We start from the raw sequence: 1,153,433 nt of genomic DNA on the forward strand, positions 1-1,153,433 counted from the left end.
ACATTACAGATACAGTCGAGGTCCCTTTTGTGCTTCTTTCCCATCCCTTCTGTCTTCCCAGAGCTTACCACTCTCTGGAAGTTATAGTGTGCATCTTCCTCATCTGTGTTTTTATATTTTTACTATGTTTGTATCAGTAAACATTAAACAGAATTGTTACGTGTGTTTTCAAACATTACACCAATGGTAAAGCAATGTAAAATTGCTGCCACTTGCCTTTATCATTCTACACTGTTTTTGAGATGCAGCCATGTTGATTCGTGTGCTCATTCATTTTACAGCTGGCCCTCTTTCTGTTCTTTAAAACCTGCCGAAATTGTTGAAGACAGAAAGCAGATACATCTGGCAGCTTCTCAGTGACAGATGTGAAATAATTTGGTCTCAATTGTCTTCTCAGTTTTCCCTTTCTCTTCCTTAGTCTCCCTCCCTCTTTTCCTCTCCTGCTCTATTAAGGATTTTGAATAAAAAAAGAAACAGCAAAAGAAGGAACACTCTGCAATGAGGGCCTGAATTTAGCACCCTATCTTCCAGAAAAGAATAGACGTTTTTCAGGAGCAGCTAACATTTGTCAGATATGGGCTAAGTGCAAAAACCCTGTACTAAGCACTTTACATTTATTTGTTAATCCTCAGTGAGACCCTTGGAGATTTTTCTTGCCCGAGGTCACAGAGCTCTAGATGAAGATTTTAATCTAGGCACTCAGATGCTAGAGCTGATATGCTTAACCGTTCAAAAAGAGAAGCCGTATTGAGCCCTAGGAGGGACAGTGTTAGGTGAGCTGTTAACAGAAAGAATCCCCAGGGCTAGTGCTTTTAACAACTTTTGGTATGGATTTCACTTCTGAATGAAGTATCATAATGGATGTTAATAATAAATAATAACAAAGTACTTAAAAATTCACAGGGTTGAGTGTTACCTCAGTTCAGTTTTCTCACCTGAACTTCAGCCACCCATTGATTTCAAACTCCCTCCAGGATATTTCTGCTTGGCTATTCCTCTACCATCCCTAACTCTCTAAGAACCAAACTTAGTTATTTCTTTTCTTCTTGACCATGTTCTATTGCTGCAGATTCTGGCACCTCAGTCTGGCTTCAATGGTCCTCTATACTCTGGTTCTTCACTACCTGCTGTTTACTGAATTGTGTCCTCACAAAATTCATATGTTGAAGCCCTCCCCCTCAATGTGATGGTATTTGGAGATGGGGGCCTTTGGGAGGTAATTAGGTTTAGATGAGTTCATGAGAGGGGGGTCCCCATGATGGGATTAGTGCCCTTATAAGAAAAGACCAGAGAGCTTGCTCACTCTCTCTCTGCCTTGTGAGGACACAGTGAGAAGGCAGCCTTCTGCAAGCCAGGAAGAGAGCCCTCACCAGGAACCATATCTGCCCACACCTTGATCTTAGACTTCCCAGCCTCCAGAACCGTGAGAAACAAATTTCCATTGGTTAAGATTCCCAGTCAATGGTATTTTGTTATAGCAGCCTGAACTAAGATACCACCTATATAGCGTTTTAATCTTACTAACTTTCCGTCCCTTTTCTGCAATTATCCTTCCTCTTCCCTGTTTTTTCACTTATGTTATTTTCCCTCTCCCCAAATAATAACATCCTTTTAAGGGAAAAATTAAAGTCTCTTTCCCCTATCTTTTCATTACTAGTTCCCCCTTTCTTTAGACTCCTACAACACTTAACCTGTACTGTACGATACAGTACTTAGTTATATAATGTTATTTATTTTTTAACATCGTGTCTGCAATGAATTGCTTAATGCTTCAAGGGTGGGCCATGTCTTGTATTCTATTCCACATGTCAGTGTTTCCCAACTAATTTTTTTTTTAACCTCCTGAGACCATCTCACGGTAATATACATCCTCTCTTAAACCCTTACATTTAAAAAAAGTCATTTTGGTCATTTCTACAAAAATAAAATGAAGAATTAATTTTAAGTAAAAACATATTTTAGGTCAGCATATTATCAATGACTGTATTATAAATCTTGTTTTAAAGTTCATTTAAATATAATCTTGAATGCTATTCATAACATATAAAAACACATTTTGACTTTTCTTCCTTTAGTAAGTGACTCACTCTGTTAACTTTAAATTAACTATATGAGAAAAAAACCATAAATTGTTAAAAAATAAATTTTATGGAAGACATTTCATATTGAGTTTTAGTCCTGGATATTTTAAAGTGCAGAATGAAGTTTAGCTATGTTTACAGCACCAAAGATAGACAAAAACTGCTTTAATGATCAGATATTTAAAATTCTTGCATTTATGCTTAAAAATTAGTTGATTTGCTTTAATAATTTTTGTTTAGTTTCCAAACAGTAAGAAAAAAAATGGACTATAGGCTGCTGTTTTCAAGCACTTTTCCTCAAATACCACCATGTACAAGTTCTAACCAATGGCTGAATAGACAAATTGGTTATAATTTTTACTATATTTTCTCTTTCTAACATTGTATTTTGACAGTTTAAGGTGCTGCATGAGAATTTTGATCAGAATACAATTTAAAGATCTAGTGGAAGATTGTCATGAGGGAAATCGGAAGACTTATTATCAGGTTATAACCTTTATTGACTTCTGAAATTTCAGTGTCAATGTTCCCTTAGTTTGCTGCCTTTGAACAACAAGTCCATTCCATGTGGAAGGAAGAGAGGAAGCAGAACACTATGTGACAAAGAATAGGAACAGTTTAAGATTGTGTCATGGTCAAAACCAAGCCTGAATGCTGTTCACTAAGTCAGGTAAGTGGGTCAAATGACTGAGCCATAAAGACATTCACCTGGTCTTCACCAGATCGAAGCTGTTCACCTAAAGCTCACTTAGAGGCTCTCTTTACTGCATTAATGGGAAGTACTAGATACTCATTGTATGTATTTATTTGTTTTTTAGTGGAAAGAGATGCCATTTTTTGCCTTTCATGCTGTGAATCTCTGTTTATTTCCCCCAATATTTTATTATGAAAAATTTCAAAAGAGAAAAGCTGAAAGAATTACCTAGTGAACAGCCACATGTCCACCACCTAGATTCTACAGTCGTGAACATTTTGCTATACTCACTTTATCATCGATCCGTCGTTTTCTCCATCCATCAACCCATCTTATGTGTAGCGCATTTCAAAGTAAGGGGCAGATGTAGTATACTTCTCCCCTAAACATTTCAGCATGCAAATGGTTAACCTAGAGCTCAATATTTATTTGTGGCTCTTTTTTTTTTTTTAAAGCAGAATTTATATTTAGTGAAATGCTAATCTGAATTGTACCATTTGATGAGTTTTGACAGATACATATACCTCTTAACCTAAATCCCCTATCAAGATATAGAACATTTCCATCACCCCAGAAAACTCCCTCTGGGGTTTTGGAACCACGATTTGTACATTGTCACCTCACAGAATCTGAGGATGTAATTAGAGACTCAGCAAGTTGATTGGTGATAAATGATCACAGAAGCAGTTTAGTTTTTGTTTGCTTTGACAGAATTATAATCGGAGTAGAGGCCAGGGAGCCAGTTGTTTCAATTCTTGGATGCTACTTATGTTGTAGTCATGCCAGTTGAATATAAGGAACACTCAGGAACTGGAAAGAATAACTAATTGTAGCTAGCTTCCACTCAGGTACTGTGTATGATCATCAAAATATATTTTAAAAAGTTGAAACTAAGTGCATTCACATAACTGCATTTTAATACAAATTTGCAAATACATTAGTGCAAGGCCTGGTTATTTTCTTTAAACTTTGCAAAGGTTTAAATACTAATTTCATTCATTCATTATATTTCATCTTTTCTAAAAACTTTGCAACAATCTACCTTCTCGCTTTTAGGACAAAATGAATAAAACTCATCTTTTTTTAAAAAAATTAAATTACTGGCCTACTATAAGCATTTCTGGCCATGAATGTGGACTATAAAGTTGTTTTTAAATTACTGGAGGCAATTTCTAGGAATTCTCTGCAGAACAGATTGGCCTTGAAGTCAGGCAGACCTAGGTCCGAACCTTGACTCCACTACTGACTGACTGCATGACCTTCAGCAAATTGCTTAATCACTTTAGTCCTTGATTTCCCTGTTCATAAAATGGGGACAGGTGCTTCCTTGGTGGCGCAGTGTTTCGGGGTCTGCCTGTCGATGCAGGGGGCGCAGGTTCGTGCCCCGGTCCGGGAGGATCCCGCGTGCCGCGGAGCTGCTGGGCCCGTGGGCCGTGGCCTCTGGGCCTATGCGTCCGGAGCCTGTGCCCCGCGGCGGGAGGGGCCACGACGGTGAGAGGCCCGCGTACCAAAAAAAAAAAAAAAAAAAAATGGGGACAATACATATATTGACCAAATAAAGCTGTTGAGACGAGGAAATGAAAAACGGCAGTTTTCAGTGCTTAGCACGTATTATGTACTCAAAAAATGTTAATGTTGTGATTATTTTAGTAAAGACAGGCTCACTATAAGCTTTGTTATTTGGAATATTCCTGATTATATTTATAAACTTTGGGGAACATAGTGATTGTGTTTAAGAGATTACATATCCTTTATCTAGTCTTTGGTCCCATGAAAGAACAATATCGACAGCTTTCAGTTTTTAATTACTATTTATTAAGAATCAGATGTAAAAAGCAACCATTTCCCAGCAATAGCTAAAATAATAACGATTCACAACACCAAAATTTGGTGAGGATGTGAAGCAACCAGAATGCTCACATACTGTGGGTAGAGATGTAAAATGGTGCGAGCACTTGAGAAAACTGTTTGGGGGTTGCTTGGAGAGTTCCACGTACATCTCCCTTGGTGATTCTCAAAATGACAATAATGCTAAGGTTGAGAAACCCTGATCTACTTCATTACACAGCCATATGACGGCTAGGTATTTACCCAAGAGTAAAGAAAACATATGCTCACCAAAATGTCTTGTACTGGAATGCTTACAGCAGGTTTATTCCTAATAGCCGCAAACCGGAAACAGAACTCAGATGTCCATCAGTAGGAGAATAGATAATTAAACTGTGGTCTATCCATATAATGGCATACTACTTATCAATAAAAAGGAACAAACTACAGATACGGAAGACAACATGGATGAATATTGTCAGGGTTCAGAACACACTACCACCAAATATGGTGTCTTGGCATACTGAATATTTTAAGCTAAAGGAATTTAAGAAATGGTAGGTGCAGGAAAGACTCTCTGACCTTGCTCTGAAGCAGGTCATAAGAACCTTGTGTGAGAGGTGCCCTCCCTGTGCCTGGAGGAAAGAAACATCCTTATCTCCAAAGATGGGAGGACTCCAACAGGAATTTAAATGAACGTACCTTGCTAAATTTCCCCCAGTTTGCCCCTCTTAGCTCATACTCATTTGTCACATTTTCCCATGACTTTCCACTTCTCATCAAACCTATGTAAAAACACTCAGGTCCTAGTATAAAAACCTAGTATAGGACTTCCCTGGTTGTGCAGTGGTTAAGAATCTGCTTGCCAAGGCAGGGGACATGGGTTTGAGCCCTGGTCCGGGAAGATCCCACATGCCATGGAGCAACAAAGCCCGTGTGTGACAACTACTGAGCCTGTACTCTAGAGCCCACGAGGCACAACTACTGAGCCTGCATGCCACAACTACTGAAGCCTGTACGCCTAGAGCCCGTGCTCTGCAACAAGAGAAGCCACTGCAATGAGAAGCCTGCGCACCGCAACGGAGAGTAGCCGCCGCTCACCGCAACTAGAGAAAGCCCAAGCACAGCAACGAAGACCCAATGCAGCCAAAATAAAAAAAAAATAAAAAAAAAAAATCCTAATGTAAAAACAGTTTCTTCAGATCTTCATTTCCTTGTGAAGGCTTCCATGTCACAAAAAGCATTAATAAATTTATATGCCTTTCTTTCGTCAAGTATATCTTTTGTTACAGAGCCCCAGCCAAGAACCTAGAAGGGTAGAAGAGATTCTTTTTCTCCCCTACAATATAAAAAAAAAATTACAGTGAATGGAAAGGGACTGGAAACTAAAAATTATAAACTGTAATGATAGAATTTATATGACATTCTAGAACAGACAAAACTAAACTATAGTGTTAGAAAGCAGATTAATGGTTGCTTCTTGGGGGTGGGAGATTGGGATGGGGCTCGAGGGAAATTTCTGGAATATTTAATAGGCCTTTGGCAAAAATGGTTGAGTAGTACACTTAAGATCTGAACATTTGACTGTATATATTATACCTCGAAAAAATTGAAAAAGGCAAACAACCCGTGAGTTTGGAAGATCTTGGAAGATCTTTTTCTTACAAACAGCTTTCCATTGGTCACCCCTCAAACTCTCCAACAATTATATTTTCAGTGTTTCATTTTAGCTAGTAGATGTGTAATTGTATTTCATTTTGGGTTTTGTTTACATTTGCCCCAAAACATGAGGTCAAGCATCTTTTCATATGTTTATTGGCCTTTTGGATACCATCTTTTTGAAGTTTTTTTCTGGTCTTTGCCCATTTTTCCACTGGGACATCTTTTCTCACTTATTTGTAGGAGTTATATACTCTGGATACAAGTCCTTTGTCACATATTCGTATGGTAAATATCTTCTCTCACTCTATAGGTTGCCTCTTCACTCTCAGTGCTGTCTTATGATGAATAAACATTCTTAATTTTTTTTTCTTTTGCGGTGCGCGGGCCTCTCACTGTTGCGGCCTCTCCCGTCGCGGAGCACAGGCTCCGGACGCGCAGGCTCAGCGGCCATGGCTCACGGGCCCAGCCGCTCCGCGGCACAAGGGATCCTCCCGGACCGGGGCACGAACCCGTGTGTCCCCTATCGGCAGGCGGACTCTCAATCACTGCGCCACCAGGGAAGCCCAACATTCTTAATTTTAATGTAGTTCAATTTATATATATTTTTTCTTTATGATTAGTGCTTTTTCCATCCTGTTATAAACTTTTTGCCTATGTAAAGGTTACGAAGATGTCCTCTTATATTTTCTGCTAAAAGAGTTATTGTTTGATCCTTAAAATGTAGATTGGCAATCCAAATGAAATCTATTTTTATTATGTGAGGTAAGAGTCCAAATAAAGTTTTTTCCATATAGATATCCAAATGTCCTAGCACCATTTTTTTGAAAAGACTTTCTTCTCCACTGATGCATGTCCTGGAAGACTTGTAAAAAATGTATATATATATATATATACACACACACACACACATATATACATCGACATATATATACACATACATATATGTGTGTATATATACATATATATGTGTGTATATATATATTACATAAATGGATCAAACTCTACACACAGTTCTATATTCTATTTTCACACAATACTGTTGGCATATATGGCCTATTAATGGCTGCATAGTATTTCATTATATGGATGTACCATAAAGAATTTAATTTCCTTATAGCAGACATTTAGAGTAACCAGGTTTTGTTATTGATGTAATTAAGGTGCTGTAATAAACATTTTGTCCAAAGTGAGTGCCAGTTCTTTGTTTTCTAAAGATAAATTGCTGGGAGTGGGAATAGCTGGGCTAAGGTGCAAGGCCATTTTGTAAGGTAGTACCAATTTTTACTCTTCGTCACAGTATGTAAACCTGTTTCTCCACATTCTCACCAGCTATTATCGATCTTTTAAAATCTTTGCTAAGTTGAGTGAAAAGAAAACATTTCTAATTATTTTTTAAAAAGTTAAACAGCTTTGTACTATATCCTTATTGGCTATATTACTGTTTTTGGATGGCCTGTTCAAATCTCCCATTTTTCTTCTGAGGTTATCTTTTCTTATTGGTTTATAAATATATGTGTTATGATAACAGAGTGTTATTTCGTAGTTTCCCTAGCTTGGTTTTTCTCATGTTCTTCTGAGCACCAGTTTGAAGTCAAGCAGTACTAGGAGTTCAATTCTACCCAACGGCAAAAGAAAACCTCTGCCCAGGGCCCAGGTGGGCGGGGCCAGCGTGTCCCGGACAGGTTGGCCCCGCCCCATCCCACGCATCCACTCTCGAGGGGGCAGGGCCAAAGGACGCTCCCTCTGTGCGCGCAGTTGCCATAGCAGCCTTGGGGCGGGAGGCTGGAGTTTCCCAGCTTCTGCACCTGAGGAGAAACGAAACCGAGAGAGCCGAGATCTCGGCGCTGCGAGAGTCGCTGGCGTGCGTAACGTTGACGTGTGACGCCAGCCGGGCCTTGAGGCGCATGCGCGAGCGTGTGTCAGAGTTCTCGGGCCGTCGTCTGCCGACTTTCGGCGGCGGCGCAGCCTGGAGGAGTGCTTCTGCTCCGTGTGTCCTGCAGCACTAGAGTAAGGAGGGCAGGTCCCTGCCTCCTTCCCGGCCTCCCGGCGCGCCACCTCCCTTCACTGTGTCGGGGACACAGAAGGCCTGAAGGAGCGACGCTCCCGGAAATCATCCCCACGAGCGGAAGTGGAGAATGCCCTCCTCGGGTGAGGAGAGGGAGTGAAGCGCAGCCTCTGTAGAGTCTGGGGGCTGAGGTGGGCGTGAGCGAAGGTAATCCAGGCCCTGGTTCCGAGCCCGGGTCCTCCTTCGACTTTCCAGTGGGTTAGGCAGGGGCTGGAACTGAAGTTCCTCCGGGTCAGGGACCGGGCCGTTCGAATGGAGCTTGGGACTCACTTCCACCAGAGGAAACTAGGTCTTGGGTGCTCCTCGCCCAAAGTAAAGCGCTGGATACACACTAGGCATTATTTTCACCGTTGCTAGGAGGAGGAGGAGTTGGCGGAAACACTTCCAAAACTCTTTCGTTTAAGTGTTGGTTGGAGGAGTAACAATTGTATATGAGATATTGCGGGTTTTGTGTTAGGCCGGCGAATTTTGCGGGTATTCTCTTCGTGGCTTTGAGCAGGGGGTCTACATGACTCCCTACTCGACTCTGCAAAACAAGAATGGTAATACTGACCCTCGTAGCAGAATTACAGTGCCACAAAGCTCTTTGGAGTGCTTAATGAGAGGGACAGAGGAACACATACTGGAAACTTTTACCTTATATCCTGTAAACCACAAGCATTTTTGTTGTTAAGCATTGCGGTGCTAGAGTGACGTTGAAGTGCCTTGTTAAGACATTCAGAACCTAATCGGAGGAGTGCCTTTTGTGCTAATCTGATATCCCTTCAATTATTCGATAAATACTTATTGAGTGCTTACTGTGTACTGAGTGCTTACTGTTCTAACTTCTTGGAATAACTGAGTAAAGAAAACAAAGATCCCTGCCATGTGGAGCTTAGGTTGTAGTTTTGGGAAGACAGTTAACAGTAAACATAAATAAGTAAATTATGTGTTAGAAGGAAAAGAGTGCCATGGAAAAAAGAAAAAAAAATACAGCAAGGTTCTTACCTTTACTTTACCATTGGTAATGCAAGATGCAATTTTAAATTAGGATGTCAGGGTAGGCTTCACAGAGGAAGTGACACTTGAGTAAATTCTTGAAGGAGGTAGGGGAAGTAACTATGCAGATATCTGAGGGAAGAGCATTCCAGGCGGAGGGACTAACTCGTGCATAGACAGACTTTCCCCTTGCAGTGTGTCTGAGGTCTTACCTGAACAGCAAGAGAGCCTGTGTGGCTGGAACACAATTAGTAAGAGGGGTAGTATTAGAAAATGAGGTTAGAGATGGAGTGGGGGTGGAGGACAGACATCTTCAAGGGCCTTGTAAGTTACTGTGAAGACTTTGGCCCTTACTTTGAGATGGGGAGCCAGTGCAGCCCAGTTTTGAGCAGAGCAGGGATACAATCTAACTTAGGTCTTACAAAGTTACTGTGGTGGGTATGTTTCAGAATAGAATGTAGGAGGCAAGGGTAGAAGCAAAGAGACCAGTGAGAAGGCTATGGGAGTAATCCAGGAGAGAGTTGACAGTGTCTACAATCAGGAGGCTGATAGCTGGAGGTGGGTGAGAAGCATTTGGATTCTGGGAATTTGATAGTAGGAAACAATGTTTGGATAATTTGTGGATTATTGACCTGAACATTATTCAATATAATATACAATTTATATATAAATATATAATATATAATTTTGGTCTGTGTTCCACAGGTATAGTTGGGAAGAACAATGGAGTGTTTGAATCACTTTAGTTGTTTTCCTGTGAGAATAATTACCTATTAGCTTAAGTAAGATTTCAGAGCTTACCTACAACCATTAATTAATATGTGAAGTTCATGACTAAAATCAGACTTTTTCCAAAATAGAATATAGTTGAAATCTAAAAGTTGTAGTTTCCAGTTAGCAAAGTGTGAATTAGGACAGAATAACTTGTTGTAGTAAACTCTCATTTACTTTTATTTAGGATTTTAGTGAATGCCGCCTTTTTGCCATCTTTCAGAAGTTTGTCTAATATAGCTTCTAACAGTGAAAAAAAAATCTAAGGTAAGAAAAATATATTAATGGGTAACTGTGATTATCCGCAATTTTTGTGCAGTGTGTAAATATATGGTGGCAAACATGGCTAAGAAGATACTTGTTACTTTAAGAAGTTTACAAGCTAGTAGAGTAGACAGACTTATAAATAATTTTTTTAACATCTTTATTGGGGTATAATTGCTTTACAATGGTGTGTTAGTTTCTGCTATACTTATAAATAATTTAAATAAAATGTAGGGCTTCCCTGGTGGCGCAGTGGTTGGGAGTCCGCCTGCCGATGCAGAGGACACGGGTTCGTGCCCCGATCCGGGGAGATCCCACGTGCCGTGGAGCGGCTGGGCCCGTGAGCCATGGCCGCTGGGCCTGCGCATCTGGAGCCTGTGCTCCGCAACGGGAGAGGCCACAACAGTGAGAGGCCCACATACAGCTTAAAAAAATATATATAGAAGGATGAAAAAGTGTGTTAAGAGAAGAGTACAAATGCTAATAGAATACAGTCTTCTGGCTGTTATTTTGTTTATTGTATTGCCCGCTCACCTTTATCTCCCATTTTAATCTTCAGACTGGTGTAGAATGTATTGAATATGCTAAGTAAATGCAGTAGTCATGAACTGAAGCACCTATTGATTAACATTGTGCCAGCAAGTACTGTGTAATACTCATTGCTGTATCTGCTGGAATTTAGAACTTTTCCGACACTATGCCATTAAGCTTTGCTTCTTTCTCTTGTACCCCTATCCCTTTCCATTGGACAGATGTTTTTGGTTTCTTAGGCAGTGTTAGAACACAGAATGTAGGGTTACTATTTGTAATTTGTATATTCGTTAAGGATATTTCTTCAGTTTAAAATTATTCTATCAAAGTGTATTAAGTTTTTGTGCAAAAAATTAATATTTTGTAATACAAGCATGGAGCTGTCTGACCAACCATATAAAGCAGGAATCTAGTTTAGAGACCTGCCAGGGTGAACTATAGGTCAGTTTCAACATTGATCAGGAGGCTAACCTGTCAGGTACACCACAGTTGACAAGCAATATGGTGATGAGTGTTTGCTGGTAGCCTGTAAAGGCGATTTGGTACCACCAAAGTGTGTGATTTAGCAAGAGAGTGAGATCTGGACAGAGGATATATTTGGCAATTTTTGTAGGTGAGTAAGTGGGTGGTGTCAGAGAGGTCTGGTAACAGGACCAGTGCTGGGTTCAGGTGCGGGAACCTCTCCTGGAAGGAAGTGAGATTTGGAGGGAGCTAAAAAAAGCTAAAAGTCACTTGTTAGAGTTTGATCAATGGTCACGTTCAGGGATGAATCTTAGTCTAAGTAAGTGTTTGGGGCCCTGTGGGCAGTGTCTCAGTGATGGGTAGAGGAGAACTTTGGAGAGGAGCTCGGTGCGTTACTTTGGTAATAAGAGCTGCCAGTCACTGATGAATATTCTTTGGTATATGCTTTTTATATGCTAGCATGTTTTATCCTCATCTAAAAAAATGATACCTCAATTTTTTAAATAAGAAACTGAGATGTAGAGTTATTTGCCCACAGCCTCTTACTAAGCTGTAAATGGCAGTGCTGGGATTTGAGCCCAGGTCTATCGGATAGCAAAGCCTTTATTCTTTATTCCAGATTGCCTCATCATGTAATGAACTGTGCTGACATTAGTCTTCCCATTTTTTGTGGGTTGTCATGATTGTGATCCAGTTTGCTGTGGATGAGTTTTCACCCACTAATAAATTTGATTCATTTAATTGTGTGTTTTCTTTTTCTAGATTTTAATTTAATTTGAAAATGAGTAAGTACAGAAAGCTACCACTGGGTTCAAGTCCTGGGACATTCAGCCCAGATGTTCTTGCTGATATTTTTGAACTCTTTGCCAAGAACTTTTCTTATGGCAAGCCACTTAACGATGAGTGGCAGTTACCAGATTCCAGTGAGATTTTCACCTGTGACCACACGGAATTCAATGTGTTTCTTGATTTGAAGAGCTCCCTAAATGAAGTGAAAAACCTACTGAGTGATAAGAAATTGGATGAGTGGCATGAGCACACGGCTTTCACTAATAAAGCTGGGAAAATAATTTCTCATGTGAGAAAATCTGTGAATGCTGAACTTTGTACTCAAGCATGGTGTAAGTTTCATGAAATTTTGTGTAGCTTTCCACTTATTCCACAGGAAGCTTTTCAGAAGGGAAAACTGAATTCTCTACACCTTTGTGAAGCTCCTGGAGCTTTTATAGCTAGTCTCAATCACTACTTAAAATCCCATCGATTCCCCTGTGATTGGAGTTGGGTGGCTAATACTTTGAATCCATACCATGAAGCAAATGACAATCTTATGATGATTATGGATGACCGACTTATTGCAAATACCTTACGTTGCTGGTACTTTGGTCCAGATAACACCGGCGATATCATGACCTTGAAATATCTGACTGGACTTCAGAATTTCATAAGCAGCATGGATACCATTCACTTGATCACTGCAGATGGAAGTTTTGATTGCCAAGGAAACCCAGGTGAACAAGAAGCTTTAGTCTCTTCTTTGCATTACTGTGAAGCTGTCACTGCTCTGATGACTCTTGGAAGTGGTGGCTCTTTTGTTCTGAAGATGTTTACTTTGTTTGAACATTGTTCCATAAACCTGATGTACCTGCTAAACTGTTCTTTTGACAAAGTCCATGTTTTCAAACCTGCTACCAGCAAGGCAGGAAACTCAGAAGTCTATGTGGTATGTCTCTACTATAAGGGAAGAGAGGCAATCTATCCTCTTTTATCTAAGATGGTGCTGAATTTTGGGCCTGAAATGACCAGGAAAGCTCTCTTTCCCCATCACATGATTCCCGAATCTTTTCTTAAAAGACATGAAGAATGTTGTGTGTTCTTTCATAAATACCAGCTAGAGACTATTTCCGAGAACATTCGTCTGTTTGAGTGCATGGGAGAAGGGGAAAAAGCAAAGCTGAATAGTTTAAGGGACTATGCTGTTCAGTATTTCATGCAAAAGTTTCAATTGAAGCCTCTTTCCAGAAATAATTGGCTAGTGAAAAAATCTAATATTGGTTGTAGTACAAATACAAAATGGTTTGGGCAGAGGAACAGATATTTTAAAACCTACAATGAAAGGAAAATGCTGGAAACCCTTTCATGGAAAGATAAGGTGGCCAAAGGGTACTTTAATAGTTGGGCTGAAGAACATGCTGCATATCATCCTGGGCAAAGTGCTCTTTTAGAAGGGACAGCTTCCAATCTTGAGTGTCACTTATGGCAGATTTTACAGGGAAAGAAACTGCCAAGGGTAAACTGTTCTCCTTTCTGTGATGGTGAAATTTTAAAGGCTCTTAATGAAGCAATTGAAAAGTCATTGGGAGGAGCCTTGAATTTGGATTCCAAGTTTAGGCCAAAACAGCAGTATTGTTGTTCTTGTCACATTTTTTCTGAAGAATTGGTATTTTCTGAGGTGTTTAGCCTTACAAAATGCCTTCAGGCTGAGCAGGATGTAGAACCCAGCAACCAAGTAAAGTGCCTGCTTGTGGGTTTTCCAGCTCTCCAACATGTCAAAATACATATACCATTGGAAGTTCAGCTCTTGGAATCAGCTGAACTCATGACTTTTAGCTGTTCATTGCTTCATGATGGAGACCCAGCTTACCAGCAGTTATTTTTGGACTGCCTTCTACATTCATTGCAGCAGCTTCATACAGGAGATATTATGATTTTGCCTGTACTTTCTTGTTTTACAAGATTTATGGCTGGTTTGATCTTTGTACTCCACAGCTGTTTTAGATTCATCACGTTTTCTTGTCCCACCTCTTCCGAGCCCCTGAAGACTTGTGCAGTTCTGCTTTGTGTTGGTTATCAAGACCTTCCAAACCCAGTTTTCCAGTATCTACAGAATGTGAATGAATTGTTGAGCGCTTTGGTTAACTCTGATGCACCCCAGCAGGTTTTACAGTTTGTGCCAATGGAGGTGCTCCTTAAGGGCACACTACTTGATTTTTTGTGGGATTTGAATGCTACCATTGCTAAAAGGCATTTGCATTTGATTATTCAAGGAGAGAGAGAAGAAATCATCAGCAGCCTTCAGTTATGAAGTTGAACTTGTCCTTTCTGAGATTTAACTTCATGGCATCTTTCAGTTTCCACTGGTATTGCATCCCTTTGTATTGATTTAAAACCTTTTATTTTGAGGAAAGGACAACTTTTGCATCATTTAAAGTTTCATTTTTTCTGGAAAGCCATCAGCTAGTTCTAACCTCTAGGGTATATACACTCACAGACATAGAGTTTTCTATGTGGTAGAATATATGCAGTGATGATATTCAACCTCAAACATGAGAAGTGTGTATGAGCTTGGGGTGGACACACCCATGCTTGCATATGCAGTTTATGCAGTTGGTCTTATTTATCTGCTTAAGATTTGCACCTGTGTGCCTTCATTCAGATTAGATTTTTTTTTCCAACTAATTTTCTTTCAGTGGCTAATACTGTTACTGAATTGATAGAGGTCTTTGATGAAAGGAGGTGAGCCACTACTCAGCAACAGTAATTTCCTTTAATATTGACCATGTCAGTTATGGATATGTGGAATTCATCATGCCAGACATCTTGATACATGCCATTCATTGCCTTTAGGCCATTGATCCAGTTTACTTCTGTGGTTTAAATGAAGCTACTGTGCTGTTTTATAAATATTTTACTTAACCACAACCATCCAACTAGAAAGGATATCAAGACAGCTTCGAACCAAAGATCATGTTTAAAAAAATGAAAAATTATTGTGTCTAAAACACTCCTATATGAGTAAAAAGTTTCACTTAGCAATGGTATGTAATTTTTAACTTCTGGGAAATAATCTGTGAACAGAAAGATTTTTTTAATTTGCAAAGTAATGTTTATGGTCTCATAATGTGGACATGTGAATGTGATGAATGTAGTGAGTACTGAAGAGAAATTTTAACACTTTCAGAATGATGGTATAACATTAAAATTTTTTTAATTTTCATTAATTCTTTTTTTCAGTATGAAAGTAGCACTTTACCAGAAGATTAACCATGAGATCGTTACTTTATCAATTATGTTTGATTTCTTTTGAATTATATGTATTTGTCAGTATAAATGGGCTATTCTGGCCAACTGAATTAAGCAGATCTTTGTTACTTTGAAATTCTGCACAGTGAAGAATATGTGTATTGTCACATGTGCATTTTAGACATTTTTGTTAGTTATATGAAAAGTAAACATATTCTTTGATGTATTTGGTTGACAAATATTAACCTGAATTTTTTCATGTTCTTTGCTATTTTGAGTTCCATTATAGATTTATGAATAAAGTCATTAGCAGAGAGATTTTGTGTTCAGTTTTTTAAAGAGAATCATGGGGAAGTTAAAAATATAACTTGGAAACACATTTTTTTAAAGGAAGGTTTGAATGGGAGTTAATGTTCCTTCATTTCCTCTGATTTGTATTCATTAAAATTTAGTCCTTAATATTGCAATATTTATGGAAGCTCTGCTTCAGGAAAGAAATTGAATACTTAAGGGAGGGAGGAAGAGGGTAGATGTACTTCTTGTCAGGGAGGGTGTGGAGTACTAGAGGTAGATTTCTGAAAGAAATGTGATTTTCTTCTTGTGACTTTATGGAAGCTTTTATAGTTGTATAATGGTAGAAGTCTGATAGAAAAATTGGTTACCAAGAGAGAATCAAAAACCACTCTGGGGAAACCATTTTGCGCTTAAATAGTCTTTATGCCTTGGTTGATTTGGTCCAGTACAATGACTCAGTTTGTTTTTACTTGTTTTAACTATTTGATTAGAATGAAGTTGAAAGCCTAGGTCCAGGTTCTGGTACTAACACTTTCTTTTAAGCCCCTCAAATAAGTATTGAATGCTTAGTTGTTTTTAACATTAACCTGTGTTGGAATACGTAACATACCTGGTGTATGTTAGAGTGTATTTTGGTTTTTAATCCAGTGTTTGGGATCAGTTGCTGTTCATCTGGTTTATTGGATTCAGATTTGCTCTAGAGGTGAGATACAACTGGAGGAAAGTTCATATTGAACCGGATGTAGCTGACGGGTACCAATGATTTATAAGAATTTCTCTTTAAGAAAAAGGGAAGGAAAAATGCTGTCTGAAAAATGAATAAAAAAATAGAGGAGGACCATAAGATGAGAGATGATTTGTATAGTTTATCAAGTTAGTTACTGTTCTTAAAAAAATTCTTTTTAGTAGATTTTGAGATTTTTAACTTAATTGTGATGCTGTTTATTTATTTATTTATTTATGGCTGCGTTGGGTCTTCGTTCCTTCGTGTGGGCTTTCTCTAGTTGTGGCGGCGGGGGGAGCTACTCTTTGTTGCGTTGTGCGGGCTTCTCATTGCGGTGGCTTCTCTTGTTGCGGAGCACAGGCTCTAGGTGCGTGGGCTTCAGTAGTTATGGCATGCAGGCTCAGTAGTTGAGGCTCACGGGCTCTAGAGCGCCGGCTCAGAAGTTGTGGCATGCGGCCTTAGTTGCTCCGCGGCATGTGTGATCTTCCCAGACCAGGGATCAAACCCGTGTCCCCTGCATTGGCAGGCGGATTCTTAACCACTGCACCACCGGGGAAGTCCCAATTGTGATGCTTTATGAAAGGAATTTTTAACAGCCAGAAAATTTAAACATCACAAATGTGTTTCCTAACAAACTTAGAGAAAGAGGTCTTGCACATTTACTTTCTTCAGTATTGATTTTTGTTCTCCCTAAGAGAAAAGTCAGTTTTGTATTTTAGTGAGGGCTTTTATATATTACCCTAATGTCACATAAATATTTAAATGTGTTAAAAGTATCTTTTCTGAATAAATTTAAAATCCAAATTTGTGGACTTTCTCTATCTTTAATTATTTTGTTTAAAAAGATTTGCATTAAAAATTTTTTTCTACTCCAAAGATCTTGGAGTGTAATGAAAGAAGCAAGATATTAGGATAGTTGGAAAAAGCATGTTTATTATGCTTTTGTTATTTTACTTATCTTTGATGAGAATACTGGGTCTTTTAAATATTTAAACCTTATCTTTTATTTCCAGATGAGATCATTAATTGAATAGTTTTAACGTTAGTTACGGTACTGTTATATGTGGTATGGGTATATGAAATCAGTTAATACCTCACATTTTTAGAAATGAAAATATTGATTATAAACCCAATCAAAATCTTATTTTCCATGTTTAAATATTTAATACTTTTCATTGATTTTTTAAAAAGGGCAACATATTTCGTTTAGTGTATTTTTGCGTTTGAAGGTGAAAGTACGAAAAAGGAGATTTTTAGTTTTGTTTCAGTTTTTAAAATTGTCTCAAGCAGTAAATGATTATTACTTTTTATAAAACCAGTACCTCCTTACAAAGATTTTAACCAAAGCATGAGAGGTTTTCTGTTAATTTTTATGTTCTAAAAAAATAAAAACATTTACTAATTACACTGGTACAATTACGTCTTAAATTTCCTTTGTAATCTGTTTAATACAATTTGAACAAAACTTAGACTTAATATAGATATTATCCTTTATTAAAATGATGAAAAATTATTATACTTAGATGGTACAGATAGCCAAGGCCTGGCTGAAAATTTGTTTACAATATAGTTATTATTGAAAAGAGAGACTCAATTATTTGATAATAGGCCTCCCCACCTTTTTTTTTTTTTTAAGTTAGATTAAAACTTATTTCTGGATGATCTTAGTAGAACTAACTATAAAACAAAAATTTCAATATTTCCTAATAAATTTCTATTTGGATGGTAAATGTTTTTCCGGTTGGCCTAATGGCCAAGTAGCAAAAAACTAAAAACTTGATACTACATATAGTCACTTATAATATGTTGGTATGTTTTAGGGCATGTAATTAAAACAATAATCCTCAATGAATTTGTAATAAGTTATTTATTATTTTGTGCTTCCAATCAATGCATTCTTTAGTTTATATAAAATAGTTTATATAAAATTTTTGAATAAGAAGGGATTCCCCTGCCCTCCCCCCCCATTCTGTTATTTGTTTTTTCTTAGTTTTGGTCAATACAGAAAATGAAGGTAATTTATCTTTGGATAAGTACAAGTTTATACTGGAATGTTTTGGGAAGAGGTGAAGCTGCTTTATAGCCACAGATATGGAAGATGCCAACTGTTCTTTACTAGTGAAAATATTTAGAAATTATCTGTCACTGAGCATAGGTTTGCATTTAATTTCACTCAATTGAAAATTTTATTTAAAAGTGTAATCTGCTTATGTTCATATATAGGTTGCATACTCATTTACAAATTGTACCCATAATAGTGTTTTTCTAATTTTCTCAAGATCTTGACCGTTGTGTTTTTACAGAGTGTCTTAATAGATTAACTAGGTGTAATCATTCTATATTCATTTATACCAAGTGCAGGAGCATCAGTTTAGCCTGTTACCAGGGATTTAATAATATTTAATATTGCAGCCACATTGTTGATTTGTGGCTTAAATTTGTTATGATATAGTTAAGGAACACATTTGTAGAGATTGTTCTTTTTCTCTATGTACACTATGCTAAAAAGATACTTTTATTTTGAAAAGTCTACATATCTTTGTGGATAAACCTATTTTGTTTACATGTATATCTACATCTTTTTTCTCTTTAAGGGTTTAGGATTTAAGATTGTGTGCATCAACACCAAATTAATTTACTGGGCAAGACAGATGTGCTTTTATTGTCTAGACTTTTGGGAGTTCTATTCTGTTTCCAGTGAACTCCAGGACTGAAAATTTAGTTTTTATACTAGACTAGCTGAGAAAATTCAAAACAAGCACAGATATCCTAATGAATTTCTTTTTTTTTTTTGTTAGCGTAAACATCATTCCTGCAACTATCCTGTAACTCAAGTAATGTTAATCTCGTCCTGGAGCTGTTTTTATTTCACTTACTGCTTGGGTCATTCAATTTGAAAATTTTTGATTGATTGATTTTTCTGCTCTCTGGAACATTTTATTTGCAGTATTATATATATATATATTTTATTGAGGTATAGTTGATGTACAATATTATATAAGTTTCAGGTGTACAACATAGTTGAGAATTTTTAAAGATTATATTCCATTTGAACATTACTTACATTGTTCTTTCTTTTTTTTCTCCATTCTCTCATTTTCTTGCCAGAATTATAAACTCAAGGGCAAGGCACTATGACATATACTTATTTTGTATCTAATATTGTCAATATAGGCGTCTATAGAATACTATTTGATTTTGTGTTTTTATTATAGAAAACTTTCAAACATATACAACATTAAAATTAGATAACAGCCCCCCCCATACCCTCACCCAGTTACCATAACTATCCACATTTTTCTGAACTAATTTTATCCTCCACTTTTTTTTTTGGAATATTTTGAAGCAAATTCATGAAATATCTCTAACAGATATCACACCTAACAAAATATCATCCAATACTTAGTCTGTGTTTAATTTTTCCAGATTGTCTCAAAAATGGCTTTTTACAGTTGACTCAAATAAGGATCCAAATAAGGCTCACACATTGCATTTACTTAATATGTCTCCAAAGTCTCTCCATCTATTGAGTCCCTCTCCCAACATTTTCTTTTCCATGCTAATTTAACTGTCCTGTAGTTTTCCACATTCTGGGTTTGGCTGATTATTTTATCTTTTAACTTGTATATATGCCACACATTGTCTATAAAATGGTAGTTAGATCTAGAGAATTGATTGCTTTTGGCAAGGATACTTCATAAGTGGTGTTGTGTACTTCCTTTTCTATCATGCCACAAAGCACAAAATGGCTGGTTTCCCCCTCTCAGTGACATTAGGGTTAGTCAGAGATTCAGATATCAATTTTATTTTTACACTACTAAGTTTTCTATCAATCTTCCACTTAATAGCATTAGCTTCTATTGAATATTGATTTTTAGCTCTATTAGGGGTTGCAAATTAGTGGTTTTCTGACCACATTTCTTCTGTACTAATTGGACTTTATAATATGTTCTTGAGGTCATCAACTATTTGTTTCTTCCTGAAGCAGTTTGTTCAGAAAAAGCTGGAGAAATGCTTAAGTTTTAAAAAATTTAATTTTTTTATTGAGGTATAGTTGATTTGCAATATTGTATTAGTTTCAGGTATACAACATAGTGATTCAAAATTTTTATAGTTTATATACTCCATTTATAGTTATTATAAAATATTGGCTATATTCCCTGTGCTGTACAATATATCCTTGTAGCTTATTTATTTTATACGTAGTAGTCTGTATCTCTTAATCCCCTACCCCTATTTCCCCCTCCCCTCTTTCCTTTCCCCACTGGTAACCACTAGTTTATTCTCTATATCTGTCACTCAGTTTCTTTTTTATTATATTCACTAGTTTAATTTTAGAGTCTACATATAAATGATAACATTCGGTATTTGTCTTTCTCTGCCTGACTTATTTCACTAAGCATAATATTCTCTAGGTTCATCCATGTTGCTGCAAATGGCAAAATTTCAGTCTTTTTTATGGCTGAGTAGTATTGCGTTGTATATGTATACCACATCTTCTTTACCCACTCATATTGATGGGCACTTAGGTTGCTTCCATATTCTTGGCTATTGTAAATAATGCTGCTATGGACTTTGGGGTGCATGCATATTTTTAAATTAGTGTTTTTGTTTTCTTTAGATAAATACCTAGGAGTGGAATTGATGGATCACATGATAGTTCTATATTTAGTTTTTGAGAACCCTCCATACTGTTTTTCATAGTGGCTACACCAATTTACATTCCTACCAACAACGTACAATGGTTCCCTTTTCTCCACGTCCTTGCCAATATTTGTTACATGTGGTCGTTTTGATGATAGCCATTCTGACAGATGTGAGGTACCTGAGATCTCGTTGTGGTTTTGATTTGCGTTTCTCTGATGATTAGCCATGTTTGGCATCTTTCCATGTGCCTGTTGGCCATCTGTATGTCTTTGGAAAAATGCCTGTTCAGATCTTCTGCCCATTTTAAAATTAGGTTGGTTGGGTTTGTTTTGGTATCGAGTTACATATTTCAGATATTAATCCCTTATTGGTCATATCATTTGCAAATACCTTCTCCCATTCAGTAGGTTGTTTTTTATTTTGTTGATGGTTACCTTTGCTGTGTAAAAGCTTTTAAGTTTAATTAGGTCCCATTTGTTTGCTTCTGTTTCCTTTGCAGTAGGAGACAGATCAAAAAATATATATTGCTACAGTTTATATCAAAGAGTGTTCTGCCTATATTTTCTTCTAGGAGTTTTATGGTTTCTGGTCTTATAAATGCTTAATTTTAAAAAACACTTTATCAGTTTTCAGATAAGTAAGTTGGTGTCTTAGCAACCTCCAGGGGTGACAAAAATTTTTTTTGCAGTTGTTTTTTTAAACTATCTCTAGGACCTCATGGGTGGTTATATATTTGATGTATCTTTTTTTTTTTTTTTTTTGCGGTATGCGGGCCTCTCACTGTTGTGGCCCCTCCCGTTGCGGAGCACAGGCTCTGGACGCGCAGGCTCAGTGGCCATGGCTCACAGGCCCAGCTGCTCCGCGGCATGTAGGATCCTCCCGGACCAGGGCACGAACCCGTGTCTCCTGCATTGGCAGGCGGACTCTCAACCACTGCGCCACCAGGGAAACCCTATTTGATGTATCTTAATCAATTACCATTATTGTTCTCACTTGATGCTTGAATTATCCTATTTGACATGGGTGTGTGGGAGAGAGACTCCTTCAAGTTGATACTATGTCATTTTTTACATAATTCAAACAGTCTTTGATACTTTCTGGCACAGCATGTGCCAGTTTCATCTTTTATATTTTCTGCCTAGACCTGATGTCATCCTGACCTTAGTGGGAATGTCTGCAGTGCTGTGGTTCTCAAGATTTTTGGTGTCAAGACCCCTTTATGCTCTTAAAAATTATTGAGTAATCCAAAGAACTTTAGTTTATGGGAGTTTATCTGTTGATATTTTCCATATCAGAAATTAAAACTGAGAAAAATTTTGTTTGTTAATTCAAAAATAATGATAAAACCATTATATGTCAATATAAATATTTTTATGAAAAATAACTTAAAAAACAAAAGTTAGAAGCATGGCATTGTTTACATTTTTGCAAATCTTTTTTTTTTGTCTTTATAATAGAAGATGGCTAGAATCTCATATCTGTTCTTACATTCAGTCTGTTGTGACACAGTTTTGATTGAAGTACTTAAAATCTGGCCTCACATGACTATGTGATTGAGAAATGGAGGAGTATTTAACAACCTCTTTATGTAATTATGGATATTCTTTGATGCTACTCTAGAATGTGACAGGTAATAGTTTCTTAAAAGTCGGTTGCAATGAAGAATCTTAAACTATATTAATAACATTTTATACTCTGTTACACTAACATCCACTGGTCTGTCTTGCACTTTGAGAGGGTCACTTACCCACATGTGGTTTTGTAACACCGTGAATTTGTCATTTGGAAAATATCAGTTCATTGAATTTTGTACATCTTGCAAATGTTGACACATTTGATTATATGGTATCAAAAATAAATCACATTTTTAAACATCCCCACTAATCTCATCAGAGAAATCTAAGTACTGAGAAGCTGTCACGCTCACAGTGGTGGACAAAATTTTTCTAAAATTCTGATTTTCACTTGAGTGCTTGAATTTTATCATGGCAGCAAATATTGTCAGTTGTTTTCCTTGAAGTGACAGCTCACTTTATCAATTTTTGAGAAAATATCTGTCAAAAATACTCAAGTCTGAATAACTATAGTTTGTCTGCTGGTGGTTCTTTAAAGTGAAAATGGTGTTCCATGAAAAATGCACCACTTCGGTTTACAACTCAGTCCACAAATGCTTCCTGGAGACAGCCATCCTACTTGGATATGCAGCAGAAGTGCTTCATGTGTAGTTCTCATTTCTTCACCTAGAATATTAAAGACATACTCAAGGATTGAGACAATAAAATTCCTCGTGTTTACTACTTCATCAAAGGTATTCATAGGTAAAAATGGCTTCCCCTCCCCCCACTATGATATGTGTGATGAAGAATGACTACTAGTATAGTTTGTTGCCACTACCATGATTTGTGCTAAGACACCAGCAATTTTGCCCACTGCTTTTGCATAACATTCACTAGTAACATAGTGAAAAGGGGAAATAATGTCTTGGTTGGGTCCACATACCACACTTTGAGAGCTGGAGCTCAGGTGTTTCCCCATTATATCAGCTGCTGAGCTTTTAAAAGTTTATTTCATTATTTTTATTTATATTAATGAGGTGTTCCTATTTTTGAGGCTTTTAAAAACATAAATGAGTGTTCAATTTTCCATTTTTTTAAATCTGTGAAGATAAGCATATTTTTCTCTTTAGCTCTGTTAATATGATTAGTTGTATTAGTGGATTTCCCAATATTGAACTCCTCTTAACATTTCTGAAATAAGCACTGCTTGATCTTGATGGATTATTGGATTCTGTTTGCTAATAGTAGTTACAATATTTGCATTAATATTTATAAGTGAAATTGGTCTGTAGTTTTATTGAGCAGTATTTATCTGGTTTTGGAATCAATTTTATATTTGCTTTATAAAAATAATTTGGATGTTTTCTTTTTTTCCCCTGTGCACTGAAGGAGTGTAAATTGCATTTGCATCATCTGATCTTTAAGCTTTGGTAGACTGCTTTGTGAAACAAGCTGAGCCTGGTGTATTTTTGGCAGGGGAACTCATTTATGATTTCCTTTATTTCTTTTTACAAAATTCATTTGTTTAGAGCTTTTGTTTCTATTCGTGTCAGTTTTGGTATATTTACTTAGAGTGTTACTTACTTCATCTAAATTTTATTAAAATTTTTTTTTCCATAAAATTGTACAGGGTAGTCTCATGATTTAAAAAAATTTCCTGTTTTGGGTTAGTTTCTTTTGTGTGTTTGTACTTTCTTTTCAAAATCAGGTTAACTATTTCTACTTTGTTGATTAATTTTCAAAGAACCAGCTTTTTTGGTTTACTTTCTGTTTTTTCTGTTTCTAACTCATCAATTTCTGCTTTATTTTTTAAAATTGGCATATAACATTGTATTAGTTTCAGGTGTACAACATAATGGTTCAGTATATGTATATATTGCAAAACGATCACCACAATAAGACTGGTTAGCATTCATCCACATACATAAGTTACAAATTTTCTGTTTCTTACGATGAGAACTTTGAAGATCTACTCTCCTAGCAACTTTCAAGTATACAGTAGAGTATTTTTAATTACAGACAGTTGACTCTTGACCAACAGGGGTTTGAACTGTGCAGGTTCACTTACATGTGGATTTCTTTCACTAAATGTGTATTATATACATACACTATACTGTCCGTAGTTGGTTGAATCCATGGATGTGGAAGTGTGTATAAGGAAGGCTGAATATAAAGTTATACTTGAATATTTGACTGCATCGAGCATTGGTGCCCCTAATCCCTGACTTGTTCAAGGGTCAACTGTATATGTATTAACCTCCACCTCTGCCAACCACCAACCTATTCTCTGTATCAATGATCTCACTTTTTAATTTTTTATATTCTACATGTAAGTAAGATCATACGGTATCTGTCTTTCTCTGACTTACTTCAATTAGCACAATGCTCTCAAGGTCCATCCATGTTGTCACAAATGGTAGGATTTCCTTCCTTTTTTATGGGTGAATAATATCGCATAATGCATACTGCATTTTCTTTTTCTTTCAAATTGAAATATATTTAATGTATAATATGTTAGTTTCAGTTGTATTACATAATGACTTTACATTTGCATACACTATGAAATGATCACCACAATAAGTCTAGTCTTGTAACTGTCCATATGCAAAGTTCTCACAATATTATTGACCATATTCCTTATGCTGTATATTACATCCTCATGACTTATTTATTATATAACTGGAGGTTTATACTTTTTTTTTTTTGCGGTACGTGGGCCTCTCACTGCTGTGGCCTCTCCCGGCGCGGAGCACAGGCTTCGGACGCGCAGGCTCAGTGGCCATGGCTCACGGGCCCAGCCGCTCCGTGGCACATGGGATCCTCCTGGACTGGGGCACGAACCCGCGTCCCCTGCATTGGCAGGCAGACTCCCAATCACTGCGCCACCAGGGAAGCCCGAGGTTTATACTTTTTAATCCCCTATACCTATTTCACCCTCACTTCTATTTCTGGCAGCCACCTGTTTGTTCTCTTTATCTATGAGTCTGTTTTCATTTTGTTTTGTTTGTTTTGTTATTTTAGATTTCACATAGAACTGAGATCATGAGGTATTTGTTTTTCTCTGACTTACTTACTTTACTTAGCTTATTTAATACCCTCTAGATCCATCCGTGTTGTCTCAAATGGCAAGGTTTTTTTATGGCTTAGTAATATTCCATTGTATATATATACCACATATTCTTTATCCATTCATCTGTTGATGGACACTTAGCTTGCTTCCATATCTTGGCTATTCTAAATAATGCTGCAATGAACACTGGAGTGAATACATATATCTTTTTGAAATAGTGTTTCTGTTTTCTTCGGGTATATACCCTGAAGGGAAATTGCTGGATCATATGGCAGTTCTATTTTTAATTTTTTGAGGAAACTCCATAGTGTTTTCCATAGTGGCTGCACCAATTTACAATCTCACCAACAGTGCACAAGGGTTCCCTTATCTCCACATCCTTTCCAACACTTGTTTTTTGTTGTCTTTTTGATAACAGCCATTCTGATAGGTGGGAGGTGATATGTCCCTGTGGTTTTGTGATCATCTATTGAGATGATCATATGATTTTTTATCCATTTTGTGAGTGTGGTGTATCGCATTGATTGATTTGCAGATGTTGAACCATCTTTGCATCCCTGGAATAAATCCTACTTGATCATGGTGTATGATCACTTTTAATGTATTACTGAATTTGGTTTATTGAGGTTTTTGCATCTATGATTATCAGGGATATTGGCCTATAATTTTCTTTTCTTGTGGCATCCTTGTCTGGTTTGGTATCAGGGTAATGTTGGCCTCATAAAATGAGTTTGGAAGTGTTTCTGTTCTGTTGTTTTGGAAGAGTTTGAGGACTGGTATTATTTCTTCTTTAAATGTTTGGTAAAAATCACTAGTGAAGCCATTTGCTCCTGGACTTTTGTTTATTAGAATGTTTTTGATTACTCATTCAATCTCCTCACTAGTAATCTGTCTGTTCAGATTTTCTATTTTTGTGATTCGGTCTTGGTAGTGTTTTTAGGAATTTACCTATTTCTTCTACATTGTTAAATTTGTTGGTGTACAATTGTTTATAGTAGTCTCTTATAATCCTTTGTATTTCTGTGATATCAATTATAACGTCTCCTCTTTTATTTCTGATTTTATTTATTTGAGTCCTCTCTTTTTTTATCTTGATGAGTCTAGCTAAAGGTTTATCAATTTTATCTTTTCAAAAACCAGCTCTTGATTTCATTAATCTTTTCTATTGTGTTTTTAGTCTCTATTTCATTTATTTCCACTCTGATCTTTGTTATTCCCTTCCTTCTACTAACTTTGGGCTTCATTTCTTCCTCTTTTTCTAGATGCTTGAGGTATAAAGTTAGATTATTTTTTTGAGATTTTCTTATTTCTTGAGGTAGGCATTTATTACTATGAACTTCCCTCTTAGAACTGCTTTTGTGGCATCCCATGTTTTTGTATGTTGCATTTCCATTTTTATTTGCCTTAAGGTATATTTTGATTCCTCGTTTAATTTCTTTTTTAACTCACTGGTTGTTCAGTAGCATGTTGTTTAATCTCTCCATATTTGTGAATTTTCTAGTTTTCTTCTTATAATTGATTTCTAGTTGCATACCATTGTGGTTGGAGAAGTTGCTTAATATGATTTCTGTCTTCTTAAATTTATTAATACTTGTTTTGTGGCTAACATATAATCTATCCTGGAGAATGTTCCATGTGCACTCGAGAAGAATGTGTATTCTGTTGTTTTTGCATGGAATGTTCAGATACATTTGACAAGTCCTTCTAGTATAACGTGTTATTAAAGGTCAGTGTTTCCTTTTGATTTTCTGTCTGAATGATCTATCCATTAATGAAAATGGAGTATTAGAGTCCCCTATTATTCTTGTATTGCTATCTATTTCTCCCTTTATGTCTGTTAATATTTGCTTTATATATTTAGGTGCTCTTTTGTTGAGCATGTAAATATCTTTCATTCTTTTCTGAGGGACAGCTTAGTCTGGTAAAGGTTTCTTGGTTGGCAGATTTGTTTTTTTTTTTTCTTTTGGAAGTTTGAATATATAATCACATCACATTCTCTCTTGGACTGCAAGTTTTCTGCTGAGATATTCAGTGATAGTCTTGTGGGAGTTCTCTTGTAAGTGCCAAGCTTCCTTCTCTTGCTACGTACAAGATTTGCTCTTTTTTTATTTTTATTTTTTGCAGTTTTGTTATAATGTGTTTTGGAGAAGATCTCTTTGGGTTGAATTTGTTTGGGGACCTCTGAGCTTCATGATCTTGATGTCTAAATCTCTCCCCAGATATGGGAAATTTTTATTCATTATTTCTTTAAATAAGCTTTTTGCCCCTATCTCCCTCTCTTTTCAATCTGGGACTTCCATAATGCATAGATAATGATGATGATGGTGATTTTGGTGCCCCTTAAGTCCCTTAGGGTTTCTTCATTCCCTTTCATTATTTTTTCTTTCTACCCTTCTGACTGGATCATTTAAAATAATCTGTCTTCAAGCTCACTGATTATTTTTTTCTTCCACTTGATCGAGTCTGCTGTTGAAGTTCTTTATTGAATTCTTCAGTGCAGTTGTTGAATTCTTCACCTCCAAAGTTTCTGTTTGCTTTTTATTTATATTTTCTATCTCTGTGTTGAAATTCTCATCTTGCTCTTATATTATTTTCCCAATTTCATTAAGATGTGTATCCATAGTCTCTTGTAGCAGTCTGACCATCTTTAGAACAATTATTTTGAATTCTTTTTTGGGTAATCTGTGGATCTCTATTTCTTTGGGGTCAATTACTGGAAGTTTACTGTGTTTCTTTGGTGGTGTCATGTTTCCCTGATTCTCCATAATCCCTGTAGCCTTGTGTACGCATTTGCACATTTGAGGGATCAGTCACCTCTTCCAAACTTTATGGACTGACTTTGGTAAGGAAAGACCTTCACCTTTGGGTGGTGGCATGCTGGAGCATTTTGTGATTCTAAGTCTAGTGGTGTGGGGCACCAAGTGTGAGGGTGTGTTGTGGTTCTGGGTCCAGGAGTACATGGTGTCTTGTTAGCTCAGGCGGCTGGGTTCCACGACATTGACAATTGCATGATCCTTGGAAAGAGCTACAGGGGTCTACAGTGGCTGCAAGGGCTCCTGGTCCTCAGTGGTGCCTCTAGGTCTAGTGGCTAGGGACCAGGGCATGTGGTAGTGGTGGTTGGAGTCAGGGTATACACATACTTGGTTGTGGGGGCAGCTGCAGGTACCTGCATGGTGGCAGGGGCTGGCTGCAGACACCCGTGCAGTGGCAAAGGCCAGAGCCAGCAGCAGGGGCCAGGACCAACTGCTGTGGCTGCACGAACAGCTGTGGAGACCCTGGCTGTTGGTATGTACTCGTTTGACTAAAGGGGCAAGCCTTAGGTGAGTGCAAGGCAGTGGAGGCTAGTGATAGGAGCTGGGGCAGGCAGCTTGCAGGCACACACTTGCAGGGGCTTGCGTCAGGCCCATGTAGCAGTACAGGCCAGTGACAGGAATCAGGGCCATCTCTGGGTCCACAAGTTGCTGAGGGGGCCTTGGCTGTCTCTGTGTACTCTTGTGGCTGCAGTAACTGGCCATGGGTGTATGCACAGCAATGGGTGCATGCACAGCAATGGGGATCCGTTTTGGGGACCTAGGCTGCAGAGACTTACTAGTAGCCAGTGTGGATCCTGGGCTTTGGTGGGAGGGACTTGTGCAGATGGTGTCTTTGAACATGAAAACCTGTGAGGTGAAAATCTCAGCAGCAAAATCTTCAGGGGCCTGCAGTGAGTATGCTTGCTGTTGGTTTCCTCAGCAGCAAAAGCTGTTAGGGTACTCTGCGAGCAGTCTGCTGGGATCTGCAATGAGATCTTCAGTGATAAAAGCTGGAAAGGCGGTCTACAGTGTCCGCAAGGGCCATTGTGGTCCTCAGCAGTGAAGACTTCTGTGGTCCTCTGCAGAGCCGGCTACTGGGAACCACATTTGCTCATGCTTCAGGACTGATACTGGTAGCTCCTGCCCTTCTCTGTTCCTAGCCATCTCTAGGTATCTCAGCCTTGCTGGTCTCTGGGCAGGGTGAAAGTGAATTGGGTTCTTTGTGCAGTGCTCTGAAAGGCTGGGGAAGCTGGTTGCTCACCCCACTTTCCTTTCACTGATGAGGGAAACTTCAGGCTGAGGAGTTTCCTCTTAGCACTGAGCAGTGCCAGCCTGGGGGGTGGGATGATACAGACAAAATGAAACTATTCTTCCTACCTTTTTTTTGTGGTTATTTTCAGTTTTTTGTCTCCATTGTGTTGCTGAAGCTTCTTAAGTGGACTCCTGAGCTCTCCCAGAGCTAATTTCATTCATGGATAGGTGTCTAATTGTTATTCATTGTGTGTGTGTGTGTGGGTCTCCTACTCCACCATCTTGATGATGTCACCCTTGTCCAGTCCTTTAAAAATGTCACACTATTGTCTTTTAGGTGCATGGTTTCTAACAAGATGGCTGTTACAATTGTTACATTATTTCTCTTTAGTAATGCGTCTTTTTTTCCCCTTTGCCTTCAAGATTTTCTCTTTGTTCTGTGTTTTCAGAGGTTGAATTTGATATGTCTCCATCTTGCTTGGGTATTTATCTTGGTTGGTGGTTTAGATCTGTGGTTTGATATATGCCATTAATTTTGGAAATTCTTAGCCATTATCCCTTCAACTATTTATTTTATCGCAGTCTCTTTTTTTCCTTCTGGAATTCTAATTGAACATCTATTAGATCATTTGTTGTTGTCTTACAGTTCCTGGATGCTGTATTCTGTTTTTATTTTTAAATATTTTTTTCCTTGTTGTTCAGTTTGTATGTTTAGCAAGTTCACTGATTCTTCCCTTAGCTTTGTTAAGTCTACTAATGAGCTTCTCAATAACAGTCTTGATCTCTATTACTGTGTTTTTTTTTTTCTAGCCTCTCTTTTTTTTCCTTATAGTTTCTCTCTCTCTGCTGAAATTCCTCATTTGACAATGAGTGTTGTCTAATTTTTCCACTGGAGCCTTTGACATATTTTTCATAGTTATTTTAAATTCCCTGTCTGATAGCACCAATTTCTGTGTCATGTATGAGTCTGGTTCTGTTGATTGTTTTGTCTCTTGGCATTGTGGGTTCTTTCTCTTGCTTTTTTTGCACACCACATTACTGGTAATTTTTTTTTTTTAATAGGGGAGATAGAGAAGAAGGATCTGGGCAGGGCTCCATGCCTTTCCTGAAGCAGCTGCTCTTCCACTCCCCTAAGCCTGTACCATGAGGAGTGCTTTCTCAGGACTCTTGCCATCATTTTTTGTGAGTATCCATTGGAGTCTGCAGAGAGAGAGGCCGGTGAGTGGTGTGAAGTCCCCTTTATCTGCAGCCTTTAGAGCTCCATACTCTGTCACTAGCCTTCGCCAATTTCTTAACAATTCTAGGTGAATTCTTCTTACCAGTGTTCAAGTGCCCCAAGTAAACAAGTGCTTGCATTTCATGTCTCCCTGTAGGCATTTGTCTCTCATATTTGGGGCTAGTTGGCATTTCTTCAACTTCAGCTCTGTGATGGATCCAGGAAAAGTCATTAACTAACTAGTTCAACTTTTTTTTTCTATTATAAGGTCTTTTCCAGCTCTCAATAGCCAAGCAGAAACCCAAAACCCAAAACCCAAAACCCGATCCTTCTTTTTACCCCCTAATATCTCTACTGGTAGGATGACTCTTTGTCCTGATTTACACCAGTCTAATTATTAATAGCATCCCCCTTACATTCAAGAGTTTCTTCATTTGGAAGATAAATTGTATGATCAGCCTGTCCTTGAAAATATTACATAATGAGGTTTCACTAGGAACATATGTTAAGTTTGGATGGATTTATTTTGGATAAAAATCAAATATTGAAGGTCATTTTGGTAATATTCAAAAGGACATGAGGAGAAAAGGTGTAAATGAAAGACATCAACCAAATCCAATGTGTAGACTTTGTTTGGATCTTGTTTCAATCCAAAACAATTTTTTTTCAACAATCAGAGTCATTTGAACATGGGCTTAGGTATGAGAAGATATTAAAAAATTATTGTTATTTGGTTAAGTATTACAATGATATTATAGTTATGTTTTTTAAAAATCTTATTTGTTATAGATAAATTCTGATGTATTTGGAGGTGAAATGGTATGATAGTGGGAATTTATTTTAAAATGCTCAAAAACAAAAATAAAGGTGAAGGGTGAGAGAAATGTGATAGATAAAAACGAGAATGACAAAATATTGATAATTACTGAAGCTAGGTGATAGGTAGTTATTTTATTATCTCATCTTTATTGTATTTTTTGTCAGTTTCCATAATAAAAACTTTTAAAAAGAGAGATAAGAATATAATCAGGAATCTATTTCTTTAAAAAAAAAAGGTAATTATCCTAAAATTTAAAGTGGTAAAGGTGAACTTTTCTTGTGGCAGATCAGAGGTCAGGCAGCCCTGCCTAAAATTTCATTTGAAAACTTCCTGTGCTTCAGTGATTATTTAGCAAACCAGATAATCTGTGATATGACAGGTACAGGGAGAAGAAAAAGAAGTGAAATGCCATGGTTTCAATGTAGTTCAGTCCTGCAGACCCACACTGGACCAGGAGGAGGGAATGAACCTTGCAGATGTCTTATTAATCCTGGTTCAATTCAGTGTCTATTTCGTGCAACCTTACCTTAAGGATACGCTCTGCTATTCTTCCCTTTATCCAGGTTCTCACTGTCCCTCCATTCTCTCCTGTTTTCGTAATTTGGAGAGACAAATGCCTTGGGAAGTGGGTAGCAAGGTTATAAACTCTGAGGGACCAAGGACTGTTCACTGTTTTGAACAGTGAATGGTATACCTAGTACCATTACTGGCACATGAAAGACATTAAATAAATATTGGATGAAGAAATGAATGAATAAATTCACATTTGCTGCTTGCCACATGGAAGGGACCTACTAAATATTGTATTTGTTCAATTGACTTGTGAGTGACAGAACTGAAAAGAGAATTTTAGAGTTTTATGTGCATTTAGTGCTGGACCTCTTCAAGTGTTCGAAAGATGTCCAGATGAACAGAATTAGCCAGCGTGATGTCTGTGAATAGGCAGGGGAAATCAAATGAAGTGCAGCTTCATTGAAAATAAAAAGAACATTATGCAGTTGCATATAGGCCACCTTTCTTTCAAATGTATTTATGGGAATGATTAGGAGAGGACAGTGATTCTCTCCTCCCCTCTAAAAGTCCTTAGCTATAGTTCTGCCAAGAAATCAGGAGATTGTAATATCCTGTCCACAAAAAGTTGGTATGACAGGTACCCTTAAATAAACAGGTGTGATTAATCATGGTGCTGTTTGTTTTGATGAGCATGCAAGAGTGACAAGTTAATAATGAATCTCCAGCTCATACAGGGGAGGTGGCTATAAGGAGATGCTGTGGTTTAATTTACATCTTTGGAAGGCACTGAAGATCTAATAATCTCCCTGTCTCATCTATCAAACTAATACCCCTGATGTAGAAAAGCAAAACATTTTTAATTATTAATCTGAGAAGTAATAAAATCTTGTCTCAGATCACAAATAAATTGAGTTTCTGATGGTCTTAATAGACCCCTAGTATGTGTGATTTATTCAGATTCCAAAGCCACTGAAGACCCCTGGGAACCTTGGCTGCAAAACCATGCAAGCTGGGAACACCATGGGAATTGCCAATCCAATCAGAAGGTCTAGACCGAGGGCAGTGACTGATTTTACCTTAGATCTACCCAATAATTTATTTCACTTTCTATGTCGACTACAAATAGATTATGGAATACAAGTGTATGTGAATTTGAGATTCAGTTCTAAACAATTGCTTTTAGTTTTTGCTTTGGCTTAGTTCTGCTTATGTTAATACTTGTTCTTAAAAGATCAAAAGCTGTTTTGAAGTTTTTACTAAGTGTAGGATTTTAACCTGGCTCGAGAAACTGGGATACAGAAAGGGGAAAAAATCCTTCATGGCACGATGAGCCACTTGTGAAATCTAAACTGTGTTCAGTCTTCCAGCTCTTTGTTTCTTAAGGAGCTAAGCTATGGGGTGTATTGAATTTATTAATTTGAAAAACTGTCTCCTTATTGATACTAATAGAGAAGATATCATCTTCCTTGTTTAAAGAATGGACCATAATGGTCTCAGAGAAAGAGGAAGGTAGAATTATATGCATTTGCTGTATGTACAAGTGTATTCATTGCTCTAATTTGCTATGAAATAATTTTTATAATGAAATCAGATTATAAAGTATGATTTCTGTTCGTCTTTTTACTAATGCTGCTTATAATTTCAGCTGAATCATTGCGATGTTTAATGTACTATTATAGGAAGTAGAACATAAAAATATCCAATTCCCCCTCATCCTTCTACCTTCCTTCAGCCCTGTGGCTCACAGCTGTAAATTAAGGTTGCATTTTGTCATGTCTTCCAAGGGCACACTGACTGGCATAGAATGAGATTCACGCTTCAACTAGCATATCCATTCGACTTAGCAATTAGGAAAACACATAATATCACCCCAGATATACTTTGGCTGCTTCTGCCTGCCTCTCTTTGAGGAAGGCTATATTCTCCTGGTCAGGAGTTCAGGTTGGGCCAGGTGGGAGAAGCCTTAGAGGAAAATCTCTTCCTCCTTCGTGTTCGCCTAGCAAACATCCATTGACTCCCTTAGGTCATGGGGATGTAAGGACAAACAAGGACAGAGGCAAAGAGCACTGTATCAGTTGCCTACTGCTACTGTAACAAATTACCACAAACTTAGTGATTTAAACCACACAATTTATTATCTTCCTGCTCTGAAGTTCAGAAATCTAAAATCAAGGTATTGGCAGGTCTGTGTCCTTCTGGAGGCTCTAGGGGGAAGTCTGTTTCCTTGCCTTTTCCAGCTTCTAGAGGCTGCCTGCATTCCTTGGTTCATGGCTCCTACCTCAAATCACTTCAACTCCTGCTTCTGCTGTCGCATCTCCTACTATTCAACATATCTCCTGCTCCCTCTTATAAGGATTCTTGTGATAACATTGAGCCCAGGATAGTCCAGCATAATCTCCTCACCTTAAAACCCTTAATTTAATCACATCTGCAAAGTAGTATTTTCCACATAAGGGGTTCCAGGAATTAGGATGTGAACGTCTTTGGAGGCAGCATTATTCAGCAAGAATTTGGCATTGGACAGCTCTGCTACTCTCTTAGTTTGACTATGAAGTAAGTTTCTTCACCTCTCTGAATCTCAAGCTTCTTATCTGAGAAATGGAGTAAGTAATACCCATCTTATAGGCTTGTGTGAAGATCAAATGCCTGAAAATAATTAGCATTGTGTCTGACACATATTACTAGTTCAAGGAATGGGAAGTTAATGGATTATTGTTTTTACTATTCAGTGACGAAAGGGCACAGTCTCACCTCTTTGAGGACTTGTAAGTCTAGTGGAGAAGATAAACACGTAAACAAATCATTATAAGTCAGTGTGAGGCAGTGTTACATGGGCTATATTCGTCTCAGGCTACAAGGTCCTCCATGCATGATTTCAGTCGTTCGTTTGTAGATGATTACCTAACATGAGTTTTGAGGTGAAGAAAGGCAAAACATAAAAGGTCTGAAGCTATGACTGACGTGGAATGTCAGGTCTTGGAAGGTTGTGTATTTTTATTTTGATGATCTCATGTTTTTTCCTAAGAAAAAACTATTTCCTGCTCTTGAGATATTATGTTAACTTTCTTGGACTTAGGGTATATGCTGTTTAACAAGTTAGGGCCTTGGACGGCTCAGACTACATCATATGGTAAAAGGAGAGACCGTAGTGTAGGTCTGTAAAGGAAAGTTGAAAGTCTTCTTGCTCCTTTCTCCTCCTCTTGCTACTGACTTTCACACCTACTGTCCCCCATGGGGAAAGAGTGCTGATCTGTTGGGAAATGTCCCAGGATTGTAGCTGGGCCATGTTTGCTGGTGACTACAGTCCCTGTATGTGAAAACGTCTGCATTCTGAGTGGGTACCATTGTTGTGTCTCTCCCATCGTTGTGGCTTGAGTGCTGAGGACCAGGGTTCACTCTTTTCCTTCTGTGTATCAACTGGCCTGAGCACGTGTGCTCTCCCTATTCTGTCTGTCTTGTTTGCTAATTCTGCCCTCATTTTACCTCACCCTTCAGCAGCAGATGATGCAGACTCTTCCTTTGGCTTCTAGAATACCACTTTCTTGTTCTACCTCATGTCCACTCCTTTTCTGTCATCCCGGTTGGGTCTTTCTCATTTCCCTGACTTAATATTCAAATTTACCAAAGCTCAGTCCCAAGACCTCTTATCTTTTCTGTCTCTATTTATCCCATTTGTATGGATTTAAATACCATCTATATATTTATGGTGCTGGCATTAGTTTTCCCTTGCTGCTGTAACAAATTACCACAAACTTAGTGGCTTAAAACAACACTGATTTATTATTTTACAGCTTTTTAGGTTAGAAGTTTGACACAGTCTCACTGGGCTACAATAGCCTGTCAGCAGGGCTGTATTCCTTTCTGGAATCTCTAGGGAGAATTCGTTTCTTCATCTTTTCCAGCTTCTAGAGGCCTCCTACGTTCCTTAGCTTGTCTTATTCCTTAGCAACGTCATATCTCCCTGAACTTTCTTCCTTCATCGTCTCTCTCTCTCACCACAGCTGAGAAGAATTCTCTGATTTTAAGATCCCATCTGATGAGATTGGGCTCACTCATATAATCCAGGATAATCTCCCCACCTCAAGGTCCATACCCTTAATCACATCTGCAAAGTTTTTTGCCATGTAAGGTAATATATTCACAGGTTCTGAAGACGAGGTCATGGACATCCTTGGGAGGACATTGTTCTGCCTTCCACAATGCCCAAATATATGTCTCCAGCCTAGACCATTCTCCTTAACTCTAGGACCATATATTCAATCACCTACTTGACATCTCTGTTTGGATGTTTAATAGACATCTCAAACCTAATTTGTCCAAAACTGAGCCCCTGGGCAACATACATAGGCATATACTATATGTACATACATACATACATATACACACATATATGTATATATATAATTTGAGGTTAAACTTGAGATTGGTATGGAATCTCAGCCCTCGACATCCAACGTCTAGAGTTCATGCAATCCAAAAGCTCCCTGCTAGAGTGAACTTGTATTCCAAGCCCCATTTTATAAGACCCAGAAAGGTTTTGACCATGTCTGGAGGAAAAGACTCATCTCTTGACCTTCAGTTTGATGCATGGAATACATCTTATCCCAAAGGTAGAACTGATAATTTGAGACCTCATAATGTATTCTTGTCTGTGGCTCAGCTTTTTGTGACATTAAAAGATTATTTAGGACCAAGTGCAAAACCTATCCTTTGTAATCCTGTCTGTGAACCGTCACTGGTATGACAGGAGGGGTCAATACAGACATAAGGACTTCCTTCCCTCACTGATAGGGGAGCTGGCCTCTGGCCCCCACAGCTGTTCCCTGCTGGAACGGTCATAGTTCCTAGGTGCTCTTTGACATTCTGAGCAGCTGCAATAGCAAGCAATTTAGTGCAAAATAATTCATCAATTAATCTCTTTGTTATTGGACATTTCAGATGCTTGTGCCTTAGTTCATACTATAAATGAGGTGGGATGTGGCATGACTCTTGATTGTCACAAATCTCCCAACGTATGGTTGTCCTGCCTGTCCCACCAGTGACCCGTGGGGACTTCCAGAGCCCAGAGAAGAATAGGGACAGTGTTAGGAGATGGTGAGACAGGTAGCCTGTGGGTTATACACAACTCCCTCAACATTAGCAGTGACTCCACCCTTTGTCTCCCACCCCAGGAAGCATATTAGGATGCCACTGAGTGAGAGGGCTAACTTTGGGGCCTCTTTAACTGTGACTAAAAGTACGTTATTTGAAAATTTTAATACTTGAAACATTGGTGACAAACTAGTTTCAGGATATCATGGTTCAGAGCTACTGCTCTCTTGGAATACTTTTAATAAATAAAAGAAATGTAAAGCAGTGTCTACACACTTCAGCAGAATTGTCCAGAGGCCTGACTTTTGCCAAAGCTGAAAAATCCCTTGGAAATCTTCAGCTTCACACTTAATTACCACCTCCTTTGGCTGTTTCTCTTTTACTGCTTTTCTCTCCTCCCCCTGTGATTTTCCCTTCTTGTTGCCAAACACACGTTCTCTTCCAGACACCATCTGTTTTCAGAATATATTTGTATTTTCTTTTTCCTTCCCAAAGTAGCCCTACTTTGGGGCCTATGTTTTCCCCTCAATGGACTGCTTCCACTATGTTACCCCATGCCTTGGTGGGAAGGAAAGCTGTGGCTTGCCGAGTTGAAATATAACCAGGAACCCAACAGAGACATTCTTCTGGACTTGGAAATATGCACCCACCCTCTTAAGGACCTCAAAGTACAGGGATTGGTTTGTGGTATGTCTTTTTTTTTTTTTTTTTTTTTTGCGGTATGCGGGCCTCTCATTGTTGTGGCCTCTCCCGCTGCGGAGCACAGGCTCCGGACGCGCAGGCTCAGCGGCCATGGCTCACGGGCCCAGCTGCTCTGCGGCATGTGGGATCTTCCCCGACCGGGGCACGAACCCGCGTCCCCTGCATCGGCAGGTGGACTCTCAACCACTGCGCCACCAGGGAAGCCCTGTGGTATGTCTTTAAGATAGCTTTCCTTTGTTATAAAACTTCAAAGAATTCCAAAGTATCAAAAGGAGAAAGTGAAAGTAATTCTTTCCAATGTCTGCCATTCACATTCCTCAGAGGGCCATGAACTCCTCAGCCACACTCAGTGACCCTGTGACTGCTCTCAACAGTGCGGCCCATGTCCTTCTAGTCTCTTTTGCTATGTGTGTATCAAAATGTGTAATATGAATACATAGACATGTAAAACAAGTTGGATTATGCTGTACATATTGTCTGCAACTTGCTTGCTGTTATTTTACATAAATAGCATGGGCATCTTCTCATGTCAGTACACATACATTTTCTCATTACATTTAACAACTAGTATTCCACTGTATGAATGTACCATGATTTATTTACCCAACCCATTACTGATATAATTTCTAATATCTTATTATTATTACTAGTGCCTAACACATTTATCTTTACGCTTGTGCAGCTATATTCTCTAGGATAGTTGGAATTGCTGCATCAAAGGGTATGTGCATTTTGAATGTTGATAAAGATAAAAGATATCTTTAAAAGGGTTATGTGGGGCTTCCCTGGTGGTGCAGTGGTTGAGAGTCCGCCTGCCGATGCAGGGGACACGGGTTCGTGCCCCGGTCCGGGAAGATCCCACATGCTGCGGAACGGCTGGGCCCGTGAGCCATGGCCGCTGAGCCTGCGCGTCCTGAGCCTGTGCTCCGCAGCAGGAGAGGCCACAACAGTGAGAGGCCCGCGTACCAAAACAAAAGCAAAAACAAAAACAAAAGGGTTATGCATTTTAAACATGGGTAGATACCATCCTAAACTTTATATGTAATCACTAACAGAAGCACAGCATTTTCTTCCTTCAGTTATCAGAGGTTATGAGATAAATGATATTAATTTGTAGCGTGTAAAGCATCTTACGAAGTATTTTTATTCAACTTATTTAACACTCACAGATATTCTATAGGGAGATAATGTTATCTCCAATTTACAGGTGAAGAAACAGAGGCTCATCAAAATTAAGTGATTTGCCTAAGACAGTACACTTGGGTGGCAGATCCGAGCCCGAGTCCATCTTTTATCTCCAAGCCTGAAATTCTTTGTCCTACAGCACTGCTGGCTTCTCATGGAGGAGCGCCAAACCTTCTGCTGTGGTGGATTGACTGAGCATAGGTGCAGGGGAGAGGGAGCGTGGAGGGAATATTGGTCAGCTAACCCCTGAGGCGTACCCGTGGACATACAGACTTTTCTCTCTCTGCCATCACTTCCTTGGTGATGTTATTTGGTCACAGCTTTTAAATACCTCACTGTATGTCAGCGAGTCCTAAACTTTATATTTCCAATCTAGAACTCTCTCCTTAACATATCCTATATGGAACTCTTGATCTTTCCTCCTAAACTTGCTCTACCTATAGCCATCTCAATTGGCTACTACCTCATCCTTTTAGTTCTTCAGGCCCAAATTCTTTTTTTTTTTAATTGAAGTATAGTTAATTTACAATGTTGTGTTAGTTTCTGGAGCACAGCAAAGTGATTCAATTATATATATTCTATTTCATATTCTTTTCCATTATAGTTTATTACAAGATACTGAATATAGTTCCCTATGCTATACAGTAGGACCTTGTTACTTATCTGTTTAATATATAGTAGTTTGTATCCTTTAATCCTAAACTCCTAATTTATCTCTCCCCCCGCTTTCCCCTTTGGCAACCATAAATTTGTTTTTTATGTCTGTGAGTTTGTTTCTGTTTTGTAAATAAGTTCATTTATATCATATTTTAGATCCCACATATAAGTGATATCATATGATATTTGTCTTTCTCTGTCTGACCTAACTTCATTTAATATGGTAACCTCTGGGTTCATCCGGTTTGCTACAAACGTTCAGGCCCAAATTCTTGATTCCTTTCATTCTCTCATACCCCTCATTCTCAGAGAATAGAACCAAGGCCAGACTGCCAGTTCCTACCAGGTTTGTAATTAAAATCCAGGCATGCCTTGCTTTAAAACACACCTAGATTATACTGCTTTATTCTAATCCCATTAGCCTGAAGTGTAGTTCTGATTTGACTCTTGGGATTTGTACTCTAGTTTAGGAGTCCATGGACTGAGTGAATGTTTAGACATGAGATCATGTTCTTAATAAATTATTTCTCCTGGTTTCTAAGACTAAAAAAGTTGAAAATCTGCGTTAAACTTATTGAAAACATAATTAATCTTAGCTCAGGAGATCACTGGGCCCAGATTTTTAAAAACAAACAAGTCCTTCCTAGGTTAGTTCTTCCACATTTCATGCATACATGTTGGGGGAAGAAAAATGGGGATGAGAGGAGTCCCAGAAAGGAACCTCTTGCTCTGCTGCTTATTCTCTCCCTCGCAAAAGTACAGGATCAGAATGAAGGTCTTCCAGTGGAAAGGCAGCTGATTTGGGGGGTTTAAGCAGGAGCTGAGGCAAAGCTGTGGATCTTTCTCCATGCACAAAGGAATGCAAACTCTTAAGTAAACCATGGTGAAAAACTTAAATTACTGATCAGAAGGGGGATTTAGCTTGTCAGGAGATTTGATTTTAATTTTAGTGTACACTTTCGGTATTTGTGTTTCTGTGTATACGTTTTTGTATAAGAAGAAGTCATACTTAGAAAACAAAAGCTGAGCAGTATATGTGCTATTTTAGTTAGAATTTAGTTGTCAACTGGGACCTCCCTGACCTTAGGAAATTTTGGTAAACTTAATTCAAATCCTCAATTTTCCAGCCTGATTAGAGTTTGCTTGGGACAGAGGGGGTTCCTGGAATGCGAGCTTTCCAATGCTAACGTTGGAAAAATCCTACACAAATCACAACAGGTTGGTTACTCTGAGCTTGACTGAGTCCAGAGCCCTTGCTTAATTTTTTCTGCCTCCTTGTTGTGACTCCTCTATTCAGACTTTCTCAATTCTACCCCGGGAGGACCTGCATCCAAATCTCAGTTGCTTCGTGGATTTCCACAAAAGATGCACTTGGCACTATGCATTTAAAGAAGTAAGCACCTTTCCTGAAGACTTAAAGGGTCAAATATTACACGGAGTGGCCTTTAACCATGTCTTTGGCATTTTAGCATCCGTCTCTTTCTTTCTGTTGCCTTCAACAAAGCAGCAAATTTGTTCTCTTGTCTTATCCAGAGTATTTCTGCCTCTCAAGGTCCTTGGTGGCAGGGGTCCCACATTTTATTCCATAGGGTACACCAAGAAATTTTTTCAAGAAATGTGGGTCTCATCTAAGAGGAAGTCTTTACCCAACTACTTAGAGAATAAAATCGTGTCCATTACATTACATAATGAAGAATATTTTATACAAACATGGGCAAAAAGTTTTGACCTGATTTGGGATTATAAAGCTGCCTTCCTTTTTTCCTCTTTGCTAAGATCTTGTAAGATGCAACTCTACCCCCAATTATACAATGCCATTTTTTTTCTTCTCTCCTGGAGCTTACCAGTAAGGACTAAACTGAGGATAGAGCTTAACTGTCTTCTTGTTTTAGGGACATCATGGAATTTTCCTCAGAGGTATGTGGCTTTATGCATTAACAAATGCGTAAAGGATACTGGCTATGCGAGGGGGAATTGAGTGTGCATCTTAAAAATCAAGTGATGCATCTTTCCTAATGGAAGGCATTAAAGATTCAATTCTGTTCTCCATAGTGGCTGTACCAATTCACATTCCCACCAGCAGTGCAAGAGTGTTCCCTTTTCTCCACACCGGAAGCAGCCGCATAGCACAGGGAGATCAGCTCGGTGCTTTGTGACCGCCTGGAGGGGTGAGATAGGGAGGGTGGGAGGGAGGGAGACTCAAGAGGGAAGAGATATGGGAACATATGTATATGTATAACTGATTCACTTTGTTATAAAGCAGAAACTAACACCCCAACGTAAAGCAATTATACTCCAATAAAGATGTAAAAAAAAAAAAAAAGATTCAATTCTGGCTTGGACCAGAGGCAGTAATAATGAGGAAGTTGTCAAAACCATTCATCAGGAAGGGTCTAGAGGGAAGTGAGGTCAGATGGATGAGATTCTGGGTGGTCTAGAGCCTCTGAGTGAGGACTGTTTTGCTCTTCTTGGAAATGACACACCTGAGCAGGGATGGGAACCTGTTTGGAGTGGAGGTCAGAAGTCTCGCCTGGTTTCTAGTTCCTCTTATTCATTATGTCTGGACTGTGGGAAAGTCACGGAGTGTTATTAATAGGGAAATTAACCAAGAGAAGTGGGAGACATGGGGAAGGGCACACATGGGAGATATAAAAGGTGGGTCAAGAGAGTATAAAATGTCTAGAAACTTCTAGAAGTCTCTGTCCAGGTCCCTATTTGAAAAGTTGTGCTTTGGTGACCAGAGAATAATAATAATAATAATAATAATAATAATAATAATAGTAGTAGTAGTAGTAGTAGTTGCATACTTACTATATGTTAGACATGGTGTTTAATGCACACACAGAAAGGTGTTCAACCAGGGAAATGCAAATTGACACTGCAGTGTGATAGTGCTACAAATCCACTAGAATATGTAAAATGAAAATGTCAGAAAATACCAAATGTCGTTGAGGATGTGGAGCGACTGAACTCTCATACGCTGCGAGCAGGGATTTAAATTGGAACAACCACTTTGGAAAACTGATTGGCACATCTGCTAAAACTGATACTCTCTGACCCAGAAATTCCACTTGACCCACAATTGTATACATAGTTGCACCAAAAGACGTACAAGAATTTTTATAGCGGCACTACTTACAATAGCCCCCAAATGGAAACAACTGAAATCTCCATCAAGAGTAGAATGGATAAATGAATCAGAATATTTGCAAAATGGGCTAGTATACAACAGTGGGAATGAATGAACTCTAACTATGTGTAGCACTATGTATGAATCTCATTTGCGCCTCACAGTAACTCTGTGAGGTAGTTATTATTATTACTTCCATTTTACAGGTAAGAAAACTGAAGCACAGGGAGGGTAAGTTATTGCCTAAGACCACACAACTAGGAAGAGGAGTAGCTGGGATTCAAACCCTGGCAGTTGAATTCCAACCCTTAACTACATGTACCACTACCCCTAACCTCTGGCTGTACAAGCGGCAGGTACTTTGTGTGTGTGCTGCTTTAGTGTAACACACCCAGAGGCACAGGAGCTGGTACAGGTGGGCCCTGCAAAAGGCATCTACCAGCTAACTTTAATTACCATGTGCCAGGCCGTGTACAAGTGCTTCACCTAGAGTATAATGTTTAATCCTCACAGAAGCCTTCATAGTGGGTACTCTTATTGTGCCCATTTTTACAAATGGGGAAACAGATATGGAGAGGTAAACCAGTTGACTAAGGTCATATCACTGGTATGTGATGGAGCCAGGATCCCAAGCCAAGTCTGTGTGCTACAGAGTCTGTGCCCTTCACTATCCCACCACGTGCCTTTCTTCAGCAACAACCAGGAAAGCAAAGCTGCAGGGCCTACATCCTAACAGGAACCGCTGCTCCTGGTTACAGAGCTTGAGTTCTTTGAGCTATATCAACTGACAACAACAATGAGAATTTGAGACCAAACCCTGAGGTTTCATGAGGCCATTTGACTTTGTTAAGCAAAGTATCTGCCATAGGTTATTTTCACCTACCTTCAAGGGAAAAAGAAGCCTGCATTTCCATGGCTTTGACCACATCTTCCTGGAAACAGAAAAGATAGATAGAAATCTCTGCAGCTTTTGAAGTTATGCCAAAGTGCTCCCAGGCAGGCACTGAGCATGGCCCCCTTTTAGCATCCAGAGCTGAGAGGACTTGTACTGGGGAGAAAGGAAGGGTTACTTAGCAGATGGGTGCGTGTGGAATTCCTTGGTGAATTCTGAAACAGGCATGGGCCTGCACCCCAGGGTTCTCTAATGAGAGGAGGCCTGAACATTGGCAACCTCTAGCCAAGAAACAGATGCCAGGCCTTCCTGCATTGCCAAGAGCAGAAGACATCGGGGACTCAGGTTCTTTTGCTTGAATGTGTTGATGGAAGAGTGAGAGGATAGGAGACTTGGGGTATTTTTTATATTTCTTCCTGAGTGTAGAGTTTCATCATCACCAGCTGGAATCATTACAGTAGCTTCTTACCTGGTCTCCCTAACTCTAGCCTTTCTCCTCCCTGATTGACCTTTCTCACAGCCCGCAGGTAGTAAGTCCATACCTGAAACTCTGGCTGCCACTTCCCCAAGTACACCGTGCAGTTGAATGTTGCCATGTCTTTGCAAATGCTGAATCCTCCCACTTAACATGGCATGAGCCTACTTAACTTTTTTTTTTTTTGGCCGTGCTGCGCGCCATGTGGGATCTTAGTTCTCCAGCCAGGGATCAAACCCACATCCCCTGCATGGAAAGTGCTGCGTCTTAACCACTGGACCACCAGGGAAGTCCGAGCCTACTTATCTCTGAAGCACCAGTTCAAAGCTCAGTCTTTGATGTGGCCCTCCGTGACAACCTTCCTAGATAAAAGGAAGTCACTGTTAACTCCTTAGCCACTCCCAAAATGATTTTTTTTTTGCATTTTAATACATAACATCCCTGCTCTAACCATGTACTGTAATCATTTGCCATCCTGTCTCTAGTGTAGACTGTGGGCGTCTTATGGGCAGGAGCTGTGGTGTATTCCTCCCCGTATCGCTAGCACCTCACAGTACACAGCTTGTCTAAGTGCTGAGTAAACGTTTGTTGGATGAAATCCGAAAGCACAGAGCTTTGAGGTATATGATCATAGTGTTTACAGCCCTGACACAGTCACTGGAAAAAAAAATGCTCTTCTCAGGTCAGCTTTCCCCTCTGCTGTCACATTGCTATCTCGCCCATATGTGCCCCTTCTTAATTTCAACATTAGTGCCAGAAACTCTAGCTTTTAAGGGTAGGCAATGAGTTGCTTTCCTTCATGTCAATTTTCTCATTCAGGTGGGTGGTGGGGAGGTGACAGAGTTAGCAGGGATGAGGTCTAATATAATGGAGTATTTGTGAGTGGGGAACAAGAACTTAGTTCCCTGTGCCCCCAGCTCCCATGATGGGTTAGCATACATCAAAAGCTTTAATAAGGAACTTCCCTGGTGGTGCAGTGGTTGGGAATCTGCCTGCCAATGCAGGGGACATGGGTTCGAGCCCTGGGCCGGGAGGATCCCACATGCCGTGTTGCAGCTAAGCCCGTGAGCCACAACTACCGAGCCTGCGCTCTAGAGCCCATGAGCCACAACTACTGAGCCCACGTGCCACAACTACTGAGACCTGTGCACTTAGAGCCCCTGCTCCATAAGAGAAGCCACTGCGATGAGAAGCCCGCACAACACAAAGAAGAGTAGCCCCTGCTCGCCACAACTAGAGAAAGCCTGTGTGCAGCAAGGAAGATCCAATGCAGCCATAAATTAATTAATTAATTAATTTGAAAAGAAAAGCTTTAATAAGTAAACTTTTAAAAAAACAGATTGTATTTTTTAGAACAGTTAACTAAAGTGTATCACTTACTCAGATTTTCTTAGTTTTTATGTAATGTCACTTTCTGTTCCAGCATGCTACCCAGGATAGCACATTACTTTTAGTAATCCTGTTTATGTGGGCTTCTCTCTGTTGTGACAGTTTCTCAGACTTTGTTTTGGATGACCTTGACAATTTTGAGAAGCACTGGTCATGTGTATCGTAGTGTATCCCTCTATTGGAATTTGAGGTTTTTTCTCATGTTAGACTGGTGTTATGGGTTTTGGGGAGGAAGATCACAGAGGTAAAATGTCATTTTCATCATGTCGTATCAATAGTATAAGCAAACTTTAAAAAATGTGAGCATATAATTACCCTTCCCTGTCCCCAAACTTGTATTCCCTTCTGTATTTCCTATCTCGATTAATGGCATCATCACACACACAGTCATGAAGACTAGAAACTGCATCTACTCTTTCTTCTCCATCCTCCATCCGACTAGCCATCAGTTACTAAGGTGCTTCTGCCCCAGTAGCTCTGTGCTTTCCCCCTTCTCTCATTCACACTGTCTCTGGTTTATTCTGCGCTGTTTTTTCCACAAACTATAACCGTTGTTCTCTAACTAGTCTCCCTGATTCCATTTCCTTTCCTCTCCACTTCATTATTCCTATTACTGTCAGTTAACTGTTGGTTTACGTCAGCTCCATCTTCAGAAATCTCAGAATGGTTCCTCACACACAGTAATGTTTAAATTTCTAGATGTGGAATTCAAGGCTATTCTGGTGCTAGCACCAAATGACCTTGTTTGCCATAGTAAATATTAGTTCCCTTACTCTATATTTATTGGTTTGGGGGAATTAATTTATCTCAAAAATAAATGGGTGTTTTCTTAAAGTAATTTTTCTCCCAGAAGAGTAAATGAAATGATGTGTGCATGTGTGTGTGTGTGGGTGTGTATGTGTGCTCACGTGCACATGAGTGATGTGTACACCTCACTGGGGATGTGTACCTCTCCTGGTCATGGTTTATCTGGGAAAAAGAGCTACCCATGGCTTAAAGTCTGGTATGAATAGGACCAGTCCACTTGCTGCATTGTTTCTATCAAGTTAGAAAAGATGAGAGGGGAAAAGAAGGTGAGGAGAAAATAAAATACACTTTCCCAGAAGTGTGTGTAGGTGTTTAACAAAGCATGCACTCATTTTCCTTTTTTTAGTGGCTTAAAACAGCAGCATCTCTTCCCTCACAGTTTCTGTGGGGCAGGAATCCCAGCTCCCCTGGCTCAGGGTTTCTCACAGGCTGCAATCAAGGTCTTAGCTTCTTCACTCATTTTTTTGCACTTCAATCACAAACACTTTCTAAAATGCACTGGCTAAAACCTCAAGTACTTCAAACTTTAATGCAGAGAGCTTTTGTCATACTCTGGGAATAGCATTTAAATGTAAATTGAATTCCTTCTTGCCTAGGAGAGCCAGTTGTCCATGTCACAAGATGTGAAATGAGTCTGTTGTGCTTGATTGTATAATATGGCTGTCCTAAATTTTAATGAGCAAAAGAAATTGGCTTTCAAATTCCATCTGCGTATTATTCATATAAGTCCACAGTCTTCATTATTAAAGTTTAAAGTGCACGAGCAATTTGTGAAAAGTCTCTTGGGCAGCCTGGTGAGGAATGCATAAGGCATTCTAGACCAGGGACCATTTTCGTGCCCAACACTAGACAAAGAGAAGGGCTAACAGAGGTGCGGAAACAAGAGTGGGGAGAGCAGGAACCACGGGTCCGAGAGTGCTCACGAGCAAGACTTTGGATAAGTCATTGGCTTAATAAATCAGGAAGACCAATGCTCTCTTTGCATAGTTATGCATATTGAACTGTTAACAGCTCATTGAAGCTGTGTTATGGGGAAAAGGCAGAGACTGTGCAGATATCGTCACCACTGATTTGGAAATTTTTTATTTCCTGAGCTCCTAAATAATGAAATTGTTTTACTGAGAGTGGAACAAGAACTGTTATTTTGGGATGGGAAACATCCACAGCTCATCTGATAAGAGCCGCAACTGGTGTTTTTGCACTCTTTGGGAATCCCATTTATCCATGGTATAGAGTGCTTCAATCTCACGTTACTTTGATAACTCTGTTGCCAGCTGCAGAGGTAAAGCCTGTTTATTAAGGGTTTAGGTGGTAAAGTGCAGACACTGGCAGACCAAGACAGTTGGTGAGGAACAGGAAGAACACATGGACAGAACACATCATATAATTCCACTCTATCCACGTGGACTTCGACTTTATGTCCTCATCTTCATTTTGGCTCTCAAGAAACACACACACACACACACACACACACACACACACACACACACACACACACACACACACACACACACACACACACACACACACACACACACACACACACACCACTATCCACCCATGTATATATCAGCCATGTTCCTCTGCTAGGTTCCCAATTTTGCCCTCATTAGTAGAATAGCTAAGAATATTTTGAAGTATTCCTTTTTGGTGTATTATCCATGCCACGACTACCTTTATTAGTGCAAGTGGGCAATATTTGATTGTATAAATAGCCATGTTGCTACTACTCTATTTTAATTTTTATTTCTCCTTTTTTTTTTCTGTTTCTGTCGGGAGGATTATTTTCTTAAATTCTAGCATAATTTTAGATTTTACCTTGTTGTTCATTCCCCACCAAAAGTTGTTGCCCTCAGTTTTCAAAGTCATAACCATCTCTAGAGGGTCAGAAGCTAGGACCAAATCATATTGGGGTCATCCTTGGCTGCCATTAACCCCTCTGATATGTCCATCTGCTTTTCTAATGAGGCCTGGGGCTGAGGACTCTCTGAAGCCTCAGAGTTGGTCTAATGAGACGACAAGGACAATGGGGTACTTTCAAATTGGACTTGCTTGTTTCCTCCTAACATTCAGGCTGGACAGCTAATGAAAGACCACTGGCTCAGTGTCTGCTTCCTACTGGCCCCCTTCCCATGTCATTATCATGGAGGTTGTACCCTTTTATGTTTAGTCTAGCTGGAAAATGAACAACTGAGAATTTTCCTCTCTTATCCCTAGTATCTGACACAGTTGATACAGTCTTGAATATATAGGTGTTTGAGAAATTTGTGCTTAAATGAATGAATGGATGAGTTCTTATATATTCCTCTCCATTTCTATAACAGGATATAATTATCAGAGCAAAATTATTATATGGACTCAAATCAGGCCTTCCTTTCTTCTCTTCTAGGTCATCTGGGCATTTTGCAGAACCTTCCTCATTTTGCCAGAAAAGAGAGTATGAGATTTTTTGCAACCCTTTCCCTCTAAAATCAAAGTTATAGCCCATCTCCATTTTCTCCTCTATGTAGTTCTGGCTCTGTTGCTTTCAGTTCTTTTGTTCCAAGTATCTAAGACTAAGTTTTATCTCAGAATTTGTCATCTTCACTGTGGTGAAGCCCTGATGAGCTGTTTATGGGGATGTTGTGGCCCCCATGTGGAAGCCTCACCCCTCCTTTTCCTCTGCTCTCTAGGGCTCTTGCTCGTTCACAGCAGCATCACCAGTGCCTGGCATGGAGTACATACTCATGAATAGCTGTGAATATGTTAAATGAATAGATGATGGGGTTGTGAGCTTTCAGTGGCCCCCCAGTGACTGGCATGATCTGTTCTAGAGTGAAGATTCGATACAATATTTGATGAATCCATCAGAGGCATATTAGTAAGTGAATCAGAATTTTACTGGTCCTTCAATGGCCACTTTAAGTTCAACCTCTCCTGAAGCTTTCCTCACAACTGCAGCCAACGACGGTCTTGCCCTTCTTAACCACCCTTGTATTTGTTGAATGTAATAATGTAGGTTATTACAGTGCTATTTTGTGATGTCTTACACATTAATATTTGCATGTCTATGTGCCTTCTCTCCCAGTGCTTTTATAGTATCATTTTCTAGAGAGAATAGATAGTTCAGGGTTTTTTTGCTCTAGCATGGTTGATGTAAATTGGTGTATTTATTATTGATAGTTGCATATATATCTTCGTCTGCTACCTCACAAACAGACATATTCCCTCTTTGTGGTACTGCTACACCTTTGGGCCCTACAAACACAGGGATTCTATTTTGTGAGATTTTCATCAAAAAAAAGGAGAACAAACATAGTGCCTCTGTAATTGTATACTGCATTATCAAGTATTTTCCTAATAGGAGATGATTTTTACTTTGCCGGGATATTGACAAGAACCAAGTCCTCTGCCGACAATTAATTGTGCAGGCCTGATGACTGGAAGAATTTTTCACGCACTAGCTCTGGCTCCACCTCTTTTAAACTGTAGGTCTTCTCTACCACATACTTTCGGTTCCAGAGCCGCATGACACTTTTGTATCATGAATCAATCCCAGATCCTGGGTGTTCACATCTACTATTCTTTAAATTGTGTCTCAAGGCCAACAGACACAGCAAGTGTCTGGTGTCACCTCTTGACAAGTGTTTCTCTCTGGGGCTCCTCTTGACTGTGAATCACTGGCAGTATATTCCCATTGGCCGTTCTTGGATTTGCATTTTTAGGAAGTCCAAGACAGAACAAAATCTGATTTTAAACTCTCTTCCAACCCAGACATTGACTCTGTTGACTAAGGACATGAGGTCATCCTTAGGGCCTGAGATAAGATATATTTTACCCCTACAAGCAAAACAGTGGGTAATTAAACATGGTGTGGACAGTTTTTGTTCCTAGGCCCTGTAATAGCATTGTAATTAGTCTTTAATTGTTGAGCTGAGTTTGGTGTCCTAGCAGGAGAAGTTCAGTTCTACAAATTGAATAAATATAAATCACTGATATCAGAGGGGCAGTCATGGAAGATGGAGTGCCACAAAGAACCAGGTGGGGAAACTGGGAGTTGTGTCATCTTGGTTAAGACCTTAGACTCAAGTCAGACAGACCTAAGTCCTGCCACTTACTGCCTGTGTGATTTGGGGCAAGTCACTTATGCTTTGTGAGCTTCTGTTCCTCACTTGTGAAACGAAGAGAATAACCCCATGGAGTCGTGAGGATTCATGTGTAAAGCACTCTGCGCAGAAGCACACAGTAAGCACTTCAGAAATGTTGGGTACCATTTATTTACTTCTAATGTTTCTCTCTCTTCTAGGTCTATCTATCTAGATAGATAGATATCTCATATATTTGGTTGTTTAAACCTTTTCCCAGAATCCAGCTTCTTTAGCCATTTTTCAGAAACAACTCTTTTGACAGCAGGGGCCAGGGCTTAGTCATTTTCTGCCCATCGTGCCTAAAAGTGCTGTATCACTCAGTCTTGAAAACCATGCTCCGATGGCTGTGGCGGTGTCAGCTGAGCTCACCGTGCTCAGCCCTTCTGCTGCCTCTCATCCAGCTGGTGCCCAGCAGAGGGCCACCACACTAGAGGCTCCTCATTTGAAGATGCCTGGCTGCCCTTGTTGTCATTCAGATCTTACCACGGAGGTCACCTCTTCAGAGAGGCCTCTGGCTCATCACCTCAGTCATTCTCCATCAGCACATCCTATTTTACTATTTCAAGCACTTTTCCCATCTGATACTTGTTTGTTTATTTTTAATCCAACTTCTCATGCTAGAATATAGGTTTTGTGAGAGCAGAAATATCCTCTCTCTCCTTACAGTGTGCATTTTCAACAGGGGCGATAATATCCCTAGGGGGCAAAAAGTAGTTCTTGAGGGGGCAAAAAATCTCACTCTTTTTATACAGATTTATATACGATACACCAACAGATATACAGTATATACATGGTATTAAAATTTGGGAGGCAGAATTAGGACCAAAAATGTCTAAGAAGTCTCCTTAGAGGAGCAATACTGAAATAAAAGGTTGAGAACGTTGCTTCACAGTATAGAACAATGCTGAGCACAGAGTAGGCTCATAAATAACATTTTTTTGAGTGACTGCTTTACGCCCTTAAATAGCTGCAGAAACAGGTTCAGAGAGGTGAAGTAGCTAGCCTCAGGACATGAAGGTGATAGATGGTAGAATTGAGTCTCCAACCTAGGTTTCCTGGGTCTCGTGCTTTTTATTCTAAATGCTCAATATATGCTTTTTTGAGTTAACTTGAACATACTAGACATTCCCACAAGAGGAAGCAAAGCAAACATATTTCCTAAGTGACCCAACAGGTGATCTCAGAAAGTCATTCTGTGCAGAAAGGTCCCAATAACCTTCTTCTCTGGGGGCATTAATGATACTTGGCTCATCTTTGAAGTGGGAGTTGGTTCCATCTCCGACTCTTGGTAAAATAAGAATGCAAAGGTGAGCAATATTTTTAGTGTCTTAGTAATTGTTTCAGTGCATCCCTGGGCAGAAAGAAATAACAAACAACTCCGTTTACTAAGTAAGCAGGTCCAAATACCTTAATAAGCACTTCTGTTCTAACAATTTAGTGCCTGTTGAACAGTGCACACCTTTTCAAGCCTTGGAATCTTATCAGATACCATGAGTCTCATTTCCTGTTCCACACTGACTTTCACGTGGTGCTTGATTTCATCACAGCAATTACTAAAACGCCAACTCTGAAAAGATTTGGTCATTGGAAGCAGTATAATAATCTAATATTAAAACTGAACCACCTCAAGCTAGTAGTTTCTGACAGACATTGCTGTGATTCCCGTGACGATATAAAATAACCTGAGACGCCCCTCTGAGTTCACTGTGGCACCCTGAAGTGCCTCAGCATATAGTTTGGGAACTGTGGCAGTAGACCAAGGCAAGATATGATGCTGGCTTGAAATGGAGTGGTGGCAGGGCAGTTGGGAAGAAGTGGGAAGATTTGCAGAGATGAAGAAGTGAAAAATTAGAGGCAAAGAGAGCTGATCCAAAAATGGTAAACGAACAGGATGTGGAGGAAAGGTCTGAAAAATGAAGTCTGGCGCCTGGATACTTGAAGAACTCCCATGTAGTAGAAGGCTTCTGGGGACTCTGCCCAGCCCACCTTCACTTTCTTGAGAACTGACAACCACCCTCCATACCGGAGTGGCCCTAGCAGCCATGTTCATCCACTGTGACTCATCTCTCTGGCAGAAGTGAATGGGCGCAGGGGATATGTTTTTGTCCATGAGTCAGCCTAAACCAATCAGATTTTCTCTCCCAAGAATTTGAAATGAAAACCTAGTGTTCTTGTTTCTTATGGCTGCTGCAACAAATCACCACCAACTGTGTGGCTTCCAATGATAGAAATTTATTCTCTCACAGTCTGGAGGCCAGACGTCTGAAATCAAGGCATAGGCAGGGCCGCACTTGCTTTGGAGGCTCTGGGGGAGAATCCTTCCTTGCCTCTTCCAGTTTCTGGTGGTTGTTGGCAGTCCTTGGCTTCCTTGGCCATATCTCTTCAAGCATTGCCTTTGTGGTCTCATTGCTGTTTGCCCTTTATGTGTCTGTGTCTTCTCCTGTTCTGTCTCTTACAAGGTCAGTGGATTTAGGGTCCACCTGGGTAATTCATGATATCTTAAGACTCTTAATTACAGCTGCAAACACCCTTTTTCTAAATAAGGTAATATTTACAGGATCTGGGTTTTGGGATACAGACACATCGTTTTTGGAGCCACCATTTAACCCACCACACTTAGAGACTTAGAGATGCATGTGAACTGAGAGGATGGATACGTGGGGCACTGGGATGACTATTTTGTAAGATTTGGGTGGAAAAGTAGAGAAAGATAGGTCTACGGTAAAGGAGAAAAATGACATAGATGTAGAGAGAGAAGCAGAAACAAAGGGATGTTTGGGCCCAGAGAAAGATATGTAGACAGAGGAACCAGCCCTGCTTTGGCTTAACTTTCCACTCCTTGGTTCCTGTTGCCCAGGAAGTCCAGCCGCCCTCAGGTTCTATGACTTAGTTGAATTCTTCAACAGATTCTCCTATTTGCTTACGCTAGTCAGAGTAGATTTCTCTAATTTGCAGCCAGGAGCCTTGACAAAGGCCAAACAGCAGAAGGGAGGGGAAGTGAGTCTCAATTTTGGCAGACCTTCAGTCTTCTTAAGGCAGTGATTTATGCCACCCCACCCAACGTCAACAGGAAATTCTGATGGTGGCTACTCACAAGATGAGGCTGATTAGATTTTTTTAAATGTAAATCAGGAGAAGGTTTATTTACCTCACTGTCTCAGAGTGTGAAGAAGTAAAATTGTTTTCTTACAATAATTCCACTCTACACACTACTCACAGCACTTGAAAGAACCGTGTGTTCCTTTTTTTTTTTTTTAACATCTTTATTGGGGTATAATTGCTTTACAATGGTGTGTTAGTTTCTGCTTTACAACGAAGTGAATCAGTCATACATAAACATATGCTCCCATATGTCTTCCCTCTTGTGTCTCCCTCCCTCCCACCCTCCCCATCCCACCCCGTGTGTTCCATTTTGAGCAATGATGAAGGAGGACATTGGCCCAATGGCATTTGTCCTATGAAGCATGACTAGGATGTAAAGGGACTAGAAATCATACCACATGAGAAACTGCTTATGGCACTTAGGCAGGTTAGTCTGAAAAATGGAGAATTTAGAAGGCCATGGTGGGTGGTTTTTAAACTGGAAGGATTGTCATGTAAAAGAGAAACTATTATTGGGAGTCACATTCTGGGTTAATTCAGGAAGAGATTTCCAAAAAATTTTAACTCTTCAAAAATGGATTGGCATGATGCTTGATCTTAGGTTTGAGAAGGTGTGAGAAGTAAACATCCTAAAAAAGACTCTGAGCCCGTTGAGAGTAGGGACTGCATTTTATTTTCTGGGTGTACTCAGTACCTAACATAATGTTTAGTGCTTAGTGAGTTCTCAGTCAAAGCTTGATAAATGGGAGAATGAAGAGCAGGAGTTTCAACAGAGACTGAGTGTCTTAGTTCATTTGAGCCACTATAACAAAAACACCAGAGACTGGTGGCTTAAACAACAGACATTCATTTTTCACAGTTCTGGAGGCTGGGAAGTCCAAGATCAAGGTGCTGGCAGGTTCAGTGTCTGGTGAGAGCCCACTTCCTTTTTCATAAGGAAAGACACTTCACTGTGTGAAGACACTGGAGGAAGGGGTGAGGGAACTTGCTGAGGTCTCTTTTTACAAAGGCATTAATCCCATTCATGAAGGCTTCACCTTCATGACCTAATCACCTCTCAAAGGCCCACCTCCTAATACCATCACACTGGGGATTAGTGTATTTTGAATTTTGAGTAATGACACAAACATTCTGTCTCTAGCACTGGATGACTATTGAGAGGTGATGTCAAAAAGAAGACAGACTGAAGGATGGTGACAATATTAGCAAGAATGATAACTTTCATTTGTTAGGCCCTTGGTTTATGTTATTATCTTATCTAATCTTCAGCAATTCTGTGGGGTGGTTGCCCCTATTTTATAGATGTGGGAGCTGCATGAAACACAGAGAGGTTAAGTAGCAATCTCCACACAAGGAATAAGTTCAGAACTGGAGTCATCTCATACTAGTAAGAAAAATTACTGCTCATGTATTGAGCAACTACTATGTTCTAAGAGTTTTATACACATTGAGCTCTAAGGCTTTTTACAATGGTGAGTCGATGATTTCTGGGTATCTGCCTCTCAGCTTCTTTCCCAGGGCCCTCCTCTGCATGGGTCCCATGGACCAGGATTGCTGAGGTGGGCTTGGTGTCTTGGGGCCTTCAGGGTTACTGGCATACTTCATTCTGAAGTCTGAAGAAGTCTCTGTCTTCACAGTCTTATCTGCTCATTGACCCAATTATCTGCTCACACCTTGGAAAGGACAAGGCCCTGACCTCACCTCTCACACCCGATCCAAATGTGAGTTTCCTTGGGGGTCAGGTAGCTTAGGAATGGAGAAGTCTTCATGCTTCCTGTTAGCCTTTTTGGTTGAAGGGACATGTAAGTTAACAAAAATGATTCCTAAATTTGATCTACTTTTTAATATTATAATTAGCGTTTAGTTGGATATCCATTTCTGGATAGTTTTTGTTTGTTTGTTTTTCCCTGTGTTTGCCTGCATGCCCGTCTCTCTGGCACTGAGAACAAAGTAGGCTTCCATCATTGTGCACCAGCTGCAAATGGGCCCTGAGGGAGTAGCGGCCATGGTCACTGGCTTCAGGTCTCAGCAGCCCTGGCAAGGCCTCTGGGGACTGGGGCTTAGATGCTAGTCTTAGGTCTGAGGCTGAGATGCTGTGTGACTAGATAATCTATTTTCCTATGATAGTGTGCACTTTAATCCTTAACTTTATACATCTTCTGCTGTTCTGTACTCTTCAAGTGTAACACATGTCGCTGCCTATATTTATAGCCTGTCTCATATTTGTATGTAACTGTGGGCCGCAGTCATAAAGCAGCTTAATTTGTTTCTTCTAGTCTCTTTAAAATGTCTCTGTGGGGCAAATAGCTTTCCAGCCTCTGGGTTAACTCAGTCAGGTGCCAAGACTTTTGTGGACCCTCTTGGGTGTCAAAACACAGTCTCAATATGTTCTGTTCAAGGTGATAATCAAAACTTTTACCTTAAAATTATGGCTCCCTCCTTTTTTAGTTTGGGCCCTGCTGCAAGCAGGAAACCTGCAGTTGGGAAATGAAAGCATCATCGCTTTCTGCTTTCTTTCCTATTGTCTGCTAATTGGGTTTATTGCCAGCTGCTATACCTGTGCCCCCAGTTGGGTAACTAACTGTTTTCTGGCTCCTCTGGGATTAGATTAGGAGGAGGGAAGAGAGGAAAAGGCATTAAGGAAGTTGTTACTTGTCTGATACTGCTGTGATTAGAATACTTCCTCTTGTGGGGCACTTTCAAGAGTCAGAAAACTTACCCTCATCGCTGGGCATCTGTACCCTGCAGTTCTCTTAGTGGGGGTCAAATGCATCTCTGTTTTAGCTGGATCTTTGCTTTTCCTTGGCCCCTAGGAACCTGACAGTACCATTAGCTTCCCTGCGCTGAGGTGTCTTTGTCTCTCTTAGAAAGGATGCAGAATAACCCTAACATTTCTCAAGAGAGATCTGTAGCACCATAGAAAGCACTCATGCATTTTTTACCCTTGATAAACCCTGAGGTAAGGTGATGGGTTGTTCCCAACCAAGCAATTCTTCCTTTGCTCTGCTGTCTGCCTGCTAGTCCGCTCATGTCTTGCTCTTTAGAACAATTAGGTGGGATTCAGACACAAGCCCACTGTGTGCCCTAGTATCTTAAACTTACTGAGTGGTGCCCTCAAACTCCTATTTTTTTGGACTAGAGTTTAGGAAGTGGGGCTCACAGCTCAGGTCTCTTTGAAGAAATCCTCCTTAATCACCTACTCTTGCCTCTTTTATACACTCCATGTGTGAAAGGCTTAAGAGTTGTCTATCCTGTTTTCTTTGTAAGTTCTTGTTCTAGTTCCTCTATTTGAAATTTGCTACCTACCATGCCTCCACTGAAAAGTCTATTTTAACATCTGTAATAAGATAGCACTTGTTTAGTCAACTAGCATTAAGCTCTCACTAGACCAGTGCTGTCCAATAGAAAAATAATGCAAGCCACATACGTAATTTATGTTTTAGAAAACATATGTTTTCTAGCAGATTAAAAAAAGGAACAGTGAGATTAATTTTAATAATAATCTTATTTAATCCAATATATCCAAAATGTTGTCATTTCAACATGAAATCAGTGTTGAAAATTATTGAGATATTTTACATTCTCTTTTTGCGCAGTCTTTGAAATCCAGAGTTTATGCTTGCCCCACATTCCGATTCAGGCCAACCACATATCAAGTGGTCAGTGGTCACAGGTGTCTAGTGGCTACTGTAATAGACAGCATGGCAGTAGACTGTAAGCTCCACAGGCAAGACTGGTGTTGTCCTTGCCTTGTCATTGCTACTGTATACACCTACTACATACACCACAGTGCTTGGTATATAGTAGGTGTTCAAATTTGTGAAATTGAACTAAAATATATTAAATGAAGAAATTGTCAAGGAAATTGTTCAGCAGCTTCCCACAGCACTTAAAGTCTAAATCATTCAAGTCTGCACACATTTAGTTTGCCCACGTAGTTTGTAAGTCATTTATCCCGCAAGCATTTAAGCTCTATGAAGGCAGAGGTGTCTTTGTCTTGTCTTCACCATCTATCCCAGTTCCTAGTATTGTAAAATGAAGATTCATGTAGTCAACAGATACTTATTTAGTGTCCATGCTGGGCTAGTTATTTTAGGTGCTGGGATACCTTCTTGAACAATGTAGACACAGTCTTTGCCTTCATGGAGCTCACAGACAATAAAATGTAACAAGGACTGAGAAGGAAATAACTCGGGTTATGTGATAGGGTGTAACTAAGGGGCAGAAGAGCAAGGGAGTAGGGAGAAGTAGCCAGTCCTTCAAAGAGCTAGGGGAAGGGCCATCTGACTGTGTCTTACCACAGTCCTACAGGCTCTCTCCTTTTCAGCCATATTGGCCATTCATTTTCTCTAACACCCCATATTCATTTATTTTAACTTTCTGTTTCCTTTGCCTGTGTTGCTGTCTTCCTTGCTCTTGTATAGGTGTTGTCTTCTCATGTCTCAGCTCAAATACCATCTCCTCAGTGTGAACTTCCCTGACCATCCTTTCTAAAGGGCTCATCACCTTAGACACTCTCCATGTCCCAAATTTTGTTTATTGCCATATTCTGAAATGATCTTGTCTGTTCATCTGCTGTCTCCCACGCCATAAGGAGAGCTCTAAGAAATTAGCGACTCTGTCTTGACAGTTTCTATCTTCCAGTGGCTAGAAAAGTGTCTCTGTGGTAAATGTACGACCCATAATTAGTGATCAATAGATAATTTATTGAATGAATGAATAAAGGGTCAAGAGTTAAAGTCTTTGGGAGCTGTCTCAAGGCATTTGAATGAGGCCACAGTCTCAATGGAATCTGGGAAGAACGGCACTATTTTTTATCTTAAGTCTCTGAGAAGGAAGATGGGGGTAAATGCATACAGCAGTTATTCTTTTGGACTTTCTTGGGCATCCGGTAACCTGGTTTCTGGTTCTGGCTCCTTTAAGACTCTACAGTTATGGAGCATCCTGGGTAAATGGACATAAATTTTTGCGTGTAACTTAATGGTTCACAGACCTCCTGAAGAGGTAAAAGGACCCTTAAGTTAAAAATTCCTGTAGAAATGAGGACCCTCACAGCAACACCGGCAGAAAAATGTTAAATAAGATAATGCATGATGTATTTAAAGAACTAGGACAGGTGCCTGGTGAAGGGTGCCTTTGGGGAGAGAGGGTGTCCGAAGAATTTCTAGAAACCAAATGCTTTCCAAGTATCGCTGCCTGGCGGTTGCTATGGACGCTTGCCTTCTCCAATCATCGAGCGGCTTGCTAAGCTGTGCGGCGCTCCGTGGTTGCTGTGGCAACGGATGGCAACAGCTGTGCGACCAGGCTGCACCCGAGGAGAGCCCGCTGCTTGGAGCCGGTTGGGGAAGCCCTTGCTGCTGCGTCTGTGAGTTGGACGCGGGGTCTTGGTGGGGAACGGGGCGCGGAATGGACAGGGGCTGGGGGTTGAACGGGGTCGGGGGGTCCTCGCAGTGATTGTGGGGGTCACAATATGAGGGGCCTGGGGCCTGGCTGGGGCGTCCCCTCGTGTTCCAGCCGTTTGTCCCAGGGGTTCACCAAGTTTTCCAGATCCCATCCCTCCCCAGCCTCCTCTGGCCCTTTCTCCTCACCCCCATTAAAATAGCGGAACCTCAAATTTCTGTTCTTGGGATCCCCCAGCCAGACTACCTGTTTGGGTAGGGGCAGGCATCACCCTGGACAGAGACTTAGGAGTTCACCTTCCTTCTAACTTCTAATTAGCCGTGAGGCCTTGGGCAAGTCACTTTCTGTATTTCCTTACCAGAAAAATGGGGTGCCATGCTCCCCTCCTCTGCCTCCTCCCCTTTTTTCAGGATGACTGAGGATCAAATGCATGGCTAGTATACCCTCAGATGTGCTTTACCTGTGTGGTCTTGTTTCATAGCCACACCTGTGAAGTGACTGTGATGATTAACTGCCCTTTAGAGTTCAGCAGTCTAGGTTCAGAAAGTGTTCCATGATCAGGGCTGTTGATATGACTCTTAACCACCACCTATGCTGACCACCTGGTGTCCTGTCCTCTACGTGTGCTCACCTGTTTAACTTAGGTTTCTTGCTCCCTGCCTGTATTGGGTCTTGGCCTTTTCACTTCAGAATACTTCAACCAGTATGTATTTTATCAAGATGATTCTTTCCCCCTCTCCTTTTCTTTACTCCTTAAAGTAATTGAGATCCTACTTCATGTTTAGTAGTGACCTAGGTGTTTACAGGAAAAAAATGTTAAGACAGGATCTGTGCCCTTGATGAACTTATATAGTGGAGTCATGTTTTACTGTATTAGGTTTGGAGTCAGTCCTAACGTCAAAGTTGAACGCAGTCAAAAATATCCCTGGAAGATTCTTTAAATCACCTCTGAGCAACCTAATTCAGAAATTGAATCATTGAAAAGCTTTAATTCTGGGAACATTTAAACACATTTCACACAGTTCTAATTTATAGACCTTTCCTTTTTGTCACCATAAATTAGTGGAAGGATAAATTAATCTCTTCCATTGTGTCATTGTCATCTAAATTTTGCTGTGGCCCTCATTTCATTCTTGAGTTTCTTCCTTGAGAATGTTGACGAGGCTATCACCATTTACGTGGCTACCTGGACATCACTCTTTGCTTGGGGGGCTGTTAAAGCCTTGGAATTACTCATGCATCCTTCTCAGTCTCCCCAGTCTGCACTGGACTGACTTTTAAGCATTCTTGAAATTGACACACTAGCATTATCAGGACTACCATCTCACCTCATTCTACAGCCCACTGACTGGAACAGCAAAGACAATCACCCAACTATTTTAAAGGTTATATTTTTGTTTTTTTGATTTAGCTAAATATGAATAAACTGAAGTTCCATCATCCACATTGATGTAACTCTCTTGAGGTCTTATTGTAGAGATTGTACTTGTCCTGCATAGGCATCAACACTTGATACTATCAGCCTTTTAAAACTTTGTCTTTCTTACGGGAAAATAATGTTTACCACTTTGTTGTAATTTACATTTGCCAGCTTAGTAGTGAGATCAAGCAATTTATGATTATTGACTGTTGATAATTGATCTTCTGTGGGTTGCCTCTCTTTGCCCAGTTTAAATTTGACTGTCCTTTTTATATTGATTTGTAGGGGTATTGTACATACTGTGGGTATTGATACTTTGAGATGCTGATAATATATTGAGGTATAATTTAAATTAATATTTTCTCCCAGTATGTTCTTAGCTATTTTTAAAAAGTCAGGTTTATGAGGTGTAACTTACATACTGTAAAATTCACCTCTTTTATTTTTTTCTTCCAGTTTTATTGAGAGATAATGGACATACAGCACTATATAAGTTTAAGGTGTACAGCATAATGATTTGACTTATATACATAATTAAATGATTATCACAGTAAGTTTAGTCATCATCCATCATCTCATGTAGATACAAAATTGAAGAAATATAAAAATTTGTTTTACTTGGGATGAGAACTCAGGGTTTATTTTCTTAACAACTTTTTTTTATTAGTTATCTATTTTATACATAGTAGTATATATATGTCAATCCCAATCTCCCAATTCAACCGCTCCACCCCAGCTTTCCCCCCTTGGTGTCCATATGTTTGAACAATTTTCATATATAACATACAGCAGTGTTAATTATATTTGTCATGTTGTACATTACATCCCTGGAACTTACTTATCTTACAACTGGAAGTTTGTACCTTTTGACTACCTTCATCCAGTTCCCCCTCCCCCCACTCCTCACCTCTGGTAACCACAAATCTGATCTCTTTTTCTATGAGTTTGTTTGTTTGTTTGTTTTTGAAGTATAATTGACCTACAAACTAAACAAAGCTAGTTTAAACTAAAAAGCTTTCGCACAGTGAAGGAAACTATCAACAAAACAAAAAGGCCGCCTACAGAATGGGAGAAGATATTTGCAAATGATATGTCTGATATGGAATTAATATCAAAATATACAAAGAACTCATACAACTCAACATCAAACAAACAACCCAATTAAAAATGGGCAGAGGACCTTTTTTTTTAAATTTTTATTAGGTATAGTTGATTTACAGTGTTGTGCTAGCTTCAGGTGTACAGCAAAATGTATCTGCCATATATATACATATATCCACTCTTTTCTAGACTCTCCTCCCATATAGGCCACCACAGAGCACTGAGTAGAGTTCCATGTACTACACAGCAGGTCCCCATTAGCCATCTCTTTTATATATTGTAGTATGTACATGTCAGTCCCAATCTTTCAGTTTATCCCTTACCGCCCAGTAACCATAAGTTTATTTTCTACATCTGTAACTCTATTTCTGTTTTGTAGATACATTCCTTTGTAGCCTTTTTTTAGATTCCACATATAAGTGATACCAAAAAATGGGCAGAGGATCTGAATAGATACTTTTCCAAAATTCATCCCTTTTAGATGTACAGTTCCATGAGTTTTGAAAAATATATAGTCATGTATCCATATAAATGTATGGAATGATTCCATTAGCTGAAAAAGTTTTCTTGTTGCTGGTTGTAGTCAATCAATCCCTTTCCCCACCTCCAGCCCCTGGCAACCAATGATCTAACTCGTTTTGTGTGTTTTCCAGAATATCATATACATGGAATCATAAAATACACAGCACTTTTGTCTGGCTTGTTTTATTTAACATATTGCTTTTGAGATTTATCCATGTTGTTATATGTAACAGTAGTTCATTCCTTATTATTGCTGAGTACTCTTCAACTGAATGGATGTACCACCAGTTGATGGGCATTTGGATTGCTTCCAGTACTTGGTGATTATAAATAAATAAAGCTTCAATAAACATTCACAGACAGGTCTTTGTATCAACATATGTTATTATAATTTTTGGATAAATACCTGGGAGTGGGATTGCTAGGTTCTATGGTATGTTTACTTTTATAAGAAACTGCCACACTGTTTTCTACAGTAACTGTAGCCTTTTGCATTTCCACCAGCCTAGTATGAGAGTTTAATCTGCTCCACATCCTTGCCAGCAGGTGAGAGTTTTGTTAATTTTAGTTATTTTTGTAGATGTGTAATGGTTTCTCATTCTGTTTCAAATTTGCATTTCCCTGATGACTAATGATGTTGAACAACATGAGCTTATGGATTATTCTATCTCTTTGGTGGTGAAGTTTCTGTTCATATCTTTTGCCCATGTCTTATTCAGTTGTCTTCTTATTGAGTTGCCTTTTGGAGTCAAAAGTTTTAAATTTTGATGAAGTCCAGTTTATTATTTTTTTCTCTTATGGATTATGCTATCTAGAATTCTTTGCCTAACCCAAGGTAAAGAATTTACCGCAGATTTTCTTCTATGTTTTCTTCTTGGAATTTTATAGATTTAGTTTCACATTTTATTTCACATTTTGTGTATGAGCAAACTTAGAATTATTCGGGGGAAGGCATATCAATACCTCTGGCTTGTGTGTGAGAATGATTCATGTAATCACAAAGTAGAGGGGAAGTTATTATTTCTTATTAATTAGTGGTATAGTTTCACAAGCTTCAAAATAGCTTTGAGAATGTTTTTCCACGTTAACATCAAAAATATTTAGAAGATGAAAACTCATCAGAAGCCCACATAGCCTGTGAGTATTGAAACCATGTTTTAACTGGTACACTTAGGGATCCGTGTAGAGTAGAGATGCTTGACCCTGGGTTTATATTTATGTTTAGATTTTAGATTTTATGCTTATGTTCATCTTTTGAGGGACAGTGTTCATAGCTTTTAACTGATTCCCAATGGGACTTGGACCTCAAAGGTTAAAGATCACTGGTTTAGGACAGCACATTTCAGAATGCAGGGCACTGTGATACGCTCCATCACAGTTGCTGTTGTTAAAAGTGAAGAAACAGCCGTTTCCTGAGGGCAGTTTCTTTCTCTCACATAATTTCTCACAAGATCTATTTCCTCATTAACACTGCAGAGGCACTTAGCATTTGGCTGTTCTTCATATAAAACACCTTGCAAGGGGGAACTAGGCTTGCAATAAGGCAAAAATCATGGATTTGTGTTGGGCAGAGCATAAGTGAGGAATTGGCATATCACAAAATGCCTCTACTGCAATTTAATTTTAAAAGCTGTGCAGTCAGGCTTTTTACATCTTTGAGGATTTAAATTGCTTTAGTAACGTTATGATCTCACTGCATCTGTCTTGTTTTATTTCTTTAAACTACTATTGTAAGTCCAAGTTAAAAAACTTTGCCTAATTCTGTGTTCTGTACTATGTTGTTGATGCTTGTTTTTATTTTAAACAATCCACCCATGTTTGCGGCAATGGCTTTGAAAAATCCTTAATTAGAATAAATTTCAAGGTTAAGCTATTTTTATTCATGCCTCAGAACAATTACCAATACTTGTGGCTTTTAAAATAATAACAGTGTGGTAAGCATATTTCAAAACCAAGAAGGCAGAAATTTGTGTTTATGAAAGCCAAAAAATTAGTCTTGCAATACTTTGGAATGTCCCTGGTAATTAATTATAGGTGATGTCTATTATATGAAACCTCAAAGATTTTAGCAGGAGGTAGAAAACAGGAGCCTTAGGTATTTCATTTCTGATATACCCTGTCACTCTCAGAGGGAATTAAAGTTTAATAAAAAAGGAATAACAGAGAAATGTAATCTAAGAATACTAATTAATAACTTTAGCTCCACCAGAATGAGATTCTGTAATAAATGGTAGGCTGTCAGTTGCTAAATCATGAAATATTGCAGACAGGAAAAAGGCGACATACCCTTTCACAACATGGCTTGTTATGTTAAAACTGTTAGTGGTAGGGAAGTTTTGTACTTGTTAATCTTTTTTTTTTTGCATCGCTGTTTGTAATTACAATTACACAGATGGTTCCTAAAAAGATAGTGTGTTCTTAGCAATTAAAATCATGGCAAGCAGCTTTTCCTCTTCCCCAACATACAATTAAACTGAATAGAATCACACACTCTGTGGGTTCCTCAGAGAAAAGGTTCTGTGCAGATTCAAGTAGATTAGCATTCTCTTCCCCAGCCCTGACAGCTTGACCCCTGCAAACTGAGAACATTAAAGCTGGCAGAGAACTTCCAAACTTGGGTTTTAGGAAGTAGTTACCCCTCTCTGCCTTCTTCCCAAGTCCTATTCTTGCCATATGGGGATTAATAGAACACGTTTTTAAATGGGATCTTTGGAACAACCTCTAACAACCATTGGATGTGTTGTTTCCAATATGGTTTTCTAAATTCTGGGAGCTCAGCTAGCCCATGAAATTCCTCAAGGGCACAGGATAATTTGTCCTTTTTTTCTTTGCCAGACAACTAATGTTGACGTTTGCTTGTGGAAAAAAAAATTCTCTCATTTCAGAGTTTTTAATCTAAAGAATGTAGAATTTACTTTGGGTTCTAGGGAAACCAAATTCTACCTTATTTAAGATCCCTTTTACAACAAATTAACTTGAGAAGATTTTTCAGCAAGGAGTCAGCACCCCATGATATATTTCACTAGTTGATATATGGCTTTGTGGCCAGTGTCCCTTCCTTGACCCAGACCTCAGCAGTGTTAATGGGTCTCCTCTAGAGCAGTGGGGTTGGAGCCCGTGGTGGTCTGCTCACAGATGAAACCTTGGAAATACGTGTTTTGTTTGCAAGAGCATAAATACACCCAAGTATACTTTGAATGATTTTTAGGTACAGGCTTTTGTGCCCACAAGTAAGCAGTTATTTGCTGGTATAATTAACCATCTGCACCTTATTATGAGGGTGCAGCTGGCTAATTATGCCCAGCGCCTGTAGGGCAGGTTAAACTTCTCATCTGCATAAGAAGTGGATTTGCAGTAAAGGACACTGACCTTTATAAATGAGTCCCTAAATTTAACCAGTTCAGTTTGAGGTCACCACTCATGGATTTTTGTTTTGTTTTGTTTCGCTTAGAAGAGAAACTTATGTATGGGTAATGATGTTTCTATTTGTAAAGTAATGAATACAGAGCCATAGGACAGACATATTATTATGAGTCAGGGACAAATGATATCCCTGCTGAGTTCAAATTATTTTGGTTTCTCATTTTGGAAAAGTCGTACATCAGTGTGGATTTAGTATTCATGAACTTGTATGAATGACAACTTGGACCATCATTGAGACTTCAAATGGGGTAATTTGTGTATGAACCATTTCAAAATCATTTTCAGCAATAGTTCATTATTCTTGTGACTTATTGGATGGATTGTTTGAGACAATAGCAGAATACTGGAGAGCACAATCTAACATATCAGTGTTGGTTAAATTCACAGTCAATGCCAATTAACCATGTGTGAAGTAGGTCTGCTCTGGTGAATCTTCCCACATGTGTTTGTCCCAAATTGTCTTTAATCTACTCTTACTCTTGAAAGATACTTTTGCTGGTTATAGAATTAAAAGATGGCGTTTTTTTCTTTCAGAATTAATAGATGGCAGTTTTTTCTTCCAACACATTTGAATGCATCATTCTACCATTTTCTGTCTTCCATTATATTGAGAAATTAGCTCTCAATCGAACCATGGCTCCTTTGAAGATAATGTCTTTTTTATTGGCCTTTTTAATGATTTATCTGTTTATTTTTGGTTTTCTTTACCATCTCTAAGATGAGTCTAGGTATGGATTTTTCCCCCATCTGTCAAGCTTGGGATTTGTTGGACTTCTTGAATCTATATATTGTTCTTTTTCAACATTTCAGTAAAATTCTCAGCTGTCGTTTTTTAGATATTGCCTCTGGCTCACCTCTTTTCTCTCAGGGCTCCAGTGACATCAGATCTCTCTCCTCTCTCTCTTAAGTCACTTGTATACCCAAGAAATTTCTAAATTTTGTTACTGTATCTTTCATTGCTAGATGTTCTATTTGGATCTTTCGAAATCTTCTATACAACTTCCCCCTTACAACATTCTGTTCTTAAAAATTTCCGGGGGAGGAGCTTCAAGATGGTGGAAGAGTAAGACGTGTAGGTCACCTTCCTCCCCACAAATACATCAGAAATACATCTACATGTGGAACAACTCCTACAGAACACCTACTGAACGCTGGCAGAAGACCTCAGACCTCCCTAAAGGCAAGAAACTCCCCCACGTACCTGGGTAGGGCAAAAGAAAAAAGAAAAATCAGAGACAAAAGAATAGGGACGGGACCTGCACCAGTGGGAGGGAGCTGTGAAGGAGGAAAGGTTTCCACACACTAGGAAGCCCCTACGTGGGCGGAGACTGCCGGTGGCGGAGGGGGGAAGCTTCGGAGCCACGGAGGAGAGCGCATCCACAGGGGTGCGGAATGCAAATCGGAGAGATTCCTGCACAGAGGATCCGTGCCAACCAGCACTTACCAGTCCAAGAGGCTTGTCTGCTCACCCGCCGGGGCGGGTGGGGGCTGGGAGCTGAGGCTCCGGCTTCTTCACAGGTCAGACCCCAGGGAGAGGACTGGGGTTGGCTGCGTGAACACAGCCTGAAGGGGACCAGTGTGCCACAGCTAGCGGGGAGGGAGTCCGGGAAAAGGTCTGGAACTGCCGAAGAGGCAAGAGACCTTTTCTTCCCTCTTTGTTTCCTGGTACGCAAGGAGAGGGGATTAAGAGCGCCACTTAAAGGAGCTCCAGAGATGGGCGCGAGCCGCGGCTATCAGCGCGGACCCCAGAGACGGGCATGAGACGCTACGGCTGCTGCTGCAACCAAAAAGAAGCCTGTGTGCAAGCACACATCACTGTCCACACCTCCCCTCCCGGGAGCCTGTGCAGCCCGCCACTGCCAGGGTCCTGTGATCCAGGGACAACTTCCCCGGCAGAACGCACGGCGCGCCTCAGGCTGGTGCAATGTCATTCTGGGCTCTGCTGCCGCAGGCTCGCCCCACACTCCGTACCCCTCCCTCCCCCAGCCTGAGTGAGCCAGAGCCCCCGAATCAGCAGCTTCTTTAACCCCGTCCTGTCTGAGCGAAAAACAGACGCCCTCCAGCGACCTACACGCAGAGGCGGGGCCAAATCCAAAGCTGAGCCCCTGGGAGCTGTGAGAACAAAGAAGAGAAAGAGAAATCTCTCCCAGCAGCCTCAGAAGCAGCAGATTAAAGCTACACAATCAACTTGATGTACCCTGCATCTGTGGAATACATGAATAGACAAAGAATCATCCCAAATTGAGGAGGTGGACTTTGAGAGCAAGATTTATGATTTTTTCCCCTTTTTCTCTTTTTGTGAGCGTGTATGCGTATGCTTCTGGGTGTGATTTTGTCTGTATAGGTTTGCTTTTACCATTTGTCCTAGGGTTCTGTCCGTTTTTTTTTGTTTTGTTTTTCTTTTTTAGTATAGTTTTCAGTGCTTGTTATCATTGGTGAATTTGTTTTTTGGTTTGGTTGTTCTTTCTTTTTTTTAATTACTTAAAAAATTTTTTAATAATTATTTTTTGTTTTTTATTTTAATAACTTTTTATTTTATTTTATCTTTTTCTTTCTTTCTTTCTTTACTCCCTTTTATTTTGAGCTGTGTGGATGACAGGCTCTTGGTGCTCCAGCCAGGCGTCAGGGCTGTGCCTCTGAGATAGGAGAGCCAAGTTCAGGACATTGGTCCACCAGAGACCTCCCAGCTCCACGTAATATCAAATGGCAAAAATCTCCCAGAGATCTCCATCTCAAAGCCAAGACCCAGCTCCACTCAACGACTAGCAAGCTACAGTGCTGGACACCCTATGCCAAACAACTGGCAAGACAGGAACACAGCCCCATCCATTAGCAGAGAGGCTGCCTAAAATCATAATAAGGCCACAGACACCCCAAAACACACCACCAGACGCCGTCCTGCCCACCAGAAAGACAAGATCCAGCCTTATCGACCAGAACACAGGCACTAGTTCCCTCCACCAGGAAGCCTACACAACCCATTGAACTAACCTTAGCCACTGGGGGCAGAAACCAAAAACAACGGGAACCACACACCTGCAGCCTGCAAAAAGGAGACCCCAAACACAGTAAGTTAAGCAAAATGAGAAGACAGAGAAACACACTGCAGATGAAGGAGCAAGGTAAAAACCCACCAGACCAAACAAATGAAGAGGAAATAGGCAGTCTACCTGAAAAAGAATTCAGAGTAATGATAGTAAAGATGATCCAAAATCTTGGAAATAGAATGGAGAAAATACAAGGAACGTTTAAAAAGGACCTAGAAGAACTAAAGAGCAAACAAACAATGACGGACAACACAATAAATGAAATTAAAAATTCTCTAGAAGGAATCAATAGCAGAATAACTGAGACAGAAGAACGGATAAGTGACCTGGAAGATAAAATAGTGGAAATAACTACCACAGAGAAGAATAAAGAACAAAGAATGAAAAGACTTGAGGACAGTCTCACAGACCTCTGGGACGATATTAAATGCACCAACATTCGAATTATAGGGGTCCCAGAAGAAGAAGAGAAAAAGAAAGGGACTGAGAAAATATTTATAGAGATTATAGTTGAAAGCTTCCCTAATATGGGAAAGGAAATAGTTAATCAAGTCCAGGAAGCACAGAGTGTTCCATACAGGATAAATCCAAGGAGAAACACACCGAGACACATGTTAATCAAACTATCAAAAGTTAAATACAATGAAAAAATATTAAAAGCAGCAAGGGAAAAACAACAAATAACATACAAGGAATCCCCATGAAGTTAACAGCTGATCTTTCAGCAGAAACTCTGCAAGCCAGAAGGGAGTGGCAGGATATATTTAAAGTGATGAAAGGGAAAAACCTACAACCAAGATAACTATCCAGCAAGGATCTCATTCAAATTTGATGGAGAAATTAAAAGCTTTACAGGCAAGCAAAAGCTAAGAGAATTCACAACCGAACCAGCTTTACAACAAATGCTAAAGAACTTCTCTAGGCATGCAACACAAGAGAAGGAAAAGACCTACAGTGACAAACTCAAAACAATTAAGAAAATGGTATTAGGAACATACATATCGATAATTACCTTAAATGTAAATGGATTAAATGCTCCAACCAAAAGACATAGACTTGCTTGAATGGATACATAAACAAGAGCCGTATATATGCTGCCTACAAAACACCAACTTCAGACCTAGGGACACATACAGACTGAAAGTGAGGGTATGGGAAAAGATATTCCATGCAAATGGAAATCAAAAGAAAGCTGGAGTAGCAATTCTCCTATCAGACAAAATAGACTTTAAAACAAAGACTATTACAAGAGACAAAGACACTACATAATGATCAACGGATCAATCCAAGAAGAAGATATAACAATTGTACATATTTATGCACCCAACATAGGAGCACCTCAATACATAAGGCAGATACTAACAGCCATAAAACGGGAAATCGACAGTAACACAATCATAGTAGGGGACTTTAACACCCCACTTTCACCAATGGACAGATCATCCAAAATGAAAATAAATAAGGAAACACAAGCTTTAAATGATACATTAAACAAGATGGGCTTAATTGATGTTTATAGGACATTCCATCCCAAAACAACAGAATACACTTTCTTCTCAAGTGCTCATGGAACATTCTCCAGGATAGATCATATCTTGGGTCACAAATCAAGCCTTGGTAAATTTAAGAAAATTAAAATCATGTCAAATATCTTTTCTGACCACAACACCATGAGACTAGATATCAATTACAGGAGAAAATCTGTAGAAAATACAAACACATGGGGGCTAAACAATACACTACTTAATAACCAAGAGATCACTGAAGAAATCAAAGAGGAAATCAAAAAATACCTGGAAAGAAATAACAGTGAAAACATGACAACCCAAAACTTATGGGCTGCAGCAAAAGCTGTTCTAAGAGAGCAGTTTATAGCAATACAATCGTACCTTAAGAAACAAGAAACATCTCAAATAAACAACCTAACCTTATACCTAAAGCAATTAGAGAGAGAAGAAAAAAATAACCCCAAAGTTAGAAGAAGGAAAGAAATCATAAAAATCAGATCAGAAATAACTGAAAAAGAAACGAAGGAAACAATAGCAAAATTCAATAAAACTAAAAGCTGGTTCTTTGAGAAGATAAGCAAAATTAATAAACCATTAGCTGGACTCATCAGGAAAAAAAGGGAGAATACTCAAATCAATAGAATTAGAAACGAAAAAGGGGAGGTAGCAACTGACACTGCAGAAATTCAAAGGATCATGAGAGATTACTACAAGCAGCTCTATGCCAATAAAATGGACAACATGGAAGAAATGGACAAATTCTTAGAAATACAGAGACTTCCAAGACCGAACCAGGAAGAAACAGACAATATGAACAGACCAATCAGAAGCACTGAAATTGACACTGTGATTAAAAATCTTCCAGCAAACAAAAGCCCAGGACCAGATGGCTTCATAGGCGAATTCTATTAGACATTTAGAGAAGAGCTAACACCTATCCTTCTAAAACTCTTCCAAAATATAGCAGAGTGAGGAACACTCCCAAACTCATTGTACGAGGCCACCATCACCCTGATACCAAAACCAGACAAGGATGTCACAAAAAAAAAAACTATAGGCCAATATCACTGATGAACATAGATGCAAAAATCCTCAACAGAATATTAGCAAACAGAATCCAACAGCACATGAAAAGGATCATACACCATGATCAAGGGGGGTTTATCTCAGGAATGCAAGGATTCTTCAGTATACGCAAATCAATCAATGTGACACACCGTATTAACAAGTTGAAGTAGAAAAACCATATGATCATCTCAATAGATGCAGAGAAAGCTTTCAACAAAATTCAACACCCATTTATGATAAAAACCCTGCAAAAAGTAGGCATAGAGGGAACTATCCTCAACCTAATAAAGACCATATATGACAAACCCACAGCCAACATCGTCTTCAATGGTGAAAAACTGAAACCATTTCCACTAAGATCAGGAACAAGACAAGGTTGCCCACTCTCACCACTATTATTCAACATAGTTTTGGAAATTTTAGCCACAGCAATCAGAGAAGAACAAGAAATAAAAGGAATCCAAATCAGAAAAGAAGAAGTAAAGCTGTCACTGTTTGCAGATGACATGATACTATACATAGAGAATCCTAAAGATGCTACCAGAAAACTACTAGAGCTAATCAATGAATTTGGTAAAGAAGCAGGGTACAAAATTAATGCACAGAAATGTCTTGCATTCCTATACAGTAATGATGAAAAATCTGAAAGTGAAATTAAGAAAACACTCCCATTTACCATTACAACAAAAAGAATAAAATATCTAGGAATAAACCTACCTAAGGAGACAAAAGACCTGTATGCAGAAAACTATAAGACACTGATGAAAGAAAGATGATACAAATAGATGGAGAGATATACCATGTTCTTGGATTGGAAGAATCAACATTGTGAAAATGACTCTACTACCCAAAGCAATCTACAGATTCAATGCAATCCCTGTCAAACTACCACTGGCATTTTTCACAGAACTACAACAAAAAGTTTCACAATTTGTATGGAAACACAAAAGACCCCAAATAGCCAAAGCAATCTTGAGAAAGAAAAATGGAGCTGGGGGATTCAGGCTTCTGGACTTCAGACTATACTACAATGCTACAGTAATCAAGACAGTATGGTACTGGCACAAAAACAGAAATATAGATCAATGGAACAGGATAGAGAGCCCAGAGATAAACCCACTCACATATGGTCACCTTATCTTTGATAAAGGAGACAAGAATATACAATGTAGAAAAGACAGTCTCTTCAATAAGTGGTGCTGGGAAAACTGGACAGCTACATGTAAAGGAATGAAATTAGAACACTCCCTAAAACCATACACAAAAATAAATGCAAAATGGATTAAAGACCTAAATGTAAGGCCAGACACTATAAAACTCTTAGAGGAAAACATAGGAAGAACACTCTATGATATAAATCACAGCAAGATCCTTTTTGACCCACCTCCTAGAGAAATGGAAATAAAAACAAAAATAAACAAATGGGACCTAATGAAACTTAAAAGCTTTTGCACAGCAAAGGAAACCATAAACAAAATGAAAAGACAACCCTCAGAATGGGAGAAAGTATTTGCAAATGAAGCAACTGACAAAGGATTAATCTCCAGAATTTACAAGCAGCTCATGCAGCTCAATATGAAAAAAACAACCCAATCCAAAAATGGGCAGAAGACCTAAATAGACATTTCTCCAAAGAAGATATACAGATTGCCAACAAACACGTGAAAGGATGCGCAACATCATTAATCATTAGAGAAATGCAAATCAAAACTACAATGTGATATCATCTCCCACCGGTCAGAATGGCCATCATCAAAAAATCTATAAACAATAAATTCTGGAGAGGGTGTGGAGAAAAGGAAACCCTCATACACTGTTGGTGGAAATGTAAATTGATACAGCCTCTATGGAGAACAGTACGGAGGCTCCTTGAAAAGCTAAAAACAGAACTACCATACGACCCAGCAATCCCACTACTGAGCATATACCCTGAGAAAACCATAATTCAAAAAGAGTCATGTACCACAATATTCATTGCAGCTCTGTTTACAATAGCCAGGAATTGGAAGCAAGCAATGTGTCCATTGACAGATGAATAGATAAAGAAGATGTGGCACATATATAGAATGGAATATTACTCAGCCATAAAAAGAAACAAAATTGAGTTATTTGTAGTGAGGTGGATGGACCTAGAGTCTGTCATACAGAGTGAAGTTGGATCTAGAGTCTGTTATACAGAGTGAAGTAAGTCAGAAAGAGAAAAACAAATGCCATATGCTAGCACATGTATATGGAATCTAAAAGAAAAAAAAATGGTCATGAAGAACCTAGGGGCAAGACAGGAATAAAGACGAAGACCTCCTAGAGAATGGACTTGAGGATACGGGGAGAGGGAAGGGTAAGCTGGGACAAAGTGAGAGAGTGGCACAGACATATATACACTACCAAATGTAAAATAGCTAGCTAGTGGGAAGCAGTCGCATAGCACAGGGAGATCAGCTCGGTGCTTTGTGACCAGCTAGAAGGATGGGATAGGGAGGATGGGAGGGAGGGAGACACAAGAGGGAAGATATATGGGGATATATGTATATGTATAACTGATTCACTTTGTTATAAAGCAGAAACTAACACACCATTCTAAAGCAGTTATACGCCAATAAAAATGTAAAAAAAATATTTCCGAATCCAAAGAAAACTCGAAATAATAGTACCTAAATATCCTTTACTTAGAGTCATCAGTTGTTAACATTCTGCCGCATTTGCTTTTGATTCATTTTTTTTCTCCTCTGTCTCTTTTTTTAAAACTACTTGGGAGCAAGTTTATAACTTCCGGAAGAGAGAGATCATGACACTGCTCCTTTAAATACATTAGCAGGTATTTCCTAAGAAGAAGAACATTCTTTCACATAATCACAGTATTGTTTTCACAGTCCATAAACATAAAATTGTTACAGTATTATCTAATATATTCCATATTCATATTTCCCCCAGTTTTCAATAATGCACCTTGTTGTTTGTTTTTTTTTTAAGTTAAATTCAGGATCCAGTCAAGGATCATATGCTTCATTGAATTTTTAAGCTTTGTAGTCTCCTTTAGTGTAGAACACTTCCCTTGACATTTTGCGGGGGTTTTGTTGATTTTTGCTTTTCAGGACATTAACGTTTTTGAAGTGTCTGTTTTTACAGAATTGCTGTATCATTTTTTTAAAATTTATTTTTATTTATTTATTTTTGGCTGTGTTGGGCCTTTGTTGCTGCGTGCGGGCTTTTCTCTAGTTGTGGCGGGCGGGGGCTGCTCTTCGTTGTGGTGCGCGGGCGTCTCATTGCAGTGGCTTCTCTTGTTGCAGAGCATGGGCTCTAGGCACGCGGGCTTCAATAGTTGTGGCACATGGGCTCAGTAGTTGTGGCTCGCAGGCTCTAGAGCACAGGCTCAGTAGTTGTGGCGCACGGGCTTAGTTGCTTCGCAGCATGTGGGATCTTCCTGGACCAGAGCTTGAACCCGTGTCCCCTGCATTGGCAGGCAGATTCTTAACCACTGCACCACCTGGGAAAGCCGCTGTATCATTTTTCGTTATAGATTCCTGTGTCCTGAAGAGATCTTCAAGCTTATCTGTTAGTACTTCAAACCCAGTAAGCATAGTTGTTTTATAGTCTGTATCCATTAAGTCCCCTCTATGAAATCTTTGATGATCTTTCTCCTGTCTGTAGTTTCTGTTAATTTTGCTCATGGTGTCTTGTTTTCTTGTGTGTTTGCTTGTTTTTGTTCCTCATTATCCTTGAAATATTATTTGTAGGGATTTTTATTTTTTGAGGTCTGGTGGGGTGGTGCCTTACTCCATAGTAGATTTATATTTGCTTCTGCCAGACACCTCAGGATTTGTTAGTCTGGGACTAAAGTAAACGTAGCTCATGGCTTGAAGTTCTGTAGATGGTTTAAGTGGTAGGGAACTGGGCTGCAAATCTGAGTCAGAAGTGACCCCACCTTTTGGGGTATTTTTTCCCCCTTCTTTTTCTTTTTATTCTCTTTCTCTGATTAGCACCATGACAAATTTTACTTTGGCTTTCTGGGGATGGTGATGGAGTGGCCAGTTTTAACTGTGGACCCCAGCCTAAAGTGAAAAAGATCTCTCATTATACTTCCCATCTTGAGTGGACTCTAATCATTAACTTCTCTCTCTTTGCCCAGCAAGGCCAGCTAAACCAAAGCCCAGATTTTTCTGTACTAGCAAATGCTGTAGGGCAAAAGTGGCTATGGGTTCTAATGCTTTGCTGACTTCTCTGGTGTTTGATTTCCTTTAGATTTTGGTCTGGTAATTCTGACTATATTGAAAGCTCTTTAATACTTTTAAGGAGATAAAAAAATTTTTTTTTCACCTGGAATTTTTAGTTGTATTCACATGACTTGTTGGTTAATGTAACTGTTACCTGCTGTTAGTGGAAATGGAGGTCCTCTTTAATTTTAGGAGAAAAGTTTTTGTTGTCCTTATTAGAGATATGGGCTGGATACAGATGTTTTTCATACTTTTAATGGGAATTGATCTGGCCAAGCCCTGTGAAAGCACCACAGTCAGAATTTCCTAGTCAACCTTTAGCAGTGTGATAACTGAAAGAAGAAAAATGGCCCTGTTACATGCTAGACAGCTCAAGTACAGTGTTTTAGTTTGTAATCAATCTCTGTCATTGGTTTTTCGTTACTGAATTCTGTTATGACAGCCATCCAGTATGAATTAAAAGAATTCCATTTGACATTTGACATTTTAATAAAAGGTAGACATGCAGCATTTAACAAAAGCTGCCAGTGAGGGTGTATGAGACAGTGATCAGTGTTGAAAGCACTCACTTTAGCAGGGTCAGGCAGGGTTGGTGTTCACTTTCTTCTGGGGTTTGCCACATGCCTAATGGCTGGTGGAGATTGATGAAAGCAGGTCCCTTTCTTCACTCATGTCAGTTGGAACTATGCAAGGGTCACTGCGTGAATCCAGATTTGATCTTATGTGAATGGCTGGCTTTATTAAAGAGATTCTGTGAAAGGAACTCTGATTCCCAGTCATTATTTTTGTCAGAAGGATTTGGTTAACAAATAAGATCACTTTTAAATAATGTTTGCTAATAACTCTAAGTTGGTAGTAGTTGGAAAAAAATGATGCAAAATGTGTCAGTTTTCTGTAAAGGATTTTCTCTGTAACCCTCTATAGACTTTCATCTTTAAAGTCTGAAAATGAAGTATTTTCAGTCTTCTCTTCTGGACTCATACTTTCTGGATGACTGGAATATTTGTATCCATGTGAGCTTCTGCAGAGACCTTGCTATGTGCTGATCATATTCAAATGTGGGCTTGGTAAGAGCAGAAGAGTTTGTATATGGAATTACCTGTCCTGGGTTACCTAATCCAAACATGCAGTGATTTTTCATGATTTCCAGGTTTATAGTACATCTGATGGTGCAAATGAATTAGTGTTTACATTATATGTAAATACAAAATGTATAAACTTATTCTCTCCTAATAGAAATGAGGCATTTTTAACTTGCTTTGGAAATAATAACTTATGCCTTTGCATAGTAGTTGTTTGCAAATCTTCCTCCTAAACGCTAGGAATAATTTTCAGGTAAATGTATGGTTCCTAAAAATATAGCAGTTATCATTAGAGAGTGTTAGATTTCAAGTGACAGAATCTTACTTCCAACTTCAGTACTGCTTAAACAAAATAAGAAATTTATTAGATCATGTAGTTGGGACACTAAGACACTAGAATGGCTCATAGGGTCAAAAGATGAGCTGCAGATACCAGGAACTCAAGGTTTAGAACTGCTGTCAGTATGATTATGATTCACTTATATTCATCTTTCTTGCCTCCTGTCATCCATCCATCCTGCTCACATTTCTGCTTTTACCTCCATGGCTTTGTTCTTCAGAAAGCCTTCTCCATGTGGTGGGAAAGATGCCTGCTAATATCTTTAAATTCATTTTCAACCTAGAAGGTCCAAAGAAAGAACTTCTCTTTCCCAGTGTTCAGCTATCATTCAAGGGAAGAATTCCAATTGGCATTATCAGGGTCACATGTTCATACCCAAGAACAGTCAGAGTATAGGAGAACAGGATACTATGATTGGCCAGGTCTGCTTACCCCTTCTGGACAGGACAGTGGGTTCTTATAGGAAGACAGAGAATGGGATGGGGGGAATTATACTGGAGATCCCAAAGAAATCCTTTACAAAAGTAGATTGTTAAAAAGCGTTAAATACTGTTAAAGAGTATTCCTTATTGAGTACGCATTCTTGAATACAAGTAAGATAAAAAGATTTGAGAAAATAATCCACTATAAGGGGATCCACAAACTCTTTATACTCATATGAGAAGATATTTTCTCATGTTAGAAAATTCCATAGAAATGTTGACTATTATGTGAACTATATTTGGCCAGTGGAAATGAAAATTGAAAAAGACTGTAAATAGTTAAATCCAAATAATTCCTCTGTATAAATGAATTATATAATTTAAAAAAAAGTCACACACACACGCACACAAAAGGAAAATTCCATAGATTAGAGGAACTGATACAGCACACTAGAGGAGAGGACAATTGAATTAGGGATTGTTGTGTTAGAAAAGAAATTAATACACCCAAGATTTTCCTTTGCTTACATTTCTTCCACAAAGAAGTCACTAAGAAATGATAGACTGTAGCTTTTTTAAAAATTATTTTTTAGTTTTGCTAAGCCAGCAAGAGTGAGCCATTTCATCTGTTGTTATTAAAATAAGCCCTCATTGATTTAATGGTTAGATCCAAAATAAGGGATTTTAGTTATCAATAAGTGGTAATTTCAGTATCAGTTCTTCATTGCAGCAAATTCATAAATATGCATTTGTTTATGAATATTCTGCAATGAAAATAATATGAATTGACTAGCATTAATACGGATATAAAAATAGATTACCTTGAGTGATGTATGTGCATGTGAGTTGAAGCAAATTCTCCAAATGAACATTCATCATGTGTAATATCTGTAGAAACCAAAAACATTCTCACTGTGCTTTTGCAAGCCTACTGGTTTTTAGACTCTGGTGGTAACAGAATCAATGGCATATAAATTAGAAGTTATTATATTTTAGTAAGGCAAACATGGATTTAAAATAGCTCATCTGCTATATTTAAATTAGTATATCTGACAAAATGAACAAAACAAAACTGCTTTTACAAGTTATGGTCTGGAAACGTAACTCTCAAGTTGTTTATGCTATAGTAATACATTACAAATAATAGGTGGACTGCAATTATTTATAAGGAATTCACTTTGTCAGGAGACTGTGGCCACAGCATACAGCTCAGATGACACTTGTGTCAAAGAATATTAATTGGCTCAGATAACTCAAAAGTTCCTGGCTGGATCTGAGGATTCAAGTGATGTCATCAGAACTCAGTCTCTCGGCACTGCTTTTATTTGTGTGGCTTCGTTCTCAGCTTCCCCCCTCATTGGGTGCTAGAGGGCTGCCAGCAGGATTAAGCTCATATCTCACTTCTCAGCAACCTCAGTGGAAAGAAAGCATGCCTCTTTTTCAGCAGTTGCAGTAAAGTCAGAATTAAGCCTCATTGACTGATTGGTTTGACTGGGGTCATTTGCCCTGTCCTGAACCAGTCACTACGGCCAGGGAGGTATGATATTGGGGTAGGCCACTCCCGGATTGGAGTAAGGAGTGGGGTGTTTTCGTAAGCAAAAATGATATTGATCCCAGAAGAAGGGTGAATGGATGCAGGGTATTAAAAATCAATAAATATTTGCCAAATGATTCTTTTTTAAAATGAAGATATCCTTGAGAAAGAAAACAGAATAAATGATTCAGTGATTCAGATGCCCATTAATCATTCAACAAGTATTTATTGTCTCCATGCCTGTCACTATATTAGGCATATATGCTAGTGGTGAGCACAATGGTCGAGGTCTCAGAACACATGGAAGTTGCTCTCTGGTGGAGAAGGCAGACGTAAAAATCTAGTTACACAAACAATTTACTTATTATGTGAAAAGTGCAATTGCTATGGGAACATATAACAAGGAGCCTTCAGGGAGGTCAGGAAAGGCTTTCTAGAGGCAGTGTTGTTTCAACTGAGACCTGTAGGATGAGTCTAAGCAAGGGAAAGGGGGTGGGATGGAAGGAGAGAGTTTCAGAGATTTTTACCTCTAAGTAACCCTGTAGTTTGATCAGAGGAACTGGGGAAACCTGAGAACCTAGACAAAATGGGGACAGAGTGTACCAGTAGGGCTAACGGACTTGGAAGGAGAGGCTGAGTGTTCCAGAGACAAGAGCTATGCATTTCACTATGTCATCTGCGGGTGTCTGTGATAAGTGAGTCTCATAATCCAGATCCATACATGGGTCAAGACTTCCTGAAAGAAGATCTGGCTAAAGCTCAGAGAGTCTCAATTTTAATACACCTTTTCAAAAAGTTTTGCTTTTCTGGGTTCTTCAAGTGAGAAGAGGCTGGAAAATATGCCCTTGGCTGCTTGACAGACAAAAATGTTTACTATTGGCCATTAAAGTTCTGCAAGTAGCTATTCAGTGTTAACACACTAAGTGTCCATCTAAGCTAACAGTGATTGTATCTCAACCTTTTACCTGAAATGAAATGATATTGAGACATCAGCTCTGTATATCTTAGATTAGTGGCATGAATGGGTTATCCAGGTAATTACAGACATCTGAGCATCTAAGTAGACTTCTACCAGTCCTGGACACTCTTTGTATTTTGCTTAATTCTTGCATTTTATCTTCAAAGTTTCAAAAAAGTTGGACTTTTGGAAAATTCTTTCGGCCTGGGTTAGGATTTCTCCCCTTATACCGTCTACACTCAGTAAATGAGGATATCTGCTCCTAAGAATGGTAGACTAGGTAATACAGGTCTACCCTCTTGCTGAGGGCAAGTAGAAAAACTGGACAGATTATAAACAAAGGCCTGCTTCAAGGCACTAGAAGGCTAACAAATAGTGAAGAGGTATCATCCAATAAAGATGTTAAAAAAAAAAAAAAAAAAGCTATCAGACCAGATCCTGGGGGAACAGCAACCCAGGGAAGTGAGCCCCAAACTTGGCGCCCCTGAGAGCACATGCAAATTCCAAGGAAGAAGCTGAGAGACTAAGAGGCTGGGCAATCTTTGTGGGCTAATGCAATGAGGATTGGTGCCCAGGGTCTGCAAGGATACAGGGAGCCTGGTGAATCCTTTCCCTTTGGGTTTGGACCTTAAAGGGCTGCCTCAAAGGAGTAGGGATGAACTAGAAGTCAGCCCATGAAGCCAGATGAAATGAAAAAATAAGCCTGGGCCAAGACATTTGTAAAAGCCTGTAACTGAACAAAGGGCTTGCATCTCGAAGGACTTTCATCAATCAATAAGAAGAAGACCACCCAATAGAAAAAAGTCAAGAGAACTGAACAGTTCACAAGTATGAACTGTTACAAAAGGGACATCCAAATGGCCAGTAAACATGTGAAAAGGTACTTAATCTCATTAGTAATCAAGGAAATGCAAATTAATACCACAGTGAGCTATCATGACACACCCACCAGATAGCTGAAATTTAGGTTGCCAATAGCAAGTGGTAGCAAGGTCAGGGGGCACCCAGATCTCTCATACACTGCTGGTGGGAGTATAAATAGGCACAACAACTTTGGAAAACTGTTTAGCATTATCTACCATAGTTTAAGATATGCATACCCTATGATCCAGCAATTCCAATCCTAGATATATATGCTGCTGGTCCTTGTGCACAGACGTATACAAGGGTGTTCATAGCTGCATTATTCATGATAGCCTTGTGAACCCATTATTCATTTGGGCTGGGAACAACCCAAATGTTAACCAGTAGTAGAATGGATTAATAAATAATAGCACATTCAAACAGTGAACTATTATACTTAAATGAAAATGAACAGACTATAGCTAAACGCGACAAAACAGATACATAAATAGATCAAAAGAATCCAGACACAAAATATTACATGCTGTGTGATTCCATTGTTCTAAATGTTAAAAGCCAGGCAAAACTATAGTGTTTAGGGGTACATGCTTAGGTTATAAATGAAAATCAAGGGAGTGATTTCTACAAAAGTGAGGACAGTGCTTACCTTTAGTGGGGAGGGAGGGCTTAGTGATTAAGAGGGGGTTTGAGGGGGTGCTGGCAGTGTTCTGTTTCTTTAGTTGGGTGATCATTACACAGATGTTCACTTTGTAATAATTAATTCAGCTGTACATTTTGGAGACATTTTTCTACATGCATATAATATTTCACAATAAAATCTTTTAAAAGACCATATCACTTTATCTTTTATCCATCTCAGTGAAACTAAAAGCAGAATTTATGACATACTCAATCAGATTGCAGCAGTGCTTTTCACTTAGAGATGTGACAAAGCCTGAATGTGGGCAGACAGGCAAAGTCAAAGTCAAAATCGAGTTTGATTTCTGGGTGTTTATTACTAACTTTCATTTTCTTTCCTTACGATTTTACTTATAATTAACTAATAATACAGTGGCTTAGCGTATAGTAGACACTCTATTATTTAAGTATTTTTAAAATTTTATTTTTGGCTGCATTGGGTGTTTGTTGCTGCACACAGACTTTCTCTAGTTACAGCGAGTGGGTGCTACTCTTTGTTGCAGTGCGCGGGCTTCTCATTGCGGTGGCTTCTCTTGTTGCGGAGCAGGGGCTGTAGATGTGAGGGCTTCGGTAGTTGCAGCACACAGTCTCAGTAGTTGCGGTGCATGGGCTCAGTAGTTGTGGTGCATGGGCTCAGTAGTTGTGATGCGTGGGCTCTAGAGATTTGGGGAGAGTGTTGCCTTTGGAGAGGGCATGGAAGCTCTGTTCCTCTTCCCCATACCTTACCCTGTGCATCTCTTCCATTTGGTTGTTGCTGAGTTATATCCTTTTATAGTAAACTGGTGACCTAGTGAGTAAAATGTTTCTCTGAGTTCTGGGAGCCGCTGTAGCAAATTAATTGAAACTGAGGCCGGGGTCTTGGGATACTCTGATTTATAGCCAGTGGGTCAGAGCACAGGTAACAAGCTGGGCTTGTGACTGGTGTTTGAAGTTTGGGGGCAGTCTTAACCAGTGGAACACTTAGCCTGTGGAATTTGATGCCATCTCCGTGTAGATAAATTACTTGCTGTTTTGGGGAACACCCCTCCTGCCCCTGCCACAAACATGCACACACAAACACGCATGCATGTTGGAATTGGTGACCAGAACAAAATACAAAATACATATTTATTTTTCTTTTCTTCAACCTGGGTCAAATAAGAGGATTCTTTCTGAAATTTCTCTCTTTTATCTACCTCAGATATATGTCACACATTCTGCAGACAGATGTTTTCAGGAAGTAGTTCAGGGAGAAAAGAGCAGAGGCCAATGTGAAACCTATGAAACCTGAAGTCATCCAATTTAAAAGAGATCAAACAAATAGAAAACCAAGGAGCATAACAGCTTTAGAAACAGTAGAAAACCAGAAGAAGCGCAAGATTAAAATATGAAAATTAATCCTTTTACTCCAAGTGCCTAGAGAACCTGTCACTGACAACAAAAGTCATGTTGCATTTACTTGAGCATTTTCTGTAATTTTTTTTCTTTGATATTTTCCTGCTAAAATGGTTCTTTGGGATAAAGAAATATTTATCAACATCCCAGAGTATAATTGCCCTTGCCCTCACTTTAGCAGTAGCAGAACTTGAAGACATGTGAACAGTTTCATATGCTCTTATTTATTTCCAGCAAGCAAGATTTAATTGAATGGAATTTCCATCTTTTCAGTTTTTTTAAACCAAACTTTTTGCTAATAACACTAAGAACAATTATATGCCAGGTACTGTGCAAAGTGAAGTACTTTACAAATATTATCTCATTTAATCCTCATAATAAACATATGAGGTGGATGTGATAGATAGCTTCCAATGATCCTCACTTCCTGGTATTTACGTCCCTGTGTGGCCTCTCCCACACTGAATAGGGCTGATCTGTGTGACTAATAGATCTTGCATAAATGATGGTGTGTGACTTCTGGGGCACAAACTACATTGCAGCTTCTCCCATGGTCTCTCAGACTGCTTGCTCTGAAAGTAGCCAGTCATCACGCCATGAGGACACTCAAGCATCCCTGTTGAGAGGCCCATGAGGGGAGGAACTGAAGCCTCCCACCAACAACCAGGAACAGCTTGCTAGCTGTGTGAGTGAGCTATCTTGGAAGTGGATTTTCTAGCCCTAGTCAAGCCTTCAGATGACAGTAGCCTTTGCTACCATCTCTGACTGCAGCCTCATCAGAGACCCCAAGCAAGGTTCTCTTTCCTGAGTTATGTGGGAATACATTTTCCTCTGAAAGAAGGTACTCTGTCATACATACTGAACACTTATTTAACTAGATTCTTAGGTAGAAACACTAGAAGGAGCTGGAGGTTGACATTTAAATGAAGGAAAAAGAGGAAAATAGTTCCTCTGTGAAATGTTTTAGCCTAGTGAAAATTCTCTTTTATTGAGTGCAATTTAATATTAAATTCAATTCAACGAATGTTAACTGAGCCCCTTCTATGTGCCAATCACGCATGGTCTGTACAGCAAAGAAGCTTACATTCTGGAGGTAGATGCAGGCTGGTAAGCAAATAATTACTGTACAGTGTATTGCATTCAATAATAGAGGCATGTGCAAAGGACAAAGTGATTGTCACTCTTTGAATGCATTAGGGAAAGCCTTACTTCTGGGGACCCTTGAGATGAGTTTTGTAGGATGAATAGAAGTTTGCAAGGCAGACAAGGATAGGGATGTGAGAAGAAAGTATGAGTCTATAAAGGTATAGAGGTGTGAAATAGCCTGGCACATTTGGGGATTGTGAAAGTCATTTAATTAATTACAAACATTTATTAAATATGCATATGTATGAGGCCCTGTGCCGGATATGGGAAATACAGTGATAAGAAACACAAAATTCCTGTGCTCAAGGAACTTACAGTCTCAAGGCAGAAGGAGATGAATAAATAACCATGATGGGGTGAGCATGAGGACCTGTGAGTTCATAAAGAAGGGGCAGCCTTGGGTAGTCAGGGAAGCCTTTCTGAAAGAGGTCACATCTGAGTCTGGAAAGACAAATGGGAGTTAGTTGGGGAGAGAAGGGGAGGAGGGGAGAAGAAAGGCATTCCAGGTGTTATGTACAAGTCTGGAGGTGTGTGAGCCCCTGAGACTTTGTGAATTGCGAGTTGAGCATAAAGTGCAAGAAGGGCAGGTTCCTGAGATGGATGTCGTGCTGAGAAGCTTACAGAGTATTCTGGACTAAAGGATTTTAGGTAGGGAAATGACATGACCAGATTTTCCCTTTAGAATAGTCACTGTGGCTGCTGGGTAGAGAATGGCCAGGCTATGGGGGTGGGGTGGGGTGGGAGTGGGGACACAATTCTGGAGTCAGGGAGGTCAGTTAAGAAGCTGTTGCAGGGCTTCCCTGGTGGCGCAGTGGTTGAGAGTCCGCCTGCCAATGCAGGGCACGTGGGTTCGTGCCCCGGTCTGGGAAGATCCCACATGCCGCGGAGCGGCTGGGCCCGTGAGCCATGGCTGCTGAGCCTGCGCGTCCGGAGCCTGTGCTCCGCAATGGAAGAGGCCACAACAGTGAGAGGCCCGCGTACCGCAAAAAAAAAAAAAAAAAAAAGCTGTTGCAGTCACCCAGGCAAGACATGAGAGTGACATTAACAAAGGAAGGCAGCAGGGATGAAAAGGAGTAGATGCATTTGTGAGATGTCAGGAGGTAGATCCTCAAGGTGGAGGCAGAATAATGTCACCATCAAGAGTGTGGACTCTGGAACCAGAGTGACTGGTTCTCCTCCCACTTCTACCCTTTACTAGTGTGGAAACTGGAGCAGGTTACTTACCTTCTCTGTGCCTCTGTTTCCTTATCCGTGATATGGGGAGAATAATACTACCCACATCTAGGGTTGTTGTGGCGACTAAATGAATACTTATAATGTATAAGTACGGCACATAGTAAGTGTTCCATAAACATTTAGTTATTATATGATTGATAGGAGGAGAGAGAAGTCATAGGTGACTCTGGGCATGGGCAATTGTGTGAATCATGATTCCATTCACAGAGGGATACAGAAGAGAGCAGGCCTGGGGGGCATGCTGGGCTTGAGGTGCTTGTGGACACCCAAATGGAGACATCTTGTAGGCGTTGGAGTCTATGGAGTGGAGCTCAGAAGGGATCTGGGTGGGATAAATCCTCTAGAACTGCAGGGAGGGCATGAGCAGGGGCATGAGAAATAGAGAGAAGGACTGAAATAGTTGTTGAGATGACAGCTGACAAGGGAAAGAGATCGGGAGGTAGAGGCCCCAGTGGAGGCTGGAGACCCCGAATTTGCAGTCACATGATCTGGACCATTGTGTGGTTTTCTCCAGCAATCCTAACAGCCTGTTAGTATGAGAGAAGAGTTGAACAGCTAGACTGACCCAGTGTTGGGCTTTTACTGGCTGTGATGGCAAGACTTGGAATCAGGACATTGACGATATTACTAAGAAACTGGAGGATAGGATCAACTGTGAGGTCTAGGCTGGAGGGGGAAGAGTGAAGATGACATGAGAGGGTAGAGAGAGCCATAGAGAGGCTAGGAGATGAAAGAGCATAGGATGCTGGAACCAGGTATATTGGGAGTATCAGAATGAGAGAGAGTGATTCTATGGAGAGAGGGTGCCCTCTCCACCCCCCACCATGGTGTTTGTTATTATTTTTAGATTTAAAAAGTAGTACATGTTTTTTGTAAAAAGTTCGAACACTTTAGACAAATCCATTTAGGAAGTGGAAGTCCCTTATTCTAATAGTTTCTTATAATTTTTGGTGTTCATTATTTTAAATGTATTGTTAACAGTTTAGTATATACTCTTCCGTATTTTTCTGTGCATTATTTCTTAGTATTGTTTCAGAAATGGAATCATATTATACGTATTGTTCTGAAACTTGCTTTTCTTCTAATATACCTTGGCTATAATAATTTCTTGTACATTTAATCTTTGACAATGGGTTATTTATTTATTCATTGTCCACAGTGATTTTAATTACTGTTCAAAAATTTTCCCTGTTATGACTTTTGGGTAGATTGAGAGGCTTTTCTTTCTTCTTTTTTCCTAAGAATTTTTTTTTAACATACAGAAATCTGTACATAATTAGTATATACTACTTGATACATATGTAGATAAGTATACACCCATGAAACCATTACCACAATCTATGCCGTTAGACCTATCCATCACCTCCAAAAGTTTCCTCTGGCCCTCTTGTTCTTTATTATTATTATTATTAGTGTGTGTGTGTGTGTGTGTGTGTGTGTGTGTGTGTGTGAGAGAGAGAGAGAGAGAGAGAGAGAGAGAGACAAGAACACTTAACTCTTGCCCTCTTAGTACTTGAAACTTTGTACCCATTGACTAATATTTCCCCCTAGCCCCTGACAACCACCATTCCAGAGAGTGGGATATTTAAACTCAAGATTTTATTCGGATATAGAGCAGTATCTGGTGATGATAAGGTCTGGAAGGGCATTCATGGAAATGCAGATTGAAGTATAACGGAGGTGAGTGTTTTGAATGGGTTTCCAGCTCTATGGATGTTGCAGTCATCCAGAATGATGGCAGGAGTTGGGAAGAAAGGGAGGACAGTGACCCGGTTGGCAGAATCCTCAGTGTGTGAGTATGAGAATGTGAGTAGACAGAAGAGATGAAGGAAGGGAAGTGAGTATAGTGGGGCATGATTTGAGCCACAGTGGAGCAGCATGGGTCAGTCTGCAAAGCAGATGGGAACCAGGCAGGGAAAGTGTGAACTTACAAGGAGTGGGGATCAGGGAGAATAAAAGATGCAATTTATATATTTTAAAGATTTTATTTGGTAAGAATTGAAAGACTGAAGGCAGGTAGCCCTGCTGGGAGACTATTGTGGTCCTGGAAAAAATAGCAGAGCTTGGGGATGTGGATAAGAGAGATGTTTGCAGGGCCGACAGGACCTAGTGACTGATAGCACTGGCGTGAGGGGGCAGGAGAGTTGAGGGTGATTCTCCAACTACTGGTTTGAGAAAATGACAGTGAAAACTAAGATGATAAGAAACAGAGGATGAGGAAAAACAAGGACTTATGTGTACGTGTATGTGTGCAGGGTGGAAAGAAATATAATGACTATTTAATTAAAACATAATTCCATGAGTTTGTGAAGTTAATTTTAAAAAATAAAAATTTATTCTAGATTGAAACTGAAGATTTGGAGATATGCCTAGATGAGATAGTAAATGCCCTAGTAAAAGTATTGTTGTCCAGACCTTTTTAGTTAAAAAGTTCTTTGGTTCATGGGTTCTTTTACCGTACTTTGACTGGAGGGAGGTCTTTAAAAGCAGGATGTTAAGTTAACCCATGAATTACATGACTCAAGGCATTCCAGGGACATTAATGCATGGATTTAGTCCTGTGTTAGATATTGGAGCAGTGGGCTAGGTGATTATCATTTTTCATGACACTCCTGAATATTGACTCTGTCTAATTTACTAGACAATGGTTCATTAGAAATTCACAAGCATCCATTATACACAAGGCACTATACATTACAGTCTCTACCTCAAGGAGCTTGTATTAATATTGGAATAAGCACGTACATAATTGCAAAGTAGAATGTTTTAGATGTTACAAGAGAGGGAAGAAGTAAGGTACTGGAAGGTCAAAGAGGCTGAACAATCACTACTGCTGGTAGGATTAGAAATTGCTTCGATAAGGAAATGACATTTGAATCAGGAAGTAATCTGTGCAGAGGTAAAGAGAGGACATTGCAGACAGAAGGTGCAGTGTGAACAGTTTTAGGGAAACATACCTTAACCATTGTAGATACAGAGCTGTAAAAGCATGATCCAAGTATACTATAGGCTGGAGTTGTAATATAGTGCTATTTATCAGGAACAAAAAAGGAAAGTGGTCAAGATTTTTAAAGTAATTACATCAGTTACAGAAATAAATGAGTTTTAATAAAAAATACCTGGGTAATCAGATTTTAATGCAATAACTACTCTGTATTCTGGTATGATAAAAGGACATGCTATTTCTATTTTGTTGAGATAGAGTGGCCAATTTAAGTTACAGCATAGCTTATGAATACATCTTTTCATACTTGGGGTAAATTCTCCAGCATCAAAGGATATGTACAGTTTAAAAAAATTGCCTAATGAAGTTACTGATTTACATTCTACCTGTAGTGTATGAGAGTGCCCATCTTCACAACATCTTCATAAATAATGAGGTTTTTTTAAACATCTTTATTGGAGTATAATTACATTACAATGTTGTGTTAGTTTCTGCTGTATAACGAAGTGAATCTGCTATATGTATACATATATCCCTATATCCCCTCCCTCTTGCGCCTCCCTCCCACCCTCCCTATTCCACACCTCTGGGTGGTCACAAAGCACCGAGCTGATCTCCCTGTGCTATGCGACTGCTTCCCACTAGCTATCTATTTTACATTTGGTAGTGTATATATGTCAGTGCTACTCTCTTACTTCGTGCCAGCTTACCCTTCCCCCTCCCCGGGTCCTCAATCCATTCTCTATGTCTGCGTCTTTATTCTTGTCCTGCCCCTAGGTTCATCAGGACCATTTTTTTTTTTTTTTTAGATTCCATATATATGTGTTAGCATATGGTATTTGTTTTTCTCTTTCTGACTTACTTCACTCTGTATAACAGACTCTAGGTCCAACTTCACTCTGTATGACAGACTCTAGGTCCATCCACCTCACTACAAATAACTCAATTTTGTTTCTTTTTATGGCTGAGTAATATTCCATTGTATATATGTGCCACATCTTCTTTATTCATTCATCTGTCGATGGACACTTAGGTTGCTTCCATGTCCTGGCTGTTGTAAATAGTGCTGCAGTGAACATTGTGGTACATGTCTCTTTTTGAATTATGGTTTTCTCAGGGTACATGCCCAGTAGTGGGATAGCTGGATCATATGCTAGTTCTATTTTTAGTTTTTTAAGGAACCTCCATACTGTTCTCCATAGTCGCTGTATCAGTTTACATACCCACCAACAGTGCAGGAGGGTTCCCTTTTCTCCACACCCTCTCCAGCATTTATTGTTTGTAGATTTTCTGATGATGGCCATTCTGACTGGTGTGAGGTGATACCTCGTTGTGGTTTTGATTTGAGTTTCTCTAATGATTAGTGATGTTGAGCATCCTTTCATTTGTTTGTTGGCAATCTGTATATCTTCTTTGGAGAAATGTCTGTTTAGGTCTTCTGCCCATTTTTGGATTGGATTGTTTGTTTTTTTGATATTGAGCTGCATGAGCATAAATAATGAGTTTTGTCAGTCTTTTTCTTGCAAAACTAAACAAAATATAATTATAATTATACATTCACAGGAAGTTGCAAAGAAAGTACAGAGAGGTTTCATATACCTTTGACCTCCTGTTTCCCTCAGTGGTTACACCTTATATAACCATAGTATAATATCAAAACCAGAAAATCATCATTGGTACAATGTATGTGTATAGTTATATGTCAACCTATTGCATATGTAAATTTGTGTAACTTCCACCACGATCAAGATACAGAAAATTCATTTATTAGCTTCAGTGATAGCACTAGAAATTGAACTCATAGCTTATGAGAAGTGAAAAACTTGCTGTTAGCAGGTTACCTCTTATTTATCCCAACTTTGTAAACCTCAAGATTTTACCCATTTTATTTCTTCTTTATGTGTATTCTATCACCTCAAACATCTCCTTTATAGTCATTTTTCCCCACCCCCTGCCAACCACTGGCAACCCCTGATTCGTTCTTTATCTCTGTAATTTTGCCATTTGAGAATATTATATAAATGGAATCACACAGTATGTGAGCTGTTAAGAATGTCTTTTATCACTTCTTTTTTTCCCTGAGATCCGTAGAATTTGTTGTATATATTGATTGTTTCTTTTTATTGCTGGTAATATTCCATGGTATGGATGTACCACAGTTAGTTTCACCATTCACCTACCGAGGGACACTTTGGTTTTTTAAGTTGCTAAGAATAATCATGCACAGGTTTTTGTGTGGCCATACGTGTTCTCTGGGATAAGTGCCCCAGAATATGATTGTTGGGTTTACTCATAGGTTTACTTTTCCAAGAAACTGTCAAACTATTTTCCAGCAATAAGAGAACCAGTTTCTCTGCATCCTTACCAGCATTTGATATTTTCACTATTTTTAAAAAAAATTCCTGGAACATTATATTATATATCCATATAATGCTCATTAAAAATATCTCAATGTAAACCTTATCTTTAAATAAACAGCAAAGTTTTACAAAATCATTATAACAACTCATTATCATTAGTTTCAAGAACTGCTTGCTGGACTTTTTTGTTAAGTTAGAGGTCTGATTATACTACCAGAAAAATTTGAAGTTACTAATACTATTTTGATCCATATGCTTAAGAGAATAGGAATTCTATCATTCTATGATGAACCTTTTGTAGCTTTACTAAGGTATAATTGGTAAAAAAAAAAAAAAAAAAAAAAAAACCCACCAAAAAAACCCCTGCACGTATTTTATGTATATAATTTGATGAGTTTGGATATATGCATAGACCTGTGATACCATAACAGTCAAGGCAATAAGCATATCCAACACTTCCAAAAGTTTCCTTGTGTCCCACACTTAACATGAGATCTACCCTCTTAACACATTTTTAAGGGCACAATATCATATTGTTACCTATAGGTTGTTACCTATAGGCACTATGTTGTACAGCAGATCACTAGAATTTATTCATCTTACATATCTGTTTACTTTAGCTGTTTTGATAAGTAAGTGGTATTATTTACATGGTATTAATTTGCAGTCCCCTGGTGGCTAGAGATGTTGAACATCTTTTCATATACTTTTTTTTTTTTTTTTTTGCGGTACGCTGGCCTCTCACTGCTGTGGCCACTCCCGCTGCGGAGCACAGGCTCTGGACGTGCAGGCTCAGCGGCCATGGCTCACGGGCCCAGCCGCTCCGTGGCATGCGGGATCCTCCCGGACCGGGGCACAAACCTGTGTCCCCTGCATTGGCAGGCGGACTCTTAACCACTGCACCACCAGGGAAGCCCTCATATGCTTTTTAAAAAAAATTTATTTTATTTATTTATTTTTGGCTGCGTTGGGTCTTTGTTGCTGCATGTGGGCTTTCTCTAGCTGCGGCGAGTGGGGGCTACTCTTTGTTGTGGTGTGCGAGCCTCTCCCTGCGGTGGCTTCTCTTGTTGCGGAGCATGGGCTCTAGGCGTGTGGGCTTCAGTAATTGTGGTGCTTGGGTTCAGCAGTTGTGGCTCGCGGGCTTAGTTGCTCCATGGCAAGTGGGGTCTTCCTGGACCAGGGCTCAAACCTGTGTCCCCTGCATTGTCAGGTGGATTCCCAACCACTGGGCCACCAGGGAAGCCCCTCATATGCTTTTTGCTATTGATATATCGTTAGTGAAATGTCTCCATGTCCTTTACCCATTTTCTAATTGGATTGTGTGTTAGGCAGAATAATGTCACTTTTCTGCCGAATATGTCCATGTCCCAATCCCCCAACCCTGTGAATATGTTAATTACATGGGAGAGGAGAGTTAAGGTTGCAGATGGAATTAACATTGCTAGGCAGGTGACTGTGAGAAAGGGAGATTATCCTGGATTATCCAGCTGGCTCTAATGTAATAACAAGTTTCCTTAAAGGTGTAAGTGGGAGGCAGGAGAGGAGGTCAGAGTGATGTTGTGTGAGAAAGATTCAACCTGCCATAATTGGCTTTGAAGATGGAGGAAGGAGCCCATACGGCAAGGAAATGGATTCTCCTAGAGCTTCAGAAAGGAACACGGCCCTGCAGAACCTTGATTTTAGGCCAATGAGACCTCTGTTACACTTCTAACTTTCAGAATTTTAAGATAATAAATTTGTGTTGTTTCAAGCCACAAATTTGTGGTAATTTGTTGTAGCAGCAAGAACAAACTAATACAGGTTTGTTTTTTTTTCACTGTTTGGTTTTGAGCGGTTTTTTAAAAAAAATGTACTCTAGATATGAGTCCTTTGTCAGACATGAAGTTTACAAATATTTTCTTCCAGTTGGTTTCTTTCATCCACTTAGAAGATTCTTTCCAAGTACAAAAGTTTTTTTATTTTGATGAAGTCCTCTTTATTGACTTTTTCTTTTCTGCATTATGATTTTGGTGTCATGTCTAAGAACCCTTCACCGAACCCTAGTCTAGAAAATTTTCTTCCTTTTTTTCCTAAAAACTCTGTAGTTTTATATTTTACATTTAAATATATGCCCCACTTTGAATTAACTTTTGTGTAAGATGCGAGATTTGGATTGAGGCTTACTTTTTGCCTATAGAGCTCCAATGGCCCCAGCACCATTTGTTTAAAGGCTCTTGCTCTTACATTGAATTGCTTTTGCACCTTTGTCAAAAATCAATTTGGAATATTTGTGTAGGTCTATTTCTGAGTTCTCTGTTCTCTTCTATTGATCTATATCTATCCCTCTGCCAATACAACATAGTCTTGATTACTATAGCTTATGTAATAAGCCTTGAAATCAGTTAGAATAATTCTTTTCATTTTCTTCTTCTTTGTAAGTTTGTTTTAGTTATTCTAGGGCCTGTACCCTTCCATATAAATTTTTAAATAAATTTATCTTTGTTTAAATAAAAACTTTGCTGGTATTTGATAGGAATTAGTTTAAACTTGTGTATTAATTTGAGGAGAATTGACATCTTTGCTATGTTGAGTCTTCCAATCCGTGAACATAGATCTCCTTTTAATTAGATATTCTTTGATTTTTTTAATCAGTACTTTGTCGTTTTTAGCATATAAGTCCTGTATATGTTTTGATCAATTTACACCTACTTCTTTTTTGAAGGAGTGGCAGTTATAAATGGTATCGTATCTTAAATTTTGGTTTCCACATCTTCATTGTTAGTATATAGAAATATGAATGATATTTGTATGTTTATCTTATATCCTGTGACCTTGCTGTACTCACTTGTTAGTTCTAGGAGGTTTGTTGTAGATTCTTAGGGAATATCTGTGTAGACACTTATCCCATCTGCGTATAAGGACAATTTTATTTCTTGTTTTCTGCTCTGTATGCTTTTTCTTTCTTTTTTTCTTCTTATAACACTGACTAGAACTTGCAGTACTGTGTCTGATAGCCATGTTGAGAATGGACCTTCTTGCCTTGTTCCCAGTCTTTAGGGGGAAAGCATTCAGTCTTTTACCATTTAGTATGATGTCACCTGTAAGTTTTTTGTATACTTTCTTTATTGTGTTCCTCTATATTCCTTAGTTTTCTGGGAATTTTTATCATGAATGATATTGAATTTTGTCAGATGCTTTTTCTGCATAAATTGACATGATCATATGATGTTTCTTCTTTAGCCTGCTAATATTATGGATTACATTGATTGATATTTGAGTATTGAACTTGCCTTACATTCCTGGACTTAACCTATTTGGTCATGGTATATAATTTTTTTTACATATTGCTAAATAACTTGTTAAGATTCTGATAAAATTTCGTTAAAATTTTTAAATTTATATTCATGAAGGATATTGGTTTTTAGGGTTTTGGGGTTTTTTTTTGTACTTTCTTCATCTGGTTTTGTCTTAGGCTTCATAAAACGAATTGTCAAGTGTTCCCCTCTTTTCCATTTTCTGGAAAAGATTGGTAGTATTGGTGTTAATTCTTCTTTGCATGTTTGCTGTCATTCTCCAGTGAAACCATCTAGACCTAGGTATTTCTTTTTTTTGTGTGTGGTATGCGGGCCTCTCACTGCTGTGGCCTCTCCCGTTGCAGAGCACAGGCTCTGGACGCGCATGCTCAGCGGCCATGGCTCATGGGCCCAGCCGCTCCGCGGCATGTGGGATCTTCCCAGACCGGGGCACGAACCCGTGTCCCCTGCATCGACAGGCGGACTCTCAACCACTGCGCCACCAGGGAAGCCCAATATTTCTTTTTTTGAGTTATAAAATTATGAATTCAATTTCTTTAATAGTTAGAGTTATTCAAATTATCTATTCATATTAAATTGTTGTAGTATGTGTTCTTTGAGGAATTGAAGCAGTACATCTAAGTTGTCAAATTTATGAATGTGGAGTTGTTTATAGTGTTCCCTTATTATCCTTTTGATATCTGTATGGTTTGTCCTCTCCTGTTAAATTCCTAGTATTGGTGATTTGTGTCTTCTTTCTTTGCTAGAGGTTTGTCAATATTATTGATTTCTCCAGAGAATCAGATCTTTGTTGAATTAATTTTCTCTATTGCTTTTCTGTTTTTAATTTTATTGATTTCTGCTCCTATCTTTATTATTTCCTTCTGTCTGTTTGCTTTCATTTTATTTGGTGTTCTTTTTTCTGAACTTAGGAGCTTAGATGACACATTTGACTTTTACTGCTTTCTAATCTATTTAGTGTTATAAATTTCAACACTGTTTTAGCTACCTTTTCAATATTTTGAAATGCTGTGTTTTCATTTTCATTCAATTCAGTGTGCTTGTGGATTTCCCTCTTTGACTTATGTATTTATTTACAAGTGTGTTGTTTAGTTTCCAAGTGTTTGGAGAATTTTGTGTTATCTTTCTGTTGTGTGTTTCTGATTTCACAGTGGTCAACCAGCGCCCTCTGTATGATTCCAATTCTTTTAACTTTGTTGAATTTTATTTCTTGGCCTAGGAAATGGTCTATCTTAGTATATGTTCCTTGGACACATGAAAAGCGCATGCATTCTGCTGTTGGGTGGACTGTTCCATAAATATTGATTAAATCATGTTGGTTGTGTTAAGTTCGTCTATATCTTGTTAATTTTCTGTTTAGTGCTTATATCAATTGTTGAGAAAGAGATGTTGAAGTCTCCAGCTACAGTTGTGGATTTGTATAGTTCTTTTCATTTTTTGCATTATATAGTTTGAAGCTTGGTTCAAATCACATATTTTAAAAGTTGTTTGGTGCACTTATAATTATGATTGCTATGTCCTTTTGGTAGATTCAGCCTTTTACATTATATAGTGTCCCTCTTTGTTCCTGATCTTTTTTTTTTTTTTTTTTTGAAGTCAACTTTATCTAATATTACTGTAGCCCTTCTGGCTTTCTTTTGACCAACTTTTGCATGGTATACCTCTTCCATCCTTTTGCTTATAATCTACCTATATCATTATCATTGAAGTGATTCTCTTAATTCATAACTATCCTTCCTCTCTCTCTCTCTCGCTTGTGTGTTCATGTTTGCACACACACGCTCTTTATTACTTGAGTGAAGTAGGTCATTTTCCTATAACATTTTCCACATTCTAGATTTGGCTTAATTTTATTCTTACAGAATACACATGTTCCTGCATTTCTTGATCTCCTGCAACCTAGCTGGTAGGTCTAGAGACTTAATTAGATTTAGGTTTAGATTGTTGTTCATAGTTCTGCACAGGTGGTGCTGTGTACTGCATCACGTCAGGAGGCACATAATATGTCTGGTTTTCACTCTTTTAGTGTTAAGACTGATTTAGAGGGCTCTGGTGTTGTTAGCCTGATTGAGCCATTATAAAGTTCTTCAGCAACATCCTTTCTAATGGTTTTAACATTGATGAACCTTCGTTTCATTAGGGGCTGCAAATGGTGATTATTTTTCAGTCATTTCTTCTGCATTTATTAGCTGGAGTTCTTCTATGAAGAATGATTTTCCATCATCAACTATTTGGTTAACTTGCAATGCAATTTGTACAAAAATGGTACAGAATAAATGGTTGATTCTTCCCAGTTATTATTTCCAAAATAATTAGTCTGGTGCCTTAGCAACTTCCAAAGGTGACCAACGATTTTTTTTTTTAGTATCTTTTGAACTCCGAGTTTTAAAGACTAATCCATTGCAGACTTTTGTTTTTGTTTTTGTTTTCCCCAAATTGTCCTGTCTTTGGTGAATGGAAAGTCCTTCAAGTGGCTCTGGGCTCCTTAGATACAACCCTAGTAGCCTTTGATAATGTACTTATTTTACAGTATAATAGAATGTTCCAAGTTCATCTTATACATTTCATGCCCCAGACCTTGAATTACCCATTTCTCTAAGGAGTTATGGTTTCTTTTAGTGGGAAATGGTGTTTAAAGACCACATTATGTCCCTGGACTGTCATTGCTTACTTAGCTTTCTTTGCTTCTGGGGTCTTTCAGTAGGGAGGTTATTTAAAAGGAGAGAATAATCAAGAGCTAAAACTCAGATTTTCCATTTAAATTTAAGATTATAGGGTTTCTTAATATAAGAACTTTTTTTGTTTTATATTTTTAAAATGCTGAAATGCTTGGTTCCTAGCAATATTGATGTAGCTGCTTGTTTTTAAAATATTATTATTGATATTATGACCAACAATAAGACTACTATACAATGAAGATATATAGTCAAAAACCATGTTTTAAAGTTGGTTGGAATAATTGTTTGGTGTTACAACACCAATTTGATATACAGCAAGGTTTATTTGTTTCACTTTTCAACTTTTAATAATTGATTTTTCAAAATGTTTTAAAATGTATATTTTAACAACTTTATTGAGATATAATTCACATTCAGTTCAGGATACAATTCACCCATTTAAAGTGTACATACAATCCACAGTTTTTAGTATATTCACGAACACGTGCAATCGTCACCACAGGCAACTTTAAACATTTTCATCATCTCAGAAAGCAATCCCATACCTTTTAGTTAACACCCTTCTATTCCTTCATTTCTCCCAGCCCTTTGCAACGACTAATCTATTACTTTCTCTCTAGAGATTTTCCTGTTCTTGTCACTTCATGTGAACAGACTCATACAATATGTAGTTTTTTGTGACTGGCTTATGTTACTTAACAAAATGTTTTTGAGGTTTTTCCCTGTTTCTGTGATCCAAGAGGATGCTTCAGTCTCATCCTGGGTTCTGGGATTTTCACAAAGGTGTCTTGTCTATGGAGGATTGCTAGCTGGTCTTTTTGTGAGGGGGATTGAAGTTGGCAACCACCTATTCCATGATGGTGACATCACACTGCCTATATTATTTTACACTGTAATACTTATGTGTATTGAATATTGTATACTGTGATTGTATATGATTTATTGTTTTTCTTTATTTAGTATGTCTTCTTTGCTTTTTCTAAAATTACTTTTAGTATTTAGGAAGGTTTATCTTTATATTCAGTAGTTTCTTTGTATGTAAACCGTTTATAGTGGCCTGTATTGTTATCTATTACTGTATAACAAATTACCCCCAGATTAATAGCTTAAAACACTGAATATTTGTTTTCTCAGTTTCTGTAGGTCAGGCTTAGCTGGGTGCTTCCTACTCAGGGTCTCTCATGCATCTCCCGTCAAGCTGTTGTCCAGACTGCAGTCATCTTAAGGCTCAACTGGGTCTGGCAACTCTGCTTTCATTCACATGGTTGTTGGCAGGCTTCAGAAGATCCACTGCCAAGCTCACTCATGTCATTGCTGTCAAGGCTTGGTTCCTCACCACATGGGCCTCTCTATAGGTTTCCTGAGTGTCCTTACAATGTGGTAACTGGTGATTCGAGAGAGCCAGGCAGTGCCCAAGATGGAACTAATTTTCTTTATAACTGATCTCAGATGTGACATCCATCACTTGTGCTGTATTATATTTGTTAGAATACCTAAGCACAGCCCACACTCAAGGGGAGAGGATCATATAAATATATGAATGCTTGGAAACAGGTATCATTGACTGCCATCATAGGGGCTTTCTACCATAATTCCCTTAATTCTCCTTTATTCTATCTCGTTAAATGGTTTGATTCCTACCTAGTACTTACACAGTTGTTAATCTTTTCTACTTTTCGGCTGTCTTTCTTTTTTCTTTTCATTTAAAATTGCATCCTTTCTACTTTGTCAGAAAATATAACGTTTAAATTCTATTCTTCTCCTTATGTCTTCAACATTATTTTAATACCTGTACAACTAAATATATGAAATGCTCATCATCAGTCCTTTTGCTGAAATTCCCCAGTCAGCTTTTGGTTGGATGAAGCCCATCCTCTAGTATATTCTTCAGGAAGGGAACATGTTTATAATATTCCCTGGGCTTTTGCATGTTCAGAACTCCTTTTCTGTAGCCTCAGTGACTGAAGGAGAGCTTGGTTCCTTGTAAAATCCTTGGCTCCTGCTTTGTAAAGTCTTTGAAAAATGCTGCTCCTCTGTTTTCCCACTTCATGGCTTGCTTTTACAAAGTCCAATGACATCTAATTCTCTTGCCCTTGTACGTTATTTTGACTTTTTGCCTGGATGCTAATTTTTACAATTCTTTGAAGCCTAGTAGTTCTTCTAAGATATGACTCATAGTTGATCATTTTGGGTCAGTTTTCCTGGGTACCTACTAGTCCCTTTTCATTGGTTTTTTTTCTGGAATTTTTCTTGGATTATGGCTTTAAATATTAATTTCCCTCCAGTACTTTTTCTTCTTCATGGGCTCCAATTATAGCATGTTAGAACTTCTTTCACTGTCTTCTATTTCAATCATTTCTTTCTCTGATCTTTTCTCTTATTTTAAGATTTCATATTCATTTCTTTGGGTGTTTTACTGTTTTATTTCAGTGTACCTTATTACATATTCATCGTATCTATTTTCCTTTATGTACTGCTTTCCCCTCCATTTTGGTCTGGTAGTGCCTTATTGTCTTTTGAGCTTTTAACAATTTTAAGGTTTTTTATTTGACATTGAATCAAGCTTTTTTTTTTTTTTTTTTCCCCTGCGCAGGGTTGAACAACCTAGCCTGCTATTATTAAAAGTAGAAATCCCTACTTAGTCATAAATGGACTTCCAAAGTTGCAAGTGTCCTGCTAGAAGTATAAGGAAATATATGCAAAGGGGAGATGTCCTATTTCTTTGCTTTGGAGGTATTGGGTGGCTGTTGAATGCCTTGTTTATTACTATAAACTTCAAAAAAATTTTCACAAACTTCTTTTTCCACGTATCATCTCATACTGCCTTTTTCAATTCTCTGCCTAGGTGTGAAGGTTTTTGAAGCCTTATATTTATTGTGTTTGAAGGGTGCCATGAGAGAGAATTGTCAAATAAGCAGATAAAGTAGCAAACTATGAAGTATAGTTATTGAGCAGTTTTTGTTTATTTATCTGGAGAAGATAAAAGTACCAAAATATAGTAACTGCTTATGTTTTCATGTCTTCCCTGAGCTTAGTCCAGAATCACTTGCTTTTTCTAAAAGTGATCCTAGACTTCGGGATAAGGCTAAATCTAGACAGATTCATGGAATAGACTCTTACAGTTAAGGCATTTGTTCCAAGCATTGGATGTATTTTTGAAAATCGGTATTTTCTAAACCTTCGTATATTGGAAAAAGCTTCAAAAAATGTGACCTGTATTCAGGAGTTAACTGTATTTGTTCTAAAACTATTTCTTTTTCACTCTTAGGTATACAAAGGAAATAACTAAAAATGACAAGTAGAAGTCTTGAGGAGTCCATGGGGGCTGTTCATATGGGGTTAGTCAGAACGCTTAAAGGATTCCAAAGCAAGATTTTGCCACCCCTGAGTTCGAAGGTGGTTACAGAAGAAGAAGTAAATCGAATGGTAATGTATAAGAGAATTTCAGAGTAAAATACTTAATGCAGTCTTTCTCCTCAGAAGAATGACAGTTGCTACTTGACATTCTCAGAATATCAAACAGAATTACTGGCTGATAATATCAGTTTAGTTAACATGGGTAGATTGCTGCAGAGCATAGTTACCTTTTAAAGCTTGGGAAATTTTTGAAATTATATACATCAAAGTAGAGGCTTAAATTAAATTGCTTAAGTTAATCAGTTGAACTAAGACTATGCAAGCAAATTATTAAGATTTTCTAAATATTAGCTAGAACCTTAAGAAACTGTCATTTATGTAGTTCAAAAACAGTCAAATATCAGAATTTCATAGGTTTAACATATATAATCAATTACCTGTTGATTGGCAAGAGTTATTTTTGTTTGTGTATTTGTAGAACATAATGTATTAAACTGATGACTGTATAATATCTAGGAGAAATGCATAACTTTTTCTGTCCTTTATGATAGAAAACAATTACATTTTTAATGAATTATAATGATTTGGTGAGAATTGAATTATAAACTACATGCTATGGAAATATCAGTAACAATTTAAAGTGTTAAACATTGTGTTCACTGCATTTTAAAAACTAGTCTCAGGTTATGTTCCAATTAGAAAAATAAAATCTATCATCATTTTCTTTTGTGATTGTTCTTGTTTCAGCTTTAAAGTAACTCCTTACTTTTTGCTTGTAAGAGTTTATTTTTATTTAAATCACAACACAGCTGATACCTCATAACATTTTAACATTCTAATCTGTGTTCCAATCAAAAGGAATCTTAAAAGCTATATTAGAAATATGCCTTCATTTAAATGGATTCAATCACAAAAATTAAATGTGTAGGGAATTTGAAGAGCATTGATTTTAACCCAAGGCGAAATGAGTCAGCTAAATTATATGCCCCTGAATGTTTTAAGAAGTCTTGGCACATACTTAAGCATTAGGTTGCTGCCAGTGATCATAATCTCTTTGCATATAAAGTAGCCCTAGAACAAAGTGAACATTCCAGAACAACGATTAATAGTGATTGGTCTTGGGTAAGCCCTTGCTGGTTTATTTAAATGATTTTATTTAAATGATAGGTTACATTTTTTTCTCAAAACAGTAGAAAGTGTTAAAGAATTTTGTGTTCTTGTTTGGGTATGTGGATGTGACTGGCTGCTGGATCTGATGATTGACTTAGAGCTCTTTTAAAACAAGGTCTAAATGTGCTCTTACGATTTCTAAAAAGTTCAAACTCGTTCCTAAGCAGCACAGTCATACTTCCCAGATCCTTTACTTTATAAGATTTCTCTTTAACCTGATATAACATGATAAACACCCAAAAGCTTTACTTGCATGTTGTAACTTCATTTGAGAAATAGAAATATTTCAAGGAGGATTAGCCTCCTTAGCTCTGAAGCCCTTAAGTGATTTTAGAAACCTAGAGTTTTATGCTCTTCTGAGCATATATAAGCTCTTTGGTCATGTTCCCGTGCAATTTCTTGACCTTCCTCTCCCCTACCCCAGGTTCTTTTGTGTGATTCCTTCAAAATCATAAGGAAACAGCAACCACATATCCTTTCAAATTATTGTGCAAAGAGCTCAGAAGTGCACGGGTACTTCGCTTGTATTATTCAGTTATTTTAAACGTTTTATAGGGGAACTTAGTGGCATTCCAGAATTATTCTGAAAGCTGCAAACACAAATTATTCATTACTGGCACTTATGAAAGCACTTTTTCAGTATTACCATTTATGAATCTTTGGCTCCTGTTGCTTTAAATTCTAGCTGACTCCCTCAGAGTTCCTGAAGGAAATGTCCCTCACCACAGAGCAGAGACTTGCCAATACACGTGTGACGTGCCGACCACAGATCACTGAACTTTTAGATATGAGGGAAACAACATATCAAAAGGTAGCTGCTTTCTGTCATACTTGCATATAAAGTAGGTCCTGGAATAATGTGAATATTCTAGAACAATAAGAACTAAGCAGTACTTATTGTTCCTGGGCTAACTAATCCCTTATTAGATTTGTTTTATGTGTTCTTTTTCTACCTCTGTTGATCTTGATATCTATAATTTGATACAAAAAGAATTACACAATACAATAACTTAAAAAATATTTATTTATTATTTTTATTTATTTATTTTTGGCTGTGCTGGGTCTTAGTTGTGGCATGCGGACTCTTAGTTGTGGCATGCATGTGGGATCTAGTTCCCCAACCAGGGATCAAACCTGGGCCCCCTGCATTGGGAGCATGGAGTCTTACCCACTGGACCACCAGGGAAGTCCTCAACTAACTTTTGACTAGTCACATTTCTTCCTTAGCTACTTCTGGACACCATTGTTTACAGATTAGGAGTAATCCCAAGAATTATATTAACCAAGCCCAATTAGGTTATCCTCCTAGTGTAAGAAATCCCTCCTTACCTGAGCTGTCATAACTAGAAAGGAAGAAGGAGGAACTGTTTATTAAAATAGGCATTTTTGTCTATTCTGGCTGATTTCCAATAACAAATGTATCCTTTTAGTCTCTAAAGAATAGCTATTTTAACATGTTTCTGTATTCTCATGTAAACCATACATTCCAGGCTTTAGGAGTATATGTTTATAAAGTAGTTCTTATTTCCTACATTTTAATTAATTTCTTGAATTATGTGCTTCACTTTTTGCACAAATTATGGTATGAGCCTCCATCAGTTAAACTGCTGGAGATTAGCCTCCTCTCAAAGGGTTCCCAGCTATTCCTGAGGGTTTTTCAGAGTGATTTCCCACAAGACAAGTGAGTCCCTCAGGCTCTTTTGCTCTCCTTGGCATGCCATTGCCATCCCATAAAATTTGCTCTTCTTCTGAGCACTTCTAGCTTTAGCTATTCATTGTTTCCTCTCTTTCCCATAACACCCTCTAACTTTGAGAGCAGGGAACACAGCTTTCTCCAAAGCTAATTCATCCTAATTAAGGGCTAAATGCTCCTTTCCCAGAGCATAACTAAGACCAGACTATGTGTATTGTTCTGTGTGTACTGCTTGTGTGTGTGTTTTAATGTATTTTGATTCCTGCTATGAAGGATGAAGAAATTAGTGTACCACATCTCATCTTCTTGCCTCTGTCCTCTGTCAACTCAGTCGGTTATTTTTTCCTTTGTTTTCCGGAGTTTCATTTGTTTTTTGGTAGATAGTCGTACTCTTCTCATTTCCTCAAGAAGAGATTATGGAAACTATATTTCCTTGATTTTATAAATTTGATAATATTTGCCTATTGCCTTTATAGGTGAACTGCAGATTTGTTAGATGTAAAATTCTTGGGTCACACATTATCCCCATAAGAGATTTGCAGGCCTTTTCTTCACTACCTTCTGGCTTTAAATGAGGATATGCGGAAGTATGCAGCCTAATATTTTAGCTTGTTTGCCCAAAGATTGTTTATTCTTATTTGATGTCCAGTGATTTTATTAGGATGTGACTAAATTTTTCCTAAGACACTACATACCATTATTTTATTTTTAGAAAGTTTTTCTTGAATTATCAAGTATTTGTCCAGGCCATTTTTGTTTTTATGTTTTTTAGAAATATCAATTGTGAACATGCTGGATCTTCTTTGTCTGCCCTTCTACACCTTGCATTTCCTCCCTAATCCATCTTAAACTTTCTGTTCATTCCCATTTCATTGTAATTACATTCATCAACTTAACCTCTGTATCCCTTACTTTGAGTTGTGTGTGTGTGTGTGTTTCTCTAAAAATTCATTCTTAAGCTTGACCAGTTCAACACACCTGGGTTGTCTCACAGCATTTTACAGTTAGTTTCTTTTTTTGTACTTTTTAATTCACTTGTGTCTCAGATATCACTCTTCTTTGGCTTTCTTCCTACTTCACTGGTTGCTTTTTTCTTGTTTGTTGGATCTTTCTCCTCTTCCTGTTGGCTAAATATTGGAGTTCCCCAGTACTTGGTCCTTAAACTTCTTTCTCTTCTGAACTCATTCCTTAGGTGACTCCTTCCAGGAACAAGGCTTTAAATTTCACCTTTTAAGTGATTGCTTTCATAATTATATCTCCTGCTATGGCCTAGCCCCTGAACTCTGGATCATATATTCAGCTCAATGTGTGATTGGCAGCTCAAACTTAAAATCCTTAAGAGCTAATTTTTGCATTACATTCTTTCCCTAAAGGCATGATCTTTCCTCTTTTGTCTTTCCTCCCTCCACCGTGTAATACCCCCATTTATCTATTTTCTCAGGCCAAAAACCTTGGTGTTATCTCTGATGCCTCTGTTTTTCTCATGTCTTATATGAAATCCAAAACAAGGGCTAATAATCACAAATATGTCTTTAATCCAACCACTTCTCACCACCTCCACCACTGCCATCCCAGTTCAACCCACCATCATCTAGACTCCTGAAATAGCCTCCCTGTTTCCAACTCATCGCCCCGTTATCAATTCTCCACAAAGAAGTAAGAGTGATTTTTATTTTATTATTTATTTATTTATTTAAAATATTTATTTATTTATTTATTTATGGCTGTGTTGAGTCTCCGTTGCACGTGGGCTTTCTCTAGTTGCAGTGAGCGGGGGCTACTCTTCATTGTGTTGCACAGGCTCCTCACTGTGGTGGCTTCTCTTGTTGCAGAGCATGGGCTCTAGGTGCGTGGGCTTCAGTAGTTGTGGCTCGCGGGGTCAGTAGTTGTGGCACACGGGCTTAGTTGCTCCGTGGCATGTAGGATCTTCCCGGACCAGGGCTTGAACCCATGTCCCCTGCATTGGCAGGCAGATTCTTAACCACTGCGCCACCAGGGAAGTCCCAAGAGTGGTTTTTAAAAATGTGAATCAGAACATGTTACTTCCGTGTTGAAAACCACCTAGTAGCTTCCTGTTACCCTCATAGTTATAAGGTCCTGCATTATCTGATCCTGAGCCCTTCATAGTCTTTTCCTTCCTCTCTCCCCCAGCTCATTCTCCTCTAGCTGCTCTCCCCTCTTGCTGCTCTCCAAACACTCAAGGATAATTCTCACCCTAGGGCCTTTGCATTTGTTATTCCTTCTAACTGGAATGCTGTTCTCTCAGATCTTTGCGTGACTTGCTTCAGATCATTTCCTCAGAGAGGCCATCCCCCATTCACTCTGTCTCCTTGTCCTACTTTGGTTTTCTTCATAGCCTTATCACTGCCTGACCTCATATTATGCATTTCTTTTTTTAAAAAAATATTTTTTTATTTATGTGGCTGTGCTGAGTCTTAGTTGAGGCCCGTGGGATTTTCGTTGCCGTGTGTGGGATCTTTAGTTACGGCATACGGGATCTAGTTCCCTGACTAGCGATTGAACCTGGACCTCCTGCATTGGGATTGTGGAGTCTTAGCCCCTGGACCACCAGGGAAGTCCCTATTTCTTTATTTTTTATCCATTTCCTTAAGCATTTCAACTTCATGAGGCAGGGGCTTTATTGGCTTTGTTCACTACTCTATGCTCAACATATGGAAAATATTAGAAACTCAATTAGCATTTATTGAATGAACACATGAATTTTTCATCTCTTTGTCATTGTGATTATTATTATCACTCATCTTTGAAATAAAGAAGGGAATTCTTCCTGGACTTGCTGTTTGCAGGTAGTTAATGTTGAGGCGGAGCTCGGTAGGGTCACAGACCAGCAGGAATTCTCCATGAGTCTAAGGGCAGCTCTTTATGGAAGCAGATCATATGTATGTGTTTATTTGGAAGGGAAATGAGAGGAAGGGAGGAGGAGTAACTGAGTTGTGTTAGCCTTTTCTTCTCCCCAGAGTTCTAACTTAGGGATTCTTATGATTCTTTTACCCTGTCTAAATGATGGACTCTTCCTATAAATATGCATTTTGTGTATTTTCCACGCAATTGTCAGTAGTTCAGTGTAGATCTTCTTTAATTTCTGTCGATAATGGTTTGTAGTTTTTCCAGGTAAAGTTCTTGCACATCTTTCATTGGATTTATTCCTATGTATTTTATGTTTTAGGATGTGATTTTAAATGATATTGTTTATAAATTTCATTTCCTAAATGTTCATTGCTAGTACAAAGAAATATAATTGATTTTTTATGTTGACCTTGTACTCAGTGACCTTGATAAATCACTTGTTAATTCTAATTTATCTATAGGTTATTTTGAATTTTCTAAATAAACAAGTTTTTGTTCTGGGGAAAATGTCAGTTTTGTTTCTTCTTGATCAAAACTTCTAGTGTTAAAATAGCCTTGTATTTCTGAGATAGACTCAACTTGGTCATGTATTATCTTTTTTATATATTGTAGGTTTCAGTTTGCTAATGATTTGCTTTTTTTGTTTTGATCTATGGTTCATGACCTATAATTTTCCTGTCTCCTACTGTCTTTCTGAAATATATGAAAGTTATGCTAACAACATCATCATTAAATGGAAGACATTTAATTTTTTGTTTTTCTTTTTCATTGTAGTTTACTATAGGACATTATAGTTCCCTGTGCTATACAGTAGGACCTTGTTGTTTATCTATTTCATATATAGTAGTTTGTATCTGCTAATCCCAAACTCCTAATTTCTCCCTTTCCCACCCTCTTTCCCCTTTGGTAACCATAAGTTTGTTTTCTATGTCTGTGAGTCTGTTTCTGTTTCATAAATAAGTTCATTTCTGTCATATTTTAGATTCCACATGTAAGTGATATCATATGGTATTTGTCCTTCTCACTTACTTTACTTAGTATGATAACCTTTAGGTCCATTCATGTTGCTACAAATGGCATTATTTCATTCTTTTTTATGGCTGAGTAGTATTACATTGTGTATATATACCATGTCTCCTTTAGCCATTCATCTGTCAATGGACATTTAGGTTGTTTCCATATCTTGGCTATTGTAAATAGAGCTGCTATGAATATTGGGTTGCATGTATCTTTTTGAATTAAAGTTTTATCCAGATATATGCCTAGGAGTGGGATTGCAGGATCATATGGTAACTCTGTTTTTAGTTTTTTTTAAAGAACCTCCATACTGTTCTCCACAGTGGCTGCACCAATTTACATTACCACCAACAGTGTAGAAGATTCCTTTTTCTCCACACCGTCTCCACCATTTGTTATTTATAGACTTTTAATGATGGCCATTCTGACCACTGTGAGGTGGTAACTCATTGTGGTTTTGGTTTGCATAATTAGTGGTGTTGAGCACTTTTTCATGTGCCTATTGGTTATCTGTATTTCTTCTTTGGAGAAATGTCTATTTAGATCTTCTGCCCATTCTTTGATTGTTTCTTTTCTTGTTATTGAGTTGTATGAGCTATTTGTATATTTTGGAAATTAAGCCCTTGTCTGTTGCATCATTTGCAGATAATTTCTCCCAGTCTGTAGGTCGTCTTTTCATTTTGTTTATTGTTTCCTTTACTGTGCAAAAGCTTATAAGTTTGATTAGCTCCTATTTGTTTATTTTTGCTTTTATTTCTGTTGCCTTGGGAGACTGACTTATGAAAATATTGGTATTTATGTCAGAGAATGTTTATTTTACCAATTTATGTCAGAGAATGTTTTTCCTATGGTCTCTTCTAGGAGTTTTATGGTGTCATATCTTATGCTTAAGTCTTTAAACCATTTTGAGTTTATTTTTGTGTATGGTGTAAGGGTGTGTTCTAATTTCATTGATTTACATGTGGCTGTCCAGCTTTCCCAGCACTGCTTGCTGAAGAGACTGTCTTTTCTCCATTGTGTATTCTTGCCTCCTTTGTCAAAGATGAATTGACCATAAGCGTGTGGGTTTATTTCTGAGCTCTGTTCTGTTCCATTGATCCATATGTCTGTCTTTGTACCAAAACCTTGCTGTTTTGATTACTGTAGCTTTGTAGTATTGTCTGAAGTCTGGTAGGGTTATGCCTCTAGCTTTGTTCTTTTTCCTCAGGATTGCTTTGGCAATTCTGAGTCTTTTATGGTTCCATATAAATTTTAGGATTAATTGATCTAGTTCTGTGAAAAATGTCATAGGTAATTTGATAGGGATCACATTAAATCTGTAGATTGCTTTGGGTAGTATGGGCATTTTAACAGTTTAATTCTTCCAATCCAAGAGCATGAGCTATCTTTCCATTTCTTTGAATCATCTTCAGTTTCTTTTATAAATGTTTTATAGTTCTCAGCATATGCCTTTCATCTGCTTCATCAGGTTTATTTGTATTTTGTATGTGATTTAAAAAACATTATTTATTTATTTATTTTTGGCTGCATTGAGTCTTCATTGCTGCATGTGGGCTTTCTCTAGTTGCGGCGAGCGGGGGCTACTCTTCGTTGTGGTGCACTGGCTTTTCATTGTGGTGGCTTCTCTTGTTATGGAGCATGGGCTCTAGGCACATGGGCTTCAGTAGTTGTGGCTGGTGGGCTCTAGAGCGCAGGCTCAGTAGTTGTGGTGCACGGGCTTAGTTGCTCCATGGCATGTGGGATCTTCCTGGACCAGGGATCGAACCTGTGTCCCCTGCATTGGCAGGCAGTTTCTTATCTACTGTGCCACCAGGGAAGCCCATATGTGATTTTTAAAGTGAATTGTTTCTTACTTTCCCTTTCCAGTACACTACACTAACAATGAATTGTTAGTGTAAAGAAATGCAGCAGATTTCTGTATGTTAATCTTGTATCCTGCTACCTTGCTGAATTTACCTATCAGTTCTCGTAGTTTTTGTGTGGAGTCTTTAGAGTTTTCTATATATAGTATCATGTCATCTGCATATAATGACAGTTTTACCTCTTCCAATGTGGACAAATTTTATTTCTTTTTCTTATCTGATTGCTATGGCTAGGCCTTCCAATATTATGTTGAATAGAATTGGTGACAGTGAGCATCCTTGTCTTGTTCCAGATTTTAGTGGGAAGGCTTTCGGCTTTTCACTGTTGAGTATTATGTTGGCTGTGGGTTTATCATAAATAGCTTTTATTATGTTGAGATATGTTCCCTCTATATCCACTTTGATAAGAGTTTTTTTTTTATCATGAATGGATGTTGAATTTTATCAAATGTTTTTTCTGCATCTATTGAGATGATCATGTGGTTTTTGTCTTTTCTTTTGTTGATGTGGTATATCACATTGATTGATTTGCTTATCCTTGTGACCCTGGGATGAATCCAACTTGATCGTGGTGTGTGATCTTTTTTTATGTGTTGTTAGATTTGGCTTGTAATTGACTTGTAATTTTCTTTTTTGGTATTGTCTTTGTCTGGTTTTGGTATCAGGGCAATGGTGGCTTCATGGGATGACTTTGGGAGTGTTCTTTCCTCTTCAGTCTTTTGGAAGAGTTTGATATAAGAGTTTTGGTGTAAGTTCTTTGTATGTTTGGTAGAATTCCCTAGTGAAGCCATCTGGTCCTGGACTTTTGTTTGCAGGGAGTTTTTAAATTACAGGTTCTATTTCATCTCTAGTGATCGATCTGTTCAAATTATCTATTCCTTCTTGATTCAGTTTTGGTGGGCTGTATGTTTCTAGAAACTTATCCATTTATTCTAGATTGTCCAATTTGTTGGCATATAATTGTTCATAGTATTCTCTTATGGTTTTTTGTGTTTCTGTGGTATTGGTTGTTATTTCTCCTCTTTCATTTCTTATTTTGTTTATGTGAGTCTTCTCTTCTTGGTGAACCTGAACAGAGGTTTGTTGATTTTGTTTATCCTTTAAATAAAACAGCTGTTGGTTTTATTGGTTTTTTTCTACTTTCTAAAAATCTCTATTTTATTTATTTCCTTTCTGATCTTTATTATTCCCTTCTTTCTGCTAACTTTAGGTTTTGTTTGTTCTTTTTCTGATTCTTTTAGGTGGTAGGTTAGGTTGTTTATTTGAGATTTTTCTTGTTTTTTACAGGAAGGCCTGTATTGCTATGAACTTCCCTCTTAGGACTGCTTTTGCTGTGTGCTCTCTGTTCTGCCTGTTGCAAACTGACTGCTGCACTCTCCTCCGAGCCTCTGAAGCTTCCTTTCTGTCCCAGCTGATCACCACGCCAGTGAAGGGGCTTCCCAGGATGAGGGAACCTTTCCTCTTTCACAGCTCCCTCCCAGGGGCGCAGGTCCTGTCCTGATTCATTTATTTTTTTTCTTTCATCCTACCTGGTTATGTGGTAATCTTTCTTTCTATTTTGGTTTAATGAGATCTTCTGCCAGCACTGAGCAGGTATCCTGTGAGAATTATTCCACATGTAGATGTACTTTTGATGTATTTGTGAGAGGAGGTAAGCTCCTCATCCTTCTATTCTGTCATCTTGATTTGGCAACCCCTAATTTTTTGTTTTTCTTTCCTTTGGGAGATTTCCTATAATGTTTGAGTTGTATTTTCTTTAAATGGCAGTGCCACACTTTTTAAAAAATTAATTAATTAATTAATTTTTGGCTGTGTTGGGTCTTCGTTGCTGCGCGTGGGCTTTCTCTAGTTGTGGCGAGTGGGGGCTACTCTTCATTGTGGTGCATGGGCTCCTCACTGTGGTGGCTTCTCCTTTTGCAGAGCATGGGCTCTAGGGCACATGGGCTTCAGTAGTTGTGGCACACGGGCTTCAGTAGTTGTGGCTCATGGGCTCTAGAGTGCAGGCTCAGTAGTTGTGGCACACGGGCTTAGTTGCTCCGCGGCATGTGGGATCTTCCTGGACCAGGGCTCGAACCCGTGTCCTCTGCACTGGCAGGTGGATTCTTAACCACTGTGCCACCAGGGAAGCCCCAAGTTGTATTTTCTTTAAATGTTTGCCAGAATTTGCTTGTAGAGCTATTTGGGCCAGAGTTTTATCCATGAAAAGTTTTTACTTTACAGATTCAATTTCTCTAATAGTTAGGGAACACTTCATATTTTCGATTTCTTTTTGTGCTAGTTTTTACAAATTGTATCTTTTAGGAATTTATAATTTTAATCTAAATTTTCGCATTTGTTATCGTTTTACTTAGTTTGGGTTCTGTAGTAATGTTCCTATTTTTTATAATTGGCTCTTTTATAATTGGCTGTGTCTTCTTTTCTTGATCAGACTCAGGTATTTTATTATTTTTATTAGTCTTTAAAGACTCAACTTTTGGCTTTGTTGATTCTGTGGGACAGTTACTTTGTATTTCATTAATTTCTGCTGTTTTTGTTGTGTCGTTTTTGGTTTTTTGTTTGGGTTTTAATGTGTTTTTTATGTTTGCTATTGTTGTTCTAAATTATTGAGGTGGATACTTACATCTTCAATTTCCAAACTCTCTGCTGGGGTGCTCCCAGGATACAACCGTGAACTCAACACAGCATCGTGGGGTATTCTGAATTTTTAAGGGAAACATGGCAGTACTCAAAACCTGTTGGATACTACATAAGCTATTAGCTTGAGATAATTCAGTTTTAACATTAGATAATACTGTTTTTTTAATCCCTCAGTGCCTCCAAACAGGTTTTTGTTGTTAAACAGCTTTTCTTCTTATTCTCATAGGGGAGTTGGTTCAAATTACCTTATTCACCATTACTGGAAATGGAAGTTTTGAGTTGTTGTTCTAACTAGCCTATTTTTTAAATTGAGGACCAAAACCTACTTTCTTTTGTATTAAAGAAGTTGATGACAATAACCTTACTGATTATAATAGTGTTTATAGTACTTTCCTCTCTTTGAATGTTTCCTTTGTTCTTGGTGTTAATATTCATAGGTATATGTAGTAATTTCTTATCTTCCCCAGTTGTTTCTGCCATTGTGTGACTATATGATTTTATTCTTTCAACTGCAGTTTCCAGGAATTGACCTGGATCAGGCCTTATTCCAGCCCTTTCCATCAGAAATTGTATTTCAGAACTACACTCCCTGTGAAGTCTATGAAGTTCCACTGGTTTTGAGGAACAATGACATAGTGAGTATGTTTGCTGGGATGACTGTACCTTTCATGGATCTATAAGAAGGGATTAGATAAAATGGGATCCTGTAGGGTCTTAGATAAGCTCCTGAACTTGATAGGCCTAGGAAGGCAGATAAAAACATGCCCTTTGACTATAAGCTTAATGAAGACAAGACTGTGTTGGCTGGTTTGTTGCTAAATGCTCAGTCCCAGGGCAGTGCCCAACAACTGGTAAACTCCCAGTGTGTGCACTGACATTTTGTTGAATAAGAGATTGGCTAGATCAGTGTCATGAAGTTCTCATGAGTGGCCATTTGGGCTAGATTTTCATTTAATACAAGATGATTACTGTTCATGTTTACATACTCCACGTTAGAGCCACTGTTTCCCCAATTGAAGGTATCAACTCTACTCATGAATTGCAGTTGTTGAGCCAATGCATTTAGATTCTGCAAATTGTATTAAAAAAAGCAAAACAAAAAAGAAGATCCCCTTTTCTCTCTTCCATCTCCTCCCTTCTACCTCAGATAGCCTTCAGATTTTGTTTACAGATAGTTTTGGATGGCTTCTCCCACTGTCTGTACCTTGTTTCTTTGTGCTTGCAACTGAGGATTTCTTCTCCATCCTTATGCCTTTTCTTTCAGAGATATATTAGGGTATATTTCAAGAAAGAGTATTAAATGACTGAAGAGTTCCTTGACACGTAACAATAATGAAAGGAAGAATAATGCAGAAGGTCAGTATGAAGCACAGTTAAGTGTGAAAAGTAATCAGGTAGGAAGGAAGGCATTAGAGAGATGCTAAGCATCAGGTGTTAAGGACAAGTAGAAATACTTATGGGAGTCTTAGAATGTTGAGACAAAAATTCTAGCTATAATAAAGTAGGGAAAATAAGTGAAGACTATGCAAGAATTCAAGGCAAATGGGAAGACTTGCAGTTATATTCAGTACAGTAGCTCATTAAAGGAATCAGTGATGCCTTTCAGAGATCAATGGGGTGATTTAGTGACAGCAAAGTCAGACTTTGGAGAAAATGGAACATTTAGTTCTTCGCTGAAGGCGTGTTAGCAAGAGAAGCTCATGGGTTGGAAGCTAAAAGGTAGGCAGAGAGAAGAAAAACCCCGAGGTGTTCAGGGTTATGTTCCTAGACCTCAGGAAGAGGTGAGTTACATAGACATTAGAACTCTCTCTTTTCATGCAGGGCTTCCAACCAATTTAGTTTCTCACTTCGAGTTCTTGTTTTCCCTTTCTCCATTACTTTTTGACTCTTGTTCAAGTTCTTTTAGGCTATTAAAGGCAGAGAGGAGCTAGTCCAAAGGGTACTTTGGGTACTCCTCCCCAGCCATAAGCAAGAAATGCTTGTCACTGAGTGTATATGTGCACGTCAAGGATAAGAGGCATGTGTGAGTCTTGTCTGCCAAAGGGCATTCAGTTCTCATGTATAAAACCCACACTTCTTGGTAAGATGCTGCTAGAGTATTGGATCCCATGAAAGGACGGTCCTCATCTAAGGAAAGTTCAGCTATCAGCAAGCAGACAGATTCTGTAGGCTAGGCGGGCTTGTTCTTGGTGAGTTACTCCCAGGACCTTCATACGAGGTGGCTGATGTAAGCCTGCTTCTCTACTTCTTGGTTCATGGATATGCAAGGAACCACTGAGATACATTTGGGGCACTGAGAAATGCTTTCTGTGTCATTTACCTTTTATTTGCTTCCTGACTGCCATGGAGTGCAAAAGACAGAGCCTGTTTGGTCTTTGTTTCTCTACCTCTCTCAAACACACAAGTTGAAAGTAAGCCATGAACACTCGACAAGCCACAACACAATTCACTTGGGGTATAATTATAAACACCCAGACTCCAGAGTCAGACTAATCTGGGTTCAGATTCTAGGTGAACTGTCTCCCAGCTGTAGACTTTGGGCAAGTCGCTTCACTTCTCCAAGCTATGGGGATAAGAATAGCACCCATTTCAATAGGTTGTTTGGAATATTAAATGAGATAATGGATGTAAAGTACTCAGCTCAGTGTCTGTCCTATAATAAGCACTAAAGCAATGTTACTATTCTTCTTCTTATTAGTGTTGCTGTTGTTTTCCTTTCTAGTTTTTAATCCACAGTTAGGCTCTTACTAAAGTATTCCCAGCAAGCTTATATGGCATCATTCATGAACACCACTGCACATTTCTCTTACCAGCAAAGCCAATTCTATTCCTACCAGATTTGTACACATCTCTTTCTTACCTCCCCACTCTCTAGTCTTGAGATCTGTCTGAATTCTCTCTGCATTTCTTCTTCCCTTCTGCATCTGGGTTTCAGCTTTGAGAGGTTGTGGGAGTTCCTGTTTCCTCATATTTCACCTGAGACTCCTAGGACATACTTAACTATAGTTAACTTTCTTCTGCCCCCTTTGAGTTTTTAAAAAAACAGTCCTCTCCCATTCCTGTGTCTCTAGAACCTCCACTCCTGACCAACCCCCTTCTCACATTTACATTTCTTTTACTGCTTGGGGCTATCTGAGATAGAAATATGTACTCTGGATGAGGCAAGCAGAGCAGAGGAATAAGACTGTAAAAGGATGGGACTGTTTGAAGCTGCTCTGAGACTGGCCTTGGGGATTGTACTGCCCTCTGTGTTCTTACTTCACAGTGGTGTTTAGGTAGGACAGTCCTATAGGGAGGGAAGGTGGAGTTAGGCCGGGACTTGATCCGGAACACCATTGCTTGGTAAAGCTGTAGCACTTATGGCAAGTGTCTGTTTCCTCATCTGTAGAATGAATTGTAATGAAGCTCAAAGGTTATTGTGAGGATCAAGTGGCATCTCGTGTACAGTGGATGATCCATAGCGGGAGTGCAGTAAGTGTGATTTCTTCTCCCAGAGCAGTTCTCAAATGTTGGGAAGTCCAGTGCAGCTCCACCGTGTGGGTGGGGTTTTAGATGATTAAGCAGTTAGTCTTCGAAAATAGTCACATTTAAATAATAAAATAAAGATTTGCAATAACAAATTGAGTAATAATAATAATGTTAATAAAAATTAAAGCTAAAGTACATTGAGTGCTTACTTTGTGTGAGGTCCTGGGGTAAAGGTAAGTACTGTCATCTCCTTTTACACTCGAGGAAACGGAAGTTCAGACCTAACCAAAGTCACATGGCTAGTAAGTAGTAGATGGAGATTTCACATTTAACTGCAAGGCCTGTCCTTTTTCTTCTGCTTTCACATGTACAGTGCCCATTATTGTGTTTTTCTTGCAGGTTCCAAGGATGGTGAAAGTTGTTGAGGAAAGTTCACCTTACTTTAAAGTAATCAGCCCCAAAGATACTGGCCACAAAGTAGCACCAGGAGTGCCGTCCGTTTTCCGAATCCTCTTTAGTCCAGAGGAGAACAAGGTAACAGCAGCGCTGGCAACAAACTGGTTGAATGCGCGTCACTAGCAGTTTGCAATTCTGAGCATTCGAGGAGGTGGTGTTGGTGGTGGTATTGTTGGTGGTGGTTTTAGTGGTATTGGTTGTGGTGGTGGTGTGGTGGTGGTGGTAGCTGTGTCGTCGACAGTGTTGTTGGTGTCGTTGATGGTATCGGTGGTGGTGGTGTTGATGGTGGTATTGCTGGTGGTGGTGGTGAGGAGAGGAATGGTGAGGGTGGATGAGAGGAGGGGATGGTGCACCACTGGGAATACGGAGAGAATTGTCAAACAGTGATGAGGGCTTATATGAGCTGCAAGTAGCCAGAGTGTAAAGAAGGGTAATCCTGGATGCTCCCATGGAACCTACTTCAGCATATTTATGTTGGATTGTACAGCTATTTATGTTGGACTGTACACCAAAAAGGAAAAGATGTGGCCCAGGTGCAATGAGCTGAGACAAAGGGTAGAGATTATGCCTTCTTGGAAGTTTGGGATTCTTGTTAGTTGCATCCCTCCTCCCCACACTCTAACTAGTTTAGGAAAGAGTCCTAAGATCCAATATTGATCACAGTATCAGCCTCATTAATGGCAAAGAATATGGCCAGGACCTGAGGCCATATTCTGCTCCTCAATGACCGGTAGATAACCAGTCCTCCGTGAAGGGGTGACCTCACCAGTAGCTCTTCCTGAGCACGAGTGGAGAGGCTAGAGCCAAAAGCAGAGACCTGCCCTGTCTGCTTATCCTTGTCTGCACACAGACCGGCTAGAAAGAGCCTGAGTTCAAAAAGAGGCCGTTTCCCTCCAGCATCACCACAGCTGTCAGGAATCTAGCCTATTCTCAGGCTCTCCTCAGTTGTATAAATTCCAGTTACTTCTGGAAGGAAAATCTAGCTTGGGCGACTGAGGGAGGAGGCTTCTGAACCCCAGCCCTTCTCCAAGACTGCAGAATTGTGGGTTGAGTTTTCCTCTGTAAGGGCCAAAGTGGGGACTTGTGTGGAGGAGGAAAGGGCTTTTACCAGCATGACTGAAAGAGCGAGGACAAAAAACAAGGCTAAAATAGGCATAACAAAATGTCAGGTTATATATAATGTTAAATAGTGTGTTTGCTTATCTGTATTGTGCCGTTATGGTTGGAATCAAAAGAGCATAATGGAGACACAGAGAACTAGCTTTGAATCCCTGCTTCTCCATCACTAATACTTATTAGCTGTTGTAAATGTCATTACCAGTATTCCTGGTGCTGGTGCTACTGTTTCTGCTTTTCTGGAGAGCAGGGATAGAGAATTTAATGTGGTCTGCCAAGCATACATCACTGGAGCAAGTGGTTAGAAATTTCATTACTATTATACTGCTGTTATTTTTCCACTCTGTAGTATTACTGTTTGTTTCTTGGGCTGTGTTTATGAACTTATCATTTTGTTTGGGGTATTGAAATAAACAGAAAGATAAATAGTTCCAGAAGTAGTGCTTTTTGTTATACGTTATTGAAGTCCTTATTTTTTTCTCCAGGCTCTATATCTGAATGCTCTCTGTGAAGAGAACAGTACTTGGATTTAGTTTGGGTGTCAAATTTTCCTACACTGTCAATTAATTATAAAAGCTGAATATAATAAGCTTTTGTGCAGCCTGAAATACTAAGCTTGCTGGATTTGAGGAGTTGGCTTTCCTTAATTTTTTTCTGTGCTGGAGAAAAAAATGTCTTCTGTTGAATAAGTATTATTCTACCTGTAGGTAGTCTGGCTGAGAAAGGGATACACAGAAGTTTCTGAAGAGGTGGAATGTTCTATGTCATGATAGATGTGTGGGTTACATGGATGAATTCATTCATCAAAATTGTATATTTAATATTTGTGCACTCCAAAATATCTAAACTTTACCTTAAAAACTTTTAAAGTATAAAAGCAATAGAAAGGTGAATGGATGGAGGTACAGATGAAACCAGAATGACAGAATGTTAATAACTGTTGAATCTGGGTGATGGATACATGGGATTTGTTATACTATTCTGTTTTATTTGTGTATATTTAAAATTTTACCTCATCAAATGTTAAAAGCAAAGGGGGAGAGATTTTATTACTGCTTATCTATACAGCAAATAAATAACTGAAATATATTTTAGGTGAGTTTGTATTTACTTTAAGTATGAAATGCCAGCATTCCCATTGAGGCTTATTACTTGGCTATATTTCGTGGAAGCTTATCTTACTCCTAGTTTTTTTTTTTTTAATAAATTCATTTTATGAATTTGTTTTTGGCTGTGTTGGGTCTTCGGCTTTCTCTAGTTGCGGTGAGCGGGGGCTACTCTTCGTTGCTTATCATTGCGGTAGCTTCTCTTGTTGCAGAGCACGGGTTCTAGGCACACGGGCTTCAGTAGCTGTGGCACGCGGACTCAGTAGTTGTGGCTTGCGGGCTCTAGAGCGCAGGCTCAGTAGTTGTGGCGCACGGGCTTAGTTGCTCCGCGGCATGTGGGATCTTCCTGGACCAGGGCTCGAACCTGTGTCCCCTGCACTGGCAGGCAGATTCTTAACCACTGCGCCACCAGGAAAGCCCACTCCTAGTTTTTTTATTCCCTCTTAGCATTCCATTTCACGAACATTGCCTATGCCCTATGGGGAAAGCCTTAATTAAAAAAAATAAGTTAAATGTTGTTTTACTGTTTCTTCTTCTAAGTATTTGAAAGTTATCAATGGTTACATGCATGTATGAGGAGAGAGAGAGTGAGTATAATGGCTACCTATGAGAAACTTATCTAATTTTGGACACATTAGGATTTTATGTTGGATTGGGCTCTAAGCTATGAAATAATTGACATAATACGTTTTTCTAAGGACGTAGTGATTTCTCCTTCTGCTGACTGTCTAAGACTGATGGTGGGTTTTTGGGGAAGCTCCTGCTGCTAGTTTTGGTTCCCTTTATCTGCAAAGATCCTGCCACCCTTGCACCATCAGCAGGGCTCCATTCCAGTAGTTTTTCCAGTTGTCTGGGCATCTACATTCACTCTTACTGTTGGAAAACCAACAGGGCCATGCACAGAATGACCAGCTAGGGTTAGTTGTGCTGTTGTGCTGTTAGTTGTGCTGCTCCAGAATGTAGCAGAGGAGTACTAGAGCCAGATTTATTTCAGGAAGAATAAAAGTCAGTCTTTTCACTGTGTCACTTTTTCTCCAGTTGGCCAAATTGATAGCCAATGTGCATATGTATTTTTCCTCCTTATCCCCTGCTGATCTGAACACACTCCATTCTCATTTACCCTCCTCACACCTGGAGGGTGAGATATGTAAATTGCAGCATGCCACAGTTTAATAAGCCAGTCCCCTTTCAATTGGATTTTCAGCACCCATGTATATTAGCATGTCGAAGATGATAATGCAATTTATATTTTTTCCTGTCATCTATTAATCTAGCTTCCTGGAGATTTAACTTGTTTAGAATGCCAAATACCCAGATAACAGGTGCAGGAAATTCACTTTGGCTTTCCTTATCTCTTCTTTTCACATGGACTTGGAAAAAAAAAAAAGATTGGATATGTTATTTATCTAATAATCCTAGTGTACATGTCATGGATGGTAGAAATATAGTAATCAATGTTATCATAACACTATAAAATTCTGGAGACAGGCATTTTTCTTGACCTCTTAAATCTGTATCTTTACTATTAAAAGGAGTATAAAAATATTAGGCTTATGTAGGAAAGCAAAACTGGGTACTTTCTTGGACTTAAGAAAGCATCGCTTTGTAATAGTGTTGGCATATGGAAATGGCAGCAGTGGTCTGAAGAAAATATGAAGTGATGTAATCTTATTGCTCAGTTATGTGTTGAGAAAATATCTAGTTTGTTGTCAAAATAGTTTTCTTGATTTGTTACTATGAAATTTAAAGAACATGGCCCAAGAAAAGTAGAAAAACGTTGACATAATTTGTTACCCAGGTGTGTAACATTAATGAACTATAGTGCCAGCACTTTGAATTAAAGTATAGATGTCATAAGATTTTCTACAATCAGTGATTCTTGTTGACAGAAATAATGATAGGGATTTAGTTTTCTTCCTGCCTAGCATTCACCCTCCCTAGTTCTGTCTGGGTTTCCCCTGTAATCCAGGTGCCTAGTACGGGGCCTAACATATAGGAAGTGCGCAATAAATATTTGCCAAGTAAGATAAGGAAGTTAATCTCAAGAAAATATAAGGTAGTTTCTTCAACTTGAGGATGGCCTGAAGATGATAAAAGCAAAGGCATATAAAAAGGGGGCTCAAATATCTTTTTGTGCCATGAATGTATTAGATGTTAACTTTTTTTCCCGTCATTTCAACCAGGAGAAAGATATCTAAGAAGGCTTATTTAAAGGTGTTTCTTCCCATTTTGTTTCATATCTTCAGTGAGCCACATCACTACTTTCTAGCTTTCTGGATTTGACAAATATCATTTTATAATACGGCTAATGAGGATCTCAGGCATTCTCTTTATGAAGAACTCTTGATAATGTAGTATCCAAATAAAGATATTAAGATGAATATTATTTCACTCGCTCTGCACCAGGCCCAGTTCTGTCAGCCAGGATCCAGTGGAGAATAGAAGAAGCTTGGCCTTCATGGAGCTTATGTTCCACAATGAATAAGCAAACAGGTCATTTAATGTCAGATATTGACATGATAGAGAACAGAGAGTGATAGAGAATGGGGACTGTTTCCTTTCAGTAGGAAGATCAGGGGAGACTTCTCTGATGAGGTAGCATTTGGGCAGAGAGCTAAACGGGGAGGATATTTGTGTGGGAGCAGGAACAGCACTTACAAAGGCCCTGTGACAGAAATATGTCTGGCAACAGGTCAGGGAAGTGCAAGGCCAGTGTGGCTGGAGCAGAGGAAGCTGCTGGGAAAATGGTAGGAGACAAGGTTTGTAGAGGGTAAGACCATGAAGCGTCTTAGAAATCATGCAAAGTAGAATAGGAAGCCACCATAAGTTATTTAAAATATTTCTATTATGGAAGCTTTCACTCATATGTAAAAATATAGAGAATGATATAGTGAACTGTCATCCCCCAGATTTTCAAGCTATCAGTGCATGACCAATCTTGCTTCATCATCCTGTCGCCTGCCTCAGAGGATTTTGCAGCAAGTCCCATACATCATTTCATTGTAAATACTTCATTGTTTGTCTCTAAATGATAAGGTCCTTTCTAAAAGTTAACGTAACCACAATACCATTATCACACCTAAAAAATGACAGGAACTCCTTAATATCATCAGATATCTGTCAGTACTCACATCTCCCCAGTTGAGTAATATGAAAACATATATGTATATGTAGAGGTGTGTGTATATATGTATATAAATATCACATAAATCAATGATATATGTGCATTTTAAGTTGCTTAAATCAATCATATGTATATGTGTAAGTTGGTTTGCTTAAATTGGGATCCATACAAGGTACTGAGTGCAACTCCACCAGATTCCATAGAATGATCCTCCATCCCCTCTGTTTCCTATAGACTGGTAATTAGGTCTAGAGCCTTGTTTAGATTCATGTTTGATTTGGAGGGGCCAGAATTCTTAGGTAACATGGTATTTCCTATTACATCACATCGAGAGGCACAAAATGTGTGTTGTTACACTTTATTTTTGTAATGAGTTAATAAGGATCCTGAGGTACAGTTCATACAGGAAAGATAGGAAAAATGCTTGTTTCTTTCCCTTTATCTGCCCTGGTGAGTTTTGATTAGGAATGACGTATCTGGGTTACATTTTTAAGATCACTCTGGTTGCTGTGTGGAGAATAGACTGAAGAGGGTGTGAGGCATAATGGCTAGTTGTCTACTCTTAACATCCATTTTCTCTTTCCTCATTGGTAAGAGAATCACATGTTTTGATTGGATTCGTTGCTGCCAGAAACAAAATGTTGCATTTCCCCAGCCTCCTTTGCAGCTGCATGTTGTCTAAATGTTGGCCTGTGAGATGTGAGCAGGACTTCCAAACGCATGTACTTGACGGAAGCTGACACAGTGGAAAGTGCTCTATTCTGCCTTCTCCTGCCTGCAGCTTGGCTGTGAGAATAGCTGGCATCCCAGGAATCACTCTGCCCCATCCGGCGACATTGAGGATGGACCCTGTGCTAGACTGGTAGAGCAGGAATTTAGGAATTTGTGTCTCTCATGACACTGTGGAGTCACCATACCAACCTGGCCCAACTACCTCTGGACTTTCTAGGAGAGAAATAAACTTCTAGCTGCCTAGTTTAAGTTGCTCTTATTTTCTTCTGTTCCCTGTTATATGTAGCAGAACTGAACCCTGATGAATATAGAGACAAGAGCCTATTGTAATAGTTTGCGAGAAAAAGATGAGGATGATTTGGATGAGGGTGGTAACAGTGAGGTGATGAGAAGTAGGTGGACAAAGGATATATATTTTTATGGTAGAGCTGTCAGGGTTTGCTGATGAATTAGATAAAGGGTGTGAAGAAACAGGAGTCTAGTTTCTCATAGTATTTTGGCCAGCAGCTGACCGAATGGTGCCACCATTTGCTGAGATATGGAAAGTGGAAGAAAAACAGGTTAACGAGGCTGGGTAGGAGTGAGGTAGGGACTCAGGAGCTCTGTTTTTTTATATGTTAAGTTTGAACTTCCCTTTAGACATCCAAGTGGAAATATCAAGGAAGCAGTTGGACACAATTGTCTGCAATAAAGGGGAAATGTTGGGTCTACAGACAAATATTTAAAAGTCATAGTGTAATGATGCTACTTACCACCAAGGGTGGAGGAGATGATGCTGGGAGTGAGTGGAGATAAAGAAGAGGGTGGAAAGAGGAGGAGATGCCAACAGAGGATGACACTAAGAAGGGGTAGTCGTGAAGTAGGAGGAAGGCCAGGAGACTGCAGTGCTCTGGAGTCCAGGTGGATAAAGTATTTTTAAAAAAGAAGGAGAGATCAACTGTGTCCAAAGCTATAGGATAAAACAAGGATGTGGACTTAGCCATTAGATTTGGCAAAGTCATTAGTGACCTTGGTGAGAACAGTTTCTGTGGAATGTTGGGTAGAGAAGTCTGATGGGGTGGGTAGAAGAGAAAAGAGAAAGTGAGGAGGTGGTAATATTGAGTATGAATAACACCTTTGAGGAGTTTTGCTGTAAAGGGTAATTGGAAAAATGGGGCAGTAGCTGGAGGTGGATGTTGAGATTGAGGGTAGTTTATTTAATATTTAAGTTGAGGCTATTTAAGCATTGTTGTAAGCTGATGTTTAAGTTACTTAAGCATTGTTATAAGCTGTGAATGTTCAGTAAAGAGGGAAATTGATGCTTCAGGAAAATCCTAAGGTAAGTGAGAAGGATTGAAATCTAGTACGCAAGGAAAGGGTTTGGTCTTAGATAAGAACAGGAATGAAGGCAGAGTATATGGGTATAGATACAGGTAGATTGGTAGATTTAAGGTAACTTAGAAAGCAAAAAAGCTAAACAGGAAATTAATTACCTTAAGTGGATGATTTGTACATGAATCATGAAGTAACCACATTATCATTGTATACTAATGATAAAAATGCTCAAAGTAAATTTGGAAGTCCTCGGGTCACTTTACAAGCCAAAGATCAGAGGTCATTCCTTTTTAACAGGTGGAGAAGTATAGATGCCCCTAGGAAGCTGAGACCCCAGGTAAATCATATGAAGAGTCAGAGTGGTAGAGGATAAGGCCCGAGAGACCTGATCAGTCTTGTTTTTAAACTGATGAGGACTTGAGAACTAATTCTTCCCTTTAGAGAGGTGAATTTCAGATTGAGTACTTTTAACTGGTTAGGGAATTTATAACGTTTTTCAGGGACAGTGAGTATTAAATGTGCTGAGTCCTAATCAAATCTGGTTTTACTCTGTGTTAGCCATTCCACCATCAAGTTTAGGAGTGGAGAAAAGGGAGAAAGAGGATTGTGACGGCTTAACCGCACTGGCTGTGCTTGCACTTGAATGCCTGGGGAGTCGTTTGCTGCAGTAGAAGACATCATTTTCCTTTGCCTGAGTTGTTAAAGGACAGAATTATTGCCACGTTTGCTTTCTATCATGGAGCTAATATAAAATCAAGATTCATTCTTTTCACTTCTCAGAGTCAAATCTGCCACTTGCATATTCCACTGCCTTTTTTTTTTTTTTTTTTAAGTTTGGAGGATAGGCAGGTTGGAAGGAAGGCTAATGCACAGAAAAAAGAATGGATAGGCAGTTTCATCTGGAGGCCATTGTTATATAGAATAACATTTTGGGATATGAAGTAATTCATTGCTAAGTCTCATAGTAGACGGGAGAGAGTTTGGAATAAATATTTTGGCTCTGAATGGTGACCTGATTGCTCTGAATTTAAGTACAGAGGAAGGAAGGAAGTACATCAACTGAAGTAATTGCTTAGCTTGCAGACTGACAAAGCCCCCCAAGTCATAACATCTGAATTAATTTTAAGCCAGTAGAGCAATATATAATTGTATATTATATAGTCTAATATAGTCATATTAAATACAGAGCTTAAGAGATTGGAATACATTTTTAAGGAGTTTAAAGAATTTCTTCGTATTCTTTTATATGACTTGATTATGAAAAAATATATAATTCTGATCAAACTTCAAATCTTCCTCATTTGGAAATTTGAATATTTCAGTTAGCCTCCTAAAGTATTTTCAGCTGTCTTCAATTCCTTATAGAACAAGGCAGAGAATATGTAAACATAGAATAGATTACTTGGAGATCCCCTCTCATCGTGGATTCAGCAGCATCTTTTGTTCTTTCTCTCAAAGCCTCAGTTAATATTAAGTTTCCACATGTGCCAGCAGCTTTCCAGTTTCTAATTCCCAACAAAACCTTTGCTTGCTGGGTTTGATCTCCTAAGAAAAAATGAAAACAGTACTTATCTCTTTAGGATTCTGATGTAATCAGACTAGACTGTTTTGTTGTTGAATGCTGTGGAGTTTTCTAGGATCAAGTATGCTTCGTGTAATTTGTACTTTCTTATACCTGAATGGCATAATTTTTGAGCCTGGCATTACCATGCAGAAACCAGAATCACTTCAAGAGCTAAGAGTCCAACAACTCAATTTAAATAAATTTCATGAATACTGTCCATTAATTGTTATTACTTGCTCCTACCTTAGGACTTTCATGTTTGCACCTCTCCTTGCCAGGAACGCTCCATTCCTATATCTTGCCTGACTGGATGCTTTGGCTATTCAGGTCTCTATTCGAAGGCCACCTCCTCAGGGAGGCCTCCTTGGTTGTTCTAACCTAAAGCAGCCGCTTCCCATATTATCACTTTACCATGTTTTATTTTCTTCAAAGTCCTTGTTGTTTTTTGAGATTATCTTGTTCCATTATTATCATCATTACCAGGATTATCATTATTATCCTAACAACAAGTACACAAATTGAGTTTTCCTACGTGCCTTACACAAAACATTGTATTTTATGCAACACTTTAGTAATGACAGCTAACATTTATTGAGTACTTAACTACTCGCCAAGCTCTAGGCTAAGCATTTATTGCACTAGGCCAGGTCAGTTTCATCTCTTGCCTGGACTACTGCAGTGGCTGCCTAACTGGCCACCCTTTTTTCATCTTAGCCTCCTTACAGTTCGTTGCCTACATAGCAGCTAGTAATTCTTCTAAAACATAAATCAGGTACATCATGATCCACTTTCAGCATCATTAATGTTTTTGGCCATCCTCAGGTCCTAACAATGGCTTACAAGCTCCTGTGTGATCTGGCTTCCCACAACCTCTTTGCTGCATCTCTAACGTCTCCTTACCTTATTCCCCTATGACCACAGTCTCTGAATCATGCTTCGCCCAGATTACCACCCACCCCCATGACGTCATTTCTCCTTTCACTTAGATTTCTGCTGGAATGTCACCTCCTCATAGAGGCCTTTTCCCACTCATTCTTTTTTTTTTATCTTGCGGTACGCGGGCCTCTCACTGCTGTGGCCTCTCCCGTTGCGGAGCACAGGCTCCGGACGCACAGGCTCAGCGGCCATGGCTCACGGGCCCAGCCGCTCCGCGGCATGTGGGATCTTCCCGGACTGGGGAATGAACCCGTGTCCCCTGCATTGGCAGGCGGACTCTCAACCACTGCCCCACCAGGGAAGCCCCCCCACTCACTCTTTATTCCCTTATGCTTTATTTCTCTTCACTCAGCATTATAGTACTCATTTGCCTGTCTTCAGCAAATATTTTTTGAATGTTTACTAAGTACCACGCCCTGTTCTAGGAGCTGGATATGTGAAGTCAGTACGATGGGCAGAATCCCTGTTGACATGGAGATATGGGGGGAGGCATACAATAGACTCAATAAATAGGTAACATATATAATATATTAGATGGCTTTGGGAAAACTAAAGCAAACGAAAGGCTAGGGAGTGATGGGACAGGAGAGGGAGAGTTAAGTTTACAATAGGACAATCAGGGGAGGCCTCAGGGAGAAAATGGACATTGTGCAAAGTCCTGAAGGAAGTGAGGGAGTAAGCAATGTGAATAATTACAGGAAAGCATGTTCTGGATGGAACGAACATCGAGTTTGAAGGCTCTGAAGGGAGAGCATCTCTAGAATACTCAAGAGACAGCAAGGAAACCTGTAGCTGGAGCACAGACGCAAGTGGGGGAGGGGGGGTGTGGCCAGAGAAATGACAGGGGTGCCAGACCCTAGCACTCAGAGCCCCCCAGCTCTCTGCTTGGGAGATTTTGAATGGAGGAGCCTCCTGAGCTGACTTATATTTTAACTGGATCCCTCTGGCCCTTGTGTGGAAATAGACTTTAGGGAGCAAGGGTTGAAATAGAGTCCAGTTAGCCCAGGAAAGATTGGAGTGGCTAGGGTCAGGGTGGCAGGGTGGAAGTAGTGAGACATGTTTGTGGTCTGGATATATTTTGGAGGTCAGTCCTACGAGATTTACTAAGAAATTGAGAAACAGAGTGATCAAGGATGCCTCATGCCAGGATATTAAATCCAGGCCAGTGGAAGGATGGAGATTCATGTACCAAGATGGAGAGGCAGTGAGGGGACAGATTTAGGGTGGAAGGAAGGTCATGAGCAGGACCTCAGTTGGCATTGTGGAGCTTTTGTGGGCATGAGAAAAAGGCTGCCCCTCTAGGCCATTTCAGTTGGAGCCAGCAGAGTGGACTGGATTTCAGGCCCCGTTCCTTCCCTGGGTAGGGTATCTTTATGCACAGTTGCAGGCAGTGGCGTTAGTCAGCAGCTTCGCTTTGGGCCATGGTAAGTTTGTATCCAGTGAGATGTTGATCTGGCTGCTGGGTATGAGTTTGGAGTTCAGGGAGGCAGAGAGACTGCAGGTGTAAAGCTCTGTCGTGGGAACATTCCTGGCTATTTTCTCTTTATATTTATTTAATATATTTGTGTATGTATTACATTGTACATTAGATATGCTTTATTTACCTGCTCACTGTCTCTTCCGTCACTATGTAAGCTTGAAGTGATCCACGTCTGCGTTTACTACTCAGTTGCATACCCAGACCCAGCTCAGTGCCTGGCACCTGGACACTTAATAAACATGGTTGTATGAATAAACGAATTGGGGATACCACTGGTTTCTACTTGTCCTGTGGGTTTCGTGAAATTGAGTGCATGGCCAGGTCTAAATGTCAGTCAGTATGTCAGACATTCCCATTCCTGCTCTGTGCCTAAAGTCCAAAGAGAGGTTTTAAACCTCCACCACTGAAAACCATTTACTGCATGATTACCAAAAGGAAACTTAAGTTCCAAGAGGCCTTTATACTTATAAAGATTGCCTTGCAGCCAAAACACACACTAAAATGATGGGGAAACTTAAAATGAAGGAAAATGAACCTGGTTTAGATAGCAAATTCCTTTCACAGTGACTTCTGAGCCTGTTCTTTTTTATTTTATTTTATTTTATTTATTTTTGGCTGCATTGGGTCTTCGTTGCTGCATGCAGGCTTTCCCTACTTGTGGGGAGCGGGGGCTACTCTTTGTGGCGGTGCGCGGGCTTCTCATTGTCGTGGCTTCTCTTGTTGCGGAGCATGGGCTTTAGGCGCGTGGGCTTCAGTAGTTGTGGCATGTGGGCTCAGTAGTTGTGGCTCACGGGCTCAGTAGTTGTGGCGCACGGGCTTAGTTGCTCCGTGGCATGTGGGATCTTCCTGGGCCAGGGCTTGAACCTGTGTCCCCTGCATTGGCAGGCGGATTCTTAACCACTGAGCCACCAGGGAAGCCCCCTGAGCCTATTCTTGAGGAGACTGTTAATGCTTTCCTTTCACATTTAGGTTTGCTTGTTGGTGATGGTTTACTTTTAACTTTTTCTTCGTTGCATTGAGGATGAGATTTCCATTTTCCTATCTTATGAGAGGAGATAAAGGGTGACTTAATTCAGCATTTCTGTTGCATTTAGACTCAAGATTGGGGACGATGGATGCCTAGGGCCTCAGCATTTTTATTTGGAATGGTCAGTAATGGCTTTGCCCAAGAGGTGAGGTTTACAATGGGCTTTGAATAGGTTAGCGATTGTTGTATAACGACAGACCACTCCCAAATTCAGTTATGGATATTATGGCTCACCAGACTGTGGTTTAGCTAATCTTGGCTGGGCCCACCCATGAGTTGGGTAGGCAACTCTGCTTAACTTGGCTGGGCTCTCTCACATATCTGGGGCAGTAGGCTGGTCTAGCATGGGACATCTGGGCTCCCATCCTGCCGTAGGCTAGACCAGGCTTGTTTACATGGCAGAGTTTCAAGAGCAAGAATGGAAATGCCCAAAGCTTCTTGAGGCCTTAGCTTGGAACTGGCATAGCATAACGTCTGCCACATTCCAGTGGTCAAAGCACAGGGTAAAGAAATAGACTCCACTCATGATGGAGAAGCTGCACAGTCATATTTCAAAGAGTGTGGTCATAGAGAGACCATTATTCGGAGCTATCAGTCTAACACATGGCTTGAAGGATAAGTAGGTAGGGTTTAGAAGGAGGACGTGAAGTTACTGGTGTGAACCTCCTCTGATCTAAAGAAGAATGAGCCTCAACTGTCCCACATCCCACCTCCCTAATATCCAGGAAACACAAGAAGCATAAGCTTCTCTATTGGCTTGTAGGTTTTAATACTTGAACTGTTCTTTTTCTTAGAAAAGAATATCTCATTGAAGGTGCATCCATAATTGTCTTGAGAAGGTTTCATAGAATATATATATATATTAAGTTGTTTTGCAAGATGCTTGGCATACAGCCATATTTCTTGCAGTTATCTTGGTCATGTTGGTGTTTCCACAAGTAATGATTGTACCCTTCTCTTGTAGGACTATGCCCATATGTTGACCTGTGTCACTGAAAGAGAAAAGTTTATTGTGCCCATCAAAGCTAGAGGTGCACGAGCCATCCTAGATTTTCCTGACAAGCTGAATTTTTCTGCTTGCCCTGTTAAATACAGCACTCAGAAGATTCTGCTGGTGCGAAACATTGGCAACAAAGATGCTGTGTTTCACCTCAAAACTCATAGGTACGCATTCCTTCAGCTTTTGTTTTTGATTGATTATAACTAAGTCTAGTCAGCACATGTAGTCTCCTAGAATAGCAGTCAAGATGCAACTGCTTATTACAGTCTTCACTTGCAAGGATGGGAGACCTCAATGATGTGGGGCAGACTACTTCTTCATCCCACGAGGAACCCAAAATTCAAGGTTACCTGTTTGGGTACGGGTGGTTTTCTGAAATGCTGGATAAGAGCCTTTCTATTTAGCATAGCGAATGGCTCATGGGAATATATTAATAAACATATTTGTTGTGACTGAGACTTTTATAACTGGCTGTATTAGTTTTCTACTCCTATTGTAATAAATTACCGCAAACTTCATGGCTTGAAACAACACGAATCTATTACCTGACCTTTCAGTAGATCAGAATCGTCACTGGGCTAAACTCCCAGTGTGGGCAGGGCTGTGTTCTTTTCTGGAGGCTTGATGGGAGGATCCATTTCTTTGCCTTGTCCAGCTTTACAGGCCACCCACAATTTTCTTATCTGAAAAACGGGGCAAAGTAGCCACCTTATGGGGTTGTTGTGAGGAATAGATGAATTAATAAACATAAACTGCTGGTATATAGCAAGTACTGTATAGTGAGTGTTTCTTCTTTTATTGTTTCTTTAAATGACCTACTGCCAGTGTGGTGGGCAGAATAATGGCTCCTCAAATATGTGCATGTCCTAATCCCCAGAACCTGGAAATGTGTAGTGTCACGTGACAGAGGGGACTAGGGCTGTAGATGTCATTAAGGTTGCTAATCAGCTGACCTTAAAAATGGGCAGATTATCCTGGATGATCTGGGTGGGCCAGGTGTAATCACAAACATCTTTAAAAATAGAAGGAGGCAGAAGAAGAGTTTGAAGTGATGAGATATGAGAAGAACTCAGCCTGCTTTGAAGATGAGAAAGCTGAGCAATAGAGAGGTTGTATAACTTGCTCAAGAGCACATAGCTAGTAAGTGAAGCTGTTTGATTTTAATCTGATAATTTATGGTGTAGCTATAGTGCAGTAGACATTATGGGACAATGTAAATATTATGGGACAATCCTTGCCCTCAATGATCTCTCTTATAAGATGGGGAAGAATGGTTGTTATGGTTGTTACGTGAAGATGCTGGCTGATTAGCAGGGCCATAACAAGAATGGCCAGGTTGGGAACACGGGAGACAGAAGGTCAAGTTCTTTTTCTATGACTTTTTAAAAATAAGGCAGGTATTGAGCTGGGTCATTTTCATAAGGGCTTTACCTGTGGAATCCTTCGCTAGTTTAAGGACAATCTCTAGTTTAAGGACACATCTCTCCAGTAAGGATTAGCATTTACTTCTGCCTGGTTCCCAAAGATTAGACTACATGGACTCTACTACATATATTAGACTACATGCCTCTCTGGTAATTTCTCGGCTTACGGGTTCCTGGACTGATCATGCATATCTAAACCCTAAACTGGTAGAATACACATGTCCAAAGTATGAATTCCCTAGAGAATCCTTGTTTCCCTCATTCAAGACCACGATAGACATCTTTCCTTGTGCTAATGGGAGAATGTTTTGGTAACCTTTGAAGTTTCCCAGGTTTATATGGGGATTTTGTTACCATTCCCCTGACTTAACCATCCCAAGACCTTGTATCCTGCTGCTATTAGCAGGGCTGTTAAAACCCAGGCTTCAAGGGCTCAGTGGCTTACTGCTCTGGTTCTTATTTCCTCTTGTTTTTGAATCCTGTGGATTTGCCTCTTTTTTTTTTGCATGCTCAGCTACACATTTATGTAAGTTATATTTTATCCAGACTTTCTAGGTATTTTCTGGTGGAAGAGTTTTCGGGTTACTTGGTCTGCCATATTGTAGGTAGCAGGGATGCCATAATGTGGGTTGAGGCACATCCCTCAGGAGGGAAAATGTGTTTATTCTTACATGTGTCCCAGGAGCATCACTAGCTCTAAACCATTTCATGTAGATTCAAGTTTCTGTTTGGTATCATTTTTTCCTGGCTGAAAAACTACTTTAATATTTCCTGTAGCACAGATCTAGTGGATATTATCTCAGTTTTTGTCTACTTGAAAAAAAGTATTTTGCCTTCATTTTTTGAAAGATTTTTTCTCTACAGTATAGAATTGTGAAATGGCAGTTTTATATACATTTTTTTTTAGTACTTTAAAGATGTCACTTCATTGTCTTTTGGCTTACATTTTTCTAATGAGAATTCTGCTGTAATTCCTAGCTTTGTTCTTCTGTAGGTAATTATGTCTTTTTCTTGGGCTGCCTCAAGATTTTGTCTTTATATTTGGTTTTTAGCAGTTTGAATGTGATGTGTCTAGATGTGGATTTTGTTTTTGGTTGTTTTTTGGTTTAAGGATCTTATTTTGCTTTTATTTGGTTTTCGTTTCAATTCTGCATGAAGTTCTCTGAGCTTCTTGGATCTGTCATTATTTTTGGAAAACATCAGCCATTATTTCTTCAAATATTTCTTTTCTCCATCCTCTCTCACCATTTCTTCTGCTTGTAGGAATGTTCTGTCTGCCACAGGTGAAATACTCTGCACATGTCTTGTCTTCTTTAGGGGCAGGGGATTGTCCATTTTTGTTTGCCCTGCAATCTCAGCTCTCTAATGGGTTTGAGAAAAATCGTGATTTTGTTGTTTATCTGTTTTTTTTTGGTTGTTGTTGTTGTTGTTAGGGTAAAAGAAACACTCTTTTCAGCTCTCTACATCCTGGGTGGAAGCAGGACTCTGACCCACTTTAGATAAATCAACCGTTAGAGGCAAAGGAAAAATTCTTTTGAAAATCAGTGTCTCCTGACATTGTCAAAGTGCTTATAAAGGCTTCTTTTGTCATTTCGTGGTGAGACTCATATTTTGATTGAAGGGAAGAAAGCAAGTTGTTCAACTGGCTCACCATGACTTAGAAAGAACCAATCTCTTTTGGTTAAAAAAAAAAAAAAAGAACTTTAATAACCACCATCCATAATACACATTAAAAACTTCCTGTGACATTGGTATTGTTCCAATGAAAAAGAGAGTCCACCTAAGGTGGAAAAACAAGCACAGGCAGCACATCTTCCTGAACTGTTTGGCTGAATCTTAAAAACTACACATAATTGGCAATACATTCATGTAAAGTGAAACAAAATCACAGATTTAATAGTGTGAAATTGCGGGAAAAGATCTAAAACTTTTATATCCATGTAACTGTGAATGTGAATCATCTTTTCCTAATGTAGAAACACTTCTAAGGTAAAATGGTGAGCTAACTCAAGGACTAGCCAGCAATCATAATGACATTAGAAACTCTAGTCCAACATTCCCATTTTACAGATGAAAGAAGTAAGGTCTGAGAAGGTAAATGACTTAGCCAAGTTCCCCCAGTAAGTTAGTAGCAAAACTTGGATTAAAACAAACATGGGCCAGTTCTGGCCTTGTTTACCTCAAGATCCATTCCTTGCCCTTCCCAGGCTTTGCTCAGTATCTATGTTGGGCTGTGTTAGCCCCTCTAGCCTCCACGACCTGCTGGATTCCACCTGGGTTTGACCAGTGGGGGGCACTAGAAGGAGGTTGGAGAGTAGGAAGAAGTCAGAGTATTTCTCTTCCTCCCTGTCTAACTTCAGTAGAGTCCCCAGCAAGCAGCTGTATCTCCTCTGTGGTTCTAGCTCCTGTCAGACAGACCTGCTATGGTTCCAACTTCTGCCAGGTCCCCAGGATCTGCTAATACTTCCTCCTCTCCTTTGGTTTCCAGCCCAGTGGTGGAAATGGCTTACTGCTATTACCAATCCCTGAGCTATCTCACCATCTTAAGTTGGGCTTTTCATAGCTTTCATCTTCTGTGTAACCAAGTCTTTCAATTAAATTTCCTGTTTATTTTTGTTTTCCTGTTTAGACTCTGCACAAAATGGTACTTTTATGCACAAAATGGTTCTTTCAACAAAATGCATGTATTCCAACCATGATGTCAATTCTGTGAGCTACGTCAAATCCTTCCAATAAATCCCTTTTCTGTCTAAGTTGGCCAGAATTGGTTTCTATTGTTTGCAACTGAAAACCCTAACGACTACAATGAGAAAGAATGCAGTTGAATTTGCGGTCACATTTTATTGAATCAGAATGTCTGGGGGGATTCCCTGATGACTATCCATTCTGAAAAGTGCACAGGTGATTGTGTTGCCCAGACAGGGCTGAGGACCACTCTTTCATTGACAACATGATTGTCAATAGACAGAGTGGAGCAGTATATGTAGTTTGAGAATTTGGAGTCAAAAACATAGGGTCTATACTCTTGGTCTTGCTGCTTTTATAGGCATTATACAGTTAGAAATAATATCTCACAGGAAATTGTTTAAAAAACAAATCATATTCTTTTCATTGAAATAATGATTTAATTAATGGTGAAGTTTATAAGTGGTCAGGTTCATATAAATTATAAAAAATAAAACTTTATGTGTCTGTTGCTCCCATCAGAATATGATCTCAAATGCAAGGATTGTATCTCTTTTCATTTGTATGTCCCCAGCATCTAGCAAAGTGTCTAGAATAAATAAGTGCTTAATAAATGTTTATAGGTTGCCTAACCAACAATATATCACAACAGCAGAGCTACAACTATAAACCTCTACAATAATTTAAAATAAAAAATCATGCTCCAAGTACTATAAAAGAGGCATAGTGTTTTTTTACACTAATAAAAGGAGCCTCAATGTGCTATAAAGTATACAGAGAACATAAACAATTACTCTTCACCTTTATTACAGATTTGACCTAAAACTCGAGTAGGTACCAGAATAACTTTGACTATTAAAGTAGGATTAATTTTGGAAGGTGAAATAGAAAGAATTAAGGAGCACTTTCAAAATCTAAAATCTCAGTTTAGGAATCAGTTAATAAGAAAGATTATCTGAAGGAAAAATACTAATTTTATATTCAATGTTTAATATAATAGAACCAGTATTTAGTCTTCTGCTAAAATATTGAATCATTTGAATGGAATAGTTTTAGTTCTTAAGAGCAGTTCATAGTGGATTGAACAAAAACTCAAAATCTTTCTTGTGGCTCATGATTTTACACAAACCCGAGTTCCCTCCCTAATCAAGTATTCGGTATTAATGAGGATGTGATATCGAAACCAGACATTCTGGTAGACAGAGGCAGCTTTATACCCTGGAGGAACAGCACCTTTTACCTCTCTGTAAGATCATTTTCTGGTACTTGGTATTCTCTAGCCTTTTCAGCCTGTCTGCCTCTAGTAAAATGAATACAAAATCAAATTATAGACAATGTTTAAGCACCAGAACTTAACACACTCTATCCAATTAATGTCTGACTTATAGAGAAAGCTTAGGCGGCTCTAAGTAGCATATGGCTATCCCAGGTGATTTTCTAACCACTGAAGAAGTTTAGTGTAATATAAACCCAACAATTAGCACAAAAGGGAAGAATCTGTTACCACTGTATGGAATTAGGATTTCTGGAGGTCCTAAGAAGAGTCCCTTTGTCCATAGAAAATCAGCTTACGTTCTGTAATGTAATACTATCCAATTCATTTCAAAACTGTTATTTTGCTACTAAGAAATGTTTGGGGAAAAAAATGAAAGCACAGTGTAGGGAGAAAAATATTAGAAACTGGGGAAGCGGAGGTAGAAGAGAATGTTACAATGTTGTTCCCAAAGCCAGGAAACTGAGGCCAGTTCTCAATTCTTCAGATTCTTCCTGAGGCCATAAGGAAGGAAAGAACTTTAAAGACGCTGAGACTCACCTTCATCTCCCATCAAGCAGAGATTCTTGTGATACCAAAAGTCTGCTCCTTTTCTGTTCCGCCACGTTGTTATAAAGATTAAATAAAGATTAGAGATATTTTTAATTTCCCTTTAAAAGTTGATTATAATTCAATTTAACAACCTCTTTTGAGAGGCTCCTATGAGTAAAGAGCTATGCATGGGGTAGTGAGAGACACAAAGATGAATCTAACCAGGTGGCTTCCACATTTAGGGATGGTTTGGGGAGAGAGAAAAAAACTTGAAGGCAGGCTTCCATCCCTGCTCTACCACTACCTAGTTGGGTAGCTTTGGGCCAGTTGCCTGCCCTTTTAGAGCATCTGCTTTCTCGTATCTAAAATGCAAATAACAAGACCTACTTTCTCAAGATTTTGTGAGGATTAAAAGAATTGACATATGTAAAATGCCTACTGTAGTACCCAGCATAGAGTATGTGCTAATGAAATTTTGTTTGCTTTCTCTTTCCTTTCATCTCAAGAGTCTCTAGCTATTGGGAGAGACAGGCATGAAAACTTATTATTGTACAAGGTGAGCTAATGTAAGAAGTAAAAATAAAATTATGGCCTCTGAGAGGAAGGAGACATTATTAATAAGAGAGAGAATCAGGAAAGATTCTATTTAAAAGGTAACTTTGAGTCTAGGCTATGATGGGTGACTTTGGAAGGAGTATGACATGGAAACGGTGAATGTTCCTATCTGACCCAAGCAGTTCTGGAACTATGTAGGGGGCACTGTCTGGTTGGAAGGAAGAGTAGGTGCAGTGCTGGGGAAGGTTATGGGTGTAGAGACTAAAGCCCTCCCATTCCGTCCCACCCCAGTCTGACATAGAATGTGACAGGTGTATAATGTATTTGGACAGATGTATCTGTTTAATGAGAAGGCCAAAACTAGTTGGGAGTAGATTGTGTGGGACCTCAAATGTCGAGGACTTTGAACTTTATTACATAAGTTATGGGGGCCACTGAAGGTGTTTGAACAAGAGATTGATGTGTTATATCCTGTGTGTGATTTTTTACAATGTCTCTAGAGCAGTGTGAAGGATTGAGAGGAGGATGATAAAAACCTGAATACCCAAGATCATCCTCCGGCTGCCAACGAGGGAGATAACAACAGCAATAACAAAAATAATAATAAACATTTGTTTAGCATTTCCTACATGCCAGACATTATTCTACGCTTTTACCTGTATCAACTCCTTTAATTCTCACTACAACCCTGTGAAATGGGTGCTGTCTTTATCCTCATTTTACAGTTGAGGAAACTGAATGTTCAGTGACTTACCCAAGCTCATGGCTGATCTGGGTTTTGAACTTATTCAGTTGGCTCCAGGCTAGTAACTACTACCTCTTGGTGCCCCTACAACAGTGCCTGGAGTTCATTGGAGGTTCGGTGCTGAAGGTATGGGAAAAGGACAGACAAAGGAATGGGAAAGTAGTGAAAGGAGAGGGCAATCCAAATAGAGGGCACCAGAGAAAATAAACAAGTGCCTGTGGTAGGAAGCACTCGAGGTCCTGCAGTGATAATCTCAGGTACCACCAAGTGCTACCCATGCTGTAAGCTCCGTACCCTCATAGAAGAAAGGTTAGGTTTTCTGAAATTAAGTTCATTATCTAAGGGAAGGTTTAAGGACTGAAGACTAAAAACAGTTGCGATAGAAGTAAATAATCAGAAACAGCTTAGCCTGCCAGATACATTGTCCAACACATTATTTTGAAAAACTGGCAATTTAAAGAAGTGAAATGGACCATGAAAATAATTAAAAGGGCTGGGTTTCCTGTTTAGAAGGAAGAGCTCTGTAAGTTATTTAAGGTACTTCATGATCAGATCCAGCTTCTCTCTTACTCTTCCTTTCCAGGACAATTAAAGTCAACTGTTTCCTGTTCGCAGATCCACCCTACCTCCCCATAAGGTCTGCATGCCCAAATTCTATTTTCAAGACACAGATGTCCCCAGTTTGCCTTTCCAAATGCTCTCCACCCTTCTCCAGCTTACTCTCACCCAGGAGGCTAACCTATATGGCAGAGGTCGTTAGGCTCCCCATGCCGTTGGCTTCTGGTTGGGTTCAGCCAGTGGGAGTCCCAGCAGGCAATCAGGCAAAGGATGTGAGGTCAAGGCACTTTTCCCCCTAGTGTCCTATGTGTGAGGTCTCCTGGGCTGACTGTCTCTCTTAACTAAAGCCCTTTGAGCCTCATAAGGCAGCCTTCTCTTAGGACTCTGGTGGGTTTCAAAACCACTCCTTCTCCTTGGCTCTTTGGGCCTAGAGGTGGTAACAGTTCTACTGTTAACAACCCTGGGCAATTGCATCATCTCTTGTAGTTTCCCTACACCCCTTCCCCCCTTTTAAAAAGACCCCTTGTTAGACTGCCCTCACCTTATCCTTGTGTGATTGTGTGATCACTTTACTTTTGAGACTCTGGTATGTTTTTCCGTCATAAAACCCTCTCTTCGCTGAACTCTCGCAAAACTTGATTTTTATCCCTTTGAAGGTACTGTTCTTTTGCAAATTACAGTATTTACGTACATGTTATAAGTCTGTCCTTTACCGGAATCACTCAGTGAATGTTAAAAGAAAGGCTAAATGGCAAGGATACAAACAAGAATATTATGCATCATTTAAGTTTTTCTTACATTTGTTGTTCTATTACTGTTATTTTAACATTAATACTAAAGTTCTTTCACATTAACGGGAAGGTATCCTTATGAATCACTGAATTGTGGTGTCGGGTCTGTGTTGTCTGCAGAACTGGAACTCATGTCTCCTCTCCCCTTTCCCCTCACACTAGTCGGGAATGTGTTCTTTTTTTTTTTTATTGGAGTATAATTGCTTTACAGTGTTGCATTAGTTTCTGCTGTACAAGGAAGTGAATCAGCTATATGTGTACATATAGGAATGTGTTCTGATGATGTGTCTCCACGTGTGTTGCAGGCCCTTCTCTGTAGAGCCATCTATTGGAACCCTTAATGTAGGAGAGTCCATGCAACTGGAAGTGGATTTTGAGCCACAAACCGTGGGCAATCACAGCGAAAAACTTATTGTGTGTTACGACACAGGTATGTGTTATTCTTTGTTAAAAGTTCTACATTTTAAGAAAGGTCAGATGGAAAACATGATGAGGCAAAACAGGAAATGGTTATTTTGGCTGCGTTAGAGTAAGCTAAGACCCACAAGGTAAAGAACTAAAGACTGAACGCCTCCAGCAGAAATGATGCTGAGCCACGTATAAATCCCACCTACCAGTTTCTCCTGTGCTTGAAAGCCTGAGAAATATAGGGCTCAGAAGGAACGGAAGAAACCCATACCCAGAAGTTACACTGGTAGGTTGAGGTTATTTATATGTAGATGGAAACTTGAAGGTAACGTAATAACACATGGGTTTTCCAGTTACTGCTGCATTAGTCTAACATTTAAAAAATACAGACCCGAGTTCAGAATGTTCTCGTGTGTGTCCTCTAACTGGATGTAAGATCCGGTTACTTTAATCCTTAGAATATACAAATGTCTTACTTAAATCTAGGACTTTGTCTATTGCTGCTAGCATTTTCTTGAAGGCCCCACCCAGGATAGTAATGAAAATTCACTTATTGTTTTTGCAAATATTTAATCTATGGTCATGTAGACTGCATGTACATTACGCGAGTCTCTGAAGTTGGTTTTCAAATTAATATTTATTACTACTATTTATTATTTCATGATTTTTCTCATTTCCTTCTCACTTCTTTTTTACCCATTTGTGTTGATTGATCCAGATTGTCTGCATCAGAAGGTCACTGTAGGGAGAAAACAGAAGTGCACAGTCAGGGAAAAAGCAACAAATGATACCTAGGTCATAGTTCAGAGTTGCTGACTTTGTGGATGCTTATCTGAGCAGGATCAATCAAGCCCTTGAATAAGGACGTGTGGTTAAGTGGTCCTGGCTCCACACTGCCCAGCATAACAACAATTCATAATCAGTGGCACAATCTATATTTATCTTTTAGTGTTGTCCACAATTCACTGGCTGCTAGTAAGAAAAACCTAACCTGGACTAGCTTAAGCAAAAGGGGGAAGTTTTGGCCCATGTAACCCAACAGTGGAAGATTAAAAGCACAGTACATAACCCACCAGGGATGTCAGTTTTTCAAAGTAGTGCCATTTTACACTCCCACCAGCCAAGCTTGGGAGTTCCAGTTGCTTCACACCCTCGCCTACCCATAGTGTTGTATTGTTCATTTTAGGTATACTGGATGTATAAAGTGATGTCTTCTGGTGGTTTTAATTTTTATTTCTCTAATGATTAATGATGTTCAACACCTTTTCATGTGCTTGCTGGCTTTTCACGTATCTTTGAAATTTAAGTGTTGAAGTCTTTTGCTCATTTTTGAGTTGTTTTTCCTTTTATCATTAATTTGTAAGAGTACTTTACAACTTGTTATTCTGAATACTAGTCATTTGTCAAGTATATGTGTTGTTAATTTTCTCTACCAGTCTGTAGATTGCCTTTTCATTTCCTTAATGGTATTTCTTGATGAGCTGACATTTTAAATTTTTATGAAATCTGTATTATCATTTTTTTAAATGTAATAACTTTTAAAAATTTATTTATTTTCGGCTGTGTTGGGTCTTCGTTGCTGCATGTGGGCTTTCTCTAGTTGCGGCGAGCGGGGGCAGGCTTCTCATTGCAGTGGCTTCTCTTGTTGTGGAGCACGGGCTCTAGGCACGTGAACTTCAGTAGTTGTGGCGTGCGGGCTCAGTAGTTGTGGCGCACAGGCTTAGTTGCCCCACGGCACGTGGGATCTTCCCGGACCAGGGCTCAAACCCGTGTCCACTGCATTGGCAGGTGGATTCTTAACCACTGCGTCACCAGGGAAGCCCTTTTTTCTTTCAAGATTAATGCTTTTGCCTTCTTGCTAAGAAATCTTTGCCTTTTCCAAGATCATGAATATGTTCTCCTGTGTTTACTTTTAGAAGGGCAGTAGTTTTAGCTGCTAGTTTAAGTTAATGATTTGTCTTTGATTTCAGTTTTGCATATGTGTCAGGTGCGGACCATGTTTCTTTTTTTTTTTCTCCATGTGGGTTACTGGCTCGTCTCCATTCTATTATCTTATTCTGGTATTCCAACTACTTTATTATTCTATTACTTACTCTACTATTAGTCTGTTATTTATTACTTTTAACCTCTATTTTATGTTTTCCATTTTTTTTGTAGACTTCTCTGGATACTTTCTTCCTATCTACTGTCCCATTCAATAACTCCCTCTTCAGTGAAGACCCACCTGCTGAGTTTTAATTTTTCAATTATTATAATTATTTTAATTTCTGAAAGTTTTATTTGGTTCTTGTCAAATCTGATTGCTGTCTACTCTTTTATTTTTCATGTTTCCCTTTTATTTCTTAAATATATTAAACATATTTATATTGTGTATGTGGTAATTCAAACATATTAAGTCTGCTCATCTATGTATTTATTTTGCTGTTTGTTGTTTCTTATGGTTTTTCAATCATGGTATCTGTAGAGGAGGAAAAATGTCTTTTTCCTCTACCCATTTAGGTTTTTAAGATGGGGCCCCTGTAACAAAAGACAGATTAACAAGAGAAGAACATAAAAATTTATTTAATGTAAGTTTTACATGATATGGGAGGCTTCATAAGGAAATGAAGATCTGAAGAAGTAGTAAAATCTGAATTCCTTTATGCTGGTTTGATGAAGGATGGAGAGTTGTGGGAAAACGTGACAGGACAATAAAATGACATGAGCTAAGAGTAGCAAACTGGGGGACACAGTAAGGCCTGTTTATTCAGGCTCCTCTTGATGTCCCTCTATATTTGAAGATATGCATGCTTCTTTCTACCTGGTCTTGGAGGGCACCTCTCACATGGGGGATCTGTGACCTGCTTCAGGAGAAGTTAAGAAAATCCCTCTTGTACCTGCCATTTCTTATGTTCCTTCAGCTTGAAATATTTAATATGCCAAGGTGCCATATTTTGTGGTAGTGTGTTCTGAACCCCATCATTATCTTATGCCTCTTTGTGTTTTGTAGTTTCTGGATTTAGCATCGTTACTTTGGGCAGGCCCTGGACTTTATGTCCTGTCCTAGGCACCCAATGCAATAGTTAAAACAGAAGTTCAAGGGTTAACAAAGTCCACTAGGGCAAAAGACAACCTTGGCACTAGATTATTTCCTGGTATTCTTCACTTTGCTTTAATGTCCTTATTTTCCTATCAGGTTAGTGATCAGTTTTAAAGTAGTTTGAAAAATGTTTTATTGAGTATTTTAGTTATTTCAATCTCCAGTTTAATGTGCTACTTAAAGCTGCTTTTAATGTATGTCTTTTTTCACATTATTCAGCAATACTTATGCAGTAGTTCATCCTTTCCCACTAGTTTTCAATCCTTTGTGTATATCATAAACACAGTTTATCCCTGCATGTAGTTAGGTTTCATTTAATTTCTCTCAGCAGCAGTTTTCTGGGTATAAGTCTTGAACATTTTGATTAGATTTATTCCTATATATTCATTCATGTTTGAGGATCCTGTAAGTGATTCTTCTATGACTTTTTAAATTGAGGTATGATTTAGATATAAGATGCACAGATCTTAAATGTACAGTTTGATTCATTTTGACAAATGTAAATGCCTGTGTAACACATTCAAGATATAAAACATCTATCACCTCACAAAGTTCCCTCATGCCCCTTTCCAGTCAATCCCTCCATCTGCCATCCCAGAGATTCTGATTCCTATCATCTTATATTAGTTTTGCTTGTTCTTGGACTTCAGATAAATGTACTCATACAGTATATACGCTTTTGAGTCTGGTTTCTTTCATTCAACATAATGTTTTTGAAATTTATTCATATTGTTGTGTGTATTGGCAATTCCCTTTTTACTCCTGAGCAGTATTCCACTGTTTGGTTATACATAGTTTATCCATTCTTCTGTTAATGTAACTGAATTGTTTGAAGTTTGGGGCTATTATGAATAAAGCTTTAATAACCATTATTGTACAAGTCGTGTGTGTGTGTGTACATATGCGTTTATTTCTCTTGGGTAAATATTTGGGAGTAGAATTGCGGGATCATAGAGTAGTTATATGCTTAACTTTATAAGAAACTTCCAAAAAGTTTTCTAAAGTGGTTGAAGCATTTTACATTCCCGCCAGCAATGTTTAAGGGTTCCATTTACTCCACATCCTCACCAGCTCTTGGTCATGTGTTTTTTTAAAAATTGAATTGACTTACAATATTAATATTAGTTTCGGGTGTACAACATAGTGATTTGATATTTTTATGTATTGCAAAATGATCACCACGGTAAGTCAGGTGACCATCTGTCACCATACAAAGTTATTACAATATTATTGACTATATTCACTATGTTGTACATTAATCCCTGTGACATTTGGCTTTTTTATTTTTATTTTTTAAAATAATTTTTATTGGAATATAGTTGTTTTACAATGTTGTGTTAGTTCCTGATATGTATAGTGAATCAGCTATACGTATACATATGGTATATGTATACATATGCTCTATGTATACATATATCCCCTCTTTTTTGGATTTCCTTCCCATTTAGGTCACCACAGAGCACTGAGTAGAGTTCCCTGTGCTATACAGTAGGTTCTCATTAGTTATCTTTTTTATACATAGTAGTGTGTATATGTCAATCCCATTCTCCCAATTCACCCCCCCCCACATATCCATACGTCCGTTCTCACGTCTGTGTCTCTATTTCTGTTTTGCAAATAAGTTCATCCGTATCGTTTTTCTGGATTCCATATATAAGCGATATTATACGATATTTGTTTTTCTCTTTCTGACTTACTTCACTCTGTATGACAGACTTTAGGTCCATCCATATCTCTACAAATGACCCAGTTTCGTTCCTTTTTATGGCTGAGTAATAGTCCATTGTATATATATATACCACATCTTTATCCATTCATCTGTCGATGGACATTTAGTTTGCTTCCATGTCCTGGCTATTATAAATAGTGCCGCAATGAACATAGGGTGCATGTGTCTTTTTGAATTACGTTTTTTTCGGGGTATACGCCCAGTAGTGGGATTGCTGGGTCATATGGTAGTTTTATTTTTAGTTTTTTAAGGAACCTCCATACTGTTCTCCATAGTGGCTGTATCAATTTGCATTCCCACCAGCTGTGCAGGAGGGTTCCCTTTTCTCCACACCCTCTCCAGCATTTATTGTTTGTAGATATTTTGCTGATGGCCATTCTGACTTATTGTAGTTTTGATTTGCATTTCTCTAATAATTAGTGATGTCGAGCATCTTTTCATGTGTTTGTTGGCCATCTGTATATCTTCTTTGGAGAAATGTCTAGTTCTTCCACCCATTTTTTGATTGGGTTGTTTGTTTTTTTGATACTGAGCTGCATGAGCTGTGACATTGACTTTATAGCTGGAGGTTTGTACCTTTTAATCCTCTGTCCCTATTTTGCCCATCTGTCCCCTCCCCTCTGGCAACCACCAGTTTGTTCTCTGTATCTTTGAGTCTATTTCTGTTTTGTTGTGTTTGTTCATTTGTTTTGTTTTAATTTGAGTCATTCTAGTGGAAGTGAAGTGGTATCTCTTCTGGTTTAAGTTTGCATTTCCCTAATGACTTGTAATGTTGAGTAACTTTTCATGTGCTTCTATTTTTATCTTCTACTTTCAGGTGTGTATTCAAGGTTTTTGCCCAATCTTTATTGGGTTATTTATCATTTTGTTATTGGCCTGTAGTTTTTGTATATTCTCCATACAAGTCTTTCAGAAATTATTATTGTTAATATTTTCTCACAATCAGTGAATTATCTTTCTAATTTCTTAACAGGGTCTTTTCATTAGCAAAGTAATTTAATTTTGATGAAATACAGTTTATCATTTTTTTCTTTTATAACTAGTGTGTTTTTTTCTAATTTCATTTTTTAAGTTTTTGTGAATGTATCAAAATATTGAATTTTGTATGTTGATCATTTATCTACAGAGCTTGATAAATTTACTTATTAGCTCATGATTTATCTGTAGATATTAGATTTTGTTTATATACAATCAGTCATCTGCAAATAATCATAGTTTTCTTCTTTTTAAATTTTTAGCCTTTTGTTTCCTATTATTTCTTGCATAGGCTAGGCCTTCAGTACAGTGATCAATGGAAATGATGATAGTGAATGAACATCCTTTTCTTTTTTCTTTTTTTTTTTTTTTTGCGGTACGCCGGCCTCTTACCGCTGCGGCCTCTCCCGCCGCGGAGCACAGGCCCCGGACACGCAGGCCCAGCGGCCACGGCCCACGGGCCCAGCCGCTCCGCAGCACGCGGGATCCCCCCCAGACCGGGGCATGAACCTGCGTCCCCCACATCGGCAGGCGGACCCTCAACCACTGCACCACCAGGGGAGCCCCAAACATCCTTTTCTTGTTCTCAGTCTCAGAGGGGAAGTGCTCAGTGTTTCATGAATTAGTATGATGACTTTAGTGGATACTCTTTATCAGATTAAGTGAATTCCCTTCTATCTCTAGGTTTCTAAGACTTTCAATCTTGAATGTGTTTTGAATTTTATCAATTACTTCTGCTTTTGTTGAGATGATTATGTATTATTTCACTTTTATTCTTCTAATGCACAGATTGAATTTCAAATACTAAATCCCTGCTATATTCTGGGGTAAATGTAAGTTTTAACCATTATCATTTAAATAAATCCCTGGATTAGATTTGCTAATATTTTCTTTGAAAGTTTGGCATCCAAATTCATGAGAAAGATTGGCCTGCCTGTAATTTTGTTTTCATGAAATGCCTTTGTCTTTGGTCTGAAAAAACAAATTGGTCTCATAAAACAAGTTGAGAATTATTCTCTTTTAAAACTCTCTCTGGAAAAATTTTTTTAAGATTCATGTTATTTCTTCCTTAAATGATTGAAAAATTCATTGTTCAAGCCATTCGGGTCTAGAGCCTTTTAAAAATGGATTCAGTTTCTTTAGTAGATATAGATCTACTGAGATGTTTCTATTTTTTCTTATGTAATTTTTGGTAAACTTTTTCAAAGAATTTTCCCATTTAATCTAAAATTTTAAATTTGCTGGCATAAAATTGTTCATAATAACTATAATCTGTATAATGTCTTTAGGACCTATAGTGATATCTCCTCTTTCATTATTGATATTGGTAATTTGTATCTTTTTATTTCTTGATCTGTATTGTTAGGGCTTTATTCAGAGAACCAACTTTTGATGATTTTCTCTATTGTTCATTTCTTTTCAATATCATTGATTTCTACTCTTTATTATTTCATTCCTTCTACTTTCTGTAGGTTTAATTTGTTGTACTTTTTCTAAACCTTAGGAGAGATGCTTAGAGCACTGATTTTTAACCTTTCATCTTATCTAATATATGCATTTAAGTCAATAAATTTTCCTCCAAACCTGACTATATCTTCAGCCCATATGTTTTTATATGTTTCATTTACATTAACACATAATTGACAGTATTTTAGAATTTCCATTTTTACTTCTTCTTTGATCCATGGGCTACTTAGCAGTGTGTTGCTTAGTATTTAAACATTTGGAAATTTTTCTAGTTTTCTTTTTGTTATTGATTTCCAGCTGAGTTCCACTAGTGACAGAAAACAAATTCTGTATGATTTCTATCTTTGAAAATAGTTGAGACTTAACATTATAGCCCAGAATGTGTTCCATTTTGGTAAATGAGCCCTGTGTACTTGAAAAGAGTACAAGTTCCTCAGATATCAATTAGGTCAAGTTTGTTAATAATCATATTGTTCAGTCTGTATCTCTAGTAATGTTTTTCTTCTTATTTTATTAGTTATTGGAAGATGTCATTAAAATCCACAACTATGATTGTGAATTTTCTATTTCTCTTTTTTTGGTGATATCAGTTTTCATTTTGTATGTTTTGAGGCTATGATGCTTGGTGTATATACATTTAGGTTTGTTATAACTTACTGTTGAATTAACTATTTTATCATTATGAAATGTTTCTCAATCATTTATAAGATTTCTGACATCAAAGACTGCTTGATCTGATATTTGTTTAGTACAGCAGCTTTCCTTTGATTAGTGTGTACGTAGTATATTCTATTCATCCTCTTTATTTCAACTTTTCGGTGTCCTCATATTTAAAGTGTGACACTTGGGAGTATCACCAGGTTGTTTTTTAATCCAGTCTGAGAATCTTTGTCTTTTAATAGTACTCTTCAGTCCTTTTATGTTGAATGCAATTTCTGATATATTTGAGTTTGAATCTTCTGTTTGACTGTGAAGTAACTGTTACCTTTATGGAAAAATTATTAGCTGAATTTCAACAAAGACCTTTGTGTTATTAGTGTTACTAGTGGATGAAAGTGAAAAAAATATGACTGTTAATAAACTCAGTCAGTGATATATTTCTTCCATCTGGATCTCCATGTCTTTGTGAGGTATCATTTTTTGTTTATGTCAGCCCCTAAAATGAAGTATTGGAAAAATTTGTGGCCTTAGAATTACCTTTTTCGGATGACTGTCTCACAACATTTTAAACCGGGAGTTTAAAAAAGTTTAAAAAAGAATTACCTTTTTCAGATGACTGTATCACAACATTTTAAACCGGGAGTTTAAAAAAGTTTTTAAACTTTTTTAAAAAGTTTAAAAAAGTTAGTCACTGTTTTAGCTCTCACTAAAATAATTAATTGTTGGTAAATTGGTAAATATATCAAATAAATTATCTTTAAAATATTATCATCATCCTTTTTTAATATTTTTGGTTGTATTTTTAATACAATTGACATGTGACTATTCTAGTATATGGGTATAATTTATAAACAAACAAGTTTATATATGTTGGGGGTATAATGTCAAAATATTTTACTTGGTTGAGTTTTGAGACCAACAGGCTTAGATTGCCCATGGATCAATAGAATCAAAACTTGAAAGGAGACTTCAATGATAATCTAGTCCTTAGATTTGTTTGCATGTGTAAAACTGAAGCCCTAAGAAATTAAGTGGTTTGCCCATGACTCATATAACTAGTCAGAAGCACAGTTAGAACCCACGCTCAGGGACTTCCCTGGTGGCGCAGTGGTTAAGAATCCGCCTGCCAATGCAGGGGATACGGGTTTGATCCCTGGTCCTGGAAGATCCCACATGCCGTGGAGCAGCTAAGCCCATGCGCCACAACTACTGAGCCTGCGCACCTAGAGCCCGTGCTGTGCAACAAGAGAAGCCACTGCAATGAGAAGCCCCCACACCACAACGAAGAGTAGCCCCTGCTTGCCACAACTAGAGAAAACCCATGTACAGCAACAAAGACCCAACGTAGCCAAAAAAGTAAATTAAAAGAAAAAAAAAAAGAACCCACACTCAGACTCTCAACTCACGTGTAGTGCTTTTTCCTCTATAGTGGATCATCTCCCTAATCTCTTGTATTACTACATGTGCATTTTTACTCCCTTAATCTGTTGACTTTGAAATGCAGCCACGTTCTCCCAGTGGCCCTCAATCTGGATTTTACTTTTATGGAAATATTTGGATTGACATCCATACTTACATTTATAGTCCTGTGCTAAAGGAAATGAGTATTTGTGTATTAAAATTTAATCATGCATGGAAAAGTTGATTTCCATACCCTGAGGTGCTGGTGTCAAATTTGATTTATGAATAAAGTCATTTTCTAAAGATTGCAGGTAGAGGTAAACTGTCTTGTAGCATTTTTCCTTACATGAAATAAACTACTGATAAGGATATGCTTTCATCTTTATTGTGCCTTATCAATGACCAGGACCTATAACCTTTTATTAGTGAAAAACATTAATGACTACCTAAACCCAGTTAATCACAGAGCTTTTCCAAGCAGCCTTGACCATTGTTTTCTCATTTCACTAAATAAGCATCTTACTGAAATTTCTGCAGCTGTTTGAAGTATGAATTGATTTGAGGAGGGAAATTTAGCATCGGTTTTTCTTCATACTTCTTCAATGTTCCAGAAGGAGGAACATTGATACTCCTCAACAGGAAGTACTCAATCACATTTCTAACAATTGTGTTTATGCCCTTCCATTGCTGGTCCTCCACTGGATATATTCTTGATTAAATGCAGCTGGGAGATTTTGCTTTCTTGACAACCAGAGTTTGAACCAGTGCTCTAGTAATTAAGGAGGTCAAGTGTAAATTTCACCAATATCTAATACTTTACTCATTAGCATTTTCCTAAACCAGAACTCTCCCCTCCTTTCCTCCTGTGTATGCCCTTCTGTAGTAAAATCAAGCTTATTCAAGCAATCGATTTTACCCCAGGAATGATTTAGTTACCTTTTTATTATAGTCTAAAACTTCCAGAGAAAAAGCTGAAGTAACTTGGTACCTTTTACAAACTAATCTGTCCAGAAGAGATTAAGGATATAATTTCTCAAGGCTACGTTGATTAACAGTGAAACAAAACAAAAACCAAACTAAAACAAAATCAGAACGAGTAAATTAGTTCTATCATTTCATTAAAACTGAGAGGTGAAAATATTGACTATTAGGAGACAAATAAATGGTTAGTTGCTTAAGTTTTACACTTTTTAACCGGGTATTGAGAAACTTTATATAATCTAAGAATTCAAGCAAATATTAGTATTTAGAATAGGCTTTAAAAAAAGACATTCTTACTGAAATTTCGGTTACTTGAATGAGCACTAGAAGTAGGAGCATAGCAATGTTTTTTCTTTAATACCAGGTGAAGTTGCTGTCACTTAGAGGTGACATTAACTACTGGTATAATTAGGAAATAGAGCTAATGTACTTATTCAGTATTTTTTTTAAAGTATTAGGTCTCTTACTGAAGGGGAGATATTTCAATTCATGGATCAGAAGTTGGCAAATAGGCTCTTTTCCCCAAAGGTGTGATGATGTATTGTTATTAAATATACAAGCAATCATAATATTAGTACTTCACAGAGCAGCTTTATGGTAATTATATATTTTACTCTAATAAACCGTGAAGAAATTCTTTTTTTCCTCCTAAAGGCTGATAAACAAGTACCAAAATATAATATAGTAATTGAGCATGATATGATATCTTGCAGTTGAAACTGTTAAATAATATGTATCTGAATATACCCATGCAAATTTAGCTGTATGAGCTTTTTGTCAATTGTGCGATTATTATAATGAATTACAAACATGTGCCATTATAATTACAAAATCTAGCAAAACATAGTTGTCGTAAAAGACCCAAATGTTTTTTAAAATGGCTTTAGAGCCAATGCAAATATTCCTTGACCTAGTTTTCTTTTCTTTGTCTCTTATTCAACAGTTTAGGTTAGGGAATGGCAGAAGATATACTGATGGTCAGAGATTGTTTAGGGAAGTGGAATGTTTTCGAAAATTACATAACAAGGGAAGACTCTCAAGTTATTAGGTGTTAGTACTTAAAGGGACATTAGAGCCCATCTCTGTAACTCTCTTCATTTTAGAGATGAGTAAACTGAGGCCCAGAGGCTTAAATGACTATACACCGAAGTACAGGTCTTTGGCCCCCTCTGAGGCCAGCATGCTTTCTATAATCCTAAACTCCTTTCTGTGCAGATTAAGAATACCGATTTTGGCATTGCCACTGGTGTGCTGGCTAAGCCCAGTCAAGTTGCTTAATTTGTTTCCTGAACCCTTTAGAGAAGGAGCACTTCCAAAGAAGTTTGATTCAGCAATTCACTTGAGTGGTGAGTTTGACCCTGCTGTGACCAGGAGAGGAGAAACACTCTTTCCATCAACTTGCCAGTTCCCTAGAGAATCTATGGCTCTACTCATATATTTTATTTACTGTGTCCTCTGTTGTCTGAAAATAACTGAAACCACAGTATGAAATGTATTGTGTATATAGCTAGCTTCACATTTTCTGGGTAAAATTAGTTTTGTTCATATTGGTTTTTGCTTGACTGATAGTAGCAAAACTTGCAAGAAGTAATGAGACCTTCCACAAAATGTGTCTTTATTAAAACATAATAAATGACTGTGGCTAACCTCATCTACAGGGACTGCAGAATTCAACCTCAGAAACTGAAAAGGAACTATAGTGGTAACTGGCACTTCAAGGGCACAGAAAATACTAATGATGAGGCACAGCAAATCCATCCATTCTCGCAGGCATAATACCCTTTCCATCCTATCAGTCGTCTAAGTAGCGGCGGAGAGGGACCCTATTTAAGATTGTCTTCATGACAGTGGGTGAGAAAAGCAAGTTCTTCAACAGCTATGGGGGAAGACAAGAGTTATTGCTTCCTTCACTTTGTGACCTGATGACTTTTGGAAGATAGTAGTGAAAAAATCAATATTAAATGGTTCTTGAAAAGAAGACAGTGGCTCTTGTTATATTTCTGGGAAGGAACGTTTTGCAGTGTGCAACTCAAATTGATGACATTAGTCTCTCTGACCCCTAGATTTTTATGAAATAAGTTAAGCCCTTGAATCCTTTTCCTTGATTAGTTTTTTTTTTTTTTTTTTTGCAGTATGCGGGCCTCACTGTCGCGGCCTCTCCCGCTGCGGAGCACAAGCTCCGGATGCGCAGGCTCAGCGGCCATGGCTCACGGGCCCAGCTGCTCCGCGGCACGTAGGATCCTCCCGGAACGGGGCACGAACCCACGTCCCCTGCATCGGCAGGCGGACTCTCAACCACTGCGCCACCAGGGAAGCCCCTTGATTAGTTTTTTAAACAATGAAATATTTCAAATATGTGCAAAAGCACAGAAATAAGGTAATCAACAACCATTGTATTTTTTTTTTTTTCCGGTACGCGGGCCTCTCACTGTTGTGGCCTCTCCCGTTGCGGAGCACAGGCTCCAGACGCGCAGGCTCAACGGCCATGGCTCACGGGCCCAGCCACTCCGCGGCATGTGGGATCCTCCCAGACCGGGGCACGAACCCGCGTCCCCTGCATCAGCAGGCGGACTCTCAACCACTGCGCCACCAGGGAAGCCCAACCATTGTATTTTAACACATCTCAACATTTTGCTATATATGTTTCTTTCAGATGTTTTATTTTATGGATAACTAAATTGATTATAGATTTGGAGTCGCTTTGTTATTCTTTCCTGATTTAACTCCCATGTATTAATCCTCAGGGGAGCTGTATTGGGTGCATTTTAATGCCATTCCTACATATTTACTTATCCATAAACAATACATACCATTGTCTTGAATAGTTTTAAACTTCACATAAATGGTATTATACTGTATATACCATTTCCCATCTTGACTTTTTCATTCAACATTATGTTTTAAGGATTTTAACACGTGGATATATAGCTGTGATTCATTTTAACTAATGCGACACGCTCCAGCATGTGAAAATACTGTAATTTATCTATTCTCCCATTAAATATTAGGATGTTCCTAGTTTTTTGCAATTACACACCATGCTGCAGTGAGTGTCTTTGTGTATGTCCTGTGTAGCTGTGTGAGATTGTTCTTAGGGATAAATAGCTAGAAGTGAAATTGCTGAGTTATAAGGCAAATGTATCTTGAGCTTTACTGGATACTAAATTGATTGGTCAAGTGGTTGTACCAATCTGTATTTCCATCAGTAGTATATGAAAATTCTTGTTTTTCTATGTGCTTGCCAATATACTGCCAAAACAGCATTGTCAAACGCTTTGATATTGGTTAATCTGATGGTTATGAAATGGTATTTTATTCTATTTTTATTTATTTCATTTCTCTCATTACTAGTGCTATCTAGCACCTTTACATGTTTTCTGGATGCCCTATAGTCCTTTTAACATTAAAGTTTTGGATGAGTAATGTAATCATGTGGTCAAAAATTAAAGCAGTATTTTAAAGGTATATATTGAAAGGTGCTATTTCCATCCTACCTCATTCACCTGACCCTTCTTTCATTTTATTGCTTTCTTGTATACTTTTCCAGTGCTTTTATACAAATAGATGCAAACGTGAATGTATATTCTTACTTTCCCACCTTACACAAAAATAAAATACTATGTAAATTGTTCTAAACCTTGCTTTTTACACTTAATCATATATATTGGGGATCTTTCCATATTACTGGGTACTTTTTTATACCTGCACAGTATTCTGCTTCTAGGTGTAGCACAGATTATGTAACCAGCCTTCTCTTGATGAGTGCTCTGGCCTTTTCCACTCTCTTGTTATTAAGAACAATGCTGTAATGAATACCCTTCATCTTGTTCTGACTTATCTATAGGATAAATTCCTAGAAGTGGGCCATAGGATAGTTTTATAATTTTGATAGATATTTTGATCCGTGCCACCAAATTCACTCCATGGACTGGGGAGTCCATGGAGTGAATTGCATTCCCACAGGGTGTATAAGAATGCCTTCTCCCCACAGTCTTGACTATAAATTATGATCTAAAACTTTTGTTTTACAGTCTGATGGGGAGAAATGGTATGTAAATACATCTTTAGTTGTATTTCTTTTATCATGAGTTGATGCTCAAATTGAGCATCTTTTAGTACATATAGGGGGCCTTTATGTTTCTTTTTTTGCAACTCTATCCCATTCTTCTATTGGATTGTCTTACTGATTTCTAAGAGCTATTTATGTAATGGGTGATTTAGTCTCCATGTCTAAGATATGAATTAAGTATTTTACCTAGTTTTCTTTTGTTTTTGCTTATGACTTTTTGTGCCATGCAGAATTTCTGTTTTCATTTTTATGTAATCAAATTTCTTAATTTTTTAGGAGGGATCTGGATTTTGAGCCACAGTTAGAAAACTTTCCCCCGAAAGCAATGAAGAAGTTTTTCTGTGTACTCTTCTACTTTTGCAGTTTCATATTGAACATTTAAATATTTTATTCACTTGGCTTTATCTGATGTTAGATGTGAGGTATGTTTTTCCGTATGGTTACCAAGTTGTTCCAATAGCACTTTTTTAAAAAACAAAGTTTGTCAATACACCAGTGATTCAAGATGCTGCCTTTATAATATAATGAATTCCAATGTGTATTTGGGTTTTTTTTGACTTTATTCTATTCCATTGATCTGTCTCTTTATGCTGTCTTAATTACTTATACTATGTTTTAATTCTATCAGTTCCTATTTTATTGAGTTTTTAAATAAAAAAATATATTTTGAATTTTGTCAAATTCCTTTTCAGCATCAATGGAGAAGATCATATATTTTTTCTTCTTAGATATATTCTATATCAGTAGGGTTTCTAATAGTGAGCCATCTTCACATTCCTGAAATAATGTCCACTTGATTGTGAAGTCTCATTCTTTTAATGTGCTCATGAATTATGATTGCTAATTTTTTATTTAGGATTTTACATTAATATCTGTAAGTGTAATCGGCCTGTATCTTGGCCTATTTATTTTATCTTTGTCAGGTTTTGATAACAATGTTATACTGAAAATACAATATTGGAAATTAAAAAATAATCATGTTAGTTTACCAGTAGAGTAGACAGAGCAGAAGACAGGATTAGTGAACCTGAAGACAGGTCAACAGGAAATACCCAAACTGAAGCACAGAGAAAAACAAAGAAGAATGGGGATGAGATGCGGTAGGGAGAAACAAAACAGAAAAAGCCATGTGGGACACAGTCAAAAGGTCAGCATACATGTAATTCGAGTCCTAGAAATAGGGTAAAGAATGGGGTACAAAGATATTTAAGAGATAATGGCTGAGAGTTTTCCAAAAATGATGAATGACATTAATCCATGGTTTAATGGATTAACAAATCCATTAATTAACAAATCCATTTAATTAAACAAAGCTCAGCAAACCCTTAGTGATACAAATACTGCTGAAAACCAAAGCAAAGGGAATATCATAAAAGTAGCTAGAGAAAGAAAAACACATTACCTTAAAAGGAACACTAATAATACTGATGGCAAACTTTTCAGCTGAAATTATGGAAGCCAGATTATAGTAAAATGGCATTATGCAAGTGCTGAAAAGAAAAAAAGCTAATTAAGAATCCTTTACCCCGTTGAAAATATCCTTTAAAAGTGAAGACAAAACAAAGACATTTGTAGACCAAAAAATGCTGAAGAACTATAGAATTCTTGGTTGGCATTGATTTCCCCTTCATCATTTTGAAGAAGCCATCCTGTTGTTTTTTTAGTTTCCATTATTTCAGTTGAAAAATTGGCTGTAATCCTAACCATGGGTCCTCTGAGATAATCTTTTTCCCTCTCGCTGCTTTTAGTATTTTCTCTTTGTCTTTGATTTTCTTTAGTTTCATTGCAATATGTTTATGTATGAATTTCTTTTCATTTATCCCAGTTGATGTTCATTGCACTTTTTGAATTGTAAACTGATGTCATTAATCAATCCTAGAAAACTCTTAACCATCATCTCTTGAAATATTGTCTTTGCTTCATTATCTCTTTCCTTTTCTTCTGAGCTTTCAGTTAAACACTTCTACACCTTCTCACTTAATCTGCCTCATCTTTTACCCATTCATTTTGCATTTCCATTTATTTTTAATTCTTCATATTGACTTTTGTATTTTCTGAACCGTTTCACTATTTTTTCAGAAAATTGATAACATTATCTTATTGAGTATATTCTTAGAGTTTTTAAAAATTTAAGTTGTTTTATTTCTATTAGAGCCTAGAGTGTAGCTCTTTTTCAGATTTTCTAGATCTTTTTAAAATTTCCTATTCCTTGGATAGAGCTTCAAGTGCATCCTTTGTTTCTTTCGACTACTAAGCATAGTTGGTTCTAGTATCTGATTCTTTGTGGGTCTGCTTCTATTTTTCTTGTATATGCAGGTTCTAGCATATGGAGTTTTGTTTCTTTGCATGCCTGGTTATGTTTGGCTTTTTTAAAAAAATGTTGAACAATTTGAAACTTTGGATGGAGGTACCTTACTCCAAAGAGAAGTGGGTTCCTTCTTCCAGGTTTCTGAAGGCAAAACTAGTCCATGACCACCAAATTCAAGGTGCAAAGTTCTCTGAAAGACTTAGGTAATGCCAGCATAATATTTAACTCTGAACTAGGGCTAGTCTACTTCCCATTTACCCTCATTTTGAGGGCACAGTCCTTTGAGGATCAGCTTGTTGTGGGGACATCCCTTTTTTTGCCTTAACCTCCCCCTTTGGTTGGTAGGCTTAGGGCTTTGATTTCTATCTCTCTTGACCCCACACGAATGATAGCTTCTTTGATGAATGATCAAAGAACGATATAACACACACACGTGTGTGTGTGTATAAAATCAATTAATACATGAAAAAATGTTTAACATCATCTATAATTAAGAGTATGCAAATTAAAGCAGCAAGTTTTCACTCATCAGACTGTTAAATTTAACTCATCAGAAAGCTTAAAAGTTGACAAGAGTGCATACCTTTATTTGGGAAGGAAGTACATGAAAATATTAACAATTCTTAACTCTAAAAAGCAGGCCTGGGATTGAGTGAAGGAGAGGAAGATGTTTTCTTTTCATGGTATATGCTCTTATAGTACTTAAAGTTTTTACTTCATGTACATATTTTTTAATAAAAATTTAAAATGCCTAGATACTTACTTTTTAAAAAAATATATTTATTTATTTATTGGCTGCATTGGGTTTTCATTGCTGGGCACGGGCTTTCTCTAGTTGCGGAAAGCGGGGCTTATTCTTCATTGCTGCGAGCAGGCTTCTCATTGCGGTGGCTTCTCTTGTTGCGGAGCACAGGCTCTAGGCATGCGGGCTTCAGTAGTTGTGGCACGTGGGCTCAGTAGTTGTGGCTCGCAGGCTCTAGAGCTCAGGCTCAGTAGTTGTGGTGCACAGGCTTAGTTGCTCCGTGGCATGAGGGATCTTCACAGACCAGGGCTTGAACCCGTGTCCTCTGCATTGGCAGGTGGATTCTTAACCACTGCACCACCAGGAAGTCCCCTAGATACTTACTTTTTATTTAAACTTTGGGGAAGATGTTGCTGTGTTCAAAGTGATTGGGCCTAGAAAACATTTGTACTGTATAAAGGATTATCAATTTACTAAGTGGTGCTCAGTTCATATAGTCATGAATATAGCAGAAATATTTGCTAAAAAATAAAGTCCAAGTGATTAGGCTTTCTGGTTCTGATTAAAATGGTAACAGCACAGATCAACAGAACATTGATGATATTTAAGTATTTCCTTTTTCTACTTTGACGTCAGACTGAGGCACCTGCTGTGACATTGCAGAGATCAGATAGAATATAGTTTGTAGCTTTGTGTCTTCTTGGAAGTCCCAGGGGCCTCATTTATATACCTAGAATCAAGGCAATTGGTGCATCCTGAATGAAGTCAAGGCCTTAAATTACTATGCTGAACAAAGGTGTTCTTAACATTTAAAAATTTAAACATAACTTTTGTCTTTCTGTGTTTTTCTTTCTTTGTAACCACTATCCAGAGATAGTGTTGTTTTGTTTTAATTGCTGTTGTTTAGGAATGTGGGTTCCCTTTTTTTTTCCTTTGAGTTTAAACTGTCATTTATTATTATTATTTTTAACATCTTTTTTGGAGTATAATTGCTTTACAATGTTGTGTTAGTTTCTGCTGTATAACAAAGTGAATCAGCTATATCTATGCATATATCCCTATATCCCCTCCCTTTAGCATCTCCCATCCGCCCTCCCTAGGGATGTGGTTCATTTTAAATATTTGATTTTCTATTAATGAAGTTATTAATGCTTCCTTCCTGATCCCCTTTGTTTGGACTTAGATCCTCTCATGCTGAGCAGCTCTTCCCAGATGTACTGGGTGCAGTTAATTTAAGAAATCCAGCTCATGCTTGCAATAAAGATGAGGCTAATGGTTATAATTCTACAACTCAGGTGCCCCCATGGTCAGGTTGTCGGATTTTAAACTACTACAAAGAAGAAAAAGACTGGTAGCACTCACCACAACAATTCATATTTTATGTATTTTTTACAATAACCAAGCAAGATAGTTTTTCTCTATAACTGTACCAAACATAACATTTCAGGTTTCTGATCATGTCTGATCTCTGACTGATGTTGGGGGGGGTGGGGGTAGTATGAAATGTCTAATGCTTGTGCTATATTCCCTAATGTCACCTTGGGGGAAAAATAGCCTAGTAGCATAGTTCTAGAATAAATCTCAAAGTGTATTTATACTTTGTTAATTTCTAGGTGAGAAAGTGTTTATATCTCTGTATGGAGCTGCTATAGACATGAACATAAGGCTGGACAAGAATTCCTTGATCCTTGAGAAAACTTACCTATCTCTGGCCAATCACCGAACTCTAACTATTCACAACCGCAGTAACATCATTGCCCATTTCCAGTGGAAGATATTTGCTACACAGGAAGAGGAAGACCGAGAAAAGTATAGGTTTGTAAGAAAAATCACTATCTATACGCTATTTGTATAATTTGGGGGAACATGAAAGTTAGTTATGAAAATTCTGTGACCTTTGTGGTTTCTAACTCACTCAGTGTCAAATTTATTATAACTTGGGTCCAGTGTACAATGCTCCCTTTTTCATTTAAAGAACTGGAGCTGAGCTATGTGGAACACAACATCGTCCATCCTCAGTTAATCTTACCCCAGTTTTAATTTATCAGTAGCTAAACTCCTGGATTTTAAAGACCAAATACATCATTCTTCACTATTCTCTCAAAACTAATCTATATGTCTTTATTTCTTTCCATAACCCTAACTAGATCGATCAGTTTTCATAGGGATTCTAAAAATAATCTCTTTTGGATTGGGATCAATGTGGCCTTTTTATTTTTTTTCTTCAGTGAAAAGGTACTTTCAGAAAATATGAAGAGTGGGGAAAATGAGGGCTTAGATATAATGGCTTTTATATTTTCAGTTTTAGTAGCATTCTCAATCCCTGCTAACCATATAATTTAATAGTGATTTCTTGTTGCTATCTTTAATCTGCTGCTTTTTCAAATGATACTTCAGGCAGTGGAGAAAATTAATAAAATGGAAAACCAAACTGTTTTAATTAATCTCATCACTGTTAAATTTTGAATATTTCTTTTTACTGAATCTGTCCTTGATTACTGTAATTCCATTTGCAATTTTATCTTCTTCCATCCTCCCTGAATTAGCTCTTTTGCTGCTTTCATTGGAATTTATTTCAGCCTTTTTAATTTGCCTCTCCATTTTCATTAAAGATTAGCCCTGGGAAGCTTCAAAGCTTTGTTTAAAACCAAGTTAGTATGTGATAAAAATAAAAGTCTTAGGTCTAGGGAAACCAGGCAGAAATCCCCCAGTGTGCTGTCCGTAATTGAATCAGAAGGAGCTGTGACAGTGATAGGACACAGTGGACCAGAAGCTTTATCATTCAGACAATGAGCTTTAATCACCAGATTGCCCCTGTGCCATCTTTAAAAAGTGAGAAAAGAAAAGCCTTTCCTGCCTAAAAACTTCATTTTGCCTCATGGTATAGATACCAGTAGTTTAAAAAGGTAAGAGGAGACTACTTATCCACGGTTTCATCTGTCCTGATTCTTCAGCTGACACGTATGTACCAACAATCAGAATGATCCAGGCGTGTTTAAAGATAAGATAGGAGAGCAGGTACAAATAAAGAAACAGCAATAAAAGTAGTGTTTCAACATCCTACTTGTGCTGTGGGCATAATCTTTTGGGGAGGATGAGTATATACTATCAGAGGGAAAGCCAGCTTTAATTTCAAGTATGTCTTTGTGTTTGACCAAATGTATAGCACGTGATTGATGCCACGCCTATGTCCAAAAAATATTTACAGAAGTTAATTTCAACAGTGAAACTCAGGAAAAATTCAAACTAGTTGCTATCAGAAATGCTTAAGGTATAGAGAATATAATTTCAAACACACGTGGATGGACTTTCGCCCCCCCCCCCACTTCACCTCCTCCAACACTCATGGCTCTATCTCTAATATTATCCTTGAGTCTTATTCTTCCTTTTCTCTTGCATTGTCTTTCTTTCACTGTCTCTTTTGCTCTTTCTATTAGTTCCCCTAGCAGTTTTTTTGTAGCAAGGGAACAATATTGAAGAGCACTTTCATAACCATAATTGGAAGCCCAATTTTATCATTTTGGATCATGCCCCTCCCTTAAACAATGAAGTTGAAGAGTGACTTCAGATGGCTAAATAAGAATACCTTGCTGTGTGTGGGTGACACACGGCGACATAACTCATGTTCCTGCAAACTGGATTGGTTGATCTAAGTGAAGAGTCTATTGAATATTCTGTTCCATGCCCTCTCCCTACCCCTCTCTTAGGGCCAGATGCCTAATCTCTTATTTGACCAGGTGTGTCTTCTCTCCCATGCCTCTCTTGTTTCTTGATACATTCCCAAGCATGCCACAAGTTTCATATTATTAGCCATGGATTCTTGTCCTGGAGGCAACTAGCCATGAAACGCCCATCCTCTCAGAAAGCAAAGCAAAGAAAGAGGTTTGCTCTTTACTGAACATTTGGTTCCTGTCTTTGGATAGCTGCCCCTTTGGTGGGTGGCTGTGCTCTTGCTGTGGGTGTAGGCCCTCTCCTCCTCCCTCTCACAAACCCTTAGGTTGTCTCTTAGGCTCACATCAGTGGCAGATAAAGCAGAATGTTCTTGGATAGCTTTCTTGTGGGCAGAGGTTTGCTCATCCCTGGGAAGCAGCAGTGAGCTCTTTAGCTAATGGTATAAACTCTCTCTTGAGCTCCCCAGCAAGGCCAGTGCAGGAATCCCTGGAATAATCTTTTTAATGTTTGACTCTCCTGCTCCTAATGGTGAGCAACCTCTTCCTTTTCTCCTCTTCCCTCAGCAGCCTCTGTAGTTAATGTGCAGAGCGAAAGGTCCACATTTGTCCTGAACTTGGAACAGAGATGATCTAAATGGGCTCATGTATACTTTGAGAGATTAAAGTTTCCCTTTGCAGCACCCAAATGACCTAAGATTTTAAAACGTCAGTGTATATTTTTAAGTGAGACTCAAGAGCCTGCCCACTGCTTTCCAGTTATAACATGGCTTAAAACTCGTCCCAAGGCATTCAGCTACAGGGGCTGAAAGTTGCTCCATGGTGGTTTCAAGAATTCTAATTGCTTTAGTATTATGGATGTCCTCAAGACCCTATTCCAGCCATCATGGTTTCTTTTTTTTTTTTTCCTTTTCTTTTATTTTTATTTTTTTCCCTTCACTTTTTTTTTTTAACATCTTTATTGGAGTATAATTGCTTTACAATGGTATGTTAGTTTCAGCTTCACAACAAAATGAATCAGTTATATATATACATATATTCCCATATCTCTTCCCGCTTGCGTCTCCCTCCCTCCCACCCCTCCAGGCGGTCACAAAGCACCGAGCTGATCTCCCTGTGCTATGCGGCTGCTTCCCACTAGCTATCTACCTTACGTTTGGTAGTGTATATATGTCCATGCCTCTTCATGGTTTCTTGTTCTCCAGCATCTTGATGATGTTCCTGAGCAAAGACTTGGACGTCTCTTCTCCCAGTGGGGGAATTTCAGCCCTACTGAGTCCTATTCCTTTCTGGCAGTTTATACTTTCCATTCTAGGAAGGATGACTTCCTCTCTGCCTACCAAAACACGTTGGTACAAACTTTAGGGCACATGTCCAGATTTGGGGGCCTCGGGCTAATCTCAAGCTCCAGACTCTGACAATGAAGATGTTATTTCCCCTAGGAAGAAGTTCTGGGCTTAAAATTTTTTTCCATTTTTTTTAAACCTTAGGAATCAGATATAAGAACCTTTAAAAATCATCTTTTAGGTCTCTCCTGATACTTTTCTGAGAGTTGCAGAAATTAATCTCTTCAAAAACTGGTGCTGAATTCTTTCCTCCTTACTTCTTCTGTCTTGGCCTGAGGGATTATAAAACATCCTACAAGATTCTTTCATCCTCATTTTCATCACAGTTTATTATATTCAGAGACTTGGCATGGGCGTTTGAGGATTTCTGCTCCCTATTTCTCCATCAAGGTTATGACCATTGTCTCAATAGCAACTGCTCTAATTCTAGATCTGCTCTGTGGAAGAACTGTAGAATCCTCAGTGGAGCCCCCCCACAAAGTGATCAGCATAGATGTGTTCCAAAACATTCCAGTGTTGGAAATGACATGTTTCTCTAAATAAATCAGTTTTATTTGAGCTTTGAGCCTGCCACCCAGGCTCCAACTTAATCTCAGTTGTGGTTGGGGAGCCCTTCCCTTTCCTAATCATAAAAGAATCTGAAGACTTGAGTGGTACCTGATAAACAGGAAGAGGACCTCTAGTCCTCATTTTATAACAGGCATCAGAGTTGTTGTGTGTCCAGGGTCACACAGTCCATCTGAAGGTGGATGGCTCCATCCTTTCCTTGCCAGGTGTGGACATGGGAGTATTTCTGCCAACCATGATGGCCAAGGTTCTTAGTTTTTAATCTCCTCAGCATCCAGTTACCACCTCTTAGGGGTGTTGTAAAGGAGCAGGGTGCAGGTCTCTAGGAACTCAAGATAAGGGGCAATACTAGTTCAATGCTACTGTACTTGAGACACAAGGGTTCCCCATTGAGTATAGTCCATTAGCTGGAATGTAGCTGCTGCCTGAAGGTGATGGGTATTCGGGCTAGCAGACGATTTGCAAAATGGGTTAAATCCATGGTTTTACTGAAAGAGAAGGTTGTGTGATATTACACTCTCTGATGAGAGGTCTCTTCGTCTGTAAAACAGAACCATCTCTGAATTCAAGAGACCATGAGTATCAGCACAACAAGATAGCAAAACAATAGACTGAGGTATATAGAAGTCCTTGTTGGAGTCAGCCCAGCTTAAGGTGGTATTGCACGTTCCCTTCTTAGACTCTCAGCCTTGGCTCTAATTCTGCATAGAGGGCAAAGAGGATGACATCTGGTGTCCACCCCCCATGCATTATACAGCTGTCACTGATACAGGAGTCCCAACAGCGTGGGAGAAGAGCATCATTTGGGAATTTTTGTTTTGTCTTCTTTTGTTTTCTGGTGTAAGGGCTGAGTTAATCATACTCCTCAATTCATAGAGCATTATCATCCTTGGTCCACATAAAGCATTTTATCCCCACACCCCATTTCCATTAACCCCCCTAAGTAAATGTAATGTATATGACTCCCATTATTTATTTAACCAATACTTCAATCCGTTACATCGAATTTACCCACTTTTTTTAGTATTATTGCTAGAACTTTGATGAACCTCTTTGTTGCTCTTTATTTACATCCATGATTGTTTTTTTTGAGAACTTATTCCTAAGGAATAGATATCAATAAATTCCACTTGCAGGGATACATGGTTTCCTTTCTTTCTGTGGACTGAGCTGTCTTTAATTTGCCCTGCCCTGCCCAGCAATATAAAAGGACAGCTGCTCTGGCTACCTTGTACACTGCTTCCCATCTAGCAATAAAAAGGGAGCACAGAATGCTTTCTTCCTTGGGACCAGAACATACTGAACCTATTTCTTTGACTTCTTTATGCTATGTGACCAAAGGATCCTGAACACAAAAGTTATTTAAAAAAGAGTTATTTGACATTGCTGAGCATGTGGTTTGTGTGAAGTCATTTAGAAAATAGGGCTGGGACTGGAATTCAGTGACCCTAGCCTCTCAGTCAGTACTCACATTACTAAATAATTTATCTCTCACCACTGGTAATACCAGTAAAATGCTGGGAAAATAGTCATGTATCCTGGGAGGAGATGAAATTCAGTCTTCAAAGTTCAGGTGAAGTAACAGACACCAGGAGTAAAGTGAGCATAGCCTGAGTAACGAGTAGAATGTCGGGAAGGCTGCTTTTCTGACTTATCACAAGGGATATGAAGATCTAGAAAGAGAGAGAAAAAAAGGACGTGTCTCCAGGTGTAGTCTGAGCATTTTATAAGCTTGACAGCTTGGTAATTGCCTGCGGTTGATACAAGGAGAAAACTGGCATTTATTGAGCAACTGTTTTGTCCCAGGAACTATACCAGGTCCTTGATCACATTTAATTCTCAACATATCTTTATGATGGAGGAGCTCCTGTTCTTTCCATTTTATTGATGAAGGCACTGAGGCTTAGAGGATTTAAGTAACTCCTGAAGTCACAGAGTGAGTAAATAGATAGTAGAGTCAGTAACAAAACCTAGGCGTTGGGACTTCCCTGGTGGTGCAGTGGTTGAGAATCCACCTGCCAATGCAGCCCTGGTCCAGGAAGATCCCACGTGCCGCGGAGCAGCTAAGCCCGTGTGCCACAACTACTGAGCCTGCGCTCTAGAGCCCACGAGCCACAACTCCTGAGCCCGCATGCCACAACTACTGAAGCCCGTGCGCCTAGAACCCGTGCTCCAGAACAAGAGATGCCACCACAATGAGAAACCCATGCACTGCTACAAAGAGTAGCCCCCACTCGCTGCAACTAGAGAAAGCCTGTGCCCAGCAACGAAGACCCAATACAGCCAAAAATTAATTAATTAATTAAAAAAACAAAAACAAAAAAAGCTCTAGGCCTTGCTGGCTCCAGCTTCTGTTCTCTAGGTAATAACAGCTAGGAAGGAATTCAAGCTAAGCAAGTGTAGAAGAAATAAAATTGCACTTAAAGTGTGAGAGGCAGGGTATATGTTAAATATTGAAAAAGCAGCCTGGAAAACACAATTACCTAAAAGAAAATATTTGTCCAAATATACTAAGGGCTCAGGAGTAAGCAAATGGGCATTGAGTAGGACAGGAAGCCTGGGAGTGCTTCTTGAAGGAAGCAAGCTGAGGTTCTTGAGAGGTTAAAATACAAGGTCACTCAGCTGGTATATTGTAGATTCAGGGCAAGGAAGGACCACCCCAAGGTCATGGGTGAAACTATTCCCAAGAGGATGGGCTGGTGGGGAGCCCTTTACAATGTTGTTCATGGGAGTATCAAAATGAATCTCACGTTTCTTGCTTTTTTTTAGGGTCTGTGATGATCTTACCAAAGAGGAAAAGAATGAGATCGACGGGTTTCTTGAGGAGTGCATTACTGATCCTTCACTACAACAGTGTCTTTCCTTTCTGTCCCACACCTTTGAGAATCAGAGAAAGCTGGTTCAGGCAGATAGCATGCTCTTCTCGAATAACATTTTCAGTGTTGAGCCTCTGGTAAGCACATAAATACAGTCTGACCTTACAGTAAATGTAGTGGGGATGCAGGGCTTAATTTGATGGGATTACTCTCTCTGAGATTGATAGGGTGAGTTCCAAGAGCATAAAGAGTCCATCTGAGGAGCCTCATTGTCGTTATGAGACAGTGAATGAAGATTAATAGTAAGAACACTCAGAGGTTACATTTATAGGTCACACTTTATATGTACCAGTCACTGTTAAACACTTCATATATATTACATACTTTATCTTGTTTGTATATATATTATCAGTTTTAATCAGTCCCCCATTCTACAGATGAGGAAATTAAGACTTAGAGAAATTTGATAACTTACTCGAGCCCAAACGATTAGTGTCAGTAGTTAGAAATTTATCCCTGATTAGCCTCACTGTAGAGCAGGGTTTCTCAACCTCTGCACTATTGACATTTGGGGCTGGATAATTCTTTGTCCTGTACATTGTAGCATATTTAATAGCAGCCCTGACTTTTACCCATCGGATGCTAGTTGTGACAACCCAAACTCTGTCCAGATGTCAGATGTCCTCTGGTGGGCAAAATCACTCGGGTTGAAAACTGCTTTGTCCTTAATTCGCTCAATAAATAGTTATTGAGTGCATGTTCTGTACCAGGCACTGCGTATGTACCAGGCATCAATGAACAAAACAGACATAGTCCTTGACCTCAATGTCTATCTAGTGAGACCTGAGCCAGAGTTAGAACAGGATCTGTCTGATTCCACAGATGAAACTTTTTTTTTTAGGTGTACAACATAGTGGTTTGATATTTTTATAGATTATACTCCATTTAAAGTTATTACAAAATAATGACTGTTATCCCCTGTGCTATACAATATATCCTTGTTGCTTATCTTTTTTATACATAGTAGTTTGTATCTCTTAATTTCATAACCCTATCTTGCCCCTCCCCCTTCTCTCTTCCCATTGGTATACACTAGTTTGTTTTCTATATCTATGGGTCTGTTTCTGTTTTGCTGTATACATTTGTTTGTTTTGTCTTTTAGATAATAACATATAGTATTTGTCTTTCTCCATCTGACCTATTTCACTAAGCATAATGCTCTCTAGGTTCATACACTTGTTGCACATGGCAGAATTTCATTCTTTTTTATGGCAAAGTAATATTTCATTTTGTGTGTGTGTGTGTGTGTGTGTGTGTGTGTATCACATCTTCTTTATCTGTTCATCTATTCATGGACATTTGGGTTGCTTCCATATCTTGGCTATTGTAAATAATGCTGCTATGAACATTGAGGTGCAAGTATCTTTTCGAATTAGTGTTTTCCTTTTTTTCGGATTATGTACCCAGGAGTGGAATTGCTGGATCATACAGTAGTTCTATTTTTAGGGTTCTGAGGAACCTCCATACTGTTTTCCATAGTGGCAGCTTCAATTTATATTTCCACCAACAATGTACAAGGGTTTCCTTTTCTCCACATCCTCTCTAACATTTGTAACATGTAGGCTTTGTGATGATAGCCATTCTGACAGGTGTGAGGTGATATCTCATTGTTTTTTTATTTTTTGCTTTGCATTTCTCTAATAATTAGTGATGATGAGCATCTTTTCATGTGCCTGTTAGCCATCTGTATGTGTTCTTTGGAAAAATGTCTGTTCAGATCTTCTGCCCATTTTTTTTTTTTTTGCAATACGCGGGCCTCTCACTGTTGTGGCCTCTGCCATTGCAGAGCACAGTCTCCGGGCACGCAGGCCCAGCCGCCATGGCTCACGGGCCTAGCCACTCCACGGCATGTGGGATCTTCCCAGACCGGGGCACAAACCTGTGTCCGCTGCCTCAGCAGGCGGACTCTCAACCACTGCACCACCAGGGAAGCCCTTTCTGCCCATTTTTAATCAGATTTTTTTTTTGATATTGAGTTCTGTGAGTTGTTTTTGTATTTTGGATATTAACTCCTTATCTGTCATGCCATTTGCAAATGTTTTCTTCATTCAGTAGGTTGTCTTTTCATTTTGTTAATGGTTTCCTTTGCTATGCAAAAGCTTTTAAGTTTCATTAGGTCCCATTTGTTTATTTTTTGCTTTTATTTCTTTTGCCTTAGGAGACAGATTAAAAAAAAATATTGCTATGATTTATGTCAAAGAGTGTTCTCCCTATGTTCTCTTCTAGGAGTTTTATGGTTTCCGGTCTTACCTTTAGGTCTCTAATTCATTTTGAGTTTACATGGTGTAAGGAAGTCTTTTAGTTTCACTCTTTTACGTGTAGCTGTCCAGTTTTCCCAGCACCACTTATTGAAGAGACTGTCTTTCCCCCATTGTATATTTTTGCCTCCTTTGTCATAGATTAATTGACCGTATGTGTGTGGGTTTATTTCTGGGCTGTGTATTCTGTTCAATTGATCTATGTGTCTGCTTTTGTACCAGTATCACACTCTTTTGATTACTGTAGCTTTGTAGTATAGTCTGAGGTCAGGGAGCCTGATACCTCCAGCTTTGTTCTTTTTTCTCAAGATTGCTTTGGCTTTTAGGGGGTCTTTTGTGGTCCCATACAAATTTTAGGTTTACTCGTTCTAGTTCTTTGAAAAATGTCATGGGTATTTCGATAGGGATTATATTAAATCTGTAGATTGTTTTGGGTAGTATGGACATTTTAACAGTATTAATTCTTCCAATCCATGAATGCGGGATATCTTTCCAGTTATTTGTTTCATTTTCTATTTCATTCATCAGTGTCTTATAGTTTTCAGAGCACAGGTCTTTCAACTCATTGGTTAAGTTTTCCTAGGTATTTTATTCTTTTTAATGCAATTGTAAATGGGATTGTTTTCTTGCTTTCTCTTTCTAATAGTTCATTATTAGTGTGTAGAAAATCTACAGGTTTCTGCATATTAGTCTTATATTCTGCAACATTACTGAGTTCATTTATTAGCTCTAGTAGTTTTTTGTTGGAGACTTTATGGTTCTCTCTATATAGTATCATGTCATCTGCAAATACTGACAGTTTCAATTTTCCCTTCCAATTTAGATGCTTTTGTTTCCTCTTCTTGTATGATTGCTGTGGCTAGGACTTCCAATAGTATGTTAAATAGAATTGTCAAGAGTCTTGTCTTGTTCCTGATTTTAGAGAAATAGCTTTTAGCTTTTCACCACTGAGTATTATATTAGCTGTATATTTATTGTAAATGGCCTTTATTATGTTGGCGTATGTTCCCTTTATACCAACTTGGTTGAGAGTTTTATCATGAATGGGTATTGAATTTTGTTGAATGCTTTTTCTGCATCTATTGAGAGATGATCATATGATTTTTACCATTTGTTTTGTTAATGTGGCATATCACAGCAATTGATTTGTGTATATTGAACCATCCCTGCATCCCTGGAATAAATCCCACTTGATCATTATGTATGATCCTTTTTATATATTGTTGAATTTGGCTTGCTAATATTTTGTTGAGGATTTTTGCATCTGTATCCATCAGAGATACTGGCCTGTAATCTTCTCTTTTTTTGGTAGTACCTTTGTTTGGTTTTGGTATCAGGGAAATGGACTCATAGAATGAGTTTGAGAGTGTTCCCTCCTGTTCAATTTTTTGCAATAGTTTGAGAAGGATAAGTATTAACTCTTCTTTATGTGTTTGGTAGAATTCCCCTGTGAAGCTGGGCAGTCCGGGACTTTTTTCTCTTAGACGTTTTTTGATTACTAATTCAATTTCAATACTAGTAATTGGTACATTCAGATTATCTATTTTTTCCTGATTCAGTCTTGGAAGATCGTGTGTTTCTGGGAATTTATCCATTTCTTCTAGGTTGTCCAATTTGTTGGCATATGACCATTCATAATATTCTCTTATGATTGTTTGTATTTCTGCGATATCAGTTGTAATTTCTCCTCTTTCATTTCTTATTTTGTTTATTTGGGTTCTGTCTCTTTTTCTCTTAGTGAGCCTGGCTAAAGGCTTATCAGTTTTATTTATCTTGGTTTCACTGATCTTTTCTATTGGGTTTTTTTCTTTTTTTGGTCTCTATTTTATTTACTTCCTCTCTTATATTTATTATTTCCTTCCTTCTGCTGATTTTGGGCTTCGTTGTTTTTCTAATTCCTTTAGATAGCAGGTTATGTTGTTTACTTGAAATTTTTCTTGTTTCTTGAGGTAGGACTGTATCGCTGTAAATGTCCCTTTTAGAACTGCTTTTGCTGTGTCCCATAGATTTTGGAAAGTTGTGCTTTTATTGTCATTCATTTTGGTGTATTTTTGCTTTCCTTTTTGATTTCTTCTTTGATCCATTGATTTTTAATAGCATTTTGTTTAGTCTCCATGTGTTTGTGTTTTACCCGTTTTTCTTCCTGTGATTGATTTCTAATTTCATACTGTTGCAGTTGGACAGGATGCTTGATATAATTTCTGTCTCTTAAATTTGTTGAGACTTGTTTTGTGGCCTAGCATGTGATTTATTCTGGACAATGTTCCATGTGCACTTGAAAAGAATGTGTATTCTGCTGTTTTTGAGTGGAATGTCCTGTAGGTATCTATTAAGTCCAGCTGGTCTGATGTGTCAGTTAAGGTCACAGTTTCTTTATTGATTTTCTGTCTGGATGATTTGTTCATTGATATAAGTGAGGTGTTAAAGTCCCCTACTATTATCATATTATTGTAAATTCTTCCCTTTATGTCTGTTAATATTTGCTTTATATATTTATGTGCTTCTTTCACAGACCAAACTCCTGACCCCTCTGCCCCACTGCCTCAAAATGAAAGAAACCAGCATCTGCTGTGTTTACTATCTGCTAGGCACTGTACATTACCTTAAACTTAGCAAGCATAGAGTGCTGTGAGGGTAAAGACAGCAATAGGAGTTGAGAAAACCCACAGCTAGTTAGAGCTGCCATTCAAACCTGTTGGAGAGAAGACATGGGCAGAAGGACACATTAGAATAAAAAGTCACTTGTGAGGCGTGCCATTGACCTGTACGTACCAGTTTTCCTTATGTCTGTACTTCCAAATTATTACAGTATATAACATAGAAAAGGGAGTCCATGGCTAAATAAGTTTGAGAAACACTGGGTTCAATATTGCTTGACAGGTTTATTTGCTGTTAGACTTATAAAAGTCTTTCATATGATAATGAGCATTATAAATCTCTTAAGAGGGAGCCTTCCCCTTGGAGATATCCTTTGGAACTAATATTTAGTGGGACTTGCTGTGTGAATCACAGGTAAAGACAGACAATCAGGACACTAGTTCAGAGGCTGAGGTGATTATCATAGGCTAAGAAGTTAGAGTAGGCTTTTTGAGAGCAGAGCCTTGAACTGGGTCTTGCAGGATGGAACTTTTGGCAAACAAAATTGGGGGTGTGCATGGCATGGTTCATTCAAGGTTCCATTAGTGGATCAATTTGCTTGAAGTAAAGGGTTCATGTAGGGAAACAAGGTTGGAGATGTGGGTTGAGGCTGAATCTTCTCTCCTGTCAGAAGACTATCCAGGGCTCAATTGATCAAAGGGATCTTCATATATAATGAGTTAGCCCAGAAAGAGGTTAAATCAAGGTGAGCATATAGTCTTGGAAGGACAGGACATGCACCGATAAAAGTAGGTCATGCCCAAAGATGCTGAAAAGATCAGGAAGGCATGACAAGTCCAAGCAAGTAAGTTGCTGAGTGAGGCAGAGGCAGGGAGGAGCAGTCAGTCATGGCAATCTTAGACATGGCTGGTAAGGTCCAGAGTGTAGGCAGTCCAAGATTCTTTCTAGCTGGTACGGAGAATCCAGACTGATGACTGCTGTCCTTTTCTCATAGCATTCTGGGAGTGGGTGACTCTGGGATGGCAAACATTGGTGGTGAGAAGGAGGTGGGAGGCCTGCAGGTAAGGCTTGTATATTTCAAATTCAGAAGTAGGAAGACTGGGCTTACCTCAGATTTTCTTCTCCTCATGCACGAAACCCAGAGCTTCTTGCTGCAGATATATGTGTTAAAATGTGGCACTTAATATGATTCCTTTTGAATTCTAGATAGGAACTGAATTGGGCATTCTTATCACAAGGCATTTTTTCACTATTAGGAAGAAAAACATTTTATAGAATAATGATACACAGAAATGATACCTTTTTAAATAAATGAGACTAATTTCATTTATATTATGTGAAAAAAATACCCAGGAAGGGGATAATATTTGCTTAGTACCTAAGTGATGTTTATGGCATCTGTAATAATTTTGTCTTTTCTGTACAGTATTCAGGTTTTCTTCTCATGATAGTATTCATTAGCTGATTCTTGATCATTTTTGCAAAATGAAAAATGAAGGCATGAATTTTTCCTAGTGTTATCCGTAGTGTTTTTCTGGTCAGAATAACAGAACTCAGTGTCAGTTATACTGATATATTTATTGATCTTTAATTTCCTTTTTTCCTACTTAAAGATCCTGATAGTTTTATAGAAATACAGTTCTTGTGAGTGTAACATAATCTTACCTTGTAAATTAGTTTTGAAGGTATTTGATGGGAAAATTCTGTAATTTCATTAGCTTCTTGACTCTAATGTGAACTATGGGTATTTTCCACTATTGAGATTTTGGTTTTATGATACAGGTAAATAAATTCTGTAGTATTTTTGGATGATAGAGTTGGGAAAGGGTTTATAGAAGAGATGAGATCTGAACTGAATGTTGGAGGAAGGGTAAGACTTAATTAAATAGAAAAGAAGAAGAAGGATGTTTCCAACTGGAGAAATTTTGAAAACAAAGAAAAGGGAAACTTCTAATAATAGGTTCATAGCATATTAAACAACAATGAAATGATGGATTTTTCTGGAGCAGGTGGTCATGGAGAATATAAGAAGTGAGATTGAGAAGGAGAGTTGGCATATCTGGGCTGCCCTGGCAACCCGTTACACTATAGCCGACTGTCTCCCACATTATGTTTTCTGTAAATACTGGATCTGAGGGGTGGTAGTGTGTGTTCCTTGCCAAGGGGAATTTTGTGCTCAAATAAGTTTGGGAAATACTGGTTCAAGAGAAGGTGACTCTCAAAGGGAAAAGTGCAAACAGTATTTCCCCAGGATGAGAGACCCCTTTTCCCACACAGTATCCACCGGAGTCAGTGTTGTGTGGATCCTAGTTTGGTCACTGGTGCTGAGGGTATCTGAGACTCACTGTAAGGTTTGGATCAGGAACAGGATGTGTTCGGGGTGTCTTAGAAAGATTATCATAGCATCAGCTTGTGGATCAAATTGGAAGAGGATGGCTAGAGGGTGGGATGGGTAGTGCAGGTCAGGCAGGGGAAATTCACTAGTGCAGCGAGGGTCAGGGAAACTGAACATCTCTGCAGGCAAGTGGAGGGTAACGTGTGAGGGTGACACTGACCTGGAACAGCCTGGTGATGGTCGGAAAGCAAAGGAAATGGCAGATGTGAGAGACGCTCAAAGGAAAGACACTAGAGTGCTTTTTGACTGACTGGCCGTTGATGGTGAGACATGGTGAGGAATCATATGTCTTCTCAGATCTGAACTAGCATGACTGGGAGAATTATGATGTCTTTGATAGGAACTAGCAAGTCAGGAGTCCTGGGTTTAACTCCTAGCTTTGCCAATGGCGAGTGTGACCTTAAACAAGCAGTTTGGTCTCCTTTGGCATCAGTTGCCTTTTACACAAAATAAGGATATTCGGGCATGTTGATCCTTTTTAGCTGGTAGGTTATGATTCTCCAGTTTGAGAACAGACTCCGAGATTGTCAACATCAAGGAGTGCCTTATCTTTATCTGTATCCCAGGCCTAGCACAGTACCAATTAATGCGTGGCTGAAGGAAGGAAGGAACGAACGAACAAATGGAAATCAATTAATGATGATGATTTTGTTTCTGAACATGTTGAATTTGAGATGACACTAGATGTCCAAATAATTTTGGGATTGCAGTACTTGTGGGATGGGAATCAGGACTGGAGGTGAGTATCCTTTAGAGGTCTTCATGGAAGGCGTGAAAAGCGGATGGAAATTTTAAGAGCAGAGCAAAGAAGGAAACTTGCCGTGGGCCCAGGACAGCCCCCAGGTGCTCATTTTTAGAGGCCCTGCAAAGAGAGGAGAGGCTGTGAATTCACAGAGAAGGATGGCCAAGAGGAGAACCAGACAGCTGAGAACTCGCCAGCCTATCCTACATGTCTTTCTACCCTATTATACCTTGTTCATCACCATTTTCTACTGAAGGATCTTCTGAATCTTGCTCACATAGAAGATCAGTTACACCAAATAGCCACTATTTAATTTCTGACAGTTGAGCTATGCATCATCGATTAGTTTTTTTATTAGGATGTGATTCCTTTTGATTAGCTTCTTGATATGAGCTGAGTTCATAGTAGAAGCAGAGATGATTAAAACCTAGCAGTGCCACCTACTGATCTAACAGTCAATCTCTAATTGACGTCCTGTTCAAACAATAAAAATAAAATTGAAGGTTGATGCAGGGGTTTAGAGACTACCTTGCTTTCTGATGGGCCCTTCAGCCTCTGTGTCCACCAGGAAGGGTATTGTCTTCAACTGAGGTAAACTTAAAAAGTAAACAAAAACAAAAAAAACCCCATGTTACCTTAGGGTCTGAAAGGAAGTAAGAAATGATATGCTTATATTCTCAGACCTATGTCTATATATCTGGTTCTTTAAATGCGTCAGCCAAAACAAAGTTTAGTTTAGCCCTTATTGTGTTCTCTGTGTATTGAGTGTTTTATGGGAACGCTGTTCCTATTTTAGAGGCTCTTTCAATTTAAAGCAAGTAGATTCAAGATTAAGAGATCACTGTCCTTAAATTGTCAAAAAGTGGTGATGGGTTTGAATTTAAATCACATTTTATTTATGTGATCATGTGAGAAGTAGTTTGACTCAATGCTGTAGGAATGTCTGATCCAAAACTCTAGAACTTCAAGTTCTTACTCTGTTCTACCACCACTTGGCCACTGGTTAATTCCACTGTCTTCTCATCATGCTCATTGCCTACCATTGCCATGGAGTCTGTTGGAAGAACCTTGAGGAGTTATGCTGGGGCATCTTTGGTACTGATGTGGTCACAGAGTGCAGAAGTGGGAGTTTGTCTTTTGAGAGACCCCAGACATGTTCATTGAAGATGAAGTGGGTGGGCAAAGACCCAGCGAGAAGGCATTCCTGGGCAGATACAAGAAAATGGGCTGGAAGGAATTTTTTTTACTTGGTAGTTTATTGATATTTTAATAGTAACCATAATTGTTGTTCTAGTCATTAAAGCATGTGCTGTATTACTACCATTTTTATCAAGTTCCTCATGTCCATTCTTTTGATAATGTCTTGAAATATTAATGTAATTAACCTAAAATTTCCCATTTATTCCTGACCTAGGGAAGGTAGTACGTTCTACAGAATACTGATCATTTCTCAAGCCACTTGCATCCATATAGTTTTCTTCCCCCTTTGGAAAAGAATTGTGAAATTTAGTCTATTAGCCATGTTTTGTGCCTTCCAGAAAAACAAGTGGAATTGACTACCTTCAGAAATACAATATTCTATTTTACTAGATGGACTTTGGCTGTACAGAATTTTGACAGTCTCATTCTGTTATTTCCTCTGCTTAGGTCTCTTGGGTGCCCTGAGTGAGAGAGAGTCAGAGATAAAAAACACAATCGTGAGAATTGAGAGGCAGAAGAATATTACAGGGCAAAAAGAGAGAATTAAGCTTTCGGTTTCCATGGGCATCTAGGAGTCCTCTGAGAAATCACAGCACAGTTGTGCTAGCCTTGTTTCTGAACTCTGGTACTGCTGGCTCAGGTCACACTTTTAAGATGCAGCAATTTTCTGAATGTTGAACACTTGATATTTTCTCAGAAATAAGGGTCTGAGAATTTAAAGATCTTTGGCCAAACTGGCCCTAAATGATTGGCTGACTGACATCAGTGAGCAGGGAAGACATTTCTGCTCCTTTATCCAGAATCCCTAGGGAAGCTTCAGCTTAATGTAACTAAGGCTTAAAAAGGGAGAGAAACTTGATAATTTCTTTATTACCATGTAAGTAACAGTAAACTATGCTTTGTCATCACCTAAGCCTGCGGAAAACATGTGGTTCAGCAATTCAGACTTCGAAAGCACAGCTCAAATTAATTTATTTTTCCCAAATCGGCATAGCATGTGAGCTCAGCAGAACCAGGTTGGGTGGGAGCCCAGATGGCTACCAAAGAGGAAAGATCTAGCTTTTTACTGCAACCCCCTTCCACTTCTTGTACCATTAGTCGTGAGTCACATTGCAAACATGTGGGCGCTGACTCCTTGGAAAAGGACACTGGAAAGGAGAAAGGAGGACAGGGATCTGCTGAGAGCAGACTGTCCTTGACAAGTCACGGCTCTTCTGTCTGTGTGGTTTTCCCATTCTTCACCCTCTCTTTATTATTGTTTGTCCTCTCAGATCTTTGTGCTCAGATTAGAGAACCATTGGAGGTGGAGGGAGGCCTAGGGAAGTCTTAGAAACAGCAAGGTTCCTTATGGCTTATTAAATAAATTAAGACCCTTCGTTGTTGGAAGAAACGCATGTCTGCTGTCTTCCAGAGAAAGGCATGAGCATCATTCATGCACAACTACCTCAGCTCTGCAAAACTCCACTGGAATTTTCACCATACATGGGTTGGAGTATCTCACCCCAGATAGAACACACCTTTTGTGAAACTTTCTCTGACAGATGGCCAAATCTTAAACCCCTCTCTTAGAAACTTTTCTGGTCATTATGTTAAGAATCAAAACTTTACTAAATTCACAGTTTCTAGTCCTAGGAGATATACTGGACGAGAAAAATCTCCTTGCATGTCATGTGCCAATTCAATCTTTTCTCTCCATGATAATTAGGATAGTTTACCTTCAGTTTTTTAGCTTCTGTTTTTTCCCTGTGTCTCTTTGAGACACTTCTCTTTGCCCCAAGTGACAATAGAGAGCCTCCCATTGATCGGAAAGGTGCTACAAGAGAATTGTGGGTAGTGACACAGATTATAGCTTCTAATCAGTGCTTTTATTTTTTTCTCTTATTGATTGATAGAAATTTGACTTTAAGAGGATGTTTTTATTTCCCAAGAGAAATTCTTTAAATTTTTCTTAAATATGATAAGATAGCTGAAGATATTTGATTATATAGTCAAGAATGTTTCCATTTTGGTGGAACATGATAGAACTCATTACACATTATAGCTGCTCTTGAAGTCATTATTCACTGAGCTTGTTCTGAGCTGGCTGTACCCTACCCCACCAGGATAGCTTGATAAAGATCCTCCAGTGTTGACTGTATCATCCACAAGAACTTCCTGTGAGTCACCTTCCAAGTTACCTGAATGTTTGAGTATGAAGAGTGTCCTACTATGTTCACTAGACAGGAACACCAGGTCATGCTGGCTTCAATGAAGCCTGATTGTCGGTTATAGTGTTTTTAAATTTCTCCTGGCATTTTTTAAAAACAATATGAGAAAGGTGAGACCTGACATTTTGTTATAATTGCAGTAGGGTTCAGGAAGTTAAAGAAAAAAGTATTATAGAATCCCAGCTCTGCCACTTACTATTGATGTGGCCTTGGGTGAGATACTTAACTTCCCCTTGCCTTGGTTTTCTCATCTTTAAAATGGGGATAGTACTACTTCACAAGGTTGTAAAGATTGAACTAGATAATGTATATCAGCATTTTAACACAGTGCTGGGAACATGAGCTCTCAGTTAATGGCTGCAAATATTATAGTTTGGAGTTATATACAGTTCAGTCTTGTATTGTGTCTAATCTCTTGTCAGATTAGAAAGTATGATCGGAAAGTATAACATTTGAGTGGGCAGACGTTTAGATTACTCTTCTAAGTGTAAGTTGGGAATTAAAATGCAGCTATTTTATATGATAAATTTAGGCCTTGAGTCATGTTGTAAACTACTTTCCAGATAAACCAAGTAAATTAAATGTGTACATAACCCTCTGTTCTTGCACTTTGGGTTTTGATTTTGCAAAATTTTCGGAAATAATTCTTCATTGGAAGGAAGGAAGGAGATGGGTAATAGGTTGGGGGGGGGGAAGAAAGGTGATTTTTAAAATATTTTATTTTTATTTAAAGATTTTCAATAGAGAATTTTTAAAGAGCCTCTTTAATCATTGCCCATATAATTTTAAAGGAGATCATTTTAATAGACACCTTTCTCATGATAGTATTAATGACCTGTCATGAACCAGTGGTGACATGTTCATAGACAGCTTTCAGAAAGTCTCAGAACTGTACCTGTCGAGTCACTTGGTTATTCGTGTTCCAGAAATTCCATTTCCAGAAATATTTAATATTGGGGCAAAAACTGCAAACATGGGAATTAACTTTAGACCTGAAAATTTAAAGTTGATTCCTTCTAGCAGGTCACTTGATTAATAAGTGAAAGGCAGTCATGGGTCTGAGGGAAAAACGAAACATTAAGACCAAGAAGGAAGGTAATTACAGTAAAAGTGAAGGCCATTTGGACAATTATTTTCAACAAACAAGATAATGGTCATTTACAGATTATATTCTCCAGACTCATCTCTCATCTGGAGCAGGAAAATGGACAGTGATGGGAAAGGAGTCATATATGGAAGGAAAGCAGAACAGCAGGGGGTTCTGTACGATGAGGCTGGTTTCACAGGACCGGGAGGAAAGGATATTGATGTCAGAGCCAGTAGGGAACATTCTGAATGTTTTGGCTTTCAGAAAGAAACTTTAGAACTGAGCAATAAAGAAAGAAAAATTATTTTCAGAGACATAGATGACATGGAAGTTAACTTCAGAAGTGTGGGAAAAGTAATATGAAATGTATCAAAGATATATAAGTAGCAGTGGGGTCATGTTAGGCTGGTTGCCTGTTACTGGAGTTTGCTCTCTCTGATTTGGTAGCAAATGCTATAGTGAGTTTTTGCTGTAAAGAAATTGAAGTTCTTTAACTTTTATTTTAATCCCAACTGAAAAATAAAAGTGTCCTTCTGCATGTTCCTAGCTCACTTCAAATGACCTAATATTGAAAACATCCCTCTGTGGGAGGAAACTGAATGACCACACTTCTGTTTTTGTAGATACACTCAGCCCTCTTAATGCACATTACCTGATACAAGCCCAGGAGAGGTTTTAGCATAGGATTTGTCCTTGAATTGTCTCCAGGGGCTCAGTAAAAGCCGTAAATTACTACGTCGTAAGCACAACAAAACAGCTGCAGCCCAGGATAAGAAAGCACGGCACCCACGGTCCCATTCTCCCAGTCTGAAGAACCCCGTGGAGGAAGGGCTTCTCAGCCTCCAGGGGACTCCGTATCAGACAGTCCGCTCCTGGATCCACTGCTCCCTCCTCTTGGAGGTTCTGGTTGCTTCTCTGTAGCATGTCTGTCCCACCATTTTCCAACCCACCAGTCTGATAATCAGACTTCTTTGATGATGGGATGTGCAAGAGTGCTTCTGGGATAGAACTTAAGTTTGTGGCCTTCTTGTATGCACATGGACCCTGAATTTTCTTGTGTTTGAAAGTGGTCTGGCCCAGCTCAAACCATAAGGCCCTTGAATTTTCACACATGTACCGAGCTTATCTGATTCCCAGCATATCCTTTTTGGGGCATTTCTTACCACTCTGGTGAGACTTTTCTAGCAGAGGATTTGTAGGGATCCAAGATGGCCCCAGTGGTCAGTTTGGATAGGAACAGGTTAGCTGTGTCCATTCTACACTTCTAAACAAAGCAGAGCCTAAACCCAGCAGGGGAATACATTTGTCTCATGGGTTAGGAGTAAGGCCAGGTCTTTAGACATTCTGAGATGGACTACCCACTGATACACCAGTGAATGGATGAGCCACTTTTTCTGCCTGGCCTCTCTGCTCATTCTGGCCACGAGTGTTCATAGCACTCCATATCACTAAAAACCCCCACAAATCAAAATGGGCCAGGTAGCCGCTGTTTATCAGAATAAAACAGATACCCATTTCAAGGTTTGGAAAAGCGCCACGGTGAAATGTGCAGATAAGCAAAAGTGCTTAGGACTTCCCTATGCCCTGAATGATCTCAGAAGTCCATGTCAGCTCTAAAATTGTATGACTTTTGTGGTTCCAGTTGAGGAGAAAATGGCAGAAGTAGACTGCAAAGATGAATAGGCATTTACCAATAACTACACAGTGTGCAAACTGAGTGATACGAATGATTCAATAAATACGTTGAACACTTACTATGAGCCACTTCTGGTTTAGGTGCTGGAGATAGAGCAGCACCCACCCTCATGGAGCCTTCATGCTAGTGGGCTGATGTGGAAGTGAGAGCTCCTGGGACCCACATGACACCCACAGCCCTCACTGCTACTTCTTTTATTTATTTATTTATTTATTTATTTATTTATTTATTTATTTGGCCGTGCCAAGTCTTAGCTGCGGCACACAGGATCTTTGTTGCCACGTGCGGGATCTTCATTGCAGCATGTGGGATCTAGTGTCCTGACCAGGGATCGAACCCAGGCCCCCTGCATTGGGAGTGCAGAGTCTTAACCACTGGGCCACCAGGGAAGTCCCCCTCACTGCTGCTTCTTGGAGACTCTGTGCCCTTCATGCTTCTGAAGCAGGGCGACGTTGCCTGAGAAGCACACTCACCAGGCTGTTACCTTCGTAAGCAAACCCAAATTGGCTCTAGTTTTCTGTTTTCCCCATCTTGTTTGACGTCTGCATTTTAAACCACTTTGCTCTCTGCTTGATTCCTTACTCCAGCACTATGTTCATTTCCAGCCAAACTGGAAATAGAACATGCATGTGGGACTGTCTGAAACTGGATCCTAATTATTTATCAAGTTGCCTTTCCTTAGTTTTCTATTCAGTTGGTAGGACCATTTATACATTTTTAGATGTGCTTATCACTGATGTTCTTGGCCTTATTTACAGAAACCATAGGAAAAAACCACATTTTCCCCCTAATTTTTCTGATACTTTCATCTTAGTCTTTCCAAGTGGCATAAGAATGACATCAGTCATAGCAAACAGTTATTTGCTGAGCTCTTACTGTGTACTGAATGTGGGTCAGAAAGCATTTGACCTGCATGATCCCTCGTCAGACCGTAGGAAACTCTTTGGGGCAGGTGCTATAGCATCTCCTTTTACAGCCCTGAAAAGTTACATGGTTAGTACAAAAATATTTTTCAAAAGATATCTCAAGGGGATTCTGATATGTGGTATGTTGCATTACAATTTCAAAACTTGGTTTTCTTATTGTGACTTTTGAGTAGTTTGAGTTAAAACGAGAAATAATATCACACTGGATCAGAACCAGAGTTTGATTTGGCCGTTGTTCTGCCTCGGGCCATTGCTGTTTTCACAGAATAAGAGTATTTCCTTATGCTGTCACTCAAAAGTTAGGAATGGTTTTTCCATCAGGTGAGTTAGATACTTCTTTCCCTGTGGCCTTTCTGGACCTTATATAGATAAGGCGCAGCACTTATCACGTATATTTCAAGATATTTGTGTACATTTTTATCATCTCTCTGAGGTGTGAGCTCCATGCAATCTTAGACCATACCTTTCTTCTTCTCTGAAGCCCAATGCTGGACACACAGTGGCATAAAATGAATGTTAATTGAATCCACAAATTTTAAAAATGCCCTAAACACCCTAGTTTCCTTTAGTAACTAATTATATATTCATAAACTCACTGAAATGATCTTTGAAGCTTGTTTCCAGCTTGTACCACCTTTTAACAAATAGTAGAAATTTCCTATCTGTTGGGTAAAATTGTGCTTTCTTTTATTTGTTGTCAAAATATTTCCTTCAAATTTCCTGGAGTTACAACAACAGCATTTAAAAGCAGTGCATTCCCTCCATCATATTGTTTTTTAATGATTCTTTCACGTTTTTAGGAAGGTGATGTCTGGCCCAATTCATCAGCTGAAATCACTGTGTACTTTAACCCTCGGGAAGCCAAACTCTACCAGCAGACTGTTTACTGTGACATTTCAGGTAAAGACTTCTTCCGTGTGGTAAACTCAGGTTACCAAGTACCTAGAGCATGAAGTGATAAAGTGTGTGTGTGTGTGTGTGTGTGTGTGTGTGTGTGTGTGAGAGAGAGAGAGAGAGAGAGAGAGAGAGAATGTTCGGGCTATGTGCAGTGTATGATATCAATAGGGGAATGATGGAGTCAAGCTAGGCATGTCACACTTCTTTCTAGTACAGATCAAACTTTGAAGTACATTACAATTGTGGTGTGGTGGGTGGGGATGGGAAACCATGGGTCTGGGTTACCCTTTGATTTTTAGAGCAGTAAGAATATTACTTGACACCAATTCTCACAGTGTTATATCACAATGTTATATTTTGTTCTTTTTATAGTATTTGGCTACTTAATATTTTCCTTTTTAAGTTTTTATCATAATAATGCATGCCAAGTGAGATGGGAAGGCAGCCTGGCAGTGGCCAGAGCCACAAGGAGGGTGTACTAGTAGGGTGACAACCTGATGGCTTCAGGAGGTTGGATACATATAGAGGAGTTAAGCAAAAAAGTAAATATATTGAGGATAACAAGAGCCAGTATTTTTCACTCTCGAAGGGAGGAGATACAAATATGGGAAGGAGGAAGCCTAAGATGAGCCCTTTGGTATTGGAATGGAATTGGAGTTATCACTGTGAACTCAGGGTTGCTGATATGCATGGATATAGAAATAAATATAAATATATGTATATGTGTATGTACATACATATGCTTAATTCCTAGCTATGTTCATTGAGATGTCATGGAAGCTTTGAGACCCTAATAGCAATGAGCACAGCTAGCACCCGAAGGCTGGTTTTTAAATCCCACCCTCCACTCAGAAGGAACCTTGAAGAATTGATTGATTCTAGAACTGAGGCAGAGAAAGAGCAAGATGAGCCTGGAACATCCTTTTGTGCTGGAAAATAAGGAAATGTGTAAAGAAAGACAGATATGTCAAAATGACACAGAAGCCGGCAAAGAGACTCTCCCTGACCAAATTTGGAACAAGTCGAGAATCAAAATAAATAATGACACTAATAGATTATAATCAATTGAATAAACAGGAATCTATGAATCTACTCAATAAAATTTGCCATTTGGCAATCATAGTAATAACCAATTCTGGTGAAAATCACCAATGGCTTAAAAACTAATAGGTGAAAGGGAGGTGTGGAACAGGCTTTAACATAGTCTCAAAATATTCTCCCTCAAAATACTTACTAATCATAAAGAGGAGAAAATTAACTTTACACTAAACAGACCTGGTAGATGTCATTTTAGTTACTACCAGCAAATAGAGCAAATCAATATTGTGTATCACCCGCTAGAATGCAAAGAAAACACAGCATGTCTTCAATGATATTAGGACCAAAATACCTAACTTGAGTCTAATAACAAGGAAGCATCAGACTAACCCAAATTGAAGGACAAAACGAGATGACCGGCTTGTAATCTTCAAAAAATATCAAAAAATTTAAGAAGAAAAGACTGAACAACTGCTCCAGATTGAAGGAGACCTGGGAGACATGATATCTGGATGCAACATGTGAGCATGGATTGGATCCTTTGCTACAAAGGGGATTATTGGGCAAAGGATGTATAGAAGTTCTTTGCACTACTCTGGAGGCTTTTCTGTATTTTAAAAATGTTTCAGAATTTTTAGAAAAGCTGATGCCAGTAAATAAGTAAAACATGCATATAGTAATATGAAGCTAAATAACAGTCTGTTTCTCCAGTACTGCTTCCAAGAAGTGCCTTTACGTGTTTCTTGTGGTGGTAATGTCCCTTGCTGATTCTATGCTTGTATGGCTATTTGTTGATTTATCCATTTTATATACTACTTTTGAGTCCTCATTATGAAAGATGAAGATTTAGTTCACCTCTGTCTCCTCTACCGCTTCCTGGGCTTATTGGTTTATAATTTACATGCAATGAAATTCACCCTTTTTTGGTGTACAGTTCTGTGAACTTTGTCAAACCTAAACAGGGATGTAACCACCACCAAAAGCAAGTGTAGAATATCTCCATCACCCCATAACATTTCCTCATGCCCCTTTACAGGCAATTCTATCCCCCACCTTAGCCCCTGGCAACCCAATTATTTTTATTATATTTATTTTATTTTATGAGTTTTATTTATAGCCTTAAATAACTTTTATTTATATACTTAAAACTATATTTTTGGATCCATCAGCTCTACAGTATCTCTGGATGTATAAAGATATTGGAACCCCTAACCTGCCCACTGCAGTTAACCCTATTTCTCCCTCTTCTGTGAGTTATTCTGCTTTGTGTTGTCATGGTTGATAACCACATTCAAGTCTTCTATTTTGTCTACATAAATTTTATACACTGAAGGGTCAAATTGTATTCTGAGATTACATTTTATATTCTGTTGGTTGACTGTTCTGACCCTTAGACACTCAAAGAATGTCCTTAAGGTCTGTATCTTGTAGATTCTCTTTCTTTACTGTCCACCACTTAACTATACCTTGTTTTAGCTTACTTCATAATTGACTTGACTCTTTTGTACAGCTTTTGGTATTTTTCCCCCCTGTGGTTTCTAATTCTTCATTTCTTTATTCCTATCTAATTTCAGAATTCATGTTCTTCTTCTCCTTGAAGACATTTCCTCAGAGCCCACCAGCTTTTTATTCTAATTTAGATCAGTTACCTCCTGCACAGTTTTTATCCAGGAATTTTTCTTTGATTTCCATGTGTGTTCCATTATATCTTTTGACTCTCACTTTGCTCAAGTAACTTCCTCAGAAAAAGTGTATCTAGGTGGGAAACTTTGACCCTTGCCTGCAGGAAAATGTCTTATTCTGCCTCCATACCAACTTGAGAGTTTAGCTGACTGTAGAATTCTAGGTTCAAAATAATTTCTCCTCAGAACTTCGAAGCCATAGTGCCAACTTTATTGTAAAAATCCAGAAGTTTGAAGGCCACCCAATTCTCCTTCCTTTATAGGTGGCCTTGTATTTCTCTCTCATCTTTTCTAGGGTTTTTGTTTTCGTTTTTTTCCTTTTTTTGTACTTGGGGTCTGAAATGTCATGAAGCTGTGTCCAAGAGTGAGTTTTCCTAGTTCGTTTTCTTCAGCTTTCTATGGGCCATTTGAGTCTGGTTACTCATGTGTCCCTTCCAGCTCTGGGAAATTTTTTTTTTACATACTTCCCTCCTTTTTCTTTCTTTTTTTTTTCTTTTCATTTTATTCTTCCGGAAATCTTAACATTCCAAAGTTAGACCTACAGGATTGATTGTCTGTTGTCAAACAACAAGATTTTAATCCTCAAACATGAATAATAAATAATATTAAATGCCATTTAAAGCAATTAAATAAGGATGCCCAGAGAATTACTGACATTTATTAGTCAGAAAAATCCAGGGTAGCAGGTATGCATTCATAGGGTTACTTCCAATGTCTTCTGGTCTGTGGTTATCTGTTTGTATATAAGAATAAGAAAATGAGTTTAATTTTCAGGGTAGCTAGTGCTACTTACTTCTGCTGTTTAATGTGTAGGTCTCCCAGGAATATAACCGTGGTGATTTTAAACTTGGGGGGAGAGTAATAAGAGTACACAATCATTAGTATCCCCAAGTGCAAAAATTCCACTATTCTGCAATATCTTGTTTTCAGTCCATATCTATGGACTGTTTTCAGTCCATATCTGTGCAGTTACTTTTCTCTTTGTGTAAAGGAGTCAGGCAGTCTACAGGGGGCTGCTTAACCCAAGACTCTGCCACCCTCCACCCACCCCAGGTATGTATCCCTTCCTGATGATATTTCCTGCACCTTCCCTGGATGTAACCATCACCTTGACTTTTATGATAGTCATTTTCTTGTTTTCATATATAATTTTACCACCTATGTATTCATCCCTAAGCAAAATAGTGTAGTTTTACCTGTTTTAAAAATTTATATGTTGAAATCATACTCTATGTCTTAAGCTGTTAGCACTAGGAAGATAAAGCCATTCAATAAATACTCATTAAATGAATGAGAAAATAAATGAAAAAAATTAAGGAATGAGTGAATGAATCCTAGTTTGATCTGCTCTCTCCCTTGCCCATGGATGCTAGATTCTCAAGCTGGCCCTAGAATGAATGAAGAATGGACTAGGAGTTTCTGGATTGACAGGTCTGTTTTCACACTTCAGACCAGCATCATCTAGCCCGGACTTCTTTTTTTTTTTTTTTTAAATAAATTTATTTATTTTATTTATATTTATTTTTGGCTATGTTGGGTCTTCGTTGCTGTGTGTGGGCTTTCTGTAGTTGAGGTGAGCGGGGGCTACTCTTCGTTGCTGTGCGCAGGCTTCTCATTGTGGTGGCTTCTCTTGTTGCAGAGCACGGGCTCTAGGTGCACGGGCTTCAGTAGTTGTGGTACATGGGCTCAGTAGTTGTGGCTCGCAGGCTCTAGAGCGCAGGCTCAGTAGTTGTGGTGCATGGGCTTAGTTGCTCCATGGCATGTGGGATTTTCCTGGACCAGGGCTCAAACCTGTGTCCCCTGCACTGGCAGGCAGATTCTTAACCACTGCGCCACCAGGGAAGCCCCTTCCCTGGACTTCTTAATGGATCTGGAGGAAATGTTGGTATATCAGTGTTCAGACATAGGCTGGAAATGGTCCAGTGGCCCCCACATCACAGGAGCTGGGACCTCCCTCCCAACAATGGCTTCCCTGGGATGTTGTGCTTGGCCATATTCCAGGGGGCTGGCTGCTCTCCAGGAGGTTCCCAAACATTACATAACTAATTGCATTTATCTATTGTTTCCTTTGCAATTCTGAATTCTGCCACAGAATTCACATCCTGGGTAAACTGAACGGTGTAATTTTCCATCTCCATGACATTCTTCTTTATTTTGTTAGTGGTTTATTAAAAGATAGGATTGCCAGGGAAGGGTTTTGTTTACATAGTAATTCCATATTGTCTTCCCTGTAAATTCTGTGCAATTCTGTGTCTTTTCAAGGGCTGGTGCTGATTCCTTACTATTATCTTCAAAGGTTGGTAAAACCTCCTGGTTTTAGGCCACTAAGAAATACTTCGTAGGCAAATAGAAAAGCTCCTTCCCTCGTTTTGTTTTGCTTTGCTTTTGTTTTCCTATATGCTTTGAGCATATAAAAGCAAATACATATAGATATGCTTTTCCTCATACCATTTTACATAAATGACAGCATACTTTACACAGTAGTTCTAACACTGCTTTTTAAATATTTCTTAGAGATTATTCCATAACGCTAAATAAAAAGGGGCCATTCTTTTTCATGGTTGTATAGGAATTCTTTGTATTTACATACCACAGTTTGACTTCTCACCTTTTGTCACTGAGAAATAGAACACAGATTCAGAAATGTACATAACGTGTGCTGTGGTAGGCAGAGTAATGGCCTCCCCAAGATGTCCATGTCCCCAGCATCTGTGGATATGTTACTGTGTATATGTTACATTGCATGGCAAAGGGGAATTAGGGCAGAAAATGGAATTTAGGTTACTAATGAGCTTACCTTAAGATAAGGACAATGTCCTGGGTGGCTCAATAATAATCACAAGGGTCCTTAAATGTTCAAGAGGGAGGCAGAAGGATCAGTCTCAGTGTCGGAATGATGCCTTATGAGAAAGACTCCACCAGCCATTTCTGGCTTTGAAGCTAGAGGGCCAAAGAATTCAAGCAGCCTCTAGGAAAGGAAAAGGCAAGAAAATGGATTTTCTCCTAGACCATCCAGAAAGGAACGCAGCCCTGCCAACACCTTGATTTTAGCCCAGTGAGACCCATTTTGGATTTGGACCTCTAGAACTTTTAAGATAGTAAGTTTGTATGTTAAGCCACTACGTTTGTGGTAATTTGTTCTAGCAGCAATGGGGAACTAATACACACACATGTACAGTATAACAAATAATTATAGGCAGGCATTATGTAATTGCCACCAAGATCAATAATAGAATAATTCCAGCCTCAATAAGCCCCCCTGTGTATTCCTTCCCAATCACACTCCCTTCACCCCAACCTCTCCCTGAGATAATCACCATTCTATCCTTCATGATCATTATTTCCTTGCTTTCATTTATAGCTTATACTCCCATGTGTGTATAACTAAACATTACAATTTAGTACTGCCTGCCTTTGGAATGTACATAATTGGAATCAATCTGCGTGTCTCATCCACGTTGTTGCTTGTAGCTCTAGTTGCATTTCATTTTCATTGTTGTATAGTGTTCCATTGTGTGAATGTATGTTCAGAGACAGGAAGTAGCAGGGAAGGCCAGTGTCATTGGTTTTGGGGAGGCCGCTCGGGATGCATGAAATTTAACCCACATCTCCTACAACCTTTTCTTCTTTTGAAAGCTTTTATATCTAGGCACCATGAGTACAGAGATGCACAGAAAGGCATAGAATTGCCCTCAGAAAGGCATAGAATTGAGTGGGGAGAAACTGACACATAAATCAACAGTTACGTAATGCCATACAGTGAATGAATGATAATAGTTGAAAAGAATACAGGACACACAGCTTAGTCTTGAAATATATGTTAGTCAAGTGAAAAAAAGGAGGGGCTGGGCACAAGAAGCAGGGAAACACTTGTGAAAACACATAGAGAAATACTATGTAAAAATATACCATGAGCATGAAATGACAAATAACTGCAAGTTCCTGGGGTGTGAAACAGAGAGAGACAGAGAAACTTGGGAGGGGACAGGCGGGGGCAGGAAATGAAGCTGGAGGCTGGTGTAGTAGGTGGGAACCAGTTCTTGGAGGGCTGCCCTTGTCTGCCCGACTAAGAACCTCAGCCTTCACCCAGAGTGAGTAAGGAATCACTGAAGGGCTCTAAGCAGGGGAGTGATCTGCTCAGACATGAATATGGCAAATACAACATCATTAAAATCTTTTCAGTTAATCTGAAACTGAATTTGTTTCTTCATTTAAAATTTTCATATTTCCTTAGAAGTAGTTAAACCTGTATGTTAGATATTTATAAAGACTTGCTGATAGTTTGATCTAGGTCTCAAAACTGATCTTTCATGTATCTTGACTTAACAATGGAATGTGTAAACACCTGATTTAATCATGAAGATTGCCTTTAAAAAAAATGAAACTCAAAGGGAAACTACACATATTTGGTTTGGATCACCATATGGGAACTTCAAAGGAAGTAACACTTTCTGATTTCAATTGTGAAATATATTGCTAGATAACCTCGTTAATGGGTGCTTCAGAGTCAAATGCAGAAAAGCAGCATGTTGGAAATGACTCCAGACATACCCGCTTCCTTTAAAGACCCAATTAATATGAACCTTATTGTCCATTTTCATTCTGTGCATCATAAGAGAAACATCTGAGTTTTTAGCACAATTTGAGGCTTTTGAGTTTAATCCTAATTAAACTAAAGAATGGAGATTTAGGAAAGGAAAAGCTAAATCACCCCAATCATTAAAAACATTTTTGGATTTTCAGAGTAATAAGTGAGTAATACTCTACATATTTATAAGCTGTCTTTCTCAAAACTCATCAGATTGCAACCTGATAATAATATAAAGTATCTTAGTCCTATGAATGAGAAATTATTTTCTGGATCAACTACTTTAGATTATATTTACTTTAAATTGCATTTTCAGTTATCAAATATTTCAAACATAAAGAAAAATACAGGGAATAATATACCAGTGTCTTTTATACATACCCAAATTTAGGAAAACTTGAACAAATAGAAACGCCCATGTTTTTGGTCAGGAAAATCAATATTATAAATAGGTCAATTCTCCCTGTAAATGCAATGTAATCCCAGTGGTAATATCAGTAAGGTTGTTTTTTTTAATTGGGTGGATTCTAAAATTCTTATGGAAGAAATAAATGAAAGTAGGGTTGCCTAGAAAATTCAACAAGAATACTGTGGGAGGACTAGCTCCACCATATATTAAAACATTAAAACCTATAGTAAATACAGTTGTATGTATGGTTTATGAACATGAAGAGAAAGTAGCCATCAAATCAATATTTATTTTTCTTTTCAACCATCAGCAGCAGCAGCAGCAGCAGCATGTCCTAATCCCCTAAATCCTACCCCCCCCCAAATCCTTATTTCCCATAATATATATTATTTCCCATTTCCTATAATATAATATAAATTTGGATCCCATACCTATACATGGGACTTGGATTTCTCATAGGGGCCTTTTCCCCCTATTCAGATTGCAAGGTAGAGGACAAGCTTCTTCACTGCTCCCTTAGACCAATAGGTAGAATTTTTCTAGTTTCCTTTTTAGAAAGAGGCATCCTTTCCAAGGTCCTAATATATCCTATGTGAGCAAAATAAAAACCCTAATTTGCTTAAGTCACTTTGTTCTGTTTATCTTTTGATGCATAACAAACCATCCTAAATTTAGTGGCTTCAAACAACGAGCAATCACTTATTTTGCACAGATCTGTGATTCAGGATTCAGCAAGGACAGCTCTCTTTGCTCCACATGAAGACAGCTGGACACGCTTGAAGGTCGAAGCTGATTTCATTTTTTAGCTCATCCATCTATATATCTGGCATTTGATCCTGGCTGTTGGCAGGGACCTCAGCAGGTTCTGTTTGCTGGAACCTATCAGTGGCCTCTCCATGTGGCTGCTTGCTTCCTCATAGCGTGAACAATGGACTGAATTGTTGAGATGAGAAATCTACTGCAGTCTTAATTTTAATTTCTTTAGGTTATCTGTCTTTCTGTCAGATTGATATTAAGAATTACTTTATGCTTTGATGTTCTACAGTTTCACTGAGATGGATTTGCCTTTATCCTACTTGATATGCTTTTTTAATTTAAGAACCTTTAATCGATTCTGGAAAATTCTCAGCAATTATCTCTTCAGTGTTATTTTCATCTCATCTCAATTTTTTCCTTCTGTAAATTCTTTTAGATATATGTCTTTCCCATGGAATTGCAGAGTCTTTTAACTTCTCCTAATATATTTTTGATTTCTTCATCTCTGTATGATACATTCTGGGTTTTTTTTTTTTCCAAGATCTTTCTTCTAGTTGACTAATTCTTCAGCTATTTCTACTCTGGTATATTTATTCAGTTTTTATTTCATCAACTTGATTTTTCAGTTTTAGAAATTCTGTTTGGTTTTAATACTTTCATTTTTGTCTCCTTCAAATGGTTTCTCTTTCTTCATTTACCTCTTTAAAGATTTTGAGAATGCTATGTTAGAGTTTATTTAAGACTATTCTATTATCTCAAGCTCTTGGGGTACTAATTTGCATGTTTTCGGTAACCACTGATTTTCCTCATGTTGATTCTTCAGATGGCTTGAAATGTTTGTGTTGTTAGCTCATCTTTAGGATGTGCTATGGAATGAATGTTTGTGGCCCTGCCCCCTTGCCCCAAAATTCATATTTTGAAACATAATACTCAATGTGATGGTATTTGGAGGTGGGAACTTTGGAGGTGATTAGGTAGAGGGCAGAGCGTTCATGAATGTGGTTAGTGCCCTTTATAAAAGAGACCCCGGAAAGCTCCATTGCCCATTCTTCCATGTGAGTGAGAAGACAGCATCTGTGAAGCAGGAAGAGGGCTCTCACCAGACATTGGATCTGCCAGCACCTTGATCTTGGACTTCCCGGCCTCCAGAACTGTGAGAAATAAATGTTTGTTGTTTAAGCCACCCAGTCTGTGGTATTTTATTACAGCAACCCAAACAGACTAAGACAGTATGGGTACTGGATTCATGGAGGTGTTCCTTCAGAACAATTTTTTATTTCTTCAAGACTTTACAACTTTTATTTTCACAGCTTCTGATTCTTTCACCTATAATATAATATAAATTTGGATCCCATACCTATACATGGGACTTGGATTTCTCATAGGGGCCTTTTCCCCCTATTCAGATTGCAAGGTAGAGGACAAGCTTCATCACTGCTCCCTTAGACCAATAGGTAGAATTTTTCTAGTTTCCTTTTTGGAAAGAGGCATCCTTTCCAAGGTCCTAAATTTATGCAGGGATCGAAGTTCAGTTCCTCATTCCCAGATAGGAACAAAGCCATATGCCCTATTTCTATGAGGGTGTTTAAACTGAAGCCATTAGACCATAAGGCTGTATGTACTTTAAAAATCTCTGAGTTCCCTTTTTATTTCTAGCCCCTGGTGTTTTCCTTTCTTTCTTTTGGGCTTGGATAAGTATTAAAACTATATGTTTGTCATACTTTTAATAATTTTTTTGTATTTGAAGTGGAAGGATGTGTTGAGTCAGCTTACCCTGCCCTGTTGTCGGAAGTTAATATAGTTAACAATGTTCATATCTTTCTTGAGGTAATATCCTTAGAGAATCTGCATAGAGTCACTCTGGCTGCTCATTAAAAATGTAGGTTCTTGGGTTTCACCTATGTTTTTTGAATTAAAATCTGTGGAGATAGTGCTAAAGAATATTTTGACAAGGACTGAAAATTAAGTGTGTAACAAGGTTGCAGGATACAAGATTTATATAGAGAGAAATCAGTTATGTTTCTAGACAATGAACAATGGAAATTGAATTTTTAAAAAGCAATATTACTTATAATACAATAACATTAAGAAATGTGAACTACTTAAAGATAAATTTGACAAAAGTTGTGGAAGACCTGTACACTGAAAACTATAAAACATTGCTGAGAGGGCTTCCCTGGTGGCACAGTGGTTGAGAGTCTGCCTGCCGATGCAGGGGACACGGGTTCGTGCCCCAGTCCGGGAAGATCCCATGTGCCGCGGAGCGGCTGGGCCCGTGAGCCATGGCCGCTGGGCCTGCGCGTCCGGAGCCTGTGCTCCGCAACGGGAGAGGCCACAACAGTGAGAGGCCCGTGTACTGAAAAAAAAAAAGAAAAAAAAAACCACATTGCTGAGAGAAATTAAAAACCTAAATAAATGGAGAACTGTACCTTGTTAATAGGTGGGTAAATTAAATATTAAGATGTCATTTCCCCCCAAAATTCATCTTTAGATTCAATACAATTCCAATAAAAATCCAAACAGCTTTTTCTTGGTAGAAATTGACAAGCTCATTCTAAAATTCATATGGAAATGCAAAGAGTTTAGAATAATCCAAACAACTTTGGAATAGAAGAACAAAATTGGAAGACTACTATGACCTGATTTCAAGACAACTTCTAAGCTACGGTAGTCAAGATAATCCAGCATAATATCCCCAACTAAAAATTCTTAACTTAATCACGTCTTTTGTCATATAATATTCACCTTTTTTGCCATATGAAATAATACTTATAGGTTACAGGAATTAGGATGTGGATATCTTTGGGGGCCATTATTCAGCCTACCACAGATCCTATGTGGGCGCCCAGTTGTTTTAGCTCTTTATACTGTGTGGTCCACCTTTCTGTACTGATTTTCAACACCTGCTCTGTCATAAGTCAAATCTGCATATGTGTGCATTTATTCTGAGTTCTGTATTCTGTTTCCTTAGTCATTTTGCACTTTCTGCCCCAAGACCACACTATCATAATTACAATAGATTTACAACAGACTTTAATATATGAAAGGGCAAGTCCCCTCAGTTTATTTTTCTTTAGTAACGTCTTGGTTGTTACTGGCCCTTTGATTTTACACTTAAATTTTATAATGAACCATCAAATTCCTCCAAATTTTACCTGCTGGCATTTTGTTTAGTAGAGCATTAAAATTATATAGATCAGTTTGAGGAAAATTGACAATTTTATAATATTGAGTCTCCCATTTCAAGAACATAACCTAGTTCTCCATTTATTTAGATCTTTCCTAATATCTTTCAGTAAAGTTTTACAGTTTGTTCCTTGAAAGTCTTAAGTATATTTTGTTAGATTTACTTATAGGTACTTTATATTTTTGTTGCTATTGTAAAATTAATATCTTGAAAATTAATTTTTTGACTTGCTGTGTATAGAAATGCAGTTGACTTTTGTATTTGATTTGGTAACCATCATTCTTTATCTTATTAATTTTAAAAAGTATTTATAGGTTCTTTAGGATTTTTCAGGTAGGTAGTCATAAAATCTGTGAATTATGACCATTTGTTCTTCCTATTTATACATCCTCCCCCCCTTTTTCTTGTCTTACTGCACAGGAATGGAGCTCAAGTATCATATTGAACATCTAATATATATATCTTAGATGGCAAGTTTTTGAAAGCCCATGGTTACATTTTCTGGTATTTAATGCAATATGATCTATTGCATTCACAGATTTTAGGGCTGTGAAAGGGGTTCTATAGTACATCTCCCTGCTTCTCATGTGTGAAACCAGGACACTGTAATCATAGATGAGAAGCTTCCCTATTTTAAAAACATTTTAATATTTTGCTTTTCTAATAAGGAATCTGACCTTAGAGCTTACTAGTTCTTTCAAGCTTGTCCATCTTGCTGCCTTTTGCCAAAATCCCTGCTTCAAAAATTTTGTGGAAACATAGCATTTGTAATGTAACACTAAAATTTAGACTAACTCTTACAAACACAAGCCTGGGTATTACTTTACTCCTATTCTGTCCTGGGTTAGGGAAATGGCTAGCTACAAATAAGAAAGTCTCCTTTGAAGTAATTAATAATTCCCAAAGAAACATTGGCTCACTGCTTTTGTACAACACATCTCCTTTTCTCTCTTTTTTTTTTTTTATTAAGGAAGGCAGTCAAGATAACAGATTGGGAAAGCTTTAAGCCTGACAGTTATAAATAGTCTTGCAGTTTATTCCACAATGTATTTGCAGTTCTCTTCCTTTGCCGTTCTGAAAGTTGGATCTCTGTCAGAATACTTTTCTCTTGACCAAGGAGTACAAATCATTGCCTTCAAAACAGGTTTGAAGATTAAAACTCTAAAATAATGGAGTAGGTTGATAAGGTTTGGGCTCTCTGAGAATTTTACTGATGCTCTAGAGTGTTGTCAAACCAACACTGATCTTTAGAGGAACTTCTTTCCCAGGGATCACATGGATTGGGAGAACCCTTTGAATAAATGAGCTGTTTCCAGATATTGCTAAGATTGCTCTTGTTTCTTGTAATCAAAGCAATACTTGCCTAATGACCACTGTGTTGCCAAGCACTAGAAGGGACCCAGAGACAAGTATTCTTGTCTTTAAAAGGACAGTCATGGAGAGGAAGCATTAAAGATACAGACGCTGAATAGCAATAGAAGACAGTGGAACATAAAATGTCACAAGGCATTATTATGATGATAATAAATTAATATTATTAATAACAACCAATAATATCACTTGGTTGTTCAAAATGTATTTGCTCTAATACTGAAAATTACATCTAACAGAGCATCAAAATAATTTTGAATGTTCAAAATGTTACACACAGAGCAAATACACAATTTTTCCCTAAATAACTTGAAATTTTAGTGGTGCAAATTTAAGGAAAACCTATTAAATTATCAAATATTTTCGAGTATTGATTTTTGAGGGAGAACATGGAAAGACAGAAACCATTAAAACTGTTGATGTTTTTGTGTAAATTAGTACAACCATTCTAGAAGACAATATGGCCATAGCTATCAAACTGTCAAATGTATATCCTTTTGTTCTGGCATTCTACTTCCTATAGTGGTGGGCTGGGTAATTTAACTCCCTTTCTCTCTCTCTCTCTCTCTCTCTCTCTCTCTCTCATACACACACACACACACACACACACACACACACACACACACAGAGCAACTAAAAGAATAAAAGAACGAGACAAAATATATTTTTTAAACTCGTTAGAAAGCAAAAGAGAGCTTCCAGGACAGTGAAGGATTTGGGGGCCAAGATCCAGGAGAAGAAAGAAACCAAAACAGTCAGATTTGGGGGGCTTCTTTATCCTTAGTGACACTGACTTTTTGGGAGATACTGCAGAGACTGAAAAATTAAGCAGAGTTAAGGAAGAAAACATAGAAGTTCATGGGATGCCCAAGGAGAAAGGGCCCTAGAAATCCCCCATGCTTGAGGGTGGGACCCAGTAAAGTGGGGACTAGAAATAAGACTAGAAGTAAGTCCTTATAAGAACTAGAGCTCAGCTTTGGATCATTTTTCAAGCATAGATTTGATTAAGACTGTTCTCCACTGGGGTTCCAAGAGTATTTAATCCCTAATGTTCTAAGGTATCTCTTATATATGAGGAATTAACTTCTCTTCTATATGTAGGATAGTACTAGCTACACACCCTTCTTGGGAGAATTGAGAAAATAGTCACTCCAGTGATTTGCTGCAGGGCTTAATTCCGTCACAGAATCTTCAATGGTTAGATTAGGTTATCTGGGATCACTAATATCCCCTAGTCACCAGCCAGAACCTGGAAGAAGATAACATCTTAGTGTTTCAAATTAAATCTACAGTTTTTTATATACACTGATCAGCACTCAATCAGAAATAACCAAGTATATGAGGAGGTAGCACAGTCTGATAGAACACCAAGATAAACAATAGGAGCAAACCCATAGAGAGCCAGGTGATAGAATTTCCAGACACAGATTTTTTAAAATGTTCTTACTAAAGATAATATTGAGCAGAGACCTGGAAACTACAAAAAAATCCAATAGGAAGTCTAGCATGGAAAAGTTATGATGACAAATTAAGAACTCAGTAGATGAATTTAATAGCCTGTTAGGTATGCCTAGAGGTAGAATTTGTAAACTGGAAATAAGATAAATCAAAGAAAATAGCTACACTAAAGCATATAGGGACAAAATGCAGGAAAGAACATAAGAACTGAGTGGAATGTGGTAAAAAGCTCATATACATGTGCGTGTGTGTATATATATACACTATATATATATATATATAAAGAAATGGGAAAATTGAGCATAAGCAATATTTGAAGAGATAATGACTAAAAAAATTTCCAAATTTGATGAAATACATTCATCCACAGATTCAAAAAGTTCAATAAACCCTAAGAAGGATAAATGCAAACCACACTTGGGAACATTATAGTAAAACTGCTGAAAAACAAAGACAAAAGGAAAATCTTCATGCAGTCAGAGGAAAAGATGTATTATCTCAAATGAGCAATAAGACTATAAACTAAGCTCTCAACAGAAATGGTGGAAGACAAGAAACAATAGAATGGTATCTTCAAAGTGCTTAAAGAAAACATAGGAAAATTGATCATAAATGTACTAAAGGATATTAATTACATTGTAATTTGTTGTAATGAAAATTTGGAAGCCACTTAAATATCCAATAAGAAGGACTGGTTAAAAATATTTACTACATCTTTAGGTGATGATACGTAAAAATGTTCCAGATGTATTGTTAAGTGAAAAAAAGCAGGCTAAATGTAATTTATAGCAGATGCTCTCATTTACATTAACAATTCTTAAATATGATTAAATGTGGAAGGATTGGCACCAAAATGCTAACAGTAGTTATCTTTGGGTGGTGGAATTATGATAAAATTTCTACTTTCCTTTTAATATTTTTATAATGATCACATATTATCAGATGCAGATACATACCCCATTTTAAAAGGGAGACAAAAGCAGTCAGTACTTTAAAGGCTTGTGCTCTGTATTGACCCTGGGTGCGTTGTGGCTGTGTAGTAAAGGATACTGTTTAGTGGATTCCATTTCCTCTGTATGAAAGAAGCTGCAAAGTGAGGGTCAGGTAAGACTCCTAGACTCAGATCCCTTAATGCCCTGGCTTTTCCTAAATCTAGGGAAGATCAGTGTGAACAAGGTCTCTTGGAGCCCCGTGGCAGCGCTCATCTTATGTCATTCTTCTCTGATTTAGAGAAATTATTTTCCTTTATAAAAAACTTAAGGATACAGTTAAGATTGGGTTAAATTTTTTTAATTGTTTTTTTTCTGCTAAAATGTCAGCCTAGATTGCAATATAAGCTTTTCCCTAAAGTTAAGAAACTAACCAGTATTCTTGTTTCTTAAAGATAAGCTAAATCTTCAGCATTGGTTAAATTACACTCCCTCAGTCCATTGTAGGGAGTTGTTGCAATAATCTTGACTGCTTACATTAATAAGAGGTTGTGGGTAATCTGGGGTAATAAAGCATCACTGAGGGTAATAAAGTCTGAATTGTTTTTACAGGCCGAGAGATCCGTCTGCCCCTGCGAATCAAAGGGGAAGGAATGGGACCAAAGATCCACTTCAACTTTGAGTTGCTGGATATTGGAAAAGTTTTTGTTGGATCTGTACATTGTTATGAGGTAAGCACTAGAATTGTGCATTGAGACGCAAAAGTACTTGGCTTTTTTTGTTTTATGTGTGTGTTTTTATTGATAGAAAATTTGTGACATCACGTTTTTTTCCATTACTCATACCTATTCAGACCCCAAACAATCGAACTCCTCCTCCTCCCTCCCAGCCTTGTTGAGGGAAGCGACTTTTTCCATCCTTTTCAGCCTCTCTAGCTTTATAAAAAGCATCAAAGTCATAAGTTAATTGGTTTTATCATCATCATTTTGTAAATTGCAAAGGGGGACACTATAAATACGTCTCCCCATCTATTTAATGCTTGATCTCTGACAACATAAATCCTACAGATCAGAGGATAGAGAACCTTTTACATTTTCCAGAATGTCCTAATGAGGGTAGCTGTTTTCACACTTCAGAAGTTTCTCTAATTTAAAATTTTAATTAATTTTCTCTGATTTAAAAACCAATCGTCCTGATTTCTGGAAGAGATCTCCCTGCTTTGTCTTTCCAGTTAAATAGAAAATGAATTTTTACATGATGTACCCATGGGTTCGTGAGGATCAAAGTTACTTCAGTGTCACTTCATCACTAAATTCATATCCAGGACACTTGTTTACACTATATCAAACTATAACCATTGAAAGTTTATTGTAGAAAGATTCCTAAATTGTAAGTGTTTATATTTCTATAGAGGTAACAATAAAAGCATTTATTTAATGAGTGACAAATAGGTGTCAAGTTCCATGCCTTATTATGTGTGCATGCCTACGTATGTGTGTGTGATTTCTAACTCTTACAGAACTATGAGTGGTGGGTTTTACTGTACCTGTTTCTACACATGAGAAGTATGAGGCACATAGTGGTTAATTCAGTCAACATCCTCACCCTTCATGTATGTTGAGCACATATGCATTAGTTCACTTGGTCCTCACAAAAACCCTATGAAGAAGGCACAACGACTATCCCCATTTTATAGCTGAGGAAGCTGGGGCTTAGAGGAGTTTTACTAGTTAAGGTAACCCTACATACTGTAACAAATAAATACAATAGTATTTTGTTCCTAACATAAAGTCTCAGACAAGCTTGGTCATCAGCAGATGGCTCTCCTACCGCAGAGGATCAAGAACTCAGCCTCATTCTATCTCATGGTGCTCCAACCCCTAACATCTGAGTTGCAAGATTGTAGTCTCACATGTATCACACTGGCAGTAGGAGAAAGGCATGGAGGGATGCACATGAGAGGTTTTGTTTTGTTTTTTTTTGCGGTACACGGGCCTCTCACTGCTGCGGCCTCTCCCGCTGTGGAGCACAGGCTCCGGACGCACAGGCCCAGCGGCCATAGCCCACAGGCCCAGCCGCCCCGCGGCATGCGGGATCCCCCCAGACTGGGGCAGGAACCTGCATCCCCCGCATTGGCAGGTGGACTCCCAACCACTGCGCCACCAGGGAAGCCCCACATGAGAGGTTTTTATAGGAGGTAGTAATGGAGGTCGCACGTATCACTTTTGTTCATATCCTGTTAGGGTCTGTAACTGCAAGGCTGGCTGGGAAATGTAGTCTAGCTATAGGCACAGGAAGAAGAGGATATGGGTTCAGTGAATGGCCAACCTGACTCTGCCACATTTGTTAAGTAACTTGGCAAGGTCACACAGCCTGTAAATGTTAGTGAGCCCCAGGGTAGTAGGGCCCTACATTGTGTGGGAAGAGAAAGCCCTTTGCTGGCTTTTCAATCCCTTGGGCTCTCATTATGGGCAAATCTGGTCTACAACCAATTCAGCTCAGCCTAAGCATGGGAGGTAAGTGCCCAATTGATGTTGAGAGCTTCCTGGAGTGTCATTTGTCCTCACATTCATTAGACTTAACTATGGGCCAAATGGGATGATTTGAAAGGTAAATAGAGATGTTAATGTCATGGAATATACATAAGATGAGATGGAATATACGGAAGAGCATAACTTAAATGAAGTAATCACTCACATGACTAACATAAAGTGAAAAGTGGCACAGCTACTATGTTGCATTGTCCTGTATTGCATTCTGAAAAAAATGGTCACTTAGGGAGGGAAAAGAAGGTATAAGAGTTCTTATTAAACTAAATTGTTCTTATTAAGTTGATGCTCTGCCTGTACTTTATCCAGTGCAAATTTCCCTCACACCTTATAGACTGTGTCTTATGGATGCCACATTGGAAAAGAACCTTTAGTTCTGGTGCAGAATTGTTATCGAGCCCAAGCTCGCTCTGCTGGCTATGCAACAAGGCAATAAATTGGGAGACAAGGTGTTGAGGCAAGGAATAGTGACTTTATTCAGAAAGCCGATAGACCGAGAAGATGGCAGACTAGTGTCTGCAAAAAACATCTTATTGGGGTCTGGATGCCAGTTTCTTTTATAGGGCAGAAAAGGGGAGGAGGTGAGGAAGTAAAGTAAAAAGGCCATTAGTTTTGCAAAATATCTCTGGTTGGGCTTGGCCAGCATCAGGGAGGGGATCTGTTAATTTCCTCTTTTCTGCAGCCATTCACAGGTGGGAAGGGTCAGATTGTCTCCCTGTGAGCTGAACAAAGGCACTTTAGTTTAACATTCAGGCAGAGGGGCAGGGTGCCCTGAGGCAAGCCATTATGTATGATTATAATAACAAAAGCAATGAAAAGCAAAGGTTAAATAAAAGAAACAGATCTAACATGGAGTCAGATTTTGCTCTTCCCTGTTACAAAATGGATAGGGTTTCTCTGAATGTAATAATAATTTCTTACAAATTTTAACAGAAGTGTCCTTGAGACCATCACTTCCCACCCTCCCATAATTGAACAGTAAAGCAAACCACAGCCAGCTAAGTAAGTGTTAAATGAGGTGCTGCATCAGACTGGACAGTTTTGAGAGCTGTGCAGTGGCAGAGAAGGACATAGTAAGGTGCTTCTTAGGGGAATATTTTGCACTCTCTGCGTATTTAATGCTGATGCCTCATTGCATCTCTCTTTCAATTTATTACATTACCTACTTGAAACAAATTTGAGTAACTAGCTATTGCTGTTAGTCATTGCTGAGCTTAGCAGATACATGAAGACTAACCCCCAAGAGTATGCTATTCCCCAGTGTAATTTGAAGGAAAACAAATGAGAAGTGAAGTTCTACTATAAATTTTCCCCACTCCAAGGAGTTGAACTGCAAGGGTAAGGGCATTACTAGTAATCACAAGGTGTCAGAACTGTATTGTCAAACAATTTGCTGGATTCCGTATACATAAGTAGTTGCTGGTTTGTCGGGAGAAGAATGAAATGCATATTCTCGAAAATAGAGGAACTGGCAACTTATAGAAGATCTGGGTAAAACAAGAAAAAAGGCAATCCATGCACCAGCTCAGAGAGAAGTACATCTGTCCTTCAGTTACCATTAACACCTTTGAGTTGCCTTCAAGTTATCACTAGTGCATATCAGTTGCTTCTTAAGCACAGGTAAATCTTAAACCCATTCTGCTTAGCACTGGGGACATAAATAGCAATCACTGTCTTTTATGAGCACTCTTTGTCATGCACTATTCTAAAAGTTATGCAATTTAATAAATGTCATTTTCACAGCATCTGAGAAGTTAGTAATACTTACATTTTTTTAAACATCTTTATTGCAATATAATTGCTTTACAATGGTGTGTCATAACAAAGTGAATCAGCTGTACATATATCCCCATATCTCCTTCCTCTTGTGTCTCCCTCCCACTCTCCCTATCCCACCCCTCTAGATGGTCACAAAGCACCGAGCTGATCTCCTTGTGCTATGCGGCTGTTCCCACTAGCTATCTGTTTTACATTTGGTAGTGTATATATGTTCATGCCACTCTCTCACTTCGTCCCAGCTTACGCTTCCCCCTCCCCATGTCCTCAAGTCCATTCTCTACAGCTGTGTCTTTATTCCTGTCCTGCCCCTAGGTTCTTCAGAACATTTTTTTTTTGATTCCATATATATGTGTTAGCATACAGTATTTGTTTTTCTCTTTCTGTCTTACTTCTGAACATTCTATTTTTAGTTTTTTAAGGAACCTCCATACTGTTCTCCGTAGTGGCCGTATCAATTTACATTCTCACCAACAGTGCAAGAGGGTTCCCTTACTCCACACCCTCTCCAGCCTTTATTGTTTGTAGGTTTCTTGATGATGGCCTTTCTGACTGGTGTGAGGTGATACCTTATTGTAGTTTTGATTTGCATTTCTCTGATGATTAGTGATGTTGAGCGTCCTTTCATGTGTTTGTTGACAATCTGTATATCTTCTTTGGAGAAATGTCTGTTTAGGTCTTCTGCCCATCTTTGGATTGGGTTGTTTGTTTTTTCGATATTGAGCTTCATGAGCTGCTTGTAAATTTTGGAGATTAATACTTTGTCAGTTGCAAATATTATCTCCCATTCTGAGGGTTGTCTTTTCGTCTTGTTTATGGTTTCCTTTGCTGTGCAAAAGCTTTTAACTTTCATTAGGTCCCATTTGTTTATTTTTATTTCCATTTCTCTAAGAGGTGGGTCAAAAAGGATCTTCCTGTGATTTATGTCATAGAGTGTTCTTCCTATGTTTTCCTCTAAGAGTTTTATAGTATCTCGCCTTACATTTAGGTCTTTCATCCATTTTGAGCTTATTTTTGTGTATGGTGTTAGGGAGTGTTCTAATTTCATTCTTTTACATGTAGCTGTCCAGTTTTCCAGCACCACTTATTAAAGAGGATGTCTTTTCTCCATCGTATATTCTTGCCTCCTTTATCAAAGATAAGGTGACCATATGTGTGTGGGTTTATCTCTGGGCTATATATCCTGTTCCATTGATCTATATTTCTGTTTTTGTGCCAGTACCATACTGTCTTGATTACTGTAGCTTTGTAGTATAGTCTGAAGTCAGGGAACCTGATTCCTCCAGCTGCATTTTTCTTTCTAAAGATTGCTTTGGCTATTCGGGGTCTTTTGTGTTTCCATACAAATTGTGAAATTTTTTGTTCTAGTTCTGTGAAAAATGCCAGTGGTAGTTTGATAGGGATTGCACTGAATCTGTAGATGGCTTTGGGTAGTAGAGTCATTTTCACAATGTTGATTCTTCCAATCCAAGAACATGGTGTATCTCTCCATCTGTTTGTATCATCTTTAATTTCTTTCATCAGTGTCTTATAGTTTTCTGCATACAGGTGTTTTGTCTCCTTAGGTAGGTTTATTCCTAGGTATTTTATTCTTTTTGTTGCAGTGGTAAATGGGAGTGTTTCCATAGTTTCTCTTTCAGATTTTTCATCATTGGTGTATAGGAATGCAAGAGATTTCTGTGCATTAGTTTTGTATCCTGCTACTTTACCAATTTCATTGATTAGCTCTAGTAGTTTTCTAGTAGTGTCTTTAGGAATCTCTATGTATAGTATCATGTCATCTGCAAACATTAACAGCTTTACTTCTTCTTTTCCGATTTGGATTGCTTTTATTTCTTTTTCTTCCATGATTGCTGTGGCTAAAACTTCCAAAACTATGTTGAATAATAGTGGTGAGAGTGGGCAACCTTGTCTTATTCCTGATCTTAGTGGAAATGGTTTCAGTTTTTCACCATTGAGAACAGTGTTGCCTGTGGGTTTGTCATATATGGCCTTTATTATGTTGAGGTAAGTTCCCTCTATGCCTACTTTGTGGAGGGTTTTTATCATAAATCGGTGTTGAATTTTGTCAAAACCTTTCTCAGCATCTGTTAAGATTATCGATCATACGGTTTTTATCCTTCAGTTTGTTAATATGGTGTATCACATTGATTGATTTGCATATACTGAAGAATCCTTGCATGCTGGGATAAACCTCACTAGATCATGGTGTATGATCCTTTTAATGTGCTGCTTGATTCCGTTTGCTAGTATTTTGTTGAGGATTCTTGCATGTGTGTTCATCAGTGATACTGGCCTGTAGTTTTCTTTCTTTGTGACATCTTTATCTGGTTTTGTTATCAGGGTGATGGTGGCCTCGTAGAAGGAGTTTGGGGTGTTCTTCCCCCTGCTGTATTTTGGAAGAAGTTGAGATGGATAGGTGTTAACTCTTCTATAAATGTTTGCTAGAATTCGCCTGTGAAGCCATCTGGTCCTGGGCTTTTGTTTGTTGGAAGATTTTTAATCACAGTCTCAATTTCAATGCTTGTGATTGGTCTGTTCATATTTTCTGTATCTTCCTGGTTCCGTCTCAGAAGTTTGTGCTTATCTAAGAATTTGTCCATTTCTTCCAGGTGGTCCATTTTATTGGCATATAGTTGCTTGTAGTAATCTCTCATGATCCTTTGTATTTATGCAGTGTCAGTTGTTGCTTCTCCTTTTTCATTTCTAATTCTGATGATTTGAGTCTTCTCCCTTTTTTTCTTGATGAGTCTGGCTAATGGTTTATCAATTTTGTTTATCTTCTCAAAGAACCAGCTTTTTGTTTTATTGATCTTAGCTATTGTTTCCTTCATTTCTTTTTCATTTATTTCTGATCTGATCTTTATGATTTCTTTCCTTCTGCTAACTTTGGAGTTTTTTGTTCTTCTTTCTCTAATTGCTTTAGGTGTAAGGTTAGGTTGTTTATTTGAGATGTTGCTTGTTTCTTGAGGTAGGATTGTAATGCTATAAACTTCCCTCTTAGAACTCCTTTTGCTGCATCCCATAGGTCTTGGGTCGTCGTGTTTTCATGGTCATTTCTACCTAGGTATTTTTTGATTTCCTCTTTGATTTCTTCAGTGGTCTCTTGGTTATTTAGTAGTGTATTTTATAGCCTCCATGTGTTTGTATTTTTTTACAGATTTTTTCCTGTAATTGGTATCTAGTCTCATAGCATTGTGGTCGGAAATAATACTTGATATGATTTCAATTTTCTTAGATTTACCAAGGCTTGATTTGTGACCCAAGATATGATCTATCCTGGAGAATGTTTCATGAGCATTTGAGAAGAAAGTGTATTCTGTTGTTTTGGGATGGAATGTCCTATAAATATCAATTAAGTCCGTCTTGTTTAATGTATCATTTAAAGCTTGTGTTTCCTTATTTATTTTCAATTTGGATGATCTGTCCATTGGTGAAAGTGGGGTGTTAAAGTCCCCTACTATGATTGTGTTACTGTTGATTTCCCCTTTTATGGTTGTTAGCATTTGCCTTATGTATTGAGGTGCTCCTATGTTGGGTGCATAAATACTTACAATTGTTATATCTTCTTGGATTGATCCCTTGAACATTCTGTAGTGTCCTTCTTTGTCTCTTGTAATAGCCTTTATTTTAAAGTCTATTTTGTCTGATATGAGAATTGCTACTCCAGCTTTCTTTTGATTTCCATTAGCGTGGAATATCTTTTTCCATCCCCTCACTTTCAGTCTGTATGTGTCCCTAGATCTGAAGTGGGTCTCTTGTAGACAGCATATATATGGGTCTTGTTTTTGTATCCATTCACAGTCTATGTCTTTTGGTTGGAGCATTTAATCCTTTTACATTTAAGGTAGTTATCAATATGTATGTTCCTAATACCATTTTCTTAATTGTTTTGGGTTTGTTATTGTAGGTGTTTTCCTTCTCTTGTGTTTCCTGCCTAGAGAAGTTCCTTTAGCATTTGTTGTAGAACTGTTTTGGTGGTGCTGAATTCTCTTAGCTTTTGCTTGTCTGTAAAGGTTTTAATTTCTCCGTCAAATCTGCATGAGATCCTTGCTGGGTAGAGTAATCTTGGTTGTAGGTTTTTCCCTTTCATCACTTTAAATATGTCCTGCCACTCTCTTCTGGCTTGCAGAGTTTCTGCTGACAAATCACCTGTTAACCTTATGGGGATTCCCTTCTGTGTTATTTGTTGTTTTTCCCTTGCTGCTTTTAATATTTTTTCTTTGTATTTAATTTTTGATAGTTCAATTAATGTGTTTTGGTGTGTGTCTCCTTGGATTTATCCTGTATGGAACTCTCTGTGCTTCCTGTTCTTGATTGACTAGTTCCTTTCCCATATTAAGGAGGTTTTTAATTATAATCTCTTCAAATGTTTTCTCAGTCCCTTTCTTTTTCTCTTCCTCTTCTGGAACCCCTATAATTTGAATGTTGGTGCATTTAATATTGTCCCAGAGGTCTCTGAGACTGTCCTAAATTCTTTTCATTCTTTGTGCTTTATTCTGCTCTGTGGTAGTTATTTCAACTATTTTATCTTCCAGGTCACTTATCCGTTCTTCTGCCTCAGTTATTCTGCTATTGATTCCTTCTAGAGAATTTTTAATTTCATTTATTGTGTAGTTCATCATTGTTTGTTTGCTCTTTAGTTCTTCTAAGTCCTTGTTAAACATTTCTTGTATTTCCTACATTCTATTTCCAAGATTTTGGATCATCTTTACTATCATTACTCTGAATTCTTTTTCAGGTAGACTGCCTATTTCCTCTTCATTTGTTTGGTCTGGTGGGTTTTTACCTTGCTCCTTCATCTGCAGTGTGTTTCTCTGTCTTCTCATTTTGCTTAACTTACTGCGTTTGGGGTGTCCTTTTTGAGGCTGCAGGTTTGTAGTTCCCATTGTTTTTGGTGTCTGCCCCCAGTGGCTAAGGTTGGTTCAGTGGGTTGTGTAGGCTTCCTGGCGCAGGGGACTGGTGCCTGCATTCTGGTGGATGAGGCTGGATCTTGTCTTTCTGGTGGGCAGGACGGCGTCTGGTGGTGTGTTTTTGGGTGTCTGTGACCTTATTATGATTTTAGGCAGCCTCTCTGCTAATGGGTGGGGTTGTGTTCCTGCCTTGCTAGTTGTTTGACATAGGTTGTCGAGCACTGTAGCTTGCTGGTCGTTGAGTGGAGCTGGGTCTTAGCATTGAGATGGAGATCTCTGTAAAAGCTTTTGCTGTTTGATATTATGTGGAGCCAGGAGGTCTCTGGTGGACCAGTGTCCTGAACTCGGCTCTCTCATCTTAGAGGCACAGGCCTGACACCCAGCCGGAGCACCAAGACCCTGTCAGCTACACGGCGAACAAGATGCACTGTGGTGCTTGGCCCCAGGCGGCAACTACGACTGCTGCCCGGGTTCCCTGGTTTCTCAGTAGTACTTACATTTTACAGATGGGAAAATGGGCACAGAGAAGCCAAGCAGGTTCTGCAAGGTCACACAGCTAGTCAAGTCAGTGGAATAGCTGGGACTTGAACCCAGGCATTTGGCTTCTGAGACCCTGGTCATAATCACTTTTCTACGTGGTCTTTTTAAGAGGAATAAAGGATGAAGCATAACTCCTATGACCAGGGAACATAGGATGAGGGAGATGGGAAATAAATGTAAAAAGATGAACAACATATCAAGTAACACTTAGTTATGTACCTCTTTTGGTACGTCATCCATCTTCTCTTGGCAGGAGTGGTTGTCTTCCTTTGCAAGAGCCCCTGACTGTATCCTGCTTATGCTCTTGATTCCTTCTTCTCTGCTCCTGAGGAGGCACCCTGATCTAGTGGACCCCCTACATCCACCCAGACCCTATTACCTTGGTTACCCAGTCCCCTTTTCTTATTACAAAAACAAACATGTAGGCTGGGCCTTAAGTGTGCATTATCTCATTTAATAGTATAAATAGACTAGGTCTCACCTACCATACCTTCCTGCAGCTTTGCCACCCTCATTTTCTCTTTTTTACTACTAATCTTCTCAAAACAGGAATCTAGAATAGTCAGCCACTATTTCCTCTGCACCTACTCACTCCCTAAACATTTGTACTCCGGATTCTACAGTCACACTCTATTGAAATTACTTTCTTCTTCAAGGGCAGGGATGGCCTCTAATTAAAAATTTAAAATCTATAGAATTTTCTCAAAGCTTATTCTCCTTAACCTCTATCCCCATTCAACCCCTTTTGAAAGTTCTCTCTTGGATTTCTCGGTTCCTGCCATGCCCCCCATACTTTTCTGAATCTTTCTTCATCATCTCCTCTTTTTTTCCTCCAGTGCCTTGATGTAGGTTGAAGGTACTTTCTAAGTAGAGAGAATGACTGTTCACCCATTCAGGTATAAGCATTGGCAAGGAATAGAGATTGTATTTTAGAAGCCGAGGAATAGGACTGTGTGGCTCTAGTACAAGTTCATGGACAGACTTGTGGAAAGTGACAGTGGGAGTGGTAGACGGAGCCAGCTGTGGAGGCCTCTGAATGCCAGGCATGAGCTTTGTACACACACCTCGTGTGCAATCAAATATGGGCAATGACTTGGTTCCAGAACATTAGTATATAGGAATAAAACTTTTCTGTATGGGACTTCCCTGGCAGTCCAGTGGTTAAGACTCCATGCTTCCACTATTGAGGGGACACGGGTTCCATCCCTGGTCGGGGAATTAAGATGCCTCACACAGCACTGCGCAGCCAAAAAATAAAAACAAAAACCCGAAACCAGACAAATGAACAAAAAACTTTTCTGTAGTAAATCAGTGGCTTACATAAGCATCCCAAAACAGTTATCCATCCATTACAGTTTGAGATGAAAATATCACAATAGGATGAAATCTGATGGTACAACAAAGAGAATCCTTGCAATCCGGAATCCACAATAATAGCTTATTCTACATTCTTCAAGCTACGTTATAAACATAGGCTTAGATATTTCTTGATCCTCTATTGTAGCTTGCTTTTTATTTTTCAGCATGTCACTTAATCCCAGCCTTCTCATGTGTATAAGAGAAAGACCTACCTTCCCTTGGTTACTTCAGAGATAGAATCAAAAACAAAGGTCTTTTAAGGGTCTTCTTCAATAGATGTGATTATGATCAATCTTTATAGCATGAATATAATGCATATGACTAACTCTATTTTAAAGAGGAGATTAAAAAACACAAAATTACTTTCTGGCTTGGGATTCCTGTCTTCAAACATTCAAGACAGAAGACTGATTATTTTTCCCCTGGAGTTTTTCTGTGGTTCTACTTCCTGCAGCTGTTTCTGTGTTGGTGCTTATATGAAAATAAATCAGAGGCCCGTTGCCTACCTTTTCATTCTTGTCTTTTTGATATAGGCAGTACTATCCAACAAAGGCAGCATTGATGCCCTCTTCAACATGATCCCTCCAACTTCGGCTGTGGGGACCTGCTTTGTTTTCAGTCCCAAGGAAGGCATCATCGAACCAAGTGGAGTCCAGGCTGTCCAGATATCCTTCAGTTCTCCCATCCTGGGACACTTTGAAGAAGAGTTCCTGGTCAATGTCAATGGATCACCAGAGCCTGTGAAATTGACCATTATGTAAGTTACTTCTACAGGTAATGTGGAAACTGAAGTTTTTACCTAATGCTTTCTTAAACTTCAAAACTAGAGCACTTTACACATTAATGGAGAATTACTAGGTTGCCAAAATATTTATTCTTTTGTTAACAATATTGATACCTGCCTGAAAGTAGCAACAATTTGATTCCCTACTGTTTACTTTTTAAAATCCAGGCACAGAAGTAAAATGTAAAAATAAAATCCTTTCATAAACTTACTTTAAAAAACCAAAACTAGATCATGTCTTGAATGTCCATAACTGTCTTTGTTGATATGACCACATCAACATACTGGGGTGTTTTAAATTTCCACCAGTGTTTCTCTAGTGAACATGTTTAACTTATTACTGTAGTATGGATGCAGATGGTATTTTGGAATCTAGTTTTTCTGTAAGCTCTAACCTTATAAAATAAGAACTTAAACACTATATTAGTTTCTACTTACTCTCTGTTTTAGTATGTTTAGGGAAAGTAGGTTGTTAACACCTGGATAAAATTGAAAAGTTTTTTCAACCGATGTTGCTGGAACAACTGGATATCCACATGCAAAAGGATAAAAGTTGGACCCCCCCAAACCTCAGACCATATACAAAATTAACATAATATGGGCCAAAGACCCAAATGTAACAACTAAAACTGTACAACTGTTTAAATAAAACATAAGTGCAAATATGCATGACCTGGGATTAGGCAAAGGTTTTTTAAAGATGACACCTAAGTATAAGCAATCAAAGAAAAAATAAATAAATTAGACTTCATCAAAATTTAAAAATTTTGTGCCTTAAGGGATACTATTAAGAATGAAAAAACAAACCACAATATGGGAGAAAGTATTTGTAAATCATATATCTGAAAAGGGACTTATATCTAAGACATATAGAGAACATTTACACTCAGTAATAAAAAGGCAACCAATCAAAAATTGAACAAACCATCTGAGCAGACATTTCTCTAAAGAAGATATACAAATGATTAATAACATGAAAAGACTCTCAACATCATTAATCATCAGGGAGGTGCAAATCAAAACCATAATGAGATACAACTTCCACTTCACACCCACGTGGGTGGCTATAATTTAAAAAATGGAAAATAAGTGATGGGGAGAACGTAGAGAAATCAGAACCTTCATACACTGATGATGGGAATGTAAAATGTACAGCCACTTTGGAAAACAGTCTGACAGGTTTTCTCAAGTAAACGTTGAGTTACCATATGACCCAGCAATTCCACTCCCAGATACATACCCAAGAAAAGTGAAAATATAAATCCATACAAAAACTTGTACACGAATGTTTATTACAGCATTATTCATAGTAGCCAAAAAATGCAAGTGTCTACCAACTGATGAATGGATAAACAAAATGTGGTCTTTCCACACAATGGAATGTTATTAAGACCATAAAAAGGAATGAAAAAAGAAAGAAAGGATGTACATGCTACAACATGGTACAATGAATGAACCTTGAAAATGCAATGACAAGTGAAAGAAGCCAGTCACAAAAGACCATATATTGTATGATTCCATTTATGTGAAACGTCCAGAGAGAGTAAATCTGTATATGGATAGGAAGTAGATTAGTGGTTGCTTAGGGCCAGGGGTGGAGGTGGGAGATAGAGAGTGATAGTTAAAGGGTATGGGGTTTCTTTTTGAGGTGACGGGAATGTTCTAAAGTTAACCCAGGTGGTGGTTGCACATATATGTGAATACTATACAAAAGCCATTGACTTATACACTTTAAATGGGTGAATTGTATAGCATGTGAATTATATTTCAATGAGGCTGTTATTTTTTTTAATTTCCAGGAGCCTGTAATTCATTCATTTCATGGGTGAATTTTTTAAACCTCTGATCTCTTCTCCTGAAGATCCCAAACTAGTAATGCATGTCACTAGCAATGTCTGAATAGGTTAGGGTCTACTTGGTTTTTCCACTGTGAATAATAGGGATTAGGAATCTCCTAGGAACTTACAAGTAAACTTGGACTAGTTAATACTCCAGGTGCTCTGTGGAGGTTAAGTCTCTTGTTTTATCCTCTGCACCTTACCATTCACACCACTCCCATGCCACTTTCTTATTTTGGATGTTCATTCCTTGTTTCTTTCAAAGGAAAGGAAAGTCTGACTGTGGAGAGAATGCTTATGTTCATCCTAAAACTAATCACAAATTGCTAAGAGAAATATTCTTGTCTAAATTGCATTTGTCCAAAGTGTTCTAGCGCTTCAAACCACAAACAGTAATTTTGAAAACTTGGCAAATATCTAGTGTCACAAATAAATGTCTAATGATAAAGGGTGAAATACATGTATAATTTATTATTTATTTCCAGCTCCACACAGTAATACTGATTTTACTTACGACTTTGCCAGGAACTCTTTCTTGAGCCTTATGGTCCAAGAAATCTCTATAAAGTTAATATTGTGGATTCTGTAATTATGTTTCTTATTCTTTTATTGTTGGGTAATCTTCTTTCCTTAGTACCACATAATTTTGGCCAGTATGCCTTGAAAGATCAGAACAGTTGCTGTTTCTATTGATTTCTCCAGCTGCATGACACCGTATTTTAAGTGGTTGGATAAACAGCACTGTAAAGTTAATGTGATTTTTAAAATTACCCATGAACAGTTTTGTTCCCTCCTATTTTTACATATGTGACTTTATACAGTTTAACTGTAGTATATTTCGCATTCAACCCGTTTCACATAACATCATAATTCAGTCACTCTCTTAGTCTTTAAAATTCTAATTTTAACAGACCATTGCTTTGATGGAGGGCACCCACCGTCTTGGCAGAGACTATCCTAATGTTCAGGATCCCTGTTTGAATGAATATGACAGTATCTAAGCCCGGTTGGTATTCAGCTGCAGTTCCCCTAGTTACATGTGCCTTTGAACAAATGTGATTTAACTCTAGTTTTTTTTCTACTTCTACACTGATTAAATGACTGCTTTGTGCAGTGTTGTGATCTTTCTTATTTCTGTAGGCTTTTGTGCATATCAGACACTTTTGATCTATTTGTTACTTTGGCCCGGCCCAAACTTCTTTTACAAGCCAAGTATCTAATCTGTAGGCTCCTTTGACTTATCTCAGCTGGATCCTAATTCCTTGCTAGGTACCAGCTGCTCCTTTTGAAACCACTTTGGATCATTAGCATGAAATAGAATAGATGGTCCTGGGAAAGGCTTTTAGAATTGAAACTTGCTGCATTGATTCTTTGTTGTCATCTCTCCTCCCAGGCTTTCAACAGCCTCTCACCACATTATCATCAGATCTCTAGCAGCCCGAAGTATCACTAGCGCACCAAGTGCGTTCAGCATGGTGTGACACACCTACATCACCAACATCAGGGTCTGGGTGAATTAGGAGACTCATGCTTAGTGAGGTTTCTGGTATTTGTGTGTCTATAACTTTTAAAAGCTTGGCACATAGATGGGGAATTATTTCAGTTCTTACCTTTGGTCTAGAGATTTTAGGGACATGGACCACGAAGAAAGACAAGAATAAACTAATATCTGATATATTGGTTTTCTATTGCTGCTTAATAAATTACCACAAACATAGTAGCTTAAAACAATACAGATTTATTATTTTACAGTTCTATAGATCTAAAGTCCAACACAGGTCTTACTGCGCTAAAATCAAGGTGTTGGCCAGGGCTGTCTTTCTTTCTGGAAGCTCTAGGGGAGAATTCATCTCCTAACCTTGTTCAGCTTCTTGAAGCTGCCCACGGTCTTTGGCTCATGGTCTGCCTCCTCTATGTTCAAAGCCAGCAAAGGCTGGTTGAGTCCTTCTCACATTGCCTCACTCCTACCTCCTCTTCTGTCCCTGTGTTCTAATTTTAAAGACCTTTGTGATTACATTGAGCCCACCTGGATAATTCAGGCTAATCCCCTTATCTTAAGATCAGTTAATTAGCAAACTTAATTCCTTCTGCCACCTTAATTACCCTTTGCCATGTAACCTAATATATTCACAGATTGCGGGGATTAGCACATAGACATCTTTGGGGACCATTATGCTATCTACCACAACTGAAGTCAGTTAGAAGCTGTAGAATCTCCCCATTGTTTATTTTAAGCTAGAGTGTCACTCCAAGATCATGAGCCTTGTATGAGAGGGAAACAAAACAACAGTTAAAGAGTCTTTAAAGGCCACCTGTTCCAGTCTTCTCTTTTGTACGTTAGGAAAAGAAACTGAGGCCTACAGAGGTAAAGTGATTGGCCAAGATCACAGCTAGTTGGTGGTAGGAACTGGATTAAAACAGTTTTATAAAAGTGTGGGCCAAGGAATACTGGTATCATTGATAGTCTTTGATGTCTATCATATGATTAGACCTATAATTTTTTCTTGCCTGAGTTAATAAATTTTCATGATATGTGTCTCATCCACATTAACATTTTGTGCCATTAGTTCAGTGATGTGTCTGCTCTGCCTCATCATTGATAGCAGTATGGTGGTAAGTTAACCGTAGCGTCGTTTGCTAAAACCCAAAGGTTTGAGAGTGGAAAAGGAATTTTCAGAACCATTGGGATAGACCATTATCTCACAGTTTCCTTAAGTCCTAGATGATGCTGTAATTGAGTTAATGCTAAATTATGGTTTTCAGTACTTACCTCTACCCACTTCTTGATTGTTACCTTGAATTCACTGGCTTCTCTTTCCACTCCCTGAACTTGTATTCCTACTTTCAGAGGCTGTGTCATTGGACCTACCTTCCATTTTAATGTTCCTGCTCTGCATTTTGGTGATGTTTCCTTTGGTGAGTACTTTTCCATTTTAAATTAGAAATTGAGAAGAATTACTTTTCCCTCCACATGGAAGGAGGAAAGTTTACAAAGAACGTCTCTTACCATTTTGTGTGGGTAATAGCTAAGAGGGTCTAGAATTGTTCTTCCTCTGCAGAATTTTGGTGCTGTTTCCTAGTTTATAGGTGAATGTTATAGCCGTGTCTCCTGGATACTAGTAGTTGTCAGGCCATGGCTGTCCCCCCTCTTCCTGCAGTGGAACAACAGAAAGCTTTATACTTTATTCCACTGTCTTAACATTCTGAACATTCTATTTATATGCAGATTCTGGTTTGCCACTTTGGCTACACAGCAACCTTTCCACAGAGATGCTCTCAGTATACCTGTGAGCTCGGTGGTGGTTTAATTCAGGTGTTTTATCACTGCAAATTGATGACTCTTCTATATGTTTGTATAGTCTTTTTACTCAGTTGCTTCCCTGAGTCATTTTCTCCCATCTAAACTTCCCCAATAATAAAAATGATAATAACAACAGTGGCAGCAAAATTACCCATTAAATGATTCTTTCTTGTAGTCCAATTACTGCTAAGTAATTACATGCGGTACTACATTTAAACATTTTAGCAATCCTAGGAGAAGGCACTCTTTAAGGTCCCCATTTTAGAGCTGGACGAACTGAGCATTGGAACAGTTAAATAACTCCCAAAGGTCACACAGCAGTGGCAGAATTAGTATTTCAATTGAGATCTGTCTAAATCATATACTGGCAACTTGGGTGTTGAGAGTTGCCCCCAGAGAGGCAAAAATTGGCTCTTGGGTGTTGAAAAAACTTAGATATAACAATGGTTTGTGTTCCTTCAAAGTTCCACCCTGCCCAACAGAATCTTATTCCTCAGTATTTAATTTCTCTTGTTAGGTAGAAATTGTCTAATTTAAATCATATTTAATTAACTGATTTGACTTGATATAAAATTCATTTATCACAGCGGTTCTTTTTAGGAGGTGATGACTTTAAAAAATTGAGAAACCCTAGTCTAAATCTTTATTCCATAATTCTTTCCATTTTGTTCTATTGTTTCCCATTTTAACTTTCAGTTCTCTTGCTTCATTTCAAGTAGGCCTGTCTAACTTGGGGAAAAATAGTTCTTTAGAAAAAGCTGATTCATAATGCCTTTATCAGTTGCTTTAACATTTGGGTGTTATGAAAGTTTCTAAAACTCAGAATATATTTATTTATACAATGCTCCCACCCTGATCTACATTATATTGGGTAAGGCACATACCACAGGAAAATCTATATAAATGAAGTTGAATGTCTGTTCATATAGAATGTGAAAATGGCTGGAGAGATGTTACAGATTTGTAGGGCATATTTGAATGATAGACTCTTTTGAAGGAAAATGAAAGTGACCTACAACTTAAGGGTAACTGTGACTGATGCACAATAAGAGGGGAGTTTGTGTACCCAAAGACCTATGCAGTGTACTCCAAGCACTTCAAACTGAGTCCATGGAGAGCTCTGAGCAACTGGTGCCCACAGCAGCATACCCTTCCACAGGCATTTAAACACAAAGTCCAGTCCAAGTACATTTGGAAGATGTGCCCTATGTCGTATGCCCTGGAGGGAAAAAACAAGTCAAAGTAAGCACCTCAAATCAGTTACTCCAAGAAATCTCCACTGACTTATTGTCTAGAATGTGCCCTATTGCTGAGCTCTGACATGTTAATGTAAATACTGTGCCAATGATAAGCCAATTATCGAACCCCGTGAATATCTGAAATGCTTTTATCTAAAATCCAAACATTTTAAAACATCAAAGCCCCTAATAGTACATTTCCATGGAATATGGCAAATGTATATCCCCAAGATGCCACTGATTTACTCAAAATGCTGTATTTGATATTGGCAAGCTCTTGGTCACACAATGGGTAAAACCATGTATGCATGCTCCAAGGCTAGTTAGGTTTTTCCAGTAACAGTCTTCCATTTGGTCCTCTCTTATCCCTAAGGATACAGGAAGGGCCATCACTGGGTAATTTATTCATAGTTTTCTTTCGCTATAGAGATAATAATCAACAGCTGTTCCTCATAGTTGGTAAAACTAGAAGTTTTGGTAACTAGCTTAGGTGAAAATTAGAAATAGTTTATTTTCCTTTTGTATAATATCTTACTGAACTATTTGATGATACAGCAGCTAGACTCTTATGACATAAGAGGCTAGAAGACACTACAGAGCCATGACCCAAGATTTCCCAAGTCTGAGATATGAGAACTTACCCTCCTGAGTCCACCTTCAAAACCCAAGTTGCCTTTTCTTTTAGTTTGGTTGTGGATTCCTTAATCTTCCCTGCATTATGACAGGAAATGTTAAAAACATACCCTTTTTCTTGCCAATAGGAAATCTAAGGTTTTCAAAACACCTCGTTCAGTAAATTCAAGCTACTTTGCTGCGCTTCTGGATTCTTCACTATAATGGCCAAAGTTAGGGGCAGTTTTGTAATAATCTTTCAAAATTGTCTTATGGTATATTTTCAAATTCCAGAGTTGGAACTAAAGTCCTCATGACTCCAACACAAAGTATCACTTATTTCTCCAGGTAGATTGGCCTCCTATCACAAAGAAACATGGTTCTTAGGAGAGTTATTTATTTGAAACTATACTCTAAGAAGTGTATATAGTTAGTTCCAGATTCAAAAGAGAAATCAACTGTTACAGGAGTCAGCCAGAAACTGGAGGACTTTTTTAGTTATTTCAGGATGATAGATATATTGTGTGGAGTTAAACGAGGTCTTCAGAGACTGTTGTAGAGCTGGGGAGTAGGTTAAGCTAACTAAAGTTGGTAGTATTGTCCCCATATTGGCAAGAAGGCCCATTCCTGAAGAGGCATCTGTTACAGGCTAGTGTTGGAGACATGGCATTTACTTGCTTAGAGATGAAGATCTAGATCTGGCATCAGGGTCTGTGGGGATCAATGATGTTAGGATATTATAAATACCATAAAGTAGGTGAGAGGTAATAGTACTGTTGGTTGGCATCTAAAATATTTAAAGTATGGCTGTGAATGGCTGTTGGATGACCTGTCTAATAATTAATTAGTGTGACTGAAGCTACAGTATCATGAGAGAGTTAAATTACAGAATTTGGGTGGTGATTGTCCCTGAAGGAACACTGAGGCTTTGATAACTCCTCAGATTGGTCAAAGAATAAAACGGACCAAGTCATAACTGGTATTATGCCAGGTGATAGACCAAAATGGGCCGGATAAGTATCTGCAAAGTCACTATTTTTCAGGAGGCACAAGAATTTGCTGAATGAGAATAAGGAATTTGGAAGGCTCCAGGCTTTCAGTGAACTTGACCATTGGATAATTTGGACAGAGAAGTTAGAGTTTGAGGTTAGAGTTGTTGGGATAAATAAATATAAGCATCAAAAAATATACATGATAGTTGTCTCTTCCATGGCCAGGTATGAACTAGCAGTATTTTACTCAAGGGGAAGTATTTAAATTGACTTTAGGAGAGTGTAAAGTGGAGAGTCAGGGCCAAAGCTTAATTGTCATGATCATAGAAAGTTCATAGAAGGGTTGGCAGAAGATATTATAGTAGGCATGGGCAAAGCCTAGACCCGAATAAGTTATCATTAACAGTAAGGGAGACACAATAGGGGATATCAGAGTTGTTATGACTTTATGAAAGTAAATAGAGAATAATATGGCAGAATGATAAAGAAGGAAAGTATACAAGGAAAAGTATGAGAATCAGTAATGCCCGGTATGTAGCAAAATCTTGTTCCATCACACTTGAGCAGAGTCTTTCTATTTCATGTAGAGTCTGCTTGTTCTGAGGAGCTTGGAATAGCAATCTGTTGCTGAAGGTCATCAATTTCTGGCAGTTTTTTTTTTTTTTTAGCAAACTTCCATTTAAGATCTCCAGTAAGAGTCATTTTCTACGTCTTCAGCAAGTAATTCAGTTTCTTTGGGTGTCTTTTTACCCAAAAGCTCACCTCTTTTTTTTTTTTTTTTTTTTGCCATACGTGGGCCTCTTACTGTTGTGGCCTCTCCCGTTGCGGAGCACAGGCTCCGGACGCGCAGGCTTAGCGGCTGTGGCTCACGGGCCCAGCCGCTCCGCGGCATGTGGGATCCTCCCAGACCGGGGCACGAACCCATGTCCCCTGCATTGGCAGGTGGACTCTCAACCACTGTGCCACCAGGGAAGCCCAGGCTCACCTCTTAATTAACTGCAGGGTCAGTTGTTAGAAGGCTCTAAAGAAGACTATTGATATATATTTTTTGATTTTTGAGGTTGAAAGAGGGAGAGTTTCTGAGGGTGAGTTTTTGGGGAAGATTTCTTGAACTTATAGATGAGCTGGTTCTTGATAATGTTTAGTTATGTCTGTATTAAGCAAGCTTGATTCAGATTGATAAAAGACTTGTAATCCCTAATTATTATTTCCTAGGGTGAATAGTCTGAGTTGTAGAGGGAGCTAACCTGGTCTGATAAGACATTAGAACCAAAGGTAAAACTCTTCACCAAAGAACTCCAAGAGCCTCAGAGAACTTGGCCAGTTTAAGATCAAAAATACTATTTTTGTGTTCTACATTTCCCAAGGATTGTAATTGTGAATTTTTTTATCACATGGTTGACGCACCGTAAGATTCTTTATAACTCTTCTATGTAAGGCTGGTATTCCCTAGGTGGGAAAGTTATAGAGTACAATGTCTTAGTCACATTTATGGCAGCGGCCTTTCTGTATAGGAAGGCTCAAATCCGTATCAAGAATTTACAATTACAACAACATATTTTAACTGTATAATTTCGGCACAGCCCATCTGTATTTGAAAGGTTCTTTGGAGTATGATTTAGACCCACAACTCACTGCACAGTTTTCCTGGAATATGATAGCAGAATGTAAGGCGGAAGCCAGCCACATCCCCAGTTACAGAGGAGAAATTTTGCTATCAACTCTTATTCAGAAATTATCTCATCTCTTTTATGATGGGACCTGTGGTATAAGATTTTTGTCAAAGACCAGCTCATTCTTTGGGGCACGTCATAGTTGGTGTGCCAGAGACCATTGACACGAACAGAGGATCCCAATTTTAGGTAATGTTTGTTTTCTAAGTCTGAATTTTTTATGTTCAGAATAGATTGTGAAAATTGTGCTTATTGATCTCCCATATTGTGAATTATTTCTGTAGACAGCTACAAAAGTACCATCTGTTTTGCACAATGCTCTGCTAACACATTTCCCTTTGCTTTGTGGAGATTTTTATTTTACTAGAAAAATTAGGAATCCATTGTCTAAAAGAGCCTGTGAATCCCCAAAAGTCTTATCAATTGTAATTTAATTTTTGGTCTTGAGTATTGCTGAATCAGTTTAATTGTAATTTAATTTTTGGTCTTGAGTGTTGCTGTATCAGTTTAACACTCATCTTAGCTGGGGTCCATTCTTCGTAGAGAGATAATGTTCCAAATAATGTACCACCTTTTGTCAGAAATGGAATTTTTCCTTTGCAGCCTTGTGATCTTTTGCCCCTAGTTTCCTTAAGTTTACTTTCTTTTTAGGGGCTTTCCAGGTCAGGTGACAATACACATATTGAATGAGAATCAATGAGACTATCATCTTTTAAATCATTATTTAAGTACCAGGAGAGGTAGGAAGGCGTCTCTTTGTATCTTTGAGGCATTCTGGCCAAGCATGTTGTTAATTATTCCAAGAAAAGGCACATACGTGTTTTTTGTTTTTTGTTTTTTTTTTATGTACTAGGTGCTAAAGAAGGGAGTATAGAGGTCTACGCTGTAAATTACTTGCATTCAGTTGGACTACAGATAGGGTAGTAATTCAGATTTGGTGCAACCAGAAACCTAGGAATAACATTTGTGTTAATGAGCCTTCAGGCTTTAATAAAATAATATCCCTTTTCTTCAGGCTCCTGGATAAGCAATATGGGATATTACAAGTAGTTGTACAAGGAACTATTCTAGTTAGGAGGTTGTAGTTGGCTTTATTCTCAGAAAAACTTCTAGCTTCAGGGAAGTAGTCTGGGCAATGGTTTGGAAAGACCTGTCTGAATCTTTATAGGATCCACTTCCATAATACACTCTATGTTTGAACAATATTTATCCCATAAATGGTCAGGTAAAACAAGAGTCATTGTTGGGAAAGTTCAGAAAAGTCAAATGTAGCGATCACGTGATTGTGAAACTGACTTTCTAGAAATACCTCTGGAATTTCCAAGAATAATCTTTCAAGTGCCCTTAATCAGACAGTTCTTTTTCCATAAAAGATCTCTTCCAAGTAGATTGGCAGGTGCAGAATCACAAAGGAGACATGAATGTGTTTCTTCCAACAGTCCTAATGTGTAGACAAAAGCTCAGACATGGGGTGAAGTAGATCAGTTCAAAATATCCCCAGCAGTACTGCAATAATTACTCCAGGAGACCAATTGTGTTTTATCACAGTAGTGTTCAACATAGAAAGAGAAGTGTTTACATCCAGTAGAAAAACGCGTATTTATTCTCTTATGGGTGTAGATCATTCTTGTTCTGAAAATGGTAGCAGATACATTGGCCACCTAGGGAATCCAAAATCAGAGTTCAGTTTATTGTTTACCAGGCAAGTAGGATCCACATCTCTAGGAAAGGAACATGAGTCTCCCTGAACTGAATGTAGGAGGGCTAGAAATAACATTAAAAAGCAGCTTTGTCTAAGGGAGGCAAAAGCCGATGTATTAGTCTCTGGCTGGCTCAAAAGTAGATCGTAAAGTCTCTCTCAGGAGAGGCTATTATTCTATTTTGTGTCATCGACTCTGAGAACATGAGCCTCAGACAAGTCTAGGATGAATTATATAATGTCTTGGCAGGCTCTGGGTCACACGCGGGCAAAACTACAGAGGCTTCTCCTTTCACACACTGGCAAATAAAAAGAGCAAATATAACTCTGTTCTTTGGGAAAAAATCTGTATTTCTATATGAAAATTAATTGTACAATGTGCTTCTAGAATATTACTTAGCAAACTGATTATAGAGACTGCCTCTAGAGAGGGGTCTGGATGTTGATGGAGGGGTTTGTTTCATGTCTATTGTTGTTACATAGTAAATGCATAGTAAGTATTCACTGAGTGAATGAATGAGTGAAATACATTTATTGATTGTGCAACTGAAAACAATACTGGGGAGAGTTGGAATTAAGCAAGTAGTGTTGAAGTGCATAGACAATTCATTTAAGAGGTTTGGCAGTGCAAGGGGAGGTTGAAGTTAAAGGGAAGGTCTTGTGGGGCTTTTATTTCTCACCTTACATTTTGTTTTCCAGGGTTTCCTCATACCTTGATATGTTCCCTCAATAATACCTCCTTGGTCCCCATGACCTTCAAACTGCGTGTGCCTGGGGATGGTGTTGGCCATAAAAGCATTTCAATTTGTGAGCAGTATTCAGACAACAAAAAATCATGTTGGAACAAGGATGAAATACCTGTAATGAGACCAAAGGAATTCACTGTCACCCCCAACTGTGGCACCATTCGCTCCCAAGGATTTGCTGCTATCAGGGTAAAGTGCACAGCCTTCCAGCACATGTGGCCAAGCAGCTGAACTGTCAAATAGTTATTGGGACCACATCTAGAGTTTGCTTTATATGCCCGGTGTCAATGGGAGGGAGTGCCTCTAATTCACATAGAAAAGTGAGTCTATTTCTATAAGGAAATAAAACTACTGCAAAAGAAACCAGACCAAATATATTGGGCAAAAGCGCTGACACTGCTCCAGTGGGTTTCCATCGATCTAAATGCATTGCCTTTACCATAACAGTGGATTCTAGCAATTTCTGCTGAAACCACTGCTCTAAACAGATAGTATGCCTATCAGTACTAACATAAAAATATTTAATAACTCGTTGATAATTAGGTCCTGCGTTAGACTCACATCATTTATACCACTAAGTATCCAGATTTATGCCACAGATGATATCCAGTTTATTCATATTTTTAATCTGAATCTGAGCTTCATGGCGAATGTGGATGTGATATTCCTAACAGTGCTTTATATTAAGGTCCACAGTGTGATGCTTTGCTTATGGCCTCACAGTGCCACCAGCAGAATTATTTCACAGCTAACTGAGAAAGATTTTAGCTGTCTTCCCTCACTTACTTTTGCTTCTCCAAACAGTTAGGTCTAGCAATACTGAAGGCTGCTAAATTTAAATGATTTGATCTTTTCTGGAAAAGGAAAAAAATAAGACTTCATAGCTAAGGTTATAGTTTTCTCTTTAGTCATTACCTTTGAATATTTAATTCAGCTATGGTTTTATCCCCCAGATTTGCTTTTAATGCTTCATAATATCTCACCATGAATCTACTCATCCTAAATCTATTCTGGGAGTTTTCAGCTCTTCTAAGGGCTTCTCCACGGATCCAGTGAGGTTTGATCTCACACATCGTTGTAATTTCCCAGTGTTGCTCTCTCAGTCTGTTTGGGCTGCTACTACAAAATACCAGAGACTGGGTAGCTTGTAAACATCAGAAATTTATTCTTTACAATCTGGAAGCTGGAAGTCCAAGGTCAGGGTGCCAGCATGGTAGGGTTCTGGTGAAGGCCCTTTTTCAGGTGGCAGACTGCCGACATCTCCTTGTATCCTCACATGATGAAGGGACAAGGGAGCTCTCCGGGGCCTATTTTATAAAGGCGCTCATCCTGCTCATGAGGGCCCCACCCTCATGACCTCATCACCTCCCAAGGGCCTCACCTCCTAATACCATCACATTGTGAGTTAAGATTTCAGCATGTGAATTTGGGGCCAGAGGTGGGGACGCAATCATTCAGATCAGAGCAGTTGCTAACTGTGACTTGCCCAGGAAGAAGTGCAGCTGCAATGAGTTAATTTATTTTTTACTTAGTAATGCTTAGCTTACATATTACCTACCATTCCCCCCCTTTTTGGGGGCTTCTCCCAGATTAGTACAGGAAGATTTTAGAAGACAGAGCATCTATCTAGGAGCCTTCTGCCAGAACCACTTGTTCTAACCATAGCTCAGAGACATAAACAAGGGTTAGAGTCACTCCAGGAATCTGTGCACTGGGGCAGCTGCTTGTCTCCAAATCTGACAAGTTTTCCTTCCAAATCAATGACCCCCCTCTTTACTTTATTTTTCCTTTGTATTTTGAAAAGCTTTCTCCAAGCCTCAGTTTTCCCTCCTGATCTGCACTTTAACCACGTCTGTGTGGACTTAAAAATTTGCATCCAACAATTCCCTTTCCAACCAAAACAATTTTAATTAGTACCTGATGCATAATTTATAGATAGAAAAGCTGTAACCTACGCCAGAAGCTGTTTTCTACACTTACAAGTATCTCTTCCAGTACAAATCATTTTAAGACAATTAAAAATTGCAACAATGCTTCAAAAGCCTAAATGTCAAGTTTCACAACAGTAAATAAAAACATAGGGTAAAATATACTGGCCAGATACTGTCCTTGGATTAACCTTTCTTTGGAGCTTCTTATTTTCTTCTCTAATAATGAATATGGGAGGTGGGGAGGAACAACAAGATTTTGGTTAAAAAAAAAAAAAAGGCTATCTAGTTGATTTCTTATGCCATTTCTATAACTGACATTTATTTTGCCATAAGAGAAATCTAGCTGTAGTGTTTTATTGGTGTGTTGAATTTTCATAATTTATATAGCCCAGAGTTGTAGAGATCAATTTAAATTGCAGTAATTAAAGTTTGTTTGATGTTGCATATCCTTCAGGGCCCTGTTTCCCCTCGTGCAGGTGTACGACTCCTTTGATACAACCCCCTTGGAAATCAGCAAACCTATTGTACCAAAAGCCATTCGGTGGTTTCTAACCTGGCCTTTGAAAAAAACTCAGCATGCAGTAACCCCAAAACATAGCTTGTTTAACTAAAAATGTAAAATGCCACACATCCCCTAATAAAGTAGTTAGAAACTACATTCATCAATGTGATCCTCCCTTGGCCCCTTTTTCCCCTGTGCGGAGGGTGGGCTGGCCTTTGAGAAGAGCAGTTTTTCACCTTGTTCTTTCCAGGTGACCTTATGCTCCAACACTCTGCAGAAATATGAGCTGGCCCTGGTGGTGGACGTGGAGGGCATCGGGGAAGAAGTGCTGGCGCTCTTAATTACAGCGAGGTATTGCACTCACCTGCTTTCTCTTCCCCAGTCTTCCCTGAGCCGCCAGTAATGGGCTCTTTCTCTAGAAGGCAGCACGCCTACAAGCAGTTCACACTGCGTTTGTTCTGCTTTCCTGGGAGAGGAAGCTAAATCTGATATTTGAGTGACAAAGCTTTAGAACAGCAAATGCACCTTTGGTGGAAATAAGAGGAGGGATGCGTGTGTTTTGCAGTGTTAAGAATAATAGTGCTCTTTAATGGGTCTGACTTGCTGTGTGTATAACTGACAAGGTTTTAGCAGGAAGAGGTGAACAGTTGTTGTTTCTTATTGTTATCTTTAAAGATAGTACCCCAGAGTTCTGCAGCTGAAAGGGTGAGGCTCGCAGCCCTGCAGTGGAAGATCCTGCTCCTGGACTCTGTCATTATGACTTTAAGGGAGGCTGCAGGCGGCCCCCAAAATGAGGCCCCCGCTAACATCATAAACTCCTCAGAACCATCACCAACTTGTCTCTCCGTTTTAGTAGAGGCAGCAGTGGGCTCTGGAGTCAGGTTAAGATCCTGGCTCTGCCATTTGTGGACTGGGTCTCCTCAACTAAGTTACAGCCTTTCCGAGAGTGGTATGTCACTTACTGATGATGACAGTGATCCTAAATAAAATCATTGGCCACACTCTTGCCAAAGCAAACAGATACCCAGATTTGGAACTTGAGAATGTGTATGAAAATACCATCTGAAGGAAATAGAGAAAGGTACTTACTAAAACTCTGACAGTATTCCAATCCCTAGAATTTAGCACTTCCATGAATCTTAGGAAGATGCGCCTTAAAGAGTGTGCAGCCGAGCTGGTTGGTGGGGCCATCATAACTGGCACCATTTCCTGTGTCTTGGGTTTGAGTGAAGTCACAGGGCAGCCCTAAAATAAGGTCAAATTCTTCTTAGTATTCCCTCCAGAGACCTAATTGTTTGTTTAAAAACAGTGAAAACTCTTTCATCTGGTCCTCTCTATCCCGAAGTTTTACTTTTTGTCTAGTCTTGTGTGTATTTTCTATGTGGGTTTATTCTGATACTTTCCAGCCCCTCTTCCCTGCAGCTCTCAGTAGAAAATCCTGAATTTTTAAGAAAAAGGGGAGGGGTGGTTCTAGGAGGCTACGGGTTTCCTACCATGTATTCTCTGTGACCCAGTCAAATACTATCAGTCCTCTCAGCCACAGTGTTTCAAGTAGTAAAGGATAAGCTTTACCAAAATCATTGGGTCAACTGACAACTTCCACTCTAGCTAAAAATGAACACTCATCTTGTGCTAAACCCAAACTTTGAGGTCAACAAGACTCTCTTTCATGTCACTGCTTTTGGTGCAGTCTGTAAGAACTGCTCAGAGACTCTCAACAGAAGAGCTGCTTTTAGAATGTGCTCCCTAAGGTAATTCTCCCAGAGAGCCAGCAGTATGGCTGGCGACACCCACTACCACAGGCTCATCATCTCTTCCCGAGCCATCATGCGGCTCCGTGCCATACCCTTCATTCACACCGTCTTCTGTGTTTCCCTAAGAAGAGTTAATGATGCTAACATCAATCTCTAAAATTACCTTCATTTTACCTATGAGCAGAATAGGACTCTGGGAGGGAGAGCAGCTTGCTCAAGGCTGTACTTGGTAAGGTCAGTACTTGAACCTGGCTCTGACAGATTCAAACGCTAGCACCCCTCAGCATTGCACTATATTGTGATAGTGCAGTAGGGCAGGGCAGACTTCAAGACTTAACAGACACAACATAAAACCCAAGTCACCTAGTAATAGGCGAGCTGCACACACAGGCCTTCCACTCCTCCCTCCCTCTCCCCCATCACACCCCCTCCACACTGAGCACCACTGTCACAGTGCCAGTTTTGGGTCGAGCAGCTGCCTGAGCCTACTGATCCAAGGCAGCTGTTCTGCGTAGGAATTAGAATTATTACCATTAGTTAGATGGTGTGAGCTGTTGCTAGTCTTCAGGGGACTCTGACTGGTCCAAAGTGTCACAGCTAGTCAGGACCTCATGCTGGTGGCATTGGCCCTGTTTGTCATGGAAACAGATCCACAACCCTAAGGAATTTGCGCTGTGGGGTCTCTTTGCCAAAGGAAGGCCAAATATGAAAAACAATGGAAACGTTAGTCATTACCCACAGAAGACAGTGTTTAAGGAGTCCTCCTTCTAGCCCTTTTTTGATTAAAAAGTGGTGATTGGGGGCTTAGGGAGAGGGATGACAGGAGAGAAGATTTGAAAATGATTAATGTAGTTATTAGAGGAAAACTACTGTGTGACAGTGACAAATGTGTTTAACTTGGGACTCTGTGTCCTCCATATGTAAACAAGCTCTCCCTCCATCCTTTTGAATTCTTTAATGGACTCCTTCCTTCGAGCAGGTGTATTGTACCTCCTCTCCACGTGGTTAATACGGAGGTGAACTTTGGGCGCTGCTTCCTGAAGTATCCATATGAGAAAACGATCCAGCTTGTCAATCATAACGACCTCCCAGCGTGCTATCAGGTCCTGCCTCAGGTGAGTTACTCTACCCCCCTTTTTTTTTTTTTTTTTTGGGCCGTACGCGGGCCTCTCACTGTTGGTGGCTTCTCCCTTTGCGGAGCCCAGGCTCAGCGGCCATGGCTCACGGGCCCAGCCGCTCCGCGGCATGTGGGATCTTCCCGGACCGGGGCACGAACCCGTGTCCCCTGTATCGGTAGGCGGACTCTCAACCACTGTGCCACCAGGGAAGCCCCTCTATCCTTTTTCAGTGTTGATTTTTCTTCAGTTGGATTCCTTCAGTGAGAAAGAGAAGACCTTTGAAAGAGCCATATTCCTGAGCACATGACTGTGTGTAATTCTAATTTTTAACTGTGGGATAACCTGGAGATGGGGTTATAAAGCTATAGCTGGATTGCCACCTGTATGAGTGAGCAGCTGCAGGTGGAAACAGTTGTTAATTTCCCAGGGAAATTGCCTTCTATAAAGAGGAGAAAGGGTCAATTAGGGCAACATGCAGAAGTTGCACCTGCAAATTATTGCCTGTGCATTAACCATGCATGGGAAATGAGGCAGAGCTAGAAGTTTTCATTTATGTCTATGGCTGTGACTTGAACAGAATCACTAAGATATGGTAATGCAATATTTATAAATGAACTTGTTTGACTGGAAGGCTAGAGATAATATAGGAAGGAGAAAGGAGGAAGTTTCTTAATGTTTTATGAAATGGATCTGCCCACGTGCCATTACACCTAGCTAGGTGGGAGACTAAGCCATTAAACACAGATGGAAAAAAGATTCAAAAAGATCTGTATAGACTAGCGTAATGAAAGGTGACTAATGAGGGGCACTTTACCAAGGATGAATTTGGGTTTAAAATTCATTTCTGTAAGTAGTACTCTAATAAAAATACATGCAAAAAATCAAATGGGGGTTTCATTTGGCTGTAAGTTCAAAATAAGTTAAAAGACCAGTGAGTTGACTCCGCGGAGCAATGGATAGTGCCATTGGCCTTCCAAAAGACCGGTGTTGAGGCCACAGAACCAAGGCAGGTTTGGGCTGCATCGGAGAAACACAGTGTTCCACAGCTAAAGGAAGGAGAGAGCCACACATCAAAGCAGGGCTGGAATGTTGTCTTCAGATCTTGACAGGGTATTTTTTAATGGCAACTTAAAAAAAAAAAAAGAATTCTGTTTGGAGTAACGAGAATGTCAGTCTCTGTCATCTGGAAATCCAAGTCATATGAGGAGCAAGCACGAAGTCTAATCTGGAACAGAGAAGTAGCTGGGATGAAATAGTTCCCACTAGTCAAAGGTCTAAGTCAAAGGTCTACTGTGTAAAAAAGGGAATTCGAGTCATTCTGTGGGTGTCTCTCAGACAAAACCAGAAGCCAAGAATGGGGGTGACAGGAGACAACTTTTCTAACTTTCAAGTGTTCAACAGCCGAACAGGCTCGCCCTGCAGAATGCACGGTCACCTCAAGAGCTCAGAGCAGAGCCTGAGTCACCCAGGGTGATAGGGAAGCTGTTTGTGCACAGCTGGGCTGGGAAAAGGGTGAGGCACTTGCCTCAAGCACAAAATTTAGGGGAGAGCCAAAACACTCAGTAATCAAGATAATCTATGATAATGTTTTCATGCTACACTTGAAGAAATCAAAACTAATACAAAAAATCCATGATAAGTAAGATATCAAAATATTAGATAAAGGTGGAATCAGTATTACTGATTTTCCTTTGGCCTCGGGGTCCAGGAAGGCCGGGCGGAGCACTGCTGCTGAGGGAGGCTGAGTTAGATTAGGCGAAGCTGGACCAGACCAGGTGCGGAAAGACCATGGGGTGTCCCGGACTAGTGAAACCGGCACGCTCTGTCCTTCCCTCCAGGAGCCGACGCTCTGAGAAGTGTTTCCCAGTTACTCTAACTTATTTGACCGTGGGAGTTTTAAAGTTTTATTTGTTGTTGTTGTTGCATAAATGCTTAGTAATATGCTGCAGAACAGAGTTCTTAGGAACGTATGTTCGTAAACAGTGGACGACATTCCTTCATTCATTCACCTAACTGTTTCCCCATTTAAAAAACATGTACTGGGACTTCCCTGGTGGTCCGGTGGTTAAGACTCTGTGCTCCCAATGCAGGGGGCCTGGGTTAGATCCCTGGTCAGGAACTAGATCCTGCATGCCACAACTAAAAAGATCCTGCATGCCACAACTAAGACCCGGCACAGCCAAATAAATAAATATTAAAAAACAAACCAAAAACAAACAAACGTGTATTGAGCATGTATTTTGGGCCAGAAAGTGGGCACATAATGAGGAGAGACCCAGGTCATGCCCTAAGAAGTTTACAGTCCTTGGAGAAGATGGACGCGTTGATAGTGCGTGGTGAGGGAAGGGACTGCAGGATGCTCCCTGAGGACAGAGCAAGCGCCCAGACTCTGGGGCACTGGGCATCCCTGGGGGTATAAGGATGAGTGTGCAGGCAGGTCAGAGGGTGTGGGCACTCCAGGAAGAGCAACCACAAGTGCAAAGGGTTGGAGGTGGAAACAGTGTCATGTGTTCAGGAAATGCCAGTGGCCTCTACCAATGAAGCGCAAAGGGGTGAAGTGGATGGGGAATAAAGCATGAAGGTGCGGAAGGCCAGTTTAAGAAATTTGGCCATGGGAAGCTGTTGCCCTGAACTAACTCACATTGTGGATGATTTCTGCACTTTGCTGGGTTGCACACTTTGCATTTGGGGCCTTATGCACATCTCACTTAGCCAAAGTTCCTTCTGGCTGAATTGGGGTGCTCATCTCCATTCACCTGCTTTAATGATGATTCAATTCTAAAAGCCCTCCACAGACTCAGGACAACGCTTGTTTGAAAATGATCTAACGTGCTGTTGATTTCATACTGAGCCTGGGGCTTGCTTTTCCTTCTGGCTTCTCTGTCCCACCAGGTATATCAGGATGCACCAGCTGTGTTGCTGTCTAGTCCCACCCCCTGCGGGATCATCTCCCCCAACAGCACCGTTCACATACCTCTGGCCCTGGAGACCCAAGTCCTTGGGGAGTACAGGTCCACAGTGTACATCTCGACCGTCGGGAGCCAGGACCCCCCTCTGGTGAGAGCCAATTTTCAGAATTGTAGTTATAATTGCCATACTTCTTGCCGGACATTCCAGCCTTCGTATGTAAGGCACTCAACATATTTGCATATCCTCTAGTTGTTGGTAGTTCTAGAGTTTTTCATTTTCACTCTGCAGTGGTAAAATACCAGGGCTGTTACTTCGGGAATCTGTTTGTGGTTACATCTAAAAGTGGTGCTTTATAGCAATTGATTTTTCTCACACACAGAGACACACTTGACCCCTCTCCAGACCTATTAAATCAGAATCTCTGAGGGAAGAGGACAAGCACATCTGTATGTTTAACACGCTCCTGAGTTGTTCCTAGTACAAAGCTGGGTATCCCTAGCTTGCTACATGTGGACTCTGAGATTGGTTTTACTCACTGCTCACCAGATCTTTTCCTGTAGGTTATTGGATATATATACAACTATATGCTATAACGTATTCTATAATTGGACTTATATCCCAAATTAGCCTACTGAAAGTCTTAGTCTTTCTCCAAGCCTGGGAAGAGAGAGACATGGAAATCTCTCTGCTGCTTGAGCTGAATCGATGGATGAATCTTGAATCTTGAAGGAAGTTGCCCAACAGACTGTGAATTCCTAGACATCGGGTTTACTTGGAAGCTGGGTGATGTCAACATACATTTGTTTGAAGTGATTCTGATTGCTCAGAGAGTAGAATAAACCCAGATTTTGCTTTTATGTCTTCCATATAAGATGCCATAGGTAAGCCACCTGACTTATAAAGCAACATCACTAAGGCAGGCCAACTGAAATGTGCCACCTTCCAGGTACCCTTCTAGCCTACAGTGTGCCTGCATTGCACAGATGCAGCACATGAGACGGTAGCTTGCTGAGCAGGAAGCACTTTATGAAAGAGAAAGACCCCCTTCCTTGGGCAGACACAGTGCCTGGCCAAGGGCACAGGGCAAGGGGAGGAGAGCAAGGTGGGTTTCAGTCCCCAGCCTGCACAACTTTGCTCAGTGGATGGCCCTATTGTGTTGCTAATACAACAGCAGAACTGAGACTCAGTCCAGCCACATCCAACTCTGAAGTGCTGGTCCTTAACCTCTAAGTGTTCTTGAGGCTGTAGTGCTGGGTGGCATATCAAGGACCATTATTCTGGTTTCCCCTCGGGTGCACGGCTCTGGACTGACCCAGGGAAGTGGATCATTCTTTTAAGGGAGGAATTCCAGGTCTGATCAGCATGGCCATCCCTGTGACCTTTGACTGCAGAGTACCAGGGAGAAGGGATGTCAGTTCTAATAAGCACCCTTTTATGTCCCTGCTTTTTATAAAGGGATGCTTAAAAGCTTCTGTTTTAATTTGATTTTAAAGGCCAGCCATTTTCAGCCATTCCTGTGTTCTTTCTCTTACATGGAACGCAGGTATGTCACTTAAGGAGCATTGGAGAAGGCCCAGTTATCTACGTACATCCCACTCAGGTTGATTTTGGCAATATCTACGTCCTGAAGGACTCCCTCAGGATTCTCAACCTGTCTAACCAGTCCTTAATCCCCGCATTATTCAAGGCATGCATGGTGAGTAGATGGTGGAACTGTCACTGAAAACACAGCTCTGCCTATATGTTAATAGGCAGTGGCCTTATTTTGGCAACATGCCTTTGAAAATGATCACCAGAAGCAGAGATTTAAATGGTTCAACTGCATTAAACTATGTTATTCTCATCCCCACTTCCTCTTTATTATAATCTTTTTGTTGATTTAGAAACACAATATACATGTAGTTTGGTAAACAAGCCAATGTGTTGACTATAATCCCAGTTCAGGGAGATGCTTCAGACACCTCCTTACTGAACTGTTCCTGAGCTCAGCCCCGCACTTCCAGAAAACGCTTTTTAAATGTCTCTATAACTGGAAATGCTTCCTTGTATTTAATTTGAAGCCATTTGGCTACAGACTTGTTAGTATGCTTATTCTATTTTTATTCTCTCTTCCTTCTGGCAATATTTTAATGTAGTTTTTAAGGATGTAGGAAATACAACAAGATGGTAGTTTCCAAAAGTAGAAATTAAAGAACACAGCAAAACAAAGATAGATAGAAAAATAGATATAAATTGGTTCTAGAAATGAGTCTGTCTTATTTCTGTGTATTTTATAATGACATTTAGATCCACTAGTCTTCTATAAGCTAATTTTTTAAACAGAGATACCAATTTTTTGCAGAATTTAGGAATTTCTAATTCAGTAATTGAAACTATTCTTGATTTTAAAAGAAGTTTTCTAAATTTAAATATAAAATTTAAAATAGTTTAGCCTTTCTCCTATTTCCAAATTAATTGACATTTGAATGAGTACTGACATTTGGTTTCAGCATTTGTCAGATATTTCTTTTTTTTAATTTTATTTATTTATTTATTCGTTTGTTTTTGGCTGTGTTGGGTCTTCGTTTCTGTGCGAGGGCTTTCTCTAGTTGTGGCCAGCGGGGGCCACTCTTCATCATGGTGCGCGGGCCTCTCACTGTCACGGCCTCTCTTGTTGCGGAGCACAAGCTCCAGACACGCAGGCTCAGTAGTTGTGGCTCACGGGCCTAGTTGCTCCGCGGCACGTGGGATCCTCCCAGACCAGGGCTCGAACCCGTGTCCCCTGCATTGGCAGGCAGATTCTCAACCACTGTGCCACTGTGTCAGATATTTCGGAAAAATCAATTATTGTTAATTTTATAAAATATCAGCGGGAATAGGATCATAGTTTTCTATCGACTTGTAATGGCTCCTCAGAGTCATTGGTCCCAACTAGGAGCCATTTATCATTATCATTATTATTATATTATCATTTGTCATTACTCCTTGTAAAGATAGTGATTTCCGGTACAGTCACTGCTCTTTTGAACATGCGATTCAGACACAAGCCCACTCTTGATCTAGTGCCTTGTTGATCTTGTATAATGAATAATGTTGAAAGAAAAATCCTACAGAAAAGGACACCTTCTCTAGTCTTTATCCAGTGAGTCGCCGTTGGTGTGTTTGGTGGAAGCATGGGGTATTGCCTAGGAAATGTGGCTTCCGGTCCAGTTTTGTATGTGCAGAGTTCACAGTGGGTAGGAGGAGTCATCCAACCTGTCTGAGATGATGAGAGGGGGAATGAGAGGGTCCCAGTGGATTACAGAGGAAGGAGATGGGCAGAAACCACAAGAATGCTTACATACAAATACAGCAAGGATTCCCTTCCTCACTGCCTCCCCTTTCATTTTCAGATATCTCCAGATTTCACAATTTGTGGTAACTTTTGGTACATTTTAAGAAACAAAAGCACATCAAGGATCTGTTGTGTTTTACTAATATAGTATATATGTTGAATGACCCATATGGTTGTTAAAATGGGACTTTTTCTTTTCCATAAAGGTTTTCATGATTCCATCTTTTGATTGTTTAGTATCATCTTAAAACAGCAAGCTCCAGTTCCAAGGCGACAAAAGTGTGATGTTCTTCCCTCAGGCTCCTCGTGGAAAACTGGCGTTTATTGAGTTGATTACCTTTATAGCATAAAAGTAGTTTCAACTGTATTTCTCATAGGTGAAAATTAAACTCCTTTCATATTTCGGCTGGGATTTTTGATGGATTTCCTAGTAAATACTATGTGTGTTAATATAGAAATTGAATTACACTAACTTAGAAATTAACTACAGTGGAGAAAGAAATTGAAATACCGTTTATTAAATTTCAACTTGATATACCATACTGAATCTACAAATTCATCCTTACAGGAATCACTAAACATTAGGAGAGTTTCAGTTAATAGTTGTTTGTTCCCTAACCCCAGCGCTCAGTGCCCCCGTAAGTCGTGGTCAGATAATTATTGCATTTAATTTCTTGCTCACTCAGAAATAAGTAGGGCCAAGGGCACAGTCTTCATTTCTTATGTTATCACTACAAATCCATGTCTGGAAGTTCTTCTCTTTTCTGCTGGGTGCCCTAAAAGGAGGGGTCATTCTCTCCCCTCTTTTGACTGCCAGTCAAAAAGTCCACCCTCCCCAGATGCGGCACCCACTGCCAGCCGTCTGTCATGCTTTGCTTTGGAATGTTTGAAGTATCAGCCTCCCCTTGAGGTTTTGAATGGGCCAACTTACTTGGATTAAGGTGAAGGACTCCAAACAATAGAGTAAGTCACCTCTGGTTTGCGTGGGGTAAAAAATATCAGAATGTGAGAGCAGACCATAGAAAGACCCTTTTGGCAAGAGTGTGTGGGCTCTGCTTGTGCACACGGCGCTCCTGTCGGGATGACAGCAGAAATGAGGGCGAGGATGTGGTCCCTGGCCACTGGGACCTCAGCCCTGGGCTGGAAGATAGATGCCTTCTTTGCATGGGTGCCCCTTGCTAGGTGGAGCAAGTGCATTGCTCAGCACTTGTTTGGAAGCATTTGGAATTCTTTTTCATTTACTCTTGGCTCTAATTCAACCTCAGGTGTACCGTTAACTCGAGAACTTGTGTACAGGTGTCAGTGACACCTTGGGATTCAGCTGGCACTAAAACATTTTCACAGCGTCCTTTGCCTCTGTGATCTGCAAGAGAGCCCCTTGCAGTTAGGTCTTTATAGAGTTTCCAGGATCCAGGAAGCAGTAATTCTGATGTCTCATTCAAGCAGTTCTTTTTAAACATTTTTTTGGTCATTTGCCATAGAAATACACAGTGATGTGGCATCAAGGGAACCATCAGGCTTTCACATCTCCTTCTGATCCTAAGCCATCGGGTTATTTTCTTGTGTAAGTAGGGATCCCCCTTTTTATATTTACTTATTTATATGCCTGTCTCCTTCAAGTGACAAGGGTCTCTGCTTTGAATTTCTGGCACATGTTTGTGTTAAATCAAGCTTATGTACTGTATTGTTCAAATATTTTACTGCCTTAATTATTTGTATGATATAATAGTTTCTGATATAATTTTATCAAAATCTCCCACTTTTCCATTTCTCCTTGTAATTATGTCAACTTTCACTCCATATATTTAAAAGCTATGTTGGTAGGTGCATATAAATTCATGACTTATATATCACAATATATTATTCCTTTTTTCATAGTAAGTTGTCCATTTTAGCCCCTATTTATGCTTTTTGACTTAAATTCTATTTTGCCTGATAGAGATAATGCTACATCAGCTTTCTTTTAGCTAGCATTTGCATGATATATCTTTTTCATTCCCTAATTTTCAGGATTTTTTGGTATGTATTGGTTTGTTTTGTGTGCTGATTTGTTTAGACTCTCTTAAAACACCACATGACTGAATTTTTTAAACGCTAATGATAGACTCTGTCTTTTAATTGGTGAGTACATTAGTTTTCTATTGCTGCTGTAACAAATTTGTTATCTTACAGTTCTGAAGGTAGTCTAAAATGTGTCTATAAGGCTGTGTGCCTTTTTGAGACTCTGGAGGAGAAACTACTTCCTTGCCTTTGCCATCTTTGGAGGCCACCTGCATACCTTGGCTCATGGCTCCTTCCTGCACCTTCAAAGCCAGCAGCAGCATAACATCTTTGCTCTCTGACCTCTGTTTGCATTCTTACTTCTTCTCTGACTGTGACCCTCTTGCCTCCTTCTTATAAGGAACTTTGTGGTTACATTGGGACCACACCAATAATCCAAGATGATCCCTTCATCTCAAGATCCTCAATCATATCTGAAAGTCCCTTTTGACATGTAAAACAACATATTCACAGATATCAGGGATTAGGATATGGACATCCTTGGAGGGCTACTATTCAATCAACCATACCAAGACTAACCTTTTAAAATTTATTGTGATTATTGAAATATATGGACTTACTTCTACCATGTCTTTCCTATATACTATACTGTTTTCTACTTTAGTTTTCTCCTTTTCTGCTTTGTACTGGATTGATAAATTTTCTCCAAGCCCCCCTCCAACCACTGCTATCTTATGTACATTTTTCCCATACTCGTTTGGAGGCTATAGATTTTATTTATTTATTTTATTTGTTATTAACCCTAACAAATAAATGTTATCTTTTTCTAACAATAATGAAAGAAATCAGTATCTTGGTCCTCCTCAAGATAAGACAAGGACCCTATCACACATTTATTATCTCTTAACCTTTCTTCACACCTGTCATTTGTAATTATTGTGTAGAATTTTGGATCTTCTCTTCTTTCCACAAAGTTGCTGAATTTTGTCATTCAGTAACTACTCACTAGTTATCAAAATATTTCGTGAATTTCTCTTTATTCTTCTTTTATTTCTTGTATCTCTCTGCTTCCTTCTTGGTTTGTATTTCTTCTTGGTGAATTATATCCCTTTAAGTTCTATGCTAGAGGTTTCATAGTTTATGTATATTTGACTATATCTTGATTTCACCTTCAGTCTTGCATGCTAGTTTAGCTGAGTATAAGAATCTATTTGACAAGGGTTTTTTTCCTTTGTACATTGATCTCTGGCATCAATTGTTGCTGATAAAATTTTGCTGTTAGCCTGATTATTATTCCTTTATTGGTAATTTGTCTTTCTCACTAGTTGCTTTTAAGACTGTGTTTTCATTTTTTATTTTCTTAAATTTCTCTTTACTGTATCTGAAGATTTGACCCTTAAATACTGGAAAGTTTTTTGCCATCATCTCTTCAAATGTTTCTTCTCTACCGGTCCTTCTATTTTCTACTCTGAGGAAAACAATACACATATATGCACATGCACACACACACACACACACACACACACACGCACGCAAATGTTTCTGTGCAATTCTACAAGCTTAATTTTATTTCCATCCATATCTTTCATCTCTTCATCCATCTCTTCATCTCTCTGTGGTGCCTCCTCAGTGGTATGTTCCAGTTTCCAAATTCTCTTTTTGCTTTTGGCAAATCAAGTTTATCTTATCTACTTACTTTTTTAAATACATTTATTTATTTATTTATTTATTTATGCTGCGTTGAGTCTTCGTTGCTGCACGCGGGCTTTCTCTAGTTGTGGCGAGCAGGGGCTACTCTTCATTGCGGTGTGCGGGCTTCTCATTGTGGTGGCTTCTCTTGTTGCAGAGCACGGACTCTAGGATGTGCGGGCTTCAGTAGCTGCAGCACGTGGGCTCAGTAGTTGTGGTTCGCGGGCTCTAGAGCGCAGTCTCAGTAGTTGTGGTGCATGGACTTAGTTGCGCTGCGGCATGTGGGATCTTCCCAGACCAGGTCTTGAACCCATGTCCCCTGCATTGGCAGCTGGATTCTTAACCACTGCACCACCTGGGAATCCTTACTTTTTAAATTTAATTTCGGTGACTGTACTTTTCAATTCCAAGATTTATAATTGGTTATTCATATCTGCAATTCTCAATTCATATCTTCATGTTTTTGTTTCATAATCCTTGTTTTATATATATTATCGTATCCTGAACCTCTACAAGGGTCTCGGCACATTTTCTAATCAATTTCATTTAGCTCTATTGATGCTCAAGAATGAATTCATTAACCTGTTGTTTGAGGTTGCATTTGGAATTTTAAATGATAAATTAATCAGGTGTGGGATATTTTTTCTCTCATTCTCAGTGCCTCTTATCTCCCTGTCTAGCATTTTTTCCATTTGTCTTCACCCTGAGCAAATCACTAGTCCAGAATCAAGTGTTGAGCCTTTTTTCCATGGGGATGTAGATTCAGTCATCACACTGGGCAGTGGCTTGGCCTGGAGCCTATCTACATGACAGTCTCTATTTCACCACCATAATGTCCACCACCACTGGCACAAGCCTGTGTGTAGACTGTAGCCTCAGGAACATCACAGCTTTGTTTAGCCTTCTTTCAAATACAAGGAATCTCTCTTAGCTTGGGACCTTGACCCTTATCCTTTACTTCCTGGAAGCTCTTTTTGGTTTCCGTTTTTCTCCCTTGAGCTTCCTTTACTAGAAGGTTATTGTTTCTCTTCCACTTCTGGCCCATATGATGTTTACCTTGTTTTTGAGTACAACTTTGCCTGGAAACCAGCATCAAATCAAAAAGACAACCTACTGAATGGGAGAAAATATTTGCAAATGGTAGGATTGATAAGAGATTAATATCCAACATATATAAACAGCTCATACAACTCAACATCAAAAAAAAGCACAATTAAAAAATGGGCAGAAGAACTGAATAGACGTTTTTCCAAAGAGGAAATGCAGATGGCCAACAGGCACATGAAAAGATGCTCAACATCGCTAATCATCAGGAAAATGCAAATCAAAACCACAATGAGTTACCACCTCACACCTGTCAGAATTGCTATCATCAAAAAGTCCCAAATAACAAATGCTGGCAAGGATGTGGAGAAAAGGAGACCCTTGTACACTGTTGGTGAGACTGTAAACTGGTGCAGCCACTGTGGAAAACAATATGGAAGTTTTTTTAAAAAACTAAAAATAGAACTACCATGTGACCCAGCAATTCCACTCCTGGGTATATCTCTGAAAAAAACATAAACACTAATTCAAAAAAATACACACACCCTGGTGTTCACAGCAGCATTATTTCCAGTTGCCAAGATATGGAAACAACTATGCCTGGCTTTTCATTTTTCAAAACATTATCTCTTTTTTCTGTGTGTTAGAGTAAAAGACATGTTTTAAAGCTTAAGCTCATTGATCTATTGTCAGTCCTCTTAACTGCTTTTTATAGTGCTTTATATATTATCAGTGAGCACTGACAAAAGGATGATGAAATGTATCTTCAGCTGGCATGAGAGAGCAGAGTTCTTACGTCTTAGCCTTAATTGTGAAAAATCTATAAAATAAATTCACAGTAATAAGGAGATAAGAAGAGAATAACATTCTAGTTTATCATGGTGGGCATCTTTTCTTTCACCACATAAAAGTCATAGCCATTCCAGAATGGACTGTGCTTTTCCTAAGCCATACCAAGTGACTCATTCAGTGACAAGAGGATACCAGTGGCAGTGATATCAAGAGACTTCCAGAAGCAAAGGTTTGTACTTGGCAGAGAGCTGTAAGCCTCTCACCCCCACCCTCACTTGAGACCTCTTTTACTTTGGCATAGCTAAATGTGAAACTCAAAAGACAGATTCCAATAGGTCATATTGATTATAAACCACCCTGAGAGAAGGAAAGCTACTGATTGAATGTTAGGTAACATGATGGGTCAGCACCTTCCCTGAATTTAGAGCGACAGCTCTACTGATTGAATATGATTAGTTCCAGTATAAGCTAGAGCCAAAATGAAAGGAGATTTGATTTCCTTGTCACTAAAGAGCTAGCCAGAAAATAAAAGAAAAATGTCTTGGTCTCCTGCATGCTTTGTAAACCTTTCCATCTTCATTCTGCCTATTCCAGCTCTTACTTAGCTTTAGCAAATTGTTTATGTTAATTAATTATTATTCAGGCATACAGTTAATACTTGTCACCACAGAGGGAGATTAAGGCAAAACTTCCTTCATATGGATCAAATGTGCTTTTTTTTTCAAGTTCTAATTTCCCTCCTCCATAAAAATCTATAACTTCTTCCCTATTACCATCATCATCATCAACCCAACTGCAATGGGCTAAATGTTTGTGCCCTGCCCTCCAAATTCATATATTGAAATCCTAACCCCCCAAGTGATGGTATTAGGAGATGAGACCTTTGGGAGGTAATTAAGTCATGAAGGTAGAGTCCTCATGAATGAGATTAGTGCCCTCATAAAAGAGACCCCAGAGAGCTTTCTCACCCTCTTCATCACGTGAGGATACAATGAGAAAAATGGTTGTCTGCAACCCAGAAGCGAGCCTGCTCATGCCAGAACCTGATCATGTTGGCACTCTGATCTCAGACTGCCATCCACCAGAACTGCGAGAAATGAATTTCTGTTGTTAATAAACCACCCAGTATAGTATTCTGTTATAGCAACCCACATTGACTAAGACACCAACTCATGTCACTTTTAAGGGATGCCTATTATTGTCATTATCAACTAAAGAATTTATTCTGCCTGTTTGTGCACTGACAGTAGACAGTCATCTTCAATAATAAGCTAGTACAAAATGAAATAAACACTTTTATATAATGAGAAAAGACAAGAAGAGATGCATGGTGTAAAAGTTTATTAATGGTATGAAATCCCCAACACACATACGTCAATATTATATGATGTTGATCAGGGAGCAGATCATATTCTTCCGTAGTCACATTTCATCTTCCCTGTCTCAAGTAAAAGGAAAGAGACTGGAGAGGCATATATAACATAGTAGAGCTCTCCATAGGGTGACACTTGGGGTATTTTTTTAAATGTCAGTTGCGATGAAGTTGTATGCAGCATTGTTTCATGCTTTGGAAGAAAAAAAATCCTCCTCTGAGATGTTAGGACATTAAACTGGGGTGTGTCTGGGAGGGGAGGACAACATTATCTGAGGGTGGGCATGGTCATGTGTCATGCACAGTTATCTTACATATGGTAGTCACTCAACAAAGAGTGGTTAAGTGTGTCAGTGCTGAAGTAGTATTCTGTACTATCGGCAGTGTAGGTACTGTATTCAAACAGATCCGGAATCAAGCCTTAACTGTGCGTGCACTGATTCTGGGCACGTTATTTAATCTTTCAGAGCCTTTGGTTCCTTCTCTTTAAATGGAACTAGTAATGGCATCTAGAAGATTAAACATGATAATCTATGTAGAAAGTGCCTGGTAAAAAATTAGCGCTCAGCATTCAATAGATGGTAGCTTTGATTATTAGTGTTGACAGACAAGAAGATCTAGGTGAAATGGCTTATGGAAAGACTTAAATTTTTATGACACTGTATCTTAAGATCTTTTATATTTTTCTTAGGTAAGAAAGAAAAAGAAATAAGGCACACTCAGAGAGGCCCCAAGGTTTCAAATTTAACTGATCCACGTAGTACAGTGCTCTGTCAAATGGGAACTCTAATGCTGCCTTTTTCCTTACTCTTCACTTGTTTCTATAATTTTTGACAGTGAAGCCATCTTATAAAATATAAAACATTTTTATTGATGAATCCATATGTGTTCTTCCACATCAAAGAAAAAAAGGTTTATTAGCAAATAACTTACTTTAGAAATTTCAGGTTCATTAGCTTTCTAATTCTTTAGCTCCTTGGGGCTTATTTATTCATGTATTTGTACAGATGCTTCCTGGCACTGTGAAAATCATGCCTATGTGCTCAGAGCAGTCCTATTTCCTTTTATTTAACTATCATCATGACTTGTGTTTGATATGACACTTTTCACTGTCTCTTTAAAAATTTTTTTATCTTAAAAATTTTTTTTAATTTTGTAAATTTTTTAATTAAAAAATTTTAATCTGTCTTGAGAAGGCAGTGACTTTCAGAAAGAACATTATTGTCCTTGTTCAAAGATACCTCCTTGTAGCCTTAAAAGATTGTTGAAAAAGAATAGATACATGTATGTGTATAACTGAATCACTTTGCTGTACACCTGAAACTAACCCAACATTGTTAATCAACTATGCTCCAATATAAAATAAAAATTAAAAAAAAATTGTTGGTACATATTACTTAAGAGCTGTGTAAATTACAGATACCTGCCTCCCTCATACAATCAAAGTCTGCTGGCCTTAAAATTCTCAGACTTAATGGGGAAATTAAGAGGTAGGGCAATTGCTTGACCAACCGGAACTCTCAGCATACCAAGCTCAGACCAAGCCCTTTCAATTCAATATATCATTCTGAACTACTTCCCTCTAAGAACAGAGAGAAAAGCTGGGCAAGATACGAAAAATCATGAGTTTCAGGGAATGATGGAGCAAACAAAGCCAATGACAACCCAAAAGAAAAAGGAAATTGAGAAATATATGTCCAGCGTTTGTGACTGCTTTTCCCATATAGTACCAGAAGAGGCTGAAAAACTGAAAGGAGCTTTCAGAAAACTCACTGGTCTAAGAAGGTAAACATTGGAATCAGGACAGGCTAGAGAGAGAAAAATTGGAGAAGAATGGACTTGGTAAGACTCCCAAACTTTTGGTTACTACTAGGAAAAGCTACATTCTGGGAACAAAAGTAAGCTAGTACGGACCATCATTTTAATCTCTGCCTATATAAAGGAGTTCCAGGATTGCTAGTTTTCCCCAACATCTTTCCTAGAAGCAAATATATAGTCTCACCAGAGGAAGACAACATTGTTCTAAGCCTCAAAGTATCTCTACAGTTTTCATACACAACGTCAAACAGTTAATTTAAAAATTACCAGGCATACGGGAGACAAATTAATATAAAACTACAATATGCTTAATATACTGAAGGAAATAAAAGGCAAGATTTAAAATTTTGGTAGAGATCTAGAAAGTATAAAAGAGAAAAAATGGGAATTGAAGACCTAAAAAATACAATTGACATTAGGAACTCAATAGATGGGTTTAACTGCGTATTACATACAGATGAAAACTGTGGAAGTGAACCGTCAGATGAAACTACCCAAAATGAAAATGTAGAAGAGTTGGTAAAACAAATGCACAGAGAGAGGGAGAGGAAGGAAGCTTTCATTATCTTCCATAGAAGCAAATGGATAAGGCTCAAACTGAAAAATTAAGAAGTAGCAGTAGATTACTTACAGATGTGAAGGTAAACACCAAAAGAAAATGCTAAAAATTAAAGGGGTTGCCCTCATTAATGTGCAACAATGAGAATGAGAATGAGAAGGGTGGGAGAGTGGGTTCAAGAGACAAGTGTTTTTCACAGTATACCTTCTTAAAAATATTTTTAAATTAATTTTTATTGGAGCATAGTTGCTTTATGATGTTGTGTTAGTTTCTGCTGTACAGCAAAGTGAATCAGTTATACATATGCATATATCCACTCTTTCTGAGATTCCCTTCCCGTTTAGGTCACCACAGATCATGGAGTAGAGTTCCCTGTGCTACACAGTAGGTTCTCATTAGTTATCTGTTTTTAACGTGGTAGTGTATATATGTCAATCCCAGTCTCCCAATTCATCCCACCCCCTCTTATCCCCCTTGGTAACCATAAGTTTATTCTCTACATCTGTGACTCTATTTCTGTTTTGCCAATAAGTTCCTCTGTATCATTTTTCTAGATTCCACATATAAGCAATATTATATGATATTTGTTTTTCTCTCTCTGACTTACTTCACTGTGTATGACAATCTCTATCCATCCATGTCTCTGCAAATGGCACTATTTTGTTCCTTTTTATGACTGAGTAATATTCCATTGTATATATGTATCACATCTTCTTTATCCATTCCTCTGTTGATGGACATTTATGTTGCTTCCATGTCCTGGCTATTGTAAAGAGTGCTGCAATGAACATCAGGGTGCATGCATCCTTTCGAATTATGGTTCCCTCTGGATATATGCCTAAGAGTGGGATTGTTGGGTCATATGGTAGCTCTGTGTTAGTTTTTAAAAGAACCTCCATACCGTTCTGCATAGTGGCTGTACCAATTTACATTCCCATCAACAGTGTAGGAGGGTTCCCTTTTCTCCACACCCTCTCCAGCATTTACTGTTTGTAGATTTTTTGATGATGGCCATTCTGACCAGTGTGAGGTGATACCTCATTGTAGTTTTGATTTGCATTTCTCTAATGATTAGTGATGTTGAGCATTCTTTTGTGTGTTTGTTGGCAACCAGTATATCTTCTTTGGAGAAATGTCTTTGTTTTGTTTTGTTTTGTTTTGTTTATGGCTTCCTTTGCTGCACAAAACTTTGAAGTTTCATAAGATCCCATTTGTTTATTTTTGTTTTTATTTTCATTACTCTAGGAGGTGAGTCAAAAAAGATCTTGCTGTGATTTATGTCAAAGGGTGTTCTGCCTATGTTCTCCTCTAATGGTTTTATAGTGTCTGGCCTTACATTTAGGTCTTTGATCTGTTTTGAGTTTATTTTTGTGTATGGTGTTAGGGAGTGTTCTAATTTCATTCTTTTACATGTAGCTATCCAGTTTTCCCAGCACCACTTATAGAAGAGGCTGTCTTTTCTCCATTGTATATTCTTGCCTCCTTTGTCATAGATTAGGTAACCATAGGTGTGTGGGTTTATCTCTGGGCTTTCTATCCTTTTCCATTGATCTATATTTCTGTTTTTCTGCCAGTACCATACTGTCTTGATTACTGTAGCTTTGTAGTATAGTCTGAAGTCTGGTAGCCTGATTCCTCCAGCTCAGTTTTTCTTTCTCAAGATTGATTTGGCTATTCAGGGTCTTTTGTGTTTCCATACAAACTGTAAAATTTTTTGTTCTAATTCTGTGGAAAATGCCATTGCATTGAGTCTGTAGATTGCTTTCGGTAGTATAGTTATTTTCACAATATTGATTCTTCTGATCCAAGAACATGGTATATCTCTCCATCTGTTTGTGTTGTCTTTGATTTCTTTCATCAGTATCTTATAGTTTTCTGAGTACAGGTCTTTTCCCTCCTTAGGTAGGTTTATTCCTAGGTATTTTATTCTTTTTGTTGCAATGGTAGATGGGATTGTTTCCTTAATTTCTCTTTCTGATCTTTCGTTGTTAGTGTATAGGAATGCAAGAGATTTCTGTGTATTAATTTTGTATCCTGCAACTTTACCAAATTCTCACAATATAACTTTTCTAGAACCATTTAACTTTGGAAATTGTGTATGTGTATACATTTAATACAAATAAAATTTAAAAATTTACGTCATGCTTCAGGACAGAGTGTGTAAGTATGCTACCATTTATGCAAGAAAAGTATATATGTAATAATATAAATACATATATGTCTAATTTTACTTATAAAGTTTCTCTGAAAAGCCAGTCAGAAAACAGCAAACAGTGGCTGCCTCGGGGGATGGTAACTAGTGATCATGCACAGGCATGAGAGAGAGAGAGAGACACTCATTATCCTTGAATCCATTTGAATTTAACACTGTGACGTGTATTATTTATTTTTAAAGAAAGAGCTTCTAAGAAAGAAAGAAACTGGGAATGAATCTGAAGCAAGAGAGCAGAGTTAAAATTAAATGCTCTCTAAAGAGAAGAGTGATCGTATCCTTTTAGAATGAGTTATTTATTCAAGAAGTATACGTGTGTCTTCTTGTTACACAAATAACGTTTCCTTAACTTCTGTTTATTCTATAAGGATAGAGAAAAAAATCACTGTATGCCACCCTGAAGATAACCATTATAAAATCTTTGGTGTACATCTTCCAAAACTTTACTGTGTTTGTGTGTCTGACTGTGTATTCCTACCCCCCACCGTCAAATAATACTATTTCATTACCAGCTATTTTCATTCAGCAATGTAGTATAGTCAATTTTGATATGAATTATTAAGGAGTATTCCTGTTCAGATCATGTTCAGTGACTGACTTTATTGCATCATTTGGCTCCACGACAGTTGTTTAACTAACTAATCCCCTGCTGATAGGTGTTTTCCAGGTTTTCACCACTGTAAACAATGCTCACATCTTAATTGCTGCTCCCATCTTTAACTGTTTCCTTAGACTAAATACCTAGAAATGCAATTGCTGGGTCAAATGGCATGAACATAACTAAGAGTATTGATACATCTTTTGATATGGTGTCTCAGAAAGTTTGTACCAGTTTGTATCCTACCCACCCTACCCCCGTCAGTGTTAAAGAATGTCACCCTCTCCGAGACCCTTGCTAACATTTTGTTTGTTTTACTGAACTGGCAGATGAAAAAAAGTGTTGTGTCATTAGTTAAGTCTGTGTTTCTTTGGCTTACTGGTGATGCTGAACATTTTTCATATATTTATTGACCAATAAATAAGTATTTTTAAGCATCTTCCTCATGCCTGGGATGAACTCTGCTAGCTGAAGGGAGAGACATAAAAATGATCTTTCTTCATAAAATCATAAGAATGATCTCTTTCTTCAAAGAGTTTACAGTTTCAAAAAAAAGAAATGGATACAAAAATAACACAGTATTACAGTGTGCTGCTATGTTATATATAAGCACAGAGGAGGAAGTGGCTAATTCTTCCATAAAATTAAAAATGTTCAGAGGTAGGCACATTTGAGTGGAGACTTGAGGCATAAGGAGGAGAAGGACAGGGAAATGGGGTGTACATTTCCAGAGAACAGCATAGTCAAATGCAGTGATGATGTACAGCACACTCGGGAAGATCTGGTGTGGCTGAAACTGAGGGTGTGTGTTGGAAATTGACAGCGCCTGGGAAGTAAGCCTGGAAAAGTGCATTGGGGCTAACAAAGGATTTGGAACAAATCCTCCAGGCCATAGGTTCTTATCTGGTGCACCAGTCTTGATTGCAGGCTGCCTCTGTTTCAAACAGAAAAGATGAGAAACACCCACCATGTTTGGGGGTCCATGAACCCTGGAAATTATATGTAAAGTTTGGGATATGTGGGGGGTGTGTGTGTGTACTTTTTCTATGGAGGGGTTCCATAGCTTTCTCAAAGGGGAAAAAAATTCAGCACCACTGGTCCAGACACTGGAGAGCCATCCAGAATTTCCAGCAAGAGAGGCATAGGATCAGGCCTGTGAAAGAGATTCCTGTCAACTAGATTGGGGAGGGTGCAAGCAGGAAGGAGAACTGGACGTGAGGTTTTGAATGATAACGTTAATAATAACCACCAATTATTGAGTATTTATTTTGTGGTAGACAAAGTACTAGGTGCTTGGCACCCATTTTATTTCATCTTCAAGTAATACATTTAACAGATGAGAAAACTGAAACCTAGATTTTAAAAATTAATACAGAGCCACCTGGCTACAAATGGGCAGAGTCCACAGTTGACCGACAGGTCTCCATGTGACTTTAAAGCCCCCTCTTTTAATGATGACCCTCTCTGCTTCTCTTATAAAGCTCCGGCATCATTTCTTTTGTACTTCATCTCCTAACGTTCAGTTAATTATTTTAAGCAGCAAAGTGACTCACTTCAGGGCAGAGAACCATATGACTACAGATATCATTTAGAGGACAAAAAAGAGAAAGGCCTCAGTGACTGTTCATTGTTCTTGTTCCACAAAGAATTGGTCATCTGCTGAGATAATAGTATAAATCCAGAGAAATCCCTGACTCTGCACCTTGGTTCCTGTTGTCATTTGTGTCCTCTCATTCCATGGAAGGAAATTCCTGCAGATTTCAACTGGCAAGGGAGTCATTTTAGAGAAAAGGGCACAGTGCTGTTTTCTTCAAGCTTCATAGTCATTAGCACTGCAGGATAGGAGGTCTGCCTGAGTGTATTTGCTCTCGTTTACTGTTGAAACGACATGTGCAAACACTTTTGTCTTTTATGGCAAATATTAAGTACATGATAGGGTAATTTATAAAAGCTCTGACTGTTTTACCTTGGGACCTGATCACTGCCTAAGTGTGCTAATGCCCTATTGTCAAATAAAAAGCAAATGTTAGCCTTAGGTATGTGTACCCTCATATCTAAGGAGGAGGGTTTAACACTTATCACCAGCGGGCATGGAATTCTGAATTGCAAAAGATCACAATTTTTCCATCCTTTGCACAGTCATATGCACATACACATACCAACCTCCTGTATGTGTTGTTCATGGGCTACTGGAATGACTCAGGCATTCTAGCCCCAATTCATAGAAGAAACAGAGGCAGCTGTTGCTGAGATTTTGGTAGAAGGCTTAGGAAAGCTAATTTTTTTCATCTTTGGAACCCTGTATTAGTTTTCTATTGCTACATAAACAATTACTCCAAACTTAGTGGCTTAATACACTACAAATGTATTACCTCAGTTTCCGTGGGTCAGAAGTCCAGACATGACTTGGCTGGATCCTGCCTTTAGGATCTCAGAAGGCTGAGATCGAGATGCTGACTGAGCTGCATTCCCTTCTGGAGGCTTGACTAGGGAAAGATCCACTTCTAGGCCCCCTCAGGTTTGGCAAAGTTTGTTTTCTCTCAGTTGAATAACTGAGGCCCCATTTTCTTGCTAGCTGTCAGCCAGGGACTGCTGTCAGCTGTCAAGCCCCCCACAGTTCCCCACCATGTACCCCTTCCATAGACCCTCACATGCTTAGAATCTCCTCATTAGGAAGAGCCCGATCCTTTCTAAGGGCTCTGTGTTCCGGCGTAAGTCAGGAGCACTGGGGTAATCTCTCCGTCTGCAAAATCCCCTCACAGCAGTGCCTAGACTAGTGTTTGATTTAATAACTAGGAGAAGATAACCGGACACCAGGAGATGGAGTAGGAGTAGCCATCTTAGACTTCTGCGTACTGTAAACCCTTATGAGATGCTTCTCTTCTGGCAAGAGTATTGTATGTTAATGCTTTCTTAGCATCCATCCTTACTGTCTCAGTTTTGTAATATATTTCAGGGACAAATACTATTGAGCCCATAATTGTGTCATGTGGGACATTTCAGCTCTTGGTAAAATGATGACAATAGCTGTCATTTATGGAGACTTAACTGTGTGCCAGACACTATTCTGAGTTTTATATGCATCACCTCATTTAACCATCAACTCTATGCAGAAGGTGCAGTCAGTCTCATGAGCTGCAGGTGGGAAAGCTGAGGCTGGACACGGTTAAGTGACATGCCCAATGTCCAACAGCTGCAATGTGGCAGATCTGGGACTCAAACCACAATGTCTCTTTTCCTTTAGAGCCTTCCTTCCTAACCTATCAGTCGTTGTCTTCCTGTATTGTTATTTTGAAAGGGTTACCAAATGTTCTCCATAGCTATGATTATCATTCATCCATCCCTCCTTTAGTCAAATTTGCCATCTAATAACATAAAATGTCACATAGGCCAAGTCCTCCCTAAAAACAAAGGATACCCCTAAAAGCCAAATACCAAAGAGACATAAGGTGAGAGTGGTTTAGAGCCTAACTTTTGGTAAGGATAGTCCAGTACCTTAGCAGCTGGCATTTTATTTTATTTTTTTATTATTATTTTTTAATATATATATTTATTTGGCTTCACCGGGTCTTAGTTGCAGCACATGGGATCTTCGTTGCCACGTGCGGGATCTTTTTTTTTTTTTTTTTTTTAGTTGCAGCATGCGAGATCTTTAGTTGCCGCATGTGGGATCTTGTAGTTGTGGCATGTGGGATCTTTAGTTGCAGCATATGAACTCTTAGTTGCGGCATGTGGGATCTAGTTCCATGACCAGGGATCGAACCCGGGCCCCCTGCATTGGGAGTGCAGAGTCTTAGCCACTGGACCACCAGGGAAGTCCCAGCAGCTGGCATTTTAATGTGCCTTGTTCTTGGATTCTAGGATGTACTTTGCTGCCTGGTTTTATGCCAAACATTGATTAATAAGCTTCATCAAAAAGAAAACTGACCACTTCAGCCCTGGAGAGCAACTTCAGGTCTTCTTTCCGGAACAGCCAACCCGTGTCAGCAGGAATCAGAATAGAAATGGTACCCATCCGTTGAAAACTAATGTCCCCAGACTTGAAATAGCACTTAGGCTGGTGACACCCTCTCTTTATTGTAGACAGAGGGTTGACCTGTGCTACTGGCTAGACGAGGAAAATAAATGGTTAGAACAGGAAAGCTGACATTGCCAATACCCTCTTTTGAAAGGCATTTGTTTTTTTGATAAAAGAAGGACAAAAATGGCATTGACTTATGTTTTGATTGTAAGCTGAACCTCATAAATGAGTAAAACTGTGTAGAGTGTTCAAAGGCCATATATTTGGGAAGAAGGGCCAACAGAATGAGATGATCCTGCCTAGAACGTTTTTATTATATCTTCTAGCTGCCCCTCCATTTGTCCTAACAGCAGATAGATATGAACTCCAGGCCTGCAATTCCCATAGAAGTTGAAATACCAAATTATACTCCTACTTCTGTGTTCTGATAGAGTGAACTCTTCACCTTCCAAAAGCTGAGTTGGGGGAAGACTTAAGGATGTGACAGTATATGGAACCAACAAGGTAGCTAGAGCAGAGAGTAGCTAGCAGTTCACCACGCCTGTCCTCCTTTACTCTTGGGCCAGAGCAGATGACATTTCCCAGCCTCCTTTGGAGTTAGGTGTGGCTGCGTGACTGAGCTCTGGCCAGTGGAAGTGAGCGGAAGTGATGTGTGCCACTTCCAGGCTTGTGCATAAAACCTTGGCATATGACCCTCCATTCTCTTATTGGCCAGGCAGATGTCAATGTCCACACTGGCTTAGAAGCCATGAATTAATAAACATGTCAGTATCTGTTTAGCTGGGGCCCTTGAATGCCTGAATGGAACAGAAGCCCATCCTCACTCCTGCCACCAACTGGAATGCATGTGAGCCAGAAATAAGCTTCTGTATTATTAAGCCATTGAGTATCAGGAATCTTTCCATTATAGCAGCTGGCATTACTTTATCTAAAATAATAGCCTAAAATGATTACTGTATGTCTTTCAAAGTCAATCAGGACATTAAAATTTAAATTCTAAAAGACTTCTAGAAATGCAAAAGATTACATCAAATGTTGTGATTTTATTGTTCTATAGGAAATGAAACAAATATCTAACATAGCAATTATATTTCAGCATTTTTTTTTCTTTCACTGGCTATATAAACCAGTCTCTGTATTCTCCTTGGAACCAGCTTTATTATCTACTGATTTTTTTCATTAAAGAGAGAAATCTGACAAAATAAAATAAAAGCCTAGAATAAAAACAACTGAAAGTAAGACAGATAGTTCTAAGTAAAGAGAAGGGCTAGTTACTCAAGCATGGGAAATCTATTTCCATGTATTACTTTGATTATGTAGGTCAGACTGAAAATGATATGTCAGAGATTCCTGTTTACTGTAATAAAAACTCCAATGAAATGATGCTATAATGACTCACTTAAAAATATCTATAGGAAGTTGCATTTGCATTTATAGCTCTTTAGAACTCACTTTTGTGTTATTTTCTGTGGTTAATATGTTAGAGGATATTAGTATTTTCACTTTGGGACTGTGTCTTAGTTCAGGCTGCTATAACAAAGTACCACTAGGCTGGATCAGACTGAAGACTGATAACTTCTCACTGTATCCTCACATGACAGAGAGCAGAGCAGAGGAAGTGAGTCTTTCATGACTCTTAACAAGGATACTAATCCTGGTCATGAGGGCTCCACCTCAAGACCTCATCTAACTCTCATTACCTCCCAAAGGCCTCACCTCCTGGTACCATCACATTGAGGATAGGGTTTCAACATTAATTCGGGAGGAACACAAACATTCAGTTCATAACATTCCATCCTGGCCCCTCCACATTGATGTCCTTCTCACATGCAAAATACATGCATTCCATCCCAACAGTCCCAGCAGTCTTAACTTATTCCAGTATCAACTCTAGAGTCTCATCTAAGTATCAATTAGATCAGGTATGAGTGAGACTCAAGGTACGTTTATCCTGAGGTAAAATTCCTCTCTAGCTGTGAACCTGTGAAACCAAACAAGTTATGTGCTTTGGGAGCTGTTTAGATGAAATGGATATATTTTACATATGCGAAGGGCATGAATTTGGGGGGCCTGGGGCAGAATGTCAGGAACTGAATGTTTGTATTCCTCCAAAATTCATATGCTGAAACCCTACCCTCCAATGTGATAGTGTTAGGAGGTGGGGCCTTTGGGAGGTAATTAGGATTAGATGAGGTCACAAGGGTAGAGTCCTCATGATGGGGTTAGTGCCCTACTAAGGGTCAGAAGATAGCTTGCTTCCTCTGCTCTGCTCTCTTCCATGTGAGGATACAAGGAAAAGGCAACAGTCTTCAGTCTGAAAGAGGGCTCTCAGCAGAACTCAACCATGCTGGCACTCTGATCTCAGACTTAGAGCCTCCGGAATTGTGAGAAACAAATTTCTGTAGTTTATAAGCCACCCAGTCAGTCTACGGTACTTTGTTGTAGCAGTCCCAGCTGACTAAGACAGATATTGGTGCTGAGAGTGGGTACTGCTGTAACAGCTGCCTACAAATGTGACAGTGGCTTTGGAACTGGGAAATGGGTCGAGGCTATGAGTTTTGTTTTTTGTTTCTAATTTTTTTTATTAAAGTATAGTTGATTACAGTATCATGTAAGTTTCAGGTATACAGCACAGCGATTCAGTTTTATATATATATATATATATATATATATATATATATATAAATATTTATTCTTTGTCAGGTTCTTTTCCCTTGTACATTATTACATAATGTTGAGTATAGTTCCCTGTGCTATACAGTAGGTCCTTGTTAGTTATTTTTAAAAAATTTTTATTGGAATATGGTTGATTTACAATGTTGTGTTAGTTTCTGCTATACAGCAAAGTGAATCAGTTACACACATAAGAGTTTTGAAGTGCATGCCAGAGAACCTTACATTGCTGTGACTGGGCTATCACAGACTGTTTTTGAAAAGTGGGTAAATTAAGATGCAAAGAAGTTATTTCTTTGACCCTCAACATGAGCAAAATACAGTGACATTCAATCTTGTAGTTTCTCTTGCCAGTAATAATTGATCTATAGTCCCCAAAATTGAATTTATGGGGATTATTATCTTTTTGTTACTAATATTTTAAGATAAAACTACATACAAATACAGGTTAATGTTCTGGAAAGACAGACTTTGCTTACTGTCTTCTTAATATTTTAGTACTCCACTAGGGCTAATTTACTGTGAGTAGAAAAGTTAGAGAGAAATTTTGGAAAAACAATTTGAGTCATACAAGCATCAACATTTCTTTTGGCAAGTGTCCTCTGAATAGAGAAAATTCTCATACAAATATCTTATCTCAGCCCTAGTTTAACTAGTGTGGTATTTAATGTTTGTTTTCTTTTATATCTGTGTCTCTAGAGATGGCCCATATTAAAAGGTTATGAATAATAACAGGCATCTGGACTTAAGAGTTAAACCTATAATTTCCATTAATACCAAAATTAAAATAAAATTTCCACATCATCATTCATCTACATCCTCTTTATAAACAACTTATAATCTTGAGAACTGTTCTTCTGTGCTTTGCTTAATTTATTTGAATTTTAAAATGCAATGTATTTATTAGTTCCCATTCAGACTTTCAAACCAGGAGGAAATATAATTAGCACTGTGGTCTGTGGAACAGAATTTTCCTCAGTTGTTAATTGGGAAATTGGCATTTGAGTTTAAATCTTAGATTCTCCTTATTTAAGTGCCTGTGAGCCTGTCCCCAAGAGAGTGACCGTGCAGGGCCCACTGAACAAATCCAGTCTCTGAATCTGCTTTGGGGCCAGACCTGGATTTTGGTGACATTCCAAAGCACTGCCATCCTGTGAGATACTACCTGGCTGAAATTTCTAACTCTTGCCTGCAAATTGCAACATACATTCTTCTTATTTACAACCATCATCAAGCAGAGCAACTCTATTCCAAACCCAATCTGTGCTTGTCAGGAAGTTTCTGATCCGCAGCTTTACATTGTACCTGAGCCCTCATAGACCTACATGTGTTTGTACATTTGCTAGGAGAAATACACCATAGGAACTAAATAGAGGCCGGATAATTCCGGACTGGAGTGCCCTCTCAAATCCAGCCCATAGAGTATATTTTACATTTGTTTTTAAGTCGTTGTTTTCTTCTCTGTGCTTTTCTTCAGAGGGCTTATTCTGAGCTTCCCTGCTCAGAAGAGTACGGGGAGCCAAGAAAGATTCACAAGGGAGTGATGAGACTCCTCCTCAGTGAAGTGGAGAGTTTGGCTTTGCCTCTCCATTATTATCCTGGAAGTTTCGAAATGATCTCTATACCAGTTCTTTTTTCAGCCTTTTCCCAGTGCATTGTTAGTCATCACTAAATATTTTCTATGAATATCTATCCATATAAATATTTCTGAGTAATTTCTTCCTCAAAACAGGACTGTTAGAAATGATTTAAATGATACAGCAATCAAAATAGGGATATGGTGCTTTGTGTTCATTTTGAGATAATTGTTTATATATAAAATTAGAGTAGAATAAATTTGAATTTTATCAAGCAATAGTATAATACAGTTAGGGGGACTTCCCTGGTGGCGCAGTGGTTAAGAATCCGTCTGCCAATGCAGGGGACACAGGTTCAAGCCCTGGTCCGGGAAGATCCCACATGCTGTGGAGCAACTAAGCCCGTGCGCCACAGCTACTGAGCCTGTGCTCTGGAGCCCGTGAGCCACAACTAGTGAGCCCACATGCTGCAACTACTGAAGCCTGGGCTCCTACAGCCCACGCTCTGCAACAAGAGAAGCCACTGCAATGGGAAGCCCGCATACCGCAACAAAGAGTAGCCCCCGCTCACCGCCAACTAGAGAAAGCCCGCACGCTGCAACGAAGACCCAATGCAGCCAATTAATTAACTAACTAACTAATATATATATATATATATATATATATATGTAGTTAGGGATCACACTACCTGAAAATTATGCTCAATTTCACATTTAGACAGAAAAGAAAATGTGTCTGGAAATTTGTCGTACAGTCAAAGAATTTCAATATCTTCTGCTCTGGAAATGCACCTTGTTCTTTAGATTTCCCTGAGGCACTTTCACCCCAACCTCCTTCTGACTTGCATTTTTGTTGTTTACACGGTGGTCTCTCTGAATGTCATTACTGTCAGCTTCTTGGGGGCAGGAATGGTGCTTTGGACATTTTTGTGTCTCCCACAACACCTGGACCTTAGAACCACTGAACGTGTATTTGCTATATGTATTGAAAAATCCTAAGAACAATTTGCTTATAAAATTTACAGTTGACTAGGAAGGATAGGAAAAGTAGCTAATAAGTCGAATGTCATAATCAGAATTTTTAAAAATCTCAAAAGGCTGAAAAATGTATAAAAAGAAAAGTAAATAATAAAACCTGAATTCAAAAACACACAAAAAACACTGAAATTAATAACATAATAAATGTGTTTAACAGTGAATTACACACAGCTGAAGAAAGAATAATGAACTGGAAGATAGCTCAGAGGAAGTCATCCAAAATGAAGCACAGGCAGAGAAAGAATGGAAAATGCAGATGAAGGCTGAGACAGAGAGGACACACTAGGAAAGTCATACCCATGTGTAATGGAGTAATACAAGGAAAGGAGAAGGAATGAGGCAGAAACAATATCTAAAAACATAATGGCTGAGAATTTTTCAGAAATAAACATATCAAACCACAGATTCTGGAAGTGTAGCAAATTCCAAGCAGGATATACAAATAAACCCATAACTAGAGACATTGTAGTGAACCTGAACTATAATCAATCAAATACAAGGATAAAAATCTTAGAAGCAGCCTGGGAAAGTAGATTACCACCAAAGAAACAGAATTATATTTTTAAATTAAATAAGATGCTTATAGCATGAGTCATTTTTTATTATTTGACACTTTAACCAAATTTTCAACTTACTTTGGAGCCATATGGGGTTTTCTTCTAAAGCTGGGTGTAGAATTTGAAGGGCTGTTGAACAAAAGAGGGAGATTTGATTTATTCTATTTAGCTCCAAGGGAGTGGACCAAATGCCAGTGTTTGGAAGATCAAAAACAAACAAACATATCTCTAATATAAGGAAGACATATCAAATAGTTTGAGTTATTAAAACCAGGGATAAGTTACCTTAGATGATAAGTAAGATCTCTAACATCAAAGGATTTGATTAAAAGGCAGATATATGAATTCATTTAACAAATATTTATTAAGCATCTCCTATGTACCAGGCATAGTTATAGATCCTAGGGATGTATCAGTGAACAACAATAACAAAAAAGACAAAAATCCCTTCTTTGGAGAGCTTATATGGTAGTGCAAAGAGACAGAAGCATGATAAATCAATCATGCACAATGTTAGAAGATGGTGAATGCTCAGGGGAAAACATAGAGCAGGGTAAAGGGGATCAGGAATACTGGGGGGAAGGCTTGCAACTTAAAATGTGATGGTCAGAGTAGGCTTCATTGAGAGGTATTGTTTCGTCAAAGACCTTAGGGAGGAAAGAGAGTGAGCTATGAGGATCTAAGCAGTTAAAGGGAACAGGTTGGTGGGAGTCACTTCCAACTCTATAATTTAGTCCTATCACACATTTCAAAATAAGTTTGGAATTTTAACAAATGAAATTCTATTGATTATGATGAAATAATAGGAACGAAGATGACTTCCTATATTGTGTTTATTAATGAAAGCTGTTCATCCCTACTATAACATCATGGAAACTCTGCATTGGAAAAACATTTCTTTTAAAACTTCCAAATTCCAGGAAGGATGTTGTACCTTCTGTTGGTATCTCAGAATTTGGAGATTAGAGCAGATAATTAGTATAAGCTTGTTAGAGAACTGGGCTGTCGTCTTAAGAAAGAGATGTAAAGAATCTTCACAGCGCATTCAAAAGTAGAATTGTAGGTTTGCTCTTCAGAATCATATTGCTTTTTGAAGAAAAAAAAAGAAAAGCCAACAAACACCCAGCTGCTTTGATTCAAAAAAATAATGTTTGTCTCTGATGTTGAGTTCTGCAGTGCCAGGCATTTGAAATACAGAGGGCTTTGACATGTGCAGAATGAAAAGCCAAGAATATCTTCACTGTTAACTTGCAGTCTTGTGTTACAGGCACACAAAAAGTCCCTCTGGACGGTTGAACCCAAGGAAGGCACAGTTCCCCCAGAAAGTGATGTTGAACTGACACTGACTGCCAACCTGAACGACATACTGACATTCAAAGACACAGTCATTTTGGACTTTGAAAATAGCAACACATACCGGATACCTGTCCAGGCTTCAGGAATTGGCTCCACCATTGTTTCAGATAAGCCCTTTGCACCAGAACTCAATTTGGGAGCACATTTTAGGTAAGGAAATATCATGGACCAAGTTTTATGCATATCACTTATATTCTATAAGCTGAGCATCACTCCTACTTTGGAAAATTATTTTTAAGTAAACAGAGCTAGCCTCGTCAGCCCCCTCCCTTCCCTATCTTCACTTTTCCCCCTCCAGATGGGTTCATCAGCCACAAGAAGACATTTCCTAGTCATAGTTTGGTTACATTCTCCAAGCTGTGTCCCTCTACACTAGAGAAGAGATGGTTCACAGGAAGTATATTCTTCTCTGAAACTTACAGTGGCTTCTCTGTGACAAATTCAGAATCTTGAACATGATTTCTCTTCTTTGATTCCAATATATTGTTAATTCCTCTCCATGAATGTAGAAAATACAAATGGACCTTAGTGATAACCTAAGTAGAGTATAACTAGGAAGGTAAAAATATATTGCAGGGACTTCCCTGCTGGTTCAGCGGTTAAGATTCCGTGCTCCCAATGCAGGGGGCCGCGGTTCGATCCCTGGTCAGGAAACTAGATCCCGCATGCATGCCGCAACTAAGAGCCCATGTGCCACAACTAAAGATCCCGTATGTGGCAATGAAGATCCCACGTGCTGCAACTAAAGACCCGGCGCAGCCAAATAAATAAATATTTTTTAAAAATTTTATATTTATATATATATATATATATATATATCTCAAATGTATCTTACCAGGTATTGCAAAGCCAGTAATTTTTTTTTTTCGTATATGTTCTCTGCTTGCCTCCCCACCGTAGCACCAGCAACTGAGGTGGTTGTAGTTGGCTCCACCTGATCACTCAGGAAAAGCTAGAGAGTCTAAATATTTAAATAACAGGTGGTACAGTGTAGACATCTCTGAGCAGAACGATCTAAATGTGACTCTAAAAATGTATGGGGTTAGAATACTAACCATGGAGGACATGTGTGAGGGTTTGTTTATGGTTCCTCAGAAGAGTCATGCATTGTCACTAGTTGACGCTCAGGAGCCAGCTGAATTGGTGCCTGTTTGTTTCAGTGCTGTGAACAGATCTCAAGGGGATGCTCCTGCCTTTTGGCCTAAGGCCCTGAAACCAAGATGGACACAGTGTGTTTAGAGATGTACCTGACAAAATACTGTTAGGAACCCTCCCCCCAAACCCATCCATACCTCCTTTCCTCTGCTTCATCTACAAAATATGGCACTTAATTGAAAATACCATAAACCAATAGGAGTTAAGTAATAGGCAAGTGAGATCGTTAATTGCATATGTTTTCAGAGAGGCATCCAATTACAGTTTTTGTGTCAACTAGATACGAAAAATGCTCCTCTCTTCCTATCCATTGACCATATGATAGGGCATTTTGTCATTGCATACTATTCCTGTTTCCAAATTTATTTGTTAAGTGCATTCAAATATAATTATAAAAAACAATATACTGCAAACCAGACTTAATTACATGTTCTCCTTAATCTACAAATAGTGTCAAATGGCCCCAAAGGATATTCTGACACTTGCCTAGAATTGGAGGGATAGCTGATAGTTTTCAACAAATATAGAAGAAACCTGTATCTTTTAGCTGCCAATTTCTGCTCTGCCTAAACGCTGTTGTTCTTCTTTTTGACATAAAATCTTGATGCCAGGAATCTCCAGAAGAATCATCAAAAGCAGGGGTGGGAAAACTGCAGCCCATTGCCTGTTTCTATAAACAAACTGTTATTGGAAGACAGCCACGCCCATTCATGTACATATATTGTCTACAGCTTCTTTCACACTACAGTGGAGAGTTGAGTAGTTGTGATGGACTACGTGTCCCAAAAGGTCTAAAATATTTATTATTCAGTCCTTTACAGGAAAAGTTTGCCAATTTTGGGGGCACAGGGATCTAAAGAAATACCCGTATGCCACCTCTTCTGATGGCATATTTTTGGACAACTCCTTTAAATTTTCAGAGCTTCTGTTTCTTCATCAATAAAATTAATCAATATGCTTAGTATTACTGGGGTGCTATGATGACTGAAGGATACACTGTGAATAAGTGACAGAGACCCTGCCTAGTTTATAAAATAGTATATGTTATTTATTATTTTCCCCAAAACCTACATTTAGCCCTGAAGTCAAACTACAAAGTGAAGACTCCAATGAGCATGCCCCATTGGACATATATTTAGCTAATAATGGTTATACCTGACAACTGGCAAACACTCCTTATTATTTAGCAAGCTTCAACTTGCTTATTAGACATGGTGTCTTTCCAAAGGAGGGACAGATGGGATGAAAACTCAAAGCCCCCAAAAATAAAAAATAAATCTTAAAAGTCCTGAGATGAGTTTTTTCCCTGAAGAGAATATTTTAAAGTAAGCTTATAAATCAGTTTAAAAAAAAAAAAAAACTCAAACAAAAACACATTTGAACCACCTCCAAGATCTTAGAAATTTCAGTGTCTAGCAAAGAGACAGACAATAAAGAGGTCTTTAGTAAATATTTGCAGAATAGATGAATGAATGCATGCATGCATGCATGCGTAGTAGCATCTTTAAAGCACATTAGTCTGAGATAAATGACCGATCCAGGTGGTGTTCTGATGCATTATAGTCCCCTTGACCTTTGGTAAGGTTTAGAGGATATGTGTTGTTTCTCTTTAAAGTTCCCCTCAAATGGAGTCCATCACAAGACATTTAACTAGTTACTAGAAATTTACTCAACACAATTTGAAATATACTTCTCCTTCAGTAGCTGTTTTGCTTTCACTTCTCAGTACCATTTCTCGTAAATTGAAGTGATTTTCACATGAACTGTATCTGTGTGTTATGTGGCAGCTTAACCTGCTGAGAAAGACTGGGGATGGGTGGGCCACTTCCCCACGGCCCCTTTCCTGGTGATGACAACTCAGGGACCAAACTCAAGTCACTGACTCAAGTCTAATGACCCAACGAGTAGATGTTACCTTGTCCTAGTAGTTCCTAGCAGTATCACCATTTAGCCTTCCTACATTAAAAAAAAAAAAAAAAATGTCTATTTTGTTGCTCACTTTTTAAATACTTCCGGAGGAGTAAATCCCAAGGCTGTAGAGCTGAACGGAACAACTCAAAGCTGAATCCTCTCAATCCTTGCCTCCTCTTTTCCAGCCTGGACACCTGTTATTACCGCTTCAAGTTGACCAACAAGGGACGTCGGGTCCAACAGTTGTTCTGGATGAATGAAGATTTCTGTCCTCAAGAAAAGCTGGGTAAGAAGAGACTGGCTAAGAAGAGGAGTGCTAAGAGCCACTGCCAATCCCAGTGCTCCCGGGCACCCAGGGATCCTCAAAGCCCCGTGTTTCAACTCCACCCCATCAGGATGGAGCTGTACCCAGGCCAGACGATTGACGCGATACTTGAAGGCTATTCTGCCACTCCCAGGGTAAGAGGACACACATTTAGAAGCTATTATTCTCCTAAATAAATCTTTGCTCTATTTCTTAGGAGAGTCCCTTGACATTTATCTGAAGAAAGGCTGTGGTTTCTCAAGGATTGCATACAGCACTGAGTTACCATGGCAGCACCCACTGCATTCAGGGTTCAGCTCTGCTGAGTTTTCTGTTTGTTTCTACAGCTACCATGAACCCAGTCTTAAAATACTGTTTAAAGCAGGTTCTCATCCCCAGAGTCAACAGAGCCAGTAAGTCTCTGGTAGAGGGACATCCACTGTCCAGCCAAAGCTAAGCCTCTGATTAATACTTAGCAGTATTCACTTAATATTTATTTTTAAGAAAATGTTTTTCTTAAAATTTCTCGGCTGCCTCTCCTATCCAGGTATTGGGATATCCTTAGTTCCTTCCCTCTCAGCTTGACTCAACAGCATCACATTTATAATCATCATCTTTTTATGTATCAATGAAAGAGCTGCATTTATCTTCAGCAACTCTGATGTTCTGCTCTTATTCACATTATCACCATTCTGCTTAAGACATTTAGTCAGATCCAACCATGTGTCTGTTTATTCCTATTCCCTCATGGAGGCTGGAAACCATTAACAACCTAAAAGAAAGACTTCTGAAATCACTTACAAGCCTCTTCACAAAGTCAGACTTTGTGAATGAGGAATGATGGTTACCTGAGCTCCTGCTGGTGTCACCAAATTAGGATGTGATGCTGAACTTTCTCCTCATGAAAATAGGAAACAGCAAGAAATTGCCTCCCAGCAGACTGAGACGGGAAAGCTGGTTCCCTGCTTAGTTCCTCGAGGGTCACGGATGGCACTTTGCTTCACTTACGTTGTTTCTTCACAGAACATTTTCAGGAAAAACACATCCTTAGTTTAAAAAAGAAGGTTATTTCCCATTATGGAGTGTATAATATGTTTTTTCTCTCTGTTACTGAGGGGTTCAGCCAACTTTCACTGAGTATGTACCACATGACACACACCGTGCTAGGCACCAAGGATGCAAAGATGAATAGAATGCAGACCCTCATCTCAAGACACTGACAGTCTGTTGCAGGCATGTTTACAGTGTTGTTCTCAACAGTTGACTGTATTTTAAAGGCATTAAATCTGAGCTGCTGGGGTTCTAAATTCAGTTGCAGCTTTACTAAAATCTCCCCTGTATTCCAAGTTCTGCTACATAATTGAGAAGACTTGAATTCATTAACATCTGACACCTGAGCAATCTTCAATAAAGGCTATTCATGTTATAAATTCACTTTGAGTCCTTTCTACTCTATAAAAATCTAAGGCTCTTAGGTCCAAAGAAGTGTTAATTACCGTACACGATTTTTAAATATTCAAATGTGAAAGGCGAAATTTTTCCAGCCAGCTTCCAACTACCTTGATAAGAAATTGTGTGTAACTACCATTGAATATTTTTGTTCAACTGTAGTTGAGTTACAATGTCGTGTTAGTTTCAGGTGTACAGCACAGTGATAGCCCATGAAGGATTTTTATCTGCATCTTCCATCACTGTCTTGTGTATCCAGTCCCTAACAGCCCTGATAAATCTTCCATAAGTACACTGGATGAGCTGAATGTAAATTGATTGTGTCCTCAGGGACAGTCAGCAGTAGACACAGGACCCATCCTGGACACATCTAACCAATCAGACTTTGTGTGACAGAGACCCATCCCTGACATGCACTGCTCAGAAAAATGTGTTCCTCCCTGGTGTCCCCAGGCAGATAGTTGAGAATCATTTTGCTGATTGTTGAGAATTAGGTCTTCCAAGCTATAGAGGTTCCACAAACGCTGGTATATCTTGTCTGCAGATAGTCAAAGAAAAGCTGGTGTGCCACACCATCATCGGGACACAAAAGGGGAAGAGCCTGGTGATGACGGTGAACATCATCTGTGAGTTCGTGGCACCGTTCATCCAGCTCTCCACCAAGCAGCTCGTATACCGACTGGAGAAGGTCAGTGGGGCTGTGCTGGGGAGGGCCGGGTGCTCCAGCTAGGGGTGCGCATGTTCACGCTTTCATTTCGGAAGCTAAATTAATGGGAATCCTGTTACACCCACACCCAGCCAATGTTTTTTAAGCTTCAGAGGCCAATACACATTCAACTAAAAATTCTGAATCTAAACCTACATTCTTTTGAAAAGTGAATTGCCATAGAAATTCTACTTCCATCATCCCTGATGTATAAGACCAAAGTGAAGGGGTATTCCAGTGCACTGAAAATGCATTTCAGTCCATCATTTTACTCTAACTAGGTAAAATAAACATCACAGTATAGAAATGGTTGGAGAAGAATTATTGATAATTACAGTAACCAGTAAGAATAGCTGCCACTATTGATTGGTACGTGCTGGGCATTGAGCCATGTTCATTACATACATTTTCCCATTTGTCCCTCACAGCAATCTCTGCAGGAGCTTCTCTTTCCCATGATACACAGGAGGAAACTGAGACACAAGTTAAGCTATTTTGTAGATCACCTAACACTGCTTGGGAATAAACAACTTAAACTATTTGATTCACATTCTTTGATGTATATGCCCATAACTGTCTATAACTTTAAGTGCCGTTAAGGGTGAGTGGTAAGTGGGGGAGGCCCAGAACAGGGGAGAGATGGGGATGACTGCTGCTCAGGGCAGTGGGCTGGGTGGTGAAGAGGAGGGGAAATATCACAGCAGGACTTGACCTACTCCTAGGCAGGTTTCCAGCAGAGAATTATTTACTGTTCAGGACAGGTATGTGTGGAACATTTCCTCTAGGTCAAGGGCTGTGTGGGTGCTAAAAATCTGACATAGTCACAACTAAGAGACTGGTTGAGATTACAAACTGTCAACAAACTATTAAAATTTAATTGTTTAAATTATAATTCTAAACAGCGCTATGAAGAAGAGGTATAAGTTGCAGTGAGAGTATGTATCAGGAGACGTGACCTTATTTGTACATGAGGTCATAGATGGCTTCCTTGAGCAAATGCCTCAAGTTGGGACTGGGAGGACAAATAGAAGTCGGTCTGGTGACAAGTGGGGGAGAGAGAGGTAGGGAACAGCATATGCCAAGGGCCTGAGTCACGAGAGAGCTTGGTCAGCATAAAACCTGAAGGGCCACCTCAGACAGAGATTATGCCAAGAATGACAATGAAGTCCATCTAGAGAAGTGGGCAGGGGCCAGGTGTGTGTGGCATGACTGGGACACATGTTGTGAACTTCGGGTTTTGTTTTGGGTGACCATTGGAGGGCTTCAGGGAAGGGAGTGACATGGTCAGATGTATTCATTGAAACAGTCACGCTGGCTGCGGAGTGGAGTATTTATCAACACCTACCATGTGCCAGGCACTGTGTCGGGTCGTAGAGATACAACAGTGAGAATATTCCCTCCGTGATGAACTTCACAACCAACTGGGAAGACCAAGCATTAAGGAAGATCCCGTGGTGTGATCTGTGCTGTCACACGAAAGGACTGGGTGTGGCAGTGCCTAACCGGTCATGGGAGAACAAACCAGGGTTCCTTCTGTTAACGGAGGCTAGCAAGAGAATGTTCAAGACCATTTGTTCTGGTGCATTCTATATATATTGTTCATATTAAATAAATATCTGTCGAACACCCACCATGGATAAGGTGCTCTGCCAGAAGATGAATAAGGGAACTTATAGGCTAGTACAGGAGGTGAGATGTACAAGTTCAATTCAAATCAACAAATAATTTTTGAGCACCTGCAGTGTATTAGGCAGTAAAGACACAGCAAAAACCCTAACCTAACAAACTGGTGGGGAATGTAGACACTGAAGAAGTAGGATAAAGGTTTCAGTTACAGGATGCTAAACTAACTGTGACAATCTCCATGAGACATATAAAAAGAAAATACTACCAGAATTCCTTCTACAGTTGTTAAGCTTTCATTGCTGTTTTAAATTCTTCCTTTTTCAAGTAATCAGGAAAGATATTTACTGGCAACAGCTGTGCCAAAGTTGGTTGCATCATATTCTCTCTAAATGTAGCCATTCAGAGAACATTCAGTGAAGATTTATTGAATAGCTATTCTGTGCAAGACATTACAGTATATGATAAATATGCAGCTTAGTTTCCTATTAGATTTTTTTTCCAAAGTACATAAACACTCATAAAAATGTGTGGGTAGTGTTCCTTTTCCTCTGTTTATATCCTTTTTTTTTTTTTTAAAAAAAAGCATATTCTTGTTTAAATGTCTACTGTTTGAATTTATCACTAGAATAAAATAGCAAATATTTTGAATATGACAGTGACTTGTTGAATTTAAAAAATGAATTCAGTCATTACGCCCTATTTGTTTTTGTCCTTCTCTCCTTCCTCCCAAATATCACAAGTTTGAAATCTGTCCTACTACTGTATTCTTCATTGTTCATTTCCTGCTCACATTTCACTCCATATCAGGGACAATGAAGAAATGCGACTTCATTACCCAGGGTGTGCAGGAGACCTGTCTTGGTACACCCAATTATCCATTCTGTCTCCTTGTTTTTGGCTCAGGGCAGTGTATCTGATTTAGTACCTTAGACTTTAATGATACAAAGCCTGCCTATGGGAAGAATTTTTCTATAACCATTTCCTCAGATTTGATCTGCTCTATAACTATTGTACCGTTCAGAAGCCACGGTACTATTGTACCGTTCAGAAGAGATAAAACCACATCTCTGTGGAATTGAAAAGGTCAATTGAAACTAGCAGTCAGTTTGCTTCATGAAGTCCAGAAGCAAATCCTGTCTCCTGATATTTGGCGAGACAAGCCAGAGAGAAAGGGTCATTTTAAAATAGAACGGGTTCTCTGTCCATCGGCTCTTTCTCATCACTAACCTCTAAATGGCCTCTTGCCAAAACCAACCGAGTGTGGCTTCTTCACTTCAAAGCTACCTGCAGTGACACAGCAGCCTGGGGGGAAGGTCGAAAGTGCTGCTTCATCCCTCTCCAAACGGTAGTATGAAATCTGCAAGTGCAAGGTGAACCCAGTACCTATATTACCATGTTAGAGGGAAGGGAACAGTGGCAGCTTCTCGTGTTAAGTGCCAGACCGAACCTCCGAAAGAACTTTGGGAGTGCACAAGGGGCTAATGAGGTACAACCGAGGCAGGTGGCTCAAGCCAACTTTATGGACTGAATGTCTGTGTCCCCCCAAAATTCATACACCAAAGCCCTAATTCCGTATATGATCATGTTGTAAGTGGGGGCTTTGGGAAGGGATAGGGTCGTGGAGGTGGAGCCCTCATGAATGGGATTAGTGCCCTTATAAGAAAAGACAAGAGAGGTGATCTTTCTCTCAGGCATGTGAGGACACAGTGAGAAGACAGCTATCTACAAACCAAGAAGTGGGCTCTCACCAGACACTGGATGTGCTGGCACCTTGATCTTGGACTCCCCAGCCTCCAGAACTATGAGACGTCAATGGCTGTTGTTTAAACCACTCAGTCTGTGATATTTGTTATAGCAGCCTGAACTGACTAAGACACCATGGACACTGGTCACTCAAGCTCACTCAGAGCCAGTGGCTCCAGGAACCACAGTGGAAGAAAGACTATGCTGGACAAAGAAGCAGAGGCAGAGCAAAGCATGGAATCAGGAGGACTTAACTGAAATTGGAACAGGGAGAAAAGCAAATCAAAACAAATAGGTCTGGGAAAAATAGGCTAGAGTTGTTGGAAGGGCCAGGGAATGGGAGGGAGATTCTTTTTGGAGGCCAGAGACTGAGGTTTCCAGTCACTTCCTAGTGATATTAAAGGACCCCCTTTCCAAGGCACACAATGAACAATGTGGATCCCAATGTCAGAGTGAGAAAAATCCAGTCTGACCGGAAACTTCCAGCTTAAGATCCATTTATGATGTTTTCTACAGCTGAAAAATGAAATTTGATCTAACAGAGTGAACCATGCTTCTAAATCAACTCTCCCAGTGTTATCAAGAAAATTTTCAGGAAATAGTTATGAGCGTTTGTCAATATAGCAAGATAAATATATTTGCAAATTGGGTATTTTAAGCATGAAAAGAATATTGTGTAAGGAAAAAATGTTTTATTCACTGTAATGATACATGGGTTCTTCCATAACATATCATTCATTTATTAAACTTTGTTTTATGATGCTGTGGAAACTTCTGTAGTAACAGTTCTACCCAGAGGCATGGCTTATATAGGTTTTTTTAAACCAGGCAACAAGAAAGTAAGAAAATCTAATCTGTTTTCTGGCTTAAGTAGGATCTCTTCTAGTGAAATGGCTACATAGATACATAGAAAATATCTATACATATATCTACATCTATATTAATCCCTCGTAGAGATTTAGATAAATCATTTGGAATGTATGGTAGACTACTGAGAAGTGAACCTATATAATATATAGATATAAATTATCTATATCTTGATAGATAGATGACAGATATAATATAAATCCATACATCTATAGATATAAATAGAGAGAATGCTAATTCTGCTGTTAACAATGAATATCAGACATTTGTTGCTAAAGGCTTACTGTGTTTACCATAAGCTGGTTTGTTTCCTCTTTTCTCTTTTTTGCAGAAACCTAACACTATCCTGGAACCTGATTACCAGCCCTTGGTCATGAAGAACATTTCCAACCTGCCTGTGAACGTGTTGCTCTCAACAAGTGGACCCTTCTTTATCTGCAAGGCTGATAAATCCCCACTGCCCTCAATTCCTGAGGTAACTGGACAGAGGGTGTCCTAACTCCTAGGGGGGTGCTGTGTGTGTGATAAAAGAAGAGAATAGTACTGGTACACTGCCTAATTTCAGTCGAGAAAAATATAAAGAATCCAGGAAACAGGAAAAATCTAAAATGAGTCATAATATCAATAAATTCTGATATCAATTGGTAGGAAAACCATTATTTACAATGTGAGAGCTTCTTGCTCATTATTATGACCCTTTCCTTCCTGCCCATTATAACGAAGCCCAACTTTAGAAAACAGTGACTTCCCACTAATGAGAGGAAAGATCTTTTAATCCCCCTCAAGTCTGACTAGAACTCAAATTTGACCAAAACTCAAAGCCCCAACCCTAAACCAGCCAGCCCATCTCCAGATAGTGAGAAATGTGAACCAGGCTGAAGCAGGAGGCGGTGAGCTCCCCTGGCCACCAGTCTGGGGCAGGATGCAGTGTTCTCTGAAGATTCCCACAAGATCATCCCTGTGATCCTTGGCTGGGCATGAGCACACCAGTGGGGATGGCTGGGCCCTGGGGCAGGTGGCACTGCAGAGCCGTAGGGAAGGAGGATTGAAGGAGAGACCAGCCCCACACCCCATGGTGTTCGGCCTCCCGGTCCAGGGAGATAGCTAATGGAGAAGTGATATAGAGGAGGAAGTGAGGGCAGGCAGCAATCGCAGGATCTCAGAAGAGGGAGCCTGGGACTTAAGGACATCTGCTATGAGCCACACTTGGGGAGACGGATCTTTGTGGAAGATGGGGGATAGAGCCACTGGGTGAGAGCGTGTTGCAGACAGTACTGCACTGCCACCCTCCCCTGCCCTTCCTTCCTCACTGATTCTTTAGTGGGTCTCATTCAAACATGATTTGGGGGAAAAAAATAGCTAAGATCTTTGAACAGAGAAATAAAAGGAGGAGATGATCATAAGCAAGAGGCAGCTGAAAACCTCCTGCAAGGGAACCTATGCCAGGAAGAAAACCCACAGTACAAACAGGGAGTTCTCTACAGTCTCACAGAAATTACAGGTGATACGACCTGTCTTTAAAAAGAGCTCAGGGACAAGATACAAGTGTTCAAAGAGGAGATGAAGAGTGAACTCAAGAGCAGAGGAAAACAAATGGATGAGAAAATGAAAATTCAGATATGAGCAGCTTTCTCTGTCTGGGTGGGAGGTTAGACCCACTCTTGTCCCTCCTGAAATCTTAATAAAAGTAGAAATGTTCAACAGGAAAGACACCCAGAGCAATAAAATAAAAGGGGAAGAGGAGGGTATAACCAAATAATGAGAGATTTAAACAAATTCTAGAAGATAGAATGAGGAAGGGAGTGGGTGGACAAAAAGGCATAAAGACCTGAAGCATAGAAAATTCACCAGTGAGGCTGCAAAGAAGTGGGAGTCATTCAGCCCAAGTAGCCTGGGCTTAGAGGCAGCGAGTGGAGCAGAGGGCTGAAAACAGAGGGATTCTGTCTGTGCACCAGCCTGCTGTCCCTGCTGACCCCACTTAAAAGACTTGGGCAGCTGACTCTTATCCCAAGACATAAAGATAAATGCTCTTCCCCAGAGAAACTCATCAAGACGTTCGGGGAAATTTAATGTTTCCTGTGTCAGTGTCGATACCCCAGAATAATCCCTGGTGTCTGAGTTGTGTGCGTCACCTGATTTTCCCCTCTCTGCCCAAAAAAACTGTTCCATAGACCTGCTGTGCTACAGGAATTGAGAAACTGTGGCCTCGGGATTGTCGGGATGCCACGGTGGGTCAGGAACTGCTGTTTCTTGTAATAACTCTTGTAGTACATTTTGACCTTTTATATTACTTGCACATATAACTTTAATAAAAAGCATACATATAATTTTAAAAATAAAGAACTTCTACAAATCAACAGGAAAAATACCAACAACCCAATAGAAAAATAGGCAAAGGAAATGAACAGAGAGTTCACAAAAAGAAAAAGAAAATAGCTTTTAAATATATGAGAATATGCCCAACTTTACTCATGTTGGAAGAAATGCAAATTAAAATTGCTATGAAACACATTATTTTTCCTATAAGATTGGCAAAGAGCAAAAATTGGATAATGCTTTGTGTTAGGGAGGGCATGTGGAAACAGGCATCCCCTAAGGTATTGAGGAAGTGTACATTGGAAGATAGTATGGCAGTAGCCGTCAACATTTTTTTTTTTTTAGTCATCAGTGTTATACACATCAGTGTATACATGTCAATCCCAATCGCCCAGTTCATCATACCACCAACCCCAGCCCCCCACAGCTTTCCCCCCTTGGTGTCTATACGTTTGTTCTCTACATCTTTGTCTCAACTTCTGCCCTGCAAACTGGATCATCTGTACCATTTTTCTAGGTTCCACATATGCGTTAATATACGATATTTGTTCTTCTCTCTCTGACTTACTTCACTCTGTATGACAGTCTCTAGATCCATCCACATCTCAACAAATGACCCAATTTCATTCCTTTTTATGGCTGAGTAATATTCCATTGTATATATGTACCACATCTTCTTTATCCATTCATCTGTCAATAGACATTTAGGTTGCTTCCATGACCTGGCTCTTGTAAATACTGCTGCAATGAACATTGGGGTGGATGTGTCTTTTTGAATTATGGTTTTCTCTGGGTATATGCCTAGTAATGGGATTGCTGGATCATATGGTAATTCTATTTTTAGTTTTTGAAGGAACCTCCATACTGTTCTCCATAGTGGCTGTATCAATTTACATTCCCACCAACAGTGCAGGAGGGTTCCCTTTTCTCCATACCCTCTCCAGCATTTGTTGTTTGTAGATTTTCTGATCATGCCCATTCTAACTGGTGTGAGGTGACATTGTAGTTTTGATTTGCGTTTCTCTAATAATTAGTGATGCTGAGCAGCTTTTCATGTGCCTCTTGACCATCTGTATGTCTTCTTTGCAGAAATGTCTATTTAGGTCTTCAGCCCATTTTTGGATTGGGTTGTTTGTTTTTTTAATATTGAGCTGCATAAACTGTTTATATATTATGGAGATTAATCCTTTGTCCGTTGATTCATTTCCAAATATTTTCTCCCATCCTGAGGGTTGTCTTTTCGTCTTGTTTATGGTTTCCTTTGCTGTGCAAAAGCATTTAAGTTTCATGAGGTCCCATTTTTTTATTTTTGTTTTTATTTCCATTACTCTAGGAGGTGGATCAAAGAAGATCTTGCTGTGGTTAATGTCAAAGAGTGTTCTTCCTGTGTTTTTCTCTAAGAGTTTGATAGTGTCTGATCTTACATTTAGGGCTCTAACCCATTTTGAGTTTATTTTTGTGTATGGTGTTAGGGAGTGTTCTAATTTCAGTCTTTTACATGTAGCTGTCCAGTTTTCCCAGCACCACTTACTGAAGAGACTGTCTTTTCTCCATTGTATATCCTTGCCTCCTTTGTCATAGATTAGTTAACCATAGGTTCATGGGTTTATCTCTGGGCTTTCTATCTTGTTCCATTGATCTATATTCCTGTTTTTGTGCCAGTACCATATTGTCTTGATTACTGTAGCTTTGTAGTATAGTCTGAAGTCAGGGAGTCTGATTCCTTTTGAGTTTTTATCCCTCAAGACCGCTTTGGCTATTCGGGGTCTTTTGTGTCTCCATACAAATTTTAAGATTTTTTGTTCTAGTTCTGTAAAAAATGCCATTTTTAATTTCATAGGGATTGCATTGAATCTGTAGATTGCTTTGGGTAATAGAGTCATTTTCACAATATTGATTCTTCCAATCCAAGAACATAGTATATCTCTCCATCTGTAGGTATCATCTTTAATTTCTTTCATCAGTGTCTTATAGTTTTCTGCATACAGGTCTTTTCCCTCCTTAGGTAGGTTTATTCCTAGGTATTTTACTCTTTTTGTTGCAGTGGTAAATGGGAGTGTTTCCTTAATTGCTCTTTCAGATTTTTCATCATTAGTGTATAGGAATGCAAGAGATTTCTGTGCTTTAATTTTGTATCCTGCAACTTTACCAAATTCATTGATTGCTCTGGTGGTTTTCTGGTGGCATCTTTAGGATTCTCTACGTATAGTATCATGTCATCTGCAGACAGTGACAGTTTTACTTCTTCTTTTACAATTTGTATTCCTTTTATTTCTTTTTCTCCTCTGATTGCCGTGGCTAGGACTTCCAAAACTATGTTGAATAATAGTGGCGAGAGTGGACAACCTTGTCTTCTTCCTCATCTTAGAGGAAATGCTCTCAGTTTTTCACGTTTGAGGATGATGTTTGCTGTGGGTTGCTCGGATTTGGCCTTTATTATGTTGAGGTAGCTTCCCTCTATGCCCACTTTCTGGAGAGTTTTTATCATAAATGGGGGTTGAATTTTGTCAAAAGCTTTTTCTGCATCTATTGAGATGATCATATGGTTTTTATTCTTCAATTTGTTAATATGGTGTATCACGTTGATTGATTTGCGTATATTGAAGAATCCTCGCATCCCTGGGATAAATCCCACTTGATCATGGTGTATGATCCTTTTAATGTGTTGTTGGATTCTGTTTGCTAGTATTTTGTTGAGGATTTTTACATCTATATTCATCAGTGATATTGGTCTGTAATTTTCTTTTTTTGTAGTGTCTTTGTGTGGTTTTGGTATCAGGGTGATGGTGGCCTCATAGAATGAGTTTGGGAGTGTTCCTTCCTCTGCAATTTTTGGAAGAGTTTGAGAAGGATGGGTGTTAGCTCTTCTGTAAATGTTTGATAGAATTCACCTGTGAAGCCATCTGGTCCTGGACTTTTGTTTGTTGGAAGATTTTAAATCGCAGTTTCAATTTCATTTCTTGTGATTGGTCTGTTCATATTTTCTATTTCTTCCTGGTTCAGTCTTGGAAGGTTATACCTTTCTAAGAATTTGTCCATTTCTTCCAGATTGTCCATTTTATTGGTGTAGAGTTGTTTGTAGTAGTCTCCGAGGATGCTTTGTATTTCTGCAGTGTGTGTTGTAACTTCTTTTTCATTTCTAATTTTATTGATTTGAGTCCTCTCCCTCTTTTTCTTGATGAGTCTGGCTAATGGTTTATCAATTTTGTTTATCTTCTCAAAGAACCAGCTTTTAGTTTTATTGATCTTTGCTATTGTTTTCTTCATTTCTATTTCATTTATTTCTGCTCTGATTTTTATGATTTCTTTCCTTCTGCTAACTTTGGGTTTTGTTTCTTCTTCTTGCTCTAGTTCCTTTAGGTGTAAGGTTAGGTTGTTTATTTGAGATTTTTCTTGTTTCTTGAGGTAAGCTTGTATAACTATAAACTTCCCTCTTAGAACTGCTTTTGCTGCATCCCATAGGTTTTGGATTGTCGTGTTTTCATTGTCATTTATCTCTCTATATTTTTTAATTTCCTCTTTGATTTCTTCAGGGATCTCTTGGTTATTTAGTAGCGTATTGTTTAGCTTCCATGTGTTTGTGTTTTTTACGGGTTTTTTCCCTGTAATTGATTTCTAATCTCATACCATTGTTGTCAGAAAAGATGCTTGATATGATTTCAATTTTCCTAAATTTACTGAGGCTTGATTTGTGACCCAAGATGTGATCTATCCTGGAGAATGTTCCGTGCACACTTGAGAAGAAAGTGTAATCTGCTGTTTTTGGATTGAATGTCCTATAAATATCAATTAAATCTATCTGGTCTATTGTGTCATTTAAAGCTTCTGTTTCCTTATTTATTTTCATATTGGGTGATCTGTCCATTGGTGTAAGTGAGGTGTTAAAGTCCCCCACTATTATTGTGTTACCGTCGATTTCCTCTTTTATAGCTGTTAGCAGTTGCCTTATGTATTGAGGTGCTCCTATGTTGAGTGCATATATATTTATAATTGTTATATCTTCTTCTTGGATTGATCCCTTGATCATTATGTACTGTCCTTCCTTGTAACATTCTTTATTTTAAAGTCTATTTTATCTGATATGAGTATTGCTACTCCAGGTTTCTTTTGATTTCCATTTGCATGCAATATCCTTTTCCATCGCCTCACTTTCAGTCTGTATGTGTCCCTAGGTCTGAAGTTGGTCTCTTGTAGACAGCACATATATGGGTCTTGTTTTTGTATCCATTCAGGGAGCCTATGTCTTTTTGTTGGAGCATTTAATCCATTCACGTTTAAGGTAATTATCGATGTGTATGTTCCTGTGACCATTTTCTCAATTGTTTTGGGTTTGTTTTTGTAGGTCTTTTTTTCTCTTGTGTTTCCCACTTAGAAAAGTTCCTTTAGCATTTGTTGTAGAGCTGTTTTGGTGGTGCTGAATTCTCTTAACTTTTGCTTGTCTGTAAAGCTTTTCATTTCTCCATTGATTCTGAATGAGATCCTTACGAGGAAGAGTAATCTTGGTTGTAGGTTCTTCCCTTTCATCACTTTAAGTATATCATGCCACTCTCTTCTGGTTTGTAGAGTTTCTGCTGAGAAATCAGCTGTTAACCTTACGGGAGTTCCCTTGTATGTTATTTGTCATTTTCCCTTGCTGCTTTCAATAATTTTTCTTTGTCTTTAATTTTTGCCAGTTTGATTACTATGTGTCTCAGCGTGTTTCTCCTTGGGTTTATCCTGTATGGGACTCGCTGCGATTCCTGGACTTAGGTGGCTATTTCCTTTCCCATGTTAGGGAAGTTTTCGACTATAATCTCTTCACATATTTTCTCTGGTCCTTTCTCTCTCTCTTGTCCTTCTGGGACCCCTATAATGCGAATGTTGTTGCGTTTAACGTTGTCCCAGAGGTCTCTTAGTCTGTCTTCATTTCTTTTCATTCTTTTTTCTTTATTCTGTTCTGCAGCAGTGAATTCCACCATTGTGTCTTCCAGGTCACTTATCCGTTCTTCCGCCTCAGTTATTCTGCTATTGATTCCTTCTAGTGTATTTTTCATTTCAGTTATTGTATTGTTCATCTCTTTTTTTTCTTTAATTCTTCTAGGTCTTTGTTAAACATTTCTTTCATCTTCTTGATCTTTGCCTCCATTCTCTTTCCGAGGTCCTGGATCATCTTCCCTATCGTTATTCTGAATTCTTTTTCTGGAAGGTTAACCATCTCCACTTCATTTAGTTGTTTTTCTGGGGTTTTATCTTGTTCCTTCATCTGGTACATAGCCCTCTGCCTTTTCATCTTGTCTGTCTTTTTGTGAATGTGGTTTTCCTTCCACAGGCTGCAGGATTGTAGTTCTTCTTGCTTCTGCTGTCTGCCCTCTGGTGGATGAGGGTATCTAAGAGGCTTTTGCAAGTTTCCTGATGCCATCAACATTTTAAATGCCCCTACCCTTTGACCTAGTCATTCGACTCCTAGGAATTTATCCTATAGACACAGACACAATATACAAGGATATTCATTGCAACATTGATTATAAGAACAAAAGACTGGGAGCTAATATCTATCAATAGGAGATTGATTAAATAAATGATGGCAGAATTCAATGATGGAGTAAAATGCAGTTGTTAAAAAGAATGAGGCAACTCCATATGCACTGATTAATTATCCTCCAGTGGAAAAAGTACAGAACAGGAGTGCCTGTGTGTAAACAATAACACATATATGAACGTGGGTTTATAGTCACGCATTATCTTTATATTCATACAAGGACAGGTAAGATACTTGTGTAGCCTTGGTTACCTCAGGGGAGGGGAACAGTTGGCTTGAGGGGAGGGGAGATGGGCACAAGGGTAACATGCTTTTCATTGTCCTATCTATTCAAAAATAAAAATGAAATATTTTTTAAAAAAATAAGGCCACACCTTGTCCTAGGACAAAATGATATAGAATATTCAACAGGGAGACATACCTTAGTGAAGTTACCAGCCTTACTGATGTCCAAAGAATTCTATGCCTTCTAAGCAGTAAAGAAGAGACCCACCAAGGGAGGATTTTAGACTAACCTTGGACTTCTCCACACTTTTTGATCAATTCTCTTGATCATAAAGGGATTGTAGTAATAATTCGCATTTATATACCATACACTATGTGCTAGGCACTGCTCTGAACGCATCACAAATATATTAACTCATTTCATCCTCTTAAAAAAAGTTAGGTACTATTATTGCCCCTGTTTTACAGATGGAGAAACTGGGGGCTAGGAAGGCCAAGCAAGTTTGCCCAAGTTCACAGAGCTAGTAACTGGCAGAGGGAGGATTTGAACCCAAGCAGTCTGGCTTCAGAGTCCACGATCTTACAATTAATATCTCTTGTATAAGAAATTTTCTTCAGTTTTTTTTTTTATTTCAAACATGATTTTTTAAAATAAATTAGTCTAATTCCATTTTTGTAAAATTTTATTTATCTATCTGTCATGCTTGGACTAATGTTTTACCAAATGTGAACTCTGAGAAATAATATCTTGTGAAGTTTTGAATGAATTTCTAACTTCTTCTTTGTGCTTTTGTATATAATATAAAATGTTGTGGACATGTATCATTTCCACAAAACAGCAAAGTCATTCCTCTGGGGGAAGAAGTGTTTAAGTCAATCTCCAAGATATTTAAACACCAAGCATTGCGATGCCTAGTGCTGCTGCAGATACCATGGTCTACAAGAATGACTTCTAAATTGTGGCAAGCTACCTGGGCCAAGTGGCCAGCGAGCCTTTCAGAGGGGATTAGCCAACCGAGGAGTCATTACCCTCTGACTCTTGAATCCGGTGATTCGCTTTATCAGCTGAAACCATCTGATCGTGTCACTGAAGTGCACAGTTAAATACCTGAACCTTCAAACTCAGTGGAGAGGAAAGTGCTCTGTAAACAGATTTGTTACTGTGCGCATTCTTCCTTACTGCCTCAGGGCACTTTCTGCAAAACCAGGAGGTGGCTTTCATGCCTATTAAATGTGGGGATTAAGCGATTCCTAAAAAAGCCAACTCAGAGCCAGGCTTTCTATGGGAAGGCCACTTTCTGTGGCCTTGGCATCAAGGAGCACATGGGGATTTGAATCAAAGAGAGAAAAGAACAAACACAATCTACCGAACAAACTCTGTACGGCTCTGGAGTGTCATTTTAAGTTGAATAGAAAGCAGTGGAAAGTGGATACCACTATGCTGAAGAGTTAGAATTGGAGACGTTAGAAAAGAAATTAAATTACCTAATCCATCCCTTTCTGGGTCACCCTCTACAGAGCCCCTCCACCATGGGGTCCTTTAGAAAGCCTTTTTAAAATTTTCTTAAGCAAAGAACTTTTCCCACTTATCTAGGAAGAACGTTTTACAATCTAATTTATTTTCAGTTAAGAATATTTCATAATAATTATTCATTGCAGATTTTCCTTTTACAACTCCTCAATCCTTACAACCTCACAACGCTTATCAACAACTCTTTTTTCAAATCATTTTTCTTCAAATTTTTCTTGCTTTCATTTTCAACTATTAAAAAATATATGTGTGTGTAAGTGCATAGAGATAGATAGATATGGGTAGATATAGATATCGATAGCGATATACTAGCTGTTTAACTATGTAAAGTGTGGTTACATAGTTATGGATAAAGTGTATATATACGTATTTCCTACTAATCTGTGTGTCTGTATGTATATGTGTGTGCATATATATATATATATGTATATAACTTTGGTTGTCCTATTTCATGTATCAGGTTGGAAATGCACAGTATGGAGGTTGGTAATTCCCCATTATCTTGTTTGTAGCCTATTAAACTGGAGATGGGTGAAGAAAAAGACCTGCTAGTCAAATTCAACCCTTTCTATAAAAACGATTTGAATACCTGGGTGGCAGAAGAAGTTCTAGAAATCAAGTATGTGGAGCATCCCCAAGTGGACAGCCTGCACCTGCGTGGAGAAGTGAATTACCCCAACCTCACCTTTGAGACCATGGAGCTGGATTTTGGCTGTATCCTGAACGATACTGAGGTGATCCGCTACATCACAGTCACCAACTGCAGCCCCCTGGTTGTGAAGTTTCGCTGGTTCTTCCTGGTGGATGATGAGGAAAATCAGATAAGGTACCAACTTGCGTGGCAATCCTGCAGAGCTCTCCCCTGCTCTTCATTTTTTTCTCCTTCGGGCTTTGCACTTTGTTTCCTGTATTCTGAGTACTGGTCTCTCATGAATACTTTCACTTCCAACAACTAATCATTGACAGAAGGAACAAAGAGCCATGGTCCATCCTAGGTTTCCAAACAGGAAAAGCAGATAAAACATCTTTGAAAGCCCCAATTGCCACCAAATTCACAAAGTGATATCCCTAAGCCTGCTCTAATTTTGAATCTAGTGGTTGGATCATTAGAAATTTATCACTAAAAATAGTCTTCATAGAGTTTCCTTAATAAGCATTTGAAACCCAAAGTACGAATTGAGCAGGGTGATACATGAGATGTGTGCTGCCCTGAGCTCTACCTTCTGCATATTTCAGTGGGTTCCATTATGGCCCATATATGTACGTATGTATATAGATATATACTTATGTACAAAATAGTGGGAGGTGGTGAGCGCCGGAAGGGAAAAGCTGTCTTTACAATATTTGGGTTTAGAAGAGTCTTTCCTGTTCAATTAGAAGCTAAAGCCAACTTAATTTGGAAAACACTCCCTTAAAGAACTAGGAACAGCCTATTTCAGTCAAGCCTCAATAAGTTTCATGTGGGTCAAAAGCCATGTTGTTGGCCAGGATGGATGGGCTTGTGCATATTTCCTTATTGGATGTTTGGACAGCTCGGTTTTCAACACCTGAATTTTGAATGGCCATTCTTAACTAGGAAAGTCTCATGTTATTTCTAGGCTGGTCGATGCTTCCTGTACACTATCCTCATCTTGTGTATGATAGCCATCCTTTCTTTCCTGTGCCTGTTTCCATGGTAACTATGGCTTGCTCTGGATGTCTTCCATAAACATCTGATGATGACCCGGTGTAGCACCGAAGCCAGTTCTGGGCCTGAGTGATGGAGCCTGCTCATTAGGTGCCAATGACTGTTGAGGTGTGGGATGAAATTCTGTAGATGGTGAACATTTAAAATAATTATGGAAAAATCAGCCAACCTGACCTAATGAGTTTCGAACACCAGATTGTGTGAAGCTATTCTGATGGAACACAGCTAAATGAGATTTTTCTATCTGGGAGCAAGGGACATGCTTTATTTTTTTTTTTTATTTTCGAGAGGCCATTTCCATAATTAAAATGATGACATTTTGAAAATGTTCTTGGCCAGTACTGGAGATGATACACTTAATTTTTCATTGGCTTAAGCACTCATTTAACCATATGTTTCCTTTCTTCTTTATCTTCTAATATCTTGATACTGAGCCTCTGCTTATATTTCATTTGTTCATTCATTCATGCATTCAGAGAGTCACTCAGAAACCATTTGATAAGTGGCTCTTATGCACCAGATAATGGGTGAGGTATCAGGGATACAGAAGTGAGTAAGACATGATCACTGGACTGAGGCTATTGGGGAAACGGATGTGTAAACCATGACACATGATAGTGCCAGCCTCTGAGGGATGCCGGGGGAATGAATGCTTGCAGGAGTCAGAGAAGGCTGCACTGAGAGGCACGGTTAAATGCTCCAGATGGAGAAGCAGGGAAACATTCTCAGTAACAGGAATAGCATGTATATAAGTTCGGATTCATGGATTCTGTTGCAAGTGACAAGAAACCTGACCCTAAGTAAAAATGAAAAGCAGGGACTTCCCTGGTGGTGCAGTGGTTAAGAATCTGCCTGCCAATGCAGGGGACACAGGTTTGAGCCCTGGTCCGGGAAGATCCCACATGCCGCAGAGCAACTAAGACCGTGAGCCACAACTACTGAGCCTGCACTCTAGGGCCCACGACCAACAACTACTGAGCCCGCGTGCCTAGAGCCCGTGCTCCACAACAAGAGAAGCCACCGCAATGAGAAGCCCACACACCGTAACGAAGAGTAGCCCCCGCTCACCACAACTAGAGAAAGCCTGCACACAGCAATGACGACCCAATGCAGCCAAAAAACAAATAAATAAAATTTTTTAAAAATTTTTTTCTAAAAAAAAAAAATGAAAAGCAAAGTTCATTCACTGGTTCCCACAACTCAGAAGTTCAAGTTCATTCTGGCTTCTGGCCTGGCTTAAAGCAAGGACTCAAACAGTGTTGCTGGAGCCAGGGTCCCTGTCTCAGCTCTGCTCTCCGTCATGAGTTAGCCGCGTTCTCAGATCAGCTTTTCTCCCATGGTCACCAAGTGCTGCCAGCACTCCTGGGGCCATGTCTGTGCAGATTCTGAGCCACTGAAAAGGAACATGAGCCTTGGTCCCAGAACTTCCAGGAGATGCACTCTGATGGGACCATCTTAATCACCTTTCCTGTCCCCTCCCCTCACCGGTCACCATCAGGGGAGGGCGAAGCTCTTGATTAGCATTGGCCTGGCCGTGTGCCCCATGCCAAGCGCTGCAGTGATGACCTCAGAACCACATGGACTGAAGGGGTGGGAGTGGGGCAGATCTCCAGGCAAAAAACTGCAATACAGGAGAAGGAATGCGGGAGAGGCAGGTGGCACGCCCCTATCAGTGTCCACAGGGGACCCGTCAGTGCAGCCACAGTGCAGACTTCATCAGTGGGGGGCAGTCTGGGGAGGCGAGTCTGGGCAGGTAGGTTGGCAGCAGTGTGTGAGAGGCCTGGTATTCCATGATAAGGCACTTAGACTCTTTCTTGGAGGCAGTGGTGAGATTTGTAATCAGGAGAGTGACAGAGTCAGGTTTTTTCAGAAAGATAACCCTTAGCAGCATTCAGCACAGTTGTCCAACCCCTCCTTCCTGAAACACATTCCTTTCATGGCTTGAATAGCACCATACTCTCCTGCTTTTCCTCTTGTCCCCTCGACTGACTACTTCTCAGCGCTCGGCCAGCAGCAACTCTGCTGCAGTTGTAGGACGCAGGGCTCCCTCCTAGGCCGTCTGCTCTTCCTGGAGTTGCATTTACCGACAGCTTCACTTAGCCCTGGTTGCAGAGGCTTCTGAATGCGTTTCTCCACTGAGACCCCTCGGAGTTCCAAGTGCATCACCCTCTTGACGTCTCCTCCTGGATGTCTCGCAGGTGGCTCGTGTCCAGCATACCCCACTCCAGTCTCAGGCTCTCCCCTGCCCCCTCCCTGCCTCTCCTACAGGGCCCTTGTCCCAGTAAATGACATCACTGTCCTGGGAGGCATCCAGATTCCCTCCTCTCCCTTACCCCATGCATCAAATCCATCACCAAGTTCTACCTATTACACCTAAAAACCTTTCATTCCCATCTCCACGGTGGTTACCCTAGTTGAAGCCCCGATTGCTCCTGCCTGGACAGTTGTGACAGCCCCTGACTGGGCTCTCTGCCTCCACTCCTGTGCCACAGTCCATCACCCCCTCAGCAGACAAGCGATGAGCATGTCACTGCCCTGCTTTTCAGCTTTGAAGGACGCCCATGCTTCTTGGGATAAAGTACAAAATATTCACTGTGTTCTTCAAGGCTCAGCTGCCCCTATGCTGCCCCTGAATTCCTCTCCAACTTCTTCTCACTTTGCTCTCCCCTTACCACACTGACTTCTTTCTGTTTACCCACCATGCCGGCCTCTTTCCCTGCCCAGTGGTGGTTTGCTGTCTAACTGCCCTCTCTCTACTGGACGCTCTCGCCTCTCCTCACCTAGTTAGCCCTGCTGCCTCACTAAGTCTTCAGCTTAAACCTCCTTCCCCGGGAAGCCTTCTCCGAGACCCTGCCCTACCCAAGGTCCCCTGTTACAGGCACCAGTAGCCTATCTCCTTGGTGACTCATCACATTTGCAGCTATGGCTAATGGTCAACTTCCTAGCTGGTGCTTAATCCCCATGAGACTAGGGAGCACATCTGTTCTGTTGCCTCTGGATCCCAGAGCCCAGCACAGTCCATAGCACAGTCCTCAAAAGGTATTTTCTAGTTAATCAACTGCTCTCCCTGCCCCTGGTGTTTGTAATGAGAGGAGAGTCATTTCATAACTGGTTTAACATTCTTTTCTGTTGGCTTCCTGGCACCTGCCAAATGGAAAGGTTCAAGGCATAAATATCACCTTGAAGAGAAAAAACAATGCCACTTGCTGTCTAGACATGCTCTGTCTGTGCAGCCCGTCAGAAAAACATGAACCACTCATTGGCTAAAGGTCACTTTTATCAGATATACCAACACAAACCTTTCTTTTCCAATCAGAATTCTTCTAAGCCTCACAACCAGTAAAAGAAACAAAAGCATAAAAGAAGTTTTCTTCTTCTTTTATTAGGCAGGATATGAGGAGGCCTAGACTCTCAACATTCCTGCCTGTCACAACACGTATACATCACACGTGTGTGTGTGCGTGCACATGTGGGAGCGTGTGTGTGCACGTGCATGTGTACGTGCATGTCTGTGCATTTGGGAATGAGTGTGCGTGTTTGTGTGTGTGTGTGTGTGTGATTTTGTAGGGAATTCTGACTCAGACATTCAAAGCATCTCTCTTGTTTGAGCATATTTTTGGTTCCAAGTTGGCCCTCATGTCACACATAAGAACAAAGAGAGAAGTAAAGTGGGCAAAGGTGTTAGGTAAGCACTCCCTAAGCCAGTCATTGCCTTAGAAACCCACTCATCCATGCGAGTCCACGTGCATGACAGAGTTCTAGACTGAGTTTGATAGATAACAGTCCACGCGCTCACAGTACGCAAGTAATGAGGAAGCTGGGAGGACATATCAGGCCTGGGCATGGCTGCCGGCACAACAGCACTGCAGAAACATGCCCTTTCTTCGGCCTAACTGCTTAGCCGGATAAGAGCACGATGCTTTGTGGCATCTCTGTGAAAGGGGAGCACAGGGAAGCCGACACTGAAACCAGGCTTTGCTTTTAAGAGACCAGAGAGAGAACCAAGCAGATGCTGGCTCAGCTGGCGTCTATGCCCAGACTCAGAGCTGCAAGCTGAGGCAGTGTTAGAACTTGGAGCATGTGGGCCGCATGATCCCCAAGGACAGCTTTGCCTTTTTGCTTCCGAATCAGATTATAAATAAACCAAATTCAAGAGACTAAGGGAGCCCAGCCTGACAGCAAAGGAACGTGTGTTGTTCTCACACTGATTTTTTTGTGATGAGCATCAGTTGTCCAATATTGTGATTGGAAGAGGAGGGTGGAAGGGCTGGAAGTGGGGTGGAGGGTCCTTATCGCCTGGATGCTTCTGTCTGTCTCTTCATCACCCCTCAACTTCTCTTGCTTTGAAAGTGGAACTTCTTAAAGACATGGTATCAGTGGTAGTTGAGGTCCTGGACTGTGGAATCAGACATGGCTGGTTAGAATCCCAGCTCTGTCCTAAACACATGACCCCGTGCCCTGGCTTACTTACCTGTAAAATGGGGATAATGCAGAAACCGAAAAGACTTGCTGTGAGCACTAAATATTTATAAAGTGCATGTGTCTTTGAGATAACACATGAAAGAAAAATCTGAACTTGGTGGCTGTTTTCAGGTCTCAAAGGGTCCCTTCTTCTCCATTCCTTCCCACCAAGTGCTGCTAAGTGAAGCACTCCCCAGGATCCTAAAGTGTTGGAACCATAGGGTCCTTAGACACCAACATGATGGACTCAGCCCCTTTTCCTTCTGAAGGTTAGAAAATTCCTTTCCTGTACCAGACCACAATCATCAAGGCTGAAGCCAGGCCCTCAAAGGCCACACTCCATGTGTGGTCAGGAGGGCCAGGCCCAGAGTGCCCTCTGCCTTCCCCACCACTCCTCCCTGTAGCCAGGTAAGCCCAGACCCATGATCAAGGACCTGCCCCTGCTTTGCCCAAGGGCCCAATCAAGGAAACAAAAATGTTTAGGGGGAAAATAAAACATGGTTCTTTATTTTTCTTTCAAAAAAAAATAATAATTTTATCAAATCCCATGGGTCAGGCACTGGGCATCCTTGCACCCTAGCCTTCCAGGGCTGCTCAGTGTGCTAAGAGCCTGGCCTCTAAGGCAGCCTTCTACTCAGCCACCTGCCCCATGTGACCTTGATGGATGCCTGAGGGTCCCTGAGCCTCGGCTTCCTTGTCTGAAATGAGGGTGATTATAACAGCATCTCCCACATAATGGTTGTGGTGAGGATTGTCTCAGCCCCTACTGCAGAGCTCTTGGATCTGTGTGTCACATAATAAGTGCTCAGTAAGTGTCAGGTGTTACGGCCATTCCTTTATTGAGGAAATTGAGTGGATTGGCACCCCTGTAATGCTAATACAGGACCTATTTGAGAAGCAGAATCCTGGAGGTGGCTTGGAAACATCTCCTGGAATCAGTCAGAAGCCATTTCAGGACACAGAGAGGCCTCACGGGGTCTGAGGGCCGCAGGTGTCTCTTGCTAGCTTGAGCTTCTGTCCCTTCAATAAATATCCCTCTGTCTTCCCCACAGGCCCTGCACCTCTCAGAATCCTTCAAGCTTCTGCAGTTGTATTTTTTTTTTCCACCTCCCAGAGAAGTTTGGATAAGAGACAAAAGTGAGCGTGGAGCCTGGGGTCTAGAGGGAAAGCAGTTCTGATGAGGGAGCAAAAAGGGTCAAAAGAGGGAACAGAAGTGGCCACAGCTGTCCTCAGGCAAAGTGCCAAGTCAAGTTCTTATGCCCCTCCCATCCCCTTTCTTCCCTAACTCTCCCCCTGCTTGTACTTGAGCCAGAATGACAGTTTAACAGCCCAAAGAATGAACCCAGTGCAAACAGGAGCTAGCCCCCTCGCCTGTATTAGTTTCCTATTGCTGCTGTAACAAATCACCATAAGCTGATGCTGGCAGGAAGTAGACAGCACGCCTAAAGGATTAGTCTAGATGAGATGAAGAAAGGTAGCAGAGGCCTGAAGGGACAAGGGATGAGAGTCTTAACCAGAACCTCTGTGGCCTCCCTTACCAACTCAAGGTGTTATGTGACCTGCTTTTCTGAGTCATGTATGGCTGAGGGTTGAGGGGAAGTAGACCTTAAGAATATTCACTGAGCAGTAGTGCAGAAGTACTGGGGGTTAGAACTTCAACATAGTATTTCAAAGGGGACCGATTCAGCGCATAACAGTCTTTAATTTAAAAAAATTAAATCAGTAAATACGTGAATAAACATTTTAAGAGTAAAAAGGTCATGGTATCAGAAGCCCATGAGTCAGGGAAATGGTAGCAATATGACTGGAAAATTCTGCAGGGCCAGGTCAGGTCCAGTGCTGTAGGCCATGCTGAGGAGTTTGATTTTTTTCAAAATGTAGTGAAAAGCCATGGAAGGGTTTAAAGTAAGTGATTAAGAGAGAGTGACATGGGCTACCATGGACCAGAGTCAACAGAAACGGTAGTCCTTAGACTAACAGAACTGCGAGAGGTCATTATCAACAGAAGAGCAGGTCATTATCAAAGGGGGAGCAGGCTCATTAAAGGCACTTCTACTGGGTATACTTAAGGAAGAAGGAAAATTATCTCAGACATATATCTGAGATGCAAGAAGGATTTCTGAACTAAGAAAATGGTATTATTATGGGTAAAATTAAAATACCATTAACTACATAAAATAATAATGTAAAATATTAATATAGGACTGAAATACTATATAGTATGGAAGGGGAGAAATGAAAGATTTTAGGTCTTTGAGTTGTTCCAGAAGAGGGAAAAGGTAAGCTTTAAACATAAATTTAAGTAAAGAAAAGAAGTAGAAGTACTTTATTACTAGAAGAAGAAAAAAAGTGAAAGGGAAAAATATAGTCAATCCAAAATAAATAAAAAATTAGGGGAAGGAGTGACATGGAAAATAAACACAAAAATAAATAAACAAAAATTACAAAATAAGATGATAAAATAAATCCAAATGTATCGGTAATTGAAATCACTATAAATAAAACTAAGAAAATGATTGTGCTTCTGGATTTTACTCACAATTATTTTAAAAAGAGATACCTGAAAAATAAGGATACAGTAATATAAAAGGATGGGGAAAGATAGAACAGGCATATAATGGAGGAAGTTCTGAGGAAACTATGAAACATCAGTTAAAATAGACTTCATTTTTAAAAATTTTTTATCGGAGTATAGTTGATTTACAATGTTGTGTTATTTTCTGCTGTACAGCAAAGTGAATCAGTTATACATATACATACATATATATATATATTTATTTATACACTTTTTTTAGATTCTTTTCCCATATAGGTTATTACAGAGTACTGAGTAGAGATCCCTGTGCTATACAGCAGGTCCTTATTAGTTCTCTGTTTTCTATATAGTAGTGCGTGTATGTCAATCCCAGTCTCCCAGCTTATCCCTCTCCCACCTTTCCCCCCAGTAACCAAAAATGGACTTTAAAACAAAAAAGCATTACCAGAGATCAAGAAGGTTACTAGGTCAGTTCACCAGAAAGATATAATAATCCTAAACTTCATACATCTCAAAACATAACTTCAAAATACATAAAGCAAATCAAATCCCCTATCTTTAATAACACTCTCTCGAGCAGACAGAAAATCAGCAAGACTATATAGCTTACATTGCCGCATGTAGTAGCCACCAAACCTCATGTAGCTATTTAATTTTTTTTTTAACTTTTTAAATTAAAAATGTAGCTCCTTAGTCACACTAGCCATATTTTAAGTGCCCAGTAACCACGTGTGGCTTGTGGCTGTTGTATTGAACAGCACAGATATAGGCCATGTCAGTCACTGTAGAAAGTTCTGTTGGACAGCTCTCCTACAGACAATTCGAACACAATTAACAGGCTCCATATAATATATGTAGAACACCCCATTAAGAAAATACTCTTCCAGCCCTATGGAACACTTATGAAAAATTACCATATACTAGGGCTTAAAGCAAATCTGTTATGTTAGAAATCAATAACAAATATATATTTAAAAACAAACAAGAAGAACATAGACATTTTAAAATACACTTCTGAATAACCTATGGGTGAAAAAAATCACAATGAAAATTAGGAAATACTTAAGATTGAATGATGATGAAAAAAATCAGTGGTAGTGAAGCTGAAGTGGACTTCTAAAAATTTTTATTGGATTATAGTTGATTTACAATGTTGTGTTAATTTCAGGTATACAGCAAAGTGATTCCGTTATACATATACATATTTTCATTCTTTTTCAGATTCTTTTCTCATATAGGCTATCACAAAATATTGAGTAGAGTTTCCTGTGCTATACAGCAGGTCCTCGTTGGTTATCTATCTTATGTATACTAGTTTGTGTATGTTAATCCCAAGCTCCTGGTTTATCCCTCCCCCCCACCACCCCATGCTTCCCCTTTGGTAGCCGTAAGTTTGGTTTCAATATCTGTAAGTCTATTTCTGTTTTGTAAATGAGTTCATTTGTATCATTTTTTAAAATTAGATTCCACATATGAGTGATATCATATGATATGTCTTTCTCTGTCTGACTTCACTTAGTATGATAATCTCTGGGTCCATCCATGTTGTTGCAAATGGCATTATTTTGTTCTTTTTTATGGCTGAGTAGTATTCCATTGTATATATGTACCACATCTTCTTTATCCATTCCTCTGTTGATGGATATTTAGGTTGCTTCCATGTCTTGGCTGTTGTAAGTAGTGCTGCAATGAACATTGGGGTGCATGTATCTTTTCGAAATATGGTTTTCTCCAGATATATGCCTAGGAGTGGGACTGCTGTATCATATAGTAGTTCTATTTTTATTTATTTATTTTTAGTTATGAATTTATTTGGTAATTTTATAATCGTCTATTGGCATATACTTTTTTTTTAAAATAAATTTATTTATTTTTGGCTGTGCTGGGTCTTCGTTGCTACACACAGGCTTTCTAGTTGCGGCGAGCGTCGGCTACTCTTTGTTGCGGTGTGCGGGCTTCTCATTGCGGTGGCTTCTCTTGTTGTGGAGCGCAGGCTTTAGGTGTGCAGGCTTCAGTAGTTGTGGCATGTGGGCTCAGCATTTGTGGCTCACGGGCTCTAGAGCACAGGCTCAGTAGTTGTGGTGCACGGGGCTTAGTTGCTCCGTGGCATGTGGAATCTTCCTGGACCAGGGGTTGAACCCGTGCCCCCTGCATTGGCAGGCGGATTCTTAACCACTGTACACCAGGGAAGTTCAGTAGTTCTATTTTTAGTTTTTTAAGGAACCTCCATACTGTTCTCCATAGTGGTTGTACCAATTTACATTCCCACCAACAGTGTAGGAGGGTTCCCTTTCCTCCACACCGTCTCCAGCATTTATTGTTTGTAGACTTTTTGATAATGACCATTCTGACTGGTGTGAGATGATACCTCACTGTAGTTTTGATTTGCATTTCTCTACTAGTTAGTGATGTTGAGCACCTTTTCATGTGCTTTTTTTGGCCATCTGTATGTCTTCTTTGGAGAAATGTCTATTTAGATCTCCTGCCCATGTTTTGGTTGGATTGTTTGTTTTTTTGACATACAAACAGCATGAGCTGTTTGTATATTTTGGAGATTAATCCCTTGTTGGTCACTTTGTTGTCAAATATTTTCTCCCATTCTGTGGGTTGTCTTTTCGTTTTGTTTATGGTTTCCTTTGTTGTGCAGAAGCTTTTAAGTTTAACAAGCTCCCATTTGTTTACTTTTGTTTTTATTTTCATTACTCTAGGAGGTGTGTGCAAAAAGATATTGCTGTGATTTATGTCAGAGAGTGTGTCCTGCCTATGTTTTCTTCTAAGAGTTTTATAGTGTCTGGCCTTACATTTAGGTCTTTGATCCGTTTTGAGTTTATTTTTGAGTATGGTGTTAGAGAATGTTCTAATTTCAGTCTTTTACATGTAGCTGTCCAGTTTTCTCAGCAGAAGCTAAAGTGGACTTAAATGAAAATCTGTAGTCTTAAGTCAGTGGTTCCCAACTGAAGGCAATTTTGCCCCCCAGGGGACATTTGGCAATGTCTGGAGACATTATTATTATTATTATTATTATTATTATTATTATCAGCATCAGCATCATCATAACCAGGGGGAGCTACTGGCTTCTAGTGGGTAGAGGCCAGGGATGCTACTAAGTATTTTTCAATACACAGGACAGCCCCCAACAACAAAGAATTATCCATTCGAAATATTGATAGCGCTATCATTGACAAGCCCTACTTTAGATGCTTATGTTACAGAAGAAAGGAGGCTGAAAATTGAGTTGAACCTTCACAGCTATAAAAGTTGGGTAAGTAAATAAACAAATATAGCCAAAGAAAATAGACAGAAGGAAATATTGAATGTATGACCAGAAATTAATGAAAGAGAAAATTAAATAAAATACAAAGAATCAACAAAGCCAGGAGTTGACTATTTGAAGAGACTATTAATAAAATCAACAAATTCAGGCAAGACTGATAAAGAAAAAAAAAAAAGACACAACCATTACTAGGAATACAGTTATATAACTACACTTGCAGCAGATATTAAAAAGATGAAATTTTCATGAGTAACTTTATGGCAAAAATTTGAAAAATTGGATAAAACGAATAAAATCTTAGAAAAATACAACTTACCAAAACTAACTTAAAAAAAAAAAAGAAATCCCAGCTTACCCTTCCCCCTCCCCGTGTCCTCAAGTCCATTCTCTAGTAGGTCTGCATCTTTATCCCAAGTGGCATGGACATATATACACTACCAAATGTAAAACCGATAGCTAGTGGGAAGCGACTGCATAGCACAGGGAGATCAGCTTGGTGCTTTGTGACCACCTAGAGGGGTGGGTTAGGGAGGGTGGGAGGGAGGGAGATGTAAGAGGGAAGAGATATGGGGATATATGTATATGTATAGCTGATTCACTTTGTTATAAAGCAGAAAGTAACACACCATTGTAAAGCAATTATACTCCAATAAAGATGTTTAAAAAAAATCCAAATGGTCTTTTAATCACTGAAGAAATTGAATAAATAGCTTCAAGTCCTTCTATAATAAAACACTAGTTCTGATAGACAAAGGCAAGTTTTTCCAAGTATTCAAGGAACAAATAATTATTCCAAACTTACACAAATTCTTTTTTTTATATTACTTATTTTTTATTGGAGTATAGTTGATGTACATTATTGTGTAAGTTACAGGTGTATAATATAGTGATTCACAATTTTAAAGGTTATACTCCATTTATAGTTATTATAAAATATTAGCTATATTTTCCATGTTGTACAATATATCCTTTTAGCTTATTTTGTAACAGTTTCTTATTTTTGTTATTTTTTATTCTTATTTTATAGCATAATAGTTTCTACCTCTTAATCCCCTACCCCAATATTGCCCCTCCCCTCTCCCCTCTTCCCACTGGTAACCACTAATTTGTTCTGTGCATCTGTGAGTCTGTTTCTTTTTTGTTATATTCACTAGTTTGTTGTATTCTTTACATTCCACATATGTGATGTCATACAGCATTTGTCTTTCTCTGTGTGACTTATTTCATGTAGCATAATGTTCTCCAAGTCCATCCATGTTGTTGAAAATAGCAAAATTTCCTTCTTTTTCTATTGCTGAGTAATATTCCATTGTACACATATACCACATCTTCTTTATCCAATAATCTGTTGATGGATACTTAGGTTGCTTCCATATCTTGGCAGTTATAAATAATGCTGCTATGAACATTGGGATGCATGTATCTTTTCAAGTTAATGGGGTTTTTTTCTATATATACCCAAGAATGGAATTGCTGGGTCATATGATAGTTCTATTTTTAATTTCTTGAGAAACCTCCATACTGTTTTTCGCAGTGGCTGCACCAATTTATGTTCCCACCAACAGTATTTGAAGGTTCCCTTTTCTTCACATCCTTTGCAACATTTGTTATTTGTGTTCTTTTTTAATGATAACCATTCTGACAGGTGTGAGGTGATATCTCATTGTGGTTTTGATTTGAATTTCCCTAATGATTAGTGATGTTGAGCATCTTCTCATCTGCCTGTTGGCCATCTGCATGTCTTCGTTGGAAAAACGTCTATTCAGGTATTCTGCCCATTTCTTTTTTAATAGCTTTATTGGAGTATAATTGCTTTACAATGGTCTGTTAGTTTCTGCTTTATAACAAAGTGAATCAATTATACATATACATATATCCCCATATCTCCTCGCTCCTGCCTCTCGCTCCCACCCTCCCTATCCCACCCTTTTAGGTGCTCACAAAGCATTGAGCTGATATCCCTGTGCTATGTGGCTGCTTCCCACTAGCTATCTGTTTTACATTTGGTAGTGTATATATGTCCATGCCACTCTCTCACTTTTTCCCAGCTCACCCTTCCCCCTCCTTGTGTCCTCAAGTGCATTCTCTACGTCTGCATCTTTATTCCTGTCCTCCCCCTAGGTTCTTCAGAACCTTTTTTTTTTTTGATTCCATATGTATGTTTTAGCATACAGTATTTGTTTCTCTCTTTCTGACTTACTTCACTCTGTATGACAGACTCTAAGTCCGTCCACCTCACTACAAATAACTCAGTTTTGTTCCTTTTTATGGCTGAGTAATATTCCATTGTATATATATGCCACATCTTCTTTATCCATTCATCTGTCGATGGACACTTAGGTTGCTTCCATGTCCTGGCTATTGTAAATAGAGCTACAATGAACATTGTGGTACATGACTCTTTTTGAATTATGATTTTCTCAGGGTATATGCCCAGTAGGGCGATTGCTGGATCGTATGGTAGTTCTATTTTTAGTTTTTTTAAGGAACCTCCATACTGTTCTCCATAGTGGCTCTATCAATTTACATTCCCACCAGCAGTGCAAGAGGGTTCCCTTTTCTCCACACCCAATCCAGGATTTATTGTTTGTAGATTTTTTGATGATGGCCATTCTGACTGGTGGGAGGTGATACCTCATTGTAGTTTTGCTTTGCATTTCTCTGATGATTAGTGATGTTGAGCATCCTTTCGTGTGTTTGTTGGCAATCTATATATCTTCTCTGGAGAAATGTCTATTTAGGTCTTCTGCCCATTTTTGGATTGGGTTGTTTATTTGTTTGATATTGAGCTTCATGAGCTGCTTGTAAATTTTGGAGATTAATCCTTTGCCAGTTGCTTCATTTGCAAATATTTTCTCCCATTCTGAGGCTTATCTTTTCATCTTGTTTATGTTTTCCTTTGCTGTGCAAAAGCTTTTACATTTCATTAGATCCCATTTGTTTATGTTTGTTTTTATTTCCATCTCTCTAGGAGGTGGGTCCAAAAGGATCATGCTGTGATTTATGTCATGGAATGTTCTGCCTATGTTTTCCTCTAAGAGTTTGATAGTGTCTGGCCTTACATTTAGGTCTTTGATCCATTTTGAGTTTATTTTTGTGTATGGTTTTAGGGAGTGTTCTAATTTCATTCTTTCACATGTAACTGTCCAGTTTTCCCAGCACCACTTATTGAAGAGGCTGTCTTCTCCATTGCATATTCTTGCCTCCTTTATCAAAAATAACGTGACTTGGGCTTCCCTGGTGGCGCAGTGGTTGGGAGTCCGCCTGCCGATGCAGGGGACATGGGTTTGTGCCCTGGTCTGGGAAGATCCCACGTGCCGCGGAGCGGCTGGGCCCGTGAGCCATGGTCGCTGGGCCTGCGCGTCCAGAGCCTGTGCTGCACAACAGGAGAGGCCACAACAGTGAGAGGCCCACGTACCGCAGAAAAAAAATTTTTTTTAATTAAAAAAATAAGGTGACTGTATGTGCATGCGTTTGTCTTTGGGCTTTCTATCCTGTTCCATTGATCTATATTCCTGTTTTTGTGCCGGTACCATACTGTCTTGATTACTATAGCTTTGTAGTATAGTCTGAAGTCTGGGAGCCTGAATCCTCCAGCTCCGTTTTTCTTTCTCAAGATTGCTTTGGCTATTCGGGGTCATTTGTGTTTCCATACAAATTGTGAAATTTTTTGTTCTAGTTCTGTGAAAAATGCCATTGGTAGTTTGATAGGAATTGCTCTGAATCTGTACATTGCTTTGGGTAATATAGTCATTTTCAGAATGTTGATTTTTCCAATCCAAGAACATGATATATCTCTCCATCTGTTTGTATCATCTTTAATTTCTTTCATCAGTATCTTATAGTTTTCTGAGTACAGGTCTTTACCCTCCTTAGGTAGGTTTATTCCTGGCTTTTTTATTCTTTTTGTTGCAGTGGTAAATGGGAGTGTTTCCTTAATTTCTCTTTCATATTTTTCATCATTAGTGTATAGGAATGCAAGAGATTTCTGTGCATTCATTTTGTATCCTGCTACTTTACCAGATTCATTGATTAGCTCTAGTAGTTTTCTGGTAGCATCTTTAGGATTCTCTATGTATAGTATCATGTCATCTGCAAATAGTGACAGCTTTACTTCTTCTTTTCCGATTTGGATTCCTTTTATTTCTTTTTCTTCTCTGATTGCTGTGGCTAAAACTTCCAAAACTATGTTGAATAATAGTGGTGAGAGTGGGTAACCTTGTCTTGTTCCTGATCTTAGTGGAAATGGTCTCAGTTTTTCACCATTGAGAATGATGTTGGCTGTGGGTTTGTCATATATGGCCTTTATTATGTTGAGGTAAGTTCCCTCTTTGCCCACTTTCTGGAGGGTTTTCATCATAAATGGGTGTTGAATTTTGTCGAAAGCTTTCTCTGCATCTGTTGAGATGATCGTGTGGTTTTTATTCCTCAATTTGTTAATATGGTGTATCACATTGATCGATTTGCGTATATTGAAGAATCCTTGCATTCCTGGAATAAACCCCACTTGATCATGGTGTATGATCCTTTTCATGTGTTGTTGGATTCTGTTTGCTAGTATTTTGTTGAGGATTTTTGCATCTTTATTCATCAGTGTTACTGGCCTGTAGTTTTCTTTTTATGTGACGTCTTTGTCTGGTTTGGTATCAGGGTGATGGTGGCCTCATAGAATGAGTTTGGGAGTGTTCCTCCCTCTGCTATATTTTGGAAGAGTTTGAGAAGGATAGATGTTAGCTCTTCTCTGAATGTTTTCATGTTTAGAATTCTCCTGTGAAGCCATGTGGTCCTGGGTTTTTGTTTGGTGGAAGATTTTTAATCGCAGTTTCAATTTCAGTGCTTGTGATTGGTCTGCTTATATTTTCTATTTCTTCCTGGTTCAGTCTCGGAAGGTTGTGCTTTTCTAAGAATTTGTCCATTTCTTCCAGGTTGTCCATTTTATTGGCATAGAGTTGCTTGTAGTAGTCTCTCATGATCCTTTGTATTTCCGCAGTGTCAGTTATTACTTCTCCTTTTTCATTTCTAATTCTGTTGATTTGAGTCTTCTCCCTTTTTTTCTTGATGAGTCCGGTAATGGTTTATCAATTTTGTTTTATCTTCTCAAAAAACCAGCTTTTTGTTTTATTGATCTTAGCTATTGTTTCCTTCATTTCTTTTTCATTTATTTCTGATCTGATCTTTATGATTTCTTTCCTTCTGCTAACTTTGGGTTTTTCTTTCTCTAATTGCTTTAGGTGTAAGGTTAGGTTGTTTATTTAAGATGTTTCTTGTTTCTTCAGGTAGGATTGTATTGCTATAAACTTCCCTCTTAGAACTGCTTTTGCTGCATCCCATAGGTTTTGGGTTGTCGTGTTTTCATTGTCATTTGTTTCTGGGTATTTTTTTATTTCATCTTTGATTTCTTCAGTGATCTCTTGGTTATTTTAGTAGTGTATTGTTTAGCCTCCATGTGTTTGTATTTTTCACAGATTATTTCCTGTAATTGATATCTAGTCTCATAGTGTTGTGGTTGGAAAAGATACTTGATACAATTTCAATTTTCTTAAATTTACGGAGGCATGATATGTGACCCAAGATGTGATCTATCCTGGAGAATGGTCCATAAGCACTTGACAAGAAAGTGTACACTGTTGTTCTTGGATGGAATGTCCTATAAATATCAGTTAAGTCCATCTTGTTTAATGTATCATTTAAAGCTTTATTTTCCTTATTTATTTTCACTTTGGATGATCTGTCCATTGGTGAAAGTGGGGTGTTAAAGTCCCCTACTATTACTGTATTACTGTCGATTTCCCCTTTTGTGGCTGTTAGCATTTGCCTTATGTATTGAGGTGCTCCTATGTTGGGTGGTGCATAAATGTTTACAATTGTTATATCTTCTTCTTGGATTGATCCCTTGATCATTTTGTAGTGTCCTTCTTTGTCTCTTGTAATAGTCTTTATTTTAAAGTCTATTTTGTTTGATATGAGAATTTCTGCTCCAGCTTTCTTTTGATTTCCATTTGCATGGAATATCTCTTTCCATCCCCTCACTTTCAGTCTGTATGTGTCCCTAGGTCTGATGTGGGTCTCTTGTAGACAGCATATATATGGGTCTTGTTTTTGTATCCGTTCAGCCAGTCTATGTCTTTAGGTTGGAGCATTTAATCCATTTACATTTACAGTAGTTATCAATATGTGTGTTCCTATTACCATTTTCTTAATTGTTTTGGGTTTGTTGTTGTAGGTGTTTTCCTTCTCTTGTGTTTCCTGCCTAGAGAAGTTTCTTCAACATTTATTGTAAAGCTGGTTTGGTGGTGCTGAATTCTCTTAGCTTTTGCTTATCTGTAAAGGTTTTAAGTTCTCCGTTGAATCTGAATGAGATCCTTGCTGGGTAGAGTGATCTTGGTTGTAGGTTTTTCCCTTTCATCACTTTAAATATGTCCTGCCACTCCCTTCTGGCGCACAGAGTTTCTGCTGAAAGATCGATCAGCCATTAACCTTATGGGGATTCCCTTGTATGTTATTTGTTGCTTTTCCCTTGCTGCTTTTAACATTTTTTCTTTGTATTTAATTTTTGGTAGTTTGATTAACATGTGTCTTGGTGTGTTCCTCCTTGGATTTATCCTGTATGGGACTCTCTGTGCTTCTAGGACTTGATTGACTAGTTCCTTTCCCATATTAGGGAAGTTTTCAACTCTAATCTCTTCAAGTATTTTCTCACTCCCTTGCTTTTTCTCTTCTTCTTCTGCGACCCCTATAATTCGAATGTTGCTGCATTTAATGTTGTCCCAGAGGTCTCTGAGACTGTCCTCAATTCTTTTCATTCTTTTTTCTTTTTTCTGATCTGTGGTAGTTATTTCCACTATTTTATCTTCCAGGTCCTTATCTGTTCTTCTGCCTCAGTTATTCTGCTATTGATTCCTTCTAGGGACTTTTTAGTTTCATTTATTGTATTGTTCATCATTGTTTGTTTGCTCTTTAATTCTTCTAGGTCCTTGTTAAACATTTCTTATATTTTCTCCATTCTATTTCCAAGATTTTGGATCATCTTTACTATCATTACTCTGTAATGATATCATTACTCTATCATTAGATATCATTACTCTATCATTACTATCATTACAAAATTCTTTTTCAGGTAGACTGGCTATTTCCTCTTCATTTGTTTGGTCTGGTGGGTTTTTACCTTGCTCCTTCACCTGCTGTGTGTTTCTCTGTCTTCTCATTTTGCTTAACTTACTGTGTTTGGGGTCTTCTTTTCATAGGCTGCAGGTTCATAGTTCTCATTGTTTTAGGTGTCTGCCACCAGTGGGTAAGGGTGGTTCAGTGGGTTTTGTAGGCTTCCTGGTGGAAGGGACTGGTCCCTGTGTTCTGGTGGGTGAGGATGGATCTTGTCTTTCTGGGGGGAGGACCACATCCAGTGGTTTGTTTTTGATGTCTGTGCCCTTATTATGATTTTAGGCAGCCTCTCTGCTAATGGGTGGTCTTGTGTTCCTGTCCTTCTAGTTGTTTGGCATAGGGTGTCCGGCACTGTAGCTTGCTGGTCATTCAGTGGAGCTGGGTCTTAGCATTGAGATGGAGATCTCTAGGCGAGCTTTTGTCATTTGATATTACGTGGAGCCAGGAGGTCTCTTGTGGACCAATATCCTGAACTCAGCTCTCCCACCTCAGAGGCACAGGCCAGACACCAGCCAGAGCACCAAGACCCTGTCAGACACATGGCTCAGAAGAAAAGGGAGAAAGAAAGAGAGAGCGGGGGTGGGGAGAGAGAGACTGAGAGAGAGGGGGAGAGGAAGGGAGGGAGGGAAGGAGGGAGGGAGGGATGGAGGAAGGAAGGAGGAAGGGTATAAAGTTATTAAAATTAAAAATTGTTAAAAATTTAAAAGTAATTAAAAAAAGAAAGAAAAGAGCAACCAAACCAAAAAACAAATCCACCAATGATAACAAGTGCTAAGAACTATACTTAAAAAAAAAAAAAGAAAAAAGAAAAAAAGGACAGACAGAACCCTAGAACGAATGGTAACCCTAGAACAAATGGTAACCCTAGAACAAATGGTAAAAGCAAAGGTATAGAGACAAAATCACACACAGAAGCATACACATACACACTCACAAAGAGAGAAAAAGGAAAAAATATATATATATATCTTTTGGGATATAAGCTCTCTAGACCTTTGCCCTCGGTACAAGTGCTCCACATCTTTGATAGCCCTTCTCTTAATCCTCTTGCATCATCACCATCTCTGTACAAGGAAACAGAAGAAAGCAATACACTAGTCACCCCTCTCACTCCCTAATTTGACTTAAGCTGGCTTTTGGCCCCTCACTTAGCTGAAACTGCCTCTCTGGAAGTTCAGTGATGATTTCATTACCGAATTGAGGCCCTTTCTCACTCCACAGTGTTCCTTGACATCCACTCTTGTTTTGTTGTGAAATTACATCATGCAGGCAAAAGTGTGTATAACACATGTGCATAGCTTAAGAATAATAATGAATTGAACATCCACGTCTTATCACCCCCATTATAAATGTAACATTATGGTAAATTTGAAGCCCCTTATGAAAGAGAACAGTGTGAAGTTGACCCCCAGCAGACCTGCTTATCCTCCATGCTGATGCCCCTGGAAGCCCCCCAGGCCCTCCATCACCCAGGCCTCCCATAGCCCATCCATCTAGAATCTCCTCTCCTGCTGTGATAGGCCAGCTAATTTATCTGACCAGGGGATCAGATTAGCCTCTGGGACTAATGGGAGGGCTGCACACCATGTCTCAAGTCTGAGCTTCCAGAAACAAGTTCCTGTCTTTGTAGTGAGCCTTCAAGTGACTTAAATCCAAGAAGAGGGAGACCTTTCACTCTCTTCATATTTAACTTAAAAGTGATCACCATGGGCTTCCCTGGTGGCGCAGTGGTTGAGAGTCCGCCTGCCGATGCAGGGGACACGGGTTCGTGCCCCGGTCCGGGAAGATCCCATATGCCGCTGAGCGGCTGGGCCCGTGAGCCATGGCCGCTGAGCCTGCGCGTACGGAGCCTGTGCTCTGCAACAGGAGAGGCCACAACAGTGAGAGGCCCACGTACCACAAAAAAAAAAAGTGATCACCATGTTAGGGATCACGTAGTCTGCTTCTGTTTGCAGTTCAGTTTAGTCCAATTTCCTGAGATATTTGTTACCCCCTAGAGAAATGAATTGGGCTGTTTTTCATTTCAATTTTGAGTGTTATAAAACTTCTTATACAGCTTTTATGTTATTATAGAACTCTAGTTACCTTATTATAAGATTCATTCTTTTTAAGGCATCTTCCCAATGTCTCAAAATTCAGTGGAGGGCATCAGGCTTTTAGATATTCACTGTGAACTAAGCTGGCTTCTAAGGAAATCAGTGGAAAGTTATCAGTGCATATCTGAACCTGAGTTAGGATGATGTCTGCTTGCTTTGTATAGTGATCTGATTTATCCACATGTTTGTATTAATTAACCCCCCCCCCAAAGCTAGCTCTGTCTACTGAAGGCCAGACATTGAAAGAAATTGACTTTAAAAACTGTCCTGTGTTGAAAATATTTCTGAAGAGCTTTGAAGCTGATTATAAGGGAGATTTCACAGCCCACCTGTTCGGCAGCCTTTCTAAGAGCATGTAGCAGTGGAGACACCTTCTGGAACTTTTATAGAAGTGGTCGTTTCTCACAGAAATCCCTCTGGAGAGCTTCGAGGTAAATTCTGGGCACATCCCTCTACTACTCACCTTGCAGCAAAACTCTCTGTAGGAAGTCACTTGAGGGACAAGGTCAACTATGTCTTGCTTTTCCTTATCTAGATACAATCAGGATGGGCCCCTTTTCTAACAAAGAAAGCTTCTAGAAAATACATTGTATGTTCCTTATGTTGCGGCTTCCAGTTACTTTTAGGATGAGAAAAAACTACTTTTTGAGTCACTGCCTTTGGCATGGCATGGCATGAAGTAACCAAGGAGAAGGCTTCTCTTGTTGACCAGGTAGACTGTCCAGTAAAGCTGTTAAGAGCATGAGATTTGGAGCCAGGCTAACTTAGCTCAGCCACTTACTTGCTTTCTGAGTTTTGTCATCTGAAGACTGAGACCATCATAGGACCTACCTCATCAAGCTGTGGTGAAGATTTAACTAGGCAGTCCTTAGTAAGTGCTTAATATAATACCTGGTAGAGAGTAAGTGATGAAGAATTGTTGGCTGCAGTTACTTTATTAGGGCCTGTCTCAGTCTGTTCGGACGGCTATAACAAATACCAGAGACTGGGTGGCTTAAAACAGTAAACATTTATTTCTTACAGTTTTGGACGTTGGGAAGTGGTTCTTAAAGTTCCACAGGTGGTTCCAATGGACAGCTGCAGTGAGAACTATTGTTCTAAAAGCTCCAACTGCATCTCCTTTTGAGAACCTTTAAAAATACGGTTTTCACCCCCCTACAGTCTGAGTAACTTGAGTCTCAGCTGCTCAGTTATGTCCCACCAACTTGCAGTACGGGTGGCCAGTTGGAAGCATTCTGGGATATAATAAAGAGCTAAGGCAGGCTGCTTTCCATGTGAGGAAGCATGTGCGTGCCAAACGGAAGCAGATGATGGTGTTGACAGTGATGTTGACAGTGATGAGGGAGAGGAGGAGGATGGAGAAGAAGAAGACTAGAGAAGTGGTGGGTGGCAGTCAGGGCTATCCAGCGGTGGAGGCAGGCGTGGCAGGACAGGGGCCTAGCAGCCACGGGGACAGGAGAGGTGCCCATCCTCCTCCTGCCACTTTATTTTTACTGTTTTCGCACACCTCTTCCTGCTGGCATTGGGCACGGGAGGTTGACAGGCACAAACAGCAAATGTAGGGGGAGCATAGGTGCCCGAGTGATTGTGGTGACCCCTACTCTCTGCTCCACTGTTCTCTTATTTCCATCCCTTCTGGCTAGCCAGCCACCCAACCTTGCTCATGGACAGGCTGGGGAGGTGGCAGTAGATGGGGATAGACCTCGGGCTGTCGTCTCTCAGGATGGGCTCCTCACCCCAGGGCCATGGTCCTGCCATTCCACCTGCTAATATGCACTGGAACTTCCCACTCCATCTCCATCTCCCCTTTGACCTCCTTGACCAAGGCTGCCATTATCTTTTTTCTGGATTTCTAACACTGTTTTCTATGTGGGCTTGCTGATTTTTATTTTTTAAAAAATCATAAAAAAACAGAGCATCCCATTAGGTTATGCTTTCCATCGCTGTTTACAGCATGGTTCAGAGTTTTGGTCATTCTAGGGTTGTCCCCTTCTAATCCATGCTCCCTTCTGCAGCCCAAGTGAACTTTTCAGATCATTTCCCTTCCCCATTTAAAACCTCTGGGAAGACTCTCCATTTTCCTGAGGATAAAGCCAACTCCTTAGTGAGGCTTACAAGGCCCTTCAAGGTCAAGCCTCCTGCTCCCCAGCCTCCCCCTATTTGGATATCAAAATGAGAAAATGACCCACAGCAGCTACTGGTCTCCTATCAGGGGTCTTAGCATGGTTCAGAGGTTCAGTTTGAGTTTCAGCAGTTCAAGGTTATGAATGTGTGCTATTCAGTATGACCGATTTCATTGTCGAGATATTTTCTCCTACAGTTACACCCCCTACTTCCATTGCTTTTAATGTTTAATCTGTGTGCCACGTTCAGCAAACCACACGTCTTTACCTGTTAGACCTTATCAGGTGGTTTTTTACATTGCCATTCTTCCTCTCAGCTGTCTAACCTCTGCTTCTCTAATTTTCTCAAACCCCTCTCTCTCTACCGCTTTCCCTCCCTCCCTTCCTCTGACTCTACACATCATAAGCCTCCTCCAGATTAGATAGGCCCCCCAGTTCCCGCTTCTAAAGGGGGCAGATTATAATCATCACTTTAAATCATGTTAAAAGTAGGCAAATGCTTGAGCCTCTCTGAGCACAAACACAAAGTTCCAGCCACTTTTCCATATTTGTGGTCTTACACTTGCTGATCTTCCCACTTCGGGAAGCAAATGACAGATGAAACAGATGGGACTGGCTCAGCGCCTTCCCCATCAGCACGTTCCAGCTCTGCCACATGAACAGGAGGAGCGAACTGCAGACATACACACATGGAAGACAGCCTGCCTTAGCCCTTTATTATGTCCCAGAATGCTTCCAACTGGCCACCCGTGCTGAGGTGGAAGTTGGTGGGACACACGGAGTAGCTGAGACTCAAGTTACTCAGACTGTAGGGGGGCGAAAAACAGCTCCCAGGCAGCTCAGGGTGGGTGAGGCAGCTCCTGCTGAGCCAGGGCAGTGCTCCAGAGAAAGGTGCAGCCAACACCCACAGCACCTAGGGGATGGGTGCGTCGTCTTAGTGAAGGGGACCTAGTCTGTGCACCAACAGCATCTGCTGCTGTCAGTAATTTCAAAAAAATATTAAACAACATATGAGCCAAACAAAACATACCTGAAGGACCTTTTTATCCAGCCAGTGGCCATTTGCACCCTCTGTATGGATATTCCCAGAATCCAGGTGCAATGAATCAACGAATTAAAAATGTTTACTACAAGGCTGCCCCCACCTTTTTTTGAGACCTTGGCTGCACTGCAGAGAATTCAGCAGATGTGCGACATACACCATTCCATCTCCAAGTGTGGTCTGAAACACAACACACAACATTAACTGGAACACAAGCCTGTTCTTTGGGGTTTTATTTTGATGCAACACTGCTTCCAGTGAAGGGAGACCCGGAAACAAGAGTGGTGGACTTCTTTTAATTTTTAACACAAAAGATTGTATTGATCCTTACCCAAGAATTGAAAATAAACTATGGGGAGGGAAACTGCTGAGCCCAAACCAGTGTGGCTGATGGGCAGTGTGTCTGACATTCACGCAGTTCTGTCACAGCTTAAGGGAGGGTTTCTTTGCTGGTTCCTCCTGTGATTCTGATATGGGCAGCTCTGGAACTGGAGCAGTATTGATTTTCCTTGTTTGCTATGCATTCTTTTAAAAATAACCGAATCTAATCCCGTTTGGGTTAGCATAACAGGAAAGTAATCATCTGTTCCTGAGAGTAAAATAAAATCTGATCCAAAAAACTCTACCAACATTCTATTTCAATTCTTTGGAGCAGGTTTTCCATTTTACTGATAAGTTAAAGCCTTCGTTATGGTGAAGGTTTCTCTGTCTGCCGCCTATTAGCAGCTGGGCTGCTTTACTGGTCTCCTTTGCTTCCAAAAGACCTCTCGCTTCCCCATTGTCCAGGTGTCATTGTCAGCTGAGGTGTTGTTTTTCCTCAGGTCTGAAGACACTCTACAGCTTCGTATTTTTCCTTTTCCAGATATTCCCCATTTGCTTTTTTTTTTTCATTCAGCACAACATCCCAGGGGGGTGCAAGTGTTGGATGAGAGTGCAGTTATGTGGGGCAGTGATCTGGCAGAGTCTCCCCAGGTGTCTCTGCTGCCCTGGGGTGATTTAATAAGTGCTCCGAATCATCCTCTGCTGATCTTCTCGGTCCCTAGCTGGTAAGGCTGAGTGAATGCCCCAGATTAATTAGCAGCTTCAGCCCTTAGCCGTCCTCTGGCCCTTCCTACCCATGGCGGGTCCTAAATTTGGCTGTACAGTAGAATTACCTGGGAAGACTGTTAAAAACCTAACTCCTGGGCCCTACTTGAGACCTGCCAAATCAGAATTTACCCAAGGATGAGGTTCAGGAATCTTTAATGAGCTTCCCAGCACCCAGCCCCTGTGTCCTCTGCCCAGAATGGTGTGATTTCAGCCTAAGATAATGTGAACTAGAGGCACCTGACCTGGAAGAAGACAAATGGAAGTTTGTGCAAGAAGATGAAAAGAGCTTTTCTACTCTTCTCTGAGGCCATCCCAGGTGGGGATGGGGTGGAGGTGGAGGTGCAGAATAGCCAAATTACCCTGCATGCTGCTTACCTGTTCTCATTCAACCATCCATCCATCCATTCAATCAGATGCTCAGATATTGAGCTCATGCCCTATTTATAAGACCCTGTCCTATGTGAGCTGTAAAGAGGGAATACCTTGGACCCTGCCCTCCAAGAGCTCACAGTTCTTAGACGGTGCTAGCCCAGTGATTCCCCAAGGGGAATCTGAACTGATCTCACTTCTTAAAAAGAGCAAGCGGGAGTCAGCGCAGAGTCTTCACCAGGCGAGAAAATAGTAACATTAATTTTCCCCATCATATTGATTTTCCTAAATATGGTAGATAAAATTGGTTTTTAACTTATAGTAATGATATAAAATTTTCCTTTAAAGTAAGCCTACTGATTAACACCACAATGTGCTATCACTACATAATCATTTGAATAGTTATAATTTAAAAGACTGAATACCAAGTGTGGGTGAGGATGTGGACCAGCCGGAGCTCTCATCACTGTGGGTGGTAGTGTAAATTGGTGTAAAGCCACTTTGGAAAACTGGCAGTTTCCTATAATGTTATACAAATACTATACAATCCAGCATTTCCCTTCCTCAGAATTTACCTAAGAGGAATGAAAACATATGTCCACACAAACTTCTACACAATTGTTCTTAGCAACTTTATTCATGTTATTAAAAGCTGGAAAAAGCCAAGGTGTCCATCAACAAGAAGATAGTTAAACACGCTAGTCATCATCCATACTCTGGAATACTGCTCAGTGTTAAAAAAAAAAAAGAGAAGAGGCTACTACTCCTTGCTACAATATAGATGATTCTCAAAAATGCTGAGCAAAAGAAGTCAGACACAAAAGAGTACATATTTAGGATTCCACTTATATGAAACTGTAGGCATAGCTTAATCTATAGTGATAGAAAGCAGATGAGTGTTCGTCTGGAGCTAGGGGTGGGGGAGGGGGAGGAATTGACTGGTAGGGGCACAAGGGAACTTTTGTGTGTGTGTGTGCATTTTATTTTTTTAATCTAATTTAATTTTTTATACAGCAGGTTCTTATTAGTCATCAATTTTATACACATCAGTGTATACATGTCAATCCCAATAGTCCAATTCATCACACCACCACCCCCACCCCCCACTGCTTTCCCCCCTTGGTGTCCATACGTTTGTTCTCTACATCTGTGTCTCTATTTCTGCCCTGCAAACCAGTTCATCTGTACCATTTTTCTAGATTCCACATATATGCATTAATATACAATATTTGTTTTTCTCTTTCTGACTTACTTCACTCTGTATGACAGACTCTAGATGCATCCGCCTCTCTACAAATGACCCAGTTTTGTTCCTTTTTATGGCTGAGTAATATTCCATTGTATCTATGTACCACATCTTCTTTATCCATTCGTCTGTCGATGGGCATTCAGGTTGCTTCCATGACCTGGCTATTGTAAATAGTGCTGCAATGAACATTGGGGTGCATGTGTCTTTTTGAATTATAGTTTTCTCTGGGTATATGCCCAGTAGTGGGATTGCTGGATCATACGGTAATTCTATTTTTAGTTTTTTAAGGAACCTCCATACTGTTTTCCATAGTGGCTGTATCAATTTACATTCCCACCAACAGTGCAAGAGGGTTCCCTTTTCTCCACACCCTCTCCAGCATTTGTTGTTTGTAGATTTTCTGATGATGCCCATTCTAACTGGTGTGAGGTGATACCTCATTGTAGTTTTGATTTGCATTTCTCTAACAATTAGTGATGTTGAGCAGCTTTTCATGTGCCTCTTGGCCATCTGTATGCCTTCTTTGGAGAAATGTCTATTTAGGTCTGCTGCCCATTTTTTGATTGGGTTGTTTGTTTTTTTAATATTGAGCTGCATGAGCTGTTTATATATTTTGGAGATTAATCCTTTGTCCGTTGATCCGTTTCCAAATATTTTCTCCCATTCTGAGGGCTGTCTTTTCGTCTTGTTTATGGTTTCCTTTGCTGTGCAAAAAGCTTTGAAGTTTCATTAGGTCCCATTTGTTAATTTTTGATTTTATTTCCATTACTCTAGGAGGTGGATCAAAAAAGATTTTGCTGTGATTTATGTCAAAGAGTGTTCTTCCTGTGTTTTCCTCTAAGAGTTTTATAGTGCCCAGTCTAACATTTAGGTCTCTAATCCATTTTGAGTTTATTTTTGTGTATGGTGTTAGGGAGTGTTCTAATTTCATTCTTATACATGTAGTTGTCCAGTTTTCCCAGCACCACTTATTGAAGAGACTGTCTTTTCTCCATTGTATATCCTTGCCTCCTTTGTCATAGATTAGTTGACCATAGGTGCCTGGGTTTCTCTCTGGGCTCTCTATCCTGTTCCATTGATCTTTGTTTCTGTTTTTGTGCCAGTACCATATTGTCTTGATTACTGTAGCTTTGTAGTATAGTCTGAAGTCAGGGAGTCTGATTCCTCCAGCTACAAGGGAACTTTTTAAGATGATAAACTTTTTTTTTCAAATACATTTCTCTTTTTTTTAATGTTTTTTATTTATTTATTTTTGGCTGCGTTAGGTCTTTGTTGCTGCATGCGGACTTTCTCTAGTTGTGGCGAGTGGGGGCTACTCTTCGTTGCAGTGCGCAGGCTTCTCATCACGGTGGCTTCTCTTGTTGCGGAGCACGGGCTCCAGGAACCCAGGCTTCAGTAGTTGTGGCACGTGGGCTCAGTAGTTTTGGCTCGCGAGCTCTAGAGTGCAGGCTCAGTAGTTGTCATGCTCAGGCTTAGTTGCTCCATGGCATGTGGGATCTTCCTGGGCAAGGGCTCGAACCCATGTCCCCTGCATTGTCAGATAGACTCTTAACCACTGTGCCATCAGGGAAGCCTGATGATAAACTTTTTAAGTGTTCTGTATATTAATATGGTAGTGGTTACACTGGTATATATGTATTTGCAAAAACTCATCAAACTGTATGCTTAAAATGAGTGTATGTTAATTATACCTCAATAAAATAGATTTATTAAGTGATACTCAACAGGGCAGAACTCATGAAGTTGGTCGTCGAATGCCTGGTAGTGGTACTCAGGTACGTGGTAGACAGTGGACAGTATCCTAAAAGATGTGCACATGAAATGCTGTGAAACTTCAGAGGGAGGAGAAAGTTCTTCAAATGGGAAGATGGGAGAGGGTGGTGGGACCTTCATATAATAGGTAACATTTCTGCTGAGCCTCTGAGAAAAAGTAGAGAGCATGTGGGGCAAGAATGTATCGAAGTGAAATTGGGTTGAAATTAATATAAGGGGCCTAAGATGGGGGAGGGGAGGAGTCCCTAAAAAAGCCACATGCACCCTGGGGAAACAGGAAGAATGGGGGCGACCCCACCACTTTGGCCTTTATGACGTCAATTCAGTGAAACCTGGACATAAGGGCTTCAGCACCAGCTGGTGCAGTCACCAATTTCCCCCTCGGCCCTCTGCTCTGAGAATTGGAGTGGCAGCAAAGCAAACGCAGGGCCAGGACCAGGGTGGAGCAGTCCAGGCACCCAGAGCAAGCATGATGGGAGGCAGGGTCCCACAAAGGCTGAGCCCTCACTAACAGGCCCCGAGAGTGAGTGCCTCGCATCCTCATCCTGCTTTCTGGTTATCTGGGAGCAGGAGCCCTGGTGACTCATTCTTTCCTAGCCATGCTGAGTGCCCCCTGCAGGCCAGGCACTGTGTTAGATGGCGTATTAGATACAAGTCCTCAGGGGGCTCGCAGTCTAGCAGGAAGGGGAAAAACAAGTGTGAGAGGAGAAACCCGGTGGCCGTGGGTTCTCAGAGGAAAGACACTGGACCCAGACTGGGAGGGGGTGGTCAGCAAACTTTTGGAAAAACTGAAACCTCAGTTATGATTTGAAGAAGGTAAATCCAAGAGAGGGTGTAGGGCAGTCCCTTCTCAACCGGCCTCGTCTAGGATTTGGAGTTTGGCCTTAGAAACCAAGAGCCTACCCTGGCACTGACTTGCAACAGCTGATGTGACTCTTTCCCTCCATCCCCATGCCTCTGTAGGTTTGTGATGTGGCCAAGGAAGCCCTACAGTGCCCCCCTGTCCCAGGTGGAATCCATCCCAGTAACCTCGGCATCTGTCAGCTTGGCAGCAGTCCCAGCAATAGAGTCCCCTGAGATGGATCTGAGTGATTTTGTTAAGTAAGTGCAAAGGCAAAGCCAGAATGGATTTCTTTAAATAGCATTCTTTTCTCTACACTGACTTACATTCTCAAACTCGTCTTTCATGTATTCTTCCAGCAGTTTAATGAGTGCCTTCTCTGTGTTAGGCCCTGGAGGGGGCATCTGGGATACAGAGTTGAAAGTCATCTCTGCTCTCAGGGAATCATAGCCTCCTGAGTCCTGAGGGACTGAGCCCTTCTGATCATGTTGCCCTCTCCATCTGCCAAGCCAGGGTCAGGTCAAGGGTAGAAAGCAGAAAAGGATATGACAATTGGCCATGTGTTGTATGCTCACAATAAAATGTTCCGGCCTTGGGGACACACCCAAGTTGTCTGAAGAACTGCCAGAGCTTCTGAGAACTTTCTGTAAGTCAGACAAGGGCTTGATAGCCCAGGAAAAGAAGGGTTGGGGCCTATGGAAAATGGACGAGTTTGATGCCCTAGACTGCATGTTTGGGGGCAGGTAGTAACAGAGCACTGACCAGCTGACCCTTGAGAAACGTGTCCCTAGAATGAGAACCCCACTTATTCTTTGGGGCGCCGTAGAAGGGAGAGGAAGACAGGGCCATCATGCAGCTGAAAACTGTGTTGTGATGCTTGCCAAATGAGTGATTCTCCACATTTCATTGAACTCCCCAGGACTATCCTTGTGGATGAAGAAGTTGGATCTGAAGAAAGAGAGACCAAAAAAGCACAGGTGTCCATCATGGCGGTCTCAGATGTATGGTTTCCTTTCCCTGGGGTGGGTGGGCTGCACATCTTTATCCGGGTTCCTTCCCAACCAAACACCGACAGAACCAACACCTCAGTGAGAACCCAGACACCTCAGCAAATAGATTTTCTCTGTAATGGAAAAGCCATTTACCTCTAACCTTGGCGATCTTGTGCTCTTCCCAGCCCCTAGATAGAGGCTACAAAAGGAGAACTGTCTTCCACAGTAAAAACAAAGAGTAGATTGAGAGAGTTTACAAATTCATACTCTTAAATTCTCCTTCTAGAATGATGACCTAAGGAAATCATCAGAAATACAAAGATGTATGTACAAAGGTGTGTGTTAAAACAGTTTAGAAATAGCAAAAAATTAGGAAAATTACTGTATGTCCATGATAATATGCAATCTTTTAAATAAGGTTTGTCTCAATATTGGCAGAGTCGGGGAAAGCAAGCATTTTCACACTTCGTAGGTAGGAGTATGAATTGGTGTAGCCTCTCTGACATGCAATCTGGCAGGTGTATCAAAATTTAAAATGCACAATTCCTCTGCTAAAATATTATTCTCCAGATACACCTTTATGTTTACATAAAGACGTGTAACTACCCTTGTACACTGCAGCTTTGTTGGTAAAAGCAAGAAAAATTAGAAACGACTTAATTCCCCCAGTAGGAGATTGGTCAGATAAACTAAATTGCATCTGCACAAGGCAGTACTATGAAATGCATTTTAGAAAATGAAAAAGTTCTCTCTTTACTGATTTGGAGCAATCTCTGATATATTAAGTAAAAAATACTACATGTTCTGTTTTTTAAAGTATTTTAAATGATGCTTGTAAAGAATATTTAGTCATATGGGAAGGTATCATTCATGCTATAATGTTAACTGAAAAAATCAGAATACAAATATATATACTCACACTATACACACACACAGTTATATCTGCAGAATAATCTGATGATGGATTTGTATTTCTTCCTTTGAAGCTTTCTGTATTTTCCACATTTTTTAGAATAAGTATGTGTGTGCATATAAAACACTTGTCTTTTAAATGTTAATTCTTTTCTTTTGTATATATTTTGAAAGATGTCATAGAAAATTCAAGAATACAGAAACATGAAAGCAAAAATTCTCAAAATCCCACCATTCATAGAAAAATTTCAGCAAATAACCTCCTAGATATCTCTATTTGCATATGCAGATCTCTGAGTGAATTTATGCACACTCACACTTGCAGGTGTGGTACATAGGCCTGTGTAATATTACATAAGTGGAACTGCCTTTTTACTCAGTAATATGTTGTGCACATCATCCCTGGTTTATAAATATACACTGCATCCTCCTCCATGGATAGCAGTACCACACACACTTCACTTAAAGTGATCCCCTAGTGATAGGTATTTAGTTTACTTCCAAAGTTTTGCTATTACAGAAAACACTGAAGTAAACATCCTTGTACATACATCTTGGACACCTCCCCAGTTATCTCCGTAGGGGAAAAAAAAAGTGCTATTTAAAAAATATATACAACATACTTCATTTTTCTATCAGCTAGGGGGAGGAGCACGTTGATGACAAATTATGAATGTTTGCAAGTTTTTCCTCACACTTCTAATTCCCAGGGATTAAAAATGAACTCTGCTGAAACAGAAAGAATAGACACAAACCAGAGTCAGGCGGAGTTTCAGGAACCGCCATGGATCTTTAAACGGGATGAAATGTTTTCCATTGGGATAGAAGAAGTAAGTAACACCTCATGAGCCCTAGAGTCATCTGATACAATTCTTCTTACTGAACCCCTGCCCCAAGTTAGAAATTTAAATTTGCCCGAGCACTGTTACTGCCTTATCATCATGTATTTTCAGGGTGCTAGGCTAGTCACCTTTCATGGAGTCAAACAAGGTAAAGTCAGGAATCAATCTGTAAATTGGCTGAACTTTAGCTTGCCCTTTGCAGACTCTCATATGGAATGACTTTCTCTGCAGGTGTTTGATATTTTGCCTCTCTATGGAGTGCTGCGGCCACACAGTAGCCACCAGATATCATTCACCTTCTATGGACACTGTGACATCATTGCACAGGCTAAAGCTCTGTGTGAAGTGGATGGAGGGCCCACCTATGAGATAATACTAAGGGGAGAGGCCTCCCTGGTCAACTATTCCTTTGACACCAAGGACATTAACTGTGGATTACAGGTATTGCCAGCCATTGGGAGGAGATTTTCTGGGTTTGCCTTAAACATCGGTCATAGTCTTTGTGCCCTCATCTCTCCTGGAACCCCAGTCAGCATAGTCTCACCATCACCCCTATCCCTGACCCCTAAGCTGCTTCCTAAGCCTGATCATCCCCCCACTGCCAACCATTTGCCAGACATTTTCACTTGCTTTTCTCATTGTCTCCTCAAATTCTGCATGTTAGACACTAAAATTTGCATCTTTATTCTCAGTCCAAAAGCCCATTCCACCCTCTTTGTTTCTTTCAATAGGACTACTCCCTTCTCAGTCCCTTGAGTTTACGAACTCCAAGGAATTTTCCACTGCATTCTGCCCTTCAGCTCCCCACATCCTTACAGGCCCGGGGTTTGCTAATTCATCAAGCATAATTCCTCTGAGTTGGTTTTCCCTTCCCATCACCACTGCGATTATCACACTGCGGGATCTCAAGCCATGCCTAAATTATTACAGCAGTTCTTCTCAAGCTGTGATGTGCATACAAATCACCTGGGAATCTTGTTCAAGTGCAGATTCTGATTCAGTAGGTCCAGGGTGGAGCCTGAGAGTCCGCCTTTCTGACAAGCTTCCAGGTGATGTTGATGCTGCTGGTCCACGGACCCATGGAAGCAAGGGATTACAGTGCATTTCTGGCTTCTATCAAAAACTGATCTAAATATCATTGCCAGGTAGATTTCCCAAAATTACCTTGGGAAAAGAGCAAAAATGATTGCATAGAGAAAAGGGTATTGTTTTGTAGTCAGAAGAACTGCGATGTTATCCTGCTTTTACTCCCTACTGACTATGACCTTGGGCACATAACCTAACCTCTCCAAGTCTCAGTATCCCTCATCTCTAAAACGGGATTGGGGCAGCAATTCCTATTTCACCAGATGGTTATGGTTACCTAAGTAAAGTGTCTGGTCAGTACTGTGCCTGAGTCAGAGAAGGCCTTCAATCATGAGTCACTGTGGATCAGAGCCAGTTTCCTCCACCTGAGTAAGGGTGGCCTAAACCCCTCTATTAACTGATGCTCCTTACATATTAAACTTTGTTTCTCATAATTTCCCATTATAAACTGCTCATACATTTATGGCCAAGCTGGTTTACCCACTGGCCCTAATGCAGCCCAGCCCTTTCTGCTTCCATTTTTCCTATTATATTATCTATCTCATCCTCTGCTCTGTCAACTCCAAAGTCACACATACTGTAAGACCCAGCTCAACTCCATCCCTCAGTTCTCTTCCTCTTACACTATATTCTCTTGGCACTTAGAGTCTTTGCCATAATATGATGTACTTTCTAAATCTTGCTTTGGAATAATTGTCAGTTAATTCCATGTCTGTACAACTTCTCTCCCCAATTAGAATTTGTGTTATGTATTCAGATACCATATCTCCTACCAAATATGAATGGGAATTAGACCCCCCATTATATAGCCACTGAATTAATTTTTTTTTATTATTCAGTATTATTACTGAATTGTGTGTGTACATATATGTTTACAGGTTAAAGATTGTGCCTAAAATCAAATTCACCTAACACCTATTGACACCTTGTGCGTTACTTTGACCAAATAGAATTTTCTTTCACTCCTTATCTCCAGGGTCTTCTGGGCAATTGGTTTTGGCTCAGCTCAGAGTGCTTCCTTTGTAGCAACTAGTTCTTCCCCTAGTTTGTCCTAAGAGCCCCCGAAGTGGCTTCAGTTTGTGGTTATTGGACCCTCTGAATTATGTTAGCAAAATCTCAGGAAAAAGAATATGGCTGGCCTATTACTCCCCTGTCTCTCCATAAAAATAGAAAAATTCATTCTAGAAAATTCTGAACTCAAATCTTATCTAAGAAAGCAAATCTTCGTAATATAAAAAAGCTTACTTTAAGATCCTCTAATATGAGTTCTTTGTGGGGAAGAAATCAGAGGTTCAGGAAGGTGAAATGCTCACCCCACAGCCGTACTAAACTAAATTAGTTGTTAGAAGACCTAAGACAGAGCCAGTCTCCAGGGTCTAGTGCTCCTCCCGCCCAGTAGGCACCTGGTTGTGATACTGAAATGTGGATTGGCCAGCATCTACCTCATGGAAAACGAAATCCGTGTCTGTGAGACATGCTTGTCTCCCTGCCTTTGTCAGGATGACAGCAGCATCCCAGAGGGTGGGTGACAGAGGAGTCACTCTTCTCCTTCTTCTCCTCTCAAGCTGTTCGACCATGTCACAGAGAGTGAAATCACACTCAAGAACACTGGGAAAGTTGGCTTTGAGTTCAGCGTTCTGACTGACCCCCAGTCTTCGCCAGACAACCTTCTGCCTGGAGTGCCACTCATCCAGCCTCTCTCAGTAAGTAGCCCATCCCCCCCAACCCATGACGGCCACCTGATGATGGTAGGAGGGGCCCAAACCCAAACCTGCAAGCCACACCCCAGGAGCTGAGATTGTGCTAAACATTCACTGCCTGGATTATGGGTGTGATTTTTTTTTTTTAATTAAAACTAACAAGCTCTCAGAGACAAGAAAAATAAATATATCCAAGCCCTTCCTTCATTCATTAAACAACTATTTAGTGTGTCCTCCATTAGCCAGGCACTGTTCAGGCACCAGGGGTTAAACAATGAACAAGATATACAATCCCATGGATTTTTTTTTCATGATTATAAGAATAGTTTATTTCCACTTATGTCTTCACACTTCCCTTGTAATTCCTTGAAGCCGAGGGCCTGCTCTACTCTGACTACAACAAATAAAAGCAGCTTTTTGTTAGCAGTAGTGAAAACACCAGTAGACTGCAGTGAGCCATATTGGTTTTAGAAGCAAATGGAAGAGATGGTTCCTTGTACATATTATGTTAATCTAACAGTTTTAAGGAATTTTTGTCGAGTTCATCTCATCATGAAAATAATACATAATTGTTATAGAAAAATTGAAAGATATGAAAAAGGATAAAGAATGAAATTATAATTGTTCATCATCTTACAATCCACAGATAAAAGTGCTGTCATCTTGGATGATAGAGTCTATTCTTCCCCTAAATTATCACATATATTTGGGTCTATTGCTAGTTTCTCTGTTCTTTATTGATCTGTTTGCCAGTACCTACATCCATAATATACTATTTTAAGTGTTACAGCTTTAAAACACATCTTAATGTCTATTAAGTCAACTCCCTTTTAATTCTTCTTTTTCCAATTTGTCTTAGATATTCTTTTGAATTTTACTTTTATGTTCTTTCTAAGTTGAATGCCTACTTTTCTTTCTTTCTTAATTAATAATGAAAAAATGTGAGTACACATTTGCCTCAGTATACCTTTAGCTCCATCTCATAATTTTAAAGAAAATTATAGATTGAAAAAAGGAAGTTAACTTTGCATATTTCATACATTTTAATATCAACCATTATAATTTTAATTATTTTCTAAGTTGTCTAGAGTTGTAGTTTTATCTACAAGTGTAATTTTAAAGTATATTTTTCTCTTTTTCAAATTTCCAAATGACTCAGCTTTTTCTTTTTGTTATTGAAACTCTTGTTAATGTGAAGTTAATACTGAGTTTTTCATATCATGGCCAGGTAATATGACCTACTGAATTCCTACTTTTATTAGTTAATATATTTTAGTGGTCTAAAATGATTTTTTAATACCAGTGAATGTTTGGAAACAATGTTGTCTGGACTGTAGAATGCAGATTATGATGAATCTTTATTAAATTAACCTCTATTAAATTATATTATCCAAATCTTGTATCCCTTTTTCTGTTTAATTATTCTAAGACTAAGAATGGTATATAAAAAGTTTTCTAAGACTAAGAATGGTTTATAAAGGGTTTTGGTATATAAAAGACTAAAAATGGTATATAAAAAATATATAAATTTTTGTTTTATCCATTTTCATTTCTGTCTTATTTAACACACAAGATTTAATGACTATTAAGTGTTCGTCCTGCACTGTATATTTTATCTATTTTAAATTGCCACTTTCTTCCCTTTTAATGCTTTTTACTTTGAATTCTTCTTTGGTATTAATATTGTGTCTTTCAAAGTACCATATTAGCTATCTTTCACAAGGTTTGGTATATTGTGTTTTTATTGTGGTTCAGTTCTATACATTTCATAGTAATCACAAGTATATCTTTTTCTTTGGCTGTGGGTTCACTCTGAGGATATGTCTTTCATTTATTATATCTTCAAGTATTGCTTCTCCCCTATTTTCTCCAGTCCTTTCTGCTAAAGCAACTTTTAGACATATGTTGGACCTTCTCATTCTGTCCATGTTTCTAAACCTATATGTCACATGTGTATCTCTTTACTCTTTATCTCTCTAAACTGCATTCAAGATAATTACCTCAGCTCTTTCAGTTAACTAATTTTCTTTTCAACTGAGTATGATCTACTGTTTATACTCCGCATTCCTAACCCTACTCTGCATTCCTAACCCTATTCTGCATTCCTAATTTCAGTGATCATATTTTTCATTTCAAAAATTCCACCTGTTATTCACCTCTTTCACTGGGATTTTAATTTCTTCATTTATCACTAATGATTTTGTAGATTCTTTTAAGTTATTCTAATTGAGTTATTAGGGATGCCATTATTCCTATTTGTGTGACTGTTAACTCTCTTTCATTATCAGTGCTTTCCCTGTATGACATGTAATTTTTGACTTGGGATCATCTTCCACTGACACCGTTTTCTCTGTGACAACCTCATTCACCCTGGATTGCAGGGTGGTGCTACAGTAGTGTTGCAGTTGTTTTTGCCAGGTACCCCAAGGGGTCAGATTTTGAGTTAATGTTTTGTTTGTTTGTTTGTTTTCTTTCTTATTGGAGTATAGTTGCTTTACTTGAGTTAATGTTTTGACCTGGATTAACCACAGTGATCTGTCAGTGTGTGTGAAGACTCCATGCACATGCATGATACAGGCTTGAGCATTCTGTATCCCATGGGATACATATTTTCCCCACCTGGGATCCCAGAGAGATACAAGCTTCCTTGATTCTTCCCTGAAGTGCAGAGAAATAACAGGAGTGACCGCCCTTCATGGCTCCAGCCTCGTGCAGGGATTTGCCCTGTGTGCCCACCTCACATGGGTCCAGGCTGCATCTCTCTATTTCAGTCCTTGGGTGGTAGGAACTGTAGTTGGGTCTGATGTCACCCATGGTCACCAAGTAAAGGCTCTGAACTTAACCACACTGGCTAGGTTCCATCTGTTTCTTTTTCACATCAGAGGATCTATTTTCTTTCAAGCTCACTATATATTGAAAGAGAGTTTTGTTGTTGCCTTTGTTGTTGTTGGGCCTTATACAGAATATCCTTACACTTGTAGCATGAGAGGGAGCTATAACAGTGCAGTCACCAGCATTTTCAGAACCAGAAGTAGGAGGATTTTTCATCCCCATATACTTTTTCCTGGTTTGGGGTTACTCCCTGTCCCTGACTCTCTGCTCCTGCTGTTTACACACGGTGGCTTCTTGAATCTCATTGATACAATGGATTAGATATTATCTTATTTTTTTCTTCTTTCTTATAGGAACTCATAGAATATATTTGCTCTTATTCCTCAGAATCATCACTGTGTCATGGGTCCCCAGGATCATCCCCCAGGTTTAACGATTCTCTAGGGGGACTCACCAATAAGTTGTACTGGTGACTATGATTTATTCCAGCCAAAGAATACAAGCAAAATCAGCAAAGGGAAGAAGCACATGGAGCAAAGTTCAGAAGAAACCCGGCGCAGGCATCCAAGAATTCTCTCCCAGTGGAGTCACGCAAGATGCTCCTAATCCCCCAGCAATGAGCTGTGACTACACAATATGAGAGCTACCACAGAAGCCCACTGGAGACTCAGTGCCAGTGGGGCCCAGTCACACAGACACCCTCTGCCTGGCACATACCAAAATTCCAGTCTCCCAGAAAGAAAACAGGTGTTCAGCATAAACCATAGTTGTTTGCACAAAAAAGTTGAGGCACAGTGAGCCATTCTTACCAACTTTGCAAGCAGGCCTTTCTAAGAGTAGCAGTTTTAGGACTGCTATGTTAACTCTTTTTTGTACTTCCCCCTTCTTTTGAACTGGACGTTGTTTTTATGGTTCTGAATGGGATTTTTTTCTCTGTATGTTTTTTCTTTTCTATATTTACCAGATTTCCTGCTATAAGGCCAGATTCTTAAAATGAAAACAAATGTTTACAGAGTCCTGCAGTGTACATAAATGCTTGAACATATAACTAGATAGAGAAAAATTTTCCACCAGAATAACATGAGAGAACTATTGGTTATTGGAAAAATACATTGTTACTGCTCAAGATAAAAGCTGAGACCCACCCCACTACCCTCCAGGGCACTGAGTGCAGGAAGAAAGAGAATTTTGTAGGAAACAAGAGAATTTTGTGGATTGCTCAAGACAGGGGTGAGGAGAAGAGAGAATGAGCGTGGGAAGGTGAATCCTGGGAAACACTGCACACTGCAATTTGACTCCACCTTATAACACTCCCCACATACACACTCACACTCACACATTCCATAAAATGTGCAAAATTTCATAAAATGCTTCATGTGAGTGAGTGCATTGTGAAATTTGGTGACAAGGCTCAGTTCTGTTCAGTGAAGCAGATAGCGTGTAAGGAAGTGAGAGAGTGGAGGCCAAGGGAAGCAAGAGAATGAGGCAATGGCTTCTCATAGAAATGATGGCAATGATTTTTAACTGTCACAGGCACTTTGAGGGTTAGAGATAAGTTTATTAACACTAGTGGGCTCATGGACCCCCATGGTGTTGTGTGGGTGTGTATTTAAATAAAATATGGATTGATATCCACCAATCAGTGTTAATCATTATTTATGTGTCAGTAGTAAGCACTAGTGATCTTCATTAAATTTTTTCTTGTCTTCATGCTCTAATTTTTCTTCAAAGAATATATATTACTTGTAACATCAAAAAACAATAAAATATGTTCAAAATTATGAGGTCCCTTCAAAAATGACTTTTAAAACACTTCTAAATAGCTTGAACCTATACTAGCATTTTTCCCTAGTTTTTTTTTTCAATGTTGGCTCCTTTTTGGAATTTAAAAAAAAATTTTATTGGGGTATAGTTGATTTACAATGTTGTGTTAGTTTCAGGTGTACAGCAAAGTGATTCTGTTATACATATACATATATCCACTCTTTTTTAGATTCTTTTCCCATATAGGCCATTACAGAGTACTGAGTAGAGTTCCCTGTGCTATACAATAGGTCTGTATTAGTTATCTGTTTTATGTATAGTAGGATGTATATGTCAATCCCAGTCTCCCAATTTATCCCTATAAATATCAGTTAAGTCCATCTTGTTTAATGTATCATTTAAAACTTGTGTTTCCTTATTTGTTTTCAATTTGGATGATCTGTCCATTGTTGAAAGGGGTGTTAAAGTCCCCTACTATGATTGTGTTACTGTCAATTTCCCCTTTTATGGTTGTTAGCATTTGCCTTATGTATTGAGGTGCTCCTATGTTGGGTGCATAAATATTTACAATTGTTACATCTTCTTGGATTGATCCCTTGATCATTCTGTAGTGTCCTTCTTTGTCTCTTGTAATAGCATTTATTTTAAAGTCTATTTTGTCTGATATGAGAATTGCTACTCCAGCTTTCTTTTGATTTCCATTTGCATGGAATATCTTTTTCCATCCCCTCACTTTCAGTCTGTATGTGTCCTTAGGTCTGAAGTGGGTCTCTTCTAGACAGCATATGTACGGGTCTTGTTTTTGTATCCATTCAGCCAGTCTGTGTCTTTTGGTTGGAGCATTTAATCCATTTACATTTAAGGTAGTTATCGATATGTATGTTCCTATTACCATTTTCTTAATTGTTTTGAGTTTGTTATTGTAGGTCTTTTCCTTCTCTTGTGTTTCCTGCCTAGAGAACGTCCTTTAGCATTTGTTGTAAACCTGGTTTGGTGGTGCTGAATTCTCTTAGCTTTTGCTTGTCTGTAAAGGTTTTAATTTCTCCATCAAATCTGCATGAGATCCTTGCTGGGTAGAGTGATCTTGGTTGTAGGTTTTTCCCTTCCATCACTTTAAATATGTCCTGCCACTCCCTTCTGGCTTGCAGAGTTTCTGCTGAAAGATCAGCTGTTAACCTTATGGGGATTCCCTTGTATGTTATTTGCTGTTTTTCCCTTGCTGCTTTTAATATTTTTTGTTTGTACTTAATTTTTGATAGTTTCATTAATATGTGTCTTGGCATGTTTCTCCTTGGATTTATCCTGTATGGGGCTCTCTGTGCTTCCCGGACTTGACTGACTAGTTCCTTTCCCATATTAGGGAAGTTTTCAACTCTAATCTCTTCAGATATTTTCTCAGTCCCTTTCTTTTTTCTCTTCTCCTTCTGGGACCCCTGTAATTCGAATGTTGGTGCATTTAATGTTGTCCCAGAGGTCTCTGAGACTGTCCTCAATTCTTTTCATTCTTTTTTCTTTATTCTGCTCTGTGGTAGTTATTTCCACTATTTTATCTTCCAGGTCACTTATCTGTTCTTTGCCTCAGTTATTCTGTTATTGATTCCTTCTAGAGAATTTTTAATTTCATTTATTGTGTTGTTCATCATTGTTTGTTTGCTCTTTAGTTCTTCTGGGTCCTTGTTAAACATTTCTTGCATTTTGTCTATTCTGTTTCCAAGATTTTGGGTCATCTTTACTATCATTACTCTGAATTCTTTTTCAGGTAGACTGCCTATTTCCTCTTCATTTGTTTGGTCTGGTGGGTTTTTACCTTGCTCCATCATCTGCTGTGTTTCTCTGTCTTCTCATTTTGCCTAACTTACTATGTTTGGAGGTCTCCTTTTCACAGCCTGCAGGTTCGTAGTTCCTGTTGTTTTTGGTGTCTACCCCCAGTGGCTAAGGTTGGTTCAGTGGGTCATGTAGGCTTCCTGGTGGAGGGGACTGGTGCCTGTGTTCTGGTGGATGAGGCTGGATCTTGTCTTTCTGGTGGGTAGGACTGCCTCCGGTGGTATGTTTTGGGGTGTCTGTGCCCTTATTTTGATTTTAGGCAGCCTCTCTGCTAATGGGTGGGGTTGTGTTCTTGTGTTGCTAGTTGTTTGGCATAGAGTGTCCAGCACTGTAGCTTGCTGGTCATTGAGTGGAGCTGAGTCTTAGCATTGAGATGGAGATCTCTGAGAGAGCTTTTGCCGTTTGATATTATTTGAGGCCAGGAGGTCTCTGGTGGACCAGTGTCCTGAACTCGGCTCTCCTACCTCAGAGGCTCAGGCCTGGCACCCGGGCAGAGCACCAAGACCCTGTCAGCCACACGGCTCAGAAGAAAAGGGAGGAAAAGAAAGAAAGAAAGGAAGAGAGAGAGAGAGAGAGGGAGGGAGGGAGGGAGGAAGGAAGAAAAATAAAATAAAATAATTAAAATAAAAAATATATTATTTTTCTAAAAGTAACAAAAAAAAGAAAGAAAGAAAGAAAGAAGAGAGCAACCAAACCAAAAAACAAATCCACCAATGATAACAAGTGCTAAAAACTATACTAAAAAACAACAACAACAATAAAAAACAGACAGACAGAACCCTAGGACAAATGGTGAAAGCAAAGCTATACAGACAAAATCACACAAAGAAGCATACACATACACACTCACAGAAGGAGAAAAAGGAAAAATATATATATTAAAAAAAATAAAGGAAGAGAGCAACCAAATCAATAAACAAATCTACCAATGATAATAAGCTCTAAATAATAAACTAAGATAAACATAAAACCAAAAACAACTTAGATGCAGGAAGCAAACCCCAAGTCTACAGTTGCTCCCAAAGTCCACCGCCTCAATTTTGGGATGATTCTTGTCTACTCAGGTATTCCACAAATGCAGGGTACATCAAGTTGATTGTGGAGCTTTAATCCGCTGCTCCTGAGGCTGCTGGGAGAGGTTTCCCTTTCTCTTCTTTGTTCTCACAGCTCCAGGGGCTCAGCTTTGGATTCGGCCCTGCCTCTGCATGTAGGTTGCCAGAGGGCGTCTGTTCTTCACCCAGACAGGAGGGGGTTAAAGGAGCCGCGGATTAGGGGGCTTTGGCTCACTCAGACCAGGGGAGGGAGGGGTACAGAATGCGGGGTGAGCCTGCAGCGGCAGAGGCCGGCGTGATGTTGCACCAGCCTGAGGCACGATGTGTGTTCTCCTGGTCAAGTTGTCCCTGGATCACGGGACCCTGGCAGTGGCGGGCTGCACAGGCTCCCGGGAGGGGAGGTGTGGATAGTGACCTGTGCTTGCAACAGGCTTCTTGGGGGCTGCAGCAGCAGCCTTAGCGTCTCATGCCCATCTCTGGGGTCTGTGCTGATAGCCGCAGCTCACACCCATCTCTGGAGCTCATTTAGGCAGTGCTCTGAATCCCCTCTCCTCGCGCACCCCAAAACAATGGTCTCTTGCCTCTTAGGCAGGTCCAGACTTTTTCCCAGACTCCCTCCTGGCTAGCTGTGGCGCACTATCCCCCTTCAGGCTGTGTTCAGGCAGCTAAGCCCAGTCCTCTCCCTGGGGTCTGAACTCTAAAGCCCGAGCCTCAGCTCCCAGCCTCCGCCTGCCCTGGCGGGTGAGCAGACAAGCCTCTCAGGCTGGTGAGTGCTGGTCAGCAGCGATCCTATGTGCGGGAATTTCTCTGCTTTGCCCTCTGCACCTGCGCTCTCCTCCGTGGCTCCAAAGCTTCCCCCTGCCCACCCACCATCTCCACCAGTGAAGGGGCTTCCTAGTGTGTGGAAACAACTTCTTCACAGCTCCCTCCCAGAGGTGCAGGTCCCATCCCTGGGATGGGTCTCTGTTTTTCTTTTTTCTTTTGTCCTACCCAGGTACGTGGGCGGTTTTTTGCCTTTGGGAAGTCTGAGGTCTTCTGCCAGCGTTCAGTAGGTGTTCTGTAGGAGCTGGTCCTCACATAGATGTATTTTTAATGTATTTTTGGGGAGGAAGGTGATCTCCACGTCTTGCGCCTCCACCATTTTGAAGCTATCTCCACTAAAGCAGTTAGTGGAGTGATTTTTCCCGTTGACATTCCCACCAGATGTGTTGAAATGTGAGTTTCTTTTGATGCATAGTCTTACCAAATTTGGCAAACTTTACCAATCTTATGGTTTAAAATTGTTTTCAGTATGATCTTAATTTGCATTTCCCTGGTTACTTATAAGGATAAGCAGCTTTACTGTTTGTTTGCCATTCTGTTTCCTCTTTTATGAAATGTGTGCCCACATATGCTGCCTATTTTTCTATTGTTTGTCATTTTCTCGTACCTTCATAGGAATGAATCTTGGAGGAGGAATGTGAGTGGACAGTTTAGCACACTAGGCCCTTAGGATTATCTAGTCCATCAAACTGCCAGAAGCAAGAGTCCATTGTAAATTTTACATAAATTTTACGTAAATCTTAAAATCCTCTCCCATCTTTCTGCTGTATAGGGTTTTATCGGTTCCCATAAAGAGCAGGTGTTGAAGGTTTACTACTTGCCTGGAGTACCTGAGGTCTTTCAAAGGAGCTTCCAGATACAGATTGCCCACTTGGACCCAGAAAATATTACTCTGAGTGGAGAGGGAATCTTTCCCCGAATCTGCGTCGATCTCCCCAGGAACCTCAAAGGTACTTCTGCCCTCTATAGTATTTCCCCACTGGATGACAAGATGTGTTTTAGCTGCTTATTATAAGGTTGATGGCAACTCGCATTATTTGTTTGGCAGTCCTCACAAGTTCCCTTTTGTGTTATTCCTGAATTGCAGAAAACGTCAAGAGTTGAAATTGACTTGGTGACCTGAGATGAGTAAGACAAGATAGGGTCCATGGTAGTTCCAAATTAAGACCCCTGGCCAATTTTGCCATCATTAAATTACTTAAAGAGAGATCAGGACATTGTACTTCCAAAAGCCTTTTCCTCCATCATGTGGAGTTGTCACTCACAGATGGCCATTGAGAAGGCAAAGGCTGATTGTACTGCAAGGAATACAGTTCTCAGAATATCAATATGAACTGTACAGAAAGGCAGCTAAGGTTCCAACCCCTTATGCTGGCAGTACAGTTTGGAGGCTAATTTAGACTTATCAGTTGTCTGCCCACATCCTTAGCCAAGGCTTTTCTGGGTAACATCTGGCACCCAGAGCCATCCCTCTGTATCAGAATATTTCTGTCTTGGCAGATCCTGAAGCTCACCCCAGCAGCTCTTTTAGCCACAGACTGACTCTGGCTCTTTCTTCCTGACATGGACTACAGGATGAAGAGTCAAGAGAAACTTCTCACTCTTCTTCATGAACCCTCTTCAAGCTCTTTGAAATCTACATTCCCTAAGCAGCTTCAGACTAAGCCCTCCCACCTCAGCCTTTCCTCCTACCCCACTGCCCAAAGTCACTAACTCACCTGTTGATGGTCATGCATTAAATCCTAATTGTCTGCTTCCTGATAATATGAAGACAAATATTAATAAATCTAAGACCATGTTACACTCTAGTATCTAGAGTTCCAGCCAGCCGGAGGTTAGTCCAACTCTACGTATAATTGTCAAGAAGAAAAGCCTTTGCCACACGGTTGAAAACTGGGTGCCCAGCTGGCCTCATGATGGCAGTAGACATGTTTGCCCAATACAGGGCTTTAAAATAATTTAAATCTGAATACTAGTTGGGTCTTCTGTACTCCAGTTCACCACAGTCCCAGCACTTCCTATGGTTTCATAGAAGGCACTTTAATGACTTTGCTTACCTTGCCCCTCAAGCATTTGAATTTGCGCTGGCTTACTGGTGAACTGGTGAAATCTCTCTCCCCATTGCCCAGCCTGCCTGATTCAGGGGACTGTAGCTTATTTAGTCGTAGTTAAAGCAACTTGAACCAAATATATTCTTTTTGTTAACAGAGAATTAATAAACATGAAGACCAACCTAAAGGGTGACCATCCACCTGGGTTTGTCCAGCATGGAGGGGTTTCCCAAGTGGTGCAGCCATCAGTGCTAGAACTGGGAAAGTACCAAGTAGGCTGGGATCCAGTTGGTCACCCTATGAGTGGCTCAGGATGTTACTGTCATTAAGTTCTTGAGAAACAGTTGGTAGCCCACTAAAGCATAATCTCATAAAACTCAGTGAGTTCTCTTTTACAAATTCTACTCATTCACAAATTATCCTCTGAAGCAGAGAAAACATGGCAGGCTAAGTTTCACAAAGTTCACTTCCCTTCTCACTTTATTTACCCTGAGCTTAGAGTCTGTGTTTTAGGCATAATTCATATATTTCTAGCCATTCAGATTTCCTTCTCCTTCCAACCCCCACAGGATGTGAGAAGTATGAAATCTTCTTAAATCAGGCCAGAAAAAACCTAGAAGAAACCAAAAATGAAATGTTTGACCACTTAGAGAGACCTGAGGAAGTGCCTGAGGATGAATCTTCTGAGGTAAGATTGGCTTCGCTCTGCACAGGAAGTAGATTCACAGGAAGCTGCAAAAAAATGTTTTTCCCAGTGGTAACATCTTGCATAACTATAGAACAGTATCAAAACCAGGAAATTGACATTGGTACAAGCCATAGAGCTTATTCAGATTTCATCAGTGTTATATGTACTCGTGGGTCTGTCTCTGCATGTCTTTGTATGTATGCATATCTGCGTCTGTGTGTGGTTCTAATCCAATTTTTTCACGTGTAGTTTTGTGTATCCACCACCACAGTTAAGATACAGAAGTGTTCCATCTCCGTAAGTATCCCTTGTGCTCACTGGGGAAATAGAATTATAAGCAAAAATCTCTTTCCAACCCACAAAATCTCTCCACAAAGGTGGAAGAGAAAGAATCCAACTTTATTATTGATAAGCATTAAAGCAGAAAGTGTTCCGTGTCTCTGTCAGTCTGCTAGGAGATTGCAAAGACAGAAAGAAATCTCAGTCTTTCGTAAAGCCAAGCAGATACAACCTATTATATACATGTTCTCAAGGTAAACAGTAACTAGTCCTTAAGTAAAAACTATAACTAGTCCTCAAGTAAGAGGACTTGACAGCACCATTTGTCACACTTAGTTCATGCTAAATTCACATGGTAATTGGGGTGACCATCTGTGTTAGCTAATTGGCTTTACCCAAAGGGAAAACAAACCTTTTGTGTTTTTATGACAGGGTCCTCTGAAGTTGAGCTCCTATCCTCCCACAGAAATGGCAGGATAGGAGATGGGGCTCTATCTTCCTTGACGATGACATGTCAAAGAGATGGTTCCCAGGTCCTTAAGGAAGATGTTCCTGGGTTGTGAAGCTGATAAAAAGTCTTAGCCTATGAAAAGATTTATATATATTTCCAAGAGACAGAGAAAGATCTTACAAGTTTTCTTGAAAATGAAGCTGGAAGAAGTCTCTACCCTTATTTTCAACAGGGAGAATTGAGCCTCTTTTTTTTTGCCACACCTCATGGCTTACAGGATCTCAGTTCCTGACCAGGGATTGAACCGGGGCCGCAGCAGTGAAAGCCCGGAATCCTAACCACTAGGCCACCAGGGAACTCCCTTGAGTCTCTTATTTTTAATTTGTTTTTTTTTTTTTTTTTTGCATTTGGAACATTTATTTCAGGAAATACATTTTGTTTTTGCCTTTACATGCTTCTCGCTTATAGCCATCCCCAATCTCCCCACCCCTTTCCCCTGGCAGCCACTGTAGTTCTCCATCTCTATAATCTTGTTATGAGTATAGAAGAGTTATGTAAATGGAATCATACAGTATGTAACCTTTTGAGATTATTTTTTTTTCATTCAGCATAATGCCCTTGAGATCCATCAACATAAATAGTTCATTCCTTACTCCATTGCTCAGTAATACTCCATGGCACAGATGTACAGTTTGTTTAACCACCTTGAACCCCAACAAAAATTTTAACACCACAGATATACTGTATATCTATTTATTTACTGTGGCCCTTTGGAGGGCCACAAGCCATTGTAATATCTAAGATTTTCTCACTCTCTCCTCCATGAAGCAACTTTCGCCCCCTTAGGGGTGGTTTTGCCCCCATTGAGAATGCATGTTCTCAAAGAATTTGCTTACTTGCTCTTCTCTCTTGCTCCAGTTAAATGCTCAACTCCAGATGGAAGTAGAGCGGCTTATAGTCCAAAACTATGCCACAGAACATCAGAAATCAATTGTCCTTGGTTCCGTGGACAACTTCTGCCATCAGAGTCACCGCAAACCGATCAAGTGAGCGCCCTTCCATGTCGTGTTTGTTTCAGAGTGTGGCAGAGCCAGCGGTGCCCTCCACCAGAGTGCTCCATGAATTAATGATTGACTATGTACGGATGAAATCCACTCGCCTTACATGTCTGCCGTTCTCTAGCAGCCAGCCAACCAGGCAGGTCTCTGCCTCTTAGTCAGAAACCTCCCACTTTGTCTAATAGATGGGCCGGTTTCAGGTCCTTAAGGACCAGCACTGAAGGTGTTTAGAGATGATGGCTAAAGCAGCAATGTGGTCTTCTGGGGGAAGTGTCTTGTTCCTAGTCTCCATTCTGGAGAGTGGTGGTTCTCTACTCCAGAGAATAGAATTGTGCAGAGGAGATGGAAGAAAGCCTCACACTCTTGCACATTTGGAAATGTGAGTGGTAAGAAGACCTTGTTAACTGTTTCAGAGTCCAGCTGCCAGAATATATCCTAGACTTTGGTTACATCACCCTTGGTGACGTCCGAACCCACATCATCAAGATCACCAACACCAGTCACTTCCCAGTGTCCTTCCATGCAGAAAAGCATGTCCTTCACGACACAGGTAACCAGGATGGAGACCCTTCCTATTGCACTCTGTCATTTCTAACACGATGCCCATCTGTACTGTCCTGGAGTGCTTCTTCTGGGATCAGCTGAAAGAATTGTTGGGCCATTAATTGATACTTTGAGTGGTCATCCTGCCTCCGATGGGCTGTATCTAGAGCAGCTCTTGATTGCTACTTTTCTTTTCCTCAAAGAAATTTTGTTTGTCTTGGTCCAGGCTTCAGTATTGAGCTAGATCGTGTGAAGAATCTGCCTTACTGTGAAACGGAAACATTTGAAGTGAGATTTGATGCACAAGGGGCCAGCCTTTCTGTTGGAAACAAAAATGTCATTCTGCCCATCAAGGTAAGATGCATCACGAGGCCCAGCTGATCCTCCCCAGCTTCCATCTCTGCTTGCTGATCACCCCTGTGATGATCCAGTTACTATTTCAGAGCCGTGATTCTTTCTCCTATCCCATGTGACACGGTAACAACAATTTTATGCCCACTCTAGGTGGTTGGAGGGCCAGCAGTTCACATCTGTCTCCAAGCCAAGGTGACCATTCCCAGTATGACACTGTCTTGTGGAAAAGTGGAGTTTGCCACAATTCAGTGTGGACAGTGCCTCGTGGAAACTATTCAGCTTTCCAATCACCTCCAAGTCCCTTGTGAATGGTTTATCCACACCCCTAAGCAAGTTAGCAAGGTAAATGAATTGTGGCCCATTGTCCCCTTTTTTCCATCTCCATTTAAGTCAGATTTATAATTCTAATCCGTCACTCTCTTCATTTCACCCTTCTTCTCAAAGACTTTCAGCGACAACCATTGCCCCCTGAATAAAATGTAGGCCCTCAGCCCAGCACTCAAGGACTATCAGGCCATGCTATCTCGCGAATATCATGTCGTATTTATCTTTGTGCCCTGACACCTGGGAAGTAATCAGTAAACATAGATTGAGTGGGTGGACGGTGGAGGCATTTTCCAAAGAAAATGGTCTAATTGTCTACTATTTATTTGCCAGCTGGAGAAACACATGCCAAAGTACTTAAGACGGAAACTATGTGCTGAATTCAAGCCAAAGACACGGATCTTTGAGATTCAGCCCACTTCTGGGGTCTTGGATCCTGGTGAGAAGTCCAACATGCAAGTGAAATTCATGCCCAAAGAAGAGGTAAGCTTTAAAGAAATGCAGTCTCATTCAGACTCTCTGGATCTCTTTGAGCTGTACTCGAAGTCCATGCTTGATTGGGTCTCCAGGGAAACTTTGAGTGACCTGTCCCTCACTATTCTGATTATGACATTCAGTGCTCTGGTTCATGCAGGAGCTGTGTCCTGGTGGTTAGGAGCACCGGCTCTGGAATCGGCAGATCTATCTAACACTTTGACTTTTACCAACAGACCTGGCTTAGTGGCCTTCTGCCTCTGACTAAGAGGCTGCATGGCTTTGGGCAAATTATTCAGCCTCGCTAAACCTCAGTTTGCTCATAGATAAAATGAAAAATAATAATATCACATGTCCAAAATCCCTTATTGCAATTCCAAAATCCAATAAGTTCTAAAAACTGGGGGGAAAATTTTTTTAAGTTTCGGACCCAAACTCATTTGGCAGAAAAACCTATCTGAACTGACATGAGACTACTTAACCTTTATTTATCCCCCTTGGTTTGCAGACTCAAACACTGCAACTGCAGAAATATTAATGTGTTTGATTACAGGGGATGCTGCTAAGGCTACTATGTAACATAGGGTATATGCTCTGTGTTTACCTTTTTAAAACTCTGAATTTGAAAGCATCTGGCCCCTAGGGTTTCAGGTAAGAAATTATCAACCTGCAGTAGCTACCTCCTAAGGGTCATTTTGAAGATTAAATGAATTAATGTGAATAAAATGCATAGCATACTGCTCTGTATGTAGTGTCTCAATATCTATTTACTATTATCATCAGTAGTTGTGATAATAATAAGTACTTTCTGGTTGACATACTCCCTGGGCCTCACAAGTGTTTCTTTTGCAAACACCATGAGCACAAAGCTACTCCTGACAAAGAATACAGTAAAAAAATAATAAAAATCCTAGAACCAGAGAGGATCTCAAGAGGTTACACTGTAAAGACTTTTGCTGAAAGCCTAAGGCATTTGGGAGATGTTTTTCTTTATTCTTTTAAAAGAAGAAATCGATGTGAGTTTTATAAAATACCCATGGTTAACTCCCGTTTTCCTGGTAACGGCTTTGAGGAAGTGCTTCAGAATCTACAATGAGAAGAAAGAAAAGAGAATGACTTCATATCTGATTCTAAAATAGAGTCCCTGTTTCTGTCATTATCAAAATCTCCCCAACCCTTTTAAAAGAAAAGAAAACTAATGTGTTTGTCATTCTTAGAGAGTCTTAAGACTGCCAGCAGGTTTACTCAAGATTTTGGATGTTTTACTGAAAAAAATACCAGTAAATATAGTAAAAAAAAAAAAGATTTGTTTGGGCAGTTCCATAAGTGTTGAGTTAGCATTGGTCAAAATTAATAAAATGTTTCCACCAAATGGGATAGGAATTTTTTTAAGTATCATTTTTTACTGAAGTATAGTTAATTTACAATGAATACATATATTTTTTTCAGACTCTTTTCCATTGTAGGCTATTATAAGATATTGAGTATAGTTCCCTATGCTATACAGTAGGTCCTTATTGTTTACCTATTTTATATATAGTAGTGTGTATATATTAATCCCAAACTCCTCATTTATCTCTCCCCCCCACCCCACTATCCCCTTTGGTAACCATAAGTTTGTTTTCTATGTCTGAGTTTATTTCTGTTTTGTAAATAAGTTCACTTGTATCACTTTTTTAGATTCCACATATAAGCGATATCATATGATATTTGTCTTTCTCTATCTGGCTTACTTCACTTAGTATGATAATCTCTAGGTCCATCCATGTTGCTGCAAATGGTATTATTCCATTCTTTTTTACTCCATTGTACATATATACCACATCTTTGTTCATTCTTCTGTTGATGGACATTTAGGTTGCTTCCATGTCTTGGCTGTTGTAAACGGTACTTCTATGCACATTGAGGTGCATGTATCTTTTCAAATTAGAGTTTGGGAGAGGAATTTATTGGCCATATACAAGGAACTGGTTAGCCTTGCAACCCATACAGTCCACACCTATATCTTCACCAGCATCAGCAGCACAGAGAAACACTGATGTCCACATTAACAACTCCTAGACATTATAACATGCGTTCAGAATACTTTGTGTTAGAAAACAAGATGAATGAAATGTTTTAGAAATATTTCCCTGGGACTTCCCTGGTGGTGTAGTGGTTAAGAATCCACCTGCCAGTGCAGGGAACATGGGTTCAATCCCTGGTCTGGGAAGATCCCACATGCCATGGAGCAACTAAGCCCATGCACCACAACTACTGAGCCTGTGCTCTAGAGCCCGTGAGCCACAACTACTGAGCCCACGCACCTAGAGCCAGTGCTCCGCAGCAAGAGAAGCCACCGCAATGAGAAGCCCATGCACTACAACGAAGAGTAGACCCTGCTCATCGCTACTAGAGAAAGCCCACGTTCACCAACAAAGACCCAATGCAGCCAAAAAAAAAAAAAGTAAGAAATATTTCCCTAAAAAGCAGTTAAAATATAGAAGTTTGGATCACATAAGGTGCTAAACCCATAACTATATAGAAAACCTTCTTAGCCAATAATTTGTTCTCTTACTATCTCCAACAACAGGTATTTTTCTGAACTTGTATCTATGTCCTTACACATTCTTTCCATCTGATTTTCCTTCCCTCTGAGCTAAGGTAGTTAAGAGCTCTCCAAATCGCTCAGCCAATCATGCTTTCCAAACCCAAGCCATGAGCCCAACAGTTTCAGAACAACCTGGGCATCTGGTTAAAACTACAGAATCCCCAGCCTTATCCTGCCCCTACCAAGTCAGGATCTCTAGGAATGGGCCTGTGAATATGCATTTTAATAGGTTCCTAAGTGAAACCAGATTAGAATAATTCGTATCATTATCAACTGGTATTTGGATTGTAATTGTATCAGACGAACTGATTGAGCTAGCTGATCATCTCTGACTAGCTGCTTAACTGTATCTTTAAATAATGGAAATATGATCATTCAGATTCTCCAAGAAACAGACCTGGAGTCAAGAATTTGAGTGCAAGCAGATTATTTAGGAAGTGTAGGGAATACTAAAAGAGAAGTAGAAGGTGATAAGGAAAAGGAAGGCAGCTAATAGGGTGTGCGAGTGAGTCAGCTACCTTGGACACTGGACTGATTTATTTATTTTTGGCTGCCTTGGGTCTTTGTTGCTGCATGCGGACTTTCTCTAGTTGTGGCTAGCGGGGGCTACTCTTCGTTGCGGCGCACAGGCTTCTCGTTGCGGTGGCTTCTCTTGTTGCGGAGCACAGGCTCTAGTTGCACGGGCTTCAGTAGTTGTGGCATGTGGGCTCAATAGTTGTGGCTCGCGGGCTCTAGAGCGCAGGCTAGGTAGTTGTGGCACATGGGCTTAGTTGCTCCACGGCATGTGGGATCTTCCCAGACCAGGGCTCAAACCTGTGTCCCCTGCATTGGCAGGCAGATTCTTAACCACTGCGCCACCAGGGAAGTCCTGGACACTGGATCTTAATCCCACTGGAAACTCGGAGAAAATATACAAAATGCACATTTCAGAATTATCCCTCTCAGGAGTCTTTATACAGTAACTCCTGAGAGTCGTTGGTTAAGGATTGTCCCCAGAAGGTGTTACTTCTCTGACACTTCTGCCTTGCCCTGCCCTACCCATGGGCAGCAGGGCCCATGAAATGAGAGCCCAGAGGTACAGACCCAGCGGTGCAGATAGTGGCAGTGGGACATCTGAGCACATTGGAGGATCTGAGGGTTATGAGAACAGCATTCACAGGACTGTGATGAAGCACTTGGTACAGTGCCTGGCATGCTAGATACCCAGTATTAACACTCTAATATAAGTTGCTCTCATGCAATTTTATAAGAAAACTTTTCTCTCTTAATCTAAACAGGATCAATTTTGTCCCCCAGTGGCTATCCGTTTTACATGTCACATAACAGAAAAAAATTTAGTTGCTTGTTTTGTTTTTATATTTTCCAGAAATTCTACAGCCAAACCTTGGTGTTCCAGATTGCCCAGAGTGATCAAAAGCTTACTCTACTGGCACAGGGGCAAGGTCTAGAGCCGTGCTTGGAATTTAGTCCCTCAGTTCTGGAGCTGGGGCCACTGCTGCCTTATGCACCTGGAGATGAGGCCGAGGTGGTGGTGAAGAATCCCTGCAACTTTCCCATTGAGTTTTACTCCTTAGAATTTGACCAGCAATATCTTGTAGAAGAGAAGGTGAGCAGAGACCAAAACCAAACTCCATTTTCCTACACATGCTGGGCCTTGCCAGGTACTCTTCTCTCTGCCTGGACAACTTCCTCCTCACCTTTGCTCCTTCTTCCTGTGAACCCTTCCCTGTCAATTTAAAGATCACTTTGCAGGCTTTCCTGACCTACTTCCCTTGCCCTAAGCAGAATTCATTCTTCTTTGTGATCTCATTATACATTTGAAACAACTAATTTAAAAACTAATACATGCTCATGTTAAAATTCAAACAGTAAAGAATGTATGCCATAGTCATTATATTTGAAATGAGTTTCTTGTAGACGGCATATATTTGGGTCATCTTTTTAATATACTCTGGCAGTCTTTGTTTTTAATTGGTGTATTTAGACCATTTACATTTAATGTAATCACGTTAGGGCTTAAATCTGCCTTTTTTTTTTTTTCCTATTTGCTCTGGCTTGTATATTTTACAATTGCTCCTCCTTGTCCATTTTTTTTTAAACTTTATTCTTTAGAGCAGTTTTAGATTCACAGCAAAATTGAGGGGAAGATGCAGAGATTTTTCATATAACCCCTGCCCCCACACATGCACAGCCTCCCCCATTATCAACATCCCTCACTAGAATGGTATATTTTTTACAATTGATAAACCTATGTGACATCATAATCACCCAAAGTCCATAGTTTACATTACAGTTCACTCTTGGTGCATTCTATGGGTTTAGACAAATGTATAACAACATGTAGCAATCATTATAGTGTCAAAGTATTTTCATTGCCCTAAATATCCTCTGTGCTCCACATATTCATCCCTCCCTCCTCCCAACCCCTGGCAACCATTAATCTTTTTTACTGTCTCTGTAGTTTTGCCTTTTCCAGAATGCCATATAGTTGGAATCATAGAGTATGTAGATGTTCAAATTGGCTTCTTTCACTTAGTAATATGCATTTAAGGTTCCTCCATATCTTTTCATGGCTTGATAGCTCATTTCTTTTTAGTGCTGAATGATATTCCGTTGTCTGGAAATACCACAGTTTATTTATCCATTCACCTACTGAAAGACATCTTGGTTGTTTCCAAGTTTTGGCAATTATGAATAAAGCTGCTATAAACATCTGTGTGCAGGTTTTTGTGTGAACATAAGTTTTCAACTCTTTAGGTAAATGCCAGGAGTATGATTGCTGGATTCTATGGTAAGTGTATGTTTAGTTTTGTAAGAAACTGTCAAACTGTCTTCCAAAATGGTTGTAACATTTTGCATTCCTACTAGCAGTAAATGAGAGTTCCTGTTGCTCCTTATCCTCACTAGCTTTTGATATTGTCAGGGTTTTGGATTTTGGCTGTTCTAATAGGTGTGTAGTGGTATCTCATTGTTGTTTTAATTTGCATTTCCCTGAAGGCATATATAATGTGGAATATCCATTCATACGCCTATTTGCCATCTGTATATTTTCTTTGGTGAGGTATCTGTTAAGGTCTTTGGCCCAATTTTTAATCAAGTTATCTGTTTCCTTATTGTTGAGCTTTAAGAGTTCTTTACATATTTTGAATAATAGTCCTTTATCAGATGTGTCTTTTTCAAATATTTTCTCCCAGTCTGTGGCTTGTCTTTTCATTCTCTTGACATTATCTTTTGCAGATCAGAAGTTTTTCATTTTAATGAAGTCCAGCTTATCAATTACTTTTTTCATAGACTGTGCCTTTGGAGTTGTGTCTAAAAAGTCATCACCATACTCTAGGTCATCTAAATTTTCTGTTATGCTATCTTCTAGAAATTTTATAGTTTTATGTTTTTTATTTAGGTCTACAATTCATTTGAGTTAATTTTTATGAAGTTAAGATCCACTCAGATTTATTTTTTTGCCAGTGGATGTCCAATTCCAGCATCATTTGTTGAAAAAAACTCTTTGCTCCATTGTATTGCGTTTGCTCCTTTAGGAAAGATCAGTTGACTATGTTTATTTGGGTCTATTTCTGGAATCTCTGTTCTTTTCCATTGATCTATTCAGGTCCATTTTTACTGTCTCTACCCTGCTGTCCTACCTTGAGGCTGATCTGTATAAACTATGCCTTTATCTAATACCCTTAGTACCCTACTTTTTAGAAACTGCCTCTTAGTTCCCTACTATGAGCAATAATGAAATTAGCTAAAAATCTCTTTTTACCTCTCCTCACCACCCTCTAATTTAAAATGATATTTCTTTACTTCCAGTTAATGCCTACTGGGTAATCATCTAATTTCCATCATTTAGTCTTAGTTCTACACTTGAACGTATTTAATGCTAATTAAGTAATTTTAATTTCCATTATTTAGTCTTAGTTCTGCTAATTTCCATCATTTAGTCTTAGTTCTACACTTGAACATATTTAATGCTCAACACCAGTCCTTGTGATGAGGCTTCTCCATTTGCTACTGGGTTGTCAGAAGATCATTCTCTAGTGGATTCCTCAGGAAGGGACCGTGGGAACAATATTTCCTGAGTATTCCTGTGTTCATAACTGTTTTCCCTTGGCTTTTGTGCTTGAAGATCAGTTTGATTGGATACAGTATCCTTGGCTCACATTTTCTGCACTCGTATATCTTACATACATTGCTCCATTGTTTTCTCATAAGGTCTTGCTGTTCATGAAGTGTGATGTTATATTAGCTATCTATTGCTGCAAAATAACTTACTCCCAAGCTTAGTCACATAAAACAATAAACATTTGTCATCTCATGTTTGCTCTGGGTCAGGAATTTAGGAATGGCTTAGATAAGGTGGTCTGCTTCCTCTGGACTCTCCATCAACTTGGCCTTTGAATCTTCTATCTTCTTTACATCCAGTGTTTGTGCTCTGCCCGGTTTGGATTCTGTCCCTCTGGATTTGAGTCTTTTCATTAGGTATTTATTAGATGTTCAATGGCTTGTGTTGCCACAGCATCCTCTGCTGTGGGTCAGGGTCAGTGGAAAGCAGAATCCAAGACTCTGAGATTTGCATACAGAAGGTTTATCAGAGAGTACTCTCAGGGACGACACCTGTAAAGGATAAGGACCATTAGACCTAGGCAGACAGAGAAGGTAAGCTGTGATGACATTGCACAGAGACTTCAGCTGATCCCACAGGACACTCTGCAGCTGGGTTGGCTGTTTACAGTCACCTCAGATGAAGCAAGTTGGCCAGGCCTTTGTGTCTCTACATCAGCCAGCCTTTGGAATAGGCCTTCCTTTCCCCACTGATCTGCCATGCCACCTCTGTCCTGTGTCAAAGCTCCATATACACGTGGGTCTATTCTATGCTCTCACCTCCATTTCATTGGTCAGTTTCTCTATTCAGCATCAATACCACCCTGTCTATTGCTCCAACTTCATAATTCCTGATATCTGGTAGGACAGTCCTCTCTATTTTTCTTCATTAGCATTTCAACTATCCTTAGCCCTTTGTTCTTCCATATAAATTTTAGAGTAAGCTCATTAATATTGGTTTTCAAACAACTAAAATTGGTGATCTTGGAGAAGGGTTACCTAACTGATTTTTCACACCAGTAAATTAGGTTGCATAGAAAGTAATTGCTTTCTAGGAGTTGATTTTACTGTCTTTTATAAATATACATACACACTAGTGTTGCTGGATTTAGCAGAAAGAAAAACAGGTTGCCGCAATTAAATTTGAATTCCAGATAAACAATATGGGACACATTTATACTTTAAAAATTATTCATTTTTTTATCTGAAATTTAAATTTAACTAGGCATCTTGTACTTCATCTGACAAGCCTAATATACATCCCTCTCTGTCTGTCTCTCTCTCAAATATACACACACACCCATACACATACCTAAACAGCCATTTTGCCTACTTTTCTCTGGATCCTCTATATATGAGACAACCACCTTACCAAGACAACATTGCTATCCACAATATTTTTCAATAACATGTCACTCAAAGTGGATAATTGAGTTCTGTACTTTTGTCAATGGAAAACAACAACAACAAAAAACAGTATATGTTATTTATAAAACAAGGGGAAAATTTTTTTCCACACGGGAAATGCCCAGGCACAAATGGGGCAAAATAAAAATTTGATATCCCCACAGATCCAGGGCTCAGCCTTACACTTTAGACCTCTGCAAAGGACCCTACCCTTTGAGATCCAGAAAGTATTTGTATACACCCCAGCCTTGGTCAGGGGCAGGGTTTTTATGAGATGGATGGCAGACCCACCTGGGACTGTGGGGAGGAAACTTCCAGTGGGACCAACAGCAGTTCCCATTCTCCTTGAGCAGATCTTGCGAACGCTGAAGGGCTATGATTCCTACAACTCCCTGCTGCTGCCTCCCCGCCTTCCGGGGGAAAACCTGCCCCCAGAGGTGTATGAATACTTTAAGGAGATGAAGAGGTCAAAAGAGGAGCAGATGAAGGTGAAATATCTGCAGAGTCTGGCACAGGAGAACGGTGAGAACTCAACAGTTCTGGAGCCCGTGGCTCCAGCCACTCCCCTGGCTTCTTTGAATTATCTCTGCTGGGAGACAAACCAGTTACGGAGCACCTTATGGATTTCATTTCTAACCCTTGCAAAATGGTCCTGTTGTCCCCATTGTAGGGATGCAGAGATGGGGACACATTCTGCTCTCACTAGAGTCTGGTGGGGAGTTAAGACTTAAAAACAGCTAATTCAGATATAGAAGGACACTTGCTAGATACCAAGCCCTGTGCTGAGGGCTTCACACGTACAGATGAGAGAGGAAGCACTGAGAAGCCAGGTCCACAGATTTAAGTGGCAGAATCAGGACTCAAGCCCAGGTCTCTCTGACTCTGGAGTCCACGACAATAACCACTCCACAGCCTCCACATCTGTGCCTAGGTGATGCAAGGTAATCCATCATGCATGGTAGATATTGGTGCCCTACGAGAGGTAGGGGTGGGAGTTCACATGAGGAAAGACCCTCGATGGTCCTCAAGGCCAAAACTCAATCACAAAGCTGGACTGTGCTCTTACGATCTTGCCCTTTCTTGCCCAGCACCCCAGAGTTATCCATCATCCACCCAGGATCCCCCCTTGTGTGTACTTGAGCATCAAGGTTCCAGGGAGACCTATGGGATCGTGTAGCTTGTTGGGGTGCTCACTTCTCTGCTTCCCTGTGCCCTCACCCTGGAAATTTGCCCTCCGTTCTTACTTGCCCTCTTCTTCTGCATAATAGTCATCACATGTATTTTCTTCACACTTGTCTCCCCTCTAGACAAGCCCCCATAAAGGCAGTGATCATGTATTCCGCAATGTACACCCAGTGCATGGACCAGCACCTGATAAATGTTTCTGTAAGAGTTAATGAATGAATGAATGAAGTCCATTTCTCCTGCCCTTGGACCTGTCTTGATGTCTCTCAAGACAGTAGGTAGTCAGAGAACACTAATCTGCCCTAAAAGGAGAAGATGAGAGAAGAAGGCTGCCTGTCCACCCAGTCTCCTGGTTGTATTTATTGAGCATATTAGTTCACTAGAACTGCCACTGCAAATACCACAGACTGGGGGGCTTAACCAAGCAAAACTTATTTTCTCATAATTCTGGAGGCTAGAAATCCAAGATCAAGGTGTTGGTGGAATTGTTTTCTACTGAACCTCCCTCCGTGGCTTGTAGATGCCTGTCTTCCCCCTGTGTGTTCACAAGGACTTCCCTCTGTGTGTCTGTGTCCTAATCTCTTCCTATAAGAACACCAGTGATATTGGACTGTGGATGGCTTAGGACACTCATTTTAACTTAACTACCTCTTGAAAGGCCCTAACTTCAAATAGTCACATTCTGGGATACTGGGGCAGGGAGTGGAGTGTGGCACGGGGGTGGTGCTTAGGACTTCAGCAAATGAACTTTATGGGAACCAGTTCAGCCCATAACAAGCACCCACTATGTTCCAAGCACTGAGCTGAAGTGCTAGAAGAAAGATCAATGAAATCAGCCCCTACCTTTGAGAGCTCAAAGTCAGGGAGGGGTGGGGGGATAGACATTTAAACTCAGGACTGCCTAGTGACCTGAGGCAGAGAGTCACGAGGGTCTGCAATGTAAAGAGGACTTAGTGAGAGCTGAGAAGGGCCCATCGCTCTCATCCCTGTCCTACACGCCTTGGTTGTGGGTTCATTTTTCCATTTGGCCCATGGAAAGGTGATCTAGAGCCAGGACCTGAGGGTCAGTAGAAGTCCAGGGAGGCGCTCCCTCTGCTTCTCACCAGCACCTCTCTGAGCATCTGCTTACTCTGCTGTCACAGAGTACACGTCCTTCTCTGCTTCCAAACCACATCCAGGGAAGGCCAGCAGCTACAAGTCGTGTTGTTGCCATTCCCAGGAGAGCTACAACCTCTCTGACTCAAATTCAAAATTAAACAAAGAAGGTGTCTTGGCTCCAGGGTAGAGCTGGGTCACCTTGTACAATGACATCCCAATGCACCCACTGAAACTCTGTGGAATAGGGGCATTGACGATGGTGCGGGGCAGATAAAGTAGTAGATGTGCTCAACAATGACATGGAGAAATGTTCATGATAAAGGGGGAATGCAGGCTACAAATTGGTATGTGTATAGTATGATCCCAACTTCAGTTTTGAAAAATTTTTGAAAAGTTTTGAAAAATTAAAAATTAAAAATCTGAGATGGGGCTTCCCTGGTGGCGCAGTGGTTGAGAGTCCACCTGCCGATGCAGGGGGCACGAGTTTGTGCCCCAGTCCGGGAAGATCCCACATGCCGCGGAGCGGCTGGGCCCATGAGCCATGGCCGCTGAGTCTGCACGTCCGGAGCCTGTGCTCCACAACGGGAGAGGCCGCAACAGTGAGAGGCCCACGTACCAAAAAAAAAAAAAAAAAAAAAAATCTGAGAGGTTGCCACTCTCCTATACTGGTATCATAAAATGAAGCTGCTGTTCCTCTATCACCATTTCTTTGTCTATCTATATTTATTTCTGTAGCTAAATTTTATCATTTTTGCTCTTTTGAATTTCCCAAATTTTCTAAACCAAATGTATAATTTTGGTGTGTATTTTTTAATGTTAAAATGTAGAAAACACTCTGGGCAGAGAAATTTAACAGCAGACTGACTGCAGTTCTTGTTTATTGGGGTCAGATAGTCCAGGGTGATGGTAACCAGTTCAGTGATTCTCCTCTTTGTCTCTCTTCCCTCTTCTGCCCTATCTCCCTTGTCCTCCTCCCAACTCTTCCTGTGTGTTTCCACCCTTTGCTCCCTGGCAGAAGAGGACGATAGTCCCTTGTCAGAACAGGAAACCTCTGACAGCACGAAGAGGACCTCGCTTAGCCGAGGGATCTCTGTCACATCCTACCTGGAAGAGCAGCATATCCCAATGGTCAAGTCCGAGACCTACCCAGATGAAGAGGAGGATGAAGAAAGCCTGGAAAAAATCATGATTCAAAGTAACCAAGCATTTTAATGTTGGGGTACCTGTTCTCTCTAAGCAAAAGTGGGAAGGCTGTTCAGTGCCTTTCACCTTTCTCCATAAAATGCATCTTTCTAGCACTATTATATATTAATTCTACAATATGAATATGCCATCATTTATTTAGTCATTTCCCTTACTGTTGCATATTCAGCTAGTTTCCAATATTATTTTTCAGGAGAAGAGATTCCCCAAAGTGGGATTAAGAGTCAAAGAGTATCTGTATTTTCAATTGTAGTAGCTATGGACAGATTATTAGCCAAAACGGGCACTTTCGTGCACTACAGGGGGAGTGAGGCAACATCTGCAGCAGATTACGTTTGTTATTTTAAAATAGGATGTTTACTAAGAAAAAGTCGTCCCCACTTCCTTCAGAACCCAGGTGAGTTCTGGGTGTGTCCGCATGTATGTGCATGCACACACACACCCATGCATATTTAATTTGCAGCTGACAAGCTTCACAACATTGACAGCCACTCTTCAGAGGAGGTTGGGGAAGTAGAGAACAACCCAGTGAGCAAGGCCATTGCTCGCCACCTGGGCATTGACATTTCTGCAGAAGGCCGCATGGCCAAGAACCGGAAAGGCATCGCTATCGTCATCCATGGGACGCCCTTGTCAGGTATGCACAGCCCTGAGGGGTTTATGGTGAAGTTTGCACATGTAATTTTTTTTTTTTAACCTCTGGGTGATGCCTTTTCTTTAATTTATTTATTTTATTTATTTATTTATTTATTTTTGGCTGCGTTGGGTCTTCGTTGCTGCATGCGGGCTATCTCTAGTTGCGGCGAGTGGGGGCTGCTCTCTGTTGTGGTGCACGGGCTTCTCATTGCGGTGGCTTCTCTTGTTGCAGAGCACAGGCTCTAGGTGCATGGGCTTCAGTAATTGTGACATGTGGGCTCAGTAGTTGTGGCTTGCATGCTCTAGAGCGCAGGCTCAGTAGTTGTGGCACGTGGGCTTAGTTGCTCTGCGGCATGTGGGATCTTCCCGGACCAGGGCTTGAACCCATGTCCCCTGCGGTGGTAGGCGTATTCTTAAGCACTGCGCCACCAGGGAAGTCCTGCATGTGTAATTTTTGAGGCAGTAAAAGACCCTTCTGTTTGAAATTTATATACCAAAGGATTATCCCCAAATTGTTAAATTGCCAACTTCAGAGATATGGAGTTAGAGAAAGAGCAGGGACACCTCATTCTTAATTAATACATCTCTGAATTGTTGGAGCTTGCATTCTTTCAATAATTTAATAACATTAAAATATTAAAGAAAAATCCAAGACATTAAGTTATTTAAAAAGAGAAGGGGGGGCTTCCCTGGTGGCACAGTGGTTGAGAGTCCGCCTGCCAATGCAGGGGACATGGGTTCGAGCCCTGGTCTGGGAAGATCCCACATGCCGTGGAGCAACTGGGCCCGTGAGCCACAATTACTGAGCCTGCACATACAGTTACTGAGCTCGCGCGTCTGGAGCCTGTGCTCCGCAACAAGAGAGGCCGCGATAGTGAGAGGCCTGCACACCGCGATGAAGAGTGGCCCCCGCTTGCCACAACTAGAGAAAGCCCTGGCACAGAAATGAAGACCCAACACAGCCATAAATAAATAAATTTAAAAATTCATGACATACGTCAATATTTTTAAAAAAGAGAGAGAGAAGGGAAGAATATGTGCAAACTCTTTGGCTTGGCAGTATTACTTCTAAAAATTTATCTTAGGAAAATAATCACGTCGACAAAGATTAACTGCATGAGTGTTCACTGCAGCATTGGTGACCATACTAAGAATCTGGGAGCACTTGAAGCATTCAATATGCGGGACTAGTTAATTAAGCCATAGTATATTCACGCAGTGAATTATATCGCCATTATAAACAGTGTCTTGTACACCCATTTTCATAGCAGCATTATTCACAATAACGAAAACTTAGAAACAGCCCAAGTATCCATTGATGGATGAGTGGATAAACTAAATGTGGTATAATGGGATATTTTTCACCTACAAAAGGAAGGAAATCCTCACACATGCTACAACATAGATGAACCTTGAAGACATTATGCTAAGTGAAATAAGCTAGACATAAAAGAACAACTACTATATGATTCCATTTACATAAGGTACCTAGAGTAGTCATATTCATAGAGACATGAAGTAGAATGGTGGTTTCCAGGGGCTGAGAAAAGGGAGGAATGAGAGGTTATTGTTTACTGGGTAAAGAGTTTCCACTTGGGAAGATGAAAACGTGCTGGAGATGGATGGTGGTGATGGTTGCACAACAATGTGAATATCCTTTGCAGCTGAGCTGTACACTTAAAAACAGTTAAAATGGTAAATTTTGCATGTATACTATCACAATAAAAAAAGTACCATAGAAGTGTATTGAATGAATAGAAAAATGCTCATGATATATATCGTTTTAAGTGAGAAAAAAAATGCCATGCTTACAATTTGTTATCTGTATTAATATCCTATTGCTACTGTAACAAATAACTACAAATTTAGTGACTTAAAAAAATGCAAATTTACTTTCTTAGAATTCTGGAGGTCAGAAGTCTAAAATGGGTCAACAGGGCTTCATCCTTTCTCAAGGCTATAGCGAAGAATCCATTTCCTTGCCTTTTCTTGCTTCTAGAAACATTATCTGCATTCCCTGGGTCATGGCCCCTTCCTCCATCTTCAGAACCAGCATCATAACATCTTGTAGTCTGTCTGTCTATCTGTCTCGTCTCTCTCTCTCTCTCACTCTCTGTCTGTCTCTCTCTTTGCTTTCATCATCGCATCACCTGTTCTTACTCTGAGCATCCTGCTTCTCTTATAAGGACCCTTGTTATTACATTGGGCCCACCCAGATACTCCAGCGCAATCTCCAACATCAAGATTCTTAATCATACCTGCGAAGTCCCTTTAACATATAAGGTAACATATTCACAGGTTCCAGGGATTAGAATGTGGACATCTGAGTGGGGGAGGCATTATTCAACCTACCACATAACCCATTCTTTTTTAATAAGAAATACGAATAAAATAGTTACATATGCATACTGGGCAGCCATATGCTAACTGTAGTCTCTCTGGAAGATCAAATTTCTTTTATCCCTGCTGTTATTTCTGAATTTTCTGCTTTCTTTTTAATAAGCAGGTATTTTGAATGAGAAAAAAAATCAACACAAGTTATTCTTTAAACCAAAAAAGTCTCTTCCCATTAGAATCAGAGACAGTAAGAGCTACAAAATTTTTAAAGCTCATCTGATAGAATCACTTTTTAAGCCGAGGAGAAAATCCAGAGGGGACGTGGGTTGCCATAGCACAGAGCTCATCAGGGGTAGAATTAGGACCAGAATCCACGGTCCTAACTCCTGGCTCAGGTCTTGCCTCTCTTTTCTGCTGCCACCTCTGGCCACACGAGAGACTTAGAGGCAGAGACCTTGGAGAGATGACTTTCCAGTAGCCTCTGTTATAGAAGCTTCTTCTGTCTAGGACACTGAGGAAATGAGAGCTGTGAAATTCAACCTCCTGACCTTTTTTAATAGGAAAGTCAGCCACTGCAGTCAGCATGGCCAGGTACTACAGTGCAGCCTGCCTGAACTTCGACTCCATTGTGCTGCAAGCCATCTCCGATGGCAGCAACGTCGCAGGGATCCGGGCCCGTGAGCTCTGCATCAGGGCCGCCCTAGAGCAGTCCATGAAGGAAGAGGAGTATGGTGAGAGCCATTTCCCCTGACTCTTTGTGGCCAAGTGGCCCTTACCCCACTGGTAATGCACCTTCTCAGTTTCCCCCACCGAGCTTTTCTCCACAGCCCCATTGAAGGCTGACTTATAACATGCTGCCAGTTAGCATCCCAGAGAATTCTCTCCACCAGACACCTGTGGCTCTCCTGACTGCCCAATGCACTTGGCACTGCAGGGAGCAGGGCGATGGAAGAGATGTGGCCCACACCTTTGGGAGTGACCCCTGGAGGGGAGCAGACATGTGCTCATTCAGGGCAGAGGAAAATAATGTAACAGAACTACCAGCTTCTGTGAAAGACCAACTTTGGGATAGTTGGGTTCCAACAAGCATGATTTGGGGAAGTTTTCATGGAAGTGGGCTTTGAAGGAGGAGGAGAATGTTGACAGGCAAAGATGAAGATAAGGATATTCCAGGCCAAGAAAGCAGGGAAGCTGACAGTAAATTAAAGGTGGGAAGGCAGGTTAAGGCCAATCATAGTTGAATTTAATGCCAAGATTAGGAATTTCAATTTTATTTTGAAGGAAAAGAGGAGTTGGGCAGTTTTCACCCTATGGGAGAAATGGTCCGAAAGTTGCAGTAGGAAAGGAGCTCTAGTGATGTCTTGTAATGGAAGAGAGGTGAAGCTGAATATGAGTGGGGCTGGGCTGGCTGACCTGATAGCCGCATGCATGGCAGGGAATTGAAGGAGGGGGAGGCATTCAAGATGATGTTCACACCAAGATTTCTGGTCACAGAAACCAGGAAGAGAGCAATGTCATTTACCAAGACAGGGAACATGGGAGGAGGAGAAAGTTTACTGGAAAGGAAAATTAATTGAGTTTTTAAACCCCATAGTAGTGAGGCCTTACCTACCAGAGGTTAAGAATCCTGGCTCTCCCGGATTCTCTAAAGACATACAGGGCAGGAGGGTGGCTGCTCAGTGGGAAAATCTATCAAATATAATGAGAATACCTGCTCAGAGTAGAATCTTTTTTATATAAATACTTAGAACAGCATGCCGTCATTCCTGATAGTGTCCCATGCCTGCTAGATGATAAAACTGGCTGGGGCTTTCAGGGGTGTCCCCTCCCCTTGATACCTCTGCATGGGATGCTTAGAGAAATGGAAGATTCTTTGCTGGGAAGATAAGAGAAACAGCTCTTTAGTGGTCTAGGGGAGAAAGAATAATTTTCTCTCTACTCTTCTGAGTTCTTGACTGAGCCCCCCTGCAATAAAAGACAGATTAACAAGAGAAAAACAAACAAGTTTATTAACATGTATACTTCATGTACCGTGGGAGATACTCAGGGGAAAATGGATGGCTTTAGAATTCAGAAGTAGATGCCACCTTAATAGGGAAAGGGAAGAGGGATGTAGTCCTCTTAGGGGAGGGAAGATGGTTTTTAGGAAAGATGAGGGACCCTTACAAGAATGGATGGGAGGTGTGGCTGTTTGTGATAAAGTCTTTCTGGGTGTGGTATGGACTTGAGTCTCCTCTCCTGTGATAAGAGTCCATCTCCCTAGTTGGTGAAACTCTCTGGAAGGGGACTTGTGACAGTGGAGCTTCTTTTGGAGGTTCTGTCTTTGAGCAAATAAGGGGAGGTCAAGGAAAGCCACTCCCTGCATTTACTGTGTTTCAGGTGCCTACAGCTCAAAATAACCAATATGCCAACGCAGCATATTTTAAGGTGGCATATCCTGAACTCCTGTAGTCATATTTTGGGGTGGCATATTCTGATACCACTTAGTGGGAACCCCAGGCTGCATCACAATTCCAGTTCTCTTAGATTTTTTGTTTCCTTTTCTGTCAAATAAACTGCATTTCACAGAAGTCTTTGGAGCTGTGTTGACATCTCGTGACAAATCATGAATTTGAGCTCCCTGAGAAAGTAATGTCAAGCTAAAGGCTTAATAACTGGGGGAGACTTCCTCAACAAGGTGAGGGGTGCAGCCGCTGGAGTAGAGGAAATCAGCCCAGAAAGTTCCAGAAAGAGAGGAGAGGGATGGATAGGGCAGGATGGGAGCTTGGGGAACACTTCACATTTTAGGAGGAGGTGGGGGCAGGGGGAGAAGCCAGGGGAGGCGGAGAAGGCAGAGTGAGGGTCAGAAGGGTGGGCAGTCAGGAGAGCTACAGGCGGGACGGGGCCAGAAGGACTTTCGCATCTCTGCGGAGCCCTGGTTGGAGTCTGGGAGACCCTTCCCGCTTTATCTTCCTCATAGCCCTTACCCCTAGTTAACAGACTATTTATTTTATTTACTTATTTTATTGTCTGCCTCCTCCACGCCACCCCCGCCCCAGCCAAGAATGTGAGCTTCAGAGGGCAGAGATTTGTGTTAGTTTTCATCACTAATGTATTCCCGGCATCTAGACTAGTGCTTGGCACATAGTAGACACAGAGTAAAGATTTGTAAAAATGTGTGAAATCAGTAAGTGAATATAATCAGAGGTGGCTGAAGGTTCAGATAGAATGAGCCCTGAGAAGAGGGCCGCTGTAGTTCACAGTTCGGAGGTCACTGGTGACTTTGGAGAAAACCCTCTCAGTGATGGGGTTAAACCCAGACCTGCATTTGCTGTTTGCTGTGGAGTCAGCAGGCTGTACTGAAGTGGAAGTGACCAGTCTAAACCTGTCTGTCCCACGCAGGACCCACCGGCCCCTTGAAATGTGCCTAGTCCAAACTGAGATGTGCTCTCAGTATACAATACATGCTGGGTTTTGAAGATGTAGTAAGAAAAAAGACTGTAAAACAACACAGTAATCATTGTGGTAGGTTTCCAGGGCAGTCAGGACTGTAGTGTACCAGCAGTTTCAGAGATGATTACCCTCTGGGTTGGAAGAGAAAGTGGGGGAGAGTATCGTGGGATCCCCTGGGAAGATGAGCAGTGAAGAGCCCGGGGCACCAGGCCAGGCTCTGCACACAACAGTCATCATCATCTGTCCTCAGTGGGTGGAGCCTCTTCTCTCAGCCCTGCTAAGCCAGCTGCAGGTGGAGATGGCTTTGTAGTCTTCAAAAGAATCACACTACGTTTCAACTTGCCATCCTTGCTATTATTTCCTTATTATCCTAAGGTGGTTGGGTCTTTGTTTCTGTGTTAGGGCTTTCTCTAGTTGCGGCAAGCGGGGGCCACTCTTCATCGCAGTGTGCAGGCCTCTCACTATCGCGGCCTCTCTTGTTGCGGAGCACAGGCTCCAGATGTGCAGGCTCAGTAGTTGTGGCTCACGGGCCTAGTTGCTCCGTGGCATGTGGGATCCTCCCAGACCAGGGCTCAAACCCGTGTCCCCTGCATTAGCAGGCAGACTCTCAACCACTGCGCCACCAGGGAAGTCCCCTAAGGTGACTTTTAATATAAACCCTCTCTCTCTGTGTAGCCCAGGAGGCTGCTGCTTTGAGCCAAAATGCCATGGGACAGATGCGACTGAGCAGTGAGACCCTGGGGAAGTTAACTTCAGAATCCACTCTGGTAACTCCCGAAATTAAACCTGCCAAGCCTGTGCGTGGGAGTGTGCTCCTCACCAAAGGCAAAGCAGACAGCCACAGCTCTGTGTCTCAGAAGCAGCATCACCAGCCCTCGTCCGAAACACCACAGGTACAAATCAGGGCTCCCGGGAGGAAGGTTGGGATTTTTCCTTCCCTCTCCCCCTCTTCTCTTTTTTCTCCTCTTCCTCGGCATCTTGCATCCAGGTTAGCACAACTTCATTCCTACAGGTGCCCTTGCCAGGAAGGCCTGAGTACTGTCCCTGTACCACTCCTGAACGGAGTGTTCATCTAGCAGGTGTGAACCAAGTACCTTCAACGTTATAGGCATTGGGTTGGGTGCTGGCAAAGTGAAGATAAATAAAGCAAAATTCTTTCACTCAAGCTGAACTAAGAGTCTGATAAGGGTGATAACCACACATTCAAATATATGCAATAAAAAGAGATTGGTGGCAAAAGAGGTGTGTAAAAAGAATTAGGTTGAACCATATGAAACTGCCAGTATTCAACCACTCGGGAACTCTATTGCAGCAATTTCATATGGCTCAAACTACTACTAAAGGCATGTGAAGGATGGAACCATGAATATAAGTTGTGGGAGAGCAGCAGGGGAGTCTTGGAAAGTCATAAAGAAGCCAGAGAGTTTGAGTCACATGCCGAGGGACTTCAAAAACAATCTCAGCAGGTGAGATGAATAGCAGGTGCTGAAGTCAGAGACAGTGGGTGGCACAGTGAGAGACAGGTGGGTAATGAGTTGTGAGTGGGAAAGCCGAGTCAAATGAGTATAGGCTTCTAAGATATTTGAAGAAAAGGGAAAAAAGATCAAGTAGTCATTAGAGGAGCAAACCCAGAGTCAGTGAGTTCTTTCTCTGAAAGGAGGTGGAGGCACAACGAGGTCTATTAAGATAGCTCCTGGAGAAGTATAAGGTGATGATCTACCCAAGAGGGAATGAGATTCCAGGAAGAAACAGGGAGGGCAGGATTAAGCATAGTTGAGGAAGTTGGGAGCCATCTTCCTCTAGAGTCAATAAAGGTGAAAGTAGATACAGCTACTTGTAGGGGTACCAAAATGGAGGTTGGAGAAGGTCTTGCTGAATGGCCCTAAGATGTGTGCAGGATGCATGGTCTTTGTGGGCAGTGTTGAGGAAGTTGGGTTGCATAGCATGCTTGAGAAGAATGATAAAGAAAGCACTGATGTGTCCACTGTAAAGACAGAACCAGAAATTGGTGGTGGACAAAAGAAAAGATAGTTGAGAGTGCTGATGGCCCAGGCAAGATGTGAAGCCATAACTTCACGCTTGTAAGATTTCCCTAAGCAGCCCCTGGCAGCCCTTATTCAGAGGCAGAGAGAGAAGATGTCATCATTGCAGGTGTGGGGGTGTGCTCGGAACAAGCGTCAAGGGAGTTGAGAGTCGCATCAGTATAGGAAATCTGGCCTAGGTAGAGAAGGAATTAAAAGAAGGACAATAGAATGGGAGAAATAGGAAGAGTAAAAGGGTCTGTGGGTCTTGCTTCAGTCTGAGAGTGCTGTATAGGGGGAATGGGAGAGGTAGACATTTCAGAGAAGGTTGCTGAGGTGAATGGAGCAGAGGAGAGGAGAATCACACGTGTTGGTGGGGCAGGTCAATGGCGGGTTGGTGGGGCAAGTAGAGCACTGGATGGGGCATGTGGACAGAGTGGAGGTGAAGGTCTTCATGTAAGAGGAGGTATGCTGGTTGGATGGGGCATCCATGGGGTGGGATTTATGCCAGATGATGTCACATGATCTTCACTTCAGTTGCATGTTCTTCTAGCACCTTGAAAACTGAAACCGTTGACTCAGTTTCTTTTGGAGCATCATCCTTTTAATCCTCTTCTCCAAGATCTAATAGAATATTCTTTACTTAGATGTTTATGGATGAACTGAACCCATATATTTCTATTAAATACGGTATCATGGGAAATGATTTTCTTTGGTTTGTTTCTGCCAATCTGGATAGTAAAGTGAAGCTTTTTAGAACATATCAAAGGCAGCAGAAAATCCCAATTCTGACTCCTATCTAAATAGCAACTTAAAACCTGTTCAATATCACAGTAGAAATCAGAGTTCAAAGACCTTCCCCCACCCGCACTGCTCATGTGTCTGCCAGCATTGCTCCAGTGTTACAGGATCAAGTGGTTTGGACAGCTGTTGCCTTGTCAGAGTGCTTTTCCTAGAGATGGCTGTTTGGTTTTCTTGAAGCTCTCCTAAAGCATGAACTCTTCAATGATGGAAATTTTAGTCATGGTGCAAATGGGAAGAAATGTGTACTATGTCACATGATGAAGAAATGACCTGTAATATAAGGTCATTCACCAGTTTGAAATCCTAATCTTTTGAATATTTAATCCAACACCCTGACTCTTCAATTCCACGGCCTCCTCATCTACTCACTACCGTGGTCATATTCTAGACCTTATTCACTGTGGCCTGTAGACTTGTGATCTCTACATCACACATCCTACTTTTTGACAGCCATCTTCTAACTTTCCAGATGACCTATTCTGGTAAATAACGGGTCCCAATGAAACCTCCAGTTCACATCTTCACTGCCTACCGACCCCTTCATTTCCTTTCTTACTCAGTTTGGATTCACGGTCCATCACTATAGGTGCTCCCTTTCCCTTTCCCCTTCATCGTACTCTCAATTCTCCACCTCCTCCATGTAGGGCAGTAGAACGTAGCTAGAAAAAACTGTCATCTTTCCTGAATGGTCTTAATTTAAATTTAAGACCACAGGGATTGGAACCAAGATGGTGGAGTAGAAGGACATGCTCTCACTCCCTCTTGCGAGAACACCAGAATCACAACTAGCTGCTGGACAGTCATCGACAGGAGGACACTGGAACTCACCAAAATGATACCCCACATCCAAAGACAAAGAAGCCACAATGAGACAGTAGGAGGGGCACAATCACAGTAAAATCAAATCACATAACTGCTGGGTGGGTGACTCACAGATTGGAGAACACTTATACCACAGAAGTCCACACACTGGAGTGAAGGTTCTGAGCCCCACATCAGGCTTCCCAACCTGGGGGTCCGGCAACGGGAGGAAGAATTCCTAGAGAATCAGAATTTGAAGGCCACTGGGATTTGATTGCAGGACTTCGACAGAACTGGGGGAAACAGAGACTCCACTCTTGGTGGGCACCCACAAAGTAGTGTGCGCATCAGGACCCAGGGGAAGGAGCAGTGACCCCAGGGGAGACTGAACCAGACCTACCTGCTGGTGTTGGAGGGTCTCCTGCAGAGGCAGGGGCTAGATGTGGTTCACAATGAGGACAAGGACACTGGCAGCAGAAGTTCTGGGAAGTACTGCTTGGCGCGAGCCCTCCCAGAGTCCGCCATTAGCCCCACCAAAGAGCCTGGGTAGGCTCCAGTGTTGGCTTGCTTCAGGCCAAACAACCAACAGGGAGGGAACCCGGCCCCACCCATCAGTAGACAAGTGGATTAAAGTTTTACTGAGCTCCGCCCACCAGAGCAACAGTCAGCTCTACCCACCGCCAGTCCCTCCCATCAGGAAACGTGCATAAGCCTCTTCGATAGCCTCATCCACCAGAGGGCAGACAGCAGAAGCAAGAAAAACTACAATCCTGTAGCCTATGGAACAAAAACCACATTCACAGAATGATAGACAAGATGAAAAGGCAGAGGGCTATGTACCAGATGAAGGAACAAGATAAAACGCCAGAAAAACAACTAAATAAAGAGGAGATAGGCAACCTTCCAGAAAAAGAATTCAGAATAATGATAGTGAAGATGATCCAGGACCTCGGAAAAAGAATGGAGGCAAAGATCGAGAAGATGTAAGAAATGTTTAACAAAGACCTAGAAGAATTAAAGAACAAACAAAAAGAGATGAACAATACAATAACTGAAATGAAAAATACACTAGAAGGAATCAATAGCAGAATAACTGAGGCGGAAGAACGGATAAGTGACCTGGAAGACACAATGGTGGAATTCACTGCTGCAGAACAGAATAAAGAAAAAAGAATGAAAAGAAGTGAAGACAGCCTAAGAGACCTCTGGGACAACATTAAGTGCAACAACATTCGCATTATAGGGGTCCCAGAAGGACAAGAGAGAGAGAAATGACCAGAGAAAATATGTGAAGAGATTATAGTCGAAAACTTCCCTAACATGGTAAAGGAAATAGCCACCAAGTCCAGGAAGCACAGAGTCCCACACAGGATAAACCCAAGGAGAAACACGCTGAGACACATAGTAATCAAACTGGCAAAAATTAAAGACAAAGAAAAATTATTGAAAGCTGCAAGGGAAAAATGAAAAAGTTACATACAAGGAAACTCCTGTAAGGTTAACAGCTGATTTCTCAGCAGAAACTCTATAAACCAGAAAGGAGGGCATGATATACTTAAAGTGATGAAAGGGAAGAACCTACGACCAAGATTCCTCTACCTGGCAAGGATCTCATTCAGAATCGATGGAGAAATGAAAAGCTTTACAGACAAGCAAAAGCTAAGAGAATTCAGCACCACCAAACCAGCTCTACAACAAATGCTAAAGGAACTTCACTAAGTGGGAAACACAAGAGAAGAAAAGGACCTACAAAAACAAACCCAAAACAATTAAGAAAATGGTAATAGGAGCATACATATTGATAATCACCTTAAACATGAATGGATTAAATGCTCCAACCAAAAGACATGGGCTTGCTGAATGGATACAAAAACAAGACCCATATATATATGCTGTCTACAAGAGACCCACTTGAGACCTAGAGACACATACAGACTGAAAGTGAGGGGGTGGAAAAAGATATTCCATGCAAATGGAAATCAAAAGAAAGCTGGAGTAGCAATTCTCATATCAGACAAAATAGACTTTAAAATAAAGAATGTTACAAGAGACAAGGAAGGACACTACATAATGATCAAGGGGTCGATCCAAGAAGAAGATATAACAATTATAAATATATATGCACCCAACATAGGAGCATCTCAATACGTAAGGCAACTGCTAACAGCTATAAAAGAGGAAATCGACAGTAACACAATAATAATGGGGGACTTTAACACCTCACTTACACTAATGGACAGATCATCCAAAATGAAAATAAATAAGGAAACAGAAGCTTTAAATGACACAATAGACCAGATAGATTTAATTGATATTTATAGGACATTCAATCCAAAAACAGCAGATTACACTTTCTTCTCAAGTGTGCATGGAACATTCTCCAAGATAGATCACATCTTGGGTCACAAATCAAGCCTCAGTAAATTTAAGAAAATTGAAATCATATCAAGCATCTTTTCTGACCACAGCGCTATGAGATTAGAAATGAATTACGAGGAAAAAAACGTAAAAAAAACAAACACATGGAAGCTAAACAATACACTACTAAATAACCAAGAGACCACTGAAGAAATCAAAGAGGAAATCAAAAAATACCTAGAGACAAGTGACAATGAAAACATGATGACCCAAAAGCTATTGGATGCAGCAAAAGCAGTTCTAAGAAGGAAGTTTATGGCTATACAAGCCTACGTCAAGAAACAAGAAAAATCTCAAAACAATCTAACCTTACACCTAAAGGAACTAGAGAAAGAAGAACAAACAAAACCCAAAGTAAGCAGAAGGAAAGAAATCATAAAGATCAGATCAGAAGTCAATGAAATAGAGACAAAGAAAACAATAACAAAGATCAATAAAACTAAAAGCTGGTTCTTTGAGAAGATAAACAAAATTGATAAACCATTATCCAGACTCATCAAGAAAAAGAGGGAGAGGACTCAAATCAATAAAATTAGAAATGAAAAAGGAGAAGTTACAACAGACACTGCAGAAATACAAAGCATCCTAAGAGACTACTACAAGCAACTCTATGCCAATAAAATGGACAACCTGGAAGAAATGGACAAATTCTTAGAAAGGTATAACCTTCCGAGACTGAACCATGAAGAAAAAGAAAATATGAACAGACCAATCACAAGTAATGAAATTGAAACTGGATTAAAAATCTTCCAACAAACAAAAGTCCAGGACCAGATGGCTTCACAGGTGAATTCTATCAAACATTTACAGAAGAGCTAACACCCATCCTTCTCAAACTCTTCCCAAAAATTGGAGAGGAAGGAACACTCCCAAACTCATTCTATGAGGCCACCATCACACTGATACCAAAACCACACAAAGATACTACAAAAAAAGAAAATTACAGACCAATATCACTGATGAATATAGATGCAAAAATCCTCAGCAAAATACTAGCAAACAGAATTCAACAACACATTAAAAGGATCATACACCACGATCAAGTGGGATTTATCCCAGGGATGCAAGGATTCTTCAATATACGCAAATCAATCAACGTGATACACCATATTAACAAATTGAAGAATAAAAACCATATGATCATCTCAATAGATGCAGAAAAAGCTTTTGACAAAATTCAACCCCCATTTATGATAAAAACTCTCCAGAAAGTGGGCATAGAGGGAACCTACTTCAACATAATAAAGGCCAAATCCGAGCAACCCACAGCAAACATCATTCTCAAACGTGAAAAACTGAGAGCATTTCCTCTAAGATGAGGAAAAAGACAAGGTTGTCCACTCTCGCCACTATTATTCAACATAGTTTTGGAAGTCCTAGCCACGGCAATCAGAGGAGAAAAAGAAATAAAAGGAATACAAATTGTAAAAGAAGAAGTAAAACTGTCACTGTCTGCAGATGACATGATACTATACATAGAGAATCCTAAAGATGCCACCAGAAAACTACTAGCGCTAATCAATGAATTTGGTAAAGTTGCAGGATACAAAATTAATGCAGAGAAATCTCTTGCATTCCTATACACTAATGATGAAAAGTCTGAAAGAGAAATTAAGGAAACACTCCCATTTACCATTGCAACAAAAAGAATAAAATACCTAGGAATAAATCTACCTAGGGAGACAAAAGACCTGTATGCAGAAAACTATACGACACTGATGAAAGAAATTAAAGTTGATACCAACAGATGGAGAGATATACCATGTTCTTGGATTGGAAGAATCAATATTGTGAAAATGACTCTATTACCCAAAGCAATCTACAGATTCAACGCAATCCCTATGAAATTACCAATGACATTTTTTTGCGGAACTAGAACAAAAAAATCTTAAAATTTGTATGGAGACACAAAAGACCCCGAATAGCCAAAGCAATCTTGAGGGAAAAAAACGGAGCTGGAGGAATCAGACTCCCTGACTTCAGACTATACTATAAAGCTACAGTAATCAAGACAATATGGTACTGGCACAAAAACAGAGACATAGATCAATGGAACAGCATAGAAAGCCCAGAGATAGACCCACGCAGCTATGGTCAACTAACCTATGACAAAGGAAGCAAGGATATACAATGTAGAAAAGACAGTCTCTTCCATAAGTGGTGCTGGGAAAACTGGACAGCTACATGTAAAAGAATGAAATTAGAACACTCCCTAACACCATACACAAAAATAAACTCAAAATGGATTAGAGACCTAAGTGTAAGACTGGACACTATAAAACTCTTAGAGGAAAACATAGGAAGAAAACTCTTTGACATAAATCACAGCAATATCTTTTTTGACCCACCTCCTAGAGTAATGGAAATAAAAACAAAAATAAACAAATGAGACCTAATGAAACTTCAAAGCTTTTGCACAGCAAAGGAAGCCATAAACAATACGAAAAGACAGCCCTCAGAATGGGAGAAAATATTTGGAAACGAATCAACGGACAAAGGATTAATCTCCAAAATATATAAACAGCTCATGCAGCTCAATATTAAAAAAACAAACAACCCAATCCAAAAATGGGCAGAAGACCTAAATAGAGATTTCTCCAAAGAAGACATACAGATGGCCAAGAAGCACATGAAAAGCTGCTCAACATCACTAATTGTTAGAGAAATGCAAATCAAAACTACAATGAGGTATCACCTCACACCAGTTAGAATGGGCATCATCAGGAAATCTACAAACAACAAATGCTGGAGAGGGTGTGGAGAAAAGGGAACCCTCTTGCCCTGTTGGTTGAAATGTCAATTGATTCTGCCACTATGGAGAACAGCATGGAGGTTCCTTAAAAAACTAAAAATAGAGCTACCATATGATCCAGCAATCCCACTACTGGGCATATATACCCAGAGAAAACCATAATTCAAAAAGACACATGCACCCCAGTGTTCATTGCAGCACTATTTACGGTAGCCAGGTCATGGAAGCAACCTGAATGCCCATCGACAGAGGAATGGATAAAGAAGATGTGGTACATATATACAGTGGAATATTACTCAGCCATAAAAAGGAACGAAATTAGGTCATTTGTTGAGACGTGGATGGATCTAGAGACTGTCATACAGAGTGATGTAAGTCAGAAAGAGAAAAAAAAATATCGTATATTAACGCATATATGTGGAACCTAGAAGATGGTACAGATGAACCGGTTTGCAGGGCAGAAATAGAGACACAGAACAAACGTATGGACATCCAGGGTGGAAAGCGGCAGGGGGGTTGGTGGTGGTGGTGTGATGAACTGGGCGATTGGGATTGACATGTATACACTGATGTGTGTAAAATTGGTGACTAATAAGAACCTGCTGTATAAAAAAATAAATTAGATTAAAAATTAAATAAATAAATAAATTTAAGACCACAAATCTCAAGTGGACTCTCAGATCTGCCCTAGTATATTTGCCCTCCATCTCTTCAAGATAGCTGTTTTATTGCCATTATCCCTCTCCAAACCTCTGAGACACTTTCCTCTTTCTCATTCTCAGCTACTGATCTCTCTTCTGGCTTCATGGAGGGCACAGCAACAACCAGAAGACAACCACCTTATCCTCCAACCACCAAACCTACCAGCCAACCTTCATTCTTACCTGGTGCTATGCCTTCCCTGCCCCAGAGTAACTGCCCCTGCTCTCATCCAAAGCCTGCCCCTGCTCTCATCCAAATCCTACCCCTACACATGAGCACTGGACTCCACCCCTTCTCTCTCATTCAAGGGCTCAATCCCTGTCCTCTCTCTCATTTGTTTATCTCCCCTGTCTGTTGAATCCTTCTTGTCATCATCTATGCATGCTGCATTACCTCCCAACTTTAAAATACTTTCCCACAGCCCCAGATCCCCCTACAGGTATTACCTCATCTCTCAGCTCCTCTCCATAGCTATTCCTCCAAAGGGTTGCTGGATGATTGCGTCCTTGTCCTCACCACCATTGTCTCTTCCACCTATTCCAGTGAGCCTTTGTCCTCACCACTGCACTGGCTACTCTTCTCAAGGTCATTGACCTTCATCTTGTCCAATCCAGTGGCCAGTTTTCTGTCCTCACCTCACGTGACCTCTTTGGCAGCTGATAACCCCCTCCTCCGGGAAACGCTTTCTTTACTTGGATTTCAGAACACCATGCGCTTCTACTTTCCCATCTGCCTCATTAATGACTCTCTCCACTCCCCCAGTTTCTCCATCTCCTCCAGACTCCTAGGTTTTCAGAGTAGGCTAGGACTAAGTTATCTACTCTTTTCTTTATAGATGATCTCATCCACTTCATTTCTTAAAGATATTTTCAGTATCCTTATGACTCTTAAATTTCTATCTCCAGCTCTAATTTCTCCCCACGCTCAGGTTCATATATCCAAACTCACATTAAATATCTCTACTGAATGGCTTCAAGATGTCTCAAAATTTATATGTCCGAAAATTGACACTTATTTACCCCCAAAAAAACAAAACACTTATTTACCCCAAAAAAACAAAACAAGAGAAGGCAAATGTTCTTCCTTCAGTCTTTCCTGTCTTAATAAATAACTTCACCACTTTCCAACTTGCTCAGGTCAAAACTCAAGGAGTCATGCTTGATGCCTCTCTTTCTTTCATATCCCTTGCCAAATCCTATTGGCTCTACTTCCAGAATATACCCTGTATCAGCCACTTCCATCATGACTGTCCTTGTCCCTGCTGCCATCATCTGCTGCCTTGACCACAGAGATATCTAACTAACTAATCTTCCTGCTTCACTCTTGTTATCCTGTGCAGGTAGAGTGGTCTTTTAAAAAGCAAAACAGGATCATTTATCTGCCTCAAACTTGCCAACAACTTCCCATAATACTTGGAATAAAATCCAAATTCCTTACCGTCCTGCAAGCCCTGCATGTTCTGGCCTGACTGTATCTTCGACTTTAAGCCTGACCATCTTCCCCATTGCTCACTCAGCTGCAGTCGCCCTGGGCTCCTGTGTGCTTCCCACACACCCACAGCACACTCATGATGAGGGACCTTGCTGTTCCCTTTCACAAAGACCCATCTCTCAGGATCTGGTCTCTAAATAGCCGTTGTTAAACCCTGTCATGGTTCTTTATTCCCTTAACTGATTGTTTTCTTCCTTGCACTCATCACTATCTGATATTATATCAGTGATCTGTATATTCATGTGCTCCTTTTCTGTCTCCCGCCCCCCATTTGAACACAAGGACCACGTGGGCAACAACACTGCCAGCCTCGTTTGTGGTTGTATCCCTGGTACTAGAGGGGTCCCTGGTGCATCAAAAGTGTTCAATGAATATTTGTTGAATGCACGAACAAATGTTTGCTGTTCGGTACACGTATAAAGCACCTTCCACAGTGTTCCTGCTTGAAGGTTACAGCAGTTCTTTTAAGTGAGATAGGAATCTTCCATTTTGCAGTGCAATCCCCATTTTACAGATGAGGAAATGAGACCCAGAGAGATGAGATGATTTTCCCGAGGTAACATGGCTCGTAAGTGTACGAGTTGTTGGAACACCAAGCTGGGTTCTAACTCTTGATCCTTCTTTCTCTGAACAGATTTCCTCCAGCCCTCTCCCCTCAGGACCCGCACAGCGCCGGCTCAGCCTCAGCACCAGTATTGGAGGTGATACCGGGCTTGTGAGCTGCGTGCTCCCTGAGGAGCTCTTCACTCAGATCCTGGCCGAGCGTATTCAGGTACGTCCACACCCACCTGCACAGAGATGCAGGGCTCACACATCGTCCCCATGCTGTGAGCTGAGATTCTGAGCCATCACCCACCCACAGCAGCTCAGAACCCAGGGGTCTTGGAGAGGAAAGATGGGTTTCTTCACCCTCTTTTGTCCTTTTGACACAGCCCTTGTCAGTCTCTGACCCTGGCTCAGTCTGCTGCCTGAAGCCACTCACCTTAAAGGACCAGTGGGCAGAAGGTAGCGCCTTCAAAACATACACACACAAAGACAGACTCATGGTACAGCCCTACAGTGGTATGTTAAAAATTATAACGTGGAGCCATGAAGAGTTAGAATTTGGAGCTATGTTAATTGTGGTAAAGGTAAGTTTTCAATATGTTGTTAACTGAAAAAAGCTGATTATGAAGTAGTATGTAAAGCACAATTATATTTCTCTAAAAATATTTACAAATGTATATCATACACATAGTAAAAACACTTAAAGTACATGTTAACTGTGGTTATCTTTGAATAGCAAGATTATAGGTTTATAACCTTCATACATTTCTGAATTATTTTATAATGATATATTGCTGTTAAAATCAGAAGCACAATAACTGTTTCTTTTTGCTTTGATTTTTCATAAGTGGTGTACAGTTAAAAGAAAACTAGATCCGCAGGATTTGGGAGTGTTTGCTGCTTATGGCTTACAGAGAACTAAATTGTTCACCGTGTCCTAGAGTTCTGTGCTTGCTTTGGTTTTCGAAAATGGGCCACACTATTAATTGCGCATTTAAATATAACAAAATTAGACTTGAGTTTCCCGGAAGAGGAGGAATGTCATCACCAGAAGTGATTCGTGTTAAGGTTTGAACTCACTACTGCATTAAAGGTACTGTTGCTCTCAGGTGATTTGAGCTAAGCGGTCTAGTAAGTGTGCAGGTGTTTCCTGCACCCAGATAAAGGCTGAGAATCATTGGTAAAGCCCACAGTAAGCCAGGAGAGCCGTGCTACTCAAAGTACTGGCCTCTGATGAGATGCGGAGCTGGCCCTGCTTCCTTTATTGACAAAGCCTTCCTACAAGGCAAAGAAAACCAGCAGCTAAACTAAATAGTGTATTTACTGATTGTAGTAGTTGATTTTCTGACACAAGATTCTTGTCTCGTCAAAAACTGGTAGTATTCAGTTCCTAGCCAATGGTGGCTAGTCTGTGCACTACACTTTAAGTAACACTGCTGCACAGCTAAGGCTGTTCTACAATAGCTAATGTTATCAAAACCATTACACTCCAAGGCAGGAATACAACTAAGGAAGATACAAATGGCCCATCTGCTACAGCTGCCCTTGCTGCATGGGGACACCTTTCCTTTGCATCTTCCTTCCCTGTACTTCATGGATCTTCCCAGACCCTCGCTTTAACATTTAGTTTGTCTTCTTTATCTCTATAGAGACAGAATAAATCCTTTACTCTACAAATATGTATGGTAAAGATCTTTCATGACTGCTAAAATGTTTTTATTTTTCTCTCTTATTTAATTACAGCCCCTGGAATCTAGCAGGTGGAAGGGCAGTTGAATGGGATTTTCATCCAGACCCAGTAGGTCTGCAGAACCAATTGCAGCACCAGTAAAAGCACCAACAAAAGAACAAGCAACTTTTCTCCTTAGAGAACAGATGATCTTGTGGCCACAGTAACTGTCTCTGCTCTCTGGTTTCAGCTGAGTGACTGCTACCGAGGAGTGGTGTTTGACAGCCTGGAGACGCTCTTTGCTCAGAATGCGGCTTCGGCTCTCCTCTGCCTGCTGAAGGCCATTGGCACCCGGGAGCATATCTATGTCATCAACGTGGCCCAAGATTATGCAGCCATGAAGGCAGAGGAGAAGGCCAAAAAGGAGCAAGAAGGCAAGCCCATACCCTCCTAGGCTGTCCGTCCCAAGCCCTACAGGTCTTTCCTTCAAACAGAGCTCTAGGCTTTTTACAGTCCTTCCATGCCATGGTTTACATGAAACTATTACATTTGCCATCTCATTGGCACCCCGCCTCTGCCCTGGAAGGTGGCTGGGAGTTCTTATTTCTACTTTTCATGTGAACGAACTGAGACACAAGTGACCTTTTGAGAGATTATAGAAGGAAGGATGAACCCAGATCTTCTGACTGCAGGCACCTTCCTCTTTCCCCCATCACACTGCATCCCTTCATCTTCTCTGTAATTACAGCCTAGCTGAGGGGACCCGATCACAGGTCCCATCCTGACTCAGTTGACGCATTAGCTTGTCGGTTTTAAGTCAACTGTGCATTTCCTGTAAGACCAGAGGTGCTGATCACTTTATGAAACAATTTCTACATCTTAGCCTACCGTGTACCAGGCACTGCAGCAGACATGGTGTACACTGTAAATGTCTTTAAATGACACTTTGGGTCATTTAATGCTCACAACAACCCTATGAAGATTGCTGCCCCAATTCTACAGATGAGGAAAATGAGGCTCAGAGGTATCCAAAGTCTTGTGTAAGGTCACATCGCAAATCAGTAAGATCTGTGTAACTCTGAACCCTTTTCTTTTTTGTCGTTACATCAGTGGCCTGGAAGAAGTTTTCAACGATTGAAAAGTACATACACACACACAAAGAAAGTAATGTTAGCTTAAGTTCCTGGTTGAGTCGGAAGCAGACCCAGCTGGCCGCATCACTGCCCTTCCTAACTCAGCCTTACTTCTCTCTTCTAGAACAATCTACACCAATCATAATGCTTTTCCATTTAAGGAGACATTTGCAAACACTGAGCTCTCTTAGTTCTTAAACAGAACTCAAAGATTGCTTCCTTTTATTCTCATGCAGAGAAAAATTAGAAAGAACGACCAGGCATCTCTCGGCAGTATTTCAACATCTAGATTCCTAGTTTTCCAGAAAGCTCATTTCCCCTCAGTGATCAACTTTTAGAAAAAAGTATCTCTTTTCATTTTCTCAATCATCTGTAGATTGAAGTTTTAGTTTTTCACAGTTTCCATATGGGCTCCTAGTCCCTGAATCATTTTTAAAAATCCAGAGGGAGCGTACAGTAGCAATATTATTATATTAAAATCTAATTTTTATTGAACATTTATGAATGTGCCAGGCGCTGGGCTAGGTACCTTACACGATTGCTTATTTGATCTCCACAACAGCCCTATGAAGGAGGAATTATCATTCTGACTTGTTACTATCCCTCGGTAAGTGTCAGAGAAAGAACTCAGGATGTAGATCTCCGAGGCCAAAGCTCAACCTTACAGAAATGTCAGGTGAGAATGTGGTGCTGGTGAAGGTGCAGAAGAAGCTGAGTGCCTTTGTGCCGAGGGTGAGCCACACTTCAGGACCTGTAGGGTGTGGAAGGCGGTTCCCCTTGGTCTGCAAGTGGTTGTTTCGCCCTGAGCACTTTGGGGGCATATGTTAATAATAGGTAAAGTCAGTGCGTGGTATGTTACTTTGCTCCTATAACAAATTACTTCAAACTTGGTGACTTAACACAGATTTATTATCTTACAGTCCTGGAGGTCAGAAGTCCTAAAATTGAGGTGTCAGTAGAGCCACGTTCCTGTGGAGGCTCTAGGGGAGACTCCTTTCCCTTGCCTTTTCCAGCTTCTAGAGGCTGCCTGTATTTCTTGGCTCGTGGTCCCTGCCTCGCAGCTCTCTGACCCCTGCCTCCATCGTCACATCTGCTTCTCTCCCTCTGCTTCTTCGTCACATCTTCTTGAGCCTGACCCTCCTGCCTCCCTCTAGTGGGCCTCTTTGATTGTATTGGGCCCACTCAGATAATCCAGGATAATCTCCCCAACTCAAGGTCCTTAATATAATCACATCTGCAGAGTCCTTTCTGCCATGTAAGCTAGCATATTCACAGGTTCTGGGTATTAGGACGGGGACCTCTCTGGGGCCTCTATTCAGCCTGCCACAGATGGAAACCAATTTGGGAACTGTGTGAATGCAGGAAACCCCACCAGCGATTAGGAATGCCGCCTGTGGCACCAGCCACCTCTCACTGTCACACACCCTCCGCAGCCTGTTTAGGCTGAGAGCTAAACCACAGGGGAACCCTGCAGCCAAAGCTGCTGAGTGAGTTTTCCCCACCTTCCTGTTTGTTCCCCCGACAGAACACAAACGCAGGGAAGCGCTTCAGAGAGAGAAGGAGCGTCTGCAAAACATGGATGAGGAAGAATATGATGCCTTGACGGAGGAGGAGAAAATAGTGTTCAATCGAGAGGTTCAGCAGGCCCTCCGGGAGAGGAAGAGAAGGTCAGTGTCAGGGGCTTGTCAGAACGGAAGCGCAGCCCCGGGGAGCAACTTCCGTCAGGCACACGGCCCATCCCAGAGACCGTGGTCATCCGGGGTGGAGGAGCGGGGGAGCAGTGGCCACAGGAGACCCAGGAGGATGAATTGCTGAGAGCAGAGACACATATCTTACACATCCAGGGTGCTGGTTGCTGCAGCCTTGCCAGGTCTCCATTCTCCTCTCCTTCCTTCTTTCTTGGGGACAGCTGGGACTCAGGGAAAGGTTATGTAATTTGATGAGGGGAGGGGCTTCTGGCCCCTGTGCTGTCCTGGGGCTCCTGCTGGCTCCCCGTGACAACTGTGGCTCATCAACTTCTGTGCTCAGGTGTCCACAGCTGGTGACCCAGGGGACATTCTTGTGACATGGGCATGATGGTTGCCCCTGCATAACTCAGCCGTTTCTCCTCCTTCCCTGGCTACCATCTTGGCCTTTGGTGGTGCTGTCCATTCCCTGAGGTCTGACCGCCTCTCTCACTTGATCCTCAGCCTGGGCAGTTCATCAGAGACCCTGGGCAGGCTCCCAAGCCAGTCCTCTCAGCCACCTTCTGTGCCTATCCCTGGGGACCACACAGGAACGACGGGATCCCCTCCACACCACCCAAGACACTTAGGCCACTATCTCGGGCCATCTCAGATACAGGTGGACAGCGAGAAATACGTCCTTTCTGCCCTCAGGTCTTCAAACATGCCAAGGGAGGGGGTCCTATTTCCTATCCCTCCTTAGGATTCCAAACATTGGAGGGGGAAGGCCAAGATGCCTGCCTACAATTTAACCCCCTTCTGTCCTCTCCCTCCACCTCCAGACTCCTCCCACTGGCCCCAAAAGAGCTTTCATGTCCTCTGCAGTATGCAGTACATATACCCTCATCTCTTCTCCTGCATGGTCTACTGTAAATATGCCCAGTCCTCCAGAGGTATGCAAATCCCAGCTTCGGGATCTCAAAGGAGTCGCTTTTCTTTCTCATCCAGTTCATTACTTTCAGGCGTTCATCTCACAGTGGACTTAGGAAATGCAAATCTGATCCTCCAAGGTCAGCAGTGACTTGTTTGTATCACACACACACACACACACACGAAGTAATGAAGTCATGATGAGTCAGCTTCAGTGGACAGAGAGCCACAGCAGCTGGGGACAACTAGGGATTCCCAGAGATGAAAATAGATGGATTTCATATCTTCAGAAATGCTATCCCCTCCACTCTTGTTTGTACTTGGTGCCCAGGCTTGGTGCCCTCTCTGCCATTAGCAGCAGGGCAAACACGTTTGAATCCATAGCTGGAAAGGAAAGAAAGAGAAGGAAAGAGAGGAATGTGGCCTTCAGCTCCAGCACCATGGCTCCGAGCTAGCCAGGGTGGGGACTGCTCTTAAAAACACCATTTCTTCTTATCTAAACCTACGACGTGAGTGTAGGAAGGAAGCTGGGCCTCATCTGTACCGATATCAGAACGATCTTTGAAAGTTGCTTTTTAAAAGTGCTAACATCAAGCTTATTTCCAGCCCTTGCCTCACTCTCCTGTGAAAGGAGTTTGGAATAGAAATACAGATTAGTTGAGAATTCCACTTAGTTGAGCTTCAATTATCAGTTTTGCTGAATGACCATTCAAAGATAGACGTGAGCCGTCCTCTCCTCCTTTCTTTCCTTCTTTCCTTCTCTTCCCTCCCTTCCTTCTTCCTTCCTTCCTGTATACCCAGCTTTCTTTGTTCCTTCTTTTTATGCCTGAGAAAGCTCTGCCCCATGTCCTCCCACCACGTGATCCCAGGCAGGGGAGGGGCTTGGGCAGGAGGGCCTCTGGACTCTGTTTTCTCTGCCTGGCTTGATGAAGGGAGCTGGAGAGACTGTCAAAGGAGATGCTGGAAAAGAAGCTACAGCAGGAGCTTGAGCGGCAGAAGGAAGAAGATGAGCTAAAACGGAGGAACAAAAAGCCAAAGCAGGGACCCGTGAAGGAGGAGCAGCCCGTGAAGAAATCTCAGACACCAAGTCGGCAGGTAGCAGCCCTCACTCGTCCCTTAGCAAAGGGCAGGCACAGAGGGGTCCACCACTGCACCCGGCCAGTCAGCCCAGCACACTTCCCCTCCAAAGAACTGACCGGAGACTGTGTAGATGTTGTGGTGGTGCAGAAGGTAGGAGGAAAGGGACCAACATTTGTTGATCACTGACTCTGCCTCCAGGGCTGTCTTATGCTTCGCCTAATCCTGCCCTTTTGCGTCCTGCTGTCCCTCGGAGCTTCATAGACATGAACCCCATCTGAGGTTGAACAGGATAAAGCCATACCGGTTGTGTGTGAGCACAGACCTGGCTCTTTCCACTGTCCCCTGCAGTCCCCTGGATGGTGCTAAATAGGCTAGTAGGAAAGAGTTGCCTCCAGTGAGCCACCAAGTCAGTGTGTTCAACCAAGGGCTGATCCTTGCCAACAGTCAAGGGAGATGCTCCAGCATAAGCTGTCCTTGCGTTTATCAGCCTGCCAAGCTCAGCTGTCACGTCTCTGCCCTCCGTGATACGGGAAGGGCAGAATGGCCAGAGCTGTGCCCAGGATGGCGCTGGTGGCCAAGGGGTGTGGCTAGCTGGTGTGCACAGCGGCCATTCCAGCATCGGGAGTTCTGAGGGTGAAACTAAAGCCAGACTCCCAGACGAGGTGCAGACCGATCCCAGGAGGTAGACATAAGGGCAAAGGACTCCGTGTCCAGGGATCCCCATCAGGTAGAGCTCAGGAAGGAGCAGGGTCTGAGTGCACAGAACTTCGGCACCAAAACAGGCACAAGAAACAAGCAGACCTGGAGTTCAGACTCCTGCAACCTTCCAGGTACAAGTCCTCCCCTCGGCAGGCCTATTCGTCCATGCAAAATCCACTTCTGCTTAGAACAGGGTGTCCAAACAGAACTCTCAGTGTCTTGGCAGTGACCTACAGATGGGGAATAATACAGTAGGCGCCAAGCCCCTCCCCTCCCTACACAACTAAGGTGAGACACCCCCACCCCGCCGGCAGACAGCCTTGCCAGCGGTTCTCTCAAGACTGTAGAGAGGGCCAGGTGGAGGAGGAGTTGATGCAGTGCGGTGAGGTGAGTAGCCAACCTGGGCCGCTGCCTCCAAGCCTGAACTTAGGCAGGAACAGAGCTGTCACTGGGCTGTACTGCAGACAGTGATCATTAGACTGAACTGGACTTTATGTCATCAAAGAATGACCCAAAAGCCTTTGAAGCCTCCCAGAGGAGTTCATTGGAGAAGAGAAAATCAGAGCCCACAAAGCAGGTTTAAAAGGGCAGTAAGAAAGAGAATAAGGTTGGCTTCTCTATGCCAGCTTCATTATATAAATGCAGGTTTGTTTAAAAGGCTGGAGTGCAGCCAGATTCTAAACCCTCATCTGTTCCCAACAATACTGATTATATACATAACCTGTATAATTTTAATAACTTGACATTAAGAGACCCTTTACTCTGTGGCAGACACTATTATAAGCTTTTTTAAAATTATTTTTACTGGAGTATAGTTGCTTTACAACGTTGTGTTAGCTTCTACTGCACAGCAAAACAAATCAGCCATGCATATACATATATCCCTTCCCTTTGGGATTTCCATCCCATTTAGGACACCACAGTGCATAAGCAGAGTTCCCAGTGCTGTACCGTATGTTCCCATCAGTTGTCTATTTTATACATAGTATCAACAGCGTGTATGTGTCAATTAGAGTCATACAGAGTGAAGTAAGTCAAAAAGAGAAAAACAGATATCATATATTAACATATATATATGAATTTAGAAAAATGGTACAGATGACCTTATTTACCAAGCGGAAATAGAGACACTGGCGTAGAGAACAAATGTATGGATACCAAGGGGGAGAGGGGTGGGGTGGGAGGAATTGGGATTGACGCTATTATAAGCTTTTTACATGTATTCACACATTTAATCTTCAGTAGTCCTCTGAGGTACTTATTCATATTACTATCAACATTATACAGATAGGACAGAGATGTGAATTGCTCACCCAAGATCACACAGCTAGCAGGCCGTGCGACCAGGATTGGACCTCTACACTCTGGCCTCTCCCGAAGAGAGGATCATTTTGGGGATCCTTTCCCGCTGATCCTTCAAAACAGCAGCTCTCAACCACAAGTGCACATCACAGTTGCTGTGCACCTTTTACCAAGTGCATAATGCCAGGCCCCAGCCAGCTGTATGACAAGGAAGGACCACAGAACGGCTATTTTGAGAAAGGCCCCCAGGCGATTCTTAGGCACAGCCCTAGTGTGAATACGAGGTGCCTGGAATTCTATGAGGCCTTCTTACAAAACTAAACACTCTCTTGCTCTTCTTTATGCGATTTGCTCTCCCTTAAAGAACTCTTTTAAGAATAATTTATGTGTTTTGCCTCCTAGATTCTTACTTTTTCCAAACTAGAGCTGAAGAATGACGCAATAGAAAGAAAAGTCTCTGTTAGGGAGCAGGTGGCTGCGGAGAAGGAAGAATTGAGCAAGAAGAAGAAGAACCAGCTGTCAGATATCAGCATGCTTGGGTTTCCTCTTGCACAGGAACAAGAGGACAGCGAAGGGGACTTCTGGAAGGACACTGACAAGAACGTGGCCCAGAAGTTTAAGACCTATGAGTTGTCTCTGAAGGATATCCAGAACATCCTCACGTACTGGGACCGGAAGGAAGGAGTTCTGCTGCATCATACCGCGGCCGAGGATGCGAGCCATGAGTCCGGAACCGACCAGCGCCAGGTTCCGCCGTCGTCGTCGGGTGGTCGCCGAGGCCGCAAGGACCGGGAGAGGGAGCGCGCGGAGAGGGAGCGCCTGGAGCGGGCGAGGGCCGAGAGGGAGCGGCTAGAGAAGCTCCGCACGCAGGAGGAGCGCAGCGAGGGGGGCGAGAGCAAGGAGGAGGACCACGAAGGGAAGAAGGATCTCGGTGTGCCCTTCATAAACATCCAGATGCCCGACTCCAAAGGCTCGAGCTGGAAGCAGGCCCTGGAGAATGACAGGCTTCCCAAAGCGGAGCAGGTACAGGCTCTTCTCCAGGATGGGAGCCAGGGAGCTGTGCGGTGCTAATCCTCGTAAAAGTGTTGCTTTCAACACAAAATCCGTATCCCCTTTATTCCATTAATCTCTGATGCCCCTTTGGATATAAGACAATAATGCCTAAAAGGACCTTCTTCTATGTGGTGAAACATCCACAGAGGGTTCCACAGATCTCAGCTATTCCATCTAGCCTCGTAAAAAGCCACCTGTAAAGTTGATTTTTAACATTGACAGTCTTATGTTGGGGGTTGGCAAGGCAGGTATACTTTGGGGTGACGCAAGTGGCTCAACTATTCTAAAATTTCTTTCCCACAGGCTTCCTCCAGTGACAGAAATTATACTACCAGACAGCTTTTTGTTGCTAGAAACAAAACCATTGCATATCTAGAAGCCCCTTTGGCAGTGGTTTGGAGGGGATGATTACGATAGCCTTTTGTCCAGGGACAGACTTTTTCTGTGAAACGCCAGAAAGCAAATATTTGAGGCTGCAGGTCCTACAGTCTCTGTCTTGATCCCCAACAATATGTAAATGAATGGGCGTGACTCTGTTCCAATACAACTTGATTTACAAAAGCAGGTAGCAAGTGAGATTTCACCAGAGGGCCACAGTTTGCCCACCTCTAGTTTAGTTTTTTTGTTTTTGTTTTTAATAAATTTTTTTTGGCTGTGTTGGGTCTTCGTTGTGGTGCGCGGGCCTCTCATTGCGGTGGCTTCTCTTATTGCGGAGTACGGGCTCTAGGCACATGGGCTTTGGTAGCTGTGGCACACAGGCTCAGTAGTTGTGGCTTACGGGAGCTAGAGTGCAGGCTCTGTAGTTGCGGCACACGGGCTTCGTTGCTCCGCAGCATGTGAGATCTTCCCAGACCAGGGCTCGAACCCGTGTCCCCTGCATTGGCAGGTGGATTCTTAACCACTGCGCCACCAGGGAAGTCCCTCTGGTTTAGTTTTTATCAGAAACTAGATGCAACCTTAAAAGGTGGGAAGTGGAGCCAGAGAGGAGTCCTAGGTCAGACTGTAGCTTAAAGAACTCCCTGCCTCTGTTAATTTAATAAGTGGTACAAATTATTCATCCCTTTCCTCACAGACGTTCTAAATCCTGGGAGTTAACTCTAGCTACATGTTAGTCAGGAAGTGTCTTCTGCTGTCTGACCCAGAGAATTAGAAACACAAGATTACATGAAGGTAGTTACTTGCTAGGCCTAACAGCCCATTTAGTCCATAGAATGGGCACTCAGATGGCCTAATTGTTGTGATGACAACAATTAATCAGGGGATAGCATCCTTATTCGCAGGGTTTTACAAGCTGAGAGGGAAGTTACTACTAGATTTTCAAGCCATCTGCTCTGGAGAATGCTCTCATTTATCATATATCAGAGTAGAATAGGAAAATGCTATAGGGATAAGTTGTCTCTGTCTCAAGTCTCTTTTTTTACTTTTCTCTTCATTCCCATCTTTTAACCCATTCCCAGAACCTTTGGTGGGTTTTTTTTTTTTTTTTTTTCTTCTTTTCTGTATATGACCTGCTCCAGCCCTAACTCTCTTTCACCTTTGGAAAGAAAGAACACTTAAAGGTAAAAGAAAAATTAACAGGGGATGTGAAAATAAATGAAACAACTCTATGCTATAGACATCAGAACCTGAGGAGCTGGTCTCTTTAAACGGAGATTGTTTTTGAGTGCCTACTGTGTGCTAGGCCATGTGCTATATCGCCCTGGTTCCGGTCCTAATGGGCTTTACAGTCCAGTTGCAAAGACAGACAGTTATAATAAAATGACAAGCGTTATGATAAGAGAGGGAGCCCGCAGCCCACAGCAAGAGCCCCAGCCGGGTCTGGGGGCGTGGGGATCTGGAAGGACCTGCAGAGCTGTGTCAGAGACCCTTTACATGCTGTCCCTGACCCAAGCCCATCTCAGGGCATCAGAAAGTTGACAGAAAGGAGGGAGAGTCTGAGCGTCCTGTGCTCACTCAGGGAGGCAGTTAGGGGTAGCCCACCCTCTGCACAGGAAATTAATCTTGGGCTTTTCCTTTAGATCCTAGACCTCTTGGGCCTGGGGTCCTCTGGACCACCCATCCCGCCGCCTACCTTATTCTCACTCATCTCCTACCCTGTGAAGCGGCTGCCTTTGGCCATGACAGAAATCCTGGAGCATTTCATGTTTGTAACTCTACCGTCCAAAGAGCTCTCCCTGATGGAGGAGAAAAGAGAAGTGGAAGCAGAAGCAGAGCTTTCAGCCACCCCAGCCTCCTCAAAGGTAAAGGGAGCAGCTTGTCCTCCTGACCTTGGCGGGAGTTCAGTCGGGCCCTCCACGTGGCCAGAAAAAGCAGTGTTGGGTGTCGTGCTCACTGGGGTGTTTCCCTCTACTCTCTGGGGATTCTGCCTGAACCTCCCTAAGCTGCACCTTCCCCAGGTCTGACTCTTCCTACTCCCCTAAGAAGAGACTGAAAATGACCGATTCTTACCTTCCAACCTTTGCAATTCCTGTGGATGGTTTAGGGAACTTGCCGAATCACTCTGCAGCTCATCTGCAAGAAAAAGTAAGCAGCAAAACTATCTCTTTTAAAGAGATATCAGAATGTATTGTGAATCCAAGGTAATTTACACAGTGCATAAGAATACAAGCATCAACAGATACAAGTTAAGGCAACACGCACCATTAGAGAAAGGACAGATTATTAAAGAAATTATATGGGGAAGATTGGATATTTTGGATAAAGTTGCTTTTTAATCTCCTTGCCTGACACAATACAGTAAGATTAATTCCACCTGGATTAAAAATATAAGCGATCAAAATGAAATCATGTAAAAGTAGAAAATATATATTACATATACAATTAGTGGAATAAATCACAAAGCGAAAATAGATTTGACCGATCATATGCAGAATGCATGGATATTAAAAATTAGGGAGGGGCTTTTTATTCCCAGAGGAGTATGGGGGCCCAAAATTTGAATCTCCCCACACAGCCTCCTTCGTATAAACCATGCATGTCAGCAAAAAACAAATAAAATCAGCAGCAAATAAAGTCACCTCTAGCCCCTGCCTACAGCTCAGTTAGGTAACAGAGAGCCCCAAACTTCAGTTTAATAAGTAAGTCGGAAATCAACATCTGAGGTCCCAGCATTGGTGGGCAGGCCTTACTTGAGCAGAGTCCAATAAAAAAGATAAAGAAGAAAATATTGCCACCATCAGAGGTGACTATTACACCAACCTCTTTTCTGAAAACTGACCACTAAGAGGCAAGAGTTTAGCATTCTTTAACTTACGGTTTTAGGAGGAACTCTAGTTCATCTCCAACGGATGAAGGAAAGCGCTTCTTTCTAGAAGAATGGCAGCTAAAATTATAGGAGGCATGGTAGAATTTAAAAAGTACTGGTGTACCCAAGGACATAATTGATTAAGGAGCGCCAGTGGATACCCACAGTGCTGGTTTGTCAGGGAACAAGACTCTCACTCTGAGCCAGAGCATCACCCCACAGGTGACCGGCTGGTTACAAAGGGGAAGGTCCACTTTGCCATGGCCACGATCTGGCGGGCACCGCTGCAGCCACACAGACACACTTTGCGTCTATAATCAGGGGTCAGCCTGACATTATTTGTCTCCCATCGTGATGGAGTGCGGTGTACACAGCATCATCTCTGAATCTAATCAAGCTTTTAAATCTAATTTTCAGTTTACATGAAATGCGGCAAATAAAGGAATAAGTTAAATGACACTCTGAGAATAGTTAGGAAATTTGCAGGCTATGGAGTATTCTGTAAGAATACGGATCTGGTCTCTGCCAAAAGTCAGTGTGATTGGGAGGGAGGGAGGGGTCTAGATTAAAAGATATTAAGGAAACGCAACAACAAAATGCAATATAGGAACATACTCCCTGCCAGCTTCAAGCGTTCTCTGGAGTTTTGGCCTCCTCCTCAGGGAATGAGGTGCCAAGGAGAGCACTAGACTCTCTCCACTCTACCTCTTCCCTTGTACCCTAGTGTCATAGGCTGGGCCCTGCTGCTCTAGGCAGCCTCCAGCCTCCTGAACCTGCAGCGCAGTCACCGCAGACTGTAGGCATATGGCATGGGCGTCTCTGTCTCCTGCTCCTGTGTTCATAAGATGAATGTTTAAGACCCGGTGCTCATTTTTAATTAAGACCCAGGAGGAGCAGACCACCTCATCTAAGGGGAGCAGACAGAAAACTAAAGAAAAAACAGATCAGACCCGCGAGACTCAGAAGGAGAAACGTCGCACGGCCTCCGACAGGAAGGGCCTTTCTGGGGGAACCTCTGGAACCACTGCTCCCCTGTCAGACATAGAGGAGAACAACCTCTCTGAGCAGCATTCACAGGAGAAATTCCCCAGGTGGGCCTCGGAGCAGCCCAGGGAGGGGAAGGCTGAAGCCCCAGATGGAGGGTGTGGCTGTCACAGCACCAGATGGGAACAGGGCGGTCATGCCTATAACCCCAGCAGGACCAGACTCCTCCCAGGCACCAATCCTGTCTTCTCTTGGCCCGAAGGAAGCGTTCTCACTTTAAAAGCCTGTGTTCATTTTCAGGCTGAACCATTTCCGGTGGATCGTACCAGCCAATGGTGAGGTGACATTGCAAGTGCACTTCTCTTCCAATGATCTTGGGATCTTTGACCAAACGTTTAACTTTGAGATCCTTGGAACTCACCGCCAATACCAGCTTTATTGCCGAGGTGTCTGCACTTACCCATACATTTGCCAAGACCCAAAGTAAGTGTACTTTGTTTTGAAAAGAAAAGGTTGACAGATACATTTTCATTTTCCCCCATGATGCCCTGAACCAGATGCCTCTTAATACAAATGTGGAACTGGGACAGCATCTCAGGCCCTCTTGTACTGGGCTCCAAAGTCAAAGTCCTGTGACATTGACTAAGTCACAGGAATGATATGGTACCATGAGACTGAAATAAAGAGAAAGTTAATAGGAGTGAAGAGGGGGGAAAAGTCTTCCTGTGACAAGTTAGTTTGCTTATTTAACTATATAGCAAATGTAAACAGATTTTGTGTTTACTGTAGGACTTTTTATCCTGTAATATCCATATATGTGTGAATCTCCACAGGCAGGAGATTTTTCCCTGAGCTACCAAACACTGAGTCCCTTATGCACCACATAAATGCACCTGACTGAGCAAGCTAGTGGGGCCTTTTATAGCTTGTCCACCGAGAGGAGCTTTTTTGCAGTTCTCGCCAAGGGACCACGTTGGACAGCGAATTCAGAAGCTGGTTAAGATCCACCAGAACTAGTTTTCCATAGGGTTTCTCAGGACTTTTTCTAGCTGGGCACACTAGAACAGGAAATCCAGCTCAGCTCCATCATCAGCCCCATCAGCTGATAAAGGATCCAGCTCACCCATCATCAGCGGTGAAAGACACCGCTGGGAATCTTTTTTCTCAAGTTCTAACTGTACTATCTTCACTCGGGGTTGGGGATGGGAGGGTACAGGAATAAAGGCTCAATAAATGTCCTCAAATTAAGAGTCGTTCTGTCTCCAGACACCTGGACCCTTTGCTGAACAAAGAGTGTTGGGTTCATGTGTACCTCGTGTGGAGGCAATTCAGACAGCTCTCCTCTCCTCTTCCTCCCCTGTGTTCAGAGTGGTCTTCCCTCAGCACAAGAGGGACATGAAGCCGAATGAGGTCATCTTTAAGAAGTATATTGTGAGCCTGGAGAGGTTTTACTTCGGGCCACTGCTTTGTGGAAAACCAAGAGATAAGTAAGTGTTCCATTATTTCAAAGCAGATTTCAGACCCCTGGGTTGGACTCATGAATAGGACAAGCAGGGTTCCTATGGAGACGTAGCTTTTACTAACATTGTCTCAGTTAGCCCAGAACCACAAATCAGGAGAACTGGGTTCTTGTGCCCCAAGTTTCTGCTAAGGTCCCAAATGAATGGGGGTGCCATTTTCCCAGATGGGGAAGCTGGAAGAAGACCAGGTTTTGGTAGGGGAAGGTAGGGTCAAGTGTGCACTTTGGGATATGTTAAGTTTGAGATGCTTGGGAGATACAGCCAGTAGCCACGTAAAGCAGGGCATAGTCTATACGGTTTTGATTCTCAGAGGAGAGCCTATCTTCAAGACAACAAAAGCCACAGGTGTGGATGAGACCACCTAAGATGAGAGGACACAGTAAGGAGAGAAGGACCATGGTTGGAGCCTCAAAGGACTCCACCGCTCACAAGAGGAGAGGCCAGCAAAGAAGATAAGAAAGAGGGCCAGAGCTATGGGTGGAAACCAAGAAAGGGTGGTGTCATGGAGCCATGAGAAGAGGGTGTGGTCAGCTATGTTGATTGCGGCAGAGAGGGCGTAAAGATGAGAACATCAGCGTCCACAGGGTTCAACAACATGGAAGCCATAGGAGGCTCAGCAAGAGCCCTTTGTGGGGGATTTCTGAGGATGAAGCCCAGGTAACGTGAGTTGAGGAGTCAGTGGGAAGTGAGAGAATGGAGACAGAGTGTGGAGATAGCTCTTTGGGAAAGCCTGGCTGTGAAGGGAGATGGAGGGAGTTGAGGACGGGAGGGAGACGTGGAATGCAGGGAAGGCTGTTCGTTCGCTCTTGTTCTTACGATGTTTGGATGTCAAGGGGAAGTAGCAAGGAAGCGGCTAGAGTTTCCAGAGCACGTAAGGGCCAACAGTGGTGCAGCTCCCTGAAACAACACAACGAGATGTGGAGATGATGGCCTTTGCCAGGAAGAGGGACCATCATCTCATGCTAGGTTGGAGGGAGGTGAGACGGCTTCAGGTGCAGGTAGGTTTACAGATTTGGCTGGCATGGTGAGGAGGTTCCCATGGAACTGTTTTCTCCATGATGAATGATGTGAGGTCATCCCTAACAGTGAGGCAAGTGGAAGGAAGTTTAAAATGTTGAGAAAATGGAGAAGGTATGAAACAGGTTTTGTGCAAAGTGGGAGAGGGACAATATTAGAGAAATAGATTAAGATTATCAGGTAGAACCAGGGGCCCAGGTAAGGTCAGTGACCAGAAATATTTAGTAATACTAGTTTTTTCAGTTATATATAAGTTTTTTAGTGTATAGGCAGGGAGGTAAGACTAAAAATAGAACCAGGGTCTCAGCCTAGCATTTATTGTGATAAGTAGAGAATGATTATTTCTATGCCTACTTGGTGAAACTAATGAGCCAACTTAGTTCTCCATTCCCTTCATAACCACCAGTTTATTTCCTAAGGTGCTGAACTAGTAAATGAAGGTGAAGGGTGTTGACTGTTGATGGAGAGGATCTTCAAAGCCCAGTAGAAGGACTTAGGCGAGAGAAGGAGTGGGAGTCAGGTTGATGGACATGATGTACAGAGCAGCCTGGAGGTCGGATTCAGGGAAATGATGGCCATTCAGAGAGGCATGTATTCAGAGCTGCACTGGAATTAACCAGGATATGGGGCCAGACAGCGGGGATCCAGGAGGGCAATTACAGTGGTCCAGAAACAAGTATTATTCATCTATTCTTTTTTTTTTCTTTTTCTTTTTTTGGCTGCGTTGAGTCTTCGTTTCTGCGTGTGGGCTTTCTCTAGTTGCAGCGAGCAGGAGCTACTTTTCATTGCAGTGCGCGGGCTTCTCATTGTGGTGACTTCTCTTGTTGCGGAGCACAGGCTCTAGGCACGTGGGCTTCAGTAGTTGCGGCACGCAGGCTCAGTAGTTCTGGCTCGCGGGCTCTAGAGCGCAGGCTCAGTAGTTGTGGCGCACGGGCTTAGTTGCTCCATGGCATGTGGGATTTTCCCGGACCAGGGTTCCAGCCCGTGTCCCCTGCATTGGCAGGCGGATTCTCAACCACTATGCCACCAGGGAAGCCCTCTTCATCTATTCTTTTAAGTCTTACTGAGCCTCAATGTCCTCATCTGCAAAGTGGGAAAATAATAGCACCTACTGCACAGTTTGGGGAAGACTGAACTGGTTAGTACATATGGAACTTGTAGCAGAGTGTTCAGTCGTGGTGATTACCAGCGAGGTGTGGAGGCCACCACCACTCTGGCAGTTACACAGACAGTGCTCTGTCTCTCGGACTTTGATTTAGTCTCTGCAATGCCCTCTCCTTCCTTCCTCCATCTTAGTCTGTCCAGAGAGCTTTTCAGACTGTTTCTGGGCACCAGTGGGTACTATGGTGCCCTGCTTTCCTGACCTGTGCTATGACCTCCTACGATGTGTGTGTTCATTAATCTTCCTTGTGCCTTCTGTGGCTCCTTTCCTGTTTGCTTCCATTAACTGGGCAGCTTCCAATGCTTAAAGTGCTCCACTCCATGGATCTCTCCCTAAGGCACTAAGGGAACAGAAACAACCTTGTAACAGTGAACAGTTACAATCCGTGTCGGAACAGTAGCATCCCGCACAGGTGTAGAAGAAGGTGGTAAATGAGGTCATCTCTAAGACAGATACGAAATAACACGTTGCTCAGATTATCATCTCTCCTGGAAGTATAAGCTCTGGGAAGGAGAGAGCTACAGATTTTTCAGTCAGAAATCTTTGCAATAGTAATAACAACCATTTATTGGGTATTTGATATCTGCAGCTGTCCTCCGAGCGTTAGGTGCACTATTTCATTTAATAGTCATGGAAATCCTAAGGGATATTATCATCCCATCTTAGAGATGAGGATACCAAGGCTTGGGATGGGAGCGGGGGCTGGTCACATCACAGCTCTAAGTCTTCACAACTACAAAGCTTGTGTTCCTAGCCTCCATGGCACTGCCTCTGTGTAGCCACATCATCCTTTGAAATTGCCTTACGCCTCACAGTCTCCTTTTCCACCTGAATTCTCAGCCAGTCCTCACATCCACATCCCTAATTTTTGTTTGTTTCCAGGTACAAGTCATCCTTGTTCCCAGAAAACATGGAGACACTGACAATCCTCAACAGTTCCCCAATGGTCGTGGAGGTGTCCTTCTGTTTTCAGAACGATGTCAAAGCAAACACCTACTTCCTGGAGCCTGTCAACATGATTCTGGAACCCAGTGAGAAGCAGGTACAGTCACATGGATACAAGTCTACCAGGGCAAGGCTTTCTTGGGAAATTTGAGGCCTTGGTATCCTCGGTATAAACGTACTTTGTTTGGACTCTCCCATTAGCAGCTGAACGTTTGGGCCTACCCTACTGCAGTTGGTGTCTTTGAAGACAGCATTGTCTGCTGCATCAAGGAGAACCCCAAGCCAGCCGTCTTCAAATTAAGCTGCCAGGGGGTCCGCCCAGAACTGGAGCTGGACCCCAGACAATTGCATTTTGACCGGCTCTTGCTGCACAGGTCAGAGTTCTGGGTGATACCAGGACCGGAATGACGTTTAAAGAACTTTTATTTCTAAGGTGACCAGCTCATCCTGATTTGCTCGGGACTTGCCTGGTTTTAGTATTTGAAGTCCTGCATCCTGGGAGACTTCTGGTCCTGTGCAAATCAGAATAGTTAGTAACCCTCTGAGTTCACAGGTTGTCACCTTGGGTTCAGTGAATGGACTTCAGAATGGTTAAGGACTCCCCTAAGATCCAAGTGTGTGCATATGTGAATTTTTCTCAGAAGAAGGACTACCTTTTTCCAGATTTTCAGTCCATTACCCTAAAAGGTTAAGAATCTTGGTTCTAGAAATTAGAGGACAAACACAGAACACTAGACCAAACCTAGAACTTACATATTCATTCACTGGAATTGTATTACTCTAAATAGAGAATGTTTATTTCTGAGAAAGCTGGGAGAGAATGTTGATAATGTATCCTGCATTCCTTGATCATCCCAGGTAGGCCCCATTCCCTGATAAATACTTATTAGTGAACTAGCAGTAATAGAATAACCAGACGTGCTTTTTCTGACCTGCCGTAATAAATCAAAATCATTTGAAACTGGCAAAATTTCTCTTGGTCTCTGCAGGAAAGACTTCAAGGTAGTTCTTCTCCGCAACATCACACTACTTCCCCTGACCTGGAGGATCACCAGCCTGGAGCACCTGGGCGAAGACGTCACCGTGTCCGCGATGCAGGGGACCATAGCCCCCAAGGCTGAGGAGAGCCTACAAGTGCGCTTCCAACCCTCCAAACCCATCAACATCAAGAAGGCGATTCGGTTGGAGGTAAGGCTTCATACGTCTTCAGACTTGGTCACCAAAGTATGTACACACTGGGTTCCCTGACACACACACACCGACACACACATACCCACCAAGCCAGGTCTCCGTGTTACACGGTCCCATCTCATCCCCGTTTGACGCCCCCCAACCCACAATATCCTGCTCTGCTCACAACTGTAAGCTCCATAAAGGCAGTCTTGTTCATGGCTGATTTCCCAGTGGCAAGAACGGAGCACTCAATCAGTGCAGAGTGGATGAATGAGTAAATGAATGAATGAACGGTGTTACTGTTCCTCGAGAAGCATTCGATTTCTGATTTAAGACCCCCAAACCCAGTCACCCCTCAGAGTCCTAACTCAGTAAACATCAGCCTCCACCCAGTTGCTCCCAGCAGACACCCAGGAGTCATCCTTGATTCCTCCGTTTTCCTGTTGGCCTCCCCCTCCATCCCAGTCCTCCAACAAGTCTTGTCAGTTCTGTCTCCCAGTGTATCTCCTACCCATGCCCTTCCCTGTCTGCACTGCCACTACCACCCTCATGCAGGCCACTTGCTGTGTCGCTCACCTGGACTTCCACAGAGGCTTCCTAGCCGGCTTGCCTCTTCCCACTCCCCGCAGGTGTCCAGAGGGATCTTTACAATGTCCGTCAAACCAGGTCACTCCTTCCTAAAGCACTAGGCTGCCTTCCCATTGTACTAAGAATAAAGCCCAGGGTCCTCACCTACTTCTGAGTACCTGCCTGCCTCTGTATCCACATCAGGTTTTTCCTGCCTCAGCGCCCTGGCATTGCAGCACCCTTGCCAGGAATGTTGTCCCTATGCTCTGTGGGGGTTGGCTTCTGCCCTAGGGTCTGCTCAACAGCACAGCCTCAGCTGGCTTTTCCTAATCATCCCACTGAGGAAATCTCATTATGTGCAATCGCTCACCCTGTCTTCTGTCCTTCAGAGCACCCACCCCATTCGGACATTATCCTGTTTCTTTCTTTACTTCCTTACGTGAACTCCACTGGAGCAAGATCTTGCCTGAATTGCTCATCATCTGTATTAGTTTCCTAGGGCTGCTGTAACAAATGACCACAAACGAGTGGCTTGAAACAACAGGCATTTATTCTCTCACAGTTCTGGAGGCCAGAAATTCAAAGTCAAGGTATCTGCAAGGCCATGCTCCCTCTAAAGGCTCCAGAGAATAACCCTTCCTTGCCTCTTCCAGCTTCTGGTGGCTCCAGATGTTCCTTGGCTTGTGGCTGCATCACTGCAATCTCTGCCTCAGTCTTTGCATGGCCTTTCCCTCCGTCTGTGTCTTCTCCTCTTCTGTCTCTTATAAGGACACTGTCATTGAATTTAGGGCCCACCTGGATAATCCAAGATGATCTCGTCTAGAGATCTTTAACTTAATCACATCTGCCAAGACTCTTTTTCCAAATGAAGTCACATTCACAGGTTCCAGGGGTTAAGACATGGACATACCTTTTGGAGGCCATCATTCAACTCACTACCCTATCATATCCCCAGTGTCTAGCACAGGCCTGGATGTAAAAGGCACTCAGTAAAATCTGTTGAATGAATGAACGAATGAATGAATGAATGTCACTGACTTTTGATGGCTGAGCTGATGATGCAACAAGCAAGAAGTCGCCCAAGCTTCTCTTTGAATACCCCCAGGGATAGAAGACTTACCAGGTATCTCCAAGTAGCCTGATCTTCCTTTGAACATGTCTGACTGTTGATGCCTTGTTCGGTTGCACTCAGATTTCTCCCTGTAATTTACACACATTAATCCTGTTTCTACTTTTTGGGGCCAGTCAATGGATCGCATTAATCTGTCTTATCACCTACCCCTGACAGCCCTTCCTATAGCTGAAAACAGATATTGATAGATTCGTTCAATCCGCAAATGTATATGAATCCCAGAGGTGACAGTCAGCATTTTTTTTTTTTTTTTTTTTTTTTTTTTTGCGGTACGCGGGCCTCTCACTGTTGTGGCCTCTCCCGTCACGGAGCACAGGCTCCGGACGCGCAGGCTCAGCGGCCACGGCTCACGGGCCCAGCCGCTCTGCGGCACGTGGGATCTTCCCGGACCGGGGCACGAACCCGCGTCCTCTGCATCGGCAGGCGGACTCTCAACCACTGCGCCACCAGGGAAGCCCGACAGTCAGCATTTTTAACACGTCTCTACACAGACGGGGGTCTCTGCACAATGAATCCAGGCCACACAGCAGGTGTAGGGTCCCAGCTGTGCCACCTTCATCCTTTAGTTAATGGATCCCAGGGCTTCCCATGGTGAAGTGTGAGAGTGCAGGAGGCAAGCGTCAAGGGGACACTTGGAGAAGTCCTCATGACAGCTATTTATCAACTGGTATGGAAACATCTGTGTAATTTAACAACTGACGTCACATTCCCGTATGTTCCAACCAAAGCAGCCATAGTGGATCTCCCCTCAGGCCCCCAAAGTGGTCTAAGGCTTCCCTTCCCCAGGTTACATTCCTTCAACATCTACACGAGGAAATGCCTTGCTTTCTGGTCCCTTTGAAAAGCGCTCTGGTGAACTCTAATTGATTTTTGCACCTCTTAAATTTTCCTTCTTATTTTCCTCAATTACAAAATTTAATTGCCCCCCACTCCCAAGCAGGGAAGCAAAGGAAATAGAATGCTCTGGGTACTTGGTATCTATCAGTAGAAAAGAACTATATAAATTCTGGATCTGATAAACCAAGTTCTTTGTCTTATTTTTCCCTCCTGCTGCCAGCACTTCTTGTCATCTCTGTCAGAGTTTGAGCATCAAAAGAAGGAAGGTGAACTTAAGCAGTCAGATTTGCTCTGTGAAGCACTGGCAAAATGCTTGATGGAAGATAAGATGGAAACTCTGCATTAAAACATTTTTGGTGACAGCTACAGATATCCCCGTTGGCACCTAAAACACAAGCAATGGGGAGCTGGTGACTTAGTTGCTTAGTTTTTCAAATTGAGGCTTCAGCAGAGAGGCAGGTGCTGTCCAGGCGGATGCAGGAGGGCCACACCCACTGCCCAGTGGCTCTTCCCCTTGACACAGACCCTTTATTGCCCATCATTAGTCTCAAAAGTCAACAGTTGGATCCAGCTGAGAGCTGATACCAGTTCAGACGTTCTTCAGGACAGTGAGGGAGGTGCTACCACCAGGGGTGACAGCAGAAGGGACAGGGAGGCGATGGAGGCTAGGAGTCTTGCTTTTTTTTCACATTTCCAATAGTAATGATGTTCGTTTTTTTAAAATCTGAAATTTCCAAAAGAGAAACATTAAACGCTTACTTTGTATGAAAAATCTAGCACTTATTTTATATGAAAAATCTGACTCACAGGTTGAATCAGAGACAGAACGGTTCAGATTTATAAAATTAGTAAAGCAAGGATAATTTAGAATATAAGTGTTTTTCATTTCAACTGTCAGAAAAATGCTCTTCAGGTTTATTTGACTTGAAAGTTCAAAGAACACTTTCCTGCAATGTACACTCACAACCCAAACTTCAGTAAGGTCGTGACAATCATGCAAATAATTGAAACCCAGTAAGTGGACAGGTTGGAAAATGCAGTCCCATTTCCCCATCCTTGTATTGATTGTCTACACCAGCCTTCCCCAAAGGGTGTTACGAAGAACACTCATCCTACCAAATGCTCAGTGAAAACAAAAGCTGAATACATTTCAAAAATGTTCCTTACCATAGCCCCTTCTTCATGATTCCTCCTGCATGTTCCATAGTTCAGGCTCCAAGCACCTTGTGGGTCTTGCTTTTACAAAAGAATTTCTCTTACCCCTACAGATTTTAGATCCAGACAACCTCGTTGGTGTCGTTCAGATTGAAAACATCCTGATCTTTGCAGAGTCCTACGACGTTGCCTTGGACATCAGCTTCCCCAAAGGTCTGTTGACCCCTTCAAGGAAAGGGTGTTTAGAGGTCACATCTTTTAGGCAGTATGTTTCTTGTGTAGAGAAAGATCAGTGGTTGTTGGGGAGAGAGGTGGAATTTAGGTAAATAGTAATCACGCAAGTTCAAGTGATGTTAGCAATGTTACTATGAATCTTAATTTCTCCAACTGGAGACAACAAGGCGTGGTCAAAATATAAAATTTGCAGAGCTCTCTTCTGAACAGTCATCTGAGAGTGAGCTCTTATCTGCCTGCCTGTGTTGTTTTTCTATCACTGCCCTAACAAATTACCACAAACTTTATGGCTTAAAACAATACATATTTATTATCTTACAGTTCTTTAGGTCAGCAGTCCGCAATGGATCTCACTGGGCTAAAAGCAAAGTGTTGGCAGGGCTGCGTCCCCTTCTGGAGTCTCTGGGGGCGAACCCGTTTCCTTGCCTTCTCCACCTTCTGGAAGCCACACACGTCCCTCAGCTCATGGTCCCCTTCCTCCATCTTCAAAGCCAGCAATGTTGGGTCAGGTCCTTCTCACGCTGCCATCTCTCTGGTTCGCCCACTTCTGTCTCCCTCTTCTACTTTTAAGGACCTTTGTGATTACTTGGAGCCCACCCAGAGAATCGAGTATAATCTCCATTATTTTAGTCAGATGATTAGCAATCTTAATTCCATCTAATACCGTAATTCCCCTTTGCCATGTAGGCTAGCATATTTACAGGTTCCAGGGACTAGGACGTGGACATCTTGCAGGGGAGGGAGTGGGGGTGGTGCAGGGCATTATCCTGCCTACCACACTGCGCCAACACCCAGGTTAGGGCCCTCCTTCCTCCGATAGGTCTCCTACTCAGCAAGACTCGTAGAATGTTAAAGCTACATATTTGCCTGGATGTCATTAGTCTTATGTACAACAACACTTACTGCAGAATTATTTATAATAATGGAAGATTAGGAATACCCTAAATGTCTATCTATAATGAAATATTATTATTGTAGGAATAATATTGTAAATTATGAAACAGCCATATTATACAGCCATTAAAAGCACACTTATGGGGCTTCCCTGGTGGCGCAGTGGTTGAGAATCCACCTGCCGAGGCAGGGGACGTGGGTTCGTGCCCCGGTCCGGGAAGATCCCACATGCCGTGGAGCGGCTGGGCCTGTGAGCCGTGGCCGCTGGGCCTGCGCATCCGGAGCCTGTGCTCCTCAACGGGAGAGGCCACAACAGTGAGAGGCCCGCATACCACAAAAAAAAAAAAATCACACTTATTGGGAGTTTTTAATTGTTTGGGGAAATGTTTATGACATAATGCAAAGTATAACAATACAGATGTATACGTTATATCCCAATTCTGAATATTATACACATGATTCAAAAATCTTTTTCAACACTGGGAGTTTTAGCTAATGAGAGACGTGAAAGGAAGAACAGTAGTCCTAGGATAGAAGCCAGAGGGAGCCACCCCACTGAACTGGGCGCAAGAGCAGTGTCTGTTGTTTGTTTACTAAGGCTCAATTACAAGAGGCTTTTCTAGGCACAGTGTTTTCAGAAAACAGATTCTCTGAAATTGTCGCCGTGGATTTTCCGTGTGAACTTCAACTGGAAGCTCCCCTGCTTCTCACTGCCATGCCCACTCATCCCACCCTTTCCCACCCCGGCCCCTGGCTTCTGCAGGAACTGAAGGAGGCCTCGATTTTGGGATTGTGAGGGTCATGGAGGAGGTGAAACAGCCCCTGCAACTGAAGAACCGTGGGAAACACGAGGTCATGTTCAGGTAACCTAAAAATCAGACAGCATGTGGTCATCCACATCCACTCACGGCAAGAAGTGTGTTGCCTGAGAGATATTTTTAAAAAGTCGATCAGGGAAATCATAAGAACCATCTCTGCTGTTAGCTCCTCTTGGCTTCAGGTGAATAGAATCCCAACTGCTCTATAGCCTGGAGCCACAGGGGTCTGGGGGTCGGGGGAGAGCCTCAGGGGGAGGTTGGGAGGAGGAGATACTGGGGTGAGGTATGGTCTTAGGGGTGGAGTGAGAGACCGGAGGTGGCGGTCTAAAGCCAGGATGGCCTTAAGCCATCCTGCCCTGCTCTCAGCTCCTCTCTGTTTCGTAAGTTGGCAGTCTACATAGGATTTCATGTAAAGACCGAGGGATTTTCCAGTTTTCTTTTTTAATTTTAAGAACTACTGTATTATAGACTCCAAGTGGTGGCCTGGTGGAATAGAGCTCCAGCTTGTGCTCATCCTTGAGATTAAAAATGAAACACTAAATAAGGGAGATTCCTCAGAGAGGAAAGCGTGACGCTGGGTGCAGGGGGGGAGGAGGTCCCTCAGGCAGTGCCAGCACCTACGGCCAATCGATTTTATGGAAGGTCATCCGTCCCCCAGAAGAATTCAGAGTTGATAAAGGAACTTCCCCCGGCAGACCTGGAGGCATTCAGCGTATTCATGATAATTTCGCTTTAGTTCAAATATTGCCGAAATTAGAACAGTCCCACCTCAATACTACCGTTCCTTAGAACCCTAAATTGAAATAAATAAATATAAATAAAAGCTAAACTGGAATCCTGCCCGTCGTGAGTTTTGTTTTAGATTATGACAGGGCGTTAGCTCTGCTCTTTTAGGCTTCATGGAACAGAGGCACCCTTGGGTTGGAGTAAGTGATCAGGGTTCACTGAAGGGATGTGCAGGGGAGTGAGGAAGCACAGGCACCATGCACATAGCAACGAAGGGCCAGGTCTCCTGGACCCTACTGGGGATAACATGTGGGTCCCCACGGCAACTGCAGGTGTCTCGCCTCAGCTTCAGTTTCTTGCTCCAGCTCCAGTCCCCCTGGCATCTCGTGAGTCAGTTTTTCTCTGTGACCCTTCACCTCACCTGCATTGGGCCGTGGCCTCACTTCTGAACACCTCTGTTGCATGACTTCTGCCCCCGCCCTTTCTCTCCTCCCTTAGATCCTCTGGCTTCTGCATCACTGTTGCCTCTGTGTGTGCTGCATTCAGTCTCAGAGCAGGGAGGGAGGAAGGAAGGGGGACAAAGAGAGAGAGGGAGACAGGGAGGGAGAGAAATGAATTGATTTAGTTGGTCCTTATCCAGCATCACATGTTCCTATTAGACACAGCTCTCCTGCAAGGACCCCTCTTAACCGCAGGCCAGAGATGGCTGTCTTTGCCTCAAGCACCAATGCTTGGCCTGGTCAATCCTGGCTAAGGAGGGGTGGTCACAGAGTACAAAGCACAGTGAACACTGCTACGCATAGTGGTTAAACAGGGCTGGGGACATGGCAGGCACTTAACCGTCTAGAGTCTCATCTCTAGTGTCTTGGGTTCCCTAGATAATGACTAAAACTGACTTTTTATTCTTGCCTCTCAGCTTTTCTGTGGACTCCTTAGGGATTTCAGCAACGAATATAAGTTCCATGATCTCAGTCCAACCCAAGAAGGGCTCACTGACCGCAGTGGAAAAACCCACAAATGTCCAGGTGCTCTTCCGTGCAAAAAAGGAAGTGAAGATGGAGCACCAGCCAGTTCTGCGCTGTCAGGTAAGCGAGCTCAAAGGGAGGACTCACACGGTGGCAGGCTCGTGGGACTCACGCCTAAAGGAAGCGTACGCAGTCTAACCCATGCTCCGGGGGGGGAAAGGGGGTGCTGGCCTGGTGGCAACCAGAGAGGATACACCAGGGCTTAGGGAACTATAGGCACGGGTAGGTCGGGTGGGAGGTATGCAGAGTCATCAGAAATTGACAACCCCAGAGCAGAAATGTGACCCCTGGTCTTCGGAAGAGACAAGACCAGAGATAGGGAAACTGAGTTTCAAGTCAAAGTGAAGAGAAGGGAAGTGAAAATGGGAGGCACACGTGGTGCATTTTGACCCACGGCTGGTACACGTTAAGTTTTATGTTAGCATTTACTCGTATTGATGATGCAATAATATGAAGAGAATGATACAGAGAACTTGGCTTCATGTCAATGAAGGAAATACGGAATGAAGTGGACAGTCATGGAAATTCTGGAGTTATGCTGGTGGCTGACATCTTCCCAATCCTTTTTCCCTTTCTAGATTATTGAGCCCAGTATCTCAGAAGGAGGTAAAGTCATTTCCAGCATCCCAATTAAGATCTCTGTGAATGCCGTGTTCTCCAGATACAGCATCATCCCCTCCTCCATCATCAACTTCGGGGCTTTGATCTGTGGCACGCGCAAAAGCTCCTCCTTCACCATAGAAAATCGAGGTGTGATCGATTTCAAATACACCCTCTATAGGCTGACAGGGGAGAGCGCCCTCCATCAGAAGAAAATGTAAGACAAGTATTTTCTTAACTCACACCGTTCCCTGGTTAATCAGTACTTCATATTTTACAATGAGCTTTCATATAGTTAATCTAAATTCACCCCCAATCCCCTTTTGTGGGTAAGGTTACTAAGGTTTAGAAGTGACTCCTCCAAGATTATGGAAGAAATCATCAGTGGATCTCAGTTCTGAACCCACATGTCTGACTCCAAACTTCACATGCTTTCCAACTGCTGTCCAATATATGATACATTTTAATTGAACAAATGTAAAATCTTCTGCATGGGATTGTGTCTGTTGTCCTGGTGCTCCTAGTGTGCTGCATTACTTACCAGTAAGTCATTGTCCTATCTGTCATTCTGTAGGATTTATAACAGCAAGCTAAATCAAAAGGAATCATAGCTGTGCTTCATCATGGGGGATGGCAAAGGGTACCCTGGAAATTTGGACTAGAGAAAGCCTGGTGAGGGCCTTCTTTCCCGGGACTGTTTTTACCTTCTCCCCATGAAGACACTTTATCACAACAGCTAACTTAGTAATTGTTCCAACAGCAAAACTCTGTATTCTTCAAAAGGTGGCTGTCAATCAATTAATCAAAACCATTTACCTTTCTGAGTGCTTTTGGCTTTTATTTGTCATATTCCTTTTTGACAAATTAGGGATTGTTTTTACCAGTTCCCAGGTACTTTGTCTTGACTTTCAAATGAATTGACTTTCTAAATAATTAGTAATTTAAGATTGACTTCCTAATTAATTGTTTTAAATCAGACATACAGTTTTACATTGTTCGTAATTGTTTTATATTTTTGTCGATCTCCTCTTCCATTTTGGCAAAGTTTGAACATATTAAGACATTTTTAATTAAACTGTCTAAAGTCTCTTTCTTCCAAATCTAATTTCAACCTAATTTTTTATTACTTATTTTATAATTTAATAATGTTTATTTATAGGTATTATAATTTTGTTTTGCTTTAAATTGGTTTTAATTTTAATTTATTTTTCATCTTAGCATACACAAATTCATGCAAAGCACTCAAACTCCAGTTGTTCTGGTCATTAAGCAAGTGAATTCTCAAATATATAAAACTCTCAAAAGTTTAAAATTGTACCTCAAATACATTTGAATATTTTAGGTGAACTGGCCTCTAAAAAACCAATTATTGGGTAAACTAGTTTCGAGTGAAGTGAACACCTACCAAAACCTGTGTTTGTGCTATTGTTTACACTAAGTCTTAAAAACACCGTGACTCTAAATGTGAAGAAGAGGGACAGAATTTAATCTATTTGCCATTGCACTTTTTAAGTGATAAAAGATTTGAGGTCTACAAATAATTTCCACACACAACTTTCCAGTGAACTCAAGTAAACGTTTAAAATTATTATTTACTTGCAGTAAACTTCAATGTCCTTATGAATCATAGTTAATAAGTATAATTTCTGCCTACTTCTTTCACAACTGTTCAATGAGTTTGGCTGATGATGAATAAGCCGGCTATGCTCCCCGATGCCCTCTTGGGCAAGGAAAGGCCCTTTCCTCCATTCCAAGGAGAAGGGACCTTGCAAGCAGACAGGCAGGTGGTATTTAATGACCACCCCAACCTGAGGGTATGCTCTTGCTTCTTTAAGCAGCGTCAGCCGTGTTAGACATGCAAGATCCCGGGAAAGAGAGAGCCTCTACAGGACTGGACCTTCTAAGGCAACCAAGTTCTCTGACTCTGTTCAGAAAGACGTAAATGCCACAAACCAGGTGAGCACCCTTTTCCTTTTTCACAGAAACCCCTGTGTTCTAGCAACAGAAACCTGCCAACTAGTTCTAGCAACAAATACCTCCCTAGGATAGTGGGATTTGAATTTTGAATATTCCTACTATGGCAGGAATATTAAATAGTTATAATGAAATATCACTTTCCTCTTGAAATAAGGAGTTATGGCTTTTAATTTGGATATCCTCTTTTGCTTTAAAACCTTCATTGGCTCCTCATTGCTTTAAAATTAGTTTCTACTCTTCATAAGTATTTCAATCAAGAATCATTTGTTGATATGAAATAGAAGCCCATTCAGATTGGCTTAAATAAAAGGAGATTGCAGCCAGTTAAGCCGACTGTGCTCTTTTCCCCATGGGGGCCCGGTGCGCAAGGGCTGCAAACAGCAGCCTCCTCGGTAGTGTATGCGGCCTGTTGCCTGTACGGGTTGCCCTAAGGGACCTTGGAGACAGCCCTTTCCAGTGGACATTAATGACTGGCATGCTGTCCCCAATCTAGGCTCCAGACAGGTATGCGTGGTGCCTCTGGAAAGCCCCAGGGCACAGTGACCAGGGTCCACATTGGCAAGGTCATAATGTCCATCCGCACCAAGCTGCAGAACAAGGAGCATGTGATTGAGGCCCTCCGCAGGGCCACGTTCAAGTTCCCTGGCCGCCAGAAGATCCACATCTCCAAGAAGTGGGGATTTACTAAGTTTAATGCAGATGAATTTGAAAACATGGTGGCAGAAAAGCGGCTCATTCCAGTTGGCTGTGGGGTCAAGTACATCCCTAATCGTGGCCCCCTGGACAAATGGCGGGCCCTGCACTCATAAGAGCCTTGGAGCCGCCCCCTCCCTACCCATGCCCACCAATAAACTCTACTTTCTTTTCCCTGTCAAAAAAATAAAATAAAAGGAGATTTGAAGACTTTTACATCTGGTAAGATGAAGTAGACATCTTTTTCCCTAGTCTTCCAACTAAGTACAACTAAAAACCATGGACATTATGTATAAAACAAACACAGAAGACTGAAAAATGGAGAGAAAAAATCACACCAGCTAGGGTCCTTGGGACCCAATAGACATCACAGTGATGAGTTCCCTGACTTCTTTTTGCTTCGTATACCCTAGATCGGGTGCTGAGGGAGCCAGCAATCCAGAAACATCAACAAGCACGGACCAAAAAAGGCCCCAACAAAAGCCTTCTCCCGCTAGCCAAAGGACCAGGAAAAGGTAGCCTAGCAAGACAGAAAACTTTCAGACAAGAACTGTAATATTACAGTCAAACATGACAGAGAAATCTGTGGTCCTACCCCACATATTTCAAGCAAAGGCCAGTGGGGAGCCGAGACTTCTCACTCAATCCAGGCTATAATGAGGTGCCCTGACCCCCTGCCAAAGTGATGTCCAAGAACACTCAGTAGGGAGCCAGACATTCATTACCCACCATCACCTCCACCATTGTCAATGGCAACACCACATGGGGAGCCTTGACTTCCACTCCAACCCAGTGGTAATGAGACATCCTTCTCATCCCCCCCAGGGGACCTCCTAACCCATGGAATCAGCAGAACAGTAATGAGACACTCTTACCCCTCCCCACAAGGGAAATATTAGTCAAAGACTAGTGGGGAACTGGAACTCCCACCCTAAGAAGTCCGAGTGGAGAATCTGGACTACTATCCCCACCTGGCAGTAACAAGGCAGTGTTACCCCCCTCCCCTGCCAGAGTGGTGTCAGAGAAAGCCAGCTCAAACAGAAGTTAAATAAGATCCAGAGTCTCATAATATAATACCCAAAATATCCAGGTTTCAACTGAAAATCACTCAGCATACCAAGAACCTGGAAGATCTCAAACTAAGTGAAAATAGATAAGCAATAGATGCTGACACCGAGATGCCCAAGATGTTAGAATTATCTGACAAAGATGTTAAAGCAACCAGCATAATGTTTCAAAAAGCCATTACAAATATACTTGGAAGAAATAAAAATATAGTAAGTCTCAGCAAAGAAAGAGAAAATATAAAGAAGAACCAAATGGAAATTTTGGAATTGAAAAAGATGAATCACCAAAGTTTAAAACTCAGTGGATAGGGCTTCCCTGGTGGCGCAGTGGTTGAGAGTCCGCCTGCCGATGCAGGGGACACGAGTTCGTGCCCCGGTCTGGGAAGATCCCACATGCCTCGGAGCGGCTGGGCCCGTGAGCCATGGCCGCTGAGCCTGCGCTTCTGGAGCCTGTGCTCCGCAACGGGAGAGGTCACAAGAGTGAGAGGCCCGCGTACCACAAAAAAACAAACAAACAAACAAACAAACAAAAACAACTCAGTGGATGGATTCAACAACAGAATGGAGGAAATGAAAGACTCAGTGAACTTGAAGCCAGAAAAATAGAAATTCCTGTGTCTGCTTCCTATTGCTCCCATAACACATCACCTGAAACTTGGTGGCTGAAAGCAATACAAATTGTTTCCCTTGTTTAAATTGTTCTGTAGGTCAGAAGTCTGATACAGGTCTCACTAGGTTAAAGTCAAGGTATTGGCAAGATACCTGCATTCTTTTCTAGAGACTTTAGGAGAGAATCCACTTTCTTCCCTTTTCCATGTTCTAGAGGATACCTGCATTCCTTGGTTCATGATTCCCTTCCTCCATCTTCAAAACCAACAATGGTGGATCGGGTCCTTCTCATATCACATTACTCCAGCCTCTTCCATAGTCACATCTCCCTCTAACTCTCTTATGTCTGCTTCTTCCATTTCTAAGGACTCTTGTGATTACATTGGGCCGAGGATAGTACAGGATACTATCCCCATCTCAAGGTTCTTAATTCAATCATATCAACAAAGTCCCTTTGCCATGTAAGGTAATATATTCACAGGTTCCAGGGATTAGGTTGTTGACATCTTTACAAGAGATGTCCAATCTTAGGTGTCTTAGGATGCCCAATATAAAGAAAAAGAGAAAATAGACTGTTTTGAGTCTACTGAAAGTCTGTTTAGTCTAATGGGAAAAGAGTGAAGAGACCCTCAGGGACCTGTGGAACTATAACAAAAAATCTAACAACCCTGTCATCAGAGTTCCAGAAAGAGGTAGGAAATAGGTAGGGCTGCGGAGCAAGCCAGCGTTTGCTATTAACTTAAACCGGCATTAGTATCAGTCAGGGTCTGCTATTCTCATGGTAACAGGCAACCCTAAAAGTTATCAATAGCTTTAAACAACAAAATTCTATTCAGTATTTCTCACTAATGTCTATGGGGGAGGAAGGAGGACACTGCGCTGGGTTGCCCTTACACTCAGACCCAGGCTTTTGGGTTGCCATGGCAGACAGAAGGGGACAGTGTGATAAATTACACATTGTCTCTTAAAATTACCTCTTGAAAGTGACGCCCTTTACTTCTGCTCACAATTCATTGACTAAAGAAGTCACATAGTTTAATGTAATAACCGTGTGTTCAAAAAGCTAAAAATATATGATGAACAGCACTAATTAAAATTGATCAGAAGGTGTAGCAATACTCTTTCTTATTTTGCTTCAAGCAGGGGTTCCTACCCTGCAGTTCAGGGCCTCCCAGGACTACTGGGTGATGAGTGACACAAAGAGAATAGAAGCATTCTATTTTTTATGTCACTTTGGAGAGGCTTTATTTTATGCTACTTTCCCAAATTAGTTACAACTTTGGGACGCTCTCCATGGTTCCTCTTTCTTCTTTTCTTCCTTCCTTCCTCTCTGCTCTACTTCTCCACTCTTACCTTCAGAAAGAAAGTGTACTGTATTAAAGAGGGAAATGTATTAGTAATTACACTACTTAAGTTGCTTAATAGTTCAAGAAATAACCTTTATTGGGTTACAGTGTTTGTAGAGCTATAATCATGTAAAAATGTGTATGCCATGTTATTAGAAATATACTACGTTAGTGCATTTGAGAGAATAAGGTCAGAAAGTCCCTGTATAGACACAGGTAGGGTAAGGAGGCGGTGCTCGTGGATGGCTGTTTACATTCCAGCTACTACTTCACCAGTGAAGTGAGGAAAGAACACAGTTGGCATTCAAGCAAATGGAGCAGAGGATTCAGCCCAAACTCTGTTACAAAGTCTCCACTTAGTTTAAGGATATTATAATGTCCTTATAGGATATATGTACATATAATGCGGAGGATGTATAATACGCTATTTTAAAAGCATATGCAAATGAAGAAAAATGATAACTGGTCATCGAGCAATGGTGGACTAGCTCATTCTACCCTGGAGAAAAGTCTGATGGAATTTGTGGTGGTGGGGGGGTCAGGGTAGGGGATATTGAAAGGAGAGAAAGAAGGAGTGAGATTCTTTGGAGAAGGGTTAGGAGCCAAACTAGGAAGGCATATGTGGGGAGAGTTGAGCATGCTGCCTCTCTTCCCTTTGGTGGGACTGATCAGCCTGAATAAACCTGGTACGTTGCCTTCTCCGTCTCATCTCTTTGGATAAATGGAAAGCAACCATAGATGGAGGCTTTTCCTTGTGAATCTCTCATTTAGTGTTTCGTTCTGTTTTGTTTAATATTGGAGTATGGTTGATTTGCAGTGTTGTGTTGGTTTCGGTGTGCAGCAAGGTGATTTGGTTGTACCTACATGTGTGTCTGTTCTTTTTCGGATTCTTTTCCCATGTAGGTTATTGGAGAGTATTAAGTGGAGTTCCCTGTGCTATGTAGTGTGTCCTTGTTGATTATCTATTTCCTTCATTTAGTGTTTTTTTAGTGTTGTTATAAAAGGAAAATAGTCTTTTCTTACTCTAGTTGAAAAGTAAAATATTGATAGAAAGAAGCATAAACAATGCCTAATCCCATCACCCTGAGTTAGTTACTGATAATATTTGGCATATGTGCACAATTGAGGTAATATATTAATAACTTTATACTATTTTTTCACCTACCTTTCTCATAAGCATTTTCCTAAGTCATTAAAACCTTTCATAAATATAATTTTGATTCCTATGAAATGTCCTATCATGTGAATGTACAAAAATATTTCCTTATTTTTATTTTGTGTAAAATAATTCAGAATAAACCTCTACAAAGCTGCTTTGTTTTCAAAGAATGGAAATTCATGTTTGTCCTAAAACATAACTAATAACATAAATCCACAAATAAATAAAGATCATGACACCAAAAAAACAAATAAATAAATAAAAAGGAGAGAAAAGAAAAGAAAAAGAAGTAGGTAGGGCTGAAAAGGTACTCAAGGAAAAAAATGGCTAAAAGCTTCCCACATTTGGCAAATTTTTAAACCTACAAATACAAGAATCTGGGAAAATCTCTAACAGGACAAACCCAAAGAAATCCACACCAACACACATCATAGTCAGATTTCTAAAAACTAAAGACAAAAAATCTTGAAAGCAATGAGGGAGGACTGACTCCTTACATACTTACATATAGGGGGGAAACTATTTAAATGACAGCAGGTTTCTTACCAAACACCAGAGGGGCCAAAAGGAAATGGCACAACATTTTGCAAGTGTGGAAAGCAAATCACTGTGAACCCGGAATCTTATATCCAGCAAAGATATCCCTCAGAAATGAATGGAAAATCAAAATCTTCTCAGATGAAGGAAAACTAAATTTGTCACCAGCAGATCTCTCCTAAAAGAATGGCTAAAGGAAGTTCTCTAAACAAAAAGTAAACAATAAAAGAAGGAATCATGGAGCATCAAGAAGGAAGAAAAAACATGGCAAGCAATTATGTGGGTAAATTCAATAGACTTCCCTTCTCCTCTTGAATTTTCTAAATTACGTCTGCCAAAGAAAAAGTTATAACATTGTCTGATGTGGTTCTAAAAGGATGTAGAGGAAATATTTTAAACACTTATAAAAAGCAGAGGGTAAATAAGCAATTGACAAGCAACATGCTGAACACTACAATTAAGGTGTGTATGGAGGGAGGGGCTCCAGAAAGATGGAGGAATGAAATCCTGCTGTTCCTGGTAGCTGTTAAAAGTCATTGACGTAATCATTTTGTAATATATACAGGTATCAAATCATCATGTCATACACCTTAAACTTATACAATGTTATATGTCAATTATATCTCAATAAGCCTGAGGGCAAAAAAATAAGAAAGGAAGGAAGCTCCTAAGAACCAGAGAAGTATATGATAACACCCCATGTTTTGAGCACAGATGCTTTGCTAATTGCTTCATACACATTCTTTTATTGAAGCCTCCGGTGCTCTCAGGGTAAAGTGTTTAGCTTCATTTTACTGATAAACTAAGACTCAGAGAAGTCACTTGTCCAAGGTCAAACAGTTAATACACAGCAGGGCTGCGATTCAAACCCAGGAGCATCTGACTCAAAAGTCCATAATCCTAACCCCTGTTTCCCATCTGGGTAAGTGTTGTACTATGTAGAATGTGTCTGTTCCCTTAGACCCCCACTTAACCATGACTGTTCAGAAGGAATGTGCATAGAAAGAAGTGCCGAGAAAGCCTGTCCCTGGAGACCCCCCAGACTCTCCCTGCCTCCAGGAGAAGAGCTGGGCCCAGAGAGAGCCTGTGGCGAGAGCCCCCCAACCCCCCCCCCACATCCAGTCCCTCTTGACACCATCTCATGACTCTGGTGGAAGGGCTCAGACTCTGCCACCCACTCTGCCTCTGCCCCTCCTGCCCCTCCCACCCTTCCTGCAGGCTCGCTGCACCCTCGGCATGTTCACCGTGTACCCTGGGTTTGGCTCCATCCCTTCCGGAGGAATGCAGGTCGTGACCGTTGACTGTGTGGCTGACCCTGTGGGAAGATGTGAGGAATCTCTAGCGATTGATATCTCTGACCGAGACCCAAGAGACCAGCCCACTGGCATTCCTTACAGCCTGTTGGCCGAAGCCTGTCAGCCAGGTACTGGGCACTCAGATGGGACAGCACCCCTTAAAAGACCTTCCTTCCTCTGTAAGAACCCCCTCCCTTGCAGATGCCTAATAGACGTGGCTGGGCTTCTTCCTTTGGGACCTTAGATCTTCCTGTGGTGTCTTCAGCCATATTTTTCCTTATAGACTTACAGGGCATGCACACCTAGAAGGGGATGTGCAGCTTTAAACTCCTGGTCTTCCTGAGTTTGGTCTGGGATTCTCAGATGGATATTGTTACCTGGGAATGATGGTGCAATGGGATATGGCACAGAACCCAGAAACACTGAATCCTGCTCATGGCCAGGCCACTCCCTGTAACATATGCACAGAGAACAGTGGTCAATGACTGAGTGTATTACAACTTTAACCCAGAAAGAGCTCAGATGAAGCACGGAGACAGCTCCTCTTGCTCTGGCTGTAGGTCCCCTGCAGCCTCTCACCAAAGTGGGCCAAATGCCTCCTCCCTTCCTCAGCTCACCCCGGATCTTATCCTCCTTACCATTGGGAAGAAAAGGTGGTTGAGACCAGCAAAAGCAGTCCAAAAGAGGAAGAGAAGACAGAATTTGTCCCATCCCTCACACCTTCTTGTGTGAATTCCCCTCTGTGATTGTCCTTTGCTGGAGTCTAAACCTCCAAATTAGGAATTGCAGAGAGCAGGAATCGAGCTCTCAGCCTTCATCTCACAGCCTTCCCTCCACTCCCCAGCTTTCGTGACCGACAACACCACCTTGATATTTGAGGAGCACCAAATCTGGAGCAGCGCCAACCTGTACAGCATCCTGCAGACCATAGAGAGCGGGGGACTGTTTGTGGAGGACGAGAACAAGTTCATCTTCTGCAATGTCCTGGTGGGCCATCAGGCCAAGGCTCGGTTCAAGATCTGCAACATGGGAAAGATCGCCTGTGACGTGAACATTGTGGTTAAGCCCGTCTCCAACAAGGTGAGTAGCCCCAGTGGCCCCGGCCCACCATGGTTGGCATAAAGCCAGGGCAAGAGCTCTTGGAAACCCCTGCTCTGGAGCCTGTATTGTGAATGGGGATTATCTGGCTCTCAGGCCCCCTGGAATTTATATGAGGGGGCATATGTTTATCCCAGTGGGCGTCTCCTCTGGGTACCTCTCTGATAAACTGGTTCACGCGACGGAGCAGTGCACTCCTCCATCAGACACTCACGTGTCTACGGGACAAAGCACTGTGGGGAGAGCCAAAGATCGGGTCATGAAGCCTGCTCAGGTGGCATGTTGGTGGCGAGGGAGATTTGGGGGGTGTCAGACTAGAAGTGTAAGGTGAAATGGTGAGCATTTATTGACCTCCTGCTGTATGTCGAGCACTGTGCTAAGTGATTTTCATTTATTATCTCATTTCATCCTCAGAAGTTTGTAGTATCAGATTTTGTATTATTATCCCCATTTTATAGTTGGGGAAATTGAGGCTCAGAAATGCTGAATTCTTCCCCTAGGTCCCAGAGCCTAGGGATATAAGGCTTGGTTTAAAGCCAGGCTTCATCTACATGCAAGGTAAATAATAAGTGTCCATCTCAGGGTCTTCCAGACCAAAACTGCCTTCCCTGTCTAAGTCAGACCATACTGAGACCCTTTTCCCTCGCAGTGGAACAGAAAATTCAGGGTACCAAAAGAGAGGGCTAAGTCAGTGGGTTTCACTCACCCGTAATTTCCAGTCAATGTACTGCAAACACTGCCTAGTGTCAGCTCAGCCACATCAGTTCTCTGCCCAAAGGTAGAATCTCGGCCCAGGTGGCCCTTGTGCCCCAGAGTTGGTCTTGTTCTCATGGCTGATGGCGGTAGGGAGATGGCCGAGAGGGCTGGTCTAGTCTAGAGCCAAAAGTAGTGTGCATTTCCGGGAGACTGTCACCGCAGACAGTTGAGAGACGGCTTGAGAGACTGTTATCACTTTCTGACCTTTTGGGGACAGGAAAGGGCAGCTTTCTCCCTATTCTGTTCTAAAAACATAAAAAGTGAGCAAGCCTGATTTCTAAACAAAGGTCGGTTTTTAACAGGGATTTGCAGGCATCATGTTGTCATCTTCCTCCTTAATTTGCAGATTATTCCTTGGAAAGAGGAAAGAAACCTTATGCTCTCAGCTTAAGCACAAGAAGGAATAGTCAGTCTTGAATCCCACCTGCCTCCCGTGAGAATAAAAAAATCCTTTTGAGGCCGTTCCAGGGGTCCCTACAGTCCCTACAGTCTTCCCCAAACACTGGCCTAAGACAGGAGCAGAGAAAGTGCTGCAGAAGCCAAAGCTCTTGGAGTTAGAAGGAGCAGAGACCCACTCAAGATGGCCCCAGCATAGCAAGGTTTGCTTCAGTGAATCCGAGACCTCACACGCAGGGCAGAACACAGCGTGTAGCCAGAGGTCTGTGGGACTGGAACTGTCACCCGAAATCCAGCTTTCAGAAGACCAGCCGTGGCTCCCCATCTGCCAGGAGCCACGGGTTTCTCACACATGGTGTCTCCACTGCTCCTTTCTCTAGTCTGGCTTCCACCTCAGCCCCACGTCAGCAGCCACCAGGGGTCTCTGGCATCTTAATCTATTTGTGTGGGGGTGGTGGTGGAGTGGCCAGGGCATCTGACTATCTGAGATATGGTTTAGTTCATCTGTTTGAGTCCAAGATCACAGGTCTGGCCGATTATTGCTCAGGGGCGGGTCCCTGAGTACCCAGGCCGCTCCTTCCAGAATCATGACTGTGCCAGCAGTGGGACATGCCTACTGCAGAGCTTAGAGGAGGGAGATGTCACAGCAGGGCTTGTAGAGGTGAGCAGCAAGCCTTGTGCAAATGCAAAGGGGCACACACCCCGATCCCTGCTTCCTCCCCGCCCCCATCCAGATCTTTGCCCGCATCACTGAGATCTTTGAAGTGGAACCCAACAAGATGTGTGTTGCCAGCCGCTCACATGCCTTTGCCACGGTGTCCTTCACCCCACAGACCATGCAGACCTACCAGTGTATCTTTGAGGCCACCTTGGACGGCTTGCCCAGGTACCAGCTCCCCAGCTCCCCCTCCTCCAGCAGGGCAGCAGGCCACACTCTCTGTGCAATGTCATTCCTGCCGTGCTAGGCTGACAGGCCTTGATCTTTCTGTTCCCTGCAGCAACCTGGCCAAGAATCAAAGCCTCACGTTTGACATTGTTGGAGAGGGGAACCTCCCTCGAGTGACCGTTGTGCGGCCGATTCTCTACAACCAACGTGGAAACCCCTTGCTCCTCTTTAAGAGGCTTCTGCTTGGTCATTCAGAGACGCTGCCTCTTGTCCTCAAGAACAGTGGCACCATCCCTGCCAAGGTACTGCTGGAGGGCGAAGCATGGGGTGAAAAGGGAGAATCATTTAGAAGCAAGACTTCTGACTTTGGGGTTTCTGCCATCCCTAACTCGTGAGGACTTCTTTGATGTTCCTCATACGTTAACCTGGGTAAAACATGGGACATTCAGAGGGGAATTAGGCGTGGTCTGATTACATAGTACACTGATACATGGTACACTGATAATTACTGTGCAAGGCAGTGAGCAATGATGATACACCAAGCTGAGTGGGTAGGATTATGGGTGTTCTGAGTGTCTTCCTTATTTTTTCACTTTTTTTTCTGTAATGAACATTGCATTTGTAATAAGGAAAAAAGAAAGGAACTTCATCAGGGGTGAGAGATATAACATCAGAAGGGACTTTTGGTTCAGCAATTACGTTTTTATTTTACAAAAAAAAAAAAGAGTGATAAATTGTGTAAGTGTTATACAAAGAACTGTAGGACTTTTGAAAATAATCTACTCCCATCTAGGGGAATCCAGGAATATTTCACTATAAAATGACATTTGAGCTGGGCGTCGAAGGGTATAGCTGGGCTTCGTAAGTGGGCACTGCGGTGAGTGAAGCCTAGGCGGAGAAAGAAAACTGCAAAGACAAAGGCACAGAAGCAAAAAAAATATATATATATAAGGTACAAATAGGAACTAGTAAGCACCAGCTTTGTGAGAGCATAGGGTATAGGTTGAAGAACAGTGAGAGATAAAAATAGAAGGGTAAAAAAAAAAAAAAAAAAAAATAGAAGGGTAGAGTGAGGGGACAGTTTGTGGAGGGCTTTGGATTCTACCAGACATTATTACTGTTGTTGTCGATGTGGTTAGGACCCATTTAGCTTCACCCAGAAGTTACCATTTTTATTGCTCTCCATTCCTGCATCTCCAACCTACCATCTGAGATCCTTTTTCTACCTACTGAAGAATACTCTTCAATATTTCCTTAATGCAAGTCTGCTAGTGGTGAATTCTCTCAGTTTTTATTTGAAAATCTCAATGTATCCTTTATTTTTAACGTAAATTTTGCTGGCTGTAGAACTCTGGGTTGGCAGTTGTTTTCTTTCAGCAAATGGGAGATATTATTCCAGTGTATTCTGGTTTCCATTGTTATGGCTGAGGTGTCAGCTTATAAGTCAAAAATGTTCCTCTAAGGCAGTCTTTTTCCCCTGGCTTTGTACCTTTGTATTTGTTTTCTGCAGTTTTACTATGATGTGTCTAGGTATGGATTTCTTTTAGTTGATTTTTCTTGGAATTCACCAGGCTTCTGGACTCTGCAGTTGATGTTCTGAGTCAATTTTGGAAAATTCCTATATGTATTTTCAAATATTGTTTCTATTCCATTCTGTTTCGTCTCTCCTTGTGGGAAGCCACGTCAATGTATGGAAGGTCTTCTCATTATATCCTCTGTGTCTCACAACCTCACTATATTTTCCATCCATTTTTCTCTGGGCTTCATTTTGCATGATTTCTTTTGTTCTGCCTTCAGGTCATTAACTCTCCCTTTGGCTATATCTAGTTTTCTATTAAACCTTCCATTCAGTTCTTAAGTTATTATATTTTTCAGTTCTAGAATTTTTATTAGATTGTTTTTCAAGTCTGTATAACCAGTTTCTATGATTTCTAGTTTCATGCCAAAATTGTCACTTTTATTTCTTGAACACAGTAATCACAGCCATTTTGCAGTCTATACCTGATAATTCCAAAATCTGAAGGCCCAGTGGGTCTAATTCTGATATCTGCTGCTTCTGTTCATTTTTGCCCATGTTGTCTTGTCTCCTCATGTGCCTGGTTATTTTTGATCATGTGTTGTATTATATTTGAAAAGTTAATCTAGAAATAATTAGGCTAAGGATGTATTTTTATTCAGAGGCAATTTGCATTTGCTTCTGCCTAGCACTTGGGGGCACTAGAAATACAGGATCACCTTAAACTGGTTTTAGAGCTTGAGATTTTCTGTGTTAGACAGACAACTCTGAGCAGGATTGCTATCCTTGCAAGAGCTGCTTTATATCCAGCCTAACTTTTGTCTTACTGTGCAGACCTTTGGGGTCCTAGTCTAGAGCAAAGAAAACACTCCCACCCCTCACAGGACTTTTGCCCTCTTAACACCAAGAGACCGTCAGAAAAGCACAGTTCAGCCTCCCATCTGCCTCTTCCCGACTGGCAAATGACCCAGGTCAAAAACAGCCCAGAGGGCTTCCCTGGTGGCGCAGTGGTTGAGAGTCCGCCTGCCGATGCAGGCGACACGGGTTCGTGCCCCGGTCCGGGAAGATCCCACATGCCGTGGAGCGGCTGGGCCCGTGAGCCATGGCCGCTGAGCCTGCGTGTCCGGAGCCTGTGCTCCGCAACGGGAGAGGCCACAGCAGTGAGAGGCCTGCGTACCGCAAAAAAAAAAAAAAAAAAAAAAACAGCCCAGAAAGTTAGGCTGGCCTCTCTAGACATTCCAGATCTTGGTCTGGTTACTCTTCATTATCTTCTTAGCTCTGTGATGCTTCTGAAATCGGGGGGGTGGGGGGGGATGGGGGGGGCTGTTTGTTTGGTTTTTGTTTTGCATTTCTTTATTGTCTTGAGTCAATATTTCCTAGTTTACCATTACCCTGCATGGTTTCCATTATTGTAGCTTTATAAAAGGTATTAGCACCCATTCCCTGTTTTTCTAATCTTAGCGATTTTTTAACAGTCTCTCAGATGAACGTTAGACATCATTTTATAATGTTCCTCACAAAATCCTATTGGGATTCCTATGCATTATTTAGGAGGGAATTGCTACTTTTAGAGTATTTAGGCTCTCCACCAGGAACAACATGTAGGATTCCAGCCCATTTATTTACATCTTCTTTTATGTCAATATTTTTTCATATGATTCCTCTGTATAGTTTCTTATTAAGTTTATTTCTAAATGTATATATTTTTATCTCAGAAGCTTCCTGTGTGATGTCACTATTTCTTCCTTCTTCGTGCCTCATTTTTTATATTGTTCAATCTTATTCATGACGGTGCCAGCATTACTATCTTCTAAAAATGTCTGCTGGTTCCTCATACATAAAATATGATATATGGCTTTAGGTTTTTTTAATCAGCTACATGGCTTCCAGTGGGCTATAAAGCATCCCTTTTCTACAGGTACATCAGATGTCCACCTTGGTTTTCTTCTTATCTTGTTAGGACACTCAGCATGACACTCTCAGGCAACTAATGTGTTAGTACCTAGCAGATACTGGTTTTTAGGAACTCACATTCATGCAGGCCCTCACAGAATGACGAATATTCATTTCCATTTTACTAGTCTAGTGTATATTTCACAACTGCCTCTGTCAATAACGGAGGCCTTGGCAACCCCATTTTGACTGGGTAATCCCAAAGTCACCTATACTCTCTGGACCTCTGGTTCCTTATTTGAATAGCAAGGGCTGAGCTAAATTTTTGTTTGTCCTCTCCAGGTATAATATTTATTATATCTCTCTTAGTAAGAAACTCGAAAAAGTGGGCACTAGGCTCAATGATTTTTTGGGGTACTCCCCCAACAGCACAGTATCTCACTGCAGTTCAGAACTCATGAGCAGCCTGTAAGCTTAACACTCAATCTTATTTCCCTTATGCCAGTTGCATGTTGACCTGCAGGACCAACTAGGAGTCTTCTCCCTGAAGGGGAAGCCGTCCACCTCCTACATCTACATCATAGAGGAAAACAAACCACAAGCAAAATGTAAGTAGGGCAAGTATATCTTCTAGAGAGCAATGGGTCCCAGTAGCTCTTTTGTTAGAGGACTAACGTATACCCAGCCAGAGTCAGATGCCCAGTCTCGTCACCAATGGCCTCTCCAGGCGAGGCACATTCCCACATGAGGGCTGCTATCCCTTGAGTCCAGGTCTTTATGGATACATCTTCCTTTAATCTGGTTCTAGATCATGTCTCTCTCTTCTCGTTGCAGCAAAGAAGGCTCACACAGCCTCCCTGGTTGTTCCTCCTGGAGACACAGCTGAATTTGATGTTGTTTTCCACTCCCAGAAGGTTGGGAGAATGGCAGGCAACATCCACTTGTCAGTGATCAACAACCGGTACGAGGAGACAGTCATCCACATGGTGGGAGAGGGGTACGAGGATGACATCACCTTGGACAACATCCACGGGCTGGTGGCTTCCTCCAGCCAGGAGGCCTCAGATATCTCTGAGATCATCGAGGAAAACATGATGGAAGACTTCGTGGCAGGTGAGAGAAGCAGCAGTGAGGTGTTGACACCTGTTGGCTTGTGGTTCATTTTAAATAAGAATGAAATTTAAATAACAGGTTGGTTAGCTTCCTGGGAATTTAGGACTGAATCTCCTCTTTGTTACCGTATGCTCCCTCATGCCTGACTCAGTCACTGCATTCATCCACGTGTTCCCTCAAAGAACAGTTGTGGAGCATCAGTGTGCATGTGCCTGGAGTTCCAAAGAGTAATTAATGAGAGAGTCTGTCCCTTAGGGAGCTTATTCTTTGAGCTCAAACTCCCATTTAGCTAATAAGAGAAATTCAAGTTCCAGATTAGCTGAAAAGTGAATACATGTCTCTCTGTAGTTTTCCCTGTCTGTATCTTTTAGCTGGCTTGCATTGGCATCCTCTGTTTCATCTGTATCATGTACCCTAGACATTCTAAGAGAAATGGCGGGCTGGTTTAATTAGAGAAGGTGTAGGTTTGTGCCACCTCTAGAAGACCGTTCTCCGCAGCCTCACTACTCAATGCGCTGAGAACCTACAGCATCAGCATCACCTGGGAGTTGCTAGAAATGCGAATTTCACACGCCTCCCCAGCACCTCAGACCTACTGAATCAGAATTTGCGTTTAACAAGATCCCCAGGTGATCTGTGTGAACATTAGAGCTTAAGACATGCTGCTCTGCAGTTTATCAAGCACTGCGGCTTCATTTGGTTGATGATATTCTTTGGGTAGGAGAATATTTACTTCTTCATTATTATCAAAATGCATTTGCTAAACACCCTAATTGTGTGGCTGACTGCTATGAAGTGAGTTATAAACACAGTCTCACAGTTTCTCTAGGAGCTTAATTATAGTCCTGGAGTGTAGCCCTAGGCAGTCCGTACAACATGGGTTAAAATCAGTGCTCCTCATGTATCTGGTGTTTCACCTGTTTGTAGCTACAGGGTGGCAACTTTCTTATCAGGGGTCAAGCAGGAGCCAGCAGTGAACCCGAGTTCAGACATCAGATTTCATACTTACAATAGGGTTACCAGATTTAGAAAGTCAGAACACAGCAGTCCCCATTTTTTTAGTGTATTTGTGTCCCAAAATTTTGCATGGGACATACTTATACTAAAAATTACTCATCATTTACTTGTAATTCAAATTTAATGGGGGCTTGTGTATTCTGTGTGGCAATTCCAGCCCTTAATAGTACTGTTTCACCAAACAAATGGAGTTGGCGGGCGGGCAGTGGGGAGCTATGTTTTCCTTTGTACAAATGGAGGTGAGGGCCAGAGTGGGTGGGTGGGTGGATGGATGGGTGGATAAGTAGACTATAGGAGAGAAAGCTTGCTGGCGAAGGACTCCAGGCGTTTCCAGTATAACCATCCAAGGAAGGTGGGGTTGCATGAGGGTGAGGCACAATGTCTTTTAGGACCTGCCTCCGTGGGGAAGTGAGCCTGCAGAGGAGGCAAGAGGGGACTCACTGCCCCCTGCTTCTGTCCCTTAGCTGCTCTGGTGAACCACATCCAGTTTGGGGACTGCCACATTGGAAACAGCTATAACGTGAGCTTCACAATCACTAATCACAGCCAAGTGAATGTGATACGGTTCGAATGGCCCCTTTTAGCCACAGTTTCTTTCTCCCCACAGGTAAGTGAAAACCAGTCCTTGTTTTCTGCACTCCCTTAGGCCTGAGCCAACCCCAGTTTGATTGTCGGCCCATTCCCACAGATACATAGGATGGGATGGATGCATCCCTCACTCCGACCTGGTACCAGAAATGTCCCCTCTGGCCTAAGAGCAGAGAATGAGGTCACCAAGACTGATGTTGAGGAATTCCATGGAGACCTCCATGGATGAAGACAGCTCCCAGTCTTCCCATCCCCAAGTGTAGACCTGTGTCCCCCATGGTGTGTGTTCTTTGGAGCATTTTTCCTGCAAAAGTGGTTCACCAAAAGCTAAAACGGGGGTGGTGGGTTTTGTGGACAACAGAGATTTAGAAAATGTTACATCTTTCTCCTACAGATTCTAGATGCCCTTCAGCATATTAAAACCTAGTCAACTTTGTTTTACCTGGAATTTTCTAACCCCTTCTTTGAGTGTCTCACAGCACACATTTTATGATTTGCTAACCAAAGCTCGACCTCGAACAAGGCCTAGGACCACGTGGCAGCAGAGCCTCACCTCTGGCCAGCACTTGTTTTTCATAGACAGCTCACTTCTGAGTTCCCTGGACACCGGATGTATCCATGGCCTCTTGCTCTGTTTCAGCCACTGAGTTTGTTCAAGCACAGAACTCTAGGGGGTTGGAGCGAGGAGGGTTGGGGACCCTACTTTGTCACCTGTAAATTAGGGTGCTCTCAGGAAGAAGTGTTTTGCTTCCTGGAGAGATATGAAGTGATAGTCAAAGAAGGTAGAGATAAGCTTCTTATGGTCCATTTACACACCCACGGGCACACACTCGGGTATACACCCACGTGTGTACACACACACACACACACACACACACACACACACACACTCATACTCATAGTTGTAGCCTTGAGAAGTATTAAACTTTCTTCTCCCTTCACTTTCCAGAGGAGGAGGGGTTTCTTATCTATTAGAAACATGAAAGGACTCTATATATAGGACTATATATAGTATATATTTGGTATGTGTATGTGCATTTATGCATGTTCAATCACAAATGATTTTATTCTACAAACCAAATTGGATTTCCCATATATCTGGAACACTTCAGCAAATCTCAGCCTTTTTGGTCTCAGGACTCCTTAATACTCTTAAACATTACTGAGGACCCTCAAAGAGCTTTTGTTTATGTGGGTTATGTCTATCAATATTTACATTAGAAGTTAAAACTGAGAATCTTTAAAAACATGTATTTGTTCATTTAAAATATAATAACAAACCCATTACATGTTAATATAAATACCATATTTTTATGAAAACGGCTTTATTTTCCAAAACAAAATTGTGCGAGAAGAGTAGCAATGTTCTACATTTTTACAAGTCCCTTTAATATCTGGCCTAGTAGAAGAGAGCTGGATTCTCATATTTGCTTCTGCATTCAATCTGATGCAATATCATATGTCATGTAACCTCTAGGAAGCTCCATTATATACTCAGGAGAAAATGAGAATGAAAAAGTCAAATGTCATCTTAGTATTATGATGAAAATAGTTTTGACCTTGTGAACTCCTGAAAAGACCTCGGGGCCCCCAAGGGTCACTAGATCACACTCTGAGAACTGCTAAGGTACTGTGTACATCGGTCCATAATTTGTATAGGTCATATGGTTGAGAAGTACAGGTGGTTAAGAGTGTGGTACCTGGAGCCATACTGCCTGGGTCTGAATCCAGATCTTCTAACATTAATGGTATGACCTTGAGCAAGTTACAAGTTTCCTTGTCTATCAAATAGGGGTGGTAGCTGTACATCCCATAGGGCTGTCGTGGGGGTTAGTAGAATTTTGTGAAGGTTTAGTATAGTGCCTGAAGCATGTAACAGTTTGGTAAATATTAGCTGCTCTTTTTTTTTTTTTTGCGGTACGCGGGCCTCTCACTGTTGTGGCCTCTCCCGTTGCGGAGCACAGGCTCCGGCCGCACAGACTCAGCGGCCATGGCTCACGGGCCCAGCCGCTCCGCGGCACGTGGGATCTTCCTGGACCGGGGCACGAACCCACGTCCCCTGCATCGGCAGGCGGACTCTCAACCACTGCGCCACCAGGGAAGCCCAGCTGCTCTTGTTCTTATGATTAAATTTCTATCTAAGAACGTCTTGTACCTATTTAAGATGGTCTACGTATATGGGCTTGAATGATGCATTATTTTTTGCCAAGACTTTTGACCCTGCCCCTAGAGTGGGACCATGAGGCATCAAGAGTCCTCAGGATTGAACTCCCCAAAATACTAACGCAAGGCTCTTCCCCAGCTGGGCCACCTCCACCCTGGCTGTGCCAAGGACATAGCGGTGACCATGAAGTCAGACGTGCCCATCAACCTGAAGAAGATGGGGATCGAGTGCAAGCTCTCCAAGATCATGTTTCAGCTCCCTGCAGACCAGGTCCCCGACTGGGACGACCGCATGCGCACGGTCAAGTGGGTGGATGTGCTCAGAAACACGCCCGGGACTTTCACTACAAAACAAAAAGTGAGTAGGGACACCAAGCCCCAGTCTGGCCAGGCCTGCCATGCTTGGATGCCTTCTGCCCTCAAGCTCAGTGTCTCATCATTTCCTTCTTTCATGGATAAAGGAAATGGTCCCTGTTCCACCTGCCCTGGGTTTCCAAAGCGGTGAACTGAACTTCCAAGCAAGCCACCTGCCATCCACACTACATGGACCACACGAACCACACACCTTAATTGGTAGAGCTTTCATTGAAGGATTTTTTTTTAATTAATTAATTATTTATTTATTTGGCTGCACCGGGTCTTAGTTGCATCATGCAAGATCTTCGTTGCCGCATGCAGGATCTTTGTTGTGGCTTGTGGGATCTTCATTTGTGGTGTGCAGGATCTAGTTTCCTGAACAGGGATTGAACCCAGGCGCCCTGCATTGGGAGCTCAGAGTCTTAGTCACTGGACCACCAGGGAAGTCCCTCTCATTTAAGTCTTGATATCTAGTTTCTAGTTGAGCAAATTCCTCCCACCTCTTTCTTCTTCAGAAACCTCATGGCTATTCTTTTAGCTACTTCCTTTTTCCCCTCAGTGTCCAGAATTAAGTTAATTATAATCTATTTCTTGTGTCAGAATCCCATCTTTGGTCCATGCGTGCCCCTCCTTTAATTACCCCTTCGTTGGTTTCTTTTTAATAATATAATAAACAGGGACGAACCCACACCCAACACAGGAAGTATAACCAGGATTACCTGGGTGGTTCTCAGCCATCCCACCCCTGCCTGTCTCTAAGACGTGGTCGCTACCCTGGGATCTCATTCCCTTGATTTTTGTTTTTATTTCTTTTTAAAATTAACCTATGCATTCTAAAAAGCATATTGTTTAGTGTAGTTTTTAACTTTATTTTTTTTAAAGGTCATTGCGTGTGGTCATCTGTATCGTGGCAGGCGGCTGTAGCACACCCATGTCCCTGCTATATAGAAGTGCATTATTATTTACCCATTCTTCTTTTGAAAATTAGTTGGGGTTTGCTACTGTGGACAGTGTTTCTGTGAGCATTATAGTTCATGTCACACGGTGTTCATTTGCAGGAGTTTATATTCCTAAACTGCGTCACAGGAAGTGGAATTGCTGAGTCACGGGATGTGTGAATGCTCAGCTTCCCAAGAAAATGCCCAAGCATTTCCAAAGTGGTTCTTTGCTAGTAGGAGTATAAATTGGTACAGCCCACTTTGGAAAGCACTTGGGTATTATCTTAGAAAAATAAGAGTATTAGTCATTTTATTTTTGATACACTCTTTTATTCCTGTCTTTGTCTGCAAACGTGCTTGCCATATTTATCACTCATATTTTGACTTTAATGAATCTTTTCATGATTATCTCCATATTGTTTTATTCTGAAGTATTTTGCTTATTCTTGGCCCTTTACTTTTCTAAATAATTTTTTAATCCATTTAAACAAGTACTGTGAAAACCCTGATGGACACTTGATTGGAATTGGATTGTATCTATATATCAGTTTAGGAAGGATTGATAATTTTATAACATAATTCATCCTTTCCACTAGCAAGGTATATCTCTCTATTTAGGTCTTCTTAAAGATTTTTTTTTTTTACTACCATTCATTTTCTTTAATAGAAATAAGACTCTTTAGGTTTTTTAAATTTGTTTTTGAGTCCATTTTATTAAATTATTCTTCTAGGAATTTTCCCTTCAACTGAGTTTTCATATGCATCTTCATAAAATTATTCACAGTATTTTCTTATCGTCTGTTTAAATGTCTGTAGGATGGATGGTGATATCTCCCTTTTCATTTATGATATTGATGTGTATTTTCTCTTTTTTTCTTCTTGATCATTCTCACCACAGGTTTTCTAAATCTTTTCAAATAAACAGCTTTTAGTTTCATTGGTCCTCTCTGTTTTAGATTTATTTTCTGTTTCATTAATATCTATTCCTACCTTTATGATTTCCTTTATTCTACCTTCTTGGAGTGTATCTGACCCCAAAACTCATGCCTGTGCAGTCGTGATGCTCTCAGTAATTTCTTGTTCAATTTCTTCCTTTCCTATTTCTGAGTCATTTTAGGTTTGGCCTCATCATTTCTTCTGGAACTTGAATCTGTGAGTTGGTTCTCATTTGCCTGGGTAGGAAGCACTGTTTTATCTCCCCATTATTCCTGTGAGGCAGGTGTCTCTGCATCACTGAGGACACGGCTGCCTTTGTTACAGGTGATAGAGACGGATCCTGAGCCTGCTTACTCAGTACTAGAAGAAAACTACCAAGAACTGCAGCTGCAGATCAGTGCCCACGTGAATTTCGCTTCATACAAGTGCCAGACGAGCGATGTGCACTTTAAGGAGACACTGGTTCACCAGACCCGAGTGTTTGAGTGAGTCATCAAAAGCCTCCTGACACTCTCAGAGAAGTTCTTTAACTCCATCATTCACTGGGTCCTTCATCAAACATTTATTCAGTGTCCACAACAGCGTAGACCAGACATCACATCTGCGCACCAGAGGGTCTTTGTAGGTCCAATGAAACATTCAGACCCACAAAACTATTGAAGTTCACACTTGAAATCAAGGTGTAGACCTGGAAACACAGTCTTACCGGGAAGGTGGCATCAGGCAGTGGGCTTCGGTGGGAAGAGTCCTTGCAACAGCCCGTATCACCACCCAGGAACTATTCCTGTTGCCCCTGCCCCAGGTGACAGCTCGGACAATACCTACGCTAGCGGGCATGGGGTCCATCTTAGCTTAGAAGGCCGTGACCAACAGAAGCCAACATTTCTCGTAACCACTCCATGGCTATAGCTTCCAGGATCCCTGCAAGGGATGTGCCCAGTTACAAGAGTCACTACACTCAGAGAACCCCAGTGCTATGGCCTCCCTCCAGGGAATCACGATTCTTCCCAGTCCAGCCCAAAGCAAGTTACCAATCAGGCGTCATTTTTACTATAAACAAAGTTGTCTAATAATATGGCTGACATTTCTCTCTTACCAGGCTTCCACGGAAGCAGAACTAGAAAATTAATTCAAAGTTGAAATTGTCCTTAGAAGGAGAAAGGGTTATGTTAACCCTTTATCCACACTCAGGTGATACAAGGATGCTGTGGGTCCTGCTCTCAAAGAGCTCATAGTGGGTGTTGGGGGAATGGGTGAAAATAGTTCAACTGATGGTTGCAGTACAGTGCTCTGGGTTTGCAGGAAGCATACCTAAAGCAGACCAAGATATAGGGAGAGACAAGTGTGGACAAAGTGGTGGCCCAGCTGAACTTTGGAGGAGAAATAAGGAGGTGGCCAGGTGAGGAAGTGAGAAAAAGGGCCTTCAGGCAGAGAGGGCAACACAGACAGAGAGAAAGCCTGTGACTGTTCTTTGAGAATTACAAACACAAAAGCGTAAGCCACTGACATTTCTGCATTGTAAAAATTAGTAATTAACTTGTTCAACTCATTCTGCATTTGTGGCACTTAAGGCGTCCTCTCAAATTAGTATAGAACCAAAAGGTAGGAAGCAGGAAGTGGTATCTTCTGCTGACGGCCATTTCACCTACAGCAGGGGTCAGCAGACTCTGGCCCGTGGACCAAACCCAGCCAGCTGCTTATTTTTATAGATACAGTTATGTGGACACACAGCTGTGCCCGTCTGTTTATTATCGTCCACGGCTGCTTCTGCACTTCCACAGCAGAGGGAGCAGTTGCTGCAGAAATCTCTGGCACGCAAAGCCAAAAACCTTACTATCTGGCCCTTTACAGAGCATTTGTTCACTCCTGGACCTAAGCCAAGAATGCGTTTTTACTAAAAGTATTCTGTTCCGTTGAGATTTCTCCTCTTTATAAAAATTTGCTTTAGGATAAAGACCAGTGCTCATAAATTCACACAATCCATAAATTCACACAAGCCCCTGAGGCCAAAGCACCTTGACTTCAGGCACAGCTACATGGTCTACCTGGACCAGATAATGGGAATCTAACCCCTAAACCCCACCTTTAGACCTACTGCCCCACCGCAACTCTCAGCTCCTACTTCTCCCCTAAAACTGGGAAGAGCGTGTGTGTTTCTTTCTCTTGCACAACCATTTTCTTACATCAGGGCCTCATCCTCTTGCTGTGACTGTGATCAAGTTTAATCGTGATTCCAGAAAAAGCTTCTATCTCCCAGTTCTTGTCTTAGAGCAGGGAAACTTGAGACAAGAAAAGTCTCCACTAATTGAGTATTTGAGACAAGTATGTGTCTCAGCCAGTGAAGACATCTGAGGCAGGGGTCAAATGGTTTCTGACCACAAGGACATTGTTTCTGGTGGAAAGTGATTCAGGAAAGGAGAGGCTTTGGAATTTGCACCCGAGGAAGGTGCTGTCTTGTGAAATAGAGTTTGTTTCCTCTCTCATGGGAATTTTTCAGGATTACCATGATGCAGGCTGAGAGCTCATTGCACAGGCTGCCAGTAGTATGCAAGATGATTTAAGTGCTAAACATCTGCATACTTTTACTTTTAATAGCTATATATATATTTTGTGTGTGTGTTTTAGAAGGAAATATAACAGGTATATCGCATGCATGACTTCAGATAAAATTGCTTAAAACTTGTCTTTGAAGAAATATTTAAGAAACGAAGTGACTTAAAAAAGTTAACGGTACAGATGATGTGCAGACAGGACAAAAATCTGAAGCACGTTTCTCAATTCCATTCCCTGATCTGTTTGCAGGTTTGAACTGATTAATTCAGGAAATGTGCAGCTGGAATTCAGCTGGATCTCAGAAGAGACGGCAAAGGCTGTCAGTTTTGCAATGCCAGACAACCAAGGTAAGTGCGGTGACGGGTAAAACCCAGGGCTTGAACTGGGTCCCCAGTTATTACAAGAGGCTTGTTCATGGAGAAGCAAGCACTGCTCCAACGGCCCCCTAAGAAGCAAAGGAGAAGCAGAGCAGAGGCCTCCTGGCATCTGCAGAGCCAAAAGGGCCTGAGAAACTCAAGAGCTGAGATCTGCCTTCCTGGGGCCCACACAGATCCCTAGGAATCTTTTCTTTTAGATCTTAACCTTCTGGAAGATTACAGACTCTTGGAGAAACTGATGAAAGCTATGAACTGTCTCCCCAGGAAAATACACACCCATGCCCAATTTGCACTTTAAAAAGAGCCCAACACTTAGTGGGCAATTATCCATTAATTCTCTTTCAACTTGGAGTTTCCCAGACCTTCCTAATGAGCCCTTTTCCATGGGCCCCCAGATTATGAACCCCTACTTTAAAGCAATGATTCTCCAAAGATTATGTTCACAGCCCATTATTCTTGAGGCACGTGACCCACAGACATCTACTTGACCCACCCCCTTGAGCCAAAAGAAAACAAACATGAAAACTTGATGTAATTAATGGAAGTGTTTTTCATGAGTCTCATGTGAGAGATGGGAGCCCATTCTTTGGGCCCTGGGGCCCAAAGTATACCTGCTAGCAGAGGTGAGCCCACAGAGGGTGCCTAGGGCCTGTGAGTGGGCTGCCCTACACCTGCCCTCCCACGGCAGGTGCAGAATATCACTGGCGCTCTATCTGCCCCCAGGTTTCTCCCAAAATGACCAGCTTAGCCAGGGCACGCTGCACACGGGCAGCACCCTGGACAGTGCCATGGACCACTGGAACGAAGCTTCCCTGCCACCCTTCTCTGTGGAGCCCGTCTCAGGCATGGTGCCCGTGGGGAAGACCCAGAAGCTCAAAGTGAAATTCTCCCCAATGGAGGTTGGAGACTTCGAGAGCAATCTTCTCTGCCAGTAAGGAGATGATCTCCCAGCACAAAGCACTGCAGCTCCTAGCGCCTCTTCTGTCCCACCACTCCCACCATTCTTTCCAGCCCCAGACCCCTCCTCAGCCCCACATTGCCACATTTCCCTTTGGAGGACAAGGAGAATCCATTCTTTTGTATAGCTCATCAACCCTCTGTAGACCCTGCCTCCCGCCCACCTCCCCTTCCCGGCCACGTACAGGATTTCACTGGGCAACAGGATGGTGGGCAGCCAGCTGGGTTCCAGTCCTGGGGCAAGCATGAACTTGGGAAAGCTTTCTTGTACCTTTTCTGAGACTCAGTTTCCTCCTATGTAAAATGCAAATGACAATACCCACCTGGTAGAGTTGTGAAGACTAAATGAGCTAATTCAAGTGAAGAGCTTTGAACAGTGCCTGGCACGCAATAAGTACAATAAACATTAGGTGGTGGTGGCGATGGAGGAGGTGGACCTGGTACATAGTAAGCGAGGGACAGATGGGGCCCAGGTCCAGTTAGAGGAGAGTCAATCCAGTAACATCTGGCATTGAAAGTCCCTGATGTGGTACCCACTCCCCGGCCAGCTCCATGGAGAACACCTACCTTAGAGGAAGTCTGTGATCCATGGCATAGGGTGGCAGAGACCTATGTGAACAATAAGACCTATAGAAACCCTGCAATCACACTGCAGGGACCTTTCCCACACCTGGGCCACCTAAGCTTGGTGCTGGGGCTTGAGGTCTGCTCACATCTAGTGTGCTTTCTCCAAGGAGCTCAGGGTAGTTTTGTAAGGATGTCTGAGTCCTTTTTTGTATCCCACTAGATGCCTATGAAAGAGCCCAGGGGGAAAAACTCTGTGCTGACCTTACAGCAGGGAGGTTTTCTCACCATTGGCAAAGGAAGTAACTTGAGGCCATAGTAAGGTACACAGAAGGAACCAGAATTCAGGCCTCTCATACTCAGCCCATTCATGCATCCATCCACTCCACAATTAATTAGTGACCACCTACTATGTACCATGTACTGTTCAAGGCACTGAGGTTATATTGCTGACCAAGACAGACCCAGCCTCTGCTCTCATGGAGTTCACATTCTGATGGGTGTCATATTCATTTACAACCACGAAAGCAAAAATCGATTAAAAAGTTAAAAATAGATCAAAATAACCTTATCCCCTCAGGATTCCTAACCTGCCACCTGGAGAGCAAGGCCCAGTCCTGTCAGCAAAAGGGCGGAGCTCCCTGCCCTTCTGCCATTTTGACCTGAAAGACTCAGACTACATCAGCGGTCATCGGCGCAACCCAGATCTCCCAGGGCCTCGTGGTGGGGCTCTGGATCCAAACACCCGGGTGATTGAGTTCACCAGCGTGGGCATAGGAGAGAAGTATCTCCGGTGAGTCATTTAGGTTTGCACTAGTTGAGTTCATATCCGTCAGTCCTTCTAAAAACTCAGAGTAGCAAGCTACACTGACACGTAGAAGCACGCTTGCTGTCCTGGGGTCTGACTTCAGAGAACTGCCTCCGTGAGGAAGCTGTCTTCTGTCTCCCTGGTTTTGACACTCTGGAAAACTTGGAAGACATAAAAATAGGATCCCTGACCACTGCCTTGACCACAGAGGATCACTGGAACAGAAGAGCCCTTGGTGTCATTATTATTCCAAAGTCCAGAACTCTAGCCACACTTGGGATCCCCAAGTGAGATGCAGTTTTTGTTTCTGCAGCAACAAAGTGCTCAGAACAGTTCTGATTCCCACATAAAGGAAGTGTGCTAGGGAACAGTCTAGAAAAGTTTCTCTTAATCCTCAAGCCCCTCTCTCACTCTCTGCTATCGATTCTTCCCCCCTCGGCCAGGACTTTTACAATACTGAACCCGACCAATAGCACCTACTCCTTCTGCTGGGTCTCTGAAGAAACTGAAAGTCTCCAGAACCCTCCAGCCTTCACATGCCTTACAGAAAAGGGCCTCATCCTCCCTGAAAAGAAAGCTGAGGTGTGTATGAATGGGGACCGCTTGACCCAGGACTTTATTAATTCTATGCCCCTCTGCATAGCAGGTCTGCGGTAGAGCATGGGTAGAGTTAGGGAGAACAGCCTAAGGGTGTGTCCATCAACAAGTGTTTCTTGAGTGGCTACTCTATGTGTTAGGCAGTCCTCATGGACAAGACAAACCCGAGCTCTCTTGGTTGGCCATGGAGAAACAGAAGTTTTAAAAATTGAGATTATTAAAGCAAGGAAAGGAGAGTTGGACACCAATGCCTGGAGACTCTACTAGGACTCATACAAGAATAAGAAGTAAAGAGTTATTTTTGTCCAAGGGACTGACAGCAATGAAAGGACACAGATATATTTTTACTTGGTCAGGCCAAAGGGCAAAACAGAAAAGTGGAGTCATGTTCCATGGTTTAGTCCTAATGTCCACACAGTGATTTGGAGCAGAGGGACAGACTTAAAGAAATATGAACTTGCTGGCCAAAACAGATCTGTGGACTCTATATCCTGTAAATTCCACAGAGAATCTTGGAGGCAGAAATAAATCCATGAAACAGAAATTCCGAATTCAGTTGCCTTCAGGAAGACCATACAAATGAATGACGCAGGCCAAGGGGACAGTGATAGGGAATGATGGGCACCAGGGCTGGCTGGCCACAGTGCTTCTCTGGAAGGTCACCATACAGAGCAGTGGGCTCAGCATTGCTGGTTCTCCCAGACTTTTCAGGAAAAGCCCAAATTACAAGCTTCCACCTTGAATCTTTCCATTTTTACATGCCATCCAGAGACATGGCATGAAATATGGTAGCCTAGCCAGCAGAGCCTGTGAGTGGGGTAGACCCCCTGAGAAATACTTGGTGGGCTGGGCAAACAGAGATTGATGTTGCTGTTACAGCTAAACTTACGTGCCCTTACAAAGAGGGTAGAAAGGAAGTGATGACCTGGTAGTGTCCACCCGCATAACCCCAGGGCTGGCAAGCCTCTAAGGGCACATGGAGTAAACACACAGAAGTGCCTCTAACTGCTCTGCTCCAACCTGTCTTCTCAGATTATCTTCCAGTTCACACCTTTCCATCTGGACATCTCGGAAGCATTCTGGACTTTCTTAATCCCCGAACACAACATCACAGTCCCTTTCCTGCTGGTAGGCAAAGCCACTGACCCTCTCATCAATCTGGACCAGTCACATCTCAACTTCAGTTGTCTCCTCATTGGTAAGGCTGCCCTGTTGGTTTATATTTAGAATTGGCATGACCTGTGGGGAAGGGGCGTAGGACCAACCCAGCAATGCGCTGCAGGAGCAGACATGGGCAGGGAGCTCTTCCTGGTGCCTTCCAGAAGCATGTCAGAGGGCCTCTATCACTATTCACAGGGCCACAAAATATTCAACCTCTCAATCTAATTTCCATCAAGTGTCTTCTAAACCCACACACCAATAACCTAAGGAAATTTAGGAGGCTTGCTACAGAGCCTACTTGGAAGATTCCTTTGGGGCCTGGACTGACTATGTTTATTTCCAGATCCCCACGTCAGCCCCATCCTGCTTGCATGTGCCCCCAGATTATGGCTGTATCTGTTTGCTTCTTGTTCTGTGCCAAAGTGATCACATTTCTCTGCCACCTTTTCACACTTTTATCCAGCTCAACAAATATTACCGAGCCCCTTGTGTGAGCCAGGCACTCTTCTGTGAGCTGGGAATGCGATGGACAAAGCCCAAGTCCCGACTCTCATGATGGTTACATTCTAGTAGCAGGAAGCAGACTACCAAAACATGACAAAGCAAAATGTATAGCATGTCAGATGTTGATAAGTGTTCCAGAGAAGAATAAAGCAGGGTAGGGGAATAAGGAATGCTAGTGGGCAGTGGGAAGGTGACATTTGAGATGAGACTTGAAGGACATAAAGGAAGTGATTGGCAAGTCCCTTATAACACTGTGAATCTATCACATGGATGTGATGTTTTGTGTGTGTGTGTGTGTGTGTGTGTGTGTGTAAAATACAACTAAAGTCAGAGGATTTTTTAGTAATTCATTAGATTTTATTATTTATAAAAGTAATATTCTTTATACATCAATCAATATGGTGTTGTATAAGGAAAAATGTAATAATCATTCCCCCCCATTCTATCTCATCCTTTCCTTTCTGTCAAAGGAAGCCAGTGTTAACAATGTGATGTGTATTACTTCCATACATTTCTTATACTGATACATATAAACAGATAGGAGGAGATTGTGGCATTTAGTAAGGTTTTGAACAAATAAATGAGCAAGGTAGCATAAGAATAATAAGACAAACAGGGTTTAATCTAGGAATGCAATGATGGTGCATTTCAATATAATTGTTACATCAACAGATTAAAGAAGAACCAGGTGATCATACTGATATATACTGAAAAGTCATTTCTAAAATTCAGCAGACATTCTCAACAAAAACTCTAATAGTAAAATAGGAATAGAGGGAAAAACGTGAATAAAGAAGATTAACCAAAATCAAGGGGCAGATATTATCTGGTAATAAACTACTAAAGTCACTTCAATTAAAGTCAGGAATTAGGCAAGGATGTTCATTATCACTGTCATTATTGAACACTTTCTTAGTGATTTTAGCAAATACAATAGAACAAGAAAATTAAATAATTGACAAACATTGGGGAAAAAAGAGGCAAAATTATCTCATTATGCTGTTGCTGATGACTTCATACATAGATAACCTCAAGAGACTCTAGAGAAAAGCAAAACAAACTACTAGAATCAACAAGATAATGTAGGAATGACTGGATGCAAGACGTGTGCAAAAATCAATGGTTTCTCTTTCTTTTAGCAGTAAGCACCTAGAAACAAACAAAAAATTCCATTCATAAGACCTATATGATAGCTAAGGATAAATGTAACGAGAAAAGCACAGGACCTATGTGAATAAAACTATAAAATCTTATTAAAATGCCCCCAAACAAGATCTGAACATTTGTCAATTCTCCCAAAATTAAATGCAAATTTAACCGAGTTTCAATTAAAATCCCAACTAGGGTTGTCAGATAAAATACAAGATGCACAGTTAAATCTGAATTTCAGATAACAATGAATAGTAGTTCAGAATGCCAAGCAATATGCAATATTTGGGACATACTTATACTAAAAAATTATTTGCTAAATCTGGCAACCTTAGTTCCAAAATGATTGGGGTGAGGGAAGAGTTGGAAAAAATGATTCTGAAGTTCATGTGGAAAAATAAATGCTCTACAATAGTCAAGGAAAGTAAGAAAAAGCAAAACAGTGATAGGAGATGTATTAGTCAGGGCCCTGTCAGCATGCTGGTGACATACCCAAAGCCTAATTCGAAAGAGTCCGATGCAGGGGTTGTTTACAGAGATATGGGCAGGGCTGAGGGGCCTACCAGCCCCCATTAACAAAAGCAGGAAGGCATCGGGTCTGAAGGAACAAGGAGGATCCCAGGAGAGCTGTGACCCAGGCAGAGCAGCCACCTAAGAGGAACAGGCAGTTGATGGGGTAAAGTTCTAGAAGGAAGAGGTAGAGTCCCTTTGGGAGGAAGGATCCTTGTAGAGCAAAAAGAAGGAAGAGAGGAGGCCAAAGGCCGAGGAGCTGGGAAGAGGAAGGGAAAGAAGCTGCGGAGCCTCTTCTACGAAGGCTTCCTCGTGCCTCCTGAGGTGGGCCAGGAGCAGGCACGAGGCCTCCCTGAGGGCAGTGTTTCCCCCTCCAGGCAGAGAGGCCAGGGAGACCGTGAAGATCATCAACAAGGAGGAGCAGAGGTTCCATTTTGCCTTCCAGGACACCTCCCGATATTCTGAAGGTTTCAGCAGCAGCCTGGTCGTGTGTCCCATGGAAGGCTGGGTCCCACCGCTGTCCAGGTAAACAGAAAGGAAGGCCCCCAGGACTGCACTCGCCCAACATGGCAGGGTCCCAGGCCCACCAGCCAGGAGAATCGGTTTCCCTTCGAGTGCCCCGTCCCTGAAGTCTCTCCCCACTCTAAAATTTAGATATTACAATTCCATCTCTGTCCTACTTATTCCCTGTTGTCAATTTTCCTAGTGAATTGTAGAGCATTGAGAACTTTAAGCTCTTGTTCTCAGTATTTTCTTATGTTTATATTCTTCTCCTTGCTATCCACTGTGTTTGCAAATCCATAAAGCAGTGGCCTGCCGTGCCTGGCAAATCTTCAAAATTCATCGTGATTTGGAGTTAGGATGCCTTTTCCTCCTAGTGTATAATAGTTTAGTATTCAGCCTTCTTTAACAGGTTGGTCTAGTCATCTAATCTGCTGTCTTCGTCCCCAACCAGGTTCCCAATTGATATTTTCTTCACACCGAAGCAGGAAGGAGAAGTGAACTTCAATTTGATCTGCAATGTGGAAAAGAAAGCCCACCCTCTGACCTTAAATGTCAAGGCTCAGGGCTACTCTGTGAATGTAGAGGTCAAGTGCAAGGACAAGACTGGCACCGTCACTCTCTTGACTCCCAAGCAGACCACGACTCTCAACTTCTATGAGGTAAAGATGAGAGAGGGCCTCGCTCTCTCTGTTTCCACACTGGCTGGGAAAAGCAGTACAAGTGAATAGTCGCTGAATCTCTGTTTCAAATGCCGGGGAGACCAGGAGAACAGAAACAGGCCAGGAGCAGCTCCACCCCCAGAATGTGTATGGTTCTGATGTGAAAGCTTATTTTACTTTCCAGAGGGTGGAGAGATGGGAGAGAAGGGGGAAATGCTTGTCTTAAACCTACAGAAGGATGTTTTGCTACCAAGTGAGATCTAGGAATTAAATTGTCATCTCACTCTTCTCACCTAGTAGCTCTTGCTGGGCTCTCTGACTACTCTCTGAGCTAATGAAACTCAACTCGCGAAAATCATCTGCCTTCACTATTTCCCACAGGGTGTTTTCCCCCAACGTGTTGCGTATCCTGACCCCACAGAAGGGAACCATGGTTTGCATTCACTCAACATTCAACTCTGTTCTCTCTCAGGTGGCGTTGAATGAATGTGTCCAGTGTGAATTCAGCTTCATCAACACCGGCAAGTTCAACTTCAGCTTCCAGGCAGAGCTATCCGGCCCCAAGTCCCTGCTGCAGTACTTGGAATTTTCACCCATGGATGGCAGTGTGGATGTGGGGCAGAGTGCACAGGCCTCCCTGTCTTTCCAGCCATTTAAGAAATGTGTCTTGAAGGGCCTGGAACTCAAAATCAAGGTGAGACCATTTAACATTGTCCAACACTGAACACATTCACAGCATTCTGTCTTGAGAACTATGTCTGATGGCCACCCTTAGCTGCAAGGAAGGATGGGAAGTCAAGCATGTTTCCCAGGCACATTGGCAGCCAGAGTCCTGCTAATGAGGAGGCCCTGGGAGGCAGCTGTTGGGTAAGGACTGGCAGTCTCTGCACACCCCTCCGCCTTCAAGCTGAATCATCGCTGCAGGAGCAAAGCAAGAGCCAATGTCGGGCCCAGGTGCAGAGTAGTCCACCTTGCTTTCCTTAAATAAACATGTAAACTGTTTATCAGAATCTCTGCAGATGGAGCCCTGAGACCTGAATTTTTTTTAAGCACTCGACTGTTCCCCTCCTTCACCTGAGGGCGTAAGGGCCCTTTCCTCTCACTTGTAATCACACTCCACCTGCCATTCCCTTCCCACAGATCAGCCACGGTCCAACATTTTTGTGCAGCATCTCGGGCTGTGCCGTGAGCCCAGCCATCCATTTCTCCTTCACCAGCTACAACTTTGGGACCTGCTTCATCTACCAAGCTGGGATGCCCCCATACAAACAAATCCTAGTTGTCTCCAGCAAGGAAGAGACGTCTATGAGGTAAGCAGACTTCCCAGAGCTTCCAGATGATTCTGCCACTCCTGTGGGTCCTACAGCCTCCACACAGGTGGGGTCCTGCCAGGACAGAAAAGGAAGGATTCTGGGAAAGCCTCAGACACAGGTGGGCGTGAATCCTGAGTCTCCTTTCCCCGCCGCTAACACTCATACTTGGATAGCCATGAGCTACTCTGCTAAAAAAAAATCCTCTTCTGGAAATGAGGAGGGCAATGCCAAGTGACCTGACAAGAGGTTCGATGGCTTCCATTTATTTTCCGCATGTAATAGATGTGGGAACTGAGGTTTGGAGAGTTAAAAAGTTAATTTCTCAGGCAAGTGACCTTGCAGTAAATGGCAGATCTAAACTGAGATCTAAACTGATTCAAATCCAGCCTCTCTGTGCCATCCCTGTGTAGAATGTTCCAGTCCAGGTTTCTGGGCCCTATTCCAGACCTAAGAAAACAAAACTGGCCCAGAGACCTATGTTTATTCAAAGTTCTCCAGGTTAGTACTCTGCAAGTGAACTTTCTTCAGTGTCAGAAATGTTGTATGTCTGCAATGTCCAGTGCGGTAGCCTACAGCTGCACGTGACTGTGGGGCACTTGAAATGTGGCTAGTGCCACTGCAGAACAGAACTTCATTTTATTTTATTTTAATTAATTTTAACTTTAAGAGCCACGTGTGTCTAGTGGCTACCATATCACATAGCACAGGTCTAGGTTCAGATCCCAGCACTTCCCTAGCTATGTGACCTTGGGCAAAATTTTTAAACTCTCTGTGCCTCTGTCTCCTTGCCTGAAGTGGGGGATAGTCGTACCTCCCCACAGGGCTATTAAAAGGATTAAATTAGTTCCTTTAGAGAGAGTACTTAGAACAGTGCCCGGAACATAGGAAATGCTCAGTTTTTTTTATCTGCTGCTACTGTTGTGGCGGTGATGGTGGTGATGGTGCTGGTGATGATGATTCTCCTGAATGTTAAATTACAAGAGTGTCATGTACTTTTAAATACTAATTTAAAATCTTATCTACCTACACTCCTCCTTGCCTGATTTAATCTGAGTCTTGCTTTGCTTAAGGCGTGGCGCTCTATTTTATTGCCTCAGCCAGAGTCCTTCTCTAAATACCCGGAAGGCAGATGAGGAGGGGCTGTAATGGAGGTCTACGTGCTTCCTGCCCACACATGAAGGGGGGTGGACATGATCTTTGAAGGTCCCTTCTAGTTGAGCAATTAGCAATAATAATAAGAGCTCACCTTTATGGAATGTTTCCTCTGTACCCTGTCTAGTGACTGATTTGGTCACTTTATCTCATTTAATCCTCACAACAATTTTATGAGGTAGCCATCACTACCCGCATTTTACAGAGGAGGAAACAGAGACCCAGATGGGCTGAGTAAACGGTTCTCAGGTCACATGGCTAGTTAGGGATAGAACCCGGATCCACACTCCTGTCCGTCTGACTCTGGACACATACTCCTCCCCACTGTGCTTTACCACCCAGTTACTTCAGGAAGCCCCCCCTTCTTATGAAAGGGTACAAAACCATGAGCTGCCTTATCAAGGAAGAGAGGATAAAGAAAGTGAAAAGAGCACTGGGCAAAAGGTCATGAGACTGCATTTGAGGCCTGGCTCTGCCAGGATCTCTGGATGTGATCTGGGGGAAGTAACTCGACAGTGCCCGGGAGACCACGGGCTGGATCACTGCTGAAGTCCCTTCCAGCCCTTACATTTGGACTCCAGGAAAACTGGGCAGGACATCAAGCAGTGGATCCAGCTCAGAGAAACAAGGGACAAAATCTCCACCACTGGGTCAGGCATCCGAGAGCTTACACACCTTCCCCCTGATCTTCTCCAGCTTAGAGTGTTTGTACACCAACACCAGCCACCTCGAGGTGAACTTCCGAGTTGATGTGGTGAAGCCAGGAAAGACACTGGAGATTCCCATCATCTTTTATCCTCGAGAAAGTATCAATTATCGAGAACTCATCCCCTTTGAAATCAATGGGCTCTCACAACAAGTAGTTGAAATCAAAGGGAAAGGCACTGAAATGAAGGTAAGAGCCAGTTGGGGAGATCCTCGGGCTGGGCGCCCCTCCTTCTTGCCCTTCTTTGCCCACCTGAGCCCACCTTCCACCCCCTCCAAGTCTCCTGCCCCCAAGCTGCTCTGTCAGGGGGTCAACCAGTCCCACCCAGGGGTGAATCGTCAGATCAGACCCAAGTGAATCACATAGATCTCGTTCAATACCAAACTTTACTGTATCAAAGGATACAAGTAATCACAGGAGGTCACTGGAGAAACACTCTTTTTCTTGGAGAAGTTTGAGACTATCAGATGCAGCATCCCGAGCATGTCCTCTTCGTCCCACATTAGGGCGTGTAGTGTTTTCAGGTTACGAGGTAAGACTTGTTTTAAGCTCTGTATGCAGACAAACCTTTCAGTCATGGGACATTTTTCCTTAACACCACACAGACTGACATTCTCCAGCCAGCCACAACTCCCAGGATCCTGTTTGACTGAGGGCCTTCCTTCTAACCAGGTGCTCCTACTAGGAAGGGACTGGTCCTGTCCTGCTGCTAATCCCTTTCTTCCCAGTGTCTGGTTAACATTTAAAGTGTCTGTCTGGTAGGAGTATTTGCGTTTCATAGGGAGTTTTGGAAAACTGAAGACCTTCCAAGATCCTCGGCAATGCATGGGACATTTCAGCAGCCAAGAGAAAACGGGAGGGGTGTATTCCGGCAGCCGGAGAGCAACAGGACCAGGCCACCTGGTGTGTCTGCACCCGCGCCAGTGATGGGGTCTCTTCTGATGTCATTGATTCATTCGAGTGTTCATTCTTTCATCACTCATTCAGCACCCATTGTGTCAGGTGCTTTGCAGAAATCCTGCAGAGGAGGCTTAAGCGTGTTCTCTCACCTCCAGGAGTTCACAGGGTGGGGCTGGAGACCCTTGCCTTTGTACACAAAATGGAAACATATGGGCAGGATAGAAAGAGCGTGTAGGGGAGGGGTGCAGTTTAGTGACTGGTCAAATGACAGTGACCAGTGGGTGCTATTCGTGTGGGTCACGTCATCCTGGAGGACAAGGCCCAGCCTGACCTTGGCCTGATCCAGGTCAGCATTTTGATCAGTACTTCAGATGAGGACTTTGAAATGTACGTGCTTCTCCCACCTCCGCTGCCACCATCACCTCTCACTCCTAAAGGCTCTCTCTCCTGCCCTCTTCCAGTCCATCTCCACAGAGGAGTGAGCCAGGGCACCCTCCCAAGACACACACTTGATGGGGCTGCTCCAGGCTGCACTGGCTTCCCACTTCTCCCAGAAGAAAGCCTGACCCCTCTGCGAACTGTCTTCCCGTGTCTCCCTCTCGCTCCCAGCCACGGGCTGGGAGTCCAGTCCACTCCCTCCAGCTCAGGGCCTCGCCACAGCTTGTCTCCTCCCTCGGGATCCAGCCCCACACCCCCCTGACGCAAACCCACAGGATCCCACCCTTCCTTTAGCTCTCAGTAGGAACATGCCTTCCTCAGGGAAGCCTCCCTCACCCCCAGGCTGCCTCAGCCCCTTGTACCCTGAGCTTTTCCTTCCTAACATCTCTGAACCCAGCCGTAATTATGTGATTGTGCAACAAGTTGTTTAGTGGGCATTTTAAGCACATAAATGTTTGTTGAGTGGGCGAATGCCCATCCAATGTGAAGAATGAGGGACACAGAAAGAGAAGGAAGCAGCCTTGCCTCACCAGGGTACCCATATCGTATTTCTTTTTCTCATTAACTGATGAACCCTCCTTCCCTGCGCTCTTTCTTGTCCCACAGATTTTAGTCCTCAATCCAGCCAATAGGACTGTGAAGTTAGGAGCTGTCCTGCCTGGACAGGTGGCGAAGAAAACGATTTCCATCATGAACGACAGCCAAGCCCAGCTCACATTTGACCTGTCAGCCCTGTTCTCGATTCCAGAACTCCAGGACCCCAAGGTTGGTGCTCGGGCCCCTAGTGGCATCTTCATGCCCCATCCCTCCCCCCACCCCCTGCCCCGATGACAGGGATGGCCACAGTAGCAACACTGACACCTCACGGTTCTTGTGCACCTTCAGTGTGCCGGGCAGTTCTGAGAGCTCTCCCTGTGCTGCCTCTGGTCACCTTCACAGAAACAGTGTAGGGTGGTGCTTCTATGATTCTCATTTTACATGTAAGGAAACCAAGGCTTGGAGAGGCTGCATGCCTCTAGAGGGCAACAGTGATGTAGAAAGAGAAGTGCCCTTGCTGGATTCAGAAGATCTGGGCTCTAATGAATATACATATATCATCACAGCAGAAAATTTGAAAAATACGGAAAATCACAAAGCAGAACATTTCGCCTATAATCTCATACCCAGAAATAATCACTTAACATTTTGGTACCTATCTTTCCCCTGTTTTTCCTACACATTTTTAAAATAAAATATTAACATTCAGATTGTTTTGAAACCTGCTTTTCCCAAATTGAAATAGCTCCTAAACATTCAATGTCATTTGTGCCTCTATACCTCCATTATGCAGATGGACCAATCCTCTGTTTCTGCTCATCTCAGGTGTTCCTGATTTTTTATTTTTATAAGCAGCATTGTAATATCCATGTAAACAAAACTTTGTGTGAATCCATGACCTTCTGCTTAATACATACTCCTAGGAGTGGGCTCCTTGGACCAAAAGGAAGAGTATGTTTCGATATACGTCACTCATCTGCCCCCGAAAGCTTGTCCCTCCTTCCACTTCAGTCCGCTGTGTGAAAGAAGCATGCTTGTTGCCGAATCCATGTCCTCGAGCTCCCTAAATCGAGAAGCTGCAGTCCTGGCCGCCGTCTACCCATCTCACAGTGTTTGCGTGGCCCTTTGAAGATGGACCAGGTGTATTTCATTTTGAGGATGGACTATATCCATTCCTTCATTCAGTTCATTCTTACATTTACTCAGTAAGTCAGTGCTACGTGCTGGAAATGCGTGGCTTAGTCAGCTCGGGCTGCCATAACAGAACACCACAGACTGGGTGGCTTAAACAACAGACATTTATTTTCTTGCAGTTCTGGAGGCTGGAAGTCTGACATCAGGGTGCCAACATAGTTTCTGGTGAGGACGCTCCTCCTGGCTTGCAGACGACCACCTTCTTGCTGTGTCCCCACATGTCAGAGAGACGGCAAGCTCCAGCTCTCCGGTGTCCCTTTTTATAAGGGCGCTAATCTCATCATTAGGGTCCCACTCTCTTGACCTCATTCTAAACCTAATTACCTCCCAAAGGCCCCATCTCCAAACACTACTCACATATGGACTTGGGAGGACACAATTCAGTCCATAGTAAGGTGGATATGACATAGACTTTGGTCTGGTGGAGTTCACAGTCTTTTGGGGTCACAGACACATGAACAGTCCCAGGAAAGCCTAGAAGCTGCAGAAGCAGGGTGCGATTCAGGACCAGGGCTGCTCAGAGGAGGGCCTCACAGTGGAGAGAGGTCTGAACTGCGTCTTACAGGATGAAGAGGTATCTCCCAGGCAGACAGGTTGAGGAAGAGTGTTTCTGGCAGGGAAGATTATATAGGCTCAAAGGGGTTGATGCTTTTGGAATCCTAGGTGTGATTCAATGTGGTAGGAGTGTTGTGGACCATCTGAGGATTGCAGGATACAGGAACACTGGCTGTGAGAGGCCAACCAAAGCAGGAGACCCAGTGGGCATCTCGTCCTTGGACCCCACATCACCCACTTTGCCATCCAGAGAAAGAGGGAAAACTTGCTGCTTCCCTTTCTTCATTAATCCAAAGTAAAGTCCTCATTCCAGTGGGTCAGGGCCCCTCACAGTTCGGCTGCACCAGTTCTGCCTCTTGAGGTGGTGAGACGAAAGCTGCCAGAATGGCCTGGACCGGCACTGTCACCCCGGGGGGTCACTTCCATCATTGTGTTTTGAGAAATCTCTAAGGTCACTTTCCTATTGTGATTCTCAGCCGTTATCTCACTCCCCCCGCCCCCCTCCCTGCCCGCCACAATCCACTTCCGGTGGTACGGAAGGGAGCTCAAGGATGAAAAGGGCTTGACTTCCTTCAAGCTGATTTTGATTTGATTTTTACCAGGACCAAGGGGAGAGAGCAGCCCCTTATATTCAAGTTCCAACAGCGGTTCTCAAACTTTAGAACACATGAGTCCTCAAATGCAGGTTCTAAGCTCTCCTAAGGAGACTGGTTCTCTTGGGCTGGGGCAGGACCCAAGAGTCTGCCTTTTAACCAGCACACTGGGAAATGTGATGCAGGGAGCCCAGGGAGCGCGCCTTGAAAACCACCGGAGCACTGAGTCTTTTGTACTTGCTCTTACTGTTTCCTCCACCAGAGAACAGGGGTTGGAAAGAGAATTAACACTGATTGAATGCCTGTTACGTGCCACACGTTTTGTACGGGTGGTCTGGGTCTTCACCGTAGAGTAAATCACAGAAAGTTTCAGTAACTCACCACAGGTGACACAGCTGGTGAGAGGGCAGAATGATATTACACCTGGCCTGATACGGTCCCAGCAGCGGGACCTCCCGAAACGGAGCCTCAGGAGCACCCCACCCTCAGCTGCTGAGGCTCGTTGTCATTTTATCCAGGTCATCACCTTGACACCATCCCGCAACATCACCCTGAAGCCCAAAGAGGTCCGGAAGCTGGAAGTCAACTTCGCCCCGAAGAAGCGTGTCCCTCCCTTCTCCGAAGAGGTGTTCATGGAGTGCATGGGGCTCCTGCGGCCCCTCTTCCTCCTCAGCGGCTGCTGCCAGGCCCTGGAGATCTCCCTGGACCAGAAACATCTTCCCTTCGGAACAGTCGTGTGTCAGACACAAGCCACGCGTCACGTCCTCATGTTGAACACAGGCGACGTGGGTGCGAGGTAGGAGAGCCCTCTGGGCCTGGATTCCCATTTAACTATCCCAGGACCCTCTAAAGTGGTTAAGATATTGTCCCCATTTCACAGATGAAGTTGAGGCTCAAAGTGGTTATATGACTTGCCAGCAGGGACCCACCCAGGCACTACTTGGGGAATGCTGCCATCGCCGTGCCCGCTGCGCACCACACACCTGCAGGGGGCACCCTTCACACCGACCTCAGTTGAACAGTGCCCTGAGGCTGTGGTATGGCAGCCTTGGCACTGGAAGCACTGGTCTGCACCATCCACCCTCTGTGTCCTACCTGGACCAAGTGCCAGACCACAGAGGGGGTGACCACACAGGGCCATCGGATCCCAGTGCCACCAAGAATAGGGGCAACTGTCATGTGAAGGGATCATCTCCACCCCCCTGGTCAGACCTGAGAGGCAGTGCAGGGAGCAGCTATGGCCACAGTCTCAGGAGGGTTCCAGTCCTGGCCCGACCACATCCTAGCTGTGTGACCTCGGGTACACGTGTAAGCGTGTTCACGCACATGCCCCTCAGTGTGCCACTTCCCACCCTGCTCAGCCCCAAGGGAGAGCCTGGAGATCCCACCCAGGAATGACCTGGCCTTTGTCCCACTGCCTCTGCTTTGCCCAGTAGTCTGAACCTCCCAGCTAAAAGCACAGGCAAAATCTCTTTTCTCAGCAGGATTGAGGACACCCCAAGGATATTAGTAAACTACTTTGTCTCCTTTTGTCTTGGAAAAGGTTTAAATGGGATGCCAGAAAATTTGAGCCTCATTTCTCCATCAGCCCGGAAGAGGGCTATATCACCGCAGGCATGGAGGTTTCTTTCGAAGTGACTTACCATCCTACTGAGGTGGGCAAGGAGACCCTCCGTAAAAACTTGCTCTGCTTCATCCAGGGTGGCAGTCCTCTGAGCCTAACCCTGTCTGGAGTCTGCGTGGGACCACCTTCGGTAAAAGAGGTCAGTAGGTGCTGCCCACAGATGGGCCAGTGGCCAGAGTGGGCCCAGCAAACCCCACAGGAGAACTCAGTCAGGCCTTCTAGAAACAAGTGGCCCTGTTCAAACAGTCCTTGGTGCCCACATCAAACATGTAGACCTGCTCCCTCCTACCATAGGGCCTTCGCACATGCTGTTCCCACCGCTGATATATTCATTTCCCCCTCTTCATCTAGTTAATTCCTATTTATTCTTCAGCTCTCAACTCAAGCATCTCATTCTCAGGGAAGGTTGTATTGACATCTTGGGCTAGATCAAATTCTGTGATAAGCTCTTTAAGTAAGGGGTGAACACCTTTCGCTTTCTCTATGGTTAAAAAGTGGGCTTGGGGGGCTTCCCTGGTGGCGCAGTGGTTGAGAGTCCACCTGCCGATGCAGGGGACATGGGTTCATGCCCCAGTCCGGGAGGATCCCACATGCTGCGGAGCAGCTGGGCCCGTGAGCCATGGCCGCTGAGCCTGTGTACCCGGAGCCTGTGCTCCGCAACGGGAGAGGCCACAACAGTAAGAGGCCCGCGTACAGAAAGAAAGAACGAAAGAAGGAAGGGAGGAAGGGAGGAAGGGAGGAAGGGAGGAAGGGAGGAAGGAAGAAAAAAATGGGCTTGGGTTAATCCTCTGCTAGCCCTGTTCCTGGAAACCTAACAGTGGAAACCTGATAGTTCCTGGCAACACTGCTTATGGTCATAGACACCTGATCTCCATCTCCTGTTGTTTCAACAATGTTATATAAATGGAATCATGCAGTATGCTATAAATGTGTATGTACAAGTCTTGGCAAGAATACATGCTTTCATTTCCTTGGGTAAGTATGTAATAGTGGAATGGCTGGGTCATAGGGTAGGTATATGTTTACCTTTTTAAGAACCTACCAAATTGTTTTCCGAAGTGGTTGTGTCATTTTTTACATTCCCATCAGCCACGTCTGACATTTCCACTTGTGCCGCATCCCTGCCAATACTTGATATGGTCAGTTTTTTTTAATTTTAGTCATTCTAACAGGTACGTGGTGATATCTCATTGTGGTTTTTAATTTGCATTTTCCTAACGACTAATGATGTTAAGCATCTTTTCAGGTACTTATTTGCCATCCATATATCTTCTTTGTTGAAGTGTCTGTTCAGATCTCCTATTTTTATTTGGGTTGTTTGTTTTCTTACTATTGAGTTTTGAGAGCTCTCTGTATATTCAGGACACAAGTTTTAAATTTAGATCCTCAGTCTGTTTAGAGTTCATTTTCATATGTAGTGTAAGACAGGAATCAAAATTCATTTTTTTTTTGTACATGGATATCCAGTTCCAGCAGCATTTATTTAATCGATTATCCTTTCTCCACCGAACTGCCTTTGTACTTTGGTCAGAAACCAATTGATAATATATGTGTGGGTCTCTTGCTAAACTCTGTTCTCGTCCCACTGGTGATCTCTTTAACTCTCTTCACACCACTGCGACATTGTCCACGTTGCTAAGCTCAATGGCTAGTTCTCATGGCTCATCTTACTTGACCTGTCGATAGCATTTGACACCTTGAACAAGCCCCTCCTCTTTCACGCACTTCCTTCATTACATGGCCTCCAGGGTACCACCCTCTCCTGGCTTTCCACCCACCTTATTAGCTGCCGCTTCTTGTCTCCTCTTCTGATTTTTCTTAACATTGGAACACGCCAGTCAGGAATTAGTCCTGAAATTCCTTCTTTTTTCCTAAATACACTTACTTCTTGATAATTTCATCCAGTTTCTTGGCCTGAAAAAAACATTGCTATACTGACAACACCCAAATATATATAGAGAGAGGTAGATATAGATAGATAGATAGATAGATATAGATAGATATCTATATATCTATAGATATAGATATAGATATATAGATATCTATATATATATATATGGCCTGAACCTTTCCTTGAACTCCAGATTTGTAAATTCCACTGCCTGCTTAAGGTGCCTGTTTTCTTCCAGGTGGTGAATTTCACCTGCCAGGTACGCTCCAAGCACACACAGACCATCATGCTTTCAAACCACACCAACCAAACCTGGAATCTGCACCCCATCTTCGAAGGCGAGCACTGGGAGGGGCCCGATTTCATCACCCTGGAGCCCCATCAGCAAAGCAAGCCCTATGAGATTACCTACCGGCCCCGCACCTTGAATGTGGAGAACCGCAAGCATCAGGTAGGTTGAGCCCCACCTCCCCCACTGTTTTCCTGGCATGGTTGGAGGGAGGAGTTGTGTGAGAGAGAATGTTAAAACAAGAGGGGACCCCACAAATGATATTGGATCCACGGGGAATCATGTCCAAAGCTTATCAAGTCCACAGCTTCCCTTTTCGTCCATGTATTTTCATGTTTAGGGGATTCTCTTGGAACCAGGGGCTCAGTTCTAAAATGGAGTCCTCAACTAAGCATCAGGCAATTGGTACTTAGTTTAAGTGCACAAATAGCATCATAGTGACTGTAATAAAAATGAAAAAAAAAAAGAAGCCACAGTCTTCCACCTCCCCTCCCCAAAAAGAGCTGTTTTCTTCCGTCTTCACTACCAGTCCTTATTCAAATACAGCCATAGCTACCATCACAGCATCCTCAGTTTTGCTTCCTGTTTACTTTTACTTTACATTATATCATGAGCATTTTTCTATTTAACTATGTAATCTTTGTGATAATCATTTTTAACGACTGACTAATATTTCATTGAATGACAGTTCCATAATTTATTTAACATCCCCCAGTTGTTGGATGTTTAAGTTATCTCTAAATTTTCATCAATATAAGTGGTTCTAATATACACATGTATGTATACATGTAACTTTTTCTGCTCTAGGGGTTTTTCTTCAGTAAGTTCCTTGGGATGGGATCCCTGGTTCAAATACACATGAACATTTTTATGACTCTTGGGAACATATCCCCAAGCTGCTTTCCAAAAGTGTTATGCTTATTTGCAGAGCCTCCACTAATCCTGTGCTACTGCCATGCCTGAGAGGTAGCTAATAAAGGACCCTCTGTGTCATTCTGACCACATTTCTTCTTCTCTTAGGGCACCCTCTTCTTCCCCCTCCCAGATGGGACCGGCTGGCTGTATGTACTGCATGGGACTCCCGAGCTCCCCAAAGCCGTGGCCAATATCTACCGTGAAGTGCCATGTAAGACGCCCTACACTGAGCTCCTGCCAATAACCAACTGGCTGAACAAGCCCCAGAGGTGAGGAAGTGGGGGAGACGGGGGGAGGACTCGCACCGTTGAGCCTAGCCCCTCCCCTGGTCAGGGCCCCTAGAGGACAGTGGGGGCTAAAGAGTCAAAGTTCTGTGCTGCGGCCAGGCATTGCTCAGCTGAGCCCCAGAGAGAGTCTCCTGTTCAGCGCTCTCTGTGAGCAGCTGATAACTTGAAAATCTCCTAGAGCAGAGCCTGGCACAAAATAAGTGCTCAGTAAATGTTAGCTGTCATTATTATTATCAAAACGATAATTGTGGTTGTTATTATTGAAAGCCCTGTCTTATCACCTAAGCCACTGGCCAGAGAAGGACGTCCCTTGGGTCTTGTACTTGCAGTGAGAGTGGAGGAGAACAGAAGACCTAGAGGAGCTTGAGGCCAACCAGCCTGTTCCCCTTCTTTTATGGAAAAGAAGCCAAAGGCTGGGAGAAGAGAACTGCCTGCTCAGCATAGTGGATGAAGGCCCAGACCCAAGCTGAAATGCTAGTTCTGCCAGTAACTAGGCCTTGTTAAATGAGCTGTCATCTTCCTTCTCTCAGCCTCAATTTCTTCCCTAGTAAGATGGAGAGGATAACGAGAGGTACCTCCGACAGGCACTGTGAGGACTAAAAGCCTGTAATGTAACACGCGTGGTGCACCGACTCAGTTCTGGCACAAAATAGGCGGTTAGTAAATGGTAGTTACTGTTATTGTTAGTGACAGAGTGAAGACTAGAACCCTGGACCCGTGTGCTTTCCATGAAATCAAGAGTGGAGATGGCACCTTGCCTTCTTTCCTTTGGGCAAACTGTCTCATTTTGTCTGTCCTCTCTTCTTGCACCCTTGTGCTCCCCCAGATTCCAGGTCATTGTGGAAATGTTGAAACCGGAGAAGCCCGACCTAGGTGTCACCTTAAAGGGCCTTGATTATATTGATGTGCTGTCTGCCTCCAAGAAAGACTACAAGCTGAACTTCTTTTCCCACAAGGAGGGACTGTACACAGCAAAGGTATCCACCTGTTAAGGGCACTGCCCTGGGACCCCAGAGGTTTGACCCTGAGGCTGATGATCCCCGTGTTGGGAATGAAGATGCCCTCTCACAGCCAGCCTAGCGTCATCCTGTTAGGCTGACCATTTAGAGGGACCAGGCAAAGGCATTCAGGATTCCCAGACTCTTCAAGATGAGACCAGATTGCAGGGCTAGCCAGCCAACGTGTAGGTCCATTCCAAGCCTTCAAGGTGGCAGAATCATGAAAATCTCTAAGCAGTAGGTAACAGTGGACCAGCAAACACCAGACCACAAAAATAGTAACAAAAGATCCCTTTTCTGAGGGCTTATAGAGTGTCCAGCATCATGCTGAGCCCTTGACACAGCTAGTAACATCAGAGCCAGGATTCAGCTTAGAGCCATCGACTCTAAGACTCCTCAGGGTCTTTCACACATGAGTGGTTTGTCCTAATTCATTCGTCAATTGAACAAGCATCTCTTGAGCACATGCGCCATATGCTATACACTATGTGCTGGTAATGCAGCAATGATCAAAAGTAGGCACAGTCTCTGTTCTCCTGGAACACACAGTCCAGTGGAGGGAGATGGACATTCATCAAATAATTGCACTATGAATGCATACTTATAAAATGGCCTAAGTGCTGTAAAGAAAAGGAGCATATGGGTCAGTGGCTCACTGAGAGGTCAGGGCTGAAGAGAATTACAGAGGAATTACCCGCTTACAGGTGGTACTTGAAGCCAAGATGGAGGATGGAACCACCTAGGGAAAGATTTTAAAGTGAAAAAGTAGCACGTGAGCACAAAGAAACGGCAAGAATAAAAGGCAATAATAACAAGTACTGGCAAGGGTGTGCAGAACATGAATCCTTCACGCAGTGCTGGTGGGAGTGTAAATAGTGCAGCTGCTTTAGAAGAAAGTCAGGCAGTTCCTCAAATGGATAAACGTAGAGTCACCATAGAATTCAGCAATTTATACCCAAAATAGGTGAAAACATACGTCCACACAAAAACCTGTACATAAATGTTCATAGCATCATTATTCATAAAAGCCAAAAAATGGAAACAACCTAAATTTCCATCAATTTACTGAATAGATAAATACAATGGAATATTATTTGGCAATAAAAAGTAATGGGGGGCTTCCCTGGTGGCGCAGTGGTTGAGAGTCCGCCTGCCGATGCAGGGGACACGGGTTCGTGCCCCGGTCCAGGAAGATCCCACGTGCCGTGGAGTGGTTGGGCCCGTGAGCCATGGCCGCTGAGTCTGTGCGGCCGGAGCCTGTGCTCCGCAACGGGAGAGGCCACAACAGTGAGAGGCCCGCGAACCGCAAAAAAAAAAAAAAAAAAAAAGTAATGGGAACAAAGTACTGATTCATGCAACACTGAAATGAATGCTGAAAACATTATGCTAAGTGAACGAAGTCAGTCACAAATGGCCACATATTATATGATTTTGTTTAAATGAAATGTCCAGAATAGGCAAATCTATAGGAACAGAAAGTAGACTAGTGGTGCGTAGGACTATAAGGGATGGATTAGGGGGAAGTGGGAATGATTGTTACTGGGGACAGGGCTTCTTTTGGGGGTGGCGAAAATGTTCTAAAATTGAGTGTGGGGATGGTTGGATCACTTTGTGAATATATTAAAAAAGCACTAAATTGTACACTTTAAATGGGTGAATTGTATAGCATGTGAATTGTATCTAAATAAAGCTGAAAGGAAATATGAGACATAAAATATATATCAAGAGGTTCTAATACCCATCTAATAGGAGCTCCCGAAACAGAAAAACAAGATAATAAAAGGAAGAAAATACTCTATGAAATAATTGAAGAAAAAAAATGTCCAGAGCTATTTGACAAAGTCTGAGTCTTTAACTGAAGGAACCCACCAAGTTGCCAACCAAGGAAAAACAGACTCACATCTAAGTACATGAGAACAAAATTTCAGAAAACTGGGATAAAAGAGAAAGTCCTAAATAATTCTAGAGAAAATAGATGGAAGTAATATTCACAATAACATTAGATTTCTCATGGAAACACTGAATACCAAAAGCAATAGGGTAAGCTATTCAAACTGTTTAGAATGACTTTCAATTTCGAATGCTTTTTCCAGACAAGACTATCATGAGAGCAAAATAAAGACACTTTTAAACATGCAGAGACTCAAAGTAACCAACCCATATACACAATCCCTATCTGAAAGAAGTGCTACAAAATTTAAAAATTTTCTTTTTCTCTTTTTATAATTTGTACACAATTTATGTTTACGTTAACAGATACAGTGGAAAATATGAAACATTAATTCTAATTAGCAAAATGATTCCTCTTGTAAATGAATCCAAGAGGAAAGTACAGGATACAATGAACAAAGAATCAAAATTAAGTTGATAGGTAATTTCAAATAATTGTTGAAAAGAAATCTGAAATTAATATTTCATGTGACCTCAATATAGGAAATAGCAAGGGGAGGGATAAAATAAGGCAATGAAAAAAATTTTCTTTCGTTTGGAAGCAAATGGGGAGATAAGAGATTTTCTCATTCATAGAGAAGGGTAGGAAGAGAATTAGAGCTATTTGTAAACTGTAGGTATGAACAGAAAAATACCAGTAAATATATTTATTAAAATACAAGTGAAGGGACTTCCCTGGTGGTGCAGTGGTTAAGAATCCACCTGCCAATGCAGAGGACACGGGATCGATCCCTGGTCCGGGAAGATCCCACATTGCCGCGGAGCAACCGTGCGCCACAACTACTGAGCCTGCGCTCTAGAGTCTGTGCGCCTAGAGCCCGTGCTCTGCAACAAGAGAAGCCACTGCAATAAGAAGCCCGTGCACCACAACGAAAAGTAGCCCCAGCTCGCCGCAACTAGAGAAAGCCCATGCACAGCAATGAAGACCCAACGCAGCCAAAAATATAAATAAAGAAATAAATTTATTTTTTAAAAAATAAATAAAATACAAGTAAAATTTTGGGTAAAAATGACAACAAACCCAGATCACAGGATCTCTTTACAGTAACATATATACTGAAATGAACAATAACAACCTAAAAGTGTTTTAAAAGTCAAAAACACTTTTACTTCTGGTTATGTTGGAGTAACTAGACCCTCACGATGAACAACCATAAAACTGGACAAAATATCTGAGGTAACTCTTCTTAAGCATCGGACAGCAGGCAGCACAATACTGCAGTCCATCAGAGAGAAGAGAAACCTATGCAGTGAGTCCTGTGATTGTCCTCTCTGGCTTGTGACAATTTCCTGACTGCTGTGTTGTCAGCTCTAGAGCAACTACTAAAAATCTATTATTTAAAAATATAGGTAAGAAGCCAGTAGAGGAAATGAAATATATTACAAAAGATTACACATTGATCCAAAAGAAGGCAGGAAAGTAGCAAGCAAGGAATGAAAAAATAAGAGACAAATGGAAAAGAAATAGCAAAAGGGCTGGCTTCAACCCAAACACATAAATGATTGCTTTAAATGTAAAAGACTAAACACTCCAATTAAAATACAGAGGGTATCAGAGCACTCTCAATTTAAAGACAGGAAGAGATTGCAAGTAAAAAGGCAGGTATGTAAAGAACTATTACCACCTACTGTAATAAGATAAATAGCTCAAGGCATTAAAAAAAGCAAAAAACTGCAGTAGACTCTAGGTCACAGAAGTAAATATGTGAATGACCAAGAAGCGCATGAGAAAATGCTCAACATCATCAGTCATCCAGGGAAAGAACTGAAAAAGGGGAGCAGCTTATCAACAGGTCAGACACAGGGGTGAGGGGACAACGCACTGCAGTTACAAGTGTGAGCTCTGGAGTCAGGCCAGCCTGGGTTCTCATCCTGGTTCTGATACCACTCTGCAGGTGACAAGATAATAACTTGCTAAGCCCGTTTGCTCATGTTTAGAAAAACCAGTGAGGGGAATAGTCATGTTGCCTACAAGCTGTATGAATTAAATAAGTACTTCCAGTGCCTAGTACACAGTAATCAAGTGTTAGATGCTATCATTATCATTATTGTTATTATTAACTATTCCAGCAGCAGCAGGAATTGGAGTGAAGCCCACCACAACATGAACCTCTTGAGGTCTTGCTTGTTCTCCAGGGCCACTCAGCTGTCCCCACTGGGGACACCATCTTCAGCACTAGATGGTGCTGCTCTAGCCTCTCCTAAAGCAACCCAGGCTCCTTCATGCTCTCTCACCTGGGAGAAGCCAGAGCGGAATACCTGAAGAGAAGGGCTGGCTGGCAGGGTTCACAGGGGCTGGGAGGGCCTGTGTCAGCCTGGTCCCTGTGCTTCACGCACTGCGAACAGGGAGAAGGATCGTGTAGACGGCGGAGGACCCTGGGCTAACCCCTCTGCTCTGCCCCACTTCCTCCCACTCTCTCTGTGAACCCAGGTGATCTTCCGAAACGAGGTGACCAACGAGTTCCTATACTACGTGGTGAGTTTCAAGGTCATCCCTTCAGGCATCATCAAAACCATCGAGATGGTGAGCCCTGTCCGGCAAAGCACGTCGGCCTCCATCAAGGTGGAGAACCCCCTGCCCTACTCGGTGACCTTCTCCACGGAATGCAGGGTGCCCGACATCAGCCTGCCCTCCCAGTTTGTGGTGCCGGCCAACTCTGAGGTATGGCCCTGCCTGCCAGGGGCTCCCCGCCCCCATATCCGTGCTGGAGGCTCCGCCCAGGGGGCCTCTGGATCCACGTTCTGCATCCCTTAGTTGGGCCAGCCTTGGTGGTGGTCGGGAGGGCAGGGGATGATCGACTGGTCGACAGCGCTCCTGTTCCCTCCTTTCCTCTGCTGCCCAAGTCCTCACATAAACCAGGGCCACATAGAGCTTCGGTTCAGGCATGTAAAAGGGACTTGTCTCTATTATGTGTTTGTTTGCCTTGCTCAAATTTAAAATATTCTTCTTGGTTTTCCTAATTACAAAAGTCACATAGAATATATGTGGTGAAAAGGACAGCAAGGGACACATAATAGTGTATCAAGTGTACAACACACACATTTGTCTATGTGCTTGTTTATGCGCAGACCACTTCAGGGAGGTGGCCCAAGAAGACTTTGACAGTGGTTGGGCAGACATGGCCCGGAGTTATGAACTGGTGGGAAGATAAATGCTCTTTTCATCAGTTTGTCACTCCAAACTCTCACTGTCCGGATTCCATCAAAATCTCTTCTGTTTCCCCAGCTTCAGCCCACCAGGCCTGTTCCCTGCACTCCCACTCCGTCTCTTCCTTCACTTTCAGAATCTAGTTATCTGTTTTGTTCTTCAGAGAGAGTCTCCATGCCCTTTATTTTATTGTATTTTTATATTTTTCACTGTGAACGATACAGAAAAGTATATAAAACATACATATACATATATGTATGTGTACATATAAACATGTATATGCATGCAAACATGTTTGTTTAAACAAAAAATTATGAAATAAATATCAGTTAAACCAATACCCAGGCCAAGAAATTAAAACTTGCCACCTCCTCAGACACCCCTCTCTCCCTGACTCCTAAAAGTTGCCACTATCCTTATTTTGTAATGATCATGTCTTTGCTTTTAAGCAATATAGTTTAGTTTTGCCTGTTTTTGAACTTTATGCAAAAGAAATCATACTATATACATTCTGTAATGTTTTATTTCTTTCGCTCAGAGTTGTGAACTGTGACGGTCCTCCATGCCGTTGCCCACAGCTGAGGTTCATTCATCCTCACCGCTGTAGACTATCCTAAATGACTAGACCACAATTTAGATCTCCATCCTACTATGGCCAGACATTTGTGTTGGTTTCAACATTTGGCTATCGTGGAAAATGCTGCTATGGTTCTTTTTGCACAAGCGCCCTCTTGATGCACATGCGCCTGTATCTCTCCACAGTGTACACCCGGGAGTGGAATCCCTGGGTCATAGGATGCGCCTGCCTCTAACTGCCAATCAGTAGATAACTGCCAATCAGCAATGCGAGTTCACCAACCCTTGGTATTGTCAGAATTTTTTAAAGTTTACCAATCTGATAGACTCTTCATAAACTGATAACTCCCTTTTTACATACAGATTGATTTTAGTTGGGTAATAGTCTGTGTAGGAGATTTGCCTCTGTGCTCATGAATGAGAATGGACCACAGTTTTCCTTCCTCATACTCTTTGTTCAGTTTGGGTGTCACTTTTGCTAATTTTCTCACTTTCTCAATTCTGTGAAAGAGTTTATAAAAGATTGAAATTATGTCTTCTTTGAACTCACTGGTGAAGCCACTGAGAACTGGTGTTTTCTTTGTGGGAAGATCGTCTACTACTGATTCAATTCTTTCAGTGGGTTATTGGACTATTTAGATGTTCTGTTTCTTCTTGAGTCAGTAATAAGAGCCCTTCCATTTCATCGATATACTGAAAATATTGGTATAACATTGTTACTATCCTCTTATTACCTTTTTTTTTTGTTTTTTGATTTTTTTGGTACTCAAAAAACCCTCATTTTTTAAAATTAATTTTTATTGGAGTATAGTTGCTTTACAATGTTGTGTTAGTTTCTGCTGTACAGTAAAGTGAATTAGCTATACATATACGTGTATCCCCTCTTTTTTGGATTTCCTTCCCATTTAGGTCACCACAGAGCATCAAGCAGAGTTCCTCTGCTTCTCATTAATTATCTGTCGTATACATAGTAGTGTATATATGTCAATCCCAGTCTCCCAATTCATCCCACCCCCGCTATCCATACATCCGTTCTCTACATCTGTGTCTCTATTTCTGCTTTGCAAATAAGTTCATCTGTATCATTTTTCCAGATTCCACAAATAAGTGATATTATATATTTGTTTTCCTCTTTCTGACTTACTTCACTCATTCTCTAGGTCCATCCATTTCTCTGCAAGTTGCACAATTCCGTTCCTTTTTATGGCTGAGTAATATTCAATTGTATATATGTACCACGTCTTCTTTATCCATTCTTCTGTTGATGGACATTTAGGTTGCTTCCATGTCCTGGCTATTGTTAATAGAGCTGCAATGCACATTGGGGTGCATGTGTCTTTTTGAATGGTTTTTCTCAAGGTATATGCCCAGTAGTGGGATTGCTGGATCATATGGTAGCTCTATTTTTAGTTTTTTAAGGAACCTCCATACTGTTCTCCATAGTGGCTGTATCAATTTACATCCCCACCAACAGAACAAGAGGGTTCCCTTTTCTCCACACCCTCTCCAGCATTTATTGTTTGTAGAGTGTTTGATAATGGCCATTCTGACTGGTGTGAGTTCATACCTCATTGTAGTTGTGATTTGGAGTTCTCTAATAATTAGTGATGCTGAGCATCTTTTTGTGTGTTTGTTGGCCATCTGTATGTCTTCTTTGGAGAAATGTCTATTTAGGTCTTCCACCCATTCTTCGATTGAGTTGTTTGTTTTTCTTGATATTGAGCTGCATGAGCTGTTGGTATATTTTGGAGATTGATCCCTTGTCGTTTGCTTTGCTTGCAAATATTTTCTCCCATTCTAAGGGTTGTCTTCTCGTTTTATGGTTTCCTTTGCTGTGCAAAAGCTTTTAAGTTTAATTAGGTCCCATTTGTTTATTTTTGTTTTTATTTTCACTACTCTAGGAGGTGGGTCAGAAAAGATCTTACTGTGATTTATGTCAAAGAGTGTCTGCCTATGTTTTCCTCTAAGACGTTTTATAGTGTCCAGCCTTACTTTTAGGTCTTTAATCTATTTTGAGTTTATTTTTTGTGTATGGTGCTAGGAGGTGTTCTGATTTCATTCTTTTACATGTAGCTGTCCAGTTTTCCCAGCACCACTTATTGAAGAGAGTGTCAAAAAAAGCTTCATTTTTAATTTAGCTTTCTGACTCTGTGCTTTTGCCTTCAATACTTTCTCAACGATTTTCTTCTCCTCAATAAGGAGAGCATGTTTGATCCTGTCACTGACACATTTAGCACACAGGGAGCTACCAGAGGCCCGGCTGACGTGTTTTTTCATTTTAGACAACCTCATAAGAACTTTAGGTCTCACAGCACGAATCTTACTACCTTTTTTATGTGACGTCCTCTTTTCATTTCTAATATTGGTTATTGTGCCTTCTCTCTTTGTTTCTTGATCAACCTTGCTAGAGGTTTCTCAACTGTTTTTTTCCAAAAAAGCATCTTTGGGCTTTGTTGTTACGCTCTATTGTATGGTTGCTTTCTAGTTGATTGATTTCCACTCTTATCTTTGTTATTCCCTTCCTTCTGCTTCCTTTGGGTTAGTGTTGCTTTAACTAATTTCAAAGATAAACACTTAGGGAATTAACTTGTAGTCTTCTTTATTTTCTAATATACACACTTAAGATTATAAATCTCCCACTAAGTACTGCTTTAGCTGCAGCATACAAGTTTTTATATTTATATGTAGTATTTTTTATCATTAAGTTCAAAAGTGTTCTAATTTTCACTATTATTAATACTTCTTTTTTGACTCCTGGTTTATTAGAAGTTTCTTAATTTTCAAAGATGTGGATTTTTCTAGTTACCACTTTTTAAAATTATTTTGTGGTCAGAGAATATATTCCATATTATTTCAGTACTCTAGAATTTTTTTAGACATGCTCTATGGCCCAATATAGTCTTTTTTTAAAATCCTCCATCTCTTTTTGAAAAGAATGTATTTGCTGTTTTGTTGTTCAGTTTTCTTTACCCTTACTGATAGTTTTGTCTGCTTGTTTAATCAGTTTTAGGAGAGTATATTAACATATACTACTATGATTGTGTATCTGTCTATCTTTGTAGTTCTGTCATGTTTTGCTTTATGTATATACTTTGAAGCTATATTACTAGTTAAATAAAAATTATAATATCTTTCTGGTGACTTGAAACTCTTTTCATTATAAAGTGATCTTCCTTGTCTGTAGTAACACTTTTTGCCTTAAAATCTATTTTGCCTAATATTAATATAGGTTTCTTTTGGTTAGCATTTGCATGGTGTGGGGTTTTTTTAATCATCATACTTTCAATCTTTCTCTATCCGTATAATCTAAACGTGTCTCTTATAAACGGTGTACAGATGAGATGGATTTGGTTTTTTAACCCAGTCTAGCAAGGCTTCCTTTTCACTTGAGCATTCACATCATTTATATTGAGTGTAAATAGTGACGTATTCAGGTGTACATGCAAATCTGTACTTTCTGTTTATCTTATCTGTTCTATGTTTTCTTTTTCTCTTTGTTTTGTAGTAATCTCTTCCTGGCATGTCTTCATTGCCTATAGCAATATTATTCTGCTCATCATTCACCTTTTTTATTCCTTTTCTGTTGTTCATTCTAACTTTTTCCATGCTTTTAGAAGGAAAAGGTGGCCCTGGATACCTTTTGTAGCTTCACGTAACTAAGATTCTCTCTTCTGTTGTTACCACAAATATTTTTTAAAATACAGCTTTGTACTTTTTAGGGTTTTTTTTCTTTTTTCTCCCCACCTTTATCTGAGCTTTATCTTTCCTTTGCCCTAAGTGTCTCAGTCACAGTCAAATAGATTCTACTCTCAGAGGTTTCTCTCAGCACAAGGTTTTGTCTTAGAAGGTAGTTAAAGTAACTTGGTTTTAAGCTGCCCCACGTCACCCAATCTTATTGTGACATGTTTGCAGTTAGCGATAAACTAGAGCCTGAGATCATCCTTCCAGCTTAGGCTGCTGTTGTCAGTTGTCCCGTCGAGTTTCCCAGGTTGAGTGGGACCCTCCATCTAGGGTGATTCTCTGGCTCTCAGACTGATGTTCCTTTGCTCTCTCTCCCACTCCTCCCAGACAGTGGCTTACTCACACCAGTCTCATGGCTGTGAGTAATCAGCCCTACTCACCCATCTTTTGGAGTTGGTAGCTTATCTTTTCACTTAGTTATGTTATAGATGTTGTCGTTAAGCTGGTTGGTCTGAGTGTTTTGTGGGGGTTTGGGAAGACTGTGCAGCGGCTTGCTCAAAACCTGACTGGTTTTAATGTATGACGTGAGGCAAGAGTCAAGTTTCCTTTTTCTCCAAGTGAATATAATCATCTCAGACTGTGTTACTACAAAGACCGTCTTTTCCGCACTGATTTACACGGCCATTTGTGAAATAAATCAAGTGTCCATATATGCATGGATCTGTTCTAGGTTTCCTATAATATAATAATGACTCAATTTCTGAACTTGTACCAATACCACGGCATCCTAATTATTACAGTTTTATAGTATAGTTTGATATATGGCCAAGCAAGCAATCACTCTAGCTTTATATTAAGACTTAATAATCTCTTACATTCTTTTTTTTCAAGAGTACCTTGGCAAGAATAGCATTGCATTTTTGGCCCTTTGCATTTCCATATATATATTTAAATCAGCTTGTCAAGTTCCTTAAAAAAAAAAAAACTCTGTTGGGATTTTGATTGGGATTAAATTAAGTCTATAGATTATTTTAAGAATGTATAAGTTTTCTGGGGTATTCCCTGGTGGTCCAGTGGTTAAAACTCCACGCTTTCACTGTCAAGGGCCTGGGTTCAATCCCTGGTCGGGGAATTAAGATCCCACAAGTTGCGTGGTGCAGAAGGAAAAAAAAAAGAATGTATAAGTTTTCTGTTGATCCACAACAAATTATTCCAAAACTCAGCAACTTAAAACAACAGACATTTATTACCTCCACAGTTTCTGAGGATCAGGAATCGAAGAGCAGCCGCCTAACCGGGTGGTTTTGGCTCAGGGGCTTTCATGAGGATGTCAGTTGTCAGCCAGGGCTCTAGGCATCCCTAGGCTTGACTGGGGCTGGATAATCTGCTTCCAAACTCACTCATGTGGTTGGTTGTTGGAAAGGTCCTAGTTCCTTGCTGGCTGTTAGCTGGAGGCTTCAGTTCCTCACCGTGTGGCCTCTCCCGCGAGCTGCTTTCAACGAGGCAGCTCACGTACCTAAGAGTGAACGATCTAAAAGAAAGTGAGGGGACTTCCCTGGTGGCGCAGTGGTTAAGAATCCGCCTGCCAATGCAGGGGACCCAGGTTTGATCCTGGGCCGGGAAGATCCCACATGCCACGGAGCAACTAGGCCCATGCACCACAACTACTGAGCCCGCACGGCACAACTACTGAGCCCGCGTACCACAACTACTGAAGCCTGCATGCCTAGAGCCCGTGCTCTGCAGCAAGAGAAGCCACCGCAATAAGAAGCCCGCACACCGCAACGAAGAGTAGCCCCCGCTCACCGCAACCAGAGAAAGCCCGCGCGCAGCAACGAAGACCCAACGCAGCCAAAAATATTAAAAATTTAAAAAATAAAAGAAAGTGAGGCAGCAAAGAAGAAAGAGCATGCACAAGACAGAAACCACAGTCTTTTCCTCTTAATCCCAAAAGTGACACGCCATCTCTTCTGCCACATACTTGTGGTCACATAGACCAACCTGGTTCAGTGTGGGAGAGGACTATACAAGGGTGTGAATACCAGGAAGTAGGGGTTACTGGGGGCCATCTTGGAGCCTGTCTGTCATAGGGGAGAATTTGAATCTTTATAGTATTGAGATTTCCAATCCATGAGCAAATCTCCATTAAGTCTTCTTTAATTTCTCTCAATAATGTTTTTTGTTTTCTACGTAGAGGCTTTACTCATCTTTTGTTAGATTTATTTCTAGGTTTTGTATATTTTGATGCTATTATAAATAGCATCTTTTTAAATTTTCATATTCTAAATATTTGTTGCAATCATTTAGAAATGTAACTGATTTTTGTATATCACCTTTTACCCAAACAGCTTATAAATAAAATTCACTTAATAATAATTTAAATTGTAGATTCTTGTATTTTGTACATGTACAACCATATCATCTGTAAGTAATTACAATTTTGTTTCTTCCGTTCTAAACCTTTTCCTTTAAGTACTTTTTCATGCCTTATAGGGCTATCTAGGACCTCCAGAACAATGTTGACCAGAAAGGCAACAGAAGGCATTATCTTGTTCCTGATCTTGAAGGGAAAGCTTTCAAAGTTTCACCATTTATTATGATGTTTGTTTTGGGTTTCTTATAGGTACCCTTTATCAGATTAAGGGTATCTCCTTCTATCCCTAGTTTGCTAAGAGCTTTTTTAAAAACACTATGAATGGATGCTGAGTTTTATCAAATACTTTTACTGCATCTATTGAGATGCTCATTTGATTGTTTTCCTTTTAATTTGTTAATGTGGCAACTGATTGGTTTTTCCAGTGTTAAACCAACTTTTCATTCATGGAATAAGCCCAACTTAGTCATGTAGTATTCTCTTTTTTATATGTTGCTGGATCAGTTGGATAACATTTTTATTAGACATTTTGTATATATGTTCAGTAGGGAAACTAGCATCCAATTTTCCTTTCTCCTTGTTGGATTCTGATGTCAAGTTGAGGTAGGTTTCCTCTTTTTCTTTTCTCTGGAAGAACTTGTGGAATATTAGATTGGTAGAACTTAAAAGTAAAGCTTTGTGATCTGGAATTTTGTTAAGGGAAATTTTTTGTTTTATTATTGATTAAATATCTTTCATGGTTATAGGACTATATGGGTTTTCTTTATCTTTTTGAGTCTGTTTCTGTAATTTATATTTGTTTATACATTTGTCCATTTTCATCCAAATTTTTTTAATTGTGGTAAGATCATGTAAATTTTTGTACTGTATTCTCTGTTAAACATCTACAGTAATTTTAGTGATATCCTCTTTATTTTATTGTTCAGGAAGAAGTAGTTTTCTTTTTTTTTTTTTTTTATAAATTTAATTTATTTTATTTTTGGCTGCACTGGGTCTTCATTGCTGCATGCGGACTTTCTCTAGTTGTGGCGAGCAGGGGCTACACTTCATTGCAGTGCACGGGCTCCTCATTGCAGTGGCTTCTCTTGTTGCGGAGCACGGGCTCTAGGTACACGGGCTTCAGTAGTTGTGGCTCACGGGCTTAGCTGCTCCGTGGCGTGTGGGATCTTCCCAGACCAGGGCTCAAACCATGTCCCCTGCATTGGCAGGTAGATTCTTAACCACTGCGCCACCAGGGAAGCCCAGAAGTAGTTTTTTTTTAAAAAAAAAACAAAAACAATACCTACTCATGATAAAAACAAAATTTTAACCCTACAAAAGTACATGAAATAGAAAGTAAAAGTCCCCACAGTCCCATTTCCCCCATCCTAAGATAACTACTGGTAACAATTCGACATACCCTTGTCTCTTTTCTGTACATACATAGACATAATCTTCTTCACAAAAATAAGCTCATATACATTTCTAGAGCTTTATATACATTTCTAGAACCTTCTTTCTTCCACTTAAAATATTACCAGCACCTTTTATTTCAACGCTTAGAGCTTTGCCTCTTCCTTTGTAATGGCTACGTAATATTCCACTGACGTGAATAAAGAATACTTTATTTACCCAGTCTCTTACTGCTAATGCATTTGAATTGTTTCCCTTGTTTTGCTATTATAAGCAGTACTCCTTGGTTCTTGTTTTGTTTTGCTTTGGATGATAATAGAGGAAGGAGAAGGCCTCCCCCAAATGATGATAGAACCCAGGAAACTGTTCAGAGATGGGCTATGAGCAAAGAAAGAACTGCCTGACCTTCAGCCCTCCTGCCCCTCCAGCCCACCCACCCCCATCTCCATAATTATGCTTCTCAAGAGAGGATCCAGTACCTTTTTTTAGATTCAAAGAGATTCCAGATATAGAAATACCCAGACTAGGGAAAGGTAGAAGGGGTCCATAGGAGGAAAAGTGGGCTGGTTTGGACAGAGGTCCCCCAGGCTCAAGGTCAGTATGAGCATCTGCTACCAACCTGCTGTGAGGTCACCGGGGGGCAGAGGATGGGTCAGACGTTCAGCGTCACCCGAGCCTTCATCTTCTATTGCAGGGCACATTCTCATTTGAATTCCAGCCCTTGAAAGCTGGAGAAACCTCCGGGAAACTAACACTGCACAACAGTGATTTGGGTTACTACCCATATGAGCTCAGTTTGAAGACCACGCCAGCACTGCCTGAAAAGCCTGTCCACTTCCAGGCTGTTCTCGGCAGTGGCCAGAGCATCTTTGCCAAGTTCACCAATTACGCCCGGCAGAAGACAGAATACTACTGCAGGGTGAGCAGCCCCTGCCTCACCCTCTGCCCTATGCTTTCCAGAAGTCTGGGCTCCAAAATAATGGGAGGGGGACACGGCGGGTGCAGAAATGTGAAACTCAGACTCAAGTGCTTTATCTAGTTGGAAACTCCCAGCTAGAAACAAAGAATACCAGGCCTGGGTTCTTCCTCACAGACTTTCTAGCGTAACAAGCTGGGGTTGGGGTAGGGGGAGTTTTGCTTCCCACAACATACTCAGTGGTCAGTACAGTGAGACAATAGAGCTTAGTGGTCATGAGTACCGGCTGTGGAATCCAGCAGACCTGGATTTGAATCCTGGCTTCACCGTTTACTCTTTGTATGAATAGTTTACTAACACTCTCACAGGATAGCTGTCAGGATTTTTAAATAGGTATATAAAACTAATCCTGGCCCATAGTAAGTGTTCCATATGTGTTAGCTATTAAATCAGTGTGAATATAGGATTAACTACTGAAACAGAAAGCCCCGCAAACCAACAAAATAGTAGTTTATTCCTCTCTCAGATAGCAGTGTGCGCAAAAGCAGTTTGGGCTGGAATGGCAGCTCCGTGACATCAGGCACCCAGACCCTTCTTTCCTGATGCTCTTCCCTCTATAGGGAGTTGCTGCGGTGCACACAGACCAAGATGGTTTACTGTGACATCCACATTGCAGCCAGCTACCTGGGGAAAACGGGGAAGCTGCATACATCACTGCCACTCACATTCCACTGAAGAAAACTTCATGTGACAACACCCAGCAACAAGGGGAGCTAGGAGTGTAGCCTTACACTGGGTGGCCGTGTGCCCAGTTATCATCAGAGTCCCATGGCCATGGTCACAAGGCATAGGCTCTATTTTTAACTGAGGTAGAGTTGATGTACAGGATTTTGTAAGTTTCAGGTGTACAACGTAGTGATTCACGATTTTTAAAGAGGCATAGGCTCTTGATCATCCCCATCCGTCAGGAGAAGCCTGGTTATTCTGTAGTAACAAACAGCCCCAACATCTCAGTAGCTTAAAACAACAAAGGTTTGCCTCCCATTCGTGCTTCTCTATCCAGGGAAGGTCAGCAGGGGACTCTGCTCATCACAGCCACCCGGGGATCCAGGCTGAGGGGCAACCACTATCTCAGATGTTTCCAGTCATAGCAGCAGAGGGGTGAAAAGACCCCAGAGGGACTTGCTCTGGCAAGTAAATGCTCTAGTGTGGAAGGGACACCTTGCACTTCTCCTCTCAACTTATTGTCCAGAACTAGTCCCACCCGTCCACGAGGAGCCAGAGTCTCCGGTCCTCCAGGGGCAGTGGAAGGAAAGAAGCACGGGATACGGGGGGGCAGCACCCAGGACTGCCGCCCATATCATCCCGCTGTGTGTCTGTTTAACATCTCTTGGCCTTGGTTTCTCTGTAGTAAAACGGGGATGAACTAGTAACACCTACTCTTCAAGGGAGTTTTAAGGGCACAGCTTTTGTGTAACCTGCCCGTCCTCACGCAAGCGTAGGTTGCTCATGGCGGAGGGTGGAGGGCTGGGGATGGACATGAACTGCTGGTTTGCTCTTCAGAGTCCTGGGTGAGCTGAGCGCGTTTGTTCTCCTTTCAGACCGACTGTCCAGACTTCCACACGGAAAAGTTCATCTCCGCGGCCCCCGGGGTGCAGGGCGGCACCGAGGCGAGTGTGGAGGTATACTTCGAGCCCAGCCGCCTGGGCGAGAGCAAGGGCATCCTGAGCCTGTCATCGCTCGTGGGTGGCGAGTACATCATCCCCCTCTTCGGAGTGGCTCTGCCGCCCAAGCCGCAAGGCCCCTTCCTGATCCGAGCCGGGTGCAACATAGTCATCTCCTTCAAGAACGTCTTCTACCACCCGGTCACCTTCTCCTTCACGGTGGAGAACCCGGCCTTCTCTGTCCGCGCCATAGACTCCGTGAAGCCCAAGAAGATCAACAACATCACGGTCTACTTTGGAGGAAACCCATCAGGCAGCAAAACACCCATCACCAGCAAGCTGATTGTAGCCTGCCCTCCCGGCGAAGGCAGCGACACTGGAATTAAATGGGTTTATTACCTGAAGGGGATCACCCCCTAGTGGGAACCAGGGCCCGCGGCATCATGGAAAAGCCGTCTCCTCAGCCTTAATACCTATGTGTGGTTCTAGCCCTGTGAAGAATAGAGAAAATAATCAGAATTCTAAAGGTACTGTTTTATCCTCCAGTTCAATTACAGGGGCACTTATTTCTGCATTATATGAATTCCAGATATCTGTATGAAATATAGATATTCCATATTAAACATGGTAACTACACGAAACAGCTATATTTTACTTGACAAGGACAAGTCTCTTCATTTAGTCTCTTGATATATCTCCAAAGCCCAAGCACTATGTAATAATGCTCATGTTTAATAAGATGACACAGGTCTTACACTCATGACCTTCCATCATACAGCACTTAGCAGTGTATGACTCTGGGGCCCCTTTTTTTTTTTGCGGTACGCGGGCCTCTCACTGCTGTGGCCTCTCCCGTTGTGGAGCACAGGCTCTGGACACGCAGGCTCAGCGGCCATGGCTCACGGGCCCAGCCGCTCCGTGGCATGTGGGATCTTCCCAGACCGGGGCACGAACCCGTGTCCCCTGCATCAGCAGGAGGACTCTCAACCACTGCGCCAACAGGGAAGCCCCAGAATCTGCATTTTAATGACACCTCCAGGGGGGTTGTGTGCACACTGCAGTGCAGAGCACTGCTTTAAAGGCACCAGCAGAACTTGAGACTTTGCTGAATCCACAGCCCTAACGCTCTTCATTAGAGCCCTGGAGAGGATCTCACCAACTCTGCTTTCAGACGAAGTGAATGAAATGGTTGCCCGCCCCGCAAAGTCCCTCCTCCCACCCACTCCCCAGAGGCAGAGCTGGGGGGAGGGGAGCAGTTGGCCCACCACCACCTTCTTCTAAACGGGTGCCTTTTCAACACTTCTAAACCTAGTATGATAAACAATCGTTAAGACTGCAGGAAAGACGGAGAAGGCCGTGTAGAAGTTGGCTAAAGCACGCACGGTCACAGTCGGAGTGTGATGAGACTCAAGATTCCTCTAACTGGGACTTCCCTGGTGGTGCAGTGGTTAGGAATCCGCCTGCCAATGCAGGGGACACGGGTTCGAGCCCTGGTCCGGGAAGATCCCACGTGCCACGGAGCAACTAAGCCTGTGCACCACAACTACTGAGCCTGCGCTCTAGAGCCCGCAGGCCGCAACTGCTGAGCCCGCGAGCCACAACTACTGAAGCCCGCTCACCTAGAAGTCTGTGCTCCACAACAAGAGAAGCCACCGCAATGAGAAGCCCACACACCGCAACGAAGAGTAGCCCCCGCTCACCGCAACTAAAGAAAGCCTGCGCGCAGCGACGAAGACCCCACGCAGCCAAAAATTAATTAATTAATTAAAAAAAAAAGATTCCTCTAACTGTGAAGGTCAGGACTCAGATATGTTCCCTTGGGGCTGCAGGGCTCCAGCCACCACCCCAGACACTGGCTGCTACAGAAACTGGCCACTTCCCAGTGTCACCACCTGCAAAATGGTGCCTTTAGGTGGCCAGGGGCAGCTCCCCTCCTTCAGCCCCGCTCCAGCTCCCCCCAAGCCACTGAGTCTAGAGCCCAAGCCTCAGTCAGGCCTGGAGTGAGGAGGCAGACCGGCCTCCCTGGGACCAAGCAACCAGCTCAGACCCTGCCCCAGCATGAACCCCCTTCCCGGATGACTTGAGATGGGGTACATCGCTTTCCTATAGGTGGTTCTTATGTTTTCTTGGCCTCAAAAAAGGCAATGACAAAATCGTTTCATATTGGCAAGTTTGGAATGTCGCTCAGCAGAGAGCTGAAGGGGAGGCTTAGTGAAAACAAGCATTCTGACGAAAGCTAATGGAAGTTACATTTGAAAGGACGCATTCTCAGCAAAGGAAACCAGGAGACATCTCACTGGGGGGTGTTCAGAAAATATCAGGGCCCAGGTGGCACAATCCCAGAGACCATTGTGCACGGAAAACAACGTGAATGAGGCCCCCTGACACTGTTCGACACAGAGGCCCTGGTGAGTGTGGCATCCTAAGTCTAACCACTTCTTTGGGCGAGTCCTGCCTCAGGTCAGAGGTGATGATACTGTGACGTCATGAGGGCCTGCTGGATCTGAAGAAATCCCAAGTTTGGGATCTCCCAAACCTCTCATACTGGGCCTCAACATGTTGCCCTGACACTGCAGCAAAACCACACTGCTGTTGGAGAAACTGCTTTGTGCAATTCAAGATTCGGGTTCAGTTTCTTACAGTGTCACCAGCACCCTCTTGCAACAATGCCCATAAGTTATGTAACACCAACCAGGCCTCATCACACGTATGTGCAGATGAGTTATAACTGTGACATGATGGCCACTGTGCAACCAGACATACTAATTATCCACTAGTCTGGAAGAGTCTGAGCACGGCAGGCCTGGCCACCAGGGACAGAGGAGAAGTGAGCACATAGAGAAGGCAATGGTGGCCCTTGGGCTTTATTCTCAGTACCAACGCCAGTCCAATTATGCATAAATAACCTTAACTAGCTGACATTTTCCAAGATGTCAGAAAAAAAAATAACCGTTATTTTCAGGAACTTCTGAACTATAGGTAGGACAAAGCATTGGTTTCAGCCTTAAATGAAAAACTGGTTTCTTAGCAACCTAGGCCAGAATGTGATTACAGAAGAAAAGAGTTCCTTCTGGTAAAAAAACATTTCCTTACTGTTTCAATTGTTAAAAAATTGTATCACATTATGACCCATGGGAAATTCAGTTCACCTTTAAGAAAAAGCCAAACCAAACAGCAAAAGAAACAGATGAAATATTATGTTAGACATGGATCTAGTGGAAATGAATACACACTAAAGAAATAGATCCAAATCATTCCCATTGATTTTTTTTTTGCATTGTTTTACCTCAACCATCATCAAAATTCTAAAGACATAAACTTTGCAAGACATTTAGAAATGTCCTTATCAGTGCTACTTGGTATCAAGGTAAGGGGAGGAACCTATTAAGCAATACATTTTCTTCTGGAGATGAATCTGTATTGGGGGCAGTTTTCAGGTTGTCGGTGCACCCACCTTCATTTGTCAGATTGTGTTGGCAAGGGTTTTAAAAGCTGTGAAAACCCCACCAGTAAAGGAAAGCACATTTTTCACAGATTTTTCTAGACACAATTACTCCATGACTTGCTGAGTTGGGGGATGGCTCCTGTATTTGTTTTCTATGGCTGCATAACAGATTATCACAAATCTAGCAGCTTAAAACAACACAAATGTCTTATCTCAGTTGCCATGGGTTAGGAGTCCAAAAGGTACTAAATTGGGTTCTTGGTTCAGGCTCCCACGGGCTGAAATCAACATGCCAGCCAGCTGCATCCTCATCTGGAGGCTGAACTGGGGAAAGATTATCTTCCAAACTCCCTCAGTGTGTTGACAATATTCATTTCCTGGCAGCCATTTCACTGACGTATCATTTTCTTGGCAACTGACAACAGGGGACCAATTTTAGCAACAAAAGACCACTCTCAGGTCCTTACCAAGTGATCCATCATAGACAGTTCACTGTTGTTATTATCGACTCCTCAGGGCCAGCAGAAGAATATCTCTCCCATTTAAAATCTCTCCTAACTTCATTTAAGGCCTCTGCTGATTAGGTCAGGCCCACCCAGGATAATCTCCCTTTTTAGTAACTCAGAGTCAACTGAGTAGGGACATTAATTAGATCTGCAAAATATCTTCTGCTATGTAACATGACAATTGTTAGAATGACAGTCCATCATGTTTACAAGACTTAATCACAGTTGAAGGGAGGGGATTGCCCAGGGTGTACAGCAAAAAGGGTGGGACTCTTAAGGACCATCTTCGAATTCTATGTACCATAGCTCCTCACTTGTGTCCCATAGATTCTGATCTGTTGATTGAGGATAACACTCCATTTTCAAGACTGTTATAAGCTTTACAGGACTGCTTTTCACTCATTAGAAAAAAGTACGACCAGTGTTATTTCATATTGTTAAAAAAAAGAAACAGGCCCCAAATTGATTCACTTGTGCTAAACTCATGTCAGCAAACCAAGACTTAATATCTAACCTACTTGTAGTTTCAGCTTCTCCCAGCAATATGACCTTTAACTAGTTAATCTGGAATTACCTGATCAGCTCTGGTGAAGTAATCTGCATGATAAACACCCCCCTTCCCCAAAGGAAGGTGACATGCCTGAAACAATCTACTTCATTCCTAGCTGCCACCCCCTTCTGCCTATAAAAGCCTTCCATTTTGTTGAGCTCCTTGAAGCTCCTGTCTGCTAGATGGGATGCTGCCAGAGTCATGAATTGTTGAATAAAGGCAATTAGATCCTCAAATTTACTCAGGTGAATTTTGTTTTTTAACAGTATTAATCCTCATTGGGTTCCACTGTGGTATTATAGCTTTGCCCTAAGTCCCTGTTCACTATGGAAGCTTATGATAAGGAACTCTGATGCATCTCCCTGTTACTGTATCTTTAGCCACACTGCATCCATAAAGTGGTTTTTATCACACAGCTTCAACTTCTGTTCCACCATTTTGTGTGAAACTTCAAAGCACTTGGAGGGGCCGCTTTATAGTGGCTCCACCTGGAGGCCTGCAATCAACACATTTGGGGCTTCTGCTGTCTGTAACCCAGCCCTGCAAGGTATCAGAGCATGATAAACACATCCTGAGTCCCAAATGGTGGGGTGACAGCCACTGCTGGTACCTGAGATTTTAGATGGTAGGCAGATGGTTCTGTTTTTAATTGCAATTTCTATGTTTTAGAAAAATATGTCACTACTCAAACCCATGATTTTAAGGCATAAGCAAGGCTAAAGAATGAATTTAAGATTTTTTTAAAGTGAGTTGATTAGCAAGTACTTTTAAAATAACAGTACAAGTGGCTAGGACATAGCGAAAATCAAGATGGTGTTACTCCAATGCGGGAAACTTTGGCATATGAGATATTGACTGGTGACTAAGTAGTGAATGAACTAGCAGATTCAGCAAGTATAGAATAAATTATCCTAAGCGAGTCAGGCTCCAGGAGCCCCTTCGTTCTCACGAACATCTACAGAAGCCCACCAAGTGCCAAGCCTACCACGTGCGGGCAGTTGACTGCATGTAATACAGGCCCAATTAAGCAGGTCTCAAACCAGATTCAGACTGTTGGGGTCGAAAGCTGGAGTGTGAGGGTAGAAGGTGAAGCCGTGTGGGGCGTGGCCAAACACCCTGCAGGTGCGTGCGGGAGCGTGGCTGGAGAGGGGCGGGTCCTAGCGGCGGAAGGCGGAAGCTGCTGCAGAGTCACCTGATTCAAGTAACGTGGCTGTTACCCTTTAAGAGCTGCGGTACGGGTTCCAAGTGGGACGCCTGACCGGTTGGGCGGTCGAGGGCAGGTGTGCTGAGACGGGGATCTGGCCCCGGTTCCGAGGCGGCGCGCGGCGGCGGCGGCGGCGGCGGCGGAGCGAGACAGGCGGCCCGGGGCGGCGTGGTCCATGAGCCGGCGCCGGAGGCAGCGCGGAGCCGCAGACTCCCCTAGCCCCGGCGCGGCCCGGGCTGCCGCGGGCTGAGTCGTCGCGGGGCTCCGGGGAACGCCCCGAGCTGCCACCATGAACCCCGAGAAGGATTTCGCGCTGCTAACGCCCAACACCATGCGCGCCCTCAATGACAAGCTCTACGAAAGCTGAAGGTGGCAGCGCTGGAGATAGACAGGTAAGAGCCGCGGGCACCCGGGATAGGCGTGGAGAGCGGAGCCGGGACTCCGTCCTGGTTCTGCAGGGGTCCCGCTCCTCCGGGCAGCTCCTCACGCCTTTGCAGCCAGTGTTGGTACTCCAGGTTTCAGGCCCTTAGGGCCGTGCTTAAGAGCAGGAGATTGGCAGTCCCAGCTTTGCTTCTGTGTGACGTGGGCCAAGTTCTTTAACCTACTGATGCCCCAAAGGGCTGCCGTGAGAATGAAGCGACGTAATGTATGTGTGCTGCTGAGGGCTGCGGTGAGAATGTAGCGCCGTAACGTATATCTGGTGCTTAACACAGCTGCGTCCTCAGTGTGGTCTCCATCAAAACGAGCAAATCAGAGACTGGCCTCTGTTGCGAGGGAGATGGGAAGCGTGAGAATTTGCTAAGGATGTTGACCTGCCTCATTTCTTACCCAGCTTCTGAGAAGTGAAAGGGATACTTAGTTGACCAAGTGGAGAAATAAGCCAAAACCTCAAGGCTCAGAGGGCTTTGTTTTACCTCTGTCATATCACGCTTCCGTGCAAGCGGAAGTAGGAATAATTTGACCTTTCTTGTTTCTGCAGTCTTATTACGTGTTCAGTAGGACCCTCTTATCTGTGGGAGATACGTCCCCAGACACCCAGTGGATGCCTGAAACCTTGCATGGTAGCAAACTCTCTATATACTGTTTTTTCCTATACATACATATGTATGATAAAGTTTAATTTATAAATTAGGCACAGTAAGAGAATATCCCAATGGCCAGCATCACTAGCCTTGCACTTTAGGGCCATTATTAAGTAAAATAAGGGCTATTTGAACATAAGCACTGCGATACCGACAGTCGATCTGATAACCCTACTAGATGGGTACATATCATATACAGCATAGATGTGCTGGAGAAACGGATGATTCATGTTCTGGTGGGACAGCAGGAGATTTCATCTCACCACTCAGAACAGCGTATAGTTTAAAACTTAGAAATTGTTTATTTCTGGAATTTTCCATTTAATATTTTGGACCTGCGGTTGACCACTGGTAACTGAAACCTCGGATGACGGGGGACCACTGTATGTGTAACCATGATCTGACGTTTTGCTTTTTTTGCAATCCACAAAACAAGATGTTTGTGAACATTTTAAGATTTGTCTGCTGTTATCTTACTTTTGTATTTTTTCCAGCCAAATCGTTGTGATAAAGTCTGGTGGGTGGGTCATTTCAGAAGAGTGGAAAAGAGCAGGCTGTGAAACTGAAAGAATGCCGGTCTGGGCGTCAGGAAATACGGACTGTAGTCCTGCCCTGTCCAATAGGGTAGCCACTGGCCATGCTTGGCTGTTTACATTTAAATTATTAAAGACAAAATAAAAAATTTAAATCGAGTTCTTCAGTCACACTACCCATATCTGACATGTTCAGTAGCCACATGTGGCTGTCAGAGACCATAATGGACAGTGTAGAGTTTGGAACATTTCCGGCACTACCGAATGCTCTCTTGGACCCCTCTAATCTAGTCTGTGGTGTGACATTCTTTGACCTCCAGCAAATTCCTTAACTCAGGGTTTCTTAATCTCAGCAATATTGACATTATGGGACAGATAATTCTTGGTTGTGGTGGGCTGTCCTGTGCACTAGAGGATTTTTAGCAGCATCCCAGGTCTCTGTCCACTAGACACCAATAGCTTTCCATCAGTTGTACAACCAAAAATCTCTCCAGAAACACTGCCTAATGTCCCGTGGGGCTGGACAGTCACCCCGGTTGAGAACCACTGCTTTAACTGCTTTGGGTTTTAGTTTCCTCCTCGGCTAAAGGGTTTGGATTTTGCTAAGAGGACCCTCACATTCAGCTCTAACATCCAGTATGTCCAGAACCACCTAGCTGCTTCTCTCATCAAGTACCACTTTCTTGAATGCTCTCTTTTCCCACCACTAGTGGTGGTTACCCTGACTCTCGCCAGTGCCAGCAAGTCGTAATGATATGTATTGCTATAATGAGTAGGAGACCCAGAGCTGATGTATAGACTTGGCTCCATAGCCGTGGTTTTATCAGCTGACGCGACAGTGACACCTGTTTTGTCCATCACCCACTCTGTTTCTCAGGAGTGTTCAGTTTTATCATAGCTTGAGTCATCGGTTGAGTCCTTGAATAGAGGTGTTCATCTCAGCATTATCGTTGCCTCCAACACATCTTGTGTAAGTGCTCTCACTCTGCAGGCTGTTCTGGAAGGGCTTTGTCTTTAATGGGGTTCATTTTGTGTTTGACATTGCCCTTGGCTTGTGGAATCAGGGAAACCCCTTAGGGCCTTCACTGGACTCTAAACTCCTTAAGAGCAGAGACCCTGTTTTATTTATCCTCAGCATTTAGCACAGTGCCTGGCAGCATTTGACGGTTGGCATCTAAATGAATGAATGAATGTTCATACATTTTTGGTGGGGAAATAACATTGCAGTCTAAGGACCTTGCTACTCAAAAGTGTAGCCCGCAGACCAGCAGCATCAGGATCCCCTGGGGACTTGTTAGGAACAGATTCTCCAGCCTCACCCCAAACCTGTGGATCAGAATCTGCATATTTAACATGATCCCTGGTGCACATTAGAGTTGGAGGAGCACTGGCCTAGAAGACTCTACACTCAGTTTGGAGCCTTCTTCAGACATGTTTGGGATGAGGAGTGTCCTGTTTGATATCAGGGACAGAGGGACTTGTGCTTCACCTGGGAGCTTTTTAGTGTCTCTGCTTATAAGGACACTGATCCTATTGGATCAGGGCCACACCTATATGACCTCATTTAACCTTAATTACTTCCCTATAGGCCCTCTCTCCAAATACTGCCACCAGGGTTGTATGAATTAGGGGGCAGGGTGGAACAACTCAGTCCATACCATTGATCATTTTAAAAAGTGATCACGTGTAAAACGCTGTCTGCCTCATTTGGGGGGAGGAGGATTTGGCCCTTGTACATCCCTCATCTCATTTATTTTGCGCAGCTGCCCTATGAGCTAGGTAGTGTTACCCCATTTCACAGATGAGGAAACAGAGGCTCCTTGAGGGTAAGGAATCATCCCAAGCTTTCACAGCTAGAACCTGGATCTAAAAACTCAGGTTCTTCTGTCTCAAAAGGCTTCCCCACTACATGAATCGTTTTCCCTTCCGAAAGCAGAACATATACTTAATAAGTTTCATACTTGAACACCCTCATGGTAGTTTTAACTGCCACTTTCTGTTTTCTGGAAACCATCTATCTGCTAGAGTGGCAGAACCAGTACTGCATGGGGTGCTGGAGTGAGGGATTAAAACTCCTAATGAGAGGAGGGTGTTTTATCTTGATGACAGGCCTCTCAGACACTGAAAACGCAGAGATGGATGCTTGGCTCGACTGAAGGACCCCAGACTCTAGACTCTCAAGACCGGGCTGTGGTAGGTGACCAGGATCTGATGGCTAAATGTGTGAGCCTGTTGTGCACAGTCCTGGAGAGCCTTTACCCCACAGCCTGGCTCCAGCACACCCACACAGCTTTCTCAAGGATAAGGCCCTGAGGCTAAGATTTTAGAATGGCTGTGGCAGGTTTTGCGGGCCCTGGGTGTCAGGGGTTATAGTCCCTGATGAGTCCCGAGGACAGGAATGGTGAGACCCTAGGCCCTGCCCTCCGGGAGAGTCTAGCGTGGGGGAGAAACGCCAGCAGGCGCTCTGATAAGTGTGGTGGGTGCTCCCTCACTGCGGTGACGGGGCCCTCACTGCAGGCTGGGAGAGATGATGCCCTTCGTGGTGACCAGGGATGGGCTCACTGGCAAGTCTCTGGTGTTCCTGAACTTTGAGTTCCTAAAGCCAGCAAATGGAGGTGCCCAGGCCCTGCGCCCTGAGAACACCGAAGCTCAAGGAGGGGCTCCAGGGTCAGAGCTCCTGAGGGATCAGTCCCTGCCTGCTGGGGAAGGCAGGGTGGGGAGGGTGGCATGGGGAGCCGGGATCCCTAGGGCTCTGTGATCAGATCAGGGTTGAACTGCTGAGTTTGACCTGGCCTTTTGCAGCCTGCCACCTCTGTAGGGAGACACTGTTTATTACCAAGTGACTTCAGGCAGATTTTGGAGTGTGGGTCAGAATTCCACCCAGCAGATTGCCTCATCCAGGGGTGACAGACTGGCAGCCAGGGGCCGTGTCCTGCCGGCTGACCTGTTTGGTTTGGCCTGGATCCCAGGGTATTTTTTTAATAATATTTTTTTTCCTGCCTCTCTTGTGGAAGGGTTGGCATGTTTTCATTGTTTGAGGTAAGCGTGATTTTGCTATTGTCTTTTTTTGTTTGTTTTATTTTGGGGGTGGGGGTGTTGCTTTTTTTTTAATTTATTTTTTTGAAGTGTAGTTGACTTACAGTGTTGTGTTCATTTCTGCTGTGCAGCAAAGTGATTCATTTATACATAAATATACATTCTTTTTTTAATATTCTTTTAAAAATATTTTTTAAATATTCTTTTTTTAAAATATCCTATGGTTTATCATAGGATACTGAATATAGTCCTGTGTACTATACAGTTGGATCTTGTTGTTTATCCATTTCATAAATAATAGTTTACATCTGCTAATCCCAACCTTCCACTCCATCCCTCCCCCACCTCTCCCCCCTCGGCAACCACAGGTCTGTTCTCTGTGTCCCTGAGTCTCTTTCCGTTTTGTAGATAGGTTCATTGTGTCATATTTTAGATTCCACATATAAGTGATATCATATGGTATTTGTCTTTCTCTTTCTGACTTCACTTAGTATGATAATCTCTAGTTGCATCCATGTTGCTGCAAATGGCATTATTTCTTTTTTATGGCTGAGTATTATTCCGTGGTATATATGTACCAGATCTTCTTTATCCATTCATCTGTGGATGGACATTTAGGTTGTTTCCATGTCTTGGCTATTGTGAATAGTGCGGCAGTGAACATATGGGTGCAGATTAGAGTTTTGTCTGGATATATGCCAAGGAATGGGATTGCTGGATCATATGGTAGTTCTATTTTCAGTTTTCTGAGAACCTCCATACTGTTTTTCCACAGTGGCTGCACCAACTTACATTCCCACCAACAGTGCAGGAGGGTTACCGTATTTCCACACCCTCTCCAGAATTTGTTATTTGTAGTTTTCAATCATGGCCATTCTTTTTTTTTTTTAACATCTTTATTGGGGTATAATTGCTTTACAATGGTGTGTTAGTTTCTGCTTTATAACAAAGTGAATCAGTTATACATATACATATGTTCCCATATCTCTTCCCGCTTGCGTCTCCCTCCCTCCCACCGTCCCTATCCCACCCCTCCAGGCGGTCACAAAGCACCGAGCTGATCTCCCTGTGCTATGCGGCTGCTTCCCACTAGCTATCTACCTTACGTTTGGTAGTGTATATATGTCCATGCCTCTCTCTCGCTTTGTCACAGCTCACCCTTCCCCCTCCCCATAACCTCAAGTCCGTTCTCCAGTAGGTTTGTGTCTTTATTCCTGTCTTACCCCTAGGTTCTTCATGACATTTTTTTCTTAAATTCCATATATATGTGTTAGCATACGGTATTTGTCTTTCTCTTTCTGACTTACTTCACTCTGTATGACAGACTCTAGGTCTATCCACCTCATTACAAATAGCTCAATTTCGTTTCTTTTTATGGCTGAGTAATATTCCATTGTATATATGTGCCACATCTTCTTTATCCATTCATCCGATGATGGGCACTTAGGTTGTTTCCATCTCTGGGCTATTGTAAATAGAGCTGCAATGAACATTTTGGTATATGACTCTTTTTGAATTATGGTTTTCTCAGGGTATATGTCCAGTAGTGGGATTGCTGGGTCATATGGTAGTTCTATTTGTAGTTTTTTAAGGAAGCTCCATACTGTTCTCCATAGTGGCTGAACCAAGTCACATTCCCACCAGCAGTGCAGGAGTGTTCCCTTTTCTCCATACCCTCTCCAGCATTTATTGTTTCTAGATTTTTTGATAATGGCCATTCTGACTGGTGTGAGATGATATCTCATTATAGTTTTGATTTGCATTTCTCTAATGATTAATGATGTTGAGCATTCTTTCATCTGTTTGTTGGCACTATGTATATCTTCTTTGGAGAAATGTCTGTTTAGGTCTTCTGCCCGTTTTTGGATTGGGTTGTTTGTTTTTTTGTTATTGAGCTGCATGAGCTGCTTGTAATTTTTGGAAATCAATCCTTTGTCAGTTGCTTCATTTGCAAATACTTTCTCCCATTCTGAGGATTGTCTTTTCATTTTGTTTATGGTTTCCTTTGCTGTGCAAAAGCTTTGAAGTTTCGTTAGGTTCCATTTGTTTATTTTTGTTTTTATTTCCATTTCTCTAGGAGGTGGGTTAAAAAGGATCTTGCTGTGATTTATGTCATAGAGTGTTCTGCCTATGTTTTCCTCTAAGAGTTTGATAGTTTCTGGCCTTACATTTAGGGCTCTAATCCATTTTGAGCTTATTTTTGTGTATGGTGTTATGGAGTGATCTAATCTCATACTTCTACATGTACCTGTCCAGTTTTCCTAGCACCACTTATTGAAGAGGCTGTCCTTTCTCCACTGTACATTCCTGCCTCCTTTATCAAAGATAAGGTGACCATATGTGCATGGGTTTATCTCTGGGCTTTCTATCCTGTTCCATTGATCTATCTTTCTGTTTTTGTGCCAGTACCATACTGTCTTGATTACTGTAGCTTTGTAGTATAGTCTGAAGTCAGGGAGCCTGATTCCTCCAGCTCCGTTTTTCGTTCTCAAGATTGCTTTGGCTATTCGGGGTCTTTTGTGTTTCCATACAAATTGTGAAATTTTTTGTTCTAGTTCTGTGAAAAATGCCGGTGGTAGTTTGATAGGGATTGCATTGAATCTGTAGATTGCTTTGGGTAGTAGAGTCATTTTCACAATGTTGATTCTTCCAATCCAAGAACATGGTATATCTCTCCATCTATTTGTATCATCTTTAATTTCTTTCATCAGTGTCTTATAATTTTCTGCATACAGGTCTTTTGTCTCCTTAGGTAGGTTTATTCCTAGATATTTTATTCTTTTTGTTGCAGTGGTAAATAGGAGTGTTTTCTTGATTTCACTTTCAGATTTTTCATCATTAGTGTATAGGAATGCAAGAGATTTCTGTGCATTAATTTTGTATCCTGCAACTTTACCAAATTCATTGATTAGCTCTAGTAGTTTTCTGGTAGCATCTTTAGGATTCTCTATGTATAGTATCATGTCATCTGCAAACAGTGACGCTTTACTTCTTCTTTTCCAATTTGGATTCCTTTTATTTCCTTTTCTTCTCTGATTGCTGTGGCTAAAACTTCCAGAACTATGTTGAATAAGAGTGGTGAGAGTGGGCAACCTTGTCTTGTTCCTGATCTTAGTGGAAATGCTTTCAGTTTTTCACCATTGAGGATGATGTTGGCTGTGGGTTTGTCATATATGGCCCTTATTATGTTGAGGAAAGTTCCCTCTATGCCTACTTTCTGCAGGGTTTTTATCATAAATGGGTGTTGAATTTTGTCAAAAGCTTTCTCTGCATCTATTGAGATGATCATATGGTTTTTCTCCTTCAATTTGTTAATATGGTTTATCACGTTGATTTGCATATATTGAAGAATCCTTGCATTCCTGGAATAAACCCCACTTGATCAAGGTGTATGATCCTTTTAATGTGCTGTTGGATTCTGTTTGCTAGTATTTTGTTGAGGATTTTTGCATCTATGTTCATCAGTGATATTGGCCTGTAGTTTTCTTTCTTTGTGACATCCTTGTCTGGTTTTGGTATCAAGGTGATGGTGGCCTCGTAGAATGAATTTGGGAGTGTTCCTCCCTCTGCTATATTTTGGAAGAGTTTGAGAAGGATAGGTGTTAGCTCTTCTCTAAATGTTTGATAGAATTCGCCTGTGAAGCCATCTGGTCCTGGGCTTTTCTTTGTTGGAAGATGTTTAATCACAGTTTCAATTTCAGTGCTTGTGATTGGTCTGTTCATATTTTCTATTTCTTCCTGATTCAGTCTTGGCAGGTTGTGCATTTCTAACAATTTGTCCATTTCTTCCAGGTTGTCCATTTTATTGGCATAGAGTTGCTTGTAGTAATCTCTCATGATCTTTTGTATTTCTGCAGTGTCAGTTGTTACTTCTCCTTTTTCATTTCTACATCTATTGATTTGAGTGTTTTCCCTTTTTTTCTTGATGTGTCTGGCTAATGGTTTATCTATTTTGTTTATCTTCTCAGAGAACCAGCTTTTAGTTTTATTGATCTTTGCTATTGTTTCCTTCATTTCTTTTTCATTTCTTTCTGATCTGATTTTTATGATTTCTTTCCTTCTGCTAACTTTGGGGTTTTTTTGTTCTTCTTTAATTGCTTTAGGTGCAAGGTTAGGTTGTTTATTCGAGATGTTTTCTGCTTCTTAAGGTAGGATTGTATTGCTATAAACTTCCCTCTTAGAACTGCTTTTGCTGCATCCCATAGGTTTTGGGTCGTCGTGTCTCCATTGTCACTTGTTTCTAGGTATTTTTTGATTTCCTCTTTGATTTCTTCAGTGATCACTTCGTTATTAAGTATTGTATTGTTTAGCCTCCATGTGTTTGTATTTTTTACAGATCTTTTCCTGTAATTGATATCTAGTCTCATGGCGTTGTGGTCGGAAAAGATACTTGATACAATTTCAATTTTCTTAAATTTACCAAGGCTTGATTTGTGACCCAAGATATGATCTATCCTGGAGAATGTTCCATGAGCACTTGAGAAAAATGTGTATTCTGTTGTTTTTGGATTGAGTGTCCTATAAATATCAATTAAGTCCATCTTGTTTAATGTATCATTTAAAGCTTGTGTTTCCTTATTTATTTTCATTTTGGATGATCTGTCCATGGGTGAAAGTGGGGTGTTAAAGTCCCCTACTATGAATGTGTTACTGTCAATTTCCCCTTTTATGGCTGTTAGTATTTGCCTTATGTATTGAGGTGCTTCTATGTTGGGTGCATAAATATTTACAATTGTTATATCTTCTTCTGGATCGATCCCTTGATCATTATGTAGTGGCCTTCTTTGTCTCTTCTAATAGTCTTTATTTTAAAGTCTATTTTGTCTGATATGAGAATTGCTACTCCAGCTCTCTTTTGGTTTCCATTTGCATGGAATATCTTTTTCCATTCCCTTACTTTCAGTCTGTATGTGTCTCTAGGTCTGAAGTGGGTCTCTTGTAGACAGCAAATATATGCGTCTTGTTTTTGTATCCATTCAGCCAATCTGTGTCTTTTGGTGGGAGCATTTAGTCCATTTACATTTAAGGTAGTTATCGATATGTATGTTCCTATTCCCATTTTCTAAATTGTTTTGGGTTCGTTATTGTAGGTCTTTTCCTTCTTTTGTGTTTCTTGCCTAGAGAAGTTCATTTAGCAGTTGTTGTAGAGCTGGTTTGGTGGTGCTGAACTCTCTCAGCTTTTGCTTGTCTGTAAAGGTTTTAATTTCTCCATCAAATCTGAATGAGATCCTTGCTGGGTAGAGTAATCTTGGTTGCAGGTTTTTCTCCTTCAACACTTTCAATATGTCCTGCCACTCCCTTGTTTCTGCTGAGAGATCAGCTGTTAACCTTATGGGGATTCCATTGTGTGTTATTTGTTGTTTTTCCCTTGCTGCTTTTAATATGCTTTCTTTGTATTTAATTTTGACAGTTTGATTAATATGTGTCTTGGCGTATTTCTCCTTGGATTTATCCTGTATGGGACTCTTTGTGCTTCCTGGACTTGATTAACTATTTCCTTTCCCATATTAGGAAAGTTTTCAACTATAATCTCTTCAAATATTTTCTCAGTCCCTTTCTTTTTCTCTTCTTCTTCTGGAACCCCTATAATTCGAATGTTGGTGCATTTAATGTTGTCCCAGAGGTCTCTGAGACTGTCCTCAGTTCTTTTCATTCTTTTTTCTTTATTCTGCTCTGCAGTCGTTATTTCCACTATTTTATCTTCCAGGTCACTTATCCGTTCTTCTGCCTCAGTTATTCTGCTATTGATCCCATCTAGAGTATTTTTCATTTCATTTATTGTGTTGTTCATCATTGTTTGTTTCCTCTTTAGTTCTTCTAGGTCCTTGTTAACTGATTCTTGCATTTTGTCTATTCTATTTCCAAGATTTTGGATCATCTTTACTATCATTATTCTGAATTCTTTTTCAGGTAGACTGCCTATTTCCTCTTCATTTGTTAGGTCTGGTGGGTTTTTATCTTGCTCCTTCATCTGCTGTGTGTTTTTCTGTCTTTTCCTTTTGCTTATCTTACTGTGTTTGGGGTCTCCTTTTTGCAGACTGCAGGTTCGTAGTTCCTGTTGTTTTTTGTGTCTGTCCCCAGTGGCTAAGGTTGGTTCAGTGGGTTGTGTAGGCTTCCTGGTGGAGGGGACTAGTGCCTGTGTTGTGGTGGATGAGGCTGGATCTTGTCTCTCTGGTGGGCAGGTCCACGTCTGGTGGTGTTTTGGGGTGTCTGTGGACTTATTATGATTTTAGGCAGCCTCTCTGCTAATGGGTGCGGTTGTGTTCCTGTTTTGCTAGTTGTTTGGCATAGGGTGTCCCACACTGTAGCTTGCTGGTCGTTGAGTGAAGCTGGGTGCTGGTGTTGAGATGGAGATCTCTGGGAGATTTTCACCATTTGATATTATGTGGAGCTGGGAGGTCACTTGTGGACCAGTGTCCTGAAGTTGGCTCTCCCACCTCAGAGGCACAGCACTGACTCCTGGCTGCAGCACCAAGAGCCTTTCATCCACACAGCTCAGAATAAAAGGGAGAAAAAGTAGAGAGAAAGAATTAGGAGAAGAAAGAAAGGAAGGAAGGAAGGAAGGGAAGGAAGGAAGAAGGAAGGAAGAAGGAAGGAAGAAAGAAAGAAGGAAAGAAAGAAAGGAGGGAGGGAGGGAAGGAAGGAAAAAAGATAAAGTAAAATAAAATAAAGTAAAATATAATAAAGTTGTTAAATTAAAAAATAATTATTAAGAAAAAATTTTTTTTTAAAATGGACCGATAGAACCTTAGGACACATGGTGGAAGCAAAGCTATACAGACAAATTCCCATATAGAAGCATACACCTACACCCTCACAAAAAGAGGAAAAGGGTAAAAATCATAAATCTTGCTCTCAAAGTCCACCTCCTCAATTTGGGATGATTCGTTGTCTAAAGGAGGGAGGGAAGGAGGGAAGGAAGGAAGGGAGGGAGGGAGGGAGAGAGGTAGGAAAGAAAACAAAGTAAAATAAAATAAAATGATTAAAATTAATTATTAAGAAAAAATATTAAAAAACAAAAAAAACGGACGGATAGTACCCTAGGACAAATGGTGGAAGCAAAGCTATACAGACAAAATCTCACACAGAAGCATACACATACACACTCACAAAAAGAGGAAAAGGGGAAAAAATCATAAATCTTGCTCTCAAAGTCCACCTCCTCAATTTAGGATGACTCGTTGTCTATTCAGGTATTCCACAGATGCAGGGTACATCAAGTTGATTGTGGAGCTTTAATCCGCTGCTCCTGAGGCTGCTGGGAGAGATTTCCCTTTCTCTTCTTTGTTCTCACAGCTCCCAGGGGCTCAGCTTTGGATTTGGCCCTGCCACTGCGTGTAGGTCGCTGGAGGGCGTCTGTTTTTCACTCAGACAGCACGGGGTTAAAGGAGCCGCTGATTCGGGGGCTCTGGCTCACTCAGGGCGGGGGGGGGGGGGGCGGCACGGAGTGTGGGGCGGGCCTGCGGCGGCAGAGGCCAGCATGACGTTGCACCAGCGTGAGGCGCGCCGTGAGTTCTCCCGGAGAAGCTGTCCCTGGATCCCGGGACCCTGGCAGTGGCGGGCTGCACAGGCTCCCCGGAAGAGGGGTGTGGAGAGTGACCTGTGCTCGCACACAGGCTTCTTGGTGGCGGCAGCAGCAGCCTTAGCATCTCATGCCCGTCTCTGGGGTCTGCGCTTTAGCCGCGGCTCACGCCCGTCTCTGGAGCTCCTTTAAGCAGCGCTCTCAATCCCCTCTCCTTGCGCACCAGGAAACAGAGGGAAGAAAAAGTCTCTTGCTTCTTCGGCAGCTCCAGACCTTTTCCCAGACTCCCTCCCGGCTAGCCGTGGTGCACTAACCCCTTCAGGCTGTGTTCACGCCGCCAACCCCAGTCCTCTCCCAGCGCTGGGACCGAAGCCCAAGCCTCAGCTCCCAGCCCCGCCTGCCCCGGCGGGGGACCAGACAAGCCTCTCGGGCTGGTGAGTGCTGGTCGGCACCGATCCTCTGTGCGGGAACCTCCCCGCTTTGTCCTCCGCACCCTTGTTAATGTGCACTCCTCCGCGGCTCCGAAGCTACCCCCCTCCGCCACCCGCAGTCTCCGCCCGCGAAGGGGCTTCCTAGTGTGTGGAAACCTTTCCTCCTTCACAGCTCCCTCCCACTGGTGCAGGTCCCGTCCCTATTCTTTTATCTCTGTTTTTTCTTTTGCCCTACCCAGGTACGTGGGGAGTTTCTTGCCTTTTGGGAGGTCTGAGGTCTTCTGCCAGCATTCAGTAGGTGTTCTGTAGGAGTTGTTCCACGTGTAGATGTATCTCTGGTGTAACTATGGGGAGGATGGTGATCTCCGCGTCTTACTCTTACGCCATCTTCCCCTCGTCCAATCATGGCCATTCTGACTGTTGTGAGGTGGTACCTCATTGTACTTTTGATTTGAATTTCTCTAATAATTAGCGATTTTGAGCATCTTTTTAAAAAAAATTTATTGGGACTTCCCTGGTGGTGTAGTGGTTAGGAATCCACCTGCCAGTGCAGGGGACACAGGTTCAAGCCCTGTCTGGGAAGATCCCACATGCTGCAGAGCAACTAATCCCATGCACCACAACTACTAAGCCTGCACTCTAGAGCCCATGAGCCACAACTACTGAGCCCGCGTGCCACAACTACTGAAGCCCGTGCACCTAGAGCCCGTGCTCCCCAACAAGAGAAGCCACCACAATGAGAAGCCCACACACCGCAATGAAGTGTAGCCCCTGCTCGCCACAACTAGAGAAAGCCCGTGCGCAGCAATGAAGACCCAAACGCAGCCAAAATTACATTTATTAAAAAAAAATTTTATTGGAGTATAGTTGATATACAGTTGTGTTAGTTTCAGGTGTACAGCAAAGTGATTCAGTTATGCATATACATATATTCATTCTTTTTCAGATTCTTTTCTCATATAGCTTATCACAGAATACTGAGTAGAGTTCCCTGTGGTGTACCGTAGGTCCCCATTGGTCATCTATCTTATATGTGCGTGTGTTCATCCCAAGCTCCTGATTTATCCCTCCCCACCATGTTTCCCCTTTGGTAACCATAAGTTTGTTTTTGATATCTATAAGTCTGCTTCTGTTTTGTAAATAAGATCATTTGTATCTTTTTTTAAATTAAATTCCACATATGAATGATATCACGTGAAATTTATCTGTCTGACTTACTTCACTTAGTATAATAATCTCTATCTAGGTCCAGACATGTTGCTGCAAATGGCACTATTTTGTTGTTTTTTATGGCCGAGTAATATTCCATTGTGTATGTGTACCACATCTTCTTTATCCACCTCTCTGTTGATGGACATTTAGGCTGCTTCCATGCCTTGGCTATTGTGCATAGTGCTGCAGTGCACACTGGGGTGCATGTATCCTTTCAGATTATGGTTTTCTCTGGATATATGCCCAGGAGTGAGATTGCTGGATCATATGGTAGTTCTATTTTAAGTTTTTAAAGGACTCTCCATACTGTTCTCCATAGTGGTTGTACCAATTTACAGTCCCACCAACAGTGTAGGAGGGTTCCCTGTTTCTCCATCTTGTTTACCCTTTCAAACAACCAGCTCTTGGTTTTATTGATTTTTAGAATTTTTTTAAATTTCTATTTTATTTCCTCTCTGATCTTTATTATTTCCTTCCTTCTGCTGACTTTTTATAGGGTATTTAATTTTTTAAAACATTTATTTTATTTATTTATTTATTTATTTTTGGCTGTGTTGGGTCTTCGTTGCTGTGCGCAGGCTTTCTCTAATTGCGGTAAGCGGGGGTACTCTTTGTTGTGGTGCACGGGCTTCTCATTGCGGTGGCTTCTCTTATTGCAGAGCACGGGCTTAAGGCACGCAGGCTTCAGTAGTTGTGGCTTATGGGCCCTAGAGCGCAAGCTCAGTAGTTGTGGCTCACGGGCTTAGTTGCTCCGCAGCATGTGGCATCTTCCCGGGCCAGGGGTCGAACCCATGTCCCCCGCACTGGCAGGCAGATTCTTAACCACTGCACCACCAGGGAAGCCCCTGAAGGGTATTATAAATTGAGAAATTTCACAGTGAATTTCAGGTTTCTGGCATCTCTTAAGGGAACCCTGGGGCTTTGTGATCAGATCAAGGTTGAACTGCTGAGTTTGACCTAGCTCTTTGGAGCCTACCACCTCTGCAGGGAGACACTATTTATTACCAACTGGCTTAAGGCAGTTTTTACAGTGTGGGTCAGAATTCCACACAGCTCTGCTCTTTACCAGCAGTGGGACCTCAGCAAATTGCTTCATTCAGGGATCACAGACTGGTATCCAGGGGCTGTGTCCGGCCAACAGAGCTGTTTGGTTTGGCCTGGATCCCAGGGTCTTTTAAACTGACAAATTTCATAGTAAAATTTGAGTTTCTGGGTTCTCTTAAGGAATGGGAAGATGTGGCTCTGTGGGGCCCACATTCCCACATAGAAGATCAGGGGACCCAGGGGTCCAACCTCCTACCCCAGCCGAGACTTGGGCTCCCCAGTTTGCTTCCTGTGTTGACAAGTTCAGCACAGCCTGTCTTACCTCCCTTGGCCTTCTCACTTGTGTCTCTTTCTTGGCCCCTGTAAGCATTTGAGTTTGTGACCTTGGGTTTAACCTCTCTCTGCCTCAGTTAACTCATCTTAAAAAGAAAAAAATGCACATTGAAAACATGCTGAGTGAAAGAAGCCAGTCGCAAAAGGCCATGTATTGTATGATTTCACTTATGTGAAATGCCTAGAATAGGCAAATCCACAGAGACAGGAAGTAGAGTAGTGGTTGCCTAGGGCTTAGGGAAGGGATTGGGGGATATGGGTAGTGACTACTAATGAGATAATCTTTGTGGGATGATGAAAATGTCGTAAAATTGATTGTGGTGACAGTCGCACAACTTTGTGAACATACTAAAACCCACTGAATTGTACACGTGAATTTATGGCATGTGAATAATATCTCAATTTTAAAAAATAAGAGTACCTGTAGGTTGTGTTACAGTGTGAGGACAGTGCTTATTCAGTGGTCACAGTTACTGTCACCTGAGATCCAAACATGCCTCCTGCTGTCTCGGACTCGTTCCTTCTTTACAGTTTTTCCACTGATTATACCCAGTGGATGCTTAGTATATTTTGTTACTTAACTCACTCTTGGGCTTTTTCAGAAGCTCTTGGGCCTTTCCTCAGAGGCAGATGTTCCGCTTTTCCTGTTCAGTTATTGGAGACTAGTGAGCAAGTGGAAACCACATTACTTAAATACTCAGCAAAGCAGATGGAGGAGATGTTTGCCTGCCAGCTTCTGTTTGGGAAATCACTGCCTGGATATGTTGCCCGATTACAGCGTGTCACATACAGAACTGAGGTGGGTCATTGGACTTGCCAGGGTAAAAAAGGCAGCCCAAAGTCCAGGCTGAAATTTTTACAGCACAGGGACAAACACAACTCTGGATTACCTTTCTGTCCTACTTGGAGCCAGGAGCAAAGCAGGTTCTCAGTCAGCAGTTAATGAATGAATATGATCTTGTATGGTGTGTTTTAAGATCAAAGTTTGTCTGATTGTGACTTTGCACTAATACTGTTACATGAGTATATGCAGTGCAGAACACATTGCATGCATTATCTTATGTAATTCTCTAAAAACAGTGCAAAGTCACAGCCAGGGCTGTCTCCGCTAAAGACACAGAAATGTGCATGCAGTGGCTGAAACCTCTGCCACCTCCTGGCCGGGCCATTTGGACATCAACACATGAAACGAGATAGGGCTAAACGGAATAATGCATGTAAAGTGCCTGGCACCCAGTAGGCATCCAACAGGTGGGAGCTTTGATGTTTGAAGAGAGGATAATGTAACCTGGTAGATTTCAGACCTGCTGTCAGAAAAATCTAGGTTTGATTTCTGCACCTCCCATCCATAAGTTGTGTGACCTTGTATGTTTCGTAACATCTCTGAGCCTCATTTCCCCCCATCTGTAAAATGGGTATTATAGTGCCTAGCTCCGTGGCTTATTTTAAGGTTTAAATGAGATAACACGTGTAAAGCATCCACCACATTACTAGCATGTAGTAAGTGCTCAGGAAATGGTTACTTCTTTCCTGCCTTAATGGTAGAAAACCAGCCCTAGACCTTCATTTCAGCATCTCAAGTGTGTACCTCATCTGTATGTACACCCGTGTGTGGAGGAGGAATGCTTCAGAGATGTCTAACACTAGACAGTGGCGAAAATGCATGGAGAAAGCTGCACTTCAGTTGGGGCCTGAGTTCTGCACGAGGGAAGCACCCTCTGTAATTGGGTGTGTGCACTTTGCAGCTGACGTGCTTTAAGAAGATGGGCGGGAGGAACTGGTGTACAGTTGAGGGGGCCTGGGCTTTGTAGGTGCCAAGGTTCAGATCCTCTGTGACCTCAAGAAAGGGACTTGGTTTCCCTGAGGCTCTGTTTCAAATCTAAATGATGAGATGATAATAACTACAGAAGGAGGTTGCTGTGAGGAATAACCAACCCCTGGAATACTTAGAGTGTGTTCCTAGGAAGTGGTCAGCTCCCCAGTCCTCATGCAGCCTGTGGTTGTCCCCGGGCTGCGTTACAGAGGCCGAGGGTCCCAGTGTGGGGCTGTGGTTTTGTTGCAAGAAAGGAAGTGGGGCGCAAGAGGATGGTCACATCCCAGGTCTCAGGTGAGTCCCTGGGACGGCCGCCGAATGTGGGTTCTTGTCTTCATGGAGGAAAGAATTCAAGAGCGAGCCATAGTAAAGTGAAAGAAGGTTTATTCAGGGAGATACACACTCCACAGACAGAGTGTGAGCCATCTCGGAAGGTGAGAGAGGCCCCAGGTATGGGATTGTCAGTTTTTATAGGGGTGGGTAATTTCATAGGCTAAGGAGTGAGAGGCTTATTCCAGGAATGGAGCCACCGCCCACTTCTGGCCTTTTACTGTCCGCCTCGGAATTGACATGGCGCCTGTGGGTGTGTCATTTAGCTTGCTGATGTGTTACAGTGAACCTGTACTGAGGCTCAAGGTTAGTAGAAGTCAATCATCTGTCATCTTGAACCTAGTTGTTTCTAACCAGTTTATGTCGTGTCCTCAATGGCTATGGCATTCTTGTAAAGGTTGTGCCCTGCCCCGTTCCTGTCTCATTTGTGTTGCTGAGACGAGGCCCCAGGTTCTCCTTGGGTGAAAGACACATCCTGGCCTGTCTGTGGCTCCTTCTCAATCAGGGACAAGGTAGTCGGTGTGGCACTTTGTGAAGTTGAGAGCAGGGTAGAGAGCTTGGAGTTGGCCAGCATTGGGCGTTGTGCCTCCTGGGGAATGGGTGTTGCTGCCATCCTGCGACACCTCTGACTAGTTGAGAATGGAGGCTCTGAGCAATCTCTAGAGGATACTTCGTCAGCCAGAGTTTTTAGAGAAATGAAGCAGAAGCAGATCTCTTCTCTGTGGCACAGAACAGCGATGCGTGTGACCCTAATGTCAGCAAAGGTCACTGGGACTTGTGATCTGGGCCAAATATTAACTTCAGAACTAGTTGAGATCCCCCAGCTGTGGCTCACAACGTGGAGATGAAAGAGGAGACGGGTGTTCTTTTGAAGAGACACTAGCCTGGAACTGGGGACGCCCGGATTTCAAACTGCACTTCCTCTGCTTCCCTTTGTAGTTGCTTTTTCTCTCTGCCTGTGCCCTGTGGAGAGACCAGGTCCTGCTGACGGGGGCTATTTGGGGCGCCCCCAAGGGGTTGGTTCACCCCTAGGCAAACGCATGTCAAGTCACATCCTGGCATCGGCATCTGTCCCCAGCCACGGCCCTGGGTACCTGGTCCTTCTCAGTGTGCGTTCTGAGATCCTGGTAGTGGTGCCCTTTGTCCCTCCTAACTTGAATAGTAAACTAGGGGTTAGGCCCGTCCAAGTACAGTTCTGATTTACCCAACAGGTTAGGTGTAGATGAGCAGGCCACCCCTTGTCACCAGTACGGCAGCGTGGGGCTTTGCCCGTGTTTCCCTACAGCTTGCCCTGCGGCCCCGCCCACCGGCACAGATGGGTCCCTGGGCAGATGCTTACTGATTCCTCACTTACTGTGTGGGGAGCTCTAGACGCGGGGAGAGGGCTGGCGCTCAAGAGGCAGAGAATCGTGCCACCAGTCTGTCTTCAGGGACTCTGGCCTGGAGCTGTGGAGCTAGAAACATAAAACACGTGAGAAAGAACCCGTGACATTCCATGGTGCAGTGCTGGGCACAGACTGCGGGGTGGCCGAGTCCTTCAGCGTTCAGAGGAGTGGTGGTCCTTCCTGGGATGGTCGGGAAAAGCAGGGGGTTGGATGTGAACTGGACTTAAGGCTGGCTAGGATGTGGACGGGAGTGGGAGCTTCCCCACAGGAAGTGTCCAAGGAGTAGCATAGCAGGGCCCAGTAAGAAGCCCTTACTGGAGAGGAAAGTTGTGCTGGGCAGCTGAGCAGTGAGACTGCAGAGGTCAGCCGGCCCTGTCTTGATCACCCTGACTGTCAGGTAGAGAGCGTGGGCTCGGGTCGTGGGACAGGTCTTCCTGCTGTGGCCCCACAGGGGGCCACAGGGCCAGGCCCAGTGCTCTGAGAACTGGTGGTTTTGGTGAGAACATGTTCTCAGGGTTTCCCTCCACAGGGAACCACTGTTTGTCATTGTCTCGCTCTCCTGGACACTGATAATATTCTTCCTCCGAGAGCAGATAGAGACTTGGGGTTCCAGGCCCTCGGGAACTGAATGGACCATTGTATTTGTAGTGGCCTGGGGTGCCCTGAGTTGCGTCCTGGTAAGATTCGGGGTGGGGGGACCTTGCAGCTGGTATAGAGCGAACGGGAATGTCGGGGGGTGCTGAACACAGATATTCCCCTTGCCCATCTCCTCCCCCTTCAGGAGACCCTGTTACACTTGCCCACTGTCACCCGTCGTTAGTGCCCCATTCCTCACGCTCTCCCACCGTTTGGTCTCTGTCAGCCTTTGCAGTCTTCAGAGTTCCCTAAACGCTGTTCGAATCCCTACCACCCACTGCTGCAGATCACTCGTACCTTCCGTGGCTGCTCACGGCCACCAGAAGCAAAGGCCACTTCCTTTGCCAAGCACGTGAGTGGGCGCAGCCTCTCTGGCCCTGTCACCCACGTCTCCTCCACCTGTGTCCTTTGTGCTGCCAATCCAAGTGCCTCTCCTTCCTCTGAGCCTTTGTTCATGCTGTTCCCTCTGTCTGGGCTTCCTCACCCTGAATGAACACCTACTGATCTTTCAGAACCCCTTTCAAAAGCTGACCCTCATGAAGCCACACCTAACTCCCTCCCCACGAAAGCTGCCGCTTGTGCTCTTTCTCGCCTGCCCCCTCCTCACCTTGCACTGTCCTCACCAGATTTTTTTTCTCTGTTTTGCATGAAAGTCCTTGAGGCCTCTCTTGTTTCCCCTCCATGGGATTCTGGCAGAGAGCCCCTCAGGGGCAGGGAATGCATCCCCTTTGCTGTCTCTCAAGTGGGGAGGAGGGCCCTTTCTGGTGGCTCAGGGACCGTTTGTGACCTGAAACAAGGAGACAGGCGAGGAGGTGGTTCCAGGACCGGCTGCCCTGCTGGCAGGGCTGGGTCTTTGCTGCCCTGCTGGAGCCTCATGAATGTCGTTACTCCCACTCTCAGGGCTGCTCTAACACCGATGGAGCAGAAACACACACGGCCTGGCTTCCCCAGGGGCATTGCAGTTAGCGTCCCCGGGCAGCCTGTCTGGGCAGGAGGGGAGGCACAGCTGCTTGCAGCGGCTTTGGTGATCCCCACATCCTGGACTCCTCAAGAACAAGGGGATGCAAGATCTAGGTCTCTGTGGTTAGGAAACAGTCGTGGAAAACTCAGGCTAGAAATAAGTCATTCTAGGTTTTTCAGACTGTATCACCAATGCTGTAGGCAGTGTGAAATGTCAAATCCAGTCTCTTAGGATGATAAAAAAAAAAGTTTGCTGCTGCATTGGCTGGGAATCGAACCCAGGCCTCCCGCGTGGCAGGCGAGAATTCTACCACTGAACCACCAGTGCTCCAGCTGTGAACAGCTGTGTGAGCACCTCCCTTTAACCCCAGTCCTCTTGTCTGTACGCTGATTCACAGAATGGAAGGCCACATCAGCACAGCTGCAACGGCAGAGGCTTAGCCTCCAGAGCAGGAGAGAAGGCAGGAGGAGGCTGTGTGTGTGCGCGCACAAGCGCGCATGTGTGTGCGTTATGTGTGTGCGTGAGAAGTTGATTTGCCTTCAGACGTCAGGACAGGAAGTAGAGCTCAAGTCGTTCCTTCTCAGTAGCAAAAAGCCCACTGAGACTCTGGGGACTTCCTCCTCTCTGAAGTGTGGGTCCTCCCATCCCACATTCACGTGGTGTGTTGAGCTGTTTTACAGCTCACAGGCTTCAGCACAGCTTCCTGCTGGAGACTGGCCAAGGCTGAGGGGGTGCAGCAGGAGTCCCTTTATGGGGGGAAGGGTCCTGCAGCCAGTGGTGCCTCTGTGGAGAAGCCAGCTGCTGTTCGTGCTCACGAAGCAGGTAAGTGCGCTCGGAAATTCGCAGCACCCTTGGCTGCTGCAGGCTGGACGTGACTGAGGAGCTGGATCCTGCAGCAGCATCTCTGGGGGAGCTTGCCAGGAAGAGGCCAAAAAGCAGCACTGCATTGGCCGGGAATCGAACCCGGGCCTCCCGCGTGGCAGGCGAGAATTCTACCACTGAACCACCAATGCTCTGGCTGTTCTCTGGCACACCTGCAGGGCTTTTCTCAAGAGGCTGTGTCTGTCATGACAGTCAGAGAGCTCTGACACATCACTGGGCCCCGTCTGGCTGGTTTGTCCTGTATGAGAATACAGCGGGTTTATGTAGAGCCATCCTTGCTGCGCCTTGTTACACTGCTTAGGGAGGGGGCGCTTATGGAACTGGCTTCCTCCCGAGGCCCTTGGTTCATCCACAGCCCTCAGCCCCCTGGGGTGGGCTTGGTGGAATCACACCCTATAAAGATCAAAGCAAGAGGGCCCTCACAGACCATCTGCATAGCCCCTTCCTGGAATCCCTGTTTCTGCTCCCACATCCGCCAGCTCAGGAGTCAGGCCTGTTTGATTCACCTGTGGCCACAGTCCCAGGCACAGAATAGATGCCCCTTATGACTTGCGGGATTGAATCTTTATCAAGCCCTGTAATCCCCATTGAACAGCCTTTTTTTTTTTTCTTTTTCATTTTAACATCTTTATTGGAGTATAATTGCTTTACAATGGGATGTTAGTTTCAGTTTCACAACAAAATGAATCAGTTATATATATACATATGTTCCCATATCTCTTCCCGCTTGCGTCTCCCTCCCTCCCTATCCCACCCCTCCAGGCGGTCACAAAGCACCGAGCTGATCTCCCTGTGCTATGTGGCTGCTTCCCACTAGCTATCTACCTTACGTTTGGTAGTATATATATGTCCATGCCTCTCTCTCGCTTTGTCACCGTTTACCCTTTCCCCTCCCCATAGCCTCAAGTCCATTCTCTAGTAAGTCTGTGTCTTTATTCCTGTTTCACCCCTAGGTTTTTCATGACATTTTTTTTCTTGAATTCCATATATATGTGTTAGCATACGGTATTTGTCTCTCTCTTTCTGACTTACTTCACTCTGTATGACAGACTCTAGATCTATCCACCTCATTACAAATAGCTCAATTTCGTTTCCTTTTATGGCTGAGTAATATTCCATTGTATATATGTGCCACATCTTCTTTATCCATTCATCCGATGATGGACACTTAGGCTGTTTGCATCTCTGGGCTATTGTAAATAGAGCTGCAATGAACATTTTGGTATGTGACTCTTTTCGAATTCTGGTTTTCTCAGGGTATATGCCCAGTGGGATTGCTGGGTCATATGGTAGTTCTATTTGTAGTTTTTTAAGGAACCTCCATACTGTTCTCCACAGTGGCTGTATCAATTTACATTCCCACCAACAGTGTAAGAGGGTTCCCTTTTCTCCACACCCTCTCCAGCATTTATTGTTTCTAGATTTTTTGATGATGGCCATTCTGACTGGTGTGAGATGATATCTCATTGTAGTTTTGATTTGCATTTCTCCAATGATTAGTGGTGTTGAGCATTCTTTCATGTGTTTGTTGGCACTATGTATATCTTCTTTGGAGAAATGTCTGTTTAGGTCTTCTGCCCATTTTTGGATTGGGTTGTTTGTTTTTTTGTTATTGAGCTGCATGAGCTGCTTATAAATTTTGGAGATTAATCCTTTGTCAGTTGCTTCATTTGCAAATATTTTCTCCCATTCTGAGGGTTGTCTTTTGGTCTTGTTTATGGTTTCCTTTGCTGCACAAAAGCTTTTAAGTTTCATTAGGTCCCATTTGTTTACTTTTGTTTTTATTTCCATTTCTCTAGGAGGTGGGTCAAAAAGGACCTTGCTGTGATTTATGTCAGAGTGTTCTGCCTAAGAGTTTGATAGTTTCTGGCCTTACATTTAGGGCTCTAACCCATTTTGAGTTTATTTTTGTGTATGGTGTTAGGGAGTGTTCTAATTTCAGTCTTTTACATGTAGCTGTCCAGTTTTCCCAGCACCACTTATTGAAGAGGCTGTCCTTTCTCCACTGTACATTCCTGCCTCCTTTGTCAAAGATAAGGTGACCATATGTGCGTGGGTTTATCTCTGGGCTTTCTATCCTGTTCCATTGATCCATCTTTCCGTTTTTGTGCCAGTACCATACTGTCTTGATTACTGTAGCTTTGTAGTATAGTCTGAAGTCAGGGAGCCTGATTCCTCCAGCTCCGTTTTTCGTTCTCAAGATTGCTTTGGCTATTCGGGGTCTTTTGTGTTTCCATACAAATTGTGAAATTTTTTGTTCTAGTTCTGTGAAAAATGCCGGTGGTAGTTTGATAGGGATTGCACTGAATCTGTAGATTGCTTTGGGTAGTAGAGTCATTTTCACAATGTTGATTCTTCCAATCCAAGAACATGGTATATCTCTCCATCTATTTGTATCATCTTTAATTTCTTTCATCAGTGTCTTATAATTTTCTGCATACAGGTCTTTTGTCTCCTTAGGTAGGCTTATTCCTGATATTTTATTCTTTTTGTTGCAATGGTAAATGGGAGTGTTTTCTTGATTTCACTTTCAGATTTTTCATCCTTAGTGTATAGGAATGCCAGAGATTTCTGTGCATTAATTTTGTATCCTGCTACTTTACCAAATTCATTGATTAGCTCTAGTAGTTTTCTGGTAGCATCTTTAGGATTCCCTATGTATAGTATCATGTCATCTGCAAACAGTGACAGCTTTACTTCTTCTTTTCCAATTTGGATTCCTTTTATTTCCTTTTGTTCTCTGATTGCTGTGGCTAAAACTTCCAGAATTATGTTGAATAAAAGTGGTGAGAGTGGGCAACCTTGTCTTGTTCCTAATCTTAGTGGAAATGCTTTCAGTTTTTCACCATTGAGGATGATGTTGGCTGTGGGTGTGTCATATATGGCCTTTATTATGTTGAGGAAAGTTCCCTCTATGCCTACTTTCTGCAGGGTTTTTATCATAAATGGGTGTTGAATTTTGTCAAAAGCTTTCTCTGCATCTATTGAGATGATCATATGGTTTTTCTCCTTCAATTTGTTAATATGGTGTATCACGTTGATTGATTTGCGTATATTGAAGAATCCTTGCATTCCTGGAATAAACCCCACTTGATAATGGTGTATGATCCGTTTAATGTGCTGTTGGATTCTGTTTGCTAGTATTTTGTTGAGGATTTTTGCAGCTATGTTCATCAGTGATATTGGCCTGTAGTTTTCTTTCTTTGTGACATCCTTGTCTGGTTTTGGTATCAGGGTGATGGTGGCCTTGTACAATGAGTTGGAGAGTGTTCCTCCCTCTGCTATATTTTGGAAGAGTTTGAGAAGGATAGGTGTTAGCTCTTCTCTAAATGTTTGATAGAATTTGCCTGTGAAGCCATCTGGTCCTGAGCTTTTGTTTGTTGGAAGATTTTTAATCACAGTTTCAATTTCAGTGCTTGTGATTGGTCTGTTCATATTTTCTATTTCTTCCTGATTCAGTCTTGGCAGGTTGTGCATTTCTAACAATTTGTCCATTTCTTCCAGGTTGTCCATTTTATTGGCATAGAGTTGCTTGTTGTAATCTCTCATGATCTTTTGTATTTCTGCAGTGTCAGTTGTTACTTCTCCTTTTTCATTTCTAATTCTATTGATTTGAGTCTTCTCCCTTTTTTTCTTGATGAGTCTGGCTAATGGTTTATCAATTTTGTTTATCCTTTCAAAGAACCAGCTTTTAGTTTTATTGATCTTTGCTATTGTTTCCTTCTTTTTCATTTCTTTCTGATCTGATTTTTATGATTTCTTTCCTTCTGCTAACTTTGGGGTTTTTTTGTTCTTCTTTCTCTAATTGCTTTACGTGCAAGGTTAGGTTGTTTATTCGAGATGTTTCCTGTTTCTTAAGGTGGGCTTGTATTGCTATAAACTTCCCTCTTAGAACTGCTTTTGCTGCATCCCATAGATTTTGAGTCGTCGTGTCTCCATTGTCATTTGTTTCTAGGTATTTTTTTGATTTCCTCTTTGATTCTTCAGTGATCACTTGGTTATTAAGTAGTGTATTGTTTAGCCTCCATGTGTTTGTATTTTTTACAGATCTTTTCCTGTAATTGATATCTAGTCTCATGGCGTTGTGGTCGGAAAAGATACTTGATACAATTTCAATTTTCTTAAATTTACCAAGGCTTGATTTGTGACCCAAGATATGATCTATCCTGGAGAATGTTCCATGAGCACTTGAGAAAAATGTGTATTTTGTTGTTTCTGGATGGAATGTCCTATAAATATCAATTAAGTCCATCTTGTTTAATGTATCATTTAAAGCTTGTGTTTCCTTATTTATTTTCATTTTGAATGATCTGTCCATTGGTGAAAGTGGGGTGATAAAGTCCCCTACTATACATGTGTTACTGTCAATTTCCCCTTTTATGGCTGTCAGTATTTGCCTTATGTATTGAGGTGCTCCTATGTTGGGTGCATAAATATTTACAATTGTTATATCTTCTTCTTGGATCGATCCCTTGATCATTATGTAGTGGCCTTCTTTGTCTCTTCTAATAGTCTTTATTTTAAAGACTATTTAAATAGTCTTTATTTTGTCTGATATGAGAATTGCTACTCCAGCTTTCTTTTGGTTTCCATTTGTATGAAATACCTTTTTCCATCCCCTTACTTTCAGTCTGTATGTGTCTCTAGGTCTGAAGTGGGTCTCTTGTAGACAGCAAATATATGCGTCTTGTTTTTGTATCCATTCAGCCAATCTGTGTCTTTTGGTGGGAGCATTTAGTCCATTTACATTTAAGGTAATTATTGATATGTGTGTTCCCATTCCCATTTTCTTAATTGTTTTGGGTTCGTTATTGTAGGTCTTTTCCTTCTTTTGTGTTTCTTGCCTAGAGAAGTTCATTTAGCAGTTGTTGTAGAGCTGGTTTGGTGGTGCTGAACTCTCTCAGCTTTTGCTTGTCTGTAAAGGTTTTAATTTCTCCATCAAATCTGAATGAGATCCTTGCTGGGTAGAGTAATCTTGGTTGCAGGTTTTTCTCCTTCAACACTTTCAATATGTCCTGCCACTCCCTTGTTTCTGCTGAAAGATCAGCTGTTAACCTTATGGGGATTCCCATGTGTGTTATTTGTTGTTTTTCCCTTGCTGCTTTTGATGTTTTCTTTGTATTTAATTTTGACAGTTTGATTAATATGTGTCTTGGCGTATTTCTCCTTGTATTTATCCTGTATGGGACTCTCTGTGCTTCCTGGACTTGATTAACTATTTCCTTTCTCATATTAGGGAAGTTTTCAACTATAATCTCTTCAAATATTTTCTCAGTCCCTTTCTTTTTCTCTTCTTCTTCTGGAACCCCTATAATTCGAATGTTGGTGCATTTAATGTTGTCCCAGAGGTCTCTGAGACTGTCCTCAGTTTTTTTCATTCTTTTTTCTTTATTCTGCTCTGCAGTCGTTATTTCCACTATTTTATCTTCCAGGTCACTTATCCGTTCTTCTGCCTCAGTTATTCTGCTATTGATCCCATCTAGAGTATTTTTCATTTCATTTATTGTGTTGTTCATCATTGTTTGTTTCATCTTTAGTTCTTCTAGGTCCTTGTTAAGTGATTCTTGCATTTTGTCTATTCTATTTCCAAGATTTTGGATCATCTTTACTATCATTATTCTGAGTTCTTTTTCAGGTAGACTGCCTATTTCCTCTTCATTTGTTAGGTCTGGTGGGTTTTTATCCACTCCTTCATCTGCTGTGTGTTTTTCTGTCTTTTCCTTTTGCTTATCTTACTGTGTTTGGGGTCTCCTTTTTGCAGACTGCAGGTTCGTAGTTCCTGTTGTTTTTTTGTGTCTGTCCCCAGTGGCTAAGGTTGGTTCAGTGGGTTGTGTAGGCTTCCTGGTGGAGGGGACTAGTGCCTGTGTTCTGGTGGATGAGGCTGGATCTTGTCTCTCTGGTGGGCAGGTCCACGTCTGGTGGTGTGTTTTGGGGTGTCTGTAGACTTATTATGATTTTGGGCAGCCTCTCTGCTAATGGGTGGGGTTGTGTTCCTGTCTTGCTAGTTGTTTGGCATAGGATGTCCAGCACTGTAGCTTGCTGGTCGTTGAGTGAAGCTGGGTGCTGGCATTGAGATGGAGATCTTTGGGAGATTTTTGCCGTTTGATATTATGTGGAGCTGGGAGGTCTCTTGTGGACCAGTGTCCTGAAGTTGGCTCTCCCACCTCAGAGGCACAGCAGTAACTCCTGGCTGCAGCACCAAGAGCCTTTCATCCACACCGCTCCTTAATTTGGGATGATTCATTGTCTATTCATGTATTCCACAGATGCAGGGTACATCAAGTTGATTGTGGAGCTTTAATCCGCTGCTTCTGAGGCTGCTGGGAGAGATTTCCCTTTCTCTTCTTTGTTCTCACAGCTCCCAGGGGCTCAGCTTTGGATTTGGCCCCGCCTGTGCACGTAGGTTGCCGGAGGGCGTCTGTTCTTTGCTCAGACAGGATGGGGTTAAAGGAGCTGCTGATTCGGAGGCTCTGGCTCACTCAGGCCGGGGGTGTAGGGAGGGTCACGGAGTGCGGGGCAGGCCTACGGCAGCACAGGCCAGCGTGACATTGCTAGCCTGAGGCGCGCTGTGCGTTCTCCCGGGGGAGTTGTCCCTGGATCCCGGGACCCTGGCAGTGGCGGGCTGCACAGGCTCCCCAGAAGGGGGTGTGGATAGTGACCTGTGTTCGCACACAGGCTTCTTGGTGGCGGCAGCAGCACCCTTAGCGTCTCGTGCCCGTCTCTGGGGTCCGCGCTGTTAGCCGCGGCTTGTGCCCGTCTCTGGAGCTACTTTAAGCTGCGCTTTTAATCCCCTCTCCTCGCGCAACAGGAAACAAAGAGGGAAGAAAAAGTCTCTTGCCTCTTAAGCAGGTCCAGACTTTTCCCCCGACTCCCTCCCGGCTAGCCATGGTGCACTAACGCCCTGCAGGCTGTGTTCACGCCGCCAACCTCAGTCCTCTCCCTGGGGTCTGACCTGTGAAGAAGCGGGAGCCTCAGCTCCCAGCCCCGCCCACCCCGTCCGGCGAGCAGACAAGCCTCTCGGCTGGTGAGTGCCGGTCGGCCCTGATCCTCTGTGCTGGAATCTCTCCGCTTTGCCCTCCGCACCCCTGTTGCTGTGCTCTCCTCCATGGCTCCGAAGCTCCCCCACTCCACCACCTGCAGTCTCCGCCCGCAAAGGGGCTTCCTAGTGTGTGGACACTTTTCCTCCTTCTCAGCTCCCTCCCGCTGGTGCAGGACCCGTCCCTATCCTTTTGTCTCTATTTTTTTCTTTTGCCCTAACCAGGTATGTGGGGGGTTCCTTGCCTTTTGGGAGGTCTGAGGTCTTCTGCCAGCGTTCAGTAGGTGCTCCGTAGGAGTTGTTCCACGCATAGATGTATTTCTGGTGTATCTGTGGGGAGGAAGGTGATCTCCGAGTCTTACTCTTCTGCCATCTTCCCAGAAGTCTGAACAGCCTTTTTACAGGAGTGGTCACAGCCTCACAGGACAGCACATTTAGTTAAACAACGCTAATTACTAGCAGGTTCCTGATACTGATCTGAAACCACACAAACCAGTTCATACCTTTTGGACTTGACTGTCCTTAAAATTCTTTGAGCCAGCTTGAGACCCCCATGTATGCCATAGGCGAGCAGTGTACCTGCTGTGATGGGCACAGAGCAATTAGGTAATGAGTCCAGGCAACTACTTTGAAAAGTCTGTTATCTCTAGGCCTCCCTCGTCACAACTTCAGCTGCTACACGGGTCCTAGTCCCTCCCACCTGATGATGAGACAGTCTCCCCCTTCCCATCCATCTCACAGCTTTTTTTTTTTTGGAGTATAATTGCTTTACAATGTTAGTTTCTTCTGTACAATGAATCAGCTGTATGTATACCTATATCCCCTCCTTCTTTGTATGCCTTTGTTTCTTTTTCTTCTCTGATTGCCATGGCCAGGACTCCCAAAACTATGTGGAATAATAGTGGTGAGAGTGGACATCCTTGTCTTGTTCCTGATCTTAGAGGAAATGCTTTCAATTGTTCATCATTGACAATGATGTTATTATGTTGAGGTGGGTTTATTATGTTGAGGTGGGTTCCTTCTGTGCCCACTTTCTGGAGAGTTTTTATCATAAATGGGTGTTGAATTTTGCCAAAAGCTTTTTCTGCATCTAATGAGATGATCATGGGGTTTTTCTTAAAACACTCTGACCATCTCTTCAAAACCCATGAGCAGCTTCCCTGTCACCCACGATGTGAGATCCCTTCTCCTGAATCTGAGCTGCCGGGCCAGCTCATCCCAGTTGATTTCCTGCTGTTCTCTGGACCCCAGGCAAATTTGGCTATTTTTCTCTCCTTGCCTTTGCCCACACATTTCCTCCTGCCCGGAACACCTGTTTCCTTCTCTCAGGGTCTCTGCCTCCTCCGAGGTCCAGCTCAGTTCCCACTCCTGGGAAGATGTCCCTGACCCCCAGGCCGCAGCTCCCCAGTGGTTATCTGGGCCCCTCATGCCACCGTTGGCCCTCAGGAGGCTTCTCACTGCAGAGATGCTGTGAGCCTCCGAAGGGCAGAGTGTCTTCACGTCCACTGGGCTCTGAAAGGAGACCCTGGTGCCTGACGGAGCTGGGCCTCCCTGTGCTCGCCTCCATTCGGGCAGGGCCTGCCTTGGGAGCATCCCCCCAGGGTGACCACAGGCGCTGCCTCCCTCAGACCCCCTCTCCCTGCTAGCATCACCCCCCAGGTGGGCACCTTGCAGGCGTCTCTACCCTTCCTGCCCTCTCCCTGCTGCTTCCCACTGCCTCAGCTGTATTTCAGGCCTCCCTTCCTGACCCTGAGCACTGCAGTGTTCTCCCTTGGAGATATTGCAGTCTCCCTCTGTCAAACCAGGCCACCTCTACCTGAGGCAGCCTCTCTGGTCAAAACACAGACATAAGTATGTCACCCCATTGTTGGAAACCTTTCACCAGCTCGTCTTTTTCTTTAACTGTTCCCAGCCACCCCTTCCACACACCGGACTCCTCACCCTTCCCTAAATACACCATGTCTTTTCGGGGCCCCCGCCTTTAGCCAGGCTCTTCCCTGTGCCTGAGGTTCCCTGCCTTCCTTTCTTTACCTGGAAAAGGCCTGGTAATGGTACTAAGATTCGACTCAGATGGCGCTTCCCCGTCAGCCCAGGGAGACTTACCTGCGGCGTTCTTGCTTCTGTGGTGTTGCTTGTGTCATGTTGCTACACATCCTTGATTGTTTGTGGATCCCCAGAAACAATGACACAGACACAGAGAACCACTTGGGTGCATGAGCTGTTTGCAACACTGAGCAAGTATTGAATGAAGACGATGGATCACTACAGTTTTGAGGCCCCAGCAGGACATTCACTTGCATTCTCTCAGATTCCCAGAAGTGACACTGTTCACCACTGTTCTTCATTCTGTCATAGACAAAGGGAAACGGAGACCCAGAAAAGGGAAAGGACCGTGACCCAGCCAACGCCTCCCAGTCAGCAGCAGAACTGGGAAAGCCCTGCCCTGAGATGCCTGACTCCCAATTCCTCTTTCTAAACAGGTCATCTCCCTCCCTCACCCCAGCCCCGGGCCCCAGAGCCGGCAGTAGCAGGAGCAGCCTGATCCCGCTGGTCCTGCAGCCCCTCTCTGCTCCCTCTCCAGGCTGGTCCGGGAGTTCGTGGCCCAGAACAACACAGTGCAGATCAAGCATGTGATCCAGACGCTGTCACAGGAGTTTGCCCTGTCCCAGCACCCACACAGCCAGAAAAGGGGCCTCATCGGCCTGGCCGCCTGCTCCATCGCGCTGGGCAAGGTGAGCCCTTCTCCTGGAGGGACCTACACACTAGCCAGGGCCTTGACCCTGACCCCCGAGCCCCAGCAGGGTGTTGCAGACTTGTGATTTCTTTATGCCATTCTCTCCACATCTCAGACCTGAAGGCTGGCTCTGTGGCCTTGCACCGTGGGTCTTGATGCTCTTGGTAATTAAAAAAAAATTTGTTTCACTTAACAGTTAATGGAATAGTATACAGCTCTATGATGAGAGTATAGAGTTATGTCAACAGCAGGATCAAAATACAGAACCATTCTGTCCCCCTAATGGCCCCTCATGCCGACCCCACCCTGCCCCCAGTGACAGGGCAGTTTATGCTCAGCTCACCAGGGCATTCGAGCCAGACCACAGAGATGCAGGGTTTTGCCTTTTGATTAGTTCTCTCGACCTTGATTCCTGCTTTCAGTGCATCCTTTTTGCTGGTCCTTCGGCCTGTGTGAGGAGGGATGCTCCGGGGGCCTCTCCTGCCTGACTCAGGCTCCGTCATCTTCCTCTGTGTCCGCCTGACCCCTGGAGCCAGCCCGGGCCGGGGATTCAGCCAGGTCAGGCAGCCCCGCCCCCAGCAGGCAGCTCTCATGCCTTTGACCCACAGGACATCGTGACGGAGAGCAACAAGTTCGACCTGGTGGGCTTCATCCCCTTGTTGCGGGAGAGGATTTATTCCAACAACCAGTACGCCCGGCAGTTCATCATCTCCTGGGTAAGATCCGGCCCCGCGACGCTCCTTCTCCAGCTGTAGGGAGCCTCTAGTTGAGTGAGGTCTGCTCTCTGGCTCACCTGGGCACTTCCTGTGGCTGCGGGGGTGCCTCACTGTTATCCCTCTAGGAGCCAATGACATCAGATCATCCGAAGACACATGTATTCAGCTTTGCCCCCAAAGCCCATCACGTTTGCCTCTGCAGAGGATGTGGTTCCTTCCTTGTCTCCGGAAACACCCAGATTTACCTTTGAAGCCAGCTGTGCTCCTCCAGCTGTCACACCTCTTCTAGCCTTGCCCACCTTTCCCATGGGTTCCCTCCCGCACCCCCCGCCCCGCCCCCGGGCATCTGAACTGCCCTGGGGTTAAATTGCCGTTCCCCTGCCCATTGAACAGAAACAACAACTACTAGCACCTGCTCCCCCACGGGACACTGCCGTGAAAAGATGCCTCAGCAGGGCCCCTTCTCGCTGGCCAGTCCAGAGGATGGGCGAGGAGATGCAGGTTCTCTGGCTGGTGACTTTCCCTGATGGTTTCCTCCCCTGGGGCAGATCCTGGTTCTGGAGTCCGTGCCAGACATTAACCTGCTGGATTATTTGCCGGAGATCCTGGATGGACTCTTCCAGATCCTGGGCGACAACGGCAAAGAGATTCGGAAAATGTGAGTGGAGGAGGAGAGGGGCAGGCGGCTGCAGGGGCCCCTCGGCGCGTACGCATACCCCACACCCAACAGACAGGAGGCGGCAGGAGAGCACAAAATTCACCGTCCTCTTCCTGGTTCGTGTGCTTCCTGCTTTGAGGAGCTAGGAGATCATCCACCCCCAGCCTCGGAAAAATGTCCATGTGACAAGTGTGTCCCACAGAGCACAGCAGACGTGGCACCACTGGTGGAGACTCCTCTGGCTCTGGCTGCATGAGCTGTCTCCTTTCTCCTTTGCTCATTGGTAGGTGTGAGGTGGTCCTTGGAGAATTCTTGAAGGAAATTAAAAAGAACCCTTCCAGTGTTAAGTTTGCTGAGATGGCCAACATCCTGGTGATCCACTGCCAGACCACGGGTGAGTGTGTAAAGGCCCCAAGGCCACCACCACCTCCTCAGAAGCACCTTTCTGTCTCCCCATCTCAGAGAGAGTCCTCCTGGGAGTGTGAATCAATGTGACAGCGGGTCCTGGAGCGGTGAGTCCTTGTGGGAGAGATTCCAATTCTCTAACAAAGGCATAACTAACCAAGTTCAGGAATTAAAAATGGGGGACCTTACTATATATCCTAATTCATGATTTAGCAATCCATAGTAATACTAACAGTGTTCTCCTTATGGCATAACTTTTTACTATATAAACAAGCTATGATACTTGAGTATATAATTTAGAAAAACAGATACCAAAATAAAATACAGTCCCACAACTTAGGCAAAAGTGTTCCTCAATTCTTATAGAATGTAAACTACAAAACATTGAAAAATTAGAGAATACCAACATAAATGTAAAGACATCCCACATTTATGGATTAGATGACTTAAGATGACAATACTTCCCAAATTGATCTCCATATTCAATTCAGTCGATATCAAAATAACAGCTGCATTTTTTTCAGAAATGTTTCAGATCCTAAAATTCATATGGAAATGCAAAGGATCCAGAATAGGCAAAAGTACCTTTCAAAAGAGGAAAAATATTGGAAAATTCATACGTCCCAATTTCAGAACTTAGTACAAAGCTACAGTAATATGTGGATAGATCAAACAGAACTGAGAATCCATAAATAAACCTTTACATTTATGGTCAGATATTTTTCTTAAGAGGTGCCGAAACATTTCAGTGGGGGAATTAGTCTTTTCAACAAATAGCACTGGAACAACTGGATACCTGCATGCAGAAAAATGAAGTTGGACCCCCTCCTGCCACCATACACACACAAAGAAAAACTCCAAATAGATCACAAGCCTAAGTACTATATTTAGAACTATATAATTCTATTTAGGGGTAAATCTTTATGACTTTCGGTTGAGCCATGGCTTCTAAAATATGACAGCAAAAGCACATGGGAGAAGACAAAAGGAAAAAATAGGTATTTGGGGATTCATCAAAATTAAAAACTTTTATGCTTCAAAAGACACTATCAAGGGACTTCCCTGGTGGTCCAGTGGTTAAGACACCGTGCTTCCACTGCAGGGGGCACAGGTTTGATCCCTGGTCCAGGAACTAAGATCCCACATGCCACACTGCACAGCCAAAAAACAGAAGGAAAAAAGCAAAAGACACTATCAAGAAAGTGAAAAGACAGTTCCACAAAAGGGAAGAGAATATTTGTAAATCATATATCTGATATGGGGCTTGTATCTAGAATATATAAAGAACTCTCATTACTCAAACTCAGTTTTAAAAAATGAGATCTGAATAAACATTTCTCGAGAGAAGATATACAGATGGCCAAAAAGCACATAAAAAGGTGCTCAACATCCTTAGCCATCATGGAAATGCAAATCAAAGACACTATGAGATACCACTTTACATCCATTAGTATTAGTATCAATGGCAAGTATCAAATAAAATAAAAAGGAAAATAACATGTTGGCAAGAACGTGGGGTAATTAGAAACCTTATACACTGCTGGTGGGAATGTAAAATGGGACAGCTGCTTTGGAAAACAGTCTGGCAGTTCCTCAAAAAAAACATTTGACCCAGCAACTCCACTCCTAGGTATATATACAGGAGAAATGAAAACCTATGTCCACGCAAAACCTTTTACATGAATGTTCATAACAATGTTATTCGTAATAGCCAAAAAGTAGAAGCTACCCAGACTTCTATCAACTGGTAGAATGGATGAGTAAAATGTGATATATGCCTATAACTAGGTATTATTTTACATTTAATCCTGTGAAGGACCTGATCAGATTGGTTTCTTATAAAGATTTACTATAGGATCAATGCGGATAATCAGTTGCGGGGGTAGACAGGGAGACACTTAGAATGGAGACAGGAGGGACATCCGGAGATTGCTGCTATGTCCCAAAGATGCCTGAACTAAGGTAGCAGCAGTGTGATAGGAAAGATGGGACAAATTTGAGAGATGTTGTCTAGAATTAATGGGCCTCAGCAAGTAATGGAGGACAAAAGAAAAGGGCAAGAGGGGAGTCACAGCAAGCTCCTACTTCTCAGGACGCCACTCAGGCAACATCACCAGAGTAAAAGCTCCCAAACCGTACAATATCAAGAGTTAATAAACTTCCAGAAACTCTCTAATAGAATAGGCTACAGAACCAGACTCCCTGGATTCAAATCCAGCTTCTCCATTTCTTGTTTTGCCTTGCACAAGTTACTTTACATTTGCAGGCCTCCATTTCCCATCTGTACAGCAAAGATAATATCACCTATTCATAGAGCTGTGCAGATTAGACAGTCGATACATCAATACAGAGACACTTTTAAATATTCTAGATGCATGCAAGTGTTCCATTAGTATTGGCTCCTCTTATTAAGTCCCTACCTTATCAATTTGCAGCAAGCCTGTCTCTTTACCGTGACTTCTAAAATTTGCACAGCACCCAGCATTAACTGATGTAGCTTATATCCTGTGAACACCTGATAGGCAGAAAAGAGTCTCAAGCTGTAGCAAGGTGAACTTGCGGACCTATTCACCAGTAACTAGCTAACAAATATTAAAGACTCCATTGTAAAAACAGATACATTTAGACTTACGATATGAAGGTTAAAGCCTCAATACGCCAACTCCATTTCCCTTGACTAGTAGCCCTCCATCCACATAATATGTGTGTTTACTGTAATGACTGACTAACTGCCTTTTGCGGAAACTGTCAATATTCTGCATACACAGCATCTAGAAGGATTAAGCAGAACTCTAGGGAATTAAAAGATAAAATTAAGTGAAAATTAAGAAGGAAATAGAAAGATGTGTTCTAAATCCCTAGAAAAGGGTTCTAGTAAACTTTCAGTCTTTTTCCCCTTTTTTGTTAGACTAATATTAGAGTTCTATCCTTTAACTGTCAAATGGTTTTCCAGCCTACAAGTAATCTTTCTTCACAGAGGAGTCTTTTAAAAGTTATAAATAAAATATCCCAAATATTTTCTTTTTCTCACAGATGAGAACATTGGAACACTGACATTTTAATCTGTTCTGTACAAGAATGAGTTGTGTCAACACAGTGCTCCCAGCTACAGCACTGAAAAAAACAAGTTTAATTAAAGACAGAGAAGAAACTGCATATGGAGCCTAAGCCATTGAGATACAATGAAGAGTGTCATCTTCAGAGTCAGTTCTCTATGAACAAATCTCTTTTGTCAGTATCAGGAGGGAAAAAAAAGACAGCAAAGTAAAGGTGTGCTGTATACCACAGGAAACTCTGCTCAATATTCTGTAATAACCTAAATGGGAAAAGAATTTGAAAAAGAATAGATACATGTATATGTATAACTGAATCAGTTTGCTGTACACCTGAAACTAACACAACATTGTTAATCAACTATACTCCAATATAAAATAAAAATTTTTTAAAAACAGGTGAATGGATAAAGATGTGGTGTGTATATATACAGTGGAGTACTACTCAGCTGTAAAAAAGAATGAAAACTTGCCACTTGCAGCAAGAGGGATGGACCTGGAGGGTATTATACAGTTCATATTCTTATTATGAAATAAGTCAGAGAAAGACAAACACTGTATGATATCACTTATATGTGGAATCTAAAAAAATACAATGAACTAGTGAATATAACAAAGAAACAGACTCACAGATACAGAGAGCAGACAAGTGGTTACCAATGGAGGGGGGGAGAGGGGCAAGATAGGGGTAGGGAATTAAGAGGTACAAACTATCAGGTATAAAATAAATAAGCTACAAGGATATATTTTACAACAGAGGGAGTATAGTCAATACTTTACAATAACTATAAATGGAGCATAACCTTTAAAAATTGTGAATCACTATATTTTACACCTGTAACATATAATATTGTACATCAACTATACTTCAATGAAAAAATTAAGGGTACTTTCCTAGTGATGCAGTGGTTAAGAATCTGCCTACCAATGCAGGGGACACGGGTTCGATCCCTGGTCCAGGAAGATCCCACATACTGCGGAGCAGCTAAGTCCACGCACCACAACTATTGAAGCTGACGTGCCACAACTACAGAAGCCCGTGCACCTAGAGCCCGTGCTCCACGACAAGAGAAGCCACCACAATGAGAAGCCCATGCACTGCAACGAAGAGTAGCCCCTGCTCGCCACAACTAGAGAAAGCCCATGCACAGCAACAAAGGCCCAACACAACCAAAAATAAATAAATAAATTTATAAAAAATAAAACATCAGACTTTCTGTGCAATTGTGAGGGTTTTTTTTTTTCTAATGTTTATTAGAAAATTCAAAGGAATCTTTAAACAATAACATAAGCCTTTGGGTGCTCAGATCTCTTACTGGTTTATAGAAGTCATAAAAGAGAGGCCATCATTTTTCACTAGCTAAAACATAAAACAGTATTTTGTAATTAATTGTCATTTTACATACCTATATAAACATAAACCTTAGTGTTTAAGCTTTCAAAAATTGTGATGAGAATTTCTTTTAAGCAAACAAATTGAACTGTGAAGGTTAAAGAAAGGTAGAAAACAACAACTCAATTATTCAACCAATATTTATTAAGCACCCCCTCGTGCAAAGCCTCTTGGGAAATACAAATATGACCGAGATGCAGATGCTGCCTGTGTGGGGCTTGCTGTGTAGCAAATAACTGTTTCTGACCTTCCATTTGCAAAAATGGGCAGTGTTCCACAGGCTCTGTAAATTTAAAATGCTCTGTAGGGCATTTTGAATTGGTTTGTATTCTAAAGGAAATGGGCAGGACAATAATATAAAGCATGGTAAAAAATGTACCCCTTAAGTTTTCTCCCCATTTTCCATTAAAACTTTAGCTTCTCTAAAAATTGTGATCATGTTGATAAACTATGTGCATATTGCCTAGGAATGAAAAAAAAAAGGTGTGATGCTATAAAGGAAAAACATGGTGGTATCAAATGTCAATATTCAAACTAAGTACTAAAACTTAGTATTTGTGTAGTACTTACTACTTACTTCCAGAGTTTGAACAGTACTCCTAACATCATAAAACATCTTTGGATATAAGTAGATACCTATTAACCACATATATGTTATAAAAGATAGAGCTGAAGTACAAAAAGAGAAAGAAGCTTAGCCAAGATCACAAGGTAATGGTTTAACAAAAATGAATAATACTTTTACTGGGTTTATTCCAGAATGTTGGTTATATTCCTTCCTCAAATTCTAATTTGAAGAAAAAAAGTACCATTATCACTACTGTTTTCCAAAGTTAAGCACAGCTCTAACTACATTCTAACAGTGGCTCGCCTGCATGTCTCTGCCCTTCTGCCAGGGCACCTACCATCAGAGAGGCAGGACAGCACAGTGAAAAGAAAACAGGGCAGATGGGCCCAGATTCCAGCCTCAGCTCTACCACTTCCCAGCTCAGTAACTTCTGGGCAGGTTACCTATTTGAGATTTATTTTGATTGCACCAGGTCTTAGTTGCAGCTCACCAACTCCTTTAGTTGCAGCATATGTGCTCCTTAGTTGTGGCATGGGAACTCTTAGTTGCGGCATGCATGTGGGGTCTAGTTCCCTGACCAGGGATAGAACCCATGTCCCCTGCACTGGAAGGCAGATTCTTAACCACTGCACCACCAGGGAAGTCCCTCTTTTCCCTCATCTATAAAATAGGGTTGATAGCAACTACTCAATAGTGTTATGATAATGCTTCGATAGGATAATATATGCAAAGTACTCTGTTCATTTCTTGGCATATACAGTTGATCCTCCATAAATAATATTAACTATTGATTTCTATATCACTGACCATTTGCTGGTATTACATGTTATCGTACTCTCCAGATTGTATATTTCTTATGACTGCAACTTCTCTTTCTTCCTGTAATATAGCCTAACTCACCTTAGCGGGCATGTTTAGTACTAAATACCTACTGGTCTGCTCATACATCTATAACTTGGCTTTTTTGCAGCACAGTATTACAGAATGTTTTATTAGTATGGGCTCATTGTCAACACTGCCCACTGTAACTGATTACATTTCAATCCTGGCGTTGATACTTAATAGTGTACAACTTTTGGCAAGTTACTTAACTAACCTATGTCTCAAACTTCCTCATCTGTAAGATGGAGATGTAAAAATATTTTATATTTATAGGGCTGCTGTGAAGACTAAATATGTTAAATATACATAAAGCTATTAGAATAATGCCTGGTCCAAATAAGAGCACAAAAAACATTTGCTATTACCTGATAAATATATACGCACAATGAATATTATTTTATATTTATTGTAATAGTATTAAATATTCCTCAGAATTTATATGACACAAAGTTGTAGGAAGAGTGAGCAGGATAAATATCAGCATAAGAACAATAGGAACATTTATAAAGGGAAAATGCTGACAAATATAAGATAGAAAGTAAGTGAATAAGAATTAATACAAAGAAAGAATACGGGCTTTACAGAGGGCACCAAACTTGAGTGAGTTAATAAATGTAACAGAATACAACAAACAAAACTGCCATACTTTAACTGTATTAGGGACAGCATCATGGAGAAGACAGGAGGAAGATTCAGAGATGACAAAGGAAATACAGGTTATTCAAAAACAAAAAAGACATAAGCAAATGTATGAGAGGAATACTGAAGGCTCATTTGGAGGCCAGTAAACAGATTTGTCTGCCTGGAACTAAGAGCTCATGTAGGAGAATGCCTGATACAGTGCTCTCAATTCCTTTCCCCCAGAGCTTAGCATGGACACAAACAGTGCTCATTAATTATCTATGTAAAAGACAGAATGAATTCCAACTGCAGCCAGTCTAAAATGCTAGATTAAGCAGAGCTTCCCAGTAAGTATACCAAGGCATACTGGTGTGCCCAAATTAGGTGACGGCTGTACTGAGAGGGTGACTCAGCCCTTAGAATCCAAAACCTCCAGTCATAAGACGGCTTGCTTCCTACCCCAGTGTACCACACAAATATCATCATTTTCTAAGTATACCATGCCATAAAAAGTTGGGAAACATTGAGTTTAAAATATGGCTATTAGGCAGTATGTGATGGGTCAAAGAAAAAGAAGACTAAATGAAGAGGATATACTGTACAACAGTCATTGCCTAGTTTGCTGGTACTGTGGAAAATCAAGAGGGAAAAGACAAGGAGCAAAAAGAGCCATTCAAAACTGCTGTTAATAGGCAAGGCCCAAAAAACAGGCCTAAATTAGACTAGCAACAAACGAGATAAAACAGGTTGTGAAAGAATAAGTGCTTAGAGGCCAGGTTAGTTCAGTTCAGTAAACACTTATTGCTGCCTATTATGTGTCAGCCATTTGCTGGGCAGTAGGGATTTAAAGTGAAGAAATTATTCCAGTCATTAGGAATTTTTTTTTTAACTGTAGAAACAATTCCAGGTTTTCTTTAACATTCTATTTCACCTTAGCTTGAAGAATAAAGGAAATATTAAAAGGCGTTACATACTGCACTATAAACCAAAGGTGGTTTTAACTTACTCACTGAAGTTTCCAAAAGTAAGCCTTTTTCAGTTAAAAGGCTCAATATCAGGACCCTTAGGGCTATGAACAGAATCCTGTGGCACAGTCACCGAAACACAACAGCTGTACGAATAGTTCTTAATATATTTGTATCTGAGCAAGTGTTAGAATGCATGCTATTGGCAAATTCCTTCTAGGCTTTAGGAGAAGATAGTAACAGCTATCATATATTAGGGGCTCACTATATATCAAGCATCGTGCTATTTTACATATATTATATCATTTTATCCTCCAAATATCCCCAAAGGGTAGGTATTATTATTCTCACTTTGTTCATAAAAACCAAGGCTTAGAATATTATCACCTGTCCAAGGTTATCCAGCTAGTAAAATGGCAGAGCCCGAATTTAACACAGGCCCACCTAACTCTTAAGTCTATGTTCTCATTAAATGCATTTTAATAAATAAGTCATTCAAGAAAGGGCTTCAAGGAAGACACCTGAGATACAAAGAAAGAAGAGCCACTGAGGCAAACATGGGCAAGGCCCACCTGCACTGTTCTAGGAGAAGGTGTGCTTGCCCAAGGCTTAACTGCCTAGATCCACATTATAAGGTCTGTGTTTTAGTTTTTCATTGCTGCTGTAACCAATTTCCACAAATTTAGTGGCGTAAAACAATACAGATTTATTGTTGTACAGTTTTATAGGTCAGAAGTCTGACATGAGTCTCACTGGTCTAAGATCAAGGTGTCAGCAGGGCTGTATTCCCTTCTGAGAACTCTAGGAGAGAATCTACTTCCTTGCCTTTTCCAGCTGCTAGAGGCCACCAGCACTCCTTGGCACGTGGCCTCTCGCCATCATCTTCAAAGCCAGCAGTGGTGGGTTGAGCTCTTCCCATACTGCCCTATCTCTTGTTCTTCCATAATCCCATCACCCTTTCACCACAGAAAGGTTCTCCCATTATAAAGAAATGTGATTACAGTGGATTATCTAGGCGTGTCCAATCTAATCTCCCCATCTCAAGGACTTTAACTTAATCACATCTGCAAAGTCCTCTCTGCTGTGTAAGGTAACAGGTTGTAGGGATTAGGACACAGGTATCTATGGGGGTTGGTGGGGGCATTATTCTGCCAACCACATTCTGACTAAGAGAGTGGTGCCACTCCATGTTTGAACCATCTAACTAGCCTCCTTATTCTGGTTCCATATGTGCCAGGCAACTTACTGAGGACACTTTAGCTTCCCCTACAGCTTACTTATAGGATCAGTCAGGGGTTGAGGTTGAGGGTATATTTAACAGGTCTACATCTATGATAAAAAAAAAAAAAAAAAAACACTTGAAAATCATGATTAAGAAGCTGTATATAATGAGATATATCTAAGAATGCGGTTATATGTCACTCTCTTTGATTTACAAGACTTTTATCAACAAAGATTAGTTACAGTTTTCTGACTGTACCTGTGTGATCAATCAAATGGTTTGAAGTAGAATGTCCTTGGAAGGCAGCAGAGAATTTCAAATCAATAACTTGTAAAACTTGGATCACATGGTTGCCTAGGGCTGGAATATTGGGGGAGAATAGAGAGTGACTGATAATGAGTATGGGGTTTCCTTTTGGGAAAATAAAAAATGTTCTAAAATCGATTGTGGTGATGGTTGCACAACTCTGTGAATAACAAAAAATTCATTGCGCTGTACATTTTAAATGAGTGAATTGTATGGTATTGAATTATATCTCAATAAAGTTGTTAAAAGAAAACCAGGTCACAAAGAGAAGGCAATGAGAGGAGGATCTGATTAAATACTAGGATGAAATGGGGCCGGGGGGCATCTTACGATCTTAATGAAGATTCTTCCTTAATGCCTACTACTTTCCTCCTTCTTTCCTCTACTCTAGCTTTTTATAGATTCTGCTCTTGGAAAAGTCACAACTTCCCACCTCTTTCCTGTTTCTTAGTTTACTAATCAATCAGTATACACATACAACATATACAACAAACTTACTCCATAAATTATAAATAACATAGAATGTGATTCCAATGTTAACTCCCTCTGCTCTTTACTAAAGAGCAAGTATGGATGAAAGGAACGTTCCCATCCTGATCCTGTTTTAGATGCTCATGTTTTGTCACCCTTATTCTGTATTGTGTGCTGATTCTCTATATGACCTGAATCATTCCATGTGCCATAAGAGCCTATGTAAAATTCTTGCCTCCTTGTATCAAGATTCTCATATTAAATTCAAAGAATTTTTGTTCTGTTTTATAGTTGTAACTATTACAGTGCCCAGTAGTGACTCCCCTGATCTGTACAATGTTACTGAATGAGCTCTCTGTACTTCTTTTCACCTGCATCCTCTTTCTCAAGAGCAATGACATCCCCTTTATCCAAATACCATAGCAGAGGAAAACCTGCATGTCAGAGGTCACTAGGTAGCTATGCTTACAAATTAGAAGGCCAGGCAAGGTTTGGCTTGAAGCTTTCCTATAGTTGATATGAAAATGATCAACTGAATAGCCGCCAATGCCACCTTTGAGTGAGTGATCAAGTCTTTTCATTTCAAAGAAAACACCTCCCTAAAACTGATACATTAAAGCAGTTTAGTTAAATTAATAAAATACCATTATCTGAGCCCATAAACAGGGGTTCTTTCAACCTTGAGATGAAGTACTTACCTTATAAGGGCTTAGAGAAAATGGTTAGTTACTTTTCTACTTGAGAATTATAAGAGATCACTGTCCATTCTCAGAGTAACAGAAATACCTGAGGTTGTAACCCTAATCCATGGGTATAACTGTGCTTATATACTGGGTTAGCCACTGAACCACAAGTCCACCACACTCTGTCATGTGATTCCATGCAGTACAGTTTATTCCCATATCATGGTATGCCCACTTGTATATGAAGAACCCGATCATCCAAGAAGAAAAGATCAATATATATGATCCACACTGTAGAGTGCAGTATTACATAATTTCCTTCCTCTTAAATATGAACAACTGAGGCCTGTGTGCTGGAGCAGAGCCCTGTCAGAGGGAGGCAAGTAGCAGAAAAGGCCAAATAAGGCAAAGGGGCATGTTGTATAGGTTCCATAGGCCACTGTAGGAGCCAGAGCGTTTCCTCTGCAATGGCCAACGGAGAAGAGTGATGTAACTTTGTGTTGTAAAAAGGCCAGTCAGACTGCTGCATTGAAGAGGCTACAAAGACGAGAGAAGCAGCAAAGACTATGTCAGTATCCAGGGTTTTTTTCGTATTATAAATAGAATACATGGGAGATGGGCGAAGATGGAGGAGTAGAAAGACCCTGAGAGCTCACCTCTCACAAGCACCCCAGAATCACAATTATCTGCAGAACAGCCATCGATGAAAAAGACCAGAACCTACCAGAAAAGAGCTTCTACAACTAAAGACATAAAGAAGGACCCACACAAGACGGGTAAGAGGGGTGGACTTGTGATATAATCAAGTCCCATACCCCCAGGGTGGGTGACCCATAACCTGGAGAATAATTATAGAGCAGAGGTTCTCCCACAGGAATGAGAGTTCTGAGCCCCACATTGGGCTCCCCACCCTGGAGGTCCTGGACCAAGAAGATGAGCCCGCAGAGCATTTGGCTTTGAAGGGCAGCAGGGCTTAATTTCAGGAGTCCCGCAGGACTGGGGGAAATAGAGACTTCACTCTTAAAGGGCACACACAAAATCTCACACACACCAGGACCCAGGGCAAAAGCAATAATTTGATAGGAGCCTACTGGTCTTGAAGAGCCTCTCAGAGAGGCAGGAGGGGAGCTGCAGCTCACCCTGGGGACACAGACACTGGCAGCAGCATTCTTAGGAGCTCTCTACTGCATGGACACTCATGTGCGCAGGTGCCACCGTGGGATCCTCCCTCTAACTCATTAATGCCAAGTCCTGGCTCCACCCAACATCCTGTAGGTGCTAATGCTGGGATGACTCAGGCCAATAACTAACTGGTGGGTGACGGGGGGACACAGAGCCATCCATCAGCAGAAAGGCTGTCTAAACACTTCCTAAGCCCACAGCCACCTCTAGACATGCCTCTAGACTCGGCCCTGCCCACCAGAGGGCCAAGGCACAGCTCCACCCACCAGTGGGCAGGCACCGGCCCAGCCCTCCAAGAAGCCTGCACAAGCCTCTAGACCAGCGTCACCCACCACAGGTAAGACACCAGACACAAGGAAACCACAGTCCTGCAGACTGCAGACACCACCTGCCCACAGGACAGACCCTACCCTATGACCAGCTGGGCCTTAGTCATGTCCACTAGCAGGTCAACACAGGCTTTGGGACACCCTGGACCCTGACCCATCTGTGTCAGGAACTGGTCTCCCCCCGTGAGCTGTGTGACACCAGCTCTGGGATCCCAGGGCCCTGCACCCAGACTCTAGGACTCAGCTCTGCCTGCCAGTAGTTCAGCACTAACCCCAAGCCATGGCTTCACCCACCAACAGGCGGGCAACAGCCCCAGCGTCTTCTGGACCCTGACTCTGCCCGCCAGTGAGCCAACACTACCCCAGGGCCCCCTGGGGTTCTGCAGTCAGCTGCTTTGGACCAGTCCCTGGTAACCAGTAGCCGGCATCCTCTGCACAAGGCAGGGCCTGGCAACCAACAGGGCTAGGGGCCAACAAAGCCTACCAGACCACCCATATAGTCATCCCACCACAACAGAAGGACCCACACAGCCCTCAGAGGGGGAACCCCAAGAGCATATAGCTTGGGTAACAAGTGGGGAACGTGCTGCTGGGACACAGAAGATGTATCCTACAGAAGTCTACTTCTCCAAGGTCAGAAAACCATAACTAACCTATCAGATACATTAAAATACAAATAGCAACCTAGGCAAAATGAGGCAGCAGAGGAACAACTTCCAGACAAAGGAACAAGATAAAAGCCCAGAAGAACAAAGTGAAGTGGAGATAGGCAATCTACCCAAGAAAGAATTCAGAGTAATGACTGTAAAGTTGATTAAAGAACTCGGCAGAAGAATGGATGCACAGAGGGAGAAGTTAGAAGTTTTTAACAAAGCGTTAGAAAATATAAAGAACCAGAGAAAAAGATTACAATAAAACAAATGAAAACTACACTAGAAGGAATCAACAGTATACTAAATGACACAGAGGAACAAACCAATGATCTGGAAGACAAGAGTAGTGGAAATCCCTGATGCCGAACAAAGAAAAGAAAAAAGAACAAAAAGAAATGAGGACAGTTTAAGAGACCTCTGGGACAATATCAAGTGCAAAATATTCATATCATAGAGGTACAAGAAGGAGAAGAGAGAGAGAAAGGGGCTGAGAACATATTTGAAGACATAACAGCTGAAATCTTTCCTAACCTGGGAAAGGAAACAGTCACCCAAGTCCAGGAAGTGCAGAGAGTCCCATACAGGATGAACCCAAAGAGGAACATATCAAGACACAGTGGAATTACAATGACAAAAATTAAAAGAGAATATTAAAAGCAGTAACGGAAAAGCAACACATCATACACAAGAGAACTCACGTAAGGCTATCAAGTGATTTTTTAGCAGAAACTCTGCAGGAAAGAAGGTAGTGGCATGATGTATCTAAACTGATGAAAGGGAAAAACCTACAGCCAAAATACTCTAGCCAGCAAGGCTCTTGTTCAGATTTGATGGAGAAATCAAAACCTTTAGGACAAGCAAAAGCTGAAACATTTCAGCACCACTAAACCAACTTTACAACAAATGTTAAAGAAACTTCTCTAGGGACTTCCCTGGTGATCCAGTGGTAAAGAATCCACTTTCCAATGCAGGGAACATGGGCTTGATCCCTGGTCGGAGAACTAAGATCCCACATACCGTGGGGTAACTACTGAGCCCACGCACCTCAACTAGAGAGCCCACGTACCGCAAACCACAGATCCCATGCACTCTGCAGCCCACGTGCCACAACTACAGAGCCCACCTGCTCTGGAATCCGCACACCACAACTAGAGACAGAAAACCCAGGTGCCACAACTAGAGAAAAGCCCGCACACCACAACAAAGAGCCTGCACACCACAACTAAGACCCGACACAGCCAAAAATAAAAAATAATTTTTTTTTTTTTTAAAGGGACTTCCCTGGTGGTGTAGTGGATAAGACTCCACACTCCCAATGCAGGGGGCCCGGGTTCAGTCCCTAGTCAGGGAACTAGATCCCACATGCATGCTGCAACTAAGAGTTCGCATGCCACAACTAAGGAGCCCGCATGCCACAAGCAAGGAGCCCATGTACTACAACTAAGGAGTCCACGAGCCACAACTAAGGAGGCTGTCTGCCGCAACTGAGACCCGGTGCAACCAAATAAATAATTTATTTTTTAAAAGAAACTTCTCTAGGCAAAAAAGAAAAGAACACAACTAGAAACAAGAAAATTACAAAATGTGGGACTTCCCTGGTAGCACAGTGGTTAAGAATCCACCTGCCAATGCAGGGGACACAGGTTCGAGCCCTGCTCCAGGAAGATCCCACATGCCGCAGAGCAACTAAGCCCGTCCATGCGCCACAACTACTGAGCCCACATGCCACAACTACTGAAGCCCACACGCCTAAAACCCATACTCTGCAACAAAAGAAGCCACCGCAATGAGAAACCCATGCACCACAACCAAGTATAGCCCCTGCTCGCCGCAACTAGAGAAAGCCCACGCACAGCAACAAAGACCCAATGCAGCCAAAAATAAATAAAAATAAAATAAATTTTTTAAAAAAAGAAAATTACAAAATAAAAAGGCTCAATGGTAAAGGCAAACATACAATAAAAGTTAAAAAATAAAATCACCCATGCAGAAATTTAGGAGGAAGATTGTTTGCTTTTTTTCGTTTGTTTTTATGGCTGCATTGGTTCTTCATTGCTGCATGTGGGCTTTCTCTAGTTGCAGCGAGCAGGGGCTACTCTTTGCTGCAGTGCGCAGGCTTCTTATTGCAGTGGCTTCTCTTGTTGTGGAGCACAGGCTCTAGGCCAGTGGGCTTCAGTAGTTATGGCACGTAGGCTCAGTAGTTGTGGCACACGGGCTTAGTTGCTCCACAGCATGTGGGATCTTCCCAGACCAGGGCTCAAACCCGTGTCCCCTGCATTGGCAGGAGGGTTCTTAAGCACTGTGCCACCAGGGAAGTCCCCTTAATTTTTAAACTGAAGTATAGTTGATGTACAATACGTTACAGGTGTACCTCATCAACAGCAAAGTCCCTAGCAGGAAGATTAAAAGACAAAAGTAGTAAAATCATCTATATTCACAATAAGTAGTGAAGGGATACATAAAACTATTCTATGTAAAATATGATATCAAAAACAGTAATTGTGAGAAGAGAGTACAAATGCAGGGGTTTTTAAAAAATGCATTTGAAATTAAGAGATCAGCAACTCAAAACAATCACATATATATAAAGACTGCTACATAAAAACCTTATGGTAACCAAAAGCCAAAAATCTATAAAAGATACACATACAAAAAATAAAAAGGAATGTAAACATAACACTGAATATAGTCATCAACTCACCAGACAACAAAAAAAAGGGGGAAACGATGAGCTATGAAAATAACCCCCAAGCAATTAACAAAATGGCAATAAGAACATACTATAATTCCCTTAAATGTAAATTGACTAAATGCTCCAATCAAAAGACACAGACTGGCTGAATGGTTACTAAAACAAAACACATATATATGCTACCTACAAGAGACTCACTTCAGATCTAAAGACACATAGAGACTGAAAGTGAGAGGATGGAAAAAAGTATTCCATGCAAATGGAAATCAAAAGAAAGCCAGAGTAGCCATATTTATATCAGACAAAATAGGCTTTAAAATAAAGAATGTTACAAAAGACAAAGAAAGACACTACATAATGATCAAGGGATCAACCCAAGAAAAGATATAACAATTGTAAATACACATGCACCCAACATACAAGCACCTGAATATATAAGGCAAATGCTAACAGACATAAAAGGCCAAATTAACAGTAACACGATAATAATAGGGGACTTCAACACCCCACTTACATCAATGAACAAATCATCCAGCCAGAAAATCAATAAGGAAACACTGACCTTAAGTGACACATTAGACCAGATGGACTTGATTGATATTTATAGAGCATTCCATCTGAAAGCAGCAGAAATTTATAGAGCATTCCATCTGAAAGCAGCAGAATACACATTCTTTTCAAGTGACATGGAACATTCTCTGGGATAGATCACATGCTAGGCCACAAAACCAGTCTCAGTAAATTGAAGAAAATTGAAATCGTATCAAGCACTTTCCCGACCACAATGTAGAAATCAACTACAAGAAAAAACAAACAAAAAACCACAAACAGGTAAAGGCTAAACAATATGCTACTAAAAAACCACTGGATCGGGCTTCCCTGGTGGCGCAGTGGTTGAGAGTCCGCCTGCCGATGCAGGGGACACGGGTTCGTGCCCTGGTTCGGGAGGATCCCACGTGCCACGGAGCGGCTGGGCCTGTGAGCCATGGCCGCTGGGCCTGCGCGTCCAGAGCCTGTGCTCCGCAACGTGAGAGGCCTGCGTATCGCAAAAAAAAAAAAAAAAAAAAAACCACTGGATCACTGAAGAAATCAAAGAGGAAATCAAAAAATACCTGGAGACAAATGAAAACAAAAACACAGCAATCCAAAACCTATGGAACACAGCAAAAGCATTTCTAAGTGGGAAGTTTAAAGCAATACAAGCCTATCTCAGGAAACAAGACTGAACCAGGAAGAAATAGAAAATATGAACAGATCAATCACCAGTAATGGAATTGAATCAGTAATTTAAAAACTCCGAACATTAGCAAGGTGGGTGGACCTAGAGACTGTCATACAGAGTGAAGTAAGTCAGAAAAACAAAAACAAATACCATATGCTAATACCTATATATATGGAATCAAAAAAAAAAAGGTTCTGAAGAACCTAGGGGCAGGACAGGAATAAAGACACAGACGTAGAGAATGGACTTGAGAACAAAGGGAGGGGTAAGGGTAAGCTGGGACAAAGTGAGAGAGTGACATGGACATATATACACTACCAAATGTAAAACAGATAGCTACTGGGAAGCAGCTGCATAGCACAGGAGATCAGCTCGATGCTTTGTTACCACGTAGAGGGGTGGGATAGGGAAGATGGGAGGGAGATGCAAAAGGGAGGAGATATGGGGATATATGTATATGTATAGCTGATTCACTTTGTTATAAAGCAGAAACTAACACACCATTGTAAAGCAATTATACTCCAATAAAGATGTTTAAAAAAAAAACTACTCCCAACAAACAAAGTCCAGGACCAGATGGCTTCACAGGTGAATTCTACCAAACATTTAGAGAAGAGTTCATACCTATCCTTCTCAAACTATTCCAAATAATTACAGAAGAAAGAACATTTCTGAACTCATTATATGCAGCCAGCATCACCCTGATACCAAAACCAGACAAAGATATCACAAAAAAAGAAAATTAAAGACCAATATCAATGATGACCATAGACCCAAAAATCCTCAACAAAATACTAGCAAACATTATCCAACAACACATTAAAAAGACCATACACCGTAAGCAAGTGGGATTTACCCCAGGGATGCAAGGATTCTTCAATATACGCAAATCAATCAACGTGATACACCATATTAACAAATTAAAGAATAAAAACCATATAATCATCTCAGTAGATGCAGAAAAAGCTTTTGACAAAATTCAACACCCATTTATGATAAAAACTCTCCAGAAAGTGGGCAGAGAGGGAACCTACCTTAACATAATAAAGGCCATATATGACAAACCCATAGCAAACATCATTCTCAATGGTAAAAAACTGAAAGCATTTCCTCTAAGATCAGGAACAAAACAAGGATGTCCACTCTGGCCACTATTATTCAAAATAGTTTTGGAAGACCTAGCCATGGAAATCAGAGAAGAAAAAGAAATAAAAGGAATACAAATTGGAAAAGAAGAAGTAAAGCTGTCACTGTCTGCAGATGACATGATACTATACCTAGAAAATCCTACAGATGCCACCAGAAAATTACTAGAACTAATCAATGAATTTGGTGAGGTTGCAGGATACAAAATTAATGCATAGAAATCTCTTGCATTCCTATACACTAACAACGAAAAATCAGAAAGGGAAATTAAGGAAACAATCACATTTACAATGGCAACAAAAAGAATAAAATACCTAGGAATAAACCTACCTACAGAGGCAAAAGACTGTACTCAGAAGACAATAAAACACTGATGAAAGAAATCAAAGATGACACAAACAGATGGAGAGATATACCATGCTCCTGGATTGGAAGAATCAATATTGTGAAAATGACTATACTGTCCAAAGCAATCTACAGGTTCAATGCAATTGCTATTAAATTACCAATGCCATTTTTCACAGAACTGGAACAAAAAATTTTTCAATAGCCAAAGCAATCTTGAGAAAGAAAAATGGAGCTGGAGGAATCAGGCTCCCAGACTTCAGACTATACTACAAAGCTACAGTAATCAAGACAGTATGGTACTGACACAAAAACAGAAATATAGATCAATGGTACAGGATAGAAAGCCCAGAGATATACCCACGCAGCTATGGTCACTTAATCTACGACAAAGGAGGCAAGAATATACAATGGAGAAGAGACAGCATCTTCAATAAGTGGTGCTGGGAAAACTGGACAGCTACATATAAAAGAATGAAATTAGAACACCCCCTAACACCATACACAAAAATAAACTCAAAATGTATTAAAAACCTAAATGTAAGACCAGACACTATAAAACTCTTAGAGGAAAACATAGGAAAAACACTCTTTGACATAAATCACAGCCAGATCTTTTGTGACCCACCTCCTAGAGTAATGAAAATAAAGACAAAAATAAACAAATGGGATCTAATTAAGCTTAAAAGCTTTTGCACAGCAAAGGAAACCATAAACAAGATGGAAAGACAACCCAAAGAATAGGAGAAAATATTTGCAAACGAAACTATGGACAAAGGATTAATCTCCAAAATATACGAACAGCTCATGCAACGCAATATCAAAAAAACAAACAACCCGATCAAAAAATGGGCGGAACTCTTAAATAGACATTTCACCAGAGAAGACATACAGATGGCCAAAAGGCACATGAAAAGCTGCTCAACATCACTAATTATTAGAGAAATGCAAATCAAAACTACAATGAGGTATCACCTCACACTGGTCAGAATAGGCATCATCAAAAAATCTACAAACAATAAATGCTGGAGAGGATGCGGAAAAAAGGGAATCCTCTTGCACTGTTGCTGGGAATGTAAATTGATACAGCCACTGTGGAGAACAGTATGGAGGTTCCTTAAAAAACTAAAAGAATTACCATATGACCCAGCAGTCCCAGTACTGGACATATACCCTGAGAAAACCATAATTCAAAAAGACATATGTACCCCAATGTTCACTGCAGCACTATTTACAATAGCCAGGACATGGAAACAACCTAAATATCCATTGACAGATGAATGGATAAAGAAGATGTGGTACATATATACAATGGAATATTACTCAGCCATAAAAAGAAATGAAATTGGGTCATTTGTAGAGATATGGATGGACCTAGAGTCTGTCATACAGAGTGAAGTAAGCCAAAAAGAGAAAAGCAAATATTGTATATTAACGCATATACCTGGAATATAGATAAATGGTACAGATGAACCTATTTGCAGGGCAGGAATAGAAACACAGATGTAGAGAATAGCCGTGTGGACACAGAGGGGGAAGGGGAGGGTGGGATGAATTGAGAGATTAGCTTTGACATATATATATACTACCACGTGTAGTATACATACTACCACATCTAATGATGACCTAGAGGGGTGGGATGGCAGACAGGGGGAGGTCCAAGAGGGAGGGGATATATGTATACATATAGCTGATTCACTTCACTGTACAACAGAAACTAAACACAACATTGTAAAGCAATTATATTCCAATTTTTTTAAACAGAGTAAGAATAGTCGTTAAATTTGGTCTTAACCTTTGGTTAAAATAAATTTTTAAATCTCTACTAGTACTAATGGCTGTGCAATGCTCAGTTTTTCCACATGAGTTATACCTTTCAAAATGTATTTGTAGCAAATGGGCAGCACAGAGTCATAAGCCCAAAGTTCATCTCAGTTCCTCCATAACATTAACCAGGGTTTCAATGGAATATTCTGCTTAGACTTAAGTTAGTAGCCTAATATTTTCAAATGACCAAAAGATGAATTAACTATTAGTTGATCCATATGAAGATGCCATTGCTATAGGTCAAAACAGTCAAATCTTGGCAATTTCATGTAGTTTAATCTAATAACAGCTTTTTAGACATTCAAACTATACTCTAGAAGAAAGCAAATACACACAAAAAACTGTTTACATGATGTGAAAATACATGTAAAAATGTTTTCAAAAGAAACAACTAACGCAAAGGTATAAAGAGAAATAAAAATAGTGGGCTTTATGAGAAGGGGAAAAAAATCAGATAGTTCAACAGGTTATTGAAATCCTGGTAATGATCAATAAATTTATTTCTGCTTCACATTTTATGAAGAGGCTGTACTTAGTAAATCACTGAGTAAGCTGCCTCAATAATACTACTGCTATCAAGTTTACTTGCAACGATTCCAACAAAGAAATTAATTTCTTCATGACAAGAAAAGGTTATCTGAAACGGGGAAAACACAGGAGGCGGAACTTTCTGCTAATAAAACAGACAGGTAACAGTCTAGGCACTGAATTCAGAGCTGTTTTATGCTCTGCCAGATCTGAATTCCTTGTAGCTCTACTACCATCACTTTAGACAGACAGACAGACAGACAGACACACACACACACACACACACACAAGTATATGAAGATACATAATTGCCTATTAACCTGTTTTTGCAAGGTTCCTAGTTTAGCACTAAAAGTTCCATGATCTAGAAACCCAAGCCTAGGCAAACTGGGATGATTAGCTACCCTGATGTACAGATCCCAATCCGTGCACATGCGTGTGCTTGGGTGCATACACCCCCCCACACACCAATCTACATCCCAAACTCCAAAGAATGTTTCCTATAACTTATAAGAAATTTATTAACTCTTCAGAAGATAAGTGCTGTTATAAAATTATCCAAAAGTTATTACTTGTTTTATGACTGTATAAAATATGTAACTGGCCGTGATCAAATCTGAGAACATGGAAACTACCATTCATCACAAATCATCAGACCCACTCTTTCCCAAAAAGTTTCATGTGTTGACAAGCATTAGAATTGGTCACTTCTTACAATTACGCTCCATTTTGTAAATATGAGGACAAACTCTGTGGCACTCTATAGGTTCAAATCTCAGTTTCACCACTTATAAACAACGTAGCTTTAGAAGAAATTGCTTGACCTCATTAATTCTCTTTTTCCTACTATGTAAAATGGGAGCAATAATAGTACCTACATCAAAAAAAAATAGTACCTACATCATATGGTTTTCATGAGTACTAAATGATGCAATGTATATATATATTAATTATATATAATGTTACCTAACATGTTATGGAAAACCCCGAATGAACTTTTTGGCCAATCCAATACTTAGTACAATACGTAGCATAAAATTAATTCTCAATAAATGTTACTTATTACTATAATTGCTATTAGTATATTGTACAGGTAAGAACTTGTAAGTGCTTTGAAAGTGGCAGTCACCCATTCCTGCCTTCTTTGGTGGACACATTTTCTATTAAAAATCATTTATTTCCTTTTATAATATTAAGATTTCCAGGATTATACTTTCTGACTGTAAAAACTAAGAGAATCTTGAATAGTTTTTAAAAAAAGAGTGTCCTTATATGAGATTAATTACTTCTTTTTTTCCTTCCTGCCTTTCTTTCTTTCTTCCTTCCTTATTTATTTATTTATTTATTTATTTATGGCTGTGTTGGGTCTTTGTGGCTGTGCGCGGGCCTTCTCTAGTTGTGGCGATTGGGAGCTACTATTTCTTGCCATGCGCGGGCTTCTCATTGCGTGTCCTCTCTTTCTGACTGTAAAAACTAAGACAACCTTGAATAGTTTAAAAGAAAGAGTGTCCTTATATGAGATTAATTACTTCTTTTTTTCTTATTATTTATGTTTGTTTGTTCATTTATGGCTGTGTTGCATCTTCGTTGCTCTGAGCGGGCATTCTCTAGTTGTGGTGAGCGGAGGCTACTCTTCGTTGCCGTGTGTGGGCTTCTCATTGCGGTGCCCTCTCTTGTTGCGGAGCATGGGTTCTAGGCATGCAGGCTTCAGAAGTTGTGGAACGTGGGCTCAGTAGTTGTGGCACATGGGCTTAGCTGCTCCATGGCATGTGAGATCTTCCCGGACCAGGGCTCAAACCCATATCCCCTTCACTGACAGACAGATTCTTAACCACCATGCCACCAGGGAAGTCCTAATTACTACTTTATATGGAATTTCTTCCCATTATTGAATTTCAACATTGGATACAATAGTGCAAGTAAAGAATACAAGAGCTCCTTGACCCCTAACTTTAATAAAATATAATATTTAATATGTGGAAATATAGGTGGTAAACTTCTATCTGTGCTAAAAAGAACAAGTATAAAAATTAAATCAAAATAGAGTTAAATTAGATTTTAGAGTTTGAGGAAACCTTTAAAATCATCCAATCCAATCCCCTCATTTTATAAATAAGACCTAAAAAGCTGATTTGTCCAATGTCATATGGCCAGTATCAGAGATAATATAGGAATTCAAGTCTCCTGATACCTACTCCAGTTATCTATTCAACATGCTTTTCTCCAAAATCATAAGGGAAAATCACGAGACAAATTCCTATTCCAAAATCTCTAACAAAAACCAGGAGATGTGTTGAAAAGGATAAAGGAAAAATAACTAGTAGTATGTAGTAGAAAATATACTTTGAAGTCTAACAGAGCCAGCTCTGTCACTCCTTCCCTATGTGTCAATGGGCAAAGTACTGACTCTGAATTCAGGCTCCTCACTTGTAAAATGGGGGTAAAACCACCTAGGACAAATAAATAACATATAAAAAGGGTTAGAATACCACAATAGCTGGCAGTCACACAACCAACCTCTGAATCCCAACCTAACAACTTACTTACCGTTTGACCAAGTTATATAACTTCTCTGAGCCATAGAAAGGACTTTAGCACAGAACATGGCACATAATAATGGCAACAGATTTTACTTTAATCAATACTACGTATAGATCACAACTACCTGCTGAACAATCTTCGACAGGAAGACAATGGAATTCATCAAAAAAGATACCCCACATCCAAAGACAAAGGAGAAGCCACAATGAGATGGTAGAAGGGGCGTAATCACAATAAAATCAAATCCCATAACTGCTGGGTGGGTGACTCACGAACTGGAGAACACGTATACCACAGAAGTCCACTCACTGGAGTGAAGGTTCTGAGCCCCACGTCAGGATTCCCAACCTGGAGGTCCAGCAACGGTAGGAAGAATTCCTAGAGAATCAGACTTAGAAGTCTAGCAGGATTTAATTGCAGGACATCACAGGACTGGGGGAAACACACACTACACTCTTGGAGAGCACACACAAAGTAGTGTGCGCACTGGGAACCAGGAGAAGGAGCAGTGACTCCATAGGAGACTGAACCACACCTACCTGCTGCTGTTGGAGGGTCTCCTGCAGAGTCAGGGGGTGGCTGTGGCTCACTGTGAGGACAAGGACACTGGCAGCAGAAGTTCTCGGAAGTACTCCTTGGCGTGAGCCCTCCCAGAGTCCACCATTAGCCCCACCAAAGAGCCCGGGTAGGCTCCAGTGTTGGCTCACTTCAGGCCAAACAACCAACAGGTAGGGAACCCAGCCCCACCCATCAGCAGACAAGTGGATAAAGTTTTACTGAGCTCTGCCCACCAGAGCAACACCCAGCTCTACCCACCACCAGTCCCTCCCACCAGGAAACTTGCACAAGCCTCTTAGATAGCCACATCCACCAGAGGGCGGACAGCAGAAGCAAGAAGAACTATACAATCCTGCACCCTGTGGAACAAAAACCACATTCACAGAAAGATAGACAAGATGAAAACGCAGAGGACTATGTACCAGATGAAGGAACAAGACAAAACCCCAGGAAAATGACTAAATGAAGTGGAGATAGGCAGCCTTCCAGAAAAAGAATTCAGATTAATGATAGTGAAGATGATCCAGGACCTTGGAAAAAGAATGGAGGCAAAGATCGAGAAGATGCAAGAAAAATTTAACAAAGATCTAGAAGAATTAAAGAAAAAACAGAGATGAACAACACAATAACTGAAATGAAAAATACATTTAAAGGAATCAATAGCAGAATAACTGAGGCAGAAGAACAGATAAGTGACCTGGAAGACAGAATAGTGGAATTCACTGCTGCAGAACAAAATAAAGAAAAAAGAATGAAAATAAATGAAGACAGCCTAAGAGACCTCTGGGACAACATTAAACGCAACAACATTTGCATTATAGGGGTCCCAGAATGAGAAGAGAGAAAGAAAGGGCCCGAGAAAATATTTGAAGAGATTATAGTCGAAAACTTCCCTACCATGGAAAACTAAATAGCCACCCATGTCCAGGAAGTGCAGAGAGTCCCAGGCAGGAGAAACCCAAGGAGAAACACACCGAGACACATAGTAATCAAATTGGCAAAAATTAAAGACAAAGAAAAATTATTGAAAGCAGCAAGGGAAAAACGACAAATAACATACAAGGGAACTCCCATAAGGTTAACAGCTGATTTCTCAGCAGAAAATCTACAAGCCAAAAGGGAGTGGCATGACATATTTCAAGTGATGAAAGGCAAGAACCTACAACCAAGATTACTCTACACAGCAAGGATCTCATTCAGATTCGACAGAAAATCAAAAGCTTTGCAGACAAGCAAAAGCTAAGAGAATTCAGCACCACCAAACCAGCTCAACAACAAATGCTACCAGAACTTCTCTAAGTGGGAAACACAACAGAAGATAAGGACCTACAAGAACAAACCTAAAACAATTAAGTAATTGGTAGTAGGAACATACATATTGAAAATTCCCTTAAACATCAATGGATTAAATGCTCCAACCAAAAGACACAGGCTCACTGAATGCATACGAAAACAAGACCCATATATAAGCTGTCTACAAGAGACCCACTTCAGACCTAGGGACACATACAGACTGAAAGTAAGGGGATGGAAAAAGATATTCCATGCAAATGGAAATCAAAAGAAAGCTGGAATAGCATTACTAACACCAGATAACATAAACTTTAAAATAAAGAATGTTACAAGAGACAAGGAAGGACACTACATAATAATCAAGGGATCAAGCCAGAAGATGATATAACAATTATAAATGTATATACATCCAACATAGGAGCACCTCAATACATAAGGCAACTGCTAACACCTATAAAAGAGGAAATCGACAGTAACACAATAATAGTGGGGTACGTTAACACCTCACTTACACCAATGGACAGATCATCCAAACAGAAAATTAATAAGGAAACACAAGCTTTAAATGACACAATAGACCAGATATTTAATTGATATTTATAGGACATTCCATCCGAAAACAGCAGATTACACTTTCTTCTCAAGTGCGCACGGCACATTCTCCAGGATAGATCACATTTCGGGCTACAGATCAAGACTCACTAAATTTAAGAAAATTAAAATCATATCAAGCATCTTTTCTGACCACAATGCTATTAGACTAGAAATCAATTACAGGGAAAAAAACGTAAAAAACACAAATACATGGAGGTTAAACAATACGTTAGTAACTAACCAAGAGCTCACTGAAGAAATCAAAGAGGAAATCCAAACATATCTAGAGACAAATGACAATGAAAACACGATGATACAAAACCTATGGGATGCAGCAAAAGCAGTTCTAAGAGGGAAGTTTATAGCAATACATCCTACCTCAAGAAACAATAAACATCTCAAACAAACTAACCTTACACCTAAAGGAACTAGAGAAAGAAGAACAAACAAAACTCAAAGTTAGCAGAAGGAAAGAAATCATAAAGATCAGAGCAGAAATAAATGAAATAGAAACAGAGAAAACAATAGCAAAGATCAATAAAACTAAAAACTGGTTCTTTGAGAAGATAAACAAAATTGATAAACCATTAGCCAGACTCATCAAGAAAGAGAGGGAGAAGACTCAAATCAATAAAACTAGAAATGAAAAATAAGAAATTACAACAAACACCGCAGAAATACAAAGCATCCTAAGAGACTACTACAAGCAACTCTATGACAATAAAATGGACAACCTGGAAGGAATGGACAAATTCTTAGAAAGGTATAACCTTCCAAGACTGAACCAGGAAGAAATAGAAAATATGAACAAAAGAATCACAAGTAATGAAATTGAAACTGTGATTAAAAATCTTCCAACAAACAAAAGTCCAGGACCAGATGGCTTCACAGGTGAATTCTATTAAACATTTAGAGAAGAGCTTACACCCATCCTTCTCAGACTCTACCAAGAAACTGCAGAGGAAGGAACACTCCCAAACTCATTCTATGAGGCCACCATCACCCTGATACCAAAACCAGAAAAAGATACCACAAAAAAAGAAAATTACAGGGCTTCCCTGGTGGCGCAGTGGTTGAGAGTCTGCCTGCCGATGCAGGGGACACGGGTTCGTGCCCTGGTCCAGGAGGATCCCACATGCCGCGGAGCAGCTGGGCCCGTGAGCCGTGGCCATTGGCCCTGTGCGTCCGGACCCTGTGCTCCACAACAGGAGAGGCCACAACAGTGAGAGGCCCACTTACCGCAAAAAAAAAAAAAGAAAAGAAAATTACAGACCATTATCACTGATGAATATAGATGCAAAAATTCTCAACAAAATACTAGCAAACAGAATCCAACAACACATGTAAAGGATCATACACCATGATCAAGTGGGATTTATTCCAGGGATGCAAGGATTCTTCAATATACACAAATCAATCAATGTGATATACCACATTAACAAATTGAAGAATAAAAACCATATGATCATCTCAATAGATGTAGAAAAAGCTTCTGAGAAAATTCAACACCCATTTATGATAAAAAAATCTCCAGAAAGTGGGCAGAGAGGGAAACTACCTCATCATATTAAAGGTCATATATGACAAACCCACAGGAAACATCATTCTCAATGGTGAAAAGCTGAAAGCATTTCCTCTAAGATCAGGAACAAGACAAGGATGTCCACTCTCACCACTATTATTCAACATAGCTTTGGAAGTCCTAGCCACTGCAATCAGAGAAGAAAAAGGAATACCAATTGGAAAAGAAAAAGTAAAACTATAACTGTTTGCAGATGACAGGATACTATACATAGGGAATCCTAAAGATGCCATCAGAAAATTACTAGAGCTAATCAATGAATTTGGTTAAGTTGCAGGATACAAAATTAATGCACAGAAATCTCTTGCATTCCTATACACTAATGATGAAAAATCTGAAAGAGAAATTAAGGAAACACCCCCATTTACTATTGCAACAAAAAGAATAAAATACCTAGGAATAAACCTACGTAAGGAGACAAAAGACCTGTACGCAGAAAACTATAAGACACTGATGAAAGAAATTTAAGATGATACCAAGAGATAGAGTTACCATGTTCTTGGATTGGAAGAATCAATATTGTGAAAATGACTATATTACCCAAAGAAATCTACAGATTAAATGCAATCCCTATCAAATTCCCAATGGCATCTTTTACAGAACTAGAACAAAAAAATCTTAAAATTTGTATTGAGACACAAAAGACCTGAATAGCCAAAGCGATCTTGAGGGGAAAAAAACAGAGCTGGAGGAATCAGACTCCCTGACTTCAGACTACACTATAAAGCTACTGTAATCAAGACAATATGGTACTGGCACAAAAACAGAAATATAGATCAATGGAACAGGATAGGAAGCCCAGATATAAACCTGCACACCTGTGGTCAACTAATCTATGACAAAGGAGGCAAGGATATACAATGGAGAAAAGACAGTCTCATCAATAAGTGGTGCTGGGAAAAGAGGACAGCTATATGTAAAAGACTGAAATTAGAACACCCCCTAACACCATACACAAAACTAAACTCAAAATGTATTAGAGACCTAAGTGTAAGACCAGACACTATAAAACTCTTAGAGGAAAACATAGGAAAAACACTCTTTTACATAAAAAACAGCAAGATCTTTTTTGATCCACCTCCTAGAGTAATGGAAATAAAAACAAACGTAAACAAATGGGATCTAATGAAACTAAAAAGCTTTTGCAAAGCAAAGGAAACTACAAACAATATGAAAAGACAACCTTCAGAATGGGAGAAAATATTTGCAAATGAATCAACGGACAAAGGATTAATCTCCAAAATATATAAACAGCTCATGCAGCTCAGTATTAAAAAAAAAACCCAATCCAAAAATGGGCAGAAGACCTAAATAGACATTTCTCCAAAGAAGACATACAGATGGCCAAGAAGCACACGAAAAGCAGCTCAACATCACTAATTATTAGAGAAATGCAAATCAAAACTACAATGAGGTCTCACCTCACACCAGTCAGAATGGACATCATCAAGAAATCTACAAACAACAAATATTGGAGAGGGTGTGGAGAAAAGGGAACCCTCTTGCACTGCTGATGGGAATGTAAATTGATACAGCCACTATGGAGAACAGTATGGAGGTTCCTTAAAAAACTAAAAATAGAATTACTGTATGACCCAGTAATCCCACTACTGGGCATATAGCCAGAGAATACCATAACTCAAAAAGACACATGCATCCCAGTGTTCATTGCAGCACTGTTTACAATAGCCAGGTCATGGAAGCAACCTAAATGCCCATCGACAGACGAATGGATAAAGATGTGGTACATATATATAATGGAATATTACTCAGCCATAAAAAGGAATGAAATTGAGTCACTGAGACGTGGATGGATCTACAGACTGTCATACAGAGTGAAGTAAGTCAAAAACAGAAAAACAAATATCGTATATTAATGCATTTTTGTAGAAACTAGAAAAATGGTACAGATGAACCAGTTTGCAGGGCAGAAGTTGAGACACAGATGTAGAGAACAAACATATGGACACCAAGTGGGGAAAGCTGCGGGAGGTCTGGATGGTGGTGTGCTGAATTGGGCAATTGGGATTGACATGTATACACTGATGTGTATAAAATTGATGACTAATAAGAACCTGCTGTATAAAAAAATAAAATAAAATTCAAAATTTTTTTAAAAACAAAAAAACTAATACTAAACTTTCTTTGGGTTACTTGTATGGAAATATGTTAATATAAATGTTTCAGACATTACAAGAAATTCCTAAAAATCTTATATGTTCTGGTATAATGTTATAAGTCATAATTCTAGTTATTACCTTAAAATGTGTATCTCAGAAATGACTGAATTTCCTTGTCAGCTGCATTATTATGAACTTTCATCAAATCTTTAACTGTGGTCACTTTTAAATCTTTTGTCATTTATAGACAGTTCTGGGTGTACTCTGATGCTTTTGCAAAAATGTTCCTATAAAAGGGTTTCATCTTCAAGGAATTCATGGAAAAGACTCTGACAAGTACAGGTTTCTGGTAACTGACTATACTGCTGAACTGAATGAATAAGCGTTTTCAGAACTGTAATGGAAAAGTGATGAATTCATAAAAGTGCTGACAAAAGATCAAGATAAAAAAATTAATTACATGGGACTGAGTGAACAGATGAGGATGATTATAATTTTTGTGACTTTCTGTTTGAATAAAAAAAGAAAAATGAGGGCTTCCCTGGTGGTGCAGTGGTTGAGAGTCCGCCTGCCTATGCAGGGGACACAGGTTCGCACCCCAGTCCGGGAAGATCCCACATGCCGTGGAGCGCCTGGGCCCATGAGCCATGGCCGCTGAGCCTGCACGTCCGGAGCCTGCGCTCTGCAACAGGAGAGGCCACAACAGTAAGAGGCCCGCATACCGCCAGAAAAAAAGAAAACTGAAATGAAAAACAGATGTGGACAATGCTTTTTGCACAGGAATATTCTTTACTTTCTATTTATAATGTAAAAAACTGGATATAAGTTCAACAAAAAATTGTATTGGAATGGTACAGTATGATTCTGAAAAATTCTGATTTTGAAGAACTTTAATTATATGTAAATGTTCACAATAAAAAAAAAAAGATCCAACATGCAGCAGAGCAACTAAGCCCATGCACCACAACTCCTGAGCCCACGCACCCTCAACTACTGAAGCCCCCACACCCAGAGCTCTGCAGCAAGAGAAGCCAGAAGCCACAATGAGAAGCCTGTGCACCACAATGAAGAGTAGCCCCTGCTTGCCGTGCTAGAGAAAGCCCACGCACAGCAACGAAGACCCAATGCAGCCAAAAAACATTAAAAAATTTTTTTAAAAAATTAATTAAAAAATAAAATGCAAAAAAGTAAAAAAAAAAAAAAAAGACACATGAACCCCAATGTTCATTGCAGCACTATTTACAATAGCCAGGACATGAAGCAACCTAAATGCCCATCGACAGATGAATGGATAAAGAAGATGTGGTAAATATATACAATGGAATATTACTCAGCCATAAAAAGGAACGAAATTGGGTCATGTGTAGACACGTGGATGGATCTAGAGACTGTCATATAGAGTGAAGTAAGTCAGAAAAAGAGAAACAAATATCATATATTAACGCATGTAAGTGGAACCTAGAAAAATGATACAGATGAACTAGTTTGCAGGGCAGAAATTGAGACACAGACGTAGAGAACAAACGTATGGACACCAACCAAAGTGGCAGGGGGTGGGTGGTGGTGCTGTGATGAATTGGGAGATTGGGATTGACATATATACACTAATATGTATAAAATGAATAACTAATGAGAACCTGCTGTATAAAAAAATAAAATAAAATTCAAAAAAAATACTACATATCAATTACCTGTCACTTAGTGGATAGTGAATAATAAAAACCACCACCACAACCAACAGCAAAAACAAAACACCTGCTTTTACAAGTAAAACAGATGACAAAGGCAACATGCGATAAAAACCAATGCCACCTATCTTAAATATACCCATGTAAGTAAAGTTCATTAGATTGGGGTTAAATGTCAAATTTTAAAGTACAAAATTTAAAATCTTTTAAGTAAATAATCATTCTATAGTGAGATATTTAAGAAAATTGTGGTTTTCAGGGTATTGGACTCAGTTCACAAGTCAGAAAAGTATGGTATAAAGTCAGAAGTTAGGTAATATTAGAAGTGTTACAAAGAATGAAATAAAGCTAAAATTACAGCATTAGTACATTAGAAAATCTGTAAAAGACCCACTGTGCATAGAAGAAACCATCAACTTTGGAAGACTTTCTAATATGACATGGTTTATATAAACTCCTAATCAAAAATATAATAAAAGAAAAAGAAAGTAGAAAAACACATCGAACATATCACCATTTAAAAGAACCAGTTCCCAGGTGATTAGAAAAGATCTCTGAACCGGGTGGAAGGGTATAATTCCTAAATCCAAAGCGAAATTAAAACCACAAAGTTTAAACATAGCAGCATGGAAAAAATCAATACATCACAAAATAAAAAGGAATAATTTAGGTTTCATCTTCCTCTTTACAATAATTCTGTTTTTTAGATCAGATACAGTGGCTTAAGATGCTACCATGTCTTTAAGCTCCATTTTGTCGGGAAATACCTGTTTGTCTGCTACTTCTAAAGTTAAATAGGAGGTTTTACATTTAAGTTACAATGTGGAATACTTCAGAGTAACCTCATGCCAAGGCGACACATTTCTGAGGGATGCAAAGATATACAATAAACAGCTTTTAAAGGCATATTTTTAAACTTGCAGCAGGAAAGCTTTTCTGTGTCAAGACAATTATTCTTTTAATAGCATTGATCAAAGTGTCATTCTTCAATGACTGTACAATACCTTTTAAAGGAATACAACAAGGCACTAGGGTTATACACCTCTGTAGAGCAGACATCTTATTGGAAAAAAGGGAACAGTGGCCAAGATACAGTCAGTAGGTTTCATGCTTCTAATAAGAAACCTTTTCCTCCCTAGCTACTTCATTCTGAAGTCCACAACTGACATTATCCAAAGATTAAGTGTAAGATCTCTTTACTTCCGTAATTTAGAAGCATTTTCACAGAGGCCTAAACTGCAAGATCTCAGCTGTATCTCTGTAGATATTACAGTATGGCCTTGGAAACATCCTCTCAGACAGGGCCAGTGAGAAATTATTCATGAAGATTAGAAAAGAATGATGGTTTTATTTACTTTGCTACTCTCTGGGGAAAGAAGAAAGTGTATTTTAAGAAAGTTTTCAGATAATCACTGTTCATATTTATTGAAAAAGCCAAATACTAAAAGAACATTAAAATTACCTATTACTCTACCATAAAATAACTCTGTCAACTAACACTGATTAGGTAATCTTTCATAATGGGGAACTATTTAAAAATCATCTTAAAACAAGTCCTTTTTGTTGGGGTACTCATGCTTTAAGAAAGATAAAATAGAGTGATTGGTTCAAGATGGCAGAGTAGAAAGACGTGCTCTCACTCCCTCTTGTGAGAGCGCCAGAATCACAACTAACTGCTGGAGAATCATCGACAGGAAGACACTGGAACTCACCAAAAAAGATACCCCACATCCAAAGACAAAGGAGAAGCTACAATGAGACGGTAGGACGGGCACGATCACAATATTATCAAGTCCCATAACTGCTGGATGGGTGACTCACAAAATGGAGAACACATACCACATAAGTCCACTCACTGGAGGGAAGGTTCTGAGCCCCATGACAGGCTTCCCAACCTGGGGGTCCGGCAACAGGAGGAGGAATTCCTAGAGAATCAGACTTTGAAGCCTAGGGGAATTTGATAGCAGAACTTCGACAGGACTGGGGGAAACGGAAACTACACTCTTGGAGGACACACACAAAGTAGTGTGGGCATTGGGACCCAGGGGAAGGAGCGGTGACTCCATAGGAGACTGAACCACACCTACCTGCTGCTGTTGGAGGGTCTCCTGCAGAGTCAGGGGGTGGCTTTGGCTCACTGAGAGAACAAGGACACTGGCAGCAGAAGTTCTGGGAAGTACTCCTTGGCGTGAGCCCTCCCAAAGTCCGCCATTAGCCCCACCAAAGAGCCCGGGTAGGCTCCAGTGTTGAGTCGCCTCAGGCCAAACAATCAACAGGAAGGGAACCCGCCCCACCCATCAGCAGACAAGTGGATAAAGTTTTACTGAGCTCTGCCCACCAGAGCAACACCCAGCTCTACCCACCACCAGTCCCTCCCACCAGGAAACTTGCACAAGCCTCCTAGAAGGCCTCATCCACCAGACGGCAGACAACAGAAGCAAGAAGAACTACAATCCTGCAGCCTGTGGAACAAAAACCACATTCACAGAAAGACAGACAAGATGAAAAGGCAGAGGGCTATGTACCAGATGAAGGAACAAGATAAAATGCCAGAAAAACAACTAAATGAAGTGGAGATAGGCAACCTTCCAGAAAAAGAATTCATAATAATGATAGTGAAGATGATCCAGGACCTCAGAAAAAGAATGGAGGCAAAGATCGAGAAGATGCAAGAAATGTTTAACGGACACCTAGGAGAATTAAGGAACAAACAGTGATGAACAATACAATAACTGAAATGAAAACTACACTAGGAGTCAATAGCAGAATAACTGAGGCAGAAAAACAGACAAGTGACCTGGAAGACAGGATGGTGGAATTCACTGCCGTGCAACAGAACAAAGGAAAAAGAATGAAAAGAAATGAAGACAGCCTAAGAGACTTCTGGGAAAACATTAAACGCAACAACATTCGCATTACAGCAGTCCCAGAAGGAGAAGAGAGAGAGAAAGGACCCGAGAAAATATCTGAAGAGATTATACTCAAAAATTTCCCTAACATGGAAAGGAAATAGCCACTCAAGTCCAGGAAGCGCAGAGAGTCCCAGGTAGGATAAACCCAAGGAGAAACACGCCTAGACACATAATAATCAAACTGGCAAAAATTAACGACAAAGAAAAATTATTGAAAGTAGCAAGGGAAAAATGACAACATAGAAGGGAACTCCCATAAGGTTAACAGCTGATTTCTCAGCAGAAACTCTACAAGCCAGAAGGGAGTAGCATGACATATTTAAAGTGATGAAAGGGAAGAACCTACAACCAAGATTACTCTACCCAGCAAGGATCTCATTCAGATTCGACAAAGAAGTCAAAAGCTTTTACAGACAAGCAAAAGCTAAGAGAATTCAGCACCACCACACCAGCTCTACAACAAATGCTAAAGGAACTTGTCTAAGTGGGAAGCACAAGAGAAGAAAAGGACCTACAAAAACTTACCCATTACAATAAAGAAAAGGGTAACAGGAACATACATATTGATAATTACCTTAAACGTGAATGGATTAAAGGCTCCAACAAAAAGACATAGGCTCCCTAAATGGATACAAAAACAAGACCCATATATATGCTGTCTACAACAGATCCACTTCAGACCTAGGGACACATACAGACTGAAAGTGAGGGGATGGAAAAAGATATTCCATGCAAATGGAAATCGAAAGAAAGCTGGAGTAGCAATACTCGTATCAGATAAAATGGATTTAAAATAAAGAATGTTACAAGAGACAAGGGAGAACACTACATAATGATCAAGGGATCAAACCAAGAAGAAGATGTAACAATTATATATAAATATACATGCACCGAACACAGAAGCACCTCAATACATAAGACAACTACTAACAGCTATAAAAGAAGAAATCGACATTAACACAATAATAGTGGGGCACTTTAACACCTCACTTACACAAATGGACAGATCATCCAAACAGAAATTAAGAAAACACAAGCTTTAAATGACACAATAGACCAGACAGATTTAATTGGTATTTATAGGACATTCCATCCAAAAACAGCAGATTACACTTTCTTCTCAAGTGTGCACGGAACATTCTCCAGGATAGGTCACACACCTTGGGTCACAAATCAAGCCTCAGTAAATTTAAGAAAACTGAAATTATATCAAGCATTTTTTCTGACCACAACACTAAGAAATTAGAAATCAATTACAGGGAAAACACTGTAAAAAACACAACCACATGGAGGCTAAACAATACACTACTAAATAACCAAGAGATCACTGCAGAAATCAAAGAGGAAATCAAAAAATACCTAGAAACATATGAGAACCCAAAACACGACAACCCAAAACCTATGGGATGCAACAAAAGCAGTTCTAAGAGGGAAGTTTAAAGCAATACAATCCTACCTCAAGAAACAAGAAACATCTCAAATAAACAAGCTAACATTACACCTAAAGCTATTAGAGAAAGAAGAACAAAAAAACCCCCAAAGTTAGCAGAAGGAAAGAAATCATAAAGATCAGATCAGAAACAAATGAAAAAGAAATGAAGGAAACAAGAGCTAAGATCAATAAAACTAAAAGCTGGTTCTTTAAGAAGATAAAACTGTTAAACCATTAGCCAGACTCATCAAGAAAAAAAAGAAGACTCAAATCAACAGTATTAAAAATGAAAAAGGATAACAACGGACACAGCAGAAACAAAGAATCGTAAGAGATTACTACAAGCAACTATATGCCAATAAAATGGACAACCTGGAAATGGACAAATTCTTAGAAAAGCACAACCTCCTGAGACTGAACCAGGAAGAAATAGAAAATATAAACAGACCAATCACAAACACTGATATTGAAACTGTGATTAAAAATCTTTCAACAGGGGCTTCCCTGGTGGCGCAGTGGTTGAGAGTCTGCCTGCCGATGCAGGGACACGGGTTCGTGAGCCAGTCCGGGAAGATCCCACATGCCGCCGAGCGGCTAGGCCCGTGAGCCATGGCCACTGACCCTGTGCGTCCAGAGCCTGTGTTCCGCAACGGGAGGGGCCACAACAGTGAGAGGCCCGCGTACCGCAAAAAACAAAACAAAACAAAACAAAAATCTTTCAACAAACAAAAGCCCAGGACCAGATGGACTCACAGGTAAATTATATCAAACATTTAGAGAAGAGCTAACACCCATCCTTCTCAAACTCTTCCAAAAAACTGCAGAGGAAGGAACACCCACAAACATTCTATGAGGCCACCATCACCTTGATACCAAAACCAGACAAAGATACAACAAAAAGAGAAAATTACAGACCAATATTACTGATGAATATAGATGCAAAAATTCTCAACAGAATACCACCAAACAGAATCCAACAACACATGAAAAGGATCATACACCATGATGAAGGAGGATTTATCCCAGGGATGTAAGGATTCTTCAATATACTCAAATCAATCAATGTGATACACCATATTAAAAAATGGAAGAAGAAAAACCATATGATCATCTCAATAGATGCAGAAAAACCTTTCGACAAAATTCAACACCCATTTATGATAAAAACTCTCCAGAAAGTGGGCATACAGGGAACCTACCTCGACATAATAAAGGCCATATATGACAAACCCACAGCAAACTTCACTCTCAATGGTGAAAAACTGAAAGCATTTCCTCTAAGATCAGGAACAAGACAAGGATGTCCACTCTCACCACTATTATCCAACATAGTTTTGGAAGCCCTAGCCATGGCAATCAAGAAGAAAAAGAAATAAAAGGAATACAAATTGGAAAAGAAGAAGGAAAACTGTCACTGTTAGCAAATGACATGATACTATACATAGGGAATCCTAAAGATGCCACCAGAAAACTACTAGCGCTAACCAATGAATTTGGTTAAGTTGCAGGATACAAAATTAATGCACAGAAATCTCTTGCATTCCTATACATTAATGATGAAAAATCTGAAAGAGAAATTAAGGAAACACTCCCATTTACCACTGCAACATAAAGAATAAAATACCTAGGAATAAACCTACCTACAGAGACAAAAGACCTGTATGCAGAAAACTATAAGACACTGATGAAACAAATTAAAGATGATACAAACAGATGGAGAGACATATCATGTTCTTGGATTGGAAGAATCAATATTGTGAAAATGACTATAATACCCAAAGCAATCTACAGATTCAATGCAATCCTTATGAAATTACCAATGGCATTTTGTCACGAACTAGAACCAAAAATCTTAAAATTTGTCTGGAGACACAAAAGACCCCAAACAGCCAAAGCATTCTTGAGGGAAAAAAACACAGCTGTAGGAATCAGACTCCCTGACTTCAGACTATACTACAAAGCTACAATAATGAAGACAGTATGGTACAGGCATAAAAACAGAAATATAGATCAATGGAGCAGGATAGAAAGCCCAGAGATAAACCCAACACCTGTGGTCAACTAATCTATGACAAAGGAGGCAAGGATATACAATGGAGAAAAGACAGTCTCTTCAATAAGTGGTGCTCGGGAAACTGGACAGCTACCTGTAAAAGAATGAAATTAGAACACTCCCTAACACTATACACAAAAATAAACTCAAAATGGGTTAGAGACCTAAATTTAAGAGTGGACACTATAAAACTCTTAGAGGAAAACATAGGAAGAACACTCTGACATAAATCACGGCAAGATCTTTTTTGATCCACCTCCTAGAGTAATGGAAATTTTAAAAAAAACAAAAAAGAACCAAATGGGACCTAATGAAACTTAAAAGCTTTTGCAAAGCAAAGGAAACTACAAACAAGACAAAAAGACAACCCTTAAAATGGGAGAAAATATTTGCAGATGAATCAACGGACAAAGGATTAATCTCCAAAATATATAAACAACTCATGCAGCTCAATATTAAAAAAACAAACAACCCAATCCAAAAATGGGCAGAAGACCTAAATAGACATTTCTCCAAAGAAGACATACAGATGGCCAAGAAGCACATGAAAAGCAGCTCACCATCACTAATTAGTAGAGAAATGCAAATCAAAACTACAATGAGGTATCACCTCACACAGTTAGAATGGGCATCATCAGAAAATCTGCAAACAATAAATGCTGGAGAGGGTGTGCAGAAAACGGAACCCTCTTGCACTGTTGGTGGGAATGTAAATTGATACAGCCACTATGGAGAACAGTATGGAGGTTCCTTAATAAACTAAAAATAGAACTACCATATGACCCAGCAATCCCAATACTGGGCATATACCCTGAGAAAACTGTAATTCAAAAAGAGTCATGCACCCCAATGTTCACTGCAGCAGTATTTACAAGAGCCAGGTCATGGAAGCAACCTAAATGTCTATTGACAGATGAATGGATAAAGAAGATGTGGTGCATATATACAATGGAATATTACTCAGCCATAAAAAGGAACGAAATTGGGTCATTTGTTGAGATGTGGATGAATCTAGAGACTGTCACACAGAGTGAAGTAAGTCAGAAAGAGAAAAAAATAAGTATATATTAATGCATATATTTGGAACCTAGAAAAATGGTACAGATGAACCGGTTTGCTGGGCAAAAATTGAGACACAGATGTAGAGATCAAACGTATGGACACAAAGTGGGGAAAGTGGTGGGGGAAGGTGGTGGTGGTGTGATGAACTGGGAGATTGAGATTGACATATATATACTAATATGTATAAAATGGATAACTAATAAAAACCTGCTGTATAATAAATTAAATAAAATTCAAAAAAAAAGATAAAATAAATTCCGAAACTACTTATAAAACTTAATCACATGAGTATACAAACTCATAAAACACTTCCATCAATTCACCAAATTTCTAACCATTCAGCAAATAGAGCTAAGGGTGGAACAAAAATAGAAAGGGAGACTGTTCCTGCTTTTCATGCAAAACATTTACTTATTTTTCACTGTTAAAGAAAATATGACTTGAGTACAGAATTACACAAATATCGCAGATACGTTGATTGCAGCCTAAATGTCTACCTTTTGCAAACTATTTAAGGGCCTCATAGAGTCTAAGGAATGTTACCAATAATAATTATAGTCTTGCATCAAAAAATAAAACTCAACTTTACAGACAACACCAGATGCACTTCATAAACCTTTTCCCTAAAAGTTAAGTTTTAAAAGTAGAAGACTCTGGGCTTCCCTGGTGGCACAGTGGCTAAGAATCTGCCTGCCAATGCAGGAGACACAGGTTCGAGCCCTGGTCTGGGAAGATCCCACATGCCGCGGAGCACCTAAGCCCGTCCGCCACAACTACTGAGCCTGCGCTCTAGACGCTTCGAGCCACAGCTACTGAAGCCCACGTGCCTAGAGCCCGTCCTCTGAAACAAGAGAAGCCACCGCAATAAGAAGCCCATGTACCGCAACAAAGAGTAGCCCCCACTCGCTGAAACTAGAGAAAGCCTGCACACAGCAACAAAGACCCAACTCAGCCAAAAATAAATAAATGAATAAATTTATAAAAGAAACCAGGTAGTAGGAACATCAAAAAAAAATTTTTTTTTTTTAAAGTACAAGAATCTAACTCCTTTTAAAGGTGTGAGTTTGGGTGTGGGGTATGTGGGTGTGTAGTGGGAGGAAAATGTTGAGAGAAGGAAGTTCCTACGAATGGCTTTCCAAATTTTATTATCAAACAGAATATTGTTTCAGGCAAAGCAGAAAAACAGAGCATCTGAACCAACTCCATCACTGAAAACAACTAAAAATGCAAGGTAATATACAAAAACATCTTAAAAGCATCCCAGTTGATAAAAATAGTAAGAAATTATTAATATAAAATCTAAAGGAAACTGGGAAATCAGAGAAGGTAAGTGTAGTGCTAAACCTGCTTTTGCCCTAAGTATATCTGGTCAACCATTCTGACCAAAGTTAAAATGTACAGATCTGGTTTGGAATGAAGGATAGAAAACAAACACAAACACCATCTAAGAGTCTAACAAGAGGCTCTCCTCCCATGAAGCTGGGAACTCAACGAGTTAGGCCCACAAAGTAATGGTAATCCAGGAGTCTGGGCTTAAGGGACTGTAAGGAAATCTATCTTGGCAATGAACAAAACAGAAGAAAACATAAAACACAAGTTGTAAACATAACCTAGCAGTCAAATAAATATACACGCCAAATTCACATCACCCAAATGGGTCCAAATAAATAAATAAAGTTGTATGTGACTGGAAGGGCAGAGTCAAGATGGCAGAGTGGGAGGATGCGGAGTTTGCATCTCCCCACAACTAGGGCACCTACGGGACACTGATGGAGGTCCTCCACGCCCGAGGAGATGGGAGGAACCCCTGAGCTACCCAGTAGGACATGGGGGGACTGAGGGGGGAGGAGAAGTGGAGGCCAGACAGGACCAGTGCCCCTGAGGGGTGGCTGGGAGAGGGGAGGGGTTCCCACATCTGAAGGGACCCTTGGGGGCTTGGAGGATCAGGGGGCAGTGTAGCTAGCGTTTCCCCTGCCCAATCGGCCCCAGGAAGCCTGCTGGGCTCCCAGGCTAGGTCCTCCCCCTCCAATGCCCCTCCAGCTGCACTGGTCCTTGGGGCGTAGGAGGGAGGGGTGGGAAGAAGAGGAGAGGTTGAGGTAAAGGGGCCCCCTCTGGGATCAGAGAATCAGGGGAGGCACAGCGGGCGTTTCCACAACACACACACACACACACACACACACACACACGGCACACTCAGGTCCTGGAAAGCCTGCTGAGATCCCTTCCTTCGCCCTCCAAGGCTCCCTACAGCCCCATGGGTCGTAGGGGCATGGGTGGGGAGGGGCCAAGAATAGAAAAGGTGAGGTGGAGGGCCCTCCGGGATCGGAGGATCAGGGGAGACTAGTTTCCCCTGTCCACTCGGGCCCAGGGAGCCTGCTGGGGTCCCAGACCTGGTGCTCCACCCTCCTGGGCCACAGGCACTCCTGGGCCTCTCCTGGGTGGGTTGCCTGGGTGAGGCACTGAGCCTAAGCCCCGTCCCCACCCCAGCCCCACCCCTGGGGCCTTTTCTGGCCCTCTGGATCCTAATAATAGGGCTGCCTCCTACCTAAATCCCACCCCTGCCTAAGCCCCATCCCCCACAGCCAAGGCCTTTTCTGGCTTTTTTTTTTTTTGCTACTGTGATTCTATTTTACCTTTTGGTAAAAGGTTGTTTCATTTATATTTTTATTTTTTCTAACATATCTATTAGTTTTCTAATCTTAGTTTTTACTCTTTATTATTGTTCTGCTCTTTTTTCTTCCCCCCTACAGAGCTTGCAGGATCTTGGTTCAAGAGCTGGTGTTCAGGCCTATGCTCCTGTGGTGGGAACTCTGAGTCAGAACCACTGGACTAACAGAGAACCACGGACCCCAAGAAATATTCATCAGAGTGAGGTCTCCTGGAGGTCCTCACCTTGGCACCAAGACGTGGCTCTACCTAACAGCCTACAAATTCCAGTGCTGGAAGCCTCAGGCCAAACAGCCAGTAAGACAGGAACACAATCCCACCCATCAAGAAGAAAATGAGATGACAAAAAAATATGTCACAGATGAAAAGGCAAGGTAAAAACCTCCAAGACCAAATAAATGAAGAGGAAATAGGCAAGCTACCTGAAAAAGAATTCAGAGTAATGATAGTAAAGATGATCCAGAATCTTGGAAATAGAATTGTGGCATGGATTGAGAAAATACAATGAGTGTTTAACAAAGATCTAGAAGAACTAAAGAACAAACAGACAGAGATGAACAACACAATAAATGAAATGAAAAATACACTAGAAGGAATCAGTAACAGAATAACTGAGGCAGAAGAACAAGTAGTGAGCTGGAGGACAGAATGGTGTAAATAACTGCTGCACGACAGAATACAGAAAAAAGAATGAAAAGAAATGAGGACAGTCTCAGAGACCTCTGGGACAACATTAAAGACACCAACAGTTGAATTATAGGGGTCCCAGAAGAAGAAGAGAAAGAGTCTGAGAAAATATTTAAAGAAATTATAGTTGAAAACTTTCCTAACATGGGAAAGGAAATAGCCACCTAAGTCCAGGAAGTGCAGAGTCCCATACAGGATAAACCCAAGGAGAAACACACCGAGACACATATTAATCAAACTAACAAAAATTCAATTCAAAGAAAAAATATTAAAAGCAGCAAGGGAAAAGCAACAAATAACATACAAGGGAATCCCCATAAGGTTATCAGCTGATTTTTCAGCAGAAACTCTGCAAGCCAGAAGGGAGTGGCAGGATATACTTAAAGTGATGGAGAAAAACCTACAACCAAGATTACTCTACCCAGCAAGGATCTCATTCAGATTCAGCTGAGAAATCAAAAGCTTTACAGACAAGCAAAAGCTAAGAGAATTCAGCACCACCAAACCATATTTACAACAAATGCTAAAGGAACTTCCCTAGGTGGGAAACACAAGAGAAGAAAAAGACCCACAAAAACAAACCCAAAACAATTAAGAAAATGGTGATAGGAACATACATATCAATAATAACCTTGAATGTAAATGGATTAAATGCCCCAACCAAAAGACACAGACTGGCTGAATGGATACAAAAACAAGACCCATATATATGCTGTCTACAAGAGACGCACTTCAGACCTAGGGACACATACAGACTGAAAGTGAGGGGATGGAAAAAGATATTCCACACAAATGGAAATCAAAGGAAAGCTGGAGTAGTAATACTCGTATCAGATAAAATACACTTTAAAATAAAGACAGTTACAAGAGATAAGGAACAACACTACATAATGATCACGGGATCAATCCAAGAAGAAGATATAACAATTATAAATATTTATGCACCCAACATAGGAGTACCACAACATATAAGGCAAATGCTAACAATCATAAAAGGAGAAATTGACAGTAACACAATAATAGTACGGGACTTTAACACCCCACTTACACCAATGGACAGATCATCCAAACAGAAAATAAGGAAACACAAGCTTTAAATGGCACAACAGACCAGACAAACTTAACTGATATTTATAGGACACCCACCCGAAAGTAGCAGAATACGCTTTCTTCTCAAGTGCACAGAGAACATTCTCCAGGATAGATCACATCTTGGGTCACAAATCAAGCCTCAATAAATTTAAGAAAACTGAAATCATATCAAGCATCTTTTCTAACCACAATGCTATGAGATTAGAAATAAATTAAAGGGAAAAAAACCTGTAAAAAAACACAAATACACGGAGGCTAAACAGTGCACTACTAAGTAACCAAGAGATCACTGAAGAAACCAAAGAAGAAATAAACCAAAAAAAAATACACAGAAACAAATGACAATGAAAACACGATGACCCAAAACCTATGGGATGCAGAAAAAGCGGTTCTAAGAGGGAAGTTTATAGCAATTCATTCTCACCTCAAGAAATAAGAAAAATCTCAAACAATCTAAGCTTACACCTAAAGCAACTAGAGAAAGAAGAACAAAGAAAACCCAAAGTCAGTAGAAGGAAAGAAATCATAAAGATCAGAGGAGAAATAAATGAAAAAGAAATGAAGGAAACAATAGCAAAGATCAATAAAACTGAAAGCTGGTTCTTTGAAAAGATAAACAAAATTGATAAACCTTTAGCCAGACTCATCAAGAAAAAAAGGGAGAGGACATAAACCAATAAAATTAGAAATGAAAAAGGGGAAATCACAACTGACACCGCAGAAATACAAAGGACTGTAAGAGACCGCTACAAACAACTATATGCCAATAAAACGGACAACCTCAAAGATACTGACAAATTCTTGGAAAGGTACAATTTTCCAAGACTGAACCAGGAAAAATTAGAATATATAAACAGACATATAGCAAGCAATGAAATTGAAACTGTAATTAAAAATCTTCCAACAAAGTCCAGGCAGATGGCTTCACAGGCGAATTCTATCAAACATTAGAGAAGAGCTAACACCTATCCTTCTCAAACTCTTAGAAAACATTGCAGAGGACGGAACACTCCCAAATTCGTTCTACAAGGCCACCATCACTGATACCAAAACCAGACAAAGGTATCACAAAAAAAGAAAATTACAGACCAATATCACTGATGAACATACACGCAAAAATCCTCAACAAAATACTAGCAAACTGAATCCAACAACATATTAAAAGGATTATACACCACGGACCAAGTGGGATTTATCCCAGGAATGCAAGGATTCTTCAATATATGCAAATCAATCAATGTGATACACCACATTAACAAATTAAAGAATAAAAAACATATGATCTCAATAGATGCGGGAAAAGCTTTTGACAAAATTCAACCCCCATTTATAATAAAAACTCTCCAGAACATGGGCACAGCGGGAACCTACCTCAACATAATAAAGGCCATATATGACAAACCCACAGCAAACTTCATTCTCAATGGTGAAAAACTGAAAGGAAATCTTAGAGGAAATCTCTAAGATCAGGAACAAGACAAGGATGTCCACTCTCGCCACTCTTATTCAACAGTTTTGGAAGTCCTAGCCATGGCAATTAGAGAAGAAAAAGAAATAAAAGGAATACAAATTGGAAAAGAAGAAGTAAAACTGTCACTGTTTGCTGATGGCATGATACTATACCTAGGAAATCCTAAAGATGCCACCAGAAAACGATGAGAACAAATCAATGAATTTGGTAAGGTTGTAGGGTGCAAAATTAACGCGCAGAAATCTTTTGCATTCCTATACGCTAAGAGAAATTAAGGAAACAATCCCATTTACCATCGTAACATAAAGAATAAAATACCTAGGAATAAACCTACCTAAGGATGCAAAAGACCTGTACTCAGAAACTATAAAACACTGAAGAAAGAAATCAAAGGTGACACAAACAGATGGAGAAACAGAACATGTTCTTGGATTGGAAAAATCAATATTGTGAAAATGACTATACTACCCAAAGCAATCTACAAGGTCAGTGCAATCCCTATCAAATTACCAATGGCATTCTTCACAGAATTAGAACAAAAATTTTTACAATTTGTATGGAAACAAAAAAGACCTGAATAGCCAAAGCAATCTTGAGAAAGAAAAATGGAGCTGGAGGAATCAGGCTCCCAGACTTCAGACTATACTACAAAGCTACAGTAATCAAGACAGTATGGTACTGGCACAAAAACAGAAATATATGGAACTTCCCTGGTGGTGCAGTGGGTAAGAATCCGCCTGCCAATGCAGGGGACATGGGTTTGATCCCTAGTCCAGGAAGATCCCCCATGCCACAGAGCAACTAAGCCTATGCGCCACAGCTACTGAGCCTGCACTCTAGAGACCGTGAAACAGTCTCTACTACTGAGCCCGTGCACCACAACTACTGAAGCCCATGAGCTCTCAGCCCGCGTGTCGCAACTACTGAGCCCACATGCTGCAACTACTGAAGCCCGCATGCCTAAAACCTGTGCTCTGCAACGAGAAGCCACCACAATGAGAAGCCCGCACACCGCAATGAAGGGTAGCCCCGCTCGCCACAACTAGAGAAACCCACACACAGCAACAAAGACCCAACGCAGCCAAAAATAATAAATAAAATTATTTTTTTAAAAAACGGAAATATAGATCAATGGTACAAGAGAAAGCCCAGAGATAAACCCATGCACCTATCGTCACCTCATTTATGGCAAAAGAGGCAAGAACATACAATGGAGAAAGGACAGTCTCTTCAATAGGTGTTTCTGGAAAAACTGGACAGCTACATGTAAAAGAATGAAATTAGAACACCCCCTAATACCACGCACAGAAATAAACTCAAAATGGATTAAAGACCTAAATGTAAGACCAAACACTATAAAACTTAGAGGAAAACACAGGAAGAACACTCTTTGACATAAATTACAGCAAGATCTTTTTTGACCACCTCCTAGAGTAATGAAAATGAAAACAAAGTAAACAAATGGGACCCAATAAAACTTAAAAGCTTCTGCACAGCAAAGGAAACCATAAAGAAGACGGAGAGACAACCCTCAGAATGGGAGAAAATATTTGCAAACGAAGCTACAGACAACGAATTAATCTCCAAAATATACAAACAGTACATGCAGCTCAATATCAAGAAAACAAGCAACCCAATTAAAAAATGGGTGTAAGACCTAAATAGAATTTCACCAAAGAAGAGATACAGATGGCCAAGAGGCACATGAAAAGATGTTCAACATCACTAATTATTAGAGAAATGCAAATCAAAACTGCAATGAGGTATCACCTCACACCAGTCAGAATGGCCATCATCAAAAAATCTACAAACAATAAATGCTGGAGAGGGTGTGGAGTAAAGGGAACCCTCCTGCAGTATTGGTGGGAATGTAAATTGATACAGCCACTATGGAGAACAGTATTGGAGGTTCCTTAAAAAACTAAAAATAGAACTACCATATGACCCAGCAATCCCACTGCTGGGCATATACCCTGAGAAAACCATAATTCAAAAAGAGTCATGTACCAAAATGTTCATTGCAGCTCTATTTACAATAGCCTGGAGATGGAAACAACCTAAGTGTCCATCATCAGATGAATGGATAAAGAAGATGTGGTACATATATACAATGGAATATTACTCAGCCATAAAAAGGAACGAAATTAGGTCATTTGTAGAGATGTTGATGGACCTAGAGTCTGTCATACAGAGTGAAGTAAGCCAGAAAGTGAAAAACAAATATCATATATTAACGCATGTATGTGGAACCTAGAAAAATGGTACAGATGAACCTATTTGCAGGGCAGGAATAGAGAGGTAGATGTAGACATAGAGAACGGACATGTGGAAACGGGGTGGGAAGGGGATGGTCAGTTGAATTGGGAGATTAGGATGGGCATATATACACTACCATGCATAAAACAGATAGCTAGTGGGAACAAGCTATAAAGCACAGGAAGCGCAGCCCGGTGCTCTCTGACGACCTAGTTGGGTGGGATGGGGTGGGAAGAGGGAGGTCAAAGAGGGAGGGAATATAGGTATACATATAGCTGATTCACTGCATTGTACAGCAGAAACTAACATAACATTGTAAAGCAATTATACTCCAATAAAAAAAAGTTTTTTTTAGTTGTATGCGACTAGTCACACTGAAAAAAGCCAGATTGCAATGAACACAAATGTTATCTGGTGGAACAAACTATGCATTATGGAAGAAACTAGCAAAAACAAAATACGAGTTCATTTTTTGGAATTATCAAACACAGATTATTTGGTAACCATGTTTAATATGTTTAAAATAATTTTTAAAGTGTAAAAATAAATCCACAGAACAGAAAATTTAAACTCATGATGTAAAATGTTCACAAGACATTTATATGAAGTAAATATACAGTAGCTGAAAAAAATTTTTTTCTTGGTTCCTTGGTACTACAGGTTTTTTTTTTTTTTGCGGTACGCGGGCCTCTCACTGCTGTGGCCTCTCCCGTTGCGGAGCACAGGCTCCGGACGCGCAGGCTCAGCGGCCATGGCTCACGGGCCCAGCCGCTCCGCGGCATGTGGGATCCTCCCGGACCAGGGCACAAACCCGCGTCCCCCACATCAGCAGGCGGACTCTCAACCACTGTGCCACCAGGAAAGCCCACTACAGGTCTTTTTTTAATTGAAGTATAGTCGATATACAATATTGTGTTAGTTTCACAGCAAAGTGATTCAGTTATATATATATATATATATATATATTCTTTACATATATATATTCTTTACATATATATATTCTTTACATATATATATTCTTTACATATATTCTTTACATATATATATTCTTTACATATATATATTCTTTACATATATATATTCTTTACATATATATTCTTTACATATATATATTCTTTACATATATATATTCTTTACATATATATATTCTTTACATATATATATTCTTTACATATATATACTTTATATATATATTCTTTTTCAGATTCTTTTCCATTATAGGTTGTTATAAGACATTGAATATAGTTCCCTTACTCTACAGTAGGTCCTTGTTTATCTGTTTTATATATAGCAGCATGTATCTGTTAAACCCGAACTCCTAATTTATCCCTCTTCCCGCTTTCCCACTTGATAACCATAAGTTTGTTTTCTGTCTGTGAATCTGCTTCTCTTTTGTAAATAAGCTCATTTGTATCACTTTTTAAGATTCCACATATAAGTGATATCATATGCTATTTGTCTTTCTCTGACTCACTTCGCGCTAGTGTGATATCTTTACATCCATCCATGTTGCTGTAAATGGCATTATTTCGTGTTTTTATGGCTGAGTAATATTCCATTGTACATATATACCACATCTTCCTTATCCATTCATCTGTTGATGGATACTTAGGTTGCTTCCATGTATTGGCTATTGTAAATAGTACTGCAATGAATACTGCGGTGCATGTATCTTTTCTAAGTATGGTTTTCTCTGGATATATGCCCCAGGAGTGGGATTGCTGGATCATATGGTAGCTCTATTTTTAGTTTTTCAAGGAACTTCCATACTGTTCTCCATAGTGGCTTCACCAATTTACATTCCCACCAACAGTGTAGGAGGGTCCCCTTTTCCCTACACCCTCTCCAGCATTCATTCTTTGTAGATTTTTTGATGATGGCCATTCTGGCAGGTGTGAGGTGATAAGACTCCTCACTGTAGTTCTGATTTGCATTTTCTAATAATTAGCAATGTTGAGCATTTTTCATATGCCTGTTGGCCATCTGTATGTATTCTTTGGAGAAATGTCTGTTTAGGTCTTCTGCCCATTTTTCGATTGGTTTGTTTGTTTTTCTGTTATTGAGCTGTATGAGCTGTTTGTATATTTTGGAAATTAAGCCCTTGTCAGTTGCTTCGTTTGCAAATATGGTGGCATGTGGGATCTTAGTTTCCCAACCAGGGCACGCTCCCTGCATTGGAAGCATGGATCCTTACCACTGGAATGCCAGGGAAATCCCTGAAAATGTTTTATATCTTGATCTGGAGATTATATATATATATATATATATATATATACACACGCTCTGTGGCATATAGGATCTTACCAGGCCAGGACTCAAACCCGTGTCCCCTGCATTTGCAGGTGGATTCTTAACCACTGCACCACCAGAGAAGCTCCATTCTAACTTTTAAATCTCAAATATAACTCAATCAAATTCAATAGAGCAAAACAAATCTAGAATTTTAAATGATTAACTATACCGTAGTTCTGTGTAAAATTCATAGATGATCAAAAGTAGACAGATTTAAAATCCTCTCCCCAGTATTTTCAGTGTACTTACAAAATGTCCATCACATTGAATGAAACACCACAAAACCAACTGCATTACACCTTTCATTTGCCCTGTGTGTATAATTAAATTCAATAAAATATAAAACTACAATGAAATCCTTCTACAACATTAGCAGGTCACCCTCAAACAACTTGACCTACACATGACTTGTCTAGCCAAGACAACCTATCTTTCACAAATCAATCCTCCCCTCTTCTCTCCCCATAATACTCCATAAGCAGCAACAACTAGGGAGAAAAAAAATATCTAGTAATAAAGAATCAGAAGTCCCTGCTATACATTCAGGAAATTCAAATGAAAACCTGATTGTAATCTTAAATATAACACTATTTATATTCAGGGAAAAGAAAGAAACAAGATATGTACCTTTTCTATCAAGAGATATTTCAGATGGCAAAAAGTTTCAGGTGGAAGAGAATATTAGATTATGATTTAAATAGTAATTCCTCGCCCCACCCGGCCACCAGAGCCAAGCCCAAGGTCCCGCCATGGAGCCCCACTCGCTCGCTGACTCGGGCCTGGAGCCGCCGGCCGCACGCCTCTGAGCCCCTCGGCGTTCTTGGAATATGAAAACAAGCCTGGACGACCTAGCAGGCCACCCTCACCAAAGCAGAATGTGAGGAAGAATATTGACTTTGAGCCTCTCTCCACCACCACTCATCCTGGAAGACAGACCAGCAAATCTCTCAGCAAAGCCAGCTGAAGAAGCTCAGTAACACAGGCAACAGTATGAAGAAACGGTGGTTCCAGCCAAAAAAATGAGAGTTGAAAGAAGCTCAGAGAAGGAAAAAGCAGCTAGAAGAAAGATGCAGATTAGAAGAAAGTATTGGAAACGCCATCCTCACTTGGAATAATGAGATTTTGCCTAACCGGTGGCAGGGAATCCCTCCCAGTGTGAGAGGCAAAGTCTGGAGCTTAGCCATTGTCAATGAGTTAAACATCACCCCGGAGCTCTCTGACATCTGTCTTGCCCAAGCCAAGGAGCAGGGGTGGTCCTTTAGTACGGGAGGCTCTGAAGTGGAGAATGAAGATGCTGGTTTTTCAGCAGAAGACAGAGAAGCCAGTCTGGAGTTTATTAAACTAGACATTTCCAGAACATTCCCTAATCTCTGCATTTTCCAGCAAGGTGGCCCGTATCACAACATGTTGCACAGCATTTTGGAAGCTTACACTTGTTACCGACCGGATGTGGGTTATGTTCAGGGAATGGCCTTCATAGCAGCCGTGTTGATCTTGAACTTACTGTAGATGCCTTCATTGCTTTTTCCAATCTTTTGAATAAACCCTGTCAAATGGCTTTTTTCCAAGTGGACCACGGCCTTATGTTGACTTATTCTGCTGCGTTTGAGGTATTTGTTGAAGAAAATTTGCCAAAATTATTTGCTCATGGGCTTCCCTGGTAGCGCAGTGGTTGGGAGTCTGCCTGCCGATGCAGGGGACACGGGGTCGTGCCCCGGTCTGGGAAGATCCCACATGCTGCGGAGCGGCTGGGCCCGTGAGCCATGGCTGCTAAGCCTGCGCGTCCGGAGGCTGTGCTCCGCGACGAGAGAGGCCACAACAGTGAGAGGCCCGCGTACCGCAAAAAAAAAATTAAAAAAATAAACAACAAAATTATTTGCTCATTTCAAGAAAAACAACTTAACTCCAAACATCTACCTAATTGATTGGCGACAAAAGGCTTACTTCTAGAAGGTAAAGTCCGAACGTCATCTGAAACAAGGCTCAGTCCCTTAAATAAAGCCGATTTGTCTGCACTGTAGACAAATCTTGGGAGCAAGCCTTTGGGACTCTCGGCGTTTGTTGCTTCTGTCCCAAACCCTGAGACTGTTCTGACACTGCTGAATTCTCGCTGGGAACAAGGTTTTGGAGGTGAGAGCTCATAGCTGAGGCCACAAGTGCTGGTGTCACTGTGGAATAGTACACACATCAGGCCATGAAGTGGCTGCTGGCGGGGGTGCTGGGCTGGCCTGTCTAGCTGTGCCAGGCAGGAGTGTTTGGGGCCTGCCTTAAAGGCCACCTTAATTTAACCAAAAAATGATTTCTCCACAACAGGAACACTCAACTCTTGCATAGGCTGTCCCTCTGCACCCCTGTTGGTGCACCTGTGCTGTAATTTGACTGTGAACCCTGACCTCGCAGACTCCCAGGCCTGGGGCCTGTGACCCCTGGGGAGGGGGTGTTAGGAGAGGATCACATGGGACCAGAGTCTTCAGCTTCTACCTTATCTATTTTAGGCCCCCAAGTTAGATTCTTATGATTCCAGGCTAAAGGGAAGTTTGGAAAACACTGTCCTAGAATAGTGTCTTTTAAACTTTTTTCACCCTGACTTGAAAAAGGAAATACATTTTATGTTGTGACCCCCTTGCAAAAAAAATAGTAATTCCTCATTTCATTTTAAAGGATACAAACCATTACATGTTATATGGTGATGAGATTTAACTACTCACTATTAACCGAGTAAAATTTGACTCATCTAGATCCAGCACCTATAAAATATATTAAAAACTGACATGATGTGACATGATGTGCATATATTACTTTCCCTGGTCATTTAATTGAGCTCTTGTCCTCCTGTTCTACAGGCAAGGAATTTCGTCCAGTTCTCACAACACTACCTTACAAATTTAGGTTACTGCTCACAAAAGGACAATGGACATCATTGAAAATCTCAGAGTAAAAAGTTCTGAAAACACTTTCCTCCACAAAAGCAAGGAGAACACTAGCAAAAACTGTCAAAATCAACTTTCTCAAAATGCTAGAAATTAACCAATGACTTGCAGCCATCTAGGGAATGATTATTCAAGGAAAAGAGCTGAATCTCAGTAAAAACAATGAGCTTTGTGGCATTTTAATTTCCCTGTGCTCATCTGCCCATCCCCAGGTACACAGGAATCTTGAAAAACAACAGCCACAACCAAGTCTGGCAGTCCAAGAAGTTGGAGTTCCCAGAGAAGGGTCATTATTGGACATGAAAGACTTCACATGTAAGGCTGTTATTATTGAACTTACTCAGAGCTCACCAGTACAAAAAGTGGTCTCCCCCCCCAAGACAATCTATCAAAACCAACCAGAGACAGTTGTTGAACATAACTCTTAAAACTCAACAATAAAAAAAGGAACCCATTAATAGACAGGCAAAAGATCTTAACAGATATCTCACCAAAGAAAATAAACAGATGGAATAAAAGCATATGAGAAGATGCTTAACATGATAATGCATTAGGGAATTGCAAATGAAAACAATTAGAAATCACTATATACCTATAAGAATGCCAAAAATCCAAAACATTAATAACACCAAATGCTGGTGTAGATGTGGAGCAACAGGAACGTTCATTCGTTGCTGGTAGAAATGCAAAATGGCACAGCAACTTTGGAAGATACTTCGGCAGTTTTTCTTTTTATAAAACTAAAATACTCGTACCATAAGACCCAGCAATTGTGCTCCTTGATATTTACCCAAAGGAACTGAAAACTCACATCCACACAAAGCTTGCACATGGATGCTCATAGCAGCTTGATTCACAATTGCCAAAACTTGGAAGCAAGCAAGATGCGCTTCAGCAGGTGGACAGATGAATTGTGGTACATCAATACAATGAAATTTTATTCAAGGCTTAAACGAAATGTCTTTTCATAGCATGACAGCTCATGTTGAAACCTTAAATGCATACTACTAAGTGAAAGAAACCAATGTGAAAAGGCTACATACTATATGATTTCAACCATATGATATTCTGCAGAGGTAAAACTATGAAGACAATAAAAAGATCAGAAGTTGCCAGAGGTTGGGGGATGGGGTGAGAAGGATGAATCAACAGAGCACAGAGGATTTTTAGGGCCGTGAAACTATTCTGTATGATACTAAAATGGTGAATATATGTCATTGTCCTTGTGTCAAAACCCATGAAATACAAAACGCCAAGAGTGAACACCAGGACTTCCCTGGCAGTACAATGGTTAAGACTTCACTTTCCAATGCAGGGGGTGTGGATTTGATCCCTGGTCAGGAAGCTAAGATCCCACATGCCTCCTGGCCAAAAAACCAAAACATAAAATAGAACAATATTGTAACAAATTCAATAAAGACTTTAAAAACGGTCCACATCAAAAATAACTTAAAAAAAAAAAGAGTGGACACAAACTGTAAACTATGGACTTTGAGTGATAATGATGAGTCAATGTAGGTTCATCAATCAAAGCAAATGTACGCTGGGTGCAGGATGTTGACAGTGAGGAGGCTGTGCATATGTGGAAACACAGGGTATATGGGAACTCTGTATGTTCCACTCAGTTAATAATACCAAACAATTAAGGAAGAAGTAGCATTAACTCCTCACAGACTTTTTTTTTTTTAAATAAAAAGGACGAAACACTTTCCATCTCACTTTATGACACCAACAATACCAAAATCATACAAAGCCACTACAGGGGAAAAGAAAATTAGAGAACCACAATATTCTCCCAAAATTAGCCATAAACATTCTTAACAAAACATAGGAAATCTGACTTGGCAATATCAAAATAATTATAGTAATAATAACACATAATAATGGAGTTTATTCCAGCTATGCAAAGTAGGCTTCACAGTTAAAAATCAACGTAATTCTCCTTATTAATGGAATAAAGAAGAAAATCATCTGATAACCTCAACTGATACAGAAAACCACTCAACAGAATTCAACATCTCTTAGTGATGAAAACTCTCAGCAAAATAGGGAATGAAAGGGAATTTCCTCAACCTGATGAAGAACAACTATGAAACAGCTGTAGTTTTCATCATACTTAATGGAGACAGACTGAACATTTTATCGCCAAGACCAGGAATAAGGCAAAGATGTACCGTCACTTCTATTAAACATCATATTGAAGGTCCAAGATGATGCAATAAAGGTAGATAGATAGATAGATAAAAGACATATATATTGGAAAGAAGTAAAACATCACAGATAAATTTTTTTTTTTCTTTTTTGCGGTACGCATGCCTCTCACTGTTGTGGGCCTCTCCCGTTGCGGAGCACAGACTCTGCACATGCAGGCTCAGCGGCCATGGCTCACGGGCCTAGCTGCTCCACGGCATGTGGGATCTTCCCGGATCGGGGCACGACCCGTGTCCCCTGCATTGGCAGGCAGACTCTCAACCACTGCGCCACCAGGGAAACCTGAAAGCATTCTTAAATACTAGCAATTAGCAAAAAATTAAAGGAAAACAAAATTTGCAATATTATCAAGAAAAATGAACTACTCTGGGATGAATTTAACAAAATTTCTGCAAGACCTATACAAGAAAAACAACAAAACACTACTGAGAGAATTTAAAGATGATGCAAACAAATCAAAGATACCACATGACTGAAAAACTCATATTTCTTACTGAGATAATTACCAACTTATTGGTCTAACACAGATTCAGGGTACTCCCAAACAGGTTTTTGTAGAAATTGACAAGTTGATTCTAAAACTTACAAGGGAAAGGGCCAACAATCACCAAGATGTCTTAAAGAAACATAAAAAGCTAAAAGAGTGACACTGAAAGGATCTAGATGGTGGAGTAGAAGGACATGCTTTCACTCCCTCTTGTGAGAACACCACAATCACAACTAACTGCTGAACAATCATCGACAGGAAGACACTGGAACTCACGAAGAAAGATACCCCACATCCAAAGACAAGGAGAAGCCACGTAAGACGGTAGGAGGGGCACAATCACAATAAAATCAAAACCCGTAACTGATGGCTGTATGACTCACAAACTGGAGAACACTCAGACCACAGAACTCGACCCACTGGAGTGAAGGTCCTGAGCCTCACATGAAGCTGCCCAACCTGAGGGTCCGGCAACAGGAGGAGAAATTCCTAGAGTATCAGACTTTGAAGACTAGTGGGATTTGATTGCAGCACTTTGACAGGACTGGGGGAAACAGAGACTCCACTCTTGGGGGGCACACACAAAGTAGTGTGCGCATTGGGACGCAGGGGAAGGAGTGGTGACTCTATAGGAGACTGAACCACACCTACCTGCTGCTGTTGGAGGGTCTCCTGCAGAGTCAGGGGGTGGCTGTGGCTCACTGTGAGGACAAGGACACTGGCAGCAGAAGTTCTGGAAAGTACTCCTTGGCGTGAGCCCTCCCAGAGTCCACCATTAGCCCCACCAAAGAGCCTGGGTAGGCTCCAGTGTTGGCTCGCTTCAGGCCAAACAACCAACAGGGAGGAAACCCAGCCCCACCCATCAGCAGACAAGAGGATAAAGTTTTACTGAGCTCTGCCCACCAGAGCAACACCCAGCTCTACCCACCACCAGTCCCTCCCACCAGGAAACTTGCACAAGCCTCTTAGATAGCCTCATCCACCAGAGGACAGAGAGCAGAAGCAAGAACTACCATCCTGCAGCCTGTGGAAGGAAAACCACATTCACAGAAAGACAAGATGAAAAGGCAGAGGGCTATGTACCAGATGAAGGAACAAAATAAAACCCCAGAAAAACAACTAAATGAAGTGGAAATAGGTAACCTACCAGAAAAAGTATTCAGAATAATGATAGTGAAGATGATCCAGGACCTTGGAAAAAGAATGGAGGCAAAGATCGAGAAGATGCAAGAAGTGTTTAACAAAGATCTACAAGAATTAAAGAACAAACAAACAGAGATGAACAATACAATAATGAAATGAAAAATACACTAGAAGGAATCAATAGCAGAATAACTGAGGCAGAGAACAGATAAGAGACCTGGAAGACAGGTTGGTGGAATTCACTGCTGCGGAACAGAATAAATAAAAAAGAATGAAAAGAAATGAAGACAGCCTAAGAAACCTCTGGGACAACATTAAAGCCAACAACATTCGCATTATAGGGGTCACAGAAGGAGAAGAGAGAGAAAGGACCCAAGAAAATATTTGAAGAGATTATAGTCGAAAATTTCCCTAACATGGGAAAGGAAATAGACACCCAAGTCCAGGAAGTGCAGAGTCCCATACAGGATAAACACAAGGAGAAACACAACGAGACACATACAAATCAAATTGACAAAAATTAAAGACAAAGAAAAATTATTGAAAGCAGCAAGGGAAAATCGACAAATAACATAGAAGGGAACTCCCATAAGGTTAACAGCTGATTTCTCAGCAGAAAGTCTACAAGCCAGAAGAGAGTGGCATGATATACTTAAAGTGATGAAAGAGAAGAACCTACAACCAAGATTACTCTACCTGGCAAGGATCTCATTCAGAGTCAATGGAGAAATCAAAAGCTTTACAGACAAGCAAAAGCTAAGAGAATTCAGCACCACCAAACCAACTCTACAACAAATGTTAAAGGAACTTCTCTAAGTGGCAAACACAAGAGAATAAAAGGACTTACGAAAACAAACCCAAAACAATAAAGAAAATGGTAATAGGAACATACATATCGGTAATTACCTTAAAAGTGAATGGATTCAATGCTCCAACCAAAAGACACAGGCTCAGTGAATGCATAGAAAAACAAGACCCGGGCTTCCCTGGTGGCGCAGGGGTTGAGAGTCCACCTGCCGATGCAGGGGACACAGGTTCATGCCACAGTCCGGGAAGATCCCACATGCCGCAGAGCGGCTGGGCCCATGAGCCATGGCCGCTGAGCCTGCGCGTCTGGAGCCTGTGCTCTGCAACGGGAGAGGCCACAACAGTGAGAGGCCCGCGTACCGCAAAAACAAAAAAAAAACAAGACCCATATATATGCTGTCTACAAGAGACCCACTTCAGACCTAGGGACACATACAGACTGAAAGTGAGGGGATGAAAAAAATATTCCATGCAAATGGAAATCGAAAGAAGGCTTGAGTAGCAATACTCATATCAAATAAAATAGACTTTAAAATAAAGAATGTTATAAGAGACAAGAAAGGACACTAAATAATGATCAGGGATCAATCCAAGAAGAAGATATAACAATTATAAATATATATGCACCCAACATAGGAGCACCTCAATACATAAGGCAACTGCTAACAGCTATAAAAGAGGAAATCGACAGTAACACAATAATAGTGGGAGATTTTAACACCTCACTTACACCAATGGACAGATCATCCAAACAGAAAATTAATAAGGAAACATAGGCTTTCATGACACAATAGACCAGATAAGATGTAATTGATATTTATAGGACATTCCATCCAAAAACAGCAGACTACACTTTTTTCTCAAGTGCGCACAGAATATTCTCCAGGACAGATCACATCTTGGGTCACAAATCAAGCCTCAGTAAATTTAAGAAAATTGAAATCATATCAAGCATCTTTTCTGACCACAATGCTATGAGACTAGAAATCAATTACAGGGAAAAAAACGTAAAAAACACAAACACATGGAGCCTAAACAATACGTTACTAAATAACCAAGAGATCACTGAAGAAATCAAAGAGGAAATCAAAAAATACCTAGAGACAAATGACAATGAAAACACGACGATCCAAAATCTATGGGATGCAGCAAAAGCAGTGCTAAGAGGGAAGTTTATAGCTATACAAGCCCACCTCAAGAAACAAGAAAAATCTCAAATAAACAATCTAACCTTACACCGAAAGCACCTAGAGAAAGAAGAACAAACAAAACCCAAAGTAAGCAGAAGGAAAGAAATCATAAAGATTAGAGCAGAAATAAAAGAAATAGAAATAAAGAAAACAATAGCAAAGATCAATAAAACTAAAAGATGGTTCTTTGAGAAGATAAACAAAATTCATAAACCATTAGCCAGACTCATCAAGAAAAAGAGGGAGGGCTTCCCTGGTGGCGCAGTGGTTGAGAGTCCACCTGCCGATGCAGGGGACATGGGTTCGTGCCCCGGTCCAGGAAGATCCCACATGCCGCAGAGCGGCTGCACCCATGAGCCATGGCCGCTGAGCCTGCGCGTCCGGAGCCTGTGCTCCGCAACGCGAGAGGCCACAACAGTGAGAGGCCCACGTACGGCAAAAAAAAAAAAAAAAAAGAAAAGGAAAAAAAAGAAAAAGAGGGAGAGGACTCAAATCAATAAAATTAGAAATGGAAGAGAAGAAGTTACAACAGACACCGCAGAAATACAAAGCACCCTAAGAGATTACTACAAGCAACTCTATGACAATAAAATGGACAACCTGGAAGAAATGGACAAATCCTTAGAAAGGTATAACCTCCCAAGACTGAACAGGAAGAAACAGACTAATGACAAATAATGAAATTGAAACTGTGATTAAAAATCTTCCAACAAACAAAAGTCCAGGACCAGATGGCTTCACAGGTGAATTCTATCAAACATTTACAGAAGAGCTAACACCCATCCTTCTCAAACTCTTCCAAAAAATTTTAGAGGAAGGAACACTCCCAAACTCATTCTATGAGGCCACCATCACCCTGATACCAAAACCAGACAAAGACACTACAGAAAAAGAAAATTACAGACCAATATCACTGATGAATATAGACGCAAAAATCCTCAACCAAATACTAGCAAACAGAATCCAACAACACACTAAAAAGATCATACACCATGATCAAGTGGGATTTATCCCAGGGATGCAGGGATTCTTCAACATACGCAAATCAATCAATGTGATACACCGTATTAACAAACTGAAGAATTAAAAACCATATGATCATCTCAATAGATGCAGAAAAAACTTTTGACAAAATTCAACCCCCATTTATTATAAAAACTCTCCAGAAAGTGGGCATAGAGGGAACCTACCTCAACATAGCGCGTCCGGAGCATGTGCTCCACAATGGGAGAGGCCACAGTAGTGAGAGGCCCGCGTACCGCAAAAAAAAAAATGCACAGAAATCTCTTGCATTCCTATACATTAATGATGAAAAATCTGAAAGAGAAATTAAGAAAACACTGCCATTTACCATTGTAACAAAAAGAATAAAATACCTAGGAATAAACCTACTTATGGAGACAAAAGACCTGTATGCAGAAAACTATAAGACTCTGTTGAAAGAAATTAAAGATGATACCAACAGATGGAGAGATATACCATGTTCTTGGATTGGAAGACTCAATATTGTGAAAATGACTATACTACCCAAAGCAATCTACAGATTAAATGCAATCCCTATCAAATTACCAATGGCATTATTTACATAATTAGAACAAAAAATCTTAAAATTTGTATGGAGACACAAAAGACCCCAAATAGCCAAAGCAGTCTTGAGGGAAAAAAACGAAGCTGGAGGAATCAGACTGCCTGACTTCAGGCTCTACTACAAAGATACAGTAATCAAGACAATACGGTACTGACACAAAAACAGAAACATAGATCAATAGAAAAGGATAGAAAGCCCAGAGATAGACCCATGCACCTGTGGTCAACTAATCTATGACAAAGGAGGCAAGGATATACAATGGAGAAAAGACAGTCTCTTCAATAAGTGGTGCTGGGAAAACTGGACAGCTACATGTAAAAGAATGAAATTAGAACACTCCCTAACACCATACATAAAAATAAACTCAAAATGAATTACAGACCTAAATGTTAGACTGGACACTATAAAACTCTAAGAGAAGACCATAGGAAAACCACTCTTTGACATAAATCACAGCAAGATCTTTTTTGATCCACCTCCTAGAGTAATGGAAATAAAACCAAGAATAAACGGGACCTAATGAAACTTAAAAGCTTTTGCAAAGCAAAGGAAACTACAGACAAGACGAAAAGACAACCCTCAGAATGGGAGAAAATATTTGCAAATGAATCAACGGACAAAGGATTAATCTCCAAAATATATAAACAGCTCATGCAGCTCAATATTAAAAAAACAAACAACCCAATCAAAAAATGGGCAGAAGACCTAAATAGACATTTCTCCGAACAGGACATACAGATGGCCAAGAAGTACATGAAAAGCTGCTCAACATCACTAATTATTAGAGAAATGCAAATCAAAACTACAATGAGGTCTCACTTCACACCAGTTAGAATGGACATCATCAGGAAATCTACAAACAACAAATGCCGGAGAGGGTGTGGAGAAAAGGGAACCCTCTTGCACTGTTGGTGGGAATGTCAATTGATACAGCCACTGTGGAGAACAGTATGGAGACTCCTTAAAAAACTAAAAATAGAATTACCGTATGACCCAGCAATCCTACTACTGGGCATATACCCAGAGAAAACCATAATTCAAAAAGACACATGCACCCTAGTGTTCATTGCAGCACTATTTACAATAGCCAAGTCATGGAAGCAACCTAAATGCCCATCAACAGACAAATAGATAAAGAAGATATGGTGCATATATACAATGGAATATTACTCAGCCATAAAAAGGAATGAAATTGGGTCATTTGTATAGATGTGGATGAATCTAGAGACTGTCATACAGAGTGAAGTAAGTCAGAAAGAGAAAAACAAATATCATATATTAACGCATATATGTGGAACCTAGAAAAATGGTACAGATGAACCGGTTTGCAGGGCAAAAATTGAGACACAGATGTAGAGAACAAACGTATAAACACCAAGGGGGGAAAGCAGTGGCGGGTGGGAGTGGTGGTGTGATGAACTGGGAGACAGGGATTGACATGTATACACTGATGTGTATAAAATGGATGACTAATAATAAATAAAAGAGGGACACTACTAGATATTAAGTATTACAGACTTAGAGAATTATTATACCTAATTTCAAAACAGTATATGGCAGCAGCATAAGGGATAGCCATATAAATCAGCAGAATAGTGAGTCCAGGAATAGAATAATGCACATTAGGTTGATTGATTCTCAAGAAAGGTGCCGAGGTATTTCAGAACTTCCTTCAGCATTCCTTATAGTGAAGACCTGCAGGCAGAAAATTCTCTAAGTTTTTACTTATCTAAAACATGCTTTATTTGGGGACTTCGCTGGTGGTCCAGTGGTTAAGACTCTGCGCTTACCCTGCAGGGGGCACGGGTTCAATCCCTGGTCAGGGAACTAAGATCCCATATGCTATGTGGCACAGCCAAAAAAATAAATAAAGCATGCTTTATTTGACCTTCATTCTCAAAAGATATTTTTGCTGAAGAGAGAATGAAGGTTTACAAGGGTTTGGTTTGGTTTTTTTTTTTTTCCTTCTCAATACTTTAAAGACATCATTCCTTTGGTTTCTGGCCTCTGCTGTTTATGAGAAAAATGAATGCCAATTCATACTGTTCTGTTCTATAAGTAATGTGTCATTTTACCCTAGATGCTTTAAATATTTTCTCTTAATCTTGGTTTTCAAACAGTTTGACTACAATCTCAAGCCTTGCTGTCATTTTGTTTGTATTTGCCCTGCTTTTTGTTGCACTCTGTAAATTTATGTCTTTCACCTCATTTAGTAAATTTTCATTGTCTCTTCATATTCTTATTATTGTTTTGCCCCTCTTTTGGCCTCTTATTCTGGCACTCAAATTAGGTGTGTATTAGATATCTTGATATTGTTCCATGTGTCACTGAGGCTCTGTTCACTTTTTTTTTAATTGGAGTATAGTTGATTTACAATGTCATGTTAGTTTCAGGTATACAGCACAGTGATTCAGATTAATATACATACATATATATGTGTATACATTTCTTTTTCAGATTCTTTTCCCTTATACAAAATACTGAGTATAGTTCCCATCTGTTCACTTTTGATTAGTCTTTTTTCTGTTGTCTTCACATTGGATCTATTGGTCTGTCTCCAAGTTCACTAACTCTCCTGTTACGTGAATCTGCTGTTAAGCACATCTACTGATTTGGGGGGTGGGGGGTGCTGTTTTTTTCAACTCTAGAATTCCCCACCACTTTTTTTTTTTTTAATAAATGTATTTATTTATCTATCTTTGCCTGAGTTGGGTCTTTGTTGCTGAGCGCAGGCTTTCTCTAGTTGCCCTGAGCGGGGGCTACCCTTCGTTGTGGTGCGCAGGCTTCTCATTGTGGTGGCTTCTCTTGTTGCGAAGCACGGGTTCTAGGTGCACAGGCTTCAGTAGTTGTGGTGCACAGACTTAACTGCTCCACAGCATGTGGGATCTTCCTAGACCAGGGTTCAAACCTGTGTCCCCTACATTGGCAGTCAGGTTCTTAACCACTGCGCCACCAGGGAAGTCCCACACCACTTCTTAAAAATAGTTTCTACTTCTCTGGTGAGATTTCCTATTTCTTAATTTATCACAACAAATTTCCCTTTATATTATTGAGCATACTTCTGATGTCTGCTTCTGATGTCTGATGTCTGAGCCTGCGTGTCCAGAGCCTGTGCTCTGCAACGGGAGAGTCCACAACAGTGAGAGGCCCGCGTACCGCAAAAAAAAAAAAATTAACACAAAATAGATCAGAGATCTAAATACAAAAGCTGAAACTATAAATCCCAGAAAGAAAATCTTTGTGACCTTGAGGTAGACAAAGATTTCTTATGACACAAAATGCATCAATCATGAAATTATAAACGGATAAACTGGACTTCATCAAAATTAAAAACTTCTCCTCTAGAACAGACATCATTAAACAATGAAAATGCAAGTCTCAGACTAGAAGATATTCTGAACATGTGTAATTGACCAAGTACTTTTATACAGAATATATAAGGAACTTTTTTTTTTTTTTTGGCGGTACGTGGGCCTCTCACTGCTGTGGCCTCTCCCGTTGCGGAGCACAGGCTCCGGACGCGCAGGCCCAGCAGCCATGGCCCACGGGCCCAGCCACTCCGCGGCATGTGGGATCCTCCCGGACCGGGGCACGAACCCGCGTCCCCTGCATCGGCAGGCGGACTCTCAACCACTGCGCCACCAGGGAAGCCCCTAAGGAACTTTTATATCTCAATAAAAAGAAGACAAGCCAGTTCTTAAATTGGCAAAAGATTTGGAAAGACACATCCTGAACACTACCTGAATACCCAATGAACACATAAAAAAATGGTCAATGTCATTAGACACCAGTAAAGTACAAATTAAAACCACAAAGAGATGTAAATATCCACTAGAACAGTTAAAATTCAAATAATTAATAGTTCCAAGTGTTGACAAGGATATGGAGAATTGCAACTCTCATACATTCCCGAAGGGAACATAAAATCATATAAATACTTTGGAAAACAGTTTGACAGTTTCTTATAAAATTGAACAATTACTGTGTGATCCAGCAATTCCACTTCCTAGATACTTAACCCAAAGATTGCATACAAATGTTCACAGCAGCTTTATTTATAATGGCTTCAAACTGGAAACAATCCAAATGTCAATCAACGTATGAATGGATAAATTATAATATATAAATATAGATACAGAAACACCAGGGAATTCCTTGGTGGTCCAGTGGTTAGGACTCTGCGCTTCCACTGCAGGGGGCACAGGTTCCATCCCTGGGTGGGGAACTAATATCCCGCAACACATGCGGCGCAGCAAAAAAAAAGAATTTCATTCCATAGAAATACCATAATACTGATGCACACTAAAATAGGAGTTAATGTCAAAAACATAATACTAAGAAACCAGATACAAAACAGTACATACTGTATAATTTCATTTATATGACATTAGAGAAAGTCAAAACAAATCTATAAAGTCAAAAAGCACAATAGTGGTTGCCTAGGGTTGGAGGGGAAGGGATAGAAAATGACTGAAAATGGGACAAGAGAACTTACTGGGGTAAAGGGAGAGAATGGGGAAGAAGCTATATCTGAGAAGAACTGATCAAGAATTTTACAAAACTGGTAAAAATATATCAAGCCATGATTCAACCCTACAAAAGGATAAAGAGTATGCATTATAAAAAATATATAAGCCTAGGCACATCATAATAAAACTACTGAAAATCTAAAAGAGAAAGGCTTAAACGGAGTCCAAGAGGTAAGTTCCTTTTAAAGGTGTAGAAGTAAGTCTGATAGCTAACTTGTAAGGAAAAACAGTAGAGACCAGAAGACTATTGGTTTTCCCATCCCTTTGAGGGTGTAATTCCAACTATCGATCCATAACTGACAAAACTACCCTTCATCAATGGAGGTGAAATGAAGACTTTTTTCAGATATATGAAAAATTATGAGACTCTGTCCGCAACAAATCCATATTCAAATAAATACTGAAGGGCATTCTTCAGGCAGAAGGAAAATGATCCCACCAATGGAAGGTAGGAGAGGAAGGAATGAAAAGTCACAAAAAAAAGGTGAATCTACAATAACGGTAACGTCATAGGGGATTTTAAACATCTAGAAAATTAAAATATAAAATAATAGCAAAATATGAAAACATGAGTGTAAATGTAAGGCAATGACAGATTTGATAAATCAAGAATATAGAACAGAGGGGGGAAATGAAATTATTTTAAAAATCAATCCAACAAAAAGCAAAAAAGAAAAAAAATGAGACAAATAATAAGATGGTAAATATCAAATCAACATATTTTTAATTGTTAATATGTTAGTAATTATATTAAAAAAAGAAGGGCCAGGGACTTCCCTGGTGGTCCAGTGGGTAAGACTCGGCATTCCCAATGCAGGGGGCCCAGGTTCTATCCCTGGTCGGGGAACAAGATCCCACATGCATGCCACAACTAAGAGTCTGCATGCCACAACTAAAAGATCCCGCATGCCGCAACTAAGACCTGGCACACCCAAAATAAATAAATAAATTTAAAAAAAAAAAAGAAGGGCCAATTGCAGGGATCTGATTTCTAACCACTTGACTCTTCAGGACCCCAAGACCTCATCTCTTGAGGCTGTATGCCTCTAAAACTCAAGCCTCGGGACTTGCCTGGTGGCACAGTGGTTAAGAATCCGCCTGCCAATGCAGGGGACACGGGTTCGATCCCTGGTCCAGAAAGATCCCACATGCCGTGAAGCAACTAAGCCCATTCGGCCCAACTACTGAGCCTGCACTCTAGAGCCCACGAGCCACGACTACTGAAGCCTGCACCCCTAGAGCCTGTGCTCCGCAACAAGAGAAGCCACCGCTTGCCACAGCTAGAGAAAGCCCGTGCACAGCAACGAAGACCCAATGCAGCCAAAAATAAATTAATTAAAAAAAAACAAAAGTCAAGCCTCTTTATTACTGAGACCTGTATCTCCTTACTCTCAGTATAGCAATTTGATCAGCCTGCAGGCTTACTGCTCTTTTCTTCCAGCACTTTGTTTCTGGACCCTGGGGACTTTACTTTTTTATATATATGTTTGTAGGAGAGGGTATTTTACGTTATCTTTTCCTCCATTATGCAAAAACAAAAAATCTTACCTGCCCAGTGTTCTTCTTTTAATTTATGTCTCACCAAGCAAGCACAGTAGTCATTTGCATTTTAAAGTATTTTATTGCTAATTGCTGTAGGGAACTAGGCAGTGACTAGCAAAAGTAATGAAGATGAAGAATGTATTAGGACAGCAATGACAAATTACCATACAAACTGAGAGGTTTAAAACAACAGAAATTTATCCTCTCTCAGTTCTGGAGATTAGAAGTCTGAAATCAAGGTAGCAGCAGGGCCATGCTCCCTCTGAGGACTTGAGAGAAGGCTCCCTCTTTCCCTCTTCTTAGTTTCTAGTGGTTGCCGAAAATCCTTTGTGTTCTTTGGTTTGCAGCTGCATAATTCCAATCTGTTTCCATCATCACATGGCCAGAATCTTCCCTCAGTGTGTGTGTGCTCTCTGTGTCTCTATTCAAATCTCCTTCTTCTTTCTCTTATAAAGATACCAGACACCGGATCAGGACCCACCCTAATCCAGTATGACCTCATCTTAACTTGGATAAAATCTTCAAAAACCTTATTTCCAAATAAAATCATATTCACAAATAACAAGGGTCAAAGACTTAAACATGTTTTGGGGCGGGGGGGACACAATTCAACCCACACCAGAGACTGTCTCTAAATTTAAGAAGCTGTACAGAGTTCTAATAATTTCTATCCATATTCTGCAGGTCTGGGTTTCTGGAAGTCCCTTGGGCCTCCTGTTTGCTTCATTTCTCTGTGAGTAGTGCTTTTTAAATGACCCTAGCACTCTGAATTTACAACTCCTATAAAGCTCTCTCTACAAAAATTTATCTTTCCAGGTAACAGGCTTGATGGTGTAGTTAGAATAAATTCCTATCCTCCTTGAGGGCAGGGATCAAACCTTTATAATTCCCTAAAACCAGAATAGGGACTGATACCAATAAACTAGAAACCATTCAAGTTACCCTCGTTTCAGCTGTGTTATCTGTTTTTCATGGGACCTCCTGATTAGGTGATTACCTTTTAACTGAGCTCCTCTGCCATGTAAGAAAGATCTCCTTATGGCTTTTCCTCACACCCCACATCCTTGTTTTCCTCCGAGACTACTTGATTGACTTCTGAGAGCAGAACCACTTTACAAAATATGCATTAGTGAAATTGCTTTCAGGTCATCATGCTTTACATTTTTGCTTGGTGTAGTATTTCCAAAGGAAACCACAACTTCTTTAAAAGAAGTTATATGATTACGACTTCGTGAATGCAAATCAGTCTTCCCCCAATATCCTTTTCTCAAGTGGTCGTTATCTATCCTCAGTGGTACATTAGCTATTGTGCTTTTTTTTTTATTAGAGTCGTCAGGGCTTATTTTATTTCATTTTATTTTATTTTTTCGGCCGCGCATGCCGCATCTTCGTTCCCCGACCAGGGATTGAACCCGCCTCCCCTGCACTGGAAGCATGGAGTCTTAACCACTGGACTGCCAGGGAAGTCCCTGTGCTCTTTTGTAAGGAGAAAAATTTTACCTTATTTATTCCTTCCAGGTTCTACCTCCATTTTGTTGTGTCCTTTGTATTTTCTTATAAAAATTATTTGAGGGGGCTTCCCTGGTGGTGCAGTGGTAGGGGGTCCGCCTGCCAATGCAGGGGGCGTGGGTTCGTGCCCCGGTCCAGGGGGATCCCGCGTGCCGCAGGGCGGCTGGGCCCGTGGGCCGTGGCCGCTGGGCCTGCGCGTCCAGAGCCTGTGCTCCGCGGCGGGAGAGGCCACAGCGGTGAGAGGCCCGCGTACCGCAAAAAAAAATAAAATAAAATAAAAATTATTTGAAATATTCTAAAAGCAAAAATCAAGTAAAACTAACTCCTATATACCTATCATACAGCTTAAGAAATAACACATTGCCAAATACAGCTTAAACACACTATAAATTCTTCCTTAATGACATTCTTCCTCTCTTGCCCTCCTCCACTACAAGTAAATGCCACTAGTTATCTCCACAACTAATTACTACCTGGAAACTGATGTTTATGATCCCCATGTTCAATTTTATACTTTTAATAAATTATATTGTGTTCTACAACATATTTTTAAACTTTAATTTGGTATTATACCTGTTAGAGATTACTCTGCAATCTTTTTTTTGCTCAAACTATGACTGTGAGGTTCATCATACTGATACATATTTCACTTCATTATTTTAATACCTTCTTCACTTTTTCATTCTGAGAGTATGCAACCATTCCTATATTCATTCGTCTACTGATGGACATTAAGTTAGTTTCCATGTATTTGCAATTATAAACAATGCTATTTGAATAACCCATAAATGGATCACAACTAGTAGTTTTTTCCCTTTCTTTGAACAGCCTTATTGAGATATAATTCACATACCAGAAAATTTGCCTTTTAAATTGCACAGTTCAGTAGTTTTAGAATATTCACAACCTAAGCAGCCATCACAAGTATCTAATTCCAAATATTTTCATCATGACCCCAAAACCCCATGTCTACTCCAAAAAAAAAAAAACCCCATACCCACTCCCCATTCTCCCCTGTCCCAGTGCCTGGCAACCACTAATTTACATTCTGTCTCTATGGATTGCCTATTCTGGATATTTTATGTAACCAGACTCATACAGTATGTGGCCTTTTGTGACTGGCTTCTTTCGCTAAGCATACGTCTTCAAGGTCCATCCATGTTGTAGCATGTACATTAATCTGATTGTAGTGATGATTTAATGGGTGTATCCATATGCCAAAACATATCAAACTATGAATTAATTATATGTAATTTGCTGTAGTTAATTATAACACAATAAAGCTGCCCAAAAAATAGGCAAAAGATTTTAATAATGCTCCACCAAAGGAGATATACATATAGAAAATAAATACATGAAAGATGCTCTACATCATTGGTCCTCAGAGAAATGCAATTAAAACTACAATGAGGGAATTCCCTTGTGGTCCAGTGGTTAAGAATTCGCCTTCCAATGTAGGGGATGTGGGTTCGATCCCTGGCTGGGGAACTAAGATCCCACATGCCGGGGCGGGGGGGCAACTAAGCCTGCGTGCCGCAACTAGAGAAGCCCTTGTGCCAGAACAGAGACCCAGCAGAGCCAAAATTTTTAAAAAAAAATTTTTTTAAACTACAGTGAAACATCAATATACACTGATAGAATGGAAGAGTTAAATTTAAACTACTAACATCATCAAGAGCTGATGTGAATGTAGAATAACTAGAACTGTCATGTGCTGCGGATAGGAAAACAAATGGAATAGCCACTTTGGAAAAAAGTTTGGCAGTATTTTAGAATGTTAAACATACACTTATCATATGACCTAGTAGTTTCATTCCTACGTAGTCACCCAGCAAAAATAAAGATCTACGACCTGTAGGCAAATGGTTAGAGCAGCTATATTGCTAATAGCCAAAGCCTGGAAACAACCCAAATGTCCATTAACTGGCTAATGGATAAACAGATTATGGTACATATGTATAATGGAGTACTACTCACACATAAGAAGGAATAAACTACTGATACATGCAACAACGTGGATGAATCTTAAATTCATTATGCTAAGTTAAAGAAGCCAGACATAAAAGGCATACAGAATTCCATTAACATGATGCTCTCAAAATGCAAACCTATAGTGGCAGATATCAGATCAGCAATTGCTAGAGGATAGGTATGGGGTCTGAGAATTGATAAAGGAGCATGACAGAACTTTATAAACTTACAGATTTCTATATCTTGATTATGGTGGTAGTTTACAACTGTTTACATTTATCAAAGCTCTAAGAACTATATTCCTAATAAAAGTGAATTTTACCATATGTAAATTAAGCTTCAATAAAACCGACTTTTTTAAAAAAGCAGCAGCCAGGAAAAAAAATAAAAGACATTACATACAGGAGAACAAAGATAAGAATGACTCCAAATATCTAACGAAAAACCTCCTCTCTCCCTGGATCAATAGATTTTGACTTACTGGGAGCTGGAAGGGAAGGTGAGGGCTGCGTTTGGTGGTCTTGGAGCCATGCAGTTTCCAAAACAGAAAAGTCTCCAAGATCCAGGTCTTCAGACCCTTTGAGCCACCGACCCCGCTGATAGTTCTGGACCCTTTGTCAGAGAAGTGCACATGTACACAAAGTTTTGTACTCAAGTTCCTCTCTCCTCCACTTCCCTACCCTCCAGTTCATCCCTGGATCTCTGCTCCCTGGGCTGAGGGTTTAGACTCATTAAAGGCAGTCCATTCACTCACATCAATTCTGTGACCCACAGTCGTTGTCACAGTATCTTAGCTCTGGAAGGTTCTCAGAAATCAACTTGGTTTACCCCTTCATCTTAAGGAGAAGCTTATGTTCTAGATGAAAAAAACTGCCTGAGGTCACATAGGGAATTAATATTTTTTTGGCACAAAACATGGTTCCTTTAAGATTAATTTTGCAGGTACATTCCCACACATTTTCTTTTGGGTGCACACAAATGCCCTCATGGGCTTCTCCCATGTGTTCTGTTTCTTTGTCTGTCTTTTCCTACTCATCTCCTACGTTTCCCTGTCCAAAACTGATTGTCATTTTGGGTCCAGTTCTCAGGCCCCTCCTTCTATGGTCACATGCCGCTACTCCCACTGTTCTCAAAACACTTAACCTTAAGCCCCAAGTGAGGCTGAGGTCAGAGCTGACTCTAAAGAGGAGTGGAGTAGTGGGGATTGATGCTTTGAAAGATGTGGAAGAAGAGACAAGATTCCAAACATCTAGGCAAGGAACTGGATGTGACAGAGGTAAGGAAGGAAAGGGCCAAGTCGGCCATAATACAAAACATGAGTCACACCTTTAAAGGAATATATATTAACTAAAAACATTTTCAAGTTAAAAAAACACTTACAGGGATTCTCTGGTGGTGCGGTGGTTGACAGTCCACCTGCCGATGCAGGGGACACGGGTTCGTGCCCTGGTCCGGGAAGATCCCACATGCCGCAGAGCGGCTGGGCCCGTGAGCCATGGCTGCTGAGCCTGCGCGTCTGGAGCCTGTGCTCTGCAACGGGAGAGGCCACAACAGTGAGAGGCCCGCGTACCGCAAAAATAAATCAATGAATTTAAAAAAATAAATTAAAAAAAAAAGTATGAAGGATCCAAGGGCCAAGAATAAATAAGGCAAAGAACAACTTGGTATAGGGAGTAAGGGAAGCAGTTAACCTATTGGATATTGACTTATTTTAGCACTAAAGTACTTAAAACACTGCTATATGTGCAGAGCTAGACACATGTGATAGACTAGAAAAGGTCAAAAACAAAACACATATATATTGAAGCTATATGGGAACATGACATTATCCAATTGGTGAGGAAAGGATGTCATATTTCAGGGGTTGGCAAAGTTTTTCTGTTAAGGGCCAGACAGTAATATATTAAGCTTTGAAGCCCATATAGTAAGTCTCTGTCACAACTACTCAACTCTGACGTTGTAGCACAAAAACAGCCAGACAACAAGTAAACAAATGGATGTGCCTGTGTTCCAACAGAATTTTATTTACAAAAACAGATGGTGAGCCAGATTTGGCCCATGAGCCAAGGTTTTCTCAACAGCAACGGAACAATGAAAGGGTTCTGGTAAAAGCTATTTATCACATCATACACAAACTAAGTTTCAGGTGAACTAAAGTTCTACTGTGAAAAAATAATGCTTGACAATAGAAATTATATTCAGGACACGTTATTTTTTCACAATAAAAATTATTTTAGGGTTTCCCTGGTGGCGCAGTGGTTGAGGGTCCGCCTGCCGATGCAGGGGATGCAGGTTCGTGCCTGCGTACCGCGAAAAAAAATAAAATAAAATTATTTGAAATATTCTAAAATATTGGACGCGCTGGGCCTGCGCGTCCAGAGCCTGTGAAATTGCGTTCAGGTCATCATGCTTTGCGTTTTTGCTTGGTGTAGTATTTCCAAAGGAAACCACAACTTCTTTAAAAGAAGTTATATGATTATGACTTCGTGAATGCAAATCAGTCTTCCCCCAATATCCTTTTCTCAAGTGGTCGTTATCTATCCTCAGTGGTACATTAGCTATTGTGCTTTTTTTTTTATTAGAGTCGTCAGGGCTTATTTTATTTCATTTTATTTTATTTTTTTGGCCGCGCATGCCGCATCTTCGTTCCCCGACCAGGGATTGAACCCGCCTCCCCTGCACTGGAAGCATGGAGTCTTAACCACTGGACTGCCAGGGAAGTCCCTGTGCTCTTCTGTAAGGAGAAAAATTTTACCTTATTTATTCCTTCCAGGTTCTACCTCCATTTTGTTGTGTCCTTTGTATTTTCTTATAAAAATTATTTGAGGGGGCTTCCCTGGTGGTGCAGTGGTAGGGAGTCCGCCTGCCAATGCAGGGAGCGTGGGTTCGTGCCCCGGTCCGGGGGGATCCCGCGTGCCGCGGGGCGGCTGGGCCCGTGGGCCATGGCCGCTGGGCCTGCGCGTCCAGAGCCTGTGCTCCGCGGCGGGAGAGGCCACAGCGGTGAGAGGCCCGCATACCGCAAAAAAAAAAAAAAAAAAAAAATATTTTAATATAAAACATCCAAAAAATTAAGCCACATAAATTATTTTAACTCCCTGTTGATCAAGAGTTTTATATGTATAACTGATTCACTTTGCTGTACACCTGAAACTAAATCAACTATACTCCAATAAAAAATTTGTAAAAATTGAATATCAAATTGAACTCTGAAATAAAAAAAGAATTTTCCTACTTTTTATGTTAACTCAAAAAGATATAAAATCTTACCAATGTTCTTCCTGTATGCCTGTGTGCCCATACCCTCATCTGTGAATGACCTTCCTGTAACTTTAGAAAGCTTTTCAGTGTCTTCCCTAAAATTCTTAACTCAGTGCTCATTTTGAAGCTATGCTACTAATGTATCTGAGTAGGATCCTATGGGGCCTTCCCAGCACAGATTCTCCCCTCCCCCATGTCCTCCACCTGCCTCTAGTTTGTAGAAAAGCTTCAGCCTCCTAGGCCTTCCCCAAGTCCCAAAGAACAAAATTTAATCAGAAGTGAGAAAAAACAGAAACAAAGGATAACAATCAAGCAAGACAAAATAATAATAGTTCAGCCATAAAACAAAGTCAAGGACCTTTAGCTCCTCAAGGGAGGAACTCAGATAATGTTCTGAGCTATATCCTTCGCGCTCTTTTGCAGATGCTGAAACACACACCAGGTGGAAGAAGTTAACTGCATGATGACCCAGACCAGTTGGAAGCAGAAGATTTAATGATATCGACTCCCAATTACCTCACCAACAACCAATTAGAAGAATGTCCATGAGCTGATCATACACCCCGCAACCCTCTCTCTCATCCTGTCTTTAAAAACCTTTCCCTGAAAGCCATCAGCGAATTTGGGCCTTTTGAGCATTATCTACCTTGACTGCTTGCTTGGTGCGTGCAATAAATGCTGCACTTTCCTTCACCACAACCCAGTGTCAGTAGATTGGCTTTACTATGCACGGTGGAGCAAATACAAGTTTGCTTTGGCAACACTAATACAACTGCTTCAGCCTTCTCAATCCCCACTTCCTTGAGAACTACAAATCTTAAAAGAACTCAAATTAAACGACGGCCATTTTTTACAAGTAAGACACTTAGCTACTTTCGCTGTTTAACTACTTCTACTTTTTAGAAAAATATAAATAAACCTCTAGAACTGGACTGAAGTCCTTCGGATATCCATACTTCAAAGTGGACTTTAAAACTCCCTGAAATCGGTATAAAATTTCTATGCGTCATATTCGAGTCAACAACTGAGACAAGAGCTTACATTTTTGTAGCGCTTTATACCGCGCTTCAAGTTGCTCAGGAGTCTTTTCCACACTGTCAAGGGCAGGTAAAAAGTTTCTGATAGTGTTGGTGATGGAGAGCCGGAGCAGGAGGCCGGATGGAGGTCGGGAGAGTCGGATGGAGGTCGGGAGAGTCGAGTACGCTTGGGGGAGGTGTAAGCATGGCAGGGTCGGAGGGTTGCTACTGGGGAGGGAAGGAACTGAGAGACACCGCGAAAGAAGAGGAAAAGGGAGCGTCAGGAGGAGCCTCCCTCCAGGGGCGACAAAAGAGGGGCGGGCGCGTTGTCTCTGACACGCGAGGAAAACGACGTGATAGAAGAACCTAGAGGCTGCGAGGAAGCGAACAGAGGGGCTGCCTCAGGGAGGGAAGCAGCCCGGCTGAAGCCCCCCATCTCGAGGCGGCTTGTTTGACTCAGCGTCCCTGCACCTCGGCCGCCCTTATCGTCCTTCTCCCCTCAAGGTCACTCACCACCGAGTTTGTCGGCTCCAGCAAGACGCCCAGCTCCACTCCGCACCTCACGAACTCCCGGCGCCACAAATTTAAATATGAGTTCCGGAGTCCCGCAGCCCGGAAACTCTCCCAGAGTGAAGGACGGATGGACCAATCGAAGCCCGGCTGGCTATAAATATAAAAAGAGGTGGGCGGGGCTAAGGGATGGGGTGGGACCAAACAGCGTTACCACGACGACGGCTTCGGGTGGGCGGGCTGTGGTGATAATGGCCAGAGGGCGAGACTCGGCGCGAAAAGCGGTCCTGTTAGGTGGTCCAGGTGGTTTGGGGCTGAGGCCGTCTCCTCAAGAGTAACCGTGGGCCTGTGCTAGGGTCACGCCACCGGCCTCCGTTTCCTTTAGCCTTCTCTCTCTCCAAACGACTTTCCTGTCCAGTTATAAAGTGAAAGATATTTCCCCAAGGTAAGCGTGTAGTACCACCACCCCTTGTTGGGTAAGGGGTAACGGAAACTTGAGTCCACTTTGTCTCCCGGGGAGCGGGTACTAAAAACAGAAAAAGGTGAAAATGTGGATTTCTAAACATTTAGTAATTTCTTACCGTGTGAATTTTTACTGTATCGTGCACATTTAGTAGTCTTTAAATATTGGGTGCAACTTGAGTTACAATTAAATTTACCATTCTAGTTCTTTCTGACCCCAAAATTCCATCTGACCGGTTAACGAACAAAGACCTGAATTTTTAAATTTTCTGTAACAGTCTCAAAGATTCTCTACCTTAAGTTCTTAATCTCACCTAAATCTGAAGGCGGATGGTAAAATGGGCAGGTGCTTTGAGTCCAAACCGTTAGAAGAATCAAACTAATTCAGCTGAGGCTCCTCCTTTCTTAGATCATCACTTGAATCTAAAATAATTGAAACCAGATGCCGAACATGGTTCGATGTGTATCTCATTCAATGCTGATGGTCTCACAGAGGTCTCATTTATGAAAGAAAGTAAACATTGTTGAAATGATGGGGGAGAAATAAGGCTTTCTACAGACAAGTAGTTCTTAGAAAAAAAAAATCTTACAGCTTTGAAACACATCTTGTAACAAACCACAAAGTTGTTGTTAAATTCTTGTCTCCAAAATCTAAAAGAAAACTTCAGCAGAACTTACTGGCTTATCAAGTAGAATTTCTTCCTCTACACTTAAGGCAGAGAAGCATTTATGAAAGCTTAGATCTATATGTGTTTAGATACCTGCCAATCCTTTTCTTAAAATTCCATCTTCAAAACCCCCTGCTAATGAACCAGCCAGCTGCATCTTCATCTGGAGAGTCAACTGGGGAAAGAGTCTCTTCCAAACTCTCTCAGTCTGTTGACAAAATTCATTTCCTTGCAGCCATTTGAAGTCCCATTTTCTTGGCAACTGACAACAGGGGACCGTTTTTAGCAACTACAGACCATTCTCAGGTCCTTACCAAATGACCTGTCATAAACAGTTACTGTTGTTACTGTTGACTTCTCAAGGTCAGCAGGAGAATCTCCCTCCCACTTAAAATCTCTTCTAATGGCTTTTAACTCCACACATGATTAGGTCAGACCCAGTCAGAATAATCTCCCTTTTTAGTAACTCACAGTCAGATGATTAGGGACCTCAATTACATCTGCAAAATCTCTTCTATATAACGTAATACTTGTTAGAATGACAGTCCATCATATTTACAAGACTCAATCACAATTGAAGGGAGGGGTTTTAGGGCATATACCTAAAAGGGAGGGATTCTTAGGGGCCATCTCAGAATTCTACCCACCTATAGCCCCTCGCTTGTGTCCCATAGATTCTGATCTGTGGATTGAGAATAACACTCCATTTTCAAAACTGTTATAAGCTTTAAGTGAGTGCTTTTCACTCAGAAAAAAGTACCACCAGTGTTATGTTCACATTGTTAAAAAAAAAAAAAGAACAAGCCCAAACTGAGTCACTCACTTGTGCTAAACCCACATCAGCAAATCAAGACTTAATATCTAACCTAATTGTAGTTTCAGCTTCTCCCAGGAATGTGACTTTTAACTAGTTTATCTGAAATTACCTGATCAGCTCTGGTGAGGTAATCTGCATGATAAACACCCCCCTTCTCCAAAAGATGGTGACATACCTGAACCCATCCACTTCCTTCCCAGCCCCCTCCCCCTTCTGCCTATAAAAGTCTTTGAAGCTCTTTGAAACTCCTGTCTGCTAGATGGGATGCTGCCAGAGTCATAAATTGTTGAATAAATCCAATTATATCCTCAAATTTACTCAGCTGAATTTTGTTTTTTAACAATATTAGTCCTCATTGGGTTCCACTGTGATATAGCCTTGTCCTAAGTTCCTGTCCGCTGCGGAAGCTTATGATAAGGAACTCTGATGCAGTAACAGGAACTCCCTGTTACTGTATCTTTAGCCACACTGAATCAATAAAGTGCTTTTAAAATTTTTAGCACATAACTTCAATTTCTGTTTCAGGATTTAGTGTGACACTTCAAAGCACTTGGAGGGGCTGCTTTCTAGTGGATCCATCTGGAGGCCTGCAAGCAACACATTTGGGGCTTCTGCTGTCTGTAACCCAGCCCTCCAAGGTAGCAGAGCATGATAACACATCCTGAGTCCCAAATGGTGGGGTGACAACCACTGTTGGTACCTGAGATTTTAGGTGGTAGTATAAGCAGGTAGAGTAGGGGGTCCCTGGAGAAAGAGTACCAGGCAAGGCTTTCTTGACATAAGAGAAGTGGCCTAAGCTGTTTTGTGACCTAAATCTGGCCACAATGCCTGCCCTGGAACAGGTCTCAGTAATCATTAAGGGAAGTAAGGGAATGCAAGAACAAAGGAAAAGCAGTCAAGTAAAACAGTTCAACTATAAAACAGAGTCCTAGTTCCTCCTCAAGGGATGTACATAACAATCTGATACGGTCTTTGAGTCCTGCAAGAACTAAGGCCCCCACCTAGGAGGAGGATGGAATGATGACGTTGACCCTCGTGACTTCAATCAACTAAAGCTTGGACTCGGTCGACTGTGGCCCGAATTCTATGCTGAATTCTCCACTGCTCAAGCCCCTTCATGAAAACCCATGTACCTTTAGCTTAAAACTTCCCCAAATTTGCTGTTGGGAGAGACACTGCTTTGGCAGAGATCACTGGTGTTCTCCTTACTTGCTGCAAGAAATAATAAATGCTTCCTTCTCCCTAACTTTGGCTTGGTTGTGACTTTTGGCTCAATACCCACCAAGAGGTGAACCCACTTTTGGGGTCACAATAGACAGATTATTCTGTTTTTAATTGCAATTCAAACCCATGATTATAGGGCATAAGCAAGGCTAAAGTAGGAATTTAAAATTTTTTAAAATTCGTTGATTAGAGAAAATATTTTTTAAATAATAGTACAAATGGCTAGGATATGGCAAAAATCAAGATGGTGTTACTCTAATTTGGGAATCATTGGCATATGAGAAACTGGCTGGTGACTAAGCAGTGGATGAAGTAGTGGATTCAGTAGATATAGAATAAATTATGCTAACCGAGTCAGGCTCCAAGAGCCCCTTCGTTCTCAGGAACGTGTACAAAAAGAAGCCCACCATGTTCCAAGCCTACCACGTGCAGGCAGTGGAGTACATGGTATTCACGCCCTACTAAGCAGGCCTCAAACCGTGGGGGTCTACAAGCAGAAGTGAGATGGGAGAAGGTGGAGCCTTGTGGGGGCGTGGCTAATCCACCTGCGGATGCGTGCGGGGGCGTGGCTGGCGAGGGGCGGGTCCTAGCGGCGGAAGGCGGAAGTCGGTGCAGAGTCACCTGATCTGAGTAACATGGCCGCTGCCCCATGAGCCCGGCAGGTGCTGGCCGGGAGTGGGTCTCGTGAGCTGTTTGGCGGCCAGGGGCAGGGGTACGGAGACGGGATCCAGGCCCGGGTTCCGAGGCGGCGCGCGGCGGCGGAGCGAGACAGGCGGCCCGGGGCGGCGTGGTCCATGAGCCGGCGCCGGAGGCAGCGCGGAGCCGCAGACTCCCCTAGCCCCGGCGCGGCCCGGGCTGCCGCGGGCTGAGGAGTCGCGGGGCTCCGGGGAACGCCCCGAGCTGCCACCATGAACCCCGAGAAGGATTTCGCGCCGCTCACGCCCAATATCGTGCGCGCCCTCAATGACAAGCTCTACGAAAAGCGGAAGGTGGCAGCACTGGAGATCGAGAAGTAAGAGCCGCGGGCACCCGGGTTGGTCGTGGAGAGCGGAGCCGGGACTCGTCCTGATTCTGCAGGGGTCCCGCTCTTCCGGGCAGCTCCTCACGCCTTTGCAGCCAGTGTTGGTACTCCAGGTTTCAGGCCCTTAGGGCCGTGCTTAAGAGCAGGAAATTGGCAGTCCCAGCTTTGCTTCTGACTGTGTGACGTGGGCCAAATTATTTAACCTCCTGGTACCCCGAAGGGGCTGCCGTGAGAACGAAGCAACGAAATGTATGCGTGGTGCTTTGCACAGTGCCTGGCACATGGTGCGTCCTCAGTGTGGTCTCCATGCAAACAAGCAAATCAGAGAGTGACCTCTGATGGGAGGGAGGTAGGAAGCATGAGAATTTGCTAAGGATGTTGACCTGCCTCATTTCTTACCCAGCTTCTGAGAAGTGAAAGGGACAGTAAGTTGACCAAGTGGAGAAATAAGCCAAAACCTCAAGGCTCAGAAGGGCTGTTTATCTCTGTCATATCACGCTTCCCTGAAAGTGAAAGAAGGAATTATTCTTGTTTCTGCACTCTTACTACACGTACAGCAGTACCCTCTTATCTGTGGGGGATATGTCCCCAGACACCCAGTGGATGCCTGAAACCTTGGATGATACCAAGCTCTATATATACTATGTTTTTTCCCATACATACGTATGTATGGTAAAGTTTAAGCACAGTAAGAGAATATCCTAATGACTGGCCTCACTAGCATTGCACTTTAGGGCCATTATTAAGTAAAATAAGGGCTATTTGAACATAAGCATTGCGATACCGACAGTCGATCTGATAACCCAGAAGCTACTAAGTATGTGGGTATCATATACAGCATAGATATGCTGGAGGAAGGGTGACTGATGTTCTGGTGGGATAGCACAATATTTCATCTCACCACTCTGAACCGCATACAGTTTAAAACTTAGAAATTGTTTATTTCTGGAATTTTCCATTTAATATTTTCTGACCTGCTGTTGACCATTGGTAACTGAAACTGGATAACGGGGTTCCATTGTATTTGTAACCATGATCTGACATTTTCCTTTTTTTTTTTTTAATTATAAAACAAGGTATTTAACTGCGAACATTAAGGTTTTTCTGCTGTTATTTTACATTTGTATTTTTTTTTCCAGCCAAATCGTTGTGATAAAGTCTGGTGGGTGGGTAATTTCAAAAGAGTAGAAAGAGGCAGGCTGTGAAACTGAAAGAATGCCAGTCTGGGCGTCAGGAAATATGGATTGTAGTTTTGCCCTCTCTAATAGGGTAGCCACTGGCCATGGGCGGCTATTTACATTTAAATTATTGAAGATAAAATAAAAATTTTATCCAGTTCCTCAGTCACACTGCCCATATCTGACATGTTCAATAGCCACATGTGGCTGTCAACTGCCATATGGACAGTGCAGATTGTAGAACATTTCCATCACTGCAGAATGCTTTGTACAGCTCTAATCTAGTCTGTTGTGTGATACTCATTCTTTGACCTCCAGTAAGTTCCTTAACTCAGGGTTTCTTAACCTCAGCACTACTGATATTTTTGGACAAATAATTCTTGGTTGTGGTGCGCTGTCCTGTGCATTATAGGGTTTTTAGCAGCATCCCTGATCTTTACCCACTAGACACCAGTAGCTTTCTGTCACTTGTACAACCAAAAATGTCTCCAGACACTGCCTAATGTCCCCTGGGGAACGGACAGTCACCCCGGTTGAGAACCACTGCCTTAACTGCTTTGGGTTTTAGTTTCCTCCTCAGCTAAAAGGTTTGGATTTTACTAAAAGGACCCTCCCCTTCAGCTCTGACATCCAGTATGTCCAGAACCACCTAGCTGCTTCTCTCATCAAGCAACACTTTCTTTTTCTTTTTCTTTTTTTTTTTGACTGCACCTTGTGGCTTGCTGGATCTTAGTCCCCTGACCAGTGTCCTATTTGATATGTTCCTCAGAGTATGTGTTTCACACCTTGCTCAGGGACAGAGGGACTTATTTGTGCTTCACCTGGGAGCTTTCTAGTGTCTCTGTTTATAAAGACACTGATCCTATTGGATCAGGGCCACACCTATATGACCTCACTTAACCTTAATTACTTCCCTTATAGGCCCTATCTCCAAATACTGCCACTAGGGTTGTATGAACTGAGGGGTGGGGGGGGACAATTCAGTCCATAACGTTGATCATTTTAAAAAGTGATCACGTGTAAAACACTGTCTGCCTTATTTGGGGGGAGGAGGATTTGGCCCTTGTACATCCCTCATCTCATTTATTTTGCGCAGCTGCCCTACGAGCTAGGTAGTGTTACCCCATTTCACAGATGAGGAAGCAGAGGCTCCTTGAGGGCAAGGAATCATCCCAAGCTTTCACAGCTAGAACCTGGATCTAAAAACTCAGGTTCTTCTGTCTCAAAAGGCTTCCCCATTACAATGAATGGTTTTCCCTTCCGAAAGCGAGACAAATACTTAATAAAATGTCATACTTGAACACCCCCATGGTAGTTTTAACTGCCACTTTCTGTTTTCTGGAAACCATCTATCTGCTCGGTTGGCAGAACCAGTACTGCATGGGGTGCTGGAGTGAGGGATTAAAATTCCTAATAAGAGGAGGGTGTTTTATCTTGATGACAGGCCTCTCAGACACTGAAAACGCAGAGATGGATGCTTGGCTCAACTGAAGGACCCCAGACTCTAGACTCTCAAGACCGGGCTGTGGTGGGTGACCAGGATCTGATGGCTAAATGTGTGAGCCTGTTGTGCACAGTTCTGGAGAGCCTTTACCCCACAGCCTGGCTCCAGCACGCCCACACAGCTTTCTCAAGGATAAGGCCCTGAGGCTAAGATTTTAGAATGGCTGTGGCAGGTTTTGCGGGCCCTGGGTGTCAGGGGTTATAGTCCCTGATGAGTCCCGAGGACAGGAATGGTGAGACCCTAGGCCCTGCTCTCCGGGAGAGTCTAGCGTGGGGGAGAAACGCCAGCAGGCGCTCTGATAAGTGTGGTGGGTGCTCCCTCACTGCGGTGACAGGGCCCTCACTGCAGGCTGGGAGAGATGATGCCCTTCGTGGTGACCAGGGATAGGCTCACTGGCAAGTCTCTGGTGTTCCTGAACTTTGAGTTCCTAAAGCCAGCAAATGGAGGTGCCCAGGCCCTGCGCCCTGAGAACACCGAAGCTCAAGGAGGGGCTCCAGGATCAGAGCTCCTGAGGGATGAGTCCCTGTCTGCTGGGGAAGGCAGGGTGGGGAGGGTGGCATGGGGAGCCGGGATCCCTGGGGCTCTGTGATCAGATCAGGGTTGAACTGCTGAGTTTGACCTGGCCTTTTTTAGCCTGCCATCTCTGTAGGGAGACACTGTTTATTACCAAGTGACTTCAGGCAGATTTTGGAGTGTGGGTCAGAATTCCACCCAGCAGATTGCCTCATCCAGGGGTGACAGACTGGCAGCCAGGGGCCGTGTCCTGCCGGCTGACCTGTTTGGTTTGGCCTGGATTGCAGGGTATTTTAAATCAAGAAATTTCACAGTGAAGTTCAGGTTTCTGGCTTCTATTAAAGAATGGGAAGATGTGGCTCTGTGCGGCCCACATTCCCATGTAGCAGTAGGGGACCCAGGGGCCCACCCTCTTCCCCCAGCCAGGACGTGGGCTCCCCAGTTTGCTTCCTGTGTTGGCAAGGTCACTACAGCCTGTCTTACCTCCCTTGGACTTCTCACTTGTGTCTCCTTCTTGGCTCCTGTAAGCATTTGAGTTTGTGACCTTGGGTTTAACCTCTCTGTGCCTCAGTTAACTCATCTTAAGAAAAAATTGCACTTTGCAAACATTATGCTAAGTGAAAGAAGCCAGTCACAAAAGGCCATGTATTGTATCATTTCATTTGTGTGGATTCATAGGCAAATCCACAGAGACAGTGTAGATCAGCGGTTGCCTAGGCCTTGGGGGAGGGGGGTTGGGGGGAAATGGGGAGTGACTACTAATGAGTACAGGTTTTCTTCTGCGGATGATTTTAAAAAGTCTAAAATTGATTGTGGTGCCACTTGCACAGCTTTGTGAATATACTAAAACTCACTGAATTAATTGTACATGTTTAAAGAGTGAATTTATGGCATGCGAATAATATCTCAATTTTAAAAAATAAGAGTGCCTGTAGGTTGTGTTACAGTTGAGGGAAGCGCTTATTCAGTGGTCTATTGTCACCTGAGATCCAAACATGCCTCCTGCTGTCTCCTTTACAGTTTTTCCACTGATTATACCCAGTGGATGGTCAGTATATTTTGCTACTTAACTAACTCTTGGGCCTTTCCTCAGAGGCAGATGTTCCGCTTTTCCTGTTTAGTTATTGGAGAGTAGTGAGCAAGTGGAAACCAGGTTACTTAAATACTCAGCAAAGCAGATGGAGGAGACGTTTACCTGCCAGATTCTCTTTGGGAAATCGCTGCCTGGATATGTTGCCTGATTACAGCGTGTTACATAGAGAACTGGGATGGTTCATCGGACTTGTCAAGAAAAAAAATGGCAGCCCGAAGTCCAGGCTGAAATTTTTACAGCATAGGAATAAACACAACTCTGGATTATCTTTCTGTCCTTCTTGGAGCAAGGAGCAAAGCAGGTTCTCAGTCAGCAGTTAATGAATGAATATGCTCTTGTTAGGCGTGTATAACATCACGGTTTGATTCTGATTTTGCACTAATAATGTTACATGGGCACATGCAGTACAAAACACATTATGTGCATTATTTTATTTAATTCTCTAAAAATAATACAAAGCCACAGCCAAGACTGGCTCCTCTGAAGACATAGGAATGTGCGTGCAATGGCAGAAACCTCTGCCACCTCCTGGCCGGGCCATTTGGACATCAACACATGAAATGAGATAGGGCTAAATGAAATAATGCATGTAAAGTGCCTGGCACCCAGGAGGCATCCAACAGGTGGGAGCTTTGATGTTTGAAGAGAGGATAATGTAACATGGTAGATTTCAGACCTGCTGTCAGAAAAATCTAGGTTTGATTTCTGCACCTCCCATCCATAAGTTGTGTGACCTTGTATGTTTCGTAACATCTCTGAGCCTCATTTCCCCCCATCTGTAAAATGGGTATTATAGTGCCTAGCTCTGTGGCTTATTTTAAGGTTTAAATGAGATAACACGTGTAAAGCATCCACCACATTACTAGCATGTAGTAAGTGCTCAGGAAATGGTTACTTCTTTCCTGCCTTAATGGTAGAAAACCAGCCCTAGACCTTCATTTCAGCATCTCAAGTGTGTACCTCATCTGTACGTACACCCGTGTGTGGAGGAGGAATGCTTCAGAGATGTCTAACACTAGACAGTGGCGAAAATGCATGGAGAAAGCTGCACTTCAGTTGGGGCCTGAGTTCTGCACGAGGGAAGCACCCTCTGTAATTGGGTGTGTGCACTTTGCAGCTGACGTGCTTTAAGAAGATGGGCGGGAGGAACTGGTGTACAGTTGAGGGGGCCTGGGCTTTGTAGGTGCCAAGGTTCAGATCCTCTGTGACCTCAAGAAAGGGACTTGGTTTCCCTGAGGCTCTGTTTCAAATCTAAATGATGAGATGATAATAACTACAGAAGGAGGTTGCTGTGAGGAATAACCAACCCCTGGAATACTTAGAGTGTGTTCCTGGGAAGTGGTCAGCTCCCCAGTCCTCATGCAGCCTGTGGTTGTCCCCGGGCTGCGTTACAGAGGCCGAGGGGCCCAGTGCGGGGCTGTGGTTTTGTTGCTGAGACGAGGCCCCAGGTTCTCCTTGGGTGAAAGACACATCCTGACCTGTCTGTGGCTCCTTCTCAATCAGGGAGAAGGTAGTCGTTGTGGCACTTTGTGAAGTTGAGAGCAGGGTAGAGAGCTTGGAGTTGGCCAGCATTAGGCGTTGTGCCTCCTGGGGAATGGGTGTTGCTACCATCCTGCGACACCTCTGACTAGTTGAGAATGGAGGCTCTGAGCAATCTCTAGAGGATACTTCGTCAGCCAGAGTTTTTAGAGAAATGAAGCAGAAGCAGATCTCTTCTCTGTGGCACAGAACAGCGATGCGTGTGACCCTAATGTCAGCAAAGGTCACTGGGACTTGTGATCTGGGCCAAATATTAACTTCAGAACTAGTTGAGATCCCCCAGCTGTGGCTCACAACGTGGAGATGAAAGAGGAGACGGGTGTTCTTTTGAAGAGACACTAGCCTGGAACTGGGGACGCCCGGACTTCAAACTTCACTTCCTCTGCTTCCCTTTGTAGTTGCTTTTTCTCTCTGCCTGTGCTCTGTGGAGAGACCAGGTCCTGCTGACGGGGGCTATTTGGGGCGCCCCCAAGGGGTTGGTTCACCCCTAGGCAAACGCATGTCAAGTCACATCCTGGCATCGGCATCTGTCCCCAGCCACGGCCCTGGGTACCTGGTCCTTCTCAGTGTGCGTTCTGAGATCCTGGTAGTGGTGCCCTTTGTCCCTCCTAACTTGAATAGTAAACTAGGGGTTTGGCCCATCCAAGTACAGTTCTGATTTACCCAACAGGTTAGGTGTAGATGAGCAGGCCACCCCTTGTCACCAGTACGGCAGCGTGGGGCTTTGCCCGTGTTTCCCTACAGCTTGCCCTGTGGCCCCGCCCACCGGCACAGATGGGTCCCTGGGCAGATGCTTACTGATTCCTCACTTACTGTGTGGGGAGCTCTAGACGCGGGGAGAGGGCTGGCGCTCAAGAGGCAGAGAATCGTGGCACCAGTCTGTCCTCAGGGACTCTGGCCTGGAGCTGTGGAGCTAGAAACATGAAACACGTGAGAAAGAACCCGTGACATTCCATGGTGCAGTGCTGGGCACAGACTGCGGGGTGGCCGAGTCCTTCAGCGTTCAGAGGAGGAGTGTTCCTTCCTGGGATGGTCGGGAAAAGCAGGGGGTTGGATGTGAACTGGACTTAAGGCTGGCTAGGATGTGGATGGGAGTGGGAACTTCCCCACAGGAAGTGTCCAAGGAGTAGCATAGCAGGGCCCAGTAAGAAGCCCTTACTGGAGAGGAAAGTTGTGCTGGGCAGCTGAGCAGTGAGACTGCAGAGGTCAGCCGGCCCTGTCTTGATCACCCTGACTGTCAGGTAGAGAGCGTGGGCTCGGGTCGTGGGACAGGTCTTCCTGCTGTGGCCCCAGAGGGGGCCACAGGGCCAGGCCCAGTGCTCTGAGAACTGGTGGTTTTGGTGAGAACATGTTCTCAGGGTTTCCCTCCACAGGGAACCACTGTTTGTCATTGTCTCGCTCTCCTGGACACTGATAATATTCTTCCTCCGAGAGCAGATAGAGACTTGGGGTTCCAGGCCCTCGGGAACTGAATGGGCCATTGTATTTGTAGTGGCCTGGGGTGCCCTGAGTTGCGTCCTGGTAAGATTCGGGGTGGGGGGACCTTGCAGCTGGTGTAGAGCGAACGGGAATGTCGGGGGGTGCTGAACACAGATATTCCCCTTGCCCATCTCCTCCCCCTTCAGGAGACCCTGTTACACTTGCCCGCTGTCACCCGTCGTTAGTGCCCCATTCCTCACGCTCTCCCACTGTTTGGTCTCTGTCAGCCTTTGCAGACTTCAGAGTTCCCTAAACGCTGTTCGAATCCCTACCACCCACTGCTGCAGATCACTCGTACCTTCCGTGGCTGCTCACGGCCACCAGAAGCAAAGGCCACTTCCTTTGCCAAGCACGTGAGTGGGCGCAGCCTCTCTGGCCCTGTCACCCACGTCTCCTCCACCTGTGTCCTTTGTGCTGCCAATCCAAGTGCCTCTCCTTCCTCTGAGCCTTTGTTCATGCTGTTCCCTCTGTCTGGGCTTCCTCACCCTGAATGAACACCTACTGATCTTTCAGAACCCCTTTCAAAAGCTGACCCTCATGAAGCCACACCTAACTCCCTCCCCATGAAAGCTGCCGCTTGTGCTCTTTCTCGCCTGCCCCCTCCTCACCTTGCACTGTCTTCACCAGATTTTTTTTCTCTGTTTTGCATGAAAGTCCTTGAGGCCTCTCTTGTTTCCCCTCCACGGGATTCTGGCAGAGAGCTCCTCAGGGGCAGGGAATGCATCCCCTTTGCTGTCTCTCAAGTGGGGAGGAGGGCCCTTTCCGGTGGCTCAGGGACCGTTTGTGACCTGAAACAAGGAGACAGGCGAGGAGGTGGTTCCAGGACCGGCTACCCTGCTGGCAGGGCTGGGTCTTTGCTGCCCTGCTGGAGCCTCATGAATGTCGTTACTCCCACTCTCAGGGCTGCTCTAACACCGATGGAGCAGAAACACACACGGCCTGGCTTCCCCAGGGGCATTGCAGTTAGCGTCCCCGGGCAGCCTGTCTGGGCAGGAGGGGAGGCACAGCTGCTTGCAGCGGCTTTGGTGATCCCCACATCCTGGACTCCTCAAGAACAAGGGGACGCAAGATCTAGGTCTCTGTGGTAAGGAAACAGTCGTGGAAAACTCAGGCTAGAAAAAAGTCATTCTAGGTTTTTCAGACTGTATCACCAATGCTGTAGGCAGTGTGAAATGTCAAATCCAGTCTCTTAGGATGATAAAAAAAAAAGTTTGCTGCTGCATTGGCTGGGAATCGAACCCAGGCCTCCCGCGTGGCAGGCGAGAATTCTACCACTGAACCACCAGTGCTCCAGCTGTGAACAGCTGTGTGAGCACCTCCCTTTAACCCCAGTCCTCTTGTCTGTACGCTGATTCACAGAATGGAAGGCCACATCAGCACAGCTGCAACGGCAGAGGCTTAGGCTCCAGAGCAGGAGAGAAGGCAGGAGGAGGCTGTGTGTGTGCGCGCACAAGCGCGCATGTGTGTATGTGTGTGCGTTATGTGTGTGCGTGAGAAGCTGATTTGCCTTCAGACGTCAGGACAGGAAGTAGAGCTCAAGTCGTTCCTTCTCAGTAGCAAAAAGCCCACTGAGACTCTGGGGACTTCCTCCTCTCTGAAGTGTGGGTCCTCCCATCCCACATTCACGTGGTGTGTTGAGCTGTTTTACAGCTCACAGGCTTCAGCACAGCTTCCTGCTGGAGACTGGCCAAGGCTGAGGGGGTGCAGCAGGAGTCCCTTTACGGGGGGAAGGGTCCTGCAGCCAGTGGTGCCTCTGTGGAGAAGCCAGCTGCTGTTCGTGCTCACGAAGCAGGGAAGTGCGCTCGGAGATTCGCAGCACCCTTGGCTGCTGCAGGCTGGGCGTGACTGAGGAGCTGGATCCTGCAGCAGGATCTCTGGGGGAGCTTGCCAGGAAGAGGCCAAAAAGCAGCACTGCATTGGCCGGGAATCGAACCCGGGCCTCCCGCGTGGCAGGCGAGAATTCTACCACTGAACCACCAATGCTCTGGCTGTTCTCTGGCACACCTGCAGGGCTTTTCTCAAGAGGCTGTGTCTGTCATGACAGTCAGAGGGCTCTGACACACCACTGGGCCCCGTCTGGCTGGTTTGTCCTGTTTGAGAATACAGCGGGTTTATGTAGAGCCATCCTTGCTGCGCCTTGTTACACTGCTTAGGGAGGGGGCGCTTATGGAACTGGCTTCCTCCCGGGGCCCTTGGTTCATCCACAGCCCTCAGCCCCCTGCGGTGGGCTTGGTGGAATCACACCCTATAAAGATCAAAGCAAGAGGGCCCTCACAGACCATCTGCATAGCCCCTTCCTGGATCCCTGTTTCTGCTCCCACATCCGCCAGCTCAGGAGTCAGGCCTGTTTGATTCACCTGTGGCCACAGTCCCAGGCACAGAATAGATGCCCCCATGACTTGCGGGATTGAATCTTTATCAAGCCCTGTAATCCCCATTGAACAGCCTTTTTACAGGAGTGGTCACAGCCTCACAGGACAGCACATTTAGTTAAACAACGCTAATTACTAGCAGGTTCCTGACACCGAGCTGGAACCACACAAACTAATTAATACCTTTTGAACTTGACTGTCCTTAAAATTCCTTGAGCCAGCTTGAGACCCCCATTTATGCCATAGGCGAGCAGTATACCTGCTGTGATGGGCACAGAGCAATTAGGCAATGAGTCCAGGCAGCTACTTTGAAAAGTCTGTGATCTCTAGGCCTCCCTCGTCACACCTTCAGCTGCTGCATGGGTCCTAGTCCCTCCCACCTGATGATGGGACAGTCTCCCCCTTCCCATCCATCTCATGGCTTCTTAAAACACCCTTTGACCATCTCTTCAAAACCCGTAAACAGCTTCCCTGTCACCCACGATGTGAGATCCCTTCTCCTGAATCTGAGCTGCCGGGCCAGCTCATCCCAGTTGATTTCCTGCTGTTCTCTGGACCCCAGGCAAATTTGGCTATTTTTCTCTCCTTGCCTTTGCCCACACATTTCCTCCTGCCCGGAACACCTGTTTCCTTCTCTCAGGGTCTCTGCCTCCTCCGAGGTCCAGCTCAGTTCCCACTCCTGGGAAGATGTCCCTGACCCCCAGGCCGCAGCTCCCCAGTGGTTATCTGGGCCCCTCATGCCACCGTTGGCCCTCAGGAGGCTTCTCACTGCAGAGATGCTGTGAGCCTCCGAAGGGCAGAGTGTCTTCACGTCCACTGGGCTCTGAAAGGAGACCCTGGTGCCTGACGGAGCTGGGCCTCCCTGTGCTCGCCTCCATTCGGGCAGGGCCTGCCTTGGGAGCATCCCCCCAGGGTGACCACAGGCGCTGCCTCCCTCAGACCCCCTCTCCCTGCTAGCATCACCCCCCAGGTGGGCACCGTGCAGGCGTCTCTACCCTTCCTGCCCTGTCCCCTCTCCCTGCTGCTTCCCACTGCTTCGGCCGAATTTCAGGCCCCCCTTCCTGACCCTGATAGCTGCGGTATTCTCCCTTGGAGATATTTCAGTCTCCCTCTGTCAAACCATGCCACCCCCACCCGAGGCAGCCTCTCTGGTCAAAACATAGACATAAATGTGTCACCCCATTGCTGGAAACCTTTCACCGGCTCGTCTTTTCCTTTTGTGTGTGTGTGTGTGTGTGTGTGTGTGTGGTGTGTGTGTGTGTTACGCGGGCCTCTCACTGTTGTGGCCTCTCCCGTTGCGGAGCACAGGCTCCGGACGCGCAGACCCAGCGGCCATGGCTCACGGGCCCAGCCACTCTGTGGCATGTGGGATCTTCCCGGACCGGGGCACGAACCCGTGTCCCCTGCATCGGCAGGCGGAGTCTCAACCACTGCGCCACCAGGGAAGCCCTCGTCTTTTCCTTTAACTGTCCCCAGCCACCCCTTCCACACACTGGACTCCTCACCCTTCCCTAAATACACCATGTCTTTTCGGGGCCCCCGCCTTTAGCCAGGCTCTTCCCTGTGCCTGAGGTTCCCTGCCTTCCTTTCTTTACCTGGAAAAGGCCTGGTAATGGTACTAAGATCCGACTCAGATGGCACCTCCCCGTCAGCCCAGGGAGACTTAACCTGCGGCGTTCTTGCTTCTGTGGTGTTGCTTGTGTCATGTTGCTACACATCCTTGTTTGTTTGTGGATCCCCAGAAACAATGACACAGACACAGAGAACCACTTGGGTGCATGAGCTGCTTGCAACACTGAGCAAGTATTGAATGAAGACGGTGGATCACTACAGTTTTGGGGCCCCAGAAGGACATTCACTTGCATTCTCTCAGATTCCCAGAAGTGAGATTGCTCACTGTTCTTCATTCCGTCATAGAAAAAGGGAAACGGAGACCCAGAAAAGGGAAAGGACCGTGACCCAGCCAACGCCTCCCAGTCAGCAGCAGAACTGGGAAAGCCCTGCCCCGAGATGCCTGACTCCCAATTCCTCTTTCTAAACAGGTCATCTCCCTCCCTCACCCCAGCCCCGGGCCCCAGAGCCGGCAGTAGCAGGAGCAGCCTGATCCCACTGGTCCTGCAGCCCCTCTCTGCTTCCTCTGCAGGCTGGTCCGGGAGTTCGTGGCCCAGAACAACACCGTGCAGATCAAGCATGTGATCCAGACGCTGTCTCAGGAGTTTGCCCTGTCCCAGCACCCGCACAGCCGGAAAGGGGGCCTCATCGGCCTGGCTGCCTGCTCCATTGCGCTGGGCAAGGTGAGCCCTTCTCCTGGAGGGACGTACACACTAGCCAGGGCCTTGACCCTGACCCCCGAGCCCCAGCAGGGTGTTGCAGACTTGTGATTTCTTTATTGCCATTCTCTCCACATCTCAGACCTCAAGGCTGGCTCTGTGGCCTTGCACCCAGGGTCCTGGGCGTGATCCCTATCCCAGGAAGCTGACTTGCAAAGGGTCTTTCAGCCCAGCCCTCACTCGAGGGCCTGAGCGTCTCCAAGGGAGCCGAGGGCTGGGTCCCCGAGGTCTGACCCAATCTGAGCTGCTTCTGCTTCTACCCCATCGCAGGACTCGGGGCTCTACCTGAAGGAGTTGATTGAGCCGGTGCTGACCTGCTTCAATGATGCTGACAGCAGGCTGCGCTACTATGCGTGTGAGGCCCTCTACAACATCGTCAAGGTGGCCCGAGGCGCTGTGCTGCCCCACTTCAACGTGCTCTTTGACGGGCTGAGCAAGGTGACCGCTCCTCACTCGACTGGGCTGAGCTCACCCAACACACCTGACTTGACCTTTCGGGACCTTGAGTGCTGGCCTCCCTTTTCCCAGATGCAAGGGGAGCAGATAAGCACATGCTGCCAGGGGTGCTTGTTGTCTGTTCAATCTAATGATATATTTTTAGATGGGCTTGTAAATATTTATGTTTGTTTTTCCCCCACACCTCTATTAATTTATCTTTAGTGCATTTTACAAAAGCATCAGTCCACCACAAATTGGAGGGGAAAAAACAGTCATTTGAGAGCACTGACCTCCCTTATAGAAGGTGAAGGTGGTGATTCCATAGTACAGACTGTATTTCCCCTGCAAGGAGAGCGTAGCCCATAAGCTCTAGAAAAAGCTCTGCTTAGAAAGGCTTTGGGTTCCCTGATAGCTTATCGGCACCTCTCTCATCGTCATGGAGTTCTCCTCCCTGAAGTCGTTTCTAGAGGATTAACCTCACAGCTGATCTGTCCCCTCCTCCAGGAGTGGAGAGAGGACCCAGCACTGTACGATTGGAAAGCCCTGAGGAAGGCCAACGGGAAGCAACCACCTGACTGGTGGCAGCAGGTCCCAGCGGTCCATGAGCAGAACGGGGGTCTGCCACATCTCGGCAGCATTGCCAAGTTCTGCTTTACCCCCTTGCCTCCCCTGCCTGTCTTGCATCTGTGCACTGAGAGAGGTGCCTATGCGATGTTCAGGCTGCCCCAAGGCCTTTGCTGTTGGACTTCAGTGGATTCCTTGTCTTATATATTGACAGTGACCCTCTCTCCACCTCTGTCTCTCTCATAGTTGGCTGCTGACCCAGACCCCAATGTGAAGAGCGGCTCTGAGCTCCTAGACCGCCTCTTAAAGGTACTTGTACTTGGTCCCCACTCTTATTTTTAGCTTCTGTTTCCTCCATCTGTCTGTACAGCTTATAAATTCTATCATTGGGATGCTCTTCGTAATAAAAAAAAATTTTTTTTCATTTACATACAGTTAATGGAATAGTGTACAGCTCTATGATGAGAGTATAGAGTTATGTCAACAGCAGGATCAAAATACAGAACCATTCTGTCCCCCTAATGGCCCCTCATGCCGACCCCACCCTGCCCCCAGTGACAGGGCAGTTTATGCTCAGCTCACCAGGGCATTCGAGCCAGACCACAGAGATGCAGGGTTTTGCCTTTTGATTAGTTCTCTCGACCTTGATTCCTGCTTTCAGTGCATCCTTTTTGCTGGTCCTTCGGCCTGTGTGAGGAGGGATGCTCCGGGGGCCTCTCCTGCCTGACTCAGGCTCCGTCATCTTCCTCTGTGTCCGCCTGACCCCTGGAGCCAGCCCGGGCCGGGGATTCAGCCAGGTCAGGCAGCCCCGCCCCCAGCAGGCAGCTCTCATGCCTTTGACCCACAGGACATCGTGACGGAGAGCAACAAGTTCGACCTGGTGGGCTTCATCCCCTTGTTGCGGGAGAGGATTTATTCCAACAACCAGTACGCCCGGCAGTTCATCATCTCCTGGGTAAGATCCGGCCCCGCGACGCTCCTTCTCCAGCTGTAGGGAGCCTCTAGTTGAGTGAGGTCTGCTCTCTGGCTCACCTGGGCACTTCCTGTGGCTGCGGGGGTGCCTCACTGTTATCCCTCTAGGAGCCAATGACATCAGATCATCCGAAGACACATGTATTCAGCTTTGCCCCCAAAGCCCATCACGTTTGCCTCTGCAGAGGATGTGGTTCCTTCCTTGTCTCCGGAAACACCCAGATTTACCTTTGAAGCCAGCTGTGCTCCTCCAGCTGTCACACCTCTTCTAGCCTTGCCCACCTTTCCCATGGGTTCCCTCCCGCACCCCCCGCCCCGCCCCCGGGCATCTGAACTGCCCTGGGGTTAAATTGCCGTTCCCCTGCCCATTGAACAGAAACAACAACTACTAGCACCTGCTCCCCCACGGGACACTGCCGTGAAAAGATGCCTCAGCAGGGCCCCTTCTCGCTGGCCAGTCCAGAGGATGGGCGAGGAGATGCAGGTTCTCTGGCTGGTGACTTTCCCTGATGGTTTCCTCCCCTGGGGCAGATCCTGGTTCTGGAGTCCGTGCCAGACATTAACCTGCTGGATTATTTGCCGGAGATCCTGGATGGACTCTTCCAGATCCTGGGCGACAACGGCAAAGAGATTCGGAAAATGTGAGTGGAGGAGGAGAGGGGCAGGCGGCTGCAGGGGCCCCTCGGCGCGTACGCATACCCCACACCCAACAGACAGGAGGCGGCAGGAGAGCACAAAATTCACCGTCCTCTTCCTGGTTCGTGTGCTTCCTGCTTTGAGGAGCTAGGAGATCATCCACCCCCAGCCTCGGAAAAATGTCCATGTGACAAGTGTGTCCCACAGAGCACAGCAGACGTGGCACCACTGGTGGAGACTCCTCTGGCTCTGGCTGCATGAGCTGTCTCCTTTCTCCTTTGCTCATTGGTAGGTGTGAGGTGGTCCTTGGAGAATTCTTGAAGGAAATTAAAAAGAACCCTTCCAGTGTTAAGTTTGCTGAGATGGCCAACATCCTGGTGATCCACTGCCAGACCACGGGTGAGTGTGTAAAGGCCCCAAGGCCACCACCACCTCCTCAGAAGCACCTTTCTGTCTCCCCATCTCAGAGAGAGTCCTCCTGGGAGTGTGAATCAGTGTGACAGCGGGTCCTGGAGCAGTGGGTCCTTGTGGGAGAGATTCTGATTCTGTCAACATGGAGGCCCTTTCACTTGGTCTGACCCTAGAGGGGAGTCAGATCTGGAGGCCTTCTTGCTGGCAAGCTTGCCATTAGCACTGTGATTGAAATGCTTGGAGATTGAAGTCGTGTATCTCTTTGCTTCTACTGAGTATCAAGCCACCACAAAATGCAGTTACTTCACATAGCAGCCCCTTGGTATTGTCCGGAGTCTTCGGTCAGCTGGTGGCCCTGCTCCCCTGGGCCGGGCTCAGCTGGGCTCAGTCATTTGCCTACAGTCAACTGGAGGGTCGGCTGAAGTGTTACTCATGGTCAGTGGTGTCACTCATGTCTGGCTGTTGCCAGCTGTCACGTGTGGCAACAGGAACAGTCGTTCCAGGTGTCTCATCATCCAGTGGGTTAGCCCAGGTGCATTCACATGGCATCAGTGGATTCCGAGAGGCATGATAGACGTGAGCAAGGCCTCTAAGGCCTAGGCTTGAACCAGGCACACCATCACTTCTACCACCTTCTCTTGGACAAAATAGCAGGGCTGGCCCAGATACCAGGACGGGGGAAGTAAACTCCAGCTCCTGATGAGAGAAGCCACAGAGCTCCATTACAGGGGAGTGGACACGGGGGGGATAGAGAATTGTGGCTCCTCTTACAATCAGCCACAGGGTTGTAATTCCATGTCACCCTGGTACCTGTATGTTCCTTTGGAAGGAAAAAGCAAGGGCGAGAGTATTGGTGAGGCTCAAAGCTGTGCCAGCCCTCAGGTGCCCTCCAGTTCTCCAGTCCCATTTGTGGACATGGTCAGTGGGAGGGGCGCTCTGGCTGCTCATGCGGACCCCCTGGAACCCACCAATTCCCCTTCCAGACGACCTGATCCAGCTGACAGCCATGTGCTGGATGCGGGAGTTCATCCAGCTGGCCGGCCGGGTGATGCTGCCCTACTCCTCTGGGATCCTGACCGCTGTCTTGCCCTGCCTGGCTTACGATGACCGCAAGAAGAGTATCCTTCACTCTGGAGAGAGGAAACAAGAGCAGCCCCAAAGGGGGCCATAAAGTTGCAGGACCCTGGAGTGGGCGATGGGGGCTCCCTTAGGATCCATCATACCTCCACATTTCCCCAGGCATCAAAGCAGCAAGAGGTGGAGCTGAACACGGACAGGGAGAGCCAGGGCAGCACTAGGGACGTGGTGCTAATGCCGCCATCCCCAAACCTCACCTGGTTACTTACAGATCTGGAGAGGCTCTCGCAGGTCCCAAGGTGCCAAGTCTTTGAGCTCACACTGCCCCGCGTTGGGTGGAAGAAATCCTATTGATGAGAGGTGCACCAGGAAGGGCCCCTGTGAGGAGACGTAGGAGCATCTTGCGGGGACCCCAGCGTGGCAGGGAGAGCAGGGACTCAGTTCAGCCTACCTGTCTTCCCACTAACATACCCCTGGATCAGGCTGCTCCTTACATCAGTGGATCAGGCATCAAGGAGGTGGCCAACGTGTGCAACCAGAGCCTGATGAAGCTGGTCACCCCCGAGGACGACGAGCCCGACGAGCCCAAGCCAGTGGTTCAGAAGCAGGCAGAACCCAACCCTGATGACTCGTCGGCAAAGCAGGAGGGAGCAGCCAGTGGTAAGTGGTCTCTGCCTCCTGCCCCTCACCTCCCAGGGAGGGCCACGGGGACCCAGAGGCTGTAGAACCTGACCTGGGGCCTCACTCAGCCAACCAGGGCTGCTTTCCAGATCTTAACTCCCGATTCCAATAACAGCCCAGTGAGGTGGGAACTGCTGTTACCTTCATTCTACAGATGGGCGCAGGGAAGATAAGTACCACCGCCAGGATCTGGCAGTCTGGCAGCTTTGAACCCTGGCAGTCTGCCTCCAGAACCCATAGCTCTTCACCCTTTCTGCCTCAGAGAGCATTAATGCTTTCTTTACTCTTTTTCTGGGTTCAGCTATAGTCGATGTAGAAAGGTTTGGAGCATGGCAGGAGTACAGTCTGCAGGGTTCACTTGAGTCTTGGCAGTAGACATCCAGTGACTCGGAAGCTGGCTGCCTTTCCTGTGCCAGTCATTCTCAGGGTGGGAGGGTTAAGGAAGCTCCAGCTGTGGTTTATTTGGTCCTTGGGAATTCTGCTCTCCTTCAAACTCCTTTAACATTAACGTCTTGTTTATCCTTAACATGAAGAAAACCACTTTTATGCCGATTGGAGTCTGGAGTTTGACTCTAAATGTTTTCTAGAACTCTAGGCTTTTCTAATCTCTTGGGCCTCTGTCGTCTCTGAGATGTCACCAATCAGCTCTGGAGTGATGTTCTCCTTTCCAGAGTCAACCAAAGAGTAAATTGATGCAGAAACTACTCCGATCTTTAAGGCTAACAGACTGAGGCCTGGAACCTGCCCCGCAGAAGCCAAAAGAATTTCTAAAGCCTTTTCCTCTGTTGCCTTTCATCGGAGCAGAATGTCAGGCATGTGTGCGCCATGGGCCTCCTCCCATGGATTTGGCCGGCAGAATGGAGCAGCATTCCATGCTGGACCATCTGAGGTGTCAGGTTACAGCAGTGCCAGTGCCACTGTGAGCCAGAGCAGCAAAACAGCTGTGGGCAGAGTGGCATTCAGCTGGAGCATTGGTGGTTCAGTGGTAGAATTCTCGCCTGCCACGCGGGAGGCCCGGGTTCGATTCCCGGCCAATGCAGCTCATTTAACCTTTTATTTAGACAGTTTTCCTAAGCATTCCTAAAAACAGCTCCCGGCTCAGGAGAATCTTATCCTAAATCAGGATACATTCAGGCAGCTTGCTTTCAGGTTTTACTGCCTCATAAACAGCACTTCAGCAGATGCAGAGCTCACGTTATAGTAGTTGCTAGAGATGACTGCAGCTAACTCTGGGGCTCCACATCCACTCCAGACGCGCTCAGCTTGTAACTAACCACCACTTTACGAAGGTACCAGCAATCCAAGAGAGTCAGGATTTAGTTACTCCATCCACGGGTTCATCCAGCCCTCCTGCTTACTCTCACTCTGACTCTGTGCCACTCTTCCAGCCTGGCAAAGGCAGGAACCTCCTGTCTGGTTTCCCTCCTCTAGTGCCCCTGTCCCCGACTCAGCCTGCGTTGTGTGTCCCACAGCACGCCGCGTTCTCCACTGCATACCTCCGGGCAAGCCCCACAGTGAGGCCCGTCAGCCAGGCCCTCTGCACGTGAGCACACGCACACACACGCTTGCACATGCACGTGCTTCTCCCTCTCCCCTCACCACGACGCTTCAGGCAGGGCAGGCCCTTGTTCGTGTCACACTGCTCCCAGCCCCCTCCACTTGCTCTGGCTCCCCCTTTGCCCTGCTGCTTGGGGAGTCCACAGTGCAGTATCCTTTCTCCGATTCTGAGTTCCTAGGCGTTTGATGCATCCTCCCAGTTCCCCTCCATGACGTTCCCTGATTATCTCAGGTGTCACAAACTGGAGTCCACAGTCAGAACTGCCCGCCTGTGCATCCTGGCCCTGCTGACTTCATATCTGTTGCCCTTGGACAAGCCACTTGGCCTTTCTATGCCTCAGATTCCTTATTCATTGAATAGGGCAACAGTGATAACACCGAACCTATGTGTGGTTGTGAGTTTCGGAGATTTTTGCATGTAAAGCTCTTAGCACACGGCATAGGCCACACACTCCCAATAACAGGTGCTTTAGTGTCAAGTTGTTTTAATGTCTGTTTATAATGAGACCCACTACTTAGCAAGGTTGTCAGGGGCAGGGCTTTTGCTCCCGTGTCTTTTATCATCAGCTTTGCCCAGGTGGTAATGGGCCCCTGATGGGTCCTAAGTGAGGGATCGGAGAGGGTCAGGGGTGGAACTTCATGTGGTGAGTGAGGAGCAGATCTATAAACACGGTTTCCAGTGGAAGACTGGTGACCTCTGTGGGTGAGCATGAAATGGAATCCACCCATCTGCAAAGCTTTGATGGGACTGCGTGTATCAGCACCCTCTTTGGACACTGCAGATGTAAGTGAATCAGACCCAGGACCTGCCTGCAAGGAGTTCAGGGACAGATCCTCAGATGAGTGATCGTGTGACAGCGGATGTGGTCACAGAGGACTGGGGGCACCGGGCCGGGCTTCGTGGAGGTTATTTGAACTGGATCTTTTCTTTCTCCTTCGCTTCCACTCTCCTCTAACTCCACCCTCATTTTTAACTCTGGTTATAAGAGAAATACACATTCCCTGGAGAGATTTTGGAAAAAACAGACGTTCCTACTGGAAGGTGGAGAGTAAATACATTAAATACATTGGTAGATACATTTGGCAGTGTGTATCATAACATTTAAGAATTTATCCTTAGGAAATAAATATAAATGTGGGTCAGGTTTTTCATCTTAACAAGTGTTAGGCTCCTTTACTGTCCTAACAAGCCTCTGGTGCAGGCAGTGGCGTTAGCACGTTATACAGGTGAGGAAATGGGGGCAAAGGCAAGTGACCTGCCAAAGGTCACACAGTGAATGAGTTGGAAAGTCAGGCTCAGACCCAGGCCCAGGGGCTCCTGAGTCTGGAAATTGATACAAAAGGGCAACCAAAGATGCTCAGCTTGCCTGGGTATCCCAGAATTGCAGAGTAAACAGTGTCTCATTTTTACTCATCAACTTGGCAAACACTTTGAAGATTACTAACATCCCAGTGTGAGGCTCTGGGTGGGGGTGGGGGGGATGACTGCTCAGGAGAACGTTCCTAAAGGGCAGCTTGGCGACAGCTATTAAAGCAGCAGGTGCCTGACCCTCCCCCGCAGCAGCCCCCTCTAATGGATCCTGGAGAAGTGCCCACACCCATGTGGAAGGAAGCACAGGTGAGATCTAAGAGTGAAAATTAGGAAATAATCGAAGTCAATTTGAAGCCGGTTTCTGACATCCTATCATTTCATCTATAAATGCGTGTGTTTCCAAAAGGCAGGAGAGAGGGAGGCCACCAGCGGCAGGGAGCCCCAGCTGCTGCTCCCAGCTGGCCCACCCAGGCTACCCCGCATGTCCTCCTCACCTTTCCCCAGGCCTGTTCAGGTGGACGGCGGGCTGTTCAGCAGGCCCAGCTGGCGCCCACAGCTACTCTTGCCCGCTCTGGGCTGTGCCCTGTCCCACAGAGGGCCTCTGGGACCAGAGGGGACAGGCGGCAGCTCAGAGCTTTTCTGTTCAGCGTGGAACTCAAGGCCCCCTTTACTGGGGGACTTCGGACATCCCTAGTCTACAACTGGAGTGGTGTAGCTTGAAGACACAGTAGGAAGTGAAAAAAGCAAGTTACAGATGATAGACTCTGATCCCATTTATGTTTACAAAACAAAAAGTAAGACTGGGAAAAGACGAGAGGGACCTTTGCCTAACCAGTAAATTAGTGAGTTACCTGCCCATAAAGTAAGATTGAAGGTTAAAGAGAGAAGGCGGGGACTTCCCTGGTGGCACAGTGGTTAAGAATCCACCTGCCAACGCAGGGGACACGGGTTCGAACCCTTGTCCGGGAAGATCCCACATGCCATGGAGCAACTAAGCCCGTGCGCCACAACTACTGAGCCTGCGCTCTAGAGCCCGTGAGCCACAACTACTGAGCCCACGTGCCACAACTACTGAAGCCTGCACGCCTAGAGCCTGTGCTCTGCAACAAGAGAAGCCACTGCAATGAGAAGCCCGCGCACCGCAACTAAGAGTAGCCCCCGATCGCCACAACTAGAGAAAGCCCGCGTGCAGCAACAAAGACCCAACACAGCCAAATAAATAAATAAATAAATGAAAGAGAAGGGGGCTTTGCCTTGTTGTGTTAGGAATTTTTAGTGTAAAACTATGTGTTACTTGTATAATTTAAAACTTTTAGGAGGCCAGGGGTGGTACCATTTGAAAAACAATATAAATAATGATAGTTTTAATGTGTAACCCACAGAATAAAATAAATATGTATGGGTCAGTGATGATATAAATGAATGAATGGATGGATGGATGAATAGATAGGTAAATGACGGAGAAGGAACAGTTGTTCTATATAGAAGAATTCCAGTTAATAAATGAAGAAGGAAAGAGGAATATAGAAATTCACCATTAGTCAAACTCCATAGTACTAATTGTAGGCAACATCTACTGATGGATGATAAAAACAGTGGGGGAATGTTTGAGGGGAAAAAACTGGATATTTGTCTAGTCTTAAGTATCTTCCGCAAGATATTTATTCATTACAAAAAGAAAAATAGTAACTTTACAGGGGAGAAACCTGGTAGGCACTACCGTAAATTGGGTAATAGGGTTAACGTCACCAGTAAAGAGAAAGATAGACATCATGTACCCCTGATTTGATGTACTGAGAAGGCACATCACTTCAGAAGCATTTTTCCAAAAATGCATAGCCTTAGCCTAGTCATGAGAAAACATGAGACAGGCCCCAATGGAGAGATGTTCTACAGAGTAACCGACCAAGGGTTTCAAAAGCATGTTCATGAAAGATATGGAAAGACTGAGGAGCTATCACAGATTGGAGGGGACCAAGGAGACAGGAGAACTAAATGTAATGCAGGGTTCCGGATTTGATCCTGGAACAAAGGACATGAGTGGTGAAATTGGATTAGGTCTGTAGTTTAGTTAGTAAAACTGTTATCAATGCTACTTTCCTGTTTGATAATTGAGCTATGGGTTTGTACAATACTAATATTAGGGGCAGCTAGATGAAGAATATCGAGAATTCTATACTATTTTTGCAACTTTTCTGTAAATCTAAAATTATCTTAAAAGGTTTTTTTTTTTAATTTATGAAAATGGCCATCACACCCTTGTCTCCTCTAGTCCTCAGCAACCTCTAATCTACTTTCTGTCTGTATAGATCTGCCTATTCTAGACAGTTCATATAAATGGGATCAAAATATGCGATCCTTTGTGACTGCTTTCTTTCATTTAGCATAATGTTTTCAGGGTTCATCCATGTAGCCTGATCAGTACTTCCTTTTTATTGCCAAATAATAGTCCATTGTATGGGCTCCAACACATTTTGTTTATCCATTCATTTGATAGACATTTGGATTGTTTCCACTTTATGGCTGTTGTGAATAGTGCTGCTATGAACATGGTGTACAAGTTTTTGATGTGGACGTAAGTTTTCATGTCTCTAGGAGTGGACTGGCTGGGCCATATGGTAACTAACTGTTTGGAGCCTTTTGAGGAGCTGCCAGACTGTTTTCCAAAGCAGCTGCACCATTTCACATTCCCACCAGCAATGTACAAGGCTTCCAGCTTCTCCACATTCTCACTCTCACTTGCTACTAATATCTGTCTTTTTTATTTTAGCCACCTGGTGGGTGTGAAATGGTATCTCATTGGGCTTTTGATTTACATTTCCCTGATGGCTTATGATGTTGAGTGTTCCAGAAGTCACTTTTAACATCCATGGTCCTTGAACCAGCAACACCTTCTGAGATTTCCCAGATATGTTCAGCCCTGGAGAGCCCCTCCTTGAGAGGTCACTGTGCCTAAAAACCTACAAGCATGGGTACTGTCCAAAAGCTTTGGGGAATGAATAGGCATTGGGTCTTCAGGGCTCCAGAGTTACATCCCTTTCCAAGAGCCAGAATCAGGGTGCAGGGGACCAGAGGGTCTGTGTGTCCTTGTGACAGGGGTCTTGTTCATTTGGAAGACTCCAACAGCCTTTCTCATGATGCCTTGTTCCCCTTTCTTTCCCCAGGAGGGCCCGATGGTTCTTGTGACTCCAGCTTCAGTAGCGGCATCAGTGTCTTCACTCCGGCCAGGTAAGTGGTTTGTTCTGGCCAGAGCTGTTTGTGGGAAGTGAGCAGCCTCCATCTTCCCTGGGTGCAGGAGACTGCAGCAAAGCCCTGAGGCAGACTTTGCTTGGGGCCGCTACTTGTGGGACACAGGAAGTGCCTGATGAGGGAGTCCGAAGGATATTAAGAAAGCCCACCCAACCCGGTTCAGATGGACACATGGCCTCTTGGGAGGGATTAGAAGCTGTTTGAGGTGAGTAAATACAAGTTGTAAGAGTGTAGCTAATGCATGATGACCACAGGGAGACGCTTGCAGATGCCTTTGCCCAGCACCTTTCGCTTGTCCAGGATAACACAAGGCTGATGAGACTGAGCAGGGAAATGCCGTTCAAGGAGAGTCCAGAGCACAGGCAGGGAGGGTGCATAGGCTGGGATGCAAGAGCTGTCCTTTCCCCGGTGCCCAGGTCGGCTGTGATGGTGCAGCCTTCCACATGGGGGCAGTGCAGGCTGTAATGGTGCAGCGACGTAATCCTCTTCCTTGCCAGCCCCCGCCATGCTCTGCAGGATGATGACATTCCCCTGGGAGGGAATCATCACCATTCTGTCCCTGTCTGCGTCCCCTGGACTTGCCCCATGTCACTTTTTCCTTGGGAAGGATTGGCTGTGGGGTTGGAATAGATGGAGGTTCTCCTATAAGGGGTTTCTTCCCTCTGAATTCAACATTGAATGTGGACCCTGGGGGAACGGGTCACTCATGAAGAGAAAATATACACTCAACCCCAAGAGACTCTCTTCTCCTCAGACCCTTAGGATCTTTTCTCCCTTTATATCATTTCTTTATTCTTATCTCTAAGGACCTTGTGGGTGTTTTCAAAGTGAGTACTGACTATAAATGTGGTCTGTTCCTAAGACCTCTCCCACATTGTTCAAGCAAGCCAATAAACACTGTTCATTTATGTGTTTTTAGCCAGTCATCACACACGTCCAGAGCCTGTGTTCAGCCCTGCAGGTTCCAAGATAAAGATACGGCCCCTGAATGTGGTCCCTGATATTGAGGTTCTCCAGTGGGGAGGCAGAGAAGTAAGGGTAGTGGTGGTTTTGCTGGGGGCTCAGACGGTGTTGGGGGCAAGCGTTGGCGCCCCAGCTGAGGCTCGCTGGAACACTGGCTGACAACCATGAATGCTCGGGGAGGGCTTCCGGGGCCCGGCTGTGCCCAACGCTTTGTGTTGCGTCGTTAGGTTTTGCTGACGTTTAAATCCCGTGGGGTCAGTGGTAGCATTATCTCCACTTTAGGGCTGAGGAGGGACAGGAGGTCGGGGCTGTTGTGTGGAGAATGGATTTAGGAGGGACTCGGGTGGGTGCAGACCGGTCAGGGGGCCACCGCCACATCCCGGTCAGAGGGGATAGAGGCTCAGACTGAAGAGGCGGCAGAATGTGGAGGAAGTTGATAGATTTGAGATCTGTTTTGAAGGTATAATTGACAGGATTTGCCGAGGGATGGGATGGCATGAGAGGAGGAAAATGAGGGAAAGAAGAACTTCTAGATTTGGGGCTTGAGCCAGATCAGGGCATCGTGGTATCATTTCCCAAGCAGGAGCGGAAGGAGGAACGGGTGTGTGAGCGGGCCCATCGAGAGCTGGGTTCCAGGCGGCTCTGAGCGTCCCCCAGGAGCGGTTAAGGAAGCAGGTTTGGATATTGGGTTCCAGAACTCGGGGGAGAGGTCTGGATGGAGATGCAGGGGGACTGGCCTGTCCTGTAGAGGAATCGCTTTAGTTCTGGAGGCCCTGGGAGTGAGGGGGGCAGACCTGTGGTTTAGAAGCCCCTCTGGCAGCGCCGGGGAGGATCGGTGAGGGAGGGGGCCAAAACTGGCAACAGAAGGGCCTGTTGCAGACTTGTCCCTAATCTAGGCCACAGGGAGGGGATGATCATGCTCCTTGGGGGTTGGGGAGGTCCAGGAGGAGCAGAGACCTCCCTCACGTGGGAGGCGGTGGTCCGTTCGCCTGAAGGAGGCCTCGGTTCCTGTGCTGCAGCCGGGAACCACCTGGCTGGAACCAGTGCCTTGATTTATACCCGTCGTTCAGCAGCAAACACCAGTCCTGTCTTTGAAATTAAAAAACCAAATGAGAACAAATTATCTAGTGCTTTGTTTCCCTCGAACGGAGGTTTCCTCGCGGCAGCTGCCGATCTGAGTCACTAGCTACGCCAGAGAGGAGGGCGGCCTTCAGAGTCGTGGAACCTGAGCCCAGCCCCCCACCCACTGGAGACGGCAGCTGAGGACAGGAGGGTGGGGTGCCTGCTTCCACCAGTTGGTGCTGCCAGAGGGGGACTGAGCTTGGGCAAGATGGCCTCTTCCAGGGACACCGAGAAACATAACCCACCCTGTGGTTTTCCAGATGCGCCGCTCGCCCAGGGCACTGCCCGCGGGTGCCACTTTTACTAAGTTCAGGCCAGCCTAGGGCAGCAGCCCAATTGGGGTCCCCTCCCATGGCAGAGAAGCATCCCCCTCTGGCAGAACACTGTCAGCGAGGTGACACTCAATCTGATGAAAGCTCTGGGCCCTCTCCCTTAGTCACAAAACTCTAAATACACTTTCAGGGGTTCAGGGATCTCCTCGAAGCCAATCCTTGCACCCCAGACTTTTTTTTTTAATCTCTAAATCCTCACTTGGCCCTAAACACAGGGAGAGTAACTGACAACCCAAGAGCATAAGCCTCTTCTTCCTCCTCATGTCCCCTCTGTCCCAAGATGCTGGGAAAGCCCTAGGCGGCCCCGGGTGAACAGTAGCCACAGGGGAGAGCCATCTGAATGAGCAGGGGCTACGAGGTCATCGTAGTGAGGAAGGGCTCCAGGTACCGGAGGCTGGGTTCCTCCACCCTCCAGGAGCATGAGAAATGCATACGGAGCTGGAAACCGGACTCCCTAGGAGGGCAGGGGAAGAGGGATGGAGGCAGCGTGCTTGCAGCTGAGGGAAGGGTTAAGGAAGAATAGTATACACCTCTTTCTCTCTGTCCCTCCCCTTCCTTCTCTCCCTGTCTAATGCTGCTATGTGCACCAGGCACGTTCTTCATCACCGTGAATCCTCTGAGCCGTGGAATCCCACTGCCTGAGCGCACATCCTGACTTCACCATGCCTGGCGGTGTGGCCCTCGGCAAGCAGCTTAACCTCTCCCTGCCTCCGTTTCCTCATCTGTAAACTGGGTGTGATGATCTGCTCACCCCGTAGTATGGAGCTTAAAGGAGTTAAAGCATGTAAAGAGCACAGAATGGTGCCTCGCCCACAGAAAGCACTTTACACACTTCAGCTACAATTATTATTACAAGAACCTTGTCATTATCCCCATTTTACAAGTGAGGATACGGGCCCGGAGAGGTTAACTTCTTGCCCAAAGTTGTTCAGCTAGCTAGTGACGAGCTTGGAATTCAGGCTAGTAAGTCTGTCTGACCCCCAGGCCCACACATTTGAGCTTCATTAGTCACAGTTGGAGAGTTGCAGGAGCTTTACATGTTGGCCTGTGACCTGATACAGGAGCCCCAGACAGGCATTGCCATGGGCACAAGCTTCTACTCTGAAGCCCTGGGCCTTGCTGAGGACCAGTGTCATCGGGGACATTTAGTACAGGTCTTCTGGTATAGCTGGCTGCATAAGGCAAGCAGAAAGATCTAGAAATCAGTGCTTCCCAACTTATAGCACCTGCTGATTGAAAGAATTAGTAAAGATCTTTTATAAAAGACAACTTTGAATCCAGCAACAGTTCCCTTTTAGATTTACCTTTGTTCTAATTTGATTAGAGCCGTAGCATATGAGTGCCGTCAAGGGTTAGACATTACAGAAATAAAGTGCTGCTTCCCAGAGAGAAGCGCTGGATTTTATCACCGTGTAGTAGAAGTATCAGAAGCCGTAGTCAATAAATCAATATTTTAATAGCCACAGTAGCGCCATTCATTTAGGAGTCGTAGTACATATACTTGTAAGACCTTCATTATGAGATGCTTTATGAGAAAATCCTCCGTGAAAATGGAGTTTTGGAGACACCTTGAAATAACTCAAAAGCCCTCAAGAGTGACTAGTCTAGACATTTTGGAACCAGTACAGAAATGTGTTTCAAACTGTGTGTGAGCTCCGTTCTGTTCTTTCTGGGTAAAGTAAACCAGCGCGGAGGGAGCGCACCTCCGGCTCCAGCCCAGCAGCTCAGGAGCTGAGCACAGGGTGCAGCGTGCCCGCTCTAGGAGGGGCCCAGGTTCCAGAGTCCTGGCTTCCCACCGAGCACGCGCGGAGCCCAGCACACACAGCCCATCCAGCGTAGCAGCTGAGAGCTGTCCCCTCAGAGGCGGGCAGGATCATCTATCCTCCCTTTCCCTGGTGCCCTGGGCCGTGCCTGCTTCCCATGGCCTTCACCTCCAGCCAGCCAAGGGAAGTGGGAGCCAGGGAGAGCGTCTCCAGCTGAGGGAGTGAGTTCTCCATGCCTCATGGCCTCGGACAGGCCCCATACTGCCTCATCTGTGCATCAAAGGACTTTGACCATCTGTGCATCTGTGCGTGGTCTACATGAACCATGGGGCCTCTTTCAGCCATGAAGTTCTTGGTTGTTTGAAGCTGACCCCTGCCTCACCATCAGTCCAAAGGTACCCGTGTCTGGGGAGGGCTGCTGTGGGGAAAGTCGGAGACTGTTAGCACACACAGTGCTGCCAGTTTATACACCAGCTCCATGAAATCCTTCCTTTGTTATTTGGCCCCAACAGAGCGCCACCTGAGGGAGATGCCATAACGGGCATCGATTTCTGCCCTCAGTAGAGATGCTCAGCTGGCTAGGAGCATCTTGGGACCACTGTGAGTTAAGGAGCCCGGCTGGCCGAGCGACTGTCTATCCTTGGCATCTTGGGATCCTATTTGGGCCACTTGGATTTGGAGCGCCCCCCCCCCCAACAAAGATCAGCACCAGGCTTCCCCAGTGTCCTCTCTCACGCGGAAATGATGCTGCCGTGGACTGTCTTGAGTGCGGCCCATTAGGAGCCAGTGCCATGCAGTGGGTGAGGCCACTCTGGACTCGGATGCTCGCATTCAGGTTGCCAGCTCCGCCACTCCCCAGCTGTGTAACGTGGAGAGGTTACTTAATGTCTCTGTGCTCTGATTCCCTCGTCTCCAGAATGGGAACAGCATTGCTGCTGGCATAGGGCCCTTGAGGGAAGGAAATGCGGCTGTGCAGGTACAGAGCTCAGCATGATGCCTGGCACAGAGTATTTATGCAGAACATGAGTAATCATCGTTTTGAGTACCATCGCCATCATCACTGTTATCAGAGCCATGTGTCATCTTGTCTCCCCTACCCCAGCAAGGTTCATACACCCCACTGGGCCTGAACTGCAGGGTGGATGGGGGAGGTGGGTTTGGCACTGCCTTCCTCCCCACCAGCAGGACACAGCTGTGCTAGACCAGTGCAGCCCTGAGTCCCCCAGGCCTCCCTCCTGAGGGCTGGTTCAGCTAAGAATGTGGCAGCGACCTGCCAGACATGGGGCACTCATGGCACCCTGGGCCCCATGTGGCAGCTCCTGCTGTGGAAAGGGACTCACTGCAGACCTTGGGTTCACGGGGTCAGGGGAGAGCAGGCAGGGAAGGGGCTTCCGTTCATTCCCCACTGCTTTCCGAGCTCGCTTTGTTAAGGCCTTGGGCTGCAGATGGGCATCTGAAGTGTCTCCAGCCATGGAGACACTAATCTCCAAGTTCCTGCCCACCCAAGGAGAAGAGCTTACAGAGCACCCCAGAAGGCGCTCAGTAGGAGGCCAGTGCTATGGGGAAAAGAGGAACTTGGAGATTAGACAGTAAATCCTGGCTATCGGAGGAGGGAGAGGAGTGTCTAGGAAATTGTTAGAGAAGAAAAGAAAATGCTTGGGAAGCCCTGGGATGGCCTGCCAGCCTGCCACTGCAGAGCCTGCCACATGTGCTGCCCAGTGTGTGTGCCGTGGTCCATCTGAGCTGAGGGTGCTGAGGGCATGAAAGACACACTGAGTTTAAAAGACTCCGGACATAAAAAGAATATAATGTCCTTTATTACTAATCTATATATTGATATTTATATTGATTCTGTGTTGAAGTGACATTTGGGGTATATTGGGTTAATTACAATATATCATTAAAATTAATTTCACCTGTTTTCTTTCTACTTTTTAATATAAAACCGAAAAGCATAAAATTCTATATGTGACTCGCATTATGTTTCTGTTGGACAGTGAGTGTGAGAGAGATTAAAAGATTGTCCGGGAGGCTGCATTTGCCACCCTGGACTTGTCTGTCTGTCGGGGAGTTTCCCCATCTGTCTTAGGCTACCAGAGAACCCAGATGCTTGAATATTCTCAGAAGACCCCAGAACTTCCAGACATATGGCTCTTGGGGAGATCTCAGTGTCAGCCCCACCCAGAGGCTCAGGTCTGCTGGGCCGCGTCACTCACACGCCCAGCCCCTCTAACCACCAGAGGATAGAAGTGCCCACTTGCACCCCCGAAACGAGCACCGTGGGGAATCATCAAACTATATTAAACAGCAGTTCCGCTTAGCACTTAACAGAGCTAAGACCATGCCCTTTAGGAATTCACTTCAAATGAGCTTCAGGAAGTCTGCAGGCGAATTGGGAAAGCACAGGCATCGAGTTCCTGATGCAAATGAATAATTGAGCAGCCTGGAAATACCATGAAAGGCCGTTTTGTACAGGCGAGCGATAGTGTCCTGCGTCGGAGGGGAAAGGAGCCCCTGCCTGACATCCTAAGGCCCTCTGTCCTTGCCGTCCCCATCCCTGACAACCCTGGCCAATGCCTGGACACCGTGCTTTGGGCAGAGGGCTAAGTATCAGTGTCCCAGCAGCACCCAACCTTCCCGGGGCTGCTTGGCGGGACTTTTCTCTGCCTGGAGACCAGCAGGGCTTTGGGACAGGGAAGCGGGGAGTCTGTGCCCCATTGGAGCAAAGGCATTCTGAACAAGCTCTGAACAAGGCTGAGGCTGTGTCACCTCTTCCCCGACTCAAACAAGAATGTTACAGCTTCACAGGCAGCTCTCAAGGCCTCTCAACCAGGCCAAACATGGTGCTGAGTGCCCTGGAGTGTGACGAGGTGAAGAGCCACGATCCCTGTCCTCACGGGAGAAGTGTTCTTTGGGTGCCTGGTGAAGGACCTGTTGGATTTAAGGGGTGTTACCAGGGCCATCCCCTGGACTCTCTGGACCTGGTGGTTTTGTTTTATCAACAAAGGGTCTGGACGTAATGCCCTGAGGGCGCTAAACACTCTTTCAACCATGAGGTCTGCTAGGGCAGAGCTCTTTGATATCAGAGAGGTTTTCTCTGGTACAAGCCTGCTAGTGCTGGAAAGAGAAAAAGGGGAAGCGGGTGGCTGCCCGGCAGAACGGCTTTCCTCCCCAGACGTGGTTGTTGGAGCGCCTACCTTGGAGAGGGAGGAGGGGAGTGGAGGGAGAGGGGCCCTCTGAGCGCTTTGCGCGGTGTGTGCCCTCTGCCACTGCCCCGGGACAGCGGGCTGAGCGTGCGTTTCTCAGTGTGCGGGGCCAGGGTGCGTCTGCAGCTCTAGGGGCGGGGACCTGATGGGCTTCAACCTGGCTCCTTCCTGGTCTCACCCACAGCACTGAGAGGGCCCCCGTCACCCTCCACCTCGACGGGATTGTGCAGGTTCTGAGCTGCCACCTCAGCAACATGGCCATCGGGATGATGACCAGGATCGCTGTCCTCAAGTGGCTCTACCACCTCTACATCAAGACCCCCCGGAAGGTGAGCCCCCGGGCCCCTCAGCCCTCCAAGCCAGGTGGCTGCTTCTGGGTGGAGTTTGAGGGCCTGCCTGTGCTTGGTAGGATTTTGGTCGTTGCAGTTCTGGAGAAACCGTGACCAGGAGAGAGGTGGCAGGTGCCTGAGGAGCCCTCGGTGTCTTGAGGGGGGTTTGGGAGGTGTTCCCTGCAGTGGGGGAGCTCATGTGGGTCCCTGCTTCTCTGCTCTCCAGATGTTCCGGCACACAGACAGCCTCTTCCCTACCCTGCTCCAGACGTTATCAGATGAATCCGACGAGGTAGGTCACCAGTGCCCCTTCCTCTGTGCCCCGGCTGCCAGCCTCTCCTTTTGATGGGGTTGTGTAGCTGAGGGGTGCTCATTTTGTTGTTGTTGTTCTCGTAAATCAACACCCCTAAAATCACCCTATTCCTCCTACCTGGTGAGGTGTGTCCATGAAGGGAAAAGCTGTTTGCTGCCCTCAGCTTTGGGAATAAGGACGCTGTCTTTGTGGGCCCTTCTGAGGAGAGCGCTGGGTCAGGGCACTGGCGAGGAAACCAGTCTGGCGGGGAGCTCCTTGTCCCTGGAAGGCCGTGGAGAGTGGTGATGGGGAGCCCAAGGGCAAGGTCCATCCCGCCTAGCTGCCCAAACTCGGGCAAGTCACTGCCCGGCTCCGCACCTCAGTTTCCTTCTCTGTCCGACGAGGTAGTAACAGCACACGGGGTTGTGAGAACGAAATGACCCACGAAAAATGCCGGGCGCTGTGCTGGGCACCCGCTGAGCACTCAAGGAGCGTCCGTTGTGACTCATTTCACCTGGACTCCATTTTGACCTCTAGTTTGAAATCGGACCCTGAAGCTTTGCGTTTATTGGGGTCACCGAAAGTTAAAGGGAGAGGCTGGCCCCGTCCCAGGCAGCAGGAGTAACCCCAGGTGGGGGGGGGTGTCTCAGAGTGGGGCAGGGGGAGCAGGACCCTGCATCCGGCCATGTGGGGGAGGGGCTCCTCCAGCCGCACCTTTCCCCACGCCATTCCCAGCAGCGTTCTGTTCCGTGGACTTCCTCACCAGGACTCGCCTGCTTCCCAGCCAAGGGGCAGGATTTGTAGTTGGGTGTTGCCATTTGCCGGGGTAGCATCCCTTCCGTCCGCCAGTACCAGCTCCAGGCTCTGTGTTGGCCGCTGGCGGCCCGCGCCTTGACCCGCCCCTCCCTCCCCTCTTCTTCCCTCCTCGGGGCTCCGGGCAGCTGTGGGCTCGGTGAGGCAGCAGGCTCGCGCGCACCTGCAGACCTCCCAGCTGCCCAGCGGGAACGAAGAGCAGACGGGCTGGCGCAGTGGGAGAAAGAGGGAGAGGGACGTGGCTCATGACTTCCCGTGGCAGGAGGCACCTTGGTCCTTCCCGGGCTGGTACCAGGCTTGTGTGGCGCCCAGGGCAGCTGTCCTGCAGCCTGACTTTGCTTCCCTGAACCTGAGCTGAAGAGAGATGCAGACAGGCAGGTGTCCACCTCTAGGTCCTCTCAGGGACTCTGCACTTCCAGAAAACTCAAAGCAGGTGGTCTGGGAGTCTGCCTGTGTCCCCTCCTGCCTGTCCACCACACACGCCTGTGCACACACATGCCACCACCCCCTTTTTCCCCCACCACCGCTGCAGTGTGAGGCCCAGGTGGACGTGGCCCAGTTCTGCCTGAGTTAGGACTGACTCACTGCACAGTCACGGCCCTCATTTCAATACAAAAAGGGAGAGAATAGCTTTGCTGATTGGTTCCTTCCCGAGTACTGCAGTGGAAGCAGCTGAGTTTTCAGTCCTTTAAATGGAGTCCTTTAAGCCCATCCAGCCTTCCAGCCTTCTTTGCTCGCGACTGGTCTTTGCGTGCGTGTGCATTTGAAGGGAGCCGGAGGAGACGCAGTCCATGAAACAGCTCTGTTCAGGTTGCGGCTGTGGGAGCTCGATTTGCTGAAGTGCCAGGTGTTGTGAGGCTTTGGGGCCCATCTTGTGGGCCTCCGGTGGGGAGGGGATTGCAGCTGCTCCTGGGGACAGTGACCGGCGTGGGGTGAGGCGGGAGGGTGCTCCTCTAACAGCCGTGAACGTCCCTGCTTTCCCATCTCTCCAGGGGAGGGATTTAGGGACCTCAGTATCAGTGGCGAGTTGTGGTTTTGCCGCATCCTGGTTCTTCACCAGAATCACGTCCCCAAATGTCCCCCGCCGAATCTGGTGACCTTGAGAGGGTACAGTGTACTTGGCAGTGGAAATACAGCCATGAACAAGACAAAGTCCCTCTTCTCCTGAAGTGAGCTTCCTTTCCAGGGTATCTAGGAAGTGCTGTCTGTGAGAATATCCCAATACTTCCAGGCACAGCCCTGATCTCAGATTGGAGCTCCCTGGGGTGCAAGACCCTGAAAGGCCATCTAGTCAAGTTGGACCACAGTCAGATTGGTGGGGAGGGGCCCCTTCCTAGGGAGGGCTTCACAGAGCCCCCTCGCTGATGGAATGTAACTGTGGCCCACCCTACGCAGGGCCGTACATCCAGCCTGGGGCCTCAAGGCACAGTTTAGCCCATTTGTAACAGCTGACTTGTGTGAGGTCGTTACAGTGCCAGGAACTGTGCTTAGACCCCTTAGCTGTTGTATCTAGAGAAGGTTCAACAGTTCTGTGGGGGAAATACTGTCATCATTTCATTTTACAGTTCAGAAAACACGGCCGAGCGAGGTGAGGTTAAGCTGCACACAGCCAGGGAGTGGTGGAGCCAAACTCAGAACCGGATCTGTTTGACTCCAAAGCCGGTCCTCTTAGTCGCTTAACCACCATGCCTGTGTTTCACCACCTGCGGCCCTGACCGCCCACATCAGAACCCCAGCTCGTGTTTAGTCATATCGTCATCCCCATATGCCTTTTTCTCTTGTTCCACAAGTTCTTGAGAGGAGTTCTCTCAGTCTGGTGTGGAGAGGGGTGTGTGTATTCTGAAAAAGTTCTCCCTCAGCCCCCTGACCCTTTGTCCGCTTTTCTTATTGATTTACAGGCACTCTTTGTATATCGGGGACATTCCATTTATCATGTATGTTGCAAATGTTTTTCTCTCCCGGGATGATTGTGATACACCCACGTGCCCATCACCCTTGGTGAGAGCCACTGGCCCCCGGGGGACAGAGTGTACCCAGGTGTTAAGGATGCAAGAGCTGGGCACAGGGAGGGGCAGAGCCTTAGGGACCTAGCTCCGCCCCCCACCACCATGTTCCACAGTCCCCTTGGCACGTGGCCTCACTGGGGTGTCTTGTGTGCCGTTGTTTCTCTGTCCGCCTCCCCTTCCCCCTGCCCCGGTGGCAGCTTGGTAGTCCACACCCTTCCCCCCCGCCCCAGTGGCAGCTTGGTAGTCCATCCACACCCGTCTGGCATCCTCAGGTTGTCTCTGCTTTACCTTATTCAGGAGAAGCGGCTGTTTCCTCAGTACCGCCTGCTCCTTGCAGACTTTATCTGAAAATCCCTTTTGTCAGAAAGAATTTGCAGGTGTCAAATTAATATTCTTGGCATTGGAGTAGAAATCCTCCCATTAGCTGGAGATCCAATGACTTGTTTTTAAGTGAAAATGCAACCCCAATTCAACAGCACAGAATGCATGGCACGTGCACAGAGCTTCCTGCTGGACCCTGGTGGGAGGTGGGGCTGCTTCTTCCCCTGCCCGGAAGATGCCAGTTGTCGGCTGCCTCCCGAGCCTGCAGCTGCCGGGGCGGGCTCTGCCCGTGAGCCCCCAGAGGACAGGTCTTCTCCATGTTCCTGGTGGTGCGGCTGGCTCAGTTGCAGGGGGGTGGGGGGAGGGGTGGCTCGGTGATTCCTCATCCTCATCTTACTCTCAAGCACAACTTGCCTCCTAACCTGGATTTAAAATCCTCAGCGGGTGGGGGGAGGACTTCCCTGGCAGTCCAGTGGCCAAGACTCCTCGCTTCCACTGCAGGGGCTGTGGGTTCGATCCCTGGTCAGGGAACTAAGATGCCATGCGGCACAGCCAAAAAGAAAAAAAAAATCCTCGGGGTAATGGTGGGTACGTGTAATGATACATGCGTCCAAACCCACTGAATGTACAACACCATGAGTGGACCCTCACGTCAGCTGTGGACTTCGGGGGATATTGATGTGTCAGCGTAGGTTCATCGATCGTAACAGATGCTCTGCCGTGGTGAGGAAGACTGATAAGGGGGAGGCTGTGCGCATGCAGGGGCAGGAGGTATGTGGGAAATCTCTGTACCTTCTGCTCAGTATTGCTGCGAACCTAAAACTTCTCAAAAAAATAAAATCTATTTTAAAGAAAGAAATATGTAGAATTAAAAATAAAAAGTCTCAGTCTCAGAAGAGACCTGGAACGATGTCTGGTGCCCCTCCAAGGGAATGTAGCATCCCAGACAGCCAGCCACCAGACCTGAGCTCGAATCACAGGAGCTCTAACCCCTCCTCACCATGGACCGTGGGCAAGAGCCTAACCGCTCCAGCCTGCGCAAAGGGCCATGATGTCTGGACATGCCTCATAGACCACTGTTTAAAGGGACAGAGTAAAGCTCCTGGTCCGATCCTGGCCCTTCCTAACAACCTGTGCATCACCCCAAGTTCTTCAGGGGAAATTGGCATTTCGCTCTGTTGAACTCTTCTGCCCAGGAGCAGGGCTTGTCCCCATTTGAGTCATCTTGTAAAGCTTCGAGGTCTTTTTTGTAGATCTTATTCATTATGAAGTTTACTTTCAGTATTTAAAATTTTGTTGTGACTTTGAGGGGCACTCCTTTCCGGTAATATTTTTTCCTGAGTGACAGTGCAGCCCAGTGGCCAGGCTGTCCAGGAGTCTGGTCCTGACTCTGCCACTTAATAGTTGGTTGGGGGATTCCCTGGCAGTCCAGTTGGTTAGGACTCTGCGCTTCCACTGTAGGGGGCACAGGTTCTATCCCTAGTCGGGAACTAAGATCCCCCATGCCGCATGGCGGGGCCAAAAAAAAAAAAAAGTTGGTTGCCCTTGAGCAAATTACATAGCCTCTCTGAGCCCACTTTTCTTATCTGAAAACCGAAAGTAATGGTGGAACCACCCACCCAGGTTGTTGTGAGGATTAAATGAGATCGAGAATGTCAAATGCTCAGCACAAGACGCAGCACATGTAAACACGTGGTAAACGTTAGCTCCTCCGGCGCTGGTTATAGTTTCTGTGAAAATGGCAGAGACACACACTGAAATCAGGAAGGTGGGCTCCACGTTTGCCCCACGTCCTTCCTGCCTCAGTTTCAGCAGCAGAAGCTGGAATGGAAGCAGGTCTCTGTCCTGTTTCCCTGCCTGTCTCTAGGACCACACAGGCCCTTTGCAGATGTCCAGAGTAGGTGGGGCTGTTGGGGGTTCATCGTCCATTTCCAGGTCACAGAAAAACCAAGAGGAAGGCAGCAGGACCAGTACCCCATCCTGTGCTTTCTCCCCCTCTATCAGCCCCCCAGCAGCCCTGAGATAGCGCTGCCCAGAGCGGGGAGCCCATCGTCAGTGGGCTGTGTTGCAGTGTCGCCGGTGGAGGGGCTCCCAGCTGGCTGCCCCGGGTCCAAGGGAAGGAGGAGAAATGCCATCCGCAGCAGAGAACCTGCACTGGGGCCTCTCACTGCCACAGCTTCTTGCTGATTCCATTGAGATCCAGAGGGGCACACCTCCTGGGGCCACCAGAGGCAGCCTCCCAGAGGCTTCTCAACATCTCGGAGCTGGGGTGTCCCTAACACCTTAGAGCAGACATTCTCAATCCAGGAGAAGTCCCCCCCTCTTTCCCCTCCCCTAGTTGCAAAGTAACTATGAAGAGAAATTGTGGATGGGAGTTTATGACTTATGTGTTCAAATTCTAGAAAATTTGGAAGGTAGGTTAGTGAGGGCATTACTCACGGCAGTGGTAGAGTTTCTAACTCCGGAATCCATTAACTGCATGGAGAGTGTGGTCTGGCTGTCACACCCAGTGGGACATACAGCCATAACTAGGAGGCCAGAATAATGGGGGGATAGTTAGACGGGTCTAAGAAGTGATCTGGGGGCATCTAACAAAGGTACTTAAAGTCCCCCATGGGAGCAGTGATGTACCCCAGTCCAGAGTAGCCCAGTGCCTTTCCTGTCCTCTACCCCATGGTACATCCCAGAAGTGTCCAGACCCGTGGGCGGGAGTGCAAGAGCTGCCCCGCCCTCTGCTGAGTCCTGAGGGAAGGGGGGGCCGTCAGCTCTTCTCTCTGGTGCGAGACTTGGCCCATCAACCCACTCTGTCTCGGGGCACTCGGACCCTCACCAGCAGGGGTGTTATCAGGGAACAGACACGACTATATTTGAGGGTGGTGGGCTTTGGGGGACAGGGAGAGGATTTCATTTGTTTTCATGGTCCAGATCCCAGGAGAAATGGAGCAGGAGATGTTCTCAAATCTCTCAGAAGAGAGAGCTCTGCGGGGCTACGCTGAGTCGCCCCAAAGAGAAACGGGCCGAGGCCGGTATAAGGGATGGGCAGAGTGGCTCTGGGATTGTGCTGTGACTGTTGCCACTGCTGCTGCTGACTGGAGGTCTGAGCCCAGTCCCCCGGCGCAGACTTGGGGCGAGGCTGCCTTTGGCTTCTTCTGCCTCGGGAAGCGGCAGCCATGCTGTCCCGTCATGTCCCTTTCCCTCTCCATCCCTCATCCCACCCGGTCCATGAAAGCACTCCCTCAGCTTTTCCTCTCCCCAGGAGCCCTTGTCACTGTGGTCTGGCGGGTCGGCCAGTTGGGCCCAGGGATTCATCTCTCTGCTGTAAAGGGATTTAGCTGGTGGCAACAGAGCCTTCCGCGTTGGGGGAGGCCCCAAACCCAAGAGCTGTGCCCTGCGGGTGGTGGGGAGGCGCCAGTCCCCATGGGTTCCTCTTCTGACTCACGTTCCAGCATGACGGGCTGTGCTCTCCTGCCCTCAGGAAGGAGGGCCTTCTGTTGGAAATTGGCCATCCCTCAGTGTCTGCCCCAGAAATGAGGGCTGCCACTTATCTAGAGGCCCCTGTAATTGACAGCAGCTTAGAGAGCCAGTGATGGCCTGTCCGACGCCCCAGCACTGGCGTCCTTTGGAAACCGTGCTGGTTGCTGTGTGCTGGACGCCACGTGTCTGGGAGAAGGAGAGGCAGAAACCAGTTTATGGGGTAGTTGCGCTGGTCAGAGTGCATCGCATCTGTTGCCTTAAGGAATCTGCCTGGTGATCTTGGAGTGGCTTTCATTATCCCCAGTTTGACATAAGACGAAATTCAGGCGTGAGGACGATAACTTGCCCAAGGTCACACTGCCAGGAGCCAGAATTGGAAGTCAGCTCTGTCTGATTGCAGAACATCTAAAACCCCGCAGGAGGTCTGACCTCGCTGCACAGCGGGAGTGCCGCCGGGATGGGGTGCGCTTTATTCTTCAGTCTGGACACACTTGACTTTGACCTGCCCCATCAGGCTGCCCTGGGGCTGCTCACCCACCCAGGGCCCCATCCAGAAGGAATGGGCCAGTGGCAGGGACGGCTGAGGGGCGGTGTGGAAGCAGCCTGGGTGGAGAGCAGGAGCACAGGCCTCTGCTCCATGCTGCCCACTCTCCCCATGGGACCGGGCAAGTCCACGGCATCTCCTCACCTCCATTTCCCTCCCTAAATTGAGGTTGGACTGGATTGTGTTAGTCCCTTCCAGCTCTGACTTTGTGTGGTCCTGACTCCACTGCCTAGAATACTAATGCGGCCTGCTCAAAAGTGGACAGTCTTCTGTAAGAATGGGGCTTGTTTTTCCTTCTCATATCCTTGCCTCAGTTTTTATTTCACTCCAATTTTCATTCCATCCACTCTCCAAAACAAACAAAAACAACCCCTCCACCACCCACCACCCCCCGCTTCAATTTCGAAGATTTCTTTATAGTCAGATCACACGATCAGGTCAGATGCCAGCCCGGAGAACCGAGGGGTGAGATGTCAGGGGCCAAGAACTTGCTTCCTCTCGCCGAGAGCCCACCTCACATGGAGAGATGAGCTGGGCCACAGCACAGACAGCCAGAACAAGGAAGGTGTGGACCCTCTCCCGCTGCAGCCTTCCGGGGACTGGTCCACTCAGCTCTCCCTGGGGCTGACCCTGCGGCTTCCGTTGGAGGCTTTGGAGAGGAAATGAGAGGAGGGGAAGTAATGAGCAGGGAGAAAAGCTGTGGCCAGCAAGGCAGAGACACAGGCCTCTAGTCACAAGCCACAGGGACAGGTGGCCCCAGGCCCCCACGGCCCAGCAGAGGCACTGGCCGTCAGCGCTAGAGATCCTGGGAGGTCTTCTGCAGTGAGCCCTTGACGCAGACGATTGCCGTGGAGGGGGCAGGGGAGAGGGGCGTGTGGTCTCAGTCCCAGAATTGAGCCTATGGGGAGGCCTGCTGCTCTCATCCTTCCATATCTCTGCACTGTGTGCTTTCACTGCCCCGCATCAGCCTCCCTCAGGTAAGGGGGGACCCACAGTACTCGCCATCGGCCGCCATCACCTGCTCTAGGAAGGCAGGTTTGTGTGCCGGGAGGGTTTTCAGTCTTCATCTCTGTCTGGATTCCCTCCACTGATGGGCAAGTGAGGACCCAGAGCTGCACCGTAACTGGAGCACCTGAGTTGGGCAGGGGGCTCCTGGTGAAGGCGAGGGTGGACTGAGAAGGGCAGATGAAGGGGAGGTTTGCTTTCCCGAAGTAGGGCTGGGCGGCACAGGAGGGAGTCCACAAAGGGGAGCTGGTTGCGAACCGTCTTACCCTGGACAGGGCTGGGGGCTCCCAGAGAGCCGAGCTACAGGCCGACTGGCCTCCAGGGATGAGCAGACCGCCTACCGCAGCCCATCTCTCCTTGAACTCAGGAAGTGATCAGTCACCTCACCTAGAAAGGTCAAAGTCCAACAACCCAACAGAAGTGCCCCAGGGAGCCACGCACACCAGGGCCACTGTCAGAATCCTCTGGAGCTTTTGTTTTTTAATAGGTAGGTTGTTTGTTTTGGCTGCACCGCGTCTTAGTTTCAGCTTGAGGGATCTTCGTTGCAGCATGCAGGATCTTTAGTTGTGGCACACGAGCTTCTTAGTTGCAGTGTGCGCGTGGGATCTAGTTCCCCGACCAGGGATCGAACCCAGCCCCCCTCAATTGGGAGCACAGAGTCTTACCCACTGGACCACCAGGGACCCCTCTCTGGAGCTTTTTAAAATCCGGCTGTTTGGGCCTCAGCCCAGACCGCCTGAATTGTTCTCTGAGGTGCAACCTCGTGGCCTGGGTGCTGGTATTCTCCACAACTCGCAACGATTTTGTTGCTTGTCTCTGGTTGAGAACAGATCAGCCTAAGATCCTATTGGGAGGCTAGGGGCCAGGCCCCTAGCTCTCAGCCCTGATGCCCTCTCTCCATAGCCCTTGTGGTGGTGGCCAGGTCAGGGGCCCTGTTTTTACCCGCACCCCCACCCCACTTGCAGCATCTTCAGAAGTCAAAAATTCTCCCAAGATGTGTGTCGATTTCTTCTCCTCCAGAGATGGCCAAAGCTGAATCAACTAAATTTCCCTGACATCTTCCTGTTGGCAGTTTGCAAGGCCCACGGACAGGGCGGGGAGTTCTGGTTGCTAGAGATGCTGAGGACAGGAAGTGTACCTAACACTCGCTCCACGCCAGACCTGTGCTGGGCATCACCCAGCAGGCGTGGTCTTAGTCCGTCTCCACAGCAGCCCCTCGAGGGTGCGTTCTGCTGTGTCCCCACTTTACTAAAGTGGAAACAGACTCAGGGAAGTGAAGTAACTAGGTCAGGATCTCGGCTTGATGCTCCGTGAATCCACGAAGCCTTATTTGTCACGTACGCCACCCAGTCCTGCTCATCAAGGCCGGCCAGGTCCCCGTCTGTGTCATCATAGCACCCTGTGCCCTCAGACCCTCTCACAGCCCTTGTCACACTCTATGAGGACAGAGGCTGTGTCCAGCACATAGGAGGTGCCCAGACACGTTTCATGAGCAAGTGAAGAGACGGGGTGGGGCAGGTGGTGAGCTGACCCCACTGCGGCCTGCCCCACCCTCCTCCCTCCCTTGCTGGGGCCTGGTTCTGCCTCCTCGGACCAGGGCTGAGTGGCTTGCAAGCACGCTGAGATTAATTGGAGACCTGGTAGTGGGCAGGAGACCGGGCAGCCCCACGCCGCTCTCCTGGTTGCCATGGACTGGTGCCCCGGAGACAGCGGCCCCTCGGCTCATCGCCTGGTAACTGAGCTATAACAGGGTGGGCACTGCTCCCGAGCTGCCCGCAGCGTGGCCGGCCCCTTGCCTGTTCCCTGTCTGGCTCGTGGGGAGAATTTGCCTGCTGGAGGTGCACCTACTGGTCAGGGCCTCTGGGATACAAGTGAGCGATGGCTGGCTTCAGCAGGAAGCCCTGGGAGTGGGAGAGAAGGGGTGGCGGGGGCGGGGGGGACTGGTCTCCAAGTTGTCTCACCCCAGGCTGGCCTTTCCCTCCTCTCCCCTCAGAGGGATGGAGGCTGGAAGGCTTTAGGCTGCCAGAACCCACGCTGTGCTGTCACTGTGGAACTTAATAAGCAGTAGGTGCTGGCCTTTGGCATGTATGGCACATTTCAAACTTCACTAGAAGCAGAAGAGAAGGAAGAAAGAAAAGAAAGCAATCTTGATTCCTAAGGGCATGCTTCAAAGTCAGGCAACAAACCAAGATATGATCCTTTTTTTTTTTTAAGTTGATTTTGCTTTACCAAGCCATACAAGGCTCTAATCTGCGTAGTTTGCTCAGTGGGAAAATAGGTCTAAGCCTAAGCAGTCCTTCTCCCCCACCCCCAAATCTAAGTGTTCTTTTTGGCAGTGCTTTCCTTGCTTGTTGCAGAAGGCAGGGCTGCAAGGCTGCGGGACCCGCCTCCCAAGAGTGCTGGGCATGGCCTGCTCTGACCCCGTTGCAGCGGAAAGCTTTTCTGGGAAAACCGCTCCCTCCTGGGCTGGGTTGCGCTGGGCCAGGCTGGAGCCTGGTCGCTGCTTCCTCCAGCCTAGGTTTGCTCTATGTCCGGGGCAGGGGCTTCCAGCCCCAGTGCCGACTAGTGCCAGGTGCCGTCACCTAGAGCTCCATAGTTTGACTGCTGCGGGGCCCGTGGAGATCCTTTGACCTTCCCTCAGCTCCTCCAGGGGACCCTTCCTGGGGACGGCAGCCTGTGTTCCTAGAGTCAGTTCTCTGGCTGATTCCACCAGCCGCAGAAGCCATTCTATAGGTGTCAGGAACTCAAGAGGCCTTGGCCTGCTGGGCTGTACCCGTTGTGAAGGAAGGAGACAGGCTTCTGTGTGGAAGGAAGCAGAAGGCCCCAAGGCTTCCTGTAGACGCCTGGCCTCGGTGCCTCTTCATTTACTCTTAGCTCCACTTCCCAAGAGTAAGGAGTGGCCTGACCTGATCCAGCTCTCAGGCATGGCCCTGCAGCCCCACTGCTCTGGACAGAGGCATCAGATGGCAGTGGCCCGCAGACCTCAGCCTCCAGGACCTTCAGCCTGAATTCACCTCTCCCACCAGCCCGAGTGCATCACTTGGAAACACTCTTGCGGCCTCCTCCTGGCTGAGACTGGAAAGTGCCCACCCTGGGGATTTCCTTCCCTCCTCGTGGGACTGGAAGGCTGAGCCAGTTGACATCTGGGGCCTAGTCAGCTGACCAGTGGCCTAGCCAAACTTTGGAGAAAGCTTCTTAGAGATAAGTGGGTAGAGAGATGGGAGGCTTTTCCAGCCATCCCCTTGGCAGAAGCTGTCCAGAAGCATCCATCTTCCATCTCCTGCCTGGCACTACAGGTCAGCGAGAATCTATTCAGTATCTGCTGAGGGCTTCATCTGGGGCTTCATGTTCAGGAGTCGGTAGGAGGAGAGGACGGGCCTGCAAGCCTAGGGAAAGCCTTGACCTTGCAAAGCTCTGGGTCTCCAGCTATTCCCAAGGTGGCGAAAGACCAACAGGAACGCGTCGCGGAGGGGGGAGGGGGCCTTCCGCCCCAAGCGGTTTTCCGGGGCTGGTCTGTGGACAAGGTGTTGGGACACAGAGTGCCTGGATGGACCAAAAAGGGAAGGAGGGAGCAGTCACCATCCGGGAGACTGTCCTTGACCTACTGGAATGCAGGGGGTGACAGCCTGCCGTGGCCCATCCAGACGATGACTCCCCTCCCACACTGAACTGTGCCCTTAGCTGCTGTCAGGTCACCTCCTAGAAGGAAGGCCTTTCTCAGGAGTCCCGTGGCTTCCTTACTTTGCTCCCCAAGCCACGGAGGGTGTGACACCCCTTCCCCCTCACCTCTACCACCTTCCCCGCAGAGTTGCTTTGTCAAATGTTTTCCTTACCCAGTTCCCACCGACCCTTTCACTTCATCGATGGCCAGCTCACTCGGGGACCAGGGACCAGCTGATGTGCCTTCCCCACCCCCCCAGCCCGTTGCCATGGTGACGGCAGGCACTCCTCCTCCTGCAGAATATTGCTTTCTTGTAACCTTTTTCCCTCCCTCTCTTTCCCCCCTTCTTTCTCTCACACAGAAAGAAAGCACAAGTGTTTTATATTCATTCTGCGAAAAGCTGTGTAGTGCATACTAATTGGTGTGGCTTCCTCCTGCTTCTTTGAGCCTTTCCCGTCCTCAGAGCCAGGACCACAGGCCAGCGCAGGCATGGGCCCAGCCGGCCCGCTCTCTGGAAGGGGGACTGGCTCTGCGTTTCTAGAGGCCGAGCAGCGCGTTTATAGCTCTCGGCCTTTTGTCCAGGCCGTGAGCGTGATCAAAGCTGCTGAGATCACCCTGTCCTTCTCCCCGAGCTTCCTGTCGTCAAGCCAAGGGCTGCGAGGTCTCCAGGGGAGTAGAGCACTAACACCCTGGCTGGCGCAGAGACTCAAAGCCAGGTCCAGCTGGAGGGTGGCTCCTCTGTGGTCTCTGTTGCTCTGTCCCAGGCCCCCTGTTGGCGTTGCCCCCTGGAGCCTCTCCTCACTCCCCAGGCAGAGGCAGAGTCCCGGCCTAGGCCTGCGTCAGGGTTGTGGTTCCGTAGCCTCAAGTCCAGCACCTGGACTGAGTGGTTTTGCTGCTTGGCTGGGGGAGAGCCAGTGGCTGGACTTGATGGGCCTCGGAACCAGGAGCGGCTCCCCGCCAGCTCCCCACTCTGCTCTTCAGGCAATTCCTTGCCCTCCATTTTGATAGCCCCTCTCAAGCCCCTTGCTCTGGAGGCTGAAGGAGATGATGGTGTGTTCTCTGACTCCCACTCAAAGGAGGCTCCCACTGTACGGGACAGGAAGGACGCTGTGTGTGCGCGCGTGTGTGTGTGTACAGCAGACAGTGGGGCTGTCTGTTGGCTCTAGCCCCCCGGGGACCAGAGACAGATCTTGAGGCGTGGCCGGGATCACTGAAGGAACCTGTAGACGACATTTCCAGCTTTAATTGTGCAATTGAAGTGTAATTTGCATTCATTTGCCATTTGGTGTTAAACTTTCTAAAATAAGAGAATTCAAAATGCGAAGTGAGAAATGAGAATTCAAAATGCAGCTTTGCTGGCTGTGCTCTCCAGTGGGGCAGGAGGAGGTGTACAGAGATGGGCGCTGCAGACTCTCTTTGGTGCAGAGATGAAATCTGAAGGCCTCGATGTGTGCGCCGCTGTTCCTGCCCAGTCCCTGATCCAGGGCCACTGACCAAGCTCGGCTGTGGCACCAAAAATCTCAGCACAGAAGTAGTACGTGCAGCATCTCCTGTAATCCTCACAACAACCTTGCAAGGACGAGTCCCCATTGGCACATATGAGGAAACTGAGCCCCCCACATCACCTGCAAAACCAAGTTCAGACCTGCCTCTTTGCCTGGGTCCTAGTTTTTTTTTTTTTTTTTTGCGGTACGCGGGCCTCTCACTCTTGTGGCCTCTGCTGTTGCGGAGCACAGGCTCCGGACGCGCAGGCTCAGAGGCCATGGCTCACGGGCCCAGCCGCTCCGCGGCATGTGGGATCTTCCCGGACCAGGGCACGAACCCGTATCCCCTGAATCGGCAGGTGGACTCTCAACCACTGCGCCACCAGGGAAGCCCCAGGGTCCTAGTTCTTGGTGACCTGCTCCTGCCTGTGGCTTCTGCCTGATCTCTGCACCAGCCCCACACCCCACTCCGGAGCTGGGCCAAAGCCTAGTTTCCTGGAATGTGCCACAGGGTCTGGCCCTGTATCCGTGAAAGGCTTCTGCTAGTTAAGAGAACGCTTTGCGTGCCTTCCTCTAACCCCTGGTTCCCAGGCAAACTGGGGCTCAGGTACTTCCGAAGCCTCCCAGCCCCCCTCAGGCCGAGCTGCTGGCTCCCGTTGCACAGGCGCTGCCTTATCAGTGCGTCAGGACCGCCCGTCGTCTCCCCCAAGGTCACTCTGGTCCGAGGCAGGGCCCAGTTCAGCCTTGCAGCCTTGCATCTCCTCCAACCAGCACAGGCCCCGGCAGTAGATGCTGGGGGATGGGGGGAGGGTTGTTCACTGGTCCACTGGTGATGTTCACTGGTCCAGGGTCAGGTGGCTGAAGAGCAGGGTCAAGATTGGAAGTCAGGGGGACTCCCATGGTGGCGCAGTGGTTAAGAATCCGCCTGCCAATGCAGGGGACATGGGTTCGAGCCCTGGTCCAGGAAGATCCCACATGCCACGGAGCAGCTAAGCCCATGAGCCACAACTACTGAGCCTGCGCTCTAGAGCCCATGAACCACAGCTACCGAGCCCGTGAGCCACAACTACTGAAGCTCATGTGTCTAGAGCCCGTGCTCCGCAACAAGAGAAGCCACCACAATGAGAAGCCTGCGCACCGCAACGAAGAGTAACCCCCGCTTGCCACAACTAGAGAAAGCCCGCGCACAGCGACGGAGACTCAACGCAGCTGAAAATAAATAAATAAATAAATTTATTTGGAAAAAAAAAAGATTGGAAGTCAGGATTGTGACCACAAAGCCCTGTGTAGCTTATTGGTCTCCGGTTTGTGGACTAGAGCTGGGTTTGAAGTGGACCCCCTGGTGCCTTGAGCGGGTGCCTGTATGTGAGACTGAAGACAAGTGAGGGCATTACCTCCAGTTGGGAGCGAGGACAGCTGCCTCTTATGGCCCAGCCCTGGGGCCACTCACAGGGTGGGGACATCTCACGGGCCAGACCTCTCAGGCAGGGTGGTTCTTCCCAAGCATGTTTTCTGTTAGGGAAATAAGTACCTGCTGGACCTGGTGTGGGTCGTTGCAGCCCTCATGGGGGTCAACGTCTGGCCGAGCGCTGGCCTGGCCCCAGCTGCCTTGCAGTTTTTCTCGCTGACAGCATTCGACCACCAGGATTTGCTGCCCACCTGTGCAGCCAGACCTGAGAGGAGTAGCCTGTGGTTCAGAGGTGCAGTCGGCACGAGGGGTGCAGTGGGGCTGGCAGATGCCATGAGATGTAAAGAAACACAGGTTGCCCCCCAGCTCCCTCGGCTCCCCTGTGAGTCCGAGCCAAGTGTGAGATCACGGGGAGTGAGTACGGCCCCGCCAGCCCGAGCTGTGGGCAGAGCAAGAACCGACTGCTCTGCCAGTGCCCCTGGGCTGGGAGTTATGCTGCTGATCTGGGGCTTTGGGTTCTTTTTTTTTTTTAAGATGAATTTCACATACCATAAATCTCAAACTTTTAAAGTATACTACACCCCAAAAAGAAACCTCTGTGCCCCTTAGCAGTCCCTCCCCCTGGCCCCTGGCAACCACAGCCTACTTTCTGTCTCTACAAATTTGTCTCTTCCGAATGTTTCATATAAATGTATTATATGGGACCTCTTGCAACTGGCTTCTTTCACGTAGCACATGTTTTCAAGGTTCGTTCTTGTTGTAGAAGGTATCAGAACTTTGTTCCTTTTCATTGCCAAGTAGTAGTCCATGGCATGGATATGCCACGTTCTGTTTATCCATTTATCAGTTGATGTACGTTTGGGTTTGTGGTATTGTATATATATATAGTAAGAAATATATATTTGATCTTCCTCGTTTCTGGCACAGAGGTTCTAAAACTGTTGTAATTTCCTAACTGAAGAGAGCAGTAAAGATGTCTTTCATCATCCAGTTCCAGGAAGAGGAGAGGGGCTGAGATTGAATCAATCACCAAATGCCAACGATTTAATCAGTTGTGCCTATGTACTGAAGCCCCCATAAAATCCCACAAGGACGGAGTTTGGAGAGCCTCCAGGTCGGATATTCAGGGAGAGTGTCACCCCTGGAGAGGGCATGAAAGCTCTGCTCCTTTCCCCATACTTTGCCCTGTGCATCTCTTCCATCTGGCTGTTCCTGAGTTGTATCATTTACAATAAACCACTGGCCTAATGAGAAAAATGTTTTCTGAGTTCCGTGAACTGCTCTAACAAATTAAAGCCAAGGAGGGGGTTCTGGGAACCTTTGATCCATAGCCGGGCAGTCAGAAGCACAGGTGACAACAGCCTGGACTTAGGATTGACATCTGAAGAGAGCCTTCTGGGGGGCAGTCTTGTAACACTCTGCCCCCAACGTGTGGGTTCTGACGCTGTCTCCAGATTAGACAGTGGCAGAATCAGGTTGCATTGTGGGATGCCCAGCTGGTGTCAGAAAATTGCCTGGTGGTGTGAGATAAAGACATACATCAGAATTGGTGTCAGAATCTTAGGGCTGTCTCCACTTTCTAGCTATGATGAGCAGTGATGCCGTGAGCTTTCCTGTGGAAGTTTTGTGTGAACATGTCATCAGCCCCCTTGGGTAAAACAGTAGGAACCCATAGCTCTGTTTAGCTGTTTGAGGCACAGTTGGCTTGCTGCTCCCTGGATGGATGTGCCAGGTGGAGGGGCTACTCCATGGTGCGGCACTGCACCATTGCTGCTTTGCTGCCTGTTCGCCTATCCACCTCCTCCCTCTGTGTCCTCTTTCTGCCATTGCTGCAGTAGGCAGCCTTCTGGGGGCCTCCCTTGATGAAGCAGAGGCCTGGACCTCTCTGCTTCCAGGCCTAGACCCACCCAGGCCCTGGGCTCTTGGCCTGGGCATAGGGGCCACCCTTGCTCCTGCCATCTGTCTGGGTTCTTAGCAGCCACGACTTTCAGCCAGCACGGATCCATTCCCTGCAGGCCCAGCAGTCAGAATGTTCTGAAATCACGTACACAGATGCACAGGGCAGGCTAGTGTGGGTCTGCCCGCCAGGCCGTGGCAAGGGCAGGTGTGACTCATCTGCAGCCCCAGCACCCAGCACAGCGCAGGGCTCAGGCAGTGCTGAGAGTCAGCAGAGAGACGAAGGAAAGGACGAGGTTGGACAGATGGGAGGTGGCGTTTGTGTGCATGAGTTCCATGTCCAACGTGGATGGGACCGGGGTGCGGCAGGGTAGGAAGCAAAGCAACAGGTTCTCGGGGAAACTGCATGCCAACCACACCATGCTGCTGGGAGAGGTGGATGGGCCAGAGCTGACAGAGAGGACACCAGGAGGAGAAGTGACAAGGGGGGCAGGGTAGGAAGAGGTACTGGCATGTTACTCGCATTGAGACAAGAATCGCCTTCAAGCTATGGAGAGAGGATAGTAGCATTATCTTTTATTTTTTTAGATAAAATTTGCCCATTTAAAATATACAGTTTGGGCTTCCCTGGTGGCACAGTGGTTAAGAATCCGCCTGCCAATGTAGGGGACATGGGTTCGAGCCCTGGTCCGGGAAGATCCCACATGCTGCGGAGCAACTAAGTCCGTATGCCACAACTACTGAGCCTGCTCTCTAGAGCCCGCGTGCCACAACTACTGAAGCCCACGCGCCACAACTACTGAAGCCCGTGCGCCTAGAGCCTGTGCTCTGCAGCAAGAGAAGCCACATGATGAGAAGCCTGCGCGCCGCAACGAAGAGTAGCCCCCGCTTACCACAGCTAGAGAAAGCCTGGGCGCAGCAACAAAGACACAACACAGCCAAAAATAAATGAAATATCCAATTCAGTGGGTTTTGGTATATATACAAGGTTCTGCAACCATCACCACTGTCTAACTCCAAAACATTTTCATCATCGTACAAACAGCCTGGGAGTAGCCTTATTTTGACTATAGTCACCACGTTCCATGGCTGGCCTGTCGAGCCACACACAGCCCACGCACCGGGGCCCCGTCCGCCGGTGCTCTGCGTCACTTCCCCTGGTTCAGGACTGAAGCCCTTGGTTGCCGTGGTAGTTCTTGGCCTGGGCTCAGGCACAGTCATCCATCTATTGGTTGGTGCCTGTTGGGCATCCACTGGGTGCTAGAGATAGTCTTGTGGGTACACATGTGCTAGGACAGGCACAGTCCCTCTTCAGAGCACAGAGATGAGTGGGGAGCAGAAAAGGGTGGGCAGCCCTGCCTGCAGTGTGGCAAGGGCTCTGCTGGAGGAGCTGGGACAGGTGAGTTACCGAGTTGCGCGCACACACACACACACACAAACAGGGTGCCCTACCCCCTCCCTGGTGAGGCACCACCCTGCTTGCCGTTGATGCCAGGTGAGGAGCTGGAGGAGATGGGTGCTGTGCAAGGGGAGACAGCCCGTAAAGGTACAAGGGCTTTTTGGATTGTGGGGTCTCCCCTGGGGACCTCTCACATCTTCGTATGAATGTTGCAGAGGTAGCCGAGAACTGAACCTTGTGTCTAGAAGTTGGAAACTTCTCTGTCCTGGAGACCAGAATTACACCCCAAATGTGGCAGGTGGCCTGGGGTCACCTCTGTAGAAGGATCTGCCCTGTGGCCTGGTGGTGGGCTGGGCCGTGGCCAGCACCCCCAGGAGTGTGGCCTGGACGGCACTGTTGGACCCTTGCACAGGTCGACATCGAGGCCTGGCCAGCCCTGGAGCCCTGGGGTACACACCGCACAGACTGCACCCTGGGGACCATTTAAAATATACAAGAGGAGTGGTCATGGGAGAGCTGACTCCCGGGCCTTGACTCCGGCTTCCTTCCTGCACTTGCCCCCGTCCACTGCCTGTCTGTGCTCTCCTCGGTCCATGTCCTTTGCAGAACCCTCTGAGTACTGTTAGAGCCACAGTCTTGGCAGCTCTCACCAGCCCCGTCGCCCTCTGCAGACCCCTTCCCACCCCCTGGAGGGAGCTCTCCATCTCCAACCACAGCTCAGCATGGAGGTCCTTGTCCCTCATCCTCTGCTTTTCTCCCCCAGGTTATTCTGAAGGATCTGGAGGTATTGGCAGAAATTGCTTCCTCCCCCGCAGGCCAGATGGATGACCCAGGCCCCCTCGATGGCCCTGACCTCCGGGTCAGCCACTCAGAGCTCCAGGTGCCCACCCCTGGCAGAGCTGGCCTACTGAAGACTCCTGGTGAGTCCTTCCCGGAGGGTTGCAGCCTCGGGGACCCTGGGAATGGCAGTGCTCAGTCTTGTCCTGGACCGGCTGGCCTTTGGGCTGTCCCTCTTTCCGCACCCTCCTGCCTCACACTACAGCAGCCCTCCACCCCTGTAAGAGACCTTCACAGCCCTTTTTCCTCATCTCCCTGCAAGTCGGGCTTTTGGGCCTTTGGCTAAATATAAAACCATCCGGGTCAGCTGACTGTCTCTTTCCCTGGGGTGGCGTCTCCCAGTCAGGAATCAAGGGGCTTCGGAGTCTTGGGTGTCACAGGTGGAAGACTAGGCAGCCGCTCCCTTCCTCATCGAGAAGCTAAAAATAACATGGCAGGCAGCCCAGGCCGGAGAGCAGATAATTCAGACAGGATGTTCCTGGGCAGTCCTTCAACGTAAAGGTGGCCGTGGCACTCCTGGAGCTCAACCCTCAGCGTCCTTCCAGACAGCAGGTGGCTCTTCTCCCTGGGCCTGTGTGACTCCCAGGTCCTCCCTCCCAGGCAGACGCCTCTTCCTTCCAGTGACACAATCCTGGAAAATGCCCAGGGATGCGACTTGGAAGGAAAGTACCCAGCGAATCTTGGGCATTTGCCTGGGGTGTCTCTTTGTCCGCTGAGCAGCTCTTGACATCCAGATACAAGGTCCTAGACCTCCTTTGATGCAGAAGCCAAGAGTCAAATAGATCTGGGGCCTTTCAGTGGCAGCATCCCTCCTGCAGCCCCACCATACTGGTCCCAGAAGGCGTCCCGGTACTCGGCCCTGAGGACACCTGCTTGGTGGAATTGGAGGTGACCCCAGGGCTGCCATTCAATCACAGAAGGCCCATGCATTAAAGACATCTGCCTGATGACACTTGAATTGAAGCCCCTGCAGTGGGGTGTCACATAGGACCCCAGGCTTCAGGCTACCGCCACTGTGCACACTCTTGGGCCTGCAGCTGGTCCCAAGTTTCCAGCTGTTTCTGACCAAAGCAAGGAAGGAGTAAGGGGCTCTAGCAGCAGCCCAGCTTCCTTCTCTCATTTCACAGGACACGGTGGTTTCCCTGCCTGTGAGCCGTTTCCTCTGGGCAGTCAGAGGCCACGGCCGGGAGGCTCCCACGTCCTGACCAGGAGACCCCTAGGGAGGAGATTCCTACCCTTTGTCCCACAGCTCAGGAGTCCATTCTCCATCCTGTGTCCCCATGTCAGCACTTGGGCGTCAGCCTGAAGTCTCCGGATGGGAGGCAGGAGTGCCAGAGGTTGAGTGTGAGGCCAAGCCTCGCCGCAGGGGTGGGACAAAAGGGGGAAGAGCAGCAGCTGAGGGAGGGGTTCCCACCAGTGCGGCCAGGCCCCCAGATCTCCCTGCCCAGGAAGCAGTTAGCACACATCCTCAGGGGGAGAAGCTGAGGCAGCATAGCCTCGGGCAGGGGACACCTTGTTCTCCCGGGACTGTCTGTGATCTGTCCCTCCATCTGTAAGGTATCTTTTCTCTTCCTCCCGGGCACAGAGAAGCCGATGACTGTGAAACGCTTACTGGCTAGTGGAGATGGGCCAGAAAACAGCCATGAACAGCTCGGGTCTGTGTTGGAGAGGGCCTGGTCCAGGGAGTTCCGGCAGCAAGCCCTCCACTGCTGGGGAGCAGGGGCTGAAAGGGACTTGGAGGGGAAAGAGGTTGAACCCCAGCTCCTGGCCCTGTCAAGACAGGTGGGCCGCTAGGGAGGCCAAGGTGGTGAAGACTTGCCCCAGCTCACAAGGCTGTCAGACCGGCTCACATCAGCCAGGGCCTCACCCCGAATTCATAGAAAACAGCCGAGTATGCCAGATGGGAAGAAATTCCATCCTGGAAAGAGCACCAAGGAAGTGCCTGAAGCTAGTAATGCTTCCCTACTTCAAGGATACACAGTGCCATGGGCCCCGAGCTCTTAGCCCGAGACCTATGTGTGCCCTGCAGGGAGTGTGGGAACCACACATGCGTGCTGTCCATAGTTGACCCCAGATCTGTCCGACGGGTCCATGGTTTTAAAAGGTCAAGCTCAAGGCGGTAATAGAAGAGCATGGGAAGCCAGAGCTGTACCCTGTCCCCTCTCCCGCCTCAGCCACCTTGGGGAGGGCACACGCCAGGCCCCAAAGGCCCCAGAGCTGTTAGGATGGTAGGGGTGCTTGTGTGAGTCAGAAAGCACGCAGGAAGTGCGCGCTCATTCCCTGCGGCCGCTCTTTCTCCCATCGCTTCTCAGGCGTGCGAGGGGTTTGTTCTGTCCGCTTCCGTCTGGCTGTGCACAGAGGCTGCGAGGCCAACCCCTCTTCCTGTTCGGTCACTGCCTTCCTCTGCTCTCCAGGGCACAGCTCTGAGAACTTGCGGAGTGCAGAGCTGTGTCCCTTTAAGGTCGTTTGCCACCTTACCGCCACCCCACCCTCCCGTCCCTGTAAAGGCACTTTGGAAAGCCAGGGAGGCTGGGAGCCAAGCAAAGAGGAAACCGGTGGTGTTTGTAGGGAGCTAAGTGGCCCTGCCTTCCTGTCGGGTCTGTAAACTCGGAGGGTGCAGATTGAACGCAGCAGGAGCGGTAGGGAAGCCAGCCCATTACACGCCTGGATAGTTGCTGTGCTGGCCTAAAAGCGCCACAGGAATGGTCCCCAGGGCCACAGGCAGAGTTGTCCACAGGGGATTTTGCTCTCGCCTGGCCTAGCATGAACATCTCTGGCTCCAGCACAGAGCGGCAGGGGCAGAGGTGGTGGTCTCCCTCCCCCCACCACCCCACCCCGGCCTGCCCCTCTTCACTCCTGACCTTGGCAGAGCCCCGGGGCTGGGGAGAGGGCCACCTCTGGGGCAGTCAAGAGGGGAGCTGCCTGGGTGGGCGGCCCTGAGGGAAGCCTGTGGAAGGCTCCCTGTCTCCCTAACTTGTGTTTTGGTGATATGACACGAAAACAACCAGTTGGGTCCCCTGTGACTTGGCAACTTTTGTGCCTTCTCTGTGTGGCTCCACATGGCTGGGGCCCTGCCAGGCTCTGGGGAGAGGGGGTGGTGAGCCCCCTGGAGCAGGCCTGCAGTGGGCAGGCCCAGCAGGAGCAGGCAGGCTCTGGGCTGAGTCCGTCATTGGAGACGGGGCTGGACATCCTGCTGCACGAGAGGCAGGCCCCTGGGCCCCGCACCACAGCAGTGTGGCGATCTGGGACCAAAAGTCACCCCAGGACTGACGTTTGCCCCCAAAACCCAGTCTTCATGACCTTCCCTTCTGGCCACGGGGCCCATTCTTGGGATAAAGCAGCTCTTGTCAATGTGCCCTGCAGGGCTCGCTGGTCCCAGCTCTAAACACACGGGCAAAAATGAACGTTCTGATTCAGTTTCGTTGCTTATAGCCCGGCCTGGCGTGACCAAGTGCAGAAATAAATTCTAGAAGAAACGCGGGAAGCCATCCCTGGTAGTTTTGCCAATAGTAGCGGTGACTGTGATATGCTGAGCTCTCGTTTAGGACTGGGCACCGTTCTAAGCTCTTCTCACGTCAGCTCGCTGAACCCTCCCCGTGGATCAGTCCTTGACCCTTATGCCATCTCTGAGGAGGGCACTGTCATTCCCACCTGGGCTGGGGGATCATGGCAGCGGTGGTGCTGGCCCGGGAGCCTGGCCTGAGAGCCTGCTCTCTTCACCTTCACACTCAGAAGACGGCAACACACGTGAACCCCACCCTGTCCAGCAGTGGTGGTGGAATCGGTGGTCCAGCTTCCTCCTCTGCGTGCTGGGCTGTGGCCTCAGCCTGGCAGTTTTGGGGGGTATCCCTCCTCTTCACAGCGACTTCAGGGACCCCATTCCAGCCTTAAGCCCCTCAGCACCTCATTTCCTGCCCTTCTGCTGCCTCCCCCCTGGCCTGCCCTCTACTTCCTCCGGCCACACCAGACCGTTTCCCAGCCCACACACCCTTTTCGGGCGGCGTAAAAGCACTCGGGTGCTGGGGCAGCTCTGCGCTGCCTGTCCTGTGACCTTGGGCAAGTGTCCTGCCTCGGTGCCACCTCTCCTTCCTGTGTAGATCGGGTGATGGGCCCCTGGGGGGCTTTGTGAGCGCTTGCATGGAAGGGGGTAAGGTAAATGCCCTGTATGTGTAAAGTGCTGCCTTTGCTTCCATCCTTCTGTTACAAGAGCTTACGCGTGCTCCAGGCCAGCTCAGATGGCTTCTCTTCCATACAGCTTTCTAGGATATCCCAGGCCAGACTCCTTTCTCACACTTTGTTCCTTCCACCAGTCACACTGTGCGGTTCGCATCTGTTTCCCCCCTGGCCGTGACCTCTTAGACCCCCTGAAAGTGCAGGTTATGCCAGCCTCAGCATCGCCTAGAGCTCATCAGAAATGCAGACGCTGAGGCCCACCCCGGAGTCAGAATCACATTCTATCAGGATTGCTGGGTGACTTGTGTGCTCCTCAGTTTGAGAAGCACCAGCTCATACCGTAGGGGCCTGCTATACTCACCTCTGAACCCCCAGCGTCAGGCGCCCAGTAAGGGTCAGCACCCCTCTTTCAGAGTTTCTTAAATTGACAGAAGGAGCGGGTACCAGGACCAATCACCCAGTCCCCATTGTCGGGTCTGAAGCTCCCCTAGCACATCTGCCCAGGCCTTCACTTGTCCCCAGATGGAGAACCTGGCCCCCTTCAACCCAGGCCCCTTCCTGGTCTCTCCAGCGCCCCCTTGGCCCCAGCCCCTGCTCTCCCAGCAGGGGCAGCGCGGCCCCTCTCCACCGCCACATCAGCTGGAAGGTCCTCCCAGGCCCTGCCCTGGCCCATCAGCTTATCTCTTGCTCCGAACCAGGCAACTGGAAAGCCTCCTGGATTTGGGTGACTGCCCAGGGCAGAGGACTCCCCGGCTTTTCCACAGAAAAGAAAGTTTCTGCCCTTTGGATTGGGTCCCGAGGTTGCCGTTGCTGCAACATCTCAACCACCCTTTTGTCCACACAGCCATAGGGTTTGGGCCCTCTACTCAGTGGACTCCACACCCTCTGAGACCCTGCTTCCCGAGTGGCCGGGGCCTCCCTGTCTCCCAGCCCCTGTTCTGTGTGTAGGCTCTCCCTTCCCTGCTCGTCCCCCTCGGTTCCATACCAGCCTCCCAGTCACGCAGCCCGCTCCTCGGAGCACTTCCTGTGCCAGGCATGGCGTCACGCTCCTAACCCCCACGAGGTTCACAGATAGCTACCGGCCCAGAGAAGGTGTCACATCCTCGGGAGTGCCCTGCCAGTCAGCCACAGGACCTGCATCTGCGCCGGGTCCCCGGCCCTTCCCCCTCCTCTCAGGGCAGCGGAGCCAGATGCCCACTGGAGGTGCTGGCCAGGCACACGGCCCAGCCCTCGGGGGAGGTAGCTGGGAGGGCTGGGAGCGGAGCGGGGACCCTGCTGGGCCCAGGCTGGGCGCCTGGTGTTTTTGCATCTGGTTTTGTTGAACTGTAACTCGCATTGTGTATTGAGGCCAGAGCTATTTTTATCCTGACATGTGAGGCTCCTTCACGTCATAGCCGCAAAGCTCAATCCAAAACATCCCAGGGAAGGCTGTTTGTAAGACGTTCTGCAGATTCTCATGTCGCCACATCAGGTTTCACTTAGTAACATCTGCAGGGCTGGCTCCCTGGCCGCCCACGCCCCGGCCTGGTTTTGTATACAGGGTGCTCCCAGCAGTATCTGTTGGCCCCTCGGCCAGCCGGTGGTCACGTGAACGTCCTGCCAGAGCCCACTCCTCTAAACCAGAAATGCCAGGCAGGCGGCACTGGGACTGGTCCTCGGCAGGAGTAGGGAATGGAAATCCCGCTCTTCTCAGCCCCTCAAAGGGCGCCTCCCTCCTGAGACCCGTGTCCAGGTTGCTCCCAGCCCTCTCCTCACTTCCCCACCTCCTGGGGCCCCGGCCAGAACAGCTCCCCGACCGTCCGCGGCGGGCCTGGAAAACCGTGCTATCAGCAGTGTCTCCTGAGTCGAAGCCTCCCAGCCCTGTCGTCCCAGCAGATCCTCATGTTGGAGGGCGGGCCCTGACTCCGGGCGCCAGGCCCCTCTCTGGCTCTGCCCTGTCCTAATGGGCCGGCAGCATGTAGCCCCGGGCCCCTCCCGAGGGAGAGCTGAGCTGAGTAGGCTTTTATGGGCTGCTGAGAAAGGAGGCCGATTCCCAGCCGAGCTTGTCAAGCACGCAGACGAGCGAGAGGCAGAGGCGGCCGGTGGAGGCGCTGTGAGCTCCCCACGGGGAGGAGCAGGCTGCGGTTGGGCAGAAATTAGTTCAGTTGAGAGAGGCCTGTCATTCCCTGTAGTAACACCCCTGGAGCGGGTTTGTTCTCTCTGCACCCCATCTCCTCCTCCCGTGCCTGCAACCTTGCCTGGAAACATCTCACAGGTTCCACCTCAAGCCAGCTGGGCCAGAAGGGCTGGTGAGTCAGAAAAGTGGCCGGTGGGGCCAGTGGGAAACAGGCTGGGAAGGACCGAATAGGCCCTCACCCTGTCCGTGGTGAGCACTGAGATGCGCCCCGTCCTTGCCCGGCCCACCTGGCCAGTGTTGCCCTTCCCCCCGAGCTTCCCAAGGCTCCCCACCCTCTCCTGCAGAGGCTTCTCTCAAGGGCAGTGGCCCTGACCAGAGCCCATTCTGGTGGGTGAGAGCCTGAAGGGCCACCGGCCTCAGGCAGCTCCCCCGAAGCTCCCACCCTCCTAGTCTCAGCCTCAGGAAGGCGCCCGGCGCCCACTTCGGTTGCACCCGGCCTGCTGCTTCTCGTAGTGCTTAAGCGGAGCAGCGGAAGCTTTCTCAGTAACCACCGCACTGTGAGAATGGGAGGCACTCGACGTGGCTTCTCCCAGATGTGGCTCTGCCCACTCCTGCCTCCTAAGGGCCTCAGCTCCAGGGGCCACCATGCGGGCCTGGACGTAGAGAGTGGATTGCGGGGCCCAGAGCGGGCTGTGGCTGAGGAGAGCGGCGACATGTGCGGAGCAGCCCCAGGCCTTCTCTTCTGCCGGTCTGTCAGCTGAGGGGTGGCCAGATCTCCCTCCCTGAATGTGGGGGGTGGGGGAGGGGTCCCAGGCGATCCCCTCTCCTCACAGCCTCCCTGACCCCCAGCAGAGGACTGTGAACTCGTCCCAGATCTGACATTCCAGACTATCCCCAGCCCTCAGTCGTCCAGTCCGAGACTCGGAGAACGGGAACCATTTGCTTCATGCAGTGCTCTGGGTTATGGCACGTTTGCCAGGGATAGCAGCCCCGGTTTACCGAGGTCAGACTATTTAGGAAGCCCCAGGCCAGGTACGTTACATGTTTGTCTCGTTCAATGAGGGCTCTCATTGCCCCCACTTTGCGGATGAGAAAACTGAGACTTAGAGAGGGTAAGAGACTTGCAATTCTGGAGTTGCACAGCTAGTAAGCGGTTGAGTGGAGGTCTGATCTGAACCCAGGTCTGATGGACTCCCAAGCCAAGCTCTAAACACCATGTTTGATGCTTCCCACTGCCTCTGTAGGGACAGAACCACCCAGCACCTCTCCCCAGTGCCTGCCCAAGACACCCAGTCCCTGGAGACTGGAGACTGTGGCCCCAGGTGGGGAGGATTTTGTTTTGGTCAGTCCCCATTTTGGTCCCTTTGTCCTTTGGAACCTAAGCCTGGAAAAGGGGTGGGACAGAGGTGTACGTACAGAAGCTAGAAGGGGACAGGGACATAAGGAGTCATCATGAACAAGCACCCAAGAGAATGCTGCAGGCAGCTGGGCTCCAGTCCACACACACCTCCACTGGGGGGCGTGGGGGGAGCCTCTGCCCTCTGGCCAGGCCACCATGGGGGCGGCAGAATACATATCCTCAAGTATGGGGAGGGGGACAAGGGGCTGAGAAGCAGCCAGGCTGCCTCAGCAGCTGTATCTGCAGCCACCTCTTTGGAGATCAGCCCCAGCTGGGCCTGGGGTAACTCGATCTGTGAGAATGTGACACTTGATTCTGCAAACAGCCCCTCTGGGCAGGGAGCAGAGACTGTTTGCCATTCCAGAGTCACTCAGGACTGCCTGGGCCAGGCTCTTCTGGACAGGGACCCAGAACAACACACTGCAAACAACAAGAAATTCAATGAGGCCTTTCCTTGAACTGGCTTCTCGCCCCGTGCACAGTTCACAGGAGCTGTAAAAGAGGTTCAGGAGAGAGGACAGTATTTTGAAGGTGTGGCTCCTGGTAAGGAATCCTCATAGAGTAATTCACAGCCAGGAAAAACAAAACAGGAAACACCTTTTCCAGTTCCCAGCCACTTCCCCGTAAGGACCACACGAGGATGTAAGGAAGACTGAGTTCAGCAAAATGACAGAACTCCTGGGACAAGGTTTTACTGCTGCTTCCTGGCATCTGATGAAGTCAGCCTGTAGGGGCTCCTCTGTAAGGCTCACTTGTAGTGCTCTGGGCGACGCTTCCACTCGTTCCTGTTTTATGCTCTAGGCTGATGCTTCTGGGAGCTGATACTCCTTGCACAGCCAAGCTTGATTCCCAGAGACCCCCCACGCTGCCTGTTTCACTAAATCGTACCCTTTAAAAGGGTGAACTTTATGGTATATGAATTATATCTAAGTTAAGCTGTTATTTTTTTAAAAAAATCAGATGTCCTGTTAATGCCTCAGGCAGATGGAATGAGGAGTCCTAGCATCACTGACAGCTCTTTCCAGCAGTGCTGTTGAGGTCATCATGTGTTAGAAAGGAAGGACGGGGGGAGATCCCAAGGGGCGTATGAACAGACACTACGTTGGGATCACCCCGGCATTGTGTCAGCCCCGCCCTCGTCCCCTCCGCGCTGGAGGCCTTACATAGGGGACCATGTGCAGGGCTGGGGCTGGGACGGGGTTGCAGGGACAGTGTGGTGACGGCTGTATCTGGCTTTCAGTGTATTTTCAGCTGGTACACATAAGAGGGAGACCTCGAGTGTGCTTCTGGTTGTAAAGCCAGCTCAGGGTCTTCAAAGTACTACTCTAAAAGAGCGTCTTTGCCTGAAGATGAGGAAGAATCTCTGATTTCAAAACATTGGGTGCAGATGGAAACGCTCGGTCACATTCTGTCGGTGTGTGCTGTCTTCACCCTGGTGGCTGTGTGCATAATTGACTTATTCTTAAGCAGCGGCGGGAAGGGAGTATGGCTTCTGCCTCGCAGGATCTATTGGCTTCATGGACCATTGAGGTTGTGTGTCTGCCTTCTCTCTTTCCTCTCTTTGACTTGCCATTTGCTCTTAACCAGTCAAACAAAGCCCAAGTGTATTTTATTTATTAGGATAATGAGTAAAAAAAAAAAATTTTTTTTCCAAAAATTTCTGGCACCTAGCAGCAGGTCTCACACGTAGGAGATATTCACTAAGTGATGGAGGGTCAGCTGGAGGGGTGGACAGGGAAGTGGGTGCTTTTTGCAGTAAGTGGAGTTGTATCAGCTTGTGCACACTTGTTTGGTCCTGGCTTTTTTGCTGCCATCGTGGCCCTTGATTGAAGGTGTTCCCTCATCCTGTTACACAGAGACTCTTCCCCCACCTTTTTGGCGTTGATAATTGTTTATATTCTGTGGACGCGTAGAATAAATCCCGGCTCTGTCCCTTTCTCTATAGGTACCAAAGGCTTGGAGTGTTCTCCTTCGACTCCGACCATGAACTCCTACTTTTACAAGTTCATGATCAACCTTCTCAAGAGGTTCAGCAGCGAACGGAAGCTTCTGGAGGTCAGAGGCGGCTTCATCATCAGGTTAGCCTCCGCGTACCTTCTGTGGTCCCACAGCCTCGGCTTTTCATTCTCCTACCATACAAGGGGTCAGGGCAACCATTTTCGCTTCCACTCCTCTCTCCTCCTTTTCCTGACCTTTGAGCTCTTAAAAGAAACAAAGAAGGTTCCCCCTTCACACCAGGTTGCTGGTGCTACTGACATGGGTCAGGTTGATGTCACCATTTTTTGAACAAATGAATTCGTTTTTCACTTGTTGAGACAGCTTTCCTTGAGGCTAAGTATCCTCTCATTGAACACTCTTGTGGGAGTCTTCAGGGAGAAAAGGAGGTGAGCCAGACAGAACATGAACCTGGCTGCGCTGGGTGCCCAGCTGTCAGCACACCGTTTGGCCACAGCTGGGTGGCAGCAGTGGCTCTGGCGGAGCCAGGTTCTTGTGCTGTGTGAGCCCAGCCCCGGACAGTCCCAGGGCACCAGCCCCAGTCCCTGGAGGCCTGCAGAACTGTCACCGCCAGCAGTATGGCCAGGTCTGGCCCTTTGCCTCTTGCTTGGCTCCAAGGAGCAGGGTCACCAGGAGAGTAACCTTAGGCCAACAGAAACCTAGAGGGGACACAGATTTCTCCAGGGTCCCCAGAAAGCCAGGCAGAGGAGTTTCCCAGAATGCTCTGAGTGACCCTAGATACTCTACAGCAGTGGTTCTTGGCCCTGACTGCACGTTAGGTCACCAAGGAGGCTTGAAAAAGAAGGTGATGGCTGGGCTCCACCCTGACCAGTGAAATCAGGACCTCTGGGGCGACGGAGGTTAGTAAAGCCATCCAGGGTGCTCAGGGAGCAGACTAATGTCCCAGGAATTGGGGGGCTCCTGATCAGGGCCATCTGGGGGTCGGGGAGTTGAAGGAGAATTCCAGGGGGAGGGTCCACCCTGCACAGAAGCTTCAAGGCAGGAAGGAGGTTGGAGAGTTCATTTTGCTGTAAACCAGAAGGCAAGGGGAGAGGGGCTCAGCCGTGTGAGCTGGACTAAGGACTGGGGCCCTTACCAAGAGGTCAGCGGCAAGCCTCTGAATGGGCTTGAGCAGGGGAATGGTGTGACCGGTTTGCTGCTTTTTATATATATATATAAATTTATTTATTAATTTCTATTTTTGGCTGCGTTGGGTCTTCATTGCGGTGCACGGGCTTCTCATTGCAGTGGCCTCTCTTGCTGCAGAGCACGGCCTCTAGGCACGCGGGCTTCAGTAGTTGTGGCTCACAGGCTCTAGAGTGCAGCCTCAGTAGTTGTGGTGCATGGGCTTAGTTGCTCTGCGGCATGTGCGATCTTCCTGGACCAGGGCTTGAACCCTTGTCCCCTGCATCGGCAGGCGGATTCTCAACAACTGCGCCACCAGGGAAGCCCCAGATTGCTGTTTTTACAGATTACTGTGCTGCTGGGAGAGAATGGGTGGATGTGTGGGAGACCGGCTGGGAGGCTGTTGTCCAAGGTGGCAGCTTGGTAGGGGGATGGGAAGAAGCAGTGCAGTGCGATGCAAGAATTAGTAAGAAGTGTGTTGATTGGTGATGAATTGCATGAGGGAGGGAGGGAGGAGAGAGGGAGTTGGGGGGGACGGCCAAGACTGTGGTGTGAGCAGCAGGGTAGATAGTGGTAGCTGTCCCTGAGGTGAGATCCCCGGAAGAGTAGCAGGGAGGGAGGGGTTTCAAATAGCTTTGGGAACATCAAAGGAGAGACATTGAAGACATCGCTATGTCTGCCTCTCAAAGGAGGGATCTAGGCCCACGATACAAATCTGCAGGTTGACGGCAGTCATTCATTCATTCACTCTCTTATCCATTCATTCAACAGATATTTACTGAACACTGTGCAGGGTTCCATTCTAGATAATTCTACCTTGTGGATTTCATTCCTAGGGACTAAGAATGGTTGGTGGTCAGAGCGAAGAAAGGCTGCCCGGAGCCGGGCCCTTCAGAGTTCCAGTGTGTAATAGTTGGGTCTGGAGAAGCCGGGAGAGGAGGCTGAGAAGAAGGGCCCAAGAGGTAGAAAGAAGCAGAGGAAAGAGGCGGATGGCGGGAGGCAGCGAGGGGAGAAGAGGCCGGAAGAGGGCCGGCTGGAAGGCGTTGGGGAGTCTGCTGAGCGTGGGGCGAGCTGAAGGAATGGGGGACAAGGAAATGGGGGGAGCAGGCCCAGGGCTTGCCTGTGTGGCGCCGGTGGGTGGAGGAGCCACAGGGCCCCAGCTCCGGGCAGAGGGTGGCATTGAGGCCTCCCTGGGGAACAGGCCAAAGGGTAGAGTCTCAGGAGGGGGCAGGCCTGCCTGGTCAGAAGGACAAACGGCAGGACCACACATCCCTGCCCATCAGGAGGAAGGGGCTTCTGATGGTCTAGACCACCCACAGGCGTCCCGGTGGGGGGGGGGGGTGTCACCACCCTCTGCCCTCCTGAGCTCTCGCAGAGCGGGGTTTCTCAGCGTCGGCACTGTTGGCATTGGTAATTCTTCGTGGCAGCGGCTGTCCCGTGCGCTGTAGGGTGTGGAGCAGCGTCTCCAGCCTCGACCCGCTGGATGCCAGTGGCACTGTCACCCACCCAACTGGGACAATCAAAAATGTCTCCAGACAGTGCCAAAGGTCCCCTGGGGGGCAGAATCGTCCCGGGTGACGACCACGGTTACAGAGCGACAGAAATGGATTCTTACCGTCACTTGCCAAAAGAGGAAGGTTTCCATGGTTTTTTTTTTCACATCAAGTTGGACGGTTGGGGCTTGAAGAGACCCCCTACCAGGAAAATGACGGACTCTTCCCACACGAGTGGCAGTTAGCTTCATGCAGCTTTCGAAATTGTAGAGGTGTCAGCTCTTTTGATGAGCCCTCCTTGCCTGGAAGACTTTCAGGAAACCAGTGGAGAGAAAGGCCTTTGAAAATGGAATTTGTAGCTAGTTTCCTCTCTGGAGAACTGCGCTGTAATGGGTTTTTCCATCCTCTGTCAGCCTCACGTGCCCTGTCAGGGGCCTGGGGAGAGGATGCTCGGGGAGTCGGGACTATCCCCAGACAGCACCAGGCAGAAGTGCGGGCAGCGTGGGCGCGCATGGGTGTGTGTGAGTGTGCGCGGGTGCTCTCCCCACCCGCTAGGGCCGAGGCTCCGTGGAGCTGGTGCCACGTTCCCATTCACAGCCTCTAGGACAGTGAGGCTTCGCTTGCTTTGCAGTGTCTCCCAGGCATCCTAGGCTGATGAGAATCCTCATTTTGCAGGAGGGAAATGAGAGGAAGCCGCGTGCCTGCCTGGCTCAGTTGGAGCTGGGCTGCAGACCGCTGCACTCTGCTAATTTCGCAGCTGCCCCTCTGTCCCTTCTGTGAGAGAGTGTCGAGCCAGGTGCCTTGAGGAGCCCTGCACAGCCTGCAGACCAGGACCACCTGGCGCCCAGCTCCTCAGAGGGTCCTCCCTCCTCATCCTTCTGGGGCTCAGTATCCAGCATGGCAGTCACTCGCTGTTCCAGGGCTCACACTCCCCGTGCACCACACTGGGGCCTCAGTGGGCATGGCACCTGGCCTCCAGGGCACGCGTCACTCCCACCCCGCACGGCCACAGAGGTCTCCTAGCCCTGGGCAAAGAACCCGGTGGGCTGGACAGAAGGAACCTGTGACTGGGCCCCTCACCTTTGTTGTCCCTCCTAGCCCTTCGCTTCATTTGTCCAGCCTGCCGTTCCCCCTGAAGCAGCACCAGCCCCTGTCATTTCGAGCTACAGCTTCCTCTGGGCCGCACCAGCTCTGTGGGGCGGCTACCTGCTAAGTCAGCATGCCACGCCACCCAGTCAGGGTTCTCAGGGTGAGCACAGCCCAGTATCCGACGTGGAGGAGGCCTTGAAGACGTGTGCCTTTCTCCTTCCCATGGCCAGACGGGCCGAGGCCCTTCAGCAGAGGTTCACTGGGGCCCAGCCCTCGGAGTGTCAGCCTGCCCACCTGCCTTTCGTTTCATTTCCTTGTTTTCTGCTGGTGGCTTTAAAGAGGAGCCTAATAGTGATACATGCAGGCTGAGAAGAAGCCACAGGCCTGATAAGAAACACAGTAAATGAAAAACTTTAAAAAAAAAAAAGAGAGAGAGAGTGAGAAGCAGGGACTTCCCTGGCGGTCCAGTGGTTAAGACTCCATGCTTCCACTGCAGGGGTCATGGGTTTAATCCCTGGTCGGGGAACTAAGCTCCCTCATGCCGTGCGGCGCAGCCAAAAGAATTTAGAAAAGAAAAAAAAAACACAGTAAATGATTCTTAACCCCCTTCTTCTGGTGTTAAACCAGCTATGATTTGCTCCTCTCAACCCCCAAGACTGAGCAGAGAAAGGAAAGAGATTCTTCTGGCAAACAAGTGAAGAGCCATTGTTTCTGTAGTAGTGTGTTTAGCTCAGGGTCCAGGAACCGCTACTGTCTATAGAAGGACAAAGGCATCCAGACTTCTTGAGGACAAACATCTGGTGGGGGGTCTTGGCCTTGAGGAAGATGCATGACTCTCCTCAGGCCCCGGGGTGTTTCCCCCAACTCGGCTTTCCCAGGCTGCACCTCCGTGGGGCGTGGGAGTAGGGCCCCAAACTCCAGCCAGGCCCCTGGGTGGGTTGGACATCCTCTCTGTGTCCATGTGGCCTCGCTATCTGGTGGATGTTAACAGTTCAGAGGCATGTTGAGTTTGGGGAAGTCAGTGACTCCAAAACCTCGTCTCAGCCAGACTTGCTGTGACCCACTCCGGGCCCAGGCCCTTCTCCCGGCTGCAGGGACTGAGGGAGGGAAGAGAGGGACATGAGCAGATGCCACCCCAGCCCTGCCCACACCCACGCCCCCTCCCCAAGGCTCCACAGGAGTCGGGCAGATGCCACAGGCACTCAGGAGCTGGATTAAGAGGGGAGCTTCTCGAGTCAAACAGCCTTGGGTTCGAATCCCAGTTCCTCTAGTTTTTAACTCTGTGACCTGTTTCCAAGCCCGTTTTGCTTTGACTATAAGACGAAGATAATTGTGCCTGCCCTGTCGTTTTGCGGAGAGGGTTACATAAGCCTGCGTGTTACAGCGCTCCGCACGGCTTGGTCCAAGGGAGCTCGCTGTTCTGCCTCATGATGCGGCCTCGGCCTTCCACAGTGGTCTGTGGGGAGGGGAAACCAGACCCGGGAGGGGGTGAAAGAATTGAACCTTCTGTGCCGAGAGCTGGCTCCTGAGCGCCAGGCCTGCTGCGCCGACACCCAGGGCGCCCACCAGCGGCCTGGCCCTGACACCGCTAAAACAACTCGGCCCTAAGTGGGTGTTCGTGTACATTTCCCTCCTCTGGCCTCTCCCCGCTCCCCCCACCCCGCCCGCCACCGCCAGTGCAGACAGAACAAGCACAGAGCTTGTTTTCCCACGAACCGCTCCACTATACTCAGTAGAAAAGGAGAGGAGGGAGAAAACGCAGCCTCTTTGATAGGCTGTGATATGAGCTCCAGCGCAACCCGACAGCTGTGATCTTCACAAGGCCTGCTTCTGTGCTGGGAGGGCAGCGAGGCTGAGGACGCTCACGCTGCCGGCCAGCGCGGCCCTCCGACCAGCCGTCCTTCGGCTTCATCAGCTGCGCCTTCCCCCTCCCCTTCCTCCCTGCTGCCTTGCAAAGAGGGCTTGCCAGAGAATGCTTTCCTTTCAACGAGTGACTGTGCTGTGAACTCGAGGGCTCCAGCCCCTTCCAGCCCTGTCCATGGTGGCCGAGCACCCTCCCCGGAGAAAGGAAGCCCCCAAGATGAGGTGCAGGTGGGGGTCCAAGTGAGAGACGGGGCAGCCGTCACGAGGACCCCGAGAGCCCCACGATAAGGTTTCTGGTCCTTCTGGTCCCCTCTTGCCTCTGACACAGGCCTGGCAGCCTCTCCAGTTCAGCCAAGAGCCAGAGTCCCTAACATGTACCCCAGCTACGCCTGCCCTCCCGTCCCCCAGTGCCCCGGCTTTGCATGACAGCCCTGTGTTGGGGGGCAGGCGAGTGAGGTGGGTGGTGGGGCTAGGAAGCCCCCGGACTTGTTTTGAATTGCAGGGTGGGAGGGGGGCACAGTGGCTCAAGAGAAGAAGCTCTCTTTCATGCCCTAATTGGGAAATTCCACTTTGCTGTCCTTGTCCGTTCCTTGGCAGGGGGTCAAACGGCCTCTGCGGCTAGGGCAGCGCACACCACAGATCCTTGCCGACCCCAGCTCCGCCCCCCTCGGTCTCTGTATCCACCGGGCCTCTGGAGTTCATTTGCATCGGGGGCACCCCCTTTCCCCTGTCTCTGCGTGCCACCTTACCTGCCAGGGGGCATCGGTTGGGTCCCCAAAAGCCCATTGTGCTGATGCTAATGAAAGATGAATTGAGTGAAGTGGCAAGACCCAGATCCCTGTTCAAATGGCATTTTAGAAAAGCAGCTTCGCTTCTGGACCCCAGCCTGCGGAGAGCGCTGCTGAGAGGCCCGCTCGACTGTCTTCCTCTCGCCCCTTTAATGGATTGCGTTCATTTGCTCAGAATAAAAACAAATCGCTGTGACAAACACGCACCAACCTAAGTCTGTCTGTGGAAACAGGCCCTGATCCCCCTCCCCAGAATGCAGGCGGATTTGGGTCTTTCATCAGTTGTAGCCGTGTTGACTGGGGTCCCCAGCTGAGGGCAAGGAGACAGAACATTGAACAGGGCTGGAGGGTTGCTTCGAGGAATTTCTTACTTCCCTCTCAGAAGAAGCGTCTCTTCCTGTTAGCTTTAAGTCAGTCTGCCCAGTTCCTTGTGTGAATCTCGTGGAGCCTTCCCCAGTCATTCTTCTCCAGGGGCCAAGGTGCTTTTGTTGAGACGCAGGACAGCAAAGGGAGTGAGTGGCAGAAGCTGCTTTGCACAACCAGCTCTTGGCTCTGATCTCCGAATTGGGACAACGCTGAGGACCTGTGAATGGCAGGGCGGCCCCATCTGACATGCCAGAGAAGATTGCCTGCAAGAAAGCCCTGCCCTCAAACGTGAAAAGGTGTCCCTGGGAGGTACAAAGTGCAGGCAGCCCAGAGAACCCAGCCCGGCCCTTGTCCATTGTCCCCTAATGCACGGCAAAGTGCCAGCACCCCAGCACCTCATAGAACCATCCGTGACCCGGGGGTGGCAGGGAGGGCTGGGGACAGCCAGTGGCTTTGCTCTGTCTCCTGCAGGCAGTCCCCCTGCTGTCCCTGTAGAGCCCACTGTCATACACACTGGCGCTCCCTGCAAGAACGGATGTATTTTCTTCTGGAATATGGAAACCACATGCGATAAGCCTTGCTAGGCCAGGCTGGGATTAACTAGGTGCAGCCGGGGTGGGGGGGGAGGAGAGGAAGTGCTGGCCAGAGGGAGCCCCGTGCAGCGTGCTCTGGAAGTCTGGGGAGCTTTAGAGGGAAGTGGCCCCACGTTTCAAGGGTCCTCCTGGATCCCTTGTGGGCGGAGGGCTGCTGATGGAAGCAGGGGCTGGAAGGAGGCCAGGGATCCACTCGCTTCGAGCCGGGCTTGTGGGAGGTTAGGGGTCACAGGTGAACTGGGCACGGGGAGGCCAGGTGACCCACAGAGCCAGCCGTTTGCCCCCACGTCCAGGAGCATCTGTGGTGGGGGGAGGACTCGGGAGCCATCCCGCACCTGCTGCATGGGAGGCCTTAAAAGGCCTCCAAAGACTCATCACGTGGGTGGTGGCACCTGCGGGGCCCTTTCCAGCCTCCAGTTAAAAGCACTTTCTTTGTAGTCTATACACCTGAGATGCCCAGCTCCCCAGCCCTGTTGCCAGGGTCTGAGAGCTTGACAGTGAATTTCTTTCTGAAGCTCTAGAGGTTATGGAATCTGCAGTTGTCTCTGGACCTGTTTATACTTTACCTAAGGATGCCAGGAAACTAGCAAAGCTTTGACCTTGGTAAGTCAGACAGCGCGGTTAATTAGCAAGTAGCTGCTGGAATCGTAATGTAGCAACTTAAAATATCGGCAGGTTTGGAATTGGCCCCTAGAGGTCACTTCCATCCTCCTGCCTCCTTGGAGTTGGGCTGCATCCGAGCCAGGAGAGATAAATGGGCGTCCTTAGCTTAAAAGTGCTTTTAAACTCCTGGAACAGCAGTTGCAGAAATGTGTCCTGTTTGTCCATCGTAGAACGTGGTTCTCAGGAAGCTCTTTATTTCATCCTTTTAACCCAACCTTTTCACCGTGGGTGCCCTGGGAGGCCCCTGTGTGGTCCTCCCCCCTCTCTCCCCACAGGGGTATTCATTTAGCAGGTGGCCACAAAGATCACAGACACACGTGCACCCACTTCCCACCGCCACCCCCATCATCAGAAAAATAACACAGAAGGGTTTCCATCACATGCGGTTTGTGAAAGGCCGTCAGACCAGCTGCCCCTTCCACATAGAAGGAGAGTTTCCGTCTCTGAGCACGTGTGATGGTGACACCTTGCAGGGGCCCTGGCCTGGGGGGACCTTGGCGCTGAATTCAGCCTCAGACGGTGAGCACAAGCCCACGTGAAGTAGCGTACAGCCTGTGGGGAAGGGTGCTTTGTAACCCGGGCTGTGAGGGCCCACCGAAGAGGCTCTTGGGACCTAAAGTGGATAATGGAACTCTCTTTACAAGTATGCAGCCTCAGCTCCCAGGAGAGCATGGGCTTTGGGTCTGTTGCCGTCATCCTAAAATCTTTCAGTGTCTCTGTAGCACCAGCGCATTTGCCCCCAGCTCCCTCACCCCACGTCTTAGGACATCTCCATGGGGGTGCTGTGTACCATCTAGAGATCCTAGAGCTGAGGTTCTTGGTTGTCTTCCAGACTGGGTGCTGGAGGCCATTTGGGAAAACTGCCCAGTTTCCAGTCTGGACTTGCTTTTCCTCAGCCTCATTGGAAAGAAGCTATGTTCTCTTGTGGCGCCTCCCTTTTGCCTGGAGTCATTGACCCACAGAAAATCCCCACCAAGACCCGTCCTGACGTGGCCTCCTCCTCGTCGCCCTCTCCCGGGGCTCTCCTCCTACTGCCTGCCACCTCTCAGAAGTGAAACACCGAGTAAATCTGCGGATCCTTCCCTGTCTTCCTTCTAGGCCCCGGGCCCTCCAGACTCCTGCCTGGCCATCATCCTGGCCCATTTCTGGTCTATATTTAGATTACATAATCTCATTGGAACTGCCTGGCACTTGGACAGTGACTGTCTTTCTTGGTCTAAATCTCTGTTCTGACCCTTGCTCGAGAGGACAAGTCTCCCCCCGCACCCCATACCCAGATCATTTGTTTTTCCTTCTGGTTTATCACAGTTGCTCACATCACCCACATTGGCCTCTCTCTCTCTCTGGAGCTGAGCTGAGATGGATTTCAAGTGTAATCCTGAGTCATCTCTCATTTTTCTCTAGTCCTCTGTCGAGCATCCCATGCTGTCTGTTTCGAGCCTTGCCTCTCCCTCTTCCCTTTCAGAAGCTGCTTTCCTAAGCGTGAAGTTTTGCATCTCTTTCTCCGTTTCCACCGGCCGCACCCCCTGCCCGGGCTGCGGTCACAGTCACGCGCCCCAGTGCCAGCTCTCACATGTGACCCGTTTCCCGAACATGGGGCCATCTGAGCCTCCTTGTTTTGCTCCCCCAGAGAGCTGCTACTTTAGCCTAATAATGGCGCTCGTGTCTCCACTTCTCAGCCTTGTCATCGGTAAACTCGTGGCCTCTTGTGTCCCCAGAAGGTCTGACTTGTTTTCTGCGCCGTTTTGCCATCTCTTTGGCAAAACCCTCTCTCTTTCTTAACCACGTAAGCTTAACACTTTTTGCTTCAGCGCCCCAGATCTATCTTTTCCTTCTCCTGATCAGGCCACCATGGCAGCCTTTCCTCCCTCCATGCCTCAATTTCCACAACGCCTTTTTTGAATCTAAATTTTATATTAACAACATACTATATAAAAGTACACAAATCGTAAGTGTACTACAGTTTGGTTAGCTTTCACTAATTGTCTGCATCCGTGTAACGAGCACTCAGATCAAGAAGTAGAGGGCTTCCCTGGTGGCTCAGTGGTTGGGAGTCTGCCTGCCGATGCAGGGGACGCGGGTTCGTGCCCCGGTCCGGGAAGATCCCACATGCTGCGGAGTGGCTGGGCCCGTGAGCCATGGCCGCTGGGCCTGCGCGTCCGGAGCCTGTGCTCCACAACAGGAGAGGCCACAACAGTGAGAGGCCCGCGTACCGTAAAAAAAAAAAAAAAAGAGCATTTCCAGCGCCCAAAGGTGCCTTTCATGTTTCTTCCCAGTTACTACCCCTACCCTCCTCCCCAAGGTAGCCACTGGCCTGAATTCTAACGCTGTACATTCGTTTACCTGGGTTTTTGTTTTGATTTTGGGTTTTGGGGGTTTTTTTGTTGACCTGATTTTTTGAACTTCATATAAATGGAATCGCGTAGTTTGTGCTCTTTTACAAACTGTAAACTTTCTTTGACCCACCTCGTGTTTGTGAGTTCGCTTGTGTCCCATGTAGCCGTAGTTCACATTTCTGTCAAGCCCCCCACTGTGTGAAGATGCCGTGGCTCATTCACACATTCTGCTAGTGATGGGCATTTGGGTGATTTTCAGTTTGGCACTATTGTGAATAATGCTGCCATGAGCATCCCTTCACATGTCTTCTGGTGAACATACGTGTACGTTTCTCTCAGGTAATACCTAGGGATTGCTGGATCAGGGACCATATATGTGTTTAGCTTTGATAGATATTGTCTGAGCTGCACCAATTTCCTCTCCCATCCATGGTGTGAGAGTTCCCATTGCTCACATCCTCACCAGCACTTGATATCATCCATCTTTGATTTTAGCCTTTCCTGTAGGTGTATGGTGGTATCACCTGTTGTTTTAATTTGCATTTCCCTGAAGACTAACAAAGTCAAAGAACTTCTCATCACTTTTTGCCTTTTGGGTATCCTCTTTTGCAATGAGCCTGTTCCAGTCATTTCCGCATTGGGTTTTTGGTGCCTTTCTTATTGATTTGTGGAAGTTCTTTATATATTCTGGATGCAAGTCTTTCTCCAGTGTGTGTACTATAATTATCTCCTCCTACCCCGTGGCATGCCTTATCACCCTTTTAAAAGTGTCTCTTGTTGAACAGAAGTTCTTTATTTTTAATGTAGTCCAGGTGACCAGTTTTTCTTCTCAGCATGTTTTATGGTTTGTGCTGCTTTTTCAGGGGATTAGGAGCTCATGAAACTACCCATAAAGCTGCCTGTTTCTGGTAAGCACTCCTAGTGAGCTGAACACTGAGTACAGTCCACCTAAAAAGGTATTATATCTTCACTCTGGATGGGGTCTTGGAGGCCACCTAGTCCAGCCTGCTTATGCAAAGATTCCCACTCCCTCTCCATCCCCCCACCCAGCTAAATCCCAGGGGCTTCTGGTGCAGCCAGGCCAGTGGAGGTCTGCAGCCTGGAGTTGGGAACCGCTTATCTAACTATGGTGGTCAGCAGGAGGTGGGAACCCAGGTCAAAGGCACCAGTACGAGCAAGGGGGCTTGACCGGCCCGTGTAGCCAGACCAAGGCGGAGGGCTGCAAGGCCCAGGAACCCAGCATCTTCCTGTGGTGCCGTCCGTCTTCTTGGCCTCTGTTTGAGGTCAGCCTCACTGCTTTGGTCTCTTCCAGTGGCAGAGACGAGGTCACCACATCACATGGCCATCATGCCCCAGCTGTCTGTGCTCCGGGGGAGCTCTGGTTGGTTCCCACGGGGTCATGTGTCCCCTGTGGTAGGGGAGGCGGTGGCAGGGTGCTGCAAGCAGCAGCCCTGACAGAACCCCAAGTGGAGTGGGGAGCGGCAGCTCTTCAGAGGAAAGGGGCTCCCACGGGGCAGCTTTCCTGAGCAGTTTTCTCGTGTGAAAAATGGGGACGCTCACCATCGTGATCTGCTGATCCTCGGGAGGTTACATGATGTTACAAAAAAGTACTCAGAAGAGTGTCTTGCACCTGGTAACTGTGCAGGAGGTGTCCCAGTAGCGACTGTGACAGTCATTGTGAAGAGAAGCATCCACCCTCTCTCTGTGCATGTCAGAGTCAGGGAGCCCGCGGGCGGGTGGGCTGGTGGTCCCAGAGCTGGCCTGGCCCCCGTTCACCCTCTTCCCAGGCCCTTGCCGCTCGCTGCCTCAGGCTCAGCTCCTGGTAAGCAGATGTTCTGGGGTTGACTGTCGCTTTCTCTTGTTTTCTAGGGAAGAGTAAGAGAGAAAGCCATTGAGCAAACTAAGACTTGCCCCCAGGTGTCCCCCCTTCCTCTGCCCTTCACCCCCCCCACTGCCCCCCACCGAGACCCCACCCTGTTCAAAGCTGCCCAGTCAGGACTCTTGAGCGCGTGTGACAGAAAACCAATTCTCACAGTTCTGTTGAAAAAAATGAAGGTGCTGTGTAGCCAGGGACCAGGATTGGCAACTCCGCAGCTAGCACCCTCCTGGCGTCCTCAGGCCTCCGTCTCACCTGCTCGCCTCCACAGCAGGCTCTCCTCCCTCCTCTGTCAGCCCCGTGCCCCGCAGGCCGTCTGTCCCGTGACAGGACAGCCACCGCAGCTCTCAGCTCACTCCTCACCCTTAGCAGCCAGCCTTCAGCCGCGGGGCTGTCCTTGAGTCTCACTGGACCCGTCACTGTGCCCTGACTGTTCAGGATGGGATTGTGTGCCCACCCTCCAGCGCAGGAGGAGGAGACGTTGTTCGTGGGAAACTGGATCTGGAACCAGAATCCCAGGCTGTGGACACCAGGGAGGCAGACGCAACCAGCGCCCGCCCTGTGGTCAGGTTCAGTGCTGCCCGAAAAGGGGTGTGAAGCAGGCCCCACTGAGGGCCCACCATGGCAGCAGTGGAAGGAGAGACACTCCCTCTCCACTCTCCCAGCAGCCAGATTCTCCAGGAAGGAGGGCAGGGGGAGGGTGGAGCTGTGTGTGTGCCCCAGTGACCTTCCCAGAGACCACCGCGCGGGCAGGTGGAGAGCAGGGTGGCCTCTGAGGAATTAGGCCTCCAGCTGACTCCTTCTCTAGGGCTTCCTTCCATTTGCAACACTGCACCTTGCCAGAGACTAGAAGTTGTCTGCTGTGTCATTGTGTGTGGAGCTGGGGGTTAGACTCAGACCCAGCCCCTCCCAGGACGGCCACTCGTGCCCACGCATGTGCTCCCAGAATGGTAGCCCCAGGCCATGATTGAAGAGAGACCAGGAGAGTTTCGGTCTGGAGTTTAGGCTCAGTTCAGAGTGACCAGAAGGGACCTTAAGGGTCAGCTGAGGTCTTTCACACAGGAGGGAACCGAGGCTCTGATTTTCCCAGTAAATATTTTCCTCGCGCTGCCCCGTGCCCCGCCTGGGCTAGGCCGACGCAGGACCAGCCACCACAGTCCACACGCGGGGCACTCAGGTGTAGCAGGAGCACGGGGTGGGGGGGGGGGGCAAGGAAGAGCTCAGGCTAACCCAGACGGGGGACAGGGGTCAAAGGTTCACTCCCCCTGGTTCATTCCATGGCTGTTCCTGGAGCACCCACGGTGTGCCAGGCCCTGCGCCAGCCCTGGGCACACACATAACCGAGAGCCGGTTCCTGCCTTCACCGAGGTGGCAGTCCGGTGGCATAGGCAGACAGATGACAAGTGACTAAGAAAGGTGTGCCCCGGTGTTGTGATTCCTGCTCTGGAGGAACTGCAGGGGCGGGGGTGTCCTCAGGTTCGGGCCTGTGGGCCGGGGGGTGCCCGTAGCTTCAGCAGAACCAAGGAGCTGTGACCTGGATCTGATGTTTTCTCAGAGCATAAAGGTGCCCTAGTTTTCCCTCTCCTCAGGCTCGGCTGAAGCTACGCCAAGCATTGGCTGTTAAAGGCTGCCTGAGATGTGGTTTGGAGCCAAAAGTCTATAGAGCCAGTGCATTTGTGACCTTGTTGAAAATGCTTACTGAGGAAAATCGGGGTGTGGGGGGTAGGATTTGGGAGTTAGGTTGTTGTGGTTTTTTTCCTTTTTTTAAAAAAAAAAAAAGAATCAGTTTGGCCATCCTCACCCGCATCCCCTTCCCTCTCTGCACAGCCCCTCCTGGGTTGCCTGACTCCTCCAGCCCCATGGCACTCATCCCTCCCGTTCGTCCACACCTCCCCCATCCCCAATGCCTCTCAATCCCCTGTGCTTCAGGAATGAAAAATACCAAGTGGGTAAAATTAAGGAGCCTGGGTATAGCCCTGGAAATTAGGCCACAGCTGTCAGGCCAGGCAAGAGTCCTTGTCTCTGAATCGGAACTGCCGGGAGCAAGCGCTCGGCCCCTCCCCTGTGAGGATGGATAAAAAGCCCTAGCTCCCCCCTCCCCCGGGAAGGGGCTGCTGCCTGCTGGCCTGAGGAGGGCCAGGGAATGCTGTTTGTCACTGAGCAGACCTGTCCCAGTGCCCACCCGCTGGGGCACCGCAGTGGGCAGAGCTCATCCCTGCCCTCCGAGGGATGGTCCCAAACTCGAGTAGCGATGATGCTCTGTGGGAGGGGTGGGGTCGAGGAGCGCCTGGCCCTAATGGAGGGGTCTGAGGAAGCTTCTGGAAAGAGATGCTGTCTACCTGAGCCATGAAACATAAGGAACTGCTGGGGGTGAGGGTGGGAGGAGAAGGTGCTTGTGATGTAGGAAGAGTCGGCTCAGAAGCCCAGGTGCCAGGGCCCGGGCAGCCCCAGGGAGCTGGGAGTGTGGCTGGGACCAGGCCCAGGCAGCCCTGACGTATTCCCAGCGAGCCACCGAAGGGCCTGCGCAGGCTCAGAAAACTCTCTCCACCTGCCCTGGGCCTGCACAAGTCCTGAGAGACACCCCCGACACGTGGCCACCCTGGAGTCCTTGGGATGGCACTGAGCCAGGGGGACTGCAGGGCCTCATGAGGCTACACCTGAGGCAGCTGGTCCCAGAGCCCCGTGCCCTGAGCTCCAGCGAATGGCAAGAAAGTGGGGCCCAGGGCTCACGGTGGCGGGGACACTTGCTCGCTGTCCACAGCTGTGCCGTTAGCCTCCTCCAGCACCGAAGGCTGGTTAAGGAGAGGCTCAGGAAGCTTGCCTGACAGGGCTCTGGCTGCTGCATCACTTTAGAAGGTTCCGTGATGCTGGGACCGGCAGTGTGAGCAGATAATCTGGACTAAGTTTAAAACCTTCTGGAGGCTCCAGACATCCCTGCCCTGCTTTCAGCCAGTTAATTCCAGGTGCCTGTGAATTCAGCCAGCTGGCCTCAGCTGCTCCCAGAGAGCAGTCAGCTTTTCCCTTCCTCCCACGTGAGCTGGTCCCCTTCCTGACAGACGAGGCCTGTCTCCTCTGAGCCCTCTCCTGAACGGGACCCCTGCCCACCTCTGCCGGTAGCCCCTGGCCCTAACAGTTGGCAGGTTCCTGGAAGTTACCTCACTTCCTTCCTGCCCTTGAAGCCTGAGCAGCTGCCCCAGTCCAATTCCTTCTGCCTCTCCCGGCCCCCCCAGTAGCGTGGTAATTGGTTTCTCAGATCTTCAGCTGTGCACCCCATCTGTGAGTATTTCCCGGTCCCGACCCTCCACAGGAAGACCTGTGATCTTACTGCTGTGGAGACCCCACGGGGAGGGGGCCGTGAAGAAGGGACTGTGCCTCCCTTTCTGCACCCCTCCCGTTCCTCTGCCTCACTCCCGCCAGTGAGGCCTGAAATAGCACCAGCACAGCCACCTTCTGCCCCCAGCCCCACCGCACAGCCCAAGGTTACACTCCCCCCAGGATGGGGTGCTGGGCCTGGTGTGACGGAGCAGCAGCTGCCTGGTGATATCTGTCCCCAGCTCAGCTCCCGAGATGAGTATCTGTAATTACAGCTCTTGGAAGGTCACAACTTTCGATTCATTTTTGTGGTGTTTGGAAAAAAGTTCAAACGTCCCTATACATGTTTAGTCTTCCCGAGTCAGCTAGGGGTTTTCTGGGAGAGAAAAGACAGCCATCAAAGATGTGCCCACAGGCCAAGCGTAATGGCTGTGGAGACTGGGGGGCCTGGGCTGGGGGAGGAGAGGCGGATAGACCTGGACAGGCGTGAGCGCCCTCGGGGCTGGGGAGGGCGGAGGGTGGCACGGAGCCGCAGCGCTGGCTCACCCACAGCTGAGCCGCCTCTCGAGGGCCACGAGCGGCCTCGGTGGCGGCCACCTCCCTGAGATGTCATCATCTGAGTCCTGCGGCGAGGGTCCCCGCCTGCCGTCTGCCCAGTTCGTCCCTGTTCCTCAGCCTCGACTTGGCTCTGACCTTCCCCTCAGAAAGGGCATCTATAAAGGCAGCCCCCAGACCCTCTGTACTTAAAAGTGGAAGAAGGTGGTTGCATGAGACAAAAGCGATTAAAGTAGCAGCCCAGAAGGGAGGCCTCCCCGTGCGAAGCTGTGATCTCTCAGATCTCACCCTGCCTGGCTGCAGCGCACCCGTCATCCCCAGGCCCTCTGTGCGAGGCGGCTTTCTGGCTCTGATGGAAGATGGGGGCTTCATCTCCATTGATGAGACTTTGCTGTTCTGCTGCGATTCTATTTCAGGAGAAGCCTCCCCTGTAGCAGGCACTCGTGTCTCAGAGCGGAGCCAGGCCTTTTCTCCCGAAAGGAGTATTATGCTAATCACTCCTTGCAAACAGGCAGACTTTGTAGGAGGTTTGCCTGGTTTTAGATGAAGCCTACGCCTTTGAAGCAAAGAGCCACCGTAGCTAAAAATATCATTTCCCGGCTGTTGATCCTCTCATTTGTAAGATGCTTGTTTCCATTGTCAGATCTCCCCTGCTCTGTCTCTGAGATCTCCATGAGGGAGTCCAAGATGATCCCCAGATGTGTAGGTTTCTAAATGATTTCTGTATTGTTTAAAAAGAAATTTTAATCCACGTAAGATAAAAATTGAAATAACGCAGAAGAATGTACTGCAAAATGTAGAAGACCTTCCCCACCCCTTCCTCCCCCAGACGTAGCCTCTGCTTTCAGTTTCATGTATCTTCTTCCAAAACTTGTCTTTGCATTTATAAATGTATGAGTCTGTTTGGTTGTGGTTCAGGCTGAGGTTTTCCGGCAGAGGATTCCAGACTCAGAATTGCTCTGCAGCTTGCTCTGTTTTCACTCACTCACACGTCACCCGTCGTTCGGCAGGCGAGTCTCCGTCAGGATCCCAAGCTCTTTGGGACGCTGCCCTCTAACCTCTAGGCCGAAGCAGAACGGCTCAGGGTCACTCTCCCTTATCAAGGCCTCCACATCAGCGTTAAACTCCATCGCCCGTTTTCTGTGTGCGGCGTCCAGACTCTGCTCCAGGGGCAGTGGGTGGTGTGGCGATGGGGTGCTGGTGTTTCCCCGGCAGGCCCCTTGCCTGGCACAGCTCTGCTGGAGGTCAGAGGGCGGCCTGTTCTGTAACCAAGACCTGGGACTCCTCAGGCACCTGCAGGACACTGTCACATCTGGAGCCCTTTTTCATTCTCGTGCGTTTAATCCGATAAAGATTTCCCGGGCTGGAAAGGGACATTCGGATGAAAAGCCTATTTCATGCGTCTTAAGTTTCCCTGAAAATGACTGATCACAAAAGGAGTTTTTTCAGCCTCCTGACAGGATGGAGGAGGGTACCAGTAAGAGAAACCCCCCTTCCGTTTGGCCACGAAGAATTAAAGGAGTCCCCTCCACACTCTCTTTGTCCATCCCTTCTGCTGTTGACCCTTCCGTCCTCCCAGCCCTTTCACTTTGATCTCTTCACATTGTCCAAGAGACTCAGCAGTGAGGCTGCTGTGATATTTGCTCTTTGTTACCAGCAGTAGGTATTAGTGTTTCACTTCCCGTTCTGTTTTCTGACGTTTATCTCAGTGCCCTTTAAGTGGGCACTTGTAAAGAGCTACAGAAAACAATGTCAGTTCATAAAATTCCATAAAACCCCCAGACTAAAGATTTGAAGGCCAGAAAGGCACTAATCAGTCTAGCTCCTTAATCGGAGACTGTTATCTCCTGTGGAAGCCAAATGTAGCCAGGAAGGCGGGAGAGGCACATGCCAGAGGGGGCTAGAGCTGAGCTTCCTCCCCCAGGGCCTCTGAGGCTGGGAGAGGAGACGCCGCTGAGGAGAGGGTGGTGGTGCAGTCCTGGGCAGGCGGAAGTCCGGAGAATTCATCTGTTCCACCCTTTGGACAGCTCGAGTCCGGGCTGTGCACAAAGGGCTTAGGACCCTAAGGTGGAGACGAGGCAGAAATGCAGGGAAAAACAGGACCCCGGCTCTGGGGAGGTGAGCGTGTGGTTGGGAGAAGGAAAGCAACAGGCCCTTCACCAGAGCTCTGAGGCAGAGCCCAGGCTCTGCAGCCCTTTGCGGCTGCTGGTGAAACCTCCCCATTTCCACACGGAGAGTGGCATCGCTGGGCTTGCAGGAGTGGCAGTTTGGGGACAGTGGTTCTCGGTCCTGACTGTGAAGCCTGTTAGGAATACAAATCGCCCCCTTTCTGGAGTATCCCAAACGGTCTTCGGGTAACTCCAGTGTAAGCCAGGTTCATGGGTCTCTCAGTAAGGGGCTCTTTCTGGCGTGGAGGGCTCTCCTGGTTCTGGAGGGTCATTGTGAGACCTTCTGGGTGGGCAGGTACACTGGTGGAGCAAGAGATGGGCACTGAGACTGCCACCAGAGCAAAATGGCAGCCCCTAGTGGGCACTCTTCAAGGCACAGTAGATCCCTTGGGGGAGTCATCACCGGAATGTGAGATAGACGGGCATCTCTGTGATCACCCGGCAGGACCCACACCACGAGGACAGCCCGTCTGCGTGAAGAATTTGAGGAGGGGGACATTCTGGCTTTGGTGCAGTGACCACGTGACCACTGGGCTTCTGGGCCCAGGTCGCGTGCATGGCTTTAAGGGTAGAGGGGCAGAGTTATGGGAGCTCAGGCCTCGGAGTCTGGGCTCAACTCTGACTAAGGTAGAAGGGAGGAGGTGCTCACCATCTGTAAGCGTTTGTGGTCGTATAAGCAGCAGCAGGGAGTGATCCCTTGGCCTGGAACAAAGGACTAGTTTGGGAATAATGGGATGAAGTAAAGGAAATTGTGAACAAGCAGCTTGGTAACAGGAAGACCGTTGGGGCAATCCGCAGAGCCCTTCCCAGGGACGAGGGGGCAGCCCCAGCCGGGCTCCCCGGGCTCCCGGCACTTCGGTTACTTGCCTGCCTCGTTTCTCAGAAGGTCACCCCCTTAGTTTGAAGGGGGAAATGTCAGAGATTTAGGGGCGCCCTTCCCTTACCTGTCCCAAGACAGACCCTCTACCTCAAGGGACCCTGATTATGGTCACATGGCATGGGGTGAAGAGGTGTCTGTGCCCTGGGCATTCGTCACAGGGAGCTGGAGCCCTCAGGTGGAAAGAGGGGCTGGCCCGGGAGGGAGAGGTCTGTCCTTCTGCGGGTGACACACCGCGTGGGACTGTCTGGCAGTATGAAACTTGAACTCTGGGTCAGGGACTTGACTCCACCACTGCCCTGGCTGTGTGGCTTGGATTTCTTCCTCTGTCCCATGAGCGCTTGATCTCTGAGGGCCTCGATGAGCCTGGCTGGAAGCTGGCAGGGGCGTAGGTGGCAGGCAGGTCTGGGGCCAGGAAACAGTTTACCAGGCTGGCTGTGCGTTGGCGTCGAGGCAGCTCGAAGCCTCTTCCCAGGCCGGGCCACCTCCGTGGGAGCCTGAGTGTATCCTGGGGAGGAAATCCCTTCTGGAAGGCCAGGAGCTCAGAAGACTTCAAAGGGGAGAGAAGTTCCATCCGGTTCTCTAAGGGTCCACCCAGGGCACTCCCAGGCATGCGGGGCTCAGGGTGCTGTCTCCCTGGCCGTCTCAGCCTGGATTCAGAGCGCCGGGAGTCGTTGTTCTAAAACCCCCACCTCGCCCTGGAGCTCAGGCAGCAGCAGGCCTGGGAACCGGCTGATGGAGTCATCCCCACGGGTGACTCGCCCCCCGCAGGCTCCCAGACTCTGCCTCCTGTCTCACCCCTTGGAGACAGGCCACCACTGCAGCAGAGCAGCCCAAGTATAGGTGCAGATCACCACTGTCCCGACCAGGTGCGGCCAAGTGTGGTCAGTGCCTTCCACCCCCAGAGGTAGCCCCAGGGTGAGGGTGGGGTAGAAGGAGCTGGATTGCAGATAAACTGCCCCAGAGCCACAGGAAGGTCCTGGAGAAACTTGGGCTCTGGTCCATCAGAAGGCCTAGTGATATCTGTAGCCAAGGTGCCCTCCTTCTCCCCAAAAAACCATCCGTCTTCCAGGAAAAGCACTTCCAAGCCCCTGTGCAAGCTGGGCCCTGGATACCGCGAGCTGGGTGTATGGCGAGGCAGCAGCTAAGAGCTGGGGTGCCCAGGTGGGCGGACCAGATGGGGACCTTGGCAAGGCTCTGGGCTTTGCCCTCATCCTCTGTAAAAGAGGACGGCTAAAATGACGCCTGTCCCGTGTTAAAGGGATTTAAGGTACAGGACGTGCCTAATATGGAGAAAACGCTCACAGATGTCAGTTATGTGGGCCAACGCTGAGGAAATGGTGATTCAGCTTGAAGGGAGTCCCTGTGACCGGAGAGGCAAGAGCCCAGCCTCTCTCAAGGGCTTGTTGGAGTTGATGTCATGGAGACAACAGGATTTCCTTTGGTGGCCCACCGCTTTGTTTTCATTTGCCCTGAGGGCTCGAAAGATGAAATACTCTGAAGCCGTGGGCTTTGCTACCCAGGGTTTGAGGCTTGGAGGCCTGGAGAGATGTCCCCCAGGGGTCTTCCCAGAGCCTCCAGCATGGGTCCCACCCCTGCCATCTGACCTGCCTCCAGCCATGCTCAGGGCAAGCTCCATGTGGGACAGGCCCGGAGGGGGCCGGAGAGGCACCTGTGAGTGGACAGTGGGGCCAGGCTTGACCAGGTTGCTTAAGAACACATGGGAAATGAGGCCCAGTGGGTCAGCCGGGCATGCGCAGAAGCTGGCTCCTGTCCTGGGGAGTGGGCAGGAAGGGCCACCGGACCACCCTGGGCAGTGGAGGAAGCCTTGATCCCTAGAGCAAACCCCAAGCCTGGAGAGAGGGGCTGTCTCGCACAGGGTGGCTAAGGCCCCAGCTGCCTCTACAAGACCATTTGGTTTTCCAGGCCGCTGCTGCCCAAAGGAGGCCTCCCCTGAAGGTCTCCGGATGAGCCCAGGTCAGGTGTCTGTGGTCCCCCAGAGTCTGGCCGTGCCGCTCTTGAACAATCAGACGGAGAGCTAAGTGGACAAGAGACCCTTTGCTTCGTCTTCTGCCTCTTCCCCATCATGCTGCGGCCCTCGCTCCATCCCCTTTGCACCAGTTCCCAGCAAGACCCAGAAAAACAAGTCCTCATGCCCCCTCCTCCCACCCCTACCCCCCGAAAAAAAAAAAACTTATAAGTGTATCAGACACATCGACTGCATTAAACACGATGAATTTTTTAGGCATGAGTTAGCAGGGTTACCATGGCTGCCTCTGCCCTGAGGGGCACACTGCCGAGGATTGATTGAAATAAATAAAACAGATTTACAATTTTCATACTTGGGAAGCAGAGAGCTGGAAAGGAAGAGAAGCAAGGGAGCTGTGGGGGGAGGATACAGTGAAACTCTGGAGCTTTCTGAACTTCCGGAGGGGAGGCCACTTCCTCCTCCCCTATTCTCATGTTATAGGACACGAAAGCTGCTCTCTCTTTAAATTTCTAAAGGATCCCAGCTGTTGGGCAGGGACAAGGCAGGGAGGGCCCTTTCCGGTGGGAATGGCTCTGGGCCCCTGTGTTCTCTGTACTTGACATTAGGCTGCACTTCAGAGTTATGGCTGTGAGGCTCCAGGTGTCTCCCAGGAAAGCCTGTGTCCCATTGGCCTTGGTCCGCTGAGGGGACGTGGACACCAGCTAGCGGCCAAAGGAGAGAGGAAGTGAGGGCCTGGCCCTCCATGCACAGTGTTGGCCTGGTCAGGACACGCGTGGCAGGGGATGAAGACGAAGGAAGGAGACTCAGGCTAAAGGGAGAAGGTGGGCCCTCTGGGGAAATGATCCGGCCCTGCTGTCCAGGATGCCTAGACGAGAGGCGCCTGAAGTGTGGTGTGCACCTTTTCTCACCTGCCGTGCATGCAGCCCAGGCAGGGGGAGGGCAGGGCCCAGAGCCACTGGGCAGGTCTTGGCTTCCACACTGAGACTTGGCCTTGCCCAACCTGGTACAGGTCCCTAGAAAAGAAGCGGCGTGTGGTCCCTTTCCCACACCACGACAGAGCAGAGGACAGCACCAGGCTCCCTGGTGGCCCGGTGGGGCTGGCCTCTGCCCGTGCCTTCACCAGTGAGGCAGCTTCCTCCCACCCAGCCTGGACCACATGGCCTCAGGGCACGACTGGCCTCTCCAAGCCTCCTGCAAGGCAGCTGATGTCTTCCTCCCACCCGCTCTGGCCCACATGTCACCTGAAGCAGGGGCCGTGGGTGGGTACCAGGCTGGGGACAGGAGAGCACCTCCCACCATGGCCACCACCGAGGCCAGTGGGTCTGGTGGATGCTTGGCCAGTGTTTGTGGTTAAAGGGACAGTGACGTGAAGCTCACAGCAGCCCAGCAAGTGTGGTGTGGCCACCTTCAGGCAGGCACTGCCCCAGAGTGCCTTCCTCGGCCCCAGCAAGTGTCTTGGCCTTTTGAGGCTGCCCCAAAGAAGGCCTCTCTGTGCATTAGGGAAAGTGGCAGTGCCCCTCTTGCGTCCCGGGGGCTTCAGAGCTGACCGAAGGCAGATTGCTCCTCTGAGAGCTCCTGGTATGTGACAGAGGGACCAAAGAGAGCTGTTCCCTCCCCAGTATGAACCCAGACCCAGAGCATGGGAACAGCTGTCCAGGCAGCACCGGGTGGCTGGAGGAGAGTGAGCCAGAGCCCCATCCGCGGGGCCTCACGGCCACACACCACAGGCCACCTTGAGGCCCACGCACGTGGACCCCGGCCCTAAGGTGGGCCTCCAGGTTGTGCCCCCCCAGACCCCATCCAAGTTCACGCCCACCCCACCTCTGCCTTGTCCCCAAGTATTTTCCAAGCCATTGTCTCATGATGAATAGCACTTTAATATGGGTATTAAAAAATATGGGCAAATGTTTAATGCTTGCAAGCTGTGTTTCATTATTGATGCTCTGCTTGAGAGCCCAGCAGGCAGCTCAAGCCGGGCGGGGGCTCAACAGAGAAGTGATGACGCAGCAGCCCTGCAAGGCAGCCATCTGCCAGGCCCCCCCGGGCGGGGACAGCCCCCGTGCCCGCTCACGACAGGCACCTAGGAGGCAAAGTGGGGAAAGGAACTTGGCCTCTGGGTCTGCATCCACCCTTTCTTGTCCCCCGGGCAGCTGTGTGACTAGGCCTCTCTGCCTGAGGGTATAGGCTTGTATGAGGACTCAGGATGCCGCGGGAGGAGCCCGGGGCCGGGCGCAGGGAGACTGAGGCCGCCTGTGTGGGTCGTGTCACAAACTCAGGGCTGAGTGAAAAGTGGGCCCCTTTCCTTCCTCCCCCACCTTCCTGATGCAGGAGGAAGAATCCTGCTCAGGTGTCCAGAGCTCGCAAGGTACAGCCCAGCCCACCGACGCAGACTCGCCTTCCCCTAAAATGCCCAGATGGTGCCCTGAGCCCGGTGAGCACGTGCAGCCTCTGACCTTTCCATCACCCCCGAACTGCCCCAAGTGGACTCATGTAACACCCTCTGCACGGTGCCCGGCGTGTGCTTAGGGCTCCCCGGGAGCTAATACTTTATTATTCCTGCCTCCTGGAAGCCTCATGACCCAGCAGTCTGGAGGCATCTTCCTTTTCTGCAGTCTACAGTGACCTTGGGATGAGACAGCAAAGACCGGGTGAGGTGACAGGTGACCCCCACCGCCACTCCCCTCCACTTCCTGCCCCTGCCGGTCTGCAGGGCTGGAGCCCCCTTCGATGGAGCCCTATGAGCCGCTGCCGCAGGCTTCCAGGCTCTGTCCAGTGGCCTCCTGGGGCGGGAGAGACAACCCCCCTGAAGCAGGTGTAGCTGCGGACATCCAGAGCCCAGCGGGCGGGGCATGAAGGCTAGATGCCGCTTGTGCCGCCGCTGCCGCTCCTCCATGGTCCCTCTTCCCGGCTCCTCCCGGCCCTCCCCTCCTTTTCCCTCCCCTCCCGTGGTGGTTTAATTAGCGGTGCTCAGGGGGAGATCCCTTGGTGTGATGTGTTGTGCCCTACCCTTCAGGCTGTCCTGGCGGCTTGGGCGTCTCCTGAGGTCTCCCTGGACTGGGCAGCCAGGTCCTGGGTGATAGGCTGAAAATGTACTGTCAGGGCAGCTGCTGTCTGCATACCAGGCTGGCACAGCATGCCGGGGCATGCCCAGGAGCAGCTAAGGGATGTGCTGGAATGGGGCAGAGGAACGTCTCCGGGGCTGTTCATGAAACCTTGGGTGGAGATCAGCGCAGCTCCTCCATGCGGTAATGTGCAAAAGTGATTCTTGGTATGAGGGACATGAGGGTCACAGGCAAGGCCCTGCCCTTTGCAGCTCATGTTATGGTGGGAGAGACAGCAGGGGACCCAGTAAACGAGTCCATCAACCAGATGACTCAGGTGATGAGAAACGCTTAGAAAGAAACAGGACTTCCCTTAGAAAGGGCTGGTGGCAGAGGGGTGCGCATGGGACAGAGGCTTCCCCTGAGGCTGGTGTTGGAGCTGAGATCTCCATGGCTGGAGGGAGCCAGTTGTGCGCTGGTCCCCGGGAGGAGCTGCCCAGGCCAGGGCAGAGGTCAGGAACAGAAGAAACACAGGAGAGGCCTGCACGTCGTGGGTAAAGGAGGACTCATAAGAGCTGAGGTTGTGAGGAGCTGACCAGAAAGTGTGAGGGCCTGGAGGCTGTGGTCAGGAGCTGGGTTTATTTAGATCCAGCAGGAAGCCGCTGAGGAGGGCCATGCTCTGATTAGGACTTTTTAAGAAGCGCCCCAGTTGGTGCATGGAGGGTGAATGGTGGGGTGAGAGGAGACACAGGGAGACCCAATTAGAAGCTGGCTTGGAATTGACCAGGCAAGAGAGGGCTGACCCTTGGCCCAGGGCAGGGTAGCTGAGACGGGCCAGGAGCCAGGTGTGCCCTGCAGGCAGAGCCCCTGGGCTTGTTGGTACACTGGACAGAGGGGCCCAGAGGATCAAGGAGGACTCCTTGGTTTGGGCTGGAGCAGCTAGGTGGGCAGTGATGCCACTTCCTGAGGCCGCAGGGCACCGATGCCCCCCTGAAGGCTGGGGGACCAGAGTCTAAGGGGAAACCAAGAGGTGTGCTTTGGCCCCGCCGAGTCTGAAGTGCCTGTTGGGCAGCCATGCGGGGCATCCACCAGGCAGGCGGTGTCCATCCGGAGCTCAGTGGGGGCTCAAGAGGCACGTGTGGGAGCCGCTGATCTAGAGATGGCTTTGAAGATTTCCGTGGGACCGGACATGACCACCAAGAGGTGCAGACCAGGGAGAGAGCAGAGGAGGAGAGCGCCGTGGTGGCAAGAGTATTTCCGGAATACTCTGCATCCCTGACCTTCTGTAGCTCCCCAGTGTTTCCGGGTTCTTAGGGACACCAGGAGGCCTTGGCGCCCGCCTCTGCTCATCGCCACCCCCTCGCCTATCCCTCCGCACCCTCCTCAGCCGTCCTCACGGGAGAGCACCACCCCCGCCCTTCAGCTGCTGCAGGTCCCCTCAGGCCTGTGGTCCCTGGAGAGCGCGGCCTGGCAGCAGCCTCGGCTGTTGGCCCCGTCATGGAGACGGCAGCAGCTGCAGGCGACGGGCATTTGTGACCATTTGTCAGAACACTCCCCTTCCTCCCCGGCCTGCCCTCCTGAAACATTTCTATCCCACAGCCCTGGAGATGGGGTCGTCTCGGGGTGGGAGGACCACGAGGGGACAGGAAGTGCTGCCTAGGCTCCGTTGAAGGGCCAGGCGTCCTCCTGGGAGCTGGCCCTTGTCCCCCACCCATGGTACCAATAAGGTACCCAACCAGGGGTCCCATTTGCCACATACTGTGCACCCACAGGAGCTGCCACTAGTCTTGATGACCGCCCTCTGAGTAGCCCCCATGGTGCAGGTAGATGTCACCCCCATTCGGAGGTGGAGAAATTGTCACACAGACACACTGGGCCACACAGCTGGGCAGGGGCACCGGGCTCCAGGGCCCGGGCCCCTCCTCCACCCACACCAGGTGAGCAGGGGGGCTCCGCCTGCCCTCCCGCAACTGTGGCAGGGCTTTCCCCACACCACCCGCCGGCCCCGTCCCCCCAGCAGCTTTGTTTCCATTTCTCTGGTGGTTTCTTGCCCAAGCCTGCCGGTTCCAGCTGGGCCTAGGCTGGAGACGCCTGCCTGCTGTTTGCGCCTCGTGGTTTGGCCTCTCTGTTACCAAATGCTCCGGGATTTTTTGGAGCCGGGTGTGGGGAAGAAGCTTCTCCAGTCTGGCCCCAAGGCGTGGCTGGCGTTTGGAAGGAAACGGGAAGCCAGACCGTGATAACGCCGAGTTTAGTGTGAGCTCAGTGACCTGGGGTGGACATACTTCAGGCTCGTGGGCTCCAAATGGGGCTCATTTTGTCCAGCACCTGAGACCTTGAGGCCTCAGACCCGTCGTCCCCACAAGCCTGAGGCCTGGTCTGTGGATGCTTCCCTGGAGCAGAGACCAGGAGGAGATGGGGACGGGGTGCCTTGCTGACACCGGTCCCCAACAGGCAGGGCTCGGGGGCCACACCCCACCCTCCTTCCCAGCCACTTGCCAGCTCCTTGGTTTGCTCTTCTTAGTTTCAAGAGCCTTGGGATCCTTAAACTCCCAGCAGGAAGGCCTGCTCATCCCCTCAAGGCCAGGCCTCTGTGGGCAAGCGGCCACCTAGGGAGGTCAGCAGGCTTCCCTGAGGCGCGTCCTTGATACCTGCCTGTCACTGTGGACGTCACCTTGTCCCAGGGACCCTGGGAAAACTGCTTTCCTCCTCCATTCTCTGGGTTCCCTGTTTTCCCTTTTATAAAATGGAGTCTCCTTTTCACAAAGCCCAAGCCTTATCCCCCCCAAGACTCTTATTAGAGGAGAGATAGTGGGAAGAAGTGGCCCTAAGTCATCCCGTGACCTTGGCCAGGTCACCTGGCCTCCCCACCAGAGTTTCATTATCGAACAGCGAAGGTAGAACTCAGGGTTGCCTTAGGGCTTGTTCGCCCCACGAGCACCTACCGAGCCCCTGCTACGTGCAGGCACCACTCCAGGCGTGGGTGGCACCATGAAGAGCCCACACAAGCTCCTGACCCTGGGCTCTCACGGGGGAGGGCGGGGGGACACCATCCGCGGATGAGCAGAGTGCGGATTTGTCACGTGAAGATAATCTCTAGCCAGAAAAGTAAAGCCGGGAAGGGACACAGAGCGCCTTGGCACATGGGGAGGCGTTGCTATGCTATGTGGGAGATCAGAAAGGTACCTCAGGGCTCCTGGGGCCACACTGGCAGCCAGAGGCCCCGCTGCTTCTCTCGGGATCCCACTTCCTGGCCTGGGGTGGGCCGGGGGATAGATGGAGCCCGTGGGGCTCTGGAGTTGCCGAGAGGCGTGGAGCCAGGTCCGCTGTGAGCAGCCCCCTTGGCCCTCCGCAGGCCCCAGAGCCGGGGTCCCACACCAGGCCCAGGAAAGAGCAGGTTTCCTCAGGAGGGGGCTCGGAGCTGCGGCCCAGAGGCCTCCAGAGCCTCCACTCGGCCCGTTTTCCAGGCAGCTCTGCCTCCTGCTGAACGCGGAGAACATCTTCCACTCGATGGCGGACATCCTGCTCCAGGAGGAGGACCTCAAGTTCGCCTCGACCATGGTCCACACCCTCAACACCATCCTGCTGACCTCCACTGAGCTCTTCCAGCTGCGAAACCAGCTGAAGGACCTGAAGACCCCGGTACTGCCCGCCCACGGGCTCCAGCCTGGTGCTATCTATGTGCCCACGGGCGCGGCCATGCCAGCCCAGCCCTCGTTACCCGGAGGTTGGCGAGGAGGAGACAAGAATGTGACCTGAGGTCTCCCTGGTCCGCCGTCAAATAGGGGTCCCCCTGGGTTGGCTGCGTGTAGGTGCCAGCCATGGGAGGGAGTCACAGCGGGTTTCCTTGGAGCTACCCGCTCTGCCCACAGAAGACTCCAGACCCCACTCCAGGTCCACGTGCCCTCCCTGACACCCTGCACCCCACCAGCACTGCCCCCTCGCACACAGGGTAGGTTGGGTTCTGAGCCCGCCTTGCAGGACCCGCAGAGTCAGACCTGCCGGGCCGTGTCACCCAGTCAGGGTCAGGCCTCTGGATTGCAACCCCACTGGGGATCCGGGGTCGTTGCTCTCCTCACCCTCCTCCTTGGCCAGGACCCCGCTCTCCCACAGAGGGACACATCTGTCTTACAGGATGCCCCGTGTAAGCCAGGGTGTGTCACAGTGCTGCCTGGCCCAGGCTTTCGGTGAGGACCCACCAGGGCTGGTCAGAGAGAGCAGGGAGGCGCTCACCATTCTACCGAACTGCTCTGGGGGACACGGGTCAAAGGCCTCGCTCGGCGCAGAGGAGGGGGGCTGAGCTGCAGAGGGCCCCCAGGGGTAGCCGCCATCCCGGACGTGCCGGCAGCTCCAGCACGTTTCATCTGGGCTGTGGTCACCACCTTCCCATCTCAGACCCTGCCTCGGCCCTCTCTCAGGGAGTCTCCAAGACATCCAAGCCTGTGCCTGAGGGCATCTGGGGCTGAGCCACTGGGAATGACCCAGGCCACACCCCTGCCTTCTTCCTGTGGTTCCTTCCAGACATTCGCAGAGGCCTAAAGAATGTTCCTCGGGGCAGGGGCTCTCGAGTGTGGGCTCAGCTCCTGGGCTGGTTCCCGAGTGTAAGGTGGGCTGCAGAGGAGGGAAGAGATGGCATTTGAGGACGGCGGGAGGGCACTGCCGGGGAGAGCCTGGGCCCTGAGGACGCTTCCTCGCCGCCCCCCTCCGGTCACACCGCCTCCCAGCCCCACAGGCTCGGGACCATGGGCTGTGGAGAGGACGATTACTGTTGTTTGCCGAGGGCAGAAATACCAGCACAAAGGACAGGCTCACTCCCAAGCAGCAGGCCCTCACAGCCATCACCATGTGGCTTTGTGGGACAGAGAGTAATGACAGGGTCTGAGGAGGAGCTGTCAGCGTTTCCTTTGTGACAGCCCTTCCCAGCTGGGCTCCCTGGCGCTCTGAGAGGGGCCCTGAGTCTGGGCCGCGCACCCGCGGGGAAGGAGCGGGGGCTCGATTAACTGCTTACACCTCTCCCCCCTCAGGAGAGCCAGAACCTGTTCTGCTGCCTGTACCGCTCCTGGTGCCACAACCCAGTCACCACGGTGTCCCTCTGCTTCCTCACCCAGAACTACCGGCACGCCTACGACCTCATCCAGAAGTTGTATCCTTCACTCACTGTTCTTCCAGTCCAGCCTCTGGGGGTGGGGGGGGTGGGGGGCGGAGCGGGTGCTCCCTTCCCACCCACGTGGTGGCCCAATTGCCATCCTTCTGCCCTGACCCTACGCTCCGCCTCCAGGCCTTAGGCCATCAGGACCCGTGAGGGCACAGTGAGGGGTGGATTCCAGTAAACAGGGTCATCTAGGGCCTCGTAGAGGGGAGCTAGCCCTGGAGAAGCTTTGTGAGCTGGGGATCAGGGATGGGTGCTTACCTAGGTAAGGGTGTCCCGAGAAAGAGGCAGGGTGCCCTCTGCGCGGTGCTGGGGCAGGGTGGGGAGAGAAGGCCCGGGAGCAGGGGGGCTGCCGGGCTGCAGCAGGCCGGTAGGTGAGGAGCTCAGGACCTTTGGGGCCCACAGAGCCAGGGCCCAGCAGAGGACAGGACAGGGAGAAGCAGGCTGGAGGGGAGGCCTCAGGGAGACGGAGCGCCGCTCAGGGCCTGCCTCAGAGAAAGGTATCCATGGTCGGCTTTTTGTTTGAAACACCGTGAAGCAAACCAGCTTCCTCTGTGAACGTCTGGTGTGTGACCCGGATTGGACGGACATTTAGGATGCAAAATTGGTCTCCTTCCCTGATGGGCCAGGAGTTGGGGGGTAAGGAGAGAGGGGCCCTGAGGTGCCTCCACTGAGAGCCCGCTGTGGCCTCGCCTGGCTCCCTCAGGGTGCCTGCTCGCCTTCAGACTACGATTTGCTCCTCTCCGCCACTGGTGTGACCCGAGGACTGCAGGCCCCAGGCTTGCAGCAGCCCTGACCTTGGCCCTGCTGACAGGCATCCACTCAGGCAGGAACAGGGGCCTTTCCTGCCCAGCCCTCCCCCATAGGCTGCAGGGCGGTGATGAGCGCCTTTCAGGGCCTGCAGGGCACAGAGGAGAGAGCGGCGGAGCAGAGCCGGAGTGCTGCGCAGGGGGACAGCTGTGAGGGACAGAGAGGCAGGGGGACAATAGGCTGCTGTCCTTTGTGTCCTGATCCTGCTCAGGTGGAAACATGCTCTGTGCCTGCAAGCCAGGGCCCAGTGGGAGGTGTGCTCTGTGCCGATGGGTCGAGCCCCTAGGGCCCAGCTCCCCGGCTGCCCCCGCCGCCAGAGAGGCAGGCTGCCCTGGCCAGTGGTTCCACTTCCCTTGACCACCCACCCAGCGGGGACCTGGAGGTCACTGTGGATTTCCTCACGGAGGTAGACAAGCTGGTGCAGCTGATCGAGTGCCCCATCTTCACATGTGAGCAGGCCTGGAGGGAGGTGGGAGGGAGAGCAGCTCTTGGCTACCACTGGGGAGGGAGCGAAAACAGTCACCCCAGGGATGCTTCTAGAATGTCAAGAAACGTAAGGATGGGGATGACAGGGCTGAGGAGGTACACAGGGCTGGGACATGTGCATCAGAGCGTGGGTCCTGCCCGTGCGCCTTAAGGCAGGGCTCGACACAGGCCAGCGCTGAGGGCAGAACCCACCTGAAGAATAGTGTCACCTCTGCGGGGGGAACTGGAGCAGTGCCGTGGGGGGCAGGTGGAGCAGCCGTCCCAGAGCTGTCCCCGGCCACCCCTCCAAGCACACTGCCCTCTGCTGTGGCTCTTGGAAGCTGGGGGCACCCTGGGCCCACCCGCAGGTTGCTCCCTTGTGCCCAGGATCCACGCCCTCGTCCCTCTGCAAAGCAGAGCTGGCGTTTGCCAGGAGCTGCCTGATTGTAACACCCGGGCTGAATGTGCAAAGTGGCAGCTGGCTGGGGTGAGCGCAGCTCCTGGCGCCTCGACACATACAGTGCCCGCTCCCCAAGGCAGGCAAGCCTCTGAATGACGCTCGTGTGCTTACGGCCTGGTAGCGAAGCCGGGAGGCATCCCTGCCGGTGGCCACCCTCCTGCCGGGCTGGTCACCCAGGCCTCCTGCTGTGGTGGCGCCCCGATCTGCCCAGGCCAAGCCCGTCGGCCTTCACCCTGGAGCCCAAAGGCAAACCCAGGGGCCGAGGGGCCCCCTCCCATCCAAACAGAAGACAGCTTCTCCAAACAGCCAGCCATCACAGTAACACATGCCCAGGGGACCCAAGAGCAGGAGGGAGACCCTGTTCCCAGGGCAGTGCATCGAAGCCTGTCCCAAATGGCCCCCTGGCCTGACATTTCACTTCCCCAAAGGCCTCCCAGGGCAGCCTGGCACACACTCGCCTGGGGGCAGGTCCAGCCTGACCCTAGAGAAGCCGTGAACACCTCTCCAGGCCCAGGGCTTTGGTGGGGTGACCACAGCAGACGTCCCCTGGTCCTGCCCAGCACCCATTCCAACCCTAGGTTGCCTAGACCCCCCTGGTAGCTGGCTTGGCCCCGTAGCCCAGCTTACCCAAGGCCCAGGACTAGATTCAAAACAGGTCCCCGCCTCTTCTGGAGTCGCTGGGCCTGGGCAGGACTGCCACCTGGGGTGAGGGGAGGGGCTGCTGTGAGAGGCCCCTGCTTCCTGGCTCACCCTGGCCCCAAGGCCCCCGTCCAGCTGCTGGGGTGACACGGTCTCTCCAGAGGTTTGTGGTTTGTCCTCCACCAAGGACGCCTGAGACTGGGCCTCGGAGAAGGTAGAAACGAGTGATGCTCCTGGAAGGGCTCAGAGGAGAGCCACGTGGGCCTGTTTATCTGGGACGGATGCTGGGCAAGACCCGGGTGCGTCTCCCCGCCGTCTGGTGGGGGAGGCAGGGCTGGTATCTGACATGGATTTCCAAAAGCATCCACCAGACACTCAGGGGCTTGATGGGTGTTTGGTCGCACACCAAAGCGTTTTCCATCCTGCCCTCCCTTAAAGCTGCCCTAATCCAGTCTTTCTCTCCAGCTCACCCTATTTATAGCTCTCTCGTGCTGGCACGTGCAGAGCAGACCCGGGAATCTGTTACGCTACAGGCCCCAAGCCCCCTCATCGCCAGGGAGGCAGTGAGTGCTGGGGGAGGGGACCAGGCCTGGCAGCAGGTTGGGGGTCGCCAGGCTCAGGTGACTGTTGGGAAGATCAGACGGAAGGCAGGTGGGCAGGTCAGAAGAGGCAGGGCGATCATGGGGACGGCTAAGACGCTGCAGGAGGAGAGGCAGGCACGTCTGGCTGAGAGGAGCCCCGGCCACCAGGCTGGCCCTTTCCTGGCCAGGCTGAGGTGCCACCCAGAGCAGTGCCTGACCCCTGCCCTCTGCCCTCCCGCAGATCTGCGCCTGCAGCTGCTGGATGTGAAGAACAACCCGTACCTGATCAAGGCCCTGTACGGCCTGCTCATGCTGCTGCCCCAGAGCAGCGCCTTCCAGCTGCTCTCCCACCGGCTCCAGTGCGTGCCCAACCCCGAGCTGCTGCAGACGGGGTAAGTGCCCAGCTCGTGGGGGCGGGGCTCTGTCAGCGAGCAGGGCCAGGGCTGGCTGGGCTGGCAGGGCCTGGCGAGCGGGAAGTTTTAAAGGGGCTACCAGGGCCCGCCCTCAGCTCGGCATCACACCTCCTGTCACTGCGGACACTGTCCACCCTTCAGCCACTTGCCCGTGGGTTTCCATATCAGAGCACCGGGCTGGGAGATTCTGGGAGCGTCTATGCGGTGGTAGGTAGTTGGAATACCTTCTCCCAGCAGTCAGGGTGGAGTGAAATCAAAAAACCTGAGAGCATGCTGGCGTGACCCAAACAGAGGCCCCTGGAGAGAAAGTCCAGAGGGGAGGAATTCGTGCCCCAGCTCAGCCACTGCGTCCCAGGTGGTACGTGGGCAAGAGAGCTACATAGGGTCCCTCCCGGGCCTCAGACAGCCCTCCCTTCCCATCTGTAGCAGAGGCTCAACGCTTGGCCACTGAGTGACCCTGGCACTGCTAGGACCCTCCCAATCTCCTCCTGACTGGAGTGGGAGGCAAGGGTGCCCCCGTGGCTACCCTGCTTGCGACCTGTCCGCGGGAAGCACGGGTCCCAGGAGCTCTGCCGTGGAGAGGCCCAGCACGGCAGCCTCTGGGGAGGAGGGCTGCAGCCCCTCGGGGGCATCCAGGCTCCCACCCTGAGCCCGCTGCTGGCCCGGCCCCCAGAGCCTGTTGGGTCATGTCTATATTTGGTAGCCCTTGGAGGCTTTGCCTCATCCACAGGCCTTTGGCATCAGAGACGGAAAATTTCACTTGTCGGGTCACCATGGAAACAAGCAGAGCCACTGAGAAGATTTACGCTGAGTGGAGCGCACCCAGCTTGCACCAGATGCCCTGTGTGTCTAGAATTCCCTCCCAAGCTGTTAGACCCCCTCGGCAGGCCTGGCGCCTCGCCCCCCGCCAAAGGTCTCGGGCCTTTGCCCTTGCAATGGATGCAGGCAGCCTTGAGATGGGCCTGCCCGGCACTCTGGGCCCCTGACCCGAGCCCCTGTGCCCTCCGTCTCCCAGGGTCTAGGCCACCACCACCCCTCCCACCTGACCTGGTCTCTCCAGGGGCTGGGCGTGGGGCCCCTAATGGGCTGTCGGCCTCAGGCCGCTGGAGGGGCTGGGAGCCCCCAGCAGGTGTGGCCTCCAGGCCAAGGCCCAGCTCCTGCCCACCCTGCCCCTTTCCCCAGACGGCAGCGCTCAGGGGTGGAGGGCTGGTCCTTGTCCCAGCTGCTCCTGGTGCCACCGGGTAATCCTCAGGGGAAGGCACTCAGCGCACTGAGTGTCCCAGGGAAGCGGGAGCAGCTGCAGAGTTAGGTGTGCATTTTATTCCCTTGGCCGGAGCACCTCTATCTCCTGGGAGTCGGAAAGGCCCTGACGCCACACCTCGCTTTGCTGCCTTGGCCTCTGCTGGCCTTTGCAGTGCCCAAAGGGTGTTAGGGTCACCCTGGCAGCCACTTAGGAGGGAAGGTACAGCTGAAATTGAGAAGGAGGCAGGAACGGCTGCTTCCCTGTGACCTCTGGGCCAGGCCACAGCCCCTGTGCTGCTGAGGGCCAGTCCCTTCTCAGAGCTCTGCCTGCTGCATCTCCTCATATAGGAACATCCTATGGAAAAGGAAGGCAGGCTCAGAGTAGTTGGACTCCTCCCTGCGCTCCCTAAGCCAGAACAGAGCAAGTCTGCAGAGGAAAGCTGGGGGAAATGAGGCTTTCCCCCAGATCTCCCATGGTCAGAGTCAGGAAGTCTTGAGCCAAAGGGCTGAGGCCTCTGGGTCAGTGGATGGTTCACAGGCCTGGACTGGATCTGGTCCGAGCTCTGCTGCGGATTTGCTCTGTGACCTCAGGCAAGCCCCATGCCCTCTCTGGGCCCTTGGTTTCTTCATCAGTAAGTGAGCATTTGGACTGAATGGATCCTTGAGGTTCCGCTCAGTCTTCAAGGCTTTGGGTTCCCAGCCTTTCTTTGCAAGGACCTAGGAAGAGCTGTCATAGAAAAAGGCAGCAGAGCCTTGGGCAAGGAAGGGGCCTCAGGAACAGCTGGGGGCAGGGTCAGGTTGCAGGGTTGGGCACAGAGGGACAGCTCCCGCCCTGGAGAGGGGGCTGAGGACAGTCTCAGCCCCGGGAGAGGCGGGCAGCTGGAAGACAGCGTCAGGTTGCCTGACAGGCCCGTGTGCCGGGAACAGCTGGGGGAGTCTCCGCTCCTTGCCCATCCCCCCCCTTCTGTGCACTCAGGGTGCCGGCAGGACTAGGGAACCCTGGCCCCCCGCTCGGGCTTCTGGGCCACTCCCCAGGGACCATCTCCTCAGTGAGGCAAGAGGGAGCCTCTGAAGGAGAGGCTGGTGACAGGTGCGTGGGCGCGGTGGCAGGAGAGAGGGCTGGCTTTGGGTTCTGGAACCCCAGCTCTGTGCTGCTGGCTGGGTGTCCCCTAGCCACTCACTGCCTGAGGGTTGCTGTAAACACACAGAGAACATGAAGGCCTGAGCAGCGGCCGTGCCCACTGTGACTAGCAGGGAGAGGCCCAGCCTCAATGCTCAGTGGAGTCCCCGTACCCATGGACATACCCCTCCCTGCTACCAAGACTTGAGGCCAGGAAGGGTCTGCCCCAAAGGGACGCTGAGTCATGGGGGGGAAGGACTTCTTGCCTCCGTTAGGGCCCAGAGAGCAAGGTGCGGCCCAGTCCTCCCGACGCCTACCCTCACGTGGCCACATCTGTGCACATCACCCTGGATTTGCCATCCATGCTGGCATCTCCCTGGAAACCCCTAATCTCAGTTTCCCTCCTCTGGATCTAATGCAGAGAGTGTTGCGGAGAGGAGCATACAGATCCGTGGGTGCCCAGCCTCAGACAGCACATTTCAGGATCATCTCTGGGCTGGGGTAGCATCTGGCCACCCTCTGGCGTTAGGGCTCCAAGCTGCAGGGTGTCCTTCAGCATCCTCAGGAGCGGGAGTTGCTCTCTTGGGGCAGTAGCACCCGGGCCACAGGTTACTAGGACAGGGATGGCCCTTCCCCATTCCCAGGGGAGTTGAAAGCAGCCAGAGACCAGAATGCTGCCCGCAGTCTGGCCCCCTAGAGCGAGCCCCACCCAGCTCGTTTTGATCTTTGTTGAATTTGCCTGAGTCCCAGCTCCAGAGGCAGAGCCTGAGGCCCAAGAAAGAAGCAGCCACGGCCACAGTCCAAGGTGTTGTCAGGTGGTGTGTCTTTAGCAGGAAGGGACCAGGCTGAGTAGGGGTACAGGGGCCCACTTCCAGGCTCCAGATGGCATCCCAACCATGGGAAGAGTTCCCAATGCCCCTGGTCCTGGTGGCTGGTCAGAGATGGCTTTCAGGCTCTGACCATTGGTGGGCTGCGCCTTACCAGGAGCCAGGCTCGTTGGTGAGGGTTCCATTTGGGTGAAGCACCGTTGTGATTCACCCAAATGGAATGAGCTGCTGGGCCCCGCCTGGCCTTACCTCAATGGGACAGAGTTGTAGCCACAGTGGGCACCCATCGGGTACCTAGGCTGGGGCTGGGCATCAGGCCAAGTTCTTCATGTCCAGTATGGAGGAATCCTCACCCATGGGGGGGCTCCTGTGGCAGTACCCCCTTACAGAGGAGGATACTGAGTTACCTGCCCAAGGTCAAGTGTCTAGGGGGTGGTCGTGTTACAGTTGGGTCCAGGTCTGTCGAGCTCCTGTGCTCAGCTGCTACCTGGACCTCTCCTGCCATATTGGGGTCTTTTCATGAACTCAAAGGGCCCAAGGATTCTCTGCTTAGCTGATCAGCCCACAGCCTTCATGAGATCCCTTACCAGGGCCACCAGGCCTCAGGGCCTGGAAGCAGATCCTTCCCAGCCCACAAAGATCTGCTTCCAGTGAGGCCAGAATGAGGGAGAAACAGAGTCTTTTCTTGGGACTCTTTGCTGGGGTGATGATTAGGAATGGGACAGGGGCCCAAGTGGATCTAGTCCCCCGGGGCAAGCTCAACCCTGGGCTTGAAGGGGGCAGCAGGGCGAATGCATTGCCCAAGTATAGGGAGCATCAGGCCCGTGGCAGTTGTGCAGTGCACAAGCTGTGAGGCGGTACAGAGCAACTGCGGAGAGTGCTAGCAAGAGGAGTTCCCGGAGGCATCACCTGCCCAGTGGGGAGACCAGCTCTCCTTCCGCAGGGATAGAGAGTGACTGCAGGCCTCTGGGCCCCAACGTTCAAAAACAGATGTCCTGCCAAGTTGAGGGCCAGTAGACTTCAGCCACCCCTGTGGTCCCCGGCCCTAGCCCTGCCCTAAAGAAAGGGCCAGGCTGCCTCCTCCCCCTTCTCCCTGGACCTTGTTCCAGGCCCCAGCTGGCTTCCTGGCTGGCTCCTAGCCCTGGCTTTCACCCCAAAGGGAGCCACTCATAAACAGGAAATGCTTCCCGATGTGATGCCTGCTCTGGGCACCGTTGCCAGCCCACAGGCTGAAGGCCCTATCCAAGCAGCAGTGTTGACTGGTCCCACCAGCTGTGGGGGAGGGGATGCTCATAGGGCTCCCTGCTCTTTGGGGCTGACTGCTGGGGACCTACACCTGGACTCCCCGCGGTCGAGCTCCCCCAGCCTGTGGCCCTGCTGTGGCTGATGCTTCCCCGCTCCAGCAGCCGCATCATGTGCTGAGACACTGACGCTGAGCCCTTCTGCTCCCTTTCCCCAGAGACGGTGTGAAGGCAGCCCCCAAGTCACAGAAAGCAGACTCCCCGAGCATCGACTACGCCGAGCTGCTGCAGCACTTTGAAAGGGTCCAGAAGAAGCACCTGGAAGTGAGGCACCAGCGGAGTGGGCGTGGGGATCACCTGGACCGGAGGGTTGTCCTCTGATAGGCCTGGCCTGGGGAAGGGCCCAAGGAGTGGTCCCATGGAGCACTTGGGGTCTTCAGGCCCCCTCCCCAAAGAGCCCGAGGACCTGCCTCAGGGGCAGGGCTGGGCCTGGCCACCAGCGCAGGGCAGGGTAGGGGACTGGAAGCTCTGTCCACCCAAGCTCCTCTCACAGGCCCTCCAGCGCAGTCAGCTGCACTCTGGCATTCAGACAGAGCTGGCTTCCTGCCAGGGTGAGGCCGCAGCCTCAGACGCCCCCATTTTCTGGAATCGGGTTCTTTCTAATGCCCTCTTGTAAAAGAGCTTGACCTCCCCAGCGCACCAGAGCTTTGGCCTCCTGTGGATGTGTGTGTACATATGTGTATACACATCTGTGCACATAGGGACCAGCACAGAGGTCCATATGAATGGCGCACCCTCTGTCCCAATAAAGAAACGCAACCCGTGCCTGGCCTGCTCCTTCCCACCGATGCCTGCCCCCGCCTGATGCTGCAGTTGCCCCAGGACCTTGCTGCCTGTCCTAGAGATTTGTTCTCATGGTGGTCCCAGGAGTGCTGGCTCTGCCAGGAGAGGCTGGTCGCTCTCTGCACACTCACCTGACTGGGGTGTGGGCCTTGGGCCCAGCCCTTACCTCTATAGAACCAGCCCCTTCTTCCTGGAGAGCACAAAGCACTGGCCTGGCCCCCTGAACCCGGCCTTCTCAGGCACCTAATCTGACTTTTCCATCCTGACAACCCCCCGCCCGGGGGGCATGGGACATGTCCCCATTAGACAGATGAACTGAGCCTCAGGAGTTTCTGAATGAAGGGGCACACTGCAGAACGTTCCAGGTCACTGGGGATGGAGGGGAAGGCCCAGACCAGTGCAGGGAGTTGGGCGGGGCAGGGGGTGGGCTTCCCACATCCCCACCCCTTGATTTGGCTAAATGAGCCTTAGCTCACCAAACCTATAAGCCAGAGTCCACCTGACCCCAGGCTTTGGGAAGCCTCGGATTGGCCTGTGATCTCCCAAGTGGCTCTTGTGGGCCCCTGGAATAGAAGAGAAGGATCTTGTGCGGGCTTTTCCTCAGAGCCCCAGCATAGGGCCGGGAGGGTGGGTTTCCCTGCCTGGAGTCTCCAGAACAGGATGACAGACTGAACTCACCATGGCCAACGTACACACACATGCATCCTCATACGTGGGTACCCTGGCATAAGAGACGGGACAGTGGCCCACCTCTGTTCTGCTGGTCCCACATGGCCCCAACCCGAGGAAAGAGGTTGCTTGAGGACCAGTACACCGCCACCCCCAAAGGTCCGGCCTGGGGCACCCCATGCAGGTGGCATCAGCACTGGCACTGCTTGGAAAAGGAGCCACAGAACTTCTGGAGGAGGGTCCAAACCCTTCTGTGCCGGGGATAAAACGTTCCAAGGCGGGTGGCCTCCAGGGCACCGTGCGCCCCTGCTGAGGGTGGTGTAGCCGTCCCACGGGATGCGCCCCGAGGACCCCAGCCTGCCCCCCTCTTCTTAAAGCGCGGGAACACCCACCCCCCGACACACACACACACACACACACACACACACACACACACCGACACATACACACGCACCCCGACATACACACACACACACCGGCCAGAGACCAAAAGCTGGAGGGGGTGGTGGTGTTGGGCACCTTCCCGGAGCGGGCACCCAACCACTGGTCCCACTCCCGCGGGCAAGCCGGGCAGCCCCGCCCCAGCGCCGCCCCCGAACCGCGGTGGCGCCTGCGCCTGCCGGGCCCTCTAGCCCGACCAGTTCGGCCGCGCCGGGGCTCGGATTTCAAAGCCCGGGCTCCATTCCTGGTGAATGGGCCGGAGCTCGCCCGGTCTTTCCCACAGACCCCTCCCGCCACGGCCCTGCCCCTCCCCACGGCCCTCCCTCCGCGCATCCACGTGACGTCCAAGCCTCGGCGGCTCGGATTACGGACGCCGCTCCAGTCCCCGCGCCGCCCGCCAGCTCCGCCGCGACATGGCCCGCGCCGCCCCGCGGCGGCCCGCGATCCCCGAGCGCGGCGCGGCCGGCCGCTGAGCGCAGCCCGGAGGCTGCAGGCCCGACCCGGCCTCGGAGCGAAAGCCGCCGCGGCCTGGGTCCCCTCGCCCAGCCTGCGCCCCGCCGCCGACGCTGCCGCCCGGCCCGAGCATGGAGACGGCGGAGAAGGAGTGCGGCGCCCTGGGAGGGCTCTTCCAGGCCATCGTCAACGACATGAAGGTAACGGGGCGCGGCGGGGCTGGCCGCCCTGCGGGCGCGCGGGTGCTTGTGCGGGTGCGTGCCCCCTCTGGGGACGCGTGGCGGCGGGCAGCCGTGCCCCGCTGTGTCCGTGCGCCGCCGTGTCTGTTTGTCTGAGCGCCTCTGGCCTGCGACTGCCGTGCGCCCGGGTCTCTGGGTGCCCGTCTTGGGGGGTGTGGGTGCTCGTGTGTCGGGGTGTCCGTGCGGTGCCCTGGGTCCAAGCCCTGGGTCGCCCGGGTCGCAGCGCCCCCTTGGGGACCAGACCCGAGCCTGCGCACACGCGGACTCCCCGCGCCCCAGACCCCCAAACCATGAATGGGGTTTGGCTCCGGGAGCGACTCCACGGCCCTTTAACGGGCCCGGGGTCTCTCCGGCCTCCGCCCCCTACCACCACCATCCCCCCCACTCCCCCGCCCACGACGGCCCGGGAGCCCAGACAATGCTGTCACCGCCAAAGCAGGGAAAAATAATAAAGCAGGGAACCGTTAACTCCTTCCCTGCCGGCCTCGGCCTCCGCACCCGCTGCCCGGGTCCCCAAAAACAAGATCCAGGACTCCAAGGTCTCCACGATGAGCGTTCCAGCATCCCAAGGCTTCTGTCCCCACCTTGGGAGGAGGAGGGAGAAGGTTGGGTTGATGGAGCAGCCCCAGGGAAGGGCTGTCAGCTCCGGCCCCTCCCCATGATTACCCAAGGTCAGGCTGCAGCGGGCCACCAATTCCTGGCCCACCGCTGGCTCACCAGGTGGGGAAACTGAGGCCTGGCTCAAGGTCATTAAGGAGACTGCTGGACACTCCCTGACCTCACCTCTCACTGGTGGTCTAGGGAGTGAGGGGGATCCTCTCCCCCAAAGAGGCTAGGGTTTGGCAGGGCCGCCCCAGGCTGACTAGGCAGAGAGGAAGGGCAGCTCCAACGACAGGACGGGGACCAGGAAGCAGCGTTTCTACCCTTCCCCTCTGGGGCAGGCCTGTGGGGCAGGGGAAGAGCAGGGGAGAGAACTGGGACCTCGTCAGACCCCCACCCTCACAACCTGTCTCACACTCCCAAGTACACAGCATAGAATCCTACTGTGACGTCGCAGGCCCCAGGAGGACACACCACAGTGCCCAAGCAGGCCCTTTGGGGGGCTCCCAGTGCTGCCAGGGGAACAGCCCCAGGGGCAGCTGCCAGATCCCTGCGCCCCCACCCCCACCCCCAAGAGAACTGGAGCCACCCTCACTAGGAAATACAGGGTTAGCAGCATGCATAGGTGCCGCTCACTGCCCCCGTATAGGGTGCTCCCCTGAGAGCTCCATCCCCTGCAACTCCACTCCAAGCTGCTTCTGCCGGCCCCCAAAAGTCCTGGCCTCTCTCTGCCCTCAGCAGCCCCTCCTGCCCTGTGGACATCACAGCCCTGGCACCGGGTTTCCTTCCTGGGACCAAGCAGCCCAGACAACCCTCCCCCAACCATTCCCAGGGCTGGCAGAGGGGGGGACCTTCCCACACCCTCCTCCTTCTGGCATCCTCTCCACAAACACTGCAGAGAGCAGCAGCTTTTGCACAGAGCAGAGGGGCAGGACTGTCTCCCTCCCTCTCCAGGCAATTTGCAAGGCACTTTGGGATGAGATAGAAGGAAATGGGCCCAGATTGTAACAAGTGATTGAGGCAGGATTTTCTGACATGTGGAAGCAAACTGGGAGAGGTTTCACCTGCGGTGATGCCAAGTCCCGATATACCTACGACACATGCATGTGTTTGGGCCAGGGACAGAGCAGGGGACCGGGCCACCTGGAGGTCGATCATCTGGATTTGAGGGACAGCTTCTGGCTGTTTCCTTCTGTGGCCTGAGCCACAGAAGCAGCAGGGTTTCCGTAGAGGAACGTGGCCAGGTTGAGGAGACTGAGCTTACCTGTGAGGCCCCTCCACACAGGGCAAGCACGGCCACAGGCCCCACAACAGCACACCCCGGCCCTCCTGGAGGCCCAGACCCTGGCATGGGAGAGGCAGAGTAGGGGGAGGAGGACCTACACCTGGAGGCTGGGGGGCCTGGAGGAGGACAGTAGCTCAGGGATCGGGAGGGGGCCTGCCTGCTGTGCCTCATTTAGCTCAGATGCCCATCGAATCCCAGAGAAGGGCAGGGACTTGCCCAAGATGACAGGGCTGGGTGTGGCACCCAGGGCTCTGCCTCAGCCCCAGGCCTCACCTTCAGCAGTACTGGCCCATCCAGAAAACAGGGTCATAATCTTTGCCTGCCCTCGAGAGTGGGGAGTGTCACCCGGACACGTAGGCCCTGGCCAGGTGGGAGAGGCTCCTGGCAGAGAAGCAGGGGTCAAGTGTCTGCTCTGTCTGCCAGCATTAACCTAGCATTTACTGTGTGCCGGGCACTGTGCTAGTGCTTTCCATGCAGTCTCCATACTGACCTGCTGACATCGGTACACTTCCCATCCTGACCTTACAGGTGAGCAGACAGGCTCAGAGAGGATGCCCTGGCCCAAGGCCACCCAGAAAGACCCCTCTCTGGGATTGCAGCCTGAGTCGCTCACCTGCACAGTCCAGGGCCCGGTCAGAGATAGTGTCCGGGGGCCAGGGGCCTGGGGCCCTGCAGCCTCCATATCGGTCTCATCCCATCCACTTGAGCACCTCTAGTGAGCATGTAACCTCTCCCCTCCAGAGCAGCCCACTGCTCTGGGGGCAGAGCTGGGCGTCTCTCCCATCCACGTAGTTCCTGCCCCCTACCCACCCTTGATGCCCAAGTATTCGTCTCCGTGCATTCCAGAAGTGGTGGGGGGTGGATCCCTGATGTGTAGTGACCAGTCAGACAAGGGATCAGATCCTGACCCTGGCACTCGATGGCCTTGGGCAAGCCGGTTAATCTCTCTGAGCCTCAGTTTCCTCGTCTGTAGAATGGGGGTGACAACAGTATTCATTTCACAGGGTCATTGTAAGGATTCCATGCGATCACACAGTGCCTGGCCCACCGCACGCTCTTGATCAACAGTAGCAGTCCCTGTCACTAGTGATAACAACCCCGGGTCCTAGAACCTGACAGCCAGGGTGCGGCCCACGTGAGGGCACAGGTCCAGGTGAAGACTGAGGACACCCCTGGGGCCCTGGCTGCTTCGGCCCCTCAACCTCACCTCTGGGGTCCTCATGAGTTACTAGTGGGAGGTGGAGTCTCAGGTCCTTAGAGACCCAGGTGCTCCTGTCCATCTGCTGAGGAGGGACTGGGCCTGGCCTCCCCCATGCCCCATCCTGTCCCCTCTCCACCAGGAAAGCCAAGGCTGTGAGGGTCTGGGTTGGAGCCATCCTGGCTGGGCAGAGGCGTCGGGGTGGGCCCCAGCCGGGGACTTTAATGGGGTAGGGACCTGTGTCTTCCCAGCTTCTCCCAGCCTGCTGCCCTCTGAGACTGCCCAGAGGCTGCTGGGGGTGCTTAGGTTTTCTGGGGGCCAGGACGGTGCCTCTGGACCCCTGTACCCACAGCATCATCCCTCCTCCCTGGAGGCCTTGGCAAGGCTTAGGGCTGAGGGTGTTGAGGTGAGGGAGGGCGCCAGGCCCTCAGGACTGTCAGGGGTGGCCTCCCGGGCTCCTTTACCCTGAGCCGTGCCGCACGGAGACAGCCCACGCACAGCCTCCCCCTTCCCACTCCAGCCTGTGTGAACTTCTCAAATATTTGCTTTCCCTGGCCACTGGTTGGGCTGGGCTGGGAGGGGAGGGAGTTTCTGAGGCTCCCAGAAGCAGCCCTGTTCTCCCCACCCCTGCAGGCTGGCCTTGTCCCTGGGGTTCCAGCCTGGCAAAGCCTCCCTCTGAGGCCTTGGGGACTGGGGTCTCTGCCTTCCCCCTTTCCACCGGAAAAGCCCCAGCTCCCAGCATCCCATCCCACATGGAAGGGAAGGTCAGCAGCACTTTGGGGCTAGGGGCTTTGCCAGCCTGAAGCTCCCCTTCAAGGATCAAGTCTTCCACAGGGCCATTGGGCCAGGACCCAACAGCCATGCGAGGGCCCATTAGCCAGAAAAACCCCTTGATCTCACTGGACAATTTGATCACCAAGAGCCTGGCTTCCCTACTGGGAAACCCCCTCCCAACTCAGAACTTTGGGCCAGGCTGGGATAAAGGCCACACTGTGTCCCCAGGAGGGGAGGGGAGCCGGGGGTGGAGAAAGGTGGCTCTGTTGGCCGCACAAGGCCCCATTCAGCCTGGGGCCTGACTGTCCCAGGCAGGCTGGCCAGCCTCTGAAGCAGCCAGAGCCTCCCCGGGCCTGGGAGCCACCTCTGCTGGCCCGGGATGGATGGATGGCCGGGCTGGCAGTTCCTTCCAGGGCACAGGGTGGGGGCCCCAGAGGCCCCAGTTTAGACCTAGCATGCCTTGAGCCCTGGCACTGTGCCTCTGCCCCCATGCCATGTGGACCATCCTGGGCTGTGTCGGGGGAACATAGTGCCCCTCATGTGGCTCAGCCCAGATTCCCTGCCAGGCCCCTCCCATCCCCGAGGAGACAGGACCTGCCATTCACTGTTTCCATCTCCGTTGAGGATGTGGGCCACCATTGCAGACAGTGGGCCAGAGTTCCTGACTGTCAGGAAGGGAGGAATGGGCAAAGGTGCCTGTTCCCAGGGCCAGGCCTTCTTCATGCCCCAGATCTCTGTCCTTGGTCGCCTTTCCCCCTAGAGAGCCCAGGAGCCTTCCTCTCCGCAGAGGCAGGGCTGCTGTCTTAGAAACTGCCCAGAGTTTGGACCCAGGCATGTGGGGAGCCCAGCCCAGGTAGAGCCCTGCAGTCCTCATGGAGTCTCCCTTCCTCTCCCATCTCCTCTGCAGAGCTCCTACCCCATCTGGGAGGACTTCAACTCCAAGGCCACAAAGCTGCATTCCCAGCTGAGGTGAGGCTGCTGAGGGTGCCCCAGCTGGGGAGGGAATGGGTAGAAAAGCCACCTCACCCACAGACCATCCCGCTGTCCATCTCCCCAGGACCACTGTGCTGGCTGCTGTGGCCTTCCTGGATGCCTTCCAGAAAGTGGCTGACATGGCCACCAACACCCGAGGTAGGGAGGGGGCATGGCTGGAGGTTGGGGATGCCCCAGGTTGGGCTTGGAAGCTGGAAAGGCTGAGTGGAATATGAACTGGGAAGAGGACACCAGGCCCAGAGTCGGGACCTTGAGTTCTGCTCCCTAATGGAATGGGCTTTTTGTGGAGAGAGTGAGCCTCTCGTCATTAGAGGCATGCAAGCAGGAGTGGGCGAAAGATGACAGGATGTTACAAAGGGGGGTTCCCTTCTCGCTTCTGGGCGGCTGGTTTGACCCCTCAGCCACAGTTGTTCATGCTTCCCTATGGTGAGTTTGACTGTGGCTTCTTCTTTTCCACCGCCTTCTGCCCTTCCGAGAGCACAGAGGGCAGGTGAACATTCCCTGTTGGCCTTGGCATCTCCTCTACATTCTGGTCCGAGGAGCAGGGACCTGGGTCCCCGGCTCCTTTGGGTGGTGAGAACCAAGGCAGTGGGCGCATGCTGGCACTCTCACACCTGCATCTGGGCACACCTGGAGGGGGTTCCTGGTAGGGCAGGAGGGGATTTTGGTTGGATCTTTGGATGTCTTTGATGCCAGCCTTTCCCAGCTGGGGTGAAGGGCAGCTCCTGGCCCGACCAGCAGAGCAGCCGCAGCTGCAGGAGGCTGGCATAGCCAGGATGGGCAGGACCTTGGTCCCGTACGGAGGAGGGCCTTGGTAAATACTGAGAAGAGATCAAGTCGCCTGCTGGGGCCGGCAGGATTGCGGAAAGCTGGGGGGCGGGGCGCGGGGTGCCGGCTCGGTCTTCGCGGGCCGGTGCGCCCCCTCGTGGCCTGAGGCCGGGACTGCAGAAGCCCCAGCGGGCCCGTTCACATGCTGCGCGCTTGCCTCGCCAGGGGCCACGCGGGATATCGGCTCGGCGCTCACGCGCATGTGCATGCGCCACCGCAGCATCGAGACCAAGCTGCGGCAGTTCACCAAGTGAGTGGGCGCTGTGGTCGGGGAGGGGGGCGTGTCACGGGGACACCTCCATGGTGGACCTGACCCTCTTGCCCCCGCCCACAGTGCGCTCCTGGAGAGCCTCATCAACCCACTGCAGGAGCGCATCGAGGACTGGAAGAAGTCGGCCAACCAGCTGGACAAGGACCACGCAAAAGGTGGGTCTGGGGCTCGGCCCGTGCTTCCCGCCCCCCAACTGGGCAGAAACCGCCGTCACAGGGCTCCTTTCTCATCCCTTGCACAGAGTACAAACGAGCCAGGCATGAGATCAAGAAGAAATCTTCAGACACGCTGAAGCTGCAGAAGAAAGCACGCAAAGGTAGAGCCCAGAGCTGGCCCACAGAGGCACAGCCCCACGGGGCCCCGCTCTGTATCCCCCGCCGCCCTGTGGGGCACCCCAGGGCATCATCCTGGCCTGAGGGGTCCTATCCCGCACACAGGACCCTCCAACCTGTTGGGTGGGGCAGAGGGAGCACCTTGCACCCCAGACCCGACCCAGGACCTCCCCTCCCAGGGAGGCAGCAGGAGGCCAACAGGCCCAGGCACCCCCAGACCCCACCCCCCCCACCCCCAGGAGTGGCTCTGTCCATCCGGCTGTCTTTCACACATTCTTTCTTTCTCTGTCTCTCCTCTCCTCTCCTCGTCCCAATCCTTCCTGTAGAGCTACTTGGTAAGTCAGATGTCCATCCCTCCAGCTGCTCCTCCCGTCCTTGTCGTCCTTGTCGCATTTGTCTGTCTCCCCCAGCTCAGGGCCAGTGGAAGGAGCCTCTCCAGGCCAAGGAAGAGCGAGGAAGGCGGTCGGTCCAGCGAGGGAGGGGCCTGGGGCACAGTCCCCTTGGGGCCCCTGGGGCCCCTGGCCAGGGATGAGTCCGGGGCCACTGCTGGGTCAGTCTGCCAGGCCAAGAGGGGTTGGACCGGGCAGGGTGGGGACACAGGCCCTGGCTGCCCCGCCCCCGCCAGGCCCTCCCAGAGTCCTTACCTCTTGCCTCCCCACTTCCTGTCTCACTGTCTCCTTTACATCTTCTCGCCTCTCCATGTCTCTCTCGCCGCTTCTTGGTGTCGCTGTTGCTGTCCTTGTGCATCATTCCCTGAGCTGAGGGGGGACCCACACGGAGGCACCCCGTTCCCTGTCCCCTGGGCCCAGTCCCTAGCCCTCTTGGCCCCTACACCCCCTCGTGGCCTGGCCTACAGCTGTGCCCCCCACGCTCTACTTTGTCCTGCTTCCCTTCCTCCTCCCTGTGCCCTGGGACGTGAGGGGCCACCATCCCGTGGGCAGTGAGGGTATCCTGGGGGGTGGAAGTCTCAGCTCTCGTGGAGGCTGCCACTGGGCTCCCCTGAGCACAGCTGCACCAAGGGCGGCCCTGGGGCTGCCCAGGGCTCTGCTCACCCCAGGACCTGGGTGGCTTCGCAGCTTTGGTATCTTTCCTGTGTGCTTTGTTTATCTGTCCTCTCTGTCTGCTCTGGGGACCAGCCCTTCTACAAGCCCCAGCGTCCTGACTGCCCTCCCCAGTCCCCTGGCCCCCATGGCAGTGCCCAGCCCCACGACCAGGGACACCACCACGGGGTCTGAGCTATGGATGCAGTGGGCCGGGCCGGGCCGGCATCCCCAGCGTGGCCTCTCCTCCCAACCCCTCCAGGGAAAGGAGACCTGCAGCCCCAGCTGGACAGTGCCCTGCAGGACGTGAACGACATGTACCTGCTGCTGGAGGAGACGGAGAAGCAGGCGGTGCGCCGGGCCCTGATTGAGGAGCGTGGCCGCTTCTGCACCTTTATCACCTTCCTGCAGCCTGTGGTGGTGGGTTCCTCGGGAGCAGAGAGGCGTTCTGAGTGTCTCCACCATTGGGCTAGTTGAGGGGTTCCCAAGAACCATGATTTGGGAGCCTCCATCAGCCCAAGCAGCGTTGGTTGGTGGGAAGGGGTGAGGGAGGGGAGACCCAGTGTGGCCTGGCCCTCCAGGGTGCATGGGCAGGGGCGGGGCCGAGAGGCTGACTCACTGCTCCATCAGAACGGCGAGCTGACCATGCTGGGAGAGATCACCCACCTGCAGGGCATCATCGATGACCTGGTGGTGCTGACCGCGGAGCCACACAAGCTGCCCCCCGCCAGCGAGCAGGTGCGGCCAGCCCTGGGGACAGGACAGGGGAGGGGATGGCTTGCCCTTGGTTGGGGATGATAGAGGAGAAAAGGGGACAGCATTTGGAGGAGGCAGCTGGACACAGAGGGCCACCTGTGGGGATCTAGGAGCATCTGCCCAGGTGAGGGGTGGTGTGCCCAGGACCCAATGGGGGCCTTATATCGAGAGCAGACGGGTGGAAGTCCCAGACCCGCAGGATCCCCCTGAGAAAGCAAGGCCTGATGATGCCTACCTGCCATCCACACCCAGACCCGTCAGCTCCCCTGGACCCAGATGCTCCTGCCCCCGTGTGCTGCCCTGCCCACTTCGCCTCACCACCATGCTCCCATTGCACTAGGGTCGGCCCTACCTGACAGCGCCGTGGCGTTGCTCTCGCTAGGCGCCTACTGTGTGCCCAGCCCACACGGAGTACTTCCCATGGGTCACCTCATTCATTCACCCCAGTGGCCCTCTAAGATAGGAATGATCGGCTGCATTTCACAGGAGAAACCCAGGAGAGACCCAGGAACTTGCCCGAGAGCAGAGCAGAGCCAGGATTTGAACCCCGTGGTGTCCTTCATGGTCACTCTGGCCTGGCTCCTCTGCCAGCGACAGTGAGTCCTCAGGATCACCAGGTTCTCCCACGTCCTGGCCTGCGCAGCTTCCCTGAGAAGCAGAGGGGGCAGAATCTCCCCAGGCATCCCCCCCAGCCCTCTGGCAGCCCTGCTTCCTCCCCCTGAGTGAGGAGCTTGTGTTAGGAAAAGGCTGGGGGGCAGGGGGCTTCAGACTCCCAGGGATCTCCTTTGGGGCCCGGTTCTCAATTGGGAAGACAGCAGGGGGCCTCTGGCCCTACTAGCCCTCGGAGGGGAGGCCCAGGAAAAGGATGAGGCTCTCTGCAGGGCAGGGCTGCTTCCAGTGACCCCATTCATGTCCATCCAGGTAATCAAAGACTTGAAGGGCTCAGACTACAGCTGGTCCTACCAGACCCCACCCTCATCGCCCAGCAGCTCCAGCTCCCGGAAGTCCAGTATGTGCAGGTCAGTGGGGGGCTGAAGTGGGGTGCAGGGAGGGGCAGGGGTACTGCAGCAAGGAATCGGGAAGGTCCCACCAAAACTGCATCAAGAATAGCTTCAGGGCCCCAGAATTCACACAACTCCTACGTCACCAAGGAATCTGCAAGCATAGGGGAAACTTCTCTCGTTGCAAGACTGCTGCTAGTGCAGGCGTGTGTTGGGGGCGGGCGGAGGGGCAGCAGGTTCATTTATGGAGCTATAAGTGTGCACCAGGTGCCGTGCTAAATGCTTTATGCATTTTCTTCATTGAATCCTAACACCACCGTATCAGGTATGGTGTTGTCTCCATTTCACAGAAGGAAAAGCTGAGGTACGGAATCCCAGCATTTAACCACTAGACTCTGCCAGGCTCAACACAGTGCTGGGGCAATAGTAAGAATGTAAGATGGGGAGGGCTGTGGAGGCATTGGGGAACATGCGCTGAGGCTACAGGATTATTACCTTATGGACACTGCAGCCTGGCTAGTTCCTGAGAGCTGGTGCCTGGGCAGCTGCCACAGGCCCGAACCTCAGCCTAAGCTGGGCCCCGAGGTCTTGCAGAGCCAAAGAGAGGCCAAAGGTCTTGCTCGGTCACCGGTCAGGCTCAGGCGCAGGAGCACTTCCTGGGTGGGATTGGGAGAGCTATTTAAGATTCAAGGCTCCTCGGCGGGAGGGCAGTGAGCATAGTGCGAGTTCCTGGTGGGGAGACCCCTCTGTGCCAGGCACCCTTTCCCCAGATCCACCTTGGCTGGGCAACCGGGGCATGGGCGGTAAGGCAGGCACAGCAGTCAGCGGCTCCTGCAGGGAGAGGAGGGTCCACGTCAACTGGCGGCTCTTCAGCCCCCGGGTGGGTGACTGGCACAGGCGGGGAGAGTTGATTGCAGGGGACACCCATGACCAAGGGTGGAGGCTGGGGACCTTCCCGGTCATGCTCAGGAGGAAGGCGACCTCATTGCCAGGAACGTTGCCCAGGGATGAAATGGTTGCATAGAGGATATGAACTACAGAGGGCTGGACACCCTTCAGGGGGCGGAAAGGATGAGGGCAATGGTGAGTCCAAGCCCCACACAGACCGTCACCACGCAGTAGACGTTCAATTAGGATTTGATAGCAAATATCAGACTTTGAGAAGACAGTCATGATCAGACTTATGTCTGGCTGTAGCCTAACTGGGAAACTCTTTGATGCTGGGTGACCCCGTTTCTTCCTTGTTAACCTAAGGTCTCCTGTTCTTGATGGCAGAGCAGGAGGTAGCACTGGGGTGCTCCGGGGGCAGGCGCTGGGCCAGCTCTTCAGTGTGGTCCCCTGCCCAGGCCCCACTCTGTCCCACAGTCCTGGAACCCAGCTCCTCTGTGGCACTTTGGTCTCAGGACCTTGTAGTCTGACATTGTCTTTTCCTTCCTTTGCCCCTCACCTCTCTCCCCCACCCTCGTCTGTCACCCTTCCACACACACCCCTGTGTCTCCCTGTCTGGCTGCTGTGCACCCCCCTTCACTTCCCCAGCGCCCCCAGCAGCAGTAGCAGTGCCAAGGGTGGCGGAGCCCCGTGGCCTGGGGGTGCCCAAACATACTCACCTGGTTCCACCTGTCGCTACCGCAGCCTGGCACAGCCGGCCACCGCCAGCGCCCGCCTCTCCAGTGTCTCCTCCCACGACTCTGGCTTCATCTCCCAGGATGCCACCTACTCCAAGCCCCCCTCGCCCATGCCTTCAGACGTCACCAGCCAGGTGAGGGGGCATCTGCTGAACCACCTGGGGTAGGGTGCAGTGGCCTCATGCCAGCCTCAGGCCATCCACGTTGGGGGCCACCTACAGCTGTTGAGACTAGCCCTGGAGGTCCCCAGGGCCACCACATTGAGGACCAACCTCAACTCACTGCCTCAAGGCTAAGGAGAGTTGGAAGGTCTTAGAGCAGCTTACCAGCTCTGGTGCCTTGTGACCCTCCCCCTGCATAGGCTGGCTGTGATGGAGTGGCTGGCCCTAGGAGGCACCCCCGCAGGAGCCCCAGGATCTGCAGACATCCTCCCCCTTCTCCACACTTTGGCCAGCTCATTCTGAACACAGAGACTGGCCCAAGAATCTCTTCAGATGCAGGCTCAGATCCTGCAGCCTCAGTGAGATGGAAACAGAGGAACTACAGCAGAAGACAGAGGGAGGTCAGGCCACATGCCCAGGGTGCTGTCCTTCCCCATCATGGCGAGTGCCTCCATTTAAGCTCAGCATTCTCTCTTTTCCTGCCCTCTTGCCCAAGGATGTCCCCACTGCATTGCCAGTCTCCCCTCCTCTGCTGGCTCATCCCTGTCAGTACACAAACACATGCTCTAGTATCATCCATCTTAAAAGCCCTCCCTTCCTCCATGTTCTCCTCCAGCCACCTAGTCTCTCCTTCACAGCAAAACTTCTCAAAAGACTTGTCCACACTGACCACCTCTACCTCATTCCCCATTCACTCCTGTCTGCTTTACCTATCAGTAATTGAAAAGCTGGAATTGTTCATTTCTCCCATATAGTTCTATCCGTTTGCTTTATATATTTTGAGACTATTTTATTAGGTGCATATAACTTCAAAATGTTAACTCTTCTTAGTGAACTGAATCTCCTAACGTGATGTAGTTGATCTTCTGTTACTTTTATGTTTTCTAGCTTAAAGTCTGTTTTGATATTACTACAACTCCTTCAGCTTTATTTTGCTCCATGTTTATGGTATCATTTTCTGTCTCTTAGCTTTTAAGCTCACTACGTCCTTATGTTTTAGATGAGTCTCTTATAAACAGCATATGCCTAGATTTTCTTTTCTTATCCAATCTGACAATCTCTTAATTGACGTTTTTAGTCCATTCACATTTATTATGATTACTGGCATATTTAGACTTCTGTCTTACTTTTTTCTTTCTATTCATTCTGCTTTTTCTGTGCTGCTTTTGTCTCTTCTCTTGCTTTTTGTTTTTTCCTTTCCCCATTATTTTCCTTCTACTGGATTTTAAGTTATACTTCTTATTTCATTTCTTTTACGGGTTACCTTGAAATTTTACCATGCATCCGTAGCAAAGTCACAGCCCCACCTCCTGAATAATTCAAGGACCTTAACGTATATTTTAACTTCAGTCACCCACTCCCTCCCCTTATAAGCTATATATATCTCCTTTTTAATCATCCCCATGATTGACATTTTTCTTCTTAATTTTATCATTATTTTATACATACAGTATCTGTATGTTTAGATTTACCCATATGTGTTTACACTTTTTTTGTTCATTTTTTCCTTGTATCCCATCTTCCTTCTAAGGTCACTTTCCTTCTTTCTGAAGTAAAATATGTCCTTTAGAAGTTCTTTTAGAATGGGTCTGTAGTAGTAAGCTCAGTTTTTGTTTATCTGTAAACATGCTTTATATTTTTCCTCTTTCTTGAAAGTTAGTTTTGCCAGGGATGCAATTCTGGGGTGACAGTTACTCCGTTTCCACATTTTGAAGACATATTCCCCCTGTGTTCTGGATTCTGTGGCTGGTTGTAACGTCCGCTGTCAGTCACTGTTGTGCCTTTGTGAATGATCTGACTTCTCTCTTTGGCCACTTTAGTTTTTCTACAATGTATCTAATTGTGGATTTGTTTTTGTTTAATCTCACTTGGTGTGTTTGTGTTTCTCTATCTCTGTATTCATGTTTTTCATTCGTTCTAGGAATTTTCAACCATTATCTCTCTTTTTTTTCATATATATAAATTTACTTATTTATTTTTTTTTGGCTGAGTTGGGTCTTTGTTGCTGCACGTGGGCTTTCTCTAGTTTCGGCGAGTGGGGGCTGCTCTTCATCGCGGTGCGCGGGCTTCTCATTGCGGTGACTTCTCTTGTTGCGGAGCACGGGCTCTAGACGTGCAGGCCTCAGTAGTTGTGGCTTGCAGGCTCTAGAGCACAGGCTCAGTAGTTGTGGTACACGGGCTTAGTTGCTCCGCGGCATGTGGGATCTTCCTGGACCAGGGCTCGAACCCGTGTCCCCTGCATTGGCAGGCAGGTTCTTAACCACTGCACCACCAGGGAAGCCCGTCAACCATCATCTCTTTATTTTTACTTTCATTTGTGTGTTTCTTCACTGTCATATTTCCCATCTCTTTGTTTCTCTGGATAATTTCTTCAGGTCCATCTTCCAATGTACTTTTTCTCTATTTTATAGCTATTTAACTTATCCGTTAAGGGTTTGTTTTTTTTTTAATTCTGAAATAATTTTAGCCTTGTAGAAAATCTGTAAAAAGAGTGCAGAGTTCCCACCCACCCTCCCCACAGTCTCCCCGGATGTTAACATCTCACATAACTACCAAACAATTTTCAAAACCAGGAAATTAACACAGGTACAATACTGTTAACTAGTCAACAGACTCTTCACATTTTGCCAGCTTTCTCACTAACGTCCTTTTCCTGGTCCAGGAGTCCAGGATCCAACACAGGACCCTACCTTGCATTTTATTATTGTCTCTCTTTAGGCTTCTCCAGTCTATAATGGCTCCTCAGTCCCTCTTAAATGACTTTTGAATACTGGTTATGTATTTCGTAGAATATCCCTCATCTTGAGTGTCTCTGATGTCTTCCCATAATCAAATGGGCAGGAAGAGCACAGCAGTGGTTTACTGCTATTCCACCTCCTCACCAGACCTTGGTATCCTTTTCATTTGAGCCGTTCTGATAGGTGTTATATCATAGTGCCCTGTGTCTTTAATTTGTATTTCCCTGATGACTAATGAGGTTGAACACCACTTTTAAAGGCCATTTGGATATCCTCTTTTTGTGAAGGACCTGTTCAGATCTTTTGCTTATTTTTCTCTCCTAGGTTGTCTGTCTTTTTCTTGTTGATTTGTAGAACTTCTTATATATTGTGGATACAAGTCTTTTCATCTGATAATCTTCTCTGATTCTGTGGATTGCTGTTTTACTCCCTTGATGGAGTCTTTTAATGACCTAAAGTTCTTAATTTTAATGTGTGTCCAATTTATCCATTTTTTTTCAATTGTTATTGCTTTTTCTGTCCTGTTTGACGTATTTTTGTGTACTCTAAGGTCACAAAGATGTTTTCCTCCAAAAAAAGCCTTTTTGTTTTACCTTTTCTTCATTTAGATCTGCAGCTCATCTGGAATTCATTTGTGTGTGTGTGTGTGTGTGTGTGTGTGTGTGTGTGTGTGTGTGTGTGTGTGTGTGTGTGTGTGTGTGTGGTGAGGTAGAGGTCTCTTTTTCCATATGAATATCTAATTGACAATTTTTTGAAAATACCATCTTTTCCTCCACTGCACTGTAGTGTGTTAACCTTTGTCATAAAACGGGTGTCTGTGAATGCATAGCTGTTTCTGGAGTTTGTATTCTATTCCACTGGTTGATTTGTCTGTTCTTGTACCAATACCACACCATCTCAATTATTAATAGCTTTATAAAAAGTCTTGATATCTGGTAATAAAAGTCCTCCAGCTTTCATATTCTTCAATATTACCTTGTCAGTTTTTGGCCCTTTGCATTTCCTTATAAATTTTAATATCAGCTTGTCAGTTTCCACTAAAAAAAAACAAAAAACAACCCCTGGGATTCTGACTGGGATTGCATATGTCTCTCCATTTATGATGGCTTTACCTTCTCTCAATAATATTTTGCAGTTTTCATGTGAGGATCTTGCACATCTGCTGGATTTTTTGCCCTGGGTATCTGATGTTTATTGTTGCTATTTTAAATTATTTCGGCTTTTTTCAGAGTCTTTTACTTGTTTTTTAGCTGCTGATATTTAGCAATTTGATTTTTTTTCTATGTTGATCTTGTATCCAATAACCTCGCTAAAAACACATATTAGGTCTTTTGAATATTCTATAATACATACACAGTCATGTCTTTTACAAACAACCATTTTCTTCTTTGCCAGTCCTTTTGCTTTTTACTTCTTTTTCATGCTTTATTGCACTGCTAGAACTTCCAGTGCTAAATAGAGAAGTGGTCATCCTTATCTTTTTCCAACCTCAGAAAGAAAAGTATTGATATTTTTGTAGATAACTCTTTATCAGATGAAGGAAGTTCCTTTCTATTGCTAGTCTAAGTGTTTTGTTTTCCGTGAATGGGTGTTGAATTTTTCCGCTGTTTTCCAAATACTTTTTTCCTTTTTTATTTTTGTCTTAACAATTATATTGGTAAAATTCTACATGTGTTTATTATTTCCTCCGAATCCTTACCTATAGAGTTTAGCTCCTTTTATTTTAGTCATCTTGGCTCATCATAAACTATTAAAAAGATCTGGGAGTCTAAACCAGGGTGATTTAGAGAATCTTACTTGGCTGGTACAGGATCTGGAGAGGTGCTACTGATTAGTTCCCTTCCAGGTTTAATTTGGGTCATCAACAGGGTGAGCTCTCCACCTTGCCACTTGCCCAGTCTCTCAACCACAGTGCTGAAGCCAGCCTCTGCCCTGGGGACCCTCATGGTCCTGTTTCTGCCCTTGCTTTTTTCTTCATTCTCTGTTGTTGTTGTTCTTTGTTATTTATGTATTTATTTATTTGGCTGTGCCGGGTGTTAGTTGTGGCATGCATGTGGGATCTAGTTCCCTGACCAGGGATCAAACCCAGGCCCCCTGCACTGGGAGTGCAGAGACTTAACCACTGGACCACCGGGGAAGTCCCTCTTTGTTGTTTTGAGTTGGGGGGCCTCCAGGGCACCTAGTTCCTGCCACTGTCCAGAGCAGGAGCCTCCTGGGCACCCTCGGTCCTGTCCTCAGTGGGCTTCTGCCCCACCATTCTGTGAAACAGTTCTGGAGGTCTGCACAGACACCCCTCCGCCTCATGTGCACGGACCCCCAGCAGCCGAGCACAACTGCCCCTCCCTCCTTTGCGTGTCAGGTTCTTCCCTTGATTCTGTGACATCACCTGCTCGTGGTCTTCCTCCACGCCACCAGCAGCTCCTGTCACTCCTGTTCGCTGGGCCATCCTCTTCTTCCAAAGCACTGAATGTCGGCCTGACGTCCTTGAACCTTTTCTCTAACCACCGTCATCCTGACTGCCTAGGTGACTTTATTCTGTCCGACGGCTGCTGGATTTGTGGTTCCAAACCTGACTTCTCCCTAAACTCCAGACTGGAAATACAATTGCCTCCATTGCATCTGGGCATAGATACCTAACAGGCAGCTCAGCTTAACATGTATAGGATGGAACTCTGGACTCCATTCCTCCCCCAGGCCTGCCCTTCTGCGAAAACAGTGGCACATCAACCCGGCAGTTCACGCCAGCACCCCGCTGCCCTCCTGAGTATCGCTCTTTCCCTGCCCACCACATCCAGGCCATCAGCAGCCAGCCTTCTTGTTAATCCTCAAAGTGTGTGGTTATCGGGCTGGGCTGGGGGGCAGGTCATTGCCCATGGCGTGCGCTCTGGGTGCTGCCTTCCACTGCATACGCTCGGCCGTGGCCGTGGCCCTGGAGGGCCTGGGGTGGGGATGCTGAGTCAGCAGGCCCTGCTGCATGCCAGCGCTGTGACCAGATCTGTTCCCTCCTCTCGTCCTGCCTCCCCGCCCATCCTCCTGCCTGCTCGCCTCTGCGTGGCAGAAGTCCTCCAGCTCAGCATCCTCCGAGGCCTCGGAAACCTGCCAGTCCGTCAGCGAGTGCAGCTCCCCTACCACGGTCAGTGCTTCCCACCCGCAGCGGGACACAGGGAGGGCCCAGGTTCAACCAGAGGGGCGTGCACGAAGCACTTGCTCCCCGCGAGACAGGCCTCCTGGGCACCACCTGCAGCCACTCCCCACACGCTCACATCTTTCCCTCCCAGGGCTCCCCATCCTGCCCCTGGGCCTGGCAGGACTGGGGTGTCACAGCACCCTCCGTGCTCTGTCCTTGGCCATGATTGTGAGCCTGAGGCCCCACGTGGGTCTGGAAACCCTGAACTTCAACAACAGTGAGGGCCCCCTTGGCCATGCCCTGCAGGACTGGGCCAAGGCCGGCCCCCACGAGCAGCCCTCAGGCAGCACCCTGCAGCGGAGGAAGGACCGAGTGGAGCTCCTCCGAGACACAGAGCCAGGCCCGGCTGTCGGGGGCACCCTGGGCCCCAGTGGAGAGGAGGCCCCGCGACCCCGCATGTCCCCTGCCACCATCGCAGCCAAGGTAAGCGGCAATTCCCTGGGCAGCCCAACCAGGGCCCCACCTTCACTCCTAGGTCACCTTCAGGAGGCCAGGCAAGTGGTCGCAGGGCCAGCTCAGACTGCTCAGCCTGTTGGGGGCTGCCTGCAGTCCGGGCTGAGGGGGAAGCGGGGAGCAAGGCTTCAGCCTGCAGTCTTACCACCCCCAGCACGGTGAGGAGGTGTCCCCCGCGGCCAGTGACCTGGCCATGGTGCTGACCCGCGGCCTGAACCTGGAGCACCAGAAGAGCAGCCGGGACTCCCTGCAGTACTCGAGCGGCTACAGCACACAGACCACCACGCCCTCCTGCTCCGAGGACACCATCCCCTCCCAAGGTAGGCCCCGGGGGCCGGGGGCAGGCGGCTGGGCCTTCACAGGCCCCCAGGGCCCCAGGCCCACCGCATCCCGTGCCCCCCAGGCTCCGACTACGACTGCTACTCAGTGAACGGGGACGCAGACGGGGAGGGCCCACCCGAGTTCGACAAGTCATCCACCATCCCTCGCAACAGCAACATCGCCCAGAACTACCGCCGCCTGATCCAAACCAAGCGCCCGGCCTCCACTGCGGGGCTGCCCACCGCCGGGCTGCCCACCACCTCGGGCGCACCCCCTGGCGTGGCCACCATCCGCCGCACGCCCTCCACCAAGCCCGCCGTGCGCCGCACGCTCTCCAGCGCCGGCCCCATCCCCATCCGGCCACCCATCGTCCCCGTGAAGACGCCCACGGTGCCCGACTCCCCCGGCTACGTGGGGCCCACGCGGGCGGGCAGCGAGGAGTGTGTCTTCTACACCGACGAGGCCGCCTCGCCCCTGGCCCCGGACCTGGCCAGGGCCTCCCCGAAGAGGCTCAGCCTGCCCAACACAGCCTGGGGCAGCCCGTCCCCCGAGGCCGCCAGCTACCCGGGGCCAGGGGCCGGGCTGGCGGCTGAGGGCGACGAGCAGCAGCAGCAGCAGCTGGCTGCCAACCGGCACAGCCTGGTGGAGAAGCTCGGGGAGCTGGTGGCAGGTGCCCACGCCCTGGGCGAGGGCCAGTTCCCTTTCCCCACTGCCCTGTCGGCCACCCCTGTGGAGGAGACTCCCACCCCGCCCCCCGCTGCCACCAGCGACCCCCCGGCTGAAGACATGCTGGTGGCCATCCGGCGCGGGGTGCGGCTCCGCAGGACCGTCACCAACGACAGGTCGGCGCCCCGCATCTTGTGATCCCACCCTCTGGCCCGGGCGAGGCAGGTGGCCTGGTCGGTGGGCAGCGGCCACTTCAGAGCAAAGGCACAGTCAGGAGAGAGCAGAGCCAGGCAAGCTTTTTTTTTTTTTTTTTTGAAGTCATATGAGGCAAAGCTACTTTATTGGAAAGAGACACCCATCTTGGATTTCAAGGTTTAAACAGGAAATGACTTCTTTAACAAACCTCGCCAGGACGGAGCCTGCGGGCCTGGAACTTGGATTTGGAGCCTGTTTCAACCTTTGCTTGCCCACTCTGTCCCTCCTCTTCCTCCTTCCGGGCCCTGCCTTTTCCTGGTGTGGGTGAGCCCCAGAGCCACGCTCCCTGCCCACAGCAGCAGGGCCGGGCCAGCCTCTCCCGGTCCCACCAGCCTGGGTGGGCCCACAGTGCCACCGCTTAGCTAGCCTGGCCCGGCTTCTCGCCATCTCCCCAGGGACGGTGGCCTCGGGCTCTTCCGGAATGCTAGCCCACCCCGCCCTGACTGAGCCCCCTCCTCCTCCCTCCTCCACCGTCTCATCTCTCTGCCTCTCCAGGCTCCTCTCCTTCGGAGAGCAGGGCCGACGGGGAGCAGCTGTGCAGGGGCCAGGGGCCCAACCGGCTAAGGTATCTGGTTCGCTGAGAAAGCTCTACGGGATGGCTGGCTGTTGGGGACACGGGGTGGGGGGAGGTTGGGGAGGTTGCAGCTGGGAGCCCAGCTGCCGTCGCCGCCGTCGTCGTCGTCGTTGTCGGGGAAGGGGGCCTGGGCCCAAGTCAAGCCTCTTGGGGAAGACATGCAGGGGACCTGCTTGGAGGAGGCTGGGGACCCTGAAGCAGCATCCCCTCCCCCCAGGGGTGGCTGGGGTTGGAGGCAGGGCGGGGCTGGGCAGCGGGGAAGGAGTCCAGAGGCTAGGGGTCACCTGGCCAGTCCCCCAGGAGCTGCTTTCGGATGCCGTGATGGTTTCAGCCACCCCTGGGGATGGGGGCTGGAGCTGGGGGTGGGGGGAGGGACGGGAGGGGGTTCTTTTATGAACACACAATAAAATGAGCTGACCGGACAAGGACTGCTTGTGGGGACAGGGTAGACGGTACAGGGTGTGTCCAAGAGTGCCTGAGGGACGGGGTCGGGGGGGCCCACACTGGCGTTGGGCCTGTGGCAGGAGGAGGGCCTAATGGCTCCGGAGGCCAGAGAGCAGCTCTTCTCTCCAGCGTCCGGAGCAAAGCCGCGGTGAGGTTGGAAAGGGCTGGGGGCTGGGCCTCCTGTCAGTCTGCTGCGGACCAAGGGGTGGGGGTGGGGGGCAGTGGGAGGAGATTAGCTTTGACTCTGTTGTCAGAGGAGCCGCCCTCCCAGGATGGTCCGGGCGGCGGGGGAGCGAGGTGGCAAGTGCCCCCGCGCCATGTTGCGCGCCAGCTCCAAGCAGGTAAAAGCACGTGTGCCAAGTGCGAGCGGAGGACTTCCTGCGGCCCCGCAAGGCAGCCCAGGGCGGCCAGGGCGGCAGGGTCACGGGGCAGGGGCCCCTCCCGGGGTCAGGAGAGCTGGCTTTTCCTGGTCTGGATGGAGCCCAGGCTCCTGGTAGTTCTTGTGCCGGAAACTGGGGTCCAGGCACGGCAGCCAGGTGGGTGTGGGGAACCAAGGATGCCCCTGAGTATATGGAGCCCCGCGGGGTCCCCGAAGGCGGGTGGAGAACGTACCTGTAAGTCGCTAGGTCGGAGAAAGGAGACTTGCTAAGCGCACCACACCTGGAGGAGGGCCGGGGCGAGGAAGGGGGCGGGAGAGCAGATGGCCTGTATTTGAAGGCTTGGGGCGGGGCTTACACTGCCCCTCGCCACAGGGTTTGCCCAGGTGGGCTGATTTAAGATGCAGGTTATGTGATGTGAGCAGGGTAAGGGGTAGTGGGGTGGGGGGAGAGCTGAGTCCCCATGAGGAAGAGCTTGCTCCTGGGGAGGGGGAGGTGGCTTCGGAGACCCAGGGAGGGGGTGGGTGCGGCACAGCTGCCCCCCACCCACCCATACTCCAGTGGCGCCCTTCCCCTCCAAGCCCCCCCGCCCCAGGGCTGTACATAACTCCTCCATCCCCTTGATCACCTCGCGTCCATTTAGTGACCACCTTGCAGGCCCACCCCTTTGGGATCCGAGCCAGCCATTCCGCATCACAAACTTTGGTTTGGGGGACTTCTTTACGTTTGTTTCATTTTTCTTTTTGTACAGAGAAATATTCTTTTCAAAAAGTGTCTTTTGACTGAAGTAACTTTTCTGGTGCTGTTAACTTGTTCCTTTTTTTAATTTATTTCCCCACCCCAGGCTCCCCCTCCTGGTTCCTACTCACTTTTTCTTCCCTCCACCACCCCCTCACCACCCCCATCCCATCTGAACCATTTTGTTTCTTTTCTTTCTGTCAGTTTTTGGATAAATGATCCTCTCCTTCCCCCCCCCCACGCCCCTGCAACCCACCCTCTCCTTGATTTAAATAGTCACTGCTACAAGTAACAAATGCACTGTGAAGATTCCAGTATTAATAAAGTTGTACTGTAATTAACACCCCTGCCTCCACCTGGCTTTCTCCACCGCTGCTCACCTGCCAGCACCCCAGCCCTTGCCCATCCCATCCCAGATCCCCGCTGGGGGCGGGGCTCCCTGCAGGGCTCCGTGATGGGGGTGGGTGGGGGGGCGTGCAGGAGTCGCCGGGTCTCGTGCCAGGACCCATGCCTTTGAATGCCTCAGCTCTGTCCCTGCTGGGGCGGTCTTGGGGCTGCCAGATGGAGGGGAAGAGGGCCGTGGCCAGGATGCACTGTGGGAGATAAACCGCCCCCCCAGCAGTCAGGCTGGCTAAGGCTTCAGGGGCTGGGGCAGGGCTGGAAGGAACTCCGTCCCGCAAATATCTACCATTCCAGGGCCCTGGCTAAGGCCCTGACCACTCCACATCTGAATCCTCAGACCGAGGCCCCAGGGCCAGACCAGCCCATGCCCCTCCTCCTGCCTCCTGCACCTGGCAGGAGGGGAAAGCGGCCTTCTCCAGGTGGGCCTTCTCCAGGTTCACCCTCGAAGATGCAAAGCAAACCAAAACAAACCAAAACAAAGCAGGTGTTTAATAGAAAAAATAAAGGGAACTGTGGCAAGATGTGGCATTTGGCTATGCCCTCTCCCCAGCTTTGCTGCCCTCTCCCTGGCCTTGCCGAGGCGTGTCCCCACCCCCATGCCCACCTGGTACAGCTCTCACCTCTTTGGGCTTAGGAGACGGTCAGCCCTGCCCTCAGGGAAGAGGGCAGCCCGGGCAGTGCCAGGAGGGGCTGTAAGCTCTGTCGTCATTGACCTTCAGGTGCCCCCAGCGCCCACCGCTCCAGGTGAGACCATGGGAGGTATGGAAGGCGGGAAGCTGAACCCTTCTCAGGCACTGAGTCCCCCTCAAAGGAGAAATGCCCCTCTAGGGTCTCCCCTCCCAAGAGGGGCTCCCCACCACCACCCAGAGAAGCCTCAGGCCCAGTCCGTCTCCTGCAGGAGCTCCTCCAGCTGCCCCACCCAGTTACCATGCAGCCCACTCAGGGCAGGCGGCCTTCGCCCTGTGCCCTCAGCAGCTTCACTGAGCCGGGGCTCCAGCCATGAATGCCGGGGGGTGGGGCAGGGAGGTGGGGGGCTGCTGGCGCAGGGGGTATAGCTGGGCGGCCACACACTGTGACGAGGGCTCCGGGCCGTGAGGCTGAGGCCTTGGCACCTCACAATCCTGCCAGTTTAAGACAGGGCTTTGTTTACCTGCAGGCAACACAAACACACAGACACAAATAAGACTGCAGGACTGGTCAACACCCCGCTCATCCCCAGACCAAGCCACACTGTCCTCCCTGTACCCAGGGCCCATCTCAGCTTCCAGAAACGGCCTGTAGTCCTGGGAAGCAGAGGGCATGCCGAGGAGGGTCCCAGCTCTGCTCAGCGACCTGGGCTCAGACACCCAGTGTCCCACCCCCAGCCCCTCAGAGCTCCTTACAGCAAGAGCAGTACAACAGCTCCATGACCCGCAAGCAGTTGTCCAGCAGAGCTTTGGGCCGCACTGGCTTCAGGCTTCCTGGGGCACTCAAGAGGGACAACACTGCTTCCACCTGGGGGCCGACCTCCACACCCTGAAAGGGAGGAAACCTTAAGGACCACAGGTGCCACCCCCAGCCTGTGAAGAGATCCCAGGAGAGCTCTGGGGGGCGGGGTGGTGGTGGCTGTCCTGCCTGGAAGAAGGACAAGAGATCCCTGTGACCAGGACGCCTGAGAGCCATTTCTCTCCTTCCTGCAGGTGCCATTTTTCCTGGGAGGGGCTCCCTCGATGTCCCTCACTCAAGCACAACACACAGAAGCTTCTCTTTTCCTCTCCTAGGGGCAGGCCAGACAGGGAGGAGGTGGGGGCATCCTTGCTGTTCTAGCCCAGGCCCGGCCACCACCATATGAGAAGTCCCTATCCCAGGGACACTGTCCTTCAGGATGCAAAGACCCACACCGACTCCCATGAAGAAGAGACAGGACCCTCAGGAAGGTCGGTCATATCGTGAGGCGCACTAGGCACACTGACAGGGCTGGGTCTCCGGCTCCAAGCTCGGGGGCTCCTCTCCACAACACTTAACAAAAGGAACTTGGTGTGGGGAGCACCAGGCACCATGGGAGGGACAGAGCAGGGGCCAGAACTGTCGTAGAAGACACAGAGCACGGGACTTCCCTGGTGGCGCAGTAGTTAAGAATCCGCCTGCCACTGCAGGGAACACGGGTTCAAGCCCTGGTCCGGGAAGATCACACATGCCACAGAGCAACTAAGCCCGTGCGCCACAACTACTGAGCCCCTGTATGCCACAACTACTGAAGCCCACGCGCCTAGAGCCCGTGCTCCGCAACAAAGACAAGCCACCGCTGAGAAGCCCACGCACCGCAACATAGAGTAGCCCCCGCTCGCCGTAACTAGAGAAAGCCCGCGCACAGCAACGAAGACCGAACACAGCCAAACATAAAAATAAATAAATGTATGTATAAATAAATAAATAATACTTAAAAAAAAAAAAGACATGGAGCAGGAGGAAACACGGGACCTGAGCTGGGGAAGGACGTTCCTAAAAGTGAAGTGTTCTAGGTTGAACTGTGTGTCCCCCTGCCCCACAACCCCCTAAAAAAGCTCTGTCCAAGGCCCAAATCCCTAGTACCTGAGAATGTGACCTGTTTGGAAATGGGGTCTATGCAGATGTAATTAAGTCAGGGATCTCCAGGTGAGATCAGTCTGGATTTATGGTGGGCCCTAGATCCAATGACTGTTGTCCTTGTAAGAGAAAGGACACAGGTCCTTCTCTGGGACACAGAGGGAGAGGCCATGTGAAGACAGAGGCGGAGGGTGGAGTGATGCTGCACAAGCCAAGAACACCACCAGCCACCAGAGGCTGGAAGAGGTGGGAGAGATCCTCCTCTGCAGCCTTTGGAGGGAGCATGGCCCTGCTGACACCTTGATTTCAGACTTCTGGTCTACAGAACTGCGATAGAATAATTTCTGTTGTTTTAAGCCACCAGTTGGTAGTAATTTGTGACGGCAGTCCCCAAAAACTAATATACAAAGGCTTAGAGAGAGAAGTGAGGGTGGCAGGAGGGCCAAGGGGCCCATGCCCATGGCCCTCTCCCATAGATGTTGGGCACATATGGAACGGGCCGTCAACCATTAACATTGTGAGAAAGAAGAGGTTAAAAGTTGGTTCAGGGACTTCCCTGGTGGTCCAGTGGTTAAGACTTCGCCTTCCAATGCAGCGGGTGCAGGTTCAATCCCTGGTTGGGGAGCTAAGATCCCACATGCCTCATGGCCAAAAACAAAAGCATAAAAGAGAAGCAATATTGTAACAAATTCAATAAAGACTTTGAAAATGGTCCACATCCAAAAAAAAAAAAAATCTTTAAAAAAACAAGCTGGTTCAATCTGAAGAGCCCAGGTGGGCAGGGCCTCAGTCTACCCACAATCTCCTTCCCAGCTCAGCAGAGCTCACAGAGCCAGAGACACTCCCAAGAAAAACTGAGGATGGAACACAGTCCGTTCCCCAGGTCAGCTCCAACGCTCCCCCCCCCCCCCCCCCCCCCCCCGCCCACAGGCACAAGAAAGCCACCAAGGAAGTGGCTGGGTCTCCCGGTCCCCGCCAGAATGGAGAGCCTCCACAAAGTTCTCGGCAGCTGCAAAAGCAGGTGCTGGCCCCGAGCCCTGGTGTCAGCAGCAGCTCACAGTTGGCTTCCTGTTGGCTGTTCTTGCTGGGCAGCAGGTGGGGCCCCAGGGCAGTTGTGTACCAGGGTCCTAAGGAGGGCTGGGGGGGTCAGTAGGGCAAGGCGGGGGTGTGGGGAGGGGTCCCATGGCACACACATGGCCTGCGAGGATACACACCGACCCCGTCACCTTACTCTCTAGGCTTTTTGGAAGACGTATCCCCCAGGCCTCCGATCAACACTGCTGAACAGGCAGCGATCGGGAACCTCTATTATTATTATTAATTAAGGTCCATTTACGTTAGGGTTCACTCTTTCTGTTGTACATTCAATGGGCTTTGACAAATGCAATTATACTCACCGTTACAGCATCATACAGAAAAGTTTCATTGCCCTCAACCCCCCTGTGCTCCACCCATCTATCCCTCCCCCTTTCCCTCTTTTCTTAGATGTGGAAATAAAGTGAGAGGGATCAATGACTCGCCCAGGGTTGCAGAGCATAACAGGGTCTCAGGCGCATCTCTTGCCCCCCAAGCCCAATCCACCACCCTGCCCCCCCCATTTCTCCCACACTCTCCAGGACATGCCAGAACTTTCCATGCCTTTACCTTCTCCCTTGATAGTTTTTGGCCACACACACACACACACACACACACACACACACACGCACCCACCCTGGCCACCTGCACCTCCGCACGGCTCACCGGGAGGCCTTGTTTGACATCCAGCAGCAGCGTATGTACCTCCTCCAGGTACTTCCAGGATGGATGGCCCTCGAGCAGCACCTCCTGCACCCACTCAGTAGCACTGAGACTCACCAAGACCCACAGATACCGCAGCTCCTGTTGGCTCACCCGGGCCCTCTGCTGCAGGGACAGGAGAAATTATTGAAACCCCAGACAGGAGCCTCTGGGCCTGCCCCCCACAGCTCTGACCGCCCCCCACATTTGCCCTGCACAGGGGGCAGACCACGGGCATCCACTGTGGATGGGGTGGGAGGGGCACCTGGGGCCTGAGCCAAGGGCAGGCTTGCTTGAGGGGCCAGGAAAGACCCCCGGCAACAGGATCTTCCCAGACCAATGTGCCTCCAGGCAGGGCCCACAGGATGTCCCAGGAGGCAGGGGCCTCCCCATTCCAGAGGGGGGATTCTCACCAGCCTGGTGACGTTGGCCATTCGGAGTACCCCCTCATAAGGCACACTGACCCTGTAGTTGATGGGGAAGTAGTGTTTCTGGGGAGATACAAGAACAAAGGATGAGATCAGAGTCAGAAATTGCTCAGACTCCCCCAACCTCGGAGAAGAATTTGATGCAGGACCGGCCCTTGATGGCAGCGGTGGTCCTCTACAGAAAACATGTGCTTGGCTCCCAGTTGGGATAAAGACAGCTCTTTCCTCTGGGACACAGGGAAGGTGAAACAAAACAAAACATGTTAAGGCATAAGTCTCGGGCCAAAATGTAGGATGAGAAGCTTACTACTCCTAGAGAATCATATCCTTTAGGAGGGGTGAGGAAAATGACTTTAAAAGATTGCTCTAAATCTTATCATGGTGATGGTTTCATGACTTTGCAAATACACTAAAAGCCATAGAAATGTACACTTGAACAGGTGAGGTGTGTGGTATGTGAACTATATCTCAAAAATCTGTTAAAAAAAAAAAAAGACCTACAGAGCCACATGTGATGTGGTCCACCCTATAAAAAGAATCAAACATTCTAATTTCTAGGTCCTTATCTCCCCTGCTAAATAGTGCCTGGGGTTCCCCCAAGGTTTCCTGGAATCCATTCCTGAGTCACTGGGTGAGTGCCACGTGGAGGTGGGATCAAAGGTCAGATCAGACAGGAGGGTTGGAGGCCCCAGGGATGGATGGCAGGAACACGGACAGGAAGTGCAGATGAGGCACATGCGTGTGTGTGAGGGAGAAGGGAGCCATGGCAGGCACAGGCCTGACACAAGTCCAAGGAGAGGGACTGAATTTCCAGGTCCTTATGTCCCATGAGCCACAGGGCTTTGGAAGAGGGACACAACGAGTGCCCACGTGGTTACCATGTACTGAAGGCGGTTCCGGTACTGCAGCTTGTCGCGCAGAAAGCCAGTGATGGCACACTCCTCGCTCCGGGTTAAGGGCCACACCTCCAAACCCTCGTTCCCCAAGGCCATGCCCAGGAGGATCCCGAGATCTGTGGACCACACAAAACAACACGTGAAAAAAAAAAAAAAAAAAAACACGTGAGCCACCTGCATGGCTCCCACACTGCCCGGGTACGCAGAGCTGTGCACACAACCTCCCTTTTCCCAGTCACAAGTCCTCTCGGAAGGGTCGGGGTGGGGAGCGCAGCGTCCCAAGGAGGCCTTCCCAGAGCCAGGAATACTCTCCCTGCGGTCCGGGCTGCAGGACAGCAATGCAGGCAAGCATGAACCGTCCAGCCCAGCCACCTCCCACCCCAGGCTGGCAAAGCCCCCCAGGAGCCACGCCCTGGGATTGGTCTCCAGTCTCCTTCCCACTCCTGCCCCAGGGGGCAGGCACAGCCTCCTTTCCATGGCAACCCCTGCCCCTCATCTAGGGCCTACGAGTTTTCAAAGCCTTTCGCTGCATTTTCCATCCAGAGACCTTGACATGCCTCTTAATTAGAGGTACCAGCAGGTTTGTAGCAGCCCTTCCAGTCTGGTCTTTCCGGGATGCTGAGCGAACCTCACTCAGGCTGTTTCTCCTCCCCGCTAACAAACGATACAAACATTACCAGCCTTCACCACTGCAGGTCACTGTGACTTTAAAAACAGTGTGATTTCTGTGTAACTGAACAGACTTACAAAAATTATCTGAGAGAATTTGCAACAAACATGAACAAGGGTTAAGTTGATGGGAGCAGAAAGAACAAAATATAGATGGGCAAGAGATGTATCTGAAACTCAGCCTCGCTAACAAATTCACGTTAAAACAATCGATACGTTTCACCTACCAAATGGAAAGACTTTTTTGTTGTTGTTGCTGTTGTTTTATTTTATTTTAATAACATTTGCTGCTGGCAAAATAGTGAGGCAGATGCTCTCATCCTGGAAAGCAATTTGGCAATTTTTGTTATTCATGGACTTAATGCCCACACACTTCGACCCACTAAGCTTTAAAATTGTCCACACCCTTTGACCCATTAAACTCATTTCTAGGAATAAATGTGAAGGAGAAGAAAAGAGAGACATAACCAAAAGATCTGTGGACAGAGTCTTCCTTTGCAGTATTATTTTGTAATAGTGAACATCTGTAAGTGGCCTAGATGTTCAATAATAACGAATGTAGCCAATAAAAACCACATTGCCAAAGAATACTTATGATATGCTTATATGATAAGAAAAATACTTTTGATGTGCTTAGCAAAGTTTTAAAAAGCATGATTCAACACACTGTATCTGGGTATAAAGCATGACTTAAATTTTGTTAATTATGTATATATGTGCATAGAAAACGCAATGGAAAGAAATGCACCAAATCTCTATGGGAGATTTTTATGTTCTCCTTTATATTTTTTAGGATATATTTTACATTCTATAATTAGTATCTATTACTGTTATGGTCAAAAGCAGTATTTTTTTTTTCCTTTCCTCCCTCTTCCTTCCTTCCTCCCTTCCGTCCTCCTCCTTCGCTCTCTCTCTTTTTCTCTTTCTTCCTTTTTTCCCCCCAGATAGCCAGGCAGGCTGAGTCACCTCTTTGATTCGCCCCTGGTTGTGAGCAGCAACTACTGACTGGACTTTCTGCCCTCACTTCCCCGGCACTTAGGGAGACTTTTGTTCTTAAACCCTCACGGGCCTGAGCCTGCTGACACTCACTTTCCCACCCCCTTCTCGGTGCTGCTGCCATGCCTGTGCCCCTGCTGGGCCAGAAGCTCAGGTTCACTCAAGCCCATGCCCCTTATGGCCTACAGCCCACCAGCCCTTCCCCTCATAGAAGTCTGACACCACATTTTTTGCAAACTTGCAATCCATCTTGCACTTCCTCTGTCTCTCTCTTCCCATATTCTCAACCCAATATTTGGACAAGGGAACAGATAAACCAGTGTTCCTGCTTGCTTTCTCCCTTGTCTCTACATCATTAACACTCTCAGCTTGGCACCCCTGCTGGTCAGGATCATTCCTGCCTCAGGGTTTAGGCTCACACGTTGCCCCTGCCCTGGGTATCCTCTCACACGACAGACCCCTTCCCAAGGTCTCACCAAGACTCCTTCCCTCCCCAGAGGCACCCCTGCCTACGCCAGCCACCAACCCCTGTCTCTAGCACCATCTGTCCAATTCACTCATTGTCTTTTTTTTTTTTTTTTTTTGGCTGCTTTGGGTCTTCATTGCTGTGTGCGGGCTTTCTCTAGTTGCAGTGAGCGGGGGCTACTCTTCATTGCGGTGCGCGGGCTTCTCATTGCAGTGGCTTCTCTTGTTGCGGAGCATAGGCTCTAGGCGCGCGGGCTTCAGTAGTTGCGGCACGTGGGCTCAGTAGTTGTGGCTCGCGGACTCGTAGAGCACAGGCTCAGCAGTTGTGGCGCACGGGCTTAGTTCCTCCGTGGCATGTGGGATTTCCGGGACCAGGGCTCGAACCTGTGTCCCCTGAATTGGCAGGTGGATTCTTAACCACTGTGCCACCAGGGAAGCCCCTCACTCACTGCCTTGACCAGACAACGCAGCAGCCAGTGTGTGAATGCACAGCACTGTGAACCACAGAGAGGACGTGTTATCAGCACTTTGGCGTTCATGTCAAGCAGGGAACCGGGATCAGGCATCTGGGTCTCCTGTAGAAGCTGGTAATGGCTCACCCAGGGTATCTGATTGAGCAGGTATGAGGTAGTGGCAGGGGGAGTGCAGAGAATCTGCATTTCCAACAAGTCCTGAAGTAAAACTGATGCTGCTGGTCTGGGGACCGCACTTGGCAGAAAGTGACAGTTTACAAATTGGTGTCCTTAGGGCCACATTCTGGTTCACAGAGATTTCACATAAAAATCCAAATTTCCATCTTTTCTTTAAAAATCAGTATCCCTGTCCACACTGAGTCTTCTTTCCAATGTGGCAGTCACCCTGTAGCTGCCCACTCCACCCCAAGTCCTACCCCACCTGCCCTCATCTGATTCCCAGTCTGGAGCCTTTGGGGGCCTGGCCACTAGCCTCGTAGCAGAGACTTACAGAGCCTCTGTGCTTCCCAGCCTGGCACACATGGGTTGCCCCCAGAAACTCTGTCCATAGATGATCTGCCTTCTCCCAAACTTAGACCTCCTCCAAGTCTGCAGCCCAACTACCATTCCCAGTTTTAAGCTCCCTTCCTGTTGCCTCCACTCCGAAAAACAGGCCAGCAAACAGGTAACTAGGCAGGGACAGCACAGCTGTAGCCTCACGTACCCTCTGCATTCTGAAAGCCCCACAGTTAGTGCAACCCTGGTGGGGAGGCCCGCCGTGCCCCGCTATTTCCACAGTTAAGAGGCCTGTAAGACAGAAGAGGAGACTGAAGAAAGAGTAACGTCCTGTGCGCAATGACAAATGGGGCTTGTCCACCACCCCCATATCTGTGCCTGTGTGTGTAAATACCCCCAAATTTATGTTCACCAAGAACCTCAGATGCAACCTTATTTGGAGATAGGGTCTTTGCAAATGTTATTAAGAATCTCCAGATGAAATCCTCTTGAATTTAGGGTGGGCCCTAAATTCAGTGACCGGTGTCCTTATAAGAAGAGGAAAGGACACAGAGACACATGTAAGGAAAGACCATTCACGTGGCCTTCGCAGATGAAGGCAGATTGGAGTGATGCAGCCACAAGCCAAGGAATGCCAGAAGCCACCAGAAGCTGGAAGAGGCAAGAAGGATCCTCCCCTAAAGCCTTCAGAGGGAGCATAACCTTGACAACTTGATTTCAGACTTCTGACCTCCAAAGCTGTGACAGAATACATTTCTGCTGTTTTAAGCCAAGATTGTGGCAATCTGTTACGGCAGCCACTCCTTTTCCAGCACCCCAGCCCCGCTCTGAGCCCCTAATCCTCAGCCCTCCCTCCCCCTCGCCCCACGGCCAGTCCTTGCCAATCCTGCGCTCTGCTTTCATGAGCTTTGTCCCCTCTGCCAGGCCTCTTCATTCTCACTTCCATCTCCAGAAGGAACCCTCATCACCTCATCACATCCTGCCCAGGAGGTTGTAACAGCAACTCCCCAAAGCACGGCCAGATTGATCTCTCGAAAGCAGAGTAACTCTCAATCTCAGCTCCCACGCCCAGGTCACGGACCTTCCAGGGCTCCCTGTTACCTCATGAATTAGCCACTCTTCACCCTGGCTTTCAAGGCCTCAGCCACCTGAGCCCAAACCAGCTTTCCAGCCTGGCCTCTCACGCTCTCACTGCTGAGCCTTTGCTCCGCTGCTCCCTCTCCCTGGAAGGAACACCGTCCTCACCTCCCCACGCACCTCTGAGACCATTTCAAGTGGCACCTCGCCGTGCTGTTTCTCCTGCTCGCCCTGCTCCTCAGGACTTGGAAGATTCCAGAACACTGGGTCTGGGTCCTTCCACCTGTTCTGAACATCCAGACCCTTTGCAGTACCCTCCACAAGGGCCAGGGTGGACCCAGCTCCTCTGAGAATCCCTCACAGGGTCAGACCCTGGACCTCATGCAAGGGGCACATAGTTCCTAGCACCTAACTCCATGCCAGGTGTTAGAGAGACATGCACGAGATAGCCCAGGTCCTTGTCGCCATGGCAGTGTCTCTCCAGTGGGCATGTGGGCGGCACCAGAAAAAAATATGTTGAATTTAAGTCAATTAAATTGAATCTTGGAGTCTGAAGGGAGCTTGGTCTGGCCTCCCACCAGCAGGCAGGCCTGAGAGACTTGTCGATTCTTTTTCTTTTCTGTCCTCATTTCAACTATTTTTCTTTTCCCCAAGGACACTGTTCTCTTTCTGCCTTTTGATTTAGTTCTTTATGGAGGGAAAGGCAGAGAGAGCAGGTTGCACTTCTCCCATGTGTCTCGGGGCCCAGGCAACTTCACAAGCCCCCACCCCTGGCTGGTCACGCCCAGGGAGGCCAGAAATCATCTCTCTGCCACCTCCATCCCCACCGTACTCCCCAATGAGCACCAATGAGTCTGAGCAGGTGAGACGCTGCCTCCTACCCCCAGTGCCTGCCCTGTCCCTGTGACCCACTGACTGTGCCCACCCAGCCTAAGGCTCATACCCACCTTGCCCGTCTGAGCTGCAGTCAGTTGGAGACAGGGCAGACGGCGTGGGAGTCCCCAAGGGTGCCTGCCATTAAGCTGGGAAGCATCTCAACTTCTCACCAGGAAGAATGCCCTGGTTGCCATGGTTACAAAGCCTGGCTCTGGGCCAAGCTCTCCCTGGGCAGTCCCCACAGACCCCCCCCCCAGTACTCACAGCGCAGCCAGGCGAATCCCCGGGGCATGGTGGTGCGCTGGGTCTCCCAGAGAGCAGAGGTGATGTCCCCAGCAATGTGTCTATCCACAGAGGCCTGAGTGGGGCCTACATGGCCTCGGGTCAGCAAAGGTGGCCCAAAGTCGAGGAAGGACTAGCCACGGAGGAGTGGCCCAGCAGGAGGTGGCAGGTGCTCCTGGGCAGGGCTCACCCTTATCTGCCTGGCAGTGCAGAGGGCAGCCGGGGGGCGGTGGCTCTGAGTCCCATGGCAGCCAAGACCTGGCCTGAAACGGCTGCCTCGGGGTCTTCCTTCCAAGCAGGAGGAGAGAGTCCCCAGCAGGCCCCTCGGAATCTGAGGCTGGGTTGTGCTTTCTCTGATTTCTCTGTCTGCAGCTGCTCAGTGTGAAATCTGGCTCTGGAAAGAGAAAGGAGGAGAGAAACTGATTATGTAAGAGTGGTGCTGCCACTCAGCCATCAGCCACAGGCGCGCAGAGCCTACTGTGCAGGCTGCACCCACCGCTGGCCGGGACCACCAGGGAAGGCCAGAGGTGCACAGCCCAGCCCCGGTTGCTGGCTATTTGGGGACACAGGAATGACAGAACAACCAAAGGGCAGCCCCAGCCCAGGAGTAAGTTAAAAGGACACCAGCTGACAGCCTGGGGCCAAAACGAAAGCAGGACCAAGGAATGAATGAGCTGTGTGGGTTAAATCAAGGGAGCTTCCTGAAGGCGGCAGATCACAGGTAAAGTACATGAATGGCTTGAACTGCGGGGAGGTTAAAAAAAAGCCCAGAATCAGGCTCTGCACCCCTCCATGCCCCAGAGAACACTCTCCTAGCCACCTCCTCACTCAGAAATCTCCCAGAAAGGCTCCCACCACGTACCCTAGACCACCAGACCGGGACAGAGAAGCTGAGAAAGTGAGAACTGGGGTCATGGTCACCTTCATGCCACACCACAGAGCCCTAATCCTGGGTGCCATCTGTGGTCCCACCCATCCACTGAAATGGGGGAGATGTGCGGAAGCCAGGAAGGCACAAAGTGGGAGGTACCTAATGGCACAGAAGCCAGAGCCTTCTCCCAGGGAGAGGGGCACAGAGGAAATCACCTAAAAGAATGGGGGTGTCTGTCTGTCTGTCTCTCTCTGGTGGGGAAGAGGGAGGGGGAGGAGTTTGAGAATGGCCTCTCCCACCCCACCCCCACTCTACCCAGGGCTTTGGAACAGCCCTTTAGAAGCTCATGCAGAGAAAAGTTGTAAAAGTTGGAATATTATTCTACATAATTCAATTGCAAATAGCATTTTCAAAGTCACAGTAGCAAGTAAAAAGTGAAAGTTAGTTTAACAGAAGCATGACTGAAGGATCCTGGAAGGACAAGGGCCTGGGGAGGGTGCACATGAGTGGTGAGGGAAGCGGGTGACAAGGAGCTACACGTTCCTTAGTGGGAAGGCAACAGATAGTGCCTCAAACGAATGAGCAACACGAGCACATATATAACTGAATCACTTTGCTGTATACCTGAAAGTAACACAACATTGTAAATCGACTATACTTCAATTAAAAAGAAAAAAGTTACGGATGGGGGTACGTGTGAAGAATTAGGGCCACTTTTGCAACCAATCTATTACACCTACACAGAGCATTCTTCTCCCCAAAGTGACCAGGCCTGACCTGAGGCCCAGGGGACAGAGCACTGGACCACCTGCTCCAGCTTGACAGCTTCCCTGTAAGCAGGGCAGGGCCACGAGGGTCTCAGAGACATTCCAGGCAACCTCCACATCCAGAGGTGAGGAAACAGGCCTGGGGGGAGGGAGCTGTCCCAAGGCCTCATGCCCAACCCCATCGTCCTCCTGTGAATCAAGCTCCTCTGCCCTTTGAGAATGTGGGGAGGGACATTCTAGCAACTAGCAGCCCTGTAGAGTGAGTCACAGATGCTCAGTTTACGGAGGAGGTGGATGAAAAATAGGGCTAAGTTGAGGCCACAGAAAAAAGAAGATAAACAAAAACATAAAAAGGAATGATTTTTTTCTGGTTAATTCCATTAGCCCAGGGTCTATATTTCTGAATAACATTTCATTCACCACCTCTGCTCAGTGGAAAGAGGATTCTAGACCTGGGGCACATGAATAACACAGGACCCACTCTTGGCCACATCTGAGTAGTAAGTCTCATTCAGAGAGATGGGCTGAGTCAGATCCCTGACTGGCTCCCTCGGCTCCCGTATCCCATTCAGTACAAGTCCAATCTGCAAAGGTGGCTCTATTTCCACCCCCCTTTAATCTGGGCTTGGCCGTGTGACTCGCTCTGACCAGTGGGATGTGCCTATGCCTTTGGCTTGTCCTCTCTTGCTGCTGGGAGGGCTTCATGTCATGTAAACAATTCCGGGCTAGCTTCCTATAGGAGGCCTCAGGCATTTGAGTGAGACCGTCCTAAACTAGTCCATCTGGCCCCTTTCAAGTCAGCCCAGAATCCCAGCTGCCCCACAGAATCATGAGAAATAATCAGTGTTTGTTTATTTTAAACCACTAAGCTTTGGGGGTAGTCTGTTACACAACAAAAACTAATTGATACAGCCTGAAAGTGCATCATCTCTGCAAATGCTCTGTAAAAAGCCAGGTCAATTCTAAGCCAAAGCATCTTCTGGGAGTGGTTCCAGTGGCTTCTCTCTGAATGAAGCTCAGGAAGCCTTGGGGGCAAAGGTGTGCTTTCATTGCCCTAGGGCCCAGCTCAGCATCTTCTATTGGAGGATGAACTTTCTGGAATTCAATACTAATCCAGACTTTTTTTTCCCCTCTACCATATTTGATTTATGTTTTGAAACTTTATTATAGTATTGTTAAACAAACCCAAATAAGGTAGAATAGGATAATGGATCCTCATACAGCTATTATTCAGCTTCAAAAATTATCAATATTCTGTCATTCCTGTTTCACCCATCCTCCATTTTTTTCCCTAGAGTATTTTAAAGCAAATCCCAGACAGGCCATTTTACCAGTATGTAAGGATTTTTAAAAAATATATAATCGCATTACTACTATTGCACATTTCCAAATCAATAATCCCTTATATCATCTAATACAGAATCCATGTTCAAATAAACCCACACAACTAATTCACTACAAAGGTACCAAGAACATACAATGGCGAAAGGATAGTCTCTTCAATAAATGGAGTTGGGAAAACTGGACATCCACATGCAAAAAAATTAAACTACACCACTATCCCACACCATACACAAAAATCAACTCAAAGTGGATCAGAGACTTTAATGTAAAACGTGAAACCATAAAACTCCTAGAAGAAAACATAGGCAGTATACTCTTGGGCATCAGTATTACCAATATCTTTCTAGATATGTCTCCTCAGGCATGGGAAACAAAAGCAAAAATAAACAAACGGGACCGTATCAAACTAAAAAGCTTCCGCACAGCGAGGGAAACCACCAACAAAACAAAGACAACCTACCAAATGGGAGAAGATATTTGTAAATCATATGTCCAATAAGGGATTAATATTCATAATAAAGAACTCATACAATTCAACAACAGCAAAAAACAAACAACCTGATTAAAAAATGGGCAGAGAGGCTGAATATACATTTTTCCAAAGAAGACATACGGATAGCCAACAGGCACATGGAAAGATGTTCAACATCACTAATTATTAGGGAAATACAAATCAAAACCACAGTAAGATACTACCTCACATCTGTTAGAACTGCTATCATCAAACAGGCAAGAAATAACAAGTGTTGGTGAGTATGTGGAGAAAAGAGAACACTCATTCAACGTTAGTGGAACTGTAAACTGGTAAAGCCAGAGTGTTACCAGTACAGAGTTTTCTCAAAAAATTAAGAATAGGACTACCATACGACCTAACTATTTCACTTCTGGGTTTTTTTGTTTATTTGTTTGTTTGTTTGTTTGGGCCACGCCATGTGGCTGTGGGATCTTAGTTCCCCGACCAGGGATTGAACCTGGGCCCACGGCAGTGAAAGCACAGAGTCCTAACCACTGGACCGCCGGGGAATTCCCAACACTTCTGGGTATTTTTTTTATATATATAACTTTTTTTTTCTTTTTTCCTTCCTTTCTTTCTTTTTTGGCTGCTTTGGGTCTTCATTGCTGGCTTGCGGGCTTTCTCTAGTTGCAGTGAGTGGGGGCTGCTCTTCGTTGCAGTGCACAGGCTTCTCATTGCAGTGGCTTCTCTTGTTGCAGAGCATGGGCTCTAGGCGTGCGGGCTTCAGTAGCTGTGGCACGCAGGCTCAGTAGTTGTGGCCCGTGGTCTCTACAGCGCAGGCTCAGTAGTTGTGGCGCACGGTCTTAGTTGCTCCATGGCATGTGGGATCTTCCCAGACCAGGGCTCGAACCCGTGTCCCCTGCATTGGTAGGTGGATTCTTAACCACTGTGCCACCAGGGAACTCCCCACAACGTTTCTAGGTATTTATCCAAAGAATATGAAAATACTAATTTGAAAAGAGATATGCACCCCTATGTTCATCATAGCATTATTTTAAATAGCCAAGATATGGAAACAACCTAAGTGCCAATAAATGGATGAATAAATAAAGAAGATGTAGCATATATTATATATACAATGGAATACTACTCAGCCATTAAAAAGATGAAATCTTGCCATCTGTGACAACACTGATGCACCTTGAGGGTATCAAGCTAAGTGAAATAAGTCAGAGAAATACAATACCATATGATTTTGCTCACGTGGAATATAAAAAACAAACGAACAAACCAAGCCAAACAAAAACAAACATGTAGATACAGAGAACAGAGTAGTGGTTACCAGAGCGGAAGGGTGAGAAGGGCAAAATGGGTAACATATGTTGTAACTATATGGTTGGCAACTGTATGGTGATGGATGGAAACTAAATTTTTGGTGGTCAGCAGGCTGTAGTGTATACAGAAGTAGAAATATAATGCTGCATACATGAAACATGTAATATTATACACCAATGTTACATCAATTAAAAATAAATTTTAAAAAAAAGAATCCACATTCAATTTTCCCTGGTTGTTTAAAAAACGTCTTTTTTTAAGTTGCTTTGTTTGAATTAAGAGCCCAGTAAGTTGGTCCACTGATTGATGGGTCTCTATGTCTTTTTTCCTCTCTTTTTTAAAAAAAATTTAAGGAACTTCCCTGGCGGTCCAGTGGTTAAGACTTCGCCTTCCAACACGGGGGATGGGGCTTTGATTCCTGGTCAGGGAGCTAAGAACCCACATGCCTCGTGGCCAAAGAACCAAAGCATAAAACAGAAGCAATATTGTAACAAAGTCAATAAAGACTTTAAAAATGGTCCCCATCAAAAAAAAAAACCTAAAAAAATTAATTAATTAAGATATAACTCACATGTCATAAAGTCTGCCATTCTGAAGGGCATAATTCAGTGGAGATTTTTAGTATATTCACAAAGTTGTGCAACAATTACCATAATCTAATTCCAGAACATTCTCACCAACCTAAAAATAAACTCTGTAGTCATCAGCAATCACTGTTTATTTCCTCTTCCCCCTGGCCCCTGGCAACCACTAATCTGCTTTCTATCTCTATGGATTTGCATATTCTGGACCTTTCATGTAAATAGGATCTTATAATATGTGATCCTTTGTGACCAGTTTCCGTCACTTGGCATAATATTTGCAGGGTTCATTCATCATGTAAACTGAATGTTTGTGCCTCTGCCAAATTCCTGTGTTGAAGCTCTAACCCCCAATGTGATGTTATTTGGAAATGGGGTCTTTGTGAGGTAATTAGGGTTGGATGAGGTCCTGAAGGTGGGGCCCTCATGACAGGATTAGTGCCCTTATAAGAAGAGACACCAGAGAGCTTGTTCTCTCTCTCTCTCTCTCCATGATCCCATAAAAAGGAGGTCACGTGAGCACACATCCAGAAGGTGGCTGTCTGCAACCCAAGGGGAGAGCACTCACCAGAAACCAACCATGCTGGTGCCCTCATCTTGGAGTTCAGCCCCCAGAACTGTGAGAAAATAAATTTCTGTTGTTTAAGCCTCCCAGTCTATGGTATATATTCAAGACCCATTTATTCTCTAGTTCTGCCCACATGGAGACACCCTCCTTGAAAAGGCATTGAATCCTTCCATTCACTTTAACACCTTGGGCTGAAAACACGTGTTCCAAGGTTTCAACTATGAGATCCACATTCTTAAAGCACTAATTCTTTTTTTTTTTTCTGGTTTTATTGAGGTATAATTGACAAATAAAAGTGTAAGGTATTTAAAGTGTACAACGTGATGATTTGGTATACATATACATTGTGAAAGGATTCCCCCATCCATCACCTCACATATTTATTTACCTTTGAAAGCACTAATTCTTAAACCTCATCTAGATTTCTCCTCTTGGATGGGGGGAGATGACCCAAACACAACGAAGAACAGCTTAGGACTGTGAGCTCTGCTCGCCCAGAAGACCTTGCAGCTCCCCTGACCACCCGGCTGGAGCCAGGATTAGGGCCCTGAGACGAGGGGCACCTGCTGGGCTGCCACCACAAGCCCCAACTCCTGTCCTCTTCACTAGGCTGGCTGTCACCTCTAGTTTCCCTGGAGTCTGGGGACTCCAAACGGTCTCTGCTCACACTTCGTATCATGCCTGCTGCCTCAGCACTGCTGATCCACACCAAGGGGGAACAGCACACAGAACTGCTTTTCAACACACCAACGTTCCACACAAAAGTTATCTTATAAGCCTGCAGGTTCTTTTTCATCAGAGGACATTCCCAAGGCCATGACTTCCCCTGGCTCTCCACTGCCCTTGCCAGCAGACTGGACATGCGTGGCCGCAGTGCTGAGTCAGGCACACCCCCCTGGCTCCACTCCGGCGCACTCTCCTGGAGAACTGAGGACGGTGCCCTGGCCTCATCAGCTGGATCTATCCCAAAGCCAGTCCTAGAGTGACAAGAGCCACACCTTCAGGTCTGTTCCACTGACCAGCCTCACAGGACCGAGCTGGGCCCACGGACCTTGGTCTGGATTGTGTTGGCTGGTCATTCTTGCCTAGGTTCACAGGCCAACCGCCACTGTCCTCCTTTCCTGCTCATCACTGCACCAGCATCTCACTCCTACCTGCTGCCGTCACACGCCTGGCAACCTCTTGTTCCGGGGCCAGCCAAGAACTGAGACCCCATCAGGCCCCTAGTTCCCAGCAGGCCCCATTAAACTACTGCTGCCTAGCCGTGTTCTCGAGGCTTCAGAGCCCGGGAGAGTGCGGAGAGCATAGCAAACCGCGGCGCCCCAGCCCCGGAACGGGCTCCAGGGAGGCGCGGGAACCTCGCCGCACCCCACCCCCCAACACAGGCGACCTCTTCGCCCGCCTGTCCCGCGGACCCGGGCGCACCTCCGGCCACCGGGACCCAGGACGGCGACGCGGGGCTCAGCTGGTGGCGGGCGCTGGGGTGGGCGGGGACACGGGCTCCAGTCCGGAGGCCGCGCGGACCGCCGGGCCCACCTCCGTCCCCGCCGCCTGGAAAGCTGTGGTATATTATTATGGCAACCTGAGTAGGCTAAGACATAGCATCTATCGGTACTTCCTTTTTTTATTTTTTATTTATTTATTTTTATTTTTTTATTTTTTTGCGGTACGCGGGCCTCTCACTGCTATGGCCTCTCCCGTTGCGGAGCACAGGCTCCGGACGTGCAGGCTCAGCGGCCATGGCTCACGGGCCCAGCCGCTCCGTGGCATGTGGGATCTTCCCGGACCTGGGCACAAACCCGTGTCCCCTGCATCGGCAGGCGGACTCTCAACCACTGCGCCACCAGGGAAGCCCTGCACCTTGCTTTTTAAAAACTATTTTAAAATAAAACATAGAGGTAACAGAAAACAAATGTATAGTTTAATGAATTATTATAAGATAAACAAACTTTATATCTACCATGAAATCAAGGAATGGAACCCAGTCAGCCAGCCTAAAAGGTCCTCCATGAGCCCCATCTCAACTATAGCTCGCCAAAAAAGTAACCAGCATCCTAATTATTACAGCAATCACTTTGTTGGCTTTCTTTCTGGTTTTATCAACCAAGTGTGCCTCCCTAGACAGTATAGTTTAGTTTTCAGCCTTGCCCATTTTTAAAATTTCATATCTTTTAAGCCTCTTTTAATCTACAATCTACAGGATTTCTCCTCCATCCCATCCTTTTACACTTCATCTGTTAAAGAACCCAGGATATGTGTCCCAGAGAGTGCTCCCAGTCTGCACTCACTGTGCAATTCAACACATTCCTCTGTTCTCTGCTTTTGCACACTGGGGGTTGGATCAGACTCAAGCATAAATCCTTTGTCACGACTACACATGGTGCTGGGTTCTCCCAACAGGAGGTAATGTCTGGTTTTCACTCTTTTCTGATGTTGATAGCTATCAATGCTTAATGCCTAGACCCATTAATTCATCAAGGGTTGCTAAGTGTGATATTCTCACTCACATGGCTATCTGATCAAGCCTTTTCCCATGAGGTAAGCAGAGTCAGTAGCAGGCCAGCAGCTTTGCCAAGATATCTGATATGAATGACATAGTGTACTTTCCTCCCACGTCTGACCTATGAAATCAGGAAGTCTCCAGGCCTGTGTGATTTGTTTTCAAATGCCTGCTTCTCAGAAAAAGATTGGCTGGCATCAAGACATGCGCTGCCTTTACCCTTGTAATCCAAAGCTACCTGAATGATTTTATCAACCAAGACTCACTCCTGGGTCCACAGACCAAATGCCTGTAGCAGGCAGTACACTTCTGACAGGTGATGCATGTATGTGATCAGTGTTAGCATATCTGGGAGGCTTGGCACCTACACCAGATCCCTAGGGCATCTCCCAAGCTGGAGTATTGACTTAGGTGAAGCAGAACAAAAAAACCTGGACTTTCCTGGTGGCGCAGTGGTTAAGAATCCACCTGGGGCTTCCCTGGTGGCACAGTGGTTGAGAGTCCACCTGCAGATGCAGGGGACACGGGTTCGTGCCCCGGTCCGGGAAGATCCCACATGCCACGGAGTGGCTAGGCCTGTGAGCCATGGCCGCTGAGCCTGCGCGTCCGGAGCCTGTGCTCTGCAACAGGAGAGGCCACAATAGTGAGAGGCCCGCTTACCGCAAAAAAAAAAAAAAAAAAAAAGAATCCACCTGCCACACCATTGTAAAGCAATTATACTCCAATAAAGATGTTTTTAAAAAAAAAAGAATCCTCCTGCCAATGCAGGGGACATGGGTTCGATCCTTGGTCGGGGAAGATCCCACACGGAGCAACTAAGCCCATGCGCCACAACTACTGAGCCTGCGCTCTAAAGCCCGCAAGCCACAAATAGAGCCCGTGTACCTAGAACCCATGTTTCACAACAAGAGAAACCACCGCAATGAGAAGCCCGTGCACCAAAACGAAGAGTAGCCCCCGCTTACCGCAACTAGAGAAAGCCTGCACGCAACAATGAAGACCCAACACAGCAAAAATAATTAATTAATTAATTTTTAAAAAGAAAAACATAAAAGCCTGCCCAGTGCTGCAGACGACAGAAGCACTGAAACAGGAAGATAAGATACTGAATGTTTCCTTAGAACCAGGCGTCTAGCACAGAGCTATCTGGGCCATATCCACATGTTTGAGGTATATTTCTCTATAGTCACTCACCTTTTTACTGAAATTTATTTGTAAAGAAAACTTCATAACACTTTCATTGAGAGGAAAACAATTCTAACTTGCCAAAATGAGAAAGTAACATCAAGGAAAGCAAAATAATGTAAATTCAAGTGAGAAAGCATTGCCTGCTGAACTAGGGATCTGCTCTCTCTTTTTGGAAAAGGGAGACTAGCAAGGGTTAGAGAGGTGTTTGAAATATATTAGCACCAGACTGAGTCTTTCTCCTAGAGCAGTCATTCTCAGCTGGGAGGTGGATTTTGTCCCCCAGGTGACATTTGGCAATGCCTAGAGATATCTTTGGTTGTCAGAACTGGGGGTGGTGGTGCTACTGGCATCTAGTGGGTGGAGGTCAGGATGCTGTAAACATTCTACCCTGCACAGGGCAGCCGCCCCACAGCAAAGAATTTTTTAGCCCCCAAATGTCAGCAGTGCTGAGGCTGAGAAACCCTTTCCTAGAGAAGTAAGAAGGATTGAAAAAGAACTGAAAAGAAATTTCCTCACTTTGGGATTCAATGTTATTTAATGCAGGATCCAAGTACCAGTACCATGTTACGCCATCCAACATTAACTAATGGCACACAATCCACACTTAGAGAAAGCTGTTTAAATGATGAGATGTCTTGGAACGAAAGCACCAGTGCTAAAAGAACAATGTTATCAGAGAGCTCATCTCGGAGAAGTCCACAGATCCAGCGGCAGTACTAGTTCATGCTGTGCTGCACGCTGTTCTTACAGTCAACATTTATTAAGCACCTACTATGTGCAGCCACTGTGCTGGGAACTGGTAAGGTGTGATTCCAGTAAGAGGTATACAGGCCAGTGGGGGAGGCAAGGAGGTAAATAAATGAGTAGAAAACAGTATCATGGGAGTGTGTGCAGCTAAAGGGAAGATGAGAAAATACCCACTGGGGATGGTGGCAGGGGGTTGCCAGGGAAGGTGATGATTCCAGTTCTTAGCACTCTCAAGGAGCTCCCTCTAGTTAGAAGCAGAGCTAATTCAAAAGCAATGCATGGCTTCTGGCTTCTGGCTTCTGGCAGAGTGCATGAATCCAAACACTTCTAACACTAATTGTAGTATGGATTAAGATGTGTAAATATACTCTAAAATAATTTTAAAGAAAAAAAAAGCAGTACGGTTGGAATATCCATTGCATTGCTGTTTACACTTGAAGAAAGAAAACTGGAAACAACTTAAATGCCAAACCACAGGAAAGCAGTTACCATAATCTGAGAACTAATTGCTGTTTACTGAGTCCTGACCGTGTGCCAATGGGTATATATCCAGTGTAGCACAATGATTGTACCTTTTTCTCCTTGTAGCGACTGTGAGAATTAATCCTCCCATTCCCGGGGAAACGTCAGACCCAGAGAAGACATGGAAAGGGAGTCTTTTCAACCAATGCTGCAGAAACTACTGGAAATCCTTACTTAAAAAAAATTAAACATAACCCTTACCTCACACCATGCATAAAAATAACTTGAAATGGATCATAGACATAATTGCAAAACCTAAAACTATAACAATTCTAGGAGAAAATACTTGTGGCTTTGAGTTGGGCAAAATTTTCTTATATTTGACACCAAAAGCACAAACCATAAAAAAAGAAAAAGGTGCTGGGGGGAGAAACAATAGGAATAAGTTAGAATAATACTGTTATCAGAGTATTTGTTTTTATAGTTATCATCTATCTTTGGCAAGTGATATGAATCTCCCATTTATGGTAGTGATATAATGTTTCCTTTTTGAATAAATGTGACTAGGTTTCCAAAATGTGAATGACCCTAAGGAAAAAATGTGCAGGTAAGATATGTACAGACTCTGAAGCTAGAACCCTTGAGTTCAAATTCTGGCTCCACCTTGCCTTGGGAGAGGTCAGCATCCTCTTCTTGCCTCAGGTTCCTCATCTGTAAAATGGCCTTGATACAAAATTCTGACCTCAAAGCGTCATGGGAGTATTTACCGAGTTTCTATATATGGAAAACTTAGAACATGGGATGGTATGCAGTAGCTCAGTATTTACTATTTTTATTATTCACTATTATAAATTGCAGTAAAGATGGGTTTTGGAAAACTTAAGCTTTCTTTTTTAAATTTTTTCAAAGCACAGGCTTTTATTAAGTGGTAATTTTACAGTTTTAACTTTAAAGGCAACTTATCCACCCCCACTCCCCACATATATTCCAAGACCAGTGAACTTCTCTCTTTTATTTTTGAATGATTTCCTTTATTGCTGTTGCTTGTGTACCATCAATAGAGATCTGTGAGCAAAACACTTGACTGTGAAAGAAAGAAAGAAACAAACACAGTGTGGAACAAGTCACGTGGGAGCCCTGAACACTCTGAACAGCTCCTGCTTCAAGAAAGTTGCTGATGTCCTTCTGAAGGACTCCAACCTCTGACCTCCAACTTCTGACCTCCAACAAGCAAGGAGACTCAAGAGTAGAACAGAGTGTTCTACTCTGAGTTGCTCTTCTCAGAAAAAAGGGACTCCAGCAGACCTTTCTGCCTGAAAGCTTCCTTGGAGCAACACGATAAAAAACAAAACAAAACAAAAAGGAGGGAAGCAGAAGTCAGTAGCTGGAGGGACTTCAGCTCGACAGCTCTGTGGATGGAAACCTCTGCAGAGTTATCCTCTCTATGCATCAAAGAAAATAACTACCACCAAGAAAGTAACCAAGTTCACGAGGATACGAAGCAACCGGAACTCTTTTTTTTTTTGCAACCGGAACTCTTACACATCGCTCTTGGGAGGATACGATCATTTTGGAAGACTGTTTGGCAATTCTAATAAAGTGAAATATACACCTGCCCTATGAAGCAGCAATCCTACTCCTAGTATTAACCTAGAAAAATCAAGATCTATGTCCACAAAAAGAACAAACAAGAATGTGCATTGCTACTATATTCATGCTATGAATAATATGCAGTTCCAAAAGCTGAAAACAATCCACATGTTCATCAATAGAAGAATGGATATACAAACCGTGGTATAATCACACAGCAGAAGACTACTCAGCAAGAAAAAGGAGCAAACTGGTGATCCACGCAACAACATGGATGAATCTCAAAAACATTCTGAGCAAAAGAGGCCAGACGTGAAAGAGCACATGCTACATAATTCCATTTACTCGAATGCAAGGACAGGCAAAAAACTAATCTACAGTTACAGAAATCAGAACAGTGATTGTCTAGGGTGGGTGGTAGTGGTATGAACTGACTAGAAAGGGGCATGAGCAAATCCATAGTGATGGAAATATCCTGGTTGTTGACTGGGGTGGTGGTCACCTGGGTATACACAATTGTCAAAAGCCATCTGTACTGGGATGAATAGTGTCCCCCCAAAATTCATGTCCACTGGAATCTTAGAATGTGACCTTATTTGGAAATAGGGGCTTTGCAGATTTAATTCGTTAAATTAGAGTGAGGTCATACCAGATTACGGAAGGCCCTAATCCAATGATTGGCATCCTTATAAGAGAAAATAGAGACACACAGGGAGAATACAACGTGACGATCAAGACAGAGATCAGAATGACATGTCCACAAGCCAAGGAATTGTGAGCAACCACAAGAAGCCAGGAAGAGGCAATGAAAAGTCAAAGAAATCATGGCCCTGCTGACACCTTCATTCTGGATTTCTAGCCTCCAGGCCTGTGAGAGAACACACTTCTGTTCTTTTAAGCCACCAAATTTGTGGTACTTTGTTACGGTAGCCCTAGGAAACTAACAAACCATCAAACAGAATGTTTAAGGTCTGTGCCTTTTATTTTAAGTAATTATACTACAATTTTAAAAATTGCAAATAGCTCATTGGAAACAGCAAGCTGGTGATGAGGCCTCCTTTGGCTCCTGCTTCACCAAATTAGACAAAACACCTGAAGGAGAGCCAGGCAATGCTGTTCAGAATCCACATTTAGTGGGAGAACCAGGGCACTGCCCAGGGAGCCCCTCCCTCCCAATGGCTCCCTTCACACTCAACCAACCTCCGCATCTGTTCCCTCTGCCCACAGCAAAATGCCTCTTTTACCCTCTCAGACACAAATACTATGGGGACTACAGGCAGCACTACCTAAGAAAGCCAACTTGCAGATGCCCCATTCAAAAATGAACCAACACACTTCTGAGGGAGGTCCAAGCCTTAGAATTAAAGGCTGCAGAAAAGCCTGATTAGGGGCCAAGAGCCTTAACTCAGCTCTTCAGTAACTCACAAATTTATTATCTGAAATATCAACCTTAAGGAATCTTCCATTCCTTTGCTTTCTGCAGCCCAGACACTTACAAAAGGGGAATTTTTATTTCATTATTTTGCTTCATCTTAGAAGCCCCTGACCCTGAGAACTTGCCAGTCACTTGCCTAAGCACACCGGCAGATATCTGCATGAGGATTGGCATCAGCAAAGGTCAGGAAAGTCACTGAATGCAAAGACCACCTGGCCCAATCCACACTGGATGCTCTAATCTCCATTCCGGATCCCCCACATTTATGGCCAAGGAACTTGCCAGGCATGAACTCACCGAATCCTCACAACAAGGCTAGAGGTAGGACCATTATTATCTTTCATTTTCAATGAGGGCACTGAGGACCAGAGAGGTGATATAACTTGTCTGAGGTCACAAAGCAGTACACAGAGGAGGGATTTGAGCCCAGACAAATTGGCCTGGAAGTCTTAACCACTGGCTGCACTGCCAAGTGGATGCCTCTTCTTTGGATTGGGCACTGGATTCCCCAGTGACTGAGAACCCAGAGGTTTGTTACATATCCAGACTCCTTCAACTTTTTTCCCTTCTTGAGAAACAATAGAGCAGTGAGTCCCAAAGCCTACTGGGACAACCTCCAAAACATTATATAAACAAAAACTGAGTGTAACAGGATTAAGGTTGTTTAATTTTGTTTTTTGGGTTTTGGAATGTTTTGTTTTGAGATGAAAGTTAACCAAAGGACAACAGAGCGAAACTGAAAAAAAAGGCTAAGATCAGAAACATGCATTTTTTCCCAACTGGATGGAAAACCCCAGTGGTCGGGGTTTTTTTTGTTTTTTCTTTTGGCTGCACCACATGGCTTGTGGGACCCTAGTTTCCTGGCCAGGGATTGAACCCAGACCCACGGCAGTGAAAGCAAAGAGTCCTAAACACTGGACCACCGGGGATTCCCAAAACCCCAGTTTCTGTTGTCCATTACACCAGGAAGGAGTTTGGAGTTGGGTTTGCTAAAAAAGAATCAAACCAATGGTTCCTCACTTTAGGAAAGGACACTTCAGCCCATATGTACTGACTCTGTACATGTCCCTAGACCCTCTCCAGAGGAGTCCACAGTAGCTGTTGGCTCAGTCAAAGAACCGTCTCCAGTAGGGTGGCACAGCACATTAAAAAACCAAAGGGAGGGAATTCCCTGGCGGTCCAGTGGTTAGGACTTGGTACTTTCACTTCGGTGGCCCAGGTTCAATCCCTAGTCAGGGAAGTAATATCCTGCAAGCCATGCGGCGTGGCCAAAAAAAGAAAGAAAGAAAAGACCAAGGGGAATTTACTGCAGGAATACAGGGATGGTTCAATATTAAAAAACTTCTTTTTTTTTGGCTGTACTGCACGGCTCACAGGATCTTAGTTCCCTGTCCAGGGACTGAACCCAGGCCACGGCCGTGAAAGCCCAGAATCTTAACCACTAGTCCACCAGGGAACTGCCAGAAACTTCTTAATATAGTATAACATAATGATAGATCCCAGGAAATCCATAAATGTTGAATAAGCATTTGACAAAATTTGACCAAAAAACACACTTTGCTGATAAAAAATCCCAAAGTAGGAATCAATGGATAATTCCTTAATAAGATAAAATATATAAATCTCAGTCAAAAGCCAGCATTTTGCTTAACTAGAAAACACCAGACGCATTCCCACTAAAGTCAGATATAACACACATGTGCACACTATCACTGTACAGAAGGTACTAGCCAGTGCAGTTAGATAAGCTAAAGAAATGAGAGATAAAATAATTGGATGAGGGAATATAATGTACAGCACGGTGACTATAGTTAACAATACTAGGGCTTCCCTGGTGGCACAGTGGTTGAGAGTCTGCCTGCCGATGGAGGGGACACGGGTTCGTGCCCCGGTTCGGGAAGATCCCACATGCCGCAGAGCGGCTGGGCCCGTGAGCCATGGTTGCTGAGCCTGCGCGTCCGGAGGCTGTGCTCCGCAACGGGAGAGGCCACAACAGTGAGAGGCCCGCGTACCGAAAAAAAAAAAAAAAAAAGAAAGAAATTAAAACAATACTGTATTGTATATTTGAAAGTTACTAAAGGAGCAAATCTTAAAAGTTCTCATTATACGAAAAAAATTATAACTACTTGTGGTGACGAATGTTAACCAAACTTATTGTGGTAATCATTTCCCATATATACATATATGGAATCATCATTTTGTACACCCAAAACTAATACAATGTATATGTCAATTATATCTCAATTAAAAAAACAAAGATAAAGAACTGCATAGGAGGAATTGGAATTGGAAACATTTCTATTTATAGATGAAATGATTATAAGCCTAGAACAGCTAAAAGAATCAATTAAGAAACTACTACAAACAATAGCCAGTTAGAAAAGACTCCATAAAAAACATAAAATATCTAGGAATAAACCTATCAAAAAATGTGCAAGATCCATACCAAAGCACTGCAAACAATACTAAAGGACACAGAAGATTTAAACAAATGGAAAGACATACCATGTTCCTGGATAGGAACATCCAACATCATCAATATGTCCATTCTCTGAAGTTAATGTATAAATTTGAAGCAATCCCAATACATTTCACGAAAGAGAATATTTAAATAGCCAACAAATACATATTTTAAAGTGCTTAACCTCATTAGTCATTACAGAAGTGAAAATTAAAACCACAATTAATTACCACTACACACACACCAGAGTAAGTAAAATCCAAATGACCAACAAAACCAATTGTTGCAGGAACTAGGAATAACTGGAATTCTCAGATACCACTGGAAGGAGGGTAAGTGGTTACATATCTATTTGGAACACAGTTTGGCAGTATTTTCTGTAGTTGAACATATGCATATCCCATGTATAAGTTCTCTCGTAAGTAAATATCCAGCAGAAATGTATATATAGGGGCACCAAAAGCCATGTGTTACAATGTTCATGGCAGCATTATTCATGATAGCCAAAAACTGGGAACAACTTAATTGTCCATCAGCAGGAGGACAGACTTAGAAAACCTCACAAATACAATGTTGAGCAAAAGAAGCCAAATACAAAAGAATCCATTTATGTAAAGTTTTAAAAAAACATCAAAACTAATCTATGACATAAGAAATGAGGACGATAATTACCTTTTGGAAGAGGGCGATGTAGTAATAACAGCCTGGGGACCAGAGGGGGGCTTCTCCATGCTGGTACTGCTCCAGTTCCAGATCTGGGTAATAGTTCAGTTTACTATATGATAATTTATCAAGCCGTATACTTACAAGTTGTTCCCTTTCCTGTATGTGTGTTATACTTCAGTTTTTATTAAAGCAATTCCAGTAAAAACACCAACACGTGTGTGTGTAATTACATACCAGATTACAAAGTTCAAATAGAAAAACAAATAAGCAAGAGTAGCCTGAAAGAGATCTAAAAATAAGGGGCAGCCCTTCAATACACTAAAAGATATTTTTAAATATTGTAAACCGTAGCAAGCAAAACCATGAGCATGAATGAACATGAGTAAACAGAGAAACCAATGGAAACGAGGAGCAAGTTCTGAAACAGATCCACATATGTATGAGAAAAAAAGCTTATGATAAACAGCTTACAATAAAAGTAGCTTTTCAATTCAGCAGAGAAAAGATAGCCATCTGAAAAAAAAAAAAGTTGGATCTATACCTTACAGCATACCTCAGGATAAATTCCAAATGGATCAAAATTTGGATGTAAAATAATAGAAGAAAATAAATAACATGTTATCTTGAAGTGGGGCAGACCTTTGTACCTATGATTCAACATTCAGAAGCCGTAAAAGAAATGACTGATAAATTTGACAGCAAAAAATAAAAACGCATGCAAACAAAACCAACCAACCATCAACAAAATAAAAGAGAAACACTAAATTAGACACGACTTTTATCAAAGGCAAAAGGCCAACCTTCCCTAATAGATAATCAGTTCCTAGAAATAAAGAAAAAGGCAACCATACAATTTTTTTTAAGATTTTTTTTTTGATGTGGACCATTTCCAAAGTCTTTATTGAATTTGTTACAATATTGCCTCTGTTTTATGTTTTGGTTCTTTGGCCTCCAGGCATGTGGGATCTTACCTCCCCGACCAGGCATAGAACCCACACCCCCTGCATTGGAAGGCGAAGTCTTAACCACTGGACTGCCAGGGAAGTCCCTACAATCCAATTTTTAAAATAAGCAGAATACTAATAGTAAGAGAGTCATAGAAAAAGAAATAGAAATGGCCCGTAAACACATATTCTAAGTTTAAAACTTTCATTACAAATTTAAATGAAGATTCAATTGAGTCACTGTTTTTCACCTACCAGATTGGTAAAAATCTAATGATATGACAATTTAACGAGCTGACAAAGAGGTGAGAAAACAGTAACTTCTCATCCAAAGCTGGTGGAGGTGCACATTGGTACTAACTTAAGGAGGGCAAGTTGGCAATATCTCTTGAAATTACAAATACAGATACTTAGCAATCTCATTTTTGGGAATTTATCCTGCACATATAATAAGCACTGGTAAAATGCCACCTATACAAGCAATGTCTGTGATAACAGAATGGAAACAACTGTTATCACACAATAGAATTGTGTAATATATTCAGTGAAACAAGCAAGGCACAGAACAGCACCATGTATTCTAGTTTGTAACTTGTGTCGGCAGAGGTGACAAAGCATTAAATATATGTGATATATGCTATTATATATAGTTAATATATGTTATATAGAATACATATTTGTATATGCTTGTATTTGTATAAAGAGATGCTGTATTAGAATAATTCACACTAAAGTGTGAGAGAGTGGCAGCTCAGAACCTCTTAGAGATGGTGCATCATTAAAAGAAGATGCTTGTTAACCCAAGTAAATGTGTAATTTGATGGACTTTTTGTCAGGATGATAAAGTGAATTGGAAAAATGCATGTACTGCAAGTTCAGAGATTTTGGGGGTCATGAGGGTAACCATATATCAGGAGATTCCACAGCTTTGTCAAGGATCAGCTTTAATTAGGTTAAATCCAATAAACTAAAAACAGTTACCTGTGGGGGACTTCCCTGGTGGTCCAGTGGGTAAGATTCTGCGCTCCCTATGCAGGGGGCCTGTGTTCGATCCCTGGTCGGGGACCTAGATCCTGCATGTGTGCTGCAACTAAGAAGTCCGCATGCTACAACAAAAGATCCCTCATGGCGCAATGAAGAGCCCGTGTGCCGCAACTAAGACCCGGCACAGACAAAATAAATAAATTTAATTAATTAAAAAAAACAAAAACAGTTAACCTGAGGAGGAAGGTACTGGGTGGTTATGGAACAAGAGTTAAAGAAAAACTTTGACTATAGTCCTTTATTATATGATGTTTAAACCATGTGAACATATTATCTAATCAAAACAAGAAACTGTAAAAGAAGAGCTGCAGTTCATGAGCTCCTAAGCCTTGATCAAGACCCACAAAATCTATCCCAGCTCATGTTCCAAGAGCCTCTGTCATTTATCAACAGGTAATCTTAAATATTTATGAGGAGTTTTATTACCCTGTAACAGCTGACTTTGCCAGAAACATCTTATGTCAATAATGCTATGCAAGACATTGTGAGATAGAAAGATCTTGGGCAACTCACTTAACCTCCCTTAAACTTCAGTTTTCTCTTTGGCAAAGCAAGATAAAGATAAAAGAACATCCCAGAATTGCTGTGGAGTGCAATGTGAGCGCTTCCAGAACCGCAGAGCAGCACCGAACAAGTTCTGTATACAACAGCTGCTCTACAGCCAAGCCTCTGCTAGAATAAATGTTACTTGACTGAGGGTGCTTCTCAAAGGTCAGCATGCTTAAAAGTCACCTGGAGAGGCTGTTAGCACACAGGCTTTTAGGGCCGACCCTCAGAGATGTGATTCAGTAGGTCTGGAGCTCAGGAACTGACATTTCTAACAAGCTTGGGTGATACTGATGCAGCTGGTTTAAGGACTACATTTGAGTGGTCTTGTCCAGAGCAGGGCTCCTCAAACTGTGATGTGTATTGTATATGAATGGCTTGGGAATCTTGTTAAAATACGATTCATAAGGTCTGGGGTGGGACCCAGGACTCTGAATTTCTAACAAGCTCCTAGGTGTTGTAGATGCTCCTGGTCTGCAGACTACACTTTGAGGACCAAGGCTCTGGAATATCCAGCTCCATTTGTTTAGATGAGGAAGCTGTGCCAGGCAAAAAGTAAATGACTTGCCCAAGGCCACTTGGACGGTAAGGTGAAACACCGTCCAGGTGAAACCCCGTCCAGGGAGGCTGCCACTCCTCAGGAGTGCCTTCCCTGCCGTACCCAGACCTATATCACAAACCTGCCTGAGCCAGCAAGTGATGCCAGCCCTTAAGAAAATGGTGTGGAAATTTACTAAATCATAAACAGTCCTCTGTGCTTCTGAGAAATCAGTCACTTACCGGGGAGCTTAGCTCAAATCACCAGTCTGTTCTTTACAAAAATGCACTTTTGGCCAAATTATTTCTTTAGCTGAGTCACTTTCCCCTCCAGTGACTCGCAGCTTTGACAGGCACTGCTGTTGAAACCTGAGGAAGACACCGGCACTTCTCAACGTATCTGACTGTGGGGAAAAGAGGGTGAGGAGAAGCAGAAATGGGGGTGGGGAAGCTGATCCTTGGGAAGGCTGAGGAATTTCCTGATATATGGCTCCCTCATGCCCTCAAAACCCTACAGAATTGCACTGTATGCATTCTTCCAACTCACTTTACCACCCTGGTAAAAAGTCCATCGAATTACAGATTTATTGGGGTTAACAAGCAACTTCTTTTCAGGATGCATTGTCTGTGAGCTGCCAATCTTTCACACTTTAGTGTGAACTACTCTAATACAGGAGGAAGTGGGTGGAATTCTGGACATAAAGTCTCTGGAGCAATTCATGCAGAGGGGGTCTTACCTGAGATGAAGCTTCATCTGGGAGCACAGCTGCTGGTAAACCACAGCTGCGACATTGGCTCTGCACCACATTCACCAGCAGGCCTCACCCCATACCCCTGATGCCTTCTGGCTGTTGGATAGTTCCTGGGCCTGGCCCTGCCACTAACTTGTTGCATGATTGAGTAAATCACACAGTTTTAGGGATTTTCAGAGCTGGAAGTTTCTAAACCTAGAAGCTCACTTTCTAATCCATAAAACACATGGTCTCTAATGGCCTAAGCTTGGTTTCCCCAGAAGCAGAGCCTGGGACAGGGTTTGCTTTTATATGAGTTATTGAGGGAGAGCTTGCCAGAGAAAACTTTCAGGTGAAGGAGTGAGGGGAGAGGATAGGGAAGGGCAGGTCTTAGGGGTGCTAAAGCATTCTTAAATAACACCAGAGGACTTCCCTGGTGGCGCAGTGGTTAAGAATCCGCCTGCCAATGCAGGGGACACAGGTTCAAGCCCTGGTCGTGGAAGATCTCACATGCCGCGGAGCAACTAAGCCTGTGTGCCACAACTAGTGAGCCTGCGCTCTAGAGCCCGTGCGCCACAACTACTGAGCCCGTGCGCCACAACTATTGAAGCCCACACGCCTAGAGCCCGTGTTCCGCAACAAGAGAAGCCACCACAATGAGAAGCCTGCGCACCACAACGAAGAGTAGCCCCCGCTCATCACAACTACAGAAGGCCTGCGCACAGCAACGAAGACCCAACGCAACCAAAAATAAATAAATTTATTAAAAATAAATAACTAAATAAATAACACCAGAGTCCTCCCACCCTGGGGCAAGGCGGCTGGGTTTTCATACCCCTGACTAGTCAGTGGCCTCCCCCGCCCCAGGGTGTGTGACCCCACCAAGTAACTCTGGCAAGGTGACTTAGAGAATGACATGGTGTCTGCTGTTCATGACAGCCCGGAAATAGGTACAACAGTGGCTAAAGGGGATCTGGTGGGCACAAATACTTCCTTCCAGTTCTGAGAGTCCCTCAAATATGTTTCCAAACAAGAGGCCCCCCAAATCACAAAAGACAGAAGGTGAGAAAAGAATACAAGCATTTTTTTCATTTTCAGAAGAATCCTGGAATCTGCACTTAGAATAAGTCCTCACTGCTCCCCGTGACTTCCCACACACACTGCAAGGTGACCCCTCCCTCAACTCCACCCACTGTCCAAGCAGACACTGACCTCCAGCTACACATCAAACCGACTCCTCCTTAAGGACTATGTCTGTTATCTCTGTCTAGAACGTCCCACCCCAGATTTCTGCCCAGCTGCCTCTTTCTTGTCAACTCAAACATCACCTGCGTAGAGAGGCTTCTCTGACCTGCCCAGGTCATTCCCTGTCACACTCCCTGCGGCACTTCTGCATTTATCTTGGCCGTGTTCACTTGTATGTTATCTTGTAAGAAGGGCCTCCAGAGCCTTGTTCTGACCTCATCACTGTGTCCCCAGAGCCTATGCACACAGAAGACAATAACATCTGATGAACAATATCTGAGTGAATGAGTAGGACATTTGGGCCAGATGCTGAAATGCCAAAAGAGAAGGAGAACTAGGTCAGCTAAACCCTCAGCCCAAGAAGCTGGAGGAAAAACCCCGCTCAAGGCCAGGATGGGGAAGGACAGAATACACCAAGAGTTTCTTTGGCTACTTGATTCCCTTCTCCTCTCCCAGCTCCCTCTCTCAACTACCCTTCAACGTAGGACCAGAGTTAGCATCAACCCTGGGGAGATTCTTCACCTTTTAGAAAGGCACAAACGCCTCAAAACGACCAAGGGCATCTGGATTCCAATTCTAGCTCTAGCTCTGAGCCTCTCCTTCCCCGCTGGTACCTGAGTGGGGCACAAGGATCATGCCAGCCTGGCAGGGTTGCTGAGAGCACCAGCCCATGGCACAGCGGCGCCGCAAACGCACATCACTGCACGCTTAAACCAGGGCAGGGTGCATTCCTGCCCCTGGCTGCTTCTGTGGCTCCTCCAGCTCCAGAAGAGTCTCCACCGCAGCCGCACCGGCTCTGGGCACCTGAGATGCCCCACATGTTACCCAGCATTTCCCACATGCCAGGCACTGTGCCAGGCGCTTGCTCATCTGCCCGGTGACACCGAATTATCATCGGTACCCACACCTCTTGGTATCATTATCTCCATTTTACAAGTGAGGAGACTAAGGCTGAGAGATTCAGCCATTGGTGGAAAGACACGGCTAGTGAGTGGGGGACATCAGCTTCGAACACAGTCCATCGGCCACTTTTATCTGGTTTATTTAAGTGGTTTGGCACCATGGGTTCACTGAAGAGAGCAGTCCTGGAAGGAAGGATCATTACCTTCACTGCACACAGAAGGGAACTGCCGGCGCGCGTGTGGCCTGGTGGGCGGTCTCCGCTGCACTCAGGAACCCTTCGTGGGGCGCGCAGACTGGCCGCCGCTTGCGGCGTCCTGGATCAGTGCGTGTGCTCTGGCTGCCCAGCCACCACCAGCTCCGTTTCGCAGATGCAGAGAACGAGCTCCAGGAGATGCAAGGGCTGAGCGTTGAGACCCTGCAAGAGAGCCTGAGAGCAGGGACCGCCTCACCCCACGAGCACACAGGCTGTGGGGAGCTGCCGCTGGGTCCCAGGTTGGCCCCTGGCTCAGCTGGGGCGGCTCACCTGAGGCGGCAGACGCAGGCAGCTGTATCTGGCGGTACGTGCTGTCCCCGCCCTTACCCTCTGTCCCCTCCCTCCTTCTCCCCGGATGACTGGGCACTAAACCCAGTTTACGTGGAGGACAGTCCCCGGGATGCTCTGGAGGAACCTGGATTCCCACGTCCTACACTAATCTCACATGCAGTACCAAGAACGAAGAGTTAGTTTCACATTTGAAAATCAAGCATTGTGAATTCCCCATGTTAGCAAACTAAAAAAGAAAAACCTATAATCACCTCAGCAGATGTAGTAGATTTTGTCCCTTTGACAAAATCCAACATCCACTCTCAAGGAAACTCTCGGCAAATTATGAATAGAAGGGAATTTCCTCAACCAGAAAGAGGGCATCTATGAGAAACTTACACGGTGAACGACTGGATGTTCTCCCCCTAAAATTGGGAACAAGATGAGCTAATAAACGAGCTCAGCAAGGTTGCAGGACACAAGATCACCATAAAAAAATCTACCGAATTTCTCGGGCTTTCCTGGTGGCACCGTGGTTAAGAATCCGCCTGCCAATGTAGCGGACGCGGGTTCGAGCCCTGGTCCGGGAAGATCACACATGCCGCGGAGCAAATAAGCCGGTGCGCCACAACTACTGAGTCTGCGCTCTAGAGCCCACGAGCCACGACTACGGAAGCCCGGAAGCCCGCGCACCGCAATGGAAGCCGGTGCACTGCAATGAAGAGTAGCCCTGGCTCCCCGCAACTAGAGAAAGCCCGCGTGCAGCAACGAAGACCCAACGCAGCCAAAAATAAATAAATAAATAAATGTTCTTTAAAAAAAACAGTTCTGGAAATAGGGATAATGGTTACATAACATTGTAAATGTGCTTAACATCACTGAATTGTACACTTAAAAATGTTTAAAATGGTATGTTATGTATATTTTACCACAGTAAAAAAAAGTAAAAGTAGCTAAAAGAATATTGCATGTAAGTGGACATGTGCATTTGAGGGGAAAGAGGAGGGTTCTCTGCTTTTCTCAGCCTAAGGGATGTCTGGAACAGTCCTCCTCCCATAGGACCGACAGCCTTCCCCTCTCACAGGACAAGTCTCTCATGATCCTTTGCTCCATGGAGCCAGGATCACCAGGGGGTCAGGCTCTCACACCTGCAGCCCACCCCTTCCGCCCCACGATGACTGACCGGCCTCAATCCCTTTGCTCCTGCTGTTCCCTGAGCAGAATGCCCTTCCCCCTTCCCCTGCCAGCCTAATTCGCCCTCCTTCCCACCTCCCCTCCCCCACACCCATACCCTCCCAGACCCTCTCACATGCTGCCCCTGACCCACATAAGGTAGCCAGTCCCCTGATTGCTCCAGCTGCCCCCTCTCCAAGGGGGCTGTCCCTCTGTACTCCCCCCCATGCCCCCTCCCCACCCTCTTCCTTTGACCTGATCACAGTGTCCTGAACATCTATTCACTGTCTCAGCTCTGGCTGGGAGGTCCTCAGAGTCTCAGACTTCTCCTAATTCTCTCTGTCTCCTGACTTTTCAATTCTGGTTTAGGGACAGCATAGCCAATCAACTGCCAGGACTCGCCCCCAGTCCCTTCTTTACCAATTCAGGAATGTCCCTAGTGGAGAACAATGGAGAAAATAGAAATCTCGGTGAACAGAGCAGCTTTGTTTCTCATTTTTTGGCTCACAGAGGACGGACTGTGAGGACTTGGGCAGGCTGAGCACGGTGCCGAGAAGCCTGGCTTTGGCTTCTCCTTACTGATTTGGGACCTAGTAGAGCAAATCGGTTGCTTCTCTAGGCCTCACTTTACCCACCTGAAAAATGGAGCTTGAGAAACTCCTCTTCAAGCTGAGTTGAGAGGGAGGAGTGGTGGAGGGGAAATGGGGCTGTTTGCAGAGGTCCCCGCTGTGGGGAGCGTCTTGGTCACACAAGGCCCAACTTCCCGCAAATGTTTGGCTTCACACTTGTTGAGTTTGGGTTCAAGCCCTGCTCTAACAAGGCTGCTGGCAGGGACACAGGCCCTGGCACACAGGCTCTGTTCTGGCTCATCATCAAACTTGCTCTGTTACACCTTCCAAGAGCAATGAGGCCTGTGTTTTATAACAGCTACTGCAATTGTGATTAAACATGCATCAGTAGTTTCGCATCCATCCCCACCCCCATCCCCACCGGAACATAAGCCCCACTGAATTCCTAGCTTAGTGCCTATCATGAGGCGAATTCAATCACCGTGTTAACTAATTAATGCAGGGAGGCCCGCAGTGGAGGCCTGGTCTGTCTTTTCTAACACCCATATATCGCAGCTAAAGGGGAATCAGACGCAGTCCCCTGTCCCCAAGCCACTTGGAATGGGGAGGTCTGGGGCCAGGGGAGAGTCGCCAGCCTCCACTCTCATCACACACACCAGTCTGACCCAGGACCCTCCCTGGTTCCACCACGACCCCTACTCTTGTCCATGCCACCTGTATGAGAACGTGAAACTTGTTAAATGAGTCAAAGTTAAAGTCTGTTCTACATGCATTTGTGACCCGAGCCTCTCCCGTGTGCCAGGGGTTGGCACACAAGACAAAAAGCTACAAGCCTAGCCTGGAGCAGCTGACACTGGTGGGGAGGCCTGGTCACAGAGCAGGTGGGCGAGAGAGAGGGAGGCACAGAGAGGACGGGAGGCTGGGAAGGGGAGGGCCTTCAAAACCTTCCTAACACATGATGAGAAGCCACTCAAGGTCCCTCACAAGGGGACCCAGCCTGAGTAAGGAGGGTTCCTCAAGAACTTCCGGAAATGTCTGTTACCAGAGTTGGTGGCCCATAGACTGGGAGTCGGGTCCATCTCGCAACAGGGAGCACAGTGGTGGGCAGCCTCGGGTTCTACCAGCAACCCCCCATTCTCCCCCTACCCTCCCCCCCACCTTTCCCACAGTGGGCCTCAAACCCAAACACAGGCGTGTTCCTAGGAAGAGACAAGGAGAAATCCAGCCTTCAGAGGGAGCATGGCCCTTGATTTCAGATTGCTAGCACCCAAAACTGTAGGAGATAAAATGTCAGGTGCACGTAATGTGCCCCAACTTTACCTCACGTGTCCGGCTTTACGTCAGTTGCCAACACCTGTCCTTCCACACCTTTCTCCTTGCTCACACCAACACATGAGCACATATATACATAGGGAGGAGGTATGCTTGTTTGTATGAATAAAATGGAATCGCCAGATCCATATAACTTGCTTTCTCCCCCACTTCACAGTGGGCATAGCTGCAAGTCAGTATTCTAATTTTTTTATCCTGTGGAAACAAACACACAATCAGTTATCCTACTCTATAAACAGGATCAGAGCAGAGAGGCTGAAGGTTGACTATTGTAGATATTTTCATTTGCACCAAAATCTCTCTTTTTTTCCTTCTTCTCTTCCTTCACCTGCAGCCCTGATGGGAAGCCTTCACCACCTTCTTCATGCTCATGTATCTATACAGAAATACACCGAATACAAGTGTGGGGTTTGGGGTCGTTTGGCTTTATTTGGAGTTTCTTTGCAAAAAGGGGATCATAATAGTACCTGTCTCTATTCCTTACTTTTCTCACTCAATAGTAAAATTCTTCAGGAAAATCCCTCCAAATCTTTTTTTTTTTTGCTTTTTTTTTTTTTTTGGCTGTGCCACTGTGTCTTTCAGGATCTTAGTTCCTCCACCTGGGCCCCTGGCAGTGAAAACACTGAGCCCTAACCACTGCATCACCAGGGAATTCCCCCTCCAAACCTTTTAATGGCTGCATAATATTCCCTGACTGAGGGATTTTTACTTTGTTTCCAGTTCTGGTGGTGGTGGTGGTGTGGTGTTTGTTTGTTTGACAGTAAACATCCAGGGACATTTATCTTCTTTTTTTTTTTTTTTTCTTTGCAGCAAAGAGAGGGTTTATTTGCAAGGCAGCCCAGAGAGGATTCAGAACAAACCTCAAGTCCACGAAGGCAAGGGGCTTGGGGGTATTGATGGGATAACAAATATCAAAGCAGGGCAGTTTGAGGCACAGGAGAGTGTGGGGAAAGGTGATTGGGGAAAGGTGATTGGAGAAAGGTGCATGGTTCTGCACAGACCTAAGCTCTGCATGTTCAAGAAGTCACTGAGGGTACATTGCACATGCCAAGCTGGAGGGCGGGTGATCCTAGCCAGTCCTTAACCGACTCAGCTTGATCTAGACGCAGCTGACTCCAAGTTCCTAGAAAACAACTCGGGCAAACATCTTATTGTTTAGGCTACACGCCCCTTGGAGGACCTGCAAATCTTAAAAAAACCCTTGATTAGTGAAGGCAGGTGAAATGGATTTAACCATGGTTTCAGAGTCTTTACAGAGGTAAGTTAAAATGAGGTGGTAAGGGTGAGCCCTAACCCAGTATGACTAATATCCTTCTGAAAAGGAGAAATTGGACACAGAGGCAGATGCAGAGGAAAGACTTTATGAAGAGAAATGGGAAAAAGAAGAACAACTACAAGCCAAGGAGAGAAGCCTGGAACAGATCCAGCCCTTAGAAGATGCCAACCCTGCCAACACCTTGATTTTTTTCTTTTTGCTGTTTTTTAATTTTTATTGGAGTGTAGTTGACTTACAATATTGTGTTAGTTTCAGATGTACAGAGAAGTGAATCAGTTATACATATATATATCCATTATTTTTCAGATTCTTTTCCCATATAGGTCATTACAGAATATTGAGTAGAGTTCCCTGTGCTATACGGTAGGTCCGTATTAGTTATCTATTTTATATATACTAGTGTGTATATGTTAATCCCAATCTCCTAATTTATCACATCCCCCCCACATTTCCCCTTTGGTAACCATAAGTTTGATTCTCTTGCTTTCTTTCTTGATCTTGCTGCTGACTCCCTCATGGTGGCTGGCTTCCTCATGCATTTCTAATTTGGACTGTTCATGTTTGACAGGCATCCTGTGGGCAGCCTGAGCAGGCTGGGTTGAAGGTTTTGCTTTTGCTTCTTCCAGGTGTTCCAAGGAGTACCAGGTAGGAGTAGTTTTTTGGGGTTTTTTTGTTTTTTGTGTGTGTTTTTTAAATTGTGGTAAAATATACATAACATAGAATTTACTATCTCAGCCATTTTTAAGTATAGAGTTCAGGAGTGCTAAATATTTTCATCTTGTTGTACAGTCAATCTCCAGGACTCTTCATGTTGCAAAACAGAAACTCTATTCATTAAACAACTCCCTGTATCCCCCTCCCCTCAGGTCCTGGCAACCATTCTACTTTCTTTCTCTATGAATTTTCCAGCCAGGAGTAGCTTTTATGATCACTTCCTGGCCTAGAGACTCTAGGATCACATGAGCAGTGTAAATTTGATCCCAAATCCAAAAGAGGGCAGATGTGTGATTATACATTTCTCAGAGGAGGTCTTCCCCTTCTCAAACCAGACCCAGGCCAGGTTAGAAAATCTTCCTTCTCTGCTTCTTCCAGAGGTTGAATTTTTTCTGGCCTAACTGCACTTAAAAGAAGCTTAAACCCTTAAGGGTCCCAGCTGTATGTGGGGGCCTCATTTCTACCTCCCTGCTTCATGTGGGCTCAAAACTTTGGCTCTAGTCCCTGTGGCTATTCAGATCTACTTCCCTGGATATCCAGACCAGGGAAGGGCACTCAGGGAAGGCAAAGCAGTCTCACTCCTTCCCAACTTCCTTTACTGTCTTGCCCAGGGCTATCCTTATTCCCATGCAGCTCAGCTATGCATAAAAAAAATGTGCTGATTGTTTTATATCCTAAGTTTCTGGATGTTTTTGTAGAGTTTCCCCAAAAAACTATCAAATCTTCCATTCTGTTGAAAAGGAACCTCACTTACTTTTTCTTTGTACTGGTTTTTAGCCATAACCTTCCATGGAATTTTGCCTTATTTTTCCAATGAAATTAGAGCTCTGGTGTTCACCCGGCACAGCCCCCAGTGGACACACAGGAGGTGCTCAGTGAAAACTAGTAGAATGATGGAAAAAGAGCGAGAGCTCCCAGTCACGGCTGGGGACGGCCATGGAGGTGGTGCTGCCTCTGCTTCAGGGACGTTTGCGGCCCATAAAATCTGGGTTGACAATGTAGGCAGTGTCCATGGGAAGCTGGGGCTACCTGAGCTTGAATAAAAGGACTAAAGGAACAATGATGATCGTCATCAACATCATCATAATAGCTAATGTTAATCACTTTATGTCATTTAATCCCTCCCCACCACACACACACACATCAATACCAGAATTAGAATTCTAATTCTAGCCCTCATATTTTATTTATTTATTTTTAATTTTTATTTTTTTGGCCGTGCCACGTGGCTTGCAGGATCTTAGTTCCCTGACCCGTCCCCTCAGCAGTGAAAGCACGGAGTCCTAACCACTGGACCACCAGGGAATTCCCTCACCCTCATTTTAAAGATGAGGAAAGCAAAGCTCAGAAAGGTCTACAAGTTGCCAAAATTCACACAGCTAGCAAATGGGACAGCAAGCATTAAATCTAAATATGCCTGACCCCAAAGCCCTTGCTGATAACTCTACATTATCAGCAGTCTGAGGGCAGACTGAAGGCAAAAGGAGACCACATTCCCCCACCCAACAGCTTTAAGCAGCTGGAAGAGCCTGACTGTGAGGCCAAGGAAGGCCCAGCATATGGGATGGAGCCCAAAAGAATCTGGAGCTGGAGGGGTAACCTGAGCACCCTGCAACTTCAGTGTCAGGACCCAGAGGTTGCCTCTGTGAATCAGCCTCTGAAGTAGCATATGCACAGAGGACAGGATTATGGAAGGAAGGAATAGCTGAATCAATTCAGAATGATTCAGGAAGCTTCTGGGCCCAATAGGGTACCCTCCCGTCCTTTTCTAGCATTCCCCACTTCTCCCAGCATCCCTCATCTCCCCCAGCATCCTCCACTTTTCCCAGCATCCTCTCCTCATCCCGTGTCCCTTCATCTTTCCCAGAATTCCCTCATTTCTCCCAAATGCTTTTTCCCAGGTCCAATCCAGAAACAGCTATCAACAGATTCTCTCATCAACCAGTAACACCTTATTTCACCAAGTCTAATGCACAATGGATTGCAAAATGCACCAATATTTTACGTGACACTGAGAAAGAGGAGGAAAAATCTATCAGTTAAATTGTGATTTGCCATTGATCCTGATTTCAGAGATGTTAAAATGTGGGGAGTGGGGGAAAGGTGTGAATCAGTGGAATATGGCAACACTAAGAGCCCTACTGCATTTGGTGCCTTGTCTGAGAGTTACAGAATGTTTCCATATACAGTGCCTCGCTATTAATGGCTAGTAAGCAGGCAGTATGCCCAGAACCATCTTAGACTCTCAGGGATTCAGTTTTCTGCCCTTATGGAAATCACAGGCTAGTTGGCAGTCTTGGAGGCAGGCTGAGAGAACATATACAGAATGGTTCAAGGCTAGTCTTTATGGACGATAAATGTAATAAGTGTTTGAAGCAGGGATGGATCAAAGTTGGCCAATGTGATCAAAGTAGGTTTCATGGCAAGGAGAAGGAGACTTAAACTAGAGGATGAAGGCTGGAAAATGGGGACAAGAAAAGACACTGAGGAGGGAGAAGTGGGGAGAAAGTGAACAAAGCATGGAGATGAGGCCCACATGGCAAATGCTCGGGACAGCAGGGAAGGTCCCTTGTCTTGGAGCCAAGAAGCGGCATCAGGGTGTCATGGGAGTCTACTTTGGTCAGGCAGGCCAACACAGGACTACAGAAGGCCTTGAAAGCCAAGCAGCTCTTGAGTGTCAGGCAGCAGGGAGCCAGTACAGGTTGTGAGCAGGGGAATGACCTGGTGAACGCACTCACTCAGGGAACACTGATGTGCAAGATGAGCTGGAGGCCGAAGCTGGAGGCCAGGACAACAACCATTCCTCCAAGCCCTGCAGTGAAGGAAGGTGACCTCTAGAGTCTCCACTGGATGTTCATGTGCCTGGCAGGGCCTGGGGGACAGCTCTTCCAGGCAGTTTGAGCCATGCCTAGATGGAAAGGAGTCCTAGACTCTTTACAGAATTGTCCCTTCAGGGCCGGAGCCACCCGGGCATTTGCCTGGTATATTCCCAGGAGGTACAGCTATGTGAAGAATCATCCTCTACTCAGTAAAACTGGTAACACCTAACAGATGCAGGGGCTCAAGAACACATTGCTTACATTTGTACAGAGTGTAAATCACCATATAAGTAAATCCTTTCTGCCTCTAGGAATTAAAGAGATGTATTTGGTAAGAGACACATATGTCTGATACATGCTCACTGATAAAATACTCCAATTTTTCTGGATTGGTCCTACCTGGCAATTTGTAACAAGAACCATAAAACTAGCTAAACCCTGTGAGGGGGTAACTCCACTTTAAGAGGTGGACGCCTAGGAAATAATCAGAAATGGCCCAAAGCAGTGCCACTTGGGAAGGTGGGAGCCAGAGAACCACCCAAGAACCTAAGAGAGAGGAAAAGGCTCAGCTCAGCCAGGAGGGTCAACATCAGGCACCACCTGAGCTGCCTGAGTGAGGCCTTAACAAACGTGTCAAGTTGGGGAGAAGGACCCCAACTGTGTGTGCTGCCACAATGGGTGCTGGGACCCTCTGGAGGCAATGCAGTGTTATTTGGCTTCAGAGCTCCCGTTTCCTCATCTATAAAATGGGAACGAAATTTGCAGTTATTGGCCCTCAGCCTGGTCAGTGGTGAACTATTATTACTACATGTATGACACATACAGATAAGAACAGCTCCACCCTCACTGCAAATGGACACAAATAATTTTAGCTGGGCTGGGGGATGGGTAGAGGGTGGCATATATGTGGCTGCAGGGCGTCCCTTGGCTCCAGTGTCTAAGGCAGACATGGGAAATGGGATGCCAGAGAGCCCAGTGCATGTCTAAGAGTGTCACCTCCAGCCTGGGAGGGAGACCCAGGTGGGAAAGCCAACTTGGCCCACATCTGCCACTCAGACACCTTGATCCCAGCAGCTGACTGCCTCTCCCCGGCTCTTCATCATAACCTCTCATGACCACAGTTCCCTCTGCACCTCTGGGGACACCCTGATCACTCCCCTGGCAGGGTTACTCACAGTATAGATAAATCCCTTTCCTCCTGAGGTCATCCAAACAAGGTTAGACTCGACCCCAGAAGAATGTGTCTAAGAAGAAACCGAGAGGAAACAAAACTAAGGAATTAAAATGCAGCCATCTGGGAATAGGAGGGCTTCCAAGTCATTAATCTGATATGAATCTGGCTCCAGACTGGGCTGGCAGCCTCCTTTAGCTGCCTCCTCACCTCCTCCTCATCTCTACCCATTTGCCTTAGCAAGAAGCCCTCCTTTCAAGAACCTGCTTCTTCTGGCCTTGAGCAGCCTTACCCATAGCTCTTGGCAGGACCAGCCTCTCTGCTTGAGCTCTTGGAGAATTTGGTTGGCCCCAGAGAATCCTCCTTCAATCCTGAGCCCTTCCCACAGGGATAATACCTGCTGGGCAGAGTTTTTGTGAGGAGTGGAGATCTAGTTGGTGATGCCAACTGCAACAAATGTAAGCTCCATGAGCGTAGGACTTCCTTTTGTTCTCTGCCCCATCTCCTGTGCCTGGCCCATCGTAAATGCTCATGGATGTTTGTCAAATGAATAATAAATATAAATATGAGCTTGAGTATGTATTTCAATCTCTAGAAGGACCCACAGAACCTAGTAGCAGTGATTGTATTTGGACAGATGAAAACAGAGTCCTAAGGAATGGGATACGGAGAGGAAGCTACTTTTCACTGTAAACCAATCTTATCTTTTGATTTTTTCTGATTTTTCCCAGCTGCGCGGTGTGTCACGTGGGATCTTAGTTCCCCGACCAGGGATCAAATCCATGCCCCCTGCAGTGGAAGCATGGAATCTTAACCACTGGACCTCCAGAGAAGTCCCTGATTTTTTTTTTTACTGTGCACATATATTATCTACTTGAAATTAAAAACACACCACCAGACTTCCCTGGTGGTGCAGTGGTTGAGAATCTGCCTGCCAATGCAGGGGACACGGGTTCATGCCCTGGTCAGGGAGGATCCCACATGCCGCAGAGCAACTAAGCCCGTGCACCACAACTACTGAGCCTGCGCTCTAGAGCCTGCAAGCCACAACTACTGAGCCTGTGTGCTGCAACTACTGAAGTCCGTGCACCTAGAGCCTGTGCTCCACAACAAGAGAAGCCGCTGCAATAAGAATCCCACACACCGCAATGAAGAGTAGCCCCCGCTCACCACAACTAGAGAAAGCCTGCGTGCAGCAACAAAGACCCAACACAGCCAAAAGATTAAATAAAATAAATAAATAAAAACACAACACCACTTACATTAGCACCCCCAAAATGAAATACTTTGATATAAACCTAACAAAATATGTTGAAGATCTACATGATCAAAACTATAAAGCTGTGATGAAAGAAATCAAGGAAGACATAAATAAATCGAGATATTCCATGTTCATGGATAGGAAGACTCAATATTGTTAAGATGTTTGTCCTCCCTAACTTGAGCTATAGATTCAATGTCATCTCAATCAAAATCCCAGCAAGTTATTTTGTGGATATCTACAAACTGATTCTAAAGTTTATATGGAGAGGTAAAAGACCCAGAATGGCCAACACAATATTGAAGAACAAATTTGGAGGACACATACGACCTGACTTCAAGACTTATATAAAGCTACAGTAAACAAGACAGTGTGGTACTGGCAAAAGAATAGACAAATAGACCCATGGAACAGAATAGAGAGCCCAGAAGTAGACCCACATAAATATAAGTAACTAATCTCTGACAAAGGAGCAAAGACAATTCAATGGAGAAAGGATAGTCCTTTCAACAAATGGTACTGGAACGAGTGGACACCCACATACCAAAAAAAAAAAAAAAAAAGAACCTAGGCACAGACCTTATACCTTTTACAAAAATTAATTCAAAATGGATCTTAGACCTAAATGTAAAATGCAAAAGCATAAAACTTCTAGAATATAACATAGGAGAAAATCCAGGTAACCTTGGGTTTGGTAATGAGTTATTATGTACATTAAAAGCACGATCCATAAAAGGAAACATTGATAAGTTAGACTTTATTAAAATTTAAAACTTTTGCTCTGCAAAAGACACAGCTAAGAAGATGAAAATATTTATGAAAGACCTGATAAAGGACTTGTATCCAAAATATACAAAAAACTCTTCAAACTCAACAAGAAAAAACAAAAGAACCCAATTAAAAAGTGGGCAAGAAATCTGAACAGACACCTCACCAAAAAGATATACGGATGGCAAATAAGCATATGAAAGGTGCTCAACAACATATGTCACTAGGGAATTACATTTAAAACAACAATGAGATAGCACTATACACCTATTACTTTGTGGCTAAAATCCAAGAAACTTACACTACTAAATGCTGACAAGAAGTAGAGCAACAGGAACGCTCATTGATTGTTGGTGGAAATGCAAAATGGTACAGCCACTTTGGAAGACAGTTTGGTGGTTTCTTACAAGCTAAACATAGCCTTACCATATGTTATGTCCACATAAAAACCTGCACACATACGTTTATAGCAGCTTTATTAATAATCACCAAAAGCTGGAAGCAACCAAAATATCCCCTAATAAGTGAATAAACTATAGTACATCCATACAATGGGACATTATTAGGCACTGCAAAGAAATGAGCTATCGAGCCACAAAAAGATATGAAGGAAGTGGAAATGCATATTTCTAAGTATAAGAAACCAACCTGGAAAGGCTACATACTGTGTGATTCCAACTGTATGATATTTTGGAAAAGGCTAAACTACAGAGATGGCAGAAAGACTGGTGGTTGTCAGAGGATGCAGGGAGGGAGGGAGGAATAGGTATAACACAGAGGATTTGTAGGGCAGTGAAACTATTCTGACATTGTCACAATTTCATTATACATTTGTCAAAATCCATAAATGTACAACACCAAGAGTGAACCCTAATGTAGACTATGAACTTTAATAATGTTTTAATATACTAATAATAATGTATTAATATTTATTCATCAATTGTAACAAACTTACCACACTAATAACACATGTTAATAATAAGGGGCACTGTGTGACTGGGGTAGGGTGGCCATATGGACCTCTTTATACTTTCTCCTCAATCTTTCTGTAAATCTATTGATAAACTGTCCTAAAAAAACCCCCACTAATTATTTTTTAAAAGCTTAAAAATTATAAAATAAAAATTATGTAGTCAATGTTATGGGCTTTGCCAGCAGACAGCCCAGGGTTTAAGTCCCAGATTTTGAACCAGCCTCAGCTTCCTCCTCTGGGGTTAACAGTCACGCCTTATAGGCTTCCAGGTTCCAGAACTCCATTGCTGCAGCCTGACAGTCAAAAATTATGTTGCCTATGTGATTTCCACGGACAGGGAGAAGAGTGGTCTTCTCTTGGCTGGGAGGGGAACCAGGGCAAGTAGGACCAGGAGGCACCCTCTGCAGAGATGTCATCCAAGAAAGGTTTCCCAGCTGCAGGAAGACACTGGAAAGCACCTGGCCCCAGCCCAGCCTCTGCTGGGCCAGCTGGTCTGCTGGCCTCTGTGCAGAGCTGCTTCACTGGGGCCTGGGACAGACCCTCCAAAGAGACAAGCAGGAGGGCTACATAGCCTGAGACCCAGTGCAGTGGAGGTGGGAAGGGGCCTGCAGAGCAAGGCGGGCCACCCTGCTCTGGTGTACCCCTTCCACTATGGGACCGTGGGAAGCCCCTAATCACCTTCTTCATCCACAAAATAGCACTACCCAGGCCCACTCCCAGGGTGGCAGTGAGGGTACCAGGAGGGAGGAGGAGAGCAATCTTAGATGTACGACTTCTCCACTAAGCAGCAAGTGGCATTAATATTACTGCTATCGGATCAGCTACCAATGCAAAGCCTCCAAGGCAGCAATGGGGAGAAAGAAAGATCTGAGCTTCTGAACATGTGACTTAACCTCTCCAAGTCTCAGTTGCCTCATCTGTAATATGGGAAAATTGCAGTTCTTCACCTCCTGGGCTCTGTGTGAATTTGGTGAGATAGTGCCCGTGTAGAGCTTAGCACCCTACCTGGCACGGAGATGTATTTAAACGGTAGCTCCCTGCATCTTCATAAGGTGTGAATGGCATCCCCACTAACTGGGTCATTCTGGCTCAATCGCCGTCCCTGCCAGGGCTTCCTCTGTAATTCGAAAGACAGAGGAGGCCACCGTATTGCCACCATTAAGGACAGCATTTATTGACTTGCGGGTGCTAGCCTGGGAACTTGGACAAATTGAATCATGTGGACAAGGTCTTGGCACCCAGAGAGCTGGGCTGGAAAAAACTCAGTTGCAAAAAAGGCAGAATGAACTCAACAGCTATGGGAAAGACTTGGAGCCCTGAAGAGAGTTGTCAAGGAGGGTCCTGTTAAACAGAAGGGGGACATTGAGGGACAAGGAGCCTGGCTCCCAATAAGGCCAGTGTTGTCTGCAGTGTTATCCTTGAACCCTGAAGACCCAAGCAGGTGGGGTCTTGCACCGCAGAGAAACCCGTCAGAGTGAGGGGGGCACCGAGGACTCACAGGGGGAGGTGGCAGCTGCTAAATCCCTACCTGTGAGAGTGTCAGGACCCAGGAACTATCAGCCAGGGGCAGGGTGGCAGGGAGTAGGCAGCTTGCGGAGGCAGATTTGGAGACTTCCACCCAACAGAGAGGGCTAGCACCAGACCACCTGGTTTCAAATTCCAGCTCACTGCCTACTGGCTGACCTTGGGCAGGAGATTTAACCCCTGGGCCTCAGTTCCCAGGAGTAAAATGGGGATGACTGTAGCACCCACCATACAGGGTTGTGGTGAGGATCTGAGATCAAGCCGGTTTAGCATTTAACAGTGTGTACCCAGAATAAATGGCAGCAACTATTATTACTGTTGTTTAGGGGAAGGCTGGCAGCAAGCCTTCTCACCTGCCTGCCCCCTCCCTCTTACTTGGGTCCCACCTTTACACAGGCCTGTTACATATAACTTTGCCGACTGGATCACATTAGAGAGGCGCAGAGCCTAGGAAACCCTCTGACTCCACCCCTACTCCATGCAGGAGTCTCCTCTACATCTTGCCCAGCCTCTCCTCACATGCCTCCTCTAATGGGGAGCTCACCACTCCATGAGGCAGCCTGTTCCACATTTGGCCAGCTCTGGTCACAAGTCCTCTAGGCGGAGCTAAAATCTCCTCCCTGCAAACTGCCCCTTAGTGGAAGTGATTTTTTGCCAGGGACTTTCCGATGTCTGGAATCTACCCATCCCACAAATGCTGGGAACCCTCTGAGCAGGGCCTGTCATTCCTCCAGGAAGTCTCCCCTGATGAGAGACTTCAACCCCATCCTGAGCATCTCATACAGAATGGCGCAACTGCTCCCCACAGGGATACACAAATCTCCTCCAATGCCTGGGTCCATGAGGCAAAAAAGTCTTGGATGTTCCCAGATCTGACATTAATAATAATTCACATTCACTTGTCTCACTCAACTCTTACAAAACCCCTGTGAGGCATATACTACTTTCTCCCCCAAGTTTTAAAATTGTACTGATATACATATAACATAAAATCTTAACCATTTCTAAGTGTACATGTCAGTGGTATTAAGTACATTTACATTGTTGCAACCATCACCACCATCTATCTCCAGAAATATTTTCATCTTGCGAAATTGAAACTCTAAATCCATTGAACAATAACTACCCCCGGCTCCCAGCAACCACCATTCTACTTTCCATTTCTACAATCTGACTACTCTTAGGTACCATACATAAGTGGGATCATACAGAATTTGTCTTTCTGTGTCTGGCTTATTTTGCCTAGCATAACGTCCTCAAGATTCATCCGTCATAGCATGCATCGGAATTTCCTTCCTAAGTCTGAATAATATTCCAGAGTGTGTGTGTGTGTGTGTGTGTGTGTGTGTGTGTGTGTATACATACACATATACATATTGTTTATCCATTCATCTGTCACTGGACACTTTAGTTGCTTCTACCCTTCTGCCTATTGCAAATAATGCTGCTACAAACATGGGTGTACTAATATCTCTTTGAGACCCCACTTTTAATTCTTTTGGGTGTACACCCAGAAGTGGGACTGCTGGGTCATATGGTAGTTCTAGTTTTAATTTTTTTAGGAATTGCCAAACTGTTTTCCACAGTATCATGGAAATGGATTGTACCATTTTACAGTCCCACCAACAGTGCACAAGAATTCCAATTTCTCAATATCCCAGCCAATGCTTGTTATTTTGTTTTCTTTCTACATAACAGCCATCCTAATAGGTATGAGAGGGTACAGGGAGAGCCTATGCTTACTCCTATTTTACAGCTGAGGAAAGTGAGACTGGAGAGGTGCCCTGACTTGCCCAAGGTCTCACAGGCAGCATGTGGCAGAGCTTGGATTCAAGTTCAGGCTGTCTAAGCCTGTCCAGTGCTCTCAACAGCTCCCATCCCTGCAAATCCCTGCAGTCCAACTGATCAGTGACCACTCTGGAGCCTCCAACATCCTCTGAGCTCCATCCAGGGAGCCCTGGCCAGGGAGGAGGTGTTGACCTTGGACATACCCCAACCCTGCCCCAGAGTGCTAAACTAACCCCAGCCCCTGGATCGTTTCAGCAAAGGCCTTACCCTGCATGGCCTGCAGAGATGACAGCCTGGAGGCATCCTCTAGTTGGTCCCCTGCTCTCAGGGCAGGAGAGGGGAAGGGGCCGGGGGCTCGCTCCACAGCTGCCTGACGGGCTGGTAGCTGCTTGGATTATCTTGCACGAAAGCAGGGACAGCCCTGGCAGCGCAGGGCAGCCCGCAGACTCTTGAATCCGGTGAGACCGGGGCTCTGCAGAGGCTGGAGCGCAGGGTAGGGCCTCTCGGGATACGAGGCAGGGCACACGAGGTGACAGCAACCTATGCAGGGTCGGGCGTGTCCTCTGCACTGCCTCATCACGCCTGAGTGACTGTGGGAAGCTAGCAGTCCTCCCTGCACCTCAGTTTCTTCATCTGTAAACCGGGGGAGACTAAGTCAAACCTACCAGGGAGCTGTGGACATTAAATGAGCACCAGACACACACTGCCTGGCTGAAGAGTGGGCACCGACAGTGCTGGCCACCACTGCCTCCTCCCAGGCCCATGTGATCCTCCACCTACCCCACACTTGTCCCACCTCTATCCCACACTGCTCTGCCCCTCACCATTGGTGGGCTGGCAGAGCCTTGAGATTAAGTGTCCAGTCCCCCAGGTGACTGTGAGGACTAATACATTTGAATGTGTTAGTTCTGGCCTGATTCCTAGAAAGACAAATAAACACCATAACAGTAATTCCTTCAGGTAAACAAAGACATGGTGACAACGATGTTTGTGAATGCATTATTTCTAACAGTGATAACTTGGTAGCACCTGAACTTCTTCCATAGGAACTAGCTGAATTACCATCCGACCATGCAATGGGATAATACGTGGCCACTATAAACAATGATGGAGGGCTTCCCCAGTGGCGCAGTGGTTGAGAATCCGCCTGCCAATGCAGGGGACACGGGTTCGATCCCTGGCCCGGGAAGATCCCACATGCCGCGGAGCAGCTAAGCTCGTGTGCCATAACTACTGAGCCTGTGCTCTAGAGCCCGTGAGCCACAACTACTGAGCCCGCCTGCCGCAACTACTGAAGCCCACGCGCCTAGAGCCCGTGCTCCACAATGAGGGAAGCCACTGCAATAAGCAGCCCACGCACTGCAATGAAGAGTGGCCCCCGCTCGCCGCAACTAGAGAAAGCCCGCATGCAGCAACGAAGACCCAACACAGCCATAAATAAATAAATAAATAAATAAATAAATAAAATTAAAAAGAAAAGAATCTGCCTGCCAATGCAGGAGACATGGGTTCGAGCTCTGGTCCAGGAAGATCCCACATGCCGCGGAGCAACTAAGCCCATGCGCCACAACTACTGAGCCTGCACTCTAGAGCCTGCAAGCCACAACTACTGCGCCCACGTGCCACAACTACTGAAGCCCATGCACCTCGAGCCCATGCTCCACAACAAAGAGAAGCCACCGCAATGGGAAGCCCGCACACCCCAATGAAGAGTAGCCCCCACTTGCCACAACTAGAGAAAGCCCACGTGCAGCAACAAAGACCCAACACAGCCAAAAAAATAAAATAAATTAAAAAATAGTAAAAAAAAAAAAAAAAAAGTATAGTATGATCCCATAGGACATAGAGCTGTGTGCGTGTATACTTACAGACCCCTGCTCCTCCAAGTATGGTTTCCTGATCAATAGCAGTAGAATCACTTAAGAGCTTGTGGAGTCTTGGGCCCACCCCAGGCCTTTGTAATGAGAATTTAACAAAATCCTCAGGTGATTCATGTGCAGGTTACAGTTTGAGGAGTGATGAAGTAAGGCACTGTCTGGAGAGTTGCCCAGTAAAATATTATTAGGGAATGGTTCCCTTTGGGGAGTGGGATTGAGATTTTCTCTTCTTCTTGTGCTTTTCTGAATTGTTGGTATTTTTTATAATAAGCACATATCATAAAAACAATAAAGCTATTAAATGCTTACACAGGCTTAAGATCCAAAACTATAAAACTCCTACAAGAAAACAAACATAAAAAGCTTCATGACATTGGATTTGCAATGACTGCATAGATATGATATCAAAAGCACAGGCAACAAAAGCAAAAATAGACAAATGGCACTACATCAAAACTGAAAACTTTTGTGCATTAAAGGACACAGCAACACAGTGAAAAGGCAACCTATGGAATGGAAGAAAGTATTTGCAAATATGATATGGAGTTAATATCCAGAATATATAATGAACTCCTACAACTCACAACAAAAAAATCAAATAAGCTGATTAAAAAATGGCAAAGGACTTGAGTAGATATTTTTTCAAAGACATACAAATGGTCAACAGCTAAATGAAAAGATGCTCACCATCACTAATCTCCAGAAAAACACAAATAAAAACCACAGTGAGATATCACCTCACACCCATTAAGATGACCACTACCAAAAACCCAGATAATAAAAAGTGTTGGCGATGATATGGAGACACTGGAACACTTGTGCACTTGTGGTAGGATTGTAAAATGCTGCAAGTGCCATGAAAAATAGTATGGAGGTTCCTAAAAGTTAAAAACAGAATTACCATACGATCCAGCAATTCCATTTCCAGGTATATACCTCAAAGAATTGAAAGCAGGGTCTTAAAGAGATATTTGTATACCCATGTTCATAGCAGCACTAGTCACAACAGCTAAAACATGGAACAACCCTAGTGTCCATTGACAGATAAATGGATAAACAAAACGTGGTATATATACAAGGGAATATTATTCAGCCTTAAAAAGGAAATTCTGATGCATGCTACAACACAGGTAAGCCTTGAGGACATTATGCTAAGCGAAATAAGCCAGATACAGAAAGACAAATACTCTATGATTCCATTTATGTGAGGTACCTAAGACTAGTCAAATTCATAGAAACAGAAAGTAGAACGGTGGTTGCCAGGGACTGCCTGGAGGGAGAAAGGGGGAGTTTTTGTTTAATGGGCAGAGTTTCAGTTTTACAGTATGAAAAAGTTGTGGAGATCTGTTTTGTAACCATGTAAATGTACTTTAATACCTTTGAACTATACACTAAAAAATGATTAAGATGGTTTAAAAGTGCATATGAAGAGATGTTAATGATTTGAGAAAGTAGGAAGACAAAGAAGCAGGGAAGTTCTAGCTCTTGGGAAAGAGGGAAAGGCAGATGTGGCAGCTGGGAAGGGAAGATTGAGGAGACCTGTGGGTGACAGATAAAGTCAGAAGTGGGAGCTTGGATGTGGTAAGAGTCCTGGGCCAGAATGTGGACATTCTCATGCTACGACAGATAACAGGCACCCAGAAAGCTTGAAGAGCAGGGCCTGACCTTTCTGAATAGCTGCCCACGTGGCAAGTCCACATCTCTTTGGCCTTTCAAATTCTTCACCTTGACCTCAACGTTGCTAACTGTAGCCACATCCCCACTCATCCACCTCTTCGTCACCTGAGATCGACCCAAGGGGAAAGTTCTGGCTGGTTCTCCAGGCGTTGGCTATTGACCCCTTCCTGGCTGAGATGCACAGACAGAACACTCCCAGCAGCCCCTGGGAAGTTTGGGAGGTACGTTCCCAGGATGTCCACAGCCCTGTTCCAGGGCACACCATCCCCCAGCTGTGGAACAGGGCCCTCAGGCAAGCGTGCAGGAGAGTCGGAGCCCAGAAGCCCCCTGGGATTGTCACAGGGCTAGAGGCCACAGTTCTCGGACTTCCATGGAGCCTCTCAGGTTCAAGGGGTCAGTCCACTTCAGACAAGATGCCTCTTCCTCCCAAGGCCAAGGCTGGGTCATGGACAGCCACCATGGACAGTGTTGCAGGGGTGGGGGGATAGGATGAATGCAGTCTCCAGAGACATTTTGCAGACCTCCAAAAGGCAAGAGCTGTAAGAAACCTGACTGCCCTGAACTCTCAGCTGAGGCAGGAGAGGAGACCCTGGGTCTGATCATAGAAGATCTGGGACCAGAACCCCAGAACCCTGGGCCCCAACTTGCAGGCCAGGCTTCCCCAGGCCAAGTCTGTCTTGAGAATCCCACTCTCTGCAATGATTTATCTTGGGTACCATCAAAGCCCCTGAAATGGGGTGGAAGGCTGGGGGCATTCCAGGCCTCGAACATCATCCTCTACCCCCAAAGCTGCCAGAACAGGCATCCCCAAAGCCACTTAAATCCCTATATACTTGAGACGAAGTCCAAATTCTCACCTGACTTTCAGGGTTCTTCAGAATTTGGTCCCCACCACTTCCTCTAATCTCCCTTTGCAGCCCTCCTGAACTTCCCACCCTTTCCCAAATGCCATTGGGCTTTAGCACTTGCTACTCTCGCTTCCCCCCCATCTCTGCCTAACAGATTGTTCTTCCTTCTTAAGGAGGGGGCTGTCCTGAAGTGCCCAGGCAGCTGCAGTCAGTCTCCTCTGTCCCTTGGGATGGGCTGTACACCTGTACCAAGAGCAGGGAGCCTGTGTTATATATTGGGTTGGCAAAGTTCGTATGGAAAAACCCGAACAAACTTTTTGGCCAACCCAATATCTCTCCCTAGCTTCCAGCACCATGACCAGCCAGCCCGATAAATGTTTATTGACTGAGGCAATGAACATGAGTTTTCTGCCTGTCTTTTGTGGCTAATTCTGGTACTTTCTCAAAGGCTCTGGAACATGGCCTTGACCTTCCACAGTAATGGGCCCGTAAGTGCCAGCTGCTTTACCTATATTATCTCATGTAATTCTATGGCACAGGTATTAACATTCCCATTTTACTGCTGGGAATTTGTGCAGCCAGGTTAGAACCCAGCCTATGCGTACTCCATTGTGCCTCCATGTGGCCTCCCAGCAAACTACCAGAGTGGGGAACAAAAGGTGTGTCCACAGACTTCCAAGGAATTCTCCACTCTGTCCAGTGATCCCTTAAACCTGCCCTTTGAGGAAGGTGGCTAAGAGATGGGACGGGTGGCATCCAGATCTGATGGCAGGTGGCTGAGTCTGGGGGACCTTTGGAAAGAGGCTGATCTAAACTGCAAGTTCCCTGATGCCCAGTTCTCCAGCCTTAGCACAGACAGGGGTCCAAGTTAAAAAAAAAAAAAAAAAAAAGAAACAAATAACCTCTAACAGGTGGCTGAATTAGAAGAGGGGAAGGGGTCAAAAAAGGCACTTGAGATGACTCTCAACTCTACCCAGCTTCTAAAATCGCCCAGAGAAAGCCCCAGGTTCGAAAGTGTCTTCCAGGGGTGCTTATTAAGCACCAATGTTGTTTTACAAATACTATCTCTGCCTTTCCTGTACCCCTAAGGAGTTTTATAATCTGTATTTTACATGTGAACTAATTGAAGTCATTAGGTGAGAGTTCAAGGTCAGGCAGCTACGCATACAAACCCAGGCTAGCCTGCCTTCAAAGGCCAAGTCTCAACCACTGCGCTAGACTGCCTCCATCCCACTTCCTGAAAAATCCAGAGAATACAAGTTACCCACCCACTCCCTCATGCCATCATGGTCCTGAAAAGTATTATGAGTGAGCTCATAATACCATGTGTAACATGAGCTGAGCTACATAAATGTTCTTGGGTTTACCTCAAGTATTTATTCTGGATGGAGAATAAAATCCAAGGAGAGATTAAAAAAAGAAATCTAAAAGACAAAGTTATTTCCACAGAGTTGTCCGTAAAAGTCAAATTATTAATTGCAAAACACCTGGAAGCAATCTAATTTCACAATTTAGGGACAAAGGCTGCATATCCTGGAATGGGCTTGTTAACGTGGCAGATACCACATGGACTTTAAAAATCACAGTTAGTTGGTTTATGTGCATTTATTAGGATAAATGCAAAGTGTAAAAGCAGAACACTTCATTTTAATTTCAGAATACCAACTGAATGAGGAAGGCTCATGTATGCCATTCTATTTTTTCCTTTCCATTAAAGAATTTTAAATAAATTTTTGATAGGTAATTCATGTACATAATTCGTGCACATAGTACATTAAGGTCTAAGGAACTAAAGCAATATCCAGTGGAAGAGCCCCCAGTAACCCATGACAGCCATTTAAGAAAGTGGGTTTGTTGAATTACAAAACTCAGAAGGGAACGCAGAGAGAAGCAACTTGCTTTATGGTTATTTGGATTTTTTTTCCTACAAGGCTGATGAAAGCAAAGGTTTAAAAAAGAAACCCAGAGCAGAGAATTCACACCACTTTTCTGACACATATTTAAGAGCTTCTTACTGGGACTGTGTTTTTCAAGTCTAGCTCAAATCCCTCTTGCTGTGATCTGTGAAGGAAGGAAGCAGCTAAGTTGGGGTGGTCAAGTCAGGCAAAGAAAACCATGTGAGAGAAAATCGACCCCTTTCTTACCTGTTCACATACCAGGATGCAGTTTTCTAGGGCTTGGAACAGGTACCTAGGAGCTGGGGGCAGTGGGTGCCAGGTGGGAAAAGCTGTGGCTTCCCCCAGCCCACAATCCAGGCTTCCCGACTGATGGGAAGGGCGGGGAAAGCAGGCCACCGCAACTGACTCAGAAACTGGAGCCAGCAAGGGCGGGGCAGGGCCACGTGGCCCCAGCCTGCCTTGGAGAATGGAGTAGGAGGGGGCCACAAACCCAGACGATCAGACCGGAACTCTTCTGACCAAGTGCGCCTGACAAGTTAACGGTGGCAAGTTAATGGTGGGAGTCCGCAGAACCAAGTCTTGGCTCCCAGGCAGGCTAGGTCGTTTTAAGGAGCTACCCCAGCTCCTCTCCAGAACACGTTTACTCTAACAAAAACCCTTCTACAAAACTTAATAAAACTGGGTGATGTGGTAGTGACTGGGGTACATGTGTACATAGGGGGACAAACATTAGATGGAGAAAAGGCCTTTGATAAATATCATCAGTGTTGAGGACCAGTCAATTACCCAGTCTACAGATGGAGACATGAGCCCAGAGAGATGAAGTATCTAACCCAAGATCACACAGCCAGAGGGCTTCCCTCCTTACATGACTTGGCCTGTCCTGGTGTAATATGTGATCTGGCACAGCACTTGTGGGAGTTCCTGATGACATGAAAGAGAGATCCTTTGCTCAACCCGATCTCCAAGGACAAGGGACACTCTCACTTTGCCTGCGTCAGAGAGCTGAGAATGGTTCTGCTAGCACAGTTCTGTGGGAACTTAAGGGGGAGCTCCATCTCTAACAAGCTCCCTGATGTACTTAGACTATATTTGGAATATTTAGGGGTGGGCCAATTCCCCAAGGGACCCTTTTTTTTTTTTTTCAGCTGCACTGCATGGCTTGCAGGATCTTAGTTCCCTGACCAGGGACTGAACCCGGGCCACGACAGTGAAAGCGCCGAGTCCTAACCAGTGGACAGCCAGGCAATCCCCTCAAGGAATCCTTTAGTTCCCCCACCAGCAGACAAATAGAGAGCAAGGGACAGGGGAAGGGGCTGTGCTCAAAGCATCAAACTACCCAAGATAGTTTGCATGTTTCCCTGAAAGTAAGCACAGAATCCTTTACTAAGGAGTCCCTTATTAACATCTAGGATTCCACAGCACCTGGTTTGGGAAATGCTGGCCTAGAAGATGTTAGCATATCTTATTCTGAATGTCAATGCCTGGCAAAAGTAGTTGTTCAAGAAGTTTCCCGAGAAATGGTTTCTCAGTTGGACTGACAAAACCAGATTCCTGGTTTGGCCAGCAGGACAATAATGCCCACACTGGAATGTACTATGGCTAATTTCCCACCCCTGTGCCCAAGGCCGTGACTACACCGGCCACACCGTCAGCAAGGCCTTGCTGTATTTCTACCAAGCTGATTCATAGTAGTCAAGCAGCCCATGGGAGGGCAAGTGGGGTGGAGGTGATGCGGGTACAGCCACAGCATATCACTGGGGTCTCACAGAAGTCTGAACAAACTCCACTGTGCCCTCTTGGCTTAGAATGATGCCCCTTTCTTTCAAAGCATCGCATACAGGGCTGCAATTCGAGATGGAAGTGGCTCCAGTTCTCCCAGCGCTTTTGGATCCAAGTTCTGTGGCCACACCTCCTCAGACACCCTGGAAGCTCAGTGGAAAGCACTTTGCTGTTACTACATCCCCTAGTAACAAGAGGTTGGTCTTATTCTCCCATTTTACAGAAAGGAAGCTGAGACCAAGCTTAGAGACTGGTGAACACAGGTCATGTGACTTCATATCCAGTGTTCTATGGACTTCACTCCTACTTGGCATTTGGCAGATGGGATCTTGTTTCTGATTGCTTTATGTGAAGTCGCCTTTCTCCAGTTGCAGCATCAGCTCCTTAAATGCAAGAGATTCCTCAGTGTGCCCTGTTAACAGCACTAGACCCCCTAATGACTCACAGTAAATGCTAATACTTTTCACCATCACATGTCACACTAGCTTATACACATTTACTCATGACCCCAAATTATTAACTTGTAAAAACTCTCCTCAAATGGCCTAATCAAAAGCAACTCTCATTCCCTGAGATTTTGCTTGCAGTTAGAAAAGGGTAAATTCTGCCGGGTGGGCCTGTGGGATAAAAATCTGAGGACCAGACTCTAATAGACAGAGGCGGGGAACTGGGGTGGGTTTGCCTCTGGGATTACAGCCAAGCCTGACTGGGTGCTGACAGAGCTGCTGGAGTTAGAGGGTGAGCTGGGGCTGACAGGGGCCTTTAGCTACATCCAGTTGAGTCTCCCATCCTTGTGTCTCCTATAAACTTGGTGTTTTCTTTTGCTTCATTTTAAACAAGAGGCAATGTTCCCTCATTCTCCTGGAAACCACCTAGTGATTTCCATGTCTGATTATTATTACCAGATTGTGAAATATACAGATGCCCAGACACCCCCAGCAGAGTAATCTGGAGAACAGAAAAGCCACTGCAACAGATTTCCTAGCTTCCTGACCAAAAATCTTTGGCTGTCTACTCTCCACCTCCTCATTTTTCATACTTGGGACCTTCTGATTTTTCCCAGAAATCCCAAGGCTGTGCCTGTTTTATCTGAGAAAACTAGAGACATGGGCCTTAGGATCCTGTGAAATTTGTCACCAGGCTCTCTGGCAGACTCAACGTCACCACCAGACTCAGAGGGACAGAAACAGCATGCCAAGTTACAAAAACTCCTGGGTGTAGAGCAGATATTCAAGGAGGTAACACACAGTAGGTGCTCAGTAAATATTGGTGGAATAAATGAATGTAGCACCATCTTCTAGTGTATTAGGCATATCTCTTGATGTTGACTTTCAAAGCTTCTATAGAAAAGCTCTTGGTGATGCTAATGCAGAGCGGTGAAGGGGATTCTCTTGAGTGCTGTGTAGTCTGTATCTACTGATTTCAGTTCACTCAAACTTCATACAAGGCCCACACAGTGGGTTATCAGATCCCCAAATATAAATCAGCCACTGACCACAGAGGTGTTTCTTCCCTACCCATACACCCCAGACATCGTCACCCATGTACCCCAGTCATCTGTATCCCTACATTGTTATTTTTTTGGACAAGGTTTGACTTCAGCACCAGAGATCTGGATACAGCCCTTGAATATATTTTAAGGGTGCAATAAACTTAAAATATTCACATACAATATTCCATATTCAAATGAGCAAGTGGATGATTCACACAAACACATGGCATTTCTATTTTGAATAGAAACAGAATTTAGGAATTAAAAAAAAAAAAACTGAAAGCCAGGTTGATTCATTTGAACAATTCTCCCAACATTTCTGGCTTCCCACTAATAACCTCAAGAGAGGCTGCAGTCATGGGAGCAGCATGGATTCTGGAGACCAGAGCTCTCCCCATGAGGTAAGTGAACCCCAAGAGTCTTTCCCAGCCCCAGCAGCTGTCTTGCTAGCATTAAAAAAAACAAAAGCCAACATTCCATCCACAGTCCAACTTGAACCCCCCTCCCCCAAAGGAATGCTATTCATAGCAAAAGATCTTCCAAATGAAACAACATCTGTGGAAACTCCACTCGTGAGGTCAGGGAAAAGTTGAGGCAGCTAAAAACTTTTCAGTACTTTTTTAGACCCAAATTGCAGAGATTTAACAGCAGCAGAATGGGAGCAATCCTAATAACCAAGAGCAAATGCCTTGGTGGGGTGGCCTTCCTTCTCAGTTCTACGGCAGCCTCTAATGTGTTTTGCAAAACAGGACAGAGTTCTCCATTTACCTGGTTGCACAACTAAACCAAAGGAGTTGACGTGGTCCCCTTAACACTTATACAGATGGGATTTGTAATTTAGCTGTATCCAATCACTAAATTTTATTAAACACTTTCTGTAGGTCCTACAGCAACAACTATGAACTAGACAAAACTGGTCTCAACATATTCAAGCCTAATTCCTTGTGCCTGTGCTCCTAAAATTCCACTTGTCAGCGCCCTGTTTTGCAGAGAACAAGCAAACCCACTGATATGCGAGAAAGCTCAATGGTGAAAATTCCTGGATACACCTAAAACACAAAACACAAGCAACAAAATAAAAAATAAACAAGTGGGACTACATTAGACTAAAGTCACACAGCAAAAGAAACAAAGTAAAAAAGACAATCTATGGAATGGAAAAAATTATTTGCAAACCATATATCTGATAAAGGGTTAATATCCAACAATATAAAGAACTCAGACAACTCGAAAGCAAAACACAAAAAATCCAATTAAAAAATGGGGCAAAGGACCTGAACAGGCACTTTTCCAAAGAAGATATATGAATGGCCAACAGGTACATGAAAAGATGCTCAACAAAACTAGTCATTAGGGAAATGCAAATCAAACTACAGCTAAGTCCTCTGTCCTTCAGGTGAGCTAAATCACCTCACCCCTGTTAGAATGGGCATCACCAAGAAAACGAGAGATAAATGCTGGTGAGGATGTGGGGAAAAGGGAACCCTTGTGCAGTGTTGGTGGGATTGTAAACTGGTACAGCCACTACAGAAAAGAATATGGACAACCCTCAGAAACGTAAAAACAGAACTACCTCATGACAGAGCAATTCCACTTCTGAGAATGTAGCCAAAGGAAATGAAAACACTAACTCAAAGAAACGTGTGTACTCCCATGTTCATAGCAGCATTATTTACAATAGCTAAGTTATGGAAACAACCTAAGTGTTCATCAACAGATGAATGGATAAAGAAAATGTGTGTGTGTGTGTGTGTGTGTGTGTGCGCGCGCAGGACGGGATAAATCTTGAGAGCATTATGCTAAGTGAAATAAGCCTGACAGAAGAAGACAAGTTATTGTATAACGTCACTTATATACAGAATCTAAAAAAACAAAACCAAAAAAGGAAACTCACAGAAAAAGAGATCAGATTTGTGAGGGAAGGGGTGGGGAGCAGAATGGGGGGACAGGACATCAGAGCAAAGTGGTCAAGATATAAACTTCTAGTCATAAGATAAATGAGTACTAGGAATGCACTGTACATGATGACTAGAGTTAACACTGCTGTATGATATATATGAAAGTTGGTAAGAGAATATCCTAAGAGTTCTCTTCACAAGAAAAGTTTTTCTTTTTTTGCTTTTTCTTTTTATTGTATTTGAGATGATGGAGTTAATTAAACTATACATGTCAAACCATTATGACATATACCTTAAATAGATACAATGATGTATGTCAATTACATCTCAATAAAACTGGAGAAAAGAAAACCTTTCCAGCTGTGAGAATTCAGAGAAATCAAATCCAGAGAAGCCCCCTCAGTTATGGAGCTGAAATGCTGTCTGTATATCCTTCAAAACTTGTATCTCATCCAGCACCCATTTGGCCACAACAGAGAACATGACAAAGTCAACAGACACATCAAAAGTAAAGCAATGTAAGGGGAAAAGAGAACATCACTGTGATGTGTGAGGGGTGGGAAGGGAAGGAGATCTGCATCCATGGTGACTCCTAAAGGAAAATGGAAGACTTCACTGTGCTGATCCAAGCCCCACATATTAAGGGCTGGGGTTTGGATCAATAAGAACCTACAACATGCTGGGCTGACTGCTGGGTGTTTTAGGTATATGCTCTCATTTTATTGTGACATCAATCCTGTTTATCTCCATGTTATGCACGAGAAGCCAACTGGCCTGACCAAAATCGTGGATCTAATCAGGGGCAGAGACTTGACTGAACTCAGGCCTGTGAGTTCATGTCTAGACTTATTTACAAATTCCATTCCAGATTTAAGGGGGAGACTCCTAGGAATCTGTATTTTTTATTGAGTGGCCTAAGGGATGATTTTCATGATGAGGAAAATTTGGGGAAAAAAATAAAACAAACATACAAACACAATTTGTACTCCCAAGAGATACAGGGTCACTGACTTGTTGATGAATGTTGGGATTCTGAGGAACTAAGATGCTGTTTTAAGTCAGGTTGGGCTACATACTTAGGGACTTCTGTGCAGCGTATATTACACCTCTCCTTTCACTTTCTACAGTTGGGGGAGCCAAGGCTCAGAAGTTTTAATGGCTTGCCCAAATTCACTCAGCTGTTATTTGGCCCAACCAGATCAGACACGTTGCCTGATTCTAGTTCTCTTTCTACTATAAACATATTTGGCTGATTATTTCACATGTATAAGCCTCCTCTCCCCTACTAGAATGTCAAGTTCAGCTGAGCGAGCCTTGAGAATTTCTCACTGTGCTTAGCACGATGCTCAGAATATAAGCTCATGATTTGCTGTCCTCTATCAGATAACATTTTCCAATACACACCCATATTTCTCTGACAATTCCACTGAGTTTGTTATCATTTTCCCCAGGAATGGAAGAGAATCTTGTAATACACTGGAAGCACAAGATGATGATCCAATGTGAAATTCACCCTTGCCTGGCCTACCAGTAGCTCTCTAGTGGAGCAATAATCAGATGACCACACATTCCCAGTTATGGTGTAAGATCTAAAATTAAGGTCCAGTATCTCATGCTATAAAATCAGAAGGGCTTCAAGTGGCCTAATCGCCAAACCTTCCCTCCCCACTCTGTTCTCATGAATGAGGTTCCCTGGCTAAACAATCCTCTGTACCAAAGGACCAGGCACAGGTCCTGCCCACCTCTGGGGAGGTTTCAGCTCCTTGCCAGTCTGTGGGTTTATTCAAACAAGCCAATCACAACTTCCCACAAGAACAAGAGAAGTTCCACCCTCTTGATATTACAAAGCCTGCCTCCCAAAGCCCCTAGTTGTTTACTGGGTTCCTGAATGCAACCCCCATGTTGTCTAGCATGGATCGCATGCAGTATCCCTGAGTGACGTGGTGTCTTCCTCCCCTGGGTTGGACAATAAACTGCTGTCTACATAATAAAAACAAAAAAAGGGTGGCAATTCCTGATTCTATACAGAGATCAAGTTTTCCGTTCTTACATAACCCCCCTACTACTGTAGGAAGAAGTATTTCAGGAGAGAGCCTAGGAACAAGGAGCCACTGCTCAAATATCTATGCTGAGTTTCTCATACTACCGCACATCAACATCATACAATCAATCTGACAGGCTAAATGGAACAAGTGGGCGGGGGGCACAGCAAAAATGAGCCCTGGAATCAAACTATGCAAATGTAATTCAAAAGTACTGTCTACTATGTATACCCATGAACTGAGAAAATGAAGTGTCATTTAGGGATTCAATTCCTGGCAAAACTCAGGTCTCTACTGACTGATCCAAAACCAAGCTGTGATTAAAGAGATACACAGTTCCAGGGATAGCATCAGGAACCCTCTCTGCACTTGGAATGTGGGCTGTTAGAGGTCAAAGATTATATCTAACCACCTCCATTCCTGACTCTAACCCAGTGCCTGCCAGAGAATCTGTTCAATGGAAGTGCTGAGCACACAAACAAAAAAGGGTTTTACTCTGTGAAGTACTCAGAAAACAAATGACTCAGGCCTCTCCATGTTCAATGAAGCTGACGGATTACCTGGAACATTAAGGCTTCCCATACAGTTTGACGTGGGAAGGCTGAATTCTCAAGTGTGAATTGGAACATTTGACACTGGGTCACTTCCAGCTGCTGCCTCCACATACTCCAAAGGCCCTCCAGAGCCCACCTAAGATGTCTGTTGAAGACAGGCCTCCCCGCCCCCGACCCCATTACCCATGTGCCTTTAAAAAGGGACCACATGTACTGACTTTATTCCCAAGGGCAGGTTCTTCTGTACTTACTGATCCTTCCTAGTAGACAGATGGCAAATGATCATTTCAGGAGCTGTGGAAGTAAAAGGAGCATCTATTAAGAGACTAGGCAGCTGGAATTCATGCCAAATCCTTCACTCTAAGGCTTCAAAGTAGAAGGGAGCTAAAACAGGGAAGAAGAAACCAGCCACCCTTCCTCACTATCCAATGGGAAGAGATATGGATGACTATATAATTATTATCAAGCCCAAGTTTCATCTGCATAGTAGAAAAGACTAGAGAAAGCCAAAAACCATCACAGAGTTGGGAGCATGAGGCCACAGGGTGCCAGAAGTCCAAGTTGGTAACTGGAAGGAGGACACTCAGCTCTTCCTGCTCCAACTTGGGCTCCAATCTCCCACCTAGATTCTCAGCAAAGACACATGGACACCAGCCACCTTAAAAGCTAGGTTTGTATTTCTGGTTAGGTTCCAGGGTGGCAGAACTCCGGAGTTGTACTATAGCCAACCTGGTCCCCATCTCAGCTTGTCTCCCGCCTCCCACAAAGATAACATCATACAAAACTATATTTACAGAATAACCAGTTAAAAATTAAGGGTGTATACAAAAGTAGAGAGCAGAGCCAAAAATATCAATGCGAGAAAGCTCTGGGAAAAGGGACACTGTATTCCACACCGGAACCTGGGGGCAATGTATTATGTACCAGGCAAGGAGAAGTGTAGCAAATCTCAGTGCCAATTTTAGGGGAAACCAGTCACTCCAGGGGAAGAGTGGATGGGGAAGAGCTACTAGCTTTAATATTACAAAGTCTTAATTATACAGCCACCCTTCTTCTGTCACATGAATTCAGAACCAGGTGGTGAGGGAAATAAGGTCTCTGAAAAGCCCCATAGGAAAAGGAAGGGCTCAGAAGGCGTAGCGAGTCCGGATGTCCTCAAGCTTCTTGGACACCTCAGGTGGGGTTCGGTCCAGTTCCTCAGAGACATTCTTTTGTTTGTTGGGCTCCATGGAGTTGAATTGCTCACAGAGATCTCCATCAATCACATTCTAAGGCATGAAAAAATGAGAGGAAGAAAAAGGTTAGATGCCCAAAGAAAATGGCACATGCTAAAGCAGCAACTTCAAGGAAAGCATTTTATTCTCCCTCAGAAACCTGAACTACATTTACAGAGCCAGGAATACTATTCTAAGTTGATCCTTAGTAGCCAGAGTTCAGATTAGCAAAACTGGGTGAAAACTTTTCTCTGGCTATGGTCTGCCCTGAGGGAAGAGGTCTCTGAATATCACTAACTACTCCTCTCCCACATTACTGCCTCCATCAATCCACATCCTCAATGCTCCTTCATTCAGGACTGTTCCGATTTTTAAGGGAGGGAGGCCCAGAGAAAAAGACTGGTTAAATATGCTGAGGATCCCCTTTTTCAACTCGAGTTTCCAAGAAAGACCTACCTTAACAGGGAAGTAATAGGAACGAAAACTGAGGTGGTCTCGCCCACAGAGAGGGGGATGCTCGGACCGGAGGTGCATTTCCACATGCTGGAAGAAGTCATGGTCCTGGCAAAGAAACAAAGAATCTGTCACTAAAAGAAAAAAGTGATTTCAACTACTAGTCTACAGTTTCCAAAGCACAATGAACAGAGAAGCTATTGATTTTTACCACCAAGGCGATGTTAAGTATCTAATTGTTCCTCATGACCACAGGTTCTCCTGCTACAACAAGATAGCTAAAAAGTGAAAGAAAACCCCTTTGTATTTGCAAAACATGAGAGAAAACACCATATGCAAAGAGTGATTTGTAAAGTCAGATTCCTAACCACAGCTTCCTTGGCAGCAATTACATAAACCAAATCTAGCCAAACCAAGAGCTGACTCTAGGAGGCATTAAGTGCCCAGTCCACACCAGCCCATCATTCCTGGTCTGTGGGGTTTTGTTCTGGGGCTTCAGCCTCTGACTAACCAAACCCTGGTACAGTATAAAACCAGATGGCTTTCCACAGGGGGGAAAAAAAATCAAGATTCCTATCTCCCCAGGCACTCCTGTCACCTTATAAAAATTGCACAACACTCCTAGTTACAGATGGAGACAAAATGGATTGCCCTCTTAGGCAGATTTAGCACCAAGAAACAACCTTGGGAAGGCAAAAGCCAGACCAGTGTGGAAGATGTCACCTCATGGGATGTGAACGGGACAAGGATGCCAATTCCTCCTGACAAGGTGGTATAGACAAGCGATTCTGAGCCTCCAGGGATCAGCGTGGTCTTCTGTAACGAAAGTACTGTCTCGCCCACGTGATAGTTCATGATCACTTCTGCCTGCAAGTTGAAACCAGAATAGTGACTATATGTGCCCTCAGGAGCATGTTCTAGATTCCCAAAAGCAAACAGTGCCTCCAAAGGCCAGATTTCACCACTTTCGGAAATTCAAAAATTACTAAAATTTAAAAATACTTTGAAATGTCCTTAGCATTTACTTAGAGCTTAATGCCCTCACAAACATGCTGAAGTTAGATCATTTTTTATTTATAACTACAAAACCTTTTTGTTAAATTATCAAGTCTGCAAAAAGAAGAAAAGAAAAGTATAAAAAACAGCAATCTCTAGGCTTGCCCTCTAAAATGGATCTATTTTTAAAAGTCCAGAGATACAGAAGTATATGTCTACAGGAGAAGAGTAAAGCCCAGGGCATACTTCAGAGAAGAGCTGGTTAGTATCTGGAATGAACCTGTGCAACCATCCTTTCTAAGGAACCCACTATGCAGAGATTTATACTGCTAAAATGTCTCAGAAAAATTTCTCTTCTATTGTCATAAAAATGGGATAGTAACTTGGTTACCTTGTGTCAAACCCACCATGCATGGGAGAACACTCAACACAGTCACACGCACTGTGGATAATTCACTAAAGAAATGTTTCCTCGGTGAGGGTCATGAAGAATGTGCTACGCAGGCTTGTGCCCCTCCTTTGTGGTCCCTTCTGCAATCTTACCTTCTGAGAGGCCCCGTTGAGCAAACCCCGGTCCCACAGGGCTTTGTTTCCAGTGGGATCCTCATCCACTTCATCATTGGTGTTAGGTGGGAGCCTCACCTACAATGAAGTGACACAAATCACAGGGCTGGGTCCTGAACCTACTCACCTCGGTCACCAAGCAACGTTTGCCCCAGGTCCTTGCACGCAAACCTTGGGGCCCCGAGTTTGGCAGAGGCCTGAGCCCAAGTCTCCTGCACCTCTTCTGATGTCCGAGGAGTGACGAACTCAAAAGCAAAAAACCCCAAAAAACTAAAGAGCAAAAATGGAGACCACAGAACATAAACAAGAAAAGCCAGACTGGGCTTTAAAAGATAAGCCAAAATTTTGGCAAAAAGTAAAAATAAATATTAGTCCTTAGCTCAAACTAAATCTATCATTATTAAATCATGTTGCATGGGGATGAGGGAGGTGAATGGGGTGTGGGTAGGGGAAACTTAAAGAATTTTATACCCATTTTTACTTTCCATATCAGAGATCACAGTCTTGGGTAATTGGCTTTACCACAAACAAACTGGGTCAGCTTTCCTATACATCACTGTAACCCAAGTAAACATCAACTTACGACACAAATGTTGCCAAACTTGTCTGCCCCAGCCACAGTATCGTAGTCCAGGAGGCTAGCTGTTGTGACCCATCGGGGGTAGGTATCATCAGCAAAGATGATAAGCTGGTTCTCATTACGCTTGTAGCGAACCCAGATGAAACTTTCCTGGACATCAGATACAATTACCCTATGTCCAATTGTCTGGATCCCAGAGATGTAATTGGCGATATGCTGGGAAAAACAAGGACAGCAATGGGTGTAACCTTGGGGTGCAGTATCAACAGAAAGTCCAGGTTACCATGACTGCAGCATATATATGGTCTGAAGAATGGCACACACCAAAGAAGAGGAGTCAGCAAGGAGTCAGCAATAAATTCCTAGAAGGTGGGAAAAAGAGCTAACTGGTTTTAATATAGTGGAAATATATGCCTGTCACAGTTAAATTCCTTACAGAAGCAAGGAGAGAAATCTGGCTTTTAGTGTAAAGAAGTCAAGAAACCCACCTATTCCTCCCCTTCTCAAGTCTCAAGGGCCTAATTCTTAACCTGGCATTGGAAGACAAAGAAGGTCCTGACAAAGACATATCATTCTAACAGTTGCTGTCCACCACCCCACCAGGGTCTCCATGTTTACCTTGTTCTCACACTTTCGGAGTAACTTCTTCTTTCCCAGGTCATAGACTCGCAGAAGCTTCCCCACACCAATCAACACCCTCCCCTGGAATGGGGCAATGGCAGCAGGGACCTCTTCCACTGGAGTCTGTGAGAGGAAAAACAGGTGATGCAGCTATTAAAATATACAGCCATACCCCCTCAACCCAAAATGCCTTCTACAGGCATCTGTCAGGAAGACAGACAGCAAGTGATCACTTTTTGCGCAGAGAAAATAAACCACACATACAACAGTCTCTATAAAACAGGGTGTTTGGGTAAACACTCCACTTCCCCAAGTGGATCAATGCCACAAGTGAAAAGAAGTCCTGGTACCTGATGAACACTTCAGAACCCATGTGAATTCAACTGGCACCATTAACTAAACGTGAAGCCTCAATATCAGAAAAGTGACTGTGGGACATGGAGGGAGGGGAAAGAAGTGCTAGTTTAAGGGACATCTTAGTTGTAAGGGAGACACAATGAGTTTAGCACAAAGAAGCCTCTGCGAAGTAACTACTTCCTAGAGAACACTCCCCTTGTGGGACGCCTGGAGAAATCACATTCATGTGCTGTCAGTGTGGAAGAGAGAATAGGAATTTCTTCTATTTTAAAAATTATGGTAAAATATACACGACTTAATATTTAAACCATTTTCAAGTATATAGTTCAGTAACATTAAGCATATTCACAGTGTTGCACAATCATCACCACTATCCATCCCCAGAACTTTATTATCTTTCCAAGGGAAACTGTGTAACCATTAAACAGAAATCCACATTGTCACCCCTGCCCCGAGAATATTAATTCATTAGAACTGCTGAATTTTGGTTACAAATTGCTGCCTACTTAGTAAGACTAGAAAACAAGGGGCTACTTCAGTATGCATCTATTCCCCATGGAGGGTGGTTAGCACACAGGCCTCCTGTGGGACCAGCAAGCAGTGGAGCTTCACTGGAGCATTTTTCACGTGCCACCAAGAGATGGATCAGAAAGACCTGATCCACAACTTACACAAAAGTGGGGAAGTTTAGTAGGACCTAAGAACCAGGAAAACCACTGGCTGGTTCCTACCTTGTGCAAAAACTCCAGTTTTTCCCCATTGTTCACGAGCTTGTAGGTATAGACAAAGCCCCCGGCTACAGATCGGGGATTCAGTATCAGGTCTTTGGCCACACCCACCAGCACATACCAATCATCACCAGTGTTGGAGAACCTGCACACAGCCACACTGCATTTACAGAGAAAGAATCAGGAGTCAGGTATTAGTCACAGCCCAGAGAATTCCCATTCCAGTCTTCAAAACTCTGTATGTCCTGGGCTCCTTACCTAAAAGCAGCTTCATTCTGTTCCAGCTGGACAAGGTCCAGTGTGTTCCCCTGAATAGGATTCATCACTCGGATCACAGAGGCCCACTGTCCATTGCCAGCCTTAGGAGCTCCAAAAATGGACTCAGGGAGGTTTTCATTGAGGAATGCTGCTGCCATCTCCGCAGCCAGCTCTCGCTCATCCTCCCCTGCTGCTTCTACCATTTCCTAAATCCAAAGAACCAAGGAAGAGTTGGTGTGTTCAGAGGCGGGTGCTGGATGAGAAGTGGACAAGTAGCAAGAACACCTCCAGGGAGTGTTCATAATACACAAAGTAGCCAAATCTGTCCACCAAAATCAGGATCAAAGGGAGAGGTATACAGACAAGGGGAAGAGGAAAGATCACTAAGGGGAAACTAAAGAACTAACATCAGCTGTGGCGAATACTTGACTGGCGGTCTGAGAAACATGAAGATGAAAACACCTTTTTTCTATCTAACCCATCTGATTTCTCTTGCTAAGACTACTTGTTTCCTCTTTTCTAGGCCAGATACAGTTTTATATAGTTGGGACCATTTGTTTTTTGCTGGGAAATGATTTCTGGAAGGAGCTGGTGTTGTGGGAAATACAAAAGCAGTCTCCTCTGGGCCCAATTTCAGGAAACAGATTGTTTTGGAAGTTCCAGGACTGGAGAACCGTTCCAGAGAAGTAGCTGAATACTGAATAAACCCAGCTCAGCGTTTTAGTCCTGTCACAAGAAAGCCTCTAAAACCAAGGACTGTGGCAAAGGGCTCTGCTTGAAGGACCTGAAAAGAGGCTGGATCTTCAAATATAACAAAGACTACAGCCATCAATTACACAGAGGTTTAAACTTTTCAACACAATTTCATAGGAATGCCTTTTTATTGAACCCTGAAGGTTAAATGCATTACCTCTGCCATCTGCTGCTTCCTCTGAGCTTTTGTGGCCTCAGTGTAGGCATTATGGTCAGTCTCAATGATGATAAGGTTGTTACTTTCAGGGTGGATGACAAATTTCCTGGGTGTGTACTGCAGTGGAAAGGCTACTTGATTGAAGACAGCACCCAGTTTCTCCAATGCCAAAATCCTACGGCAAAAGGCAAGGAGTTAATAGGTCACCCACTCAGGACCAAGAAACTGGTGTTGAAATGGTCTATAAGCAGTCATAGCAAACACGTCAATCCCTAAAGCTCTAATGTTGGCATTAGACAACAAGAAACAATAGCCTTCTTATCTAGATGATTACACGTAAGAGACAAGGAGATCAGGGGAGGGCCTTTACTTTAGCAACAGCCCATCACTGTTCATGGTGATTCCAGTTTCCACCCGTGAAACCTACATTAGAACCCTCAAAGGATTTTTTATCCTTCCAATGATAATGTGACAGTGAAAAGTCAAAATTTCCTCTTGATTATTACTGACAAACGCTGATATAAGGAGTACGAATTCCAGGGCTTCCCTGGTGGTGCAATGGTTAAGAATCCGCCTGCCAATGCAGGCGACACGGGTTCGAGCCCTGGGCTGGGAAGATCCCACATGCCGCGGAGCAACTAAGCCTGTGAGCCACAACTACTAAGCCTGAGCTCTAGAGCCCACGAGCCACAGCTACTGAGCCCACAAGCCACAACTACTGAAGCCCATGCGCCTAGACCCATGCTCCGCAACAAGAGAAGCCACTGCGATGAGAAGCCTGCACACCGCAACGCAGACCCAATACAGCCAAAAAAATAAATTAATAAAATTAAATTTAAAAAAAAGAGTACCAATTCCAAATTTGCTGTGAAGCACTGCAATTATCTGAACATATGTGGTACTTGTATGACAGTGTTTCATAAAATAAACTGGATGCCATCCTGAACGAAAATCACCTAAGCTTTAGGAAATCCACAACGACGCACAAAGAGATGGCAAGTATGAGTTCTACAACCTTTGTCAAAAGGGACAGAGATGTGGACTTCCCTGGTGACACAGTGGTTGAGAGTCCGCCTGCCGATGCAGGGGACACGGGTTCGTGCCCTGGTCTGGGAGGATCCCATATGCCATGGAGCAGCTGGGCCCATAAGCCATGGCCACTGAGCCTGCGCTCTGCAATGGGAGAGGCCACAACAGTGAGAGGCCCGCGTACCGCAAAAAAAAAAAAAAAAAAAAAAAAAAAAAGGGACAGAGATGTGCATTAAGTCAAATTATAAGCAAAATGAGCAGAGAACCCAGATGCTCTTAAAAATATAGACACTTGGTCTCTAACAATGGAGTTTTATTTTTAATTTAAATATTCTTACAGATCATATACAATCTGACAGCAGACCTAAAAAACAATGGAAGATAGGAAAAACCATTTCAAAGTGCTTAAAGAAAAAAACAGCTAATTAAGAATCATTAAGGGACTTCCCTGGTGGCGCAGTGGTTAAGAATCCGCCTGCCAATGCAGGGGACATGGGTTCGAGCCATGGTCTGGGAAGATCCCACATGCCGCGGAGCAACTAAGCCTGTGTGCCACAACTACTAAGCCTGTGTGCCACAACTACTGTAGCCCGTGTGCCTAAAGCCTGTGCTCCACAGCAAGAGAAGTCACTGTAATGAAAGCCCACGCACTGCAGCAAAGAGTAGCCACCATTCACCACAACTAGAGAAAGCCTGTGCACAGCAACGAAGAACCAATTCAGCCATAAATAAATAAATAAATGTATTTTTTAAAAAATCATTAAAAAAGAGTACAATATAAAAACCAGAACATCTTCTAATAGACTATGATTAACAACATTCCACTCCCATAAATATCCAAAAATTCTGAGGGGATAATTAGCAAGGTCCCTTTACTTGCAGACATTAAATCAAATACTTTACCAACATGTGAGTAAAAAAAAAAGATCAACTGCTAAACATCAAAAACTGTCATTCTGCAAGGAAAAAAAAAGTACGGCATTTAAAAAACCCACAACTCCTGAGTTTTGATTCTTCTAGTCCAACCCACACACTGGCCTGCTTTCATAAAGGCACTCTACCACACCAAAAGGCAGACTCCAGACAGAGGCAGCACCTGTCCTAAGGGAGAAACATAACATGGGAAGGGACACAGATGCTCCGGTGTTGTATTCTTCCTTGGAAAACATGAGGCTAGCCAGCGTTTGTCAAAGTGGGGCATATACCACTGCTGATATCCAAGATGACTTCAGGCAGTTCTCAGATGGAGTTTTTTTTTTTTTTTAATATTTATTTGGCTGCACCAGGTCTTAGTTGCAGCATGCAGGATCTAGTTCCCTGACCAGGGATCGAACCCGGGCCCCTGCATTGGGAGCACGGAGTCTTAACCACTGGACCACCAGGGAAGTCCCTAAGATGGAGTTTTTAAAATATAATTCTTTAAAAAATAATTAGCCTTTTGTGTGCCAAAGGATACCACCAAGAAAGTGAAAAGACAGGACTTCCCTGGTGGCGCAGTGGTTAAGAATCCGCCTACCAATGCAGGGGACACAGGTTCGAGCCCTGGTCCAGGAAGATCCCACATGCCGCGGAGCAACTAAGCCCGTGCGCCACAACTACTAAGCCTGCGCTCAAGAACCAACGAGCCCCAACTACTGAGCCCATGTGCCACAACTACTGAAGCACACACACCTAGAGTCTGTGCTCCGCAACAAAGAGAAGCCACTGCAATGAGAAGCCCGCTCACCACAACGAAGAGTAGCCCCCACTTGCCACAACTAGAGAAAGCCCACGCGCAGCAACGAAGACCCAACGCAGCCATAAATAAATAAATACCGAAAGAAAAGAAAGTGAAAAGACAATCCACAAGAGAAAATATCTGCAAATCATATTATCTGATAAGGCAGTTGTATCTAAAACATAAAAAGAACTCTTACAAATTCAATGATAAAAAGACAACCCAATTAAAAAATGGGCAAAGGATCTGAATAGACATTACTCCAAAGAAGAACAAAGAGCCAATATAAGCACATGAAATGATGCTCAACATCATTAACCATCAAAGAAATGCACATCTAAACCACAATGAGATATCACTTCACACTCTCTAGGATGGCTAGAATCAAAAAGTCATATAATAACAAGTGTTGGTAAAGATGTGCAGAAATTGGAATCCTCAAACCTCATTGGTGAAAACGTAAAATAGTCTAGCCACTTTGGAAAGCAGCCTGGCAGCTCCTCAAAAAGTTGAACAGTTACCAACAATTCCACTCTTGCAGGTACATACCCAAGGAAAATGAAAATATACACCCACATAAAAACTTGTACATGAGTGTTCACAGCAGCGTTATTCATAATAACCGAAAGTGAAAGTGAATGGTTCTGACAGTAAGTACTATGGACAGTGGTGTTTAAACTATGTTCCCAAGAATTCTTCTTATATGTTTCACACAGCAGCCCTCCCTGATATTGTTCTGGGGGAAAAATGTTCTGCTGCTACAAAAAGTTTGAAAACCTGTGGAATTGTCAAAATTAATAAGGAATCAAGGAGATAGAGAGCACACGTCGATAAAACAATTAGAGGATACATGGATGAGGCTAGGCCTTGAAAGGCAGAGATGTGTGTGGGAAGCATTCCAAGGACAGCTGCAGAGATAAAAAACCAGGCAGGAATATATGGAGGTATGCAGGGAGAGTAATTCTGCTGGAGCATAAGGTATACAAAGGTGCTGACACTTAGAAAGAGAGCGACAATGACTGAAAAGTTCCAAAAGTTTTTGCAAACAAATCTGGCAGTTCACTTGATTAAGTACCAAGTGACTCATATATCAAGAGGTCAGAGTTCCATTGTAAACAGCCAACAGTTATAACCAGGACATGTATGACCAACAGTTATAACCAGGACATGTATGACACTAGTGGCATTAAAGGGTTAAAAAAGAAAACAAACACAACCAACCGCCAAAACTCGAGACAGTCAAACTGAATAGGTTATTTTCCATCTTGCAATACAGACAGTGTTCACTCCAATGTGATCAGTGTAAATAATGTCAACCTGCAAAAGGCCTAAATAATTTATATTGGTTAATATTTAAGATATAACATTGCAAATGCAAGACAGAGTGAGAAAAGATTATCAGTGAGCCAACAACGCCTGCTCTAAAACCAATCCAATGGCATGGCCCTTGAAAACAAGAATCTTAAAAATCTCAGAGACTGAACTACACTGCTGAGTATAAAAACTTGGCACTGAAGGTCTAAACAGAAGCTAAAACTCCCAAACACCAAGACTTGGCTACCAGGTACTTAAATCCTGAGCCAAATGAAGGTTTCAATTACAACACTAGTGCCATGGCAAAAAGTCAGCTCTCTGCAGCCTCTTGCGGGGCTTCAACTGTGGGGCTCTCTCACCTCAGGGTATTGGTGGAGATGGCCACAATGCCCTCAGGGCACTGTTCAGAGGCGAAGCCAGATGCAAATTCCAGGGTCTCGTAAGACAGGGGGGTGAGATGGAAACGAGATTGGTAAGAATAGCTCAACCATGAGCGGCTTGACATGGCCAACACCTGAGGAAAGAAAAACATCTCCAATAAGCTTGGGAAAAGCCCAAACATGGTATGCTAACCAAATTATCCTATCCCCAAATTTCAGTGTGCAGAATATCCCAAGGAATTTTAGAAACCTAAAGGGCTACCTTAAGAAAAACAGGCCTAGAGAAGAGGCAGTATGGCTTACTATTTGCTAAAAGCATTGGCTATTAGCCAGATGACCTACTAATCACTCAATCTCTGAGCCCCAGTTTCCACATGTGTAAATTGGGAATACTATCACAAGGCTGGATAGTTGAAAGTATTAAATGCAGTAACAAGTAAAGAACTAGCAGAGCACCCGGCAACACTGATATTCTTAGCTACAAAGGACACAATGTTTCCCAGCCTCTTTCACATTACACAGTAAGCCATGACACTGATACCAGGTTGCTCCTGGGTAGTGGTATCCTACATCGGAGGTTTCCAGCTAACTGTCAGTATACTCCATTTGCTCAGCCTCAGGATTGAAGGGATCAGTATTCTAACTCACCTATAACCAAATCATGGCACAGTGCCATGGAAATCCAGTTAAGAAGCTCTAGATTAAGGGACCCAAGACTTCCCACATGAAGGAAACTAATCAAGATAAAGCTAATGTCAACTAACTACAACACTGGTGAATTAATGACAGCAAAATTTATACCAAGGGGATTTTTCTCAGCTGATGCCACTAACATCCAAAAACACTATCTCGCCCCTTTCATTACTTACTGCCTCCTGGCCTTGCATCCGGACACGAAAGAGTTTCACAGGACGGGACCCCAGGTACCTAGTGCGGGTGTCAGACAGATCCCCAGTGACAGGGTCCAGGACTGTTCTCAGCAACACACCATTCTAATAAAAAGGAGAGGAGTGGTTAAAGCCTATACATAATGGAAGCTTCTTTAGCTACTTAATTTCAGAGCAAATGGAAGGAAATGACTAGGTGGTTTAAATATATACTAATCAGCCAGCCATTCATTCACTCTCTCCTAAATCACTCTCACTCAAATAGCTATTGAGTATTTACTAAGTGAAAAGCACAGTTACTTTTCACTGTGTATCCTTAAAAATATTTTTACCAAGTATGTTAAACTCTTCTTCATAATTTTAAGTTTTAAGATATATGCACAGTTTAATATCCACGCCTATTGTGGTCTCTAAATACCATTTCCCTTAAAAAGAATAAGAATCCTAAGAGAAATGGCTTCTTCAGGTCTGAAGCAAGAATGTTCCAAATGTGTGTGGGGCACTTTGTTGTGCCAGGAAGAAGCCTCCAAAGATAGTGGGGTCATGTTAAAAGGACAAAGGAGCCAACTTGAAAGGGGAATTCCCACTCATCTAAAATGTGGCAATTTAGCATCCAAAACAACTACAATAGTTTGATGCACAAATATTATAAAATCTGCAAGTTCATAATGTTATTTAAAAAACAAAACAAAACAAACACTTCATCAGTCTTCATTGGAGTATGCTACGGCACCAACTCCTTACTCTGAAAATAAGTGAGCAAAGGGGAAAAAAATGAAATATTTATCCTTTCCCTATATGAACTGTACTTCAGGGTAAGCAAAGATATAAAGCAAATTTTGTCTCTAGAGAAAAGTTCCAGCTAATTAAAGAACAAAATAGAAAACCATCACTTCCCAACCCCTAATGAATCTAAGCAATGTGTATCACTGGCTGTTATTAAGTAAAAGATGGACAGGGAGCTTTAAAACAGGTCATTCAAAATAGATACTAACATTCTAACATCACTAAATTAGGTGGGACAACCAGACTTCATACGCCACCGGATATAATAGGAAAACAAATGGCACCTATAAAAATATTCTTGTCCCTCACCAAAAACAAATCTAATCAACCTCTTGGTCTGTGCTATCTAATACTATAGCCATCAAGCCACATGTGGTTAGTCAGAATTAGAAGTGTGCTATTAGGACTTCCCTGGTGGCGCAGTGGTTAAGAATCCACCTGCCAATGCAGGGGACACGGGTTTGAGCCCTGGCCCAGGAAGATCCCACATGCCATGGAGCAACTAAGCCCGTGCGCCACAACTACTGAGCCTGCACTCTGGAGCCTGCGAGCCACAACTACTGAAAGCCCGTGAGCCTAGAGGCCGTGCTCCGCAACAAGAGAAGCCACTGCAATGAGAAGCCTGCGCACCGCAATTAAGAGTAGAGAAAACAGAGAAAGCCTGCGCGCAGCAACGAAGACCCAATGCAGCCAAAAATAATTTTTTTAAAAAAAGTGCTGTTAAGTGCAAAGTACCAAATAGCAGATTTCAGAGACCTAGTTCTCCCCATACCCAAAAAAATAAAAGGGAGAAAACATAAAATATCTTAATTCTCTACTGACTACAAATTGAAATGATATTTTGGATATACTAGGTTAAATAAAACATTAAAATTTAACTCCATCTGTTCCTTTTTTGTGGCTACTGAAAAACTTAAAATTAGACCTGTGGCTTGCATTATATTTTTAATGGATAGCATGGTCTAATCTACCCACCAGTTTGCAGGAACATTAAACACACAAGGAATGACTCTGTCAAATCCAGAAGGTGGGAAATTCCACAAGAAAAGTGATCTGGTTTCTTTAAAAAATTTTTTTTTAACAGGTTGGGACAGTTATTAAAAGAAACATAAAAAGATAAATCAAGCAGATGAAAACTGTGGACAGCTTTATGTAGATCCCGAGTAGAACCAAATGTAAAAACATTTTTGGGAAAAGGAAAAAAAAGGAGAAAACTAGAATATGGGGATATCAGATGACATTAGGGAATTGTTAGGGCCTCCCTGGTGGTGCAGTGGTTTGAGAATCCGCCTGCCAATGGAGGGGACACGGGTTTGAGCCCTGGTTCGGGAAGATCCCACATGCCGCGGAGCAACTAAGCCCGTGTGCCACAACTACTGAGCCTGCACCCTAGAGCCCTCGAGCCACAACTACAGAAGCCCGTGTGCCTAGAGGCCGTGCTCCGCAACAAGAGAAGCCACTGCAATGAGAAGCCCGCGCACTGCAATGAAGAGTGGCCCCACTCACCAAAACTAGAGAAAAAGCCTGTGCGCAGCAACAAAGACCCAACGCAGCCAGCCATAAACAAACAAAGGAATTGTTAAATTTTGTTGAGCATGATCATATTAAGGCCTCAACACACACACACCCCTCGGCACAGCTACATTCTCAAGTACTTAAAGATGAAACTATATACCATATTGGATCTGCATTAAAATACTCCAGGAAAAAGAAAAGAAGGGGAAAAGACAAAGTGCTGATAACTGGTAATAAGTACATGGAGGTGCATTACATTAGTCTAACTCCTGCGCATGTTTGAGAAATTCTAAATTAGGAAGTGAAATTAAAAAGCAAAAAGTACCTGGCCTAGATGAAAACGAAAAGTATCAATATATGGTCAAAACCCCTGACAATCTCTGATCCTTAGGTTCCTGCCTTTTGGGCCATGAAGAGCTCAGGTGCTTTGACAACAGGGACCATCTAGGGGCCCTCTTGGAGCCCATTATGAACTGTGAGACCCTCCGTATCCAGGGGTTCTGAATTCACGGATTCAACCAACCATAGATCAAAAATATTTGAGGGGAAAAAAAAAAATTCCAGAAAATTCCAAAAACCGAAACTTGAATTTGCAGCAGCTATTTATATAGCATTTACCTTGTATTAGGTAATTAAGTAATCTAGAGATGATTTAAAGTGTATGAGAATATGCAATTACTATGCCATTTTATATAAGAGACTTGAGTATCCTCAGACTTTGGTATCCAAGGGAGATCCTGGAACCAATCCCCCAAGGATACCAAAGGACAACCGTATTAGTTTCAAAAGGTGCATACTGTGAGTACAGGCAACTCTTAAGAACCCCATCTAGTTCTGCCACAGAACAGCGATTGCTAAGCATTTTTATCAAAAGCTCTTCATAAAAATACTTTTTTCTAGGCCTGATTTGTTCTAATTAGAGGTGAAGTAAGTGGAACACAGAGCAGCATTGCTCACTTCTCATAAGGTGGGTAACTGAAACCATAGGCACAGTATTGAACAAAGGAGTCATGAAAGTAAAAGAAGCCATGACACCAACAATGTGAGTTTCTAGATCTCTTACCTGTAGCCCAATATTCAGGTATAAGAAGCCAATAGAGCCCCTCTCACCCAGCTCATCCTGCTTCTCAGTCCCACCCATTTCCACAATACACAAGGACTCAGGCTGGGCTGGGAGAGCCTGCATGCTCAAAGGTTGCAAACAGTCCTAAGGGGGAAAGAGAAAAGAATAAAACATGGGAAATGACCAATTTTGGAAAAAACCTACCCAGAGAAATCTAATTCTAGAAGTGAAGAACAACTCTTTCTCATGGACAGGGAAAACCTGAAAAAGGAGTTCTATTTAGACTGAACCTTAAAACAATCTCTGGAGAGGATTGTGCTTTCCTTTTTTTTTTTGCAAAAGTGGATAATGGTAAAAGTAAATATGCAAAGGGCACCTCTTTAAAGTCATCCAAGGCCCTTTTCTGTAAACACAGTCTTGGATTTTTTTTTTGTTTCTGTTTAAACTAAAAAAGGGAATCAAGCCATAAGCCAAAGAAGCAGGCACTGCAGAAGACTCCTGAGGTGTGCTGCTACAATAATCAGGAGAAGCAGCAGGTGGAGATTTCAGGGTCCAGCCCAGCTGATCTCAGAGAGGGACATCAAAAATGGGTCAGGTGCTCAGGTTCCAAGTGGAAGATCCTTAAAGTTGAGAGTGACACTCACTGAGGGATCCAGGGAGATGATTCTGACAGTATTGTCCACCAGCCCCACAGCCAGGAAGCGAGACCGCTGCTCTCCAGGGGGGACGTTGGCCAGACTCATGCACACCACATCTGCTGACATCTCCTTCCGTTCTGTGTATTCATTCAGCTGTCCTGACTACAGGAATGAAGACAGAGAGAGGTCACAAACCACTCCAACTTGCCCCCAAACCCTGGGCCTGGAGAACAAAGGGAGATTGTTAAGTTCCTTTTTGCTTCCTCGCACTCTTCTTACCATAATCAATGACCAAGAATATCTCTACCTAGGTTCCAAGATTAAACTCTACAGGCTAATGGAAAGCAAAATTACTGACAAGAGAATCAAGAGACCCTTGACAAGTATAATGCACCACAAATTTTCTAAGCCAACCTAGCTCTCAGGAAATGAAAATACATAAAATTGTTTATTTGTTCATGAAAATACTCTGGGTGAAAGAGAATTCAAATATGGCATTTAAAGACAAAACCCCTCACTCATAGGTACAGTTGGACTATACAAGTTGGCCACAACCGGAGACTTCTTAAGAACATAATTAAACACACCTAACATCCTTCCATATATAAAAGTAAAATAAGTTTCTGAAATTGATTCAGATTGCAGAAACTAAACATATGGCAAGTATCTGGTGGAAAACTAGAGTGTGCAGGGCAGAAAAAGTGTTTCATTGCTAAGATGGCATTTCATAACTCCAATTAGCATTAAAGACATGAAAACATATCCACCTCCAACCCCCTTGTAAAGGGCTTTAGGACACTTTCCCTTCTCATTTCCCTTTCATTTTTAAAATTTTATTTTTTATGTTTTAATAGATCTTTATTGGAGTATAATTGCTTCACAATACTGTGTTAGTTTTTTGTGTGCACAACAAAGCGAATTAGCCATATGCATACACATGTCCCCATATCCCCTCCCTCCCACCCTCCCTTTCCCACCCCCTAGGTCATCGCAAAGCACCAAGCCTATCTCCCTGTGCTACGCTGCTGCTTCCCACCAGCCAACTATTCTACATTTGGTAGTGTTCATTTCCCTTTCTCATGAATATGTAATCTAGATACCTGGACTGCAACTCCCATCTTCACCTCTGAACCCTACATTAAGTCCCACAGTGAATGGTAAAATAACATACGGGATCCATTTCAAAATAGACCAGTTCTCCTCCTGTCAGGGCGATCACCACTTGTCGTTGGTTCACTGCACATTTCACAATTGTTTTCTTTCCAGGAGTCTTCCACTCATTGACTCTCTTGTCTGCTCGTATGTGCCGAATGCCATCAGGATACACCTTGAGGCAGTAACAGAAAGAAACCCAACTTTAGCAATTTGACTCATCACTCAAGCATGACCCTCACACGTATCAGATCTGTCAGATCTAGAGGCACTGTATTTGAGGCACCAGTTGGGTCAATGACAAAAAAGAGTTAAGAGGTCCCAGGCAAGGTTAACTTCAAAAAAGTTCATGTTTTGCAGCATCCATTTCAAAGAAGTTCAAAGCTCCTTAAATGTGAACCCAGCAATCTACACCATAATGAGGTCAAAGAAAGGACAAAGTAAGGTGAGCAGGTTAAGCAGCTCTCTGAGAATCCTCACCTGCACTAAGGCATCATCTCCTAACAAGGAGCAGGACAAGGTTGGGGTAGTGCCCAGAAACCCAGAGTCAGTCACTTCTTCTACAGTCTCTCCAATGGACAACACAAGTGTGGCATTCACGAAAGACACAATGATGTAAGCATCAAACTCATCTGAAAAGGAAAGAGAAGAAAGAAGTGGGTTAGCTAAGAACTCATTAGTTACAAAGCCAAATGAGACACACTAAGCATTCTCTTCAGAAACTTTCCAAGGCACTTCTTCTATGTGTAGTCATCACACACAGTCATGTGGCAAACAGCACAGGATGATCCAAAAGATAATTAAAGGTCATAACAGCCTACAGATATACTTTGCTTCCTTAAATGGCTAAATAGTACATAAACTAGACATGCTCACATCTAATACCTTTGAAAATTAATATTTTCTTGAGACATTTGCTAGAAAAATGCGAGAGAACAAAGAGGAAATTTTGTATACAATATTTATATGTACTGAAGCTACAGTTTCAGATGCCAATCACAATCCATTCTTAAGAGATACTCCCTATAACCAAGGAAGGTCCCCATTTTCTTCCAAAAGTATCTTATGTGAGAACACAAGACCTAATGAATAAAATAGTGATTACTTAAGCCTCCAAGAGACTAAGACATTCTAGGGTTGGAAACTGAGAATCCTAGGATGTCCCAAAAGGAATGATGTAAGAACACTGGATAACCAGGGAGGGGGTGGGTGGTGGTGGTAGTTTATATTGTGAGCCCTTGAACTCTCTAGTTTTTCACATTTAAAAATATCACCATTCGATGGTCATGAGCAATCCTATTAGAACTTGCTTTTCATTTAATAAAATGCACTTGGATAAACAAACACCAACAAGTTTTTCAAGGAGGTCAGAGGTATACAGGCAACCCCAAAAGTTTCTCACACAGATCCCACAGTTAAAAGCTGTCTACTTCCTACACATTCCACCCTACAACATAAAACAACTTCTGTATGTATCTCCCACATCCAGCACAATGTTTGGCATAAAGCTTGAAAAATGCTGAATAAATGTATGTTCATTTTTTTGAGATGAATTGAGATTTTCCTACTTTACATTTGAATTTTCTGTATCAATTCCCCTCTTCTTGTCCCCTTCACACAGAAATCAGGCAAACAAGGGATAGAATGACAAGCACACAAGGTACTAAATTAGAGTGGCTACCTCAGTCTTAGCAGAAGCAGCTGAAGGATCCTGCTTGCCTGAGTCCCTGTCAGAGCTCAACACCATAGGCCTGATCCACCCCACTCACATCAAGGACACAGTATGGATTGAGTGCTCCAAGGGTCATTCAGCTGAACTAAGATTACTCAATGAGTTCAGCAGAATCAGTGCTCTTTACAGAAAAAGGGGCCAGATGAAAATGTATTATTGGTATAACCTATAGTAGCATTCTGACCTATTAGCAGGACATAAAATCAATTTTGTGGACTGCAATCAGCATTTTAAAATAAATATATAGAAATAAATATAATTTATGAGGATGCCTCATAGTAAGGGTAAGTACTATTCTGCAAAACTGTTGCTTCAGTTAATAATACGTGTGCACTGAATGAGTGGCTGAAAGGCAAGGATCAAAGATCTTTCCCAATGGGTATAATCTAATGGCTACACCAGGAATCCAGAGCAAGGGTTCCATCATAAGGAATAACACTGAACAAGCAGATAATTTGTCTTAGATTACTTTACTATAACTGTCAACATGTATCCCATGCCTGGGGACACCTTATAAAATGGCTTTGTAAGAAGACCGCACTGTTCGCCATCATAAAACATGGAGTGTGGACGTGGTCGTCTCTGAAATGGATGCCTTAATAGCGCACAACAAAACCATCTTCACTCTCCACACAACACCAAGCTTGGAAGCTTTGCTCCAGCTCTCAGTTTTTGAACTGGAAATTTCTGGTATGTAAAAGTAACAGGAATTGCTTAATTTTAACATTATATAAATATCATGTCCTTTCCCATGTTCTCAACACTGAAACCTTGTATCTTAAAAGCTGTGCCAGAGCAAATTAAAGCCAAACAAAAACGGGCTCAAACTGGTCAGGATTTCAGGCTCTTCTTTCAGTCAAGGGAAAAGGTGGGCTTCCAGAAAAGAAACCACACATTTATAACTTACAAGCAGAGAATGAGGGGAGTGAGGGAAAAAGGACTGCCTGGGCCCTTATCCTTCCTCTGACCCAAGGTCCCAGACTGCTCAGGTATAAAAATAAAGAGATGCTTGGTGGACTTAAATAGGGTCTTATGCTTGCTGGGCAGTTCAACAAGGAGTAAAGCAATGACTGACACCTGAAAGCTCCTTTACATCACGGATTTCCTCAAAATATCCACTACCCTGTAAATACTAAGCACACTGTAACTTCTACTCTTTCCATTCTACAGTCAGGAGGACCAGAAACAGATAAGCTGCTCTTGTGTCCTAGGCAGGTTATAGGTTAAAAGGTGGACTTCAGAACAAAATCAAGCTTCAGTCAAGATAAATGACTATGAACTATGAAATCTATGTTGCCTTCTTCCAGAGGTTTCAAATTTCATATAAATGACCATTAGTTCAACCCTCAGTGAAGAATCTATTAGGATATGAGAACGCATCTTTGTCTCAGTTAAAAAGGACTTCTATCTGTCTGAGCAATATGGAAGCAGCCCACAGAAGAGGGAATGCTTTCTTCTTCTCTCCCCTGCCTTAGTATCTCAGGCTCAAAAAACAGCTCACTACTCCAAAGGGAAAAGTGAGTGACCATCCAGATGATTTAGGCCTCCAATGTCTCACTCTCACTCTATACTCAGACTACTCAGTGCTTGTCTTGCCTCAGCACAGTCTTGCTTATACTCAAAAGAGAAAAAGGGGGGCTTTCTCCAGGACCTAATCTTTCAGTCAGTACATGTGGAACATTACAAAAACATCAAGAGAGAGTATGAAGTTAAGATTTTCTAGCCACAGCCTCTTTTAGCTTAATGAGAGGCAAATTAATCAAATGTTCCATATTCTGTAGGAGAAAGTGATTCCTGCCTCAAACTATTTAACATACAGGCAGATGGGTGTGCACCACTAACACTGCACATGGAGAGCCAACTGCAAAGTTACCCTCTGAAAGATGCTACCAGGGCAGCCTCAATATTTTGTGCAGGTCCCTCTCCCTGGGTAATCTCTAAGACCCCATAGTAGACCCTAGCAATAGGTACAAGGTACACACCTGTGGTGATCAGCACCTTCACCAGCCACCTGTGGAAGAGAAAAAAAGGCTTGGTATTGGTAGTGTGCATCACCAAGTACCAGCCAAGGTTAGTAGTTGCCTGGAAGACTGCAGCATGTGTGGACATGTGAAATAGTAACTTAGGGTATCTGGAAAGAGAATGAACAGAGAGAACTTGACTTGTTTTGTGGGTGATCACCCAAATTATAGTTTCTAAAGAGTAAAATTTATCAGGATGTAATCATTTCCTAGATTTTGGTATCTAGAGGACAAAACTTTTCAGCTACAAGTTCCATCATGCAACATACCACAGATCACGAACTTATCTAACTTACCCCAAAAGCCTTTCCTGATTCTCAAATACATGCCTGTTCCCTCTTCTCTAACCCCTCCTGGCAACATGCTTGTGCCTTTCATCACATCAGAACACACAACAGTTTTCTGTTTTGGTTTTGGTTTTGATTGCGGTACGCGGGCCTCTCACTGTGGTGGCCTCTCCCGTTGCAGAGCACAGGCTCCGGACGTGCAGGCCCAGCGGCCATGGCTCACAGGCCCAGCCGCTCCACGGCGTGTGGGATCCTCCTGGACCGGGGCACGAACCTGTGTACCCTGCATCGGCAGGTGGACTCTCAACCACTGCGCCATCAGGGAAGCCCACAACAGTTTTTTATACTTATCTTCTTTTTTAGATGGCACATGCCCTGAGAGTAGAGTCCTATCTTAATTACAAGGTAGCAGGATGAGAATACTGAACTTATCCTAGAAAACCAGCATGACCCAAACTCACTATAGGGTTAGTCAAATGAACACTGGATTGAGATTCGGGAGACACTGCTTTCAGTCTCTATTACCTAGGTGCCCTATCTTGGGATAGTCAACGCCTGTGATTTTCGGCCTTCTTCATAAAAATGAGGGGTTAACTTTCCTGCATATCTAAATTGATTTTACAGTAAAGTTTAATAAGTGAAAACAAAAACAAACAAAAAAAGAGGAGCAAACTAGGTTTTATCTCAAAGGCTCTTTCTAATTCAAACAGTCTGGGAAATGTTTTCAAGAGCCTAAATATCAACCAGCCAATCTGCCACCAAGCTAAAGCTGAACATCAACAGTGACTAGTTTCTTTATGAAGACATTACACAAAATGGGGAAATCTTTCAAAACCAATCATCCAATAATTACCTTTTCAGCTAAAATGAACCTACTAATTTCCTATTCACTTTTTTTTTCTTTCTACTCAACTCAGATTGGATTCCAATGCTTACATGAGACAAAATCCACTAAAATGTGTACTCTATTAATAGAAACGAGATTTCCCTCCTCCACATTTCCCAGCTCCCTTAAATTTGTTCCATACAACCAAAACATCTAAATAGCAGGAAGATTTCCAGCTGTTTTCTTTAAAAAGCTTTGTATATTGGCCAGTCCCACATTCCTGAGGGAACAAGAAGAAAATGAGGTCTAGGAATAGAAATGACCTACGATCCCAAAGAATCAAAGGGAAAATGAGAATTGAGTTTCATCTCTAAGGGAATGAAATTCAGTTGTCACAAGACTTCCCTGCTATTGCACTAAAATGAATTTTCGCATAACTTTCAATTTTTTAGGATGAGGTGACCATTTTTATTCTGGAGCTCAGACTTCCTCTTTCCTCCATCCCTTCTTTTCTACTCACTCTAAAATTCTGATTCCATTCAATCAACCTCTGCTTTCCTTAAACACAACTATTATACCTACTGAGCATTAACAAGCTTTACCAATCTCTTAATACCCAGAATAATACCTTTAATTTCACTGTGATTTCAGCACAATAAGAGAGAAAACATCGTTGAAGAAAAAAGAAGCAAAAACTTTCCCTTACACCATACTCCTCACACAAATGGAAAGAGTATCTTAAAGATGAATAGTCAAAGAACACAACATACGACAGCTCTATCTATGATACTCAAGTGTATATGTACTGAATATTAACAGCCACCCTATGCTCCCCTTACCCATGTGTACAAAAAGTAGTAAGTGAAGGCACCCTGATTGGGAGAGCCTCAAAAACATGGTGTTGAGTCAGAAGAAGTTTCTAGTATATGGTGCTAGATGATGTGATATAGAAGCATTATGAATGCAGTCTCTTAAGCCTTCTATTGTCAGTGGCACCCAGACCCTCATTTTGACTGTTGGGAAAGGGCTGCTTACCTTCAATGTGCCGACGCACTGTCCAGACAGCATTGGGGTTACCGGGTAGCTCTGAGACAGCCATTTCTGATACCTGACAGGGAGAGGAGACAAATCACAGATCCAGTGAGCATGAAACTCAGCCCCTTGCTTACAACTACACTAGATAATACAGTCCCAACATAGCAGGGCTCACACTGTATACTTGATTAAAACACTGGAACCATCTAGTCAAAAAGAATGTAAGAACCAAAACGCTAGAGGCACTGGCAATTCCCATAATAGACTTCAGCAAGAAGTGATGGAACATCTAGGACAGTTGTTGCAGCCAAGACCAAACACTTCCTTTGGGTATAACATGCCTGCATCCTCCTCAAAGTGAGCACGTGGGAATGAAACAGTCCATCTAAGTTAGCATCCCATTTCTTTCTTTTTTGAAAATGTATTTATTTAATTGATTTTATTGTATTCGTTTTATTTTTGGCTGCGTTGGGTCTTCGTTGTTGCACGCGGGCTTTTTCTAGTCGTGGCGAGCAGGGGCTACTCTTCGTTGTGGTGCTTGGGCTTCTCACTGCGGTGGCTTCTCTTGTTGCGGAGCACGGGCTCTAGGCACGCGGGCTTCAGTAGTTGTGGCATGCGGGCTCAGTAGTTGTGGCTCGCGGGCTCTGGTGCGCAGGCTCAGTAGTTGTGGCACACGGGCTTAGTTGTTCTGCAGCATGTGGGATCTTCCCAGACCAGGGATTGAACCCGTGTCCCCTGCATTGGCAGGCAGATTCTTAACCACTGCACCACCAGGGAAGCCCTCCATTTCTTTTCTTTGTTCCCTCAAGGCCAAATTCCATCTCCCTTCACAGAACAATTCAAATGCCACATTCTTTAGGAAAAATCTTCCCTTATTCTCTTGGCTGGCAGTCATCTCTTCCTCATAAGTTCTCACAGGAATCACAATCACCACCTCTTAGGACACTTACCTAAAAAGTGATCTGAGGAATTGTTTTGTCCTTCCTACTAGGTTCTTATGCTCCTTAAGGTCAGAGTCAAGAATCCTGTGAATGGCCTATAGGCTCTCAAATGAGAGTAAATGCAATACATAAGATGAACTCAAAATGATCTAGAGGAGAAAACTAGGTGTGGGTTATACATTAACTGTCTGTAATATCCTTGCAATTTTTCTGTAAATCTAAAACCATTCAAAAATAAAAATTTTATTAAGTGTTTTTTAAATGACCTAGAAATAAAAAATTAGGCAGCCTATTATACTGTACAGTGGAACTACATCTTATAGGAAGAACGCTAGTACATATATGAAAGACATTACCCTTTTGTTGGTTTACTGATGTGATAATAGCAGGAATACCTGATCGTGGTACAGGAGAATCTTGGAAAACTTCACCATCAATAAAACGTAAATGTCAGGTATACCACACTCTATACACCAAATGTAATATCTGACAGTGACCGTGTTCAACTGAGACCATAATCTAGCTAGACAACAAGGTTCAACAAATAGATATACAGGAAAAAAGAAACATCCAACAATTTAAAAATAGTTTTATATAACATAATATTTTTTTAATATAATTGGAAAAAATTAGGAGGAAGCAGATGACTCACAAACAATGATTCTTAATTGGGTCCTTTAACTCTTACACGGTACACAAAATTTTCTGTTAATGCATATATGTATTTTTTGTGTTGAGCACTTGCTTTAATCAGATGCTTGACAGGATCCAATTAGCAGTAAGTAACTAATCAAGAACTACTGGTCTAGGGCTTCCCTGGTGGCGCAGTGGTTGAGCATCCGCCTGCCGATGCAGGAGGCGCGGGTTTGTGTCCCGGTCCGGGAGGATCCTGCATGCCTCAGAGCGGCTGGGCCTGTGGGCCATGGCCGCTGGGTCTGCGCGTCCAGAGCCTGTACTCCACAACGGGAGAGGCCACAGCAGTGAGAGGCCCGCGTACCGCAAAAAAAAAAAAAAAAAAAAAAAAAAAAGAACTACTGGTCTAAATTGGGTTCAAGTCATCGAAAATTTGGTGACCTGATGAATATTTTGGCAGTCAAAATTTTTTGAATTCTCTGAAACTACAATATTAATAGCTAACATTTATTGAACAGTTACTATGTGCCAGAACTTGAGCTAAGCGCTTCACACACATTCTCATTTAATTCACACAACAATCCTTTAAGGCGGGTCCTATAAAGCTTAGTAATAACTATTAAGTAGTAGAGCCAGAATTCAAAACCAAGGTCATCTTCCCTGTCTTCCAATAAAAATTTCCAAAAACAGGCAGTGGGACTCTAAGAGCCTGGAGCCTGCTCAACCACAACCTCTAAGAGCAAAGTGTCAGAAACAGCTTTATTTTACTCCTAACAAAATCAAGTCCAGTGTACTTGCTAAAAGCCATCAACACTAGAACCATGATGAGAAGAGGGTGTGGGATTTGAGAAGGTAATTTTGAGTATTCATATCACCTAAAAAGTCCAACAATAAAGGATTCATTGCAGGAGGTGGGAGGGTGGAGGGATGAACTGGGAGATTGGGATTGACCTATATACACTAATATGTATAAAACAGATACACAATAAGAACCTGCCGTATAAAAAATAAATTATATTTAAAAAGTAAAGGATTCATTAAATAAATTCTAATCTACCCACTGTGAAAATATATTGCAAAAACATTAAAAATGACATGACAGGGCTTCCCTGTCATGTCCCGCATGCCGCGGAGCGGCTGGGCCCGTGAGCCATGGCCGCTGAGCCTGTGCGTCCAGAGCCTGTGCTCTGCAACGGGAGAGGTCACAACAGGGAGAGGCCCGCGTACAACAACAACAAAAAATAAATAAAACTAAAAATAATGACATGACATAAGAGCACACAGTAATCAGGAACGTAATAAGATACAAAAATATATACACAATATTAACATAGTTAAAAATATAAGTATCTAAAAGCTACGAAAAAAGACCAACACTAAAAGGAAACGGAGTAAAATGTGCCATGCAGATTTCCTAACCTCCACGTAATGGCGACTGAACCTGGAACTAACAGACGTGTTTCTCCCCTTTGATTCCTATTTGCCAAATTTTTTAAATGTGCCTACTGTGCTAACATGTTAAAGGATTAAGAAATTTAAACTCTAAACTTTATGGAAATGGGGAGAAAGAAAACATTTTTCTTTCATAGAAACATTAAATACATCTTTGATCTCATCAGAATAAAGCCTTAGGCTGCTTTGTCAATGCTTTCCTCCAAACCCTGCATATGATCTAGAAATTCCAATCTTACCTCAAGTCCATGCCTTAAGACCCTCAGAGATGACCTCGGTCCCCTACCACAGGCCACATATAGCTGTGGAGTGTCTTCATTGGCCAGGTCAGCTATCTGCACAGAGAAAGGGGAAAAAAATGTCTACTTCTGCTACTTTTCCATACCCAACCCTGATTGTTCTCAGGGCGACAAACCACTTTTTAGTTTATTAGACTTAAATATTGCTACTGGCCATGGGGGCACAGAGTGGAAAAGACCCAATGTTCCAAAAAGCAAACAGTTTGAAGCAGCAAGTTTTACCAACCAAAAAAGCTTGTTCTTTTTTTTTTTTCTTGCCATGCTGCGTGGCATGTGGGATCTTAGTTCCTTGACCAGGGGTCAAACCTGTGCCCCTTGTAGTGGAAGCGTGGAGTCTTAACCACTGGACCACCAGAGAAGTCCCACGTGTATCAGTTCTTGAGTTAACAAAATATTTTTTACAATCAGTGAAATTGTTATATAACCTCAAACTGAAATCTCAGCATTTCGTTCCAACCAAAAATATAGACAATAAATTAATTATCTTTATGTGTGACTTTGTCACCAATATTAAAGTTTATAGACACCTCCAAATTGTCATTTCCCTTATCACTATTTCAAAATTACATTTACTAGATCCGCTGTTAGAACGCACATGACCACAGCTGCCCTATCTACTACAGACGTTCCTATGATGTACCTGACCAATTACAGGGTAACTCTGCACCCGGCTGTTTGCCACCAAATGGGGAAGCCATGTGTTCTTGTACTAGTCACCCCAGATATCGAGCTGCTTTCCAGTACAAGTATTTGTTGATCAACACATGGAAAGAAGTTATTTGTATTGTAGTTTTGTCAAACTGTACAATTCAAATGAAAATTCTTGACTGTAAGGCAGTGCAGCCTACTGTAACATGGATGAGCATGTGGGTTGTGAGTGTATATAACCTTCACACTGACTTCTTTAAAAAATTAACTCACCTATTTTAAATGCACTATCTTGTTATTTTAAGCCCATTACAGAAGCATATATACTAATTTTTCACAATTTAAAAAATAATTTGCTCTCTTGGCTATCATATGTTTATTACTATATGCATTTAAAAATATCATTCACAGAGGGGATCCAGAAGCCTCACTAGGCTAGTAAAGAGATACATGGCAAAAAATGCTTATAGCCCTGCTACAGATACCTGAACTTCCTGTTAATTTTATTCTTGACCTACAAACTATTTACACAATTATCTCCTCAAATTCCAGTGAAAGCAGAAAAAAAAAAAATCAGTAAAAATCCAATTAGGAATTATTCATACTTATTTTCTATTGCCCTCAGGACTAACCGTTTCTCAAAAAGAAAGAACAAAAGCAGTTAACTTCAGAACTGCTACTTTTACCAGGAAGAGTACCTGAATACTGACTGTGTGTCCGTGGCACAGTGAGCAAAACTCTTCCACTAAAAGTGTAATCATCTAGACAGGGTAGGGTGGTGCCTAATGGTCACTGGAACCCCAGGAATCCAGGATGCAACAGCATGGTAAAATTTCTGCTACACTTGAATGCCAGTAGTGAGAGACACAAATCCCATCTTGGGCCACCTTGTGTTCCCAAAAGGGTTCTGTTACTGACTGATCCCAGTGTCTCTGGAGTACTTTACGGAGGAAGTGAGTGTTAAAATGAGATATAGATATTCACAGACTGTTAAGTGATAAAAGGTCTACTTCAGAATACTGTAAAGGATATGAGCATATTTACATTAAAAAGAAAAGTGTAACACACAAATGCTTATAGATGCAGAGAAAATGTCTGGAAGCAATCACAGGAAGCTATTAATGGCACAGCCTCGGTGGAATAGAGGGTTGAAAAGACTGGGGATTGGACTTTTACTTTTTATCTTTTGTACAGTCTGAATTTTTATAAAACATGATTTTTATCATTAAAAAAAATTTTTTTTAAGCCCAAGGATTTATGTAATGGTTTTTAATTACCCAACTACCTTTAGGTGCTTCACCCTTATACTCTGGCAATACCACAGATATGCTGATGAACCTCTTAAACTAGACCTTAATTTAATTGGATTTAAAACTTTAAACTCATTCAGATTCAGAAACAGTTGGCTAGCACTGTTCATTATGGAGTGACTGGAAAGATCCTCACCTGGCAAAACAAAATGGGAGAGAGGCTGTCCAACTCATCAACCAGCACAAGGTTTTTGAGTGGTCTTGGCTGAAAAAAGAATGTATCTCCTTCTTCCAGAGGCATGGCAGATGAAAACTCAGGTTCTTCATCATCATCTCCAAGATGTGCAATTTGATATAAGTAACTAGGGAGAAGCAAAGACTTTAGTTAAAATATTTTCTGTCTGATGTACAACATGATAAATATAATTAACACTGCTATATGTTATACATGAAAGTTGTCGAGAGTAAATCCTAAGAGTACTCAACACAAGGGAAAAAATTTTTTTTCCTACTTCTTCAATGTTGTACCAAATGAGATGAACTGTGGTAATCATTTCATAATGTATGTAAGCCAAATCATTATGCTGCAACACCTTAAACTTATACAGTGCTATATGTCAATTATATCTCAATAAAAATGGAAGGAAGAAAGCAAATAGCATTTAAAAAATATTTTCTGTCTGAAGATGTTTGCCATCAACATAATTCTCATAAATCACTTTAATATTGAGTCAGCATCTATAGTTTGAGATCTCTGCTTATCTGACTGGGGTTTTCTATTTCTTTAAAAAGAGGGATAAAGAAATTAAGACTACTGAATTCAAACTGGTGGCAGGACCTTAGCATCACAGTGGTTAGAGTACTGGACTTGGGCTTCCCTGGTGGCGCAGTGGTTGAGAGTCCGCCTGCCAATGCAGGGGACACGGGTTCATGCCCCGGTCCAGGAAGATCCCACATGCCGCGGAGTGGCTGGGCCCGTGAGCCATGGCTGCTGAGCCTGCGCGTCCGGAGCCTGTGCTCCACAATGGGAGAGGCCACAACAGTGAGAGTCCCGCGTACAGCAAAAAAAAACCAACAAAAAGAGTACTGGACTTCCACTAGAGTGCCTGGGTCTGAATCCTAGCTCTGCCGCTTAACTAGCTGCATATTATTACTTAATCTCTCTTTGCCTCAGTTGCCTCATTTATAAAATTGAATAGTACCTTCCTAAAGAATTCAATGAGTACTTAGAACATTGCATCGCACCTAGTAAGCATAGTTTTTGTCAAATAAAATGAAGTATGGATAAATGAAACCCAAAGAAAATCTATAACCACTTCTTATTTTAACCAGTCACCAGGCCAAATCTAACAAAAAACAAGAATTGGTTATTTCACAGAGGTATGCAGATACTGTATTATTATTCCTGAAACAAAACATAAACATATCCAGAGATAATAAGCAACAAAATCATCTTGCCCTTCTCCTGTCTGTCCTCTGGGGCTCTGTAAACTGATTCAAAGAAAAACCACAAAAAAAAAAATAAAAAAGGGAAAGCAATTTGGGAGTAGATAACCTGTAACAATATACCATCATAAACTGAGTGTGCAATGAGCACACTTTTGGGAAGCAGTTCAATTAAAATAAAATCACACTGCTGGTCATATTTATTCTTTAAGTCATATACCAAACCTTCAATACAAAGCCCTTTGAACAATCCAGTGTAGTTTTTTAGGAGCAAGATAAAATGATTACATCGGGGTCTGAAATACATAAGACCCTCAATAAATGTTAGCCAAATAAATCTCAGCATATAACCCTTCCGGTAAACTCATCAGATTCTATGCTAAATTATGAAAAAGCAAACAGGGTTATTATCCTTGAATGATTTACAAACACACTGAAAAGAAAGAAAAAGTTAAATAATACAAACTTCTTATTCAGGCAAGATGTCCATATACAGATGATAAAGATCACCCGTCAAAGACACTTTCACAGATAACCAAGAGGATGCTGGGTTCACTACCTCCATCACAAGAAAGGTTGCTTCGGCTGAATCTCGATAAAACAGTTTCTGTGATTATAATGTGCTTCAGAGCAGGAACTTTGGAACCAGGTGGTCTGGCTTTGAGTTAGATTTAGTTGTGTGATCAAATTTCTTAAATTCTCTTGTGACCCCAGTGCCCTTACTATAAATGGGTTAACAGCACTGTCTTACAGGGAACGTTATGCATCAATATTTGTAAAGTACTTAGAACACAGTAAATGCTATATTAAGTATCTGATTGATAAATAAGTTTGCTTTATGAGTGAACACCCATAGCACGTTTCTGATGCGCCAAATCTCCACTCTTATGTCTTCCAGATTTCAGGTGCAACAGTAATGGATAATTTCTCACAAGTTCAAACCCGTCTCACTCTAACAAGCATCCCACCTGTGCACTGTAGTCTTTCTATTCTCTGCCCTCAGAACATCTATCCCGTTGGGAGCTGCCTGAGCAACAGGATGTACAGGGGACTTCATGCCCCCAGGGGTAACCTTCAACCCAAGAGGGAGAGGAACTGGTGCTGTTAACTCTCAGGTGGGCAATTTTCAAAGGCATTCTGCATGCTTCTCAGCAGGTCTTGACAGAAGCCAGTTTCCAATGACCACAGCAGGAACCTCAGTAATGGGCCCTTAATACTAGCTTTTCCTCTTTTCCCTATCTCTCCCCACTGATCCCTCACTCTTGCTTCCTGCAATTACCTCCCAATAATCTAGCCTTGTCTCGCGCTCTGCTTACAGGGGAGCCCAAACTGAAACAATATAAGAAAAACGTTTAGAATAGTGCCTGTTACATACAGACAAGTGCTCAACAAATGTACACTATGATTCTTTAGAACAAAAGGAATCACTGTCTGTATTATTTCTAAAAAGACTTTCAGAAGACTTAACAATTAGAATGTGTAAATCCCAGCAAACACACTATCCGCACAAGGTAATGAGCAAGAACAGAATACCTTATATGTCTGCAGCTACTGACTCCACCCACAGCCTTATCAAGACAGGTTATTATCTAAGTTTTTAATGTCTGCCAATCGGCTAGGTGAAAAAACAAACAAAGTGGTTTTCTTTTTCTGTTTTTTGGCCACACCTTGAGGCACGTGGAACTTCCCAGACCAGGGATCAAACCCAAGTCCCCTGCAGTGGAAGGCAGAGTCTTAACCACTGGACCAGCAGGGAAGCCCAACACCTTGTTTTCATTGGCATTCCTTCAATTATGAATTAGCTTGAAAATCTTTTTACATATTACACTTATAGGCCACTAGTATTTCTTTTACTATGAAAGGCATGCTCAAATCCTGCACCCATTTTTCTATTGACTGAACTGCTCATTTTTACTCAATGATTTTTAAGAGCTTATTAACCCTCCCTTTTGCATGTAATGAAAAGAAAAAAGATTTCACACACCATTTGTGGGAATGTAAACTGATGTCATCTTTTGAAGTACAATTTGGCATTCCCTATCAAAATTTTATCCTGCATATAGAAATTTAAACTATGGCTTTATTCAGTTAACATGCAAAGATATACCTACAATGTTCACTATAACACTGTTGGTTTTGTTTTTTTTTTGATAGGTAAGAAGTGGATTTATTTAGACAGAAACACACTCCACAGACAGAGTGTGGGCCATCTCAGAAGGTGAGAGAACCTATAGCACTGTTTATAATACCAGAAGTACAAACACCCTAAATATCCATCAAGAGGGGGTAGAGCCATAAAATATTATGTAGCCATTAAAAATGTCTTCTCTAGGGCTTCCCTGGTGGTGCCGTGGTTAAGAGTCCGCCTGCCGATGCAGGGCACGCAGGTTCGTGCGCCGGTCCAGGAGGATCCCACATGACGCAGAGTGGCTGGGCCCGTGAGCCACGGCCGCTGAGCCTGCGCATCCAGAGCCTGTGCTCCGCAACAGGAGAGGCCACAGCAGTGAGAGGCCCTCGTACAGCGAAAACAAAAACAAACAAACAAAAGTCTTCTCTACACCGAATGCAATGTATGAGTCTTACTGGGATCTGATCCGAACAAATCAACTTACGAAATATTGAGACAATATAGAAATTTGAATACTGACTGGCTATTTCATTATCTTAAGAAATCACTGAGCTTCCCTGGTGGCGCAGTGGTTAAAAATCTGCCTGCCAATGCAGGGAACACGGGTTCGAGCCCTGGTCCAGGAAGATCCCACATGCTGCGGACCAACTGAGCCCATGCGCCACAACTACTGAGCCTGCACTCTGGAGCCCGTGAGCCACAACTACTGAGGCCACGTGCCACAACCACTGAAGCCTGCACGCCTAGAACCTGTGCTCCGCAACAAGAGAAGCCACCGCGATGAGAAGCCTGCGCGCCACAACAAAAAGTAGCCCCTGCTCGCCGCAACTAGAGAAAGCCCGTACGCATCAACGAAGACCCAATGCAGCCAAAAATTAATTAATTAATTAATTTTTAAAAAATTTAATATTATTGGGGGGAGGTATAAATAAAACAAGACTGGCCATGGGTTGGCCTTTGTGGAAGCTGAGTGATGGGCACACGTAAGTTGACTAATTATACTATTCTCTCTTGTTATGTGCCCGTTAGAATATTTCCATAATAAAAAACAAAATAATTTTAAGTGAAAAATACAGACTTATTGACATGGAAAGATTTTTAGGACATACTGCGTATTTGAAATAGTACACTAATAGTTTTTTATAGACTGATGCAGTTCTCTAAAATAAAACTACATATAAATACAAGAAAGTAAAAACACTGTAAGCAGATACAATGTTAAAAAGTAACTATTCTGGAATACTAGGATTATGGGTGATTTTCATTATTTATTTGCTCTTTTATTCATTTTCCAAAACTTTCTTCATTATCAGAGTAAAATAACAAAAATGGGAGTAGTACACATTTACTAAATGCTTACAACAAAAAGTACTTATTAGTGTTTGGCATTTGTATGAAACACCCACAAAAACCCTCATACATTAGAAATGTAAAATGGTGCAGCAGCCATAAAAAAGTTTAGCAGTTCCACAAGAAGTTAAAAAGAATTACAGTATGACCCAGAAATTCCACTCTTGGGTACATACCCAAAATAATTTAAAACAAAGACTAAAACAGATATGTGCACACCAATGTCCAATGCTGCATTATTCACAATACCAAAAAGGTGGAAAGAACCCAAGTGTCCATTAACAGGTAAATAAACAAAATGTGGTACATACATACATACAATGCATTATTATTCAGAGATAAAAAGAATAAAGTACTGATACATGCTACTACATATGAACTCTGAAAATATTATCCTAAGTAAAATGAGCCAGACAGAATAAGCACAAATGTTATATGATTCCACTTAGGTTACCAGACACTGGAGGAAAGGGGAATGGGGAGTTATTCCATAATGCGTACAGAGTTCCTGTCCGGAGTGATAAAAAAGTTTGGAAAAATGGCAGTAATGGTTATACAACACTGTAAATGTAATTAATGCCACCAAATTGAACATTTAAAAATGGTTAAAATGGGAAATTTTGTTATATATATTTTCCCACAAAAAAGTGGGGGAGAGAAAAGGTGCTAACAAAAAACAAATGTTAAAGAACTGTACGGGGCTTCCCTGGTGGCGCAGTGGTTGAGAGTCCACCTGCCAATGCAGGGGATGCGGGTTTGTGCCCCGGTCCGGGAGGATCCCACATGCTGCGGAGCGGCTGGGCCCGTGGGCCATGGCCGCTGAGCCTGCACGTCCGGAGCCTGTGCTCCGCGGTGGAAGAGGCCACAGCGGTGAGAGGCCCGTGTACCGCAAAAAAACAAAAACAAAAACAAAAAAAGATCTGTACGTATCGGTAAAGAAAAATATTTATTACTTACTACTGTATAAAAAAAGCAGGTTACAAAACAATTTATAGTGCATAGTTGCAATTCCGTAGAAACATTTAAATATATACATACACAGGAAGGCTACACAAAAAAAATGTTATCTTTGGGTGGAAAGATTACAGGAGACATACTTGCTTACACGAACTTTCCTAACTTTTCTACAATGAAAATTCCTTGTTAAAAAAACTAAAAAATTAGAAATGGATGAAAATGTCATAATAACAGGCTAAATGAAAAATGCATCAAAACAGGTATATAAACTGGGAAAAGGAGTAATAAAATGACAGCTGGAATAAAGTCAATGAAGAAGAGTAAAAGGCAAGTTAAAGAAAGGGAGAACTGGAGACAAGGCAAAATTGGAATAGAATTGCAGAATTCTAGACAACACCTTCATTTTCATTACGAAGAAATAGCATTAGGTAAGTGATCTGCACACACTTTACCACATACTGGCAAAACCTGAACTTAGAAAGCAAGACCATGGCGGCTTATCTCATAAGCAATTTGGAGTCTTCAATACTGGTCTTAAATTCAAGGCTAGGGTTCAGACTTAAGCCATTTGTCAATGAAAAGCCATCAGAGACTGTAACACGGGATGGGGAAATTTCATCAGGGTTGTGTCTTGTATGCTTAATGAGATGACTCTATAAAGGCCGAGTTTTACAGGAAAGACAATGAACTGCAATAAGCAAACTAGGGAACTAGTTCAGACTAACACCAAAAAAAAAGGGATACAGAAGTAAAAACAACTTGGCATTCAACTGAAAGTTGTAGAGGACAGCAAAATCGAGACTTTACACTCAAGCTGCTGGAACTGCCCCATCAGACATTAACAGAAATACTGAGAATGGCAATAGCCAAGACATGGAAACCAACTAAATGTCCATTGACAGAAAAATGGTTAAAGAAGATATGGTACATACATACAATGGAATATTACTCCGCCATTAAAAGGAATGAAACTGTGCCATTTGCAGGGATGTGGATAGACCCAGAAACTGTCATACAGAGTGAAGTCAGAAAGAGAAAAATATCGCATAATATCACTTATATGTGGAATCTAGAAAAATGAAACAGATGAACTTATTTGTACAGCAGAAATAGAGACACAAACGTAGAGAATGGACATATGGATACTGGGGGGGAAGGGAGGCAGGATGAACTGGGGGATTGGGATTGACATATATACACTACTATGTATAAAATAGATAATTAATGAGAACCTGTAGAGCACAGGGAACTCTACTCAGTGCTCTGTGGTGACCTAAATGGGAAGGAAATCCAAAAAAGAGGGGATATATGTATATGTATAGCTAATTAACTTTGCTGTACAGCAGAAACTAACACAACATTGTAAAGCAACTATACTCCAATAAAAACTTTAAAAAAAAAGAAATAATGCCATTTGCAGCAACATGGATACAACTAGAGATTATCATACTAAGTGAAGTCAGTGAGAAGGAGAAAGACAAATACCATACGACATCACTTACATGTGGAATCTAAAATATTACACAAATGAACCTATCTATGAAACAGAAACAGAATCATAGACATAAGAGAACAGACTGGTGGTTGCCAAGGGGGAGGGGTTGGGGGAGGGATGGATTAGGAGGTTGGGGTTAGCAGATATAGGCTTTTATATATAGAATGGATAAACAAGGTCCTACTGCATAGCACACAGAACTATATTCAACACCCTATGATAAACCATAATGGAAAAGAATATTAAAAAAAAGAATGTAAAAAAAAAAGTGAGGTTGGAAGGGTTGGTGATGTGGCTGGGAAGCTATGGGTTCTGATGAGCTTCAACTTCAGATTTATACAAGTGAAGTGTCTGTGGAACATATATTTAATACTAAGTAGTTCAATAGATATTTATTCATTGAAATATCCAGCAAAAAGCTTAGAAGAGATCACTTTTAAAACTGTTTTTTTGCAGCTACCCACAGGTATTGATTGAAGCCACTAAAGTAGAGGAAGTCACCAAGAGAAAGATATAAAAGGGGAAAGAGCAAAACTTTTTCTGAAGAAACTAAAACATTCTTGGGAAAAGTTCCACAGCCTTGAAACTACATCTCCCTTCTGCCAACTTTTATAGTAACCAGGGTGAAATCGAGTAATAAAAGGATTACTCACTGGTTTCCAAATTCTGATGCTACGAAAAGGAAGCCTGTTTTAAGCACACACATGGCAGCAGCAACAGGCACAGTATCAAAATACTTGAGCCGGATCTCAGTAACCTGGAGTGGAAAGAGAAAAAGATACTAGTGCATAGGCAAGTGAAGCCACGCCATGGAAAACAGCCCAGTATTATAAGATAGTGTAATAAGCAAAGTAGCAAATAAAATACTGTCCTTCATTTCCAAACCAGCGGTCAGCAAACTACAACCCTCAGGCTAGTCACACAGTTTACACAGTACTTACGGCTGCTTTTGTGCCACAATGGCAGAGCTAAGTATTTGAGACAGGGACCACATGGCCCACAAAAGCCAAAAATGTTCACTACCTGGCCTTTACAAAAAAAAACTTGGCACCTCCTGAGCTCTTGTAACAGGTATCTAAGAAATCGCCCAGTGTTCAGCACTCCTCCATGGGATGAAAAAAGTAACAGATCATGTATATTACCAGTTTTCAGTAGACATGGAGAGCTTTCTCTTGTTATTCACTAGAAACGGCATTACCCATTCTCACATTATATGGCATCAGACCAAAAATCTGTTAACCAGAGGGAGAAAACCTACATTCATGTACCAGTTCCAAACTTTAAAAGCTTTAACACCTTAGGCAACCACTTTTTAAGGCATTCTGTTTCCATTTTTTTAACTTGTAAATTATCCTTTCTATCTCAGAGAGTAGTTGTAATGAACAAATGGTTTATAAAACCACTCTGTAAACCTTAAATGCACATATCAGTTTTTAAAATAAGGTTACTTAATTAAAATCAGGATGAAACTTTAGAAAGTTTCATTAACTAGACTAACCACAACAAATAGGTTTTTTCATTTTTTTCCCTCACTCCATGGTCTACTTACCATATCTTCATCTGTCTCCAAAGTGATCTTAAAGATATCTCCCTGCTCAGTTTGGGCCAAAAAGAAGAACATTGACTTCGTCTTATGGGTGGCAGAGCAGACAAAAATCATTCCTCTTTCAGGGTCATCCAGGTCATTCTAGCAAAGTCAAATACACAACCAACATCTTGGAAATGAGTACTCCTTTTTTGGAATTCAACACTTTACCAACAAGGATCATACGGGCCATCCAAGGCCTAGAGGCATCTGGAGCCTCTCCATGCAAGCTTTGACCCAGAGCAGCCTGCCGGTCACAGGACTAAAACACAATAACCAAAAATTCTTGTCTACTATAAATACATAATAAAGCTTACGTTTAAAAAAAAAAAAAAAGCCACAATTCCACTCTACAGCCTAATCAGATCAATAAGGCAAGAACTATCTCCAGAGAAAAATGTCAGAGAAGAGACATGAAATTTAAAGAATCATCATTTCAGGCTGTGAATAAAAGACTGTTACATGTTCATGACAATACCATCCAAAGCATCATCATCAGCCCTTATTTCCAAAGGGCATTCCCCCTTGGCTGGACTTTGGTTTTCTTTTTTAATGTTTCCAACATTTTGTATTTCTCTCAGAGTAAGTTCAAGGGCAAAACATGTTTTATACTTCTTTGCAGCCCCAAAGCCAAGTACAGCACCTGGCAGTCAGGTCAACTAAACGGATCAACTAAACTGATCAACTAAGCGGAATCACTTATCACTCCTTACCAAGAATTTAACTTGCTAATCTTACCAGATATTCTAAAATTGATGGAATCTTACTCAGATACCATGTACTAGATAAACTAAGTCCTAAAAGATTTAACCTCAGCACCTATAAATTAATATTAAGAAGATAATCTGCGGTGAGAGGAGAAATTGAGGAAGCAGACATCAAATAAGATTACCCATGTGCTGTTGATAACTGCTGAAGCTGGGTACACAGAAGTTCACTATATACACAATCATCCCTTGATATCTGCAGGGGATTGGTTCAAGGAGCCGCCAGATACCAAAATCCACAGATGCTCAAATCCCTTATATAAAATGGGGCAGTACAAGGAATAGTCAGGCCTCCATATCCATGCATGAGAACCCTGCAGATATGGAGGCCCAACTGTATGCTTAATGGTTTCCACAGTAAACTTAAAATTAAAAGCAATAAAGCACCATTTTCAACCACCAGTGTAGTAACTGATTGAGAGGAAAACCACTGTGTGAAAAGATTTAGGGGAAAAGAGTATTTACACAGTCTCAAAGTTCACTAGTTTCCACACCAATTACAAAAAGGAAAAGGTACCTTTACAACAAAGAGAAGTAGTATGTGATCAATTTAGCATTACCAATAATGAATCAAATCAGCATTATGTGCCCATAATGTAATGTAATGAGAAATATGTATCAGCACCTAAGTAATAATTCTATCAAAAATATAACATGGATGTTATCATGAGGAAAAAGACTATGGGACAAACTACAAGAAAATTAACCCAAACTCTTAAAAAAAATGTCAGTATCATAAAAAAAAAAACAAAGGTGAGAGGAAATATTCTAAATTAAAGGAGACTAAAGGTAGATATAAGGGATCTTGGGAATACAATGAGAGAACTGTACGAAAGATAACTGTATTACTCAAAATGGTAAATTTCTTGGGCACAATACTGATAGTGTAGGAAAATTTCTTCCTTCTTAGGAGCTACATCTTAGGAAATTCTTGCAGTGTCATACAACCTATCTTCAAATGGTTTTGCCTAAAAAAATTTGTAGAAACATAAGAAAGAAAAGGCAAATGTAGCAAAGCAGTATTAATTGGGGAATCTAAGTGAAAGGTATACAGGAATTCACCATTCTCTCCTTTTAGATTTTTCTGTATGTTGGAATGGGGTGGGGTAGGAGAGAATGAAACACAATTTATCTCCAATGAATACACCTGGATTCTTCAAACTAGAAACTTTCAGGAATTTCAAATTGATAATCTCCATAGGTTCTTCGAGAATGAAAACTGTGTTCGTTTTTTTTAACTGAAGTACAATTGACTTACAGTATTATGCTAGTTTCAGGTGTACAACATAGAATTGTGTTGACTTTTAACTCCCTTTCTTAAAGATTTTGTTTTGCTTTTGTTAAGGTATTTTACTGGCTTTATTAAAAACATTTACAAAGAAACTAAAACTTGATTAATAGATAAATTAAGAGACCACACTGTAATTACAAAAATTAAGTTCATTTCACAAACACAAATATATTTTCTCTTATGGCAAACAAAGACCTTACCCGTCTCCTGGGAATTGGACAGCGGATATCTGGTTGGTCACCAAAGTTCTTATAGGTGATGTAGTTTTCAGAGCAAATCAGCACTCCACTTGGACCATCTGACCCCCCCGGAACTGTCAAGAGAAAATGAAACTCAGCAGTGATTTGACATAACCATGAATTACAATTTAGCCTTCAATTCCTTCCCTCCTTCAGCACAACTTGAAGGTACAGTGTGCCTGAAGGTGATAAACATTCAATGTTTCTTTTCCATGATAGTTATGCTAGACAAGGATAGGGCACCATTTGGGGAATCTCAGCCTGTCCAGATCTCTGATAATGCATCTTAATGTTTAGCTCCAAGCCCAGAACTCAGTTCTTACATTCGGACCTATAATCCAACTGCCTACTGGACACTCTCACATGGATATTCCATAGCAGCTTAAAAATGAACGTATTCATAAACAAGTGCAGAGTTCCTTCCCAAACCACCTCCTGGGTTCTCCACCTTAAAGAACACTGTCATCGACCAACAGACCAAACCAAAAACAAGAATGTCATCCTTCAATTCTCCCCTCTCCCATAGCCCTATTGATTCTACCTCCTTAGCAGTCCTCATGCTGCGAATCTCTCTTGGTTTAGTGAAACAGCTTCCTGACAAATCTCCTGGCTTATTATCTTCCATTCCATTACCAAAATGAAAGCATGTGATCTTTTAAAAACGTTCACCTTTAAACATGTCATTATTTTCCTGCTTAAAAATCCCTCAGGGCTTCCCTGGTGGCGCAGTGGTTGAGAGTCCGCCTGCCGATGCAGGGGACACGGGTTCGTGCCCCGGTCCGGGAAGATCCCACATGACACGGAGCGGCTGGGCCCCTGAGCCATGGCCGCTGAGCCTGCGCGTCCGGAGCCTGTGCTCCGCAACAGGAGAGGCCACAAAAGTGAGAGGCCTGCGTAATGCAAAAAAAAAAAAAAAAAAAAAAAAAATCCCTCAGTAGCTACCTCCCACCTCTACCCCATCCCTTTACCTCCAATGATCCAATCACAATGAGCTTTCAGTTCTTTCAATGAACCATGTTTTTTCCTGCATTTCGTCTTTTGTGCATTCTGTTCCATTTGGCCATAACAGAAACTCCTCCTCAACCCCCGTTACACTTAGCTAACTCCTAACTAGTCCTCAGTTCTCAGCTGAGAGCACTTCTTCTGAAACCTTTCTCTGACGCATTGCCTTCCTTCCCTAGGTTAGGGACCCCTCCTCCATGCTGTCATACCATCTGGCACACTCTGGCAATTTTTTTGCTACTATCATATATTCACCACTACATTCAATCTTGCATAAAAGGAGACACTACATCTAACTTTTCATCACTGCAGTCCCAGAGCCCAGTAGACTGATTTTGCAGATACTGATTGTAGAGGCTCAGTAAAAATTTGTTTTAACGAATGAAACCCTCATAAATGAGAAGTACAATAATACATTACAGCAAGTAATTAAATACAATCTATTTTCTAAAATTCTTCTGCTTAATATATAAGAAGTCTCTTCCTAAGATTTAATGCTCAAAGACAAGCACTGTTTTGTATCTTTCTTCTCTAAAATCCTCCCCCAACAACTGACATATTTCACTTTAGACATTAATTCAAGTGCAAATGACTTGAAATAGAAAGGACTGGATCACTGTCTTACTCAAGCCTGATGAAATTTAGATTACCACAAATACAGTTGCCCTCTTTTAGTCTTTTAATATGAATTAAACTAACACTGATTCTTCATAGTGAACATCTTTGAGCTCCTACAAAAATCATACTTTGCTCCAGTGCATCTAAAACACTGTTGATCTGATTTGCTAAAATTTAAGGTTTTTGCACCCATAGTCACAAGTATAACCAGCCTGCAAATTTTTCTTATTACTATCCTTCTCTATTTTTGGTACTGAAGTTATATTAGGCTCATAAAGTGGTACAACAGTTTTTATTCTTTTTTCTAACCTCTGGAGAAATTTAAGGTCCCTGAAAATTCTGGACCTTAAATCTTCTGAGAAAAAGAAACTTTGGATTATTGCTCCAATTTCTTTAACAAATGCTGGTCTATTCAGGTTCTTAATTTCTTCTTGGATCAATTTTGGTAACAGTTACATTTGTCTTTTCACAAAGCCAGGTTTTGATTTTTGTAATGAGTGAAAGATTGACTACAGTCAAGACACCAGAGCAACCAACAGTAATCAATATTCTAAGCTGACTGCTCTCTTTTCTTCCCTGCCCCCATTAGAGGATAAGAGTTAACCACCACATGAATTTCTAACCTTGCCAAAACACAGACAAGGCACTCAGGTTTACTACAAATGGATTATAGTTTCCAAATCATATTAAGCAAACAGTGCTAAGTTTGAACATAAAATGGACTAAGCAAAATGGTACAGAGCAGCTCTAAGAGAAAAGTACCTGTAATAAGGAAGTTTCCATGTTCCTCCAAAGGTTCACTGTATTTTCGGACCACATGATTTAAACCAAGGTCTAACTCATAGAAAGTAAGTGTCTGCTGGGTATTAGCCGCTGCTTCCCCAGTTGGATCATTGTCTGCTTCCTATAGAATAACAGTGGCACAAAGACTAATCAGTACCATAAAATCAAACTTTTAAAACTGGAAAGTAAAAAAGAGTGGATACATGCGTATGTATAACTGACTCACTTTGCTGTACACCTGAAACTAACACAACATTGTAAATCAATTATACTCCAATAAAAATTATTTAAACAAACAAATAAACATAGCTGGAAAGGGCATCAGGATTCCTCCATTTCACAAACGAGGAAGCAGAGGTCCACAGATGCCAAATGGTTTGCCAAAGTTCACACTAAGTAATGGCAGAGTGAAAGCAAGAGCCCAGGTCTTCTATTTCTGAGACCAGGGTTAGCTCTACTAGAAGATACTGCCTTCCTCTCAAGCAAAAGAATGGTATGCCCCATCTTTCACTATCTCCCAGTGAAAAAATATCCCAAATACACTTTCACCTCCTTTTTCAGGGAGCTTTTCCCAATAAATACCCTGTTTCCACAGGGAGACTATTCAAATCAGGTAAATTCTGAAACACTCCAAAGTATTTCAGAAAGGTATTTGGAATAGGAAAAAAAAAAATAGCAAGTAAGATATAAGAAATGCACAATGAAGAAAACAATCTCAGGGAAGCACCAAAGTGAGTGGAAGAAACCCAAAGGAGGGAGACGGGGAGAAGGGAGGGGAAGGAAAAGGTGGGTAGAGAGATTGAGACCCCCCCCCCACCATCACCTCATAATCCATTTCCAGACAAGCAAACATTGGATTTTCAAATCCCACATCTACTCCGACCACATGATACACTAAAGTGTTCGCTTTGTGGGCCTCCAGTGGAGATGAAATGGTAAGCCGGGCTGCAGCATCTCTGTTCAAGATATACACCAATTTCTGTTTCTCAATGGCGCCTGTTGAAGGAGACAAAACATAGAAAAACTCCAGATAATGAAACCAGAGGCTACAGAACAGCTAGATTCACATCACAATTATTTTCTGAAAGATCGTTAATAGCCAGTACTAACTCTACAAGCATATGCATGCTTTAGGATTTTGCTAAAATAGACAAGAGCATAATTTTACCCCCCTCCTTCCTAATAGGGATCTTAATATCCCACTAACTCTTCAAAAATTTTTATGACAAACTAAACAATAATTCATAGAATTGCCAGCTTTATTCTCTGAATTAGATCTAATGATTTTGTGACTGGTCAAAGAAGGTTGCCCTCTGGAAGCCTGATCAGATACACAGAATTTTCTTCAAGATATTTATCAGAGAAGAGACATGAATGTGAATCATCACTTCGGGCTGATGAAAGCAACCATATTCATTGTCTAATAATGTAAAATCTTACAGTGTAGCCTTTTTGCTACACTTAAAGAAATGGAAAAACACCCATTTCCAACTAGATAAGAAGTAGAAAAGGTGTGTTAAAACTTCTCCCATTGTTTTAAAAGGAAAAGCAACTTTAAACATCCAAAATGATCCACACTTTACCCAGCTGAGTGATTTCTTGGCACATTATCAAGATCACAGCACTGTTATCCTGAACTGAGCTTCTTTAAGAGTCAAAAAGTCAAGAGTAAGTCACTCACTAATCATAACAGCTCGCCCTTTGGGATCCACAGCTAAGAACTGGCCAGGAACAATGCGGCGGCATCCACTCTTGCCAAAGGTTTCTTGGTGAATTTTCTCAAACATATTCTTAGACGGCTGGTATTCCAGAATAACAATCCGACCTGAGTCACTACCAACCACAATGTAGTCTTTTGTGCCACCTGTCAACCTAAAGGCCATGAGTGACCGGATGACACCAAATACTTCCACAGTTAGTAGAGTGTGTACTTTGCCGGTGTTGGGGTCAGGGCGAAGCAGCTCCAAGATCTTTCCCCGGGAAACAACAATTTCCTGTTGTTTGGTTCCTGAAAAACACGAAAAGTAAAGATCATGAACAATCAGAACTAGTAACCTGAATGGATCAAAATTCCACTAAAGGGACTTCCCTGGTGGTCCAGTGGTAAAGAATGTGCCTTACAACACAGGGGACACGAGTTCGATCCCCGGTCAGGGAACTAAGGTCCCACACGCTGCAGGGCAACTAAGCCCGCACGCCACAACTACTGAGCTTGCGCGCCTCAACTAGAGAGCCTGCATGCCGCAAGCTACAGAGCCCACGTGCTCTGGAGCCTGTGCACCACAACTACAGAGCCTACGCGCCCTGAAGCCCCCACACCACAACCAGAGAGAAGCTCACGGGCCCCAACGAAAGATCCTGCCTGCCGCAACTAAGACCTGCCACAGCCAAAAAAATAAATAAATTTAAAAAAAAAAAAGCCAAAAAAGATAAATGTAACCGAGCTGGGGGCTTAGTATTTTAAGTTAATTTGTTCTACTTTAAAAGGTACTTTTCCTGGGCTTCCCTGGTGACGCTGTGGTTAAGAATCTGCCTGCCAATGCAGTGCAGGGGACACAGGTTTGAGCCCTTGTCTGGGAAGATCCCACAGGCCACGGAGCAACTAAGCCCGTGCACCACAACTACTGACCCTGCACTCTAGAGCCCACAAGCCACAAGTACTGAGCCCGTGAGCCACAACTACTGAAGCCTACACGCCTAGAGCCCATGCTTCACAACAAGAAAAGCCACCACAATGAGAAGCCCGCGCACCGCTATGAAGAGTAGCCCCTGCTCACCGCAACTAGAGAAAGCCCGCACACAGCAACGAAGACCCAAATGCAGCCAAAAATAAATAAATAAAATAAATTTAAAGGCAAAAAAAAAAAGGTACTTTTCCCAGAATTTAAAACATCTAACAAAAGTGGTATCAAAGAAGAACTTTTCAAAAATGGTCACACAAGTTATTTTTAAACTTCCTTTTTATTTTTCTGAGATTTGCCATCAATCTGCGTAATTCAGAGTTGTCTACAAACGATATTAACATAGGTTTTGGGGACTTCCCTGGTGGCGCAGTGGTCAAGCATCTGCCTGCCAATGCAAGGGACACAGGTTCAAGCCCTGGTCCCAGAAGATCCCACATGCCACGGAGCAACTAAGCCCGTGCGCCACAACTACTGAGCCTGCGCTCTAGAGCCTGAGCCTCAGCTACTGAGCCCACGCGCCTAGAGCTCATGCTCCGCAACAAGAGAAGCCACCGCAATGAGAAGCCCGCGCACCACAACGAAAAGTAGCCCCCGCTCGCCGCAACTAGAGAAAGCCCATGCCCAGCAACAAAGACCCAATGCAGCCAAATATAAATAATTTAAAAACAAAACAAAAAAAAAACATATAATGTTTTGCTTCGTAAAATTAAAAATTACCAAAGCCTCTTTCTAGCCCATCTTTAAGGCTATTCTTCTAAAAAATCATATTAACTTTTTGGGCTGTTAGCTGTAATATCTCAAAGACCTTTTAAAGCTACCACCTAATATATGCTGTTTATTTCTAAACTGACTCCTAAAAAGCTCACTTGCTTTTATAACTGCAATCAACACCTCCAAATACGTAACAGTCAACTTGTCCCCATTTCTCCCTGCTATGTAATTCCACCCAGATGAGTTGTCATCACCTTTAAACTAAATGTTTAAAATACCCAAGTTCCTCCTTCCCCAAACACACTCTCTGGTCTCAAGTAACCTGCTATCAACGTTACTGTCATTTTCTCTGCCACCCAGGTTGCAAACTCATATTTTCTCTTTCCTTCTATCCTCACTGCCTTAATACAGATCCTCACTATCTAATGCCTAAATGGCTTCCTATCCTATCTGATATGCCACTCCCACCCACCTCAATCCATTCTCATTTGCTCAATGCCATCACTTATCAGGCCACCTTATTTTCCAAAGGTCCTTTGGAAGATCAAGTACTCCAAAGTGCTTTAGAAACTGTAAAGCATCACATAAATTACAATTTCTCTAATGATTAAAAGATATTTTTCATAATTTGTTTTAGAAAAAAGGTTTGAGATTGAAAAAGCAATTTGAAGCATAAAACTAGTAATATTAAAAATGTTAGGAATTCCCTGGCAGTCAATTGGTTAGTACTCTGCACTTCCACTACAGGGGGCACAGGTTCAATCCCTGATCAGGGAACTAAGACCCCACAAGCCGCGTCATGTGGACAAAAAAATTTTTTTTAAATGTTAAGCTCAGAAAAATAATAATAGAAAAACTTACCAGAGAAGTTGCCATGAATGGCAAAGCTGATGCCAGTGGCTCGCTGCAAGGTCAAGTTGTACAGGAACATGGTAGCAGTAACACTGAGCCACCCACAACTCCACAATCCAGGCCTTGGTTATACCAAGTCAAAGCAAGCTAAGAGTACATAAAAACAGAAAAATATTAGCTGTGCAACTGTTCTTTTAACAGACATTTCTGTATGGGAACTTCTGGCTGAAAATAGCAGAACCAGGAGAGTAAGGCCTATTGAGGAACAACATACTTATAATTAAGAGTGCCTTCTACATACCAGGCACTATGCTACTATACACTCTGTTTCAACCTCACAAGAAACCTATGAAATACTCAATATTACACTAATTTTACAGATAAGAAAATTGAGCTAAGAAATTAAATTGTCTGCCTGAGGTCACGTAACAAATAGTATTATCGCTAGGAGCTGGGATCTGTACCATTAAACCAACACTGTCTATTTGACTTTGTCACAGAAACTAAGTAGGTCTACATTTACTTGTATTTGAATAGGCTCTACTTTCACATGGTTCAGAATTCAAAAGCACAGCAAAAAGCTGACTCCATCCATTCCCTAGCCATCCAGTTTTCCTCCCTGGAGGAATCAATTTCACCAAGTTATATTGTGTCCTTCCAGATATTTTCTGTATGTACAAAGAAAAATATATATTAATACTGTCTATTATCCCTTTTTAACTAAAAGTTGGGTACTGTATATCATACACTCACATCATAGTGCAACTGATTTTTTATCACTTTACCTATCTTTTGAGATAGCAACAAACAAAAAGCTTTCTCATTTTTATTTTACAACTACATAGTATTCCATTGAAAGAGTATATCACAACTCATTTAGCCAACACCCTACTGACGAACATTCAGTTTCTTCCCAATCTCTTGCTATTATGAACACTGCTGCAAAGAAAATCTTTCATATATAGGCCATTCATATGTGCATGACTGTATCTCTAAACTGAACTGTCACTTCAGGAGCAAGCCTCCCCAAAGGAGTATACAGTCACAGAAAAGGATTCTTCTCATCAGACAGAACTGAAGACTGCAAACTGATGCACTTCTACCATAAAAGAATTACCAAAACTACACCTATACACAGTTAGTGCTGGAAAATAAACTGAGCTATTTTTCCTCAATTACAAAAAGAAGGGATCTTGAGAAATTCAAAGTGGTCACTGTGTAATTAATGTACGAGTTTGGTTTTGTTAAATGAGAAAAGAAAATTATGAGCCAATGTCCTTATAAATAATAATCATTTGGGGGCTGGGCAAGAGCAGGGTGCCTAAGAGAGGAAAAGATCCTGCAGTCTGGAAACAGGTCCTGAGAGATATACATTCTCCTACTTGAAACCAAGGAACATCAAGGAAACCAAGGAATGTTCTTCTAGGATCACAGGGAAAAAAAGAAAAAGTCTTGAGATGGAACAAGAAGGGAGTGAGAAATGACCTACAAGAAGAAAAATAGAAAAAACATACAGACACAGAGACATAGATACACACACACCCAGAAGGGCTTAGACATTGGGAAATTTCCAGGGAAAGTTGTGCTCAGCTTAAAGTCTGGGTAAAAAATAGGCAGAGAATGTGTTAAAGTTGCTCTCTGAAAAGCAGTGAATGTGATTCTCAGACATGATTTATTCTGTTGCATCTTGCTCTTATTATAAAATTTCAAACATAATTTCAAATCTCCAGTTATCAACAACAAAATTTACAATAAAACCCCTACCATGTTGTCAATGTGATCCGTGTTGCAGGACTGATTACGTTAAAAATAAAGAATTTTTTATAAAACAACAGAGGAAACCACAGGCCACTTCTGAAACCTGGAAAAACTTTACAACATACACTATCCATTACTATCTTTGGAATTCATTTTCCCCAAACCTAGTTGGATCCAGGTTCCCCAAGTATTGTTATCTTGGGTAATGGAGGAAGTTGCAATCTGGAAGCAGACCAGCCAAGAACAATATACCAGGAACCAGTAACGGCCAAAACTTGGTAAATTTTTATTTCCCCCACTTCTATCTCCTGCCGGTGAATACTAGGAAATGAGCCTGTGATTGCTCCCTCCACCCCTTCTCCATGTGCCAAAAGAACATCACCGCATGAGGATCAGAGAAGGAAACAAGTCGCCCAAATGCCAAAATACAAATACAAAAGTCTTGACTTCAAACGCTGTTTCCATTATTTACACTTTTAACACCCTCGATCTTTCCACCCTCCCGTGTGTCGTTTACTTTCTCCAGAAGAAGACGTCCCTCCTGCTTGCTCCTTCTCACACCTCCCCCAGCGCCTAAAAGGTACAGTTTCTAGAAAGCTTATTTTGAGCCAGGCCTGGTTCCCACACTGTGAACGGAAACGGGAGACGATTCCCTAAAGCCGCCCCAAGCATTCCCTTTCCCGTACCTCTCGGGCCTAAGCTGCCTCAGAAACCTCTGCCACAGGCTCGGCCCACCCTCCTACAAGGCCGCTATCCGCCTCCCCGGTCTCGGGGAGGTCGGGGAGCTGTTTCTTTACCCTGCAGCCAGGAGGATGGCGTAGATATCCGACAGATCCTCAGTTTCCTTCAAGCCTTAAACAACCACCAACGCCAAGCCGCCGGCGTCCGCCATTAACTCCTCAGACAGGGACCTTCCGGTTGGCGCGCGACGGAAAAAGGTCCCCAACCAGCGCCTGAAGAATGTATATATAATTTTTTTTTTTTACTGCTTCTGTCTTGCTTCCACACAGCATTGAAAATTATTTAAATATACTTTATGACCGTCACTTTTTCCAGGAGAATAGGAAATGAATTGACCTTTTAAAGTAGACTTTAAAAAAAACCCCAAAAATCTACAAATTCATTGGGCACTGCTGTGGGCGGCCCCAAAGACGTGGAGCGCCAACGAGCCGTGGGGGGGGGGGGGGGGTCCTCGCGGGGCCGGAAGCGAGGAATGGGGACCAAGATGGCAGACCACGATTCCGCTCAGAAGCTGTTAGGGTTGCTTCCGCCGCCTGACGGCGTGGGAGGAGGCAGCTGTTCGGGAATCTCCACTGAGCTCATTCGCTCCCTGACCGAGCTGCAGGAGCTGGAAGCTGTGTATCAACGGCTCTGCGGCGAGGAGGTGGGGGACTGAGGTTCTTTTTCCAAGAGGATGCAGGGGCAGTGGGCTTAGGAGCCGTCAGTCTTGGGAAATTCAGGCTGTGGGAAGGTCTCTTCTTGCCGAGGAAACAAAAAAGCACCTACTCGAGAAGCAAGCGTGTAGTTGAGTGTAGTTGGGGCGACCTGACTTCTCTGTTTACTCAGTCTCATGCCCCCAAGCATGTTTTACTCTCATCTAGGGGATCTGCCCCCACTCCCCCGTTGATTTCCCTGGCCCTTAATCTCTAGGTTTCTCCGCGAGAGTGAAGTTAGACTTGAGGGTATACGCCGACTCGCTTGCTTTTCAAAATAAGAGTAAAGGCTCTCTTGCAACGGCTTAGCAATTTTAAAAATTATGAAATCCTTTTACCCCATTATCTCATTTAAGCGAGAAATCATTGCAAATAACCTTGAAGCGTTTTAAGATTTCCTCCTGTGGGGAATGAATTTGGGGGTGTAATTTTAGTGTTTCAGTTAAATGCAGGGCTTTATAGAAGCTTGAGATTTTAAGACTCAGGCACAACTGTTCTAATCTTGGACAAGTCACTTCATCTCTTGTGCCCCTGCGTGGTGTCCAGTGAGGGGCGTGGGCTATATTCTGTCGAAGATTCATTCCTTGCAGGCTGCTTTACTTTTCCGTGCGACTTGATGATGTCAATACAATTTTGAATGCCATTTGGGCTCCTTGCCAGTCAGAAGAAAGATCTAAACTCTAATCTAAAAGTTTAGTAGCTGTTTCCTAAACCAAACTATTATTAAGGTTGAGCACAAAAGGCAATTTCATACTGGAGCAGAGGTGGTCATTGATATCTTGAGAATTTTCAAATATAATATTAACTTATACCAACTCTAGCAGCTTCTAATACGTTTTTCAGCAAGATGTGCTTTATAAAGTTCAGTACTAAGCTTGCATTCAATGAATGGGGGGAAAAAGTAAGTCAGTCTTACAAACAGAACAAACAATATTAGTTTTGTATTTGTATTTGATGACTGTCAAGGGCATGTTTTCCTCTGGAACCTACTGGACTATTTCAGTAGAAACATATAGCTGATACTTCTGTCTTTTGTTGAGCCATACGCGACATGCTATGTTAAGCACTTTATATGTGTTTTCTTGTTTGGCTCACACAACAGTCGTATGGGGTATATATTACTGTCCCTAGTTTACAGATGAAGAAACTCAAGCATAAGAAGGTTACATTAGTTAAGGTAGTGCAATAAATGCTTTGGCTGAGAGAGAATTATATTTATCGCTTCTGGCTACTGACTATACACTAGAAGAGACTTTTTATAACTGCCACTTTAGAAGTTTCATTTGTTTATTTGAGCCTTTATATTTTAAATGCCTTCCTGTGTTAGGCACTATGCTAATGAAATTGAATAAAAGTTTATGTACTCCCTTTGTTGTGTTCATCTCCTAGATGTAATAAGATACGCATAAGGTAATTATTATGTAATATGGTAAGTGCAGAAATGAAGTATTGTTTGTTAAAGTCCTAGAGGAGCTTAGTGAGAAGAAAGAAGACATTTGAAATGGGATTTACCCTTCAGCCAAGTGGTTGGATTAGATAACTCTTAAGGTTCCTTCTGATCATGCTAATGACACGTTGTTTCTCTGTGTTTCAGAAAGTGGTGGAGAGAGAGCTGGATGCTCTTTTAGAGCAGCAAAACACCATTGAAAGTAAAATGGTCACTCTCCACCGGATGGGGTGAGTCTTCATCTCAGCAAGACCTATTGTTAATTCCATTAGGGTCCACTGGATAAGTTATTATTTTTCCTAACATTCTGTTATACAATGCAAGTTGAGTTTGAATTGAAAAGGAGCATTACCTCCAGGTAAAGTGTTTACCTAAGGGTATAGTTAAGCTGTTCTCAAAGTGTCCTTGGACCAGCAAGTATCAACATTTGGAAACTTGTTAGAAAAGCAAATTTTGGGACCTCACCCCAAACCTATTATACCAGAAACTCTGGGGGTGGGGCCCTAGACTCTCCAGCTTAATGTGCATACCAGGTGGTTCTGACATATGGCTCAAGTTTGAGAACCCCTGTTTTTACATATTTTGTATATTTTCTAGTCATAAAAATTGCTCTTTGATTTCATCATCCTCTTAGATTGTTGATTAGTGCATTTTATGCTCACTTAACACTTGGGGGAATCTAAATAGTTTCTTTGGCAGTACTTATTTAGGGGTGTCTTTAGTAGTTATTAAAATTAATTTATTATTAAGTATAGGCCTGAGTTTTCACTAAAACACTCGAGAAAAAGCTGTGAATAGAATGAACAGAGCTAAGAGTTGTAGGGAGGTACAAAAAAAGTAGAAGACGTAGTCTCCATCTGCAAAAAAAATTTTTCCATTTCTTCTACTGTCTACTCCTATGGATATGTGTGCTGACAATGTGTGTCTCCAGTCCCAACCTACAGTTGATTGAAGGAGATGCAAAGCAGCTAGCTGGAATGATCACCTTTACCTGCAACCTAGCTGAGAATGTGTCCAGCAAAGTCCGTCAGCTTGACCTGGCCAAGGTAATCCCGTTGAGCTTTTGATATTTGAGTTAGTAGAGGGCAGTAGAGAAGCTACCACGTTAGAAATTAGAGTAGCACCATCCAATAGAAACCTAATGCAGGATACCAAAACCAGACGAAGGTCTCACAAAAAAACTCCAGACCAATAGCTGTTATGAATATAAGCATACAAATCCTCAAAAACACTAGCAAATCAAATCCAGCAACGTATATTAAAAAAAAAGACTATACTGTGACCAAGTGGGATTTATCCCAGGCATGCAAGGTTGGTTTAGCCTCTGAAAATCAATGAATGTAACATATCATATCAATAGAATAAAGGACAAAAACCATAAGATCGGGCTTCCCTGGTGGCACAGAGGTTAAGAATCCGCCTGCCAATGCAGGGGACACGGGTTCGAGCCCTAGTCCAGGAAGATCCCTTAGTTGCCGTGGAGCAACTAAGCCCACGTGCCACAACTACTGAGCCCGCGTGCCTAGAGCCCATGCCCCGTAACAAGAGAAGCCACTGCAATGAGAAGCCTGTGCACCACAAGGAAGAGTAACGCCTGCTCGCCTCAAGTAGAGAAAAGCCCGCGCGCAGCAACAGACACCCAGTGCAGCCAAAAAAAAAAATAGGTAAAATTAAAAAAAAAAAAAACCATATGATCATCTCATAGACTCAAAAAAAGTATTTGACAAAATCCAGCACCCCTTTTGATAAAAATACTCAACAGACTTGGAACAGAAGAGACTTCCTCAACCTGATAAGCGTCTGTGAAAATCCCAATGCTAATATAGACTAGGTGCTTCCCCCCAAGTTCAGGAACAAAACAAGGATGTTAGCTCTTGCTGCTACTCTTTAACATTGTACTGGAGGTGCAGTACAGGTTAACATTGTACAGCGCAGTTAGGTAAGAAAATGAAATAAAAGTCATTCAGATTGGAAAAGAAATCTAATATGAACCCCACATGTGATGAAAAATTTCCCAGTGACCGTTTTTAAAAAGCAAAACAGAAATGGGTGAATGTAATTTTAACAATTTAAAAATAACATTTGTTTAACCCATTATATCGGAAATTACTATGAAACGGTATCAGTGAGATATTTTACCTTATTTTGTGCCAAGTCTTTGAAATCCATTATGTATTTTACTCGTATACATCTTCACTTGGACTGGTCACATCTCTTGTCTTTTTTTTTATTTTTTTAAGATACAGTTTATTGCCACATTTATACCTCTTTTTTTTTTAAGTTTTTATTTTTATTTTATTTTTTTTGGCTGTGCCACACAGCTTGTGGGATCTTAGTTCCCAACCGGGAATTAAACCTGGACCACAGCAGTGAAAGCGCCAAATCCTAACCAGTAGACCACCAGGCTATTCCCCACGGACTAGTCACATTTCAAGCACTCATTAGCCACAGGTGGTTCGTAGCTGCTGTATTGAACACAAGCACAGGATCTGGGTTCTTGAACAAGTCAGTCCCAGCCTCAGATTGCCCCTGTGAAATAGCATAACAATTCCCTATCTATTTGTTCAGATTCTGCCAAAATAATTTACCATGAAACGTTATAGCCACACAGCTACCAACTCACATATTAAAGTTTTCTTAAATGTCTTGCTTCTTTAAAACAAAAATACTGGACTTCTCTGGTGGTGCAGTGGTTAAGAATCCATCTGCCAGGGCTTCCCTGGTGGCGCAGTGGTTAAGAATCCGCCTGCCAATGCAGGGGACGTGAGTTCGAGCCCTGGTCCTGGAAAATCCCACATGTCACAGAGCAAGTTAAGCCTGTGCGCCACAACTACTGAACCTGCGCTCTAGAGCCCACGAGCCACAACAACTGAAGTCCACGTGCCACAACTACTGAAGCCTGCGCGCCTAGAGCCTGTGCTCCGCAACAAGAGAAGCCACTGCAATGAGAAGCCTGCGCACTGCAACAAAGAGTAGCCCCTGCTCGCCACAACCAGAGAAAGCCCACACACAGCAACGAAGACCCAACGCAGCCAAAAATAAATAAAATAAAATAAATTTAAAAAAATGAATACACCTGCCAATACAGGGGACACGGGTTCGACCCCTGGTCTGGGAAGATCCCACATGCCTCAGAGCAACTAAGCCCGTGCGCCACAACTACTGAGCCTGCACTCTAGAGCCCGCGAGCCACAGCTACTGAGCCCATGTGCCGCAACTACTGAGCCCGTGCTCTAGACCCTGTGAACCCTAGAGCCCCCCACCCCCGCTCACTGCAACTAGAGAAAGCCTGCACGCAGCAACGAAGACCCAATGCAGCCAAAAAAAACACAAAAAACAAAAAACATTGTAAGGACGTTGTAAATCAACTATACTCCAATAAAAATTTTACAAAAAGAATGAAATACTGATAAAGATAATATATAAAAAGTAAATAAAAATACTTTTCATGTATTTTGCATATTTTATTACCTGGTTTACAATATCATGTCCCCAAAATGTCAAATACATTTTGATTGTGTTATAAATTAAACAGTATAAGCCAAATATAAATATGGATTATTCCCGTTCCTACTTCCATTAAAATAAGTGACCTGGTCAATCAAGTAAATAAAATTGTGTGATATCCATCAGTAGCATTGACCATCGTCAACAAGTTTTGTGAGTGGTAGTGGTGATGCTTTTTAGTTTACCAGTGAAAGCTGAAAAGGACGTCTGGTTAATCACATTCAGCCCCTGAAACTCTCTACCTTCTGGAGAGAGATTTTTGAAAGAATAGGACATTGTTTCTAACCACCAGGTCTTTTTGCAGAATCGCCTCTATCAGGCCATTCAGAGAGCTGATGACATCTTGGACCTGAAGTTCTGCATGGATGGAGTTCAAACTGCTTTGAGAAATGAAGATTATGAGCAGGCTGCAGCCCACATTCATCGCTACTTGTGCTTGGACAAGTCAGTCATCGAGCTCAGCCGACAGGGCAAAGAAGGTTGGCATCCCAAACTGTTGATTTGTAGTTTAGTTACAAGCGTCTGTAATCTAGTTTAAACATCTGTAATTTCTAGTTTAGGTACAAGCATCTGTAATCTGAACTAGGCAGTCTCAACCAGCAAAAGGACATCTGTTAGGAAATTTCTTTGTCTGGTACTAGACCCTGTGTAGGTCCTAGACCATCACGAGGCAGAGGTTGTTATTCCTACTTTACGGAAAAGAAAACTGAATCCAGACCTACTACCCGTGGGTTCTTTACACTTGACCATGTTGCCTGCTTATAAAATTTAAATTAGGGACTTCCCTGGTGGTCCAGTGGATAAGACTGCATGCTCCCAATACAGGGGGCCCGGGGTTGATCCCTGGTCAGGGAACTAGATCCCGCATGCCACAACTAAGACCCAGTGCAGCCAAATAAATAAATACATATATTTTTTAATTTAAAATTAAATTTTTAGCTTGGTATTCTGGGCCTTCTATGATCTCAACCCACTCTGTCTTTCTAGCCTTATTTCATGCCATTCAGTTATGCGTCCATCCATTGTGCACACATTTATTGAGCTCCTCTATATACCAGGATATGTACTATCTGCAATACTCTGCATCTTTCTGTTTCTAATCCTTTGCTCATTTCATTCCCCTTGCCTGGAATGTATGTTCCCCCTGCTCAGGTATCAAAATCCTGCCCGTCTTTGAGAGATGGAATATCATCTCTAGGAAGCCTTTTCTGATTACTTCAACCAGATATGTGACTGTGGCACCTTTCTTATGACACTTACCATACACTGAATTTTATTACAGTTATCTGCACACAAATCTTATTTTGTTTAGTTGATTGTAATTTCTCTGACAATAGGATCATGGCTGATTCATCTCTTTTTTTTTTTTTTGCGGTACACGGGCCTCTCACTGTTGTGGCCTCTCCCGTTGCGGACCACAGGCTCCAGACGCGCAGGCTCAGTGGCCATGGCTCACGGGCCCAGGCGCTCCGCGGCATATGGGATCCTCCCAGACCGGGACACGAACCCATGTCCCCTGCATCGGCAGGTGGACTCTCAACCACTGCGCCACCAGGGAAGCCCTTCTCTTTTTTTATTTTTTTATTTTTTTAATTTTTTTTATCTTTTGCGATACGCGGGCTTCTCACTGTTGTGGCCTCTCCCGTTGCGGAGCACAGGCTCCGGACGCGCAGGCTCAGCGGCCATGGCTCACGGGCCTAGCCACTCCGTGGCATGTGGGATCTTCCTGGACCGGGGCACGAACCCGTGTACCCTGCATCGGCAGGTGGACTCTCAACCACTGCGCCACCAGGGAAGCCCAGGAAGCCCTTCTCTTAATCATCCATATTGTTAGTACAGCATCTTACACACACTAAGTGCTCATTACATATTTTTGGAATGTGTAGACCAGGTGGCATATACCTGACATAGTACCATTCTTTACCTTAATTCTCATTTTCTCCCCATTGTGCAGGCAGCATGATTGATGCCAACCTGAAATTGCTGCAGGAAGCTGAGCAGCGTCTCAAAGCCATTGTCACAGAGAAGTTTGCCATTGCCACTAAGGAAGGGGATCTGCCCCAGGTGGAGCGCTTCTTCAAGATCTTCCCACTGCTGGGTTTACATGAGGAGGGACTAAGCAAGTTCTCAGAATACCTTTGCAAGCAGGTATGACTCCTGATTGCTTGGCAGGATAATGTACAGTTCTCTACCTGCAGATTGGGGCACTGGGTGGATACATTTTCTGTGGATACCTTTTTACCTCTGGATTTGACTCCCCTTTTCTGCTGTATCCTGGCAGGACTGGATGCATACATTCATTCAACACTTACCTATTTCCAGTCTACTGTGTATCAGGCATGGTCTGGACATCTGCTGCTGTACATTTATTTCCAACAGACCAAGTGAAAGTATAGAAAAATTAAAATGCAGACTCTCTGACAAGCTGAATCACCCTTTCCAGGCTGTCAACCAGGGACTGGCTTCTTTTAAGAGCATTCAGAGAAGTTGGTTAGTGGTTTTAAGACTTCATAACCAAGCTTGAGTCTCAAAATAAGACTTGGTGGTGAGGGGGGAACCCAGGCTTACGTCTCAAAAATTGAGATTAAAACTGAAAAAGAAACAGGCTTCAGTTAGTCTCAGCTCACCTCCGCCCAGCCCATCCTTAGATGGAGAGAAGCAAACATCAGTAGGCATATGCGCACAGGGTTGTTGTTATTTAACTATATGTCACAGTGCATCCTGTCCTCACCCCCTCGATTCTATATAATGGAACATTATTTTGCCATTAAGAAAAATGAGACAGTTCCATATGTGCTGACACATTTTACTCTCTAACATGTGGTTGGTTAAGTTAAATAACTGTATGTTATCATTCATGTTTAAAATGAAAGGAGTGGCAGTAAAGATGTATGCTTATATAAACATAGGATATTTTTGGAATGGTTAAGTGGTCGCCTCTCAAGAGGAGACTTAGGAGACCAAGAGACATAGGTAAGATGAAGAACTACTTTTCACCAGACACTCCTTTGTTTCTTTTGAATGTTTAAGTATGTTTTACCCATTCTAAAAATTAATTAACTAAAAATAAAATATAACTGCTTTATGGGACTTTTTCTTTTTAAATTTATTTTTGGCTACGTTGGGTCTTCATTGCTGCACACGGGCTTTCCCTAGTTGTGGCGAGTGGGAGCTACTCTTCATTGCGGTGCGCAGGCTTCTCATTGTGGTGGCTTCTTTTGCTGCAGAGCATGGGCTCTAGGTGCGCAGGCTTCAGTAGTTGTGGCACGTGGGCTCAGTAGTTGTGGCTCATGGGCCCTAGAGCGCAAGCTCAGTAGTTGTGGCACAAGGGCCTAGTTGCTCCGCAGCACGTGGGATCTTCCTGAAACAGGGATCGAACCTGTGTCCCCTGCACTGGCAGGCGGATTCTTAACCACTGCACCACCAGGGAAGTCCCTTTGGTACTCTTATATCAGTATTTTTTTTTTTTAATCAGTACTTTGCCATCTGAAACCTGGAAATGGTTTCTACTGTTAATCCCTTAAAAATCCCTTCCAAGTACCCAGATTCCTTCCCCTGCTCAACGAAGCACCATTAATAATAACTTTGAGTTATACTTTGAAACAATTATTGAAACTTGGGACTCTCTCCCCAGTTTAATGACTGTAGATGTTATCAAAGAAAAGGAAAGCTTTATTTATACCTCTGAATGGAAGAAGAGTTAACTGTGTTAAGTTCTTTGTCTTCCCTGAGGCCTGGACAACCCAGAGCCCCCAAGGGATGTTCCTGTGTGCTGCCTAGGCTTTCAAGCATCAAGGGAAAAAGAAAGACAATGGGAGGTCTTTTTGGAAAACTGAAGCTAGCCTTTGGTCTAAGAAATATATGTGGAGACTTCCTGGGTGGCGCAGTGGTTAAGTATCCGCCTGCCAATGCAGGGAACACGGGTTCCATCCCTGGTCTGGGAAGATCCCACATGCCGCGGGGCAGTTAAGCCCGTGCGCCACAACTACTGAGCCTGCACTCTAGGGCCCACGAGCCACAACTACTGAAGCCTGCATGCTCTAAAACCTGCGTGCCGCAACTACTGAAGCCCATGCACCTAGAGCCCATGCTCCTCAACAAGAGAAGCCACCACAATGAGAAGCCCGCACAATGCAACGAAGAGTAGCCCCCACTCGCCACGACTAGAAAAAGCCTGCACATAGCAGCAAAGACCCAACACAGACAAAAATAAAATTTAAAAAAAAAAGTTGAAAAAATAACTTTAGCATTCTCTTATGCGTATATGTGCATATATATGTTCAAAACAGAAATATGAGCAGTTAACCTTTAAAAAAAAAATGTGTGGATTTTCTACTTTTTCAGGTGGCCAGTAAAGCTGAGGAGAATCTACTGTTGGTTCTAGGGACAGACATGAGTGATCGAAGAGCTGCAGTCATCTTTGCAGATACACTCACTCTTCTGTTTGAAGGCAAGCCCTTTTTCCACTCTCGGGAGACTGGAGACACTTATAACACCTGCATCACTAGCTTTTCTTTTCTCCTCGCTAGCCTGATGCCTTTAATTTAATCCTATGGTTTGCTATGTGTTGACTTATTGGAGAATTAACTTCCCAATTCAGTACCTGATTAGCAAAGATTAGTTAGCGTCTCTCAGATGTTTTGATTCTCCCTAGTCCTCGAGACCCAAACTCTAAGAGTGAATTTAACCCCAAAATAAATGACTGGGAAAAGTGATGCTTATTTCCAAAGATGCTCCTGTAGAAACTATTAGTATATTTTATCAAATGCCTGCTGGTTTACTAAGCACTGTGCATATTTAATAGACAGATTTGCTTAGCAACTCCTGGCACTGACGAGTACAATTTGTGTTCATTTTGGGAAGTAAAACAGCCAAAAAGGGTTGAATTAGACCCCAGGTCAGTCCTGGATGGAAGAAAGGAGTTTATCTTGTGGGAAGAATATTTGGAATACAACCCTGTCACTTTTTCCCTTCTAGGGATTGCCCGAATTGTAGAGACCCATCAACCAATAGTGGAAACCTATTATGGCCCAGGGAGACTTTATACCCTGATAAAATATCTGCAGGTGGAATGTGACAGACAGGTGGAGAAGGTGGTAGACAAGTTCATCAAGCAGAGGGACTACCACCAGCAGGTGAGCAGGGGAGGCTTATAGGTGGTTTAGTAGCAGCATTAGCGAGCAACACTGAATAGAATAAATTAGGGAGGGGAGTGAAGAAAGGTGCAGCTAGGAGAAAAATGGCAAATGCAGACTGGCCTGCTTCTTGCCTCTCACCAGCTACTTTGGACTTGAGGTGTTGTCAAGTTAATGATGGCCTCAGTGCATGACTGAGAAGGAAATAGAAAGGGCTTCCTAAAAGGAACACAACAGAAACGTTAGACCACTTCTCTATCACAAAATGTACAAGAGTGCCTTCTAGTGATTTAATGGAATTTTACTTCTTAAGGTCCTATTCAGTGTTAAGTAATTTGTCTCAGATTTCTCCTTCATTCCTTAAGTGCTAAAGGTGTAACATTTGCTTTTTTAGAACTTTGTTTCTCCATTCCTTTGAGCAGATAAAGTAGGAGTAGGACTTAGAAATAGGAGTAGCCCCATACAATTTTGTTTCTAGAACTCTGGGAGACTCTAGACAGTAGTCCATTGGAACAGCACTAGCATCACTTTTAAGTGCGATAACAGAGGTGAATGTTAGCGTTATAAATCACAAGGAAGTCTTTGGCTCCTCATCCTGAGAGCCTACTTTTGGCTTGTCTGTTAAACAAACTAAACCTAAACATACTTATGCCAGAAGTTTGGAGTGACCAGCGAGGGGCAGAAAGAAGGAGGGAGGGGAAGAGCATTCTCATTTCTGTGTTATATTGCAGTTCCGGCATGTCCAGAGCAACTTGATGAGAAACTCTACATCAGAAAAAATAGAACCAAGGTAATGCGCTTTTCTTCAGCCCATAGGAGTTTGAATTGGTAATCAAGTATCATTCAGAGACTGCTCTCTTACAATGTAGTTTATGTTTTAAAAATACTTTATCTATGACTTTTTAAAATTTTTTTGCGGTATACGGGCCTCTCACTGCTGTGGCCTCTCCCGTTGCGGAGCACAGGCTCCGGATGCACAGTCTCAGCGGCCATGGCTCACGGGCCCAGCCGCTCTGCGGCATGTGGATCTTCCTGGACCGAGGCGCGAATCCGTGTCCCCTGCATCGGCAGGCGGACTCTCAACCACTGCGCCACCAGGGAAGCCCTATGACTCTTTTTTTAAATGGAATATAGCATACAAACAAAAGCATATGTATAACATATTTGTGTTTTGTAAAGAATGCTAGATCATTACCAATACTTTTGAACTCCCCAAAGTGACTCTCCTCCCCCAAAAGTAACTACTATCCTAAAATTTTTAACTTCTACTTTTTTCTAATAAAAGTAACATATGCTTATTAAAAGAAATGCCAAACATAAAAGTGTATTCATTCAATCAGTAAATTTTTACTCTATACTTATTACGTGCCAGGCACTGGTCCTTGGTACTGGGGATATGTCAGAAAGCAAAGTGAACAAAACAGACATAATTCTTTCTTTGTGGCATTTATGGTCTATAAAGTAGACAATAATAGCTAACATGTATATAGTGTGTACTGTTTGCCAGACATTGTTCTAAACACTTAACCAATATTAAATCATTTAATCTAGGGTTTCTCAGCTTCCATACTATTGGCATTTTGGCTGGGTAATTTTTTTGTTGTGGAGAACTACCTGTGCATTGTAAAATGTTTAGCAGCATCCCTGGCCTCAACCCACTAGATGCTGGTAGCGTGATATCACCAGACATTGCTGAATGTACCCCAGGAGGTAAAGTCGCCCCCAGTTAAGATCACTGATTTAATCCATAAACACTTTTTACAGATGAGGAAACTGAAGCCTGGAGAGGTTAAGTGACTTGCCCAAGGTTGTTCAACTAGAAAGTGGCAGAGCCAGGAATAGAATCCAAGCAGTCTGAGTCTAGAGTTGGTGCTGTTAACCATTACAACATACTGAGCATAGAGTACAGGAAAGCATGTAATAAAGGGATGTAACCTAAGCTGATGAAGTTCAAGAAAAAAAATCGTGAGGAAATGACCTTAGATATGAGACTTTAAGAGTAAATAGGGGGACCCCCTGGTGGCGCAGTGGTTAAGACTCCATGCTCCCAATGCAGAGGGCAGGGGTTCCATCCCTGGTTGGGTTCCATCCCTAAGATCCTGCATGCCGCGCAGCACGGAAAGAGTAAATAGGATAAGAGGTGAAATGTGTAACACGTAGAGCAGGGAAAGCACGTGTAAAGACCCTGTGTATTTGAAAAATCCAAAGAAGGCCAGTATAGCTGAAGTGCAGCGAGTTGGCAAGAGCCTGCTATGAGATGAACCTGGTGAGGTTGTTAGAGTCAGGCCATTCAGTGTCTTGTATCCTAAGAGCTATGGAAATCATGTGATTACGGTATGACCAGATTTATGTTTTGAAAAGATTTCTTGGACTTCAGTGTGGAAAATGAGTTAATTTTTTCTATAATGTGAGGGAGGGGATCAACTTCATTCTTGGTAATGTGGATCTTTGTTATCCCAGCACAATTGTTGAGAAGACTACTCTTTCTTCATTGAATTGTCTTAGCATTCTGGTTGGAAATCTGTTGACCATAAACGTCAAGATTTCTGGACTGTTAGTTAATCTGTATGTCTGTTCTTATGCCAGTAAAACCACACCGTCTTGTTTGCTGTAGCTTTGTAGTAAGTTTTAAAATTGCAAAGTGTGAGTCTTCCAAGTCCTTACTTTTCCAAGATTGTTTTGGCTATTCATCTGGATAGATGAATGGGTGTGAGACACAGTTTAAGGATGTACCCTAAAAAATCCCAGCACAGCCACATGAGGACTTAGGGAGGTGTGATTTCTTTCCCATGAAGCATCAATCATTTTTACTAATAGATCATTTTAAACCACTAACAAAAATATGTCTCCCAATCTCTTATTTAGCCCTGGCAGGATTTTAGGGGGTGAATAGTTCAGGTGAAACATGCAAATGGAATATGTGGTTGACAGCTGTCACTGATTATAATTGGACCAGCAGAGCCAGGAAGTCCATCGGGCAGAGCTGACCCTTCTGGGCCCAGGGGGAAGGGGAGTTCGGGACTATGTTTTCCCTGTAGCTCTTATATCTGAAGGAATCCAGTGTCCTGCTTATTCTTTCTGCTCCATGTGTCTCAGGGAACTGGATCCTATCCTGACTGAGGTCACCCTGATGAATGCCCGCAGTGAGCTGTACTTACGCTTCCTCAGGAAAAGAATCAGCTCAGATTTTGAGGTGGGGGACTCCATGGCCTCAGAAGAAGTAAAACAAGGTAAAGGCATTTCCCATGTTCTCTGGGATGGGTTGGGGTATAGTTGGCTCTGTTTTGTAATACTTAAGTCACAGATCTTTTAATAAGGAAATAATTGGGGCTTATTAGTTTGTGGGGGGGTCTGTGGACAAATTGACTCCCAGGAGGAAATCTAGACTTCCCAGATTTTAGAATTGGACTGGCTCTTTGAGGCCATCTAATCATTTTACAGATGAGGAAAGCTAAAGGCAAGAGTGGTTCAATGATTTTCCTCTGCTCTGTTCCCCACACTGTGCTTCCTCACCAGCTCAGATTTAGGGATTGGTGTTTAAGTAGGTGATATGTGCACAAGATAGATAGGTAGGTAGATAGAACAAAAAAATATACATAATTTCATGAGGGAACTTAAAGGAGTGATAGAAATATTCTAAAACTGGATTGTGGCTATTGTTACAAAACTCTATAGAACTACTAAAAAAAATCATTGAATTGTACATGTACAGTGGGTGAATTTTATGGTATATAAATTATATCTCAATGGAGTACTGAGGTATAATATTGAGAAAGAATATGTAGTATAAAGAGTATATAAAAAGAGTACATGGTATAAAGAAAGCCTTTCACTCCCTCCCTCAGTCTCCCAGTTCCTCCAGTCACAACTTTGGAAGGGATAAATATGTTGAATAAAAAGGTGTGCCATGGTCCTATTTCATGGACAAATTGACTCTCCACGTTTTTAAGAAGACCATTTAATTCCTACTGGTTGAGTATAGGCAGGATTCCCTGAACTGGAGACCTGAAACTGACCCAACATCTGTGGCATTCTGCATGGCTTGTATCAATAATACACGGCAAGGGAATTATTTATATGACCCAGGTGGGTTTTTTTTTTTTTTGCCACGCTGTGTGACTTGCGGGATCTTAGTTCCCCGACCAGGGATCGAACTCATGCCCCCTGAAGTGGAAGCACGGAGTCCTAACCACTGAATCACCAGGGAATTCCCTGAATTGGTGTTTAAAGGAGGATTCATGCTCATTTAGAGTTTGGTGCTTATTGCTGTTATAATAATAACCATGTGTGTTTAGAGTTGCACTGTTTAATACAGAAGCCACAAGCCATTTAATTAAAATTAAATAAAATGTAAAATTCAGTTCCTCTATCATATTAAGCACATTTCAAGTACTTAATAGTGGTACTATATTAGACAATAGATATAGAACATCTCCGTCATCACAGAAAATTCTGTTGGATAGCACTGGTTAGAGAATGAAATGGTCTGTACCCAATATATTTTAGTCTTTGGCTTTGGAAGCTTATGTCTTTTTTTTTTGGAAGCTTATGTCTTTTGAGTCTTACCAGTTAATTCTAAGGAAATAATGGAAAAGAAGTAAAAACTTCTTTGTACAATAACATTAACTAAAATCTCCAATGACTATGATTTTCAGTTATCTCTAATAATGGCAAAATGTTTGGAAATAACCCAGGTGTCTAAAAACAGACCATCTACATGATAAGATATCACAGCCATTAAAAATAAGTAAGCTAAAAAGAAGAACTAAGCCATGTAGAAACATTGAAATATTTGTGATATAATTTCTAAGCAGAATACAAAATTTTCTTGGTACTGTGATTATAACCATGTAAATCATGTACAGATTTGGAACAGAGACTAGAAAGGGACCTGAAAAAAAATGATCCATTTCCCTTGGGGAAGAAGAGTGAGTATTCCTTTCTTGGCTGTCTCCTAGAGCACCAGAAGTCCCTGGACAAACTCCTCAATAACTGCCTACTGAGCTGCACCATGCAGGAGCTAATTGGTCTATATATTACCATGGAGGAATACTTCATGAGGGAGACTGTCAACAAGGTAGGAGAGAGGACACATCCCTGGGAATTGGGGCTTCCTGTCCAAGAAGCCAGGCTGAAGGGAAAGGCCGAGGCATGTCATAGTTCTTGTTCCTACTTTGAGAATACCCTTGCATGCAGACTGAGTATACTGCTTTGAATAGTTAGAGGGCATCTTTGGAGTGATCAGGCTCTTTGTGGACCCAACTGGGACTTCTTTCCCAAGGATCACAAAAGAACACCTCAGCTCCTCAGGGAACCTACCTGTTCCCTGCCTCTCTGGAGGTATGTGAGTGAGGAGCCTTGGGAAAGAAGGGCCTTGCCTGGTGTCTTACAACCTACATAACAGATGTTCCCAAGGCAAACGCCCTAAATACTTAATTTCCTAACGTGGTGATTAGTAGGGAAGTGAGCTATTTTGGCAAGGAAGAACCACACCAAGCTGTGACCAGAATAAGCTATGTTGGGAAAAACACGGACAAGGTACAGAAAAGGGAGCAGAGCCAGGGCCTGTTCCAGAACCATCTAGAACCGTGACATACAGAACTGGGGCCCTCATTGGATGCTTTGCCTTTTGTGTAGGCTGTGGCTCTGGACACCTATGAGAAGGGCCAGTTGACATCCAGCATGGTGGATGATGTCTTCTACATTGTTAAGAAGTGCATTGGGCGGGCTCTGTCTAGCTCCAGCATCGACTGTCTCTGTGCCATGATCAACCTCGCCACCACAGAGCTGGAGTCTGACTTCAGGTACAGTTAACACCCTTTCTGCTTTCTAGGAGGCAAAAAGGTCCTAGTTGTGGTTGCTTCCTGAGGCCCATTTTGTTTTTTCCTCTTTTTCCTTATGATTGTAGTTCAGTTCTATACAGGGTATAAGCTCCCATCCGTAGCACAACATCCTTGACTCCAGGCAGTTGTACAGCAACCAGATATGTTATAGGCCAAAACTGTGTTCCCTGGACTGGATTGGAGGAGTTATTAGCCCTCAGACCTAGGAAAGAGACCAGGCAGCTCAGATGAGGGCAGTAGTTGTAATTTTAACAATGATAATTACCACTGCTACAGACCAGGCACTGTGCTAACTTCCTGCTCCTGTTCGGTCCTAATAGCGACCCTATGAGGTAGGAACCATTTAGCTCTCTTTTGTAAATGAGGAAACAGGCTCAGGGAGATCACACATCTCATAAATGGTAGAATATGGAGTAGAGTGTGACATTCAAAACCTATTCTCTCAACTCTTACACGGTACTGCCTTTCACTAAGCTGTACTGCCTTCTCGAGTATTTTGGAGCTCAGTGGCGTTAAGTGAAAGCCTCATAGGGAGTAAAGAGTTGGCCAGTCTCCTCTGTATTCTTTCATATCAGTGCCTTTGAGAGGGTGTTGGCCTCTCATACCCTGGCTGCTAAGCGTCTTGTGTGGTGATCTCAAGGATTGGTTATTCCCTGGAAAGAGCAACTTATGCTTCTGGGTCAGGGTAGTGAGCCCTTTGGTGATGCTGAACTGGAGGCCAGGTTGAGTGCTGTCAATCCTCATATGCCAATCTGCCCCCCAGGGACGTTCTGTGTAATAAGCTGCGGATGGGCTTCCCAGCCACCACTTTTCAGGACATCCAGCGTGGGGTGACAAGTGCCGTGAACATCATGCATAGCAGCCTCCAGCAGGGCAAATTTGACACTAAAGGCATCGAGAGTACTGACGAGGCCAAGCTGTCCTTCCTGGTAGGTAGCCCCACAGGTTGTGAGCTGCTCAATTTATCTCAAGGGGTTGAACTGTGACCTCTAAGCCACAGTATAACAAGCCTTCAACTGGAGGCTTTTCCTCCAGTATCTATATACAAAGAAAACTCCTCCTTTAAGGAAAGCTCCTCCTAGAAGGTTGTGAAACCATTTCTTACCCAGGGACCTATTTCAGAGCAGCCCGAGCCAGGACATGCACTGCACTGTTCCCTGCCTGGAAGGCTAGGCGCCTCAGCTCTCCCCAGCACTTGTTCCCAAGAGCACTACCCAGCTGCTGAGGGGCTCCACTGAGTATCAAGCTTGGATTACATCTGTGCCAGGCCCCCAGACTACTTCCCTGAGGACATCCCACAACATGGGTTGGGGCTGACCCGTTAGGCCTACCAAACTGCTTTTCTAGCGTACTTCTCAGGCTCTCAGCTTCCTCAGAAAGGTGACCTTCTTAAAGTCCTGCTACACAGAACGGCAGTCTTACCATTGTGTGACAGCTGGGGAAGGAGAATCGTGGAAGGACGAAGGGATTTATACAGGGTAACAACTAATTTGTGATGAGCCAGAAAGAATGCAGATGAGCCCTGGGCCTGTGATCAGGCGTTTCTGGCACATGGTGTCTTTTCATGTGTGGGTACAGCGCCGTCAGAGGTCATTCTTCTCCACCCCCACACTGGCCAGGCTCTGAGTCTGCTTGGCTCCTGGGGTTCAGAGACCTGACGGAAGCATCCAACAGCAGAGCTCTCAGTCAACAGTCCACACATGGGGTCTCTGAACACCTGGGGGTAGGATGCAAAAATGTATACACTTTTTTTTTCTAGAAGCAAGGTCCTTAGCTTTTATCATTCTTAAAGGGGCCTATAACACCAAAAGAGTTAAGATGTTGATTTCAGAGACAGAAGCCTAAACATGCTAATATCTACTTTGCCCCTATGCAGGGGAGCCCACAGTAACTAGTCCTCAGATCCAATGAAGTCTATTTAGGAAACCTTACTTTCTCCTTGTCATTGAAAATATCTTCCCTGAGCATGGGTTCTATCTTTTTAGGATGTCATGGTTGATGCCAAAAAAGAGGATGAACTCCAAGAAACTATTGCCTCTGAAATATAGTACCTTTGGAGAACTTTGCCAAAATTTCTGGCAACCAACTTCATATGATCATGAACTGACTTAAATTTTTCATTTTGTTTGCCTTCTATTTCATTTTTTATAGAACTTATTTTTATTCTTTCATTTCTCTGCTCAGAAATGACTCCTTGCTACCTACCATATCAAAACTAGACATCTTTGCCTGACAGTTTGTTGAAGGCCTCCAGAATCTGATCCATCCTGTCACTCTAGTCCTATTTTCCATCCCTTGGCTCCACGAGTCCCCAGTAGGCTGGCTGCTGTGTGTTCACACATTCGCTGCTCCCATTCAGACAGCTTCATCGTTTGAGGGCCCAGAAGATAAGGCCAACAAGAAAAGGTGATGCTAAATGCTTGGTGACAGTTTTCTGGTTTTCCTGATGCCAAGTACTTAAAATGTCATCACTCCCACTGTAGGACCTATTTCTTATGTCACCTTGATTCATTTGGCTGTCAAGATGAATTCCCCAACAGTGCTGATGTATCATTCACCATGAGCTAGCGATAAGCCCAGTGAATCCATGCTTACAAGTACTGTCAGTACAAGGAAACTTTGACATCAAAGTTTTTGGTATTTGAAATCAATACCATTTGAACTCAAATCCATTTTTCCCTCATGACGGATTTTACTTATGCCCTCAGGTGCCTTGGAAACATTTATGTTGTGGCCTTCATCCTTGAGCTGTCATGACAGTGCAGTTATTTCTCTGGAAGCTTGCGATGTTAGCAGCCTTGTGCTGTGGCATGCTAATGAAAGACCTCAAGTCTCATCCATCCACCATGCAAGTGGTCTTAGCAGCATTGTCAGCAGCGTGATCTTGCCGTATTAGCTGCAGCACACTGACAAGGGCAGTATTTTTGTGGAAGACAGGAGGGACATCCTAATCTCAATCCCTGGGGTTATGGGATTCTTCTTTCACCCTGAAATCCTGAAGCTTCTGACTCATCTCTTGAAATACTAGCCCCTCCTCGAAGTACCTCACCTCGGCCTTCCTGGTCATGGCACCAGAACACCAGTTCAAAGGCAATGTGATCTTCTCAAACTCTAATCTCTCCTACACAAGGCCTCTAAATTAGTATTCCCAAACAAGAGCTGTGCTCATGTGGCATTCACCCACTTTATATAATCGTCAGTGCCACTCCGTTGTCCACAGGACAGCATAGCTCCCAATTCCCAGTCTGACTTCACCCATCTCTGCAGCTCCACCTCTTGCCATTTCCCTGTACATGTCTGTGCACTGACTCTCCTGGTCCCCAAATACCTTTGGATTTTATGCCACTCTGCATTTGCTTATGTTATCCTTTCTCCAGAAGATAGTCATTCACTCATTCAGTCATTCAACAAATATTTATTGAGAAACTTCTATATATCAGGCACTGTTCTAGGTTTTTGAGCTGCACTGCCCAGTATGGTGTGGCTATTTAAATTTAATTTTAAACTAAAAATCCAGCTCCTGAGTTGCACCAGCCACATTTCAAGTGCTCAGTAGCAACACATGGCTATTGCTACTGTACTGGACAGTTCAGATTTAGAATACTGCCATCATCAAGAAAGTTCTCTTGGACGGTGCTATGCTAGAGATACAGCTGTAGAGAAGACAGACTAGATCCCTGCCTTCTGGAGCTCTCATCCTAGTAGGAAAGGGAAACAAGAAACAAACAAGACAATATCAGATAATCCTAAGTACCATTAAGATAATATCAAACAGGAGACTGGACTAGAGGAGGCCGATGGGGGTGAAGAAATGTACTCACCCTCCTCTCCTATCAGAATTATGTTCCAGCCTTTTAAGTTCCACTCAGTTACCTACTCTACCATGGAGTTTCCTAGAATGCCTCAGACCAAAACATTGTGTCTTTCCTCTAAATGACCATAGCAGTTTTTACCTTAATTGTCACTTTTGTCACATGCTGCTTTTTATGATTGGTGTTTCTGTACCAAACTCGTAAGGCCATTGAGTTATGAAGGAAGGAGCCCTTGGCCTAGAGTGGGGAGACCTAAATTCTAATCCTGGCTCTAATCCTGTCACTCTTTGAAATGCTGTCCTCCTACCCTGCTTTATTTTTCCTCATGGCATTTATCACTACCTGACACTTATTTATTGACTTCCCTTCTGGAATGTAAACTCTGCGAGGGGATGGATTTTGTCTGTTAACTGCTTTCTTCCCAGTACCTAGAACAGTGCCTGGCACATAGTGGGCACTTTAAATATTTGCTGAATCAAAAGTTGACTGACCTTGGTGAATTATTTCACCTTCTTAGGAGTCATGTTTCCACCTGTGAGCTGGCTTGATAATACAGTTGACTCTTGAACAGCACAGGTTTGAACTGCACAGGTCCACTTATACGTGGATTTTTTTCAATGGTAAAATACTACAGTACTAGACAATTCACAGTTGGTTGAATCTACAGATGCAGATACGGAGGGCCAACTCTAAGTTACGTGCTGATTTTCGACCACATTCCTAACCCCTGCGTTGTTCAAGGGTCAACTATACTTGTTTTGAAGAAGGTATTCAACAGAGCCAAAGAACTAATGATGAGAAAATGCCTCATAGGTGGTAGGCTCTCAGGAAGCATTTCTTTAATCAATGTCAGCTGTTGCATCACCGACCTGGACTTGGAGGTTTGGAGCCCAAGGACTTCTCCGAGACTTGCATGCCTAAACATGGAACAAAAAGACCTGAAACCTTGGGTCACTACCTCTGAGGTCAGATGGCTTCGCTGCCTTTGTGTCAAGCCCAGGAGAAAGGGCGAGCCTGTTTCACCATTCTGCCCACTGAGACCTGAGCCCACTGCCTGATGACACTGGTGTGGGTGGTCCTTAGCGCCCCCCACCCCCACCCTGAGCCTCAGGAGTGCAGCTGTCAGCCAGTCTGGCCTTGGAGTGGGTACAAATAATAGTGATCAGGAAGTCACATTCTTCTGTCCTTGTCTCCCAGGTGACCCTGAACAATGTGGAAGTCTGCAGTGAAAACATCTCCACTTTGAAGAAGACACTGGAGGTACAGGGGAAATTGCCTATCAGCTTTCAGTGGCTGTAGCCTCCCCAGACCTCCTTTTGAGAGTGAGCCCTGTGCACTCTTCCTAGTGGGAGCTATGGCATTCCCTGGCATTGAGCCAGCTCTTCTTCAGAGCATTTGAGGGGATTCATTAGTGAATGACATGGTAGCAGGACATCTCTGAACTATGGGGAGAGCTCTGACCCATGAGTTAGGAGATCAATTCAAATTAGCTCTTCCAGCACATACTTGGCATGTGACCTTGGACAAATCCCTTAACTCCCTGAGCTTCAGTTCTCTCATCTGTGAAACAAGATACAGATCTCCATGGTGCCCTGCTTTGGGTTTGTTGCTTGGCCCGATAAAAAAACAGGATTGAAAGCACTTTATAAAAGTGATAAAGCCGGGCTTCCCTGGTGGCGCAGTGGTTGAGAGTCTGCCTGCCGATGCAAGGAACACGGGTTCGTGCCCCGGTCCGGGAAGATCCCACATGCCGTGGAGCGGCTGGGCCCGTGAGCCATGGCCACTGAGCCTGCGCGTCCGGAGCCTGTGCTCTGCAACAGGAGAGGCCACAGCAGTGAGAGGCCCGCATACTGCAAAAAAAAAAAAGTGATAAAGCCCTCTATAAATTTTGAGATGAAGATGATATGGGGGGAATTCCCTGGCTGTCCAATGGTTAGGGCTGTGCTTTCACTGCCAACGGCGCAGGTTCAATCCCTGGTCAAGGAACTAAGATCCCGCAAGCTGCGTGGCGTGACCGGAAAAAAAAAAAATGATGATATAGGGTTCACTTAACCCTATACAGAACCAGTTGCTGTTGTTTTTTGTTTTTTTTTTTTCAGTACGCGGGCCTCTCACTGTTGTGGCCTCTCCTGTTGCGGAGCACAGGCTCCGGACGCACAGGCTCAGCGGCCGTGGCTCACGGGCCCAGCCGCTCTGCGGCATGTGGGGTCCTCCCAGACCGGGGCACAAACCCGTGTCCCCTGCATTGGCAGGCGGACTCGCAACCACTGCACCACCAGGGAAGCCCTGTTGTCATTTTTTTAAGGAAGGCCATATAACAGTGGAAATTGCTTGGGCTTGGAAGTCACATACCCCTGAGTTCAAGTCCCCACTTGACCACTGACCAGTTGTGTGGCCTGAAGCAAGTTCTCTAACCTCCCTGAGCCTCAGTTTCCTCTTTTGTATACAGGGGTAATGCTCTCTGCCCCACAGGTTTGTTGTGAGAATTGAACAAGAATATAAAGCACCTGGTACATGAGTGGCATGCAGTGGTAGTTAATGATTGTATTAGTAGTTATACATAACATCATGGAGCAATCACTTTGTTAAGTATTAGAAAATGAAGAGCCCAGCTCTCCATCACTCCCCAATTCTGCCTCTGGGAGAAGAGGGAAGCCAGAGTCCTGCCTCCCCAGCGGACACTCATACCAGGGAAGATGCTTGGCTACAGAAGCATGGGGCTCAGTGCCGAGGCTGGTGCTGAGTGTTGGCTTTAGGGCTGGGCGGACTGAGGAGGCCGGGAGCCAGCACGTGAGAAGAGGGCCTAGTTGCTGACGGGGTCCCTGAGGGAGGCTCGGAGAGAGCAGTCAGGTGGGAGTTTACAGTGTAAACTGGACCAGATTAGGAATTCACCCCCAAAAAGGCCTTAAAATGGAATAAAATAAGAGCAGTATTCACTAACTACCAGCAGTGTAGTGTCTCTCACGTTACAAGTGTTCAACAAGGTAGTTGTTGTTTTCAAGTCATGGCACGTTAGACTGTATTCCAGATTTTTTCCTTAACGTTAATTAGTCTGTTGGATTTTGAATTAAATTTTTGGGAAATGTTAGGAATTCAGAACTGAGCCAGCAGAATTAGCCAAGTGAATGAAAAGAAGGGTAACAAAGAGCTGGAAAAACAATTCCCATAAATCGCCCCTCCCCCTTAGATTTGCATTTCACATGTATTCTTTCTCAACCCCATCAGCAGTCCTTTGAGATAGGCAGGTCAGGTGGTGTGACATCCGTTTAACAGATGAGGTTAAAAGGCTAGTTAAAGATAGTAAGTATTGGAGCTGCAACAGGGACCAAGGACCTCTCCCGGCTAGATCAGTCCCTTTGCAGCTCTTCCTCACAGCTGCTCCTACTGTAGCCAAAATGGCACCAACTGTTAGGAGGCTATAGGAAATGCAGGCAGCTTCTGCCAACCCAAAGCAGCTCCCCCTGTGGCATTCTCTGCAGCTAGACCTTAGTGTGGGATTAGGAACAGGTGCCCTGGAGCCATAATTCCCAGCTTGAATCCCAGCTTCACGACTTACTGCTGTGTGGCTTTAGGCAAGTTATTAATTTCCCGGTGCCTTAGTTTCCTCATCTATACAGTAGGGATAATAATAGTGCCTACTCCATAAGAAAGGTACTTTAATTAATAAAAGTAAAATGCTTAAAACTGGGGCCCTGGCACAGAGTAAACACTTAAATCTTACCTATGGTCATGACAATATCCCCTGGGCAGCCAGACCAAATTATTTACTAAGCAGATCCTATTACAATAGCTAGTGTCTCCTTAGTGCCTACTACGTTCCAAGCACTGGGCTAAGCACTTTGTGCATCATCTCATCCAACTCTCAAAACCACCATGGGAGCAGGAATGTGTTCCCACTTTATGGCCAAGGAAATTAAAGCTCAGAAGCTTTAAATCACTTGACCAAGGTCGCTCAACTAATACATGGCTGAGCCAGGATTTGAAGCCAGGAATGCCTGACTCTAAAGGTGTGAAAAACTTCTGATATTTGTGTTTCTTACTCACACCCCCTGACACCAATACCCTCATATTACAAAGAGGGAAGTGGGAGCCAAATGACTAGCCACGGGATCAAATCCAGGTTTCTTGAGACCCAGCCAGGGTTCTTGCCTCGGATTGACCAGAGCTGCTCCCAGAGAAGGCTAGAATGTTGGCCTCTTCGCCCTCCTCACACGCCCATGGCCCAGGCATGCTACGAAGCCTGATGGCTGGGTGTTTTCCCCTAGAGTGACTGCACCAAGCTGTTCAACCAAGGCATTGGAGGGGAGCAGGCCCAGGCCAAGTTTGACAGCTGCCTTTCTGACTTGGTTGCCGTGTCCAACAAATTCCGAGACCTCTTGCAGGTAAGCCCCAGGTTCAACTGCTGCCTGAATCCTGGGCCTGTGTCTTGCTCTGAGAATATTGTCACTGGCTTATCATGGGCTTCATGCATATAAGAAAACGGGAGGCGGGGAAGAGGAGGCACGAGGGAGCAGAGTACAAGCCACTGAACTTGTGCGAGTCCCTTGAAGACTAAAGGTTTTTCAGCAGTGCAGCTGTCACGTTGACAAGATGGCATTCTGGTCCTCTAGAATCTCCACAGTGCCAGGAGCCCTCAGAAGGGTCCTCAGAGGAAATTGAACCATGTGGGTACTGAGATCTGCTTGGCCTTAGCCGAAGGTGCTGCCTAGTACCAGGCACTCAGAAATCTCTTCTTTCTAGAGTTTAACAGACCAACCCCATGGTCTCATCTCTGGCCTGGACCTGAATCAGAATATATCTGGAAAGGAACAAGTTGTTCCTGGAGTCTTTGATTAGCATTATTTCTGTTAGACTTCAGACAGGGCCTGCAGAAAAGCCTCATGACTGGAAGGATGCCCTGACAGTCAAAGGATGGGTAGAGCAGGAGAAAGGGAAGGGATGGAGGCATGTGCCTTCTGTGTCTGATGCGTCTTTGCCTTGTCCTACAGGAAGGGCTGATGGAGCTAAGCAGCACAGCCATCAAGCCGCAGGTGCAGCCTTGGATCAACACCTTTCTCTCTGTTTCCCACAACATCGAGGAGGTCAGCCTGACCACGGACGGCCACAAAGCCCAGGATTACCCCTCATTCCCTGGCCCACAGCTGGAGTGCAGTGGAGCTGTCTGAACAGACTAGACCTTACATATTTCTCAGGCCCACTTCCCCTGTGCTCGAAGGCTAGGTTCGTCCCAGAAACAGGTGGTTCCTCCCAGAAACAGGTTGTTCCTGCAGTCAGAGGGCTCCGAAAGACACCTAAAGGGAGTTTGCCTTGACCTGACGCATTCTCATTTATTGAGGCTCTTTTTGCCCCACATCTTATAGACTTGGGACCTCCCTCCCTCCCTCTTTCTCTCCCTCTCTCTCTCCCTCCCTCTCTCCCTCCCTCTCTCCCTCCCTCTCCGCATTGAGTCTTCATTGCTGTGCGTGCGCTTTCTCTAGTTGCAGTGAGCAGGGGCTACTCTTTGTTGTGGTGCGTGGGCTCTAGGCGCACAGGCTTCAGTAGCTGTGGCACGCGGGTTCAGTAGTTGTGGCTCGCGGGCTCCAGAGCGCAGGCTCAGTAGTTTTGGCACACGGGCTTAGTTGCTCTGCAGCATGTGGGATCTTCCCAGACCAGGGCTCAAACCCGTGTCTCCTGCATTGGCAGGTGGATTCTTAACCACCACACCCCCAGGGAAGCCCCTCTAGCCTAATCTTTTCATTCCTGTATAACATGAGATACAAGAGGGGATAAACTGCCAGGAACTTTGCCATATTGCGTGGGCCACTGCTGCAGCCCGGGGCTGTTTGCTGGTCAGAAGCGTGATGCAGAAACAGCAGCAGTTTCTGCCAGCCTGATTTTAAGCTGATTTTAGGCTGGATGAGTTATAAGCTACAAGGGTGGGGGTGAATGGTCCTTCTTGGAGACGCCCCTGGTGACCCACCTTGCTTCCTGATAATAGGAAGAATTCAATGACTATGAGGCCAATGACCCTTGGGTACAACAGTTCATCCTTAATCTGGAGCAGCAAATGGCAGAGTTCAAGGTGAGCAGGGGCTCTTGGGACCAGCCTATAGAATTACCCACCTCTGCCCCAGTCAGCAGCCTGAGGCTTCTCATCACACTCCTGCTGGGAACCCAGGAAGCTCTTCCGAGCCCCAGGCCATAGAAATACTCCCACAGGAGAAAGACTCCTGGGAGGCAGAGGGGTGAGTTGGGACTCCCGCTGATGCCTAACCTGTTTGCAGGCCAGCCTGTCTCCAGTCATCTACGACAGCCTGACCAGCCTCATGACCAGCCTTGTCGCAGTCGAGTTGGAGAAAGTGGTGCTAAAGTCCACCTTCAACCGGGTAATGTCAAGGAGGCACAGGCCCCCCCGCTCTGTTGCTTTCCCTCTAAGGAAGACAAGTCTGTCCCCTCTGTCTGCCCAGGCCCTGCATATCTAGGCTCAGTCCTGCCCTGAGGCAGTGGGGCCAGCTGAGGCACCATCTGAGGCCCAGCTGGCCTTGCAGCCCAGCACTGAGTGAAATTGGGGGCCAGTTCTGCTTGGCCAGAGGGCCAGACCTTAAACAGTGACTGGGCCCGTGTTCCCTTGCAGCTGGGCGGTCTGCAGTTTGACAAGGAACTGAGGTCACTCATTGCCTACCTCACCACGGTGACCACCTGGACCATCCGAGACAAGTTTGCCCGGCTCTCCCAGATGGCCACAATCCTCAATCTGGAGCGGGTATGTAGGGCTCCCTTGGCCTAGCCAGGGAAAGGTGACTGGGAAGAGAGGCAGAGATAAAATTTGAATCCCTGCCACTCCCTCAAAACCAAGTCTCCACCAGCAACCCAGCCCTGCAGGCCACCTTCTTCCTGGGCACCCCTGCTCTGCCTCTGGTGGAGCCCAAGGCCTTCTCTCAAGATAGCCCCTCCTTGCTGACTCGTCTCTGTTCTTCCCCATAGGTGACCGAGATCCTAGATTACTGGGGCGCGAACTCTGGCCCATTGACGTGGCGCCTCACTCCTGCTGAAGTACGCCAGGTGCTGGCTCTGCGCATAGACTTCCGCAGCGAGGACATCAAGAGGCTGCGCCTGTAGCTGCCAGGGTGACCCCACCTGGCCCATCACGCTTTGGGGCCCATTCCCTAAGTGGCCACAGCCCAGACTGTTCCACTGCTGGCAGCAGGGAAACAAGGCCCCGACGCAGTCCACTCTCTGTTCTCAGACCTGTCAGGGTGCTTTGGGAGACAGTCTCTCCCCACCAAGTGAGGTAGGTCCCCCTTGGCTCCTAATTAGGTGGGGAAGACAGGGCAGGCCAGTCTCCTGCACGGGTAGTCATTCTCTCGTCCTTGGACACTGCAGCAAACGGGCTGCCAGTCTTAAAGGACTTAGGTTTATCTAGGGACCTAAGGAATTAGGTTTATTCCGAGGAGAGGCTGTGATGCTTATGATCACCCTAAATAAAGATACTCCTTGAAGAGATGCCAGTGTGCTGTTGCCAGGAAGGGCTGGATGCTACAGAGCAAGACAGGTCCATCAGTTGCACTGAAATGTGAAGGCAAAAGCCTAAATCCTCAGCCTCCTCCCACACCCAGAGAGGCACATGGCCACCACCAGAACCCACATGATAACAGGTACCTCATCCAATCCCGGACCCTCATCCCATCTCTTGGGCCCTCAGCACCAGAAGTTGGATCATCCCAGGGGCAGTTTCCCACAGTGCCAGGGGAAGTGGGAATTGCTCCCAGCAGGAACAAAAAAGAACTTTATGAGGACAACCTTGAAGAGCAGAGTGAATTTATTCCAAGAAGATTGCAGTCCTGAGAACTCACGGCCCACAGGCACATGGCAGAGTTGCTGGTTAAGGCCACGATTAGCAGTGACTTGCTGCAGGACTGCACTGGCTCTCTGCCACAGACACGAGTGTGGACCCTCATCCCTGTTCCCACTCCCCCATTAAGTCAGCTTGGGAGTGAGTGTGGAACAGGAAGTCTCTACTCAGGCAAAAGCCTGACCTCTAAGGAAGGCCACAGGAAATGCCTCAAAGGGCCTCTTCAGGGTCGGCCTTACCAAGGGAACCCAGCCATCTGCCAAGGCTGGTTGTCATCCCCTTCTTCCAGGCCCTCATGGAGAGAGAGAAGGCCAAGGCCCAAGCTGGGCCATCAGATTTGTAAAGGTCACAGTGGACGCTGAACTTAGGACCTTCCTGTGTCCAGATGGAGCAGACACCAAGCCTAGGCCCCTGTCAACCAGGAGGTCACAGTTCTGTTTCCAAGCACCGTCTGTGCCTCACCAACTTTTAGAAAGGGCTGGGCCTGAGCTCAGGTTGGCTTCCTTTGGAAGCAGATTCACAAAGAAGTGGGTGAAGAGTAGAAGACTGAGCGCTCCCATGGGGGAAGGAAGGGAGGGCCTGCTATAGCTCCAGGCTTTCTCCTCTTGCAGAGGGACAAGCCTCATGAGAAGGGGCATTAGGCTGAGGTCTCAGTCCCCCAGCAGCTGCAGGTTCAGGCCCTGAGTGTCCACTTCTACCAGGTGGATGCTGTAGTTTCCGAGGCCCTAGGAGCAAAGGACAGGAGGTGCTAAGAGGGTCTGGGTGGGTTTTAGGCTTTCGGGAGGCTGGACTGTGGCTGCAGGGCCAAGGGGACTTACACCTGTAGCCGCTGGTTAGCTGGTGGGCCACAGGGAGGGCTCCTGTCCCGTGCCAGATACCATACCCCGACCACACCATACCTCAGTCTTGGCCAGCACAGCCTCCAGAGCCTCCTTTTGCCGCGGCTCCTTGGTCAATAGGTAGAGAAAGCCCCCGCCACCTGCCCCTGCCAGGCTCTGGCCATGCACGTGGGGGGCCAGGACATCCATCATATGCCGCACAGCCAAGGGCTCACAGCCTGGAGCCATGAGCTTCTTCTGCTCCCAGTATGATGTCAGGCACTGGCCCAGCAGAGGCAGGCTCCCTGGGGTGGGGGCAGAGAGGGGACTTGTGTGCCTGGGCCAGGATATTCACTCAGTGCCCCTCTGTAGACTGGATGGGGTGCCAAGAGGCACTTCTTAACCAGTGTCATAGCTAAGAACCTGGGTTCAGTACTCACTGGAAACAGGAGTGATAAAGCCCACCTCACGGGGTTGTTTGAGGACTAACGAGCACAGAGCAGTTGGCGTGGTACCCGGCACAGTGTTCACTGAACTGTGTAACCCGAATCAGCTCTGACTCCCTGGAACTCGGCTATGGAGCCAAGCCTCTTCCCCCATCTGCTTCCTGGTAGGTGGGGCTGGAGGCTTTCCCCAGGATGCAAGTATTGACCTGAGATGTGACTCCCACCTACGTGTGGGACCCTGCAGAGGACAGAGGCTTCACACCTAGGGCTGGTGCCAAGTCTGCAAAGGCCCCGGGCCTCAGACCCACAGGCAACAGGCACTCACTCCTGGTGCCTGAGCTCCGGGGAAGAAGCGCCTTACCTTGGCGGAAGGCTTCAGCACACTCCTCGGTGTGCCGCACCAGGTTGTGGGCATTCTGCACAACGGCAGGCAGCCGGGCATACCAGCTCCTCAGCACGTCCTACAGGTGGGGCAGGAGGGGTGCAGTGAGGCTCAGCTTAGCTGAGCCATCTCGCGTCCCTCCCTTCTGGGGCCAGGGCTCACCTGCAGCAGATTCCGGGCCAGACGGGTCTTGCCAGTGTACACCAGGAGCAGGTGGTCATTGAGCTTCTGGACAAAGCCCGCAGGCACAGTGATCTCTTCCACTTCCACCTTCAGCGGCAGCTGAGGCCGGGAGCGCCCCACCTTGATGCCAGGCATTAGGCCACCCACTTGGTCCTGCCAGCCACCTCCTGCGAGAGCCCGGGCCCCGTCACTGTTGGAGCCTATCTGGCCCAGCTTCCCTCTCCCAGTACAGGCTCCTGGCCTTGCATCCCTGGCAGGGACCAGTGTGGGAAGACAGCTTCCCCCCACAACTTCAGCTGGGCCAGGTGAGCTGTGCAGCTTCTGCCCCCGCCCTGGGAGCAAGTTGAACCCAGCAATGGAAGGGGCTTCATTCTGGAGCCAAGCTTAGAATGCACAAGGCCTGAGTTTTGTTGCAGACCTAATGTGTACTTGGAATTGGGGTAAACCACATCAAAGGATTAAGACCTTACACTAACCTTTCCCCCTGAGGAGGGATGACATAGGACTTTCCCTACACCTAACAGTCCCTGCACCCTGGCTTGCCTGATAAAGGGTGTTGATGGTGGAAATAAGCTTCTCAGCATTTCTTATCAAACTTAAAATAGCTTGTTCACATTTTGCTTTACTAATGAAAGGTACGGATCTCTTTTCTTCTTGCAGCTATATAAAAATGTCAAAACTTGAGATGATTCTGGGATAGGCCTTTGATATTTGGAGAAGGGTCTGCAAGGATTTCGAGTATAAAATGCAAATGGCAGGAGGCATCTGGAACTTTACAGCCAAAATGTGGTTAGCGTCAGGCCTGGAATGTCAAAAACTCCTTAATTGCACCCCTCTCCTTCGGAGCACGTAGCGTAGCTTGTAATTATACATTTATTGGAGTGGTTATTGATCAGTGTTTGTCTCCAATAGACTGTATAAGACTTTTGATGGCAGGGATGCTGTTTTTGCTCGTTTTATCCCCAGGGCCCAATACACAGAGGGTATTCGATAAATAGTTGTCATTTGACCAAATGAGAGATATGAACAGTGTACCTCAAAAGAAAACTAAAAAAGCTTCCCCATCTGCCCCTTTTGCTAATGACTACCTATTATGGGATGTGAGTCATTACAATGAAAGGAGGGAGCTAGGCTACAAAGTGGCCAGAGAAGATACCATAATCAGGCATCTATACATCTTTGTGGCATTTTCCCTCCCAGAGTCATGCTGAAGATGAGGCCTGGCATCCTGAGGTGACCAGAGCACCCTAGAGCCAGACAAACCTCTGGCTGCTCTCCATTGTGCATGGATGCTAAGGGGCCACAGTGATGAGTAGGAGAAGCTAGTGACATTCTGTATGATCACAGCCATGGTGCTAGTGGTGACATTCTGTATGATCACAGCCATGCACTTGGTACCCCATCAAGTGGTGGGGGAAGCGAGGGACAAGTGGCCCTAGCCCAAGAGAGAGGCACGGTGCTGAAGAACAGACTGAAGGTCCTGTCCCCTAATCCAAACCCAGCCCTGCCCTGAGGGACAGCCCTGGGTAGGAACAGAGACATGAGGAATACCTAACACACATGAAAGGTGCAGCACAGACTCTTAACACTTAGTAGGTGCTCCTACATCAAGTCCTTTGAGGTAGAAATATTTCATTTTGAAAACCACCAAAGGGAGAGTGTCAGAGTGATAAGAGGGAAGTTCTAACCATTGTAAGGAGCAGCACAGCTCTGTCTGCAGGTCCAGGGAAGCCCCTGGAGGCCCCTGAAAAAGTTCCAGTGACCTCCCTCTGCCCTGGGGCAGGCCATACCTGTGGTAAGCACCTGCTCCAGATGCAGCACTGCGTGGATCAGGGCCTCCGTGCCCACCGCCCGGCCTGCGGCCCGCTGCAAGGCGGCCAGGGCAGCCCCCGCCAGGATGCTGCTGGTGCCTGCAGGGCACAGAGGAGAGTACCAGCCATGAAACAGCTCTGCCCAGCCCAATCCTGCCCCACCCCCTCCCTCTCCACTGGGCAGAGGCTGGGGAGAGGATTGGAGGCAAAGCTGAAAGGGGGAACGGAGTCAGTGAGCAGCAGGGAGACAGGGCCTGCTCACCAAGGCCAGAGCCATGGGGCAGCTCGGACCAGGTATGCAGCTCAAAGCCGCCCCCAAAGGTACACAGCAGCTGCTCACTCAGCGAGAGCTTGGAGTGGACACTCACGATCCCCGCACAGATGAAGGCCGCCTTCAACAGCGCCCCTGTGGAGTGAGCAGCATCCGGCAAGGAATTTGGTCTCCAGGGGTGGAAACAGACACCCCACCCATCTCAGCCTGGCCTGGGGCTCATCTAGGGGATAAAAGCCCAGCAGCGGTGCAGACCCCATCCCCAAGCCACAAAAGGTCCTCTGGGCTCCATAACACCAGCAAATGTGCCAGCTCTACCTCCTGTGCCTGGGCAGCGTAACGTCAGGGCTCCTCCACCAGACTGGCTCGCCCTCAGGCCAGGCACCCATGGCCTGCAGGGTCTCTCGGGTTCTGCCCCCGTCCCCCAGCTGGCTAGGTGTGCCATCCCCACCTGCGCAATTCACAGGTGCCCTGACCTGGGGCATGGGGCTGGCAGTAATCCTGCAGGTCATCCAGGCTCCTGCATACTATCTTCGTGGCCATCTCGTCCTGCCGAGGTCCCAATGCCAGCCACAGCTCGGGCTCTGGGATGCAGCGAGCCCTGGCCCCAATGGGCCGGCGGCCATTCACTCGCACAGCCAGGCCCAGCACTGCCCCACCAAGCTCATAGGCAAGGGGTGGCGTGTCACTCCAGCCCCCTGTGGCAATTGAACAAGACCAAGCTGGTCACAGGGGCTGCCAGCTCAGTTCTGGGGTGGCTACCCTCACCCCTACCGCCCCCCCAAGGGGCTCACCAGAGAAGTCCACTCGAGCCGGGCACTCAGCCACCACCCACTGCCCAGGTGCTGGCAGCTCTACCGGCACCGAGGAGACAAAGTGCTGGGCTGACATCACAGCCTGGCGGATCAGGATCTGCCCAGCCCCCTCGTAGTGGCGGGCAGCTCGTACTAGTAAGGCTGGTCTGCCAGGAGGGAACAGAGAGATGGTGGCATGGAGCCCCAAGCTGGGGGCGGGCCGCTTGGGTTTGGGGACTGACTGCCCTAGGTGACCTGAGGACACTCCACCTCTCTCTGGGTTTCCACCTCCAAGGACGGCAGGGGGCTACTCCAAGGGTTTTGACATCATTAGCACCCACCTGCTCAGCCACTTGTCCCGCTCCTCGGCAAGCGCCGCCACGCCCCGCGCCAGGTCTCCACACTCCAGGTACGAGAAGGGCCGCACCCACTCAGGGTTGGCAGCTGGCCCACTCCGTAAGCCTCCTTGGCCCTCTGCCATGCAGCCCAGGACATCCGCCACACAGGCCAGTGCCCGGGCTGCCACGCCAGGATCTCCCACACCAGCTGCCACTGAGGGACCAGGAGTCAGTAGTAGCTGGGGAGGAGGCCCGCCCTCAATGCCCCCTGCCCTCAAGCACCCCAGACCTCTTCACTTTTGCCCAAGATGTATCCTTGCCTGGGAATGCTCCCCACTCTTCTGCCTGGCAAAGTTCTCATCCCACCAGCCCCAGCCCAGACATGCCTCTGTACCCCCCACCCAGTATGCCCTTAATGAGTAAGAGCTCAGGCTTGGGGGGCAAACCACCTGGGTTCAGTCTCAGCCCCCCACCAACCAGCTGTGTGGCCATGAGTGAATAACTGAAATGGGGAATGAGGCAGTCCCTGTGAGGCTAAGGCTGAGTCCCCACAGAATGCCTGGGTCCCATGCAGGGCGGGCCACATCCCCCGGGCTGTGCTGGAGCTCTTCACCCACATCCAGCCCCCACCCCCACCCCCGCACAGAACGTGCAGCCTTTGCCGATGCTCACAGGACCCAGAGGCTCAGCCCCAGGCCTCCGCCTCTCACCAAACTCCCCACTAACAGGGATGGAGCTTCCCAGAAACCTAAAAGTTAAGTCCATTTGTGTCTTTCCCCTGCTTTAAAGTCTCATGACTCCCTAGTACCCTCAGGTCGATGACCTAGAGGGCAGACAGGGCAGGTGATGCTGGGTCTGGCTTCCCAGCATGGGTGCCCAGCACACTCACCCTGGTCCAGGGTGGCCATCAGGGGCCCAGGACAGCCCTCGCGCACAGCAGCCTGGATCAGCGGGCGCAGGCTGAGGTCCTGTCGGGCCTCCAGCACGTGCCGCGCCTTATGCAGGGCCTGGCGGAAGAACAGGTGCCGGCGGGAGGCCAGTGTGGCAGCCCGATCCAGGCACGGCTGCAGCTGCTCCCATGACAGACGCCAGGAGGCTCGCCAAGCCCGCAGGGCCTTGCTCCCAGCCTCCTGGGGGTCCAGCATCCACAGCATGTCCTGGGGCCCCAGGGCCCTCGAGGGGTGGAGCACGGGAAAGAGACGGGCATTGAGAAGGCAGCACTCAATGGGGGGCATGTCTGGGTCCCACAGGTCCCAGTCCCTGATGTGGGGAGAAAGAAGACACATGAGCAGGAGGGAAGCAAGTGCTCCTGCCTGGTCACCAAGACCTGACCACCTGTCAGCTGGGGGTTGGCTCGTTCATGGGGACAGGACGAACTCCAGAGGCCGCACAAGCAGGCAATTCAGGGAGGGAGGCCCAGCTGCCCTGCCTCCTTCCCCAGGCCATTGAACAAAATCCCAAAGCCTGAGCACGGCCAGGAATTTGGAGTTGCCCAGGGAGAAGATGCTAGGGAAAATCAGGCTGCTCGAAACTACCCCAGGGGACTTCCCTGGTGGCACAGTGGTTAGGAATCCGCCTGCCAGCACAGGGGACACTGGTTCGAGCCCTGGTCCAGGAAGATCCCACATGCCGTGGAGCAACTAAGCCCACGAGCCACAACTACTGAGCCTGCGTGCCACAACTACTGAAGCCCGTGTGCCTGTAGCCCATGCTCCGCAACAAGAGAAGCCACTGCAGTGAGAAGCCCGCGCACCGCAACAAAGAGTAGCCCCTGCTCACCGCAACTAGAGAAAGCCCGCCCGCAGCAATGAAGACCCAACGCAGCCAAAAATAAATGAAATAAATTTAAAAAAAAAAAATGACCCCAGACTGCAGGGATGGTGGGAAGTGGGGCAGGATGAGCAGAATGAGCCTCCAAGCAGCTACCACCCTGGCTGCCGAGGCCCACAGAGGCCCGTGGGGCCACCAACCCTACCGAATGCCTGTCTTCTGGAAGAACTGACTCCAAGACATGTTGAGATACGTTCCTGTCCCCTGTCTCTGGGGAAAGAGAAGGAAGCAGTCAGGGCTGCAGGGGCCACAGGAAGGGGTTAAGGGCAATAAGGCCAGAGGACCAGAATCTGCTCAAGAGGGGACAGGAAAAGAGACAGGGGCACTTAGGCAAGCAAGTTCTGAAACAGCATCAAGTCCTGGAGCTTCCACATTCCAGCCCAGGTGCCTGGAACCTGGAGCAGAATCCTGGCGCCTGACCCTCCATAACTGGCTCTGCAGCCCAAGGCGGGTCACCTCCCTCTCTGAACCTCAGTCTCCGGCCTGAAAAATGGGGATAAGAATCCCCACCCAGCCTGCGTCAGAGCAGCTGAGGAGGGAGGTAAAGGCCTGTTGAGACTCTACTGGCTACACTCTCCTCACTGCCTATCCCTCAGGTGAGCGCTCAGCGAGCCCTGCAATGAAGCCGCGCTAGGACCCCCGGTGCTCCCCAAAGCCTAAAGAATGGGGGCGAGGGGAGGCAGGTGAGCACCTACTTCCCAGCTGTCGAGACGGCCAACGAGGGTGAAGGCCCGGCTGCAGGCGCCGTGCAGCTGCACATGGTGTCCCTGCAGGACGAGGTCGTGCAGCTCCAAGCCGTGCAGTGCCTCGGACTGGGCCACGTCCAGGCCACTCACGAAGCAGCCAGTGCCGATGTGAATGGGGCCCTGGCAGGAAAGCAGGCAGGCGTCCTGCGTGGGCAGGGGAACCCCAAGCACGCCCACAAAACACACAGGACCCTGGCTCCCATACCCTTGCCCTCCCTCTGCCTGCCCTCTCAGGCCTCACCCGCAGGTGGCAGTGCTGCAGGACACTCCCAGGACCCAGCTGGACGGGGCCCTCCAGCAGGCAGCTGACCACAGAGCTCCCGGCCCCCAGTAGCTGCCGCTCCTGTGAAGCCAGGGAGAAAGCTGTGAGGGCCCGGGGCGGGGGCTGCCCCAATTCTCCTCCACAGCCAGGGCCAGAATTCCTGCTGCTCCCTGCGCCTGTCGGCCAGCCAGATCCCTCTCGATATCTCCCTGGCCACAGCCTCAGGCTGACTCCCATCCCATCTTTATTTCTGCTGCTCCCCCAGGAGCACACTCTCCCTGCCTTCTCCTCCAAAGCAAATCTGCACCCAGTAGCGGAGGTCCCACCAGATGACAGCTCCCCCAGAAAACCTCTCCCACCTGTCCAGCTACCCCTACCCCTGCCACCCTGAGGGCCACCTCTGAACTCTACCTGCCCCATCACCATGAATTTGCCTGAATCCCCAAGCAGACCCTTCAGAAAGGGTGTGTGGGGGGGAATCTTCTCTAGCTGCTCACTCAGACTTGGATGTAGAATCCTGACTTGGCCACTTACTGGCTCTGTGGTCTTAGGCAAGTAACTTAACCTCTCTGAGCCTCCAGTGACTCACGTGCAAAATGGGGATAATAACACCTACACGCATAGATAATCTGTCCCAAGAGTGAGCTATTCCCTCCCCTCCCTGCATCCCCCCCATTCCTATCTGTCTTCAGGTACCCCGTAGGCCCCTCTGCTGGCCTTACCTCCAGGCAGGTCTTACCTCCACCTGGGAGTGCACGACCTGGGCCCCAGGAGCCCCCGGGAATGTGAGACTGTGCAGGAACTCACTGGCTGAGTTGGTCATGTAGTTGTAGCTGCCGTCAGGGACATATGCTGTAAAGATACAAGTAGTGACCCCAACACCCTGCATGTTGCAGCTCTGACACCAGGCTGGGCCTCCCACCAGAAGACACATCTTCATCAGGGCCTGGGAGGGCAAGCATGGAAATGAGCCCGCTGTGCCAGTGGGGAAGCTGAGATCCAGAGAGGCTCAGCAACCTGCCCAAAGTCACACAGCTAGAAAGTAGAAAGACCAGGACTGGAGCCCAAGAATGAGACAAAGGAAGAAGAGGAGAGTTACCTCAGCAGGGGACTCGGAACTGGGAGAGGGTAATTGTCCAGTCCATGCACTCACTAGGCCTGCCTGGTCCAGGAGCCTGGGGCCAGGCAGGTGGGGTGGGAGCCTCATTCTGGGGGCCTTCACTCCCATGGCCTCCCCACCCCGGAGAGCAAGAGGCAGTACCCACCCACTGTGAGGGGCTGGTCGCGAAGCTCCCTCCACAGCTCAGCCCGGGCTCCATGCCGATAACCTGCGATGTCCGCGTCACCTTGCCCCATCTCTGGGGGCTGCCCCACCAGGAAGTCCTCCCTTCTCACGTTCCGGGCCATGCAGAGCAGGATGTCAAAAAATAGAGACAGCTGGGACAAGGGTGGGAAGCACTGCTATTAGTGGGTTCCTAGGCTGAGCTGGGGCGGTTCCGTCTCTAGAGACGCTGACATAGAGAGGGGAAAGGACTGGCCTGAGGTCACACAGCCAGGCTGCCAGTGTCAGTGCCTCGTGCCCAGGCCAGGACCTGCCAGTCCCCAATCCCAGTCACCTGGACAGGCCGGGCTCCAGAGTCCAAGCCCATGTAGGTGCAGGCGTCCAGAGGCGGGCTCACATGGGTGGCCAGGAGGTGCTCAGCAGTTTCCACAGAGAAGAAGACAAGCCCAGAAACCTGGAGGGGCCCCCACAAGGGTCAGGTGGGAGACCCTGGGGCCAGCCTTGTGCCTGGGTTGGGGAGGGCCATGTGCAGATGGGCCAAGCAAGGCTGACTGCCACACTGGAAAGGATCATTCATCTTCTGGGCCACTCCAGCACCCAGACTCCAGGCTTACTGGAGGCAGCTCCACCAAGGGCCCCTCAGCAGGCAACTTCTAGGACCCCCCTCAATTTTCAGGTCTCCTCCCAAACCCAGTTCTCCATCTTCCCTATAGTCTAGTCCCAGGCTCTTATCCACCACTCGTACCTTTGTCCTTCATTTTAGAAGGATCCCCTGAGTCTGGTTCCAGCCTTTCTCATTTGGGACAAGACCCTGAATTCCAAGGCTACCCCCTCCTCAGATTTTGGCTTCACCTGCTCCCCTGAATACCAGTTCCAGATCTTCCTCAGATTCTGGTTCTAGCCTTCCCCAGAAGGAGTGGGGCTCTGCCCTGGCAGCCATACCAGTGGCACCCGCCCATCAGGCCTGACGCATCGTTGTATCTCTGCCTCGGTGCCTTGGTAATAAATGTCCAAAACAAAGCCCTACGTGGGAGCAGAAAACAGAGTTAGGGAAGGGAGCAACAGAGGATTAAGAAAGAGGGCATGCAAGGGTGTTCTCCAGATGTAAACCCAGGATGCAAGTCTGACAGGCCCCAGCATACTCCTGGGGATACAAGTGCCTGAGACCTCCCCCACCCTCACAGCAGAGGGCAGGCTTCAAATGTCTCCACAGCCCCAAGCCTGGGCACAGAGCCTGGCACGGGATCAGGGGCAATTCATGTTTGGTAAAAGACTAAGTGAGCACAAGAGCTACTGCCATGGGGCGAAACTCCTCCAGATCCAGACCATGCCAGAAAGTCCAGGACGAGGCTGCCCAGAGCACAGGACCAGGAGGCCATCCCAGGATGACTCAGCTGCCCACGCTGCTGCCCCAGGGGCACTACCTGGGAGTCCGTGAGGTAAACACCATGGTTCCGGGCATAGGCCGTGCTCCCCGGAAGGGCGATCACTCTGGCTCCCCGGAAGCCGTCCCAGCTGATCCCTGTAGGTGGGGGAGTCAGGAGGCTCTCCAGGGACCCCAACCCAAGGAATGGGGGAATCCCTTCCAGGAGGAGGGCAGGGGCATCCAGGCACCTCTAAAGAAAATATGGTTTCCAAAGCCAAATGGACATTCCTCTGGGAGAATGACAACACCTCACCCCCAAAGTTTGTCCACAGAGCCCTTTGGGGCAAAGGGGGCAGGGCTGGGTATCTCCACTCTACGGACAGGCAGACTGGCCCAGCAGGGGAAGCCCTGCCTCCTGGTCTAAGCTCCATCCTTCAAACCTTAGAGCTGCCCTTGTGAACAGGGCAGCAGGCCAGGCCCAGAGACGGGGTGGGTGAGGAGAGGCAGAGCCACGTTGGCTGTGGCTAGGGAAGGCAGTCCCAAGCCTTCTCAGGCTCACCTGGGTTTGGAGGAACAGACAGCAGCATGTCAGTGCTGCAAACCCACACGCCTGGCGGGGAGCCTGGGCCCAGCTGTGGGGAGAGAGAATGAAGCTGGTGGCCGGGCCCAGCCCTTCCTCTGCTCCCACACAGCACAGCCTCGGCCTGTTCCAGGGAGACTCGGGCTGCTGAGGTAACAGGGGCCTCCCTATATCCATGGCGCCGATGCCAGCCCTCCCGCCTACTTCCTGAGGCCGTACCTCCCCGCAGTGTGGCCAACGCTAACATCCTGAAGCTCTAACTAACTCCAGGCACCCGAAGCCATTGTTCCTGGCATCCCCTGTCTGAGTCAGCACAGACTATGGCTGGTGGCTCAGCAGGACAAGGCCCCATGGCAGCTGCCTGTCTCACCCGATGGCTCATGATGTCCAGCAAGCAGTCCAAGTTGCAGACCACGGCCTCCACAGGGGCCTGGGGGTTCTCCACAGGGAGGCAGGTGAAGGCCCGGCCACAGTCATCGAAGGGGAAGTCTCGGCCCTGGGGCGGGAGCAGGCACAGGCAGAAGAGCTTGAGGCAGAGAGCCTGGACAGAAAGCCATCAAGCTAGAGGACTTTTACAGAGTGTGTTCTCATGTGATTTTTTAAATTACATGATTATGGTAAAAAATTAGCAAATGCAGATACACAGAAAGAAAAACAATCCCTCAGGGATAATAACCGTTGCCCTCATTTTGAGGTTATGCCCTTTCATATACCTCATATGCATACTTTTTTTTTTTTACAAAAATGAAAAAGACGGAGACAACAGAACTTCACACACACACACACACACACGAGTACAAGTCAAACTGGAGAAAGATTGGGAACCATATCAATGTCAATATCCTGGCTGTAATTATACTATAGTTTTGGAAAATATGACCATTGGCGAGATCTGGGCAAAGTTTACAGAGGCTTCCCTCTGGATTATTTCTTAAATGTGGATCTACAATGATCTCAATCAAACTTTCAATTAAAAAGGCTGAGATCATTCTAAACAAACTTGTGCGGCTGGCCTTTTTCACTGAACAATGAAAATATATTCACCGATGCTCACAGGGAGCCAGGCCAGGCCCCAATTTAAGCATTTGATGGGTCATCTCAGCACATCCACATGAAGTAGGAACTGCTGCCATCCTCATTTTACTGATGAGGAAACTGAGGCCTAGAAACAGTCAAGTGACTTGCCCCAGGTCACAGAGCTGGTCAATGCACAGGTCGGTGCAGAGAGTTAAATGGACCTTTCTATCATTGTCTAATATTCCACCAGGAGGATATGCTGTTTATATTTAACCGGTTCCCTATTTTGGACACCTGGATTAATTGTATTTCTGATTCTTCAGGATTTGCACAATGCACACTGGCACACAAAGGCAGAAGACCCCTAAAGTCCCATGCAACCCCGAGGACTGACCATCCTTCTGCATGGCCCCTGCCCAGCATTCTACTGACCATGTGCAGGATGAGGATCCAGGCCGAGTGCAGAACATCTGATGTGACCACCTATCAAAAGTGGAAGAGCACTGTTCACAGAGGTCTGGGCGGATGTCACCCTCTTGTGCAGGGAGAGACCCCAGCACAAGTCCACACAAGAACCAAAGGGGGGACTTCCCTGGTGGCGCAGTGGTTAAGAATCTGCCTGCCAATGAAGGGGGACACGGGTTCAATCCCTGGTCTGGGAAGATCCCACATGCCACGGAGCAACTAAGCCCGTGCACCACAACTACTGAGCCCGTGCGTCACAACTATTGAAGCCCACGCGCCTAGAGCCCGTGCTCTGCAACAAGAGAAGCCACTGCAATGAGAAGCACGCACACTGCAACAAAGAGTAGCCCCCGCTTGTTGCAACTAGAGAAAGCCCGTGCGCAGCAACGAAGACCCAACGCAGCCAAAAATAAATAAATAAAATTAATTAATTTTTTAAAAAAAAGAACCAAAGGAACAACCAGTAAGGTCAAGACCAATGGCTACAGGCAGGCACGAGGCAGCCCTGGCCACTCCTGGATAAGGAAGCACAGCAGCTTTCCAGTTGGGCCACTCCCCTGTCCCCTGTTTTTACGGAAGGCTGCAGGCGAGAACGTGGGGCTGGCTGGCGGGTGACTCGCAGTAAGTCAGCTTCATGGCAACCACACAGTGGTCCCCTCCCCTGCGGGTGCCACCCCCACTGCCAGAGCGTGTCCATGCCTGTGACCACCCTCACTGCCTGTGCCAGGGTGCCATGCAGGCAAGGTGACCTCGTGAAGTGGCTGGGTGTGTGTGGGACGTGGGCCCACGCTCTACGCACTGGGGGCCACGGCACCTGAGTTCCAGCAAACCACTGCTATGTGGGAAGGAGCGTCCAGGGTAGCAAGAGGAGATTTCTCAAGGGAAGCCAGAAAGCCTAACTCCTAGATACTGGCTCTGACTTTCTAAAACCACTACAAAGGCCGCCCCTGCCTTCTGCCCTCACCTGGACGAGTCTGCTCAATCTACAGACGCAAAAACTGATGCCAAACCAGAACTGGGCGGGAAAATGGAGCCCGAAGAGCTGGGGACCCCGGAAAGGCTCTGTTTGAAGCCCCCATCCCTGCTGCGCCCAAGGGGGCACTTGAGGAGCACTCACAGTGAAGCCCGCACGGGCACTCAGGTGCTCAGCAACCACCAGCAGGGCGTTGAGGGTGGCTCCTCCACTGCCCACATGAACCTCAGGGTCTTCCACGGCCAACAGCAGCGTCCTGGTGGGGATCTGCTCTCGCTTCTGCCGTATCTCCAGCTCTGCGGTCAGAACATGACTGGGACCTGTCCCCCAGCCTCTTCACCCCGGTCCCAAGCACCTCAAGCAAACCTCCTGACAGCCATTATTTAATCTTCTTTGACTTAGCAGCTTTTCATCTAGTAGCTCATCAGATCTTTGCCCAACTCAGTGAGGTAAGTACAATTACTCCCATTGCACAGATGAGAAAACCGAGTCTCAGTGAAGTGACCTATGTCGGAGGTCACGTGGCTAGGAAGAAGCAGAATCTGGGTTTGAACCCGGGTCTGCCCAGCTCCTGGGGCTGTAGGGGTATGTGACAAGGAAAGGGGAGAGGGTTCCACATTAGGGGCAGAGTGGAGAGGGAGATCAACTACCTCTCTGGAAGACCTCGACGCTGTCCTTGTACTGGCATGTCAGGATGATGACCGTCCAATCAACCCCCTTCGGCTGCTCCATTCTGGCCAAAGTTGAGGGGCTTCCAGGGCAGAGATACGGGTATATGTGAATTTTTTTTAAATTATCATACCCTAAAATTGATTTCTTTGGTTATAAGTAGTTTTATGAATTTTAATACATGTATAGATTCTTGTGGTTACTACCACCATCTGCATCTTAAAAAGCTCCCACATGCTAACCCTTTACAGTCACACCCTCCTCCATCCCTCACCCCTGACAACCAGCCATCTGTTCTCCAAAGCTATAGTTGGAATGTAATCTTTTGAGATTGGCTTCTTTCACTCAACATAATGCCTCTGAGATTCATCCAAGTTGGCTATGCATATCCATAGTTCTTTCTCTTTTTTTGCCAAGCAGTATTCCGTCTTATAGACATCGCACAGTCTGTTTCTCCACCCACCCACTAAAGGACACCTGGGCTGCTTCCAGGTTTTGGTAATCATGAATAGAGCTGCTATAAACATTCATGTGCAGATTTAGCGTGAACATAAGACTTCATCTCTCCAGGCGGACACCTAGGTGTGGGATTGCTGGGTCACGTGATGAGGGTATCTTTGACTTCATCAATCTGGGAGCATGACATTTCCTCAGGAGAGGAAGTAAGGGGAGCGGGGTGGGGTTGACAGGGGGTCCCACCTTAAAACAAGGGGCTGCCCTTTCTGTACCGCAGGCCCCTCATCATCCAATCATTGGCACTGAGCTGCAGGGAGGGAGGCTCTAACTTCTAGGCTCCCGAGGCTGAGGGCAATTCCCCGGAAAAGAGGGAAGCTCTGGGAGAGGTGTACCAGTTTGTTCAAGCGCAGCATGCTAACAGCACCCACTACAGGGACCTCAGAGGGGACCTCCCCTCCCAGAGGCTCCAAGCCAGAAGGGGGCTGCAACCCCACCTGTCAGCCATCTTCCTCCAGGGCACTCTGAGCAAGTGAGGGGAAGGTGAAGCCAAAGCTATGGCTTCACCCACTCCTCTCCCCCAACACTCCTTTCCTACCGGATAAGAAACCAATCTGACTGTAGAGGCCCTGGCCTCCCCAAGACCTCTGTGGACGAGTCCCTAGGAGTGCGCTGGCATCTACCTCTGGCAGGGTCCCAGTTGCTGTCCCATGCAGCAGCCCACCCCCACCTCTTCCCCCCAGCCCCCAAAGCTCAGTGTGGGGAGGGCCGGTGGAGTGAGCTGCATGCCACCCCAGAGGTGCCCTGAGCACACGTCCGTCTGCAGTCAACCCTCACCCCAGCTGGACCCAACAGGAAACCTGAACCTCAGTAACGGTTCCTTCCTATGCCAGACTCTGCTGCCACCAAGCCTATGGTTAAGGCTGACAGACACGGCCACTTAGCAACGCTCATACTCCCACGAGCTTTCAGGGAAAGCTCCACCACTAACAAAAATTGCTCTGTTCCCTGTTCAGCTCAGGAGGGAAATCCAGAGGGGAAACCTGAGCTAGAGATCTTGGCCAGGCATCTGAGGTCAAAGGCATTCCCCAGGTTACCCATCTGGCCTTCTCAGTAAACGGGGTGGCTGGGGATTCCAGACTGGCCACCAACTCCCTGTGTGATCTTCGGCACCCCTAACCCTCTCTGGCCTCCTGTGGTAGGGAGTGTAACGGATAGATGCCCCCATCTTGTTCGCATGGAGGCCATGCTTCCCACCAACCAATGACATGAAAAAGACAGACCCACTGCTACAAGACGGGGATCCTCTGACAGGCACTCTTGGCTCCAGAACTCCCCATCAACCCAACAGAAACTGTCTTACAACCGCACTGCAGTCTGAGAGCTTTCTACCCATACCTCCTTTCTTCCTTCCGGTGCTGTCACAGGAAGCAGAACTGAAAACTGACAGCTCTCCCTGCTTCCTCCAGCTCCCTCCCCTTCTTCCCTCCCCCAATAAATCTCTTGCAAGTCTAATCCCATCTTGTTCTCTGCTTCTCTGAGGAGCTAAACCATCATGGGAGTATATCATCTTCCTCTTGGGACTGCCAAAGGAAAAATTACTGTAAGAACCTCTAAAGTCTGGGAAGTACTTTCTTTATCCTTAAAGATGAAGAAACTGAGGCACAGAGAGATTAAGTGACTTGACCAAGGTCACACAGCTAGCAAGTGGTAGAGCCAAATTTGAACCCAGACACCTTTTTTCCAGAGTCCATTCTCTTAACCCCTACACTGAATCTACTTTGTAGGATGGAAAAAAGAACAGACGTACTAAATATATGTAAAGTGCCCAATGCAATGTGACAATGAAATAGGGATGGCATCAATGATAACAGCCACTAGAAGTGAGCTCATCCACCCATTCTGACCCATAGTTAAGGCACTATGATTTTTCATCTTCACAACACCACTGCCAGGTAAGTATTCTGTCCACTTTACAAATGCTAGTTGATGCTGCATCCATGACTGGGACCTGGGTGTCTCAGATTCTTATTTAGGTGATGGTGATAATGATGTTTGATCCCAAGCAAACGTGCTAAAAGAGAGCAAGGAAGAAATGCCCCAAGGAGAGTCCAAAGGTCTGAGCCCGGTCTTGGCATAGTGACTGAGAGTCACGAGCAGATGACAGGTCACAGGCAGAGGAGGGAGGACGGCATGATCTGGACTGTACTCTACTAGAAACTGGAGCAGAGGAATAGTCCTGGGCTGGGAATCAACCCCCAGAGGCTGCCCCCAACTCTCCCTCTTCCTGTGTGATCTTGAGCAGGTTACTTAACCTCTCTGAGCCTCAGTTCCCTAATTGAAAACTGGGGCCAAGATACCAACCTCCTAGGATGGTTGCATTAAATAAACATAAAAATATGTGGCACACAGCAGGAGCTCAATGAATGGTAGTTCTCTCCAGTGAGGAAAAGCAACAGGAGAGTTCGACTTGACCCTGAAGCAGGTTGGAGCGAAGGCACTGATATATTCTCTGGGTCAAAGATGCCCCTATAGAAGAAAAAAATCAGGGAAGGCCTGGGAAAATCAACCAAGGCTAAGTAGCATGCCTTGCCCGATCAGACTAAAGGGTATTATGAGAACAGAACACAAAAGGTGGAACAGTACTGGTGGCATAGGGAGTGTCTTCTTCAGGCACCACGCCAGAGACACGTTGAAGTATCAGCTCATGTGACCCACTCAACAGCCCTATGAATTGAATTTTACCACACCTACGTTATATTTAAGGAAATTGTAGCATAAAGAGATGAAATAGCCTGCCCAAGGACATAAACAGCTTTTACAGGCAGGTCAGGTGTATCCAACTCCAAGATTCTTGTTCTTACCCACCCTGTAGAAACAAGACATCTCTCCTGGAGTCTTTAACCTCTGTCATACCTGACATTTGTACAGAAACCTTAGATAATACAGGCCTCTATCCAATATTCTGCACACTTCCAACAGAACTTTATCTACTGAGGCCAAGTTGAAATAGTTCTTAATGTCCTCAGCCACACGCTGCCTAAAATTAGGATAGGGAAGGGAAGCCAGGGACAGAATAAAATAGTAAGGCCTCTTCATATTCGCTTTTTGAAGAGAAGTGGGGCAGGGATTGTGCATTTTAAGGGGAAAAAGTAGCCCCACGGAGGAATCTGATTTGTCTTCTGGGAAGCGAAAAAAGGCAGAAGGAAGGTGATTGGGAGTAAAATTACATTGCAAATTACACAAACGTCATATAATTGAGATTTGTGTATAATGACGAGCCCCGATGGGGTAAACGGAGGCAGGAAAAGCGACCTCAAAGGAAAAATCACCAGCGCCAGCATCCAGAGGCCCACCTGCCTATGGTCCCTGTCCCGGGCGTCCCCAAGTCCCGGAGCTCCTGTAGAAAGACCCAGGTCAACGGGTTGAAGGACCCGCAGACGCCCCTTGGAGCAAGTGGGCGCCCGGGGGCTGCTGCAGAGTTCCCCGACGCTCTTCCCTATCAGGAACCAGGCAGCCAGTGGCCCGGCTCAGTCCTGCGGGTCCAAGAGTGTAGGAGGGAGGCGGAGAAACGGCGCAGAACACTGGTGGTACCGTACCGGTATACGAGCGGTCTGATATACGTGCCTCCGCCGGCTCTCGGCACAGCAGGATCTTGAACGCGGGGCTGTGCGTGCCTTCGCGGCGCACCCTGGGAAATGTAGTTTCAGCCCTCCTCTCGCCCTGGCTTGTCCTCCCCAAAAGCCCAGCTCGGAGCTATCGCCTGAGCCAGCGGAGATAGTCAGGGCAGCGCTTTCCTAAAGGGCAGTGCTTTCCTAAAGAGCAGTGATTCTTCCCTTCGAGAAGTGAGGTGAGGGGAGAAGGCGGCTCCGCTGGGCAGCAAAACTACAACTCCCAGAGGGACCAGTGCGTTGTAAAGACAAAACTCGTTTTCTGAGACTCGGGGTTCCAGGTTTGTGTTTTGTTCGTTTGTTTAACCCCCTGGCGGGGGGCGTGGTGCCGCCGCGTTTCCCCGAAGAGGAACAAATCAAACCCGGAGGAAAAACCCCCACAGGTGTTCGAGCGTAAGCGACTACCGTTGGATTGGCAATTGGCCATGCTTTCGCGGGTTCATTATGTGGATCCTTCCGGTAGAAACTTTTCAACTCTGTAGTGGGAAAAAGATCTGTGGCTTTTTTGGAAAAGTTATGAATGGCAGCATTGTTCGTAATAGCGGAAAACTGGAAACTCTCTCTCCGGGGTACTGGGAAAATAAACTAGGCACATCCATGCAATGGAATACTATGCAGCAGTTAGAAATAATGAGCTAGATCTACATGTTCAATAGGGAAAAGTGTTCAAGACACTTTGTTAAAGAACATTATGTATGAGAATCTACTCATGTCAAAAATAATGTATGCGGACATATAGTATGTGTGGATAGGAACCGGACTGGAAGGAGCACCCTCTGAGGTGGAGACTGCCAGGGATGGGGATAGGCAGGGAGAACTTGAGCTTTATTTGTATTGTTTGAATTTTTCTTATGAGAATATACTTGCCAAATCTTGTGTCCTTAATAGGGAGCCTGCGAGGCCCAAGCGGTCAGTCTCAGAGAAGATGAGGGATTCTGCTCTCTGTGTAACCTTGGCCAGTCACTTGGCTATTCTGCCTCCTTGTCTTTATCTGTAAAATGGGGTAATAATAGTGTCAAATGCCTAAGATTCTTATGAGGATAAGATAAATAAATTCTTGACTCCATAGTAAATTCTCCAAAAATATTAACCATTATTATGATGATTGTTGTTATTCCCATTCGGACTCCTTAAAGCTGGATCAATGGTTTGTTCACTATTGTATCCTCAGTCACTAGAACGTGCCGAGGACATTGTAGGTGGTTAAAACAATTTGGATTTGTGTTGTTTGTTTTTTTGTTTTTCTGGGTTTTTTTTGCCACACCACATGGCTTGCGGGATCCTAGTTCCCCAGCTAGGGATCAACCCTGGACCTTGGGTCCTCGGCAGTGAAAGCGTGGAGTCCTAACCACTCTCCCACCAGGGAATTCCGAACAATTTGTTGAATGAAGGAATGAAAAAAGAGCAGTCCCCTACTCAGCTCCTACTACCCCGCCTCCTCCCCCAAATCTCTCTCCTTCTCTCAGTCTTCTCCCACTAGAGTCATCCCCCCTCTTCAGTTGGCCCAGGTCTCATCCTCCTTCCCCCACTTCAGCACCTGCTCTCTTCTACTGTGAACCCAGCAGGCCTCCAGGGAAGAGATGAGCTGCCTCCCACTGCTGCTCTTCTCAGCAACGCAGATCCCCGCTCTGCAGTGGAGTGGAAGGCAGGGATGCCTGCAGCCGCAGCGTGGCGGGGGCTCAAGGAAAACAGCTCCGAGGAGCTCAGAGGCCAAGGGCCTCCTAGGGCGGGCATGCTGGCCACGTAGGGCGCGGCTCCAAGGCCACTAGCAAAGATACTCACAGAAGGCTTTTTTTTTTTTTTTTTTTTTTGCGGTACGCGGGCCTCTCACTGTTGTGGCCTCTCCCGTTGCGGAGCACAGGCTCCGGATGCGCAGGCTCAGCGGCCATGGCTCACGGGCCCAGCCGCTCCGCAGCATGTAGGACCTTACCGGACCAGGGCACGAACCCATGTCCCCTGCATCGGCAGACAGACTCTCAACCACTGCGCCACCAGGGAAGCCCCAGAAGGCTTTTTAATAATAAAGCCCTCAGCAGCAGACACAAAAGCATGTAGCTCTCCACCCCACGGTCTGGGGTAGACAGAGCCATGAAAAAACATTCTGATGCTATAATATAGAGTACATTCTAGTAGTTAAATACAGGGTTTGGAATCAGACAACTCCTCCCCAGTTCTCATCACTTTCTGACAGTGTGAGCAAGCCACTCAAATTCTTTGAGCTCAGCTTTCTTCCTCAGTAAGAACACAACAGTATTTGCCTCACCAGGTTGTTGGGAGGATTCATTGAGCCAATGCATATAAAGGGTCTGGCACGGAGTAGGCATCCAACTTCCTTATTAAACAATCATTCTGCCAAAATGTAAGGGTGCAAGTCTGGAAGGCTTCTTGGAGGAAGTACAATCTGCAGGACCCTGCATGAGATATGAGGCTGCTGGTAGCAGGAAATCCCTCTGGGAGCCAGGACTACCCACAGGGATATCTTAGGTTGAGTTCCCTAGATGCCTTAGGTTGAGTTCTCAGAGCCTGAGAAAGGGATTCTTGTGCAAATGATCTCTTAGGGCAGTGAGGGAGGCAGGATAGGGCAGGGGAAGAAGCCAAGCAAAGATGTCGGTTCAGCTAAGTCTAGCCTCAGTCTGATCCTCTGGGGAGCTCTGGAGCATAAAATACATCACAAGGTTTATCCCTCTTAGAAGCAAGGGAGCTGGACTTTTTACCCCACATCAGTCATTCGTGGGCTGTGGGCAGGCCAAGGGGAGGTAGGGAAAGGAGGGCATCTCCAGGCAAAGCAGCTCACAGGGACTGATACCAGTTCTTCAGAGAAGGGTGCATCTATGAGACATTAGCAGCCAGCACTCACAACAGCAGGGGAATACCGTGCAACCATCCCTGTAAAGGTATATAACCAAGAGTATTTACTGCCAGGGGACTGGCAAAGAGATGGGAACTGGATGAAGAAAATGGGGAGAGGATATTAAATTCTCCTACTGGGTCTTCCAAGGAGAAATTGAAGCAGCTGATATGTTTTTGTTTGTTTGCTTTTTTTTTTTTTTTTTTGCGGTACACGGGCCCCTCCCGCTGCAGAGCACAGGCTCCGGACGCGCAGGTTCAGCGGCCATGGCTCACGGGCCCAGCCGCCCCGCAGCATGCGGGATCTTCCCGGACCGGGACACGAACCCGTGTCCCCTGCATCAGCAGGTGGACTCTCAACCACTGCGCCACCGGGGAAGCCCTGTTTGTTTGCTTTTATTTTTTGCCGTACCACACAGCTTGCAGGATATTAGGGATCCCACAGGGGTCGAACCTGTGCCCCCTGCAGTGGAAGTGCAGAGTCCTAACCACTGGACCGCCAGGGAAGTCCCTGGTACGGTTTTATAAATTTATTAATTTATTTATTTTGGCTGTGTTGGGTCATTGCTGTGCGCGGGCTTTCTCTGGTTGCGCCGAGCGGGGGCTACTCTTCGTCGTGGTGTGCGGGCTTCTCATTGCCGTGGCTTCTCTTGTTGCGGAGCACGGGCTCTAGGCGCACGGGCTTCAGTAGTTGCAGAGCGTGGGCTCACTAGTTGTGGTTTGCAGGCTCTAGAGCGCAGGCTCAGTAGTTGTGGGGCACGGGCTTAGTTGCTCCGCGGCATGTGGGATCTTCCCGGACCAGGGCACGAACCCGTGGCCCCTGCATTGTTAGGCAGATCCTTAACCACTGCACCACCAGGGAAGTCCCCTGGTATGGTTTTAAATAACTAAAACCCAGACCTGATAGGATTACCAAATAGTTAACCCTTTCTGGAGAGCTAATAAGTGTACTTTATAATTAAGTGGCCCATCTTCTCCAATGCCTGATTTGCCTTTGCCAAATATCTTATGCAGTATGTTTCAAAAGGTGCTGCTATAGGATGTTAACAAGTGTTGCTGTAAAGGAGGTACAGATCCATTAAACAAAGGTAGAAAGTTTTATTTTCTTCCCACAACTGTTAAACTAATATACTGGATAAACAAAAACAATGGAATATTATTCAGCCATAAAAAGAATGAAATACTAATACATACTGCAACATGGATGAGTTTTGAAAACATTATGTAAAATGAAAGAACTCAAGCACAAATAACTACATATTGTATGATTCCATTTATATGAAATGTCTGGAATAGTTAAATCCATAGAGACAGAAAACAGATTAATGGTTGCCAGGGACTGGTGGGAAGAATGGGGGGTGATCGCTTAATGGGTACAGAGTTTTCTCTTGGGATGATAAAAATGTTTTGGAACTAGATAGAGGTACTGGTTACAAAACATTGTGAATGTACTAAATACGCTGAATTGTATGCTTTAAAATGGTTAATTTTATGTTATGTGAATTTCACCTCAATTTAAAAAAACAATCAGGACAAGCTCAGTATGCTTGTTGCTAATGGGGTGTCACTGTTCTCAGGCCTTCTCAGTGGACACAGCTAAGGAAAAAAATAACTATATGCATGGGGAACCTCTAGGCTAACCTATAAAGCATTTCACAAACAGGTTAGGGAATCCTTTTTTGCGAGCATCTCACAGGACCTATAATGTAGAAGGCTGACCCAGCGCATGGAATGTTGGTGGAAATGTTTTTGTTTGTTTGGGGTTTTTGTTTGTTTGTTTTGGGGGGATGACTTTTGGTTTTGGTCAAGCCGCTGGGCATGCAGGATCTTAGCTCCCCAACCAGGGAACGAACCCGAGCCCCCTGCAGTGGAAGCATGGAATCTTAACCACTGGACCACCAGGGAAGTCCTATGACTCCTGTTTTAATCAGCACTCTTCTTCTGCCTTTTTGTATAACTTTGGAGAAACTGTTTCTCTGAGCTGGGACTTACTTTATACACCAGACCAATGGTCTCCATTGATATAATTGAAAGGACTGTAAAAAAAGTTTAACACTTTTAAAGTCTGTCAGAGTGCTTTACTAGGTTTCAAGCTCCAAGAAGATAGGGTCTAAGTCTTCTATATCAGTAATTTTCACAGTGCCAGCCAGTGGGCTTTCCACATAGGCACACACATAGGAATAGGTAGTACACACATAGGAATAGGTAGTACACATTCTATGGAAGACCGTGGACCAAGCACTTTACCTCCCTGAGCTATCTGCCAATTTAGTTCTGCCAGAGGCTAAGAAATAATTAATTTAATCAACATTTCTGGAAGGTCTGTTTGGACCTACAAAAGCCGGTCCTCTGCTCTCCAATAGTCTGTTATCTAGTGAAGTAATGATAACAAAAGACACCATCAGTTGAAGCTTCCCCAGTTCCATTCTTTTAATCTTTAATCTGGATCATCAACATTTAGATCATTTTTAATCTTTGCTCTTACAATGCTATAACAGATATCCATCTCTATATGCAACTAAGAACATGTGCGGATAGGATATCTTCCTAGAACTTACTAGGTCAAATTGTGTGTGCATGTGCAATTTGAAGATATTACCAAGTCTCTTTTCATAGAGGCTGTATGGATTTCCAGCCACATTGGCAGTGGCTGGAGAATCCTTGTTCCCCACACACTTGCCAAGATAGTATCAAGCTTTTTGATCTTTGCCAATCTGATAGGTGAAAAATGATATCTCAGTGTGGTTTTAGTTTGCATTTCTTTTATTAAGAGTGAAGGTCTGAGAAAATAAGTGTTGGTTAGAATGTGGAGAAATTGGAACACTTGTGTACTGTTGGTGGGAATGTAAAATGGTACAGCCGCTGTGGAAAACATTACGGTGGCTCCTCAAAAAAGTTAAAGACAGAATTATCATATGATCCAGGAATTTCACTTTTGGAATATATCCAAAAGAATTGAAAACAGGAACTCAAAGAGATATTTGTAAACCCATGTTCATAGCATCATTGTTCACAATAGCCAAAAGATGGAAGCAACCCAAGTGTCCATCAATGGATGAATGGATAAAATGTGATATATACATACAATAGAATATTATTCAGCCTAAAAAAAGAAGGAAATCCTGACACATGCCACAACATGGATGAACACTGAGAACATTATGCTAAGTGAAATAAGCCAGACACAAAAGGACAAATATTGTCTTCATACTTACATGCCTTGATAGTCAAATTCATAGAGACAGAAACTAGACTGCTGGTTGTCAGAGGCTGGGAGGAGAGGAAAATGTGGGGAGTTATCCTTTAATGGTACGTAGTTTCAGTTTGGGAAAACCAAAAAGTTCTGAAGATAAATGGTAGTGTTTGTTGTACAACAATGTGAATGTACTTAGTGTCACGGAACTGTACACTTAAAAATGGTTAAGATGGGGCTTCCCTGGGGCGCAGTGGTTGAGAGTCCGCCTGCCGATGCAGGGGACACGGGTTCGTGCCCCGGTCCGGGAAGATCCCACATGCCGCAGAGCGGCTGGGCCCGTGAGCCATGGCAGCTGAGCCTGCGCTTCCAGAGCCTGTGCTCCGCAACGGGAGAGGCCAGAGCGGTGAGAGGCCCGCGTACAGCAAAAAAAAAAAAAAAAAAAAAAAAAAAAAATGGTTAAGATGGTAAGTTTTATGTGTATTTTAGCACAATTTTTTAAAAAAGAGTGAAGCGGACTTCCCTGGTGGTCCAGTGGTCAAGACTATGCACTTCCACTGTAGGGGGCACAGGTACCAGGGAAACTAAGATCTTGCATGCCACGAGGTGTGGCCAAAAACAACAAAACATAAACAAGAGTGAAGCTTTGCATCTTTTCATGTCACAGCCATTTGTGTTTCCTTCTCTGTGAACTGTCCGTTTATATTCTTTTCACATTTCCTGTTGTTCCTTGGTCATCTTCTTACTGATTTACAGAGCACTTTGTATTAGCCTTTTACCCTGATATAAATTGCAAAATTTTCATCCATTTTCCTATTGACTTGGTTTTTGTTGTTGTTTTTTTTAAAATAAACTTATTTATTTATTTATTGTTGGGTCTTCGTTGCTGCATACAGGCTTTCTCAAGTTGCGGTGAGCAGGGGCTACTCTTCGTTGCCGTGTGCAGGCTTCTCATTGCGAGGCTTCTCTTGTTGCGGAGCATGAGCTCTAGGCGCTCAGGCCTCAGTGGTTGTGGCTCGCAGGCTGTAGTTGTGGCACACGGGCTTAGTTGCTCCACGGCATGTGGCATCTTCGCGGACCAGGGCTTGAACCCGTGTCCCCTGAATTGGCAAGCAGATTCTTAACCACTGCACCACCAGGGAAGCCCTTGTTGTGGTTTTGGTTTTTAGCTAGGTATGAGGTAGAGATCTGACTAAACTTTTAAAAACCGTTTTATAAATTATAAATTAGGAGTTTGGGATCAACATATACACACTACTGTATATAAAATAGGTAAACAACAAGGACCTACTATGTAACACAGGGAACTATACTCAATATCTTGTAATAACCTATAATGGAAAAGAATCTGAAAAAGAATACATATATATCCATAACAGAATCACTTTGCTGTACAGTTGAAACTAACACAACACAGAACTGTGTACCTTGCTCTGGATCACACAGGCCATTAGGGTGGGAGCTGCCAAATGGGTCAAACAGACAGCCAGGGAGGGAGGGAGCCAGCTCCACTTTGCACCTTGCTACTTAGTAGCTGTCTGCCTCCAAAGCCCGGTGCTCACATCCACCATGTTCACTTCCTGTTCCACTGCTTTCCTTGCTCTGGATGCTCACCAGCAAAGGTAGGCTTTTAAGAGAATGAGGCAAATTCAAGTGCTACCGAGGGGTGATGTTCACCGGTGGCTGTGCGGCTGAGGCGTTGGGAAGAACCTTGTGGAAGAAGGAAAACTCAAGGTAGACTATAGAGAGTCAGGCAGAATTTGGATGGGTGGAGAGGATAGGAAAACACAACCGGCAAGGGAAAATGGGTAAAAACCGATGTGACATGTAACTGGGAGGTAGTCAGGGTGATGATGGGGCTTCCTGTTGGAGTTGAGGGATAAAGAGGGTCTGTCTGTCTTGCCCATGAAAGGACATCTTAATTCTGCCTGGGTAATCTGCTAACAGAGCTTTGGGAGATGGATGTAAATTCAAAAAGGCTAATTACCTTCTGCCTGTGAGGGAATGTTGCCATTGCATGTGACTCCGATACAGAGGCAAAGCCCTTACAGGAAGGGCCTGGCAGCTGGTTTTAGGGGCAGAGCATGGGGTTGCATGTGGATTACTTAGCCCCTCTACGGTCTGTGATGGGGACACACACACACACACACACACACCAAAAAAAAAAAACAGAAAAGCATTCAAGGGTCAACATTAGTTAGGGCCCAATGCCTCTGGTGGCCTCTTGGCTACTTGCCCAAGGACCTAGCAATAACTTGCCCTTTGGCCCTTGGTGGATGGGAGGAAGGCTAGAGCCTGGGGCCCAAGAACTCATAGTGCATACCCACTTTGTCAAAGATAAACAAAGCCAGGCACTAGTTAAAGTAGTAAGGACAGATTTTAACCAGTATACTATCGCAATAGTATATTGCAACTTCAATTTGCACAGAGGTGACTGGGCCTTTTAAAGGGAGAATGAGGCAGTATGGAGGGAGGTGAGCAGGGGCTCCGTTGAGTCAGGGATGTGAAAAATTACAAAGGGTTGGTCAGTGTAAATGCTGATTAGGCCAGCTGTATTCGTTAGCTGGCAATAATTGAAGTTAGGACTCCACCCACCCACAGAGCCTGGGAGACAGAGGTCCTATCCATTCCAATGATTACATTTCAAGGGAATGGCTTTCAGGTCCTTGAGAAAGACACATAATACATATACATCTGATATACACCTCAAAGGGACAGGAAGAAGTCACAGTTGTAAGCCCTTTTTAGTATAGGCTCTAAGAAAGGGGTGGTGGTGGGGAGCTTATTACAGGTGTTGTCTAGAACAAACAGTAAATTCTGGAGCTTTCTCTGGCAGGCAGTTTAAAGGGGGTTAGGGTCAAACTAGGGATGTGGCCTTGAGGTGTTAGAAACTATATTATTGGGTTTAAGTCTTTTAATGTGGGCGGAGGAGAGTGGATAAAATTATTTGTGTTGAGAGTGTAGGTTTTGTTTGTGGGTTGTTTTGTTTTTTTTTTTTTGGCCGCCCCTCGTGGCATGCAGGATCTTATTTCCCCAACAGGGATTTAACCCATGCCCCCTGCAGTAGAAGCTCGGAGACTTAACCACTGGACCACCAGGGAAGTCCCAAGAGTGTAGTTTTTATAGGCCAAGATTGAGGCCTATTGGAGAAGAGGGCCCAGAGGAGCCTGGCTAGCGTTTGGTGGAGCAGAGAACATTTGTCATCTCACAGCTGAAAGAATCTGAGATCGTGCCTGAGGGTGAAGGTCACCAAGTTCCCCCTTCTGAGGTTTGTAGTTCCCAGAAAATCATGTGGTAAGTAGGGTCTACCTGGGTAGGTGTGAGAGTCACTCTCTGCTACCTGACAAGTCAGGAATCCACCTCCCCACCTCTCAATCCTCCCGCCTGTTATAGATCATCATACACCCAGAAGCAGAGGATACCACTGAGCTGACCCTATCCTATAGGTTTGAGATTTCAACCCCTGGCTTGCACCCAGAGCTTGGGGATTAGCACCAGGTATACCCCACCTGTCCCTCTTTGAAACAGAAAACTTTCCCAGCTTTGGAGAGAATGCTAAGGGCTAAGGTCTGGAACACCTTTCAGGCCCATGTAGTATTTTCCTTTTACTGCATGAACTGATTTACTTATTTAAATTAAAAAGAGCATTTCTGTGGTAAACTAGCCTGAGACCCCGCTTTCTATAGCCTGGTTCTTCAGAGGCTAATATTATTCCACAGCCGGCCCATCCTTGAAGGACAATGCCAGAACTCTAGCCAACAAACGCCAATAGCAGCCGTTCTCAAAGTGGTTCCCCAAACCAGCATCGCCTGGGAACTTTTTAGAAACGCAAACTCTCAGGTCCACCCTGGAGTTAAAGAAAGAGCAACTGAGGGTATGGGTCAGCTGTGTTTGAACAAACTCTCCAGGAGAATCTGATAGACGCCAGTTAGAGAACCACTGGTTTACAGGCCTCCCCTCTGCCAGTGGGGATGAAACTTGGAGGGCAACCTGGCGCTTCATTAAGATTGAGGTAGGAGGGCTTCCCTGGTGGCACAGTGGTTGAGAACCCGCCTGCCAATGCAGGGGACACGGGTTCGTGCCCTGGTCCGGGAAGATCCCACATGCCACAGAGTGGCTGGGCCCGTGAGCCATGGCCACTGAGCCTGTGCGTCCGGAGCCTGTGCTCCGCAACGGGAGAGGCCACAACAGTGAGAGGCCCGCGTACGGCAAAAAAACAAAAAAGAAAAAGAAAGAAGATTGAGGTAGGTTTGGAAATTGGGGGAAGCACGTGCTAAGAGAAGACATGGAAAAATATTTAAAATGTGTGCGCTTTGCCCTCAACAGTTGGGAGATAAGGGCACCAACCAGAGAGTGAGACTGGAATGAGAAGGTGCCCCAGGGGGTGAGCGCTCCAGGAAACCCACAGACTCGCGGCCCCTTTTTCCCAAGTCAGGAAAACCACACGCCCACGTGGCTCCTGGTGTTCTCTCTTCTCCCGCCTGTGCGCAGCGGCCCGACCGCAGCTCCAGCTTGCGGAGCCCGGGCACGAAGCCAAGCTAGCCTCAGGTCAAGGCTCTTTGCGAGCGCAAATGGAAACGGTACCCGGGGCGCGGTTCTCGGGCCGGAGGCTTCCCCTCTAGTCCCAATCGGCTGCAGCTGACCACAGCCGTGTCTGAGAGGCATCCTCGGCTACTTTGCATCTCCCTTGAGATCCAGGTATTCAACCCGGGTCCGGGGCATCGCAGACCCCGCATCCTATTTTCACCATCGCGAGCCCGGCCTTCTGGGAGTGGAGATCTCCCATCCCCCTCTCCCCTCTTGCTCGGTAGAATCCCTGAGCCTTGGCGAAACTACAAAGCCCAGAAGCCCTAAGGCTCACGCGCTATCTTCTGGGAGTAGTAGTTCTGGATGCCGGACACTCCTAGCGGCCTGGCGCAGGCTGGACTCCATATCCCAGCATGCCCAGGGGCGTGAAGGAGGAGGTGGGAGGGGACAGACCAGGAGGATGTGAATGGGGAGGGGGCAGTTGCCCCCCCTGCCCCCACCCTTCCCTTCCAGCCGGGCTGGGGTGGGGGGAGGGGCCGGGCTGAGGCGGCGGCGGCGGCGGCTCGGCTGCTCGCTTGGGGAGGGCACGGCGGGCAAGGGCGGGACTGGCCCGCTGCGGGAGGACTGGGGAGCCGCGGAGATAACGGGTCCAGACGCTGGCGGCGGCGGCGGCTTTCTCTGCACTGGCGGAGGCGGCAGCAGGAGCGGCGAGTATGGCCCGCGCGGCGCTCGGCGCTGACTGAGGTGCGCGGGCGGGATGAGGGCGGGCGGGATGTGGGGCGCCCCGGGCCCCTCTCTGCCCCGAACCCCCTCTGCGCGGGCAGCTGGCTCTGCCAGCGGCCCACACCCTCCCGGTCCACCCCGGCAACTTCCCCTGGGTCGGGGCGCTGGGCTCCCCCGTGGGGGCGGGGGTCCGCTTACATTGGCCTCAATCCCCTTTCCCCGCCTTCTGCTTCTGCACCTCCAGCCGCTCCCACGCGTGGCTGTTCCACTCCTTGGTGGCAGCCTCCAGCCCCAGCCCCAGCCCTGGGGAGCGCTCCGTGCCCCAGTCCCGACTTCAGTCCACTGCCTAGTTCGCGCCGCCAACACCCGCGCGCGCTCCTGGCCTGTGCACTACTGAGAGACCCCTGCCCCGCTTCTGTTGGCCGAAGGATGCCTCTGCACCATCAGCACCTCTCTCCTCTTTTCCCTACCTGGCACTGCCCCCAAGCCACCCACAATGGCCCAATTCTCTCTGATGAGACCTAACTGCTTGACCTCCTTCCCACTTTGGAGAAACTGAGGCTTGGCATAAACCAGGAACTTGGCCAAGTCCATGCCCCAGCCCTGTGGGGCTGGTCTGAGCCCATGTCTTGGCATGGAAGAGTCATTTCCTCCCTCCAGTCGTTCCTAGGTGACGGGACCAAACTTTCCAGCTCCCTGCTGCAGCTCTGGGCTGAGCTCACTTTAGTCTTCCCTTTGGCTTTCTCCCACTTCTGTTTCCCCCTTCTCCTTCCTGTATTTCACTTCTCGCCTACTCTGCCTGTAGGGTCACCCACCTATTGCTCGTTTACTCAAGTTAGCCTTTTGATTTTTATTTCTTGCCAACTGCATCCATCTCCCATTTATAAAGCACTGCAGAACAGAGTCTAAGGTGGTGTTGGGGGGAAAGGGGAGAGAGAGGGGCTTGGTGGTGGAAAGGGAGTGGCAGCCTCTTTCAACCAAAGCTGCCGAGGGGGGTTCAGGGCACTCTGGGGTCCCTGGGTGAGTCAATCCTAGCCAGTAACGCACACTCCCATCTTGTCTTTGGGACAGTTGTCTGGAAGCTGGTTGGTCATCCCTTCCTCTTATTAGGCCTGATGGACTCCAGCGTCCCCCTGAGATGAAGGGAACCTCCTACATTGGTGGAGATGGCCGTGTAAGAGGAGTCTGGGAGACCACACCCCTCAGCCTCATCTTGCTTCTGCTGCTAACTTTGGAGGGGCTTGCCGGTTCAGGGAAGGATGCCTGATAGGTGCCCTGAGCTCTTTGTGGAGGAAGATGCAGTGACTGTAGGTGGTAATCTCAAGTTTAGTCGTGGTGTTCAGGATTTGAAAGAAAGAGGGAGCCAGGGCTCAGAGAGGTGGCACAGACTTGCGTATATAATTCAGTTTTTTGTCTTCCTTCGGCAGATTTGCCTATGGGTCACCCCTTCCTAGCCCAGTCTTTCAGTTTCCCAGTGGGAAGTTGGGGGAGGGAGGGAAATCTATGAGCCATCAGGAAGGCAGGCTCTGGGAGTTCCGCTGAGATCCTGAATGAGCAATCTTGATCTGAACCAGATGGTTCTCTGCTTCAGCACCCCTCTCTCATCCCTCCCCCTTGGCTGTGAATAGGACGCCTTTAACCTTGTAACTTGAGAATGGAGGAAGGGAGGCCAGGGGGCCAACTGTCTGTGTGCGTGTTTATGTCTGCATCTGCACTCACGTGCGAGCTTGCCAGGGACCTGAGGGAGTGACCCTGCATGGGAATGCGGTGTTGTGATGTGCTGTGGCATGCTCACAGCTCTCTAGGAACTTTCTGAGCCCAAACCCTAGGTAGTGCCAATTTCCAAGTTGCTAAGAACCACTAGGTATGGCCTCGTGGGCTATTTCCCCATGAGCCAAACCTCTGGGCCTGAAACATGCCTCAGGGTGAGGATCACTCTTCTTCAAAAAACTAACTGCAATTATGAGGAGTCCGAAATAGAAGCAAGGGGGGACCGGTTTCCCAGAACTGGAGTTATCTTTTTCCTCCGGTCATGGCAAGAGAAGATCTGAGGGGTGGAGTCTGGCGAGAGGGATGGGAAGCTGATTCCATTGCTTTGTTCTATACCCCATCCTGCCTTGTGTATTTGTGCACTTGATTTTGACCACCATTAAACTATGGAAGTTCTTCAGACGTGTCCTCATTTATGAAATATCGCCACCGGCTTGGTCCTTGGCGCATAGTAGGTGTTCAGTAATTTGAGTTAAAGTGGAGAGTCTTGCAGTTAAAGGGCAGGATCTCTCATACTTGATCAGACATCAGAATCCCCCTGGAGAGCTGTTCAAAGCACAGCTGGCTGGGCCCCACTCCCAGAGTTTTCTGGTTCAGGCAGTCTGGGTGGGGGCTAGGATTTGATTTGATTTCTGCCCAGTTTCTTGGCCATAACACTTGAGAACCACTGGTTTGGGGCCATGACAGTTGCTTGGGTGATTAATCCAGGCAGATGTAAAGTCTTTTTTTTTTCCTTTTTTAAAATAAATTTATTTATTTATTTATTTGGCTGCATTGGGTCTTCGTTGCTGCACGCGGGCTTTCTCTAGTTGAGGCGAGCAGGGGCAACTCTTCGTTGCGGTGCGCGGGCTTCTCATTGCGGTGGCTTCTTTTGTTGCAGAGCACGGGGTCTAGGCGCGCCGGCTTCAGTAGTTGTGGCGCACGGGCTTCAGTAGTTGTGGCTCGCAGGCTCTAGAGCGCAGGCTCAGTAGTTGTGGCGCACGGGCTTATTTGCCCTGCGGCATGTGGGATCTTCCCGGACCAGGGCTTGCACCCGTGTCCCTTGAACTGGCAGGTGGGTTCTTAACCACTGCGCCACGAGGGAAGTCCCCAGATGTGAAGTCTTAAGAGAGATTTCCTCCTACCTTGCTTCCCCGCTCAGGCTTGTCCTGGCAGCTGCCCTGGATTCGCCTTTTCCTTCCATTCTCATGCTGCCCAGTGTTGGCTAGGTTCATGGTAGGGGTGACTTGTGGGGCCTGAGCTCCCAGTCCCCCTGTAACTACATAGCAGACACTGCCCTATGGCTATTTGAAAGAAGGCCCCACAAAAGCAGGACATTTAGGCCCCAGGGCTTTGGAAAAGAGGTGGCTGCGTGGACTTGGAGAAGCAGACGCCAAACCCGGCACTCATCTGCCCTGTCCCTCAGAACGAGCAGGCTGGGGTGCTGGCCATGCTGCACACTGGACAGGATGCCTGGGAATCTCTGAAATTTAGAAAAACAGGAGGAACCCCTTGCATTGTGCTTTTACTTTGCCAAGCATTTTCCACCTGTTGTTCTTCAGGAGGTTGATAAGGCAGATGTAGACGCAGGCGGGGTTACTGAGAAACAGAGAGATGCACTGTGGGTCACACAGCAGGCCCAGGGCTCCTGATTCCAACCCTCTGATGGAGCATCTGCTAAACCAGTCGCTATGAATAGCTGGAATAACGGCTGCTGTTCCCTGAGTGCTTATTCCTCACCGGTCACCGGGTTAGATGCTCTCACATGTCAGCTTGTCAGATCCTCACAGCAGTGTTGTGGAGTTGGCATTATTGTCACTCTTTCATAGATGAAGCACTGAGCCTTGCAGAACTTATGAGACTTGCCCAAGCTCAGACAGCTGGTAAGTAGAGGATACGGAAGTCAGACTCAGGCCTTACTGACAGCACACCCTGTGCTTTGTGTCACTCACTGCCTGTCTTGCCCGGAAAACCTGTAATTGTCCTCCGGGTTGTCTGCCCCCAGAGCCTGGTGAATTTTACTGAGCCTGGATCTATGCTGGGTGTTGTGGAGGAGAGAATGACCAAGTCACTGTCCGCTGGGAGAGGGATAAGACAAGTACACTAGTGTCCACAGTGGAAGGCAGAAGGGGCAGCCAGTGGTTTGTGGGTTTAAAGGAGGCAGAAGTCACCCACGTAGAGGGTTCAGAAGAGGCCTTTGGGTTGGGCCCTGAAGGGGCAGGTAGAGTTGCAGCAGTGCCTACAGGCTGGAGAGTATGCAGGCCAACAGGTGCAGAGAGAGGCCATCATGGCACTTTTAGGGAGTTTTCCCTTTTGGTTGGAGCATAGGAGAGGTACTTCAAAAACAGTGAGAAGATCCTGTTTGGTTACAAGCAACAGCTTGGCTGATTTTGGCAGGAAAGGACTTCATTGGAGGGCTATGGGAACTCCTAGAATTTGAGGGATGACTCAGGACCCAAGTCCCCTCCAGGGTCTTGGAGTGGGTAAGGCAGGAGCCAAAGTCTAGCCTCTTCAGGGTACCACTGTCGCCAGGATAAATCTGTTCCAGCTGTGCTCTGTAATTTTGTCACCACAGCTTGGGAGTCATATCCCAGGGAGGATATGTCTCTTTGGCCCAGGCTGGGTCATGCTTCTTCCCTGGCCAGGGAAGGGCTGGTGGCATGGTAGGCAGTCCCCCCAGACTGCATCCAAAAGCTGAAGTCCCCAGAAGAAGTGGCAGTGGACTGCAAGAGATCAGTCCAGCAAGGTGCTCAATGAGCACTCGAATCGGCAGACAGCAAAGGGAGGGCTTGGTTCTGAAAGGTTTCTGAGCAGGCAGAGGGCAGGCTGGCAGCAGGGTATAGCTGGGTCATAAGGGGACAAGAAAAGAAAGGAGGGAGGAAACAGAAAACTAGATAGGGTCCAGGTGAGATGTAATGAAGGCTGGAACTTGGCAGTAGAAATGGAAAAGAAGGGACTGATTCTAGAATTGTGAAAGTAGATATTTTCTGGAACAGACACTTGATTGGCTAGGGTTTGACACTTCATTGCTTGGGTGATGAGGTTGGTTCCTTTAGCTGAAATGGGGCAGTCAGGAGGAGAAAGAGTTTGCAGAAGATGATGTGCCTTTGCTTTGGAGGAGCTGCACGCAGGATGCTCACAGCGCCCACGGAACCCTGGTGAGCTCGTTACTCCTGACTCCATGCTGCCTGAGATTTGGGGCCTCAACCCTGAGGAGGTGGGGCCCCAAAGCTTCCGGGGTCCAGTACATCCTGAAAGCAGCTGGGGCTTTGTTGTCCACACTCAACATGCCTACATCTCTTCTGTCTCCGCACTTCCACCTGCGTGACCTTCTTCCTCCTCCTTCCCCTTCCCCACTCTCAGTTCCCATGCCCCAGATTCCCCCACCACGTGTTCCCAATACCTGAGCCCTTACCAACTAAAGGACCTGGCCCAGCTCTCTGGGGACTTAGGTTTTAGATTTTCCTCCCTCTGTGCTCAGGATGGTTGTTAACAAGTCCTCACTAACTATTAGGGCAAACATCTCCAAATGACATTTTGCAAGGAGAGGGTCTGAACTTTGCCTGCCTGGGGACAACAGGCTTTTCCTCCAGTTAGGCCGGGCTCACCAGGGACGCCTGTGTGTTTCCCTAAGCAGCCATTCTAGAGCACTTCTTGGTGCTTATTCATAAATCATTATACAGCATGTTGTCAATCACGCTTTCATGTTGCCATTGCAGATCTCTCCTAAGGCCCCAGGGCATAGGCTGGGCTTTGGGCCACCCCAACTTTCTAGCTGAGAACTGGGGAAGTTTCCTCCTACAGGAACGGGAGGGAGGGGACAGGGTCCTCTCTGGGGTGGGGCAGGAGGGGCAGTGCTGAAGAGTACTTATCTCCACAGATTCTCAGAGAGAAGGTCATCTTCCTGGGTGAAGAGGACTGTTCCCCTCAGTTAGAGCTGTTAGCATTCAAATATATGTGATATTTTGTCACCTATGAATGCAGTGCATTCCACCATGGACAGTAGGGTGAACCAGGGGCAAGAGAAATCTAGAGAAAAATGTCACTTTTCTTTATTTTGATGTCGGTGCTAAATTTGTATTTGTGAAATAATAACATTAAAATGAAACAAACAGTTCTGCTATCAGCTGTTGAAAAACATCCTCAAATGGCTTCTTCCTTCAAGGGGATGTGACTCTGCAAATGAGGAAGTCCAGAGAGGGAAAGAGGTTGACTGACATCACCCCACTGGCTGCTGATGTGGGAGGGGAGCCGGCAGCACAGGGATTTCCTCCCTGGAGGGGCATTGTTCTCTGTCCTGTAGGCCTCTGTTTCTCATCTCTTGCTAGTTTATCACCTTTGCCCATTAGCATCCTTTTTCCTTTTTTCTCCTTCTCTTCCTCTCTAGGATCAGGGAGGGAAACAAACCAGAGGGACACAGAAAGCAGCCCTGCTTCTGTGCAGTTGAGGCATGAGGCCCATCCTGTGCATGAGGCCCATCCTGTGCTCGAGGGAGGGCAGGAGACCCTGAGGTGTTAGGGCATGACCCAGGGACCCCAGAGAGCAGCCCTCACCCTTTCTCTCCACCCTTCCGCTGTAAAGTCCTAGCACAGCAGGCAGGCAACAGCCTCCCAGCTTGAGCAGGTCTGAAGCCTTCTGAGGAAGAAAATCGGCAACAAATGCAAATAGCTAATTGGTCTAGAGGGAACTGTTCTGGTGAGGAAGAATCAACAAGTTGTTAGTGTGGCTGAAGGGAATTCAGAGGGGCTGGAGTGGGTAGTGAGAGGGGAAGTTGAGAGGTGGATTGTAGGAAGAGGTACAAGTGAGGGAACTGAGGGCGGGAGTGGGGATTGCCCCTCCACACTCATGTCACCTCCCACAGCTCCACCCTGCTTCACTCCCACTCCTTCCTTCCTTTTTTTTTTTTTTTTTTGCGGTACATGGGCCTCTCACTGTTGTGGCCTCTCCCGTTGCGGATCACAGGCTCCGGAGGCGCAGGCTCAGCGGCCATGGCTCACGGGCCCAGCCGCTTCGCGGCATGTGGGATCTTCCTGGACCGGGGCACGAACCCGCGTCCCCTGCATCGGCAGGCGGACTCTCAACCACTGCGCCACCAGGGAAGCCCCCTTCCTGTTTTTTTTTATTGAAACGTAATTGACATATAACCTTATGTCAGTTTCCAGTATACAACATAAGATTCCATATTTGTATACACTGTGAAATGTCTACAAATTAGTTAACATCTGTCACCATGCATAGTTACCACCTCCTTCCTTCCTGGTGGGGAGGGTCCCTCTGGGTTTGCAAGGGACTCTCCCCTGACCTGTCAGTGGAGTGCTCTGCAACCCTCATTCTCACCCAAGTTCAGTTGAAAACAAAATACCTCATTTGATACTGATGGTAAACTGGAACCAGAGTCAGGAGGAAACAAAAGTCTCTGGCCCGGTGCTGAGTCCTCTGGCCGAGCAAGTGGAACAGACAGCAGCCGGCGGGACTGAGGCTGTGCGGGAAGGCAGGGGAGGGGCGAGAGCTCCTGAGCTCCCAGTTCCTGTCTCTCTTGGGTTTTCTAGGGAACCATCTGAGTCCGAGGCGGCCACAAGGGAGTTTCCAGGGATTGGCCTTCTCTCTGTTCCATCCTGTCCCAGAGGGCTTTGTATTTCCCTGAACCCACACCTCTGTAGCTTCTGGCTGATTCCTGGGGCCTCCGGCATGGCTCAGGAGGAGACCCCAGGTACCAGGGGTAGAGGGAGATGGGAAAGCCCGAAGGGGGTTTGGAGAGGCATGGGAACCCCGTTCAGGCTCTTCCAGTGTAGGGGAGCCAGTGTTGGCACTTCCTTAGAGAGGAAGATGCTATGAAATGGGAGCAGGGTAAGCAGCTTATGTCAGGGAGGTCCAGCCCAAGGCCACAGTGGCAGCTGATGAATGAAGGGATTTCCTCAGTGCCTGAAAAGCAATTCACGCTGGACCCTAAAGCAGCAGTGGATAAATGTGAGTTCAGATCTCTCAAGTGGCATTTCCTGTGATGAACACAGAAGATACCTCACCCCTCTTTACACCTGGTTGAGATATTTCACAAGGTGTCTTCTTCCACCCATGCTGCCCACCCACTATCCCAGCAGTTCCTGCCCATCCTGGGTCTGTGGGCCTACCCTGCCATTCATCCTGTGCAAAACAGGAAGAGGAGCCAGCAGACCCTCTGTTGTCTGCCACTGTGGCCAGGGTGGGGCCTGGCCTGAATGAGAGCCTCAGGGCAGGGCTATTTGGCTCTTCCAAAGAGGAAGCAGTTTGTTTGGTCAGGGTGCCCCCCGATGATTTTCATAGTCCAGGACCCAGTCTGGCTGGGTGTATACAGGATTCTCACTGTCTTACTTACCTGCAGGGGGTTTGGTGCTGTGTGACCCAGGGCAAGTCGCCGCCTCTCTCTGGGCCCCAGAGCCCTCATCTGTAAATAAAGAATTTAAAGACCTGTTCAGGGATTTGCTCTCAAGTCGTCTGGTAGACCTGACAGAGGAATGCCATATCCTGAGTGAGGAGATAGTGCTGGGGCCCAGGATGCTGCCATGCAGTCCAGACGTCCATGAGAATCGGTTTGACCTTTCTGCTAACCCGCTTGGATGTACTGAACAGCAGCCAGCCTGCTCCGGCATCTCTCTGGAGAACCTGGGCTCCTGCAGCCAAGGGAGCTGTCCCCGTGCCTCTCGTTGTCCTCATCCCCCCTCCCAACCCTCACTCTGCCTCTGTCCTGGGTTCAGGCAGAAAAACCCAACTGGTCTCTCATTGCATTCTTCCCTTCCTATACTGGCCTATACTGGTTAGGCTTTGGAGTGACTGTTTATAGGCTTCCTGTTTCTTTCTGCTCCCAGTCCCCTCACCTCCTTATACCCTAACTCTGCTCTAGCAAGATTTTTTCCCCAAAGCCAGCATGGGAGGTTGGATGACAGGCTGATCATGGGAGACGCCAGATCGGCAGCACAGACTCCTGGCGGGTCTGCAAGGAGTTGAGAACACGCCTGGAAGGGGGCTGGGTAGAGTTTCTTAGTAGAGGAGAGAAGGAAGATGGTGAGGCAAAGGCCACACATAACATGATGCAAAGGCCTGAACTGAATGGGCAGGGACCACTGGCCCCGAGGAGACCAGTTTGAGCAGAGCATAACATTTCATTGCTCAAGAAGGAGAAGCAGGATGGAGAGGTCTGGCCAAGAGATGGGCCCCAAGAACCACCCTGGCAGGGGAGAAGGCCTGGGCTTTCCCAGGGCTGGGCTGGTTGCACACGATTGTGCTGGAAGTATGGGATGGGTGGTTAATGACTGTTTGTTCTCCACAGGCTGTGAGGCTGCCAAGGGTCAGTCTGATAAGAGGGAAGAGATAGGCTTCTTGAGTTTTATCCTGCCGACAGCTGCCTTCTCTCAGCCTGCGCCACAGATACTGACAGGCTATTGTGGCCCTGCTCTATCTTCTCTCCTTTCTGATATACACAGCCCCTGGCTTCAGCCCAGCTGGGCTTCCCCTGCCTGGCCTCCAGCTCCCGTTCCCATCTGTGGTTAGATGAAGTCTAACTGGGGGAGGGTCAGTCCTGGCAAGACTGAGCTGTTCTGAGGCTGACCTGGGAGTGGAATGTACTCCAGGGTGCGGCCAGGGCTCTGGGCTGAGCAATGACTCCCAGACCTGCCTGGTCCATTTTGGTCTCAGGGTTAACCTGCCACTCAGCCAGCCAGACCTGGGACCATGGGGTCTTAAGGGAGTCCCACCTTTGCCCCAGAGCTTTGGGAGGGCTGGGTGTTTTGCTGGGAGGAGTGGAAATGGGGATCTGATGGAACTTGCATTTGGAAAGATAACTTTGGCCTTTCTCTGGAGAATGAATTAGAGGCGTGTCTGGTGAGTAGATCTGGGGCTTTAGCAGTTAAGGGGCTACTGTTGGTGGAGGGTGACAGTTCCTTGGATAGAGTGATGGTGGCAGACGTGGAGGAAGGTAGAAAGCTGAGAGATTTAGGTGGTAAACAGGTGGACTTTATAAGAGGTTGGCTGCAGGAGGTTGAAGGAAGGAAGGGACATAGATGACTCCCAGGTGTCAGGGTTGGCTGGATGATGTCCCTTTCCAGACACTGGGAATACAGAAGGGAGTCCAGTTTGGGGGGCTTAGAGCGTGCATGAGTTTGATTTGGAGCAGGGTGAGTCTGAGGTAATTTTGGGTGCCTCTAAGGTATGTCATCAAAGGGGCGGCTTCCAGAAATGAGTGGGATAGATGTGTCTGGAGTTCAGGGGAGTGTCTGACATCATTTGAAAAGCCAGACATGACTCTTAACAGGTTGAGAAACCGGTTTGGAAAGGGTTCCTCTCAAAATCCATTGCCAGATAAGGAATGGAACCTAGGGTCCTGACTTCCTGTTGCGTTCCATGTCCAGGGTCACCTTTTCTTTCCCTGACCACTTCAGCCGGTTCAGGGCCCAGCCAGGACCCTCCAGTCTTGCTTGTGGTGAGGGGACTCTGGCTATGGGCATTCCTGACCCCACCCAGGTCACCCAGAAAGGCCATGCATGTCAGTGGCTCTCTCACCATCTGTACATCTGGGCAGTGTCCGCGGCTGGAGAAGGGTGTGGGTCCTGGCCAGGAATGAGTCACTGATGGGAATCCCAGAATCACTTCTGTTCCTGTGGGCCCATGGGCCTCTGAGTTGGGTTGACCTATCAAGGACAGGGTTTTAGGGCCAGGTTCAGGGCAACCCTTCTGCACCAGATGGCAAGCGATACTGTAGTGGCTTTTTAAAATTCCTTTAAATGAAATGGAAAATGGTTGTACATGTGTGCAAGATTGTATCAGTTGGACTTCTTCAATTACAACAGCCAAGAATCCAACTCAAAGTGCTTTGATAAAAGGGAATCCGTTGACTCATACCTGAGGGAATGGCTGGCCACATACAGGGAAGATGAGGGACTCAAACAACTCCATCTCACCCCGCCCTTCTCCATGGTGACAGCATTCTCAGTTCCCATGTGGTAGAAGGTGCCTGTCAGCAGTGCAGGCTGACTGTACCTGTCAGCAGTCCTGGGTTCACTTGGAATCAGGGTCCTTGCCCAACCTTGGATCAAGTACGTGGCTGGCTGCATTTGGTGCTCTGATTGGCCAGGCACAGGGATGGAAATTTGGGGAGAGATGACTCCCCAAAGGAAAATGGGGTTGTCATGCATTCTAAAGACTTTGTGTATTGAGGCAGTAGGCAGAGCTAGGTGTGCATGTCAGAATCACCACTGTAGACAAACCTATAAGGATTTATTGCCATGTATTCATTTACCTTGTTAAAAACTGAATGCTAGCATGTAGAATGGGACTTAGAATCTTTGAGTCATTCCATTTACATATCAGGAAGTGGGGTTGAGAAATATGCCTGATCTCCTCAAACCAGTAGGTAGAAGAACTGAGTCCAGAACCCAGGTCATCTGACTTGCAGGCTGAGGCTCTTTCCAGTAGTAAGTGGTGTCTTTTAGGGAGGAGCCCCCGTACCCCGGTTGCCCATCCACAAAGTCATTGATCCCCTGGACTGCAAGACAAAGAATAGACACAGGCAGGTTATGGCAAATAGCCCCTTCCTTGTGGTGGCCTGGGGCCATCTGTCTGAGATGAGGGAGACATTCACTCAGTGTGCGTTCAACCAGGTCCCAGTAAACAGAGGAGGCATTGGCCCAAGTCTGCCCGCTTCTGCCCTGGTGCTGCCTCCATCCCCTCCCCGTCTCCCCTGTCATCTCAACTTCCTAGATGCTCACCCTCCTCTGTGCAGTTTCCTGCTGGGGCCTAGATAAGGATGTAGCTCTAGGGCTGCTGTGCTTTCTGGATTACGTTGTATTTCCTGCTGGGGAGGGTTGTGCCCCTGTGTCTTCTCCCTTGGAAGAGAATGCCCAGGATGGTGGTGCCAGTTTCAGGTACAGAGAGATGAATAGCACAATTTTGGCCTCAGTTCGCGCATCACCTCCAATTTGTAAAGGGTACAGATGTTTGACCCAGCTTGGCAGAGCCAAGAATGGGGTGTTGTAGAAAGAGCTCTGAGGGAATTTCCTGGCGGTCCAGTGGTTAGGGCTCCGCGGTTTCACTGCCAAGGGCCTGGGTTCAGTCCCTTGTTGGGGAACTAAGATCCTGCAAGCTGGGCGGTGCAGCAAAAAAAAAAAAAAAAAAGTGCTCGGGGCTTCGAGCCTCACCTTAGCAGGAGGAGACCTCAAGTTCAGTCTGACACAGGTGTCTTGCCCAGAGTGGGTCACTCCCCTGGGGCCCCTGGTCAGAAAGGGAAAGCTGTCCCCTGAGTGTGACATGTATGTTAATAAGATGCTGGAGGTCCTGGGAGCTTGGGGGTGCTTCTCCCCAGCCCCAAGGTGCTCAGTGAGCAAGGCGGGGCTCTTCTGAGTTTGGGACTGAATTCCTTTTTCATTCTGGCCATCTCCTCATGCATCTTTCCTCCCGCCCTTCATATGCGTGTTGACAACCAGCCTTCTCTCCTGAACTGTTTGCCAACCCAGACTGACCAGAGCGCTGTGTCTGCCCTGCATCCTTGGCTCCCGCAGGCTCCCTGGTCCACCTGCTTCTGCCTGGGTTCATGTTCTCAGAGGTTGGCCAGCTTGGGTCCGGCCTCCTGTTCCCTCAGGCTTAGCCACAGTGCCTACTCTTGTCCCCGACTCCCTCTTCTCGGTGAGGCTGAAATTCACTGGTACCTCGGGTACATAGTGCCTTGAAGCTTATAGTCATTGCTTATTTCATCTTGATGGGGACTGTGAGGTAAGCAGGGCAGCAGACATCATCATGCCCATTTTACAGATGGAGGACCTGAGGCCCAGAGCGGTAAGATTCGCCCAGACATGCAGCTGTCGAATAGCAAAGCCAGTCCTGGAATTGAGGTCATCTGGGTATAGTCCAGAGTTCACTGTAAAATGTTAACTCATAGACACGTGTTGAGGTGGGGCTGCCCCAGTCTCACCAGGCAAGGGGCTTGAAAGGAGGCCCTGGGCCCCACCTCTTGGTGGCCCCCAGGTCACCCTATACAGCCCAAGCCCCAAATAAGCACCATCATGTTGGACATCCCCTTGTAACCCCAGGATACATAATAAAGTTAGCCAAAAGATACCGCTCCCTGGGGACCATGGTGATGGACCCCAGTTGGTGTATTCCTCCCCTCCATGTTCCCCCAAAGTTGACAACAGTAATAGACGTCATGACAAATATTATCTTAGCAGGGAACATATAATGTAGGCCAGGTCCAGGAGGATGAATTGCTCTTTGAGGATGGGACTGGGGAGGGCTCCTTGCTCCCCCACCCTGGCTCCCCTCACCCAGGGGCGAGGGGCAGAGGCAGGGCAAGGGGAAGGCTGCCTTTGCTCTACTCATAGCAGCTGATATTGCCACTTTCCTGAAGGGAAAGCAGATTACCTGCCTAGCAACCTTGGGGATGTTCTTTCCTCCCAGGGGTCCTGCCTGAGTCAGTCACAGCATATTATCAGCTCCTCAGTGACGAGGAAGACGGCTTAGCCAGAGCAAGGGGTGAATGAAAGCAGGTGTGCACTGGCCTCTACAGTTTACCAGCCACCAGCTCTCTGCCTCCTGGAGCTGAATATTAGTGACACAGGGATTAGCGGGGGCACAGGGCAGGGGTGCTTCTTGCGGGATTGGTGCTGGCAGTTGCCCTGTGGCACCAGGCTGGGCACTAGCTCAGGGCCTCTAACTGCACTTCCCAAGGTTTCTGTGGGAAAGATGACTGCAGAGGACACAGGCTGAGCAAAGGGCCCACCTCTGGGCTTCTCTCCACCTCCACTCCCGAGGGAGAGAGGGGACATTGCTCCCTTTAATCTCCTGGTCCAGGCATGGATGCAAACACCTCCTTTGTGTTTTCATTAGCATAGCTGCCACAGTCTGACCTTTCCCAAGGACGAAAGACGTTACTAAGTATAAAAGGAGAACAAAGGAAAGCTAAAGATAGGGTGTATGAAGAGTAAAAACAGTCTGGCTCACAGAGGACAGGTTACTGGTTTGTTTCCAGGGTTTTCGGGGTACTCTCCCCACTGGAGATACCCACCCCTAGGGCCAGCGCACCTCTGTATGCCTTTCTGCCAGAGTCTCTGGTCTCCTAGTGCTGACCTGTCTCCCTAAGGACCCCTGGGACCCATCCTGTCATGAGTCCTCTTTAGGGCAGGTGGGCCACCTCCTCTCTACTCAGGGCTGATTGGCTGTGAGGGAATGTAGCTCCTTCCCGAGGTCGCCCAGGGAATTGGCACCTACATGACTGTACCTATAACAGTGTCACCTTATTTATTTTAAGTAAGCCTTGTAACAGGGCCCCATCTCTTTTTTTCTTTCTTTTTTTTTTTTTTGCGGTACGCAGGCCTCTCACTGTTGTGGTCTCTCCCGTTGTGGAGCACAGGCACCGGACGCGCAGGCTCAGCGGCCGTGGCTCACGGGCCCAGCTGCTCCGTGGCATGTGAGATCTTCCCAGACTGGGGCACGAACCCATGTCCCCTGCATCGGCAGGTGGACTCTCAACCACTGCACCACCAGGGAAGCCCGCCCCATCTCTTGACACAGCACTCAGGCCCCAGCTTAGCCCACAAGCTGCCGTAAAGGGTTGGTGGTTCTCCAGCATCTGATCTTGGCAGGAATTATACAAGTCTCACCACCAGCCTCCCTCTTCCCACTGGGCCACAAGAATAGAAACTGATAAGTTGGCCTGGTTGATGGAAGTTTTCGGGTGGGTTGGGGGGAAAGAGTGTTCTGGTTTAAAAAAAAAAAAAAGTAAAAAGAACACTTTGAAGTCATCTAATCTTGATGAAAGAAGGAGCTAAGCGCCTGACCTCAAAGTGGAGTTTCCAGCCTGCAGCCCCACTTCAGCATCCTGCCTGGCATGTAAGTGGTGCCCAGGACGGTGTCCACGCCCCAAACGGCTGCCTGCTGGCACGCAAGGTGCTCCCATTTCATAACCAGTGTTCAGATGAAGCAGCAAAAAAATCAGAAGAACCGCCGCCTGATAAGGAAATGTGGGGGCAGGGTGGATAGAGTAAGGGAGGTTGTCTGCCGACAGTTACAGCCCACTGTTGCTACCCTGCCGAGGTTGGAGCCCTTTAGAGAAATTCGCCCCAGACAAAGTAGGCCTCTGTGCCTGCAGCCTGGACTGTCACCTTCATGATATTGCCTGGTCCCAGAGGCTCTGGCAGACTTCCCACCTGGGTGGCTTGGCTGGGCCATGAGGATTGAAGAGTTCCAGCCATAGGTTATACCAGCCCAGGGGAAGAGGTTTGCACAGTCCTGGCACTGAGGACACAGAGCCCTGTTCTCACTTGCTCCTTCAAGTGTGACGCTGGCCCTAGTGGAGTGAGTGTGTGCCCCTGACTTCCGCCCCGGGTTGGGGGACGGAAGAACCCCAGAACGGGGGCTGCTGTGCTCCCAGAAGCACTGTTTCTGGACCTTCGCATCCCAGGAGCTCTGCCAGCCTTGTCAGGGGCCAGAGCTTGCCTTGTGTATCAGAGCTTTGGGCCAGGTCCATCCCAGTATGCCCCCCAGGAAGGGCTGGTGTCTGCCCCCTGGTTGCTGAGGGCCTGGAGTCCTACTGGGTCGTGCACATACAATGACTACACAGTCACCGGTCCTGCAGCCCTCCTTTCCAGCGAAGCATCAGTCACCCTGCTTCCCGGGCCCCTTTCCTGCAGGGTCACAGTGCTGGCCACTTAGGTTATGACCTCTTCCCCGGCATTCTCTGCCCCATCCCCCCATCCCACAGAGGATATGGGGATAGATGCCAGAGTTTTAAGTTGAATCCTTCAACTCTGGGCCTGGGCCAAGGCCTGGCTGGAGTTGTGAGCCACAGAGACTATGGCCTGGAAGATTCTAGAGGCACAGCTTCTCCCTTCCCTAGGTGTGTCCTGGCAGGACTTGTATAGACCCTAGCTCAGCCCTTCCCCATCAGCTTTCTTCAGGTGGCCAACCTTCCAGTGCTTACAGTATAGGGAGGAGGACCCTATCCAGAGCCCCGTGCCACAGTGCAGTGCAGGCTTGGGAAGGGGCGAGCCAGGGCAGTGGTGGAAAACAGAAGCACCAGTACTGCCGCTTCCCCAGTGGTGAGGGCGAGAGTGATCAGATTCAGGATTTCTTGAGGTTGCTGTCTAAGAGGGCTGGTTGGGAGTTAGAAAGGGAATGCCCTGCCTCTCTCTGCCATGTGTATGAATCTGCTGTTTTAGGAGAACATTTGCCCTTTGCCCCCAGCCCCTGGAGCTTCCTTCTCAGTCTGCATGCCCTTGCCTGGGAGTATTCCAGGAAGATGTCTGGGTGTATGGAAGAGGTTTTCACAGGCTCGTCCCCTGCCACGTGGGTGTATGGGTTGGGGAGAAGGGGGTTGAAGGTTACCCGGAGAAACCATTTACTCCTTTCTTTTCACCCATTTCTGGCGGGGACAATGGAATGCAATGAGACTCTCTTTTAAACCTTCTATCTATCAAACCTACACTAGTCCTCCCACCCCAGGGTAGAGGGTGTGTGCGTTTGAGGGAGCCAACATTGCGGAGGATTGGAGTAACCCGTGTTTCTGAGGAAGGAGGACTCCCATTGATGAGCGTGAGTTGGACAGGAAGCATGATCCTTCTCCCCAAGGGGTCTGTAAGTTGAGGATTGACTCACCTCGTCCTTCTTGAAGCCCTCGGCTCTGCCCTTCACCCGTGTTCTAGCTGGTGGGTATTGCTCTGGTTATGCCCCTCTGAAGGCCTCTGGGATATGCTGTCACCAGCTCCCTCCTCTTTAGAGGGAGAGGCTGACAGCTGGGACCTGGGTTGCTGGTCTCTGGAGTCAGCTACCCTTGGCATACCCTTGGAAGGGCAGCTCTCCTAGGGGAAGCCTGGCCGGCAAAACCAAGGAGCCCTGGGTGGCGGGCAGACTAGAGGGGCTGGTGGGGCATCCTCAAAACAGAGGAGTCCCATTGCTCTGCTCCTCGACAGAGCAGGAACTGCAAGGCGGGAGAGAGAAGAGCTTTGCTAAGGGGTCAGTGATGCGGCTATACAAGGAGGTAGAGGCCTGGGGCTCTTCCCATGGTGTCTGCCACTCCCTGGTGCGATAAATATTTGCTGAATGAACACATCCTTTGCTTTTCTCTTGAGATTCGAAGCATCCCCTAGGTATCCTGACAAGGTGCAGAAGGAAAAGGAGGGCCCGGCAGCTTTTCTGTGGCTCTTCATTACATCTCTGTTGTGACTGAGATCTGAATCTTAAACCATGAAGAATAGCCAAGGCTCCCACGCTTTGAAAACCTTATCTTTAGAGGAAATCAGAGCAGACTGTAAGCACCATGGTCTCCTGACCCTGAGTGTGGGTGGGCTAGTCAAGTTTAATTGCCTTGGAAGGGAGAGTTGGGCAATAAGGTCTAGACCTCAGCTTCTCCAGACTCCTCTCTGACTTGCCCTAGGCCACCATTTAATTCATCCTGCTCCCTGCCTCCTCCAGAAGTCCTCAAAGCAGCTTAGATTTCTTTCCCAGTCTCCTCCCTTCAGGGTCTTTCGCCTGTCTCCTGCCTCTCTCTCTCTCTCTTATTTTTGGGGGGCTCGAGCTGGGAATCTTAAGCCCTGGACTGCCAGGGAGGTCCATCTCCTGCTTCTATTAATGTCAGAGGCTTTCAGCCCTGTAGAGGAACCCCCTTATAAACTTTGTCTCTTCTAGAATCTTTTTTTTTTTTCAGGACCAAGAACAGGTTTATTCAGATCCATGGTCGGTTACAAGTTTGGTCTGATTACTGGTCACAGGCCCCAAATGCCACTATTTTGAGTTTTCATCAAAATACAAAGCCCAATACTTACAGTTTGAAAACTTAAAAAAAGACACCAAAGACTAAGGCTTTTAAAAATCTCGGTTGAAAAGTTCTCCCGGGTGCGTTATCTGTAGAATGAAACGCGTGTGAGAGGCTGTGTGTCTCTTCTAGAATCTTGCTGCCAACTTGTGTCTAGAGAGTCACGGAGGTGGCCAAGTGTGGGATGGACCTCAGTGAGCTGTTTAGAACCAGCTCAGGGCAGGCCTCTGTTCTGTGTAGTGTGACGAAGCCAGGGAACAGGTGAGTCAGGCTCCGTGACCCACAAGCTCTGCCACAGGATGGACACAGCATTGCTCGCTGTGCAGCCTGGGGGTGGGGGTCATTGGGGCAGAGCTGGCTCTGAGACTTCAGGTCTACGCTGCCCACTCCACCTCCCTGGAAGCTGCCATAGTGGGGGGTTGATGGGGTGGGCAGGCAGTGCCTGTGGTTAGGCAGGGAAGGAAGCTCTGGAGCAAGACCCTGGCGGTGCTGGCCTGGGGAATCCGGGCCTGGAGTGGGGCTGAGGGTGCTGAGGAACCGGTGTTGCCTATTCGGGGTCACGGGCCTGCAGCCCAGAAAGCTGGCCAGGCTGGGTCTGGGACTAACCAAACCGTGTCCCTCCACCTGCCCACCCCAGGAGCACAGGCACTGAGGCTGGGAGCTTTCTGGCTCTTGTCCTTCCAGAAACCCTCCAAAGTAGATGGTACTCCCATTTTACAGATCGGGGCATGGATCAGAGGGGCTAAATGGTTGATAGCTGACAAGCGGCAAAGCCAAAATGTGAAGCCAAGTGTTTCTAGGTGCCTCCTTCATTTCGGGAGGCTTGACTGGAAAGGGACTTTGAGCTGCGGTGGATGGTTGTGAGATCTGACAAGTCCTAGCGAAGGAGGACTTAGCCAGCAGCCTGCGGTGCTTAGGGGAGCCACCAGAGAGAGTACTGTCCCTGGCAGCCCTGGTGTGTCTCTGCTGACAGAAGCTTAAGAGCAGTCCACTTCAACTGTTCCCACTGTCCCGGCAGCTTCTCTAGCTTTTGCACACTCACTCTTCTCATTGCCTCCGATTTGTGAAAGCTGGTTTGTACCTGAGGCCTCGTGTTTCTTGGTGGTCCACGAGAAGTTAGAGAAAGCTTTCACTTCTAGAATGTCAAAGCTGAAAGAGTGGGGGCTGATTATAATGACCACTTCCATCTGCATATTTATACAGTGATTTCTGAAAGTGGCTTCAAAACATTTTTTCATTACCATTTATTTCTTCTGCTTATTTTTTATTAATGTTTACTTTTTAAAATTTATATGTATTTTTTATTTTGGCCACGCCGTGCGGCTTGAGGGATCTCAGTTCCCCAACCAGGGATTGAGCCTGGGCCACGGCAGTGATAGCTCCGAATCCTAACCAGTGGACCACCAGGGAACTCCCCTCTTCTGCTTCTTATAACCCTGGGGTTATGTAGAGAGGTGATATTCAGTTGGACAAAATTTTTTAAAATTTTTATTTTATATTGGAGTGTAGTTGATTTACAGTGCTGTGTTAGTTTCAGGTATAGAGCAAAGTGATTCAGTTATACATATACATGTATCTATTCTTTTTCAGATTCTTTTCCCATATTATCACGTAGTATTGAGTAGAGTTCCCTGTGCTATACAGTAGGTCCTTGTTGATTATCTGTTTTATATATAGTAGTGTGTATATGTTAATCCCAACTTCCTAAATTATCCCTCCCCCCCATGGACAAATATTTTTTGATGCCTGCTATATGAAGGCCAATGCTAGATAGTGAATTAAATAACATGGTGTCTGTACACTTAGAGCTTAAGTGAAGGAGACAAACATGTCTGTGTCTTTTTTTTTTTTTTTTTTTTTTTTTGCGGTACGTGGGCCTCTCACTGTTGTGGCCTCTCCCGCTGCGGAGCCCAGCCTCCGGACGCGCAGGCTCAGTGGCCATGGCTCACGAGCCCAGCCGCTTCGCGGCATGTGGGAGCTTCCTGGGCCAAGGCACGAACCCGTGTCCCCTGCATTGGCAGGCAGACTCTCAACCACTGTGCCACCAGGGAAGCCCTGTCTGTGTCTTTTTAGGTTTCGTGTAGGATATTAATAAATATGGGCCAGATTTGGCCTGTGGTCCAAATTAGCTCATAACCCCTGGAGGGTAGGACACGGTGAGAGATGAGGCTTCGGAGGGTGGCCTGGTTTGGGGATCTCTCGATGCTGTGTGAAGGAGCCTGACCTTGGCCCCATGACTGAGAGAGCTGCATCTCCATCTCATAAGCTTTTGAACGCAGGAAGGTGATGAGTTTGTTAAGTCCGAAATGCCACATGGCTAAAGAGGCAATGGAGAATATAATCTAGAATCTAGGGTAGAAGGGCAGGCTCTTGATTTGGAGGGGGATGGGGCACTGTAGAGAGGCAAAGGAGAAAAAGGACTGAGGGCCGAACCTTCAGAATCCATTAGCAGCTGAAAGAAACAAGCAAGGAAGGGTCTGAGCCAAGAAAGCTGATTGTGATGGCTTGGAAGTCAAAGTGGTGGTCAGCAGGAACAAGCAGGAGATAATCAGAGAGGAAGAGGCTGGAGGTGGGATAGCCTTCCTCTGATGGTCCAAGAACCTTGGCCTGGAAAGAAAAAGTGGCTAGCTGCCTGGTGATAGCCTGGACTCGAATGTGGCTCCTGAGTTCACTGCTGTTCTGATGTAATTGAAACTAAAGGCTGGGCCTGTTGCAGGTGGGCTGGGGACTTGAAGAGAGTCAGATGGACCTTTTATCAAGAGTGTCCATGTGGCCAGTATGCATGTTTCCCCAGCCAGGTGCAACACTGGGAAATGCTCAAGTGGTGTGGAAGAGGGGCTGAAGGCAGGGCTGGCCTTCCTCAGTGAAGGCCTGGTCAGACCACATCTGAAAGATCCTATTTGCGTGTCTGCCCGCCCCTGCCTCCATCCCATGGTGGACTGGAATGAAGATGGGGTGGGGATGGGAGAGCAGTTTTAATTGGAACTTTTGATCAGCTTACCCCAGGCTGTCTCAGTCGACTTCGCCCAGTGTATTGGCTGGAGTTCTGTGAATCTCGTTAGAGATGGTTTGATATACCTTCTCAGGAGACTGATATTGGCAGGGATTCCCAGTTCCTTGGTACAAATAGTTTAATCCAACTCATCCAGTCAAGATGGCACTGTAAATTTATACTCTAAACACATGGCAGTAATACATAAAAAGACAAAATGGGGCTTCCCTGGTGGCGCAGTGGTTGAGAATCTGCCTGCTAATGCAAGGGACACGGGTTCGAGCCCTGGTCCGGGAAGATCCCACATGCCTCGGAGCAACTAGGCCCATGAGCCACAACTACTGAGCCTGCGCGTCTGGAGCCTGTGCTCCGCAACAAGAGAGGCCGTGACAGTGAGAGGCCCGCGCACTGCGATGAAGAGTGGCCCCCGCTTGCCCCAACATCTAAATAAATAAATAAATAAATAAAAGAAAAAATGCTGAAAACATAGTCATGTATTCCCCCTCCCTCCCCACACAAAATAAACATCCCTGTGATGAGAAATAGAGCAAGAACACACAGGGGAGAGCAGGGCAGAAGCTGCAGGCCTCCTGGTCTCTGAGACTGGATGCAGGCAGAAGTGGCTAGAAATCTGGGGTAACAGAGCTATGGAGTGCTCAACACAAAGCATGGAATTAGAGCTGGTCCACTGCTCGAACCCAGGGGCTGGGAAAACAGTTGCTGTCACCCATTCCCCGGGGCTATGGCTTATCATGAAGATGCTTACCTACAGGGACAGAACATTAGAGCCTGGACCTAAGCTGAGCTGGTACTACAAGATATGATTCTAGACCAGGAGACCCAAAGGACCTGGGGAGGCAAAGGTGAAAACCCCCAGATAGGGGAGGGATGAGCTTATATATTCAGAAACATGTGAGGAAAACTAATATGAAGAAAGAACAAAAGCAAAGAAAAAGTTACCCCAGAAGAAATGAAAATAACAGAGTAATCAGAAAATATCTTTAATAGAAATAGGTTAAGAATCCTCAAAGAGATTAGGGAAACAGGAGATTCATTAAAGAAAAGAAAGGGAAATTGTAAAAGAAACAAGAATATGTGAATATGAAAATTTTAAATTAAAAATTCTAGCAGCAAAAAATAGTGTAATTAGAATTTGAAACAATGGATAGCTGTAGCCTGGACACATAGAACTCATGAATTGGAAGCTAATGCTGAGGAATTAATCTAGAATGCAGCATAGACATGGAGGACACGTGACAGGCTTTAGCACAAGTCTAGTAGGAATTCCAGATATGAGTCAAGGAAATGGCAAAAAAATATTTGAAGTGATAATGGCTGAGAATTCTAGAATTGAAGAAACAGCACGAATACCAAACAAAATAAATACCTAGATATAGTGAAACTGCAGATAAGAATAAAGGGAAAATATGGGAATTCCCTGGTGGTCCAGTGGTTAGGACTCTGTGCTTCCACTGCAGGGGGCACGGGTTTGATCCCTGGTCAGGGAGCTAAGATCCTATATGCCGCGTGACGCAGCCAAAAGAAAAGAAAAGAATAAAGGGAAAATATTTAAAACTACCAGAGAAATAACAGAATTCAGAGAAACAACGAGACCAACAGACAACATTTCATCAACATTAGATGCCAGATATGATAGAGGACTCTCTTAGGGAAACTAGAATTCTATATCCAGTTATCATTCAAGAATGAGGTGAAATAAAGATATTTTTGGATATGCTAAGACAGTTTTATCTATAGATCCTGGCTAAAAGAACTGCTAAAGGTATACTTCAGTAAGAAGAAATCTCGGGGGAAGGAGGAGGTTGCTAGCACCAGCATTGAGTGCAGAAATTGAAACAGTATGTTGGTAAATTTAACTATAGACAGTATATCTGGATGCTTAAGTCACTCAAAGTGACTTAAACTCTAGAAAGTATTTAATTAGCTTATAATGAGAAGTGTGGAGGTAGGGAGTGTCAGGGTTGGGGCAGTGGTCTAATACTGACATGAAGAACCCTGGATCATTCCATTGTGCTGCTGTGCCATCTTAAGGGTATAAGATCTTTCTTCTCATGGTTGTGAGGTGGCTGCTGCTGCTCTAGGTAACATATCATCACCCTATAGCTTCCCAAGCAAGAAGGCAGGGAGATGCTAAGAGAAAGGAAGCTTTCTAATGTGCCTCTTTTTTGGGAAGGAGAATCTGTCCAAGAAGCCCCCAGCAGACATCTCCTTATGTCTCATTGGCCCGAGCTGGTTCGTTCTTACACCAATTCCTGGTAAAAGGGAACAGGCTTACTGTGGTTGGCTTTGACCAGGCTTGCCTCATCTCCTGGGACTGGGTTCTTTGCTACCTGAGCAAAATCAGGATTCTGTTGGCAGGAAAGAAGGGGGAGTGGCTGCTGGTAGGCAACCAACAACAGTGTCTGCCACAGATAGCAAAACACACAAACAGAAATCCAGTGTCTAGTTTGTTTTTTAATTTTACAAAAGGAAAACTAAAATTGTTCACCACATTATCAAGGAAGAATAAGGTAAAGTAAGGAAGGGAATTTCATTGTTAAATCACATCAAGTTTCTGCCTTGTTAAACAGAATAGTACTGCTGAAAACGGTAGACCTCATTAGGACAATGTATATATGCTAACAATTTAAGATAACCACTAAAAGAAGAGGAATATAATTTCCAAGCCAGGAGGAAAAAAAGTGGTGGGAGTAGGGGTAGTGTGTCAGTCCAACAAGTCAGGAAAAGAAAAAAGAACTAAAGGAAAACTAGTGAAGAGAAAACAAAGGTAGTAACATGAGTCCAAATACCTAAGGGTAAAGGGTTATACTCATGTGTTAAAGAGAAAAAAAACTACCAGATTGGATAAAATGCAAATAAGAAGTGGTCTGGAGCCTGGAGAGACTGGTCAGTGGACACAGGGGCTTAACAGGAACCGCCCTGGCCTTCATCATACAGATGGTTCTGTTCTTTTTTTCTTTTTTTTTTCTTTTTTTGCGGTACGCGGGCCTCTCACAGCCGTGGCCTGTCCCGCTGCGGAGCACAGGCTCCGGACGCGCAGGCTCAGCGGCCATGGCCCACGAGCCCAGCCGCTCTGCGGCATGCGGGACCCTCCCAGACCGGGGCACGAACCCGTGTCCCCCGCATCGGCAGGCGGACTCCCAACCACCGTGCCACCAAGGAAGCCCGGTTCTGTTCTTTAAATAACTTTCTATTTATTCCTCGCCCCATCTCCCTGCCTCTCCTCAACAGTTTCTGTCTGGCTTTGCCTTGCTACTGAGACGGTCGGTATTGTTTTTCTGGATCGCTCCCTGCCTACTGTAGATATGTATAACAAATTCCTGGACGCCTCCCCCGCACCCAACACCAACAAATCACACTGGGACTCCTGTAAGGGGCAGGTGTGGTGCAGAGCTGGGACCCCACATCCCAGCTGTCCCCCTGCCCCACCCTCTCCCCGTGCCTTAGAGCCCAGCATTCCTCCCCTTAGAGCCTGTTTCTTAGGGTGCAACATCGATCCGCTTGCGATGAAGACTGATGGCTTATTTCGCTGGGACTTATTTGAAAGTTAGCCAGAGTGATGATCATAGGCTGGAAGAAATGTTAGCTCTTGCTTTCTGGTTTCCTGGCTGCCAACTCAGGACAGCGTCAGAAGTTCTGGAGCTGAGATCTCAGACTCGACATCAAGGCAAAGTGAGGTGTCCTGCAGGAAGACACTGCCAGAGGGGTTGTAACTGGGGAGCGAGGAGGCCTGAGTCACTAGGATAACTGAGGGGTGTGTGCCAGAGGGTGGTGCCAGCATGTTGCAATGTGCTGACTTCAGTCAGCCAAGCATGCAGAGGTGAAGCAACCAGTTCTCAGACACATCAAGGATGTGCCTCTCTGGGCTTCAGTTGAGTGTGAGGGAGGGGCTGTCAGGTCTCTTCTTCCAGATAATGACTGACACCCCAGGGCATCTTCTGCTGGTGTCAGCTGTTGCCACACCAGCAAGCAGGGAGTTTGCTGGGTTACTAGGTTGGCAAGGTTCTGGGACACAGGGAACCCTTTGATGGTTGTGCCCCAGTTAGTGGGAAAAGCCTCTCTGGAAGGCAGTGGGAGCTTTTGGAAGGAGCACTGGCCTTGGAGCCATCAGACCTGGAATGATATTAAAGCTCTGTCACTTATCGCCTGGCTGACCTGTTTCAGCTGTCTTGGGACTTTTGTGAATACCAAATGAGAGGCTATGCCTGCAAATGCTTAGAAACTCATAAAACACCATGCAATGTGGGTACAATCTGTGGTTTGATGCCTTTACATTGAGACTCTGGGACACATCCTTAGGCTTTGTGTCAGTGGGAGGAAAGAGGGTGCTTTATCAGCGTCTTGGGCTGGGATTTTTTTCTTTCTCTCCACCCCCTCCAGATTCAAGCAGTCTCCCTCCCCCCATCCTCTGCTCTTTATTTTGACGTTTCTTTTCTCTGCCTGCCAAGAAGATTGTGTTCAGCTGCGCTGGTCTGAGGCTGTGCTATATCCTGTGCTTCATTAGGTTAATTTGATGGGTTGTCTCCTGGGAACTGACCAGAGACTGGTTCTAAAACCATGCTAGCCTCCAAAACCCAGTTCCGTCCATTCTCCTTTGGGGCAAGCTTTGCTGCTCAATCCCATACGCCTGCTTTTCCTTTCTTCCACCTGCAGGCTGGCCAGGGCCTCCTTCGGTTTCCCTTGTTTCCTTGTATTAGCATAGTTGTTCAAGCATGCATCCCCTGATTGGTAGAAGGCTCTAGGGAAGACCATCCGTTCTCCAAGGCTGCCCCTGACCTTCTGGATTCTGCTCTCCAGTTCCTCTGTTCAGCCTCAGCATTTTGAGCTCGGCCAGCCATTCAGGGGGTATTTATTGTTAAGTGGTCTCACCAAATTTGCTAAATTTGTAACCACAAACCTCTCAGAAGACACTAGTATTGCCTTGCCTCCCACTAAATTTACCTCGTTACTCTCCTTCTCTCTTAGAGGACTGTTTCACATCTGATCTCTGTAAATCTCCAACCCCAGCAATAAAGATGCATCCCTCCCTGTGCCTGTGCCCATTCTCTGCTTCACCTCCTGCTAGGCAGGTCAACCCTTTCCGTGCGGGCACTGGCTCCCCCCACCCTCTGCCCCGTTCTTGCTGCTCAGGAACTCTGCTGCTGTTTCTTTTTTATTTATCTATTTATTTATTTTGGCTGCGTTGGGTCTTTGTTGCTGTGCTTTCTCTAGTTGTGGCTTTCTATAGTTGCGGCGAGCGGGGGCTGCTGTTCCTTGCGATGCACAGGCTTCTCATTGTGGTGGCTTCTCTTGTTGCAGAGCACGGGCTCTAGGCTCGTGGGCTTCAGTAGTTGCGGCACACGGGCTCAGTAGTTGTGGCTCGCAGGCTCTAGAGTGCAGGCTCAGTAGCCGTGGCACACGGGCTTAGCTGCTCCACGGCATGTGGGATCCTCCCGGACCAGGGCTCGAACCCGTGTCCCCTGCATTGGCAGGTGGATTCTTAACCACTGTGCCACCAGGGAAGTCCCAAAGACTGTGCTTCTTAATTATCCTTTTACCTGCAGCGTTAACTTCTCCCTCTACTGAACCATCCCCACCAGTATACAAACATTCTGTAATATCTCCCATTCTATTTTATCTCATTCCCTTTATTTAGTAACACTTTTATTGAGATATAACTCACATACCATACGGTTCAGCCATTTCAAGTGTACAAGTGAGTTGGTTTTAGTCTAGTCACATGGTTATGCAATTTGACCACAAACAATTTTAGAACATTTCATCATCCCAGAAAGAAACGCCATACCCATTCTCAGTCGCTCCCCATCTCCTCCAACCCCCAGCCCTAGGCAATCACTAACCTACTTTATGGATTTGCCTATTCTGGATATTTCATATAAATGGAATCACATCATATGTAGTCTTTTGTGTCTGGCTTCTTTCACTTAGCACCATGTTTTCAAGGTTCATCCATGTAGCACGTATCAGTGCTTCCTTTTTATGGCTGAATAAGATTCCATTGTATGGATATTTGACATTTTGTTTATTCATCAGTTGATGGAACTTTGAGTTCTTTCCACTTTGGAGCTGATATGAATAATGCTCCTATAATCGTTTGTGTACATGTTTTTATGTGGATATATATTTTCCTTTCTCTTGGGTAGACCTAGGATTAGAATTGCTGAGTCATACGGTAACTCTTTGTTTAACCTTTTAACTGCCAGACTGTTTTCCAAAGTAGTTGCACCATGTCACATTCTCACCAGCAATGTATGAGAGTTACAGTTTCTCCATATCTTCACTAATAGTTGTTATTATCTGTCTTTTTGATTATAGCCATCCTAGTGAGCGGGATGTGGTGTCTGATTGTGGTTTTGATATGTATTTCCCTGATAACTCATGGTGCTGAGCACCTTTTCACCTGCCTGTTGGCCACTTCTCATCCAGTCAGGTGTTCACCCCCTCCAAACCTCTGGATCAGCCATTGTGAAGGTTACTGCTGACAGCCTTCTCTTATCTATGCCAGGCCTTCCGTCAATAATTTCTTCTGGTCCTGTAGTTTTAAGAATGAACTGTGCTCTGATGACTCTCGGATGTATCCCTCCAGCTCTGACCTCATCCATGAGCTTCAGACATCTGTGTCCTGCTGCCTATTGCCATTTCCACCTGGACATTTAAAGGGCATCTCAAATTTAACCTGTTGTAAACAGAACTCTTGTTTTTTTTTTTCTTACCCAAACCCATTTCTTTCCTGACTTTTCTGTATGAAAGAATGGCACGCCACACACACACACCAGGTTGCTCGGGCCACAAGGCCCTGTGCCCCGGGTTCAGTCTTCCTCTCCTACCCACCACCCTCCATCTCACCCATCAGTTAAACCCTTCAGAATACATGCAGCTGCTTCTCACCACCTCCACTGCCTGGGATATTGAAGTAGCTTCTCTGTGGTCCCCTGCTAGTGTTACACAGCAGCCAGAGTAGTCCCTTAGCAAAAAATGTTTTAACCTAAAAAAAAAAAAAAATTAGAATTTATAATGAAATGCATCACACATTCAGAATAGTATATATCATATAAATTCCTTAAAGACTGGGCTTCCCTGGTGGCGCAGTGGTTGAGAGTCCACCTGCCGATGCAGGGGACACGGGTTCGTGCCCCGGTCTGGGAAGATCCCACATGCCCCGGAGTGGCTGGGCGCATGAGCCGTGGCCACTGAGCCTGCGCGTCCGGAGCCTGTGCTCCGCAATGGGAGAGGCCACAACAGTGACAGGCCCGCGTACCGCAAAAAAAAAAAAAAAAAAAATCCTTAAAGAATAAAAATTTTAAATACTCTGTTTCTACTATCTGGATTAAGGAGTAATACATTCCCCAGTACTTCTGAAGCTCCTATAGACCCTTCTTCTTGTCTCATCTACCTTCTTCCCGTCCAGGGGAATTTCCTGGATTTTACAGTGTTTCCCTGATTTAATCTGTTGTTTTATCATCTATGTATATAGAGGCCTTAAAACAATTTCTTGCTTAGCTTTGCATACTTTTGAACTTTTCATGAACTCATACTGTAAGTATTCATCCCTGACTTATCCTTTTTGTTCAACATAATAGTTTTTTGGTCATATTCATTCCTGTTTATGTCTGAAACTGGAGTTCATTCATTTTTACTGTATTACATGAATGGACCACAATTTATCCATCCTATTCTGATGGACATTTGAGTTTGCAATTTTCAGCTATTATGCAGTGCTGCCTTGAGCATTCTCATATGTCTCTTGGTACACGTGTTCACGTGTATCTGCTTGTAGAAATACTAGAGTTTACTACATACCCACCAGGATGCCTAAAATTAAAAAGATAGCAGATATCCAGGACATGGAACAAATGGCACTCTCCTATGTTACTGGTGGAAACATAAAATGCTACAGCCACTTTGGTCAACTATTTGATAATTTCTGGTAAAGTTAAACATACTGGTGTATGTACCCTATGGTCCTGTAATTCCACTCCCAGGTATTTACCCCAGAGAAATGAGAGTATGTGTCCACAAGGTGAGTTGTACAGAAAGGTCAGGGCAGTTTTACTCATAACAACCAAAAACTAAAAACAACTCAACTGTCCAAACGTGGAAAAGAATAAACTACTGATACACACAACATGGACGAATCTCCAAAACATTGTGCTGAGCAAAAGAAGCCAGCCAGGCAGGAGTGTTTATATGAAGTTCAAGAACAAGTAAACCTAATCTCTGGTGACCGGACTCAGCAAAGTAGTATAGCAGTGAACGATGACCGGGAAGGAGCACAAGGGAACTTCCGGGGTTGTGGGGTGGTGGTGGAAATGCTCTGTATTTTATACTGGGTGCTTACACACATGGGTAAACATGCATCACGCTCTACGTTGAAAGACTTCTGCATCCTATTATATGTGAATTAAACCTCAATGAGAAAAACAGATTGTCCCAAGTAACAGCACGATTTTGGGGGAAGATGAAACAGTGTATTGAACTAGTTGTCAGGGTTCAACTTAAGCTTTAAATCTGCTTAATAGGACAAGCAGGCTGAACTCACCAGCTTTATAATTCATTGATTCTAAATATTCAACCTTTGGCTGAGAAACCATTCATTCCCACCCAAACTAGGAGGACTACATTTTCTGAGGATGTCTTCTCACATGGGACATCACAAAGTAAATTAGCTCGGGACAAATGGGGGAACTTTCTAATCTCTCATTGTGTCCCCAGTGTTCCATCTTCTTCTGTGAGAAAGATGTTTTTTAATTTTTCTTTAAAAAGAAATACTGCTGGGATATACTTATGTCCATATTTTTTAAGTAATGCCAAATTAGCCTCCCAAGCATTGTACCAATTTATTTTCTCACCAATGGTGAGTGAGTGTTCTTGATACTCTGCATCCTCTCTAAACTCTTAGTACTGTTAGTTTTAAAAAATTTGCTCCAAGGGTCCATTTTAAAATATAAATCAGGTCATGACACATCCCTCCCCAAAACCCTCCCATCAGATTAATAATAAATCCTAATCCCTTCAAAGGCCTCTGTGTCCGGGCCCCTCGTGCCTACCTCTCTGACACCCTCCCCAGTTTTGCTGGCCTTCCTGCCATGCTTTGTTTTGTTTTTTTTTTAATTAATTAATTTATTTTGGCTGCGTTGGGTCTTCGTTGCTGCGTGCGGGCTTTCTCTAGTTGCAGCGAGCGGGAGCTACTCTTCGTTGCGGCGCGCAGGCTTCTCATTGCAGTGGCTTCTCTTGTTGCGGAGCATGGGCTCTAAGCGCGCAGGCTTCAGTAGTTGTGGCTCGCGGGCTCTAGAACACAGGCTCAGTAGTTGCAGCGCACGGGCTTAGTTGCTCCGCGGCATGTGTGATCTTCCCGGACCAGGGCTCGAACCCGTGTCCCCTGCATGGGCAGGCGGATTCTTAACCACTGCGCCACTAGGGAAGCCCCTCTTGCCATGTTTTTCACAGGTCAGGCTGTTTCTTCCTTGTGTACTCTGTTCCCTCTCACAGCACCCTGTAACTTCCCTGTCATGGCACTTTGTAATCCCCTGTGCCTTGCCTTTGTATTTGCCGCTAGACCAGAAGCTCCATTAGGACAGGACGCGTGTTTACTGTCCCACACTAGCGCCCCCAGCCCTGCGCCGGCCCATTAAGTATCTGTCGAATGAATAAATAAGCCAGCACCAGCCAGGTGGCCCTGGAAGACTGGCCTGCTTCCCTCTGTGGGCACCAGAGGTGGAAGCTGATGCCCAAATGTGTGCCCTTCCCCCAACTCTTTTACATCGGGGTTTGCATGGGCTTAAAGTGAAAGATCAGAGCAGCTGTGAAAGGGAGAAATGAGAATTAGGCATTGGCAACTGGAGGGCACGGGGAGTACCCCAGAGCAAATGACGTGCATAAAAGCTCTTAACCAGGTGACTTCTGGGATTCGGGGTGCATGTCTGGGGCCTCTGACCGTTCTTGCTGCGTTCTGCCCTATGCCCTCAGTTGCCCTCAGCACACGTTCCCAGAAGCAGCCCAGCCTTGGGATTTCCAGAGCAAAGGCTTTTGCTGGTGACCCTTGTTTGGGAAGACCCTCTCTGCTCTTCCCAAACACAGTGACGAAACTGGGGCTTTTCCTCCCCTGACAAGGCAGCCGGTTACGTCAGATGCCCCCTTTGTTGAGACTGCAAGGAGTTACAGTCTTCCCCAACGTGAGAGATGTTTCCTTCAGAGCCTCCTGTGCCGGTTTCTGCCCAAGTCTGCCTTCGGGGGCCACAGTGGGCCACGCACCAGGAACCAGGTCTCCCCAGCCAGGCCCCTCGCAGCATCCCTTGCTCAGCCTGGAAAGTCACCACCTCCTGGGCCGCTTGCCTCATGGCTGGCTCTTCTCAGGTCACAGGATGCTGGGAGCAAGACCCTGCAAAACGGAGTTCTTTTCCTTAGATGTTGGTCATGGATATGAGCAAAGGGAGGCCTAGAAGAGACAGTGACCTGGCTTCTATTTACAGACAGCGCCACCAAAGGCTGTGCATGGAGTCCGGCATGCCAAAGGGTGCAGTAGAACCTTTGGAAGGAGCACGCCGGACCAGTGCCACTGGGTCTGTGGGTTAGAGCTGGGAGCCCCAGTGAGGCCTGTGGACGAAGCTTCACTCTTGACCCTGGGAAGCCGGCTTCTGTGTCTCTTTGCCTCTTACCCTGGAGCCTCTGGGTGGCTGAAGGAACCCATGGGCTTCTTTCTACGCCCTGGCCAGTCACAGGCTTTGGAACTGGATAGACCTGGACTCAAATCTCAGCTACACTCAGGAGGTTGTGACTAGGCAAGTTCCTTCACGTCTGTGAGCATTGTTTCCCCACCCAGAATAATGTCTCCTTATTGGAACGTGTTAGTTCTGTTCCCTGATGGCTTTGTGGTTTGGCTTGGCCCCAGAAATTGGAGCTGCCATAAATGGAGGGGGCGGCAGAGGTTCTTGAACATAGAGCCTGAGATGCCTACTGTGCAGCTGGTGGCAGCAGCCAGAGTTGCTGGAGGAGCTGGCTGGAGCTGGAGCTTTCCGAGTGCAGCTGTGAGGCCCAGGGGCCGGGTCAGCGCCAGGGCTGGCTGGACTTGGAGAGGAGCTGGTGGGGACACGCAGGCCTCTAGGATTAAGTGCTCCCCATGACATGGAGCCAGGGCCCGGGGGCTCCACTCTGAGCTTTGTCCCTGACTCTCACCCCGGCTCCCTAGCACATGGCATGGATTCAGGCTCCTTTCCTTAGGGTGGATCTCCAAAGCACCCTGCTGCCTCTTCTCCCTGCTCTTGCCCACGGCAGCACAGGGTCTCAGGCTGTCAGTAGTCCATGGCATTTATTTGGTAACCTGCAGAGGAAGGCAACTGTCCAGAGGGCTGAGTGGTGGTGGTGCTGAGCGTCCTGACACGGTCAGGTTCTCTCCCTGACACCAGAGCTGGAAGGATTGTTAGCGAATCACCCAGCTAACCCAGGAATGCTTCAACTGTAGCCCACACTACAGAGGGGAGAGGGCAAATCCCAGGGCTCAGGTCAACCGCCCCCCTCACTTTGTGGGGGGCTTCTCTACCTCTTCTCAGGGGTAGAGAACGCCCGGGCAGGGGCTCATATCTGCAGTCCCCTATGATCTTTTCTCTGGGCCATTTTCTCTTAAGTTTGCTGAAATTAACCTCATGTCACTGGAATAGGAACTTCCTAAACCTGGCTTTTCCAGCGACTTGCCCTGTGGCTCTAGGGAAATCACTTTCTGTCCTTGTTTACCTTCTGACTAATGAGTGAGGGTGGCGGGCTAATCTGGTCTTTAGAGGCCCGAGTTAAGGAGAGCAGAGTGATGCTATCTGCAGTTAGAGGGAAGAGCCCTTTCTCTTGTCCACCCTTCAGTTAAGTGGGCATCTCCTCTACTGCCAGCTCTGTCCCCTCTGGGACTTGGGGGCAGGGCTGGGGGAGAGCACGTGTGCATGTGCGATCTGTCTGCACATTATTTTTCCTTTCTGCAATTTCAGAGTCATGCTGCGGCAGCCTGGTGCCTGACGAGTGAGGGGAACCTGCCAGGGGATTACTGCTAGCTCAAGGCAGGACAGAGGCCTCAAGGGAGCGGAGATGGGCAGAGCAGCCTCCAAGCCTGGGCCAGCAGCACCAAGACGGAGGCCTGGGCCCTGGCCTGGAGCTCGGCTCACACTCGCTCGGCTGACCCTGATGGCGTTCGAAGCAACACCCTGCTGAGAAGCGGCTGTTCCCAGGCCCCAGAGGACCTCAGAGCAGGAGCTGGAGTTTGACCACCCCTACACAACTGCAGTTGGGGCTGCGACCGTCGGGGGAAGGGGCTGGCGCCTCGGATGGGAAGTAGAAGGGCAGAACCTAACGCCAGGAGGATCTTGGTCTCTGAAGAGTTTTCTGGAACCCACGGAGCTTCCTGGGTTTCTTCTCTCTGGATTGGGGCTTGGTTCCCTCTCCTCCCCTGGCAGAGGGGTTGGGCCCTGAGGGCCAACTGAGAGAGGGAAGACTCTTAAATGAAATTCAGGCTGCCTGAAGCCCACGTGCTCTCTGCTATGATTGGGGTTCAAGGGCTTCCCTGCTGCAGGGGACGAGGGGCCGCCTCGGCATCTGCTCATGAGCCACAAGGACCCCGAATGCTCCAGACTGGATCGTTTCAAGCCGCCAAAGAGGGGGACCCCCACAGCTGGCAGCCAGCAACCCCAAGGGACTAGAGGGCTGGGATGGACTGACCTCCCCCTTGCCAGGGCTCTGGGAGAAGCAGAGCCTCTGTGGCCCAGCTAGTGACGGAGAGACCCAATGAAGCCATAAGCAGGGCCAGGCGGCTCAGGGACAGGGGAGCCACTGCTGCCGACGTGCTTTTTCCTGACGCTGAGGGAGGGCGTAGTGTGGGACCTCTGCCCCTGTCCCCTCCCTGGCACTTGCCCATATGCCCTTTGCGTGTGGTGCCAGAACAAGCAGGCTACGCTGTGGCTGGCCCATCAGCGGGCTGGGAAAGGAGTGGCCACGGTGACACCTGCCTGACTGCCGGGCTGAGGCCCCAGCTCCCCGGGGCGCCGAACCATGAAGTGCTCCCTGCGGGTGTGGTTCCTCTCCGTGGCCTTCCTGCTGGTGTTCATCATGTCACTGCTGTTCACCTACTCCCACCACAGCATGGCCACCCTGCCCTACCTGGACTCGGGCGCCCTGGACGGGACCCACCGGGTGAAGCTGGTGCCCGGCTACACCGGCCTTCAGCGCCTCAGCAAGGAGGGGCCCGCCGGCAAGAGCTGTGCCTGTCGCCGCTGCATGGGCGACGCCGGCGCCTCTGAGTGGTTTGATAGCCACTTCAACAGCAACATTTCCCCGGTCTGGACCCGGGAGAACATGGACCTGCCCCCAGAGGTCCAGAGGTGGTGGATGGTGAGAAAGCTGTGGCCCTTCCTGCCTCCCCTTTGCTGCCGCCTCTCCGGTGGTCTGTCCTGCCATTTGGGAGTCACCCTTAGAGCCCCCTCTTGGATTGGGGCTGTCTATCTTCTGGCCCCCAGAGCCTTGACAAAGTGTGAGGTTCACTGGACCAGAGCCAGCTCCTAGGATCACAGATTGTGAAGGGGGAGCGAGCTGTGGCCTGGAAGGAAAGAGAACTAATATTTTCTAGTGCCTGTAGAGGCCAAACATAGACCAGAGATGCCTTGCTGGGCCAGGGAGGTGAAATAGCCAGGAGAAACAGGTTCCCCAGGGAGAAGATGGCGAGAAGTGAGCATGGCAACAGGAAGAAGTCCTGCCCTTTATAAAGGAGGCAGCAGCTCAGCTCCAGTGATTGTTGCTATGCAGGCAGTATCCTAATTTGTAAATGTTTGCTCAAAATAATTTGAAACACCATGCCACTCACTTGGTTCCTTCCAATTGCTGGAAAAGCCTTTCTTCTGGGTTGGGATAGGAAAGCATTAGCAACTCCTCTGGGGGCTAAGGGAGGTGAAGGGGAGGGGATGGGGGGACAGGTGTACCCAAGCCTCCCCATTCTTCCGGATCCTGTCACCTTGCTGCCGCTTTAGCTCCCTTCACCTTGTCCCTGTCATCTCTGGAGCGTCACTCCCTAGGCTTTGCCAGGGCCATCTGGTTGCCACACATGTCAGAGGTGGAGCAGCATCAGTACTTGACCCGGGGGGGCCTGCAGACTGCAGGCATTTCCTGCTGGGGGACTTGGGAGGCAGCTCATGGTCCCTGGTTTCCCCAGCTGGCACATGGGGAGGGTGATGACTCTCCCTTTTTCTCACAGTTAGGACAGCTGTGAGGATGAGCTCCTGCAATCAGGCTTATGAGAGCAGCTCAGAGATCCTGCTTCCCAGCCCGGACTCTCAGAGTCCCTAAGGATGGGGAGTCTACAGAGCAGGAGTCACCAGGAGCCACACACGCCCTTCACATGTCAGACTGGAGCCCTTGAAGGGTCCTGCCCGTTGCTCATAGTCACACCCTTCATTTTACAGGGAAGATCGAGGTTCAGAGAGTGCCCTGAGCTTGCCTTGGTCATAGGTCTCAGTGGTGGCCACGAAGAGCCAGAACAGGCCTCTGGGCAGGGGTGAACCGAGAGGCAGGCCAGGCCCCCTGCTCACAGGGGTGGAACTCAGGGCTGTTTAAGCCCCAGAACCACCTCTCTGCTGCTCCCCACAGCCACCCTCTTTCGCTGTGAACTTAGAAATTCTTGTCTCAGGGCTAAGCTGCTTCTCCACACTGAGTTCATGTTCTTGTGCTCAGGGGCCCTTCCTGTGCTCAGAGAAGAGGCAGAGAAGCAGGCCCACCCATCCCCTCCACGCATTCTGTCCCCTGAGCAGCTCCTGCTTAGCCGCAAACCCACAGCATTGCTGCTAGGACCACAGAACATTTTAAAGCCCTTACAGATGGTGGCCCAGGGGCCGAATCCAGCTCACTCAGTGTTCTTAAACTATTTGCATGAGTTACCATCATTTAGGACCTCTGTTTTTTCAGCTTCTCTTGAGAAACCAGAAAATCTGGTCCTTCTGGGCTGACAATCCCACAAGGCGACAGTTGGTTGGAGCCACCCCTTTTCGATGGGAGCTCCTGTTGGCTGTAGGCCCCACCTGCCTCTTCACTCCTGCACATTACCTGCCTGGCACTATAGGCGTTTAAGTGCTGCCCTGGCCTCATTTCATGGTCTCTTGCATCACTGGTGGTGGGAGGTGCAGGGGACCGGTTTCATTCCAGCTGTTCTGACTTTGAAAGAATATCTGTGCCTCTTTGCCTTTTCCCCAGGGCTCAGGGCTCCGGATATCCTGTGGATCTTGCCTGGAGTTTCAGGCTGAGTCCCAGAGGCGCCCCCTGCAGGCTGCTTGGGAATAAGCCCCTGAAGCTCCCCGGGGCTTTCCACATTAACTGCACCTCAAAATGACTATGAGACTAAGAGCTGCCCCGAGAGGACAGCAGAGCAGGGGCCTCTCTGCTTCGTGGCACAGGCCTGCAGACCCCTGGAGAAGGTGTTGAATAGCACCTTGACCCCCCGAGCCCAACCAGTACCTTAGAGCTACTCCCGAAAGCAGGGCCCTCCCTGGTCTGGTCTCAGTAGGGAAACTTCGCTATTGTTGAACAAGGTCCTTACTGCTCAGGGAGGATTTCCGCCCCGTGACAGCCCGGGGAGGAGGCCTGCGCCGGTTGGACACTGGAGGGTGAGGGCAGGGAGGGAGCAGGCGGGAGTTCCCTCCCCATCACACCCCTCCTGCTTTCTTCTCCCCTCCGCTCCCCTCCCCTCCCCAGATGTTGCAGCCTCAGTTCAAGTCACACAACACCAACGAGGTGCTGGAGAAGCTGTTCCAGATAGTACCAGGCGAGAACCCCTACCGTTTCCGGGACCCCCGCCGGTGCCGGCGCTGTGCTGTGGTGGGGAACTCGGGCAACCTGCGGGGCTCTGGCTACGGGCCGGATGTGGACGGGCACAACTTCATCATGAGGTAAGTCCCAGGGAGCTCAAGGCTGGACCCAGGACCGGCCTCCAGGAGGGGGCCCTGGCCTCCTTGGCCTTGTGCAGCCGCGTAGGAGCGGCCAGCTGCCAGGGGTGCTGTGACGGAGGCTCAAGTCTCTCGCTTGTGTTTGTCGGGGTGGATGAGGAGGCAGAACTGTCATTCTGAACTTTGCTTGAGGCCCGCGCTCAGCTTCCAGCTCTGAATGCCTCTGCGAAGAGCTGAAACTAGGCTCCTGGCTGATGTCTTGTGAAAACTACCCCCAGAGGCCCTTTCACCTGCCTGGTCCCTTTTAGCAGTTGGGCCAGGAGTGTGGGCCCCAAAATAGTGTCTTGCTTAATAGCCACAGGTGATGCCTCTGGCAGACTCGCAGAGCAGGGGCGTCCTGGGCAGAAAAAGGAGCTGTCGGTGCCTGCTTTGGGCTCCCATCCCTTAACCTTTACCTCATAGCATTTCGATTGTGCAGGGGCTCATTCATTCTACAGACGTCTGTGCCCAGCGTTGAGGAACAGAGAAGGGCTGGGAGGGCACTCATTCCAGACGAAGACAGGAGCAGGGAGCCCAAGCGTGAGCAGGGACTAGAGGTAGATTTGTGACCCGGACATGGGCTGCTCATTCTGCTTCTGAACTTCCGTGTTTTCAGACTTATCTCCCTAGACTTGCGGCAGGAAATGCCACAGTGGGGATCCTTCCATCCCACTCCTTGGTGGAGGAAGAGCTCTAAGAGTAAAAATACTGAAAATGCCCAGTTTTCACTAAGCATCTCTTAGGATGAGCACTGCAGAAAGACCAGGTTTCCCAGGAGGCAGGGGGAAGGGCTTTGTCTTAGAAACTGTTGCTGTCTCCATAGCAACACCAAGGCAGCAATATGTCTCTGAGGCTTTTAACATTCCTTGCAGAACCTTTCTCATGTTGAGAATGGTTGGGGGGTGGGGGGAGAGGGGGATGCTAGGCCAAATCCAGGCATCCACAGCCACCAGCTGAGAAACACTGTCACCATTAAGGCTTCCTCTCCAACTGCTCTGTTCCTGCTCTGTTCCTCACAGACCCCAGGGCTGTCATGGCACAGGCAGATCCAGACTGTGGCTTTGGTGACAATAGGACCAATACTGTGTGTGGAGCTGTAGCAGTCCCAGCAAACTGTTATTAATGAATGGGAAAAATACTTCTCATCCCCTCTAGGAGACAGTATTTCTGAACCCTAAAGACCAAGACATCAGAGGGGTACCCAGATGGTAGGCAGACTGGCAGTTCTAAAGAAATGGATTTGGGAGAAGAGAGGCAGGATCTTAATCCCTGTTCGGGGGCCAGAGCACAGTTGGTGCTGTAGGAAAGATTCTAGGCTTCTGCTTGAAGCAGACTGGAACTGAAATGGCTGAGAACACAGACTCACTCTCTAGTTCCAAATCAGGCCACTCCTGGTTTCCCAGCCCAAAGTACCCTCCAGTCCCTCAAGGGAAGGGAACCAGAGAGGCATGAGGTACAGCACAGCGACCAGTGTGGGGGGGGAGGGGGGAGGGGCAGGCATCCTGGACACACTGTCACCACATCATGCCATCAATGGGAGATGGGCAGGAGGGAGCCAGTAGGGGAACCCCTGTGACACAGGGCCCAGCTAGGGGGTGCTGGCCACTCTATGGACAGGGAACGTTCAAACGAGCGTAAAAAAGCTGGGAGAGCGTGTGGAGGAGACTTTGCTCCCTCTCTCCCAGATCCCTGTGTCCCCAGTGGAAGCCCAGGTTACAGTCACACGCCTAGATGGTATGTTTCTGAATTGTGATCCACACAAGATAGGAATGTTCTCACAATGCGTCACAACAGAAAAGGCCAACAGGTTTTTGTTTAAAGCTGGATCACTGGTTTTTAAGATGCTCACCAAAAAAAGGGAGCTTTGATCCTGTGTTTTGCACCACTTGAAAGGAGTTAGAAGTTGTGTGTCACAGCCTGGGGGATGGGCAGGGGGGAGATTGCTCTGGGGTTCCAGGTTCTTCTAAGACAGCAGAGGAGAGACAGCCCCACATTGCACGTCAGCCCGGGACAGCTGAAGGTGGGCTCTGTCAGAACGCGGGCATCCCTCTTGGCCTTGGAGTGGAAAGGGAGACAAGAACTTAAAGTGCAGGGACAGGGTGGCTGGGACGGGCAGAATTGAGCCATCTGCCCAGGGGCCGAAGGGGTGCTTCAGCTTCTTGTCTTGGTTCCATGTCTTCTAGGGAAGAGGACAGAACAGCCAGGTGAGCTGTAAGCTGTGAAAGGCTGTCTTTTCTTTTTAAAAAAAAAAAAATTATTAAAGTAATATGTGGGGCTTCCCTGGTGGCGCAGTGGTTGAGAGTCCACCTGCCGATGCAGGGGACACAGGTTCGTGCCCCGGTCCGGGAAGATCCCACATGCCGCGGAGTGGCTGGGCCCGTGAGCCATGGCCACTGAGCCTGCGTGTCCGGAGCCTGTGGCCTGCAACGGGAGAGGCCACAACAGTGAGAGACCTGCGTACCGCAAAAAAAGAGTAATATGTCCTTGTTATTGGGGAAAAAAAACCCAGAAATGTACGCACTAAAAAGTGAATTATCCAGGACTTCCCTGGTGGCACAGTGGTTAAGAATCCGCCTGCCCATGCAGGGGATACGGGTTCGAGCCCTAGTCTGGGAAGATCCCACATGCCACGGAGCAACTAAGCCCGTGAGCCACAACTTCTGAGCCTGTGCTCTAGAGCCCACGAGCCACAACTACTGAGCCCACGTGCCACAACTACTGAAGCCCGCGCACCTAGAGCCCGTGCTCCACAACAAGAGAAGCCACCGCAGTGAGAAGCCAGCACACCGCAGCAAAGAGTAGCCCCCGCTCACCGCAACTAGAGAAAGCCTGCACGCAGCAACAAAGACCCAATGCAGCTAAAAATAAAACACATTTTTTTAATAAAAGTGAATTATCTCATTCCCTAAGAGTAACCATTGTTAAAACTTTAATACTCTTCCAGATTTTTTTCTATTCTTGTACAAAAGTTAGTTTTTATTCTTCCTCCCTTCCCTCCTTACTTCATTGCTTCCTTTCTTCCTTCCCTTCTCTCTCTCTCTGCCCCCTCCTTCTATCCTTTCTTTTTTTTTTCTTTCACAAAAAATAGAATCACACTATCTAATTTTCAGTTTTCCTTTTCTGTGTTGTAATTTCCTCTGACTGCACAGGTATTCAAAAGATATGTGTTAAAAGGAAAGAAGTGAGATTCCTCACGCCACTTGGTTTTTTTCACTCAATAGCTCTTGGACGTATTTCTTACCAGCACAGGTAAATCTACTTTGTTCATTCTGGTGACTACATGCTATCCTGTTACATGAATGTACCAAAATGTATTAACCAGTTCTCTATTGTTTGATTGGTTTTCCTTTTCACTATTGTAAATAATACTGCAGTGAATATCCTTTGCACACTTATGCAACCATTTTTATAGGATAAATTTTAAGAATGGAATTGCTGGATAAGTGCATACCTATTTACATGTTTGATGGCCAGCAACAAACTGTCCTCTAAAACTCTTGTACCAGTTTCCACAGTGGTGTCTTCTCACACCACCCTCTTGTCCCTGCAGGATGAATCAGGCGCCAACCGTGGGCTTTGAGCAGGATGTCGGCAGCCGAACCACCCACCATTTCATGTACCCCGAGAGTGCCAAGAACCTGCCCGCCAACGTCAGCTTCGTGCTGGTGCCCTTCAAAGCCCTGGACCTACTGTGGATCGCCAGCGCCCTGTCCACGGGGCAGATCCGATTGTGAGCTCCTCTGCTGGCTGGAAGTGGGATATGGGTGACAGGCCCACCTTGGGAGGAGTTGTCCAGGGAACGGATCTTAGAATTCCTTTAATTGAATATTTTGGCCAAGAGGGGCAGGTGAGGAGAGAAACAGTGGTAGGGAGGGCCCAAAACGGTGGTTAGCTGAGGCCACAGCTTGTTTTGGGTCACTCCCTGCATGGTGGCAGCCAGCACACTGGTGGTAGTAAGGTGGAGAAGGACACTTTTCCAGGTCTCCTTTCTAGGAGGTAGCTCCTACTGTGGGAGCTCTGCCTTCTGAGAACTTTCTTTGGAGGCAGTTGCCCAGTCACAGCTGGGAACCTCAGGAAATTCAATTCACCAAGTAGTTTTTTTTTAACAGCTTTATTGAGATATAATTCACATACCATACAATTCACACATTGAAAATGTACAGTTCAGGGGCTTTTAGTATGTCTACAGAGTTGTGTAACCATCACCACAATTAATTTTAGAATACATGCATGTTCTAAAGATGAAGATAACCTGAAGATACTCCTGTACCCCTTGGCCATCTCCCCCACTCCCTCCACCCCTCCTCCCTCCCAGCCCTAGGCAACCACTAATCTACTCTCTGTCTCACCAAGGTTTGTGTGTGTGTGTAAAAATGTATGCGTGTAACAAAATATACTATTTTAACCACACAGTTCATTAGCATTAAGTATATTCACGTGGCTGTGCAAACCTTACCACAGCCCATCTCCAGAACTTTTTCATCATCTCAAATGAAAACTCTGTACCCACTAAACAGTAACTCCTTATTCCCCCCTCCCGCCAGCCTCTGATAACCACTATTCTTTCTGTTTCTGATTTGACTATTCTAGGTACTTCATACAAGTGGAATCATATAGTGTTTTTCCTTTTGCATCTGGCTTATTTCAGTAGCATAATGTTTTCAGGGTTCATTCACGTTGTAGCCTGTCAGGATTTCATCCCTTTTAAAGGCTGCATAGTATTCTAGTGTATGGATATACCAGATTTGTTTATCCATTCATCTGTCAATGGACAACTGGATTGTTGCCACCTTTTGCCTGTTGTCACCACGTATTTTTTAAACACGGAAGTATAAGTTACAGTTTTCTGACTTTATCTTACATTTGGGAGTCACAAGGGCTAAAATAAGTGCTGTAGAGTTTAAGTCCCATGAATACTCAGAAATGGGAGTGTAGGTTACAGGCACCATGGCTGACTAATAGGGAAGGAGGGATTTGTGCCAAATATGAGGAGAGTAGCAAGAGGGCTATTGTGGGCAGAGGTAAGAGCACAAACATGGTGAGTGTGAGATGATCACAGCAGAGCCTTGTGGGAAGAAAAGTTGGGGCTGGGTTATGGAAGGCCCCAGTGCTTGTCTAAAACATCCTTATTTCATCTTGAAGGACATAGGGAGCCACTGAAGGTTTCTGAGCGAGGAACTGCAGTGATGTGCTATGGGACAGCAGTCTGGAAGCAGGGGAGCCTGTCGTGAGGCTGTCATCACTTGGGCCTCAGTGGGAGAAAAGGCATCCCTGGGTCCATGGAGCCACTTCAGTGTTATTTTTCTTTCTGCTTTCAGCACCTATGCCCCAGTGAAGTCCTTCCTTCGAGTGGACAAAGAAAAGGTAAGTTTCCTCCTCCCCCTTCTTCATCCCCACCCCAGAGGAAACAGTGCAGACCTGACTTGTGCTGTGCCTGGTCTTGTGGTTCAGATACCCCCCAAACCCTTCTAGAACCTTCAGAGTGCCCATCTGCTGGTATGCCTGACCCCACACAGAGGCTGCAGGAACCAGAGAACCCTGATGAACAGGTCCACTGGCAAGCATGGAGGAACTGGCAGAAGCTGCTCAGAGCCTGGCCTGAGCCTCCAGGCCCCCAGAAGCCCTCACATGCTCATTACACCTTCTCCTCTCAGGTCCAGATCTACAACCCAGCCTTCTTCAAGTACATCCACGACAGGTGGACAGAGCATCACGGGCGGTACCCTTCCACGGGGATGCTGGTACTCTTCTTTGCTCTGCATGTGTGTGATGAGGTGGGTAGTTGATAAAATAGCGGGACCCATAGATGAGAGGGAGTCCGCCCTTGTTGGGGCTTAGCAGTGCCTCAAGAGGAATGTGTTTTTGCAGGAAGAAACAAAGTGGCTTTCAGTCCCCCAATTTCTAGGTTGTAAGGTATAGATCTGCATTTCCCAGACTTAACTACTTTCATGATTTTACCAAATCTGAAATCATTTCATTGAAACGTTAAATTTATTTAAAAAGGAAATTGAATACTACTACCATAATTGATATTACTTGCCATAAACAATAAGCATAAACGTAAATGGAATGGAAATGACGTAGTTAAGTAGTTAAGTTTCAGCAGGATGGTGTCTCCCACAGCTGTGGGCCCCAGGCCTACTCTGTGTTAAAAATGGAGGTTAGTCATTCAAGGAGCCCATCTCTCTAGCAGGGGGAGCTACTGTGCCATAGACGGTAGTGCTCATGCCCAGCACACCCACTTTTGCCAGTAAACTCTTCAGTGTATGGTACTGGGTACTTGACCAGCTTTCAATAAAAGTACTCCATTAAAAAAAAAAAAAATTAGCAAGGGTTGGAGAGCTGTCACAGACTAGCCCCAAACTGAGGTGTTCTTGATGTAATCAGAGGGTGGTTGGAAGGAGAACCGGAAGGGAGCAGAAGTCTCCCTCTGGGACTGTGTCCTTAGCGTCAGGGCTGGGTGTCCCCGGTCTAACTGCGCGCTGTAAATTGATGAGCTGCCGGCCTCTAGCTGGGGTCGGCTCGTCGCGGCTCCCCTCTCCTCCCGCACCACGACCCGAGGCTCTTCCGCGCCCTCTGCTCCCTGGTCCCCGACTTGGGGTGACTCGCGCCGCCCTCCCCCGCAGGTGAACGTGTACGGGTTCGGGGCCGACAGCCGGGGCAACTGGCACCACTACTGGGAGAATAACCGGTACGCGGGCGAGTTCCGGAAGACAGGCGTGCATGACGCCGACTTCGAGGCCCACATCATCGACATGCTGGCCAAGGCCAGCAAGATCGAGGTCTACCGAGGGAACTGAGCCCGACCCAGCCGTGACTCTTCCGCCCCTACCGCGAAGCGCCGGCAAGCGCTCCAGCCGGGACTCAGAGTCAGCCTGGGGGTGGTGGCCTAAGCGCGGGCGCGGCGCTCTATTGGGCGTCAGCAGGCAATCGGGAGCGACGCCGCCGCAGTCTGGACCAATCATGCTTCAGTCTAGCGAGCGCCGGCTATCCTCCGCCAATCACGAGACTCTGGGCGCTGGCCGGGCCTAGCATCAATCAGCGCTGGCGACGGCCGGAGCCTCTGTTTCTCACAGCCAATCATGCGACTCAAGGAGAACTTCCGGCGCTGGGGCCCGTCTCCTCCAATCAATGGCCTTCGGAGGCGGGCCGGCGGCCGATCAATCCCCACTCCCGTATGCTTTTGGGTAGGATTTTATCGATTTTTCACGCTTTCAAAGGAGCAGAAGTTTGTTCCGGCCCCGAGAAGTACTTTCCTCAGGCTCGGGCGGAGGCGGCTCAGTCGCCGGCCGGCCTGACCCCGCAGGGGGCGCGGAGGAGGAAACGGTGGGGAAGGTGAGGGACAGTAGCGGCCCGGCCTCCCCTTCCCGGTGGTCCCTCGTGGCGGAGGGGCGTTCGCGGAGGCTTTCGGGAGGTCGGCGGGTGGTCAGGTGGTTTCCAAGGACCGCGTTTTTCCCCAGGGGAAAAGTTAGAGCCCTCCCAAACCGCTCTGGACTTCCGAGAGAACTAGACCTCACATTTCCTTTATCGGTCAGGCGCAGATGGGTGAGTGCAAACCCACCAAAGAAATGCGGTGAGAATCCAGAGGGTACGGGGGTCCCCTCCTCCTGCCTCCTCCCCTCCCGCCTTTGGCCACCCTATGGAATGGCCTTTCTGACCATGGCATTTAGTGTCTCACCAGAAAACTAGAATTGTTTTCACGTCTTGCTGGGGGCGGAATTCGCCTAGGGCTTAACTCTGGAACACAGGTGAAAGAATAGGGCAGGAAACAAGGAAGCCCCGTCACATCAGATGTAAGGTACACTTACGTGTACTCTCTGCCCCTGTTGTTCGCCCACAACCTTTTTTAAGTGTCTCTCCCTAGGTCCTGGGCCTCCTCCCCAGCCTAATTGTTGCTCTGGGGAAAAAAAAAAAAAAATCAAAACTTGCCCTGTGATTGGGGCACTGCTGCTCCCCGCCCTTCCCCCTTTGTCTGGCTCTAGGGAAAGGGAGCAACACGTAGGAAAGAAGGCTGGAGATGCTTTGGGCTGATGATTTAGCTAACCTGAAGTTACTAGGGGTGGCTGACCAACAGATTCTTTGCAAATAGTAAGCTGGCCATGCAAATAGCTGGGGAGGAGTAGACTTGCCCCCTGCATGCCTCCTCCCCTGCCCACACATCCCTTCCCCCTTGCTCACCTGCTGCCTTTTCCCTCTAACCCACTATCCATTTCCAGCTCTAGAAGGGCTGCGAAGCTAACAACCAGAGGTTACAGCTGGACGCTACTTGCATGACTGAACCCAGCTTAAGTCCCTAGGGGAAGCTGCTGAGGGTGTTCTCACCTTTCAAGGTTGGGGAAGTGTAGGAGGCGTGAAAGGGCTTCTGTGAAGCTTCCAAACCACTAAAAGGATCCCCCTTCCCAACAGTGACGAACACAAAAACCACCCTTTTTTCTTGGTGAGTTGATACCACCTGGTAGCCTCCTGGCCATTGGTGTAGTTCCTGCAGCTGGCTGGGGGAACAGTAGCCAGCAGGGGAGTGTATTAGAGGGTTAGGGCAGGGCAGTGGGCACCCCTAAAAGTTAATATATTGAGAACTTAGATTGAGTCTGTCCTTTCCCAGTTCCAGAAGTAGGAGGAGTAAAGAATGTTTGTGGGTTAGGGGAGCCTTTAGTGGAACGCCTCTCTCACCACCTCCTGTTGTCATTTTAGAGAGTCAAGGTACCAGTTATTCTTGCCAGTCTCATCTCAGTGCTTCCTGAAGAGGCTCTTTTGAGTGTTTAAAAGATGAAAAAACAATGCAATATGCCAAACAGTATTGAGCAGAATAATTTATTTCTTTTCTGTTCCTTTTTCTTCTTTTGTTTGGATTTTGTTTTGTTTAAAACATTAATAAATCCCCATTCTGGAAGAGGTAGGTCCCAGCATCCGGCCCAGATCTTTTCTACAACAATTATTTAAACAAATGTTGTTTTATTTTCTTCCCTTTTTCTCTGAATTAAAAAGAGCAAAGAAACTATATAGTCGTTTGTTTGTTCTGAAATGTGTTTGCTGGTGAAAAGAAGGTGTATCTGTCAGTGGGAAGTTGTGACCACGTAATGGCTAAGACTGTTGTGGGTGGATGTGAAGAGTGGAGGGCACGACTCCCACCCTTTCCTTATACGTGAGGCTTCCCAACCCCCAACTGCCAGCTATGCCTTCTGGGAGGGTGGCCTTCACCACTGTCCTTCAGGGCCCCTGAGTCGATCAGCAGGGCAGACACTGTCCGCTGCAAGGCGCCAGCACAACATGCAGATCCAGCAGGCACCAGGATGGGGCTTTTCTCCCCTCCTTTTCCAGGTTCTGTGGAACTTCCCATGATGCCATAGGTGTGGGTTGGCAGGGAATTGGCAGAATGGTAGGAGCTGGTGCCACAGGGGTCTGCGGTAACTGCCTGTGCTGTTAACTGGGCTGTCTGGACCCACTCAAGCCTACCTCCATCATGCAACGGAATGCCACTGAATGTACAATTTTATAGTCTGGTGGATCAGATAATGTGGGCCTCAACGATGGATCTCTCTTAGAGTCTGTAGTCACTTGGTGTCCTGCAATCCAGTTTCTGTCAATGCTCAAGAGCAAGCCCAGAGTTGCTTTTCAAATGGAGAATACTTTTTGGTGGAGGAGGGCATAGGTCTTTTTCTAAAACCCTAGGACTCTGGGCTGTAATTCTCTTATTTGGAGTTGCCGTAGGCTCCATATGACATCTCTCTTTGCCACAGACACTCTCCAATAGCATTTGGTTGGCTGAGTGATAAGGTCCAGCGTCCGGATGACGTACACATAGCCTGGGCCTCCGAGAATTGTTTCTTATCTGGGCCCCAGTCTTACGGGTTGTGGGTCACCACACTTTGTGGGACCAGCACTCCAGATGTTGTACCTGTTACCTCCAGAATCAGGAGTCTCACCAAATCATGTGTCTTTTTTTTAATGTTGGCCAAGGACTGTGTTGTTTTGATTCAGCAAAGATATCACATCTAGAACCACAGGTTAGCATTGCCACTTGTTTACCTTTGCAATAAACTACTATCATTCTCCATGATTCAGATGGTGAGTGAATGAAACGAGGAAGAAGTCACCCACCCTTCCATAACTCAGTTTGGATGGCAGCACCAATCTCTGCAAATCCTGCTGGAATGTGGTATTGAGTTTGACTTACCATGTTGGAGATAGTTCCAGGGACTTCTATTAGGCCTATCCCATCATAATCACCTTCCCTCCACGGGTCTGGTTGCCAATATGGTGATTTTGCCAGGTAGTAAATATCTCTCTTTCCTTTTGGAACTAAGGAAATTACCTTAAAATGGGTCTGTGGTCTCATTGGACCCACCATTAAATGGACTTGGACCAGAGCTCCATCTATCATTAGCCATAGTAAGCTCCAACTCTCATAATAAGGTGGACTGCATTGGCATTTGGGTCTCAGAGCCAGTGTCTGATAACTCCTGATGGTCTGGGTATTTCCCTTTCCCCAGTGCACTGTCACTCCAGGAAATAGGTTCCTCGGGAAAAGCTTGGGGGAAGAGCCACACTACATACCTGCTACATCAGAGAATAGTTCCTCAAAGGACCCTGAGATCGCCTTGAAAAAGGCTCCAGGTGTGTGACCTGATTAGGTCTGGGAACTGGGTAAGAAGCCAAAAATTCCCATCATTGTGACTCAGGTTTCTTCTCGGCACTCCTAGAATGTTCCTTCCCATACACATCAAGCAGTACCTTAGAGGGCTGCCCAGCATCTGTTTTACTTCTGGGGACCTTAATGGTCGATTAACTGTTGTCCCAAATGCTTATAGGTCAGAACTCTAATTGACAAACTGGGTTGTTGTGGTAAATGTGCCTCCCTGTGTCACGTAGGGAGGCACGGCTTTCTCGTCTTTGTCAGGCTGAGATCCATTCTTTTCTGACCCTCACATAACAGCCACCAGAATTCTTTAAAGATGGTGCCCCAATCACTACTACATTAAAAAAAAAATTATTGAAGTATAGTTGATTTACAATATTGTGTTAATTTCTGCTATACAGCAAAGTGCTTCAGTTATATATATTCTTTTTTTTTAATTAATTTTTTTTTTTTGGCTGCTTTTGGGTCTTTGTTGCTGTGCGTGGGCTTTCTGTAGTTGCAGTGAGCGAGGGCTACTCTTCATTGCAGTGCGCGTGCTTCTTGTTGCGGAGCGTGGGCTCTAGGTATGTGGGCTCAGTAGTTGTGGCACACGGGCTTAGTTGCTCCGCGGCATGTGGGATCTTCCCAGACCAGGGCTCGAACCTGTGTCCCCTGCATTGGCAGGTGGATTCTCAACCACTACGCCACCAGGGAAGCCCTACATATATATTCTTGTTCGTATTCTTTTCCATTATGATTTATCACAGGATATTGAATATAGTTCCCTGTACTATACAGTAGGACCTTGTTGTTTATCCATTCTATACATATAATAGTTTGTATCTGCTAATCCCAAACTCCCAATCCTTCCTTTCTCCCACCCACCTCCTCCTTGGCAACCACTAGTCTGTTCTCTACGTCTATGAGTCTGTTTCTGTTTCGTAGATATGTTCATTTGTGTCACATTGTAGATTCCACATATAAGTGATATCATACAGTATATGTCTTGTTCTTTCTGATTTACTTAACTTACTATGATAATCTCTAGTTGCATCCATGTTGCTGTAAATGGCGTTATTTCATTCTTTTGCATGGCGAAGTAATATTCCACTGTATATATGTGCCACATCTTCTTTATCCATTCATCTGTCGATGGACATTTAGGTTGTTTCCAGGTCTTGGCTATTGTAAATAGTGCTGCTCTGAAGCATAGGGGTACATGACTAATACATTTTTTTTTAAAAGACATTGTTTTGAAATTATGGGTTTTTTTAATTTTTGTTTTTTGGCTGCATTGGGTCTTCGTTGCTGCGCGCGGGCTTTCTCTAGTTGTGGCAAGTGGGCGCTACTCTTCGTTGCAGTGCACAGCCTTCTTGTTGCAGTGGCTTCTTGTTGCAGAGCATGGGCTCTAGAGCGTGCGGGCTTCAGTAGTTGCGACATGTGGGCTCAGTAGTTGCAGCATGCGGGCTCTAGATTGCAGGCTCAGTAGTTGTGGCTCACGGGCTCTAGAGCACAGGCTCAGTAGTTGTAGCGCACGGGCTTAGTTGCTCCGCAGCATGTGGGATCTTCCCGGACCAGGTATTGAACCCGTGTCCCCTGCACTGGCAGGTGGATTCTCAACCACTGCGCCACCAGGGAAGCCCCCCAACTAATACATTTTTTGTTTGTTTGTTTTGTTTTGTGGTACACGGGCCTCTCACTGTTGTGGCCTCTCCCGTTGCGGACCACAGGCTCCGGACGGGCAGGCCCAGCGGCCATGGCTCACGGGCCCAGCAACTCGGCGGCATGCGGGATCCTCCCGGACTGGGGCACGAACCCGTGTCCCATGCATCGGCAGGCGGACTCTCAACCACTGTGCCACCAGGGAAGCCCGACTAATACATTTTTAAATTAATTTTTGAAAACTATTTTTGGGGGCTTCCCTGGTGGCGCAGTGGTTGAGAGTCCGCCTGCCGATGCAGGGGACACGGGTTCGTGCCCCGGTCCAGGAAGATCCCATATGCTGCGGAGCGGCTGGGCCCGTGAGCCATGGCCGCTGGGCCTGCGCGTCCGGAGCCTGTGGTCCGCAACGGGAGAGGCCACAACAGTGAGAGGCCCGTGTACTGCAAAAAAAAAACAAAAACAAAACTATTTTTGTTGTGGGATATAATGCATAAACAGAAAAGAGCATAAGAATAAATGTACAAAAATATATAGCTTCATGAATTATTATTTTTTAAAAGCTCCATAATGGACATTTATTTCATAAAGCAAAGATGGAATACTATATAATACATATAGATTATAGATTATAAATAGATAGAATTATATAATTCCTGTGGTAAAGGAAAAGCAATTTCCACTGCCATTTGGTTATCAAAATGGACTGAAGAAAAAAGAGGTAATTGAACATGTTATATGGAAGAACTGGAAAAGCTAGAATTTTATTTTTCCAGCTTTATTGAGGTACAATTGACATAGAAAGTTATATATGTATGTAAGGTATACTCATAGTGATTTTATGTGTGTGTATATTGCAAAATGATTACCACAATAAGATTAGTTAACACATCACATCATATAGTTAAAATATTTGTGTGTGTGATGAGAACTTTCAAAATCTACTTTCTTAGCAACTTTCAAACATACAGTAAAATATTGTTAACTATAATTACCATGCTGTACATTACATCCCCAGAGCTTATTTATCTTGTAACTAGAAGTTTATACCTTTGGACCACCTTAACCCGTTCCCCCACCCTGGCAAGCACCAATCGCTCTCTGTTTCTGTGAATTTAGTTGTTTTAGGTTCCATGTAAAAGTGAGACCATACAGTATTTGTCTTTCTCCATCTGACTTATTTCAGTTAGCATAATGCCCTCAATGTCCATCCATGTTGTTGCAAAAGGCAGGATTTCCTTTTTTATGGCTGAATAATATTCCATTGTGTATATATGCATGACATTTTCTTTATTCGTTCATCTGTTGATGGACATTTAGATTATTTCCATGTCTTGGCTATTGTAAATAATGCTGCAGTGAACATGGGGGTGCAGATGTCTCTTCAAGACAGTGATTTTATTCTTTTGGATGTGTACCTAGAAGTGGAATTGTTGGATCATATGGTAGTTCTGTATGCACATGCAAAAGAATGAAACTGGACCCATATCTCACACCACTCAAAAAAATTAACTCCAAATGGATTAGACTTAAATGTAAAACCTGAAACCAAAATATATAAAGAACTCACATAACTCAATAGCAAAAAACCCAATCTGATTAAAAAATGGGCAGATATGAATAGACATTTCTCCAATGAAGACATACAGATGGTCAGCAGGTACATGAAAAGATATGCAACATCATTAATCATCAGGGAAATGCAAATCAAAGCCATAATGAGATATCACCACACTCCTGTTAGAGCAGCTGTTATCAGAAAGACAAGAGATAACAAGCGCTGGTGAAGATGTGGAACAAAGGGGACCCTTGTGCCCTGTTGGGGGAAATTGAAATTGATGCAGCCACTATGAAAAACAGTATGGCGGTTCCTTAATGAATTATTTTAAGATGAACATTCATGTAGCCACCACTCGGGTTGTGCAAGCACCCCAGAGGCCTCTCTGTTCCATCTTCCTTGCCAAGCACAGCCCCCTTCCTTCCCCTGAAGGTGACCACCGCCCTGACATTCCATATTCACTTGAGTATTTCTGGATACTCAATTCTCTTTCATTAGTCTGATTACCTAGACCCAAGTCCGCATGGAAATTTGGTTTATAATAGAGATGGCCTCTCAAATCACTTAGGAAAAGATGGATATTTAAATAAATTTTATTGGGATAACTAGATAACCATCTGGAAAAAGATAAAATTAGATCCATAGCCTAAACCATTCACCAAAATGCCAAGTGAATCAGAGCTAAATGTTAAAAATAAAACCCTAAAAGTAGTAGTTCTTTGATATATTCAAACAGAATATTATCAGCTTTGTAGCTGGTTTTTGGATTGGAATTTTTTTCATGCTCTATATAGTTCCCTGTATTACTAAAAATTGGAGCTTTTTCATTCATTTTTCTGTGTGTTCCAAACATTTTGTTAAATTCCCTCTTCCAATGTAACTGCTTCCATTTTATTTGTCCATGTGAGTTTATACCTTTTTCTTTCCTTCCCGATAAATTCAGTGAACTCTTGGAAAGGAAAATTAGGTAAGTGTGGTGTTTAATCACATAGTAGCAGACACCTTTTTCTTCGTCTGTTTTCCTGTCTCCACAGAGCTGATTTCTTGTGGTTGTTTATTTAACCCCTCTCTGTCATGATGGAGGCTTTTTAAATAATTGGGAATTGGAAATTTTTCTCTCCTCTGTATTAAGTGGATCAAGAAGCTGCTTGGGAATTTTGTGTGCCTAGATGGAGCATATCTATGATCTGGATTGACCTTAGGGTGACTGGACAGGGAACCAGCCGTTCCAAGGCAGGGAGGGTGGTCAGGATAAGCTAGGTTGTGCTACAGTAACAAACACCCTTCAAACTCGCAGGGGCTTAAAACAACAAAGTTTGTTTCTCACTCAAGCCACTTTTCCATCACGGGCTGTGCTCATCATGGTCACTCAGGGACCCAGACAGAAAGGAGTGCCGTCTGTGGTGGATCTGTTGTTTCAGGGCCAGGAAAAGAGTGTCTGGTGAGCCACAGCCTGGCTCTGAATGCTTCTGTCAAGAAGTTCACATTTCCTTGATGTCAAAGAAGTCCCATGTCCATGCCTCAGTCTAGCAGGGATGTGTGTTCCTCTGGGAGAGGCACCGTGTTTGAGTGAGCAGTAATACAGTCTGAACACAGACGGCTCTTTGGAGAGAAACATTACGATTTATGGCCTGACCAGGGGTGGTGGATACACACTTGGCTGGCACTCTGGCTGGATGCTAGAGGAAGGGCAGGAAGCGATTAAATATTTTACCCATCAGAGGAGTGAACGGCTGAGGGCTGCCATTCAGCAGGCGAGGAACTGCTGCCTGTTACATATCTGGCAAAATAGGAAAACATTCCTGGCTTGGTGAGGGGAAGGGTGAAATCCTGAAACCCTTTAAAAAATCAAATTATTCCTTTCTGAGTGAATTAGGAATCAATGCTCCTTCTCACTACCCTTCCAGAAAAATCACAGCTTCTGCGGTGAGCTTGTCTGTGTGACAACTAACGCACAAAAATGCAAGATGGCCCCTCCCCTTACACTTGCCGAACTGTGGGTATCAGGACCAGCCTGCTCCCCGAGAATATAGAAACAACACCTTTCATCTAACAACTGTTTCTGCTGAGAATAATACAGGCTCTTTCTGGCAACATGGCTTCTCTCCAGGGAGAAGGTTTGGTGAAGTAGAAAGAACATATGGTGTCTGCATTCAGAAGGATCTGAGTTCAATCCTTCTTTTGCTATGAGGTAACTTTGCCTTTTCTTTCTATACACTTAAAACTGTTCTAAAAAAATCAATTCTATTAAAAAAAAAAAAAACCCACTCTTTTCAATGGAAAGAGTCAGGGGAAAGTGTCCAGAAGAGCCAACCAATCAGGAACATCCAGTTTAGAACTTATGGGAGCAAGAAATAGTTTTATTGTAAATGTAATCATTTCGCTTTCTCTTTCTCTACTGAAATTCGGTTGTGTTCTTATTTTTGTCCTTAAAATGAGAGTATAATTAGGATGTAAAATCTAGGATTCCCATTTACTCAGTTTATTTCAATGACTTTCTCATTTCTAAAATTTCTAATCTACCAGTGGTATGCTGGTAAACTGCCTCTGAAAACAAACTAAAACCCCTGATTTATATAGTGTTGCTGATTTCTGTGGTATAAATATTCCCAGCACAGCCAGTTTCAATCTGCCAGTGATTTACCAGCCAGCTTGTGTGAGTTTCAGCACACCACTGCTCTTGTCCAAATTTACTTCATAGTTTCTTGCTCTTTTCAGTGAAATGTAATCATTTCACTTTCTCTTTGAGCATCCAAACATACTGTAAGCCTCTTATGAGGCCATTCCATAAAATAAATTTTATCTGGGGTGAATTTGGTACCTTTTTTTTGAAGTATAGTTGATTTACAATATTAGTTTCAGGTGTACAACACAGTGATTCAATGTTTTTATAGATCATGCTCCATTTAAAGTTATTAAAAAATAATGGCTGTATTTCCCTGTGCTGTACAATATATCCTGGCTGCTTATTTATGTTATACTTAGTATTTGTATCTCTTAATCCCATACCCCTATCTTGCCCCTCCCCACCTTCCCTCTATTGTTTGCGTCTTTCTTTGCATTCAATTTCTTCTCTCCCCACAATCCACAGGTGGGTTTGCTTTTTTAAAAAATTTTATTTATTTATTTTTGGCTGCATTGGGTCTTCGTTGCTGCGTGCGGGCTTTCTCTAGTTGCAGCGAGGGGGATGCTACTCTTGGTTGCGGTGAGCAGGTTTCTCATTGCGGTGGCTTCTCTTGTTGCAGAACACAGGCTCTAGGCGCGCAGGCTCAGTAGTTGTGGCTCGCGGGCTCTAGACCACAGGCTCGGTCACGGGCTTAGTTGCTCCGCGGTATGTGGGATCCTCCCAGACCAGGGCTCGAACCCGTGTACGCTGCATTGGCAGGCGGATTCTTAACCACCGCGCCACCAGGGAAGCCCCACAGGTGGATTTAGCAATTGGCTCCATCCAGCTCCCCGCCCCTCTCGCCCTTATTCTAGAGCCAGGTGCGCTGATTCAGTGAGATCAGAGGATATCAGACCAGGCAGGCAGTTGACAGGATGGTGTGGCTTACCGGTTGCAGCGGGGATCCGCATCCTCCTGTCTCCTTTCTGGGCCTGCGTCTTGATGAAAGTCTCTGTCCAACTGGCGTGCAGGCGAAGCTCCAATCCAGCGCCCTCCAAGCGGCGAGGCTGCCTTGAGTTCTGGTCTTGTGTGCAGCGCTTCGCTTCCCAGCCCCTCTGCTGAGCGGGACCTAACAGCCTGCAGCTGCTCGGTCCCCGGACGGGAGCCCAGCAAGCTTTGGCTTCAGCCCTGCTCGCAGCTTTGCATGTTTCCCCATTACTGGTCCACAGAAGTATTCATCTCGTTTTTCGGGTCAGGCGGTGTTTTGTTTTCTAGTTTTACCTTTTCTGTATCACTGTTGTGTTTTGGGGTCAAAGCGGGTGTCACTTATCTGGAATGCTGGCACTGCACACGACCTCCTCTCCCTCTTTGCCTGTCTCCCTTCCAAGCACCCTGAGCACTGCTTCCTCTCTACCCCACCTCGCCTTGTCCCCGGCCTTTCTGGAAACTTGTTCCAATTCTCGCTCCCACTTTTCTTCCCAGAACCCCTTCCCGCATCAGTGGCTTGCATGCGCCCCTGAGACACCTGCAGTCACCGTAGCTGCTGCATCCCCAGGACACTCAGTCTCACTTTCTCTCACACGTGATCCCAGCTGGACCCTGTCGCTCAGTCTCGGCTCCAGCCCAAACACCCACTCACCCGGAGGTAACCGCCCGTAATCGCTCACAGCAAATCAGGCAGGCAAAACGACACTTCAAAACCTACAAAAACATGAGTAAATAATTTATAATACTGGGCTTCCCTTGTGGCGCAGTGGTTGAGAGTCCGCCTGCCGATCCAGGGGACACGGGTTCGTGCCCCGGTCTAGGAAGATCCCACATGCCGCGGAGCGGCTGGGCCCATGAGTCATGGCCGCTGGGCCTGCGCGTTCCGAGCCTGTGCTCCGCGGCGGGAGAGGCCACAGCAGTGAGAGGCCCGTGTACCGCAAAAAATATATATATAAATAAATAAAAATAAAAAGTAATAATAATAATAATTTATAATACTGAGATGAGGAAAGGTTTTCTAGCCATGACATGAAATCCAGATTTCTTAATAATGAAGTCTGAGCAATATTAAATTTTTTGTTTTTGTTTAACATCTTTATTGGAGTATAATTGCTTTACAATGGTTAGTTTCTGCTGTATAACAAAGTGAATCAGCTATACATATGCATATATCCCCATATCTCCTCCCTCTTGCATCTCCCTCCCACCCTCCCTATCCCACTCCTCTAGGTGGTCACATAGCACCTGAGCTGAGCTGATCTCCCTGAGCTATGCGGCTGCTTCCCACTAGCTGTTTTACATTTGGTAATGTATGTATGTCCATGCCACTCTCTCATTTCGTCCCAGCTTACCCTTCTCCCTCCCCGTGTCCTCAAGTCCATTCTCTACGTCTGCGTCTTTATTCCTGTCCTGCCCCTAGGTTCTTCAGAATCAATTTTTTTTGGTTTAGATTCTATATATATGTGTTAGCATACGGTATTTGTTTTTCTTTTTCTGACTTCACTCAGTATGACACTCTAGGTCCATCCACCTCACTGCAAATAACTCAATTTCGTTTCTTTTTATGGCAGAGTAATATTCCATTGTATATATGTGCCACATCTTCTTTATCCATTCATCTGTCGATGGACACTTAAGTTGCTTTTGTGTCCTGCCTATTGTAAATAGTGCTGCAGTGAACATTGTGGTACATGACTCTTTGAATTATGGTTTTCTCCGGGCATATGCCCAATAATGCGATTGCTGGGTCGTATGGTAGTTCTTTTTTTTTAGTTTTTTTAAGGAACCTCCATATTGTTCTCCATAGTGGCTGTATCAGTTTACATTCCCACCAACAGTGCAAGAAGGTTCCCTTTTCTCCACACCCTCTCCAGCATTTATTGTTTTTTGGGTTTTTTTTCGGTACGCGGGCCTCTCACTGTTGTGGCCTCTCCCGTTGCGGACCACAGGCTCCGGACGCACAGGCTCAGCAGCCATGGCTCACGGGCCCAGCCGCTCCACGGCATGTGGGATCTTCCCAGACAGGGGCACGAACCCGTGTCCCCTGCATCGGCAGGCGGACTCTCAACCACTGTGTCAGCAGGGAAGCCCTAACGTTTATTGTTTATAGACTTTTTAATGATGGCCATTCTGACTAATATTAAACTTTTGTGCAGTATTAAGAAAAAATGATTTTGTAAAGACAAACAAAAAGGAAAACGTCCACCACTCAAGACAGTCTAATTTCCCTAAAATAGAAAGGTGGCTAAAATTCAATGAAGACTAACAAGCCAGTAGCAAAATGGTGAGATAGGAATGGGCAACACACCAAAACAGAAAAGTCAAATACCAATAAACTGAAAATTTGCCAAACATCACTAAATTAAAAAAAATGAAGCAGTTATATAATCTATTTTTACTACTCAAGACTGGCAGTTTTAAAAATTGATAATAGAGGGAGTTGGTAAGCACATAATAGGTATCTTTGTTATCACTGCAATAACATAAATTGGTAAAAACTTTTCGGCAGGCTATATTAACAATGTGTTAAAATGTTAAGGGTCCCCACTCTGACCCAACAACTCTACTTCCAGGTATACATCCTGAGTGAGTCTCAGCTGGGCTCAGAGAGGAGCGGGACTGGTATTTTCACCGTGGGCAGCAACACAGTGGAAGCCCCCATGTGCCTATCACTAGGAGCCATGATGTAATGCTGGGGCAGCTACACGCTGGAATGATGCTTGTTGAGAGTGAGGCACATCCCTGGCACATGTCCAAGATACACGGGTAAGTGAAAAGGCAGGTCGCACAACAGCGTGAGTAGAATGTTCACATTTTTGTAAGAGAAAAGTGGGTTGATATATGCAAACAGAAGGCAATATACTGAATGTTCACCAAGCTGCTAGCAATGGAGATCCCAGAGAGGTGGGGATGAGCACTTATACTTTATATATATATATACACACACACACATTTTTTAATGAGCATATATTAGTCTAATAAGCAGAAAAATACAAGTAAAAACAAATCATGATTAGTAAAGCATTTCATAATTATTTTTAAATTGCTTAACATAATGAATGATGGGTATAGCTCTAATTTATCCATCCTTATTCATACAGACAATGTATGAATTAAAGTTCATCTATGTTACGGATGAACAGCATAATCAGAGTTTTCACTTGGTCATAACTTCCTTTCCAAACTCTGCTGCTCGACTCCAGGCACAGTGTGACATCCATGGGTGAGAATCAACTCACTTGGCCAGGCGTGTGTCAGAAAACCACCCGGTGTCCCCTGGCTGCTCTGACACCAGGTACCTGAGCAGACAGAACAACTGCGGGAGGAGAAGGCAGCCCTAGATCATCCACTCTTGCCAGAGCATTCCCTCTGAAGATTCACTGACTTCCGTGGTTCTCCCCAAATCTGAGGTTTACAAAGTAGCCAAGATGCTCACACAGGGAGAGAGAAGCATATACTCTGCACAGAGAACAGAGGTAAAAGGGATCAGCTGGGACATCTCTGGATTTGAGGAGAAGGAAGGTGGCCAAAGGCAAGAGACATTCGTGACAAGTCCCAGTCAGGGATGGGGGTGCTGCTCTCAGGCCTCTCTGCTGCCGCCCGCACGCTCCACCCACGCACAGGAGCTCACACGGCTGAGTTGCCCAGGACTTTCCTGTCCTCTGCCTATACCTCTATCATTTCTTCAGCGGCTAGAGGCTGGTCTCAACACCCCTAGCCAGAAAACAGGCAGGGGATCCTGGGGCCAGCGATTACCAATAGTGAGCACGTTATTATAAAGACGGAGGAAACCGTGGCTTTGAAAAGGGATGGGAGGAAAAGGACTAAATTTTCCAAAATGCAAATTTTTTCTTCTACCTTCCCCCATCATTTGCGCAATTTTTGTCAAGTCCAAACGTAATTTAAAATGAGGTAGGTAGTTTCTCTCTACTCATGCCTTCATCTTTGTGTTGACTGTTGAGGCCTGTGCCATGAAAGCACTAGTGTCCCGTGCAGGGGGAGCACCAAGGGTGGCACCAGTGACTGCAGGAGCTTCTCAGTTGGCTATTTTCTCAATCTCGTCCAAGTCATCTGTGTCCAGTCTTTCTATTTTCTTATCTGGGGGAAAGAAAAGAGAATTCAAAGAGAGACCAACATGGGGTTACAGAGACACACACTCAGGGAAGGGACAGCACAGCAGGGAGGGAGGAAACACAGGTCTCTGCTGCCTAGGAACGTGCTGTGCCTCTGGCCACAGAGATCCTTCACTGAACCCCAAAGGCTTCCAGTGACTGAGCAAGGGACACGGACAGCAACAGCCAGAGCCCCAGGCCCCTCAGCCTGGCCGGGGGGGACTGTCATTCAAGTCCCTGAGCCCTGAGCTCTCCAGGTGTGCTCTTTGAGAACTTCCACATTGTAGGGAAGGAGGGGAATGGGACAGAGACAAAGGCCTCTCTCGGGGCCACAGGAAAACCTACCCTTCACCCTCCCCTCCCGCCCTGGACTTGCCCTGTAAGGTAAGGGCCCAGCAGGGGACACTCCCAGGGACTCACTGAAATGCTCCTGGATTCTGTTCAGGATGTTCATGCTGTGCTTGCTGTCCACCATGTTCACGGCCAGGCCCCTCTTGCCAAAGCGGCCGGTGCGCCCGATCCGGTGCAGGTAGGTCTCGTTGTCCGGGTTCCCATCCTTGTCCACGGGAAGGTCAAAGTTGATGACGACAGACACCTGTTCCACATCGATACCTGCATGAAGGAGAGTTGGACAGGAGTAAGGATGGGAGACAGAAATCACTGTTGTCCACAGTCAGGCCTACACACACCTCAGGTGGAAGGAACAGTCTGGGATGGGCCAGCTCTGGGATTCAGACAAAGGGGCAGGTAGCAGAACCCAGAGGGAGAAAACAGAACTGTGGCAGGTGCTGACCAAATTATGAAATCAGCCATCAGGCTCCAGAGAGCCTCTGCTGGATACCAGTATCTGGAGAAGCAGCTAAAGCCTCACTGGGGGCCCCAAGAAGAGCAGGTGCCGTTCTAAGCCACCAAGTCAGCACTCCTGGCTTCTGTGAAAGTTCTCCTCTGCTGAGGGAATACAAACAGGCTCTTCTAGAAAACAGGATCTCCCGCAAACCACCGGAGTGTCCCGCAGACGAGGATCTCTCCCGCTACCCCGAGCCTGCAGACCAGGACACAATCTCTGCTCACCGCGGGCACACACGTTGGTGGTGACCAGAACCTTCTCTTTGCCCTCTCGGAAGCGCTCAATCACTGCAGCCCTCTGCTCCACCACCATTTCACCACTCAGCAGAGCCACCTGGTGGCCTTCTTTTGAGAGCTCTGCTGCCAGCCAACTAGCTGTTTTGCGGGTCTGGAAGGAAGAAAACATTTCAGAAATATAAGTACCTTAAAAGAATATTTTTGATCTGGAAGACTACTAAAACTTAGCAGTTAAGCATTATGTGTCTTAAAATTGTTAACGTGATGTGGTATAAAGAAGTAACCATGTCACCTGGGTGCTAATCTTAGAAAAATATTTAACCTTAATATAATCACAAGGAGGGGGGAAATCAGAGACATTCTAAAGACTACTTACTAGTCTGAACTCTTTTTTTTTATTTTTTTATTTTTAAGATTTTTTGATGTGGACCATTTCCAAAGTCTCGATTGAACCCGTTACAACATTGCTTCTGTTCCATGCCCTGGCCCCTTGGACCCAAGGCATGTCGGATCCCAGCTCCCTGACCAGGGATCGAACTGGCACCCCCTACACTGGAAGGCGAAGTCTCAACCACTGGACTGCCAGGGAAGTCCCTAGCCTGGACTCTTCAAGATGTCCATGTCATGAAAGGTGGAGAAACTGTTATAGATTAAGGGAGTCTCAAGAGAGACTAAATGCAACAGACATTCTCTGATTGGCTCTTAGGTTTAACAGCAGCAGCCAAAAGCAATAAAGGCCATTTTGGTTCACATGGGGAAAGTGGCATATGATGGACTACAGAGAGGACACTCGCTGCATCACTGTGAAAGGTGTGACAATGGTCCTGTGCTCGTGCAGGAGCACGTCTCATCCTTAGGAAGCATTTAGGTGGAAAATGTCCTGATATCTACAACTGACTTTAAAATGATTCAGCAAGGGACTTCCCTGGTGGCGCAGTGGTTAAGAATCCACCTGCCAGAAACTAACACACCATTGTAAAGCAATTATACTCCAATAAAGATGTTGAAAAAATAATAATAATAAAATGAGCAAAAACCCTTACCCTAAAAAGGGACACAACAAATTTAAAATAATTACATTAGGCAAGATTTGTTTATATTGAATTTCTAATTCTTACTGTTTAAAACTGTCAGGTGCTTTATTAATTGATACTTTCACAAAATGAGAAATGCATAATTTCTTTGATGGAAAATCATTAGTGCTATATGGTGCAAATCACCTGATAATTTAATAATATAAGGTGGCATGGCTTCTATGAAGTTACATTTCAGTAGAGGAATAACATGCTTACAAAAGGGTTTTTTTCATAATAAGTATTTATATATACACATACTTTCTAAATATACTGAGTTACATTATGTCTGGAATAAAACAGTGAATCAAAAGGATCTATACTGCAGTTTTCTACCATATATGGCATTAGATATATATCCCAAAGCAAAATGACTGAAAGTATTTTATTAAATAAAAAAAAAGAATCTGCCTGCCAATGCAGGGGACATGGGTTCGAGCCCTGGTCCACGAAGATCCCACATGCTGCAGAGCAACTAAGCCCGTGTGCCACAACTACTGAGCCTGCGCTCTAGAGCCCATGTGCCACAACTACTGAGCCCACGTGCCACAACTACTGAGCCCATGCACCGAGAGCCTGTGCTCTGCAACAAGAGAAGCCACTGCAATAAGAAGCCCGCGCACCAAAATGAAGAGTACTCCCACTTGCCACAACTAGAGAAAGCCAGCGCGCAGCAACGAAGACCGAACGCAGCCCAAAAAAAAAAAAAAAAAAAAAAAGATTTAGGAAAAAGTACAGATATCCCCCACACAAAAGCTTATGGATAAAGCAAATGTTGACAATAGGTGAAGGGCATGAAAGTGCTCATTTTGTATTTTTTTTCATCTTTTCTGTAGATTTGAAAGTTTCAATTTGAGTTTGGGGAAACAATGCCACTGTAAAAAAAATTTTTTTTAATCTACAAGTATTCCAATAATAGAGTAAGAGTTCTTTTATTCTTACATCACTTAACAGAATTTTGATGTTTTCTTCAGCGATCTTAACTATTCCTGAAAAATTATTTTGGCTATTATAAATGGGGTCTGGGCTTCCCTGGTGGCGCAGTGGTTGAGAGTCCGCCTGCCGATGCAGGGGACACAGGTTCGTCCCCCGGTCCAGGAAGATCCCACATGCCGTGGAGCAGCTGGGCCCGTGAGCCATGGCCGCTGAGCCTGCGCGTCCGGAGCCTGTGCTCCGCAATGGGAGAAGCCACAACAGTGAGAGGCCCGTGTACCGCAAAAAAATATATATATAAATAAATAAAAAATAAATGGGGTCTATCCTTCCATTTTCTGGGGTCTATCCTTCCATTTTCTAAGTGTTTGTGTTTGACACTGGAAAACTACTTATTTTCTAGTAATTTTCTAACCAACCGTCCTGTTTAGTTTCTTATTTTTCCTCCAAATATCAGTTGATTTACTTGGGTTTTCTAATGTATCACCTACAAATGATATAAAGTTCAGGAGACTCCATGCTTAGACTATATATATGCCTCAGGATACTAAGAAGAAATTGTTTCTTACATCTTCACAAACCACTTCCTTTCCAGCCACAGGGAAGGAACCTGGTCCCCCAGCACGAAGTGGAGCTGGCTGAGAGGGAGGGCGCAGGGCCACACCCTCCAGTGGAGCTCCTCCCCCGCAGGCGGCCTCCTGCTGCCGCTGCTACTCACATGGCAGAAGATCATGGCTTGAGCAATGGTGATGGCCCCGTAGATATTACACAAGGCCTGGAACTTCTCATCTCTGCTATTGCACAGGACGTAATACTGCTTGATGGTGTCCAGTGTCTCCTCCTCGCGCTTCAATTTGATGATGTTTGGGTCTGGGACCACTTTCTGGGCAAATTTCCAGACAGAGTCTTCGAAGGTGGCAGAGAAAAGCAGCATCTGGCAGTTCCTGGGAAGCATCCTGCAAGGGAAGGCCCAGGTGTTCGACATGACCCCGACCCAGTGTTTCACTGCAAGGAACAGAAGCACAGCCTCCCCAGGCTTGGATGACCTGCGTCCCCAGGAAGGTGGCAAAGCAGGGAGGAGCACTGCAGGGAGGAGGGAGGAGCAGACGTGGGGCAGGCATGGGTGGTGGTAGAGTCCCTAAGTCTCCTTCCTCAACCCAGGCTGGGGGTATGGTCAGTGCGACATGGAAATGGCCCACCAAACAAATGCCTCTGAAAGCTGCAGAGTAAAGAACTGGCAGGGGCAAGAAGACGAGGAGGGTGAAGTAAAAGGAGATGATGCTGCAGATCAGGAGGCCGAGAAGCTCCTCCTGGCTCAGGAGTTCCTACCTCTGGATGCGGATGCTCTGATCTTGGTGGCCCTGAGTGGCTATCATCACGTCAGCCTCATCCAGAACAAACACCTTGATCTTCTTGGGGTCAATGAACTTGAGCTTGGAGCACCAGTCCAGAACGGTCCCAGGGGTGCCAATGACAATGTGCTCACTGATCTTCTGACCTCTTTCCACTGTGGAGACAAGATGTGTTCTGTGGGTACTTCCGTGGCTAAACCCGCTTTCAAAATGAAAGCCTCCTTGCCCATCCTTCCAGAGCTAGAACAAGTTAATTCCAGATTTCAAACCACAGGAGTGTTACCCAAAAGTTTTGTGTTCTTCTACTATAAAATGGGCATAATGACACCCATCTCACTGCACTGTGGTCAGGATTAAATCCTACACAGTCAACCCTCCATGAGTGTTAGTTTCCCTTTTTCTACTTTCTCCTGTAATTCCCCATCACCCAATTCTTTCTCTTTAGCATAACACTTATTCTTTTTATACCATCCCTTCACTCATGGTTCATTGATTTCCTTATAAATTGGTAGTTTTTAGTCCTAGCATCCTGGCCCAGTGATTTTTTGCTTTGTTAGATATTCTAATTGTGTAGACAGTTTTCCTAAGTACAAATTCTCTTTGATTGAAAAAAACACATTACTCTCAAACTATAGCTGGTGGGAGTTGAAACTGATATAACCATCTATCAAAATTACTAATGCATGTAGCCTTTGACCAGTGCTTCCACTATTACGAATCAATCCTGTATGTACATGAATATGTGTGAAATAACATATATGCAAGGATATGCATTCATTAAAACATAACTAAGCAAAATATGACGCACCGAATGGATGACACCAACAAAAGTATAAAACTGTTTAGGAACTGATGTGGAACAGTCTCCAAAATACATTATTAAATGTGAAAAAGAGGTTGCAGAGCAATTTGTATACCAATAGGGGCAAAAAAGAATACATGTAATATACGTACATGCGTGTGTGAGTGTTCTATCTATCTATTTCGTCTATCTCTACTGCTGTGCCATGAGGGATGCAGGATCTTAGTTCCCCGACCAGGGATTGAACCCGTGCCCCCTGCAATGGAAGCGCTGAGTCTTAACCACTGGACTGTCAGGGAAGTCCCTACACGTTATCACATTATCACTTGCCTGTAGCCACACAGACTATCTCTGGTAGGACATGTGAGGAACGGGTTAGTACTGGGTGCCTTTAGGCAGGCAGAACCAGGTGGTTGAAGGGTATGGGAAAAGAAAAGTTTCTACCATATATCCTTTTCAATTTTGAAACATGTGAATGTCACCTATTTTCAAAACAAAATTTAAAGTTCGAGGAGAAAGGGACTTCGGTCAGGAATTCATTAACTTCACTGGAAAAGTTTTAAATGAACTCTTCAATACCTTGTGGTTCTCACTGTCCACTGCCCATCAGTCTAAACTGAACTTTAAAAAAAATGATACCTTAAATAGTTAATATACTAATCCTTCACACAGTGAAGTCCCCTGTAAAACAATCTAGAGAAGATCCATGTTGTCTCAAGCTTCTGGTACACTACACTTAGCTGCACCTATCAGTGTAAGACATCAAACACACAAAAATACTAATAATTTCTGGTTAAAGTACTCTTTCTGCATGCTGAAACATGATGGTTTCCTCCAGGAAAAGCCCTTTTGTGATTATTTGTGTGCTAACTGTACTAGGCGTTTTTGTTTGTTGAACGACAGACAAACTACAGAAAATCAAACGGGGAATTCCCTGGCGGTCCACTGGTTAGGACTCTGCGCTCTCACTGCCGAGGGCCCAAATTCGACCCCTGGTCGGGGAACTAAAGTCCCACAAGCTGCACAGTGCGCCCCCCCAAAAAAAAAAGAAGAAAGAAAATCAAGTAGGGAATTTGACATACACTTTCTTGAAAATGAACAGAGACCCTATCATTTAAATGAAAACAACTGACTGTTATTTGTTGTCATGATAATGTTTCAGCTTAAGGGAAAATTAGAATTTTGGAACACTTCTATGTGCTGCTGTAGGTTTGAGAGTTTCTCCATGTATAAACTCCTCTGAGTTGGTTGGTGGTGATATTAATGCATTTTAAATGCTGTTTAAAATTTTGTATTATGAAATATGTCAACATTTGGAAGATCAGCATAACTCAATAAGACAGTATTTTCCAAATGACCAAGATATGATGTTAGAAAACCACAGTTGGGCAAAAGATGCATTCAAAGTGCAAGGGAGACCAAGGAATTTTAATGTAACAGTACGAAGAATTCATTAATATGATTTCAGATATCACATGGCAACTAACTTTTAATTACCATTTGTTAATAAGTTTTGGCGTGGCATCCAAAAAAACAATATCTAAAATTATAAGAAAGGCTAGATTTTCTTCATATTCTTCCAAAGTAAGTACTTGGGGTCCTCAATAATGTTTAAGAGTGTAAGAGAGCAAAAAGTTTAAGAACCGCTGCTCTAGGCGATTATAAACTGCTGGGTTGAAGGGATATCTCTCTTCCATTTTTCTAGGTAATGCCAACTGCTTCTGGAAGTCGGTGTGCCAATGTATACTCCCCACTGGAGCACGTGAGCCTTCCAGTTCTTCTCCATCTTGGTCAACACTTGGTTTGCCAGACTTCCTAATTTCTACCATCTGAGAGGCATACAGTGGTTTCACTTGATGTTTCCCTGATGACTAATGAAGCTTATCATCTTTTCACGTTTACTAGCCATCTGAATTCCTTCTTTTGTGAAGCGTCTGTTCAACTGGGCCTCTCTTGTCCATTCTCCTATTGGAATGCTTACTTTTTTCTAATTGATTTGTAGTTTTTTATATTCTGATAACTTCTCCATTACCCATTTTCTACCTGCCCCTCCTCCCATCTTAACCCATATTTTCTACATACTACAGAACACATGAAAAAAGAATTGGTGGAAGGATTTCTGATTTGGTAAGAGCAAGTGAACTGTATGTGCTCTTAGATTACTCTTACTAAAGCTGTGCTTTACTTTTAAAGAAAGGGAACTGACCCAACCTACCATCTTCAGTGCTCATCCCTCCCTCGTAAGCAGCTTCCGGAACTCTGGGTGCTGAATTCAAACCCTGGCTCCTAAGTGAAATACTCCACACTGGAAGAACCCCATGACTCATGCAGGGATTTTTTTTTTAACAACTAAAAATCTTATTTTAGGAGTGGAGAGAATTTTTAACAAATCAGCAAGTATTTAAGTAGATTTGCTAAAGGCAACACTGGGCTCCAAGGTCAGACTGAACTAGAAAGTTGAATCTCATCACCTCATCTTCAAAATTCATATACCCAACCACCCGCCCCAACTCACGGCCTAGGCCTTGCCCCTTTATACTCACGTTTATTGCCTCGAACAGCATAAGCAAGCTTTAGTTCTGGATGAAATCTGCCCATCTGCTCAATCACTTTTCCTGTCTGAAGCGCCAGCTCATATGTTGGGGAGAGGCACAGACACTAACGGGCAGATCATAGGTCAGTTTAGGAGAGCCTTGTAGTAACAGACAACAGGCTCTAAAGCAACAAGTACACCGATGTCATTACCACTTGAACAGTGCAGGAAACCACATCCTCGTCAGCCAGGCCCACATTTCAGCTGTAGACAGAAGCCTTCAATAGGGAGCCCTGGCTTGGCAGATGCCTTCAGAAGCCACTGTTTAAGGCTGCTGCTTCCAAAGCAATGCTACCCAGGTAAGGGCCTGGTGCACCACTGGGCTTTGCCTGAGCAACAGTCTGAGGCATCAGACGCATTCAGACTGTACCAGGGGCACCCTCGTTAGACAAACCCCCCCCAGATGGCGCAGCCATTCCCAGGACGAGCAAGCCAGGGCCCCCAGGATTCCACCCCCTCACCTGGGGGTATCTCTCTGCTGGTTCCACTCGGCTGAGCATGGCCAGGACGAAGGCAGCTGTTTTACCAGTACCAGACTGAGACTGGGCAATCAGGTTCTGTGGGCTGGATGAAGGAAGAACAGAGATGAAAATAATATGGGTTAATAACAATCAAGTGTCGGGACTTCCCTGGTGGCGTAGTGGTTAAGAATCCGCCTGCCAATGCAGGGGACACAGGTTCGAGCCCTGGTCTGGGAAGATCCCACATGCCGCGGAGCAATTAAGCCAGTGTGCCACAACTACTGAGCCTGCGTTCTAGAGCCCATGCTCCACAACAAGAGAAGCCACGGCAATGAGAAGCCTGTGCACCACAACAAAGAGTAGCCCCCGCTCGCTGCAACTAGAGAAAGCCTGTGCACAGCAACGAAGACCCAATACAGCCAAAAATAAATAAACAAATTTATTAAAAACAAAACAAAAAACAATCAAGTGTCCAAACGTTCTTTCTGGGTGGTAGGAATAGGGATTTTCCCCCTTCATGCTTCTATTATCCAGGTTTTCTGCACTGAGTACAATGATAAACTTTTTATATGATGTTAAAAAAAACTGCTAAATATTAAGTGAAATGATTATTTTAGATGGGCTCACACTAAGAAATCCTCATTCTAGGCTCTAGCACAGCTAGAGTGCCCTAGTTTTATACCCCAAGGGGCCTATGGAAATTAAGACTGCAGAGTAACATCTGTGCCCAGACAAATCCCTGAGCCATAATGTGTCTTCAGGACTCAGCTCCTACTATGTGCTCCCTTTTCTCATCTTTATGGAAAATTTAAGAGAACAAGTCAGATGCTTTAGAGGGAACTTTCACATTTCACTTCAGGTAACCCAATGTCATGGGAATAGGTGGCATTTTTTTTTTAAATTTATTTATTTTTGGTTGCGTTGGGTCTTTGTTGCTGCGTGTGGGCTTTCTCTAGTTGCGGTGAGCAGGGGCTACTCTTTGTTGTGGTGTGTGGGCTTCTCATTGCGGTGGCGTCTCTTGTTGCGCAGCACGGGATCTAGGTGTGTGGGCTTCAGTAGTCGTGGCACGCGGACTCAGTAGTTGTGGCTCATGGTTCTAGAGCGCAGGCTCAGTAGTTGTGGCGCACGGGCTTAGTTGCTCCACGGCATGTGGGATCTTCCCAGACCAGGGCTCGAACCCGTGTCCCCTGCATTGGCAGGCGGATTCTTAACCACTAAGCCACCAGGGAAGTCCTAGGTGGCATTTTTATCATTAAAAAAGAGGGACTTCTCTGGTGGTCCAGTAGTTAAGACTCTGAGCTTCCACTGCAGGGGGCACAGGTTTGATCCCTGGTCGGGGAACTAAAACCCCACATGCTGTGTAGTGCAGCCAAAATATAAACAAACAAACAAACAATACAGTTGAATGAAAAAAGTTGCTACCTAAGTATGATACCATTTATGTAAGGTTTAAAAATATGCAAACTTGGAATTCCCTGGCAGTCCAGTGGTTAGGACTCGGCGCTTTCACTACCGAGGGCCGGGGCCCGGGTTCAATACCTGGTCAGGGAACTAAGATCCCACAAGCCACGCAGCGTGGCCAAAAAAAACCAAACAATGAAAGTAAACTACGTAGTAAAAGGATAAAAAAACATGAGAGAAGGCTTCCCTGGTGGCACAGTGGTTGAGAGTCCGCCCGCCTATGCAGGGGACGCGGGTTCATGCCCCGGTCCGGGAAGATCCCACATGCCACAGAGCAGTTAGGCCCGTGAGCCATTGCCGCTGAGCCTGCGCGTCCCGAGCCTGTGCTCCGCAACGGGAGAGGCCACGACAGTGAGAGGCCCGTGTACCGCAAAAAAAAAAAAAAAAGAAACGAGAGAATAATGACCCACATCAGCGATGTTCACTTGGGAGGGGGAGGGGGAGGGGGAGGGGGAGGGGGAGGGGAGGGGAGGGGAGGGGGAGGGGAGGGGAGGGGAGGGGGAGGGGAGGGGAGGGGAGGGGAGGGGAGGGGAGGGGGGAGGGGAGGGGAGGGGAGGGGAGGGGGGAGGGGAGGGGAGGGGAGGGGCTGTGAATGGAGGGAGTTACATGGGGGCTACAACTGCCGACTACATTAATGGCAGCTTTATTTCTTGGCAGGATGGGGTTACGGAGATGTTCCTGGTATTGCTCCTGATATTTTTTGCAGGTCTCAAAAATTTTTAAATTATTAAAAAACAATAGCAACGACAACAACAAAACAGTTTTTAAAACTGCATAGAATAACAGCACTAACTTTTTCTATCAGTTTTTATTAAGTGGAAAAGGCAGAAACTGTATTGAATTGCATCTGACTCTCTCTGCACCTGTCTAAGCTGTTCCCCTGAAGAAGCACGTTGCTCTCAACGGCCCATCTTGTGCTCAGGAACACTACAGCTCTTGGTGGAAGACGTTTAACCCAGTTCTGAAGAGGTGTGCCAGGGTCCATATACTTACGGCTCAGCAAGCATCATGGGTAACGCATTCTCTTGTATCTTGGATGGTCGATTGAACCCCATGGCATAGACTCCCTGCAGAAGCTGTGGTTTCCTAGGAGGCCAGGGAGAGAAAGATGGATTCCTAGTTGTTGAAACTGTTTTAAAAGCCTAGAATTTTATTTTTCCCTATATCTAGCAAAGAATGGTACCTCCTGTCAGACATATTTTCCTATGCCTTAAAGAATACTCACTAAAACAAAACAAAACCAAAATCTTTCCCTACTAAATCTTAATCTGAAACTACTATGCAATTTATAAAATCCAGGCTAGTTTCCTTTCTTGGAGAAATTCATCTTTCAGGAGACCCACAAATTTGGCTGGCCTTGGATGACAAACATTCCCAGGATACTGGAAGAATGGTACTTATTAATTCATAGTATAAAATAAATTATAAAAGACATATCTAAAAATAAACACTGCTTACTATGCTGCTAAGATACAGAAGTCCCTTTAGGGAATGACATTTCAGTTTTCATTTCTCAGTGCAGATGCTCCACTGAACCACAGTCATTTTGTGTTCCATGGGCCTTCCAAAGCCAGCTGTGCAAGAACTCGGGACAATTGAGAGGTAAGAAAATTGATTCAGCCAGTTTCTAGTAAATAGGTAAAGGGAGTTCAGTTATCATACTGAACTTTATGAGCGATTAGATTTACTTATTATGTCTAGTCAAAATCAAAACTAGAAAAGCACCAACTTCTTACATAAGTAGCCACACAACAAATATCAAATAAAGCTCTCTGCTACCTCTAAATTGACAGGGTGTTTAACAAAAATCCCACCACACTGTTTTTAAAGTAAAGTCAAACCAAGTCAAGAGTGTTCTCTAAGCCTTCCTTAGAGTTTAACAGGCTCTCTAAAAGGCAATTCTTCTGGCATATGGTGGTTCTCAGACACAAAGAACTTTGAACAGTAACATCCATTTGGAAGAAAAGGTTGTGAAGCTTAGCAGATTCTGATTTGGTTGCCAAGGAAACAAAGTCACTACTGAAAGAGGACTCAAGTGATCCAAGAACTTTCAGTGGCTAATTATTTTTCTTTTATTTTGCAGATCTTTTCAGTAAAACATAGACCAAGTATATTAGGTGACCTAGGTTTTATTCTTTGTTTCCTTTGGCTACTAACAATTAAATCAGAAAGAACTTGCCTTTTCAAAGAGGACAGTTCATCACTGGTTGACCTGAGAACTCCAGTCCTTTAAATGAAAGGAACTTAAAAAGACCACTGATACTTGGAAAAGCAAGCTGTCAGAGCACACATAGCTGCTCGGACAGAATTTATGAATGGAAGCAGAGATGACAGATTTGCTGAAAAAAGCCTTTGACAGAGAAAATACACATAGAAAAGTATTATGTCCTGAAAATATTCAAAAAAAAAGGCCACACTTTAAAAACCTTGCTCTTAGCTATTGCTGCATTAACAACTTGATTTGGTTCTAGTTAGCTCTCTTATTTTAAGTGTCTCTTACTCTCAAGTGGTGGCAATAGTTGGCAGAAATGTGGCCCCTATTTGCCTACAGTGGGCATATGATAGATTTTGCTGAACAAAGGCAAAGAATCCATTCATTCCACCACTTTCTTATTCACTAGCTATTTTCTGTCTATGATTTGAGTCCTGGCAGGCAGCAAGAAGGGTAGCTATGTCTTGTGTTACTCATAACACCCAGCACAGTGTCATGTACATAAACCAACAACCCTAAATACCTCTTTACTAACTTACTGAAGGAAACGAAAAACTTGGCATAACATTACATAATTCTCTGCCTTTAAAACAAGGACATGTTAGAAGTCATTCTCACCACAGTGCATAAATGTGCATACGTAAGGCTTAATTCTGGGTTTTGGATTTTTTAAAAAATTCTGCAACAATGAAGGCTGATTTCCACTGCAGTTACTGGGAATCCTGCACAGGCTTCTTGGACAGATTTTAAAAAAGCAGATAAACTGTTCTTAACACTGTAAACCCTATAGTCTAACAAAAGGGCTTACCTAATAAGAAATGTTCCTGACATCCAGAAATCACCTGTCAGCCAATATTTTATTGAAAGTTCTAAGAGCATAAAAGAAAAAAGACTTTCAGCTATGATGAATAAATTTGTGGCATTTAAAAATCCCTAAGGAGAAGAACTGGGTAGCCAAGAGACAAGGGTGGAGGGAGACCATCACTTTTTCATACTTTTAAACTTTTGAATCATGTGAATTATTAACTACTCAAAGAAAGTAAATATATTAAGATTTTTAAAAAATAAAAGTAGAAAGTAAAATTCCCACAAGATCTCTGATATGCTAAGTCTTATAAAGGAGGGCTAGCAAGGAACAGTTGTTCAAAGGAACGGATACTCACAGCCGAAGCTCCTCGAAGGACTTCACTGAGTAGAGAGGGGAGTTTGGATCTCGCTGCAGGACTTCCACTTGGTTGGTGTTATCGACAAGGTTGCTTCTGATCAGCTTGTTGAGTAAGGACTGGGCGGCTCTGTCCTCTGTAGGAAACAACCAGTAGATCTTCCTCATACTCACTGGGCAAACCCCACCCTTGTGAAACCTCTCTCCCCATGTCTGCACCCACACCTGAATGGCCCAGCAAGGTGGGAGAAAAACATAATCACACCAAAAGGTCTCACTTTAAACTCCTGACTGCTAGACCCAAGTGGTCTGAGCTGCCCAGCAAGACTTTATGTTTCTATACGCCACTTATTCACTCTTCTTCTCTCTTCAACTTCTAACCTCTCCACATTCTCACTCATCTAATGACCCTGCTACTCACTTCCCTGAGAAGTGAACGTAATCAGAAGCACCTCCAAGTGCTGCCGTGACAACCCACACACCCACTTGCATTTGTGAGCGTCCTTTCCACCTTCCCTGCTGTAACTGTGGATGGACCGCCATCCTCCTGAGGCTAGCCCCTCTACTTATACAATGGGTCCCATTCCGTCTTTCAGACAAGGATATTTCTCCCAGCAGTGACCTTCTCTCTTGCATGATCAGTTTCTCCCTCTAATGGATCATTCCCACCAGCATGTACACACGTTGTAACACCTCTCATCATAAATGTGCTTCCTCCTTTATCCCACATCCCCATCCAGTTACGGTCCCAGTTCTCTGCTCCCTTTTATGGAACATTCCCTGACAGGGCTGTCTATACTCATGTCTTCACTTTCTCTTCACTGAAGAGGTTTTTTTAAACTAACCTCCCCATCTGACCTCAACAGCCCTTGTCAAGCTCACCAATGACTCTACACTCTAAATCAACTGAACAATTTTTAGTTCTCTTAACCAACTTATTACCTATATATGACTCCCTACTTTTGAAACACTTCCTTCTTTTGGTTTCCGGGATACCACTCTCTTTTGGTTCTCCTTCTATCTCACTGTTTTCAATTTCCTTGGCTGATTCCCCTCATCTCCTTGATCTTATAACTCAGAATGCCTCTGGCTCCAGAGAGGCACGTCCTAGGTGATACTATGTCTCTTGCTACAGGGTTTCAAAGATTAGTTACCTTTCTCTTCTTCATCTGTTTTCTCTGGAGTGGCATTAGTTTTGATAACACCTACACAAGAAAAGAGTTATCATAATCAGAAAGGCAAGTATCAAATCCACTCAAAAGGGGACCTCCCTGGTGGTGCAGTGGTTAAAAATCTGCCTGCCAATGCAGGGGACACGGGTTCAAGCCCTGGTCCAGGAAGATCGCACATGTGGTGAAGCAATTAAAGCGGTGCGCCACAACTACTGAGCCTGTGCTCTACAGCCTACAAGCCACAACTATTGAAGCCTGCGCGCCTAGAGCCTGTGCTGCACAACAAGATGAGCCACCACAATGAGAAGCACGCACAATGCAACGAAGAGTAGCCCCCACTCGCCGCAACTAGAGAAAGGCCGTGCACAGCAACCAAGACCCAACACAGCCAAAAAATATATAAATAAATAAATTTATTAAAAAAAAATCCACTCAAAAGGTGGGACAATATAAATATCAAACCTTATTTAAGTGATCAAAATTTAAATAGTTGGCGTTTCTATACGTTTAATGGATTTTTATTCCTAGGAAGTTTAGTGCATAAGAAATGTTCAAATTTCTAGAAATGCTGGCTGACTTCAGAGTGATCAGATATGTCACCTCTGACTTACTTATTTAAAATATAGCATTATAACTATATTTAAAATATAGCATTATGTTAGCAGACACAATTAGACATGAGAAAGAAAATAAAGGTATTAAAAATTAAAAGGAAGAGGTAAAACGATCATTTTTTTTAGAATACAAAAGATTGTAGGGGCTTCCCTGGTGGCGCAGTGGTTGAGAGTCTGCCTGCCTATGCAGGGGACACAGGTTCGTGCCCCAGTCTGGGAAGATCCCACATGCCGCGGAGCGGCTGGGCCCGTGAGCCGTGGCCGCTAAGCCTGCGCGTCCGGAGCCTGTGCTCCGCAACGGGAGAGGCCACAACAGTGAGAGGCCCGCGTACCGCAAAAAAGAAAAAAAAAAAAGATTGTAAACTTGCAGGACTAAGAATATCAACTTGGGCTTCCCTGGTGGCGCAGTGGTTAAGAGTCCGCCTGCCGATGCAGGAGACACGGGTTCGTGCCCCGGTCCGGGAAGATCCCACATGCCGCGGAGCGGCTGGGCCCGTGAGCCATGGCCGCTGAGCCTGCGCATCCGGAGCCTGTGCTCCGCAACGGGAGAGGCCACAATAGTGAGAGGCCCGTGTACCGCAAAAAAAAAAAACAAACAAACAAACAAAAAAAAAGAGTATCAACTTAAAAATGACTACAAAATAAGATATCTCAGTAAAAGATAAAAGAGCTAGGTACAAAATAAATAAATAGAAATCAGTAGCTTTTATAAATAGAGATATTATTGAAAAAATCTTCTTTATAATAGCAACTAAAAAGATAAAATATTGCACCTAGAAATAAAATTAACAAAAAATATGTGAGACTTATATGAAGAAAACTTTAAAACACTCATAAACTAATGCAAAGAGATAAAGCTAAAAATCTCATAAATAAATTAAAATGGAACTCTAAGATATTCAATTAACCCAAAAGAAAGCAGGAAAAGAGCCAGAGAAACAAAATATAAAGCGACAAACAAACAGTAAAATTGCTAACCTAAACCCATCCACATCAATAATTACATTAAATGCAAACAGATAAAATACTCCAGTTAAAAGACAGAGATTATTAGAATGGCTAAAAAAGCAAGATCCAACTGTCAGCTGTCTACAAGAGGCACACTTTATTTTTATTTATTTATTTATTTTTTTGCGGTACGCGGGCCTCTCACTGTTGTGGCCTCTCCTGTTGCAGAGCACAGGCTCCGGACATGCAGGCTCAGCGGCCATGGCTCACGGGCCTAGCCACTCCACGGCATGTGGGATCTTCCCGGACCGGGGCACGAACCCGTGTTCCCTGCATCGGCAGGCAGACTCTCAACCACTGCGCCACCAGGGAAGCCCCACACTTTATTTTTTTAAAATTGAGGTATAGTTAATTTACCATATTGTATTAGTTTCAGGTGTACAACATAGTGATTCAAAAGTTTTATAGATTATACTCCTACAAGAGACACACTTTAAATATAAAGACACAAATAAGTTGAAAGTCAGTGGATGGAAAGAGATACATCACGCAACCAGTAAGCATACGAAGGCTGGAGTGGCTCAGGTAATGCAGATTTTTAGACCAAAATCACCACCAGAGATAAAGGAGGATATTTCTAATAAGAGGTCCATTCATCAGGAAGACATAAATGTGAATGTACCTGGCAACAGATCTGCAAAACACAGGAGGCCAAAACTGACAAAATTAAAGGGAGAAATAAGACTATTCCACAACTGTCGTTGGAAATTTTAACACTCCTCTTTCAACAACTGGAAGAACTAGACCAAAATGCAAACAACAAAAAACAGTTAAGACATAGAAGATCTGAGTTAACACTATCAACAACGGTGGCCTAATTGACATTTAGAGGACACTATACCCAATAACTGCAGAATCATATTTAATGGTTTCTGATCAAAATGGAGTTAAATTAGAAATTAATAAGATATCTAGAAACCCCCCCAAATATCTGGAAATCAAACAACACACTTCTAAATTATCCATGGGCCAATGAAGAAATCAAAAGGGAAACTGAAACTATTTGAAGTATATGATAAAAAAGAAGAGGAAAGTAAACCCAAAGTAAGTAGAAGGAAAAAAATACAGAGTAGAAATCGATGAAATAAAAGACAAATATTCAGGAAAATTAACATTGCCAAAGCCTAGCTCTTTGAAAAGATAAAAAAAACTAATAAGTCTCTAGGCAGACTCATCAAAAAAGAACAAACACATACTGCCAGTAATAGAAATGAAAGAGGGGACATCACATATGCTACAGTCATTAAAACATTCCTAAAGGACACAAAAAGGGATGTGAAAAAAATGGAAAGACTTAATCATAGGTTTTATAAAAAGACTCAATAGCATATAGATGTTAAGTTATAAATGTAACATGGTCCTAGGGGAAATACTAAAAGATTCTTTGTTTTCTTAGAACTAGTCAAGTTGACTATAACAGAATACGTATGGAAAATAAGAATAGCCAGGAACACTCTAAAAAAAGATCAATGGGGACTTCCCTGGCGGTCCAGTGGTTAAGACTCTGCGCTTCCACTGCAGGGGGCATGGGTTTGATCCCTGGTCGGTGACCTAAAATCCCACATGCTGTGTGGCACAACCAAAAAAAAAAAAAAAATCAGTGAGTGGGGACCAGCAGTCACAGACATTAAAGCATGTCATAAAGCTCCAGCAATCAGGAATATGATCCTGGTACATGAATATGCAAAATAAGCTTGACAGGATAGATGAGAAAATGCAGAATTTGGTATATAATACAGGTGGATCTCAAACTAGAGAGGAAGAATGGACTATTACAAAAGCGGCACTGAAACAAATCTGTAGCCATCTTGACATTAAAAAGGTGAAACACACTAGAGAAAACACTTTGGATCCATACCTCACAATCCACACCAGGAAAAATTCCAAAAGGATCAAAGACTGGGCTATGAAAACTGACTCAAATTCCAGAAATAATAATGTGAAAGACTGATGCGTTTGACTATATAAAAATGTTTGCAGAGGGACTTCCCTGGTGGTCCAGTGGTTAAGATTCCATGCTCCCAATGCAGGGGGCCCAGGTTCCATCCCTGGTCAGGGAACTAGATCCCGAATGCAGCAACTAAAGATCCCACGTGCTGCAACGAAGATCCTGCGTGCCGAAACTAAGACCCGGCGCAGCCAAATAAATAATTTTAAAAAAAAAAGTTTGCAGAGCAAAAATACACAAGAAAAAAGTCAAGAGACAAAACTGGCTGAAGTATTAGCAACTTCTATCACAATCTTAAAATATGAAGTTCTTCATATTTCGAAAAAAGACAAAAAGCTCAGTAGAAAAGGAAACAAATTCCTTTATACTTATGAAAATATTCAGCCTTATTAATGAAATAGAAAAATGTATTACACTGATCCACCAGGTTTTACCTGTCAGATTAGCAAAATTTCAAGTTTTTGACTAAAAATTCTGTGGTGGGGCTATAGGGAAACACTTTCATGCTTTACTGATAGAAATATAAATTGGTATAATACTTATGGAGGGTACCTTGAAAAATACTGATAAAAAGTGCAAGTGCATATGCCTTTGACCATGGATATCCATTTTGGGGGAATTTATCCTACAAATGTATTTGCATACATGTAAAAAGAAGTAAGTTCATGGTTATTCCATGAAACATTTTATAACACCAAAAGAATGTGGCCAACCCAAGTATCTATCAAAAGATGACTGGTTAAATAAATTATGGTCTATCAACACAATGTAATACTATGCAGTTACAAAACTGAGTGAGGAAACTCCATTTACTGGTAAGGGAAGCTTGCCAAGGTATGTTGTTGAATGAAAAAAAGTAAGTACACTGTGTATACTCTGCCATCTTTTGGTGAGAGAGAGAGAGGGAGAGAGGGAGAAAAATCTGTATTTGTTTTGCATAAAGAAACATTGGAAGTGCAACTGAGATTATCATACTAAGTTAAGTAAGTCAGAAAGAGAAAGACAAATACCATATGAGATCACTTATATGTGGAATCTAAAATATGACACAAATGAACCTATCTATGAAACAGAAACAGAGTCACAGACATAGAGAACAGACTGGTGGTTGCCAAGGGGGAGGGGGTTGGGGGAAGGATGGAGTGGGAGGTTGAGGTTAGCAGATGTAAGCTATTATACATAGAATGGATAAACAACAAGGTCCTACTGTATAGCACAGAGAACTATATTCAATATCCTGTGATAAACCATAATGGAAAAGAATATATAAAAAAAGAATGTGTATGTATGTATAACTGAGTCACTTTGCTGTCCAGCAGAAATGAACACAACATTGTAAATCAACTATACTTCAATTAAAAAAAAAGAAACTTGGGAAGAATATTAAAAATCCAATAACAGTGGTTACTTATGGCATAGGGTGGTATATGGGTTGAACTGTGTCCCCCCCAAAATTCACATGATCAAGTCCTAACCCCCCAGTATCTCAGAATGTGATCTCCTTTTGAGATAGGTTCACTGCAGATGTAATTCGTTAAGATGAGGTTGTTAGGATGGGCCCTAATCCAGTATGACCAATGTTCTTATTAAAAAGGGAAATTCTGGATGTAGACATGCACAATACCATGAAGGCAGGGACTGGGGTGATGACGGCAGAAATGCCTATAAGCCAAGGAATGCCAAAGATAGCCAGCAAACCATCAGAAGCTAGGAAGAGACATGGAATAGATTCTTCCTCACAGCCTTTAGGAGGAACTAAACCAGCTGACACCTTGATCTCACATTTCTGGCCTCCAGATCTGAGACAATAAATTTCTGTTGTTAAACCACCTAGTTTGTGATACTTTGTTGTGGGAGCCCTAGCAAAGTAATATAGGTGGGGAGTGGGATCTGGGTAAATGGTGGTCCAGGATGGGAAGGAGGCCTTTCACTTACTTATACTTTCTGAATTTTGAACCCAGATTAACCTTCCAAAAAATTAAATTAAAAAACTTAAGGAAACATTATCAAGTGAACAGTGACTCTACAATCCAATAGTGATTCTTGATTTTAAGGAGTCAGAAGCTAAAATGTGGAAAACTAATCTACCTCCATCATTAATGAAACCAAATTTACTGGTTCTCAAATCCAGTGCTGACATTTGCCAAACGTGCTAAATGAAAGCTCCTTTCCACATCGCACCTATGAGTGCAAAGCAGAAGTGCACATGTAGCTTGTAGTTACTAGTGACTCACCATTGGTATCTGGTTTGACTTTCTCTTCCTTGATCTGCAAATTACTCATCTGAATGGGAATAAAAGGAAACATTTAAGAGTAGAGACACCTGATAACCAAATACCATGAATTACACAATTGACCGTTAAACACAGGTTTGAACTTCAAGGGTTCACTTATTCAAGGATAAATGCTACAGTATTACTCAGCCCATGGTTGGTTGAATCCAGAGATGTGGAACCACATATACGGATGGACAATGTTAGTTATTTGGGGATTTTCAACTGCAGGGAGGGTTGGGGGCTCATAACCCCCAAGTTGTTCAATGGTTAACTACATTTATTAAGCTCATGTACACAAGTCTAAATGGTAAAACAAAAAAGGGGGGAGGGTCTTACCCAACTGTTAGAAAGCAATGTTTATTTACTTATTTTTAATTTTTATTTTATTTTTTTGGCCGCGCTGCACGGCATGTGGGATCTTAGTTCCCCAACCAGGGATCAAACCTGTGCCCCTTGCAGGTGAAGTGCGGAGACCCAACCACTGGACCGCCAGGGAATTCCCAGGAAGCAACATTTTAAAACATTTACTTATATCAGCCACCCAATAAGCAGAGTAGTTGAAACCAGATACCAAGTATCTTTAGGTCTATATTTGTGTTATTCATAAGAACACAGCTAGATTAGGGTTGTAGGTTAAAAAAGATTTGAAATCAATTCTCAGTAACTGTCTTTTAGGGAATATCTGATGCTAAATACTAGATTTAAATTCTAGAGTACAGAATCATATCCTTTATAATAGTTTTTGATTTATTTGTGGCTGTCAATTTTATACTTCTGACCTGATTCCTCCTGAACTCCAGTGCCGCATTTCCAAATGCTTGATGGGCACTGTATAGAAAAGAGTTAACACAGCAGGTCTAACTGCTATCCTTAGGAAAGCCAGCTTGCAAAGTTGGCCCCTGGCTGACACCTGGAAACTTGGATTTGGAGAGAGTTCCCACCATTCCCAGAACCGCTGAGGGGTTCACTAACTATCTTTCTAAAAACATGTGGTTTATGATAACACCTGGTTTCCTTCCAGGGGTCTGGAATTTTGGTACCTGCTAGGCAAAGAATGACGATGTGATAGACCCCTAATAAAAACCCTGAGCACTGAGTCTCCAACAAGCTTCTCTGACAACACTTCATATGTGTTGTTACAATCTGTGGCTAGAGGAATTAAGCAGGAATTAAGTGGAGCTTGTGACTCCTCTGGGAGAAGGTTCTTAGAAGCTTGTGCCTGGTTTCCTCTGGACTTTGCAACACGGGCCTTTTCCTTTTGCTAATTTTGCTTTCCATTGTAATAACTCACAGCTGTGAGTACAATCATATGCTGAGTCCTGTGAGTTCTCCCAGGAAATCATTGAACCTGGACACCTCTTGGTGATTCCCAACACAGGTACTTACCAAGTTGTCCTCCTTACCTCAAATTCAGAACAGCCAAACATGAACTCATCACCCTACATATCAAATCTGCTGTTCTTCCCACTCCCCTAATCCTGTTATTAGCACTATATTAATATCACCTTGTGGGATCCAGGTTGAAAACAGTAATCTTTGCCTTTATCTCCCTTCTCTTTTTTTGTAAATCTTCACATCTCCACAATTATCTCTTGAATCCATCCCCTCATCTTTACTTTCATCATTCAACATAGGCCCCCTATCTCTGGGCTATGAGAGTAACTTCCACATTGATCTCCTTTCCTTTAGACATCACTCCTAATATATTCTGTTCTCTGAAGTCCAATAAATCTTGCTAGCTCTCAGATCGAATCTTGTCAGTATCCTTCTTAAAAACCTCCAAACAAGCCAAATAAAGCCTTTCATTTTCAAGTTCTTTGTTAAGGGCCAAAGTACACTCCTACGATATTTTCAGTACTGCTCCTACTACAACCCGATAACCTTAAGCTGCAGCAAAAATGAGTTCTGATTCCTGTTCTCTAGGCAAGTCCAGCACTTCTGTGCATTCTATTCTAAAATGCCGTTCACCTTCATCTCTATCTTAAATGATTATTTTCTAATATCCAGCACAAATATAAACTTCTTCATGAGGAATTTCCCTGACTTTCCTACTCATAAACATCCTCTCTCCATTCAAAGTTCATTTCTCACATTATTCTTACCATTTTCACAGCACCTCCCACATTCTAGGCTTCCTAACTAGATTGTAAAGCTTCTTCCTAAACTTCCCTGGATTTAGCCCATTTCAACAATCTGCTGAGAAACTGACAATCCTCCCAAGGCAATAAAGGGTGACCGGAGAAGAAATGTAATTTAGGCATTAAAAGGTTACATAAGACGTCAGACTACATGGGACTTCCCTCGCGGTCCAGTGGTTAAGACTCCACGCTTCCACTGCAGGGGGCACAGGTTCGATCCCTGGTAGGGGAACTAAGATTCCTCATGTCGCACTGAAGGGGGGGTGGGGGGAAAGACTTCTGACTACAAAAAACCCCTATATTCTTAAAATCAATGGTCCATTACCACCAAACAAAGGTAACTTAGAGATAAGAACGGGGAGTCACAGTTTACACTATAGTTAACTTCCCACTGAATGGACCTTCATTAATCAAAGAACCAGTATATGAAATTAAATGTCTCTTTAAACACAGATGAAACAATTTGTAGTGCCTCCCCCCGTTTGCAGTAGATTGAAACACTAAATATAAACCTGAATCTGTTATTCTGCAAATTGCTACAAACCGCCAACCATGTTAAGCACGCATCTAAAAAATGGTAAAATAAGAGTAGCAGACAATCACTCAGAAACCAGATGAAAAAGAGAATCAGCATCGCGCCTTTTCTTACAATGCCCACTGAGGAGGTGCAGTGCAGAAAAGACAGCATACATAGCAGGGACAGATTTGCCACAGGATAAAAGTCTTTAACTGGCCCAGATCAAAGGAAAAGGCTCCATACTGGTCTCTTCTGCCTTAGCCGCAAATCAAGGCTAAGAGATTCCTCCCAGCAAACCTTTAGGGGTGTGTGGGCCACGGCCTGCCCAACCCAGGGAGCTCCCTGGACTCCAAGCAGGGTCGGCTTGGGCCCTCCAGTACGCTCGCCCCGCCTGGAGCTGAAGCCACTGACCGACTTGACAGCCGCTTCCTGCTTGTCCACTGCCAGGGCCCACGAATCGGTGGCCATGGTCCCGGAGGAGGAAGGCCGACTGGCGAAAAACACAACCGCACGAACAGCAGCACCAGCCCTAAACTCTGCAGGCGCAGGAACCACACTCACTCGGACCGGAAGCGGCGATGCGCGAAGGTGACGTCAGTTTCCGTCCGGGGCGAGACGTCACCGTCCGCGCGGCGCCACGCAGGGCCTAACATCGGGCTTCGCTTCCACTCGTCGTGCCCCGCTTCCTCTCGTCGTGCCCAGCTTCCTCTCGTCGCGCCCATACCCGCTTCTTCTGCGGACTTCCCCGGGAGCCACCTCATCGTGCTTGGAAATCCGTAAGTTCTATGGGGTTAAACTCGTAGACCTCACTTCTTTGCCTTACGTCACTCTGAAGTAACCTAAATTTTATTTTTACGTCTGCCACGTCTCATAATAAATGCGTTAAGTCTCTGAGCTGTAAAGCCTTGCGCAAAGCAAAGTCCTAGGAGAAAACTATATGATGCCAGTTTCTGCTGTTAACGAACGAGATAACGTGTAAGACAGCAAAAAAGAAAGCGAAACCAAACGCCCTAAACCCCCATAATTCCACCACAAAAAACAAAAACAAAAAAGCCCCCAGCGTTTTCTTTACCTTCTGGGTCCTTCTAATTTCTGTACATATGCATCGTAGCACAGGTGTTTTACATAGTCCTAAACAAAGTACACATACAATTTTAAATTTAACTTTTTATACGGCTAAGTATTTTTTAAAGTCATTTGTCGATTTAATGTCATTGTAGTCCGTCAGTCTCATATCACGTAAATTACCTAAGTCCCCTTTCTCCCCGCCCGTTAGGGATATAGGTTTTTTCCATGTTTTATTATTAATTGATAACACTTAAGTGAGCATTCCCACCCTGTCAAAAATCATCTTACTTGTTTGCTTCCAGTTTACTTTTTGTCTCTCCCCACTAAAATATTAACTCTTCAAACAAGAGCAAAGATCTTATCTGTCTTAATCACAGTTGATTGAAGAACCTAGAAAAGTGCATGACACATGGTAGACACTCAATAAATATTTTTTAATGCATGGCTGAATAGACTAATGAAGATTTTAGTTCAAAATGTGTTACTCCTGACACATTTCTAATCATTGCAACATTTATGTCAAAATGTATGAATGAGGGACTTCCCTGCTGGTCCAGTGGCTAAGACTCCGAGCTCCTAATGCAGGGGGCCAGGGTTTGATCCCTGGTCGGGGAACTAGATCCCACACGCATGCCGCAACTAAAAAAAAAAAAAAAAAAAGATCCCACATGCCGCAACAAAGATCCCACGTGCCACAACTAAAACCTGGCGCAGCTAAAATAAATAAGTAAATAAATATTTTTTAAAAAAGGATAAATTGTCAGTAAGCACAAGAAAAAGAGCTCATTAAAAATCATTAGTTATTAAGGAAATGCAAATCAAGGTCACAGTGAGATACCACTGCACACTGGATAGAATGGCTGAAATTAAAGATTGACCCACCACGTGTTGGTAAGGTTGTGGAATGTTAAAAAAAAAATCAGAGGCACTTGTTAAAGATGATAATGCAAACTTTACTTAGGACCATTGCCATAAGTATAAGGATGACTGCAATGGGATTTTGCACCAGAGGAGAAAAATTTGGCTCAATTCTAAATACAGCATGTGCAAGTGGGAATTTATAGCCAAGGAACAGGGGAGTGGATGGAAAATTACTAAGAGGAAACATCAGGGGTAAGGAGAGTTTTTGTTAAACTGATGTAACAGGATTCTTGCTGAAGACAGGCCAGGATGATCAGATGACACCTGGGAGATGGTGGAGGATGAAGAACCGGACCAGATATTGAGGGCGATCAGATATCAAGGGTGGGCGGTTCTTGTTAAAAGTAGATTTTACAAGTGCACAGATGGTCCTAGGAGAAGTTTCAGGAGCCTGACTAAATGTTGGTCAAGCAAGGAAACTGTCAGGAGCAACTGGAACTCTCTTAAGCCTCTGGAGAGAAGGTAAAATGGTACAATGGTTTTGTATAACTGTACTGCAGTTTCTCAAGATGTTAAGCGTATACTTACCCTGTGATCCAGCAGTTCTACTCCTAGTTACTATCCAAGAGAAATGAAACATAAAGACTTGTACACAAATGTTCACAGCAGATTTACTCATAATAGTCCTAAACTGGAAAGAATCCAAATGTTCATCAACAGGAGAATGGATAGGGGCTTCCCTGGTGGCACAGTGGTTAAGAATCCACCTGCCAACGCAGGGGACACGGGTTCGAGCCCTGGTCTGTGAGATCCCACATGCTGCGGAGCAGCTAAACCCGTGCACCACAACTACCGATCCTGCGCTCTAGAGCCCACGAGCCACAACTGCTGAAGCCCGTGCACCTAGAGCCCGTGCTCCGCAACAAGAGAAGCCACTGCAATGAGAAGCCCGTGCACCGCAATGAAGAGTAGCCCTCGCTCGCCGCAGCTAGAGAAAGCCTGTGCGCAGCAACAAAGACCCAACACAGCCAAAAATAAATAAATAACAGGAGAATGGATAAATAAATTTTGGTATATTTATTAAATGGAATACTTCTCAGCAATAAAAAGGAACAAACTACTGATACACATGATGAAATAGATGAATCTTACAGACATTATGTTGAAGGAAAGATGCCAGACACAAAAGATGCATACTGTATAATCCATTTGTATGAGAGTCAGTGTAAGCAGCTCTTTGCAGGAGACCGCCCTCAGCAGGAAGCCCCTTTTCTTGTCACTTTAGTAAAGCTGTATAGTAACTAACTTTTAAGCCCAGCACCCCCATGCTCTACTCATCAACGGCCCAAGCACACCTTTCAAATCTTTTAGTCACACAAAACCTTGCCTAACTTGTTGGTCCTTTCCACAGATCAAAGAAGTAGAAAAGAAGAATAAGTGATTAACAGACGACCAGATCTCTTCCCTAGCTTCCCCTTCAGTAATCTCCCAAATAAACTCTGTGACCAAACTGTGTGAACACGATCACATCTCGAGGAAGATCACAAGAAGCTGAGGAGCCGGCACACAGTGGGGGATGGCGACGACCCATCTCAATGATTAACAGAGATTACTTCCCTCCTTTCCTTTAAAAGTTTCATGAGCAGAATCTTTGGAGGTGGTTTTTGGGGTACGTTGAGTCCACCATCTCCCCAGATTGCTGGCATTCTGATTAAAGGCACTTTTCCTTTTTACCATTTGTTAGTATTGATTTTGTAAGCAGCAAGCAGCAGGACCCCCATTCGATAACAGTGAAAATGTTCTGTTTTTTTTGTATAATGTTGTGTATCTTAATTGGAGTGATGGTTACACATGTGTGTACAATTGTCAAAACTCAGATTTATACACCTAATATTTGTGCATTGTACATCTATGTATAATGTCAGTTAAAAATAAAACAAAGCAATGTAATGAGAAAAAGTGTAAAAAATAGAGGTAGTAATAAATTTATTTTTACTTAAAAAAGTGGGGGGAGGGTAAGAATGTTTTGTCAGTTCTTAACTACTGATCAAAACAGAGGGCATGCACACATTATGCTTACAGAAGTAAGAATGCCAAACGCCATATTGTCTTCCCAAGTGACTAGTCTAATTTCCAGCACATCACCAATGGAGTTACTGCTTAGAGACTACATTGTTTATTAGGAGACAGCACCACAGTCTAACTCCACGTAAGGCAGCAACACTGAGGGAGACTGCTAGTTGGTTATCTAAGGGGAAAATGCTCCTTCTGTCTTACTATTATAACAATCGCTTAAAAAAAAAATCTAGATCTTGAGGCAACTATCCCTCTTACTCTTTTTTATCTCAAACACAGCAAAACTTTTCATGACAGTCAAAAGCAGCAATATCAAGACTCAATTTAAAGTTATTATGGAGGCAGAGGATCTTGCTTAGAACAAATATTGACGTTTGGGTGCCCACTACCCTCTTTCCACTGCTGTTTCATTACGAAGTGCAGCTGCTCTAGCACTGAGAGGGTGATTCCTACATTGCTTCCACTGAAACAATTCCTAGAGATAAACGTGGTCTCTGGGGGAACTGAGGATAGGATTTTTCCTTGCATTTGATTTTAGGGTGCTTACTAAACAAATTTTTAAATTTATTTCACTGCCTGCACCTCTACTGGAAGGGTGATTGGCATTTGTTTAATCCAGGTGAGTGTTCTCAGGGAGGTGCAGGCTGAGGCTCCAGCCAGCCTGAAACCAGCCAGCCTGTTTGGAGCAGCTCTGGGCAACAGGGAACCCTCTGCCAAGGCTGCCAATACCCTGGTCAGCTGAGGTTTTTATCCCTGAAGGACAGCATCCCGCGGGTAGCCACTGAGAATCCCATTCCTCTTCAGATCCGAGACCAACAAGAAGGGCACGTTCTCATGAAGCTGCGAACTAGACAGCCTACCCTGAGTCGTATTCAGTTAAACTGGGCAGATGACAACAAGAGCTAACATTTTAAAAATGCATCCTACATGATCTACTTGAATTCTCACAACAATCCTGTTTTCTCCATTTTACAAATAAGGAAATTGACGTTCAGAGAAGTTGACTTTCCAAGACCATATGGCTTAATAAGTGGCAAATCTGGGCAACCGAATTCCAGAAAACTCTCGGCGACAAAACCCAAAACCAAGGGCGGAGTGAGGGGCAGGCTTTCTTGGGACCGCTTTACTCAAGTTTCGAGCCGTGACGGTATCCGATTGGCCGAGGCCGGGCGCTCCAGCCAATCAGAGGTGGGCAATAGCCCTGCCCCAGGCACTCTCTAACTGGGCCTTTGGGCCCGAACCCCGGCTTAGATGCTGACTGGGTGAGCTCGCACTGCGCCTAGTTTGGAACTGCTGGGTCACGTGATGATTTCGTCTATATCAGTGAATTGTATGTCCCGTTGGCAGGGCCCTTACCTCTTGATCCCGAGCATTTCGCACATAGCAGAGACACAATAAACAACTGTTGAATTAGGGAGTGAACGTATCAGTAAGTCAATTAAGGGTCGGCAAAGAACATCTCACGATCGTGCCTGATTCTGTGGCGCCATCATGTGTTCTCAGCCGAGGCGTGCGGGCACTCGCATTGCTTACGCTTGCGGTGGGGGTGGGCACGATAGGATGGCGGCTCTGCTCTGGAATGACTGCTCTTTCTCGCTCGTGATGCCTCTGTGTACCGGAAGTGACGGGAAGGGGAAGAGGAATGCCGTAAGATTTAGAAAATAATTTAGCAATAGTGGCAGGAGCCAGACCAAGTTTGTATTTGGCCCGCAAAATTCTAATGACTAATTTATAAAGATCAATTTGTAAAAACTGTATGAAAAAGTGATTGGGGATAATTTTTACAGAAAATTTGTAAAACATACTCCACTGTTAACACACATTAACAAAGCAGCAACACGCCTGCTGACAGCTAGGAATTCAGTGATGACTGATTACACACCTCCTACCCTTACTGGACTTCACCTCAGGGAAGACAGACGCTAAACAAGCAGTCCCAAACATACACATATTTGTATATGAGGCAAATACAGCCTAGCGGTTAAGAAGGTGGGTCCTGGAGCCAGACTGCCCAGGCGTGTAGTCTGCCTTGCTACTTCTGACCTGTATGTGGTGGGACACATGACTTATCCTCTCTGTGCCTCTGTCCTCATCTGTAGAATGGGAATCATAACACATTTGTTGTCAGGAGTAAATAAGCTATCTATGTAAACCCTTTGAAAGTCACCTGATGCAGTAATGTCAATAAGGGAAGTGGGGACTCCCCTTGTGGTCCAGTGGTTAAGACTCCCGTGCTTCCAGTGCAGGGGGCACGGGTTTGATCCCTGATCGGGGAACTAAGATCCCACGTGCTGTGCAGTGTGGCCAAAAAAATAAAAAAATAATAAGGGAAGTACAGGCACCTGTACAGGGCACCCTGGAGCTGATGACAGGGGACTGAGGCACACGTTCCTGAAGAAGTGGTTTTTACCATTGAAAAAGGAAGGACTAGGAGGAGTGAGACAGGAGGAAGAACTGGGAGAAGAGTTCCAAGTAGAGGTGTGACCGCAGCAGTTGATGCACCCGGTCACTGGTTGTTTGGGACCCACTTGGCAGAGGGGAGAGGTTCCCCCTCCAGGCTCCTCTCCCCACACGGAGTACCGAAATCTCTGGTGCTCTGCTGAGAGGGAGGACTTGAAAGAGACAAGGACTGTTGAACAGGAGGTTGGCCACAGGTGATGCCCTGGGGTGGCGTGAAGAAAGTATCCTCTGAACTTCTGCTCTGCTCCCTGACCACCTGCAGCCTCTGAGGACTCCCGTTTTGAGTTACCTTCTCTCTTTCCTCATGCCCATCTTAGCTAGAATCCTGGAGGTAAAACATTCTTAACCTCATCCATACGTCCTGGCAGTTTCTTTGAATTTTTGTTCCTGCTTCAAAGTGGGCTGGCTGGGGGAGGAAATAACGATCTCAAAATGAGAAACTGGAGAGGGAAATGCACAGGATCACCAACCTCTCCGTGGCGTGGCCTAGCACAAAAGCAAATTTTGGCGAGGGTGGAATTGGAGCAGAGTACAAGGGGGAAAGTAAAGCAAGTGAGGCTAGAGACTTGAGGTGCCTTATCTGGAATGCCTACTACATAGATGTGTCAGATGTATATACACATGTTACACGGTTTGCACTTAAGGAAAATGGAAAGTAATGGGGGGCTTAAGCAGGAGAGTGGGAAAATCAGACTCAAATGTTACAAAGATCACACTGGCTGCTGTGTGACAAATGAACTAGAGGAAAACCCAAGTAGAGGCAGGAGCACCTGTTAGGAAGCCAGTGTAGTAGAACAGATGACAATGGTGATCTAGACCAGGGTCTAAGCTAACTTAAGACTATTTGGCATTTCTCCAATTGCAGAACTCCAAGGATGCTGGAAGCCTATGGATGAGAATATAACAGTTGTAAAGACTCAAAAAATGTGTACTAGTACTTCCAGGAGAGTTCCATTTAAACAGCCCCCCTCCCCAACCCTGCTTCCTCTGGAAGTAGCTAGCTGTAGTCCTGCATAAAAGAAATATCTGAAAAAAAAAAAAAAGGAAGATCTGCCACCCAAGCACCTCTGCCTATGAGGTATGGAGAAAGCAGAGACTATAAGTGTCTCACTTGAGCAGCTGACATCCCAGACAGCGACCACTCTCAGGCTTCATCTAATATTTTTTCTCCGCCTACTCCTATTCCCCATTTTACAATTAGGACTACTAAGGAGAAGCCCCTTGCTCTGCTGAATACTAATGCCAGAACAGTTTCTAAGCCAAAGCAGAAGCATCCAACAACAGGGGCTCGAGAAAGAGAGGACAGAAGGTAGGAGTGTGACAAATATCCTCCAAGCAGATCCCCACCTGCCCTCTTAACTTCCCACTAGGTGTTTGAAGCTCTTCCGGGAAAGCCCTGTTCCAGACTCAGGATTAGGAAAGCAGGGTACTGGAGCCTCCTAGCATCAGCCCTACAGGTTCCCTCACCTCCACTGTGTCATTTTTGGAAGATGCTGCAACCTGAGTCAGACAACAGAATAAAGAACATTTATTCTCAAGCAGAAAAGCAAAGTAAGATAAAACTGCAGGGGGTTCCTAAGAACCTGTTTTCTATGTTCAGGATCAAGAGAGACCTGAAGAGGGCCTCTGAAATTTACAATAGCTTAGGGGTGTTGGTGACGAAGGCCCAGTCCCTTCTTGCAAAGGTGACAGGCCTGACATCATTCATGAGTCATTCATTCATGACTCAACCCTGATGTCATTTGTTCTTTCCAAACCTTCCCTTTGGATTTCTCCCCAGAATTATTTGTGTATAGTGTGTCTAAATTTTAAGAGCCACAGATTCTTTTTGGAATAACAACAGTAAGCAGGTATAAAAGTCTACCATTCCTCCTCTGCAGCACCCCTCCAGTCCATTTCTTCTTATTTTTTTCTTTTTTTGGCCATGCCGCCTGGCATGTGGGATCTTAGTTCCCTGACCAGGGATTGAACCCACGCCCGCTGCAGCAGGAGCGTCAAGTCTTAACCACTGGACTGCCAGGGAATTCCCCATTTCTTCTTTTGTGTTCTCAATACGACCAGTGACATCCTGGCACTTACTGTGTGATGGGACCAATGTAATAATCTAACTGGTTTCTCAGATGCCAGCCTTTTCCAGCTCCAGTATATCCTGTATATCTCTGCTAGACCATTTTTCCCAAAACCCCATTTCATCACTTCCTGTGATCCAAGAATCTATGACAATTCACTACTAAATCCAAATACTGTTCAAATAATCAAATCTCATTTTCTACCTAACAAGACTTTTCTCTGCCCATGTGGCAAGGCTGCTCCCTTCACTACCCTTCCAGTGTACTGCATTAATCCTAGTGAAGTTGCTTTGGTCTTAACAGGGCCTCATCTGCCTAGGCCACTCTTCTTGTCACTTGGAATCCCACCACTTTTCTCTCATAAGCAAACTCAACCCCTTCATGAAATCTTCTCTAGCCTCAGAAATCCTTACCTTCTGAATACCAGACACTGTGAATGAAACAGCCTTCACGTTAAATAATAAACAAGATGGGAACAAAAAAGGGAGAAGACCTGTTTCCAAGCCCTATTTGTATTCCTTTCCTAGGACTAGAAAATCGAATGTAAGGCCTTTGTAATGCAGACATCTACCTTCTTTCTGATTAGTTAGCCAGCATACTCTGGTTTACCAGCAGGAAAAACAGGAAGGTAAGGAGCCCTCTGGCAACTGAGTAGGGCCCTTGGCCTATGGTGACATCCCAACTGCTTATGTTGAAGCAATGTCAACTCTGAAATGGAACAGTAGTATCAGGTGATGACTAGTCTATGGAATAATAATACATAAATCTTCACTAATACCAGCAACCAAAACGTGCTGTTTTCTTCTTATACTCAGAAATGATGTCTTAGTAACATGAACATGTCATAATTCAGTTAAACATCAATAAAGAATACATTAATGACTGATTAGTTCTTATGCATACAGCCAATGAACACTCCAAAAAAACCCATTGTTTATGGATAATGAACATATCCAGAATTTTCCACTGGGCCCAAATCTCCTTTTCTCAAGCAAGTTTCTTTTTGTAGGGCACAGTTTATCATTCCATACATAGGAACTTACTAAAATCAGCAGAAGAAACTCTGGGGACTGAAGCTCAAGGGCTCCATACATTTTTACATCACTGATGTCTCAAAATGGCACAAGGTCACAGAAGCAGCTATGGACCATTACGCCCTAGAGGCTAAGCACTGGCAGGAACGAACATGGGCTGCAGTGACACTGGGGGGACTTTCCAGAGCCATCCATACAGTGAGTCTTTCTTACCTTTTAAAAAGACACATACTCGTTTGGGAGTTTCTCCCCAGGAAAATACATTTAAACTCAAAACACTGCATAAACTTCATAAACTCCATAAAACCCATCCAGTGAGTTCTTAGGGGTCTAGCCCCAGATAAGGAACTGTTAATCTAGATTTCTACCAGATACCCATTTATTCCTACTATTGAAGAGTCTGAAGCACATCGCTTCCCATTTTCCTGCTCAGATTTAGGGCTACTCAGTAGATAGGTTATACATGTTGTGAGAAGGTGGGATGTACTCAGCCTGCAGCCTCAGGAGTCCACACTCCTTTAATTATTGCCTTTGTTTTAAGTTATTCCAGGGTTGGTCCACAGGACTTTGCGGGGGTTGGAGGGGGCATAAAATTTCTTCCCTTCTTACAAGACTCCCTAGGTGGGTCAGAGTTGGCCAAAAGTACAAACAAGACTCAACACAGTCAAGTGCCCCCAGGGGAATGTGGCAGGACTGACAGTCTGCGGTTCTCTCTGTAGCATCTGTAATGTCAGATTAGGGAAACCACCTGGGAGGCTGACTTGGCCCCTTCCCTTCCCAGGAGACAAATCTGGCCCTAAAACACAGAAATGCCTACAAGGAAGGTCTGGGATTGGAATAGTTCTCATCACAGAAAATCCCTCTTTCAGGCCTGGTCCTAGATAAAGTGGCCCTTCCGTATCGAAGTCAAAGAGCTGAAGAGGACTCTCAGCTGGGGTTTCATATTGCTCTTGTAACTCAGTTTCATCTCATCTTTGCTCTGTCACTCTGTGGGTACCAACAGCTTTGGCCAGGCATGAGGAAGTGTCCATTACTATTATTTGCTCTGACTGCTCTGCACAAAGATGCCAAGTAAGGGTGGAGCAAAGGCCTTGGCAGTTACTCTTGCCTTGGACAGATGAATGGCTGTAGTCCACCTTGTCCCTTAGTTGCACCTGTTTGTATTCCAAGCACTGTGAACGCAGATATTCAGAATCCCTTTATAATCAAGATGCCTAAATTCTGAAATCATTCCCCAGCTCCGATAAAAAACTTGCCTTCTGTGATCTGGAGGCAAAGCAAGGATTTCTGACTACTGCTGATCGCTTCTGGAGCCCTGAGACTGGCCATTAGCAACTTGAAACCACAATTTTCACTGAGGATCCAAACCTCAGAGCACCTTTTATTTGCTAACGGCTACTAAACGGTCAAGGTAATGTTAGGGATGTAAAAAAGATGCTGCAGGGCTTCCCTGGTGGCGCAGTGGTTGAGAGTCCGCCTGCCGATGCAGGGGACACGGGTTCGTGCCCCGGTCTGGGAAGATCCCACATGCCGCGGAGCGGCTGGGCCCGTGAGCCATAGCGGCTGAGAGCCTGGTGTCCAGAGCCTGTTCTCCGCAACGGGAGAAGCCACAACAGTAAGAGGCCCGCATACCGCAAAAAAAAAAAAAAAAAAAAAAAAAAAAGATGCTGCAAGTGCCCACAAGGTCAGGTTTTGTGGCAAGCCAGGACCACCACTAATTCTCCACGATGACTTCTCCACAGGACTTGCTCAAGCACAAGCACAGTTATCAGATGTGCATTCTGCACAGATTGCACCCACTGAGAAGAACAAGTCATGGTCTGCAACACAGACTTGCATACACCAGAGATCCCAGGTTGGCACTGTGGTCCATGCTTAGCAGATCTTCCTGCTCTGGCCATCAGGACAGCGAGGACCGACAACACTCAGACGAGCTGTCCCAACCCAAATCCAAAGCAGCAGCTCGCAGGTCTCCTCTGCTGTTTCATGCCACACTCCAAACACGATGACTGGCTTACACACCTAAGCTACTCGGTCTCTCTCTCTCTGTGTTCCCTCTTCACCTCTACTCTATCACTTTCACAAGGGCTGGAGGCTGGCCTGAACAATTCTAAGCAGAGAACAGGCCGGGGCTGCCACAAAGGCTCCTGAGCAAGCGATCAGCCACAACATCTAGGTTAGCGTAATGATGTGGGAAAACGCTGGCCAAAAGAAAGACAGAATTTCCAAAAGGTAAATTTCTATGTATTCATGCGTAATCTTCAAAAGTTGTGTAAACAATTTTTTTCTACCTTCCCCCATCACTTGTACAATTTTTGTCAAGTCCAAACGTAATTTAAAATGAGGTAGGTAGTTTCTCTCTACTCGTGCCTTCATCTTTGTGTTGACTGTTGAGGCCTGTGCCGTGAAAGCACTAGTGTCCCGTGCAGGGGGAGCACCAAGGGTGGCACCAGTGACTGCAGGAGCTTCTCAGTTGGCTATTTTCTCAATCTCGTCCAAGTCATCTGTGTCCAGTCTTTCTATTTTCTTATCTGGGGGAAAGAAAAGAGAATTCAAAGAGAGACCAACATGGGGTTACAGAGACACACACTCAGGGAAGGGACAGCACAGCAGGGAGGGAGGAAACACAGGTCTCTGCTGCCTAGGAACGTGCTGTGCCTCTGGCCACAGAGATCCTTCACTGAACCCCAAAGGCTTCCAGTGACTGAGCAAGGGACACGGACAGCAACAGCCAGAGCCCCAGGCCCCTCAGCCTGGCCGGGGGGGACTGTCATTCAAGTCCCTGAGCCCTGAGCTCTCCAGGTGTGCTCTTTGAGAACTTCCACATTGTAGGGAAGGAGGGGAATGGGACAGAGACAAAGGCCTCTCTCGGGGCCACAGGAAAACCTACCCTTCACCCTCCCCTCCCGCCCTGGACTTGCCCCTGTAAGGTAAGGGCCCAGCAGGGGACACTCCCAGGGACTCACTGAAATGCTCCTGGATTCTGTTCAGGATGTTCATGCTGTGCTTGCTGTCCACCATGTTCACGGCCAGGCCCCTCTTGCCAAAGCGGCCGGTGCGCCCGATCCGGTGCAGGTAGGTCTCGTTGTCCGGGTTCCCATCCTTGTCCACGGGAAGGTCAAAGTTGATGACGACAGACACCTGTTCCACATCGATACCTGCATGAAGGAGAGTTGGACAGGAGTAAGGATGGGAGATAGAAATCACTGTCGTCCACAGTCAGGCCTATACACGCCAACCTCAGGTGGAAGGAGCAGTCTGGGATGGGCCAGCTCTGGGATTCAGACAAAGGGGCAGGTAGCAGAACCCAGAGGGAGAAAACAGAACTGTGGCAGGTGCTGACCAAATTATGAAATCAGCCATCAGGCTCCAGAGAGCCTCTGCTGGATACCAGTATCTGGAGAAGCAGCTAAAGCCTCACTGGGGGCCCCAAGAAGAGCAGGTGCCGTTCTAAGCCACCAAGTCAGCACTCCTGGCTTCTGTGAAAGTTCTCCTCTGCTGAGGGAATACAAACAGGCTCTTCTAGAAAACAGGATCTCCCGCAAACCACCGGAGTGTCCCGCAGACGAGGATCTCTCCCGCTACCCCGAGCCTGCAGACCAGGACACAATCTCTGCTCACCGCGGGCACACACGTTGGTGGTGACCAGAACCTTCTCTTTGCCCTCTCGGAAGCGCTCAATCACTGCAGCCCTCTGCTCCACCACCATTTCACCACTCAGCAGAGCCACCTGGTGGCCTTCTTTTGAGAGCTCTGCTGCCAGCCAACTAGCTGTTTTGCGGGTCTGGAGTAAAAAGAATTGTTTTAAGCGAAGATACCTGTAAAAAAAACAAATGAAGACACCTGCAGAAAAGTGGCTTGTTGCCATTAATATATATGAAGGCTCTACTGAGTTCAGTCAGCAGGTTAGGCTTAAAGTTTCTGAATATTTTTTACCATGTGATTTTTTTTGGACAAATTCCTTCAATGATCTTAGTGTTTATCTATAAAGGCTGGTTTGAGCCAAAGGTCTTCATTCCTAAATACCCTATATTATTAAAACTTTAAAATTATTTTCCTGGATGTTATTTGGAGGTTTTTTTCCCAAGTTATCTCTAAGAAGTGGGACCAAAGAAGGTTTAGATCTTCAGTCTTCCCCTTACAACTCATTACAACCTGTGAGAATATGTCCTGAGGCAGATGGAGGTGATTCATTTCCTTTCCAGCCACCGGGAAGGAACCTGGTCCCCCAGCACGAAGTGGAGCTGGCTGAGAGGGAGGGCGCAGGGCCACACCCTCCAGTGGAGCTCCTCCCCCGCAGGCGGCCTCCTGCTGCCGCTGCTACTCACATGGCAGAAGATCATGGCTTGAGCAATGGTGATGGCCCCGTAGATATTACACAAGGCCTGGAACTTCTCATCTCTGCTATTGCACAGGACGTAATACTGCTTGATGGTGTCCAGTGTCTCCTCCTCGCGCTTCAGTTTGATGATGTTTGGGTCTGGAACCACTTTCTGGGCAAATTTCCAGACAGAGTCTTCGAAGGTGGCAGAGAAAAGCAGCATCTGGCAGTTCCTGGGAAGCATCCTGCAAGGGAAGGCCCAGGTGTTCGACATGACCCCGACCCAGTGTTTCACTACAAGGAACAGAAGCACAGCCTCCCCAGGCTTGGATGACCTGCGTCCCCAGGAAGGTGGCAAAGCAGGGAGGAGCACTGCAGGGAGGAGGGAGGAGCAGACGTGGGGCAGGCACGGGTGATGGTAGAGTCCCTAAGTCTCCTTCCTCAACCTAGGCTGGGGGTATGGTCAGTGCGACATGGAAATGGCCCACCAAACAAATGCCTCTGAAAGCTGCAGAGTAAAGAACTGGCAGGGCCAAGAAGAGGAGGGTGAAGTAAAAGGAGATGATGCTGTAGATCAGGAGGCCGAGAAGTTCCTCCTGGTTCATGAGTTCCTACCTCTGGATGCGGATGCTCTGATCTTGGTGGCCCTGAGTAGCTATCATCACGTCAGCCTCATCCAGAACAAACACCTTGATCTTCTTGGGGTCAATGAACTTGAGCTTGGAGCACCAGTCCAGAACGGTCCCAGGGGTGCCAATGACAATGTGCTCACTGATCTTCTGACCTCTTTCCACTGTGGAGACAAGATGTGTTCTGTGGGTACTTCCATGGCAAAGCCAGCTCTACTCTCTGAGCAGTTCTAAAGCTATGATGTATTTTAAAGCAATTGTTTTGATGTTTGCATTAATATTTTAAGGAAAGGTTAGGATAGCACTACAGTATTTAATGGACATACACACACAAAACAGTAATGCTGAAAAGATTTGGTAAGAGTATAAACAATGAGATGGAAATGGTATTCTTTTACATTCTCTATAATCATCAATCCTCTTTCAAGGATTTCTTATCTTTATTTCTTCTCTGTCAACATCATTCTCCCTTGCCTGGGTTTGCATTTCCTCACAAGTAGACTTTTTCAAAGTTCTCACTCCAGTATACTCTGCCTCTCAGTTCTCCCAGCATCTATGTCAAATGAGTCAGTTGCCTTTACGTGCCCCTTTCCCAGGTCAGTAAATAAGATTCATTATGAAAGGTTTTGTCTTTTCCAAGAAACAAACTGCCTCTCTTAGAGTGCTTCCCCAGACTAGGCCTGGCACAGCATGGCACATTCTTGGCCCTGTGCAGCCTGAGATTGAGAATTTGGCTCATTTTGGGTTAGATGGTACTTACTGATTCAATTTTTAGTCCTTTAATTACAGTATAACCTTAACCAAATACATACAAGCTCCCATAGAAGTCACAGCCAAGGGACTTCCCTGATGGTGCAGTGGTTAAGACTCCACGCACCCAATGCAGGGGACCCAGGTTCAATCCCTGGTCGGGAAACTATATCCCACATGCATGCCGCAACTAAGAGTTCACATGCCACAACTAAGGATCCCATGTGCCGCAACTAAGGAGGCTGTGAGCCGTAACTAAGATCCAGTGCAACCAAATAAATATTTAAAAAAAGTCACAGAGAAAATTTTGCCTTAACACGAATGTTGAGTCAATTTAAAGCTAACAAATGCTCCTTTTTACTTCAGTTAACAAACCGATTACTGCCCTCCACAAACAAATACTCAGAATCCTCTGTCATTCTAACTCAGATACAAACTGCAATATTTTAGATGTCTTAAGACATCTAATCTAGACTTAGATTTTCCACTAAGTTTTATTGTCATATTTAACTTTTCTCTTCAGAACTGACATAAGAGGACTTCCCTGGTGGCACAGTGGTTAAGAGTCTTCCTGCAAATGCAGGGGACATGGGTTTGAGCCCTGGTCTGGGAAGATCCCACATGCCGCGGAGCAACTAAGCCCGTGTGCCACAACTACTGAGCCTGCGCTCTAGAGCCCACGAGCCACAACTACTGAAGCCCCCGTGCCTACAGCCTGTGCTCCGCAACAACAGAAGCCACTGCAATGAGAAGCCCACACACTGCAACAAAGAGTAGCCGCCGCTCACTGCAACTAGAGAAAGCCTGTGCGCAGCAACGAAGACCCAATGCAGCCAAAAACAAATAAATAAATTTAAAAAAAAAAGAACTGACTTAAGTTGGCATTAGGACATGTACACCAAGTGGACTTCTGCGAGTCATCAAGTCACAGGTCTGTGTTAAAGATCCATAGGACTCAACCAAGATTCCAACGAATTTATAATTACTTAAATATTGTAGTTTTTTGTAAAACAAGCAAAAGTAGAAAGAATGGATAAAGAAAAAATAATAATAAAAGTATCTCCCAGGGTTAATTGCCATGAACATTCTAGAACACTTTTGCTCTTCCAATGACATTAAAAAAATATCAGGCTATTTTTTAAGTAATTGGTCTGCTCAAAAAGTCAAATGTAACGTAGTGGAGGGGATGTGAGGAGACTATTCTAGACTGAAAGAAAGAGATATAACAACCAAATGCAATGCATATACACTGACTCAGTCTTGGTTCAACAAAAAAGACATAAAGAAACAGTTCTGGGACAATTAGGGGGAAATGAAATGGACTAGATGTTAGTTATTTTCTTGGTTGTGATAAGGATATTGTGGATATGCTGCAGAATGTTCTTACTATGAAGTGCACACTAAAGTACTTAGGAATAAAGAGCCACAGTGTCTACAATTTACTTTCAAATGATTCACCAAAAAAAAAAAAAATATGGGGCTTCCCTGGTGGCGCAGTGGTTGAGAGTCCGCCTGCCAATGCAGGGGACACGGGTTCGTGCCCCAGTCCAGGAGGATCCCACATGCCGCGGAGCGGCTGGGCCTGTGAGCCATGGCCGCTGGGCCTGCGCGTCCGGAGCCTGTGCTCCGCGACGGGAGAGGCCACAACAGTGAGAGGCCCACGTACCGCAAAAAAAAAAAAAAAATATGGACACAAACACAGGTAAAGCAAATATGGCAAAATGTTTACTTTTCGAATCTAGGTGGAAGGCACATGTGTTCATTGTATTATTTCAACTGCATACATTTTGAAATTTTTCAAAATAAAAAGTAATTAGCTTAATTAACAAGGATCACATATTCATACTCACATTTATTGCCACGAACAGCATACGCTAGCTTCAGTTCAGGGTAAAATTTGCCCATCTGCTCAATCACTTTTCCCGTTTGAAGAGCGAGCTCGTAAGTTGGGGAGAGGCACAGACACTGGTAGGGAAAGAATACAGAGAGAGAATTCAAGACACTATTATGCAACAGGGTATTACCATTAGAACTTAATGATTCCTCCAGCTGAGGCTGAAGCAAAGAATATATAAAGGGCACACCATTTGACTCTTTAAGCTGCAGTCATAAGCTGTAATTCTCGGGGGTCAGAACTCTGGCTGGGTAAAGACAGTTGAGAACAGCTATTGGCCACTGGAGTACCAAAAGCCCCATGTGAGTAGGGATCTGAAATTCCATTTGGAGATAAGCTTCCTTTTCTCTTACTCAGAAGGTTCTCAGAAGATCCTAATGGATGATAGTTGTAGATTAAGGAGGTTTTTCTTGCAACTAAGGAAACCAAGCCTATCAGCAGTATCCCAGGACTGGCAAATCATCGAAAGGGGAACAGGATTTTTGTTATTACTGGAAGATCAACCATGCTGTTTGTGCTCAACTTACGGGGTTCTAGTTTATGTGAAAAGTAATACAAAGCTCAGCTTTTAATCCATCAAATGGCATTTCCCTTCCAGCTATGAGTTAGAAAACCCCAATTCACCAAGCCCTTACCTGGGGGTATCTGTTTGCAGGTTCTACTTGGCTGAGCATGGCCAACACAAAGGCAGCTGTTTTACCAGTACCAGACTGAGACTGGGCTATTAAGTTCTGTGGGCTGCACAAGAAAACAAACTGTTTAGGAGTATAAATCTCATGCATTCTTTCAGTGAATAAAAATGAAGCATAAAGCTTAATTAAAGAATGAATATTCCAACTTAATTTACAGAAGGAGGCCTTGGATTCTGTAGTAAAGTTACATACGCTAGCTTCACAAATAGAAGATTTTATGCTTTTGATTTGAAGTACTCCTTCCTTATCTTTTATCTATTCTTGACATAGCAGTGAGTGATTCTTTTAAAATGTGAGTCAGCTCATGTCACTTTTCTACTCAAAAACCTTCCAATCACTCCAGATTTCATTCACAGCAAAAGTTAAAATTCTTCTAATGCCGTACAGGGTCGCACCTGATGTGGCTCCCCACTAGCTCTCTGTTTTCCACCTCACCACTGCCCTCCCCCTTCCTCACTCCACTCCACCACAACGGCCCCGGGGCTGCTCTGGAAACATGCCAGCCATGCTCTTGTCTGAGGGCTTCTGCACCGGCTATACAGTGCCTGGTACCACTGTCCCCAGATGATAACATGCCAACTCTCTCCTCTCCTTCAAGTCTTTGCTCAGATATCACCTATTTAATGAGATTCTACCCTAACTACTTGATTTAAAATTGCAACCTACTTTGAAAAGCCTTAAAAAAGATGTACTGGTAGATGGATACATGATAAAGCATAGTAAATAGTCACAGTAAAATGTCACTGAAAGAATCTAGGAGGTGGGTATATATAGGTATTCACTATAAAATCCTTTCAACTTTTCCATAATAAAACGTTGAGAGTAAAACTGCAGTCAGGTCCTTGGTATTCCCAATCCCCCCCATCATGCTCTGTTTTTCTCTTTAGCACTTATCACCTTTTTAAAAAAGACCTTTATTGAGATATAATTCATATACCATACAATTCATCCATTTAAAGTATACAAGTCAATGATTTTGGTATATTACATTAATGATTATTTTAAATTGTGGTAAAATAGATAATATAAAATTTGCCATTTTTAAGTGTACAATTCAGGGGCATTAATTATATTTACAATCTATCACCTTTTAACAGACTATATATTTGATTTATTTTTAATAAAAATATATCATCTATACTCCAAACTAGAATGTAAGCTCCTTGTGAGCAAGGATTTTGGTCTGCTTTGTTCACTAATGTATCCAAGTGCCTAGAATAGTATCTGTTACAAACCAAGCCCTCAATAAATATGTTAATGAAGAAAAAGTACTACAAAATTCTCTCAGATCTCTTCTAACATTGACAATCTAACACTGAGCATCTATGAAAGCATCAAGATCCATAAATACAAGTGGCAAATGTGAAACAATCTAATAAACATTCAATTTATTCATTTTTAAGTATGCTGAAAAGACATTATCCATCTTGAAAAATACATTATGACACAGAACAAAAAAAAACTTTGAGAAAATACAGACCTAAAGTATCTATTTTCAGACAAATAGGGAAAGGGGGATTTAGGATTATATGCAGTACAAATTTAGATAATTGTATGTGATGTAGGGATCAGTTTTTATAAAAAGTTCCTCATGCTCTAGAACCTTGTTCCTCAAAATGTGGTCTGACACCAGCAGCACCAGCAACACCGGGAAGCTTATTAGAAATGGTGAACCTCAGTCCCCATCTCAGACTTACTGAAATCAGAGTCTGCATTTTAATAAATTCCTATGAGATTCAAACACCTGTGAAAGAGTAAGAAGCACTGCACCAGAAAATGACCTTAGCAGTTGTACTATTCTGGTCTCCTAGAACCCTGTTTGGTTTTTGTCTTCTACATTTGACACATATATTTTACTTATCCATATAATGAAATCATGGTGTATATAAATGATATAAATGTATTTACCAACATAGAAATATTATTATGTAATTATCGTATCAAAAAAAATTTAAACATTTTATATGGTTCCTTTAAGAAAAAAGTATACATATGCAAGTTTACATAGAAAAACATCTAGAAGTCTCTACTCCAAATATTAATAGTGTAGGGGAGAGGGAGATTACAAATTATTTCTTTTTTCTTATTTTTCACTGTTTTCTAACTTTTCTAAAATGAGCATGTAATTAGTAGTATAGTTTTTTAAAATAATAAAAGTTAAAAAAAAAACATGGGAGGTTAAAAATGGGATAGAGTTGCATTAGGACACGTACGGCTCAGCAAGCATTAAAGGCAATGCATTCTCCTGTATCTTCGATGGACGGTTGAAGCCCATGGCGTAGACTCCCTGGAGAAGCTGTGGTTTCCTAGAAAAATAGTTAAAGATGAAAGTCACAGTCTCTTTGGTTAAGGAAAGAAGCCACATATCTAGCTAACAGTACTAGAATTGTGAACTGGACACAATGTATGAGTGCAGCTAAAGCTTTTACAAATTACCTAGAAATTTTACTTACTAGCCCAAAGCAGCTAAATTCTTTCATTAAACTTGTGTTAAGTAAAAATGTTCTGTAGTGATGAAAAAACACTTGTAACAGGCCTAGGATTTCTATCTAAACACAAAGGGGAGAGACAGAAAGTAGATACTCACAGCCGAAGCTCCTCGAAGGACTTCACTGAGTAGAGCGGGGAGTTTGGATCCCGCTGCAGGACTTCCACTTGGTTGGTGTTATCAACAAGGTTGCTTCTGATCAGCTTGTTGAGTAAGGACTGGGCGGCTCTGTCCTCTGTCAGGAAAAAAAGAGTGTGAAGATTTTAAAAAGTCCATGAAATCCAGCGTGATGATCTCATCTGAATTCAGCTGCCATTGGTATTTTAAGCAATAACATGCATTTGTACTGGGGCTCCTAATTCAAGGTATAGCTTAGTTTTGATTTATAAATGCATTTAAAATAGTTTTATTAAAGGGAAAAATTATGATACTCGTATCATCTGTTGGGGCCTCATATTCTTCTCCAGAACTCTATTCCTAACAACTATCCTTTCTTGAGGTTACTGATTTCTCCTATCCAAACCCAAATATTTACTCCCCAATTTACACTCAATATAAATTTAAAATTATGAGCTTAAGGGACTTCCCTGGTGGCACAGTGGTTAAGCATCTGCCTGCCAATGCAGGGGACACAGGTTCGATCCCTGGTCAGGGAAGGTCCCACATGCTGTGGAGCAACTAAGCCCGTGCGCCACAACTACTGAGCCCACGTGCCACAACTACTGAAGCTTGCGTGCCTAGAGCCCATGCTCTGCGACAAGAAAAGCCACCACAATGAGAAGCCCGCGCACCACAGCGAAGAGTAGCCCCCACTCGCTGCAACTAGAGAAAGCCCACGCACAGCAGCAAAGACCTGATGTAGCCAAAAATAAATAAATAAAATAATAAAATAAAATTATGAGCTTAAAAAACACATCACAACAATGGAAAAAAAACCAAATTAACAAAGTCTGTATCTTGATGTTGGATAAGCTGTTCATTAAATGTGTCAAAATACCAACAAATATATATAATTTTATTAGGAAATGGTGACGCAAGTTAAAATTTCTTTTATAAAGACCAATACAAGATAATCATTCAGGGAATATTTCCTGCTGCTGCTGAAGTTTATCAGTTGTTCAAAGTAAAATTTCTCTAAAATGTAAAGAATTAGAATCCCTTTACCAATGACTATATTGAACTTTTATTAGCACTGTGACTCCCATTAAAGTCCAGCCAAGTAAGGTGTAAAAATGAAACCTCATAACATTCCATTCTCTTAGACTGTAGAACTTCATGTATATGTAACTCTAGGCTAAGTTACCTTTCTCTTCTTCATCTGACTTCTCTGCATTAGCATTGGTCTTGACCACAGCACCTTTATCAGACACAAAGCGGCCGTCATTCAAAATCACATCCCATACCCAACAGCTGAGACAATTCAAATTCTATGAGACACTAGAAATGTAAAGGCCTGGGGAGCAAAAAAATAAATGAGGAAACCAAGCCACAGATAAAAACATTTTATTGTTCCTATATAAACAAAGGTATGAAAACTGTCGCTTATATTTCAGTTCTTTCCAAGTCCTCTCACTTTACCTCAAAAACTAATATTAATCCCTCACACCATCAATATTTCTCTCATGTTACAGAAAGATGGTTTTAGCAATGACCAAAACCACCTTGATGCTCAACAGAGGAATATCTATATCTATGCAAATCATATTTCGTCAATATACAAACACCATAGTGCCATTAAGACTCTTTGTATATAAATTGTTGATTAATAGAAACATATATTCAATGTTGTAGTACTGTAAAAACATACAGAAAAATAATTCAGAGTGAGGTGTTACAATTTCTCCCCTATAATGTTAAATACATCAACAAAAATTCAATGGACATCTTAGGTTTTTGGTAGCTACGATTTCAGAATAATTACAATAGGTTAACCCTCAGGTTGTTCATACTTTGTCTATCTCATCTCAAATTGAGGAATATTTTAAAAAACAAATAATCATTGGCAGTATATTTTCATGGTTAGTAATACACTTTATAATTTATAAGCCAATTAGGCATCCTCATGCTTATATGAAGCAGAACACCAAACAATCCCGTTTGTTGATTCCCAAGTCAAATGACTGCCAATATCTGCCGGCGCCCTGTCTGGTACACATATAATTTTTTTCCAGACAGTTGTTATGTTAAAACATTAATACTAAAGGAAATTATTTTTGTTTTCAAACTAGCATTTAGTTACTCACCATTGGCATCTGGTTTGATTTTCTCTTCCTTAAGATGCAAGTTGCTGAACTAAATGGAGAACATGGGGGGTAAAGTGTCAGGAAAATCACTTAAAAGATTTTGCATCAATAGTGCCTCCCCCAGTGAAGCTGGGAAGAAATGAACCACTCTCATGACCTATTCGTTAGGACATAGTCATTAGGTTGTTCTGCTGGGCTCCTTTTGTTTACTAAATGTTAGAGTGAGAATAAACAAAATATCCCACAAAACCAGAGGAAAAAAACTGGTTACACAACAGCTCAAAATCCATACTTCCTAACTACAATCCTTAGAAAGAATTATAATAATTTGTGAGTTTGCTTAATGCCCGGATTACACAGATTCTCTCAATCTCTCAACAGAATACCATTTAAGTTGTCACACTCATTTTTCAAACAAGAGGAAATTTAGAGACATACTGGAAAATGCACTCATTCTTCAGAGAACACTGAGGCGGGAAGACTGCAATGAAAAGCATCTGTGGGTGGGAATCAGTCATGCTGCAGGCTATGTTGGAGTGACAGGGCCACAGCACGCCAGTATGCATCCTCACATTCGGGTTGCCTTGTGCTAGATGTCTGGTATTTTAAATTGGGAACAGCCTAGAGCATCATGGCACACTATGTAATCAAAATACCCAGCAGGATGAAGTGGGAATAGAAAGGAAGGGATAAAGGAAAGACATTTCAAAGAAAGATTTATTAGGACTTTGATCAAACACTGTAAGTTAGGGATATCCTGGAAGGACTTATCTCCCCTATTAGTATGAAAATTTGTCAATTATACCTCAATAAAGCCAAAAAAAAAAAAAAAAAAAAAGAAAGAAAGAAAAGAACAGAACTTAAAGACAGGGGATATTTTTATTTTTAGTTGACCTTTGGATCTAGCCAAAGCAGGTGCTCTAATCATAAAATATTAAGTGGGGCTTAAGATACCATGTAGAGAAGGGAAAAAGAATGAAAATCACCACCACAATCAAATGGCTATTGCTTAAAGCACCACTTGCACAGGTTTTCTATGTCTTGAGGTTCATTTCTGCTCTTCCTCTAAGTCCAATAAAGGGGAAAGTGGAGGGGGGAATGAAAAAACTGTTTTAATGGGTAGTTAGCTGGGAATGGAGGAACCTCACTTCTATTGATGGAAACTGAAAAGGGAGTTTCTGGTGTCTGTCTACTTCGCTGTTGGGGTGGATGGAGGAGGAAGCAGGGGGCGGGGGAACACACTGGAGAGACTGGCAAGACAGGGAATTGGCAAAAAAAAAAAAAGGAAATCACTATGAAGCAGTAAAAATCCTTCATTAATTCTGAACGACAGAGAGCACACTAATAGATAATGAATGAGGCAACCTGCACCATGTTATGATATATAGTAGGCGTTCAATATATTCTAGTCTTCATTAAAGCACTCCTCTTCCACATCCTGCCAATGAACATGGTTTAAGCCTAATATTCAAGGCTGTTAAAAACAGAGACAGACAGACTGACTTACTGGCAATATTTACAAGAACAGGGTTAATAGTACTCACTCCTAGGGTGATAACTGCTACCTAAAATAAATGATAGGGTTGAGGTATAAGTGAGTTAGAAATATCCTTTACTGTAATAATCAGTGATAAATGGACAACCTATTCTTTTGTTGGTATACTGTTAAAATTGAAGCTAACAGAGTAAATAAACAGTTAAAATAAATAAAATGCAACGTACAGAAAAAGTTGATAGCAACAATGTAAATGAAACCAAGAAATGTTGTTTTGATTACAATGTATCAGAATTCTGGAGAGGTTCCAGCAGATTCTGAAAACATACTCAGCCCTCACTTTGCTGTAAGGACCTCAAAGCCTAAACAGCAAAAGCACCAGGACAGTGAAGTTCACATCACCTACTGCAGTGTCAGTGAACTGAACGCTGAAACTTACGTTGAAAGTCCAGTTAGTTCCGATTCCTTCCTTTGCTCCATTTACTTGGACCAAAAAGGAGAAACCAATTTCTCTTGCAACTTCATTCAAAACTATTTTGCAATCCAAAAAATTAGCCAAAAGGCAAAAAAGCCAAAACATCCGCCTTATAATATCTACATTTTTTCAAGGCCTTTAGTTAATATTTTCGCTTTTAAGATGTGTTAAAATAATTGGAATCTATACAGTTACACACTGCATTTTATTCAAAAGCTACTTGAGAAAGGATTCTTGAGACAGAAGAAGGAAGATTAAATGGTTATTCAGTTATACTGAATAAGGAATGCCTTAGGCACAATGGTGAAGTAGGAGACTTAAGAGTCTTACTCATTAGAGTTTCCTACTCCCTTTGCCCTTCTCTAAATTGAAATTTCCTAAGGAACAAGGGGAACAAAGAGGAACCACAGGGGAATGAGGAAATAAACATAAATAGGATTTAATATTTTCTTTTCTAAAATGAATAAGAAATGGAGCTTGATGAATATTTAAAACACAGTAACCTTGCACTGCACATGTCAGAGTCACCTACATCACACAATTCCTGTGGAGATCCTCAGTGGGAGTTTCACAAGGCAGAAGGAAAGAGCTGTCTTTACTCATTTGTTCAGTTTTAGAATATTGGGATCTATTATAATTTACCTGTGCAAGATTAAGTAAATTCACAAAACTTATCCAGGTTCAACTAATCTGTACAATATGGATAAGTAATTCAAGATTCCTGCAAAGAAAATGAATTATAGATAACAATAACTATAATAATAACAATCACTTATATAGCACTTATTTCAGGCATGTCCATAAATCAGTGAGGTAGGTACTATGATTATCCCCATTTAATAGATGTGGAAATTGAGGAACAGAGAAGTTAAGCAATTTGCCCAAGGTTATAAGTGTTGGGCCCAGAATACAAATCCAAGTCTGTCTGGCTACAAAGTCTTAGGTCTTAACTTCTACACAATAGTGCCTCTCATAGATGATACTAATCTCAAAAAAATAATAATAAACTTAAAGATGATACAATGATGCAGTCACTTTGGAAAACAGTATGGCAGTTCCTCAAAAGTTAAACACAGTTACTATATAATCCAGTGATACCACTTTTAGATAGATACCCAAGAGAACTGAAAATGTCCACACAAAAACTTGTACATGATCAAGTACATATGAATGATCACAGCAACATTATTCATGATAGTCAAAAAGTAGAAACAATTCAAATGCCCATCAATGGACATCAATGAATAGATAAATAAAATGTGGTATCTATACAATGGAATATCATTTGGCAATAAAAGTGAATGAAGTACTGATACGTGTCACCACATGGATGAACCATGAAAACATGCTAAGTGAAAGAAGCCAGCCACCAAAGAGCACATATTATATGATTCCATTTATAGGGAATGTCCTGAATAGGCATATCTAAGGGGACAGAAAAAAGATTAGTGGTTACAAGGGGCTGGGCTGGGAGGTTGAGGAGAAATAGGGGTGACTGCTGACAGGTACAGGTTTCTCTCTGAGGTGATGAAAATGTTTTAAAATTGACTGTGGTAATGTTGATCTAATCTTCCTATTACATAAAAAAATTAACTCAAAATGGATCACAGACATAAATGTGACATTTAAAGCCATAAATCTTCTAGATGAAAATACAGGTGAAAAGCTTTGAGGCCTTGGGTAAGGTATATTTCTTAGAGAGAACACAAAAAGAACTAATCATGAAAAAATTGACAAATTAGAATTAGCCAAAATTGAAAATGTCTCCTCTTCAAAAAAGTACTGTTAAGAAAATTAAAAGGCAAGCTCCAGTCAGGGAGAATATTTATGCAAATGACATATTTGATAAAGGACTTGTATCCAGAATACATAAAGAATTCTCCCAACTCAGTAATAAGAAAACAATCAAAATTTTTAAGTGGGCAAAAGATTTGAAAAGCCACTTCAAATAAGTTATACAGGTGGCAAATAAGCACATGAAAAGACTCTCAACATCATTAGTCATTAGGGAAATGTAAATTAAAACCTCAGTGACGGGCTTCCCTGGTGGCGCAGTGGTTGAGAGTCTGCCCGCCAATGCAGGGGACACGGGTTCGTGCCCCCGTCTGGGAAGATCCCACATGCCGCAGAGCGGCTGGGCCCCTGAGCCATGGCCGCTGGGCCTGTGCGTCCGGAGCCTGTGCTCCGCAACGGGAGAGGCCACAACAGTGAGAGGCCCGCGTACCACAAAAAAAAAAAACCCAAAAAAACAAAAACAAAACCTCAGTGACATACTATACACCTATTAGAATGGAGGGAAAAAACTGGCCATGCTGTGCTGGTGAGGATGTGGAGCAACTAGAGCTCTTAGCCATTGCTGGTGGTATTACAAAATGGTACAGCCACTTTAGAAAACAGTTTGGTTTGTAACTTATAAAGTTAAACATACACTTAACATATAACCCAGCAAATCTCACTATTAGGTATTTACCCAAGAAAAATGCAAACATAAGTCCATACAAAAACCTGTATCCTAATGTATATAATAGCTTTATTCATAAATGCCAAAAACTAGAAAATACACAAATGTTCATCAACAGAAGACTAAGTAAGCTGTGGTATACCCATGCATGGAATACTACCCAGCAATAAAAAAGAACAAACTACTGATCCATGCAACAACATGGCTGAATCACAAACGCATTATGTTAAGTGAAAGCCAGATTTTTCAAAAGGCTACATATTATATAATTCCATTTATACCACATTTTGGAAAAGGTGGAACTAAAATGACACAAAACAAATCAGCAGCTGTCAGAGATGGGTGGGGAGAAGGAAGTGAATGCAAAAAGTTTGAGGGAACTTTTTGGAGTTGTAGAAACGTTCTATATATTGATTGTGATGGTGGCTACACAACTGTATGTCTCTGTCAAAATTCACAGAACTGTAGCACTAACAAGGGTGAATTTTACTTTATATAAACTATATCACAACAAACTTGACTTAAAAAAATTAAAAGGCAGTCCAAGAGATCCAACATTCAACTGATAAGAGTCTGGAAAGAGGAAATGAAGAAAAACCAAGGGGAAGAAATCAACAATGAAATTTTTCAAGAAAATTTCCCATAACACAAGGACAAGAGTTTTCCAGATTGAAGTTCCCACCCAGTGCCTAGTAAAATGAATGAAAATAGACCCATATCAAGAAACATCGTCATGAATTTTCTGAATACTGGAGACAAACAGAAGATTCTTCAAGCTTAGAAAGGGAAAAAGAGGTCCCATCGGGAATCAGAATGGTCTCAGACATCTCAACAACAAATACAGAAATCTAGAAGGCAATACAACAATGTCTTTAAAGTTTGGCAGGAAAATAATTTCCAACTAACAATTCTACACCCAGCAACACTATTGTTCAAATGATAGGGCAAAATAAGCTAATTTCGGAAAGGCAGTATCTTAAAAAATTTACTTCCTATACACCTTCAGAAAGCTGATAAATGGCTCCACCAAATCGTGAAAGATGAAGAGAGGGGATACAGAAAGGGAGGGATCCAATACAAGAGAAGAGGAGGAAGTCCCCAGATTGAGGGCAAAGGGAAATTTGCCCTGTTCCCCTCCAGCCCCCAAAATGAACTGGGGCAACTAGTACAGTTATTTTGTTTATTTGTTTTTTGCGGTACGCGGGCCTCTCACTGTTGTGACCTCTCCGTTGCGGAGCACAGGCTCCGGACGCGCAGGCTCAGCGGCCATGGCTCACGGGCCCAGCCGCTCCGCGGCATATGGGATCTTCCCGGACCGGGGCACGAACCCATGTCCCCTGCATCGCAGGGGGACTCAGAAATGGAATTGACAGATCACTTGATGTGTGGGAACATCCTGAGATAAACTTAGACAATTAGCAAAGAGGCTGGGGTTGAATTGGTGATAAACACAAGGAAAAAAAACGGCAGTTACAAATTCCAAGGGAAAAGTTGTATAGGAAATAAAGGTATTCCTGAGTTACTAATAATATAAGCACAGAATACTGATCTAACTAAAATCACAATATAATGGAAAGATGGGGAATGGGAAGGTGTGCTTTTGTGGTGGGGAAAGGAGGATGGAGTAAAGTGTCAAAATCAATAAACACCTAAACCGGAAAATTCAACAAGTAGCAAAGCAAGCATGTTATTCAGGGAACAAGGAGGTCAGTATCGTAAATCAATGTCAAGAGAAATAACAGTTTTCTTTGGGGAGGAAGAAACTGGCGGGAACCACTTTCTGAAACTATTTGACCCTTTATCTATGTGCATATGAAACATTTTTATCAGTTATAAAAAATAAGACCAAGTCCTTGTTCTCGAGAAATTAACAGAAATAAGTACCAACAAAGCGGGTTCAAAGCACTATGAGAACTCGAGTGTTTAGGCGGGAAAAATGAATTCCATATAGTAACGTTTAACCCATATCTTGCTTACTGTGTGTCAGGCCCAGAACAAAGTTAAGCGGATCACGAGAGGATTTACTGCCAAGCCTACACAGTCAGTCATTCATCATCACTGAGCAAGCTGAGGAAGCACACAAATATGAATGAATAAGTCATGGTTCCTGAGCCCAAGCAGCTCAGAATCGGAAGGTGGAAAATGACACCTACATAGGTGATTATTACAATTCAGGGTCCTGACTCCAGGAAGACAGGCGGGCGCCTGGGCTCTTTAGCTATGGGAGCGCTCACCTGCGCTTACGTAATCTGTCGGGGGCTGGCGGGTGGGTAAACAAAGCCAGCTCAGGGTCCAGGCTCCATCCCTACGCGCACTCCATCCTGGCCCAGACCAACCTAGGGAGTGTCTTTTCCCAGGCATCTGATCCCGGCCAAAACGGCCCCCTGACCCTTTTACGGCTGAAGCCAACTCACCGACTCGGCTGCCGCTTCCTGCTCGTCCACCGCCAGGGCCCACGAGTCGGTGGCCATGGTCGCAGGCACGGCTGGGACGCAGGTGCCGGCAAACTAGCCGGCTGGCGCGGCGCGATCCGCGATCTGGATAGACTCCCGCCCCAAAGAGGGGGGAATTCTTTCGCTCAGGCGCTGGGGATCGGAAGCGGCGCGCCGCAGTGACGTCAGAATCCGCGCCGGACCGGCCGCCCCTCACCCGCTTTGGACTGGCACTTTTGTCGCCTTCAGGCCCTCACCCCTTCATTGCTCTTGGTTTCTTATCGAACGTCCAGAACCACAGACTAAGGTAGTATCTTAAAGTGCCTAAGGTCAACCGGCTCTCCAACCAAAGAGCAAAACCACGTTTTGCTCTCTATTGCCACCGTGCTGGGAGAGATGCCACATTCTCTCTCAGCACGGTGGCATAGAAGATGCTCATATAGATTGAATATACCAATACACAAAACCGTTACGGATAGTGAGCAAGATGAATTTGAAAGAGATTTTTAACTTCGCTTTTCAGGTTGGTAATTTTAAATGTCCAGGTATTGGATAGGGTGTTGGGAATCAGCCCTCTCAAACACCGTTTGGTTAAAAATTTGTCCCACAGACTATGTGCCAACATCACTTACAGGAATTTGACCTTGAAAAATACTCAGAGTGGGTGCTAGGGAAATGTGTTCCAGGTAGAAAATCAGACAAAAAGCAAGCAGGTTTGTGGAACCAAACACAGTTTCTGGGATGATGACAAGAACCAGGGATGAAGTTGATAGGAGGTCCATGAAAAGGGCCGTGCAGAGCAGCTTATGAGCAAATGAGTTCACTCGAGGGATCGCCCCACTCTGGTGTAACATTTAGAGTTAGCCTTGCCTGGCTAGAATCCCAGCTCTCTTATGTAAGGGTTCTGTGACTGGGAGAATTAAAAATATGTGTGTGTGTGTGTGTGTGTGTGTATACATGGCTTTTAGAAGAGGTAAAATAAGGATTAAGTGTGACACTTTCCCTTAACTGGGATCAAACAAGCTTCTCTCTCCTTGCTACTTCACTAGAAAGAAGCTGGGCACTTCCCTGCAACCTGAGTGAGAAATGAATCCCCACTTCTTTCACTTTGCCAGTAATCCACTACAACAAATTAATTTCAAGTTAACAGTGGGGTCTATGGGGAATTTTACTTGTAGACTATAAGTAAAAATGTTTGGGAAAGGGTAAAGCAGTTCCTACAATCCTCTTCTTGCCATGATTTTTTTTCTCCCGCACTCTTTACAGGGTTAATTTGGGGGAGATTTTTTTGGACCCTACAGGTGACGATGTGCAAGAAGAAAAAGGTAAATATGCATTATGGCAGGCCATGACCTACATCTCCTCATGTGAGAAGCAACCCTGGGAATGTCTTGCCAAATTATATTGATCACAGGGCTAAAAGAGGTTAAGGAACTTTTATGTTTAATGAGGTTAAAAATAAGCCATTAAAGGTGCAGAACTGTATACAATAGGATCCACTTGTGCAAACAAAACAAACTCATATATGCTTGTACATACTACAGAAAATGTATAAGATACCCACAAAACTGGTATCAGTGGCTGCTTCTAGTGAGGGGCTCTAGAAGTCTGGGGTGGGAGGAGACTTCCTTTTCATTGTGTACAGCTAATCCTTTGAAAATTTTTCCATGTGCGTGTTTTCCTTTTAAAATTGTATTTCAGACAAACAGGAAAGGGAATACTAAACAGACACCTAGATTCCCACCTCACGGCTTAAGAAATAAAACAATTAAGATTCAAATGAAGCCCCTGCATTGCCATCCCAAGAGACAGAAGCTCTCCTGAATTTTAGTGCTTATCTTTCCCATAAATGCTTTTAGTATGTATAGCTTTTCCTATTTAAAAAGAAAAAAAAAAAACTTAAAAAATAAGCCCCAGGATTCTAGACTTTTATGTGTCCACCCCCAACACCTGCACAATGTGAGACTCCTGGTAAGAAGGAAACTGGTTCCCAAAGTGGGGCTGTGGAGAGGAATCAAGGGAATAAGAGCCCCTGGATTTGAATTCAGCCTCCTGCATTTACTCCCACGTGACCTTAGGCAGCCCGTCTCCTCTGAAATCCTGGTAAGCACTCATCTCACGGTTCGAGGATTCAACGACATCACAAGGTTAAGGGCCATCGGCCCAGTGCCTGGCCCTTGGCGAAGGCTTGATTAAATATACGCTGTTATTATTATTCCTGTCCCTCCCTCCCGTCCCAGCCCGGGGTGGGGGCGGGGAAGAACCCTGAACGTGGAGAAAAAGGTCTTGTTTCTACCCTCAGAGATACTCACGTCGCCCACAGGCAGGGCGAGCGGAAAGCGCCCTACGGCGCGACCTCGGAACGGGCTAGCAGCCCCAGCCATCGCCCCTCAGCATTGCGGTTACCACCGCCAACGGCCGCTCACAGCCCGAGCCTCATTGGCTGAGGCTTAGAAGCCAGTCCCGCCAGCCAATCAGAGAAGGGGAACGGCAAGCCTGGCGCATGCGCACCAAAGTACCTGGGTGCAAAAAGGCTAGGTCTAAGTTTCAACAGGGGTAGCCTTTGGGTATTGAGCTTTTTTTTCCCCCCCTCCCCCCGCCTTGAGTTTTTTAAACCGAGTTGTTTTTTGCTGAATGTCAGGCTCCCGCCTTAGGTTGGAAACTCCATAAGGACAGGGCAGTGCTCTCCTTAATCTTGATCTCTAGGGTCTAGCGCATAATAGACATTCACTTGGTGAATAAATAGATGAGGAATGCACATCCCCCCTCCCTGACCCCCAGATCAAACATTTTTATTTTTAATTTATTTTTTAATGAATATTTTATTTTATTTTTCGGCTGCACTGCAAGTGGGATCCCAGTTCGACCAGGGATCGACCCCTACCCCCCTGCATTGGAAGCGCGGAGTCTTAACCATTGGATCACCAGGCAAGTTCCTATTTTAAATTTATTTTTAATCTTTTTTTTTTTGGCCAGGCTCTGCAACATATGGGATCTTAGTTCCCTGAACCCGTTCTCCCTGCAGTGGATGTGGAGCCTTAACCACTGTTCTGCCAAGGGAGTCCCTGTAGATAAAACTTTTTTTTTTTTTGTGGTACTTGGGCCTCTCACTGTTGTGGCCTCTCCCGTTGCGGAGCGCAGGCTCTGGACGCGCAGGCTCTGGACGCGCAGGCTAAGCGGCCATGGCTCACGGGCCCAGCCGCTCCGCAGCATGTGGGATCTTCCCGGGGCACGAACCCGTGTCCCCTGCATCGGCAGGCGGACTCTCAACCACTGCGCCACCAGGGAACCCCAGATCAAACTTTTTACTCTTTGCCTCTGAACAAATAGGTGAAGAAGCTCATTCTCTAGTTTAGTCCACTGCTACTCCAAGTGTGATCCCCCAGTAATAGCACAGATAACACGTGGGAGCTTATTAGAAATTCAGAATCTCAGGCTTGGCTCCAGACCTACTAAATTGGGTCTGCATTTTAAGATCCTAGTGAGGCAGGAGATAGATGGGCCCCAGGTTAGACATTTACAACTGGCCTCCCGTTTCCGTTTCATGAGACAGAAAAAAGTGGGTCAGGCTGGATACTTACAACTAGCCTCCTGTTTGCATTTCCTGAGACAGGAGATAGGTGGGCTGCAGGTTAGGCATTTACAATCAGTCTCCTGCTTGCTCTGAAATAGAAGCAATGACAGGGACAGGGTAAATAGCCAAGCTTTGTCTCTTGTGGATGCCTTAAGATAACAGTCATGGCAAGAGCAAAGAGGGGCAAAACCTTGTTCGAGTAAAGGACCAAGGGATCTCCGCTTCCCCTCACCTTGGGGCAAGGGAGACACTACACATGGGCACAAAGGCTCCTTGGGGGTCAAAAGTCAGGGGACAACTCCAGGCCATGGTGACTCTTGCTTCTCCCAGACAGCTTCACGTCGGGATCCATCTTGACTGAGAGGTGCATGCGCACCTAAGGGGAGGGTCCTGAGACAAATTAGCCAGGGGAGAACAAAACAAGATGGTTGGCCAGAAGGAAGACAAAGCCTCGGAAAACTGCCCCTTTATAAAGAATTTAAGAATTTCCCAAAGGCGCAACTCTTTCTCTGAGTTCGCCCATGTGTCTTTCTGCATGTACTTTGCTTTTCCAGTAAACTTTTTCCTTTTCTCTTTACCTTCTGCCTCCTCGCCTGAATTCATTCTTGACAAGGTAGGCAAGAACTAGGGATCCAAGCCCTAGCCGCTGGCCCCTGTGGTCTCGTGGTTAGGACTCCCAGTCCGGGAACTAAGATCTTGCTTCCAGCTACCACTCGCTGTTAATTGCTGCAAGCTACTGCTTACTGCTGCATGCATCCGAAATCACTAGGTGACTCCTATGGTACTTCATGGTCTGAAAACTCTTCAGTCACCCCCATTTGACCTAATAGCAAATAAATGAACATTCAAAGTTCATTTTATAGATGATAAAAGTAGCTTAGGTGCCATGGAAGAATTAGACTACATCCTTCCAAAACTAAGTATTTTAGCTGTACTATCTTGAGCCCCTGCTATCTTCTTCATGCCCCCAGGTAAGGTTCAACCAGTATTCTACTGCAGAGCAAGCCATGTGTATAGCACTCACTGCTACCTACAGTCCTAAGCAATTAGCCCAGAATAAGTTAGTAGTTTCCTAAAATAGACAATTTGCATGTTGCATTAAGATAGTTTTCCTTCTATTATATAGTTGACACTATCTGTCAGGGAAAAATATTGTAACAGGGAAGAGCCAAATCTGACTACATGTTGGATCTGTTTCTTTTACTTTAACCTTTGCTTTCCGCTGCTTTGTTCACTAAAAGGATACCGTCTATACATAGTGGCCTGCCTCAGGGAACCCTGCCCCTGAATGTTAAACCAAAGCACCTTTGTTCAGGGAAATAGCCCGACCCTGTCCACCTGTGAATGGCTGCAAGAAATAAGAAATTAACACAGCCCTGAGGTTGGCCATTGCAGGGGATATTTGCAAAATTTACGGTCTTTTTACTTTACTTCCTCATCTCCTCCCCCTCTCTACTATAAAAGAAACTGGCATCCACACCCCAATAAGTGGTTATTTTGAGACTTTAGTCTGCCATCTTCTCGGTCTTCTGGCTTCCTGGATAAACTTGTATTCCTTGCCTCAACACCTTGTCTCTGATTTACTGGCCTGTTGTGTGGCGAGCAGAGCGAGCTTGGACTCGGTAACAGTATCATAGAGAACTGGGTAATTATCTGAATAATTCATGTAGAAAATTCATTTTTAGAAGAATGTGACTTTTGGGCTTCAACAATTTCTCTTCATGTGTACTGAACCAATCACTGGGGAATAAAAAACATTTTTTAATCTATCTTCAATTCTTTTGTTAGTGAAAGTGCTATATTAACAGCAACAACTATGGCAACATAGCTAAGTTATTATTATTTTGAAAGTACAGTTTGTACAATTTTGGCTCTCCATTTTAAATGTGCGGGTACAAAAGTCTGACCCATTTCTCAGGTTGTTGTGACTAAATATGCTATTTGGGGCCATTTTGTTAAATATCTTTTTTTCTTTTAATTAATTTATTTTTGGCTGCATTGGGTCTTTGTTGCTGCGCGGCTTTCTCTAGTTGCAGAGATCGAGGGCTACTCTTCATTGCGGTGCATAGGCTTCTCATTGCGGTGGCTTCTCTTATTGCGGAGCATGGGCGCTAGGCGCGTGGGCTTCAGTAGTTGTGGCACGTGGGGTCAGTAGTTGTGGCTCACGGGCTCTAGAGCACAGGCTCAGTAGTTGTGGCGCATGGGCTTAGTTGCTCCGCGGCATGTGGGATCTTCCCACACCAGGACTCGAACCCATGTCCCCTGCGTTGGCAAGCGGATTCTTAACCACTGCGCCACCAGGGAAGATCTATTTTGGGCCATTTTGGATCAGAACAGTTGTCTCTCTTGGTTTTGACCTTAGCTGTCTTAACCTCTGGGTGCCTAAGTTTCCTCAGCTGTTAATAGCAGGTAATAAAAGTAACTCGTAAGGTTGTTGTGAGGATCAGTGTCTGCTGCATACTAAGTGCTCAGCAAACATTAGGTGTGATGATGATTATTAATGCTTTGCTGTGAATTGGGAAATTAAGTGACTTCTTGCTAGCTTTTGAGCTTGACCTTCTATTTGTGTAGCATGCTCTTTTACATGAAAAGAGTAAAATTCTTCTGAAGTATTGAAACAAAGCAGAACCCTGTGGGGCCGTCCTGAGCACAAAAGCTTTTCTAGGAAATAGGTTTTATTCAGCCTCCTTAACCTTCCCAGAGTTCCAAAGGGCAGATTCAGACAGTTGCTAATCAGGGAAGAGAGGGAATGCAGAAACAAGGGAAGAGCAGTCAAGAAACAATAGTGCAGCCTTGGGGTAGGGTCCTGGTTCCTCCTCAAGGAATATACATATAATATCTTTTAAGTTCTTCTGCAGGAACTAAGGCCCCCCACTCAGGTGGAGGATGGTAACTTCAGGCTGAGCGCAAGATTCCTGGAGCACCACCCAGTTACCTCACCACCAACCAATCAGAAGAAAGTCACACACCCTACAGCTCTCACCCTAAATTTTACCATAACCCCCCCCACCCAAATCATCAGGGAGTTTGGGGTTTTTGAGTACCAGCCACCCGTTCTCCTTGCTTATCCCTGCAATAAACCTTTCTCTACTCCAAATTCCCACTTTTTGGGTTGTTTGGCCTCACTGTACATCGGGCATATGAACTTGTGTTCCGTAACAATATCTTTAACCCAGTTATGACCTGCAGCACAATTTTATACCCTTGTATTTAGATATACAAGATGATGTAGGTTAATAGTGAAGAGGTTTAGGTCATGGGCTTTGGCGTTGAACAGAAACGGGTTTGAATCTTGGTTCTTTAACTTACTTTTCAGTGTGTACTTAGGCAAGGCAGTTACCTCATCTGTAAAAGGTATGCCAGTTGGCCTGCCTCATACACAGTTTAAAAACTAAACGAAATAATGTAGGAAATGTTTAATAATGCCTCACATATAAACATTAACTATTACTTTTCAAAGGCAAATCGAGGACCAAATGCCAAATTGTCTCTCATAGAGTATGTTATTTTTTCCACACCAAATCCAACAAGGTCTAAAGGACAAGTGTATCCATGAGCACAACGTATCAGAATCTGAGGCCTGCACACCATTCTGCAACTAAAACGAACATAACTAGATACTAAGAGCTGTGACCTCTACCAAACACACGTCACCATTTCCCCCTTATTAATCATGTCAACGACTAGGATTTCGAGTATGGATACTAAAATGTCGGTCCCCAGAAGTCCACATCCTTATTTGTCACGTGACGTGCCCCAGTCCCTTCTTTCCCTGCCATTGCATCAGCCGATTTAGACCCGCCTTTCCAGAAACCAACTAATAAGCTGATTCGTGCTCCAGTTGACTGGCATGTCGGATGACCAATAATTTCTCGGAAAGGTAAGGCGCGGCGGGGCACGTTCCATCCGCGCGCTCTGGTTGGACGGGGCGGTGCGTGCTGCCAAGGGCAGTGGTTTGGCGCTGGTACCTCTGCGTGTCTGCGGGACAGGTAACCGTGGCTCCGGGCGCTGGGCTTTGAGGGAGGAGTTAGGAACTGCGACCCTCGGGAGAAGCAGATTGACCTCTGAGAGAGTTCTACGGCGCCGCGATAGCGGCTGTGCTTGGCGTTTGGCCCCTGGGCCAGGCCCTGTGAGTACTCCGGAACGGGGCGCGGGCTGGAGCCGGGGTTGAGGCAGCCGCTTGGCGACACGGCAGCTGGAGAGTGGCCTTTTGTCAGACCCTTGGAGCGCTGGGGGTGGAGTGGCCTCGGGTGGCCTTGCTGAGGACCGAGACCTTGGAAGGATCACTGTTGTCGCTGACCATCCGCCCAAAGCTGAGGTTTTATCTCCCCTGGTTTTAATCCCCTAGGGGCGGGCGGGGTTGCGGGCGGGTAGAGTGGTCAAGACGGGTGGAATCAGGCTGTGAGCCGTTCCCTAAATTCTTAAAATTAGCTAATAACTGATACTAGTCCGGGCCTACCTAGAAGCAATTTCCGTGCTCCATCACGTTTAGCTATTACTTTTTCAGGGTCTGCGTTTCCAGTGTGCTTTAAGTTCATTCGCAGTTCGCTACTAAAGGGTTATTAATTATACCATGAAATACTTAGCAACCACTGTGCTGGATGCTGAGGACATAACCGTAATGGTGAGCAAAAACCACCAGTCATGATTCTCACTGGGCTGGAACTTACAGCCTGTTGGGGAGATGGACCTCCAGCTGTCAAATGCATGTGCAAATTATGACGGGAGACACCTGGGGCTATGAGACTAAAATAGGAAGAATCTGATTAAGAAGGAGAAGCCTTCCTTAAATAAGTCTCTTTGAAATTGAGATGCCAACAATGAGAAATTAACTAGGAAAAGGCAAAAAGGGAGAATAGGGTAGTCAGCTTACCTGGCAAGTGAAGAGCATGTTGAAAGGTCCAGTGGCTGGAGCCTTAAACCCAAAGGCCAGTGAGATTTAAGGTACTTAAGACCTTTACAGTTCCTGCTGGGAAATGGAATCTGACCTCCTTTGTGCTACCTCTGTATCCAGTATAGCCTTCCTGTGTATTTATATTGAATAAATGAATGAGTGATGATGGTGACACAGCCTTTAATAGTCCCAGCGTCCATAGGGCCTAACAGCAATATATTCGATCCTTTTACATCATACTGCAGTTATTTCTGTGACTATCTCCCTATTAAGGGCATGAACTCTCTTTCATCTTGGTTCCCAGCATACAGTATGTATTCAGTACGTTGAATGAATAAACAAAGATGGAAAATTCATGTGTCTTTTGGAATGGAACTGCTTATTTTCCTCAGGTAACACATTTAGAGGAGGAGCAATGAACATTCTGAAACAGCTGTGATGTCGCTGCTCAGTCAGGATTAGCACCGTACGTTCATTGTTGCCACCATGATTAATATTCATTGAGAGCCATGATGAGAAGGGTCGAGGAAGAATGTGGTGTGACAAACTTTCTAGAAACCGTAGCCTTGACTCCTTAGCGTGAACAGAAAATCCTCAGCTGTGGGGATTTTAGTCAGCTCCTTGGCTCTGTCTGCCAGTGTTTCACCATCTTTTTGCCCAAAGGGCTTTTTGTTTGCGTAATGAGTTGATTGAGTTGTGAATAAATCAATTGAAATTGTGATTAAACATAAATCTAAGAGTTACAGTCTCATCATGTTCGTTGTGTACATCTTTCTTTGTATCTTCCTCCTAGGAAGGAAGAAAACTTTGAGCTAAGTGATGTAAAGTAATAGTATCCAATTTGTTCCAGGTTACAAGTTGCTTCCAGATACAGGATGGGTTTTGGCCTTACACCCCAGGTGGCGTAGGCAGAGTAGATCTTACTTTTTTACAAAAAAGGAAACAAATTTAGGACAAAGTGTCTTTTTATTCAATTGTTTAAAAATTTTTTTGGCCATGCTGTGAGGCATGTGGTATCTCGGTTCCCCCACCAGGGATCGAACCCACGACCCCCGCATTGGAAGCGCAGAGTCTTAACCACTGGACCACCAGGGAAGTCCCAAAGTGACTGTTTTTTTAAAATAAATGTATTTATTTATTTGTTTGTTTTTATTTTTGGCTGCGTTGGGTCTTCATTGCCGCGTGCAAGCTCTCTCTAGTTGAGGCGAGCGGGCGCTACTCTCCGTTGCGGTGCGCGGACCTCTCATCGCAGTGGCCCCTCCCGCTGCGGAGCACGGGCTCTAGGCTCACAGGCTTCAGTAGTTGTGGCTTGCGGGCTCTAGAGTGCAGGCTCAGCAGTTGTGGTGCATGGGCTTAGTTGCTCGGCAGCATGTGGCATCCTTCCGGACCAGGGCTCGAACCCGTGACCCCTGCATTGGCAGGTGGATTCTTAACCACTGCGCCACCATGGAAGTCCTCAAAGTGACTTTTTAAAGGTTAGAGCTAGGTCTAGAATTCTAGAGACTTTTAGATAATGTTGTGAATGAGATGGTTCCTATTTTTCTAGACACCCAGTGCAACATGGCACTACAACTCCATGCCAGTGATTGGTACCCTCTACCAAGGCCTGTCAATTCTCTCTAATCTGCTTGTCATAGAAGCCGTGTAATATATGTGAAAGAGCTCTGAAACTGTAAAGCTGTTTTATTCCTAATTTCCCTCTCTTCTGATTCCCTCTCTCTTTCACTGGCTCTTGAGCTCTACTTCCTCAGTGTGGCTACAACGTCCTCACTCCCTAGCAGTCAAATAGCTGGGAAGGCAGCAGTTTAGCAGTTGGGTTCTGGAGGAGCTAAGTGGAGGCAGGTACATTCCTGCTACTTGCAGGGCAGTTCCTTGTACAGATGGGCCCATGCCCAGGTCCACTGTTGCCTCCCCTAGATGGTCACGCCAAACCTAGAGGCCCTGGCTTTGGGGATAGTGGAACTTTGCACTGTTCTAGGCATGTGGGTTAAGACAGAGCTGGAAGTGCCCTTAGAGTTCATCTATTATGGCCCCCTTTTGTTGAAGTAATTCCCTTAAGGACTTGGAGCTAGGACTGGAACCTGGGTCTCCTGAGCCTCCCTCATCTCCAGGGGGCTCCTCTGCTAGACTGAACTGTGAGGTTTTATTCCCATTTCTTTTGTGTTTTTTTTAAATTTATTTATTTATTTTTGGCTGTGTTGTGTCTTCGTTGCGGTGTGCTGGCTTCTTACTGCGGTGGCTTCTCTTGTTGCAGAGCTCGGGCTCTAGGCGCGCGGACTTAAGTAGTTGTAGCACAAGGGCTCAGCTGCTCCGCGGCATGTGGGATCCTCCCGGACCAGGGCTCGAACCCGTATTCCCTGCATTGGCAGGCGGACTCTCAACCACTGCGCCACCAGGGAAGCCCTATTCCCATTTCTTAATTCCTGACCTAGGGCTTGGAACAGCGGACGCTCCATACATTTTTGCAGTGAATGAATGCATGAAGAAACTACCTCCTCCGCTTAATGTGTTGGTGTATTGAACAGATTGAGGTTGGCCCGGGAAGGAAGAGCATGTGGGGTTGCTCTCTGCTACTGCAGCAAGTTTTGCTTCGATGATGATTTCAGCCTTGGACATTACAACATAGAGGTTTTAGGATCAAACAGCTTACCCGTGTCTTGCTTTGACATGGCCTGAGAAGCTAGGAGTCTTGTGTAATGTTTACTTATCTTAGTTTCAATTCCCCTAATTTTCTTTCATTTTTCCTCTGGTTAGTTCCGTAGAGTTACTTTCGAGATGGACTCAACCCTAACAGCAAGTGAAATCCGGCAGCGTTTTATAGATTTCTTCAAGAGAAATGAACACACCTATGTTCACTCATCTGCCACCATCCCTTTGGATGATCCCACTTTGCTCTTTGCCAATGCAGGCATGAACCAGGTAAGGGTATTTTCCCTTCCCCTTGGCTTTTTTGTCCACAGAGGCAGCACAGCAGCCCTGGAGTCAGTCAGAATCCCAGTTCTGTCCTTCCTGTGTGATCTTGCAGAATCTACTTTATGTCGTTGAACCTCTGTTTCTTTGTCTGTGAAATGAGGAATAATGATAGTGCCTGCCTTTAGATTGTAGTGAGGAGTAAATAGAATAATGCATTTAAAATGTTTAGTACAGTATTTGAAGTAGGTACTTGAATATTAACTATCATTATTTTTAATTATGATGAGAGACCCCGATACTCATGGATTAAACTTGTATGCCTCTCAAGAAAAATACAGCCTACATCTGGTCTGTAAAGTTTTGCCTTTTTTTTTTTTTCTCCTAAGGAAATAGCTGTGCTTTATTAAAATCAGAGGCTGGGTTAATCTTGCTGAGCCCTGAAGAGACTTGTTAGCTCAGCTGTTGTGGTTGTCCTTCATCTTTTCATTGTCCTTGTTTTTTTCTTTATAAAATGTCAGTTCTTCAGGATTCTTTTTTTTTTTAAAGGAGCTTTTATTTTATTATTTTTTAATTAATTAATTTATTTATTTTTGGCTGTGTTGGGTCTTCGTTTCTGTGCGAGGGCTTTCTCTAGTTGTGGCAAGCGGGGACCACTCTTCATCGTGGTGCGCGGGCCTCTCAGTATCGCGGCCTCTCTTGTTGCGGAGCACAGGCTCCGGATGCGCAGGCTCAGTAGTTGTGGCTCACGGGCTTAGTTGCTCCGCGGCATGTGGGATCTTCCCAGACCAGGGCTCGAACCCGTGTCCCCTGCATTGGCAGGCGGATTCTTAACCACAGCGCCACCAGGGAAGCCCCTCTTCAGGATTCTTTTAAGGCTTTGCTTTCATTCCCATTCTAGGCCATGCACAGTCTTATTTTTTTCTTTAATTAATTAATTAATGTATTTATTTATTTATTTTTGGCTGCGTTGGGTCTTCGTTGCTGCACACGGGCTTTCTCTAGTTGTGGCGAGCATGGGCTTCTCATTGCGGTGGCTTCTCGTTGCAGAGCACGGGCTCTAGGCATGCGACTTCAGTAGTTGTGGCACGTGGGCTTCAATAGTTGTGGCTCACGGGCTCTAGAGCGCAGGCTCAGTAGTTGTGGCGCATGGGCTTAGTTGCTTCGCAGCATGTGGGATCTTCCCGCACCAGGGCTCGAACCTGTGTCCCGTGCATTGGTAGGCGGATTCTCAACCACTGTGCCACCAGGGAAGTCCCATGCACAGTCTTATTGATTTTTTTCTTTTTTTAAACTTCTTTCTTGAAGCTACTGCCACGAATGCCAATTCGGATCTACTGCTGACGAAACTTTATTGGTAGGATTTGTGTTTGGGGCAATTGAACTATAAAAGATATTTAAAAGTTTTATTTTTGGAGACAAGCATTTTCTTGTGAAGTAATGAGAGCATCACAAGTTTATAAAGGTGTTTAAAAGGAGTTTTTCACTATACCTGTGACATTGAAAACTATTTAATTGGCTGGAAGTGGATTCAGGTTAGATGGGGCCCTCAGGACTTTCCTTTGGAGGTTCTTTGGGTGACTGCTTAGCCTGGTGGACCCACCAGCCCTTAGGATGCCCCTCACTGTGGGATAAGTTGACATTTTCTGTTCTCTCAGGTCTCTTCTCTGGCATGGAAAATTAGAGGCACTGGGAACATTTTCCACCTGTATTACATGAACCATGAAATTATAAAAGTGTTTTCAGTTGTGTGAGTCCCATGCATACACCTGGAATTGAGGGCACTAATTTTAGGTGGACTCTTTCCAGGTGGTGAGTTTTCTGGAATACTGAAACAGTTTTGTTCTACTCAGCCATACCTAGGCTTTGTCTTCTCCCACATGAACTGAACGTACTTGGCAGAAGCCATGGAGTCCAAGGTTTATAAACATTCCCTGAATAACAGTAACTAGTAGCCTGCATGTAGCACCTCCTATACACCAGGCATTGCTCTGTGTCTTATGTATATTAACTCATTTAATCCTCACTCTGTGCCATCCTACTGAGGCACTGAAGGCTCAAGTAAACTGCCCAAGCTCACGAAGCTGGTAAATGCTGGAGCATGGATTTGAACCCAGGCAGTCATTTGCTTATGTGCTGTATGCCTCTTAATCAGAAATACCTTGTGTTTTTTGTTTTGTTTTGCTTTGTTTGTTTTTACATTTTGAATTAGTATTTATTGAGCATCTGTTCTTTTCAGGTACTTTTCTAGGTGCTAAGTAAGATAGTTTCTGCTTTTAAGGAGTTTACGGTCTAGCGCAGGACTGTACAATGTACTTTCTGCAATGATGGTAATTCTATATCTAATCACACACCAGCCATGTGTGATTATGGAGCTAGTGTGACTTAGTGTGACCAAGTGGTGCTAATTTTACTCCCTGAACAGGTCTCAAATTTTTTTCTTCCTTATCACCTTTACTACCAAGCCAGCACATTGGTTTTAGAATATGTTCTTCCAGAAAGATGGTATAAGCCCTGACTGCAGAGACTTGAGAGGAAACACAGGTTTCACTGCATCAACCTTGACTGTTATCCCAGATCTGGCAGGGCTTTCCTTTGTGCAGTTGGTGTTACTGGCAGTGGTGGAGACCGTTGGAGAACTAGGACCAGGGAGGAGCTGCTCCAAGACAGGCTGCCTCTGCTGCAGCACACAGGGCCACCTGCCTCTGATAAGTTTCTGTATTGCAGGCTAATCAAATCCGGAAATGAATAGTCTATGTGTGTTCTCTTCCTGCCAGCCTGTAAACACCTGATATATCTGCAGCTTTTTAAAAGTTGAAATGTTCCCTTTCTTTTTTAGTTCAAACCCATCTTTCTGAATACTGTTGACCCATCTCACCCTATGGCAAAGCTGAGCAGAGCTGCCAATACCCAGAAATGCATCCGGGCTGGGGGCAAACACAATGACCTGGACGATGTGGGCAAGGATGTCTATCATCACACCTTCTTTGAGATGTTGGGCTCCTGGTCTTTTGGAGATTACTTCAAGGTAAGTTCAAAGAGGAGATCTCTGAGCAAAGATCAAAGGAATTTTGAGCAAAACAGTCATTTCTACTGAGGGAAATGGGTTCTAACTTTGATGGTTTCATGATACAAAATATCATCTAGGAGATTCAGAAGTGAAGGACATTTATCAATTCTAAGACTTCTTGGAAGCAGTACCTGTAATTTTATGATTTCAGTTTACATGTGGATTTCTTGTATAAATTTGACTGTTTATGGTGAAGATACTGTATTGGACCTCTCCTACTCATATTAAATAGATTCTGGTTTGGTCATATTCCACATCTTTTTGATCGTTTTGTAGGAATTGGCATGTAAGATGGCTCTAGAACTTCTCACCCAAGAGTTTGGCATTCCAGTTGAAAGACTCTACGTTACTTACTTTGGGGGGGATGAAGCAGCCAGCTTAGAACCAGACCTGGAGTGCAAACAGATCTGGCACAACTTGGGGTAAGAATGTAGCTCGCATGTGGAGAGTATGAGTACGGAGGAATAAAATGGTTCCTACACTCAGTGCCAGAGTGGGGTCTTAGGACTTGGGGTGCATTGCCATTTCCTATTTTGGGGTGTGTATGTGGAGGTGGAGGTGGAGGTGACTGGGAGTAATTATCCTTTGGTGCATCCTTTGCTTCTTAGTAGGTTTACTTGATCATTCTGTCGTTGAAAGCCAACATAAAGAGTCTCGTGTGGTTTTTTTTGTTTTGTTTGTTTGTTTGTTTTGTGGTACGCGAGCCTCTCACCGTTGTGGCCTCTCCCGTTGCGGAGCACAGGCTCTGGATGCGCAGGTTCAGCGGCCATGGCTCACGGGCCCAGCCGCTCTGCGGCATGTGGGATCTTCCTGGACCGGGGCACGAACATGTGTCCCCTGCATCGGCAGGCAGACTCTCAACCACTGTGCCACCAGGGAAGCCCTCTCATTTTTTTTTTGCTTTTTATATATTTTTAGAAATTGTACATAGAGTGCATATGTTGTGAAATTTCAAACTGTATGGAAATGTAAAAAATAGGAAATGGAAGATCCCTAACATTAGTCCTTGTTAATAGTTTGATACCCCATATACAGTCTTTCAGGCCTTTTTTCATATTTCTGTAGCCCTGTGTGTATGTGTGTGTCTTTTTCAACAGAGTGTATTGATATGAAACAGTTTATTTCTTATAGAAATGTAATGGCATCAAACAGGTCTAGGACAAAGGAAGTTGTGGGGGGTTTTTTTGTTTTCTTTCTTTTTTTGTGGTACGCGGACCTCCCACTGTTGTGGCCTCTCCAGTTGCGGAGCACAGGCTCCAGACGCGCAGGCTCAGCAGCCATGGCTCGGGCCCAGCCACTCCGCGGCATGTGGGATCTTCCCGGACCGGGGCATGAACCCGTGTCCCCTGCATCGGCAGGCGGACTGTCAACCACTGCACCACCAGGGAAGCCCCGTGGGTTGTTTTTTTTTAATGTAATATAATTCTAATATAAAATCACATAGCATAAAAGGTAACATGATAGATGAGCAATATGTGTTCTGGGCTTAGAACATAATAGAATTTATGAAGCTTTGTATCAAGAGGAATCTGATTGTGGAGTGATGTTCCCCTGTAGATAACAAGAATGCCCATGATGTCCTTGTCTCATTTTCTTGCTCTTTTTACTTAAACTCTCTTGTCATTTAGTGTGTAGCTTTTTATATACTTAAGCACTGCTACTTCTCCTTTATTTTTAATTTTTTTTTAAATTACTTTTACTCAGGGTATATTGTTTCAATCCAGCTTCCCCTTGTACTTGGTCTGAAATCCCTCTTTGGTTAGACTCTATAGTCTAAATGTACTTGGATGTTTTGAGTAGTAACACATGTGAAACTTAAAATACTAATCTTGACTTTTTGAATCCTGTTTTACTTGGCTTGTATATATCTGTACTTTGATTTCAAACAAGCATAATCTTTTTTGAGTGCTCTGTTATCTAGCAACTCTCAGCAGAGTCAATATTTTGGAAATGTTTTAACCTTAAATTCTTTTTGGTATCATTTTAAGGTAAAAGACAGATGACTAAATTGGGGCATAGAGAGGTGACTTTAAATGATCAGCTGCTTTTTTTCAACACTTATACTGTCATAATATAATTGTTTTCATTTATAAAAATGAAGGAACATTTGCAAAGAAACGTGCAAAGAAATTTGTTTAAATTCTGGTCGGGAATTCCCTGGCGGTCCAGTGGTTAGGACTACGCACTTCTATTGCAGGGGACACGGGTTCCATCCCTGATCAGGGAACTAAGATCCCACAAGCTGGGCAGCCGATAGATAGATAGACAGACAGACAAACAGACAGATAGGTAAATTCTGGTCATATTCAGCACAAACGTTTTCATTTTTACGTGTTCCTGTCTAGACTTTATCTATATCTTTGCATGTTTTTATTTATTTATGATCACAGCATATGTGCATTTTGTATTCTTGTTGTAGTCACTCTTGAAAAGAATCATGTTCTGCTTCTTTATCAGGATTTGAATGCAGACTCAGCACTAGTAATTGCCAAAGAGTGAGCCTTCTTTCTAGAAATGCATAAGGATCTCCTTTTTTGGTGGATGCAAGTCTGTGCAGAATCCTGTCACTAGCTATAAATGGGCTTATCTTCCCGCTCTCTGCAGGCTGGATGACAGCAAAATCCTCCCAGGCAACATGAAGGATAACTTCTGGGAGATGGGTGACACGGGCCCTTGTGGTCCCTGCAGTGAGATCCACTATGACCGGATTGGTGGTCGGGATGCGGCGCACCTCGTCAACCAGGATGACCCCAATGTGCTAGAGATCTGGAACCTCGTGTTCATCCAGTATAACAGGTGGTCTTGGGGTCCTGATCTGTTCCTGCTAAGAGCAGCACCTTTCCTCAAGCTGCGTAGAGCGAGAGGAACTCGGCGCATGGCTGTCTTCTCATCCTCGTCTTTGGGGACAGTGGAGAAGTGCTAAAGGCATCATGGGATCTTGTGGACATTTGTTCAATTTTATTTCTCAGGTTTTCCCTCTGATCTCTGGGACAGGGCTGGGCCTATTCTTTTATAAACTAGTTTTATTCCACATACTGCCTGCTTAAGGACTATTCCTATAGTGTCATTTTTGCTGTAATTTGAACTGCTGTTTTAAAGCTCATTTCCTTGAAGCTTGCCTCACTCTTTAATGAACCCCAGAGTATTTCTTCCCGTTCTCCCTTCACGCCCCACCTCCCACCAAAACAGGCAGAGGCAAATGGCAAATAGTCACAGCCTGCAAACTGCAAAGTGAGTTCTGCCCAGCAGGGAGAGGTGGCAGCCTGAGTCCGTGTTTCATCCTCCTCTTTCTCTCGATCTTGCAGGGAAACCGATGGCATTCTGAAACCTCTTCCCAAGAAAAGCATTGACACAGGGATGGGCCTGGAGCGATTAGTGTCTGTGCTGCAGAATAAAATGTCCAACTATGACACTGACCTTTTTGTCCCTTACTTTGAAGCCATTCAGAAGGTACTGGTCCTATTGCAGACTTCTGTGGAGGTTTCCAGGCTGGACCCTTAGTACTGTCAAAGATAAAACAATCATATGCTTTGCTGGGTGAGGGTACCTGTGACCATCTACCAGCTTCACTGTTAATAACACAGGGGTCTAAGCACAAGGCACTGTATTTTATTGTGTGCAGGGGCCTAGCTGGAGGCTCTTCACTCTTGCTCCTGTTACCTTTTTTGGGGTTATAGGATCTGGCAAGAGGTCATCCTTTCGATTTATGCCCCGTCAGTCCTCTCTGAACCTCCTGGGGTGAGGCAACACTAGAAGGGCTGCTTCCTGATGAGCTGCCTCCTGGTTTTTATCTGTAGGGCACAGGTGCGCGGCCATACACTGGGAAGGTTGGTGCTGATGATGCTGATGGGATCGACATGGCCTACCGGGTGCTGGCCGACCACGCTCGGACCATCACCGTGGCCCTGGCTGATGGTGGCCGACCTGACAACACAGGGCGGGGGTAAGTGTGTTACACGTGGGGCAGGGTGAGGACTGACGCTGTTGAGTTTTATGGCTCTCTGTGGAACTTAACACCGTACTTCATTATTGTTTGTCTTCTAGGTAGTTGGAGGGATCCTTTTATTTTTTTTAGGGATAAAGGGAGTTTCAGCTCACTTTGAAGAGTTCACTATATTAAATTTCTGCTGCCAAGTACAAGATGATAAGGGTTGTATTTAGGTTTGTCTGATAAGATATTGGCAGGGGCAGGGGAGATACTGATGAACCCCAGGCAACTTCATTACTGACAGCCGGGACCCGGAATTGGATTGTGGGCCTCACGTTGGCCGTCTGGTCTGTACTTCTTGCCTTCATCTCTGGTTCAGCAGAACAAGCTTGGAAAATAAACCAAGGTTACCCCAGGTTATCCTTGATGCATCTTTCTGGATATATTACTGAGTTTTATGCTGGAATTAATGTTAATGACTTTGGGGGAATGCAAAAAAAAAAAAAAAAGAAAAAAGAAAAAGCAGGCTTAGGATAAAAGAAAGAATCTGAAAGAGAAAGACAAAAAATTGGTCATGTTGCTTGGGTAGAATTCCAAAGGACCCACTACCAAACGCTCGGCTGGGAATGTTGTCTAGCAGGAAACTGGGTTCTGCCTCTTATAGGTATGTGTTGAGACGGATTCTCCGCCGGGCTGTTCGATACTCCCATGAGAAACTCAACGCCAGCAGGGGTTTCTTTGCTACATTAGCAGATGTTGTTGTGCAGTCCCTGGTAGGTGTATTTCCTGTTCACCTCTTCTGTACTGAAGCACATACCTTAAAAGTCGTAGAGTGGGAGATATCACACTGTTAATGAGAATTTTTAGAGGAGTCATAGTATAGTCCCTGCCTTCATTGGGCTCATATCTGTGTCTCCCGTTTACCAGGGAGATGCATTTCCTGAGCTAAAGAAGGACCCAGATATGGTGAAGGACATCATTAATGAAGAAGAAGTGCAATTTCTCAAGACGCTCAGCAGAGGGCGTCGCATCCTGGACAGGAAAATTCAGAGCCTGGGAGACAGCAAAACCATTCCCGGTAAGGACCGGTTTGTTCCTTTCTTCAATAGCCTGGTTCATCTTTCTGGAAGAGGCAAGCCCTTTCTCACAAACTGACAGTGGACTCCTGTGTCTCCAAAGGCTGAGCATAGCTTGGTTAGACCGCTTTTGGTGTAAAATGGGGTTTATAGTAAGATTATAAAAGTAACGTATTATTATGGCAAAGTATTCAAACAGTACAGAAGTAAAAAGTGAAAATCCTCTTTCCCAAACTCATTTCTCAGAAGTCACAACTCTTTGGAGTTTGTTGTATAACTATTCAGGACTTTTCTGTATTTGCATACAAACGTATATAGGGGTGTGTGCGCGTGTGCAAGCAAAAAATGGGAACGAGTAGTATGTAGTGTTTTACAACTTTAATTTTTTACCAGACAGGAAAATTAATTCCAGAAGTTTTTACTTTTTATGGAAGTATAATATAATGTGCAAGGTGAAAGCCTGATGAATTTCCACAAACTGAACACACTTGTGTTCAGATTAAGAAACAGAACTTTTCCAGGGACCTCTTGTGCTTCCCCCAGGTTGACTGCAAAAGATTTGATGGATTTTCTGACAAATACACAGAACCATTACTAACTTGCCTGGCTCTTTAATCCCTCCTGTCACTGCCAGTGTCCTCCTGGGAAGGGGTTGGGATGGAAAGGAAGGGGGGCCATCCCTGTCATTCTTATGTGATTCCTTTGTGCTGTGTAGGGGACACTGCTTGGCTCCTCTATGACACCTATGGGTTTCCAGTGGATCTTACTGGACTGATTGCTGAAGAGAAGGGCCTGGTGGTAGATATGGATGGCTTTGAAGAGGAGAGGAAGCTGGCTCAGGTAAAGCATTTGGGGAGTGAGCAAGAAACTCAGCCCCAATCAAGGCAGGACTTGGCTGCAAGGCAAGAAAGAATTTCCTTCCATTAAAGTCTTTGAAATTCTGTTTTTCCCAAGACCAGTGAGTCTCAAGTGGGGGCAGTTTGCCCCCCTTTCCCCAAGGGATATTTGGCAGTAGCGTATAAAGGTAGTTTTTGGTTTTCACAACTGGGGATGGATGCTACTGGCCTGTGGTGGGTAGAGGCCAGGAATGCTGCTCAACCTCCTTCAGGGGACAGCCTCCCAGAACAAGAGTTACCTGGCCCCAAATGTCAGTAGTGCTGAGGTCAAAAAACTGTTCTAGAGCTTTACATTGGGCATAGTTTAGCAATTTCAAGTCCTTCAGAGTGCTTTTTCTTTGATATTAAGGTAACTTATGCTTATTTCTCTTACTGGCAGCTGAAATCACAGGGCAAGGGAGCTGGTGGGGAAGACCTCATTATGCTGGATATTTATGCTATTGAAGAGCTCCGAGAAAAGGGTCTGGAGGCAACAGATGATTCCCCAAAGTATAATTACCATTCGGACTCCAGTGGGAGCTACGGTATGTTAGTGTGCTCATCTGGGGTGGTTTTCAAGCAATGAGTCTCAAGATTAGGAACCCAGGATATCCATGGTAGCCTTGCCTGCAGTGCTGTGTAGCCGTGCTGTGTAATTTTATACTCAGAGAGACCCTTGGTGATTGACTTTCTATTTATTTTGGAATAATTATAGGTTCACAGGAAGTTCTAAAAGAAATTTACCAGGAGATTCCTTGTACCTTATACCCAGTTTTCCCTAATTGCAACATCTTGCAGGAAATAAGGAAAATGACATTGATTTATAAAATTCCCTGTGGCTGTTGAATTTTGCATCGGGATAGTAGCATTCTAAAGTTAAGACAACTCAAAAGAAATATACTGGTGCTACATGTTTTTGCTTTTTTTGCTCCAGCAGAGATACCTAAATCTATGTATGGAAGCCCACAAAAGGAATACATTCCTTATGAATTGACCTTGGAGTAGGGAATTTATTACTACTCTTAAATACCTACTAATCAAATTCATCAGGTTTCTGTTCAGTAGCTCACAGTTAGGGTGACCATCTGTCCCATTTTCCCAGAATTGTCCCAGTGTTGACACTGAAATTGTCCCAGTGTTTTCCTCACACCTTGGGAAATCCCCTGGTCCCAAGCAAACCGGGACAGTTGGTCACCCCTACTGAGTATTATATTCTCCAGTAGAAAACCAGCATGTTAAGCCCTTTTGTGGAGTCTAATAGGCTTCTTCCAACATGAAATTAGACAATTAGGACCTAAGGAGAGTTTGAGAAATAGAATCCGATAAAAGCCAGCTAAGAATGTGTGAATGAAGTCATCAACCATGTTTTCCCCTTGTATGCAGTGTTTGAGAGTGCAGTGGCTACAGTGATGGCTCTGCGCAGGGACAAGATGTTTGTGGAGGAAGTGTCCACGGGCCAGGAGTGTGGAGTGGTGCTGGACAAGACCTGTTTCTATGCCGAGCAAGGAGGGCAGATCTACGACGAAGGCTACCTGGTGAAGGTCGATGACAGCAGCGAAGACGTGAGCCAACAGTTCTTCTTCATCAGTGGGGAGCGGGGGCCCAGCAAAGGGCCGGGCCTGGGCGCCGGGCAGCTGCTCTGGCTTCTTGGTGCTCCCAGCCCTGAGGGGCAGACACCACCGATCTTTGGGTCGTGTTCTGTGGTCAGTGTTTCTGAAGCCGAGGGAGCTGCTTCTTGTACTGTGTTGCTTTCATCACCGTTAGGTCCCCTTGTAGCAGGATCCTTGCAGCCAGGCTGCTTAGGTTGATCCCTGGTTCCTCCAGGCTTTCCTTGTAAATAAGGAGAGATAGCTCCCTGGAGGGCAGACATCCTTGTAGAAGACGTGGCCTGTAGCTCAGCCACTGCTGTCTCTGTGGTCTTGGATGAGTTACCTTGTCTCGGGCTTGAGCTTCCTTACAATGGCTTTAATTCTCTAAGATGCTCCTTAATGGAGAGAGTGTGTGTGTGTCTGTGTCTATGTATATATACACATGTATTACATGTTTAAAGTGTTGTGTGTTTGTAATGATAAATATTTATATAGTGGTCCATATATATATATATGTGTGTATATATAATGGTATTAATGGTATGTGTGTATAGTACATAAAGGGAGAATTCATATTTATGTCCATTTATATATATTTATATATATACATATATACACACACATATGTATTTGGATTTATTTATGTATTGGTCTCCTCCTTGACTCCTCTTAGAAAACTGAGTTTACGGTGAAGAACGCTCAGGTCCGAGGAGGGTATGTCCTGCACGTAGGAACAATCTATGGCAGCCTGAAAGTGGGGGATCAGGTCCGGCTGTTTATTGATGAGGTGAGTTTGAGTTGCTTTAGGCTGGTTAGTAATCATCTTTCCTTCCCCTTTTAAAAAAAATGTCAGCTTTATCGAGGCATACCTGGCATGTAGAATTACAAGAGTTGTTTTAAAGTGTACGTCATAGTGATTTGATGCAGGTTGTGAAAGGAATTCATCTCCTCCTCTGGCTTTCAATTGGTCCATCATTACTGTCCCTCCTAAGTGAAATTATAAGTAGATGATTGCGTGTAAGGTGCAGAAGTAAATTTTGAGGGATGTCACTGAGAGTTAAATCTGTTCCCAAGTTAGACCACAGTGATTTCAGTTGAGATCCTATAGCTTCATTGTCACGGATGGCCTTTCTCCAGCTTAACCTCAAATACTTCTTCAGGAGCCAAGGATCCTGTGTTAAGAAATAGGTTCTGCTGCACGTGCCAGAGCTCCAAAATAATAGTAGCATAAAACAAGACGGAAGTGTGTTTGTCACCTGAAAGTCTGAGCTGATGCAGAGGCCCCCCCCACAAAGTCACAGGGCCTTGCTCTTCCTTGCTTTTGTTCCACCATCATTCCTGGGGTGTTGCCCTTGCTTTCATGGTCCAAGAAGGTAGCTATGAGATCCATTTTCTAGGCCAGGCGTTGGTGGACTTTTTTTGTGAAGTGCCAGATAGTAAATATTTTTGGTTTTCTGAACCATACTGTCTCCATCACAGCTACTCGACTCTGCGGTTGTGGCACAAAAGCACAAAAGCACGTAGGCAATACGTAAACACACAGGTGTGGCTATGTTCCAATAAACCTAGATATAAAAATGGATTGCAGGACGGGTTCGGCCCACAGGCCATAACTTGCCAACTCCTGTTCTAGACAGTGGGAAAGAGGAAGGGGAGGGTGTGTTCCTTTAAGGGTACACATCACTTCTGCTCACAGCCCACTGACCAGAATTTAGTTACATGGCCACAGTTAGCGGCATGGGAAGCTGTAGGCTTTATTCTGGGCAGCCATGGGTCCAGCTAAAAACTCTAGTACTTGGGAAGAAGAGAGCAGGTGCTGGGGGCCGAGCAGCAGTCCGCTGCAGACCTCTCCACCAGCCTGCTCTGCCCTTTATAGCCCCGACGGAGGCCTGTCATGAGCAACCACACAGCCACCCACATCCTGAACTTCGCCCTGCGTTCCGTGCTTGGGGAGGCTGACCAGAGAGGCTCCCTGGTTGCTCCTGACCGCCTTCGGTTTGACTTCACCGCCAAGGGAGCCATGTCCACCCAACAGATCAAGAAGGCCGAGGAGATTGCAAACGAGATGATTGAAGCAGCCAAGGTGGGTTGCGTTACATGTGAGCTCTTGGGTCATGAACTCCACTCCTTCCTGCACCATCGCTTTCTATGTATGGAGCCGCCCCCGCCCAGATGCTCTCACTCTGTCGAGCCATAGTCTGTCCGGTGAACACATGTGTTCAAAGCAGTGATTCTTGACTGTGCTGGGTAGGAGGCAGTGCTGGTGTTCAGTGGGGGACCTCAGGGAGGTCTTTGGTCCGCCCCTTCTTTAGGACAACCAGAGCTCTTTTAGTTAAATCTGTTTTACATACAGCACGTCCATTTAAGGTTTGGTTCACTGTTCAACAAAGTAGTTGGAAATTCCTATTTTGAGCCCCTTGACTTTACACATGGGGCTTTATTTTGGGAGGCTCAGGGCACGTGATGGGCAGAACCGAGATCAGAAACCCAGAGCCATGCCTGCAAGACTACACTCTCCCTGCTGCTTCCTACTGCACCTTCAGAGAAGATCTTTTCCCAGCTTTTTTTCCTATCTTCTTTCCGTGGCAGCCCGTCTACACCCAGGATTGTCCTCTGGCAGCAGCTAAAGCCATCCAGGGCCTGCGGGCTGTGTTTGATGAGACCTATCCTGACCCTGTGCGAGTCGTCTCTATTGGGGTCCCGGTGTCTGAGCTGTTGGATGACCCCTCTGGTCCTGCTGGCTCGCTCACTTCTGTTGAGTTCTGTGGGGGAACGTGAGTACCTCAGGGGGAGCAGTGGGTGGACCTGCCTTTTGTTAATTTGCGTTACCCTCGGAAGGTGTGGGTAATAGGCTAGACCAGCTCTCACTTGTCTAAGGATGAAACAGAGTCCTCAGAAATGCAGGTGCCAAACAGCATTCCCAGGAATCAGCATCTGCGTGCTCCCATCAGACCCCTCCGTGTCTGACGCTGACATTTACTGGGTGTGTGATGAAACGTTCTTCCCAGGAGGGAAGGTGAAAAATGTCATCCTAACACTTACAGCTGCTTGCTCTCGTTCCCTGGACGGATGACGACAGAAGGCCTGGGAATTCATGATTCCGCAGGGCGCTGGAGCTTCTGATCTGGTCCTAGCCCCTTTTCGTTCCCAGGGCCTCACATAGTTCCCTTTGCAGGCTTGAGTAGCATCTGTGGAATTAACCTCATCGTCTCAGAGCCCCTGAGTCAAGCCCCACGGTAGACCTGGCTCAGTTTGGCTGTGGGCAGCCACGTGTTTCTGCCAACTTGGAGTCCTCCATAGCCCTTGGGGTCTTTCTGGGACTGTCTGGTGGCCTGGGAAGTTCCTGCCTGCCAAGAAATCAGGGGGAAAAAGACATTCTTAAGGCCATGATAGAGCCCATCCAGGGCCTCCTGTGAGCCTCAGGCAGGCAGAGAGCAGGTGGGTGCATGGAGGATGGGGTAGGGATCTGGGAGATCACATTCCAGGCCTCCCTCTGTCCAGTAGAATTGGGCCTTCAAATGAGTCCCACCTCTGCCTTGATACCTCTCTCCATGACACTCTAGAGCACTGGAAACAGCTTTCGGAGACTTTACATCATCCTTGCGGAGTGGCTGAGAGTAAATGAGCGTTTGAGGTTCTCTGAGCCCCCGGGGTTGTCTGAGGTGCTGTGGTAAGACTTGAGAGGGAATCCACAGATACTCTCAGGCTGTTGAGCAGGGACAGACGGCAGCAGTGTGGTGAGGGAGAACTACCCACATTTCATGCGTGAGAAAACTGAGGCTCAGGAACGTGGCGCCTCGCTCAGTGTCGGCCCCAGCCAGGCCTTCCCTGACTGCCTGCCCCTTCCAGGCCACAGCTGCGTTCTGAAATAAACACGAAGGGCCTTTGCTCATCATCCCTTTGAGGGAGCTTCCCTGGGCGCGACTACCACTTAGGGCTCCTGCCTGCCAGCCAAGGGCTCCTGGGTGCTGTGAGGACCATGAACTTTGCCTTCTGCCATTCAGGCATCTGCAGAATTCGAGTCATGCGGGAGCTTTTGTGATTGTGAGTGAAGAAGCTATTGCCAAGGGCATCCGGAGGATTGTTGCTGTCACAGGTGCCGAAGCCCAGAAGGTGAGCAGGTCAGGCTGGTTTGTGGCTTACTTGAACAAGGCAAGCGGGGCCCAATCTGTGGATCCACAGTGCCGATGGTCACGTGGCCACTGCGGTCAGAATCGGAGGTACAGCACTCCCTCCAGGGTGTCCTCCCGTTACCCCGCCTGGCGGAAGAAAGCCAGCACCGCACGAAACGTTCTAGCTATCTTACATTTAATCTTTTAAAATATAGGTAGATTCTGCCATAAGATGTCTGTGTCTAGGAGGGTAGGCCATAGTTTTGCTGTGGCTTCTGTGCCCCCAGCACTTAGCCACATCTCCCTTGGGGTATGTACCCAGTTTGAGACGCATGGAGTACGGGGACAGTTGCTCTGGGGGTGGAGACTGTAGCTCACGCCTGACGTGTGCCGAGGCTTGAGGAGTGATGATTTCATAGGTGGGAAGGGCTCCTGGCTCATGAGTTCTCTGTCACCCCCTGAACCTGAGTTCCGCTGGCCAGGTGTGTGAGGAGGGTGCTCCTTTCTGGGGCATGAGGCTGCAAACACTTGCCCCTGAAGGAAGAGAAAGTTCTGGTGTTCTGGGGGTGTGTTGTTCCATAGCCTGCCATTGGTGTCTGCCACCGTTCACAGAGTCGTGAAGCTGAAAGTTGCCTGACCCACAGTTTACAACTCTGATTGCCTCCTCCCAGGCGCTCAGGAAAGCAGAGAGCTTGAAGAAATCTCTCTCTGTCGCGGAGGCCAAAGTGAAGGCCCAGACTGCGCCAAATAAGGACGTGCAGAGGGAGATCGCGGACCTTGGTGAGGTAGGGGCGGCCTCCCTCCTCAGGTCCTGGTTCTCGGTGCAGTGGGCCTTTGGACTGACTTCGGATGTCCGGCAACCTTGCCAAGGGAGCTTCCCGGATCCTGGCCTCCGGACCCCTGGAACCAGCTGCTGCCCCCATTGCCGATGGCAGGGCAGCCCCTTCTGAGCACTAGTGGGCACCGGTGTTGAGGGGGGTGGGAGAGGCACTGTGGGAGCCCACTGTCTCCAGGTCTCCTGGTGTTTGTTAACATTCGGGGGCTTCCCATTAGCCCATCACGGGCTGTGTTCACTGCCGTGGGGGGACCAGGTCTAACAGGGTCCCAGCTCTCTTTATTCTGCCCCTTTCTCTCCAGCCCTGCTCCTTACAACTCATGCAGTTGCTCATAAAGTGACTCGTCTCAAGGCCAGTGGATTCCTTTTTGTTCTTGTGTTCTCTCTCCTTCTGGACACTGGTTGGGGGACTCTGGTGTCAGAAGCCAGAAGGGTGGGGTGGGCTCACATCCTCGCTCCTCGTGGCCCAGCTCCCAGTGGAGTTCCTGTTCTGGTTCCAGGCTCTGGCCACCGCAGTCATCCCTCAGTGGCAGAAGGATGAATTCCGGGAGAATCTCAAATCCCTGAAGAAAATCATGGATGACCTAGACCGGGCTAACAAAGCCGATGTCCAGAAGCGGGTGAGTCCTGGCAGTGCAGGAGCCGGGAGGATTTACCCAGCAAAGGCTGTGCAGACTGCTCTCTGGGTTTCGGAGTCTGAGCCTTTGACCTGAGGCCTCTCCTCTGGACTCCCTTCCTTGCAGGTGCTGGAGAAGACAAAGCAGCTCATTGACAGCAGCCCCAACCAGCCCCTTGTCATCCTGGAGATGGAGAGCGGCGCCTCGGCCAAGGCAAGCCGGGGTTGGGGCTCCATGGCACCACCCTGTGCCTGTCTGCTGCTTGTCTCCTCCTCTCGGGGTCTCAGCCTTCTGGTGGCTGAAGTGGGAGCCTTGTGGCTCTGAGCAGAGTAGTTGCCTGACGGCCCACTCTCTGGGACTGAGGTTGGGCTGAGCCATGGAGAGAGCTGGTGGCTGGAGAGCTGTGGCTCCTCGAGGTGGAAGGCGAAGCTCCGAGCCAGAGCGTGGGCAAGGCCCTGTGCTTAGTCCTCCATCCAGGCTCCCGGGACCAGCACCTGCTCTTAGAAGGGGGTAGGGGGTGGGAGCTCTCTGAGAACTGAGCTCTGCAGACCCGCTGCACTTGTGGAGAGCGTGGCCCCCTTCCCCAGGGCCATGGCCTGATGCCAGGTTCTCCCCACAGGCCCTGAACGAAGCCTTGAAGCTCTTCAAGACGCATTCCCCTGAGACGTCTGCCATGCTCTTCACAGTGGATAATGAGGCTGGCAAGATCACATGCTTGTGTCAAGTCCCCCAGGTCAGGGTGCCCTGCAGTCTTGCTCACAGCAGCTCTGTGCCAGTGGCCATAGCTTTTCTCAGGGAGCTTGGTTCTTACACCTGTTTGCCAAGACCCATGTGTGTTTGTGCAACCCCTGTTAGAAGTGGCCGTTTTCCTGCTCACCTGTTTGTCACCTCCCCAGCACGCCTTCCCCTCAGGCTCTCCCCTCCCTGGTGGATATATTTAACCGTGCTGGCTTTGCTGCTTGGTATGCCTCGCCCGGGCTGTCATACCCACAGTAGGATCTCTCTTAGCTCTGGCAGCACCACCCAGGGCAGGATTGGGTGTCAGGTTCCCCCATCCTTTTTCCATCCCACCCCTCTCCTTGTCTCCCTCAATCCCATCCTCTGTCCTGACCCCCACTTCTCCTTCCTGTCTTCTAGAATGCAGCCAACCGGGGCCTGAAAGCCAGCGAGTGGGTGCAACAGGTGTCAGGTCTGATGGATGGCAAAGGTGGTGGCAAAGATGTGTCCGCTCAGGCCACAGGCAAGAACGTGGGCTGCCTGCAGGAGGCGCTGCAGCTGGCCGCCACCTTTGCCCAGCTCCACCTGGGAGATGTGAAGAACTGAGGGGGAAGGGCGGCTACCACGAGGAGGCATCTCCCCCGCACCCAGATGGATCCGTCCAGCCAGGAGCACTCCATCCCCCACAAGGACATTCTAATCTTGGGACCTTTAAACAGCCCCATCTGTCCTCCTAACCCAGCAGTAACTGGAACTTAGCCTGGGAGCCAGTCTGTGACTCAGTTCCCATGTTACGCTTCTGCCCCGAGCACATCAGCGCCATCTGTCTAGAACCACTACCCCAGGATTGTCTGTAGAGTTCTCTGCAGACCCAAGGCTCTGGGCCTGCAGGGAGGAATCGTTTTTGCTGCAGAGAATAAAAGGACCATGTGCAATACTCGATAATGCCGTGTGATTTCTTATCTTCTCCTCCCCTCTCTTCCCCACCCCCCACCCCACGGGTGCCCCCAGTGTGACAGCCCGTGGCTCCCTAGGTGTCTGTAGAATAAATGCTGTGGCTCCAGCTGGCTTCTGGTCGCAGTCCTTGCCGAGTCTCGCCCCAGACCCCTGAAGTTCGGGAATAATGGCCGCTGGATTTTCCTCGACATCTGTGGAGGTGGCCCACAGAATAGAGCCCCTTGTAGGAGAATACCTTCATTTCTTAGGCCCATATCCCTTTTCCTCACTTGATGTGCAGGTTGGGTGTGAGGTCAGAGGCATTCTTTGGTATAGGAGGTGTTCAGGGTACATCAGTTGCCTCCCCCCACTCCTTTGACTGCCATGTCATTCCTGGTTCCAGGACCTCACTTGGACGGTGAGGGTGGAGACTCTGACCTGGTTCTGTGTCCATTCACCCAAGTCTGAAGACAGTTGGGTTTGGTAGTAGTGTACGGTACTTGGTTGTGCCCGCTCTGGCTGATTTCATGTCCCCTGAGTACAGCAGGCTGGCTCTGGGGCCCTGGGTCATTCTCAGGCCTGCGGACTTTGAGGGAGGAGGAAAAGCAGGTCTATGCTGAGAGAAGAAGCAGAGGCCAGCAGTCACAAGGCCTGGGGGTGAGGAGTATGAAAAGCAGACGGAGGGTGCTGAGGCCCTTGGCTGCAATATGTGCATGCCAGGTGAGGAGTGTTAGGGATACAAAGAGCTCACACAATCCAGGGCAGGAGAGACATAGTTCCATTCATTCACTCGACAAGCGTTTATGCCAGCCAGGGCACTAACAGTACAGGAGTGACCAAGACAGAAGGTCACTGCCCTCTTGGGCAAGACAGTGGGGAACATGGATAAAACAGTCACACACACATAAGTGCAAAATTAAAATAATTACAGCTTCATAAGTGAAAGGTAGAAGCCCTACGCCCTGAGCGCAAAGGCTAGAGGTCAGCCGAGCCGGCCTAGGTGCCACTTCTGCAGGCCTGCCCGGTACATCCGTCCATCCATCCACCGAGCTCTGGGCGTCCTTGCGGCGGCCCCAGGACTCTGCAGCGCTCGCCGTTCTACCTCCGAGGCGGCAGGGGGCGGTGCGGGGCGGCCTGCCGCTATCCCGACAGTCCTCGCGCGAGCGCGCGGCTTTGAGCGGGCGGAAGAGCCGGCGCGAGGCCGGGCCGACGGGGGAAGGGGACTCGTGCGCCAGATGCCGCCATGCCCGGGGACAACCGCCGCATCCGCGGGCCCGAGGAGTCGCAGCCGCCGCAGTTGTACGCGACCGACGAGGACGAGGTGCCGGCCGCTCGCGACCCGACGCGGCTCCGGCCTGTGTACGCGCGCGCCGGGCTGTTGAGCCAGGCCAAGGGCTCGGCCTACCTGGAGGCGGGAGGCACCAAGGTGCTGTGCGCAGTGTCCGGCCCACGCCAGGTAGAGGGCGGTGAGCGCGGTGGCGGCCCGGCCGGAGCGGGCGGCGAGACCCCGGCCGCGCTGCGGGGCCGCCTGCTCTGCGACTTCCGCCGCGCGCCCTTCTCGGGCCGCCGGCGCCGCGCTCCCCCGGGTGGCAGCGAGGAGCGTGAGCTGGCGCTGGCGCTGCAGGAGGCGCTCGAGCCGGCCGTGCGCCTGGGCCGCTACCCGCGCGCGCAGCTCGAGGTGTCGGCGCTGCTGCTCGAGGACGGCGGCTCGGCGCTGGCCGCCGCGCTCACGGCTGCCGCGATCGCCCTGGCCGACGCGGGCATCGAGATGTACGACCTGGTGGTGGGCTGCGGCTTAAGCCGCGCGCCGGGGCCCGAGCCCACCTGGCTGCTGGACCCCACGCTGCTAGAGGAGGAACGCGCCGCCGCCGGCCTCACCGTGGCGCTTATGCCGGTGCTCAACCAGGTGGCCGGGCTGCTGGGCAGCGGGGAGGGCGGCCCGACCGAGAGCTGGGCGGAGGCCGTGCGCCTGGGTCTCGAGGGCTGCCAGCGCCTCTACCCCGTTTTGCAGCAGTGCTTAGTACGGGCCGCCCGCCGGAGGGGCGCCGCCACGCCGCCCTGAAGCAGAACCCTGAGCAAGGACGGACGCCGAGGACAGCTGCCGCTGTCCCCGAAAGGACCTGCACCGTCGGCTTGCAGACTGCGTGCGCCAAGCTGAGAACTCGGAGCACGGGAGAGGATCTAGGGAGGCGTGCTCAGAACTGATGCACTGGATAGCTGTGTTGGGATGATATTTTAAAAAACTGTTCCGTTAAAGGAACTTTTCGAATTGAGTTGGCTTCCAGCCACGACTCAGGTGAAGAAACCTGCGAATGCAGCTTGACCCCCCCCCCCCCCAAGTTGGAAGGGACTTCAGCTGGACTTACCTGGAAAGTGGAACCTGGAGCTAGTGTCTCGTAAGGGATGGACCCTATGCAGGCCAGCCAGTGACCCCCTCCTATATTATTGGGCTGCTTTTGAGAGAATGGACAAGGGGCCTGTGCTTTCCCACTTAATATCTGAGCTAAAACAAAAACTCTTTTATATCTGGAAAATTCTGTTGTTCTTGATACAGGATTTAAGAGAGCAAGGCTCTTCCGAGCTGGGTAGTGTGTTCTCAGACTCCTGGTGTCAAGGGCTTGGGACAGCATTGTATGTGTCCTGGGTCCCTCATCTAGTCTTGGCTCCTGGGAGAGGGCACTTGAATTGCCAGGAGTGAGAGTTTCTGGATGTTGGAGATGGAGTCTGGCCATTTTGTAGGGCAGAGCTGGCCTGTCTGACCACAAGGGTAAGATCTTCCCTTTGTGGCTCCTGATTCCTGCAGGTTTGTGCTCAGGTCTGGTTTGGAGAAAAGCGGGGCAGCTTGGTGCCCTTTCTGCCCTGGCTTGGTGTGAGCTTCTGAGCTTGTGTGTCTCGGGCCTGCTCAGCTTCTCTAGGAAGGGTTGGCCTGGGACAGCCAAAGGGCCAGAATAAGGCTTGGAGACCACACCGAGAACCGCTGATCAAGAGGAAAAAAATATAAATTTTATTTCCCCCCAGTGACATAATATATATTTCCAAAGCAGATCTGAAATACATGGTATCACATCAGCAAGAAACAAGATAGAAATGACACAAAAAGGATACCCCTATTGACACCCAGACAGGACTGAGGGCTCTGAGAGGGAGAAGAGCCGCTGGAACAGTACCTGCAGTCAGAGAGGGCTGATGGTGCTGCCGGGTGGGCCCCGTCCAGCTGCCCCTTCGACGAGTGGGCCTCAGCTTTCTAAGAATGGTGAGCTGGTGCTGGGCAGTTGCAGCCTCTTCCCTTCCCTGCCAGTCCCCAGACTGTCATCTGGAAACATGACCAAAGCTAAAGCCAGCACTTGGGGGGAGGCTTCCTGGCTGGTCTGGCTGAGCCGTGCCTCCATTTCTGTTGCCCTTGCTCCAGAATGGGTTGCATGGGTGCCACTGAGAGGCCTTTGGAAAATCACTCAAGGCAAGGAAAGGAACCACTAGGGAAGGTGCCTGGAGCTGATGAGCCTGGAGGGGTTACAACCTTCTACTGGCTGTCTTCCTGGTCTGCTGCATGATTCTTCACCTGTAGGAGAAGCAGAAGCAGGACTCTAGCCCCAAGGGCTGAGAGGTGTGGAATGTCTGGGAAAGGGAGGGCCATCTGCTAACAACTCCCAGTCTCTCACCCCCACCTCCCTTTCTTGGCAGCTTTGACATCTCAGTGCTACTGTAGATTCTTCCTGAGACTTGGGAACGGACCCAGGACCACCAGACAGAAGAAGGCATTTTCTGCACCTACCCCAGTCTTTTCCTAGATGTGATACAGTCTTGGGCAGCAGTAAGTGTCCCCTGGAGCCCACAGGCCATAGCTAGGCAAGTGGAGGAGAGGAAGCTCCTCACTACTAACCCCCCAGCAGCCCCAGCCTTGCTGAGATGGCCCTAGCAACAGTAGGGGCTTGGCCCATCTCAGGGACCACCAATAGGAGAGGAGGAAATGGTAGGGCAGGGAACATTTGGGCCCTTTGAAGCTGCACAAAAGGCTGTTATCAGATCCAGGTTTGGATATTCTCAGTCCAGGAAGGTCAGTGTGCTCCAGCTTTCCTGGGGAGTATGGTACAATGCAAGACAGCCCAAAGACTCTGGGGTAGCAGGTGGGCAGGGGCAGGCTTACCAGATGGTTTTTGGGCAAGGGATCTGGGGCTATGGGGCACATCTGTGATATTCCCTGTGCAATGCTCAAAGCCCCCTCCCCACCCACCTTCCAGGAGGAGATGTTATTTCAGCCCAGAACTGGCTCAGCTGCCCAGCTGTAGCCCCTGGTCCATTTGAGCCGACCAAGCCCAAATCAGGAGGGGAGAAAAAACAGGGCAGGGCCCCATCTTCTCCTGGGCATTGGCTGTGATGGAAGTCAGACACCTCCCCGCAACCACCATTGTGGTCTCCCACGCAAACCCAAGTCCCTCCTTTGCTCACAGAGAGGCCACAAGGAGGGTGAGAATGGGGGGAGGCGCCAGGCCACTCACTGCCTCCTCCAGGTCTGTGTTCTGGAAGCTGTCCGCCTCTGGATGGGCCCTCTGGCCCCTGGGCTCCTGCTGGGGATCAGTGGTTCTGCATGAGGAGCCTTTACTTCCAGAGCCCCTGTTCTGTTCACAGTCCTCTGTCCCTGCACAGGGAGAGTCACTGGTCAGTGGCTAGATTTGAAGGCCCCAGCTAACCCCAAAGATGCCACTTGATGCCCAGCACTGATCTAGGGAATCTAGGGCTCGAGAGGACAAGATGGGGATGGGCTGGGACACTGCTCTGGCTCCAGACAGCTGCTGAGTGGGTGGGGGTCATAGAACAATCTAGAAGCCAAAAAGGTCCTCAAGCCACAGAGACACTCAGAGGGAGTAGGGGGAAGTGAACTCCAGGGAGGGTGAGGAGGAGCCCTGCACCCAGGGAAAGCTGGAGGCAGGACCCCCTGGTACCTTCAGGAGTGGGAAAACCTGGAGCCTGCTAAGGGTGTGGCCTGGGCCCACACCTGGGGGGACCTGACCTGAAAGCTGGTCCCTCTGCTGGTCCATGCGCTCCACACTGTCCAACAGGCGGTCCACCTGGGCTTTGATCTGGCTCAGCTCTCCCCTGATGGAGTGCAGCTCCTCAGTCTGGACTGCTGGGAGAGGGGCCAGCGTTGGTATCAATCAGGTTCAGGAGGCAGAGGGCAGTGCTGCGAGGACTCCTGAACCCTCCCTCACTGCTAAGGGCCTCCCAGTTCTCCCCTAGCCCTGCAGCTGAGGGCTGTGCTCCCTCACTCACGCTTTATCTTGGGGGTCAGCTGACTGTTCCTGGGAGCCTTGTGGGGACTGAAGTTGCTCTTGACCCCCATGCCCATATGGGTCCTCCGGATCTTGATAGGCACACGGTTGATTGGTGGAGGGATCCTCTGGTATTCATACACCCTATGGACAGGATGGAGAGGGAGTCAGGCCAACTAGCCCCACCTGCTTGCCCAGAGGACTGAGGGGGCAGGACCCACCTACCTGTAGGGGAAATCTTCCCTGTATAGCTTGTAATCCAGGTCATAGTTGCTGTTGAAATAGAGATAAATGAGGAAAGGGTCATTGTCTAGGGCCAGAATCCTTGCCTCGACTCCAGTTTAATTTGGAGAAACTGATGTATGCAGCTTTTCCTTAGAATCCCAGGATTCTTCACCATAAGAGCCCCTAGGGACTTGACCAAGGTCACTTCGGGAGACCACAGCAAACCAGCTTCCCCATAGCTGGCCTCTGTTAGGGGCACGTTCCGGGTGCCTCCAGGTGGCAGGAGGGGGCGATTGCCCACAGGCTTCTGGCCAACCAGGTCTGGGCTGTCCACAGGCTCCTCTGCCTGACCCAGGCACTGCTGATCTTATTCTGGTTCTTAGTCTGGCAAAGGATGAAAGGGAAGAATTAAGTCAGGGCTCAAAGCCATGGAGAGAGCCTTTAATCCTTGCATGGGAATCGCCAGGATGCAGGGCTCAGCGCTGGCAGGGCCAGACAGTGGGGGTTAAGGGCCGTGCCCAGGCCACCTTCCCTTCGCTCCAGGCCCTGGGAGAGAGGCTGAGTCTGGAAGGTCCCAGGCTGTCACTGCCTGGCCTCACGCCTGCTCTCATGCACCATGCACCTCCAGGGAACTGGTGCCTAGGAGGGAAGGGAAGATGGGTGCAGAGGGACAGCTGGGTCTGGCTTGGGCAGGAATATCCTGTGGGGATACAGCTGCAGGCAGTTCGGGTGCAGCCTGAGGCTTCAGTTAAGGCAAGTGAGGAGCTGAGGGGGAGGAGAGGGGCTGCAAGCTGGGGGCAGTAAAGTTTCTGAAATAACTTTCTGGGACTGTGTGCCCACACCACCAGCTCAGGCCCAGCTGATGAGGGGCAAGGCCTATGGAAGCCACTGGAGCGGAATAGGGAACATTAGGGGGCCCCTTCCCCTTCATGCCGTGAGGTCCCCAAGCCTGTGGATGAGATTTCCGGCCACCCCCGTCCCCGCTTTCTGGCCTCAGGAAGTCCGGTGGGCGGCCCAGGAGCCACTGGGATGTTGATTCCGGTGGTGGGAGGCCCATCCTTGGAGAAAGGAAAGCGAGCCAGTGGAGCGCGGGAGGGCAGGTACCCATCCCTTCGGCGCTCTGGGGTTGGGGTCGGGGTCCGGGGCATGGTGCAGGAAACAGGCAGCCCCCTGAGGGTTGGCAACAACCAAGCTGGGACAGCTGGGGGCCAGGACAGAGCTCAAGGTTACGAGTCTCAGCTGAGTACGAGTCTCAGCTGAGCATGACCACTCCGGGAAAATTCTCGCTTGTCTGGCCCACCTTGGGTTGGCCATGGGGGCCCCCTCTCCCTGACTGGGTTGAAACCTCAGCAGAGATCAGACAGCTGGAGAGGAGGGGAGGGCGATGGGGAGGGACCAGTAGCCGACAACCTGAGCTACCTCGATGAACCCTATTCTACAACAGCATTGGTGATTCAGTGGTAGAATTCTTGCCTGCCACGTGGGAGGCCAGGGTTCAATTCCCAGCCAATGCAAGAAGCACACTTTTCTTTAAACACCTCTTCCTCACTTTTTTTCCTAAAATGACTTTTTAGAGTACCTAAAAATTAATGGTAAAGGAATGGTAATTCACTGACTGCTGAGCACAGACTCGGGAGCTACCGGAGTTGAGACAAAGGCAGGATGAGTTTGCGGGTTAGAGGTTAGGCGGTATTCGCTGCTCCAGCTTGCTGTAGGTAGAGGGTCCCTCCCGGTCTGGGGTCATCCCTGCTCTGCCCCTGCCCCCAGTCATCAGCCAGGGCTGAGGCCTGTGCCCTGGGTGTGTGACCTTGATTCTCTCTTCCTAAGGGGCAGTGGCCTGGTCACACAGGGTCTGCAGTCACATCTGTCCCCTGGTCTGGGCTAATGATTACAGTGCAAGCTGGGACTTCCCACAGTAAGAGAAATAAAATGCACCATCAGTATGACTCTGTGGGCAGAGGTCAAGCCACCTCCCTCAGTGTCGTCAGGGGCCAAGTGGGGGGAGGTGGGGGGGAGGGGACCTGGGGCAATCCTTCCACCACAAACCTTTCCCTCCAGGTTGACAAATGCCATTTTGAGACCCAAGACACAAGGCCTGGACTTGACCAGTTCTCATAGAGGAGTCATCCAACAACTCAGGGGCCACCAGAACCCCATCCCGAACCACCCCTCTTTGGGTGACTATCCAAAGGGGCCAGAGCCACAGCAACAGCCTGCTGCTGCTCCAGACATGCTGCCCTAGTCCCCAGAGAAGGGTTTCATTCTCCCCACTGGAGTCCCCTAGGGACACATGGGTCTTAAGGAAGCCACCCCTGCCCCAGGCCTTGAATGCCAGGCACCCCTCCGAATGGAATCTGAGCTCCTGCAGGACAGCTGGCATCACTCCCCATTGCTTCCCTGTTCTCCCACCTGCACCTACAGGACTGGGTCCGAGCCTGCTAGGCAAGGGGGTGGGGCGACATGAAATCTGGAGAAGGCAACTGGAACTGAAGAACTGAGAAAGGGTTAACGCAGCCTCAAAGCGGCCATGTGAAAAAGCACAGCAGAGAACTATGGGAAGAAACCACTTACCTCCCATCAGATGGATATTTACCAAACCATATCAACTCCCAGATGAGAGTCTTGCGCAGAAGACTCGAGGCAAACCAACACACCGCATATGCAATTCAGCATCACTGAGGAAACGCAAGCTTAAAAAACTACGAGTACACATCTACTCATCAGCCCAAAACAACACAGTGAAAAAGCAGTCCATGCCGGCAAAGATGATGTAGACCTGGCTGCCGCAGGCAGGGAGAGATTTGGCCTAATGACTCTTGAGGTCAGCCTGGAGGTACAGAGGCTTCTCAGAGTAGCCCCTACCCATTCCTGCCATCGCACTTCTGAGGAGATGAGACCCAAAAGAAACCAGAACCGGACTTCCCTGGTGTTGCAGTGGTTAAGAATCCGCCTGCCAATGCAGTGGACACAGGTTCGAGCCCTGGTCCAGGAAGATCCCACATGCTGTGGAAGCAACTAAGCCCGTGAGCCACAACTACTGAGCTCATGTGCCACAACTACTGAAGCCTGCTCGCCTAGAGCCCATGGTCTGCAACAAGACAAGCCACTGCAGTGAGAAGCCCGCACACTGCAATGAGGAGCAGCCCCGGCTCGCCGCAACTAGAGAAAGCCTGCACGCAGCAACGAAGACGCAACAGAGCCAAAAATAAGTAAATAAATAAGAAAAGTAAATTAAGTATAAAAAAAATTATAAAAAACCCCCACAAACAAACAAAAACCCAAAAGAAATCAGAACCTTCGGCAGCAGGCTGTTTACACAGTGCTGTACCTAACAGCAACCACCTGACGCACTGCCTCCCTGCCTCCCCCACTGGCAAGACAGAAACCACTCATATGCCCACAGACAGGCCAGGAGCTGATCACAGACATCACAGGCTACCAGCTGAGGGGACTAAGGGGCCACCGGTTCACACACACTGGTTACGCCTGTGAAAATGGCACGTTGGCTGGCAGAAGTTGGTGAGCTCCTTTCTAAACATGTTTAAAGGTTTCTTTAAAATTCCTTGAAGCTTTCCAAGTTAGAGGGAAGATTTCATCCAGAAGGGTTCCCATTGTCTACTTTCCAAACATGTATACCCAGAAAAAGGCCCCGAGCACCCCACAGGTGAGGCTCCCTTTGGAGGACTCACACCCCCGGGTCCAGGCGAGAGGAGAGGGCATCACCAGCAGGAGGGTGGCTGGGTTGTGTCAGCTAGAAGGGGCCTTGGAATGAGCTGGGTTGACCCCCCTCCACACACACACACACACCCCCCCCCCAGTTTACAGACAAAACCTGTGGCCAAGGGAGACCGGACCTCCTCTGGTACCACAGAGAGTAAGACGAGCAGCCTGGCCGGCTGGGCGGGCAGCACACTGAGCAAGCCTTCTGGGGTTCTCATTCTGTCTCAGGGGAGCCCAGAGCCCCAAACAAGCTGGTGATCAGACTCCCTCCCCGGTAGGCAACCCCAGGCAGACTCACCAGGAGATGGCTCTGCCCCATGGCCTCTTCTGGCCTGGCCGGGAAGGGCCGGGCTTGGGCTCCCGAGTCATGTCTCAATCTGAAAAGAGAGCCAAAGAGTGGGACAGAGCAGGAGAGAGAGAGGGAGGGGTGCAGGAAAATGGGGCCAAGTGCACATAGGCCCCGCTTGCCTCCTGGCTGGCCCTTCCCTGCTCCTCCGCTCTGAGGCGGTGGGCAGTGCCCCCTGAGAGGCAGTGCAGTGGAGCGCCCATCCCCAGTCAGTGGGCAGCCCGACCTGGCCTCCAGACCCTGGGCCCACGTATTCAGAGCTGGGCTCCAGCTCCAGAGGGCTCATCTCCATCCTCAGGGGACCATGGTTCTGAGACAAACAGTCCCTTTGGCTAACTTCAAAACGAAAAACCCCCGAGGCTGGGGAGGCTGCTCTACTGTTTCCCCCAAATTACCACGGGAATCAACCCCATCGCCCAGGCCTTGGAAGTTGGGGATGGTACCGTCAAAGGGCAGGAGAGGGGATGTCTGTGATCCTCTGAGGAGACACCCGTCCCTGGTTGGGTTAATTCTTGAGTGTTCTCCTGCTGCCTGTCTGCCCGCCCACAGGCCTGCCTGCTGCCAGGCCCACGCCCCACAGCTGCCTCTGGTCTAAGCTCCTGGGCTGGCTGCGTCTGAAACAGCCAGGGTGGCTCTGAGAAACAAAGCAAGCAGCCTGCCTGGTCTGGGGTGGGGACACCCCGCTGCCCTCTCTCTTGGTGGCAGGGGAGTCAAGAGTCAGCTGAACCCGATTTAGAGGAGGACTGAGAAGTCAAGCAAGGCAGCTGTCTGTGCACCAGTCACGGGCAGACTGTCTCCTTTCTGGGCTCCTTCAGTGTTCACCACTTGAGCACATAGCTCTATGCTCGTGGGAGACAGAGGAGAATCTGCTTCTTGCCGTATTCCCGCAGCTCACTTGGGGCCTGGCCACTTAGTAGGTGCTCAGTTGCTATCTGCTGAATAAATGAATGGAACTCCATTAAATAAATTCCAGCTTTTGCCTCTGGGTTTGGATCAGACCCCAGAGTTTCACCTGTGACCTCGAGGCCCCTCCCTGAGCCCCCCCCGCTTTCTTCCTGAATCTATGATCATCATCCGTGGCCCACTTTTAACTGCCAAGACAGCAACAAATGCGAGCCTTCTTTTCCTGTTCACAAGACTTCCTGCAACACAATCACCAAGAGCAGTTATCCAGCATCTGCTTGCTCATGGTGAGGAACAAGGAGACCAGCAACGATGTCCCTGAGGCATTGACAATCCAGATCAAGTGTTCATTTGGGAGGAAGCTGGCAATTCTGTACCCGCACCCTCAGCCCTTCTCTTCCATTCATGATCCTGCCTTATCCAATTATCCACTCAAGAACACATTAAACAGATATACATGCACCAAGAAAACAGCTGTACTTCCATGTTGTCTGGCTTTCTATGTCTGTTTCTTTGACTTTTGTATTTGCAATGTCCGGAGAGGACAGAAAAACAGACCCATGTCCACTGTGTAGGGCAACAGTGCATGAGCACTATGAAAATATATAAAGAAAATCTCATTTAAAACGGACTTGGGAAGCTCTGAAGAGGGAACTCGCACACATGTACCATTCATTGCAGTCTGTATAACCAGCAGGAAGAGGGAAGATAAGAATTATTTTGACGGAGGAGGACATTAATCACATGGGGATTTTATCTTCTGCCTTTTTTTTTTTTTTTTTAATATTTATTTAGGACTTCCCTGGTGGCGCAGTGGTTAAGAATCCACCTGCCAATGCAGGGGACACAGGCTTGAGCCCTGGTCCAGGAAGATCCCACATGCCGCAGAACAACTAAGCCCGTGCACCACAACTACTGAGCCTGCACTCTAGAGCCCGTGAGACACAACCACTGAGCCTGCATGCCACAACTACTCAAGCCCGTGTGCCTAGAACCCATGCTCTGCAACAAGAGAAGCCACCACGATGAGAAGCCCACACACCAATGAAGAGTAGCCCCTGCTCGCCGCAACTAGAAAAAGCCCGTGTGCAGCAACAAAGACCCAAAGCAGCCAAAAATAAAATTAAAAATAAATAACTTTAAATATATATATTTATTTGGCTGCACCAGGTCTTAGTTGTGGCACACAGGATCTTCATTGCCTCATGTGGCATGCAGGATCTAGTTCCCTGACCAGGGATCGAACCCGGGCCCCCTGCATTGGGAGCATGGAGTCTTAACCACCAGGGAAGTCCAGCTTGTGGGATCTTAGGGATTAAACCCAGGCCCTCAGCAGTGAAAGCACGGAGTCCTAACCACTGCCAGCGAATTCCCTCTCCTGCTTTAAAAAAAAAAAGGAAATTTCCTCCCTGCCCCAACAACAGCTCTCTTACCACCACTTGCAGCCAATGAGAAACTGCCACAGCCTTGAATGCTTGTTCTTTTCCAATGAGGTTTTGTTCAAAACGGCTCTCCCCAATTTCCCCCTAAAACTTAATAAAAGCAAGTGCCTCTCCTTTGTTCTCCAGGCTTGCCTATGATACATCATAACATACTTGTCCCAAATTGCAATTCTCTGTTATTTCTGAGTAAGCCTATTTTGCCAGTAAAATAACTGGATGTTTTATTTTAAAGGTTGACATTACATGGTGTCAGAAGTGGGATCCAGAGATGCCCTCTAATGACCTGGAGGCTGGTGAGCAAGCAGGTGTTGGTACCCATGAAGTTCATTGAGCTCACTGCTTTCTTGTCAACCCTGGAGTTTGAAGCTAAGTTTTTTCCTGAATCCAAGCTCTGCTCTCTTTGCATTTTGAACTCTCCAGCTTTACTGGAATCTGTTTTCATGAAGCTTTCTGGTAAGTCACCCTTCCTGTTCAAAGTGGGGAAAACATGGGATTCCTAGTATTTTTTTGTTTGTTTTTTAAAAAATCTATTTTATTTATTTATTGGCTGCATTGGGTCTTCGTTGCTGTGCATGGGCTTTCTCTAGTTGCAGCAAGCGGGTGCTACTCTTCGTTGTGGTTCACGGGCTTCTCATTGAGATGGCTTCTCTTGTTGCAGAGCACGGGCTCTAGGTGCGCGGGCTTCAGTAGTTGCAGCATGCGGGCTCAGTAGTTGTGGCTCATGGGCTTAGTTGCTCTGCGGCATGTGGGATCTTCCTGGACCAGGGCTCGATCCAGTGTCCCTTGCATTGGCAGGTGGATTCTTAACCACTGCGCCACCAGGGAAGCCCCAGTGCTTATTGTAACTTCTTGTTTTTCAAATTGTGATCACAGACCATTGGTGAATTTGATTAACGTTTAATTAAATAGAACATATACATATTGTCTGTACCTACATAGATAAATTAATAATATATATCTTCAATTTTATCTATAATTTATAGATAAATTTATTATAGATTTGTTTATTATCTATATATAAATAGAAGAGAATAGTTTCATAAAATGCAAAATAGAGTGCATGCATGACATACACTGAAAATAGGAAATACAGTTTATTTAACTTTTATTTCAGTTACTTATATGTTTTTATATACGTAAGTATATGCTGGGCCATAATATTTCTTACTGTGGAATGATCCAACACATTTGAAAGCAACTGCTCTTATACCACAGTAAATGGAGCAACAAAAGGGTCTTACAGCCAGCTGAAAAGGCCAATACAAGAACAACCACCCTTTCTGCCCTGGACACACTCAGTGATAACTTCTCAGTGCCAGGCCATAATCACTAGTTGATAGGCTCATACTTTGTTGCCTTGTCTTTTCAAATTTACAGCCAAGTAGCAATCCTTATTTAAAAGAACATACCCCATTTCTCTTTTTCTATTCTATTTTTTAATTGAAGTATAGTTGATATACACATCCCGCATTTCTTTTTTTTTACTTCAAGTATAGTTGATTTACAATATTGTGTTAGTTTCAGGTGTACAGCAAAGTGGTTCTTTTTTTATATATATACGTATTCTTTTTTGGTTTTTTCCCCATTATATGTTATTACAAGATATTGAATATAGTTTCTTGTGCTATACAGTAAATCCTTGTTGTTTCTCTATTTCATATATGGTAGTGTGTATCTGCTAATTCCATGCTCCTAACTTATCCCTTCCCCCTTCCCCTTTGGTAAACATAAGTTTGTTTTCTATGTTTGTGAGTCTGTTTCTCTTTCGTAAATAAGTTCATTTGTGTCATATTTTATTTTTTATTTTTATTTTTTTTGCGGTACGCGGGCCTCTCACTGTTGTGGCCTCTCCCGTTGCGGAGCACAGGCTCCGGACGCGCAGGCTCAGCAGCCATGGCTCATGGGCCCAGCGGCTCCGCGGCACGCGGGATCCTCCCAGACCGGGGCATGAACTCGCGTCCCCTGCATCGGCAGGCGGACTCTCAACCACTGCACCACCAGGGAAGCCCCAGCAAAGTAATCTTAAAAAGGGCTTAAATGAGGGAATTCTGTGGCAGTCCAGTGGTTAGGACTCTGTGCTTTCACTGCCAATGGCCCGGGTTCAATCCCTGGTTGGGGAACTAAGATCCCAGAAGCTGCACGGCCAAAAAAAAAAAGCAGCACTATTCTTGCTGTATTTTTGTAAATAATCAAGCCAAATTTACTACAAACAAATTAGTTTTACTATGATTATCTTTGCTAAAAAGGGTAATAATTATTGAGAGAGAAATTGTGTTTGCAACTTTGTAGATATTAGATTCTTGTCCTGTTAATGATAAAGTTTCAAGGTTTTTTTATACAGCTGTAAGCTGAACTAAACTCTTCTAGTTTCCTCAAATATCTGACTATAAACCTCCAAACTGTTTCCAATTTTCTCCCACCCTTCTGATTTGAAATCAGTAAGAACAAAGACTGCCCTTAAATGTCCTTGGAAGGGACTATACCAGGTCCTCCTCATTACCCAGATGGCAGCCAAACTTGAGACTCAAGCCTTGGGTGTACATCTCACAGTTAAAGAAGGCTGTAACTGACATCCAGTCCGATATAATCAAGCACTGGAGACCTCTGGATCAAATTTCACCAGGAATTGAAGCAGACAGCAACTGAAGGAGACAGCTTTCCCAAGATGACCAGAACAGGACTGTATACTCTTTCCTGCTGTTACTTCTTCCCTTATCCTCTCCCTCTTCTTCTTGGAAAGACCAAATGCTCTTGTCCGCATCACTCAATCTATTACAAAAGGAGGAAACTTATCAGTCCACTGATTCAAATGTTAATCTCATCCAAAAACACCCTCACAGACTCACCCAGTATAATATTTGGCCAAGTGTCTGGGTACCCCATGGCCCAATTAAGTTGACACATAAAATTAACCATCATAGGGACCAAGAATCAGGAAATGGGGTGGAGGTCTTTGCTCCATCTTCACCTCTCACAAAGATTCCCAGACAGATTTCCTAAGGGACACCCTCCTGTATTCCCCCAGGTTGTGAGTGCTTGACTGCACAGAACATGGGTAGGACAGTTAATGAATGGGAGTCATAATGAGTGACAGCAAATGACGCAAGGATGGGGAGGTTGGCAGTCCGGTGGGAAGACAGAAGAAGGCTGAAACAGAGAGGCCAAGCTGACGGAAGGACAAGAATAAGGAAAAAGGAGAGGAGCAGAAGGGGGTGGACATATTGAACAACTGGTCCCCAGAGTTCCTAGAGTTGACTCCCAGACACATCCACCCTGAATTCATGAGATGGATACAAAATAGTTCACTTATTTGCAAAGAGCTCCCAGAAAGAAAGAAAAGGGTAATTGTATCATCCCCAGTATTAAAATTGCAGTCGGCAGCTAACAGTGATTGAATTCCAGCTATTTGCCAAGCGTTGTGCCACAAACTTACATCCATCGTGTCATTTAATCCTCACAACAACCTTGCAGGGTAGCTGCTCCCCATCTTATAGAAAGGCTACCGAATGTGCCCAGGGTCACATGGAGAGCCACTTGAGAGGAGTGATGAGATCTCAGTCGCCTGCCTGGCAATCACTACGTGTTCCAAGAAGTTAGAGGACTTACTGAAAGACACTTACTGGTAGGCTTGGCTACAAGCATAGCCTGATTCTGTCAGGACCTCCAGGCCACACTGCCTTTGTACGGGATGTTCCATTACCCACCTTACCCTGCACAGACTCCGAAGGCTGGCGAGGCCCCTGGTTAGAGCGTGGGACGACAGGGCCAGTGCTGCAGGCCAGGGGCCCAGGGGCCCAGGTGTACCAAGTGGCTTCTTGCAGTGGACCTGAGTCATTCTCTTGGCCGTCCCACATCGGAGTCCCATTCCTGTGTTAGAGGTATCCCCCAGCTTGAAGACAGAGGCTGCCTCCCTGAAAGAAGCTGTAAATGCCCCTTTCTGCCTCCTTTTTCCAACCTCCCTTGAAGCAAGGTCCTGGGCACATGACGTGGCTCCTCCAATTAGAGCTACGTGCTCAACTTCAAGGTAAAGCTGCCAGTGGGAGAAGCTCATCTCAGCAATTGATGGCGGCAGTGGCAGCAGCTATATCCGGCTTTCAAAGGTGATGGCACCTCCATCCCTCGTTGGTGATGCCTGTTGTGGCATCTGTGCCCAGCAGAGGCAGTAGGGTCTCTTCCAGATCTGATCCTCCGACCTTCCAGAACTCCTGGGAGCTAACCAGTAACTTGGACATGTTCCTTTACTGCTTAGAGTCACCAGACTCTGTTGCTTACAGTTAAGAACCTTGATGGATACAAAAACAGGACTAGAGGTGGATGGAACAAGAAGCCCTGTGGGAAATGGGGGTGATGGAAGCCTGGCAAGTGGCCAGAGGACAGTGAAAGTTCAGCTAGTATTAAGGGACAGGATACCAGTAGCCCACAGCATGCCATGGCGAGACAGTTAATCCTGTGGTCCTCAGAACAAAGCGCCCATCAAGGGCAAGGCTTTCGGGACCTGGTGGCTCTTGCCATAGAAGAATATAAAGATTACCCTGAAGTCAAGGGCTGTTAGGCAGGCTGTGTGCTAACAGCACCAACAGCATAAAGGAAAGACAAGATCAAAGTCCAAATTTGCGGCTCAAGACATGGTTAGAAAATCAGGGAATTTTTATATCTTGTGGCTGCAAGGCTGAGAGAGTTACAACCCAAACTTAAGGCTTCATCAGTGGTTATAAAATGACACCATGAGGTGGCTTCACACTCTCTCTGGGTCTCTAGTTGGGAAAGAGTGGAGAGTGGGGAGCAGAGAGAGTGGAGGGCTTTGCGGGAAGCTGTGGAAGACTCAGGACCCCCACTGCTACAGAGGTTCCCTTGCCAGCCAAAGGGACTCTTCTTAGTCATTCTGAAGGTACTGGTAGCAGAAATTCACTAGCTCTTTGCCAAACCCAGATCCCTTTCCTCCTGGGTGCACATCTAGGTGGAGTTGCCCACCCTCCCTCGCAGTTAGTGTGCTGCATGGCTGAGGTGTGGCCAGTGGCAATGGGAGGGCGGGATGTGCACCGCTTTCATGCCTGACCCAAAGCATCCTCCAAGTGGCCATCAGCCCTCCTGCTTCCCAAGTTGGCCACCTGAATGCCAGTGCCCTGGGTGAGCCGGGAAGCCATGTGCTGTTGGTGGCAGGGCCTTGCTCAGCCTGGGTTCCCCCGCTCCATGGCACATGTGCAACCAGGCCAGCAGATAGCATTTCCTTAAAAAATATACTCTGTAATGACCTTGCCCTGAAGGAGACCCCTTGTGTGTCCTACCCCATCACCCCTCATTTTCTCCAGACTTAAATAACAAGTCATATCGCAGCAGACCCCAGGGGGCTGATGACTTCAAATCTGGGAGGAAGATATTGAAACACCAGAAGAACCATGAGATTTTGCTAATTTATATTGACAAAACCTGCAAAACGATCTGGGAATGGATTCTGAGGGTGGAGAGTGGGAAAGGAAGAAAATGTTAAATGGGGTTGAATTTTTTTTTTTTTTTTTTTAATTTGGCTGTGCCGGTTCTTAGTTGTGGCACGTGGGATCTTTAGCTGCGGCATGTGGGCTCTAGTTCCCTGACCAGGAATTGAACCCAGGCCCCCTGCACTGGGAGCACGGAGTCTAAACCACTGGATCACCAGGGAAGTCTGGTTGAACATACCGATATTTAGGATTCTATGGGGCTACCTTGAGTGGCTGGGATGGTTCCAATTGTTTGCTCTGAGGTTTGCTTAAACCCTGGACTCAATTGTGGCCGAATAATATTAGCTAAAAGCTAATAGATAATAATAATAATACAAATAAGAACTGGGCTTCCCTGGTGGCGCAGTGGTTGAGAGTCCGCCTGCCTATGCAGGGGACACGGGTTCGTGCCCCGGTCTGGGAAGATCCCACATGCCGCGGAGCGGCTGGGCCCGTGAGCCGTGGCCGCTGAGCCTGCGCGTCCGGAGCCCGTGCTCCGCAACGGGAAAGGCCACAACAGTGAGAGGCCCGCGTACCGCAAAAAAAAAAAAAAAAAAAAAAAAAAAAGAATAGCTAAAACTTACTGAGCATTTACTATCCTGCCAGGGACAGTTTTAAGCACTTCATTTATTTAACAAATTTACTGAGTTAACGAGTGAGGTTTAGATAGTCTAATGTTGATGGAGGAATAGAGAAATGAGGGCGCTGGCTCAGCCCAGCTGATATTCATCAGTGTTTACTCTCCCCAGGCTTTGTTTCAAACACTTTAATGTATTAACTCATTTTATTATCTTCATTTTACAGAAGAGGATCATGAGACAGAGAGATGTTTTAGGGTGACCAGCTGTCCTGGTGTGTCTAGGATGGAGAGGTTTCCCAGCATGTGGGACTTTGAGTGCTAAAACCAGGACAGTTCCAGGCAAACTGGAACAGTGGGTCCACCTAGGTGTTAATAACTTGACCAAAGTCACACAGTTAGTGAGTGGCAGAGCCTGTCCTCCAATTCAGGTAGCCTGACTTTAGACCCGAACTCTGCTTCTGCCAGTGGTTCACACACCTGAGCCTGCATCTGAAGTGGCTGGAGATCTTGTTAAAACTCAGATTAGGTTTGGGGCAGCTGAAAATCTGCTCGTCTAACAAGTTCCCAGGTGATGCCGATGCTGCTGGCCCGTGGACCAACATGGAGGACCGCGGCGTTCGGCTACCTCGCCTCCAGATGAGAATGTTGGAATGGACTTTTCAGGTAGGACCTGCTCACTGACACCCCAACCTAGAAACCCTGGGACGGCCCCAAGCGCGTCCTTTGCCGAGGCACTGAGAAATATATTGGTGAGGGAAGCACTGTAGCGCCAGGAGTGCTGATGGGAGAGGCTGCAGCTGAATGGGAATCTGGCGTCTGGGGTGTTAGAGGCTCAGAAGGGCATTGGATTGCCAACCTTAGTTGCCATAAAGGTGGCTCCTGTGTCGCTGCTGTCAGAGCAGGCTCTGCATTTCCTGTGCCTGGCAGCAGCGGCATGGGAGTCTACCCAGATGGGCTTTGCAGCAGAATTTGGAGCACTATTTCTGGGCTACAGAGGCCCCAGCACGTCTCTCTCACTCTCCCTAGGATCCTGTGACCAGCCATTATACTTAAAAAAAAAAAAAAGTGAAATTTACGTAATGCAAAATTAACCAATTCAGTGGCATTTAATACATTTACAGTGTTGTACAACCACCACCTCTATCTAAATTCCAAAACATTTTTATCATTTCAAAATAAAACCCATACCCTCATTTTCCTGTTTCCCTTGGCAACCACCCGTCTCTGCGTCTATGGATTTACCTTTTCTGAGTAGTTCAGATAAGTGGAATCATGCAATATGTGACCTTTTGTGACTAGCTTCTTTCACTTAAAATGTTTTCAAGGTTCGTCCACCTGGTAGCATGTATCAGTACTTCATCCCTTTTAATGGTTGATTTAATATTGCATTGCATGTATACACCACGATTTGTTAGCTACTCATCCATTGATGGACTTTTGGGTTGTTTCTACCTCTTGGCTATTGGCTATTGTGAATAATGCTGCTATGAACTTTGTGTTTTAAGGATTTATTTGAGCACTTGTTTTCGTTTCTCTTGGGTACATACCTAGGAGTGGAATTGTTGGGTCATATGGTAGTTGTGTTTAATTTTTTAAAATTAATTAAGTTATTTATTTTTGGCTGCGTTGGGTCCTCGTTGCTGCGTGCAGGCTTTCTCTAGTTGTGGTGAGCAGGGGTTACTCTTTGTTGCGGTGCGTGGGCTTCTCATTGCAGTGGCTTCTCTTGTTGTGGAGCACAGGCTCTAGGTGCGCGGGCTTCAGTAGTTGTGGAATGCGGGCCCTAGAGCGCAAGCTCAGTAGTTGTGGTGCACAGGCTTAGTTGCTCCGCGGCATGTGAGATCTTCCCGGACAAGGGATCGAACCTGCATCCCCTGCATTGGCAGGTGGATTCTTAACCACTGTGCCACCAGGGAAGTCCTGTTTAACTTTTTGAACAATCGCCAAACTATTTTTCACCATGGCTGCACCGTTTTACATTCCCCAGCAATGTATGAGGGTTCCAATGGGTCCCCACCCTCATCAACACTTGTTATTGTGTTTCGTTGCTAACAGCCACCCTAATGGGTGTGAAGTGGTGTCTCACCGTGGTTTCTATTTGGATTTCCTAATGACTAGTGATGTTGAACATCTTTTCATGTGCTTATTGGCCATTTGTATATCTTCTTTGGAGAACTGTCTATTCAAGTCCTTTGCCCATTTAAAAATCATTGCCCTTTTGATAAATCCCTTTTCTGCCATGACTAGCCAGGGCTGTTTCTATGTTTCTATTGGCTGCAACCAAGAACCGTGACTGATCTGCTTCTCCCGGTTCCATGGGCCCAGGCCACACTTGTACTGATACTTCCAACCAGCAAAGCAACTCGATGTTCGCACATAACAGTGTGCATTCTGGACGCTAATGGTAGCACCTCCCATTCTTGCACCTGCCTGGACTCACCCTCTCACCACTATAGGGAGAGGGAGGAGATGGCGCCATAACAGACCCCAGTTCAGATTATCACAAAGAAAGAAGAGACAAGTAGAAGCAAGCATAATTAATAAAGGAGGAGGTGTGAACAGAAACACAAAGCTGACAGAGGCGGTGGTGAGAGGAGCTGGAAATTAGGGATGCAGACAAACAAGGCTTCTAAATCTGTGCATTATTCAGGACTAAGAGTCTGAAAACCTCCAGAGGGTGGCCTGGGTCATGTGGGCGAGCAGAGATGGGACTGAGGTGGCTGGGAGGAAACCAGTCTTCCTGGGATCATTCTGGGTTGTCTGAATTCCCCTTCACAATGAGCATTCACAAGTCCATCTGATCCATAACTTAGTTTAATCCTTTGTGGGGTGCATCCTGGGCAGCAAGGAACCTCTGTCTGCCCCAGAGGGTCCAGCCCAGATGGAGGAGAGTGGTCTCTTCTGACCACTGCCCCGGACTCCTGTTTCAGTGCCTAATTAAGACCAATCTTCCCACTCAAAAGCAGGCTGGGGGACCCCAGGCTCCCCTCCTCCTATACCGGGCTCTCCATCGGCCTCACTTGTACCCCCTGCCCCACTTCCTGCAAGGTCTGAGGCCTCTTTGGCTGTTGGGCCTGCAGTCCTAGCCCAACCCTTGTTCTAAACAGGTGGGCAGAAGGGCAGGTAGGGCTGTGCATCCAGGTGCTGGCAGGGGAGAGGCATGGGTGAGCCTCAGGGCCCTGGGTCCCACCGGGAAATGTGCTCCTGAGCTGGAAAGGAAGAGAACAGAACAAGGGTCAGTGACAGCCCAGGCGGTCCTGGGATGGGGACCCTGCTACACTAGGTCCAGAAATAGCCATGATCCCACTTGCAGCTCCAGATCCTTCTAGCAGGTGCTGCTGGGGGCTGATTCTGGGCTAGGTCTCACCTCTGTCCCCACCATAGTTCACTGTGCTCTAGGGAATCAGGGAACGCTGAAGAACCCGATGGGTCCCCATGTGGCAGCTTTAGTGACAGGAGGAAAGGGACCTTGGTGAAATCCCCAGCCAGGCTGTAGTTCTGGTCTTGCCCCTGCGTGGCTGAGCCCAGGCCAATCTCCCTCTCTGTGCTTCAGGGGCCTACAGGTTCAGCGAGGCCCTGAGCAGGATGGCCCTGTGTGCTCAGACACTCTAGACTGTTCATCTGGATATCCCCAGGGGACAGGGGAGCCGTGGGAAGGCCCTCACCAAACTGGCAGATGTAACGGTTTCGGGTTTTACAGCGCTGGTCGTTCCAATTGAAGGCGGCCGATGCCTGCAGTTCCACACAGTTGCCAAACCTGCCAAGATTGTCGAGTGCTCAGGGTGGAGGAATGAAATTATGAGTCCTTAAATCCTCCCCCACAGTGGGCCACCTGCACCTAGGGAGGTGCCTCTTGGGTGCCCCCTCCCACATATGGGGCTTCTGGGAGCCAGCCCCAAGCCCATGCCTGCACTTCACAGCACTGCAGCTCCTCTCTTCTCGGGGTGCAGTGGGGACAGCTCCACCCACCGCTGCAGCCCTCAGCCATGCCGGCCACTGCAGGTGGGGGCAGTGGGGTTGGAACAGACAGGCCCACATCTTTCCTCCCAGCAGGAGAAGGTATGCCTGGGGGCCCACCAAGCCGGCTTCCTCTAGGGATGGGCCAGTGGCCTGGGCATGGCTGCCATCAAGGAGGTCAAAGGAGAACTGGGCGGGGTATCTGGAGCCTTGGTGGCCACACAGCCTGACCACCTCCCCCCTGCCCTGGGCATTCCTGGGCTTTGAAGACCAGGGCTGGGCCTCAGTGCAGGTGGGCCAGTGGGCAGATGTGTGCAGGAGTGGACGCAGGTGGGTGGCCAGCTAAGGAGGGCAGAATCAGTGTATTGATACAGGCAGAGGAGGCACGGTGTGGGGGAGGGATGGATAGATAATAGAGAGATGGAGAGACAGCTGGAGGGATGATGGGGACTGTGGATGGATGAAGCCTTCTTGGGTTCCCTCTCTTTTATTTGAGCCCCTGGAGGTCAGGGATGTACCTCATCTCAGCACTGGGCCCACAGCCAGCTGTGCCCAGACTTCCTGGCACCTGGGCACCAGGTAAGGCCCAGACCCTCAGGGCGCTCAGCCAAGCAGCAGGCAGGGTGGAGGTGGTTCAGCGGTGTCTGAAGGCTCGGCCAGCAGGCAGGTGAGAAGTGGGCACAGGGGAGGGAGGGCACCCCAGACTCACCCCTGGTTGTCAGGCTGCCCAAAGGCAAAACTGGTGAAGGACTGGTGCTCCCCGGTGGTCCAGCGGAAGGAGTCCTTAGCGGTCTTGTAGGTGAGCCCTGAGTCACAGCAGCCAAGGCTGGCCTCACACCCGAGATCCCTGGGCCCCGCTGGCAGCCCAGGCTCCCTGCGATGAGGGCCTGAGCCCAGAGCCTGTCGACCCCCAGCCCTTAAGCCCCCTTCCCAGCACTTCCAGCCCCTCTGGTGGCTCTCCCTCCCTTCGGCTCTCTCTGAAAGGAGTCACCAGCTTGACTACTGGCCCCATTCTGGGCCCCAAGCCCTCACCACACCCTTACTGCCCGCTGGTAGGTGCTCTGGGTTTCCACGGCCCAGATTCCTGGAGCAGTGTGAGGCATCCCAGCCCCACGCTCACTGCATCCCTTCCCGCTCCACCAGTCAGCCAGGCACTCACCGATCCAGAAGTTCCTGGTCTCAAAGTCATTGTTGGTCACCTCGTTGGTGGTCTCCAGGCGGCCCAGGTAGAAGGCGAGGATGTCCTGCACTTTCTGGCTCTCAATCTGGGCTAGCACCCCGCCCTTTCCCTGTAACCCCCGCTCCGGGTCATTCTGGCCCCAGAGCTCAGGCCAGCCCTTCCTTTCCATCCTGCCACCCATCGTGGCCATGGATGTCCAATCTGTGTGCTGGCCGGGCTGTCATCAGCCCCCCAAAGCCTCCTGCCTCTTAGAGCAGAGTCCGCCTTCTCTTCTCTGCCCACAGCTCCTCTGTCAGGGTCCCACACTTGGAAGGGTTTTGTTTCACCTGCTCAGTGTCTTTAATACATTTGGATTGGTTGCCAACATTAATAAATTGAGAGCTCAGTGAAAATCTGCATTTCTGGTTCTCTTGAGAAATTCCAGGTCCTGGCCTCCCTGAACTTGCATTCCTGCCCGGCAGCCAGCAGCTCGAGCTGAGTCAAGGTGGCCCCTTAGATGGGGGTTGAGTGGGGCCTTGTCCCTGGGTCCCTCAGCTCATTAAGTGACCTCCTGGCTTCCATGGGCCTCTGAGTTGTAACCCCTGCTTTATACTAAAGATGAGAGTCAGGAGAAGTCAAAGGAATTCATCTCTTAGCCCAGGGTCCCTCTGTTAAGAACCCGGGGGGACGGTCCCTGGGAAGGCAGGGGCCAACCATTACCTGGCATTTCATCTTGGCTCCGTAATAGGTGTCTGCCTCTGAAGACACCATGAAGCAGTCTCCATCGATCCTCAGGTCACAGGTGTGGAAGGGAAAGTGCACCTTGGCTGGGAGGAGGGAAGCCTGATTTTGTGTGTGGGTGCCTCAGAATCATTACCCTTCCGGTCCTGCCAGGATGTTAAGCTCAAGGTACCCCTTCCTCTGGCCACCAAGCAGGAGAGGGGGTTGGGGTCAGTGGTGTGCTGGTAAATGTGTAACAACCAGCTCTCCCTCAAAAAAAAAAAAAGTCTATGATTTTAGCATTGCCATTCCTGTGCTGGTGTAAAGACCCCCACCATGGCCAAGTTCAAGCTACCACTGTGACGTCACTGATCGGGGAATGGGGGAGAGGTGCGTACGATGGACTCCTGTGAGCTGGTCCGAGCCAGACCCAGCACCAGCTGAGGGGGTCCTGGGAGGGGCTCGTCTTGTCGGGGGGCTTTGCGGCAGGACTCACTGGCACACTGGGCTCCCCCATAGCCAACATCACAGACGCAGGAACACTCCTCTTCCCGGAACCGGCCATGCACGCACTGCACGCTGCACCGCACTGCCAGGATGGGGCAGGGGAGGGGACGGCACTCAGCTGGCAGCCACTGGGCCGCAGGCTGCCCCTCACAGGCCACGGATGTGCGCAGAATGGCCAACCACAACAAGAACAACCCCTGCGCCCCAGAGATGGAAACCATCTGGGCTCCCAACCGCTGCCACATTTGGCATCTTTGGTTTGATCTTGTAGAGAGAAGCAAATCGGGGTTTGGGAGTGGACCTGCTCATGGTCACAGAGCTGGGGGGTGGGGGACAGTGGGAAAGGAATCCACTTCTGGATCCTAATACTGTCCTCCTCCCACCATCCCAGGGCCTGAGGGGCCGATCTGATTTCACTTTGAATTCCCTGCACAGCGCAGGGTCTGGCAGACCGTCGGTGCTCAGTGAATGCTTATTGGATGAGGATAGGCTGTGTGAGGATCCCTCCCTGGGTCCCCCGGGTGGTCACAGTCCAGAACTCCAGGCGCCCCTCACCTTGGCAGTATCTGCCTGTGTAACCCGGGGGACAGTGGCAGTGGCAGGTGCTGAGGTTGAGATGTCCGTGGTTCCGGCAGCTCATGCGACATGGGTTCCTGGGGACCTCTGGTCGGATGAGATGGAAACGCTGTGAGGGCACCTCTCCCCGGCAGGCCAGGCAGGTGCCTCCCCGAGTGCTGAGGGCCAGGGCTTCTGGGACAGTCCCTCAGGATGCTGCCTGCCTCCTCCAGGATCACCAGATCAAGCCGCCCCAGCCAGAGGCAGGCAGGGTGGGGCACTTACCACACAGCCCCCCTGCGTGGTCCCAGGCTTTGAAGCAGCCCGAGACGCTGGCTGTGCAGAGCGAACACCAGGCGCCCTTCTTGTAGGGGACGATGGTCTTCCCGTTGACCTCCCAGTTGCCTCTGTGAGAGCAAGCAGCAGAGGCTAGAAGGACCTGGCCTTGGGCCTTGCTGCCTGCCCCACCAGCCCCTTCAGCTCTTTCCGGCCCAGCCAGGAAGGCAGGGAGCTGGGAGAGAGAGGGAGATTTCCTAGGAAAGAAAAGATGACCTCCAAACTAATACTGGGCAGATGCCCTGAACGCTGGGTGGTGCCTCCAGGAAGGGGCGTCTGAGAAGAAGCCACATTCTGCGTGGCCAGAATCTTGGGTGCTGCCCACTTCTGCACCCTCTCCCTTTCCTCCTTTTTCCCTCTCCCAGCAGGGGTGCAGACCAAGGGGTAAAGGCCTGTGGGTGGGTGGGTGAGTGTCTCACCCTGGGTGACAGCATCCCCTACCCCGCAGCCCAGCAGGGGATGGCAGGGCAGCTGCCATGGAGGAGGCTTACCCGGGAGAGTAGGCACAGACAAAGGCTTCCATCTCAGCCTGGGCCCCAGAGCAGGGATGCCGCCCACAACCCAGCTGGCTCGAGGTGGCCCACACGAGCTGCAGGAGACACAGTGGCTCAGAAACCCTCTCAGGGGCCCCCTGCACTCCTAGTCTGGGGACCAACAGCCTAGATGATGCTCCCCTGGGAAGGGTGGACACAGCTCTTGCCCCAGGCCAAGCAGATAAACAGTTTTGTCACCTCCCTGGGGACCCCAGGAGCAGTAGCTGTGCTGGGCAGGAATATAAGGATAGGTGGGAATAGTCTAGAAAGGCCTTCTGGGTCGGGAAGTGAGGGTCAGCAGATACCTGAGGGGAAGGGAGATTGTGGACAGTGGAGGAGAGTGGGAAAAGAGACTTGGACATCAAAGGCCTTGTGATGACTGAAAAAATGGCCACAACGCTTCACTTCTCCCTACAGCCCCCTCTTTATAAAATGTGGCTTTGCAGTTCTTTGCATCAACAGGAGGAATCTCTTTCCCACACCTTGAATCTGGCTGGCCCTGTGGCTTCTGTTGGCCAACAGGATGCAGGAGAAATGATATTGAACCATTTTAAACCTAGGCCTCAGGAGACCCTACAATTTCCGCTCATTCTCATAGAACTCTCATGCTCAGCCACCACGTGAACAAGGCTGCTGGAGGTTGAAGAACCTTATAGGGCAGAGATGAACCAGTTGAGGCCACTCTAGACAGCCAGCTCCCAGCCAACGCAGCAGCTGACTGCAGTTGCAGGAGTGGGCCCAGCGAAGACCAGAAGAAACTGTCAGCTGAGCCCAACCCAAACTGCCAAGCTGCAGAATCGTAAGATGCTATATTTGGGAGTAGTGCGTCATGCAGCAACAGCTAACAGATACAGATCTTTAATAGTATTCAAAACTAAGATTTAGAGTTTTAGAATCAGTGACAACCTGGAAATAGCACAAATGGTCAATACACAGGAATAGCCAAGCAAACTCTGGTAGCCACTAAAAATGACCAGCATGAGGCAGGGAGAAATGCACATGTAGTCATACCTATGTATCCAACAATTAGAGAATATGCATTCTTTTTAGGAGTGCATGGAACTTTTGCAGACACTGACCCCTCAGTAAGCCACAAAGCAAGATTCAATAAACACTCAATAACCAACATCCTACAGGACACATTCTATGAATTCAATGCAATAGAATGTAAAGGAAATAATTTACTATTATTATTATTAATTAAATTTAAAAAAAAATTTTTTTTGGCTGCGTGGCTTATGGGATCTTAGTTCCCTGACCACGAACTGAACCCAGGTCCTGGCAGTGAAGGCATGAAGTCCTAACCACTGGACCACCAGGGAATTCCCAAGGAAATAATTTAGAAGTAAGTAAAGGAGAAAACATAGTTTGGAAATTTAAATATACACTTCAAAATCAAAGACAGCATCATAATGGAAAATAGGAAACTCATAGACCTAAGTGACAATGAAATCACTAAATTCCAAAACTTATGGGATGTAGCTAACAGAGTTTAGAGGGAAATTGATAGCTTTAAAAGGCATATACCAGAAAAGAAAAAGGAGTTAAAATTAATGAGTTAAGAAAGTAGATGAAAGAAAATAATAAAAACAAGGGCAGAAGGACTTCCCTGGTGGCGCAGTGGTTAAAAATCCGCCTGTCAATGCAGGGGACATGGGTTTGATCCCTGCTACGGGAAGATCCCACATGCTGCGGAGCAGCTAAGCCCATGTGCCACAACTACTGAGCCTGTGCCCTAGAGCCTGTGAGCCACAACTACTGAGCCCACGTGCCACAACTACGGAAGCCCATGCGCCACAACTACGGAAGCCCGTGCGCCTAGAGCCTGTGCTCCGCAACAAGAGAAGCCACTGCAATGAGAAGCCCGCACACTGCAACGAAGAGTAGCCCCCACTCTCCTCAACTAGAGAAAGCCCGCGCACGGCAACGAGGACCCAACGCAGCCAAAAATAAATAAATTAATTTTTTTTAAAAAGAGCAGAAATTAATAAAAAGAAGAATAAAGTTGTGGATGGGTGGAAAAAAGAGAGAAGGAAAACAAACAAAAAACTGATTCGTTAGAATAGACAAACCTATGGGAAGACTGGTAAAGAACAAAAGAGAGAAGGCACAAATAAATACAATCGAGAATTTTAAAAGGACATACCTGCAGACACAGGAAACATTTAAAAAATCTGTTTAATTCTAGTTTAAAATCTCTGTTAAATGACAGTTAGCACCAACAAACTGGAAAATATAAAATGGATAGTTTCCTAGAAAACAGAACTTGGCAAAACTGTCTCAAGAAGAAATAGAAAATCTGAAATGATCTACGACCATTTCTAAAAGTTGAATCAGTAATTAAAAATCCATGGATACATACACATGCACACAAAACAAACAATCAAAAAATAGAACAAGGCCCAAATAGTTTTACAGAACAGTTACAGCAAATATCATAGAACCTATTCCAGGAAACAGAAAATGAGGCAAAACCTCCAACTCATTTTATGAGGTTAATATAAACCAGGTGAGGGCAGAACGAGAAAAGAAAATCAGAGGTCGATTGCACTATCAAATAGTATTTAGGAAACCAAATATAGCAATTAATTAAAAACAACAATAACACACACACACACACACACCCTACATCGCTTTATTTCGCATCACATCATATACACAATGGAATACTACTCAGCCATAAAAGAGAATGAAATTTTGCCATTTGCAGCAACAAGGATGGACTTAGAGGGTATTATGCTAAGTGAAATAAGTCAGACAGAGAAAGACAAATACTGTATGATCTCACTTATATGTGAAATCTAAAAAATACAACAAACTAGTGAATATAACAAAAAAAAGAAGCAGGCTCACAGATATAGAGAACAAACTAGTGATTACCAGTGGGGAGAGGGAAGCGGGGAGGGCAGTATAAGGGTAGGGGAGTAAGAGCTACAAACTATTAGGTATAAAATAAACTACAAGGATACATTGTACAACATGGGGAATATGGCCGGTATTTTTTTTTTTTTTTTTTTTGGCTGTTTGCGGGCCTCTCACTGTTGTGGCCTCTTCCGTTGTGGAGCACAGGCTCTGGACGCGTAGGCTCAGCGGCCATGGCTCACGGGCCCAGCCGCTCCATGGCATGTGGGATCTTCCTGCACCAGGGCACGAACCCGTGTGCCCTGCATCGGCAGGCGGACTCTCAACCACTGCGCCACCAGGGAAGCCCAAGGCCAGTATTTTATAATAACTATAAATGGAGTATAACCTTTAAAATTTGTGAATCACTCTATCGTGTACCTGTAGCTTATATAGTACTGTACAACAACTGTACTTCAATACAAATAAATAAATAAATATGAGTCATGAAACTGTGAGCTGATAATTGTTGAAGCTGGATGATAGGTAGATGGGGGTTCATTATATCACTTTGACTGCTTTGTATATATTTGAAATTTTCTATAATAAAATGTTTAAAATACGTGACCAGGAAGATGTAGTGTCATGTAACAGCTTTGTACACACACACAAAAATTATTCATGTATTTCATCACTGTAAATAGTTAAGGAAAAACCTTATAATTATTTCAATAGATGCACAAAAGGCATTTGATAAAACACAAAACCTTTCCATGACTTTAAAAATCCTTAACAAACTTAGATTAGAAAGAAATGTCTGGGGCTTCCCTGGTGGCGCAGTGGTTGAGAGTCCGCCTGCCGATGCAGGGGACACGGGTTCGTGCTCTGGTCCAGGAAGATCCCACGTGCCGCGGAGCGGCTAGGCCTGTCTATAACCTGATAAAGGCTACTTATTAAATTCATATGAAAAAATCAGGAGAAAGAATCAAGAATAGCCAAGAAATTTTTGAATGATAATAATAACATGGGGGATTTTCCTGTCAAAACTTTTTATAAAGCCATAATAATTAAAGCACATATATGCAGGAGTAAACAAAAAAAGCAACAAAATAGAAGAGAGAACTCAGCAACAGACCCATGTGGATATGTGAGCTTGGTATATGGCTGAGGTGGCATTAGAGTCTGTGGGGGAAAGATTCAGTTCTTAATACAAGAAGTAAAAAAAAAAAAGATAAAATTGGGCTTCCCTGGTGGCGCAGTGGTTGAGAATCTGCCTGCCAATGCAGGGGACACGGTTTCAAGCCCTGGTCTGGGAGGATCCCACATGCCGCGGAGCAACTAGCCCCGTGAGCCACAGTTACTGAGCCTGCGCATCTGGAGCCTGTGCTCTGCAACAAGAGAGGCCGCGATAGTGAGAGGCCCGCGCACCGCGTTGAGGAGTGGCCCCCACTTGCCACAACTGGAGAGAGCCCTCGCACAGAAACGAAGAGCCAACACAGCCATAAATAGATAAATAAAATTTTTAAAAAGGCAAAATTCCTTTAAAATAAAAAGATAAAATTAACTCTAATATCACTAGATGGCTTAATGACTTCAATATGAAAAAAAGGAAAACATTTGAACTTTGGAAGAAAATACAGGAAGAATATCTAGCTGATGTCAGAGTTGAAAAGGATTTATTTCTTAAACATGATACAACAAATGGATGAACTATAATGAAAAACGAGAAAATTGATTACATTAATATTAAAATCTTCTGAAAGATTTATCTTATAAAAGATAACATAAAGAGAAAATACAAGCCATATATTAGAAAAAAAGTATCTGCAACCAATATGACCAACAAAAAGTACAAAGCATATAGCAAAGATGCTTACAAATTAATAAGGGAAAGATGAAATTAAAAGGCAATGAAAAGAACAGAAAAGAGGCTCAGTCCCACATGTAATCAGGGAAATGCAAATTAAAAACAGAATGAGGTAGCATTTCACAGCCTTGAGTTGGCAAAAATGAAGGAGCTGACAATACTCCTTAATGAATAGAGTAAGAATGGGGAGTGAGAACTGGTTTGTGGGCAGGAGTAGAGTTGGCGACATCACTTTGGCAATAGCTACTAAGGTTGTAGGTGCGTGCTCCGTCTGACCCAGCCATTCCCCTTCCAAGTGTGTCCTAGAAAAAGTCTGGACACATATGTACAAGAGGACGGGAACTAGAATTTGTGCATTTCGGTATGACTTGGGATAGTAAAAAAAAAAAACGTGGAAGTAACCCAGATGCCTGTAAATTGCAGTTTATTCATAGTGAATCACACATGCATGCTCAGATCAACGGAAACAAATCTTACAAATGTGGTCTGAAGTGATAAACACAAATTGCAAAAGGAGACGTACAGAGAGAGCACTTAGGTAGGATTTAATAACACACAACCCACTTGCACAAGTAGAAAAGGTATCAAAACCCTTCCACGTGTAGTAAAGGTATTAAAACATGCTTGGGGAAATTCCCTGAGGGACCAGTGGTTAGGACTTGGTGCTTTTACTGCTGGGGCCCTGGTTCCATACATGGTCGGGGAACTACCCTCGGCCCCCCCTTAAAAAAAGAAAAGAAAAACAAGGAATTCCCTGGTGGTGCAGTGGTTAAGAATCTGCCTACCAATGCAGGGGACGTGGGTTTGATCCCTAGTCCGGGAGGATCCCACATGCCGCGGAGCAAATAAGCCCATGCACCGCAACTACTGAAGCCCACGCTCCTAGAGCCCGTGCTCCGTAACAACAGAAGCCACCGCAATGAGAAGCCCACGCAACTCAACGAAGAGCAGCCCTCGCTCGCCGCAGCTAGAGAAAGCCGGCACGCAGCAATGAGGACCCAACGCAGCCAAAAATAAATAAATTAATTAATTAATATAAAAAATGTTAGTGTCATGCAAAACAACAACAATAACAACCCTCTACCCTGCAAGTTGACACATAAAAGTAACCATTAAAAAAAAGAGAAAAACATGCTTGGGATTTTGCCTGTGTTTTCCAGTGCTGGATCCTAGTACATAAACGATGCCAGTTACAGAGAAGACATTCAGCAAATTTTGTTGAGGGGGAAGAAAAGGAAACATGGGGTGTTTCACCTGGACTTCAGCAAGGTTACCTCGGGAGGGACAGAGGAAAGGGCAGAAGGAGGGCTTACGCTTAGTTTTGTTTTTTTAAGAGATGAGAAACAAATATAGTTAACATTTTCTAATGCTAGGTAGTGGATAAGAAGGAGTCCATTATTTGATTTAGCTTTGAAATATTTCATATTTAAAGCTGAAAAAAGTAAAACTAAACAAATGGGAGGAAAAGCAACCACCAATTTTAGGACAAACTGCAGACCTCTGAACTAGCCCAGCAGGGCAGGGGCCTCAGAGCCGGTACCCGGGCCTCACCTGAGTGTAGTGGGTGCAGGTGGCATTGGGGGCACAGTCGGCCGCTGCCTGGTTGTACTGCTGCCCCTCTGAGAACCACAGGCCCACCACGTGGATGAAGGACGCCGAGCTCACGGGCAGCAGCTGCACATTCCAGCCCACTTGCGGGGTAGCCCGGGGGACAGAGGCTGGGCTTGGGGCTGGGGCGCCACAGAGGGCTGCCCTGGTCTGGGCCTGTTGGGCCAGGCTCTCGCTCCAGTCCTGGGGGAAAGGAGCGCAAACAGCAACATCAGCAGGGGACCCTGGCCCAGGCCTTAGTGATCCAGCCCCCCCACCAGCACATCCAGAGGTGCTGGTCCTGCAGGGAAGAGACCCCAGCCCAAACAGGGGTCCTGCTTGGCGGCTTGAGTGCTCTGAGCTGCTTTCACCGCCTTCACTGGGGCCAGGGAAGGTCAGACAGGACCTGCAAGGGGCGCTCCAAGGTGGTGTTGGAAAAGCACCTGTCCTGTCTGGACCCCCCACCCAGAGCCCGGCTCCACCCAGGACTGACGGCTTCCGTCCTTCTGATCCAGTGGCGTGTACCCTCAGGCCCCGCCCACTAAGGGGGATGGGTGTTCCTGGGCGCGAGGTGCCAGCCCACGTCATAGGATGGGCCTCTGCCGTAATTTTTCCCGTCTGGTAATGGGAGCCCTGGATAGTGCCCAAGCCTTTCAAACTGGTTCCGTGTTAGGTAAAACTGACCCTGGCCATTGTCAGAAAGGCTCCCTCTTGGCTTCCCTTCTGTGATGCAAAAAGTCGCAGCAGCCATACCGCTGTGTCTTATTCCCTAAATCTGGTTTTGGAGTACACAGGGGCACCAGCTGGGAGTCAGGACCGGAGAGGGTGTAAAGGTCTCCAGGGCCTCAGCGCTTTGGTCTCAGCAAGCAGAGTTCTCTGGAGTGGGCCTAATCTGCTCTTCCCACCACGTACCAGCTGCCCTTTTCCCTACCCCCATCCAACAGCTCCCCGTCCTCTGAAACGGGGGGCTTAGCAACCAGGATGACTTGTGTCACCCGATCGTCATGCCCTGGTCCAGCCCAGCCACCTCATTCCAGCTCTGTGACCTCCAGCAGTCTGCTAATCTCCATGAGACTCAACATACGCTTCTGTAAAATGGAATAATAGCTTCTGTAAAATGAAATAATAAGGTGGGTGTTCCCTGGTGACCTAGTGGTTAGGATTCTGGGCTTTCATTGCCATGGCCCAGGTTCAGTCCCTGGCCGGGGAACTGAGATCCTGCAAGCCGTGCCGTGTGGCCAAAAAACAAAACAAAACAAACAGATAATAAGGTACCCATAGGGTAAGATTGTGTGAAGATTAAATGGATGCAGAGAGAAAAGTGCTGCACTTAGGGCCTGACCTGCAGCAGCCCGGGCAGATGGTGGTTGTGATTTTACTGCTGACGGGAACTGGAGCTGGGAGCAGCGGGAACTGCGTGGGGCGCCTCAGCAGCCCGGACCACCCCCAAGGGCCTCAGCCTCCACTGGGGTGCCCAGGGCCAAAGCTGTGGGTGTGACAGAGGCTGAGTGGTGGGGCTCCAGTTGCATTTTTTATGAAATGCTGTTTTCTAAGACTTTGGCAACAGGACCATGGGAAGTGTAGAAGCTGACCGGAGCAGCCTCACACCGGGCACTAGGGCTGGGAGTGTGGGGATGAGAGCCAGGACCTGGGCCTGAGGAGGGGCAGAGCCGCTGCGAGCAGGGAAAGGGGGAGAGGCGACCCCCCTCCTGCCCACCCCACCCCCACCTCCTGGGAACCTGACCCTGGAGCTCTCAAGGTCGCCACTGCTGCGCCAGCCTCAGAGGAGTTTATGGGAAGCAGTCATGGGGAACCCTGCCTGCCCCACACTGCCCCTCCCTCGCTCCCTCGACTGTTACCATGGGAGGGCGCAGCTGGGGTCCCATACTACGGGGCAGTGTTTCTGGGCTCCAGGATGACACCTTCAACCCTGAAGCCCCGAGGGAGTGGTGGGAAACCCTATACCCCGCTCCCTGGCCCCCAGTGAATGAGCTGGGAATTGGGGAGGGGGCCCCTCCTAGTCGCCTAGACAAACTGCTGAAGAAGCAGTGGGTCTGGTCACACACAAGCCTCACCCCTCCCACCCCCAGCAGGATGCTTCTCCCTCCCTGACTAGCCTCCAGTCCTGCTGGGACTCTTTTGTGATGCTCCTGTTTCTTGGAGGAGGGGACCCCAGCTCTTTCCATGTCTTCTGGTCTCCGGGGCAACGGGAAGGGATGCAAGGAAAAGCCCAAGGGCTGCCTTTCTGGGGGAGGGGGAAGCAACGGCCCCCCTCCCCCCCTGCGCCCCCCCCCCCCCCCGACCCCGGCAGCCAGGCGTGGTCCCAGAGCGGGAAGTTGGCTGGCCGCTGCCCCACTCTGCCAGGTGAAAGGGCACCTGGCACTGGCATGGCCTCCTCAGTCCTCTTCAGGGTTGCCCCTCCAGGTGCCCCCTTGGCCAGCCCGGGTTGGGGGTACTCACCATTCTCTGCATGTTGGCTGCAGGGGGGTGGACCCGGCTGCGCAGGCGGTTGTGCAGGGAGAGGAGCAGGAAGCTCTCCTTCTTGCTCAGGGCTGGGGCGGGAGACACGGTCAGGCCACCTGAGCGGTGGGACCTGGGCCCGGCCCCTGGCGATGGGGCGGGCGTCACCACGGCAAGACGAGAATGCAACCCTGCACTTATGGAACGAGTGATGGGACAGGACGATGGTGGGTGTGTATGGGAGGACCCGGGGCAGAGGCATGGGGGCATAGGGAGTTGTGGAGAATGCAGTGGGGCTGAGACAGAGAGACAGGTGTAGGCGTAAAGGAGCCTTAGGCTGAGAGCTGGGGGTGGGGTGATAGAAGGGAATGGGGGCCTGGGGGCTAGGTGTGAAGAGGGGTCCAGTCCTGGGCTCGCAGTGGGCCCTCTGGCTGGGGCTCCTCTCAGCCACTGAGTCTCTTCTGGGGTCCCTGCTGCAGGCTTCCAGTGTTCTTCCTTCACCCCCAAGCCTGGGCCCACTCCCCTTCATCCTTCTGCCCCAGTCCCAGCCTCCTCCATCCATCTCCAGCCCCTGGACTGTTCGAGGGTGGCTCTTTAAATCACACCAGCCTGCCCAGGGCTCAGGCCTGGGAACTGGCTTCCAGAAGCCCCCTGGGACCCTCTGCAGAGCTCATAGCTCCTCCACTCTTTCCTCACCCCGCAGCCCCTTACCTCCAGGCACTGGAACCTGCTTCTCCTGTAGCTGGAGTGGGCGCACCTCTGCCCAGGTCATGCCAAGGAGAGCCAAGAGTACAGGCAGGAGGCCAGGCCGGTGGCCCCCCAGCCCAGGGGAGGGCTCCAGCCTCAACATGGGCCTGCTGGGTTCTCTGGGCTCTGCCCGGCTCAGCTGTCCAGCTCGCTTCCCAGACTGGATGGAGCTATTCACAATCTCTAAGAGTCAGGCTGGGCTGGCAGACAAAAGGGGGAGGCTGGTGAGTAATCGGTGAGTCCAAACAGCCTCCCTTCCTTGGCGCTGGCATGAAAGGAGACAGACAGCTCCAGTCCCGGGACTCCCTCCCTCCCTCCCTCCTCTGGCTGCTGGCCTGGTCAGCCCACCCGCCCGCCCGCCCGACAGCCAACCGACCAACCCACCGAGTGGTTCGCAGCGACCCCGTGGCCCCTGCTAATCATTGCAGGATTATCAGAGCCCTCGGGGAGCCCTCGGAGACCCTGCTGATTGGCCCGCAGACATTCCAGGGCTGCAGATTAACGAATAATGGCTGTGCCCACGCTGGAACAGTGTCCTCCAGGCCCATTGGCAGCTTCTCCTCCCAGCCCCAGGCCCAGGCAGGCTGCGGCCATGTGCCCTGCGGGCGGGCAAGAACTGGGCAAGACCCCAGGGGAGTTCTTTCCTTTCTTGGGAAGCCCCGTCCCAACCCCCAGCCATGAATTAAACATAGGCGGATGGTAACTGCACACCAGTCAAGCGCCACTGGTGGGTGGGGGCACTGGGGCAGTGGGTTTGTAGGGGAGTGGGCAGGGGCTGCCCCAGGGGGAGGAAATGGGTACCTTAGGACAGTCTGTCTGGGTCGTGTGCGGGGCTGGGTCCCAGCCCTGCTGCCCCCCCAGGCCCACCCACGTGACTGCAGGCTAGGAGAGGGCAAAAGTGAGAAGAGAGCACGTGATGCCCTTGGCTGACTCGAGTCCTGCTGGGAACAAGTCGGCCTCCGGACAAACAGGCAGCAGGGCAGCCAGTTGCCATGATGCTCCGGGGCCTGGCTGCAGCCAGCACAGTCCCACTGGAATAAGCTGAAGAAGATCTGCACCATGACCCACATTTCCTAGAAAATAAAATTTGTCCCACAGGCCACAGCCAAATGCCCACATTCCCCTCAGGGCAGATCAGAGGTTATTCAGCCATCCCAAAGGACAGCCCTGAAAGCCAGGTACTTCTTCCTTCTGGAGTTTGAGTGACCCCTGACCCCTGGGCCAGCACTCTCTCAGAACCAGGTGTCAGTTCCCTGGAAGCTCTGCTGAGAGGCAAGTGGGCTTGGCTTTTGAGGGGGAAACACGGATGGAATGTGGATACCTTTGTGGATGTTGGGGAGTGGAGACAGGGCCAGGCACAAGGACCCCTAAGCCAGTCTGGGGTTGGGGATCCCCCTGTAATACCCAGGGCCTGAGGAGTTTCTTCTCCCTCAAACGCATGACCAGACAACCTCAAATTCACCCTGTCTGGGTCCCAGCAGTGCTTAATAAAACGGAGTTTACAAAGCAGCTTCCAATATGTGAATTCAGTTAATTGTTGCAATAACCCGGGGCAATAGAAGATGAGGAGCCCATGTTTTAGATGCGGAAGCTGGGCTCAGCGTGCCTGAGGGACTTGCCCCAGGTCACCCGGCAGGCACATGGTGCATCCCAGCTAATCCGGGGGCTCTGTCTTCACATTCATTCCCAGACCCTGGTGCAGATCTGCTTTAGTTCGCATCACGGCCCTTTGAATTCAATTCCCACAGCCCTGCTCTGCACCAGGTAACAAAAGACCCAATTCCTCCTCCTGGGCTTTGAAGATAAATGTGGCTAGTTTTCCTGTAGTACAATGCTGGGCACATGACACAGGTGGGAGGAAAATATATTTTGGGGCCTGGGGTGGAACAACTTTTGAGCGGCCCTGGCTCACTGTAAGAGGAGGCCGGGGCGAGCCCGGCTTTCAGGAGCCAGAAGAGGAGAAGCTGAGCAGAGAAAATACCAGACCAGACATCTGAGGGCCTAGCTTCTATCTGAGGTGCTGTCTGTGACCCTGGAATTGTCACTTCCACCCTGGGTCTCAGTGTCCAATTGTGTAAAGCAGGGGTGACAATCTCTCTGGACTCCCTAACTAGGGCATTGCACTTTGGTGTATGTAATATTTCCTCCTGGGTCCAAACTTTTTACAGGAACCTGCTGTGTAGTTGTAGTGGGGTTTGAGAATGGGCATCCAATTTCTTGCAAGACAAATTTCCCCGATAAGCAACTTCTATTCTGATTTCTATCACCATAGGTTAGTTTTATTTGTTCTGAATTTCATATAAACAGACTCATAGAATATACACGCTTTGAGGCCTGGTCTCCTTTGCTCCATGAAATGTCTGTGAGATTCATCCATGTTGTTGTTTAGTATTAGTAGGTTGTTTTTGCTTTTGTCATTGTTGTTGCTCTAATTGATGGTAGTGTTTCATTGTATTTTCATTCTCCTACAGATGGTTATTTGGCTTGTTTTAAGCTTTTGTTTATTATGAATAAAGTTGCTATAAACATGATTGAACAATTTTAAATTTTCGTTTAATAAACATGTATAAAAGAAAGAAAAGACAAAATTACCCAAATCCTGAAGGAAAGAGGGAACATCATCACAACTGATCCTACAGAAATCAGAAGGGTTGTAAGGGAATATTAAGAGCAACTTTATGTCAACAAAATAGACAACATAAGAACAATGGACAAATTCCTAGAAAGACAAATTATCAAAAGTGACTCAAGAAGAAATAGAAAATCTAAAAAAAAAAAGAAGAAGAAATAGAAAATCTAAGTAGATCTATCACAACAAAAGAAACTGAATGAAAAAGACTTCCCACAAAGAAAAGCTTAAGTGCAAATGGCTTCACTGGTGAATTCTGTCAATATTTAAGGGAGCAGTAATACCAAACATACATAAACATTTTCAGAAAGCAGAAGAGGAGGAGGATTTTCCAACTCATCTTACAAGATCAGTATTATCCTGCTACCAAAGCCAGACAAATATATCTCAAGAAAAGAAAACTATAGATCAATATCACTCATGAATACAGACACAAAAATCCTGTGAGGGACTTCCCTGTGGTTCAGTGGTTAAGAATGGTTAAGTGGTTAAGAATCCACCTTCCAATGCAAGGGACGTGGGTTTGATCCCTTGTCGGGGAGCTAAGATCCCACGTGCCGCAGGGCAACTAAGCCTGCATGCCACAACTACTGAGCCCGCATGCCACAACTAGAGAGAAGCCTGTGCACCACTACAAAAGATCACGTGTGCTGCAACTAAGACCCGATGCAGCCAAAAATAAATATTTAAACAAATAAGCAAAAAATAAATTTAAAGAAATCCTCAATGAAATATTATAAAAATGAATCTAGCACCATAAAAAATGATTAACACCATGACCAGGTAGGATTTATTCTAGGAATGCAAGGTTGGTTTAACATGTAAAAGTCAATGTAATGCACTGTATTAATAGAACAAAGGACAAAACCCATATGATCCTCTCAAAGACACAGAAAGAGCATTTGATAAAATCCCAAACCTATTCCATATGATGATTCTCAACAAACAGAAACAAATAGAAAGGAAATTCCTCATCCTGTTAAAGGGTCCCTGTTATGGACTAATACAATCTGCATCCCCCCAAATTCGTATGTTGAAATACTAATCCCAGTACCTCAGAATGTAACTACATTTGGATATAGTTTCTTTGGTTTTTTTTTTTTTTTTTCTGGTTTTTTTTTTTGCTGCATTGGGTCTTTGTTGCTGAGCACGGGCTTTCTCTAGTTGGGGCGAGTGGGGGCTTCTCTTGTTGTAGAGCACGGGCTCTAGGTGTGTGAGCTTCAGTAGTTGTGGCACGTGGGCTTCAGTAGTTGTGGCACGCAGGCTTAGTTGCTCTGCGGCATGTGGGATCTTCCTGGACCAAGAATCGAACCCATGACCCCTGCGTTGGCAGGCGGATTCTTAACCACTGCTCCATCAGGGAAGTCCTGGACATAGACCCGTGCTCTTATAAGAAGAGGAGGTTAGGATACACATACACACAGAGGGAAGACCATGTAAAGACACAGAAGATGGCCATCTGTAAGTCTAGGAGAGACCCTCAAAATAAACCAACCCTCTTGACACCTTGATCTTGGCTTTCTAGCCTCCAGAATGTGAGTAAATAAATTTCTGTCGTTTAAGCCACTCAGTCTGTGGTACCTTGTTATGGCAACCTAGCAAACACATACAGCCCCTATGGAAACCCTACAGCTAACATTGTACTTAGTGGTGAAAGACTAAATGCTTTCCCCACTGAGATCGGAAACAAGGCAAGGATGTCTACTCTCACCACTTCCATTCAACACTGTACTGCTGAATGTGCAATTAGTGCAATAAGGCAAGAAAAACAAATTAAAGTCATCTAGATTGGAAAGGAAGAAGTAAAACAGTCTTTATTTGCAAATGATATGATCCTGTATTTAGAAAATCCTAAGCAATGTTTTAAAAAAAAAACCTACTAGAACAAAGGTCTCAGGATACAAAATAAATATATAAAAATCAAGTGTATTTGTGTAAACTAGCAATAAACAATCCAAAAATGAAATTGAGAAATATTTCCTTTCACAATGGCCTAAAAAAGCACAAGACCTAAGTGCATAAGGCTATAAAACATTGCTGAGAGAAATGGAAAAATATCTAAATAGATGGAGAGACATTTCATATTTATGGATTAGAAGACTCAATATTGTTAAGATGCCAGTTATTCCCAGATTCATCTACTGATTCAATGCAATTCCTATCAAAATCCCACAACCTTTTTTTTAAAAAAAATATTTATTTTTGGCTGCGTTGGGTCTTCATTGCTGCACGTGGGCTTTATCTAATTGTGGTGAGCTGGGGCTACTCTTTGTTGCAGTGCGTGGGCTTCTCATTGCGGTGGCTTCTCTTGTTGTGGAGCATGGGCTCTAGGCGCGCGGGCTTCAGTAGTCGTGGCTCGCGGGCTTAGTTGCTCCGCAGCATGTGGGATTTTCCCGGACCAGGGCTCAAACCCATCCTGCATTGGCAGGCGGATTCTTAACCACTGCACCACCAGGGAAGCCCGCCTTTTTTTTTTTTTTTTTTTTTAAAGAAAGTGAGAACTGGATCCTAAAATGTATGTGGAAAGGCAAAGGAATTGGAATAACCAAAACAAAGCTGAAAAAGGATAAGATGGGAGAACTTATACGACCTGATTTCAAAACTTGCTATGAAACTATAATAAACACAACTATGTGGTATGGATAAAAGATAGATATATAGATAAAGGGAAGAGAATGGACACTCCAGAAATAGTTAAATTTATGGTTAATTGGTTTTTTAAAAATTTTCTTGGAGTATAGTTGATTTATAATATTGTGTTCAATTTCAGATGTACAGCAAAGTTATTTGGTTACACATATACATATATCCATTCTTTTTCATATTCCTTTCTCATATAGGTTATCACAGAATATTGAATAGAGTTCCCTGTGCTATACTATAGGTCCTTGTTGGTTATCTGTCTTATATATAGTAGTGTGTGCATGTTAATCCCAAGCTCCTGATTTATGCATCCCCCAACATTTCATCTTTGGTAACCATAAGTTTGTTTCGATATCGTAAGTCTGTTTCTGTTTTGTAAATAAGTTCATTTGTATCATTTTTTAAAAATTAGATCCCATATATGAGTGATATCATATGATATTTGTCTCTGTCTGACTTACTTCACTTAGTATGGTATCTCTAGGTCCATCCATGTTGCTGCAAATGGCATTATTTTGTTATCTTTTGTTCTTTATATATACACACACACACACACACACACACACACACACACACACACAATGGAATATATATACCATGAAATATATGCCAATGGATGCCAGTGGAATATATATACATCTTCTTTATCCATTCATCTGTCGATGGACACTTAGGTTGCTTCCATGTCTTGGCTACTGTAAATAGTGCTGCAATGACCATTGTGGTACATGGCTCTTTTTGAATTATGGTTTTCTCTGGATATGTGCCCAGGAGTAGGATTGCTGGATCATATGGTAGTTCTATTTTTAGTTTTTTAAGAAACCTCCAGACTGTTCTCCATAGCGGGTGTATCAATTTACTTTCCCACCAACAGTGTAGGAGGGTTCCCTTTTCTCCACACCTTCTCCAGCATTTATTGTTTGTAGATTTTTTGATGATGGCCATTCTGACCGGTGTGAGGTGATACCTCATTGTAGTTTTGATTTGCATTTCTCTGATAATTAGCGATGCTGAGCATCTCTTCATGTGCTTTTTGGCCATCTGTATGTCTTCTTTGGAGAAATATCTCTTTAGATCTTCTGCCCATTTTTTGATTGGGTTGTTTGTTTTTTTGACATAGAGCTGCATGTTTGTATATTTTGTATATATGCATTTGTATATATTTGGAGATTAATTCCTTGTTGGTTGCTTCATTTGCAAATATACATTTTCTCCTATGGTTAATTGATTTTTGACAAAGATGCCAAGACAATTCAGTGGGGGAAAGGATGATCTTTTTAACAAGTGGTGCTGGGACAGTTGGATATGCTAAATCATGAGATTACACAGCTACTTCACATCATACACAAAATGAATTTCAGGTGGGTCATAGACCTGAGTATAAGAGCTAGAACTATAAAACATCTAGAGAAAAAATTGGAGAAAATCTTTGTGACCTTGGGTTAGGCAAAGAATTCTTAGTTATAATACCCAAAACACAATTCATAAAATGAAAAATTGATGAAATGGATTTCATAAAAATTTAAAACTTTTGGCTTTGAGAAGTCACCATTATGAAAATGAAAAGACAAGCCACATAGAATATTTACAAATCATATGTCTGATAAAGGATTTATATGCAGTACACAAAGAACTCTCACAGTTAAACAAAGAGAAGACAAACAACCAATTAAAAATTGGGCAAAGATTTTAATAGACATTTCACAAAAAAGATATATGAATGGAGACCAAGCACATGAAAAGATGCTAAACATCATTAGTCACTAAGGAAATGAAAATTAAAACCACAGTGAGGTACCACCACATATCCAGTAGATTGACTACAGTCCAAAAGACTGATGATACCAAGTTTTAATGAGATGTGGTCGAATTGGAACCTGCATGTATTGCTAGTGTAAATTTTACAGCCACTTTGGAAAACAGTTTGGCAGTTTCTTAAAAAGTTAAATATATACTTATCCCCAAACCCAGAAATTCCACTTCTAGTTATCTGCCCAAGAGAAATAGACACACATGTCCACACAAAGACTTATACACAAATGATCATAGCATCATTCGTAATAGCTCAAAGCTGGAAAAACCCAGATTTCCATCAAAAAGGTGAGCTGATAAACTGTGGTATATCTATATAATAGAATATCATTCATCAATAAAAGGGAACAAACTTTCCCCCCAGCTTTATTGACATATAATTATCATATAAAGGAACAAATTTTGACACATGTCACAACATGGAGGAACTTCAAATGCCTTTAGCTAAGTGAATGAAGTCAGACACAAAAGATGATATATTGTATGAGTCCATTTATAGGAAATTTCTAGAAAGGGACATCTCTAGAGGAGAAAGGTCAGTGATTGGGGATGAAGATGGGAGTAGGGACTGACTATAAATATTTATGAGAGAACTTTTGGGGATGATAAAAGTATTCTAAACCTGGATTGTGGTGAAGGTTGTACAGATGTATAAATTGACAAAAAGTCATTCAAATGTACATATACAGTGGGTGAATTTCACAGAAGATAAATTATATCCTAATAAAGCTGTTTAAAAAGCAAACAAATAGTAGGAAACACTTACCAAATCGTTTTATGAGTCCAGCCTTACACTGATACGAAAACCAGACAAAGATATTACAAGAAAAGTATGTAGGGTGAAGTGGACTGATGTCCACAATTTACTTTGAAATGCACCAAAACCAGGTTAAATTAGTGAATTGATATCGGGATGAATAGATGAATAAAGATCTGATAAAGGATGTTTAGAAAAATGGTAGAATCTAGCATTAAGTATTTTTATATTCATTGTAAAATGCTTTTAACTTTACAGTACATTTGAAATCTTTAAAAATAAAATGCAAAAAAGGAAATGAATTCATATGGCTCAGCTGAGAATAATTTTTATAAAGACAAAAATGTAAATAATATGGATTTAATCCAAAAGGAAAATAAAAACAAAGCTTATAAAATTGGTGGCAAGTGGAAGGAACGAGTGTGTGTATACAGCGTGGGAGCTAAATCATCTTCCAAGTCAGCAGAGAATATCTGAAAACTGGAAAACCAATAAAATAGCAGGATAAGCATGAATTAAGAAAAAAAGAGTTAATCACCAGAAGAAAGACCTGTAAGAGTCAGACGATTACCCCTGGGGATTGAGAATCACTTGTAGTATTACTTGACTTAAAATTTGTGTTGGTATTACTTTGATGAAAGTCAAAATTAAACTTAAAAATCAGTCATAAAAAGCTGATACTTAAGTCATAAGGAAAGTAATAAGCAGGTCCTATGTGAGTCAGCAGCCCAAGACCTTCGCCTGGTTGGGTTGCATGGTTGAGCTGGAGACCAGAGTCACCCAAGGCTGGTTCCCTGAGGTCAGGACTGCTCCTTCGTGGAGGGTTCCTGGCTGCTGAGGGTGCTGGACTGGCCCCGAGCCCTCTCGAGTCTCCAGAACCTGCCCCTGCCTCAGGTGGTGCAGTGGGGTTAGAGGTTGCAGGAGCCTGGAGGTGGCATCCCCACCTGCCTCTCTTGTTCTCTGTTCTTAGCTCCTGACTGGCTGGGCATCTGCAGGTGGAGATGCTGGAGGGCTGCCTGGAGGAGGAAAGCATGGCCTGGCTAGGCAAAGAGAATTTTACATGTGGGATGGGGTGTGTCACCAGGTCATATGGAGAGAGTCTGTGCCTAACCTTTAATGAGAAGGGTATGTGGACCAGACATTTAGAAAGCATTTGGAGGAGGAAAGGTGGAGCCCAGAACAAGCAAGCGTGTTGTAGGCCCAGAGCTCTGGCACTGAGCGCGAGTGGAGAGGAGAGTGGGATCCTGCTTTTAAGGCCCAAGTCCTCCGTGCTTGTTGCCACTGGTGTGTCTTCCTCCCGTGATTCTGCTGAGCTTCGGTTTAAAAAGCTGCCAGGATAAGGGGAATGAGTCACAAGTGGGGGCCCTCTGCTTGGGTGAGACTCTGGCCAGGCTCCCCTGAATCCACACTCTCCTCTGTGGCCAAGGGTCCTGGCTGCCTTTGCTCCTCAAGGAGCAAGGCCAGCAGGGGCTTGTGGCAAGGGGCTGAGAGACAGGACACAAGTTTCCTGGGAGGCTGCTGTGATGTTCCAACCTAGAGCCTGTGGGAACAGAGGTTGGGTGTCCAAACTGGTCACCCAGGGGAGGAGGTGTAGCCAGCAGAGGGGGGCCAGCTGGTCCAAGTGGGAATGAAGCACAAACGTCTAGCGCTACTCAGACCCCCGGAAAAGCTGGAAAGCACAGAGGCCAAGTCAGCCAAGATCACCGGAGGCCAGAGTAGAGCTGCTCACAGGTCATCCACACACATGCATCCCTGGGCCTGGAAAGAGCTCACTCAGCTCAGACAAGCCCACTGGATTCCCAGGCTGCCTCCTGAGTGAGTGAGTCTCCACCAAGCCCAAGTAGCTCGTAAATAAGTCATAATGAGCGCAAAGCATCAGCCCCAGGGGCACCTGGGGACTCCCGCCCAGCTCCCGCCACAAGCGTCAGGCTCACAGGCCTGGGCACAGGTCTCTGCTCTTCAGCTGCGTGTCACCAGCCTCCGTGGTCATTCAGTTTGGCTCATTACCCACACCTCCCACAGTCTGGAGTCTCAGGTGCCAGGCCGTGCAGCTCACTTTGCAAGAATAATAATAAAAGTAGCTGTTGTGTAAAATATTTCACAAATTTTGGGCCAAGTATTTTATACACATTATTTGAGTCTGCAAAAACAAAAACCAAAACGTATAATTGCCCGTTTTACAAGCAAGTAATCGGAGGCTGTGATGATTAATTTTATGTATCAACCTGGCTAGGATATGGCGACCAGTTGTTTGGTCAAACACCAGTCTAGATATTGTTGTAAAGGTATTTTCTGGATGTGAATAACAGTAAAATCTGTAGGCTTTCAGGAAAGCAGATTACCCTCCATAATGTGGCGGGGCCTCATCCGTTCAGTTGAAGGTCTTAAGAGAAAAGACAGAGATCCTGTGGAGGAAGAAGGAATTGGGCCTCCACACTGCCTACGAACTCGAGACCCCCAACATCAGCTGTTCCCTGGGTCTCCAGCCTGCCCGCCTGCCCTGTGCATTTCAGACCTGACAGCCCCACAATCCCATGAGTCACTTCGAGATAAATCTCTCCTTCTACATATATACACATCCTACTGGTTCTCTCTGTCTCTCTTTTTGCCTATTAAAAAAAATTTTTTTTTTAATTATTTATTTTATATTTGGCTGTGTTGGTCTTCGTTGCTGTGTGCAGGCTTCTCACTGTGGTGGCTTCTCTTGTTGCGGAGCATGGGCTCTAGGCACCCGGGCTTCAGTAATTGTGGCACGTGGGCTCAGTAGTTGTGGCTTGTGGGCTCTAGAGCGCAGGCTCAGTAGTTGTGGCGCACGGGCTTAGCTGCCCTGCGGCATGTGGAATCTTCCCAGACCAGGGCTCGAACCCGTGAACCCTGCATTGGCAGGAGGATTCTTAACCACTGTGCCACCAGGGAAGCCCTTTTTGACTATTTTTGAAATTTCAGGTAAATAAACATATATCAGCATGTATTCTTTGGGGTTTTGTTAGACATAACAATATTATGTCCACGAGACTTACCCATGTAGTTAGGTTTGGCAGTAGTTCTTTTCCATTGCCGTGAATATACCACAACTTATGCATCCATTCTACTTAAGTGAAAGACCTGTTAATTAACAAGACATGTCTTCTGCCCTGTTCTGCCTTTCCTCCTCTGCCATCCAGCAAACAGGACAGGATCACCACAGTCAACATTCCCATTGGGAAAAGGAGAAGATGGGACGCACACAGCACTCTTTGTTTCAGAGTAATTCTGAAATCTTGGGATGCAAATGTTACAAGAGCCCTCTATTCTCCAGGTGGAAAATATTCTATGGTTAGATTTTCATTCTGGCTTTGGGGAGCAGGCCCCTAGCACATTGTTTTCTGTAGCTCCTTACTCTGTCCTCTGGGCTCTTCATTCTACCCCCTTCCTTTTCCTCCTTGGCCACATCTGAATAGGCCACATCTCTGAGGGCTAAGCAGTTTTCTCATCCTGCTTTGATCCCAGAGAAGATTGGGGGCCCAAGTTGGTTTCAAGCTCAAACAGTCACTGCCAATGTTTGTCCAAGGTGATATTCCTTGGCAGTAAAACTTTTTCAAATACATAGCGTTTTTTTTTAGTAAGTTTATTTATTTTATGTTATTTTTTAATTTTTGGCTGCGTTGAGTCTTCATTGCTGCATGCAGGCTTTCTCTAGTTGCGGTGAGCGGGGGCTACTCTTTGTTGCGGTGCATGGGCTTCTCATTGCAGTGGCTTCTCGTCACAGAGCATGGGCTCTAGGCATGCAGGCTTCAGTAGTTGTGGCATGCGGGCTCAGTAGTTGTGGCTAGCGGGCTCTAGAGCGCAGGCTCAGTAGTTGTGGTGCACGGGCTTAGTTGCTCCGCGGCATGTGGGATCTTCCCGGACAAGGGCTCAAACCCATGTCCCCTGCATTGTCAGGCGGATTCTTAACCACTGCGCCACCAGGGAAGTCCCAGTTTTTTGTTTTTCTTTTCCATTATGGTTTATTACAGGATATTGAATATAGTTCCCTGTGTTATACAGTAGGACCTTGTTGTTTATCCATTCTACATATAATAGTTTGCATCTGCTAATACCAAACTTCCAATCCTTCCCTCCCCCACCCCACCTCCCCCTTGGCAACACAAGTCTGTTCTCTATGTTTGTGAGTCTGTTTCTGTTTCATAAATAAGTTCATTTGTGTCATATTTTAGATTCCACATGTAAGTGATATCATATGGTATTTGTCTTTCTCTTTCTGACTTACTTCACTTAGTATGATAATCTCTAGGTCCATCCATGTTGCTGCAAATGGCATTATTTCATTCTTTTTTATGGCTGAGTAGTATTCCATTGTATATACATACACCACATCTTTATCCATTCATCTGTCAATGGACATTTAGGTTACTTCCATGTCTTAGCTATTGTAAATAGTGCTGCTATGAATGTTGGGGTGCATTTATCTTTTAGAATTCGAGTTTTGTCTCGATATATGCCCAGGAATGGGATTGTGGGATCATATGGCGACTCTGTTTTTCTGAGGAACCACCATACTGTTTTCCATAGTGGCTGCACCAATTTACATTTCCACCAACAGTGTAGGAAGGTCCCTTTTCTCCACACCCTTTTCAACATTTATCATTTGTAGACTTTTTGATGATGGCCATTCTGACTGGTGTGAGATGATTCCTCACTGTAGTTTTGATTTGCTTTTCTCTAATAATTAGCAATGTTGAGCATCTTTTCTTGTGCCTATTGGCTATCTGGATGTCTTCTTTGAAGAAATGTCTATTTAGGTCTTCTGCCCATTTTTTTGTTTGTCTTTTTGTTATTGAGTTGTATGAGCTGTTTGTATATTTTGGAAATTAAACTCTGTGGGTTGCATTGTTTGCAAATGTTTTCTCACAGTCTGTAGGTTGTCTTTTCATTTTGTTTATGGTTTCCTTTGCTGTGCAAAAGTTTATAAGTTTGATTAGGTCCCATTTGTTTAGTTTTGCTTTTATTTCTGTTGCCTTGCGATACGGACCTAAAAAACATTGCTACGATTATATCAGAGAATATCTTGCCTATGTGGTCTTCTAGGAGTTTTACAGTGCCATGTCTTATGTTTAAGTCTTTAAGCCATTTTGAGTTTATTTTTGTGTATGGTGTGAGGGAGTGTTCTAACTTCATTGATTTACATGTGGCTGTCCAGCTTTCCTAGCACCACTTGCTGAAGAGACTGTCTATTCTCCATTGTATATTCTTGCCTCCTTTGTCAAAGATTAATTGACTGTAGGTGTGTGGATTTATTTCTGGGCTCTCTATTCTGTTCCATTGATCCATATGTCTGTTTTTGTGCCAATACTATGCTGTTTTAATTGCTGTAGCTTTGTAGTATTGTCTGAAGTCTGGGAGGGTTATGCCTCCTCCTTTGTTCTTTTTCCTCAGAATTGCTTTGGCAATTCTGGGTCTTTTATGTTTCCATGTAAATTTTAGGATTATTTGTTCTAGTTCTGTGAAAAATGTCATGGGTAATTTAATAGGGATTGCATTAAATCTGTAGATTGCTTTGGGTAGTATGCCATTTTAATAATATTAATTCTTCCCATCCAAGAGCATGGGCTATCTTTCCATTTCTTTAAATCATCTTCAGTTTTATCAATTTTTTTTTTTTTTTTTTTTTTTTTTTTTGCGGTACGCGGGCCTCTCACTGTTGTGGCCTCTCCCGTTGTGGAGCACAGGCTCCGGACGCGCAGATTCAGCGGCCATGACTCACGGGCCCAGCCGCTCCGCGGCATGTGGGATCTTCCTGGACCGGGGCACAAACCCATATCCCCTGCATTGGCAGGCGGACTGTCAACCACTGTGCCACCAGGGAAGCCCCTATCAATATTTTTATAGTTTTCAGCACATAAGTCTTTCACTTCCTCGTTCAGGTTTATTCCTAAGTATTTTTATTTTTCTGATGCAATTTTATTTATTTTTAAATTTATTTTATTTTATCTTTATCTGTGCTGTATTGCTTGTGAGATCCTAGTTCCCCTACCAAGGATCGAACCTGGGCCCTCAGCAGTGAAAGTGCAGAGTCCTAACCACTGGATTGCCAGGGAATTCCCTTGATGCAATTTTAAAAGGGATTTTCCTTTCCTTTTCTCATATTTCATTATTAATGTAAAGAAATGCGACAGGTTTCTGTATTTTAATCTTGTATCCTTTTACCTTGCTGAGCTCGTTTATCAGTTCTAGTAGTTTTTGTTTGGAGTCTTTAGGGTTTTCTATGTATAGCATCATGTCATCTGCATATCATGACAGTTTTACCTCTTCCAACTTGGATACCTTTTATTTCTTTTACTTGTCTGATTGCTATGGCTAGGACTTCCAATACTATATTTAATAGAAGTAGTGAGAGTTTTTATCATGAATGGATATTGAATTTTATCAAATGCTTTTTCTGCATCCATTGAGATGATCATGTGGCTTTTGTCCTTTCTTTTGTTGATGTGGTGTATCACATTGATTGATTTGTGTATGTTGAACCATCCTTGTGAGACATTTTGCCCAAGTGAAAGTATTAACTGGTTACTGTCATAATCAATTTTTTAAAATTAATTTTATTTATTTATTTTTGGCTGCATTAAGTCTTCGCTGCTGTGCGTGGGCTTTCTCTAGTTGCGGCAAGCAGGGGCTACTCTTCATTGTGGCTCGTGGGCTTCTCATTGCGGTGGCTTCACTTGTTGCAGAGCACGGGCCCTAGGCACGTGGGCTAAGTAGTTGTGGCTCATGGGCTCTAGAGCGCAGGCTCAGTAGTTGTGGCGCACGGGCTTAGTTGCTTCGCAGCATGTGGCATCTTCCTGGACCAGGGTTTGAACCCGTGTCCCCTGCATTGGCAGGTGGATTCCTACCACTGCACCATCAGGGAAGCCCTATCATAATCAATTTGAAAATTGATTTAAATCAATTTAAAAATTGCTCTTTCTCTTTAGATTTAGTCTTTGTTGGTGACTGCTACAGAGGTCCAGGAAAGGTAATCACCTCCCTGGGTGGCTACCTGGGTCATACACTAAGGAAGAGGCAGTGCTGGCCAGCTCTAAAGTTGTACTCTTAACCAACCACCACAACAACCCTTTCAGCCTGGACTCTGAGAGGCTCCAGTCAAATGATGCCGCAGATCCAAGTGTCTGAGGGTCCCTAACTCTACAGAGCCTCTCATGGGAAAGACAGCAGAGGGATGGGCACACCCCTCTTTGGGAGGCTACACCAAAGGAGCCTCATTCGCTCCTGTGTCACAGGGACCACGCTGGGTTATCAGTTATCATCTCTCCGGGGAGATATTAGTCTGACTTGGGTTTCTAACTAATCGCCACAGTGTGTCCTCCATATGAGGGGCTTTCTGAACCCAGGAAACCCCATTTCATAGGCCACAGCGCCACCTAATGCTGGTTTATATGAACAAAGAGAGTGACTGAACCACGCTGATCTGAGACCACTCCAGCATTAGCCCCATTTTACAGTTTGGCAAACAGAGGTTCTTTAAGAACCAGCTCAAGTCCTGCCTCATCCACAAAGCTTTACACAACTACTGTTTCTCCTCCATACTCTTCAAGAGTTGGCACCCAGGGGATTCCAGGTACAAGAGGAGTTCGGAAAGCTCTTTAGAAGGACGGACATGTCTCTCAGCCTTGCTGATTCCAGTTCCTGTGGAGGATATGGGTTTAGATTCCCCAGGTGATTCTAATGCACCACCACTGTCTCTACCACATGTCTTAGCACTGACTTGAAGAGTTCACTACTTCATAGAGACTTAGATGTGAGGCCTGGTTTTTATTATCTGCAACTTGAGAACGTGCTTCTCTAGGCCTCACTTTCCTCACAGGTCAAGCAGGGATACTCTGCTCTAATTCACACAGTTGTGGTGAAGTTTCAACAAGGCAAGGCAGTTAGGGCACAGGAGCCATTTATAAAATTACTCTGTCTTATAGGGACTCTGAAATAGCACCCTGCACCCTGCACAGCACTGAGTCCATAGCAGGTGTTTTACTGCAAAACTGCACCATGATTTTTGGGTGCAGGTTGGTGTGGTGAGCGCACTGGCTGCTTCTCTCAGACAGTGAGCATTTTCCCCACAGGTGTGAAAAAGAGTGTAGGCACAGCCCTGGTTTCCACACAGACATGGGCTCACAGGTACGTGGGGGATACGCCCTGTGCCAGGTTCTTACCATGGAGTCAGTGTAAGGCTGGATGTCAAGTCCAGTGACAGCGATAGTAACTTCAGGGGGAGGAATGGGGTTTCTCCCCCAGCCATGCCCCCACTGCATGGAGAGTAACACTTGTAAACGTTTGTGTCGTCGCTATGTCAGTTCTCAAATTCTCTTTTACACTTCGGTAACAGAACCATGGTTTTATGTGCAATGTTTATCCCATCACCCAGCAGGATGCCCCGCCACAAGAGGCCATCCATTGAACGAAATCGGCTTGTATGGTGAGATGGGCTTGAATCCAAAGAATGGGAACTAGCGAGTTGGCCCAACACGCAGGGGAGGCTGTACCATTAGATCGCTATCCATTCAAAGAATATGTACTTTGTGCCATTCTCTAAGTGCTGAGAACATGGCCCTGCACGAGATTTAGGTTCTGTCGTCACAGGGCAGAGCTTGCAACTAGTGGGAAAGGCAGTCAACAAACACTGATCTACTTCAGTGCCAAGTTCTATAAAGGAAAGAAAACAGGGCGATGTGATAGTAAGCAAGGTGATGGGGGAGCTTCTCTGAAGACGGAGTGAATGATTCCTCTTCCTCTGGTCCAGACACGCAGAGAAGGCGCAAAGAGTAAGGTCCGGCCCGGAGCTCAGGTCTTCTTATCCTGCCTCCGAGGTCTGGCCGGGCCAGCAGACAGGATTTCCCATCTGCTCTGCCAGCGATTCGCCCAAGAAGACCCGGGCGACTTCCAAAAAACAAAGCGGCTGTCAGTCCAAGAATCTTCTTTACGCCCTGACTAGTGTCTTTGGGCGGTGGACCTCGTGGGACCAGGCCTGGGGACTCGCATAGAAGGAAGAGAGAACCCCCGCCCTCCCCACACTGCAGTGGGGCTGCCGCCATCATGGCGATCCCGGCTGCACCTGGACAATTTAACAGGGCCCGAGGCTAGAGTCCTAAAGCGGCCCTGAAACACCACGCCTGCAGCTCACCGCCATCTCGGCAGAGGCGGTTCCCCGCTACACACACCCAGGGGCGGGGCCTCGCGAGACCCAAACAGGCCCCACGTGTCAGGGGCGGAGCCCTACCCTGACGTCACGGCGCGCGTCGGATGGAAGGAGGACTAGAGCCGGCAAACCCTAGCTGGCTTCTCGCGTCACGGGAACTTTTTCCTCCCTCCTGTCCCGACCCCTTCCCTGTCCTTGTCCCACCTTCCGGCCCCCGGGAACCCCGGCAACGGTTGTGGCTGCTGCTCCGCTTCAGGCGGGGTGTTGCTGAGCGCGGAGCCCGAGGGCGCCCGTGAGGTAAGGAGAAGCTGCGGAGCCGCTCTGGCGTCCCCGTCCACGCGGACCTTGGCGGCCCGGGACCCACAGCGGCCCCCCTTTCCTCTGTGGTCTCGGTCTGGGGGCTTCGGCGTCCCTCGTTTCCCGTCGGTTCTGCCTGGTCCTCGGAAGGCGCGTCCCGGCGCCGGGACTCCGCCCGCCGGGGCCGACAGCGCGTCGCCCGGTCTCCCTCAGCCTCTCTAAGGCGGTGGCGTCTCGCGGACCCGTGCCCGGCTGCCCAGGGCCAGCGCACCGGCTCTGGCAGGCGCCCGCAGCCGAGCCCGGATGCCCAGGGCGGCCGGGGTAACCTCGCTCCTGAGGCCCGCCTCGGGCAGGCAGCCTCCACCCCCACCCCCACCCCCACCCCCCAGCGTGGGTCGGGCTTGCCCAGCTGGGTGGTCTCTGCAGGCGTAATTGTTTTCCCGCGTGGCAACGTGCGGTCCGCTTGTGCTTAACTAACTAGTAGAAGTTCTGCAGAGTCAGCGGTGAGGTTAGGTGGAAACGTCCATGCCGGGGCGGTGAGCTCTCTTCCCAACGTTTGACCCTTTGGGCCTGATGTGTATGACACCGAGATTTGATTCAGGCATCTTCACGTCCGTTTCGCCCGTGCTGGGGGGCGGCGAGGTAGCCGGGCTGAAGGGGACACGTTCCTAGGGCTAGAGATTTGTGTTAAGTTCTCAAACTTGGCTGATCACCTGGTGCACTTGTTGAAAAATATAGCACCCTGGACCGCAGGATCAGAATCTCCAGAGAGGGAGCCTGTGTGTGTGTGTGTGAGTGTGTTTTAAAATGTGTCCCAGGTGGCTCTCATTTGGAGGCAGGTGTGGGAAATGTTGTGTTAATCCGTCTCTTCTCACCCAGTCTCCCTTGTGACCAGCAGCCGATTTGTACAAGGTGTTGTGACCATGCAGAGGAACAGCTCAGAAGGAGTTAGAGCTGTCCTCTTGCTCTTGTTGGTGTAAGCAGATCTGAGCATAACCAGCGTCAGTATTGAGATTGTTTAGCAGGAATTCTTCTCCTTAGCAGAAATTAAACACGTAATTTACTTTCAACCAGGTGTGTGTTTTACTTTGTTGTCTTTGACATCTTCCGTTTCTTCTCTACTGGCTTTATCTCCTCTGATCTCACTCCTTTGCTATCGCTGCCAAACCTACTGGAATAGACTCTGATGCCATTGTTTCCTATACTGTTTTTTTTGTTTGTTTGTTTTTTGGTTTTTTTTTTGGATGCGTCCTCGGCATGTGGGATCTTAGTTCCCTGACCAGGGATCGAACCTGCGCCCCCTGTAGTGGAAGCGTGGAGTCTTATCCACTGCGCCACCAGGAAGGTCTCTAGAATCTTCATTTCAGAGATGTGCTCAGGCCTCTGTGTGAAGGCTGTGGGGCGTGGGGAGAATGGTGTGCAGATTAGAGGCGGGAAGCCCAGTTGGGAACCTTCTGCAGTAAACAGAGAGGATGGCGGGCTGTGCTCAGTTCAGGGCAGTGGAGATGGAGAGTAGATCCACTGGAGGGAGATTTACGATGTAGGGTTGTTGGTTAGGTCTTGATGATTGACTGGAGAGAGGAGATGAGAGAAAGGGGGGAATGTGGGATGACACCCAGGATTCTAGTGTATGGTGTTCCTGGGGGACACAGGAAGTGGAGCAGAGTTGGAGATTGGGGAAGATGGCTTTACCTTTTGGATGTGCTCAGTTTGACCTGTGGGAGTCCAAGTGGAGGTGGCCCTTCTTCCACTAGACGTGCGGGTCTAAGGCTCAGGAGTGCTATGGGTTAGGCCATCAGTCATGGCAGGAAAGGGAATCACCCTGAACAGTGGTGGATGGGGAAGCGAAGCTGGCCTCAAGGAGCCCTGGGGGACGTCAACACAGAGGGAAGGGCAGAGGAGAGAGGCCAGTGATCGGGGCAGGAGGTGCCACAGAAAACAAGGAAAGAGTGTGTGGATAGGAGGGAGTGAGATGGTGCCCAGAAAGTGCCCTTGGAAAGGAGCAACATTTGCGTTCCTGGTGAGAGGAGTGCAGTGGCCTGGTGGGGCAGAAGCCCGACCACTTTTGGTTCAGAAGAGAGTAGGACGGGAAATAAAAAAGACAGGTTGTGAAATACATGTTAGGAAATTTTTGCTTAAAAAGTCCACAGGCCAAAAAAAAAAAAAAAAAAACAGTCCACAGGCCAACTATGCCACCACCAAGGTAATAAAAGAAGGACTTAAGGGCTTCCCTGGTGGCGCAGTGGTTGAGAGTCCGCCTTCCGATGCAGGGGACGTGGGTTTGTGCCCCGGTCCGGGAAGATCTCACATGCCGCGGAGCGGCTGGGCCCGTGAGCCATGGCCGCTGAGCCTGCGCGTCCAGAGCCTGTTCTCCGCAACGGGAGAGGCCACAACAGTGAGAGGCCCGCGTACCGCAAAAAAAAAAAAAAAAAAAAGAAGGACTTAAGACAAAGGTGGTGGCAAACATCAGGGCAGCTCATTGCTGCAATAATAACATTCTGGGAAAATATAATTGATACTGGTATTGGTGACCTTTGAGTGGAGGGAAATCTTCCTTCTGTTTTTGATGTTTCGCAAAGACCATCATTTCATAATTTAGAATTTTAAAAATTAAAAATTGCTAATTGAGTGTTTTGGAGCTTTGTTTTATTTCTGAAATCGCCTGGGCGGGGGGAGGGGGTACTTGAGCACATCTAAATGCCGAGGAGAAGGAGGTAAATGTGAGGGTATGTGAAAGAGGGAGGACAGCTGATGGAGCTCGGTTCAGGGGAAGGGGGCAGGAAGGGGGATCCAGGCCGTTGTAAGGGATTAATTTCTGACCCTGTGAAGGAAGGCAGGGATGGTTTGCTGATGCAGGGAGGTATACAGGTGGTGTTTTGGGGAACAAGATGAGACAGGTTATCTCCTTTGATGAAGGAAGAGAGGAGGTGGTGTTAAAGGTTGGAGGAGAGCCATGTTATGGGTTCAGAACCTGGATGTAGAGAGAGCTGTGCCTGTGGCTTAATAGGAAGTAGCCCGGAGCCAAGTAGGGGTGCCTGCTACCTGAAGGCACAAAGGAACAGGGTCTTTCCCAAGTGTGACTGAGTGGTAATGGTTCAGAAGCAAGGAGGATGCCGACTGTGCCTCTTGATGGTGAGGTCAGTGGAACAGGGCTGGCTGTGTGACAGTGACAGTTCCCTCAGGAGAGCTGCGTTTCCATTAAGACAGAGGGTGGAGAGAACATTAGTGAAGTGTTACCAACCAGGGATCTTGGCCTCCTTAATCCATAGAAATTGATAAGAGGCCAGACAGAAAATTCAGGCAGGGCTTTATTGGGCTCCTGCTGCAGCAGGCGGGAGTGAAAACAAGTAACAGTTTCCCTTGATTGCTCCGAGGAGGCCGGCAGCGAGCTGGTTCCTTATGTGGGGTGAGGGCAGGGGCGGGTCCAGGAGTCAGGCCAGAGGGGTGGCTTGGGTGGTCTGCCCCCGCCCCCCTGGTGGTGGTGAGTGCAGGGGGCATGCACAGGACCCTGCTTTTGCTCCTGACTCCTGCTTTTGCTCCCAGCTCTTCACAAGTGGCAGTTGGCTTTTTTTTTGGTCTTTTTGTATCTTGTCTATAATTTCCCCCAGCTGTGCATGCATGCATATAGTTATTTTTAGTCCCTTATAGTTTCTTTGTATTTTGTTTGTATTTCATTTGTTCAGGTGTAAGCACTGCAGCAAAGGGTCCCAGGTCCTAGTCTGTCTCATTATCCCCTGAGGGATTCTACACCTTTTATTCTTAAGGGGTAAAGGGCCAAGGGTCTCATCTTCTGGAACGTCTTCCTGCCAGACAGGGGCTGCAGACCCTAGCTTACCCTAGAGGTGTAGAAGTCCCTCTCTGACTGTTCCAAGGACCTGTAGGGACCTGGGCCACCCTCTGCTGGAATGGGTTGAATTCCTTGAGCCCTCATGAGCCTTACTTGAAACTCTTAGAAGCTAGAAGACACAAACTTGCCCAGAAGGCTAAACAAACAAGGGCCAAAAAGAAGAACACCAGTAGCCACTAAAGGGCCTAGAAAGGGAAGGAACCAGCGTAACTTTAGGAGGGCTTCCTTAACTGTTGACCAGGCAGTGGAGGCGATATTGCCGCTTCTAAAATTATGAAGCCAGTCTGCCTGGGCATATATTTCCTTAATGTTAACTTCCACCTGTCCTATCACACTAATTCAGGTGCAGTAGGAAGTATTATCGCACAGACTCCACCTTGTTCTTCCAGAAGGTTATCAAGAGCTAGACGACTGTCAAGAACTAAATTCGCCAAAGAAACGAGAGGTCTTAAGTCCCATTAAGGCTTGTCTTGTCTGTTCCATCATATAACCAAGCTGTCTGATCTCAGTGTTGCTTCATGATAGGTAAAGCCTCCCCATGGAGCTGCCAGTCCTGTGGCCAGCTCTGCCCTTGCTAAGATCATTCCTAGGGGACTTCCCTGGTGGTCCAGTGGTTAAGGCTCTGTGCTTCCAATGCAGGGGGCCTGGGTTCGATCCCTGGTCAGGGAACTAGATCCCACACGCATGCCGCAACTAAAAGATCCTGCGTTTCTCAACTAAAGATCCTGTGTGCCACAACTAAGACTCCGCGTAGCCAAACAAACAAACATATATAGAGAAAAAAGATCATTCCTAGTGCTTTCTGGGTTTGGTGGTGAGCCTGACTGGTTCTGTTACAGATAAAAATCCCTCTTAACCCTGTAGTCCTTATAGCACACTGTCCTATGAAGTGAACATTGTCAGTGCATTTATACGCTATGGCTTGGTTGGAAAAGACAGGGTCTGTCGATAATTCCGTAACATATGATGGTTTGGGTGTCCGCAGAGGAAAACAAACCCTTCCGGGGGTGCAGACCTGAATGTCTGTCTCACAGCTGTTAAGACCGGATAGCCCTTGAAGCACATAACTGTTGTTAGTACTTAAACAGTTAGGGGACAGCAGACTATTATGTTGATGATTAAGCGTATAAAGCTCTACAGCATTTCTAACAAGATGTTCACGTATGATCCGCTGAGTACAATAACAAGAATGGCAAACAGGAGTCCAACCCACTACATCATTTTACTTATCTGTCGATGGTGCCTGTCTTTTGAATAGGTATCTCAGACCTTCCACTGGCTTACAGGTGTATTGCTCTTCTGTTGTAACCTGCGGGGTTTCTGGAGGTAAAAGCTTTAGTCTGGAAAAATGTACCCAACTAGATTTCCCTTGCACTTTGACAGCAGTGGGAGTGGTTCAGATTACTTTATAGGGGCCCTTCCATTTTGGCAATAGTTGGTCTTCGGGGGACCCCGTTCCAGGTTTTAAGAAGAACTTGGTCCCTGGGATTTGTGAAGGAACAGCTCCTTCCTCTGTATTTTTAGTGGGAGCTTGCAGTGCCCTGTGGGTATAGTTCAGGATTGTCTTTTGAACTTGTCCTAGATTAATAATGTATCTCAGGGCCTGGTTCACTTCTTCATCCAGTAGAATGTCAGTAGTAAGAAAAGGTCTCCCATAGGTCCTTTTATTGTTTTACTTGTTTATTTTTTAAGGAGTTTTTTTTTTGTTAATTTAGTTTTGGCTGCATTGGGTCTTCGTTGCTGCGCACGGGCTTTCTCTAAGTTGCGGCAAGCGGGGGCTAGCTACTCTGTTGTGGTGCGCGGGCTTCTCATTGCAGTGGCTTCTCTTGTTGCGGAGCACGGGCTCTTAGGTGCACAGGCTTCAGCAGTTGTGGCAGGCGGGCTCAGTAGTTGTGGTGCACGGGCTCAGTTGCTCTGCGGCGTATGGATCTTCCCAGACCGGTGCTCAAACCCGTGTCCCCTGCATTGGTAGGCAGATTCTTAACCACTGCGCCACCAGGGAAGTCCTGAAGACATTTTTTAGAAAGCAGAATTGTGTTAATACAGTCTTTTATTCAATTTTAACATAATTTTATTTATTGAATAGTTAAGACAGTCACATTCCAAATTCAAAATATATGAAAGGGTCTATAATGAAGAGTTTTCCTCTTTCTACTTGGACTTAATTTCTGGGAAATTTCAATCTTTTAAACGTGGAGAGAATGTATAAAGAACCCATGTACCCACCAGCCAGCTTCAGTCTGGCTTCATCTCTTGCCACTGTTCCACTGGATTATTCCCTGGTGTTGGCCTTATTTTAAAACAAGCTGAGACTCTGTCTTATGCAGTAAAAGGCAAGGATTTCCTAAGGTGAAATTGCTGCAAATCTCCTTGGGGGCCATTTAAGAGCTCTTTTACTACCACTGATCACTTTAAGATTTTATTTTGGGGCCACATACAGTATTTGCTTTTCCAGAGCTCCTTTCCTTTCTAAAGAGTATCTTTTTTCTCCATCTTTATGCCAAGAACTCTGTAGGAATGCCCCATACTTCCCCAAGGCTTCTGCTTCTGATAGATGGCCCAGTTGGCTCATCTTAGAAAACCTCCACAAGACGTTTTCCGAAAGGAGAGGGAATAGAAGAGTGTAAGGGGTAGGGAGTTTTGAATCCCCTAAAGCTGACGACTGTGTTTGGGTCTGTTTTTGTTGCTCAGAGCCCCTGTTGAGTTCCCTGCTGCGTAGGATGCCAGAACTGGAGACTGTGGAGATCATGAAGTTGGTGAATTGCCCCGAGACCTTCACCCCGGACATGAGGTGCATCATGGGCGAGTCCCCTTCAGTGCGGGGCTACTTCGTCCTGGCGGGAATGAACTCTGCTGGCCTTTCGTTTGGTGGAGGAGCTGGAAGGTAAGTCTTTCGCACTCAGGTTCGGCTTGCGAGGCTTCTTCCTTTCTGGAATTACTTCTGGTTCATAGGGTTTGTGACATACCTAATCCAGTATGTTCATAAGAAGAGGAAGACACATGTCATGAGAGAGTCGTCCCCTTGAAAGTACTTGCCATGGGAGGCACTCCCCGTGTTCCAGACACGTCACTGTACAGAATGTTTTTGGAACTCCTCTTTTGGAGTTAGCCTTGGAGCCAGTGGGATGTTCTTCTGTACTACTTCAGTCATAACAAATGTTGGTCCTTTGAATATGTATTTGAGTTTGGAAATAGCCAAGTGTGGTGAGTGAAGTAGAAGATCATGCTGATGACACAGGTTTTTATTTTCAAATTTGGTACTTATAAAAATTAAGCGAGGGGGCTTCCCTGGTGGCACAGTGGTTGAGAGTCCGCCTGCAGATGCAGGGGACACGGGTTCGTGCCCCTGTCCGGGAAGATCCCACATGCCACGGAGCGGCTGGGCCCGTGAGCCATGGCCGCTGAGCCTGCGCGTCCAGAGCCTGTGCTCCGCAACGGGAGAGGCCACAACAGTGAGAGGCCCGCGTACCGCAAAAAAAAAAAAAAAAAAAAAGAAGGACTCAAGACAAAGGTGGTGGCAAACATCAGGGCAGCTCATTGCTGCAATAATAACATTCTGGGAAAATATAATTGATACTGGTATTGGTGACCTTTGAGTGGAGGGAAATCTTCCTTCTGTTTTTGATGTTTCGCAAAGACCATCATTTCATAATTTAGAATTTTAAAAATTAAAAATTGCTAATTGAGTGTTTTGGAGCTTTGTTTTATTTCTGAAATCGCCTGGGCGGGGGGAGGGGGTACTTGAGCACATCTAAATGCCGAGGAGAAGGAGGTAAATGTGAGGGTATGTGAAAGAGGGAGGACAGCTGATGGAGCTCGGTTCAGGGGAAGGGGGCAGGAAGGGGGATCCAGGCCGTTGTAAGGGATTAATTTCTGACCCTGTGAAGGAAGGCAGGGATGGTTTGCTGATGCAGGGAGGTATACAGGTGGTGTTTTGGGGAACAAGATGAGACAGGTTATCTCCTTTGATGAAGGAAGAGAGGAGGTGGTGTTAAAAGTTGGGAGAAGAGCCATGCTATGGGTTCAGAACCTGGATGTAGAGAGAGCTGTGCCTGTGGCTTAATAGGAAGTAGCCCGGAGCCAAGTAGGGGTGCCTGCTAACTTAAGGCACAAAGGAACAGGGTCTTTCTCAAGTGTGACTGAGTGGTAATGGTTCAGAAGCAAGGAGGATGCCAACAGTGCCTCTTGATGGTGTCAGTGGAACAGGGCTGGCTGTGTGACAGTGACAGTTCCCTCAGGAGAGCTGCGTTTCCATTAAGACAGAGGGTGGAGAGAACATTAGTGAAGTGTTACCAACCAGGGATCTTGGCCTCCTTAATCCATAGAAATTGATAAGAGGCCAGACAGAAAATTCAGGCAGGGCTTTATTGGGCTCCTGCTGCAGCAGGCGGGAGTGAAAACAAGTAACAGTTTCCCTTGATTGCTCCGAGGAGGCCGGCAGCGAGCTGGTTCCTTATGTGGGGTGAGGGCAGGGGCGGGTCCAGGAGTCAGGCCAGAGGGGTGGCTTGGGTGGTCTGCCCCCGCCCCCCTGGTGGTGGTGAGTGCAGGGGGCATGCACAGGACCCTGCTTTTGCTCCTGACTCCTGCTTTTGCTCCCAGCTCTTCACAAGTGGCAGTTGGCTTTTTTTTTGGTCTTTTTGTATCTTGTCTATAATTTCCCCCAGCTGTGCATGCATGCATATAGTTATTTTTAGTCCCTTATAGTTTCTTTGTATTTTGTTTGTATTTCATTTGTTCAGGTGTAAGCACTGCAGCAAAGGGTCCCAGGTCCTAGTCTGTCTCATTATCCCCTGAGGGATTCTACACCTTTTATTCTTAAGGGGTAAAGGGCCAAGGGTCTCATCTTCTGGAACGTCTTCCTGCCAGACAGGGGCTGCAGACCCTAGCTTACCCTAGAGGTGTAGAAGTCCCTCTCTGACTGTTCCAAGGACCTGTAGGGACCTGGGCCACCCTCTGCTGGAATGGGTTGAATTCCTTGAGCCCTCATGAGCCTTACTTGAAACTCTTAGAAGCTAGAAGACACAAACTTGCCCAGAAGGCTAAACAAACAAGGGCCAAAAAGAAGAACACCAGTAGCCACTAAAGGGCCTAGAAAGGGAAGGAACCAGCGTAACTTTAGGAGGGCTTCCTTAACTGTTGACCAGGCAGTGGAGGCGATATTGCCGCTTCTAAAATTATGAAGCCAGTCTGCCTGGGCATATATTTCCTTAATGTTAACTTCCACCTGTCCTATCACACTAATTCAGGTGCAGTAGGAAGTATTATCGCACAGACTCCACCTTGTTCTTCCAGAAGGTTATCAAGAGCTAGACGACTGTCAAGAACTAAATTCGCCAAAGAAACGAGAGGTCTTAAGTCCCATTAAGGCTTGTCTTGTCTGTTCCATCATATAACCAAGCTGTCTGATCTCAGTGTTGCTTCATGATAGGTAAAGCCTCCCCATGGAGCTGCCAGTCCTGTGGCCAGCTCTGCCCTTGCTAAGATCATTCCTAGGGGACTTCCCTGGTGGTCCAGTGGTTAAGACTCTGTGCTTCCAATGCAGGGGGCCTGGGTTCGATCCCTGGTCAGGGAACTAGATCCCACACGCATGCCGCAACTAAAAGATCCTGCGTTTCTCAACTAAAGATCCTGTGTGCCACAACTAAGACTCCGCGTAGCCAAACAAACAAACATATATAGAGAAAAAAGATCATTCCTAGTGCTTTCTGGGTTTGGTGGTGAGCCTGACTGGTTCTGTTACAGATAAAAATCCCTCTTAACCCTGTAGTCCTTATAGCACACTGTCCTATGAAGTGAACATTGTCAGTGCATTTATACGCTATGGCTTGGTTGGAAAAGACAGGGTCTGTCGATAATTCCGTAACATATGATGGTTTGGGTGTCCGCAGAGGAAAACAAACCCTTCCGGGGGTGCAGACCTGAATGTCTGTCTCACAGCTGTTAAGACCGGATAGCCCTTGAAGCACATAACTGTTGTTAGTACTTAAACAGTTAGGGGACAGCAGACTATTATGTTGATGATTAAGCGTATAAAGCTCTACAGCATTTCTAACAAGATGTTCACGTATGATCCGCTGAGTACAATAGCAAGAATGGCAAACAGGAGTCCAACCCACTACATCATTTTACTTATCTGTCGATGGTGCCTGTCTTTTGAATAGGTATCTCAGACCTTCCACTGGCTTACAGGTGTATTGCTCTTCTGTTGTAACCTGCGGGGTTTCTGGAGGTAAAAGCTTTAGTCTGGAAAAATGTACCCAACTAGATTTCCCTTGCACTTTGACAGCAGTGGGAGTGGTTCAGATTACTTTATAGGGGCCCTTCCATTTTGGCAATAGTTGGTCTTCGGGGGACCCCGTTCCAGGTTTTAAGAAGAACTTGGTCCCTGGGATTTGTGAAGGAACAGCTCCTTCCTCTGTATTTTTAGTGGGAGCTTGCAGTGCCCTGTGGGTATAGTTCAGGATTGTCTTTTGAACTTGTCCTAGATTAATAATGTATCTCAGGGCCTGGTTCACTTCTTCATCCAGTAGAATGTCAGTAGTAAGAAAAGGTCTCCCATAGGTCCTTTTATTGTTTTACTTGTTTATTTTTTAAGGAGTTTTTTTTTTTGTTAATTTAGTTTTGGCTGCATTGGGTCTTCGTTGCTGCGCACGGGCTTTCTCTAAGTTGCGGCAAGCGGGGGCTAGCTACTCTGTTGTGGTGCGCGGGCTTCTCATTGCAGTGGCTTCTCTTGTTGCGGAGCACGGGCTCTTAGGTGCACAGGCTTCAGCAGTTGTGGCAGGCGGGCTCAGTAGTTGTGGTGCACGGGCTCAGTTGCTCTGCGGCGTATGGATCTTCCCAGACCGGTGCTCAAACCCGTGTCCCCTGCATTGGTAGGCAGATTCTTAACCACTGCGCCACCAGGGAAGTCCTGAAGACATTTTTTAGAAAGCAGAATTGTGTTAATACAGTCTTTTATTCAATTTTAACATAATTTTATTTATTGAATAGTTAAGACAGTCACATTCCAAATTCAAAATATATGAAAGGGTCTATAATGAAGAGTTTTCCTCTTTCTACTTGGACTTAATTTCTGGGAAATTTCAATCTTTTAAACGTGGAGAGAATGTATAAAGAACCCATGTACCCACCAGCCAGCTTCAGTCTGGCTTCATCTCTTGCCACTGTTCCACTGGATTATTCCCTGGTGTTGGCCTTATTTTAAAACAAGCTGAGACTCTGTCTTATGCAGTAAAAGGCAAGGATTTCCTAAGGTGAAATTGCTGCAAATCTCCTTGGGGGCCATTTAAGAGCTCTTTTACTACCACTGATCACTTTAAGATTTTATTTTGGGGCCACATACAGTATTTGCTTTTCCAGAGCTCCTTTCCTTTCTAAAGAGTATCTTTTTTCTCCATCTTTATGCCAAGAACTCTGTAGGAATGCCCCATACTTCCCCAAGGCTTCTGCTTCTGATAGATGGCCCAGTTGGCTCATCTTAGAAAACCTCCACAAGACGTTTTCCGAAAGGAGAGGGAATAGAAGAGTGTAAGGGGTAGGGAGTTTTGAATCCCCTAAAGCTGACGACTGTGTTTGGGTCTGTTTTTGTTGCTCAGAGCCCCTGTTGAGTTCCCTGCTGCGTAGGATGCCAGAACTGGAGACTGTGGAGATCATGAAGTTGGTGAATTGCCCCGAGACCTTCACCCCGGACATGAGGTGCATCATGGGCGAGTCCCCTTCAGTGCGGGGCTACTTCGTCCTGGCGGGAATGAACTCTGCTGGCCTTTCGTTTGGTGGAGGAGCTGGAAGGTAAGTCTTTCGCACTCAGGTTCGGCTTGCGAGGCTTCTTCCTTTCTGGAATTACTTCTGGTTCATAGGGTTTGTGACATACCTAATCCAGTATGTTCATAAGAAGAGGAAGACACATGTCATGAGAGAGTCGTCCCCTTGAAAGTACTTGCCATGGGAGGCACTCCCCGTGTTCCAGACACGTCACTGTACAGAATGTTTTTGGAACTCCTCTTTTGGAGTTAGCCTTGGAGCCAGTGGGATGTTCTTCTGTACTACTTCAGTCATAACAAATGTTGGTCCTTTGAATATGTATTTGAGTTTGGAAATAGCCAAGTGTGGTGAGTGAAGTAGAAGATCATGCTGATGACACAGGTTTTTATTTTCAAATTTGGTACTTATAAAAATTAAGCGAGGGGGCTTCCCTGGTGGCACAGTGGTTGAGAGTCCGCCTGCAGATGCAGGGGACACGGGTTCGTGCCCCTGTCTGGGAAGATCCCACATGCCGTGGAGCGGCTGGGCCCGTGAGCCATGGCTGCTGAGCCTGTGCGTCCGGAGCCTGTGCTCCGCAACGGGAGAGGCCACAACAGTGAGAGGCCCGCGTACCGCAAAAAAAAAAAAAAAAAAAAAGAAGGACTCAAGACAAAGGTGGTGGCAAACATCAGGGCAGCTCATTGCTGCAATAATAACATTCTGGGAAAATATAATAGATACTGGTATTGGTGACCTTTGAGTGGAGGGAAATCTTCCTTCTGTTTTTGATGTTTCGCAAAGACCATCATTTTATAATTTAGAATTTTAAAAATTAAAAATTGCTAATTGAGTGTTTTGGAGCTTTGTTTTATTTCTGAAATCGCCTGGGCGGGGGGAGGGGGTACTTGAGCACATCTAAATGCCGAGGAGAAGGAGGTAAATGTGAGGGTATGTGAAAGAGGGAGGACAGCTGATGGAGCTCGGTTCAGGGGAAGGGGGCAGGAAGGGGGATCCAGGCCGTTGTAAGGGATTAATTTCTGACCCTGTGAAGGAAGGCAGGGATGGTTTGCTGATGCAGGGAGGTATACAGGTGGTGTTTTGGGGAACAAGATGAGACAGGTTATCTCCTTTGATGAAGGAAGAGAGGAGGTGGTGTTAAAGGTTGGAGGAGAGCCATGTTATGGGTTCAGAACCTGGATGTAGAGAGAGCTGTGCCTGTGGCTTAATAGGAAGTAGCCCGGAGCCAAGTAGGGGTGCCTGCTACCTGAAGGCACAAAGGAACAGGGTCTTTCCCAAGTGTGACTGAGTGGTAATGGTTCAGAAGCAAGGAGGATGCCGACTGTGCCTCTTGATGGTGAGGTCAGTGGAACAGGGCTGGCTGTGTGACAGTGACAGTTCCCTCAGGAGAGCTGCATTTCCATTAAGACAGAGGGTGGAGAGAACATTAGTGAAGTGTTACCAACCAGGGATCTTGGCCTCCTTAATCCATAGAAATTGATAAGAGGCCAGACAGAAAATTCAGGCAGGGCTTTATTGGGCTCCTGCTGCAGCAGGCGGGAGTGAAAACAAGTAACAGTTTCCCTTGATTGCTCCGAGGAGGCCGGCAGCGAGCTGGTTCCTTATGTGGGGTGAGGGCAGGGGCGGGTCCAGGAGTCAGGCCAGAGGGGTGGCTTGGGTGGTCTGCCCCCGCCCCCCTGGTGGTGGTGAGTGCAGGGGGCATGCACAGGACCCTGCTTTTGCTCCTGACTCCTGCTTTTGCTCCCAGCTCTTCACAAGTGGCAGTTGGCTTTTTTTTTGGTCTTTTTGTATCTTGTCTATAATTTCCCCCAGCTGTGCATGCATGCATATAGTTATTTTTAGTCCCTTATAGTTTCTTTGTATTTTGTTTGTATTTCATTTGTTCAGGTGTAAGCACTGCAGCAAAGGGTCCCAGGTCCTAGTCTGTCTCATTATCCCCTGAGGGATTCTACACCTTTTATTCTTAAGGGGTAAAGGGCCAAGGGTCTCATCTTCTGGAACGTCTTCCTGCCAGACAGGGGCTGCAGACCCTAGCTTACCCTAGAGGTGTAGAAGTCCCTCTCTGACTGTTCCAAGGACCTGTAGGGACCTGGGCCACCCTCTGCTGGAATGGGTTGAATTCCTTGAGCCCTCATGAGCCTTACTTGAAACTCTTAGAAGCTAGAAGACACAAACTTGCCCAGAAGGCTAAACAAACAAGGGCCAAAAAGAAGAACACCAGTAGCCACTAAAGGGCCTAGAAAGGGAAGGAACCAGCGTAACTTTAGGAGGGCTTCCTTAACTGTTGACCAGGCAGTGGAGGCGATATTGCCGCTTCTAAAATTATGAAGCCAGTCTGCCTGGGCATATATTTCCTTAATGTTAACTTCCACCTGTCCTATCACACTAATTCAGGTGCAGTAGGAAGTATTATCGCACAGACTCCACCTTGTTCTTCCAGAAGGTTATCAAGAGCTAGACGACTGTCAAGAACTAAATTCGCCAAAGAAACGAGAGGTCTTAAGTCCCATTAAGGCTTGTCTTGTCTGTTCCATCATATAACCAAGCTGTCTGATCTCAGTGTTGCTTCATGATAGGTAAAGCCTCCCCATGGAGCTGCCAGTCCTGTGGCCAGCTCTGCCCTTGCTAAGATCATTCCTAGGGGACTTCCCTGGTGGTCCAGTGGTTAAGACTCTGTGCTTCCAATGCAGGGGGCCTGGGTTCGATCCCTGGTCAGGGAACTAGATCCCACACGCATGCCGCAACTAAAAGATCCTGCGTTTCTCAACTAAAGATCCTGTGTGCCACAACTAAGACTCCGCGTAGCCAAACAAACAAACATATATAGAGAAAAAAGATCATTCCTAGTGCTTTCTGGGTTTGGTGGTGAGCCTGACTGGTTCTGTTACAGATAAAAATCCCTCTTAACCCTGTAGTCCTTATAGCACACTGTCCTATGAAGTGAACATTGTCAGTGCATTTATACGCTATGGCTTGGTTGGAAAAGACAGGGTCTGTCGATAATTCCGTAACATATGATGGTTTGGGTGTCCGCAGAGGAAAACAAACCCTTCCGGGGGTGCAGACCTGAATGTCTGTCTCACAGCTGTTAAGACCGGATAGCCCTTGAAGCACATAACTGTTGTTAGTACTTAAACAGTTAGGGGACAGCAGACTATTATGTTGATGATTAAGCGTATAAAGCTCTACAGCATTTCTAACAAGATGTTCACGTATGATCCGCTGAGTACAATAGCAAGAATGGCAAACAGGAGTCCAACCCACTACATCATTTTACTTATCTGTCGATGGTGCCTGTCTTTTGAATAGGTATCTCAGACCTTCCACTGGCTTACAGGTGTATTGCTCTTCTGTTGTAACCTGCGGGGTTTCTGGAGGTAAAAGCTTTAGTCTGGAAAAATGTACCCAACTAGATTTCCCTTGCACTTTGACAGCAGTGGGAGTGGTTCAGATTACTTTATAGGGGCCCTTCCATTTTGGCAATAGTTGGTCTTCGGGGGACCCCGTTCCAGGTTTTAAGAAGAACTTGGTCCCTGGGATTTGTGAAGGAACAGCTCCTTCCTCTGTATTTTTAGTGGGAGCTTGCAGTGCCCTGTGGGTATAGTTCAGGATTGTCTTTTGAACTTGTCCTAGATTAATAATGTATCTCAGGGCCTGGTTCACTTCTTCATCCAGTAGAATGTCAGTAGTAAGAAAAGGTCTCCCATAGGTCCTTTTATTGTTTTACTTGTTTATTTTTTAAGGAGTTTTTTTTTTTGTTAATTTAGTTTTGGCTGCATTGGGTCTTCGTTGCTGCGCACGGGCTTTCTCTAAGTTGCGGCAAGCGGGGGCTAGCTACTCTGTTGTGGTGCGCGGGCTTCTCATTGCAGTGGCTTCTCTTGTTGCGGAGCACGGGCTCTTAGGTGCACAGGCTTCAGCAGTTGTGGCAGGCGGGCTCAGTAGTTGTGGTGCACGGGCTCAGTTGCTCTGCGGCGTATGGATCTTCCCAGACCGGTGCTCAAACCCGTGTCCCCTGCATTGGTAGGCAGATTCTTAACCACTGCGCCACCAGGGAAGTCCTGAAGACATTTTTTAGAAAGCAGAATTGTGTTAATACAGTCTTTTATTCAATTTTAACATAATTTTATTTATTGAATAGTTAAGACAGTCACATTCCAAATTCAAAATATATGAAAGGGTCTATAATGAAGAGTTTTCCTCTTTCTACTTGGACTTAATTTCTGGGAAATTTCAATCTTTTAAACGTGGAGAGAATGTATAAAGAACCCATGTACCCACCAGCCAGCTTCAGTCTGGCTTCATCTATTGCCACTGTTCCACTGGATTATTCCCTGGTGTTGGCCTTATTTTAAAACAAGCTGAGACTCTGTCTTATGCAGTAAAAGGCAAGGATTTCCTAAGGTGAAATTGCTGCAAATCTCCTTGGGGGCCATTTAAGAGCTCTTTTACTACCACTGATCACTTTAAGATTTTATTTTGGGGCCACATACAGTATTTGCTTTTCCAGAGCTCCTTTCCTTTCTAAAGAGTATCTTTTTTCTCCATCTTTATGCCAAGAACTCTGTAGGAATGCCCCATACTTCCCCAAGGCTTCTGCTTCTGATAGATGGCCCAGTTGGCTCATCTTAGAAAACCTCCACAAGACGTTTTCCGAAAGGAGAGGGAATAGAAGAGTGTAAGGGGTAGGGAGTTTTGAATCCCCTAAAGCTGACGACTGTGTTTGGGTCTGTTTTTGTTGCTCAGAGCCCCTGTTGAGTTCCCTGCTGCGTAGGATGCCAGAACTGGAGACTGTGGAGATCATGAAGTTGGTGAATTGCCCCGAGACCTTCACCCCGGACATGAGGTGCATCATGGGCGAGTCCCCTTCAGTGCGGGGCTACTTCGTCCTGGCGGGAATGAACTCTGCTGGCCTTTCGTTTGGTGGAGGAGCTGGAAGGTAAGTCTTTCGCACTCAGGTTCGGCTTGCGAGGCTTCTTCCTTTCTGGAATTACTTCTGGTTCATAGGGTTTGTGACATACCTAATCCAGTATGTTCATAAGAAGAGGAAGACACATGTCATGAGAGAGTCGTCCCCTTGAAAGTACTTGCCATGGGAGGCACTCCCCGTGTTCCAGACACGTCACTGTACAGAATGTTTTTGGAACTCCTCTTTTGGAGTTAGCCTTGGAGCCAGTGGGATGTTCTTCTGTACTACTTCAGTCATAACAAATGTTGGTCCTTTGAATATGTATTTGAGTTTGGAAATAGCCAAGTGTGGTGAGTGAAGTAGAAGATCATGCTGATGACACAGGTTTTTATTTTCAAATTTGGTACTTATAAAAATTAAGCGAGGGGGCTTCCCTGGTGGCACAGTGGTTGAGAGTCCGCCTGCAGATGCAGGGGACACGGGTTCGTGCCCCTGTCCGGGAAGATCCCACATGCCACGGAGCGGCTGGGCCCGTGAGCCATGGCCGCTGAGCCTGCGCGTCCAGAGCCTGTGCTCCGCAACGGGAGAGGCCACAACAGTGAGAGGCCCGCGTACCGCAAAAAAAAAAAAAAAAAAAAAGAAGGACTCAAGACAAAGGTGGTGGCAAACATCAGGGCAGCTCATTGCTGCAATAATAACATTCTGGGAAAATATAATAGATACTGGTATTGGTGACCTTTGAGTGGAGGGAAATCTTCCTTCTGTTTTTGATGTTTCGCAAAGACCATCATTTTATAATTTAGAATTTTAAAAATTAAAAATTGCTAATTGAGTGTTTTGGAGCTTTGTTTTATTTCTGAAATCGCCTGGGCGGGGGGAGGGGGTACTTGAGCACATCTAAATGCCGAGGAGAAGGAGGTAAATGTGAGGGTATGTGAAAGAGGGAGGACAGCTGATGGAGCTCGGTTCAGGGGAAGGGGGCAGGAAGGGGGATCCAGGCCGTTGTAAGGGATTAATTTCTGACCCTGTGAAGGAAGGCAGGGATGGTTTGCTGATGCAGGGAGGTATACAGGTGGTGTTTTGGGGAACAAGATGAGACAGGTTATCTCCTTTGATGAAGGAAGAGAGGAGGTGGTGTTAAAGGTTGGAGGAGAGCCATGTTATGGGTTCAGAACCTGGATGTAGAGAGAGCTGTGCCTGTGGCTTAATAGGAAGTAGCCCGGAGCCAAGTAGGGGTGCCTGCTACCTGAAGGCACAAAGGAACAGGGTCTTTCCCAAGTGTGACTGAGTGGTAATGGTTCAGAAGCAAGGAGGATGCCGACTGTGCCTCTTGATGGTGAGGTCAGTGGAACAGGGCTGGCTGTGTGACAGTGACAGTTCCCTCAGGAGAGCTGCATTTCCATTAAGACAGAGGGTGGAGAGAACATTAGTGAAGTGTTACCAACCAGGGATCTTGGCCTCCTTAATCCATAGAAATTGATAAGAGGCCAGACAGAAAATTCAGGCAGGGCTTTATTGGGCTCCTGCTGCAGCAGGCGGGAGTGAAAACAAGTAACAGTTTCCCTTGATTGCTCCGAGGAGGCCGGCAGCGAGCTGGTTCCTTATGTGGGGTGAGGGCAGGGGCGGGTCCAGGAGTCAGGCCAGAGGGGTGGCTTGGGTGGTCTGCCCCCGCCCCCCTGGTGGTGGTGAGTGCAGGGGGCATGCACAGGACCCTGCTTTTGCTCCTGACTCCTGCTTTTGCTCCCAGCTCTTCACAAGTGGCAGTTGGCTTTTTTTTTGGTCTTTTTGTATCTTGTCTATAATTTCCCCCAGCTGTGCATGCATGCATATAGTTATTTTTAGTCCCTTATAGTTTCTTTGTATTTTGTTTGTATTTCATTTGTTCAGGTGTAAGCACTGCAGCAAAGGGTCCCAGGTCCTAGTCTGTCTCATTATCCCCTGAGGGATTCTACACCTTTTATTCTTAAGGGGTAAAGGGCCAAGGGTCTCATCTTCTGGAACGTCTTCCTGCCAGACAGGGGCTGCAGACCCTAGCTTACCCTAGAGGTGTAGAAGTCCCTCTCTGACTGTTCCAAGGACCTGTAGGGACCTGGGCCACCCTCTGCTGGAATGGGTTGAATTCCTTGAGCCCTCATGAGCCTTACTTGAAACTCTTAGAAGCTAGAAGACACAAACTTGCCCAGAAGGCTAAACAAACAAGGGCCAAAAAGAAGAACACCAGTAGCCACTAAAGGGCCTAGAAAGGGAAGGAACCAGCGTAACTTTAGGAGGGCTTCCTTAACTGTTGACCAGGCAGTGGAGGCGATATTGCCGCTTCTAAAATTATGAAGCCAGTCTGCCTGGGCATATATTTCCTTAATGTTAACTTCCACCTGTCCTATCACACTAATTCAGGTGCAGTAGGAAGTATTATCGCACAGACTCCACCTTGTTCTTCCAGAAGGTTATCAAGAGCTAGACGACTGTCAAGAACTAAATTCGCCAAAGAAACGAGAGGTCTTAAGTCCCATTAAGGCTTGTCTTGTCTGTTCCATCATATAACCAAGCTGTCTGATCTCAGTGTTGCTTCATGATAGGTAAAGCCTCCCCATGGAGCTGCCAGTCCTGTGGCCAGCTCTGCCCTTGCTAAGATCATTCCTAGGGGACTTCCCTGGTGGTCCAGTGGTTAAGACTCTGTGCTTCCAATGCAGGGGGCCTGGGTTCGATCCCTGGTCAGGGAACTAGATCCCACACGCATGCCGCAACTAAAAGATCCTGCGTTTCTCAACTAAAGATCCTGTGTGCCACAACTAAGACTCCGCGTAGCCAAACAAACAAACATATATAGAGAAAAAAGATCATTCCTAGTGCTTTCTGGGTTTGGTGGTGAGCCTGACTGGTTCTGTTACAGATAAAAATCCCTCTTAACCCTGTAGTCCTTATAGCACACTGTCCTATGAAGTGAACATTGTCAGTGCATTTATACGCTATGGCTTGGTTGGAAAAGACAGGGTCTGTCGATAATTCCGTAACATATGATGGTTTGGGTGTCCGCAGAGGAAAACAAACCCTTCCGGGGGTGCAGACCTGAATGTCTGTCTCACAGCTGTTAAGACCGGATAGCCCTTGAAGCACATAACTGTTGTTAGTACTTAAACAGTTAGGGGACAGCAGACTATTATGTTGATGATTAAGCGTATAAAGCTCTACAGCATTTCTAACAAGATGTTCACGTATGATCCGCTGAGTACAATAGCAAGAATGGCAAACAGGAGTCCAACCCACTACATCATTTTACTTATCTGTCGATGGTGCCTGTCTTTTGAATAGGTATCTCAGACCTTCCACTGGCTTACAGGTGTATTGCTCTTCTGTTGTAACCTGCGGGGTTTCTGGAGGTAAAAGCTTTAGTCTGGAAAAATGTACCCAACTAGATATCCCTTGCACTTTGACAGCAGTGGGAGTGGTTCAGATTACTTTATAGGGTCCCTTCCATTTTGGCAATAGTTGGTCTTCGGGGGACCCCGTTCCAGGTTTTAAGAAGAACTTGGTCCCTGGGATTTGTGAAGGAACAGCTCCTTCCTCTGTATTTTTAGTGGGAGCTTGCAGTGCCTTGTGGGTATAGTTCAGGATTGTCTTTTGAACTTGTCCTAGATTAATAATGTATCTCAGGGCCTGGTTCACTTCTTCATCCAGTAGAATGTCAGTAGTAAGAAAAGGTCTCCCATAGGTCCTTTTATTGTTTTACTTGTTTATTTTTTAAGGAGTTTTTTTTTTTGTTAATTTAGTTTTGGCTGCATTGGGTCTTCGTTGCTGCGCACGGGCTTTCTCTAAGTTGCGGCAAGCGGGGGCTAGCTACTCTGTTGTGGTGCGCGGGCTTCTCATTGCAGTGGCTTCTCTTGTTGCGGAGCACGGGCTCTTAGGTGCACAGGCTTCAGCAGTTGTGGCAGGCGGGCTCAGTAGTTGTGGTGCACGGGCTCAGTTGCTCTGCGGCGTATGGATCTTCCCAGACCGGTGCTCAAACCCGTGTCCCCTGCATTGGTAGGCAGATTCTTAACCACTGCGCCACCAGGGAAGTCCTGAAGACATTTTTTAGAAAGCAGAATTGTGTTAATACAGTCTTTTATTCAATTTTAACATAATTTTATTTATTGAATAGTTAAGACAGTCACATTCCAAATTCAAAATATATGAAAGGGTCTATAATGAAGAGTTTTCCTCTTTCTACTTGGACTTAATTTCTGGGAAATTTCAATCTTTTAAACGTGGAGAGAATGTATAAAGAACCCATGTACCCACCAGCCAGCTTCAGTCTGGCTTCATCTATTGCCACTGTTCCACTGGATTATTCCCTGGTGTTGGCCTTATTTTAAAACAAGCTGAGACTCTGTCTTATGCAGTAAAAGGCAAGGATTTCCTAAGGTGAAATTGCTGCAAATCTCCTTGGGGGCCATTTAAGAGCTCTTTTACTACCACTGATCACTTTAAGATTTTATTTTGGGGCCACATACAGTATTTGCTTTTCCAGAGCTCCTTTCCTTTCTAAAGAGTATCTTTTTTCTCCATCTTTATGCCAAGAACTCTGTAGGAATGCCCCATACTTCCCCAAGGCTTCTGCTTCTGATAGATGGCCCAGTTGGCTCATCTTAGAAAACCTCCACAAGACGTTTTCCGAAAGGAGAGGGAATAGAAGAGTGTAAGGGGTAGGGAGTTTTGAATCCCCTAAAGCTGACGACTGTGTTTGGGTCTGTTTTTGTTGCTCAGAGCCCCTGTTGAGTTCCCTGCTGCGTAGGATGCCAGAACTGGAGACTGTGGAGATCATGAAGTTGGTGAATTGCCCCGAGACCTTCACCCCGGACATGAGGTGCATCATGGGCGAGTCCCCTTCAGTGCGGGGCTACTTCGTCCTGGCGGGAATGAACTCTGCTGGCCTTTCGTTTGGTGGAGGAGCTGGAAGGTAAGTCTTTCGCACTCAGGTTCGGCTTGCGAGGCTTCTTCCTTTCTGGAATTACTTCTGGTTCATAGGGTTTGTGACATACCTAATCCAGTATGTTCATAAGAAGAGGAAGACACATGTCATGAGAGAGTCGTCCCCTTGAAAGTACTTGCCATGGGAGGCACTCCCCGTGTTCCAGACACGTCACTGTACAGAATGTTTTTGGAACTCCTCTTTTGGAGTTAGCCTTGGAGCCAGTGGGATGTTCTTCTGTACTACTTCAGTCATAACAAATGTTGGTCCTTTGAATATGTATTTGAGTTTGGAAATAGCCAAGTGTGGTGAGTGAAGTAGAAGATCATGCTGATGACACAGGTTTTTATTTTCAAATTTGGTACTTATAAAAATTAAGCGAGGGGGCTTCCCTGGTGGCACAGTGGTTGAGAGTCCGCCTGCAGATGCAGGGGACACGGGTTCGTGCCCCTGTCCGGGAAGATCCCACATGCCACGGAGCGGCTGGGCCCGTGAGCCATGGCCGCTGAGCCTGCGCGTCCAGAGCCTGTGCTCCGCAACGGGAGAGGCCACAACAGTGAGAGGCCCGCGTACCGCAAAAAAAAAAAAAAAAAAAAAGAAGGACTCAAGACAAAGGTGGTGGCAAACATCAGGGCAGCTCATTGCTGCAATAATAACATTCTGGGAAAATATAATAGATACTGGTATTGGTGACCTTTGAGTGGAGGGAAATCTTCCTTCTGTTTTTGATGTTTCGCAAAGACCATCATTTTATAATTTAGAATTTTAAAAATTAAAAATTGCTAATTGAGTGTTTTGGAGCTTTGTTTTATTTCTGAAATCGCCTGGGCGGGGGGAGGGGGTACTTGAGCACATCTAAATGCCGAGGAGAAGGAGGTAAATGTGAGGGTATGTGAAAGAGGGAGGACAGCTGATGGAGCTCGGTTCAGGGGAAGGGGGCAGGAAGGGGGATCCAGGCCGTTGTAAGGGATTAATTTCTGACCCTGTGAAGGAAGGCAGGGATGGTTTGCTGATGCAGGGAGGTATACAGGTGGTGTTTTGGGGAACAAGATGAGACAGGTTATCTCCTTTGATGAAGGAAGAGAGGAGGTGGTGTTAAAGGTTGGAGGAGAGCCATGTTATGGGTTCAGAACCTGGATGTAGAGAGAGCTGTGCCTGTGGCTTAATAGGAAGTAGCCCGGAGCCAAGTAGGGGTGCCTGCTACCTGAAGGCACAAAGGAACAGGGTCTTTCCCAAGTGTGACTGAGTGGTAATGGTTCAGAAGCAAGGAGGATGCCGACTGTGCCTCTTGATGGTGAGGTCAGTGGAACAGGGCTGGCTGTGTGACAGTGACAGTTCCCTCAGGAGAGCTGCATTTCCATTAAGACAGAGGGTGGAGAGAACATTAGTGAAGTGTTACCAACCAGGGATCTTGGCCTCCTTAATCCATAGAAATTGATAAGAGGCCAGACAGAAAATTCAGGCAGGGCTTTATTGGGCTCCTGCTGCAGCAGGCGGGAGTGAAAACAAGTAACAGTTTCCCTTGATTGCTCCGAGGAGGCCGGCAGCGAGCTGGTTCCTTATGTGGGGTGAGGGCAGGGGCGGGTCCAGGAGTCAGGCCAGAGGGGTGGCTTGGGTGGTCTGCCCCCGCCCCCCTGGTGGTGGTGAGTGCAGGGGGCATGCACAGGACCCTGCTTTTGCTCCTGACTCCTGCTTTTGCTCCCAGCTCTTCACAAGTGGCAGTTGGCTTTTTTTTTGGTCTTTTTGTATCTTGTCTATAATTTCCCCCAGCTGTGCATGCATGCATATAGTTATTTTTAGTCCCTTATAGTTTCTTTGTATTTTGTTTGTATTTCATTTGTTCAGGTGTAAGCACTGCAGCAAAGGGTCCCAGGTCCTAGTCTGTCTCATTATCCCCTGAGGGATTCTACACCTTTTATTCTTAAGGGGTAAAGGGCCAAGGGTCTCATCTTCTGGAACGTCTTCCTGCCAGACAGGGGCTGCAGACCCTAGCTTACCCTAGAGGTGTAGAAGTCCCTCTCTGACTGTTCCAAGGACCTGTAGGGACCTGGGCCACCCTCTGCTGGAATGGGTTGAATTCCTTGAGCCCTCATGAGCCTTACTTGAAACTCTTAGAAGCTAGAAGACACAAACTTGCCCAGAAGGCTAAACAAACAAGGGCCAAAAAGAAGAACACCAGTAGCCACTAAAGGGCCTAGAAAGGGAAGGAACCAGCGTAACTTTAGGAGGGCTTCCTTAACTGTTGACCAGGCAGTGGAGGCGATATTGCCGCTTCTAAAATTATGAAGCCAGTCTGCCTGGGCATATATTTCCTTAATGTTAACTTCCACCTGTCCTATCACACTAATTCAGGTGCAGTAGGAAGTATTATCGCACAGACTCCACCTTGTTCTTCCAGAAGGTTATCAAGAGCTAGACGACTGTCAAGAACTAAATTCGCCAAAGAAACGAGAGGTCTTAAGTCCCATTAAGGCTTGTCTTGTCTGTTCCATCATATAACCAAGCTGTCTGATCTCAGTGTTGCTTCATGATAGGTAAAGCCTCCCCATGGAGCTGCCAGTCCTGTGGCCAGCTCTGCCCTTGCTAAGATCATTCCTAGGGGACTTCCCTGGTGGTCCAGTGGTTAAGACTCTGTGCTTCCAATGCAGGGGGCCTGGGTTCGATCCCTGGTCAGGGAACTAGATCCCACACGCATGCCGCAACTAAAAGATCCTGCGTTTCTCAACTAAAGATCCTGTGTGCCACAACTAAGACTCCGCGTAGCCAAACAAACAAACATATATAGAGAAAAAAGATCATTCCTAGTGCTTTCTGGGTTTGGTGGTGAGCCTGACTGGTTCTGTTACAGATAAAAATCCCTCTTAACCCTGTAGTCCTTATAGCACACTGTCCTATGAAGTGAACATTGTCAGTGCATTTATACGCTATGGCTTGGTTGGAAAAGACAGGGTCTGTCGATAATTCCGTAACATATGATGGTTTGGGTGTCCGCAGAGGAAAACAAACCCTTCCGGGGGTGCAGACCTGAATGTCTGTCTCACAGCTGTTAAGACCGGATAGCCCTTGAAGCACATAACTGTTGTTAGTACTTAAACAGTTAGGGGACAGCAGACTATTATGTTGATGATTAAGCGTATAAAGCTCTACAGCATTTCTAACAAGATGTTCACGTATGATCCGCTGAGTACAATAGCAAGAATGGCAAACAGGAGTCCAACCCACTACATCATTTTACTTATCTGTCGATGGTGCCTGTCTTTTGAATAGGTATCTCAGACCTTCCACTGGCTTACAGGTGTATTGCTCTTCTGTTGTAACCTGCGGGGTTTCTGGAGGTAAAAGCTTTAGTCTGGAAAAATGTACCCAACTAGATATCCCTTGCACTTTGACAGCAGTGGGAGTGGTTCAGATTACTTTATAGGGTCCCTTCCATTTTGGCAATAGTTGGTCTTCGGGGGACCCCGTTCCAGGTTTTAAGAAGAACTTGGTCCCTGGGATTTGTGAAGGAACAGCTCCTTCCTCTGTATTTTTAGTGGGAGCTTGCAGTGCCTTGTGGGTATAGTTCAGGATTGTCTTTTGAACTTGTCCTAGATTAATAATGTATCTCAGGGCCTGGTTCACTTCTTCATCCAGTAGAATGTCAGTAGTAAGAAAAGGTCTCCCATAGGTCCTTTTATTGTTTTACTTGTTTATTTTTTAAGGAGTTTTTTTTTTTGTTAATTTAGTTTTGGCTGCATTGGGTCTTCGTTGCTGCGCACGGGCTTTCTCTAAGTTGCGGCAAGCGGGGGCTAGCTACTCTGTTGTGGTGCGCGGGCTTCTCATTGCAGTGGCTTCTCTTGTTGCGGAGCACGGGCTCTTAGGTGCACAGGCTTCAGCAGTTGTGGCAGGCGGGCTCAGTAGTTGTGGTGCACGGGCTCAGTTGCTCTGCGGCGTATGGATCTTCCCAGACCGGTGCTCAAACCCGTGTCCCCTGCATTGGTAGGCAGATTCTTAACCACTGCGCCACCAGGGAAGTCCTGAAGACATTTTTTAGAAAGCAGAATTGTGTTAATACAGTCTTTTATTCAATTTTAACATAATTTTATTTATTGAATAGTTAAGACAGTCACATTCCAAATTCAAAATATATGAAAGGGTCTATAATGAAGAGTTTTCCTCTTTCTACTTGGACTTAATTTCTGGGAAATTTCAATCTTTTAAACGTGGAGAGAATGTATAAAGAACCCATGTACCCACCAGCCAGCTTCAGTCTGGCTTCATCTATTGCCACTGTTCCACTGGATTATTCCCTGGTGTTGGCCTTATTTTAAAACAAGCTGAGACTCTGTCTTATGCAGTAAAAGGCAAGGATTTCCTAAGGTGAAATTGCTGCAAATCTCCTTGGGGGCCATTTAAGAGCTCTTTTACTACCACTGATCACTTTAAGATTTTATTTTGGGGCCACATACAGTATTTGCTTTTCCAGAGCTCCTTTCCTTTCTAAAGAGTATCTTTTTTCTCCATCTTTATGCCAAGAACTCTGTAGGAATGCCCCATACTTCCCCAAGGCTTCTGCTTCTGATAGATGGCCCAGTTGGCTCATCTTAGAAAACCTCCACAAGACGTTTTCCGAAAGGAGAGGGAATAGAAGAGTGTAAGGGGTAGGGAGTTTTGAATCCCCTAAAGCTGACGACTGTGTTTGGGTCTGTTTTTGTTGCTCAGAGCCCCTGTTGAGTTCCCTGCTGCGTAGGATGCCAGAACTGGAGACTGTGGAGATCATGAAGTTGGTGAATTGCCCCGAGACCTTCACCCCGGACATGAGGTGCATCATGGGCGAGTCCCCTTCAGTGCGGGGCTACTTCGTCCTGGCGGGAATGAACTCTGCTGGCCTTTCGTTTGGTGGAGGAGCTGGAAGGTAAGTCTTTCGCACTCAGGTTCGGCTTGCGAGGCTTCTTCCTTTCTGGAATTACTTCTGGTTCATAGGGTTTGTGACATACCTAATCCAGTATGTTCATAAGAAGAGGAAGACACATGTCATGAGAGAGTCGTCCCCTTGAAAGTACTTGCCATGGGAGGCACTCCCCGTGTTCCAGACACGTCACTGTACAGAATGTTTTTGGAACTCCTCTTTTGGAGTTAGCCTTGGAGCCAGTGGGATGTTCTTCTGTACTACTTCAGTCATAACAAATGTTGGTCCTTTGAATATGTATTTGAGTTTGGAAATAGCCAAGTGTGGTGAGTGAAGTAGAAGATCATGCTGATGACACAGGTTTTTATTTTCAAATTTGGTACTTATAAAAATTAAGCGAGGGGGCTTCCCTGGTGGCACAGTGGTTGAGAGTCCGCCTGCAGATGCAGGGGACACGGGTTCGTGCCCCTGTCCGGGAAGATCCCACATGCCACGGAGCGGCTGGGCCCGTGAGCCATGGCCGCTGAGCCTGCGCGTCCAGAGCCTGTGCTCCGCAACGGGAGAGGCCACAACAGTGAGAGGCCCGCGTACCGCAAAAAAAAAAAAAAAAAAAAAGAAGGACTCAAGACAAAGGTGGTGGCAAACATCAGGGCAGCTCATTGCTGCAATAATAACATTCTGGGAAAATATAATAGATACTGGTATTGGTGACCTTTGAGTGGAGGGAAATCTTCCTTCTGTTTTTGATGTTTCGCAAAGACCATCATTTTATAATTTAGAATTTTAAAAATTAAAAATTGCTAATTGAGTGTTTTGGAGCTTTGTTTTATTTCTGAAATCGCCTGGGCGGGGGGAGGGGGTACTTGAGCACATCTAAATGCCGAGGAGAAGGAGGTAAATGTGAGGGTATGTGAAAGAGGGAGGACAGCTGATGGAGCTCGGTTCAGGGCAAGGGGGCAGGAAGGGGGATCCAGGCCGTTGTAAGGGATTAATTTCTGACCCTGTGAAGGAAGGCAGGGATGGTTTGCTGATGCAGGGAGGTATACAGGTGGTGTTTTGGGGAACAAGATGAGACAGGTTATCTCCTTTGATGAAGGAAGAGAGGAGGTGGTGTTAAAGGTTGGAGGAGAGCCATGTTATGGGTTCAGAACCTGGATGTAGAGAGAGCTGTGCCTGTGGCTTAATAGGAAGTAGCCCGGAGCCAAGTAGGGGTGCCTGCTACCTGAAGGCACAAAGGAACAGGGTCTTTCCCAAGTGTGACTGAGTGGTAATGGTTCAGAAGCAAGGAGGATGCCGACTGTGCCTCTTGATGGTGAGGTCAGTGGAACAGGGCTGGCTGTGTGACAGTGACAGTTCCCTCAGGAGAGCTGCATTTCCATTAAGACAGAGGGTGGAGAGAACATTAGTGAAGTGTTACCAACCAGGGATCTTGGCCTCCTTAATCCATAGAAATTGATAAGAGGCCAGACAGAAAATTCAGGCAGGGCTTTATTGGGCTCCTGCTGCAGCAGGCGGGAGTGAAAACAAGTAACAGTTTCCCTTGATTGCTCCGAGGAGGCCGGCAGCGAGCTGGTTCCTTATGTGGGGTGAGGGCAGGGGCGGGTCCAGGAGTCAGGCCAGAGGGGTGGCTTGGGTGGTCTGCCCCCGCCCCCCTGGTGGTGGTGAGTGCAGGGGGCATGCACAGGACCCTGCTTTTGCTCCTGACTCCTGCTTTTGCTCCCAGCTCTTCACAAGTGGCAGTTGGCTTTTTTTTTGGTCTTTTTGTATCTTGTCTATAATTTCCCCCAGCTGTGCATGCATGCATATAGTTATTTTTAGTCCCTTATAGTTTCTTTGTATTTTGTTTGTATTTCATTTGTTCAGGTGTAAGCACTGCAGCAAAGGGTCCCAGGTCCTAGTCTGTCTCATTATCCCCTGAGGGATTCTACACCTTTTATTCTTAAGGGGTAAAGGGCCAAGGGTCTCATCTTCTGGAACGTCTTCCTGCCAGACAGGGGCTGCAGACCCTAGCTTACCCTAGAGGTGTAGAAGTCCCTCTCTGACTGTTCCAAGGACCTGTAGGGACCTGGGCCACCCTCTGCTGGAATGGGTTGAATTCCTTGAGCCCTCATGAGCCTTACTTGAAACTCTTAGAAGCTAGAAGACACAAACTTGCCCAGAAGGCTAAACAAACAAGGGCCAAAAAGAAGAACACCAGTAGCCACTAAAGGGCCTAGAAAGGGAAGGAACCAGCGTAACTTTAGGAGGGCTTCCTTAACTGTTGACCAGGCAGTGGAGGCGATATTGCCGCTTCTAAAATTATGAAGCCAGTCTGCCTGGGCATATATTTCCTTAATGTTAACTTCCACCTGTCCTATCACACTAATTCAGGTGCAGTAGGAAGTATTATCGCACAGACTCCACCTTGTTCTTCCAGAAGGTTATCAAGAGCTAGACGACTGTCAAGAACTAAATTCGCCAAAGAAACGAGAGGTCTTAAGTCCCATTAAGGCTTGTCTTGTCTGTTCCATCATATAACCAAGCTGTCTGATCTCAGTGTTGCTTCATGATAGGTAAAGCCTCCCCATGGAGCTGCCAGTCCTGTGGCCAGCTCTGCCCTTGCTAAGATCATTCCTAGGGGACTTCCCTGGTGGTCCAGTGGTTAAGACTCTGTGCTTCCAATGCAGGGGGCCTGGGTTCGATCCCTGGTCAGGGAACTAGATCCCACACGCATGCCGCAACTAAAAGATCCTGCGTTTCTCAACTAAAGATCCTGTGTGCCACAACTAAGACTCCGCGTAGCCAAACAAACAAACATATATAGAGAAAAAAGATCATTCCTAGTGCTTTCTGGGTTTGGTGGTGAGCCTGACTGGTTCTGTTACAGATAAAAATCCCTCTTAACCCTGTAGTCCTTATAGCACACTGTCCTATGAAGTGAACATTGTCAGTGCATTTATACGCTATGGCTTGGTTGGAAAAGACAGGGTCTGTCGATAATTCCGTAACATATGATGGTTTGGGTGTCCGCAGAGGAAAACAAACCCTTCCGGGGGTGCAGACCTGAATGTCTGTCTCACAGCTGTTAAGACCGGATAGCCCTTGAAGCACATAACTGTTGTTAGTACTTAAACAGTTAGGGGACAGCAGACTATTATGTTGATGATTAAGCGTATAAAGCTCTACAGCATTTCTAACAAGATGTTCACGTATGATCCGCTGAGTACAATAGCAAGAATGGCAAACAGGAGTCCAACCCACTACATCATTTTACTTATCTGTCGATGGTGCCTGTCTTTTGAATAGGTATCTCAGACCTTCCACTGGCTTACAGGTGTATTGCTCTTCTGTTGTAACCTGCGGGGTTTCTGGAGGTAAAAGCTTTAGTCTGGAAAAATGTACCCAACTAGATTTCCCTTGCACTTTGACAGCAGTGGGAGTGGTTCAGATTACTTTATAGGGGCCCTTCCATTTTGGCAATAGTTGGTCTTCGGGGGACCCCGTTCCAGGTTTTAAGAAGAACTTGGTCCCTGGGATTTGTGAAGGAACAGCTCCTTCCTCTGTATTTTTAGTGGGAGCTTGCAGTGCCCTGTGGGTATAGTTCAGGATTGTCTTTTGAACTTGTCCTAGATTAATAATGTATCTCAGGGCCTGGTTCACTTCTTCATCCAGTAGAATGTCAGTAGTAAGAAAAGGTCTCCCATAGGTCCTTTTATTGTTTTACTTGTTTATTTTTTAAGGAGTTTTTTTTTTTGTTAATTTAGTTTTGGCTGCATTGGGTCTTCGTTGCTGCGCACGGGCTTTCTCTAAGTTGCGGCAAGCGGGGGCTAGCTACTCTGTTGTGGTGCGCGGGCTTCTCATTGCAGTGGCTTCTCTTGTTGCGGAGCACGGGCTCTTAGGTGCACAGGCTTCAGCAGTTGTGGCAGGCGGGCTCAGTAGTTGTGGTGCACGGGCTCAGTTGCTCTGCGGCGTATGGATCTTCCCAGACCGGTGCTCAAACCCGTGTCCCCTGCATTGGTAGGCAGATTCTTAACCACTGCGCCACCAGGGAAGTCCTGAAGACATTTTTTAGAAAGCAGAATTGTGTTAATACAGTCTTTTATTCAATTTTAACATAATTTTATTTATTGAATAGTTAAGACAGTCACATTCCAAATTCAAAATATATGAAAGGGTCTATAATGAAGAGTTTTCCTCTTTCTACTTGGACTTAATTTCTGGGAAATTTCAATCTTTTAAACGTGGAGAGAATGTATAAAGAACCCATGTACCCACCAGCCAGCTTCAGTCTGGCTTCATCTATTGCCACTGTTCCACTGGATTATTCCCTGGTGTTGGCCTTATTTTAAAACAAGCTGAGACTCTGTCTTATGCAGTAAAAGGCAAGGATTTCCTAAGGTGAAATTGCTGCAAATCTCCTTGGGGGCCATTTAAGAGCTCTTTTACTACCACTGATCACTTTAAGATTTTATTTTGGGGCCACATACAGTATTTGCTTTTCCAGAGCTCCTTTCCTTTCTAAAGAGTATCTTTTTTCTCCATCTTTATGCCAAGAACTCTGTAGGAATGCCCCATACTTCCCCAAGGCTTCTGCTTCTGATAGATGGCCCAGTTGGCTCATCTTAGAAAACCTCCACAAGACGTTTTCCGAAAGGAGAGGGAATAGAAGAGTGTAAGGGGTAGGGAGTTTTGAATCCCCTAAAGCTGACGACTGTGTTTGGGTCTGTTTTTGTTGCTCAGAGCCCCTGTTGAGTTCCCTGCTGCGTAGGATGCCAGAACTGGAGACTGTGGAGATCATGAAGTTGGTGAATTGCCCCGAGACCTTCACCCCGGACATGAGGTGCATCATGGGCGAGTCCCCTTCAGTGCGGGGCTACTTCGTCCTGGCGGGAATGAACTCTGCTGGCCTTTCGTTTGGTGGAGGAGCTGGAAGGTAAGTCTTTCGCACTCAGGTTCGGCTTGCGAGGCTTCTTCCTTTCTGGAATTACTTCTGGTTCATAGGGTTTGTGACATACCTAATCCAGTATGTTCATAAGAAGAGGAAGACACATGTCATGAGAGAGTCGTCCCCTTGAAAGTACTTGCCATGGGAGGCACTCCCCGTGTTCCAGACACGTCACTGTACAGAATGTTTTTGGAACTCCTCTTTTGGAGTTAGCCTTGGAGCCAGTGGGATGTTCTTCTGTACTACTTCAGTCATAACAAATGTTGGTCCTTTGAATATGTATTTGAGTTTGGAAATAGCCAAGTGTGGTGAGTGAAGTAGAAGATCATGCTGATGACACAGGTTTTTATTTTCAAATTTGGTACTTATAAAAATTAAGCGAGGGGGCTTCCCTGGTGGCACAGTGGTTGAGAGTCCGCCTGCAGATGCAGGGGACACGGGTTCGTGCCCCTGTCCGGGAAGATCCCACATGCCACGGAGCGGCTGGGCCCGTGAGCCATGGCCGCTGAGCCTGCGCGTCCAGAGCCTGTGCTCCGCAACGGGAGAGGCCACAACAGTGAGAGGCCCGCGTACCGCAAAAAAAAAAAAAAAAAAAAAGAAGGACTCAAGACAAAGGTGGTGGCAAACATCAGGGCAGCTCATTGCTGCAATAATAACATTCTGGGAAAATATAATAGATACTGGTATTGGTGACCTTTGAGTGGAGGGAAATCTTCCTTCTGTTTTTGATGTTTCGCAAAGACCATCATTTTATAATTTAGAATTTTAAAAATTAAAAATTGCTAATTGAGTGTTTTGGAGCTTTGTTTTATTTCTGAAATCGCCTGGGCGGGGGGAGGGGGTACTTGAGCACATCTAAATGCCGAGGAGAAGGAGGTAAATGTGAGGGTATGTGAAAGAGGGAGGACAGCTGATGGAGCTCGGTTCAGGGGAAGGGGGCAGGAAGGGGGATCCAGGCCGTTGTAAGGGATTAATTTCTGACCCTGTGAAGGAAGGCAGGGATGGTTTGCTGATGCAGGGAGGTATACAGGTGGTGTTTTGGGGAACAAGATGAGACAGGTTATCTCCTTTGATGAAGGAAGAGAGGAGGTGGTGTTAAAGGTTGGAGGAGAGCCATGTTATGGGTTCAGAACCTGGATGTAGAGAGAGCTGTGCCTGTGGCTTAATAGGAAGTAGCCCGGAGCCAAGTAGGGGTGCCTGCTACCTGAAGGCACAAAGGAACAGGGTCTTTCCCAAGTGTGACTGAGTGGTAATGGTTCAGAAGCAAGGAGGATGCCGACTGTGCCTCTTGATGGTGAGGTCAGTGGAACAGGGCTGGCTGTGTGACAGTGACAGTTCCCTCAGGAGAGCTGCATTTCCATTAAGACAGAGGGTGGAGAGAACATTAGTGAAGTGTTACCAACCAGGGATCTTGGCCTCCTTAATCCATAGAAATTGATAAGAGGCCAGACAGAAAATTCAGGCAGGGCTTTATTGGGCTCCTGCTGCAGCAGGCGGGAGTGAAAACAAGTAACAGTTTCCCTTGATTGCTCCGAGGAGGCCGGCAGCGAGCTGGTTCCTTATGTGGGGTGAGGGCAGGGGCGGGTCCAGGAGTCAGGCCAGAGGGGTGGCTTGGGTGGTCTGCCCCCGCCCCCCTGGTGGTGGTGAGTGCAGGGGGCATGCACAGGACCCTGCTTTTGCTCCTGACTCCTGCTTTTGCTCCCAGCTCTTCACAAGTGGCAGTTGGCTTTTTTTTTGGTCTTTTTGTATCTTGTCTATAATTTCCCCCAGCTGTGCATGCATGCATATAGTTATTTTTAGTCCCTTATAGTTTCTTTGTATTTTGTTTGTATTTCATTTGTTCAGGTGTAAGCACTGCAGCAAAGGGTCCCAGGTCCTAGTCTGTCTCATTATCCCCTGAGGGATTCTACACCTTTTATTCTTAAGGGGTAAAGGGCCAAGGGTCTCATCTTCTGGAACGTCTTCCTGCCAGACAGGGGCTGCAGACCCTAGCTTACCCTAGAGGTGTAGAAGTCCCTCTCTGACTGTTCCAAGGACCTGTAGGGACCTGGGCCACCCTCTGCTGGAATGGGTTGAATTCCTTGAGCCCTCATGAGCCTTACTTGAAACTCTTAGAAGCTAGAAGACACAAACTTGCCCAGAAGGCTAAACAAACAAGGGCCAAAAAGAAGAACACCAGTAGCCACTAAAGGGCCTAGAAAGGGAAGGAACCAGCGTAACTTTAGGAGGGCTTCCTTAACTGTTGACCAGGCAGTGGAGGCGATATTGCCGCTTCTAAAATTATGAAGCCAGTCTGCCTGGGCATATATTTCCTTAATGTTAACTTCCACCTGTCCTATCACACTAATTCAGGTGCAGTAGGAAGTATTATCGCACAGACTCCACCTTGTTCTTCCAGAAGGTTATCAAGAGCTAGACGACTGTCAAGAACTAAATTCGCCAAAGAAACGAGAGGTCTTAAGTCCCATTAAGGCTTGTCTTGTCTGTTCCATCATATAACCAAGCTGTCTGATCTCAGTGTTGCTTCATGATAGGTAAAGCCTCCCCATGGAGCTGCCAGTCCTGTGGCCAGCTCTGCCCTTGCTAAGATCATTCCTAGGGGACTTCCCTGGTGGTCCAGTGGTTAAGACTCTGTGCTTCCAATGCAGGGGGCCTGGGTTCGATCCCTGGTCAGGGAACTAGATCCCACACGCATGCCGCAACTAAAAGATCCTGCGTTTCTCAACTAAAGATCCTGTGTGCCACAACTAAGACTCCGCGTAGCCAAACAAACAAACATATATAGAGAAAAAAGATCATTCCTAGTGCTTTCTGGGTTTGGTGGTGAGCCTGACTGGTTCTGTTACAGATAAAAATCCCTCTTAACCCTGTAGTCCTTATAGCACACTGTCCTATGAAGTGAACATTGTCAGTGCATTTATACGCTATGGCTTGGTTGGAAAAGACAGGGTCTGTCGATAATTCCGTAACATATGATGGTTTGGGTGTCCGCAGAGGAAAACAAACCCTTCCGGGGGTGCAGACCTGAATGTCTGTCTCACAGCTGTTAAGACCGGATAGCCCTTGAAGCACATAACTGTTGTTAGTACTTAAACAGTTAGGGGACAGCAGACTATTATGTTGATGATTAAGCGTATAAAGCTCTACAGCATTTCTAACAAGATGTTCACGTATGATCCGCTGAGTACAATAGCAAGAATGGCAAACAGGAGTCCAACCCACTACATCATTTTACTTATCTGTCGATGGTGCCTGTCTTTTGAATAGGTATCTCAGACCTTCCACTGGCTTACAGGTGTATTGCTCTTCTGTTGTAACCTGCGGGGTTTCTGGAGGTAAAAGCTTTAGTCTGGAAAAATGTACCCAACTAGATATCCCTTGCACTTTGACAGCAGTGGGAGTGGTTCAGATTACTTTATAGGGTCCCTTCCATTTTGGCAATAGTTGGTCTTCGGGGGACCCCGTTCCAGGTTTTAAGAAGAACTTGGTCCCTGGGATTTGTGAAGGAACAGCTCCTTCCTCTGTATTTTTAGTGGGAGCTTGCAGTGCCTTGTGGGTATAGTTCAGGATTGTCTTTTGAACTTGTCCTAGATTAATAATGTATCTCAGGGCCTGGTTCACTTCTTCATCCAGTAGAATGTCAGTAGTAAGAAAAGGTCTCCCATAGGTCCTTTTATTGTTTTACTTGTTTATTTTTTAAGGAGTTTTTTTTTTTGTTAATTTAGTTTTGGCTGCATTGGGTCTTCGTTGCTGCGCACGGGCTTTCTCTAAGTTGCGGCAAGCGGGGGCTAGCTACTCTGTTGTGGTGCGCGGGCTTCTCATTGCAGTGGCTTCTCTTGTTGCGGAGCACGGGCTCTTAGGTGCACAGGCTTCAGCAGTTGTGGCAGGCGGGCTCAGTAGTTGTGGTGCACGGGCTCAGTTGCTCTGCGGCGTATGGATCTTCCCAGACCGGTGCTCAAACCCGTGTCCCCTGCATTGGTAGGCAGATTCTTAACCACTGCGCCACCAGGGAAGTCCTGAAGACATTTTTTAGAAAGCAGAATTGTGTTAATACAGTCTTTTATTCAATTTTAACATAATTTTATTTATTGAATAGTTAAGACAGTCACATTCCAAATTCAAAATATATGAAAGGGTCTATAATGAAGAGTTTTCCTCTTTCTACTTGGACTTAATTTCTGGGAAATTTCAATCTTTTAAACGTGGAGAGAATGTATAAAGAACCCATGTACCCACCAGCCAGCTTCAGTCTGGCTTCATCTATTGCCACTGTTCCACTGGATTATTCCCTGGTGTTGGCCTTATTTTAAAACAAGCTGAGACTCTGTCTTATGCAGTAAAAGGCAAGGATTTCCTAAGGTGAAATTGCTGCAAATCTCCTTGGGGGCCATTTAAGAGCTCTTTTACTACCACTGATCACTTTAAGATTTTATTTTGGGGCCACATACAGTATTTGCTTTTCCAGAGCTCCTTTCCTTTCTAAAGAGTATCTTTTTTCTCCATCTTTATGCCAAGAACTCTGTAGGAATGCCCCATACTTCCCCAAGGCTTCTGCTTCTGATAGATGGCCCAGTTGGCTCATCTTAGAAAACCTCCACAAGACGTTTTCCGAAAGGAGAGGGAATAGAAGAGTGTAAGGGGTAGGGAGTTTTGAATCCCCTAAAGCTGACGACTGTGTTTGGGTCTGTTTTTGTTGCTCAGAGCCCCTGTTGAGTTCCCTGCTGCGTAGGATGCCAGAACTGGAGACTGTGGAGATCATGAAGTTGGTGAATTGCCCCGAGACCTTCACCCCGGACATGAGGTGCATCATGGGCGAGTCCCCTTCAGTGCGGGGCTACTTCGTCCTGGCGGGAATGAACTCTGCTGGCCTTTCGTTTGGTGGAGGAGCTGGAAGGTAAGTCTTTCGCACTCAGGTTCGGCTTGCGAGGCTTCTTCCTTTCTGGAATTACTTCTGGTTCATAGGGTTTGTGACATACCTAATCCAGTATGTTCATAAGAAGAGGAAGACACATGTCATGAGAGAGTCGTCCCCTTGAAAGTACTTGCCATGGGAGGCACTCCCCGTGTTCCAGACACGTCACTGTACAGAATGTTTTTGGAACTCCTCTTTTGGAGTTAGCCTTGGAGCCAGTGGGATGTTCTTCTGTACTACTTCAGTCATAACAAATGTTGGTCCTTTGAATATGTATTTGAGTTTGGAAATAGCCAAGTGTGGTGAGTGAAGTAGAAGATCATGCTGATGACACAGGTTTTTATTTTCAAATTTGGTACTTATAAAAATTAAGCGAGGGGGCTTCCCTGGTGGCACAGTGGTTGAGAGTCCGCCTGCAGATGCAGGGGACACGGGTTCGTGCCCCTGTCCGGGAAGATCCCACATGCCACGGAGCGGCTGGGCCCGTGAGCCATGGCCGCTGAGCCTGCGCGTCCAGAGCCTGTGCTCCGCAACGGGAGAGGCCACAACAGTGAGAGGCCCGCGTACCGCAAAAAAAAAAAAAAAAAAAAAGAAGGACTCAAGACAAAGGTGGTGGCAAACATCAGGGCAGCTCATTGCTGCAATAATAACATTCTGGGAAAATATAATAGATACTGGTATTGGTGACCTTTGAGTGGAGGGAAATCTTCCTTCTGTTTTTGATGTTTCGCAAAGACCATCATTTTATAATTTAGAATTTTAAAAATTAAAAATTGCTAATTGAGTGTTTTGGAGCTTTGTTTTATTTCTGAAATCGCCTGGGCGGGGGGAGGGGGTACTTGAGCACATCTAAATGCCGAGGAGAAGGAGGTAAATGTGAGGGTATGTGAAAGAGGGAGGACAGCTGATGGAGCTCGGTTCAGGGGAAGGGGGCAGGAAGGGGGATCCAGGCCGTTGTAAGGGATTAATTTCTGACCCTGTGAAGGAAGGCAGGGATGGTTTGCTGATGCAGGGAGGTATACAGGTGGTGTTTTGGGGAACAAGATGAGACAGGTTATCTCCTTTGATGAAGGAAGAGAGGAGGTGGTGTTAAAGGTTGGAGGAGAGCCATGTTATGGGTTCAGAACCTGGATGTAGAGAGAGCTGTGCCTGTGGCTTAATAGGAAGTAGCCCGGAGCCAAGTAGGGGTGCCTGCTACCTGAAGGCACAAAGGAACAGGGTCTTTCCCAAGTGTGACTGAGTGGTAATGGTTCAGAAGCAAGGAGGATGCCGACTGTGCCTCTTGATGGTGAGGTCAGTGGAACAGGGCTGGCTGTGTGACAGTGACAGTTCCCTCAGGAGAGCTGCATTTCCATTAAGACAGAGGGTGGAGAGAACATTAGTGAAGTGTTACCAACCAGGGATCTTGGCCTCCTTAATCCATAGAAATTGATAAGAGGCCAGACAGAAAATTCAGGCAGGGCTTTATTGGGCTCCTGCTGCAGCAGGCGGGAGTGAAAACAAGTAACAGTTTCCCTTGATTGCTCCGAGGAGGCCGGCAGCGAGCTGGTTCCTTATGTGGGGTGAGGGCAGGGGCGGGTCCAGGAGTCAGGCCAGAGGGGTGGCTTGGGTGGTCTGCCCCCGCCCCCCTGGTGGTGGTGAGTGCAGGGGGCATGCACAGGACCCTGCTTTTGCTCCTGACTCCTGCTTTTGCTCCCAGCTCTTCACAAGTGGCAGTTGGCTTTTTTTTTGGTCTTTTTGTATCTTGTCTATAATTTCCCCCAGCTGTGCATGCATGCATATAGTTATTTTTAGTCCCTTATAGTTTCTTTGTATTTTGTTTGTATTTCATTTGTTCAGGTGTAAGCACTGCAGCAAAGGGTCCCAGGTCCTAGTCTGTCTCATTATCCCCTGAGGGATTCTACACCTTTTATTCTTAAGGGGTAAAGGGCCAAGGGTCTCATCTTCTGGAACGTCTTCCTGCCAGACAGGGGCTGCAGACCCTAGCTTACCCTAGAGGTGTAGAAGTCCCTCTCTGACTGTTCCAAGGACCTGTAGGGACCTGGGCCACCCTCTGCTGGAATGGGTTGAATTCCTTGAGCCCTCATGAGCCTTACTTGAAACTCTTAGAAGCTAGAAGACACAAACTTGCCCAGAAGGCTAAACAAACAAGGGCCAAAAAGAAGAACACCAGTAGCCACTAAAGGGCCTAGAAAGGGAAGGAACCAGCGTAACTTTAGGAGGGCTTCCTTAACTGTTGACCAGGCAGTGGAGGCGATATTGCCGCTTCTAAAATTATGAAGCCAGTCTGCCTGGGCATATATTTCCTTAATGTTAACTTCCACCTGTCCTATCACACTAATTCAGGTGCAGTAGGAAGTATTATCGCACAGACTCCACCTTGTTCTTCCAGAAGGTTATCAAGAGCTAGACGACTGTCAAGAACTAAATTCGCCAAAGAAACGAGAGGTCTTAAGTCCCATTAAGGCTTGTCTTGTCTGTTCCATCATATAACCAAGCTGTCTGATCTCAGTGTTGCTTCATGATAGGTAAAGCCTCCCCATGGAGCTGCCAGTCCTGTGGCCAGCTCTGCCCTTGCTAAGATCATTCCTAGGGGACTTCCCTGGTGGTCCAGTGGTTAAGACTCTGTGCTTCCAATGCAGGGGGCCTGGGTTCGATCCCTGGTCAGGGAACTAGATCCCACACGCATGCCGCAACTAAAAGATCCTGCGTTTCTCAACTAAAGATCCTGTGTGCCACAACTAAGACTCCGCGTAGCCAAACAAACAAACATATATAGAGAAAAAAGATCATTCCTAGTGCTTTCTGGGTTTGGTGGTGAGCCTGACTGGTTCTGTTACAGATAAAAATCCCTCTTAACCCTGTAGTCCTTATAGCACACTGTCCTATGAAGTGAACATTGTCAGTGCATTTATACGCTATGGCTTGGTTGGAAAAGACAGGGTCTGTCGATAATTCCGTAACATATGATGGTTTGGGTGTCCGCAGAGGAAAACAAACCCTTCCGGGGGTGCAGACCTGAATGTCTGTCTCACAGCTGTTAAGACCGGATAGCCCTTGAAGCACATAACTGTTGTTAGTACTTAAACAGTTAGGGGACAGCAGACTATTATGTTGATGATTAAGCGTATAAAGCTCTACAGCATTTCTAACAAGATGTTCACGTATGATCCGCTGAGTACAATAGCAAGAATGGCAAACAGGAGTCCAACCCACTACATCATTTTACTTATCTGTCGATGGTGCCTGTCTTTTGAATAGGTATCTCAGACCTTCCACTGGCTTACAGGTGTATTGCTCTTCTGTTGTAACCTGCGGGGTTTCTGGAGGTAAAAGCTTTAGTCTGGAAAAATGTACCCAACTAGATTTCCCTTGCACTTTGACAGCAGTGGGAGTGGTTCAGATTACTTTATAGGGGCCCTTCCATTTTGGCAATAGTTGGTCTTCGGGGGACCCCGTTCCAGGTTTTAAGAAGAACTTGGTCCCTGGGATTTGTGAAGGAACAGCTCCTTCCTCTGTATTTTTAGTGGGAGCTTGCAGTGCCCTGTGGGTATAGTTCAGGATTGTCTTTTGAACTTGTCCTAGATTAATAATGTATCTCAGGGCCTGGTTCACTTCTTCATCCAGTAGAATGTCAGTAGTAAGAAAAGGTCTCCCATAGGTCCTTTTATTGTTTTACTTGTTTATTTTTTAAGGAGTTTTTTTTTTTGTTAATTTAGTTTTGGCTGCATTGGGTCTTCGTTGCTGCGCACGGGCTTTCTCTAAGTTGCGGCAAGCGGGGGCTAGCTACTCTGTTGTGGTGCGCGGGCTTCTCATTGCAGTGGCTTCTCTTGTTGCGGAGCACGGGCTCTTAGGTGCACAGGCTTCAGCAGTTGTGGCAGGCGGGCTCAGTAGTTGTGGTGCACGGGCTCAGTTGCTCTGCGGCGTATGGATCTTCCCAGACCGGTGCTCAAACCCGTGTCCCCTGCATTGGTAGGCAGATTCTTAACCACTGCGCCACCAGGGAAGTCCTGAAGACATTTTTTAGAAAGCAGAATTGTGTTAATACAGTCTTTTATTCAATTTTAACATAATTTTATTTATTGAATAGTTAAGACAGTCACATTCCAAATTCAAAATATATGAAAGGGTCTATAATGAAGAGTTTTCCTCTTTCTACTTGGACTTAATTTCTGGGAAATTTCAATCTTTTAAACGTGGAGAGAATGTATAAAGAACCCATGTACCCACCAGCCAGCTTCAGTCTGGCTTCATCTATTGCCACTGTTCCACTGGATTATTCCCTGGTGTTGGCCTTATTTTAAAACAAGCTGAGACTCTGTCTTATGCAGTAAAAGGCAAGGATTTCCTAAGGTGAAATTGCTGCAAATCTCCTTGGGGGCCATTTAAGAGCTCTTTTACTACCACTGATCACTTTAAGATTTTATTTTGGGGCCACATACAGTATTTGCTTTTCCAGAGCTCCTTTCCTTTCTAAAGAGTATCTTTTTTCTCCATCTTTATGCCAAGAACTCTGTAGGAATGCCCCATACTTCCCCAAGGCTTCTGCTTCTGATAGATGGCCCAGTTGGCTCATCTTAGAAAACCTCCACAAGACGTTTTCCGAAAGGAGAGGGAATAGAAGAGTGTAAGGGGTAGGGAGTTTTGAATCCCCTAAAGCTGACGACTGTGTTTGGGTCTGTTTTTGTTGCTCAGAGCCCCTGTTGAGTTCCCTGCTGCGTAGGATGCCAGAACTGGAGACTGTGGAGATCATGAAGTTGGTGAATTGCCCCGAGACCTTCACCCCGGACATGAGGTGCATCATGGGCGAGTCCCCTTCAGTGCGGGGCTACTTCGTCCTGGCGGGAATGAACTCTGCTGGCCTTTCGTTTGGTGGAGGAGCTGGAAGGTAAGTCTTTCGCACTCAGGTTCGGCTTGCGAGGCTTCTTCCTTTCTGGAATTACTTCTGGTTCATAGGGTTTGTGACATACCTAATCCAGTATGTTCATAAGAAGAGGAAGACACATGTCATGAGAGAGTCGTCCCCTTGAAAGTACTTGCCATGGGAGGCACTCCCCGTGTTCCAGACACGTCACTGTACAGAATGTTTTTGGAACTCCTCTTTTGGAGTTAGCCTTGGAGCCAGTGGGATGTTCTTCTGTACTACTTCAGTCATAACAAATGTTGGTCCTTTGAATATGTATTTGAGTTTGGAAATAGCCAAGTGTGGTGAGTGAAGTAGAAGATCATGCTGATGACACAGGTTTTTATTTTCAAATTTGGTACTTATAAAAATTAAGCGAGGGGGCTTCCCTGGTGGCACAGTGGTTGAGAGTCCGCCTGCAGATGCAGGGGACACGGGTTCGTGCCCCTGTCCGGGAAGATCCCACATGCCACGGAGCGGCTGGGCCCGTGAGCCATGGCCGCTGAGCCTGCGCGTCCAGAGCCTGTGCTCCGCAACGGGAGAGGCCACAACAGTGAGAGGCCCGCGTACCGCAAAAAAAAAAAAAAAAAAAAAAGAAGGACTCAAGACAAAGGTGGTGGCAAACATCAGGGCAGCTCATTGCTGCAATAATAACATTCTGGGAAAATATAATAGATACTGGTATTGGTGACCTTTGAGTGGAGGGAAATCTTCCTTCTGTTTTTGATGTTTCGCAAAGACCATCATTTTATAATTTAGAATTTTAAAAATTAAAAATTGCTAATTGAGTGTTTTGGAGCTTTGTTTTATTTCTGAAATCGCCTGGGCGGGGGGAGGGGGTACTTGAGCACATCTAAATGCCGAGGAGAAGGAGGTAAATGTGAGGGTATGTGAAAGAGGGAGGACAGCTGATGGAGCTCGGTTCAGGGGAAGGGGGCAGGAAGGGGGATCCAGGCCGTTGTAAGGGATTAATTTCTGACCCTGTGAAGGAAGGCAGGGATGGTTTGCTGATGCAGGGAGGTATACAGGTGGTGTTTTGGGGAACAAGATGAGACAGGTTATCTCCTTTGATGAAGGAAGAGAGGAGGTGGTGTTAAAGGTTGGAGGAGAGCCATGTTATGGGTTCAGAACCTGGATGTAGAGAGAGCTGTGCCTGTGGCTTAATAGGAAGTAGCCCGGAGCCAAGTAGGGGTGCCTGCTACCTGAAGGCACAAAGGAACAGGGTCTTTCCCAAGTGTGACTGAGTGGTAATGGTTCAGAAGCAAGGAGGATGCCGACTGTGCCTCTTGATGGTGAGGTCAGTGGAACAGGGCTGGCTGTGTGACAGTGACAGTTCCCTCAGGAGAGCTGCATTTCCATTAAGACAGAGGGTGGAGAGAACATTAGTGAAGTGTTACCAACCAGGGATCTTGGCCTCCTTAATCCATAGAAATTGATAAGAGGCCAGACAGAAAATTCAGGCAGGGCTTTATTGGGCTCCTGCTGCAGCAGGCGGGAGTGAAAACAAGTAACAGTTTCCCTTGATTGCTCCGAGGAGGCCGGCAGCGAGCTGGTTCCTTATGTGGGGTGAGGGCAGGGGCGGGTCCAGGAGTCAGGCCAGAGGGGTGGCTTGGGTGGTCTGCCCCCGCCCCCCTGGTGGTGGTGAGTGCAGGGGGCATGCACAGGACCCTGCTTTTGCTCCTGACTCCTGCTTTTGCTCCCAGCTCTTCACAAGTGGCAGTTGGCTTTTTTTTTGGTCTTTTTGTATCTTGTCTATAATTTCCCCCAGCTGTGCATGCATGCATATAGTTATTTTTAGTCCCTTATAGTTTCTTTGTATTTTGTTTGTATTTCATTTGTTCAGGTGTAAGCACTGCAGCAAAGGGTCCCAGGTCCTAGTCTGTCTCATTATCCCCTGAGGGATTCTACACCTTTTATTCTTAAGGGGTAAAGGGCCAAGGGTCTCATCTTCTGGAACGTCTTCCTGCCAGACAGGGGCTGCAGACCCTAGCTTACCCTAGAGGTGTAGAAGTCCCTCTCTGACTGTTCCAAGGACCTGTAGGGACCTGGGCCACCCTCTGCTGGAATGGGTTGAATTCCTTGAGCCCTCATGAGCCTTACTTGAAACTCTTAGAAGCTAGAAGACACAAACTTGCCCAGAAGGCTAAACAAACAAGGGCCAAAAAGAAGAACACCAGTAGCCACTAAAGGGCCTAGAAAGGGAAGGAACCAGCGTAACTTTAGGAGGGCTTCCTTAACTGTTGACCAGGCAGTGGAGGCGATATTGCCGCTTCTAAAATTATGAAGCCAGTCTGCCTGGGCATATATTTCCTTAATGTTAACTTCCACCTGTCCTATCACACTAATTCAGGTGCAGTAGGAAGTATTATCGCACAGACTCCACCTTGTTCTTCCAGAAGGTTATCAAGAGCTAGACGACTGTCAAGAACTAAATTCGCCAAAGAAACGAGAGGTCTTAAGTCCCATTAAGGCTTGTCTTGTCTGTTCCATCATATAACCAAGCTGTCTGATCTCAGTGTTGCTTCATGATAGGTAAAGCCTCCCCATGGAGCTGCCAGTCCTGTGGCCAGCTCTGCCCTTGCTAAGATCATTCCTAGGGGACTTCCCTGGTGGTCCAGTGGTTAAGACTCTGTGCTTCCAATGCAGGGGGCCTGGGTTCGATCCCTGGTCAGGGAACTAGATCCCACACGCATGCCGCAACTAAAAGATCCTGCGTTTCTCAACTAAAGATCCTGTGTGCCACAACTAAGACTCCGCGTAGCCAAACAAACAAACATATATAGAGAAAAAAGATCATTCCTAGTGCTTTCTGGGTTTGGTGGTGAGCCTGACTGGTTCTGTTACAGATAAAAATCCCTCTTAACCCTGTAGTCCTTATAGCACACTGTCCTATGAAGTGAACATTGTCAGTGCATTTATACGCTATGGCTTGGTTGGAAAAGACAGGGTCTGTCGATAATTCCGTAACATATGATGGTTTGGGTGTCCGCAGAGGAAAACAAACCCTTCCGGGGGTGCAGACCTGAATGTCTGTCTCACAGCTGTTAAGACCGGATAGCCCTTGAAGCACATAACTGTTGTTAGTACTTAAACAGTTAGGGGACAGCAGACTATTATGTTGATGATTAAGCGTATAAAGCTCTACAGCATTTCTAACAAGATGTTCACGTATGATCCGCTGAGTACAATAGCAAGAATGGCAAACAGGAGTCCAACCCACTACATCATTTTACTTATCTGTCGATGGTGCCTGTCTTTTGAATAGGTATCTCAGACCTTCCACTGGCTTACAGGTGTATTGCTCTTCTGTTGTAACCTGCGGGGTTTCTGGAGGTAAAAGCTTTAGTCTGGAAAAATGTACCCAACTAGATTTCCCTTGCACTTTGACAGCAGTGGGAGTGGTTCAGATTACTTTATAGGGGCCCTTCCATTTTGGCAATAGTTGGTCTTCGGGGGACCCCGTTCCAGGTTTTAAGAAGAACTTGGTCCCTGGGATTTGTGAAGGAACAGCTCCTTCCTCTGTATTTTTAGTGGGAGCTTGCAGTGCCCTGTGGGTATAGTTCAGGATTGTCTTTTGAACTTGTCCTAGATTAATAATGTATCTCAGGGCCTGGTTCACTTCTTCATCCAGTAGAATGTCAGTAGTAAGAAAAGGTCTCCCATAGGTCCTTTTATTGTTTTACTTGTTTATTTTTTAAGGAGTTTTTTTTTTTGTTAATTTAGTTTTGGCTGCATTGGGTCTTCGTTGCTGCGCACGGGCTTTCTCTAAGTTGCGGCAAGCGGGGGCTAGCTACTCTGTTGTGGTGCGCGGGCTTCTCATTGCAGTGGCTTCTCTTGTTGCGGAGCACGGGCTCTTAGGTGCACAGGCTTCAGCAGTTGTGGCAGGCGGGCTCAGTAGTTGTGGTGCACGGGCTCAGTTGCTCTGCGGCGTATGGATCTTCCCAGACCGGTGCTCAAACCCGTGTCCCCTGCATTGGTAGGCAGATTCTTAACCACTGCGCCACCAGGGAAGTCCTGAAGACATTTTTTAGAAAGCAGAATTGTGTTAATACAGTCTTTTATTCAATTTTAACATAATTTTATTTATTGAATAGTTAAGACAGTCACATTCCAAATTCAAAATATATGAAAGGGTCTATAATGAAGAGTTTTCCTCTTTCTACTTGGACTTAATTTCTGGGAAATTTCAATCTTTTAAACGTGGAGAGAATGTATAAAGAACCCATGTACCCACCAGCCAGCTTCAGTCTGGCTTCATCTCTTGCCACTGTTCCACTGGATTATTCCCTGGTGTTGGCCTTATTTTAAAACAAGCTGAGACTCTGTCTTATGCAGTAAAAGGCAAGGATTTCCTAAGGTGAAATTGCTGCAAATCTCCTTGGGGGCCATTTAAGAGCTCTTTTACTACCACTGATCACTTTAAGATTTTATTTTGGGGCCACATACAGTATTTGCTTTTCCAGAGCTCCTTTCCTTTCTAAAGAGTATCTTTTTTCTCCATCTTTATGCCAAGAACTCTGTAGGAATGCCCCATACTTCCCCAAGGCTTCTGCTTCTGATAGATGGCCCAGTTGGCTCATCTTAGAAAACCTCCACAAGACGTTTTCCGAAAGGAGAGGGAATAGAAGAGTGTAAGGGGTAGGGAGTTTTGAATCCCCTAAAGCTGACGACTGTGTTTGGGTCTGTTTTTGTTGCTCAGAGCCCCTGTTGAGTTCCCTGCTGCGTAGGATGCCAGAACTGGAGACTGTGGAGATCATGAAGTTGGTGAATTGCCCCGAGACCTTCACCCCGGACATGAGGTGCATCATGGGCGAGTCCCCTTCAGTGCGGGGCTACTTCGTCCTGGCGGGAATGAACTCTGCTGGCCTTTCGTTTGGTGGAGGAGCTGGAAGGTAAGTCTTTCGCACTCAGGTTCGGCTTGCGAGGCTTCTTCCTTTCTGGAATTACTTCTGGTTCATAGGGTTTGTGACATACCTAATCCAGTATGTTCATAAGAAGAGGAAGACACATGTCATGAGAGAGTCGTCCCCTTGAAAGTACTTGCCATGGGAGGCACTCCCCGTGTTCCAGACACGTCACTGTACAGAATGTTTTTGGAACTCCTCTTTTGGAGTTAGCCTTGGAGCCAGTGGGATGTTCTTCTGTACTACTTCAGTCATAACAAATGTTGGTCCTTTGAATATGTATTTGAGTTTGGAAATAGCCAAGTGTGGTGAGTGAAGTAGAAGATCATGCTGATGACACAGGTTTTTATTTTCAAATTTGGTACTTATAAAAATTAAGCGAGGGGGCTTCCCTGGTGGCACAGTGGTTGAGAGTCCGCCTGCAGATGCAGGGGACACGGGTTCGTGCCCCTGTCCGGGAAGATCCCACATGCCACGGAGCGGCTGGGCCCGTGAGCCATGGCCGCTGAGCCTGCGCGTCCAGAGCCTGTGCTCCGCAACGGGAGAGGCCACAACAGTGAGAGGCCCGCGTACCGCAAAAAAAAAAAAAAAAAAAAAGAAGGACTCAAGACAAAGGTGGTGGCAAACATCAGGGCAGCTCATTGCTGCAATAATAACATTCTGGGAAAATATAATAGATACTGGTATTGGTGACCTTTGAGTGGAGGGAAATCTTCCTTCTGTTTTTGATGTTTCGCAAAGACCATCATTTTATAATTTAGAATTTTAAAAATTAAAAATTGCTAATTGAGTGTTTTGGAGCTTTGTTTTATTTCTGAAATCGCCTGGGCGGGGGGAGGGGGTACTTGAGCACATCTAAATGCCGAGGAGAAGGAGGTAAATGTGAGGGTATGTGAAAGAGGGAGGACAGCTGATGGAGCTCGGTTCAGGGGAAGGGGGCAGGAAGGGGGATCCAGGCCGTTGTAAGGGATTAATTTCTGACCCTGTGAAGGAAGGCAGGGATGGTTTGCTGATGCAGGGAGGTATACAGGTGGTGTTTTGGGGAACAAGATGAGACAGGTTATCTCCTTTGATGAAGGAAGAGAGGAGGTGGTGTTAAAGGTTGGAGGAGAGCCATGTTATGGGTTCAGAACCTGGATGTAGAGAGAGCTGTGCCTGTGGCTTAATAGGAAGTAGCCCGGAGCCAAGTAGGGGTGCCTGCTACCTGAAGGCACAAAGGAACAGGGTCTTTCCCAAGTGTGACTGAGTGGTAATGGTTCAGAAGCAAGGAGGATGCCGACTGTGCCTCTTGATGGTGAGGTCAGTGGAACAGGGCTGGCTGTGTGACAGTGACAGTTCCCTCAGGAGAGCTGCATTTCCATTAAGACAGAGGGTGGAGAGAACATTAGTGAAGTGTTACCAACCAGGGATCTTGGCCTCCTTAATCCATAGAAATTGATAAGAGGCCAGACAGAAAATTCAGGCAGGGCTTTATTGGGCTCCTGCTGCAGCAGGCGGGAGTGAAAACAAGTAACAGTTTCCCTTGATTGCTCCGAGGAGGCCGGCAGCGAGCTGGTTCCTTATGTGGGGTGAGGGCAGGGGCGGGTCCAGGAGTCAGGCCAGAGGGGTGGCTTGGGTGGTCTGCCCCCGCCCCCCTGGTGGTGGTGAGTGCAGGGGGCATGCACAGGACCCTGCTTTTGCTCCTGACTCCTGCTTTTGCTCCCAGCTCTTCACAAGTGGCAGTTGGCTTTTTTTTTGGTCTTTTTGTATCTTGTCTATAATTTCCCCCAGCTGTGCATGCATGCATATAGTTATTTTTAGTCCCTTATAGTTTCTTTGTATTTTGTTTGTATTTCATTTGTTCAGGTGTAAGCACTGCAGCAAAGGGTCCCAGGTCCTAGTCTGTCTCATTATCCCCTGAGGGATTCTACACCTTTTATTCTTAAGGGGTAAAGGGCCAAGGGTCTCATCTTCTGGAACGTCTTCCTGCCAGACAGGGGCTGCAGACCCTAGCTTACCCTAGAGGTGTAGAAGTCCCTCTCTGACTGTTCCAAGGACCTGTAGGGACCTGGGCCACCCTCTGCTGGAATGGGTTGAATTCCTTGAGCCCTCATGAGTCTTACTTGAAACTCTTAGAAGCTAGAAGACACAAACTTGCCCAGAAGGCTAAACAAACAAGGGCCAAAAAGAAGAACACCAGTAGCCACTAAAGGGCCTAGAAAGGGAAGGAACCAGCGTAACTTTAGGAGGGCTTCCTTAACTGTTGACCAGGCAGTGGAGGCGATATTGCCGCTTCTAAAATTATGAAGCCAGTCTGCCTGGGCATATATTTCCTTAATGTTAACTTCCACCTGTCCTATCACACTAATTCAGGTGCAGTAGGAAGTATTATCGCACAGACTCCACCTTGTTCTTCCAGAAGGTTATCAAGAGCTAGACGACTGTCAAGAACTAAATTTGCCAAAGAAACGAGAGGTCTTAAGTCCCATTAAGGCTTGTCTTGTCTGTTCCATCATATAACCAAGCTGTCTGATCTCAGTGTTGCTTCATGATAGGTAAAGCCTCCCCATGGAGCTGCCAGTCCTGTGGCCAGCTCTGCCCTTGCTAAGATCATTCCTAGGGGACTTCCCTGGTGGTCCAGTGGTTAAGACTCTGTGCTTCCAATGCAGGGGGCCTGGGTTCGATCCCTGGTCAGGGAACTAGATCCCACACGCATGCCGCAACTAAAAGATCCTGCGTTTCTCAACTAAAGATCCTGTGTGCCACAACTAAGACTCCGCGTAGCCAAACAAACAAACATATATAGAGAAAAAAGATCATTCCTAGTGCTTTCTGGGTTTGGTGGTGAGCCTGACTGGTTCTGTTACAGATAAAAATCCCTCTTAACCCTGTAGTCCTTATAGCACACTGTCCTATGAAGTGAACATTGTCAGTGCATTTATACGCTATGGCTTGGTTGGAAAAGACAGGGTCTGTCGATAATTCCGTAACATATGATGGTTTGGGTGTCCGCAGAGGAAAACAAACCCTTCCGGGGGTGCAGACCTGAATGTCTGTCTCACAGCTGTTAAGACCGGATAGCCCTTGAAGCACATAACTGTTGTTAGTACTTAAACAGTTAGGGGACAGCAGACTATTATGTTGATGATTAAGCGTATAAAGCTCTACAGCATTTCTAACAAGATGTTCACGTATGATCCGCTGAGTACAATAGCAAGAATGGCAAACAGGAGTCCAACCCACTACATCATTTTACTTATCTGTCGATGGTGCCTGTCTTTTGAATAGGTATCTCAGACCTTCCACTGGCTTACAGGTGTATTGCTCTTCTGTTGTAACCTGCGGGGTTTCTGGAGGTAAAAGCTTTAGTCTGGAAAAATGTACCCAACTAGATATCCCTTGCACTTTGACAGCAGTGGGAGTGGTTCAGATTACTTTATAGGGTCCCTTCCATTTTGGCAATAGTTGGTCTTCGGGGGACCCCGTTCCAGGTTTTAAGAAGAACTTGGTCCCTGGGATTTGTGAAGGAACAGCTCCTTCCTCTGTATTTTTAGTGGGAGCTTGCAGTGCCTTGTGGGTATAGTTCAGGATTGTCTTTTGAACTTGTCCTAGATTAATAATGTATCTCAGGGCCTGGTTCACTTCTTCATCCAGTAGAATGTCAGTAGTAAGAAAAGGTCTCCCATAGGTCCTTTTATTGTTTTACTTGTTTATTTTTTAAGGAGTTTTTTTTTTTGTTAATTTAGTTTTGGCTGCATTGGGTCTTCGTTGCTGCGCACGGGCTTTCTCTAAGTTGCGGCAAGCGGGGGCTAGCTACTCTGTTGTGGTGCGCGGGCTTCTCATTGCAGTGGCTTCTCTTGTTGCGGAGCACGGGCTCTTAGGTGCACAGGCTTCAGCAGTTGTGGCAGGCGGGCTCAGTAGTTGTGGTGCACGGGCTCAGTTGCTCTGCGGCGTATGGATCTTCCCAGACCGGTGCTCAAACCCGTGTCCCCTGCATTGGTAGGCAGATTCTTAACCACTGCGCCACCAGGGAAGTCCTGAAGACATTTTTTAGAAAGCAGAATTGTGTTAATACAGTCTTTTATTCAATTTTAACATAATTTTATTTATTGAATAGTTAAGACAGTCACATTCCAAATTCAAAATATATGAAAGGGTCTATAATGAAGAGTTTTCCTCTTTCTACTTGGACTTAATTTCTGGGAAATTTCAATCTTTTAAACGTGGAGAGAATGTATAAAGAACCCATGTACCCACCAGCCAGCTTCAGTCTGGCTTCATCTATTGCCACTGTTCCACTGGATTATTCCCTGGTGTTGGCCTTATTTTAAAACAAGCTGAGACTCTGTCTTATGCAGTAAAAGGCAAGGATTTCCTAAGGTGAAATTGCTGCAAATCTCCTTGGGGGCCATTTAAGAGCTCTTTTACTACCACTGATCACTTTAAGATTTTATTTTGGGGCCACATACAGTATTTGCTTTTCCAGAGCTCCTTTCCTTTCTAAAGAGTATCTTTTTTCTCCATCTTTATGCCAAGAACTCTGTAGGAATGCCCCATACTTCCCCAAGGCTTCTGCTTCTGATAGATGGCCCAGTTGGCTCATCTTAGAAAACCTCCACAAGACGTTTTCCGAAAGGAGAGGGAATAGAAGAGTGTAAGGGGTAGGGAGTTTTGAATCCCCTAAAGCTGACGACTGTGTTTGGGTCTGTTTTTGTTGCTCAGAGCCCCTGTTGAGTTCCCTGCTGCGTAGGATGCCAGAACTGGAGACTGTGGAGATCATGAAGTTGGTGAATTGCCCCGAGACCTTCACCCCGGACATGAGGTGCATCATGGGCGAGTCCCCTTCAGTGCGGGGCTACTTCGTCCTGGCGGGAATGAACTCTGCTGGCCTTTCGTTTGGTGGAGGAGCTGGAAGGTAAGTCTTTCGCACTCAGGTTCGGCTTGCGAGGCTTCTTCCTTTCTGGAATTACTTCTGGTTCATAGGGTTTGTGACATACCTAATCCAGTATGTTCATAAGAAGAGGAAGACACATGTCATGAGAGAGTCGTCCCCTTGAAAGTACTTGCCATGGGAGGCACTCCCCGTGTTCCAGACACGTCACTGTACAGAATGTTTTTGGAACTCCTCTTTTGGAGTTAGCCTTGGAGCCAGTGGGATGTTCTTCTGTACTACTTCAGTCATAACAAATGTTGGTCCTTTGAATATGTATTTGAGTTTGGAAATAGCCAAGTGTGGTGAGTGAAGTAGAAGATCATGCTGATGACACAGGTTTTTATTTTCAAATTTGGTACTTATAAAAATTAAGCGAGGGGGCTTCCCTGGTGGCACAGTGGTTGAGAGTCCGCCTGCAGATGCAGGGGACACGGGTTCGTGCCCCTGTCCGGGAAGATCCCACATGCCACGGAGCGGCTGGGCCCGTGAGCCATGGCCGCTGAGCCTGCGCGTCCAGAGCCTGTGCTCCGCAACGGGAGAGGCCACAACAGTGAGAGGCCCGCGTACCGCAAAAAAAAAAAAAAAAAAAAAGAAGGACTCAAGACAAAGGTGGTGGCAAACATCAGGGCAGCTCATTGCTGCAATAATAACATTCTGGGAAAATATAATAGATACTGGTATTGGTGACCTTTGAGTGGAGGGAAATCTTCCTTCTGTTTTTGATGTTTCGCAAAGACCATCATTTTATAATTTAGAATTTTAAAAATTAAAAATTGCTAATTGAGTGTTTTGGAGCTTTGTTTTATTTCTGAAATCGCCTGGGCGGGGGGAGGGGGTACTTGAGCACATCTAAATGCCGAGGAGAAGGAGGTAAATGTGAGGGTATGTGAAAGAGGGAGGACAGCTGATGGAGCTCGGTTCAGGGCAAGGGGGCAGGAAGGGGGATCCAGGCCGTTGTAAGGGATTAATTTCTGACCCTGTGAAGGAAGGCAGGGATGGTTTGCTGATGCAGGGAGGTATACAGGTGGTGTTTTGGGGAACAAGATGAGACAGGTTATCTCCTTTGATGAAGGAAGAGAGGAGGTGGTGTTAAAGGTTGGAGGAGAGCCATGTTATGGGTTCAGAACCTGGATGTAGAGAGAGCTGTGCCTGTGGCTTAATAGGAAGTAGCCCGGAGCCAAGTAGGGGTGCCTGCTACCTGAAGGCACAAAGGAACAGGGTCTTTCCCAAGTGTGACTGAGTGGTAATGGTTCAGAAGCAAGGAGGATGCCGACTGTGCCTCTTGATGGTGAGGTCAGTGGAACAGGGCTGGCTGTGTGACAGTGACAGTTCCCTCAGGAGAGCTGCATTTCCATTAAGACAGAGGGTGGAGAGAACATTAGTGAAGTGTTACCAACCAGGGATCTTGGCCTCCTTAATCCATAGAAATTGATAAGAGGCCAGACAGAAAATTCAGGCAGGGCTTTATTGGGCTCCTGCTGCAGCAGGCGGGAGTGAAAACAAGTAACAGTTTCCCTTGATTGCTCCGAGGAGGCCGGCAGCGAGCTGGTTCCTTATGTGGGGTGAGGGCAGGGGCGGGTCCAGGAGTCAGGCCAGAGGGGTGGCTTGGGTGGTCTGCCCCCGCCCCCCTGGTGGTGGTGAGTGCAGGGGGCATGCACAGGACCCTGCTTTTGCTCCTGACTCCTGCTTTTGCTCCCAGCTCTTCACAAGTGGCAGTTGGCTTTTTTTTTGGTCTTTTTGTATCTTGTCTATAATTTCCCCCAGCTGTGCATGCATGCATATAGTTATTTTTAGTCCCTTATAGTTTCTTTGTATTTTGTTTGTATTTCATTTGTTCAGGTGTAAGCACTGCAGCAAAGGGTCCCAGGTCCTAGTCTGTCTCATTATCCCCTGAGGGATTCTACACCTTTTATTCTTAAGGGGTAAAGGGCCAAGGGTCTCATCTTCTGGAACGTCTTCCTGCCAGACAGGGGCTGCAGACCCTAGCTTACCCTAGAGGTGTAGAAGTCCCTCTCTGACTGTTCCAAGGACCTGTAGGGACCTGGGCCACCCTCTGCTGGAATGGGTTGAATTCCTTGAGCCCTCATGAGCCTTACTTGAAACTCTTAGAAGCTAGAAGACACAAACTTGCCCAGAAGGCTAAACAAACAAGGGCCAAAAAGAAGAACACCAGTAGCCACTAAAGGGCCTAGAAAGGAACCAGCGTAACTTTAGGAGGGCTTCCTTAACTGTTGACCAGGCAGTGGAGGCGATATTGCCGCTTCTAAAATTATGAAGCCAGTCTGCCTGGGCATATATTTCCTTAATGTTAACTTCCACCTGTCCTATCACACTAATTCAGGTGCAGTAGGAAGTATTATCGCACAGACTCCACCTTGTTCTTCCAGAAGGTTATCAAGAGCTAGACGACTGTCAAGAACTAAATTCGCCAAAGAAACGAGAGGTCTTAAGTCCCATTAAGGCTTGTCTTGTCTGTTCCATCATATAACCAAGCTGTCTGATCTCAGTGTTGCTTCATGATAGGTAAAGCCTCCCCATGGAGCTGCCAGTCCTGTGGCCAGCTCTGCCCTTGCTAAGATCATTCCTAGGGGACTTCCCTGGTGGTCCAGTGGTTAAGACTCTGTGCTTCCAATGCAGGGGGCCTGGGTTCGATCCCTGGTCAGGGAACTAGATCCCACACGCATGCCGCAACTAAAAGATCCTGCGTTTCTCAACTAAAGATCCTGTGTGCCACAACTAAGACTCCGCGTAGCCAAACAAACAAACATATATAGAGAAAAAAGATCATTCCTAGTGCTTTCTGGGTTTGGTGGTGAGCCTGACTGGTTCTGTTACAGATAAAAATCCCTCTTAACCCTGTAGTCCTTATAGCACACTGTCCTATGAAGTGAACATTGTCAGTGCATTTATACGCTATGGCTTGGTTGGAAAAGACAGGGTCTGTCGATAATTCCGTAACATATGATGGTTTGGGTGTCCGCAGAGGAAAACAAACCCTTCCGGGGGTGCAGACCTGAATGTCTGTCTCACAGCTGTTAAGACCGGATAGCCCTTGAAGCACATAACTGTTGTTAGTACTTAAACAGTTAGGGGACAGCAGACTATTATGTTGATGATTAAGCGTATAAAGCTCTACAGCATTTCTAACAAGATGTTCACGTATGATCCGCTGAGTACAATAGCAAGAATGGCAAACAGGAGTCCAACCCACTACATCATTTTACTTATCTGTCGATGGTGCCTGTCTTTTGAATAGGTATCTCAGACCTTCCACTGGCTTACAGGTGTATTGCTCTTCTGTTGTAACCTGCGGGGTTTCTGGAGGTAAAAGCTTTAGTCTGGAAAAATGTACCCAACTAGATATCCCTTGCACTTTGACAGCAGTGGGAGTGGTTCAGATTACTTTATAGGGTCCCTTCCATTTTGGCAATAGTTGGTCTTCGGGGGACCCCGTTCCAGGTTTTAAGAAGAACTTGGTCCCTGGGATTTGTGAAGGAACAGCTCCTTCCTCTGTATTTTTAGTGGGAGCTTGCAGTGCCTTGTGGGTATAGTTCAGGATTGTCTTTTGAACTTGTCCTAGATTAATAATGTATCTCAGGGCCTGGTTCACTTCTTCATCCAGTAGAATGTCAGTAGTAAGAAAAGGTCTCCCATAGGTCCTTTTATTGTTTTACTTGTTTATTTTTTAAGGAGTTTTTTTTTTTGTTAATTTAGTTTTGGCTGCATTGGGTCTTCGTTGCTGCGCACGGGCTTTCTCTAAGTTGCGGCAAGCGGGGGCTAGCTACTCTGTTGTGGTGCGCGGGCTTCTCATTGCAGTGGCTTCTCTTGTTGCGGAGCACGGGCTCTTAGGTGCACAGGCTTCAGCAGTTGTGGCAGGCGGGCTCAGTAGTTGTGGTGCACGGGCTCAGTTGCTCTGCGGCGTATGGATCTTCCCAGACCGGTGCTCAAACCCGTGTCCCCTGCATTGGTAGGCAGATTCTTAACCACTGCGCCACCAGGGAAGTCCTGAAGACATTTTTTAGAAAGCAGAATTGTGTTAATACAGTCTTTTATTCAATTTTAACATAATTTTATTTATTGAATAGTTAAGACAGTCACATTCCAAATTCAAAATATATGAAAGGGTCTATAATGAAGAGTTTTCCTCTTTCTACTTGGACTTAATTTCTGGGAAATTTCAATCTTTTAAACGTGGAGAGAATGTATAAAGAACCCATGTACCCACCAGCCAGCTTCAGTCTGGCTTCATCTATTGCCACTGTTCCACTGGATTATTCCCTGGTGTTGGCCTTATTTTAAAACAAGCTGAGACTCTGTCTTATGCAGTAAAAGGCAAGGATTTCCTAAGGTGAAATTGCTGCAAATCTCCTTGGGGGCCATTTAAGAGCTCTTTTACTACCACTGATCACTTTAAGATTTTATTTTGGGGCCACATACAGTATTTGCTTTTCCAGAGCTCCTTTCCTTTCTAAAGAGTATCTTTTTTCTCCATCTTTATGCCAAGAACTCTGTAGGAATGCCCCATACTTCCCCAAGGCTTCTGCTTCTGATAGATGGCCCAGTTGGCTCATCTTAGAAAACCTCCACAAGACGTTTTCCGAAAGGAGAGGGAATAGAAGAGTGTAAGGGGTAGGGAGTTTTGAATCCCCTAAAGCTGACGACTGTGTTTGGGTCTGTTTTTGTTGCTCAGAGCCCCTGTTGAGTTCCCTGCTGCGTAGGATGCCAGAACTGGAGACTGTGGAGATCATGAAGTTGGTGAATTGCCCCGAGACCTTCACCCCGGACATGAGGTGCATCATGGGCGAGTCCCCTTCAGTGCGGGGCTACTTCGTCCTGGCGGGAATGAACTCTGCTGGCCTTTCGTTTGGTGGAGGAGCTGGAAGGTAAGTCTTTCGCACTCAGGTTCGGCTTGCGAGGCTTCTTCCTTTCTGGAATTACTTCTGGTTCATAGGGTTTGTGACATACCTAATCCAGTATGTTCATAAGAAGAGGAAGACACATGTCATGAGAGAGTCGTCCCCTTGAAAGTACTTGCCATGGGAGGCACTCCCCGTGTTCCAGACACGTCACTGTACAGAATGTTTTTGGAACTCCTCTTTTGGAGTTAGCCTTGGAGCCAGTGGGATGTTCTTCTGTACTACTTCAGTCATAACAAATGTTGGTCCTTTGAATATGTATTTGAGTTTGGAAATAGCCAAGTGTGGTGAGTGAAGTAGAAGATCATGCTGATGACACAGGTTTTTATTTTCAAATTTGGTACTTATAAAAATTAAGCGAGGGGGCTTCCCTGGTGGCACAGTGGTTGAGAGTCCGCCTGCAGATGCAGGGGACACGGGTTCGTGCCCCTGTCCGGGAAGATCCCACATGCCACGGAGCGGCTGGGCCCGTGAGCCATGGCCGCTGAGCCTGCGCGTCCAGAGCCTGTGCTCCGCAACGGGAGAGGCCACAACAGTGAGAGGCCCGCGTACCGCAAAAAAAAAAAAAAAAAAAAAGAAGGACTCAAGACAAAGGTGGTGGCAAACATCAGGGCAGCTCATTGCTGCAATAATAACATTCTGGGAAAATATAATAGATACTGGTATTGGTGACCTTTGAGTGGAGGGAAATCTTCCTTCTGTTTTTGATGTTTCGCAAAGACCATCATTTTATAATTTAGAATTTTAAAAATTAAAAATTGCTAATTGAGTGTTTTGGAGCTTTGTTTTATTTCTGAAATCGCCTGGGCGGGGGGAGGGGGTACTTGAGCACATCTAAATGCCGAGGAGAAGGAGGTAAATGTGAGGGTATGTGAAAGAGGGAGGACAGCTGATGGAGCTCGGTTCAGGGGAAGGGGGCAGGAAGGGGGATCCAGGCCGTTGTAAGGGATTAATTTCTGACCCTGTGAAGGAAGGCAGGGATGGTTTGCTGATGCAGGGAGGTATACAGGTGGTGTTTTGGGGAACAAGATGAGACAGGTTATCTCCTTTGATGAAGGAAGAGAGGAGGTGGTGTTAAAGGTTGGAGGAGAGCCATGTTATGGGTTCAGAACCTGGATGTAGAGAGAGCTGTGCCTGTGGCTTAATAGGAAGTAGCCCGGAGCCAAGTAGGGGTGCCTGCTACCTGAAGGCACAAAGGAACAGGGTCTTTCCCAAGTGTGACTGAGTGGTAATGGTTCAGAAGCAAGGAGGATGCCGACTGTGCCTCTTGATGGTGAGGTCAGTGGAACAGGGCTGGCTGTGTGACAGTGACAGTTCCCTCAGGAGAGCTGCATTTCCATTAAGACAGAGGGTGGAGAGAACATTAGTGAAGTGTTACCAACCAGGGATCTTGGCCTCCTTAATCCATAGAAATTGATAAGAGGCCAGACAGAAAATTCAGGCAGGGCTTTATTGGGCTCCTGCTGCAGCAGGCGGGAGTGAAAACAAGTAACAGTTTCCCTTGATTGCTCCGAGGAGGCCGGCAGCGAGCTGGTTCCTTATGTGGGGTGAGGGCAGGGGCGGGTCCAGGAGTCAGGCCAGAGGGGTGGCTTGGGTGGTCTGCCCCCGCCCCCCTGGTGGTGGTGAGTGCAGGGGGCATGCACAGGACCCTGCTTTTGCTCCTGACTCCTGCTTTTGCTCCCAGCTCTTCACAAGTGGCAGTTGGCTTTTTTTTTGGTCTTTTTGTATCTTGTCTATAATTTCCCCCAGCTGTGCATGCATGCATATAGTTATTTTTAGTCCCTTATAGTTTCTTTGTATTTTGTTTGTATTTCATTTGTTCAGGTGTAAGCACTGCAGCAAAGGGTCCCAGGTCCTAGTCTGTCTCATTATCCCCTGAGGGATTCTACACCTTTTATTCTTAAGGGGTAAAGGGCCAAGGGTCTCATCTTCTGGAACGTCTTCCTGCCAGACAGGGGCTGCAGACCCTAGCTTACCCTAGAGGTGTAGAAGTCCCTCTCTGACTGTTCCAAGGACCTGTAGGGACCTGGGCCACCCTCTGCTGGAATGGGTTGAATTCCTTGAGCCCTCATGAGCCTTACTTGAAACTCTTAGAAGCTAGAAGACACAAACTTGCCCAGAAGGCTAAACAAACAAGGGCCAAAAAGAAGAACACCAGTAGCCACTAAAGGGCCTAGAAAGGGAAGGAACCAGCGTAACTTTAGGAGGGCTTCCTTAACTGTTGACCAGGCAGTGGAGGCGATATTGCCGCTTCTAAAATTATGAAGCCAGTCTGCCTGGGCATATATTTCCTTAATGTTAACTTCCACCTGTCCTATCACACTAATTCAGGTGCAGTAGGAAGTATTATCGCACAGACTCCACCTTGTTCTTCCAGAAGGTTATCAAGAGCTAGACGACTGTCAAGAACTAAATTCGCCAAAGAAACGAGAGGTCTTAAGTCCCATTAAGGCTTGTCTTGTCTGTTCCATCATATAACCAAGCTGTCTGATCTCAGTGTTGCTTCATGATAGGTAAAGCCTCCCCATGGAGCTGCCAGTCCTGTGGCCAGCTCTGCCCTTGCTAAGATCATTCCTAGGGGACTTCCCTGGTGGTCCAGTGGTTAAGACTCTGTGCTTCCAATGCAGGGGGCCTGGGTTCGATCCCTGGTCAGGGAACTAGATCCCACACGCATGCCGCAACTAAAAGATCCTGCGTTTCTCAACTAAAGATCCTGTGTGCCACAACTAAGACTCCGCGTAGCCAAACAAACAAACATATATAGAGAAAAAAGATCATTCCTAGTGCTTTCTGGGTTTGGTGGTGAGCCTGACTGGTTCTGTTACAGATAAAAATCCCTCTTAACCCTGTAGTCCTTATAGCACACTGTCCTATGAAGTGAACATTGTCAGTGCATTTATACGCTATGGCTTGGTTGGAAAAGACAGGGTCTGTCGATAATTCCGTAACATATGATGGTTTGGGTGTCCGCAGAGGAAAACAAACCCTTCCGGGGGTGCAGACCTGAATGTCTGTCTCACAGCTGTTAAGACCGGATAGCCCTTGAAGCACATAACTGTTGTTAGTACTTAAACAGTTAGGGGACAGCAGACTATTATGTTGATGATTAAGCGTATAAAGCTCTACAGCATTTCTAACAAGATGTTCACGTATGATCCGCTGAGTACAATAGCAAGAATGGCAAACAGGAGTCCAACCCACTACATCATTTTACTTATCTGTCGATGGTGCCTGTCTTTTGAATAGGTATCTCAGACCTTCCACTGGCTTACAGGTGTATTGCTCTTCTGTTGTAACCTGCGGGGTTTCTGGAGGTAAAAGCTTTAGTCTGGAAAAATGTACCCAACTAGATATCCCTTGCACTTTGACAGCAGTGGGAGTGGTTCAGATTACTTTATAGGGGCCCTTCCATTTTGGCAATAGTTGGTCTTCGGGGGACCCCGTTCCAGGTTTTAAGAAGAACTTGGTCCCTGGGATTTGTGAAGGAACAGCTCCTTCCTCTGTATTTTTAGTGGGAGCTTGCAGTGCCTTGTGGGTATAGTTCAGGATTGTCTTTTGAACTTGTCCTAGATTAATAATGTATCTCAGGGCCTGGTTCACTTCTTCATCCAGTAGAATGTCAGTAGTAAGAAAAGGTCTCCCATAGGTCCTTTTATTGTTTTACTTGTTTATTTTTTAAGGAGTTTTTTTTTTTGTTAATTTAGTTTTGGCTGCATTGGGTCTTCGTTGCTGCGCACGGGCTTTCTCTAAGTTGCGGCAAGCGGGGGCTAGCTACTCTGTTGTGGTGCGCGGGCTTCTCATTGCAGTGGCTTCTCTTGTTGCGGAGCACGGGCTCTTAGGTGCACAGGCTTCAGCAGTTGTGGCAGGCGGGCTCAGTAGTTGTGGTGCACGGGCTCAGTTGCTCTGCGGCGTATGGATCTTCCCAGACCGGTGCTCAAACCCGTGTCCCCTGCATTGGTAGGCAGATTCTTAACCACTGCGCCACCAGGGAAGTCCTGAAGACATTTTTTAGAAAGCAGAATTGTGTTAATACAGTCTTTTATTCAATTTTAACATAATTTTATTTATTGAATAGTTAAGACAGTCACATTCCAAATTCAAAATATATGAAAGGGTCTATAATGAAGAGTTTTCCTCTTTCTACTTGGACTTAATTTCTGGGAAATTTCAATCTTTTAAACGTGGAGAGAATGTATAAAGAACCCATGTACCCACCAGCCAGCTTCAGTCTGGCTTCATCTCTTGCCACTGTTCCACTGGATTATTCCCTGGTGTTGGCCTTATTTTAAAACAAGCTGAGACTCTGTCTTATGCAGTAAAAGGCAAGGATTTCCTAAGGTGAAATTGCTGCAAATCTCCTTGGGGGCCATTTAAGAGCTCTTTTACTACCACTGATCACTTTAAGATTTTATTTTGGGGCCACATACAGTATTTGCTTTTCCAGAGCTCCTTTCCTTTCTAAAGAGTATCTTTTTTCTCCATCTTTATGCCAAGAACTCTGTAGGAATGCCCCATACTTCCCCAAGGCTTCTGCTTCTGATAGATGGCCCAGTTGGCTCATCTTAGAAAACCTCCACAAGACGTTTTCCGAAAGGAGAGGGAATAGAAGAGTGTAAGGGGTAGGGAGTTTTGAATCCCCTAAAGCTGACGACTGTGTTTGGGTCTGTTTTTGTTGCTCAGAGCCCCTGTTGAGTTCCCTGCTGCGTAGGATGCCAGAACTGGAGACTGTGGAGATCATGAAGTTGGTGAATTGCCCCGAGACCTTCACCCCGGACATGAGGTGCATCATGGGCGAGTCCCCTTCAGTGCGGGGCTACTTCGTCCTGGCGGGAATGAACTCTGCTGGCCTTTCGTTTGGTGGAGGAGCTGGAAGGTAAGTCTTTCGCACTCAGGTTCGGCTTGCGAGGCTTCTTCCTTTCTGGAATTACTTCTGGTTCATAGGGTTTGTGACATACCTAATCCAGTATGTTCATAAGAAGAGGAAGACACATGTCATGAGAGAGTCGTCCCCTTGAAAGTACTTGCCATGGGAGGCACTCCCCGTGTTCCAGACACGTCACTGTACAGAATGTTTTTGGAACTCCTCTTTTGGAGTTAGCCTTGGAGCCAGTGGGATGTTCTTCTGTACTACTTCAGTCATAACAAATGTTGGTCCTTTGAATATGTATTTGAGTTTGGAAATAGCCAAGTGTGGTGAGTGAAGTAGAAGATCATGCTGATGACACAGGTTTTTATTTTCAAATTTGGTACTTATAAAAATTAAGCGAGGGGGCTTCCCTGGTGGCACAGTGGTTGAGAGTCCGCCTGCAGATGCAGGGGACACGGGTTCGTGCCCCTGTCCGGGAAGATCCCACATGCCACGGAGCGGCTGGGCCCGTGAGCCATGGCCGCTGAGCCTGCGCGTCCAGAGCCTGTGCTCCGCAACGGGAGAGGCCACAACAGTGAGAGGCCCGCGTACCGCAAAAAAAAAAAAAAAAAAAAAGAAGGACTCAAGACAAAGGTGGTGGCAAACATCAGGGCAGCTCATTGCTGCAATAATAACATTCTGGGAAAATATAATAGATACTGGTATTGGTGACCTTTGAGTGGAGGGAAATCTTCCTTCTGTTTTTGATGTTTCGCAAAGACCATCATTTTATAATTTAGAATTTTAAAAATTAAAAATTGCTAATTGAGTGTTTTGGAGCTTTGTTTTATTTCTGAAATCGCCTGGGCGGGGGGAGGGGGTACTTGAGCACATCTAAATGCCGAGGAGAAGGAGGTAAATGTGAGGGTATGTGAAAGAGGGAGGACAGCTGATGGAGCTCGGTTCAGGGGAAGGGGGCAGGAAGGGGGATCCAGGCCGTTGTAAGGGATTAATTTCTGACCCTGTGAAGGAAGGCAGGGATGGTTTGCTGATGCAGGGAGGTATACAGGTGGTGTTTTGGGGAACAAGATGAGACAGGTTATCTCCTTTGATGAAGGAAGAGAGGAGGTGGTGTTAAAGGTTGGAGGAGAGCCATGTTATGGGTTCAGAACCTGGATGTAGAGAGAGCTGTGCCTGTGGCTTAATAGGAAGTAGCCCGGAGCCAAGTAGGGGTGCCTGCTACCTGAAGGCACAAAGGAACAGGGTCTTTCCCAAGTGTGACTGAGTGGTAATGGTTCAGAAGCAAGGAGGATGCCGACTGTGCCTCTTGATGGTGAGGTCAGTGGAACAGGGCTGGCTGTGTGACAGTGACAGTTCCCTCAGGAGAGCTGCATTTCCATTAAGACAGAGGGTGGAGAGAACATTAGTGAAGTGTTACCAACCAGGGATCTTGGCCTCCTTAATCCATAGAAATTGATAAGAGGCCAGACAGAAAATTCAGGCAGGGCTTTATTGGGCTCCTGCTGCAGCAGGCGGGAGTGAAAACAAGTAACAGTTTCCCTTGATTGCTCCGAGGAGGCCGGCAGCGAGCTGGTTCCTTATGTGGGGTGAGGGCAGGGGCGGGTCCAGGAGTCAGGCCAGAGGGGTGGCTTGGGTGGTCTGCCCCCGCCCCCCTGGTGGTGGTGAGTGCAGGGGGCATGCACAGGACCCTGCTTTTGCTCCTGACTCCTGCTTTTGCTCCCAGCTCTTCACAAGTGGCAGTTGGCTTTTTTTTTGGTCTTTTTGTATCTTGTCTATAATTTCCCCCAGCTGTGCATGCATGCATATAGTTATTTTTAGTCCCTTATAGTTTCTTTGTATTTTGTTTGTATTTCATTTGTTCAGGTGTAAGCACTGCAGCAAAGGGTCCCAGGTCCTAGTCTGTCTCATTATCCCCTGAGGGATTCTACACCTTTTATTCTTAAGGGGTAAAGGGCCAAGGGTCTCATCTTCTGGAACGTCTTCCTGCCAGACAGGGGCTGCAGACCCTAGCTTACCCTAGAGGTGTAGAAGTCCCTCTCTGACTGTTCCAAGGACCTGTAGGGACCTGGGCCACCCTCTGCTGGAATGGGTTGAATTCCTTGAGCCCTCATGAGTCTTACTTGAAACTCTTAGAAGCTAGAAGACACAAACTTGCCCAGAAGGCTAAACAAACAAGGGCCAAAAAGAAGAACACCAGTAGCCACTAAAGGGCCTAGAAAGGGAAGGAACCAGCGTAACTTTAGGAGGGCTTCCTTAACTGTTGACCAGGCAGTGGAGGCGATATTGCCGCTTCTAAAATTATGAAGCCAGTCTGCCTGGGCATATATTTCCTTAATGTTAACTTCCACCTGTCCTATCACACTAATTCAGGTGCAGTAGGAAGTATTATCGCACAGACTCCACCTTGTTCTTCCAGAAGGTTATCAAGAGCTAGACGACTGTCAAGAACTAAATTTGCCAAAGAAACGAGAGGTCTTAAGTCCCATTAAGGCTTGTCTTGTCTGTTCCATCATATAACCAAGCTGTCTGATCTCAGTGTTGCTTCATGATAGGTAAAGCCTCCCCATGGAGCTGCCAGTCCTGTGGCCAGCTCTGCCCTTGCTAAGATCATTCCTAGGGGACTTCCCTGGTGGTCCAGTGGTTAAGACTCTGTGCTTCCAATGCAGGGGGCCTGGGTTCGATCCCTGGTCAGGGAACTAGATCCCACACGCATGCCGCAACTAAAAGATCCTGCGTTTCTCAACTAAAGATCCTGTGTGCCACAACTAAGACTCCGCGTAGCCAAACAAACAAACATATATAGAGAAAAAAGATCATTCCTAGTGCTTTCTGGGTTTGGTGGTGAGCCTGACTGGTTCTGTTACAGATAAAAATCCCTCTTAACCCTGTAGTCCTTATAGCACACTGTCCTATGAAGTGAACATTGTCAGTGCATTTATACGCTATGGCTTGGTTGGAAAAGACAGGGTCTGTCGATAATTCCGTAACATATGATGGTTTGGGTGTCCGCAGAGGAAAACAAACCCTTCCGGGGGTGCAGACCTGAATGTCTGTCTCACAGCTGTTAAGACCGGATAGCCCTTGAAGCACATAACTGTTGTTAGTACTTAAACAGTTAGGGGACAGCAGACTATTATGTTGATGATTAAGCGTATAAAGCTCTACAGCATTTCTAACAAGATGTTCACGTATGATCCGCTGAGTACAATAGCAAGAATGGCAAACAGGAGTCCAACCCACTACATCATTTTACTTATCTGTCGATGGTGCCTGTCTTTTGAATAGGTATCTCAGACCTTCCACTGGCTTACAGGTGTATTGCTCTTCTGTTGTAACCTGCGGGGTTTCTGGAGGTAAAAGCTTTAGTCTGGAAAAATGTACCCAACTAGATATCCCTTGCACTTTGACAGCAGTGGGAGTGGTTCAGATTACTTTATAGGGTCCCTTCCATTTTGGCAATAGTTGGTCTTCGGGGGACCCCGTTCCAGGTTTTAAGAAGAACTTGGTCCCTGGGATTTGTGAAGGAACAGCTCCTTCCTCTGTATTTTTAGTGGGAGCTTGCAGTGCCTTGTGGGTATAGTTCAGGATTGTCTTTTGAACTTGTCCTAGATTAATAATGTATCTCAGGGCCTGGTTCACTTCTTCATCCAGTAGAATGTCAGTAGTAAGAAAAGGTCTCCCATAGGTCCTTTTATTGTTTTACTTGTTTATTTTTTAAGGAGTTTTTTTTTTTGTTAATTTAGTTTTGGCTGCATTGGGTCTTCGTTGCTGCGCACGGGCTTTCTCTAAGTTGCGGCAAGCGGGGGCTAGCTACTCTGTTGTGGTGCGCGGGCTTCTCATTGCAGTGGCTTCTCTTGTTGCGGAGCACGGGCTCTTAGGTGCACAGGCTTCAGCAGTTGTGGCAGGCGGGCTCAGTAGTTGTGGTGCACGGGCTCAGTTGCTCTGCGGCGTATGGATCTTCCCAGACCGGTGCTCAAACCCGTGTCCCCTGCATTGGTAGGCAGATTCTTAACCACTGCGCCACCAGGGAAGTCCTGAAGACATTTTTTAGAAAGCAGAATTGTGTTAATACAGTCTTTTATTCAATTTTAACATAATTTTATTTATTGAATAGTTAAGACAGTCACATTCCAAATTCAAAATATATGAAAGGGTCTATAATGAAGAGTTTTCCTCTTTCTACTTGGACTTAATTTCTGGGAAATTTCAATCTTTTAAACGTGGAGAGAATGTATAAAGAACCCATGTACCCACCAGCCAGCTTCAGTCTGGCTTCATCTATTGCCACTGTTCCACTGGATTATTCCCTGGTGTTGGCCTTATTTTAAAACAAGCTGAGACTCTGTCTTATGCAGTAAAAGGCAAGGATTTCCTAAGGTGAAATTGCTGCAAATCTCCTTGGGGGCCATTTAAGAGCTCTTTTACTACCACTGATCACTTTAAGATTTTATTTTGGGGCCACATACAGTATTTGCTTTTCCAGAGCTCCTTTCCTTTCTAAAGAGTATCTTTTTTCTCCATCTTTATGCCAAGAACTCTGTAGGAATGCCCCATACTTCCCCAAGGCTTCTGCTTCTGATAGATGGCCCAGTTGGCTCATCTTAGAAAACCTCCACAAGACGTTTTCCGAAAGGAGAGGGAATAGAAGAGTGTAAGGGGTAGGGAGTTTTGAATCCCCTAAAGCTGACGACTGTGTTTGGGTCTGTTTTTGTTGCTCAGAGCCCCTGTTGAGTTCCCTGCTGCGTAGGATGCCAGAACTGGAGACTGTGGAGATCATGAAGTTGGTGAATTGCCCCGAGACCTTCACCCCGGACATGAGGTGCATCATGGGCGAGTCCCCTTCAGTGCGGGGCTACTTCGTCCTGGCGGGAATGAACTCTGCTGGCCTTTCGTTTGGTGGAGGAGCTGGAAGGTAAGTCTTTCGCACTCAGGTTCGGCTTGCGAGGCTTCTTCCTTTCTGGAATTACTTCTGGTTCATAGGGTTTGTGACATACCTAATCCAGTATGTTCATAAGAAGAGGAAGACACATGTCATGAGAGAGTCGTCCCCTTGAAAGTACTTGCCATGGGAGGCACTCCCCGTGTTCCAGACACGTCACTGTACAGAATGTTTTTGGAACTCCTCTTTTGGAGTTAGCCTTGGAGCCAGTGGGATGTTCTTCTGTACTACTTCAGTCATAACAAATGTTGGTCCTTTGAATATGTATTTGAGTTTGGAAATAGCCAAGTGTGGTGAGTGAAGTAGAAGATCATGCTGATGACACAGGTTTTTATTTTCAAATTTGGTACTTATAAAAATTAAGCGAGGGGGCTTCCCTGGTGGCACAGTGGTTGAGAGTCCGCCTGCAGATGCAGGGGACACGGGTTCGTGCCCCTGTCCGGGAAGATCCCACATGCCACGGAGCGGCTGGGCCCGTGAGCCATGGCCGCTGAGCCTGCGCGTCCAGAGCCTGTGCTCCGCAACGGGAGAGGCCACAACAGTGAGAGGCCCGCGTACCGCAAAAAAAAAAAAAAAAAAAAAGAAGGACTCAAGACAAAGGTGGTGGCAAACATCAGGGCAGCTCATTGCTGCAATAATAACATTCTGGGAAAATATAATAGATACTGGTATTGGTGACCTTTGAGTGGAGGGAAATCTTCCTTCTGTTTTTGATGTTTCGCAAAGACCATCATTTTATAATTTAGAATTTTAAAAATTAAAAATTGCTAATTGAGTGTTTTGGAGCTTTGTTTTATTTCTGAAATCGCCTGGGCGGGGGGAGGGGGTACTTGAGCACATCTAAATGCCGAGGAGAAGGAGGTAAATGTGAGGGTATGTGAAAGAGGGAGGACAGCTGATGGAGCTCGGTTCAGGGCAAGGGGGCAGGAAGGGGGATCCAGGCCGTTGTAAGGGATTAATTTCTGACCCTGTGAAGGAAGGCAGGGATGGTTTGCTGATGCAGGGAGGTATACAGGTGGTGTTTTGGGGAACAAGATGAGACAGGTTATCTCCTTTGATGAAGGAAGAGAGGAGGTGGTGTTAAAGGTTGGAGGAGAGCCATGTTATGGGTTCAGAACCTGGATGTAGAGAGAGCTGTGCCTGTGGCTTAATAGGAAGTAGCCCGGAGCCAAGTAGGGGTGCCTGCTACCTGAAGGCACAAAGGAACAGGGTCTTTCCCAAGTGTGACTGAGTGGTAATGGTTCAGAAGCAAGGAGGATGCCGACTGTGCCTCTTGATGGTGAGGTCAGTGGAACAGGGCTGGCTGTGTGACAGTGACAGTTCCCTCAGGAGAGCTGCATTTCCATTAAGACAGAGGGTGGAGAGAACATTAGTGAAGTGTTACCAACCAGGGATCTTGGCCTCCTTAATCCATAGAAATTGATAAGAGGCCAGACAGAAAATTCAGGCAGGGCTTTATTGGGCTCCTGCTGCAGCAGGCGGGAGTGAAAACAAGTAACAGTTTCCCTTGATTGCTCCGAGGAGGCCGGCAGCGAGCTGGTTCCTTATGTGGGGTGAGGGCAGGGGCGGGTCCAGGAGTCAGGCCAGAGGGGTGGCTTGGGTGGTCTGCCCCCGCCCCCCTGGTGGTGGTGAGTGCAGGGGGCATGCACAGGACCCTGCTTTTGCTCCTGACTCCTGCTTTTGCTCCCAGCTCTTCACAAGTGGCAGTTGGCTTTTTTTTTGGTCTTTTTGTATCTTGTCTATAATTTCCCCCAGCTGTGCATGCATGCATATAGTTATTTTTAGTCCCTTATAGTTTCTTTGTATTTTGTTTGTATTTCATTTGTTCAGGTGTAAGCACTGCAGCAAAGGGTCCCAGGTCCTAGTCTGTCTCATTATCCCCTGAGGGATTCTACACCTTTTATTCTTAAGGGGTAAAGGGCCAAGGGTCTCATCTTCTGGAACGTCTTCCTGCCAGACAGGGGCTGCAGACCCTAGCTTACCCTAGAGGTGTAGAAGTCCCTCTCTGACTGTTCCAAGGACCTGTAGGGACCTGGGCCACCCTCTGCTGGAATGGGTTGAATTCCTTGAGCCCTCATGAGCCTTACTTGAAACTCTTAGAAGCTAGAAGACACAAACTTGCCCAGAAGGCTAAACAAACAAGGGCCAAAAAGAAGAACACCAGTAGCCACTAAAGGGCCTAGAAAGGGAAGGAACCAGCGTAACTTTAGGAGGGCTTCCTTAACTGTTGACCAGGCAGTGGAGGCGATATTGCCGCTTCTAAAATTATGAAGCCAGTCTGCCTGGGCATATATTTCCTTAATGTTAACTTCCACCTGTCCTATCACACTAATTCAGGTGCAGTAGGAAGTATTATCGCACAGACTCCACCTTGTTCTTCCAGAAGGTTATCAAGAGCTAGACGACTGTCAAGAACTAAATTCGCCAAAGAAACGAGAGGTCTTAAGTCCCATTAAGGCTTGTCTTGTCTGTTCCATCATATAACCAAGCTGTCTGATCTCAGTGTTGCTTCATGATAGGTAAAGCCTCCCCATGGAGCTGCCAGTCCTGTGGCCAGCTCTGCCCTTGCTAAGATCATTCCTAGGGGACTTCCCTGGTGGTCCAGTGGTTAAGACTCTGTGCTTCCAATGCAGGGGGCCTGGGTTCGATCCCTGGTCAGGGAACTAGATCCCACACGCATGCCGCAACTAAAAGATCCTGCGTTTCTCAACTAAAGATCCTGTGTGCCACAACTAAGACTCCGCGTAGCCAAACAAACAAACATATATAGAGAAAAAAGATCATTCCTAGTGCTTTCTGGGTTTGGTGGTGAGCCTGACTGGTTCTGTTACAGATAAAAATCCCTCTTAACCCTGTAGTCCTTATAGCACACTGTCCTATGAAGTGAACATTGTCAGTGCATTTATACGCTATGGCTTGGTTGGAAAAGACAGGGTCTGTCGATAATTCCGTAACATATGATGGTTTGGGTGTCCGCAGAGGAAAACAAACCCTTCCGGGGGTGCAGACCTGAATGTCTGTCTCACAGCTGTTAAGACCGGATAGCCCTTGAAGCACATAACTGTTGTTAGTACTTAAACAGTTAGGGGACAGCAGACTATTATGTTGATGATTAAGCGTATAAAGCTCTACAGCATTTCTAACAAGATGTTCACGTATGATCCGCTGAGTACAATAGCAAGAATGGCAAACAGGAGTCCAACCCACTACATCATTTTACTTATCTGTCGATGGTGCCTGTCTTTTGAATAGGTATCTCAGACCTTCCACTGGCTTACAGGTGTATTGCTCTTCTGTTGTAACCTGCGGGGTTTCTGGAGGTAAAAGCTTTAGTCTGGAAAAATGTACCCAACTAGATTTCCCTTGCACTTTGACAGCAGTGGGAGTGGTTCAGATTACTTTATAGGGGCCCTTCCATTTTGGCAATAGTTGGTCTTCGGGGGACCCCGTTCCAGGTTTTAAGAAGAACTTGGTCCCTGGGATTTGTGAAGGAACAGCTCCTTCCTCTGTATTTTTAGTGGGAGCTTGCAGTGCCCTGTGGGTATAGTTCAGGATTGTCTTTTGAACTTGTCCTAGATTAATAATGTATCTCAGGGCCTGGTTCACTTCTTCATCCAGTAGAATGTCAGTAGTAAGAAAAGGTCTCCCATAGGTCCTTTTATTGTTTTACTTGTTTATTTTTTAAGGAGTTTTTTTTTTGTTAATTTAGTTTTGGCTGCATTGGGTCTTCGTTGCTGCGCACGGGCTTTCTCTAAGTTGCGGCAAGCGGGGGCTAGCTACTCTGTTGTGGTGCGCGGGCTTCTCATTGCAGTGGCTTCTCTTGTTGCGGAGCACGGGCTCTTAGGTGCACAGGCTTCAGCAGTTGTGGCAGGCAGGCTCAGTAGTTGTGGTGCACGGGCTCAGTTGCTCTGCGGCGTATGGATCTTCCCAGACCGGTGCTCAAACCCGTGTCCCCTGCATTGGTAGGCAGATTCTTAACCACTGCGCCACCAGGGAAGTCCTGAAGACATTTTTTAGAAAGCAGAATTGTGTTAATACAGTCTTTTATTCAATTTTAACATAATTTTATTTATTGAATAGTTAAGACAGTCACATTCCAAATTCAAAATATATGAAAGGGTCTATAATGAAGAGTTTTCCTCTTTCTACTTGGACTTAATTTCTGGGAAATTTCAATCTTTTAAACGTGGAGAGAATGTATAAAGAACCCATGTACCCACCAGCCAGCTTCAGTCTGGCTTCATCTATTGCCACTGTTCCACTGGATTATTCCCTGGTGTTGGCCTTATTTTAAAACAAGCTGAGACTCTGTCTTATGCAGTAAAAGGCAAGGATTTCCTAAGGTGAAATTGCTGCAAATCTCCTTGGGGGCCATTTAAGAGCTCTTTTACTACCACTGATCACTTTAAGATTTTATTTTGGGGCCACATACAGTATTTGCTTTTCCAGAGCTCCTTTCCTTTCTAAAGAGTATCTTTTTTCTCCATCTTTATGCCAAGAACTCTGTAGGAATGCCCCATACTTCCCCAAGGCTTCTGCTTCTGATAGATGGCCCAGTTGGCTCATCTTAGAAAACCTCCACAAGACGTTTTCCGAAAGGAGAGGGAATAGAAGAGTGTAAGGGGTAGGGAGTTTTGAATCCCCTAAAGCTGACGACTGTGTTTGGGTCTGTTTTTGTTGCTCAGAGCCCCTGTTGAGTTCCCTGCTGCGTAGGATGCCAGAACTGGAGACTGTGGAGATCATGAAGTTGGTGAATTGCCCCGAGACCTTCACCCCGGACATGAGGTGCATCATGGGCGAGTCCCCTTCAGTGCGGGGCTACTTCGTCCTGGCGGGAATGAACTCTGCTGGCCTTTCGTTTGGTGGAGGAGCTGGAAGGTAAGTCTTTCGCACTCAGGTTCGGCTTGCGAGGCTTCTTCCTTTCTGGAATTACTTCTGGTTCATAGGGTTTGTGACATACCTAATCCAGTATGTTCATAAGAAGAGGAAGACACATGTCATGAGAGAGTCGTCCCCTTGAAAGTACTTGCCATGGGAGGCACTCCCCGTGTTCCAGACACGTCACTGTACAGAATGTTTTTGGAACTCCTCTTTTGGAGTTAGCCTTGGAGCCAGTGGGATGTTCTTCTGTACTACTTCAGTCATAACAAATGTTGCTCATTCATGAAACTGGAAATAGAAAGAGCAGGTTTGGACGATAAGATGATGAAATTTTTGTTAGACATGTTAGCCTACCTATGGATTCCCAGATGTGGTGACTCACAGAACAGTTGGGTAAAGAGAATAGAAGTCCAGTGACTAAATTTCTGGATGGAAGCTAAGTATAGTAAAGGAGCACTGGCTGCTTCTGTTTTTCTCTTCTACTGCTGTAAGCAAAAATACACACACAGCTCATTTTCCACACAGACATGGGCTCATGTTACATAACATCTTACAGAAAGACCCGAATGAACTTTTTGGCCAACCCAATACTTGAGTGATGAGTCAAGTACCAGGTTCTTACTACTAAGTCAAGTGTAAGGCAGGATGTCAAGTCCAGTGACAGTGATAGGGACTTCAGGAGGAGGAATGGGGCTTTTCCCCCACAGCCATGCTGCCCATTGCATGGAGGGAAGGGATCTTATTTACCTGTTTTCAAATTCTCTTGTACACTTTGGGAACAGGTACAAATGGTTTTATGTACAACGTTTATTCTTAGTGATGGCAAAAACATATCTGGTTACCACAGATGCAGGACATTTCTCAGGCAGACACAGCAAGAGTAGTGAAAATGTCCATTTATTCATTTACAAACTTAGTAACATAAAATAAAATTGAAATCTGACTTGATAGAAATACAGTGCACAACGTTAATACCACATTCGCAGAGGGCAGAAATGCTCTGTCACCCTGTGTGCCTGTCATCACCAGGGCTCGTGAGAAACATCCCATTTACTCAGGTGCCTCGCACGTCTTCAGGACCACATGCTGATGCTACACATGGGATAGAAAAGGGCTGAGTTGAAGTGCACGTTTACAAATGCAAAGAACGAGTTGTAGCCTTTACAGTAATTACAATGGCATTTTCTTACATCCCAAGAGTTGACCAGAGAGTAAAATGTTAGCTGTGCTGCTGGAAGACCCTTCACTGAAACGAGCTGCAGAAGCTTTCGACCCTACACCCATCTGTTGAAGGTACTTTTTTTCGTCTCCACCCACCATGTGACACTCTGGAGTGTAAGGCACTATAGAACCTGGCTTGGAGGAAAGAGGTGCCCCAAGCTCCAGTTCTTGGTGTGCAAAGGAAATCTGGCATAGATCCATAGAAACAGATGCTAAAAGTATCCTCTCCACTTCTTAAAATTTCTGTCCTTGAGAGACAGAAAAATGAGAAGGTAGAAAGTCTGCAAAGGATGAAAATAGGTGTATCTAAATATCATGAGAAAAATGGCCCATGAAGAAACGTGTAATTCCCCAAGGGTTCTGCTCAGAGAAGTCACGAATCATACACAAGGAACTCTGGTGTTTAATGGATAGAGAAGGCAAAGACATACAAAAATACTCAGTCCTCTTGAAAAATAGTGTATTTGTCATGGTAAGGGACTGCATATGCCAGCCCCGTGATGACAGTGAAGGAGCCTTACAACTAACGGAGCACCTTAATGTGGAGGGCGGTGGCGGTGGGTGTGGGGAGCGGCTCCGATACGTGGCTCCCTAGCTCCCTCACGACTCACTGCAGGACGCGGCTACTGCCTGTTACTTCATCTGCCGTCTCTTCCACTCAACTGTGCTGCTCCTGAGTCCATGTGCCTGCACATGACATGTGCCAGATGAAAATTCCTTACTCATGAGAAACTTTTCTCTACCTCCTGTTGATAAAATGCTGCTTATATCAAAGTTTGTGAGGGATGGGGGGTGTGTGTACAGAAAGAAAATGAACACAGTAGGTTATACTTCAGGATTGAGCACTGTTGACCAAATCTCTATCTTAGATACTAAAGATACTTAGATCCTTGCTGCCTACACTGGCCAAGAGGCAACAAAGATATAAAAAGGAACTTGTAATGCCTGAAAGCCAGCCAATGCAGTTGTTTTACAGAGGCAGAAATCAAGGCGGAGGGGTCATCCCTCCAGTGAAGCAAAATCACTTTAGGAAGCTCCTATCATTCCTGCCACATACATGGTGGCAGTGGGGAGGGGTTAATGTCGCAAATGCATGCAAAGGCAGGATAAAGGAGAAAGCTGAAGAGTTAGTTTCATGTTGAGTTACTTTCTTGGAAACAACAGCCTAGGAAAGAAGAGATACAGCTAAAACTCTGTACAAGGACGTAGAATCCAGGGACAGCACACCTCCTGATAAGAATCAAACAAGTGACTTGGTGCAGAAATGGGAACTTTGGGGCCAAAGTTGAGACTGGGGTTAATCACTGGGCTAAATGGCATCTCTTGCATTTGGGGGTACAGGGACTTCTCAGAAAAGCACTAGAATGTAGTGGGAACTGTTCAGTTTTCTCTCCTGGAGCTTGTCCTGCCCATGCAGTGCTACGTGACCAAAACACAAGTTAAAGGACATCACATTGTGCTATCCAAGCAGGTAGGTCTTGTCTGTCCCCTTTTGCTCTAAAAACTTTCTGAATTAGAGCTTTTATCACAGACAAGAAATCTTCAATGTCAGTCACATGACCATGGGATTTACATGTGGCACAAGTAGCTAGGGGCTTATCTCAAGAGAGGAGAAGGCTCACAGGAGACTTGCAACCTTGATTCTCCATCTGTTTGAAGCCAACACACTTTGTGTTTCTAGGTGCAAAATGATTGTTCAATTGCATATGCTGAGAAGATTGTGGAGCCCCTCTCCCAAGACAGCACAAGTGGTGATAACATCATTTCAGAGAGAAGAAAAAAGTACCAACCACCTAAAACGAGTCCAGCTACTCCTTGAACAATCCCTGCAACCTCCAGGGAGAGGTGAGTTGTCACAGAAAGCAAACACATGCGGTCCCGGTGCCCATCGGGGATGACACAGAAATGAAGATGTTTTGATTGTCAACTATGCTTGAGGCAGGAAAGAGTCACCCCCTTCCCTTTAGGACCAAATAGAGAAACCTACCAGATTCATATTGCCTATATTTGAATGAACCAAAGGAGACTTGAAAGATGAATTGTAAAGTGCTGGAAGATAAATATGTAAGTTTCAGGGTACTCAATAAACAAGTGATTTCCCCCCAGAATCTTAACATCTTGTCAGTCTTAGAAGTGTGACCCCTATTTATGGACAAGATGTGATTTATGCATAAATCTAGATTTTCTTTTGGATTCAATCCCAAATAACTTTCCATTTATAAAGACGACTTTGCAGTGGTATGCATGGGATACCTTTAGTTCTACATCTGTTTCCATCTTCTTGGGTCAGTCGGCTCCCTGCTGGTAACACCTGCATTGTCTGGTGCCAGTTTCCTGCTCTCCCAAGTTTCACAGCTGCTGTTCACTGCTCTCCAGCTGGGCAGCACCTCTCCTCTTTGCCTAGAAGCAGTATCTCTCAGCTAGTTAAATTCACATTTGCACCAAAATACCAAGGCCCCCCGACAGAATTCTAATCACATACTCCCTCGTTAAATCAATGAAGACCTCGTAAGAACGTGGACAGTAAAGTCAGTGATCAAGTGGGTAAACAGAAATCCCAGAGAAATGCCAGAGCAGGCAGACACCTGAGAATTGTAAGCTGCTCTAATAAAATGAAAGGATTGTCTCTAATATACTTACAGACCTATCAGACCTAATGCATGCAAGATACCAAGATAACAAAGGCTATGGTTAATTAAAATCTCTAGCAGCCATTTGTTTGCAAGGGGAAATTAAGTGTGGGGATGGATACCACAGTCTGTGCGATCCAAGTTCCACCCTTAGAAAATAGAGACACTGCTTAAAAGTGCGCAGGGCGCTCTTACCCAAAGTTACCTTCTATTCCAGAAAATGTGGAGAGATGTCTGGAAAAAGAAGACGGAAAGCAGACCTTGGGCTCAGGTAACATACGCTCTCCACACTGGGAACTCTCAAGGGACCCAAGTGGGTCATCTCTGTGTGGATCTGTCTTTTGTGCGGGGGAAGCAACCCTGGGGTCCCAGTAGCTTTCTTCAACTCAGTGTGGCCACAAGGTTTAGTTACTCAGCCAGGATGCTTGTCCTGCCTCCCCCGCCCTAAGGGAGAGAGCGTGCACTGAGCCAGTGGGCCTCCTGTGGAAGGGACACATGTGGCTGAACTGAAAGTCACATGTGCTCGGAGAAGAGGAACATCAAGGTGGGCTGACTGAACTGTGAGTAGCTGAAAGAAAAGCAGCACTGTTTCATAGAAAACTCAGCATCGCTGGAGCTTAGTTTGAGGTTAGACCCTTTCAGCTAGGAAAAGCAACACTAAAGGCAACATGGTCTTTCCCTTTCAAACACTGTGGCTTATTTGTTTAGTAGGTTAAATAAACCACAACCCCTCTCATAATAGAGATTAGCAAGAGATGAAGAAAATTATAGGCAGGTGGCCCTAGCCCAACAGTCTGATAACTGGGTCACAGTCTGATAACTGGGTCAGTAGGGAGGCCCAGGATGAACTAATCTGTGCTAACCCCAGGTAACGCCCACATGATGCCTCTCATCAGCGAGGTAGATGGTCATCCTCCTGCTAGAGGTATCAGGGTGCCGACCCACAGCACAAAGGGATGGGAGAAGGACCTGCCTGGCTAAAAGGCATAAGCTATTCCACACGGCTGTATCACACAGACAGCAGCTAGCCAGAATTCACAGGTTACTCGAGAAAATTTAGCCCCACAGAGAGGGACTCTTACCCTGAGGCCTGCACACCACAAGCCTCCCTTGCTTCAAGACCCAGCATTAAGTGAGGCTGTCACTGTAACCCACTTCCACAAGTGGAGTCTGCCTCTGTCCTGCCTTCCTGTCCCCACAGGAACCTGAGATGGGGGGAGGGATGACCAGCCCAGAGTGAGTATCAGGAGATGGGAAACTGCAGAAGGAGGGAGGAGAAGATGGAGGGACAAAGAGAGGGTGCAAAGGAAAAGTTTTAAACGCTTAAAATTATATCAAGGGGAAAAAAAATTATATCAAGGAGATAAGAGGTGGGAGGCAAAGGTTAAATCAAGAAGAGGGATGGGATCAGGAAGAGGAGCTCCTAAGATGACTAGAAGGTGGGAAGGTGGCGGGACTGCCTGGCATTACTTCCCGTGCAAGTCACTGAGCTCCACGTCATCCTTTCGGCGCTTATGGGTGAAGAGGGAGGTGACCGGGTAGAGCTTGGCCTTGGCCTGGAACCGGTGTCCTGCAATGTCAATCTCATATTCTCCCCGGTTGATGAAATCTGCTGTCACCACCTGCTCTTCTCCGGTGTCCTCGGAAAAATTGTGCACGAAGCCCAGGCACACGTGGCGCTCCAGGGTGTAACCATATGCGCTGCTGGTGGTCTTGCCCACGTACTGCCCGTTTCGGTAAATGGGCTCCCCCCACCAAGGCCAGAGGTCCAGGTCTGTGTCGTGGTCGTCCAGGATGAACATAGTGAAGCGTTTGTACACCCCGTTCTGCTTCTGCTGCAGCAGGGCATCTCGCCCAATGAAATCCATCCCCTAGGAAAGAGCACAGAGACGCATCACTGCTTGGGACCCGGTGTCACTGCAGTGGGCTGCCCACTCCCCACCACACCCCTGCAAGCTCTGGAGAACGTGTGCTTCCCCCATGCGGAAAACTGCATTCACAGTATGAAAGACACCTGCAGAGAATTCTTGTAACAACACAGGTAAGCATCACTCTCTTTTCTATTTTATAAACACATTTCAATCACAAGACCACACAGAACAAAAATAGGAAGAAAAATCAACACTTGAAAATGCTTGCTAGAATTATTGTAAAAAAACAATGTTTTTATATAATCTCAACCAGCAGTCCCTGCATATATATCCGTATTCTATGCATAAATGTTTACATATATGCATATGTCCAAAAAAGAGCAGGATAAAATAAACTCTTAATGCGTGTCGCTGAAAAAATATTCTTTATGTTTTTCCCTATTTTCCAAATCGAGTATTCTTTACTTTTATATCAGAGAAAAATACTTACCTAATTGCTCAAAAAGAACATCAGAGATCTACTATACTGATAGGGAATGACTGTTAAGATATTTTAAGTGAAAAAGGCAAGGTGCAATATACCAAGTATACAGTATCCAACCACCAAGGTTAAGAACGTGGTGAGGGGAAATTACTCATCTGTTTGCACTGCATGGAAGCTCTCTACAAGGAGAGGCAGGACACTGCTGCTTCTGGTCAAGCTGGCAGTGGGACTGGGTGGGCTCAGAGGTGGGAAAGAGCCTTTTCATCCTCTTGAATGGTGATTACGAATAAATTAGGCAGTTGAATGTAAAGTGACTCATTTGTACATGTGGCATATTAATGAATTACCACAATCAACTCAGAAAAACTGCCCAGAAAGCACTCAGTCTAAAAGAGAACAAAGTGCCCCAAGCAAGTGTTGTCTATTTATGATGTTTCCATATTAAGTGTTTTATCCCATAGATACATTTGGAGGTCTCAACACCTATACACTTTTGCTCCCACCTCAGCTCTTCCTGTTCTCATGCAGGCTCCCTGCTCAGGAAGCTGAGGGCAGAGTGGAGTGTGCATAGGTACAATACCTTGTCTAACTTCACCCGAGACTCTCGTCCGCATTCCAGGGGTGTGGTGAGGGTGTTTAAATCCTGACCCCAGAAGGCAAAAAACTTTTCAATTCGGAGACTACGAAGAGCATAATACCCAGCATTCCGGATTCCATATTTCTGTCCAACACTCATCACTTCGTTGTATACGTGCAGGGCGTACTAGAGGGAGAGACAAAAGGTCAGTAACCAGCAGACCAGAATTAAACACGGAATCTGTCTGGCAGTGCCTGACGGCTGACACTGTTACCTGGACAAGGGAGAAGGTTGTCTACAATCCTCAGGAACCAAAGTGCTGCAGCCCAGGCTTAAGCTCCACGAAAGCAGCACCTTTATCTTTTTACTTCTCTAAAATGTCTAGGATCTCAGTATATAGCACTTATTAAATAATAACTCACAGAAGCTCTCTTACCACTCAGTAAACGACCAGTCTCGTAACTGCCTCTCCAACAGCCATGCATCCTCCACTGGCTTTGGCTTTGTTTTTTTGTGCCAGTTCCCTGAACTTGGTCCTTCCCTTATGCAATGGCCTATGCTGTGAAACTGGTGTTACACGTAACTCTAGACATGCACGCACAACTCTGATTTGTCACACTGATTATGGCGTATCTTAAGAGACCTAGAGTGAGTCACAGAGGACCCCAAAAATCAGAGTTCTCCTACCCGTGTCCCACAATATCCAGTCTCTCATGTTGTTTTTGTTCTTGGTTCCAGACACGTTTAAGTATCACATAACTTAAATGAACAAAAGTTTTCCAAATTGAAAGCAAATACTCAAATACTCTGTTAAGTCTAAAGCCCAACAACAAACTACACTGTTTACTTTAAAAACTGCAAAAGTAAAACAGAAAACAAGACAGAGGAATGAGGAAGACAGATACTGTATAACCTCACTTATATGTGGAATCTTAAAAACAACTATTAAACAACAATAAAACCAAAATAGCAACTAAACTCACAGACCAAGAGATCAATTTGTGGTTACAGTTGGGGATTGGAGGAAGGTGGTCAAAAGGTACAAACTTCCAGTTATAAGGTAAGTACTAGGGATATAATGCACAACATGATGACTAGGTGACACTGCTGTGTGATAACATGAAAATTAAGAGTAAATCCTGAGAGTTCTTCTCATCACAAGGAAAAAAATTTTTCTTTTTATTGTGTCTATATGAGATGATGGATGCTAGTAACTTAACACTGTGGTAATCATTTCACAGTCTATGTAAGTCAATCCATTATCCTGTCCACCTTAATCTTATACAATGATGTATGTAAATTATATCTCAATAAAACGGAAAAGTCAAAAACAAAAATCTGCTTCATTGGTATCGCAGTTCTTTATCCTGGCAATGTATGTTGCTCTATAAACTGCACTACTGCAGCCGAACAGGCACTGGCTAAGCAGACTGCTGTGATCAAGGCAACTTTAGATGTGGAAAAGGGAGTCTGAGCTATTGGGTACAACATAGCCTGTGGTATGTGTGTAAGTGAAACACTGCAAATAGCAAAGGTGGGTGGAGGAGAGCATTGGAGACTGGCTGGGAAACGAGAGTAAGAATGAGCTGTATCTCGGGCGGGTTCAGTGTCTCAAGCTGAATGCTCCGTACTTGAATTAAGAAGACAAAGGTTTAAAGCAGGTGAGTAGTCTTGGGCTAGAGAAGAGCAAAGCGAAAAGTGGGTCCCCACTACTTACTCATTTTCTCACCAGATGCCAGGGATTGAGTGTGAACAAACCAATCTACTATCTGCCACCATGCTTTGGAAGGCAGCTCCTCAGAGACAAGTATAAGCTTCTTGACAAAAGCCAGCTTGAAAAGAACCCAAGCAGTGCACAGATTACCTCTTGGACTCACAGAAAACCATAAAAATGGGACCAGCCCAGGAAAATTGGGTAGAAAACAGGGCTTCTCCCTCCTGATGGGCTTGGCTGATTAATGACCCAGGAGCAGGTGGTAACACCTGAATGACCATATGGCACTTCAGTACAGGCAAAACGTATCAGCTACATGCATACTAACTCTTCTCAAACCATGAATAATCCCTTCACCTTAATATTGTTATAATACTCTTGAGTGTGGAAAAGCAGAAAAAATTTCATGGGCTGGTAAATCCGTGCTTCATTTAATAATTAAAAGGAAACCTAACACCATGAGTAGTATGACTATGTCAAGAACATGACGAGGTTGAAGATCACTGCTACTTGTCACAATTGGACAAGGGAAAGAAAATGCAGGAATAAAAATTGTTAAGAAACAAAAACTATCGTTTGTTTGTGTATGGAAACCCTGGAAATTCCAGAAATCAACTAAAAACCAGCTATAAACAGTAAGATAATTTAGGAGGGAAACAGGTTAAAGCATTAATATACAGGGAAAAAACCTTTCATAAATCAGAAGACACCAGAATAAAGACACCCTTCCCATTCACAACAGCAACACCACCAAAATATTCATATAAATTTAAGAAATGTATACCATCTACATGAAGAAAACTTCAAAATGCCTCTGAAGGTCACCAAAAAAAAAACCCCGCATAAAGAAAGGTATATTTTGATTGTAAGATTCAACACATATAAAAATGTCAATTCTTCCTAATTTACAAACGTAACAATCCAACAACTCAGGGTGTTTTTGTTTTAACTAGATGATTATAGAAGTTTATAAGGAGATCAGCTCGGTGCTTTGTGACCACCTAGACGGGTGGGACAGGGAGGGTGGGAGGGAGGAAGACGCAAGAGGGAGGAGATACGGGAACATATGTATATGTATAACTGATTCACTTTGTTATAAAGCAGAAACTAACACACCATTGTAAAGCAATTATACTCCAATAAAGATGTTAAAAAAAAAAAAGTTTATAAGGGAAAATAAGGAAACAGGAATTCGTCTTTTCCAGAGTTTTCCAAGCTATGAGGGAGGATAAGCATTACCAAGTATTAAAATATACAATAAAGACTCAGTAATTAAAACAATGTGATACTGGATACACAAATAGAATAAAAGTCCAGAAATAAATCTAAATATATATAGAAACTTAGTATGTGCTAAAGGTAGAATCTCATATCAACTGGTCATCCATGTTAGAAAAAATAGTTTGATCCATAGCTCATAAAGTACCAAGAGACAGTGCAAAAGGTTGGAGCATTTAAATATGAAAAAACAAAACACACAAACCCATAAATAGCAACAACACAAACTATAAAAGCACCAGAAGTGGAAAAATTTTTTAACTCTGGAGTGGGGAAGCCCCTTCTATGTATTAAACTCTAGAAGCCACAAAAGATTCATCAATTCACCAAAAAAAAAAATGTTTTGCAACATATGAAACATTTCCATAATAAAAAGTAAAATTTAGAAAACCCTTCTGGGACTTCCCTGGTGGCAGAGTGGTTAAGAATTCACCTGCCAGGGGACACGGGTTCCATCCCTGGTCCGGGAAGATCCCACATGCCACAGAGCAACTAAGACCGTGTGCCACAACTACTGAGCCTATGCTCTAGAGCCCGCGAGCCACAACTACTGAGCTCACATGCCACAATTACTGAAGCCTACATGCCTAGAGCCCGTGCTCCACAACAAGAGAAGCCACCACAATGAGAAGCCCACGCACTGCAATGAAGAGTAGCCCCCGCTCACCACTAATAGAGAAAGCCTGCGCCCAGCAACAAAGACCCAACACAGCCAAAAAATACATATATAACAACCCCCCCCCCCCGCCAAAAAAAAACCCCTTCTATGTAGCAAAAAAAGCAAATCAAGACAAATGATAAACTGGAAAAAATTTTACAACTTAATAGTAAGGACTGGCTGGCTGATTCAGAGAATGCCTAGAAATTGGGGGAAAAGGCCAATAATTCAATACAAAAATGGACAAAAGATACTGCCAGGACATTCATTCATGCAACATTTATTAAGTGTTTACTATGTGCCAAGTATTTCTCTAACTGCTGGGGATACAGAAGTTAAACAAATATCCCTGCCTTTAGCAAACCTACATTTAAACGGGTAATGTGATGAATGAGATAAAGAAAATATATATTCTATGAGACAGTGGTAAGCACTCTTGAGAAAAATAAAACAGGGAAGGAGGCTAGGGAGGAGGGGGCCAGAGACTGCAACTTTAAATGGTCTCTTCAAGAAGGTGAGGTGGGACTTCCCTGGTGGCGCAGTGGTTAAGAATCCGCCTGCCAATGCAGGGGACATGGGTTCGAGCCCTGGTCCAGGAAGATCCCACATGCTGTGGAGCAACTAAGCCCGTGCACCACAACTACTAAGCCTGCACTCTAGAGCCTGTCACTCTAGAACCCGTGAGCCACAACTACTGAAGCCTGCACGCCTGGAGCCCGTGCTCTGCAACAAGAGAAGCCACCACAATGAGAAGCCCGCACACCACAATGAAGAGTAGCCCCTGCTCGCTGAAACCAGAGAAAGCCCGCGGGCAGCAACAAAGACCCAACACAACCAAAAATAATAAACTAAAAAAAAAAAAAAAAATGGGGAGGTGTGGGGACCTCCCTGGTGGTCCAGTGGTTAAGACTCCGTGCTTCCACTGCAGGGGACGTGGGTTCAATCCCTGGTTGGGGAACTAGGATCCCACAGGCCATGCAGCGTGGCCAAAAAGTTTTTTTTTTAATTAAAAAGGAAAAAAAGGTGAGGTGTGAATAAGACCTGAAGCATGTGTGGCTGTGAGCTTGGGAGGCTCTACAGGGGGGAGGGATATGCCAAAGAAAGGGGAAGGGCAAGTGGAAAGGCCCTGAGGTAGAAACATGTCCAGCAAGGAGAGGCAAGGAGACAGGGTGAGATGAGGAGCAGCAGTGTGGAGGAAGGTCGGCAGAGCTGTGTGCGCCCTGCAGATGGGCTTTTACTCGGAGTGAGATGGGTTTTGACAAGTAGCTTGATCTCTTGCATGGAACTGCACCCATCAGCCCAAAGTTTGACAACTCTGTGTGCTGGTACAAGCAATAAAGAAAAAGACACTCTTGTACACTGCAGAAGTTTTTATAACAGCAAAGGACTAGAAACCCTATAAATGTCTATTAGTACCAGACTGGTTAAATAAATTACGATTCAACTATATAATGGCATACTATATCGTTTTCATTAAAAAATAAAGAAAAAAGAAAAAGGAAGCTCTTTCTCTTTAGGTACTGGCAGGGAAAAATCTCTAAGTTGCTAAGTAAAAAAAATCTAGATGAAGAACAGCAGTAAGCCTCCATTTGTGTTTCTAAAAAAGAGGGTTATGTATACGTCTTTGAACTTGCTTCCATATGCACAAAAATCTCTGACATGATATAAACTAACAATTATATCACTGGTGGTGGCTGGTGGGAACTGGTCGGGTGGCACTGAATACTTTTTAGAGGTTTTTAGTTTTAGACCATGTAAATATTAATATTTACAAAAAAAGTACACAAAAAAAGTACATAACTTAGCTAAAAACGTTAAAATCTCTTTAACGCAGCCTACCTCAGTGACCAAGGCCCGGTCAGACATGGCGCTCTAACCCTGCCAGCACCCATCCTCTCGTGGTTCTCACCTCTATAGGAATGTAAAGCATGAATCCTGGCTCGCCCGTGTGAGTCATGCTCATCACCCGGATCCCATTTGCGTAGCCCACACTCATCTCCTGTGGAAACAAAGGGAGAAGGTCATCGTGGAAACTCGTTAGGGGAAGTGGGCCCCTCCATGTTTGTTAGAGGAATGAATGCCTGAGGCAACCCCTCTCATTAGCTCTGTACCCTGTGTTGGACCCTAATGGAGATACATGTGAATGAAAATTTCTTCCTCAAGACAGTCTGTTTCCAGGCATTGGGGTCATTAGGAACAGAGCACAGCCTTTCCAATGCTCTTCTCATGAACAGCCCCAGTTCAGGAGTGCCAGCCAAGCCAGTGGAGGGAAGTGGAGGCAAAGTCTTTGAAAAGCATGAAATACTTCTTTTTACAAAGTCGTGCTAAAGATTTGTTTTAGTCAGCGACGCCGGGAATGAAGACCAGGCAAATGTGTTCTCTGGCGGACCTGGCAGACAAGTCCTGGGTACCTGCCCCACAGAAGATGATGCCGGATGACCAAAGAACACCGTTCACCTGCTACCCTGGGGGAAGAGACTGGGCTTCTCACGTTCAAAACACGATTCCAGCAGCTCAGTTACCCAAAAGGGGCCCCTGACTCAACCACCGTTCCTGCAATGGGAAGTGGTAAGCCCCAGACGGCCCTAAAGCAGACTGCTTCCATGAGGAGCAGGCATTGCAGCACAGTACGCTGTAGGCACACGCATGTGGGTTACTTCTTCAAGGAGCAAAGAATGTACTGTGACAGGGTCTGCTGCCAGCTAACAGAGTTTCCTGTTGCTTTAACTGTGCCATGGAGAAAAAGGAGAGCTGTAAAATCACTTAAGAGGTGGATCCTGACTTCGGTTTGAACTTCAAAGAGCATCCCATCAGTAACGGTCCCGAAGCTGCTTGTTACAGGCTGCCAAAACATGTCTGTCTGGACCTCTCTAATCAACCACTTCCCAGAGAGTGTGTTCAGTTATCATTCCTTTTATTCGGTTACAATTTGTTTCACTCAGCTCTAGTTGCCAAGTATAAGAAAGAAAATTTATAAGAAAGAAAGAAAATTAAGTAAGTTGTTTAGGGATTCACCTAAACCATTTCTTACCTGAAGGTGCCACATACACAGAAGTTACTTTGTGTATGGAAAAGAGGAAGCACTGCATGGAGAGAAGGGACCTGACCTTGACTGGCATTTTTTGGCATCCGCATCATAATACTATAACTTAAAAATTTAATCCACCTCTACAGAAATCAATAAATATATAGAACTGATACTCAGAGAAATTAGGTCTTCAAAGATATCAATGTTTATTAAACAAGAAGAACATGAAGATTGAAAAATAAAGAAATGGATTTACTCAGTCATTCTGTTTGCTTAATAAAAGTCAGAACACACTTTGTGGGTATTAACACCATAGTAAGAACATGTAATTGCCATCTCTATAAAAGAAATATTCCTTGCTTATTTAAAAACTACAACTTTACTAGTACCCACCTTGCAAAACAGACTTGGGAAATGGTCTGGAGTCATAGGGGCATAGGACAACTCAGACAGCACATCCACAGCTCGAGGACCAATCAGATTGAGGGCTAAACGGAAAAGAACAAGAGATGTCTGGCCGCTCCAGGTGAATAGCTGAACCAATGGGAAAGGTCTGCTCTGACTTGCTCACCTATGGCCAGGTGTGGGTGGAAGACCATGAAAATGTCCATTTGCTTAGGCAATCCTAGGGGGGACCTTGATTCTGGCAAATACACTTCTCCTGACAGGGCTGCTTAATGCTGCTACTGACTCCTGGCATCTGACAGCCTGGCTAGTGTGTTGCCTCTTCCTGAACAAAGGAAGACAAAACTCCACAGCCTCCTTTGCAACTAGACTGGGATCATGAGGCCAGAGGATAGGAGCCCACTCCCAGGGCTGGCCAAACCACCCCCTGCACAATTCCTGTTCCCTGGGACTTCCCTGATAGTCCAGTGGCTAAGACTCCATGCTCCCAATGCAGGGGGCCCGGGTTCGATCCCTGGTCAGAGAACTAGATCCCAGATGCCGCAACCAAGAAGTCCACATGCCGCAACTAAAGATCCCATGTGCCGCAATGAAAATCCTGCATGCCTCAACTAAGACCCAGCACAGCCAAATAAATAAATAAATATTTTAAAACAAGACAAAACAAAAACAATTCCCATTCCCCTCCTCTTCCCAGTGTGGCTACATGATGGAAAAAGCCCCAAACCCAAATCAGTACCAGGAGAGCCCTGAGGAGAGCTGCCCACCCAGCCTGGATTCTGTCACATTTACGACAGCACCTAAGCTAATTACACATCAAATACCCTTAAATGGACTAGAAAATAGGCTTGCTTCAATAAGCTTCTATAGTTTTCTAATCTGGTAGCGAGAAAGTAATCATATTTGCTACCATGATGAACTGAGGATGAGGGCCTGGTGGAGGCGAGGGGCAGGGGTCCATTGCGGGTAGGGAGGGGTTAAAGCTGGAATCAGGTGGCAGAAGAGGAGGGGTTGCTCCCTGAGAAGACTGCTGAGGAAGAGATAATAAGGAAATTAAGTTATCTATCCTTAAAAAGTATTTACTCATTAAAGAAAAAATAAAAACTAAGGGGAAATTTTGAAGAAAATAATACTTAGGTAATAAATATAAAAATACTTTAATAATGAGTCACTCATTCATTCAACAAATATTTGCACTCTGATATGCTGGCTGTAGGGGACACAGCAGTAAACAAAACACAAAGAAACTGAAGCACTAACTCATTCACACTTCACTTATAAAAACATGGGGAAGCATTAGAGATCAATTTTCTATGACCAGGAGCCTCTTCCAAGATTCTAATTCTGACACTCATTTTTGAATATCAGATATAGAGAAGGCAAATGGAGAAGACAGATCTGGATCAACTTCGATCAGCTGGCTTTTCCTCGCTCAGCTGACTGCAGAGGGCCCCCTTACCAGTGTATTTCCAGGTGACATCCTCCAGAATCAGGTTGCTGTCTTCTGGCATGTATTTCTTAAGCCAGGCCCAACAGTGGACCTGTTGGTCGGTTGGAGAAATCATGAAGAAACTGAAAGTGAGACCCAAAAGTAATCAAAACCAGGCAGGAGAATGATCAGGAGGCAGTAAGTTCTCAGCTAGTTTCAAAGCAACGAACAGAACACTGGTGAATGATCTCTTAGCTTTTAGGGAAGGCCAACTGCACATACTTCTAGGATATACCACATAATGACAAAACAGAAGATTCTGGCTTTCTGCTAGTGCCAAGAAATTATACAGACCTACTAACATAAGATAAGGCATTTTTCCTAAATAGAGTAATTTTTCCACACCAAGTTTTACATAATCTGGTGGGTTTCTTTTTTTTTTTTCCTCCTGGTGCTTTTTGTGTGTGTGCTGGGCTGCTAATGAACTGGCCATGACTTTGAAATGTTTTATTGTCCTCAGTGTTATTACAGTTTCCTGGAGAGGTGAGCTGAGCGCTCGGCTCCGCCACAGCCGTTAGGCGGAGGGAGCAGAGTGGCAGCCGGCTCACCTGCGCTTGCTCAGCCGTGCTATGCTGCAGTCATTTTCGTACCCTCCGCCCTCGTTGAGCATGCCGGTATGCACGATGTGGCCCACGGGCACGTCAAGGTCATTGGAGAAGAGGTATTGGAGAATTTCTAATGCCTGATCCCCGGTGGACTGTAGGGTTAGGGAACGAAGCAGACAGAACAAACATGAGAACCTCTGGCCGGTAATGCGGCCTGACAAGCAAAGTCACTTGCGGAGAAAATTCAATTAGCTGGTACTCGTGCAACAGTATTTGCAGATTTGCTCCACTGCAACGAGCTCCAGAGAAAGCTAGCTATTGATTCTAGTGTCAAATGAGCCTCTGCAAGCAGATAAAGAACCAGAAACAAAGCGCTAAAAATTCCAGAAAATGTTATAATACAGGTGAAACACTGAAATATATCAGAGTTCTCAGTCTGCTTTGAAGTGACAGATGAAAAACAAGAGGCATTCAATAAATACGCAAGTTTCCAAATCTGTTCTTTTGGTTCCCAAATACTTACTGTTATTTCAAACTTTGTGAAAGAGGACATGTCAATGACACAAACGGCCTCCTTACAGCACTTGACTTCGGACTCCACAATCTCAAACCAGTCTGGCTTGTAAAAAGTCTTGCTCTGCTCCAAGGCCAACAGGTCTACAGGACAGAGAAAACCAAAGGAAGACAGAAAAGGAGGGGACTTGTACTGGTGAGTCTCCTTGATAGATCAGTAGAGTATAGTAGGTTTTTATTATTTATTCTCCTAGGAAGACAAACTAGCTATGCACATTTAAAAACAAGGTTTACTATTCTTAAGACAAAAAAACCCCAAAAAACAAAAATGAGAACGTGCCTTCTTACCCTTGTCTGGTGGCACAAAGTACTTTGGCCTCTCAAATCCATGTTTCTCCATCCACCTGGCTCCTTGTGCATCCAGCCGGTCATACAGAGGAGATGTGCGTAACTGCCTTCCTGTCTGGAAGTCCCAGCGGGGAACCTTCAGATCGTACAGCAGAGCTAGGAGAGAGAAGAGCAGTCTATGAAAGCCCAAGGCACAGAGCTGAGCACCAATATCCATGGGCCTCTGGAGCTGCTCCTATTCAAAAAAGCATGCTTTCAGGCTGCTGTAGCCTAATTTGCCAAACAGTACCCCGTGTGACACGAATGTTCCAGAAGAAAGGATCACATTGCAAGAGCTGGTAACACCCCTCCACAGACTTATATAGCTGTGAGTCACATAACAACTCTAGATCTTTGTTTATAATTACTGTTCCAAATTAGTAGGTAGAAACAATGGCAGAAAAGTCAGAGTTCTAAACCTTGTTAAGCTCCCAGCAGAGATGAAGGTTATGTCTACACGGGACACAGGTGGTTACAAAGTGTGAAAAACTGGCACCTGATTCTTTCCAGTGCCTGTGTTGTTGGAGTCTCAGACCTGTTACACACTTTTCCTAATATTTAGCCATTTCTGAAGCAAAAGGGCACACACATACCTTGATTTGGTGGTTCTGAAATCTGACAGGTTGCAAAGTATTGTCCCAGTGACATTATTTACATAACAAAGGGAGGGTCAGAATTCATTTCTCCTAATGTCCAATCTGCAACAGTGAATAAGTAAAATACCCAGAAAGAGTGTGGTCTCTAGTCTCTTGCAGAGAGAAGACCGGACTTCACACCAGGCCAAACAAGAGGTACGTCAGCGTGGGGGGAGACTGGGAGATCACAGAGAAGGAAACAAAGCTGGCGTCCCTATACTGTGACAGTCTCCTCTGGGCTTTACGTTCTACTTTCCCTTTCCCCGTTTTCTATCATGCCTGCGACTTCCAACTCATGAGAATCAGAGGCGGCCACCAAAAGTACTGCATCATCAAGAAGCTCCAGCTCATTTACAGTTTGCACAGCTTCCAAAGTAACGATGGATGTAGAAACCTAGACTCTTAACAGTTCAACACTGTAACCAAAATAGTCACTAAATAACCTTAGCAGTTACACATACTGCTTCCAGGTCCTTTAACTCCCATGGATGTGAATTCTCTGCCCCAGACCAAAAGTGAGCACAAAGGTGTGACAGGTCATCCAAAGGCCTCATTGCTAATGGAACCTCCAGCTACTAAACCAGCAGTCTGTCCTTAAGAATGCTGGTCACAGCCAGTGCAGAATCTTAGTCCTGAGGATAACTATTCCCCAAACAGATATATTTGGTCAAGTCTGAAAACAGTTCCTCAGTATACAAAAATGAAATTACAATCTGATTTGGTTCAATTCCTGATTCAAAAGCTATCTCTAAAGGGCACACTGGAAAATAAAGCCAAGACAAAGTAGTAACAAGTTAAAAGCGTCCTTCAAAGTCAGAGAGAAGCAAAAACAAGGAGAAAGAGCAGGAATGTATGTTTGGTATTTACATGAGAAATGGTTTCCTATCTTGCTAGCATAGGATGGGTTAATGACGAGAGTCACTCAAAGGAGCCTGAAGCTTTGAGACTAACTTGGCAAATTCTCTGCCTTGGAAAGCAAACCATGATCTCAAAGACCAAGTGGGGAGTGAGAGCATTCATTCTGACACAGCAAAGTGGAAAGGAGGCAATGCTGGGAATGTTCAAGAAGCTGCTGCCAGGAGTCTGACAGGAATCACCACCTGTACGTCCTAGTCCACTTTCCTGGTCCCCGAGGTAACTAAGATACAATACACTAAAGAAAATGTTCCATAAATGTCATGTGGGCATAATGCCCCCAACACAGGCCTGAAACAGCCAAACTCAGACGCCCAACTTGAAGCAATTACTAAAGAACCAAGGAAGAATCTGCCCCTCTGGATGACAGAACCAGTCAGATGCCTGCAACGATGGGCAACGGGGATAAAGCTTCACTTACGCATGACTTCCATGACACGGTGGCGCAGGAAGGTTCGGCTGCTCTGGAGGGCTCCAAAACGCTTCAGGTCCAGTTCCCAGACACTTTCTGAGGGATAGCCATGCACCATCCACTCAGCGAGGTACCTGTGTAGATGGGGGAAGTTGCTGGGCCTCTCAGCACCGTGATACTCTCAGCGCTGTACTAGGAATCAAGCACCAACAGAATTGAAAGACTCTATCTTGTCAAGAGTGGTTGAGCAATTCTGGGCAATTTCCTTAACTTCTGGAAGAAAGAAATTATATCCATCTACTGCTCTCACAAGACCACTATGAGGATATGAGCTCTAATGATAAGATTCCCTAGAAAGTATAGAGATAAGCCACATTCCATACAAATGTACTCCATACATCCAATGGGTTTTTTGTTTGTTTGTTTCTTCCTGTAAAAAGTCACCTCAGGAGGTTATACAGTTATCTGGCCATATCGCCTTTGCTCCAAACATTTTTGGTAACTTCTACTCCATAACTGTCTTCAGAGCCATTCTACAATTCACTCAAGAACACTGGTCAATTAAAAAATGTTTTTAAATTGTGGTAAAAAACACACAACGTAAAATTTACCATCTTAACCATTTACAAGTGTATACTTCAGTGGTATTAAGCACTTTCACATTATCTGTAACTATCACCACCATCCACCTCCAGAATTCTTTTCATCAAACAAACTCTATATCCACTAAGCAGCCCCTCCCTACTCCCTCCTTACCCTAGCCCCTGGCAAGCACCATTCTACATCTGTCTCTATGAATTAGACTACTGTAAGTATTCATATGGGTGGAATTATACAGTATTTGTCCTTTCAACACCGGCTTAATTTTTAATTTATTTATTTTTGGCTGTGTTGGGTCTTCCTTGCTGCGTGCAGGCTTTTCTCTAGTTGCAGTGAGTGGGGGCTCCTCTTTGTTGTGGTGCACATGCTTCTCATTGCAGTGGCTTCTTGTTGTGGAGCACAGGCTCTAGGCATGCAGGCTTCAGTAGTTGTGGCACGTGGGCTCAGTAGTTGTGGCACGTGGGCTCTAGAGTGCAGGCTCAGTAGTTGTGGCGCATGGGCTTAGTTGCTCCGCGGCATGTGGCATCTTCCCGGACTAGACGCGCAGGCTCGGCGGCCATGCCTCACGGGCCTAGCCGCTCCGTGGCATGTGGGATATTCCCAGACAGGGGCACGAACCCGTGTCCCCTGCATCTGCAGGCGGACTCTCAACCACTGTGCCACCAGGGAAGCCCCCTCGCTTAATTTTTATAAGTACCAAATTTGAAAATAAAAACCTGTGTGATCAGCATGATCTTCTACTTCACTCACCACACTTGGCTATTTCCAAACTCAAATACATATTCAAAGGACCAACATTTGTTATGACTGAAGTAGTACAGAAGAACATCCCACTGGCTCCAAGGCTAACTCCAAAAGAGGAGTTCCAAAAACATTCTGTACAATGACGTGTCTGGAACACGGGGAGTGCCTCCCATGGCAAGTACTTTCAAGGGGACGACTCTCTCATGACATGTGTCTTCCTCTTCTTATGAACATACTGGATTAGGTATGTCACAAACCCTATGAACCAGAAGTAATTCCAGAAAGGAAGAAGCCTCGCAAGCCGAACCTGAGTGCGAAAGACTTACCTTCCAGCTCCTCCACCAAACGAAAGGCCAGCAGAGTTCATTCCCGCCAGGACGAAGTAGCCCCGCACTGAAGGGGACTCGCCCATGATGCACCTCATGTCCGGGGTGAAGGTCTCGGGGCAATTCACCAACTTCATGATCTCCACAGTCTCCAGTTCTGGCATCCTACGCAGCAGGGAACTCAACAGGGGCTCTGAGCAACAAAAACAGACCCAAACACAGTCGTCAGCTTTAGGGGATTCAAAACTCCCTACTCCTTACACTCTTCTATTCCCTCTCCTTTCGGAAAACGTCTTGTGGAGGTTTTCTAAGATGAGCCAACTGGGCCATCTATCAGAAGCAGAAGCCTTGGGGAAGTATGGGGCATTCCTACAGAGTTCTTGGCATAAAGACGGAGAAATAAAGATACTCTTTAGAGGGAAAGGAGCTATGGAAGAGTAAATACTACATCTGGCTATAGAATCTCAAAGGGATCAGGACTCACGGAAAAGCTCTTAAATGACCCCCAAAGAGATGTGCAATAAAAGGCAATGTTTTCCTAAGTTGGAACAGCTGCAAAAGACAGATCCTCAACCTGTTTTAAGGTAAGTCCATCGTCAGGGAATGATCCAGGGGGACAGTGGTAAAGATGAAGCCAGACTGAAGCTGGCTGGTAGGTACATGGGATTTCTTTATATTATTCTCTTCATTTTTAAAAGTTTGAAATTTCCTAAATTTAAAGAAAAGAAATTTTAAGTCCAAGTGGAAGGAAGGACACTCTTCACTACAGACCCTTTCATATCTTTTGAATTTGGAACCATGTGACTGTATTACCTATTCGATAAATTAAAATTATTTAAAAATTGAGTAAAAGAACATATTAATGAAACTGTTTTGCTTCTTAAAATTCTCTTCAATTTTAAATGAAGTCCTATCAAAAGAAGGTTTCCTCCCAGCCTAAAATTTCAGCAATGATTTTAGGCGAATAAGTGATAAGCCAAAAGTCCCTTAAACCAAGATTTTAATTTTAGGTCCCTGAATCTGCTCACCAGTAACTGTATCCTTAGATCAGACAAATTCTGTGGACTACCCTCTGTAACCACCAAAAGGGGTTGTTACAAAGATCAAATAAGGAACTACGGGTATATCTCGGTTCAGTTCTAGACCACCGCAATAAAGTGAATATCGCAATATAGTGAGTCACGTGAACTTTTTGGTTTCTCAGTACATATAAAAATTTTGTTCACACTATACTATAGTGTACTGTATGTACAATAGCATTATGTCTAAAAAACAATGTACATAACCAAAAACAATGTAAATTAAAAACTACTTGGCTAGATATGCAAGCAACCTAAGTGTTCATCGACAGATGGCTAAAGAAGATGTGTGTGTGTGTGTGTGTATATATATACACACACAATGGAATACTACTCAGCTCTTAAAAAAACTTTTACCATTTGCAATAACATGGATGGACTTGAAGGGTATTATGCTTAGTGAAATGAGTCAGAGAAAGACAAACACTGTATGTTATTACTTATATGTGGACTCTAAAAAAGAAAAACTAGTGAATGTAAACAAAAAAGAAACAGACTCACAGATAGAGAACAAACTAGTGGTTATTGCTGGGGAGAAGGAAAAGGGGAGGGACAAGATAGGGGCAGGGAGTCAAGAAGTACAAACTACTATGTATAAAAAAAATAAGCTACAAGGATGTACTGTACAACACAGAACGTAGTCAATATTTTATAATAACTATTAGTGGAACATAACCTTTAAAAATTGTGAATCGCTATATTGTTTGTACGCATGAAACTTGTATACTGTACATCAATTGGACCTCAAAAAAAGATCATTTAAAAAAATTTTCTACTTAGACTTCAGTGTATTATTAAAAACTTCTAAAAAAAGTCAAAAACAAACCAAAAAAAACCTTTACTGCTAAAATATGCTAATCATCATCAGCCTTCAGCAAATCATATCTTTTGCAACAGTAACAACAAAAAGCACTGATCACAGATCCCCATAACAACCATAACAATTAAAAAGCTTGAAATATTGTTAGAATTACCAAAATGTGCCAGAGACACAAAGTGAGAAAATGCTGTTGGAAAATAGTCCCAACAGACTTGTTCAACACAAACTTCAATCTATAAAAAACTCAGTATCATACAGCAGAATTTGACATGACACTAAATCAACTATACTTCAAAAAAAAAAAATTGAAAAACGAAACCAAGAAAAAACTCAGCATGTGCGAAGCACGATAAAATGAGGTATGCCTGTGTTCCTGAAAAGGCTTTAAAGTGTAACATCTTAGACAATATAAGGCAATCTTGTTAGAATCTAGTTCACACACCAAAGTGATCCCAGTCTTCCTGCAGATTCTGAATCTCCAGCTGGTTCTTGCCCTCAGTGAAAATTGGCTTTGGGTTCTTCTCAAAGCCCCCAGACAGGATGCCACCCTGCCAGTTCCGAATATAAATTCTTCCATCGGCATCCACAATAGCTGAGGAAGAGAAATGACAAGGGGGTGGGGGGTAGAGGAGAAGACAGGGTTGAGCAACAAGCCAGCTGTCTAAATGGACAGAAAAAGCAGCAAAACAAAAACACCCAAAATTGGACTTATTAACCAAACAGCATTCAGTGAACACAGGCGTTCATTAGCTTTAAAATACTGTTCCTGGTCATGGGGGAGGATCCTCCCTCTCAGATTTACAGTGGAGACTGTTTCTCAGATTATCCCTAACCAGATCACTTACCTAGAAGCTTTGACTAGTTCTCAGAATCAAACTGCTTAACTGCCACTGTGCCACGTGAAAGCCAGAGAGAAGGGGGGACTGTGGAGCCCACTCCAGGGATGAAGGCCTCCAAGTGGTATCAACCCCTCCCTACAGCGCTGGGAGTCTCTGAACAGCCCGAGTTTATAGCTCACCTGTGACATCTCCACAACGTGTAGCATTAAGTCAAGAACTCTAGGTTACATTCCAAACACTCTCAGTTTAGACCTGTTTGAGACTACCCGTTAGCTTGCAAACAAACAAAACTGCTTAAGTGCAATGCCCACTTTGGCCATCCTTTCATAAAGAGTTATTAAAGTCAAGTTACAATGGGGTCCACCTCCCTGTACCATGCTCCAGAAAAGAAACAAAAAGAAAAGACTCTTCCGGGCGCAGTCTGTCCTTAGCAGAAAGCCTTCCTTTGCAGAGGACAGAACAGGGGCAAGGAAACAAGATTAAAAACAAAGTGCAAGTCCTCACTTGGTGTGTTGCTCTGCAGAGGGGTCTCCCAGGGGCGAGTCAGAAGGTAGAAGTGTTCGCAGGCATGTAACGGGATACTAACCGGCTCCTCGTTGGACAGACCCAGCTCGTATGCCCACTACAAACGGACAGATTGATTTGTGGGTGGAAGAGGAACAGAAAGACAAATGAGCAAGTGCAGCCTCTTGAAAAGAGTTTAATTTCAAGTGGCTTCTGTGCGCTCTTGCCTCCACGTCAGCTGTGGGAAGCCAAGTTCCAGCCTGCTTTAGTTCAGTTATTGGACGGGGAGCAACACTACGCCCTTTAAACCACAAAGTCTGCTTTTCTAGCAGAGGAAGACAGATTTACCAGCTCGTGAAAGGAGCTCGTGGGGAGCAAGGGAGGCCCTTCTAACAAAACGCCTGGCCTCAACCACAAACCCCAAATACCAATCATAAAGAACTGCACATGGCAGCAAGTACTCCTAGGTCCCCTTAAGACTGTGGAGTGGGAGGCAAGGGACCAATCTGCCTTCAAAGCAGCAGCAGTTTAGTGTCCTGGAAACTGAATCCACACTCCTGACACAATAAAACAGCCTAATACTCATCTGCTGGGTGGTAGGATGAAACGAAACACCACAGACAGACCCGACGCCAAGGACTGATTGCTGTCAATGCCCAACTCTTCTGGCCTTCCTGACCAGGACAGCGCCAATTAGCCAGGCGGGAGGAAGGAAAAGGTCACCCAGGCTTCTATTTGAGGAATAAGAACAGGCTTCCGATTTGGAGTGAGAGATTCTGAGTTTTCCTGTCCAAACAAGAAACTGTGTGGTCCCTGACATCTGCTTAGTCCACCACAATATTAACTGTACATCTGTACCGCCCCGCCACCCCAAAAAAATCCTGGAGACAAAAGTTAAATAAGAAAAGCAGTGACCCAGTACTGTCGCTAACCTACCTGACCCGCACAGTTGACAAAATAGTGGCACTGGATCTGTCCTTTATCAGTCTCCACACCAGTGACTTGACCTTTCCTCACCATAACATGAAGAATACTTGTCCGGTCATAGATCTGAACACCTGTTCCAATGTAAACAAAGAGTTGGGGCATCATCATCTGATGTTTCAGAATTAGGCATGTGCAGCAGACTCACAACAAACACGGAAGAGGCCAGGTCGATGCTGGCCTTTAATTTTAAAAACCAAAAAACTCCTGGAACCGCATCCTGAGACTGTGTAAATGGACCTTTCCCAAGACTGAAAATACCAGGCCAACTGAAAAAACTGACTTTAGTATGTAATCAAATTCCAGGAATCATGGGAATTCCCTGGCGGTCCAGTGTTTAGGGCTCTGCGCTTCCACTGCAGGGGGCACAGGTTCGATCCCTGGTCAGGGACATAAGGTCCCACATGCCACGCAGCATGGCCAAAAAAATTCCAGGGATCATAAAAGGGGTAGGAGAGAAAAAGTGCCATTGGGCATCCTTAAATCCTAATCTACGTACATCATGAATCAGTTCATCCAAAGTATATAACACCATAGACGCTGATTAGTCTTCCCCCCATTCATTCCAAGATCAGGATATGATCCAAGCTGTGGATTAAATCCCCAAGGTGTGTTTCAACCTTAGAGCTTCTCAAGTCCTGTGGGGGAGAAAATGCCCTTACATCTGAAGTGCTTTAAGCAGGACTAAAAGCAGTTCCTTGGACCTTAATAAGAAAAATGTGGCCCTGAAGAAAAATATTAACAGATACTATATTAAGACAAAAATTCTAGGAGCCAGGAGCCAGTGTCCCAATATGGAAGTTGGTTGGTATTCCTGCCCTACTGAGAGATGCTTTCTTAGACGACCTCTTCCTTCCTAACCCCAAAACGTGCTTACCATTTTGGGAGGCAGCACTTGCCAGGGCAAGAGCCACATCAGCAGAGGACACCACTGCATCCTCGGGGACATGCATGGCCCCCACCAGGTCGTGCACATTGAGGAGAGGGTGAAGTTCGGCCACTTTCTTGGGGGAGATGATCTCGGAGGGGATGCCTATAACACTGCCACAGAACACAGGGGGACAATGACATTCACTGCCCTCCGGCAGAGGTCAGGTGACAGTAAAGTCAGGACAGGCTTCTAGCCTCATACGTACTTCAGCCTTGAATTGATGCGCTTCAGGGAGATCAGCCGGTCCTGAGTTTGGGCCAGAAAGATCGAGCCTGTCCTTATGTAACCTGGAAGAAAAAACAGTCCAAACTGAGACAGAGCAGGCCAAATGCAGGGGAGCGGAGGAGCAAGCCCACTAGACTGTAAAGTGAAAGACCTGTGATGAGTCCTGGGCTGCCACCTCCCAATCATTCTCAGCTCACAGTTTTGTGAGGATCAAATGAGTCTAACGTACATAAAATCACTCTTACACTAGAAATGAAGGACACCAATGCTGAACAAATCTTTGGTTTTTTTTTGGGGGGGGGGCCGAGAAGTAACTGTGACCCATCAATTCTTCACTCCTTTATGCAATTATAATTAGACCCTTTCTCCTCCTATTGTTGGTGGGAGAGTAACCCTTGGTGAAGGCCACTCAGCACATCTTCCGCCTCAGTACAGTCAGCAGGCCTGTGACCTAAGCTCAGCCAATCTGATCCTCCTGGAATACTGAGTCTTGAGCAAGGAGGGGAATGGCTGGACGTCCCTCATCTCGGGAGCAGCAGCGTCCTGGCCACATGATTCCTGTTCCAGCTGAGGGACTGGCTGCTGTTGGGTCCCTACAACCTGGCCTCCACCCTGCCTCCAGCTGGCAGCCTCCTGTCAACTCTACAGGCCCCAGTGGCCTTCCAACAAACTCCTTTTGCCCAAGTTAGCCATGGTCAATTCCTGTTGTTTGCAATCAATGTACTGGATATGACCACTATTACACAATGACAATCCTCCCAGAATGCAATGAGTCTTAGCTTTTATGAAGAAACACTCGCATCAATCAAGTGTCTTTTTAAAAAGGAAATACAGTCACGATATTTAAATATTTTATTGTTCCTTCTGAAATCATCAGATAAATATGCCCTTCGCAGACATGACAAGATTGCCAAGTTCGGAAAACTGAAATTTCAGAGCCTGATTTTATAAGTGGTAAATTTATCCTCAATATATTTACTCCTTTGCTCAATCCTGGGGTACACAGAAAGCAGAACTGTCCATACCACTGTGAAAAATAAACTTGCTAATTATGGCTCAACGTTTGTTCACATTTCCTTTTGTCTTGACTGAAGGTGGAGTCTAAATACTGTGATCAGAAGTCCCTGGGTTTGTTCTTTTTTCCCCCTATAGTAAAGCTGTTATTCACATGAAATGCAACTAGATTATTTCGGATAGTGTTCCACTGAACGTTCCCCCCTTTTCCTGATGGTTTTATTCTATATTTGAATATGCAAAATGTTTACATTGTTCTAAAAGTCAAAACTATACAAAGTCAGGCCAGAAATACCATTACCCCCCAGGCCCCCACCCTGCACCCTGTTTCCCACCTACCCTGGGAGGTAACCAACCTCAGTACTTTCCGGTTTATCCTTCCTATGTTTCTTTCTTTGCAAAATTAAGTATACATTTGCATATTTTCTTATTTCTTCTTACACAAAAGTAGCACATTTTATATACTTTTTAACACCTTGTTTTTCTTCTCATTTAACAATTATCACAGAGATCACTCCATAGCAATTCACAGACATCTTCCTCCTTCTTTTTACATCTACCTAATAATCCTTTGTGGGGATGTTCCATTTTATTTTACCAATCTCATGCACGTATATTTTTGTACAAGATGTTCTTAAGTGGAAAAAACAAAGTACATAATATGCTTAATACAATCTCATTTGGGTTAAAAAAAGAAGTAGACCTGTATATACATACAAACTAACCACAGACTAGTAACCTTCTAGTGGGTATTCAGTGGGGAGGATCACTTTTTATTTTCAGATTTCTGTATTGTTCACATTTATTATAATGAGTATATAACTTATTATATATGTTTAAAACTTTTTAAAAGTTCCTTCTAACCCACAAAGTAATTTTTTAAAATTGATTTGGCACCGACTTAGTAAATTAATGGTTTAATCTATCTGCATCTAGGTTTTTCATCTGTAAAAGAATGATCTGAACTTCCCTGGTGGTGCAGTGGTTAAGAATCCGCCTGCCAATGCAGGGGACATGGGTTCAAGCCCTGGTCTGGGAAGATCCCACATGCCACGGAGCAACTAAGCCCGTGTGCCACAACTACCGAGCCTGTGCTCTAGAGCCTGCGAGCCACAACTACTGAGCCCCCATGCCACAACTACTGAAGCCCGCGCACCTAGAGCCCGTGCTCTGCAACAAGAGAAGCCACCATAATGAGAAGCCCGTGCACTGCGACGAAGAGTAGCCCGTGCTTGCTGCAATAGAGAAAGCCCACGCGCAGCAACGAAGACCCAATGAAGCCAAAAATAAATAAGTAAAATAAATTTAAAAAAAAAGAATGATCCTTCCTTATTATAAGATCAAATAATATGTGGAATACTTTCAAAGATTATTAAAACTTTTAGATTATCATGTTCAATCACTTGACAAAAATTACATCATGTGCAAAAGAAGCACTGCAGAAACTAGTAACTGCATAATGAGGACCCTTGGAGTGACCCAGTAATTCAGAGTAGAAAGCAGTTAACATACACCTCACATGAATGAACTATTTTCAGAGGATTGGCTTATTATATGTTATCATCAAATCTATGTTGTACACATGTCACCTATTTAATATCTCAAAGCAGTCCACTGAATGACAGCAGTCATTGGAATGCACACCTGTATATTCTGCTGGACAACAGAATTCTCCAGCAGGGAAGTCCCTACATCATCTTTCACTGCATCACTGGTGAACTACAATGGGGGTGACAGATTGAGAGGGATGCCCTTACTCTCTGTTGCCTGACTTCCTCACTGCCCCACAGACATCAAAGAGAGATCAGGCCCAATAAAGGATTCCAGCCAGTGACCTCAAACAAAAGCTAGACTAACTTACCTTACAGAAGCCTGCAGCCCTGATTCCTCTGGAATCTAACCAGCTGAGCCATGCAAGGCTCAACAAAGCACGAGTAACTGAACCAAAGGACCAGGACTCAGCAGTTCCCATTTCTGGGCTCATTATGTGGACCCTCTTCTGACTCAAATACTGGTTAGTATCTGATTCAAGTACCTTGTTGTCATTAAATTAAATCCAACCAAAAAGGACTGAAATACAGTTAGGTCCATGTCTGTCATATTCAAGTTATTAGAAAATCAGTCTTAAGTTACAATTTACAAGTAAGGTTTACACTTCGGTTGGCAAAAAAAAAAGCTACCATTTTTTGTCCGTATTAATCTTGAAGTATCTGTGATCTGAATTATGCAAGGTCTGCCTCATATAGGCATTGTCCTGAATTTCATCACTGGGCCTCACTACCCTCTCATGATTATACTGTGGTCACCAAACTGTTTAATCAGCCACGAGACTGGGTTTGACTCTGGGCTTCTAGCTAATCCATCACCTTATAACAAAGCGCTGCACCTTCTTTCTACCTTGTTACCACATGGGACCATAGCGTGGCTTTGTCTCCCTCTTCTTGGGACAGTTCCTACTTACTCCAGTATTATTTAACTTACAATTCTGTGTCCTTACCCCCATGATTACACAGGTAAGGAGAAATACATGTTTATGCTTTCTAGGTAGAAATATCCTTAATATCAATTTTTGAAGTGCAGTGGGTCAAACTATTTAACTACCAAGCACCTAAAGTTGAGTTGTTTCTCCTCCTCTTCATTCAGGAGCCAAGTGTTGCCACTTACTAGACTTCAATGAGTGAAATATATAGGAAACGGCCCAGGAAAACTTCCACTCTATAAGAATTATAGAATCTGAAAAGGAGCTAGGATGCTGACTGAAGGCCCTCGATTTACAGATAAGGAAAGTGAAGATAGCTCAACAAGCTAAGTGACTTGCCCAAGGTCATACCCTGACAAGTGGCAAAACCTGTATTAAAACTCAAGTCTGAATTACCAGATCACAAGCTGACTTGGTATAGGACCAAATACAGTACTGAGTAAAAGAGTCTAGATTACCTGCTTACCTGTATGGATCCCTGTTTCTTGCTCTAACTGATGGTAGAGTTTGTTTGAGTAGTCTGCCATCTTTTGCTCAATGGTCAAGTGCCTGGCGGTGCTTAGGATGCCAGCACAGAACCTCGTAGAGCCAGCAGCTAGCCTGCAGGATAGATGCAAATGCTATTAGGTAGACGCATATATCGGTGAATACAAGAAGTTCAAGGTTCCTCATTATACCACTGTTGTAACATCCAAAGATGGAAACAACCGCAATGTCCATCAACATGAGAATGATTTAACATTTTGGAGTTCACCTATACAACAGAATACTTTACGGCCATAAAAAATAAATGAACACTTTTATGCACCAATCCTAATGGAACAACCCTAATGAAAAAAGCCAGGTGAGGAACACTGTTTAAGGTATGCTACTACTCGTATGAAAAAGGGAAAAAAAATAAATGAATATGCATATACCCACATACATACCTACCAATATATATCTGATTATACATGGAGAAGAGTATCTGAAATGGTACCTAAGGAACTTAACTGGCTTCCAGTGAGGGAAACTTGTAGCTAGAGGTTAGCGAGCAGAAGGAGACTTTCCCCTGTACACTCTTTTACACATTTTCAAGTTTGAACTATGTAAATGTATCACCTATTCAGAAATAACCACACTTTAAATTTTTAAAATGTTGTCCAATTTGCGGTAGGCAACAGAACATAAACAGCATGGAACAGAAAAAGGACACTAGGTGAAAAGTGAATAAATTCGAATAAAGCAGCAATGTTAGTTTAAAATAATGTATCACGGGCTTCCCTGGTGGCGCAGTGGTTGAGAGTCTGCCTGCCGATGCAGGCGACACGGATTCGAGCCCTGGTCTGGGAGGATCCCACATGCCGCGGAGCGACTAGGCCCGTGAGCCACAACTACTGAGCCTGCGCGTCTGGAGCTTGTGCTCCGCAACAAGAGAGGCCGCGACAGTGAGAGGCCCGCGCACCGCGATGAAGAGTGGCCCCCGCTCGCCGCAACCAGAGAAAGCCCACGCACAGAAAAGACCCAGCACAGACAAAAATAAATAAATAAATGAATTTAAAAAAAATAAATAAATAAATAAAATAAAATAAAATAATGTATCACAATTGCGTCATTAATTGAAACATTAATCCTAATATAAGATGTTAATAGTAGGTAAACCTGGATGCAAGGTATATGGTAACTCTGCACTATTGTTCCAATTGTTCTATAAATCTAAACTGTTCTAAAGTAAGTTAATCAACTGAAAAGGAACAGAAATAAGAAATAATGTAGCCAATTTCATTTTGGCTCAAAGAGGAAGCACCTGAGTCGCAGGATTTATTGCTGTATTATTACAACAAAGAGAGCAAGATGATAAGATGTGCTTTGAACCGGAAATAAACACATCTTTTAGCTACTTGTTATGTCCCAATCTGCCATCTCTCTGAGAACCAGAAAACAGGAGTATTAGGCATCGCAAAACAAAGTACCAAAGATTTCACTTTTCTGTAATTCTACTTATGCTACTTAGTGACACTTACATTAGCTATTGCTGAGTCAGTATTACTGAATGAGAGGGATGAGGGAAGCCCATATAATCAGTGCAGCACAGCCCCAAGCCATGTCCAGCTTGATCCCTACCTGCCCTGCTCCAAAAGGACGATATCCTTCCACCCCATCTTGGAGAGATGATAGGCCACAGATGTGCCCATGATTCCACCACCACAGATGACCACCTGTGCCTGGGCAGGCAGGGCCACAGAATGCGCTTTGGCAGCTGACGCACCGCTTCTGGCTGAGGACCACTTCTGCCATCCTCGGCTGCTTCTTGGTCTTCGGACCACCGATAGCAACTGGTAAAGCATCACGTCTGTCAGCAACTGGGAGACGTGCTCTCACTCAGCAAGAAGCGGATCCCAAGAATTCAAACTAGATAGAGAAAACCAAGAGCATAAGATTAACGAGAAAGTGTCAAAACACAGAACAATAATTGTACATTCAGCAAATGTCTGAGGACTTACTGAGTTCCAGACACATTGCTAGGTATAGATACAGCAATGAAGACAAATGAGGAGGTCCCTGCCTTTACACAACTTACATTTGAGACAGAGAGACAAGCTGCCAATATACAAATAAAACAAGTAACAAAGCTAGTACGATGGAGTCACTAGGGGCACACCAAAATATCATGGTCAGAAAGAAGGTGACATTTGAAAAGACCTGATGGATGAAAAAGAACCCGCTACGTGAAGAGTGTTCGGACAGAAGAACCAGCATGTGCAAAGGCCCTGAAGTGAGAGAGCTTGAGGAGTCCAAGCACAGAAAAGAGGCCAGTGTGTCCACAGCACGTGAGGGAGAGGAGGTGACCTGAGATCGAGCTGGAGGTGGCAGAGACCAATCGTACACAGCTCTTGGATGCCACCACGAGGAGTGGGATTTATTCTACATGCAAAGGAAAACACTAAAGCAGGGGAATGACATAATCTGGCCTGTTTTTCCAAGATCAGGCTGGCTCCATGGAAGGCTCCCAGAAGGACAGGGAAAGCAGGGGTGAGTCAGGAAGCTACGGCAGTTCTCCGGGGGGACACCATGGTGGCTCAGACGAGGATGGTGGCAGCAGAGTCAGAGAAATGACTGGATTGTTTGGGAAGTAGAAAACACAGAGCTTACTTGCCAACAAACTGGATGTTAAAACAGGAAAAACGGAGAAATAAGGATGATGGCTAAGTTTGTGGGGTAAGCAACTGGGGCCACGGACTATGTGAGACGGATCAGACATAGGGAGGGAGGCTGTGAGGGTGTGCATGCGTGTGAACAGTGAAAGGTCCCAGTCTTAGATGTCAACAGCCAGAGACCCAGCAGGCAGCACGTGAAAACAGGGAGCAGCAGCTGGGTTCCCAAGCCTGAAACCTGGGGGTGTGGTCCGGGAGTCATTAGCATATGTACAATATTTGAAGCCCTAGCATCTGGAGGAACAAGACCCCCAAGGCTCCCGGCATTTACACACAAGGAAGAGAAGGAAAGGACTACAAACAGGACTGAACGCTGTAGATGCACAGAGCGTCCTGAAAAAGAAAAGTGGCTGAAGAGATAGAGACGGAGTGGCCAGTGAGGAAGAAAGAAAACCAGGCAGAGGGCACAGAAGCCAACAGAGGAACGTGTGTGAAGAAGTGGTAACTACAGAGGGTGCTGAGGGGGGAGCAAGATGGCCACGTGTCCACCAGATGTGACAGCACAGAGCCCCAGGTGTCCTCAAAAAGAACATTCTCAGGGGAATGGCAGTAATAGAACAGAGACTAGAGCAAACTAAAGAGTAAGCGAGATGAGGGAGCGAGGCAACCGCTACCCCGTGCTCTGAGGGGAGCAGAGGAACTCGGAGCCGAGCAAGGCGGTCTGTGTTTAGGGCCGGGAGCTATTAAGCATGTTTCACTGCTCGGGGGATGAGCCAGTAAAAAGGAAAGAGACGGCAGAGAAAGGAGAGGCAAGAACAAAGGATGAGGCCCAGGAGAAGGAGAGAGAGAGACGGGATTCAAAGCTGCAGGGAAGGACAGCTGGCCTCATGCTTCCACGGCGATGGGGGGAGTTGAAGGTACCAGGTGTGCGCTCCTGAGAGCAGAGGACGATGAGTCCCGTCAGGCTGATCACTTACACACCAGTCACAGGCTGTAACCAAGACATTTCTACAAGACAATAAATATCCTACGTTAGACAAGGAAAAGCGTGGAGGCCAGGTCCACGGGGATGAGGATCGTGTACAGAGTAAGACCTAAGCTGAGCCTGGGAGGGGCGAAATCGGGACAGAGACGGGAAGCACACACCATCAAGCTGCAGAACAAGCCTGGCCCTAACTGCCTGTGAGACAGGCTGGGACCTGGGACCCTTTGTTGCAGTGCCTGCACCAAGACAAACATCTCCTGGAGCAACAAAACACAAAGAAACAGTAAGGGACTAAAAATAACTGCATGCAGGGCAATGGGGGCAAAGAGAACAAAGATACAAAGAGGCCAAAACCCACCTGCCATTTCTGAGGTGCCAGAAGCAAAAGCAGGCTCCTGGCATGACCCCCGCGCACAGCACCACCACGGGGGTGGGCAGACCACCCCAGCCACCCCCGGCCCCACCCACCGATCTGCCCCCACCCCGGGGGAGTGAGCAAGGGAACCTGCCGCTTGCTTTTGCTCCCTCGAGTCCCGATAAAGCCTTGCCTCAATTTCTACTGATTAGAGTCCAAGAACCCACTGGTGGATGACAGCGAAGGACGTGGCTCAGAGGCCGTAGCTTCTATGAACGCTGGGTAACAGCAGAAACTGAAGTACGGTGAAGCCAGACCATGGAAGCCTCTGATACTTGGTCCAGTACCACAGGCTGAATATGACAAAGGCAGGCTTTTAACAAAATTAATCTAACAGCAAAACAGGGGACTGTTCAAGTTTCAAGAAACTGAAGAAAGACCTGTTCGCAGACTATGCCGTCACAGACGTACAGGAAGACGAGGTCTGAAGACCAGAGTGGGGGTGACAAGCAGACATGAGGGTGGCTAGCAAGTCACCAACAGCACGTCCACCAGCAGCCTCAGGACCCAGCACGCTCCACCATCAGCCTGAATCACCTAAGGCCACGTATCAACACCCACCTGTCAGAGGACTCTCAGATCTGTGACGAGGGCAGGCACAGACTGCATCCCAAGAGAAATCCCAACCAACTAGGGACTAACTTTTCTGGCCACCTTGAGGTCCCACCACGCCTCATGTCCCTGTCAAACTCTGTCTCAAGATGGAAGCTTCTCCACAGAGCTAGTCTTGCTGTAAGCTCATCTCCACATGACCAATTTCTCTCCCCAGTTCCAAACCATCTGTTTTCCTCCCTAAAACCTCTATGGGCGCTCTAGAACACCCTTACCAAAGTGACGCACCCACCCCTTCACGAATGTTCTCTCCACCCTCTGTCTTAATGGAAATGCAGCTCTCCTGAGGGAACTGTCGCTGTCACACAGCCAGCCCTGTTCCACTGACACCATCAAGAGGCACTGTTGGCATCCTCCTTGCTTCTGAACCATTACCACTCAGTCACACTTGGGAAAGACCCTGTTCCTTTGTGCCTTAAGTTAGCAGGCACCCCTACTTGGCTCCGGGCTACTTCCTATTAAGCCACAGGCACAGCTCTCTCTACATCCAGGTTCTGAACCCATAACATGGCTCTTCTCCCAACCTTTAACACCACCTCCTCTCTTCCTTCATCAAAGGAGATAACCTGTCTCATCTTGTTCCCCAAAACACCACCTGTATACCTCCCTGCATGAGCAAACCATCTCTGCCTTCCTTCACAGGGTCAGAAGTTAATCCCTTACAGTGGCCTGGATCCCCCTTCCTGCCCCCTTCCCCTGAACCGAGCTCCATCAGCTGTCCTCCCTCTTTCACATACCCTCACATTTACCTCCTTCTCCTCGGCATTTAGATGTGCTCAAGTACCCCCTCCCCCCGCCCAGGCGATTTCAGAAATAAAACAAAGCTCCAAAACACTCAATTAGCAATTTTAAAAATTCTAAGTTATAAAATGATGGTCTGCAAAAAATCAAAAACAGAGGTAAAGGGCTTCTCTGGTGGTGCAGTGGTTAAGAATCTGCCTGCCAATGCAGGGGACACGGGTTCGAGCCCTGGTCCGGGAAGATCCCACATGCAGCAGAGCAACTAAGTCCATGCACCACAACTACTGAACCTGCGCTCTAGAGGCCACAAGTCACAACTACTGAGCCCACGTGCTGCAACTACTAAAGCCCATGTGCCTAGAGCCCATGCTCCACAACGAGAAGGCACTGCAATGAGAAGCCCGCGCACTGCAACAAAGAGGAGCTCCTACTTGCCTCAACTAGAGAAAGCCCGCGCACAGCAACAAAGACCCAATGTAGCCAAAAATAAAAATAAATAAAATTTATCTAAAAAAAAAGAAAAACAGGAGGAAGTTAAGATTTCCCTCCACTCAAAGATCACCAGTACCAGTGTCAATTATATTTTCCCAGAATGTTATTTTTGCAGCAATGAGCTGCCCTGACGTCCACTTGTTTGCCACCACCTTTGCCTTAAGTCCTTGTTTTATTACCTTGGTGATGGCACAGTCGGCCAGTGGACATTTTAAGCAAAAATTTCCTAACATGTATTTCACAACCTGTCTTTTTTATTTCCCGTCCTACTCTCTTCTGAACCAAAAGTGGTCGGGCTTCTGCCCCACCAGGCCACTGCACTCCTCTCACCAGGAACGCAAATATTGCTCCTTTCCAAGGGCACTTTCTGGGCACTCCCTCCTATCCACACTTTTTCCTTGTTTTCTGTGGCACCTTCTGCCCCGATCACTGGCCTCTCTCCTCTGCCCTTCCCTCTGTGTTGACGTCCCCCAGGGTTCCCTGAGGCCAGCTTCGCTTCCCCATCCACCACTGTTCAGGGTGATTCCCTTTCCTGCCATGACTGATGGCCTAACCCATAGCACTCCTGAGCCTTAGACCCGCACGTCTAGTGGAAGAAGGGCCACCTCCACTTGGACTCCCACAGGTCAAACTGAGCACATCCAAAAGGTAAAGCCATCTTCCCTGATCTCCAACTCTGCTCCACTTCCTGTGTCCCCCAGGAACACCATACACTAGAATCCTGGGTGTCATCCCACATTCCTCCCTTGCTCTCATCTCCTCTCTCCAGTCAATCATCAAGGCCTAACCAACAACCCTACATCGTAAATCTCCCTCCAGTGGGTCTACTCTCCATCTCCACTGCCCTGAACTGAGCACAGCCCGCCATCCTCTCTGTTTACTGCAGAAGGTTCCCAACTGGGCTTCCCGCCTCTAATCTGCACACCATTCTCCCCACGCCCCACAGCCTTCACACAAAGGCCTGAGCACATCTCTGAAATGAAGATCCTATTTCGTGCCCCTGCTCAAACCCTTCAATGACTATCTGGCGCCCTCAGAAAAAGTCAAATTCCTTAATAGGAACTGCAAGACCCTGCTCACTTCTTATCTCTGATCTAATTTCTCTTCTCTCTCTCTCCTCTCACACTCGCATCAAACCTAAACTACTTTAATTCCTCACACGTGTCAGGCATGAACTTTCTCTTCCACCTCTGGGATTTGTGCAGACTGTTCCTTCTCAGTGGCATAGTTCCTGCCACCCCTCCCCCCAAATAAAGATAATCCCTGCAGCTCTCAGCCTGTCTGACATCTTATTTGTTCCCACTCTCCCCCCAACACTCAGGTAACTGTTCTGTATTTCCCCAAACACCCTGCACAAGCCCCAGCTCAGAGCCAACCACACTCTGTAACGGTCTGTCTGCCAATCAGGGAAGCAAAACAGCAAGCTGCGTGAGGAGGAAGCAGACTTCAGAAGCAGACAGATCTGGGTCTGATAATCTCCCCCACCACTCATTAGCTGTATGACTTTGAGCAGGTTGTTCAATCTCTGTGGTTCAGGCTGCTCGTCTGTTACATGGGCTAGGAATACCTACCTCACGTGGCTGCTGCAAGACTAAAGCAGAAATGCAGGAAGAACATGGCAAGTGGCACCTCAGAAGCACTTGGAAAGTGGTAGCCTTTAGCCCCCTGGGATAATGGAGCTCTCCGAGAGCAGGGACCACTTATAACTTGATCAGGGTTGTCACAGTAGGCACCCTGGAAATACAACCTGACAATTAAATGAGAACAGTGAACAAAGGAGATGGGGAAAAAATTCAGTGATGACTCAGATCTCAAGGCTAGGCCCCCAGATGTGAGGAGATCTCTAAATAACCTGATATAATTTTTTAAAAAAGGTTATATTCTTATAGGTAGTTATGATGTGCCAGGCACTGCTTTATGTATACAACTAATTTAACCCTCACAAATCTAGAAGATGTTACAATTTTTATTCTACACTTGAGGTAAAGGAGGCACAGAGACGTGAAGTGACTGATCCAAGATCCTACAATACTGGTGAGTGGCAGAGCCTCAATTCAAAGCCCGCCAGTTCAGCATTAGAGTCTGCCATTGAATCATTACTTCTTGCTACCTGTAAGTTAGGATTAGATGATTAAAACAGGGTAGCTGAGAGGCCAGAACCACAAGGCACTTCCCCAAATAGAAAAAAGGAATTGCAAAGGTAGCATTAAAAAACGTAACAACAGGGACTTCCCTGGTGGCGCAGTGGTTAAGAATCCGCCTGCCAATGCTGGGGACACAGGTTCGAGCCCCGGTCCGGGAAGATCCCACATGCCGCAGAGCAGCTAAGCCCGTATGCCACAACTACTGAGCCTGTGCTCTAGGGCCTGTGAGCCAGAACTACGGAAGTCTACGCACCGCAACGAAGACTAGCCCCCGCTCACCACAACTAGAGAAAGCCCACGCGCAGCAATGAAGACCCAACACAGCCAAAAATAAATAATAAAAAAACCCCAAAAACATAACAACAGATGAGTTTCAAGATGGAAGAAATAATACTAAAAGGCCAGGGTGATAAGAACCAAGAAAAGGATTTTTGACCTTGTGCTCACCATGACCTTCAAGAGTCAGTGAAGTAGTGAGGACAAAAAAAGAAGGACTTACAGTGGATGCAAACAGTGAAGGTACAGAAGGCATCACAGTCTATTCCAGTAGGTTTGGCAGCTAAAGCAAAATAAAACTTGAGAGCAAAGGAGATAAAGCCAGTAGAGAAGAAACGGAAGATGTCAAAGACAACAAAGTAAAACACACACCTGGTTGAAAGTAAATTACGTGTTTAATTTCTGCTAAGGAGAAGAATTCCTGCTAAACAATCTCAATACTGACGCTGGTTATGCTCAGATCTGCTTACACCAACAAGAGCAAGAGGACAGCTCCAACTCCTTCTGAGCTGTTCCTCTGCATGGTCACAACACCTTGTACAAATTGGCTGCTGGTCACAAGGGAGACTGGGTGAAAAGAGACGGATTAACACAACATTTCCCACACCTGCCTCCAAATGAGAGCCACCTGGGACACATTTTAAAACACACTCACACACACACACACACACACACAGGCTCCCTCTCTGGAGATTCTGATCCTGCGGTCCAGGGTGCTATATTTTTCAACAAGTGCACCAGGTGATCAGCCAAGTTTGAGAACTTAACACAAATCTCTAGCCCTAGGAACGTGTCCCCTTCAGCCCGGCTACCTCGCCGCCCCCCAGCACGGGCGAAACGGACGTGAAGATGCCTGAATCAAATCTCGGTGTCATACACATCAGGCCCAAAGGGTCAAACGTTGGGAAGAGAGCTCACCGCCCCGGCATGGACGTTTCCACCTAACCTCACCGCTGACTCTGCAGCACTTTTACTAGTTAGTTAAGCACAAGCGGACCGCACGTTGCCACGCGGGAAAACAATTACGCCTGCAGAGACGACCCAGCTGGGCAAGCCCGACCCACGCTGGGGCGTGGGGGTGGGGGCTGCCTGCCCGAGGCGGGCCTCAGGAGCGAGGTTACCCCGGCCGCCCTGGGCATCCGGGCTCGGCTGCGGGCGCCTGCCAGAGCCGGTGCGCTGGCCCCGGGCAGCCGGGCACGGGTCCGCGAGACGCCACCGCCGCAGACAGGCTGAGGGAGACCGGGCGACGCGCTGTCGGCCCCGGCGGGCGGAGTCCCGGCGCCGGGAAGCGCCTTCCGAGGGCCAGGCAGAACCGACGGGAAACGAGGGACGCCGGAAGCCCCCTGACCGAGACCACAGAGGAAAGGGGGGGGCGGCGCTGGGGGTCCCGGGCCGCCACGGTCCGCGCGGACGGGGACGCCAGAGCGGCTCCGCAGCTTCTCCTTACCTCACGGGCGCCCTCGGGCTCCGCGCTCAGCAACACTCCGGCTGAAGCGGGGCAGCAGCCACAACCCTTGCCGGGGTTCCCGGGAGCCGGAAGGTGGTACACGGCTTGAGAAGGGGGCGGGACAGGAGGGAGGAAAAAGTTCCGGCGAAGCTTGATACGGCGACCTTCCGCGCTTTACGGTGCCTAGCAAGGGTACGCCGGCACGTGACCTCACTCGCGCACGCGCACCGTGACGTTAGGTGGTAGGGCTCCGCCCCTGACACGTGGGGCTTGTTTGGGTCTCTGGAGGCCCGTCCCCTAAATGGGGGCCGCCTCCGCCAAGATGGCGGTGACCTGTGTGACTGCCCTTTGAGGCTCGCTTTAGGACTCTAGCCTCGGAGCCTGCTATTTATGCAGGTGCAGTCCTGCCGGCCGAGGTGGTGGCAACCCCGCTGCAGTGTGGGGAGAGAGCGGGGGTTCTTTCTTCCCTTGAGGCGCGTTCCCCAGGTCTTGTCCCACGTCGTCCGCTGCCCAAAGACACTCTAGTCCAGGGCGTAAAGAAGATTCTTGGACAGCCGCTTCGTTTTTTGTAAGTCGCCCGGGTCTTCTTGGGCGAATAGCTATCAGAGCAGATGGGAAATCCTGTCTGCTGGCCCGGCCAGACCTCGGAGGCAGGATAAGAAGACCTGAGCTCTGGGCCGGATCTTACTCTTTGCGCCTTCTCTGCTTGTCTGGACCAGAGGAAGAGGAATCATTTCATTCACTACATCCTCTGAGAAGCTCCCCATCACCTTGCTTACTATCACATCGCCCTGTTTTCTTTCCTTTATAGAACTTGTCATTGAAGTAGATCAGTGTTTGTTGATTGCCTTTCCCACTAGTTGCAAGCTCTGCCCTCTGACGACAGAACCTAAATCTCGTGCAGGGCTATGTTCTCAGTACTTAGAACAGTGCTTGGCACAAAGTCCAGTACATATTCTTTGAATGGACAGTGATCTAATGGTATAGCCTCCCCAGCGTGTTGGGCCACCTCTCTAGTTCCCATTCTTTGGATTCAAGCCCGTCTCACCACACAAGCCAATTTTGTTTAATGGATGGCCTCTTGTGGCTGGGCGTCCTGCTGGGTGATGGGTTTCAGCAGTGCACAAGAAAGAAAGGGCTTCTGCTATTAAGGAGTGGCAGTAAAGCTCCAGGGACCTCTGAGTTACCACGCTAGCCCACAGCCTTATATGTTCTCACTTGCCAGTTAACTCACACAAGACAGCCCACATGAGGTCTGGTTTCCTGAGAACAGATACTGCCTTTTGCTACTCTGTTTCATGAAAGTTCAAGGCATTCTGGGACTCCATGCTAGCTACATACGTTAATATTTTAGCTCTGGGCTTAAAGCTTAGGGTCACCAGCTGCCCCCCAAAAGAAGAGGGAATAGACTAACAGATATGAGGTATATTCTTGGGGAAGTCTTTCTGATACCTGGATGTGGCAATTTCGAGGGAAAATAGTCACAATTTTTTAAAAAATATTTTTTAAAATTTATTTATTTAGGCTGCATTGGGTCTTCGTTGCTGCACGTGGGCTTTTCTCTAGTTGCGACCAGCGGGGGCTACTCTTCGTTGCAGTGCACGGGCTTCTCATCGCAGTGGCTTCTCTTGTTGCGGAGCACAGGCTCTAGGTGCACGGGTTTCAGTAGTTGTGGCACGCGGGCTCTAGACCTCAGGCTCAGTAGTTGTGGCACATGGGCTTAGTTGCTCCACAGCATGTGGGATCTTCCCAGACCAGGGCTCGAACCCGTGTCCCCTGTATTGGCAGGCGGGTTCTCAACCACTGTGCCACCAGGGGTCCCGTCACAAATATTTTTGATGAGCCATCTCCCAGGCATGTGAATTTGGGAGAAATCTAGTTGTGTATAGGAAATGGTGGATGGAATAGTGATATTTAACCTGTTAATTACATTGTTTTCATGCAGTAAGTACTGAACAAGCTGTTTAGATTTCTCCCTGCTTCCCTCCCCCATTGCCATTTCTGGCCTCCACTTTATTTTATTTATTATTATTTTAAAATAAATTTATTTATTTATTTTGGCTGCTTTGGTCTTCGTTGCTGTGCTCCGGCTTTTCTCTAGTTGCAGCGAGTGGGGGCTACTCTTCGTTGCGGTGTGCGGGCTTCTCATTGCGGTGGCTTCTCTTGTCGCGGAGCATGGGCTCTAGGTGCGTGGGCTTCAGTAATTGTGGCACGTGGGTTCAGTAGTTGTGGCGCACGGGCTTAGTTGCTCCACGGCATGTGGGATCTTCCCAGACCAGGGCTTGAACCCGTGTCCCCTGCATTGGCAGGCGGATTCTTAACCACTGCACCACCAGGGAATCCCCTGGCCTCCACTTTAAAATGCTAAGTCCTAAGGCTCCTTTCATTGTCAATTTTGTCTTGTGCTTTGTAGGCTCTCATAACCACTGATGCACTATTTTTCAAGAGGATTGAGTGTTTTTATGATCTTGACTTCTCTTTTTCTATTAAAGACCAGAGTTATTTCTTGTGTGATTCTTGAATCCTCTGAGAAGAGTGTATGCAGCCCTTGCAGAATTACACATTTCTTCATGGGCCATATTTCTCCTGATATTTAGGTGCATCTATTTTTTTTTTTTTTTTTTTGCGATACGCGGGCCTCTCACTGTTGTGACCTCTCCCGTTGTGGAGCACAGGCTCCGGACGCGCAGATTCAGCGGCCATGACTCACGGGCCCAGCCGCTCCGCGGCATGTGGGATCTTCCCGGACCGGAGCACGAACCCGTGTCCCCTGCATCGGCAGGCGGCCTCTCAACCACTGCGCCACCAGGGAAGCCCCTAGGTGCATCTGTTTTATCCTTTGCAAACCTTCTGCCTTCTCATTTTTCATTCTCTCAAGGACAGGAATTACAAGAGGTGAGGAGGATACTTTTAGCGCCTGTTTCAAAAGATCAATGCCAGGATTTACTTTGCACACCAAGAACTGAAGCTTGGGGGACCTCTTTCTTCCAAGCTATATTCTAATGCCTCATACTGTAGAGTGTCACATGGTGGGTGGAGACGTGAAGGAGGAAGAAAAAGTACCTTAATTTCTGTCTGAGGGTAACCATTCACTCTACACAGCTTCTCTTTTCCCAGAACAAGAGGGTGTGGGGTCAAAACCGCAGCTCATTTCAGTGAAGGGTTTTCTAACAGCACAGCTAACGCTCTACTCTCTGGTCAACTCTTGGGATGTATGATAAACGCCACTATAATTATTGTAAAGGCTACAACTTATTCTTTGCGTCTGTAAATGTCCAGCTCAGCTCAGCCTTTTCTGTCCCTGTGTTGCATCAGCATGTGGTCCTGAGGGTGTTTGAGGCACTTTATTATTATTATAATTTTTTTTTTGGCCGTGCCTCGTGTTTTGCAGGACCTTAGTTCCCCACCAGGGATTGAACCCAGGCCCTCGGCAGTGGAAGCCAGAGTCCTAACCTCTGGACCGCCAGGGAATTCCCTGAGGCACTTCAGTAAATGGGATGTTTCTCATGAGCCCTGGTGATGACAGGCATACAGGGTGACCGAGCATTTCTGCCCTCTGCGAATGTGGTATTAACATTGTGCACAGTTTCTATCAAGCCGGATTTCAATGAAGATTTTCTTTTCATGTCACTAGGTTTGTAAATGAATGAACA

General features: G+C 44.9%; 16 protein-coding genes, 5 long non-coding RNA genes, 9 other non-coding genes and 1 pseudogene across 73 annotated transcripts; 14 read left to right on the forward strand and 17 right to left on the reverse strand.

The window, feature by feature from the left end:
- Positions 1-8,328: 8,328 nt before the first annotated feature.
- Positions 8,329-19,564, forward strand: CMTR2 (cap methyltransferase 2). Of its 4 annotated transcripts, none has more exons than XM_067720653.1 (3): positions 8,329-8,412; positions 10,266-10,345; positions 12,098-19,564. In XM_067720653.1, exon 3 carries the CDS (start codon positions 12,117-12,119, stop codon positions 14,415-14,417), a length of 2,301 nt encoding a protein of 766 aa, XP_067576754.1. In that variant the 5' UTR covers positions 8,329-8,412; positions 10,266-10,345; positions 12,098-12,116; the 3' UTR covers positions 14,418-19,564. The 4 variants fall into 4 exon arrangements, with proteins under 4 accessions (XP_067576754.1, XP_067576755.1, XP_067576753.1 ...); XM_067720652.1 differs by having other exon boundaries at positions 8,339-8,476; XM_067720654.1 differs by lacking the exon at positions 10,266-10,345 and having other exon boundaries at positions 8,331-8,412.
- HYDIN (HYDIN axonemal central pair apparatus protein) lies at positions 8,351-442,158 on the forward strand. The gene is made up of 87 exons (XM_067720656.1): positions 8,351-8,476; positions 30,752-30,907; positions 99,673-99,830; positions 101,617-101,742; positions 111,524-111,643; positions 114,876-115,010; positions 128,296-128,495; positions 137,199-137,323; positions 156,326-156,527; positions 163,063-163,246; positions 179,079-179,178; positions 195,206-195,324; positions 206,264-206,487; positions 211,201-211,268; positions 218,567-218,802; positions 221,297-221,397; positions 223,780-223,915; positions 226,811-226,975; positions 228,372-228,524; positions 253,359-253,597; positions 256,699-256,972; positions 258,811-258,954; positions 263,540-263,683; positions 273,311-273,624; positions 302,619-302,756; positions 303,416-303,497; positions 305,111-305,230; positions 305,474-305,683; positions 307,894-308,031; positions 317,095-317,272; positions 318,943-319,061; positions 320,710-320,837; positions 321,263-321,399; positions 321,619-321,746; positions 321,897-322,088; positions 322,404-322,553; positions 326,501-326,740; positions 330,996-331,164; positions 333,941-334,120; positions 334,592-334,765; positions 337,662-337,832; positions 341,209-341,426; positions 352,157-352,294; positions 353,988-354,171; positions 356,396-356,537; positions 358,397-358,559; positions 360,948-361,568; positions 363,617-363,838; positions 365,725-365,933; positions 366,127-366,309; positions 367,194-367,313; positions 370,408-370,567; positions 370,672-370,844; positions 371,460-371,658; positions 375,448-375,547; positions 377,226-377,325; positions 378,923-379,091; positions 379,610-379,848; positions 381,470-381,587; positions 388,238-388,442; positions 389,159-389,394; positions 391,299-391,450; positions 391,563-391,752; positions 395,365-395,467; positions 395,694-395,972; positions 397,454-397,596; positions 399,880-400,098; positions 402,296-402,456; positions 404,774-404,871; positions 405,625-405,832; positions 407,003-407,215; positions 407,674-407,812; positions 408,860-409,025; positions 411,529-411,676; positions 412,107-412,314; positions 412,787-413,008; positions 413,455-413,624; positions 415,476-415,674; positions 417,430-417,588; positions 420,221-420,498; positions 421,246-421,465; positions 423,456-423,668; positions 424,527-424,690; positions 425,535-425,685; positions 430,088-430,318; positions 439,522-439,746; positions 441,345-442,158. Exons 3-87 carry the CDS (start codon positions 99,696-99,698, stop codon positions 441,825-441,827), a joined length of 15,339 nt encoding a protein of 5,112 aa, XP_067576757.1. The 5' UTR covers positions 8,351-8,476; positions 30,752-30,907; positions 99,673-99,695; the 3' UTR covers positions 441,828-442,158.
- LOC137215826 (small nucleolar RNA SNORA70) lies at positions 381,923-382,057 on the forward strand. The gene has a single exon (XR_010939457.1). It is a non-coding gene; the product is annotated as a small nucleolar RNA SNORA70 (small nucleolar RNA).
- A 4,924-nt stretch (positions 442,159-447,082) lies between the features above and the next one.
- Positions 447,083-654,498, forward strand: VAC14 (VAC14 component of PIKFYVE complex). Of its 4 annotated transcripts, XM_067721027.1 has the most exons (20): positions 447,085-447,504; positions 477,704-477,828; positions 477,930-478,080; positions 569,411-569,578; positions 570,389-570,451; positions 570,990-571,097; positions 571,646-571,755; positions 572,043-572,149; positions 573,145-573,279; positions 573,746-573,898; positions 579,953-580,016; positions 587,608-587,752; positions 587,979-588,044; positions 606,819-606,975; positions 616,526-616,658; positions 644,175-644,349; positions 645,732-645,850; positions 647,036-647,115; positions 649,053-649,203; positions 653,873-654,498. In XM_067721027.1, the coding sequence occupies exons 1-20, from the start codon at positions 447,457-447,459 to the stop codon at positions 654,033-654,035; spliced, it is 2,421 nt and encodes an 806-aa protein (XP_067577128.1). In that variant the 5' UTR covers positions 447,085-447,456; the 3' UTR covers positions 654,036-654,498. The 4 variants fall into 4 exon arrangements, with proteins under 4 accessions (XP_067577131.1, XP_067577128.1, XP_067577129.1 ...); XM_067721028.1 differs by lacking the exons at positions 447,085-447,504; positions 477,704-477,828; positions 477,930-478,080 and adding exons at positions 556,720-557,123; positions 568,954-569,104; XM_067721029.1 differs by lacking the exons at positions 447,085-447,504; positions 477,704-477,828; positions 477,930-478,080 and adding exons at positions 568,747-568,852; positions 568,954-569,104.
- Positions 464,536-553,044, reverse strand: LOC137215608 (uncharacterized). Of its 2 annotated transcripts, XR_010939347.1 has the most exons (5): positions 552,944-553,044; positions 549,537-549,686; positions 477,452-477,694; positions 465,803-465,902; positions 464,536-465,411 (listed from the first exon to the last, which is right to left on the reverse strand). It is a non-coding gene; the product is annotated as an uncharacterized lncRNA (long non-coding RNA). The 2 variants fall into 2 exon arrangements; XR_010939346.1 differs by lacking the exons at positions 464,536-465,411; positions 465,803-465,902; positions 477,452-477,694 and adding an exon at positions 545,013-545,122 and having other exon boundaries at positions 552,944-553,030.
- On the reverse strand, positions 467,687-467,757 carry TRNAG-GCC (transfer RNA glycine (anticodon GCC)). The gene has a single exon. It is a non-coding gene; the product is annotated as a tRNA-Gly (tRNA).
- Positions 468,373-468,443, reverse strand: TRNAG-GCC (transfer RNA glycine (anticodon GCC)). Its single transcript has one exon. It is a non-coding gene; the product is annotated as a tRNA-Gly (tRNA).
- On the forward strand, positions 478,545-529,966 carry LOC137215416 (TBC1 domain family member 14-like; annotated as a pseudogene).
- On the reverse strand, positions 565,657-565,727 carry TRNAG-GCC (transfer RNA glycine (anticodon GCC)). Its single transcript has one exon. It is a non-coding gene; the product is annotated as a tRNA-Gly (tRNA).
- Positions 566,351-566,421, reverse strand: TRNAG-GCC (transfer RNA glycine (anticodon GCC)). Its single transcript has one exon. It is a non-coding gene; the product is annotated as a tRNA-Gly (tRNA).
- On the forward strand, positions 574,888-574,958 carry TRNAG-GCC (transfer RNA glycine (anticodon GCC)). The gene has a single exon. It is a non-coding gene; the product is annotated as a tRNA-Gly (tRNA).
- Positions 641,331-648,194, reverse strand: LOC137215610 (uncharacterized). Its single transcript, XR_010939349.1, has 2 exons — positions 646,118-648,194; positions 641,331-645,318 (listed from the first exon to the last, which is right to left on the reverse strand). It is a non-coding gene; the product is annotated as an uncharacterized lncRNA (long non-coding RNA).
- Positions 654,499-655,985: 1,487 nt separating the features above from the next.
- On the forward strand, positions 655,986-677,259 carry MTSS2 (MTSS I-BAR domain containing 2). 5 transcript variants are annotated; one of them, XM_067721021.1, is made up of 15 exons: positions 655,986-656,260; positions 661,064-661,125; positions 661,214-661,287; positions 662,143-662,227; positions 662,312-662,403; positions 662,490-662,564; positions 663,883-664,040; positions 664,251-664,358; positions 665,298-665,395; positions 666,914-667,136; positions 667,364-667,564; positions 672,960-673,034; positions 673,335-673,511; positions 673,696-673,861; positions 673,945-677,259. In XM_067721021.1, the coding sequence occupies exons 1-15, from the start codon at positions 656,192-656,194 to the stop codon at positions 674,724-674,726; spliced, it is 2,445 nt and encodes an 814-aa protein (XP_067577122.1). In that variant the 5' UTR covers positions 655,986-656,191; the 3' UTR covers positions 674,727-677,259. The 5 variants fall into 5 exon arrangements, with proteins under 5 accessions (XP_067577122.1, XP_067577123.1, XP_067577124.1 ...); XM_067721022.1 differs by having other exon boundaries at positions 667,010-667,136; XM_067721023.1 differs by lacking the exon at positions 667,364-667,564 and having other exon boundaries at positions 655,997-656,260.
- On the reverse strand, positions 664,354-673,148 carry LOC137215609 (uncharacterized). The gene is made up of 3 exons (XR_010939348.1): positions 672,288-673,148; positions 666,154-666,208; positions 664,354-666,033 (listed from the first exon to the last, which is right to left on the reverse strand). It is a non-coding gene; the product is annotated as an uncharacterized lncRNA (long non-coding RNA).
- Positions 677,260-677,786: 527 nt separating the features above from the next.
- IL34 (interleukin 34) lies at positions 677,787-736,672 on the reverse strand. Of its 5 annotated transcripts, none has more exons than XM_067721051.1 (7): positions 733,673-736,672; positions 688,299-688,710; positions 682,966-683,099; positions 682,073-682,150; positions 681,624-681,782; positions 678,701-678,833; positions 677,787-678,468 (listed from the first exon to the last, which is right to left on the reverse strand). In XM_067721051.1, exons 2-7 carry the CDS (start codon positions 688,324-688,326, stop codon positions 678,296-678,298), a joined length of 705 nt encoding a protein of 234 aa, XP_067577152.1. In that variant the 5' UTR covers positions 688,327-688,710; positions 733,673-736,672; the 3' UTR covers positions 677,787-678,295. The 5 variants fall into 5 exon arrangements, with proteins under 5 accessions (XP_067577152.1, XP_067577149.1, XP_067577150.1 ...); XM_067721048.1 differs by having other exon boundaries at positions 681,624-681,785; XM_067721049.1 differs by lacking the exon at positions 733,673-736,672 and adding an exon at positions 711,438-711,662 and having other exon boundaries at positions 681,624-681,785.
- Positions 736,673-741,849: 5,177 nt separating this feature from the next.
- Positions 741,850-790,094, reverse strand: SF3B3 (splicing factor 3b subunit 3). Of its 2 annotated transcripts, none has more exons than XM_067721012.1 (26): positions 789,944-790,094; positions 787,398-787,535; positions 784,823-785,149; positions 783,965-784,137; positions 783,121-783,262; positions 780,700-780,812; positions 778,406-778,543; positions 777,510-777,613; positions 769,677-769,842; positions 767,523-767,618; positions 764,258-764,330; positions 758,837-758,988; positions 758,376-758,531; positions 757,211-757,366; positions 756,567-756,710; positions 753,185-753,307; positions 752,295-752,449; positions 747,876-748,050; positions 746,966-747,171; positions 746,711-746,867; positions 745,620-745,745; positions 745,005-745,217; positions 744,401-744,499; positions 743,585-743,728; positions 742,865-742,969; positions 741,850-742,462 (listed from the first exon to the last, which is right to left on the reverse strand). In XM_067721012.1, exons 2-26 carry the CDS (start codon positions 787,465-787,467, stop codon positions 742,322-742,324), a joined length of 3,654 nt encoding a protein of 1,217 aa, XP_067577113.1. In that variant the 5' UTR covers positions 787,468-787,535; positions 789,944-790,094; the 3' UTR covers positions 741,850-742,321. The 2 variants fall into 2 exon arrangements, with proteins under 2 accessions (XP_067577113.1, XP_067577114.1); XM_067721013.1 differs by having other exon boundaries at positions 789,833-790,085.
- Positions 778,795-778,885, reverse strand: LOC137215779 (small nucleolar RNA SNORD111). The gene has a single exon (XR_010939414.1). It is a non-coding gene; the product is annotated as a small nucleolar RNA SNORD111 (small nucleolar RNA).
- Positions 784,459-784,538, reverse strand: LOC137215780 (small nucleolar RNA SNORD111). The gene has a single exon (XR_010939415.1). It is a non-coding gene; the product is annotated as a small nucleolar RNA SNORD111 (small nucleolar RNA).
- A 253-nt stretch (positions 790,095-790,347) lies between the features above and the next one.
- Positions 790,348-817,805, forward strand: COG4 (component of oligomeric golgi complex 4). 2 transcript variants are annotated; one of them, XM_067721031.1, is made up of 19 exons: positions 790,348-790,530; positions 792,174-792,256; positions 792,958-793,072; positions 795,838-796,012; positions 797,488-797,681; positions 799,878-799,983; positions 800,511-800,668; positions 801,400-801,458; positions 803,765-803,898; positions 805,627-805,745; positions 806,306-806,472; positions 807,275-807,440; positions 811,521-811,583; positions 814,589-814,705; positions 815,312-815,404; positions 816,301-816,384; positions 816,587-816,688; positions 816,937-817,065; positions 817,287-817,805. In XM_067721031.1, exons 1-19 carry the CDS (start codon positions 790,360-790,362, stop codon positions 817,419-817,421), a joined length of 2,370 nt encoding a protein of 789 aa, XP_067577132.1. In that variant the 5' UTR covers positions 790,348-790,359; the 3' UTR covers positions 817,422-817,805. The 2 variants fall into 2 exon arrangements, with proteins under 2 accessions (XP_067577132.1, XP_067577133.1); XM_067721032.1 differs by lacking the exon at positions 811,521-811,583.
- A 298-nt stretch (positions 817,806-818,103) lies between these two features.
- FCSK (fucose kinase) lies at positions 818,104-836,577 on the reverse strand. Of its 2 annotated transcripts, XM_067721014.1 has the most exons (25): positions 836,197-836,574; positions 835,205-835,369; positions 832,369-832,469; positions 831,863-832,014; positions 830,713-830,763; positions 829,634-829,759; positions 829,243-829,315; positions 828,742-828,839; positions 828,260-828,340; positions 827,652-827,771; positions 827,301-827,472; positions 826,775-826,887; positions 826,015-826,116; positions 825,723-825,893; positions 825,173-825,237; positions 824,087-824,457; positions 823,201-823,411; positions 822,860-823,026; positions 822,542-822,763; positions 822,057-822,200; positions 821,774-821,893; positions 819,963-820,150; positions 819,780-819,879; positions 819,054-819,277; positions 818,104-818,879 (listed from the first exon to the last, which is right to left on the reverse strand). In XM_067721014.1, exons 3-25 carry the CDS (start codon positions 832,448-832,450, stop codon positions 818,805-818,807), a joined length of 3,228 nt encoding a protein of 1,075 aa, XP_067577115.1. In that variant the 5' UTR covers positions 832,451-832,469; positions 835,205-835,369; positions 836,197-836,574; the 3' UTR covers positions 818,104-818,804. The 2 variants fall into 2 exon arrangements, with proteins under 2 accessions (XP_067577115.1, XP_067577116.1); XM_067721015.1 differs by lacking the exon at positions 819,054-819,277 and having other exon boundaries at positions 836,197-836,577.
- Positions 836,578-847,099: 10,522 nt separating this feature from the next.
- ST3GAL2 (ST3 beta-galactoside alpha-2,3-sialyltransferase 2) lies at positions 847,100-914,570 on the forward strand. Of its 9 annotated transcripts, none has more exons than XR_010939341.1 (10): positions 847,589-847,822; positions 880,305-881,697; positions 884,044-884,237; positions 887,824-888,003; positions 889,592-889,637; positions 889,928-890,047; positions 890,900-891,608; positions 894,336-894,429; positions 904,271-904,463; positions 912,758-912,953. XR_010939341.1 is itself a non-coding variant. In XM_067721045.1 (7 exons), the coding sequence occupies exons 2-7, from the start codon at positions 881,359-881,361 to the stop codon at positions 891,071-891,073; spliced, it is 1,053 nt and encodes a 350-aa protein (XP_067577146.1). In that variant the 5' UTR covers positions 847,100-847,249; positions 880,305-881,358; the 3' UTR covers positions 891,074-893,271. The 9 variants fall into 9 exon arrangements, 2 of the variants coding, with proteins under 2 accessions (XP_067577146.1, XP_067577144.1); XR_010939343.1 differs by having other exon boundaries at positions 894,336-894,426; XR_010939342.1 differs by lacking the exon at positions 894,336-894,429 and adding an exon at positions 900,216-900,296.
- DDX19A (DEAD-box helicase 19A) lies at positions 904,648-929,204 on the reverse strand. 3 transcript variants are annotated; one of them, XM_067721037.1, is made up of 12 exons: positions 929,026-929,204; positions 925,918-925,966; positions 920,096-920,146; positions 918,943-919,078; positions 916,561-916,653; positions 914,107-914,209; positions 913,596-913,710; positions 910,228-910,405; positions 909,617-909,854; positions 906,881-907,043; positions 906,230-906,421; positions 904,648-905,795 (listed from the first exon to the last, which is right to left on the reverse strand). In XM_067721037.1, the coding sequence occupies exons 1-12, from the start codon at positions 929,080-929,082 to the stop codon at positions 905,734-905,736; spliced, it is 1,437 nt and encodes a 478-aa protein (XP_067577138.1). In that variant the 5' UTR covers positions 929,083-929,204; the 3' UTR covers positions 904,648-905,733. The 3 variants fall into 3 exon arrangements, with proteins under 3 accessions (XP_067577138.1, XP_067577140.1, XP_067577139.1); XM_067721039.1 differs by lacking the exons at positions 925,918-925,966; positions 929,026-929,204 and adding an exon at positions 922,358-922,438; XM_067721038.1 differs by lacking the exons at positions 918,943-919,078; positions 920,096-920,146; positions 925,918-925,966; positions 929,026-929,204 and adding an exon at positions 918,588-918,625.
- Positions 929,205-929,233: 29 nt separating this feature from the next.
- LOC137215607 (uncharacterized) lies at positions 929,234-932,276 on the forward strand. The gene is made up of 2 exons (XR_010939345.1): positions 929,234-929,390; positions 931,955-932,276. It is a non-coding gene; the product is annotated as an uncharacterized lncRNA (long non-coding RNA).
- An 8,128-nt stretch (positions 932,277-940,404) lies between these two features.
- Positions 940,405-960,482, reverse strand: LOC137215600 (ATP-dependent RNA helicase DDX19B). Of its 3 annotated transcripts, none has more exons than XM_067721033.1 (12): positions 960,375-960,482; positions 951,200-951,248; positions 950,260-950,313; positions 949,056-949,191; positions 948,682-948,774; positions 946,412-946,514; positions 945,733-945,847; positions 943,119-943,296; positions 942,511-942,748; positions 941,804-941,966; positions 941,149-941,340; positions 940,405-940,713 (listed from the first exon to the last, which is right to left on the reverse strand). In XM_067721033.1, exons 1-12 carry the CDS (start codon positions 960,444-960,446, stop codon positions 940,652-940,654), a joined length of 1,455 nt encoding a protein of 484 aa, XP_067577134.1. In that variant the 5' UTR covers positions 960,447-960,482; the 3' UTR covers positions 940,405-940,651. The 3 variants fall into 3 exon arrangements, with proteins under 3 accessions (XP_067577134.1, XP_067577135.1, XP_067577137.1); XM_067721034.1 differs by lacking the exon at positions 960,375-960,482 and adding an exon at positions 958,045-958,215; XM_067721036.1 differs by lacking the exons at positions 950,260-950,313; positions 951,200-951,248; positions 960,375-960,482 and adding an exon at positions 958,045-958,210.
- Positions 960,483-960,674: 192 nt separating this feature from the next.
- AARS1 (alanyl-tRNA synthetase 1) lies at positions 960,675-987,204 on the forward strand. 5 transcript variants are annotated; one of them, XM_067721018.1, is made up of 21 exons: positions 960,675-960,990; positions 969,285-969,449; positions 972,280-972,468; positions 972,787-972,932; positions 975,115-975,306; positions 975,816-975,960; positions 976,308-976,453; positions 977,103-977,211; positions 977,366-977,516; positions 978,230-978,354; positions 978,790-978,934; positions 979,773-979,951; positions 980,652-980,765; positions 981,855-982,061; positions 982,568-982,752; positions 983,983-984,091; positions 984,762-984,875; positions 985,426-985,545; positions 985,669-985,755; positions 986,162-986,275; positions 986,680-987,204. In XM_067721018.1, exons 2-21 carry the CDS (start codon positions 969,306-969,308, stop codon positions 986,863-986,865), a joined length of 2,907 nt encoding a protein of 968 aa, XP_067577119.1. In that variant the 5' UTR covers positions 960,675-960,990; positions 969,285-969,305; the 3' UTR covers positions 986,866-987,204. The 5 variants fall into 5 exon arrangements, with proteins under 5 accessions (XP_067577119.1, XP_067577118.1, XP_067577117.1 ...); XM_067721017.1 differs by lacking the exon at positions 960,675-960,990 and adding an exon at positions 965,536-965,625; XM_067721016.1 differs by lacking the exon at positions 960,675-960,990 and adding an exon at positions 965,573-965,765.
- Positions 987,205-988,354: 1,150 nt separating this feature from the next.
- EXOSC6 (exosome component 6) lies at positions 988,355-1,001,890 on the forward strand. 2 transcript variants are annotated; one of them, XM_067721046.1, is made up of 3 exons: positions 988,355-991,006; positions 999,331-999,551; positions 1,001,538-1,001,890. In XM_067721046.1, the coding sequence occupies exon 1, from the start codon at positions 988,439-988,441 to the stop codon at positions 989,255-989,257; it is 819 nt and encodes a 272-aa protein (XP_067577147.1). In that variant the 5' UTR covers positions 988,355-988,438; the 3' UTR covers positions 989,258-991,006; positions 999,331-999,551; positions 1,001,538-1,001,890. The 2 variants fall into 2 exon arrangements, with proteins under 2 accessions (XP_067577147.1, XP_067577148.1); XM_067721047.1 differs by lacking the exon at positions 1,001,538-1,001,890 and having other exon boundaries at positions 988,355-990,448; positions 990,877-991,006; positions 999,331-999,637.
- On the reverse strand, positions 990,622-996,923 carry LOC137215606 (RNA-binding Raly-like protein). The gene is made up of 6 exons (XM_067721053.1): positions 996,706-996,923; positions 992,688-992,735; positions 992,464-992,606; positions 992,204-992,317; positions 991,692-991,831; positions 990,622-990,754 (listed from the first exon to the last, which is right to left on the reverse strand). Exons 1-6 carry the CDS (start codon positions 996,774-996,776, stop codon positions 990,716-990,718), a joined length of 555 nt encoding a protein of 184 aa, XP_067577154.1. The 5' UTR covers positions 996,777-996,923; the 3' UTR covers positions 990,622-990,715.
- TRNAG-GCC (transfer RNA glycine (anticodon GCC)) lies at positions 994,131-994,201 on the forward strand. Its single transcript has one exon. It is a non-coding gene; the product is annotated as a tRNA-Gly (tRNA).
- Positions 1,001,891-1,007,947: 6,057 nt separating the features above from the next.
- LOC137215602 (C-type lectin domain family 18 member A-like) lies at positions 1,007,948-1,023,002 on the reverse strand. 3 transcript variants are annotated; one of them, XM_067721040.1, is made up of 13 exons: positions 1,022,803-1,023,002; positions 1,022,383-1,022,618; positions 1,021,672-1,021,763; positions 1,019,176-1,019,415; positions 1,012,875-1,012,972; positions 1,012,333-1,012,454; positions 1,012,048-1,012,155; positions 1,011,482-1,011,574; positions 1,010,986-1,011,092; positions 1,010,266-1,010,395; positions 1,009,816-1,009,912; positions 1,008,815-1,008,906; positions 1,007,948-1,008,358 (listed from the first exon to the last, which is right to left on the reverse strand). In XM_067721040.1, the coding sequence occupies exons 2-13, from the start codon at positions 1,022,519-1,022,521 to the stop codon at positions 1,008,321-1,008,323; spliced, it is 1,356 nt and encodes a 451-aa protein (XP_067577141.1). In that variant the 5' UTR covers positions 1,022,522-1,022,618; positions 1,022,803-1,023,002; the 3' UTR covers positions 1,007,948-1,008,320. The 3 variants fall into 3 exon arrangements, with proteins under 3 accessions (XP_067577141.1, XP_067577143.1, XP_067577142.1); XM_067721042.1 differs by lacking the exon at positions 1,019,176-1,019,415; XM_067721041.1 differs by lacking the exon at positions 1,022,803-1,023,002 and having other exon boundaries at positions 1,022,383-1,022,677.
- Positions 1,023,003-1,039,522: 16,520 nt separating this feature from the next.
- On the forward strand, positions 1,039,523-1,138,344 carry LOC137215159 (uncharacterized). Of its 3 annotated transcripts, none has more exons than XR_010939177.1 (18): positions 1,039,523-1,039,722; positions 1,046,261-1,046,453; positions 1,051,165-1,051,357; positions 1,056,071-1,056,263; positions 1,060,977-1,061,169; positions 1,065,883-1,066,075; positions 1,070,789-1,070,981; positions 1,075,695-1,075,887; positions 1,080,601-1,080,793; positions 1,085,508-1,085,700; positions 1,090,414-1,090,606; positions 1,095,315-1,095,507; positions 1,100,221-1,100,413; positions 1,105,127-1,105,319; positions 1,110,032-1,110,224; positions 1,111,426-1,111,520; positions 1,113,130-1,113,293; positions 1,114,296-1,117,952. It is a non-coding gene; the product is annotated as an uncharacterized lncRNA (long non-coding RNA). The 3 variants fall into 3 exon arrangements; XR_010939176.1 differs by adding an exon at positions 1,137,992-1,138,344 and having other exon boundaries at positions 1,039,525-1,039,722; positions 1,111,426-1,113,293; positions 1,114,296-1,116,119; XR_010939175.1 differs by having other exon boundaries at positions 1,039,524-1,039,722; positions 1,111,426-1,113,293.
- Positions 1,111,109-1,149,994, reverse strand: PDPR (pyruvate dehydrogenase phosphatase regulatory subunit). 5 transcript variants are annotated; one of them, XR_010939173.1, is made up of 19 exons: positions 1,149,781-1,149,994; positions 1,141,638-1,141,925; positions 1,140,001-1,140,134; positions 1,136,022-1,136,103; positions 1,135,763-1,135,926; positions 1,134,838-1,134,959; positions 1,133,902-1,134,019; positions 1,133,001-1,133,150; positions 1,130,660-1,130,852; positions 1,128,999-1,129,123; positions 1,126,989-1,127,144; positions 1,126,651-1,126,784; positions 1,126,131-1,126,279; positions 1,125,553-1,125,665; positions 1,124,082-1,124,176; positions 1,122,570-1,122,659; positions 1,117,014-1,117,196; positions 1,115,161-1,115,949; positions 1,111,109-1,113,848 (listed from the first exon to the last, which is right to left on the reverse strand). XR_010939173.1 is itself a non-coding variant. In XM_067719941.1 (18 exons), the coding sequence occupies exons 2-18, from the start codon at positions 1,141,809-1,141,811 to the stop codon at positions 1,115,545-1,115,547; spliced, it is 2,442 nt and encodes an 813-aa protein (XP_067576042.1). In that variant the 5' UTR covers positions 1,141,812-1,141,925; positions 1,149,781-1,149,994; the 3' UTR covers positions 1,111,109-1,115,544. The 5 variants fall into 5 exon arrangements, 3 of the variants coding, with proteins under 3 accessions (XP_067576042.1, XP_067576041.1, XP_067576043.1); XR_010939174.1 differs by having other exon boundaries at positions 1,111,109-1,111,319; positions 1,113,702-1,115,949; XM_067719941.1 differs by having other exon boundaries at positions 1,111,109-1,115,949; positions 1,141,783-1,141,925.
- Positions 1,149,995-1,153,433: the final 3,439 nt, after the last annotated feature.

The sequence above is a fragment of the Pseudorca crassidens genome, chromosome 20, assembly GCF_039906515.1.
Source record: "Pseudorca crassidens isolate mPseCra1 chromosome 20, mPseCra1.hap1, whole genome shotgun sequence".
In the NCBI taxonomy this organism is placed as follows: domain Eukaryota; kingdom Metazoa; phylum Chordata; class Mammalia; order Artiodactyla; family Delphinidae; genus Pseudorca; species Pseudorca crassidens.

Bases quoted from the DNA above. Each gene is read 5' to 3' on its own strand.
- LOC137215600 (XM_067721033.1), bottom strand. From the start codon at position 960,446: ATGGCTGGGGCTGCTAGCCCGTTCCGAGGTCGCGCCGTAGGGCGCTTT. The intron at 943,297-945,732 runs GTGAGTATGAAT...TTGTCTCCACAG, and splicing joins TGCTGTTCGTGGCAATAAAT to TGGAAAGAGGTCAGAAGATC. The intron at 941,967-942,510 runs GTGAGTAGCAGC...TTTTTACTCCAG, and splicing joins AAGCCATGATCTTCTGCCAT to ACCCGCAAAACAGCTAGTTG.
- EXOSC6 (XM_067721046.1), top strand. From the start codon at position 988,439: ATGCCCGGGGACAACCGCCGCATCCGCGGGCCCGAGGAGTCGCAGCCG.
- IL34 (XM_067721048.1), bottom strand. From the start codon at position 688,326: ATGCCCCGGGGATTCGCCTGGCTGCGCT. The intron at 682,151-682,965 runs GTAACCACGTGG...GTATCTCCCCAG, and splicing joins GGAACCGCCTTCAGTACATG to AAACACTACTTCCCCATCAA. The intron at 678,469-678,700 runs GTAAGGAGCTCT...TGTTGCCTGCAG, and splicing joins GCTGTTGTACTGCTCTTGCT to GTAAACAAAGCCCTGTCTTA.
- PDPR (XM_067719940.1), bottom strand. From the start codon at position 1,141,861: ATGCTTTACCAGTTGCTATCGGTGGTCCGAAGACCAAGAAGCAGCCGA. The intron at 1,135,927-1,136,021 runs GTACGTATGAGG...GTTCTGTGGCAG, and splicing joins CGCATCAATTCAAGGCTGAA to TGTTATAGGCATCCCCTCCG. The intron at 1,125,666-1,126,130 runs GTGAGCCGGCTG...TCTCACTTTCAG, and splicing joins GCACGGCTGAGCAAGCGCAG to TTTCTTCATGATTTCTCCAA.
- AARS1 (XM_067721018.1), top strand. From the start codon at position 969,306: ATGGACTCAACCCTAACAGCAAGTGAAATCCGGCAGCGTTTTATAGAT. The intron at 982,753-983,982 runs GTGAGTACCTCA...TCTGCCATTCAG, and splicing joins GTTGAGTTCTGTGGGGGAAC to GCATCTGCAGAATTCGAGTC. The intron at 985,756-986,161 runs GCAAGCCGGGGT...TTCTCCCCACAG, and splicing joins AGAGCGGCGCCTCGGCCAAG to GCCCTGAACGAAGCCTTGAA.
- SF3B3 (XM_067721012.1), bottom strand. From the start codon at position 787,467: ATGTTCCTGTACAACTTGACCTTGCAGCGAGCCACTGGCATCAGCTTT. The intron at 747,172-747,875 runs GTAATGCATTTA...CTTTGGATTTAG, and splicing joins GGAAGCAGCAGATGGCAGAG to GAAATGGTAGAAGCAGCAGG. The intron at 743,729-744,400 runs GTAAGATTGCAG...TTCAACTTGCAG, and splicing joins TCAACGGGGCCTCTCAGAAG to GCAGAAGTGATCATGAACTA.
- FCSK (XM_067721014.1), bottom strand. From the start codon at position 832,450: ATGGAGCAGCCGAAGGGGGTTGATTGGACGGTCATCATCCTGACATGC. The intron at 829,760-830,712 runs GTCAGTAGAATG...CTCCCGCCCCAG, and splicing joins GGATCCTCATCCTGCACATG to GGCCGAGACTTCCCCTTCGA. The intron at 826,117-826,774 runs GTAAGACCTGCC...CTGGCTTCACAG, and splicing joins TCGTGCACTCCCAGGTGGAG to GAGCGGCAGCTACTGGGGGC.
- ST3GAL2 (XM_067721045.1), top strand. From the start codon at position 881,359: ATGAAGTGCTCCCTGCGGGTGTGGTTCCTCTCCGTGGCCTTCCTGCTG. The intron at 888,004-889,591 runs GTGAGCTCCTCT...TTCTGCTTTCAG, and splicing joins TCCACGGGGCAGATCCGATT to CACCTATGCCCCAGTGAAGT. The intron at 890,048-890,899 runs GTGGGTAGTTGA...CCTCCCCCGCAG, and splicing joins CTCTGCATGTGTGTGATGAG to GTGAACGTGTACGGGTTCGG.
- CMTR2 (XM_067720653.1), top strand. From the start codon at position 12,117: ATGAGTAAGTACAGAAAGCTACCACTGGGTTCAAGTCCTGGGACATTC.
- MTSS2 (XM_067721021.1), top strand. From the start codon at position 656,192: ATGGAGACGGCGGAGAAGGAGTGCGGCGCCCTGGGAGGGCTCTTCCAG. The intron at 661,126-661,213 runs GTGAGGCTGCTG...CCATCTCCCCAG, and splicing joins AAGCTGCATTCCCAGCTGAG to GACCACTGTGCTGGCTGCTG. The intron at 664,359-665,297 runs GTGCGGCCAGCC...ATGTCCATCCAG, and splicing joins TGCCCCCCGCCAGCGAGCAG to GTAATCAAAGACTTGAAGGG.
- HYDIN (XM_067720656.1), top strand. From the start codon at position 99,696: ATGACAAGTAGAAGTCTTGAGGAGTCCATGGGGGCTGTTCATATGGGG. The intron at 258,955-263,539 runs GTCAGTGGGGCT...TCTTTTTTGCAG, and splicing joins TCGTATACCGACTGGAGAAG to AAACCTAACACTATCCTGGA. The intron at 424,691-425,534 runs GTGAGGAAGTGG...GTGCTCCCCCAG, and splicing joins TGGCTGAACAAGCCCCAGAG to ATTCCAGGTCATTGTGGAAA.
- LOC137215602 (XM_067721040.1), bottom strand. From the start codon at position 1,022,521: ATGTTGAGGCTGGAGCCCTCCCCTGGGCTGGGGGGCCACCGGCCTGGC. The intron at 1,012,455-1,012,874 runs GTAAGCCTCCTC...TTGCTCTCACAG, and splicing joins GTCTGTGCCTACTCTCCCGG to AGGCAACTGGGAGGTCAACG. The intron at 1,008,907-1,009,815 runs GTGAGTCTGGGG...CAATCTTGGCAG, and splicing joins GGGCAGCCTGACAACCAGGG to GTTTGGCAACTGTGTGGAAC.
- COG4 (XM_067721031.1), top strand. From the start codon at position 790,360: ATGGGGACCAAGATGGCAGACCACGATTCCGCTCAGAAGCTGTTAGGG. The intron at 816,385-816,586 runs GTGAGCAGGGGC...ACCTGTTTGCAG, and splicing joins AGCAAATGGCAGAGTTCAAG to GCCAGCCTGTCTCCAGTCAT. The intron at 816,689-816,936 runs GTAATGTCAAGG...GTTCCCTTGCAG, and splicing joins TAAAGTCCACCTTCAACCGG to CTGGGCGGTCTGCAGTTTGA.
- LOC137215606 (XM_067721053.1), bottom strand. From the start codon at position 996,776: ATGACTCGGGAGCCCAAGCCCGGCCCTTCCCGGCCAGGCCAGAAGAGG. The intron at 992,607-992,687 runs GTAGGTGGGTCC...TCCTGTCCATAG, and splicing joins AGGGAAGATTTCCCCTACAG to GGTGTATGAATACCAGAGGA. The intron at 991,832-992,203 runs GTCAGGTCCCCC...CTCCCTGTGCAG, and splicing joins GCAGAGGGACCAGCTTTCAG to GGACAGAGGACTGTGAACAG.
- DDX19A (XM_067721037.1), bottom strand. From the start codon at position 929,082: ATGGCCACCGATTCGTGGGCCCTGGCAGTGGACAAGCAGGAAGCGGCT. The intron at 910,406-913,595 runs GTGAGTATAAAG...TTGTCTCCACAG, and splicing joins TGCTGTTCGAGGCAATAAAC to TGGAAAGAGGTCAGAAGATC. The intron at 906,422-906,880 runs GTGAGCAGAGAT...TCCTTCATGCAG, and splicing joins CACCAACGTGTGTGCCCGCG to GTATCGATGTGGAACAGGTG.
- VAC14 (XM_067721027.1), top strand. From the start codon at position 447,457: ATGACAAGCTCTACGAAAGCTGAAGGTGGCAGCGCTGGAGATAGACAG. The intron at 569,579-570,388 runs GTGACCGCTCCT...TCTCTCTCATAG, and splicing joins TCTTTGACGGGCTGAGCAAG to TTGGCTGCTGACCCAGACCC. The intron at 649,204-653,872 runs GTAAGTGCCCAG...CCCTTTCCCCAG, and splicing joins CCCGAGCTGCTGCAGACGGG to AGACGGTGTGAAGGCAGCCC.